The 921624-nt window shown below is 33.2% G+C and overlaps 3 protein-coding genes and 8 long non-coding RNA genes across 13 annotated transcripts in view; 7 read left to right on the forward strand and 4 right to left on the reverse strand.

Annotated features, from left to right (window-relative positions):
• The window catches only part of LOC126741212 (uncharacterized), a 985-nt gene extending 232 nt beyond the window's left edge, over positions 1-753 (forward strand). The window contains exons 1-3 of the long non-coding RNA XR_007662140.1: positions 1-273; positions 378-603; positions 661-753. The exon at positions 1-273 is cut by the window's left edge and continues 232 nt beyond it. This is a non-coding gene — a long non-coding RNA (uncharacterized LOC126741212). The remainder of the gene's footprint in view (positions 274-377; positions 604-660) is intronic.
• A 17607-nt stretch (positions 754-18360) lies between these two features.
• Positions 18361-714759, reverse strand: LOC126741335 (uncharacterized). Of its 2 annotated transcripts, none has more exons than XM_050447739.1 (4): positions 714418-714759; positions 387897-388130; positions 75095-75182; positions 18361-19571 (listed from the first exon to the last, which is right to left on the reverse strand). In XM_050447739.1, exons 1-4 carry the CDS (start codon positions 714488-714490, stop codon positions 19415-19417), a joined length of 552 nt encoding a protein of 183 aa, XP_050303696.1. In that variant the 5' UTR covers positions 714491-714759; the 3' UTR covers positions 18361-19414. The 2 variants fall into 2 exon arrangements, with proteins under 2 accessions (XP_050303696.1, XP_050303695.1); XM_050447738.1 differs by lacking the exons at positions 18361-19571; positions 75095-75182 and adding exons at positions 371873-372576; positions 373785-373942.
• Positions 371872-373230, forward strand: LOC126741337 (uncharacterized). The gene is made up of 2 exons (XM_050447740.1): positions 371872-372117; positions 372850-373230. The coding sequence occupies exons 1-2, from the start codon at positions 371872-371874 to the stop codon at positions 373228-373230; spliced, it is 627 nt and encodes a 208-aa protein (XP_050303697.1).
• LOC126741341 (uncharacterized) lies at positions 375675-376541 on the forward strand. Its single transcript, XR_007662170.1, has 3 exons — positions 375675-375775; positions 375827-376191; positions 376368-376541. It is a non-coding gene; the product is annotated as an uncharacterized LOC126741341 (long non-coding RNA).
• On the forward strand, positions 559512-560325 carry LOC126741339 (uncharacterized). The gene is made up of 3 exons (XR_007662167.1): positions 559512-559805; positions 560042-560172; positions 560235-560325. It is a non-coding gene; the product is annotated as an uncharacterized LOC126741339 (long non-coding RNA).
• On the forward strand, positions 560448-562667 carry LOC126741338 (uncharacterized). 2 transcript variants are annotated; one of them, XR_007662166.1, is made up of 7 exons: positions 560449-560730; positions 560797-560978; positions 561034-561134; positions 561210-561448; positions 561501-561655; positions 561717-562253; positions 562317-562667. It is a non-coding gene; the product is annotated as an uncharacterized LOC126741338 (long non-coding RNA). The 2 variants fall into 2 exon arrangements; XR_007662165.1 differs by having other exon boundaries at positions 560448-560730; positions 561210-561655.
• A 25751-nt stretch (positions 714760-740510) lies between the features above and the next one.
• On the forward strand, positions 740511-743007 carry LOC126741342 (uncharacterized). Its single transcript, XR_007662171.1, has 3 exons — positions 740511-741548; positions 742414-742573; positions 742629-743007. It is a non-coding gene; the product is annotated as an uncharacterized LOC126741342 (long non-coding RNA).
• LOC126741343 (uncharacterized) lies at positions 741550-767573 on the reverse strand. Its single transcript, XR_007662172.1, has 3 exons — positions 767456-767573; positions 765120-765288; positions 741550-742320 (listed from the first exon to the last, which is right to left on the reverse strand). It is a non-coding gene; the product is annotated as an uncharacterized LOC126741343 (long non-coding RNA).
• LOC126741340 (uncharacterized) lies at positions 751339-753516 on the reverse strand. The gene is made up of 3 exons (XR_007662169.1): positions 751694-753516; positions 751498-751639; positions 751339-751437 (listed from the first exon to the last, which is right to left on the reverse strand). It is a non-coding gene; the product is annotated as an uncharacterized LOC126741340 (long non-coding RNA).
• A 115173-nt stretch (positions 767574-882746) lies between the features above and the next one.
• Positions 882747-884055, forward strand: LOC126741130 (uncharacterized). Its single transcript, XM_050447466.1, has 3 exons — positions 882747-882933; positions 882993-883194; positions 883256-884055. The coding sequence occupies exons 1-3, from the start codon at positions 882907-882909 to the stop codon at positions 883792-883794; spliced, it is 768 nt and encodes a 255-aa protein (XP_050303423.1). The 5' UTR covers positions 882747-882906; the 3' UTR covers positions 883795-884055.
• Positions 884056-895987: 11932 nt separating this feature from the next.
• On the reverse strand, positions 895988-897088 carry LOC126741292 (uncharacterized). Its single transcript, XR_007662154.1, has 2 exons — positions 896605-897088; positions 895988-896355 (listed from the first exon to the last, which is right to left on the reverse strand). It is a non-coding gene; the product is annotated as an uncharacterized LOC126741292 (long non-coding RNA).
• Between the last annotated feature and the right edge of the window lie 24536 nt (positions 897089-921624).

Here is a 921624-nt window from a genome sequence, read left to right on the forward strand (position 1 = left end):
AAAATATGCTTGTGTACATGGAGGTAGAGGTTTTGTTTCTTGTAGCAAGGGCATACGTGAATCGTCGTAGTACCTATGTATATTTAGTATTTATCCCCATACTTCATAATAATTTTTGTAATTGCAATGAATAGAATCCATTATTAATAATGATCTATATTGTAGAACATATAGAAAGAAGTGTCCCTTTTTTGTCAGATTTAGGGCTTCCAAAATGGAATAAGTTTAGAAGTAATAGTCATGAACAATGAACACAATCATACAATTTCAAAGGTAAAAAAATGTAATCAAACTTTTTATTTTTTTCTACTAACGATATTAATAAAACAAATTATAATAATATTGATAAATATTTAACATAGCAACAATAATTACAGGAATATTATGCCCACTACCCAGTTCAAAGACAAATGCCTGAAGATATGAAAAATATTACAAAAGAGTTATTAGTACTAAAGGCAAATAAAAAACTTGTTAAAGGAAAAATGATAGAAAAAACTGGAAAAGTAATTTTACTGAAAGACCTGTCTAATTTGGCATCAGTTAAAAATGTGAAGAAGGATAATTTGGCCTACTGCATTAAGCTAATACAGGATAAATATGGTAAGAACGTAGGTAATATACCTGCATTTAAATTATAAAATTTACTTATTATTTTAGAGTGTGAGGTTTCTGTTCTAAAAGATGATGATTCAAATTTCCAAGCACTGTTTGCCCAAAGTCCATATATGAAAAATATTTTTGAATATTTTCCCGAATTTATAGCAATTGATGCTACATACAAACACTTAAATATAGGTATTCCATTTTATTTAATGCTAGTAGAAGATGTAAGAAGTGTCAAAGTCAGATAGTGGGCATGTGCCTAATGGTTTCGGAAAGTAAAGAAAATATTAGTTGGTTTTTGAGTACTTTTAAACAACTTAACGAGAAAGCCACAGAAACTAAATGTATTATTACAGATAAAGATATGACCGAGCGAGATGTAATTAAGGAATTGTCTCCTAAACTTTCATTAAATTTATGTATCTTTCACACAATGAGAAGCTTCCGTCATGAAATAAAGTGTGAAAAAATGGGTATAACTGAAAGTCAAAAAAAACTATGTTTAGAGTATTTTCAAAATTTAGTTTATGCCAAATCTGAAGAAGATTTTACAAAAACCCTAGATAGCTTTAAGGAAATTGCACCAAAAGCGGTTTTAAGCTATTATATGAAAAATTGGCATGATATTAAGCATTAGTGGTCAATGCATACAGAATCCTGCAAAAATAATTTTCTTTAAAATACTAAAAATAGATTGGAATCTATTAACGGTAAAATAAAAGATGTTATTTCAAGAAATAGCAGCCTTGAAGACTTTTTCATAGGATTCTTTAAAATAACATCTAGTATGAAATCCGAACGCGCCTATAAGTTCATATATAGTGAATTAAAACGGACTGTCACTAAATTGAAGCTGAAAGTGTTGAAGCTCGATATTTAAAACTATTGACAAAAGAACCTGGAAAACAATTAATCAAACAGCTAGAATTTTCAAGAAAAGTAAAAGATATACAACGGGATTTAGCACTTCATAATTTTATTTCCATGCTTTTACCGTGTCATATATTTGCTGTCAGAAAACTAATAAATCAGCCTCTATTTGATCCCCTCTTAGTTAAGTTACGTAAGTTACAACAAATCAGTGTTATTCCCAGAATTGATGCCTGATGAAAATGAAACTGAAAACATTTTTCCAAATGTTGCTATTACCATAGCAAAACCAAAACATATAGTCTCATATGGTCAGAAACGACGGAATATCTTACCAATAACTAATAGTCTTCCGGATATAGCCGCTCAGCGGTCAAATATGTTATACGAAAGACGAAAACAATTATTACTTACTATTAACAAATATTGGGAAGAAGATATTGATATAAAAATTTTACCAGTCAGTGCAATAGATAGTCCTAATAGAGACAAGGTATCTTTTTCCCTAACTATAGGTATTTCTAATTTTATGAAATATTTTTTTAGGAGAGTCAATTAGTGTCGGCTGATATGTCCCCTGATGACATTAGTAACAATAATAATTGGAATTTAGAAACGAAGCACTTAGAAAATAATGTCTGGGTTCTAGCAGAAAACGTGATTGTAGAAGAACTAGTGGTTGAAAATAATGATGAAATTGAAAATTTTGTTGCATCTTCCTCAAATAAGATTGTCATACTGGAAAATATTGTACTGCCTAGTACTAGTCAAATTTTAAATAATGAAAATACTAAAAACATCGTATCTAAGTAAAAATAATAAAAATATTTAAATTTTTTAAGATTGGATAATATTAAAATTCCAAAGAAAATTTAAAAAAGAGGTAGAGTAAAAGGTGAGACTCTGACAACCAATGGCTTGCCTAAAACAAGAAAAATTAATAAAAAACCTACGTCATTTGCCAAACTTAGCATTAATGAAAAACAACGATTTATTCTAAGGTTGCTAAATATAGAGGATAACGAATTTACATCCATTAATGACGATATTAAAAAAATTACCAAAGATGATGTTCATTTAATGGATAAAAGCATTTTATTGTACGTAATTATTATGTTTTAACACCTTAATAATACCTCCTAGATTACCTTATACCAACAATCCCAGTCACATATCACCTATTTTTAACCGGTGTATACGTAATGTTTGTATAACCTCACTTTTTTCCCGGTCGACACCTATTCAGTCGGGATATATATTCAAAAACAAAGGTAAGGACACAAAGTCACTGTCTCATCCAATCTACATAATTTATTAAAAAAGCTTAAAAGCTACACGTGTTTCGCTCCTGTCGGAGCATCATCAGGCCTAGACCTACACAGATCACATTACAACGGAATTACAACGTCAGATCACATTACAACGGAATTACAACGTCAGACTTCTTAAACGACAAGTTTTCAAAAAACAAAAAAAACATGAATCTACCTAAATTTCATTTCGATATTTTTATTTTACATTTACCACAAGCAGTAATAAATGTAGATCTTCCTGATTTATTTTGCGCCCTTAAGAGTTTTATCGGACTTATTAATTCAATCTAAAACTTTCATAAAAAAGTTTTGCTCCGGAAAATAAACCATAAATTTTGAACAGGTTAATTTTTTTCCTTAATTCTTTAACAAAAAAAAATAAAATTTTAAATATACAGGATAAATTTTCGAAATATTTTACCCTGAAAATTTTGACAAAGCTTGATCTGTAATTTTTTATTTTCAGGTAGGTCACTACCTGATATATCCCTTTACCAAGAAAACACACTTTATATTCATAAGCCGTAATTCGTTTTGCTGATGATTCAGCCAGGTTGTCTACAAGTAAAACTTGGAATAATGTAAAAAATAATTCCGAAGCAGACATTTTTCTTAAATGATTTCACGGTAAGAAGTTATCACGTTTCACTTTAAACAAATATTCTTCTAAATTTTTTATATCTTAATGTCGGAGAAAATATTTTAGGAACTGACTCAATACTTGGAATTAAATCGATCATAATTCTATTCATAAACAGCTGATGTCAGATAAGCAAATTAAGTGTACATTTCCCGAAATAAGGAGTTTGATAACGCGCTTAACTTATCTAAGGTGTATCTTAAAAATAAAACAAATGAAAGCCATATATTAAGCACTGGCTGAATCACAACTAAGACTTGGGATTATTGGCTTGGGTGGCGTAAAAATATAAAAAAGCTTGGAGAAATTGATTTAAAAGGTAGATTTCAATAAAAAATAAAAGCAACTTCAGTGATGTTATAATATATCATGTTTTAATATATCTACTTGCTTAAATGCATTTCTTGATTTAGGGCAACTCTAGTTTCCACAAATTAAAATGCTAGTAAACTATATTAAACTATATCTAGAAACAATTATTCATTAGAGAAATTCATATAGAAGTAAAAAAATTGGACATTGGACATAGGTCAAGCAACTATATCTCAACCCCAACCTTTTAAAGCCTTTTACTAAAAGAGTTGTCTTTGACGCGAACTTGACTCTATCTCGTGCATGTTTGCCTCTGTCTCTCTCGTGCTAGTCTCTGCATTTCTCTCTCGTGCGACATTACGTTGTCGTGATCTTGACTTGATGTTGACGTGACACCTCAACCTTGATTTGATCTTGACTCTCTTTATCGTGCAGGTCTGTCTTTATTTCTCGCGTGCGAGTGTCTGAGTCTCTCTCTCTTTCGTGCGACGTTACCTTGTCGTTATTTTGACTTGACGTTCACGTGACTTTTTTTGGATAAATTTCACTGATTTTTCTGAACATTGTTACGCAGTTTATACAGATTCAAAGCCATTTTCTAATTGCAATTGTTCTATTCGTTAAAGGCGTTCAAGCGGGTTCTAAATTGGCTATTTTCGAAAAGAAACGGTATACGACTGGTTATATTTTTATTAATATTTTTGAATCCTTTATTTCTTTTGTAGCATATCTGGTAGTCTTTTTTTGTTCAATGTATGGTTTCCCATAAAAAGAAGCTCCTTTCTTTCCATCGCCCTTTATATTTATCCTAATTTTTTGTTGAAATGTAAGTTGTGTAATATTCACTACAATACGATCCTTGATGTTTAGAGAAGCTACTGAAATGTCTATCATGGTATCAAATTGATCGGAAAAAGAAATTCTTTTCTTACTTCACCCCCCTAGTTTAAAATTTAAGATGTTTATTCATTCAAGGAACTTGGAATTCATCAGTCAGTCAAGGAACACGTCTTTTTTCTTATGAAGTCTTATGAAGACTTTCTATCTTGTCGCAGTAATAAAAACATCCTCTATAGCATGCACTATGTATAATCAATTTACTATTATTTGAGCGACTAAGAGTCGATCTCTGACCTCAATTTTCTCGACAATTGTTGAATTTGTTATTACATTTCAGAGTGTTACAACACTCTAAGTTGAAATGACATAAATAACTTATTTAAAATAAATAAATGAAAATATTGGTTTAATGGAACCATGATAAAGTTAACTTCCTTCTAATAAAATTTGCTCCTCATCTCAGAACATATCTTAAGATAGAACAACATAAATAAATTAGGCTGATTATTAAAATAGCGATGCAGAAATTAATATTAAAAATCATCTACAACAAATTATAATACAGTAGAGCGTCGATTATCCGAAATCCAGTCATCCGAAACGTCGGTTAACCGAAAGAAAACATAACGGCTTTTTCGGATATAAAGAGTAAAAAAAAGGACAAATGAAATAAAAACGTTTAATAGAAATGACTCAGAGAGCGACGCAAGGGACCATTATGATTTTGGCATTTTCCGTGTCTTCAATTAAAACACGAGCGGCCAGCAGAAGTACGGATCCGTCTAATCAGTTTGTTTCTCTATTGACGTTGACTGACTTCAGTGTTGTTTTAACGGTCCGTGCTGTTTTTTGTGCTGTGTGACTCCTAGCAATGCCGAAACGTAACGAGTTGTGGTTAGTCTTTCTGACAAACTTTAAATTTTGGAACGATTAAAAAAAGGCGTAAGTGGATCAAGTTTAATTCGAGAGTTTGGTGTTGGGAATTCAACGATAACTGACATTAAAAAAAAACAGTGAATTGTGAACAGCACACAATCAAGTTTGCTTGCGTGCTAGACAGTGAAGATGGAAGCTTGCATAGAAAAACAATGAAAATGGCAGAAAATCAAAACCTAGACACTGCAGTTTACTTAAGGTCAACCAATAAATGGTCCTTTGAGTTGCGAAAAGGCATTAGAAATGAACAGAAAGCTTGAGGGTAACAATGATTTTAAAGCACCTACCGGTTGACTGAAAAGATTTAAGCCTAGGCACGGAATTAAAGAGCTAGATATTCAAGGGGAAATGCTGTCAGCTAACATTAAAGCTGTTGAAAAGTTCAAAGAAAGTTTTAAGAGTTTGCTTGTAAAGCAGTGTTATAAGGAAAGTAACGTCTACAATGCAGACGAAAGTGGGTTATACTGAAAAAGAATGCCGACCAAATCCCTTGTATCTAAAAAAGAAATGGCAGCGCTTGGATTCAAAGCAAGCAAATCCCGCATAACAGCCATGGTATGTATAAACAATACGGGCACACATAGACTACCTTTGTTGATCATAGGAAAATCTAAGAATCCAAGATGTTCAGGAATAAAAAAACTGCCTCTTATTTACAAAAACCAAAAAAATTCTTGGATGGACACTCAAGTATTTATCGAGGGGTATGACGCTGTATTCATTCCAGAGGTTAAAAACATCAGATAGAAACTGGAGACCCTGGAAATGTTTTATTAGTGATTGATAATGCTCCAAGTCATTCCTCAAACCTTTCACTTAAGAGAGATGGAAAATTTAAGGTGATTTTCTTGCCACCCAATGTTACCTCAGTCTTTCATCCTATGAACCAGGGGGTGATTGAAGCCTTCAAACGTTACTACAGAAAAGCGTTGCTTCGTAGTGTCCTAATCGGCCAAGAGGAAGATAAAACAATTCTTGAAATCTACAAAGGTATTAACTTGAAGGATGCTGTTTACATGGCAGCAGAAGCGTGGGCTAATGTCAAAACGACTACTCTAAAGAAATCCTGGAATAAGCTTTGTCCAGTAGTTGAATCTGAAGCTAGCCCTACATCTAAAGAACCAACAAATGAAAACTTTGTTTCAGAAATGGTTGAGTTGATGAAAGAGGCTTCAGGATTTGAAGAATGTGACCAAGAAAACGTGCATGTCATGAATGACTAGAATTTGACGAGGATGATCCTGGCTACGAATTGTTGACAGACGACGATATAATAGCACAGGTTCAAGTTCCTGAAGATGACGTCGATGAAGACGAAATTAGTGATGGCATCGTCTCAGCTGAAAAATGTCCGTCTAATGAAGAAGTCTTTAAATGTTTAGACTGCTATTAAATGGTTGGAACACTAAGACGAATGCGATTCTGTGCAGTTGCTGTTTTTAAAACGCATAAGAGATTTGGCGGCAAAAAAACGAGTCTCCAAACTTAAGCAACCAAATATGTTCGACTTTTTTTTAGATTAGTTTTGTACTATTATCACATCTAAGTCACTTAACTAAAAAATTTTTAGACATGTGTATTTATGTACCGTATGTGCAATCCCTACTTCAATGTTTATGTGTCTATTCATAATATGTACTGTACTCTAGTGAGTCATTAAAAAGCATTACATAATTAATATGTATTCCTAATCCAATGACGTGTTTCATTACCTTACCCTCAACAAAGACCTGGAATTTCGCAAATCTTCGTTTATCCGAAAAATCGATTATCCGAACACCCTCTGCACCAATTGTTTAGGATAATCGGCGCTCTACTGTACAGTGATATTTTTTGAATCCAGACTATTCAACCTAAAACATTTGAAGAAAAAAACGCCATTTGGCTTGTTAAAGAATATAAGCAAAATGGAATTCTAGAACCAAAAAAGAGAAGCGGACGATCGATATATCAGAACCCGGTGTTTAGTGTTATAAAGTTTAGCAGTCACTTTTAGATACTTCCATGGATTACTAGCGATTTCCATTAAAACTACTGACCTGAGATTGTGTACTGCTACTTAATATTGAATAAAAGAAAAACTAACTTTCGTAAAATACAACCGTTTTAAGACATCAAGATGCAACCAGATCCTTTACACAGTACTTACTTAGATTCTGGATTTGCTATTTGAGAAAACGTCAAAAGAAAAATAAAATAACGTGATTACGCACCAACAAATTTAAAATCTTGTAAATCATCAATATTCTGATTTACCCTAAATTCATTCTAACAAAGTAGTTGTTTTAACAAAATCATAAAGTATTAATCTCTTGAAGTTAAGAGTTCTTCATTATCCTAGGTAGAAAAAGCAAACATTTCAGATAATACACATAATGCTTTAAAAGTTCTCTATACATATCAGTATACTCTGCTATCGTCAGTTGTGATTATCTTGTTAACAGAGAGTTCTGTTATTGCTGAACAGCATAGCTCATTATGACATAACACATTAAACTAAACAAACAGGGATTAAGAATCTAATTTTATTTTATAAGCAGCTAACCTTGTACATTTAAAACATTACAAAATTACAGTCAAAAGATTTAAGCAGCTTGGATTTATACTTCAGCATGGTAGACAGTTTTCATGTAATAAAAAAAAAAAAAAAAAAAAAAAAAAACTTTTATTACCATTCAAAATTATTAAACATTATTACAGAATATACGAAACTAAATTCCATGAATATACAAATAATTCAAAATTACAACAATTTGTTTGGTAATCGGAGTGCAACGCGATTTTTATTAAAAAAAAACCGATACACATGCAAGTACATAGATTACTTGTACATGTGCTGTACAACCCGTGTTCCTAAATAAACTATTTTCTAAAAAACGTAATATTATGTAATTACAATAAGGTCCATACCAAAATCAAAAGGGACAATATATGCATTTTACAATGAACTAGCGAGTGGCTATGAAGCTGGGCAAAAAGAAAAACAAAAAAAAAACAAAAGAATCCAAAGACGAGCGAGAACGGTATAGGGGCGAGCACGAAGGGTAGATAACAGGCGAGTGAGAATTTAATTTTAATGTAAATATTTGCAATTAGCAAGATCAGGTGTGCAGAACATTAATTAAAACAAAAATACCATTTTATAAAATACGGTCACATTAGGTTACCATAATTTGCGTGTTTAAGAGATATTTTTTTAAGTTTATAATAAATTTTTTAGGCGAACATTCCTTTATATAAATAGGTAGTTCATTCCACATCCGAATGCCCATATATAAAAAAGATTTTTTAAAGGTTGCTGTTCTATGTAAAGGAATTCTAAGCAAATGGGGATTTCTTGTATTATAAGGAATATCTTGATTAAAAAATAAATTTCTTAAATTTGCAGGCTGTCCGGTTTTCATTATTTTATAAATTAAATTAAACATATGGCTTCTAACATAATAGCTTCAGTATTGCCTATTGTGCATATCCATCCCTCAAATATGCATCGAGAGTGTAGTCTTCCTTCTACGAACAGTACCTAAGAGCAAATAGGGCGGTAAAAAAACAGATGTTTTTAAGACCTTTGCCAATAAAATGTTGTCTTGATATTTCTAAACTGGATTACTTAGCTAGATCTTCGCTCCCATGTTTTACTCCTTAAATGAGCAGAGGGTATTGTGATATAAAAAAATAATGGACTTGATGATTTAAATCTATTAAGGCTTATTGACTTTCAATGCTTTCCTTGTCACTATTAGACTGGAAAAGTATTGATCTGTTTACATGTCAGTGCCACTGAACATTAATCGTTATGGTTTAAATGCAAAGAAATTTTAACTCTTCTAATTGCGAATAACTTGCAAGAAAAAATACAGTAAGCAACAAAAGAAAACATGTGAAATAGACTTCCAGTGGAATTAAATTAACTTTCAATGAAATTACGGAATTTGGGTATTTATTTTGAAAACGTTTGACAATAATAAGATCTGTGAAGGTTCATTAATTAATTGGAAAACCGTTGTGTAAAAAGTTTATTTTTCTCCTTGATCTTTTAAAAATGAGCATTCGGACTTCTCTAGAACTTCTCAATGGAATAAACCATAGATTTTTTACTCCTTTATATATGGTGCAATTTGAAACTAATCACGAATCCACTATGAAGCACTTGCAGCCTCGACAATAAGCCATTGCAGCATATTTTGCATGTTTTCTAGTCAATTTCTAATAGGAAATACTGAAAATCGATCCATCCCTTCGAGAAACATCAGAGGACCTCCCTTTGGCGGTATCATCGGTCTCATTGGGCTTGATGTCGACCTGAGGGTGGTTCCTATTTTCTTCCAACAGAGAACAAAGTGCAGCAATGTCGCACCACTTTCTGTACATTATAGACATATATAAATATAGATAAACTTTGAAACCAGGGTATTTGTTTTCTTTCTGGTCTTCTCTTGCGATATACTTTACCTTGAAGAATATGTTGAAGAAGCCATATCTACTCATTTTTCATAATGTGACTACTTTCAAAGTATGTATGTATTTTTATGTATACTTTCAAAGGCTCCCCCGCTCCGTCACTCTTATTAAACTTGCTACTGGAAACTACTTTGTCAACTGTAAAGTAAAATTTTCCATGTATCCCCAGGAATAGTCAAAGAAATATTCGTTTCGCTCCAAGATGTTGGTATAAGATTTTAGGAAAATACTCAAACAAAATCTCAAAATCTGCAGCATCAAAGTTCAACTTTCTGGGGACTTTGTCCTAATGGGCCCTCATTAGACCTAAAACTATAATGAATCCTATTCCTCGCAGAAAGTGTAATTTACTGCGTCCCTTTGACACCATGTATCTACCATAAACTATAGTCATGTTTATCACCTTGTATCTAATTTTAAGAATTTTAGTCGTCTATCGTATTTTTATATAAATAATAATAAATAAATAAAAAGGCCTTTATTTTATACTCGGCGAAGGGCAGCATGCTGTTAACTTAACCGAGTACACATAAATATTACAATAATATTATTACTATCACAAAAACACATAATTATTAAGTAGTTACTAATAGAAAATGTTAAAATATACAGAAGACAAAAAAAAAATTAACTATAACTTACAAAGAAAAATACAAATTTTACAGCTTAACGACTACTTGACATCATAATACTATATATATGCATGACCGATTTAACAATACAAATACTTATTAAAAAAATTAAATAGAACAATAGAAATAAAATTAAAAAAAAAAAAAAAAAAACAATCCCAAAAAAAGTTGAAATAAAATTATCCAGTTGACTGTTTAATTCTAAGTTATTACTTTATATTATTGCTATTTTTCTCGATATTTATTGTTGGCTTTCAATCAATATCTTTTTTAGGTTGTTTTTAAAGGATTGGAAAGACTTATCAGTACAGTGACTAATAATATATTTATTTATTAGCTTTGAAGCACAGAAAGAAAATGATGAAAAATCGCAGTGCTATGTCGGGGGATATCAAATTTTAAAACCGTGCGTGTTGTTCGATTATGTCTGGTAGTTCCTGTTTTAAGTTTATTTCGTAAGTAGGAGGGACTATTGTTTTTTAAAAGTTTGAATAGGAAACTGCAGTAATGAAGTTTTTCTCTATTTTGCACATTAAGCCACTTCAATTCTTTTATCTTGCAAGTTACATGATCCCTTCCTCTCATAAACCCATAAACAAAGCAAATGCAAGAGTTCTGTATTTTTTGCAGTTTGTACCTACTAGAAGCATCAAGACATGGTCCATCAAAACAAAATTAGAGTAATTACAATGTGATAAAATTAGAGCTTCACAAAGCTGCCTTTTTAGTGTAATACTTAATAGATCCTTACTTTTATACAAATTTCTCAGGGACATATATGCTCTTTGAACTACTTTAGATACTTGTGTTTTAAACCTCAAATTTGTATCAAAAGTTACACCTAAGTTTTTGTGTTCTTTTAAATTCAGAATTTTTTCACTATCTATCACAAGATCACAGTTCATACGAGACCATGATGCCAAGGGGCCAATGTAAATAACAGCCGATTTTTTTGGGTTTAATTTTAAACCATTTTTTTTTGAATAATGGTAAATTGTATCTAAGCACTGACCCAATGATTGCATAGATTCATCAACGTTATTCTTAGTAAACTGTTTATAAATTTGTGTATCATCACAGCGAATTTTATTTTTTAGGTCATTTATATAAAGTATAAACAGCAAAGGGCCCAGAATGGATCCCTGGGGAACACCTCTTTTTAAATCGGCTGGCTCAGAGAACGAGTCTTCCACTCTTGTTATCTGGGATCTATTTGTAAGATAATTACTGCAAAAACGCACAGCTTTCGGTAAGAATCCGTAATAGGAGAGCTTCGCTAAAAGTAAGTTATGATGTAGAGTATCGAATGCCTTGCTGAAATCTAACAGAACCAAAGCTGTCGTCTCACCCTTATCCCAAGCATCAATAATATCATCCAAGACTCCAAGAAGGGCTGAAGCAGTATTAAAGCCACGGCGAAACCCCGATTGCGTTTCCGAGAGCAAATTATTTTTCACGATATATTCAATCATCTGGTTGTATATGAGTTTCTTAAAAATCTTGGACAATACAGAAAGTAGGCTTATTGGTCGTAAGTCAGAAAAGCCCTCCGGGTTAGAGACCTTAGGTAGCGGCAACACTATTGCCTTTTTCCACAAAGAGGGAAATTTACCTATCTCGATGCAAGTATTAAAAATATGAGTTAGCACCGGAATGACACGAGGACAGCAGATCTTAACCATTTCTAATGATATATTATCAATGCCACTGGCATTTGATTTTATTTGCGAAATAGCTTCATATACTCCTCCAGTATCCACCAGCTCCAGATCGAACCTTTGATCCGTGGCTCTTCTACCCAGGTATTCCCGAATGGTCTCCGCTGAAACTGGCGTGGATACTTGACGTACCGACTCAACAAAAAACTGTTTAATTGCTTCTGGATCTTTTAGGCTATCTGGTAGATTTGATGTAGAAGTGCCTTTTGTCTTACTATAGATATTAAGATTGGCCAAACCGTTCCAGAGGGCTTTTTTATTCTTGTCTCTATGCAGAAAATTTATATATCCCCTTTTTTCGTTTCTGACTGCGGTTGTAAACATGTTACGCACATTTTTATAGGATTCCCAATCGCCAGGATGTTTGTTTTTTTTATATTTTGAAAGTAGAGAATTTCTGTATTTTTTCATTTCCTTTAGAGTATCTGTAAACCAAGGTGCTTTCGGCTTTGTTACCCTAACCGTGGTGAAAAAAAAACCGTGCATGCTTATTAAAAAGTTGTGTAAGAATATGTGTAAAACACTGGACCTTATCATCTATTTCCGCAAAACTAAACACCTTACCCCAATTTGCGGCGTTAAGATCAAGATCAAAAGCTGCCCTGTCGAAGCTCTTAAAATTTCTAAACGTAACAAACTTTGGGGAAATCTTTGGAGCATTAATTGCAAGAGTGCAATAAATAAGTTGATGGTCAGAGTGCTCATGCATATCTCTATGTTCAACATTACCGATTAGTAGATTTTCATTTGACAGAATTGTATAGGAGCGAAGCGACTATACTTGTTATTGTTTCATCTACCATGGGAAGAATGTTTGAAATCGAGGTGTCTAAATGCTCTAATGCCCTAAGGACATTAAACTGAGGCGGACGATAAAAAACCCCAAATGCTAATTTAAGTTTGTTTATTTGTAAAATAAACCATTGTTGCTCAAAAATTTCTACTTGTTCCACCAATTCCACCTTATGGACCCTTAAACTTGACCTCACGTAAACGCCAACTCCCCCACCTCTAGTTTTCCTGTCCAGTCGCAAAAAGTTATATCCTACTATTTCGATCTCTTTATCTAAAATATTTTCTGAAAGCCAACTTTCCGTTACTCCTAGTATATCTAGGTTTAGAGTAGAAAGGATTAACTTTACTTCAACAACACTAGGTAGCAAGGAACGTATATTAACGTGGCCTACCTTTAAATTGTTAAAACTGTTTTTAGCCATTTAAAAATATAAAAATACACAAACCAAAACACTAAAGAAATAAGCAATTTAAAAACAAATAAAATAAAAATATAAAAGGAATCCAAAAGTACAATAAATAAAATAAATATACAATAAATATATACATGTGGAGCCAATGTTTGTTCTGGTAAGTGAAATATTGTGTATTTTTTCATTTTTCAATGTTAAGAAGTATAGCTCTGATGATGCCCTATCAGGGCAAAACACGTGTTACCAGAAAATTAAACTTTGATGCTGTAGATTTTGAGATTTCGTTTGATTATTTTCCTCAAATCCCAAGAACTGTTTAATTGTAATTGAATCGTGGAACTTACGATTTATTACTTCTAGCAGGAGAATCACGAACCCTTCACAACCAACGTTTTTGTCCAATGCTCTGCAATATAATTACAGCTATCGAGTCAGATCGTCAATACACCCATGTCATGAAATAATATTCAATGACAAAATTTTTTTGCACAATTAAACCTACCGCACATTAATATCATGATGTTACAAATCGTGATGCACCGTAGCTTCAAACAATGGTTGAACAAAGAGTAGTTTCTTTTTAACTTTAAAATATAATTTATTGAATTTAGGTAGCAGACCCAATGATTCTGAAAAACTATTTGATTCTAAGCTTAACCTTCATTCGCGCATTCTAAAAAACCACTTTCACCCCCAAATTAGTGTAATTTTATTTTTCTTTTTGAATTGCTGTAAATTATAATCATCTAAATGTTTTTAATTTGGTGGGAAAAAGTTATTAACGTTCAAATTTCTTGGGAAACAATTTAACTCCAGCTGCTCTGCCTTGGCAGCTTATTTCCTGACATCCTTTTATAAAACATTTTACGAAAAATACTTAATTTTCAATATTTTAAAAAGAAATTAGATTTTTATTTTTGTATTATTTTAAAGTCGATCGTGTCGTTTGTATTAAAATTTAATAATCGTGACCTACATTAACGTAATTTGTTTGATAACGTTACTTAATAAATTATAAACGAAATCAATCTAAAGTGTAAACGAATAGAATAGATTAGACGGAATAATGATAACTTTCGTATTTAACATGAGATTGTGCGTTAAAATATGGGATACTTTGGTACCTAATAGTTGTGTAGATGTATTGGAAAATCGAGATAAGACGACGATGTTTTGTGGTGTGTGATCACTTACGACAAATAAAAATGTTACGTAACGAATACGTATAAGAAAAATATGTCAAAGAGTGACAAGTTGGGTATCAGCGTTTTTAGACGTGTTGGGTATCATGGTTTTGGACAGGGTGAGCTTGACCTTCTTATTATTAAAGATCTTTATTATGATAGGTATTAGGAATACATAGCATCTTTGTAGCCCCTCCTATATCTAGGCGGTATAAAGGTTTTATGAGAAAGTATTAGTTTAGATACACAAACAACAGATAGAACAGAATATTGTCATAAAAATTACTTCAGCTGTGAAGTTTCATGGCTTTAATTTAAACAAAAAGCTGGGAGAAGCATATAGATAGTGAGTGGAATGAAATGAAAGGCTGTTCTTATATCAGATAGTTTAGGAATAATGTAAGTAAGTATTTATATTCTAAAGTTAATATCCAATTAAAAAAGATTTGTCCAAGTTAGAAAATTGTGTAAACAAAACTCAAATTGGTATACTGATCTTGTTATGCTTAAGTAATAAACTCAAAAACTTTGTATAATCTCAAACGTAATATTTTTCAATAAATGGGTCTTTATTCAAAATAATCTGGCTAAATGGACTACTATAATTTAACTAATTAATTATAATTTTAATTTGGTTTTTATGATGTGTTACAAGAAACGCAAACGAACGTAAAGTGAAGAGGCGATAAACTTGAGTGACGATGGACAATATAATGACAACTTTAATTTCTTCATTAGATAAATAGTTCTTTACCTTGAGTTATGTGAGAGTCATTTTCTTTAATTAGTTTAAATATGTAAAACATTATTTCTTTATATAGGCCAAATTGAATTATAAATCCATACTAGGTTGTTTGCTTGCTGGAAAAATTATTTAACTAAAATATAGAAGAGCCCTTCAAAAACAAAAAGGATATAAGAGGAGGCAGAGGTTATTTTGAATTTGTAAAGGGGAGATACATTACCTTTTAAATGTCTTTCTAAATGTGCACAGAAAAAATTAATAAGTAAATAGGCAAAAGCATAATAGTTACGTACGTGACTTGGCAATAGTAGATCCTAAAAAGCTTAATAGAATTTTAAGAGATAATTTTCATAGCTGTAAACATGCTAAAACTCATGTATAAACTTTCATTTTCCATTAGGGCAAGTAAAAGTTTGTAATTTTTAATTCTGTAAAGTTAGAAAAACTTAAAGAAAATTCTTAGAAATTGTAACTAGAAACTGGATTTAACTTAAGCTGATCTTAAATTCCCCATACTTAGAACAAATCCTATTGAGGAACTATATAAATGTATGGTTAAGTATAAGGTTAATCCAGAGAATATATTTTAATCTAGTAGTAAGTATAATTTTCCTAATAACTAAAATATTATAAGCGGTTTTCACATAACGCAGTACTCTAGGTATGAAGATGCCTTTTCAATCATTCCATTATCCACTGAGGGCAATAATAATTCGCGATTAAAAGAGATGAAAATTATACATTCAATATTATTTGACCGAATTTAAAAGTGGATAATTCACTGGCAATATCATTATTTGAGGGATTCCATTCCAAAACTCGCCTTATACATTTTTTGCGAAAAATGAGGTCATGGTGTCTATAGCATCTGTTAATGTCCCTCTATACATTAGACAAACTTAACCATGCCAAAACTCGCCCTTACCTACGGTAAAAGCATAGGAAAAATTTGGTATCATTTCAAAACTTGTCTTATCCATCGCCTGTATCATTCCAAAAGTCGTGTTATCCAAGCGACCAATCAGAGCGCAGAATTTTGTTTTCATGCTGGTGGTCGCGTGATTTATTATTATAGCCTCATTTTAATGAGTAAATCCTAAGCGTTTGGTCTACGTTTTTAAACAGCTGTTTAACAAAAATTTTAATAATTAAAACAAGAATGGATAGTAATAATGATTCATTTTGTTTACCCGTGGCACAAGGAAAAGGCAGGCGACGTCCCAGTGATCCGACAAAATGTAAAAAAAGTGTTGCAAAATTAAAAAGGTACCTACATTGTTTTCGTTTATAACCTTTAAATAATATTATTTAGATATTTTTTTTGTAGGCGTGCTCCGTTGCAACTACCAGTTTTTCCAAAATGTCACCATTTATCGGGTAAAACCTACCGCTGTTCAACTCTTACAATGCAAGATATTAAAGAGTTTAATGCCCTATTTTATTCTTTAAAAGCAAAGATTCAACAAGACAATTTTATTTTAAAATATATGTCTGTTGAGATCCCATCCAGATCAAGAGCGAGAAAACCTGATTCATCTAGGAAGTCGGTGGCGATCAAGTATTTTATTAAAATACGACGAATTTCAAAATACAGGTATGTAAAAATACATTTAAAGGTGTTCTGCAAGTTTCTAAGGATTGCATTCAAAGAATTGGACGAGTTTTTCTACAAACTGGCGTACCACCTAAAGAAAATCGTGGTGGCTTAAAACAAAAACCTATTTATGCCCAAAAAAAAAGGCTGTTAAAATATTTATTGAGAAACTACAATGTTCTGATGTACATTATTGTAGAGAACAAAGCAACAGACAGTATTTGGCTTCTGATTTAACTATAAACAAATTGTTAAATATGTATAATAACCAAGTGCCTGAAACTAAATTAAAAGTCAAAAAAACTTTTTTTAGGAATATATTCTTCCTTGAATGTAATATTGGTTTTGGATCACCAGCATCCGACATTTGCTCTCGTTGCAGTTCTTTAACAGAAAAAATTAAACAAGAAAAGGATAATGACAAACGTAGTCAGCTTCAAATTGAAAAAAGAGTTTATATCTTAAAAGGCGAAGCCTTTTTTTTCAAGTTGACGGAAACAAAGGAAAAGATGCTCGTCTTATCTTTTGACTGTCAAAAAAACTTAAACGGGTAAACCCAAAAGTCCAAGATAAGATCACCTATTATAGCCGCCAGCCCTACACTTATAACTTTACCATTGTTAAGGGCTCCTCAAAAACTAAATTACAAAATAATAACGTGTTCTTATACACCTGGATGGAACACGAGTTCCATAAGGACTCGAACGAAATTGCCTCAGCTGTTTTCCATTGCCTATCAGATCTCATAAATTTGTCGGGTTACAGCAAAATAAGATTGTGTGCAGATGGCTGCGGAGGGCAAAACAGAAACTCCACAATGGTTGCAATGTGCATTTACTTCTTGGGGAATATCGCACCGCCCCATATTGGTGAAATCGAGCTAGTTTTTCCCATTAGAGGTCATTTATTCCTACCATCGGACCGTGTATTTAAAATCATCGAAAAAAAATTAAGAAAACTTAGTGAAATCACAATCCCCAACACGTATATCGATATCTTTAAGGTTAATATACGTGTTGATAATCTTAGAAGGAAGTTGCAAAGGAGTATCTGAAAGGTGTGCAGTCTTGGCACTTTAAATTTTCTAAACCGAAAAGGATTGTTATTGAGAAAAATGGTGATAAAATAACAGTTAGAGGCGAAGAACACTACAACAGTGATGTTGGAGAATCCAAGACAATTTTTAAACGTGGGAAACGATTGAATCAAATAGAAGTGGGTAACATTGATAAAGGAGTGGCGGTTAATGAAAAAAAAGTTCAAGATGTCAAAAAGTTACTAGTTGCTTATTATGGGGAAGATTGGATGGAGAGAAATGATTTAGAATTTTATGAAAATTTCTTCGACAAACATTAGAAAAGCATTGAGAGAATGGACGAAGAAACTGAAAATAATGAATTTTGCGAAGGAGGAGTGGAAGAAGATATTTCGCTAAGAATTTAAGAAATTACGATTTTTTAAATATTGTTATCTTTTTTTAATAAAAAAAATAAGATCAGTCAATTGCTGTACTTTTTCGTGCCAAAACTTGTCTTATCCATGCAGTCATGCCAAAACTTGTCTTGTGCATATTGTTTTAATAAATTTTATGGAAATTGAATAAACAGGATTTAAATGAATGCTAAAATTAGCACACAAATGATTATAGTAAATCCATACATATTAAATTTGCATAAATTTGTATTTGAAAATCTTCTAAAACGTTTTTTGCCAATTGTGAAATTTTACTCAATATGGAGAAGGCAAGTTTTGGAATGGAACCCCTCATTTACCACAGCATATTATTCGAGTATCAAGTGATTTTCTATAAAACGAGCGTAAAAATCAACGAGGTTGCACGTAATTAGGCTTACCCGATTATCGCCGCTCAAAGCTAACTTAATCAATAAATACTGAAAAAAAAATATAAAATTTAGAAATGTAATGTTATTGGCTTTTTAATTTTGACCCAAGGCCAAAACCAATATAAGTTGGCCCCAAAGTTATTGCCAAATAAAATGTTCTTTCTATTATACCTTATTATAAGAAAAAGATACGTCCAATTTTTTTATAATATAAAGTATACAACTCGTCTAGTAGATTTACGTAACGACTTTTACATACTTAAAAAACTAATACACAAATACTGTTAAACCTATCAGTAATTTGTCAAAATGCTTGAACTACTTATTGGGCCCAGTATAAAAAGCAATGATGATATTTTGCTAAAAAATTACTTACTCCCTGCATAAAAGACAAATATTTCTCTTTTAAATTATTACTTCAAAAAAATTATTTTATTACGCAATTTAGTTATACTTTTGATCGATTATTTGTTTGCACGTAAAGTCTATAAGATGTTATTAATACTGTTATTTATAACAATCGCTCGCATTCTTCGCTTATCACTGTATCATCGTCTTCATCTGAATCATCGGTGTATATCTCATCGTCATCGGACCAATGCTCAAATTCTTCTTTATGATGCTCCAGTGCCATTAGGGAAGAAAATATTGAGTCACAAGCAGAACATCTAAAAAAAATAATAGAGTTAATTTAATTTATTTATTTATTAGGTACGCTAAGAAAGAACTACTATTATATACTAAATTACTATTATGCAGGGTGTCCCGGAAAATCTCTCGGATTCAGGAAGAAAATAAAAAAATTATATGGAACTTTCCGATAAAAAAATTTAACGTGACGAACACTACTAAGGACCTCTTAAAACGTAGTCCTTAAAATACATTTAACTTGGTTATTTTACCAGAGGCACAGACTATGATGATAAAGACTATTAAATAATAAATATGGATAGCTTGAACCCTAAACTAAAAGAAAGGCACTTTTGTTCATTATCGATAAGATTAAGCGTTTTGAAGAAAAAAAATTAAGGAATCACTGTTTTATTTTAATTAAAAAGAACCATGATATGTTATTTTTTTTAGCGATGTGACAGTTATTTTAACAATAGAGAAGTTCCATTTTAAGTTGTTTTATCTGGATAAGTAAGTGTTTTTAAGAATGCAATGTGGTACCCATATCATCTACAAAAAGTGCACTAACTAATTCCTAAAGATTTTCCTCGTAGAATACAGTTCGCGAACTGGCTATTAGATCAGCAGCGAACTAATCCAAACTTTATTAGCATTATGCTTTTTACCGATGAAGCAGTGGTTATCGAAAATGATACTGTAAATTTAAATAACTTGGATGTATGGGCTGATGAAACTCCTTATGCCGCTGTTGTTTTTGATTATCAACACCAGTTCCAATCAATTAATATCTGGGCAGGAATCATTAGCAATTTTTTGATTGGGCCATTCGTATTACCACTACGATTGCGACTTGCGATCCGCCGAAACATGTATTTTATGCATGATGGAGTCCCACCTCATTTCAGCGTTACTTTAAGAAACCTCCTGAACAACGTTTTTCCAAACCGTTGGATAGGTAAATAAAGATACATAGCCGAGGAGGCCACTCTGTTTCAACTCTTAACTCTCGATCTAACGCCTTGGATTTTTACCTATGGGGTCACCTCAAAACCTTCATGTATTTAACTCTTGTAGATACTTGGGAGGAACTTTTAGAGAGAAGTGATGTGATAAGAAAGCGTCAAGGGTTATTGTGGCAAGTACATGAGTATACTTACGTATATATATTTGTGTATACATACTTATTCAAGTATTAATGAAGTTTTTAAATAATTGTTTTGAATTATTAGCTTCTTTATTTATTACATTATTTTTTCAGGTTATTTTTTCGTTTCAAGAAAAACAAAGGATTACATTTATTTAAACAATTTCATTATGGTGCCTTTTTAAGGTTCAAGCTATCCATATTTATTATTTCAGTCTTTATTACACAGGGTGCTAAAAACTTAAGCATTATAATGTACAACCTATTCCGCCTCTGGTAAAATAAACAAAGTAAATGTGTTTTAAGGACGTACATTTTTTAATAAATTATACCAAGTACCTTAAAAGCTATTGAAGAAAAAACGATTTCCAGCGGCGTCTTTAAGAAGCCGTATCTTCGTAGGGAGGGTCTATAGGACATTTTTTAAAAGAAAGTTCTATATTATATTTTTTTCTACCTGAATCAAGAGATTTCCCACAACTTTTTCCGGGATACCCTGTATATTAAAAGTATTCATTTTGAGATGTCTTTTTTTTTGAACATTTTTAAACAACATTGGTATAACGGCCAAAGAAATTACGATAAAGAATTGCTATTGACGTTACCCGTCCGTTTTCCAAATCAGTCGTGGTCGTGATGAACTTAGATTGGGCTGAAGCATACCCTTTATCAATCCAGGAAGCCTGTACTGTCGCCGAGGCTTTAATAAAAGAATGGATCTGCTGAGTTAGTGTACCTTTGAAATTACATTCGGACCAATGACAAAATTTTGAACCTAGCTTGTTTCAGTAAGATGCTTGGAGCGAAGAATACCAGGACTATTACATTACACGCGTAGTCAGTTGGCATGGTGGAACGACTGAATGGAACCATTAATCCATAAGGATAGGTTTTTTCATATGTTCCTGCTGATTATCGATCAGCCATCTATGAAAGCACAAGAGAGTCTTTGACTCAAATAGTGATGGGAAGAGAACGGCGTCTCTTATACGATTTGAAGCGATGTCAATGCCAAAGACCAGAGGTATAACAACAGAGACAACTGGTTTGGCTTTATGACCCTAAGAGATGAAAGAATCTGTCACTCAAACTTCAAACATCCTAGTTGGAATGTTTAAAGGATGTCAATTAGAAGTCAAATTTGACCTTCGATGAATTGGCCCATCTTTAAAACGTCCGAAAGAGTCAGTACGGCGTGACCGGTGAAGTGCAGCAAGACTGTTTACTGCTCCAGCTGAGTATACTCTGGTACATTATCTGGCTAAGGTTTTACAAATATGTAGAGGAATAGCTGAGGTTTCCGCAGAAAATTCGACATTTGGGACGCTTTGTATTATCTAAAGGATGAATTGCTTGCCGAGGATCTGAAAAGCCTAGCAATTTATAATAAACTCACATGCGGACTCAATAACTTGGACGGAAGAATTATTCGCTATATGCTAGAGGTAATCTTTAGGTTTACAGGCGTCCAAGTTCTGGTTTCATGTTAAGTATAACAGGAGTACCTCAATGCCGTTCTCTGAAGAAAGGCGAGGATTGTTATTTGGAAGAGGGAAACCTTACGCCGATATCGACATCCATTATGTGAGCTTAGGGAGGGAGCAGTGTAACGAGATTAGCAATGCCGTGATTATTAGCTGTTCTTTGTTATTCCGGGATCATCAGTAATACATGACTACTGCTATGGTCTGATTTCAAACTATGGTCTGGATATATGATATAAGGAGCCCGCGCCGTCAGTTGGTTCAAGTAGGAATACTACCACGATTTGTAACTCGACATAAATAGTAATAAATACATATCATGTAAATAAATATTTCTAGTAGTCTAAAGGTTGACTTGCAACAAAACACTACGAATAAACCAAACCCGCACAACAAACAATTTGCAAAAAAAAAATTGCGTGGACCGACTGTTAGCCACGTTCCGATCAGGAATCAGTAGTTGGCACCGTGTTCACTGAACACCTGCAAATAACCAAATTCTCTTTGAGTAACTTTCATTTACCGACAAATCTTCGAACATTTTTTGCGCATTCTATTCCACAGAAAACAAAGGAAAAAAAACTTAAATGGGCGCCTCTGCATAGTTAAATGTTCGGATCTCTACCCTTTGTGCGCTAACGTCGCCTTCGCCTAGGAGGACGATATGCCTACTTTTGATAACAAATGGCAGCACCAATTTTGTTAATTTTGGATACCGGATTTTGTGAATCACTTGTTTGTTTACGTTTACACGACTAATAATCGTCGGTCGTTTCTTATTTTTGTCCTAATTGTGATTTTATATACGTTTTGTTTACATTATTGACAATATTTATTAGTGTTGTTTTGTGTATATATTTTGTGTTGCTCTGACTAGTGTATAGTGAGGACTAAAGTTTGAACTATAAAGAGTAGCAAGTTGTACCCTGGATATATTTGACTTCTATTTTACAAGACATGAAATTTTCCACTTTTTTATACTACCCTTGTTTTCTAGGTAAGATTTTCTCCCATTCACTTGAAAATATCATTATTTCTATTAGTTTTTTATATTTTTAGTAACTTCATGTTTACCTCTGGGACCCAATCACATCAAAAAAATGTTGTGTAAATAGAGACAGTAAAAGACTGGCTATACATATCTGAAATAATAATCTTACATAAACCATACTTATATTTATGTTAAATTTATATACCTTTATCAGCAGTCTAATTTAAATTTTAATAATATTTTTATCGAAGTTACAACCTACAGTGATGATCATGTATATAATTTATACCATATTATACATACTATTTAATAAGACTTGGAAAGGAAACCTTAAGATTTACGAAACTTAAATTTTAAAAAAGGCTTACTTATCTTATAAAAAAAATTTATAGTGAAAAATGCATTTATTGTTTTGTGATCTAGTTTATATTTTTGTCGATTAACTAATTATTTACTTTCATTTTCATATTTCTGATGTGTTTATTTTTAAAATGATTTGGTTAAATATGGTATTTTCAGGAATTGTATAAAAGAGACACAAAATTGTATTCAGAGGTTTATCTTCGATTCTTTAGTAAGTATTCTGTTTTTTGTTCTATTCGGCGCAATGTACTAGTAGACAGTTTGTTACAGCGCGCGCGGCGCGTTTGGTTTGTTCGTAGTGTTTTGTTGCAAGTCAATACCTACAAAGGTAGGTATTGACTTATTGAAGTGATTGTGTTTAGGGTGTATGTATAAAATAAATGAGTTGACTATTTTTTGCATTGACTGTTTTAATTCACACCTTACCGAACAATTGTAATTGTAAGTAATTATTTTTGTGAGTAAGAATAACAAAAATTAAGATACACACAAAAATAACGATCAACAAGGGGAACCACCTCCCACGACAGTTTGGAAGCTGGTAGACCAGAAAAGATCGGACAGCCTTCTAATAGCCTGCGATACCAATACACACATGTATGTGACGAATCTGATTTGTCAGATCACAGGTACATAAGATTCGAACTATAATCTACGGACACAACTCCGAGGATTTACAGGAATCTCAGGAAAACGAACTAGAGTTTCTATAAAGAGACACTAGGACGCAACCTAGACACCTGTCCAACAGTGGCTAAAAACAACCTGGAGCTCGAAGTACTGACAGAGTCAGTTACAGATGCTATGAGAGATGCATTTGAAAAATCATGTCCCCCAAGCAAACCAGGTTAGGCAGAAAACAACTCCTGGTGGAACCAAGAATTGACCGAGCTTAGCTGCACAGCAATAAAACTCTTTAACAAGGAAAAGAGAACTGGGAAGTGGAATCAATACAAACAAAGCTTAACCAGATACAACGATGCCATAAAAAGGCAAAGGATTGAGAAAACTATGCAGGAACCTAGTTGAGATACCAGCATATGCAAGACTCCACAAGGCAATAGCTAAGAGGCCGAGACCCTTGGCTCGCGCATGAATTCCAATGAAGAATACACGACAACCGAGAAGGAAACGATCGGCCTAATGCTAAACACAGGCCCAATATCCGATTCTTGTTATCCCAAATAGGGGCAAAAAGAAGAACTGGAGACTGGCAAAAAAGGTTGATCTACGAGAAAGTTAAATGGGCGATAGACATCTTCAAACCATTTAAGTCTCCTGGAATAGATGGTATTACTTATCATGCTACAGCAGGGAAAAAAACTGCTGCTATCTGCGTTATGCAAAATAATGCGGATTAGTCTAGCCACAGTGCACAAACCCGAGAGTTGGTGGGAAGCAAAGGTAGCATTCCTACCAAAAGTGCGATGCGATTCGCGAAACCCACATTCTTCCGGCCAATCTGCCTTACATCATTTCTCCTGAAAACAGAGAAAAATCTTATAGAAAGCCATATCAGACCAGCGATAAATTATAGGTAAGCCCTCTACATCGACACCAGTATGCCAATCAAACGGGTAAATCTTGCGAACTAGCGATCTATGAGATAACCCAGAGGGTCGAACAATCAAACAACAAAGAAATCGCCCGAACCTTTTTGGACATTGAGGGACCATTTAACAATACGTCATATGACTCGATCAACATTCCATGATAACTGGTTGGGTCAACCAAATGTTAAATCATAGGAAGGTGACTGCTAGTTTCAACAACACAACAGTAACCCCAAGGGATGCAGGGGAACACCGCAAGAAGGTGTGCTCTCACCGCTTCTATGGAACCCTGTATCAGACAGCCTGCTGAGACGACTCGAGAGACAGCATATCTTCGCTTAGGAATACGCAGACGATATCGTTCTATTGGCACGAGGGGACAACCAAGGTTATGTATTCGAAAAAATGCAAAGAGATCTAAACGTTGTCGAGCACCGATGCATAAAAGAACAACTATGGTAAACGCTGCAAAAACCACCCTAGTTGCCATCACAAAAAAAAGAAACTAGAGCCCATTATAGAACAAGAGCTCTTTGGCGACCACCTGTGACTTGAAGATGAGGTCAAATATCTAGGGATAACCCTGGATAAAAAACTCAGCTACAAGAAGCATGTAATAACCAACACAAACGAGGTCATGAAAACTCATATATACTGTAAGAGAATGTTCGGCAGATCATGATGACTATCACCAAAAATGATACACTGGGTATACACAACAATGGTGAGACCCAATATTACATACGCAGTACCAATATAGTGGCATGCGGTAGAAAAGAGGACTGTTATTCAGACACTCAACAAGACACAAAGAAGTTTGTCTAGGTATAGCAGGACCGATGTCAACGACACCAACTACTGCCCTCGAAAACCTGCTAGGTTTCTTAAGGTAGATGGTACACTGCGGCTACACGATCAAAAATCAGGGTAGCAGTGGCCGTGCTAGAGGATCGAGAACAGGGCAGCCAACTCACGCTCAACCTGGGCCTGGAAGCAACAGACTTACAAGCAAATATGATAGGAATCTAAATCTGTGTCCAACCTTATGAGAGAAAAGGCGCCAAGAGGCCGACCCGTCGCAACCATTATAGGAGACCAGGCGCATTAGGACAGTTTAAGACTAGGTCTAAGACTGTACAAAACTGCTGGGAGGATCTCGCGGACAGTCAAAACAGTCCAGAGATAATCCTAGCATACAACATGGGCAGCCATGCCGAGGTGAGGAGGATTGCCGATGGTGCTCTGAGGAGGATAAAACTGTTGACCATGTACAACTTGGGTAACACTTTCAGTGTACCGAGTGACTTTAAGTCCTTCAGACCAGAGAGCCTTATCGGTTTTTCTAAGGCCGTTGGGCTCTGGTAATTCCCGGTGGGGCATCACGGGTCCATCAGGAGACCTATATGCACAACTGCCTTGGCAGCCCACTGTCTCGACAATTTCAATTTCAATAGGCAGCCATGATGCTACAAGAAGGACAATCCAACTTGCAATGAAGAGAGCCAGCAATAAACCTATAGGTTCAGAATCAATATGCTGTGCTCAGCGATAACACTTAAAAAGGAATGTCAGACACTAGTTGGAACTGGAGCATAAAAATTATTGGGAACAATTATCCAAGCTGGCATTCTCCAAAAAACTCGTGAGCAGCCCGCCCTTCAGGAAGGGGGAGAACATACTGGGCCACACCAGGTAAGAACTGCGAAAGGTAACAGGATTGATGACAGACCACGCAACCTGCAGGAACCGCCTACATAGACTCGTAAAAGTAGTTACACCGCTGTGTAGAGGCTGAAGAAATCACTATTCACATTCTATGCTTCTGCGAAGCATTTAATCAGGCCAGGGTGATACCTCACCAGAGAGGATAAGAACTACACCACTGGACAAAATAGTGGACTTCCTAGAAGCAACAGATCTGAACATGTGGGAGTAATTTTATGGAGCACAATAGGACTGCAATAGAGCAGACCCAGTGTAGAGAGCAACCAAGTAGCACCACTCAGCGGGGAAGTTTTAGTGTGTAACCGGTCACGGAGTGTGGAAAATAACGCGTGATAAACCCATAAATCCCACAACTTTATTATTTAAAAGCGAATACCAAGAGAACTGTGTGTTTATCGTCGGCGTCTGGAGTTCTAAGAAATATTCTGCTCAAGGCCGGACTGGTTCGTCAAAACAAAACGTATTAAAAAGAGTTAGTTGAGTTGTCGATTAAAAGAAATAAACGTCGCGACGTCTTACGGCTCGGGCAAATAGACATTTTCCCGTGTATAGACTATTTCACAAAGTTTAATTTCGTAATATTATCAGTAGTTTTCAATTATAATAAAGAATTAGTCTGTAATAAAGTTTTTTATACGTATCCGGGAGTATTATTTGTGTTTAAACGTAAAGCGAATGTAGAATATTTACATTTTGGTGCCGAAACCCGGGAAAGCTTTTAGTGGACTTTTTCTCTTTTTTTTTAACGGATTGAAAACTATACTAACATAACGGACTAACGTAATAAAAAAATGGAAGTTGCGATGAAAACGGCGTGTCGCGCTCAGCTCACGAGGGTTGTTAACGAAGCTAACGTAATTATTGATTCGGAACTATTTAATGTGAAAGACGCTATTGTTCAAGTGGTCAAAATAAAATCGGCTCGAGAAAATTTAAAATCTGCTAACGAAAAGGCGAGTTCATTTATTAGTGAGGATCAAATGGACAATGAGTGTGTAAAAATTTTGGAGTATGACGAAAAGGCTGTGGTAGCAATTGCAAGATTGGAACAATGTATAGCGGAAGTAAATAGTCAAGGAAATATGGCTTTGGGTGCTTCTGCTGAGAACATAGAAAATGTGGGTCAACAAACGGGAGAATTACATCAACCTAAAATGTCGGTAAGACTTCCTAAATTAGAACTAATTAAATTTAGTGGAAATTATCACGAGTGGCCTGCTTTTTGGGAACAATTCGAGTCAGCTATTCACAGCAATTTACAATTGGATGATGCTTCAAAATTTAGTTATTTAAAGTCAGTTCTATATGGAAATGCCTCCATAACGATACAGGGTCTAACGACTAGTAAAAATAGTTATAACGATGCCATTCAATTATTAAAAGATGAATATGGCAATAAGGAATGTATTATTGACAGCTATATTCAAAAATTGCTAGATATAAACCCTGTAAAAAATAGAACGGATATCTCAGCTCTAAGAAAACTCTATAACGTAACGTCAAAAATAATGAAATCCTTGCAACGTCTTGGAATTGAACCCGGTAGTTATGGCATGATGGTAAAATCTATAATTTTAAAAGCTCTACCCCTTTCTATGAGAATAGAATACAACAAAAAGCAAGCCACAACTGATATAGGGAATGATAACGAAGAAACTGCCTCTAGAAACTCAAATATGACTCATGAGAGTTCAGGAAGTAGTAGTGAGGCATCTTATGAGGATAAAGTGCTAAAACTGTTACAGTTTATAAAACTAGAGGTAGATTCTGTAGAGCAAGCCAATATACTATCGGGTGAAAAGTCTAGCGGAAAATCTCAAAGTACTGACTCTTTTAAAAGAAATCGCTTCAAGCCTAAAGAGAATAATGAGTTTACGGCCGCAGGACTTTTTACATCGGTAAACGAACATTGTTTGTTTTGTAAATCAAAAGATCACATGACGACTAATTGTACGAATTCCGCGGTGACATTGGCAAAAAAGAAAGACATTTTAAAATCTAGTGGCAGGTGTTTTAGATGTACAAAGAGTAATCATTCTTCCAGGAACTGTAGAACGAATATTAGGTGTAATAAGTGTTCGCGTAAGCATGCTATAACCATGTGTGACCCGGACTTTATCAAAAATAATAGCGCAACTAATCGGTCTAGTAATAATAATGAACAATCTAACGAACGGGAAAGTGGAGCTACAGCTTTGTTTTCTAATAACGGACTAAGTAATGTATTGTTTCAGACCGCGTGTGCTCAGGTGTTGGACAGTGGACAATCTAAAACTTATATCAGACTTATTATTGATGGCGGAAGTCAGTTGACTTTTATTAAAGAGTGTGTCTCCAGACAATTGAATTTACCAATAGAAGGGACTCACAAACTGTCTATAATGTGTTTTGGTAAAAAAGAACTGGCGCCTGCGCGGTTGTGTAATCGAGTAAAGTTAACAATAAGAGGTGTAAACTCTAACGAAAACATAACGATTAACGCTCTTGAAGTACCAGAAATCTGTTTTGATACACTTGCTGTTCCATCGTGTGACAATTCAATTATAAATGAATTTAGTAAGGAGCATAGTTTGGCTGATATTTGTCCAGATAACGCAGAGCAAGTTTTGCCTGGAATATCAGTATTAGTAGGAGCTGATTACTACTGGAAAATAGTCACTGGAGAAATTAAAAAGCTGTCAGAATATCAAACTGCGGTGAATACCTATTTAGGATGGACTATCCATGGCAGAAGCTGTGAATATGGATTTTCATTGAATGTGAATGTGGCTAATATTTTCCAAGTGCAAACTGTGAATGATGATTTTGATCTAAAGAAATTTTGGGACCTGGAAGCTATTGGGATTAATGATACTAATGTAATGGACCATTCTACGAAAAGGTACATAGAAGAAAGTATACACTTTAACGAGAATCGGTATACTGTGGCACTACCTTGGAAAAGTAAAGATATAGTAGTGGAGTCAAACTTTAACGGGGCACTTTCGAGGGCTAAAAGTTTAACGTCAAAGCTTATTCGCATGGGAGGACTAGTAGAGTATGATAAGGCTGTGCGAGAATATTTTGAGAATGATTGCGCAGAAAGTGCTAATAGTGTTATTTCGCCTAAAGCCTACTATATGCCACACAGGCCGGTGTATAGATACGATAAAGATACCACAAGAATAAGGGTTGTATTTGATGCATCTGCCCATGCTCCAGGAATGCCATCTTTGAATGATCTTCTATCACCAGGTGAAAACTTGGTACCCTTGCTATTAAAAGTGCTAATTAATTTTAGAATTGGCAACGTTGCATTAATAGCTGATATTGAGAAAGCCTTTCTGCAAATTGAAATTAATGAGAATGATAAAGATGCACTAAGGTTTTTATGGTACGAAAGCTCAATTGAGGATAATGGAAGCTTACCAGAAATAGTTAGTTTTCGCATGAAAAGGGTGACTTTTGGTGTAACGAGCAGTCCCTTTATCTTGGCAGCTACTTTGACCAAACATTTGGATGAGCAGAATGAAGGTTTTAAAAGGATATGTGATATCATGTCAAGGTCATTTTACGTCGATGATTTGGTGGCTGCTGTAGACACGTCAGACGAGGCAAGTGAAGTTTATTTCAAAAGTCAAGAAATAATGAAGAAAGCTAGCATGAATCTAAGGAAATGGGCTACTAATGATGTGCATTTAAGAAGAACTCTTTTAATGGATAATGAAAAGGCCAGTAATCCTGTAAAGAAAGTTCTGGGAATACGGTGGTGTACTATTACAGATCAGCTAAACATTGATGTTAATTCTATATTATCTACCGTCGAGGATCATACGGGGCAGCAAGGAATAACGAAGCGTAAAGTTCTACAGACAATTGCAAAAGTATACGATCCATTAGGATTATTAAGTCCATTTATAATAAGAGCAAAAATTTTAATGCAGCAAATATGGATTGAAAAGTACGACTGGGACTCCATTTTATCAAACGAATTGACCGAAGTTTGGATTAAGTGGGAAAATGAGTTATTGGAACTTAAAGAATACTGGATTCCAAGATGTGTTGTTGACTACTCAAAAGACCATACGGAATTGCACATATTTTCAGATGCTAGCCACAAAGCATATGGGGCGGTGGCCTATCTTAAAGTAACAACTTCTAAAAAAAATAAAAGTTGTAATATTCTGGTAGCAAAAAATAGAGTGGCTCCACTTAACTTGAAGGGAGATAAAACGTTAACGATTCCCAAATTGGAGCTAACGGGTGCATTGTGTGCTGCTAGGTTGCAAGATTTTATACTAAAAAGTTTGTGCAAAAATATCGACGAAATTTTCCTATGGACAGACTCCAAGATTTCTATGCATTGGATTAAAGGAAAAAGTTCAAAATGGAAACCATATGTTGCCCATCGGGTAGCAGAGATCCAAAAATTAACAAAAGGTGAATGGAGACATTGCCCAGGTGTTGAAAATCCTGCAGATTTGTTATCAAGAGGGATTAACGTGAAAGCATTTGTAGAATCGAAACTTTGGCTTCACGGACCTGAATGGTTATTGAAAGACAAAGAGTTTTGGCCAAATGATGGGATAACGGAGCCTGAGCAGCATGGTATTTTTTCGGCATTTGCAGTTCAAGTTGAAGTAAACGGAATTAGCGGAGAGCCCTTATTTCCATTTGACAAGTTCAGTAATTTTGATAAAATACTTAGAATAACGGCTTATGTAAGAAGATTTATAGCAAGGTCACGAAATCTTCACGAGACATTATTTGATTCAATAAAGGTTAAAGCTGAAGAACTGATCCAAAGTGAATTTTATTGGATTAAGGTTATACAGGCTCAGTATTTTAAAGCGGAAATTAGTGCTTTATCAAAAGGTCACATTATAGAGAGGCAATCGAGCATTCTCAGTCTTAATCCATTTTTGGATGATCAAGGGGTTTTAAGATTGGGAAGTAGATTACAGGAGGCAGCCTTACCTTATGACACGAAATATCCGATTATTTTGCCTAAAAAATCTATCTTAACGACGCATGTAATATTAAGGATTCATGGTGCAGTAAGGCATGGCGGGGTTAATATTACCTTAACTAATGTTAGAAAAAAATATTGGATTATCCAAGGAAGGCAACGGATTAAGGCTATAATAAAGACTTGTATCGTATGTAAAAGGTTAAGAGGAAAACCGGCAAGTGAACCCTTTGCACCGTTGCCTAGAAGTAGATTAGATGCTGTTGCGCCTTTTAAAGTGACAGGGGTAGATTTTGCGGGACCATTGTATGTCATAAACGAAAATGGGAGATTAAAAGTCTATATTATGTTGTTAACTTGTGCTGTTATTAGGGCGATACACTTGGAATTGGTTCCGGATCTGACAACAGAGAGTTGTATCAGAGCTCTTCGAAGATTTATTTCGAGAAGGGGAGTGCCCGACATTATATATTCCGACAATGCTAAGACATTTAAACGAGCTGCTTTGGAGTTAAACGAGCTTACAAAAATTTTGTGGCAAAACGAAGTTCAAGGATTAGCTGCCCAGCAAAGAATTAAATGGCGATTTATTGTGGAACGAGCGTCATGGTGGGGTGGCTTCTGGGAGAGGCTTGTGAAGTCAGTTAAAGATGCATTAAAACTGTCGCTTGGAAAACGGACTATTGGATTTGATGAGTTGCAAACAGTTTTGACTGAAGTTGAAGCTACTATTAATTCAAGACCACTAACATACATTGGTAATGAGCCAGATGATTTGTTAATTCTAACGCCAGGCCATTTTTTGCTGGGAGAAAATTATTGTGGATTTCAAATCGATTTGACAAATCCGATAATTAAACGGGACAATATTTTGCAGGCATGGAAAGCGAGGAATGACATCCTTACAAAGTTCTGGAAAATATGGTCATGTAACTATTTACAACAATTAAGGAGTGTTCACAATAACGTAACTGTAAAGCAACAGAAATTGCAAGTAGGCGATTTGGTTCTGTTGTATGAACAGAATCTTCCTAGGCTAATGTGGAAGATGGTTCGAATTACGAAAACTTTCATAGGACGAGACGAGAAAGTTAGGGCATGTGAAATTGTGACTTCTAACGGTTCAGTGATGAGACGACCAATTCAATTACTCTATCCACTTGAGATTTCTGCCGCCCGGGAGGATGTGGAAAATAACGCGTGATAAACCCATAAATCCCACAACTTTATTATTTAAAAGCGAATACCAAGAGAACTGTGTGTTTATCGTCGGCGTCTGGAGTTCTAAGAAATATTCTGCTCAAGGCCGGACTGGTTCGTCAAAACAAAACGTATTAAAAAGAGTTAGTTGAGTTGTCGATTAAAAGAAATAAACGTCGCGACGTCTTACGGCTCGGGCAAATAGACATTTTCCCGTGTATAGACTATTTCACAAAGTTTAATTTCGTAATATTATCAGTAGTTTTCAATTATAATAAAGAATTAGTCTGTAATAAAGTTTTTTATACGTATCCGGGAGTATTATTTGTGTTTAAACGTAAAGCGAATGTAGAATATTTACACGGAGTCCCACACTACCGGGGGTTCAAGAACTACCGGTGTTCTTAAAGAATTTCTTCGCCGACAAAAAAACAGAATAACGAAATATAAAAGCCGAATTTGCAGTTACGTTTTTATAAAAATATATATTTTTTTAATTAAAAAAATTCGTTTTATAACAGGAGATTTTGACATTTTGTTTTCATCATTCATAAAGATTCTTGTTATATTTTCTTCACAGAGATTACCAATGTTTTCTTTAAGTACGTATAATAATACAATTGGTTAATAAAAATATTGGTTTTATATCATTTGATAAGGCTAAAAGCCATGTAAAATCTCCACAATATACTTAAATAACTTCCGGGGAAAAATTGTAATCCGATTATCCTTTATAAAACCTACGAACAAGTTCCCGACAAAAAGAAATTTAAAGTTTTATTTTGGGATCCGGAAAAAGAGGAAAAATCTCCGGAAAGTTTTAATTTAGATTTGATTGAATCGGAAGAGTTCGTAAGAGCGAAGATAGAATTTTATTGGGGTGCATTACCATGATATTACAGTAATGGTTAAAAATCAATTTTTAACAAGAAAGTGCTTTTGGTTTAATTTATTTCTTATAGACTTTAATGACGATTAATATTAATTAATTTAATTCGTGTTGTGATTACCCGTTTGGGATAAGAACCACTTTTTCTAAACCAAAAAAAAAGATTTACTTCTGTAAAAAGTATGGAATAATGACAGTTATATTCCTAATTCAACTTTATTTTCTTGCCCTTTTAAGGATTTTATTATGTCCTGAATATCCAATTTTTTACATCTATTAAACGCATTTGCTGACATTTCACTGATCATCCTATCGCCTTCTCTAGAACTAATTTACCTAAACAAAAAAATTACGAAAAGGAAGAAAAGAAGGGGCTTTATAGCATAAATTTTGGATTTTCAATTATCCCACCAAAGAAGCAAGTGGTGACAAATCAGGAGATCGGGAAGGCCAATTTCAGCGCATATATTTATTTTTCCGGATATTGGCTATGTATTACCCTAAATAATCTAAGGTTGAATTCCGACTAATTCATGCAATTGTGTCTGTTCACAATACCATTAAGGAAAAAGCTGCATTCATCAGAAAAACAAACTTTAAAAATGAAATCTGGATTGCCAATGATTCACTCATAGTTTCGCAAAACTGTAAATGGCGGTCATTATCGTCCTCGTTAGGTTCCTACACTAGTTTAATTTTGTAGGGATGAAACCAATGTATTTTTTTTATCTGAACCCTTTTATATTTTTTTGTACCGGCTGTGGGATCGATTAGCATATGACCCAAAACTGCAACTTCTTCAGCTTCATTTAGGACTCGATTTATTACTTTTCTAGGTTTGTTTGCAACTAATCCTGTTTCACGAAATTTTGGTACTAACCATTTATACGTTTATGACGTACGTATGTTTATATTACGTCTTTTAATGTTCTAAGTTCACATCACATAAAAATATATTAAACTATGATCGATCGAATTCACAGCTAAGAGCTTTAAGTTCTTGCCTAGCAAGCTCCAGGTCAGGAATTTTTCGAGCTCATGACTGCCTGTACTGCTGTAATTTGATCAAACACATCATAAGGCGTTGACCATAATTCTAGTGAAGGTAGGGAAAGCGACGGAACAGAAGAAAAGAGTGGTTCAAAAACGCGGACCAAACGATATAGAATAATAGAAGAAGAAAAAATTAACATGAGAACCAGCGAAGTAATAAGAAAATACGTCAACCAGAATGAATCCTTGGTAATAGAAAATAGTCGAGATGCAAAATGAAACATATCCTCACCTATATCCGCTACATGGTTTTTCCGTGTAGGTGAATGGTGAGTTACGTACTTGACCTGAATGAGTGGAAGGAGTAGATAAATAAACAAAAAATATTGTAACGAAATTCGGGATCACACTTTTATTGTCAACGTCAAAAACACTAACCTAACTCGCCTTAACTGTCGTTTAATTGTTTCTAAGGTAAAAACTGACTAAACAATTAAAACTGAATGCATTGTCACGAAGCGCGTCCTTTTTAAAACCCGATGGAATAGTTTCGAAATATTTAGAATTATCTTCATTGTTTTTGCCCAAAGAGACCAATAATTTTAGGAGAATACTGACAGTCAAAGCATGCAAGTATACAAATTCTAGAAAATTAGCTACAGGGATTTACAATAATATAACCTAAATAACCTAAGTTGGGGCCAAAATGGGGCTCTCGAACAAGATGAACTACTTAAAAACTAAACACTATATATGAAAATAATAAACCAAACGTAAGTAGAACCCTAAAGAAACCCTACAAATTAACTTTAACTACAGAATACTAATAAAATTGTACAAAAACTAGAAGAATGTTTAACGTATTTACATTTTCATAATACTGCTCTCCTCTCAAGTTTGATTGTCCCGATCAAACATGGGACCACCTGAGTCGTGATAGGGCGCTAGCCGGACGATGTTTACAATTTTCATCTTCGTTGTCGGATGTCGACACCACGTCGTTGATTCTGGTGACCACATTGAATGGACCTTCCCAATCCTTCTGGAGCTTTGGTGACTTGCCCTTCATCCTCCGTGGATTGTATAACCAGACTTTATCCCCAGGATTAAAACCGGTAGAATTTGCCTTTATGTCATAACGCGATTTCATTCTGTTACTTTCTAGATGAAGTTTATCCCGTGCTTGTTCGTGAACAATTTGTAGACGCTCTTGTAAATGGTCGACCTACTCCTCAAGGGTTTCAGACTTATGGGGTCTTCCAGTAATAATGTCCAAAGGTAAACGAAGTTCATCACCGTAGACAACTTTTGCCGGGCTTTTTCCAGTTGACTTGTGGATAGAAGAACGATATGCCTATAGGAATGGTTGTATACAGGTATCCCAGTCGGTTTGCTTAGAATTTACCACCATCCTGAAATAGGTTTCAAATGTACGGTTAAATCTTTCAACCATTCTATCAGACTGAGGGTGTTGTAGGGTTGTACGGGTCTTATTGATTCCCAGCAACTAGCATACTTGTTGGAATATTTGTGACTCAAAGTTCCTTCCTTGGTCTGGATGTATCTCTCTGGGTACACCAAATAGTTCTGGAACAGCACTTCAGCTACTGTCGTTGCTTCTTGGTTTGGAATCGGATAAACCTCGGGCCACTTACTAAAGTAATCCATAGCAACAAGGGCATATCGGTTTCCGGAGCTACTAGTAGGAAAGGGTCCTGCTACGTCTATGGCAATTCGTTTAAAGGGTGTATCAACAAGATACTGCATCATCTTTCCTCTTGTCCGGGTTCTTGGGCCCTTGCTTGACGAACACTGCTCACACTGTCGGCACCAGCGTTCAACATCTTGATGACTGTTCAGCCAGTAAAACCGTTCTCTAACTTTTGCCAAGGTCTTACTAACTCCAAAATGTCCTCCGCCGACACCGCCATGAACAGCTTCAAGAACTTCCGGAATCGAGGAAGGGCTGTCAGATATGTCTTTTCTTTTCCATCTACGCTCTCCCAGACTCTTTTTAAGAATCCATCTTTTATAACCAATGAATTCCATTGAGACCAATAAGCTTTTAGTTCTGGAGATTTGTCAGAAATATCTTTCCATTCTGGTTTTGAAATTTCTCGAGATTTCAGTTCGTAAATAAGACCAAATACTGGGTCATCACACTGATCTTGGATTAAACTAGCTACATCCCACTCTTTAGAACTGTGAAGGCCAATACGATTACAAGTAAATATCTCTGGATGCTGTTTTGATTCCTTTTTAAAACAATGTTGACATGTTTCAATACAGGGTCTTCTCGATAAAGCATTGGCATTTTGGTGATATTCGCCTTTCCTATGTTCTATTGTAAAGTCATACTCTTGTAATCTTGCCACCTTGCTATTTGTCCTTCGGGGTTTTTAAACTGAAACAGCCATTTCAACGAAGCATGGTTCTAAGGATAAATCGTTGACCATACAAATATTTATGGAAATGTTCAATAGCTTTTACTGCTGCCAATAGCTTTCGTCTGGTGACACAATAGTTTCTTTCTGGTTTTGATGACGTTTTACTGAAATAAGCTATCACTTGCTCGCCATCTTCATATTTTTGTGATAGAACGGCCCCAATTCCAACATTACTTGCATCGGTATCCAAAATAAAAGTTTGTCCAGGAATCGGATATGTTAAAATTGGAGATGTGCATAGTGCTCTTTTTAACCGTTGAAATGCTTCTTCACAGTCTGTTGACCAACTAAATACCATTTTGTCCTCCGTGAGCTTATGTAGAGGCTTTGCAAGATTAGCGAAATTTCTTACAAATCGTCTGTAATAGGTACAAAGGCCCAGAAAGCTTCTTAACTGGTGTTTGTCAGTGGGTCGTGGCCATTTTTCGATCGCCTCTACTTTATCTGGATCAGTCTTGACACCTTTTTCTGATATTACATGGCCAAGGTATCGAACTTCTTTTTGAAATAAGCAACATTTTTTAGGACTTAGCTTCAGGTTGATTGCCTTTTCTTTATTCTTCCAGCGATTTCCCCTTGCAGCGGCCTCAAATTGATTCAAATAGGTACTCCATGCTTCTTTGCCGTCGAATTTTGGTGGCTTTACTTTCATCATTATTTGCATTCCAGGATCGGGATGAAGAGGAGTCCGTTTTACTTTCAACTCTAGTTCTTGGATCTTTTTTTGTACTTGCCCCAATTCTTCTTCTACCGTTGCTTCAAAGTTAGTCATTAATTGTTTCTGACTCTTCTCGAGATCTTCTTTCAGTTGTAAAACTCGTTCTTCCTGCTCTTTTTTAAAATTATCTTTTAAATTAAGTAAGTCATCTTTCATGGTTCGAATCAGGTCTTCATTTTCTTTCTTTAGGTCATCTTTCATGGTCCTTATTAGGTCTTCATTTTCCTTCTTCAGGTCAGATTTAATTGTCTTTAGTAAATCTTCCTGTTTCTTATCTCGCTCTTCTTGTTCTTTCCTTTGTTTGCGGTCTCGTTCTTCTTGTTCTTCCTGTTGTTTACGGTCTCGTTCTTCTTGTTCTTCCTTCTGTTTGCGGTCTCGTTCTTCTTGTTCTTCCTGTTGTTTACGGTCTCGTTCTTCTTGTTCTTTCTTCTGTTTGCGGTCTCGTTCTTCTTGTTCTTCCTTCTGTTTGCGGTCTCGTTCTTCTTGTTTTTCCTTCTGTTTACGGTCTCGTTCTTCTTGTTCTACTTTTTTGCTCGTCAAACTTCCTTAATAGCAGCTTCATCAATTTCTCGGTCTCCATCTTGGCCTGACTTCTTGTTATAGGCATCCACTAAAATGAGCTTCCAAATATCCTTTACTTCTGACACCAATTGTAACGAAATTCGGGAACACACTTTTATTGTCAACGTCAAAAACACTAACCTAACTCGCCTTAACTGTCGTTTAATTGTTTCCAAGGTGAAAACTGACTAAACAATTAAAACTGAATGAATTGTCACGAAGCGCGTCCTTTTTAAAACCGATGGAATAGTTTTGAAATATTTAGAATTATCTTTATTGTTTTTGCCCAAAGAGACCAATAATTTTACGAGAATACTGACAGTTAAAGCAAGCAAGTATACAAATTCTAGAAAATTAGAACTACAGGGATTTACAATAATATAACCTAAATAACCTAAATTGGGGCCAAAATGGGGCTCTCGAATAAGATGAACTACTTAAAAACTAAACACTATAGATGAAAATAATAATCCAAACGTAAGTAGAACCCTAAAGAAACCCTACAAATTAACTTTAACTACAGAATACTAATAAAATTGTACAAAAACTAGAAGAATGTTTAACGTATTTACATTTTCATAATAATATAAACAAATTAGGGGCGCAGAAATAAGGAGCGCGGAAGGGGTAAACAGCATACACACAATATGTACATTGCGTAAAAGTTACGGCTTTACAAAAAAATTACAAAAACTTGGACAAATCACATTTGGGACTTATTATTATCGCAAAATTTATTCTACAACAAACAATTCACAAGGGTTATGAAATAGCCTATTTTAAAAGTCATAACCAAATCAAAAGTGTCTTATTGCGCGTGAATCTTACGGAAATATTAATTTGTTGTGATGTTTCTAAAGAATCCATATTCTATATTTAGGTCATATCTGAAATCGCCATTTTTGGAGAAGAAGACCGGCGTCGTTCAGAAGTTATTCGAAGCTGCCGTACATTGGATGACCTACGCGAAGAATTAAAGAAAAATAGTTTAAGGATTAGATGCTCTGGTTTGTATCTTGACTCCTTCCAAACCGTGCGACAACGATCAAAGAAAAACGGCACGTAGTGATTGTCCCTGTTAAGCTTTCACGACCTGAGGCAAATCAGCATGCGTAACATCAAGATGGAAAGTTCTGCATAGCGACCATGCGAGTTTTAGAATCTGTGACCTCAGTCCAAATCAGGTGATTTTTATATCAAAAAATGTTAAAGCCAGAGTTCGATTGGGTATTTCTGCGGCTAATAAGCAGGCTTGTATTTAAATGCATCTTGAATATCAACTTCGGCTACCAGACCACGATTTTGTCATGGCAGAGCATCACAAACTCATTCCCTCAGTGTATGCTGGTATAGAAATTGTAAAAGACGGAAGGGCATTTCACTGCTGTTTCGTACTCAGAAGCAACGTACATTGCAATCCTCAGTCGAAAACACTATTCTTCCACAGCCGAGATCCATGCTGCATACTTGGAACGATTTATCAAACTACCTATCCTTGAGCCATTGTCAATACCTCATGATAGAAACCCACGCTTCGCCAGAGTCACAGCCAGTGCTATGGAACATTAACAAAATTTGATCTTGATGCCTACTGCGACCAATGTCTCTGGGCATAATGCATATAATAGTTAGAGTTAACAGACGCATGGCCTCGCTAAGTAGAGAGCTTACTGGGCTTATTTTGGATAATTGGATATGTGGAATTAGGAAAACAAAATGTTTAACACGCAGCTTACGTTTTATATGAAGTTTGGAAATTGATAATTTCCCAGTAGAAGCTAAATACATCGATCCGAATAAACTTTCAGCTGCAGAATTGATCGTTGATAAAAACTGGTACTCACGATATGTTAGAGAGTCTTAATACACTCTACAAATTGATAAATGTGATTCAGAAGATTGTCAAGTCAAAAGTTTATTGAAAAGCAAATTTGCTATACAATTTACAAAGAATTCCTAAATTTACAATAAACATATAACAAACAATTGTGTACTTAGAGGTACAGTAGAAATAAAATAAAATTAACCTAGACATATATGCACGAAAATTACAAGTCAATAAGGTTCTGCAACATAGGTCAAGAAATTCTGTGAAAGAATAATTAGCAGATCTCAATAAGACTTTTTTAATGACAATATCAAATTTTCATCTATTCAAGTTGCTAATCCTTAAAGGCAATAAATCATACATGTGCTTTCCATAGTGGAAAATAGTATTTTTACTTAAAGTGCTCTGAGACTAAGGTACCTGAAGGTTTTGTCTAGAACGTGTTTGGTAATTATGTGTATTAGCCCTTTGTTGGAAGGTATTGGAATGACAGTGACGAAATATTTTAAGCAAAATAAGATCATAGAGAGTTATTATTTTGTAGTGTTGAAACAGAGGCTTACAGTGGTCCCTATATTCTATACATGATAAGACCTTAACAGCTCTGCAGAAGAAATAGAGAATGTTACCTTAGTAGCCGTACAGTAACCAAAGAACAGGATGTGAACCATACCTTATGTGAGATTCAAAAAGGGCATGATATACTTTGAGATGCCTGGGATACTAATCTCCATAACTACTGTTCTTATTGCATAAATGGCTGATGATAGACTTTTTAATAGCTTGTTAATGTGAACATTCCCCTTTAAGTTTTGGTCGATCATTAGTCCCAGGAACTTATACTCACCCACTCTTTGAACCAAACTATTGTGAATTTGTAAGGATATTCTAGGAGAGAGTGTGTTTGGAAAAACCATAAATTTGGTTGTTTTAGAAGTATTTAAAGCTAATCTGTTTTCATCAAACCAGCATCTTATTTTGTGCAAGTCCTCGTTAATAACGCTCTGCAGAAGAGATGGATCCTGCCCTGACCAAGATAGAGAAGTGTCGTCTGCAAAAAGGTGGTCTTAAACGATCGAGCCTATGGAGTCTTCTTCTCGACGGGTTTTTACCACGTCCAGTAGCTTTTCAACAAACCACTAATGGTTATATTGCTGTGCTGAATTTGAAGACTGACGCATAAAAATGTTCTCATTTACTTCATTATCAAGCTTCGTCCCCAAAGAGATAAATTCTTCTCGTTGCCATATGATTATCATTGCCCAAGTTTGCAAAGCGCACTCGAACAAAGGTAATTGAAAATAAATCATATTTATCTTTTCACGAATGAATTTAGAGTTATTTTGGAACAAAGGAATAATTGGAACTTTGAAACTTGAACCATGAAGAAAATGTAGAATTTAAAAGATATTTACTATCTAGTTAAAAAGTTACTACTATTCGAGCTTTTTTATAAAAAAAAAGGTTAATTTTTATGATGACTTATTACAAAGAGCCAGCAATTTCTCTATAATATATCCAAAAAACTTGACATTTCAGGCAATAAATTGATTAGTCAAAACAATAATAAAAAATTGACAGAAAATTTTCTGTTTGTTGCCAGGTTTTACTAGGTTTTTTTAGTCACATACATGTCAATGAATAAAATCTACTTTTGTACAGCTAAATCTCAGCAAGTAACACATTTTTTCAGTTTATGTTTAGAACGTATTTTATATTTCGTCAAATACTTGAAATTCACTATTCTGTTAATCGATATCAAAATTTACCATGACAAATTATTTCTGCTGCATGAAAAATTCTTCTATAAATTAATTAATAAATGCAATATTCTTTACGAATTATCTTTGTAGTCAAATCATTTATTATTATGAATATGCAGTATTAACGTTTCTTTTTCTAGTAATTACTATTGAATTGTTTAACAAGATTTGTGAAGTATGTGGCATGTACCGCGCGACGAGTAAAGCAATAAATAAACATAAACAGTTGATTCACAAAAAAGCAAAAACAATTTGTAATAGCCAAAAAATCCGCCCAGAAAGAATTGTAGCACGAAGAGCAAAAGAGCTTTTATATATTTTCAATAACAGAATTTCTGGTGTGGAAGATCCTGACTGGAGAGATGAAGAAATATGAAAGGGATGCCTGGGATAAATAATATTGAAGACTGGTGCACTCTTATGGTAAACATAAAGTCACAAACTTTGAAATATTTTTTACGAACGTACTAAACACTTAGTAAAGGATAATGATCTCAATGGTTAGATACCTAACGTATTTTAAGAAATGATAAAGAATAAAATAATTTTATTTTGCCTAATATATAAAATATATCAATTAACATTGTATTTGACTCTACGATTAATAAAAACAATTTTTCTGAAAACGTCTACAGATGCATCTCACTACTATCTGTGGCATATAAAGTACTCTTTACCATCTTGCTAAACAGACTCCTTTTGCGAAAAGGTGTATTGGGGCATATCAGTGTGGATTTCGAAGATAAAGGGGGACAATAGATCAGATATTCAACGCAAGATAACTTATGGAAAACAACACGCCCAAGCTACCTTTGCTCTATTTGTAGATTATAAACAGGCTTATGACAGCGTCTACCGCAAAAGCCTATGAACCATCATGAAAAACTTCGATTTTCAAAATAAACTCATTATTCTGAGGAAGATGTCTATCCTAGAAGCAAGCAACAAATTCAAGGTGTTAGCACATGCAGACGATTTGGGATCATGTCCAACACAAAGAACGAGCTTAAAAGACTCTATACGCCAATAGAAGAAACAAAAATGAGAATATGCATCAGGATAAAAAGAAAACTAAATACATGAAATTGGATCCAAGAGAAATGCACAGGGACATAAACCTAACAACAGTGGAAGAATCAATGATCAATGGAAGACTTCAATTACCTGCGCTCATAGATAAACGATGTTAGAAAGGAAATACAGTGTGGAATACATAACAGAATCAAAGGTGCCCTGAGCATTTTGCCTCGAGCATGAAATCTACCAAGAAAAGTGAAACTGAAGATATACAATACAATGATGATCCCTGTAGTCCTGTATGGGGGCAAGGCGTGGACCATGACTATTAAAGAGCATGAACGCGTACTCTCCTTCGAAAAATAAAGTTTTAAGGAAAATATGTGGACACGTGCAAGATCCAGTAACAACCCAATGAATGAAACGCATGTGTAATGAATGTAGAGAAATTACTTAATAGCTCCGGATCACTAACACAATAAGATCCAGAAAACTTGCATGAGCAGGTCACGTAGTTAGATATTGACCGTTTACAGAGGCTGACCAAATGCAAGAAGGCTCCCAGGACGAACTAGACATAAGGGGAAAAATAATGTAGAGTATCTTATGGAAATACGAAATTGGGAAGAATAAACAAGACATATGACTAAATGGAGGGCGGTGGTCGAAGAGGCTAAAATGCTTAAAGTGTTGTTTGGCTGCGTTAAATAATTAAGAATACGCTGGGTATCGAACCTGATAAGATATCTGCTTTTTTCTCAAAAAATGCATTTGTATGTTCAATATAACTATTTTTATTAAATCCCTGGACACCTGTTGGATCATAAATATCAGATATAAGTTTAGTGAAATCAAGTTACACGTCTGGATCTAAAAATCGAGATATTAATTACCATATAACTTGAAATTAATTAATAAAACCTAAATTGTTTGATTCACTTGTAACCAAAATACTTTAATCAACTTTTAGGAATTTTATCAATCTTAAACAGAATGGTTTTATTAAGGGTAAATCTATTGACAAAAACTGAGCTTTGCATGTTCATTTAATTTCTGATAGAACGGAAAAGATCTTTCACGTTAACAAATTAAATCTAAAGCTATAAAATTACTTGACTTTGTCTAGAGAATAAATAAATCAATTTCTTCAATTCTAATATTGATAAATTGGGAAAAAAATTAAGGATATTTTGCGATAACTAAAAAAATAGTTTATTAGTATAAAATTATTTATTATATAAAATTAGTTTTTTTTTAAATATTTTTTATCTGTCTGTTTGTTAATGCATGGATGTTTGCGTCTTTTAAGAGTTAATGCATGTGAAACTTTCCTTGCGCATATGAAAACAAAATGTTTAAGCTTTTTATCAGTACAAGTATCACTATTACTTTCTTTCTCAATTAAATATAATTTCAACTGACCGTAAAAAAGCAATAAGTGAAGAACGGCCAGAAACGTAGAAACCCATTTAACAGCAAAACTTAATGTAAACCGCTGCTCACCTGGAACTTCTCAAATCGTATTGCGCCCCTTCGAAAAACCCTTATATTCTATCCTTCAAAGATTTCCGCTAACATTAAAGTTTGATTACAATCGAGGGACTCAAAGGCCTATAAAGTTTAAATGAGATAAGGGGCTATATGGATTAAGGGTCGTATTTGTAATAAAGACCCTGTTTTAGTTTATGCTATGATGTAGGTATATAAGTTTAGAAAAGTGAATCTGAATGGATTTATGAAGTTTAGATTTATACTAAATTTTATGTGTTCTCTAGAACTAATTAAAGTTTTAAAGGTTAAAAACCAAAATAAAACCGTCCATTTACGCTTTAAGAAAAACAATTTAATATATAATATACCTTGCATATGCATATAGACATTTATATATATTTAGAATTTTTTTTCATTACAAGTTATAAAATTTAAAAATAGAGTGGGGTTAAAATTTTAATAAAAATAAAAAAAAAACATTCTATAAATGTATATATATATATATATATATGTGATAACGAAATACTAATTTACGATTAAAAAAGATTAATTAAAATCAATTCATCAGTGCCAATGGTTCCTTTGTTACACTGGTTTCTTTCAGGCTAACTGTTATTGTTCTTGCCGGTCTTCTCAGTTGCAACTGTGTGCTATGGTACTACTTAGATACTAAAAAAACTGTTTTAGTGAGTGTATTTGAATTTGGCGGCTACTATCACATTACGCCTTTCCATAGCCGGTTTTCCCTTGGTCTCAGGAGAAATTCTCCTATTACGGTGTTGTCCACACTTCTGCTTTTTCCTTGAACTTCGAATGTTTTTTAACTATGTATTCTTGAATAATATCAAGTTTGCAGTCAGAGTGCAGAACAACATTCCTGACAAAGAAGGGGCATTAGTAAACATCTTCAAACACTTATTCTGAAACACCTGAAGCTTTCTGATAATCGTCTTCGGGGTATTCCAGAAAATATTTTAGGCATAAAGCAGCTTAGGACGTAAAACCTGTTTCTAGACCATTAATTTTTTACTCAAATAGAGCTTACTGCTCCTGCAGAGAAAGCAGTAGAGCGCATGAATGGTTCCATTGCATGAATTAATTTGTTTTATGATGTCCATTTTGAAGTTATTCTTTTTGTCAAAATGTACTCCTAGGTACTTTATTTACCTCATTTTTCCAGGGGACCAGGGTGCCCGAAATTGCCAAATTTGGGATGTTGCGGTCATGCTTTTTTGTTATTAGAATGGTAGAATGGCCTCTGTTTTCTTACTATTTATTTTGATTTTGCTAGTTGTTTGCCAAATCTATAATTTTATCTAGATGACTCTGCATGTACACTGATATCTGGACTAAAATTGTACAGCTTGCAAAAACACAAGTGTCGTCCGCGAATAATGTATAAACTCGCGAATAGTGTTTGCTCCTTGGAATGTCCGCTTGGTATATGTTAAATAAAATTGACTTGGGGAGCTCCCGCTCTCATCCTGTTATAGGAGGTGATAGATCCATTTATTTTAACAGTGAATTTCCTGTCTTTCAGGAAATCTTTTTATAACTTAAAGAACTTTTTGCGGAACCTTGCGGACACCCCAAATTTCTGTAACTTATATATTAAACCGTCATGCCACACTCTATCGAAGGCCTTTTCGATGTCAGGTGTGATCATGGTGGTAGAGCCCTTCACATTAAAAGAATCCACCAGACTTTGTTGTATCCGTGCAAGCTGCAACTCAGTTGATAATCCTCTTGGAAATCCGCACTGCTCTTCCGGGATTATTTTGAGCTCATCATAATCTGCTTAGTACCGCTTTTTCAAAGTTTTTTTTCAGTGATGGCAGCAGACTAATGGATCTATTACTACCTCAGTGACTTAATGTGTTAAGTCACTGTGGTTATTGGTTAAATATTCATACAAATTCTATAAATTGCGTGTGCGACCCGACAATATTTCAGGTAGGAGGGCTCACTTGGTCTGAATTGAGCTCCGTGGTTGACACATAGGACTAGGCCAGAGGAGTCAGCAACATATTAGTCAGTTGGGAGGCTTCAAGAATTTCCAGCAGGTAGTAGGTCTAACTAACGGGAAATAATGCAAGTCCCAGAGGTGGTGTTCCAAGTAACTGGATCTGACTAGGTCGCCGCTACAATTCCTAAAGGAAAAAATCCTAAACTGAAAGTAGTGGGGATCGAGAAAGAATGGTCACAAGAAGAATTGCAACAGGTCTTAACTTTTTAAAATAAAATGTCTTTTGCAGTCAAAGTTCTATAAAGGTAATTGTCTTTAAGAAAATGGTTACATCAAATCTTGCCCTAATCAAGTGTGATCATTAAAGTTTGTAGCGTTTTATTTTTCTACTCCTATTTTCACTAACGCTCCATTGATATTTTATTAATTCCAATAATTATATTAATAATTTCAGTCAACTTCTTTTATTCATATTTCTTTAAATTCACACTGTCAATGACACATTACTACTGTAACCCATCACTCTCCTGGTTTAATTATTCATGCTTTCTGTTGACGGTCCGTCACTCTTCTGGTTGGTCTTAATTAATGTTTTCTCTGATTGGCTGATATTGACAGCTTAGGCGAGAGGTGGGGTCGGTACTGCATCCATTTTTCGAGGACTTGTTCCCGTGTCGCAGGTAGAAGCGCACGTAAAAAGCCAGTTTTTTATTTCCGAAGTTTGTGAAGCAGGAAGTGTCCAATATGGTTTGTAATTTATAGTCCTTAATCTTGTTCCTTTAGGGAACCGTTTATTTCATAATTCTGGTGCAGGATGCCCAAGATTTTAATGGATAGATAATGAAACTTAGCAAGGTGAGTGTGTCAAATTTTTAACGCCATTCAATTTTTTATCGACATTGAATACAATGGCAACCGTTGTTTTAGGGTTTTACTTTTCCGTTTTCCTCTTTATTCTTCTTCAATTGTTGATGGCTACAGGATTTTGATTTCCTCGAGAAATTGCTGAAAGCGGTAGAGCTGGAGCCAGAGTTAGAGCTAGTATTAGAGATTCCCAGTCCTGATAGCTGAGCTACAAATGGCATACATTCACAGCCTCGGTTTTGAAGGCTAGCCGTTCATTTCTTGGAGGAATATACAGGCCAGTTTATTCCATTTATTTAAATATTACTAACCATAGATTTGTCTTACTTATTTAAATTTTTATTAATATACCTTTAATTTCAATTTATTGCTACAAATATTTAATCAATATCATAATTTAAAACGTCAATGTCTTATCTATAATTTTAGTTATTTTTTGTTCAGTATTTTTCAGTACCATTTTTGGTAATTAAGTAGATATAACACAGTTAAGGCTGATATGCCTTAGGTAAAAAGGTTCATGAACTTTCCCCTGCCTACTACAAATATATGCAAAAAAAACTTTAATAATTGCAATTTATTTTTCAAGTGCTGAAATCTACCTAGTAGCGAAATCATAATTTAAATGTTACTTTTGTCAAACTTATTTTAATCATATCAACATTATTCATTTTTTAATTCATAATAAATTATTAACATTTAACAGATTAGAACATGAGGTGTATACACATCTTTGATGTAAATATAATTTTGTTGTATTGTTAAGATATTTTTTTTGCTTCTTTAAACCTACTTTATCCAGGGTCATTTAATTGTTAATTGAAACCTATATACCAAGTTTTTTTCTTAGTTTTCTTTCATTCATAAAAAAAACTGAGTGGTGCCCTCTTATTTAATAGTTATAATCAAGTTTATATTCTTTAATAGCCAGTCATAAGTGAATCTTCGAACAATCCCAAGCCTCCAATAATTTTGAGATACCGTCTGCAAACTCTTGGCAAAATAGTAACACTGTAAAGTTAACGCCACAAGTTACCAAAAAATCAAAGGAAGACCTACAAATAAGCTTTTTATTTACATATAATTATACATAATGACATGTTATGCCTGTTGTAAATTTGGATATATTTCAAGAGAATGTATGTCACCTAAAATATGTGAAAAGTGTACAAGCCAAAATCATACAATCAATCAATTTATGATAATAAAAAGTACGGATTAACGTTAAATGTTAAGCATGTTGCATTTGATGTAAATTGTCCATGTTATTTCCGCCAAGTAAAATTAGAACAAACCAAAATATAGTATGCAGTTCATAATAAATAACAATTACAAACAGGAGATATTGTTGAATCGAAAAACTGAGAAATTACAACTAGCCTAGTTCATCAAGCCATGGATCTTTACATTATGCACCAAAATATGTAGTATTTAAGAAATAAGGTAGTAGAAGTTAAATGCTTTTTGTATGTTACAGTAAATCTTTCCCAGATTCTATTAGTGAGTGAATACTGGCTATACAAAGATGAAATTCCTTACATCAAAATTGAACGATATAATATGACATCATAATATTGCAGGGAAGTAATGGGACATGAAGGTGTGTGTATATTTTATGCGGATGAACTTTTTGCGGATTTTGTGGATGTTAAAGCCGTAACAGAGAAGTTCATTAAGGGTGTTGTGTTACAAACAAAATATTTAAGATTGTAGTTGTGTGCGTATATAAAAGAGGACTAGAATCATATGAAATGTTCAAAGGTAGCTTAGAGGAAGTATTGGTTGATTTATATAACTTTCAACGGATATAATATAGTGATAGGAGGAGATTTCAATGTAGATCTCTTTAAACAAAATACCATTGTGTCAGAGTTTATTGATTTATTAAACGCTTTTAACTTGAGAAAATATATATTTGAGGCTACAAGAGTAACCAATACTACAGCGACACTTTAAAAGTGTTATTGATATGACACACAGCGTTATTTTAAGAGCTCCAGAAAGAAAATTGGGAACCAGTTTTTGAGAGTGGCAATGTTGATACAGCATAACTTTTTATTCCATTTTAAAAAAAACTTTTTAATTAAATTTCTATGAAAAAAGTTAAGCAAGTCAAAGAAAATCATAAAGCATGAGTAACTCGTGAGATAAAGAATTCTTGTAATAAGAAAAGGATTTTATTTTATAAAATGAACAAGGGCCAAGTAACTATTGAGTATTTTAAAATATAAAGCAATATCCAAAAAAAGTTATATTACAAGCAAAATCTCTTACAAATGAAGTCCAAAAAACAATTGTCAAGTTAAAAAATAAAAAAGCTGTTGGAGATAACGAAATGCTAATATTTGTTTTGAAAAGTGTTTCCAATTTAATTTAACAATCTAGGCTTCTCCACGAGGCGTTTTGGAAGCTTGCTAAAAAATACGCATGTTAAAACAATTCACAAAAAAGGTGACAAAAATGTTTTAACAATTATATGCCAATATCATTGCTTCCCAATCTAAGTAGTCTTTAAAATTTTAATTTTGGATAGGTGTTTAAATTTTTTCGAGAAAAACAAGTTATTCAGTGTTAGGCAAAATGGCTTTTTGAAAGATAGATCCACTATACGAGACATGTATCAAGTTCTAAAACAGATACTATGTTCTTTAAATGACAAAAAATAATACTAGACATGTATATAGACCTTTCAAAGGCATTCGATAGTCTGAGTCACCAGACATTATGTATGAAATTGGAATTACTTATTGGTATTAGAGGAGTAGAAGTAAATCTAAATAAGAGTTATTTAGCTAATAGGACTCAGAAAGTCATATAGAGGAATGAATGTGGTAATATTTTAAAATCAAGCAAGGTAATAACAAGGATAGGAGTATCTCAGAGTCAGTTTTGGGACCCTTTCTGTATGTAGCCTATACGAGTGAGCTCCCGGAGATGTCTCCTAAATATATGGTGCTAAACACAGATGATACCACATTAATCTTTTCTGAACAAAATCAACAGCTTCTTTTTGTAAAAGCAGTGAACACTTGATCAAGTGCAGAAACTCTTTGTGGAGAATAATCTTGTCCTGAATATTGCGAAGACTCAAATAGTTAAATTTTTAAATCGAAAAGAAAACAATTTTAACTTAATATTTCAAAATCAAAAAGTGCGATCTTCAGGGGAAATGTTCTTTGGAGTGAATGTTGATAGTAGGTTAAATTGAAGGCACATGTAGATAGTTTGCTCTGAAAGTTTTGTCTGAAAATGTAGGTTTAGATGTAGCAATAATTGCCTATCATGCTTATATTATATCACGAATAAGATATGGCCTTATTTTTTGATGAAATTCGAGTGATAAGAATTTTATTGCTTCAGAAAAGATGTTTAAGAAATGTCTTTGAATTTAGTGCAAGGAAAGCTGTAAAAATGTATTTGCACATAATAACTTATTAACCACAATTGGAATGTATATTCTAGATTCTATTCTTAGTACATTGAAAGGCTAGAATTAGTAAACAAAAACTTTGTTTGAGTTTAACATGTGCACAGGGGCAAGGGGGTCTTTTGTTTACAAACATATTTATCGATTCTCTGTTGTCAAGTTTACACGCATATTCAAAAAAGGGAATTTTCAGCTATATATATCCACAAAAATAATAATGTTAATTTAACTTATTGATGTTAGATTTTGGATTAAAAATAAAAAGCAGATGTAGATATATATTATTCTAAGTGCAAAAATAACATCTTCAAAGCAAAAAAAAATTAACATTCTTATTCCTAAGACCGCTTCTAAAAAAATTAAAATGGCAACACTGCAGGTAAACTGCCGTCCACAATAAAAAGGCGGTATCTAAAGAAAATTCGAAAATCGAGTTTTTGGTATCAAAATTTTTCTTGTTACTTAATTCATCTCCTTACAAAGTTATAATGCCGTATCTAAAATAAAATCTGAATTAATCACTAAAATTGTTTAGCCGTATCTGCCCAATGTACTACGCTTCTTAACGATAACGCAGTATCTGCAACATGCTTAATAATTAGGCGGCAAGTGCTGACGTTAAGTACGCAGTTGCCGCGTTTTTATTAGGCACGCTGTACTTTTTACCCGCGGTTTTACTAAGAATTGTCCGGTCAATATTGTCTTTAAAATCAGTTTTAAAACATAACTAAACTGGCTCGCGTAACACGCTCGAAAGGTGCTTTTTAGAAAATTGTGTAAATAAATTAGTTAATAATGGCCAATAAAAGGACAAAACTAATACTAGAGTTAGCTTTAAATACAAGTGAAAATAACCAAGTGTATTATACCAGTGATGAAGTGTATTATACTTCATCGTATATTCGCAGGTAAGTTTTATTATTTTACAAAAAAAAAATGGATATTTTTTACTGGTGATGTTATGACTTTAAATTATTAATTATGCTGTGTAAATAAAGCTATCTTTTGTTGCAGAAATAATGATATCGAAACAAATATATTTCCTGATGAAAATAGAAAAACCAGTTTAGGTTATGTATTACATGAAATGCAGTCTATGTCTTTCTTACCGACAAACACAAAACAAGATGAATCTTGTATAATTAGCAACGATAAAGTATCAATTTGGTTAAATCTTCTTCCTAATTCTGATAATGAGTTTTTCTATGATGGTAACATAGAACCTTTCACTGAGGATATCACCAAACCAAATCAACTGGGTAATAAAGAAAATTTTAGTAATTAAGGTAAAAATTTTAACTTTATATTATATTACTACACCTAATCTGTTCTTATATTATTCTTGTATCTTCTAGGGTTCAGGTTAAAGATTCAAATCAAAAAGGTACCTAGTTAAACATTTTATTTTTAAGTACATTTTAAAACTGATTATTAACATTTATTTTTAGAAACGGCTACCTTTTGTAAAAGAAGGAAATTTGATACCGATCTCAAGACTCGAAAATTGTTAGCAGCAAAAAAACGTGCTGAAAATCATGCAGTCTTACCTGGCTGCAAAAATTGCAAGAAAACATGTTCGTCGCTTATTTCAAATGAAGTAAGAAAATCAATAAATAGTTAATTTTGGCAATTGTCTACAAATAAGCAAAAGGCATTTATACTCAACACATGTTCAAGATTAGGAGTAAAACGAAGAACTGTTACAAGTGATAAATTTATCAAGCAAAATACGTTTATGTATTTCTTAAAAAATGACATAGGCAAAGCGGTACCTGTATGCAATTTTTTTTTTTTTTTTTTGACTACACTTGGTTACAAGAAAGGCAATGATCGGGTCTTAACAAATGTCGAATGACACCTTTGCCACATAGAAATTCAGGCAAGGCTTCTCAAATAAAAATTGATGATAGTGCGAACTATTAACGAACATATTGAGTCTTTTCATCCAGAGGTATCACATTATCGTAGAGAGCACGCTCCAAAGGTTCGATACTTAAGCGGCGACTTAACAGTGACACTAATGTACAATGATTTTAAAGAATAATTTCCTGGAACTAGAATTTCATATGAAACATACCGAAAAAAAATAAAAGCAAAACACATTTCTTTCACCAAACTAGGGCACGAAGAATGCGATTTATGTGGACATTTTAAGATACATGAGCAATAATGAGCATGATAAAGATAACTTGCAAGACTCGTGCGCATCTTGTCAACTTTGGAAAAAGCATATAAATCGCGCCAGTGAATCACGAAAATTATACAGAGAACACAGTAAGCAGATGTTTGATAGTAATACAACATGTGTCTCTGCAGATTTACAAAAAATTCTTATGCTACCAAAAATGGATACGTTCAAGACTGCGATTTTCTTGAAACGTCTAATAGCCTATAATGAAACATTTGTTCCCTTAGGAAAAATAACTAAAACCATTTGCTGTTGTATGGCATGAAGTCGTAAGTAAGCGATCTAAAGAAGATTTAATAAGTACGTTTTATTCATTTTTTAAGTTTCATAGAGACACTGAAAATATTATTATTTGGTTAGACAATTGTGCTAGCCAAAACAAAAATTGGTCGCTGTTTACTTTTTTAATCAGAAACTCAAACAAAATTTCATCTAAAAGCATAACTTTTAATTATTTTGAGCCGAGACATACATTTATGTCTGCAGACAGCTTCCACCACCAAGTGGAGCTGTCTATGAAACGAAGATCCAAAATTTACGATTTTAATGATTTTGTTGGTTCAGTGGCATCTGCATATAAGGGCAACGTCGAAGTGAAAGAAATGAACCATACGGAAAACAAAGAAACTTGGTGAAAATAGGCCTTATTTGTCAGACATAGTACAGGTTGTTGCTGAGCGAGGAAAATTTGTCCTGGGGTATCGAAATAGTTTTAATGAGCCCCTTATAAAAACTTTAGATTTTCTTATGCCAAGGGCAATAAAAAAAAAAGCAACTCTTAGCAAGTGGTACCAAAAACTCTAGACCTCACGGCTTCCCTGTGAAGAAAAGGGATATAATATTAAGGAATTGGGAAATTTAATACCAAAAAAAAAGAAAACTGTTCTGGACTAATTTATCAGGAGTAAGTGAAGAGTATTCGGACACTGACGAACTTTAAAATATGTGTAGACTTATTGCAATAATTTTTATTTTTTTAGAAGTTTTTTTGTTTTGTTTGATATAATAATTTTTTGTTTTGTGTGATGTTTGTTATTTAATATGTAATAAATAAATTAATTACAAAAGTTTTGTCTCCTTAAGTTTTTAGAATCTGCTTATAATAGAATAGGTATTATTATTGATAAATCATTATCATGCAGATACGGCCATAATACTGGATATTACATAATACACAATATTACCTAATCAAAAGGCGGTCAGTGAAATTTCAGCTTTAAAAGAATAAATATTGCCAAATTTGCTTTTCTAATAAATTTAGGTTTAGTTTTTAGTCATAAATCTACACTGTTTTAATTTTAAAAAAATATTCTAAAAAACTTGCACAAAAGACTTTAAAGCTCGTTTTCTCAGTTTTACTCTTAACGCAGACACCGCTTTTTAATTGTGGATGGCAGCAAAAGCTGATGTCATCTTGCGAAATGTCATCCTGACAAACGGATTTGTGTTTACATTCGGCATTTGTGAAGTTCTCTTTTTTTTTCCTTTAGTTGGTTGAAAAAGAAAAAGGGTTGAATCATTTCTGTTTTTTTGTGAATTGTTACGATACTAAAAACTTGTGTCGTTTATGCCGCACCATGGAAAAAAAGGCGATTTAAGCCCATCTTTTCACAAGTAAATACCGATATTGTCATAACGTCATATTAAGGGACAACCGTCGTCATAAACGTAGAATAATAAAAACTTATATAAATTTATAATAATTATAAAATATTTAATTTCCATAAAAATGCTTTTTATTAGACAAGTACCTTTGCTCTAGCAAGCTTGAAGTACGTTAAAAAACGCATAAAGAGTTCATAAACGGTAATATTGTTAAAAATAAATATTTATCATGTAAATATTTTTTTATGACGTCACTGGTAAAGATAACTTGTGTCGGTGGAATCAACAATGCGATCGAGGGGCGTTGCGATGTGGTTGTCTTTTTCTCTAATATACGTTATCTACATTCATTTATTTTTAAATGTTGATTTCTTTATAGAGTATCTTATCATATTTTATGAAAAAAAAATGCTTTATATTTTATTAAAGAGGAATAGTATTCTCTTACACCTATCAAAATAAGTGACAAATTTTTATGATATTATAAAATGTGTTTTTTTGTCATTTCTGCATAATCATTTGGCATCATTGCATCGGAGATGTTGCAAGCACACAAACTGCCCATAGTTCTACGGCAATGCTAATTCTAGCCTTTCAATTTTCGAAGATTCTATTTGTAAAAATAGAGATTTGCTTAAAGACTGTGATATTAAATATGACCATCCTAGCAATTTATTTAACCTAAAAACAGAAAAATGTAAAATATTCTATTATAAAGGTATATAATTCCTTTCCTGAAAGTTTTTGAAGTGTCTCCGTTTATAAAGTAAAGCTGGAACTTACTAAGTACTTGGTTAAAAAGTATTTTATTATTTAAACGAATTTTATCAAGATACAGATAAAAATCTGTTAAAATAATTTTTATTTTTGTTTCGTCTGGTAAAGTTCTAGCTCTTTTTTGGCTGTAGTCTGGTCTCCATTCTTCTGTTTGAAGAATGTGTTCCTAGTTTCTTACATAAGTTTCTTATTATAATAAAAGTGTGCCTTATGGCTTTGATAAGTTTAACATCCGTTTGGATTTTTTAAAGCATTGCTAATTGGAATTAATAAAGAATTATTATTATTAATAGAAACCGCGTGAGGTTTGGAGTAAATGTCAGTTTCATGAATTTTTTTTGTGTAAGTAAATTTAATTCAATAAAATTTGCTACTTGAAAAGTTGCATGCATTGATGTTCTTTTAAATTAAATAGAAAAATTGGAAAATGAACTTAGGAATGTGATATGTGCTAACTTATCGGTAATACAATGTGACCTTTTCTGGGTTATTTTTGACACAAAAGTAATTTAAAAAAAAATAGGATACCCTATAAACTCTCTAGCCTATTTGTCAAATCAGCAATTTGGCTAAACTAGCACTCATTAATAACAAAAGAAATTGGGCAGCTAGCGAAACTATCTGGAGTTTTTCACTACCAGATAAAAAATGACGTGTTAACCCAAATCTTCCAAAATGGTTTCGTTCAGATTTTATTATGTATAAGTCATTTGTCAACCTGGAAACCTTTCAAAAATGTAGACAATCCTTAGCATCTACCTGCTAGTTTTGTAAAACTTAAAGAAAAATGAGATCTTGAGCAGAAAAACAATATTTAGGTTTAGCAGTTAATTTGTCTAAAATTTTACTAAAATCGAAGCTCATTACATTTTACCTACAATAAAAAGACATGAACATAAAGAGCTTTCAATTTTGCTAAACCAACCATCACAAACCTCACACATAATGAAATCTCATTCTATTTTTCAGATCAAAACTGGCCAAGGAAAACCAATGACCCAGGCATCTGCAAAAACCTGCAATGGAACATCAAGGGATCAACCTAGTCCAGATTATGTTTTATTTTGAATTTTCCTCTCAATAATTTATGTTATAAAACAAAAGATGTTACGTAATATTTGTATTGTACATATAGTAATTAAATATATTTGCAATAAATATAGTTAGTTAATTCAGGTTCTTAATTATACTAAAATATTTGACATCAAATTACAGTCTTATGCTCAAGAAAATCGTAACAATATGTTATCATATAGCCTAAGTTAACCTTTCTAAAGGATTTCAAAAAACGATTAATAACACTGGTAGCAAATTAAGGCTATTTTTTCTAACGAGGTATGCACAATGTCAGTTTAACTTATGATGGAAACTAGTTTATTTAAAAGTTTAAAATATGAGGAGAATATTATTCAAATATTGACCCTCCATAAAAGCCTTTGGTTATACTCTGTCTTCCAAGATTTATTTCCCTATCGTTTTCATCTCAAAAACGGAGTAACGGGTAACTTCTCTTCTCGTTTCACGAAAAAGCGACAATTATAGTGCAACTGGACAAATTTCAGCGCCTTACATGCCTAAGTATCATAGGTTCTATGCAGACGGCTCCAACTTCAGCCCTTGAGTCATTTTTTAGTTTTCTTGAACGACTTCATGAGGTCTGTCCACAGACTACATGTCCTTAGCGAATTACGGGCTGGTAGATTAATTAATTGGTAGAAAAATTTATTGCAAGCCACAGTTATACAGGAATATATATATATTTTTGATGAATGCAGCCACTCTCAAGCAGTGATCCATATCGCTAAAAGGGATGACCGAAGGAATACTAATCTATAATAGTAAAAAGCGGAGCCAGTATACATGGTTCTAAAATGAACTGATGCAGGCTTTTTTTGAAGAGTTCACTCCCTGAAGAAACACGCCACTGTCTTTTATGCTGATGTATTTACTGTATTAAAATGTGATTAGAAAATCATAAATTATAGACACCATAATACAGTTGTTTCACTCTGTACCAATAGCAAAGCTTCCTTTAATGCTATCAGGACCGATAAGTTCCAATCTTGTACTAGAGTATATTAAAGTCTTAGATGAAGACAGTCATACAGAGTTGAAGAATACAGTTTGTCTGGGTACTAAAGCATACTGCGAGTGACTAGGCTTAGATATTATTGACAGTCCGCAGTGTGACTGAGGGTTTCCTGTACTCACACTCATGTGGTTTCATTATCAGAGTCACCTTCATAGTTTGCCTAGTGGCCTTATAGTATTTGGATGATGTTTTAGTTTATCGGATATTGTAACACAACCTTGCACTACAGACCTAGTTTGCTGGCTTCGATAATAAAAAACTACTCTATATATTGATATCTATTGTTTTGAGCCACTAACATTAGCTGAGTGTACTTCTCAAGTGTATTTACAATGCTAGTTCTAAAAATGCTCGTGAATTATCACAAGATTTGCAGACAAAGTTGTTTTTAAGTATTCTAATATTTTGTACCGATGAAAGATATTTCCCAGATGAAGCATATATTTGTGAATTTCTTCTTGAAGCTCTTTAACTCCGCACAATTCGTAATAATGTCTTCCTTAACTGTCCTTTGCCTAACTTTTTCCTGGTGTTTTTTATGAGGGTTTCTTTTTTAATAATCCAGGACTTGTTTGATAACTGCTGATTTGGATCATACATATTCGTCGAAATGTCAAAAAGTTTGCAATCTTTACATATTCACTACAAGCGGTCAGTTCATTCAAGTCTAATAATAGTGCCATATTTTTCTGATTAACACAACGACACGTTTTTCGACATCCAAAATGGCCTATAACGACAAAAACTAGTATAACTTAATTTCTTAAATTTTTGATTTTATATTTCAAATATTCTATATAGATTTACTAAGGAGTCATTAACTAATCTCCTTTGTTTTTTTATTTTAGTTAGAGTTATCTCTTTTTTTTTACCTGGTACTTTTGGCTACATTCATCTTTCTCTAGGAATTGCTTAATATCTTTTCGTATATTTACTATAGATCTTTGATTATTGACTGCATACTGTTCGAAGGTTTCACTATACCCATATCTTTTACATATCTTCCATTTATCAGATTAGCAAATTCGCTTTTTGAGGTAAAACATCTTTATGCACGTTTAAGTTGGGTTAAGTAAGCTGGCGAATGCGTTACAAAAAGTGTGATCGGATGAGGCAAACTGTAGTTGAGAAGGAGATATGAGTTAGTACAGATAGAAAGAGAGAGATAGTTCGTATATTACTGTAGGAGCAAGAGACATCAGTGTGCGCGCATATTTTTCTTTCTCTCTTGGTCTCGTAGTCAGTGTATGAAATAAAGAAGTTGTACTTCAATCGAGTGGTCTCAAGCGCACTAATTTTTTATTACGAGACTTATTGTTTATAAAGTTTTTTTTATTTCTCTTGAAACAAATTCACCAAAAAGCAACTTGTTTTTTACCTTTTGAAAAACATATTTATACCTCCTAAAAGCATATTGATCTTTATATTTGGACTTTCTGCTTGCTGTTGTTTTAGCTTTTTTTAGCTTTTGGCTCTTCTTTTATATTTTCCTACTTTAATTTCCAGATCTTTAACTTTATGTTGAAAAAGCTTATTTTCTTCTACATATGTAACATAAAGAATAAAAGTATTTAACTCAAGTTATTAGTATTCAAATCTCAAGTTTTAAAAGTGAATCTGCATGAATATTTGACATTAGTGACGATATCGGAAGTTATGTTTTAAAGGTTCAATTAAGAAAAAATAAATACGTAAAATGTAAATGGTATTATACAAGTATATTATACTTGTATAAGCTGTCAGTATTAAAAAATAAAGCAGTAGTTGTCATGATCTTATCTGAACCGCGTGTCGTTTCATTTCAATCCCCAATTATCCACTGATAATTCAATAGGTTATGGGCCCAGGGCGATAAAATAACGAAGTTACGCGAGTTTGTTCAGTTTTCGTGCAGAAAACGGCTAGTTTTGGTCGAAAAACAGTATAGTTGTGCCGGAAAAGCGTCGCGCCGGGTCTTGTTCACCGCGGTTTTGTAGTGTCGCAGTTTTCAAGGCTAAGTGCAAGGCCAAAATTGTTTTGTCCATTGATCCTTCTTTATACGTCCATGTTAAAGAGGCGACCACAGCAAAAGATGTATGGGACAAACTAAAAGATCTCTATGAAAACAAGGGCTTTACGAGAAAGATTGGACTTCTTCGAAGTTTAATTTCGTTGCGAATGGAAAACTGTAGCTCCATGGAAGAATACGTGAACCAAGTTATCGAAACGTCCCAGAAACTTGGTCGTACGGGGCTCAAGTTGGATTCCGAGCTAATAGGCAGTTTAATGGAGAAGGTGGAATTAGTCCTACTCAGATTTTGTCCTACGGTCGATCGGAACGGTTCGGCTTTTCCTCGAAAATCCTGGGTTTGTATTTCGATATAGAAGCAAGGATAGGAGGTATTTATATTTGACAACGCCGTATTTACGAATTTCGGCAGCTAAATAGCGACCGATGCGATGGATTGTCTGTGTCGCAACTGTTAATAGCTAGATGGCGCACGCGGGCGGCAACTGTATTATTATGTTATATGGAAATATGGGGTATTCTGTATAGTGTATATGTTACGGTCAATGATGAAAATTCGCACATTAACGATAATGGCCGGGCAATAACGTAACGATCCAAGTAAATTAGGCAATATATGAGGTAAATCGAAGTTTTATGACCAATATTCTCTATTTTCTTAAAATATTCAAAACCTAACCCAACCTTGGGCCAACCCAAGTCACCAGGACGTTGTGTAGCCAATTAATTTTAATAATGCTTAAATTGATGTCCAGTCGTTATCATTTGATTAGACAAAGTTAGGGCGAGTTAGGTTGGCCCAAGGTTGGATTAGGTTTCGTATATTTAAAAAAAAAATAGAGCATATTGGTCATAAAACTTCGATTTTCCTCATAATTTTATTGTCTATTTTATAATAATTTGTATAAGTATAAAACTGATTTAATTTTAAATTTAAATTTTATTAAAAGTTACCTTCTGGCTTCACTAATAAATTCTTGATCAAAAAATCTTTCATTACCAAATACTTCCATCTTTGCAACACACACAGACACACACAACAATAAGTTCTAGGTTGAACGGCCTTATTCGTTGTAGTTGTTGTAAGGTTGGTATCACATTCAATTTCACACAGTATCCCCCTCCCTGAACTAAATACTGAATTTCGGTCACATTGCTAAGAATATTTTAGAGTTCTGACAACACTGTTTTTAACCGTTCGGCCGGATTCGTAAACGTAGGACAAATTCCGAGTAGGACCAATTCCGATCCCCCGTTTAATGTTGGCTGGGTTACCTGAACATTTCGCTCCGATGGTGATGGCGCTGGAGCATAGCACGATCGATATTACCGTCGATGCCATTAAGACCAAGTCGCTCGATATGCAGCCAGATGGCAGCAGATTCGCGACTTCCTCGTCAGCTGGTGCTTTTATAGGGGACGCTGGGTTTCACAAACGTCAACAGAATGTAAATAAAAACAAAAATAAACCCAAGGAAAGTTGTGAAAGCACAAATTCTGTTAAAAAACGGGATTTAAGTGAAGTAATCTGTTACCGGTGCAAAAAAGCGGGACATTACATGTCGAAATGCCCACAAGTTGCTCAAAAAACGAACAAGGACAGTCCAAATAAGTTTAAAAGTGCGTTCAATGTTGTGTTTTTGAGTGCCCAGTGTAACAACATGGAATGGTACTTAGATTCAGGTGCCAGTGTACACCTTACGTGTAGGCAAGATTGGCTTGAGAATACAAGAGCTCCATTCCTGAAAGAAATTGTTGTGGCTAACAGTACGAAGCTGCCGGTGCACAGCTGTAGTGATGTGAATATTTACACAAATGTGTGCAGTAATACTGTTGAAATTGAGGTAAAAGATGTTCAGTATGTACCTGAATTAACAACAAACTTAATTTCAGTCAGCCAGTTAATAGCAAGGGGCATTCATGTTGATTCTGGGCAGGACTGTTGCAGGATTTTCAACGGTAGGAATGGTCTTGTGGCTAAAGCATTTTTAAGTAATGGGGTTTACTAACTAGACACTACATGTCCAGGAGATGGTTTTGCTGGACAAGTCACCAGTGGTGAAATTTGGCATAGGAGGCTCGGACATATAAATTCAACCTTTTTAAACAAGATGAAGGACGGTCTAGTTAATGGCATTGATTATCCTGGTCGGGTGGAGATTGACAGGCAGAACTGTGTGGTGTGCTGCGAGGGTAAGCAGTCCAGACAACCTTTTAGCCATAAAGGTACCAGAGCTACAGGGGCGCTAGATGTCATCCACAGTGATTTGGCGAGGCCGATGGAGACACCATCTATAGGAGGCTCGAGGTATTTCTTGACCATGCAGGATGATCATACCCGTATGTCGTTTGTGTATTTCCTTAAGACGAAGGATGAAACCTTCGAGAAGTTTAAGAAGTTTCAACGTTTAGTTGAGAAACAGCTGGACCGGAAGGTAAAGGTGTTGCATACCGACAGCCAATACATTGGTGGTGAATTCCAGAGGTATCTGAAGAGGCAAGGAATAGTACAACAAACCACAAACCCGTATACACCCCAGCAGAATGGGCTCTCCGAGCGACTAAACAGGACATTGGTTGAGAAGGCTAGGTGTATTCTTTACGAGGCTGATCTTCAAAAGAATTTTTGGGCAGAAGCTGTCAACACATGCAGCTATCTTAGAAACAGATCTATGGTAAGTAACTTACCTAAAATGCCTTATTAAATGTTTTATAGAAAGAAGCCCAACCTAAGTCATGTCAGAGTGTTTGGCAGTGACAGCCATGACACATATTCCTAAGGAAAAGAGGGTGAAGTCGGACAGAAAATCAGAGAAGCTGATATTGGTGGGATTTTCTGATACTACAAAGGGCTATAGGTTGTATAACCCTACTACAAGGCAAATATGTACAAGCCGAGATGTCCATATCATGGAAAAGAATTTGAATGGTGCTCGTATCCAGATTCAGGAGGAGATGCTGTTTGAGTGGGAGACTGAGGACGAGGTATGTGATGAGAGTGATCCGAGCTACACCCCAGATCAGGATGTTCCTGCTGCGGAGGAGGCTGTTCGGAAATCTGAAAGGCGCAGAAAGGCAAGGACATGGGATGACTTTGTCAGCTACTTTACAGGGAGGCCAGAGGGTTCAGTTCCAGTGGGAGATCCAGTGATGGTCCAGGAGGCTCTTTCCAGTCCTAACCGCAGCCAGTGGTTACGAGCTATGACCAGGGAAATGGACAGCTTTAGTGAGAACTGCGCATGGGACATTGTGGACATACCGGAGGGACATACACCAGTGAAGTGTAAGTGGGTCTTTAAAACTTAAAAAGTATAGTAATGATAATGATAATGTCACTTCGATGAAACCTTCTCCGCAGTAGTAAAATATTCAACTTTAAGGTTGTTACTAGCACTGGCTGTGCAATTTCAGTTTGAAATAATCCATTTGGATGTTGTCACAGCCTTTTTAAATGGCAAACTGGAAGAAGAGGTTTTCATGGACACAAATGAAATCAGCACAAATGAAAAGAGTTAAAATTAAATCGTGCTATTTATGGCTTGAAACAATCTGCTCGTGTGTGGTATAAAGAAGTTGAACTTGTACTTATAGGTTTAGACTATAAAATATGTGATAAAGAGTCATGTTTATTTATGAAACGTATAGGTAATTTCATTACAATCATTGCGGTATACGTTGACAATTTTTTTTTATTTTCTGTTAATAAAATAGTTTTTTTTATTAACTGTAAAGATGAAATCGATTTTGTCAGGGGTCATTTATCTAGAAAATTTAAAATCAAGGATTTAGGCCAGGTTAAACAATGTTTAGGCATGAGGGTTAGAATAAATGATGACAAAAGTGAAATCTTATTAGACCAAGAACAGTAGATAAATCAGGTTCTAGATAGGTTTAATATGGGCGATTGTAAGCCAGTAAATACACCCATGGAAAAGGGACTTTGCTTTGATAAGCCAGATCCTAGTGTTTGTCAAAAGTAACTGCCTTATCAACAGCTCTTGGGCAGTCTTATGTATACTTCAGTATTAACAAGGCCAGATATTACATTTGCTGTCAATTTTTTGAGTCAGTTCAATAATTGCTATACCGAACAACATTGGAAGTGTGCTAAGAGGTTACTTAGGTATTTGCAAGGGACCAAGGGATATTGTTTAGCTTATAAAAGACATAGCAATTATGACTTAAGGGGATATGTTGATGCAGATTTTGCAAGTAATGAAATAGATAGGCGGTCATATACAGGGTTTGTGTTTATGTTGTCTGGTGGGGCTATTTCATCGGAGTGACAAGCAAAAGACGGTGGCATTAAGTAGTACTGAAGCCGAGTATATGGCTATTACAGAAGCTTCTAAAGAAGCTGTATTTTTTAGAAATTTGTTATCTGAAATTCTCGATAAGTTTTTGTCCATAAGTGTATTTGATGATAACCAAAGTGCACAAAAATTAGCTTTGAACCCCATATGTCACAAGCGTTCTAAACATATAGACGTTCGTTACCATTTTGTCCGAGAATTCTTTGCAAATGGTTTTGTAGAGTTAAATTACTTATCTACGGATGAAATGCTGGCGGATGTCCTAACAAAAGCATTATGTTCTGTAAAGCATGTTTACGACAGAATTAGGCTTAGGTTGTTAGATGTTTACAGTGAACTTAGATTAAGTTGTGATTAATTGGTTTAGATAAGTGGGAGTGTTTTGTGAATATCAGATATCTAAGCCTATTAACACCATCTACTGGTAGTTTGAGTAAACTGCCATATTCAGTATGTCGTGTTGCCTAACCACTTGTAATATAAACTGTCAGTATTAAACAATAAAGTAGTAGTTGTCATGATCTTATCTGAACCGCGTGTCGTTTTCAATCCCCAATTATGTACTGATAATTCAATAATAAGTACAAGTGAAACATTAAATATTGTCGAGATTTTCCTCGTGCTAGTTTCGGGATTCTCCTCAATTTCGTATAAAATTCCTTCTTTAAGTTCCGGTGTTCTTAATATTTAAAGAGCTCCTTTAGCAGTATGGTTTACTTGTAAAATTCCAGTCTCGTAAAGACGTCTATGAATCCTAGAAAACGTTTTCGGATCACTCTTAGTATAGCTGTCTTGTTTCGTATGCGTTTCTGTCGAAATATATATATCAGCTACTTCACTGTTTGTAAAATGTATGAATTTTTATAAAATAGAACTATATTAATATAGGTTATATTTAATATATAACCTTAATTGTCTGTGTCAAAAAAAAACGTCAAAAAATATTGAAAGTGGTATTTTGTATGTGTATTGGTAAATTGTTAAAGAAAACTATTTTTTCGAACGTTTCGAATTATATTTAATTCATCTTCATCATTTAGTTCCTTGACATGACCTTGACTTATTAACCAATACACCTACAAAATACTACTTCTAATACAAAATCTCTGGTCACAAATTCACAAGAATAAATGTGAAATTATGACGCTTCTTCATTACCCATCCTACCAGTAATTTTTACTTCATTGGCTTTAAGAGGGTATTTTTTATTATGGTTATCGTTTTTTTTTTTAAATATTCACTATCTTCACGATCAATATCCTTCACGAGCATCACTGGTGATAGTTGAAAATTTAGTTTTTGTACTAAAAAAAGTGTTTCCACTGATAGTTGGTACCAACTGCATTTCAACAAAACATCCAAATTATTTTCATTTCATTTATCATTGTATTTATTTAAAATTAACCTTTATGCCTACTCCTTCAAATGTTTGTTACACGTTTCCACGCTTAGAATTTCTACTTTATAGCGAGCAATTTCCCTAGGTCTCCAAGAAGCCATAATTATTATTACATTAATATACTTATCACACATGTAAGAAAATAGGAAGACGGACAAAGAAAATCAAATGTGAATATAGACAGAAATAAATCGATATATTGTACGAGGATCGATCATTAAATATTTTGCTATATGAATGCTTGGTAGCAGTATATTGACCGTACTCCAATTTGAAATAATTTTAAATACTATTCCAAGTGACTTGGGATCTACTTTACGTATCTGTAAAGTATCCAAGTATATAAAGTATTTCTTTCAAGTGTCTAAAAGTATGAATGTAAGTCCTTCTGGGCGCTAAATAGTATTTGGCATAAATAATACCCAAATAAACAAAATCTACTCTGTAACGATACTGTTTTTTTTCAACAACTTTTAGTGGCCCCACGTCTCATTCCGTAAACATTTAAATGACTGCTTAATATTTACAGTTTTAGTCATAGTTTTTGATTTATCGTTATAAATATTTTTTGTCTCACTAGTACAATTGGTAAACAGAGTGACCTTTAAAAATTAAGGAAATCGACACGGCCCAATAATAAGATACATATTTTCATAATTTTTAAATAAAATATATGCATCGTAGATCATGTTAGTTTTTTTATCATCAAAAATATATTTTTAATAATCGTTTGACCAATCATTTTCGCGCTTTTTTAAAATTAAATTGTTTAGTTTTTTGTTATTAGTCTGACTTAAGATTGGGCAGAAAGTTTATATCTGTAAGGGTTATTGCAATTTGTACAACAAGTAAATTTCGACATATACCCATAACAAGGTTTTTTTTAGACTTAGATTTTTAACTATGTAAGACCAAAGCTTTTATGTAACCAAATACTTTATATTTAAAAATATTATTCATTATGAAACTTTTTTTCAGAAACAGAAACTCTGTTTTTTACTCTCGACACGTGTTCCGCTAACGATTATAGCATCTTCGGGAGAAGATTAAACCTAAACTAAAACTAATTTCAAGTAGCCTTATATACTAAGAATGTAATTAATAGAGCGGAAAATCCAATGAAGCATGGCTGAACAAAGCTTAAACACTACTTAAACTATACAAACTATAAGGGATCTTTATCCCTATTAAGAATGGTTTTTTTATTATAATATTGCTAACCTTTCCTATTCATTTAATTCTCGATTGGTACCAATAGGGTTTACTCACTTGAAATTATCTATTTCTACAAAGCGGTCAGTATTTAAAATATTTTCTGCCAAACTTGACTTTTTTCCTTCCATATTTCACATGAGGTAGATGTTCTTTAAATCTGACATCAATTGATCTTTTTGTTTGCCCTATGTATTTATTATCACATTTGTTACAGTTAATCTCATAGATTGCAGAATTTATATTTTGGGTTTCTTAAAAGATTTATTAACTTGGCCGAACTTTGATAGACCAATCTGAATAGGATCATATAGTATTGCAACGAAAGTTTGCTTATTGTTATCTTTTTCTAACGTGGTAGAGTTTTTAAAATTAACTTTGAACTAGGTCTTCTAATCAGCTTATTATTAATCTAAAAGTCACTACCATTGACTCTATCAATTCTTTAATTGCTTCTTTTTCTTTATTGAAACTGGTACTATCTAGAGGAAATGAAAGTAAACCATGTACTTAGAAATTGATGCTTCCCATTTTATGCACCGGAAGACTAGCATCTACTTCATGAGGAAGTCAGATGTTAAACAGTGAAAAGTGATGAAAGGGAGCCGTGTGTAATTCGTGTTAGAAATTGACGAGGTGTGGATGGGTGTTTGTCGTTTGTCAGCGAAAACGCAGAAGTTGTTTTATTCTGCCAGACGCAGTGGGTCCAGTATCTGGAAAATTCGCAAGTTCCATCCACATCTTATCAAATGCCTTGATAGAGATATTGATTAACTGAGATATCGAAAAAGACTGCTTCTGTAAGGTAACTACGACTTGCTTCATCTAAGATGTGATAGTGAAGTTTGATAATCTAATGCGTCATGGACTGTTCCTTCCAAATTCCAAACTGTTCGTAAGAGATAACCTGCAATGACCGGATTCTTTCTCGATCGAAGGCTATATTTATGTCTATCGATCCCCTTTCCTATTCAGCTGGTTATTCTTAATAACCAGCCGAATCAATAAAGGATTAAAATCATTTTCCAATAATTACTTGTTTACCCGACTCCTGGCATTGCAGAAGTTGCCCTGATAGCCTCATATACCTTGGCCAAAAACGTCTTTTTGAGGTGCTACATCTCTTCAGGTGCGGAGGCAAAAGTCCTGCGTGCATACTCTGTTAGGGTCTTATCACTTTTTGCTTCTATCCAGGGTGATGGTTGGAAAGTGCATGAATATATCAGTCACTTCTTTCAACTAAGATATCCAACAAATTATTAGTGTCTGTCTATAGGTACTCACACAAATAATTCCAATAGGAATGAAGAAACACTGAAGTTTAATGCTATGTAGAAGCATTTATTCAACTTCCAAGATGGATGCACCTCCTGGAAAGCTAGCTACTGTAAAGAAACTTAGGAGATAAATCTAGAATAGTGTATGATAGCAAGTGTTTTTTGTCAATGTAAGGTTGGCACTTTCAAAAAAATGTTTTCAAAGAAAAATGCTGTACGATACTTTGCTGTTATTTCTCGAGCTGCTTCTTGTTTGCTACTTCCCTGCTACTTCTTTCATATAATTATTAACTAGTTCTACAAAAAGTTCTTTATTACGTGAATGTAAGTAATATAATACGGCTACTTCTGGAGATCCTATGGGTCAAACGCGGTGGCTGTCTTGACCACCACCCGATTAATTTTTCCGGAGAATAATTAATCCTTAACCATGGCCCAAGTGGCCAAGTATAACGAATAGGATTTTAATCTAATTTGCGTCATTTATTTTGGTTTATACTAATTTAAAAGCATGTCATATGATATATTTAATGGATATTATTTTTTAAGCAGTTATGTTGGATATGAAGGCAGAAAAAATTGATAATAGAGTTGAAGATGTCGCATAATTTTATTTAAACGTTGCACGATAATTAATTCATTCGAAACACTCGGAGCAACCAAATGATATCTTCATTGATTATAAGAAGACATACCACATCTTCTGTTGTTCTGTAATTTAAAAAAATGCAAATATTCCGACTGCTTTGACTCCAATAAAGTCGATTCTATGTCTTGGCCTCTTCATCTAATGAGATAGTTTGGCAAAAAGGATCTTGTGTGAAGTAGAATCAAAAGCATTTGTCCCCAAAGTAAAATTTCCAAAATCTGACCAACCCATGTTTTCAATACAAGCAACAAAATTGATAAAAACATTACAAAGCTTGCTCCATTTTAACGAAATATATTGAAAGGGCTTAGAACATTTAAGCATTTTACTGAAATAAACTATCAATTGCTCGCTATGTGGATACTTTTATGATAGAATAGCTGTATCCTTTGTCTACGAATTGCATACGTTAAAATTGGAAATGTGCACAGTGCTCTTTTTAACACTTGACACGCTTCTCCACAATAAAATGACCTTTACACAATTAAATACCATTTTATTGTATAATGGTCAACCTCTCTCTGATGCCGAATCAAATCAGTACTTCCCCTGTCGTTATCGTGCAACGAAAATATATGATCATTTCAATTCAATAAGACGTTGACACTTCATTTTCTGATTAGCAGAAGATTCTTTAAAAAATTAACAGGTAAGTAAAGGTCTGTTTGAATGGCAAATTGTACACGTATTCTTCTTCCTTATTTGAGGTATTGATCAGATCGTTTTAAGCTTATCATTTAAACCAAAACAGTAAATTCCTTCTGGGAAGATAATCCGGACAACAAGCGTGTAAAATTGATAGTGACAGCTAAAGTGCAGGCTTTGGAAAAAAAAGCAAAATAAAACCCCAGCCTTCTACTACCAACATCAAGACTGCTCCCCCAGAACCAAAAGACATGTCCTATTTTTCAATTCACAACCCGCCCCAACAGCCTGACATTTCTAGAGATAGAGAACTAGCTGAGCAAATTTCTGCTGAATTGAATTCAACAGGAAATAGACAGTAATCAGTTTATTATTCCACTGAAAACATTTAATTTCAGAGCCTACGTTGCTCCATCAAAAAACGTTTTGGCAACCAAGAACCGTTTCACTCCCTTACAAACAGAGGAAATGGAATGTGAGGAAACCACTTTGCAAAGGGAAATACAGGAGCCAAGGTCCAATAAAGAATTTGGTAAAAAGGTGGCTGAAGCAACCTCGCAAAACCACAAGGGCAAAAACAACCTTCCACCTCCTATAGTTCTAGATGGCAAGATACAAAAATATGCAGAACTACTGAGAGACCTTCAAAAACTTGCCATAACGGGAGTGGAGCTCAGGTATGCGAAATATAGTGTAGTAATCTACCTCAAGTGTGAGGTAGACCACAAAAACATAACTAGGACATTAAAAAGCAGCAATACTCACTATCACACTTACTCCATGGAACATGAAAAGACACATGCTTTTGTATTGAGTGGTTTATAAGGAAACGTTACAGCTGAAGACATTGCCCAGGATATAAACAAAGAACACAATATCCCAGTAAGGAAAATGTTTGAGATGAAAGGGACCTCTCAACTTGATTTTCTGATCGGCAGAAGATTTTTCAAAAAATGAACAGGTAGGTAAAGGTCTGCTTGAATGACGTTGACGTTATTTTTCTCCTTTACTTGAGGTATTGATCAGATCCTTTTAAGCTTATCATTCAAACCAAAACAATAAATTCCTTCTGCGAAGATAAAGTCTATGCTGGAAAAATTCTTTCACCATATAACTAATACATTTTTATGTCTTAGGGTCCCTCTTTCCTTCCCTTACTACAGGATAGTAAAATTGACTTGATCCTATATCTGCTACTATCTACACTCACGGCGTCATAATTTACCCGGTACTACCTGACACTTTTCAGGACATGGCAGCCTATTTAATCTTATAAGTGTGACTTGGTAGCTAGCCAACTTGCGCCCCATAAAGCTGAGCAGTGAAAGCTTTTCTGGTTCCTTTGGTCTATCCAAGGCTTTGGAAATTAGCTTTTAGGCTGCTCTTCCTAATTTCGGTCGGTCCAACAGCCGAATAGTGTATTCTGTAAGGTTTTATAGACAAAAAAATCTTAAGCTTCCTAATTTTTTGAGTTCACAGTTCCTATGACGATTTTTGAGTTCACTCTTTAGAGTTCTAATTTGTCTTATCCAGGCCCGCCTTTTAGTTATTTGAGCCGTTTAAAAACTGACCCTTTCACAAACACTTTCACCTGTGTCGCTTTGGGTGTCTACCTTAATAATTTGGAAATGCTTGGAACATTTTATATATTTTTTGCTTTATGGGAACCTACTAACAGTTAAAGTAAGCAAATACCTAGAATCTAGAAAATGCAAACTATAAGAAGATAAAGTACTAAAAATTAGATCCTATAGCTGAATATATTAAACTGAATGTAAGTAGAAGCCTAAATAAACTGGACTAACGAACCTAAACTACAAAATAAGAGTAAAAGAAGTACAAAAACCATTAAAATAACTATTGTTTTTTTTTAAATATTTTAATGTCAATCTTATAATATTAATTTTTATTAATATTCTACGCCCATCAAATACGCTCCATGGAAAATTATTTGCATGGTATACTCGTATATATGATGCAACGTTTTGGTTGTGTGATATAAAAGATACTGGCTTTTGAGAAGCAGCAAAGTCAGCACTGTTATGAAGGCTACAAATACAGACATTTCTGGGTGGAGATGGAACCACGGAAAGGCCAGAAAGGAAAACTGCGACATATAAAGCAAAGGAAACCCACTGTGTTATTTTTTCCCAGGACATTCAGCATGGTTGGCAAACAAAAAGGAACGGCCTTTAGTCCCGGGCAGACCTTAAATGGTCAAAGAGTGCGAAGAATCTCCCGGTCAACCTTGTAGGCACCTGGAATGCCAGAAGCATGTTTGAAGGAGGAAAAGTACATAAATCTATAGAAGAAATTAAACGGTTCAGCATCGAAATATTGGGGATTAGTGAAATGCGACACCCAGGAATAAGAGAGAGCAGCATAGGCGAGCACACGGTATATAACAGCGGTAAAGATGATAGGCCTCTTAGGAATGGACTGAGCATTATAACCAGCAACAGATTGAAACCCTATGTTATCAATTTCATTCCGCACTCTGAGTTATCATGATAGAATTAAAAGGAGGACATTTCAACATAAATATAATACAGGTATATGCTCCTACTAGTGAAGCGGATAACAATATGATTGGAGATTTCTACAATCAGGTATATGGCCTTCTCCGATATACTAAAAATCACGAGATTACTATATCCTCGGTATCATTCTAAAATTGAGTTTTTCTAGTTCAGTTAATCCAATTATGGACGAATACACTCATTTCATAATAAGTCTTTTCTTATTTTTAAACTGCGTCCATGATATAGGTCTTAGGAGAGCCGAAATCTCGACTTTTTCGCACATATCTCTGTCTCAGTTCTTTAATTTTCTCGGTATCGGTATCGATAATTGGGGACTTTAATGCTAAGATTAGAAGATGATGCCACTACGGCGCCTGTACATGTGGAAATCTCCTGCAGATACCCCTAAAAACGTAATAAGAAATCAAATAGATTTCCTACTAATCAGCTAGAAATTCAGAAATAGCATCTTCTCGACAAAAATATATCCTGTAGCCGATATCTACTCTCATCACAACTTGCTGGTATGTCGCTTCTAAGATAAACTACAAAAACTCGATTCAAAAAACCGATTGTTAAATACAATCTAGAAAAGCTCAACCAAATAGCTGTAAGAACTTATGTTCAGGACACTCAGCACGGGAATAAGTAACATCGAGATTACAGAGGACACGAAAAAAGAAGATGCTTAGACCTCCTTAAAGAATAGACTTCTTAAGATCAAAGAACCCCTAATAAAGACCAAGCGTCAGGCTAAAAAGCCCTGGATGATATAGCATATCCTGGACTTGATGGAGCAACGCAGAGTACACGTAGAGTAAAGCACAAAATTCTGAATTGCATAGAAATCTTTACAGAACCATTAAAACCAATATCAGGCACTCTAAAGAGGGGTGGATAAACGATAAATGCCAGGAAGTAGAAGAGCTTAGTAAACGATATGACACTTTCAAGGTTCACAAAAAGATAAAAGAAGCAACTGGTAGATATCCGCAAAAAAATGGCGGCGAACATAAAACATCAAAAGGATAATCTGGTCTATGAAATAGCTGTGGCAGAACTAAATCGTCCAAATATTGAGTGATGATTCACGGCCTGAAAAAAAAGTATTTTTAAATGCAGGGTGAGATATAGCCATTTCAGAAGTCCAGAACCCTATTAAGATAGTAAAAAGTGCCAAAGCGCTGGGTCCAGACAACATACCAGTGGAAATTTTCAAAGTCATACAATAAAATTGTCTTAGAATACTAACACAGTTCTTAATAAATTATACCATACAGGAAATATTCCAGATTAATAATTAATGTCTACTTTTGTCGCTCTGCCTAAAAAGCCTAGTACACAATCAAGTGAAGATTTTAGGATAATTAGTTTATTGAGTCACGTGCTGAAAGTGTTCCTTAAAATAATTCATGCACGTATCTACAACAAATATAAGTCAATTATCACTGAGACTCAATTCAGTTTTCGTAATGACCTTGGAATATGTTAGGCACTCCTTGCAGTACAAGTGCTGTTTCAGCGATGCAGGGATGTTAATGTATAGGCATATTTTGTGGACTACACTAAAGCATTCGATAGACGTCAATACGATAAAATGATTCCATCATTGGAGAGAGTGGGAATCGACGCCAAGGATAAGCAGATCATCAGTAACCTTTATTGGGGACAGAAGGCAATCGTGAAGTTGTGTAAAGGGAACTCTGAACCTGTTGAATAAAGGTAACTTGAAATTCTACTCTGACGATATCTTTAGTAGAGCGCTGTATGGAGTTCATAGTAGAATAAAAGTTAATGGAGCAAATATAAACAACATTTCATGATAGCAGACAGCTTGGAAAAAGACTTAGTAAGTTCTCATACTATTACTAGCAGAGAATATGGTATAAAATTTAATGCCAAAAACACAAAGTACATGATAATTTGGAAAACTCCAATACCATATACTGATCTGATCCTCAATAATCAGGTCGTTAAAAGGGTTGACAAATTCAATTATTTAGGAACTATCTGAAACTTGGGATCATTTTGTGGAGATTAAATATTGCATAGAGAAAGCACGAAGTACTTTCATTACAACGAGAATTAGGCTTATCAATGGAGATCTCAGTTTGGAGTTTAAAAAACGAATAGTCAATTGCTACATCTATACGAAATGGAGAGCTGGACAGTTTCTACGGCTATAAAGAAAGAATTAAACGCCTTTCAGATGTGGGTTTACAGACGAATCCTGAAGATACCTCGGACCGACCATACGACAAATAATGAAGTACTAAACAGAAGAAAGTGCCAACCGCAACCCTTACTTACAATTAAAACATGAAAACCTGAATACTTAAGACACTTAATGAGAAATAATGTAAATAAAAATCGTCTCCTACAGAACATCATATAGTGCAAAGTAAAAGTAAAGACAGGTCCCGGTAGAAGAAGAATTTCCTGGTTGGCATATCTCCGCAAATGTTATAGTGCTACCTCCACTGAATAGTATAATCATCGTATCAATAGTATAAACATTCGTAATGGATAGGGCATGAGAAGAAGAAGAGAATGCTTTGGAAATAGAATATCATTTTGAAATGAAGTTGTAAATTAGCTATTATGACTGGACGATATGATTATGACCCAGACAGTAGAGACACGTTGCATGTATATGCCCAGAATATATAATTAGCATATTAATATCGTCAGGAATATATCACAGCTCACTTGGCATATGCTAGTGAGCATATTCAAAAGGTATCTAAGGTCCCTACAAAACGAATACCAGCAATATCTTTTATCTTCTATAATATATGCTAGGCATATCTTAAAGATACTTAATATATATGCCTGCAATATATTTTCATATTTTTAAATATGCATCCTCAATTATTTATTCGGGGTGGAAATTTAAAAAGTTTAAATGTGAAAAATCTTGCATAATAGAAGAGTTTGAAATAACTATCACAGATGTTGGAAATAATATAGAATCACCAAAATATTCTATGTCATCCCTCTCTGTCAAGGGGTAAGTCATCCCTACTCCAACATTCAAATGGCATCATCTCCATTTTCTCATAATTAACATTTAAATTAAGGGTCTCGGTGAGTAGTTTCCTCTACACAAGAAAAGTTTTCCCACTTGCTAGTCAATGACACCTTTAATTTAAAGAATGGCAAAGAGCGTAGTGCCATTTGAAATTCTGGTTATAATGCATTTCGAAGGTTACTCACCTTTAAAAACTCTAACCTAAAAATTTTGCGGTTCTAGTCCCACCAACTTCTGTGACACTTATTCCAAGCTGCATTACAAGTTTTAAATGAAACCATGAAACTTTTACATAGCATGAAACATTTACATACACCATTCCTTTATTTATTAAATGTATATATAGCGTAAGAAAAGGAGTTAAATGTCAATCTGTTTATTGATATTTGTATATAAAGTGATAGACAAAATACTATGCAATAATTATAACACTACTAAAAAATAAATATTGCTTTAGCTTTAACTTACCCAAAATGCCTTTTCTTCTGTTTATGTGCCGATAGTTGTTTTGGACAAGAAAATGTTCGATCACATACGTTACAAGTCAAGGCCTCTTCTGTAAAAATAAAATAAATTAAAGTTAAATTTAAACAACTAATAATTTTTTAAAATATGTAAAATTGGATTTATGTAAATTCATCTGCACAAAATCTGCTTTTTTTTCCTAAAGATAAAACATGGCTTCGCAAGTGTTGCAGCTGTAATAAAATGCAAATTTTAATAAATTTGCATATACAGCAGGATGTAGGAGCTGTTTGTGCCTCTCGCGAATTTTCTGTTAATACAATTTAAATTGTAATTTGCGGAATTAGAGTTTTATACACAAGGTAGGTTTAAAGTCCTACATACATTAGTGGGCCTTCGTTAAACTAAACAAGAATCTAAAAAATATAAGAAAATACTGAGGGAAAACTTTTGATAATTATTCGGTATTTACACTTGAATAAAAAAACATGACAAAAAATATTCGGACGTCAATTAAGTAATTTTACCACGTTGTCATATTGCTCAGATGTAAGGGAAAAAATAAGTTACGAAGACTCAGAAATCGTTGTCTATACGTTCAGTTTTGATCAAATTCTAATTAGAAGGAAAACGATTCTCTTTTATGTCTTGGAGTTTTTATTGAAACAATACTTTGCTTTCCACACCCAAGACCTCAATTGGCTGGAACAGTATAATCTGTATAATTATTGTATTGTAACTATACTGCAGCTACATATTGCAAAGATTGATATTATTTAAAAGGGTATATTAATTGGGATATCTCAATCCCAATTACAAAAAATACTTTACATCATCAGTAAATTCATGCAAACGCAAAACGTTAAAACGTGACCGATTTTGCAAATGCATTTTATTTAGCTACTAAATTTGCATATACACCGATGCAATTTAATATAGGACTACATACATGTATGTTTTATTTACATACTATCAACTGTAGTGACCTGTAACAATCCAATTTACACACTTTGCCGGAAAGCGACAGGAAAATGATCAACTATATGAATATTCTATTAGTATAAGATAATGGTAACAAAGTTATGAGGTCCCAAAGGCCTTCACAGATCTTGACACATCTATGACGTGTGTAGTTAAGCGATTTATGATTTTCTGTAAGTGCTTAAATACTACTGGGAAATAAAGTAAATCGTACAATTAATTTTGATGGTCGGATTATACAGGGTGGCGCATTCTTGTGAACACAGAAAACACTTTGAATGTATTAAAAACCCCAAGTGACTAAGGAATATTGTCTTCTGGGATACTCCATACGAAAGGAAGTAGAAAAAGTAATGGTGACACTTGCCGGCAGGTGTTTTGTTTATTGGATTTATCAGGGTAAATCAGAAAACCAAGGAAAAGAAAATATAACGAACATTTCGGCCAAATCCAATTCGGGCCCGCTTAATATTTTTTAAATTATTCTTTCTTCAAAACCTTTATTTTATCTTAATATGAAGTAGTTAATTTGTGCTGATCAAAATTATTTATTGTTATTTTCTTAAGGGAAATTTCTTATAAAAAGTGAGTGATAGAACCTGTAAAATGAGATAAAAGCTGGTTTGTTTTAAGAAGGTACTTACTACTTATTAATATTTTGACCTCAATATTATTAAGTACGTGATTCGCTCGCGCTGCATGTTATTCCTTGTTAAGAATAAATTGTTTTATCTAATGTTGCTTTAAAACATTACTGTTTCGAAGAATTATAGGACTTTATATTGACCTGCTGTCATCAGAATCAGAAGTGACCAACAACTATCTTACCATAATGCGAGGTAGTGACTTTGGGAGTGTAGTTAATGGAATTACCAGGAAGTCGATCAGTGGCGGATCTTGCCTTGACCATTGCTTTGTAAACTGTCAAAATTTTCTGTTTGAGAATATAAAATCTGTTGTCCTTGAGAGTGACCTTTCCCATCATTAGCGCATCTTACTCAACATTTCACTTAGGAAATTTAGGGCCCAGGATAATCAAATTAAATGAAAGAAATCATTACATTAATATTAATTCATTAATTTTGAAATCTTTCTTATTTTTCAGAAACGATAGTGATGGGGTACTGGGGTGATGTATTGAGAGAAGATAACGTTAAAATGAAAACTAATATTTTTCTAAATAAAGTAAATATCATGATATCTGAATCCACTAGTGTCAAAATAATAAACCATCAAAATAGGAGACTGAAACCTTGGATCACTGGTAGTCTTCTAGTATCAATTAGAACTAGAGAATGCTTAAAAAAAGAATGTACATGCAATTAAAACAGTATTATACTTGTAAAAAATACAATATATATCAAAGGGTTTTAAGTAAATTAATACAAAATGCAGATGATCCGAAAAAGACTTGGAAAATTATTAGAGAGGCTACCAATGATGTACGAGTAGGGCAACATTCAGGAATTAAAAGCAGTAATAGTGAAGAAAATGTAAAGTTGACATACAAAAAGGAAATGGCTATTGAGTTTAACAAGTATTTTTGTAAATTGGAAAAAAGGCTGTCTGAGGAAATAAGTCTGAATGGCCAGGGGCAGGGTGGCATGGAGAAGAGGAAAAATCGTTTATTTTTCTCGACTCCAATTTCAAACAAAGACATAATAAAGGTGATTTTAGACTTAAAAAGTGGGTGAAGGGTGGTTTGGATAATGCTTTCTCTAATATAATAAAAAAAAATATAATGACGCCTTAGTTAGTCCTTTGAAACACATAATTAATCTTATATGTTGTTCTGGAATCTTTCCTGATATTACCGACTACCGACCAATAGCTCTTACAAGTATTCTTTTAGAAAAATTATTGAAGAGTGTCTTAAAAATAAGTTGCATATTTTTTTAGAAAATAATAATTAACTTAATAAGAAACAAGTTTGCTTCTAGAGAAAGCCTAGGTAGTGAAAATGCACTTGTGAAAACTTCCGAAAGAATTATCAAATGCTTATACCAAGGAAAAAAAGGAATAGCAATTTTTTTTATTTACGAAGGGTGTCGATACTGTTGCATACCAAGTACTTTTAAGTCGGCTAGACTGTATTGGAACTAGAGGTATTACTAACGAATTAATAAAAACTCACTTAAGTCACAGGAAACAGAGTTCAAATCTTTTAGAGCAGGAAAGTGAAGGGCTGGGGGTAGATTTTGGTGTACCACAGGGGACAGTCCTTTCTCCTCTTCTGTTTGATAGTGTCTATGTTTATATAAATGGCATTATGAAGCTTCGAGGAGAGAATGACATATTTTGCTTTGCTGATGACACCGCTATTATTATAAATGGAGACAATTGGAATTGTGTAAAAAAACAGACAGAGACCGCAATTCATAAGTTAAAAGAATAGTTGGATCATAGTCTTCTCTTTTTAAACATGGATAAAATAAAATTTAAGGCTTTTTCCCTTTCCTCTCGTGCTCTGCCTGATTATCAGGAACTTAAAATGCATGAAACCCAATGCAATTGTGACATTAATTGTAACTGCTCCACATTCATTGCCAGATCATCAATATACCTAGGGGGTAATATTTGATAAACATTTGAACTGAAAGGATCATATCAACTGTTACTAAAAAAAATTAAAAAACTAATTTATAAATTTTGTGAACTACGGAATATCTTACCCTTTAAGATACTAAAAATAATTTATTATGCTCTTGTCGAATCAATTTTAAATTATGGAATTGTTGTTTGGGGTAATGCTGGTTCCTCAATACTTTCAAAGTTGTATGTATTACAGGAATGATTTTAAAAATTATTTTTTTAAAAAATAGGAGGCATCCCACAGACTTAGTGTTCAGAGAAAGTAATAATAAAGTATTAAATCTGAAACAATTTGTATATTAAATCACTTATCAGATTTATGTAAAAAAATAATTACTTCAAAGAATAATTAGAGCATGGATTGAATATATTGATATGTGAGATATTGAAATGTTGCTCTGCAGAACCCCAAACATGCGCGATGCCAGAACTCATAGTTATTGTGTATAAAGAAAATAACAAAATATGTGTGTATAAAAATAGAAACTAAAAATTCATAACATTCTATGTACTTAAACAGACGATATACATACTAGAAAGACCCTGCAGCACCTTGCAACATTGAAAGGCTATAATTAGCATTGCCATGAAATTCTGGGCAGTTTGTTTGCTTGCAACATCTCTGATGCAATGGTGCCAAATGCTTATGTATAATAACATAAAAAATAACATAAAAAAACACATTTTATAATATCATAAAAATTTGTCATTTATTTTGACAAGCGGAAAACAATATTATTCCTCTTCAATAAAATAAGAAGCATTTATTTTTCATAAAATGTGATAAGATGCTCTATAACACAGTCAACATTCAAAGTTAAATGAATGTGGATAACGTATCTTACAGAAAAAAGCAACAACATCGCAACGTTGCTCGATCGCATTGTTGATTCCACCGACACAAGTAATCTTTACTAGTGACGTCGTCAAAAAAGATTTACATGATAAATATTTATTATTAATAGATTATGCTTTAAATTATAAAAAATATTACCGTTTATGAACTCTTTATGCGTTTTTTAAAGTACTTCATTAGAGTAAAGGTACTTATCCAATAAGAAGCATTTTTATGAAAATTAAATATTATATAATTATTATAGATTTTTTAATAAGTGTTTATTATTTTACATTTATGACGACGGTTGTCCCTTGATATCCTGTTATGACAGTATCGTAATATATTTTATTTACTTGTGAAAAGATCGGCTTAAATGGTCTTTTTTCCATGATGCGGAACAAACGCCATAAGTTTCTACTATCGTAACAATTCACAAAAATACTGAAATGACTCAACCTTTTTTCTTTTTTAACCAAAAACTGAAGAAAAAACACAGAATTTCACAAATGCCGAACTTAAAAGGCATGAAATGTAAACACAAAGCAGTTTGTCAAGATGGCATCAGCTTTTGCCTCCGGTGTTGCCATTTCAAATTTTTTAAAAGCAATTTTAGGAATAAGAATGTTAATAATTTTTTTTTATGCTTTGAAGATGTTATTTTTGCGCTTATACTAACATATATCTATTTGTACTTTTTATTTTTAATCCATAATCTAACATCAATAAGTTAAATTAACGTTATGATATGTGTTGATATACAATATATTGTATAGCTGAAAATTTCCTCTTTTGAAAATCTTGTAAACTTGACAACAGAACATCGATGAATATATTTGTAAACAAAACTATCAACAAAAATATCGAATTCTAACACATTATAAACTCCTGGACAAAATTATCGCACCACTAATTATTTTGTCAAGAAAATTTAAATAAAAATAAATATCAGTTAAAACAGTTATAATATCTTTTCTCGTATAAAAAGCAGAACTGGACAAAAACTCTGTTTATGCTTTATCATGGAACATGCTGCTCGTGAGGAGTGAGAATACATCCGCAGGAAAGTTTTCATAATTTGATACGAGGAATGCTGCGAAGACTTCAAGCGGTCATTGCAGCTAGAGGTGGCAATACACGTTATTAAGAATTCATTATGGGTCTATTGTTTTATTTTTGTATCAAAACTGAAGTTAGTGAAAATCGTGCTTTTCCTTGTATTGAATTTAGTTACTTAAATCTCGTTTTGTTAAATAGAATATAATTGTTTTTGTTAATTAATAATGCATAGTTAACAATGCTTATAAGTTTGCTTATTTTTTTTATCTTTATTAAAAAAAAGCTCTAAAAATCAAGTGATGCGATAATTTTGTACAGGAGTTTATTAATAGGGAATTTAAACAAAATATTAGTCCTAACGGGATTTACATAAAATAACCTAAAATGATGATAAAGGATAAAATGGCCTTGTGAGCTTTTGAAAACTTTTTCACGATCTCGATAATCACTCTATCTAGCATCGGAAGAGCCTTTCTTGGCATACTTGGTGGTATTTTGTCTTGTGCGACTACGATGCAGTTTGATGCGCACATCTGATACGACAAGTCTGTCTTTTCCAATGCGGTCATTGAAATAGAACCATCTTTCCTAATAAATGGTATAATTTTTGACCTATAGAAACGTTCACCAACTGCTTTTGCTACAGACCAGAACGATCTTGATTCATTTAGGCTATTGAGAAGTTAATTCTCACTCTCTTATTATGTATTTCTTTGCAGGTATTAATCACCTGCTTGCACGCATTTCTTAGGGGGACAAAGTTATGTGATAAGCAGCATTTTTGTTATTGATTCCCTTATTAAAATTTTTATCCAAGCACGGTTTGCTGTCTGCAGAGCTTTGCAAGATGTTCTGAAACAGACATCATTCCAAGAAAACAAAGAGAGGAGCTGCTTTAAATGTCTCTAGTAGGCTGATCCGAAATCTTAAACAATACATGGCATGGATAGATCCTGAGTTTTCATTTCTAGTTTACATGTTGCGGTTACTAATTTGTGATCTGATGTTTCTAGTGGTACGCTAATATTGTACGAGTCAGGAGCCGTCGCGAGAAACAGACCCTTGAGGCTAGCAAAGTCTATCACGGATTCTGGTTAACCACTGTATAAGCTGTGCTAGATGGTGACTAATTGTAAAGTCCTCTTCGCTCCTTAAAGCTTTCCACAATAAAAGTGCCTGCATTTGGCTGGTTTGCTTGCATATCATCGATTTTATCAGCAAAGTTGGTGGACAAGCCTTCTGCAGTGTGTATCGCTGGGTAATCTGTAGAGGAAGTAGAAATTCTTTGTTAAGCTCTTGGTCTAATTTTAGTACTGACCTCAAAATATATGTTCTGTTCCTAAATATAAAAATATACATTCAGTTTTAATCTTCTCCCGAAGATGTTAACTTCGTTAGCGGTACATTTTTCTTAAAACTATTTTGTATTTGTTCTAATGACTTTAATTGATATTTCTATATATTGCTGGTACATAACTGGTGTGCTCCATCATGAGCTACTACTTGCTGGACAATCGAGAGCGGAGGAAATGGAAGGAATCCTCTCGAGCCCGGAGTTTTTGGAGAGACCCGAAATTCTGAGGTGGTGATTTTTTTATTTTATTTCAAATGACAGACAAAAACATTTATTTCAATGGTTTATACAGTTAAAATCTCGTTTGATTTGATTCATTAAGTGTTCATGGTTTGCAGATTAATAGTTATTTATAAGAATTATTGAAATATAATATTCAATATTCAACATTATTAAATATACATAATTAACATGCATATTTAATGGTTAGTTTCATTCACCTAAAGAAATTATGGATTTTTTTATAGGGGCCGTAAATTGTTAGACCCGTGCCCTATTTATCTCTCGGTGGCTCTAATCACTTATTTTCTCAGAAGGGATTTAAAATATTTTGTTATAATTTCTGAGTTGCATTTTAGTTATGCGTCTATTTCCTCAAAAATACAACCCCATCAAACAAGGGTGGAAATTTTATCTGTGGTTTAAAAAGCTTCTTTAGTGAAGCCTATTTTTTATATCAATTTCCAAAAAAGTTTTTCATGAGGTCTCGTTTGGGGTGGGGTCTAGACTTCTAAAACTTCCCCTCCCATGGATGCACGGGCCTGAGGCATCTTATTCGGTCATAATAGGCATCTTATGCTGACAGATACAATGGAGAAAATCGCAATTCAACAATGATTGATATGTGTAACATGCCGAAATATTAGCAACCGTAGCAATTGTGTGATTAAAGTGGCACAAAGTGCAGAATATGCCAACATTGCTGTGGAATACGTGTTGTCTGGTAGTAGGAATTCCTGGAACTATTGCAAGCTGATAAGCAAGACGAGCAGATGAAGAATGAAGGGTAGTCGGTTTTAAGATTCTCCTGAGGGGAAGCTGACGTTACGGGGCGCTTTCTGTAGAATGTAACAATTCTGTAATTGTTGCTCTGCTTTCCAATATGCTACTTATTTATTTTAGTGCCCATATTACATTTTCTTAAGGCTATAAAACATATCGATCGAGCTGACAACTATGAAGTTTTTAGGTTTAACTTGGACATCTTTCACCCAGTCAACGTGGTTCTTTTTTCCCAAACCCCTTCCCACTCCTAGCCGGTGGTTAGTTAATTCTATTTATGCCAGTTATCACGCCAGATGAGAACGCTTAATCTGGCTACAAGGTGGGGCGTAGGTGAAAAAGATTGATTTAGAATCCTTCGCTCATTATACATATATATACCAGAGACAAGGATGCTAAAAGTTGTTTGAATAGCCATAGGAGCTTAGACTATAACCGTTTTCTGAGAGAACTCTTCCTGTAGGAACTCAGGGGACACGAAGGAAGAAATTGTTATGTTACAATATAACAAGAACATGTAATTCTCAATTAATAAAGGAACCTACTCGTGTATCTAGATTTGGCATGTCTCCGTCTGACTTATTATTTACAAGTATAGATATTGATTGATTGGTATGACTAGGTTGTAAAAAATAAGTTCAGTACTGTTTTTTTTTACGATTTTTTGGGAATACGTATAAAACAGATAGGACAAGTTTTACTATGACAGAATATTACACAAAATTTAGCATATTTTCTGAAATATTTCATACAGCATAATAGCTATAATACAGACAATAACTTTTAAACTGTGCAATATTCTCTTTCTAATCTGCATAATTCAAATAAAAATATGGCTTGCACTCTATTTCTCGTGGGAGTTTTTAAATTTGCCTCAAAGCGATAAGGTCTTATATAAATATTATATCAAGAAAGTTATTATGGAGCGCACGCCTTTATGCAACGCCTTTGATAGGAACATGATAAGGTGAAAAGATTTTTCCAACCACACATATTTCTATTTTTAGTAAAATTATATGTTTATCAACTAGCACATGTATTTGTTTCCTTTAATAAATTTAAGTACTCTACATAGAGTGCATCCCAAAAGTTATGTCTTAATTCATTTAAAATTCAGGGGTGTATTCGAAAAAAAAAAACGCTCGGACCCGTCGATTTTTATTTCAAGTTGCGCATTTTTGTACGTGAAGTTTGTATATACAGGGTTGCTCAAAAATAAATTACGACCATCAACTTCTTTTTTTTTTAATGAAAGCACCTTTGTTTATTTCATCTTTGAATTGCGCGTGAAATTCTACGTATGTTTCATGCATCATGTCCTATACCTAAAGTCAACAGTTATCGAAAAAAAGTCGATTCATGTAACAAATAAAAAAAAAAACAAAAATTAAGTTAAATGTTCAAAATGGTTGCCATTCACGGCTTGACAATATCCAAGGCGATCAATAAAGTCTCGTTGCACATTTTCAATCATTTCCGGAGATATGGCGCGCACTTCTCTGCGAATTCTCTCTTTCAAGTCGTCTAGATTATTTGGCATATTAACAAATACCTTCGACTTGAGGTATCCCCACAAAAAAAGTCCATTGGTGTTAGGTCAGACGACCTAGCAGGCCATTCGATGGGTCCTCTTCTTCCTATCCACCGATTGGGAAAGGTTTCATCCAAAAATGTACGTACAGTGGCAGCATAGTGCCGAGGAGCGCCATCTTGCTGGAAAATTAGTTCTTCGTCAGGATAGTCTGGGTCCAATGGATTTGGAAATAAAGCTAGTAATGCTGGAACTAATTCAAATTGGAGAAAATCAAGATACACTTGTCTCGTTAAAGTCTGTTCAAAGAAAAAGGGACCTATTACTCTTCCGCGCACTATTCCACACCACACATTTGGTTTTTGAGGGTACTGGGTGTTTACCTCCATCATCCAATGCGGATTTTGTGTTTCCCAATATCTACAATTTTGTCTGTTCACACTACCATTCAAACAGAACCCGGCTTCATCGGAAAAAATAATATTTGTTACTAAGTTATTATTTAGATTGCGCATGTTTTGTAAGCGTTCACAAAACTCATTTTGCCTATCGAAATCGTCATCAAATAACTCTTGCACAGGAATAACTTTGTAGGGGTGATATTGCTTTTTAACTATTCGGTGAACTATAGATTTCGCCATGCGACATCTGCGATAGAGGAGTGCATAGATTTTCTTCCAAAGAAAGCAAAACGTCAAGTTGTTCATTTTCATCTCGAGCAGGACGACCAGATTTCGGCAGATCTCTAATATGACCGAATTTTCTGAATTTAGTCTCTATTCTACTCACCACCTTTTGACATATCGGAGGACGATCAGGATGGATTTCATTGAATAATGAGCAGCTTCTCTTTGAGTACGTGTTCTCACCAAACCCAACCATGCACAGAATTTCTATTTTTTCTCGTTCCGTTAACTTTATCATTGTGAAAATCGCAACTTTGCTCGTAGACTTCACACTTGACAATATCTGTTTGGCGTACAACTGTCATATAGATTTCTATGAAAATACACGGTGACCAGCCAACAATAAAAAAACACGAATGAATGGAATTTTGCTCTGTATAAAAATTCTCAGAGATTGTGTGGTGACTCGTAAGGTGAACTTCAATAATAATGTTTGGTCGTCTTTTTTTCGATAACTGTTCGATGACCTTAGGTATAGGACATGATGCATGAAACATACGTAGAATTCCACGTGAAATTCAAAAATGAATTAAAAGAAAGGTGCTTTCGTTTGAAAAAATTAAGTTGATGGCCGTAATTTATTTTTGAGCAACCCTGTATATACAAACTTCACGTACAAAAATGCGCAACTTGAAATAGAAATCGAAGGGTCCGAGCGTTTTTTTTTCGAACAAACCCCTGAATTTTAAATGAATTTAGACATAACTTTTGGGATGCACTGTATGTACTTAAACAGGGTGACCCATCGAAAACAGTCCTTGGTTTGGGGCCCTTTTTTAAAAAATTTAAAAAAATGTTTGGACTTGTCGATTTTTAATTTTAGGGAGACAATTTTTTTTAATACTTTCAACCCCTTAACATCAATCTCTTGGCGGGGGTTGTAACCACCCTCAAAATCTTAAATAGGAGTGGGGGTCAAGTAATGCTTATTTTTAAAGGTCTTTTATTCTAGTTACAACTGCCTAGTTTGAAATTGCTAACTTGAGTTTTCGCAGTATGACAGCTTGTCAAAGATTTTGAAACAATACCGTTGTTTAATACTTTTAGCGCTAGTCTGTAGAGGTTCTTGATTTACAAAGCCAAAATGCTCGCATCCGTCAATTTTTGATTATAGAAAAACGATTTTTTGTTTAAATTTTCAACCCCACAACTTCAACCCCTTACCGGAGGCGACATTCACCCTTATTTCTTAAAAGTGGTCCTCGAGACTCCCGTTACATGAGAAAGTTTTCTGGTACTTAATGTAGGGTTCATACTAACTTCACCGAGAACACCGACTTCTACTGCCTCATTTCTCACTGGATTTTTAATATCCCGTTCTTTATTTGCCACGGAACCAGTTTCCCGAAATTTTGTCACTAACTGTAGGAAGTAACCATGATGTACATGTTTATCTGCCTGTCTCTCATTAAACAAAGTTTCCGTAAGTCATGCACATTGGTTGTTTATAAAGTATAATTCAATAATTTCCACTCTCTCCGCAATAGAATAAACTATTTTTATCGAATCGAAAGAAAAGCACAGAAATAACTAATTCACATCAACTTGTTTACTGAAGATAAAGTCGGATTGTTAACTGATACTCACCCATCTAAAATATCCAGTAAAATGTTTAGAATTCGGTTGCTTGGCGATGCGTAGCTCGAATTTAAAAAACAAAGCGCTATTGTAAAGAAAATTTAATGCCCTTTCAACAGATGTATCACAACACACCCCTTCCAATTTAAAAAATAAAGGTGGCGACATTCACCCCGCTAAAAGGTTAACGTTGTGGGGTTAAAAATTTAAACAAAAATCGTTTTTTTTTAAACCAAAAATCGACGGGTGCGATTTTTGATTTATGTTTATTTCTTTTGTTTATTTGTTTTGTACCGCAGAGAACCTCTAAAAACTAGCGCTAAAAGTATTAAACAATGGTATTGTTTCAAAATCTTTCACAAGCTGTCATACTGCGAAAACTCAAATTAGCGATTTCAAACTTAGCAGTTGTAACTAGAATAAAAAGACCTTGAAAATAAGCTGTCACTTGACTTCCACTCCTATTTAAGATTTTGAGGGTGGTTGCAATCCCCGCCAAAGGGTTGATGTTAAGGGGTTAAAAGTATTAAGAAAATTGTCCCCCTAAAAACAAAAATTGACGGTTTCGATCATTTTTTTTAATTTTTTGAAAAAGGGTCCCAAATCTTGCTGGACTGTTTTCGAGGGGCCACCCTGTATATACATATATAAATGAAAGGCAAAATAAGGACCACATGCTCTGCGAAATCGGATTTGCATGTTAATCAGTAGTCAGGTTTAAAAAACAATCTAGTTACTAAAGATGCTTTCTGCTACCCAGTTTTAAAACACAATCAATATTAATTAAAAGGGGATATATTAAACATAACTATCATCAAGTTTAATACTAAGAATCCAGTTTACTTTTGAGTTATAGAATTAGGATCAAATACTTATAATTGTTTGTTATACAGCAGTACTTCGAGAAATTAGCATAAACTGCAGTATTATTAAATACAACAAAAAATGGGATTTTTCAACTACAAGAACGTTTCTATGAAAAATACGTTAATGTGAATAGTATGCAATATTACGAATCATATTGATGCACTGACATCACTAACTAAATCTCCCTATTTTAGTCATCACGCATTGTGTTACATGAAACTGCCAGTTGTTCTATTGACAAATAATGACAACAATAGAATCAGGAAGCCAACCTAAGAATACTCTTATCGTTAAAATCTTATCTTAATGCTTAAGAAAATACCATTCAGCTCGCGCAAGGTGCATGGTGTCTATTCTATTAATCGCCTCGAATCATATTAAATCTATGGTATAAACATTCTACACATGACTATATTACTTTTATGTAATTTTAACTAAGTGCTTAATAGAAACGAGACATTAAATTAAAAAATCCACAGCTATTTTTAATTCACATCTTTTACGAGCTAAATACGAATAAAGCTTATAAATGAAAATATCGAAAATTTTGCTCGTTTTCTCCGAACAGTAAGTCAAACTGTAGATTGGGATAGGATACAGATAATTTCGATAAGCCCAATGAGTGTGATTTTTGCTTGTGCAATAATTTTAGAGTAAAACCTTCATAATATAATATTTAAGAAAAATGGGGCTAAAGTAGAATTAGAGAATATCATTTAATTCTAGTGAACTTAAGAGGCAAATCTTCACTATCACGAGTTATTGAAGTACATAATAAATTTAAAATACTAGCTGTCAAAATGTGTATCTACGATAAACCATCAATGAGAATTGGAGTCTACTCGTGCCGTCTTTTCAACATCAAATGGAATCCTATTAAATCAACTAGCCTGCGTATGAAGCCACTGCACATTTAGCAACTGCTGAAACAAATGGGTGATCGTTCATTGACAAGGCACCTAAATTATCTAAATAATTAACTGAGGTGGGTTATGGTCAATTGCATTCGAAACACGTTTACCACTCTCAATTAAAAATTGATTAAGGAAGCACGTCGAGATTTTATCTAAATTTAAAGCGTTTGATTTGACTTATATATCACAAAACCTAGATGAAGTTAATAGGGCATTTGCCTGTTTAAGCATTTCTGATTGGACTAAAACAGCATCTCAAGAACTATTTTTTAACATGAAAATCCTTAGGCTTTATCGCGTTTTAATCAAAAAATGAATGGTTCAATTGCATTTCGCATTGCTGTAAATATTTATTATTAGCTTATTTTAAAATGAAACAAAACAAGTTTTTAACTTTTTAAAAACCCAATGTTTTTCTCTTAATCCTCCTCTACATCACTTATGAGATCTTCTCCACAATCTGCATATTCATTTACATCTTTTTCTTCATTTCTCTTGGTTACAGTCATTCCATGTTGGCAAGCATTTTTTACTTCTTTTTATTTTAGTTATTTTCATCTGCTCTTTAGCAGCTGCACGTTTTTTTTGCGTTGCTAATTTCAGCCTTTTTTTCTTCCTTTTTATTAAGGTCTCTCCAGGCTTGAGTACTTAAAGATTGAGTCAATAAGTACATTATCTCTTAATTGTTGTCTTCGTTCTCTTTTTCTGGAATATTTTCCAATTCTAAAACGTTATTAAGAGAAACATTAAGAGGCACATAGCGAATCTAATGATTGCTTGGCTCTACCTCATGGTTTTCTTTAGACGATTCCGATAGTTCTAAAATATTTCCATTTACTGGGCCATTGCTGCATTCATTCTGTTTTTCAGTTGAACAACTGACTCCACGCTGTCAATTAGTTCTTCTGAACTGTGATACTCAGAAATAAACTCAGAAGATGGAAAATCGGGCAAATCACTATTTGTAGATGCATCATTATTTTCCTTAATATTATGGACATCGCTTAAAAAAAATCCTGATAGAATTTGATGTTATGTGGGACTAGAATAGCTTGTTGGATTTCTGCGTTGGAAGCATCAGTATTTAGGTCTATGACTGCTTCATTATTATTATCAACTTCTAAGATGACCTCCGTGTGGTACTCGTTCTGAAAAGCATTAATTGGAATGACTGCATTCAATAAGTTTCCTTCGCCTTTATCAAGGTTTGAAATTTCCCTGAGAATTAAATACACATCCACTCCATGTTCTAGTAAATTTGGCCTAATTTTTTCTATAACTTTTTTTGTTTGCGATATTTATTTCGTATTTAGATGTCTTGAGTTTAATTAATCCCTTGTCAATTCCCACACTATTTTCCGATTAGGGCCAACAGGTTTTGATATATTTTAAGTAATCAATATTATTGGATTAGAAAGGAAATAAACCACATTTTCTAAAGCCATTTACAATATTTTACTGTATATTAGATTTTTCAAATGCCTGTTGAAGCAGAGAACAAAAAATATATTTATTTACTGTTTCATTCACATTTTTAGGCTTATTTTGCCATACTGTGTGCTTTCACTTACTTTGTAAAGACTTAAATACACTGACTGGTTGGCTGTGAGATGTGCGTTCTGTTAGCTGGTAAAGTATATAAAATAATATTATTTTGATCGCAAAATTCACTTAATTGGAGGGTTATATGCGATCGATGCCCATCAATTATATTTGTGTCACCCATTCACGATATTTGTGTCACCCATTCATTAGAATCATCGCTTACATATTCCTAAAAATTGTCACTTGTGATCCACTTGACTATCAGATCTTCCTAAGATCCAATTTGGGGGCATATTGTTGACTAGGACCTTTGGTGGCCGCATATAGAAAAATAGGACTAAAGGAGGCGCGATCTTACCACTGGCGGTAAATACAATGAGGACTATTATATTGTCTTTCTCATTATCAACCTTTACCGAATAAATATTTTTACATCCTCGTGGGGCTAATACTTTGCCGGTTTTTAGAGACAGGGAAAATTCGGTTTCATGTCTCCATCCTCCAATATATAAATGTTATTGGTTTTACTTAAGAATTGTTTAAGATCGGCAAACCGTAGCCTAATACCTTCTCCACTAATGATAGCCATGGCTTTATTAATACTCCCAGCTTCCCTAAAGACTATGACAGGATGTCCCTTTAAAAAGCGGAAATACCACTTTTGTGCTGGCCTTCCATTTTTTTAAACAGAGACTTTTTCCGTATTTTTTATTACTGCTTCAACCGTGTTTAGAAGATCTTATTTTTTAACCGGAAAACCTGATATAGCTAGATTAATAATGACAGACACAATTTTTTATTTTCTGGAATGCAATGGTTGAGGTCCAGTCTTTCGCGGAATCTTAAGCAGTTTTCCCGACTTGTGATCCTGTAAGGTTGTTTTGGGAACTCCGAAGTCTCTGCTAGCTTTTCTAACGGACATATTGCCTTCTTGTATTTCAAAAAGAGCCCTCTTTAGGGATTTTTCAAAATACTGAAATCTTTTATTATAGCATTGTGGCCTTGTACCGTTCTTTTCTTTTTTTACTGATTCTTGATTTTTGTTTGTTCTCGCCATTTTATTCTAGAAAAAAGTAAAACGCAATATAAAATAATGATTATTTGCCGTGGTCGAAGAGGGAACCATTAATCGTACTCATAAAATTACATGTAACTTCTAATGGACGTTAACTAATTAGCATAGAAAACTTGAAAAGGTTTGAAATTTCTCTGAAAATTAAATCCACATCCATTCCATGTTCTAGTAAATTTGACCGGGCTTTTTCTGTAACTATTTTATATTTAGATGTCTTGGGTTTATTAAGAAAAGCTATTTTCCTTCGAATTAATTCAAGAACAAAATAAATGATTTGTTGCACAGTTTACAGGCAACATTTTTAATATTTTTTTCGATACGACCAATACTTTTCGAGTTATTTGCATTTAAACAATTAAATTGTATATAACTTTTTGTTGTCTGTTCTAATTTAAAAAAATAATTATTCGTGTTTAGCATCGCAAAAAATATCAATGAGATGCTTTTAATCTCTCCGAAGTCTCTGCTAGCTTTTGTAACGGACATATGGCCGTCTTGTATTTCAAAAAGAGCCCTCTTTAGGCATTTTTCAAAATACTGAAATCTTTTATTATAGCATTGTGGCCTTGTACCGTTCTTTTCTTTTTTACTGATTGTTTATTTTTGTTTGTTCTCGCCATTTTATTCTAGAAAAAAGTAAAACTCAATATAAAATAATGTTTATTTGCCGTGGTCGAAGAGGGAACCATTAATCGTACTCATAAAATTACATGTAACTTCTAATGGACGTTAACTAATTAGCCTAGAAAACTTGAAAAGGTTTGAAATCCACATCCATTCCATGTTCTAGTAAATTTGACCGGACTTTTTCTGTAACTATTTTATATTTAGATGTCTTGGGTTTATTAAGATAAGCTATTTTCCTTCGAATTAATTCAAGAATAAAATAAATGATTTGTTGCACAGTTTACAGGCAACATTTTTAATATTTTTTTCGATACGACCAATACTTTTCGAGTTATTTGCATTTAAACAATTAAATTGTTTATAACTTTTTGTTGTTTGTTCTGATTAAAAAAATAATTATTCGTGTTTAGCATCGCAAAAAATATCAATGAGATGCTTTTAATACCCCTAAATTTTGTACCTTTTGCTCTCACCGAATGGACTATATATTCAAATCACCCCTCCTATTTTGTTTTTGGATGTTTGATCTGGTTATATTTAATCGATTAAACTGTAGAGTAGATTGATTACCGGCCGTAAATCTGGCACGGTTTCCAGTTGCAGTGTAAATAGCTGTTAAGGGTAGCCAATAATAATAAACCACAACAAGTAAATTGTAATGGATCGCCAAACAAAATAAGATGTGTGAGCGGAATCGAATAGAAAATAATATTTGACTTTTAAACCTATTCTGATGTGATATTTTGTTATAACATAATTTTCTACTAAGATCCAAAAAGGAATCAACCAGGAAAGCAGATTTCACGCCTCAAAATCGGTAAGTTGGCACGACTGCACCACTTTAACTATCAATAATTAAAATGTACCCACACCTGCAGTTGACCATGGCAATCATTGCTAATACTACCGAGCCGGGTTTAAATATAATTTTTAGGATAGAGCAGTAAGAAAACAGGTATTTTTCCCCATGTTGCCCACTAAAGCAATGGTGTCACGGGCTGGCTTATTTGGATTGTGACTGATCTACCTTCAATTCTGCCATATTTCCTCGTAACCCTCTCCTCGAGTAAAACGATCTTCCTATACTCCTCATGTTACATTCTCCACTGTTTTAAAGGTACGACCTATGTACCGATCAGCGTATTACTCCAGGATAAACTGTTTCTGTAAAATGTGTTTACTCTTTACACTAATTTATACATAAAAAAATTAACGCAAAAATAATAAATCACATAGTTCAAGCGATATTTTTTTTGAGAATTTGCAGTTTTTTTCAGTTCCATGACAGAGTTCCATTACGCAAGGAGCTCGGTCGTTCGAGCGCGAGTCTTAGGGTTTCACTTGGAAATAAAATTATGTTTTTTCTAGTCTGACCAAAAAAACTAGCATACGTTAAAAAACAAATATGCCCAGCCAATGAGAATTGAAGCCGGTACCGAAAATCGATTAATCCCTTCGTTTATGTCCGTAAAATTTTGCGCGCGCATGGCATTTTAATTTTGTTTTGTTTTCCCTAACCTAGATTGCAGATTTTATTTGCTTTGCTTCTTGAATGATTTAATTATCACTGACAATTATTATTTATATCGATTTTGCGACTATTTAAGTGCTCACAGCAATCATAGTGTTTAGTGTTGACTTCTTTGTCTATAATATTCGATTCTATGCTAATTTTGCGTACAAAAATAAACATTTTAGTTGAAGAAGTAGTCCATTCTTGCAGTGGAGTTAATAGGTCAATGGGTAACTAAAGATATTTCGGTCATCCTCCACTAAATTTATTTAAAAAATTTTATCGTATTGTTTTGTTTACAAAACAATTATCATATTGTCGTAATGATGTAATTTTAAAGTTTTAGTAAATCCATGTTTGGTCCCATTTTCATGTATTATAATTCGTCTTAACCTTTTAACCTTGTCTGAGGCACTAGACCTATAAGATGTATTGACGGCAACCCCTTAATTTTATTATCCCTGATGATGGACATGTTATATTATGTCCGAAACATGTCGGATTAATATTTTTTAAATAAATTTAGTGGAGGATGATCGAAGTATCTTTAGTTACCCATTAAACATTTTAGTGTTTGACTTTAAATTTTTAGTAAACTTTCCAGTGATTTCCTTACTGTATAATTTCTTACTTATCTTTCTTTCTAAGATGCTGCAGTATCTGTTTATGATAATTATGGCATCGCAAAGGTAAGATATATTTTTGTAGTTCTAATCTGAATTATTATGTTATTACAATGCAACAAAATGCAATCTGCGAAGTCTGTGAGAAGAAATTTTTAAGCACATCGACGAGAAACAGACATCTTAAGAAGTTTCACCTGGAATTTGTTGGCCAGGAATACAGGAAACACATTATATGTCCATGTCCAATGTGTACCAACGATACCCAGACATTTTCTTATCTTAGTAGTTTAAAGAAACATTTGCTTGATATTCACGATATAACGATTAAACAATGATTTTTAAATTTTAGGAGTTTCGAAGGAGAGTGCAAAGTAATAGGGAAGTCGATTATGCTTGTCAAACCCGAAATAAATTTAAGAATGGATAAGAACATATATTTTACAATTGTAACAGGAGCGACATCAGAGGTTGTATAAACTCTTAGTTAGATAGGTATTTCTTTAATTTTACATTTTATCATCATTTTTCGTTCAAAATTGCTTATGTAACCGCTATTCACCTGTATCATATCCTTTGTAAAAAATGCGTTTTTTTGATTCTGCATTAAAAAATTGTGGTTCCCATTTAAAAAACATATTAATGATATCATAGGGTGAATTCGCCAGTGGTCAGAGAGTAGTTAATGTAAAAGTAAACTTTAAATTGGCAAAAAACAAAGTTTTATTGTATAGCATAACGCTTTCTTCACATAAAGGCTAAATTATAATTTTTATCGGATAACTTATGGATTATTTTAAATGTTTTATTTTTCCCAATGAACGGACAGTGCTAGCTAGTAGTCGACCAGGCTATGCCAGTTGACGGACAGGGCTGATATCGCACACTGTTGTAATAAAAACATTATGAATTTAAGGATCTGAAAAATAAAAATCATGAAAAACAAAAATATAAACTTTTATTAAATGAAATAAATAACTCTTATAACTAACTCATTTAATAAATCAACACAGCGATATTTTTCTAGATATTATTCTAAATCATGGAGCCATAACTTTTATTCCATAATAGCCATAATTTATTCTTCGATTATTTTGGCTTTATCTTTAAATGGTGTTTTAATGCTTCCAGCTATAACAATTTTTTGAACTGCTAGTAATAATTACTCTTTTTTAAAGGAAATCCACATTTTGCTAAAGTTGTTAACCATGCTACTATTTTTTCTTCATTTTTGGCACTCAAAACTGGATCAGGTCCCATACGACATTTAACGTCCATTTTTACACGACCCTTAATCCGACCCAGGACAGTCGACTTGGGAATACCATGCTGGCGACAAAGTTCTCTTAATTTTTGGCCATTGCAGACCTACTGGCAGACGGCAATTAAATTATGTTCTGAATAAGCAGCTCTTCTTCGTTTTTTATTGAAATCCATGGCTTGTTTTTCATATTTCACCAAAAAAAAAACTAAATTAGGGAAAAAAACATCCAAAAAATTATGTGGAAGAAGACTAGAAACAATATCAAAAACAAAAAATCGCAGTGGTCGGATACAAACATATGTGCATTTTTTGCATAAAGGCCGATTTACATGATGCCAGTAACTGGCGCCAGTCTCACTGGCACGCCAGCGCTGGTATCGTATAGACACTATTCTATGCCAGTCCAGTGCTGACCGACTGCACTGGCGAGAATAGAGGGTTCGCCTATTTTTCATGCCAGTCGATTTCACCTCCATGCACCGCAACACCCGCGCCAGTGCTTAGGCAGCTAAACACGTTGCCGCCAGTCAGTATCATACTTAGGAAAGCTGTCTTGAAAGTTGAATCATTTAGTTTATTTTTTGTAATTATTTCTGGGTGTTTTTGAAAAAATGGCCCCTAAGTTTAGTGCAGATGAAATTTTAAAGCTTGTTCAACTGTATGAGCATGAATGCCTATGGAATATTCGATGCCAGGAATATAAAAACAAACAAAACCGAACATCGGCTCTTCAACAAATTCGGACCGAAATTGGTATCCAAGGTATTACGATTGAGGACATAAAAAATAAGATAAAAAGTATTAGAAATACTTACTATTTAGAAGTCGATAAAATCGAGAAATCTACTAGATCTAGCGCTGGGGGAAATGTCTGTATACCGAAAGTAACATGGTTTGAGGAATTAAATTCCTTTATCAAAAATGTGGCAGTAAGACGAAGAACAAGGGTATGAAAAATAATATGTATATTTATAAGTTTAGTTTAACATTATTTACTATTTTTATAATACTATATGTGACCAAATTGCCACAGAACACTACCGTCGTCCATAAAAAAATTCTTATATTTATCTCTTTTTTCTCAAGCAATATTTGCTAAATGATTATTACCTTGATTCGAGATACTTTTTAAGGGAGTTATTTCATGCCTCCATAAGCCTGGTATAATATTTCCATCTTGATCTTCCCTATCTATACAAGTTGCAGTAATATAGGATTTTGATTTTTTCTTAGCCAGTTATGTAGTGCACAAGTTGGAAAAATGATTGCATCTACCGTATTCAAGTTAGTCGGTATTGCCTTTTCAAAAATACGAAACCTACTGACTAAAATCCCAAAAGCGTTTTCGACTATACGTCTGGCACGTGATAGCCTGTAATTAAATATTTTTTCTTCTGCACTGAGGTTAACACCTGGATATGGCTTTAATAAATATGTCTTAAGCGGAAATGCTGCATCTCCAACAATAACTCCATCTTCAGGTAACATGTCATTTTCTAGTTGCTCGTGAATTGAACAGTTTTTGAAAACACCACCATCAGATACATTGCCACTTGCGCCAACGTTTATGTATGAAAAACAGTAGTTGTGATCAACAATAGCTAACAATATGATGCTGCTTGTTTTTTATAGTTAAAAAATTCACTTCCACTATTAGAGGGAGCTCTGATTTCTACATGTTTTCCATCTATTGAGCCATAACACGTTGGAAAATTCCATTTTGTATTAAAGCCCACCTCAATGGTTTTCCATTCTTCTTCTGTATTTGGCATCTAAAAAATGAAATAACATGATTAGATATTTTTTATTTTTGTAACCTATTGAAATTACAGTTTTGTTAATATATTTTGTTCTTTTATTTGCAGGATAACATAGAAAATGTCGAAGAAAACCTTATCAACGACATGGAACGTTCAGTTTTACCAAGCTCGGAAAATAGGTGTCAGGTTGCTCCGGCAGTAACATCACCCGCGGAGAATGAATCAAGCGCAGAAAAACGGCCACTTACTACATTCCTAAAATCTAAGCGCAGCAAACTCTCACAAATGTCTTCATTAATTGACGATTTAATAAATATAGATAAAAATATGGTAGAAACAGAACAAGACATATTTAGAAAGAGTGTATCAGCTCAATTAAAGAAATTATCCGAAGAACAAGCAATCATTGCTCAAGAAAAAATACAGAGCATATTAACTCAATGCAGACTTGCTGATATAAAAGCCAAGAAACCTAATTCCGCATATTTTAATATTCAGCAACCGGTGCAATCAAACATGCCCTCTCAAGCGTATACCAGCGTCCAATATCAGCAGTCCAGCTACCAGCCAGCATAATACTGTCCCCCACCAGAAATAAGTCGAACAGGCACTACAAGTTCTTCTTCGGCTTCTCACTACAACGATGATTTTTCCCCAATTTCATATCACAATGATAGCCTGGACGAAAGCACACAAGCCAGTGATATAATAGCGACTGCTTTGAGAAATATGTAATGTAAATTATTCCGAATATATTAAACATACTTTACCTTAATTTATTTTAATGCTCTAAAAATTGCCCGACACACTTCTGGTATTAACTGCGATATAGCAGATTTGGAAACACGATAAAAGTGACTTATGCTTCGGTAAGACATTCCTGTAGCTAAATATGTCAACGTTATTTCTAACTTTATTTTTGCGGGTAGTGCATCTCTCTCATTATGGTGTCTTGACGTTGAATAGGGTGTTCTATGAGAGAAAGTAACTCGTCAAAATTTTCGGCTGTAAGTCGTAACGCCAATCTGTACTCAGAGGGATCTTCTAATCTAAGCTGTTTTAACAGCAAAGCCGAACCTCCTGTTATTGATCTCTCACTAATCCATTTTCTCACCCATAGTCGCTTCTTTTTTTCAATTTTTCATCTAACATATTACTCAATTCATCTTTTAGTAACATAATCACGGTTCTTATTTTGAAAAGTTCATTTTTTCTCGAATTAATTTTTAAAAACAACACAGTACAAATTCACAACTGACTTGACAACACTTACTGACATCGTGTAAACAACTTTAGGTACAACACTTGGCCAGTAAAAAACTGACTTGCCAGTGAGACTGGCGCCAGTTACTGGCATCGTGTAAATCGGCCTTAACATGGTTTAAAACTTTACTTTTTTCAAAACAGATAAAGATGCAAACATTAATGATCAAATTTACCGGGAAGCGGACACCTGTCCGACGACTGGAAATTTCGCAAAAGTTATATTCTAATATCCGACTACCACGTTTTTTAAGGTAAATGAGAAAAATCTCACTGTTTGAATAATTCGTATCTTTATACTATGACTAATATATAAAAAGCTAAAATTGGCGTTTTAAGTGTTAATTAGGTATATTAACTTACCATAGAAATGAACACTTCTGCAATTTTTGTCTAATGAATACCACAGACACTTCAACAGCTAATTTTTAATAATTTTTAACGGTCGTCTGGATAATGAATATTTAAGGTCATGTTGGTGGACAGTGACGTGCATTTACATCATATATAAATTTCGCGTTTATCTTATTATTTGAAGTAAAAGGCCAATTGTCCGCTAACTGGTTATGTCCGGCTTCCTGGCGAAGTCATCCTATCTTTTTTTGAGTCGCTCTGTACATTTAATTTCCATGTAGAAAAACCCTAAACCAAATATTAAAGTCGAGGGGTTTGGGCATTTTTTTTAGAAACAAGGTCCATTTCATTTTTATTGAATTTATCCGCTACTTTATGGATAGTATGTATAGAACTGCTGTATAGAAATAAAGTTCTATATTAGCAATTATATTGGTTAGAGCTGCCAAATCTTGCTGTTCAATTGCATGCGTTACAAGATTTGTATTTTGGCGGTACGCAAGCCACGCCTCTGTAGTGCCGAAATGGTCTCATTGGCTGGGCATATTTGTCTCTTAACGTATCTTAAAAAAAACTACATACCCGCCTTTCGGTGCAACGTTTTCATATATGTATATTGACTGTTGTATAAACGGCAGGTTTTTGAACTAGTATATGTTCATTAACACTAGCAAGTAAAATCCGTAAAGCGATATTCGTTGGTTTAAGGGTGAAACTATTTATAATTTAAATTGTGAATAGACGAAACCTTAACAGCTGCAGATTTACCAACCCATTAAGCGTATAAACACAGCGCGAGGAATGCTGTTAGGGACTTAGCGTAAATACCGGAGGTAAGGTGACGTATTTATACCATTTAAAGGATTACATATCTTGGTCTACATCTTTTAAATGAATTTTAAATTTTGTTTTCGTACTTGCTAGAAAGCAAAGACGAATTCGAATGGATTAAAAGAAAAGCTGGTTTTCTTCTCTTCTCTAAAATACCATATTCTTAATATTTTTCCAATGAAAATGTACATATTGCCAACCCATTTTCCAAATTATTTTTTTTAATTATGTTTTTATGTTATTCAGAAGCAGCTTAAAATAATATTAATATAATAAGAATAATAATTACAGGTAACCGAACCATTTTAACCGTAATATATACAATAGTTCAGAATTAGTCAAAAAGTTAGATTAAGTTTAAATCGTAAACCAAATTTTATTTACTTGCTTAGTAATGCTTTGTCTGTTATATTTAATGATTAAACTGGATTTTTTATGTATAAAAAGTTTTACCTCTTTACCATTGAACTTACTATTGCAAAATATATAAGCCATATATACTCAAGATGGCAATATCATGCTCAAACCGGCGATTAGTGAATGACTAAAAGATAAGCTAAAACAACTTAAGGTAAAGTAAAGCTAAAGGAAGGTAAAGTAAAGCATAAACCAAGAGCAGTACAAATTTACTAAAAAAGAATACCGAGAGTTGAATAAAATTTGGAAAGTAGGTAAATTAAGCAATATGAGATGGTGCTATTAGAAAGATATGTATGCTGCGGCTTGTCTGAGAAATGGTGTGAGTAAATAGTAAAATATTAAATGGGTGTATGAGCGTAAATGTGAAAAACACAATAGAGAAATGTGAGAAATACGATGTAAGAAACACGTAACATGCATATTTCGTCTTTGTTTCAGTTTTAGTCAATCATTTTCCAAAAATAAAGGAATAATATGGTCCCTTCTCCTCAGACATGCTAATTAATGCATACAAAAAATTTGTATTTATCTAGTCCAAACAGGCAGGACCTATAGACAATATTGCAATAGCCCAAAGTTGACCGTTTTGACTGTTTGTTTGACAGTTTTGCTATGCCCCAAATCAACTCAATTGGATTATATTGGCAGTGGTAAGGCGGTAATCGCAGGACTTCATGCATATATTTAGGAGCCATCTCATCGATCACGTACTTCTTATTATACCTGTACGTTTTACATCTCTGCAGCAAATCAGCCTTTAAAAATATATCGTCATGAGCAATATTTTTTTGCTCCAACCACGTTTTTATTTCCTCTTTCTTTCAACTGGCAGTGGGAAATTTCTCTTCTACTCTGGAATGGTATGAGGCGTTGTCCAAGACTATAATAGAAGGATTTTTCAACCGCTTGAGGAGTTTTTCTTCGAACCAATGTTCAAAAACATTGGCATCCATATTTCCGTGGAAGTCATCTGTTTTTTTCGACGAAGGAAAAATCAAACTAGCGTCGGAGATAAAGCCCTCGTCATTTCCTGCATGTAGCACAATGTACCTTTTTCCAACTAGATTTGCTGCTGGGATAGCATTGCGTGCTACCATTTTGCCATGATGATTTTGATGAGTTACCCTTGGAAAAAATAAAATTTCCAAGTTTCGTCTAGAAACACAAATTGCTTGGGATCTTCCGAGTTTTTATTTTTTTGATATTTTCTCAGAAAATTCCATCCTTTTGTCACTGTGTCATGTGAAAGTTTATACAGTACTGTCCGATTATTCGTCTTTTTGTAACAAAATCCCAAATTCTTTAGAACTTTAGCCAAACTAATTAAACTAATGTCGCAAAGTTCTTTGTCCTTTATTATTTGTAGTACGGCAGCCATGATCAGGTGGTTTTTACTTTTATACATGTTATAAATAATGGTTCTAATTTGGCTCTTAATTTTTTGGGATAGGTCCAGACTTTTTGGATGCCGACGGATTCTTTTATTTGGTTTGTCCAGTTCTTCTTCGTCCATATTGCAAATCTTATGTGAAGTGCTTCTTGAGATGCATGCATCTATTACTGCCAAAACAGATGTCAATGGCTCCATGTTATTTTTTTCTTGTTTAAAATAATTTTGAATAAAATATTTAGCAATATGTTTGTCTTCTTGCGAATCCATAATTCAAAAATTAAAAAATCACAAAGTAAATTTAATTATTAGCCTGATGATATCACTTCAAAATACCAAAAGGAATAGAATGTACGTATAGACCACCAAAGTATTTATTTGTTCAACCAGGCAAATTATCACCTTTCAGGTACATAATTCTCTTAACCTATTTTTTTGGCACTAATTTGGGTTTTGTACATTTCCCAGAATTTATATTATTCTTTTTTAACCCAATTCTACCTCCTTTTTCCTTATTAAATCAAAATAAATATTAGGTTACACTAATAGATAATAGTATTAAAACAAATTATTTAAGTATAAAAAAGCATTTCCTTTAAAAAATATTAGTACCCTTTAAAATAATAGCCAATATTACATTAAAAACCAAAAATGTTTTTAATGTACCGCTGGTAGCAGTCGTCCAAACCGGTACTCAATATAAATAGTGAATAATACGGCGATAAGGAATTCATTATTTAACCGGTCCACTTATACCCCGAGATAATCCGTTATGTGTTAGGGTAAAACGAGCCGACTATATTAGTCGTAGCAATCTTCTTTTATTGCATTTCCGAACCCACAAGTAAAACAAACATTTTTATTTGACCTAACAGTAGTCCATTTTTCTAAGTTGAGACGTTTACTTTTTCTAAATTTTTGGTAAAGGATGGAGAGTCAAGAAGAGGGGAAAATGATGAGTAAATTTGGTAATCGTCGGCATACAGATGATAGAAAAATTATTATTATTACTGTTACTATTATTATAATTAAAGTAAACGTCCTATAATATTAACCTCTGTGGTACACCACAAGCTGTGTTATCCAGAACTGTACACCACCGACATCTATTCTCACCCGCTGCTCTCGATCAGTCAAGTACCTAACTTATCTCATTTTATTTGAAGAAAGCAAAACTTTGTGATTAAGAGAGTCAGATGTCTTCGAGTAATTAAGGAACTGCAAATTAATGGTCCACAGGCAAACTAATTGTCTATAACATATTAAGGGAATCGTCATTGGAATTAGGTTGTTTAGGTACAATTTTTTCTACGGCTTTAGAAGCAAGATTTAAAAAGCTTATAGGTCTCCTGGGGTTTATATATATATATATTATGGAATTAATTTTATCAAGATTCTTAAGCTAATTTACAATACCGATAGTTTGTCTGATTGGAATGGGTTAGGAATTGGACTGAATGCTATTTATAAAAAATCATGATTGATTGGATGAGACCCGATGAAGTCCAGTGAGTCCTTTCCAAAATCTTAGTAGCTGTTGTCGATTCTGAGTAAGTAAATAGAGCATCCCGACTGGCTTCATCCTATATCAGCCAATCTGTTTCGTACAGTCTTCCTTTATGTATCATTTGCAGGTATTTTTTTTAATGCAAAGCAGATTTTCAATAATAATCAACAACAGTGGCGTTCTAAGCTGCGGTAGTTATCCTTCTTAGTGTGTTACCTGTAAATAATAAGACACAGTATAATGTTTTAACCTAGTTAGGAATATTACTTGTTTTGTATTTGCATACCAATACCGCACGTGTTCTACTTTATATCGAGACCATCACCTACTAAAATGTTTATTGGTAGAGGAAAATAGCCTAACACTGCATAGGTTCCTAATATCGGACATTACTCTAAATCTGTAATAGCACAGCGCCATCTCGTAACTTCCGTAGTAATCAAGAGAACTATTACGCAGATCATTTCCTACAAGAAATACAGAATCCTATCATTGTTTATAAAACGTCATTTTGCTACTGTAACGGTTTTCGATGTGCATAGATTTGAACAGTTTATAATTTTTGGCGTTATTTCTGGAAAAGGTAGGTTAAATTATTTGTTTGTTACATACCATATCATTAAGTAGATTGCAGATGATACCTTTTAATGTATAAATTGCTTCTGTGAACTATTTTTTAAATGTAAAAAAAAACAGTAAATTTAGTAAGTTATATACCGTAATATCGGATACTTTTGGTTTCCTAATATCGTATAGTATCCGATATTTGGAACCACTTTTCTGGAGCTGCTTTTAAATGAATCAATTGATTTTCTGTCATAGATACTTGCGTTTTACTCTTTTTTTTTAACAATAAATAAGAATAAGTTTCATAAACCATATTATTATGCTTCTAACCTTGATTAAGGAGGTTTTTTACTTTTTTTTCTAGATGAACGGAAAACAAGAGAAAGGTCGTAAAACATGGGATGCAAGAGCCATGGAGCTTGCGGTAAATGCTGTTAGAAGCAAAGAAATTGGATATTTAAAAGCGTCAAAAATATATAAAGTTCCAAGAAGTACCCTTGTTGATTACGTAAAATCAGACAAGCCAATAGAAGAATTAACAGCTACGAAATTAGGAAGAAGACCTGCGCTAAGCAACGAAATTGAAAATCTGTTAGTTACATATTGTTTAGATATGGAGAAACGGTTTTATGGACTAAGAGCTTCCGATATTAGAAGGCTAGCGTTTCAGCTAGCTATCCAGAACGGGCTACAATACCCTTTTTCTATGACGAAATCAAGTGCAGGAAAAAAGTGGCAAAAAGGGTTTTTAAAGAGACATCCTGAACTGAGTTTTAGAAAGCCACAGGGTATATCTGCAGTTCGCAGAAAAGGGTTTACTCGAGAACATTGCGCGGCTTTTTTTGATCTGTTAGAGCCAGCCTTAGCAGAAATCAAATTGAATCCAGCCAGATTATTTAATGTAAAAGAAACAGGCATTACTACTGTTCAACACAAACTTGGCAAACACAATGGTTCTCAGCTTACGAGGTAAAAGGCAAGTTGGGGCATTGACGACATCCGAAAGGGGAGCTCTTGTTACTGTAGTGACTTGTATGAGCGCTACCGGAATATATGTGCCACCTATGCTAGTATTTCCTAGAAAAAATATGAAGCCTGAACTTCTAAATGGAGCACCGCCAGGAACGATCGCCAGATGTCATCCTTCCGGTTGGATTCAGCATGATCTGTTTACAGCTTGGTTAACACATTTTATAAAGCATGTTAAACCAGCAAAGGGCGATCCAGTGGTTTTAATATTAGACGGGCACTATTCTCATACGCGCAACATCCCTTTAATTGATTTAGCAAGGGAAAACTATGTGCATATTTTATGTCTACCTCCTCATTCGACATATAAGATACAACCCCTAGACGTAGCTTTTATGTCTCCATTTAAAACATATTATGCATTGAAGATTGAGTCATGGCTCAAAAATAACCCAGGGTGGTAACTCACTATCAGGTCGCTGAGCTGCCAGGGAGAGCATACCTACGTGCTGCAAGCGTTGAAGTGGCCGTAAATGGTTTTAGAAAATGTGGAATTTTTCCGCTCAATAGGCATGTATTCCGAGACGATAATTTTGCTATTCATTCCCAACGTGAAAGAACCCCGCCACCACCCCAACAACTTGATGAGAACAGGCCAAAATCGGAGGAAATAGAAAGCGAAGATGAAATACCTCTATCTTCTATGAGGGACAGGATTAAAACACCTGATGCTATCCCCACAAAACCCTTAATAAATAGCTTGACCACTCCTTCTACAAACAGAAAGTTGGTGAAACCGACAGATATCAGCCCTATGCCTAGTTGCTCGTACACGTCCGGATCTACGAATAAGCGAGAAAGACGCGGCACTACTGCGTTAATAACTGGATCGCCTTACAAATGAGAACTGGAAGAAGCTTTAAACAAAAGAAAATTAAAAACAGTTCCGATTAACACTGCACTTAAGGGTCAAAACAGAAGCACAAAAGCTAAACCAAAAAAAAAAATGGTAAAAGGAAGGGAAAAGCTAAAAAACCTCTCACCTCATCTAGTGATGATGACACTGATACTGAATTGCAGTAAGTAGACAGTGATGATGATATGGAAGATGCCGAAGACGCCGAGTGTCTGTATTACAATAATTTTTATTCAGAGGACAGAGCAGGGGAAAAGTGGATCAGATGCAATCAATGCCTTTGTTGGTGCCATGAAGAATGTGCAGGAACTGACAAAAATCTATGGTTTATTTGTGAGATGTGCTTAGATTAACTTTAACCCTCGAGCGGTGACGTATGGTCTGAGAGACCGATGACAAAAATAAACCAATATTACTGCGCCAAAGCAAGGCGGAGCGCTTCGTCCGTCTAAGTACATGCATCATATACATAGACATCCATCTTGTAGCCATGTGTGGATACAGCAACTTGTAGATGAAATTTTGCCAGAAGATAATGTGACACAGTATGATGACAACAGCGATGATGATGAATCGGACCAGGTTGAGCATAGAGATGAAGGTTCGGAAAGCGAACAAGAATTTGATACCATAGAAATGACTTCCGAAAATGAGATGGAAGTCACTGAAGAAGAAAACATCGAAATAGAAAGAGAGAAAACAACGTCCAAGGAAGCTAAAATTTACTAACAAGGCTCATTTTTTACCGGAAAAGACAAAACCACTCTGTGGATCAAACACTGTCCGTCAACGACGCTTCGATCTTATAGGACAAAATCAAAAAATATTATAACTCAACTACCGGGACCAAAACAGACTACTCGAAATTTGACTGATATTTTGGAAATCTGGAAGAAGGTTTTTGATGAGTCCGTTATTGAAACAATTGTCACATGTACGAATAAGCACCTTGAAAATTTTGCCCGGGGAAATTATTCTAGGGAAACATATACAAGGCCCACCAACACCTTAGAAATTGAAGCATTGATAGGCTTGTTGTACCTAGCAGGAGTTAAAAAGATGAATAGACTAAATTGTGATGAAATTTTTAGTACAAATGGGGATTCACCAGAACTTTTTCGCCTGACGATGTCACAGCAACGTTTTCTTTTTCTTTTAAAACATCTTAGATTTGATGATCATGATACAACAGATGTTAGAAAAGCTGTTGATAAACTGGCTCCAATTCGTGTAGTATTTCAGCAAGTAAACGAAAATTGTAAAAAAAATTTCAGTGTTTCTAATTATGTAACAATAGATGAAATGTTGGTAGGATTTCGTGGGAAATGTTCATTTAGGCAGTATATTCCTTCTAAACCTGCTAAGTTTGGAGTTAAGATCCTTTCATTAGCAGATGCTAAAATGTTCTATACTGTCAATATGGAAGTTTACCTCGGCAAACAACCCAAAGATTCTCCATATACCGTTAGCAACTCTGCAATTGATGTAGTAGATATGCTCATTGAACCCATTAGCGGTACTTATAGGAACCTTACAACTGATAACTGGTTCACCAGTGTTGAACTATGTGAAAAATTACTGGAAAAACACAAATTAACTTTTTTGGGGACAATCCGTAAAAACAAGAGACAACTACCAATTCAATTTCAGTTAGGTCAAAATCGTCCTATTTCATCAAGCATGTTTGCATTTAGAAAAAATTGTACTTTGGTGTCCCATGTGCCAAAACCAAAGAAAAATGTCTTATTGTTGTCTTTCATGCATGATGATGATGAAATTCATGAAACAACTCAAAAACCCATGATGATCATAGATTATAATAAAACGAAAATAGGAGTTGATATGGTCGACCAATTATCTTCCAATTATAATGTAGTACGTAATACCAGAAGATGGCCTATGGTTGTGTTCTACGCTTTGCTCAATGTAACAGAAATTAATTCATTTGTGATCTATAAATGCAACCAGAAACAGGATAAAACGTTTATTAGAAGAACATTTCTCACTCAACTTTCCTTTGAGCTAAAAAAAAAATCAAATGATAAAGAGACTATATGATCAGCATATACCGCGTCAAATCCGAGAAAGAATACAGCAAATCCATAAGCTTCCAAATGAAAACCAAATAAAAGATGCCTCACCAACACGTTCAGGACGTTGTGAAATATGCACATAAGAAAAATAGAAAAACAAAATATTATTGCAACGTGTGCAAAAAGTTCCTATGTTTAGAACATGCCAAAATTATTTGTCATCAATGCTTGGAAGATAGGGGTTAAAAGAAAATATACGTATATTATTATTATTAGGTTAATATTATGTATTATTAATATTAGATTAGAATGGAGATATATATTTACGGCCAGAAAAGATTATTTTGTTACGTCCTTTTTTTGTTTAGAGTTTTGGAATAAACACTTATTTTGGTTTTTCATTTTGTTTTATTATTAAAACATTTAAGAAATAATAATTCACTATTTAAAGGGGCGGATAAGAGCATATCCCTATATCGGTCTAGGAGACCGACGTCACCAGTAATGTATTAATTTCTTACGTCACCGCCAGAGGGTTACGGTTTTTCATAAAGTTTTTGAACACATTTTCAATTTAATATTAATAAAAATCTAAACAAATACCTATGCTTTTTATTTTAAACGTTTAAGTTCCCTATTATGCGATATTGGGAACACCTACTATCCGATATAAGGAACCCAATTTCAAAATAATAATTTATGCACTGTTATGTTTTTTTTAACTCTTGTGAAAGTTAGAGCCAGTTGAGCTATTTCGTGTCACATAATGAAAGAACATATATCATCCTAACCGTTTTTAACATGCAATTAATTTATGTGGTATGTAGGTATTTTTTGTTAATTAAAAGAAAAAAGTATCCGATAATAGGCAACTTTCCTCTACCACGCGTATTAGAGTATTAATTATACCGAAGATAAAAACCAGTCTTAATAAAGCAATGATGTAGAACATTTTGGCATTTTCATTGAATTGGATTAATATGTAAAACGAACCTTTTACATTAGACCAAAGCGGACAGAGCTTGATGCCTAGTGAAATTGCCAGTCTAAACAGATTCCAAGTATTCCGAACTGCGGACTATGTAATTTCTAAAACCAGAGCGACATAACTTTCTGCTTTTTTTTATTAACGTAAAAATTTCAAAAATGTATTAAAATTATCACGGTTTCATCTATTTTCACCTTATCAAAGCATATTGAAAAGATTAGAATAAAATTATCAAACATAGGATGTTAAAAAACATTTACGATTATAATAAGTAGTAAAAATTAATTTTTGGAAATAATAAAATAATACTGGTGAGTAGATTTATATAATTAACAATGGTAAAACAACCAAACATAAGACGGATAGTTGTAATTTTCATCCCATGATGCTGAGCAACGTTTTCTTAAGATAAACCTATTGGTTAAAAGGTCAATCCATTTTGTTTCAACGATTAATAATCATATATACAAAAAAAACTCTGAGAAGTCTTTTAAATTGATAGTATACCTACTTGTTAAGGGAAATAGTAATAATACTAGGAAATACCATAATTATTTTACTTATACAAAAACTCTTGAGTTCATTTACCCGTTAATCTAGAAATGTGGTAAAACAACATCACATTTTTATCTTCAATACGAACAAAAACGTATTTTAGGCTACAAATTTAGGATTCGAAACGATAGGCCATAATTTCATTAGGATCGAGGCTGATGTAACTTTTCCCGATATCGAGCTAACGTCGAAAGAGGTTCGGCAAACCAGACAGTACATGAATGTAGTATTGATTTTGCAATTATTTGATGCGTAAAAATATAAAGGGTTTTTCTCTTGGATTGCCTTTTATGGCGATATGGATGAGCCTTAACTTCAAGTCAATTTAAAATTCAAAAAGTCTTTTTGCTAAAAAAATAACAATAAAAGTGACAATACATTAAAAGGCGACCAAATCCAGCATAATTGCTACTCTATTTAACCAAAAGAAAACAAGCCAAAATTACATAAAAATGGGTAGAAAATAACTTTTTGGCAAAGCCCAAAAATACATCAAGTTTATTTCTGAGGGGTATAACTTTTGTTGCAGGAAACATAGCTAAACCTTTAACCTTCTAAGTGAAGGTGTCATCACTCATTTTTTTTTAAATGGGAATTGATGTTAAGTGATGCTCTATAAAAAATTTAATTCCGTATACACTATTGCGTAGTTCTTAAAAATCGATGGACGATCCCGTATACGTTTGATGAAAATTCCAAAAATCTATTTAATTTTACTTTAAAACTTACCGTATTAGAGTTCCCAATTCATGTAGTTTACCGGTTTAATATCCTCTCATTTATTCATTTATAAAAAAATGTATTTTAAATATCTCGTTCATGTCTTGCGTGTGCTTCGTTGTGGCCCCAACGGACCCTTGCGGTTGGGGCCAGGACAAGGTCCCTTGACAAGTGAGTCTTAAAAATGTTTTATGTTATAAAATTTATTATATCCTTAACCTTTTCATCAAAACTTTTAAAGGTATTTGTGTTCACTTTCACTTCACTTTTAGTTGACAGTGAAGGTCGAAAAGCGGTTTGCCTGTATAGAATGATATAGCATTTGCTGTTAATATACAATCGTTTTTCATTTCTGAGTTTTATTATTGACGGGAGCGCAGTCCAATAAAGAATATCTGCATTATACAGGATACAAAAGAATAAGGCGGTTGCAAAGTTGTTATCCAACTGGAGTTCTAATACAATCTGTGTATATATACTTACAGGGTGGCGCATCAAAAACGAAACAGAGACTGGCAGGTAATTTTTTTTTTGGAAAAACGCTAAGACCCATCGATTGTGTTTTCGAGGGGCGATACAAGTTTTGTCTAAAATCGCGTTAACATGTGCAGCCGAGTGCGCAGGGGTTACACCATCCCTAAAATCTTAAATGAAAAGGGGAATCGAGAGATAATTATTTTAAATGTCTTTCAATTCCCTTTATAATGATGTAAAATACATGTACTTTAATTTAGTAGTTTTAGAGATTTATTCATTTAAAGCTTAAAGTAGACTTTATTGGGTACATTAGAATGATTTGTACTACTTTCAGAAGAAATTTTAGAAACATTATTTACTTAATAGGTAAGTGCTTTTCTTCACTATGCTCAGGGTTTGTTTATTATTTTGTTGTTGAAAATAGCTATTGGAGCGTTTTTGTGCCCAAAATTGTTTATTGAAGAAAGATAATAAGGGAATGACTGGTACTTATTTTAAATAGAAATTTAGTACATAGTTTGCGATAGACCTGACCAAACTTTGTTGCTAAAATACCTTTTAACGTTTTATACATAAATTAACCATGGTATATTCCACGGCCCTATAACAGCACAATTATTTAATGAAAGTAACATTCAGTTTACGGCAGAACAGTAACGCGCATTGAAAACTTGTGGCTAAATTTCGAGAAAAAGGATCAGTCGCCAATAAAAAACGCAACATTGAAAATCTCATAAGGAACGAAGCAATAGAAGTGGGGATTTTAGGGCAAGTTTGTGTAAATCCTACGATAAGTACCAGCAAATTGAATACTGGGTGTGGTATTATTCGACGTAGTATTTAACGGATTCTGAAGGCCCATAGTTTTCATCCGCATAAAATTCACCTCGTTCAAGAACTTAATGAAGACGATTTTGATTGGCAATTACAATTTTGTAAAGATATGAGTGAACGAATTATAAACGACGAGTATTTTCTATTAAACAGTTGCTTTTCCGACGAATGTTTCTTTCTTAAATGGCGTAGTAAAATAACTGCCGATATTGGTTCGATACTCATTCCAGAATTTATCATAAGATACACACACAGCAGGCACAAAAATTAAATGTGTGAGCTGGTATTTTTGGTGATCATTTAGTTAGTCCCTTTTTCTTACCTGGTAAAATGTATTTGGATATACTGGAAGACGTCAAAAATCCTGCACTAACTGCCATAATTGAAAATCAGAATAATCGGCCGTACATTACGAAGATGTTGATGTTCCAACGGGATGATGCCTCACCACATACGCGTTCAATAATATTTAGATCAGATGTTTCCAGATCGATGGATTGGTAGAAGAGTAGCCATTGAATGGCCTCCAAGATCGCCAGATTCATCACCTTTAGATTTCTTTATGTGGGGTCACTTAAAAAGCAAAATCTAGGCTACTCAGCTCACATCGTTAGAAGATTTGCGGCAAAGAATTGTGAATAAGTGCCTTTAAATTACTCTTCAAATATTGCAAAATGTGCGGTAAATTTTTGAACAAAATCTTTATTACTGCATGAGCAGTCAGGGTGGTCATTTCCAACATTTACCTGCCTGACGGGTCAGTTAATTTTTAATCTTTAAACTACTTTTGTGTCAAATGTATTGATCTCCACTTAAGGAGTGGTGTCAAACGCGCTCAGGGGGCTGCACGTGTTAACGTGATTTTTCACCAAACTTGTGTCCCCTCTCGAAAACAAGATCGACGGGTCTGAGCGTTTTCCCAAAAAAAAAACTGAACAGCCAGTAAATGCCTCTGTTACGTTGTCGATGCGCCACCGTGGATATGTCTATGTGAATGACAGAAAGACGATTTTCTTTAAAAATTACTAGTATAAGCAAAATAGCAGACGCGAGTCTATGGCACAATTAAGTTAAACAGCCTCTAACAACGAACGCTTGTGTACTACTTTATGCCTATTAAAAAAGTGAACTAAAGAAGCGTTAAAACCAAAGTTATCTAACCTTTTTAGAAGCATTATATGAGATAGGGTGCCAAAAACTTTGCAAAGTTCAAAAAAAAATTTAACAACTTCAAAACAACTTCATTCCACGACCTCGAGCCTTCAGCCAATCATCCGAAACCTAGAGAAGAGCGGTTGTAGTACTATATCCTCGTCAAAAACCAGACTGACAAAATTTTACGAAAGTGCGAGGCAATCGGTCGGAATTTGGAAATTTGGTAATTGAGTGTAGCATCCAAATTGGAATTGGCTGACGTATTCAGTTGTTTTGTGTCACTTACGGTTTAACCGGAAATGATCCTAACTTTCTAATTTTAAATGGGACCCCCAACTTTTTTAATATATTTTGATAGGAAATTTCAATCTAAGAAAAATGACACCATATGTCAAAAGTTGACATCTAACCTTTAAATTATTTAATTTTTTAAACTTCAATCTAGAGTGACATGAATAATTTAAAATTGTTAATTTTACATCAAGTAGTTCTCGAAAACTATAATTATTTATCTACTATTTACTGCTGCTGAAAATCAAAGTATTATAAATATACAGGTTGGCAAATAGAACACTACACATAAGAATTAAAAATGGCAACTCCGCTTCTTGCTTAGTTTCTGGTTAATAAGCGGCGCGGCGGACTCTTGCTGGGTGATTGCATACTGCACTGTCTTAAATGCTATATGGCTGTGTTCAGTTCAGTTTGTGGTTGACGAGCACTATTTATTTGTATATTTTGTTCTTAGTGCGGGCCTGTGCTGTGCGTGACGCAAGAAACAAAATATCGGTTCCCGCCCGTCATGTTTTTGGCACTTGCTTCTTGACTTTAGAATCGCCCGTAACTCTATGTCGGGGCTTTTTGTAATTTGTCGTTTTTAAGTTGTTCATGATAATTAAATTATTAAAGTTACCAGTATTTCATTCTATACAGTCCACTCACACGGAAACATAGTCCTTTCGAACGGGATAATAAACAATTTTGAACAATAAGTCATGAAGTAAATATTCCTAATTTCTACTAGTAAAATTCGGTAACCATATTAGGCACGACGCAAATAAAGTAAAGCAGTAGTTCAGTCAATTATTGCATCAGTGAATCGAGGTTTTCGCGGCGGCTTGAGCTGGACAATTGTATCGTCGCGAGTGTTGATGGATGCAGAGACCTTTAAGCGGTGATGTATTACATTTGCATGGTTTATTTGAAGCGAATATTATTTTAATCCCGTTACCCATACTCATTGATTTTTCCGATTTTAAATGCACTGTCTTGGTTGGGTGGTGCGTTTGGGAGTCATAATTTAATAGCAAATGTTTAATTTTAATCCAGATATTTATTGATTTTTGGTACCTAGTACTTATTCAGTTACTCAGTTATTATTGGCCTAGTCCACATTCAGGAATAAAAAATAAATATCTAGTTAAAATGCAGGTTTAAGTAGGTATATAATAGCACAGTTTATACCGATAGCATTACGTTATTCATTGCAGGCATAGACGTTTGTTGTTAAGAAGTAAAGTCATATTCAGATGCGTACTTAGTAAAATTTTATATAATAAAAAATAAAAAGGAAATCATTATATAAAATGACTGATTCAGGGGATAATAGTGAAGTAAAACATTTAATTAAAAAGCGAGGTACCCTCAAAACTAAATTAACTCTTTTTGAAAAGTTTGTTGATGCATTTGAGATCTTACATTTAAATAGATCTACCACACCAGTGGAGCATTGTAAAATTCTAGAACTTGAAAATCGAATTAATGACATTGAAACGTTAATTAATAGTTTTGAGGAACTCCAAAATGACATTGATTGTCTTGTTGATGAACAGGCAGCACAATTGGTGGAGAGGGAAGAATTTTCGAATAGGTATTTTACAACTATTTCACGGGCAAAGGCGTTTCAAGCTGAATACGATTCAAATAATGCGGATCCAAGTGGATCAAGCTCTGTCAGATCGGGTTCCGTTATCGGCCGCATAAATACAGTTTCAGAAGGCGTTAAGTTGCCAGAAATTAAATTGCCAAAGTTTATGAGACATGGATGGAGTTTAGGGACATGTTCGAATCGTTAATTCATTCCAATATAAATATTAGTAATATTCAGAAATTGCATTATTTGCGGGCATCCTTAACTGGATCTGCACCTGTCGTTATACAAGCGTTGGATTTTAGCGCTAATAGTTATGACATGGCTTGGAACACATTGTGTGAAAGATTCAATAATAAAAATTTATTGATACAGAATCATTTAAAAGCAATATTTAACATGGAAAGCATTGTCATGGTTACTGCTGCTAGGGTTCGTTACATATATGAAAATGTGTACAAGCATTTAAATAGTCTTAAGCAACTAGGTGAACCTATTGAATCTTGGCACACGTTACTTATTTACATTGTTTCGAGTAAGCTCGACAAAAGTACGGCCCAAGATTGGGAAAAATACAAGTCAAATTGCGATGCGATTAATTTAAATTACTTTAAAGAATTTCTGAAAAGGCGCGCTAATCTGTTAGAAATCATTGAAACCACAGAGCAAAATAAGCGAGTCAGCGAAAAACATAGCAATATTCGAGAAAATTCCAACAATACAGGTAATTACTCAAAAGGCAAAACATACAATTATTCCCGAGGATTAACCAGTGCGAATAAACCCTCTGATTCAAACAAAACAAAATTTGCATGCTATAATTGCAAAAGGGATCATAGTCTTTTTTACTGCCCAGACTTCTTAAAACTAGGGACTTTTGATCGCGTAAACAAAATCAAGGAATTAAGTCTTTGTTTAAATTGCTTGAAGCGCAACCATCTGAAAAAGGATTGCAATTGGTCTGGTTGTAAGATCTGCGGACCAAAACACAATACAATTTTACATGATCATGGTAGGGACGATAGGGAAAAGGCTGGAATAATGTCGCATTTGTGTAAAGAAAGCGGCATAAGCGAAAATGAAACCTCAGAAATTACCAATGCAAGCTTTACTCATTGCGGTATAGCAACAACTCAGCAAGCAGTATTATCCACAGCCAAGGTGAAAGCACTTGGTAAAGACAAGAGTTTTGTAGTAGTTAGAGCGTTGTTGGATTGCGGTTCGCAGTCAAGTTTCATCACAACAAATTTATGCGAAAAACTAAAATTAGAAAAAACAAGCACGAATTTGGCGGTCTCTGGTATAGGCGAAAAAATGTCATACGTTAAATATAGGTGCGACCTAAAAATTCAATCAGTAAATAGTGATCTTACGTTCAGTATGTCATGTTTTGTTTTGGATAAAATAACTTCAGACTTACCTGAGACACCTATTGACATGCAAAAAATACAGATTCCTTTAAACATTGAGCTCGCTGACTCAGATTTTTATTCCCCTTCGCCTATCGACATTTTGTTAGGAGCAGACATTTTTTGGCAGATTTTAAGTGTGGGCCAGATTAATATTGGTTATCCTAGCCCTGTTTTACAAAATACCCACCTTGGCTGGGTGGTTGCTGGCGGATTTCAACCATCAAATAATACAAAAATTCGTTGTAACTTTTCTAAAAATGTCGACATTCAGGAACAACTTTCCAAGTTTTGGGAAGTTGAAGAGATAGAAATAAAAAAAATATTTTCGGCTGAAGAGCAAGCATGTGAGGACAATTTTGTCACCAATGTATATACGAATAATGACGGTAGATACGTTGTATCATTACCTCTTAAAAAACGATCTGAAGCGTTAGGTAATTCTCGCGACTTAGCTTTCAAACGTTTTTTGTCATTGGAGCGCAAGCTTATGACTAATGATCGATTAAGAAAATTATACATAGATTTTCTAAAAATTTATGAGCAATTAGGACATATGTCATAAGTAAAATTCGAAGACGACAAAAATATCGGTTATTTTATGCCTCATCATGGTGTATTAAAAAATTCGAGTGATACTACCAAATTACGTGTTGTTTTTAACGCGTCTAGTCCAAGCACCACAGGACTATCTTTGAATGACATTCAGATGGCTGGTCCAACTATCCAACAGGATTTATTATCCATTATTTTACGGTTTCGTACACGAAATATTGTCCTATCAAGTGATATAAAGATGATATACCGCCAGATACTAATCAATCCCGAGCAACGTCATTTACAGAAAATATTTTGGCGTTCCGATCCCAATGAGGATGTTAAAATATTTGAATTAAATACAGTTACCTATGGTACTACTGCCGCTAGTTTTTTAGCCATACGTTGCCTTTTTGAGGTTGCAAATGAATGCGAACGCGATTTCCCCTTAATTGCTAATTCGTAATGATATGTACGTTGATGATTTATTGACAACTGTAGATAATAGAGACGAGGCTGAGTATATATCTAATAATATTAATAGAATTTTACTTAAGCATAGATTTGAATTAAGAAAGTGGAATTCAAATGATCAGTATGTTATCCGTAACTAAGAATCCGAAAATAGGTTGGTAGAGTTTTATTACAATAAGGCGCAGGAAAATTCAGTTTTAGGCTTAACTTGGAACAGCTCACTTGATATTTTAAAATATAATATTAAACAACCCAGCCTTTCGAAAAAACTAATAACCAAGCGTGTTATTCTTTCCAGTATCGCTACTACCTTCGATCCCTTAGGTCTGGTCAGCCCATGTATTATTATAGCCAAGGTGCTTTTACAGAAATTATGGTGTGAAAATTTAGGCTGGGATCAACCGGTTCCTGATCATATAAATAAATCTTGGTTAGAATGGCACTCGAATCTTGAAGCCATAAATAGTTTAAATATCGAACGGAAGGTTGTTTGTGAAAATCCAGTTAAAATCAGTTTACACGGTTTTGCTGATGCTTGTCAGACTAGTTACGGTGCGTGCGTATACGTTATATCTGAAAATAATTTAGGAGAGCGTTTTTCTAATTTACTATGCGCCAAATCAAAGGTAGCTCCAGTTAAACATCTAACAATGCCACGGTTAGAGCTATGTGCGGCACTAACACTGGCTCAGTTATTAGAAAAGGTGTTAAAATCACTAAATATTAAAATTGACCAAACATTTTGTTGGTCTGACTCCACTATAGTGATGGGATGGTTGCGCGCATCCCCACATTTATTAAAACCGTTTGTAGCCAATCGCGTGGCGGAAATTCAGAAGTTAACGGCTAACATTGAGTGGAGACATGTACCATCTTTGGATAATGCAGCCGACATAGTTTCGAGAGGGTTACCTCCTCAACAGCTGTGCTCTTCTCGTATGTGGTTTTTATGGCCCCGATTGGCTAGACAAAGATATGATTCATTGGCCTAATAAACAGACCTCAGTAATCGATTTACCAGAAATTCGTACTATATTTACTTCCTCAGTAAGCAAAATAGAATCCTACTCATTTGAACGTTTTTCTGATTTTTTAAAATTAAAAAGGACTTTTGCTTGGGATCTAAGATTTTTAAAAAATTTTAAAAATAAGCCCGAAAACCGAATATTACTTCCGTACTTGACATTGGATGAACTTGAAAATAGTCTTTACTTTATAATTAGGATAGCTCAAAGGGAGTCCTTTCCGGAGGAATATCTTACTCTCACCAAAGGTAACGATTTGCCTTCTAATAGCCGTGTTTTAAGCTTGCACCCATTCATTGATAAGAACGGTTTGATAAGGGTAGGCGGCAGATTGTCCAATTCAGACTTTTCATACTCAAAAAAGCATCCTTTGTTACTTTGCACTAAACATTATATTACTAAATTAATTTTTGAAAGCACCCATAAAAGATTATTTCATGCAGGGCCTCAGTACTTACTGTCTTCAATAAGAAACAGCTTTTGGCCCATATCAGGTCGTAGTTATGCGCGAAAAATTGTAAAAGAATGCGTAACGTGTGCCAGATTTAGCGGTGCCAAAATTCAGCCGCTTATGGGTGATTTACCAGCGGTAAGAGTTCGGCCTTCGGGCCCATTTAGCGTTATAGGAGTTGACTATGCCGGACCTTTCTGGATGAAAGATAGGCGAGGTCGCGGTTGCAGACCAATTAAATGTTGGGTAGCCCTTTTTATTTGCTTCACGACTCGGGCTATACACTTAGAAATTGTCTTGTCTCTTAGTACCGATGACTTTATGCAATCCTTTTATCGTTTTATAAGCCGTCGTGGTAAGCCGGCCCAGGTATTCTCCGATAACGGAACCAACTTTGTCAGAGCTAATCGCGAAATGTTAGAACTGAGTGTTTTTTTTAAGACTCATAGCTTGGATATCATCGAAAAGGCTTCCCATTTAGATATTGATTGGCATTTCATCCCGGCCAATTCGCCACACTTTGGGGGTATTTGGGAAGCGGGGGTAAAGAGTATAAAATATCATGTTAAGCGTACAATAGGCGAGCATAAGTTGTTTTTTTATGATTTTCAAACGTTACTTATAAGCATCGAGCACTGCCTCAATTCTAGACCTCTTACTCCATTAACCACTGATCCCGACGATTTAACCTGTCTCTCTCCCTCCCACTTTTTAATTGGAAGACCAATGGAAACCATACCCGAATTACCAATCAGCGACATTAAAGAAAACAGACTCAGTCAATATCAACTTCTGCAAAAATTGTACGAGCTTTTTTGGAGCAGATGGAGTCGCGAATACATCCATGAGTTGCAGCAAAAGCGCAAATGGAAAAGGTCATCAGGAAACGTTGACATTGGACAGCTGGTCTTAATAAGGGATGAAAATTTACCGCCTACCAGATGGCGCTTGGGACGAGTTCTTAAGTTAATACCAGGCAAGGATGGTATTAACCGTGTTGCTTTTGTGAAGACGGCAGACAGTGAACTTTCTCGTGCGGTAACTAAACTTTGCCCACTTCCCATTGAAAGTTAACCCAAGACTTTCAAGGCCGGTGGGGCATGTTCAGTTTGTGGTTGACGAGCACTATTTATTTGTATACTTTGTCCTTAGTGCGGGCCTGTGCTGTGCGTGACGCAAGAAACAAAATATCGGTTCCCGCCCGCCATGTTTTTGGCACTTGCTTCTTGACTTTAGAATCCCCCGTAACTCTATGTCGGGGCTTTTTGTAATTTGTCGTTTTTAAGTTGTTCATGACAATTAAATTATTAAAGTTACCAGTATTTCATTCTATACAGTCCACTCACACGGAAACAGGCTGTCTAGACCCTTTCTGAAAAAACTCAATTAATTAAATGGTTATATGGAGACCATTTAGCAGTACAATGCAGGTATTTATTCTCAGTAAAATTTGAAAATAGACCGATTCCTTGTGCTAAAACTATTTTAAAAGTCGTGTCAAATTTTGAAATAGCTTTTTGCCTCCAAGAATGTAGAAATTGTCACACAAAAGCTCAAAAACCACCTATTGAAAGGGTCCACGAGATTGAATTGAGTTTTGAATTCAACACAATCGAGCAAAAGTGTTGGGGAGGAACTGGGTATGCACCATAAAACTGTGACGAGTATTTAGAAAAAAACCTGCATACAAATGTTTTAAACAAAACAAAGGTAAAAACACAAAGTCACGGTCTCATCAAATCCATATAATTTTTTAAATGCTACACGTGTTTCGCTTTTATCGGAGCATCATCAGGCCTAGACCTACACAGATCACATTACAACTCTTTGATGAGACCGTGACGTTGTGTTTTTACCTTTGTTTTGTTTTCGTTTGGCCTCTTAGAGAAAAAATGGATGATACGTTTCTAGATGTTTTAAATATTTCAAAATTTAGGAGGTGTTTCCTGAAACCATGATGGAGAAGGCAAATGAAAATTAACATTTCTTGGAAAATATTTTGTTTTCAGATGAGTCTTCTTTTCCATAGTATGGTAAACACAGTCCTTCCATTGTTCGTTACTGGTCTCAGGAAAGCGAGCATAGAAGTTTTCAGTTCAGTACCCTCAAAAGTTCATCATCTGGGCACTGGTTTCCTCCGGACTAGCGACGATGGCTCTTGCCGGGTTTCTGACTTTGTTGCTTGTTGAATTTAGGCGCCTATCTTTTTTTCTTTTGGTCGCATCGGAGTGCTTTGGCCGATGAGGCTCGGAGCATGGAATTGACTGCCGGGACGTGGAAAGGTGGGTTATATTTATAGGTTCGGGAATTCTTGTGATTGGTCGATTGGCGGCGCGGATGACACGCCCCCGAAAGCGAGAGTAGATCGGTGATTTTTAGACGGTTTCGGTGAACAATGCGCTTGTATTTGCTAATGGTTCGCTTTTAAGCGTTCATTATTGTTGGGATGTGTTTACGTAGAGTAAAGAGAGAGTGGCTGTTTTATTTTGCGCTATTAAGAAAAGACGCCTCGCCAGGGTCGGTTTTCCCTCCATTTTAATAAAAATCTCTTCAATTCGTCATTCTCAAGGGCCCTGACCCGTTCTTTAAATTTTGTGTGTTTCTTTTTCATAAACTCCTCTATGGTCTCAATGCGGCAATCTTCTCTGATGTCAATATTTCTTGCATATCTCGGAGAGTTTGTGATTAATCTTAGCGTTTTATTTTGAAATCTCTCGAGTTTGTTAAGATTTGTTTTAGTTATATTAGTTAGTACACATGAGCCATAGAGGAGTTTAGGTCTTATTATTTGTTTATAGAGCAGGAGTTTATTGCTTATGGACATTTTGTTTTTGGGGCTGAGGAATGAGTATAGCCCCTGTATAAGACCGTTACACTGGTTGAGCTGCCTTTTGATATGGAAATTGAAGTTATTTTTATCGTCAAAAAAAACTCCCAGGTAGCGTACCTCGCTCTTCCAGGGGATTTCAGTGCCCAACATCACCAAGTTCGGAATGTCGCGATCGACTTTTTTGGTAATTAAAATTGCCTCCGTCTTGTTTTCATTGATTTTTATCTTCCATTTTTGTGCCCATGCACATAGTTTTTCTAGATGGCTCTGGATATACGCGTTTAGCTGATCCAAGTATCTGCAGCTGGCAAAGACGCACGTATCATCGGCGAATAAAGCCAGTTGTGAGTAATGATCGTTCTTCGGTATGTCCGCCTGGTATATATTGAAAAGTGTTGGTGAAAGCGGGGAGCCCTGGGGCACTCCCGCTTTTATTTCTCTATATGGCAATGTTTTATTTTCGATTCTTGCTGTGAAGAATCTTTGGCTTATGAAACTTTTAATTAATTTAATCATACCGACGGACACACCGAATTTTGACATTTTAAAGATCAACCCGCCATGCCACACCCGGTCGAAAGCTTTCTCGATGTCGAGTGTGATCATGGCGGTTGAGTTTCTTGAGTTAAAGGAATCTATTAGACTCTGTTGTATCCTCGCCAGCTGCATTTCTGTCGAGAGACCCTTCACAAAGCCGTGCTGTTCATTGGGGATTATTTTCAGCTCTTCTGTTTCCTCTCTCAGTCTGTTTAATACCGCTTTTTCAAATATTTTACCTATAGTTGGTAACAGGCTGATGGGTCTATAGCTCTCTGGTTTGGCATAATTTTTCCCCTGTTTTGGTATCAATACCACTATTGCCCTTTTCCATGCTTCTGGAAAGTAGCACAGGTTTAAACATTGGTTATATATTATTAATAAATCCATTAATATGTTATCAGGTAGCATTTTTAACATTTTATTATTTATGTTATCATAACCTGGTGCTTTTCTGTTTAATTGTTGTGTAATGAGGTCTTTTATTTCATACAGTTTAATTTTTCTAGGGCCTCTAATGCTTTGTGGTGGTATTTCTTCTATTGTTTTATTTATGTTTTTTACTTCTTCTTCTAGTATTTGATTTTCAGGACCTGTGTTAATATTAAATTGTTTTTCTAGTGAATTGTTAAATACCTCGATTTTTTCTAAATCCGAGTACACTAGACTTCCATCTTCTTTTTGCATGGGCGGGATATCTGTTTTTGTCATTCCTCTCAGTATCTTTGAGACTCTCCAGTAATTCTTGTGATTTTCGTCATCATTATTTAATTCCTCTAAAAAATTGTTCCATTTTTCATTTCTGAAGTCATAGACTTCATTTTTGATTCTTTTAGTTAGACTGTTTGCAATTCTTTTTGTTTCTGGGTCTTTGTGTAACCTTGCCTGTTTATTTAATCTATTTCTTGTTTTTATTAAGTTTTTAATTCTCATTGGGAAAACCAGGAAGTGGGTGTTTGGGATGGGAATTTTAGTGGTGGCTTTTTCGTAAGCTGTTTTTATTGTATTGGTGATATTTTCCACTTGGGTATTTATTTCAATTGTGTTTAAAGGGGTTGGGATGGGATTGTTGTTTTGAAGGATCTCTGAGAAGAGTTGCCAATTTGTTATCTCTTTCTCAGGTAGTGGATTTTTTTTAAAGGTTTGGGAGATAGTTATTAATATTGGGGAGTGGTCTGAGGAGCTTAAGGAGTCCAGGTTTTCTACTGCAACGTTATGGCTAAGGTTTTTTATCACTGCTATGTCTAATATATCGGGTGTTATATAGTGATAATGTGTTGGATCTTTAGGCGCTGCTACCTGTATTGTATTTTCATTTATATAATTTTCTAATTTTTTCCCGGCTGGATTGTCAGTAGTGCACCCCCAGATTCTGCTTTTGGCATTCCAATCTCCTGCGGCTATTGTTGGAATGTCCTCTTTAAAAAGCTCGTCTAACTCTCTGTAATTTAATAATTTATTTGGTGGTTTATATACTGAGATAAGTAATAATTCTTTATTATTTATATATACTTTTATAGCCGTATTTTCTATTACCGGGTCTGTTTCCCTTTGCGGTACTTCTTGATGTATTATGTTTCTTTTTATTATGATTGCTGTGCCTCCGCCCACAACGTCAGGTCTATCATTCCTGTATACTTTATAATTTGGTATTTTAAGCTTTGTGTAGGGCCTCAGGAACGTTTCCTGGACCAGGGCCACGTCGATATTATTTTGGTTGATAAATTCAATGAATTCAAGTTTTTTAGGAAACAATGACTGCGCATTCCAACTGATGATGCTGAGACAACTAGAAAAGTCCCCCAGATTCACGCGCTAGCACCCAGGAGTTATTTTAACGCCGGATTGGCGTTTAAAGTATTAAGTTTGTTCATTAGGTTTTCAATTTTTTTTATCTAGTGCCCCTTCGGGCCCCTCAAAAGTTGAATGTTTGGGCTGCATATTCGTAAATACCCGACGCGTTATGGACTCGAGATATTTCGGCTGCGCCCGAACATCGTTAGGTAAATACCTGACATATCATGACGACACGTCTGTTATTTATCTTTTGTGTTGTGTTTTGTCTTTTAATTTTTAATCATTTATTTGGGTTTCAAATTCAAGGCTGTGAACAAGTAACACGTGTTTTCCGAAAGTAGATAGTAGACATAAAATAAAAAATGCGTGATTTAGATGATCTACCAAAAAACTATGAGGATAACGCAATAATTCAGAAAGGTATTCAATGTATTATGACCAAATTTAGGTCAAAAGAAGATGTCGAGGTAAGTAAAATTCTAGGTAAATATAGCTAACTCGGGAATTTTCGTAACTGGCGTAATTAAGAAGATCAATTAGATAATAATTATAAAGCTTAATAAACAAAAAGGATAATATAATTAGGACTATAAATTAGGCATGGGATGCAAGGAAAACAAGATACAATCTTGGCATCTTTGATGTTGATAGATTTTTGTTTACTTTACGGGTCTTTTAGTATTTAGGAATTTTTTGTTATTTAGGAATTAGGTCTGTTTTGTAGTGATACATAATATATCATATTATTATACTTCTCAAGGAGTGTATGGGTTTATAAAAAACTGTTTTTTTTTTTAAGCAAAAATTTCATGAAAATTGACGCGGTCGATATGTGGATGCGAGGAAAAGGACGAAAATTATGTAAAAAAATAGCTGAATAAAAGTAGGCAAATGATACATCAAAATAGGAGGCATAAAGAAAAGAAATACCAAGTCTCCACCTTGTCTGAAAACATGTGTTGCAAAAAATATAGCTTTGGGAATCAATAAATAAAAAAAATACATCTGTCTAAAATTGAGCCTAAAAAGTTTTGTTTATTCAGGGTGACCCAACTTTACCTAGGAATATTTTAAATTTTAATAAAAGTGAACAATTTTGGTTTTCAAAATTTTTTTTTAATTCTTCATTGATTCCGAAATAAATGAAATTAGTAAGAAATGTAAGTGAAAAATAAGTGTAAAGGTAATGAAATTAGAAATGAAGTATTTATAATACTTTTACTTACTACTAAAAAAATTCCTTTTTTTTAATTTATCTTCTAATTTTATTATACAGCAAATAACGCGTCAGTTACATAAGTTTGATACGTCTGGTATATAATAAAGCTAGTTCGAGTGGATCACACGTCAGGTAATAAGTCTGATGCGTCTGCTATGTAACGAAACTACTTCGGGTGGATTATACGTCGGGTATTTACGAATATGCGTTTGGGCTGGTATTTTGGACCATATTATTGGGCCATTTTTTATTGATGGTAGTTTGAACGCCGAAAAATACCTTAAGTTGCTACAAAACCAAGCTCTTCCTGCCATTCAACTCCCTCCTGATATAGACCTGTGATCAGTCTATTTGCAACAAGTTGGCTGTCCTGCTCATAATGCGGTTAGAGTAACAAAATTTTTAACAAATACTTTTCTTATCCGCCCTATTAGTGGGATTGGCAGTATTAAATGTCCTCCAAGATCTTCCAATTTATCACCAAATGACTTTTATTTGTGAGGTTATCTTAAGGAGACTATTTATAAACATCATAATAGTAGGCCAACGAATTTAGAGGAGTTGAGAAGCAAAATTGCTGAATCTGCCAATTCCATTTTACTTCAAAATCTTTTGAAAGAAACAGCTTTTATGATAGGCTAATCTTTTGTATAGGTAAAGAAGGGATCTTTTTGAGCCTTTTATTTAACGAATTATTTGTTAGGTTTAGAGTTTTATTTTCTATTTTTTTAAATGTTTACATTCTATTGTTATTAGAGTTTATATTCTATTTTAATAAGAAGAACACTTTAACTTTCAGTATGCAATGCACAGCATAAAAAAATTTAATTACGAATTACGACAAGTTTTACACATAAAATTCCTGCATTAGAAGAATATAATACCAATTCCTCGTAATATTTTTTAAAATTTTGCCGCAAGAGATACAGCCTCCGCTAAAATCAGACGCTTGCTCAAAAAAAATTTAAAATAAATCCTTTTAATGTAAAACTTTCTTCTGGAGAATTTTTTTAAATAAGGAATTAAATTTCTACAAAAAAACACATTTTTTAGGTAGTAAAGCCTTGAAATTTCAATATTCTTATTTTTTGTATGCGTGGTTGGCTTCTTTAACCATGCTACCTAGATAGTTCAGTATTACCATATGACGATTGCAGCAAAAATTAAAGCAAATGGTCCAGTCACAACAAAGATAAAGTGTACTTTATTTTCCCCATCATTAAAATATCAAATATGTTGTGACATTAAACTTAATTCTATAATTGCCAATAAAGATTGAAGAAGTTTTGGCAATAATTTGGTTACAGAGTTCTCTCCTATCGGCAAAAAAACATGACCATCAATTTCAAAGTTAACCGTTAAAATGGTATAGTTTTAATTTAATCTATTACTATATTAACAGGCTAAGATTAACTTAATGTGTAATTAAGGTTTTCCGAAGTAAAAATCACGTTTTTTATATTGATCAACTGTCTGCCAGCGATAAATGTTTTATTAGGTGTTGTGGTTAACTACAATCATTACTGATTGAAAGATAAGTCACACAACGTATAACACTGATGCACAACAGAAAATGTGATTACCAACATAAAAAATTGAGTGGGGCACACAATTGGATGGTTAAATAAACCGTCTAATTATATGACTCAATAAAAAAAATCATAGCTTTTTTGGAAAGCCTTAAAAGTTCAGAGACTGCCTTTAGAAGTTGGGATTAAATATAAAATTAAAGATTGCGCTCTGATCCGGCAGCTTTTTCTTGTTTTTTAGATCTAGAATAGTTTATTGTTTCCTGTATAAATCCTATTACACTATTACATTTTACGTTATCTATCTACACCCTAAAAAATCCTGAAAACACACTTTTTATTAGAGAAAAAAATGAGAACTCCAAGTCTCAGTCTCAAAATGTCTTTTTAATTATTCAGGTGACATGTTTCGCTAATGAAGCATCATCAGACCTACAATAACCAGAAAAACACACGTAACTACAATAAAACCTTACACTAAAACAAAATCAAATATTAAAAATTAGATAAAATTACCTTATAGCTAGATGCCCTGCTAAGTACTGACAAATATAATTTAAATATGAGAATACCCACATATTTTGTAATAAAAAACAATAACACGGCATAAAAATTCAACAAAAAATAAACTTTTTCAACCCACGCTCTAAAGCCGATCTCGGTGAAACATCAGACCGTTAACCACTCGGCCAGCCCTGCCTATGAATATTAGAGTCAAAGGTATATATGCGTATCGTGAGCAGAAACAAGAGGTTAGATAAGATTATTAAAGATAAGTCCTGGCTCAAAGGTGAAAACATCATTAACGCATGTCAAATTTGGACTCTTTTTGGCTTTGGTGATTTCCATTTTCGCCAAGAGATCCAACTTTCTACTCTTAGGGCACTCGTGAACAATGGAAACATTTTCAGGGACGGAAAAACTATGACCCGTTGATAATAAATGGTTAGCAAATGCTGACTTAGTTTCTGTGGTGTTGGTGTCCCTGAACTTATTAACGAGGCTTAGGTGTTCCTGTACCCTTGTGGATACTCTCCTTCCTGATTGTCCTACATAAACGGCAGGGCAATCCTTACAATTAAGACAATATACACCCGATTTAGATAGAGGATCACTTTTATCCACTTTTTATTAGATTTGGTTATTTTAATCAATAAGCATTTTGATGATATTTAGGAGTTATAGATATCTACAGAACGGCCAATAAATACCTAGTTTAAATATCTTATTTTAAGCATTTTTAATGTTGATTGTTACTGTTAATAGTAAATCCGTTCTTTGTATGCTTCTTTAAACAAAATATATTTTTTTAAAGAAGTTGTTTCTGTCACAAAACGTATTTTGCTACACAATCCTACAAAGTATTTTTAATATTAAAATGTTTTATATAAATAATGATTTGATTCAAATAAAAGAGTAAATTGAAATGATTGAAAAAGTGTCAACTTTTAGTTTCAATTTTCTTCTGAAGATGCTAACATCGTTAGCGAAACACGTGTTTAGAGTGAAATAAGTATGGTTGGAACGATAACGATTCGATGATCGCAGCTACTTGGAAACTACGATAATATTTCGGTCGAAATAGTCTATCCAGAATCACCGCCATTAGTGCGAAGATTAATCAAATCACGTCTTTGTTACAAGTTACAGACTTGACAAGATAAAGTTTATTACTATTCGTACTCCGGAGAATATAGAGATTCTTAAAAGTTTAGTGGAGCGCTTTGAGACTTCTACTTGACTTGCATTTGCGGCTATACAAAATCTGGTTAGTTTAAGAACTACAGGTTCGGGATCATGAAGGTTGCCGATAATAGACTTATGCAATATTTCAACCTAAAAATAAAGTAAAATAACAATTTTTATCGAAAAAAGATAATGAGCAATAAATAATCTAGCAATTAATTTTTGCATAAAGGAACAGAAAGATCTGCAAATCAAGTTATGTACCGGGTGGCCAGCTAAGAATGGACGTCGGCGATATCTCAGGCCCTAATAGTCGTGGCACCTTGAAAAAAAACTTTTGTAATAAAAGCAGCCAAAAAAAAATGCTCGAAATTATTTTGAAGTTCATTGGTCAATCGCTAGAGGGCGCCACAGCTTCTTTAAATCCTAAAATTGCATTTTTGCCAAAAAACCTCCAATAACGTACACCTCAAAATATTATATTAATATTCTAGGAAAATTTCCTCACAAAAAAGTTTTTACAAAAATTTCTGTCAGTTGTCAAATAAAGTGGTGGGGGCGTTTTTAGCTTGAATAAAGAAAACAGCTGAAAAGCAGCTATGACTGCACCGATTTTTTTTAAACATATTTTTTTTCAAGTCTATTATTGCCTTATTTTTTCAACCAAAAAAATTTTTTAAATTACTTTTCCTAAAATCCGCTAGAGGGCGTTGACTTGTGACTAACCCTTTCTGACGGATTATTTCAAAAAACTCAAATGCAACTATATATATTTTTTACGTCATTAAAAGCGGGGAAGATAACCAAAGAAACTGGTGAAAACGGCACTTCGCTATCACTTCTTAAACAAAAGTTATAAAAAAAGTGTCCATTCGAAAATAAAAATGACAAAAATGGCAATAAACTCCTATTTGCTTAGACAAACTGAATAAACTCCTTTTATATAAGTATCTTTTTAAACCAACAAACTCATAGTACTCTTTTAGAAAATCCGACATACAGGATTGATCGTTATACGTTTATTTATATAGGGTGTTAACTAAACCAAGTTGACCAAATGGGCCTATTTTGGGAAAACTGTGCATAGAAAAGTTGAGTTAGTAGGCTATGGAAACAAAAGTGGCAGGTAACCTTGGAAGCAAAATATGTAAATATTTCAGTTAAATATCATATTAGCGTCTCTTCTTGCGATTGTTAAAGCGTTTTTAAGTCTCGCTAATAACATCCAATAGTTTTCTTGTTAGTTCGCCGTATTGTGAACTTTGTTTTTCCAGTTTTCCGTGTTGTTCCAGTTTTTCGTGTTGTGCCAGTTGTTCGTATTGTTCCAGTTTTTCCTGTTTTGTTCCAGTTTTTTGTGTTTTGTTCAAGTTTTTTGTTCCTTAACTTTTTATCTCTGTTTTTCGTATTGCTTTGTTTAACAATGCTTTACACAAACGAAGAGGCGTTTGACATATTAATAGGTACTTATTTTGAATGTATGAGAAATGCTACAGTTGCTGCAAGTGTGTATACGCATCAGTATCCTGATAGACACCATCCTACTGCAAAAGTTTTTCTTCGGATCATACATCGTTTGCGAACGACTGGAAACGTTCGGCTGCCGGTGTTTCGGAGACAACGCAGGGGACGCACCGAAGACAACATAATAAATGTTTTAGCCTACGTCGAGTTTAATCCTCACTTAAGTACTAGAACAATAGCGCACGACCTGGGAGTAAATCGAATTACTGTTTAGAATATTCTTAAGGAGTACAGGTAAGCGATCTTTTGGATATTATTCTTCACTATACGCGATGAGACTTAATTTTCCTAGGGAGAGTTCATTTTTTGATGATGATGTTTTAAATGTAAAATTAATTAATTTTTACACGAAAATCACCAGATTGGTCTATTCTGTTGAATCAGCAGTCATCATCTTGTTCCAGGTTTCATCCATATCATTTAGTCCTGCATCAAGAATTAAGTGCACAAGATTTTGACCGAAGGCTAGACCATTGTCACTGGCTTTTGGGTATGATTGCAGAGGATCCTCAGGTGCCTTCAAACATATTGTGGACAGATGAGGCTACATTTCGCAGCAATGGAGTCGTAAATCTCCACAATATTTATTACTGGTCACCAACGAATCCGCACTGGATGCGAGAAGTCCAGCATCAAGACCGTTGGTCTTTAAATTGTTGGGCAGGAATATTAGGAGGTCGAATTATCGGCCCATTTTTTTTTAACAACGCACTAGATGGTGCAAATTATTTGCAGTTTTTAAGGGAGGAATTGCCAATTTTATTAGAGGATGTGCTACTTAAAATTCGCCAACGAATGATGTTCCAGCACGATGGCTGTCCAGCACATTTCGCCCGAAATGTTCGGGAGTTTTTAGATGCTACCTATCCTGGTAGATGGATAGGACGGAGCGGTACCTTTCCATGGCTAGATCACCAGACCTAACGTGCCTGGATTTTTATTTCTGGGGTCGAGTTAAAGAAATTGTTTTTGCAACAAGACCTACGACGCGACAAAATATGATTGGCCGGATAAGGTATGGCATGCAGACTCTCTCATTTGCTGAGGTAAAGGCTGCAGTTTTGTCTACCGAACAAAAGATGTTTCAGTGCATAGAAAATTATGATATGCATTTTGAACATTTGGGGAGGCACTAAATAAATTATGTGTATAACATATTATTTATTGTACCACCTAAGATTTCTTAAAATTGTATGTAGAATTTAAATATCAAATAACATATTATAAAGTGTTCTATTTAAAATAAGCAAGTTTTCACTACATCCGGTATCATCAAAATTGTTACAAGTGTCAAATTATTTTATTGTTGTATCTTTAATTAACTTTTCTATGGTATGGTATGGTGCCAAATTTTCAAAAATTTCCTATAGAACAACTATAAACTGTATGCTAAGTTTTCCCAAAATAGGCCAATTTGGTCAACTTTATTTAGTTAACACCCTGTATAAATAAACGTATAACGATCAATTCTATATCTCGGATTTTCTAAAACACTACTGAGTTTGTTTTTTTTTTTTAAAATACTTAGTTAATACGAGTTTATTCAGCTTGTCTAAGCAAATAGTAATTTATGGCCATTTTTATCACTTTTATTTTTGAATGGACACTATATTGTTAATAAGTTTAGTTTAACAAGTGATATCGAAGTGCCGTTTTCACCAGTTTCTTTGGTTTCTTCCCCGCTTTTAATGACGTAAAAAAATATCTATAGTTGCATTTGAGTTTTTTGAAATAATCCGTCAGAAAGGGTTAGTCACAAGTCAACGCCCTCTAGCGGATTTTAGGAAAAGTAATTTGAAATTTTTTTTTTGTTAAAAAAATAAGGCAACAATAGACTTAAAAAAAATATGTTTAAAAAAAATCGGTCCAGTCATAGCTGATTTTCAGGTGTTTTCTTTATTCAAGCTAAAAACGCCCCCCACCACTTTATTTGACAACTGACAGAAATTTTTGTAGAAACTTTTTTGTGAGGAAATCTTACCTAGAATATTAATATAATATTTTGAGGTGTACGTTATTGGAGGTTTTTTGGCAAAAATGCAATTTTAAGATTTAAAGAAGCTGTGGCGCCCTCTAGCGATTGACCAATGAACTTCAAAATAATTTCCAGCATTTTTTTTTGGCCACTTTTATTAAAAAAATTTTTTTTTCAAGGCGCTACGACTATTAGGGCCTGAGATATCTCCGACGTCCATTCTTAGTTGGCCACCCGGTATATACACATATTAGTGGAAATATTATGCAAAAGCAAGAATTAATTTATACAAGATATAAGTGCGACTAACCCAAACGTAGATTTTGATAACCTTTACCCACATTTCCATCTTATTGATAAAAGTAAATCTGCAGCAAAGCGATTCTAAAGAGAGGCGCCGATTGATTCTTTATCAGGTGCCCGGATCAAACATACGTCTTTTCCCTTCCCTTAAAAATAATTATCTCCCCTTTTGAAGCTCCAGAATTAACCGCATTGGCAGTTTTAGCACTACCTGTAAGCCTTGGCTTTTCCACAAAGTGGGATTTGACCCTTTCCGAATAAATTTAAATAGCCTATCTGGAGGGCGTTGCATTTCTCTTTATTGAAGTTTAAAGTCTGCTATCTAAAATGACTTCAGCAAAGCTGACTAACCAGAGATAAAATGGTGGAAAGCAAAACTATTCGATAATTATTTTATGCTATTAAAATATTTTTATAACTTTTAATTTTTATTGAAATTATTTCCTGACATGATTTATACAATTCTGTTTTTCTTTAACTAGAAAAATATTGAAGGCTGTGAGGTTATTATATAAAATTTTATAAAATTAAGGCAATAAAAGTGTATTTCATTTCTTTTAATATACATATTTGTATTAATACGAATCCAGTACATCTTTTCAACCAGTAATACAGTCCAACATTTAGAAAATTTAATTCAGAAAAATTAAATCTGGAAAAAAGGTTTTTAACCGCATGAGGGTGATGATGAAATAAAATGGTACTATATAGTAAGATTAATACAAATCAAAAAAATAATTCACTTTCGCAAAGATACTTATTTTATTTTATTGAATTTTATCTAACAATTAAAAGTACAATAAAAGAAACGCTAAAAATCTATAGTATTATAAACACATTTAATTAACATGGCGCCTGTATGTTTCGTCTGATTAGGGCATAAAAGGCGAAAAAACTATTTTTTCTTAGGACACAACACAAACATTAACAAAGTTTTTACATACGAGAGTGGTAATATCTCCTTATGAACAAAGGAGATATTACCATATCATAATAAAATAAATATCATATAATGCAATTGGATGTGGCAGAAATATTAACATTATATTAACATAATTGTCTTATTGCTAATTAGTTAAAAAAATCAGTTGGCTCCCAAATTTGAATCTTTCATTTGCACACGATAATTCAGTATTTTTCTAAACTTTTCCAATTTCCATTGTCTTTAGCAGATCAAGTTTTTCACTTTTGTTGTGTTGCTATAAGATTTTCATGCTTGTACAGGTTGGTTTGAAAGTTGAGTCATTTAATTCAACACAATGTAAAACTCATCAAAATATTAAATTACGAAACAGTTTTACCACTAACCAAAACTCTTTATTTATAATCTCGACACGTGTTTCGCTAACGATGTTAGCATCTTCGGGAGAAGATTAAAACTAAACTAAAACTACTTACAAATCTCCTTTTATATTAATGATGTATCTATTAGTTCTATGCTATAAATAAAGAATTTTGGTTAGTGGTAAAACTGTCTCGTAATTTCAGCATCACACCAAAAGTTCCAATCATAGGACTATTATCAAAATATACTAATGTACGAAAAATCACCTAATACTGTTTGTTCAATGGTTACCGTTTTTACAAACATTGTTAAAAATTGTCCTCAATTGGTCGATTTAAATACAATCGGTGACTCCACGAGTCTTTACAAGCTTCGAAAATAAAATCCTGGTGTCTACGAATTAAATCAAAAGAATTTTCAATGTCCTCTTGAAGTTCTTCCGGAGTATTTACTACTCCACCATGATACACTAACTCTTTTAAATAGCCCCACAGAAAAAGACGCAAAATCTGGGAACTGAGAAAGCCAAGAAATGGGTCCACTGCACCCTATCCATTTATTCGTATTCATTATTCAAATGTTAATGAGCTTTTCGTCTAAAATATGTTGGAGCCTCATCATGTAGGAACCACATATTCTGTCTCACATTTAGAGGAATATCTTATAATAATTGTGGCAGATTTTATCAAAGAAAATGGAAATAAACTTCAACGGTCAGTCGAGGTGGAAAAAAGTAGGGTGCAATAAGCATACCATTTACCCCTCCTGCCCAAATATTTAAGGAAAATCTATGTTAAAAATTAGATCTTTTTACCATATGCGAATTTTCTACTGCCCAAACATGATTGTTGTGGAAGTTTTCCACTCCATTTCATGTAAATGTGGCCTCATCTATACAAAAAATTATTTCGTAAAATATTCATTCTGCTAAATTATTCTAAAAGCCACTAGCAAAATACACTCCTCTAGGAATTCTTCTTCAGATTGTAACGCTTGGAACCGTTGATAATGACAAGGATAATACTGTTCTTGTCGTATTGTCTTCCACATTTTACTATATAATAAACTTCAACTTGAGCTGCTATGGTATGGTCGTCTTCGACCATTTTCAAATGTCTTTCTTAATTTCTAACATTTCAGGTTAAGCAACTCTTCCAGCGCAGCGTGGTCTCCTGGTTGTTCTTTTAAATATCCTCTATCATGAAGTCTAATAACCAAAAATGTAATTAATAATTTAAAAACATACATGAGTCGATAATTTCTTAAAGAAAACCTTTCCACATACAACCACTCTTCTTAGGTAAGTATTATTTCCAAGTAAGTATTTGGTATATCAGCATCATTTGACGAAGCCGACAAGCAGTTAGTATATTAAGAAAATGACACATGGATTAAGAATTATACGGTATGCAGATGACACAGTTCTGATATCATATAATATGAATGACCTCGAAAGGCTCCTAGTCATAATTAAAACGTACGGCCGACTTACGAGAATTAACATCAACATAAAAAATATAAAATTTCTAATAATCACCCGCAACTTGATGAGTTCCAGAATGCGAAACTTTCTTACGATTGTAAAGACATAGAGCGAGTAAAAAAGTCTTATTATCTGGGGACTTGGTTATGTGAAGACTGGTCTATTGACGTAGAAATCAAATAATAGAAGATAGAAAAAGCAAGTATCTCATTCATAAGAGTCCAATATAATAGGAATAATAGAAATAAGAAAATATAAGGGGTATAGAAAATATAAGGGGTATAGGCAAAAAGAGAATGTCGTAACTCCGAAATATTAAATATTAAACAGGAATAGAAATAACAAAAAAATTAATTCACAGCACCAGATATAGAGGAAAATAGTCAAAAGTGATCGCAAACGTCCATTAATGGATAGCAACGGAAAAAGAAAAAACCTCTTTAAGTAGATTTAGCAATTTTAATGTTGCTTTTGGTACTCTGTAAGTAGGTACATATACCTGTTGATAGTATTTCATTAAATGCCGCAGAACGGGGTTTTCATACTGTACGTTATGGTGACATTGGCTATTTTTGATAAGACTCGCTTGGCCATTGGTGATTTTGGACAAACTAGGCGATATTTCAGTAGCAATATTTAGCTAACTATGGCCGTTCTTGATACAATAATTTACCAGGATATGATAATATGTTTGTTGTTTCAAAGGTTAAAGTTCCATTTTGTAAATGACATTGGTTGTTTTTACAATAAATGTTGTTTTCAAAGGTTAAAGTTCCATTTTGTAAATGCATTGGTTGTTTTTACAAAAACTCTATGCCTAAGATGCTTCTGAAAATTCGAATCCCATTTTCAGTAAAGAATTCGGTTGATTCCTGTTCCCGTTACTGCTATTCTCAGGTCCACGGGTATTAATAACTTATTTCTCTATCTGATTGTCTTACCTTCGTGAAAAATCTTTTTAAATTAAATTAAAATAGATACTTTAAATATGAAAATCTTCTTTTGTTATTCTGTACTGTTTTAGATCAAAACTTATTTTAATTCATTTTTTTTCGATAAAAAGAGACTTTAGAAATGGAATCTTAATTGAATTACCTACCACTCAAAATTTTATGAACAACTAATAGATGAAAAACCTAGCTAAAACCTAATCAGCTTACTAGTTGTTTTACGTGCTTTGGAACAATTTTATTACAACTGTCTCGATTTTTTCCTGTTATTTTTTCTTTTTGCATTTAAAATAAGTTATATCATAAAAAGTAAACTAATTAAAACTAACGATATATTGCCTCCATAATTTTCTCTAGGTGTTTATGAAATTAGATATTACTAATGCCCTAAGTGTATATCTCTCTGTCCTGTAGGAAGATATCTACAGATCTGATTTTTAACAAATTTGACTTTTGAATCCTAATTTGGCTCGTGGTCCTTTTGTTCTAGGTAGATGTCACCACACTCGTATTTAAAAAGTTTTTTTATGTGTGTATTCTAAGAAAAAGTAGTAAATTTTTCGCTATAAATGTATGTATGTTTTCCAAGATATATTAAGAGCTATTTCTAGATATGATGATTCCCTAATCAGGCAAAAATATGTACCGCAATCTTAATAAGATATTTTATGATACTGTGTATTTTAAGTATTTGTTTTGTTCTGCTTTGAAGAAGAGTAAGAGCAAATGAAAATTTGAAATCTCTTATATCATTACAGAAAGGCGATCATATGTTCTATTAAAGAATATAACATATTATGTGCTAAATAAAAAACAGCAAAACCAAACTCTGCACGTAAGGATGATGCAACTTCCGACTTATCCACAAGAGACTCAAAAGCACAGATGTTAAAAAGGAGATCATTCAAGAGTAAAAAAACAAGGAAAGTAGACCTGTTTACCTTGAAATAAGAATAAACTTTATAGAAATTTTGAGAGGCGAAACTTTTTTTATTCATAGGAGAATTCATCATACACTAACACAAAATTTGAGTGCTTAAAGTAGTTAAAAAAATATACAGGGTGTTTTTAAAGTCATTAATTTTAACTGCTTGTAGGACTCATCAAAAGGAGTTGATATACCAAAAATCACCTATATAAAAGTTACATAATAAAAGAGATAGTAAAACATTACAAATTTGAAAAAAAAGGAATGTTATTAAACAAATTTTTTTATGCTCTTGGCGAATATCGTGTAAGTTCTTACCGATTTTTGTTTACTGCTTTTACTGTTTAACAAAATTTGTGTTGTTTTATGGTTTTTTTAAGTAAAAATCTTTGGTTTGATCAGTTATACATAATAACATATAATAATGAGACAATATATATCAGCCTTTTAATAGTGCGTATTCCATTTGTCTCATTATTTTGTGCGGAAAAATGGCTTATGTTTAGGAAAATAATGAACTAGTGGACATAATACTTACCTATGGTGAGTGCCAACAAAATGCAACCGCAGCATGCGGAAAGGTTTTTTTTAAAGAAATCATCCCGCTCCATGTAAATTTCGACTTCGTGACATAGGATATTTAAAACAACAACGAGGAGAAATGGTTTTTTTTTAGAAATGGTTGAAGACAACAAACAATTGAGTACATAGAGTCATAGCAGCTCAAGTTGAAATTTCTCATAGTCAAGTGTGGAAGACAATATGACACGAACAGTATTATCCTTAACATTATCAACAAGGACCAGCGTTACAATCTGAAGATCATCCTAGGACCTCATTTGGACCTGTTAAGGCTAAGTTTTTGAGTTTTTTTTAAGTAATTTGATATAAACCAATCCAATAGATTTCTCTGTGTCACATCCAAAGTATGCAGAACTTGAGAATCTATCTGTAGGGTAATACTTTATGTTAGTTGTACCATTAGTAAAAAGAATGAGTCTAGAATTATTCTCAAAGTTTAACACATCATTATTATAAATTAAAAATAAGTGAGGTCCCAACACTGAGCCTTGTAGTACACCGCACTTGATAATCTCTCTGCGATTTATTATTGTTGAAGTATACAAATTGAGAACTGTCTGAAAGATAGGAAGTTATTAAATTTAAACTTGTGGTAAAGTTATAGTATTTTAGTTTTTTAATTATTATTGAATGAGACACAGCCAAAAGCTTTTGTAAGATCGTAGAAAAAAGCATATATGTCAAAACCCTCCTCCAGCCCTTTAACAACATAATCTAATAAGTTATTATAGCCAGTATTGTAGACTTCTTGTTGCGGAAACCATATTGACCTGCATGAAATAAACTGTTCTGTTCAAAGTAAAGGTTTATTTGATCTTTCAAAATTGACTCAAATATCTTGAATAAAATTGGCAAAAGAGAAATGGGACGTTAATTGGTAATATCATCAATTGAGCCCTTATTCTTAAATATGGGTACAACCCCGGCCCTTGCTATTTTTCAGCATAGATATCTTATCCCTAACCTGATTAAAAGTTGTCGGGTGAAAATCAAAACTGTTACATTACAGGCACATTTAAATAGTCTCTAAAATTTTTTTGGTCACTGGTAAATCCTTTACAATCTTATCAGAAATGCTAATGAAAAAGTGATTAAAGGTTTGTGCATTAGGAATATTGCTATTTGGAGTAATGGAATGACTTGAATTTGACTTGATAATATTCCGCATAGTCATCTGTGGCCTATTTGAATTGATTATGTAGGCATCATATGCCTTTTTTGTTTCAGACATTTCATGTTTATAACTTTTCTTATGTTGTGATACTAAACTTTTAGGAATTAATGTAGGATATTGCTTTTTTCATATCAATTAAAGAACGAAGCATTTCTGTTTTCTCTCTAAGACTATTATTAAACCAGTTAACTTGCACAGAGTGCTCTGCACTACTGAGTAATTGAGATTCGTGTGGGAAACAATGCTCAATTGAGTCTGCAATGACATTCACAAATAATGCAAAACGATCCTCAACATTCTTACCAGAGTCATTTACAAACTGCCAGTCCATTCCTTGAAGCACATTATAGAGATGAATGAGTTCCTCAGAAGTTATAGGTCTGTAACTAATTCTGGCATTAGCCTTCAATTTACCATTTCCAAGCTATATAGCATACCTTTATGATCGGAAAGATAGTGAAGTCAAATTAGATCAAAAGTCCTATAACTGTCTGCTAAAGTAACAATATTAGTAAAAACATTATTAAGGCAAGCATCATTGCTTGTAGAAAAAGCAGTCATATGAAGTCCATAAGATTGCCCAGGTCGGCCGCTCTAGGATCATTAGTATTGAAATAAACATTAAAGTCCCCTGTTACAATGACACCCAAAGAGAGATCATGATAGTCAATGTCAGACTTACTTTAAATAGATGGCAACACCCCCATGAACTCTAACAGGCCTACAGAAGGCAGAGGCAACATTATACCCCTGCAATGCTAATACAGACAACATTGGGTTTCAGCCAGTGCTTATTAAAACAAGCACAGTCAAATAATTCTTCATTAAGAAGTACTTCCAACTCTAATATTATATTTTTAATGCTTTGAATGTTCGCATGCAATATTGACAAAAAGTTTTTTGACTTAACCTCACTCACCTAAAGCCTCCTTCGGGGGAAGAGACCTTCTTGGATAATGGGCGTGGCAGATTCCGAAAATGGTTAACCTTTATCCCTTCTGGCCACAGCTCAGGATCCATTATATTGTCAATCTGTTGCTTTAGGACTCTAATTTAAAAGAGCTGATTTGTGTTGATTTGGTCTTCATTTTCTCACAGATAATATCTTTTGTACCGGGTGATCAGTTAAGGGTAGCGAGCGGCCATATCTCATAAGATATTGGTCGTATAGATTTGAGAAAAAAAAATCATGATAAAAGTCGCCAAGAGAAATTGCTGGATATTATTTTCGAGTTTGTCAAACGTCCGCTAGAGGGCGTAACAGCCAACACCAAGTAGAAAAATGGGATTTTTATAGAATGTTGTCTAATGAAAGTATATCGGTAATATCATTCTCATATTTACTAACCATTGCCCTACATTTTTTGTCTAAAACGTTTTATTCTATCTATCAAAATAAAGCGGTGGGGCAAGTTCAATTGTTTTTTTAAATAAACCAAGATTTCTCCCGTTTCTTTTGACCGATTTTAGCAGACTTAGGCTCATATAAAAGAGCATAATTTGCACTACAAAATGCTTATTTGGTTTTGAATTTTTGACTTTTGCTGTCGCCGCTAGATGGCAAAAACTCAAATGGTAGCACATTTTTGAGTTTTTTTCAAAAAAAATAAATGTAATGGTATATTAATTTTTATATATTTTAAAAGAGGATACATTTCTCTATAATTTAGTGAAAATAATTTATTGTCTACCTTTTTTTAAACCGTTGATATTGATCAAAATATAATTTTATTACATTAAAAAATGGCACGCCACTGTTTTTTATCAAAATAAAAATCAGTTTTGTAATCTCTTATAGGTTACTAAAAAAAAGAACCTCTTGAGTTTTTTTCGTTAGACAAACGGTTTTGGATTAAAAAAATAAAATAGGTTTACATACTGATAATTATTATAAGGTTCAAAATTATTTTTAAATATTACATCTCACAATAATAAAATAATTATCTATTATATTTTTATCATTAATAATTATTTAATTAGCGAGAGAATGCATTAGTTCATAATTTATTAATAATAATTATTATTATTATTTCATAAATTAAATTAAAAATCAAACATCGCATTTAAGCGAAGCAGGCCATGATCTACGAAACTGAAAAAAAATCAAAGAAAACACCAAATTGTCAATCACGCTATTTTGACAGTTCCTGCCATTGACATCTAATTTAATGTTATGTTAAAAGTATTTTTACAACAAATCATGCCTTTTACGAATGAAGAAGCCTTTGATATGTTGAGAATTTATTTTCAATGTTTTGAAAATGCGGCGATTGCTTCTAGGTCTAGGCAGTATGCACTGCGTTATTCCCTCCGAAGAAGGCATTCCAGAATGGTTTTTCGGCGTTTAGCCTTACGTTTAAGGCAACATGGCCAAGTGCAACCAACTTCAACTTTGAGAAAAAATCGTAGGGTAAGAAGAGAAGATAACATTATAAATATGTTGGCTTATATTCATGCACACCCCCATATAAGCATAAGAGAGATCTCCAGAGATTTAGGAATATCCTATGGCTCAGTGCAAAAAATATTAATGGATTTTAAAATGCATCCGTATCACGTCGTGATTCATCAATCCTTAAATGAGACTGACTTTGAACGTAGGCTCGATTACTGCTACTGGCTTAGAGACTTCATTAGGGAAAACCGTCCTATTTTGTCACAAATATTGTGGACATATGAAGCATCGTTTAGCAGTAATGGCAAGGTAAATCTTCATAACATGCATTACTGGTCGGACACTAATCCACACTGGTTACGTGAAGTTACGAAGTTACGTATCAGCAGGGTCGATGGAGCGTTAACGTCTGGTGCGGTATTATTAATGGTGCTATTATCGGTCCGCACATATTTAATGGCAATCTAACCGGTGACATGTATTTGAACTTTTTATTGAACGATTTACCAGGCTCTTGGAAAATGTGCCTTTAGAAGTAAGAAGAAACATGCGGTTTCAACAAGACGGATGCCCGGCACATTATTCTCGAAATGTGCGAGATTTTATGAACAGGTATTTTCCTAACCGTTGGATTGGTAGAGGCAGTCTATTTTTCTGGCCACCACGGTCCCCCGATTTAACCTTCCTTGATTTTTATCTGTGGGGCCGAATAAAGGATTTAGTATATAAAACTCGACCAACTACTCGAGAAGACAGGATAGCCTGAATTCAAAATGCGATAAATAGTATACCAAGAGCGGAAATTGAGTCAGCTGTCAACTCCACCCAGAAGAGATTAAACCAGTGCATTCAAAATAACGGACAACATTTTGAACACTTACAATAAAACTATTTATTCATTTTTAACGTTTATTTTTAAGTTCTGTGTTCTTGTTTTTAGTTTTATTGCTCCTGCTGTTGTTGGACAGTTTTATTAAGAAAAATTTTTCTGAAATTTTTTTTTTTTTTAAGTCAGGAGGTTCTTTTTTTTTAGGAACCTATAAGAGATTACAAAACTGATTTTTATTTGGTAAAAAACAGTGGCGTGCCATTTTTTAATGTAATAAAATTATATTTTTATCAATATCAACGGTTTAAAAAAAGGTAGACAATAAATTATTTTCACTAAATTATAGAAAAATGTATCCTCTTTTAAAATATATAAAAATTAATATACCATTACATTTATTTTTTTTGAAAAAAAATCAAAAATGTGCTACCATTTGAGTTATCGCCATCTAGCGGCGACAGCAAAAGTCAAAAATTCAAAACCAAATAAGCATTTTGTAGTGCAAACTATGCTCTTTTATATGAGCCTAAGTCTGCTAAAATCGGTCAAAAGAAACGGGAGAAATCTTGGTTTATTTAAAAAAACAATTGAACTCGCCCCACCGCTTTATTTTGATAGATAGAATAAAACGTTTTAGACAAAAAATGTAGGGAAATGGTTAGTAAATATGAGAATTATATCACCGATATACTTTCATTAGACAAAATTCTATAAAAATCCCATTTTTCTACTTGGTGTTAGCTGTTACGCCCTCTAGCGGACGTTTGACAAACTCGAAAATAATTTCCAGCAATTTCTCTTGGCGACTTTTATCATGATTTTTTTTTTCTCAAATCTATACGACCAATATCTTATGAGACATGGCCGCTCGCTACCCTTAACTGATCACCCGGTACACCTGTGTTGACTTTCTAGATAATCCAGAACTGCCTTAGATTCTGTATTTTTAGACAATCCCGTAAGGAGAATCCAGTAGAATTTTTGTTCCACTTCAAGAATACCTATTACTATTCTTGTTTACATCCTGGATTGGGTCTATTCGCAGGTAAAAGTTTTGGCCTTTTCCTTTTTGAGATAGTTCTCCACTCATATTCTGGACCGCTACAGGCACCCTTTGGAGCTGGATGTTCCACAGAAACAGCCTCCTTATCCTCTTTGTTTTGGTTTTCCTTTCCCTTCTCTAATCCATCTGTCTTAGCCACTTCTGACAGATCCGACACTTTATCAGAAGTACTCATCGACGTACGCCGCGGACACGTTGGTGTTTTCTATTGAATTTATGCGTTTTCGTCGATTCCGTTGCGGAACTGGCGTGTGGGGTTCGGCATTAGCGATCATTGAATCAACCTTTGACGTACGTAATCTTTGACGTGTACCGAGTCTGGTTTCCGACGTTGCCGATTGCTTTCTGGAAATCCCTAAAGTTTGGATATTTCATGGAATGATCGCAATTTGTACCCTGACATTATGTCCTTTCAAGGCTTTTTCTATGTTTTGGACATCTTTCGGATTTCTAAACGACCTTTAACATTTTGACCTTCGAGGTTAATACTGTTAGCAGGTTCATCACATGAAATATGTTTGCAAATCGCCTTTTTAGCACTGTTGGCTTGTTGCAAACATGCTGAATGACACAACTTAAGACACTTTTTACACTTTACACCAGAAACTACTTTCTTGTCACAGTGGAAACAAATAATTTGCACTTTTTTACTCAGCAAACATTCAGCGTCATTCTCGCTCCATGTTGCCCTTATTCAACTGCTCAGATTTAACGCCTTAAGATTTTTTTTGGTCGGGCAATTTGAAGAAATAGTAAATGCTCCTGAAAACTTGAAGAGCGCATTGAAAATTCTTGTGATTTAATTCGCGGACATCAGGATTTTATTTTCGAAGCTTGTTATGAGTCGTGGACTCGACGAGCAAGATTGTGTATTAATCAAATAAATGCGGACAATTTTGAAGAATTTCTATAAAAACGGTAACCATTTAACTTAATAAAGATTAAAAAAAAATCAATAAAGTGAAGTATGCGACTTCTATATGTATAGGTAATTTTTGGTATAATAACTTCTTTTGACGAGTTCTATAAGGTATTAAAATAAATAACTTAACTTTGAAAACACCCTGTATTAAAAAAATATTATAGCAGCATTATTATACTTAATAAACAAGTAATTAAATATTTTACGAAAGCCACGTAATCGATCTGTAACCATAAAATTTACTTTTCAAATATCTGATGCAATTTTCTTTGTCACTGCCATTATTAGGAAAAGCTCAAATTTAAAGATAACAACCAAAAATATTTAATTAGGGTTGAGGGTTGTGATTTAAAATCTTATTAAAGACCAGGAAGATCCATTTTATGCCTAAGAAAAGTTCGAACTAGATATTTAACTATAATAATATATAATACATATAATTTAAGTCAACTTAGAGATGAGTTTAATACAATTCCAAAATTTAACCAGTTAATCTAAATTTAAGTTAAACCAAAGGTAAATAGAGTATCTGAAATATGAGCACTACAGAATTTGTAGTTAAAAAAGCCAGGGCGTTTTTTCAACACTTTTCTAAAGAGGATAAAAACACGGAAAAACAAAAGTTAATCTAAATTCAAGGGTACGTCTAATTAAAAGGCTATGTTAGGTTATAACTTAAGAACCACAATATAAAATCGTTATTAGTTTTTACTATCGAAAGTTTATAGGCATTCGTAAACCTGCTAATAATTTTGCAATGACGAAATCTCTTTCACGTGCGAAGTACGCGTGAAATGAAGTGCGACTATTAAAGAAGCTCCTACCTAGAACATAATAAATTCAAAATACAAAAGAAATATATACATATATAGTTTTGGCTTACATTACAGTAGCTCTCTCATAAGAAAAAAAAATACAAAAATTATGAAATTTGTATATTTTTGTTTTTTTTACCCCTTAGTTCGTTGCAGGTATCATACATGCTTTACAATAATCATTAAGTATAATTTATTTCCTCCAATATTTTTTTAACGTCAAATAAGCCACAGATAATGTAAAAAGCAAACACAGTAAAGGCATTTATAATTTAAATATTATTTTAATAAAATCTCTACAAAATGTTTTAATTTTCTCACAAGAGTTTTAAATAAATGTATAGAATCAGGCACTTATCTAGTTCTATTAAGACTTAGCCGAACTGCCCCAATTAGAACTATAGACCCATCTCTCTCCCACATATTTTTTCAAAACTGTTTGAGTCACTACTTTTCAAACAATTAGGGAATTAATTTGAGTGGACTGGTTGAAATAATGGTGGATGAGCAATTTGAGTTTAGAAGGGGAAAAACAGTCATGGCAATTACCAAGGTTTGAGACGGTATATTTGAAGGCTTTGAGAGTGGTGAGCAGGTAAGTGCTGTTTTGTTACCTCCCGAAAGCTACCTTAATGGAAGAAGGCAGTTTACTAGTTTTTAGGGAAAGGTCTCAGACAAAAGAATAATGGTGCGTAAGGCCCCTGCCTTTTCTCATATATGTAAATGATGTTACCTTTATATTTTTCCAGAGTATTATAACTTTATATGCTGATGACACCAATTTTTCACTTATTGAAAAAATAAAACAGTTTTAATTGAGCAGAAAAACGAATATATGGGTGGTTTATGGAGCTGAGAAAAATAACTTAATTCTTTTAAAGTCCTTGACGCGGTAAAATTTTTGGGTTTTGTATTAGATCTCAAGTTGCCATCTGAATATTAGGTAAATATATTATCAATAAACATTTCCTCAACCTTGCTTGCCTGGGGTCACTGCATAGCTTAGGCAGCAGAATATTCGGCTTGCAGAGGAGGATAGTTCAAGCTCTGGATCATCTTAGGTATAGGGATGAAGTGCGACCTTTTTTCCAAGGACTCAGAATTTGAATATTACCGTCTCAATTAATTTTCGAATGTCTCGTTTATGCTCAACGCAATATAGGTTCATATGGTCTTGCAGCAGAGAAACACGATCACCAAATTAGGACCCGGAAGATTTTTTGAATTATTTTTCACAAGCCAAATAAGACTTGTAATTCGACCTTATACTTTGAACCCCTTAGCTACAAGTTGCCAATCAAAGTTAAGGAGTTATCGGAAAAAACTTTTAAAGAATCTATTAAGTCATTCCTTTTAAATAGAGCTTTTTATGATATTAATAAATTTCTTTGACTAATTTAATTTCTATGCCATTCTTTTGTTTTAACATGTTTTGTTGTAACTTGTTTTATTAAGACTTTAAATCAAATAAACATGTCCTTTTCAATTTTACTTGGCTGGAACCAATAACTATGTAAAGCTTGTGTATGTTCCGGGACATAGCGGTATGTAGAAAATAAGAAATCGGATGAAGTTACTAGAAGAGGATCTGCTAGTAACTTCATCCGCTCTCTAATTAGTCTTATGTAGTCCCTTTATCAGACCAGAGCCTGGGGGTGCAGGAAAATGTGGTTAGGGCAACTTAGTTTAATAGAATACGCCAAATTCACTGGACGGAAATACGACAATTGCACAGGGCAATATAGAAGAGTACGGAGAGAAACGAAAAAATTGCCAGAGATAATCTATTCTAACAATTACAAGGAATACTTTAAAATAATTGGTGTGCACAATCTGTTGTTTTTGCAATAAGAAACCAGAAACTGTCCGACACAACCTGCGCTGGCAATAAATATTTGGAGAAGAAACATCCAGAAGAGCTAAATTCTACAGTAGCAAAAAAACTGCACTAGCGGCTAGTGCAGGACAGCGAAATGTTAGGCTGGGTAGAAGAGATAGATAACGGGGTGAGTACAATAGGCCTATTAACTCTTATATTTTTTTCTTCATTATTAAAAAATGAAAAAATGACATATTAGAAATAGCTTAGTACTACTAACAAACTAAATTCATCTGCCTAAAAAATTTCCACTAAAAGATGAAAAGCGCGCAAAATGAAAATATTATTTCCTTTATTTTACCTAGCTATAAATAGAATGTGTAATAAATATTGATATGTAATAGATACCACGTCGATATGTCCTGATATATAATACTTTTATAATTAATTGTCCCTTCCTTCTCCTATCTTTTGAATGCGTTTTTAAAAAAAATGGAAATTTGGAACACGTCATTCGCCACCTAAATACCTACTACTTTTTGGGATACTTGTTCATTTTGCAAAACTTCAAAATGGCGTCCCTCCATCAACAATAATACCACCAATATACACACCTACAAACAAATAACACCTGAACAGGCGGAGTAAAGAAAATAAAAATGTGAAAAATAGGATTTTTAAACGCCACCATTTTGCTATGAGTAGAAGTAATGACTTAACATTCTAGGACTATAAAGCATTCAATGGGAGCTTTCAAGCGATGTATCGCATGACTCCGCTTTCTATTTAATTTAATTTTTCAAATTGGCGTCCCACCGCCATTTTGAAGTTTTGCAAAATGAACTAGGGACCAAAAAGTAGTATTTAAGTTGCTTATGATGTGCGATGAATTTCAAATTTTTATATAAACGCATTCAAAAGATAAGAGGGGTCGGAGGGGGACAATTAAGAGCCGCACTATATAAACCTTATATTTGAGAACCTTTATTTTTAAAATTAAAACCTGAAATGAATGCGAACATTGTAAATATATACGGTCGAAAATATATAATATATTTGTTTGAATTAAAGGAATAAATAAAATAGGTACAAAACAGAAACAATAACGACACTAAAACTACTACAAATTATCATTGGAAAATTCTTTCAAGGTATAATAGGGTCTCTTAATCAGTAACCTCTTTAATCTTTTCCTGAACTGCATAACAGAAGCAGCCATTTTAATTTAAAGGGGCATCCTTTTAAATATTTTTCAACCTTATATAAAGCATCCAAATATCCAATGTCTAAAACTCAGCTCTTACATGTCTGATAGCAAAACAGTCAGAAGAACTTTTTTACTTAATTATTTTTTTATATGTTGACTAAGCCCTAATTTGCTATAAAAATTAAATCCCAAATATATTTTCCACTTGGCTCATTAGGGCATCATGAATAAATTTACATTTGGCAGGTCACACTTAATACCAAAGACATTTGTTTTATTAATATTAATAGAAAGCGAAATGAAGAATTTAATTTTTAACAGATTGTGAAAAGTTTTTTAGACTTTCTTGTTAAACGAAAAACTGTTCATCTTAAGAGAGTAGATAAAATTAGCGTAGCTACTAGAGCTACGTTATATAGTGTTTTTCAATACCAATTGAATACCAAAAGATACATGAACGAAGCTCTGGAAACATCGGTTTTTAAATTCTGTAAAGATAATATCAACATTCTTCCTCGATCAGCACGTTCGCTTAATTTTTCTCCAATCGAAAATCGATAATAAAGAAATAAAAAATGCTTCTGAACCCTCCAATGAACTAGAAAAACTTGCAATATGCAAAATGTTACGAAATTTGGCTAAAAAATGTGAATTTTCCAATTTCTTTAAAAATACATTTTTTATGTCGCTAATTGGTTTTTCAATTATGTTTCAAGACTTTCAATTTAATTGTAAGAATCGTGTTACCGTAAATTTAAAGTTTTTATAAATGTTTACTGAACTATGTAAAATAAAACCTATATCGGTATCAAGACGTCGCGTCGAACAAAGTCTCATAATCATAAAATATAATCCATTAGGACAGAATCCTGAAAGGGTTGCTCCAGAAAATGCGGTGTTAACATTTTAATAACGTACCCATCGCAGCGAGTCATTTATTTTTGGAAAACTACTTAGAATATTTATTAATAATTCATAATCTAAGGTTAACTAGTTAACCACGAAAAGATATTGAGAAGTATATACCAGCGCCGATGTTTGGCAGAAGCCCCAGTATTTTTTTAAGCCATGTGATTCTGTAATTGTCATCAAAGGGACAGAATAGCAGCTAAAGAGTTTAACTTCTATGGTGAATAGAAAATGGATTCTTTTTAAAATTTTGTTGACGTAAGAAGCACTAAAAAATAATGACATAATCAATAAAAAGAGAATTTCGAGTGCTATCTGCTTAAATAAGTGGTGGCTTTGAGAAGAATTAAACAAATATTTGTTTTTATCCGTGCGTAATCTAGCAAAAAATAATAAGTTATATAACGCAGTTGCATTACACTCATAAAAAATGTTGGAAATGGCCACCTTTATTTAGGAGTGATGCTTCCGTCTATGCATGAAATAATATACTTGGTCAAATATTCGGTATATGTTCAGTATAGGTTCAAATACAAATTTTATATTCTGACAATTAACGTTATTGAGTAACAGCAGACAAAAGGTCAATGTCACGCAATATTAAAACTATTAAAGCTGCTCCGGCGCGGCGGTTTTTCTTGCATATATTTTGTGTGCCTTGTCTTTCGTTTTCTTTACCTCTTTAGGTTTGATTATTGTTGTTGATTGTTGATTTTCTCATCTGGCTCTTTGAATATTTCTTAATAGATCAATTGGAAGAAGTATTGCGGATATTTGTTGATATCTCGAATCCTTGAAAACTAGCTAAAAATATGGTACTTTTAGAATAGGGAGAATTACCATGGGTAGAACAATCATTTGGCTGTGCTATTTTGTTTCCATCCAAATAAAGTGAATTCTAAATAAAGTGAAACTGTGATTTTCCACAAAAGGATTTGTTATGTATATATAAAATAAACAGCCATGGTCATTGCTTATTTTTGAATTGACGGTCGAAGTGACAGTTTTTTTTTAAGCAATTATATATTTCGGCAATAAATTACATTGTTAAACTTAAATAAACATATTCTCTAAACAGTGCTTTAAGCACTGGTCTTAAGAACCTTAACCTATATTACAGTGCCTTAAACATAAGAGTTATAATACTAAAATACCTTACCTATTTATTTCGAAACAAAGCTTAATTTCGTGTACAAATTTTTGAAACTTCTTAATATTTTTTATTTCTTCTGAAATTTCATTATATACTTTGCAAGCCTGATATAAAGGATTTCTTAGACCTGCAGTAGATTTCACTGTATCTTGGTAAATATTAAATTGGGTTCTAGTATAATAGTTATGTACAGGGTGGCCAAATAAGAATGCGAGGTACTGTATCTGGAAAACTATTCATCGTAGAAGCTTGCGATAAAAAAATGTATTACTAAAATGGCCAAGAGAATGACCTGGAAAATATTTTTAAGTTTCTAAAATGGCCGCTAGGGGGCGCAACTGCAATCTTGAATCTAGAAAACTGATGTTTCTGTAAATTTTGCTGAATTAACCTAACAAAAAATAGCTGATTATTAAAGTAGAGACTAATCCGAACCTTTTTTATTCGAATAGTTTTGCTGTATCTCTAAAAATAAAGTGGTGGGGGGTGTTCAAAAGTTGGCTTAAAACACACCCTGTATACTTAGCCGATTTTATCAAACTTGGGCTAGTTGAAAAGAGCTATTATTAAGCTACGAATCTTATTATATTTCATGTTTTTTTATTTTTACATCTCGCCGCTAGAGGGCTTTTTTCGGCTTTCTGACACAAATGACTAATTTTCTCAAAAAACTTAAATGCGTTGATATAATTTTTTTTTAAAGAAAAATAGCTAAATGATGTCTAAATAATCTTGCGAAAACCGCAACTCGATATCTTGTTTTTAACCTAAAATATAGGCCAAAGAATATTTTATGCCCTTAAATTTTAATTTTTTTATACTATTTATTTTGGAATTTTTTAAAATTCACTACTTTTAAAAACAAAATTTACCATTTTTGAAAATATTACCTAATATCACTAAAAGGTAAGTATTAATAATGCTTATATCAAAAATCAGACCTATTTTATGTTATATATTCACTATGGATATAATACGAAAAAAATAATTATTAGAAAGCAGGCCATGGAATGCAACAAAACAAATGTCTACTCAAATTATAAACATTCCTCAAATTGTCAATAGTAAGTTGTCAAAAGTTTTACGTTACTTGAGCATTTTTTTTTTTTTGCAAAATGCGTTTTACGAACGATGAAGCTGTTGATATGCTTGCGGTTTATTTTGAATGTCTTCAAAATGCTGCAGTAGCAAAAAGAGTTTATGCTGCTCGATATCCAAATCGAAGTCTTTGCGATATTAGATTTTTTCCCCGATTAGTGGCGAACTTACGAGCCAATGGTAGTTTTCGGCATAGGTTTCAACGGCCAAGAATTAGAAGAAATGTGGACAATATTAACAGCGTACTGGGATATATTGAAGGAAATCCTCATGTTAGCACAAGAGCATTATCCCTTGAATTAGGCATATCAAGAACAACGATTCAAAATATTTTGAAGGACAATAGGTAAATTCTAATAGCCATCGCCATATATGGATTTATTTAAGTTTAGCTTTTTTTTTTTAATATATTTATAGAATGCACCCATATCATGTTAATTTACATCAGGCATTGGAAGAAGCAGACTTTGACCATAGGTTGGACTATTGCCATTGGATATTAGGCATGATACGCGAGGACAGAGATTTTTTATTTCAAATTCTTTGGACCGATGAAGCCACATTTAATAGTGACGGTAGAGTCAACCTGCATAACATGCATTATTGGTCTGCAGAAAATCCGCATTGGTTGCGTGAAGTTCAGCACCAAGGGCGCTGGAGTTTAAATGTGTGGTGTGGTATACTTGGAGGCAACATTATTGGACCATATTTTTTTGAGCAATCTCTAAATGGCAATGTTTTTTTCGACTTTTTGGTAAATCAATTACCGTTGTTGCTGGAAGATGTGCCAATGGAAGTCCGGCAAAATTTGTTTTTGCAGTTGGATGGTTGTCCAGCACAGTTTGCTAGGAATGTGCGAGAGCATATTAATAACATTTTTCAACAGCGGTGGATTGGAAGAGGAAGCCTGTTTCCATGGCCTCCGCCATCCCCAGACTTAACCTGTCTTGATTTCTATTTATGGGGGCGGTTAAAGGACATTGTATTTCAGACTCAGCCTACGACTAGAGAAGATATGAAAAACCGCATTCGTAATGCAATACATACCATACCAAGAGCCGAAATTGAAGCTGCAGTTCTATCTACCCATGAGAGGCTTCAGCAATGCATAGAGCGTGATGGTCAGCATTTCGAGCATTTACGGGGGCATTAAAACCCATTCTTTTTAAAATCAGTAGTTTATAGGGCCACAACTTACATTATAAAAGAAATTCGAAATAAATTATTTTGTAGTTTTTATAAATATTAAGGGATTTCCATATAAAATTTTCTTTGGCCTAAATTTTAGGTTAGGATAAAGATATTAAGATGCGGTTTTCGCAAACATATTTAGGCGTCATTAAGCAATTTTTTTGTATAAAAAAATTTATACCATTGCATTTAAGTTTTTTGAGAAAATTAGTCATTTGTGTCAGAAAGCCGAAAAAAGCCCTCTAGCGGCGAGATGTAAAACTAAAAAAACATGAAATATAATAATATTTGTAGCTTAATAATAGCTCTTTTTAACTAGCTTAAGTTTGATAAAATCGGCTAAGGCGTTTTTAGTATACAGGGTGTGTTTTAAGCCAACTTTTGAACACCCCCCACCACCTTATTTTTAGAGATACAGCAAAACTATTCAAATAAAAAAGGTTCGGATTAGTCTCTACTTTAATAATCAGCTATTTTTTTGTTAGGTTAATTCAACAAAATTTACAGAAACATCAGTTTTCTAGATTCAAGATTGCAGTTGCTCCCCCTAGCGGCCATTTTAGAAACTTGAAAATATTTTCCAGGTCATTCTCTTGGCCATTTTAGTAATAAATTTTTTTATCGCAAGCTTCTACGATGAATAGTTTCCCAGATACAGTACCTCGCATTCTTATTTGGCCACCCTGTACATCATTTGTTTTTATAATATATACGTTAGTGCTTTGTTGACAGTTTAAAATTTCATATACTAATTTAATTTGTTCTAATTCTAGAATCACATCAAGTTTTGGTATATTTAATTCTCTATATCGAGTGTCTGGTTAGTCTGTCATAATTGAATAATATTTTAAGAACTTTATTTTGTAAAATTTGAACTGCATATAAATTTAGTTTACCGCATGTACCCCAAAATTGGTATTAAATATTTAAAATACGAGAGAAAAAAGCATTATGAATGTTAAATTTTGTTTTGTTACTTATAAAATGTCTACATTTGTATATAATTGGAATCATTGCTAAATTTTTTTTGAGAGATGTTCAATGTGTTGTCCCCAATTCAAGTTAATGTCTATTATTAAGTCTAAATATTTAATGCTGTCTACTTTTTCTAATGACATATTATTAACATTGATGTTAAAATAATTTTAAGAAATAACATTTTTCTGTTTAAATAACATATATGTTGTTTTAGTAGGATTGATTTTTAACCTATTATAGTTAAGACATTAAATGTATATACAGGGTGTTCCGTTGATCCTGTTACAAACTTCTAGGGCAGATAGAAAACGTCAAAAGAAAAACAAAAGTTCATATAAATATGGGTCCGGAAAAGCTTCCTCAGGGAGCTAGAGCTCTTTGGAAATAACCTTTAAAAACTAGTTTTTTTTTAATAGCTCCGGAACTACTTTAGCTACCGCAACCAATTTTGGGAGGTAAATTATTGTTAGTACGTTTATTCTTTTGAACCTACTAAATAAAAAAAAATATTTACCAGGGGCTTCAGAATCAGGGGGGTATTTGGTAAATTTAGGCCCATTTCTTTAAGACTTTAATTTCTGCCCGTTTGGGCATTAGATTATGATGTTCCTATGCTTTTTACATAAAAAAGATGCTCTTAGTAAAAGTCGGTAAATGGTAAATATCACCATTTTTGTGAAAATTGACGAAAAGGAAGTTATGAGATACAAAAATGAATTACCTATTATTATTAATAAACAATTTAAAAAAAATCTGGCGTAAATAAAAAATAAATGTTTAAAAAAAGTTAAGGTAGCCACTTTATTAAATTGGTACTCAAATTAATTAACTCTCACTTTAATTACCTTGAGGCATAAAATGTTTAAATGATTTTAAGTGTAATAAAAAACCAACAAATTAACAATTTTAGAAACGTAAACAAATTTTATTAAAGATTGGTATTACAAAAATAAACTTAAAATATTAATTGCTCAAAATGCCGGCCGCCACGATCGATACATTTATTGTATCTACGCACCATATTAAGGTTGACGTGGTTAAAAATATCAGGCGTGGTTTGGATTACTTCAGCAGCTGCGGAAATTCTGGCCACCAGGTCTTCTTCTGACTCGACTGGAGTTTCATATACCCCCAAAGAAAAAAATCTAAGGGTGTCAAATCTGGTGAGCGCGCTGGCCAGGTGATAGGGTCTCCGCGGCCAATCCAGCGCCTTCCAAAATTTTCATTTGTAAACTCGCGGACAATAAGTATTGTTGGCGCTCCATCGTGTTGCAGCCATAAGTTCTGTCGTATATTTAGGAGCAGATCATCTAATAGTTCTAGCAGTACATTTCTTAAAAAATTTAAATAAATATTTCCCGTTAAACGAGGAGGCAACATAATTGGACCAATTAAGCGTTCTCCAACAATGCCGGCCCACATATTGACCAAAAACTTATGTTGATAGCTCTTAAAATGAATACCATAAGGGTTTTCCTCACTCCACACATGATTATTCTTAGAATTAACAATGCCTTATTTTGTAAATAAAGCCTGGTCAGTAAAAAGGACATATTTTGGAAATTGAGATTCTTCTGTACACCGGTCAAGAAATCACTGGCAAAAATTCACGCGGGGCATAAAATCATTGGGTCCTAATGATTGAACCTTTTGCAGGTGGTAGGGCCGAAGAAGCTATTCCTTAACAACGTTCCATACCCTAACATGATTTACACGCATCGCATCAGCTACTGTTCGAGTACTTACTAATGGGTTATCTTCAAATCGCTGAAGCACTTCTTCCTCAAAATCCGGGATTCGCCTTTCGGAAAACTGCTCTTCATATAGTCGAGAAGCAGCTCTACCATTACATCGAACTTCTCCATAAATTAAAAGCATATCGGCGTATTCAGCAAAAGTATAATCTTCCATTACTTAACCGTAATAAAAAGGGAATTAATATCATGTAAAAAATACTGACAGTGGCAATGAATTAGCATTATTATTATTATTAAAATAATTAATTTAGGTGCTGTATCTTAGTTTGGTTTTAGTCAATTTCCACAAAAACGGTGATATTTACCGACTTTTACTAAGAGCACCTTTTTTATGTAAAAAGCATAGGAACATCATAATCTAATGCCCAAACGGGCATAAATTAAAGTCTTAAAGAAATGGGCCTAAATTTACCAAATACCCCCCTGATTCTGAAGCCCCTGGTAAATATTTTTTTTATTTAGTAGGTTCAAAAGAATAAACGTACTAACAATAATTTATCTCCCAAAATTGGTTGCGGTAGCTAAAGTAGTTCCGGAGCTATTAAAAAAAAACTAGTTTTTAAAGGTTATTTTCAAAGAGCTCTAGCTCCCTGAGGAAGCTTTTCCGGACCCATGTTTGTATGAACTTTTGTTTTTCTTTTGACGGAACACCCTGTATTTAAATCATTATTGACTAAATTGCATAAATCATTTTTATTTGTAACTGTGTATAATAAGACAGTATCGTCGGCAAAAAAAAATTCCGTGCCTGTAGGTTTGCAAGTTTAAGACTAAGTACATATAGGAAATACAATAAGGTACCTAAAACAGAGCCTTGAGGGACTCCATACTCATTAGTTATAAGATCACTATTAGTGTTATCGAAATAAACATATTGGGCTCTATTGTACTAATATGATTTTATTAGATTATATGCCACTCCTCTAAATCCCAATTTATATAGTTTTTCCAATATTATTCTTATATCCATTACATCAAAAGCCTTACTATGGTCAACAAACACACCAACAATTATCTTTTTATAACAACCTCTAAGGGTTTATTTAAGGTCAATCCTACTGCATCACATACCTTAGTGGCACGCTTCTGGTAACCCTCATTGGTTTGCAAGGCAAACTATAAGATTACTACTTGATCCTATTTTAATAGAGATTATTTCTTTTAGGGTTTCAGTTTTAATTTTCAGTTTGCAGTTTCTAGTTTTGGTTTTTCGTTTGGCTTGATTTCTTGGTTTTGTTAAAATTATCCTGGATTTTGGTTTACCCTTTAGGTAACGCTTTTGTCTTTTTGGATTCAGAGATATATACCTGATGTAACTCGCTTGACTGGTGGTTATACTGCTCTATAGCGACTGGAACACACTATAAGAGGAGCCGATACTGTTGGCTACCTTACAACAACCCCATATTAGCTTAACATCAGCTAAGTACATAGTTTTAAGTCAACAAAAAACGGTCAGCGAAAATAACTACAGCAGGTACGGGAACAAATCAAGACTTTCCTTGCTTAGGGCTACTTCCAAAAGTTATGGCTTTAAAGTTGCTTCTATCCCGAAAGCAGGAAAAAGGCCACTTCATAGACCCCAAATCGTAACGATCAATAAGCCTTACCAGTTTTCTGCTGAAGACAATGAAAGGATCTTGGTCAAAAGACCACTGGTGCAACAATACGCCTACCAGGTATGCAAATCGATGAACCTGGCCCTACACCACCTCGTGAGAAAGGTGGAGGGTGCTCTAGGTAATGATAGAGCATGCCTGGATGCGTTTCTAGATATTGAAGGGCGCGATTGATAACATCCCTTTCGCAGTAATCTGCCAGGCTCTCGATTGTCATGGCTCAGAACCCTGTTTGGTGGGTTGGATAGAGGCCATGCTCTCGCAGAGTTATATACCTGCCCAGCTCAACAGTGAGGTTATCAAAACGTTGGTGGCCAGAGGCTGCCCACAGGGAGGAGTATTATCCTTACTTTTGTGGTACCTAGTGGTTGACAGCTTGATCGAATATTTAAACAGGTTCGGTAATTATACACAGACCTACGATCACCACTTAGTAATCCTTTGCCCGGGGAAGAACGCCGCCACAATGCAGCGCCCGTTGATAGGGGCTCTACGTATAAAGGACAAATGGTGCCCTATCAGTGGGTCTGAAGATCCACGCCATTGATCAGAAATGCAGAGTTTCTACTATTTACGTGGAGACATAACTTCAGCATTTTATTTTCCTATTTAATTTAATTTTTATAATAATATAGCGAATGCTCAATTCATTACTGAAATAAATTATAATATAGATTATTTTTAATCATCAGTTAAATAAGGCAATAGTTTTTAATGATATATATAACTCAAATACATTTTTATTGCTCATCTCAAAAGTGGCGGCGTTAAGCATCGCTACGCCGATTTCTTATTTATTCTTGATCTATGGGAGTCTGCTCTCCTTGCTTCCATTATCCATGGGTATCTGATTTGATGTTTGCCTGCTTTGGGTGTGGAAGAGGAATCTTTCAGTTGTCGGGATCGGTATCCATTTTTATTTTCGACCTTGCTAGTGACTTGGTCCCGTGTGTTGGTTGGACCACACGTAAATTTTACGCCCACCCAAAAAATGAAATTGGCGTAAGTCGCCTAAAATATGGCTTGCATTGAACCTCTTGAACCTCTTTTAACTTACAAAGCAATGATATGATAGTTTCGTAAAAGGATGGAACATTCAGTAGAAAACCTAGCGAGGTGAGTGACGATTTCTTTATTCGCATGGTGACATTGAGTTTTTTTTAATTATAATTGGAAAATTGTTTCAAGGTTTTCTGTTTTCCGTTTTCCTTTTCTCATCATCATCTTTTCGATACTTACTTCTAAGCTTTGATACTGTCTTGCTAATGTAATGGTTCAGGTTCCATGATATAACATCTGTGGCATCAGCCTGATTTCCAAATCACACTGACTGTGGAGGACTCCCATTATCGGCAATTATGATCACCATTTGAACTACACAAATGAAGAAAAACCGTCCAGCTTATCGTGGTGAGGCTCCACGTGTCGCTGACTGGAAGCTGGGACAATTTAGGCCAGCTATTTTGTTAAAATTATTTTATAATTATTCATTTAGGTATTTTTGTTTATTTTTAAATCATTAGTACATTTGTAAATATACCATTTTCAACTTTCGTAGTTTCCGAATAGTTGCAATAATCGAGAAATAAAACGTTTCAGCAGTACGGACGTATTATGGGATCTTATAGCGCTTTATAGTGGATTGGACACATGCACCTTAAACAGCTACTACGATGGTACTAAAGAAATGAATGAATAAAAAATGGCGCGCAATTTAAGTTCAGTTAATTATATATTATGGATAGATATTATATATTATGCATGGCGTTCAGTATGTACCTTTATGTTTCTCAACATTAAGCTTACTGTTCATAGTTCCAGAACAACACTGCTCCGATCATTATACAGAAAATAAAAGATAATCGTTTTTCCCCAGTTTCTTATCGATTAGAGGCAGTGCAATTTTATTTTATATTTATGTATTATGTATTTCTCCTATTATATTATTGGAGGTACTCTGCTGGGTAGAGTAATAGTAAAATAAATAAATAAATCAATTATTATCGATTCTGTAAAAGTTTTTTATTTTTTCAATATTAATTACACATTTTGATGCCAGTCTTTTTATATCTCAATTTTATAGTCCTATTTATTTGATTTAAGGAGTTTTAATTAAGTTCCATTAATTTAAGGGTTCTTCTAAGCAGTAAATAAAGTTATCCTTAACTGCTATTGGCTTAATTTCATTAATTAAATATGTTCAGAACGTATTTGAATATTCAAACGATAAAAAGGATAATATAACCTAAAATTAAGCTTCAAACCCATTTAAGTTATGCATATTTAAGTTCTTTACAAGTTTAGTAAGAGCTGTTCCGCTGTAACGTAAAAGCAGTTTTACTACTGAACATTATTAAAATATAAAGATACCTCCAAACGTGACACAAATCCTCATAACGTATAATATACCACGCTCCGATTATACTGAATCCAGAACTCGTCGCGCTAGAAAATGAACGTGTCAAGATTTTAATGTTGCTCACAGCAAGCCGTCGATTGATGTTAAACTACTTTAGCCATTTAATAATAATGTATAATCTAAAGTTTACTAGCAAACCATCAAAGGATGTTATAAAGTAATTATATGCGCTAATAGAGCATTCCCTTAATCTTCGCAAGTCCTTTAGTGTTCTTAATTTATTGAAGAAATTTAATAATTGTTACAAACTAACTTAAATGCTTGCATGGGAAAAACAGAATGATAAAGGGTTATACGTATGCTCCCTTTTTTAAATATAATGCTTTGGAAGCAACGCAAGAAGTTTTTGGAATTCGAAAATGTAGATTTTTTTCAATTTCGTTAAGGCTATAGTGAAAAAAAAATAAATGGTTTAAATTACATTTACCCCTTACATTTGCAGTAAAAATGGTTAAAGTAATAAAATGATTCTTTTAGAAGACTGAAAATTTTTAGAGCAAAAGTAGCTTTGTCTCCAAGAGTTAGTTCTGCTTTTACTAGATAATTATATCAGCCATCATATTTTTAACGAAATCTATGACTTTGCACAAATAACGGAATAGATAATATGTTTAGTATATCACCTTTTATGCCTTTCAGATTCAAAATATATTCACCAAATATGACTTTCATGTAATTTTAAACTTGTTCTACAGCCAAGCAACGGAAAGTAACCGAAAAATATAAACTAAAAAATCACAACAGATACTCTTTGCACAGAATACAAACATCGTCATCCAATGAAGAATGTAGGCGTAAATTGCAGTTCTTAATCAGGAGATGGAACTTTATACTTCAACGTGATAATATCTGGGAACTTAGTAATTCAGTTTAAAAGTAAAGCATCGTATCGTATCTTACGCACTCCGAAAAGTATGCAAGTATGATAAATTTTTGGTTAGTTTTAGTTTTAATTTGAAGTATTCATGATGTAATTCATTATTGACAAAGTTTTGAAGATCTGGATAATTTGTGATAGAAGACTATAACATTTCTTTTACAACCACATATGTAATTAAAATAAATGTTTTTGAAGCAATAATTGAAAACGTGTAAGGCAAATATCTCAAGATAGCATTTAAAATCTCTGATCACACTTGTCGAAAGAATATTTAGGTATTGAATTGCTAATGCGATATGATATTAAAAGACTCTTCCTTGTTTGCGCATCGAAATACGATTTAAACTCTTTAAAATAAAGAAAAAAAGTTAGATTTTCTTTCTTTTTAAAATATTAAGGTTTGGAAAGGTTTTACTTGCATGAATCCTTGCTATGATACGCTATGATACACATATTTTTTTGTTAATGAACTGCTAAGTATAACACATTTGAACTTTTTTATCTTCCTTGGTAAACTGTCCCATGGATTTTTAAAGCTAAAAAATGGAACAGGTTCAATTATTTAAGACAAATGCCTATCCTTGCAAGTGTACTTTTTAAGTATACTTAGTTGTCACTAGATGATTATATTCCTTAAATATCAAATTATTTTTTATAAACACACGAATCAATCGATAACTGCCTTTCATGCTAAAATGGAAAAAATGTCCACCGCTTACTAGTGGTAGACATATACGGTTTTTTTTCTCATTTCATAATTAAAATGATCAAGTATTTGGTACAGTTTTATTTTTGAATAAATTAATTTTAACAAAAGTACTCGAATCTTGCTTTAAATCAATCTTCGGATTATATGGTTTTCAAACTCATTGCTTCAATTAAAATGAAAGTAGTTTTTCAAATTATTTTAAGTAAAGTAAGCAATAAATAAAGTAACGTAATAAATAAAGTAAGCAATCAAAACACTAATTTTGCCAAATCCACTTGGCGAATTGGTATGTGAAATTCACAAGTTTCGAGAAAAAAGTGGCTAAATGCAGCAGAAGATATCTAGATAGTCATACTAAATGTATTATTGTTTTAATAACATAATTTTTCCATCAACTTCATTTTTTCAAATGAAAGCACCTTTTTTTTATTTCATCTTTGAATTTCACGTGGAATTCTACGTATGTTTCATGCATCATGTCCTATACCTAAAGTCAACAGTTATCGAAAAAAAGACGATTCATTTAACAAATAAAAAAAGAAAAAAAATTAAGTTAAATGTTCAAAATGGTTGCCATTCACGGCTTGACAATATCCAAGGCGATCAATAAAGTCTCGTTGCATATTTTCAATCATTTCCGGAGTTATGGCGCGCACTTCTCTGCGAATTCTCTCTTTCAAGTCGTCTAGATTATTTGGCCTATTAACAAATACTGTCGACTTGAGGTATTCCCACAAAAAAAAGTCCATTGGTGTTAGGTCAGGCGACCTAGCAGGCATTCGATGGGTTCTCTCCTTCCTATCCACCGATTGGGAAAGGTTTCATCCAAAAATGTACTCATATTGCGGAGGAGCGCCATCTTGCTAGAAATATAGTTCTTCGTCAGGATAGTCTGGGTCCAATGGATTTGGGAATAAAGCTAGTAATGCTGGAACTAATTTAAATTGGAGAAAATCGAGATACACTTATCCCGTTAAAGTCTGTTCAAAGAAAAAGGGACCTATTACTCTTCTGCGCACTATTCCACACCACACATTTAGTTTTTGAGGGTACTGGGTGTTTACCTCCATCATCCAATGCGGATTTTCTGTTGCCCAATATCGACAATTTTCTCTGTTCACACTACCATTCAAACAGAACGTGGCTTCATCGGAAAAAAATAATATTTGTTACTAAATTATTATTTAGACTGCACATGTTTCGTAAGCGTTCACAAAACTCATTTCGCCTATCGAAATCGTCATCAAATAACTCTTGCACAGGAATAACTTTGTAGGGGTGATATTTGTGCTTTTTAACTATTCGGTGAACTATAGATTTTGCCATGTGTAAGTTTGCCCCAATCTGCGACAGAGGAGTGCATAGATTTTCTTTCAAAGAAAGCAAAACGTCAAGTTGTTCATTTTCATCTCGAGCAGGACCAGATTTCGGCAGATCTCTAACTTGACCGAATTCTCTAAATTTAGCCTTTTTTCTACTCACCACCTTTTGACATATCGGAGGACGATCAGGATGGATTTCATTGTATAATTGAGCAGCTTTTCTTTGAGTACGTGTTCTATCACCAAACCCAACCATGCACAGAATTTCTATTTTTTCTCGTTCCGTTAACTTTACCATTGTGAAAACAGCAACTTTGCTCGTACACTTCACACTTGACAATATCTGTTTGGCGCACAACTGTCATATAGTTTCTATATAGATACACGGTCACCAGCCAACAATAAAAAAACACGAATAAATGGAATTTTGCTCTGTATAAAAATTCTCAGAGATAAGCTGACTCGTAAGGTGAACTTCAATAATAATGTTTGGTCGTCTTTTTTTCAATAACTGTTGACTTTAGGTATAGGACATGATGCATGAAACATACGTAGAATTCCACGCGAAATTCAAAAATGAAATAAAAAAGGTGCTTTTATTTGAAAAAATTAAGTTGCTGGTCGTAATTTATTTTTGAGCAACCCTCTATATACAAACTTCACGTACAAAAATGCGCAACTTGAAATAAAAATCGACGGGTCCGAGCGTTTTTTTTTCGAACACACCCCTGAATTTTAAATAAATTTTGACATAACTTTTGGGATGCACTGTATACAGCACTTATTACAGCAATAAGTTTTTGGTTTCTTATAACTAGAAAAACTTCGATCATTTTGCATAAAGGTAAATATCCGGCATATTTAGTAAAATAAAATAACAGCTAATTTTACTTGTCATGAAAAAACTTAGTAGACGATGTGAATTATAATATTATTATGAAAATGTAAATACGTTAATTATTCTCCTAGTTTTTCTACTATTTTATTAGTATTCTGTAGTTAAAGTTGATTCGTAGGGCTTATTTAGGGTTTTACTTACGTTTGGTTTATTATTTTTATCTATAGTGTCTAGTTTTTAAGTAGTTTATCTTGTTTGAGAGCCCCATTTTGGCCCAAAATTAGGTTAATTAGGTTATATTATTGTAAATCCCTGTAGTTTTAATTTTCTAGAATTTGTATACTTGCTTGCTTTGACTGTCAGTATTCTCCTAAAATTATTGGTCTCTTTCGGTAAAAACAATGAAGATAATTCTAAATATTTCGAAACTGTTCCATCGGACTTTAAAAAGGGCGCGGTTTGTGACATTTCATTCGGTTTTAATTATTTAGTCAGTTTTTACCTTGGAAACAATTAAACGACAGTCAAGGCGAGTTAGATTAATGTTTTTGACGTTGAAGTGTGTTTCCGAATTTCGTTACAATATTTATATCTTAAATAAATTAAAATTATTAAAGTAGTTATAATAATTATTTTAAAGTTTAACATGCCTAGATTCGATTTAAATATTTTAATTAAAGCTGTTATCATCTTCGTTCTTAACGCCTCCTAAGATTTATTGTAGCTTTTCAAAACTATACTTAGCGCTGTCCTAAGGATGTTTCTCCAATTAGACTTCAGAGACATATCCCTCTATTGCACTATACATGCCTAGAGGTTGATTCCTCCTCCTGACGCAGCTTACACAATAAATTAACTTTCTTTACATGCAACCTTCATTAAATATAGGAAAATCGAACTCGAGACCTTCCGATTTAAACACAGATGCGTTACTATATCATTATAAAGAATTTCAATAACTCGGTGGAACATTGCCTTTATTGAATATTAAGTGGGGTTATCATAAAAAAGGCAAGCATTTTTTCAGCTCTACTTCTTTAGAAAATCCGATCTTCTGCCGTTTGAAGACAGCCTGAATCCATGAAGAGATTCATGGATTCAGGTAGGAGTATCCCAAAGACAAAAGGTGGTTTGCAAATGACGATTTCGCCTTTGTTACAACGGAGTATTTAAATTTCTTTTATAGGCTTAAGTGTTACTGCACTGTGATCGATATTTTACAATACGATTGACCTACCTAAATAGCATTATAAATAAACTTTACTGTTCCTGAGATATGTTACCAAAGTATTTATTTTATTAATTGGATATCCGTTATTAAAACCAATTTGTTTATCAATGTTCTTTTTAGAAAGCAATTTTATAAGTCTATAAAAGAAAAAATGTTAACTCTTTATTTAGTAAGCTTTTATAAGCTGAAAAGGGATTTTTTTCATGCATTAATAAACCTACAAGAGAAAATGAAACCTCCTCGACTATAATAGATCATTTATTTTTCAAAGCGGTAAATATTCAAAATGAAATAAGTTTTATAAAGTCTTTTGTTGTACAAACAGCAATAACTGATCACTATTCTGTTGGCTTAAGCATTGAAAAAACAAGAAAACACCATGGACATAAAGCTCAAACAAAAAAGAAAAATTAACCATGAAAAATTAACTACTTTGTTAAAGACAGAATTTTGACAAGATTTATACGAATCGGGTCACTGCGTTCAAACAATATATCAAATATTTATTAAAAAGTTTTTGTCCATAATGGATCAGTGCACTTTTACAAAATATTACAATAGTAAAACTCGAAAAAGAAAGTGGTGGGTTTCGCAGGGTATCTTAAACTCTTAAAAAACAGCTTTTTAAAAACTACTCCCCAGAGTTAGCAAACAAATATAAAAAATCTAGAAAATTTTTAAATAAACTAATTAACTCAACTAAAAATATATTTTAGAAAAACAAAATCAATGAATGCAAAAAAGATTATACAAAACTTTGGAAAACCAATAATGAGGTAACTGAACCAGACAACAAAAATCAATTTTCTAAACGCTTTTGTATTTTTCATGAAGATAGTTACATGGAAAACGAGAAAGATATAGCTAATGTTTTAATTAATTTCTGTACAAAATGGTATACAGAAATTCTATATAAATTGGTAAAAATTTGAAATTGCCAAATTATGAAAATAAACGAATGACCCTTTTGGAAGATACTATCCAGAATTGTTGCGTGATAAGAAACTGAACGCTTTGGATACCTGCAAGAAAATATTTTAAATGAAAATAAGTTACTACAAGTTTTGTAAACTCGTGAGTACCAGGTAAAAGGGCAGGATAATTGTGATTAAAACTCAATGACTGTTTTAAGCGACTACCCATGCGCAAGATATTGTCACTATCCATAAAAACGCTTAAGCGGCTTCGAAGGCAATTGATTGCTTTGAATTAGCCTTATGTCTGAAGCAAAGGCCCGTGACTGAACATGCTTAACCAAAACCATTATGGCGGCATGAAGTTGCGAAGACGTAAGAGCGCCTGTAAGTTTTTTAAGTGGGAAAGAAATGTTATTTTTATAGCGATAAGATTGGAAGATTGTAAGATATAAGCAACAATGCGCGTTAATTTATCAAATGATGAAAACTTCAAAATGAGGCTTTCAAAAAAATCTTCTGAAGTGGGAACCAATAAGCAGTTTTATTTTCTTCAGGTAAAGAAGCGACATTTGAAGAAACATTTATAAAAGGGATCCAGTTGCGGTTTGAATTAAGTAAAAAACTCCTGCCGGACCTGCCCACCAAAGCGAACTATTTTGTAACTCTACCGGAAACAAGCCTCTAGAACCTAAATCCGCAGGATTGTTTTCAGAGGAGACATGATACCAATAAGAAACGGGTAACCTTTCTTGGATAAAGGAGACCCTATTACTAACAAAAGTACTCCAACGATGTGGAGACGCTTTGATCCACGAAAGAGCAATTGTTGAGTCACTCCAGGCGAAAATCTTATGAATTGCGAAAGATGAGGTATAAATTTTGTAAACATGTGACAGCAAACGAGACAAAAGCACGGCTGCGCATAGTTCTAAGCGTGAAATCGAAAGAGTTTTTAGCGGTGCAACTTTCGACTTAGCACATACAAATTGAGTGGCTACTTCTCCATCAGGAGTTAAACAGCATAGGTAAATTACAGCGCAATAGCCCTTTGCGGAGCTATCGCAAAAGCCGTGAATTTCTATGGTCTTATAACTGAGAGGGAACAAACAACGAGGAATTTTACATTCCGATATAGAAGATATCTCCGAATAATATTTATTCCAAAGAAAAACGATCTCGTTTGGTGGAGGCGTTTCATCCCAACCTAGTTTTAAGTACCATGACCGTTGAATTAAGTGCTTAACAAGAAAAGTTAAGGGAGAAATTAATATCAAAGGATCAAAAATCTTTGCTAAATTAGACAAAAGTATTCGTTTTGTGCATCCTTTATCAATTGAACTAACTGAAAACTGGAAAACATCAAGAGAATGATTCCACTGAAGACGTAAAACTTTCAAGCGGCTATCTGAATCGAAATTAAGTGAAAGACTTTCATTATAAAGAAAAGATGGTTGAAAATCAGCTAACAAACAAGGATCATTACTACACCATTTTCGAAGTTCAGAACCACCTTTCTGAAGAAGAGACATCAAAACCATTTGAAGATTTTTCGCTCCCTCAATGGTTTCTGAGCCACCGTTGACGTCGTCAACATAAGATGACCTCAAAATAATTTGGAAAGCTTCAGGAAAATTAATCTTTTCCTCTTCTGCTAAAGCTGATAACGACCTAATGGCAAGATAAGGTGCACAAGTTAGCCCATAAGTAACTGTAAGAAGGCGATAATCAGCGTTAGGTTGATCTTTGGAGAAGCGCCACACGATTCTTTGATAATCGGCGTATGCGGGGTTTATTAAAATTTGCCTAAACAATTGACGAACATCGGCTGTGAAAACAAAACAATGAGTTCTGAAGCCAAGAAGTAACTCGAAAATATCAGTTTGTAATTTGGGTCCAGGGAGAAGACACTCATTAAGCGACATGTCCCCGGGAGATTTTGCTGAAGCGTTAAATACTACGCGAAGTTTAGTGGTGGGACTGAAATCCTTTAACACACAATGATGTGGGATATAAAATGACCGTTGTGGTATGTCCCCTGAAGGTAGTAATTCCATGTGATTTTGAGTAAGGTATTCCTGCATAAAAGCAGAATAATCACAGTAGAGCTTCGGATTCCTTTCGAGTCTGCGCTCAAACGATAAAAAGTTTCGCACAGCTAATTTTCTACTGCTAGTAAACTCAGGGTCCTGGCTTTGAAATGGCAAGGAAACTACGAATCTCCCATTTTCGTTGCGATAACGAATTAACAAAGATTTCCTCGCATTTTGGATCCTCTGGAGATAAAGTCTTGACGTGAGGTACCTCCTCAACTTCCCAAAACTTTTGCATTGTATCATTAATAAACGTATTAAAGCAAACGAGAGACTGTGAAGCATGAGGCAAAAACCCTGACGACACTTTACCCATCAAAATAAAGCCGAAGATAGTGTTAATAGCGACAGGCTCATTGAGCCGACCATTAAGACGACCCTCCTCCAAAATATAAGGCAACAAAGAAGCACCTATTAGCATGTCAATAGGACCGGGGATGTTATAAGTAGGGTCAGCCAGCACAGCATAGCGCAAGTGAGGCCATGTTCCTTTAGGCAAAGGGGATTTAGGTAAACTACCACAAATTTTTGGAAGAACTGCTGCTTCCAAATCAATAATAGGGTTAAGTTTGTTACAAGGGCGAATTTTTGTGAAAATACTTTTTGAACAATTAGGTACATGGGTTTCTCCCACACCCTGAACGGAGCAAGGCATAGTATAAGGAAAAAGCCCAAAGCATCTAACACAATCTTGCGAAATAAAATGAAGTTGAGAACCCGAATCCAATAATATTTAAACTTTTTGAAAGTTTCCAGATCCGTCTAACGTATCCACCAGAGCTGTGGATAGTAAAACATTCATCGAAGCATTATCATTAATACTACTTGCGACTAAAGGCAAAGAATTTGAAAGATTTCAAGCGGGCAAGTATGACCGCGATTGAAGATTATTGTTTTTCAATTTCCTCCATCGAAACCCAATTTTATGTATTTCTTTTCTTAGACTTTCTTTACAACCTTGGTACTCCATGTCCTCTACAAACTTTTTATGGACTGTCTTTAAAGTAGGAACCTCCTTTTCGGTATCATGGTGGTTGATAATGGTTCTCCTTAAAACTTCCAAGTCTGCTTCGTCCAGATGAGTTTTAAGTATTCGATCAGGTCGCTTTTTATTGGGGGTTAAAAATGTTGTCGTACAGCCCGTGTCGACTAGGTTTGCTTCGTTCTTGATTCTTCGTATGTTCCTTATAGAAATACCTGCTGCTGCAGCAACACGTTCCTGAACCTAAAAATAAATATTTTTTGTTGGTTAACTGAAGTGTTTTTTGCCTTTTGGGTGGGATTAAGGGCCACTGCCATTGCTAATCCATTATCCATTGCCAGCAGCCACTGATTCTGCTTGCATAAACTTCAATACGTTGCCAACTATTTCACGACTTTGTCCACTTAACACTTAATTTTTTACTTTACTTGTAAAAGGCATTTTTAAACTTTGGAAATTACTCTTCGAGACTGACTGTAGAGACCGAGAATCGATACAATAATTTATTTAAAGTCTGTATACAGCCAAGATAGACTAAAATAAAACAATACTGGAAGCGTGACACGCACGTGATCATTAACTTGCAGGTGGATAGGACGGCCCTGATTGGTTCAATCGGAACTCGGAAGCGACACCCACAGTGCGGCCCGTCCACAATAACTGAGGAGATTTAAAACCTGCAGCGGAGAACAATCTTTTGTCTTCGTCCCCTACACGTTATCAGCGCTTGTCTCTCTCTGTTTTATACAATCACGTGCGCAGCACATGATTGTGTTTATGTTCAGTCACTTATTACACTTATAAAAACTTTAACATATTTATACTGACTATGCACCCGTACTAAAATCACCGATGCGAGCGCCACGAGAGATTCCATTTAAATGAGCTCCCGAGCGTTATCCGCGTTAGGCTACTGTGCAACCAAATCTCAGAGGCCAAGCTAGAATGGTCAAGCCGTAGGTATGTAGGTGTTTATTTAGATTTATTTAGCTTTAATTATTGGGCAAAATATTGCTTATTGTACTTATTAGTGATAGTTATAGTTATAATTAAGATGTTTTGAGATATTATTGTATTATAATTTATAACTTATATGTAATGTATTTTGATTTGATTTGATTTTTGATTCATATTTATAAAAGCAATGGAAGAAAACAGTATATTCTATTATCTCTAAAAGAAGGTTTTTTACAAATGTCAAAAGTAATTCTTTATTCTATTGTCGTCTTTTGTAAGGACAAGATCTGAAAAAGGAAGCTTTCTTTCATAGACTGACTTTTTGTAATTTTTTTGTTTAAATTACGTTTTATGTTTTAAATAAAAATGATTATTTTATTTCTGTGAGTTCGCAAACATATTATATTTAAAATACATTAAAGTCAAATTACCTGAAATGGAAGAAAACTAAACGACACCGCTTGCTTTTAACTAAATCACTTGGGCGTAGCTTAATCAAAGTAATCCTTTCATGACGAAACGATCGCAATCTAATCAGAACACCGCACCAAAAATGCACCCAAACGGAAAGGTAGGGCTTAAAAAGCGACGGAAATTAAACTAATAAAAAAATTCAGGATAAAATGTGTAGCCTTTTACTCAAGTAGACATCAAAGACGACGTATAAAATATATAAAGTTAGAAGGCATAATTTGTTTATAGTCCCTAATTTTCAAGTTCCATGTTCTTGTTTCATTTATATTATTTATATTTTACAGAACTGCAAATACTAAACAGACATGGTGCCAATCTAAGAAACGACATAAATGATACACTGGCAAAGAGGACGCCGATTGGACCAGAGCTGAAAATTAAGTCAGATTATTATTTTTTAATGAAATTCTACGTGAAAATATTTTGGGTCAGTTCGATCTTAGTATTTTAAAAAACGCTAATATTTATTTTCCTCTAAGAATCTGTGTTTAATTTATGACACTAAACTTATCGAACACGTAACCGCGTATATTAAAAATATTTTACCGCGGCCTTAAATCTCGTTTCCCTCACAGGCATTACATTGTTTATGGTCCTTTTCTGGATACAGTACAGGGCCGAATGCAAAATGTTCAAAATATATTCATACATATTATATGTGGCATAAGACGCAGAGAATACGTTTAACATAAGCTTAAAGAACTGATGTAATTGTCAATGTTCAATAGACGTGAAATGCACTTGGCTTGTTTATATTATGAACTGATGTTCATAATATAAACACGTGGAAAGCATATTCTTAGTATTTCTAAGCACAATAAGTGAACTTTTTAGAAGAGGATTCTCTTATAACATCGCGTCAATCATTAATAAATTTCAAGTTACTGGGTGTTTATTTAAGGAGAAATATTAAAATCCTAATAAAAGTATGAATGGCCCACTACAGAGTCAATGATGCGCTAAACAAAATTGAGGCTCTAGAAGGTTCTACTGCAGAGAATGCTTAAAAGATGATGAGCTAGCTGAACAATGAATAGTTATGTGAGAAATCGTAAAAATTCGGAATAATTCGGAACGCAGTAGGACTGTTCCCTTTTGTACTGTACTCTTAAAATCTAACTCATAAGTTAAAATGTCAACTATTGTGTCTCTTACTTCCTTTAGGCGAAGCAAATTGAACATAGAGAAGGTCAAGAGGTGAAAGAGACATGAATTTTCTCAAAAAAAAAAGTTTATTTCTTAGTTCCGTTACGTATTGAAGAGTCAGAACTCAACACTTATCTTGATAAAGCATTTGAAAAAATATCAGTTAAGACGTATTGGCTTGGTGGAAGCATAAAAACGTTATTTTTTTTTTCAGAATATTTTCGATGTAAACATGATTGTTCTTTTAGGTACATTTGCATTATCTGCGATTTTCTAAAAATTATGACAATTAAGTTGCAATTTTTTTTTCATTCTATTAAACCATTGTAGGACACTTTATTGTTTTGGAGTTCATGAATTAATTCTACTGGTAACTATCATTTATCGACAATAATATCATAGTTTAAATTCTTAAGTTAACAGTTAACAAGACGAAAGAACTTCTTGTTATGTTGGTTGTAATAAACCCTATGCAGCACGTTAACTTATGTTTAGCAAACTTAGCAAATATCGCTATTTATACGAATAAGATCTTAGGGCTATATTTGATTTAATTTTAATGTCAGTTCAACCTCCTCTGTAAAAAGAAGGTATGGGAATGGCTCAAATTACGAGACAGTTTTACCACTAACCAAAACTCTTTATTTTTACTCTCGACACGTGTTTTCCTAGCAATGTTAAAATCTTCGGGTGAAAATTAAACATCATATTTAAATTCTTAAGTTTTAATCCTTCTTCCGAAGATGCCAACATCGTTATCGAAACATGTGTCGAGCGTAAATTAAAAAGCTTTGGTTAGCGGTAAAACTGTCTCGTAATTTGATTGGCACACCAAAGGTTCCATAGGACTATGGCAAGGGTTATTTTAATCCATATACGGTCGTTCCTACTCTTATCACTTACACACCTAATAAGAAATAGGCCTTTGGCCCAAAGCAAAGGATATGAAAGGAGATTTAGAGAAAAGAAAAGGATAATGATCTGCCCCATAAAGAATGAAAAATAGTATAAATGTATAGACTGGGTGGAGGTTACTGAGGGCGTGGAAGCGAAAAGTTATTATTATAAGCAAAGAGGATAAAAAGTAGACAAAAGTTTGTAGAAAACCATAAGAATGTATAATAAAATTAGCTTAGTTTATGGCTTTGAGTTTTTCAATGCACCTAATATAAATAATGAATAAACGATGCTTTTGTAACTCTATCGAACTAAATAAATAAAAAAAAGGGTTAATATAATAAATGGACCACCAGCATGAAATTTCATTACGCTGAGCCTCAGCGTTTCTTTTTTTTGTTTTGAAATTCTTAACACGTTTGTGGATTTCCATAGATTTAAACCTTAATACCTTGATGCGATGTTGGTAGCCTCTCTCACAAAATACCTGTTCCGTTTTTTCCCAATTTACAAACCCAATTCTTCCTTATCAACTTTTACTATTCGCAGAGACTCCTCTATATTTTTTGTCGATTCGAAGTTTGCAAAACATGCCTACTTAAGATTATTCCTATGAACCAAGACTATTGAATGAAATTTACTCTAGGTTTGATTTGATAAATTCTCGTAGTATTAATAGGGTACGTGCTAAAAATACTACTATTGTTATTGAAAACACAAAATAAAAATACGAAGTATTTCAAGAAAGGAAAAAGTCAGCGTGCGTATGCTAAGGATAATAGGAATATTTTAAAACCAACGTGGACAATTTGTCATATCACTAAAATAATAGGTAAAAATAGATAAGAGTGAACATTTGGTTTGGAAAAGACATTTAAATTAATTTGATGAATATAATTGTAACAAACCATTTATCCGCAGTAATGATGATGCTAGTCATAATTCAAAAAAATTTTAACCAACATCTCCTTTCGAAGTAAGTGATGTTAAGTGGTGTTCTCAAAATTTATCAAATCCATTTAGGGAATTGCTTAGTAAAACTCAACCAAGTACTTCGACACCACGTACTTCAATACGGATAGAAAATAAGCCGCAACGTAATCGAAAACCTTCAATTACACTTACGTATGACTAGTATTGATTTGTATACTCGTAGAAATTTTATTACATTAATCAATAGTATGAAAACCCATAATTCAAAAATTTTAAAAATGAGCCATTATATTGACTGCAGCTATTTTGCAAGGTTTAGATTGTTATTGTGTCTGAAGATTTAATAAATTTCATAATTTATACTTTCAAGAACTTATATTAGATTATTCTCCTTGCGTTTTTCACTCTCATTATTTCGAATTGCAGGAAATGTTGAATGTAAAATATCAATAAAAATGTAATTAATAATTTTAATGAAAAGCTAAATAGTCACACCAGCAATTAAGCTTACCAAATCAAGTATATTCGAGCTACTATCATATAAGATATACAGACAAATTAAACACACTTTATAATATCATAAAGAAATATCACTTATTCTGACAGGCACAAAACAATACTACTTTTCCTCTTTAATAAAATATGAGGCATCTTTTAAACAAAATATAATAAGATACTCTATCAAGCAGTCAATATTCAAGGTTAAATGAATGTAGATAACGTTTCTATATTAGAGAAAGAGCCAACAACATCGTAACGCCGTTCGATCGCATTGTTGATTCCAGCGATACAAGTAATTTTTATCAGTGGCGTCGTCAAAAAATATCCACATAATAAATATTTATTATTATTAGATTATTCTTTAAATTATAAACAATATTACCGTTTATACACTGTTTATGCGTTTTCTTAACGTAACTCATTATAGACTGCGATCCCAGGCCCCCTAGACGTTACTTATTTTCTCCCGCTCGAAATTTGCAGAATATGTACATTAATATATGTCTAAGGACACATGCATACCCGCTAGCTTCGGTACGAGGCCCTCTTACAGGTAACAGGTAAGAAAAGGGCGTAAAAATATGACTTTCCTTAAATTCTTCCTGCTGGTTTTTGGATATGTTTTACAAAATAGTGTAAAAAATCATAATCCAATATTGCCAGACACTTCCTGTCGGCGGTAACTTCCACCAGACGCTTTAAAGTTGCACTAAAATTATTTGTATCTTACTTATGCTCTTACTTTTAATTTTTATATATGACATACAGGGGACTATTTTAATAACTTTTGTATGCAGCCAGACCAACCCCATGGGCCAATTATTATCCCCCCAGACATCATTAACGTTATGCTGTGTGTGTAAGCAAGACAGCATTATCCATGCACGACATATTATGACATTCAATATATAAAAATTAAAAGTAAGAAAATAAGTAAGATGCAAATATTTTTAGTGCTTAACTTTAAAGTTACCGCCGGAAGTGTCTGGCAATATTGGATAATGATTTTTTACACTATTTTGTAAAACATATCCAAAAACCAGCAGGAAGAATTTAAGTAAGGCAACTCATATTTTTACGTACCTTTCTTACCTGTTACCTGTAAAAGGGCCTCGTACCCAGGCTAGCGGGTATGCATGTGCCCTTAAATATACAGTGTGGTGACTTAAACTGTCAAATCTCTGATTTGTATTTTTTCACCTACAGGGGAAGTCCAAATTAACCCCAACTTTTTTTTTTCAAATGGAAAGCCACTTTTTTTAAACTCTCATTGAAAAGAGCCCTTTTTCTTGATTAAATTGCCCTATTTACTTTTGTGATTATCTAAAGGAGAAATACGAAAAAAAATAAAAACCATTAAATTATTAAAAGTTGCGTTTAATGTATAAGATGCTCAAAATGAGCACCATTTACTTGTTGGCAAAGCCCAAGACGATAATAAAATTCGTTTCTGACATTTTCTAAAACTTCTGGAGATATTTGTCGGATTTCTTGCCTAATACGTTCTTTTAGTTCGTTTAGGTTTCCTGGTTTGTTCATATAAATTTGACTTTGATGTGTTTGAAAAAAATCAAATGGGGTGAGATCGGGAGAACGTGCCAATCACTCGATTGCACCCCTTCTACCAATCCATCTGCTTGGAAAATTGTCATCTAAATACTGGCGTACATTACGGGCATAATGTGGGGGAGCACCATCTTGTTGCATCCAGATTCTTTCATCATACAAATCTGGATCGAACTGACTCAGATATAAGGCACGTAAGACTGGAACTAGTTCATGATCAAGAAATTCTAGATCTTTCCCCAGTTAAAGTATCATTGAAGAATATGGGCCCTATAACTTGCCTGCCAATTATGTCAGTCCAAACATTAGTTTTCTGGGGTGTATTAGTTTCCCTTACCCAATGTGGGTTCTCGTCAGACCAGTAGCGACAGTTCTGCTTATTAACATGTCCATTTTGGGTGAATGTAGCCTCATCAGAAAAAAGGATCCACTCCGAAGATATGCGATTTTCGTCAATGGCGTTCATCATTCATTCACAGAACTGAACTCTGCGATCTGGATCGTCTTCCAATAACTCCTGAACGGATTGCATTTTATAAGATCGTTTGTTTGCACTTTTTAAAATTTTTAGCACAGATTTATGCTGAATAGAGTTTTCGCAAGCTACTCTTCTGGTTGCAGTTACCGGATTTTCTTCTATCGCTAACAATACATTTAATTGGGTGTTTTCATCGAGTTTAAAAGACCTTTGTCTTGAAACATCCCTCACGTGCCCAACTTCTCGAAATCTGCTTTCGATTTTACTAACCGTACCTTGGTTAATAGGTGGCAAATCTGGATATTTCTGCCTGAATAAGTGGACAACCTCTAGCTGAGTACGACTTCTGTCCCCATAACCAATCATCATTAAGATTTCAATCTTGTGGGATTCGGATCAATAAGGCATTTTTTCAATATAAGTTAACTTATTTAACAACTGGTTGAAATTCACTTTAACAGTGACACTACAACAATGTCAGGAAATATCTCGATACCGATAAAATAAACAAAAACGCCAAAAATTTACCAACACAAAATATTTCGAGACTTTTAATAATTTAATGTTTTTTTTTTCGTATTTCTCCTTTAGATAATCACAAAAATAAATAGGGCAATTTAATCAGGAAAAAGGGCTCTTTTCAATAAGAGTTTAAAAAAAGTGGCTTTCCATTTGAAAAAGTTTGGGTTAATTTGGACTCTCCCTGTAGGTTAAAAAATACAAAAAACTATCTTGAAATGTGAAAAAAAATAAACAAAAATCGACGAGTCTCAGGAATATTGCGAGATAAAATTTGATTAGTTTTAACTGAATTTATTCCAATAAAAGTCACCACACTGTATATATTTCTACTTGTTACTTTAAATTTTTTATAAATTTATAATTTATAAAACAGTTAGATTAATATTATTATATGGGTTAATATATAGCTGGAAATTTCCTCTTTTAAAAATGCGTGTAAACTTGACGCCAGAGAATCAATTATTATGTATTTGCCTCTGCCCTCTCGCTTCTCTTGCCCCTGTGCACATGTTGAACTCAAAGTTGTTCTTTACTAATTCTAGCCTTTCAGGTTCTTCCACGATCCCTTTTATTTCTGTCGTTACATTTTCGAATCTTATTTCCTTTTAGAATTTACCACCTCATAGAGAGTAATTCAAAAATATTCTTTTGATCTTAGATAAATATGTTCTTATTAAATATTTCTTATGATATGGAGGCTAATGGACTTGGGAAAATATAGGTATTTCTATTTCATGCCCCAACAGGTGCCCCAAAAATTAGGAAATAAGTGATTAAATTGCCATATACAACTTTTCAACGTAATTTTTGACAATACCAAATTAATCTTCTGGTGACTATGTACCAATTTTAGAATCCGTGTCTTAGATATACTTAAGGTCAACTCGTTTAAAAATAATAATCTTTACCTACTTACTTATTACAAAAAAGGTAAGTTAGGCCTTTTATTAGCCTTTTTTTTAATTTATTTATAATTTACTTTAAATTTAACCAATTTGCTATTTTGTTATCTTTTGCTATCTGTCTAGAAGCTAGGTGCAATCCTTTAAGAGGATAGCTAACTAATATCCACGACTACTAAAGATATTTTCTTTTAAACTACCAGACGGAAATAATTTGTTAGTGACTCATTGTTAGCATTAGGGCCGCCAAAACGTTTTAGGGGCGAGAGGAGTGGATTCCAGCGGCGGCGTATGCATTTTTTAAAAATGAATATACCTACTATTTGGGTCGAGTTTAGGCAATTAATAGAACTTTTTTAAAAAATTAAAAATTTTGTTTCTAGTATAAGTAATTTTGCATAAAATATCCCTGATATTTTGCTCAATTTAGCACGTGGGTTCTTATAAATTGTTCTTAAAACTAATGTGAACGGGGAAGACAAGAGGCACTTTTAAAAATAAATTTAATCTACAGAATGTTTTAAAATTGACTAAACAAGATATGACAAGATGATTTATTATTGACTGGACACAACCTATTATTGTTTAAATTTGTCATTCACTACTGAGGTTTCATAAGAATTAAGAAAATATGAATAAAGAAAAATTGTCAGTATCAGTATCACTATCACTGTTTGTGGAACCAGGAGTTATAATAAGTGGTTCAACTACAACTTCAACATTTTTTGTTCTTCCTTGATCACATGTCCGATGCACTTTTGCCAGTTAGTTGCTTATACGCCACCAATAGCTTCGTTTAATAAAACTTGTACGTCATTTAATTTAAACGTTTTATTTTTACTAGCAACTTCACCTTTTATTTATACCCATATAAGTTCTATAGGGTTTAGTTCACTGGGTACGGCGGTAAACGCAATATTGTAACACCACGTTCTCGCGCCATTTCATCAACAACATATTTAATGTACTGGTTTTTGTGGATACGAACAATATCGAGCAATTGTACCTTGAGCATATCTTCGTTGAATCGTATGTCCCCTTTTGATTTTAACCTTCTTGTCTTTTATGTCTCCTTTTCGCCAAGCAGTCATTGGTATTTTTTCCACTCGCCGACTATGATAAGGCGCATTATCTATGACGATAACTGAACCGGGGTCTACTCGCACCAATACTGACGAAAACCACTTTTCAAAAACCTCCAGAAATCCAGAATCACTACCTGTGTCCTTCATTCAGCCATGTTTCATCGGTGTAATAAATTATTTTTCCTTCGCGCCGATGTTCACGAATTTCTTTTAAATATTTCCTTCGTCACAATACGATTTAATTTTTTTCTATTAAAAAACTTTTGCGGTTCATTTTTAAATATCGAAAATTCAACTCATGCAATGTTCGCTTTAAAACACAATTAATTTTGGGTGAAGAATTATCAGCAGTAAGATCTGTCTTAATTTTCTTTATTGTTGGTATCTCGTTCCTAAAGAAAAAACTGTGCACTTTTCGGCGAATGGCATATTTTACGTAATCATCTAGCACAATCTTTTTTCTGCCTCTTGTCTTCACTTGCTTTTCTTCTTTAGCTTTAAGACATCTAAAAACTGCCCTGGAACTTAATTTAACTGGACTTGACGCGAACAGAGGATCAAGCACCCTCTGAAATACTGGACAATGGCAAGCTTAGTATTTTCTCTCTAAATATTCAGTCCTTAAGACATAAAACTAATGATTTATTTCTTTTACTAGAAGAGCTTCATTTTCCAGAAATCGTTGCCATAACTGAACATTGGTTGCATGTTGGTGAGCCTGTGGTGATAAATAATTACACTACAGTTACCAGATTTGATAGAACAAATCTAACTCATGGAGGTACTGTGATATTATCTACTAGCAACGACTTTTCATGGGTAACCAAGTTCGATAATTTAGTTTCCGAAAAAATATTTGAGTTTTCCATTGTCTACAATAATAATTTTGATCTTTACGTTGTTTGTATTTACAGAACACCTGATGCTGACGTAAATGTTTTTTTCCAAAAATTACTAAGCTTGCTTGAGTCTCTGCCATTAAAAAGGAAACTCATTTTATGTGGCGACCTAAACATTGATTTTTCCAGTGTGTGTGCTGCTCAAGAATCTCTCCAGTCCATTTTCGACTCTTTTGGCTTAATCATGCACATTAAATCACCTACCAGAATAACTAAAACCAGCTCTAGTACAATAGATTATGTGGTATCTTCCTTTGAGCCAGATTTCGTCGATTGTACTGTCTTAAGCCCAGGTTTCTTAGACCATGAAGCAATGTTAACAAAGTTTTCCATAACTAAATCTAAAAGTAAAAATGTTCACGCAAATTAGGCCGTATTTTCTCGGATAAAAATTTTTTACATTTTAGGCACCTTTGTCAATCAACTGACTGGAATATTCTCTCTGACGACATTGATTCAGAATTCTCTATATTCGTAAAAACGCTATCTAGTCTTTCTCACAAGTCCTTTCCTTTGAGACCTCTTAAAAAGAAGCAACATAACCCCTGGTCTACCCAAGGCTTGCGTACATCTGCTAAGAACATGCGCTTATTATCTCATCTTAAGAAATTTTCAGACAGCGCTTTTTTTCATGAGTACGTAAGACTTTACAAAAAGATTTATCAGAAAACTTTAAAAGCCGCCAAGGATATTTACTATAATAGGAGACTGGCTAAATCTAAAAATGTGGCTAAGGAAACATGGTCGATTGTTAATGCTTTGAGAAATAAGCCTTCTTTGTCGAATACTATCTCCACTTCATCTGAAAACCTTAATGATTATTTTGTAAATGTGGCAAATAATTTATTGAGTACCATAACTCCTTCCCATGATCCACTTTCATATCTTCCCATTGCAAATGAGAATTTCCACAGCTTCTTCTTTACGCCCGTAGTGTTACCAGAGCTTTGCAGTTCAATTAGGGAAATCAAAAACAAAGGCTCTTCTGGAATTGATGGACTTACTCTCAAAATGTTTTCAAATCTGCCCGAATGTACATTATGTCATCTTATTACTCTAATTAATCTGTCTTTTCAAAAAGGTGTTTTTCTTAACTGCCTTAAGTTGGCGATAATAATTCCACTACATAAAGGAGGAGACAAAGATCAGTCTATCGCCCTATTGCTCTTCTTCCCACACTTTCAAAAATTATTGAAAGATTGTTTAAAAAAAGACTTTCATCATTTCAATCATTTTTGCTAAAATATAAAATACTTACTTCCGATCAATTTGGATTTTTAAATAACAAATGCACAAATGATGCTATGTTTTCTCTTTTTAATAATGTATACTCTAGCTTAAACAACCAACACCCAACAGCAACAATTTTCTGTGATTTTTCTAAAGCCTTTGATTGTGTTAATCATGACATCTTATTAAAAAAGTTGCAATATTACGGGTTCAGAGGAGCGCCTTTTGAATGGTTTAAGTCGTATCTCAGTAACAGAAGTCAAGCTGTGAGAATTGATTCGACTATGTCTTCTTGCAAGCCAATACAAAGTGGAGTGCCTCAAGGTTCCGTACTTGGCCCTATTTTGTTTCTTATCTTCATCAATGACATTGCTAATCTTAATATTAACGGTAAAGTCTGTCTATTTGCTGATGATACTAGTTTTACCTGGAGTAATCCGGATATTTCTACACTTCATAGAACCGTATCAAGTGATTTAACTACTATCAAATCATGGTGCGACTCTAATCTCCTTTGTCTCAACATTTTCAAAACTAAAATGTTGTCCTATAAAAATACCTTGCAATCTTTTGTACTTGGTAATGCAACAATTGACGAAGTTGATTCTGTAAAGTTTTTAGGGCTAACTGTTGACAACTCGTTAAAATGGGACACACATATTGACTTTTTATCAAGAAAATTAAGTTCCGCTTGTTTTGCGTTAAGATCAATTTCTAAGGAGCTTAGCCTGTCTACTTCTAGAACAGTTTATTTTGCCCTTTTTGAATCGCACCTTCAATACGCCCTTCCATTCTGGGGTACATGTAGTGCAACTCAATTTGACCGTATTTTTAGACTACAAAAGAGAGCTTTACGTTATACACTGAGACTTAAGTACAGAAGTCATTGCCAGAATTTCTTCAAAAAATTTCAAATATTAACTTTTCCATCCTTATTCATATTTGAGTCCCTTTGTCTAATACGCAAACACGGTTCAGCATCTGATAGGCCTTCCCATAGTTATCTACTTAGATACACGGAACATGATTTATACCTGCCTACCCCACATTCAGAGTTGGTCAAAAGTTCCATATTATATAATGCAAAAAAAATGCACAATCATCTGATATTGGAAATTAAATCCATCACATCTTTTTTTGCATTTCGTAAAGCATTAAAAGCATTCTTACTGGAGAGAGCTTTTTACACAGTTAATGATTTTTTTTTTTGTAATCATTGATTTGAAATTTCGCACTAGCTGATTATGTATTTTTACTATCTGTACATGTTTAGGTATACTGCTTTTTGTAGATATTTTAGGATTTTTTATAATTTTTTACTTTTTTAAACATTTTTTACATTTTTTTTTAACGTAGAGAGATTTTTTAATGATCTATTTTTTTGACATTATATACATTAAATTGTATATTTTATAATAATATTTTTGACTACTTACAATTTTTAAATTGTATTAATCTGTATATATTGTAGATAATCTATTCTATTTATGCATTTATATATTTTTTTTTAATTTTGTTTTGTTTTTCTTTTTTTTTAGTTGTGTTTTGTTTGCATTTTTGTGTCTTTTTTGTTTTACAGCTTTGTCTACAAATTGTAACAATTTCTTGACAATAAAGCATTGATTGATTGATTGAATTCTGCCGCGTCCTCAACAGACAAAGCTGGATTTCTAGCACGAACAATTTCATATACAGTTTTCACTAACTGATGTTCGTCAAATATTTCCTTTTTGCTTTTTTAGCAGGCGGACCAGAACTTGACGAAGCTTCGTCTTCCATTTTATAAAAAAAATATTTTACTTAAAATACCTATTTATTACAAATTACTCAAAATATTTATTAGAATAAACCCCCAAACGCGTCTATGGAATGAAAGAGCAACAAATGCAGGTATGTTTTTTAGGCGTTGCCATTCTGCTAAAATTAAAGGCTGGTCGGATTGCTTCTCCATTTACCGCGATTATAGATTTACCGCGAGAGAAAAAGACAAGTAATAAACTTGGCACCGGCGCGCCGCGCAAAGTTTTACTAAGTACAACGTTTGACCAGATCAGCGAGGTCACACCATTAGAGTAAGTGACATTTTGCAAGCTATCAATAGATTTTGTATAGTGGGAATTAAACATTATTTTTAGCCACTCTAGTTGTGTTGCTTGTTGGTCGTTTGTGATGTCACTGACAAATATTTCCGTCTCGTAGTATAGTTGTTTTTATTTACAACTATTTAAATCTCGTGCCAATATTTCGAACCTTACTTTACTGAACAGATAACTGACTACTATCGGCGATACTGCTCCTTATATACTCGGCAGAACGTAGTTCTAGAAGATTCCCGCTTAACCTTCGAGATGTCGTGCGGTGTATCATTTGCGTCAATATCATGTTTATTTACTTAAAATTGAATGCCTCAAAATCTTTATTACTAATATTTGGCCCTAAAACGAAAATTGATTTTATTAGAGAGCATTTAGTTGTAAATATTAATGGTGTAGAGATTCCTGTTGTTAAAACTGCAAGGAATTTGGGTATGTGGGTGGACACTGATATAAGATTTAAAATGCATGTTTCTAAGATTACACAAAAGGCCTACCTTTCGTTAAAACTGTTATATTCCAGCAGACATATCTTAAGCCAACAACTTCGAAAGAATCTATGTGAATCACTAGTGTTGTCAAATTTTAATTACTGCGATTTTATCTATGGACCATGCTTGGATATCAACACAAAGTATAGAATCCAGAAAGTTCAAAATACTTGCGCTAGACTTATATTTGGCTTAAGAAAGTATGATCGTATTAGTGCTAAAATTGAGGAGTATTTCATTTCATTCTTAACCATCCCAGGTTAAGAATGGAAGATCGTAGAGCTCTTCATGTGGGTAACTTTCTTCACAAATTAATGACATGCCCCAATGCTTTTTATTCATTAAAAGATAAATTTGTTTTAAGAACTCTCGTACATTCACGAGTCCTACGTATTTCAAGTTCATTTACTATTCCTCGTCATCGGACGGCCTTATTTAAACGAAGCTTTGTATATAGCAGTATTAAATTATATAATAGGATTCCTGACAGGTTAAGATCTTTAACATATACCAAGTTTAAAAAAGCGTTTAAAGTTTTTATTATAAACCAGGAATTATGAAAGGTGAGTGCATCAGTTATTAAATTATTATTCTGTTAAATTTTTTATGTGTTACAATGATTATTATTATTGTTTAAAAATGATAATATTATCTTTTGTTTATAGTGTATTAGTAAATAAGCCATCTATGGTGCTTCAGTGGTTAAGTATGAATAGATACTGCAGCTAGACTTCGCCACTGCTTGCACCTATACCATTAAAATATTAAATTAATGTTTTATACTACTTACTTATGTATTTTGTGGTATCTAATAAAAGACGATTTATTATTATTATTATTATTATTATTATTATTGTTATTTGTCTAACATAAATGATCAGTAATCATTTATGTTACCTAAGTGTAATATACAATATAAATCCATATACGTACGTAAGTTGGTAATTGGATTGTTGCTAAAAATGTATCTTTATATTTCAAACATTTGAGAATTGTTTTATTTAAAAACTGACCAACCAAGTTACTTTAATTGGTAACACAGGCAAGTGGTTAAATACAGAATTAATTATTTGAATAAAGTTTTATATGCTCAACTTTAACTGATAATAATTCTAGGCCTTCTAATTTTTATACCTTCTTAACACTTAAAAACTTTGGAATTTAATTTTATTTAGAAAGCTTAAGAAACTTCTTTAATATAAAAATGATCATTACCCTTAACCCAAGTGCCTATAACCACCGAAGCGATTAAATAAATAGTCATTTATCCCTTAAAGGTTCTCCAGCTTAAAGGTTATTACGTGCGGTAAGGCCTTTAAAAGGAATAGGTTCAAGCCTTAATACCGAGAGCCACCATTGACTTCATAACTTCCTTGCTTTACAAGTTTTATGGCAGGGTTTAAAATAATATTGAAAGCAATCGATAACCATTATAATTTTGATTACTATTTAAAAATATTTAAATTTTTCTTTGAAATCTTGTTACATTACAGTAATGATTAGACATTGTTAAGGCATTTTAAAAGATACACTTGGACTTGACCATCTACTATTATTATTTTGTAGATCTTAGTATTCTAAGAAAAGAACTTACATAGATAATTTGAAAATATAATCATACAAAATAATTTAAAATCAAAAGTATACAACAACTTTGCAACATTAGATATGAAAACCGCCAACGTAGACCTTCGGTAGATAACATTGAATGCACTTGGGACTAATACGACTTTAACAAACGATAAACAGAAAATTAAACTTGATAAAATACAAAGAAAAATTATAAAAAATAGTAAGCAAAGGACCCGAAACTAAGACCAGTAAAAGGTTTATCCTAAGTTACGACCTTTGAGGTATCTGTTTTTGTCTAGATTATCTTTAAAGAATGAAACCATGAATATTAAGAATTATTTTAAAGGTTTTAAATTCAGCTATGTTGTGTAATAAGAAAAAATTTTAAAATTAAATGCAACTAGAGATATAGGGCTTTTAGAATTAGTACATACCAAAAAGAAGTAATTAAAAGTAAAAATAATAATGATAATCATAATATTAGACTCATAAAAAGCAGCTCCAAAAATACATTGCTAATAAACACCATGTAGATAGACTAGTATAAATAAAATGAGAATTAAATTATTACTAAATGGATTATATTAAATGAAGGATAGTCTCTTCATTTAGCAAGAATCTCTAGTAAATGGTAGCACAACTAATGTTTTTAAACATAACAAAAATTGGACTCTTCTGAAGAATTTTGAATTTAGCAAGAGCTATACAAACATAACTTGTATCTTGCCTGCAAGCGAGGAATGTCAGAAGCTAATTGTGCTAGAAGAAATGGGCTATCTATTTTGTTAATAACAAGCGCACCAAAATCTTATTGAGTGAAGCATTCTACGAATAGCCATAGAACAGCCTAATCTATGCCTTACTCTGGGTAAATTCCATCCACATGGTAAGCCAAATATTTAAAAAATCTAATCTGAACCCCCTTCAAAGCACTAGCATGACACTGTTACTGAGGTTACCAAAGTTACCAAACAATAGAACCAGATTAATCCTTGATCTAACAAAACTATAAAAGAGAAATTTAATTGCTGAACGATCATTAAATAGGCGGTAATTTCCTATTACAAAACATATTCTGGAAGTTCGAAGTAGCTGTCTCGATATGGGGATCACATGTGAATTCGCCATCAAATATAACGCCATCACCAATTTTATAGTCCTAATACACAGCTGTCTTAGTTCTATGATACGATACAACACAGCATATTGGGACATTTATGCTAACTTGGTTAGTAATACACTAGTCTCTTACAAAATTAAGACCCTGCTATAAAAAATTACAGTCCTTAACAATGGCAATTCTCCAAAAATTTTGTAAGAGATTCAAATCTTCAACGTAGACCAACCTGTGACAGGGAATATTGTTTACAAGATCATTAACAGATAGATTGAAAAGAAGTGGATGAAGATTAAAAGCCTGAGGTACATCAGGCTACTCAGGGTACATGAGGTATAAGTTGGGATGAAACTGTTTAATTTAAATTCATCAATTTCTATAAATTGTCTTCATTCAATAAGATATGAGCGACGCAATTTTCAAAGTGCACGAAAATCCGAAAAGATTAGCGAGTATTTGTAGTAATATAATAATAATAAAGACTTTTATTTCAATAAATATACATTATAAATACAAGATTTTAAAGTAATAGCGAAGTCTAGCCTGAGGGCTACTCTAACTTAACCACAAAAAGAAAAAAAGGATATTATGATTTTTTTTAATTACATAAACCATCAATAATAAAATTCAGATTCTATACCATAAAACTAAAATTTTAATACTTATAGGTTAAACATAACAATAATGAGGTTTATAGAATCTTGCCGGGAGAGATCAACAAAATAATACGTATTTTAATTTATTATTAAGAATATATAAGGTTATAGATGCAGGAGCCCATTTAAAATCAAATATGATTAAACAATAAATTGTATAAAATAATAAGAATCTTGCTGGTTCATATAAAATTTAAGGCTAAAGGACTGTATAATATGTATTATATAATTCAATAACATTAAACAGCAAAGATCTTTTGGAAAAAATAGATTTAAATGTAGGCATGGTAAACAATCATTTATTTGTTATGTTCAACTTATGTACTTTACCTCAACGGATAAACTTATTTTTTAGTTTTATTATTGAAGAAGTTGATACTAGTACTGTAACAATCTTGTGTACAAAATTTCCTAAATGAAGCTTGCACGTATTTGACATATTAAGCCATTTAGTTTCTTTTATTTTATGTGATATATGTTTATTCCTTTTAATACCATATATTAATCTGCAACAAGAATTTTGCATTTTTTGGATTCTTTCTTTTTTTACTCAGATGCATGCAGATCGCATGTATATAAAATCACAGTATGAATAATGGGCCAGAACGAGACTACAGGTCACACAGTATTTTTTTTTTAATTTAAAATTAAGCGAATGTCTTTGGCTGTATATTAATTTAAGAGAAAGTAAAGTTTTTGTATTTGAATGTTTAACGTGCTCGCTGTAACGTAAATTTTCATCGAGGATTAATCCAAGATTTTTAGCTCAAGTAACATAGAGGAGTTTTATGCCATCTAACACAATATCAACGTTTTTCTTAATAATGTTGCTGTTTTTATTATTTGCAATACATAAAATTTTGACTTGCTTAAATTAAGTTGCAGATTATGCTAATAAGATAATGTTCTAATAGTTTCCAAGTCCAAATTGACCTTCTGCGCCGCATCGACATAGTTACATCTATCAAAATTATATTCAAGCAGTATGTCAGCGAAAGCAGTGACTATGCAGTAAGTAGTAGATTGAAGAATATCAGCAGCATATAATATAAAAAGTAGCGGAGACAGAATTGATCCTTGGGGCACACCAGATCGAATATTTATAGTTTCAGAGCAACGTGTATTGTACGAAACTTTTTGGGATCGATCACTCATAAAAGAAGAAATAATGTTTACAGACTCATCCCTAAACCCGTAATAGTGAAGCCAAAGAAGTGAATAATCTAAAGTGTCGAAAGCCGTTTAATCGTCTAATAAGACCAAAAGGCAGGCCAGTCCCTTTCGACACATTGGTTGTCCGGAATAATATGATGATCGGAATAATATGATGATTTTTTTGAATATTTTGAATACATTTAAAAGTGCTGGCAAAATGCTTATATGTAATTCGAAGATCTAATAAAGATGCAGGATTCCTAATTTTCGCTAATATTTTGCCAATTGCTGTTTTCCAAGCATTGGGAAAATATTGTTATTCAATACAGCAATTGACTATAATGTAGAATATACAGTGTGTCCCAGGATGATCGAATTTATACGTTAAAATGACAAAAAATGTTGGGGTTGAAATTTGACTGTTTGGCATCCAGCCCTGCTTAATTAAAAAATAAAATTTAGCCTATTTTTAATTCTTTTAAATCAAGCATGCCTTAATATAAACATTTTTAAAATTTTATCAGTAGATAAAGTAGTATTTCTAGGCAAGATATAAAAAAAGTTTATAAAAAAAGTTGTTTAGAATGCAAAATTATGCCCCAATACCGAATTTCATAACCATAGGCCTACTTTGGTTTTTGCATTTAATTTATTTATTAATTATTTATTCTCCCTTTTTAAAAAGTTTAAACAAAAACCAAATAAATATTACTAGTTAAAATAGTGAAAATTATTCTGCCCTCCTTAGTTAAAACGTCCTAACTACAAAATTGTCTTTTTTTGGCTTATTACATTTTATTGACCTTTCAAATGGTAACTGCCTCCTTGGCTAAATTAGAAAATCCTAACTACATTTTGTATGCCTTAAATTCACCTAAATATCTTGTTCTATGTGCAGAAAAGACGATAATCCCAAATTAAAATGTCCTATCTATCTTTTTAAGTTAAAATGTCCTAAGTAGCTTTCTAATCAATCAATGGCTACTCTTACCCTAGATTTTTGACTCTTAAGTTTTTTTTATATTTAGGAGTTTCAGGTGTCTCTGAAAGACAAGAATCTAAAAGTTGTTCAAAACACGAGGCATAATGTCAAATTCTTTGGAACGCAATAACTCAAATTCGAAACCTTCAAACCGCTTGAAATTTCCAGGACTAAAAGATCAATGGAGGGTTGAGAACTGTATGGTTTTTGGAAAAAATCGGTATATAGGGAGGGATGTTTAGAGCCAACAAAAGTCAGGAGAAAAATTCTACGACTCGTAAAAAAAGAGCCTAAATGAAACTATGCTTACATTTATAGTCCAGGTTTCAAACTCTATGAAATGCTTTCGAATATGCCAGTAGGGGCATATTCGAGGTGTAAAATTAAAAAGAAAACAAAATTTGATTTCTAAGCTACATCCTATTATTCCGGCTAACCATATGATATTCTGGAGGAATTAGCCGTTTCCCAAAATAATGATACTGACAATAAAGAAAATGTAGATTTCCAGTAAGATTTCATTATTTACTTTCATACATTTTTTATTGTTCTAATGTTTTATTAGTGAGTAATTTAGTTATAATGTTAATTTGAAATATAACTCCTATGTCTTTAATAAAAAATATATACAGGGTGTCCCAGCGAAAACGAAACAGCTATTTCCGGTATGAAAAAAAAATTTTTTTCAAAAATCTCGGACACGTCGATTTTATTTTTGAGGGGGACAACTTTTCCTTACCAAGGCACCCTCATACCAGCAACCCCCTTCGAGGGGGTGGAATCACCCCTAAAATCCTAAATGGAAAGAGGAGTCGTATGATACCTTATTTTAAAGGTCTTTCAATTCTCAATATAACTGCCAAATTTGAAGTGGCTAAAATTATTTCTCTGGATAAAACAGCTTGTCAAAATTGCGGAAACAGCGAAAATAAAAAAGGTATTATGGACTCTTTTTTGGATAATATTTTTAAAAGAACAAGGAAATCCTATTTTCGAAGGGGTCACTTATTAATTAAGAGGCCACCTAATACCTGGAATCCTTTACGAGGGGTTGAAAGCACCCCTTAAATCTTAAACAGAAAGAGGGATCGTGTTATACCTTATGTTGAAAGCGTTTTCACTTTAAATTTAAATGGTGACTTCTGAGTGACTGATGGATTTCTTCTGGATATGAAAGCCAAATAAAATTCTGGAAAAAATGCTTTAAATAAACCTTTATGCATGAAACCCTTTCTTACAATTTTTTTTATTGGATCATTAAAACATGATTAAAAATTTATTAGTATTGTTAATATTATTGTTATTACACCTTATCAGCATATCATAAATAAAAACAAAATACCAAATAAAATGCAAACACAAGTATCTGAAGAATTTATTTAGCTTGCTAAATATCATTGGTACTTTTTTCATAAAGCAGTATTTATTTAAATAGTTTTAAATTATTACCCAGTCTTTTACGTGTTGAAACACTGTTAGCAATGGTTTATTCTACTGCAGAGAGGGTTGAGATGATAGAGTTTTTCTTTCGGCATAACAATTGTGCCAATAGAACGGTACAAGAATTTAATGACCTTCATCCAGAAAAACGAGTCAACAGAAAATACGTTCTAGAAATAGTTGCTAAATTTAGGGAATCTGGCAGTGTCTTAAATAAAAAGCGTGAGGTTCAAAATGCTGTTGTTGTCAATGAAGCAATGCAAATAACTGTCCTAGATCAACTTCATGCCGAGCCAGGAATAAGTGTCAGAAAATTGGCGACGAGTACAGGAGTAAGCAAAAGTAGTGTTCATAGGATACTTAAGCATAATAAATTCCATGCTTACAAAATTCATCTGGTGCAAGAACTGAATGAGGACGATTTTAACAGACGAGTGCAATTTTGTGAATCGCTTAGTGATATGATAACTGTTAATCCGCGTCTTATTTGCAACATTTGCTTTTCAGATGAATGTACTTTTTTTCTTAATGGCAACGTAAATAACTGCCGCTACTGGTCAAATGCAAATCCGGGCCAGTTTCGTGAAGTTCATACCCAGTTCCCTGAGAAGTTAAATGTTTGGGCGGGAATCTTGGGCGGCTCCATTGTTGGTCCGTTTTTTCTGCCCGGAAATTTAAATGGAGAAATGTACCGAGATCTCTTGGAAAATGCCGTATATCCAAGAATAGTAGAAATAATGGAAGGCGGAAATCATTCTGATGATGATCAAGTCGTTTTCCAACAAGACGGAGCGCCTCCACATTATGCTGCTGGTGTGAAGCAATATCTTGATGAGATATTTCCTGATCGTTGGATTGGAAGGAGAGGACCTTTTATGGAATGGCCAGCTAGGTCACCCGATTTAACCCCATTAGATTTTTTTTTATGGGGGCATTTAAAAACAAAAGTTTACGCTTCCCAACCAGACACCCTAGAAGACTTACGCCAGAGAATTATAAATGAGTGTCAGATGTTAACACCTGAAGTTCTACAAAACGTCAGGCATCGTTTTGAGCAAAACCTGTATTCCTGCATGGAAGTAGGCGGGGCACAATTTGAACATTTAATAAATTGACGTAATTTAAATAAACTTGTTTTATTTAAAAGACACAAAAGGAAAAGGGTAGGTATTTCTTATCTCTCCACTTTTACTGGCAGTAAAGATTGTATTTTTTGTTATTTTTATATCCACAAGATATCCATCAGTCACTCAGAAGTCACCATTTAAATTCAGAGTAAAAAGGCCTTCAAAATAATGAATGACACGACCCCTTTTTCTATTTAAGATTTAAGGGGTGCTTTCAACCCCTCGTTAAGGGTTCCAGGTATTAGGGTGGCCTCTTAATTAATAAGTGACCCCTTTGAAATTAGGACTTCCTTATTCTTTTAAAAATATTATCCAAAACAGAGTTCAAAATACCTTTTTCATTTTCGCTGTTTCTACAATTTTGACAAGCTGTCATATCCGGATAAAAAATTTTAGCCACTTCAAATTTGGCAGTTATATTCAGAATTAAAAGACCTTTAAAATAAGGTATCACACGACCCCTCTTTCTATTTAAGATTTTAGGGGTGATCCCACCCCCTCGAAGAGAGTTACTGGTATGAGGGTGCCTTGGTAAGGAAAAGTTGTTCCCCTCGAAAATAAAATCGACGTGTTCGAGATTTTTGTAAAAAAAAATTTTTTTCATACCAAAAATACCTCTGTTTCGTTTTCGCTGGGACACCCTGTATATACAAACTATCACCACATCTATCAATTTTTGGACTAGATAACCTTATACAAAGTAAACCTTATTTTTAATTATCTTTATGAAAAAATTATAAAAATAAGGGGTTTCCATTTAAAAAAATTAACTTTTAATGATTTTTTCATTTTAATTTTTAATGCTAGTTTTTGACCCCCCTGTATCGTTTTTTTAGTTAAATATTGAAATAGTCTTTTAAAGTGGTCCTTCCTCTCAAATAAAACCAAAACTAACCAATAAATAAAGACTACTAAAAGGGAGTAATCGGTAATTATGTTAGGGCTTATAAACATAGTTTTTCACATGAAATTAAAAATATCTCAAAAACGGTTACACTTAGGTATAGGACATTATACACAAAAAATACCTAGAATTTCACGTGGAAGCCAAATATAAAAATATACAGGGTGTTTCATTACAAATAACGAAGTTGACACACTTTTCAAAATATAAACATTCTCAGTTAAATGAGGCAGCTGAATGACCACTATAAAACATTGTCACTGTCAAGGTTATGTACAAAAAACGTACTTATATCATCTTATTGTAAAGTTATCGGGGGTGCTGAACATAAGCAAATCTGAATTACAAAGAACTTTTAGCATCATCATGCCAACAATATTAAAGCATCCAACCAAGGCACTTGCATACTTTAGAAGAGGGAGCCGTTTATTATATTCTACTTGGTTAGGCGATAAAATTTTACGGATTTTCATAAAAAAATTATATTCTCGGACGAATCTACTTTTACAACAATGGTGTAATTTCATCCCAAAATTGTCGATTTTGGTCCAATGAAACGCCAAAATTTGTATTCCATGGCAAGAGGCAATATTTTCAACGTTAGGTGCGCCATATCTTACCGTTTAGGTATTATTGGACCATACGTTATTAAAGGATCTCTTAATCAACGTATCTTCAAATTTTGGAATGATTTTTTGAAGAATACTTAGAACCTTTACCAGTTGATCAAAGAATAAATCTCTATTTTCAGTGCACTCCACTATTTGAGTAGAATAGAACTTTTCCGAATCAATGAATCGGAAGACGCAACCCAATTGAGAGGCCGCCAAGGTCACCTGATTTAACCATTTCTGATTCCTATTATGGGGCCGGTTCAAGCAAATTGTTTATTCCTAAATTATTACCAAATAACAGGGTATTAAAACAAAGAAAATTTAAAAAAATAATTAAAACAAAAAAAAAACTAAAACAAAGAATTAGAGACGCTTGTAATTCAATTTTCATTGAAGAAATTAGAAATTGTTTTAAAATGTTTAGGAAAGATATTGAAAAATGTTTCGACATTAAATAAAATTTAAAATAAGTAAATAAAATGAAATTTTCTTGTTAAATTAGACGTACTATGTACATTTTATTACAAACATATTTTTGAGGATGGTTTGTAACTCTTAGATCAGTGATTTAACTATTAGATAAATAAATTAGTTTTTCTCTAATAAATAAATATGAATAAAAAAATTAATTTGTACACAAAATGTAAAAATCAAAATAGGCCTATGGTTATGAAATTTAGTACTCACGCATAATTTTGCATTCTAAACAACTTGTTCTTATAAACTTTTTTTTATATCTTGCCTAAAAATACTACTTTACCTACTCATAAAATTTTAAAAATGCTCGTATCAAGGCATGCTTGATTTTTAAAAAAGAAAAATATGCTTAATTTTATTTTTTAATCAAGCAGGGCTGGATGCCAAACAGTCAAATTTCAACTACAAATTTTTTTGTCATTTTTACGTATAAATTCGCTCATCCTGGGACACACTGTATTTGTCTAAGAAGGGGCTACATAACTTTAACATAGATCTATCATCCGTATCTTGCGCACTTGTTTTTATTGAGTGCATAGCTTTATCGATAGCTTCCGTAGTGGAAAGAGTAAAATTAAATGATAAGTTTTCGTTCGATATATTATTTTTATGAAACATTCTGTAGAAATGATCCATAATGATTATATAGAATCAGGGTTGGATAGATGAGAAGGCAAGTTGTAGCTCTTGGAAGCCGTAACGTCCATGCTGGATAGAGAATTCCAAGTTTTAGATGGATTATTTTGAGCACAGATGTATATTATTTCGTCGATATTATGAGTTTACAAAATTTTATACCAATTCGCTCTATGTAGGTCATGTTTAAATGCGCGTATATCGAAATTTTTATAACACCTATATTTACAGAATTTTAGTGGATGCTTACATATTTTTAAGTTAATTTCTAAGAATACTAACTCATGGTCTGACAAATTATTGGTAGACAATGTACCGCAGGAAGCGACGATATCAGGTTGGCTGATAAAAATTGGATCAATAGGGGTACTACTATGTTCTGTAGTCCGCGTAGGTTCATTAAGTATTTGTGTAAGTGAATATGATTTGAAACATACAGATAAGATAACTTTAAATTAAAAAAAAAAAATACTCAAGAATTTATTCGAGCATCGATTTCCAAAACCCCCATAGAAAGTGTGTTTTTTATGTATGTGCATATTCCGCCTCCCCAAAAATTGTTCTGTCGACCCTTACAAATGTGTAGTCTGCAATTTCCAAAATATTACTGGGGATGTCACTCCTAAGCCATGTGTCTCCTTTGTGTTTAATAGTGTTGCAAATTCATTAAAACTGGGTACCAAAGACCTGATATTTAGATGGACTAACTTCATTTATGCTAAACTATTAGCAATAATAATATCTATCTAATATAATCTATTAGCAAAGATACCCTTAATACAATTTGTAGGTAATATTATTTATCTCTGGCAAGACAAAACAAAGATAATGGTTAGTATTAAGTAAGCAGACAAAAAAAACTCCTGAAAAAAAAACTAATTCTAAGTTATTAAACGGTAAATAACACACTAAAAGCACTCGAAAAAGCTTTAGTTGTACCTACGTAAAAGTAAATGATCAATTTCGTCAAGGGTTTTACAAAAGTCAACGTAAATAGTAACCTCTTTCATTTAGAAATTTGCAAATGAAAAAAAGGGCAAAGATTATTTATAGAAGACCAGAACAAAAATCATGCCGATTAACTGAGACTTAAGAACGAACTTTGAAAAAATTTTTATAAAGACGAGCTTAGAGAAGCTTATAAAAATTAACAAAAGTCGATATAAATCAATAATTTTTTTTTTAAATAGCGGGTTAGGAAGGGCGGGAAGACTTTTTTTCCACAAATGAAAATGCCAGTTTTTTAGTAAAAAGTAATACATTTCAATGAATTTACTCATCATCATCAGACTACTACATAGCTGCAATGTTTACATAAAAATCCGTTTTTTTTTTTAGAAACAGAAGTGGGCTTATTCCTTAAAGACTCGCTGGCCCTGATAATATCATCAAAAGTAATTGTAAGGAAAATGTTGACACAATTGGAGTCACAAGTTATATTAGAGTCCTGGGATGATAAAATCAGCGAGTCCAGGTAAACGCTGTGTAAAGGTACCAAATACATCCCTTATTATAGCAGGAATTCTTGATCGTATTCTCTTGTTCTGAATAAATGGCCAAAATATTGACGGATTCGAGTGGACATTTCCCTATATCCGGGTAACATGCTATCTATAAGCTGCGTCTACTTGATATTTAATTTAGGCGATGGAAGTCATTATACCTGAAATAATAGAGGTTATTAAGATAGATTTTAAAGCCTTTAAATACTTTTTCTTAATAATATTCTTGGAGAACCAATTTAAAAAACGTCGTCGCCTTGGTTGGGTATCGTTAAAGCAAAAAGGGATTGTTGTCTACTATAAAACTGATGGCAAGCATTAGATACACCGCTAAAGCTGAAAACAGATAACTAATCAGCCTCTAAAATTAATCGATACATCTCTGGACCCCGGTCGTTTCTGAAATTTAATTTTGGATCAGTCACCTTAGCCACTGGAAGAGAAATGCTGTGGGATATTTTTTTCATCCATGGTAACCAACAAAGCAGAGTGATATGGATTATCGTCATTTTGCGGTATATTATTCCTTATGATGTCAATATTGAACTTAGTAAACACTAGATCTAAAAAGCGATTAAGTGACTTGGGTATATTGTTATATTGCCTATAATTAAGTAGATGTAATTTACTAGGTCGGGCATTAGTACAATATGAGGCAATGTTTAGATCTCCCAAAAAAATATTCTTATCGAATAAACACTCAAGTGAAGAAATGGATTCAAAGTATGTAGGATATCCAAATCTCTAGTAGTAGGAAGAATATAAATTACAAGCATATAAATAAAAATTTATTAACATTAAATTTACAACCAGTTACATGTATAAGTGGGAGTTAACAAGCTATTTTTGGTGTGTCCAGAGATTGATAGTTTAAGCTGGTTGATAGTCCACCACAAGAAGCATTAATAAAGTTTTCTTTTCTAGATGCCCGGTGTAAGATATATGAGTCTGGAAATAATTCATAATTTTATATACCAGACTGGAACTTACATACTAATTCTTCTTAAACTTTGATAACAAATTATGAGTGTGCTGTGTTCCTACTTTTTGTACCAATAGATGGTACTCCATTGAAAAATATGAGAACAATATTAACCTCTTAATTCTCTTTACGTCGTTTTGGGTAACCAGCCTTATCGTTCACTTTATTGTTGATGAGTAAGGTCGGTATCCACATGCACTTTGGGATTAGTTACAAACTGTCTTATGGATTGTATTATCGTGTGGACGTCCTGAGAACTGACTAAAGTAGCCCTAAGAGTTCTATGTCCATTGCGATTGAGTTTCTTAATTTTATAATACAGGATACCTCAATTTGTTTACCTATTACTTGACTCAAGAGAGTGAAAACTTGGGCTTTTTCTGTTTTATTAGATATCAATCCCATATTAAAAAACCTCTTGGTTTGACGTTGGCCTGCTTTTCTGCCTCTTAAATCCCAATTAGCAATTTTTCGACGCGACAACGTTGCAAATTGCAACACAACGTTGCATTATTACGTTGTTTTAACCGTAGAGACAATCCCGTTTTACACCAATTTGAAAGAGATTTTTTTGGTTATCTCAACGTTACGCAGTGACTACCCGTTAACTTTCTACACGCTTTTGCAACGTTTTTAGAGTAACTGATTTTTGGTCGGATGGACGCCATAAAGACAGTAAAATTAATTACTTTTTTAACAATAAGCTGATAGATCAAGCAGCTACTCCAAAAATACAACCTTTTTAATCCATCTTCTGAATAGTCCTTATTAATATTTGTTTTGTATGTAGTTTAATATAGTGAATTATACGTGTAAAATACCCGTTTTGAAAAATATACAAGCACTTAATTTATAAACGGAACGTAGTTTACTGTGAAAAGATGTTATTTTAGCCCTAAATAACGCGCGCCCTGAATTTATAGCGATTTCGAAAAAATAATAAGTATTTTTTTTATTGGTTTTATAAGAAACACGCTGTCGTTGTCCCTGGTTGGCCTCAAGCAAGAGGAAGAACGGATGGACCTAACTTAAAATTTTAATATTTCAATTATTGTTTGCAGTTTGTTACGCGTATGCAGCACGTTTTACAAACTTTAATAAACAAAAACTTTAACTTTTACAAAAAAAATTATAAGCTCTTCGAAGAATATAAACTCTGAAAGAATGGAAGGACATTTTAAAGTAGTAAAATTTAATACAAACCTTTCCACTGCTATCTTCCGCCACTTCCATTGGTTCTACATAATCCATATCAACTTCAGGTAAGCTAGTTGTAGGCATTTTTGCTTCCATTGCAAGTCTTTTTTTTTGCGTCTGTAGTAAGTTGCAGAATATTTAAAGTCTTTATATCTCTTCATTTTTTAAAGCAAAATGAAAATAAGAAATCCCCATTATTCCAAACAAAAAATGAATTATAAAAATATAGATTAAGTAGGTTATGTTGAATTGAATATTTTTTCTTCCTCTTATTGTCTCTACCTTTGTTTTTCATCTTCTTTCTTAAACTCTTCAAAACATGTCAAAAAGCTCCCTCTACAGCGAAAAATGCTCAACACAGGCGATCAGGCAATGTAATACCCATTCGCTAACGATTAGGAAACGTTGTTCTTACTGGGTTTTTCATTCGAAAAATTGTACACATCTGCACGTCGTTGTTTTAAGTGTAAATTACTACTGCTACCATCTATAGTAAAAAAATACGTTGTAAAAACAGCAGAGTTTTACAACAGTTGCGATACAGGTGCAGTAGGTTTAAGTTTGGTCGAAAATAAACGTCGTTGCAAAACCAACTAAATTTTACACTGAAAACAATGTTGCAACTAGTGAAAATAATAGTAATCTCAACTTAGGTGACTGTAAATTGTTACTTGGGATAGCTCTTGGCGTAAAAACAACATTACTCCGACCTTGCTTACAATTAATATTAGGACCTTTGTTGGATTTTAGCCTCGATGTCAGTGTATTTTCACATTAGAAATAATATCCTTTAGTTAGTTGGTTAAGTTGTTTTCTGGTTATTATAACGTATTCGTAAGTTTAATCATATATCGCATTATCTAAGACAATCGGACCGACTTACTAAAGGAGAAAGGTGCCATTTTGTGTTTATTCTTTAAAGTTAAACTCATTTGCCAGTGTACTTAAACCGGAAACTTAAAACTCTTTCTGATTTCCATACTGCGCGTTCTGTTCGGACTCGCCATGATAATGGTATTGTATACCAAGACACAAAAATAAAGTCTATAAAAGAAATTTTAACTATTAAGCAACTCATGCATTTACTATCTTCTAGCACTAGCAGAACTTTATCCCTTTTTTAATTTTTGTAAAATGGTTAGAGATTTTTTACCATCCCTCCGTATCAGTACACAAGGAAAAAGAAACAAATTCAACCCCACAAACAGCACATCACAAAGCAAAAGATACAGTCTGTTATATGTATGTATATTATAATATAGTCTATTGCATTATCACCATCGCAATAGAAAAACGAAACACACACTAAATTATGCTTTATTATTCCTGCAGTAGTTTCTTAAAAATGTATTTTTTAAAAGAATATAAGCTAAAAATTATTTTGGTATTAAATTGGCAGCTATTTATAATTTTTGAAATTTGATAAGAAAATGATCTTTTATAAGTTTTGGTTGAGTGAAGCGAGGTGTTATACCGGGTATTAATATTGTGAACATCTGTGCGAAATTTTATTTTATTATACAGGGTTACTGGTAATTCGATACATTCCTTTGGAGATGCGATAGGGGAGGGGGTAAGAAGTAAATTGAACCCTAATATGTATTATGCAAAAGTTGATAGTTTTCAACATATTTAATTTTTTCTGTTTTTCTTCAAAATGTAGACCTTAGTGGTTTAAAAGGCAGTTTCCAGAAAATCCGCTGTATATTTTTTTAACTTTTTAGGCAAAATACATGCTCAACACAATAGTATTACGTTTGTAATGGCAAAAGTCCCGCAAATAGTTGTAACCATAGGTAAATTCTCGATGCAAAGTGTAATTTTTTTTTCTTAAATAAAATACTAAACTACTACACTTTCTAGTGGATATTTTTTGAAAAAAAATTATGCTACATTCTTTTTTTTCAAAATTTCCTTCAAACTTCCTTATTATTCCTTAACTGTCCTAAATGACCTGTGAAATGAGTTGTTGGCTCTATTGATATTAGTTTGTCTGTCATTATTATACCTGTTACTTGTATTATTGTTAAAACCGCGAATATTTCTACCACGTTCATTATTGTGCCTATTGAAATTTTGGCTGCGTCGAGTGTTATTGTAATAACTATTATTATTATTGTTGTTAGGTCGCCTACCTCTATTATTATAAAAAAATCTGTTATTATTTCTAAAATTATTTTGACCTGAATTAGCATAAAAAACGTTCAAAGTTGAAGCCTGGGCATTATTATTTATATTTATAAATTTATTGACAACCTCCTGTGCTGTGGTAAATGTACCTGCCTCTATAGCTACCCTAGCCCTTTCGGAATTAGCATTTTGAGCTAAGGCTCTTACTGTTTGATCAGTAGAATACTTTGCTGCGACATCGGCGGGGACACCCTCGCTAATATATGCCGTTTTTAATTTTTCAGCTAGAGATTTAATATCCGAAGCATAACTTACAGTATCTCTAGCATGTTGCCTAAAATTTAATAGCTTTGTGGTTTAACAAACAGCTGTGAACTCTCTCCTTTAATTTTTGAACGCAAAGTGTTTATAATTTCTGCAAGGGATGCTTCGGTAGTTAGTAAACCTCGAGCCTTACTTTTAAGTCGTATTTTAATGTAGGTTACTGCGTTTGCTCCATGATCGCCCGAATTTTCATTAAGTAATGTAAGAGCATCTAAAAATTATTGTAGCTTGTCATGTGAGCCATCAAACTCCTGAGGTACTATTTTCCCAGCTAAATTAAAGAACTTAAAATTTGACAAAGGCATATTTATTTCCTCTTCGTCGCTCGATGCTATATAATACTCGTCCAAAATTAACGGATCATTTTTTTCTATACAACTTAATGGTACTTTATATAGAACTTTTAATATCTCAAATGCCCTAACTACTTTACCTCTAATAAAAAGGAATACGTCCTTAGTTTGATTCTTTTGCTGATTATCTAATTGAACCCAAATATTCGTATACCCGCACTACCATAGCTGCATTCGATTTACGCGCACTAGTTTAAACGCTAGTAAATTCAGTCATTCATGAAAGTCATTTTAGTCACTAAGAATTGCGGCATTTTAGTCACTAAGAATTGCGAAAACTCGTGTCGTTTATCAATGGGCTGGTTAAGGGTTAATAATAGGGTTTGAAGCAGCAGCATCTCTTCTTAGTTACTACTGGGCCAAGTTAATCGTAGAAACAGCAAGCTCACGAGTTATCTGCTTCCTAATTTGCTTCTTGTACATTTGAAAGGACTTTATGATTACCATCACAATAAGCAAAATAACTATTATGTACAAAATTGGTTTGAAGTCCTTTGTAATGTTGTATTCTGGCTTCTGCACTACAAAGTTTGAATTGACTACCCTATTTTCTGTCAAATCTTGGTGAGTGGATTTACATTGCCCCATTTTGCTGATTTGCTTATCGCCAGTATATTGCAATATATTTGGAAAAATGAGTAAAAAAAGAAACACTTTACTTTTAATCGGGCCCAGAATAATCTTTTTCCTCAACAAAACCTATTATTTCTCCATGATTCGACTGGCCAAGGGTCATCATGTAATAGCCGGGTACTAAGGGCAAGTAAAACAAAGAAGATTACCCATCTAAAACTGTTTATTGAATGAATTGAAAAATATTTCCATACAAAAAGCAATTGAACAGCGTCACAGTTACTTAATTAGACACGAGCCGCGATATAGCTTATTCTGCAAATAGCTGCTATACTAGGTCGACTAATTATTGCAACTAACTATTAATGTTTATAATAAAAATAAAAATAACCTACTTTGCTTTTAAAGAATTTGCCTAATATTATTAATAATTTCTTTACATGCAGATAGGGTAGGATGTAAATGCAGTAACGTAGCATGATGCTTTAGTGCTGTATGTAAGGATACTGGCGGGAATGTGTTTTTATTGAACTAGGTTGGGCACTCTACATGCTGTTTTTATTCTGGAGAATTTGATACATATTCAGATGTGAGTAATAGTTTGCTCTTTAGTCTTTATCCAACAAGGGGTAAAAAATAAATAAGATCCATTTTTTAGCAGTTACTCGGAGTCTTAAAGATTATCCATTTGACTTGTCTGAGGGTAAGGGAGCATTTGGCTGTCAAAGAAACCTCGGACTAATATCGTCCCACTAAAATTAGCCACTTCATAAGTATTAATATATTTACTAGCTTGAAGCTTGAAAACAACTAGCAGCTCAATCCAACGGTTCATCTCAAAACGTTAAAATATCAAACGGGTAAAATATTCCACAAATTCATCAAAATGTGATTACAAAGTAGACATTTGCAATCGCTAAAGTTTTCGATCTCTAACCTAACAACATTTAATTTGTATTTTTTCAACATGATAAATGTGGAAGAATCTGAATAATTTAATTTTTTTTTAACAATTCATCTTGCAGGCGAACGGTGTGGCGTTAACTTTACAGTATTACTATTTTGCCAAGAGTTTGCAAACGGTAGCTCAGAATTATTTGATGTTTGGGATTGTTCGAAGGTTCACTTATGACTGGCTATTAAAGAATCTAAACTTGATTATAACTATTAAATAAGAGGGCGCCACTTGGTTTTTTTTTATAAATGAAAGAAAAATAAGAAAAAGACTTGGTATATAGGTTTCAATTAACAATTAAATGACCCTGGATAAAGTAGATTTAAAGAGGCAAAAAAAACATCTTAACAATACAACCAAATTATATTTACATCAAAGATATGTATACACCGCATGTTCTAATCTATTAAATGTTAATAATTTATTATGAATTAAAATATGAATAATGTTGATATGATTAAAATAAGTTTGACAAAAGTAACATTTAAATTATGATTTCGCTATTAGGTAGATTTCAGCACTTAAAAAATAAATTGCAACTATTAAAGTTTTTTGTATATATTTGTAGTACGCAGAAGAAAGTTCATGAACCTTTTTACCTAAGGCATATCAGCCTTAACCGAGTTATATCTACATAACTACCAAAAAAGGTACTGAAAAATACTAAACAAAAAATAACTAAAATTATAGATAAGAAATTGATCTATTAAATTATGATATTGATTAAATATTTGTAACGTTAAATTGAAATAAAATGTATATTAATAAAAATTTAGATAAGTGAGACAAATCTATGTTTAGTAATATTTAAATAAATGGAATAAACTGGCCTGTATATTCCTCCAAGAAATGAACGGCTAGCCTTCAAAACCGAGGCTATGAATGTATGCCATTTGTAGCTCAGCTATCCGGACTGGGAATCTCTAATACTAGCTCTAACTCTGGCTTCAGCTTCACCGCTTTCAGCAATTTCCCGGGGAAATTAAAAGCCTGCAGTCATCAACAATTGAAGAAGAATAAAGAGGAAAACGGAAAAGTAAAACCCTAAAACAACGGTTGCCATTGTATTCACTGTCCATAAAAAATGAATGGCGTTAAAAATGTGACACACTCACCTTGCTAAGTTTCATTCTCTATCCATCAAAATCTTGGGCATCCTGCACCAGAATTATGAATTAAACGGTTCCCTAAAGGAACAAGATTAAGGACAAACTTCACAAACTGCGGAAATAAAAAACTGGCCTTTTACGTGCGCTCCTACTTGCAACACGGGAATAAGTCGTCGAAAAATGGACGCAGTACAGACTAAATCAGTAACGACCCCACCTCTCGCCTGAGCTGTCAATATCAGCCAATCAGAGAAAACATTAATTAAGACCAATCAGAAAAGTAACGTCAACAGAAAGCATGGATAATTAAACCAGGAAAGTGATGCGTTATAGTAGTAATGTGTTATTGACAGTGTGAATTTAAAGAAATATGAATAAAAAGTTGACTGAAATTATTAATGTAATTATTAAAATTAATGAAATATCAATGGAGCCTTAGTGAACATAAGGAGTAGAAAAATAAAACGCTACATCGGTTTTATTGAGCATTTTTTAAAACTTTATTACTTTTTAAAAACCCGATGAAATAAATTAGAAATGATTGAAATTTTATTATATTGTAACGATACCAGCTGTTCTCCGTCATTCTAGAATGACACAAGTTTACACACTGCACGACGTCTCTGTAGACGAGTGGAACGTCAGCGAATATTCCCGAATTATGCTCAGCTGAGTATACAAGGAATCAAGTTTGATATTGGCTCGATATTTAAATCGCACATAAATCATAGTAAATATCGATCGTGTTTAGTAGTGTTAGTATGTAAATAAGTCAGTTTTATATTTTTGTACAGCGAGTATTTTAATTCACACGTTAACGAACGGTAAAAACGCTACAATATTTCTTAACATTTTAAGTTAGTCATTAACAGCTTCAATAACTTCGGAAATCCATTTCTGACGAAGGACTATTAGATAGGTGTTTTCTGTTTCATCTGCCCTCTCTCAGGCTCAATTCTTTTTAAGAATCTATCTTTTATAAACAATGAATTTAATTCAGCACAGTACCTGACTAAAATATACAAAGATTGTTGGAAGAATTTAAAAATGCTTGGAAAAATTAATTTTTACTACGTTTTATTTTTCTTATTTCTACATAATTTTTGAAATTATGCCGTTATTAGAATTATAATTGATAGAGTTTCCTTCACCAATAATGTATTTTTGGGGTTTCTTTTATCATCAAAAGTGCTGCTGGCGCACAGTGCTTCGAAATATTGCGATTGCGGACAAAATTTATTAAAAGGCAAAAACATGCGTTCTTTTTTAAATATTTAATAGACATGGATAAAAAAAGGAATATGTTAGAAATGTTAAAAGTGGACTGTATGTTGGGTTTATTCTGACACTGCTAACGTTAACTAATAAAAGAAAGGCCACCACACGTTAAAATTACTGATTTATATTAATAAGCCTTCTTAAAATTAGGTAGAATAGATTGATATTTTTTGTTTTACGAGTAATAAAAAAGGAAGAGAAAAAACAGAAGCGTAACAACACAATGATTTCTCTCGCAATACTGTCCACAGAACACAAATATATAGAAAAGTGGTGGTTGCATACAAACTGATAGAAATTCTTCTGACAAATCGGCTAGCGTCCTCTCGCTTGGCAACGGAAACAGTTTTAACTAACTTGACAGTTTGACGTGCCTAATTGGACCAATGAAAATGGTGACAGACGTGGCCAAATTAAAGCGGGGAATCAAATTTCATTTAATCTGACAATCTTTTCATTTAATCGTAATATCTAAAGCAAACGCCTATTTAAAAAAAGGTTACTCATAGAGAAAATAGCCTTTTTGATTAGGTGCTAGCATCAGATATTGATCTATACAAAATAAAACTTATTTTACATATCTAAATGAGTTAATGTACTGCAATAATCTACGACAGTGTACTAACAATAGTGTATGACATATCACCAATTGGAAAAATGAAAATAAAACAAGGTTTTTCTTTAATAAATTTATTATTTGATTTTCCTGAAAAAGAATTACTTAAAATGATATACATTATATACAATAATTTATTATAACACACAATACATAAATTAAAATTAATCTAAAAATGTTTAAAAGTATTTTGTTATAACTGAACTACCCTAATTTTAAACAGATTAGAAAAGGTTGTCAACATTTTTGCGCTATTTTCTCATCATACATCTAAAGGCATTATTATTAGGTTAATAATATCCTTATTTAATATGCACTTGAACGTTTCCTAAAGAAAAATTAAACAGATTTTAAAATTATAATTTAAATAATTTTAAAATCTATAATTATAATATATTAAAATAAATTCTATAACAGAGTATTATCGAAAGAAACAATATATTCTTCTACAAAACAAAATAAACTCTTTGAAAATGAAAACAACTTTTTAGTATAAACATATATCACTTACATAGTATATATTTGTTAGTCTCTTATAATACTAACAACAAATCTTGGAACTATAATATTAATAAAAACTTAATTCGAGGACAGATCTTTACATAAAATAAAAAGAAATTCTTAAAAAAACACAAGTTGTAAGAAAAACATTAATTCTGATCCATTCCGGGTGCTCAGGTCTCTTAGTCTCTATACCTATGTCTCGTCTCAGTGAACAAAGGAAGTGGTATGATACGAGCATGAAATAAAATAAAAAATAGACAGTGCAAACCTTATAAATCAATTGACTAAATGATTCATGTGAAAAAAATTTGCGCTTCTTAATTGGCCATCCGGTACAACTTAAGCTATAATAGTTGTTCAAAATATGTATCTCCAACTGCAATACAGGCCTAGAGGCCTGTATAATTAGCATGACGCAATGCATCGATTAGCGAACTCGTTCAAATACTCCATAGTAAGCCTAATTATTCACAAAATGCGACAGTTCGATTCCGAATTTTTTTCACAGTTACTACGGGAGTCGTATAAGCTAATTGTTTATATAGAAAATATCCTAAAAAAAATTATCCAGGGAAACCTTGAGGTCCAAGGTTTAGTTCCTCCATAATCTATGGAACTATTCGGACATACTGTGTTAATATATTTATGCGCAAATAAACTGAAATAAAGTAAAGACTATCCTGTAAAAATTTTTAATATCAACTGGTATAGAATATCATCTATTTTTCTCCAGTAAACTTCGGTAGAAAAAAGAATGGGCCTGAACAGTTCCGACTTATATGTTATATAATTATTATTATTTTATTAATTATTACTTAAATGTTAGCTTATACGTTAAGGCAAAACTGATGTTGAAGAACTAGGGAACTAGCTTCTAAAATTGCATGTGGATTTATCGTCATAGATAATTATTCTAAAATTTATAGTTTATCTGTAAAAATTTACTTTAGCAGTAAATAATAGTTGTTTTAAAAGTCAGGAACTTTTGCCAATTTTTTGTTGCATCCAATGACATGAATTTACTCTTGGAACGGAAAATCAGTTGGTACTAGTGCCTGTAATCCTGTAGAAGAGCTTACATTTACGTTTAATGCAATCTTTCTAGTACTTGTAGGATTTTCTTTAAATTATGAAGCACATTTTTTTTTCGTAGAGTTGCTGCTGTGCCATTATTAGTTTATTTTTTAAGACGTTCAGTTTCATTTCATTTTTTAAGACTTGATGGACATGGGCAAACATAGTATGGTGGCGATGCGATGGGGGTGGGAACCGGGGAGGGGGCCTATTTAAGGATTAACATGGCCTAATAAGAGTGCAAACACTAGATGCTTTGATCTGTATACAAATTTATAAGACAAAACAGGGAGGAACGTGATGTTGGAATAGGGCTTTATGTAAAAAACCTTAAACGTTAGTATACCACCTTTAACATTTGATAGCTTCGAGGTTTCAGGAATAACTTTTGAAATAAAACATCGTTTGCATTAATTACTATATAGGGTGGCCCATCGGGAACGTACCGCAAGGCATTGCAGGGTGGGAAAAAACTTTTCGGCAAAATCCAAAAATACGTCAAGTATGTTTGTCAGGGAGACAACTTTTGACATAAAAACCATTTCAAAAAACTCAACCACCTAAGCGGGGGTGATATTCCCTAATTTTTTTCAAATGGGACGGGGGGTCAAGTAAAACCTCTTTAAAAGGGCCTTGTCATTCCCTATACAACGCTTCTAAGATTTTAAAAATCGAGTCACTCGTTCAAGAAATATGGGCCCTTGAAAGTTAAACAATAATGTGTGACGAAAAATGCAAAAAAGCGATTTAATGCTTACCATGTTAAGCAAGTAAATGCTTGAAGTGCTGTCCGCCAACATTCATACAGTGATACAAATTATCATCAAACCGTCGCCGAGCGTCTAGAAGCATTTGCGGTGTCACTTCGCGGCATACGTTAATAATTCTTCTTCGCAACTCTTCTAATGTAGCAGGTGGAGTTTTATAAACTGCGGATTTTATGTGTCCCCATAAGAAAAAATCTAAAGGCCGTAAGTCGGGTGACCGAGGTGGCCACTCAATTGCGCCCGTTCGTCCTATCCAGCGTCCTGGAAATCTGTCATTTAAATAGTTGTGTACATTTAGTGAGAAATGTGGAGGAGCTCCGTCTTGTTGGAAAATCAATTTCTGTTCATTGTATACGCGGTCCTCTTCTATGATATTTGTTAGAGCTGGGTCGATGGCATTTTGTACCAAATCTCACTACATATAGCCTGTTAAATTTCCAGGGTGGAAAAAGTGGAAAAAAGAGCCCACAATGAAATTTTCAAAAATACTAGCCCATACATTTAACTTCTGGGGGTGTTGTGTGTGTGTTGCGTTGTGTTGAAAACCCTTGGATTGCTGTCAGCCCAATAACGGCAATTGTGGCGATTTACTAAACAATTTAGGAAGAAAGAACACTCGTTTGAAAAACACACATTAAATATGAAATTATAATTGTTTAACACTCGCTCAGTCATAACCGCAAAACTGCAAGCGACGTTAAAAGTCATGTTTACTCAATTCATGCACTAAGCGAATTTTATAGGGATGGAACTTGTATTTCTTCAATACCCTTTGGACACTTATTCCAGACACACCCGTTGCAATGGCCAATTATCTTGTACTTAGCGTACTATCAATTGCAACTTCCCCCAATACTGCAATCTCCATAGCTTTATGAAATCCTGCATTTTCAATATTCTTTTTTTTGTTGTGAACTGAATCCATTTCGCGAAACTTTGCAATCAATTCCCGAACAATTTTCCCAGAGAGATGTTTCTCAGGATGCCACTGATTAAATAAATCCTCGACCCGATTTCCACACTCATTGTTTAAAAAAAAAAGCTGAATAATCTCTATTCTTTCTGCAATTAATTACACCATAATTGACAATAAATTTAAAGATTCAACAATTTTTAAACACTCTAACCACAAAAAAGGTATCTAGTAAAACTACTTGATCTAATTTAAACGTGAAGAAAGAAACCGGATATTTTTATTCACTAAATGTGCCTAAAGAGTTTGCCGCAAAAACGACAAGTTCATTTAAAAGACAAACAATTGTTTCTCGCATCCTTATCATTTGTTTAATTAAAATGATTAAATTAGTGTTTCGACTTAAAGATGTGTTCTATGTTCACTCTGGATTCAGTCTCACTCTCTCAATAAATTTTAATTATATCGACACACATTATTGTTCAACTTTCAAGAGCCCATATTTCTTAAACGAGTGACTCGATTTTTAAAAACTAACCAGCGTTGTATAGGGAATGGTAAGACCTTTTTAAGGAGGTGACCACTTTAACTACTTTTAAACCACTTGACCCTCCGTCCCATTTGAAAAAAATTAGGGGATGTCACCTTCGCTTAGAGGGTTGAGTTTTTTTAAATGGTTTTTACGTCAAAAGTTGTCCCCCTGACAAACATACTTGATGTATTTTTGGATTTTGCCGAAAAGTTTTTTCTTACCCTCTAATGTTTTCGATGGGCCAGCCTGTATATCGTCCTCCATCTAGTAGTAAGTATACCAAGATTCCTAGATAACCTGGAAGACTTACTGGGTTTAATTCTAAGCTTTGATCATGTTATTATGACAGGCGATTTTAATATTGAATTTTTAAGAGAGCACCGGTATTTAAATAGGCTTAAACAAATTTTCGAATATTTGAATTTATCTCAACGTATATCAGAGCCAACAAGAATAGATATGGCAACGGGAAACGCAAGTCTTATTGACTACATAGTAAGCAGCGATAGTTTTTTTTTTAGATTTCTTTAAAGTCACTATCAGTGCCCATGTCCATAATATAATTTGCTCGATTTTTAAATTTGAGAATATAAAGATGATAGGAAAACATATTTCATTTCGAGATTATAACCCAATAAACATCGAAAATTTTATAATGATGGGGAACTTATTCCCTGGCACGAGAAGTACCGCTTGACTGATAATAATGAAAAAGTTGACCTTTTTAACAGAAACATTTTGACAATTCTAAATAGGCATACACCTATTAAAACTAAAAAAATCAAGGAAGAACCCTTTTGTCCTTGGATAACACAAAATATAAAAACATAAAGACATAAAAATTATTTAAAAACTAAATGTCCAGCGCATTTGCAGTATTATAGAGAACTAAGAAATTACACAAAACACGCAATCATAAGAAAAAAATTACTTTTTTTAATCAACTGTCAGATAAAAAAGAAAAGAATTTTTGGTGAGTAGTAGACAAACTTCATATAACAAGAAATAAAAATCAAAATTCTATAGCAACTAATTTATTAAATCCAACCGAAATTCATACATTTTTTAATAGTATTAATGCCCTCCCGGATACAGTAAGTAGAGAAGCAATAGATTACTATAAAAATAATCTAGCTTGTAATGAAGTGTAAGCATTTCAGCTTCTTGAATATTCTAATTTAACTAAAATAATCTCTTCAATAAAATCCAATGCAGTAGGAATTAATAGGATCTCAATTAAGGACATTAAACTTTGTTCTCGATTTTGCTTAAATCCGTTTTTACATATAATTAATGAGTGCCTACTTAAGTAAAAATCCAGACTTATAGAAAAAGGCAATAATCAAACCTATTGCAAAAAATTCAGTACCTAAAATACCTAAAGAATACAAGGATTTAAGACCAATCAGTATATTGTCTGCAGTGTCCAAAGTGTTTGAAAAACATATGTATTTATAACCAGGTTTCTACAATTTCTAGTAATTTTGTTGATGCTTATAATTTAATTCCCCCCGATTGCCAGTCAGGATTTAGAAATAATTTTAGCACGTCAACATGCTTAGTTAAAATATTAAATGACGTAAGAGTGAATGAAGAGCAAAATCAAGCGACAAGTGTGGCCCTGCTCGACTTTAGTAAAGCTTTCGAAACCACGAAATGTTGTTGGCAAAACTAAGGTATTTTGGAATCTCTGAATATGGTATTAACTTCTTTAAAGAAGTTAACATCGATATAATCGTGAAAGTTGTGGTATGACAGTTAGAAAAACAATGTTCAGAGTTTAAGCAATCAAATCAAGGCATACCTTAGGGTTCTATACTATCACCCTTACTTTTTTCACTCTACGTGGTAGCAATGCTGTAAAACATTCCATATTGCAGCAATATGCTGATAAGTCGCAACTGTATATTTCTATTTCTGTTGAAGATATGAATAATAATTCATTTCAACATAAGTTTCAGTGCGATTTAATGAATCTAGAAAACTACGCAAAAAATCACAACCTCAAATTAAATGCTGAAAAATCTAAAATTCGTTTGATGTGTTCGAATAATAATTTCAGACAAAATTTTGAAAATCCTATAAATATTCATGTAAATAAAAAAACTTTCTTAAAATTTATAAAAATTTTAAAAAAAAATTGCCATTTAAAGTCTACTGCATTTATTACTTTAAATCCAAATATCTCAGAGACCATGGCTCGTATCGAATTTTTCCAAAATACGTTTTTTACGTAGAATAATAAACAAAACTTTTTTTTAGCTTAAAGATTTAATTCAAACTAGCATAAAAAACCTATAAAGCATTAAAAGTGGAAAAAACTATGTAAGTAGCGCCTTACTAATATTGCATTTTTTACTGGCTTATTATTAACCCGTTAACAAAGAGGTTCCAGGACTATGGATTGGTCGCAATGGTTTTATTAGTTGGCCTCCAAGATCTCCAGACTTCACACCACTGGACTGTTATTCGTGGACCTGTTTTAAAAATGAGGTGTGCAAAGTGAAAGTGAACACTCGGGAGGCCCTAATTCGACGCATTAGAAGTGCGGCAGTGTTTGTCAAAGAAAGACATGAATCACTTAGAAAAGCAACAAGAGCCCTTCGACGAAGTAGAATATGTTTAAAGGTTATTAGCGGTATTTTTGAACATTTGGGGATCTTTGATCTTGAATAACTGGCGACACTAAATTTTGCCACATTAAGCACATCTAATAAGTATATCAAGTTTCCAAGAAATTCATACAATTCTGAAGAAGTAAGCGGTCATTAATACTGTGCTAAGGAATAGCTTTAGATCCAGAATTTACAAAACACTAATCCACAGGACTCGTTACAATCCCAATCCAGAAATACAACGTCAAGACTGTCTTAAAATCTTGGAATATAATCAAATGCACAGAATAAAAGACCGAATATAAATGTCTTAAAGGTAACAAAAACTGTATCTGTCAGATTTCCTGTGAGTGTGAAAAAAAGAAACCGCCCTTAGAAATAAGGACATTGAGCATCGGAAATGAACGAAAAAGGGAAGAGCTCTAAACGATAAATAGCTGAATATGCTTTCTGCAGGAATATTGATGAGAGCTAAAATTTTTAAAGAGAACTTAAAACCTAAGTTACCTACCTACCCTACCCTAACTAAACTCTTTCGGAATCCGATATTCCTCAGCCGCATAAGCATAGTGTTTCCGAAATATGTACATAACATATATCGGAATATGACCATATACTCGTATATCTAAAGTATACGATTTTCTAGTTGAATGTTGCTTTTAGTTTGCACTTGATAACAATTGAAAATATTTACTAACCAAATTGGCGTGTTAGTTTTTTTATAAAAAGGTCAAGAGAATGCTGAAAAGTTCGACAGTTAGTTGATAAATTCTCCACAGATAAACATATCATTTCAAAAATTGTTCAAATTAGTTATTAATTTTCCAAATAGATTTAAGTGCCAAATAATAGATTATCAAAAAACAAGTGGACTATTAAAAAAAAATTTTCTTGTTTATAACCTGAGTACAACGATATTTGATCGTCGCATTGACTATACCAGGAAATAATTAGTAATACATATTGACAATTGATAATTATACTAAAAATATTATGAATTTCAACGTAATATAATAACTCTAAATAAACCACAAATAAACAAACTGTTAACAAGATGATTATACATAATGGATTTTAATTAATTAAATGTTCGAATAATTTCAGCCGATAATGGCATCCATCTTGTGTCGTTTAAATTGTCGCGCCTGCAACCAATTCTAATTAGTATACGGTAGACAAAACCGTATATTTGGCGAGAATAGCGAAATTGGCAAGTTGCGCTGCATTGTTCATAGGAAAACAACGAAATAGCACAGTGGTTAACTAACGAGCTTCCGTCCGTGTATATCTTGTTATTTTTCTGTCTGAAGTCAGATCTAGAGATAGACATTTGTGGTTTATTGCTTGCTAGGCAACGGGAACAATGCATTTGTAAATTTAAATTCTATTTTGCCTTATCTGAGCACAACTTTAAAGCAAACCTAAATGTTTTATTATTTTTTTATCATTGAAACAAGATAAGACTAACAGGAATAAGGCTAAATGCAGTAATTATTATATAATACAAAACACAGTGAGGTTTTTTTTAATGGAAGCCTAACTTCCAAAAAATTATGTCGTATTGAACTCTAACATCAATTTTTTTAGTTATCGAGATAACCTTGCAATATTTTTTTCTGAATATTTTCCCTGTAGAACTTTGTGTTTAACAGCATTTCGCCATCCTCATAGTAAGGCAGAGTACGATATTACCTGGATCTTTTTCTAAAGTAATGATGGATACGACGAAGGAGATTAATTGAATGACCACCACGTTTAACAGATTTTAAACTCACTGTATTTTTCTGGTGCGGATATCTAAGAAGCAAAACTTACATTCTTAACTCACCGGTTGCAATTTCAAATTCTGAATTTAAAGAGTGACTTAGACATTACTGAACTATTAACGATAATTTTATTATATCTGATCAGTCCATTTCATCAGCCTCTATCTAACATCTTTACTATGAGCACTCTAGGTGGTCGAGGATCAGCATGTATTAATATAAAATTATCACCAATAAATAGGGAAAATGGGATATAATATACTGTTGCAGAACATTTAGAATATAGCTCTCAGCATTTAAATTACTTGAAAAATATAGAGGTCAATACGATCCTCAAACCATCAAAAAGTCCGTCCTTCACATAATTTATGCATCTAATTTATGAAAACTTCATTGTTAAAAGCTGATTCCAGATCTTTATTGAGAGACCAAATGTTTACTCCCCTGAGAACAGTACAGTATTCTAGCTTTAAGGTCCAGTTAAGGTATTATTTGGTTATTCCTCCTCAAACCATAAATAAGTCCTCCGCCTAATTAACGAATATAATTTATTTTATGAATACTGCATTGTTAAAATATGTTTCTAGCTCTTTATTGAGAGTGTAAATCTTTACTCACCTAAGAACAGTATAGTACTCTAGCTTTTAGGTTGTGTTAAGGTAAACGCTAATCTGACATGACTAGAGTGACCTGAGCCTTGGACGTTTATCTTTTTGGTCTTACATAATTTGTATCTGTGAGTCAGTGCTATGCAATTGCTGTTAGAATTTAAAATATTAGAATGGGAGGGAACAACAATACTAAAAATACGGTGCAAACTATACAATGCTTGCCTGCGAAATACTACAAAGCCTGAATAATGGGATAAGGTCATCATAATATTTCATAAAAAAATACAAAACTTTAGGCCAATCAGCTTATTTTCACAGATTTATAAGCTCTTCATGAAAATCATTACCAAAAAGCTAGCAACGAAATTTGATCTCGATCAATCAAACGAACAGAAAAAATTCCTAAGAGCTATAGCACCAATGATCGCCTCCACACAGTAAAAACTTTTATTGAAAAATGCATAGAGTATAATAAGCCTTTGGTGCTCGTATTCGTGGACTACGTAAAAGCTTTCGATATAGTAATCCATCGTAATATGCTCCAAGCTCATCAAGCGTATTTACAAGAAAGCGAATGCTGTCATTAGACCTCATGATAAGATATAGGTGATGTCATCTCAATCAAATTATTCACTAGCCTTTTGACGTACATGTTTAAGCATACTAAGATTAAAAACTTTGGTAATAACATAAATGGCGAGAAGCTGAGCCATCTTCGCTTCGCCGATGACCTGATATTAATTGCAAACAAATTTGATGAAGCAAAGGAGATACTAAAGGAACTGGAACGAGCCTCCAAAGAAAACCAAGTTCATGAGAAATCTAGTCAGTAGTGAAAATCTTAAAGTAACCTGCTTGAACCTTCATCAAGTATGGTCATATAATTATGTGGGCTACGAAGTGCGATTGGGAAGAAACAACCAAACTTGTGAAATCGGCAGGAAAATCGGAAGTATTAACGGGAGGCATATGGTCAGCAGTAGACAACTAGATAGCTGTTTGATAATGATTGATGATGATATGCTGTGTTGCAAAGAATATTATATCTTTGTAGTATTATACAGCAAATAATAATAATCTTTTTTCTTAGCTTTGTAAGTTTCTTTGTACTAGGATCCAGTACCCTACTCAAAACCAGAAAGTTCATTCCGGCATTTCCTTAGAAAAGATCTAAACTTCCTTAGAGAAAAACAATATTTGAACATAGAAAGTAAATTAAGTTATTAAGGAAAAGATAGCCGAAGCACTTATATTTAATTTAACCTTCTTGTTTATATGGATCATCTGAAAATCAAGACAGCAACCAAGTAGCTGAAGCTACAATAAAATTTCAAATTGCTTGCCAAAAAAACAAAAGAAAGTACTGCAAAAAAATTTACTTAAGAGCGCAAACCGCTTTAAGCCTATCAATGGCGCGAATTGACAGTCGTCATTGATACTCATTTAGAATTATAACATGGACTAAAACTGATCTTGACAAATTTCAGATAAAAATTAGAATATATGAGAGGCCATCATCCACTAGTAGTAGTAGTAGTAGTAGTAGTAAGGGCGGGGGAGCTACAGCTCGGCAAGTAGGCCTGAGCAGTCGCTTTTCGTCAACCCCAGAATCACCCACCCCTACACCTCCGATCCCAATGAGCGGTCTCCACTGAGTCGGTTCGTCCTTTTAATAAAGGCTTGCACGTTGTCCCAGTCCAGATCTCTAAGATCTTCCCGCTGGAGTGTCGTTGCTCCGAAAATTTTCCTTCTCAGGCGACTCCACCTATCACAGATACCTAGTATAAGGTATGAAGTTTTCTCCCCTGTACCGCAATTCGGACAGAGTGGGCTTTCTCTTATACCAAGAAGGTGTAGATTCTTGTTTAGACTGTTGTGCCCGGTCAGGATTCCCACCAAATCTTTGATACTTTGTCGGGTCTTTGTTAGCAGTCGCCTTGCTTTAGAGCTGTCATGGTCTGGTATCATTTCCTTGGCCTGTCTACATCCTTCTGTCCTCCTCTAATTCTTTCTTGTTTTTTCCCAGGCATAATTATTAAGTGCCTGGAAGATTTGTTTTTTGCTAAGACCGAGATAAGGTTCGGGGCCTACGAAGGGGTTAACGGAACCTTGTCTTGCCAGTTCGTCGGTCCGCTCATTGCCCTCAACACCTTGGTGTCCTGAAACCCACCTCAGTCTCACTTCATTGTGTGCTGCAAGCCTTTTCAATGCGTCATTCTTGGACTAGCGCTGAGCTGGCCCTGGGTTTCTGAATCGGCTTGATAGCAGCTTGTCTATCGGAGTAGATGCAAATCCCCCCGTTAACTTCCAATGCCTCTGGTTTTTGTTCGCTACTTCGAATATAGCAAACACCTCCGCTTGGAAAACTGTGGTGTATTTCCCTAGCGGGAAGGATTCCACTGTGTTCGTTTCCATCCTGTACACTTCGGCTCCGGCTGAATTGGTGCTTTTCATCTATGATCCATCTGTGTACCAGGCCTGGAAACCACTTGGCTCTTTAATTTGGTTCTCCGACCATTCTTCCCTTGTCGGGATTTCGACTTGAAACCCCTTCTTTAACCTTAGTTTGCCACTTTCTTTAGTGTATCTGGATGTTAGAATTGGTATGTTCTTACACATCCTGAGAGCAATCGTCATATGGCCTTGTCCTAAGTGAACATTGCGCCACCCTCCGCTATCTCTCAATCCAAACTGGGAGGTCCGGTAGCCCAAGAAGAATATTTAGTGGTGCCGCAGGTGTTATTCTCATAGCTCCAGTAATTCCCAAGCAGACCAGTCTTTGCAGTCTGGTCAGCTTTTGGGCGTTTGTGACCTTTAATACGGCTGGCCACCATACCACGGATCCGTACGAGAACCTCGGTCGTACGACTGCGGTATAAAGCCACTGGAGAACGTGGGGTTTAAGACCCCATCTTGTACCTATTGTTTGCCGTAATTGCCATGGCCGTTGCCTTATTTACTGCCTGCTCTACGTGAGTTTTAAACGTGAGCTTGCTGTTTAAAATGACTCCCAAGTATTTGACCTGGTGCCTCAATGTTAGGCGAGTCTGATACATAATGGGAGGTTTGAAGCCTGTCAAATTCCGCCTCTTAGTAAAGAGAATGAGCTAAGTCTTTTCGGGGTTGACCGACAGCCCTGTCTCCCGACACCACTGTTCCACTATCCTGCACGGCCATCATCCACTTTAAATAAGGTAAAGAATTAAAGCAATAAATTATTAATTTGGGATTTTAGTTTTTTTACAGAAGTTATAGGGAACACAAATTCACGAGATTATGTAAGAACATGTTACTAAACCGCCCTTGCTTGGCGAAAAATAAACGTATTATTTCCTTAAACTTCTATGTGAGTTTCTAGTTGAGCATTAAAGCTTTTGATATATCTAGAAAAAAATTACATTACCAGATAATTTAAACAAATCTAAAAAAAAAAATATTTTTTTAATATTTCCACGTTTAAAAATTCTAATGATGTATAACTTTTATCATTGGGAGAGAGTTCAAATTTTCATTAATAGATAAAAGGATGTTGTTAAATAAATAACCGAATCAATTGTTTCTAGTATGACTTTATGGTAAAAGAAATTATTGGATAAACCGGTCATAAAGAATCGCTGGAAAATATTCAAGTTATCATAATTTATGTTTTAAAAATGACTACCAGATGGCGTAACTGCCATCTTAAATTTTAAAATTGCATTTTCTTTAAATTTTGCATAATAAACTTTTTTCACATTTTTAAAGAGTACCAGAATATCTATCATTTTCGTAAAAAAAAACTCTTTTTGATTTTTTTAAAAATCAGGGACAACCACATTATTAGTGGGTTGTCCCTGAGACGTGATTAGCGATGTATTAAGTTCGATTTCTCAAAAGCTTTCAAATAAATCATAAACTGTTATACTCTAAATTACACTATTTTATTTTTTCTTCTATAGCATCTATAGTCTAACTTAAAAAAATTTGAAATTATAGTTGAAATCTATATACTTTGCTATAGCTATTAAATTTCGCGATAACTTAAAAAACCGAACTCAATATGTAAAAAAACAAATATTGGTGTTTGTTTTTTTACATTGGAATTGGTTGTATTTGGTTGGAAAAAATGTAAAATATATACTGCAGGGGTTTGTTCTTAGAACTTGTTCAAAACTGTACTTGACTCGTGCTATAATTTTATCCTAATTCAACTTTTGTAAAGTAGGTTATGATTCATCTTTAACTAAAATCGAAAAGAAGCATATACAAAATTAGACAAAAATCTATTCCTAGATTCTTATACGGTATAAGAAAATGTTGCCTAGTAAAATAAATTAAAGATATAGTAGTATTGCATAGTGGTTATCTAGTCCAATCAATAATCTATATATAAGTTAAGGAATTGAATATTACCTATTGTTCAAAATAATGACAACACCCCTTATGCTCGTCGACGAGCGGCTCTCTTCAGTCATCTTATAGGTATTTTCTGTTTTAATTTTTTTCAAACTAACAATATTAATATCGGCATGCTGTGCAATTGCATACTGCACTGTTAAATTTAAAAGTGCTTATTTTTTTACCAAATTAATAGTTTAAAAAAAAAATAAGTAGTTTTATGAAACGATTTGGGCAGTACAATGTAGGAATTTGTTTTCAAATGCATTTGAAATTATATTTATGCCTTGCGAAAATTCAATAGCGAATGTTAATATATCCTTTTTTCTTCACAATTATCATACAAGCCATACTAAAGTGCAGGAACCTTCTCGAGAGGGTCCAGGAGCAAGAACGACTGAAAGAAATGATTTGTACTACCCTAGAAGTGGATTCAATACGATCAAGTAGAAATGATGGACACGAACTCCGAACTGGGTATATATGAACCATAAAACTGTTACCAGTATTTGGAAAAAACATAGGGTACAAATATTTTAAATATTCCAACATTCAGGAGATATTTCTATACTTCAGTACTTTAGGGCTCAAAAATACGTTGAGTTGCTGCAAAACCAACTTCTTCCTGTCATTCAAATCCTTCATAATTATAGACCTGGCCATACAGCGGTTATGATAATAAAATTCTTAACAAATATTTTCCTAAATGTATTGTATTTTTGTGCGATATTTTTCTATTTTTATCAGAGTTTTCATTATAACGAGTTTATAATTTTCATTATACAAGACATAGCATAAGAAACATTTTCAGATTACGATTCTATGGGGTTGTAAGACTGATTTATGTATATCCAGCATTAGAAAAATAGTTTAGACAGTTATAGACAGTCGCGTAATATTTTGCGAAATTTGATTGCAGATAATATAGCTAGGTCTATCAAAGTAAGATGCTTACTAATGCTGTATTAAAAAACAACGACTTAGCAGGCTAGTAGCAGAGCACATGAAATATGGCGCATATTTTCCCAACACTGTATGTAAATGTGAATAGATAAGACCACTGTGCTTGGAATTTTTGTCTTAGTATAATACATAGAGTTCTTTCATGAGCTGCAATTTGATACTGTTGTGTTCTATGACTTGTGCAAGGCATTTGTCTGTGTGGACCATGGAACTCTCTTGCAAAAGGTTCAGAGATACAACTTTAGTCCTCATAGTGTAAGGTTAATTCAATCATATCTTGAACATAGGACACGGATTGTGAAAGTCTCGGGAAGGGCTATCGGGGGAGAGCGTTATTAATATAGAGGTACCCCGGAGTTCTGTTCTGGAGCCCATACTCTTTTCGATTTATATCAATGAAGTACAAGTACAAGTACTTACAAGTACTGAAACCAATACAAAATACTTACTCTTCGCCGATGATACCACTGTTTCTTTTGAAGCTGATACCCTGGGGGACTCTCTTGAGACTTCCGTGTGTGCACAGTCAATAAAGCAATGGTTCTGTGTAAATAGATTACTGTTCGATGAAACAAATATCAAAACGGTTGTTTTTCTCTTAGGAACACTTAGAATGAGAATGATGGGGTGACCAGTGTATGGCAAAGAATCTATATGTACTTAGGATTCTGGCAAATAATGTTTCGCATGAAGTCCTTAAAACAGCATACCATGCCATATTTCAATTCCCTCTAACATGTGCCATTCTGGTCTGGGGACATGCAGCAAAGTGCTCAAGAATCTTTGGTTGGCAACGTAAGGCTGCGAATGTTCTTGAATGAATAGTCTTGGTTCCAGGGGTGACAGTAGGCATATTTATAAGTCTCTAAGAATTCTCACTGTGCCTTCCCTGTACATATTTGAGAATCTGATGTTTGTTAAGAAAGGTGGGGGAGCTACGATACACGTGAGAATGAACACCATCATGAAACAAGACATAAGTGTGAGCTGGTGCCGGCTTATTGGAGGCTGGAAAAATGTCAGACTGGGCCAGGATACTGGGCTATTAAATTTTATAAGAAACTTCCCAATAGTTTTAACTCTCTCCTATTACAGCGATTTAAATAAAGGATTAAGGCTATTTTAATGCAAAATGATCCAATGACAACAGCAATCAGGAGTTTCTATCATTTAATTCTTAGAATATTTGTAGAATAACATCAATTAATTTTAAAAATGTAAATATATTTTATTTTAATTAACTGTAATTTAAACTAAACATAATTTTAAGTTTAGTATAAAGTTCATTATTTACCTGGTTTTAATTTTTTTAACAATGTTATTGTAATAGTAGTTTTGTATGACCGTTCTATTGTATATTACATGAAAATGTGATTTACTGCAATTTTGCAAAATGTTGTATATTAACATGAATAAATGAATCTGAATCTGACTGTCTGCGAATGAGTGTTAGTATCATGCCTAAACTGCGCCCTGGAATAATACGAAAATGAGCACACTTCTGTATTTTTGCCAAGATAAAACGTCTTTATATTTGTACAACAAAACCAATTTTAAAACGCGTCCACTCTCTGAACTTAGTATTTAGAGGGTAAATTTCTCCACCCTATCATCGTAACTCAATATTCAACCGCTTGTTCATGTATAAGGTCCTTAGCTTATACAAGATGTCTCGTAAGGTAAGGGGCAAAACTTCACTACATGTTCTTTAGATTAATTTGAGTCGAAAATGTCCTATGAACATGGGTCCGCAAATGCTTCCTTACTATCCAAGATATGATTTTTTAAAATTTAATAGTGATATTATGCTAAAAACTATAAAAATGCCAAAAAATAATTTTATTTACCAAAAAAATTATTACTTTTATGAAAATCACTGTTTTCAATAATTCTTCAAAATTTCCACCTTTATATTGTAAGCACAGTTTAGCCCTTTTAATGATGTAGCTGATAGTGTTCCAATAATACATGGTCGGTATTACTTAAATCGTTAGCGCTATTTTATAGAGCAGATCAGCCCTGCTACGTGATTTCTCTGCATACACTAAACTCTTCATATATCCCCACAAGTAATAATCCGAAGGATTTAAATCCGGAGAGCGGGAAAGCCAGGAAACTGCGCCTCTGCGTCCAGTCCAACATCTAGGAACAGTGTTCTTTAAATATTCAGTCACATTTCTACTACTGGGGGTGGAGCACCATCATGCTTTAACCACATTCATTGTATTTTTCCGTAAGAACTGAAGATACATTTCAGATCTCATATGATCGTACCACTCCACATCAAATATTAGCCGAAAGGCAAATGGCAGTTGTGGCAATGGCAAATGGCCTTGGGCAGTTGCTGATGGACGTATGAGAGAAGCATTTAGAATGGATCCTGTTGCTCTCAGTTGATTAAAAACTCTCCGAAATACTCGTCTATAAGGTATTCTTCGGTTTTGATATACTGCTGCTCTACTACTTCCGTTATAATATCCGTATACAAGTAGGATATCTGTGTATTCTTTATTTGTAAATACAAACAATGCACTAATTTGCTCAAATTTCTGTTAAACTGACGCACCTACTGTAAGAGAATAACAAAAACGAAAAAACGCCCACTTGATGTTGGTAGGTCATATTAAAGAAATTGATTATTAGAACATTGTAGTTTTCGGCACCATAATACTATTAACTTTAAAAAAAAATCATATTAAAAAAATATCATATACACAAGGAAGCATTTGCGGACCCATACTCGTAGGACATTTTCGACTTATATTTACCTGAAAAACACGTAGTGAAATTTGTCTCTTCCCTCGCGGGACACTCTGTATAATGGCATAGCCTCACAGGTAAAGGAATTTAAGCTTGTTCAAAATCCCTACAAACAGATTGTTTTAGAAGGATAGTATTTAGGTAATGTATTAGTGCCGACAATTTAACATTTTTCCATTCTTTATGGTTCTTATAGTATACTTATAGGAGCAAAGCAGGTTTTTATGCTTTGCTGCCTTTAGACCCTTTAGTTTAGTACCTGTGATTTATAATTAAAATTGTAGAAATTCTTGTTAAATATCTTTATTTTCATTTCATCTAAACAATCTACAACAAAAGCACCCAGAGAAAATAACTGCAGAGGAAATGGCTGATCTTAACAATACTAATTGTAATGAATTTATCCCAATAATACTAATTCTCGAAATAAATTCTCCAGAACATTCCGAAGTGGAACCCATTACCCAAATGTTCTAACTATCTGATAATGGTTTAATAATATCAAAATAATAATAATTTTCTCTGATCATTTGTTCTTATTATGCTTAACGTTTTACTAAACATTTATATATTGATTCTTCGATCGAGTGAAGATAAACCTATATCTAAATTAATTATTAAAAGAAATTAATTACGCTCAAGTAATATTTTATGATCGAAACTCGATAACAATCGGTGAAAATATTCATGAGTTTAGGGGACGTCGTTAAATATAGTTATATCATTAATGACTCTCGAATTCGATAATTTAAAAGCCAATTATTCCGTGGCATAGAAAATAGTAGCTTATTCCAGGAAAATATTTTAACAGGATCAAAAAGGCCAATTTACAAATACATGAGTTATTTTTACCACCAAGGCCTAAAATATATTTTACATGGTTCGAATTCAATAAAATTTTTCACTTTACGTTATGGAATTAATTAATTAAATTCCGCATAGAACTTTTGCTATAATTGAAATGTTATTGATAAATAGCATGGACATTAAGGTATAATATCGAATAAGGATTTATAAGAGAGTTAAATTATATTATTGATAAATAAATAATTGATCAACTAATTTTATTTGATCAAGGTCTTTATATATTTTGTGTTTAGAACCTCCGTCTTTGGGCTCCCTTCATACATCTGGAAAATTTTTTAACGGCAACTTATAACGTATCTCAAAAGAATGTGGTCAAAAAGAGTTATTCGACAAAATTGAAATACTTTGAAAATAAATACCTGGGGTTAAGGATGAATTAATCATACATCGATAACGGCTTGAAGATAACATACAGAGTGTCTCTGAAAGGTCTGTACAAAATCCTAGGACAACTTCCTGAGTTCAAAACAAGCCGATTTAAAGCAACTTTCCTTGGTAAGATGCGATAAAGAACTCCAAAGTGGCGTATACCAAATCATCAAACATTTGCTGCTATTAAGAGACGCCTTCGCGAAACCGGTAGTGTTACTTCTGTAACTGTCAATTATGGACGGCACCGTATGATAATACCACCATACAAAGCTTGGAAAGAATCCATGAAGATCCTACATTAAGCACCAGATGCTTAGGTTTAGAAGTAGATGAATCTAAGGATGTGGTTGAAAGTATGATGTAGTTTATACCACCTGCAAAAGGTACTACAAGGCTCTTTGCCTATGGATTTTAAACAACGTTTGGTCTTCTGTCAACTTGTCAGTGAAAACAGAGAACAAAATTAAAATCTTGCCAAGCGAATTTTGTTTACATGCTTTACAAGAAGTAATGTAAGTAACTTTCATAATGAAAATGTTTACGCTGATGAGAATCCCAACGCCACTAAAGTAACTCATTTGCAACATGAGTTTTATTTAGGGTCAATGTATAGACGGAAATCATTGGCAATTTTATAATTGGTCTTGTAATTTTACCACCAAGGCTGGTGTGAATTATTAAAAACATTTACAAAATACGCTGCCAGATTTATTAGAAGAATTGCCATTACAACTTCGGCAAGATATCTGGTTCATGCATGATGATGATGCTCTACCGCATTTCACTTTAAATGTTAATAATAATATCCAAATAGATGAATTGGAAGAGGAAATGACACTTCTGTGATCTGGCTACAACGCTCACCGGACTTGACTCAATTATACTCTATTTCAGAAGTGTATAGAGGCAATAAACTGGGGAATTCCGTTCTGTTTGGCTACATTTCGTGGTAGTTCATAGGCGCAGGTACTTATAATATTTATGAATTTAATTTTCACGGATTAAATGCCTTTATTTTGAAAGAGATTAAATACTAAATAAATACTTTTAATCCTTTTGTATAGGTACCTATCTTTTAACGCTTTGTAACATGCAAAAATGGGGTCAGGTAATATATACAGACTATAAATACTTTTAAATCATATTTTAAACGTTAGTAGTCACTGCTACGCTGTAGTGTAGTCACAATATTATTATCCCAATATTTAAAAAATGGAGGTATTCAGTCCAACGAAAAGATGTACTAAAAATTCTCCACTATCGCTGAGTGAAAAAGTTATTATTTTAAATGTACATGATTGCATAAAACACGATTACCCTAGTTTTACTGTGCAAGAAATTGTTGAAAAATGTTCTCGAATGAGTGGAATTGGAAAGTCCACCATTTTCAAATTGTTGCGGGAAAGAAAAGTAGCAGGTCAAGTGGAATCTCCCAAGCAAAAGCCAGGACGACCTACAAAAGTCCTTGATGAAAATGCTAAATGTATAATTCGAAGAAAAGTTCACTCTTTTCATTTTAAAAAGGAAATACCCACCCTAGACAAAATTTTAATGGAGCTTGGCCGAGATGACAGTATTCCGTTGATAAGTAGAAAACTTTTATGGAAAACTTTAAAAAATATGGATTTTGCCTGGGAAAAGCATAACCGCAAAGCACTTTTACTGGAGAGCGACGAAACTGTTTGTTGGAGACGACAATACTTACGAAGTATCAAGCAGTACCGCAGGGAGCAAAATAAAGTTTTTTATCTTGATGAGACGTGGATTAACGAAGGTTATATAGTCCAAAAAATGTGGCAAGACAAAAATATAACCAGTGCTCGCCAAGCTTTCATAGAATGCCTGTCTACGGGTATTAAAGTACCTTCGGGAAAAGGAAAAAGACTTATAATCACACATATTGGAAGCGAAGAGGGATTTTTAAAAGAAGGTCTGCTAACCTTTGAGTCGACTCGCACAGGAGATTACCATGAAGACATGAACTCAGACGTTTTCGAGGACTATTTTGGTGAAATGATAAAATTTCTTCCGGCTAATTCGGTAGTGGTTATGGATAACGCAAGCTATCATTCACGGCGAATAGAGAAGACGCCAACTTCAAGTTGGAGAAAGCAAGAAATTATCGATTGGCTGACTGCAAAAGGTATTGCGTTTGAAGCAAATTTGATAAAAAAAGAACTGCTGGCAATAGCAAACTTACACAAAACTCGTTTCATGAAATACGCCGTGGAAGATATAGCCGAAAAATATAATATAACTGTACTGCGCTTACCGCCATATCATTGCGAACTAAATCCTATAGAACTGATATGGGCGCAGGTAAAAGGATTTGTAGCAAGACAAAACACGACTTTTAAAATGAAAGATGTTAAGCTACTGTTTGATCAAGCCATTACGGAAGCGACACCAGAGAATTGGCGAAAAGCAGTCCAGCATGTAATTAAGCAAGAGGACAAAATGTGGGATCTTGACAACCTCATCGATCAGACAGTCGATCCTTTAATTATAATGTCAAGAGGTGATGACAGTTCGTCAGATGACGAAGAAGACTACAATCTATTATAATTTAAAATTGTTATACACTGTTCAAAAAGTGCCAGATCCAAAAGTGACATTTTCAACTGTTTTACTCTACATATTATGTTCAATAAATTTGTGAAAAAAATATATTATTCCATTTAAACAAAAGTAACTTTCTAAAATAAGATAGCATTTAAGTACATTAATTATAAGGTAAAAAACAAGTCCCAGTTGCACGCCTTTGGCGAACCGTTTTCAATGTTTATCAGTGGGTAACAATGGGCAAAACTCATAAATTGACCCAAAACCGGGTGGCACTACCTGCAATCAACGAAAAGAAAGAATTTTACATTGAAACTAATACCCAACTAAGGTAGTGGCATAAAATATTGGTGGATCACCAGGTACCACTTTTGCATACCTAATGAGGTTTTATTGCTCTACACACTTCTGAAATAGAGTATAGATTATTTTTTTATGGAAGTCTTTTAAAATGGTGTACTCTAGAGCATTTAATACAGAAGAAGCGTTATGGGCAAGGATTCAAAATGCAGCCAACATACTAAAGAACGATGCGAAGTTGATGCAAAGAGTACTTTTTAACTTTTTACGCCGTGTTAATATGTGTATTCATGTTGACGGAGGTCATTTTAAACAATTGTTAGAAGTGTATAATAATTAACATTACTTTAAATAAATTATTGTTTCTCATTAAATTAAAACAATCTTCCTCCAAACTACTTTAAAAGTAATAACACAAAAAATTTCATTCCAATTTTTTATTATTTCAGTGCGGCATCAAAGACTAAAACACGAAATATCTTGGTAACGGTTAATTTTAGCGGATTCTAACCTAAGAGTACCCTTTTTATTTAAAAGTGTTAGAGAAATTGTTTCCTTTACAAAAAAAATAAAAACCACACTTGCAAAAAAGTTATGGCCATTTTACATTATCATAACAGTGCAGTATGAAGCGTCTCCTATTGGCCGTAGTAAAACATGCCAATTTTTAATTTTCTTTTATCTAAAAACCCCTAGGTATGAATGTTCAAAGTGTTATGTCGCAAAATGTTAAAAAAAATACATGAAATCGATTTTTATTGTTTAAATTTAACATGCTATAACTAAAAAATGAAGCATCTCTGGGCTAAGGTAAGTTGCTTTAAAGTGGCTTATTTTCACCTCAGGAATTTGTCCTATGATTTTGTACAGACCTTTTAGAGACACCTTTTATATCCTGGCATGGAGGTTAGTGCGAAACTGTAAGCATTGATTTGCTTACTTACCCCATTTTTGTTAATATTAATATTTTAATGCCCCCTATTTTTTTTAAAGAGTCGATTGATTTTAAAAAACTAGGCAATAATGCTGTTACGAAAATTTAAATATGTTAATTATTCTCATAGTTTTTGTACTGCTTTCCTCTTATTTTGTAGTTTTGGTTCTTTAATTAAGTTTATTTAAGGTTCTCATTTACGTTTAGTTTACTAGTCTGACCTATAGGGTCTAATTTCTAGTAGTTTACCTCATTTGGGGTTCATATTTTAGGTTATTTTATTTTAAATACTGGTGGTTTAAACTTTCTAGATGTTCTTTCTAGATAAACTTGCTTGCAATACTGTCAGTGTTCTCTTGAAAATATTGGGCTCCATTCGTATGAGTCTCTTTAATAATTTACTTGCAACAATGCAGATTTGTCAAGCATCATATTTAATTATTTTATTTCTCAATATAATTTTTTTTAGACTCAGTAATTAAAATTGTTTCCTAAAAAGTCTGGATTGTTCTGGAACTGGGACTTCGGCGCAATTTTTTTGTATTATGAGGACCACGCTACATTTATTAAACTTCTACAGGAACACTCCAAATTATATCCTATTAAGAGTAATAGTTATAGATAGTATTCTGCCTCTGATTACTTATAATGCAGTTAAGAGATTTAAAAAGAAGAATAAATAACATATTAATTTATATGTATCCTTACACATTACAATTTTTAGATAAATTGAATATTTTTTAAAGAAACTGATTGTGTGTACCTATCTTTCAATGTTCATTAATTATGTTTATCTTTTTTTCTTTGTGACAATGGTAACACTGTAAAGTTGTAATTGAAACGAATAATTTTTTTTTGATTTGAATTGCTATTACTATTGTCTTTACTAGGGCTGTTAATTTAAGACATTGCTTCTATTTTTTTGCTGGCAATTTATGATTATTTAATTTCATTTGTAATTTGAAAACTCCTACCAACGACTTAAAATTTCAAAGAGAACTGTATACATGATGATTTCACCATTGCTAAGATTTTTTTATACATACATATCTTTTTGTGTATTTCCTGTTTAATAAGCTACGTTTACAACGTGCGGATCTATTAGGTCCATGGATCAAATAATTTACTATTTTTATTTAGTATAGCCCTGTTTACAAGGCTTGATTTTGAGGGCTAAATTAGTGCAGGATTATCTTTAGGATCAAAATGTCAGTTGAAAGGAGTTTATCAATGTAGACGAAAAATTATAGGACATAACCTCTAAATCTTTAAAAGTGTTATTGTTGTTTAAAAATAACAAAAATAATATATTATTTTTTAACAACATAAATTAATTTTTTTCTCAAGGCTTAAACTTGTCCTTCTCTTCATTTTCTTTTTTGTGTACAAAAATAAAATACTAGTCAGCTAACATCCAATAAAATGTCAAACTTGTCATTTTGGTACTTTAGTACAAAATAGGTCTTAGGTCACGAACTTAATAAATATACCTGGGCTGCCAATTCGATGAAAAGTAAATGACGTGGCCGCCATTTTGCGTGATTGTGTCCTTTCGATGTTGGTCACTTTGACAAATTTCAGTTGTGCCAATTGTAGGGAAACAAAACAATTAAAGTTTTTCAGAGGTTATGTTTACAAATACAAAATAGAAAATTACATTTAGTTATGAAATAGAAAATTACTTGGGATGCAAGCACTTGATGATCTTCATTTGAATTTTTGCTTGTATTTACTTAGTTTTACTTAGTTAAAAACACTTTTATTTTCTTTCTATTTTTACTATTACCGACTTTTACTTCCTTTCTATGCTTAGTGTTTCCACATTAATAGGTACAACGATCTATAAAAATCAAAATATACATAAGTTTATGAGGGTTTGTAATTAGCAAGGGTTTATGTAGTAAAAATAAATAACTCTATAAATATATTATTCTATCATAAACAACACAGACAGACAATTCACAATAATTCGATTTTGAGAAACAGTGAACCAACTACATTTAAGTAAGAATGGTGATTATCTACGTAGTAAATAAGGAGGAAGCTATATCGATCTATATAGCTAAGCATAAATCGCGAAGCTATATCGACCTGTTGCAGACGATATACCCATGCGTCGTTTACAAATCGCCAAAAACCAGGCAATCCGTTATACTCACACGTCAAACGTCAGCGTCGTCAACTCCATTACCGTTATTCAATATATTTTTTGTTGGAAACACTGAAAATGTTCAGAGTGACCAACATCAAAAGGACAACCACTATAAAAATGACGGTAACCAGGCAGTGGTCATTTTTGGATTGGTGGCCATATGCATTAGCATTCAGGTATATTTATTAAGTTCCTGTCCTAGGTGTTTACACCGAAAAAAAAAACTTTAATCTACTGTTTGAAAATGTTGGTGCACTGTCATTTAGGTACACAGAAAAAATAGTCCCCGTGATGTCATTTGATCCAAGTATTAAATATTTGGTACACATTTATAAAGGTAGCTAATAATCCTACTATTGGTAGGGATGACTCAAAAAAAGGGCTATTCTTGATACAATTTACATACCTTTTTGGATACTGTGGCTAGCATTATAATGAAACTATATGGAAGCATTATTATTATGTTCATTTATGGCTTAGCATAATTGTAGCATGTCTTAATTCTACTGAACTGGTTCTAATACTTCGAGAATAACAGTACCGCTTTGAGTTTATCATAATTTGTTTCAGTTAATCAAAACAGACTTAGATGCTGGTTCCTTTTTGGCTCTTAATGCCTTTAATATGCAAATGTACCTGAAGCTAGCCGATCCATATTGGTGTTGCTAGATGTCATAAAGAGAATAATCGCATAGCCTGTTTGAAATTATCGTACATTATCGTACTGAACGTCAATATTTATACCTTCGAAAGTTTAATTAATATTACTTTGAAGTCGAAAGTTTAAGAGGAAAAAAATTCTGAAAATATTCTTAAATTTATTTATTTCCTAAATATTACAAAATTTGAATTAAAATATGGTTAACATTTATCAAAAATTATGTCATCGTCTTCAGATTCTGTGTTAGTTTCTTTCTCTTTTGTCGCAGCTTTATTCTGATAAAGTGTGGCTGACGTCATACTTCTCAACATTTTTTCACTAGGATTAAATCTAAAACAGTTTTGTTCTAGATGAACTTTCTGGGAAGATAACATATGACCATTTAACGTATCCGTTATTATTCTAGTTCTTGCCATAGTTTTTAGTCTTTGCCATAGTTTTGTCTGTTTTATTGATATAGTTTTTTTTTCCATAAAAGCTGATAAAAAATCTTTGTAACACATAACCATCTTACTGTGTAAATTTAAAATTACCACTTTTTCACTCTGAAAATATTTGTTAAGGTCGACAAATTTAGGTAGAACCTATTCCAAAAAAATATGAAATATTTTTATCTCGAATTTATTAAGAGCAATATTTATTTCCTCGCTGGATATAAGACGATTTTCTAGGTAATTTAAAGCGAAAAACAATTTTAAAGGTTCCCACTGTTCTAGGATCCGCTTAACCACCTGCAGTAATAACAACCAACGAGTTTCGGCTGGTCTAAGTATCTTGTGTGGTTCAGTATTACAAAAGTCCTGAAATTCTCTGAACATTACCTGTCGCTTAGCGCTGTTTTTAAAAAAACCGTAAATATTTCTGGCCAAGTCTTCACAAATTCGGGGTAAATTTTTACATGCTTCACTTGCGCATAAATGCAAAGAATGGCATACACATTTCTAAAGCATTAATCCTGGGATACCGTTAGCTAATTCGCTTGCCTCGGAGTTTTTACTACCAAACATGGTATTACAGCCGTCCGATGTAAAACCAATCATATTTTTAAGAGAAATACCATTTTGCGATAGGAGTGTTATTATTTCCTAATATAGCCTCTGGCTAGTAGCACCTTGATCCGCTTTCTCAGGTTCATCCCCAGAGAAAATTTGCAAAAGTTTCCAGTAAAAAGTATCAACTTGACAGATTTTAGGATAGAAAAATCTTACGCATATACAAAAAGTTTTAACTGATGAAATGTCAGTAGATTCATCAATAATCAGACTGAATTTGAAGCCCTTTAAATAAGAGATTATTTCTTGTACGGCACAGGCACTAATAACATTTTTAGAAACTTGAGTCGCTTTAAATCTTCCTAGTGATATTCCCTGGGTAATTTTCGAGTCAGGGAAACAACTTTTAATTAGATTTGTTAAATGATTAGCTGAATTAAAAGAGATATTGTGCTCTGTCAAAAATCCACTTTGCTCTGAGTTTGCAAAGAACTCTCAGGTTTATTAAACAAAGAGGTTATTGTCGTCTTTGGAAAAGCTTTTACGATCTGAACATGCTTTGATGATTTAGCAAGATTTTTGATAATGGTTAGTTCTGCAGTAAGTTTTAAATTACAGGACGACACCTAGCTTTTTCATCTGAAAGTACATTTTAAATATATGAGATAAAGCGAAAAAACTTAATTATTGATAACAATTTACCATTACTTTTAATAAGCCAACCTTTAAAACATGGTTACTTCTTATTGTTTTTACACTAGTTTTAGATAAAATCAACGACAAACACAAAATCAACACCGCTCATAATTACCACAATCACGTGTGAAAGATGCAGGTAAACTAATGTAAGCTTAAGCTGTAAGTAATTTACGACGAAAAATAAGAACGTGGAATCCCCGATACGCGATTCGATATACTCTAGTTCTGTACGGCGACGCGCCGCCCATAGCCGTTCATACATCGTATTTCGTAATATGTGCCATCCATTAGATAGGCAACCACAAACACTTATTAATGCACAGAACACTTATAAATTCCTACTTAATACTATAGTATGTTAGTGACTAAATAAAATATTATTGGTAACAAAATATTATTATTGTATAAGTAGGGTTTAATTATTTTTTCGAATTAAAAAAAAATTAAATTTAGCCAAAATTATCGTACAAAGTGGCATTATCGCATAAGTACAATCGTACATCGTACAAGCAATGATTTTATCGTACGAAATCGATAATTATCGTACATCTAGCAACACTGATCCATATCCAGCGAAAAATCGAGAACGCAGCACATGTCGGTTGCCAGCAACCTATTTATAGTCCGCGCTCGCTGTCATTTAATCAATATAATGCTCGTATCTCCTGAAATTCTTAAGAGATTTTTAATAATTTTTTGTCCAGGGCCCTAATTCTAATTGATATTTCAACCAAAAACAGGTCGAACTAAATATGGCGACGTCAAAATGCGACTTTGCAAGCCTTGCAGATTTCGGCTGAACTATGGATATGACGTCATTGAATTTCGACTAATAGAAATTAATTTCAACTTGAAGAAAGTGGTTGAAATTTTCATTTCAAGTCGAAATTATGGAATAGAATTAGTAAACTGTCAGACGTCTATTATTATTGTTTGTGTTTTGTGGGTAAAATTGATTTTTTTTAAACCTTTCATCCCCTAAAGTCGAAATACTGATAACGGATATTATTTACTAAACTTAAACGTTTTTTTTTTAATAATTAGACATAAGTATATTTTATATACCTAACCCTAAATTTTAGTTTTGTATTCCTTTCTTGTGTTATTAATAAATAAGTTATTGTTTTATAAATTAATATTTCTTATTTTACCGTGTCTTTCAGGTGCTTAGTAAACTTAGTTACAAATAATGACATTACTTTATGCATATTTACTTCTTTTCGGGGAATTAGAAGTTGAAGAGAATAGACGTGCACAACGACATGTTATAAAAATACTGCGAGATACGCGAAAGCCATTCTCATTGAGCAATAGTCGATTTAGATTAAATTATTAGATTACATCTTTAACCTTTCATAAAGTTTATCAAAAAATAAATGTTAAATAATGATATTTCTAATGTTAATACTTACGATAGCTAAACTTTATTTATAAATTATTGTTGGGAGTATTTCACATCTGTATTAAGCAAAATTGAATTATATTTTTCAAAAAAAAAACATCAAAAAGTAAATATTACTCTGTGTAAATTCTGGCAAAAGATCCGAATAAAACACAACACAGTAAAACTTTACCTACACTTAAGTTACTGAGAAACTAAACAGAACCCTTAAAAGTAACTTAAAATAATCTTTTTTAAGCGTTTGATCTTGTTAAACCTTCAGGTTGCGTCTCGAAATAAAAGAGTTTTTAAGTGGACTGTATTTTTATTAAATTTACGAAAAGATTAATAAATTAGTCGTAACACCGGCCAGGATGCAACCGCATACTTAACACTACGCTGTCTTTCGTAAAACTGTTTTTACTCCTCGCCCGACTGCCGAGTGCCGACACATCCTGAGAATCTTAGTTCGGAAAAGCATCAATATCCCGAACAAGGCGCACAATACATGTATATGTATAGTTTATTAACGAATTAGTTGTGTTGGCACGGCGTTCATTATAATACCCAATAAATAATTTTAAAAGTAGGCCTAATAAGATTATACATCCCGCCCACCTTGAAAGGATACTTTCAATACATAAAGTACACAGTAGAAGTAAACCAATATAATAAGTATAAATAAAATAATATAATATATGGATTTAATATTAATTGATTATATGCAAATAACGTAAATTAACAATTAAATTCAACTCTATGTCTAATAAACACAGAAAAACATAGAGTTCATAATTCACCACCATTGTTTGTCCTATTCAGTCTCAATCGGAAGCACGCTAATTTTGGACACAGCGCGCTTAAACACCCCGGTTTTTGTTTTCACGCTCACTACGCGCACAACATTGTCCTTGCCTGGATAAAGTTCACAAACTCTGCCCAACACCCATTGTTGTGCAGGAGAAATTTCGTCACGCAGAAGCACCAGTGACCCCATTTGAACTATGGAACTTGCACTGCTTCTCCATTTGGTTCGTGGTTGAAGAGAAGTCAAGTATTCTGTTGACCATCTCTTCCAGAAGTGCTGGACTATTTTTTGAAGACGCTCGTACAAGACCAGTCGGCTTACAGGAATATCTGCCACATCTCGTTGTGGAATGGAAGTTAGCAAGTCGCCAATAAAGAAGTGACTGGGAGTTAAAACGGTAAGATCATTGGGATCATGGGAAAAGGGAGTTATTGGTCTGGAGTTAAGGATTGCCTCTATCTGGCATAATACTGTAGATAAAGACTCAAAAGTCAAATAAGCTTCCTTTAACATTCGAACTAAATAAAATTTAGCTGATTTGACTGCGGCCCTCCAAAGACCACCAAATGTGGGCGAACGAGGGGGTATAAAATGCCATTTTATGTCATTTTCTACAAAAAATGTGGAAACATCACGATTTTTTAATGTCTCCTGGACAGATTGAAACATCTTTTGTATTTCCACATTAGCCCCGACAAAGTTTTTCCCGTTGTCTGAATATATATCCTTGCATAAACCGCGTCGTGACACAAATCGTTTTAAAGCATTTAAAAAAGAATGTGTTGTCATATCCCCAACTAATTCTATATGAATTGCCCTAGTGACAAAACAAATAAAAATGCAAATATATGCCTTAACAACCTTACGAGATCTTAATTTTTTATCTTTAATCATTATAGGACCGGCGAAGTCACAGCCAACCGTTAAAAATGGTCGTGAAGATAGTAGGAAAGTCAATGTTTTCTTTGTTTAATAGATCTTCCCAATCGCGTTTAGTAGCTAAATCTAGTTTTGAGGTTAAAATATAAATGAGAAGTGTGTCCCATGTATCAGTTGGTTGTTTTAAAGCAGTTAAAGCTCTTAAATCTTTATTAAAATTATCTAAAAGGATTCTTAGTTGAGCACGGGATTCAGTTCTTAGTGTAGAACTTTCAAAAATATTTTTTAAATGCGTGTGAACAATCAATCTCTTGTTTTCGTAACGATTTTTAAGCAAATCCCAAGCTATGCTGTAATTTAATTCCGACATTTCTAATGATTGAATTAGCTGGGCAGCGTCACCCTTGAGGCATGATTTTAAATACCAAAACTTTTGAATATCATTCAGAGATGTGTTGGAGTGAACAAGAGAATTAAAAATGTCATAAAAAGTCATCCACTGTGCGTAAGATCCGTAAAAATCTGTTAGATTTATCGGTGGTAACCTAACAGACGTTTGTAAGTCAATATTTGGATTTATACCCGTGCTGCTTATATTTGCATTATTTGTAACATTGTTTACAGATGTGTTTTGTCTTTTAAGGGAGTCTGAGAGTATTTTTTTAGCCCTTCCCACAGTTTTAAAAAACCTAGTTTCAAATTCCTCGCGTTCTGATTCTTGAACCATTCCAGTTGTGTATTCTATTTCATCTTGAATATTATTGAATGTTTCAAGACAGAAGCTAATTTGGTTTAATCGCTCTTTAAGCTCTTCGAAATTATCCGAGGACGTGTCAAATCTATCCAAGAAAGTAGTAAATCGCGTTAATTGGGATTTTATTTGTCCCCTTTTTAGTTTAGATTTAGCCAAAGTTTCATCGCTAGCCTCATTTTCATTATCCCCATGCATTTTGAACTCTGTTTACTACAGTAAAATACCAGATAGCAACAGGGAAAAAAAGACAATGTAAAGAAAGGAAATGTGACGACTTACCAAGTTGCTTTTGCTTATTTGCTGCGATGCCACTGATGACTTGTACGACCACACTGTTTTAGTTGTCCAGCTGTGTTGCTGAGTTTTGTAGCTGTGTTGCTAAGTTCGCGAGGTTTGCTAGCCGTGTTGCTAGACTCGCGTAAGTTGTCTAGCTGTGTTGCTAGACTTGCGTAAGTTGATGTATCGAAGCGTTAAGGGGTTGCATCCGGAATCGATAAGACCATAATATGTTAAACCTTCAGGTTGCGTCTCGAAATAAAAGAGTTTTTAAGTGGACTGTATTTTTATTAAATTTACGAAAAGATTAATAAATTAGTCGTAACACCGGCCAGGATGCAACCGCATACTTAACACTACGCTGTCTTTCGTAAAACTGTTTTTACTCCTCGCCCGACTGCCGAGTGCCGACACATCCTGAGAATCTTAGTTCGGAGAAGCATCAATATCCCGAACAAGGCGCACAATACATGTATATGTATAGTTTATTAACGAATTAGTTGTGTTGGCACGACGTTCATTATAATACCCAATACATAATTTTAGAAGTAGGCCTAATAAGATTATACAGATCTAATTGACTTTGCTCATGTGTTATCTCAAAAAAGTTAACTAATTCTTATTACTAGGACCTCGGCATATTTAACTTAAATCGTCACAACAAAAAAATGTGGTCGATTCTCAATAGCCTTTTTATACCTTACATGAAAAAAATATCATAATAAATGAATCTTACAATTGTAAACTAGGAGGAAACTAAGAGACAATGTAGGATTCATAACAAAATGTCCTAATACTTCTACTTGTGCCGCTTCATCAAGTACTATACGGTAAACTCTTTTTTTGTTTTCCACCGCTCCCGTTTCTTTAAATTTGAGAATTAGCTGCCTCACGTAAGTACGACTTACATGTTTTCCAAGGTTTCTTTCGTTAAATAATACGGCAGTCCTTAAAGCACAACGATTTTAAGAACTATAAATATAAATTATTTCTTGTAGTATTTGGCTGAGTCGGTGAAAAGTCACGAGACAATATACAATGTAAAATATTTTTTAAAACTAGGGCCAAACATCTATTTTCTGGTACGGCCTAAAACCTGCATTCGAACTTAGTAAACAAACTTTTTTATAGGAATACAAAAATAATTGTTACTTTTGACTTTTTTGACTGTGAAGTACAATCTAACAAATTGACACTGACCATTGGAGGACAGAAGGATGTAGATAGGCCAAAGAAATGATACCAAACTATGACGGCTCTAAAGCAAGGCGGCTGTATCTGAGTATCAAAGACTTGGTGGAAATCCTGACTGAGCACAACAGTCGAAACAGGCATCTACACCTTCTTGGTATAAGAGAAAGCCCACTTTGTCTGAATTGCGGTACAGGGGAAGAAACTTCGTACCATATACTAGGTATCTGTGATAGATGGAGTCGCCTGAGAAGAAAAACTTTCGTAGCATCGACACTCCAACGGGAAGATCTTGAAGATCTGGACTGGGACAACGTGCAAGCCTTTATTAAAAGGACGAACCGACTCAGTGGAGACCGCTCATTGGGATCGGAGGCATAGGGGTGGGTGATTCTGGGGTTAGCGAAAAGGGACTGTTCAGGTTTACTTGCCGAGCTCTAGCTCCTCCACCCTTACTACTACTACAATCTGACATTCTTGACTTAAATTAGATATTGATCAGTAACAAACGAGAAAAAGCAGTTCAGAGCAGAGTATTTGAATATCTTTGGCAACGGATTTATTACAAAGTGTGCATCTATTCCCAGGGAAGACTTTCAGAATGTTAGACATAAGTTTAAAAAATATTATTATTATTGTTTAGCTCAAAATGGTAAGCAATTTCTAAGGTAAGCAAATCTAATAAAATTAAACAGCACTTTATAAAACAGAGTTTATTTTATTCAACTTATACTTTTCTTTGACCCTGTATAACATTTGGAAAAATTCTTATGCAGGTGAATACTACTCTAAAAGATCTTTAATTTAACGTATAACAAAAGGAGTGATGCCATTTAAAATTTTGGGGTTGGGTGCATCGGGCCCAAGGGGTGACTAACGCTATAACCAAAATATGGTGATTGTAGTTCCACCTGCTTGTATAATATTTGTACAAAATTGCGCTTTCCAAATTTTTTAGTTTCAGGGAAATTTGCATTAAAAGTTTTTAAAATGACACCCTGTACATAGGATTTCATTGATATCTGATATCTCTTTTTAAACAGAAGATATCTCAGATTAATATGAATCAAAATGAATTTAGAATTTCTTATTCAAAAAGTAATAAGACTTTGCTACATAGCAACATCGTTTTTGCCTAAATATGTAATAGTAGTTATAGTTTAAATTTGAAAATTACTTTTTTCCTGTGTTGTCCACTAGAAGTTATTAAATGTGAAAAAACAATTCTTCACAGTTAATTGTCTTCTCATAATAGTATGCCAAACAAGGAAGTCTTTTACATTCTGCAGTGTCGATAGTTTATTACGATGAAAATATAGCACCGCTCACGTGATAAAATTTTATAGCTACCATTTCTTTTTTAACAAAGAAAGCATTAAATTGACGTGAATAAAAAGATATTTGATATGTTTTCTTCTTTACTTAGTACTAAGGTTTTTGCTACATAGCAACCTGAATGGGCAACCTCAAATACATTGCAACAAATTACAAAATTGTTGCTACGTTATTAAATGCTAATTTTTTAAAATTTTGTTCCACCTATTCTGGTTTGTTCTTTTGTTAATAAAGAATGGAGGGGAAGCTAAGATACGGTAGCTAAAAATTGATGATGAACTGTTTAGGTCATAGTGAGCAAATGAATTTGGTGATTGAAAAATCTATTAAAATCATTTAAAAATTTTAAAAAGCCATCCTACTTTTAGTTAATCAAATATTTATCTTTTATCTATATCCGTTTTTAGCGTGGAATTGGTATTAATCGCGGTTACTCTTTTGGTTGACAACTTTGACAGGTAAGTATGACGTATTGGTCCCCCACTACTTATAAATTATGAACTAACGAAACAGTCGCTGAAATTAACTATTAAAGAGTTGATGTTTTTTTTTGTTTTTTCCCTTCTGTTTGACTAAAAAATGTTTGAAGTAAAATTTTTTGATCCTCCAGAGCTTTCTCTTTTCTCCCGAATAAACCGATGTGCTTTCATTGGATTTAAAATAAATTATTAATAATGTTATGTAAATTTGCCTGGGTGAAGCTATAAGCACTTTATTGCCGAAATTAACTTTATATTTTCTTTCCTTTAATTTCATTTTTCTTTGTAAGTAACGTAACTTATTAATGCTTTCCTATGCAATGATTAAAAAGAATATAAATTAATATAATATATGTATATGTAATAAACATAACATAATATTAAATTTATAGCATAGATATCAACAAGCTTCAACTGCTTCCATTTCCAGGTCCTCAACCTTAACTACCACGTCGTCTCCTTGATAATTTAAAGCTAATTGGTATTTAGTCTTCTCAATTTAAGAGGCGCACCATACCGCAAGCCTCAATAAATTTTTAACAATCTGAACATATAGCCTTCTCTGGACTATATAATCGAAAGAGTTATCAACTCCAAAGCCGGGTAATAATTAGTAAATACTATATATTATAAATGCCAAACAGCTGATTCATGATGTCACGTTTCTTCCTTATTTGGCTAAAACCAGAATCGCTGAAATGTAAATACCAACCAACAATCATTCCACTCTGAAAATCGGCTTATGGTTATTTTGCATTTGTATAGGAATAATGGACAAGTGATCCTGAAATATATGGTTGAATGGGAAATACTGACTCTTATATATAGATATAGATAGATATAGATATTTTCATTTGTGGTATATTTGCACAATTTAGTCAAAAAACGGAGGTTTTTAGCAGAAATTCTAAGGCCTCTTGTAACCCATGGTTTTCGTTTCTTAGTTTTAAGGAAAAATAAAATAACGGAAAGATTTTACTGAGTCTGGGATCCAGACCAGTTTACTGGGACTGTTGCAGTAAATGCGTTGTCTGTGCGGCAAGTAATGGGTCGCAGAGAAAACAGAAGGCTTCAAAATCAAATCAAAACTTTTATTATCCAAAAAAAATGGACACAAAGTGTATGGATTTCGTCACAGTTTTACATGTTATAATCTTGGCCTAAAAAAAATACTACTACTTACCTAGATAACTAAAATTTAAAAATATCCACCTATACTATATATTACAAAAAAAGTTAAAATAGTCAAAAGTAAAGTGACATTACATCGTTAAAAATTATAATACTCAACTGCCTACTCAGCTAGATAGCTATCTACATCATAAAAACATTTATTGGCTAGGAATTCATTTAAATTTCTTTTAAATATCGAAACGGTTTTGCTAATCTTTATATCATTCGGTAATTTCAAATTCAAATTCAAATTCAAAAACTTTTTATTTATCCCAAAATAAATAACACTTCATTTTTAAATATAACAATAATCTCGGTTGATGATAAATAAAGGACTACCCTGCGATTAATAAACCGATTCACAAGTCTGGAACTTATTTTCAGAAATGTGTAGAGCGCCCCAAAAACTAAAACCTAAAGAAAAAAAAATCACTATTTATACTTAACAATAAAGTTAATAATTTTCAGTTTATGACAATAATTTTGGTATCCGGTCAAGCACAAGAACCCCCCATAGGTCACTAGGAGAATAGCACTAATAATTCATTATTATTTATAAATTGGACTGACAGAGAACGCATAGATCTAGCCACAAATAGTCAGATAATTTCAACATTCATTCACACATTTTCATTAAATTATACGTTGCTCTTGCAAAAGTTTATTTTTAATGTGTTTTGAAAATATAGATATTGCTAAAGTTTTTTTTTCAATTGGAATATTGTTCCATATTTGAGGTGCAACAAAAGCAAAGGATTTTTGAAAATTTGCAGAACGGTGTTGCGGTACAAGAAAATTGCCAGTATAGCGAGTTTGGTGATAGTGATCTCTAGATATGAAAAGTTGATATAAATATGGCGGTTGCTTGGATTTTAAAACTCTATAAATAAAATTGGTTAAATGTAGCGTACGTCGATTAGCCATAGATAATATTGAGTGTTTATTTAAGTGTGGAGTAATATGATCTCTATACAAAATATTATATGAAAATCGCAAACACGCATTTTGCAACTTCTGAATAAATTTAGAAATTCTGTTAGTCAAAGAGCTGTGATAAATGATGTCACCATAATCCAACAAAGATAAAACAAGAGAGTTACATAAATAGTATTTTGTTGTTAAGGGTAAAAATCTGTTTACTTGATATATTTTCTTCAATCTTAAATAGGCAATGCAAAGTTTCTTTTTTATATGCGTTTCGAAAGTTAATCTTGTGTCAAGGTAAACACCTAAATTCTTGACTTCTGTGACAACAGGCAACCTTTCATTATCTATCATAATATTTAAATGTTGATTAATATTTGCTATTCTGGCTTTGTTCTCTCCCAACAATATTACACATGATTTTGCAGCATTTAGCTTAAGATTATGATTATTTGCAAAACTTCGAATTTTTTTTAGGTCATCATTAAGATTTTTCTGAAAATGCTGCAATAGATCTTGATTAAATGAAAAGTACAGTTGGGAATCATCAGCAAACTGTTGTATTTTGGAATTTATAACCTCTTTGTTCATATCTGCAACGTATAATGAAAACAATAATGGCCCCAATATCGACCCCTGTGGGACGCCCGTTGTCACCGGTATGTAATCAGATTTAATTTTGTTGGGCCCATTATAAAGAAGTGTACTCTGAACACGCCCGACTAGATAAGATTCAAAGAATTTTACAGCTTCCTGAGAAAAACCAAAATGGTGAAGCTTAGCCAACAACATCCGGTAACACAGTGTGTCAAAGGCCTTACTGAAGTCTAATAGGCAGAGGCACGTGATTTCTTTCCGATCCTGATCAAGCCTTACATCATTCACCAAGTTAATTAGGCAGGTACTAGTGCTAAAATTTTTTCTAAATCCAGATTGGCTAGGCGGAATTATTTTTTTAGATTCGACAAATGAAACAATCTGTTGATAAATGTGCTTTTCCAAAATTTTTGATATAGCCGGCAAAATACTTATGGGTCGAAGATCTTTAAAGTCTCCAGGATTTGAAACTTTTGGTAATGGTAAAATAATAGATTTTTTCCATAAGTCCGGATAACTATTTTCTAGAATACAAGTATTAATAATATTTATTAAAGCATATTTACAATAAGGAAAGCATAATTTAATATCTCTTATTGATATCCCGTCTTCGCCTGTAGCATTAGTGCTAATAGAATTTAAAATTTGGATTAATGCTTCTTCGTCTATCAGACCAAACCTTAACTCCTCGGTAAATGATTGATGCCTATTTTGTTTATAAAAATTAACCTTTTCATCTGAGGTAGTATATGTACTTGAATTAGAATTTACAAAATAATGATTTATTGCAAATGGATCTGGAAATAGCTGAAAAATATCATTGGTATTTTTAGTTTTGGTCAGATTTAACCTTTCAGCAGATTTCCAAAAATCCCTTCGAGACTTTGTAGAAAGAGATTGAAAGTAAGCTATTTTCTCACGGGCTATGGCATGTTTAGTCGTATTTCGAAGTTCCCTATAGTATTGCAGTTTGGCGTCGGTTCCATGCTGTAGATATTTCTTGTGAGCCGTATCTCTTAATTTCATTAGCAACTTAATGTTATTCGTAATCCATGGTGTATATGGCCTATCCTGGATTTTTTTTTGTTTTAAGGGAGCATGCTTGTTAAGTAAAAACATGATAAATGAATTAAAAATGTTTAATTTATTATTAATATTAGTTATATAATAAATAATATCCCAATTTAGTGCTCGAGCGTCCCTCTCAAAGTCACCCACTGTAATATCGTTATAATTTCTAAAAGAAACAAATTTTTGAAATGGCTTGTTTGAAATCAAATTAAAGCATGCAAGAGTTAAACAGTGATCAGATACACTTTCTGAAATAGGTACCACCTCACAACTTTCAGGGATGAATGTTTTACTTGTTATAATTAGATCTAATAAACTCGAGTTATCTCCAGTGTGACTAAACCGAGTAGGGTTTTTAACATATTGCTCCAAATCATAATTTTGAAGCAATTTGATAAAATCATTTTTTGGTATAGTTTGGTTTAGAAAATTAATGTTATAGTCTCCGACAAAAATTGGATAGTCACAAAAGGGTACGGTAAGACTTAAAATGTCCTCAAAGCTGTCTAAAAAGTTATTAATGTTTGCAGATGGTGGTTTGTATATTGTGGTGAAAATACCAGATTTTTTACCTATGTTAATTTTTATGCTTAAATATTCACAAGATTCTGAATTAACTTACAATTGAAGTATTTCATATTTTAAATGATTTTTTAGGTAAACACCTACTCCTCCACCCCTACCAACTCTATTCTTTCTAACAAATTTGTAGCCATTAAGTTTAAATGAAGTTTCGTCATGGGAAGGTGTCAGCCAAGTCTCAGTTATTCCTAATATCTCAAACTGATGTTGATGTACATAGTGTGAGAATTCATCGAATCCTGTATTAAGAGAGCGTACATTCAAATGCGAAATCTTAAATAGATTTTGACCAGACCTAGCGCGCGACCCTATGTCATCCATTATCATTTAAAATATAATTCCCCCAATAACCACCAGCCGGAGCCCCTATACTGGACCAAAATAGATGCCTTTTATTATTTATACTTAACATTAAAATACAAACTAAAAACCCACTATCAAAATTTAAAGGTGATTTTTTATCACAGTTATAAAATGATGTATATCATGCATTTAGACTAATATGCCTTTAAAGAAGTTGATCCACTAATTAAAAAAAAAAATGATATGCTGAATAAAAAGCTCATTATAGTATTATCTCAAAATATAGTTTAATATAAAAAATAATAAATAAATTTACCCACAGAAAGGGAATATGTGGCATTAGCGCAAAATCATAAGATATAGGTACAGTCTTATTAAGAAAATAATAATAAAAAAATACATGTTAGATACACAATACGTAATACCCACTTCCCAACAATTTGTTGTATAGTTTTGGACCTATTCTTAATATAAATTTTTTAGAAATAAGTAGCCTGCCATGAGACGTGGACAAGTCATTTCTAAACGAGTTGGGTAATTATGAAAACTACCATTAACAGTAAAGGAATTAAAATTCTTAAAAACATATAAGTAAACTTCAAATATATATACACACGGGACAGTCAAAATTCTATATTCCCTAAAAAGAGGTCTACAGGAAAACATCGGTGATACTCCGGCAATACACCTAAGAATCTGTTTTTGGCTAATAAACACTCGACGTGCATGCGACGTACAGCCCTAGAGCTGAATACCGTACAAAATTCGTGAATGCATAATAGCGTGGTATAGACAAATTAGTTGATTAATTTCCATTACCACCCTAAGGTTCCTAATGGCATAACACAAGCTACCGAGCTTTATCGACAACTCAGCACAATCAAATTCCCAAGAAAGTGAATCATCCAATGTTTAGCCAAGAAACTTAACTGATTTTTGGCGTTTCAAACAATCGTTATCGTCGGTTACACATAAATTAATATCACTATTTATTTGACTAAGACATGCATGAAAAACCATGTAATAAGTCTTTTTATTATTCAAGTAAAGTTGATTTAAACTAAACCAATTGCTAAGTTCCTCTAAGGCTTTTCCAGTAGATACATCAATTGTTTCCATGTTCTGTCTTCGGACATAATCGTCAGCATACATGAAGATGACACTATGTATTATTGCCAAGGCAAGGGATTAATAAATAAAAGAAACCACACCGGGCCCATTACGGAACCTTGTGGGACCTCAATGTTCACTTTAAGGTTTTCAGACCGCATACTAGATCCGGAGCTATCCCTCACTGCTACATATTGTGGGCGATCAGCCAAAAATGATGCAAACCAGCTCAACACTACTCCCCTTACACCATAGGATAGGATTCCATTCTATCCAAGAGTAAAGTGTGATCTACGCAGTTAAACGCCCTGCTGAGATCACAAAATATCCCAACAGGGCGCTCACCTGCGTCAAGAGCCTCAATTACCCCCGACAAAAATGCCAAAATAGCAGACGTCGTGCACCTACCAAACACAAAGCCATGCGGGCCTGTCGAAATAATTTGATTTTTTTTCAAATAAGCATATTCAAAAAATTTTAGAAAAACAAGAGGTTAAGGCTATGGGTCTGTAATTATCAGGCATGACTCGATCTCCTTTTTTAAAAACCGGTATAACTTTAGATATTTTTAACGAATTTGGAAAAATTCCCTTTTCAAAAGATAAATTTATAAGATCAGTTAATGGTTTAAGGCAAGCCCCAGCAGTATTCTTAAAAATATATAAAGGAATGTCATCAGGTCCACTTGACTTTTTGTTTTTAATTTAAGTTTTAATAATATGTAAAATTTCATTTTCATTAAATGAACTAATGCTCATGTTTTGCCGTAAAATAACTGACCTGTTTATTATGTCTTTAGCCATATTTTTATTTTTAGCAATATTGCTTAAAATGCTTTTTGGTTCATTTATAAAAAAATCATTAAAGTAAGTAGCCACTTCTTTGGGATTATTAATTAAAACTCCATTATCATTAATTTTAATATAAGATACCTTTTTTTTATTGCCATTTAACTCTGACACAACAGACCACATGGTTCTACTGGGATTTTCGGAATTAATAATTTTTTGCTGGTAAAATTGTTTTTTTACAATTATTAATCAAAGTTTTATGTTTGGCGCTTTCAATTCTGTACACTGCATTGAGCGCTGGAACCGCACGTTGACGCTGATGCAGCTTAAGTTCCTTTAGTAACCCATCATTTCTTGTTACTACCGGAGCCCGATGGTTTAGTGGGAAAGTTTACATTAAAATGCCACACATATGATGAATAGAATATGTGAAACTACAAATTAAAATTACTTTCTCTGTAGCCTCCTGCCAGCTATCATTCATAAGAGCATGCCTAAAATTGTCCACATTGTTCTGGGAAAATTTCTGTTGAACATAGTAAGCCGTTCAGTCCTGTTTGTAAATAGACCGGTATTAAAAAATATGATTTCATGATCTGATATTGTATTACTTTGAGCAACCGCATCAGCACAGTCAGATAAATTTGTAAAAATTAAATCCAATACAGTAGTACTTTCAAGGCCAATACGAGTTGGTATATGAACCTGATTTCTTAAATTAAAACTGGCACCAAACTAACACTAAAACTACACAAGTAAATTGCTGGTTTTCTAGAGAATTAAGTGAGTTCATGTTAAAATTACCTAAAAATATAATCTCGCGATTAGGTTTAAAATACTTTTCTATCATACAACACAAATTACGAATAAAATTATTAAAATCACCAGTTGGTGCACTATAACATAAAAAAATAAACAAACACTTAGTTGGTGCATAGGGATATGATACCCCACATAATTCAATATCCCTTTCTGAACAAAAATTATCCAATTCAATATTATTATGTGCTCAGATAGCTGCGCCACCATGAGTTAGATTATTGCGACAATACATATTTAGTATATAACATCGTTAGGGAAACGTGTCGAGAGTAAAATAAAGAATTTAGAAAAAAAAAAGAAATGAAGAAAAGAAGAAATTTTTGGATAGTGGTAAGACTGTCTCGTGATTTGAGACTCATAACCTGCCTCCCACAATGTATAAGATCTTTACCGCAGCATTATGCAAGCAGCTTTTCAAATATCTTGAAAACAACAACATACTCGCAGAGGAACAGGAACGCTGCAAGAGAAAATTTATGGGCAAGCAGTCGTATATAAAATGTATGGAGAAGCAACGTCAATAACAATCCCTTTGAAGGGATTGCTATTGCCGTTGCTGGTCCGTTTCTCGAATCAAAAGTAGAGAATAAGTAGATCGTAATCGTGATGAACTACTTCAGCAAATAGGTTGAAGCATATCCTCTACCAAACCAGGAAGCCTCTACTATTGGAGATGTCTAACTAAAAGAATGTATATGCCAATTTGGTGTACCTTTGGAGTTATATTTAGATCAAGGACAAAATTTTTTATCTAGCTTGTTTGCATGGCTTTTTCTCTTCGTAGATAATGATACAAAGAGATGATAATATATTTGGTATTTAATCATCTTCTTTCTAAGACAAAGTAAGCCTACATTCTCTGAAAAATTACTTTAATGTTCTCTTGTATATAAACCGCTGAGTTTTACGTACCTGGATACACCTTGGACATCTGAATTTTAATACTTTATTATATTATAATGAAGTATATTATATTGAATAATACTCAATTATAATTACTTTAGAAGAACAATGTTTTTTTCCTTTTTAATTTTTCTAATTAGAAACCTTTAAAAAAATACAATAATATATTAATACTTTTATTAGACTTATTTGGCAATTTTCTCACCTTATTCTATATTTAATAATACATAATCTTATATAATCCTTACTTAATATAAAAAAAGTTTAATTAAGAATCCATAAACGAGAACTCTAATCGCAAACTTTAGGAGTAGGGCCCAACGAAAATTAAATGGTTTTAGTCTAATTTAATATCGCCTGTTATAATTAAGGAATTTTCCCCTATACTCATTAATATACATTAATGCTTTATTAAAACTCTCCGCACAGACTGAATTTAATTGATTCAGGAAGTTTAGCCAAGGTCAAATATAATCTTGCTTTTTTACAGAATTAAATTGCTTTATTCAATTATTCTATTTTTTATATTATAATTTACATTATTGAACTTTGTATTTAAGGTTTTCAGTTTAATTAATATATAGATTAAGATTACAGGCTACATTTTAAGAAAGAACAGGTGCAGTTTCAAGAGCTTTTAGACCGAACAACATGTTAAAATTATCATTTATTTTATAAAGTTATAGATAGCTTAAAATAGACACAAGTGAAAATTTGAAAAGATACAATGGCTAAACTAATAAAATGACACCTGAAAGCTCTTAAAAAATGCTTTTCAATGTTAGCCTAGAAAGATATTTTAGTTTTTTTTATAATTAAATAAAAAAATATAATCTCATTAAATTAAAATTAAGATTATTTCCGTCAATTGCTCTGCTGAGACAAGCTGCTTCAGAAAAACAACAGGTTTAAGGTGGCCCCAGAGGAAGAAATCATGAGCGAATAAATAAGTCTATGGATCTAGTAGGCCATTTAGTAGAATGTCTTCTTCCAATAATAAATCCATATGCTCTAATCATTGCCTTACTAGAAGTACTGATTCTGATTCTGTATCTGATTCCCTAATTCATGAAGTTCGCTGTTTAAATTTCATTGTATTAATAATAAACCAATAATTGCATCTTTTAAAATACTAGCTAAAATATCCGGTTGCCTGATGAGTCGATAAAATATAATTTATTGTAAACTGTATGAATACTTTAATTTGCGTTGCTTCTAGTAATTATTGTTTTTTTTATTTGCGACAGTACCAGTTTCTTGATATGTTGCCACTAACTAGCGAATAAAAATTAAATTATGAATATTTGCATTATCATGACTCAGCTAAGCAACCTATCAGTTTCAGTAAAGAGCACGAAGCAACAACTTGCAACATTAACTACACTTATTACGCTTATCAAGCTACGCTTGAGGCGAATCACCAGAATACGCAAAATAAACTTGACTGTTTAAATGCGATTCAGAATGATAAGGACAAGCTGGCAACAATTTGGTAAAGACAAAGTTACGCCAACTTCTATTTCACGTTGTAGCGTTTTATTTTTCTATTCCTTATGTGCACTAACGCTCCATTGACATTTCATTAATTTCAATAATTACATTAATAATTTCAGTCAACTTCTTTTATTCATATTTCTTTAAATTCACACTGTCAATGACACATTACTACTGTAACGCATCACTCTCCCTGTTTAATTATCCATGCTTTCTGTTGACGGTCCGTCACTTTTTTGGTTGGTCTTAAATAATCTTTTCTCTGATTGGCTGATATTGACAGCTCAGGCGAGAGGTGGGGTCGTTACTAATTTAGTCGGTACTGCATCCATTTTTCGAAGACTTGTTCCCGTGTTGCAGGTAGAAGCGCACGTAAAAGGTCAGTTTGTAATTTTTGAAGTTTGTGAAGCAGGAAGTAGCCAATATGGCTTGTAATTTATAGTCCTTAATCTTGTTCCTTTAGGGAACCGTTTATTTCATAATTCTGGTGCAGGATGCCCAAGATTTTAATGGATAGATAATGAAACTTAGCAAGGTGAGTGTGTCACATTTTTAACGCCTTTCATTTTTTTTATGGACAGTGAATACAATGGCAACCGTTGTTTTAGGGTTTTATTTTTCCGTTTCCCTCATTATTCTTCTTCAATTGTTGATGGCTGCAGGCTTTTGATTTCCCCGGAAAATTGCTGTAAGCGGTGGAGCTGGAGCCAGAGTTAGAACTGGTATTAGAGATTCCCAATTCGGATAGCTGAGCTACAAATGGCATACATTCACAGCCCCGATTTTGAAAGCTAGCCGTTCATTTCTTGGAGGGATATACAGGCCAGTTTATTCCATTTATTTAAATATTACTAACCATAGATTTGTCTCATTTATTTGAATTTTTATTAATATACCTTTAATTTCAATTTATTGCTACAAATATTTAATCAATATCATAATTTCATACGTCAATTTCTTATCTATAATTTTAGTTATTTTTTATTCAGTATTTTTCAGTACCTTGGCAAAATAGTAACACTGTAAAGTTAACGCCACAACGTTTTGGTAAAGGGGGCAAAATACCCTTATTAACTAATAAAGTTGGTTTTGCCGTTATCTGATGTAGCATTAAAGGTTTTGAAAAGTAAATCGAGGGTAAATAACATACCTTCTTTGGGGAATATAAGGTCCTTACACTAAGAGAATGGCTTCACTTACAAAAGCTAAGATTTGAAGCGCAGAACGGCGAACAGGCCACCATAAAGTATATTAAAAACACTCCTACCATTGTCAACTCTAATTTAATAGAGAGAAAGCGAGCTCGTAAGGAAGATGTGTCGCCCGTTAAGGATTCTGGGTATAACATACGAACTATGTAGAGACTGCATAGCAAATAGTCTCCTGGAATATGCTTTCCACCCTCTCAAAAATCATCGAGAAATTGGTTAAAAAACCACTTATGTCATATTTAGCTGAAAAGAAAATTACAGAATCGGAGCAATTTGGGTTTCAAAGTGCTAAGGGAACATCAGATGTAATCTTTTCATTCTTTGGGTCGTTATTTTTGAGCTTGAACAGTAGTGATATTGCTGCAGTAGTGTTTTGTGACTTGACCAAAGCATTTGACTGTGTTAGTCATGAAATACTGCTGTGGAAGCTTGAGCGATATAGTCAAAATCGCTCTTATCGTGCGGGTGTATCGGATTATCAACGACAAACTTTTGTAGTTACGTTTCATTTCAAGTTGCGCAACAACGTTTTTTAACTACAACGCGTCAGATATATGCAGCGTTAATGTATCAAAAGAAGATAAAATGATAAATGTCAGTGGTTCTAAAACAATTACTTTCATAACAAACATGCCTGTCTCGTTCCGATTGACGGATGACATTACTTGTCACAAGATAATTTAAATTTCAAATTATGGAAAAGAAAAAGCATTTTTGTGGATTTCTAAATCCTCAAGCCAAAAAAATAGTACTTAATGTGATTAATTACTTCGAGAACGAAAAAGAAAATAAAGGATTGCCTAAGAATGTACAAGAAGAATTAGCTAAAGCGCTTGGAATTAGTTTAAGAATGGTGCAAAAGGTTGTATATGAAAACAAGAACAATCTTATTCCCAAGAAGGAAAAAAAGTGCAGAAGGAAGAAGCCGAAGAGTGAAGATTTAAGTGAATGTGTAAAAATGGAAGTAAGTGATAGGATTTATGAACTATATAGGCTAAAAACAAATATAACGCTGCCATTTCTGAGGGATGTTTTAAAGCAACGCGGCACTTTGGAAATTGGACTTTCTGCTTTATCAAAATTAATTAAAAGCATAGGTTTTCGCTATAAAAAGGACTGCAATAGAAGATATTTGTGTGAACTACCAAATATTGTGAGCTAACGAATAGGATTTTTAAGACAATATACACAAAATGAAAAATCAAAGTTAAGGAAAGTGGTATTCTTAGATGAAACTTGGATATTTTCAAAAGGGAGTGGAATAAAATCTTGGCAAGATGAATCTGTGAAAAGCGTGAAAAGAAAAAAAGGATGTGGTCAGGGAAAACGATTTATTATTTTACATGCCGGGTCTTCAACGGGATTCGTTCCAGGTGCAAGTTTAATTTTTTCTTCTAAGTCTAAAAGTATAGATTATCGTGACGATATGAATTGCGAAATATTTGAAAAATTATTAAAGGAACAGTTAATAGCAAACTTGCAAGAACCTTCCTTAATAGTATTAGACAATGCGTCGTATCATTTAAGAATTTTGAATAAACAACCAAATGGAAGTTAGAGAAAAAGCGAAATTTATGAATGGTTAGTAAAAGAAAATCAGAATCCCTTGCCATATATGCTAAAATCCGAACTTCTTTCAATTGCAAAATCGCTGAAAAGACCAAAAATATATGCTGTTGACGAAATAGTGCGTGAATATGGCCATGAAGTTTTAAGATTGCCACCATACCATTGTCAGTTTAATGCCATTGAGCTTATATGGGCAGGGTCAAAATCTTAATATGAGAAGCATGTGGGTGCTGGGCTTATATCTGACCAGGTTGAAGCTGTTTGGAATGAGGCATTGCATCACATCACAAAGGAGTATTGGCAAAAATCAGTGGATCACACAGAAAACATTAGAACCTGGTGGAAGAGAGAAAAAGTACTCGATATCCAAGTTGAACCATTGATCATTGCTCCATTTGAAGAAGATTCGGAAAATGACGAAGAGTTTTCCGACTCTGTTAGTGAGAATGAAAGTTATAATTAGTTTCTTTTTTTAGTCAAATTTGTTACTTCATTTTCACACATTTACTTAAATCTTCAGTCTTCGGCTTCTTCCTTTTACACTGAAAGTAGTTTTCTGGTCTTTGACTGCACTGCATCACACACAATACAAATTAATTGTTTGTCATTATACCAAAATGTATAGTTTCCCAATAGTTATTACAAAAAAACACAATCACACATAAACAAAGAAGAAGACAAGATCAAATAATCGTTAAAAATTAGACGCTGTACCCTGAAATATAAAATGCTTAGATTTAGATATTATTGCGTAAAGAAAAATTGTTATTGAGAATTCCATCTATTTCGGACAATTTTTCAAAAAAGAAAAGTAAATATTATATCTGGCAACGTAGCAGAATATCGGGGATTCTAGGCATATACCGATGAGAGGTATACCCAACGGGCTTTATTCTTATGGGCTTTTTCACGTCATGAAAGGAAATAACCAACGTATGTTTTACATGTCGAATCTCGGATACGTAGTATTCCGCAGACATTTTTACGGCGTTAAAGGCATCACGCCAGTTAATAATTATGATCTAAGGTGCATACGCGGCTTTAATAAGTCACATGACGGCGTTCAATGTATTGTCAAACTCTCAAGGAAATAACATTTTGGCAGCCACTGATTTTTCAATTTCAAATTCAAATTCAAATTCAAAAACTTTTTATTTATCCCAAAATTAATTACACTTCATTTTTAAATATAACAATAATCTCGGTTGATGATAAATAAAGGACTACCCTGCGATTAATAAACCGATTCACAAGTCTGGAACTTATTTTCAGAAATTTGTAGAGCGCCCCAAAAACTAAAACCTATAAAAAACTAAAACCTAAAGAAAAAAAAATCACTATTTATACCTAACAATAGAGTTAATAATTTTCAGTTTATGACAATAATTTTGGTATCCGGTCAAGCACAAGAACCCCCCATAGGTCACTAGGAGAATAGCACTAATAATTCCTTATTATTTATAAATTGGACTGACAGAGAACGCACAGATCTAGCCACAAATAGTCAGATAATTTCAACATTTTCTCACATTTTCATTAAATTGTATGTTGCTCTTGCAAAAGGTTATTTTTAATGTGTTTTGAAAATGTAGATATTGCTTAAGTTTTTTTTTTCAATTGAAATATTGTTCCATATTTGAGGTGCAACAAAAGCAAAGGATTTTTGGAAATTTGCAGAACGGTGTTGCGGTACAAGAAAATTGAAAATTTGATTCATATTACGTGGTGACCTTTGAACCCGCACGATAAGAGCGAAGGTGACTATATGGATTCAGAGGTCTGGCTCTTCAGTGGTTTGGGTCTTATTTGCATACTGGAATGCAGAGTGTTTCTGTGGATGGTGCCCTTTCAAGGGAGCAGCTTGTGACTCATGGTGTTCCTCAGGGTTGGGCCACTTCTATTCCTCATTTATATTAATGACATGGTCAATCTTAGGATCTCAGGTAAATTCATTCAGTTTGCGGATGATTCAACAATTTTATGGCATGACACGAGTGCGATGAATCTAAATACCACAGTTAACAGAGATATTGTTGAAATTCTGAAATGGTGTGATTCCAACAAACTGTGTTTAAATATTTCAAAAACTAGTGTTATGAATTTTAAATGCAATTTAAATAATGTGTTTTTGGAGAATCACATTCTAAACAACTTACACGAAAATAAATTTTTAGGTTTATTTATTGATAATAAACTAAAATTTGTGGGCTATATCACGCAATTGTGTGTAAAAATATCAGCAAATTGTTATGCTCTTAAAGTGGTCGCAGGAGAGGTTGATTTTGACATGGTGAGAAATGTTTATTTTTCTTTAATTGAGTCCCATTTAGGGTATGGTTTGTGTTTGTGGGGTACATGCACACATTACTTATTTAATAGTGTTTTTGTTTTGCAAAAGAGAGCGATCCGACGTCTGTGTAATATGAGTATGAGAGAGTCTTGCAAACAGCTATTTATCACTCACAATGATATATTGAATGGCATATTTGCCGCACACATTCCTCTTAAGCAGCAACGTAAAAGAAGATTTCCAAATTATTATTCTCGAGAATTGATTAGGAACATTTATAGGAAAGAAAGGGCTTTCAAGGACTTTAAAATGTACAATTCTCCATTCTTTCAAAATAAATTCCATTCTCTTAGACGCCTTATCAAACTACAAATACGCAATGAATATAAGTTGTATATATCAAACACCGAAAGGAATATTTCTTTGGACCCATCTAGCTTTTGGAATTTTATTGGTTCTAAGAAGGCTGGCACCAGGATTCCTGGTATGATCAGGCTACCCGATGACGTGGTAATTAAAGACCCACAAGACATAGTTGATGCTTTTGCACTGTTCTTTGGTGAGGCATTTATACAATCAAATTTCATTAACCATTCGTCGACGTCTGATAATGTGCCCCACTTTGACATTGCCAACGTTGATGCTTCCCAGATTATTTTGGCCAGTAAAAAACTCAAAAATAAGTTAACATCTGGTGTAGACGGTGTGCCTAGCTACTTGGTTAAAGATTGCATTGGTGTCCTGGCAGATCCGCTGACCTACATTTTCAACTTAATACTGTCAACAGAACAAATCCCTGAAATTTGGAAGACTGCCAAAATAATACCTATTTTAAAAGCTGGGGACTCTGATTTAATCGTGAACTACAGGCCAATATCATTACTCTGTAACTTCTCAAAACTTTTCGAAATTATCCTGAATCGGTCGCTATTTAGTCACGCAAAAGAACTCATCTCTGTAGACCAGCATGGATTTTTTAGCGGGCGATCTTGTGTTACTAACTTATCCTGTCTGTCTAGTCACATCTGTGAATCACTTGATGTTAATACTCAAGTCGATGTTATTTATACCGACTTCCAAAAAGCCTTTGATCGGATAGATCACTATATTTTGCTGCATAAATTAACTCAGTATGGTTTTTCAGGGAGATTATTTAATTTATTTCATTCCTACTTGATTGGTAGATCTCAATATGTCGAATATGAGGGCTTTAAATCGAAACTTTTTAACGTAACGTCGGGTGTGCCACAGGGCTCGAACCTGGGTCCGCTCCTGTTTAGTTTTTTTATAAATGACTTGATTGAGTCACTTACTTGTCATAGGCTGGCTTTTGCCGATGATTTGAAGCTATATTTAAATGTATATGGCTTGGAGGATTGTGTTTTTCTTCAGAACTGTCTAAATACATTGGAGGTATGGTGCGCTGTTAACAGGTTAGGCTTGAATGCGGCTAAGTGTAGTGTGGTCAGTTACTCTAGATCAAAAACACCCTTAAATTTTAATTACTTTATTATTGATACTATTTTGAGTAGATTAGAGCAAATTACTGATCTTGGTATAACCTTTGACTCTGAATTTACATTCGTTCCACACTTCAATAACATAGTCAAGTCAGCCCTGAGAAGGCTTGGGTTCATAATTAGAAGTTCTCAGAGTTTTACTTTAGAGTCTACATTAAAACTGCTTTTCTGTTGCTTTGTGAGATCAAAACTGGAGTTTGGCTGCGTTATATGGAACCCGCTCTATCAGAATCATGTTGGTCTCCTTGAATCTGTTCAGCGTAGATTTGCTAAGTTTTTGGCCTTCAGGCAGGATGGCATATATCCGGTAAGAGGGTTTGATCATCGGCAACTATTGGAACGCTTCAATCTACATCCATTACAACTCAGAAGAATGATCTTCTCTGTAAAATTCCTGCATGGGTTACTGAATGGATTCATTGATAGTCCTGTACTTCTTTCCGGTGTACGTTTCATGGTGCCTAGGCTTAATGCTAGACATCCCCTAACATTCTTTCTGCCAAGGCCTCATACTAACATCCTGTTGAAATCGCCACTATATACAATATGCGCTATATTTAATCGGATCTGTCACATGTGCGATATAAATTTCTCTCCGGTTCATGTGATTGTCGATATTTTGGTGGATCATTACTCTTGGGATTAAGACCCATGTGTTTAAGTTATAGTTAGTAGGTATATTGCAGTTAATTTAATTTAATTTAATTTTGTTGAATATGTGATTATCTTGTTAAACTTTTATAATTGGGTTTTTATATCATATTAATAGTTATTTGTTCTAATTCTTTGGATAACTTTTGAGAATGTGACTTTACTTTACTCTTTTTCTTTTCTTTTCATTCTTTTAGGTTTGTTTGTGTGTGTTTTTTTTTAACTATATTTTTCATTGTTTTGCAACTGTTTCCTTGTTATTGGGCAAGTTGCCTGTTGGAAATAAAGGCTTATTATTATTATTATTATTATAAAATCCTAACCATTCCTGCCTTATTTATATTGGAATCTGTTTGCCTCATTCATAAGAAATTTAGAAATGTAAACACAACTAATAGGCATGAATATAGCAGTCGACGAGCTAATGATGTGCTCTTGCCTATGCCTACAAGTTCAATGATCAAAAGAACTTTTATATTTGATGGTAAAAACTCTTTAATCATCTTCCTGTAGATTTGAAACGTATAGGTAGCTGAAAACTTTTTAGAAAACGTGTTAAAAAACTCTTAGTTGGAAAGGGCTATTATGAAATAACTGAATTTTTGTCGGACATATTTTAGTAATTTTTACCTTTTTCTTGCAGGTATATTCTTTATATTTTTTACACCATATCATTTCGTCTAATTTATTTCTGTGATTAACTTTTATTTCTTTACAGTTTTATATTTAATAAAATTGTATATTTCGGGAGTGAATAATATCTGTTTGTGTTATACATATTAATACTCTTGACATTACATTAGCTTTGTATGTTTTGGTTTAGAGTCTTGGAGGAGTATTTCTGAAGAATGGGGATGTTGTTGGTTTTACCGGTATAGGTAAACCATATTCATAGAAGCAGAATGCCTTTAGGATGATGGACCATAGCATGCTAAATAACCTTTTTACATGTTTATGTATGTTTTTTTTACAGCTTTGTCAACAAATTTACTTTTATGACAATAAAGCATATATTGATCGATTGATTGATTTATGCAGTAATTTTTTATGCTGATTTTACGTGGCTTATAGTGGATGACATTAATTGTAGAATCGTAAACTTCGGAGAAAAATCCAAGATATTTCTGTACAACATCGCGATGCAGCAAGGATGTGAAGATTAATTCTAAAGGAACTAAACTTGTTAATTTTATGTGGTGTCATGGCTTCCTTGCTCTTATTAGCAGACCTCTGAGCGATCACGTTGGTCAGTTTACTTTCTGTAATCAACTAGTGTCAACGTTTTTTCTTTTGCAAATAGTTCTAGTCTGGCATACATATCTCATTTTAGTTTGCAATGATTACCTAATAGGCGATCACTTCCCTATATATACGAAAATCAAAACTATAGATACTATTTTAATGAATTCTGAAAATTACATGCAGATTGCATTTACCAGCGTACGATATATTAAATGGACCCAAACTATTTCAATCTGTTTCAACAGGCAAAACTCAACTTGCTTATGCTGGCTTTGGCTAAAGAAATTAGCCAGGTAGTATTGCAAATCCCAAGACTTTTCTCAGATTATTTTTAGTTATTTATTGCGACGGAATCTTATTTACATGATTTTCTTATAATTCCTATTTAAGCAATAAAAAAATTGAATTGAATTAATTTCCATGTTTTTGCTCATTTGGAGTTTCATTTATTACTTTCAGGTATTAACCTTTCTCTACCTAATTCTGCTTTTGTCAATTCCATCTCAGGGTCCAATAAATTCCTCTAAAGAAATTCGAATAACAATTATCGACGTTGTGCCGAAAAAAAATGTCTTACATGATTTTTAAAATTATTTTTAACTGTTATTGTATTAATTAATTATATTTTTTTACTAATCTAAAGTTAAAATTTTTTTCAAATATCTTATTCGTACCGATTAAACTAGCAACTACACATGAAAGGCGGTTGTCTAGACTAATAGTACCTACAACTCAACCATATCCAAGTGGCCGATGAAATTTGGATGCGCAGTGGCAAAACCCTTTGACGAAGACCGTAGCTCATTTATAGAACAGAACTCCACTCAAAGGTCAATTGGTCAAAGTCAAAAATAAATAATTTAATAAATTTCATGGAAACTGAATCAGTGGCTGGAAAAACCAATATTCCTCTAAAAAGTTATTTTCTAATAAATGTTTTCTTAAATGTAAATACTAATTCATCCATAATATAGTCAACTATCATTTGCAACCATCAAAAAAAGAAACGGAAACACAAACATTAAAACTCTTTTTGAGGATGCAAATATGATAATTTTGCGGAAAACTATTATTAGTCATCATATGATGGCAAAGGCGGTTCCTACATTAAAAGCAATTCAGCGACTCTACGTAAAGAAGTCCACAAAATTGATTTCTGTTGGAGAAAATTTAACAACAATCGAAAAGTGCGAATGGAACATCAACCCATCACATCACTTAGGATTGAATTTCCTAGAAAAATGTGTTGGTGTAGGAAAGAAAAGTGCGATATAATATATATATAGGCGAAAAAATTTATCTCATACCCACATTAAGGAATCATACCCACACCAAGGATGGAATGATGAGAGTTTGGAAGGTATTATATTATAATACCTAATACAATAGATATTATTATAAAACCTATTCGCAAAGGACTACTCGTTATTACAGTGCATGGTTGTGAAAACGGGTTTTTTCCTAATGCATATGTAAGTTGGAAATCATCATGACATGAACTATGAAAATTATAAAAAGTGGGTCACGGAAACTCCGATTTCAAATTTAAAACCAAGAACTGCGGTTGTAAACGATTACGCCTCATACCGCAATAAGAAAGACAACTAGAAAAAGCACCAATAACTTTGTCAAGAAAAGCGGAAATGCAAGAATGAATTTGCATATGATGAATCTACATTAAAGCTAAAATTCTATAATATAATAAAGCTTCACAAACCAAAGTATAAACTTTATTTGATAGACTTTTTAAAGCAAAAAGGCATGACGTGTTACGATTACCACCATATCATCCAGATCTAAGCCCAAGAGTTTGTTTCAACTGAACTAAAGAATGTCGTAAACAAGAACGCAAACTTAATTTGAATCCAGTTGTGCAATACTGTGACGGCTTTTTTAAAGAATTTTCATCCTACAAATGAAAACTTTGCGAGAATGGCAAAAAAATTACAAGAAAATATTTAAAAGAGCCATTAGTAGATATTGTTGTGGATCTGCTTCTTAGTAATGTAGTTGAAACTGATAGTGAACTAGAAAGTGATACATATTTTGAACAAAATATGTATCACTTTTTTTGTTTGGAATATGGGGAGAATTATGGAATACAAAACTTAACCGTCGAAACCTATCTTAATTTCTAAATTTGTCTTTAAAATATATATTATATTTGTAAATAGTATTATTTGGCCTTTTATTGGCCATTATTTGACTGTACAAAAATATATGGATATTTTAAATATTATTTTGTCTTTTATTTATTAGATAAATAAATTACATTTGAACTTAGTATAATAACATAAATACGGCATACGACAACGTCGCCTATCTTAATAAAGATGTTTATATTTTGCTACGATTAAAATTATCAAATTTTACGTACTATTTGCTAAATTATTTTTTTATTTTGGTGATGTTATCGCAAGTTTATATCAGTTAACTGTTTGCTCCAAGAAAAACTAAAATAAGTACGGTGTAAGTACTCTTTCTATTATTTTCTCCGAAAGTAATGTGTAATTTTACGGTCGGAGAACCTAACGCAGTTGCTATTTCATCTAAATTTTTTGAGATGCCGCCGGCTGCGCATATGAAGACCGTAATCCTGTGCCCTAATTGCGAATCCAAAGTCGATGCGTCGCAGGATACTTGCGTTCAATGTGATGGGTGTAAGGCTAGCATGTATCTCCAGTACACGGCATCGTCTACTGGTCTCAGCAAAGAAGACATTTCCCAATTGTTTTATCACAATTGTTCGATTTACAAGCGCTATTAAAAACTAAAACTGGTAAACTTATCGAAAAGATATCATTACTGCAGAGCCAGATTCAGGTTATTTGGGATAGTATGGGCACAGGGCGCACGGAGTAAATAGCTCCGCTCCGTGCTCCCGTTGAACGAGCCTAATATTCGAAAAAAACATCGTTCTGTTTAATGTAAAGAACCCGCAGATTTCAATAGGGATCAAACAATTAGTAGAGAAAAGGCTGCAGTTGGGTGATACATTAAACTTTATTTCTAGTGATATATCTACAAATATTGTTTTGTCCCATAGATTAAGTGCTTATTGCTCAAACAGTGAACGCTCCAGGCCAATTAGGGTTACTTTTTTAGGGAAATCTGATGTTTATAACATAAATAGGAATGTAAAAAAATTACAAAGTAATAGCAGCCTCAAGAACATATCGATTTCTTTTGATAAGACTCCTAAACAAATAAGTTTTTATCAAGAGGTTAAGGGTGATCTTAACAGAAGGGTTAATAATGGAGTGCCTAGGACTATTTCTTTAAACTGCATGAGTCACCCTCTTAAAATAACATGATACCATTTTATTATCAAAATGTTTGTGGTTTAAATACAAAAGTAAACAAACTCTATAACTCTGTCTCTGCCAGTTTTTTGGTCTTGTTGCGTTAACGGAAACTTGGCTTCAGGGTGTCCAGTTCTGAACTTTTTCCAGACTTATTTGGTCTTTCGGTCTGATAGAAACTTGTTGGCCTGCGACGTATCTACGGGTGGCGCAGTACTCCTTGCATTTAAACAGGAATATAGGCCAGTACCTCTTGAATTTTGTAATATTTCTCAACAATTCTATTTAATTAATAAAATTGGGTGTAAAATTCACGACAAATATTTTGTTTTAGCTATCATAGTCATTTATTTATCTCCCTCTATATCTAATGATTATTATAAACAATTTTGTAGAAACTCTAGTTTTATATAAAAGTATACAAAATAGAAAAGTTGTAATCATTGGAGACTTTAATGTTCCTTCTTTCGCGAATGGTCAAGATGTACGGGACTCCAGAAGTGCTGCTCTTCCTAATTTTATTGGTATTTTAAATTTAACTCAATACAATACAATACTTAATTCAAATGGTAGGTTATTAGACCTTATTACATCCAATGTACCATGTTCTGTTGCTCGCTCAAGACGACTTTTCATTATTAAAAGTGGAAACATCATCCCCGTTGCCTTTTAATTTAAACTGTAATTTCTCACATTATAATCGATTTGAACTCCATAAAAATGAACCTAAAACATTTAATTTTTGAAAGGCAAGTTTTCCAACTTTATATAACCCAATACTTAATGATGACTTTTCACCAATATTATTACATAAGTGTTTATGCAGAATCTAGTAACTCCGTCGATATTGATCCTGTTTCTCTGGAAAAATGTTTTACCAAATTGAATGTGTTGGTGGAATCTGATATTTTTTTAGCTGTAAAAAAAATTGAAAAACAAATTAACTGCAGGTACTGACTCCATTTCAAGCTTTGTTGTTAAGGATTACTTACATGTTTTTCCACGCCACTTCTTTTTATATTCAACAAATCTATTAAAACTAGTATTTTTCCAAGTTGTTGGAAAACCGCCAGAATCATACCTGTTTTGAAAAAAGGCGATCCAATTGAGCTGCGTAATTACAGGCCTATTTTGATTTTGTGCAACTTTTCTAAGCTTTTTAAATCGTGGATTTTCCATAAAATCTTTTTAAAATTAATGCCTTAGGATTTTCGGATAAGTTGGTTGCTCTTTTACAATCTTATTTAACTAGCCGCCATCAATTCGTCGAAATTGAGGGTTTTCGTTCTCATAGTTACGAGGTTACCTCAGGTATCCCACAGGGATCTAATTTAGGCCCCCTTCTTTTCTGATATTTATTGATTACTTTAACCCAGATACCCCTGAAACTCTTAACGTTTGTTTTTTGTTATATACTTTTGTAAATCTATTTATTGGGTTAAAATAAACATATTTTTCTAGTAAAATTTTTAACTTCCGCTTTTAGGTTTTTCTGTAAAAGCCGTCGGTTTAAACATACGGTAGCAACATAAGGTACTAAAACTCAATTATTCTTATAAACTTATAAAACTTTATTTAGAAACGAGATTTTTTTTAACCAATAATAGTAGATTAGTTTTTATTATGGTAACTTAAAAAGCACTGGACTCATACTGCAGGTATTTGCGTGGTTTAGATGGCCTCCGTTTTGTTTCTTTCTTATATGTTTCTAATAATCCCGCAGCAATACAGTTTTTAATTTCTGCCATGAGTTCAAGTTTCAAGGGCCGCTTCCAATGACTGCAAATATAAGGAAAAAAATTGAATAATACCGGATTTTCCTACTGTTGACTGTGACATCGGTATTTGAGGTATAAAGATTGATGTTTTCCAAAATTACGTATTTACAAGATGGAAAAATAATATGAATAGTTTATCAGTATATTTACCTATAATTATCCATTGTTTACAAGAAACTAAGCACCTGTTATTCCAAACACTTTCTCGCATACAGATCTCTTTCTTTAAGAGGTTAGAAAACAAAATTTCGCTAAAACACGCGTTTCTAACGAATAACCCAACGCCATCTATCGTGGAGTGACAGAGTTTAAAATCTGCAGCGAACTATTAGGTGATTGTTATAACGAACGGTAGGAGTATCTGGGTTAATAAACTTATTAAATGCCCGAGATTCAAGTTTGCGGACGACCTTAAACTTTTTCTTAATATTATTACTATCCACGATTGTCTTGATTTGCGAGATCAATTAAAAAAAAAAATTAATATGTGGTGTAAAACAAGCAAGTTGTACTTAAATAAGTCTAAATGCTGCATTTTAACCTATTCTCGAAAACAGAATCCAATTATATTTGATTACGCAATTGATAATAATATTTTATTAAAATGTAGTAAGATTAGGGACTTAGAGATTACTTTTGATCATAGCTTTGACTTCAAAACTCATCTAAACAATGTCGTTTCAGCTGCCTCTGCAATTTTTTATTATTCGCAATACCAATAATTTTCAAAACGCTTAAAATTCTGTACTTTAGTTTTGTTAGATCCAAATTGGAATATCGTTGTCTCATTTTGCATCCACTTTACGGGGTTGATATTATGAAGCTTGAGTCGGTGCAGCGCAATTTTTTAAAATATTTAGCTTTTAAAGAGGATGGTGTTTATCCTGCTAGAGGACTAGATAATGATTTTTTGTTGGTTTATAGGTTTGGAATGGTATCCTTGCAAACCAGAAGGCAAAGATTAGAAATTACCTTCTTATAGACACTCTTTAATAATAAAATTGATTGTACCGAGTTACTAAATCAAATTAGATACATAATTCCCAGGCTAAACGCAAGATGGTCCTTAACTTTTTATTGTCAACGTCCTAGAACTAATATGCTAACTAGAGCGCCAATAAATTATATCTGTTATTTGTTTAATACTTATTGTACACAATGTGATATTTTCTATGATTCTTTTAAAGCAATAATTAGCAAGGTTGATTGATCTTCTTCTTCTTCTTTCTCAAATACAATGGACTCGCGTCGTATTTCGACCGCCGCCCAATATTGTTGTTTATGGACCTACAGTTTAACGTGGGTTCCGAACCACAATGTTTTGTTTTTATAGGACAAACACAAACAACCATGCTTATGCCGGGATTCTAACCCGAGACCACACGATTGCATCGTGAAGGCTTTGACCAGGGTCGGCAAGGTTGATTGATCTATTACTGTCTTCTATTGTTTAATTATTTCATAGTTTAAGTTAGGCTTATGATTTATTAAGTAATTTTGTTATTATTTTTTATTTCTTTTACTTTTTTGTTTTTTTTGGTATTTATTTTTGTATTTTATGTAATTGGGTGACTTACCTGAGTTATGTGATGCAACCAGGCCAAGAACCTCAGTTGACCCCATACATAATTATTATTATTACAAATATTCCTGAATCAACAAAATAAGCATTTTAATATTATTGGGCTCCATAAAAATTGCATTATATAAAATCACTTATCTATTAATTTTCGACGAATAAAGTTGTAGTTAATCGATGGTCAAATTTGTGTAGAATTTATTTTGAATTAAATTTTTAAAAAAGTAGATGTTCAATAATAATTCCATCACTCCTGTTAAAAATATATGATTCAATATTTATTTATTTATTTATAAAAAGTCCAGTACAAACAGAGTAAAACATTTTTCCTGGGAAATATTATATTTTAGAGTAAACTGAAATAATAAAAAGAACAAATTTTATAAATTTTTGTAAAAAGAAAATCAAAAATTATCGAAAATTATTTTTATTTAGGAGCAAAAAAAAATTTAACATCGCTGATTTTTATAACTTTAAAAAAGTTTTTCAATTAAGCATTTTATTTTTAATGTATCTTGTATCTGGATTCGATTATTATAACCGGTTTAATTTTCCTAAAAAAAAATTCAAATAATTTTTCCCTAACGTCTAGAAGAAAACCTTTATTTTATTTGAACATAACAGTACAATAATAAATAGAACATCACCTCTGCCTATTATGAATGTTTTATATTAAAAATGTATTAAACAAGCAATTCAAAAACAATCAGCTAAAATAATTGAATTTTATTTACTATAATAAATATTATATTTATTAAAAGTTACGCAAATTCTTAAATTTCATGGCTAAAATACGCCGAGTGTAAACTCAGAAAATTTAAAATGTTGTATTAGGTTTATCGTTTTCTGTCCCTGTTGCACACTGTCTCTTTCAATCTTTCGTCTGCGCATCTCATCGGCTACTTGGATATGGTTGAGTAGTAAATGGTTGCTAGGCTCCTTGCTATAGAGAAACTCAACTCGTGATCGACATATTGTATTTGGTTATCTCTAAATGTCTAATATTGAAGTATTCAATGTCGAAGGTTTTTGGTTAATGTTCTTTTAAATTTGTATGTTTAATTTTCTTTATATTTATATTAACAGTAGATAACTCGTGGAAGGCCACTCCTTTAGACTATTTACTGCGCTCATTACACCATACCCTAATCACAGTATTTGTTTCAAAGATGACCCATATGTTATCAGAAAATATTACTACATTATCATCATCACATTATAATAATATCATTTGTTTAAACAATGATGAATAGTGAAACTAATATTAATCCCTAATGCACCAACACTCCAGAGTCAACGCTGTTAAAAGCTCTAGACAGATACATGCCCAATGCAGCTAATAAATACTTTATGGCTATTTAGAGAATCTAATCTTTCTTGTTTAGATTCTCTGAATTTTTGCGTGATTTACTACATGACTGGCCAATTTCTTTTTTGGGTACCGATATAACCCTCTCATGAACAAAATCATCGCAGAAGAAATACTATCATCGCTTTTTTCACTTGTGACTTAGACTTGTTAGTGGAAGTAACATTGATTTTATTATGTATTTACTTTAACTAACGATTATAAAGAATTTTCTAAGAACATTTGACAAGTAAATAAAATTTATATACATGTAATTATCAAATTTAAGTTTATTTAAAATTAAGACTGAATTTTTATTAAATGATTTAGAGTAGCAAATAAATAGATCTCTAGATCCTCTACCGCGTGGTGCGTCGCCGAGCGGAACATGTAAATTTTAAGGGGGTCAATTATTGGGTTCCCTGTACATTTTATAGAAAAAATGTAAGATAACTTTTTGAAGAGACCAATCTGGCAAACCCTTGTGCAAAGTTTAAAAAAAAATTAATAAGCGGGTCTTGAATTATTCAATTAAATGTAATTGTAAGATTAGCAAATTTTCGGTTCAGGCAAAACCAAACGGTCATCAGTAAAATGAATGTTGTCACTGACGTGAGGAAAAGTGTCAATAAATCAGTCAGGTCGACAGTCGATATTTAAAAACAAGTATGAATTATTCAATCGACGAAAAAATAGCCATAATTAAGTGGCATTATGCGGGAAACAGTTTTAGAGCAGTATCTGAAATGTTTTCAGTTTATTTCCCCACCAAGAGCATTCCGTCCATTCCAACTATTAAACGTATTGTCAATAAGTTCGAGTCCAAAGGTACCATAATAAATAATTGTAAATGTTCAACTCAGGATATCGAAAATAGAGCCAAAGAAAGAGAGAACAGAGATCTTAATATTCTACTGCGTGTGGAGGAAAACAAGATGGTTAATACGAGGTTTCTTGGACAAGAGGTAAATAAACATCATACAATGGTATTGCGCACTTTAAAAAAACACAAATATTATTCGTATAAATTCGAAAAACATCAGGACAACCTAACAACTGAAACCTATTTGGACTTATTTCAAAATCAAATTAAACCCGCCTTGACAGAAGTTGTTCAGGAAGATCAAATGATCTGGTACCAAATGGATGGTTGCCCGGCCCATAATGCCCGTATGGTTAGAGAGTGCTTGGAAAATGCTTTTAACGGCAATATTATTGGTCCACGGTACTGGATACTTTGGCCAGCCAGGTCACCTGATCTTTCACCGAATGACTTCTTTTTGTGGGGTCATTTAAAAAAGTCATTTATAAAAGTGTAAAATTTGAGAATCTAAACCAGTTACAAAACGCTATTCCGTTAGAATGTAATAAAATCCAATATTAGAATTTAATAAAATCCCAATATCAACTTAGTAACATTAGAAATAAATTTTATTATCGGTTAGGATATTGTTTAGCTTTTAATGGGGGGGCTGTTTGAACATTTGATTAATTGATGCTTTTATGTAATTCTCTATTATTTTTAAAAAAGTTATTGCATTTTATTTTATTTTTCCACACTTAGTAAAATATTAAGAGTTCTGTTCTCTCTTTTTTCGGATCTATTTTCTACCTTCTGAGTTTATAAACATTTACAATTATTTATTGCAGTGTCTTTGGATTCGAATTCACTAACAATAGGTTTAATGGTTGAAATGGACCAGATAGGCTTGATGGGAAAATAAATTGAAAATATTTCAGATACTGCTATTGGTTTAATTAAATTCTAATTATGATAAAATTATTTTTTTAATAATCGATAATAATAATTGTTATTGTTTTAACTTCATCGTTATATTAAATAAAAGTTTAGATAAAAAAGTAATGTTAACGTATCTTACTTTGAATGTACGGTTGTGAGATTGATAAAACGAAAAAAAAACATTTCTTGTATTCGCCTGTACGTCAGATTTGACAAAGCCTTATAACAAATTGTTTGCTGGTGGCTGGTGTTTGGTTTTACCTGAACCGAAAATTTGGTAATTTTGTAATTACAATTAATTGAATAATTTAAGATCGCTTTTAAATCACTTATTAAAATTTTTTGAAACTTTGCACGAGGGTTTGCTAGGTTGGTCTCTTCAAAAAGTTATCTTACATTTTTTCTGTAAAATGTACAGGGAAGCCAATAATTGACTCCCTTAAAATTTACATGGGATTTCCTATGTTCTGCTCGGCGACGCACCACCCGATATATGCTTTCAATTCTAATAAAAAGTGACAAAGCTTATTATTCTTAGTTCTACCCACTCTCTTTTAGTAAAGAAGTAACTTTTTCCTAAATTAGATCCCTTAAACCAATCTCTTTAATCTCATCACTTCCTTTCCTTTTTTATTTCCTAATTTTCCATGCCACAACTAATAATCTTCTCTCCATTTTCTTTTATACTTGTGCTGTATTCCAAAAAAATTAAATGGTTCTTATTGTTTTGTTTGCAGTAGATAAATTAAGACCTTAATCAACATTTAGTACAATAACTATTTAATAATTTCAATTTTAATAAATCAACAGATTTTTTCCCTATTTTATTATATATGAGTTAGCTTTTTATTTACATAAGAATAGGTAAGATACAATATTACGTACTAAATAGTTTATTGTGTAGATCTAATTAACTTGCTAGTTTTCTAGAAAATCCTTAGGGCTCCCGGAGTTCGAAAAAAAAGCCCTGGAGCTATTTCGTTGGTGTTATATAGTGATAAAAGCGACGAAAATCAATTTACAGTAAGCTCGGTTCTTTTAGCCTTATTTTATTCTGTCACAATCTATTGGAAGTTTTAAATGAAGTAGATAAATTAAAACTTCAGTTTCGTAAATCGTTTTTTTTTCGACTGCATTGTAAATTTGCTTCAGTTCTTTTATTCGACTAATAAGAACATTTTTATTTCCATTGTAGTTTCAATACTAATGGACAATTAAAATACAATTTTATTCTTGTGAAAATATATTTTGAAAATATATGAAATAATTTTATTGTGTTTTAATTTTATTGTCACATACGCTTTTGTTTATATTTTAATAATAATAATATATAACAAAAAATTATTAGAAATTTAAAAAAAAAATACCGGACAGGTATAATAATATAATAATATTATATTCATACAATATTAAGCTCGACAAAAAGTTTTGGCATGAAATACGCAAAAGTTGAATATCCTGCTCTTCTTAGAATAACTTACAAAAAAAGTTACTTTGTCCAAGTCTTAATTGACATTCAGGGGACGCTCGAGAGTTTTTTGGGAGCCCTTTGATCGAGAGGTTGCATGAAAATTATTCACATACAGGGTGATAATTTAAATACTTGAAATGGCCATATATTAAAAAGAAAAAAACTGAATAAAAAAACGCTGAAAAGCGTTTCTATAAAACAAGGGAAAAAAAAAAACAAGCATGTTATCTCACCTTATCGGCAATCCTTTGGATAGGGTAAGAAATACCTTCAAAATCTTAAATGAAACGAGTGATAGATCATCTTGAGGCACTTGAAAAATGGTTTTTAATGACACCATAGAACTCTATATTCTTCTCTCTTTATCAAGAAAAACAATAAATGAAAACACATTTTAGTAATTTATTTTGCTGTAGATTTATTAGATGTTTTCTGTCTGAAGTATATAATATGCTGCCATTTTCTATTAAAAGGCTGAATATGAAAGGTAATTCCAGGACTAGAACACCAATAAGATTATTTATTCTGCAAAACAAAACAACATTTGTAATTTTTTTTGTATTTGAATCTCAACATGTTTTATACTTTTGTTCTTTTTAATACTACATTATTTAATGTCTACTTTTTCGTTTCACTGTTGACACCTCTATCGTCTGGCCAACTTTGTCCATCTTGCCATGCGCGTCATTTCGTAAACAGAGAGTGAATCTGTGCACACAAATTGATTATCAATTTAGGCTCGATCACTCTCCTCAAAACAAAAAATAAGTAGGTATATAGGTATTTATTTAGATTTATTTAGCTTTAATTATTGGGCAAAATATTTTTTATTATTATACTTATTAGTTATAGTTATAATTATGAAGTTTTAAGATATTATTTTATTGTAATCTATAACTTATATGTAATATATTTGATTTGATTGAAATAATTTGCTTTATTATTATTTAATTAAATGTTCAAAATGATCAATATACTGGCATGTCTTTTAAGAATTTTAAACATATCAAACCCGTAGGTATATTTTTATTTGCTATCTTTTTTGCCGAAAAAAAAGCATTGTTTATAAATATTCGCATTACATTATCCCAATATTTATATTAAAAGTAACTTGTACTGGTATCATTATTTTAGAAACAGTTGATTTTAGTTTCAGTTTATACGAAAAGCAGCACTTTTTATCTTTAACAATGCTGTACAGCATAGCTGAACGTATAACATAGACACGATTTTCATTTATCATTCCCCGGATTAAGGACAGCTCAACGTTTTAACAAAAGGCACCCAGGTCAAAGTGCAAGCCCGGAATATGTTCGCCAACTAGAGGCCAAATTTGAAGAAACTGGTTCTGTCAAGATTAAAAAGTGGAATCAACCTAGATTAGACAACGAAACAGCCCAAATTGAAATTTTGGGTCAGTTTGCAATTAACTCAACTTTATCAACTCATCAAGTAGCTGTAGCAACTAGATTACCTCGTCAATCAATAAGAGAGGTACTTAAATTTTATAAGTTTTGTCCGTATAAAATGAAAATACTGCAAGAACTTGGTTACCCGGACAGAAGAATCCAGTTTGGTGAAATAACGACAGATGTAAATAATGAATTACGGCAGAATCTCTAGTTAAAAAATATTTGTATCAGTAATGAGTGTATGTTTTATTTAAATGGGCTTGTTAATAAGTAAAATTGTCGTTACTGGAATGACGAGGATACATACGTATTTAGAGAAAGGCATACTTAGTACCCCCCAGAAAATTTATGTTTGGGCTGGTATATTGAGAGATGGTATTATCGGCCAAATATTTATACTAGAAAATTTAAATGACGACGTTTTGTACATTTACTACGCACCATTTTAATCCACCAGGAGAGACGCGCCTGCCACGCGCCACCAACGAATCAATTGTATTTAATTCATATACAGGTTGGGGAATCGATCATTAATCGTAGCTTAAAGGGCAAATATGGCAACGCGCATGCATACATGTCGTGCACTCTGCTTTAACAACTTTAGCAATCGATTATTGCTAAAGTTGTTTTTCAGTACGACGTTAGTAAGCGTTAGTAAGCGCTACTTGCATTTAAATATTGTATCCGTATAGATTGGAATAATGCATATATGAAGTGGGATAAATAATGGAATAGGATTGTGTTTTTAGATAAATCTTGAATTTGCCTTTGGCTTTCATGATGGTCGGTGGACAGTCAAGTGTCATAAAGGCGAAAGAAACTTTCCGAAATTGTTGTTGGTTTGTTGTTCAATGAATAATTGCCCTTATCAGGCCAGTAGTGTTTATTTAACTACAATAATTTGAATTAACTATACTGTGCGAATTTCGTAATGTTTATTTGCGTAAGCGCTCACACATCAGGCAGTTTTGCGGCCTTAGATATTTTGATACACGATAATTACCCGAATACCAAACCTTGGCTGGTACACGCAACATGCATTATGCAATCTTTTTATAAGAAAATATGAGCAATACGCCCTAGTCTCGATTAAGAACGCAAACTTAACTTGTTTTACTAGCCATTAACTGTGAGTTTAATTATTATAATTTAGTTTACCACTTGCTACGGTGTAAATCAGTATTAAATTATCCAAGATGCGATATTTTCTAAAACAGCTGATAAAAGTGTAATAAAAGACGCCGATATATATAACTACTTAAATCGAAATTATTAGAAATTAGAGTCATTGGAGTTAAAATCTTAAAGTTTGTAGCCACATGGAATTTACAACACTTATGATGTGTACTAAAAAACTGTAGAATTTATATAATATTTCCTTTCCTTACCCACGATATGAATCAATTGTATTTTGTATTTCGATACCCTCTTCAGGTAAACCATCAAAATGGAGAAATGATACACAAATAAGCTTAAATATACAAATAAGGATTAATGTATAGGCTGGAATAGTTGGAGATCATTTTTCTTCAAAAATTAAAAAAAAATTTAATTGATAATACTCAGTCCTCTTCTTAATTCTCTTTTTAATTAAACGTTTTTTAAGCACTTTTTTTATTCTTGCTTATATATTTAACATATTTGGCTTAAATAATTATTTTATTCTAGATATTTAATACTACTCCTGTAAAGCTAAAAGCTCATGATTTATTTCTCCTAGGATGAAGTAATTTTTTATACATTTTATAAGTTTTTCGTAATTTTGATATCCTATAGGTCTTCTCTTAATGGATATTACTTTTTATCATATATCCCTAGAATTTCATTTCGCCTAAATCAGGATGCATTTAACGCTGTTAGAATATCGACAGGCATAAGCCGGATTATCACAATCAGTTATGTTGGATTTCCCTGCACACCGGATTCCTGTTGTGGCAGTACGCCAAATAAACATTTAGCGCCTCTCTGCTCAAAGGGCTCGATATAAATATATCTATTATATTATGCACGATGTTATAAAAAAGAAGTTTCTGTTTCATATGTTTAAAAAAATCTACATACATTATAATATTTAAAATCGCTTTTCTTTAAAATATTAATATATTTTGCAAAAATGAGGTTTCCGTATGTCTTATATTTTTTTCCCTTAGGTAATACATTTATGGCGCATACATGGCATTTATACAAGATATGGCGCCTGTAATATTTTAATAGAATTGTTTTAAAACTAGTTTTACACTAATCTGTAACATTAATTCTGTAAGAACATTTTCCTCCAATAATTTAATGATAAAGGTTTAAATCTAAAAAGCCTTTAAAAAAATAATTTTGTTACGTTCCAGTCTATCGATGTTCCAAGTTTTGGTTATTTTTAGTTTCGTGTTTGTGACCCAATATCTTCAATATTGCGGAGGGTTATTGGGTGGGGTCAGAAATAAAACAGAAACCTGTTTACCTAAATGTCGACGTTTCGACTTATATTAAGTCATCCTCAGGACACTGAAATGGATTTAAGTAATTACAGAGATAAAACAAAGTAATTTCAAGTACATAAAAAACACTATTAAAATAAATGTTCTTTAAGTGTACAAAAATTAAAACAACAAAAAACAAGAACCACGACACAGTTAAAATTACATTCAGGTACAATCCGTTAAAAAAATTTTTCTAAAAAAAAACAATATAAAATTAATTTTTTATACATTACACCTCTTACCTAAGTCTAGGTTTCTTTAGTTATAATTAAAACACATTTATAATAGGAGCGTAGAATTATTTTTAACATGGGTTAAATTGTAGGTATTATTGTGGGCAAACTAGAATCAACAATAAGCCAAGAAACAAATGTTTTTATTCTTCACATTTTAGTGTCCTGAGGATGACTTAATATAAGTCGAAACGTCGACATTTAGGTAAACAAGTTTCTGTTTTATTTCTGACCCCACCCAACAACCCTCCGCAATATTAAAATAATTTTTTTTTAAAGAATTTTCTGAATTAATCCTCTTATAAAAACTTAATGCTTATTCTTTATGCAGACTGTCAGTTGAAATCCACCGACCTCAAATATCTGAAAAATGTGATGTATGAAATTATAAATGAGTTTTATTATATTTATGTAACTCATTCGACTCATCCATCTAAATTGGATCTCCAAGTCTTACATTTTTAATGTGAGATCAAATCAAAAAATCTAGTAACCCACTCTATAGGTCCTCTTTGGTAGTATGTTTATTTATTTATTTATTACAATTTATTATTTAATTTTTCAGTATAATAATACCAAAATTGTATTAGAATATTTGGTAGCGAGGTCGGGGGGAAAAATTAAATTACTTAAATTAATAAAGGCAAAGGTTCTATAGTAAACTGAAAACGATATCCGATTCCCCACAGGCTGGTCAACCTTCTCAGCTTGGATTTTAAAATAGGCTCTTTGAAAGTAGCACACAGCCGAACATTCTAATGAAAATCTTAGAGAGGATGATTGACAAACATTTAACTGAGGTAATTCTGAAGACAAATTAATTTCATAGGAATTCTCTCGCATAAATTAAAGGATGGTCTACTGAAACTGCTCTACACGCCCTAGTTAAAAAAGCACAGAAGGCTAACAACAATGACGAGGTTGCATTAACTCTCTTCTTTAACGTTAAAAGAGCCGATAAGGCGAAAAGCAAGTAGACCTGCGAGACCCTACGGGCCAAGAATACATCGGGTTCACTGATCGGTTGGATCAGATCAGCGCTGCGAGAGAGAGCTACTAGCTCAACTCTGGAAGATCACAGTGCAGAGATTGGGAGAGGTGGTGGGTGCCCGCAAGGGTGTTGCTTGTCGCCAAAGCTCTGATGTCTGGTCATGTACGCTCTCTTAAGGCAGCTTGAGCAGGAAGGGTTCTAGGACGGGATGGACTGAATATAGCTACGAGCAAATTCATTGAGATATTGGGTGATCGCATGCAGGATCATCCGTGGTGAAAAAAACAAAGCTCATATTTTTCATGAAAAGGAGAGACCTTGCAGGAGTAAGACCGCCATAAATGTGCCAGCAACCTGTTAAAATCAAGCAAGATATTAAGTACTTAGGCGTGTACCTGGACAGGAAGCTGACATGGAGTAAATGCGTCACCGAAGCAGTCCACAAAGGAAGTGCCATTTTGTAGCAAGTTTAAAGGACAATTGATTGTTAAAATAAGAAGCATAATATAAAGCATAATACCCTACGTAGGCTATATACTGCTGTGATTAAACCTAGAGTAATATACGGCTCGGCAGTCTGGTAGATGGCAAAGGCCTCAAATGCTCAAAAACAGGCTAGATTGCAATGGCCCGTCTCAGCAGGTAGCCAGGTACCGCATTACAGGTACGATGACAACCACCATCAGGTGCAGTGCTGATTATCCTCCTCGATTTGCTGAAACTTTCACTGTAGATTCAGAGGGAGGTAGTAGCATCCTAGGTAGCAGAATATGCATCTATCACCAAACTCATAAAGAAGAACATGCCAATTTTACTGTCTTTCAATGCAAAGCCAGAGGACAAGCTTCGTTTGCAAGATGTTCGATGATCTGTCAAGCGAGGTGTTTCTATTCTGGATGTGACTATAAGGAAATAAGTTAAAGAGGGTCCAGAAATAATAATTTATTTCAACAACCAGGCTACATCAGATGCGTCAAAAGGATGCGTCAGACAAGTATAACAACAATTCCATCTTGCGATAATTCGTGTTTTATATAGATGTTTTATATGTCAATCAATGTTTGCAATACTTTAAATTGCAGCGGTATACAGATGAATCTTTTAACTACTAAGATTTTTTTCCTTGTTTCGTATTAGGAACTTTTTGTTGCTACGTTGGTTTCCTTGTTGCGTCTGTTCGTTACCAAGTTTAAGTGACTAAATTCAGTGCAAATAATTTACTCTGGGGATCTGGACCTACTTGCGACCATCGTTTCCTTTATCTTCTGGAGTTGAGCTCTGACAGGTAGGTATGCTACTGATAAATTTTTTGTTGCCTTTAATTTTTCTTTATTTAAAGGTTATACAGTTTGAGTATTTTATTTATTGTGATACTTACGTCTGTGCAACATAATTATAATCTATAAGTCTGAATAATGACGCGAAATAAATAGTACGAAATAAATAGAGTGTAAATAAATGTTTTCAGTAGTGTGAACGGGTGTAATAAATCAATTGACTATTTTTGTGCTTCGAGTGTTATAATTCACACCTAAACGATCGGTGAAAGCGTAACAATATGCATTTTTTTAGGATGTGTATGTTATATTGGTTTTATAATCGCTGCGCAAGTCATTATTCCCAAATTGTAAAATTATTCATATCTTAAAAGCTTGTTTTTTTTTTAATTTTTAATTGGCGGATAAGTGTTTGTTGAATGTTAATTTAAACTTGAATTTACATACACTTATTTACTTTATTTATTATTTAAATGACTAGCTTTTTTTTCAGTAATTTACAAAGCGAGCTCGCTAATAACCTTTACAGAGTTTTATTTTCACAGCTTGTGAATTTTCAACTGAATTTCTATCTATGCGAGCAGCTTGTATAACGGAGGTCGTAACAGTTGATATATACGTATGCTTGGCATATTTTCAGATTTTTTATTAATGTAAATGACATTAAAAGTGATGAATAGGATAAATTCTTTTATCCTATTCTTCACTTAATAGCTACAGTTATTTCACAGAAAAGTGGCTATATTCTTATAAATAGTTAAGAAAATTAATATTAAAGGCATACATCTACTAGGCCATAACGACTATGTTAGCTTCTTTATTTTGAACTTAATTTTAAGTCCAATTAAAAACTTGACTTTCACGGTTCTATTATATTTTTTATATTTTTGTCTGTAGCACCACAATGTCAAATACGATTGCACACATTTTAGAACGAGCGAAAAAAATAAATAGCTTATCCGACGAATCCAAATTCACATTTAGTCTCCACTGTGGATGATGAAGAATTGACCTTATCCAACGTTGATTCCACAGAAAACAAACAAAATAATTTAAATTAAATAAACTAGATGTATTCAGAGCAATTTATTTATTTTAAAAGCTTAGCAGAGTGCTTTCGGCGTATGAGCCATCATCAGTGCTAACTGAAAATAAGTTGGGTGTTATAACTGTAAAAAAACATTATAGTTAAAGGTGAACGAACGGAATGTACTCACTTGTCAGTTAAGCCCAGAAGTTTTCCATAGTGGGAACACATTTGGTAGTACAAAAATTATACATTACATTTAGACACAGCTAAGACTATACAGAACACTAAACAGGACGAACAGTATTTAAAAAGGGAAGCACGTTAGTCTCATTTGTGTTTTGTTTATGTTTTATTGTGGTTCTTAGTCAAATTAACCTACAGTCAACTTCACTTTAAACTTAATACTATGCGAATCAGAGTGGTAGTAGCGACAGATCGGTCTAGTCGGTGGTACAAATTAGACTACAACAGTGAATTTTTTTCAGATAAGGAAATTGTTATCCTTTTACGATGTAAAAGTAAACTTTTAAATTAGAAAATTTGCTAATGCTTATAAAATTTTCAATTATGGAGTCTGCTATGTAATGGAACGTAAGGTCTGTTAAAATTTACTTATATATTTAAACAATCTTTGATGAGCTCGTTGGTGATATAAATGTCCTCAAGAAAATCTAGTCGGTTGTAGTTTTTAGAGGTAACCTGTTGAAGAATTTTAGAATTGGACTTTGGACTGAAATTATGGTTATTACATTTTATATGTTCACCAAATGCAGAAGAGGGTCTACTTAAGTGCTCGGCTATGCGTGTTTTTAAGGGTCTACAAGTTCGTCCCACATATAAACAATCACACGAATCACACTGCAGTCTGTAAATAACCACTCTTTGATACTGTGTCAAGTTTATTCTTGGTATTGATTAAAATCGAACCCAAGTTGTTTTTAGTTTTATAAGAAATTTGTAATTCTGATTGGTGTTTAATGAAGCTATTGTTGATTTTCTTATTTAGATGAGAATTAATGAACGGTAGAGATATGAATTTACTATCTTTTTTACCATCAGGAAAGATCTGTTTTTTAATTTTAGCTAATTTGATTTTTCTGATTAAAATATTAATTAGTTTGGGGTCATAGTTATTATTATAAGCAATTTGTTTAAAAATATTTATTTCGTTTTGAAAATAAAAGAAGATAGAGGAATGCTTAAAAGAGGGTGAATGTAACAATTAAAAGCAGCCATTTTGTGTTGGAGAGGGTGGTTGGAAACATTTGAAATTATGTGGCCTGTTTGAGTGGGTTTTCCGTATGTTGAAAATACTAAAATATTTAATTGTTTATGTATTGTTACGTATAAAAAATTCAAATTATTTTTTGTTTCTATTTCTAGTGTGAAAGAAATCTTGCGATGTATTTGGTTTGGTTTGTTTAAGAGTAACTGAGCTCCTACTGTGCCACAATTCAAGAAATAGAAACAATCATCAATATATCTGTACCAATTGAAAATTTCTTTATTGTTATCAGTCATTATAAAATTTAATTCCAAGTGATCATAAAGACCTCCGCCAAAAATGGAGATAAGCAACTGCTTATAGAAAAGGAAAACATCTTGAGAAAGGCAGTGGTTAAGTAATGTTATTAGGGAAAAAAGATTATTGTTATTTATTTTGTCATTCAAGATAGTTTTAATGATATTCACACTTTCAGATTTAGGCACTGTAGTGAAAAGATTAGTGACATCAAAAGAAACCAATAGATAATTATAAGACAATTGTGAGTCTGTTTATTTACAAGATTAGTAGAATTTTTAACACCAAATTTAGGGCAAAAAGCTGTTTAATTTTTTAACATTTTAAGGATAAAATTGTATAAAAAGAAACGTGGAGTGTTGGTGAAACTAACTACTGGTAAAAAAGTTTCAACTTGGGATATATACATTTTTTTTTCCATAATCACTAAGCAATTTCCCTTATCTGCTTTTGAGATCACCAAATTATAGTTTTTTATTTTGTTTTTAATGGATTTTAGGACATTGTCTGGAGAGTTTAAGTAAAATTTTGATTCTTTAAAATTAGATTTAAATGTATGCAATATACTAAATAGTCGTTTTTAAATTGATGTTGTTAGAAATTTGCTCAATAACTCAACTGAAAATTGAAGTAAACTTCTTCTTTATTAAAACAATGTTTTAAGCCTAGTTTGAGAAAATCCATTTCGACTCTATCAAAATTAACGTTAGAAAAATTCTTTACCCTATCATGAAAAACACATGCAGAGAATTTGTGAGAATTTTTTTCTTTCTTATGTTGAAGAAAATTCTTATGACTGACAAGATTATCCAGTTTTTATCTCAATTTATTGTATTTTATTTTCTTGTCAGTAATGACCAAGTCTTGTATATCATTGAGCAAATGTTTTAAGATTTCACTGTTGTAGCCTTTACACTTTTAATCTCTAATTCCCACTTCTAAACAAAATAATTCCAATCAAGAAATAGTCAAGGCAGCTGACTTACAAAATATTAAAGACGCATTAAAAATTCATAATACTCCTACCAATGATTCAAAATTCGCAGATAAAACTGGTTATAGTCCAAAATAATATAAATTTCATGGTCACTGAACTACCTATGGATGAGGAACATGATCTTTTTCAAATAGAGCCAGAGCATTTATCACACCCGCTAGAGTATAATTTAAATACAAATAATTTGGACACTTTGAGTGGTCAGATATTTTAAAATCTCATAAATATGTAATATACCGGGTGGCACAGGAAAAAGGAAACACTTAATAACTTTTTTACTTACTTTTCGCGAAAAATAATAATTTACATTGTGTTTTATTATTTAAATCAGTTTTTTAGAAATACAGTCAGCAAACATTAAAATTCTTTTAAAAACTACGGCAAATTTATTTGAATAACAAATAATAATTGAACTTGAAAAGATGTCATGTAATATGTCAATTGAAAAATATCTCAAGAACGCGTCAAAACGCAGCCTCCTAGTCAAGAAACCAAACCCTTCTATGCTATTTCTATTAATTAAGCGCGTCTATTATTATGACTTAAGTTTTTTCTTCTTATGGGCTTATTTATCAATCAATTTAAAGGATAATCATATCAAATTATTGAGAAAAAGAAACCGCATTTCAAAAGTGATTGTTCCCAATAATATGCTATTAAAAAAAAAAGTAAATGCCAAAATTAATGGTTTGGACAATTTAAATAGACGCGTAAAAAAATTAAATCATAAAATGTAACAAAAACTAACCAAATTTTTTATTTATTTATCTTGAATAGTAAAATAACTATTAAGTTTTCCCTTTTTCCGGTGTCACCCGGTATATTATCATCGAATACTGTTTCTTTGCATAAGTTTCTGAAGAATAAACCATCAGATACAAGTACTGGCTTTAGTTAGTTAGGTAATATTTTATTATTATTATTAATTTTATTGAACTAAGTTTATTTAACTTTTTTCTGTTTTTTTTTTAAATCAAAACATAGTTACACAGGAACTTAATGCATTAAGTCCTAAAGGTTCTTCAAGGTCGTCATCATCAAGTTCGTCTTCGTCATCAAGTTCGTCTACATCGTCTAGTTCAAGACCTTAAAGATGTCTTTTACGGAAGGCTCAGATGATAGTTTGGGTGATCCCAGCTATAATCTCGCAGATGAAGACATGACCTCTGACGAAGAAATGTCCAATCATACAGCGCTTCATTATTATAAAGGAAAAAAAATAAAAGAAAAGTTATTGATTTAAGTGTAACCAAAAAACAAGGGAAAAGCGTATAGCAAAACCGGATGAGTGGCGTAAAACAGCAGCAAAACGTGCAAGAAATTGTGGTAAAGCTTATGTGACTGCATCTTTTCAAATCAAAAATTTTTGAAAGAAAAACACTCATGCCACCTTGCACTGATAAATGCATGTTAAAATGTATCAACAAAATTACGGAGGAAGAGCGCAATTTGTTTTTTAAGAATTATTGGAAATTAAGTGATTTACAGAGACAAAGGGACTCTTTTGCTCTCAAATATATCATAGATTAAGCTAAAGTATAGGTATACATATTAGAGAAGGAGGGTAGAACTCGAAAACCGCGTAGTAATAACAATGTCTTTTATTTCGTGATTAATAATAATAAAATTCAGGTTTGCAAAACCTTCTTTAAAGCAACATTATCTATTGGTGACAAGCCTATTCAAACAATATTACAAAAACGAACAAAGTTTACCGGCCACATTATCTCTGAGGACTTGAGAGGTAAACATGGAACACATTTAAAAATCGACGAAAGCATTAAATATGGAGTTAGGACCTCACATAAGGTCGATCCCTCAAATACCAAGTCACTACTATCGTTCTGGAACAACAAAAAGCTATATTGAGGGTGGACGATCGCTGGCTGATATTCACAGAGATTATGAACAAAAATGTAAAGATAATATTGAGGCGACCGCAAATTACATGATGTATTCTAGAATTTTCAACCAAGAGTTCAACATTTCCTTATATATGCCAAAAAAGAATCAACGTGAAGTTTGCATAGAATACCTTAATACAAACGAAGAAGAGAAAGTGCATTTAGAGGAAAAGTATCAGCGTCACCTTAATTTGACAAAATTATCCCGACAAGAAAAAGAGCCTGACAAAAAATAAAAAAATACAGTTGTTGCAGTGTTTGATCTAGAGACAGTGCTTCCCTGTCCATCTGGCCAAGTATCCTCTTTTTACTATGTTTTAAAGTTAAGCGTTTACAAATAAATTTCTTTTATCAATGTACCGGCATGTGATTTCAAAATATACTCGCATCAAAAGCATTACGCACAAGTTTCTGGAAACAGGGCATACGCAGAATAAAGGAGATAATGCCTATTCCGTAATTAAACGGCAGATAAGTAGAGCTAAAAAATCTGGTCCAATTTACACACCCTCACAATATTACTCTCTAATATGTACAGCTAAAAAAACAGGTAGGTACACCCTATAAAGTTACCGAAATGAGCTATGATTATTTTTGTGTCCCTCCAATCTCTGAATTTTTTTGATATTTTTGATTTTAAATCTTGAGCATGTGTTATAGGATGGATCAGTAATCCCAAAATTGAAAATGGCATAACTTTTAAAATTTTAGAGTCCAGGATTTGGAGAATTGAGAATGAAAATACTGGCAATTTTTTTTACAAAACCAGCTATGAACAAAATGAATTTGAGGAGGTTTCTATTGGGAAAAAAAGAGAAGATAGAACTTCCTATCGCTTTTCAGAAAAAAAGCTATACCAATGTCATATTTTTCGTTCTACAATAGTTTGTAAGTTTTCTTTTGCTTAGCACTCGGTTTATTAGTGGTTAGTTAACATTAATTACTTGTAAAGTGTATTTGCATTTTTTTGTTAGATAATACATGGCAACTATCTAAAAAAATATGTTTTTTATTTCAAGAAAAGTGACACACACATCAAAAAACTAAATATTAAAGTACGAGTTTGATAAAGCAATAAAACTCCCTTATAAAATATCATTTTATAAAAAAATATTAACTATTTTCTTTTCCCAATTTTCAATCGGCTTTTCTACAAAACTATCTTTTTTGAGTTGGGCCACTTTTCTTTTGGGGTAACTCTTTTACTCTTTTACTTTTACTTATAAAATGACAAAACTTAAAAATCGATAGAACCATTCCTTTGCTCAGAGTGTGCATAGATGGCATTGGCTGCTAGCTATTTAACAATGGTTTTAAGCAACCATCTACGTATAGTGTTTAAGGTCTTTACTCACTATATTTTAATGTGGCAATTGTTACGATAACTTAACTTAAAAAATGTTCCAGAAATTAAATACACAATACCCTTATCTAGTAAAACTTCCAGATACTTTATTTAACTTAGTAGTAGTAACTAAGTAGTTGCTATAATTTATGGTAGAATGTTCTAAAATTTAAAAGGCTGCAAAAGGAAATGATCCTTTGAGTTTGGGATATATTATCTATTGATACTCTGATTTCAAAAAATTAAAAAAAAAATGGTATAATTGTGTATGATAGATACAAATCTGGATATTGGACGATCGATTCTCCCTGATGGGACTTGAATCCAACATTTAAAAAGAATAGTTATTAATTTTATTAGTATTCATATAATACACATTCTTTATGATACACAGTTTCAGTTCAAAAATCAGGATGTAATATAAAATAATATAGAAATACTATCATTTAATCAGCCATTTCCAGGTTTTCAATTAAAATTTCTTATATAAGAAAATAAGAAATTTTCTCTGCTTTAAAACTTTTTTTTCCTTATTTTAATATTAAGCAATCTTTTTTTTAATTAGTTCTTTTTGAGACCGGGGATAACAATAATTAGTTAATTAATTAAGAGTTTATAAAATACTTTGAAGTTCTTAAACTTTCTTAGAAAGAACTTACAAAAAGTTGTTGGGTTCGAAAAGCTTTTCGATTTAATTGTAAAGCTGCTAATTTACGAAGTAGGAAAAATATTAATGCTGGGGGCGAGTTCTCAGTAATTTTTTTCACTAAATCAGGAAGTAAATGCTGAGCACTAGAGCTAAAGATAGAATAGAGACAGATCTATAAAAGAAAATAAATAAATAATTTAAGAACATAAATATGAATTGGACATTTTTGTCTTGCGCTTTGTTATATATGAAGAGCTAGTCTTGTTTATAAACACTGCAATCAGAACAAAAAATAATAACAACAAAGCCAACCTCATATGAATGAAAACAAGAATTTACCATTCCCTTATCGATACCAAAAAGTACACTTGTAAGTAGGTTAAGTAGTAAATCGTTTATATGCAAGGGAAGAAAAATGTTATCTTGCTGAGATCTGCTGTCTCTTGATAGTTTTTTGATAAAAGATTTTCATTAAAATATTTGATATTTTATAAAATATTTGATAAAATATTTTAGGTTGGACGTACTCGTAAATAGAGTAACTCACATAAGATTAACCAAATTTAGTATTTATTTCGCTTTACGTGAGATCTGTTAATAGTTTTTTAGTGAATATGCCTCGCCGAAGATATTTGTCGGAAGATCTTCGTACAAAAATAGCAGATGCACACAAGAGTGGTGTACGACAAGTAAACATAAGCAAAATGCTTATTTTGCATAAATATGTTGTAAACAAGAAACTTTTTAATTTTAAGACCCGAAAAAAAATATAAATGATCATAAAAAAAATTATCCAGTCTGATCCCCACAAATCTGCAATCAAAATTTTAAGTAAATTACCTGGTGCTAATGTTAGTTCTAAGACCATACAAAGACATCTAAGGGAAGCAGGACTATTTAGTAGAAAAGCAGCTAAAAAACCGCTCAGCGGGAAGAACCGAAAGGATTGACTTGCATTGGACAACCAACGACTACAAAAAAATGCTTTTAACTGACGAAAGTAAATTTAATTTATTTAGGTGATGGTGGCGGATCCTGCATGATATGGGGTTACTTTTCTGGTTATGGTATAGGACCATTACATGTTATTTAGGATAATATGGATCGACTAGCTGAATGCCCGCGGCGTTGCTCGCGTGAAAATAAAAGAAAATTCGAGGAACGCCTCCAATAATAGTAAATGCAACCCACAATATACAAAAATAAAATCCGAAGCCACGGCTCAATGATTGTACATGCAACCCACAACACACAAAAATAAAATCCGAAGCCTCGCCTCATTAATAGTACATGCAACCCACAATTGCCACGCCGTTTTTTTGAGGTCAAGGGGCGCGATTAATATAAGATAATTATTATAAAACCAAATAATCTTAAAAATGATTCGTTAGATGCAGAGCGAGCGGTAAGACTGAGTCGAGTCACCTCTCGGGTATCAGTCTCGCATGGACCCGCCTTGTTATGTCTACCAAAATATAAATAATACAGAGGCACTTTTTCAATCGTATTTATTAATTAGTTTTATGCCGCTAATACCCCTTATCGGTGGAATTTTAAAAAGTTCGTTCGTATCTGGGGCCTACATTATAAAAAACATTGTTGCATTTATTTTTTTTTCTTAAGTTTATGCCTGCGACTCGTTGGTGCGGGCAGTCTCCGTTCAAACTCCGAAGCTACGCCCCCTTAGTTCTCGGGGTTACGGGTAACAATTTTCCCATTTTTTATCCCTTATCGGTGGAATTTCGAAAAATCCGTTCTTATCCGGTGCTTACATTATAAAAGGAACCCGTTGGCAAAATTTCATGTTTCTAGCTATTGTAGTTTGGGCTCTGCGATGATGAGTCAGTCAGTCAGGACAAACTCTTTTATATATATAGATTTATATATTAAGATATTTTAAAAAATGTAATTGCTACCATTTGAATATATCAGCAGAGCAACAACCTTAAACATAAATCAAAAGTAATTCAAGAATGGTTTTTATCAGAAAAGATTAGGGTTATGGACTTTCCTACACAAAGTCCCGATCTTAAGCCTATTTAAAACCCCTGGGAGAATCTAGACCGGCGTATAAGACATTAGACCAGCAATAAAAAAATAATCTAATAAAAGTCTTGAAAGAATCCTGGAATTCTATTGGAGAAGAAACCTTTATGAAAGTTTTGGAATCCATGCCAAACCGATGTCGCGAGGTTATTGCCAATAAGAGATAACCACTATTTTAGAAATAAGTATTCTGTTGAAATATTTAGTAAACAAATTTGGTTTCTCTCTACTTTTGTTCGACTTCCAGAGGCGACGCAGCTCCTTATATACTCGGATGAATTTAATTTTGTAAGATTCGCTGACGATTGATGCTTCCTTCATACGATTGCTGGCATCTTCATTGGAAATGTTCACTTGATTTTAAATGAGATCCATTCTCCCATGCAATTCACTGACGTAGTCTTCCCCTGCAACATAGGTTCCTAACGAGCAACCAAAATATTTTAGATCGCATGGGAGACGGAGTTTTCTTCTCATTACTATACGAGCCGGAGACTCCCTTGTGCTTTGATGAATCCAAATCGATAAGCCAGCAGGAAAAAATGAAGAAACCTATCCCAGTCTCTTTAGTGGTTAGCTACTACTTTGGCCAAATACCGATTATTGGTCTTATTCATTCGTTCTACCACCCCATCTGCACTTGAGACTGCGGTTGTAATGCAGTAGTTCTCGTTTTCTTGATTCCAAGCGTTTTACAGATGTTCTGAACAAAGCGGATTCAAAATCTTGTTCTTGGTCTGTATGTAAATCCAAAGATACACCAATCCAGTAGCCACATTTTTTTATTAAGATATGGGCGATAGTAGAGGCTTCCTGGTACAGGGCATGTCTCAACCCATTTGCTGAAGTAGTTCATCATTACCACGATGTACTTATTCCCTGCTTTTGATTCGGGAAACGAAGCTACCTAAATAGCAATCCTCTTGAAAGGACTTTCTACGTTGCATCAAAGTCTTCTGATTTTTCTGCAGCCCATTACTTACACACACGAACATACACCGCATTTCCTGCATCAATCTCTTACGTCTGCCTGGCTATTGACCAGTAAATTCTTTCCCTTACTTTTCCCAGGATCTTTGTTACTTCAAGATGTCCTCCTGATACCCGACATGGATTTCATCTAGCAACTTTGAAATCCGACATTTAAGCACAACAATTTGCCTTCTTTCCTCTTTACGATGGTGTTTAAATACTTTCCACCGCAAGAGTCCATCTGCCAATATTGGAGAGTTCCATTGTGCCCAACATGACTTGACATTGCAAAAATATTTGACAACTTTTTCCCAAGTTAGTATCTTCCCTTTCTTTTTCCAGGTTAGGGCAATCTAAATATCGAGATGTTCCTTTTGATCTCTAATAAGATCTCCATTTTGCAACAACTGGGCATCTTTCTCCTCCACCCGCTGACATTATTTGCAGTCGTTTGGCCGGGGTCTTTTTGATAGGGCATCCAAATTCCATGGACTCTTCCTGCTTGATGTTCAGTGTTAAAGTCAATTCTGTAGCCTCTCTATCTATTTTGCCACTCAACCCTCCGAATATTTAAGCTAAAGGAGCATTTTAGAACTGCATGGTCAGTTCGCAGCAGGTACTTCCTCCCATAAACGTCTTTGTAGAAGTGCTCCATCGTTTTGCAACAGCTAGCAAGTCTCGACGAGTAACGCAATACTTACGCTCTGGCTTGGACAGCGTTGTACTAAAATAGCCAATGACTTTTTCTTTTCTTCGCCATCCTGGATTTGGGCAACACAGCTTCTATGCCCATATTACTCGCGTCGGTGTCCAGTACAAATTTTCCTTTAAGTAGAGTGTAGCTCAGGATAGGTGCGCATGTTTGAGATTCTTTTTGGTAATCGAAAGCTTTTTGACAGTCCTGGGACCAATGAAATTTTCGTTCATCTTCTATCAGCCTGATCAATGGTTTTGTGATTTTGGAAAAACCTCCTATATAGCGTCGGTAGTAAGTGCATAACCATAAGATGCTGCGTAGCTCATGCTTGTCTTTGGTAAGCGATCAATCTTTGACAATCTGGACATTTGTCTTCTCAACCGCAACTCCTTGAATGGAAAAGACTTGATAAAATACTGCACTGCTCTTTAAAACAGGTGACATTTTTTTGGGCTCAACTTTAATCCAGAATCTAGTAGCCTCAAAAACAGGTTTTATAGATTTTTCATGTTGTCTTGAAACGATTTTCCTTTGATAATAATGTCATCAATGTAAACCAGGCAAGTCTTTCTTTCAGGACAGTCCTCTTAAAAATCGTTTCTATTACCCGTTCTAAAGTGGAAAGAACATTGCATAGTCCAAATTATATCAAATTAAATTGGCATAATGCAGCACCCATCGCGAAAGCCGTCTTTTTCCAATTTTGAGAAGCCAACTCAAGTTGCCAGTATCCACTTTTCAAGCCTAGCATGGAAAATATCTTCGATTCAGCCCTGGTGTCCAAAATATCGTTAATGCAAAGACAAAGAAACTGTTATTTTTAGTCACGGTATTAGGCGGTAATCTACGCAGAATCTGGTCGAGACGTCTTTTTTCTTTATCAGTACCACCGGTGAAGACCAGGACTGCTAGATAGTTAGTTATATGACGACTTTATTGGCCATACTCTTAATTTTCTTATTAGTTTCCTGTCTCTTGGCCAGTGGTAGTCTTCAAACTATTTGCTAGATGGGACGAGCAATTCCTGTATTGATTTTATGCTGGACTATGTTGGTCCTCCCTTACTTCTTGGATATCTGTGGACCAAATGTCTTAGCCTTCTTCTTTGGTTTGACCTTAGACTGGTGCTCAACAACGATACCAGCTCTTCTGTTTCTTTCTAGGAATAGTTTCTCGGTTGATGTTTATAAAGTATTGCTGAAACCGCAGTGCAGTGTCCTAACTTCGTGCCCTTCTTTAACAATACAGGATAATGATTGAAATTCATCACCCTCATAGATTCCTATGTATTTTTCCTTTCAGTGCGTACAAGGGTCTTTCCGACTTCCATCCCTCGACCAACAGCCTTGTCATGAATTGCAGGTTCGAACATGACTATTTCACCGTCCATGGTCTTGCTATGAACACGAATCGTCCGGATCGATCTCGCTTTTCTCTGGAATCAACGCTTCTTACGGAAGTAGGACTCGAAAAGTCCCTTTAATGATGTAAAACAATGTTTTCATTGTCTATCTTCAAGACTCCCTGCTTTAAACTGTACTTAAAGCTCTTAGTGTCTATTATATCCGTTTCGATTATCATCTCATCCTCAATTTCAGTCACTATCACAGGATGTTCCAATATTGCTTTTCCTATGGTGAACGTGACGTTTATTTCACCCTGAACATTCGCTTGATGTCCTGTCGCTGTTAGTACACGCCATTTTGATTGCCGAATCTTAGCTGCAGATTTGACTATGTCATGTTTTATAATTGTCAGGTCTTTGTCGCACCTATATCCAGCAGCACAGTGCGGAGGGTTCTATCCACACAGGCGTCGACGAAAACACTGTTGCTATAGTGCTGCAGCGAGGAGACCTGCACGGTATTTACTTTTACTGGGGCTTGCTGAATACAGGTCAACGATTGCACCTTCGATTCGACCTGCTATAGTTTTCCGGATTGGCGGGTGTGCGCGTATTCTTGGGAACTTCGGGCCCGTGTTAGTGCATCTACTAGCCTAACATGTGAATATGCTAGTAGTAAGGCCTCCCTCAGTTCGCCATCGAGAAATCCATCCAAGAATGCTTAAACTGCCAAACTTTCCATGATCCGTTCCTAGACATCTGGATATGCCAGTCAAACCAGCCATGCTATATCGGCTTTAAATTCTTGCAAGGAATTCCCTGACTTTTGGCACTAATTTTTCAACTGTGTGTGCTAGATATGTCCCAAGCGTGATTAATCATAATGCATCTCCAAATGCCTCACTAGTCGAACACTTCTTGTTCTTCTGGGGATATTCTTTCTAGGATGGTAGCAGCATCTTCTCTTAAAGCTAATGGAAAGAAAGTAGCCTTCTCTCTGAATGACCAAACCTTTATTTTTGCATCCGCTTCAAACTGACGCTGATAACCAGCCCAACAGATTCCATATTACTACCAAGTTCAGTTTTATGATTCACTGCTAAAGGTCAACAGCGCAACGCTCATCAATAGTGTTGATGTCTAATATTTCAATTTTGTTTTGAACTTCTTGAATTCTGTCTTCCATCAAAGAAAGGAAAAAACTTTTTCAGTGAAGAAGATTTATCCAGAATTTTTTTTCTTTTATCTCTTTCTTATTCTCAAAAATCTTTTTTCCAACCTGACAGAATTCTCTGTGCTTTGACAAATTCTCTGTCAGGTTTTCCCCAAGCTCACTTTTTAAATTAGCATTGTTTTTCAAAAATTTTTCTTCCTACCTGGCATAATCCTCTCTCTTAGTGTGGGTCAGTTTTCTTCTAGTTTTGCAGTATTTTCCAACAATTTAACCTCCATGTTGGCGGAATTTTCTTCCATCTTTGCAGAATTTTCCATCAATTTAGCCTCCAAGTTGGGGAAATTTTCTAGCAATTTAGCTTTTAGATCTTGCAATATTTGACCGATATAGTTTACACCAGCAAAAACAAAATTAGTGTTTTTTTCATATGAGAAATTTATTATACTGTAGCGTTTTTCTGCGTTCGATACGTATGAATTAATAACTCGATTGCACAAAAATAATCAACCAATTTATTTACACACTAACACTTGTAGTATAATAATAGAGTCTTTAAGTTATATAATATTATTTAGAATTTAGTTTATCATATAGTAGGTTATTTACATATAGTAGGTACATACGTAATATTTTATGTTACTTTAATTACAATTAGTCAATAGCTTAGTCAGGGTTCATATGCAGAAGTATGTCAAATGATGTAAAAATATGTTTATTAATAATGTTTTATGTGTAATAGTTTAGTTAAGCAATTTTGGATTCTTTGTACAAAATTATTAAATTAAATAATAGACTTATTTTAGACATTAGAGAAACAACTTGTTTTAATAAAATATAATTAAACCTCTCGTTATTACATGGCGACCGTGCCACTAACCGATTGTTTGAAAGTAAATACAGTATATCCAATATAAAATGGGCGGTCAACAATTAAAAGAAGAAGTAATTATTGCATAAGCCGGTAATAGTGGAGGACAGACCAACACAACAAAGAAGAGTTTTGGATCTATCAAGATATTTTAACCGTAATTTTGCTGATCTTGATGATTGCTTTTCTGGGATGGTGCATATTTATCCGTTGTAAAAAGTCAATAGAAAGATAGATCCCGAAAGAAATATCCAGGAGCCGAAAAATGGTTTAATTTTTTTTAGATTTATTGGTTAATGTTTAACCGAGGAAATAGCCGTGTAAGCCACAATAATGGCCAACGCGGATATTTTATGCAAAATTCTAATACTACAAATTCAATGGCACAATTTAGTGAAAATACAAACTCAAATTTAAATATTACAAATTAGTTGTTTTTTCAAGACTAAAGGGAGTATAAAAAATCAGAAACCAAAGTTACTACTAAATTATATAACGTTTATTAAAAGTAATAAAATTAATAAAATGTTACAGGATGATATTATTGAAGAAGCAAGATCTGAGTGATCTTCACCTCTCTTGCTAGTTCCAAAAAAAGTTGACAATAATGGCAACAAAAGTTTTAGGGTGGTAATAGATTATCGAGGTTATAATTCTATATTACAGGATGAGAAATGACCCTTGTAACTGATATTCTTGATTCCTTATCTAATGCAACTTATTTTTCACATTTAGATCTGTCACAAAGTTATCATCAAGTAGAACTAGATAAAGCTAGTAGGCCATACACAGTATTTACAGTAGGCAGTAAAGGACAATACCAAATGACTCGTCTTCCTATGGGTCTAAAAATAAGCCCTAGCGCTTTCTCAAGAGCAATGACGATAGCGATATCCGGTTTAAATTATGATCGATGTTTTATTTATTTAGATGATCTTATTGTCTTCGGAAAAACATTTTATGAGCATAATATAAATTTGGTAAAAGTACTCCAAAGGATGAGAGAGGTTAATTTAAAGTTAAACCCGAATAAATGTGATTTTCTTAAGAAGGATCTTCTGTACTTAGGTCATATAGTGTCTTCAAAAGGGGTATTACCTAACCCTTAAAAAATAAAAGCTGTATAACCTTAAAAAATATAGCAGCATTATCCAGTACCAACGGATGCAAATGAAGCCAGAAGATTTGTCGCTTTCGCTAATTATTATAGAAAATATATTACAAATTTTGCTGAAATTGCTGTACCTTTAAATTGGTTGTCGAGAAAAAATGTCCCATTCAAGTGGACGTCTGAATGTCAAAAATCTATTGAAGCACTAAAAAATGCTTTAGTTAACCCTCCTGTCGGCAGTATCCGAACTTTTCTCCAGATGATACTTTCATTTTAAAGACTGTTGCTTCCGGTTATAGTGTGGGTGCATTACTCCCAAATAACGATGATATGCCTATAGCTTACACGAGTAGAGCATTAAATAAAGCAGAAAAACAATATTCTATAATTGGAAAAGAGCTGTTAGCAATAGTCTTTGGTATAAAACATTTTTCTTGTTACTTGTACAGTAGAAAATTTTTTATTTATACCGATCATCGTCCATTGGTTTATCTGTTTGGAATGGCTAATCCTTCTAGTAGACTTACAAAGTTTAGGTTACTTATAGAGGAATATGATTTTGAAATAAGATATTTTAAAGGTAATGTAGCCGCTCATGCACTATCGTGGATACTGCTTTCTTGTGATGAATTAAAAAAAATATGTTGAAAACCGTCGAAGATACAATATTTGCCATAACAAGACAACAAAATAACAATTTAAATCGTGCGGATGAGGATGAGAACGATTTTAATAGTTCTTTGAACGACAGGCTTGATCACCCTGTGGAATTATTAAAACGTCCAAAAGACTCATATGAATTCAGTTCTATTCTACAAGAAAATTATGAAAATTAAGTAAAGCATGAAAAAGTTGATTTCGAGTTAGGAAACTTTATTCTAAATAAAAAAAAAAAGTAATTTATGTAAGGCATAACGATTTAGATTCTCGATCGGCGCCCGTACAAAGTACATCGTTGAGAGATCTAGATTAGATATGCAAAAAATATGAAATTCCGGAATTATTCATTATTAAAAATAAAGCAAATGCACAATTAGTAAGTGATATAACAAGAAATATTTTAGAAATAAAAGAAAAGGATTTTAAAATATGCATAATAAAGGACGTCCAAAAAATAACCAATTTAGAAAGTAAAAGAGTTATTCTCAATGATTTTCACATCCTGCCGACCGGAGGTCACGCGGGAATAAACAGAATGTATAATAATATAAAAAAATACCTTTTGGTCTAATTTGCATCGAGATGTTGAAGATTTTGTAAAACATTGTGATAGTTGTCAACGTTATAAATACTCTAGGCCTAATATTTAACCAATGTCTATCACAACTACGGCATCTTCAGCATTTCAGAATGTTTACTTAGGACCAATTTTTATACCATATTTTCGTTGGGAGTTTTAGACCCTTGTTTCTCAAGAGTTGACGTCAAGCATTAATATTTTCAGTTTTTGTTTTTTAGAGTATAATTTCTTAGTTTATTTAATTTAGTTATGAAGATCTCCATTAAATGAAGATCATGAGGGAAATAAATATATTTTAACTCTACAATATGAACTCTCAAAGTTAAAACTAAAAACTAAGGAATCCACAACCTTAGCAAGAAGTTTTGCTAATAATTTTATTTTACGATATGGGATTCAAAAATGTATAATTTCTGATCAAGGTACTGAATTTATTTGTTCAACTCTAAAAGAAACCTGTAAAATCTTAAAAGTCAACAACTGTCTTCTACAATTATCATCATGAGACAATGGGATCTCTAGAAAACTCTCACAAACATCTTAACGCATATTTGCGAATACAAACAGGGAAAAATTCAGAATCATGGAGTTCATGGCTACAATTTTGGTGTTTTTCTTACAATAACAGTGTATACACTCAAACGAAATATACACTTTATGAACTAGTTTTTGGAAAAACATGCAATTTACCATCTAATATTATTAACAACATTGATCCACTTTATAATTTTGATCACTATCCTTCTGAATTAAAATACCGATTACAAAACGCTTGGTCCGATGCAAAAAATAATCTAATCCATTCAAAAGAAAAAATTATTTTGATAAAAAATCCAAACCTCTTTACCTTAAAATTGGAGACAAAGTTTTACTTAAAAACAATTCTGGTAATATTGTGGTTGAAGACAAATCTCCCAATGTTTTAATTAAGATAGGTAATAAATTAGTTGAGGTTCACAAAAATAGGACAAAATTGTTTTATAATAAGTAGGTTTAACAATTTCTTTTTCCATTTTTTTTATTTTTTAAGGAGGTGTAGTATAATAATAGTCTTCAAGTTATGTAATATTATTTAGAATTAAGTTTATCATTTATTAGATTATTTAGCATATAGTACGTACCTACATACGTAATATTTTATGTAATTATTAACTATAATTACATATATTAGTCAATAGCTTAGTCAGGGTTCATGCCAGTTCAGATGCAGAAGTATGTCAAATAATGTAAAAAATATGTTTATTAATAATTGTTTTATATGTAATAGTTTAGCTAAGCAATTTTGAATTCTTTATACAAAATTATTAAATTAAAATACTTGAGAGAAACAAGTTGTTTTAATAAAATATTAAAACCTCCCGTTTTCAAACACGATTACTTACGCTTATATAAATATTTATTTTTACCGTATTTATTTACAACTAGTTATGTCTGATTTGAATCTCGTGCCAATGAATTTTACTTTACTGAACAGGCAACTGACTTTCAACGGCGACGCGTCTCCTTATATACTCGGCTGAACATAATTCCGGAAGATTCCTTGACATTCCAGAGAGGTCGTGCGGTGTGCCACTTGTGTAATTTTGCAATGACGGAGAATCAGCTGGTTTCTCGGCGTTTCCAATATCGGTACAATACATACTTATACAAGATGTACTAATAGGTCAAAATTTTAATGGAGAATTGTTGAAATTTTAATAACAATAAATTATTTGTAAAGACTACAAAGTAATACAGATTTTTATAAATTACAGAATCCTTGAGGATGGACTAAATAGAATCAAGAAATAAGTTTTATTTCCTGCTTTTTTGACCAATTTTTATACCATATTTTCTTTGTCCAAATAAATTTAATTATTTTTGTTATAAATCTGAAAACATATTTCTATTTAACAGCTCTAACTAGGTTACAAAATAATATACCAGATTAAAAAATAAAATTCATTACGTAAACATAACAAAACATTCTGTTTAATTTAGGCTAAAAAAAAATTAATATTCTACTCTGACAGCACATTCACATTCGGCGTTCTTAATTACATTTTACTTAATTAGGTATACAAGCTCATTGGCCCCTGCTCGTTTACGAAAATTTAATTTCAAATTTAACTATAGTATAGTATAAGTATTCTTTCAAATTACGTACTAAAACGAAATTTAATAATAACCTAATATACTTAATTGATCCTATAACGTAATTCATTTTATTTTTCTTTATGCTTTTGTTTTAAAATTTATGCAAAAGATTAAAATATTTTTAAAAAGAGTAAATATATTGCACAAAGTTTTTCAAAACATGTAAAAAAAAAATTTTTACTTTATAAAAAAAATATTACAATTTAACTAAAAACATACTTCTGTTTAACAGCTCTATCTAATATATAACACATATTTTCAACAAAAAATAAAATTACGTAACATAAAAAAATTGTAAACATTACCGAGTGCTTAGAAGTTTTCGTCAATAATTTAATAAAAGGTAAGTGAACCATAATTGTTTTTATATTTATTTGTTATTCTTTATGGAAAAGTATACACATTTAGGCATATTTCTGGGTAAAAATGTTTAGTAATTTTTTAATCGGCTATAATAGGGAAAAAATATACCTAACCTTAAAATCTGCATTTGGGCAAAACGGGGTAGGGCACATTTTACCCGCTTAATATAAAATAATAATATTTATTATTTTCAGATGGTGTTTAAGTACAACCGCCATTCTGACCGACACGAATGGTCCACGAACAGTATGCAGAATGCTGTAATAGCAGTATTAAATGGCAAAATGGGGTACTACAGAGCATCTACCAGTTTTAATGTGCCAATCTACATCAGAGCGCCACGTTGTTACATGTTGTTACTATATCTTTGGGACGATTTAAGGCAATATTCACTTCTGAACAGAAACAAGACCTTGCAAATTATTTAATGCACATGGAAAAAAGATTGTTTGGATTAACGATGACCGAATGCAGGCGTTTAGCATTTCAATTAGCTGAGCTCAATGAACTTGATCATCCATTTAATAAAGAACTTGCTATGGCTGGGAAGGATTGGATGCAGAGTTTTTTGCGTCGACATCCAGAACTTTCAATCAGAACACCAGAAGCAACATCTGGAGCTCGAGCAATGGGGTTTAATAAAGTGGCTGTAGGTAATTTTTTTAACTTACTTATCGAAACTGTAGATAAATATCAACTGACAGCCGATAAAATCTATAATGTGGACCAAACCGAGTGTCAGTTAATCCAAAGGGAATATCTAAAATTATTGTCACTAAAGGGAAAAGACAAGTCGGAGCCTTGACGTCAGGGGAGAGAGGTGAGATCGTCACTGTTGAAATATGCTTTTCGGCTTCAGGAGCATACATGCCTCCCATGTTTATATTTAATAGAATAAAAATGCAACAAGCTTTCATGGATGAAATTGTTCCAGGCGGTTGGGGAGAGCTAAATGATAGTGGGTGGATGGATAAAAATTTATTCTTTATTTGGTTCAAAAAATTTGTTAAATTGGCCAAGCCCTTAAAAAACCGACCGATTCTGCTTCTTTTGGATGGACATTGATTTCACACAAAAAACCTGGAAGTTATTAATTACGCCAGGGAACATGGAGTTATTTTGATCTGCTACCCTCCCCATTGCACCCATCGGCTACAAGCCCTAGATGTAGCTTTAATGAAACGAATAAGTACCTATTACGCTGAAGAAGTACGCAAATGGCTTAGAGCTAATCTTGGTCGTGTAGTTACCTTACAACAAATAACTAAATTATTTTGTGTAGCTTACCTCAGAGCAGCTACACCGCTTACTGCCATGAATGTTTTCACTGATGCAGACTTTTTGCCTTCCGAAACAACAAATATTGAACAAAATAAAAACTTACCACCTAAAAACAATAATAGTGAAAATATGAATGAAACATAACTATCGGAAATTAATTTAGTTAAAGAAAAAAGCTCCCAGAAGAAAGAACCAATTGATATTTATAAACCAGGTACATCAAAAGATTCAGAGGTAAGCTTTAAGATTGCTAGTCCTGAGGGTATAATTCCAATCCCTAAAATAAAACAAACTGAGAAAAGAGTTTCTAGTAAAAGAGGAAAGACTGCTATTTTATCGTCTTCGCCTTTCAAAAATGAGCTAGAGGAAGCTGAGCAAAAAAAGAATGAAAATTCTAAAGGGAAAAATCGATTTAGCCTGGCCTGAAAGTGTACAAATTATGAATCTTTCTAAGCTAAAACTATTTAGCCTGGCCTGAAGTAAAGAAAAACCTTGCACCATCACCAAAAAAGAAAAAAATCACTAGAGTACTAAAAGCCTCCACCATTCTGAAAAATAATGACTCAAGTGACAGTGAAGTTAGTGATGCGGAGTGCCTCTACTGTGGAGATTTTACTCTTTGTCAACGGAAGGATGGATAGCATGCTCAATGTGTCATCACTGGGCCCATAACTCATGCGCAGGATTTGAAGAGGAAGATGACGAAGCCGTTTTAGTTTGTGAGTTATGCAAGTAAGGCCCAATCCCATTTTGCCTGACCGTGCGGGCAAAACAGGGCAATTAGCATTGTTTTGCTAAAATTACTGTAACAAAAAACTTGTATAATTTTATTTTATTTTAAGCTCTTATAACTTAGGCATGATATGTAGAAATTATTTTTTCGTTAATTAAAGTTTCTGTGTCAATTAATTTAATTTATTCATACATCAATACATAATAATATAAATTACATGAATGTAGGAATGTAGGAACATACTCATAGGCACCTAGGTAACTTAAAACCTGAATGAGCCTGTTAACAAGATTTTTTATATTACAAAATATCAATAAATCCATCTGATGCTAATTTATATTCACTTAAGACCTAAACTACATATTCGGTTACTTAAACCTAACCTATATAAATTCCAATTTATAATTTTAACTGCTGTTAAATAGTTCTTTAACTTTTTTATTATTTGTATAAATATAATGTCTGCAAGATTTCTTAAATTTTTTTTATTCGCTATTTTTCTTATATCTTTTGGAACTAAATTAAATATTTTTGGTGCAAAATAATTTATAAAACGCTTATTTAAATTTGTATTACTTTTGGGAGTTTTTAAGTGTTCATTCATCTTATTGCGAGTATTAAAGGTATGTGTTACAGCAATATTCAGTTTAGGATTTTTATGAACAAAGCAACAAACTTCCAAAACATAAAGTGATCGGACATCAAATATATCACATGAGTACAATAAATTGGTTGAATATAGTTTATTTTTTCCAAACATGATTTTTAAAATATAATTTTGTACCACATTTAAGGGTTTCAAAGAAGTTTGGTACAGTCCACCCCATGCAACAATACCGTATCTAATCAATGACTCAACCAATGCCCTATAAACTGCAACCAACAATTTCCGGCTTAAGATTTGTTTTAGAATGTAAAATTTGTGTAAGAGTTTTCGAATATTTTTGGTTAGATTTAAAATGTGGTGATTCCATTTTAGATGCTTATCAATAGTAACACCCAAATATTTAGTGAAGTAAACTTCTTTAATAATATTATCCTGTTGTGTATTGTTTTCTATATCAAGAGAATTAAATGATGGGCGGTTTGCTTCAGTTAATGAAAATGCAATATAGTGAGTTTTTGATATGTTAAGTGATAATTTAAAAGTGTCTAGCCAGTTTTTTATCTTACGTATTCCGATTATTGCACTGTCTTTCACATTTTCCCATGTTGTTCCAGAGAAAATTATTGCCGTATCATCTGCGTATGATATAACAGCACCATCTTTAATTTTTAATTCTGTTAGTGAGTTAATATATGTAATAAACAGTAAAGGTCCTAACACGGTTCCCTGAGGTATTCCTATTTTTATTTCTAATGGTTCACTTAATGTATCCTCAATTTTTAAATATTGCTGCCTTCCAGTTAAATAACTTTGAAAAACCTCCAATACTGGGCCCCTAACTCCATTTGAAGATAAAACATCCAAGAGAAGATCATAGGGCACAGTATCAAAGGCCTTTGCCAAATCCAGGAATACTGTAATACATTTCTTGTTCTTTTCCAGTTTATCTGTTATTTGTTTAGTAAGTTGATATAGGGCATCTGTTGTACTTGACCCACTAAGAAAACCGTATTGTCGTTTCGATATTAAGTTTTTACTTTGCAAAAATGTCATTAACCTATCTTTCAGGCACTTCTCAAAAACTTTAGCAAAATTATTTATTACACTGATTGGTCGATAATTATTTATATTACTTTTTTCTCCGGATTTAAAAATAGGTGACACAATTGATATTTTAAATTGTTCAGGGACTTTTCCCGTAGTGAATATTAAATTAATAATATGGGCGAGGGGGCGAACCAAAAATAAATGTGTCTTTTTTATTAAAGAAGAGGTAAAGTTATCTATCCCTGGAGAGCTATTGTTCTTAAGATTGTTAATCTGTTTAATTATATCATTATTATCAACTGGACTTAAATAAAATGAATTCAACAAGGCTGTATTTACATCTATTTCATTCTGGCTAGTTTTAATTTTGTTATACATTTCCAGTCCAATGTTAGTAAAGTAATTGTTACAATAATCGGCCAAACTCTTGATATTCGTAAAGGGGATGTTAGTTTTATTATTTACAATGGGAAGTATGTTTTTTTTAATTTTTGACTGACCATTAGTCGCTTCTGTTATTAATTTGTAAACTCTTTTAAGATTACTGCCAGCATTTTCAATTTCCGTTTTATAATATGTGTGTTTAGTTTTATTTATTAGTTTATTTAGGTTATTTCTATAATTTTTGTAAATCAGATAATCATTTTCATTAAAAGTTTGCAAAAGTAGTTTTTTCATTTTGTCTCTTTTCTTTATACTGGTTATTATACCATTGGTTATCCAAGGTTTACGTTTTTCATATTCTTTTATGTGAATCGTCTTTGTGTAACTGGCCTGGTCGCGATAGGTTACTAAAATTTTATAAAAACTATCTGTTGCTCTGGCTGAATCCGTTTCAGATAGGACAGTGTTCCAGCTTTCTTCTTGTAAAAGATTATAGAAAATTTGTTCATTTAGTCTATTTATTTTTTTAATTATATGTTTATTTTTATTGCAATTAAAATTTTTTTTAGATATGTTTAACATAACGGGATAGTGATCTGTCACATCAGCATGTAGTAAATATGAGTTGACCTGCATCGTATTATTATTTTTTTTGTTAAAGAAAATGTGATCAAGACATGTACTTGTTTCTGGGGTAATTCTTGTCGGAGAGTTTACACATGATAAAAAGCCGAAGTGATTTAAAAGGGAAAGATATGAGTTTACGCAGTCATCATCCTTGTTTAAAATATTTATGTTAATATCACCCAAAAAAATATTAAATTCACTTTTTTTACATTCTTGTAAATAAATTCCAAGGTCATTCAAAAAAAGGCGTTTATCTGTATTAGGGGTTCTGTAAGTGCAAATCACGCTGATAGTAGTGGCATCTTTTTTTAGATTGATCTGACTCAGTGTAACATTTGAATTTTTAAGTAAAACGTGATTAATATCAAAAGTTATATCGGATTTTACAAAAATGACAACACCATCATTTCTATTATATTTTGCTCCATTATAAAACATCTTATAGCCGTCAATATTATATTGATTGTCATAACTTTCAAAAGATTCTCCCAAAACAATTATATCGCTAAAATTTAACTCATAAGCTTGCAAGTATGCTACTAGTTCATTAAAATTCTTATGTATAGATCTAATATTAAAATGTAAAATATTAAAAAAAATATTATTGAGATTAATTTTACTTGTAATTGATTCACTGTCGACAGTCTCCTGATGCAATACATTATCCAGAACTTCTAGGTTTTGTAATAGTACTATTTCAGGTTGTTCACATACCATTAAGATTACCCATGATAATCTATTTTCGTTCGCAGAAGATTCAACTGGTACTGATAAGATGGACATTCTGGGTTGTTTGCTTCATGAACTGTGTTGTAATTACTTTTGTATTTCATGTTTGCTGAAATGCAGTTGACGCATTTTTTTTGTAATTTCGGACATTCAGATACATCATGTTTGTTGGAGCAAAATTCACATACAGCTTCATTAGGACAATTTTCAATTTTGTGGTAAAATTGTTGACACTTAAAACATCGCTGTATACTCAAATCCTCGTATACTGGATACCTTTGCCAACCAAAGAAAATTTTCTTTTCATATATCAGTTTACTAAATAAAATGGGGTCACATTCACCAAAAACTATGGATTTACCTTTGTCATTTCTAGCTTTTTTATTATATGTTATTTTAAGTTTATTTTGCTCGGTGATAAAATTGTTTTGCTTTCTTATAGAGTTCTCTATCTCCTTTTCGCTAAGATTGGTGGTACATCCTATTATTTTGAACCTCGGTAGCCTTAATTTTGTTACTTGTACTTCATAGTTCTTTAATTTGGATTCTGCTTCTTTTTTTAGAATGTCAACATGTTCCTTATTGCAGCATTGAATAAGAATACTACTATCTTTTATTTTTTTAGTATTTTTTACGGCAATTCGAAGATCTTTTGGAACTATAGCTTCCTTTATATCCTTTTCAGTTTTTTCGGCAGTTTGTTTTTGCTTTGGTTTAATAATGATTCCGGGAAGATTTATGTTTATTTTTGGTGATTTTTTTATTTCAGTTTGTGCTAATTGACTATATGATGATGTTGTTATTGGTATACGTGATGATTCGGACTCCGTTAGTTTTTGTTTAAGTAACGTTATTATTTCATCTTTGGATTCAATAATTTTTATTTTGTCTTCTATTGAGTTTTGAAGTAGAGTGTGCGTCTCGAATTGTAGACATTTTCACAATAAAATCTCAATATTCGATGTTCTTTTAATTCTAGAATCGAAGTTTCAGCCTGTGATAGATGACTGCATTGTTTACAGTATTTTTTCTTGCATATATCACATGAAAAAAGGGGGTTCCTTCTTCCGCCCACCTCCAGGCAAACAGTGCACTCCATCTTACTGCTATTTGTAATATCTCAAATAACCAAATTCGCTAATTGTACAAATCATAGTACAATTCTGTTTCCTGCACAGCCTCGACAACGTATGTATCTGGCCACGTTAGAATCGCAGTTTTTTTTCCTGCGGAATTCAGTGACTTAGTCCAGCAACACCAGATAAATTATTGTTTATTATAAAGCTTTTTATGTTTTTAGCTACGGTATGCCTTCAATGAACAACTAATCCGTCACTTCTCTTAAAACACTTCATTCAATATCCAGTAACACCAATCAAAAATACTTAAGTTTAGTTTGACCACTAAAATTTTAGTGTTTTACGGAGCACAACATTTTACGTGTTTACTGTACCGAAGTCGCTCGTATTCGTAATACTAAAGTTATCTTTATTTGGAGACAAACTACCCCATTTTGCCCGCCTTTCCTCTATATGTGCATAAATAAGCAGGCGCATGAATAGAATAGGGCGGAATGTGACAATAGACCCCTACCATTTTGAACGAGTGAAACGTTTTAAATATCTGGGAGCTACAATAACAACCAATAAAAACGTCATAGAGGAAATAAAAGGCAAAATACAAACGACAAATCAATGTTTGATCTCTGTAAACAACTTTTTTAACTCCAAAAACATCTTAAGTACCTCAAAGGTGAAACTCTAGCATATAAAGGCATTATAAGCTAATAATCATTTACGGATGCGACACCTAGATAATGACTAAGGCTAATGAAGAAAAACTTAGTCGTCCCAGGGCCTAAAATGGTATGGACATGTCCATAAACCACGAGATGACGGACCGACGAAACTGATATAAGAGAGACCATCGGAAAAAAGAGACCACGCCAGAGTTGGAAAGATAACATCAAAACCGATTTTATAAAAATGAATATCTCTCTGGACTTACCCCGGCTTATCTGACTTAAATCTTTGCAGCATCTTTGATTTGCATAATATTAAATCTCTCTGGATCAGGGATTTTCGGAATTGTGGAATTGATAATTGATGTGAAGTTGATGAAAAAGAAATAAATCTATTGTAGTTTTAACAATTAAGAGAAAATTAATTCTTCCGTGATGGTAACAGGACTGTATGCGTAGAGTTTCAATATTCTGCAGACCGTGCAATAACGTAGGTACGCCAAGGTAATTGTCTACTAAAGTTGACATTATATTTTAAAAGAAATATATTACCAAATATATTTTCTGGCGACTTTAAGACCACCTGGAGAAAGAAAAAAGATATTGTGAAAAGTCATAAAAACAAAACCGCATAAGACGCAAAATTGGTTACCTATAATATTCCGCACGGTAACGGAACGGTAAAAGCAGCAGACAAATAAGCTGGATACAAAGTTTTTTTAAGTAGTTATATTGTTAAATGGCTCCAATTTTTACATTAAAGTTAAAATTGCGTTTCTCTGACGTCATCTCCTCACCCCTTCAGAGCCCTTATGACAATATTTTTAAATGGGAATGAGATCGAGTTTACTCTCCACATAGCCCTATTTTTATTTTGCTATTTTATAAATTCGTTCTCAAGAAATATGACTAAACGTGGCTATCATTTTTCAAATTTTGCAATTTTGTAGCCTGCATAAATTTCCGTTTTTTTTTAAATTATCCAGGTGTTATCTCTAGTCAAGAAAAAAATACAGTCCGAAAATTTAAATTATTTTGATAAAAACGTCAAAACGTTCGGAGCTTTTGTTGCAGCACGTGCCTTTAATGGTAATTATCCGGATAAAAGGGTGAATCATCCTTATGTAATGGATTTGATGAGGAAGTTTCAGAAAACAGGATCAGTGAAATATAAAGTGGTTTTTGGAAATTGCAGAGTTGAGTCATGTTGAGACGGAAATTGATATAATCGCATCTGGTGTGCTTTAAAGTACTGTTCACTCAATTTTTAAATTACACAAATATCGCGCCTACAAAATCAAACCTGAGCTAAATGAAGATTATTTTGATCATGGTGTAAAATTTTGTGAGTACTTTAATGAGGGAAATTTGCTGCATATTGTCTGTTTCTCGATGAATGCTCCTTTTATTTAAATGATGAAGTGAATAGACACAACTGTCGATACTGGAGTTGTACAAATCTTCATTTACTTCGAGAAACACGACTGACAGCGTGTTTGTGTGACACGTTGACAGCGACACGCAGTACGTGTGCAGTTGGAATCCTGCTAGATCATATTGTTGGATCTTTATATATTATTACAAAAGTTAATACTAGAAATTACTTGGAACTTCTACTGGACGCCATCAATCCCAGAACAACTAAGTTACTTGCACAAGATGATAACCTTCTAGAAAATGAACTAATGTTTTAACAAGATATAGCATCACCAAATAATGCTGCTGCCATTCGTCATTTTCGGAACGACGTATTTCTTGGATGATGGACTGGCCGAAGATGTGCCGTAGAATGGCCTAGATATTCCGATCTTACCCCTTTGGATTTTTAAAATCCGCCTCATTTAAAAACCAAAGTCTTTGTCACAAAGCCTGACTTCCATGAATATCTTCGAAATAGAATTGTTAACAAATCTCAGTTAAGAATGTCAGAATAACGGCCGAAATATTCCCTAATGTGAGCGGACGTTTTGAACAACAATTGTATTTTAATATGGAAGTCAACGGAAATTATTTTCAACAATTAATAAAATAGGTGTTAGATACTTTTTATGTAAAACAAGGCTTATTTTTTATCTACATTTATTTATATTTCTTAAGAACGAATTGATAAAATAAAAAAAGATCTCTGTAGAATATAAAATTACTTTTAATTCAAGGTTTTACTCGATCCTAAATATCAATAAAAAAATTACATAAGGGCTCTGATGAGGATGGGATAAGGGGATGACATTAGAGAAACATAATTTCTGTCAATAAATGTCTTTATTAATATAAATTTGATGTGTTCGCTTTTTTGGCTAAGCAATTTATTTTTCATGATTTTCAGGGTGGACTGTTATATCTCGGACACGCTGTATTATATTGCGAGTTTTGAATATAAAAGCTGTATCAAAATGAAACATTTCAGACAGGCAAAACTTGGCAAGTCAAGGCAGGTCTTTATTTCTGAAAATACTGTTTTTTGAAGTTTCAATATATGTTTTGTCACGTGTTTTCCTTTTTTTTTATTATTTGTAAATATACCAAATACAAGGCATTTATTTTATGTATTTAATATACGTTATATTTCAGTAGGTAGTTTAAATATTACCACGAATTGAGGTAATAAAACTAAATGTATAGTGAAATGTGTAGTTCTGAGCATCTGAGCAAATAAAACAGAGGCTGGGCAGCCAGAGCGAGCAAGTCTGCACACTCTTGGATAACACCACGGTTTACGTACATCATTGTGCTTCACATTTTTACTATATTTATAATTTATTTTTCTGTAGCATATTTATTTATTTATTAGCAGTTCTCTTTTTTCTTTTGAACAAATTATTGAAATTTCACCACAAAACAATAAACTAGAAGTGGTAGAACTGTCAACATTTAGACCAGCTTTTACTACAAATTACTAATAAGTAAATCTCCTGTGAAATAAAGGATTTCCAAAACCAAAACTAGAAAGTTTTCTATTCAGATAATATATGAAATGGCTGAACTAAATATATTTTAGGTAACCTATGAATTTATTAAACGCCAATCTCTGATATATCTCTCTCCTAACATATTTTTTAAATCATTTAAGACACTTGGCAATTGTCTATTCTTATTAATTTCGGATCAAATACTTTCATAATTAAATCTGTACATTTTTAACTAAAATTATGTTCTTACAGATATCAACTACTTAGAGAAAAAGTTGACATTCTTTTCTTCTTCTTCTTCTTCTCGATCTGCAACCCATTAATGGATGTTAGGGAGTATATTCTCTATTTCTACCCTGTCTCTAGCCGTTTGTATAAGTGTCTAAAAGTTATTTAAACCTGTCCATTGTCTTATATTCCGATGCCATTATACCTTTTTCCCTATTTTTTTCTGCATTTGATCTTTCCTCTGGTAATTAAATGTAGGAAGTTTTATTTGCATTTGCTGAAAATATGATTGAAGTAAGCTGTTTTTATCTTTTTAATAGTTCCAAGAGTTGATAGTGTTTATTTATCATTTTTAAAACTTCTTCGTTTCTTACTTTGACCATCCATGACCGATCTTGAGAATCCTGCGATATACCCATATTTCAAATGCTTCTAATTTGTTAATCATATTTGGCTTAAAAGAATTAACCCTCATTATTATTAAGAATGTCAACCTAAGTACCAGATGAAAATAGGTACAATTGAATATCTTCTTCAATTTTATAAATGCTATGGATGGCATTTTATTGCTTTTTATATATCGGTAATTCATTTTTCGAAATTACTAATAATCAAGTTTCTTGTGAAATAAAGGATTTTCAAAACCAAAACTACAAAGTTTTCTATTCAGATAATATATGAAAAGGCTGGACTAAATATATTTTAGGTAACCTATGAATCTATTAAATGATTTGCTCACAAACTCAATATGCCAATATTTCTCAATTAGGTTTCTTACGCTGAATAGATATCTATTACTGTCTAATCGACATTTTTAATTTTAAATTTATTAATTTAAAAATTCTATTTTTCACTTAAGTATATAAAACTGTTTATGTTAGTCCGTCAAGTTGCGTAGTATAGTTTATAAAAACATAGGTCTGTCACCCGAATCACGAACTGTTTAGTTTTTTAAAACAATTTGCAAGGTTTCATCATTGGGAATGTAGGAAGTCTTGTAAAGAGAAAACATCTTAGTTTTGAAAATTACCACGAATTGTTAGTTTAAGACTGATATAAATGCTGCTATAGGGTAATAGGGAATAAAAAACGTTTAAGGGAACCCTCCCTAAATCTTTTCATGGTCCTTCGAGCCTTTAATTGAACCAAAGGAGTTACGAACCGCCCACGACGCCGCCTCCATCTTCGAGTTAAACAAAAGGAGTTGCCGCCTACGACGCCGCCTCCATCTTCAAATTAAACCAAAGGAGTTGCCGCCCACGACGCCGCCTCCATCTTAAAGTCAAGCCAGGTGTAAGCTGCCAAAAGATCACTTTTACATCTGCAATCTAAAACAAGAAAAAGCCATGGAAGAAATGAATAAAATTGCCCTCCGCCAGCAGGAGCTAGCGGGAGAATTAGAACAACTTTTAACCAATGTAAAGAAAGACTCAAACTCAAGAAAAACATCATCATATATTTTTCAGAGAAACCAACAGGGAGACAGAATATGGGACGCAATTGTAGAAAATGACGAGAAGCTTGGAAAAATCGGAGAATCCAGTCATAGTTACTTCACGAAGAAATACTTGGACTAAATTAAGGGATTGTACGATAATTTAAAAAGCCATTTGAAGACGTGCAAAAAAGCAGAAGAAGAATAGGAGCCTGAAGAAGACGAAGCAATACTAAGACGAAAAGAAGTAGTAGTCCAAGAGTTTCAATTTTTGATTGAAGAAATTGAAGAAGAAATCTGCAAAGATAAACCTACAACTCGCTATAAATTTCTGAAAAAAGACACCAAGAATCAATGGGGGCCCATTCAGCAACTTCACAACGAGATCCTCTGCAAAGCATTACAAGCAACGAATATTTATCTGCCCGCCGTCTAATTAAAAGGTCATACGATGATATTATAGAGAAGCTAGACGAAAAAATAAAGGAGGGCCAAAATCTAAAAATAAACAAACGCACCCATCCCACCAATGAACATTCCAACATTCAACGGACTGTACGAAGAATGGCCCACGTTTGACGATCTTTTTACCAGGATAATTCATCGAAATGACAAATTATCAAGTGCCCAGAAGCTCCAGCACCTCAAATCCCTTCATCGAGGAGAAGCACAAAGCACTATCAAGCACCTACTTGCAACAGATGGAAACTACCCTGCAGCATGGAATTTATTGAAGCAGAGATATCAAAACAAACGTCTGATTGTATCAAAATTAGTAGACAAGATTTATGAGTTCCTGACAATTACCTACGAATCAGTGCCAAAACTTAAACAACTGTATGATGTCACAACCGAATGCCTAGAAGGCATTAAGAATCTAGGCTACGACACGTCATCATGGTACCCGATAGTAGGAAGAATATTATGCAGAAAATGGGACCAGGAAACGACAAAAATCTACGAGCAAACTTTAGAAGACCCTCTAGAAGTCGCCACACTAGAAGACATTTTAGAATTTTTAAAAAGAAGATTTCAGTCACTTGAAGCGCTCAACTCATAAAAAAAAGATAGATTCCCAAGAGATCAAGTATGCCAACTATGCTACTGAGGGCATAATATTTGGCGCTGCAATCGATTTTTGCGCCAATCACCAATGGACCGAATGAAGATGATAAAAGATCATCAAATATGTACCAGATGTTTAAGCCATAATTCGAGAGATAGTTGCACCGCAACAAGCAACTGCAAAATCTGCAGTGGACCCCACAATACTTTACTACATCAAGACCGACAAGCCACTTCAAACGCAAGAAATGGAAACTCAAGGCCACAGAACTACCAAAACAGCTTCAGGAGAAACAACGAACCGAGCTTCAGGCCCAATATTGTCAACTCTAGATACAATGAATCGAACACAAGAAATAACAATTCAAGAAATCACCCCCAAAGCACTCACCACGCAGCTGAAAAAATAAACAATACCGATAAAAAAGAAGTTCTACTGGCTACAGCGCTAATCCAAGGCACAGCATACGACGTCCCATTTATTAAGAGTGTTAATTGATCAAGGCTCCCAGTCGTCATTTATTTCTGAAGAGGCTGCACAAGCATTAGCTTTACCAAGACAAAAAATACGCGCCGAGATATCAGGAGTCGGCGACAATGAATCTAGTGTTTCCAAGTCAAAAATAAAAGTCCAATTAAGGCCAAGATTTCCCAGCGACTACATACTCACAACAGAATTGCTAGTATTACCAAGGATTACGAAGGCCCTCCCGAGTGAACCGTTAAACGAGATAGACGCAGGAGAATGGGAAAATACTATTCTGGCAGACCCCACATTCAATACAACGGGACCAATCGACGTACTACTAGGAGCAGAAGAACACGGGAAAATAATACTAGAAGGGCTCAAAAAACGGGATGGACTAATAGGACAAAAAACAGAATTTGGTTGGATTATTTATGGTACAATGATAATCAGTGAAAAGAGTAAACACCTACAAATAAAGAGCATGATATCAAGAACAGAAGAAGATAATCAACTGACCAAATTTTGGGAAATAGAAGAAGTCTCATGTCAACAGCAAATCAAGCCAGAAGACCAAGTGTGTGAAGAACTCTTTCAAAAAACAATAAAAAGAAACAAGGATGGAAGTTATACAGTGAAGTTGCCCTCCACCGCAATTAGGAGAATCAAAATCCCGAGCCATAGCAAGATTTCAACGATTAGAAAAAAAGTTTATAAAAAATAAGAGCCTCTACGACCAGTATCGACAATTTATGGAAGAATACATAAGGCTTGGGCACATGGAAAGAGTGTCCAAATACGCCTATAATCAAGGAAAATATTACATACCTCATCAAGCTGTCACAAGAGAAGACAGTACAACTACGAAACTTAGAGTAGTCTTCGACGCATCATGTAAAACAACCAACAAACAAAGTTTAAACGGAAACATGCATATCGGACCCAGATTACAAAATGACCTGGCAGATCTTCTACTACGCTGGAGAAAACACAGAGTTGGATTTATTGCAGACATAGAAAAAATTTATAAACAAATAAAAGTGGATAGTGCAGGTATATCAAAGGATTGCCTGGAGAGAGCATCCAGATGAACCACTACAAGAATTCCAATTAACTACAGTAACATACGGAACAGGCCCGGCACCATTTTTAGCCATAAGAACTCTTCACCAACTAGCTCACGACGAACAAAGAAACTTTAAAAAAGCATCGAAGATTATCCTGGAAGACTTTTATGTTGATGACGTACTTTCGGGTGCCAAAAGTGTCACAGAAGCACATGAACTTCAAAATGAACTAATAAAATTACTAAAATCCGGTAATTTTACACTCAGAAAATGGTCCAGCAATTCCAAAGACCTTCTACAAGAAATCATCAATAAGATAAAAGGGTATGAGCGCATAATAGACAGTAATAAAGTTAATAATATTCTTGAAGTTAAGTCATATTCTTATGGTCTATCAGCTGGCATCAAATTTCATAGCTAAAATAAGTGGCTACTATTTAAAACTCTTCTAGATACGATTTGAACAAGGATCGATTTTCACAAAATTCTTCAGAAAGCCAACGAAAAATTACCATCTCATTTAAAAATAAGGCAGGTACCCATAAAGACATCGCTACAAGAAGAGGGAAGCCAATGGGCAAAAATTTTTACACATTTTGCCATTGAAGATATTTCCGATTTCAACCTCCTGAAAGAATATCCTACAGCTCTACACGTTGAAAATAATTCCTACTGGGACATACCTAATGACATTTTGGCTGTAGACTACAACAATCAACAATACTTTGAGCTATCACACAATGAATTAACAGCATGTACACATCGAAGCAGCCATTATTTGTGTTCGCCGACAACAGTTAGGAACATAGACGCCAGTTCAAATTGCGTCATTGACGAAAAATATCAACGACATCAAGGGAATTCTTGCAACATAACAAAACATAACCTCCACACGACTATTTGGAAACAGCTTTATACTCCAAATACATGGATGTTTATCTCTCCAAATCCCATAAGCATCGCAATCACGTACAATGGCATACGAGAAGAAATGGTATTAAACACCACTGGTATAATTCAGTTAACCGAAGCATGCATTCTAAAAACAAAACAAAATAATATAATTGCAAACCGATTTGATACCGTTCCTGTTGTTTCTAGTTATACAAAAACATCAACATTTATTAATGTCAGCGACCTACACCATACAAAAAGAAACACAGTCAGCAGTTTTTCGAGAGAAGCCGTGTTCAAGGTATCAGATGATCTGACTAACCTTTCGATTGACGAGCAGCGACTAGGCCAGCAGCTGGAAGGCAAGATATGGAAAAAGGTCACACTCCACTCCTATACTGCAGGGGGCTGTACTATACATCATCCTAGTGTCTTGCGTATTCCTATGGGTTATTAAAATTAAACTATACAAGCAACGAGAACCCAGACATAAGAACAGAGAGACCGAGATGGTAGAACTCCGTCCCTTAAATCTTCCTACAGCAAGTAGCAGAGAGAGCGGGGAAGATGTCTAATCGACATTTTTAATTTTAAATTTATTAATTTAAAAATTCTATTTTTTACTTAAGTATATAAAACTGTTTATGTTAGTCCGTCAAGGTGCGTAGTATAGTTTATAAAAACATAGGTCTGTCACCCGAATCACGAACTGTTTAGTTTTTTAAAACAATTTGCTAGGTTTCATCATTGAGAATGAATGTTTCATTATTGTAAAGAGAAAACATCTTAGTTTTGAAAATTACCACGAATTGTTAGTTTAAGACTGATATAAATAGTGGTAGTTTTGGGTGAATAAATCAGTATTGAATTCTACAATCAAGTGGTTCTTTACTCAACCTATTACGGCCAAGCCACCCTTGCCTGTAAACCTATAGTGAGGCTGCTATAGGGTAATAGGGAATAAAAAAGGTTTAAGGGAACCCTCCCTAAATCTTTTCAATTACCAAATGATCATCCAAATGTAGAAAATATAGTGACATAACAGCCAATCTCTGATAGATATTAACCAGCGAGACAAAACCAATATTATTATGCAGTATAGAACCGATACACAAGTATCAATGTAGAAAATCATCCTACTTCTACAAAAGAGATGTAGTTAAAGAGACACCTTTATAAAAAAAATTAAAATATGCAGCTACAAGTACATACTGAACAGAAAATAACCTCAAGACTAGGACAATGCCAATTCATTGGGTATGTTTCGGACCGAGGCCATTATAATTTTTCCTTGCTGTGAGTCGTCAGATGAACCTTATACCTACCAAATATTCTTTAAAAATGTTGAAAAGGATAGTTATCTAAATTCTACGAAATTTTGTTTCGGAGCGATTTTCAATACTATACAATACTATACAAATATTGTTCTATTCCATCACGCACATTTTCTTTTATTTTCTAAAATTTCCGATTATTTATATAATTGAAAATTTTGCTAATATTTGCAGTCCATTCTTGACTCTTGTGTAAGTGTCCTACTAAAATAATGCATCTGTAAAACTTCTAATGTCAGGACAATAATTGTGACCAAAACTTAATTAAACGTTAATATTTTAGGATTTACCCTAAAATAATATTTATTTTACAGTCAAACAGCTTTTTAAGATTTCATGTTATTAGATTTATCACGTGCCAAGCCCATCAATATTGCTGTTTTTCTTTTATCATGACAAAGAAAAATATATTGAGAACTGTTTACCTGAAAATCTCATTTTCTTAAGTCTAAACAAACTTCAACTTAATATCAGAAAAAGGTTCTGCTTTAAAAAAATAATCGAGAGGTATATAATGGATTTCTAAATAAAAACATGGAAACTGTTTTAGATATCAATCAAATAAAATAAAGTTTATTGCACGTTTTGACTTTAACGCAGAAGAGACAAACCCAAAAGAAAGTATACTGTTTTGAACATTAAAAAAAATACAATTTGAATATGGCATTTAGGCTTATTTAAAGCGGTGAATTCGTAGTGTTTCGAGTATTTAAATCGTAATGTTTTAGTTTAATGTAGATAGTTTCTAAAAGAGGAAAATGTAAGGGAAGCCTCGAATAATTTAATTAAAAAAAAATAAGTAATTTTATTTGAAATTCGATTTAAAAGGTTGTATTTAAACGCCCTACGTGACCCACGATATATTCTAGTAAATATTTAAATCTTTGTTTCCCTCATACAGAAATCCTTCCCTTGCATACGCATTAAACACATTAAGTGAATTGCTAATTTATATTGTCTTAAGAAAGATTACAAAGAAAACTTTTCAAATTTTGACGAAAAACATATCCTGAGGAATTAAGCATAATTTGCCGCAAAATGCAAAGATACTATTGAGTATTCGAATTTTTTTAAAAAACATAAAGGAAAAATTATATCTTACAAGACCGTTGCCGGTCTTTTTCGCTTAGGAAAGTAAAATATATTGGATTTATGGGTTTTTGCTGAGACTTGAAGTAATTTTTTTAAAAGCCAAAATTCCATTAGGAAGAGTTGAGCATATGAGCCTAATAGCCTATGTGCCCCGAAAAGGTAAGAATGTTAATCTATATATTAATAACATTAACCGCGCATAAAAAAATTTAAAAAATGACAACTGGTTCTTTTTTGTTGTATGTCATGAAACTCAGTAACTATTATGCTAATTTTCAATATTTTGATTTTTTGCTTACCAAATATAAAATATAGCTCTTAAAAATTAATGTTTTTTTTTATTTTTGGAGATTTTCCTATGAAACCTTAAATAAACTTCGTAAATTCTTCAATTAATACTATGGTATTATTAACCTCATTAACAGAGACGAGAAAATGGGAAAACAGAATATACCCGGTGGGCAACTAAGAATGGACGTCGGCTATATCTCAGGCTGTAATAATCGTAGAGCCTTGAAAAAAAAAATTCTTATAAAAGTAGCCCTAAAAAATGCTGGAAAATATTTTGAAGTTCATTGGTAAGCTGCTAGAGGGTGCTACAGGTTCTTTAAATCTTTAAATTGCATTTTTGCCAAAAAACCTTCAATAACAAACACCTTAAAATATTATATTAATATTCTAGAATAAATTTCCCTTTCTCACAAAAAAGTTTATACAAAAATTTCTATCATGTCAAATAAAGTGATAAGGAAGTTTTTATCTTGAAATATAAAACTGCTGAAAATCGGCACAGACTGAACCAATTTGTTTTAAAGAAATTTTGCTTAAAAGTACTTTGTTTTATTTCTTCAATCAAAAAAAATTGTCAAATTACTTTTACTAAAATTCGCTAGAGGGCGTTTTGAGAAAACTATTCATAAGAAAGATTCAAAAAAATGTTCAAAATGCCGCTATCATTTTCAATGCACTGATGTATCTTTTCTTGGGTAGACAAAACTGCAGTATCTACTTTAGCGACTGAAAGAGTTTGCAATTCTAACCCGGTCAATTATGTTTTGTCGTGTCATAGGTCTTTTTGCAAAAACCATATCTTCTACTCGACAGCATAAATAAAAATCCAGGCATGTTAGGTTTTGTAATCTAGCCGGCTATGGAAAGGTACAATCCCCGCCATTCTATCCTAACTGAAACTGCAAATAATTTGCACCATTTAGTGCGTTATTAAAGAAAATGGGCCGATAATTTAACCTCCTAATATTCCTGCCTAACAATTTACAGACCAACGACCTTGATGCTGGACTTCTCACATCCAGTACGGATTCGTTGGTGACCAGTAATGAGTATTATGGAAATTCACGCCTCCATTGCTGTAAACTGTTACTTTATCTTGTAAAGAAGTTACTAAATTTTCTGTAATTCTCTTATTTATCTATAGAATTACTCGGTTCTTTTTCCAACTTAAAATAATAATTTTCAAGATTCATATTGATAACTAAGCTTTGCCCAGTAAAGTTAGGAAAGTTTCTATTTTATTAATAAACGCGCGACCGCGTTAATTATTAATTTATCATCGCGTTTAATACCTTAGCACCGTTCGTGTTCGTATCACCACTACTGTTACCGCATTTACTAAGTACCGCGCATGTCCGTGCTTTGTATAACGCGATGCACTGATCAGCAGTGGGCAGTAACAACATAAAAATCCCGTGGACCAAATCAGTGAAATACCTAGGAATCCATTTGGACTCCTTAGGCAATTTCGACCACCATATCAAAAAAACAGTAGGGACTTGCATTGGCTAAGCTCAAAAGCTCCACCACCTCATAAATAAAAAAAGTAACCTGAACGTAAAAAACAAACTCCTAATATACAAACAAATCCTGAGACCCAAACTTTTGTATAGTTCTGTAATTCTCATAAACGTTTTTGAAGGTGGTAGACAATGGTACAGTGAAAACATCTTGTCGGACTTGCATTGTCTTATTTATTTAATGTAACACGACGTTTCGGTTGGTAAGTATCTCCAACCGTTATCAAGTGTAAACTGTCTGCAAGTCCGACAAGATGTTTTCTCTCATAAACGTGGCAAAATCGTATAAAAAGAAACTTCAAACCTCCCAAAATAAAATAGTTCGCAAAATAATCAATGCTCCTTGGTTTTTTAGAAATCAAAATATCCATAGAGAGCTAGAAATCGAAACCATCGACGAATTCATTAAAAAAAAAAACATGCTAAATTTAAACTAAAATTGGAAGACTGTCCTAATAAGAAAATTAAAAAATTCCTACTCCAAAATAGAAGAGAAAAAACATATAAAAATTTATTTTAAAGTGAGTAAACAATCAAATACAATTTAAAAACATAAATCAGTGCGGCCCCTAACCTGGGCCATCAAATGCTACGGCATTCTCTCCTCATCCCTCCCCCCCCCCGAACCACTCCTACAGATAATCCTTCCCCCCTCACAGCTCCATACGGAGACTTTCAACTTAGAAAAAACAGACAGAAAGTACAAATCACACTAGCTAAAGACCTTTTGGCATTCAAAAAATAGGCAAGAGCCAGAAAGGCTAGCCAAATTAAAAGACAGTACTATAAAGAAGAAGCAGTGGGCAGTCCAGCAGTTAGCAGTTCAGCAGTTGAGCAGTTAGCAGTTAGTTGCAGTTAGAAAAGAGTTAGCAGTTGGAGTAAGCAGTCTACAGCGTAGCAGCTACAATCTGTAGACGTAAGAAAAACCATACTAAACGGCAGACAACAGTGTCAACTCGCCCTTCATAGTCAATGAGGAGCCAAACCACCGACAAAGACGACATCACAGTCGAAAAGAACCTTCCGACGGAGAAAACAAAAAAGCATGAAGAACTAGAGCGGGGTAAGTCTCTAGCTGGCAGTCCTTACCCCTTCAGAAAACCCCTTCTGGAAAGAAGATATCCCAAATCCCCGTCCCTAAATCCCGATCACACCATGGAGGTAGAAAGGGCTAATTTAGGGGAGGGTACACGAACCGACCAGCATGATAGGCTCGAAGTATATAGAACAATCTGTCAAAGCCTCTAAACGGATATTGAAATATTGAAGCGGCGTATTGAAGACAAAGACAAAAAATATGAAAAGCTTAAAAATGACAACGAAAAACTACAAAATAAACTAAAAGATACGGAGGAAGAAGTTGACCTTCTTAAAAAAACAAAACAATGTCTTCAATGAGCAGCTCCAAGAAATGAACGATAATATGGAAAAAATAATAAAAATAAATGAAAAATTACATAACGACAATAAAATTCTTGCCAGGCAGCTGAGAGCATTCAAGGACTAGTTAAACGACAATAAAAAACAAAACAAGAAAACTCAAGAAAAGATGCAAACGCCGAGGGAGAGGAGCAGAGAGATGCAGCAGTCTGATGATTCTGAAATAAACACCGATATGCAAGAGCCTGGTCCTTCAACGCTCCCAAATGCTACAATAAATAGTAATCCGGGAAAGCGGGACATGACATCTGTGAAAAATCTACTTTTTATGCCTCTTAACGATTTATCAATTGCAGGAAAAAAGAGGAGTGCTGAACCTAGAAGCTCCAAAATACCTAAAGTCGTCATTAGAGACACCACGAACTGGGTCAAAAAACAATCATGGACAATAAAATAAATATAGTAAAGGTCCAAAAGGAAAGGCTATGTTTGACACTCTTCCCAACATTCGCACAGGATCATAGAAATTTGACTGCTCTCATCAGAGAGATGGAGATGGACTTCCACTTCTTCTTCCTTGAGGAGGACAGGAAACTTAATGTTATCCTGAGAGGTTTCGATAGAAACTTCTACCTAAAAAAAATAATACGAAGATGAACTGAACCGAATGGGATTTAAGCCCGAAGAAATGGGCCGGTGTTAAACCGGCCCGCAAAAGACAGACGGATCTCATCCGGTTCCTAATCAAAAAAGAACAAGAGGATATTTACAAAGTTGATTACCTCTTGAACATAAGCGTTGGAGTGGAGCACCTAAAAACATTCAAAATTAATAACATAAGGCTGGTGGGACAGTGCCATCGCTGTCAGGAATTTGGACACGCCGCGAGCAATTGCAACGCGGGGCCGCGTTGCCATAAGTGCAAAAGTAAACATCTATACTCAGAATGTAAAAAAGAACGTGCAGCACCGGCCCAGTATTGCAATTGCGGCGGCGACCAGTCGGCCAGTTATTGGCGCTGTTCCAAAAACCCAATTTCATCAATAGCAAGAAAAACTTCGCCGAAGCGCTTAAAAGAGAGCCCACCCCAGGCCCGACGTTCAGGGTGATGGAGGCTATGAAAGAACCCAGATTAGAGATCAAACAGGTTCAATTACGGATACAAAACAACACATTATTAACTCTTCGATCCGCGCCGGAGGAAGAAATAAATCAAAAAATAGATAACCTAACTATAAAACTAAACAAGTTGACATCTAATCAGGCATTCACATTATTATTGCCCTAAAGTCTTCGGCACCTCATGCGCCGTTTCCCGAACTAAAACCAACCTTAAAATTAAAACTAAGATTTCCAAACAAACACCAATCGTGAAAAAAAAAATTGATACACAACACCGGCCAAAAGACTGTTGAGCTGGGTAGGCGTGGCCTAAACCCGTGAGCCCAACCAATCCCAGCCGCTCACCTAGCACATAAATACGACCAACACATCCATATCCTCCTCACTACTCAGTCAATTCCCTTGTTCCGTGCCGTCAACGGCTAGAGCACTTCGATGCGGCCAGAAAAAAAAAGATAGGCGCCAAAAAAAAAGTAAACAAACAGCACTAAAAAGCCAACAAGAGCCATACGTTGCTAGGCCGGAGAAACTCAGTGTATAACATCAGTGGGCAGTCCGCTAAGTTCGCAATCCGCTGAGTAGCAGTCCGCTGAGTCCGCTGAGTACACAGAAGACCTGGATTACTTTCTCCACTGTTTAAAGGCTACCTGATAGGCCGTGGTCCCTCATCCACATTAAACTTGAGGGTTGCACCCGAGATAATGGTTGAATAACCAACTACACACTTTATGAATAACACAGAAGACCGAGAGGGGATTAAAAAAATTAGTAAGCACCAGAAATATCATAACAATCTGTCCACAATATGTTTAAAAGTACATGAGGATCTTTTGAGTGACAATGGTCTAGCCATCAGTCAAAATCTTGTTGAGTTAATTCCTGGTGCAGGACTAAATGATATGGATGAAACCTGGAACTGCGAAAAACGAACTGGAAAGATGATGACTGCTGACTCCAGAGAATAGACCAACCTGATGCTTTTAGTGTAAAAACAAATAATTATTTTTACACTTAAGGCACCTTCATCAAAAAATCAACTCTCTAACTCTCTTAAGAAAAATTAAGTCTTATCTCGTTTAGTATAGTGGAGGTCAGTGGCGAAGCGTACGAGTAGACAAGGTAGACACTGTCTACCCAAAATTATTCAGTTATTTGTTATTAATTTATCACGTAATTATTTCATGTAATTGTTGAATTAAAATTGAAAAAAAAAATTAACACAGAACGTAGCCTCTCCTTACTATTATTAAATAGTATCTAAACATGATTAATCCGAAGGCGCGCACCAATTGAAATAAAAATGCAGGGTTGACACCCAATTAATGTATAAGAGCCCCAAGAAGACACATTGATATTTGTCTTCCGAAATTTGGAACACCTAATCGAACCAAATAGACATCAAACAGGGGACAGAGGTCCGGCCGCATCAGTATTCAGCCTATTAGTCTGCAAAATTTACTCGCGGGAAAGACATTCGAGCTTTTGTCTATCGAAGTCGACCAGCTATTTTATTATGCTGTTGAGGGTTATTGTTTTTGGACACGCTTGATCTGGTCGGCCGTAATACATGTTCAGTTTTGTTTTGATGAATCTGCATATGGTATTTGGTGCGGGCGTGTGCTATAGTAATTTAATAATTAGTATTTTTATTTTTGGGTGTATAGAAAAGGGTTTTTTAGTGGATATTTTAGTGGTTATTTATCAACGACTGTTCGATATTTCGATGTTGTCTTTAATTAATTTTAAAATAATGGATATTATGGATTTATAAGTTATGGTTATACCTATGTTGTGTTTTTTTGTAAGTTGTTACTTATTTTTATCTATCTATCTTTTTATGCTAGTAGTAATTTTTTTTTTTGTTTTTTATATCACTACCTAATTTTTCTCTTTGAGTTAATATTTCATGCGCCTTCATTCTCTATTTCATTAAATTGAATAATATCGAAAGAACATTTCTTTCTAATTAACGATTTTTATTATTTGTCTACCCGAAAAAAAAGTTCACGCTTCGCCACTGGTGGAGGTTTAATATCCAATAGATCGCTTACCTGTACTCTTTAGGACATTCTGAACAATAGTTCGATTTACTCCTAATAGTTCTAGTACTTAAGTGAGTATTAAACTCGATGTAAGCTAAAATATTTATTATGTTCTCTTCGGTGCGTCCCTTGCGTTGTCTCCGGTATACGGGAAGCTGAACATTTCCAGTCGTCGAACATTTCTCATGCATTCAAAATAAACTTCACACAAATTATTCGTTTGTGTAATAAAGCAATACGAAGAACATGATATAAGAACTTAATAAAAACTGGAACAATACGAATAACTGGAACAACACGAAAAAGTTAAAAATAGGGCAAATAACAAGAAAACTATTGGTTATTATAAGCGAGCCTTAAAAATTGCAACTAAGGGACGCTAAGATGACATTTAATTAAAATGTTTAGATATTTTGCCATATTGTTTCTATTTTTATATCCATAACCTCCTACTCCATTTTTGTTAATTGATAATTTAGTATTAGTATATTGTCTGTGTTAGATTTTATGATTTTTTGGTCAGTAGCCTGAAATTTGTTTTGTTAATATTTCAAAGCAAACTCGAAAAGAAGTAGTCGTGCACACTTTTTGGAAATTAAAAAAAAATTGTCATTTTTTATTTTTGGAAAATCAAAAATTTTCGCAAACTTAAATTTGTTTAGTCCAGTTGATAAAACTTGTTTGAAATCAGTATCTGTTTAAAGAAAAAAGCTCAATCTAAAAAAAAAAGTTTGCAAGGTGGTGATAATTTACATGTTTTTGATACACGATCTTTCATGCAGAAATATATTGATTTATTATGGAAAAACTATATCGGAAGGTTTCACACATCTATAATATTTGAACAGTTGTGACACTTTCGGTTATGCATTAGTCAAATAGTGCGAAAGTAAGCCTGCGAAAATATGGCATTCTTTAACTCTTTTTAATTTTGTAATTAAAAAACTATTGGACCAAAATATAACATATGTATGACACTTAAATTTGATGAAATTTTATGTAGAATTTAATATATTCGGTGTTATCTTGAAAGTTAGCAAGTTGACATCTACATCCGGTATTACCAAAAGTGTTAAACTAGTTAAATTATTTTAGTGTTGTGTCAAAATGCCGTTTTTACCAGCTTCTTTGGCTTGGTTCCCTGCTTTTAATGACGTAAAAAAATACATATAGTTACATTTGAGTTTTTTTAAATAATTCCTCAGAAAGGGTAAGTCACAAGTAAACGCTCTATAGCGGATTTTAGAAAAAGTAATTTGACAATTTTTTGGTAGAAAAAATAAAGCAACAAAGTATTTTTAAACAAAATTTGTTAGAAGAAAATTGGTATAGTCAGTGCCGATTTTATATTAATATATTTCAAAAGATAAAAACCCTCAGGACAGAAATTTTTGTAAAAAAAAATTGTATGAGGAAGTCCTTCTAGAATATTAATATAATATTTTGAGGTTGTTTGGCAAAATTGCAATTTTAAGGTTTAAAGAAGCTGTAGCGCCCTCTAGGGCCACTTTTATGATAAATTGTTTTTTCAAGGCGCTACGATTCTTACGGTTTGAGATATCGCCGCCGTCCATTCTTAGTTGGATACGAGATACATTAACAGCGAATGCCATAGATCCTGATTTATTAAAAGCAAGTCAGTAAGTGTAGTCAAGTAGTGGACAAAAAGTTCAATCTATTACCTCGCTACTTGCTATAAGATTATTATCAGAATTTTTTATTATAGAACTTTAGATTCTCTTTTTTGTCATACAGTGAGAAGAGCTGTCAGTAGCTACGGCAATTTTAACTACCAGATAAAATACCCAGGACGTAATGTACTGTAAACGTAATCTTAAAGTCGTCATGATTGACTAATATTTGTAACACTACTGATTGTAACATCGTAATTTCAACCATAACATCATAAATTCTCTTAGAAAATAATGTTCAGATGAAAAATTCTATCATGGAGTGTTCAATCGAATAAGCTAATGTTTGGCTTTTGGAGACATGCACATTTTACATTTAACCATACTCATCTTTTGCTTACAGCACAAATATATGACAGTAATTTTCTAGTATCCCAATACTGATGCCGAGCTTATTACAGCATAAACTAATACTGCATCTGCTATCATTAAGTACTTCCTCTGATACAACGATGGTCTTTAGGTACTTTACTATCTCCTTAAAAATGCACTAAAATGTTTTAACTTATTTTTGAAATACTGCTGATTTAAACAATCAGCTAAAAGTCATTTTAATAAATACAATTCCAAATAAACTTAAAGAAAGAGATCCAGAATTAATAGGCTCTGGCTCGGAACTTAACACTTGGAATCTCATTAGCGAAATACTTAAAATAAGTACTTTTGCAGATAACATAAAGTAATTACCCAAATTTGAGATTTAATTTCCATTAAATATTTTAGAATTTAGTATAATGTAAATATAGCCAAAACTAGGATTAATCCTGATATAAATGTGATAGAATCATTAAAATTAATCCTAGATCGAGTTCCACTGATATCAGGTTATACCCTTCATAGGTGTTTCTAAAATCAATTCTAATTTCTTTAAAATTAGATAAGGAATATTACATAAGCCAAATTTTTAGAAACTATACTTTTTAATATTTACATAGCACATATTAAGTGCAAGTCCATATTGCTATAGTTATTATTAAGTGATCATAAATTTTTGACAAAACAATTTACAAACTTGAAATAGCCAATATTAGGTATGAAAAACTAAATAAGAAATGCTAAAAACAGTGTCTGTAAAACAAAGGGAGAACAAAAACAAGCATATCATTTGACCGTTATCTACCCCTTGGACAAGGTGAGATATATTCCTAAAATTTTAAATAGAAAAGGGGTGGACTGATACATCATCTTCAAGCTCTTAAAAAATGCTTTCCAATAATACCATAGAAAGGCACATTTCAGAAGATTCTTTTCTGATTATAAAGGAAAACAATGAATAAAAACACTATTTTGAATTGTTTAAAAAATATAAATGTCTAGAATGTCTCAATAAATCTACACTGATCCTCTTACTTTCTCTTAATATAGATTAATTAATTTTACAAATCTCTCTTTAAAATAACTTCCTGAAATTTTTCTGCATTTAAAAATGAACTCTGTATAAAAATGGCCACGTGCCTTAAAGTTTTATTGCTATCTACGTATTTTTTTTGGAAATTATATCTTATCTAGCTAGCTTTCATGTAATAAAACATTTATGATTTTTCCTCTTTAAAAAGTCAATTCAATTTTCTGTCGAGTTTTTCCAAATTTTTGTTATGCCACATAGCAGGTGATCGACCTTAGAGAGTTTGCTGCATGTGGAATTAAAATCCTCCCTCGGAAACCTGGAAGTTGTCGACCTGATAGAGTTTGTTCTGATTTATCTTTTCTTTAACTTACCTATGTGATCAGTTTATCTATACATTGATATCTTTCTTTAACCCAAGGGGTAATTTATATAAAGGTTTCATAAATTTCGAAAGCGATATTTTCCTTTTTTTCTTTCCTCCTTTAAATCTTTTTACCTTGTCTAGATAACTTTTTTCCGAAAATTGATTTGGTCAAATGAAGTATATTTTTTCATGGAATAGACCTAGAGAGTTGAATCAGTCAGGAAGAGGATTGCTTATGCTAGAATCGATACTGTATACAGGACGTCCCAGAAAATGTGGAAAATTATAATAGACAACTTAATCCGCCCTTGGTAAAATAAACAAGGTAAATGTGTTTTAAGGACTCCGTTTTAGATGCCTTTAGTAGTGTTCATCACGTAAAATTTTTATTAAATTATACCAAGTACTTCAAAAGTTAAATTAAGCGCCCGTTTCTTCGCAGGGAGGGTTTATAGAAAAATGTCTCATTAAAAAGTTCCCACATTTTCTCACCCTGGGACACTCTGTATAATGTTGCTGCCTAGAATATTTTAATCGATTCTAATCCATTAAATTTTATTTTTATTGTTTGTTAAGAAGGATATTTTTTTATTTTGGAAAAATAAAATTTACCTGTTTATCTGTCTATTTGGATTAGTTCATCAATTACCTGATTATGTCAATTTTAATTATATCCACTAGGTTGATTTTATTGTGTGAAGAACGCTACATCCATAGCTGGAAAATAGTTACTGAATATTCTTGTAATCTATAATATCTACAAATTTTTCTGATTTGAATAATTATAAATTTTGGCTTTAGTATTTTAATTTATGGAAACAAATTTCCAATATTATTTCTAATCTTCATGTTCTATTTTTAAGGCGGATACAGAATAACTTCGTTTTTATAAGACAATTTTGACAGGATTTTCCAATTAAAACACATATAAACTACTCCACAGGAGTTGAGCATATAGGTGTTTCTCTTAAGAAAAAATATATAAGCATTCTAAATATATTTTTTCCATGGCTAAAAAAGAAAATAACAAAAAATTTTTAACAAATATTATATATTTTTTTATATTTTAAATATAGCTTTAATATGTAGTATAGCCTCCATGTGCATCAATACCAGCTTGGCAACGTCTCTGCATGCTGTCAATCTGGTTGCTAAGCATTTCTGAAAAAATTTCATCGTGTTCATCGTGTGTGATGCAATTAAGGTCTGGAGATAATGTAGGAAGTGAAAGATGCGGAATTCCATTCGTTTCTATCGCATCGATAACAGCTCTAGCCCTATGAGGTCTGGCATTAACCTCTAAAAATGAAAGTCTGGACCGATAGCAGCATTGTATAATGTTATTAATGATATACCGCTTGTATTGTTTTGCGTTCATGTTTCCTTCGCAAATGTAAAGGTCTGTACGATCGTTAAAACATAAGCCACCCCACACCATTATTGAACCTCCTCGGAAAGGGTATACACGTTGAACAGGTCGCCGATTTCTAGGTGTTCTAGGTAGGACCCATACTCTAACTCTTATCCACTATCCGAAAATTTGACCCAATTGACGTGATCTCTTGCCCACTATACCCTTTGAGGCATGAGGTCTTGGGTTTATCGAACCCGCCTTAATAGAAGTCGGGACCTTAAATTTACATCATTTAACCGCCGCCTTATTGTTGCAATTTAGGCACTTGTTCCTGTAGCATTAAAAAGGTACTCACACTTATTGAACACGACTACTTTGGAGCATGCCAATAGCTCGACTTGCTTCTTTCATTGTTGCACGTTTCTTTTGTCGTTTCTTACGTTGTTGTTTTTTCTTACGTCGCACCATTATATTGAAGAAATGTGGTGAAAATTATATGCACACTACAATATTACCAAACGTAATAAACGACATAATAAAAAATAAATTCTTCAACTTATTTAATTTTATTAAAATAGCAAAGCTATTGTAAATAAACAAAAAGTTTACTTTACTTCAAATAAATAGCTTAAAAAGGATACTATCGTAAAAACTAATTTTTACACTCTGACTGCATCGATCTGTAAACCGATTCGCATAACTTAAACCTACACCATGCATCCTCATCTTCACCTAAGGTGACGTCACTGAAGGCTAACAGACAGGATAAACAGCAATATTTAACTGGTGAGCAGCATTTTGTGTAAGAGATGTCGACAGTCAGGGCTTCATTAATCACTATCAGTTAATTGTAAACATTTTATTTAAGAGCATTTGAGTATAAAAATTGGAAAAAAACGTTTTCTCATTATGTTGCTTATTGAAAAAGCAAAGTCTTTTATTTTGCTACTCGATCCCCACTGTTAAAGGTAAAAATTCCAGCCTATACTCTTCACGCCCTGAGTAACTTTTAAAATAAAAATAGGCAATTTTAAAAACAATATTTTTAAAACAAAAACAAGCTTTACTTTGTTTTATTATCCGAATAAAGTAATTTTACTATTAAGGAAATATTCGATTCGTTTTATGTTAAACGTGTCATAGGGTGTATATTAGAAGTGATAGAATACCAAAAAATAGTCATGTTTATTTATTAGTATTTAAAAATATGTATGAAATAAATTTATGAGGAGTTAGTCAGCTTCTCTGACGAGCCGCCACTAATACGAGTACTCAGTATAAATATAGCGTAGCGAGATATGGTGCATTATATATTAGCGACTAAAAACTTTCTTTCCTTTGCATGACGTCTAAAAACAGTTTCTGTATTTCCATTTGGAAATCGATTATATCAATAAAAAGTTTTGCTCTTTCCAGGCAATTACGTTTAAAAGGTAATTGTACGTACTGCAAAAGCGATCATGTACGTAATAAAAATTTATTTCAAACCTTTAATTTTTAAAACTGCTTCAGTAAAAAAAAATCATGAAGTTTAATACTTTAACTGACTAAAGGCTTTGAAATATTTTTAAAAGTCAAATATATTTTTAATTTGTTGTTTTAAAAAATATATTTCAATAAAATACACCAAAACATTAAAGGTGAGTCTCCAGTAACCGCATCGATCGTCTGTGAGAAATCTATAATTAGGAAAACAATAAGAAATTTGATAGTATACTAAAGTTGATCTGGACAACGCAACTTAAATGAATGAAAGATTGGAAAAAGGATAACATTCCTGTGAACCTTAATTTTGGAAAATCAAAAAAAAACTGTTTTGCGGCGAAGCCGCTAGTTTTACTAAAAATATATCTATTGGACAATTGTGTACTTTGACAAGGTACATTTAATGCCAAAGTACTAACGGTCCATGCCTATTAGGTAAGTCGTTATTGATATTTGAAAGTTCAAAAATCTTATCCTTTTTCCACTCAAAATTAAAAACGCGAGTAAAAGAAAATAAAAAAAGGGCATTTATGAAAAACTAATTTTTATTTAAGAAACAAACATGACACAAATTTGAAACAAGTGACATTCATAATTATCCCTTTCAGTCTTCTGTGTCACTGTGGTCTCTATTTGTTGTGGGATTTGTGAGTATATCATCGTAGAAAGCCCTGTATTCATCTGGTATATAATGTATTATTTTAGAAACATCTTCTAGCTTCTTGGAGTTGATAGGAATTTTGCCATTGTATGCTTTCGAATTGGGAAGGTTTATATTGTCTTGTTTTTTCATATTAAAAAGACCATAGGTAAAACCATCAATGAATTCGGAAGCCTTGATATAGCCTTTCATTGTTTGGGTATATATTAAATGCCTGTATTTACATATGGTAAAGGACTGTTTTTTTTCAACATCTTTGACAGTCTTTTTAAAATATTGCGGACACCAGCCTTTAAAATGCAGTATATCGGCATTTGTTAGCCGTTTTACTTGGAACTTATTATTGTTCTTTTTCTTGGAAGACGTAATGATTTTGTTGTATTGATCAGGAGAATAAATCCTATCGCATTTTTTTAAAGAGCGTTTAATAACTGAAAAGTTTCTGTCACAATGCAGAAAACTGTGGCCCCGGATTGGAAAATACTGATGAATTTCTTGAAATCTATTATTCATGGTCAGTGCAGTAAACAACCTAGTTAAAGTATGATTGCGGTTTTGACCTGCACATGCATCACTAAAGACATGCAAGATTTTTACTTCTTCAGGAATATGATTGGCAATAAAGTCCAAAACCGACGTACTGACTTCATTGGGGCCTTTCTGAGCATCAGCCTCTGTATGTGTATAGAACATGGATATATTGTTGCCAAGGCTATGGACATTAAAAACGTAATACCAGAGTTTACGTAAATAAAACATTTCCTGAACTGGCATTAAAGAAAGGGGAAAGTTTTGCATATAATCAAAGACTATTGCTCCAATGTGACTTCTCTCCTTACAGGTCTCTTTGATTTCTTGGAGTTTCTTATAAAATTTAGATGCTCGTCTTCTATGAATCATAAGTTCTGCAACTGCGCATCTTTTTGCTGTTTCATTAAGAGCTGTTGACTTTATTTTTACATTCAAATCTTCACAGGTTGAGCAAACGTCGACCTGGGGTCTACCAAACCGATATCCGTAGTTTTCTCGGAAATGTCGCAGATAATATTCATACTTTAGGATATTTTTTAAATCCGGATTTTCATTGATGAAGAGCTCATACATCTTAGTTACACTCAAGCTCGCATCTAAGTAGATAGTTAACTTAGAAGAATAATGAGACTTTTTTTTCAGAAATGATTTTATGTGATCTTCAATTTTGGCGACAATCGTGAGATCAAGTTTATTTGCACTATTTGCATGTTTTTGCAATTCCTCTCATATTAACTGGTAAAATTTTGGTTTCAACTATTTTAGTTAAACGTTGTACGGCTTTGTTAAAAAGAGCATGTAAACTTATATAAGCATTGCGGCAAATTTCAACTCTGCACGCACCTTTCATGGCAAAATAATTGAAAGAAGAAGAAAACTGTCTAGCTCCTGCTGACACAGGACGATGTCTAACGACATCATGTCTTTCTATCAATCCGATTAGGTATGTATCTTTTTCATTTTTTGGTCTTCCACTATAAACGATTTCGATGATTGAACATTTTTCTTCAAATGTAAAATCCGCCATACATTTCTTACGATAGGTGCAATCTGGCCTGGTTACTTTAGCATTAACTAGTTTACCTTTATGTGTAACAAACTCTGCTCCTTTCTGTCTTGCCAATTTTTCCCTTTCTTTTGTGTGTATTTTTTTATTAAGGTTTTGCTTCTTTCCCAAGTTTGCGGGTTCTTCCTCCGAATAGTCCGAATCCGACATTTCTATAAACAAAGATCAAACTTTAATATTTCTATTCAACAATAACTACATACGGACTTACCCACTAAATACCAAACTATTAAATTCTAAATAACTTTAATATTCACGACATGTCAATGTTAAATAATATTCACTTTTTAAACAACTCTTAAAACACTTTTCAACAACATCTAAACAACACTGTTTACTTGATGAAATCGCAAAACAAACTGAAATCCCGCTGTTGCCGACTCCGAAGGTGGGCGTGGATAAACGATAATATTCCAGTAATATTATCCTTTTTCCGCTCAACGACAATGTTTTTATATGAAGGCGGCCAGCGATCTTATCGTTTTTGCGCTCAGCGGATAGAAAATACAAATATTCAAAAAATTGCTATCACACTTCAATTCGCCATATTTTTGGAATGTTATCCTTTTTCCAATCACCCATTCAAATATTTTCAAGATGGCGACACTGCACGGATAATGCAGAAGATGACACAGAAGTGGGTGTCAACTTAGTTATTAATAGTATAGTAAATAGAATATTCAATAAATTGTTCATCAGAATTTCAATATTTCTTATGTATAATATCCTATATTTAAGTCTAACCGTTTTCGACATATTTAAGTTTTTATATCAAAAATTACGCTGTCAGACCTTATAAAAATTTTCAAATTTTTCCTATAATGAAACCTTTATCATTGTGTTTTGGATGGGTTTTTCCTAGAGGGAAATCAATTTTAATAGACTTTATATGAAAGTTCAAAAATTATTAATACAGGGTAGTTAAAAAAGAATATAATTGAAAAAATAAACCGTCTAAAGTGATTTTTTTAAAATGAGAACCTCTTATTTTTATAATTTAATTCTTTTAAGCATTCAAAATAAGGGTCACTTTGTAAAATCTAAATTTATATGTAAATGCTTTGCATATTTATGATATACTAAGGTATATCCATAGAATGTCTATTTTTAAATCTCTGTTTATTCTATGGATATAAAATAAATATAAAATTTGTCACACACTATGTAATAGATGAAATCTACCATAAGTATGCAGAGTGTATTTCCTGAATATACTAGATATTTAAAGTATATCCAAAGCTTATATTCTATATAAGCTATGTCTAATAAACATCTATTATATTCGATGTATTTATTACTGTGTATGTAATATCTATCTTTATAGAATATACAAATACATTTTTAATATTGAAGAAGTAGTCCATTCTTGCAGTGGAGTTAATAGGTCAATGGGTATATTCGGACATATAACATGTCTATCATCAGGGATAACAAATTAAGGGGTTTCGTCAATATATCTTACAGATCTAGTGCCTCAGACACGGTTAAAAGGTTAAAATGACTAAAAAATTAATAAAAATGGCATATTAAGATACGTGAGAATGGGACCAAACATATATTTACAAAACTTTAAAATTACATCATTATAATACGATATAGCTTGTTTACAAAACAATTATCGTATTATAATGATGTAATTTTAAAGTTTTTATAAATCCATGTTTGGTCCCATTCATATATATACATATACAGTGCTTTTCTTTGAAGTCCCCCCCCATTTATTTTTTGAACGGGTCAAAAAAAATGTTTGAAACTTGGCATAAGTAAATTGGTCTATAGATACTATTTTTCACTGTAAACTAGGTAGTAAATTCCAAAATGGCGGCTGGGCGACATCTTGAGAAAAAATTTTAAATAGAAAGGGGGGTCGTATGGTACCTCATGTTAAAGGTCTCAATGAGTACTTTATAACCCTGAAATATTAGACCCATAACTTAACTCGTTTCAAAATGGCGGCCTAATAAAAAAGTATTTTTTTTAATTTTAATGTTTTACATTTTTATGATTTTAGAATAGATAAAAATCAGTGTACATAAATGCATGATGCATGTGAAAATAAATGCGTCACTATTTTATTTTGACATAAAAACGACGGTTCTAAATGTCAAAATAACACATAAGCGCCATCTTGAATAAATGCATTAAATAGAAATCTTGTGTTACCTCATTTAAAAGGTTTTATTGAGTACTTTTAATATTTATTACATGGACTCGGTGGACTCCGTTTTGACCTGTCTAAAAGTAACAGCCAAAAAAATACACTGTTGCGATTTTATTAACGTTTTTAATAATAATATACAAATAATTTATAATTTTTGAATTTTGGATTTAAAGATTAACTTTTTGGTTTCTAAAGACATTCCAAAAACCAAATAGCTATTAAAAAAACTCGAAAAAAAATTTTAAGATATTTTTCCTTAACCGGTAAATTACTCTTGTATCGGTCATTGTTAGATATTGTTTAGTGTGTTTGGCAGTTTGAATTTATTGTTTTTTTCGAAATGGTTAATTCTCGTCCATTGGAGGAAAAAGTAGAAGCAATTTTTATTTATGGAGCAATGCGTAATTTTCATGAGACTGAAAGGGTTTTCAACGAACGTTTTCCTGATCGTCCTATTTGCCGTAAATATTTAAGGGAACTTGTAAATAAATTTACAACTACTGGTACTGTCCAGGATAAAAAACGTCCAGGCCATATGTCTATTTCAGAAGAAAAGCAAGTCCAAATAATTGACGAAATAATAGAAAATCCCCAACATTCTACTCCAACTGTTGCTGATATCTGTGAAGTTTCAACTTCGACGGTATGGAGAGTTTTAAAAAAAAATAAGTTTCACCCATACAAGATCACAAGGTGAAACCTTCGAGATTTTTTAAATTCAAAAATTATAAATTATTTGTATATTATTATTAAAAACGTTAATAAAATCGCAACAGTGTATTTTTTTGGCTGTTACTTTTAGACAGGTCAAAACGGAGTCCACCGAGTCCATGTAATAAATATTAAAAGTACTCAATAAAACCTTTTAAATGAGGTAACACAAGATTTCTATTTAATGCATTTATTCAAGATGGCGCTTATGTGTTATTTTGACATTTAGAACTGTCGTTTTTATGTCAAAATAAAATAGTGACGCATTTATTTTCGTACACTGATTTTTACCTATTCAAAAATCATAAAAATGTAAAACGTTAAAATAAAAAAAAATACTTTTTTATTAGGCCGCCATTTTGAAACGAGTTAAGATATGGGTCTAATATTTCAGGGTTATAAAGTACTCATTGAGACCTTTAAAATGAGGTACCACACGACCCCCCTTTCTATTTAAAATTCTTCTCAAGATGTCGCCCAGCCGCCATCTTGGAATTTACAACTACCTAGTTTACAGTGAAAAATAGTATCTATAGACCAATTTACTTATGCCAAGTTTCAAAAATTTTTTTTGACCCGTTCAAAAAATAAATGGGGGAGGGCTTCAAAGAAAAGCACTGTATATATACATACAACATAAAATATGTTCTGAATATACCATATATGCACAATTGCTGGTGCATGCATTAAAATCTAAGATGAATATGTTTCTGCTCGAGAAGTTTTCCCCTTTTAGATCTGCCTGGGAAAGTGTTGTCCCGGAAAATCAAACCTTGAACAATTTGATTGCTCGCTTATTGATAAAAAAAGAATGACTTGAAAAACATGAAGAGGAATCCGTTGCCCATCTTTCATGTCGATATATCAGAGCTATGTCAAACCCACAGCAGTATCAAGTATTAAATGGTGACAAAAATATTAAAAATTATTTTTCCTGTGGAGAATCTGATCACTTGAAGTGAGAATACAGAAATGTGGAATGTAGCTACTGCAAAAAAACAGAGAACTAATTAAGGACTGCTTTGTCAAGAAAAAGAAGGATGACAGCAACAGGAATGGGCTCAGGAATAAATCAGGAGGAAAGGAAACTACACCCTCATTGCAGTGTCCAGTATGGTAGAATCTGAAGTAGATGTCGAGTGGTTTATAGACAAGGGTGCATCGCGGCATATGTGCAAGGACAGGGATTTGTTCTGTAGCTATGCAAAACTAAAGGCCGCCAGGTGAAAAATTCGGGATGAAGAAATTCTTAATACTAATGATTTAGTACTTCCATTTCCAGCAGCCATACGCCTTTACCATTTTCTTAAGTCTCTACTAAATGGTTTTAAAAGGTTTAAAATCTGGCAGCCACCTATTTCGATACAATTTTGCATAATGTCGACAAGCTCTTTAAGCCGCTGTAATTTTCTTGGGCATATACGCAAATCATATCTCGCATTTCCGAATAAGACATAAATTGCCTACTTAGATAAGTAACTGACAAGAACTAATAAGCCATGACAGTGACAATGACTTTTATAATAATGCATCTTATCAGGCACAGCCTACCTTGTTACCTACCTACTTAAAAAATATTATAACTTGAAGTATGAAAATCAAATATTATCTTGAGCGCATTGAAAACTTTAAATGTAAATATCGAAAGGGTAAAAAGGGTAAATCGTAGCGAGATTTTTTATGTATACCCTCTTTAAGCAAAACCGTTTTTTTTAAGATTTTTAACATAAAAAAAAGTAAAGCCAAATTTTATTAAAACGAAGAATAAATGCTTAATTTATGGCCAAAATTTAAAAAAAAAAACGTTAAGCTTATCACCCTGAATGAATTTTTTTAAGGATAAAGCTGTTAAATTGTTTATCATTATTACTATATTACACTACTGTATACGAAGATTAAGCAACAAATAATTGTTCAATTGTGCAACAAATAAAGTGCATTTTCATTTTGTCTTAACTTGACTTAACCTTCCTTTTTTAAGAATAAAATTGTGCCTATTCCTTTGTGGCCCCTAACCTCTCCATAGTTGAAAATAATGATAGTGTAGCGTTTTATTTTTCTACTCTTATTTTCACTAACGCTCCATTGATATTTCATTAATTTCAATAATTATATTAATAATTTCAGTCAACTTCTTTTATCGATATTTCTTTAAATTCACACTGTCAATGACACATTACTACTGTAATGCATCACTCTCCTGGTTTAATTATTCATGCTTTCTGTTGACGGTCCGTCACTCTTCTGGTTGGTCTTGATTGATGTTTTCTCTGATTGGATTGACATTGACAGCTCAGGCGAGAGGTGGGGTCATAACTTATTTAGTTGGTACTGCATCCATTTTTCGAGGACTTGTTCCCGTGTCGCAGGTAGAAGCGCACGTAAAAGGCCAGTTTTTTATTTCCGGAATTTGTGAAGCAGGAAGTGACCAATATGGTTTATAATTTATAGTCCTTAATCTTGTTCCTTTAGGGAACTGTTTATTTCATAATTCTGGTGCAGGATGCCCGAGATTTTGATGGATAGATAATGAAACTTAGCAAGGTGAGTGTGTCACATTTTGAACGCCATTCATTTTTATAGACAGTGAAGACAATGGCACAATGGCAATCGTTGTTTTAGGGTTTTACTTTTCCGTTTTCTTCTTTATTCTTCTTCAATTCTTGATGGCTACAGGCTGTTGATTTCCCCGGGAAATTGCTGAAAGCGGTGGAGCTGGAGCCAGAGTTAGATCTAGTATTAGAGATTCCCAGTCCGGATAGCTAAGCTACAAATGGCACACATTTACAGCCTTGATTTTGAAGGCTAACCGTTCATTTCTTGGAGGAATATACAGGCCAGTTTATTCCATTTATTTAAATATTATTAACCATAGATTTGTCTCACTTATTTAAATTTTTCTTAATATACTTTTAATTTCAATTCATTGCTACAAATATTTAATCAATATCATAATTTAATACGTCAATTTCTTATCTATAATTTTAGTTATTTTTTGTTCAGTATCTTTCAGTACCTTTTTTTGGTGGTTAAGTAGATATAACTCGGTTAAGGCTGATATGCCTTAGGTAAAAAGGTTCATGAACTTTCCTCTGCGTAATACAAATATTTATTAAAAACGTTAAGAATTGCAATTTATTTTTCAAGTGCTGAAATCTACCTAGTAGCTTAATCATAATTTAAATGTTATATTTGACAAACTTATTTTATTTAATCATATCAACATTATTCATATTTTAATTCATAATAAATTATTAACATTTAACAGATTAGAAAATGAGGTGTATACATATCTTTGATGTAAATATAATTTGGTTGTATTGTTAAGATATTTTTTTTGCCTCTTTAAATCTACTTTATCCAGGGTCATTTAATTGTTAATGGAAACCTATATACCAAGTGTTTTTCTTAGTTTTCTTTCATTCATAAAAAAAAACTAAGTGGCGCCCTCTTATTTAATAGTTATAATCAAGACTATATTCTTTAATAGCCAGTCATAAGTGAACCTTCGAACAATCCCAAGCCTCCAATAATTCTGAGCTACCGTCTGCAAACTCTTGGCAAAATAGTAACACTGAAAAGTAAACGCCACAATAGACTAATGATAGTGTCATTTGCAAACAGACTATGATGTGATGTTAGAAGGTAGGTAAATATAGGGTGTCGAAGACAAAACAGTCCATAGCCGAACACGTCAAGTTTAATATCGAGGGGAACGTATACTGACAGAAATTGCGTTTATCTGACGTCATTCCCCCACCCCACAGAGTCTCCATGTCAACTCTTTTAAATAGGAATAGAGCGGCCGAGTGATAGGATTCAGGAAGATTTTTAGAGTAAACTGTTTTGTCTCAAACACCCTGTATAAATTTAATAATTATTAAAAAGAATGAAATGGCACTTCTGTATTTCTTAAGGTCAACGCATATTTCTTCCAGAAATTTGTAGGCTCTTAGTACACACATTTTCTATTTAGTTTTCTTCTATTAACGATAGGAAAAATTATTTCAATGGTTATTAAGACATTGTGAAACTGATGCAATGCACTGACAGAAGCCAAGCCAGAATATAATTCCAGTTTGATTGATGAAAAATTTAAGAAAACTTTTAAAAAAAAATTCCACTATAAAATGTATCACACGTCTAATGCTATTTTTCTTAGTTTTATTCTCAAATATTATTATTCCGTAGTTAAAAAGGCCAGTATACTCATTTTCATTTTATGCCTAAAATTCGTGTAGAAGTAGTTTATTTTTGAAAACGGTATGACGGCGAATTCATGTATATATGACGTTTTGCTTTTATTAACCACGTGATAACAGGAAAAGGACCATTAGTGATGAGTCGTTTAGTATAGTTATGGATGGATAGATCCATCCATAATAATTTAATAGTTCTGTATAAATGCGGGATGGATACGTGTGTTAAGAGTTATTTGAGAGTTAGAATACCATTATAATATTGATGAAAAACTGCATTTATTAGTGTTGAGCAATATTTTTATTACAAGTTAACGCCCTCTATAACTTCCTGATCTAGCCCAGAAGTTTCAAAATAACTATACAATAACATAGTGACTAAAACTCGTGATCTGTTTTCCTTAAATTTTCCCAAAATAAATATATATTATTTTCTATTTTCTATTCAGAGGTTTGTTATTTATACAGGGTGTTCCGGGAGGAAAGGAAAATATTGTGGGAACATATTCAAAAGGTCAAAATAAGATAAATTAATCCATATGTTTTAATCCGATTCTTAACCGTTTCCGCATGTTTGTTAAGCGCTTGTGGAGTCCTTCTACGGTTTCTACTAGTGTTTCGTACACTAGAGCTTTTATCCACCCCTAGAGGCAATAATCCAGTGGATTTATCTGGTGACTTCGGGAACCAAACTTGAGGTCCTCCTCTGCCAATCCAATGAACAGGAAAACGATTGTTTATGAAATTACGCACTCGGCGACTAAAATGATGCGGGACTCCATCGTGTTGAAAATATTCGGTGTCGAACAATTAGCGAAACATCATCCAACATGTGGATTAAATGGTCTTCCAAAAAGCGTAAATATCCTTCTCCAGTAAGACGCTCATCTAATACAAAAGGACCAAATAACTGGTCGTTCAGCATTCCACACCACACGTTACATTGAATCGATGTAAAAAGTTTCGTTCAAACGTGGCATGAGGATTTTCATCTGACCACCGATGGTCATTGTGTCGGGTATTAATTCCAATGCGGGTAAAATGAGCTTTATCGCTAAATAAAATGTATTTATGTAGGCCTCGATTTTGTTGGATCCATTCGCAAAATTGAACCCTTAAGCCATAATCACCCTCTTGAAGATATTGAACCAATTGAATATGGAAAGGCTTAAAACCGTTTTTCCTAAGTGTCTTCCAAAGGTCCACATGTGATGCTAATCGAATTTCTTTTGTAATCTGCCTCGCACTAATACCCGCGTTCTGTTTAGCCATATCCAGAACATTTTCTTCATTTTCCACATTTAATACCGCTTCTCGTTTAGAATGAATTCTTACGCTTGGAAACATTTCTGTTTCCCGTTGCAAAAACTGTCTGAAAAACTTTTCGATTAGAAATTCTTTGATTTGGAAAACGACGTCAATGTTCATCAACAGCACATAATGCGCTACCAATACAGAAACCATACACGAATATTATGTCAGCACACTCCCTATGGGTGAATGTGTGAGGCATTACATAATGGAAACTTTGCTCTGAAACCTGAAACGTGAGTTAGAAATAGAGAGAATGTAATTACTCCAAAAATTTACAAAAAAAATTTAGAGCCGATTATTTCAGAAACAGTTAAGAATCGTATTAAAACATATGGGTTAATTTATCTTATTTTGACCTTCTGAATATGTTCCCAAAATATTTCCCTTTTCTCCCGAAACAGCCTGTAGATAGCAATAGCACTTAAAGATATTGTTAATTCATCTGTTCTCCTATGTCACCACTACGCATCTATTAACGATCGAACGCATGAAGGCCTTACTTAATTAGGAAACCTCCATACCTAACGGTTTGTATTTAATTGAAATTAATTGCTCCCAACCTTACTGGAACAGGTCAAACTTGTTACGTGAGAAAATTATTTGCGGTATTGAATGTAATCTCGAAGGGTACACAAACTCGAGCTTTGTGAGAGGGGAATAAGCAAACAGTAATTTTCACTTAACTTAGAGCTTACGTTATCGTTACCATGAAAATAAAGTTTGAAGGTTATTTTACTTTAATATACTTGAAAGGCTTTGTGCAGTAATAAAAGCTTGATGAAAGGTCTGTGTTTTATTAATCATAAAGGTTATTTAAAAACAAATTTTTCCATTAGGTTTCACATATATTTTTTTGTTTATTAAGCGACTAATTATAAATTATTTTTCAATCTTACTATGTGTTATGATATTAAAGTAAGATTCAAGTTAAGGCGAGGTCATCATTTAAAAAGTCATTATTTAAAAGATCATTAGAATAAGAATAACTGAAAACAATATTAGTTATAAAACAAATTAACAGGTTCTTTAAAACCATTTTCGAAAAGCCATTCAGAGAATTAATTAGGAGTTTTACGATAAAAATTTGCTAAAAATTGCATATTACTACATAAATATATTATTAAAGCCAATCAAGATACAAAAGAGTATGAAACAAAATAGTTCTAGGATATAACATTTATGTACCTCCTTACAAAATAATTTTTTTAAGCAGAAAAGGATTAAATTAAGATTAATTTATCAAACGAGTTTAACAGCGAAAAGTAGGAATACGTTTTGTTCATGATAAGACCATATTGTAACGAATTTCAGAAAAACACTTACTTCAGGAATACACTTTAATGACAGAAACAGACTCCTTTTATTGCTAGAGTCAAAATTTTCACCTGAGTCGCATTGACTAACGTTTAATTGTTTCAAAGGCAAACGATAAAATTGACTAAAATATCATGAAACCCGCTCCCTTTTCAAAACTTATGGAACAATTTGGAAATGCTTAGAAATTTCTATATCCGATGGAGACCAATAATTTTAGAGCAAGCAAGTATACAATTTCTAGAAAATTTAAGCTACCAGGATTTACAGTTAAATAATCTATATAACCTAAATTACGGCCCAAATAGAGCCTTTAAACAAGATTTACTACTATAAACTAGACAGTATACGTGGAAATATTAAGCCCTAAATATACTTAACAAGTTAACTTAAACTACACAATAAGAGCAAAACAGTAACAAAACTGAGAATAACTAACGTATTGACATTTTCATAATAGTCCTATATAGCCATAGTCCTGATAAAGTCCAGTTCAGAGATCTATTAGAATCTTTGATGTGTCGCAGATGCCGCACTAACTAGTCCGTGCGCCTATGTCATATTTATTGTTGCATGATATATATGTTTAAATGGCAAAATTTTATATTGTCTATCTATGAAATCATTTTAAATATACGTAAAACCCCATGTTTTATACTATTTTATATTTTTCTTTCGAAAATGTCAATTTTTAGAAAGAAAATAATATCACAAGAAAATAATATCAAAAAATTGACCGCGGACTAAAATCCAAGCATCTTACAAAATATTTTAAACACTTCCAGCACTCACAGACTTGTCACCTCTTTTTAGCCAGGCTATTAAACAAAGATAAAACACCTGCGTTCTGACGATTCCTACTTTAGGCTGTGCAAGTGATTGTGTATCTCTCTCTGTCCCACTGATTTTAAGAATTACGGGGCCGTACCCAAATAAATTTTTGGGCAGTTTTTGTATTACTTACGACGTGTTTTTAAAGAGATCTTTAAGGATGGGTCTATCGCCTTTAAAATACTTGTTGGATGGGTCTATCACCTTTAATAGTTGGGAGGGGGGCCATGTGAGGTTTGATGTGTTTTGCCGGTTATGCTTTTTACACGTTTATGAAAGTAAAGAATTTAGAATTTGGCCTGTATTCGTCTAAATTTTTTGCAGTTTTTACTGTGAGGAAGTGTGTTTTTTTATTTGTGTTTGTGGTTTTGTTTTGGTATTATACCTAAAGACCTTAAAATGTTTCGACCCTGGAAAAATAGGCAGGAAAATTTGGCAAATGAAGAGGAAAGTGTTTGTGCAGGCTTATGGAGACCGTGGGTGTACAAGAAAGACAATAACATTTGTGATAAAAACAATAAGAGTAATCTGGACAGTGATTTAGACTTACATAGTTCTGATAGTTCATTTTCTAGTATTGAGGAAGCAAAAAGAAGCAAGGGAAATAGAAGCTACAGAGGAAATCAAGCAGTTTTAAAAGAACAAATTTATCTAAATATCTATAACAATCTAAGGAATGATCCTCAGTTCACAAATGATTGTAGTGCTTTGCAAAAAATAGCGTTTTTAACAGGGGTTCCCTATAGTACAATATGCCTGTAAAAAAAAGGAATAAAGACAGAAAAAAAAGGAAAGATGCAGGAAAATCAAAGGGAATTGACATGGATATTGCCAAATTGCTAAGCAAAGGTGTGTATTCTAAATACAAAAACAATGGGTTCTGACCATAGAGACACCTTATTGGCAAGGGACAAACATTTCTCAGTCTCAACCTTGCGGAGATACCTGAGAAAACTTGGATTTAAGCTTAAGATAATTAACAAAAGAGCTGCTGTAATGGAATTGTCAGGTGGTGTATAGAATATTTGAGGAAAATTAAAAAAATTTGGGAGGAAGAAAGATCCATATATTATTTAGCCGAAACATGATATGATACATTTATGATTGATGTATGATTTCCATTCTCTGGGAAAAAAGTCCCTTTTTTGCCATAGTAAGAAAATCCTATTTTTATTAATTAAACAAGTTTAAAGTTTTGTTTTTTTCAGCTTACTGCCCCTGTTTGTCCTTCAGCGAAACAATAAAAAATATATAATGTAATTCTTTAGTATCCATATGCTGATGTGCGCGATGAAGTTGGAATCCATGGCGGCAACAGAGAAACTGTTTCCTTCCTTAATGGAAGAAACTGCTAAAGAACAATGGCAAAAAAACAGAATTTACAAAATTTGTATTAACTCTTTGGGCCAGATTCAAAAGGAGTGGTTAAATTTATAAAAGTATTTAGTATCCTCACTGTAGTTTTAGGATCCAGTATACTTAAAATGTAGTGTTTTGTATAAGTTTTTTAGTTTTTAGTATAAGCATTTATTTTTGTTAATTTTTATCTAATCTCTCCTAATATGCATAATAACTAAATACGAGGCAAATAAATTAATAAATATTACATTCAGGATGTAGTGTGTTTTTTTTTATAAGTAAAACTTGTGTCTTTTAAAGGCATAAAGTATTGACAGCTAGATGATTTTTAATGTAAAAGTTTATTTTAAAAAATATACTTCCAATTTTCTGACTACATAATTACTTTTTATTAAAAGAAGTTGGTACTAAATATAGAGATGGGGGGTTTTCATGAGTATATTATTATAATAATATATCATAATATGTATTAATTAAAAAAAAAACTATAATAAAGGACATTGAATATGGCAGCCACAATCCCCATTAATAATCACCACCATGAAAAAATTAATCTCAATTCCCAAAAAAAGGAAATATATAAAATTTGAAGACAAACCAAAACATTTTACACTTTTGTGCCAAAAAGTAACTATTTAATGGCTTAATCCACAGAATGAATGGGCCTAAGTAATTTGTCATTAAACTCTCATTAAACGCAAAAATGCTTTATTGTCAATATAAACATAGAAGTTGTAGACAAAGCTAATAGACTGTACATTAAAGGAATAAAAACGAGAAACTAATTTAAAATAAAATAAAATATAAAACTTTGAAAAATACTTAAATGCTAATCATTAAAAATTCATCATAGTTTAGGTGCTACATAGTTTAGTACGCTTTACTAGCAAGAAATATTTTCGTCCTTGTACGTAGGCTTTTTTCAGTCTTAAGTTGTCTTATTTCTAGTGGAAGTTTATGAAACAGCTTTCTACCTCCATATATGATAGAGCTACGGACAAGTTCAAAATGAGGAATGGGTAGCCTCAACAAATAGTTTTGTCGCGTATTATAGTGGCTTCCTAAGTGGAGTTCCTGTTTATATTTTCTAAAAACTAAGCAAACTGTTTCCAAAATAAAAATACAACACAGGGTTAAAATATTATGATTTACAAAAAGCGGGCGACATGAATCGCGAGGCTTGGCCCCACACAGATATCTAATGGCCCTTTTCTGGAGTACAAACACTGAACTAAAAAGTGAATTTGAACATGAACCCCAAAAGCAAATTCCATATCGAAGGTGCGACTCGATAATCGCGAAGTATGCAGATCTGGCGATGGAGAAATTAAGACTGGTGGCAATAACCCTTAGGGCGTAGCAGCCTGATGAGACTTTTCTACATACATTCACAATATGGTCTTCAAATTTAAGGAACTTGTCTATGGAAAGACCCAAAAACTTACTGAACGGTGGCATGTTGATGGCTTCATTATTTAAACATATATCATTTGTATTACATTTAAAATTAAGGATATTTGTTTTGGAAACCTTAAATGTCAAAAAATTTGCATCACACCAGTCTTTTATTTTTAACAAATCTGCACGTATATTGGCCTCCATTTGAGAAACATCAGAGTCGTGCCAGAGGATGGTGGTATCATCGGCACACCAGTTACCTGCAGTTGTGGCAGATCGTTCACATAAATGAGAAAAAGTAAAGGTGTTATGTTATAAATATTATCCCGGCAAGACTATCCGGTTTACAGGGGCTATTTCTAGGGAGTTGAGTTTGTTCGACGGTCTTGGTTTAAGAGTTCTAAACAACAAGAACAACTCCCTAGATCTGATAGGTTCCAGAAACCCTGTTAAATTTAAAAGATGGAACAAAAAAAAAGAACCTATCAGGTCGGCTTCGTGGGTTCTCTGTATGGTCAGTTGCCTCAGTCACACTCACTCACTCAGTAGTAAAACACCTTAATTTAATTTAAATAGGGTGTTTATTAAAGTCTTCATACTCAATAGCTTAATTTATCAGAAACAAGGAGTTAAATCTACATGGTAAGTAAATATAAGTAAATATACAAGATGGTCTTAAAAAGGTAAACAAAAATAAATAAAAGATATATATATATATACAAGTTTATAACCCAAAGGTAGATACCTGAATTCATCAGTGATCACTTCGGAAGCATTACATAATAAGGCGTAACATTGAATTGTTTTAATTTAGATAATTATACCATACATATAGTTACTTAAGTTTTAAATATTAAAATGAGAAAGTGATAATAAATTCATGTTAAATCATACAAAAAAAATCAAAAGAAGAATATGGTTAAGATTAAAAGAATGTGCTTACGGGTCAAGTTCCATGGTGTTCTTCTTTCGGGGGCGAGAGCCCGCGATGGGCAATTTTTCACCACATAGGGCTTACGGCATGATGTGTGTTGACGGGGCTAAGGGCGGCGAAATTATTTTTCAGGCTTCAGGGCGAAATCCTCATCACTGCTGGGTCACGGCTGGCGGTTTACACTGTCATATTTAAGGAGCCGAAGTTTCGAGAGGCATCGAACTACTAAAACCCATCCTGCTTCAAAAATATTTCGTTGAAACTGAAGAAACACTAATGCATTTTAGTTTTAGATGTTATTTTAACAAAAAAGGTGCTGGCGGAAAAAGATGATAATAGATTTATTTCAAACCTCGCTCCGTCACAGCGGGCAGCACGGTTCACTCTTGACGGACGCAGGAGCTGGAAAAGACCCCCAGATGCGTCGCGGAACTGCTTAAGTAGTAGTTCAAAACACGTCTGGGCGCAAGACCGGAGATTGAGGAACTTCACTCGTTACTTTATGGGTTTAGCCGCTATGGGCCCAACCAAAACCCATACATAGGTCACCAATAAGCAAACCATAGAGTGCCTAGTGGAAAGTACAATTACGGGCCAAATCGTAATAATTCGACACGCGGCGCCACTGGCGTCCGCTTTAGTAAACCGGTTGACCAATTCAATTGCCGTGAAATCTTCTCCATGCACAGCATATTGTAAACAATAACAAAGAATTAAAATGGTAATAATATTGATAGTGGTTTAATGAAAAATATTGGCGAATTCCATTAAGAGTCGAAGGCAATTGTAATTATGGTGGGTGTCTCAGTTTTGAAAGAAAAATTTAGAATAAAGTCATTTTTAAATATTTTAACCAAATGAATAAAAGTTAGGATTCTCCAGATCCCGTCTAAAGCGTAATTAATCCTGCAACAAAGGACCAAGTATTGATCCTTACAGAACACCCACATTTATATCACATTTATATTAAGTTCCTTAGAGATACCACCATTAAATTTGACAGCCTGGATACGATTTGATAAGTAGGAACGAAACCACTCAAGGGCAGTTCCTCTGAAACCATAGAGCTCCAGTTTCATCAGCAGCACTCTGTGACTCATGCAATCAAATGCCTTGGACAAGTCACAGAATACCGCTGCTGCAACTTCAACAACATTAAGTCGGTTGTACAGGTGCTCTAGAAAGCTAAAGATAGCATCATTTGTGCTCACAGACTCACGAAAGCCAAACTGCTGAAGACTCAATAGGCCAAATCTATTTAAAAATGAAACCATCCTCACCTTAACGAGCCGTTCCACTATCTTGGCAATAACGCTATAGGTCTAAAGTTAGAAGGACAGTCGCGATCGCCACCCTTGTAAAGAGGAACAATCATTGCTCTTTTTAAGCACTCTGGGAAAACTCCAGACAAAAATGAAAAGTTAATTGACTCGGCCAAGACTTGCAAAGCAACAAGAAGTAAAACAGAAAATATTTTAAGAGAAAGCCCATCCCAACCTGATGAACTCTTATTCTTAATATTAACCATTAACTGTTTAAGCTCTTCTACACTTGTGGGGGCAAAAAAGAAAGATTCGGCTACTACCACATTGCTGAGATAGCTCCTGGGATCTATTTTTTGCGAGAGATTAGCTGCAAGGTTACTAGCAATATCACAGTAGAAGGAATTGAGGACATTGGAATCTAAGGTATTTGGAATAACCAAGACATTATTTTTACCCCTAAGCTCATTTAAAATCTTTCAAGACTCTTTTGCTCTGTTGGAGGAATTATTTATCCTCCTTTGAAAGTAGGTCGACTTAGCCATTCTGATTGAGTTTCTGTAAATCTTGCGGTATCTGTTATAATAATTTAAAAATGTTGCATTGTTCATAGCATATTTCCTAATGTAAAAAAGGGAGCGCATATTTTTCCCAGATACTCGTAAACCCTTAGTATATAAAGGTTTTTTATTTCGTTTCTTAATATTGACAACAGGAAAAGCAGTGTTAAAATTGTTTAATACTATTTGATGAAAGCTATGCAGTGGGTTAACAGTAGTCAATACATTATTCCAACTTGACATATTGCAAAGCAAAGAGACTTGACTTGTTATAAGGGACTGATGGCGCTAAAAACTAAACTTATGAAATTAAAATTTTTGGTTAAACTCATTTAACGTACTTAAATCTTATATTTAAATTAAATATTATCTTGCTATCAACTATCCTGAATTTCTAACTTAATAAAGCTAAACCCAAAAATCCCGAATAATAAAGTTTTAAATACAAATAAATTTTAAGGCCGGACCTGTGCAACTTTTCACGCTTGAGTGGCTATGACTAAGGTCAGGCGTTTAACAAAATAGTACGTGGGCACATGCAGTCACATTTTACGAATCAAATGTATAAATTCTTAAAAAAATGCTTAAAAAAATTATTTATTTAATGAAATGATTAAATATCGCTTAGAATAATACTTTATGACTTTTTCCACATAAAATTTTGCGATTTAAACATGCATGTCATGTGACAATACAAGCAAAACCGGCACACGGACTATTTGCGGTACATCAAAGATTCTAATAGATCTCTGAACTGAACTATAACTCGTGTTGAGTTGGGGTCAAAGATAGAGTGGAGCCACCTGAGTCATAATAAGGTGCTAGTCGTACTATGTTTACAATTTTTATCTTCATTGTCAGATTATATAGCTTTCAGTTCAAAATAAGCCGCTCTTAATAACTTATGTACGTGTTGGGATACTAAACGAATATAATTTGTATTTCCTCCCCCACACTACGCTTTGACAGTTCGGCAATTGCCTAATAAACATTTCCAGGGATATGGATTGGCAGGCGTGGTGGAATTGAAGGGTCCGCACGGTCGCCAGACTTAACACCACTAGATTTTTTCCTTTGGTGGTATTTAAAAAGCAAAGTTTATATAAAACCCTACTTGAAAATATTCTTAGAACATTGAAAGACTAGAACTAGCCTTATCGTGGAACTATGGGCAGTTAAAGAAAAAATAACAAAACTTCACAAATGCCGAACGTAAACACAAAGACGTTTGTCAAGATAAAATTTCGCAAGATGACAGCTTTTGCCTGCGGTGTTGCCATTTCAAATTTTTTAGAAGCGGTTTTAGGAATAATAATGCTAATAATTTTTTTCCGCATTGAAGATGTTATTTTTGCGCTCAGAATAACATATCTATTTCTGCTTTTTATTTGTATTCCAAAATCTAACCCCAATAAGTTAAATTAACATTATTATATGTGTTGAGATACAGGGTGGCCATTTGAAAACGAAACAGAGCCTATTTTGGGTCCCTCAGAACATTTGCGAAAAAATCCTCGGACCCGTCAATTTTTTATTCAAGGGGGAAACATTTTTTTTGCTAGTTTTGCCCCCCTGAGGGCAAAGCCCTAGCGGGGGTGACAAGGGCCCCCAAAATTTTGAATAAAACGGGAGGCCAAGTGATATCCTATTTTGAAGGTATTTTTATGTGGATTATAACCCTAAAGTTTTAAATTGTTACTATTTGCCTAGTCGATACAGGGGCTAATAAAAGTTACAAAAACATGTCAACATTTTTTATGAAAAAAAATTCTTGTAAATTTAGCAGTTAAATAAATACAAAAAATGTTGTTCTCCTACATTGTGAACCGTACTTTCTGTTGTTTTTTTTTAATACCCGTAGGTATCTATGCCAATTCTACAAGGGAACTCTTGGTTATTGTTGAGGCGGTTATTATAGCAACATTTTGAAGTTTAATAGTGGTTGTCAATTACTGCTGTCAGATCATAGTGTGTCAAACAAATAGCTCTTTAAAGTTAGTTAGTTACAATATTGAGTGTGATAATGGTTTATTCACTTGCTGAAAGAGTTGAAACAATTTCTCTTTTCTTTGCGAACAATGACAATGCTAATAGAACTGCCCAGCTTTTTAACACACTACAACACCCTAATCGACAGGTCTATCGCAAGTACATTTTGAAATTGGTTCAAAAACTTAGGGAAACTGGGTCTGTGGCTTAATAAAAAGCGCGAAATGGATAATCCAGTGGTGAATGAAGCTTCAGAAGTAGCTATTTTAGGCCATATTGTGCAAGATCCTACACTGAGCATAAGGAAGTTATCAACCGTGTCTGGTATTAAGAGAAGCAGCATTCAGAAGATATTAAAAAAAAACAAGTTTCATCCGTACAAAATGCATCTCATACAAGAACTAAACGAAGACGATTTTGATAGGCGAGTACAATTTTGTGAAACTATATCTGAACAAGCCGCCAATGATCCACACTTTCTATTTAATGTATGTTTTTCTGACGAATGCTCCTTTTTCCTAAACGGTACTGTGAATCGTCACAACTGTCGCTATTGGGCTGATTCAAATCACAGAATATTTCGTGAGGTGCATACCCAACATCCTAAAAAATTAAATGTTTGGGCTGGCATTTTTGGTAAACATATCGTAGGCCCCTTATTTTTACCTGGCAATTTAACAGGAGAGATGTACCTGGAGTTATTAGAAAATACAATTCATTCAGCATTAGTGGATATACTAGAAAATAATAACGAGTCCTTCGTCTCGTTATTATTTTCTAGTATATCGTCTAGTATTTCAGCAAGATGGGGCGCCACCCCACTATGCTGCAAGAGTTCGTCAATATTTGGACCAAACGTTTCCAGGACAATGGATTGGAAGAAGAGGAGCTATTGAATGGCCTCCTCGTTCCCCGGACTTAAGCCCGTTAGATTTTTTTTTATGGGGCCATTTTAAAAACTAAAATTTATGCTAGTCAGCCAACATCGCTAGACCATTTGCGACAAAGAATAATTGATGAATGTCGTCAAATCACCCCAGAAATTTTGCAAAATGTACGGGAAAGGTTTGAAGAAAACCTGTATTATTGTATGGAAGTCGAAGTCCAACATTTTGAACATTTACTTGATTGATTTTATCTTTAATCCCTTTATTTAAAATTATACTTTTTAACATTTTTTTGTAACTTTTATTAGCCCCTGTATCGACTAGGCAAATAGTAACGATTTAAAACTTTAGGGTTATAATCCACATAAAAATACCTTCAAAATAAGGTACCACTCGACCCCCCGTTCCATTTAAAATTTTGGGGGTCCTTGCGAAACTAGCAAAAAAATGTTTCCCCATTGAATCAAAAATTGACGGGTCCGAGGATTTTTTCGCAAATGTTCTGAGGGACCCAAAATAGGCTCTGTTTCGTTTTCAAATGGCCACCCTGTATAGCTGAAAATTTCCTCATTTGAAAACACGTATAAACTTGACAACAGAGAATCGATTAATATGTTTGTAAACAAAAAACGTCCCTGCTCCTGTGTACATGTTGAACTCCAGCAAAGTTGATGTTTACTAATTCTAGCTTTTCAAAATTGTAATAAAATATTAATGATTTAATAGATGGAATTACTCGCGAATGTAGAAATATTAGCTGACACTTAACACTTGCCAATATTCGTCAGCAATTTTAAAACAGACTTTAATATTATCTCGCGAATAACGGAGCACATTTTGATTTAATAAAATAAATTCTGTGAACTGATTAAATGGTTTATTTCTTAAACACGTTTTCACGCCCTTATTGTCTATAAACTTACATTTTTTATACACCGTTGGGTCGTAGATCGTATGCCCTTATAAATCATATATCACAGTTAGGGTAGCCATTTGAAAGTAATATTTTTGTAGCCGTTGAATTCATCTGGCTATTTGTCCTTCAATATTTCCGAACTGAAACAGCTATTCCAGAGAAAATAACCAGTCCTAAGAATGGATCGTTAACTATACCAATCTTTACGAAAATGTTCAATAGCTTTTACTACTGCCAATAGCTCTCGTCTGACACACAATAGTTTCTTTCTAGTTTTGATAGCGTTTTATTGAAATAAGCTATCACTGGCTCGCCATATTTCATATTTTTGTTTAAGGACGGCTCCAATTGCAACATAGCTTTTATTAGAAATAAAAGTTTGTCTAGTGATTGGATACGTTAAATACCACGTGGATAATCTTTAAATGATCATAAAATATTTTTTTCTGAATAATGACATAATCATCTAGATAAACTAAGCATGGTTTCCATGTCATTCCACGTAACACAATTTCTACAAGCCCTTCAAAGGTGGCTGGAGCATGACAGAATCCAAAGGGGGTTACTGCAAACTTAAACAAAATCCTGGTCCTGTCGAGAATGCAGTATTTTCCTTCTTTTGGATGCATTCTTATTTGTCAGTATTCACTCTTCAGATCTAGGGTTAAAAACTATTGTGCACCTGATAGCATGTCCAGGGTCATCAATTCTTGGTCGAGGATAACTGTCTTTCTTATAATATATAGTCTCGTTTTTTTTGTTTTCTATCCTGTTCATTAAATTTCTTTTATAAATTTCTCGGTCTCCATCTTCGCTTGACTTCTTGTTAAAGGCATCCACTAAATTGGGCTTCTAGATATCTTTTATGTGTCAGCAAGACAGCTTGTCAAAGTTAGGTATTTTTCGCATCAACAATGGGTAAATTATAACTTTTTAAAAATTGCTAGTATTTTGTTGCTTCACGTTTTAACAGTGCGAAATGTCTTTCTTAACAATTTTAAATCCTTATTTTACACTAAAATACAAATCTAACATTTGTGGCTGTAATAAGTAAAGATAGCCTGTCAAAGTTAACCATTTTTGCATCTGTAATCGATAAAGCATGTCTTTGAAACATTGCTGGCAATTTTTTGTTGCTAGACGTTTTAACAACAGAAGTTTAAAAGAAAATACAAATAAGACATTTGCGTCTTTTCTTGAACACACTTACTCTAGCGATATACTTTTATGTCAGGAAGTCAGGAACACATTCCTTTTATTAACAACGTTAAAACTTTCACCTCGTGACTCTTGTTGACTGTCGTTTAATTGTTTCCAAGGTAAACAAAAGAAACTGATTAAGATGTCATAAAACGCGGTTCGCTTTAAAAACCGATGGAACAATTTAGAAATACTTAGAGGTTTCAACATTGCTTTTGCCGAGGGAGACTACCAGGATTTACAATAAAATAACCTTAATTGGGGTTAAAATGAGGCGCTCAAACAAGATGTATTAAAAACTAGACACTATACGTGAAAATGATAAACATAAGTACACTAAATAAACTTAACTAATCAACTTAAACTACAAAATAAGAGCAAAGCTATACAGTATTAAACTATGAGAATAATTAGCGTATTTACATTTTCATAATATTAAGAAATATGACTTCACTATATAATAAACGAAAATTATTGATACTTACGCAGAAAATATAGTTAAGTTAGCGAAAAACATTAAATCGATTGGCACCAATTATACATACAATAAGTCCGACTGAAAACACAGGTTGAGACACAACGGTTGGCCTTTTTTCTTGGAACGCGGAGTCGACCACTTGGTCTATTCTTCGACTTACCTTGGTTGCCTCTTTTTCATCCGGTAAACCTAGTCCATCCCTAAGAAATCGCTCCGAAAAAACCGAGATGCCAACCATAAATAAATTGATAGAAGCCTATAGCTCTCACCGATTCATAGAATAAGGGCTCACGTAGATATCCGACAAGGAAAGACCAGTCAAACTGGTAAAGCAGTTAAAACAACCAGAATTTAGCGAGTACGGTAAAAATTTACTTTCCTTCGTGGGCAAAAAACGTATTTAATATCACTTAGATTCCAAATGTGAGAAAGCTGAACCGATGAAGCTACTACCAATAGAACTAAATATGTTCTGATTGTCAAAGTCTTTTACAAATTGGTTTTTAGCTCTCTGGAAGTCAGATTTTAGTGCCGGTATAGTGACAGATTTCTATAGGATTATTAAGCACTCTATCAATCCTGTAAATCGTGGTAACATAAGGACAATTACTTCGAGATCTTCTTAGCATACTAAATAAAGATCAAAAAACATTATTCAAGGTGGGCCCCGTATTCAACCTTATACTACGGTTTTCTTATCACATCATTCGTCCTTTATGTTCTTTATTGATGAAAGTAGGATATATATAAACTATTAATAAAAATATTAAAGCTAGGGTATAAGAAATTAAATATTTATGAATCAACAAAAGACGTGAAAAAATAATTAAAAAGAATTACTAACTACTTATCTATAAAATCCAACTTCAAAGGCTGCTTCGAGGGTTGGAAAAAATTATATTAACATTTATCCGAAGTTACTTCTCTCTGAGATACAGGGCGTTTTAGTTAAAAAGAAAACTGTAATATGTCTGCCATTGTGTCTGCAGAGCGTTAGCAACTGTAACAAAAGACACTATTTTTAGTCTCTTCTGTTTTCTTTTTACCGTGCTTACTAAAAAAAATTAAGATCTACTTCTTATGACAATTTATATTAAATCGAATCAAATACCTACTTAACTGTAAAACCAGAGCGATAATATTGTCATATCAATAAACTTCAAAGATTTCAATAAGCAGTTACTCCATGTTAAATAATATTACTAACGCTAAAATGGCTAATATACATATTACTTAATTTATGGATTGGCAAATGAACTGCAGGATAAAACATTTGGAACGCTATATGAATGAATATCAAAATAAAGTTTTAATAAAAGTTTTAACATGTGGTGAAAAATCAGAAACTCTAAAAACGCCTAAACAAGAAGAAGCTTTATTTGATATAGAAGCTGGAGCAAGCTCGAATAGTAACATCAACCCTACAGCTTGAAGCTAACCCAAAAACTATTTGAAAAAATTTAAAGAGAAACCTCCTGTATCATATATTTTTTACCAGAGTTCATTTCAAAATTTGTTCACTAACTTTCATAATACCAATTTTTTAGGCAATGAAAATTAATTACGTTATTAGAGAAGTAGAAAAATTAATTTGCATCAACAATTTTCGCTGAGCATTTAGGTAGGACTTGGATAAGGAGGATCTCAAACCCAGACGTTCATCTAACAAATCGATTACAATCATATATTTTATTCGGAGGTTAATATTTTGTTCATTTACTTTAAGTTTAAAATTGTTTATCACACATACGTAGAACAGAAATGTTCGACATCGTTAACACCCTTTTCTGCTTAATCCTCGAAATAAATGGATCAATTAAAAGTCTGTCAATCCTTTTGAGGATGGAATTTCAATAACCTATATTTGTTGTTTTAAAATAAGTTATGGTTTAAGATTGGTTTGCATATTTTAGTTGAAAAGGGTATTTTTTCTCTTATCCAACATACGGTGCTATTGATGGTCCTAGATATAGGGATGTTACCTCATATATTTCGATAAATCAGCTGTGTAGTCGAATCGGTAAAGTTCAATAACTTCAGTCTGCAATGTTTTTAGAATTTCGGCCACAATTTTGCCAACAGTATTAATATTCTATTTCGATCTACAGCGTTCTCGAGTTTTGTAGAATTGGATATAGAACTAGTTTGTTTGAAGTTCTAAAGTGGTTGATTTTATATGCCATAAAAATTAATGAAGCATTAACTTTATTTTTCCTCAATCGGCCTTAAATTCCGCCTGAGATCCTGCAGGAAGGGGTGTCCTTCAAATTAACGTAAAATGCGCATCTGTCATAAACCCCTAAGGAGGAGGTGACACGCATGCATCAGAGGAGGATCATATGTCTTCATTTCATGCCTTTCGTATTAATGGAGGCCGACCCCTATGAAGGTTCGTCTAAAGGGTCTGAAGGCAATTTCTCCAAATCATTGGATAGTACAGGGGCTGCCCCGTCGATTCCTTGCGATGATATCACTTTAAACCCCTAAAAAGTTGGCAGAACTACCCAAAAAAAACGAAAAAGAAAAATCAATGAACTCGGCTATTCCTGTTCCCATATACGAGGAAACTGTTGTAGAAATAGCATCAGGGAGCAAGGTAGAGCTGGTAGATTCTAGCTCTGGCGGAGACGGTTGTCAGTCACCAACCCAGTGCAGGTTCCCAGTCACCACAGGGAGGACTATGCTGCACTGAAGGAAAAAAACGGCAAAAATAGAGTAGGAAGAGACAGCAGCAGCGGCAAGCCAAAAAGAAAGCCACCCAGGCCGGATGCCAAGCCCAGTCAAAGGAAGGCTCTTCCGGTTACTCATTTGCTCCTGGCTTTGCTGTGAACAATAAAGAGGAGTGGAAGAAGGTCGGAGGCCAGGAGGCCTACAAGAGTTGGCCCCTGATAGCGGTCAACTATTCCGCCAATCGAGCCTGCCTCAGCAGGACAGTCAGCCGAAAGTCCGAAGGATGGCTCTGGCAAGTCTCTTCATTTGAGAAGAAACGACAGATTCGCTATCCTCAGAAAAGCCCGCAACGGCAACATCCGGGGGTTACAATTTCACTGCATCGAGGGACATCGGACCTGAAGGACGTGATCAGGTCAGACAAGGAGGAAAACAGTATCAATATGAAGTAGGCAGAGGTGATAACGAGGCACCTCATCTCAGAAATGAGAACGGCCGCCTGTCGACTAGGCGGGAAGCCAGATATGTCTCTTCATTTCAGGAATTCGAAAAGAACCGAGGCGTTTCCTAGTAACAGCTGCAGACGAACAGTCAAGGGATTGGCTTGGCTGAGGTACATTTCCTATATCCTGGACAACAGGGCATAGAAAAAGCCTAGAGATTAGAAATAAGAACAGTGGAGATATAGTATAGTATAGATAAATAGTGGTTTTCGACAGGCCCAAGAGCTCGGGTTTTCCCTACCTGCCACAAGATGAACTAAAGAGCCTTAACTGAGAAGGCCTGCTCTACTTTATTAGGCGGACAGGTCGCCTGTTTTGAGAGACTAGGGAGAGTGGCCAGAGATAATGACGGGGTTGGCGGAAAGGTACTTTTAGGCCTACACTTATTCCTACTATTCATTATTCATTTTTCATATTGCTTTATAACTCATCAGTTATTCGATAACCACTTCGTGCTGATCCTCTACCCTCAGGTAGAAACCGGTTAAACCATAAATCGCTGGTCTCCGTCTAAGGGTGGAATACCCTTGTAGGAGGGTAACTCTGCCCTTTAACAAACCCAACCGACAAATTCCCTGCAGTTAACCAGTAGGTCTCCTTACCTGAGGAAAGAGTTGGCTGGAATAGCTAGGTTCCGGGGAATCCCGGGTCACAGTTATCCAAAGGGTTGGATTTAAAACTATTTCTTAATTTTGGTATTTTTATTGTTGATAACGCTCCCTCAGCTAAAAACCGATGAACAAAGTTACACCCCGTACTACCCTTAGCCTTTTGTGGTAGGGACCTTTGTGCAGCTTAAGGTGACACACTACATTTGTCAAACAAACTAAGTAGCCCGAAAGGCCTACTGCCCCTTTAATCAATGCAGCTGCGCAGGAACTACTTTATCTGAGAGGAGTTGAAGGTCCGCCGGACCAAGTCGACTGGACGGCGTGACGTTAATATCTTGCACTTAGAAGTTTCACGTTAAGTTTACAGATTCAAAGGCATTATAAAAATTTTTGCAATATATAAGCTATACAGGTTGGGGAATTAAAGATTGCGCATGATTACGATGTTCGAAATAATGGCAACACCTTCCTCTCGTCACTGAGCTGTCGCCTTCGATCGTCTGATAGGTATTTGTATTGTTCATTTTAACAAAATATTAATAACATTAATGACATGCCTCATTTTGCTGTAATACTGCATGCTGCACTGTTGAATTTTAAAGCGCTATTTTTTTACCAACTTATTAAGCTTGTCTATACTATAGGATCGGTTTTTATTGATGGCCCAAATAAAACGCCCAAAAATACCTTGAGTTGCTGCTAAATCATCTTCTTCTAGGTTAAATCTATTAACCTTCTATTTTTGTTTTGATGTTTAAGTAAGTAAAACTTTTCTTCCTTATAGAAGATACTACCAATAAGGATCTTCTACCAAATTCATCGTTTGAATCTACTAGCAGTTCAAGCAGTTGCATAAGTACTTCATTATTGGACATCGGGCTATGTTTAGACGTTAATTATAAAATTGATGACGAGTCTCGTTTCAAGTTACTTAAACATACTTGGACTCCTAATCAGACTTACAATTTTAAAAATGACGTGGATTCTAGTGCTAAATGGGCCTTTCGATGTGAGTGGTTTTCGATGTACCCATGGTTGGTCTACTCAGCTAAAGCAAAAGGACCTCTTTGTCGAATATGTGTTTTATTTCGGCCTCCAGTGCGGCGTGGTATACAAGGACAGTTTATTATTTCGCCATGCCTGAAGTATCAAAAGTTTAATGAGGTTGCTCAAGCTCACGCAGCAAGTGCGTGGCATTGTAATGTGCTAGGTTCTTCAAAAGATTTTGAAGAGATTATGAATAGAAAGAGATTGAGTGTTCATGAATCTTTAAATACAGCTTATCACAAAGAAATTGAAGAAAATCGTGTAAAACTTAAATAAATTGTCTCGTCAATATTATTTTGCGGACGGAATGATCTTCCACTTCGAGGTAAAGTAGACCAGGGGTCCGTTTTTACAGATCTTTTGAATTTTCGAGTCGAATCTGGGGACACGGTTTTGAAAAGCCCTTTAGATTCGGGAGCTAAGAATGCTTTGTACATATCGCACCAAACTCAAAATTAATTATTAATTATGACATTTGCGGTGATGTTCTAAGACGCAAAATAATTGAGGAAATAAAGCAGGCTTCGACTTTTTCTGTGTTAGCAAATGAAACTGCAGATATAAGTGGGACAGAGCAATTATCAATTGGAGTTCGCTACATTCGTTTTGATAAGGATAAAATGCCAGTCATTTGTGAAGAATTTTTGGGATATGTATCGCTACAAGAATTAAATGCGAACACCATTTCAAAAACAATCATTAAATTTTTAAAAGACTGCAACTTGGATTTAAATAAACTTGTTGGTCAAGGATATGATGGGTGTGCTGCAATGGCTGGTCATATAGGTGGTATACAGAAAATTATTAGTGATAAGTATCCTACAGCAGTATTTTTCCACTGTGCAAATCATATATTGAATCTTGTAATCAATGACATCAATGAAGTTAGTGAAGTAAGAAATGCCGCTGGGACGACAAAGGATATCATAAGCTTTTTTAGAGAAAGCACATTGCGACGAAACAAAATATCAAATATTCCTCTTTTTTGTGAAAGGCACTGGACAGCAAAATACAAAAGTATAAGGATATTTTCTGAGAACTTTATTACGATCGTACAAGCTCTAGAAGAACTTTCCATTGCTGCACCAAATTCAAAAACAAAAACTAAAGCATATTAGCTTTATAGGACTGCGACAGCTTCAACATACATTGTTACGCTCTTAGTAATTGCTTGCTACTCTGCCAAACTCGAACCAATGTGCGATCATTTACAAAATGTAAATATAAATACAAAAGAAGTTCTTGACCATATTAATAAATTGACGACTGTGCTTCAATCTCATCGAGATAATTCCTCGATAGAGTTCGCCATAATTTTTGAAAGAGCTCAAAAAATCTGCCAGGAACTGGATGTTGAGCTTAAGCGTCCTCGAATCGTAGCAAGACAAATCTATCGATCAAACCAACCATCTGAAAATATAGAGGAGTTTTTTAGAACCTCTATTTTCATTCCATATTTAGACTCGGTTATTTCGTCTATTAAAACTCGATTTTCCGCTACACATAAAAAATCATTTTCCCTAATGCAGCTACATCCCGAAAATATTAGAAAGCTCGATAAAGCCTCGTTTTTACAAGTAGCGGAAAATATACAGAATTTTTATGGGGCCTTTTTACAGAATTGTTGCCGAGGCTACTACGTGGTACGAGATGTTTAAGACAGCCGAAGAAGGAACTACGTCCAACGAATCTGTAGAATATGCAGATTTAATTTCTAAAGCCACTTTTATCCAGCAGTGCGTGAAGTAATTAAGATTGGCCTAACTCTTCCAGCGACAACCTGCAGCATTGAACGTTCATTTACCACATTACGGCGGGTTAAGATTTGGAATAGATCAACGATGGGAGATGCGAGACTAAGCGGCCTTTGCTTGATGAGCGTTCATCGAAAGAGGATAGAGGAAAATATTGAGTTTGTTGACAAGGTTTTAAACGTCTTTGGACAACAACCTAGGCGCCTTAGATTCTTATTTAAAGACTAGATTAAACTATTACAGGCTATCGTTTTTGAGTTTTAATAAAATTTTAATTTTTGCTTGTGTTACGTCTTATTGCAAACGCAAACAAATAATAATTAAAGTGCAGGGGGATGCAAGTGCACCCCCTTGCACCCCTCTCCCGGCGCCCATGATCAGAAACATATTTTAGAAATGCCAGAATTTTTGCGTAACATTTTGCGAATATTTATTGCAAGTATACAGTTACTCCTCTTAAAGTTATATGCTTCTATACTCTATTTCAGAAGTGTGTAGAGCAATAAAACCTCATTAGGTATGCAAAAGTGGTACCTGGTGATCCACCAATATTTTATGCCACTACCTTAGTTGGGTATTAGTTTCAATGTAAAATTCTTTCTTTTCGTTGATTGCAGGTAGTGCCACCCGGTTTTGGGTCAATTTATGAGTTTTGCCCATTGTTACCCACTGATAAACATTGAAAACGGTTCGCCAAAGGCGTGCAACTGGGACTTGTTTTTTACCTTATAATTAATGTACTTAAATGCTATTTTATTTTAGAAAGTTACTTTTGTTTAAATGGAATAATATATTTTTTTCACAAATTTATTGAACATAATATGTAGAGTAAAACAGTTGAAAATGTCACTTTTGGATCTGGCACTTTTTGAACAGTGTATAACAATTTTAAATTATAATAGATTGTAGTCTTCTTCGTCATCTGACGAACTGTCATCACCTCTTGACATTATAATTAAAGGATCGACTGTCTGATCGATGAGGTTGTCAAGATCCCACATTTTGTCCTCTTGCTTAATTACATGCTGGACTGCTTTTCGCCAATTCTCTGGTGTCGCTTCCGTAATGGCTTGATCAAACAGTAGCTTAACATCTTTCATTTTAAAAGTCGTGTTTTGTCTTGCTACAAATCCTTTTACCTGCGCCCATATCAGTTCTATAGGATTTAGTTCGCAATGATATGGCGGTAAGCGCAGTACAGTTATATTATATTTTTCGGCTATATCTTCCACGGCGTATTTCATGAAACGAGTTTTGTGTAAGTTTGCTATTGCCAGCAGTTCTTTTTTTATCAAATTTGCTTCAAACGCAATACCTTTTGCAGTCAGCCAATCGATAATTTCTTGCTTTCTCCAACTTGAAGTTGGCGTCTTCTCTATTCGCCGTGAATGTTAGCTTGCGTTATCCATAACCACCACCGAATTAGCCGGAAGAAATTTTATCATTTCACCAAAATAGTCCTCGAAAACGTCTGAGTTCATGTCTTCATGGTAATCTCCTGTGCGAGTCGACTCAAAGGTTAGCAGACCTTCTTTTAAAAATCCCTCTTCGCTTCCAATATGTGTGATTATAAGTCTTTTTCCTTTTCCCGAAGGTACTTTAATACCCGTAGACAGGCCTTCTATGAAAGCTTGGCGAGCACTGGTTATATTTTTGTCTTGCCACATTTTTTGGACTATATAACCTTCATTAATCCACGTCTCATCAAGATAAAAAACTTTCTTTTGCCCCCTGCGGTACTGCTTGATACTTCTCAAGTATTGTCGTCTCCAACAAACAATTTCGTCGCTCTCCAGTAAAAGTGCTTTGCGGTTATGCTTTTCCCAGGCAAAATCCATATTTTTTAAAGTTTTCCATAAAAGTTTTCTACTTATCAACGGAATACTGTCATCTCGGCCAAGCTCCATTAAAATTTTGTCTAGGGTGGGTATTTCCTTTTTAAAATAAAAAGAGTGAACTTTTCTTCGAATTATACATTTAGCATTTTCATCAAGGACTTTTGTAGGTCGTCCTGGCTTTTGCTTGGGAGATTCCACTTGACCTGCTACTTTTCTTTCCCGCAACAATTTGAAAATGGTGGACTTTCCAATTCCACTCATTCGAGAACATTTTTCAACAATTTCTTGCACAGTAAAACTAGGGTAATCGTGTTTTATGCAATTATGTACATTTAAAATAATAACTTTTTCACTCAGCGATAGTGGAGAATTTTTAGTACATCTTTTCGTTGGAGGTATTCATCCATTTTTTAAATATTGGGATAATAATATTGTGATTACACTACACTGACTACTAACGTTTAAAATATGATTTAAAAGTATTTATAGTCTGTATATATTACCTGACCCCATTTTTGTTATTTGTTGCATGTTACAAAGCGTTAAAAGATAGGTACCTATACAAAAGGATTAAAAGTATTTATTTAGTATTTAATCTTTTTCAAAATAAAGGCATTTAATCCGTGAAAATTAAATTCATAAATATTATAAGTACCTGCACCTATGAACTACCACGAAATGTAGCCAAACAGAACGGAATTCCCCAGTTTATTGCTCTATACACTTCTGAAATAGAGTATAACAAAGTATATAGATTTCAACAAGTAGAATCACTTCTTTGATCGCCTCAAAATGCCGCCTTTTTTTATAACCGGTCGTAAATCAGTTGTAAACTACGCCGGCACCCCTCGCATGACAGGATACAAGTCCGTCCACAAAGTTCACATTAGAAATGCGTTTACGGGGGGCAATAAGGAAAGTATTAAGTTTAATAATATTATTGGGTAAAATCAAGGTTTTTTTATTTTAAAATATTTTGATGAGTTTTGACGCTTATTCATTGTGACACATTAAATAAACAACAACTTGGTAATAGGTAATATATTTATGTATGCATCCAGTCGCCATTTTTTCTTTGCTTTTATTTCTTTTTATAATACTAACAAAACGCTTAAATTTGAGTCAAAACCTTAGGAATGTTGTTAAGAAAACTAGAATCCCCTAAAAACCCTTTAATCTTAATAAAGGTGTACCTAATATAAAGGGTGTAAACCTAAATGTATACCTTAATTGCCGACTAGTTAAGCTGAATTTATACAGACAAATAGAATAAAATAAGGCCTTATTTGACATTTATGCATTTAAACAGCAAAATAAAATAAAAATAGAAATAAGGAATTACTAATCACATGACAGGTATATTTCAAGAAATTGACCAATTACATACCAGGTAAATGTTAACTCTTTGTCTTTCAATGGGTTTTCTGACCAAAACGCCGTGCGTACTTTCGTTTTCAAATAAAAATAAAATATTAGTTGCATTTTGGTCAACTTCTTATTTTATTTTGCTGTATAAATGCCTTATGGGGGTTTGTGTAAATTGAACTCTTATTTTAGTCTTATTTTATTTCTTATTTTATTCAATCCAGCATTATTATTCTCAATAATAAAAACGTAGGGTTGTACCGATTATGTTTATTTTTTTGATTGACCTGGTTACTTAAGAGGAATCATTTGGTTCAGACACTTAATTTAGACTCCCTTTATTTAATCCTTTACTTGTTTGGGGATTTTCCCAAAATCCACTTTACCTACTATGTATGTAGAAACCTGGACGTTTATTTCTACCTGTATGTTTACTACCATTTATTATTAAATGGAATATTAATTTGTTGAATCACAGTTGGCTGATCAAAACACATGTAATTAGTGGGACACAGCAGTATTGTACAATCAACACAGCAGTATTGTCCATGAGAAGCCACTACCAAACAACTATTATTAATATAAATTATATTAAAGTAAAAGTCCGTAAAACTAGCACTAAATGACATATTAAATTCACAAAAACAAAAAATATTGGCACACTCGGTAAACGTCGAAAATAAACTGAACCGAGTCAACCCTATTACCACATTTCGTCGACGAACTGGTATAAGTCCCCCGCATGCGGGGGATCGATAAACTGCGATAGGCGAGAGGGGCGGCGTCGGCAGGTGCGGATGGTTAGTCGCAGTGTTGCCAGACGTACCATAATTATGGAATTGTACCATAATTTTGCAACATTTCTTGCTTGCTCCATAATTTGTACCACAATCCATGTACCATAGTTGTACCATAATTTTGTTTTTTTTTGGGTTTTATAAATTTCTATGATTATTTTTTATATTAATATGAACAATTTCGCAATAAAATGCGAAATGTACATGAAAAATCCCATTAAACACAAAACTACATTAAGACACAACCCTTCTAAACGTTAACGTCAACAGTCCGTTATTTGTTTTTATTATTTGAGGTTAAGCTGTTTTGTTATTATTTTTGATTTTTGTTTGCTTTTGGCTGTTGGGGGTTGGGGGTGAAATAGAACTAAAGAATAAAGCTTCTATAATTATTATAAGATTATGACCTCCAACTCCGGCTTAAAACGAAAACATATAAATATTTCTGATTCTGAATCCGAAGATGAAAATAGTGAACGAAACTTAAAACAAGTTAGGTTTGGAAATAAAAATGGATGAGCAAATAGACCCCAAAGCTATCGAAAGGATTGGGAAATAGATAAGTCGTTTCAGGGTTGGTTAAAACCTGTTAAAGGTAGGAGAATAATATATATGTTGTTCCTAAAACTTTATGACTCTATTACTTCTTTTCGATAAACCAACCAAAGCTCGATGTCATGCATGTGATTCAGGCTGACATATCCGTAATAAAAAACCATAGTATATAATTGATATATTTTTTTTTGTATATATCTTTATTCATTTTTTATTATACCTAACATTTCAATAATGTTTTTATGCAATATTTTTATGTTTTTCTTGTTTGGTTAAACCAATTTATCCAATATACAAATTTGTATATGTATTTGTGTTAATGTTTATCTATTTTTAATTTAGATTTTGAGTGCAATGTTTTGTTCATTTTTCAATAAATTACTATCTTTGTTAAAAAAGTATTTTATTTCTACTAGAAATCGTTCTTTTAATTAGAAGAAATGATCAGAATAGAAAATTTAATTAAATTCGTAATCCATTATCAACAAAATGTAACACATTTTATAAGTTTGGCGACGGCGCGACTGTGACGTGACGTCATACATAGGAAAAGGTTGTGTACTGACAGAATTGTATGATTGTACCATAATTGTGTACAAAATTCCATAATTTTGGTCAGAATGTACCATAATTCTCACCCAATCATCTGGCAACACTGGTTAGTCGAAAAGGGTCGAGTGACTTGACTGTGTTAGACTGTGCTTCTAACGTCGCGTCGTACTGAAAAACAACCACATAGCCAGAGTTACATAGTCACATAGTGCCTATCCAGCAGCGGCCCACCTTTATGCCAGCTTAGCTCTTTTTAGTTTATAAATATAAGTTAATTCTAGTTTTAGTCATTCTTATTGTACCTAAGCTACTGTACTCTGTATCGTACTTTAATATATTTTGTTTTTAAAAACAATCTTTCGCCACACAAATCTATAATTGGCGCAGTCGGTAGGATTGTGTCCGGTGTATGTATTTTTCGCTACGATAAAAACTTTCACCGTGGTGGTTTCAACCCTTTAGACGCAATCCGAAAGAACCAGTGTGGTGCTGAAAGTGGTGCAGATGCGCAGGCAATACAGAATCGGAAAAGGTTAGTGTCACATCCTTTTTGCCCCTATTCCACCCTCTGTTTAAGGTTTTAATAGGGATAATTTTAGGTTCTACGTATTGCACGTATTAATTTCATTAGTTTTTGTATCGTACATAAAACTAATTTTATTTAGCAAATTAATTGCATTTAATTTTAAGAAAGTTCGTAATTTTAGTTCAGTGAATCGATCACAATTAATCTTATGATTTTCGAATATTTATATTTTGAAAATAATTTTATTTTGAAAACAATTTTTATTTTTATAGTATTTATAAAAAATCATTTCATATTTGTTATTTATAATTTTTAATGTCAGATATTGATTCTGATACAGAATTAGGAGAGTTGGTAAACCTATTACATAATATTAATATAAACAATATGAATACTGCATCAAACAATACTGAGAAACCCAAAATGAATTGGGAACTATTTAAATCGCGGTTAGATAACATTAAACCTTATGATGGTGATGTTAATACTTTGAATAAATTCATTTCCAGATGCGAAGGTATTATTTGTAGTTATAGTCCATTTAATGATAATGAGTTAATGAAACACATTTTTGAATCTATTCAGGAAAAACTTATCGGTAGAGCTGAAGTTCTTGTCGGGAACAGAGCAGAAATTAATAATTGGGAAGATCTAAAAAATTCTTTAAGACAATGCTTCTCAGATAGACGAGACCTTGATTGTTTAATACAAGAGCTCACTAGAGCTAGACCATTCAGAAATGAAAACTTATTAAATTTTGGAAATCGTTTACAACTTCTAAGAAGCAGTGTCGCACAGCGTATTAGTAATGATGTAACAATTGCTACACAAGAAAAAACCTATCAAATTAAACATCATGATAAAACTGCGTTAAATACATTTATTGCTGGTTGTACGGGAACCTTAAAAAACAACATGCATCTTAAAAAACCAGAATCCTTGGAAGATGCAATGGCTTATGTAATCGAATTCGAAAACTTCGAACGATTATATGGCCATACAAATATCAATGGAAACAATAATTATCAAAATAAATATAATAATCAAAGACAATTTCAAAGTAACCAACCTTTTTATAATAATAATAATTTTGGAAATAATTTTCCAAATCAAAACCAGTTTCCACATCAAAGTAACTTTCCCACTAATTATAACCATTTTGCAAACAATAGTTCTAATAACTTCAATAATAATAAACAATTCTCAACTAATCCACAATGGCCTTGTCAACCTATTGACATAAGACCCAGAAATTTACCTCCACGAAGATTACCAACAAACGAAGAAGTTTTTGGTAAGCCAAAAAATATTTTTAAGCCTAATCAAATTCCAGAACATTTACTACCTAAACCTGAACCAATGTCAACAACTTCAAGAAACCCTACAATTCAAAGTGCAAGATTTAATTCTAAAAATCATTTTAAAAATCATTTTACACAATACAAAGGTCAACAAAAACCTCACTATATTGTAGAGGAAGTCTACAATCAAGACTATAATGAAGAATATTTACCCGAATATTCTCAACAAGAAGAATATTCTCAAAATGAATATTTTAATGACTATAATTATTATTCTGATAATAATTATGAATCTAATGACTCACAGAATACTTCTATTAAAAATACAAACTCTGAAAATTTTACTCAGGATCATCTAACAAATCAACAAAGTTGATAGAAATTAATATTTCATCAAACAATTCACTCCCCTACGTAACACTAAAAAATCTAAACATTAAGCTTTTAATTGACACTGGCAGTAGCAAATCTATCTTAAAACCCACAATAGCAGAAAAATATTTCCCCCAATGTATATATAATAATAAAAACACTATCAAAACTGCCTTAGGTAGCCAACAAACTCTTTGTCAAGCTACATTACCTCTTTTTAAAGAATATAATATAAACGATGAAATAGATTGTATTTTATTTGACTTTCATGACTTTTATGACGGAATTATTGGTCTTTCTGACTTAAGAAAGGTAAATTTAAACATTGACCTTATTAATAAAGTCTTAGTAGGTCACTGTATTAGTATTCCGTTTTGTTATCGTCAACCAGATGATGTCAACTTTTCTTTATCAGTAAACCCACACGAGAAACTTGTAAAAAGGCTTCCAGTAAGCATTTACGAAGGTGACATAATAATAAAACCTAGATTAATAAATGAACTTTTTATCCCACATATTTTATCTTATGCTGAGAACGGTTTTGCCCCTGTTGAACTTGAAAACCAGACGGACAAAACAATAGACATTGTTCTTACAAAACCGCTAACAGTAGAACCTTTTAATAGTGGTAATTATGAAATGTTTTCTTTTGATAATATTTTTAATAACAATAAATCCACTAGTAACAGTACAAAGTGTAACATCAAGGACTTCATTAGAACTGACCACATGAATTCAGAAGAAAAAAAAGAAATTTTAAAGTTATGTCAAGAATATTCAGACATTTTTCATAAACCGGGAGACAAATTAACATTTACATCACATGTTAAACACGAAATAAAAACAACGGACGAAATACCTATACATACCAAATCCTATAGATATCCTTATATTCACAAAAATGAGGTTAGAAAACAAATAGCTGAAATGCTAGATAAAGAAATAATACGTCCATCATCAAGCCCATGGAGCTCTCCAATATGGATTGTGCCAAAGAAACTTGACGCTTCAAATAAACGAAAATGGAGACTAGTAATCGACTATCGGAAAATTAATGATAAAACAATCGATTATAGATGGCCAATACCAAACATAAACGATATCTTAGATAAATTAGGACGGTCACAATACTTTACAACACTAGATCTCGCAAGTGGTTTCCATCAAATCGAAATGGATGAAAATTCAATTCAAAAAACAGCCTTCACTGTAGAAGATGGTCATTTTGAATTCGTTCGTATGCCATTCGGACTAAAAAATGCACCAGCAACATTTCAACGTGCGATGGATGAAATCTTAAAGAAGCTACGTAAAATATGCATGGTTTATATTGATGATCTAATAATTTTTAGCACAAGCCTACAAGAACATATTCAAAATTTAAAACTTGTATTTGCCAAATTGCGAGAAGCGGGATTAAAAATTCAACTAGACAAAAGTGAATTTTTAAGAAAAGAAGTCGATTTCTTAGGACACGTAGTAACACCCGAAGGCATTAAACCAAACCCGAAAAAAATCGAAGCTATTCAGAAATTTCCTATCCCTAAAACTCAAAAACAAATAAAATCTTTCTTAGGAATTTTAGGCTACTATAGGAAATTTATTAAAAATTTTGCCAAACTAACCAAACCCATGACTCATTGCTTAAAGAAAAACGAAAGGGTAATTCACACTAAAGAATTCATAGATTGCTTCCAAAACTGTAAGAACATATTAACCTCCGAACCTGTTTTAGCTTACCCCAATTTTGAAAAACCTTTTGAACTTATTACAGACGCGTCTAATTATGCTATAGGTGCTATTTTATCACAAGATGGACATCCTGTAAGCTATGCATCACGAACGCTAAACCCTGCGGAAATTAATTACTCCACAATTGAAAAAGAGTTACTCGCAGTAGTTTGGGGAAGCAAATACTTCAGACCTTATCTATTTGGCAACAAATTTACAGTCATAACAGACCACAAACCGCTACAATGGATATTTTCTTTAAAAGAACCAAATAGTCGCTTAGTACGATGGCGCCTTAAACTTGAAGAATATGATTATTTCATTAAGTATAAAAAAGGCAAATCAAATACTGCAGCAGATTTTCTCTCTAGAAACCCCGTTGACCTAAATGCTGTAGAGACAGCCTCAATTGATAATAATCCAGGTGATATTGACGAAATTATCGATGAACTTTTACAACACTCAGAAAAACTTCCAGACCTAGATCCAGAAACTTTAGACGAAATTCTAGGAATGCAGAAACCAAAAATAAACATAATATCTGATTTTACTATTTCAAAAAGACCCATTCCAAAATCATCAACTCCACTGGAAGAACAAGAGAATTCAGATGATCTCGAAACTGTGCACACATCATTAGAAAACCCTATTTTTAATTTACCAATCTCAGAAAGGACACTCAATACCTATAAAAAACAAATAGTCATCACTGTAGGAGATATATTGAGCTTAACTTGTAAAGTAGAACAAATCTTTCAAAATACTCGATATTATGTAACATTCCCAAAAACAGAACCTATAAGAGACATTATTAAATTCTTGAAAAATTACATAAATCCCAAAAACCTTTATGCCTTGTTTTTCAGAAATGAAGAATTTAGCAAACTTTTCACAACAACCTTACAAAATTACTTTGTTAACACAGCCTATAAATTTGTACAATGTTCAACAATGTTACAAGACATTGAAACGTCAGAAGAACAACAAATGAAACTCACTCTATATCACACCACAAAAACATATCATCGAGGCATAACCGAAATGAAAAAAGCATTATGCCATAGATTTTATTGGCCTAGTATGATTATGGACATAGAAAGATACGTTAACTCATGTGATATTTGCCAAAAGAATAAATATGACAGAGATCCCCCTGTAATCAAATTTAATTTAACACCGAGTACAACAAAACCGTTTGAACAAATTCACATCGACACCTTTAAAATAGATAATCATAATTTTCTTACTATCATCGACGCTTTTTCTCGCTATGCACAAGCTTACCATTTAAGTAGTGTTACAGGAACAGCTGTAATTGAAAACCTTTTAACATTTGTTACACATCATGGCTTGCCACTTCAAATTACGTGTGACAGAGGAACAGAATTTAAAAATAAAGATCTTGAAGATTTCTGTTCTCTTTATAAAATCCAACTTCATTACACTACAGCGAAAAACAGCAACTCAAATTCACCTGTGGAACGCTTTCATTCCACTTTAATAGAACATTATCGTTGCCTTAAGGATTCAAATAAATTTACCCCAGAACAACTAGTAAAAAGAGCATTACTAGGATATAATAACTCCATACACAGTGTTACAAAGTTCACTCCATTTGAAATTATTAAAGGTCATATAAATAATACTAATCCTTTTGACCTTAATGATCACATAATAATTTCTGATTACATACAGAATCATAAAGAAAACTGCAAAAAACTCTATGCAAGAATTTCTAATTCAAATCAAGAAATAAAAGAAAATATTATAAACAAACGGAATGACAAAAGAAATGACCCTCCTGAACATCATATTAATGAACCAGCGTACATTAAAACCAAATTTCGTAGTAAAGCACTACCCAAATTTGTGAAAACAAACGTAAATGATCAAACACCTATAAAATTATAACTACAAAAGGTGTTTACCATAAAGGGTCTGCAAGAAAACCAAAATCTAAACATGTTGTTCCTTTGCAGGAACATGACGACCTTAACAAAGACAATATTGACGTTGGGCCTTCTACTTCAGCTAATCAGCAGTGAAGATATCCAACTAACAACCATTAAGAATCCTATACTTCCTATTGAATTAGGACATGCACGAATTATATATAATAAACACGTATTTTTACACTATGTAGATTTAGATATTATATATGTACAATTAGAAAAACTAGTTAGCTCCTTCAATATTTTAAGTTCTAACATATTACATAAAAACGATACTAACACACATATCTTATCTTATCAAGGTCTAACAGAAAGTCTACTTTCTAGAACCGAATATTTAATAGATATAATTAAGAATAAAGTAAACAATCTTATCCCTCATAAAAGAGCTAAAAGAGGCCTTTTTAATATTGTAGGTAGCGCAGAAAAATGGTTATTCGGGACATTAGATTCTGAAGACGGAAAAAGATTTGATCAAGCTATCACAGCTTTACAACAAAATCAGAAAAACATTATTCAACATTTAAATGTTCAAATGTCATTATCAAAACATCTTATCGAACACTTCAACAAATCTCTTTCCATAATCGAACAAAACCAAATAAAACTTCAAAAAGGAATTGAATTTGTCTGGGAAATTTTAAAAGACTCTTTAAAAGGTGCGCATGAATACTTTATGATCGAAGGATTGCTTTCCCAAATCAATTTGGATTGTCAAAACCTAATTAATTTTCTTGACAACCTAGAAGATGCCATTCTTTTTGCTAAATTGAACTCTTTACATAACTCTATTATTTCTGTATCCGAGTTAAATGAAACATTAAACTACCTAAGAGCGAATTATGATCGAGACACTGTACCAAACTTTAAAAATATTCTTTCATTCTACCAATTTATTGGAACACAAGTTTTATTCTCAAAGGATAGGATAATATTTTCAATTCAAATACCCTTATTAAAGCCTGAAACATATACCTTTCACCATATCTATCTTACTCCTCAAAACCACACCATTATCATTCCTAAATACCCCTATGTGGCACAAACACAGAACAATATCCAATATGAAAAAGACTCTTGCCCCGAAATTGAAGGAATATTCTACTGTAAAGAAGTATTTCACGAAGAAGATAGTTGTATTGCCCAGCTTATGAAAAATCTACCTCCAACCTCTTGCCAGTTTAGTAATCTACACCTGAAACAACCTCTAGTTGAGCAAATAACTAGAACTGAAGTCTTGGTGATTCCCGAACAAGAGGTCCAAGCCTTTACAAAATGTGGCTCAGATAAGTACCTGTCAATTAACGCACCAACTCTCATTACAATTCCACATCCTTGTGAAGTCTCTATTGGAACCAGAAAGTTTATCAACGATATTCATATAAATCAAGGAAAACCGTTAATTCTCCCAGAACTTCATCTTGACACCAACGCCCTACCGATGAAGTACCCAGCAATCAATATCAACACCGTAGATTTCAAGGAAGTCTACCACCTAAAAGATTTCGCTAGTCAACTCACTCCAATCCAAGAAATCCATGAAGAATCTTCACCAACCTATATGATAATAAGCATTATAACTACATGCCTTGTCATCATACTTTTAATATTGCTCTACAGAAGCCAATTGTTTTCCTATGCCAGAACGCGGTGCCAGAAGAAGAAGCTACCTTCTGAAGACATCCAGTCCGAAACTGAGCTCCAAGATACCAAGCAAACTCATTCCATTATGTTTGCTTCTTAAGGAGGGAGGAGTTACATAGTCACATAGTGCCTATCCAGCAGCGGCCCACCTTTATGCCAGCTTAGCTCTTTTTAGTTTATAAATATAAGTTAATTCTAGTTTTAGTCATTCTTATTGTACCTAAGCTACTGTACTCTGTATCGTACTTTAATATATTTTGTTTTTAAAAACAATCTTTCGCCACACAAATCTATAATTCCAGCGAATCGCGAAGGGTACAAAGACGTTGCCATATTTCACCTTTAAGCACCTTTCTATGCGTAATAATCAATTTTCCAACCTGTATCACCCTTCATAATATATGTTGTAAAACAGTATTATAAAAAGGCATTATATAGGTATGTATACTTCTTTTTTGACTCATATGTCAGATATTTGGTGAATAGGGTTAAATATTATATGATTATTCCTGTGGAAGGGACAGCGTAAACGGTCGCATGAAATTTATAAGAATATTCAACTCTAAAATCCAGACATATTTTGCTCCAATGGTTTTCTTTTGTGATTCCCAAATCGGTAATTTTAGGGACCCTACGAAATGTAAGTTGAAATATTTCATTATATTCAGCTCCGGGACAGATTCGGAATACGTGAGACATGCTCTGAAATCACGCTATAACAAAATGCATATATATATAGAAAATTTATTACATTTAAAAACATTTCTGTAAGAGGGATTTTATGTAAATGGAATAAATAGTGTGTAGCAAGATAAGAGATATCATAAAGATGATAATATTTAATTTTACTAAAAATATTATTATTCTTGATATTCTATTATTGATGTTGGATGTTATGTGTTCATAAAAGTAGTGTTTAATAAATTGACTATCAGAGCTAGACTGCGCTACCTGTAGTTTATTCTGTAGTTTTTACTGTAATTCATGTTGTATATGGATGGTAATAAATGGTTACTGATATATATTGTTTTTTTTATATAGCGCACTGGTGCAACAGTTTTCTGCAGCCAAACCACTCAAGGCTACGGAAATATACACCACTTAGATATAGGATATCTCATAAAAGAGCTGGTTTTTTCCAGAATCATAGTTATGTGTATTTAATTTATAACTTTAGAGAGGACTTGCAATTCTTTTAAATGCTTGTTGTTTTTGCATGATTTGTAGTTTATTTGTTGAAATTATTACTGTTTTCTTTTTACCATTTAGAATTACCATATTTATCCCACCATATTCTTTACCCGGGTTTTTAATTATCAACTAAGGCTTATATTTGTGTATAGGTGTTTCATGGCTAACCAAAATTTAGTTTTGGCCCTACGCACCGATTTATTAGTTTGCTCATATTATTGTGCATTGTAGTATAATCCTGGGTAAATAGCTAAATGCCTGTTCTTAAAAATTTATGATAGAAAACCTAAAATGGATTTGGTTTAAGCTTTTAGAAAAGTTCATACTAATAGAGATTTTATAAAATATTTAAACCTTTTTCTAAAATATCTGCCCCTCTTGATGCTGGTAGGTTTCTGCAAAAATATGTATCAATAATTTGCTCATTAATTTCCAGTGAATAAGTAAAGATGAATAGCATATGAAGTAATGTTAAAGTAAAAGTGTTTTCTCGGTATTTTGAATGAAGTATAACATCGTTGTTCATATACATATATATGGCCCGGAAACAGTTTTTCCCTTTTACAAAACCTTTCAGTATTTTTCAATAATAAAATGTTATCAATCAATTATCAAGATTGTAAAAATAGGAAAATATACCTAATATATTTGGACGAAAATCATTGTGCCAAAAGATTGTAAAATTATAACTTTAAAACTGTGTATAATAACGAGTATTCATGTTTTATTATGTGCAAGAAATCATTAAAACATTATTTTGAAAACTAAAACAACTTCAGCATATTCTTTTCATTTCTCTAACGATTATACATTACAGTATTCAATCAATAGAAAATAAAGTTAAATGATTAAATCTCATCATCAGAAAATGCGAAGTAAAGTGTATTTCCAATTTGCTAATGAACTTAATTTCAAAGCCTGCGGAGTTATCCTATAAATAAATATTGTTAACACATAATTAGTTTGTATCTATAGATCACCTTAATCTGAAGCTGATATGATTTTCGCAAATTTTGAGCTTTTTTAACATTGACTGGTTGGTTGGGAACAATGTAACATTTTAATTTTATTAAGCAATAATTAATAAACAACTTCTTATATTGACTATTTTTGTACAGATATGGTGTGCGTTACTTATAGTATTTTACATACAATATGGGCTTTCAGATCAGCCAGCTTTTGAATGCTTTTTATACAGGGTTGTGATTGCAATAACGGGTAAATTCAATAAAAGAAGGGGGGTAATTTTTTCTTCGGCCACGTTGATTTTATTTTTTGAATCGGACATATGTTGACATTGAATGTAAATATACAGGGAGTAAAAAAAGAGTGCAGTTTTTTTCGGAAATGGAACCGTCCCGAAATTTTTGCATTTTCGGGAAAATAGTGGACATATTTTATAAATAATATCCAATAGCTATCTTCAACTGTTCTCGAAACAATTACGTTTAAATAATTATTATAATACTTTTTTGCAACATAAGTTGATAAATTATATGAAATGCTGTGAATAAATTTTATGAAATGCTGGAAATGCTCGCCATTAACAGCATTTTAAATTCAGAGGCTTGTTAGAAGATCCGTAAACAATGTTTTCCCAAACCAGTGGATTGACAGAAGATCAATAGAGTGGTCACCTAGGTCATCGGACCATAATTCCTTGACTCTTTTCTTTAGGGTTATGTCAAAAATGAAGGTCCAAAGTTAATCCACACACTCTTGATATCCTCATAGATCGCATTTGTCATGTAATTACAAATATTTCTCCAGACACTGCTGAAAATATAAAACAAGAATTTATCGATCGTCTGGGGTACTGAAGAGCTGTTAATGGCTGCCACTTTCAACATTCGATAAAATAAATTTTGAGAATGTGGACTGTAATTTAGTGTTATTATTATTATTTATATGTAGTTACTTCCTGAGTAGTTAAAGATAGGTATAAGACATTATACATAAGAAATATCCTGAATTTTTCGGACTGAAGGTCAGCAATTGTTTTTGAAATTTTGTCGTTTTAAACAGGATAAATATAAGCGACAGGTGCAACCAACCTGAATTTATAACTGGATTGATAGATATTTATAGAAATCACCCGTGTTTATGGAAAATAAAATCAAAACATTATTCCAACCGACAAATGCGGGAACAAGCATATTCTGCATTGTTGCAGTATTATAAAACTGTCGATGAAAAAATTCATATTTTCTTTGGTAGTTTCATTGCTTGATATGTTAAGTTTTCCATTTATTAATCTATTGTGAAATGTTGTGGTCTCAAAAACGCCTCCGTCGGATACTCTTCCATTACATCCAACACTGACGTAAGTAAATTCGTACTCGGCGTTAACCATTGCCATTAAAACGACACTGTCATAACCTTTATAGTTATAAAAGTATGATCCACTATTACATGGCTTGACAATTCTAATATGCTTCCCATCTATGGCACCTCCACAGTTGGGAAAATTCCATCTACTCTCAAAGTTTCTTGCTATATCTTGCCATTCCTCACGGGTTTTGGGAAACTAAAAAAAAATCTGCTATGAAAATACCTAAATTTCGTTTCTAAGTTTACCATTATTCTAGATAAAAATATACTCGTATTTTACAAATCTTGCTTTATTTTTTTAGGCCGAACATATTAACGAAGAAATTTCGAGTCTCAGAAGTATTGGTATTGACGAATCTGAAGATACGAATACCGTACCAACGCCACTAACGTCCCCTCAACCGGCTGTTTTGGCAAGTAATAGCAGATGTTCCTCAAGAACCTCTACAAGTTCAGCTAAACGTTCTGCACCAAAGAGAAAGTTAACAGAGCAACATGACATGATTGAAAAAGTTTGCAGCACAATTTTAAGAAATGACATAGCAGATGAGTTTCATGTAATAAGAGAAAATATAGCTTACAAACTGCGAAGGATTAATGAAGAACAAAGATTTTATGCCGAACAAATATTAAACAAAGTTCTGTTTTATGCAATCCAGAATAAATTGACTCTCGACTCAGACGTTGTAGTGAACAAACCTGTTTTCAGCTATCAAACAATCCAGATGCCAGTCTCAAATGAGTCTCATTATCAGCAGAATTCAAATGTTATCCAACACCAACAGTCATATCAATTTTCAAAGCCACTCCACACAGTCACAAATAACACACCTTTTTCGCACTCAAATGTTGCTTTTTCTGACCAACAACCTACAGTTTTGTCATCTGCTGGCCAAATTAAAGAAGAGTTGTCAGATTTAATTATTTTAAAATAATAAAAATGTTTTTATTAAATAAATTAATTTTAATAATAAATTTATTCACTTTGTAATCGTAAATTAGTTTCATAAGTTTCAATTACGAATAAATAAATGTTTATTTTCTTACCTTTAAATACTCTTTCTTTAAAACTTTGTAGATGCACTTGCATGTTTCAGGGATGATGACTCCTAGTGCCTGACGGGGAAATAAGTGTTGAAAATTTCAAATCCTCTAAGCTTCTTCCTGTTGCTAGGAACCGTAATGTTGCAATTAACCTTTCTTCTGCAGTAATCGCTCTCCTCATTTTGGCATTTTTCTTTATAATGTCAGATTTAACGAGTCTTAATGGTGTTTTAAAAGTCTTATCATCCATACGGAGATAATTTTTTAAATCGTCTGAACTAGATTTTCGAAGTTTTTTAATAAGACATATGAGACAATTTTTCTCTCTCTAGAAGCCAATTTTTAACCCAGAATCGTTTTCGTTGTCTAGCTGGCTTTTCGATTAACAGAAGTAATAATAAAATTGTTAATTTCTTCAGTTTTTTTGAATTAGCCATTTTGTTAAACGCAACGCTCATTCAATAAACTACGATCGACTGAGAGTGTGTGGACATGTTTGGGGTCGCCTGCAGGCAACGATCTCAAGGGCCAATTCTTTGGGTTTTGACCCGAAAGGCCGACTGAATAGTGTGTGGCCTCCCTCGGTCATTGCCTGCCGTTATGGCCGTCAGTCCATAGCCTGCAGGCGATCTCTTAGTGAATGGGTGCCTTTAGGCTAAGGTAAGATTTTTGACTTTGTAGATCATCGTCACATGCTCTTTTACAACTTAGTCCTGCTAAAGTCTAAATTGTATAAGTAGTGTCTTAAAGACCATATCTATGATTGCTCAATTAGTTAAGGAAAGCCGATGTTGATCTGATGTAATAAATATAGAGTACAGGATGCCACCGAGCTCGGTTATAAGTCCTCTATTATTTTTATTAATTGTAAATGATCTGCCGAATGTTGTGGAGCAGGAAATCCTTATCATGTTTGCCCATGGTAATATTTTTTTATGTTTTGGTAAAGACTTTTGATTATTGCAACTACTAGTATAAAATATGATTAACAAATATATATGATGGTTTTTTTAAACTTGCTATAGCTTGTAGAATAATTCTTTATTAATTTGGGTTAATTCGCAACCTTTAAAACAGATAATCTACAGTCAGAACAAACATTTTGGGAATAACCTTCGAAAATAGTTTAGTGTGGAAGTCGCACATAAATAATTTTCTTCGCAGCTGTCGCCTGTAGCATTTGCCATTTCCAACCAAGGGATATATTCACTAAACATTTTTTAATTTCTTATTATTATGCGCAGTTTTATACCCAGATTAAATTAAATGTGGTATAAAATTTTGGGACTACTTAAGTCACAGCTTTAGGCAATTTATCCAAGCTTCCAAATAACTGCGATTTTTTGTCTTAACTGGTAATTTTTTTAATTATCGAAAACTTGTTGACATTTTTTGGGTGTTTTTTGACGAAGGAAAATGGGTCCTCTAGTGCATATTGTAGTTAGTTATAGTGGAACTTTACAACGTAGTTTAAAGTTTTTTATCAATAGTTGAAAATCTCATCCCCCTCTGTCAAAGATATCCTATTACAATTCACTTAAGTCTCAAGTTACTTTGCGTTCACATCTAGGACTTACTCTTGTCCCCATAACTTTAACCAATAATTTTGTATTTTTTTCACAGTATCACAGTACCTTGATGATGACTCAAAGTTGGGAAAAGTTAAGAAGTATTTTTTTAATTACGTAAAAGAAACAGGTTACTTAACAAAAATTTATTTACAATAAAAACACTAAAGCTACAGTCAATAATAGCTTTCAAATAATACAAAATGAAACTATTTTTAATAATTTTGCCTTTTTGTTAATGTTTTTAGTTAGATCTATACAATTTACTGCCTGCTACTGTAACTTTTTTATTAAAAAAAGACATACGCTTTCTAAGTACCAACATCTACAAAGTTAATTTACTAAATGTTATATCAACTTGTCTTATATCAAAATCCATTAACCATCATGGACCCTACGTCGACATCTATCAAGCAAATAAATTACATTTCTTTTCATCTTTCCACTGACGATTTATTTATTATTTGAGCGAGGCCGAGCATCGTCGATTTCTAAAACGTTTGCGAAATCCTCATCTAATCGTATACCGTGCTTTCATTTCAACAAACCTATTTCTTTCTTTAAAATTCTATATGTATGTATACAAGAGGAAGTTTGTCTTAAATAAAGTTGTGTCAATCACCTCTTCAGTTTCAGCGAACCTCACTTTGATAAACGATGGCAACTGAGAGCCCTTATATTGTAACCAGCATAATATTGTCTATTTAACCATATCAATAATAATTAAATCGGTTGACGCACGAGGGAATAGTCGGCCATACACATACATTCTTTTGTTTCAAAAATCGTGGCGTGCTAAGATGTGACGGTTATCATGCATGAAAGAACGGCATGGTAAAAAGACCGTCAGTACCATTCACTTGAAAAAGTATCTTTATGATTTAGTATGTGATTGCGCCTGGTACATCAGTGTCAATGGAAAAATCGTATGTGTGTGGGCAAAAAGTGTCATTTATCGTGTCGTTTGAAACTGCATGTGATCATGCACAAATTTTCAACGTGAAATTTCGTTGCGTGACGAGTTACGCTATGCCTTCGAGTAGTTCGAGTTAATTTTCGATGTTTGTGGTTTGTTGACTGTGAAATGAATAAAAATAGAAAAATTTGTTTTGTTGCATGTACGGTTCTGTCCATGGAAACCACGAAAAAGAAAAAACGACGTATATGGCAGAAAAAATGGCTGGCTGAGCGAGAAAAATATAGTCACATGTCGCTTACGAGAATTGAGTGAAATGAAGCGAATGATCCAGGCGACTTTAAAAATTACTTAAGGATGGAGAGCAATACGTTTGATGAACTTCTGAGTTTAATGCGACCATATCTTAGTAAACAAGATACTGCAATGAGACAAAGTATACTTGCCGATGAACGACTTATTGCCACTCTTCGTTTTCTTGCTACTGGACGTAGTAATGAAGATCTTAAGTTCACTACAGGAATATCTGCTCAAGCTTTAGGACGCATCATACCCGAAACATGCAAGGCTCTATATGAGGTATTACATAAGGATTACTTGAAGGTAAGTATAGAATATTTTTTTAAATTCAAGCCTATATCAGTTATTTTACATTTTAAAATACGTTGAAAAATCTGACACCAACTGTCCTGCATTTTGTGGCTGCTCCTGATGTTCCAGACTTCCAGGTGATGGTGCTGGTGAAGATGTTATTGATGATAGCAAACTGGGCGAAAAAAAAGTATTTCGATTTTGAGACTGAAGGTCGAAAATACTAGTGTCTTCAGTTAATTGATTTAGAGCAGCTTTATGTAATATTTTTGTAATCAGGGTTTCAGCGTACATCTGTTGACTCTCATTCAACTTTCTATGTTTTGTGGCAACAAATTTGCCGAAAGCTGTACTTTCTAATTCTTCATCACAGTTTTTCAATGCGTCCGTGCAACTTTTCATAAATATTTGCTGTTGCATCTCATGTGGTGTCACCTTCGTCTTTGCTCTTTTGACAGGTGTTTTGAAAATCTGTAAAATAAAAAAATCATTATATGGTAAAAAACATGCCGTGTGAGAAGACTAACTAAAAGTTGAAGACGTTTTATATTCGTCAGTTTTATAAAAGTTAATACAAGTTGGAACGTTAACAATTAAAAAAAATTAATTGATTGGTTTTATTAATTCTAAATAAGCTATTTAGCCAAAAGGTTCAAAAATACTAGTAATACCTACTTAATAACATTTTAATAATTTTGCTGTAACTTAATGAAAATAAATTTCGTATTGATTCTTTGATTTCAGATGCCGTCAAGTGAAGACGATTGGAGAATCGTTGCTGAAGGCTTTAACTCACAATGGCAGATACCAAACTGTGGAGGCGCCATCGATGGAAAACACATTCGCATATTTCCGCCACCAAATACAGGCGCATTTTATTATAACTATAAGAACTTTTATAGTATTGTGTTAATGGCGATCGTGAACGCAGAATATGAGTTCTTGTATGTTGATGTTGGTAAAAATGGTCGACTATCAGATGGTGGAGTACTAGGATACACGACGTTTTTCAGACATTTAATTTCAGATCGACTTAATTTGCCTCATATTACGGAAACTACTGCAAATTTAAACTTTGTGTTTATAGGAGATGAAGCATTTGCTTTACATTTTGCCATATTTTAAAACAATTTCCACAAAGGGATCTTACTCATAAAAGGCGATTATATAATTACAGATTATCAAGGGGAAGAAATGTTGAGAATGTTTTCGGTTTGATTGCAGCCAGATTTCGAATTTTGCATACGCCTATAAATGTTGCCGTTCATAAAATTTGTTACTTTATAATGGCTATATGTGTACTTCATAACTTTCTAAAGAGAAAAGCAAAATCATATGTTAGTGGGAATGCGTTGGATTCAGTAAATGCAACCTCTCACGAAATAAATTACAATGCCGAATGGCGAGAAAGTGAAGTACAACTTGTTGGTCTAAGAACTGTACGTCAAAGTAATTATTTATCAGCAAAATCAAATCGCGATAAATATGCTACCTACTTTAGTGGGGAAGGTACAGTAACTTGGCAAGAGGACATGCTAACGAAGGGAAAAGCCTGAACAAGTCTATTACTTATAGTTTAAATTTGAATATTTACACAAAAAAAAATATATATAAAGTTTGAGTGGACACTAAATTGTCAGCAATAAATAAAACTGAAATAATATAAAATGTATACTAACCATTTCATTGCTTTTACCTTTTTCCTTCTCCTTTCTAGAAGCAGCACGTGGTTGTTGTTCTTCAACTGAAGAAATTTGGCTATTTTGTGTAGCGTTTTCCTCAAGGTTATCACCGATCTCAAAAGCAGAGGTCTCTTCGGAGGATGACGGACTGTTCGCTATAGTATCAAAACTCTCTGTAGGTAACTCATGTTCTCGGGTAAACTTTAATAAATCGAAATACCAGAGACTTGGCACATACTGACTATCACTAAAAGCGCCACTTCTCTTAAATTTTTCAGATTTTTTAAGCTCTTTTCGAAACGAACCCCTCATCGATTGAACTTTCTTAGAGACAAGGTCTCGATCAGCATTTGGATCGACCTTGCGATAAAATTGCACTAGTGCATCATATCGCAAATTTTTTAAGTTTCTATTCACATACTCCTTCGATTTCACTTTCCACAATGCTGGATGAGAACTATAGATCTCTATGAATTCTGTTAAGAATTCTTTGGTGGCGTGACGAATATCAGTCATAATAAAAATCTAAAATAGCAACTACTTGAAATACGTAGTAACTTTAAAAGACCCTGACGTGGTGTGGAGTGTGGGTACAAAACTGGACGTAAGCAGGACTCCCCACACTCCAACGGAATGCACGTTTAAAATCTCCTCCCGATCTATCATTTTGCGTGCGCATAACACTGACGCTCATGATTTTCCACGTGTTTTTAGAGATGATACGATAAACCGTGCAAAATAACGTCTGTGTATGGCTGGCTAATAGTAAGCAAAAAAATGTCGTAGTAATAAATATTTTATCGACATCAAACTTGTTTGTCAAATGGTATACTCTTTAATGTGATACATATAATGGCATATAATCTGATGGCCAACTGTGTCAACAAAATTTAAGTTAATAGACTTGAAAGCATTTTAAAGTTTAATTAAATAGGGTGTTAAATAGTGTATTAAAAATATACACTTCATTCATTTCCAAGAATCTATTTTATTAAATGCTCAAAATGTGCGCGGTTATCTTAGAACATTGAAAGGCTAGAATTAGTAAACAACAACTTTGTTTGAGTCCAACATGTACACAGGGGCAAGAGGGGTGTTTTGTTTACAAACATATTTGCCAATTCTCTGTTGTCAAGTCGACGCAAATTTCCAACGGAGGAAATTTTTAGCTATATTTTAACAACCATTATAACGTTAATTTAACTTATTTGTGTTGTATTTTATAGGAAAATTTGAAATAAAAAGTATACATACTACACTTAACCTATTTTAAGAATAAATATAATATCCTTAAGCAAAAAAAAACAAAATTATTAACATTTTTATCCCTAAAACTGCTTCTAAAAAATTTGAAGCGACAACATTGGAGCTTAAGCGCCTGAGCCATACGCGTAGCGTCATCTGTCAAACGGCTTTTTGTTTATACTCGGGATTCGTGTATTTTCTTTCTTTTTTGGTTTAAAAAGGAAAAAGGCCACATTTTAGTGTTTTTTTAAATTGTTAGGATGGCAAAAACTTGTGTCGTTTTTGCCGCATCATGATAAAAAGGTGATTCAAGCCGATCTTTTCACAAGTAAGTACCGATATTTTTATAACATTCTTCCAAAAAAATCGCCTGATGATTTCGTTATCATAAACTCCTGCACACATGCTAATTTTTTCAGGTATATGGGTGCGAATTTTCACTATCCTAAGTTAAAGCTGTTATAAAGTTCTTAAGTAAATAGTAGGTTTGTTCCAAGATATGCATCATTCATTGAATTATCCTAAAATCGATTGAATCAGTTTCATGCGCATATGCGAAGTTTGTACGGTTTCCTGTCGATACAAAAACTGAACGTGCTTAGAACGCATTTGTAAAGTTAGTATAACCTCAATCTAGTTTTGCCGGTTTGTTTATTATTTTTGATAATTTTGTTGATAGTTGGAAATTGGACAAGTGATACCCTGATTTTATCTTAACATGGAGGACAACGGAGGCATTTATGGTGAGGATGAAAATTGTAATGTAGATATAGCATATAAAATAATTTTATTAGCATTTTAGATTTGAATGAGTTCATTATTATTAAAAATAATAACGATTTAGGGAGTTTGAACCTTGATTCTCAAGCTAACCAGCTAAAATATGTTATGCCAACACAAGTTTTAACAGTACCAACACCAACTACTTCAATAGATGGACGTGGCGTTGAATATAAATGGAATGAATGTTGAACTAGAATTCTGATTGATTTTTATAAAAGTATTAGAAACAAAGTTGGCACTTTCGAAGTTGAGAGTATTAAGATTATGTGTGGGTAAAAATTGTAGAGGAAATATGTAAATGCAAGTAACTGCATGAATCGTTGGAGAGTTATTGAACGGAACTACAAGAAGTATGTTGAAGATCAAAATAAGACGGGTGGGTGCACTTGGGTTTAGATCAGTTTTCATTTGAAAATATATGCATTTGACTGTATCAAATCGCAGTTTGACTCACCTTGTATATATTTTTTTAAACATGCTAATTTTTTTTAATGCCATTTGCACAGTAGATCCCCAATGTATTAACAGCATATAGGATGTTTGTTTTCCTAGGTTTTTTATATATTCTTTACATTTTTGGGCGAAGGCGAAAATTTTTTGAATACATGTCCGAAATTGAGGACATTTATGGAAAGAAAAAATAATATCCTCCCTGAAATATTATTAGGCAGTGAAGATGTGGATACTCAAGAATTTGGTCCTGCAGAAGAAATCGTAGAAAATGAAAGTTTATAGATGCTTCTACAAACAAAGTTACACCTTCAGTGACACCTAAAGTAAAAAGAGTAACCAGAAGAAGGGCCCTTACCATGGCAAAATGAGACTTGATAGAAAGGCTTTTTATGATAAAGAATTTAAAATAGACAGAGAAAAGTTAATTGAAATTAAAAAAAGAAATAATTTAATTGAGGAAAGAAATTGCAATTTTAAATAAAAATAAGTGTTAAATATTACATGAAACCTAATAACTTCTTAAGTGTTTTTTTTCTAGTTTTTTATTAAAATATTTTTGTCTTTTGTTTTATTAAGAAATTTTTGATTTGTTTGTATTTAAAAAAAGGTTATGTGAAGAAAAAATATATTTTTGTGTATAGGAATATAATATAAATAAATATTTAGAAGGAAATTCTTAAATTACTGGCTATCCTATTTCTAATATTAGCTCCCTTATCATCTTCATGGTAATTTTAAGAGAAAAGAATATTTACCAATAACATTTTTTGAAACATTGGAACAAACCCTGATAATGTTGATGGTGAACTTACGAATAATTAATGTAATAATTAATTAATATTTTGAAAACATAGACCGTTTAACTTTCATGTTTTTTCTATTCATTTAACCCAACCCAACCCAACCATGTGTAGAAAACTAACTTCATTCCAAATTTTTCTTGATCCACGGGAGACGCCTTCCCAAAACTAAAAAAGTGAACGTCAAAACTGTCAAAAGTGTCACTAACATCACTACTGTCAAAATATTCCTAATGTTAAGTCACCCTAAGATGTTTGCCGTCCGAAATTCCGCTTTGGCGAATCAAGTTTCATGGGGCTGGTTATACCTTAGATCAATAAACCATATTATTTTACAAGAACTTTTCAAGAACTCTATTATTTTACTGATATGTATGAAATTTTATTCTTTGTTTAATTCAGTGTGCATGCAAAGCTGATAGAGGCAAACTATTATACTGACATGATGCCAATGAATGTTAACTGTGGTACAAAATATTAGTATAAATTAAAAAATATATATCAAAAGCAATTATACATAAAAAATTCTTGTGCTATATACCAAGAAAATATTTCAATAGAAAGCAATAACAATATATTAACACAAGAATATGAAAGGCATTGTCCGTTATTACCTTCAGTGGGGAAAAGCCTTTTATTTCTTTTAAATTGTGCCTTGTATTGAATCTCGAACATAAATAAGGACATCTTCAAAGTAAAGAGAAGCTGGCCGAGACAACGAAAAATCCTTTTATTAGGTTTTGGAATACGGTCAACTTTGCACTGCGGTATTTTTCCGTACTTGATATATTTCTGGAATTTTTTAAATTTAGCCAGTTGTATGTATTTATATTATACGATTCAAAAGGGTTATTTTTATTATTATTAAGCACACAAAGTTCCCAAATAAATGAACTTCTGCTAAAAAAAATTGTTTAAAAATTATTTACATATCTTTGTTTGTTTTCTCTTGTATTTTTGTTACTTGATTCATTTGTAAATCAATCATCATTAGATCATCTCTATAAAGTAAAGAAAAATACTTAAAAAATCTTGTCGGTCATTGTATATAATTTTGATAGAACAAGATACATCATAATTAAACGACTGTTTTCGGAATATGAGCTGAATATTTATATTTTCTTGAGATGAGAAATAAGAAAGATGATCATTTTTTTCCAATGCTGTACCATCACATAGGATGTGTTACTAATTTTTATTCGGCACTGGAATTCGCTAATCTATCTACATTTTCTTCAAGTCCAGTACTTCCTGGAATCCTTATACTTTTTGCATTTTGGGCTTATTACTTATAATTTACAGTACAGGGTGTCTATTTATAAACTGACACATTTTAACTGCTTGTAAGTCGAGAACGAAAAATGACAACAATGTGCGGTTTTCACAGAACTTCATCAATATTTTTAAAGTTTTTTTTGGCAGTGTTGCCAAGTTTCAAAATTTACCTGAAATAGGAGGAAAAAAAATGATGATTTTCAAAGGCCGATTTCTCAAAAATTTTAAATGTAACACCCTGTACTTTTTAATTTCACATTAAAGCCTGTTAAATCCCCTTTCCGAAAATGTATAAATTGTCTTAAATTCATTATTTTTTTTTACAGAGGTAATTTTAATAAATGACACCTTTTTGAAAATTTTCCTAGAATACATATTCGGTGATTGTCGATTGATGAACATTTTCTAGTAATTGCCTATGTATCGCTTTAGCATGATCATAATTAAATAATTTGCGCTATTGCCATGTCTATAAAAAGTATTTATTCTATGTATTAAATTACAACTATTCACAACAATTTTAACAACAAACAATTGAAGAAATTTATTTTAATTTATAACTAATAAATTAGCTGATGAATATGATCCCCATTTTGCTCGGAACACAAATGTAGACGGAGAAATAAGTTGCCGAAGGTGTTTTGTAGCATTCGCGGTGTAATTTGGTTGAAAACGTTTACTATGTTGTTGCGCAGTTCATCCAAATTTCTTGGGGTTGGATTATAGCAACGTCTTTTACATATCCCCATATACAAGAATCTGGAATGGTTAGATCGGGAGAATAAGGTGCCCACTCGATTGGACCTGCTCGCCCTATCCATCTGTTTCCAAAAGTAATATCTAAGGAAGCCCTTGCGACCCTGGAGAAGTGTGGTGGTGCACCGTCTTGCTGGAAGTAGACCGTGTCTAAAATTCCATCCTGCTGAAGTTGAGAATAAAAGAATGTTTCAAACATATCGGTGTAATTGTTTACATTCACTGTTGCTTCTTGAGAAAAAATGCCCCATAAATTTTAAATTTCGATACTGCACACCAAACGTTCAGCTTAGGAGAATCTCTTTCAAATTTGTTATACACTCGAGGATTTTCATTTCCCCAAATTCGGCAGTTATGCTTATTTACTCGACCACTGATGTGAAATGTTGCCTCATCAGACATTATTAAATTGGTATCCGGCTCATTTCTAAAAATATCTAGTAGTGTTTTGCACATTAAATATCTTTTTTCAAGGGCGCGATTTTCTATTTTTTGGAAAGTTTGAATTTTGTAGGGTTTAAACTTAATTATAAAAAAAAATAATGAATTTAAGACAATTTATACATTTTTGGAAAGGGGGTTTAACAGGCTTTAATGTGAAATTAAAAAGTACAGGGTGTTACATTTAAAATTTTTGAGAAATCGGCCTTTGAAAATCATCATTTTTTTCCTCCTATTTCAGGTAAATTTTGAAACTTGGCAACACTGTCAAAAAAAACTTTAAAAATATTGATGAAGTTCTGTGAAAACCGCACATTGTTGTCATTTTTCGTTCTCGACTTATAAGCAGTTAAAATGTGTCAGTTTATAAATGGACACCCTGTATATTCTACGATAATTATATATTTTTTTTTTCATTAGTTCGTTCTTTAGTCCCGAATACACCTCAGCCTAAAGGCTTATTGTGCTCACCCCGATTGCAACCCCAGGTTGATACGACCATGTCTTCTAGCAGACCAATAGAATGTGGGGTACCTCAAGGTTCAGCCCTGGGCCCAATTCTGTTTCTGATGTTTATTAATGATATGGCCCATCTTAAAATTAGCGGCAAAATCTGTCTCTTTGCCGATGATACTAGCTTTACATGGAGCAATCCGGATGTTGCGGCACTTCATGCAACTATTGCTAAAGACCTTATCAACATTAAATCGTGGTGCGATTCGAATCTTATTTGCTTAAAATCTCAAAATCTAAAGTCTTATCTTATAAAGGTACTATCCAACCCTTTATACAGCAACACCAGCTTGGACGTTGTTGAATCTGTGAAATTTTTGGGACTTATTGTTGACAGCTCTTTGAAGTGGGAATTACATATCGATGTTTTATCTAAAAAATTAAGTTCAGCTTAAAAAAGCATTATTGGGGCAATACACCACTGTTTCATTCCAATGAAAACTTATTTCTAAATATTTAATTACTATAATTATAAATAAGCTTTAAGCCTGAAGTGAAAATAAAAACTAATACTGTAAAATTAAAATAAACATTAACATTTTTAAAAGATAAATAAATTTAATAAAACTAAATTATTCAGTCCACTTTAAAATTTAGAATTAATTTATTTTGTTAACTGCTCGAAAGCCTTTTCTTGTTCAGCTCGGAATATCCGAGACGGTTTTAAAACTTCATCCCAACATTGGATAATATCGCTCGAGCTAAGTAAAATCGAATATTCTTGCATTTAATTCTTTTAAATTTGAAGGCCTTTTATGTGAATGGTAATAGAAATAGTATAATTTTCTGACAAACTTTAGAATTTCTAAATCAAAATATAAGTTTATTCTGTTTACTTGAAATAATAACGGATTTAAATATGATAAAAGAATTTAACTTTGGATTACGGATTCCCAAAACGGTTGTAGCCTCTTATATCAAATATTCTTGGGTGTTCAGTTAAAAATGTTATAAACAAAGTATGCTTTAATATCTAATGAATATAAAATTATTTATGCTTAACACTTAGATAGAATATTTCAATATTATTAAGCTATTTAAACGGTTTAAAGGGTTTTAAGATTTATGTCATAAATAAAAAGGTTTTTAAGGATATTTTTGTATTCTTAAATAAACCAAAATAACAAAAATTAAATATTGTTTGCAAAATATCCAGTGCACCAAATATTGGAAGAGTAAGAAGAGGGTGCCGAACCCTAGAATCTTCGCCACTTCAATTTCTTTTTAAGACTTTAATCATGACGTGCAGTTTCTCTTGTTTGTTATCTTTGTCAAAATTATTGATTTTTAAATGTAATTATTGATGTAAAATTGTAGATCGTTTCTTTTTTAAAATCATATAACATGATGTCTTCATTACCAGATAAACAAGGTATCGGATAAAAATGTGGCAAAACCGGAAACGGGCTCTTACACTCATATATCCAATACTTAGAGATTATATTAATCAGATATCTTACACAATTTTTAATAGTTAAATATTAAAGAAACATAATCAACATATAAATTAATATAATACAATATAACAATAAACATATAAATTTTTATCTTTTTCCCATAATACTTTAGTTACCATAAGATACCTGTTTTATTAAAAATACTCGCATTCAGAAGAAGATTAAAAATTGGTTTTCCTTTTCTATTAATTGTTAATGTACATGGTACTAAAAATGTTCAACGCTCACCTCTTAGAAATATTCTAATCTTACTTAACCGTAAAACGTTTATCCAAAGGCCATCCAAGTACCCAGAAGCAGCTCCAAACTGGTCCAAGAGTGCAGGGATAGGCTGGACACATTGGGTAGAAGGAAGATGGTTTGATTGTGTTGGATTCCCGTACACAGCGGAGTGGAGGGCAATCAGTGGGCGGACGAGTTTGCGAGGCTCGAATTAGCCTTGAACCCTACCTTGGACTAAGTAAAAGACACATTTCCCATATCCTAGACAACTGGGCATGGGAAAAGACCAGGAAAAACTGGAATAGGAACAGCGATTTTCGTCAGGCTAAAGAACTGCTCTCAAATCTAACTAGAGCTAGGACAGCGTGGACTGCTGTCCTGCTACAGAGGGATTATAGCAGACCTGACCGAAGTCCTAACGGGTACTACAGACTCAAACGACATCTGAATATTTTAGGCGTGGTGGCCAACCCGCTAAGCTTTAGATGTGGCCTGGCGGAGGAAACGGCATATCATTTTATAGAAGAATGCGAAGGATGAGCTAGAATCAGAAGAGGGAAACCATGGGTGCTCCGTTCATGCCACGAGAGGAACTAGAGGACCTTAACTGGGAAGGCCTGCTCTCTTTCATTAAGAGGACGGTGGCCTGCTTTGGGAGACTGAAGAGGGTGGTCAGTGGTTATGACGGGGTTTCGGGGGTTGGCAGAACCTGTAGGCCCACTCGCCGGACACTGTCCATCCACCATTACTACTACTACTACTAATCATTAGACGTTACTGACATTTTAGGCATGACTGATCTTTTTGAATTGCAATATTTGGATGACAATTTAAATTAAACTGTGATTAAAAGTTAAATTTTGCTGGTCATTAACCATTTTTTGGTTAAAAATTACTAGTTTGAGGTCGTTTGCTTTAATAGCATAGCGAGATGTAAAATGTTTGGTTATAATATTACATTAAAATAGGTTTTATATTTTGGTGATAAATTACTATTTTTGGCAGTATAAACGGTTTTTTTGATGCTATATTTTACTATATCTGGTGGTCCACCATCAGGGGATAAAAGAATATAATTAGTAAGTAAGTCATACACACCAGGGTTTGAGTCTCAAAAAACCCTTTATTTATTTATTTATTTTTATTATTTTTGCATATGCAATAGTTTGGGTGAGATATGCGCAGAGGAGGTAAAAGAACTGTCGTCTGTCGACCAAGCGCAGCGGGTAGGCCAGAGACATCTCTTCGCTCTAGGAAAACCGAAATGGTTCGTGAACTTTTAATTTGGCGGGTGGAAGTAGAATCCCTCGGAGGATAAAAACTGATGATTCTGCGCCCAAATTCTTGAACCAAAGTCATTAAAAAAAATATTTCTGGAGTATTCGTATTCTCTTAAAAATGATGGCTTTGGAGCGAGTAGAACTCATCTGTTTGAACCCTGCCATTATCAAGCCGGGTAGAACCAAATGTAGAAAAAAGAAAGTATTTAAAGAATAGTACAAAATCAGATTGTTTATTTATATTGCAAAGGCTTCAAAGGAATTTTTGAGAAAATTGTAGCGTTTTTATTTTTTTGGTTGCTTTTATAAAATAATAATTTAATATTGTATGAAAATATTACTGATCGCGATATCTAGTGTAAAGCAGGTTATTGGCATTGTAAAAATAAGAACTTGTTACAGGATTAATTACGCTTTAGACGGGATCTGGAGAATCCTTACTTTTATTCATTTGGTTAAAATATTTAAAAATAATCTTGTTATAAATCTTTCTTTCAAAACTTTAAGTACGAGACTGCTGACTGAGACACCCACCATAATTACAATTGCCTTCGATTTTTAATAGAATTCGCCAATGTTTGTCATTGAACCACTATCAACGTTATCTCCACTTTAATTTTAATTATTTGTTATTGTTTACAATTTGCTGTGCATGGAGAAGATTTCACGGCAATTGAATTGGTCAACCGGTTTACTAAAGCGGACGCCAGTGGCGCCGCGCGTCGAATTATTACGACTTGTCCCGTATTTGTACTTTCTACTAGGCACTCTATGGTTTTCTTATTAGTAATCTATGTCTGGGTTTTGGTTGGGCCCATAGCGGCTAAACCCATAAAGTAACGAACGAAGTTCCTCAATCTCCGGTCTTGCGCCCAGACGTCTTTTGGGCTGCTACTTAAGCAGTTCCGCGACGCATCTGGGGGGTCTTTCCAGCTCCTGCGTCTGTCAAAGGTGAACCGTGCTGTCCGCTGTGACGGAGAGAGAATAATCGTTTCGTGAAATAAATCTAGTATCATCTCTCTCCGCCAGCACATTTTTAGCTAAATTAATACTAAAAACTAAAATTCATTAGTGTTTCTTCATTTTCAATCAAATATTTTTTGAAGCAGGATGGTTCTTAGTAGTTCGATGCCTCTTGAAACTTCGTAAGTAGTTTTCACCGTTGGTGACATTTTATTTGGTGTACCGTGTTTTCATTGAGAAATCTCTCTTAGGGCTCCTTGAATATGAATTTATAAACCGCCAGCCATGACCCAGCAGTGATGAGGATTTTGCCCTGAAGCCAAAAGGCAGATAACTTTGCTGCCCTTAGCCCCGTTAACCATTATGTCTTAAGCCCTATGTGCCACATATGTGGTGAGAAATAACCGGTCGCGGGCTCTCGCCCCCGAAAGAAGAACACCATGGAACTTGACCCGTAAGCTTACTAGTCTTTTTCTTTTCCTCTTTAATTGATCTTAACCATATTCTTTTGATTTCTTTGTCGTATGATTTAACATGAATTTATTTTACCTTCTCATTTTAATCTTTAAAACTTAAGTTATATTTATTTTATAATTATGTAAATTAAAACAATTCAATGTTACGCTTTAATTTTATGCAATGCTTCCGAAGTGATCACTGACGAATTTATGTACCTTTAGGTCATAAACTTATATTATATATCTTTTATTTAAAGATATTTTAGATAGATTTTAGATAAAAGTTCAAAGGAGCCTTCGATAAGAAGGCGATAATTAAGAAGATCTGCGAGATCCAATAGGCCAGGAGCACACGGGCTTCATTGGTCGGTTGGATAAGATCGGCGCTACTAGAGAGAATTAAAGTCTCTGCTCTAGGAGATCATCGGGCAGAGATTGGGGTGGGTGGCCTGTGTCCGCAATGAAGTTGCCTGTCGCCAAAGGTCTGGTGTCTGGTCATCGACGCTGTCCTAAAGCAGCTTGAGCAGAAAGAGTTCTACGCGCAGGCTCATACGGACGATGGACTGGTTATAGTTGCAGGCAAACTTATTGAGGTAGTCATCATCCAAAGGTGGTGCGTGAAAATGGGCCTCTCTGATCAAGTACGCGCGTATATGGCCAGCAAGCTAACGTGGAGTAACTACGTCATCGAGTAGTCCATAAACCAATTACCATTTTATGACATTTAAAGAGTAGTTGGTGGGAAGTAATATATAAAACCCAACATTCTACACTGCCTTTATACTGCTGTAATCAGACCTAGAGCAATGTACGGCTGGGTGATCTGGTAATCGGCACAAACAATACCTCAAATGCTCAAAAACTAGCTAGACTGCAAAGGCTGGCCGGTCTTGGCATTACAGGGGTGATGAGAATCACATCAGGTGCAGCGCTGAACATCCTCCTGGATTTGCCTGAGCTTCAACTGTGTATTAAGAGAGAGGTGTTGACATCCTATGTAAGGATGAAGAGTAACGCTATATGGCAGCATCAACCTGGGGTAGCAGGACATACATTTATCACCAAACTAATAGAGAAGGAAATGCCAATTCTGCTACCTCTTAGTTCAAAGCCAGAGGACACTGTATGGCTAGGAGGTTTCTTTAAAATCAATATAGCAAGCAGGAAAGAATGGCCTAATACAAAGATTCGATCTCGAGAGGATTTGCAAATATGGTACACAGACGGTTCAAGAATAACCACACACTGTCAGGAGCTGGAGTGTATTGTAGCGAAAAACTTTTTCGCTTGGAAGATATTTGACTATCTTTCAAGTGGAGGTGTTTGCCATTCTAGAAGTGGCTACAAGAAATAAAGTTAAAAAGGGTCAAGGAACGGAAATAACCATTAACTTCGACCGTCATTCTGGTTTAAAGGTTATCTAAGTCCCCACACCCAGTTTCAAACTGGTCCAAGAGTGCAGTGCGTTGGGTAATGAGCAGGCGGATCAATTTGTCAGGCTCGGATCATCTCTCCCACCGATCAGCTCCGAGCCTTACTTTGGATTAAGTAAAAGTCACATTTTTCAAATCCTGGTGAACTGGACATGGGAAAAGACTAGAGTAAGTTGAAGTAGAAAGAGCGATAGCCAACAGACGAAAGAGCTGTCATCAAATCCAACTAAAGCTAGGAGGCTACTGTCCCGACACAGAGTGCTTATATGGCATTTTATTTAATAGGAAAATACGAAGGGTGGGCTTAGATCAGGAGAAAAAATCATGGATTCTCCCTTCCTGCTACGAGAGGAACTAAAGGACTTTAATTGGGGGACCTACTCTACTTCTAGAGCAGGACGCCTGCTGAGGGAGACCAGGGAGAGTTGCCAGCAGCAATGACGGGTTCCAAGAAATAATCCTACTTTCTCAAAGAGACCGGATTACATTAAATAGTAATGAAATAAACTCTAAGTTAGAGGTCTCAAATTTATTAAATTAAAGTCAAAGGATTACACTTGTTTCGCCTATACTAGGCATCATCAGATCCACTTGTGCATTCACTAATAAAAAGAACGAAAAAAGAAGCAGAGAACAATACTACATGATACAAGTCAAGGATAAAAATTAAGTTAAAATTGGTAATATCGGACGGAGACTAGGTGCTATATATTAAAATTATATAAACAAGTGGATCTGATGATGCCTGGTATGAGCGAAACACGTGTTCTCCTCTGACTATAATTTAATAAATTTGAGACCTGTGACTTTTTATTTCGAGTTTATTTTATTACTATTTGAAGTAATGACGGAGTTTCAAGGATTGATAAAAAGGAACTTTTAGGACTACCCGCGGAAACTCTCCCCCCACCATTTTTATTCTCTCAATTGGTCTGAATACTGGTCTTCTGTCATAAGCAAAATTATTCAAAGATATTCTTGAAATAAAATTCATAATTATTCTAATAAAAAATTTTTAAAAATTCTTTAAGAAGAGTTTATTTTATTATATTATTTAGTCGTGCTCTTCGTGTTAATAATGCGATTAGTAAAGGTAGCATATAAAAAGTTGCTAAACATGTTTGCATTATGAGTAGGACAACTGCCTTCTTGGTATTTAATTTCAATCAATTTATTCATTTTTTTATTAGGTACTTAAGACATCACATGGATAGTGATGTCCATGAAAGGAAAAGGATAATTCATCACTGAATAAAGTATTCTCTATGAATGTTCGCATATTCCATAATCTTCACAAAATATCATCCGCTCTTCCTCTTGGATTGAATATCTTGGGTTATCTAAATATCATTTAAATTTATTACGCTTTAAAATCTTCTTAAGTGTTTGGGGCTGAATATCAAGTTTTTCGGACATTTCCGTACTCTTACAGTTAAAGGTAACTTCGACCATAAACAGTAATTTCGTGAATTTTCCTTTTTTCCTCTAATTGTCGAATAAGTTGTTTCATGTTAACAAGGATACATTTAGAACAATTTTATTAATATTTATAGTTTTGAAACTTATGGATAATTTCTGAAGCCATAGATTTAATAAAAATAACCGATTTTCAAAAAAAAATCAAATCTATTCCAATTATGTTCAGTGCGAAAGTATCTAAGAAATACCATTAAATAATTTGTTTTTTTTTCAACCATATAAATATACATTTTTAACCAGTTAGACAGTTATAAATTTTACTTACGTACAGCCCGCTGTTGAAAATAAAATTCGATTGAACGTTCTATATATAACGAGTGAAATTGGTTTTCATTTCCATACCGATATAGGACGTTGCATTTTAAATAAGAATATTAGTATTAGCCTCTGTTACACACATAGTACATCCTAATTTTTTTGATGACTTACTTAAAGTATGAATTCAAGTATTTTTATAAATATGGTTCTATATTTGTATTATCAAATTTCCTTCCACACTATAGATATTTATCTATAAATATAAAAATAACCTTACAAATAGCAAAACTTACCATAATCTGAATCATCTGAGTATCCTCCTCCATCATCGCAATCCACGTCGGTAAAATTTGATTCGTTATCTGAATCTACCAAAGTCGCGTTCCCATTTGCATTTCCATTATTAGCCGTATTAGCCAATTCATTATCTAACAAATCGATATTCTTTGTAGAGTTGGTTTGTGAATCTGTTCTGGTGTCGTCTTTTGCAGATAATTTGTTGTAACCCTTATGTCCTGGACGACTTTCTAAAAAAATATTCAAATTAAAAAATTGCTTTATTATTATAAATATGAGTGTTGTTAATAAAGCTATAAAAAGGAAAATATTTAGATATTATTGACTGGAATTTTAAAAAGAATAGCAATCAGGGTATTCCGAAACTATTGTGCTAAAATGTAATGTAGAGGCCACAAAACATACGCTGTGAGCGAATTCGCTTTGAGGTACCAGCGTCAGCGAAGAGCGATTATTAAAAACACTCGTTTGGGTATACAGATCGTGTTATCGTGAGCTACCTATTACCCAAAATAATGGCAACACTACCAGTTGCGGCTTGCAGGCGGCGGAATTTTTCGTTTTTTTTTTTTTTGAAGCGGGAGTCAGCAGACCTCACTTTGCTGTGTTACTGCACGTTGCATTAATAATTTTTGAGCGTTATTTTCGTGTTTTTTTTTCACTGTGGCTGTTTATACCCCTTCCGAAAGAGTTCAACTAATTAAATGGTTTTATGGAGGCAATTCGGCAGTACAATGTAGAGATTTTTTTTCAGTGACATTTGAGAATAGACCGATTCCTTGTGCAAAAACGGTTTTACGGTTTTGTTTTAAATGTGGTTACGGTTTTAAATGTGGTTACAAATTTTGAGACATCTTTTTGTCTTTAAGATTCTAAAAAATGCCACACAAAATGTCACGAACTACCTGTTGTTGAGGTGGTCCAGGATATAGAACGGCGGGAAGAAATGGTTTGCAGTACCCTAGAACTTGATTCGACAAGGTCCACTAGAAGTGTTGGAGAGGAACTGGGAATTAGCAATAAAACTGGTGCTCGTATCTGAAAAAAAATATGGGTACAAATGTTTCAAGTATTCAAAAACTCAGGATAAGACTGAAGACCAGTGGCGAAGAATGGAATTTTGTGAAACCATGATGGAAAAGGCAAATGAAAACGAATATTTTTTTAAAAATATTTTGTTTTCTGATGAATCTTCTTTTCCATTACATGGCAAACACAATCCTTCCATTTTTCGTTATTGGTCTCAGGAAAACGAGCACAGAAGTTTGCAGTTTCGTACCCAGTATCCTCAGAAATTGAATGTTTGGGCAGGTATTTTGGGCGACAATGTTATAGGGCCATTTTTTATTGATGGCACTTTAAACGCCCAAAAGTACCTTGAGTTGCTGCAAAACTAAGTTCTTCCTGCCATTTAAATCCTACCTGATATAGACCTGGGATTGATTTATTTTCAGCAAGATGGCTGTCCTGCTCATAACGCGGCTAGGGTAAAAGAATTTTTAACAAATACTTTTCCTAACCGCCTTATTAGTGGGACTGGCGATATTAAATGGCCTCCGAGATCTCCAGATTTGTCTCCAAATGACTTTTATCTGTGGGGTTACCTTAAGCAGACCATTTACAAGCATGAATTTAGTAGGCCAACAAATTTAGAGGAGTTGCGAAATAAAATTGTCGAAGGTGTCAATTCCATTTTACCTGAAACTCTTTTGGAGGTGCGAAATAGCTTTTACGATAGGTTAAGTTTTTGTTTAGCGAAAGAATGCGGTTTATTTGAGCCTTTTATTTAAAAAATGATATGTTGTTAAGTTTGTTTATTAGAGTTTTATTTCTGATTTTTTATTATATTTTTATCAGAGTTGATATTTTATTTTTTATTAGAATAACGCTTTAATTTTCATTATGCAAAACACAGCATATTAAACATTTTAAGATTACAATTCTATGCGGGTTTTACACATTGTCATGTCTGTAAAACCCGCATTAGAATAAATATTTTGAAAATGCCTGGATTTTCGCGTAATATTTTGGGACATTTTGTCGCCAAACGACGCAGCTCCCACGAAAGTCAGATGTTTACTAATCCCGTCCTCGGGCCGGCCGGGGCGCTGCTCTGCAGGCACTCGTACACGCGCGACGTTGCAAAATTTCGCCTCTGTGCGGTTACCTATAAGTAACGAACGAAAACACGATCTGTATACCTGGCCACGAAGAGTCGCTGCAAGCCGCGACGAATTTTCACCAGCGGCGACTTTTCAGACGCGCGTATTTTGTTAGCGGCAAAAACAAATGACTGGAAAGTTATTCAGTGTGTACACGAAATAGACGCGTCGCGCACTTGTGAGGACCTGTTGCGTATTATTTCTCCGTTTAAACCAAAATATTTTGTTTTGATCGCACATAAAATGAATATAGAAGCATTTATCAATGCTGTTCAAGAAAGGCCAGCTATTTGGATGAGTTCACATCATCAGCACAAATTCAAAAATGTAGTTAAGAGATTGTGGGACGAAATAAAACTGCTATTTCCGGATTACTCAGGTAAATTTTTATTTAGTTTTTAAAATATTATAACAATTTTATTTAATTAGTTTGAAAATAGTTTTTAAACTGATCCCGTATTTGAAAGACTTGTGAAGTTGCCCGATTGTTTCGCGATAGATAACTGAGGAGTAGAAGAGTTTTTACCTTCATTTATCAAACGAAAGTCAGCATCTTTATTTCCATCTTTCTCTCTTATAATATTATGTAGTAAACAAGCCACTTTTATAAGTAATTTGGCATGTGTCACATTTGTTTCGATTGGTTTAAGAAATAATCTCCATTTATTCGTTAATATGCAAAAAGCATTTTCTACAGTAACTTTTGCTCTGGATAATCTCTTATTGAAATATCTTTTTTCGTCATCTAAATTTGTCGATGGATATGGTCGCATTAAAAAATGTTTTAATGGATAAACTTCATCTCCAATTAATACAAAAGGTAATGTAATATTTGAACCTGGAAGGCATTGGGGTTGCGGAGTATTAAATTTGTCAGACGTAAGTAATTTATTTAACTTTGAGAAAAAAAACGTTTCTCCGTCACTTTGCCGTCCTTTTCCTCCAACCTCAATAGTAACAAATTAATAATCTGCATCAGCCACAGCTTGCCAGAGAAAAAAATATTTATAATTATAGTATTCACTGCCACTTTTTGGGGGCTTTTTAATATGAAAGTGCTTGCCATCAATCGCGCCGATGCAGTTAGGAAACTGCCATTTTAATAAAAATTCTTCTATCTTTATTAACTGTTCTTTAGTAGGTTGTGGCATGTGAATTCTCCATAGTGTTGTCCAAATGGCTTTACACGTTTTATAAATGCATTTTGCTATCGTACTTTTTCCCAATCTAAAGGAATGTCTCCAAGATTTGAATGATAGTCCAGTTGAAAGAAATCTGAAAAAAAAAATTGTAATAATCTAATAATAATCATTAATAATAATAGTACGAACTAAGATTAAATTCTTTTTGTAGCTTATGCCTTGAAGAAAAAACGGAAAAGCCCAAAGGATACATATAAAAAAGAACTAAAGAAAATTCCAATTTCGCGCTCAGGAGATGCTGCCATTAATATTAAAGTTAAGTGGAAATATTTCAAATTATTGTCTTTTCTTCGAGACGAAATGATAATCACAATGGAGATAGTAACCTTGAAATTCAAGACGAACATTCAATTCAGGAATCCTTGGACGAAACTGAAAACTCTGAGCTATATACTACTGCCACTGCCGAATCTAATTCCGAACAAGAAAATTCCAGCAATTCACAGACATTCAGTGAGACTCAACCATCGCCTTCAACAATAATAACGTTTGGTGAGCCATCGACATCGAGAGACTCAATTCGGGCATCGGTTTCTTCTCAAGAACCTCGTTCTCTGCCACTGTCTCGTACTGCATCAACAACCTCTGGAACCTTATCTGGAAAACGCAAAACACCCAATGATGTACGAGCTGAATACCTAGAAATAGAGAAAAAGAAATTGAGAATTATGGAGTTGGAAATATCTAAAAATAATAACAGTTCGCAAAGTGAGCCAAAATCAGACGACTATCATCTTTTAATGAGCTTGCTGCCGCAGATGGAAAAGTTGCCTCCTATTCAAAAGCTACGCTTGCGCAGCAAATTTAATCAAGCTCTATTGGAAGAGGTTGAAACATTAACATACGGATATGGATCTGTGTCGGGTTTTGTAAATTTGTAAGAAAATTAGTTAATTTGTTGTTAAAAATTCAGTAGTTTAATAAAGTCATTATATGACACCAGGCTTAAATACTAAACCTAACAGCTAACTTTATTAAAAATATTAAAGCGTATTTACTTACCTTAATGTTAAAAAAAGTTTTTCCGTCGGTCTAATAATTCTTGGCCCTTTGATGGTAGATTTTATGGAATCTTCTATATTCTGTAGTATATAGTCGAAAGTATCTATGCTCATCCTAGTGTACTCAAAAAACTTATTACGAAACTGCCTAATTGCTTTATAAAGTGTGTGGAATTCACTCAGCTTTGGTCTCTTCTTGTTTACATCGTGGACTCCTGGTTTACAATTCATTATATCTTGTGACATTAAAGAGCTGCTTTCGAAACAATACAGAACTATTTTTGATAATGACATTATATAGAACGCACTTAAAATGTAGATATAAAACCGTTATTCCTTAAAGACAAGTACCTAATTAATAGGTAAACCTCGCATCAAATGTTTTATTTTCGCTCAATTTCGCTGTCTGCCGCGAAAAGCTCGTGGTTTCATTTTCGACGCTCTAAATTGCCGCTGAAGGTTTCTAAAAGCTTTAAGCGGGGCGAATTTTTCATGGCCCTCGCATAAGGGTGGGTATATCTCGCCAAAACAAAAGTTTTTTACTTATTAACTCATAAGCGCATGGGCCTTATTTCGATACTAATAGGTATCACAAAACAAAACGTTAACATATGTACATACACAAATAATATTAATATTGAGTGCCTAACTCTACCGATTTTGACGTTCGAGACCAATCGCCACGCGCCGGACACTCACATTGCGTAGGCTACTCATGTATTATTCCGTCGTGGCAATGTGTAAAACCCAAATTAATCCAAATTGTAGTGTGACCGCTTAAAAGTTTAAAATGGAGAATTTTACATTTGCTGAATTAGCAGACCTACACCTGGCTTATGACGCTGCTGATGGTAATGGAAGACGCACGTTGAGGATATACCAAGCACGCTTTCCGCAGCGGCGCTTACCAAGTCGGGGACTATTTGCACGTTTGCATTCAAGATTGCGAGAGACCGGATCATTACGGGTAAGATTTGTTAATAAAGTGTTATTTATCTGGATTGTTCAAAACATTTAATTTACAGAAGCCTTATAATGTGATAAACACGATGAAATGGAGAAATTTACTTGAATTTTTTCAAGAAACGCTTTCCGAATTGTTACAAAATGTTTCCCTGAATATCAGACAAAACATGTGGTACCAAGACGACGGAGCACAAGCACATTGCCCGTTAGCCGTAAGGGAACATCTAAACCAGTCATATCAGCGAATAGTGATTGGCAGGGGCACACTAAATACATGGCCTCCACGTTCACCAGACCTGACCACATGCTACTTCTTTTTATCGGAGTCATATGAAAGCGCTTGTGTACGATACTCCCATACAAACAGCGAAAGAGGTAGTAGGAAGGATTATTGCGGTTGCTGCTGAAATTAAAGAAATTCCGGAAGTTTTTCAACGTGTGCAGGAGGAAAAGGTATGAATCTGTCACGCTTGCATTAAAGCGGGTTGTCAGAATTTTGAATATCTTCTAAATTAAAACATGTTTTTTTTAATAAACTCTCCCAAATCTTCCTTGTGTTTTTATATCATTTACTAACACGGTTTCTGATACAAACACGTTTCCCCGTGCCCGACGTTGGATACCACTCCGCGGACCTTAATGCGCTATTACCACATGAGCATGCGCCTATGGGTTAATAATTAAAAAACGTTTATTTTGGCGAGATCTACCCACCCTTATATTTTGGCACGATATTTCGAAACACCCTGTATATAGCAAAAAGAAACAAAACCCCTAAATTATAAAATGACCTAATTCATAATTAAATCAAATCAGTAATTACAAAAATCACAAACTTTATTGTGCTTTTTTTTTTAATTTTCGTCTAAACCTGAGGTAAACTCAATATTTCTAAATTAAGAAATTTCATAGCTTTCTGCCTCTGCACAGAAAGTTGTTAAGAAAATCGTGCTCTCGTGTGCATATTTTGTGTCCTATACAACCTGTTTCGAGACCAAATATGAAGAGTAAGGCTAGAATATAATGTCCCTAACATAATTCTCAATAAGGTGTAGGAAATAGAACTGTATATATAATACTGTTAACTGAATTTGAAATTACTCTAATAGCAAAATAATTAGATGTTAAAAGTAGAAATATTAGTTTTAGAGATATTGAATGAAAACCTATTTACTCTAGACTATAATTTGACCAATCAATCAAATATCTATTAATGGTTTTTCTCAATCTTTCAAGCCAGAGTAAACTCGTGTCGTAGGCAAAAAGTGTGAATTTGGCAGAAACTGAGATTATAGACTCACAACGCCTCTGAATTTATAGACCTTAAGTTTTAGCATTAAAATTATATGATTTACACAATAAAAACAGACTTTATGTCACAAAAAATTGCTACTACTGATTCTCCGGAGTTTATCTAATAACTTCACTTTTGCATGAAAAGCAAACATTGACATAACTGGAGTTCTAACCAGTTTGTCTAACAATTTTCCAGAATAAGAAATATTTTTTAATTAATTAAACAAACAAAATATTTTCTATCAGTTATACTTTTAAACGAACAAACTTTTACGTAAAAATCTTTATTTCTGTTTCTAGTTTTTTCTTTTATTCCGATATATAAAATGATTAATTCTGTGGTGAGAAAACCGGAAATTATTAGCATTTAAATAAATAATCAATGTAAAATAATAATGACATTATTTATTGAAATGCATATAGTTAGACACGTTACATCCTAAAATTATTAAAAGGTTTCCTTAACAAACTGGTGGGAAATGGCTGCAAGCTACAGCTATGTACCATTTAGGATAGTGGGACTCTTGGGAGATGGACGACAACACTTGATATTAGAAAGGCTAAGGCAGAAATAGCTCGACCATCTGCACGTGCACAGTAATTTGCTAATTGATTATAAAGGATGTACTTATTCAGGGTTTTTACTTAATTTTTTTTTTTTACTTTCTTTGAATTTTGTTATAGTGAACCTATTTTACTTTTAAGATCTGTTTTGCATAACTATACTTGTCAATAACTGGCGCACATTGTAAACTTTTACTGCTCTATACTCAAAACCACTTTTCTAGCTTTTTTCTCTACTGTTATAAGAAAACTCTATTCACCTGCTTATTCAAAAGTACATTACAGAAACATTTTTATAACTATAAATTTCCATTAAAGCTTAAAAGGTTAAAAAAAATACATTAAAAAGAAAAAAGATACAAATATAAAAAGGCAATAAGATTTTTATATTTAGTTATAATTAATTTTTTAATATAAGAATTGCTAATTTTTATTCAGAACATTTTTATAGATAAATTGGCATTGAGCCATACAGAAACCGAAACTCGACAGCAATAAAATTCTAATCTCAAAACGGACATTGTGAACGTCGCAATCAGGCATTTAAAGGTCAATAAAATAAGGCTGGCTATATATAGTGTCTCTTCGACCATTTATATTGTATCGGTTTTTTAGAAGTTATATCACATATAATATTAGGTCTATATAATGTATATGATTTAAATGAATAAGTCAGTTATTTAAATTTAGAATAAAATTTATAGAGAATTGAAATAAGGCGAAACATTTTTGTAAGAAAACTCTATTTGGCGTAGTTTGACTTTCCTCATCTATTAAGCGATAATGACTAATTCTTTTCCATTTAAATAGATTTAGAAGTGTATTGTCAATGATATGTTTCTATTTTTTTCAATTGTAAAATTATAAGAACGTGGGTGACTTAATATAGGGTCAATCGCTAATTTTGGTTATTCAGAAATAATAGTTATCAATACGTGTTAAATTTGCTTCGAATAGAAATTTACTGGTGTATAAAATTAAGTTTTGTTACGAAAAATAAATAGGTGAAATATTTGAATCATTAGGCTCTTTTTTTCTACTTTTAGGTGAGAGTAGGTTTAGAAGATCTTTCCTCTGTAAATATCGCCTACGCGGTGAGCTTTATTTTTTATGTTTTATCTGAAATATCGTTCAAATCCTCTATATAGATGTTATCCTAGTAACGGCTTCATTTAATCATTTAACGGACATGTGAGAATTGGCAAACAATTCATATTCGTCTTAAATCGCTGTAGGTTTTAGCCCTCGGGAAACACGTCTGCCGGAGGTCCGTTCCAGAGTGCCGCTGTCCTTCAGATAAAAGCATTCTGATAGAGAACTGTTCTAGGAGTCTCCAGGTCGACCACAAATCCATAATTTTTCACTGTCTGTCGTATTCGTCGAGCAGAAGTCAGAGATGGTGGAATAATCTGCGATATTTTATGGGAACACTTTCCATTAAAGTATCTATAAAAAAGAGATAAATCTTCGACGGCTCTACGGTGTTCCAAACTGTCAAGTTTAGAGGAACATTCAGGGCTGTTGACAAATCGTACAGCACGTTTCTGTATGCTGTCCAGAAGTTTTAAAACGTTCTTGGGAGCAGCGCTTCAAATGTTTAAGCAATATTCCATGGTTGGCCGAATCTGAGCCTTGTAGAGAATAAGCAATTGTTCAGATGAATATAAGTGCTTCGTCCAAAAAGTGAGCGTTTTATTTTTCTACTCCTTATGTTCACTAACGCTCCATTGATATTTCATTGATTTCAATAATTATATTAATAATGTAATGTAACAGTCAACTTCTTTTATTCATATGTCTTTAAATTCACACTGTCGATGACACATTACTACTGTAACGCATCACTCTCCTGGTTTAATTATCCATGCTTTCTGTTGACGGTCCGTCACTCTTCTAGTTGGTCTTAATTAATGTTTTCTCTGATTGGCTGATATTGACAGCTCAGGTGAGAGGTGGGGTCGTTACTGATTTAGTCGGTACTGCATCCATTTTTCGAGGACTTGTTCCCGTGTTGCCGGTAGGAGCACACGTAAAAGGCCAGTTTTTTTAATTCCAAAGTTTGTGAAGCAGGAAGTGGCCAATATGGTTTTTAATTTATAGTCCTTAATCTTGTTCCTTTAGGGAACCGTTTAATTCCTAATTCTGGTGCAGGACGCCCAAGATTTTGGATGGATAGAGAATGAAACTTAGCAAGGTGAGTGTGTCACATTTTTAACGCCATTCATTTTTTATGGACAGTGAATACAATGGCAACCGTTTTTTTAGGGTTTTACTTCTCCGTTTGCCTCTTTATTCTTCTTCAATTGTTGATGGCTACAGGCTGTTGATTTCCCCGGGAGATTGCTGAAAGTGGTGGAGCTGGAGCCAGAGTTAGAGCTTGTATTAGAGATTCCCAGTCCGGATAGCTGAGCTACCAATGGCATACATTTACAGCCTCGGTTTTGAAGGCTAGCCGTTCATTTCTTGGAGGAATATACAGGCCAGTTTATTCCATTTATTTAAATATTATTAACCATAGATTTGTCTCACTTATTTAAATTTTTATTAATATACCTTTTATTTCAATTTAACCTTACAAGTATTTAATCAATATCATAATTTAATACGTCATTTTCTTATCTATAATATTAGTTATTTTTTTGTTCAGTATTTTTCAGTACCTTTTTTAGTAGTTAAGTAGATATAACTCGGTTAAGGCTGATATGCCTTAGGTAAAAAGGTTTATGAACTTTTCCCTGCGTACTACAAATATATACTTAAAACTTTAATAATTGCAATTTATTTTTCAAGTGCTGAAATCTACCTAGTAGTGAAATCATAATTTAAATGTTACTTTTAAACTTATTTTAATCATATCAATATTATTCATATTTTAATTCATAATAAATTATTAACATTTAACAGATTAGAACATGAGGTGTATACATATCGTTGATGTAAATATAATTTGGTTGTATTGTTAAGATATTTTTTTGCCTCTCTAAATCTACTTTATCCAGGGTCATTTGTTCCCTATTGAAACCTATATACCAAGTCTTTTTCTTAGTTTTCTTTCATTTATAAAAAAAAACTAAATGGTGCCCTCTTATTTAATAGTTATAATCAAGTTTAGATTCTTTAATAGCCAGTCATAAGTGAACCTTCGAATAATCCCAAGCCTCAAATAATTCTGAGCTACCGTCTGCAAACTCTTGGCAAAATAGTAACACTGTAAAGTTAACGCCACAAAAGAACGCCCAATTTCTGAGAAGCACCCTTCGCAATATCTGATACATGAATATGCCATGATAGAGTAGTCTCGGCGGTAACTCCTAGGAGACTCAGACTGGTTTTTAAAGGTATTGTTCTTCCAGCCACTATAATGTTGGGGCCACCTATGATCGTCTTTTTGGCTATAAAAGCTGCCTGCGTCTTTCCTGCATTAAACTGTACGAGGTTACGAACTCGCTAGTCTTCTACCCTCTCTAAATCTTCGTTAAGTTGAGATACGTGTATTCTTTTGCTGTGAAACTCTCTTAATGAAACGGGTCTTGGTGGTATAATAGGGGATACAATGGTGCCATCGTCTGCAAAATAATAGAAATGGTTTTTTGTATTGTTTAGCAAGTGATTAATGTATATTAAAAAGATTGTTGGTGAAAGTATTGCCTCCTGAGGAACTCCTGCAATAATTTTAAAGCTGTCAGACTTGCGTCCATCCAAAACAACATAAATAGATCTATGCTCTAAAAAACTGGAAAACCAGGAGCAAAGTGTTACGTAAAGACCCAAGGCATTCAATTTGTTTAACAAATTTTCATGCTATATTCTGTCAAAAGCCCTGGACATATCCAATGCCATTGGTTTTGTCTCTCCATGCTGCTAAATGCCTTGTGCCATAGATGTGTGACATACGTTAGAATGTCGCCTGTTGATCTGTTTTTTCTAAAACCATCTTGTCTATCGTTGATTATGTTGTGTTTATCCAGGTATTTTAGAAATTGTACGTTAATGACCTTTTCCATGACTTTTGAAATAATTGGAAGCAGAGCAATCGGGCTGTAATTGGATGGTATAGTTTTTTTGCCCTTCTTCGAAATTGTTTGCACTGCAGCGATTTTCTAGGACGATGGAAAAGTCCACTGTACATAAAATAGGTTAACTAGCTTGGAAAGTACAGGAGTAAGTTCATTTGTGCATTGTTTTAGTACCATGACAGGTATCCCGTCGGGTCCTGTTGCCTTATTTATTTTTAGATTTTACAAGATCTTTCCGACATCTCTGTGGCAAAAAGTCAACTCCGCCATTTTGTGATTGACCTACTCTATTATTGGTGGTGTTTTTCCGGCGGGAACCTGTAGGCTGGAATGTAAAGAAAACAAGCTGGCTATCATATTGGCTTTTTTTTTATGTTATCGCCAATTATCCATTTTAATCTGATAGTAAAGGTATTTAATATTTGCTAAAATTGGAGTTAACAGATTTGGCAAGAAACCAAAAGGTTCTGGAACTGCTCGGACAGCTAAGCAACTTGCTTTTAATCTTCTGATTGTGCGATTCCTTGGTCGAGTCGATAACTCTTTTGCAGTTGTTTCTTGCTTCTATAAATTGGGCTAGGTTTTTGGCGGTTTGGTTTTGCTTCCATAGGCTATATGATCGGTGTTTTCTTTCAACTGCTTTTTGATACTTTTTGTCAAACCAAGGTTTTGTATTAGTATTTATTCTTTTGTTGGAATGTGGTATATAAGCTTCCATGCCCATTAAAATCACATCTGTGATCTCGTTTCTACATATGTTGGGATCTGATGTTTGGAAGCATATAGAGTGCCAACGGAACTCAACGAAGAACTGTTTTAGATCCCTCCAGTTTGTAGATTTGTAGTGTCATATTCTACGGGGAGGTGCTGATTCGTTTGGTGGAATGGTCATTTCGCAGATAGTTGTTATTAATTTGTGGCCTGATGAACCCAAGGTAGATAGAACTTTTAGAGTTTACGGTTCTGGGTTCTTTGTAAGAATCAGATCCAGAAGCGCCGCTGCAAATTTCCCTCTTTCTGATATTTTTATAGGTTCGTCAACAAGTTGAGTCATACCACAACTTATGGCAAAGGCTTCTGCCTCAATTCCCTCGTTATCGGTTATGTTGTGGTGTTTAAGCCATGGGATATTGTGGACATTGAAATCACCTAAAAATATAATTTCAGCTTTTGGATAATGTGCTTAAAGGTGTGAATAGTATTGCAAAAAGTCAGTATAATTAATATTGCTCGGTAGAGATAGCATATAAATGTTATTTCTGTCTTTGACGTTATTTTGAGCCATATAACGTCTAAGTTTTTTGGCTCCAGCTTTTCTTCTCGGTGGCAAGAGAGATTATTCTAGACGTAAACATATTTTTTTTCATACAAATTTTTCTCTAAATCGATGGTGTAGGTCATATCCAGGGTACGAACAATTAACGGTAGGTTTTGTAGAACAGGTTTTTGTTTCTAAAAGAACAAGAACATTAGGTTTTTGATCTTGCACTGAATGTATATTCTCAGCTCTGTTGGCGGTGTTCTTTTCTTTTTAGTAAATCCGTAAAAAGAGTCCCCGGAATCATCCGGCGCTCGGGATCCGAATGATCCGGGTATTTTACCTCCAGAATATTTAGATTTCGAAAGCACCATCGTACTTTTTGCTTGCTCATTGTTGAAGAACGTAATACCAGCGCAGTAGCGAAACGTGGCAAGCCACTTCACGCTTCTCAATTTTGGTTAAATTTGCTTCAATCCATAAAGGCCCAATAATAGTATTCCCAAGTATATCAGCTCAAATAAATACTTTCTGGAGACTATGTATGGTCTTCCTTAAACAGTCGTAAATTTTCATCGCTGCAGTTGCGACTATAAATTAAGTATAGTTTAATAAAGAACTCAAAAATATTATACTTAGGCCCTTTTTTCTACCTGATACTATCTGCATGATTCTGAGTTACTTCTTTTGTTTAAACTACTGTTTTCCCTCTGGAGAATATTCGGTTTTCTTACTTACTTTTGCTCGCTTATAATAACTCACCCTGTATACCGATCTTGTAGAAAAAATATACAGTTGGTGAGCCCCCTTGTGCCTTGTAGTTTTAAAAATTTCAAGTCCCTAAAAGTTTATTAGGACTGAAAAGTTAAGCAACTGGTACATAACGGTTAGATACTTCTTTATTTAGTAGGTAATGGCGTAAAAAAAAAATTGTTTTTGAGACCTAACCTCTATATTTTTTAACAAGGTGCTCCAAATGCTAAAAGATATTGTAGCGTTTTTGTTATTGTATATCGTTAAGTGTAAATTAAAAGAATCAAAAATAATCAACCAATTTATTTACACACTTAGACAATGAAAACACAATCACTCACGACTACTAGAGATATTTATTTCCATTATATTTATTTAAAACTTTTTAAATCTCGCGCCAATATTCTGAACTTTACTTCACCAAACTGACAACTGACTCTCAGCAGCGAGGCAGCTCCTTATATACTCGGCTGCCAGTCCGCAAGTCCGGAAGATTTGCGGACCTTCGAGACATCATCCGGTGTACTAGTTGTGTCATTCTGTAATGACCGAGTATTAGTCAGTGGCGAAGCGTACGAGTAGACAAGGTAGACACTGTCTACCCAAAATTATCCAGTTATTTGTCATTAATTTATCACGTAATTATTTCATGTAATTGTTGAATTAAAATAAAAAAAAAATTAACACAGAACGTAGTCGCTATCTTTACTAATATTATATAGTATCTAAACATGATCCGAAGGCGCGCCCCGCCTGCCGCACCGATTAAGATAAAAATACAGGGCTGATACCCAATTAATGTATACGAGCCCCAGGAAGACACATTGATATTTGTCTTCCGAAATTTGGAGCATATAATCGAACCAAATACGCATCAAGCAGGCTACAGAGGTCCCGCCGCATCAGCATTAAGCCTATTACGTATGCAAAATTTACTCGCGGGAAAGACATTCGAACTTTTGTCTATCGAAGTCGACCAGCTATTTTATTATGCTGTTGAGAGTTATTTATTTTTATCTATCTATCTTTTAATGCTAGTAGTAATTATTTTTTTCGTTTTTATATCACTACATAATTTTTCTCTTTGAGTTAATATTTCATGCGCTTTCATTCTCTATTTCATTAAAGTGAATAATATTGAATATACATTTTTTTCTAATTAACGATTTTTATTGTTTGTCTACCCGAAAAAAAAGTTCACGCTTCGCCACTGGTATCAGTTAGTTTCTCGGTGTTTATAATATCGTTACATTGCCCCCTTCCTAAGCTTATTACATCCCGAAAACATTCCAAAGGTAGTATCTGTCGATATCGGCAGAAGGTTCTCCTTTTGCAACTAGACCTCTTGTAGAAATAGCAATCAACGGTTTTCTTTAAAAAACGATGTTGATATAAATACCACTTCTATCTATCCACTAGTTCAGATCCTCGGCAAGCAACTCCTTTTTTAGAGAAACCAAAGCGACCCAAACGTCCTTATAGGTTGGTTATGGTATGAAGCCTTATTTTTTCTATCAGTCTCTTTATAGGTTATACAGCTCTTCAATTTTTTTCTCCGAACTTTATTAAAAATTTCAGCTATTTCTTCAGGTATTTGTAAATCCTTAGCTACATAATGTGCCAGAACATTATCAACTGGAGCAGTTAACAAGTCTTGCTATACTTAACAGGTCACGCCGTACCGACCCTTTGGGCCAATGACGGGTCGTTAATTTATCGAATGTCAAATCCGACTCTAGTTGAATTTGCCGAAGAGATGTAGCTCCAAGAATACACTAAATCAGCAGATTTATTAAGACGTCGGCGATAGTAGAGGCTCCCTGGTTTGGTAGAGGATATGCCATAGGAATGTCATTTGCTAAAGTAGTCCATCACGACCACGACATTATTACACACCTATTATCTGCTTCTGATTCGGAAAACGGACCAGCAACGTCAATAGCAATCCCTCCAAAGGGACTTCCCACGTTATACTGACGCATCAAAGTAAATCAGTGTGACCCAGTAAAATCTTTCCCACATTTTTTTCAAAGGCTTTAATACTCCAAGGTGTCTTCCTGACACACCGGCATGGATTTCCTCTAGCAATATCGAAATCCTCATTTCCTCTTTTTTCGTCGTGGTCAACTATCTTCTGCCGCAAGAGTCCATGTTCTAAAGTAAGGGAATTCCATTATGCTTAATATGACTTGATATTGGGAGAACACTTTCACAATTTTTTGCCAAGGAAGGGACCTTCCTTTATCCAGGTTAAAACTACCTGGATATGGGGTTCCTTCTCTTGGTCTTTTATAAGATACCCATTTTGCCCAAGTATCATCGACGATGGTTTTTAATAACTTAGCATCCTCCTCCTCTACCCGCTGATAAAGCTTGAACTCCTACGGACAGCATCTTCTTGCTACGACTTGCTAAAGACAGGTCGACGATGGCTTCTTCGCATTGACGTTTCTTAGTTTGACGTGAGTGGAACCAAAGCCACTTTTGTCACGGTTCTTCAACACTTCAACAATCTGGTCCTGGCGGCTACATCCTCCAATCGTCTCCCTAATCATACGCTTGACGGATTTCTCAAAGATTCGCCGACCTTCGAAACGTCGTGCTTGTGTTATTCGGGAATGACGGATTAGCTGGTTTCTCGGTGTTAACAATATAGTTACACTATTATACGGACATTCTGCAATAATATGTAGGTCTAACTTGTTGATCATAATTTTATATAAATGCATAATACTCCTGAGCCACATATATTGTAAGGGTGTTCTTGCAAGAGATAATTATTGATTAAATACATGAACAACTGGGTTGTCAATCCAATTGAACAGACGATGCATTAGGAAGTATTTACAGAAAAATGAAATGATATTTCGGAAGAGTATATCCAATTTGACTTTAAGTATGTAAAGGGTTGTTTTAAGATAATTATTTTCTTTCAGCGCACTTTATACAAAAAAAATATTATCAAGACATACAATTATTGTTTTGAGTAGTGTATATAAAGTAAATATCTTTAAAAGAACTAATATATTGAACCTGTAAACTTGGAACACAAGATATTCCTATGAGTATCAAACAATGAAAAGCGTTTTTTTGACTTTCCCATATTTTGCTGTGAAAATCTACAATCCTTTGATTCTCTTGATAGCAAGCTCTCATCCCATAAAAGTTTCGTAAATTATTTGACAAAGTACTAAATAAAGACAGATCTTTAACTTTAAAAAAGAATTTTATTCAGAGTGGCAGAAACAACGTCTTATTTAATATAAAACTCAACCAAAATAAAACAATAAGAAGCGCTTATATAAAGAATTTCCAACGGTATCCAGAAGATAATTTCACACTTTGTTGTTTTTTATTTAAAAGGGAGAAAATAAAATAAAATATAATCCAAATTACCACTTTAGTAGCAAAAATTTTTTTTACAAATTTAAATACCCTATTTTTTACTTTTATAAATGCAAAACATCTCTACTAAGCTAAGCAACTTAATAAACTGATTTAATTTTGAGGCGATGCCTTGAGTTCCGACAAGCATATTACTTGATCTCTCATGTTTACAATGGAAAGTTGCCTTTAATAGAATTTGCGCTGACTGTATGCGGTTCCATATGTTGGTAATTAAATAATTTGCATCACTTAAGACAATAAATTCATACTTGATTGTAGTTTAATATAACTAATTAACTTACGTCTTCATGAATAAGGATTTTAATGGAAAATTAAGGAGAAGTATAAGAACGAGATCGAAAATAGAATCAAAAAATAAAGAAGAAGATAAGTATAAAAAGGAAATATTCTAACTAAAGTTTAAAGTAAAATAAGCTCTTGTTTGTCGCGGCATCAAATACCGCACAAATTATTAAATGAACACGATAAAAACCAATCCACTAATGTTTAATATTAAGATACTGGAACGGTCTTAACCACTGCCAATATACCAGCTGTTCTCCGTCATTTAGAAATTATTTTGGTGACGGGAAAAGCGCGCGATATCTCAGGAGACAAGTGGAAGATTAGCGAATGTTCCAAAATAATGATCTAGCTAGTATATAAAGATCCTCACTGCTAGGAGGCCAGTTCACGTCTGAATATTAGCGCGACTTTTAAAATCGAAATAAATAGTAGGAAGTAAATAGTGTAAATAATTTCCGGCCTTTTATATAAAGTGTGCGATTTAGTCATTTAAAATTAAATTTAAGTTTAAAATTATGATAATTATATATAAAAAGAATGTGACTAGCTGAATGACTCAAAAATGTCCATACCAAAAAAAGTGTAAATAAATGTTTCTAGTAATCTTAAGACATTGTGCTTTGTTTGTTCAAATAACTACTTCATCAATTCAATCCTACTTCAAATAAGTTCGAGGTTACTGCAAGGAAAAACTGCTGGGACAGGAAAAGTTCTAAGAATTACACCTTCCGATGTTGCTCGTCTAGTAAATTTGGCTTACCATTCTACTTTAACGGCCTTTAGAAAACAAATTTGCACATATTTAAACAAATTTATACTTTCATTGTTAGAAGTCAAGATTCCGATACTAACTGTGAAGAGGTTGACCTGCTATAAAGATATTAATCTTTGGTTTAGGATTAATGAATGATGCCGATGACCCCTTTCTAAGTAATCAAAAGAGAATTTTTAAGGCAAACTAAAGTAAAAAAAATAAATTTAAAGATTGTCTCAAAAAATGGAGTTATTTTTGGCCAAAACACTTAAAATACTTTGAAATTATAGTAAAGCAATATCCCCAATAATGAATTCATTCTTTCACAAGCTTTACTCCTCCCTTGTGCTCTTTGTCTGCTTTCTTTTGCTTGAACTTTCTCTGCTTTACTTTTCTCGTAGAGCCCAATATCGTAGCTCCCGGCAGAATACTACCAACGGCAAATTGAACTCTGAAGTCAGCGAATAAAAAGGTTACGATAATTAGACAACATAAGGCCAATCAGTGAGGATGATAAAAGGTGTTCTAGTCGGCTTAAGAGCCGTCGACTGGTGAAAATTATTTCTAACATTTCGTTAATATGCGTGACTAGCTTCCTTAGAGGTCCTTTAAAAGTTTCGCTACAGAACGGCCCACTTAAGCCTAACATTTGAAAACCTTACTCTAATGAGATTTCTGGCCGCAAAACCTAATCATTTTTATAGGTCAGATGGTATTCTCGATGCAATACCAGTACAATACCAGTGCAATACCAGTTCGCTTACAGACGTTCAGTAATATGTAGCATACATTACTGTTATCCTGGCCTAGATTCGAGGAGCTGATGTTAAACATATTTCCTAGAAATGCACTTTCTGAGAAAAGCTAGCTAAAAGGTGTTTTACATGAAAAATTGTCGGGCAGCGTTCTTTACCTTTTAATCTTTCCGAACTCACTAGGTGCCTAGAACACTTTAAATCAAACAGTCTTGATCTGGTTTGGAACAGGTTGGACAGCCTTCTAAGGAGACGTCAAACCTGCAGTGTTGAATTTTTAATTATCGATATTTTTCATGTAACCTCAAAAGTATGATCGATATTGTCCTACTGTTGCGATAAACGTGATTTTAATAGTATTCATTTATCGTCATGTTTTCCAATCAAAAATTGTAGAAAATGTCTAAATCGAGTTTCAAATTCTAATGCAGTTACTGATGAGAGAACTACCTTTTCAATAAATAAGGTATGTTCTATGTTCTTGAGTCAGTTGAAAATGGAATATGATGCAAACTTTGATAAGCTGGATGGTATATTTCGAACTCTCGTATTTTGATAATGTTCTGTCAATAAAAATATATTGAAAATTTCCAAAGCTAATCCTATTTTTGGGGATTTAATAAAAGAAGTTAAAAAAAATATGAGAATAGCAAAGTGTGATCTTTTGCCGGTAATGTATTTTGCTGATGTGATAAGGATAAAAGAAAGTTTAAATTAGATTAGTAATATATTTATACTCGTAATCAGGACCAGATTTAAATGTAGATTTATTCGATAAAAACCCCTTTCAGTCTGTGACAGGTCTCACCAGACTATAAGAAGTCAAAGTAATGCCCTTTCAGGTCTTCTTGTAAATACTGTTGCTTTACTTTTTCGACCTGCTACTACTTTAGACACATCTAAAAAATCGTCCACAGATGAGTTATCAGACCACACCTTGGTGTCATTTAAGTTCAGCTAAACCTGAATCTATTTTTAAAAATTATCTTGATTTCAAGAGCTCTTTTTTAAGTAACTACTTTTTACATGATCCAAGCAATTTTTATTAGACAAGATATTTATTCTTTTATTAGAAAAGAGCTAATAAAAATATTTGGCAATCACGCACCCTTTAAAACTTCAAAAATTACAAAACAACTGTTACTCTGAATTATAAAAAAATTGCAATTTTAATGAGGCCAAGAGATAAAGCTCGGTTAAAAATACATGACAATAAATCACGAGACAGTTCTATCACTAACCAAAACTCCCCTGTCTGGTCTTACTTAAATACTGGTCTCTACAAAGTGACCAGTATTTAAAACATGTTTATCCAAACTTAACTTTTCAACCCTTCCATATTTTACGTGTTCTTTAAATCTGATATTAATTGATGTTCTTATTTGCTCTATGTATGTACTTCTTATCACAATCGTTACAATTAATCTCATAGATCCCGAACTTTTCTTTGGTCTTTATTTTATATTTTGGGTTTTCTAAAAGATTTCGTAACTTGGCCGAACTTTGTTAGACCATTCTTAGATCTAAGTCTAAAAACTCTATCAAAACCTTTTCTCAAGATGGGATCATATGATATTGCAACGAAAGTTTGCTTATTTTCATCTTTTCTAAATGTGGTAGAGTTTTTAAGATTAGCTTTAAACTTACGTCTTCTAATCAGCTTATCCACAATCCTATCGTCATAACCATTGACCCTAGCAATTATTTTAATTGTTACTTTTTCTTTATTAAATCTGTTATTACTTAGAGGAAATGAGACTAAATGATGTACCCAGAAATGCCTGCTAGCTATTTTATGTTGAAAACAATGATTAGATTCATTAGTTATATATCTAAGAGTATTTGTTTCTTTTCTCTATACTACATGACTAGATTATCTAAGAATGGCAGTTGGTAACTTAGTTCTTGATGAAAGGTAAATTAATGGATGGAAAATAGTAATTGAGTTGTTCTACAAAATTATCAATATTGCATTTGCTTTGAACGATAACGAACACAGTAAAAACGTCATAAACATATAGTAACCAAACTTGTGGAAAGTATTGGACTGTATTTGACTGTATTATAAGTTAGAGATCCTATAGTGAAAACAATTGCTTTCAGTTTATTGCCTTGTTTATGGAATTGTTGGGTTCGAAAATTACTTAAACCGATTGACAACAATAGAAAATTAAATGCATACGAAAGTTTAGCAATTTTCAAAAATCAAAAAATCATTTTTAAAAGAAGTAAAGGTCCAATCCCTTATAGTCAATTGTATAGTTTAATTACTGTTTAAGATTTATTTGTTAGTTCCATCTTTAGTATAAAAGTCCAGTTGTAATTAGTTTTAATTTAACTTTAATCTTCTCCTGAAGATGACGTTAGCGAAACACGTGTCGAAAGTAAAATAAAGAGTCTTGGTTAGTGGTAAAACTGTCTCGTCATTTGAGTGTCACACCAAAGGTTCCAGCCATAGGACTCTGAGACAATAAAGTCAGCTATGTTAACTAAAGTCAACCTATATTCTAACTATGTTCTAACAAAAAGACAACCTGTGAGGTTGTTCATATATTCCTCACAATACTCAAAATTATTTATTCATAACAAATAATTATTATAATAATAGAAAAAACACAAAAATATTAGGTCGAACGTATTTTCTTTTCCTTCAGTTTCTAGTATGGCTGTAGAGAGTCACAGGTAATTCTCTTGGCAAAAAACTCTAATCCAGAGCACACGAAGGACTCTTCCCCTTTCGCATTCTACCTTATTTTTTTAAAATACTTTAAAGACCAGTTAACGACATATTAAAATGCTGTTTAAATTATTCCATCAATTAAATCAGGCTTTCGTGAGAACCACAGCGCAACCACACCATTGCAACATATTACTGATCATAACTTGCGATAAAATAATTATGCTTATCTTATATTCCTACATTATAGCAAAGCCTTCGACATCATAGACTACGATACGATACTTTTTAAGTTAAATTTCTATGGATTGAAAGAAAATGCGCTAAATTTCTAAGGATTTTAAAATTCTTCCATGTCATTAATTACCGATGTAAATAGACAATCGAGACGCTTCTTTTTTCACTATAAATATACTCCTAAGCTATCTGAGTACCTAAACTATTTAAAATGATATCAGTTTGCTGATAATATGCAAGTAATGACATAGATAATGCGGTTTCCTTAATAAATTAAAATCTGAAAGTTCTAAGTAAGATTTCCGAAGCTTATAAGTTATAGAGGTGTTGTATTACCTAATCCAAACTGCGAAATTTTTATTAGTGGAACCGTGTTAAATCCTCTCGATTGTTGCAAAAAACGAGGATTTTCTATTTAATATATTTATCATAATGGGACATAAGTACAGAATATATGATTTTCATTGCATCTGCTAAAGCATGACCATATAAAGAAGCAAGAATATATCAATAATTAAATATCTTTATTCGAGCGTAGCACTCTTAGAACATTGAATGCCTAGAATAAGCCTAGCTGCAAACCATAGGCGAGGTTGTTTGAGTTCACCATCTCTCAGACAATTATGTCAACTCGACTTTTTCATTTAATATATATTTTTCTTAATCCACTGCATATTTTTTTCGACCATATTCTATATATATACCATATATACCATGTTCTATTTTGTAACAGGTAAAAAATGTACTCTTTAAAATTTCTGTTTATTTTCTGACTAATAATATATATATTGAGAGTAATCAGTTTTTCAGAATAAAAAGATTCCTAACAAAAAAGTTCATGAAAAAAAAGCAACTTGCAACAACAAAATACCTCTATGTTTACAAAAAAAAAATGCGAAAACGAAAAATGCGATGTTGCCACTTCATGTTTTTTCTAGATATTTTTTCATATGGGTGAAGCTAGCGTCCGATTGATATCCAGTGACCAAAATCTAGAACGCAGCATATGTCTTTTGCCAGGAACCTATCTCCGAACTGTATCTCCTAAAATTTCAAAGGAATTTTTTGTCCAGATATTAACAATCAATAACTAAATCGATTTATAGTAGTTATAAACCTCTACAAACTAAAGTTTTTTTGTGAAAATTACTTAAAAAGTCGAATGTTAAGTAAATGAAAAAGGCTCCCAAAGGATTTGATCTAATCCTTTTTCTATAATATATAATAAATATCTAAACGCGTTTGAGATATAATTAGATATTATAATAATTATATAAAACTCTACAAACAAAAGTTTTTTGGTAAAAAATTATTGTTAGATGTTAAAAAATATAAAGGACTATTAACTACTAACTCCTAACGGCTATAAGGAAAAGGTTTTATCTATATCTTTTGGGAGCTATAGCCGTTTAGCCAATTTACCTATAGCCAACATATAACTCAATAAGTTTTAATCAAAAAATTTTCGTTTTGTAGAGGCTTGCAACAATTTCAAATCGGTTTAGATATTTATTATATATTACAGAAAAAAGTTAATAGATAAAAGTAAATAACAGTAGGCGCGGACTATAAATATGTTGCTGTTAAACGACATATGCTGCGTTCTCGATTCGGTTGCGGGATATCGACCAAACACTACCTTTATTCTTGCACACATTATTTTGCGACATTTCGGGTTCTAATAAGCAATAAATTTGCTAGATTATAATAATATACTTAATTACAAATGAATGATTTGAATTTTCTTTTTCCCAATATATGTGACCCACCTCAGACTTCTTTATCATTTTTCAGAAAAAAGGGAGTTTTTTGTTTTAATATTAAATAAAAAAATGCACTGAAACCACTCAAAACATCTTTTAATTCTAGACTTCGCACCTTTCGTACGCGCCATCCAAAAGTAAAAAACGAGCACAGTCACAAATCTACAGCGTTGCCGCTGTGTGTGGAAATTAAGTGATTTAGAAAATCCAAATAAAAAATATTAATTAATATTAGTGTTTAGTGTAAATATATTTCAAAATAGATTTGGTTATTAGTTTCACTTTTTCTTTTGCTTTATAATAAAGAATGCAACTCAGTTTCTACTTATTATAATAATTTATTAAATCACTTTATTTTCTTCTGTTAAAATTGAGTAATAACTAGCGACATGGAATACTAAGCATGTTTATCAACAAAATATCCTCGCTGCCCCCTGTGCACATATTGCGCTCAATCCAAAGTAGCCTATGTTTATTCTAGTATGTTCGGTGTTCTAAGATATCACTTCATCTAATTGGAGTCCTAAAGATTTAACACAAGAAATTCCGTTCATTCCATCAGTATTCTGAAGCGTAGGGACGATTTTATTTGTCTTGTTGCTATTGAGGAGTAACCTGTTTAAACAAAGCCATTTTGCAATAACATTTTTATCCATTACCTTTAGTCGGACAAGGGACTGTGTAATAACCCGGCTAACACAGCTATTAAAGTATCATTTGCGAACAATTTGAGGCGAATCTCTCGGTTTAATAAATGGTAGGTCATTAATATATATTAAAATCAAAATGATGCCATTTTTATTATTTTCGGTTGCTTAATATAGCACCAAACTGGAAGTTTCATTAAGCATAGTGAAATTATAAAATTTGTAATTCTTATATTTTAATGTCTTGTTTTGGCTATTTTACTTAACGCCAGTTAACTAATTCTTGAAACTCACAGATTTTGCTTCAAACCATCAACCTGAATCATGCAATTGACTTAAGAAATACCAAGATGCACTTTGATCCTTAATTATAATAAAATGTGATCTATTTTGCAACTATGACTATAGAAGTATAATATTTTCGTTTAAAACAATCTACTTTTAAATTTTTGAAGCTGGAATCCTTGTATGACATAATAAACTATCCTCTCAGTCACACCAGTAGCTGTAGTTTCATCGGGGAGTAAACACGTACGATAGACGGTTGCTCGTACTTTGGTGTCTATAAAGTAAACACTCGCGTTGCGGCGTCGTCATGGCGAACGGTACGAATGTTAACTACGATACAAATTCTTACTATTTTACGTGTAAATTACAATTTTCTCATGTAAGAGCAATAATACAATGTACAAGTTGTAACCGATATTATGGTGGAAAATGTGTAAATATTGACCTAAGAGATTTTCATATGACAAAATCAAATTGGAAGTGTACATCGTGCTGTAATTCAGTTTCGGAGGCTAGAAGTGAAATTGTAAACAAACCTGAGCTTCAAGAAAGAGAAGTAAAACTGAAGAATGTGTAATTGAACAAAATTATATTGATGTCATAAACAATACATTGGATCTACTAGTCAAAACCACATCGGAATTAAATGGGAAAATCGATTATTTAATTTAGGAAAATTTTAGTTTAAAACAAGAACTGCAAAAACTTAAGAGTAGTGATAAGTTAATGGAAGTAAACGAAATACAATCGGGAGTATCTTATGCATCTGTTATTAAAACAAAGGGTAGTGATAAAATACTGGTTATTAAGCAAAAGGGAGCTCAAAAGGACACTAATGAAATTAAAAAAACACTCCAAAGTAAAATCAATCCAACTGAAATAGGAGCTGGAGTATCAATGGGGCGATCTACGAAAAACGGTGGATTTATATTGGAGTGTGGAGATGAAAAAGAAATTTTAAATATCCAGTCAGAAATACAGAACAAACTTGGTGAAGAATATGAAGTAGAAAGGCCAAAATTGCGTGAACATAGAATAAAAGTAGTGGGAGTTCATGAAAATGATTACAACACCGAAGACATTAAAATTATTGAAAAAATAATTAAACAAATTGAAGTAAAGCCAAATGATAAAGATTAACTAAATATTGATCACACTGCATGGGACGTAAATAATCGTGACAATAAAAAAAAGAACAAATGCAGCGTAACAGATTTCTAAAATAGCAACTAGACAGTAATATAGAGTTAATGTCAACACCGTTTATTTTAATTGTCAGGGTTTTATAAATAATAAAGAAAATATTGAAATATTGGTTAATGATTGGAGGCCAAAAATATTGTTATTGTCTAAAACACATGTCTTTGCCGAGATTGATCGTGCTGAAATAAACATTGATGGTTATGAGTTGGAGCAGTGTACCACAACAAACAAGAGAACTGGTGGGGTGATGGCGATTGTATGAAACGATATCAAATATAAGATCTGTGATACAGAGTGTGTTCAAAACTATGTCTGGTAATTATCTCTAGAAGTCGTCCTAAGCGGGTTAAAATATCTCTTTACCGTTCTTTATCACCCTCCACAGACTGAAAATGCAGAATTTTTGAATTATTGTTCTGGCTATTTGGATCGGATATCTAATTTTGAAGGAGTCATTGTTATAGTTGGTGATTTTAACTATGATATTTTGAAAAACTCGTTTTACGGTGATAAGCTTTCAAAAATAATTTATTCCAGTGGATTCAATCAGATTGTTAGTAATCCAACACGTATAACAAAAGTAGTCAAACACTTATGTTGATGTTACTTTTCAAGCTTCACTATTGGAGGTTCAATGGAATGGCGACCCTATAATAAAATCGACAATGAAGCAACAGTATAATAGAGCATGGATAACATATGAAATAAGACAAATGATGAAAGAAAGAGATAAAATTTATGTTAGCGCTCTTCATCACAGAAATGCTGAGGACTGCGGCCAATGCGAAATGACATTGTTAATAAAATAAAGCATAAAAAGGACAAATATTTCAGAAAGGCAATAGATGAAAATAAGCAAAATTCAAGAGAACTATGGAAACACTTGAAGACATTACTCCCGAAAAAAAGTGTATCTAGACCGAAAGAAATTATCCTTCAACAGGGACCACTGAGCACGGATAAGGATATAGCTAATAAATTCAATAAGTATTTTGTGGGGAGCATTGAGAATATCATATCGGCAATAAATCGACCATCTGCTAATTTCACGTACTTCAATCTAAATGAAAACGTAGAGAATCACAGCTTTACAGAGTTGACTAGGTTTGAAAACGTTTCAATGGTTGACCTATGAAGAATAGTTAGTGGAATGAAAAATGTTGGTGAATCTGGTATTTAAGCACGGGTTTTTAAAGATGCTTTCGCAGTGGTTGGAAACCGAATATTAGTTGTTATAAATACATCATTTTCCAAAGGAATGGAAGTCATCTCTGTTAGTTCCGGTACCGAAGGTTCCAGGTACTAAGCAGCACTCGAGTTTTAAACCAATCAATACTGTGCTAGTATACGAGAAAGTATTAGAACTCATTGCCAAAGAGCAGCTACAGAGACATTCTAATGAGAATAATATAATTGTTTCTGGTCAATCGGGATTTTGAGCAGGTCATTCTTGCGAGACTGTGATGGTTAACATCTGTGAGGAGTTTGTTAGTGCAATTGATAACAATAATCTAGTTTTGGCTGCATTTTTAGATTTTAGAAGAGCTTTTGAGACTGTGGATAGGGATATTTTGATTGATAAATTAGGGAATATGGGTATAAAGCACTTAGCCTTGAATTGGTTAAAATTCTATTTATCTATAATTCTTGAATCGACAAAAATTTATCAACGTATATAAAATTATTACTTTATAATAGCTTAGCGGTACCCCATTTACAATACTGTTCAACTTTATTGCTCAGTATACCCAATTATAAAATAGCAAAATTTCTGATAGTACAAAACAGAGCAATGGCCGCAATCCTAAAATGTAATAGATATACATCTGTGATATCCATGTTAAATATTTTGCAATTATTCTCTGTAAAGCAAAAAATTAAGTTAGGTGCTTTTATATTTATATTTAAGATTAAAAATAGATTGTTACCTACCTACATTTGTGATAGAGTTAATTAATTTACAAGTTATTTACCTATCTACATTGTGATAAAAGTTTATGAATGTTCATGGATACATTATATGGATACATGGATTGATCAAGGATACTATAATTTTCGCATACCTATACCATATTATGTCATAATTAAATAATTTAGATCTTCATGCATGCTATTACATTGTAAGATTTATATTGTTTTTTTGTAGCATTATGCTAAATAAATGCAATGTCATTATTATTATTATTCTTATTACCTCTATACTGCAAGTTGTAAAATTAACTACAATATAGGATACAAGATCTTAAATTGCCCATATAGTATTTTTTGTACTCCTAAACTTGAATTCGCAGGATGTAAAAAGGGTGTTTGTTGGAAAACAACAATTTATGCTCCTGATTGATGGATAATGCTCCGGTCTATAGTTGTCTGTAAAGTTAGGGTTTCTTTTATTTAAAGACAGGAACATTTCTAGCAGTTTTTATTTTTAAAGGCAAGACAATATCTTGTACCTCCATAAGGGACTCGGAAAGAGATTCCATTTACTACTATTTCAAACATGACTCCTAAATATCCTGTATCACCTATCCTGTACTTTATTAAACCCTAATCCAATTTCGACACATAATATGTGTAGGATCTTGAAAATTATTATAGTATAATATACTTATCTTTTGGCCTTGTACGTTCATAGCACTTTAAGATACTTATCTCTTGAATGTGATCCAGAAAATATCACTTTCCCCCCTTGTCATTAACGTCACGTACTTTATTTCTCCTTTGATACCAACGAGATCGCTGGCTCGGCATTGTTTAAGAGGGAATTAAATAGACCCACCCGCTTCTTTAATTTCGCATTTCTATTTTTGTGGTGATATGTTTGTTTGTGCAAATAAAATGCTATTAAACATGTGTTTTGAGTTAGTTATAAAAAACGAAAATATTGCGGATAAGCTCCGTCTTGTTGGAAAATCAGTACTTCCTCATTGTATGCAGAATCGCTTACTATATTTTTTACGGCTGATTCTATAGACATTTTCAGAAAAGAAAAAATGACCTATAGATGAATGTCCAAAGATATTGTAGCGTATTTTTGCCAATAATTACTTAATAATCACATAAGCATGGCATCTTTTCGTCGAGTGGGCACTGGGCAGTAGGTATTAAAATGAAAAACCCTAAATATAAAAATTGAACGCCACTTAATTTTATTATTCATACAATTTTGTAAGGAAATTTAATTATGAACTATAATTAGTAAAATCAAGAAAACCTAATTATTGTCTTTTTTTATCGAGTCTTATTGATAATTTATCCTCTTTTTTGTTGTAAAGTAAACGCTTTTAATTAATCTTAAGATCAACATTTATTCCTCATAGGGATCTCTATATCATTTAAACCCATGCCGAATTTCCATAGCTAGAGCCATGCTACAACATACACTATCCGTAGTGTTATATAACACTAAAACTTATGTGAACAGGCTGGGTGCAAGATTTTATAGACTATGTAAGTAGAAAATAAATACAGGGTGGTCCGGTTTCGATGGCGGAAAATTGAATGGCCGACGGAGAACGAAAAAATAATAAGTTTGCTATTATAAATAATATTCGAAAAATGATTCGTTAAAAAATTACAGGGTGTCAAAATTCTAATTAAAAAAATAATTTTTTTTTTATTTTTCTTAAAACACTTTAGATATTTTAATGAAATTTGGCACGTTTAGACAGTTAATCAAGACGCATCTTTTTGTGTGCAGAAATTATTAATTTTATTCACCAGTGGCGTGTGTGCGGGCCGACCTTCATACAATTTTAATTAATTTTAATTAAAAACTGATGCGCCACTGTTTTTTTTTAATTTCTTTTTTTATGAAATCCTTGTTTAATTTAAAATAAAAAACATCTCTTTACTTTTTGTCGTACGACACACTGTTTGCGAGTAAAAAAATAAATTTTTATAAATGCTGATTTTTTTTTATTAAACAAAAAATATGAAAATACTAAATTTAATTAAAGACTAAATTATTCTGTTGGGTTCTAAAAAAGACACAAGAATCTGGATTCCGAAATTTAAATAAATAATGAATATAATAATGCCGGCAAGAAGGCAATGCATGCATAAAACAAAAGACGGTTTGTTTGTATTTTATTATGACAGTTAATTATTTAAGTAAGTCAAATTATTGCGTTCGTTAACTTACTAATTTTGCTATTGTTAACAGTGTTGTTAAAAGTATTGTGAAAAATGCGTTTTTCAAGTAATGAATACGCTGATATTCATTTTTGTTATGGATTTTGTGATGGAAATGCGAAAGCGGCAGTTCGTGAATATCGAAGACGGTATCCAAATAGAAGAATTCCAGATGCTCGCGTGTTCATTAGAACACATCAAAATTTTAGGAACTTTGGTCTACGTGGTAATAATGAACAATACCGAAACCAGAGAAATAATAATGAAAATCGTGTACTGCGCACTTTTGATAATAATCCAAGGCTGAGCTCTCGCAAGGCAGCTCAACAACTACAAATTCCTAAATCTCAAATATTGCGAACCTTACACGCTGACCACAGGCATGCATATCACCTACAGCCTGTTCAGGGTTTACACCCTGGTGATGCTGAAAAGAGAGTAAGATTTTGTCAGTGGCTTTTAAACTCAACAGAGGAAAATCCCGACTTTTTACACAAGATACTTTGGACGGATGAGTCTTGTTTTACAAGACGCGGAGTGATAAATTTTCATAACATTCATGTTTGGGCACAACAGAATCCTCATGCAATTCAGCCAAGATCGTTTTAAAATGAATTTTCCGTTAATGTTTGGTTGGGCGTTATTCGTGATAATGTTTGTGGTCCGCATTTCCTACCTCCAAGGCTAAGCTCACAACTATTTCTGGAGTTCTTAAATAATAGTCTGCCGGACTACATTGAGGATTTACCCATTAATTTGAGACGTGAAAGTTGGATACAACTGGATAGAGCCCCCCCACATTTTGGAATAGGTGTAAGAAACTGGCTTAATAATAATTACCCTCGAAGGTGGAAATGGTATTGGACCAATACCCTGGCCACCCAGGTCACCGGATCTTTATCCACTAGATTTTTACGTTTGGGGAAACATTAAGGATAAAGTTTACGCTAATCCCGTATTTAACAGAGAGGAATTAATCTTAAGAATTCAGGAAGCATGTAATGACATGCAAAATCAAAATTTTTTGGTACTGGCTGCAATAAACTCTTTAATAACTCCGTGTAGAAAATGTATTTTCTGGGCTGCATTTTGAACAACTTCTTTAATTATTAATTTGTTTTTTTTTTGTTATTGTTTTTAAACGAATTAAATGTGTTATCTTCTTATGTGTTTTTATAAATCAGCATTTTTACTCGCAAACGGTGTGTCGTACGACAAAAAGTAAAGAGATATTTTTTATTTTAAATTAAACAAGGATTTCATAAAAAAAAGAAATTTAAAAAAAAAACAGTGGCGCATCATTTTTTTAATTAAAATTGTATGAAGATTGGCCTGCACACACGCCACTGGTAAATAAAATTAATAATTTTTGCACAAAAAGATGCGTCTTGATTAACTGTCTAAACGTGCCAAATTTCATTAAAATATCTAAAGTGGTTTAATAAAAATAAAAAAAATTGATTTTTTTAATTAGAATGTTGACACCCTGTAATTTTTTAACGAATAATTTTTCGAATATTATTTATAATAGCAAATTTATTATTTTTTCGTTCTCCATTTTAATTTTCCGCCATCGAAACCGGACCACCCTGTATATTGCTGACACAAGAAACTAGGGAAAATTCATGAATTTTTAGGTTTTTTGCATAATTTCGTAATAAATACCCTTTTCCTGTTTTATCAATAAAAATTATAAATGTAACCAAGTGGTTTTCACAATCCTAATTTCAATTTTATAGAAATTCTAAATATTGAAATAAATAAATAAGATTTCAAGTAATTAAACGGGATTTTAAATAACTAATAAATTTATAGCTTTTTTACAATTTTTACCAGCTTATATTTAATAAAATTATTTGTTTGGATTCTACCAGAGACTCAGAAAAATACCGGAAGGGTTCTGCAGTTCTACATCATTCCAGAAAGTTCTAGAAGCGGAATAAAGGTGATCAAGATCCTTTGGTTAAGGTGGTTAAAAAGCAATAAAATGCAAAGGAGGGTAAAAGAGACATTAAAACCTAAGAAGGAAACACGGTATAATGGTTTGTGAGTAATATTGTTTTTTTCTTTACAAAAGTTTTTTACTAAAAAAGGATAAAAAATGGAAAGATGGAAAGTGACTTACCCCTAATATACGAACATTCAGCTTGGGAAACTAGCCAAATCCTTTAATATCGGTCGTAGGTCGATCGCGGATTATTAAATATGCTTATAAATTCATAAGTATACTACAAGGAAGAAAATAGCCGTAAGAAAAAGGAAAAGCTTTATCAAAACCATGTAGACTTTGACGTGACGTCATTATTTCAAAAATGCACAAATTTCAAACCATTATATCACTAGATTATCTTCTAGGCAAAGCTTAGATAACAAAGTTAGATTTAAATTATTAATTTAATTTAATTATTATTAATTTAATATTTTTAGGTATTCATATTATATAAAATACCAGGTTTGTAGCATTGTAAATTTTCCCTTATTTTTAATGGAAAATAAAAATGCTACAATACCAGCACATCCATTCAACGCTTTGATGTGCTTCGATACGTGTAAATAATATGTAATAAATGATTTATTTTTATTCGATACTTCGTATTCTTTGATAACTAAATTCAATGATGTTCTATCGCTTAAGTTAACCCAGTATATTCTGCGGCTCAACTCAGCATGCTTCTGATGAGATGAAATCCTAAAGTATGACATCCCAAACAACCAATATAGTCATTAATTTCGGTAAAAAAAGAAGAATTCGTAAGAGAAATAATATTGACGAAAATTTGTATATTAAAGTTAAGTCGGCACTATTACTAGCTTCGTTATTATAAACACTTTTAGTATATCTGGCAATGAGTCTGTCATCAATACTATTACTTGCATCAAATATGATTAGCTGAAGATCTTTAACAGTATCATACCGCCTCATACATTTTATATACAACATCTATTAAATAGCCTCAAAAGAAAAAATCCATAGGCATTGTGTCAGGTGCTCGATGAGGCATACGGATAGGGCCGTTAGTTGATTACGATCAGAAAATCACGAAGTATAAGAGTCAACATTAATTTGCTATAATTCTTGAACCGAATAAACCACACCAAACATTTACATTGAAGAGTCTCTGCGGATTACACGGATGGAAGTTTATCCAATATTCTTTACTTCAATAGCGAGTGTTTTTCCTAATGAATATGCCCCTGTTGAAGAAATTTGATTCATGGTTCTGAAGAATTTAGCGCCTAAAATAAACATTATTAAGACTGACTCAATAAGGTAGCTATTGACGAAACTTAATGCACCTTTCTTGGATCTTTTTGTGTAAGCCTGTACCTTTTTCAGGATGCTGTGAATGATTCCTAAACATAATCAACATTCTTGCACTAAATCATTAAGTGAATTAGTTGGATGAGATTCAAAGTAAGCTAAGACATCAATTTTAGTTGCTTCAGGTATTATGAATTGTTTCTTGGGTGTAACTTATGATTTAAAAGCAAAAGTACCTTCGGAGTGGTAAGTTACGTATGCGAAATCAAGTACTTTAACGTTCACAAGGTCGATGACTATTTTTTTGACAAATAATATAATATTTTATGATATCACATTTTTCTAAATGAGTGAATTTTCTCTTAGCACCTTAACCTGTATCACATCTAATTGGTAAGTGAGTCTGCACCTGAGCGAGCATATGCTTCTGTTTACGTATGAACCTAATTTCTGAATGGACTATGCAGGTTAAGGAATTAAATCTTACGCATCGTCCAAAATAATGGCAACACTACTTTCTTTCGTCGATGAGCGGCAGCCTCCGGTCGTCTGATAAGTTTTTGCTGTTTTTATTTTTTACAGAATAACAATAATAAGATCGGCATGCCTCATTTTGCTGTGTGACTGCACGCTGCACTATTGAATTTTAAAGAGCTATTATTTTTTGATCAATTTATAGTATGGGAGCTGGCGACAGATTAGATTTCTAAACTTGATTATACTTTATGATCTATTCCGACTCAAAAAATTGACCCTTTAATAAAATAAAAGCATCGACAAAATTCATGACGTCACAGATATAGCCAAAATTTAATTATGTCCAAAAATAACATTTCCGACAATAGAAGAGTTCGTTTGCAACATATACAGTGCGAGTCTGTAACTTGAAATAAATTCGATAATAAATAAATGAGGGCATGTTCGGAAAAAATGCTCAGACACGTCAATTGAGATTGTAAGTTGCGGATTTTTTACAATAAAAAGTTTTTATATAGGGTGTGCCATGTAGGCAAGGCCAATGCCAACTTTCTTATTTTAAATGGGACACGCTATATGTTATTATATTTTTAGATTCTCCGCAAAATTCCAAACATTTTGATATATCACATGATATACCTTTATGCGATTGTTTATAATATGAAGGGCGTTAAAGAAAACGTATTTCATAAACTTAAAATCTTTTTCTTTAATAAGTGTTCAAAATATAAACCATTTACTATTTGGCAATACCCTAAACGTACTATAAATTTATTTTGAACGTTTTTTATGCGTTCTGGAGAAATGTTTCAACACTCTTGCCTTATTCTAGTTTTCAACTCCTCGATATTTACCGGCTTAGTCCCATAAGCTTTGGATTTCAAATATCCCCATAGAAAAAAAACCAGCGGAGTCAAATCGGGCGATCTTGGTGGCCATTCAAAAGGTCCTCTCTGGCCAATCCATCTGCCTGAAAAATAGTATCTAGCTAGTTTTGAACAGGTCTTGCAAAATGGGGAGGTGCACCATCTTGCTGAAACTAGATGTTTCTGTTCGGCATATTAGCTTCTATTGGATAAGGAAATAGAACAGCTAGATTTGGAATTAGTTCTTCTTGTAAAAACTGTAAAAAGTACCTTGCTCCATTTAAATTTTCTTCAAAGAAAATTGGACCTATAACTTGCTGACCTAGAATTCCTGCTCAAACATTCCTTTTTTCTGGGTGTTGAGTGTGGCGTTGCCTCATCCAACATGGATTTTCTTGTGCCCAATAACGGCCATTTTGACGTTTTACGTCTCCGTTTAGCATAAATGTCGATTAATCGGAAAAGAGAATGTTTTTTTGTAATAAGATTATTATTTTGCACTAATTCTATAAATTGTTCATAAAATTTAATCCTCCTCATTGAGTTCCTGGAGAATTGTTAGCTTACAGGAATGATTTTTTTCTGCTTCAAGAATCCTTACTACTGAAGACTGGCTCACTTCCAATTCGCGCGCTACGTGCCTAGTCAGAATATTAGGATTTTCTTTAATGGCTATAGTCGGATTACCCAACAGATGGAGTAAATGATGTGCGCGAAATATAGGCCGTCCCATCGATGCAACCTTGGCAGACTTAGACGAGGAGAATTATGCCTACTTATTTTAAATTATTTTACCGTACAGCTTTGCTTTGTAAGCAGCAATTTGTAATTGAAAAAAGCGTCAGGCATTATTTGTTAACAAACAAATTAACAAAAATATAAACACAATCTCAACTTTTCAATATTGCGAAGATTCAAATATTCGAATAGGAGAAAATTCAACCAAAACGATCTAAAGCCGCTCGACTAATAAAATTAAATAAAACTCCAACTCATGAACCCTATCGAGGCTCTAGGCCACACCTCCGGCGCAGAACGATCACGTAACCACTCCATCTGTTCGGTAACCCAAGTATAATAACACATTAATTTTGGTTCCTTATTAAGCGCAGATCGACGAGAATTAGTCGTATTTTGGGCACGTAGTCGGCCAGTAAAACCATTTTGTATTAATCGTACTTTAAATGCTCAAAAATTCCTTGAGTTTCGGACTATCCTGCTCATAATGCCGTTATGATAAAAGAACTTTAACATATTGTTAAGCTAATGAAGGTCTGTTTAAGTCTTTTATTTAAAGAATCACTTTTTCTTAAGTTTATTTTAACGTACGACAGTTACTAACGTCGTACCGTTGATTACATATTTGTTCAACATTTTTTCAACTAAATATTCAATCAACAGAGGTACTGAAAAACAACGATGCAGAATGCGAGTAACAGAGAGTACGAAATGCTTGCATGCGCTTTTAATAGTTTGCTTTTAAGCACCTCTCGGTACGTAATGATTGATTTCTGAACCAGTATATTATAATTGAAGTAGTTACCGTATATAGGATGTTATTAGTGTCTGATATTTCATAGGGTGATTTTTTTAAGTATGTTTAAGATATTTTGATTTAATAAATCAAGATTTTTAATGTCATGCCATAACTTGTTTGGATTTTTAGAATTTAAATTTATATTAAGTTTGTTCTCTTCGAATCCTTAGGGTTGTTAAATTGCAGTTTAGTTTTTTTAAAGCCCGCCAGTATCTTATTATCACGAATCAATCAAGCATCGGATATCCAAGGCTCATTTTTTTAGTAAATTTTGATGTTTTTATAACAAATTTCCTATAACCGTTTTTTTATGTTTTTATAGGAATGTTAAGATTAACAAATATAATTAGATCGTCATTAAAAAAAATTATGTCTGAGGTCTATAAGTAAGAAATACTTATACTAGTTATTTATTGTACTTTAATAATACTGCATTGTATAACACAGAGGTCTTTTGTGTTAATATTTAAGTTTAGACTTTCTATCTTTACTTTCGTCCTCAGGATGCAACAGATTTTCTACATCTTTACTTACAACAAGCTCATAAAGAACGATATGAATATTGTTTAATTAATAAATATTTGGAATCATTTCGATCAAATTAACCCCCTTTTCAAGGCACTGGTTTAATGATGGACTGTCCTTTTCTCTGGCCGAAGCGTCGAATACCGGTCTTATCTTTGTGGATGAGTTTAATTTGATTACGGGCCTATGAGGTAGGTAATGAGCCTTTGAACTTGTTTGATCTTCGCAAACCTCCTCCATGATGTTCTCACTTTGCCAGTCCTTAAAAACCTGATCATAGAGTTCGTAATAACCATCCTTCGTGACTTTAGTGATGGTATTATCCAGTCTTTTCTTAGCAATGCCATAATTACTGGGCAATGCTGGATGTCCTTCCAGCCATGGAAGTCTAACCTCGTATCGTCCTTCGGCGTCGGTTTTAACAGTCTCTAGAAACAATGCTTTTGCTGCCAATGCCGTCTCCTCCCGAGTTTTTCTTTCCACTGGATCCCTCGAAGTTCCCAGAGGTTTGAAATAGACGCGTTATTAACAAAAAGCGAAACGGCGGACATAGACAAAGTGTCCTTTTGTTCAACTGGTATTTTTCCCATCAAAACCCAACCTAACAGAGTTTCTACAGCTACCTGTGTATAATTTACCCGCTATATCAGATCCTATTAACAGTTCAATAGGGCCAGAATTATGTGAATCTGATATCTTGATGTTCAGTGTCCGTAACTCTTCCATCCAAGGACCATTGAATACAGAATCCACTCCACTGAATCTGACGGGTTGATCCAGTGCCTCGAAATTACAGCTGTAGTTGTTGTGACTAAGAGTGACGTCATAACAGCAATGGACTTGCGGTAACTCAGTGCCTCCAAACAAACCATGAATAACGTTAATTTGCCTCTTCGATTGGTAACCCAAAAAATCAGCTGTCGATTTTAAAAGATAAGTTTTTTGGGAACCGGTATCGATCAGCGCACGCACGTACTTTGATTTATTCGCGCCCTTAACTTTTACCTGCAAAAATACATGTGTATTAGAACTATTTGCCAGAGTCTGATTTACGTTTTGTACCACACTTTCCATAACGTCCTTTTTCTCAGTCAGAACAATTGCTGCTCTCATGAGGATTTTGACAAAAAATACATTTTGTGGTTCCATCTGAATTGATTAAGCCCATCGCGGTTTGAAATTTAGGCTCAAAATCCTGGCCTGCTTTATTTGTTTGGTAACCACCCCGTTTAACATCCTTATGAATAGTGCTTCGCAAATTAAAACCTTCTGTTGCTAAAGAAACATGTTGCTCATTATCGACTTCCAATTTTAGAAAATTCATGAGGCTTTTAAGTCGATTTTCGATTGTAGTAAGACCTGTATTATCTAGTGAAACCTGCGAATTTATACCAGTGTCTCCGATATCCGGTGTCCGTTGCCAAATTCTTAACAGCTCTGGCGGTAAGCAAGACTCGACCAATGGAAATAGCATCGCCGCGTATTTATCGGACGTAATACCGAGGATTTCTAAGGCCCGTAGCTGAGTTTCCAGTTTATCATACAAACGAGTTATGTCTAATCTATTGCTAGACGAGGTATTGTTTATAACTAATTTAAGTAACTCGCGCACATAAACTTCTACCTAGAGGTCTTCCCGACCAAACCGCGCTTGAAGACACTCCACCATTTTACTATAGTTACTTCCGGTAGCGGGAAAACTTTAGCTAGTTGCCTTGCCCTACTGTCTTGAACCGTCGCGTGAATTAAATATTCGACCTTGTCGTTGTCGTCTATTTCCAAATCATTGTAAACCTTTTGAAACTGAGACCAAAAAGGCAACCAGTTTTTAATATTTCCATAAAATTTTTTCAACTCGAGAATAGGTAACTTAAATTTACGCCTACCTTGTTTGATGCTGTGGCTAACACTAGGCTCCGAATTTACCTCTTCATCTGGATCTGCCTTTAACCTAGGCTCTAAACATTCCTCACATTGAAGACTCAGATCTGTATACCTTTTAACATATCCATCTGCACCCTCCATTTCTGCTAGTAAGTCTGTCTCTGCCGTGTCATCCTTTTCTAACATAAGAGCATAAATATCCTCATCAAGTCTCTTTAGATCCTCAATTTTCTGTTTTACCAATTCTAAAGAGACCGTAATCAAACGCTCTTTTCCTTCCGGTGATGACAAAAGACCCTCTTACTCACCAGCGGTCTTGGTAAAACTGGTGCGGAGTACTCTACGACTTTTTTTTTCTGATCCATTGCTATGCACTGTATACTCACTGTTAATCACCTAAACCGCGTTCACCTAAGTCCAGGGCGACAACGCGTCGGACCGATTGCCCGGTGATCAAGTAGGGTAAAGTCCAGTGCAACGATATATTAGAATGGTCACCCGTCAAAACACCAGCATTCCACCTGCCAAACAATGTCATCCACCTTCTATTTACATTGTTTGACAAGTAAAATGCTGGTGTTTTGACGGGTGACCATTCTAATATATCGTTGCACTGGACTTTAGCCAAAATATGTCCGTATACACTACAAGATTAAATACAACCTGTAAAACTGCCAGTCCTGTCATGGTCGCCAAAATGTCGGGTGCGTATTAATGTAAAACTACCCGTCGTACACAATACGCGGATCGATCCAATAATAAAAGTCAAAAACTTTAGACAAAAAACCACTTATATTATCAAACAAAAATCAGGCAGTTTTAAGATGGTTAAAGACTATGTAATGTATGAAAATTAAATAAAAATCAGAAAAAGCAAAAAACCTATTAACCCGGCCCCGAGAATATAAAACCGACCGAAATAATAAAATAAAAACTGATAGCTCTGACAGACGTCGTTCAGGATGACGTGACACATATTATAATTGCATAAAATACTGTCTTTTTGAAATAAAATCATTTTAATTATCAAGTGATCTAAATAGTACTTATTGCTAACAACAAACTATTTTCCTCATAAAAAAATGTTTTTAGGTCACTCACTATCTCTTCTTAGTAATAACACCAAATACAAAAATATAAATTTAGAAAATTGGCATTTAAGATCTTTCAAGATTATTAGGGGGACAGATCATAAGTGATTCTTGCATAGAAGATAATGATAATTGAGGTTAATTTCACACCAAAACTCGCATAAGGCAATCTTGAAAAGTTTGACATTGATACAAATTAACAGGGCAGGATATGGCAACTGATATATATGCTTGTTAGATTCCTATATGTAAAATGTCATAGTCAAATATGTAGAGTAATTAAATGCTCGTTCTCTGGACGCTTGTACACATAGCAGGCTATGAATTTAAATCTCTCTATCTAAAATAAGAAAGCAGTATGGTTATGTTTTAAGAAATTACATTTCATTTTTTATAAGTCTTTTACACTTTGATACTTAAATTAAAACATATTTTTTTTACCTTTGTGGTATTACTTAATTTAATAAACTGCAGAATCTACTACGATAACTAATATAATTGTCCAAAAGTTCTATTGGCAATTCCCTAGAGAAGCGTCTAATAAAGTCCTTCGAAGAAACTTTTTTTATTAAACTAATTTTATTAGTTGACATATTCCAGACGAGCTACATAAACTTTGGACGGGAACTGAAATGGCAAAATTGCCACAGGAAATTGTGCACCCAATTAGGTTTAATGATCCGCTGTATTTCCAGTAGTATTGGTAGCTTTATGTAAGCATCTCCAATTATTCTGGCTGGGTATGCACTTTTTATCTCATTGCTTTCAACACTTAGATAAAACTTGTTATTTCCGAAACTTTCTTTGCTAATTTAAAAAATTCAAAGACAAGAGAGAAATGTTTTTTAAAAATCAAAAGCTTATCTAATTTTTTAACATGGGATAACTATTTTTTTGTATTACAGATCACATTTTAATTTCAAAGGCAAATAAAATAAAAAAAGAAAGGAAAAAATAAAAATAAACATTTTTTTTTTCGTTAAAATGAGATAAAGGAATAATTTAATATTAACACTAATTATTATAAACCATTATACAGAGTATCATTGAAATGGTGTAAAAAAATTCGGAGAGTGATAGTACTCCTAAAATAGTAAAAAAAGTTCCTATAAGGATAGGGCGGAAAATGCATATTAATGGAGTTAGGGGCACTGAAGAGTGAATTTTTTTTGGCGGAGTGGAGATACGTTGCGATGTGAATCGCACCGGACCTAATAGGTGTCTTTTACGGAGCCTCCAGGAAACCAGGCGAAACTATGGAGTATGAAGCCTTACGTCCGTAAGAGGGCACTGCGGACGCCGACCTCTTTTACTCCCTACTCGTGGGATCTCTTCTGAACTCGAGTAAGCAAAACCAAACACCAGATCCTGATGGATCCTCTGGACAGGGGCGGGGCAACCCGCGGACCGTCCAAAAGAAGAGAAGGCAGTAGAAAAACTTACTCAGGAGGTCAATAGGATCAAACTGGTCAACACTAAGGTCTCCGCAGCGTAGAAAAGGCGTATACAGAGAGAACAGAAAATGGCGGCGGGAACTTGGACAACTGAAAAGCCAAAGAAGTGCCCAACGAAGAAGGCGCAGGCGAGTGAGGGACGCAAGGGACCACACTCAGACTCGTCCACTCCGTCGTCCATCAAACAGGTGTCAAAGCGGTCCAGGAGCACTAACGTGCAGACTGGCAGTTAAAGGGATACTCTGGCGGGCATTAAAATGGCTGTAACAGATCATACGCACCCGGAAATACTCCTGAGCCAGAAACAAGGTAGGCTGATTTAAGAAAAACTTGAAGAGGAAATGGACTTTCTGGCGTCAACCAGCCAGAATCTAGTCCAGTTCCTAGGGGGCGTTGTTTTCCGCAGAAGTCCTATGGATGATCTGCGCGACAAGGAAAATGTGCACGCGCCCGGCTCTCTCTTGCTCCTACAATAATATACGAAACTCGCTCTCTTTCTATCTCCAGTAACTAATATTTCCTTCACGATCACACTTTTCGTAACGCATTCGCCAGCTTACTCCCCAACTCAAGCGTGCGCGGAAAAGTTTTACTTCAAAAAAACATAAATCAATGAAAATCGATCTCTACTGATAAATTACTAATACATTAGCTTAAAAGATAGTTTAGATAGTAGACGAAAGATAGTTAGATTCTCAAAATGAGCACTATTTACTTGTTGGCAAAGCCCAAGACGATAATAAAATTCGTTTCTGACATTTTAATGTGGGGGAGCACCATCTTGTTGCATCCAGATTCTTTCATCATACAAATCTGGATCGAACTGACTCGGATATAAGACACGTAAGACTGGAACTAGTTCATGTTCAAGAAATTTAAGATATCTTTCCCCAGTTAAAGTATCATTGAAGAATATGGGCCCTATAACTTGCCTGCCAATTATGCCAGCCCAAACATTAGTTTTCTGGGGATATTGTGTATTAGTTTCCCTTATCCAGTGTGGGTTCTCGTCAGACCAGTAGCGACAGTTCTGCTTATTAACACGGCCATTTAGGGTGAATGTAGCCTCATCAGAAAAAAGGATCCACTCCGAAGATATTCGATTTTCGTCAATGTCGTTCATCATTAATTCACAGAACTGAACTCTGCGATCTGGATCGTCTTCCAATAACTCTTGAACGGGTTGCATTTTATAAAGTCGTTTATTTGCACTTTTTAAAATTTTTAGCACAGATTTATGATGAATAGAGTTTTCGCCAGCTACTCTTCTGGCTGCAGTTACCGGATTTTCTTCCATCGCTAACAATACATTTAATTGGGTGTTTTCATCGATTTTAGAAGACCTTTGTCTTGCAACATCCCTCACGTGCCCAACTTCTCGAAATCTGCTTTCGATTTTACTAACCATACCTTGGTTAATAGGTGGCAAATCTGGATATTTCTGCCTGAATAAGTGGACAACTTCTAGCTGAGTACGACTTCTGTCCCCATAACCAATCATCATTAAGATTTCAATATTGTGGGATTCGGATAAATAAGGCATTTTTTCAATATAAGTTAACTTATTTAACTGGTTGAAATTCACTTTAAGAGTGACACTACAACAATGTAAGGAAATGTCTCGATACCAATAAAATAAACAAACACGCCAAAAATTTACCAACACAAAATATTTCGAGACTTTTAATAATTTAATGGTTTTTTTTTTCGTATTTCTCCTTTAGATAATCACAAAAGTTAATAGGGCAATTTAATCAGGAAAAAGTGCTCTTTTCAATGAGAGTTTAAAAAAAGTGGCTTTTCATTTGAAAAAAAAAAGTTTGGGCTAATTTGGACCCCCCCTGTAGGTGAAAAAATACACAAACTATCTTGAAATGTAAAAAAAAATAAACAAAAATCGACGGGTCTCAGGAATTTTGCGAGATAAAATTTGATTAGTTTTAACTGAATTTATTCCAGTTAAAGTCTGGAATAAATTCAGTTAAAATTTACTGTAACTTACTGTAGTCTAAAATCTATTTTTCACTCTTCTAAATTTTAAGGCTTACTTTAACATCTAATTGCTGTAAAATGGCTGCACTTGCCAGTAAACTGGCGTTACCATACTCTTTTGTCGGCTCTAAATGACAAACTGACTAACGCGCATGTCATTTGCAATAACAACGTTGCGGTGTTTCCACTTTTTCTAGTAATTTCCTTGCGTGATAAATAAGTAACGTTAGACGTCGAAGGGTTAAAGGTATCAACATTCAATTTATTCAGAGCAAAGACATATATCTTATCCAGCGGATTATGCATAGCATATGTAGTGTGATGGAATGATATGTAAAAAAGTAACTGTAATGCGTAATGCTAGATAGTTGAAAACTAGATATAGATGACTCTGTTGGTCAGATTAGTTTAAATGGCGGTTATCATAGTTTTTAGATCGTTTTGTCTATTGTGTTGTAACGATGCTTTTTAGATGTTATTGTTTTGGACCTAAGTGTATTATTTGTTATCTTATGATTAGATTTACTCGCTTAATTTTAACTGTACCGTTCTATATGTGCTTTTGTTTTGTTCTGACAAATCTCGTTTTTAGCAATGTAAGTACGCTTTAAAATTCGTTTTTATTCAGCATTTTAGTCATTTTACCAATTTTTGATAAGCGTAGTATCTATGTAAATTGTGTCTTTTACTTTTAGTCCTTGACCTGACGATACGATGATATTGTAATCGCGAAACCGGTCGTCATAATAAAAGAAATTTTTGGTAAAATAAGACCTTTATTTTCTACTGTATTTGCTGGCAAATACCTATAAAAATACATCCCAGAACATGGACACCATTCTCCAAACTGCAAATATAAATGCCGTTTAATAAATGCATATTTATGGTTATGAATGTGTTAAAGTATGTGAAAGTTATAACAAAAGCATTCTTGAGCCCTTCGAAAATAAATAATGGACTATAAACAGTTGTTACAAACAAGAACTTTTTTTTTTACAAGTCACATCCAAATTCCTGGCGTAGTGTCGATAATATTTGTGCCGTCTTTTATATTCTTTTTTTGTAACCTATTGTATAAAATATGTTTTAATTTCAAATTTCTTTATGATTATGGGAAGTAATTACAATGTGACATTAGAGTGGCCATAGTGACCTACCCAAGCAATTTATGAAATGCTAATTCTAAGACAAACATTTATTTTATCTTTTGTCCTGTAAACTCAATTTATTTAACTACAATCTATAAAAACATCATCCATCCATCCGTCCATTCTAACGCCACATCGAGATCATTAAAAAAATAAAACGTAGAACATATTATATCTTATGCTTGTACAATAAAGCAGCAAAAAAACTTCAACAGATTTTTTTTGAAAACTCAGTTAAAATGGAATCAGTTAAATATGTATTTAATACGGTACGTTTATAAAATGTCACTCAAATTTACTCGTTTGTGCAATTAATATGGATTTTTCTGCAAAAGCTCATTTTTAAACTAAGCTGCTGATACTGCTCGTAAGAATATTAAACAGATTTTTCCAGACAAGAACTGTATCCAGAGTCGATTTAATTTCAAGAAGCGTTATAGGATACTTTGTTAATTATACGGTATTTGCGAACGACTGATAAATGATGTAAGATGAAGAAGACAAAGAAGTTAATAGGATTAATAGCTTTTAACAGGGTTGACACTGATAAAAATGAATAAACGACGTAATAAATAATTACTGCTAAAAAGCAAAAATCAATATATTTTTTCTATATAGGGTGACTCATTAGATTTGAGACAGCAATAGTATATAGGAAATAGTGTGGTTTATAAGAAGCAGTTTTAAATAATGACTTAATATAATAGAGAAAAATTAATTTATTATTGCTTTTGACCATATCTTTAAGGGTATTTCAAGGTCAAATTTGTTTTTTTTTTAAATGCGTCTTTTAGAAATACCGGAATAGCAAAAAATTCTTCCAGAAAAAGTATGCAGAGCTACAGAAACTGCTGCGACCTTATTATTATTATATTATCAGGTATTGTGTTAACCAAAATGCTAAGCAGCGAGAATTTAGCGCTATTTAAAAAACCCGCACAACAGTCGGGTTTTTTATGTTCATTAGTGTTGCCGGTAATGTATAAACCGAAAACGCATTACCAGTGTAGCTGATCTAAGTGATTATTAGAACATTTGACTTAAGTTAATTTTTCTATTTCTTGATCTATGTGATTCTTTATCTTATTCTATACTCTTTTTTTAAGAATTTTCTATGTTTTTTTATTTCGGTCATTTTGCGTTAAATAAGTTTAAGATTATTCCATATTAATTATGTCTTGTACCGAAAAGCTGTAAATAAGAATCTATAATTTGTTTATGTTTGTCTGAATTTATATTTTTTGTTATCATATTACTCTAGGCTCATAGGGATATAAGGGATAACATATTAAATATTGGTATTATATGAGAATTTTATATCGCTAGTATAAGTATAGGTATAATATTACGCTCCTATTATTATATTATTGATATTATCGTTCCCTCATTAAAAAGTTGCCGAAGTATATATATTTATTTTGGGGCAAAACACTACTAATTTTAGGATAGAATATTTTTATTCTATTTTTTCTGCATGGTACCTATATAGAATTACTTTAATTCTAGCATTGATGACATACTATATACAAAGCAAAATAATAGACGAAGGCTCCTGTTTACTTCACAATGTTTATTTCAAAAATCCCGACGCGTTTCGTTTTTTTTTAACCATTGTCAAAAGAAAACTATGTAAGTAAAATATAAAAGGGTGTTATTAAACTAATAAATAATTTAAAACCATAGTAAAACTTGCATGATATCACAAAATATTCATAAAAAGGTTAAAAAACGGCACACACATAACATTATATTATATTAATCTAAAGACATCTTATCACACCGTATTTACAAACAATAACGTATTTTGGTTTTTAAAAAATTCCATATGGGTACTACATTATACGCAGATATTTAATACTAGTACGAATAGAGACATCTAGGATTAAACGCGGTTAACATAACATTTAAAAAAACAGTAAATTCACAGGAAAGTGGTAAACTACTTAAATAAATTTACAATCTTGGTAGCCGCTTCTCGGTAGTGGACGTTAATACGTTCGTTCAGACAACTAACTTGTGTATTTCTAGTTTTGCTATTTCTAGATTTTCTAATATATTTAATTTTTTACTTTTTTACTAAACTTTTTGCTTTTATTTAGGTTATGCAAAACTTTGAAATTGTTGTCTGTATTAAATAAATGACCTGTTTCTCTTAGATGCAATCAAAAGGCGGATCTTTTGTCATTAGGCGACTTCTGAGAATTCAAATGTTCTTTAATTCTTAATTTGAAATTTCTGCCGGTTTGACCAGCATATTTGGTTGGAGAAGAGTCGCATATTAAAAGATAAACGCCACTGCCTTCTAATGGGTTTACAAAGTCTTTTAATCTTGAACAAAAACTTCTTATATTTTGAAAGGACAATGTTTATATTGTTGTCTATGGACTTAAGTAAATTACATATTCTTCTTAAAGAAATCGGACCAATAAAGGAAATTTTTACACATTTCGGAGGTTGGGCTGGGTTGGGTTGGGTTGGATGGATGGTCTGATCAAGGGGCTCACTGGAGAGGGACTGAAATAATATTTTATTGAACTTTTTTCTGATCAAATTATCTATTAAAGACTTTTTGTATCCATTGTTAATTGCAATCTGATAGATAATGTTCTGTTCTTTTAAGAACTCCAAAGGTGAAAGAGGGATCGTAAAGAGTCTAGGAATTAATGCGTGAAAAGCTGCCAGTTTATGTCCAAAGAAATGGTTTGATTTTGCAGTAATGACATTATCGGTTTGTGTTGATTTTCTATATATGGAGTATTGTAAACTTTTACTCAAGCTCTTACTTATTTTATTAATAGTTTGTTATTCAATTTCCACCGTAAATTGAATTTTCAGATTTAAGGAGTTGAGAAAAACGTGAAATTCCTGCAATTCCGCTTTGGAGCCTGTCCAAATTAAAAAAATATCATGCACAAACCGTCTCTATATTAAAATCTTGTTGGTAAGATTGTCTTTTGTGTTAAATAGTTTTTCTTCAAAATCTGATATAAATCATGTGACCTTGAATTCTGGAGAGTCATCGGCGGCAGTGTTTTGTGATCTATCCAAAGCATTTGACTGTGTGGATCATGGAATACTGTTATCTAAGCTCGATAAATATGGTTTTAGGGACATAGCGTTGCGATGGCTTAAGTCCTATCTATCAAATCGTACTCAGAAGGTTACAGTGCTTGGGCGTTTGTCTGCTTCTAGATCCCTAAAATGCGGCGTTCCCCAGGGTTCAGTGTTGGGACCACTGTTATTTTTGCTGTATGTGGATGACTTGAGTTCATTGAAACCGCAGGGCAAGGTGGTTCAGTTTGCTGATGATACCACCTTACTATGGAGCCATAAAAATTCTGATTTTATTAAGACTTGTATCCTTGAAGACCTTCAGATTTTATTAGGGTGGTGTGCTTCCAACAGGCTCGTGTTTAATGTAAGAAGGACGTCTATTATGGGGTTTAAGTGCGATGTTCAGGGTCTGATGTTTGACGAAAATTGTCTCTTGCAGAATAAGAGTGCTGCAAGTTCCTAGGAATTACCATTGATGGTCGCCTTCGGTTTGAAGATCATATTTTACATTTAGCTGGGAAATTATCTTCTGGATGTTTAGCAGTAAGAATGGCAAAACAAGAGCTGGTAGGGGTGGTTGCACGTTCAGTGTACTTTTCACTTATTGAATCTCATATTCGGTATGACTTACCTTTTTGGGGTTTAACCAATAAGGGGCTACTTAACATTGTCTTTGTTATTCAAATAAAAGCAGTTAGATACCTGTGTTCTGCTAAGTTAAGAGATTCTTGCAAACCCCTCTTTATTTCTGAAAAAATCCTAACTCTTTTTTCACTCTTTATCTTAGAAACAGCTGCTCTTATTCACAAAATTCCCAAACTACCCTCTGACACTGGCCATTTGACTGATATTCCCCTACCTATTCCTACGTCTTCCCTTACCATAAACTCATTAATTTAAGTAAAAAAATTTACAGTCCTGTTCCTCTATGTGTTAGACATATATCGGATGTTAAGAAATTTAAAAGAGAATTAAAGACGCTTTTATTGGCTAAGGCATATTATAACCTGGATGACTTTTTTAATGATAGGTTTTAACCTTGGACATGTTGGAAAGTTTTTTTTTTCCTTTTTTCTTCTCTAGTTTTGTCAACAAGTTTACCTTTATTTAGTAATTGATTGTTTTATTTAGTTATCTTTAATTCAAGTATGTTCAAAAAGTTTTGTCTTCTTGTGTTTAATTTTAGTCATTGTTTTGTCAATTTTTGAAATTGTATTTTTTGTTTTGTTTTTTTAGCTTGTAGGATGCTTGTACACAAGATTATTCTTACTTAATATAGCAAATTTTCTTTCTTTCTTTCTTTCAAGATATCAGCCAGTAGGAGAGACAAACCAAACTAAACAAGACCCTTCGTCTATTATTTTGCTTTGCATAATAGTACTTCACCCTGGAGAAATTTATGGTAATCTCAAACATACTATATGTTTGGGGTTTGGTTGATGGCGATGGGTTACGCGAGGACTGGTGAAGGTTCGGCGTGGGGGGCGGGAAATATCAAAATTGTCTTTGATAGCACATGATACCGGAAGGAGCAGCCGAGGGGCAATACGAGAAAATCTGTCGGTGGCTCACCTTAACATAATATCTATCAATACTGCTTTTGGTTGGAATTTTTGTTTTACATGGATTATTATAAATTTGACATAATTGGCCTTACAGAAACGTGGCTTTCTGAAAGTGAGTTTTCTCAGAACTATGAAATACCTGGTTACACGTAAGAAAAGATAGAGATGGAAGAGGGGGTGAGGTGGCCATTTAGATAAATAAAAATATTAATGTTAAGTTGGAAAATACAGATTTTACTCAGGGTCTGTTTAAGATGATTAGTTGAACAACAAACAAAAAGCTGTGCAAATTGTATCAAGACAAATAATAGGTTTGGACTTTCTTATGATACAAAACATACCTCATATGACTCTGAATGCCCAACTATGATTTTGTATAGACAGAAGCTTAAGAATAAGATAGACTATGGAATGTAAAAATACGGATTACCTTTATTTTCTATCAGTTTTCTATCTTTCTTTATTTCTATTTATTTTCTTTATAAATTAAACTTAAAAACAATTATAAATAACTTAAACAATGGCTAACAATGAGGTACTCAAAGAATTGGAAAAAAAGGAAATCCAACTTGATCTAATAAAAGACAGGCGTTATGACGTTAATGAATTTAAAATTCAAAGAGCACGAAATTCCTCCTTAATAAACAAAAAAAATTTAAACTTGGTACATTTAAATATCAGAAGTTTAAGAAAAAATTTTGACCTTTTGTCTTGATAAACTTGACATAATTGTACTGGGTGAAACTAGGCATATTCCAGAAATAAAAAAGTTTACTATCCCAGGGTTTATAACTAATTATAACAATAGTTCAAATAATATTTGTGATGGGTTAATTATATACATAAGAGATGGTATTCAATTTGAAATAGAACATACAACTCTCCCTACTTCAAAAATAATGCTAACTAAACTCACATTCTCTTTAAGCTCTATACAGTATTCACTCATATCATGCTACAGATCTCCCAACACCTCAGAAAATTTATTTCTTAATGACTTTGATCTTTATCTAAATAATTTACCAAAAAAAGAAGGCATTAGTATTATAATTGGCGACTTCAACATTGACATCTTAAATAAAACAAACATAATAAGCACTAGATATATAAGTATGCTCCTTTACTATGGTTACAGCTCACTTAATCACTCATATACTAGAGTAACACAAGATATAATTATAGTAATATATTAATATATATATCAAATTCAAATTCAAATTCAAATATATTACGTAAAGTTATATACAAAAGTGTTATTGTTACATAGGTAAATAGGTACAAATAAAAATAGATAACAACCCTATTTCATGAGAGAAGAAAAATAACGTTAAATACCTACACACCTAATGTAAAAATCCAAGAAGAGGAATCGGCCTAAGGCCATCTAATGACGTACCTTGTGTGCAGATTTCCTCTTCCAAAAATGGCACAGATATTAAGAGGTTAAGAACGGCAACAGCCCGGCCGCTATGCAGGCGGAAAACAGGCGAGAGAACAAAAAGGTAGTAAAAATTACGACTAACATGCACTAAAATAACCCAATATCCACAAACTCAGAACAACGTTTCAAAAAATGTTTGATTTTTCAATAAAAATTGTTTGGTTTTGGCTTTGAAAATGTTTGGATAATTATAATATTTTTTCAATTCAGCAGGCAGTGTGTTAAAAAGAACTGGCCCATAATAGGTTACAAATCTTTGGGTCACATTTGTACGTTTAAATGGAATAAACATATTTATCTCTTTTGTTGCTCTTGTGAGATAGTTGATAGAATCACTATTAATTGGTGATAATGTAGTATGGACATAGTTTAAAGTGGAATGGATATAAATATTTCTGACACTTAGTAAATTTAGATTATTATATAGTTCACCAGTTGAAAATCTATATGGTCTTTTAAATATTATTTTTAGTGCAGAATTCTGAGTGATTAACAACTTCTTTATAGTATTGTTATACGCGCAACCCCATATAATAATACAGTACCTTAAATTGGATTCTATTAGTGCGTTATATAAAGTTTTTAACATTTTTACATTTAGGATTTCACGTACCTGATACAATTTATAGAAAATATTTCTAATTTTTTTATTAACGAATGCAATATGTTCCTCCCATTTAAGATACTGATCCAGTATAACCCCCAGATATTTGATTTTTTCAACTTTTTTTATTTTGATACAATTACATGCATCATTATGCGATAAGCAGTCATTATTATGAATAACAATCTCTGTGGGCGGTGGTTGATCTACTGACGTTGCGGAAAAACTCATATAATAAGTTTTATTAAAGTTTAAACTTAAAAGACTATTGTTGAGCCACTCATACATTTTACTAAGGCCAATTTCGGCTTTTTTAAAGACTCTCTTCCAAGAATTATCAGAAAACAATAATGCAGTATCATCTGCGTACGAAATAACTTCGCAGTCGTCCAATAAGCTTCCTATACTATTAATATACACAAGGAAGAGTACTGGTCCCAGCACTGTCCCTTGTGGAACTCCGGTTTTAATGTATTTAGGAGAGCTCATTGTGTTATTAATCTTAACAAATTGTTTTCTATCTGATAAATAATTTTTTAATAAGTTAAGAGGCCCGTTTCGAATACCAATTTTTTCTAAACGGTTAAAGAGAATTTCATGTGAAACGGTATCGAAGGCTTTCGAAAGATCCATAAAAACTGCTAAACTTTTTTTTCTGTTTTGTAGATTAATGTTAATATTATTAACTAAATCAAATACGGCTTTCTCCGTATTTTTTTTATCTCGAAAACCATATTGCTTTTGATATAAAAGATTATTCTTTTCCAGGAAATTCATTATTCTTGACTTTAAACATTTTTCAAATATCTTAGCAAAGTTATTTATGAGAGAAATGGGTCTATAATTAGTAGTTTCATCACGATTATCTGATTTAAATATAGGAGATACCAGAGAGACTTTCCAATCAGAGGGTAAGTTAAACGTTGAAAATGACAAATTTATTAAGTAAGCTAAAGGTTTTAAAATATGAACATGTATTCTTTTAATTAAATTAGTTGAAATTTTATCTTCCCCTGGTGCTGAGTTATTTTTTAATGTTTTAATGTGCATTATAAGTTCATTTGTATTAACTGGAAAAAGAAACATGGAGTTAGGATTAATTTTAATTTTTTCTTTAAAACTCGATGAATTTTTATTGATATCTTTTTGAATTTTTGAACCTACATTTGTAAAAAACTCATTAAAGGTATTACTAATTGTTACTTCATCTGTTATTATGTCATTATTTACTTTTATTTTAAAATTATTTTGAGGCGCTTTTTTTTGATGGTTGGTAATCTCATTAATAAATTTCCATGTTTTTTTGTGGTCATTTTTGGATTCATCTATTTTTAGCTTATAATAATTATTTTTTGCCAATTTCATTACCTTAGTTAAATTATTCCTAAATTTTTTATATTTTATTTCATCAGCAATATTATGGTTCATGTTTAAAGATTTTTTCATGCTATCTCTCTGTTTTATAGAATTAATAATACCCTGAGTTACCCAAGGCTTACGTTTTCTTGTTTTGCTATTTAGTGTTATAATATACGTGTGTTTCCTTAGAAAATATAAAATTTTATTTTTAAAACAGGTATATGACTCTTCTATATTGTTGTTTGTAAACACTTCTTCCCATATTTCTTTAGCCAGATCATTTTCTAAATTTGTGTAATTTATATTTGCTTTCCGTTGCATGCTATTAAACTGGGCAATATTTTTTGTTACATTTTTAATAGATAGCCCAATAGGATAATGGTCAGTTAGATTAGTTTTAAAGATTAATGGTATGATAGAGTTTTTTCTTAAATCAAACTGATCTATTTTTAAAAATATATGATCGAGTGCTGTTTTAGAATTGTGGGTTTCTCTTGTTGCTTGATTTATGCACGACATATAACCATTTTGCGACATAACACTTAAATACTTAGTTACATTCATATCAGTTTCCTCCAAAATATTAATGTTAATATCCCCAATAAATATATTGCACATATTTTGCTTTCCTATAAATCCTTGTGTTTCCAGATCGTTTAAAAATAAGTTTAAATTTGTAGAAGGTGGTCTGTATACACCGGTAATACCCAAAGAAATATCGTTTATTTTCATAGTACAATGCAAGAGATTAGTTTCAGTTAGTTTTATTATTTGAGATATTGCATGCAAATTATTTTTTATATACATTACAACACCGTCATTTTTATTAAAGAAAGAGTTATTATAAAAAATATCAAAACCAGCAAGCCTGAATGTGTCAACATTGCTAATTGTAAATGTTTCTGACAACACTACAATATCGATTTTTGTGATATCCAATTCATTCAAATAAATTATCAATTCATCAAAATTCTTTTGTAAGCTTCTGATATTAAAATGTATAATATTAAGCCCACCACTATCACCAAAAACTTCGCCAGCCCGTCCCATGTCGTCCGCCAACACTACATCCAACCTGCTACCCTCCTCAACCTCATCACTAAATTCCAAAAAATTTGTCATCTTTAAGAAAAAAAAATTAAATCTTAAATATTCTAACAAAAATATACCTAATATATAAGTTACAGAAAAAAGAAAGCAACAAAACACGTATTTTTTTAAGCAGCCAAACATAATAAACCTCTATTATTTATTTAACTGCCCCAAAGAATTGAAATAAACATTAATTAATCGTTAATTGTTTTTATATAAAGGCTAGTTTAAACTAAAGAATCACTATATGAATATTATGAATAAATATCTATATAAGGTGATAAAGTCTCTAGGAGAAACCAATCATTACGAGTTAATTACTGGATTCTTGAAGCAAAAGTACAAAGAAACTCGTGATTAAATAGCCATGTACACACAATAAAAACTCAATAAAAAGAAAAACAAATTTGAGCAAAAGCATATCCTACTCATTGTAAAAAAAAAAGGAAAAGAAAAACCATACTTCAACAATTAAAGGTCCAAAAATAAACTCATATTGTTAGTTAAAAATTTGGAATTATACCTACATTATACATATTACCCTAGAAAAGTACCTATATTAAAGAGATATAAATATAATCTATAAACTGTTGAATTTAAATTGTAATTGTAATTATAACTGTAAATTTAAAGTTAATAGTGAAATTATTAGCAGGTAATATAAGATGTTCGTCTTTATTATTATGTGTAAATGTCCAAAATAAAATATGTACATATTCATAAATAAAACAGAGCTCATCCCATTCCCATAGGGGAATGTTTGGATTCTGAAATGTGTGCTTTTAAATACCATATAAATATAACAAAGAATTATACATACTTCTAAGCCTTAAGAGTATTAATATCCTCTAAATTCTGAATTCGATGCACAATATTATTTATTTTCACATACACAGCACCTTTAAAACACCACACCATTTTACTCGAGAATTTTTTGATAGCCGCGGTTAGAAGGCCAACGCGATACTGCGTTAGGTCCTCTTTGATTTGTATGTTTGTTGATTTTAAGTGTTTTCGGTTTTTTAAAACTGCACTCCGCACGGCATCGTCTGAGAATTTGAGAAGTACAGCCGGTGGGTTGTTACTAGGATTTTTGGAGGCAACACGACGACATGCTATAATTTGATTGTCTTTCAAATCATTGATGTACATTTTTTTGAGGACATCCACAATTTTGCCACGAAGATTTTCATTTTCGGTTTGTGGAATACCAAAAACCCTAACATTAAGAGACCTTGATACCTGCTCCTGATTGTCTAAGGCTTCAAAGAATTTAGAATTTTTACTCTTTAAGTCGGCTACTTCCCTTTTTAAATCACGGATGGCTTCCTCTTGTCTTTTAAGTCTTTCCTCGAATTTCGCCATGATTTTCTGGGAGACTTTGTCCGCAATTTCTTGTAGGAAGTTCTCTGTAAAAATTCCTTTGATATTTTCAAGATCAGCTCTTGACAGTACCATTCTAACCTCAAATTTTCTTCAATCGGTATTAGTCGAATTACTGTGAAATTATTACAGTATTTCAAGATTCCTCACAACAGGCACGTCTTGATGTTAAAACTGTACTTTAGTAATGTTTCGGTATATAAAAAATGTTATTTGCAGTTAAAAAACTTAAATTTCTTAGCAGCTACTTAAAACGCGTTCGTTTACTTGTAAAGCGCCATCTAATTATGATGGCGCTTTATGGATATAATAAGTATATATATATAATATATTATAGTAATATATGTATTGATCATCTGTTCATACGACAAAATGATCCACAAAGAAACAAATTAAATTTTAATCTTTACATTTTAGAGACTTATATAACAGATCATTACCCTATTTACCTAGAGATTTTCTCCAAGCTAGACTACCCTAGTGATAATACTAAGAACCTAAAAACTCATTATACAATATTTGAAAAGCAAAAGTTTATAGAACTTATACAAAATCAAAACAGGCAGGACGTATATGAAATAAAAAACTCAATCCTGGCATACCAAAACTTCATAAACATTTTTAGTTCCATAAAAAATAAATGTACAATAAATAAGATATACAACAAAAAAAAACACACAAAAATTAAACCCTGGATAACTGAAGGTATTATTACATCAATTAAAAAAAGAGACCAAATGAAGAAAAAGTTATTAAAAAATAAAAATAATGACACACTGAAACTTGAATATAAAACTTATAGAAATAATTTACAGAAATTAATAACTACTACTAAAAATAACTACTATATAAACAAACTGCAAGATAGAAAACATGATATTAAAAAGATGTATGAAATTCTGTGATGCGTCTAATGAATCTAAAGTTAAATTTAACCGAGACATTTATATAAGAGATCTTAATAATAAAGACTTTGAAAATGACACAGAGATGGCCAATTTCTGTAATGAATATTTCTCTAAAATAGGAACTAGTATTGCATGTCAAATTCCTGATACAACCACAAAGCTTAATCTAAATTATCCATCTTTCTTAAACTCCATGTCGTTAAAGCCTATAACAAAAAAGTAACTAATACTTCATATTAATTCATTAAAGAAAAACAGTTCCCCAGGTCCAGATGGCATAACTTCTGAGATGGTAAAGCTGTGTCATCCATAAACTGTTGAACCACTTAAATATATATTTAGTCTTATATTCTCATCAGCAAAGATACCTGAAGAACTCAAAACTTCAATTATTATTACACCAATTTACAAGAAAGGAAGTAAGAGTAATATTTCTAACTATAGACCAATAAGCTTAATAAATACATTTAGAAAAATTTTTGAAAAATGCTTAAAAGAAAGATTATATGACTACCTAAATAAAAATTAAGTACTTAACGAAAATCAATTTGGTTTTCAAAATAAAAAAACTGGTACAAATGATGCAATGTAGAGTCTAATAGAAAACATAAAATATGGATTGGAGCAGGGAAAAAAATATGTTGCGGTTTTTATGGATCTAGCAAAGGCCTTCGACACTGTACCCCATTCTAAGTTACTTCATGTTCTTGAAAGATATGGAATTAGGGGTGTAGTGTTGGGGCTCTTTAACAACTATCTACAAGAAAGAAAGCAAATGGTAAAAATTAGAGATTCCCTGGGTGACCCTAGCACTGTGTAAATTGGAGTGCCCCAAGGCACAGTGCTGGGACCCTTACTCTTTATTTTATATATAAACTCCCTTTTATCCTTGTATATAGGTGGCATGGCACTATCTTACGCGGATGACACAGTTCTTGTATTTAAGGATGTTACTTGGACTCTTGTAAGAACGAAACTCATAAATAGCATGAGGAAGGTAATGATGTGGTTAAACAAGTATAAATTGTCCCTAAATATCTTAAAAACTGTTTATGTCGCCTTTTCTCTAACAGATGCAAATCGGCCAAATTTTAAGGAAATAGTTATTGATGAACAACAAAACTTTATTATAAAAGAAGTAGAAAACACTAAACATCTAGGTCTAATAATAGACAAAAAATTAAAAAGGACACCACACATTCAAAACTTAACATCTAAACTCAAAAGCTTAATTCATAAATTTTTCCTCATTAGAAATATATTGGATAAAAAAACTTTAATAATGTTGTACCAATCATTTGTGGAATCTCTGATATGCTATGGTATAGTGACCTGGGGTGGACTCTACAATAATGCTCTTGAATCCTTAAAAATTGTTCAAAATTATATTATCAAATTAATCTATAAAAAAGACAGATTGTACCCCACCTCGCTCTTGTATGATACCAAAATACTTAATATCAGATCCTTATATCTATACTCCAGTTGTGTATTCTAGTATAAACTTAAAGATAAAAACTACATAAGTCACCAACATGAAACCAGACAACTAACTGAAAGACATCTTAATGTACCATTTCGCAGATTCGATGGAAGCCAAAGATGTAATTCTGTAATAGGACCAAAAATTTTCAATAAGTTACCACGGACAATTCGGGAGATTACAAATAAGCAAAAATTTTCAGAACTTTGTAAAAGATTTATCTATGAAAATTATGATGCCTTACTTGACCTTCTATAAATAACTATTAACGTTTTCCTCTTCTTCTGAAATTTTTAATATTTGTGTCTTATAGTTGTTTTACCTGTATTTTAAATGCACTACCCTCAGGTTTATGTAAATAAGTGGTATGGGGCCCCTAGTAAATATAATTATGTTGTATAGTAATATAATTAATTTTAAGTTATACACATACAGGTGCTTGCACCAAGGTGTACTTTATTGTATTGGTACTACAGATTAATTTTGTTTACATCTATCCTGTATTAAGCATGTATTTCTTATGTTGAATAAATTATATTATTATAGTTTAAGTTTTATTGTTAATTCTAAGACATATCTCTTTATATGTATCTATCGTCCACTTTCACCTAATTCTCAACAATTCATGAATAAACTAGAAGATTTGTTAGTAGTAAATAATTTAGATTTTCATAATTTGATTATTGTGGGTGATTTTAATACAAATTTCTTACAAAACACACCTCAAAAAGTCAATCTTAAATATATTCAATATACAGGGTGTTCCTTAAAGACGTGCTAATATATAAAAGGGTGAATCCTCGACCCATTTTAAGAAAAAAGTTCTTATGAACATGTGTCCTAAACGTCTTAACTTTTGAGATACAGGGTGTTAAAGTTTTCAAAAAAAAATTAGTTTTTTAATAATAACTTAAACAATATTGCAGATATTTTTATGAAATTTGGTACATGTATTCTATGCATCAAGACACATTTTTTGATGTGCAAAAAAATATATTTTCGCTGCCAGTGGCGTACCTACAGGTCTCTTATTGAATATTTTTAGTGTTTAAAAAGTAAATGGGAGTAAAAAAGTGCCGTAACGCGTCTTTACTTAACGCAAATAAAGTCGCGGAGTCTCCTATGCATGTTTCTTATTGCTCGTTGCTATGGGCAACGAGCTGGCTTTTTAGGGAAGTAAAATTGTTTTTATTTTTTTAAGCCAAAACCATGCGTTGGACTGTTGAGGATCTTAAAAAAAAAATTATTTTAAGAAAAAGCAGTGGCGTAGTATTTTTTTCACTAAAAATATTCAATAGAAGACCTGTAGGGACACCACTGGCAGAGAAAATATTTTTTTTGCACATTAAAAAATGCGTTTTGATGCAAAGAATACATGTACTAAATTTCATAAAAAATGTCTATATTATTGTTTAAGTTATTATTAAAAAACTGATTTTTTTTGAAAACTTTAACACCCTGCATCTCAAAAATTAAGAAGTTTAGGTCATATGTTCATAACAACTTTTTTTCTTAAAAAAGATCAAGAAATCATCCCCTAAATATTAGCACGTCCTTAAGGAACACCCTGTATATACAGGGTGTTTCATTAATATTGCGAAAAAATTGAGGGAGTTTCCTTGCTTAAAAATAATAAAAAAGTCTCTATAAACCTTTGTCAACAAATGCTTAATTTCTAAGATACAGGGTGTTATAGTTTTATTTTTATTTTTGTTTTTTCTTAATTTTGGTAGTTATGCAGATATTTGAACGAAAATTGGCAAAAATTGGTAAAATCAAATTTAATGTTACGAGGGTTCTCACTTGTAAAGGGCGCTACATACACGGTTTTTTATACTTTAAAGGGTGATAATTTTCTTATGGTTGCTTAAATATTTTTTTTTACAAAAAAAATAAATATCTATCATTTTCACGTAAAAAAAGATATCTTGGTCAAAGTCGCTACGAGCCAGCGTTTTCGACATTTTTGGAATTAAAATAATAAATGCCTTACATTTTAACATTTGAGATTCGAGATATCATCAGCTTTAAATATGGAATCTGTTTTTATTTCTCTGTATCAGTTTTTATTTACTATTCAATGCTCTTTTGAAACTTTAAAATAAATGTCAATATTTAATTAAGTCTTATTTTATATTTTTTTTGTTACAAAATATTTTTTATTTAGTAAAAAAAAATTACCTAAATTTCTTACGACAAATATCTCTATTCGACGACGCATCGATTGGCAAACTCGTTCAAATATTTCAAGTGTGTGTTTAATTGTTTCACAGGATGCGATAATGCAATTTTGTAATTTTTCCACCGTATCTACTGGGGTTGTATAAACTAAATGTTTAAGGTGATCCCAAAAGACAAATTCCAAGGAATTAAGGTCTGGAGATCTGGGAGGCCAAGCTTCAGTTCCTCCTCGGCCTATCCAACGAATCGGTTACACTGTGTTCAAATATTCACGTGCAACTAAACTGAAATGAGGTGGGGCTCCATCGTGCATGAAGTACATTTGCAATCTTTAGTGTAATAGAACAATTCCAACACATACATTAAGAGAAAATAGTTGTTGATGACGGCCTTCTAAAATTGCATGTGGATTCACATCCGTCCATAGGTGATTATTATGAATGTTCATTATGACTTCTCTGGAAAAATTTGCTTCATCCGTGAATAATATTTGTCCTAAAAACTGGGGGTTTTCGCCAATTTTTTGTTGCATCCAACGGCAAAAATTTAGTCTTAACGGAAAATCAGTCGGTAATAGTGCTTGTTCCCGCTGGATATGATAAGGGCATAGAAAGTTATTCTTTAAAATTCTGAAAACCGTAGAAGGACTTACATTTAAGTTTACAGCAATCTTTCTAATGCTTGTTGCAGGATTTTCCTCAATTTCATGAAGCACATTTTCTTCTACTCGTGGAGTTGCTGCTGTGCGCGGTCTCATGTCGTAATTTGTTGTTGAAAACTTCCAGTGTCACAAAGGCGTTGATGGAGACGGGCAAATATCTTATGATGCGGGATAACACCATGAGGATATTTTTCCTCATAAAGACGCCTGGCTGCTAATGAATTGCCGTTGGCCAAACCATAAACAAAATGCATATCGCAAATCTTACTATTTGTCTAAACCATTGCAAAAAATTAATAATTTAAAAATTATTAAACCTTGATATAATGGCCTTGTTTCATATAATGGCCAAACTACACGAGCGGAATAATCGCGGCGTATTTCACGCGGCGGGACGTGGCGATTTGCACGTCGTAATCAAAACTGTGCTATCAAACGAGCCCAACTAGACGAACGGAAAATCCGTCGCGTTGTGTTTATCTCCGTCGCCGGTAAGCGTATAGAACGCTCTTGATTGCGTTCATATCATCGCCGCCGCAACGCAACACGTTATTCAGTAAGAAGTAAACTAGACGAGGTGACATGGAAATGTTTATTTGCGAAATTGAAAAACGGCCTGGAATTTACGATATGAAAAGCAAAGACTATAGCAATAGGGATGTTAAGGCGAAAATGTGGGAAGAAGGGGCCATGGTTATGTACGAAAACTGGAACGAGTTACCGGTTCAGGAAAGAAACAATTTAGGTAGGTACAAACTAGGTATACTTTATTCTTTTTTTTTTGCATAATTTATACATTACGGTACAAGCAGTAATTACACTTTGTCATACTGATAAAAAAATTCTCCCTCTCGACTTACAAAATAATCTTAAAATTTTTGTCTAATCGCAATCCCCACAGACGGCCACCTCCTGTGCCAATGGCTGGAATGTTTTCCATCAAGCAACTCGATTCGTTATTTGAATCAACTCCATCTCTTCTTCGTACAAAATTGTATAACACACAAGCAGCTTTTGTAACGTCAGTGGCAAAATCTTCAGAAACCTGTATGTTGGTATGAAAAACCCTCCACTTATTGGCGAGTATACCAAAAGTGCATTCAACATATCGGAGAGATTTAATCAATAGTTAAAAACTCTCTTTTCAATTGACAGATTATTTCGTGCATAAGGTCTCATCACGTTTCCACCCAAACCAAATGCTTCATCAGCTACAAAAACATGAGGGGTTGAAATATTTGGGGCGTTTGGAAGCGGTCTGGTTCCTGGTAGTTCAAGATTCTGTTGTGCCAACCTTCGACCGAAAACCGAAGATTTTAAAATATTACTATCTGCTTCTCTGCCGTAAGCTCCCACGTTAATTGCGGTAAAGCAATAACCTGCATCGCATACTGCCAATAAAACAATGGAGAAATATTTTTTGTAGTTAAAATATTGCGTCCCTGTATTCGGAGGCAAACAAGTCTGATGTGCTTGCCGTCGATGGCTCCCACACAATTAGGAAAATTACTTTTTCTGTAAAATTCTTCGGCTATTTTAGTCCAATTCAGTATTGGGCTGTGGCATTTCTAACGGCTGTAGTTTATTCCATATTGCCACACAAGTTTGCCGAACAATCAATCTGATTGCAATTTTCGAAAATTGGAATACATATTCCAAAGCTGCAAAATCTGCTCCCGTTGCAATATACCTAAAACAATAGAAATATATTTAAAACAATTCTTGTTTTTATTAAGTAATGTAAAATATTATTCGCTAATAAGTACAGGGTGGCCCAACAAAAATGTAACACCATTATTTGTAATTTTCCTGGAATATTTTGAAAAAAAATTGGGCCACACTGCATAATAGATATAGATTTTAACAATAAATAAAACGGATTCTCTATTGTTATAGGAAAAGAGCTGCAAACGCGATGGAAATCGTTACGAGATCAATTTCGAAAAGAGGTAAGAGCGATGAAACTAACCCAAAGTGGGAAATCAGCAAAGAAAAAGAAGAAATATGTTTATTTTGATAACCTCCTTTTTCTATTGCCTACATTAGATATAAAAGAAACTGCATCTAACTTCCGCGATGATACAAGTAGCAATAAAATAGTAACAACAGTGTAAAGGGATGATACTGAGCTGGTTATTCCAGATGAGACACCACCATTGCATTCATCTCCTGTTCAGACACCTACAGCCGTAACTAAGGGAATCACAAGAAAAAGACCAAGGAATGATTCTTTGAGTGTAACTGAGATTCGGGAAATGACGACCAGAAAGATACGTTTGGCAACAAAGCATTTTTAATGTCACTTGTGCCATTCTTAGATGCGATGTGAGAAGACAATATGTTCGAGTGCAGGGTGTCTTTTATGGACACTATTCGATTATACCGGTCTCCGCGTCCAGTACAACATTCGCTGTAAAATATATCTACTTCATCTGGGGTGCTTCAGTTTGCTGGGCTTAAGTCTCCATCTAGAAGTAGACCAGTAACACCAACATCAGACACATTATTCCAAGCGCTAAGATTAGTAAAAAGCTCGATGTCAAAGGTTTCTAATTCTTATATAGTGCTTCAGCCTGCTGAGCCTCAGTCTTATGCTACAGATAGACATGAGATGCATTTGAATCGCAAATGTCAGTACAAAGTCAAGTGTCAAATAATACTACTACATTTTATATGTATATGTCTCAAGACTCTACACCATTTGATTTGTATTAAAACTCACAAAACTATGAAAATTCTTTCCAATTGGACAAGTCTTTCCATTGGACCAATTGCAACCCGCATGTTGGTATTATTTTTCTGTATGTCTTCGTGTAGAAGGCCATAAAGTTCATGAAACCTTTTTATGGACATTCGATAATATGAGTAAAATTTTTCTGGATACGTTTTGTGCTGATGAAACGTTTGCTGGAAATATCCTTTTGATAATCTCTCTCTTAATATTGGATGGACCCACCAACGTCGCTTCTTTTTTCTTTTTTTTGAAATATAAACTTGCACATACAACAGCAGCGCAACCTAACACATTGGGGTCCATTTTTTAACTGTGAATGTACCTACCCGATGCCGCGACGGAGAAAACGCTTTCTGTTTGCTGCCAACTCCAACAGAAATCCCGCCGCGTGAAATACGCTGCGATTATTCCGCTCGTGTAGTTTGGCTCTAAATGGGTACTAAATGTATGTACGTTACAGGCCTTTTCATACATATTTTTTTTTAGTATTTCTGTTGCCTTTAGGAATTTGTTATACACAAAATTCCTTTTACATTTATTATTTACATTTTTTAAAGGAGTTTCACACCACTTAAAAAAACAATTATTGTGAAAATTAAAGCAACCATAAAAGAGATATGACACTTTTAAAGTATAAAAAACCGTATATGTAGCGTCCTCTACAAGTGCGAACCCTCGTAACATCAAATTTAAATTTACCATATCAAAAAACCCCCAGATGCCAATTTCCGTTTAAATATCTGCATAACTACCAAAATTATTAAGAAAAAACAAAAATAAAAATAAAACTGTAACACCCTGTATCTTAGAAATTAAGCATTTACGGACATAGATTAAGGACTTTTGTTATAATTTTTAAGCAAGGAAACTCCCCCTGAACTTTTTCGCAATATTATTGAAACACCCTGCTATATATATAGACAAATATAGTCGAGAATTTTAATTTAACACAAATTATAACAGACCCAACTCAAATAAATATCCGGGCGAATTCTCAAACTCTAATTGACGTAATATTTACAAATTTGGGTAATTTCGTGGCGTCTAAATCATCTGTAGCGATTTCAGAAGCTGACCATAACCTAATTTTTGCAAATTTCAATATCCCTAATGAAAAAACACAATTTAAAGAAATCTATATTATATAGAGATTATAAGAATATAAACCTTATAGATTTTGAAACCGATACTCTGAATATACCCTGATAAGTGAGTTACTTAAAAAGTTAATATTAAAAATTGTAAATTAACGTGAAACTCCTGACATATACCACAGTTCTTGCAAAACCTGAAAAACTAAAAACTTACTCTTAGTAAGTAGTATAAGTATAGCGGCACCTTTAAATAAAGATATTTTTTTATTAAACATAGAAATATCATACCAAATATAGAAAGATTCTCATTTAGTTTAATAGATAAATAAACAGTAACTAACCTGGTGAAACAAATTAAAACAAATGCTGTCGGTGAAGATAGTATATTAATTAGGGACCTAAATATTACGGTATAAATAGACTTCTAAACATAATAAATTCATGTATTTTAAACGGTGTATTTCCAGATATATGGAAAAAGGCTATTATTAAACGTCTAGGAAAAAGACCCTAGGCCAATCAGCATTTTGCCAGTTGTGTCTAAGATAATTAAAAACATTCTTGTACAACCAAATGGTTAATTCTATTAAAAAACATCCGTTGATTCCGGAGTGTCAATCTAGCTTTAGAAAGGGTTTTAGCGCAAGTTCATGTCTTGTTAAAATAACCAATGACATAAGATGCAAAGAAGAAAAAAAAACTTAACGTGCCTGACATTGCTGGATTTTAGTAAGGCGTTTGATACCTTGCAACAGGACCTGCTTTTATTCAAACTACATTTTTTTGGTTTTTCTCCAAGTTCTGTTAAATTATTTCAAAGCTATTTTTATAATAGGTGTTGCTGTGTAGTTTTTAAAAATGAAAATCATAGTTTAAAATCGAAATTTAGTCTATTAAGCCGGGTTGACACGATCTAAGTACACTTGGATACCAATTTGGACCAAGTGTTCTTGGACACGTAGTGACTTGGATGTCAAATTAAACATACAAAGATGGCGGAACTGTATTTATTGGAAGGTGTGCGAGTGGTTGCTAATATGCTTATAAACGAGCTTGAAATGAAGAAAAAAGAAATAAAAAAGAAAAAACGAAAGATTTGGACTCGTAATTGGATACGTAAACGTCAGGCGCTTAGAGCTTCCTCCAATTTCCTTACAGAAGTGGTGGGTGAGGATAAAGCCACATCCAAAAACCATCTGAGAATAACTGCAGAACAGTTTGAGCAACTATTAGAAAGTGTAAAACCAAAAATTCAAAAAGTTGATACAAATATGAGAGCTGCATTACCTGCAAGATTAAAACTACAAATTACCCTTCGTTACTTGGCAAGTGGATGTTGTTTTCATACGCTAGAATGTTTGTATAAGTAGAGTAAATAGAGTTCCCAAATCTTCAATATTCAAGTTTTTACCTGCAGTACTTGAAGCAATTTATGATTCATTGGAGATGTATATTCAGGTAAGTTGTATGTTTTTTCGTCTTTGCATTTTTGGTTTATGTTAAAAATATAGAAAGTACTATATATCCTAATTATAAGTATGTCATGCTGCAAAAAAAATAATGATGAAAGTTGTGCTATAGATTCCAAACGTACATACCAAATGTACTTGCAAAATGTTACTTTTTTATTGTAATTTAGCATGAAAAAATAAACGAAATATTCCTAAACCTAAAAAGACAAGACAAGAAATTTAACTTATTTTCCATATTAATCAAAACCACCGATACTGCGGATAGCTTTACTTAATATACTGTCAGTGATGTATTCTTCTGACAAACTGTCTTGGCTGTTGCTGAGCGATTCATCTTGTTGTGCAGAAGTTGATGACCTGGGACATAGTTCTGATGTATCAGATCTATTTGAATGGTGAATGTTATTCCTATTAGAGAGTATTAATTATTGATTATGTGCAGGATTGTAAAATCCATTGCATGAAGTTGACGGTTCATTAATTTGCTGGTTTCGACGCATTACCATGAGACGCTTTTCTTGGACTATGTTCATTATTTCTAATTGACACTCCATTGCATCAGCAATTGGAATTTCTCGTAATTGAGATACTATGTTATTGGCAAAATGTGAAAACTCATCGACCATCTGGGTTTTTTGCACATCCTCTTTTAATGATCTTAAAGTATTTATTGTTTTTTCAATATGTTCAGGAGTCGCGCTTTTAAATTTTTTGATTCTTTTCGAAATTGATTTTGGTGTCTTAAAACTGCTACATTCCGGTTTTGAACCTTCAGTATGAAGTGTCGCTTTATTTATGGAATCATCTGTCTCACTAAATGCTTCATTTGTACTAGGTGACTCAGAAATAAAGGTGTCAGCGTGGGCCTCAGCAGTATAGTCACTATCGTTTTCTGTTTCAAATTCTTGTTCACTTTGTTCCTAGTCCGTTGAGTCACTCACGTCTTTCTTAGGCTGCAAAAGAAATAAAAATATTAAAATATTTATTAGTGTTTTATAAAACTTAATTTATTAAAATTTTACTTTTTTTCAGGTACCAAAAACTAACGCTGAGTGGAATACCTGAATCTGAATACCTGAATACCTATGGATCATAGCGAGACGGTTTGAAGAGCGCTGGAACTTTCCAGGATGCTGTGGAGCTATTGACGGGAAACACGTCAACATTCAGCAACCACAGGGTAGTGGAAGCGATTTTTATAACTATAAGGGCTTTTTTAGCACCGTCCTTATGGCACTTGTTGATAGTGATTACAGTTTAATTTTTATAGATGTTGGGAGTCAGGGAAGAATGAATGACAGTACAATTTTTAACCAATCTACTTTAAAAGCCTCCATAGAGGATAATTCGCTTATTTTTTCAAATTGGGGTGCAATTCTGGGCGACGAGGGGTTTGCTCTTAAAGAATATCTTATGAAGCCATATTCTCGAAAAATGCCTTTAAAAGCCGAAGAAAAGATTTTCAATTACCGGCTCTCTCGGGCTAGACGAGTAGTTGAGAATGCATTTGGAATAATGGCAATGAGATTTCGGATCTATCGTAGCCCTATTTACTTGTGTCCCGAAAAGGTAGACAAAATTGTGAAAGCAACGTGCGCGCTTAATAACTGGCTCATTAAAACTTCACGATTGTCCTATGCACCTGCTGGTACTTTTGAAACCGAACATCTTGATGGACACATAAGGCCTGGATCATGGAGAACGGACATATCCACGAACCTGTCTAATTTAACACATCAACAAGGCAGCAACAATTATTCTCAAATGGCAGAACGTAGGAGACAGAAATATACCACATTTTTTTTAGGTGCTGGTGCTGTACCTTGGCAAAACGACATGATAAATTAAGTAGACTTTACGCAAAAACTCTTCTTAATATTCGACTTTTTGTTAAATAAATATTTCAGTAAATAAAAAATGCTTCTTAAAATTATTGACAATTAGTTACAGTATAAACAATTATTATTAAAACAACTTACCAGATTAGTGTATTTATTTCTGATCTTTATTACATCATGTAGAAAACTCTCTGCGATTTCAAACCACGCAATATTAGGTGCATAAATGTCTTTAGTTGACGCGCCTGTTGTACTTGATGCTTTAATTTTTTCTGCTTCCTGTTTATAGGTGGTTCGCATGGCATTGATTTTTTTCAATACCATGTTTTCACTAAGATCAGGAATATTCATATTTATTCTTATTCGTTTAAGAGCCGAATTCCTAGCATCTTTGTTTTTATATTCCGCTAAACGCACATTCCATAAACTTTCCTCAGCTTCGTATAACTCCATAAATCTAATATTCTCCCTTTCGGACCATTTTCTTCTTTTGCTTATTTCCAGTTTTCTTTTTTCAGACACCGACGCCATTTTATTTCACAAATAAACACTACTTGGATCCAAGTAAGTTGGGTACTGTCCTACTCAACTTGGATGTAACCTACTGATCCAAGCGCACTTGGATGAACTGGTGACACGATTAAAGTAACGTTCAAGTGCTGCTCGCGGACAATCCAAGAAGACTGTAATTAAGTATACTTGGATCGTGTCAACCCGGCTTTACAGCTGTATTTACCTTTAAGTTTTAAAAATTATTAACAATCGGAATTAGATTTCAACTCAGATTAAGAAAATATTTTTTCCTTATTCGATTTCTAAGTTATGTTCAGAAACATAACTTAGAAATCAATGCCTCTAAATTACAAGTAATAATAAATCATTCAATCTGTCAGCTTAAATACTTAATAAAATCCAAAATTAATATTAAAATTCAAAATGAAGTAATACCAGTTACTGACGAAGTCAAGAATTTAGAACTTTTAATGGATAGCCAATTAAAATTTGAAAACCATATAAACAAAAAGATAACCGCGGCCTATTTAATTTCAACAACCTCATTTAAACCAACCCTCATTTAAAACAACTATTCCAAAATTAAATATCTGCTCTTTGAATTTCTTATTATTTCCCTTTTTGACTATGCAGATGTCGCGTACTCTGAATATATTTCTAAAATTTATTATAAAAAAATACAAAAGCTACAAAACCCATGCATGAGGTTGGCGTTCTCAATACCGTATAGAAATCATATATCACCCTATCTTAAGGAAAATTTAAATATGGCTAATAGACGAAAGTATATTACTTATCTATTTGTATATAATACTATTAAAAGCGAAAAACCGCCTTACCTTTTTAATAAATTTACGTCAATCTCCCATAATCATCATGACACACGAAACGCTAAAATATTTCAAATCCCACACCGTCGAACAGCACATTTAAAAAAATCATTTTTTTTCGCAACAAGTTTATGGAATAGCCTTCCTAGGAATGCTAAAGATAACAAAACAAAAAAGTCAATAATTTGACGAAAATGAGTTTTTTATATCAATCGATAACCAAGTGAATTCCACGTATATCTGCAAAAACGGAAATCTAAAAAAGTACCGTTTTTTTTATTTGCATATTTTATGCGACTAGTACTTGAATTTTTGCAAAGAAAAGACCTAAGTATAAAAAAAGTTGTAAATGGTGACGTATACGTCAACCAATTCAGCCGGAGTGTATAGGATGGAAACGAACACAGGGGAATCCTTCCCGCTAGGGAAACACACCACAGTTTTCCAAGCGGAGGTGTTTGCTATACTCAAAGTAGCAAACAAACGAGAGGCATTGGAAGGTAACAGGAAAATTTGCATCTACTCTGATAGTCAAGTTGCTCTCAAGGCGATTCAGAAACTCACGGCCAGCTCAGCGCTAGTCCAGGAGACGCATTGGAAAGGCTTACAGCACACAAGGAAGTGAGATTGAGGTGGGTCCTAGGACACCAAGGTGTTGAGGGCAATGAGCGGGCCGACGAACTGGCAAGACAAGGTTCCGTTAACCCCTTTGTAGGCCCCGAACGTCTTAGCAAAAAACAAATCTTCCAGGCTTTTAATAATTGGGCCTAGGAAAAAACAAGGAAGAATTGGAGAAGGACAGAAGGATGTAGACAGGCCAAAAAAATGATACCATACCATGACGTCTCTAAAGCAAGGCGACTGCTAACAAAGACCCGACAAAGTATCAAAGACTTGGTGGGAATCCGGACCGGGCACAACAGTCTAAACAGGCATCTACACCTTCTTAGCATAAGAGAAAGTCCACTCTGTCCTAAGTGCGATACAGGGGAGGAAACTTCATACTACATACTCTGTATCTGTAATAGGTGGAGTCGTCTGAGAAGGAAAATTTTTGGAGCAAGGACGCTCCAGCGGGAAGATCTTAAAGATCTGGACTGGGTCAACGTGCAAGCCTTTATTAAAAGAACGAGCCGACTCAGTGGAGACCGCGCATTGGGAGTGGAGGCGTAGGGGTGGGTGATTCTGGAGTTGGCCAAAAGGGACTTCTCAGATTTACTTGCCGAGCTCTAGCTCCCCCACTCTTAATACTACTTATGTAATCTATTTATTTGTTTATTTGTTCATTTTTTTTCTTTTTGAAGACATACAGCATCTCACAAGAACAAGCATTTTTTTAATACTTAGTTGGGAAATATAAAAACATTTTAAGCCGTTTAAATATTAGACATTTTTATGTCATATACAAAAAAATTATGTTTAAGTTATAGAGGTATTCTTGCTTTTCTTTTCTTTGTTACTGTTATTATAATTATTATTATTATAGATTGAATGTCAAAAGGCAATTGCACTCTCCCCTGGGGGGAGGATCATTCACTTAGCCCAGATATCAGAAGAAAAGGACTGCATCAGAGCTTCATGCTCCAATGGAAGTTCTTTCCATGTTATCGAACCCTGGTTTTTACCTTTATTTACAAATAATACACTTAGACTAAAATTAAATATGTTTCTTAAGCTACTTGACGTTATCTGCGTTTACAATGAGCTTTCTGACGATTCGAGATGTGCATAATAGCGTCGACTTCTGCATAAACTTATAGATGCTTTCCTTAAGGTTGAGCAGTTTTATTTTCGATCAGGCTGTTTGAGTTAGAGGATAAATAAAAACAGGAGTAGTACTGTTTTTATTTATTGTTGTTATTTATTGATGTCTTCGCATCTGGTGCTCTAGATCGCTGTACTAAACAATGTTTTTATTGTATTTAAGTGATGTTGAGTCTGCTTCACATACGGCACGATGGATGTCTGATGTTTCAGCCTTTCTTAAGAAAAAGGATCACAAGTTAGTAATTTGCTAAGTCAGCTGCTTTTCTATGTCGGCCATTACTCTTCCTCCCATATGTCGAGGTAGCGTTCTACGGCACTGCGCGGATGATGCTTATTGGATCTCGTTAGGAGTGTTCTAGCCTTTGTTTGCAAGTTCTCGATGTCTGTTTTAGTTTATCCTACAATACCAAAAAAGTAAATTAATGAACTGACTCCATAATTATGTATTAATAGCTTTAAATAAATTTCTGCTATTAAGACTTGTTTTAAGGAGTCGTCGCATTCTTGTAGTGAACTTAGTAGTCGACTTATTCTTTGTAGTTCTACAATATATTCTTTGCACTTGCTTTATTCCTAGATATAAATATGTAGGATTCTTCTTCATCCTAGCATTAATTATCTGACCGTTTTCTATCTGATCGATGAAAGTCACCTGAAAGTTACCACCTCGAAAATGGCGGACACTTTAGCTTGAAAGAATTTTCGAATGTTTTCCAAGCGCGAAAGCTTGTCCTCGATCGGTATCGCTACGATACACTCTAGCTCCTGACAACTCTGTGTGAGCCATTCTTGAACCGTCTGTGAACCATATTTGCAAATCCTTTCGAGGTCGAACCTTTATGTTAGACCATTCTTCCCTGTTTGCTATGTCCACCTCAAACGAACTTCCTAACCACACAGTGTCCTCAGGCTTTGCATTTAGGGACGTTTACTCTTTAGTTAGTTCTCTATTATTCTTTTTTAGGACAAATCCGTACCTAATTGAAGTGAGTTGGCTAGAAAGCGGGTTTATGGCAAGGCAGAATCAAAGTGGACTTAATGAATCTCCCTATGAATAGGAATCATATTAGTTCTAATGCAGTTACCGTTAGGCACCTGGAATCTTATTAATATTCGTCAAGATGCCATAGTGAGTTCTAAAAAGGAAATTATGTGCTTATCTATTTTGTACAATTTAAATACATTGATAAGCCATTTATGTAGAACTGCATCAAAAGCTTTTCGGTAGTCGATGTATGCTACGAAAAGGTTTCTCTATTATTAAATGCCTAATTGCAAACTACAGAGTCGATAATTAGCTGTTCTATACACCTCATCGCACCTCTAGTACATACTGTCTGTTGAGCCGCTATGATGTTATTCTGGTCACAATGTCTATAAATACTTTCTGTAATACAAGATGTAATTAGTTTATAGAGGTAGGCATATTATTGGCCTATATTTAGCTGGATCTTAAGTGCTTTGGCAGTCCTTGGACGAGAGGTATGTAGTACCTTCTGTTAAAAAATTGGGCATATTCTGAGGATTCGTAAGTATGTCGTTTAGGAGGTTGATCAGTTGTTGTAGCACAATTTCATAATCCATTAATTTCGGACGTGTTCTGGGCCTGGAGCTTTGCAGTTATGAAGCTTTTTTATGACGTTAGTAACTTCGTCAACTGAAAATAGTAAAAATGCCATTTGATTATATGTTAAAACTTGCTCGTTCTTTATCCAGCCATTCAGTGTTGAGGTTGCATTCACTAATTGTTGTTAATTGAGTGCCTCAGAACTCCTCGATGTTTTCTTTAGTGGGGTAAATGCTAATGGCAGTATTTGTTGGAGCAGTGTTATTAAGCTTTCGATAAAATTGTTTCTCTAAGCGTTTAAAAAGTAAATTATCTTGTTTCCTTTTATTACTGGATTTATACCTTTTTAAGCGACCTGAAAAAATAGATAACTTCTGTTTAAGGGTATCTAGACATTGTTCAGGGGTATAATTTTCTGGGTTGGGTTGGGTTAGATTTTTTTGATTTTGGACATTATTTTTCTACTTTTTCTTGTACTTTTCTGATTTTGATACCTTCGATGTATTTCTTTAACCGGCCAATGTCTTTCCTAATATCTTCTATCTTTTTTAGTAGTCTCCTTTCCCATGGCGGTGTCGGTCTTTCATTACGTGTAATTTGCGGATCTGCTGGTTATTTTTTATTTTTATTCCCAAGGTTTTAATATCAGCGGTAGCCGCACAGTAGATTATTAGATGAAGCTATTCAAGTGTAGTAACTGAAAATATATAATTAGGTTGCATTAAGAAGAATAGCCAATTTGCGGGAAGAGTTAACTCTAGGAAGTGCTGGACGTGTTAAGGTGTTTGTACCTTCACACTCTGCCATTGTCTTTTTAAAGTCTGTTTTAAGTTTAGCATGCTCCCTATCAATATGTTTATTGTTCTAGTCTTCATTTTGAGTTTCTTGATTTATTAACACTTCTGGTAAGGGCGCTTGGTCTGGTGAGTCTAGGTTTTCTTCCGTTTCTGTTTTCTCATGTCATCTCTACCGGTCATTATCCTGCAAATTGTCCTTTGCGTTCAAGACCTGTTGATCATTTATTTCTGCGGCAATTTCTCTTTTAATAAAAGGTTTCTGGAATCAAGTTGTTTCTACAAATAACGCGGTATTGGTCAGCGACTCTCTGTTCAGTTACGTTCACATTTGAATATTGTTTGCCGAATTCAACATGTAGCTGTTGTCTATAGTCAATCATTTGTTGCACCAGATTTGTTAACTTAAAGAAAATGCGCATTATAGATTCATTCATGGCTGCAGTCGTTTTTAAGCACTCTCTCGGTAACCCTGATTGAGTAAGCATTGGCTGAGTTTTTCTCAGCACAACACGTACAGCAGATTGGGTCCTGGTTGGTGTTTGGTGATCCTGTGCAACTGAGGGTTGTGGCGGAGCTATATTCTTGTATGACAGGAGCCGGCCTCCTCAGCACCCTGCCACCGACGGTCCGCATGCTGTCAGGTCCAGCGCCGGCTTCAAACTTGTCCTGGCGATCCCCAGGCAGCGACCTTTATCCAAGGCTTCGGTTGTTCTTCATTTTCATGGGTGTGTGGCATCATTTAAGCCTAGTGGCTTAAGTTGTTCTTTTAGTTGCCTTTTACGAGCATACCGGAGGACTATTTTGTTGTAGGTATTTTTTCTATTGAATATGGCTTTATTGGAAAAACTAAATTTGTCACTCTGAAAAATATCTTTCAAGATGTAGTTTTCTCGGTGGTTGCTTAACCACTGACAGAAAATTTTTCTTGCACTGTCTATAGGCACTAACCATGAACAAATCGGTATTTGAAGGGAATGTATTTTTCCGAAAATCGATAAGAAATAATAACATTTTTGACAACAAATTTGAAAGAAAAAGTCAATATTTCCTCCAACTTGATTGTTGCCTGGCAACCGAAAATAACAGTAAGAAAATATTCATTTCTGTACTGTAAGAAAATGTTATTTCCATACAGTAAACTTTAGAACATAAATGCGAACAGGCTTTTTCCTAAACAATTTTATTTTTAAAACTTTCAGCACAAACAAGGTTAACATTATATTTTAAAATTATTACTTATTATTTGTTATATTTACTGTTATTTGACAATTAGTACTGTATTGAAAACTGGAAGAACTTGGGAACTAATAGCATTATTTTGTTGAATATTTTCCAAACTAATAATTTTATTTGTATGACAATAACTATTACTATAAATGATCTTGATGTATTGGTTTTTGAATCCGGTATGGTAACTAAAAGTTTAGATAGTAGGTCTTGTATATCTTGTACAATCATTTTAACCAGCTCGTCCATTCTGCAAGCTCCGGAAATTCCAAATATTACAGCTACCTACAACAATAAATAAGCATGTAAAGAATCCAAATATAATTTGAAGTTTTGTAAGTTACCTTAATCATTAAATATTCCTTGTCTGGAGCTTCCTGAATAAATTTGTTTATTTCTTCTTTAGTTAAAATCTTGGATTTTTTTGGCTTATAGGCATGTGCTTGTTGTTTCAGGAATGCCCGAAGTTTTAAATATTCAGATATATCCACATCATCTCTAATTGCAAGGGTTGCCTTCAGCATTGAATAATTGGCCCATAAAGTTGAAGAATTCATCTTGGAACCAAGATGAATTCTTGAACAAGAGTATGCCATTACAACATTTTCCGAGAAAGAAGTTACATTTTTATTCGTACGGTAGTCCATGAAGCGGTTGTATGCATAGTTATACTTATTTCTAGATTTTATTGGTAACAATTCCAATGATGCAGCATTCATTGCCTCCGTGAGTTCTGGGAGGGTTTCAGAAATGGAACATTCATCATCACTCATCATTTTACACGTTACTTTGGCTTTTTAAAACGTTAAAAAATCAACACTTTGGAAAGACGCCACAAATAAACTTTTCACTCGTCAAGTTTGACAATTTAAAATTATGTACTTCGTTTCCGTAGTTACAAAACAATGTTTCATGGCTTCTTTTATTTAAGGGAAAAATAATAATGTTGATTTAAAATTTTTAACATGATTAGTAATAATTTACCGTAATTTTAATGATTCCCGATTTTCGGAAAAATAGTATGTAGACCTCGTAGGAAAAGCCACATTCCCGGACTCCGTATTGCCGATCTTTACGATCGCCCGGGAATGTTAAGCTTTTCCTACTAGGTATACAATATACTATTTTTTCAATCCTTTCAATACTGTGCAGATTTAAAATAATTTTTAACTAAATTTATTTTAGAGTTCATATTTATATATCTACATAAGAAAATATATTATGTAAAAGGTGAAAAATAACGAAATTTATAAAACCAAAATCAATTTGTCATTCTCAAAACAAATAAATAAGTTCGGAATGATTGACATATTCAATCGTTTTTTGTCTCTTCCTGTTTTACCAGAAACAACAGCAACTTTTAAATAATAAATCTCGTTTGTGTGTATTAGATTTCGTGTTTTAATTTTATCAATTTAAAATAACATTTTAAATATAAATATGTTGTTAAAATAACATATTATTATAAAAGACGATAAAAAATAGAGACTTTGAGATTACAAAAGGGTAAAAAATTAAGATATGTAACTAGTTATACGGTAATACCTCATTAAAACCTTCCATTAGAAATAAAGTTAGCTATATACTAAGAATATTTAAAATGACTGCGGCTTTAGATTGCCCTCGGACGACATAAGGCTAAAAATGTTTATAATTACCTCTACAATCTACTACAGTAAAACTCCAAGAACCACTAAAGGTTACTGATTATATGGTTTAATGTACAGCACACAAAGATTACACATATCTTTGTGAGGTCTGTAGGTTTATGGCAGAAAACCAGTATCAGTTATGTCAGTTATAATCTATTAGATATTTTCTAGTTTAACAAACATTTACAATAAATAATTATTAACGGTAATAGAAAATAATAATGATAATGAATGGTTAAATGATGACTATCTTACGATAATTCTATTCTTTTAAAATTTTTAGTGACGTTGGACAAGATGCTTATGTTTAAAATTGTCGAAACAGTGGGCTGCCAAGGCAGTTGTGCATATAGGTCTCCTGATGGACCCGTCATGCTCCACCGGGGGTTACCAGAGCCCAACGGCCTTAGAGAAACCGATAAGGCTCTCTGGTCTAAAGGACTTAACGTCACTCGGTACACTGAAAGTGTTACCCAAGTATTTGAACCTGGCGCGCGTGAGTGCTGGGCACTCCCCGACTACATGGTCAACGGTTTTATCCTCCTCACAGCACCATTCCGCATTGTCCGCAATACCGATGGTATGGAGATGGCTTCTTAAGTGCCAGTGACCGGTTAAAAGACCTGTCACTAGCCGAATTTCGCGACTTTTTAGGCGTAGTAGATTTTTGATGAGATATGCAGAGGGCCCACCTATGTGCGCTTTGGCCTGTCTCATACCAGGGGACTCAGTTCATCTTCGGTGGGTCCACTTGTTGACTTGATATTTATCTACATATTTTCAACTGGCCATTATAATATATTACATACTACTTAAGAAAAATAAATATACTTAAAAAAACAATAACAAAGAAGTTAAAAAATCAAAAATAGCAATTATACATTATGCTCAAAATAATGACCATCTAAATGCAAATATCGACGCACCCTCTTTTCAAAATTTACAGATACTGTTGACAGAATTTGTGGAGTAATACTTTAAAAACCTTCTCTTATCTGCTCTTTCATATTTTATGGTGTGATCGGAGATAACTCAAAACAAATTCTTTCACATATAGCCATGAAAAAAAACCTGGCGCTTTCAAATCCGGGGATCTTGGAGGCCACTCGATAGGACTACCCCTTCCTATCCATCAGTTATGGAAGATATCATTTAAAAATTGTCTAACCCCACGGTGGAAACGTGGCGATGCTTCAACCAATTGAAGCCACGGAGTTCTTCGAAGGCGTAGATTAATATTCCTCAATATTACTAGAAAATCCTTATTTAACAACTCCAAAAATCTTGTTCCATTTAGATTTGCATCAAAAAAATGTGGACCTATTACAAAGTCACCCGTTATTTCTCCTTATTTAATAACAGACCATTTTTGTTGATTATGGTTTACTCAAGACGCATGCGGATTGGAATGGAAGTAATGATGAAAATTATGTCTGTCTAAAGAGCTATTATTGTGAAAAGTAGAGTAAATAGAACATAAGGGTAAATAAAAAAATATTATTATCTGAATCCTTATCCAAGACGATGAATTTTATAGGGATGAAAGTGATTTTGCCTTGTAAAAACTGTAATAATTTAAACCTAATTTTTGAACGTCGTGTATTAAATAGTTAAAACTTTTTTACAAATAAAATATAAAATTTAATAATTTGGTTCTCCTCGGTGCAAATATGGTAAAAAAGAGAGAATACATATTAAGGAGTTTATCATTGAAATTGTCTCAGTATTTTTACAAAACACAAAATAATTCGTAATTTATTGCTGTAGTATTATGTTTAGGCTGAGTAAACCTTAATTAAACTTACCGTTATTTACGATGTAGAATCTAAAAATCAAATAATATAAAAAAACATACAAAAAACATAACTGTGATATATTTCTGCAATTTGAAACACACTGTATGTTAATAAAACTAATTTAAAAAGACGACTCTAATATTTTATTTATTTTTTTGTAGTTTTGCCAAAATATCCCGTGTCGTATATTGTAAAGAACCCTCTATATCAAATAATATCAATAACAAAATATTTTATTTATACCTCAGTGAGGTAACTAACATAATATTAATAAATAGATATACACTTATAAAGGCTTATCTATTATTTAATTGTCGTAGAAAAATATATACTTTTCCAAAAAAATAAAATACGAGAGCAATAAATTTAAATGAGTATAATATATTGCGCCGTTTCCCCCTACCAATCAAAAACTAAACGCATTTGAACCACTTTGCACCGGTATCCCCTATACGATAATCTATGCGCTCGTAAAAAGATGATTGACATCGGCGGCTTGTGATCTCATTTTATCAAAGTGGCGACGCGGAGTGATTTAACTTATAATTTAGGTGAAGTTACTTGGACAAGCACAAAAACTAAAAACGTTTAGCACGCGGCGTTTTCTTTATGAGCCATTGGCGTGCATATAATTTTTGTTATATGCACATATAATATTACATATTCATAATTTTGCACCCAGATGTTTACGTCCAAAAATGCTTACCTATTCAGCATCACTATGCATCTCTTCAGAACTGGATTCGACATGAATTAAAATTCGCGGTAAGTAATTAATCCAATAAGTAAGTAATGCCGTATTCGACTTTTACACTTTTAACGTAAGATACACAGTTCTTCCATTAATTGGTTTTGTCGATTTCAAGGACCGTTCGTATATTGTTTAGCACAGACGCGCTTAATTGCGGTGTTTGATTAATTTTGCGCAACTGTTTTTTAATTGGTCCCCAGATCATCTAAATAGGATTGAAAATGAGATTGAGAACAATAGTATGGAGGCAATCGTAAAATGAAGTGGCCATATGATTCGAAAAAAATGTCTAGAAAATATTCGTTTTTGAACTTTTGGTCTTTTATTACTACTAATAATATTTTTTGTGTCCTTTAAAGGGACTTGCAGCATCGAGAGAATCTCGTATCTTCGTCTGTTTCACGTTTTCCGCGCCGAACTTGCCTATCTTTACTACTTGTTTACTTTACGATTAAAATTGATTATTCACGTGCAACATAGCACTATTCGTGGCGATCTTCTTCTCTCTCGCCTTCTGTCCGTTGGTCATCTCTACCTCCTCCTGTTTCCCATTTTGTGGAAGGATATTTTTCGTTTAATTTTTAATTGTTTTTAGTCTTTTCACTTAAAGACGAAACAATAACTATTGTATAGGAACTGAGAAATAAATAGGCATTGGTGGAGTTGCATTTGCATAAGTAGTTATTCAACTTAAATTTAGGTCTGGAAGACTATGATGATGACCATCCATGCAAATGCTCTTATGATAAAAGATATTCAAATCACTAAACAGTTTAACAACTAACCAAAACTCTTTATTTAATCTTTTTATTTGTGCCATTTTTAATAAAATCATCAACTCCTTTAAAATATTCCGCTTTTTCTAAAATAACATCCTTGTTTTCTTTGTTAGCTGAAAATAAAATAGCTTTTTATCGAAAAAGATCTTCCAGGATAAAATTATATCAATAATTAAGCAGCATTAAATGATTGCAAAAATCTTCATCCCTCTTTAGATAAATTGAAGTTAAAACTTTCGAACCCAACAATTCCAAAATTATAAATACTATTTATCAAAAAATCTTGGCAATAAAATGAGACCAATTGTCTCTTCTATCGGATCTCCAACTCATATCATGCCAAAATTTATGGTAAAGCAATTTGACACATTAAAATTACTATTCATAAAGTAATTTTTCAGTCAAAAACAATCAACAGTTTATTATTTCCAAGAGTAAATAATTCCTTTCTAGCAGAGCTCTTCATAAATCGTTTTATGTTAAATGTATGGAGTTTAATTGTAGCGATTGTGATAAGGAGTACATAAGGCAAATAAAAATCTCAATATCAGTTTTAAAGAACATGAAATCGACGCGAATAGACACTTAGAACATTAAAAGACTAAAATTAGTAAGCAACAACTTTGATTGACTTCAACAGGTGCTCAGGGACAAAGGGAATGTTTTGTTTACAGACATATTTACCTATTCTCCGTTGTCAAGTTTACACGCATTTTCGAAAGAAGAAATTTTCAGCTATATATTAACACATATGATAAAGTTAATTTAACTTATTGGTGTAAGATTTTAGATTAAAAATAAAAAGTAGAAATTGATATATCTTACTCTATATGCAAAAATAACATATTTAAAACAAAAAAAAAAGATTAACACTCTATTCCTAAAACCGCTTCTAAAAAAATTTGGAATGGCATCACCGCAAGAAAAAGCTGATGTCATCTTGCAAATTGCCATCTTGTCAAAAGGCTTTGTATTTACATTCGGCATATGTTAAGGTTCTGTTTTTTTTTAGTTTTTGGTTAAAAAAGAAAAAATATTCAATTTCAGTGTTTTTGGTAACGTAACTGTTGCGATGGTGAAAGCTTGTACCATTAATGCCGCACCACGGAAAGTTTTAGTGAGTTCGGCAAAAATGAAGATTTTACGAAGTTAATTTTGTGTACAGACCAGGTCGCATTTACAAGAGATGAAGTGCAAAATTTTCACAACTAACCAATTATGGTTGGGTAGTAGAAAATCCTCATGCTTTAAGGGTATTATTCACCCATATATTCCTGTTTCCTGGATAACTTTTTTATTTCACAATATTTTTTAATGCGGTTTTCACTAATGAAATATACATATTTTTTTCAAGAGTGAAATGGTGCTAGTTTTTTTAATTTCTAAAATTTTGATTTTTTATTTAAAAACGATAAAAAAAATAAGATAAATAAAAAAATTCTTCAATACGTCTCTAGCCACATCGATTTTAGAAACATTATATCGAAAAACCATTTCAAAAAAAAAATAAACCTTTGAGAATGGAAATACAAAATTCAGGTATTTTTCTTACAATTCCTTAAACCGCCATTAAAATTATTATCATTTGGCAACAACGCACGGCCGGGCTAGCGTGAATCAAATCAAGAAATCCGCGACGCTTGTTCGACCCGATTTGCGCAAACAACGGTATCGGCTACTGGTCAACAGCAACTCAATATTATGTAAAATTGAAATGTTGAATTTTGAATTTTTATATTGAGGGTAATTGATCGGGAGTTCACTTAGAAGTATTTTATTGCGAATATGTTCCAATTTTGTGCGCGTTGTTTTTTATACTATTAAGTTTTTTTTTTTTAAAGGAAAAAGAAAAGACGGAAAGGGAAAAGTTTAATATTCTAAACGAAAAAGTAGAAACCCAAAAAAAGATCAGTCTAGGCCTAGAATGGCTACAACTATGGAGTAAGAATGCCACATTGCTTTTACCGTTTATATATAACTGAAAATAAATGATTCATTTGGGAAAGAAAAATTAAAGATTTTTTATTTTAAATGTCTACTGCCTAAAATTATAGATCCTAGGCATAATAGAAGCTTGGAAATTCGAAACCCATCTAGAACTATAAATGACAATTTTTGTATTACATTTGCTTGGTTTTTTCATTTTCATTAGAATATACCACTTCGTTATATTATAATTTGTATTTTTGTATTTTTACTTACATAATTGTTTAATATTGTCTTATATTTTACAGCTTGTTCTAAAACATGTACTTACGTCATTATAACTAGGTAAATCCATGAACACAAAACAAAAATAAGCAATGTAATGTAACGAATTCAAAACTATTATTATTATCTACGTGGTGTGGTGGAGAATATGAGTGATCTTGTATCCCCTTATTCTAAAAAAACATGTGTCTCTAAAACATGTTATTTTGTTTATTATTTTCTCTCTACACATCAATTTTCAAGTTATAGCATGTTGAATTTGAAAGTGAGACACACACATTTTTTAAGAATTAATTGAACTTTGGGGTTTGTTTTATACACCTTTGATGAAGCTCACGCGTGTGTCTATAATTTATTTTTTTGTATTCTGAGTGCTAAGAACTTTCTAGGTATATTTAAAAGTGATTAACATTTTTAAAAGAAATGATATACTTCATTTTGTCCTTTTTATCAGATTTATATTATTACGTTTCTACGCTTAGCACACACACTGAATCTTAAATAATTCTAATTTTAGATAAATGTTGTGTTGTGTGTATTTTTTTCTCATATAGATGATTTTTCTTATTTATTTTTTTGTGATTTATTATCTTTGTTTTCTAATTTTCATTTAGATTTTTATTCTTATGCTGTACATTATAAATTAATTATAATATTAATGTAGTATTGTTGATAAATAAAATAAATTACTATTATAATTTAATAAATTAAATCCGTCAATTTGAGTAGAAAATAAACTGCATTACCAGAAGAACATGAGGATAGTTCCTCTCGACGAATCTCGGGTGTCATTGACCCGTCTGCTGTGAGACGAACAGCGTTCTGCTTGGCTTTAGCGATGCGTTATTGCCAAATGCTCACCTTCCCGATAAAGCGCGTTAAATCTATTTTGGGCAAAGTCACGTGCTGAGGATTGCTCTTAAAAAGATTTAATCTTCAACATGGATTTTCATTAAATGTTTGGGCTGGCGTGGTAAGTAGTATGTTTATTGGACCTTACATATTTCCACCTCGATTGAAAATTTAATTAGATTTTCTTCCACACAATCTGTCACAATTATTAGATGTTCCTCTAAATGTGAGTCAGAATATATAGTTTCTACATGATGGGGTTTCACCACTTTCAGATGAAAAGTTCATGAAATCTAAATAATGAGTTTCTGAATAGATAGATAGAGCGTAATGGACCCATTTCTTGGCCTCCTCGTTCCCCAGATTTAACGCCTTGCGATTTTTTTCTATTGGGCTGCTCGAGAGAGTTGGTGTATTATGATGGGGCTGTAAATATTCCAGAAGAAATTCGCAAAGAGCGCATTTAAAATTCTTGTAATTTAATTCGTGCACAAGATTGTGTTGATTGGTTGTGATAATTTTGAACAATTTTCGTAAAAACAATTTTCATTTCACTTAATAAAGTTTTTTAAAATAATTTCAATAATGTGAAGTAACTCTCTTATTATGCAACTTTTATATAGGTGTTTTTTGGTATATTACCTTCTTTTGAAGTTCTACAAGTTGTTGTACAATAAATGACTCAACTTTTCTACTCAAAACACCGTGTATATTTCTCTTATGAATAATTTTCAAAACCGTAGATTTTACTAGAATTGGTCGATTTTCAAAACGGTTGGCACGTTTATTTTGAGACCGGTATATATTCGTGGTGTAATTATTTATGTAGGGCGTGTATAAGTGTATGTGGGCTTATCTGTTAAATTTTACCCTAAATAATAATTGCAGTTTCATTTCGTTTAATATAAAAAAAGTTTTTCGTATTTCATTTTTAAGCCGTCATACTGGGTATTAGAAGTCAAAGTTGAGGAATTGCAAATAATAAAAGGTCACTTACGGATACATTTACGGATGTAATAAGTACTAATATCTTGAAAACCATCGATTTTTTAGTTAGGTTATTTAATGTTTTTCTAAATGCTTATAAATTGCCCGACCACCCGTTTCTATATATAATATAACTGTTGACTTTCCGGACACTTGTATATAAATAAATATGAAACTGGTGACTAAAAATTTCGGTTTTTTATATAGCCTTCAATAACATTTTTTGATCTTTGGATCTGAAATACTAAATATTTCTTTAGAATCACCTAAATCACTTTTTCTTAAGTTTGAGTGAATTTGAACCTTCTTCAAAAAAAACTAAAAAATATCAAACATTACATAGAAAAATTGCTTTACAAAATTAAACTGAATTAATAAACAACATATTTTATATTCCTTTCATATTTATGACTTGAGGATAATTTTTTCAAAAAACTCGCGATTTTAATCAAAACCTTATTAAATTCTCAGTAACGTAGCTGTGAAAGCCAGGGAAAAGTGCTTTTTATTGAGTAAAGGATAAAATTAATTGCTTTTTCGTCGTTCTGAGCGCTGGCAATATCGGTACCCGACTGTTTGACCTAATTGCAAGAGAAATATATTGAAATATATAAATTTATTTATTTATTAGAAATTGTGTAAATTTTAATTTTATTATATAGACTTAATTTTATTAAATCAATGAATTTCAATAATTGATTTGTCTCCGTCAGCGAAAACCGTTATATTCACCAATAGCTTGTAAATATTCTGTGAGCATAATAAGAAGGATAGACTGACAACAAGTGAAAAGGTCGAACGAGGAAAGTTTTAATGACAGTGGTAGTTTTTTGCATTAAGTTCTGGTTTCACAATTGTTTGCAGATTATTTGGCTTTAACTGGTTTGAAAAATAAAAAAATTGCAGTTACTTAAATGTGATTGTTTTATGATATAATTCGATATGTTCTCCAACTAATGGCCAATTTCGTAAAACCTTTATTTGTTAAAAATGTTTAGATTGCATTAGTTAGTTATTTATACAAAGACATTTAAATGACGAAATTTGCTAAAGATTTTTATCGGTCTTCTTATAATATATTAATTAGAATCTTAGAGGGACTTAAATGCAGCCGTTGTTTGTGGACGTCATTTTATTTTCTAATAGTTTATTTTCTAATAATTATACGTCTAATAACATAAAGCCATATATTTTTCCTACTGGGCATGCCCAAGTTGAAGTCATAGCTATGCGCAATTTAGTGTAAAAATGTAGATTACTGCTTACTTACTTCCGACCAGAGCAAGGCGGTCAAGCCGAATTTTACACACGATCTTATTTTACCTACCGGTATCCGGAATCATTACTTTAAATTACTATTGTGAGTGATTGGGGAGGCTTCCCAGAAGCTGTGCTGCCAATACTGGACATCAGACACAAGCCTGGCCAGGGTAAGTCCCAATTGCGGTTTACAAATTGTCTTGTTGTAATGTAGAGGTAGAACATCCTGTATATTTATTATAATTATTGTTTTTCGTGCACGAGTATACCGATTAAATAAACTATTGTATATTACATTATTATAACCAGTGATGAAATTGCAAAGCTAAGCATTGACCAATATACACTGACGCCAATTTTGTTACAAAAATAACACAGATTAAAATCAGACTATGTAGAAATGAGATGTTTCTTTTGATTACCCTTTACCACCAAGTTATCAAATCTCAAATCCTTATATGGCGACCCTGCCAGCTGTCTGCAAAGCAGAAATATTAGCATGATAGCGTAATATATAATTAATAAGCATTTATATGGCACATAACTGACAAAATGGGCAGTGCCAAGTCCAAAGAAGAAATTTTTATCAACCAGGCTTCCAATGGAGACGCTCGGAGCCAGAAAACTGAGTGGAAGAATGATGGGCTTACTTTGATTGAATCTTTTTTGGTATTTCTGGTAGTTGCAATAGTACTGCTAATAGCTTATGTGACAATTAAACGTCTGAGGAGAGGCTTGAGGACTACCATAAGAAGAGAAATTTACAGAAATTAACTGCGGAGATCCAGAGACGAACTGAGGAGAGAAGAAGCTGTCTAACATTTTAGGTTCTCTTTTAGGTATCTACAATAAGGCATGGGGAAAAAATTTATATGGAAGTTGCATGTAAATGTATCAAACGGAAAATTAAAATAATATATGTATGTAATATGGAAATATATAGCTAAAATGAATGTATTAAGAAGTATTCAAGTAAGTGATTTTTAGTTAGTATGTACAATAATGTATGGTTAGGTATATTGTCATATTAGGTAGTTAAAATAAGGACCCAATAAACATAAAGACTAAATTTTAATGGGAGATAGGATGAAGCAAATTTTAAAGTCTCTAAATGGCATTAAAAGTAATTTAATTAAGTTAAGCTACGAGAGACGAAAAACGCCCATAGTTCAAGCTAAACTAAATGAGGCGAAAGCTATTTATTTTGAATTAAATAGCGAAGTAAAAATTATTAATGGAAAAATAAATAATTCAGAAATAGATGCTAAAGATATCGACATCATAAAAGATATAGTTTCAGAAATTAAAGAAGTATATCAGGAAATTGTAGATTTTAAAAATAACTGTAGTATAGAAAAACTAACGATTTCAACATATCGGGTTTTGATCTGAAAGTAGCAGCTAGTCTGTTACCTGTTTTAAATGACTCGGAAGACACTACTCTAAAACTAATCGAATCTGCTGAATTTTACGACTCAAAACTTAATGCTGAAGGTAAATCTATGTTAATTAAATGTATTCTAAAAACACGCCTTTCCAACAGTGGAAAATTAAGGCTCAAATCCAACTACGAGTCAGTGCAGGCTCTTTTAAATGACATTAACACTCACGTTTTAACTAAAAATCAGATATTGCCCTTCAGACTAAACTTTTTTCGTTAAAACAAAATGAAAAATCCATCGCAGAATTTGAAGACCTATTCGTAGGTTTAACTATTTCGCAAGCAAATGGGAATGATAATACATTTGAGACCTTAAGGCCAATAAACATCATCTGGAGAACATCTTCTTTGTGGAACGGGCTTCCACCTCACATATTTCCCGACGCATACAACCTACAGCGATTCAAGATAAATGCCCACAAATATCTTCGCGCAAGCACCACTCCAAGAGTGACATAGGACTTTCCTCTTGTGCTTGTGTACACCATAAAAAAAAAAAAAAAAAACGATAAACTTGCAATTAAGAGATTTGCTAGTGGACTGAGAAATCAGAAACTCAGTACTATTCTTCTAACTTCCAGGGATTTTAATTAATTGAAAGATGCAATTCGCTCCGCACAGGATGAGGATACATCTTTTCAAAATAATCCTCAACAAATTTTCAATTTTTCGCAGAGAGGTAGAGGCAGTTCAAATACAAATATTTCTGAAAGGTTTAATAGAAATGCAGGCAGGAATCATGGCAATAATCATAATCATAATCGAAACCACAACAATCAAAGTCATAATTTTAACACCTATTATAATAATAGTAACTATCGTTCTTCGAATAATTTTAATGCAAATAATCATACTACAACTAATAGTCAGCAGTTTTCAAGAGGTTAGAGAGGTCGTTCATTTATGCGAGGATATCGAGGTGCTAGACGAGATCACGGAATAAACTGTGCCATTCAAGACAATGAGGTAGGTCAGGAATCAACTTCGTCTAATATTTCTGAAGAACTTTTTTTTTTCCCTAGCAAAAATATTAGCAAAAATATAACAGTTGTCAGTATATTTTTACATATGCTGAAAATTATACAAATAATGTATCATTTAATATACATAGTAAAAAATTAAAATTCCTAATTGACATGGGCGCGTCAATATGTGCTTTAAAATTAAATAGTCTTAATTCAAATATTACCATACATAAAGAAAGAATAGAAATTAACGGCATAGGCGGAAAAGTAAAGTCCACAGAATATGTTTTTTTAAATTTAAACGTAGGGGATTTATGTTTTAATGAAAAATTTTATGTTTTTGAATCCTTACCTTACCATACGGATGGTTTAATAGGAGAAAATTTCTTAAGAAGATATCAAGGTGAATTGAACTACGAAAATAATACATTAGTTCTTTTTAATAAGGGTAAATCAGTTAGTTTAGGGTTCGGTTCTCGGAATGATAATGTTTTGGTTATACCTCCAAGGCGTGAGACTATACAGTATGTTGGTACGGGTTATCAGAGTGAATGTGTTATTTTTCCATGCGAAGTAACGCAAGGAGTTTTTATAGCTGGTATAATAGCGGAACCCAATGAGGGAAAAATTCCAGTTAGGATTTTAAATACTCGTGAGAATGAAGTGCGTTTGAGAAATTGTGTGCCTAATGTTCAACCATTAAGTGAGTATAATTACTGTCAATTTGCCAGTCAAAATATATCAGTAAATCGAGTTAAAGTATTGTTTAATAAACTGAATCTTACCTACTTAAATAAAGAAGAAAATCAATAGAAGAATTGTGAGCGAAATTTGCTGATATATTTCAGATGCCGGGTGACAAATTGTCAGTCACTAACATTTTTAAACAGACAATTCAAGTAAAGCCTAATACGCAGCCGGTCTATGTAGAACCTTATAGACTTCTTCAATCTCAAAAAGAGGAGATAAATAGGCAAATTACTCAAATGTGCGAGGATGGAATTATTGAAAGTGCGCAGAGTGATTGGTCATCGCCTGTTTTACTGGTAACAAAAAAAGGTGCGTCAGGTCAAAAACGTTCACGTCTAGTATTAGATTACACATTTTTAAATAAAAATTTAGTGGATATAAAATGGGTGCCTATTGGGAACGTGGTAAACATTCTGGATTCTTTGGCAGGAGCAGTTTATTTTACACATTTAGACCTAAGTCAAGGATACTATCAGGTAGAGCTAGACGAACAAAGCAGAAAGGTAACCGCATTTACTACTGATCGAGGTCAGTGGCAAATGAAAGAGCTGCCTATGGGATTAAAAATAAGTCCGAGTGCTTTTTCCCGACTAGTGACAATTGCAATGGCGGGATTAAATTATGAGAAATGTTTCATTTATTTAGATGATCTCATAGTTTTTGGAAGAAATCTAAAAGAACACAATAAAAACCTAATGGAAGTTTTTACTAGACTTCGCAAAGTAAATCTCAAATTAAATCCGAAAAAATGCGAGTTTTTAAAGAAAGAAATCCTTTATTTAGGCCATGTTGTAAGCGAAAAAGGGACATCATCGGATACAGATAAAATAAAAGCGTTAAATGAATACCCAGTATCAAAGAATGCAGAACAGGTCAAACGTTTTGTCGCGTTTGCGAATTATTATCGCAAATTTATACAGAAATTTGCAGAGTTATCAGTTCCACTAAATAAACTATGTAGGAAGTATGCTAGATTTGAATGGACGAAAGATTGTGATAAATCTTTTCAGGTTTTAAAAAATGCCCTTATTAGTTATCCAATTTTAGAATATCCTGATTTTTCAAAAGAAAACGAATTTATTGTACAAACGGATGCATCGAAATTCGCTATCGGTGCAGTCTTGTCAAATAAAAATAATAAACCGGTAGCTTAGCTAGCAGGAGTTTAAATAAAGCGGAAATTAATTACCCAACAATACATAAAGAACTTTTAGCAATTTTTTGGGCGGTTAGATATTTTCGGCCCTACTTGAACGGTCGGAGATTTAAAATTATAACTGACCATAAAGCCTTTACTATACCTATTTACACTTAATGAACCTTCTAGTAGATTAACAAAATTTCGATTAGGGTTGGAAGAATATGACTTTTATATAGAATACGTCAAAGGCAGCGAAAATGTAACAGCTGATGCATTATCTAGGATAATTTTAACTAGTGATGAACTTAAAAGTTTGAATGAGCAAACTATGAATGTAATGACTAGGGCGCAAAGAGCGAGAATGGAAAAAGAGTGTGAAGAGTTAGGAAATAGAACCTTTACAGATGTTTGCCCTGATCAACCAAATATTGCAGAGATTCTAAAAAAAGCCTAATAAGTGTGTAGAATTACGACTCACTACGACTTGTGAAATAAAGAAAATGGAAAATATTATAACATAAAGGTTAGGGAAATTTTATTATGTACCGTCACAACTTGCTTTGTATTTGGCTGAGAATTCTGGATCAGCGTTGCCGCGAGACGAAATGCTGACAGACTTGGCGAAGCTGAGCAAGTAAATTGATATAAAAGAGTCTGAATAGAAAGAATCTGTCTATTCTTAAAAATGAGAGTAATGCAGATTTTATTAAATATATAAATAAAGAAATAAAAAATAATTCTAATAGGAGGGGCCCCCGAATAAATATTATTAAAGGAATTATTAGAGTGACGGATAAAGACGAAGTAAGAATAATTTTAAACGATTTCCATTTGCTTCCTACTAGTGGTCACGCAGGAGTAAATAGAATGATAAACAATATCAAAAAATATTATTTTTGGTCAAATATGTATAATGATGTGAAGACTTTTGTTAAGAGATGTGATTCATGTCAGAGACAGAAGCATTCAAATCATTATACTAAAGAGCCAATGACGATAACTTCTACGGCAACCTCTTCATTCCAGAAGATATTTTTGGATATTGTTGGACCACTTCCTGTAGACGTAAACGGATATTCGTACATATTAACACTTCAATGTGAGTTAACCAAATTTATCGAGGCTTATCCTCTTAAAAATAAAGACGCAGTCTCTGTTGCAAAAACATTTGTAGACAATTTTGTTTTACGTTTTGGAATTCCCAAGGAAATCGCAACCGAGAGGGGTTCGGAGTTTATTAATTGTACTATGACTGAAACTTGTAAACTTTTAAATGTTAATCAATTACAATCCACAGCTTATCCATTAAGAATAGGCAATCTCTGAACTCGAGATCTTATACAATATGTTGCACGTTTAAGAGCAAAATACAAGCTAAAAACCTCTTCTTCATCATCGACGTTAATATTTTTTGGAGCACCATTGAAGGCTTTAGAACGAAATTACCTTGTTTCGCCTAGGCGGGTATAAATACGTCTGAACAGTTTGTGATTGGGATGTCTTCGATTTGGGTATAATTCTAAATATCTTCTGGCTGCACCAAGTCCACAATAATTTGACTGAGCAAAAACGCAAATCATTATCACGCATTTCACTGTTGGAACAATCGTGATATTTTCTTATTTTAGAATTTTTACTACAAATAATACACTCTTACTAAGTGACTGTAAAATTGTCATATAATTTCTTTACACGAAAAACTGATAAGTTACATGAAATAAACAAGAGTACCTTTTTTATTCAACATTGAACTGCCTTTTAGATTTTCTAGTCGTTTTAGCTATAACTGATTAGGCAAAAAAGATATGTTGTATTTTACCTAAGTAACAGGCTGCAACTAACGCCCTGTATAAATAATGCTAAATTCACCAAAAAATTCGTAATTTTCATGTCAAAACACATAAAGACGCCAATTTTCAAGACGATACTGCTTAAAATAACAAAATTATTAAGAAATTTAAAATTAAAATTCCAACTTAAAATACCTTGTATCTCGTAAACCTACATTTGTATAAGACATGTTAAGTTCAATCGCCATATTTTGGTGTGTAGTGTCTCCAGTTCAGATAATGCCCATTCTTAGTGAATCACCCTGTATATGGTGTTAATATAAAGCTAGTCAGAACTAAGCAAATAGAGGTATTACAATAAATATCTACAGGTTGCAGTACAGTTGGCTGTTATTGAAATCCATGAATTATCCTATATCACAATAGCAAAAAGCTATATAATGGTAACGTAGTATCACTTAACCTACAGGTTTTAATCGTTTACTGATAAGCAATTATTATTCTAGTAAACACTGCTCGGTTCAAAATCTAATAAAATGTTTGCACGAGACCGGACTCTGTATAGCGGAGTTAAATCACGAGCGAAGAGAAAATGGGAAAAGTTTAAAAGCTTTAGAGCATGTAGAAATTTTAAGTAACTTAACTAGTTTTGGAATAGGTACCGCGCGTGTTTTAAATACATTTATTTAACAACAGTTTTACTAAAATAGTTTCATTTAAAATTTTATATAATTTTATAAGTTGGTTTAGTAAATTTGTTTTTTGTTTAATACCACTTTTTTAAAAGACCTCTAGTATTATCAATAATAAGAAGCAGCCGAAGAGTAATTAAAGATCTTGCAAGGGGTAGCAGGTAGATACAACCCAACTGAATTGTATCAACCATACCTAAGATATCTAATTAATTTCGGGAAGACAATAAACTTTTTTTACGTAATGTTCTATTTTCAGATTCTTTTTCACTACATGGAAGTCACAAACTTTTCATTGTTTGATATTGGTCTCGGAACAATGAGCCCAGAAATTTTTAATTCTGTACTTAGTATCCGCAAAAATAAAATATTTCGGCTGGTATTATGAGCGACCTTATTATAGGCCCAGTTTTTATTGATGGTACTTTCGCCCAAAAAATAACTTATGTTGCTGCAAAACCCAATTCTTCCTGCCATTTAAATCCTCTCTGATTTAGATCTGAGATAAGGCTATTTTCAACAAGACAGTTATGAGAAGAGAAATTTTTAACAAATACTTTTCTTAACTTATTAGTGAGACTGGCAATAATAAATGGCTTCCTAGATCTCCTGATTTGTCCTCAAAGGACTTTTATTTTTGGGGTTATCTTAACGCGACCATTTACAAACACCAATTTAAAAGGCCAACAAATTTAGAGGAGTTCGAATTTAGAGGAATTCAATTTCACCATAAAATATTTTGGAAGTACAAAATGGCTTTTATGATAAGTTAACGTATTTTTTAGTCAAAGAATGATGTCTGTTTGAACCTTTTATTTAAAGAAGTATTTTTTGTTAATTTTTTTGTAAGTTTTAATGTTATTTTCGTATAATGTTTAAACTTTTCTCCTTTTACTAGAGGCTATAATTTATTTTATGCGCAATGATCGATTCTTTAACTTCACACAACTTGTATATTTTAAGTTTAGTATATTTTAAGATGTTTTTTGAAATTATGAGATACCGCTAAATTGCAACTAATCATTATTCTCTTTAATATGGATATTTTTAATGAATCAATATTCTTTTTAATGCAGGAAAAACCCAGCTATTAAAACATTCTGAAACTGAAAATTATATTAAAGGTTTACAGAGAGCACCAGTGGGGACTCAAAGTCAACAGTAAATAAGGATTCGGCTTTCTATCTTTTTAGGTTTTTGTTATTTTTTATTCATTCTTATCTTACAATACAATACACCAACATACCAAATTTACATACCAACATTTCACCAAATAATTTTCCGTTAAACTACATAGTGTATATGTCTGCCAAAAATAAACTCAGAATAAACCCAGTTTAATTTATAGCCATAAAAGGTTTAGGAAAGCTTAGGAATTATTTATACTTTGTATACTGAAGGCAACAGGTGATTTACACACTGTAACACATGTGTATAATGAATTTTGAAATACCTGTTTGCTCTTAAGCCACAACTCTATAACACTATCATGAATTTTATAGGTTACGTTGTCTGTCATATCCCTAATAACACAGAAACATGCTCGGATAATCAAGAGACATTCGCTCGAGACAATAGAAACATGCCTGCAATGACCCTATATGCTTAAAGATATACCAAAAATGTTTTTGGCAGCGTCAATGTTACCTTTTTCAACATAGGTATGACATCTTATGTTGGATGTTTCTGCGACATTTTAGAATGTTGTGTGTATGTTAGTGTGTTTAGTTCATGATATATTTGCTGTGGAAATATACCACAAATGTTTCATTTAAAACATTTATAGCAATATTTTAAATTTAGGTCTTATTAAAATGAAAATTCATATTTAATTGAAAGCATTAAATGTATTTTACCAATACTTTATAAAATAAAACAGATTTCACAAAAATTACATCTATCTTACATAAATATATTTTTTTAATCTTAGAAGTAGGGATATAAAAAACTGTTCCTCACCTGCAGTAGCAACAGAGAATTTTAAACCCTTACAATTACTACAAATAATTTTATACACAAGACAATTAAAGCAGCAAAATCTAATTATTATAGGGATCGCTTAAATATGTCATGAAATAGGCAAAGAGAGTGTTGGTCGATTATTAATGATTTTAGACATTGCCATAGAAAAGTATCGGTACCGGAGTTAAGACCTGACATTTTAAACGACTATTATTGTGATATACCTAATATCTTGCTCAAGGGCATTCGTAGTAACATTGATCCCCTACACTATCTTCAACAAGTGTCGGTTGAGCATTCATTTTTCATTTTTCTCTTATCCTGTCGAACTTACCGAAGTAAAAAATGAAATCAAACGCCTAAAAAACCATAAATTATCTGGAGCTGATGGGATATCTTCGAGGTTGTTACTCTTTTTGCCTGATTCAGCCTTAAATGCTTTAGTTTCTGCCATAAACAATTCTTTACATAATGGCATTTTTCCTTCATGTTTAAAAGAGGCAGTGGTTATCCCTCTTCATAAGAGTGAAGATTTGGATCAGCCTTGTAATTTCCGTCCCATTTCTATTTTGTCTACCCTCTCTAAGATAATTGAAAAACTTGCAAAAAGCAGAATTTTGTCCTTTTTACATCATAATGGCATTTTGTCTGCAAATCAGTTTGGATTTCAAGCCGTTAAAGGGACTCATGATGCTGTTTTTAGCTTTTTGGAGAGCGTCTATGTGTCCTTGAATTCTGGAGAGTCATCGGCGGCAGTGTTTTGTGATCTATCCAAAGCATTTGACTGTGTGGATCATGGAATACTGTTATCTAAGCTCGATAAATATGGTTTTAGAGGCGTAGCGTTGCGATGGCTTGAGTCCTATCTATCAAATCGTACTCAGAAGGTTTCAGTGTCTGGGCGTTTGTCTGCTTCTAGATCCCTAAAATGCGGCGTTCCCCAGGGTTCAGTGTTGGGACCACTGTTATTTTTACTGTATGTGGATGACTTGAGTTCATTAAAACTGCAGGGCAAGGTGGTTCAGTTTGCTGATGATACCACCATACTATGGAGCCATAAAAATTCTGACTATATTAAGACTTGTATCCTTGGAGACCTTCAGATTTTATCAGGGTGGTGTGCTTCCAACAGGCTCGTGTTTAATGTAAGAAAGACGTCTATTATGGGGTTTAAGTGCGATGTTCAGGGTCTGATGTTTGACGAAAATTCCCTCTTGCAGAATAAAAAGTGCTGCAAGTTCCTAGGAATTACCATTGACGGTACCGAATATTGAATCTCATATTCGGTATGGCTTGCCTTTTTGGGGTTTAACCAATAAGGGGCTACTTAACATTATCTTTGTTATTCAAAAAAAAGCAGTTAGATACCTGTGTTCTGCTAAGTTAAGAGATTCTTGCAAACCCCTCTTCATTTCTGAAAAAATCCTAACTCTTTTTTCACTCTTTATCTTAGAAACAGCTGCTCTTATTCACAAAATTCCCAAACTACCCTCTGACACTGGCCATTTGACTCGTCGTGTAAATGATGTTCCCCTACCTTTTCCTATGTCTTCCCTTACCAAAAACTCATTAATTTACATAAGTAAAAAAATTTACAATCATGTTCCTCTGTGTGTTAGACATATATCGGATGTTAAAAAATTTAAAAGAGAGTTAAAGTCGCTTTTATTGGCTAAGGCATATTATAACCTGGATGACTTTTTAAATGATAGGTTTTAACCTTGGACATGTTGGAAAGTTTTCTTTTTTTTTTCCTTTTTTCTTCTCTAGTTTTGTCAACAAGTTTACCTTTATTTAGTAATTGATTGTTTTATTTAGTTATCTTTAATTTAAGTATGTTTAAAAAGTTTTGTCTTCTTGTGTTTAATTTTGTTCATTGTTTTGTCAATTTTTGAAATTGTATTTGTGTTTTGTTTTTTTAGCTTGTAGGATGCTTGTACACAAGATTATTCTTACGTAATATAGCACATTTTCTTTCTTTCTTTCTTTCTTTCAAACGCGGAAATTAAACGACAGCAAATTACACCTTTGAAATCTGAAATATATACTTCTATATTTTTTCTTCTAAATTATTCTGATATTACACCGCATCAAGAGTATTAAAACACATTTGCACCACGTTGTCGCGAACGACAAAAAACGCCACCCGCGACCGTTCATAGCACAGAACACAAATATATAAGCCATATTTTAGCGAGTAAGCGTCTTACTCGGTTGCCTTACAATGTCTTAAGCGTTACGTCATCATATGGTTGCGCTCGAATGACGTTATGTCTAACAGCTGTCAGAGTCTAAATATTAGATATACCTTTCATCGATATTGCATTCGCTTTAGAGACTGACCTAAACCATGAATTTTAGCACCCATTTGTCTTTCAAGTTTTCAAAACGTTTTGAGTCTTAATACTAAGCTAAATCCGATCTCATACATTTTAAGGATCAGATCAAGAGGAAATATAATAAACAAAAAAGTTACTGGCGTAAACATAACCTCACTCATATTTTTTTCACACAGAAATAAACACAAAGTAATCAAAAATTAATTTAAAAAAAATTGATATCAGCGCAACCTCACCTTTACGTTCTTCACTGTATTTTTTGCAAATCTATTCGCTCTTTTGATAATTTATTATTTTTTGCATTTTTATTTGGTTTGGGTGTCTTAACTGTTAATATACATGAGACATTAATATTAAATAAATTAAAACTAATACTAAAAAATATAATGCTTCTACTCTAAAAAAATATTAAAAAATTGATATAAATGATATAAGTATTTATTGTTTATTATTGTTTGTATAACTTCCCTTTGACTTTGACATATCGAGTTTATTAGCGGTCTCGGGAGACCGCTAACAAACGCTTAAAGCGCCTTATATGGTGACGTCATGACTTGATCGCTCGAATGAAAATATGATCTACTCGCTAAAATATGGCTATAGAGAAGTGGTGGTTGCATACAAACTGATCGAAACTCTTGTGACAAATCAGCTAGCGTCCTCTAGCTCGGCAACGGAAGCTATTGTAACTAACTTGACAGTTTGACGTAACTAATTGGACCAATCAAAATGGTAGAAAGACGTGGCCAATTAGGACGGAAAATTCAAATTTCATTTAATAAGAAATCTCATGTTATTATTTAGTCGCAATATCCATAGCAAACACCTAATCATAAAGGTTACTTTTTGATTAGGTGTTAGCATCAGATCAACAGGATAAAATAAAATTCTTTAGCTATATTTCACAAACGTATCTAAATGAGTTCATGTACTACAATAATCAGTTAACAATAGTGTACATCACCAATTATAAAATGGAAATAAAACAATGTTTTTCTTTAATACATTTATTATTTAATTTGCCTGAGAAATAATGTATAATACTTAAAAATGTATATTATAACATAAAATAAAGTTAAAAACCCTACAACATAATAGACAATAATTCATGATAACAGATATTATATAAATTAGAATTAATCTAAAAATGTTTAAAAGTATCTTATTAGCACTGAACTATGCCAACTCAAACAGATTAGAAAATATTGTGAAGATTTTTGTGTTATTGTCTTACCATACATGTAAAGATATTACCACTAGATTAATAATATCCCTATAATAATAAATATTTTTTATTTGCAAAAATACAATACACAAAATAGTTATAAGTGTAGTAGAAAACTATACATGCAAATAAAAGGCCGACAAATTCAAATTTCTTCAGTGCAGATTCTAGTCTTCAACATTGTGTGACTCAAAAAAAAAGGAATATTTTATAAAGTATATACACAGTATACTATAACAACATTGTTATAGTATTCTGTGGTATATAGTTCATCTAGCAGACAATTAAGATAATCTTTTCGGATAATACTTAAGACTAATGAAAAAAAAAACAAAACATGCCAGACTCAGACATAAAGGCAAAAAAATACAAATAAAATACAACTACACTATGGCTATGGTAAATAAGTCTTTGATTTAAATAGGGTAAAAGAAAAATTTGAAAATCAGTCATGACTTGCACCTGCAACGGTATTCATGAAGCAAAGGCTAAGGTGTGATGATGTCTGTGTCGCAGAGCAACTGTCAATTTTGTCTATATTTTGTTTAAGTTAATTCTAATTAATTAAGTTTTTTCTTTAAGTTTACTTAAAAACTATTTTGTTGCAAATTATTTTTTAAGTCAAAATGGATATAAAAGCCAACATTTTTTCCAGTACATTTAATTATATTATCAGGTACTATTTTGTTACTTCTTCTAGTCGATTAAATATATTTATATAATATATAAACGTTTAAATATATGTAGTTAATGTAAATATTGTTACAAATAGTTATTTTTTTGACTTGTTGTTTGTTGTTATTACATACAAAATTAAAGTAGGTATAAGTATGTGTTCTTTTGTAGATCTCAATAATTTATTTCTAGTTTGTTACTTTTTATACAATTTAACTTGTTGTTGCACAAGTGCCTAAAAAAGTTCCTAAAATCATGTCAGAATCCTTTATATTCTGTAATTCTGTAGGCTTTATATTTTGTTTCTACTCTCAGATGCAAAAAAAAATATGTTAAAATATATATTTGTATATGTAATAAAATTTAATATAAATGTATTTTTTATATTTCTAAAATTTTCTACGTTGCGTTTAATTTGCATCTGAGTCTGAGTGTAGTTTGTTACTCTTTCTAGTTAGTAAAAAGGACTTATAATACTTGATAAGACAGTATTTTTAATTTTATGCTTATAAGTATAGGTTAGAACTTTAATATTTTCTTCCTAATTTGTTACTTTTTATACATTGCACTAGTGTAAAAATGTTTAATTTTGTTAAAATTTTTCTTTTTTGTCATAGACTTATAAATATGCATTTTCCTTAGTATGTTCTGGTTTTTGTTCCTGTTCCTTTTCCTGTTGTTTTGTAAATTATATAAAAATGAAGTGATTTTTTTCTTCAGTTACAGACTGTTCTTAAAATTTAATCTAAAACTCCTTAACTGCATTAAAAAAAATTCTAGATTTTCCCCAGTTAAAAGGTCCCTACCCTTTTATCTCCATGCATTAATTGAATAAATATTACCTTTTTTTAGTAGGTACATTTTAACAAATACGTTTACGTTTTAGTAAATTAAGTACATAGTAGGTACCTTAATAATTGTTATACCCTATAATACTATAGATTCATTTTACCAGAAAAAAAAATGTACAAAGTCACTGTAATATACTATAATAATTACTATGAAGGAAACCAACAATATTTAAAAACTAGGTAGGACTTGTTTTATCTACAGCATGTATATAAAAGAGGACAATATTATCGGACCAAAAATTTCAATTTTCGAAGATTAGGTAGTCCGGTAGTCGTTTTTCATAAAATTTGTTTACTGGTAAAAAAGGATTGTCGATGCAAGAAAATTAAGGGTATTCATAAGCTTATAAATAAGGGTAATTTTTACTCTTGTAAAAATTTCTGAATTTTTAACTTTTCGAATGGCCTGTATACTACTATTTGTGTTTTTTTTTCATGGGCAATCGTATCTTTTCAGCAAGCAAAAAAATGTTTATGAAAAACGACTTCTTTGAAAATTTTGGTCCGTTTTGTCCTCTTGTATACCACATCGCCGAACATAGTGTATTTAAATTTCCCGCCAACTCTCGATCGGTAATAATCAAATTGTATTTAAATTTCCCGCCAATCCTCGGTCGGTAATAATCAATTACAGGAATCTGTTGTATGGATTTTCTCGACTGTATCGGCTGGCCTCGGGCTTTTCCGGAATATAGTTCCTCGGCGACTGTCGCGCTACGCGCGACTTAGATGCGCAGGGGTTTTGAACGATGTGGCAAATATTGCCTATCATTCGGACACTCTCCCCTTCTTACTTTCTCTATGTGAAAGACAAACTCAAATGGTATGACAATGACAAATGATGTTCTATCAGTCAATGTCAACAACTGTCTGTCAGCTCCCTGTCAATTTGCCAAGCAAGCAGACATACGATTCCGATTTTCGCCGTATAAGAAGCTTCATACATGTGGTTCATAGCATCACTGCAGTTAGTGCTGCCAACGTAAATATGGTGTCTTTCAGTTTCTAACCAATTAAAAGATAACTATGTCATTTCTATGGCGGTTAATTTTAATACAGATTTGAGGTAATTTTAGTTTTGCAAAATATGGTAGGTAGTATATTATATTTTTATTCATAATTCTTAGACGAATATTAGCAACTGGATATTTGAAATTATTTATTTGATGGATGTTCTTATATATAGGTATAATAATATGTACAATTATTGTTCTCGCTCGCAAATTATTCTTGTTTTTTTTTAATTTCCCTCAACATGATTTGATGCCAAACATTTTGATTTTTTATTTTATGACAGCTAATACTTTCAAGGGCGTGCAAAAATGATTCACTAAAATTTGTCTAGAACATCGTATGAAAATCATACCAGCAAAGTTCTATAAAAATCATCGCTAGAATGTACGATAAATGTCTGAAACATTTGGTCATAAATTGTACTTGAATGGTATATGTTTCTAGCAGATCTTATGTTATCTCGGATAATAAGTATTACATAGGTACAACTATTAAACCAATCACTGTCAAAACGTAGGAATAAAATGACGTCGTTTTAAAAAAGTTGCGACCTTAAGTCAGTTTACTAATGAACTTAATGAATTTCGCATCAAAAAGGTCCAGAACCAATAATATCTAATTGAAAAGAGTTTATTTAAGAGGTTAAAAATTAGCAATATCAAAATATTTCCAATTGCTCAAATGAATGCTACTGGAAATTCTACTGTAATGTAACTTCAAAATGTACTAGCTGTGTATTAGGAATACTTCAATTACATAATTACATACTTTTTTAACAAAAGATAAAAATAGTTGTTAATAATTATTATGTTATAGTAATCTAACTTAATTATTTTTAATTTAAAAAAAAATTATAAGGATGTCCAAAATAGCTATCGGCAGTTACCTCTTCTGCTGCTCTCAGGTATGGAAAAACCCGTAAAGGGGTGCGAGGAATTTCAGTTGAAATAAAGCCTTTACGTTTATATGTATGTAAGCTGGTTACAGAAGAGCGGACCCTTTTTGTGTACGTGCAGTTTATTAGAATAATAGGTTGATCGTGACGGCATGCCGCCGCCATGGATATCAATTTTTTTCTTGACGATTACGCGACATACAGATATCCTAGAAAATGAACCCTAATATTTGAAGCTACTCGGACCCTACTACTACTACTACACAATATAAGGCCTATGTAAGAATTGCTGAAAGTATTAAATAGGCAATAAAACCTAGAGAATTTAAACTTATCTATACATAAGTAAAGCCAGACAGCTAAAAATGATCAATATCAAACTATGTTGCATGAATATTTTGTACTCTACCTCTCCAAAAATGTTAAGGCTTAAACCTGGTTTTAGCAGGATGGTGAAATATACAGTGCGGTCCTTAATTGTCCCGCCCTCTCATCTTTAAAATGCGTTTATATAAAAATTTGAAATTTGACACACATCATTAGCACCTTAATACTACTTTTTGGTGCCTAGCTCATTTTGCAAAACTTTAAAATGGTGGCGAGATATTTTATTTGTAGGTGTGTTGTTGTTTGTAGAGTTTTTATTTTTTGTCAATGTCAATGTCACTTTCTTATCATTAAAGTTACTGTTCCACACAAAAATTTATTTGGTTTACCAATGCCTTTATTAGCGAATAATACCGAAAGAAGAGAATATTTTTGCTATTTCGTTCAGTGCAATTTTATTAGTACCTTAATTTAATCGAGAATGCCTAATATATGCCCCTTTAAAATTATTAACCATTAAAATTAAAATTGAAATTATTTTTATTGACGGTGGAAATCGTAATGTACAGGGTGGCCAAATAAGAATGCAAGGTACTGTATCTGGGAAACTATTCATCGTAGAAGCTTGCGATAAAAAAATTTATTACTAAAATGGCCAAGAGAATGACCTGGAAAATATTTTCAAGTTTCAATGGCTGCTAGGGGGCGCAACTGCAATCTTGAATCTAGAAAACTGATGTTTCTGTAAATTTTGCTGAATTAACCTAACAAAAAAATTGCTGATTATTAAAGTAGAGACTAATCCGAACCTTTTTTATTTAAATAGTTTTGCTGTATCTCTAAAAATAAAGTGGTGGGGGGTGTTCAAAAGTTGGCTTAAAACACACCCTGTATACTAAAAACGCCTTAGCCGATTTTATCAAACTTGGGCTAGTTGAAAAGAGCTATTATTAAGCTACGAATATTATTATATTTCATGTTTTTTTAGTTTTACATCTCGCCGCTAGAGGGCTTTTTTCGGCTTTCTGACACAAAAGACTAATTTTCTCAAAAAACTTAAACGCAATGGTATAAATTTTTTTATACAAAAAAATAGCTTAATGACGCCTTAATATGCTTGCGAAAACCGCATCTTAATATCTTCATCCTAACCTAAAATTTAGGTCAAAGAATATTTTATATGGAAATCCCTTAATATTTATAAAAACTACAAAATAATTTATTTCGAATTTCTTTTATAATGTAAGTTGTGGCCCTATAAAGGACCGATTTTAAAAAGAAAGGGTTTTAATGCCCCCGTAAATGCTCGAAATGCTGACCATCACGCTCTATGCATTGCTGAAGCCTCTCATGGGTAGATAGAACTGCAGCTTCAATTTCGGCTCTCGGTATGGTATGTATTGCATTACGAATGCGGTTTTTCATATCTTCTCTAGTCGTAGGCTGAGTCTGAAATACAATGTCCTTTAACCGCCCCCATAAATAGAAATCAAGACAGGTTAGGTCTGGGGATCGCGGAGGCCATGGAAACAGGCTTCCTCTTCCAATCCACCGCTGTTGAAAAATGTTATTAATATGCTCTCGCACATTTCTAGCAAAATGTGCTGGACAACCATCCAACTGCAAAAACAAATTTTGCCGGACTTCCAGTGGCACATCTTCCAGCAACAACGGTAATTGATTTACCAAAAAGTCAAAAAAAACATTGCCATTTAGAGATTGCTCAAAAAAATATGGTCCAATAATGTTGCCTACAAGTATACCAAACCATACATTTAAACTCCAGCGCCCTTGGTGCTGAACTTCACGCAACCAATGCGAATTTTCTGCAGACCAATAATGCATGTTATGCAGGTTGACTCTACCGTCACTATTAAATGTAGCTTCATCGGTCCAAAGAATTTTAAATAAAAAATCTCTGTCCTCGCGTATCATGCCTAATATCCACTGGCAAGTCCAACCTACGGTCAAAGTCTGCTTCTTCCAATGCCTGATGTAAATTAACATGATATGGGTGCATTCTATAAATATATTTAAAAAAAAAGCTGAACTTAAATAAATCCATATATGGTGATGGCGATTAGAATTTACCTATTGTCCTTCAAAATATTTTGAATCGTTGTTCTTGATATGCCTAATTCAAGGGATAATGCTCTTGTGCTAACATGAGGATTTCCTTCAACATATCCCAGTACGCTGTTAATATTGTCCACATTTCTTCTAATTCTTAGCCGTTGAAACCTAGGCCGAAAACTACCATTGGCTCGTAAGTTCGACACTAATCGGGGAAAAAATCTAACATCGCAAGGACTTCGATTTGGATATCGAGCAGCATAAACTCTTTTTGCTACTGCAGCATTTTGAAGACATTCAAAATAAACCGCAAGCATATCAACAGCTTCATCGTTCGTAAAACGCATTTTGCAAAAACAAAAAATGCTCAAGTAACGTAAAACTTTTGACAACTTACTATTGACAATTTGAGGAATGTTTATAATTTGAGTAGACATTTGTTTTGTTGCATTCCATGGCCTGCTTTCTAATAATTATTTTTTTCGTATTATATCCATAGTGAATATATAACATAAAATAGGTCTGATTTTTGATATAAGCATTATTAATACTTACCTTTTAGTGATATTAGGTAATATTTTCAAAAATGGTAAATTTTGTTTTCAAAAGTAGTGAATTTTAAAAAATTCCAAAATAATTAGTATAAAAAAATTAAAATTTAAGGGTATAAAATATTCTTTGGCCTATATTTTAGGTTAGGAACAAGATATCGAGTTGCGGTTTTTGAAAGGTTATTTAGACATCATTTAGCTATTTTTCTATGAAAAAAAAATCATATCAACGCATTTAAGTTTTTTGAGAAAATTAGTCATTTATGTCAGAAAGCCGAAAAAAGCCCTCTAGCGGCGAGATGTAAAACTAAAAAAACATGAAATATAATAATATTCGTAGCTTAATAATAGCTCTTTTCAACTAGCCCAAGTTTGATAAAATCGGCTAAGGCGTTTTTAGTATACAGGGTGTGTTTTAAGCCAACTTTTGAACACCCCTCACCACTTTATTTTTAGAGATACAGCAAAACTATTCAAATAAAAAAGGTTCGGATTAGTCTCTACTTTAATAAACAGCTATTTTTTTGTTAGGTTAATTCAGCAAAATTTACAGAAACATCAGTTTTCTAGATTCAAGATTGCAGTTGCGCCCCCTAGCGGCCATTTTAAAAACTGAAAATATTTTCCAGGTCATTCTCTTGGCCATTTTAGTAATAAATTTTTTTATCGCAAGCTTCTACGATGAATAGTTTCCCAGATACAGTACCTCGCATTCTTATTTGGCCACCCTGTACATGAGACGGAAAGAATTTTTAATATTTGCTTTCTCGACCATCTAGTATGTCGAAAGTATATTCGCGAGCTAATTCAGAAATTTACCGAGAGGGGTAGTGTTCCAGTAGGATGAATCCATAGCGTCCCAGCTATTTAGAAGAAAAACAGGTGGATATTATAGCAGCTATGGTAAGAGATCCACAACAGTCTACTTCCACAATTGGTAACACGTCTGATGTATCTTCTGCTAATGTGAAAGGGGTACTTAAAAAACATTAATTTGATCCGTATAAAATTCAAATGGCTCATCAATTGACAGAAGATGATCCTGATCGGCGTATGGATTGTGACACACACACATAATAGCCAGAAAAAATAAATGTGTGGGTTGGCATATTAGGAAATCACATTGTTGTGTCTCTCTTTTAAGACCAAAATTTGACAGAGAAACTTTACGTAAACATATTGGAAAATACAGTAGAACCACTGATCCTTAAGATTATTGAAGACAATCCTCATGATTTTAAATTGGAAACAGTTTTTCAACAAGATGGGGCACCGCCTCACTTCAGCAGAAATGTTAGAGAATATGTGACTAATACTTACCCTAATCGGTGGATTGGTCATCGAGGGCCTATCGAGTGGCCAGCCAGGTTGCCCGATCTTACACCTCTGGACTTTTTTTATGGAGCTTCTTGACACAAAAAGTCTACGTCGTCGAGCCAGAATCTATCTTCGATCTACGTCAAAGAAAAATTAATGCATGTCGTAATATTGATGTTGCCACTTTCCAATATGTTCGTGAAGGGTTCTCCAACAGATTATTATACTGTCTTGAAGTTAATGGTGCACATTTTCTTCAACATCTTTTGTAGTGAAAGAGTTCTTGTACTTACTGTACGCCATTTTCAAGTTGTGCAAAATGAGCTAGGGACCAAAAAGTAGTATTTAGGTTGCTAATGATATGTGCCAAATTTTAAATTTTTATATAAACACATTCAAAAGATAAGAGGGAGGGGACCACTAAGAGCCGCACTGCATGTGAAGTTGTTCTACACCAAAGTGATTTAAACGAAATATTATTAAGTAACTTTTCAGAAGTCCGAACTTGTCGCCTTTGGATTGTTTCTTATGGAGTTACCCCAAGAAAAAGATATAAGAGAATAATTCACCTATTACAAATTATTGTAAGGAAAATATGCCATAAGGCCAATCTTAAAAGTGATTACACATAAGACAGTAGCTCTCAGATATTTCTTTATTTTTATTTTCTAATAGCAAATCTCAGGACAATTCGTTAAGTAGCCAGCATAACACTATGAGATTACCTTGCTGTGTTGGTTTTACTGGATGTTCCAATTTACAAATATCAAATACTGAACTATCTATTATTGGCAGTGCTGACAGATTTAAATATTTGACATGTAAACCATGGCATCTCTACAATTATAAATCATAACCTTAACCATAATGAATAAGATAGTAACAATACCTTATAAAAAATAATATTTCAGCAATGCCACTTTTAAACTACGAGGTTTGGCTATTAAATAACGAGACTGGTTACGAAAAAGGGTTTTATTATAAAAATTATTATACATTCGAACGCTCCCCTTCAATATGCTCCCCTCCCCTCGCCACACATCTTTCCATACGTTTTTTCCATTGATCGAAGCGGTGCTGGAAGTCTTCTTTGGTGAGGGCCTTTAGGAGCTCTGCCGTTTTTTGCTTTAGCGCTTCCATCGAATCAAATCGAATCAAAGCAGATTTTATCTTCGGAAACAAAAAATAGTCGCATGGGGCCAAATCTGGCAAATACGGCGCGTGTTCGAGCACTGGAGTGCGCTTACCGGCCAAATACTGCGTCACAGATAGCGCGTTATGGGCAGGTGCGTTGTCTTGGTGCAAAATCCACGAGTTGTTTTTCCACAACTCGGGCCGTTTCTTACGAACTCGTTCTCGCAGTGTTGCCAAAACTGACAAATAGTAAGTCTGGTTGACAGTCTGACCCTCTGGAACCCATTCAGTCATCACAATACCGTTAATGTCGAAAAAAACGATTAACATTACCTTGAATTTTAATTAGGGTGATTTAGGCATCTTCCAATGCATCGATTTCCGCTTGATTTTAACATCGTATTGAAAAATCCACGTTTTGTCGCAAGTAATAATGTTTTTCATCAGTCCGGGATCTTCTTCTAACCTTTCAAGGGAATCTGAGCAGACCTGTTGACGCAAGAGCTTTTGGTTAGGAGTTAAGTTTTTTGGCACCAACTTCGCACAGATTTTTGTCATTTGTAATTCCCCGTGTAAAATTTTTCTAACTTTGTTTCTTTATCGGCGTTTATAGCCTCGGCAATTATCCGGGTGCTCATTCGACGATCTGCACGTACAATTTGGTTGATTTTGGTTTCCGATTCCGGAGTTGAAACAGTGACAGGGCGACCTGAGCGCTGGTCATCTTCAGTGCTCTCTCGGCCCTCACTAAAGCGCTTACACCACTCAAAAATACGCGCACGAGAGAAAGAATTTTCCCCATAGGCCTCTTGCAACAATTTATAGCATTCAGTCGAAGTTTTTTTAAATTTAACGAGAAATTTAAGATTAATGCATTGCTCTTGTTTTTCGTCACACATGGTTTTCGGCATGAGAAAAACACACGTTCGTTTCAAACCGCTACTGCACGAATACTATAATAGTGACGAAAACGTGTTTTGGTACGTGCATAGACAAGATATCTAGATAATCAACGCACTACTCGTTTTTTTCCCCACTCGTCTAGGGCGCCCTCTAAGCACGTAGTCTCGTTATTTAATAGCCAGACCTCGTATTAGACTTCCTAACAAGTCTAATACGAGGTCTGGCTTCCATAAGTTTAAAATTATTTTAAAATATACGAGCATAAATAGGGAGGGCATCGTTAAGGATACGAGAATAGAAGAGTTCAACCTACTTAATTTAAAAACCATTAGTAGGTATGAGGATTGGAAGTTTACTTAGTTGGTTTCTCAAGCACTCACACATGCTGCCAAATGTAACAAATGAAAACAGATATATCGTATTATTTTTATCGTCTAATTTCTATTCGATTCGCAAATGCCATTTAATGAATACAATTCATGAATACAAAGGCGTATTCAATGTATGTTTTGTGGACACACAGTCAGCAACAAAATCCAGTTTCATTATTATTCATGGGTGACTAACACGCTTGTAGTTGCGCTTTCGGGAATATAATAATTTATTTGCAAACAGGCCATTGTTAGCATCATTTTGGTTTATTGCGTTGATGCGGGTGCAGGCAATTATATTTTTGGTTGGATAAAGTTCTATTTTAAAACTAAAAAGCGATTTATCATGACGAATGTATTTAGTTTTATACATTAATCTCAATCGAATCAATCTCTTTTTTCCTATACAGTGCTTTCATTTCAAAACGATCCACCCTTAATACCTTTCTTAAAAAAAAAAAGAAAAAACACGTCAAATTAGATATACAGGGGGACGTTTAATTATGCATTTACTGAAGTTCTGTCAATCACCTCCTCACCTCCAAATTTGTGTACAAGGTGTCTCATGTAGCCGTGGTCAATACCAACCATCATATTTTAAATAGCCCCCTGTATGTGATGTGATTAAATTTTTGGATTGTACACAAAATTATAAACATTTTGATGTATCACATGCCATAGTTTTATTTAACTGTTTGTAAGATACGCGGTTTTGAAAATTGTAGTTTATCTGAATTTAAGAGCCTCTAACACTTATTCTATTAAAATAGAAAAAAATAGATTTCACTTTTCTATTCTCACTTTTTAATTCGTTTTTTTCTAAGGACCCATTACAAGAAATATCGTTTGGGCAGGGATTTTGAATAATAAGATTATTGGACCTTTTTTTTAATCTAATTATTACCGGAGACTGAGTTAGAATTTCTTCAAAATGGCTTATTTCCAACTCTTGCAATTTCTTTTCCAAATCCAAATCAGCTTAAGAATTGAAATCCTATTGAAACCACATAGATCTATTTGGTTTCAATAGGATGGTGCCCCACCCCATATTGCTCGTCAGGTACGCGAATATTTGAATCCAGAATTTCCCGGACAGTAGATTGGTAGGAGGGGTCCTACGGAATGGCCTGCAAGATCCCAGATCTGATACCCCTGGATTTTTTTCTTTGAGGGTATTTAAAATCAAACTTTTATTAAAAGAGTCGGCGCAATTTAGAAGATCTAAAATTTAAAATTAGATATGAAATTAGTCAAATTAATGAAAATACACTAAGCAATGTTTGAGATGAGTTTTTAAATAGAGTAGCATTTTGCCAAGAAGTAAATGGTGTGCATTTTAAACACTTAATAACCTAATTAAAATATTTAATTTGTTCAGTTTCAGTTCATTGATTTTGTTTTAATATGTATCATATTTCTTATGTTTTCAGAAAAGAGAAGTAAAAAGTAAGAATAGAATAAAGTAATTCATTTTTTTCTATTTTTAGTAGAATAAGTTTTAGAGGCTTTTAAATTCTTAAAAACAGCTATTTTTAAAACCACGTATCTTAGAAATAATTGAATAAAAGTATGGCATGTCTTTACAGCAAAATGTTTATAATTTTGTACAGAATCTGAAAATGTAATCACATCCAGGGTGCTCCATTTAAAATAAGAAAATGGGTATGATCACGGCTACATGAAACACCCTGTATACAAAATTCTTGTTGAAAAAAAATGCGCAACTAAAAATATTAATCGATGCGTGTGAGCGTTGTTTCGAACACGCCCTCATTTATTTTTTATTGAATTTGTTCCATATTTTTGGGGTTCAGTGTATTTAAAATCAATATGCCGGTATAAGACCGGATAGGAACAGAGAACAAAACAATTAAAATGAAATAAAACATATGATACAGACAAACCGGTAAACTAGAAAAATTCGCTATTAGCCCACTAGTTAATCACTGATCCATCATCAACTACCCGCTATTTTAAAATTTTCAAATAATATAATTATCCGATATCCGAAATTTCAGTAGAGTATCTTTTCTTTTCATATCTCAATTTTGTGAACAATTTTTGACAATTATTCATTATCTCCCTGCTTCTGACGCTTGGCAAGCTTGTAGAGAGATTGGTAAAAACTAGGATGATGGAATTTCTAAAACGGCATTATGTTCTTAACCATCAGCAATTTGGATTTCGGACGAAACTGGGTACATTTGATGCTATTTTCACTTTTTTGAAGAGTCTGTATATGGCGTTGAACGCTGGGGAAAGTGTGGCGACGGTGTTCTGTGACTTATCTAAGGCGTTTGATTATGTAAGTCACAGAATACTGCCGAAGAAGCTAGAAACCTATGGATTCAGAGAAGTTGCTCTCGACTGGATTCATTCTTACCTATTTGGAAGAACACAAAGGGTATTCTTTCACAATGATATGTCATCCCGTCTGGATATGGATGCGGGGTACCCCAGGGTTCTTTTCTTGGACCAATGTTGTTCCTGCTATATGTCAATGATATCTCTCAAACTCCAATTAGGGGCAAATTTACTATCTTTGCGGATGATACAACAATACTTTGGCATGACACTGACCCCAAGAGGTTAAAGAATATTATTGATGAAGATTTAGTTCTTGTAAAGTCATGGTGTGAATCTAATTAACTTTTAATATTTCTAAAACTTATATTTTAACTTTTAAATGTAACTTCGGTACTATCACTTTGCAAAATGAAACAACAAGTCCTTCTGAAACATGCAAATTTTTAGGTCTGATAATTGATAAGCAATTAAAATTTAAAAATCATATCTCCTCTTTAATAGGGAAGCCATCATCCAACTGTTATGCTATTAGAGTAATAACTCATTCTCTGGGACTTATTGTGGCTAAAATTCTCTACCATGCTCTTATTAAGTCTCATCTGAAATATGGTATTGTGTTTTGGGGTGTGTGCTCTCAGTATTTGTTCAGCACTCTATTTATTTTGCAAAAAAGATCCATACGCTACATGTGTGTAGCTCCTTTTTATAGCCCCTGTAGGCCATTATTTTTAAAACATTTTGTCCTAACATTGCAATGCCTTTTTATTTTAGAGACTGTCTTATCCACAAAAAATATCGCCATCAGCTTGGCCTCCCCTTCTCGGGTTATAATCTCCGAACAACCTTCTCTTTACCTCTGCCGATCCCAAAAAGTAAGCAGATTAAGTCCTCTATTGTGTATGGGGGCAGAAGGCTTTTTAACCATCTACCCCATTATATAAGGCTAATAAATTGTGAAAAACGTTTTAGGAAAAATATAAAGAAACTTTTGCTTGCTAAAGCATTTTATTCTCTAGACGAGTATTTAAATCCAAGTTTTTGACAGTGAGGAGTTTTGCGTAGCGTTATCTGACTTCCTACTACTTTTTCTTTTTTTTTTCTTCTTTTACTTTTTTAATTGTGTTGCGTGTGTTCTATATTTTACGTATGTAAGAATTTTTATATTATTGTAAAAGATTATGTTGCTAACTATCTCTAAGGTTTTATATAGTGCTTTGTTAACAACATATTTTGTTATGTAATAATAAAGCTATTTTTGACTTTGACTATTAAAATTCCTTAGATGACACTTCCCAAACTGGTACACATCCCAAAATCCTATAAACAAGGTAAGATTGTAAGAGAGATAGAGCCGCCTCAAGTTCTCCTGGTCTAAGAAGTCTTTAAAAAAATTTTAATGTATCTAAATTATTTGGTAGTTTATGTATAGAGAAATCTAAAAAATTTAAATTATTATTACTTCTATTTCTAGTGTAAATTATGGGCTGAATTTGGTTTAATTTGGTTAAGAATGACTGGGTGCCCAATATGTCACAATTTAAGAAGCAGAGACAATCGTTAACGTATTTTCATAATTTCTTTGTTGTCAGCTATTAAAAAATTTGATTCCAAATGATCCATTAAAACATCCACCAAGAGTGGAGATATAGTCAAATGTCAAACTATACATATTGCTGGATTAAGGATTCGAAGATCTTCATTAAAAAAGAGGATAATAGTAGGGCTTTTCATGTCTCCAATGAACAAGTTTTGTCGTCTTTGAGTACTTAATCCCTTTTCTTCTTATGTTTAAATACTTTAGTCTATCTCCTATGTATAATCTCTATTTAAATGTCCGTATGCACTGAATTTTCAATTGATTACCAAAATACCAGAGGACTTAGAACAAAAACTGTTAATTTTTACCAATCTATGTGTGCTGCTCAATTTGACTGTGTATCAATAACTGAATCCTGGCTGAAGCCTGATGTGCTGAGCTCGGAGTTATTTCCTCCTGGCTACAATGTTTTTAGATTGGACCGTAGTGCTCTAGTGAGTGGAAAAAGTGATGGTGGCGGAGTATATGAATGAATAGTAAATGAAAAGTAAATGAATATCGCGCACAGCTAGCATGTGCGCGATATTCATTGTGCCGAACTCATACCAAGATTATGTAACACCAATAATATAATTAAAAATATATGGGTCAGTGTCGTCTTAAATGGAGGTAATAAATTGTTAATTTGTACTGTCTATGTCCCCCCTCACGCATCTTCGAATAACTATAAACATTTCATGTCAAAAGTAGAGTCTGTACTAAGTAACAAAATTAATGGGAAAGTTTTATTGCTAGGTGATTTTAACTTGCCTAATTTATCCTGGTCGCGTAATAACAAACTAAATTCTGATAACGCCACTGACCCATGTAGCAAATGCTTTACTGATTTTTACTTCCTTAATGGTTTAAAACAATTTAATTATATTTTGAATTCAAGGAATAGAATTTTAGATTTAGTTGTAGGTACTAATTCTTTAATAACCGAGGTACTTAAATGTAATTACCCATTAGTGCCTGAGGACAGTCATCATATGTCGTTGGAGGTAAATATTAAGTTAAATTATGAAAAAAAAGTCGTGTGTAATTCTTATCAAAAGGTAAATTTCATTAGGGCAAATTATGCAGTTATTAATGAAAAAATTCGTTCTCTTCAGTGGAAGGATTTATTTTTATCTCGTGATACAGATAACAACATCGAACGTTTTTACGCAGAACTGAGTAATATTGTGAATTCTGAAATATCAAAAATAAAAATTAAAAAGCGCCAATATCCTTTATGGTTTTCTAAGCACACTATTAATTTAATAAAGAATAAAGTGTAGGTGCACGGAGACTGAAAAAAATACAAGCTACAGTCTGACTATGATATTTTCTCAAATTTACGTAAAACTGTAAAACTAAATATTAGTAAAGACTATAAAGTTTAGATTACTAAAACAGAGGAAAATATTAAGCATGACACAAAGTACTTTTGGTCGTTTATTAATAATAAAAGGAATACAAAAAATTTGCCGTTAAAAATGACCTTTAATGATCAATATGCTACGAATAACTCTGACATTTGTGAACTTTTCTCAAAGTTTTTTAGCAGTGTTTTTGAACCATCTACTCCATCATTCATTGATGTTGTCCAATCAATGTTTTACTATTGATCATGTTCGAGAAGACGATATTAGAGAAGCATTATGCTCTATGAATCCCAAAAAGGGTCCTGGGCCAGACGGATTTCCCTCAATATTTCTGAAATCATGTCCTAATCTTTGTGAGCCTCTATATTTATTGTATAATTAATGTATTTCAACTGGTAAATACCCTAAGCTTTGGAAAGTGGCCCAAATTGTGCCTATTTTCAAATCAGGAGATAAAAGCGCTATCAATAACTATAGACCGATTTCTCTCTTGAGCCATTTTGGGAAACTGTTTGAGTCTCTTATTTTGGATCAATTATTTTTTATTGTTAGGGGATCGATTGACTTAAACCAACACGGCTTTTTTAAAAAAAGATCGGCGCTGACTAACCTTGTGCCTTACGTTCAACTCATATCTGAGAATATGGAGCGAGGTTCTGAGACTTGTACAGTGTACACCGATTTCTCTAAAGCTTTCGATAAAGTCCACCACCCAACTCTTTTAATAAAGCTTGAGAATTTCGGGGTACATGGGGCATTGTTTGAAATTTTTAAAAGTTACTTAAGTGAAAGATCTCAGTATGTTGTTGTAAATGGCCAAAAATCGAAGAGTACAGCTGTGACTTCAGGTGTGCCTCAGGGGTCACACTTGGGTCCTCTGCTGTTTATCATTTTCCTATATGATATAGAGCAATGTTTTTCACATAGTAGCTTTATATGCAGATTATCTTAAAATCTCAAAAACTATTAATTCGGCTGCTGATTACTTTACTTTACAGTACGATTTATCTAATTTTATGAATTACTGTACTTTGAATAGACTTTTTGTCAATTTGGATAAATGTAATTGTATTTTGTTTTCTAAAAGGCCTGTTCCTCTGCAAGTTAAATGTGATCTTTACCTAAATAATGTTAAGCTTAAATATTTGGATTTTATTAAGGATCTTGGGGTGACATTGGATCCTAGGCTTTTGTTTAAAAAGCATCTTGAAAATATTGTACAAAAGGCTCTTAAAAATCTTGGATTTGTTTTTCGAGCAACAAAAGGATTTAGCAACATAAATTCCTTAACAATTTTATTCAATAGTATAGTAAGACCTGTACTGGAATACGCAACAACAGTTTGGAATCCAATGTACGCCAATTATATTGGCCGACTAGAGAGTGTGCAGCGCAAATTTGTTAACACTTTAAATTATAGGTTTAACAGACGACGGCATTTCTTTAGTTATGATGATAATTTAAAATTTTATAATATGCAATCGTTGGAGGTCCGAAGAAGAAATTTTGATTTAATATTTATATACAAGGCCGTAAACAACTTTATTGATTCTTCATCTGTTTTAGAAAAACTCAATTTTAACATTAATCCTTACATCCTTCGTAATAGACAAACTTTTGTAGTATCCAGGTATTTTTCCAATTACTTATCGAATTCTCCAATTATTAGATGTACCCGTATGTATAATAGTTTGGAGTTAAACCATCCTAATATTGACTTATTTTTTTTTGAGCTTTGATGCCTTTAAACGACACCTAAGACGGCTTCCTGATTAAACTACATAAGTAATTCTTTCTAGATTGTGATGTAATTTTAAGAATTAATTCTCTGTAGTTGTAAGTATTATTATATAGAACTTGTTTACTAATTTGTATTTGTGATATAACGTGCTTTCTTATTATTGGACAGCTGTGCCTGTCTGTTAGAAAGCCTTGACTGTAAATAAATAAATAAATAAATAAATAAATAAATAAATAAATAAATAAATAAATAAATAAATAAATAAATAAATAAATAAATAAATAAATAAATAAATAAATAAATAAATAAATAAATAGTTTGATCAACGAATCTTTGCGTTCACGTCATCATTAAAACATGGCCGACATTCATCCGTTTCAATCAGCTGTCAATTCAGTGTCGTCGGTTTGAGGGTTCCTACTTCAAATAAACTGTTAATTAAGTTTTAAAAAGTGCTTTGTTTTCTACATGATCTAGTTAAAAAAGTTAAAGAACTCGACTATATTGATTTTAAATATACCTGCCTATTCGCTTATGATATTTGTTTACCGGATATGTTGTCAATGGTCTAAGCTAACCTCAAATCCAAAAACAGGCTAGTTGGTTCATCGCATTAATCTTTTATTAAAGAGTAACTATATAGTATATATTGTTACTCTTTGGTTTTATTATGAAAATCATAAATACTCATAACTATTCATAATTATAAAATATTCAAATTATGAAATATTTTCGTATGATTATTTGAATGGTTTATAATCGTACTGAGGAGCTCTATAAGACAAAATGATTTTATCAAATTTAGCGAGGTTTTTCTTTATGATAACCAACCATTGAATCTATGTGTTACTTCTATTTTTAGTAATAAAACTGATAAATGGATACAGAATTTGATTTAATCAAGTTCTCCTTATACCATATTTATGACCAGGGTAATTAAAAGTACAAAATCAAATAAAAAAATATGCATTTCTTTGAAAATATACTGAAAATGTTATAATCATATTAATCACAAGTTTTTTTTTGATGACTCTAAAATAAAATAATGAATTGTAGTATGTAAAATATTTAATCACTTACTTTAAAAATAGATATAACATTTCACTTTGGGTAAATCACTTATTAGGCTATTAATATTTTCTAGTAATGTTTAAATTTTATTTTACATTAAATTTTAACATTTGTGCAAATGTTCGTCTGATGTATTTCTATAATTTTTCATTTAATGATTCACAGGATTTACTAGAACTTTCATTACTATCACTTTCTTCATTGGTTAGGTGGATAAGCTCTGGAACTTCTTCGATTATGACTTCACGGTCATACCAATCTTGAATTAGTTTGTTGGTGTGACACATTTTCGCTTGCCATACTTCTGGCGTACATTTTTCTAAGGCTTTTTCCCACATTTCTAAAACGTTTTCATCTGTATGCCCAACTTCACCAATATGTGTATTATAATAATATTTTGTATCTGCCCAAATCATTTCAATAGCATTGAACTGATGATGGTAGGGTGGCAATCTTAAAACTTTATGTCCATTTGCTTGTAATAATTCAACAATTCTGCTTTAAACATCTGCTTATCAAATCGAATTTCATTCTTGTCGAGCCACTCAACAATTTCACCTTTTTTCCAAGAACATGATGGTTGCTTTTCCAACTCAACTGAATGATATGGAGCATTATCCATTGCAATTAAAGATGATTCTTCTAAATTTGGAACTAATTGATTTTCTACTCACTTTGTAAAGTTTTCACTATTCATTTCTGCATGATAATCCATCAGTTTCGATTTACTAGCAAAAATCAAAATGTCATTTTTTATAAAACCACCTTTGTGTCCAGCATGTAATACAATGAAGCGTTTTCCATCAAATCCACCTGGTCTACGAACACTCTTTACATTATCATCTTGCCATGATTTCATTTTGTTGCCCTTTGAGAAAATCCATGTTTCATCGAGAAAAACTAGTTGACGTGTAAATTCTGAATGTTTATTTTCCATATATTTTCTGAAAAATGCTGCTCTCATTGAAGCTATATTAGGTGTCTCCATTAGTACTCTTCGGTTATCATTTTTCTTGTATTTAAACCCCAAATGACAAAGCAGGGTTCATAGAGATCCATAGCTTATATCAACTATTTCTTTTTGGCATAGCTCTTTTTTAAGCCGTTGCATGGTTACATGTTTCTCTGAAAGTATAATAACAATATAGAATTTTTGCCATTTTTTTAAATTCCATGCCCTCCATTTTAGAATCCTCATTCAGGTCGAGGGTTTTGGTTTTTCTTTGAGACCTATTTTTTCCAGGTGTTGAAGGCGGCGCATTTTGATCTTTGAATACTTTGATGCCGGTTACAGTTCTTAGGCTGATTTTCAGGGCAAAGTTTTTCAATTTATCATATTATCAAATATTGAATAAAAATAGTATTATTTACCTCTTGGACTGCGTTTAGAGAAATAAGCGGACCATTATTATCTCTTTCAGCCTTAAAATAATCAATGAAATTCCTAACGAGGACACGTGCTTGAGAATTCAAGCGTTTTCCCGGCATGTTGAGGTTATGTTATAATAATTATAACAGAGTAGCCTCCTGATTATTATTTAAACACTAGTAAAAGTTATGAAAACAACTGTTTAAATATAATAATAAAAAGAAATAAAATTGTAACCGCAAATAAGCAAACAAACTGCTGCAAGTCTAAATATCGAAAAATAAAACTACAAAACAACAACGCCAATGGTCTGTATCAAATATCGAATGTCGGAAACACGAATATTATTTTTCTTCGTTTAACATATGGCACTTATCCTCGTTTGACACATGGTTTTTAGAATACGTATTTCTTTTCGAATCAAGATATACGTTCATTATTCTCTAAGTTTTCGACGTATATTAAAGCTACTACAATAGTATACTGATTGTCTTGAATAGATGTAAAGAATGATGACGTGAACGCAAAGATATATTAATCGAACTATAGCAGCTGTATATAGCAAAGGCTATTGGTAAAACTTACTATTGAAAAGAAAAAAATCTTGAGAAAGGCAATGGTTAAGTAATGTTATTAAGGAAATAAGATTATTGCTTAGAACATTGAAAGGCTAGAATTAGTAAACAACAACTTTGTTTGAGTCCAACATGTGCACAGGGGCAAGAGGGGTGTTCTGTTTACATACATATTTGCCGATTCTCTATTGTCAAGTCTACAAAAATTTCCAACGGAGGAAATTTTTAGCTACATATTACCAACCATTATAACGTTAATTTAACTTATTTGTATTGTATTTTACAGGAAAATTTAAAATAAAACGTATAAATAGAATTAACTTATTTTAAAAATAAATATAATATCATTAAACAAAAATAAAAAACAAAATTATTAACATTCTTATTCCTAAAACTCCTTCTAAAAAATTTGAAGCGACAACACTGGAAGCTTAAGCGCCCGAGCGATACGCGTAGTGTCATCTGTCAAACGGCTTTTTGTTTATATTCGGGATTTGTGTATTTTCTTTCATTTTTGGTTAAAAAAGGAAAAAAGGCCACATTTTAGTGTTTTTTTTTAATTGCTAGGATGGGAAAAACTTGTGTCGTTTGTGCCGCATCATGGAAAAAAGGCGATTCAAGCCGATCTTTTCACAAGTAAGTACCGATACTCTCATAACATCACATCATGGGGTTACCATCATCATAAACGTAGAATAGGGGATCTTATAGAAAAAAACCCAATAAAAACTTGAATGTGAAAGTGTGCCTGAAATCACAAATCTTTATATTTTTAAATCTAAATATTTTTCTGAAAATATTAATCAATTAATAGGCTATAAAAAATATAATTTGTCCATGGTTTTATTAATAGGATTTTATGTTTTTTTTGTTGTTTTGGCAGAAAAAAATTAATATTACCTATGTACCTATCTATATACATAGTTATGTTTTTTTAATATAGACGTTAGGTAGACAAATGAAATTACTGATTTTTTATTGCCTTTAAAGAATTTTGAAATTAAATTAGATATTTATATCTATGTATAAAGTTAATTTTATGTTTCCCTAAAATTTGTTTGATTATTTTTTTTGTTTTACTAAAATGCAACTTTCAATAATATATATAGTAATTGGCACCACATATTAATTTATTACTGTAATTTTTTTTGCTTTTTGATTAAATGTCAAATACTTATTTTAGATTGCCCAATAACCATGCCCAAAGAGATCAATGGATTTCATTACTGAAAATCAATATGAATAAAAAGAATATATTTGTTTGTTCAGATCACTTTCTTAGAAGTGATTTCTTATATGAGAGCAATGGTATTATCACCAGGCCTTTATTAAAAAAATCAGCTCTACCCCAAAGGTAATTTTTTTTTAATATATTTTTTTTGTATATTTTTAGAGTATGACAATATTTTACCTTAGAATTATTAATAAAAGTTTGAATGCTTTTATCTACGACATAATGTAAGCTAAAAAAAAACAAGCTTTTTAAAACTTGTGCTTAGGCTGTGTTGTAAAACATACAGTTTTGTCACAAAAAGTATTAGTTTTACTCATATAAGCTTTATTTATACTTAATACTTATTAAATTAGTTATGTGTAAAAGAGTAATTTTTTACTAGGATTTCTGATGCACTGGTTAAAAATACAGCAGCCAATTCAGTTACTTTACCAAGTGATTTACCCCAGAAAGCTTCTATTAGCACTAGTACGATTCAGGAAAGTTCTTTAACCTCCAAAACAGTATATAGTACAAACAGTGAAGCTAATATGGACAGGTATGGATAACTAAAATAGATTAATATTCTTGATACACCAACTTTTGTATAATTACAGATCTGATCATTCATCATCAACAATGACTGCATCTGAGATTAATAGTTCTACAGTAACCATTAGTTCTTTATTTAAAAGTGATACAGTATTTTATTGTGTATATTAGTTTAATTAAATGTAATTAATTATTAAAATGTATGATATTATAAAAATTCTTTATATTACATTTTTTATTTTTTCATTTCATTTTTGTTTTTAGACTTAGAGATGTAGAGGTATGCTTGGAGAAAGATATTAATTTAATGACATTAATATCACCACCGCACAAAAAGTAAGTTTTTTTTTTATATAAGTTCATATATAATTATTTAAAAAATTGATACATTTTAAATTTTGGTAATACTATATTTTTATGTTTTCTAGGGTAAAATCAAAACGATATTCTGGGGACCTAAGCACCGATGATTCCACCGTTTCAAAAGCTAAAGTTAGTCGCCAAATTATGGATAAAAAATTAAAGAACAAAAGATTAAAATTCGAAGACTACAACAAACAAATTTGCGCCAAAGAAATCGGATTAAATGTCTCAAGTCTTTATTAAAATACCTAAGAAATAATAACACGATTTCTGAAAAAGCCCAACATACTTTAGAGGTAAATGCTTTATCAATTTCTACTTTAGTTAGGATTTGATTTTCGGATATTCTAATAAATAAATATAGGCATAATAAAAATTCTACAGTCTCCCTCCGGCCTCCACTTGTTTATTAAACATAATTTTTATTTATAATTCATATAAGTATTTTTTATATAACAAAAATTATTTCTTGTATATAGTATATTATATATAAGATATAGTATAATATTTAATAAATATTTTAGGAGTGGCACTGCCACACACCAGCACTGCCTGGTTTCTCAAAAACACTTTTTGAACGCTTGCTCAAAGGTCCCAGCAAACAAAAATATGTACCAGCTTTAAGAAGTTTTGCGATGACGTTAAATTTTTATTCTTCCAAAGCATATGACTTTGTAAGACAGAAATTCAACAAAACTCTTCCACATCCAGTAATAATTAGTAAATGGTACCAGAGTATAGATGGAGAACCTGGTTTTACAGCTGAATCCTTGCAAGCTTTAAAAATTAAAGTGCAAGAATTTCAGGAGAAAAATAATAATGTTATTTGTAGCCTGTTAATGGATGAGGTCTCCATCAGAAAACAGGTAGAATGGGACGGAAAAAAATATCATGGTTATATAAACTTTGGTGCAAAGCTAGAGTCAGATATGGTTCCGGAAGCTAAAGAAGCTTTGGTCTTGATGTTAGTGGCTGTAAATGGAAACTGGAAGATACCAATAGGCTACTATTTAACATGTGGACTTAATGGTCTAGAAAAAGCTAGTATCATAATAAAGGCGCTAGCATTTGTTTATGAAACAGGCGTTATTGTAAGCTCTTTAACGTTTGATGGAGCTCCGTCTAACTTTACCATGTGTAAAGAACTTGGTGCCGATTTTTGCAACCAACAGAAACTAAAAACCTATTTTTTACATCCTTTAACAAATGATAAAGTTTTCATTTTTCTAGACCCTTCTCATATGATTAAACTTATTCGAAAGTGTTTTGCAGAGTTTAAAATATTGAATTTTAAAAATCAACAAATTAAATGGGATTATTTGGAAAAATTAATGACTATTCAAAACGATGAAGGGCTTCAGGCAGTAACTAAATTAAAAAAACGACATGTGTTTTATAAAAATGAAAAAATGAAGGTAAAGCTAGCCACTCAAACAATAAGCAAAAGTGTTGCCGATGCATTCGCTTTTTTAAGACAAGACCTTGGTATGGCGTATTTTAAAAATTCTATGGCAACTGAACAATTTATATTAAATTTCAATGACTGCTTTGACATTTTTAATTCAAGTAGTAGGTTTGCCACGTATCAGTAGAAAAAAGCACTTTCTCCGTTAAATTATAAATTAGTTTATGATCGGCTCCAAGAAATTAAAAGTTTTATTTTTAATTTGCGACACGGTAAGGTTTCCATTTTAAATTCGACACGAAAACCTGGCTTTTTAGGATTTCTTGTAAATATTGAGTCGCTTATTTCTTTATATGAAACCTTTGTAAAACCCGAGAAATCTCTTCTAAAATATATTTTAACGTACAAAATTTCCCAAGATCATTTGGAAATTTTTTTTTCGGCATTGAGAAGTAGGGGCGGTTTTAATAATAACCCTTCTGCTAGGCAATTTTCCGCTTCTTATAAAAGGCTTTTGGTTCACATTGAGGTTAAGGCTACGCAGACAGGAAATGCCACATCTATTGATTCAACGTCAATATTACATTGTAGCAGTGCAAGTAAACCAATTACCATTCATCATAATGGAGAAGACCTTCTGGAATCTGCAGAATTTAAACAAATATCCACAACAATAAATGAATCGGAATATCTAAGTTCTTCTGCATGGCATTTAACAACCTATACAGAAGACGTTGTTAAATATATCTCTGGTTATGTAGTGTTATCTTTTAAGAAATGTGTGGTCTGTAGTACATGCCAAGAGATTTTAGAAACTACAACTTCATTCTCAAAATTACAACAAAGAAAGACATGAAAAAGCAAAAATGTGTAATGCCTCCAAATTTGTTATTGATGTTTGTTTGATTGGAGAAAGGTGCTTTCGACTTTTTGATAACAAATATGGTATATTAAATAAAAAAATAGATGATAAACTCTTAATACATTCCGCCCTAAGACATCTTCCAACTAACCTATATTCATATTTTGGTAATCATATTTTAGATGTTGATCCTCTCTCCAATCACTTTTTAGATTTAGTGAAATTAATCCTTAAAAAATATTTTAATATTAGAATATATCACGAAACGAAAAAAAAACTAGACAACAATATTAAACAAAGAGTAAGAAGCCGATTAACCAAAACCGTTTTATTTAAAAATCAATAGTTTTTTTTTGCTGAAAAGTGGATATTTCCATAATTAAAATCATTAAAAACTGAAACTTCAGACACAAGTTTCTTTATTTTACTGAATAGATCTTTGCTATTAAACAAAAAGCAAATTTGAACAAAATCTCTCTGAATGGAATTTTTTTTTTAGAAACCTTGTTCAGGTAACTTCTAGAGAAACCCTTTTAACAGCTTACCACATCACACCAATCTTGTACCTGATTTCTTTTGACTTGAGAGACCCAGAAGCGGCTCCAGATATCTATGTGTAAAGTTCTATAACTGTGTTACAGCCAGAGAAAAGGTTTTAAATTTGAACCAATATAAAAAGGAAAATAAATATTTTCTTTTAGAAAAAGCTTTTTTTTTTCATTTGGGGAGTACTTTGAATCAAATTTTAATTTGTCTTAGTTTTTTTAATGTGTTTTTTAATTGAAAGTGTATAATGTGTTTAATTGAATTTTACCTTTAATGATAGCCAATTTCAATTTTAAACTTTTGATATTTCTATTTTGTATTTTCTATATGTATATGTACAAACTATGTAGCAACTTTATTTTTTTAACATTTAATCCCTATTTTATAAGTTTCATTACATATTTTATTTGAGTTGTAAAAGTACTTGTTTGTATATTACTGCTAATAAACTATCTAATCTAATCTATAGCACATTGTCTTTATTTTTAGCTAAGCTTTATTTTTTAGTATAAATTAATATGATATAATTGGTATTAGGTATTATATAGGTCAGTGTTAAATGTCTCAAAACCATTGTACAGGCTAAAGACCCTTAATAAAAATGTTATAACCTGTAAAAAACCTGCAACTCCTTTACAATTTCAACATCCTTGTTAAAACTCTTTCCGCTGTAGCAATACTGTTCCTTTGAAAAGTCAGCACCATAGAAGTATATATTATGTAATATAAAATAAGTGATGTAAAACTAAGTTTTGTTCAATATAATAAAATTTTAAAAAATTGTGTCTTAAAACATGATTTATTAAGAAATCTATAATATTAATAAAATATTTAATTTCCACAAAAATGTTTTTTTTGGTAGGTACCTTCCTCTAATGAAGTTAAAAAAACACATAAATAGCTGAAAATGGTAATATTACTTATATTCAAAGTCAACTAACAAAATGTTAATATTTGTTGACGACGTCACTGGTAGAGAGTGCTTGTAATGGTGGCATAAACAATGCAATTGAGCGGCGTTGCGATGCCATTACCGTTTTCTCTAATATACTTTATTTACATTTATTTAACGTTGTATATTGACTTTTATCATATTTTATGTAAAAAAATGCTTTTTATATAATATGATGATATTTTATTAAAGGGGAGCAGTTGTATTGTTTTGTGCCTTCGGAAACAACTGAAAATTTTTATGATATTATAAAGTGATTTTTGCCATTTCTATATAAGCATTTGGCATCATTGCATCAGAGATGTTGCAAACAAACAAACTTGCCCATAGTTTCACGGCATGCTACTTCTAGCCTTCCAATGTTCTAAGGATTATTGCAATCAATTTTGTCCTTCAAGATGTTTTTAATAATATTAACACTTTCAGATTTAGGTACTATTGTAAATTGATTGGTTATATAACAAAAAACAACAAATAACTATTATTAGCCCATTGCAAGTTTGTTAGTTTACTTACAAGATCAGTAGAATTTTCAACACCAAGTTTAGGGCAAAAAGCTGTTAAATTAGTTATTAATTTAAGGTTAAGGTTGGATTAAAAGGAAATTGGAGTGTTGGTAGAACTAACCACTGGTCTTATTGGAATGTCAATTTTATGTAGCTTGGGTAGACCATAAAGACGTGAAGTTGTAGGGTTGCTGGATATTGCGGACGTGTGGTAAGTAAGAGTTACCGAGCTGAGTTGAACAGGGGCCCTTGAATATCCAGACTTGTAGTGCACTGGGTGAGTACCATTTGATATAGCCACGTTGTGGGTACGTTTAATATATTATATTTTTTGATCCAACTAGCATACATTATTATTTGTTGCCGTTAAACTTTAAATACAGTCCGCTTAAATGTATCGACCTACAGGGTGGCAAATTCCCTTAAACAGTTTCCATAGCATTTTCAAATAACATTTTTAATAGGAAACGTTGCATACACATTATGTTCAGGACAGGATTTGATTTCAGCAAGATGGAGCTCCAGCTCATTACAGTCAAGCTGTAAGGCAATATTTAGACCGGATTCCAAATAGATGGATAGGTAGGGGTGGACTAGTACAATGGCCACCCAGGTCCCCAGATTTGACTAAGATGGATTTTTTCTTTGATATGTAAAGGAGAAAGAATACCAAGTGACTCCAACCGCAAGTGAAAATATGCAGTTAAAAATTAGAGAGGTCATCCGAATAATAACACTTAATTTGTTAGAAAAAGTGAGTGATTCGTTTTTAAAAAGAATTAATGCTTGCGCACGAAACTTAGGAGGCTATATTAAGAATAGTTAGTGTAGTTATATTTTAATTATAGGACAAGTTTAAGCTTTTATTAGTTAGTTTTAATACATAATTATTGTTAGTATAAATACATACATAGTTAATACAGACGATTTTATTGGCATCGTTTTTTAAGTAATGTAAAATATATCAAAAAAGCAAGTTAGGTGTAGGAAATACTTTATAAGAAATGTAGACAGTAAATAAGCAAACTTCATGAAAAAGAAAAATACAGGGTGTTACATTTAAAAAATCGAGTTATTACATATTTTATATGAGTAAATTGGTAAATTTTTATTAGACACTAGTGTATGAAAAAAACTTCAGACTTTTACTGAGAGATAAAGCTGATACCGTAAACTAACTACATTAAAAATTTTGTTAAATCTAGATAGAACACAGCGCTTGGTATAAGAATTTTAATAAACCCCTTAAAACACTAAAAATAGGAACTACGCGGCAACGTCGCAATGAAATTTAAAAAATGAGGTTTCAGTGTAAAGCTCTTGTTGTTCCCAAAAGCATAACGCCAATAAATGCAGGATGTTACACTTGAAAAAACTACATTTTTTTCCGTAACTTATTTTTGACGCACCCTCTATATGTAAAATTATTTTTAGTTGATTTTTGTCAACCTTTTAACCTTGTGACATAAGTTTTTTTCTACTTAGTATAGTTTAGGCACTATTTTAGCCGTACGCCTTGCTGACGCACCATGTATATAAAGATAAACAATTATTAAAAGAATGTATTATGTCAAAAAAAAACTAAGTATCGCTCAATAAATATAAAATATTAAGGTTTTGTTGCTTCTACTTAATTTATTTATCTTACAAAACGGCAAAATGATGTCTTCTGAATCATTCGTTTTCTAATAAACGTCAAATGCTAACAATGGCAGCCTACCAAGATATGCAATAGTTTTTCAAAGTTTTATTTCCAAAACGGTATAATTAAAAGTAGCTAAACCATTATATATCTAAAATCAGAAAATCCGGCTTTATTGAGGTCTATATAGGGTGTTCTATAAGAAAAAATCAACCATATGTCAAAATATGAGATTTCTAAAAGAAAGAAAAATGGTGACATTTGATTCAAAAATTTAAAGTCAAACCCCAAAAGTTTTGTATAAAATTTTTTTGCTTACTTTCCACCTAACCCCTGTAGGAGGGGGTCAATATATAGGGACTCAGTGCACAAAAAATGAAAAATTCCAAACTTCGAAGGTCGATATTTCGCCCTAATTCTAAAGGTTTTTTTCTTAGTTTTGTCCTTCAGATTCTAACGCGAATATCTGCAAGTTCGTAGCTCTTTTATTTGCCGGGAACTCGCATTTTTAGAGGTCCTTTTCTGACCTGCATCTGACACCTTTATGTGAATGGTTTTCTTTTTTTTAGAGTTAGATTTCTGTATATACCGGGTGACACAGACAAAAGGGAACACTTAATAACTTTGTTACTTTTCAAGATAAACAATTGAAATTTTGGTATAGCGATAGAATAGTTATAAGAGCATCTTCTGACATATTCTATTATTTTCCGTCACTTCCGGTTTACACGCCTATTTAAAATGTCTAAACCACTAATTTTGGCATTTTCTTATTTTTTTTAAATAGCCCATTATTGGAAATAACCACTTTTTAAATGCGTTTTCTTTTTTCCAATAATTTGATATGATTATTTTTTAAATTGGTTGATAAATAAGCCCGTCAGAAGAAAAAAACTCACATAAATAAACGCATTTAATCAATAAAAATAGCATAGAAGGTTATTGCAGCCTATTGCTTGAATAGGCTGCGTTTTGACGCGTTCTTCAATTATTTTTCAATTGACATAATACATGACATCTTGTCAAGCGCAATTATTACTTGTTATTTAAATAAATTTGCTAATATTTGAAATGTTTACCAATGAAGAAAAACTTGATATGCGCACGCTATATTTCCGCGTATACATACTTTCATTAGATAAGAAGGTGGTCGTTTCGAACATGTTATGTTAAAATAATTTGTAAACCTCATATTTTTTCTATTGGTTTACCGTTTATGTATACCTATCTTATGTTAGGTAAATGTTAAATAAAATATGTCGTATTAAAATACTGAAAAAAAAATTGCATTGAAAAATTTGTTCTTTTATTCTCAAATAGTAATATGACGTTTGAGAAAATATGATGTATTATGTCAGTTGAAAAAAATAGGCAGGCGTGTCATTACAATGCTTCCTTGTCGTTCATTTTTGTAGTTTTTTTTTCTTATGGGCTTATTTATCAACCGATTTAAAAAATAATTATATCAAATTATTGGGAAAAAGAAACCGCATTTGAAAAGTGGTTGTTCCCAAAAATATGCTATTTAAAAAAAATTAAGTAAATGCCAAAATTAATGACTTGGGCATTTTAAATAGGCGTGTAAAAGATTTAAGTTAAAAAATTCAAAGAAAACTATTTTTCCTTGATTACTTGATTAAAAATTAAAACTTTTAACGCATTCATGGCAACTTATTTTAAAATTTAAAAAAACGATTTTTTCTATGAGTATAAAACAAAAGGTAGCAAATATAGTATTATTGTTTTTAGAATATTATTTTCTCTTAAGTTATTTAAAAATTATCATACTAAACTATGGAATTATTTATAATCAAAGAACACTCCTATTTACCAGTATAAATATTATAAATATTTGTAATTTATTGTATAAAAAAATAAATATTGTTACAAACATAAAATATATTTAATTTGAATTACTAAAATAACAATTATGCATTAAATAATTCATAAAAGATTAAAAAAATATTTATCATCTTTCATTACAACCACACACAATTATACGCAAAGCTCAGACTCATAATTTTTTATTAATCTAATTCTGTTTTTAAATACCTTTTAATTCACGCAAAAAATACATAAACCTACCTTCTTTTAAATTAGGACAGTTAATGATAAATGATTTTTATAACTGAACAATAATGGTCTCTCCGGAAGCTTTTATTAATTAGGCCCTGAAAGGCCATATTTAATTAACAGAATTTTTTATTAAATTAGAGAGTAATTATAGTAATATTTAGTTAATACATAAAGTAATTTTATTACTTGTATCATTTACTTGTTTTCCTTAATTTCTAAACAACGCGAAAACGACAAATTCTTATCCAATTAAATAGAAATCAGCTGGCGGAGTGAAAAGTTACTTTGGCCTAAGATAAAGCTAATAATAAATTAAGTTTAAAAGACATTATGAAAAAATGAAAAAAGTTCTCATGCCACTACAACAAAATTAAAAACATCTAACGCTGAAGAGCTAAAACAAGAAATAAATATCTTAGTTATACAAAAACTATTTTAATGACTTATTTAAAAGTGTCGACAGACACTGACAACAGACAGCTAACTAAACAAATAAACAAACAAGAAATTTTAATATTATAAAATACTCCCGAAATAAAAGAAATGCCAGGAGTGGATGGTCTAAGTTATGGGTTTTATAAATCTTTCTATCCAGAAATTGGGGATGAAATGGAAAAATTATTTAACATGTTCTTGAATAATCAAATTGCGCCGTCAGAATACTTCTGTTATAATATTATTATTCTAATTCTAAAAGAACGCAAATGTCCTAATTTTCTTTCAACCCATTACTTTGCTGTATTGAAAGTATACAAGATTTTTTCTAAAGTCTTGACAAATCGCATAAAAAACTTTTCAGATTAAATTATTTGTAAGAAAAAATCGTGCGGCACAAACTATTCGATTTTTAATAATTTGCAATCGATAACAGATACTATTATTAGAGATACAATTTGATAGTAATCAATATTTATCGGGAGGTTTGCTAAGCCAAGATTTTCACCAAACTTCTGATAAAATAAGCCACTGCTATCTATGGCAAGTTATGTAGAAACTGGATTTTGATAAAAAATTAATAGATGCAATTAATAATCTTTACTAAAAGTATTAATCAATAGTTACCTTTCTGACTCGTTTAAGATTAATAGATCGGTGCGCCAGGGGTTTTCCTATTTTTATGATTTGATTTGGCATAAATCTGGAAACCTTTTTAAACTTAAGTAAGTTTGTCTTAGAAGAAATTTATATTAATAATAAAAATTATAAAACTGCCGCAGATTTGCGGATGATGTCAGTATCTTCATAAAAATCAGAGCGATCTTGATAAATTACAAAATATAATAGAAATAATTTGCAGAGGGTTAAATGCTAAAATGAATTATAATCAGTCAGAAATGTTGCCACTACACGGAAAAATATTATAACTCTTATCTAAAAAAAAGTTTGTTATATTTGTTTGTTAATAGTTTATACTTCGCTCAAAAAATATTATTTATTCTTAAACTTCTATTCCCGTTCTACTTGCTTTAATAATTTTAAAATTTGGTTAAAGTAGAATAAATAAGTTATTTACAGAAAAAAACTAAAATTAATTCAACTTTATTTCTTGTCTTTCGAGTCTTGAACTAACAATTATATGAAAAAATTTCGTTCGAGTGGTTTTGATTTTGTTTTAAACATATGCATGGCTTAAATTAATCTTTGCATAATATTCAAACAAATTTTATTTGTTCCTTATGGCAAATAAATTATACTTAATGCCAAATTCTTATACTTATTTTAGGAATAAGTAGTTTTAAACTAACATTGTTATACTTGTACACCTAAGACGTCAATGACGACGCGATGATCGATGTACAGTATTAGACAGTTCTACGCAATCATTCTTCATTTTATTCGTGTAAGGGCTACCGGTGTCGACATTGTTTAGTCGCTATTCTGGTGCGCATTTTTTGTGACTTTGTGAATTATTATGGAGCAATTGTTAAGTAATTGGGATTTGGAATCCCTTTTAACAATATTTATGGGTAAGTAAAAGATGTTAATACCGTATTAAAATAGTAATGTATATATCCATGCACCAATGTCCTAATGCATGCATCGCCATTATTTTAAGGAATATAAGTAAGTCGTCAAAAGTAAGTGTCGGCTAAAAAAAATGTTCCTAACTTATTAATGGTAAGCCCAAATCTATAAATAATGAATTTTGATACTCGTTTGCATTGAATGTAAATAAATTATTTATTACAAATTAATCAAACCAGATGTATTCAGAGCAATTTTATTTTAAAAGCTTAGCAGAGCGCTTTCGGCGTATTAGTCATCATAAGTGCTAACTCAAATGAGTTGGGCGTTTTTATGCGTAAAAAACATTATAATTAAAGGTGAACGAATGGAATATACTCACTTGTCAGTTAAGCCCAAGTTTTTCAAGTTTTTCCCAAGTTTTTCAAGTATTTAAAAAAAAAGAGAACGTTGGTCTCCTTAATGAAGGGTTAGGAGAAAAAAGCAGGTAAGTCATTTTTTTTGATATATTGAGATATTGGGAGCATTTAGTTCAGAATTAGCGTAAGTATCTTTAGAAACACTTAAACTGGATAAAAATCAGGCTAGTCAGCCGATATATGGCTTCAAAGTTTTACTATAAGGGAAAAAAAGCAAGAAGTCAAGCGAAAAGAGGAAAAAACCAGGCAAGTCAGTAATTATTACGAAACTCCGCCGCCGCCATTGCCACCTGGCACGGTTCCTGCTACCGCAATATTAGTGTGTCAACAGCGTTTAAAGCCGTTAGATTGTTTTTCGTTTACTATTGTTTCGTTAGTTTTGTATCATCTGTTTAGCTTTGTGTTTATGACTATACCGTAATGTTAAGCTCGGACGAAATTAATAAACTTCATAGTGAGCCAAAAAAAAAGGAAGAAAACTGGGCGGATGTCTGATGTAAATAAAAAATTAAGACTTGGGACACATGAAGCTGGTCCCCCTTGCCATTGCAAACGATTTAAGTGTTATGATTCAATCTCTGAACATAACAGAAAAGAGATATTACGCTACTTTAACCAGTTACAATCCCACGATGAACGAAATATGTACCTGGCTGGGCTAGTTACTGTAGGACACGTGTCACAGAGACGACTTCGAAAGGAAGAAGAGGAGGCGAAGTTGCGTGATGCTAGTTTTTCGTATAGAGCTCGAGTCACCGACGAGGCGGGCAATAAGGTTTATATTACTGTATGTGCAAAGGCATTTTGTTCATTACATGGCATTAGCAAAAATAAGATTTACTATGTGCAGAAAAGTTTAAAATCAATGGGTTGTGCACCTAAGGATAGAAGGGGTAAGCATTCTAAGGAACACAGACAGCTAAATAGGGTCACTGCAGCTCTGGTTGAGAACCATATCAAAAGTTTTAAAAGAAGTCTGAGTCATTATAGCCTTAAAGATTCAGGTACAACTTATTTTCCAGAAAGTCTAAACATAAAGAAAATGTATAAACTATTCAAAGAATTACACCCTGCAGCAGTGGTATCTTATGATACTTACCGGATGATTTTTAACACGAAATTTAATATTTCTTTTGGGTATCCCCGCACGGACTCTTGTGCAATTTGTGATGAATATACAGCAAAAGTTAAAGCTTTATCTGCGAAAACTGATAAACAACAAATTCGACAGCAACATATAATCATATTCTTCATAAGAGGGCGGAACGTTTTTACAACCATAAGAAGAAAGCCAAAATCCAGGCAAGAAAAAATAAAAAGAAAGAAGCTATTTGCATAGATTTCACTAAAAATGTCTTCCTGCCGCAGATAGCTACCAACGATGTATATTATAAACGTCAACTTTCTATATACCCCTTCAATGTCCACGTTCTTGCAACTGGTGAGTCCATTTTTTACGTGTACGATGATAGTGTTGCCAAAAAAGGAGCGAACGAAGTGGCCTCGTTCCTTTTTCATTTTATTATGAACTATTTGGATGACGAAGTTCAGGAATTGGAAATTTTCTGTGATTCTGCAGAAGGGCAGAACAAAAACTACACGAATTTAGATTCATTCATTACTTAACGAACAATCGCATCCATGGCCTCACAGACATTAAAATTACATTTCCTATACGTGGACACTCATACTTGGAGTGCGATAAAAATGTTGGTCTATGGAACATAAAAGCACCAATGGAAATACCAAAAGATTTTGAAGAAATGGTGAAATTATCACGATTGAAACCATCCCCTTTTACTGTTCTCAGTGTTACTAAAAGAATTGTATTGGATTGGAAGACAATATTGCTATCCAAGTATGCCGCTAAATACTCTTTTAAAACGCAGCAAAAGTCAAAGTCATACAAGCTTCTTCTAGCCATAGCCGTTTGCTACAATATTGCACGACGTACTTTGGAGAAATGCTGAAAGGCATTATTAGAGCACCGCGGCATAGTCAATAATTGCCAAAGGGGTTGTTTGAGCTTTCCTCTCCAGCTTACAATGGCACAGATTTCCAGAATACTCATAGAAAATTACAGAATACTAATTTACAGAATATTCTGTAAATCTGTGACAATGGTATGTTCTATTAAATATTATATTTTTTTACAAGCATTGCGTGGAAAAATATTACTTTTCAAACTAGCTAGATAAATAAATATTACTTAGTTTTAACAAAATCTTATTTTTTTAGGCCTCCTGCCAATTTCCAGGGCCAAATTCAACAATTAGCAAAGTTTAATTAGGTTTTGTAGCCCCTCTGCTGTCAAGTTCTTTCTCAATCTACGCCATGACTAATTTAATGCAAGTTACAATATAATTTGTAACAATCACCTTACATTGATGTGGTTTTTTTTCAGGTCTGGATCAATCTGGATGCAACCGACATCATGGAAACTCGCTTTTTACTTTCTAAAAACATAATACTGTAGTTATTTTTATATAAATAGTCTTTTGATAAGCTCTCATACTGATTTTGTACCGTTTTTAACATTAAATTGTGTTTCAGTTTCGTGAACAACTTACCTGCTTTTTTCCGCTCACCCTCTCTTTGTGTTTTGTTTACATTTTTTTGTGGTTTCTTAGATGGCGGGAAATACTATGTCAAATTAGGTAAGACTACATTTAACTTTACTTTAATATTTATATTATGCGAACCTATCAGTGGTAGTAGCGATAGATCGGTCTAGATGTCATTATCGCAAATGATATGCGGTAGTGCGAGTTGGTTATAAATTGGTGGCACAAATTAGACTACAACAGCGAATTTTTGTTCGGATAAGAAAATTGTTATCCTTTAGGGATGTAAAAGCGAACTTTTAAATTAGAAAATTGCCAATGCTTATAATTTTTTTTTTATTTTTTAATTAATTGTGGAATCTCCTATGTAATGGAATGTGAGGTCTGTTAAGGTTCACTTGTATAGTTAAACAAGAGGGATTTTTTATGAGCTCGTTGGTGATATAAATGTCCTCAAGAAAATCTAGTCGGTTATAGTTTTTAGAGGTAACCTGTTGGAAAATTTTAGAATTAGACTTTCGACTGAAATTATGGTTATTAGATTTTATATGTTCACCAAATGCAGAAGAGGGTCTACTTAAGTGCTCGGCTATGCGTGTTTTTAAGGGTCTACAAGTTTTCCCACATATGAACAATCACAAGAATCACACTGCAATCTGTAAATACCACTCCTTGATAATGTGTCAATCTTTGGTATTGATCAAAATCGAACCCAAGTTGTTTTTAGTTTTATAAGAAATTTGTAATTCTGATTGGTGTTTAATGAAGCTATTGTTGATTTTCATATTTAGATGAGAATTAATGAATGGTAGAGATATGAATTTACTATCTTTTTTAACATCAGGAAAGATCTGTTTTTTAATTTAAGCTAATTTTATTTTTCTGATACTACCACTCTGATAGGTTCGCATAATATAAATATTAATTTTAAAGTAAAGTTAACTGTAGGCTAACCTAATTTGACATAGTATTTCCCGCCATCTAAGAAACCACAATAAAATGTAAACAAAACACAAAGGAGACCAACGTTCTCCCCTTTTTTAAATACTGTTCGTCCTGTTTAGCGTTCTGTATAGTCTTAAGTGTGTCTAAATGTTGTGTATAAGTTTAGTAATATCAAATGTGTTACCACTATGGTAAACTTCTGGGCTTAACTGACAAGTGAGTATATTCCATTCGTTCTCCTTTAATTATAATGTTTTTTACGCATAAAAACACCCAACTCATTTCAGTTAGCACTGATGATGGCTCATACGCCGAAAGCGCTCTGCTAAGCTTTTAAAATAAAATTGCTCTGAATACATCTGGTTTGATTAATTTGTAATTAAATTAAGGTAATTGTCCTTCGAGCAACACAGCCACTTCCCTCTTTAAATTATTTATTTATTTATTCATTTATTTATTTATTTATTTATCAACGTATATAACATTTCAAGTACTTATTAATAATTAAGAGTAGTCTTAAGTAAAAACTATAATACTAATAAACAATACTGTGCTAAACCTAATCCAAAGAGTGGGAGTAGGGCACTATCCCAAGATAGTTGCCCTAGCTGACGACTTAAATTTATTTAAAGATGTACTGAAAAAATTAAGATCTTTTGCAAATCTATTCACTGTAGAAGCTATTCTATTTATAGGACTGTTTAGTAGATAGGATGTTCTGCAAAAGGGAATATAGAGAAGCGCCTGACCTCGTGTTGTGTAAGAAGATACATGCAAAGAGAAAAGGCACAGACATTCCGGACTTCTAACAATACCATTCAGAACCTTAAACGCAAAGCAAACATCAAGGAACTGCCTTCTACTTGATAAGGAGTTTATGCTCAGGTAGGACATGGTCTCTGAACATGTCCAGTAAGATCCAGGCCTGACTTCATAAGAGTATATCTGGCAAACCTGATAAACTTGTGCTGGATATTTTCAAGCCTCTCAATGTGAATCAGAAAATGAGGTGACCAAACAATATTGGAGAATTCGAGAAGAGATCTCACCAGGCAAATATATAGTGTCTTCAATGCTGACACATTAGTAAAGTCTTTGCAAGATCTTTTGATAAAACCAAGCAGTTTATTAGCTCTATTTACAGTATTTTCGAAGTGGTGGGAGAAAGTAAGACTCGGGTCCAGAAAGACACCCAAATCCTTGACTGAGTCAAGCTCCTTCAAGGGGATACCATCAATAACATATTGACAAGGAGGGGAGACCCTTAAACGAGTAAACCTCATAAACCCACATTTCTTAACATTCAATGACATTTCATTTGACTTACACCAGGAAAACACTCTGTTTATATCTCTCTGAAGCACCAACTGATCCTGAGAGGAGGAAATCCGCCGAAAAATTTTCAAATCATCAGCGAAGAGCAAAAACTCAGACTCCAGTAGGGAGCCGAGGTGATTGATAAAGAGACTGAATAACAATGGTCCCAAATGGGAGCCCTGAGGGACCCCTGAAGTTGTCAAAAATGGGTTGGACAAAAAACCACCAATTTTAACACGCTGCTCTCTATCCATCAGATAAGACTTGATCCAAAGTAAAAGAGATCCGCTGATGCCGAGATCTGAAATATGAGAGATAAGAATATTATGGTTGACCTTATCGAAGGCTTTACTAAAGTCCGTGTATATCGCATGTGTTTCATTACCGTCGGCAAAAGATTTGAAGATATAGTTGCTAAAAACAAACAAGTTTGTATCCACAGAACGACCTCTGGTGAATCCATGCTGTTGATCTCCAATTATTTCCTGAAATGTGCCAGATAGGACCACCTCTACACAGTGCTCGAACAGCTTAGGAATTGCAGAGAGGATACTAATGGGACGATAGTTAGTTATGTCACTCTTATTTCCAGATTTATAAATAGGACATACATGAGATAGCTTCCAGTTCTCTGGAAAAGTTCCAGAAGTTAGGGACAAATTGAAAATATGAAAAAGTGGAAGGAAAAGGGAATGGCTGCACTCTTTCAAAAGCCTGTTTGGAATTCCATCGGGACCCGCTCCCTTTCTGCTGTCCAGTTTAGCTAATGCTGTTTCAATTGTAGTAGCATTAAGGAACACGTGGTTGATATGGTTAAATTTACATGAGGTATCGAGACCGTCAGAGGCATTAGAAGGGTTAGTATTCTTGTTAAATACAGATAAAAAGTGGGTGGCAAAGAGATTTGCAATAGAAATACCAGTATCGGCCCTGAGATCATGAAGGAACATCTCATCTGGAACGGTAGAATCGCTTTGATTGGACTGAAGTCTTACAAATTTCCAAAAGGTCTTGCTATCGTTCTCTATTGCATTTTCGGCTCTCTCAATGTAATGTCTGTAGCATTCACTAGATAATGAACGGCATTCTGAGCGCAGAACACTAAAACTTAAGTAATCAGTATTTGATCCTGACTGTCTGTACCTTCTATGTGCTATTTTTTTCTGAATAACTAGACTTTTTAGTTCTCTAGAAAACCATGGTGGATAATGTTTCTTGGGAGAGTGTTTTTTTATTGGCACAAACATATTCAAACAATCATAAACAACAGAATAGAAGTTTGCAACAGTGGTATTTAAGTTATCGTTAACAATTATAGACATCCAGTTGTATGTAGAAATGTAGTTATTTATAGACACAAAATCTGCTTGATTAAAGTTGTAAAAATATGTTATAGGTAGTTCTAGGTAATTGGACTTACTATTGGGTAGTTGCAGCTCAAGAGCAGGATGGTAAGGATCTGACCCGACTAAACCATTACATTTAGTTGTTAAAGTGGAATGAAAAGTTGTAAAGCAAAGGTCAAGAATTGTTCCATGATCATTAACCACTGCATTGAGCTGCATTAAACCTAGAAAAGTGAATGTGTCACATAAAAGATTTTCTTTATCAGATGTAACATTATTTGGGGTTAAGCCATAATGATCATCACTAGGTAACCATGAAATATTAGAAAGGTTAAAGTCACCAACAATAAGAACATTATTAAAGCTCTCGCAACTTTGGTAACAGAGGCACAATGCGCTGCATACACAGATAGATCCATGGATGGAGGAACATAAATGCAGCCAATGCAATAATCCTCGCCATCACCAAGACGCACAGAGATCCAGATTTCTTCAAGTGAATTGTCAGCAGTTGGCAAACGATGGGATTTCAGGGTGTTGCTCACTGCTAGGAGCACACCCCCGCCTCTACTTTTTGAACTGTTACTAGTGTTGCGGTCCGTTCTATACACACAGTAGTTGGAGCTAAGGAATTCACCTTCGTTGACTGTAGGATCCAGCTAAGTTTCAGTTAGGGCAAGAATGTGGTAGTCTTCTGCTTGGGCAGCACAGAGAAATCCCTTTAGTTTAGTTTTTAAGCCCCTCACGTTCTGATAAAAGAACGATACATCATCTACTGTGGGCGCTGAGACAGTGTTGGGTCTAACTGAAAATTCGCCCCTCGGCCCTGAGTGCGCCTGGGACGAAATTCCTTGACCGCTATACCGGCTGGCCAGAGGTTCGGGTCAAGTAGTCCCTTCAGTAGGGACTCTTTTACCCCTATCCTAAAGGATACAACATCCTCATTCTTATCCAATATGGCACATTTAACATCTGAGATGTTTAGTTGCTTCTCAAGGTATTTTAGAATCTGCTGCTCAGTAGTGTCCGGATTGCATCTGCCCAAATACAACCACTGACGTCTATCAGCTGCAGATAGTGAAGAAGCTTCAGAAGAAGTTTCAATGATGACTGTTTGTCTGCCAGGGTTAGTTCGATGGATTGATTGTGGTGTCGACCTATTCTGTGATTTTGCTTCAGAATTGGCGCCAGCCATTGAAGAGCTACTAGACCTTGATCTGATTGGATCAACCCTTTTTGCGTAGGTATGGGCTACTGTTTCTGTTTCTATCGGCAAAGACACAGTATTGTCCGGAGACAAAGATGTTAGAGAAGTTATATTAGTTGGGGGGCAGGATGACTTTGATGGAATAAGATCCTTGAGCATGTTTAAATCCTCTTCCAGTGTTGTCAACCTGGCCTGTAGCGCTTCATTTTTTGCTTGTAGTAGTTTTAACAATTCAGAATCACTGTTTGAGGCGGAAATGCCCTTTCCTCTGATTCCTTTCTCGACCAATCTCATAAGTCCCTCCTGGAATGCAATATTAGCATCATGAAAACCACAAGAAATTTGGTTGGTGATTGTGTTTTGAAAGGATTTCATTTGAGCTTCCAGAAAAATAGCCGCATTTGTTGGGGAGCTGTTATCCGTGCTGGTTATCCGCAAGCTGGGTTTGCACACAGAACACACAAAACACATGACTCTAGTCTTCATTTGAGTGACCTGAGCCTCTGATGTAGTAAATTTTGAACATGATAAGCAATGCACGACATTACAGAAGTCGCAAACAATCTTATATTTTACCTCTCTATCTGTTAGACTTGCACCACACCTTCCGCAAGCCATGATATAGATCAAAATAGCAATTTAACAGGCTCCCAAAAACTCCAAATCCGAAAACACGGTGACTTGGAAATTATTATTAAAAATCAACAAATCCAATTCTTCAAACTCGTTGGCTTAAGCAGAGCGGCAAAATAAATACGAAGAATATTCAGGTATTGATTCTTATAGACGCACAAAAAAAAAAACGTATTGTTATCTGAGAATTTCTATTGTTTCCACTGAAAATCACAATTACTCACGAACCACCAATCACTAACAGTACCAGATCAGAATATTGCAAAGACAATACCAAGAAGCAGAAAATATGTAAGAATCTGAAGTCTACCTCTTTCTAATCGTGTAAAATAAAGCAAATTCGCGGAGCGTAAGAATGCGCGTATTTACAGATGAAATTTCGACAAACAATTCTTTATTGCCTATTTTCATAAAAAAATAAAATTGATTTTTTAAACATTAAAAACTTAACTGATGATATGATAAAAGAATTAATTCCCTGTATAAGCACTAGAATTAAATTCTGTCAACATTTGGAGCAGTACAATAAAAGAAGCCAATCTACTGGGGATCAAAACATACAAGTGTTTTAGATCCAGAAAATATTTCTATGGTATAGTTAATTAAATTTAATATTAAATTAGTTTGAGATAAAACATATCATAAATTGACATTTTAGATTTTAAACACCATATCTGATGATGCTGAAAACAGTGATGTTGCATCAACATCAACATCAGAATTGACATTAGTACTAATCTATTATAGAGACATTGCATTTTGTGGGATTGAAGACTTATTGAGCCAAGACAACAGAATGCCGGAGTTTGAACTTCATACATTATTAACAACTGCTTCTTACGGCTGTCTAATTTTAAATTATTATAAAGTACATACAGTACTGAATAGTTATATGAAGACTAAATTAGTAGACATCATAGGCAGACACATCTATGACTACATAATGAAATAGTAAGTTTAATTTTAAGCACTTTAAAATACAGGATGTTCTATATATGAAAATATTTCAGAGGGAGATTCCAGACAATATTTTATGACAAAAGTTAATAAACGTGTTACAAGTTAACAAAATGTAAAAATTAACAAATGCTCTAAGATCTTTAACCATGTATTTGTTAATTTTGAGACAAAATATTTCTGTGTAAAAATATAACACTTTCTCGATGTATTTCTTCCAATTTGATGTTTTCCTTTCAATATACAAGGTATCAAATTTAAAAAATATTTCAAGGACTTAAATAAAATTCTATGAAATAAATTTTTAGATATTTAATATTATTTTTATATTTAGATATTAAAATTTTAGAATTTTAGATAGTTTTATTTACATAACATTATAAATTGAAAGGAAAACGTCAAAAATTACTTGAAATACAGTGTGTCCAAGATAAGGATGTCTATCATGGAGATCTTGGCAGCTATAGGAGATACGAGGTTGATTAAATTAGAGAAAAGTTGCGCATTTTAGAGCCTAACAATACGCCGTTTAGAAAGTTTTAAAATTTTTAGTAGATCCGGAGACATTCGAGAACAACCAAAATTTGCCGATTTCGTTTTTATTTTTTTCTGGCGTTATTTAAAGAGATATGGAAAAACAAAAAACACTTTCTCATGGCCACTTTTTAAGCTCTAAAAAATAACATTGCGAGATTTTTCGTACGACATTTCGTTTCGAAGAAATCATCGTCAACTTAATTTTTTTATATGGCGCGTAAAAAAATTACACCCTGTATAAAATAGCATATTTTTTTACGATTACAACGATGTATGACAGAATATGTTTCTACAATATTTTAATTGTAAAAAATGATTTTTATAAATACAATCCGATAGTTTTGATGTAGAAGCGTTGATTGAATATTTAGGTAAGTAGTAATATCCAAATATTCAATCAACGGTAGTAGGCTGTAAAATAATGACGTTGAGAAAATGTCAAAATTAAATAAAAATTAAAAGTTAGAGTAGTTTTTGTTATAACCATTATTTTTTATTCTTTTTATCTTAAGTGAAGTAAATAGTTATAATTATTTGATAAATTTAGTTGCCATTGTATTTTTAAACTCTATTTTTGCGTCTTGTTGCTAGTTTTTTTTGCTACAAAATGGAAGACGCTTACCAAAATCTACTGCCCATTTCATTTTGAAAAAACATAAATACCACCCGTTTAAATTCAGAATCTGTCAAGGCCTCAAACCTCGTGACGAAGAAAGGCGCAGAACATTTTGTGAATGGTACACCAGAAAGTGTCAGGAGGATGAAACATTTCCTCATAGGATTATCTGGTCCGACGAGAGCATGGTTACAAATAATGGAATTTTTAACCGGAAGAACACCCATTATTGGTCAAGAGATAATCCCCGAGTACACCGAATGGCTAGACATCAGCACCGTTTCGGTTTTAATATGTGGGTTGGCATTTTTGGAACAGATTTAATAGACCCCTTTTTTTAAGTACAACAACTCCCTTTCCTCGGAGCGGTATCGCAACTTATTGGAACGCGATTTGGAAGAATCCTTGGACAACTTACCGCTTGCCAAGGTTAGAAACTATTGGTTTCAGCAGGATGGTGCGCCCGCACACAATGCCCTAATCGTGCGAGAGTATCTATCGAACAGATTTCCGGAAAAATGGATAAGAACACATTCAACAGTTCAGTGGCCTCCTCGTTCCCCAGACACAACTCCGCTCGAATTTTTCTCTGGGGCTATTGCAAAAATTATGTTTACAGTCGTGTTTTTAAATCTGCACACAGAAAAATCCCGATGGATTTTTTCACATTTTGTTGTGTAAAAAAAAATTTTTAATTTTAATACACAATTGTTAGATAATATCTCACAGTCCTGTATAAAAATTCTCAGGCATTTTGTATATGTTTTAATGTGTATAATTCATACAATTATTGCATATTAAATTAATACACCATAAGTGGATATTAATTATTAAGATGATGTGTATAAATATTCCACATTATTTTTTAAAATCCAATGTAGTTTGGTAAAAAATCTAGTATATTTCTACTACAATTTTTAATTAATTTTTTATTCTGGCTTGTGTTGATTTTATTTACAATTATGTAGAATAAAAAAGATTCTTGCTAATAATTATAATATTAATAATACACAATTGTGTAAAAAGGGGGACGCGCCCGACGCCTTTGCCTTTGCCGCTAGAACTTCGTTGTTAGCGTCAATGTTGCCAGATTCAATATTAAACAGTTGTAAAGGTATGCATCAAAATTTGCAGTCGATTTAAAGTTGTTAATTGAAAATGATTTAATAGGATATTTAAAAATATGCCCAATTAGCATAAGTTCTAATTTTATTTATTTAAATAATATCGTGATAATAACACGCGCAAGGAAAAAGGAAACGTAACTTTTTTAATTGGCGGTGTAATCTTTAAGATACATTTAATTTGGCAGCATTGCTATAATTCCCAGTGTCACAGGTGTTCAACTGTTCATTCTTCAGTCCTTCAATCAACCGGCCGGCATTAATTTGTTTTAAAGTTTTTTCGTTTCGTTAAGTGTTAAAATTGCATAAGAAAAAAATGGATATATTCGTTGAAGATAAACTTAAGGAGTGGGGTTTATTGGACCAACTCCAGGAGCATATTATTATGTACCTGTAAATAAAACCCCTAGCTTAAAACTGTATGTTGTTAATATGTAGGTATGTACCTACATAAGAATTTTCGTTGTATTTCGTTGAAAAAAGGTCTTTAGATCTAGCAGAAAATATATAGGGCGTTTTATTTAATAAAATCAACTTATTGCTATTGTTTTATTAACTTTGCAATAAGCTTTTGTTTTTTTTTACAAATCTAAAAGATAATACGGAAGGAAGTATGCAACTTTTGTATAAAAAGTTTTTTCCAATCACTTACAGTACCCCTGTTTATGGGCACGCAAATATAAAAAATGACCCTGTACATAAATGTATGTGTTTATTAGCCTTATTTAAAATCCTGTTTTTACAACTAAGAATTTCCATTTTAAGTTCCTATTTGCGTTCCTAATGTGTATTTGTAATACTACTACTAAAGTTTTTTTGTTTTGTTGTGCAGGTTATGTGTACGTTTTTAAAAGGTATTTAAATAAAAAAATGTTTTTTTTAAAACAATTGAATTTTTTTACCCTACCTATGCAACTAAAATTTTTATATAACATAAATGTTAGAGTGCTTGGGAAAAACAGTCAATATGGAAAAAAAGTCATAATTTGCTTAAAATTAAATAAGTAAATTAAGTAACGCGATGGGAAAAAGTGGGGCCTAACGTTTGATAAAAAGAAAATAAATCAAATTAGGAAAATACATATTCAATCTGTATTTTTCTAATATGACTACTTTTCTTACCAAACGTTGGGCCTCACTTATTTTCCATTTTTTAAAAAAATTATTTTATTTTATTCAAATTTATGACCTATCCTGTTTTTCCCAGGCGCCCTAGAATTTATTATTATACAGATTTATGACGAAATTCTCTAAAACGTATTTTAAGTTTTTAAACAATTTGTTTATTTTTTTTATACAAATATATTGATTATTTTAAAATTTTTATGAATATAAATACAAAATATTGTAATAAAAAACTCCAGTTCTTATGTTAATTTGATATACAAACCTAAAATAAGTAACCTATACTATATTTAAATTTATAAAACAATATATAGTATTATAATATTATAATATTTCCTTTATTGCCAACAAAATCAAAATAAATTTGACAAAGCAACGTCAAGCAGAAATGGTGAATTCCCTAAAATAGATTCACGATGAATATTGCATATAATAAGAAACATGATACAATCAAATACATATAAAATAAAATGAGATAGACTAACAAACAGTAAAAGTTAAAACAGCAACTACAAAGTTAAAATTACAATATCAATAAAGGAAGTTCAAAATATATAGAATATGTACATATATGTAACAGGTTCACAGGTCTGGCACATCAAAATCTAAATTTAAAATCATAAAAGCACTTATCTAAAAGAAACTGACTAGTGGCTTTCCTAAATTTAACACTATTATTAATGGATTTTATTTCTGGTGGTAATAACCCATATGCTTTAACTGCCATATAATAAGGACCCCTTTCAAAAAACGCTGAACCATGGGCTGGTGCCCGAAGATCTCCCCTCCCCCTTGTGATTACTGCAATATCAGTGCCATATTGGTCACTGTTTACTGAAAAAAGGTGTGGGTGCCTTTTGACAAACATCACTAAGGACATAAAGTAGATTGAAGGCACAGTCATTATGTTCAGTGATTCAAAATGTGGTTTGCATGATGTTCCAGGGCGCAACCCCAGCATAGCTCTAATGATCCTTTTCTGAACTACAAAAATTTGAGGAGCCACAGAGGATGATCCCCAAAACATCACACTATAGGCAATCAATGACTGCACCCCTGCAATATAAAACTGTCTTATGGAATTTACTGTTAATGAATATTTTAGTCTTCGCACTAATGCACAAAAGATATTTAGTTTAGATTGGAGCACCCTCACGTGTTCCTCCCAGCCAAGAGCAGTGTCCAAGGTGACCCCTAAAAATTTAACTGTGTTTTCCACAGGTACTGATTTGCCTCGCATTTTCAAATAAACAGACTCTGTTAATTTGGGATTTTTCTGAAATAGCATTAGACCAGTCTTTTCGCAGTTCAGAATTAACCCTGCCTCATCACACCAATCCTGCATTGTCCCCGCTGCACATGAGCACTCGTTAGCCAGGCTCCCAAAATCCTGCCCCACCACGACAGCCGATGTATCATCAGCATACTGGCAGAGGAGTCCCGCAGCCACCTCATCTGAAAGTGAATTCACATACAATAGAAACAGCACAGGACCGAGAATCGAGCCCTGTATACCTGTAATAATACAATCAAATTGTATTATTATACACAATTTGTAATAAAATTTAATAGTTAAAATGAAAGAAAATAAAATATATTGTTAAAACAACCTACACTAATGTGTGTATTTAAAATGCACAAATTGTGTTTTTTTCCTGTACATACCATGTTAAAAAAACACTAAGAGTTTGCTTTTTTACTGAACAATTATATTAAATAAATATAAAATATTGTCGAATTTAAGTACACAAATAGTGTACTATATATACAATAAAATAAATCAAATTGATACACAATTTGTTGACTATAGAACGACAATTGTTTAAACACAATAGCATTGAGAAATTCTACACAAATTGATTCTGTACCATTTCCAGAATCAAATTGTATGTAAAATCTATACAATTGTTGAATTTTTATTCACCTATTTTTAAGAGTGTGAGGATCAGCTAAGGAGAATAGTTCTTGAACTATTTTTTCAAATTTGAACATTTATTACTATGATTTAAATTAGTATTTTTGGGTTTCTAGTAGTTAGTTTTTTAATTTAATAATGTGTTTAATTCTTTAAACTAATCACGTGACCTAGCTACGTGACGGTATATGAATAAAGTTTTTAAGTTGTCAATAACGTGATTTTTATTTAGTATTTCAAAATATGAGTAATAGCAGCCTACTACGCCATACTCAGCATCATCATTTCACCGCCTACTACATCAAAACCATCGGAATTTAATAAAAATCCAATTTTTAATATTTAAATATTGTAGGAACATATTGTGTCATACATCATTATAATCGTAATAAAATATGCTATTTTATACAGGGTGTACTTTTTTTACGCGCCATATAAAAAATTAAGTTGATGATGGTTTCTTCGAAACGAAGCGTCGTACGAAAAATCTCGCAATATTATTTTTTAGAGCTTAAAAAGTGGCCATGAGAAAGTGTCTATTTTTTTCCATATTTCTTCAAATAACGGCAGACAAAAATAAAAACGGTTTTTCTCGAATATCTCCGGAACTACTCAAAATTTAAAAACTTTCTAAACGGCGTATTGTTAGGTTCTAAAATGCGCAACTTTCCTATAATTTAATCAACCTCGTATCTCCTATAGCTGCCAAGATCCCCATGATAGACATCCTTATCTTGGACACACTGTATAATATATTTCGACCTAAAGAATATAATATATGGTTAAGGAGACTTTTTTGTATCTCGCTTTAAGTTCTTAATTAAGCAAAAAAAAAAAACAATAATAAAACTAAAAACTTTACTATCGGTTGAGTTTAAACTAAATTTGAAAAAAAAATCCGCGTATGATTTATATTTTCTTCTCAATGTGAGTTTAGTATTTTGTATATCCAGGCCTTTGTAAACAACAAAATCTGTCTGAATGTCAAATCTGATGCGCATTAATTGAACATATCTTGTTAGAAAACTAAATTTTTTAAAAGGTTTAATTTAATCTATGTATTAATGAACACTGGTTCTGATAATTTACATTATAAAGCATACAATCTGGATTTTGATAACTCGTATATATTATTAGATGTTAACACATTTTTTATGGATTTCCAGTTTTGCTAAAAAAACATCAAAAAATACATCTTGTGCCGTGTTAATATGTTTAATTGGGGAAACAATTATAATTTCAAAAAAGTTCCTGAGATTAAGTACGAGTAAGTAGTTGACTTCGGCTATATCCCCATATTTTGCATCTGTTTTTAAAGTTTCTTTTATTGATTTATTTACCTTTAAAAAAGTATTTTTCATGAAGCTTATTTATTTAAAGAAATTAATGTTAAGAAAAAGTTTGTTTTGTTTCATACGTTAAGTTGGCATTTGCGACCTTTATTTTATAATAAATAGGAAAAACGTGTTCGTTGCATTTTCATTTGATGATCCTAAAACGAAGAAGTGTATTTAAAAATCTATTTAAAATATAACTGATATTAACTCATCAGAGGAGCTATAATATCTAAATGAACAGAAAATTCAAAATTGATTTTCTAGATAGGTATAACAAAAGATGCTTTTCTTTAACACGTAGGCATCCTTTCTATCTCATACTTTTTTGACCTACAATGCACATTAGGAAACTCAAACGTACAATTGCGTAGTTGTTAAATAAATGCTACGTTTTAAGACAATATTGACAAATATATTTTTTTAAGTGGGTCTACTTTACATGTTTTTAAAGCTATATTTTTAGCTTTATCTTTTACGCAACGTAAAATACCAGATTTTTTAAATTTATTTCAGACTAAAACGTAGCATTTAAAAAACCCATTAAAATTTTCAATTTTCTAATTAAATTTGTTCAAAAAAAAAATAAGAGAGAAGGGAACCAATCAAAGAAAAGCACTGTAATTAAAAGAAATATAATCCATACTTTCTCTAAGAAAAACATATTACATTATTGTAATGTGTAAGAATATCAATACGTTTGTAAAGTGGAAAATCAATACTAATCATCTTGATATAAACTATATCAAAATATAATTTTTCGTCCACAAAGAATATTCATTCCTTACAATCAACAGTTGTTCTTAATTCAAGAAATTATAACTCTCATGTCAATAATAATTAATGTAGTATCAAGAATAAAGCTATACTTGATACTAAAAACTATACTTAATATAAATATATGCGAATCTTCAATAAAAGAGATTTGTTCTTTTAGGAAGTATATTCGGCTCTTAAAACCTAATAGATATTCTTGATTCAAGAGAAGAACACTTATCATGTAAATAATAATGAATCTATATTATTAAAAAGAAAGCTATACTTAATTATAAGGTTCTAAAGCTTGGAATAGGAACAAAGTTACTTAACTTTCAAGTATATGGATAGCTGCAATACAAAGTTAACTACACTTGCGGAATGGGAAGATGATGATATTCTTAAAATAATACGATTTATCTTCAATTCAGTTTAGCTTTTTTCCGTGTAGATAATAGGAAACCTGATCGCCCTTTTCTAAATAATTTTGTGGTAAAAAAAAAAAACATAAAAATATTAGGAATGCAAGTGTGTAAAAATTTTGGGGAAATGGTAAATAAAAATTGGCAGAATATTACAAATAATGTTTCAACGAACAATTAAATTATAATTTAAAATCAATTAAGAACTCTGGACATTATACGAAAAAACTGTCTAATAAACATATATGCTTTATCCAAAATATGGTATATGGCACAAGTAATTCCAATACCAAAACCAAAGTCAATCTCTTGTTTGCATTATCCGGAAATAAATTTGGTCTAGAAGGCTTTACGGAGTGAGTAGGCAAGAATTGAAATTGATGCCAAAAAATGGAGGGTTAGGCGTAATTAATATAAAGGCTAAAACATTTGCTCTTTTAAGTAAAACACAATGGCAATCCTTATCACACGAAATTAACAAAATCTGCTAAAAATCTATTCTAAATAGTATGTTAGAAAATCAACATAACGAAATAAATAAAAAATTGTAAAAAACATATTATCTAAAATAATAAAATATCAACTAACTCTTGATTCGATCATGTTGCAACAAAATAAAAAAAGCATACATTGAAAAAAAATCCCTCAATGAAATGAAAAGATATATGGCCTCTAATAGAAAATAAAAATATTTCCACGAAATGGCCAAGTTCGGTGTCCCTAGCTATAAATAATGCAATTCCGGTTCAAGAAAAATTACAGAGACGTAGCATGTCTTTTTCAAACATTTTTTTAAAGTGTTTAGCGCTAGCAAAGTTTACTAAATAAAATAGTATTATATAAAAAAGTATTTTATTCAGTAACCTTTGGCGCTAGATAAATAATGTCCAATTTAATGGTGATCTAGAATTGGGTTAATAACTTAGTATTACGAAGTGGACAAAATAATAAACAGTTACGACGGTTGGCTATATTAGGTCAAAATTAGCAACAAAAAAGACTTATCTGAAATTTTTTTATATTATATTTTTTTATTTTATTTTAAGATGAAAATATTTTAGCTGAAGTATTAAAAACCGAAGGCTAAGAAAAACAAAGGAAAACTAGTATTATTGTTCAAAAAATCTTTAGTATTTAAGCTACACTATTATTTTATAATTAGGTATATGTATATACAGGGTGGTTGATGGTACCTTAGTCGTTTACGGAGAACGGTAAATAGAATTTTTTTGAAAATTTGGCATCAAGGGTTTCAGCTTATTCCATAAAAAAAAATGCACATATATCACAATTTTTGTATCTAGCGGTAAAATCACTAATTTTGAGCAACCCTGTATAGCGTAGAATACATTTTTATAGTGAAAACTAATGTACAATACTTCCGTAAATTACTTTAGTTCCAGTGCCGTAGTAATAAAAATTTATTTGGAACTATGTCTTGATCAAAAAATAAAGAAAATAATGAATTTCCGGAAAACCACTAAAGATAGGTATAGGAACAACTTATACAAAAACAATCACAAAGTGATAGCGGATCGGAAAATAAAATAATATACACATTCTATTTAAGTGCCATTGCCAGTTAGAAGACCTATTATTAAGCGTATTCCACTTCTGTTTAGACGCATTATTTACTGATACAGGTAGAGAGCATATGTGCCTATATCTTTTCTCTGTTTTTCGTTTGTATGTAGAAATTTCCTGGTCAAACAATGCAGTTTTCACTTTTTGTTACTAACGTTAGTGTAATGGCAAGACACCCAAACAACCAGCTTATCTAGGACCTTTATTGTAAATTGAAGCTCGCTGCTCTCAGGTCAGAACAGATTAAGGTAATAGTTTCGATACGGGGCGTGTCTGTTATTTAAAATCCTACCTGTAATTTAACACAGCAATTCTACCTTTTCATCAGAAGAAATATATATTCTTAGGCGGCATACGACCAGATTTATGCATCATCGGTTTCACCAGGCCGAGGTGCCCCAAGCCTGTATACAGTCTTTGAGGTCTCAAATTGTTTTTCCAGGATCACAAGGCTCAACAAAGTTTCAAGGGGCTTACTTTTAATCGTTCACACAATTTTTTCTCATCATTTCGGCCATTAAATGGTAGCTCTGTATATGAAAAGAGGTTTAGCTCATGCAGGTCCAAAGCATACTCAGAAGATAAAATTAAGGTGTCCAATATATCTGTAACATTCTTCAACCCTGGCAAAGAAGTGCAACACTCGATTTTGGGACAGAGATAGCTATAATTTATTCCTACAAATTATATATCTTCGTTTCTTTACTTAGCTTACCGATGAGATATTTAGCTTTAAAGGAGTTATTTTATCTGATGGTATGTAAGGCCTTGACTTGACCTCCTTAATCCTCTTCTATTTTCCAGAGTCTCTTCTTTTTGCCTTTCTGTAAGACTAGGTTTATTTAAGCTTAACCTTTAACTTGATAAACTTAAAAAAATGTTAATAAAACGGGCAAATTGGTGTAAATCAAAAAACTCTGTATTTGGTTATCTCTACACAATTGACCAAACCGGGAAATAGAAAACAACCCTCCTCCACTAGTAATAACTACTTCGGCATGAGATGGCTGAAAATTTTCTAATGTTTGTCTTTCGCTCGGCTGTTACTCGAAGACATCTGGGTTGAGTTGAATTTTTGAAATTATTTTAATAATGACACACACAGATTATCTGCAATACCTAAGATATTATTATGAAAATGTAAATACGTTAATTATTTTGCTAGTTTTTGTACAATTTTATTAGTATTCTGTAGTTAAAGTTGATTCGTAGGGTTTCTTTAGGGTTCTACTTACGTTTGGTTTATTATTTTCATCTATAGTGTTTAGTTTTTAAGTAGTTCATCTTGTTTGAGAGCCCCATTTTGGCCCCAATTTAGGTTATTTAGGTTATATTATTGTAAATCCCTGTAGTTCTAATTTTCTAGAATTTGTATACTTGCTTGCTTTGACTGTCAGTATTCTCCTAAAATTATTGGTCTCTTTGAGCAAAAACAATGAAGATAATTCTAAATATTTCGAAACTGTTCCATCGGGTTTTAAAAAGGACGCGCTTCGTGACAAATCATTCAGTTTTAATTGTTTAGTCAGTTTTTTACCTTGGAAACAATTAAACGACAGTCAAGGCGAGTTAGGTTAGTGTTTTTGACGTTGACAATAAAAGTGTGTTCCCGAATTTCGTTACAATTGGTGTCAGAAGTAAAGGATATTTGGAAGCTCATTTTAGTGGATGCCTTTAACAAGAACTCAGGCCAAGATGGAGACCGAGAAATTGATGGAGCTGCTATTGAGGAAGTTTGACGAGCAAAAAGTAGAACAAGAAGAACGAGAGTGTAAGCAGAGAAAAGAACAAGAAGAACGAGACCTCAAACAAGAAGAAAGAGACCGTAAACAGAGGGAAGAACAGGAAGAGCGAGATAAGAAACAGAAAGATTTACTTAAGACAATTAAATCTGACCTGAAGAAAGAAAATGAAGACCTGATTCGAACCATGAAAGATGACTTACTAAATTTAAAAGATAATCTTAAAAAGGAGCAGGAAGAACGAGACAGAAAACAAGAGGAACGAGTTTTACAACTTAAAGAAGATCTGGAGAAGAATCAGAAACAATTAATGACTAACTTTGAAGCAACAGTAGAAGAAGAATTGGGACAAGTACAAAAAAAGATCCAAGAACTAGAGATGAAAGTAAAACAGACCCCTCTTTATCCCGATCCTAGAATGGAAACAATGATGAAAGTAAAGCCACCAAAATTCGACGGCAAGAAACAAGCAAGCATAGAGTACCTATTTGAATCAATTTGAGGCCGCTGCTAAGGGAAATCGCTGGGATAACGAAGAAAAGGCAATCAATCTTAAGCTAAGCCTTAGAGGAGAAGCTACAGAAATATTAAGAATGGTGCCATCTGAGGATCAGCTCAATTTCGACGTACTGGTGCGTACCTTAGAGATGAGATACGGTGAAGCCCATCTACAACAAGTGTACCAGGCTCAATTGAAATCTAGAAGACAACAACCCGAGGAAGGACTCCAACAGTTTGAGGCCGATGTTGCTCGATTAGTAAATCTGGCTTACCCTTCAGCCCCAACAGAGTTCCGAGAACAAATTTCTATAAATTATTTTATTGACGGAGTTCGAGATCCAGATACTAACCACGCTCTAAGGATGGCTCATCATAAAAGTATTTCAGAAGCTTTGGCCCATGGACTAGAGTATGAGGCAGCTTTTCAAGCAACTAGAAGGCAGACACGAATAAGACAAATCAGAACTCCGGAAAGTGATCTCGAAGATCGCCTAAAGAAGATTGAATCATTATTAGCGAGGAAACCTAAAAGACTATTGCAATGCTGGAATTGCAATGAGGAGGGGCACCTTAAACGTCAATGCCCCAAGCCTTTAAGAGATCCAAGGAACCAGGAAAACTTCAACTAGTCAGCTTTATGGGGCGCAAGCTGGCTGGGTGCTACCAAGCCCCACGTATAAGACTAAACCGGCTGCCACATCCTGGAGAGAGCTTGGTAGTACCGGGAAAAATATGCGGCCGTGAATGTGAGATGGTAGTGGATACAGGATCAAGTCATACTATCGTGAAGCCGAACATCGTAGCACACTGTAGGCTTTCAGCACCACCCAATTTAATTCTGGAGTCTGCAAATGGAAAAAGGATCCCGATTCTTGGATTGCATGAAGCTACAGTCACCATTGGCTTAACAACATTCCAACAGCCAGTACTAGTGGCAGAAATCATGGATGATGTCATATTAGGATTAGATGTTATGAATGCTCAGCAGTTTAAAATGGATGTATATAACCGGATATTGACGACGAGAAACGAAGAGATTTTTATGCACCACCTATATGAAGATAAAGTAAATACCAGAGTCGTTAAGTTATTCAAGGATATTACCATACCAGCAAATTCAGAGGTGGTGATTAATGCTACAACTGGAGGAAAAGAGGAAGAAACTGTTTTGATTGAGCCCATGGAAAACTGCAAACTATATGGTAAAGGAATTTTTCCAGCCAAGACTTTATCTACGCAGCAGAAATCTACTGTTTTGGTTCGAATGGTAAATTTAAAAGGATATGATCAACACTTGAAACAAGGAGAGAACATTGGCGTATGCTCTGAAGTAGTGGCAGTCATGAAAAATGCTGATAGAAGTCGTTATTCAAACAGACCTTTTCCCGTATGTTTACAAAACCTATTTGAAAAATCATCTGCCAATTTAACCATGGACCAGTGTAGTAAATTGCGACGTCTTCTTGAAGAAAATCAAGATGTGTTTTCCTTGCACGATAATGACCTGGGAAGAACTGATTTGGTGCAGCATCGAATTAACACTGGAGACAATGCTCCGATTAAACAAGCACCTCGAAGAATTCCGATAGCTAAACAAGGAGAAGTTTCCTCAATGCTTCAAGAAATGAGGACACAAGGAGTGATAGAACCTTCTCAGAGTCCTTGGACATCTCCAGTTGTGCTAGTAAAGAAAAAGGATGGATCCACTAGATTTTGTGTAGACTATCGGCGACTGAATGACATTACCAAGAAAGACAGTTATCCCCTACCAAGAATTGACGACACCCTGGACACGTTATCAGGTTCACAATGGTTCTCAACACTCGATCTAAAGAGTGGATACTGGCAGGTAAAGATGCATCCAGAAGATAAGGAAAAGACCGCATTCTCGACTGGAACGGGACTTTGGCAGTTTACAGTAATGCCCTTTGGACTCTGCAATGCTCCAGCTACCTTTGAGAGACTTATGGAAACAGTTTTACGTGGAATGACTTGGGAATCATGTTCAGTTTATCTGGATGACGTCATCATACTGGGAAAAACATTTGAAGATCATTTAAAGAATATTCAAGAGGTATTTGTTAAACTGCGAGTGGCCAACCTGAAGCTAAGTCCTAAAAAATGTTGCTTATTTCAAAAAGAAGTTCGATACCTTGGCCATGTAATATCAGAAAAAGGTGTCAAGACTGATCCAGATAAAGTAGAGGCAATCGAAAATTGGCCACGACCCACTGACAAACACCAGTTAAGAAGCTTTCTGGGCCTTTGTACCTATTACAGAAGATTTGTAAGAAATTTCGCTAATCTTGCAAAGCCTCTACATAAGCTCACGGAGGACAAAATGGTATTTAGTTGGTCAACAGACTGTGAAGAAGCATTTCAACGGTTAAAAAGAGCACTATGCACATCTCCAATTTTAACATATCCGATTCCTGGACAACCTTTTATTTTGGATACCGATGCGAGTAATGTTGGAATTGGGGCCGTTCTATCACAAAAATATGAAGATGGCGAGCACGTGATAGCTTATTTTAGTAAAACGTTATCAAAACCAGAAAGAAACTATTGTGTCACCAGACGAGAGCTATTGTCAGCAGTAAAAGCTATTGAACATTTCCATAAATATTTGTATGGTCAACGATTTATCCTTAGAACCGACCATGCTTCTTTGAAATGGCTGTTTCAGTTTAAAAATCCCGAAGGACAAATAGCAAGGTGGCTTCAACGATTACAAGAGTATGACTTTACAATAGAACATAGGAAAGGCGCATATCACCAAAATGCCGATGCTTTATCGAGAAGACCCTGTATTGAAACATGTCAACATTGTTCTAAAAAGGAATCAAAACAGCATCCAGAGATATTTACTTGTAATCGTATTGGCCTTCACAGTTCTAAAGAGTGGGATGTAGCTAGTTTAATCCAAGATCAGTGTGATGACCCAGTATTTGGTCTTATTTACGAACTGAAATCTCGAGAAATTTCAAAACCAGAATGGAAAGACATTTCTGACAAATCTCCAGAACTTAAAGCTTATTGGTCTCAATGGAATTCATTGGTTATAAAAGATGGATTATTAAAAAGAGTCTGGGAGAGCGTAGATGGAAAAGAAAAGACATATCTGACAGTCCTTCCTCGAAAACGTATTCCGGAAGTCCTTGAAGCTGTTCATGGCGGTGTCGGCGGAGGACATTTTGGAGTTAGTAAGACCTTGGCAAAAGTGAGAGAACGGTTTTACTGGCTGAACAGTCATCAAGATGTTGAACGCTGGTGCCGACAGTGTGAGCAGTGTTCGTCAAGCAAGGGCCCAAAAACCCGGACAAGAGGAAAGATGATGCAGTATCTTGTTGGTGCACCCTTTGAACGAATTGCCATAGACGTAGCAGGACCCTTTCCTACTAGTAGCTCCGGAAACCGATATGCTCTTGTTGCTATGGATTACTTTAGTAAGTGGCCCGAGGTTTATCCGATTCCAAACCAAGAAGCAACGACAGTAGCTGAAGTGCTGTTCCAGAACTGGATTTGTCGATTTGGTGTACCCAGAGAGATACATTCAGACCAAGGAAGGAACTTTGAGTCACAAATATTCCAACAAGTATGCCAGTTGCTGGGAATCAATAAGATCCGTACAACCCCACTACACCCTCAGTCTGATGGAATGGTTGAAAGATTTAACCGCACATTTGAAACCTATTTAAGGATGGTAGTAAACTCTAAGCAAACCGACTGGGATACCTGTATACAACCATTCCTATTGGCATATCGTTCTTCTATTCACAAGTCAACTGGAAAAAGCCCGGCAAAAAATGTCTACGGTGATGAACTTCGTTTACCTTTGGACATTATTACTGGAAGACCCCATAAGTCTGAAACCCTTGAGGAGTACGTCGACCATTTACAAGAGCGTTTACAAATTGTTCACGAACAAGCACGGGATAAACTTCATCTAGAAAGTAACAGAATGAAATCACGTTATGACATAAAGGCAAATTCTACCGGTTGTAATCCTGGGGATAAAGTCTGGTTATACAATCCACTGAGGACGAAGGGCAAGTCACCAAAGCTCCAGAAGGATTAGGAAGGTCCATTCAATGTGGTCACCAGAATCAACGACGTGGTGTACCGTATCCAACGACATCCGACAGCGAAGATGAAAATTGTAAACATCGTCCGGCTAGCGCCCTATCATGACTCAGGTGGTCCCATGTTTGATCGGGACGATCAAACTTGAGAGGGGAGCAGTATTATGAAAATGTAAATACGTTAATTATTCTGCTAGTTTTTGTACAATTTTATTAGTATTCTGTAGTTAAAGTTGATTCGTAGGGTTTCTTTAGGGTTCTACTTACGTTTGGTTTATTATTTTCATCTATAGTGTTTAGTTTTTAAGTAGTTCATCTTGTTTGAGAGCCCCATTTTGGCCCCAATTTAGGTTATTTAGGTTATATTATTGTAAATCCTTGTAGTTCTAATTTTCTAGAATTTGTATACTTGCTTGCTTTGACTGTCAGTATTCTCCTAAAATTATTGGTCTCTTTGGGCAAAAACAATGAAGATAATTCTAAATATTTCGAAACTGTTCCATCGGGTTTTAAAAAGGACGCGCTTCGTGACAAATCATTCAGTTTTAATTGTTTAGTCAGTTTTTTACCTTGGAAACAATTAAACGACAGTCAAGGCGAGTTAGGTTAGTGTTTTTGACGTTGACAATAAAAGTGTGTTCCCGAATTTCGTTACAATATATAGGCATCTTAGGTGAGACTGCCAGTTACCTTAATCCACGTCTGTTAGGCGCGGTTAATATCTTTTGAGACAGGTAGAGAGCTTAGGGTGTAGGTGTTTTATCCTTTCCTTATTTCTCGTTTGCGCATAAAAATTTCATCGTCTAGCAATAGAGATTCCTCTGTTTTTTACCAGCAATAATATAGTAGCAAGTTACCGAAATAAGCTGTACTTTGCAGTTATCCTTGAGCTGTTCATACACTCTACCTTGGAACTCGCTATCGGCCGAAATTGCCTCGGGTCCATGTACTTTTTTACCAGAAGAAGAATATGTTGGATGGCATGCGACCAGATTTTTGCATGGTCAGTTTCATTAGCCCTAGTGCTTTGAGCCTGCATACAGTCCCAAGTTTCAAGGACTCTAGTTGGAACTATTCACTCAAATTTTGTGATGACGGTTTTTTCATTCGATCACAAATAATGCAGCATTCTTCAACTCTGACGAAAGAAGCGTATACGCATTTCATTTCAAGACAGAAATAGACACAATTTATATTACTTTAAAATCTAATATCTTTGTCCCTTTAAGGCTCACCGATGAAATATTTTGCTTAAAATACCACTTGTTTTTAACCCCTTTACTGTCAAATTAAGATACAAAATTCTTAAAACTTATATCATCATTTTAGATACTAATACTAGGTATAAAAATTGTTTGCTTTAACTTTTTTAAATAATAATTAATGCAATTCAATATATTACTTAATTTTGTTATACAGGGTGATTGATTGTTGATGGAACCTTAGACGTTTTCGGACAACGGAAAATGGAATTTATTTGGCATCATGGATTTTAGCTGATGATCTAACGATTATATTATAATCGTTAGATCATCAGCTAATTATATTGTGGATAATCTGGAATATCCTTGGTACTGAGAGGAAAAACAATTTAAAAAACCGACTGAAGACGAACGATTTCGACATATGAGCGGAAGATTAAAATCTTTAACCATCTCATACCATAGCAGTTATTACTAGTCGAGAGTTGTTATTACTCTTTCTATTATCCGGTTAGCTCAAATGGGTAGAGCATTAGCACTGATAATCAAAGGTTCGAATCCTTTACTAGGACAAGTTTATAATTTGCACCAGTTTACCCATTTTACCTAATTTTTTTAAGGTTATCAACGTCAAAGCTTAAAAAAAGCAAGACCCTGAAATATAGACAAGAAATAAGTAGGTCAAGTCAATGCATGATATCCATCAGATAAAATGACTAGATTAGGATCCCTCAATAAAAGCAGGCCTGGTATATCGACGACCCAATAACGAATCAAGGCTTAACAAGAACAAAAATTGTCATAGGCTTTGAAGCATATAGCACAGTATTGTAAGATAATATCACGGCCGTATAATTCGGTGCCATATCGGACCGGCCATCGCAAGTCTTAGGTTTGGATACCAATGTCTAACTTTCATTATTAAGCTAGTTAACTTAATACTTAAGACAAATTAATAAGAGAACTATAGCTTTTCTCCTATAACCCCCCTATTAACTACAGTTCTATCATAATTGAACGTAGTGACGACCTAAACATGCATTTCTTCTCTCAGAGAGAAGCGCAAATGGGCAATCGGTAGAGCATGGTCGTCCAGTTAGCCTATGAATCACTTAAGGAAGAAACTTGCTGAGCGTGTATATTTCTATATAAATTCAAGAAAGAAATACCAAAAAATGTAATTTATCTAGATAGTTAAGCGACAATAAAGGCATTCATTTCCCACAAACTCAATTCCAGATGAGTCGGAGTCTGTATAAATGTCATTCAAGCTGTATCTCTATCAAACAAAATAAGTATAGCTTGAGTACCAGGCCACGAAAGCTAGCAGTGAAATGAACAAGTAAATATTTTAGCTAGAGAAAGTTTAAGTTGTCCATTAGTGAGCTTACATCCTAGAACCATTCTGTAGAATTTCGATAAGAATTTTAAAAGCACCAGGTAAAAACTAGGATTATTTCAAGACAATCCGACAGTTGGTGGCTTTAGATTTGTAAAATAAACAAACGACAAACTTCAAGGGGTGGTAGGGGACATCAAATTTTTTTAATTTTTGTCCGGTAAACATACGTCTGCAAATGAAGCCGTTTGGGCCCTGGAGGAAAAAACATATTTTTGGTACAGTTATTTTGCGCATTAACTGAATCGCTATTTACAGTGCAGAAAACATTTCTTCATCATCAACATTTCGAACATGCCCAGCTTAGGATCGTCAGAAACTTTATTTTTTGGGATTTATTGGCATTTGTGATAGTTGAGATTTTCAACAACTTGCATTAATTTCTTAGGATATTAAAAAACTAGAATTAGTTAACAACAACTTTGTTTGAGTCCAACATGTGTTCAGGGGCAAGGGGATATTTTGTTTACAAGCATATTCACCGATTCTCTGCTGTCAAGCTTACACAGATCTTCAAACGAGGACATTTTCAACTATATATTATCACATATGGTGACGTTAATTTAACTTATTGGTGTCAGATTTTGGAATAAAAATAAAAAGTAGAAATAGATATATCTTATTCTAAGCGCAAAATTAAAATCTTCAAAGCAAAAAAAAATTAATAACATTATTATTCCTAAAACCGCTTCCAAAAAATTTGGAATGGCAATACCGCAAGCAAAGGCTGACGTCATCTTGTGAAATGTCATCTTGTCAAACGACTTTGTATTTACATTCGGCATTTGTGAAGTTCAGTGTTTTTTTCTTTAGTTTTTGATTGAAAAAGGAAAAAGGTCTCATTTGAGTGTTTTTTTGAACCGGTAAAAATGGTAAAAACTTGTGCTGCAGTGTGGCACTTAAAGGCAATTAAAGCCGATCGTTTCACAAGTAAATATCGATACTTTCATAATATCACATCACGGGGAAGTCTCCTCATAAACGTAGAATAGGTCGTAGAAAAGATCATGGAAATAAACCTAAATAAAAACTTATTAAGTAATCTATAATACTTAAAACTTACCATAAAAATGCTTTTTAGTAGATAAATACCTTTATTATAAAGAAGTACGTTAAAAGAACGCACGAAGAGTTCATACACGGTAATATTGTTTATAATTTAAAGAATTACATATTATTAATAAATATTTAACATAAATTTTTTTTTTTTGACAACTTCATAGGTACAGATTTCTTGGGTCGGTGGAATCAATAATGCGATCGAGCGGCCTTGGGATGATTTTTATGATATAAGGTCTTTTGCCATTTCTAAGTTAAAGAAGAAGTATTACACCGTGTGGTATATAACCAATCTACAACTAGATATCATATACTACTAGATAGCATCATCTAGGAATTCGATACCTCGAGTCGTCCAAGTACAGCTTTTGTACCCTTTTCATTTACAATGCGTACAAGCTTTAAGTCCTGAAGATTTTCCACACCGGTTGGCTTTTTGCCAATGGTTTTTGAATCGTAACAAGCCTGATCTCCGCACGCTGTTAACCCTAGAAGACACCAACTACAATTTTCTGTAAACATCTGTGCTGCTATTTTTGGAGAGAACATAATTGTTTAGTTGTTGCCTGTCCGTTTTAATGCAGATATTTACGTTCATTTTCTACAAAATACTGTGCCTCGATTATTGCGAAACATCCCTATAAACCTTACGAATAACATGTGGTTTTAACATGACGGGGCACCTCCACATTTTGGTGCAAGCCTGTGCCGGTATTTAAATCAGCGATTTTCTCAACGATAGATTGGAAGCGCAGGTCCGTTGCCTGGCCCGCGCGTTCTCCTGATCTCAATCCCTTAGATTTTTTTCTTTGGGGTTATCTGAAAAGTTTCGTGTACGAAACACCTGTTTCTAATGAGGAGAAAATCTGCTAGTAAGGATAATGGTCGGATATACCCATGTAGAAGTTATTTCTGGAATGTTCCAAAGAATTCGCGACTCAATGACCCAATGGTGATTTTTGCGTTGAAGCAAAGGGTCGGAATTTTGAGCAACTATTATAAACAATAACTCATTTGTTAATAAATAACATAATTATAAAATGCACTACAAACAGCGAATGAGCAAAATAATAGTACCCAAAACAGTTTTTTTGCTCTAGAGCCCAAACAGCTTATTTGCAGGCCTATATTTACTTAATAAAAAATATTTGTTTTGAGGTCCCTTAATACCTCTTAAAGTTTGTCGGTATATTTTTAGGACACCGTGTAGATTAAATAAAATATTGAGTTTTAAGTGACAGTTGACGTAAGGGGTGGGAAGAAGTAAACTAGTTGGCCGGTAGCTCTTAACAAACGGTAAAAGTTCTAGTACATAAAAAATAGTCAGGATGAAAATGTGTTTTTATAAAGGGCGGCATAAATAATGGGATTTCGCATTGCAAATGTATCTAATTTTTAGCCTTTTTACTAACAAGAAAAGTGACTAGATAAGATAATTCTAGAATTTTCCTAAAAGTCTACTCCATATTTGCAAACGCAGTTTAATTAGGGCAAAATACTTTTTTTCTACCAACCTCTTCCACTCTCAGTTCTTTCTTCGCAACCTTAGGCAAAATTGCCAGTTGATGTTTTGCTTTCCTGCTAATACTAAATAATTATGTACTGTACGAATATTAGTCATTGCGACAGCAAGAAATTTACTGCGTTGACACTGTATCTGAGGATTTTCGCAGAGATGCTGAGCAAATAGAGTGGAACGGAATTTATTTCACAAACAATATTGATACAAAATTAGATGGTTTTAATAAAAATATATTAAATTTAATAAATAAACATGCTCCACAAAAATTAGTTAAAGAGAAAAATTTTATGCCTTGGATAACTGATAACATAAAACTTTTAATGCATTTAAGGGATAAGGCACACAAGAAATATTTAAAAAACAAAACCTTGAGTAACTTAGAATATTATAGACAGTTAAGAAATTTTACAAAACATGCGGAATTTTACAAAACACGGGAGAAAACCACTTATTTTAAACAATTTTCTTCAAAAAAAGGAAAATATTTATGGGACAATGCTAAAAAATTAAATATAACATCCACTAAGACAGTTGAAATTCCCAATGAATTATGTGATCCAGAACAGATTTGCAACTTTTTTTCATCTACTTTTCAAGCTCCTAACTCTGAGTCAGATGACAAAATCTGTTTTTATTGTTTAAATGTCCATCCCAATGTTAATATCAAACTAAATTTTACGCTTGTAGACGAGAATTCCCTGTTAAAGATTCTGAATAGTATATCCACTGGGGCAATTGGCGATGATGGTATATCAGTAAGGGATATTAAACTTTCAAATAAATCGTATCAGTCAGGATTCCGATCTGGTTACAACACCTCTACTTGTTTAGCAAATATTTTAAATGATGTTCGTCACAGTGAAGATAAGAAACTAATAACTTGCCTGGCATTTCTCGATTTTGGCAAAGCCTTCGATACGATTAGCCACACTATGCTATTAGCCAAGCTTCATGACTATATTAAAATTTTTCGAACAATATTTAATAGATAGATCCTTTTGTGTAGAAATTGTGAGAGATTTTCAAAGCGTTCGATCTGAATTTGTACCAATTGCCACAGGTGTGGCTCAAGGCTCAATTTTGGGCCCTCTGTTGTTTTCCATATATGTTGCAGATATAAGCAATTTTATTGAGAACTCGAAAATTCAACAATATGCTGATGATTCTCAAATATACACTTTATTTTCTTTATATTATGTAAATGAAAATATTGACAAATTTAACACGGACTTGAATAATTTAGAAAAATTCTTCGAAGATCATAATTTAAAACTAAACTCCTCCAAATCTTGTATGCTATTTTTTAATGCTAAATATCAGATTGAAAGAATTAGGCAACTATTTGTGCCACAAATAGATAATATGCCTTTGGCCTCAGTTTCAGAGGGGAAAAATTTGGGTATACTTTTTGATGATTGCTAACATTTCAAACACATACTCATAATAAATTAAAGATTGCTTATATAAAATTTAAAAAACTCAATTATTTTAAAAAATGGCTACCATCTACAGCTGTTTGCGTTTTTCTTACAATATTCCATTTAGAGAACATATTAAACCTCATTTAAATAATAAAAATATCCTTAATATGAGTTACCGTAGAAAACTTAATTTTTATACTTTTTTACATAGAATCTTAAAAACTGGACAATCTTCATACCTTGCAGCCTTATTTAATCCATTTTTACACTAGCATGATCAACATCGCACTGCAGCTTTTCAGAAAACTTTTACATTTATAGGGATTAAATTGTGGAATGATTTACCAGATGAAGTAAAGGAATTTACTTATAAAAGATTCCTAAAATATGCTAAGCAATTTCTTATTAATGAACAAAAATAACCTACATTTTTTCCAAATCATGCGTGCTGTTGTCAGATTTTCCCGCTAAAATAAGATAGGATAACCTGTAAAATTAATATATTTACTGTCAGCTTCCCTTGTTTTGTCTCGCGCACGCCTTTTGCCCTTTTTTCTGCCATTTGCTGTTTCATTAAAAATCTTATTGACTTATTTATATATAGTTTAGGTGGTACAGGGTTACCGCGTACAAATGCACATGATTTGTATATTTTTGTGTTATCGGCCACTATGGTCGCGCTGTAGTCCTTTTTGTCCTCGGGTTATATAGTATATAGTTGTGAAATTGATTGTGCATAATTTGTATATGTATATATTGGGCAAATTAAGAAATTTGATTTGATTATTATTATACACTGTATTATTATTAAATAGGGTCCCCAACTATAGTCACATCTTCACGATTATCTCTTAATCACGAAATATGTGTCTAATTATAACTTAATGTTGCATATTGAAACAGAACCAGCTTTGTCAGGACGGGAAAAAGACCTTCGAGCCTGTATGTTGTAAATGCGAAGCATAACTCAAGTTTAGGTACGAGAGTCTAGGGAATGCAACCCCAGAGCCAGTTTATAAGGAGCTACAATCTATCTATATATATAAAAGTAAAAGTCTATGGCAGAATTGTCGAAACAGTGGGCTGCTAAGGCAGTTGTGCATATAGGTCTCCTGATGGACCCGTCATGCCCCACCGGGGGTTACCAGAGCCCAACGGCTTTACAGAAACCGATAAGGCTCTCTGGTCTGAAGGACTTAAAGTCACTCGGTACACTGAAAGTGTTACCCAAGTATTTGAACCTGGCGCGCGTGAGTGCTGGGCCCTCCCCGACTACAGGGTCAACGGTTTCATCCTCCTTACAGCACATCGGCATTCCGGATTGTCCGCAATACCGATAGTATGGAGATGGCTTCTTAAGTACCAGTGACCGGTTAAAAGACCTGTCACTAGCCGAATTTCGCGTCTTTTTAGGCGTAGTAGATTTTTGGTGAGGAGGAGGCCCACCTATGTGCGCTTTGGCCTGTCTCATACCAGGGGACTCAGTCCATCTTTAATGGGTCCACTTATCCAGCAGACCCTTCATTGATGCGACCGCAACGCATTTGGCGATACCAACTATGAGTTCCGGCCCCATCGGCACATTCGCGAATCCCAGTCTGGCGGCAAGAGAGTCCGTATCCTCATTACCTGCATGGCCAAGTATCCAGACGAGCTGGACTCTGCATCAGTTTTTTCAGGATTTTATGCACTCTAGTACAAGCTTGGAGGTTATCTTTGCGGCCATGATAGCCTTAATGGCAGCTCTGCTGTCCGAGCATATTGATACGACTGTATTGCGGTGTCCGCAGCTTAGGATTTTCTGTCCACATTTTAATACAGCGAATACTTCGGCCTGGAAGACAGCGGCGTGCTCCCCCAGCGAGTATGCCCTACTGGTATGTGGGATCCCACCACAAAGCCCTGATCCAGCTCTGTTATTCATTCTGGAGTCATCTGTGTACCAGATGGTCCCCCTATTGAGCAATGCAGGTCTGTTGGAATGCTGCCACTCCTCTCTACCTGCAATGTGCGTCACGAATCCCTCGCAGTCCACAGTCACTGGAGCCATGCAGTCACTGCCCATCAGAAGGAGAGGACATTCCTGTATGACCCGTGATCAAATTTTTGTGTGACCGGTCTCGCCAGCACGTAGTTCGCCGAGGACGTCCGATTCAATTCGACAATTCAAGTCTATGGCTATGTTCGTTTATAACTTAAGCACCACAATACAGGATCGCGCGAAAATTTGCACAGTTCTTAGTTTTCATTCTCAAAAGGTTATAGGCATGGTTTGGTTTGCAAACTTGGTATCAATTGTTCAGTGACAATTTAAAATTAAATACAACAATATAGAACAGCTGATCTTACTTACAGGGCGCCCTCGCTGCCACGTGGATATTACGCTGGCATAATCGGTAAAGTGGCAAACACTTAATACTAAATGACGTCGAAATCGTCAGTTCAACTTCACATTATTATTGACAAATCCTTGTATTTGGAGTGGAAACTGTCACTTGGTTCACTCTGGACTCTCTTTAAAGCAAATAAATATTTCGCCTGTTATTAAAGATGTCAGCTTCCCACAATCTTTCTTCTCCACTACACTTAGGCTAGTAATTTATGTAGTTATACTCTATTTCAGAAGTGTATAGAGCAATAAACTGGGGAATTCCGTTCTGTTTGGCTACATTTCGTGGTAGTTCATAGGCGCAGGTACTTATAATATTTATGAATTTAATTTTCACGGATTAAATGCCTTTATTTTGAAAGAGATTAAATACTAAATAGATACTTTTAATCCTTTTGTATAGGTACCTTTTAACGCTTTGTAACATGCAAAAATGGGGTCAGGTAATATATACAGACTATAAATACTTTTAAATCATATTTTAAACGTTAGTAGTCACTGCTACGCTGTAGTGTAATCACAATATTATTATCCCAATATTTAAAAAATAGAGGTATTCAGTCCAACGAAAAGATGTACTAAAAATTCTCCACTATCGCTGAGTGAAAAAGTTATTATTTTAAATGTACATGATTGGATAAAACACGATTACCCTAGTTTTACTGTGCAAGAAATTGTTGAAAAATGTTCTCGAATGAGTGGAATTGGAAAGTCCACCATTTTCAAATTGTTGCGGGAAAGAAAAGTAGCAAGTCAAGTGGAATCTCCCAAGCAAAAGCCAGGACGACCTACAAAAGTCCTTGATGAAAATGCTAAATGTATATTTCGAAGAAAAGTTCACTCTTTTTATTTTAAAAAGGAAATACCCACCCTAGACAAAATTTTAATGGAGCTTGGCCGAGATGACAGTATTCCGTTGATAAGTAGAAAACTTTTATGGAAAACTTAAAAAAATATGGATTTTGCCTGGGAAAAGCATAACCGCAAAGCACTTTTACTGGAGAGCGACGAAATTGTTTGTTGGAGACGACAATACTTGAGAAGTATCTTGATGAGACGTGGATTAACGAAGGTTATATAGTCCAAAAAATGTGGCAAGACAAAAATATAACCAGTGCTCGCCAAGCTTTCATAGAAGGCCTGTCTACGGGTATTAAAGTACCTTCGGGAAAAGGAAAAAGACTTATAATCACACATATTGGAAGCGAAGAGGGATTTTTAAAAGAAGGTCTGCTAACCTTTGAGTCGACTCGCACAGGAGATTACCATTAAGACATGAACTCAGACGTTTTCGAGGACTATTTTGGTGAAATGATAAAATTTCTTCCGGCTAATTCGGTGGTGGTTATGGATAACGCAAGCTATCATTCACGGCGAATAGAGAAGACGCCAACTTCAAGTTGGAGAAAGCAAGAAATTATCGATTGGCTGACTGCAAAAGGTATTGCGTTTGAAGCAAATTTGATAAAAAAAGAACTGCTGGCAATAGCAAACTTACACAAAACTCGTTTCATGAAATACGCCGTGGAAGATATAGCCGAAAAATATAATATAACTGTACTGCGCTTACCGCCATATCATTGCGAACTAAATCCTATAGAACTGATATGGGCGCAGGTAAAAGGATTTGTAGCAAGACAAAACACGACTTTTAAAATGAAAGATGTTAAGCTACTGTTTGATCAAGCCATTACGGAAGCGACACCAGAGAATTGGCGAAAAGCAGTCCAGCATGTAATTAAGCAAGAGGACAAAATGTGGGATCTTGACAACCTCATCGATCAGACAGTCGATCCTTTAATTATAATGTCAAGAGGTGATGACAGTTCGTCAGATGACGAAGAAGACTACAATCTATTATAATTTAAAATTGTTATACACTGTTCAAAAAGTGCCAGATCCAAAAGTGACATTTTCAACTGTTTTACTCTACATATTATGTTCAATAAATTTGTGAAAAAAATATATTATTCCATTTAAACAAAAGTAACTTTCTAAAATAAAATAGCATTTAAGTACATTAATTATAAGGTAAAAAACAAGTCCCAGTTGCACGCCTTTGGCGAACCGTTTTCAATGTTTATCAGTGGGTAACAATGGGCAAAACTCATAAATTGACCCAAAACCGGGTGGCACTACCTGCAATCAACGAAAAGAAAGAATTTTACATTGAAACTAATACCCAACTAAGGTAGTGGCATAAAATATTGGTGGATCACCACTTTTGCATACCTTATGAGGTTTTATTGCTCTACACACTTCTAAAATAGAGCTATATATAACTAACTTATAGGCTAGTAAACTATTATTAAGTTTCGGTTGCAAAGCCAGGCTGCCAGTTCCAATAATTTAATAAATTAAGCTGATCTTAGTCTATCAGAAATTTCTGATTTTTAGTTTTTTTAATTATTGACTTTAACCCTTTTACAGATGTTAAGTTTAAGGACTAAAATATTCAGCATAAATATTAAAATCTACTTAATATTCATGATTTTCTTTATTCGTCCAATTCAAAATTAAAATAAAGAAATACATCATACATTCGCATCCTAATGTAGCAAATTCTTGCATGAAAAATAATTGCTTGCTAAATATTACTAAAATTTTCTTACAATATTCCATTTAGAGAACATATTAAACCTCATTTAAATAATAAAAATATCCTTAATATGAGTTACCGTAGAAAACTTAATTTTTATACTTTTTTACATAGAATCTTAAAAACTGGACAATCTTCATACCTTGCAGCCTTATTTAATCCATTTTTACACTAGCATGATCAACATCGCACTGCAGCTTTTCAGAAAACTTTTACATTTATAGGGATTAAATTGTGGAATGATTTACCAGATGAAGTAAAGGAATTTACTTATAAAAGATTCCTAAAATATGCTAAGCAATTTCTTATTAATGAACAAAAATAACCTACATTTTTTCCAAATCATGCGTGCTGTTGTCAGATTTTCCCGCTAAAATAAGATAGGATAACCTGTAAAATTAATATATTTACTGTCAGCTTCCCTTGTTTTGTCTCGCGCACGCCTTTTGCCCTTTTTTCTGCCATTTGCTGTTTCATTAAAAATCTTATTGACTTATTTATATATAGTTTAGGTGGTACAGGGTTACCGCGTACAAATGCACATGATTTGTATATTTTTGTGTTATCGGCCACTATGGTCGCGCTGTAGTCCTTTTTGTCCTCGGGTTATATAGTATATAGTTGTGAAATTGATTGTGCATAATTTGTATATGTATATATTGGGCAAATTAAGAAATTTGATTTGATTATTATTATACACTGTATTATTATTAAATAGGGTCCCCAACTATAGTCACATCTTCACGATTATCTCTTAATCACGAAATATGTGTCTAATTATAACTTAATGTTGCATATTGAAACAGAACCAGCTTTGTCAGGACGGGAAAAAGACCTTCGAGCCTGTATGTTGTAAATGCGAAGCATAACTCAAGTTTAGGTACGAGAGTCTAGGGAATGCAACCCCAGAGCCAGTTTATAAGGAGCTACAATCTATCTATATATATAAAAGTAAAAGTCTATGGCAGAATTGTCGAAACAGTGGGCTGCTAAGGCAGTTGTGCATATAGGTCTCCTGATGGACCCGTCATGCCCCACCGGGGGTTACCAGAGCCCAACGGCTTTACAGAAACCGATAAGGCTCTCTGGTCTGAAGGACTTAAAGTCACTCGGTACACTGAAAGTGTTACCCAAGTATTTGAACCTGGCGCGCGTGAGTGCTGGGCCCTCCCCGACTACAGGGTCAACGGTTTCATCCTCCTTACAGCACATCGGCATTCCGGATTGTCCGCAATACCGATAGTATGGAGATGGCTTCTTAAGTACCAGTGACCGGTTAAAAGACCTGTCACTAGCCGAATTTCGCGTCTTTTTAGGCGTAGTAGATTTTTGGTGAGGAGGAGGCCCACCTATGTGCGCTTTGGCCTGTCTCATACCAGGGGACTCAGTCCATCTTTAATGGGTCCACTTATCCAGCAGACCCTTCATTGATGCGACCGCAACGCATTTGGCGATACCAACTATGAGTTCCGGCCCCATCGGCACATTCGCGAATCCCAGTCTGGCGGCAAGAGAGTCCGTATCCTCATTACCTGCATGGCCAAGTATCCAGACGAGCTGGACTCTGCATCAGTTTTTTCAGGATTTTATGCACTCTAGTACAAGCTTGGAGGTTATCTTTGCGGCCATGATAGCCTTAATGGCAGCTCTGCTGTCCGAGCATATTGATACGACTGTATTGCGGTGTCCGCAGCTTAGGATTTTCTGTCCACATTTTAATACAGCGAATACTTCGGCCTGGAAGACAGCGGCGTGCTCCCCCAGCGAGTATGCCCTACTGGTATGTGGGATCCCACCACAAAGCCCTGATCCAGCTCTGTTATTCATTCTGGAGTCATCTGTGTACCAGATGGTCCCCCTATTGAGCAATGCAGGTCTGTTGGAATGCTGCCACTCCTCTCTACCTGCAATGTGCGTCACGAATCCCTCGCAGTCCACAGTCACTGGAGCCATGCAGTCACTGCCCATCAGAAGGAGAGGACATTCCTGTATGACCCGTGATCAAATTTTTGTGTGACCGGTCTCGCCAGCACGTAGTTCGCCGAGGACGTCCGATTCAATTCGACAATTCAAGTCTATGGCTATGTTCGTTTATAACTTAAGCACCACAATACAGGATCGCGCGAAAATTTGCACAGTTCTTAGTTTTCATTCTCAAAAGGTTATAGGCATGGTTTGGTTTGCAAACTTGGTATCAATTGTTCAGTGACAATTTAAAATTAAATACAACAATATAGAACAGCTGATCTTACTTACAGGGCGCCCTCGCTGCCACGTGGATATTACGCTGGCATAATCGGTAAAGTGGCAAACACTTAATACTAAATGACGTCGAAATCGTCAGTTCAACTTCACATTATTATTGACAAATCCTTGTATTTGGAGTGGAAACTGTCACTTGGTTCACTCTGGACTCTCTTTAAAGCAAATAAATATTTCGCCTGTTATTAAAGATGTCAGCTTCCCACAATCTTTCTTCTCCACTACACTTAGGCTAGTAATTTATGTAGTTATACTCTATTTCAGAAGTGTATAGAGCAATAAACTGGGGAATTCCGTTCTGTTTGGCTACATTTCGTGGTAGTTCATAGGCGCAGGTACTTATAATATTTATGAATTTAATTTTCACGGATTAAATGCCTTTATTTTGAAAGAGATTAAATACTAAATAGATACTTTTAATCCTTTTGTATAGGTACCTTTTAACGCTTTGTAACATGCAAAAATGGGGTCAGGTAATATATACAGACTATAAATACTTTTAAATCATATTTTAAACGTTAGTAGTCACTGCTACGCTGTAGTGTAATCACAATATTATTATCCCAATATTTAAAAAATAGAGGTATTCAGTCCAACGAAAAGATGTACTAAAAATTCTCCACTATCGCTGAGTGAAAAAGTTATTATTTTAAATGTACATGATTGGATAAAACACGATTACCCTAGTTTTACTGTGCAAGAAATTGTTGAAAAATGTTCTCGAATGAGTGGAATTGGAAAGTCCACCATTTTCAAATTGTTGCGGGAAAGAAAAGTAGCAAGTCAAGTGGAATCTCCCAAGCAAAAGCCAGGACGACCTACAAAAGTCCTTGATGAAAATGCTAAATGTATATTTCGAAGAAAAGTTCACTCTTTTTATTTTAAAAAGGAAATACCCACCCTAGACAAAATTTTAATGGAGCTTGGCCGAGATGACAGTATTCCGTTGATAAGTAGAAAACTTTTATGGAAAACTTAAAAAAATATGGATTTTGCCTGGGAAAAGCATAACCGCAAAGCACTTTTACTGGAGAGCGACGAAATTGTTTGTTGGAGACGACAATACTTGAGAAGTATCTTGATGAGACGTGGATTAACGAAGGTTATATAGTCCAAAAAATGTGGCAAGACAAAAATATAACCAGAGCTCGCCAAGCTTTCATAGAAGGCCTGTCTACGGGTATTAAAGTACCTTCGGGAAAAGGAAAAAGACTTATAATCACACATATTGGAAGCGAAGAGGGATTTTTAAAAGAAGGTCTGCTAACCTTTGAGTCGACTCGCACAGGAGATTACCATTAAGACATGAACTCAGACGTTTTCGAGGACTATTTTGGTGAAATGATAAAATTTCTTCCGGCTAATTCGGTGGTGGTTATGGATAACGCAAGCTATCATTCACGGCGAATAGAGAAGACGCCAACTTCAAGTTGGAGAAAGCAAGAAATTATCGATTGGCTGACTGCAAAAGGTATTGCGTTTGAAGCAAATTTGATAAAAAAAGAACTGCTGGCAATAGCAAACTTACACAAAACTCGTTTCATGAAATACGCCGTGGAAGATATAGCCGAAAAATATAATATAACTGTACTGCGCTTACCGCCATATCATTGCGAACTAAATCCTATAGAACTGATATGGGCGCAGGTAAAAGGATTTGTAGCAAGACAAAACACGACTTTTAAAATGAAAGATGTTAAGCTACTGTTTGATCAAGCCATTACGGAAGCGACACCAGAGAATTGGCGAAAAGCAGTCCAGCATGTAATTAAGCAAGAGGACAAAATGTGGGATCTTGACAACCTCATCGATCAGACAGTCGATCCTTTAATTATAATGTCAAGAGGTGATGACAGTTCGTCAGATGACGAAGAAGACTACAATCTATTATAATTTAAAATTGTTATACACTGTTCAAAAAGTGCCAGATCCAAAAGTGACATTTTCAACTGTTTTACTCTACATATTATGTTCAATAAATTTGTGAAAAAAATATATTATTCCATTTAAACAAAAGTAACTTTCTAAAATAAAATAGCATTTAAGTACATTAATTATAAGGTAAAAAACAAGTCCCAGTTGCACGCCTTTGGCGAACCGTTTTCAATGTTTATCAGTGGGTAACAATGGGCAAAACTCATAAATTGACCCAAAACCGGGTGGCACTACCTGCAATCAACGAAAAGAAAGAATTTTACATTGAAACTAATACCCAACTAAGGTAGTGGCATAAAATATTGGTGGATCACCACTTTTGCATACCTTATGAGGTTTTATTGCTCTACACACTTCTAAAATAGAGCTATATATAACTAACTTATAGGCTAGTAAACTATTATTAAGTTTCGGTTGCAAAGCCAGGCTGCCAGTTCCAATAATTTAATAAATTAAGCTGATCTTAGTCTATCAGAAATTTCTGATTTTTAGTTTTTTTAATTATTGACTTTAACCCTTTTACAGATGTTAAGTTTAAGGACTAAAATATTCAGCATAAATATTAAAATCTACTTAATATTCATGATTTTCTTTATTCGTCCAATTCAAAATTAAAATAAAGAAATACATCATACATTCGCATCCTAATGTAGCAAATTCTTGCATGAAAAATAATTGCTTGCTAAATATTACTAAAGCTATACTTTTCTTAATAAATATATCTCTTACAATAATTTATTTTAAAAAATATGTTCATACTCAAATTATGCAAACAAAACTGAAAGATAACTAAACATTTCTAATTTTTTAAGAAAAAGTTATTTGTCAAAGGAAAACACTGAAATTGCTATATAGCAAAATCAGTTTCCCAGTTGTTTATTCTTGTATACACCAAGAAAGAGTGGAGTTTTCAATGCTCATTTTGTTACAAACTGGGTTAAGTATATTTACGTTCTTGCATTGTAATATATTATTTTTCATACTTTGTACGAATAGACTGCATTGTTATAAAATGAAAATATAACAGGATTTAATTTTATATTAAAAAGTAAATGAATTTCTTTTAAATAGCACATAAATAGGGAGTGTATTTTTAAAATTATTTTTAAATTTTCAATGCTGTTAAGGAACACAGCTTGTTCAAAATAAAAGTGGATAGCACATTGCCATCATTAAAAATAAAAAATCGTTTTTATAACCTAAACACCATTTAGGTGATAAAAACTACTATACTGTTTTATAAGTAATTAAGTATGAAAAAAGACAAAATACGTATTTTTAAATAAAAATTATTTATTCACAAATGCATTTTCATTTGTTTCAAATGCAGTTCAATATAGCTGACTGAGAATATTAAATATTATTAAGTAATGGATTATTAGTAGAGTTGCATACACCGTATTTGTAATTCTTTTATTTTAATGAGATCCTCTAATATTCAGCCAATATAATAGAAACAACAAGAGCCGAATAAATCTGAGATAATTAGGAAAAGTTATTTAAATTTCGCTAATCGACATCTGATCGTGGTGGTAATTTCATGCGCTTAAAAATACACAAAGTTAACTCGGTAAGTGCAAAGTTATTTTGTGTTTATTTAACCTTTTGGTGAGTAAAATCCATTAAATATAAGGTTCGTTCCAAGCGACCAGAAAACCGGTCATCGTACTGCCACGCGTTTGCGCAAGAGTTATAATCGCGTTCCAAGAGACATGACCGTTTACTGAACGATCCTAAATGCGATCTAAGTGAATCTAGGACATAAACCAATTTCTGAATAGACATTTCAATACATGTCGGAGAGAAGAAAGCGTTTGTAACTTGTACGACTGACTTGCGCAGTAGGTGCTTGAGAGGTATCGATCGACCAACTGTTCTGCTTAAAAAAGATTATTAATAGCTTTGTTCGCAGTGACAGCCCTGAACAAGTTTAAAGTTACTTCGCATGCACATTGTTAAAAATAGCGTTCATGGTGCCGAGTTCTGAACTTCTAGTTTAAAATCCTGCCATTCGCGGGTGTCTTGTTACTTGTTCAGGATCAATCTGTAACTAGTTCAATCGATCCTTGAACTCTCATTGAAATTTTGAGTTCTAAACTTGCGCAGTAGATTTTTAATGATATATTACTTATATTATTATGATATTATTACTACTATTTAAAAAACACAACATATACTAACCCAAACAAATTAATGACGTCTTCGACTGGCTGCATTAAGTCGCACTCAATGCGATCTCGAACAGAATCAATTACAATTGTGACTGGTAGAAAGCATTAAAGAGCAGTATTCAGTGCGTGTTTGACTCGCTTTGCACTGACCCGATGTGGATTGCTTTTTTATTCGGCTTTATCAGAGCACATTCGTAAACTAGCACTCAGTGCAACTATTTTGCAACTGTCTCATAGGGTCGGTTCTGTTTAACCTAACCTCAAATCCACACAGCCGAACAGCTCTCAGATTCGTACTTGATTGGAGCGAATTGAGCGAGGTTTGGTTTTTCGAATTCCCTTCAAGCTCATTACAGCCCCGTGCAAATGCAACTTTGTATACGAGCAGTTGGTCGCCCCGAGAATATTCCAATATATACCGTGCAGCCCAGTCGAAATCGTCATTAGATGTTGATAGTCCGTCGATCGGTCGTTCGCGGTTGAAATAAATGCTGAACCGGTAATGCATCACGCATGCGCATATCCTTAAAGGATGAAGAGTTCCTGACTGATCTGAGGATACATTAATTTCCGCACCCATGCGGGCCAATAAAATCACGGATCGCTTTCGGATTTTGTCAGTCGGCATCGTCGAAATAATCGGCGGGACTGTTGATGTGGTTTGCTAACCTCACTTTCAATTTTCAGCTTTGAGCTTTGAGTTTTTGAAACGTTTTGTTGTTTATTTACAATTTGTGCGACCAAGAGTAATTATTATTAATTACATTATCTTGTTTCCTTGTAAATTCAAAACACCACTGTATATTTACATTAATTTACTACACCTTTATTCGGTGAACATGGATATAAACAGGTAAGTGCTTTTAAAATTAAGTACCTTTGTGAAATTTTATTGAACAGTATATATTTTTTGAGGGATAATAAATTAATATGTGAAGATTGTGGAAAGTAATTTTCTTCTACTTCAACATTGTATTGTATTTGCCCCCTTTGCCTAGACAAAGAGAAGTTTACATCCTATGATTCTTTAATAAGACACTTTCATAGTATTCATAATATACATATTAAAGAATCTGTTTTAAATTTTAGGAATTTGGCAGAGTTTGAAATTTGGAGGTCTGCAGAAAACAGAGAGGTAGATTATGCTGTTCATCGAAGAAAGAAATGTGCTAATGGGGAAGAATTTATTTACTATAATTGTAATAGAAGTGATTCAAAAGGTACCTAGTTAGTTTTATAATTATGTAAGTCAGTAATTTTTTAATAATTAATCAGGTTTTAGGATATGTCAGTACATGTTTGCAACGGAATTTAAAGTCTAAAGGAAGCATTCGTATGCAAGGAATTTGTCCATCAAGAATAATAGCTAAAATTCTAGTAAATGGTAGGTATTTTTTTTCTTAATAATTATTAAAATAGAAGATTTATTCACTTATATGACATTTTTTCAGGAGTGATTAGAGTAAGATTCTTTGAAACGCACATAGGATACCCTGACGAATTAAGAAGCAAAAGGCTAACAAAATCGGAACAGAAGATAATTGTGGATAAAATAGCAGCAGGAGTTTCAAATAAGAGAATTATTCAGGAGGCCAGAAGCGTAGACGGCAATAAACTACAAAGGAAAAATTGTATAACAAGAGGAGATTTAGAGTACCTAATACGAAAATTTAATATTGACAAGAAAAGGGACAGTGATGATATGATAGCCACAGTGTTTAAAATTCAGGAATGTAACAGTGATGGAAAAAAGCATGAATTTTTATTTAAACAGATAGGTTCGAATTGCAATTTTATATATTAATATTATCTTAACAAGTTAATGTTGTTTAAATGTATTTTAGGAGAAACTTATCCAGGATTAGAAGAAGATGATTTTGCAGTTGGATATATCAATGCTATTATGGAAAAAAAATTAAGAGATTTTCCAAAAATAATCTGTATAGATAGAACTCATGGAACAAATAGGAGAAACTGGGACCTGACAATTGTGTTAATAAGAGATGAACAAAATATGGGTTTTCCAGTGGCATTCTTACTAAGTAACAGATAAGATCAATTAATTCAAGAGGTTTTTTTAGGGCACTTAAAACTAGATTAGGGGAAGCAGTTCAAGCTGAATATATAATGAGTGATGACGATCCAAAATATTACAATGCATGGATAATGGCTATGAATGCAGGTATGTGTATACTGTATAATCAAACATTATCATAGATCATTAGTTACTTTATGTTATTTTTTCACTTATTTGTAGAACATAAACCAAGAAGATTACTTTGTACCTGGCATATAGTGAAAAATTGGAACATACAAGGAAGGTCTAAAATCAAGAAGTTGGAAAATAGACAGATAATGAAACATGAAATGAGGAAAATTTTAAAGGAGACTGATCCACAAAAATTTATACAGCTGAAAGAGAACTATTTTAGGCAATTAGAAGAAGAGGAGGAAACTAATTTTCAGAATTACCTGAAAAATTACTTCACTAAAAAAGTCAACACTAAAAAATTATAAAACAAATGTAATTAATTCTTTAATATTTTAGGTACTATTTCCAAAGTCAAGAGAGAATAATGATGTGGGCACATTGTTATAGAATCAATGCCGGAATTAATACAAATATGGCAATTGAAAGCTTAAATAAAGTTCTGCAAAAAAAGTACTAAAGTACAACAAAATGAATGGAAAGCAGAATATTAGGTAAGGAAATTTTAACACATTACAAAAAAAAATATATAGAAAATATATTTTCTCTTAAAAGGATTGAAAAACTGTTGGATTTACTGGATGAACTTGTTGATGAAAGAATGTGGAAAAGGATTATAAACATGGAAAGGCCAAATGCAAATAATTATCAGCACAAAATATGTCAGAGTGCACATAAAAAAGCAGAAGAAATGGTGGGTAATAACGGTAATGTATCATATTCTGAATTAGGACATTTTAAGGTAAGGTCGTTTAGTGATTATCATAAATTGTATTGTGTAAATTATAATGAGGTTTGTGATGAGGACTCTAGGGTAATGTATTGTGAGAAGTGTAAAATATGTAAACATAAATATAATTGTGATTGTCCGGAATATACTGTTAAAAGTGTCATGTGTAAGCATATACATGTGTAGCTTTATTTGAGCAGAGGAGCGAATATGTTTCAGGTTTCATGGATGAAATGCAAGAAGATCTGTATGTCAATGAACCTTCAACAAGCAAGACAGTTTATGAGGATGAAGTAAATCATTTTCTTGACGAGACTGAAAATAGAATGAATGTGACAATTGATTTTGAAAGAAAGCGTGAGGTATTTAGTTTAACAATAATTTTATTTGGTAGTTCTATAATATAGTATGGTATAAAATTGTAGATTTGTCTAGAACAGTTTTGCTCTGAAATTCGTAATTATGGTGGTGGATTGGGTGAACATGATTTAGAAAAATTTATGGGTGATTTTAGAAATTTTATGCAGACAGTAAAACAAAAAGAAATGGTGATGAGTAAAAAAAGAAAAATAGAAAAGCAGCAGTATTATCTCAACAAAAAACCTAAATAAATTTATTTATAATAAAATGTTTATAACTATTTCATTACTGAATGACATTGCTTTTGTGAGTGACCTATTCTGGTATTATATCTAAGTGGTGTTGGCTATTTGTATTCATGTAATTCGTTGGCTTATGGTGAAGGATACTTATAAAATATATTTTTTTAATTTTAATTTTGCCTTTATTATAATTAACTAATATATTAGTATTTGTTTCATATTTATTGGTATTTGTTTTCAACTTTTGTAAATAGAGCCCTTTGTACAACTATGTTATATATATATTAGGTAGTAGATTGCTTAATAAATGAAGTTGATATAATAAATTTTGAATATTCTGCATCAGTGTTATGAATAAACCTACTTTACTAAAATATAATCTGGTTGTTTTATGCATATTTAATAAGCTCAGATCCTGAAAAATATTGGTCTTTTTTCATTGTCGAAGAAGGATACAAGAAATGTTTTCCATTATTATGGTTCATTTTCATAGTATGCAATTGCATCTGATGTATGGATCACACGAGACAAGAAAGTGTATTAGGTACGTATATTACAATAAAATAATACTTCTCGAAAATTTTTCATTTTAAAATGAAAATTTTAAATAATATAATGGATTACTACATAAAATAATAACAAAATGTGTCCTTTTATTTAATAAAATTATCAATTTTTTTATACTAAATTTTAATTGAGCGGAGTTTAGAGCATGAGAATTAATTCAAAGCTATCCACTAAGTGCCTGAAATGAGATAAATTCTATTTTAGTAAAAACAAAATTAATAAGATCATGTAACAAAATTATTTACCATCATTTGCTGAAAATAAACAATTTCTTTACGTAAGTAAAACGTTCCGTATGTTTATTTTTCTCAAATACCATAATTCCTCTTATAATTAGATTTGAAATACGCGCCTTAATTATCTGAGCCAATCACAGACAAAGCACCGTGATTGGCCCGCATGGGTGCGGAAATTAATGTATCCTACTGATCTGGATTGCGTTTAAAACTGTCACCGCGAACAAAACTTATATAAACATTTGTTTTGATTTTGTAAAACATAAATCCTTTACTTTTAAGTTTTACTGTGTGTGAGTTTTAAGTTAATCAAATTTAATGTTAAGATAAAATCAAGGTATTTCCCACTGTCAACAAAACAATACAAGATAACAAACAGACCGGCAAAACTAGGTTGAGGTTATACTAGCTTTACAAATCCGTTCCATTTTTTTGTATCGATACGAAACCGTACAAACTTCGCGCATGTGTATAAAACTGATCCAGGCGATTTCAGGATGATTCAATGAATGGTGTCATTGAATGATGTGGTGAGTATTTGGTCGCTTGGAACAAACCTATAGAATCTTTATTAATGAATTTATTAATAAATGTCTAAAAATATTACCTAAATGTGTGGTAAAATGTTTATTGCATTTTTAATTTTCACTTAGACAAAGATAAGTAGATGCGAATAATATATTTGTTTGTCTTTTAAATGTTTTTCGGCATCTTGAATATATTTACTAAATGCTTTTAAATTTTATTTTTGTTTAAGATTGTTTTTATATAAAGAGCTTGGATTCTGGCAATTACAAGTTTAGCTATTCATCGAGATGAAAGCCTCTAACATACTTATTGAGCAGCACTGGTAGTTTTGTAAAGTAAATGATGCTTTTTTGTTTATTGTGGAATTCTTGAACATTAGTTAATGAGAATATTTATTTAGCACTAAAAAGTGTTTAAAGGATGAAAATGTTAGTCTACAAGTAATAAGTTTTATTTTTATTAATACATCTATTTATTACAGACTTTAACGGGGAAACGGTGTTGCCAAAAGTAGTTAAGAACTTAAATTATTTTAATATACAAAACTATTGTGGGGTATAACATCAAAATTCTTCACTTTAATATTTGTGTGATTAAGACCAACTTTGAAAAATCACTGTGTTTTTTAAAAGTTTCTTTTAAATTAAAAAGAGTTTTAAAGTTATATTTTTGTCAAAAATACATCCTATTTATGAAATACCAGTCAAAATAAAAATAAATTCCTTTAAACATGTATACAGGGTGGCCCATAAAAAATTTGCAAAGTGCTCGGACCCGTTGATTTATAATTTTAGGGGGACAATTTTTTTAATACATTCAATCCCTTAACATCAACCCCTTGGCGGAGGTTGTAACCACCCTCAGATAATTAAATAGGAGTAGCGGTCAAATTATGTTAAGCTTATTTTGAAGGTCTTTTTATTCTAGTGACAACTGCCAAGTTGTCAGAAAGAATTAAAGCCAAATATTTTAGATGTCGAGACTACAATAATATTTCTAATAATCGAGATGCTTTTGATTATGCTGCTAGCCTCTTACCATGGGACGAAATTTATTATTCTCCTAATATAGATGAAAAGTAAAACATTTTTAATTCAAATATCAAATATTTAATTGACAAATTTGCACCTACAAAATTAAAGAAAAATAATAAAAGTAAGCCTTTTACTCCATGGATAACCGATAACATTAAACTACTTATAAAACTAAGAGACAAAGCACATAAAAAATATCTGAAAACTAAAAGTGGTAATTGTCTCCAGTACTATCATAATTTAAAAAATTTTACTAAACACGCTATCATACGCGAGAAAAATGCTTATTTCCGCAACTTATCTAAAACTTCTGGAAAGCCCTTTTGGGATACAGTAAAGAAGTTAAATATTATGCAAATAAAAAATGATTACAATATACCTGCCGCATTATCTGAAGCAAATGTACTCAATGACTTCTTTGCTACTTCTAATAAATTGAATGACTCTACTTGCAAAGAAAAAATTTCCTTTTATCAAAATAACAAAGCTCTCAATTTCCCCAATTCGCTAAATTTTAATCTTATGGATGAGACCACTTTAAAAGATATTATAGCATCAATTGGTACTAATTCTCATGATGGAATAGCAATAAAGGATGTTGTTGCTTGTTTTCCATTTTGTAGCAAACCGCTACTCAATATTATGAATTCCTACATCTTAGAAAATCAATTTCCAGATTTGTGGAAAAAGGCTATCATTAAACCATTTGCAAAAATCTCAAACCCTAAAGAAGCTAAAGATCTACGCCCTATTAGTATTTTACCAGTTTTGTCTAAGGTTCTAGAGAGACACATGTATAATGAAATTACTGCATTTTCAATATTCTATATTCCTATAAAATTATACCTGAATGTCAATCCGGGTTTAGGAAACATTTTAGTACATCTACTTGTCTGGTAAATCTTATGAATGATATCAGGTACTATGAAGAACAGAAACAAGTAACTTGAAAGGCACTTGACACTCTAAATCATGATATGCTGCTAGCTAAATTAAATTTCTTTGGTCTAATACTTCTATTGCCTTGCTGAGATCCTACCTGACCAGCAGGGTTCAATGCGTGGAGATTGATTCTCATCCCTTATACTCAAAATCTGAATTTATTCCTGTTACCACTGGGGTACCTCAGGGATCTCTATTAGGACCCTTATTATTCTCATTATACGTTGCTGATATGAAAAAATTTATATCTTATTCAAAACTACAATAATACGCAGATGATTCTCAGATTTATACATCGTTCTCATTAAACTCCTTACGACACTCACAAACACAATTTAATTCCGACTTAAATAATTTACATATATATGCTAAGGATCATAATTTGAAACTCAACCCTCCAAAATCGTGTCTATTATTTCTAAGATCCAATAGAAATAACATAGAACATATTTCTCAAGACTTTGTGGTTAAAATAGACAATACAGTAGTACCGGTGGTTAATGAAGCAAAGAATTTGGGTATTATGTATTTTTGATAATACTTTGTCTTTAGTATTATCAAAATGTATTATGTACTTAGCCTTAGTCGTAGAGTGAAACCAAGTATTTTTTGTGCAACTCTTTAATATTATCATTGTTTGATTATGGTGATGTAATCTACAATGATACAATTACTTCGGCAGTCTCATCTTCTATTCAAAAAGTGCAGAATTCCTGTATGCGTTTTTCCTTTAATATTTGCTACAGAAGTCATATTACCTCATATCTTAACAATCATTTTATTCTTTCAATGTCAAATAGACACAAATATCACATGTACTATTTCATATACAGAATTTTAAAGTCGGGAAACCCACCATATCTAAGAAAACTTTTCAATGTGCATGAACACAACCATAATACTTAATATTTTTAGGGTTCCTCAGCATACAACAGCAGCTTTTCAAAAATCATTTAGTTACGTTGCAGTTCATTTGTGGAACAATTTGCCTCATTGTGTTAAAGATTATTCTCTTTATAAGTATAAGAAGTACATAAAAAATTTGCTTATGCAGTCACAGTATAATGCCTAATAATTAAATATGTATTGAAATGAATGTCAATAGGACTTTTTTCCAATCTCTTTTCATTCAGGTTGTGTCATATTCATGTAGCTGTACTGGGTCAAGTATTCACTTACATTTTCGTTTCGCATTTAACAAGATATACCTGTATCATATTATTTATATTCATATATATTGGATGTGTTTCCTCTCCTGCGCTTCCCTGATTCAGTCGCTGCCTACCCCTGCCCTGTGTACATAAATATAAATAAATTGTAGGGTTTTCTTTTTAGTTTTCTTGTTATTTTGTTTCCTTTTTTGTTGCTTTTTCTTGAGGATGTAACACTTGAAAGTGCCTCTTGCAAAGGTACATTTGAGAAACGGTTTGAATCGGAGAAGAAGAATCGGATGCATTCCTATTTGCTAACTTCACTTACATCATAAGTACAACTGTTTTGTAATTTTTGATATTGGCAAATAAACGTTTTGAATTTGAATTTGAACTGCCAAGTTTGAAATTGCTAACTTGAGTTTTCGCAGTATGACAGCTTGTCAAAGATTTTGAAACAATACCATTATTTAATACTTTTAGCGCTAGTTTTTAGAGGGTTTTGATTTACAAAACAAAAACGCTGGCACCCGTCAATTTTTGATTTTGGAAAAATGATTTTTTGTTAAAATTGTTGACCCCACAACTTCAACCCCTTAGCGGAAGCCACATTCACCCTTATTTTTTAAATGGGAAGGGGTGTGTTGTAATACATCTTTTGAAAGGGCATTCAATTTTCTTTACAATAGCGCTTTGATTTTTAAATTTGAGCTAATTCTAAACATTTTACTGGATATTTTAGGTGTGTGAGTAAAAAATTGTTTTTAAACTATCAAAAATCAGTCAACAATCCGACTCTATCTTCAGTAAACAAGTTGATGTGAATTGAATTAGTTATTTCTGTGCTTGTGGAAATTATTGAATTATACTTTATAAACAATTAATGTGCAAGACTAACGGCAACTTTGTTTAATGAGAGACATGCAGATAAACAAGAATGTACATCATGGTTACATCTTAGATTTAGTGGCAAAATTTCAGGAAACTGGTTCGGTGGAAAATAATAAACGGAATATTAAAAATCCAGTGAGAAATAAAGCAGTAGAAGTCGGTGTTCTTGGTGAAGTTAGTATAGTTTAGGTGAAGTTACTTGGTCAAACTTCAATATACGCATTAAAATAAACTGCAAAATATATTAAGATATTTAGTGATCGATCCCCGTATATATTTACAGTCGATTCGAATCTTTCCACGGCACCCCGGCCCGTTCAACAATCAATATTTGTCAGATAAAGATAGGCAAGTTTGGCGCGGTTAACGTAAAACAGAGGAAGATACAAGATTCTCTCGATGCTGCTGGGATTGAATTGTGGATGGGCCGAGAACATCAGCCAGTGAAACAGCGTCGCGCGCTCAAAAATAGGAAATGCAATTATTTTATACGTTTTATTATTGTTATTGTTGTTTTATTATTTACAGTTTTCTTCAAATAAACGAATATACATAAGTAAAGTATTAACTTGTATCGCGTTCTATTACTATACCACGTGTTACAAATTCCTAGCTCACTATTGAGATCTCGGTAAATATAAGAGATACGAAGATGGTTAATTTTAGAACAAAGTTGCGCATTTTTGAGCTTAAAATGTGTCATTTAAAAATTTGTATAAAAAATATTTAAATTTATATTTCTTGTTGGGGCGCTATTGGACCGCCCTTTTTGTACGTGGAAATAATGTTTGGAAGAATCAATCATTTCTTAAGATGCGTGCCATAATATATGGTCTGTATATTGTAACAATTTTGAATTTTGTCAGTGTGTTATAATTAGCATGGTGCAAACTTGGCTCATCCTAAACTCGGTTTCGCGTTTATATATTGTAGCGCGTAACTCAGTTCAAACCAATTCATTTCCAACCCGTGTGAGTCATACCTTTTATCCAACCACAAAAAAAATTACTTAAGTCCAGACAAGCAAATTTTGTTTTAAAAGATTCAGAGATTTGGTGGCCGCTAGCTTTTAGACAGTGGAGAAGGTAGTGGGAGAAATTTTAATAAGAGCGCCACTTGATTTAAATATTTTACACCAAACCCTGATATATTATGATGGAATATAATCCCCCCTTAATCAAGAAAATTATGACCTATATTTATGCCTGTACCTAGATCCTAAAAACTGAAAATAATTTGGGAAAAACTCAAATAACAATCCGTAGGTCCACCAGATTGATATAATCATCCAAGAATTTACATAGTCACTTCCATTTATATAAAAAAATTAAATTCCACTGAGATATTTAAATTTAGATAATTATTCAAAATGTAATACTGTAATAATTTTAAATAAATAAAAATTGATAAAAGAATTAAGAGTTACTTGAGGTATGCTTAAGGCGAGGAATTAGTAAAAAAAAAAACAAATCCGCACTGAACTACTGTTCAAGGGGAAAATCCAAAACGTGATCACGTGTTGTTTACAAGAAGTATATGTTTGGAGCCTAATTCACAATACCTCACTGGCCCTAAATACCTTTTACAAACTATAGTCAAGTCACATTAATCTAAATAAAACTTTTAAATAGTAAGGTTCGAATTTGAAAGCCTATTAATGGTATTTTGGTGCAATAAAACCTATTAACCAACAACCAACATTATGACTAAATATGTTATTTGTAGCAAATAGCCGATCCCTTACAAGGTGATCCAGGCTCAATGTCACAATCAATTATGTCGATGCTCGACTCAAATGAAAACCCTCAGGTTAATATTAATAGACTTAGCAAGAACCTCTTAACGTTCTTGTTTTACATAAAAGAAAATAAACCCATAAAATTCAAATTAATAAATCAACCCCGAATCCTAAATCAAACCGTTCAATAAGAGAAAAATAAAATAAAATGTGCAAAAACTTGCGTGTCCTCTAATCTCTTGTGTATTTTGGCTAAGGTAGCTTAACTCGACAGCTCTGGAACCAGTCAGTTACAACCAGGGTAACGACCACATGGGCAAGTCGATTTCAGGCAAGTTCCAATCCAAAATCGCAGAGCCACAGTACAATGCTCAGTCCAGGCTGTGTTGAGGCTCACTTCAGCCGGTTGCCAACAGTGTTGGGATGACCAGAAGAATCCAGAGAATAGGAAGAGACCAGAGAATAGAGGAGAGAATGAGAAAAAGGAGAGGGGCCTCTAAAATAGAGGACAAAAAAAATCAGTAAAATAAACACACAATCAATTCTATGGCAATTACCAACATGTTGCTACATACCTAAGGTGGTGAGCGAGGCCTAGAGTCTCGTTTAGTGGTTAGAAAATTTCAAAATCCCATAAATGGTGTGGAAGCAGCCGACCAAATCCAAAAATATCAGGTCAATCCGAAATCCTCTCGGCTACAACTTCCCACTAGACGTTCATCAAATTAAATCCCAAAACTTGGGAGGAATATTTTTCCATTCAACCGAATTACCGGCAAGATAAACTTAAATTTTCCTTAAAACCACAAAATGTCGACTGTTCTTTCTGATAACGGGATGGCTACCGGCTGGACAAGGAACTGACAACCCACCAGACAATGACAGGTGACACTGGCAGTGAACTTGTCACTCTCTCTCTTCGACACGATCTGACCCTGCCTCTTGGTGCAAACTACGTGGAGCCTCACTCTATCAAAATAGAAATTCCGCAATACCACAGCAAAATGATACTGCTCGGATACTAAAACATGGAAAACTAACAAAATTTTCTCAACGGGGCTACGAAATTCCAATTTTCCTCTTACGTCGCTCTGCCTGATTTATGACGCTCCGTCATCCGCCAAATGGAAACCAAACTTTAATGGGAAACAGCAACGCTGCCAAACCTCCACAACAACAAGAGTGTCAATAGTCATTACTGTCAATCACAGTCACTGTCAATCGGCTAGTAGGGTTAGAAACCAGATGTCAAGGCACGTTTATTTACTAAAACTTAACTTAAAGAATTGAAGGGAAATATAGCAAGCAAAACTGGGGAGGCCAATTTCAAATCAATTAGGATACCTTGCCCAACATGATTCCGCTATAGAAGAAAGTATTTGTAAATTTTCCTACACTAACGGATTACCATCTAAAAGGTCTTATTTACTCCACTCATAGCGCAATCTGTGGCACAACAGCACCCCCTAGAAGTCCCTCCATACCCCAGACATATACCGGCCTCATAGAAACTCTTGACAAACAAATCAAAGGTCAGAAAGTTCCCAGGTACATGAATAGGGACTAAAGAAACATAATACGACTCCACAGATGTGCTGACAGGATAGGGTAGGTAAATTCCTAAAAATAATCAAACTCAAAAGCCTTAAAAAAAATAAATTGCGTTACTATCAAACCCTAAATTCCATTTATAAAACTGTAAATCACACAACCCTTTCTAGCCGATACCAAAACCCATAAACTTTTGCGCGAATTTATATGAAATCCCATGTTACATGCTTAGGGCAAAATCTGCATGTAACAATATTATACTGTAGTTCTTGTTGTTATTCTATTTGTTATATACAATAATAATAATGATAATAATAATAATCGTATTTTATTAAAAAAAAAACAACAGATTGACAAATATTACAAATGAAAAAAAGGCGTGTCCTGTTTTGTTTTATTTACTTTCGTCTGAACTTTTCAACAATAAAAATTTCATTTTTGTCACTTTTGATACAAGTGATAATGAATCGAATAGTTGTGGTAAATCTTTTGAGGCATTTTATAATGTGTCATTTTCAACCTAAATATATTTTAAATCTGAATTATAATTTTTAAATACAATATACGTTAAAAGACATATCGTTAATATTTGCTTAATACAAAAATACAGTACCGTTTTTTAAGATAAAAATTCAAGGTTAAACTGAATTTTTGACAATAAAATTGATTAATCACTTATCTTGTTGAGTATTATGTCACTTTTTATGTTAAATATCAATTTAGAAAATATTATCTCATACGTTCAAATATTGAAAAGAAGAATTAAAAAGACTTATTCACATATTTAAAAAATATTTAAACTTAAATTTTTAATGAAACCTTTCGTTGTATTTAATTTAATGTAAGTTCAATAAGTCTTAAATACAATAATATGTATATTTAAGGTTTAATAAATAGATTTTTGTATGTACCCATGAGCTGATGTTAAATCTATTGATTCTTCAATATCCAACCCTACTTTATTATGAATATTTAACTTGAAAACCATGAGAAAAGCTTATTTATTTAATAAAAATACCTAATTTGAACGAACGTTTCGGGAGTGATATCCACTACCGTTATCAAGGTAAGTTAAATTAAATTAAAAATATGAAAAAATATACTTATCTTTTCTGATTTTTCGTCTGCACGCTGTGTAAAATTTGTTCTTAATCCGCGAATAGTCGAAATACTTTCTTTATAGTTTGACGTTTGATTTATAGTTTAATAAGCTGTAAAATATAAATTTTATATAGGTGAAACCTATAATTATTTCCAAAAAGAATTAGTTAACATAAATCTTACATAAAAAACAATGATTTTCATCCGATTGATATCCGAAATTAAAAATTTATGCCACCCAACATGAATCATTAGAAGACTTACGGAACTGCATCATTCATGAATGCCAACAAATAACACCCGCTACATAAATAACTTTGTTCATTTAACTTCTTCTGGAATACTTTTAGCTAACTTAATATCGGATCATATGGCTATCTACACCACGTTTGCCTACAGACTGCAGAAGCATCCACCCAAGGTGGTAACTTATCATGATTCTAGAAACTTTAATGGTAATCTTTTTTCTGAGAATCTGGGAAGAGTGTATTGGAATCAGATATTCTATATGCCTGATATCAAGCAAAAAATCAATTATTTAAACTATCAAATATTAAAACTATTTGATCAGCATGCTCCCCTTAGGACCTCAAAAATTACAAAAAAAGCTCTCCTTAGTTAACAGATTGAATAAAGGCAGTTCTAAAAGATACAGACAAATTTTTGAAAAATATATAAAAGATAAAAATGTAAGAGACTTTAATCCATATAAACAACTGGGTTATGCAGTTATATCACTATTAAGGTGTGAAAAAAATCATATTTGGAATATTGTGAGTCTAACAAAAATATAAAACAGCTTTGTAAAACTCTTAAAAGTATGAATATTTAAATTTAAAACAAAATTAAAATCCTATCAATTTTAAAAAACTAAATGATATAAATCAATATTTCTCCTCAATCTTTAGTAACCCTAAAACCTGCCTCGTTTTTCAGGATTAATAAATTAAATGAAAGATGTACTTTTCAGTTTCAACTTAGGTCGTTTGACGAAATTGTTACAATAGTCAGCAATTTGAAAAGTTGGTTGTAATTAAATAAACGCAAAAATGTTTAAATGCGGTCTTCCCCTTTATACATATAAGCATATAACTCATATTATTAACTGTTATTTAAATGGTTGTCATCCGAAGCACCAAGAAATAATAGAGAGTCATCATCACTAATCTAAATATACAAGGTGTTTCCTAACTACGGTACGAAACTATACAGGGTGAATCGTTAGGTCGTTTTATGAAAAAAAGTTCCTATGAATGTATATCGGGAGTTGCTTTGTTTCTGAGATACAGGGCGATGAAGGTTCAAAAAAATAACGGTATTTTAAAAATACTATAACTATCCTTAAACCGATTTGGTTGAAATTTGGTGCAGTTATTTGAAGTTACAAGACGCTTATTTAGCTGTAACTAGATTGAAATTATTAGGTCCAGTGGCGTATCAGTGTCAGTAAGCATGTGGTGCCCCACATGCTTATTGTTGAGAAAAAACAAGGCCAATAATTAATTGTTTTGCAGCTTTTTATTTATTTTTGTATTTAAGCAACTATAAATACAACTTTTTCGTAACTTATACTTATGAAGATAATAATCATATCTGGCTTTGTTTTCGAGAAAAAAAATTTAAAGTATCTTTAACTTATTCTAAAAATTATCCATGGACGACAACATGAAATAAAAACCAATTAATTCGATAAACAATTTCGACCTTAAAGTACATGAGCAAAATGTCCACCCTCCAATGCACGACTTTTTGGTCTCTTGTGTCTTGTTTACTATGATAATAAACATTCAACTTCTACGATTTTTATTATCAGATTTTTGAAATACAACAAAATAACAAATACATCGCTTCTTATGACAAATAATTGGCAAGTCCATTCAAGTACCTCCTTTATACCTACCTGCTTTGGAGACCAGCTGACAGTGATAGAATTGCTATAAGTAAAATTCAGCTGTCAATTAGCAGTGATTCATTACTCCATCATGAATAATTTTACTAACCATGAAATGATCGACATTATGGATTAGCAAATGGAAATGCGGAAAAAGCACGAAGAATTTACCAGGACAGATGTCCTAACAGAGTAATTCCATGTGCAAAAACATTTAGAAAACTACATGCAAGATTATGTGAAACTAGGAGTTTTAATAAAAATATGTGTGGTGGAAGACCAGAAACTATAACAACGCTTGAACTGGAACTTTTTGGGCCGACGAAAATCCCCACGTTATTAGAGAAACTCATTTTCAGCAACAATTTTCGCTGAACGTTTGGATAGGAATTATTGGTGACTACCTAATTGGCCCATTTTTTTTACCGGCAAGATTAACAGGTGAATCCTACACGGATTTCTTGCAACACCATTTACCCACTTTATTAGAAGAAGTACCCCTACAAGTAAGAGTCAACATGTGGTTTATGCACGACGGGGCTCCAGCTCATTCAGTGTTCTTGTTCGTCAGCATCTCGACTTCATCTATCCTAATTGCTGGATTGGACGTGCAGGACCTTAAAATTGGCCGGCTCGCAGTCCTGATATGAATCCCCTGGATTACTATTAAAGGGGCCATCTGAAGGCTCTTGTTTATAAAACTCCTGATCGAGATGTGAATGACTTGAGGAATGGGATAATTGTCAATTGCAATATCATAACGGATACTCCAGGTATTTTTGAGCGTGTCAGACACTCAATGACAAATCGTTTGCAGTCGTGTATTTTATCAGAAGGTGGGCATTTTGCTCATTTACTTTAAGGTCGAAATTGTTTATCGAATTAATTGGTTTTTATTTCATGTTGTCGTCCATGGATAATTTTTAGAATGAGTTAAAGATACTTAAAATTTTTTTTTTCGAAAACAAAGCCAGGTATGAAGATAATATAAGATACGAAAAAGTTGTATTTTTAGTTGCTTAAATACAAAAATAAATAAAAAGCTGCAAAACAATTATTGGCCTTGTTTTTTTCTCAATAATAAGCATGTGGTGCCCACTGACACGCCACTGGACCTAATAATTTCAATCTAGTTACAGCTAAATAAGCGTCTTATAACTTCAAATAACTGCACCAAATTTCAACCAAATTGGTTTAAGGATAGTTATAGTATTTTTAAAATACCTTTATTTTTTTGAACCTTCATTGCCCTGTATCTCAGAAACAAAGCAACTCCCGACATACGTTCATAGGAACTTTTTTTCATAAAACGACCTAACGATTCACCCTGTATAGTTTCGTACCGTAGTTAGGAAACACCCTGTATATTCTGAAAAGCTTCCATATGTGAACAGTTTTAGAAAACTTGGGCTTATGATTGATAATGACTTAAATTTCCAAGAACATGTTTCTTTTCTTACTAAAAGATGCTATACGATTTTAATACCATCATATAGCAACATTCACATAATTAACCATAAGTTAAGGAAAAAGCTTTGCGAAAGTCTTGTCGTTCTCATGATTGAATACTGCTATTTAATGTATCATGCCTCTTTAGATTTACTTACTAAAAATAGATTGCAGAAAATTAAAAATATTTATTGTAGATTTGTTTGCGGAATAAAAAAGTACGATCATGTTTCTGAAAAATTGATCAAACTGGAATGGCTTAAAATTGATAAAGTTCATAACTATGCCTATCCAATTTTTAAATACCGACAATTTTTTTCCACATCATCTTAATATCTCTACGATTAACTTGAATATCGGTATTATACACACAACGTTGCCTTAACATACAGTCATAGATTTAGTATACCTCGGTTTCGTCACTTATTTTTTAAGAATAGTTTCTCCTACATCGCTGTGTCTACCTATAACTCGCTAATTTTTTAAGTTCAGGAAATCGATTATATCCTTTTTTCTATCTAGTAAATAGTTACTACCTGATATGTGTGTTGTTTTTCTTTTAATTAATTGTTTTAAGTATGTGATTCGCGAATATCAATCACTTTAAACTAAAAATATCATTTATCTCTTTATTATTTTATTTTATAAGTGTTATTGCATATTAGTTTTAATTTAATTTTTATTTTTTTATTTTTTTATCATGTCTCTCTATGTTAGACTTAGTTAATGGTTAAGTAGAGTAACTATATAAAGCTAAACTTCGCCTTTTTTTGTCAAACATATATGTTTACAAGAATAAAGACATTTATTATTATTAATAATATTATTAAAATAAGGTTTAAGAAAAACTGTTTGGTACCTATTTTCCTTAACAAAAAAGGCACCCGCACAAATCCAAAAACTACTTAAAACCAAGATTCTTTAATGTTTTGCCTGATAAGCTGAAGGATTTTGTTTACGATAGATTATTTAAATATAAAGTGAAGCTGGCTATTTTAAATACGCGTATATAAATAATAAAATATACTTTGTACTTGCTTCCATCCACAGAATGACCATACGGAGATCCAGAGATAACTAGGAGCTTCCAGCTCCAAGGACTAAGCGTGCTGGCAGTTACCTATCCCCACACCATACAGCATGCCTTTAACATTTCTGCATGCGAATCTACAGCATGGAAGAGCGTCCACCGCTATTCTGTGCAAAAGGCTCACTGAGCTCCATATCGACGTCGCCTTATTACAGGAGCCCTGTACTTACCAGGGCTCTGTTAAAGGCCTGGGTTTACCCCCCGCCGTCACTGCGGTGGTCAAATACTGTGAAGACTTGGGTCTCCCGCTTCTTATGAGCTGCGATTCGAATTAACATCACGGCCTTTGGGGATGCGGAGATGAGAACCCAAGGGGCCGCTCCCTGGTTGACTTCCTGTGCTCAAATGGCCTAGAACTACTCAACCGAGGCAGTGTTCCAACTTTCTACTGCAATAGGGGTCAATCAGTTATTGATCTTACTATCTGTTCACCTAGTACTGTGAACCTTTTTAGCTCATGGAGAGTCTCCCTTGAGGTCACAATGTCGGACCACAGGCACATTCTTTTTGAATTAAAGAAGCAGGCTCGGTGCGATACCCTAACCTACAGAAACCCAAGGTGCACTGACTGGGACCACTTTCGAGAGGAACTAGTCGGTGGTCTTGCGGACATGCCGGCAAGGTATACACTTCCGGCCGACACAGAGATCGGGACTGTCAACCTGACTCGTGCGATAGTCGCGGCATTCGAAGGCAGCTGTCCCCTCAGACGGAGACCCGCCAATGCCAAGAATGCCTGGTGGAACAGGAACACGGAAAAGCACCGTGACACTACGCGTCGGCTCCTTCACAGGGCTGAGCGCACTAAGCTTGCCACTGACTGGGATGCGTTCCACGCAGCTCAAAGGCAATACAACAAGACACTCAGGGACTCCAAAAGACAGTGCTGGAGGCGGTTCTGCGGTGACGTTGAAAACACACCATCCGCAGCACGACTGTGCAAAGTACTGTCCAAGGAACCTGGAACTAAATTGGGGTCGCTGTCACTTCCAGATGGCGGCTTTACTACCAATGAGCGGGAGTCACTGGAGGTCATGCTGCGCACTCACTTCCCAGACTCCAACTCATCTCGCGATCCTCCTAGCTGTTCTCGGGCTCCGATTCGCTTAGAGTTCGAGACTGCTAGAAGAATAATTACCTACGAGAGGGTGAAATGGGCAATCAAGACATTCCCCCCCTTAAAATCTCCGGGCATGGATGGATTATATCCATACCTTTTGCAAAACGGGTTAGAAGTGTAGTATGGAAGTATCACCCAGTATAACAAATATTGTGTAAATAGGAATCTACTATATTGTAATAATACATTAAGTAATTCTATATAGCAAAACATTATAATGTCTAGTAAGCATTATCATAAACCAGGTCAACGGGAAGTTCAACGATCCTTGGATGTAGCTTTTTGATATTTTATTATAGATCCTACTTAACCCTAAGAAGGTTGTTTCATTTTAACCCTATGTCTTAAATCATAATTTACTACATGGCAATCCTGCCTCCTATATACCTAAAGAATAAAAGAAGAAAAACGATGTTGGTGGACAAAAGAAGAAAATAGTTCCAATAATCTTAAAAAATGGGAAACGTCAAGTCTAAGGAGGAAATTCTAGTAGCAACTGTGGCCCTTGTTGCCATATACGTTTTGGTTAAACGCTGTAGAAGAGGACTGAAGCAGACTATTCGCAGAGAAATCGCAAAGAAGATTTTACAGATCCCAAATCGTACCGACCTATCAGCCTTACCAGCTTTATGCTGAAGGCGGTGGAGAGGCTGATTGATCGACACCTTAAGGAAAGCATCCTGGTCAACAAACCACTGCATGTGTACCAATACGCCTATCAGGCGTCCACGGACCTGGTCCTACACCACCTCGTTAGGAAGGTGGAGGGTGCTCTGGGTAGTGGCAAGGCCTGTCTGGGTGCGTTTCTAGACATTCAAGGGGCGTTCGACAACACTTCTTTTGCATTAATCTGCCAAGCACTCGAGAGCCGCGGCTCAGAACCCTGTTTGGTTAGCTGGATAGAGGCCATGCTCTCCAAACGTCATGTATCTGCCCAGCTCAACAACGAGATTGTCGAAACGTTGGCGGCTAGGGGCTGCCCGCAGGGAGGAGTATTGTCCCCTACCTTGTGGTGCCTTGTGGTCGACAGCCTGATAAAACGTTTAAACAATGCTGGCCTATACACACAGGCCTACGCTGATGATCTGGTAATCCTTTGCCCAGGGAAAGACGCCGTCTCAATGCGGGGCCCTATGATGAGAGCCCTGCGTATGGTGAACATATGGTGCCTCTCGGGGAGTCTCAGGATTAACTTCAAAGAAGCAGAGCTAGAACAGTAGACTGTTCACGAGGAGACGTAACTTTGGCACGCCCCCTGTTATATCTCTAGGTGGCGTGCAGCTGCATTACTCCGGGACAGTTCGATTTCTGGGAATCAAGTTGGATCTCAAACTCTTCTAGCACGATCATGCAGACACCAGAATGAAGAAGGCCACCTGCGCGCTATGGGCCTGCAGGCGGGCTTTCGGCAAAACCTGGGGTCTGTCTCCTAAGATCCTCCACTGGATCTACTCGCGCATTGTGAGACCTCTTCTCACATACGGGGCTATCGTTTGGTGGCCATGTACGGAGAAAGCGAAAATTCGTGCTCAACTGGACAGAGTCCGACTTCTTGCATATCTCAGCATAACGGGTTCCATGCGGACGGCGCCAACTAGAGCGCTTGAGACTCTGCTGAGCCTTCCGCCTCTGGATCTCGTTGTGCAATTCGAGGCAATGAGGACTGCGTACAGGCTATACGTCCACGGCGAACTATGTGCTGGCGAGACCGGTCACGCAAAAATTTGGTCACGGGCCATACAGGAATGTCCTCTCCTTCTGATGGGCAGTGACTGCTTGGCTCCAGTGACTGTGGACTGCGAGGGATTTGTGACGCACATTGCAGGCAGAGAGAGGAGTGGCAGCACTCCAACAGACCTGCATTGCTAAATAGGGGGACCATCTGGTACACAGATGGCTCCAGAATGAATAACAGAGCTGGATCAGGGCTTATTGGTGGGATCCCACATACCAGTAGGGCATACTCGCTGGGGGAGCACGCCACTGTCTTCCAGGCCGAAGTATTCGCTGTATTAAAATGCGGAAAGAAAATCCTAAGCTGCGGACACCGCAATACAGTCGTATCAATATGCTCGAACAGCAGAGCTGCCATTAAGGCTATCACGACCGCAAAGGTAAGCTCCAAGCTTGTACTAGAGTGCATAAAAGTCCTGAAAAAACTGGTACAGGTTGGATGCAGGGTCCAGCTCGTCTGGATACCTGGCCATGCAGGCCATGCAGGTAATGAGGAAGCGAACTCTCTTGCCAGGCTGGGATCCGCGAATGTGTCGATGGGGCCGGAACCCATAGTTGGTATCGCCAAATGCGTTGCGGTCGCGTCAATGAAGGGTCTGCTGGACAAGTGGACCCACCGAAGATGGACTGAGTCCCCTGGTATGAGACAGGCCAAAGCGTACATAGGTGGGCCTTCTGCCTGTCTCACCAAAAATCTACTACGCATAAAAAGACGCGAAATTCGGCTAGTGACAGGTCTTTTATCCGGTCACTGGCACTTAAGAAGCCATCTCCATACTATCGGTATTGCGGACAACCCAGAATGCCAATGGTGCTATGAAGAGGATGAAACCGTTGACCATGTAGTCGGGGAGTGCCCAGCACTCACGCGCGCCAGGTTCAAATACTTGAATAACACTTTCAGTGTACCGAGCGACTTTAAGTCTTTCAGACCAGAGAGCCTTATCGGTTTTTCTAAGGCCGTTGGGCTCTGGTAACCCCCGGTGGGGCATGACGAGTCCATCAGGAGACCTATATGCACAACTGCCTTGGCAGCCCACTGTTTCGTCAATTCAATTCAATTCAACTAGGAGATTGGACAAGAAAAATATCCACAGACACCTTTGTAGCACTAGCGCTACTCGTGACACTAGAGTAGGTACCATAGAGTTTGCCCTTTTCTGCCAGTGTACTCCATAAAAAAATGTTTTTTTTTGCTTGAGATCATATTTATAAGGGTTAAAGTTGTAGAGCTTCAACTTGTAGCAAAGTTGTTTAAAGGATTTTTTTTAATGGTTATATTGTGAGACCTAAATAATTGTAATCGCTTATTAAAGCAATAAAAAGTGGGATTTTTGTTGCTTTAGTGTCTTAACCGTTTGTTTTATTGTACTTGAATAATTACTTTGTAATACGTATTTTCAAAACGTTGGAACAATTTTTTTTATTTATAATTGAATGGATGCCCGTAATAGGATTATGGAAAATTAAAATTTAATCCGATTATCTACAGGGTGATCCAATAAGCATGGGCGACCTCTGAACTGGAGTATCACTTTAGTTCACACTAAAATATGGCGATTAAGCTTATAATGTCTTATACAAATGTTGCAGGTTTACGAGGCACAGGGTGTTTAAAGTTGGAATTTTATTTAAATTTTTTTTAATAATTTTGTGATTTTATGCAGCATCGTCTTGAAAAACTAGCGACTTTGTGTATTTTGACATAAAAATTACGAATTTGGTGGTGAATTTAGCATTATTTATACAGGGCGTTTGGTACACCCTATTACATAGGTAAATTACAACATATTTTTCTTATCTAATCAGTTATGGCTAGAACGACTAGAAAATCTAAAAGGCAGTTTAATTTTGAATAAAAAAGTTTCTCTTATTTATTGCATGTAACTCTATCAGTTTTTAATTTATTTGCATTTTAAACATTCAGCGTAAAGAATTCTAAGCCACCGTTATTACAATGACTTTTTTTCAAGTAGGCTTGTGTCAGCACTTATCTGTTTTTCGTGTAAAGAAATTATATGACAATTTTACTGTCACTAAGTAAGAGTGTATTATTTGTAGTAAAAATTCGAAAATAAGAAAATGCCACGAATGTTCCAACAGTGAAATGCGTGATATGATTTGCGTTTTTGCTCAGTCAAATTATAGTGGACTTGGTGCAGCCAGAAGGTATTTAGAGTTATACCCAAATCGAAGACAACTCAATCATAAACTGTTTAGACGTATTTATACTCGCCTAGGCGAAACAGAGTGTTTTCGTCCTAAAACCTTAAATGGTGCTTTAAAAAATATCAATCTCGATGATGAACAAGAGCTTTTAGCTCGTATTTCGGAAAATCCAGATCTCAGTACTCGTTGGTTATGTACGGCAATAGGATAATAAGCCAATCGTCTATCTGAAGAATTTTAAAGAAAGAGAGTCTCCGTCCGTATCACTATACTCCTGTCAAAAATTTGCTACCTCAAGATTTACCAGTTCGTCTACAGTTTGCTCAATTTATGCTAGATAAACAATTGGAAAACCAGGAATTTCTTAATGACCTTCTTTTCACCGATGAGGCGACGTTTACTAGTCAAGGTGTTTTGGAAAAACAATCATTCATGGGACTCCGAAAATCCACATGCTCTAAAGGAACGACATTTTCAGCATAAATTTAAGGTAAATATCTGGTGTGGTGTGATATCTGGTTTTTTTATTGGACCTTTTGAACTTTCTCCTAATCTGAACGGGCCCCATTATTTAAACTTTTTTAAACAATACTTAAACCCACTACGAGAAGTCGTACCACAAGCCATAAGGCGGAACATGTAGCTTATGCAAGACCGGGCATCGCGAGTACGGCGATACCTGAATGAACATTTTCCTCACCGGTGAATTGGGCGTGGCAGTGAATTTGTTTCGCCACCTAGAAGTCCAGACTTAAATCCTCTAGACTTCTCTGGAATTAATTGTAACTTCACAAAGATACAATTAATTCCATCGAAGAATTTTGACAGAAAATTCAAGAAGCTGCTATTATTATCAAAAATAATCGACAAATGTTATTTAATATTCAAAGATCTTTAAGGAGAAGCCTTACAAAGTGTATTAAAGTGGAAGGCGGGCATTTTGAGGATTTACTTTGAAGTTTTCTTTTAATATTGTAACTGATTGTTATAATTTAAAAGAAGTGGTAGTAGTATAAAAGAGACGATAGTAGTAATTTAAAAGAATAAAATTCTATTAAGCCAATGTAATAACGGTGGTGGTAGGATTTTTTACGCTGAATGTTTAAAATGCAAATAACTTAAAAACTGATAGAGTTACATAAAATAAACAAGAGTACCTTTTTTATTCAAAGTTAAACTGCCTTTTAGATTTTTTAGTCGTTTTAGCCATAACTGATTAGGCAAAAAAGATATGTTGGAATTTACCTAAGTAAGAGGGTATAAATAACGCCCTATATAAATAATGCTAAATTCGCCACAAAATTCGTAATTTTCCTGTCAAAACATATAGAATCGCCAATTTTTAAGACGATACTACTTAAAATCACAAAACTATTAAGAAATTTTAAATTAATATTTCAACTTTAAATACCATGTATCTCGTAAACCTGCAACATTTGTATAAGACATGTTAAGCTCAATCGTCATATTTTGGTATGTAGTATCTCCAGTTCAGAGATTGCCCATTCTTAATGAATCACCCTGTATAATGCAAGTCATAAAGTATCGATAGTGAGAGAATATCAATAGTGTAAATAATGAGTTGTCATGTTCTTTTTAATTGTCAATTTTTGCTAATAGAAAAATATATATTTTTAAATTTATTCGTCACTAAACCCCTTATAGCTTTGTAATATAGGAAACCACTTTTTGTCACTCATTATCTACTAAGAGATATATTTAGGCGATTTAAAATTAATGGCGATTATAAAGTAATTTGCGTGCTCATAATAGGATCATTTTTTTAATAAATAGTAAATAAAAAAAAGAGTATCCAATATTCTTTAGAGGTTTTAACAAATGCTTTTCGATGCTATTAGTAATGGAATGCCCTTTAAAACTGCCAGCAAATTATGTAATATTCCTAGATCAACATTGCAGTACAAGATTAAAAGCAGAGTTCCGCTAAAATAAAATCCGGTCCAGAAACTGTGTTTATAAAAGATGATGAATGTTTGCTTATCCAGTGGTTACTATATCTGGATATCTGATTTTTTAGCTTTATTAATAAACGATTCGGACGAAACCTGATATTTTTAAAAAAGCATCCAGGACTAACCACAAGGATTTCGCATAATTAAGCTCTTCCAGAGTATGGCTATCAGAGATTGACTTTGGCAGTAGTTTGTGAAAGTATAGATATATTGAATTTTACATATATATAATGTTAACTCCACAATTAATTATTATTATCTTTATTGTAATAAGACTGCATTATTTATGTACTCAAAAGGTAATAAAGGATTTATACAATAAGGATTTATATAAGTACAGAAGAATGAGAAATTGGAAAATCGGAGAGCGGTTGGATAACAGGCGAGATATTTTTCAACCAAGGCTGGTCACTAATAATGTGCAATTTCCAGTAATTTTATTTTTAGACGGTCGCACGTCCAATTTGACAAATAATGTTTTATTACCTCAAATCCGTAATGCAACACACATGCTTCAACCTTTAGATGTACTCATGTTCCCTTAGTTAAAAGCAGAATGGAAAAAAGATGGGCATGATAAAAAAGAACATAATAGGTAAAAATTGATATAATTGTTGCTCCATTCCATAGTCAAAAATTGTATATAATCTGTGAAATGGTTTCATTTCCATAAAGTAAAGAAACCAAAAGACACTAAAAATATGCCTAGAAACTATATAAAACGAGATTTCTAGTAATACTCTTGTTATACTTAAAAAATCAGGCACTATTTGGACATGTCAAAATATGGACAAAAAATAAGAATTAAATAAATATAGAAGGCAATAACATAATTTCTACTGAATAAACTCCGTATTATAATTATCGAAAATGTAAGTTTTGATTCAATGAACAATGGCAAAGAAATTTATATCACGGATATTATGAATACTAAAAGCAACATGGACTTCCTTCTTGATATTCCAATGACTAAAAAAATACTGAGAGATTCTTTGCTTGATGTAGATATTAGTGTTGCGATATTGGAAAATTCGCAAATGGATAATTATGTAATATTATTGCAGTGTTTAAATAAAATTTAAACTAAAAGTGTGGATATTGGTAATAAAATAAAATTTGTTTAAAATAAAAGAGAACAACACCACACTCATAAAACCTCAGACAAGAAAATATTTACCATGACTAAAAAAATATAAATGATAACTTTAAGGGGATGTTAAGATTCTTCTTCTATTGCAACATCGTTTAAAAAAGCATTATTTTCGCCTGAACCTAAAAATTAAACCAAAATGTAATCTTAGTCTTCACGAGTACTTGAAGACTCTTGTTTTTATCCAATTTGTAATATAGATCGTAAGGTTGATATGTGTTTATCTAAAGCTAGGGGAATCGACTATATCGAGAGGTACTTAGAAGACGAAATATATCAATGCAAACGCATGCTTTTTTTATACCAACACAAAATTTGCGTTAAAACTTACAAGTAAGCTTAACAAGAATTAATTCTTTAAATAAAAGGCTCAAACAGACAGAGATTTTTTGGCTAAACAATAAGTTTTCATAAACCTTTCATCAAAGCCGTTTCCTACTTTCAAAAGAGTTTCTGGTAAAATGGAATTGGCACATTCAAATATTTTCGCGCAATTCCTCTAAACTTGTTGGCCTACTAAATTCGTGTTTGTAAATGGTTTCCTTAACTTAAAAAATAAAAATCACTTGCGAGCAAATCTGTAGATCTAGGTGGCCATTTAAAACCGTCAGCCCCACTAATAAGACAGTTAGAAAAAGTATTTCCATACCGCGCGATCTTGTTAAAAATAGACCGATCCCAGGTCTATCTAAATCAGGGAGGAATTGAATGGCAGAAAAAACTTGGTTTTGCAGCAACTCAATGTAGTTTTTTTATTTTTTAATTCCGGAAAGCTTCTGCGCTCATTTTCTTATCTCAAGAGGAGAAAATGAGTACAAAGAAAGGGTTTTTGAAAACTTCTATTTTTAGTATTTTATTTAACTTATTAAGATGTAATTCTTGATAAAGTGTATCTGTATGAGTAAGCCTATCGTAATTAAAAAGAACTTTAATACATTTATTTTGAAGAGTTTTAACAGTAGTAAAATTAGTTTGAGCACACACTCCCCAAACAGGGAGTAAATACCAATATAATAGGATGTAAAATAAAAGGTGACACAAGAAAGCATTATAGATTTTATTTTTAGTTTTTGCAGTTAAATAATCACGACATCTGTAGACAACTGCAATCATTCACATCACTCTTTCAACAACACTGCAGATATGTTCAAGTTTAATACATACAAGGAATAAAACAATAGTCCGAGTACGGAACTTTGTGGGACGCCATAAGAATTAACTAACACTGAACTACGTGTATCATTTCATTTTACATATTGTTTTCTATTTTCGAAATATGTTTTAAGTAAATCAAAAAGTACTCCCCTGAATCTCATTTTTTCGAGCTTATTTAAAAATATATCGGTACTCACAACATCAAGTGCTTTTTGTAAGTCGACAAATACGACCACAACTAATTCTTTTTAATCCAATGCTCGCGATATGTAATCTACAAAATCAACTGTTGCGCTAAGAGTATTACTGTTCCCAACAAACCCATATTGGTAATCATCAAGTAGTAAATATTTATTAGTAAAAGACGTCATCCTTTTTTTAATTATTTTCTCAATAATTTTAGAAAAAACACTTATTACCGAAATTGGTCTGTAGTTATTCATCGAAGACTTATTACCTGACTTAAAGATTGGAGAAATTCTAGTTCTTCTGGAAAGGTTCCAGTATTTAAAATATTATTTGTTAACCTTACCAGAGCGCCATATGCCATCGCAGAATTTTTCTTTAGTGTTAGTGTGATTTCATTTACTTCGAATTCAGTTGTTAATTCTACAAAAGCAGTTTCATTACAGTCAATCTCAGGAAATGAAATGTTTCTTCCTAAATACCTAACGCCATTTTCCAACTCTTTTACAATACCCACACCGACATGAGCAAAATGGACATTCAATTTATTTGCTACTTCAACGATGTTAGTTATTTTTCCATCATCTGTTTCTAACGAATCAATATAAACATTGTTAGGACCCCTACCAAGAAAATCATTAATAAATTTCCATTGTTTTTTAACATCTTTTCCTGTTCTGTCCCATTCCTTTCGAAAATGTTGATTTTTTAAAACTTTAATTTTATTGTTTGTAGCGTTTTTTATTTTTTTGAATTCTGTGTAACTCCACATTACCCATATCTAGAAGTTTTTTTTATAAATTTTATCACGTTGTCTCATCATCTGGAGAATTTCTTGATTTATCCAGGCATTATTTTCACGTGCCAATATAACGTAGGAACATTTCGGTTTCTTTTTTGCACTTGAAATTAAGTGAATTAAATCCCTAAATGACGAGACATTCGCATGCGCAATTTCCCGCTCAAACAAAGTTTGAATTTTTTTAATATATTTTTTAACTCCCTTTTTTATCATATTTAGTCTTAGGTTTATATGTCCTAAATAAATTGATAAAATTCTGTGATCTGGAAGAGAACGATATTCGACATTAACTAAACAATTTAATCTACTATGCTTATCAGTAATTACGTGATCTATAATTGTCCTAGTATTAGCTGTAACTCTTGTGGCATTTTCCTCAGTAACGACATTGATAATCTCAAAATTATTTAGTGTTAACAAATTTTTGTAATCCGCGCAGTATAAGGGTTGCAAAAGGTCTATATTGAAGTCACCAATTATTAAATGCCTCTTTGATTGCCTAATAAGTATAGCTTCCAAGTATGTTCGAAATTCAGCCATATTATAAGAGGGAGGTTCATACATAGCAGTAATTTTTAAATTTTTTCTTACCAAGACTTATACATATCCAGCTAAGTGTATTATTTTTATCTGATTTTTCTACCTCTCTAAATTTATTGTTTTCCCTAACATAAATTAAAATTATCAATGTCAAACATAAATTGCTCACCTTTTTTTATCCATGTTTCTGTTGCCACAAGAACATCAATCTTATTTCTAATACTTTGACAATTCATTCAACAAACTTTTATTTTGCGTTGGGTTGTCTCTAGTTTTTTAAATCCGCACGGTTCTCAAATAAGCATATTTTAGAGTTATCCTTCTTTCTTAAAAATATACTTCCATTTCTAATCCAGAGATATTTAAAACCATGCTCTTTTTTACACTCTCTAGCGACCTTAAACAGTTCTTCGTTTGACTTAGTCAAATCGTGATTGAGATAAATCTTATTATTTGGTCTACAGTTCAAGTCCTTGGCGTTTAGAAACATTTTTTTCTTGGATTTTAGAAGATCAGTCTTCATATTTTCATCCTCAAATGTGACTTTTATTGCTGACTTATTAGTTTTATCTTCCCAGACGTAGAGCGGTAAACATACATTTTCCCCATCCTCGCATGGTACTCCCTGAATAATAATATTATTTTTAAGCTCCGCTTGATCCCCTCTGTCTAGCTGTTTTTTTTATTTTTTCTATTTCATTGTGTAGCTCTTCATTAACTCGTACTTGCTCAGTGTATTTTTCAAAAAGGTTATTATACTTCCTATCCATATCTTCCAGTTTTGCCATAACGTCATCCAAAGTGTAGTTTGTCGCCACGGGAGTTTTCTTTTTTTTTGTTCTTCTCCATAAATTATTTTTTCCATGTAATAGAAAAGAAAATTCGTCTGAAAATATAATATTTCGTATAAAAAATCATTTTCATTTGTTTTTCTATCATAGATATTTATTTACAAAATTCCATTCTTAGCCATTAGTCTTCGGAAATATCTCGTAGGTTTTCTCAAACATTGTTACTCATGTTTGTGCCAAATACCGGTAACAGTTTTATGGTTCTTCTCCAACACTTCTACTTGATCGTGTTGAATCCATGTTTAGAGTAGTACAAATTATTTCTTTCAGTCGTTTTTCCTCCTAAACCCTTTCGATAGCAGGTTCTTGTACTTTAGTGTGGCATTTATGACAATCTTGAAAACAAAAGGTCGTCTTAAAAATCGAAACCCTAATCGCAAAGGTACACCACACTATGTATTTTTTTTTGGCGTGACTTGGGTCCTGATTTAACAAAAATTCTATTAACAGTAGAATAGAAAGTTTCAGTCATTATAACAACATATAATTTTTGTACTGTTTTGCTCTTAATTTGTAATTTAGGTTTGTTAGTTACGTTTATTTAGGATTCAGCTTACGGTTTGCTTAAATGTTTCACCTATAGTATCTTATTTATAGTAGTTCTGCACTGGGCGTTCAGGTGTCTGCTAGAACAGGTTTTACTATATTATGCTTAAGTAGGCTCCATTTTTTTGTCACACAACGTATAATAAAACAATAAAAAAAAAACAAATTTATCGTCATAGGCAGTGTTTTCAAAATGTTACATGGGAATACATTCCTTTATAAAACCTTAATATTAACTTCGATGTCCCGTACACTATTCCATACATTTTCATATAGAAAATAGGTCTATATGGCGAATTTCCCAAGAGCTTCCATACTTTCCTCGCTTGGTGTATTAAATTACTGTACAACTTCAAACTCTAGTATACAACGAATATATTAGTTTACTACAAAGGTTCGAGATAATAATTCTGCAATAATTAAATGAAGCAAATCATGCACTCTCTGCATGATTTACTTCATTTAAAGTTTGTAAGCATCAATTTATTTAGATCGGCTTATCTAAACTAAAACTCTATATAGTGATCGCTTAGTTTGCATCAGGTTTCTTATAAAAATACGAGAAAGTCAATCTAATTATTTTTCCAGTGGTTCCTCATCTAGGAACAAAAATTTTTAAATAATGTGACGCGACCAGAGGATCAAGCACCCTCTGATAAATCGGATGACAGCAAGCCTAGCGTATTTCTTCTTAACATTCAGTCCTTAAGACACAAAACTAATGAATTATTTCTTTTATTAGAAGAGCTAAATTTTCCAGAAATAGTTGCTATAACCGAACACTGGCTAAACACTGATGAACCTGTGTTTGTTCAAAATTACACTACAATAGCAAGATTTAATAGAACTAATTTATCTCATGGGGGCACTATGATTATGTCTATAAACAACGATTTTTCACCGGTAACTAAGTTTGATAACTTTTTATCAGAAAAAGTATTTGAATTTTCCATAGTTTACCATAATACATACGACCTCTATATTATTTGTGTATATAGATCACCTGACGCTGACTTACAGACTTTCCTTCAAAAACTACTAAGCTTGCTAGAATCCTTGCCCTTAAAAGGTAAATTAATTTTGAGTGGCGACCTTAATATTGATTTTTCCAGTGTGTGTGCTGCTCAAGAATCTCTTCACTCTATTTTCGTCTCAATGGGTATAGTAATGCATATTAATTTTCCTACCAGAATAACTAGAAATAGTTCTAGTACCATCGACTATGTCGTGTCATCTTTTGCTCCTGAACTCGTAGATTGTACGGTTTTTAATTCCGGATTTTCTGATCATGAAGCTGCACTAACTAAATTTTCCATAAATTCTAAAGGCAAAAACACGTTACGTAAATTAGGCCGTGTTTTTGGCAAAAATAATTTCTTACAATTCAAGAACTTATGCCAAACGGCTGATTGGGATTTTCTTTCTAACGATATAGATAGTGAATTTTCTAGTTTTATAAAGTCTTTATCAAGTATTGCAGATAAGTCGTTTCCTCTTAGACCTATCAAAATTAAACATCATAAGCCATGGACCACTAAAGGCTTACTGTTTCTGCAAAAAACATGCGCTCATTATCACACCTGAAAAAATTTACAGACAGCGTATTTTTTCGTAACTATGTCAAGCTTTATAGAAAAATGTACCATAAGACTATAAAAGCTGCAAAAGATATTTATTATAATAAAAGGATGATCGAATCAAGTAATGTTTCCAAAGAAACATGGTCTATTGTAAATGAATTAAGAAATAAAACTTTTTCATCTAGCACTATCCCTACTTCACCTGAGGACCTTAATCACTACTTTGTTAATGTAGCTAAAAATCTAAATAAAAAACAAATCATCATCTGGTACAGATGGGCTCACTCTCAAAATGTTTTCCAATCTGCCAAATTGCACCTTAATCCATCTAAAAAACTTAATTAACAAGTCATTCCAAAATGGAGTCTTTCCTACCTGCCTTAAGACTGCAATAATTATTCCTTTGCATAAGGGAGGAGATAAACAACAAGCTTCAAACTATCGCCCAATCGCACTCCTTCCCACTTTATCAAAGATCATTGAACGATTGGTTAAAAAAAGGCTCTTATCGTTTCTGTTTAAATATAAAATTCTTACTCCTCACCAATTTGGATTCTTGAGTAACAAGTGCACAAATGATGCTATGTTTTCTCTCTTTAATAGTGTTTACACCAGTATAAATAATAATCATTCAACAGCAACAATTTTTTGTGATTTCTCTAAGGCTTGTGATTGTGTAAACCATAACATCTTAATTGACAAATTGAATCATTATGGGTTCAGAGGAACGCCCCTTGAGTGGTTTAAATCGTATCTCAGTTACAGAAATCAGCTTGTAAAGGTTAATACGACGAAGTCTTCTTGCAAACCAATAGAATGTGGGGTACCTCAAGGTTCAGTCCTGGGCCCTATTTTGTTTCTGATTTTTGTAAATGACATGGCCAATCTTAACACCAGTGGCAAAATCTGTATTTTTGCTGACGATACTAGCTTTACATGGAGCAATCCGGATGCTAGGACACTACATGCTACTATTTCTAATGACTTAATTACCATTAAATCGTGGTGCGATTCTAATCTTCTGTGCCTAAATGTCTCAAAAACTAAAGTCTTATCATATAAAACTACTATTCAACCCTTTGTACTTAACAACACCAGTTTGGACGTTGTTGAATCTGTGAAGTTCTTGGGACTTAATGTTGACTACTCCCTAAAATGGGACTTGCATATTGATGCCTTATATAAAAAATTAAGTTCAGCATGTTTTGCCTTAAGATCAGTTTCCAGGGAATTAAGTTTTCAAACATCAAGAACAGTTTATTATGCCCTTTTTGAGTCACATCTACGTTACGCCCTTCCATTCTGGGGCACATGCGGTGTGACTCAATTTGAGCGCATCTTTAAACTCCAAAAGAGAGCAGTTCGGTATCTGCTTGGACTTAATAGCAGAGCTCACTGTCAAGAAATCTTTAAAAAATACAAGATACTTACTCTTCCCTCTTTATTCATATTGGAATCTATTTGCTTAGTACGCAAACATAAGTCAGAAATGCCAAGTAGGCCGTCTCACAATTATTCACTTCGCAACGCAGTGCATGATCTTTATCTGCAAACCCCTCGGTCCGAGTTAGTAAAAAGCTCTATTCTATACAGAGCCAAAAAGATGCATAATCGTTTGCCTTTGGAAATTAAATCAATTACTTCTTTTCCTCGATTTCATAATGCTTTGAAGGCATACTTTCCGGAAAAAGCCTTGAACGCAGTGAAGGATTTTTTTCTAGGATAACTTTTTGGGTATCACACACACACTGGCTCTTTTTATGTCTTAAAATAGAGAATATATTAGTTTTTTTTTCTTTAGTAAATGAATTGCACTTTCATTTTGTATTTAATTAATTTACTGTTATTGACTATTGTGTTTATTTTTATTGACATTTTATACATTATGATGTATATTGACCAGGTACATTGTTTGTGTACAGTTTTGCATGTATTTATTTTGTTTGGATATTTTATTTTTATTTTTATTTTGTGTGTTTTGTTTTGTTTTTATATGTTTTTTATGAACTCTGCCGCTCTCAGAGGCGTGTCGTTAAAATAAAACGGGTGGGTAATATACTAAAGTTATCTTCATAGTTTCAATTCAGTTCTTTATAATAGTTTTACTAACAAAATTAACTTCAATTGCTTTGATCTGACGGAATTTTTATCAATTCTAAATATGTTTTTGGTTTTGAACAGATTTAGAATTGATACTATTAAAATGTATTATTGTAAAGCTTACATGAGTTGTTTAAACGTTATACAATGTTTTAAGTTAGGGACATAAGGTTTAATTTAAAATACAATATGGTTTAAAAATTCACCTATTATACAATACCTTTTTATATTAAATTGCCTACTTTTTCGCAATGGATCAAGCAATCCGAAATTTATTGTTGGAATTGACAGATGCAATAATGAATCGATTTGATACCCAACAACGTGCGTTTTATGTCCATAGCTTTTATAAATTAAATCATTCCTACATCGCAGTTTTACGTCGGTTGGGTGCTCGTTATGCTCTTCGCAACGTCAGTGAAGCACCTAGTACCAATCTCATCAATTCTTGGATAAATAAATTTAAAGAAAGGGATTGAAATTATTCATCCTTCTGGAATCGTACGAAATGTGCGCACTAATCAAAATATTGACCGTGTTAGTGATGCAGTTGTCCAATATCTACACAGATCAGTGCAAAAATATGCTGCGGTTCTCCAGTTACATGAATCTAGTTTTTCTTGTATCTTAATGAAAGACCTAAATCCCTTTTTGAATAGGATTTTGTCGTCAACAGGAATGTCCTTAATTTTCATAAAAGTTATATGTATATTGTTTTTTGAAACTAGTATTTGGTATTTTATTTAGCATTCTTGAATGGTTAGATTCATTATCCATAATTATTGAATTTGGATAAATATTAGATAATGTTGCTGATTAGAAAACCATTTTTGAAATAATGCCGCAGTCATATCTTCAAGGGAATCAGCTGAAGATTGAAAAATATTTTAATCAGACAAAAGTAACGCATTTTAAGTTATTAATAGTATGCTGCCAGTGTACCGCCATCTTAAGATAATTCTGGAAAAAGAAGTAGCGTAAAAACTGGCCTCGGTCTATCGGTCTTTTCGTCGTCACGCTTTCATCGTTTTTATCGTCATTCAAGTGAGATTAAAAAGACTATAATAAAGGACTTTTATAGTGGTGTACCATTTACACCTGATTCTTCACGTAATAATAATAAACGATGTTTATTAAGATATTTATGTCATATCTATAAGCGATAAGAATTAAGGCACTGTAAATTCCTTATTCACGAACTGAGGACTTCTGCTTGGGAGTTTTTGCGTTGAAAAAATTTTGGCGAATATAACGATAGGCTAGTTTTAGACATAAATTGTACCGGGTTAATTAATTGGTTGTTGTAGTTGATTCATTAGATGAAAGATTGAATTTATCTATTATGGAGTGTGATGTTTGTAAATCCAAAACAATAACAGTTTTTCAATGTTATGCATGCACAAGAGGAATTTGCAATAGTTCTGGAAATTTATCGGCATCAGAAGTAAAAGTTCTAGAACTAAAGGGAGAAAGAACGTTAAAATTCAATTGTTATGAATGTCTTAAATTTAAAACGTACACATTTCTTCAACAAACTATAGAATACAAAAATCTAATTACACAAAGTATAGATGAAATAATTACATTACTCATTAAAATAATACAGAATTTGGAATTAAAAGAAACTCAACACAATGTAAGCCAACCCTTATACAGTGACGTCACAAGAAATACAAAATTGTAAAACAAAAGAATCTTTCCAGTATTATCATTATAAAGCCAAAAAGAAAACAAAATATTGAAAAGACTAAAGAAGATCTACATACATAAACGAATAAATCCAGCTGAATTGAAAATATGTGTTAATAGCATAAAAAGTACAAAAGATTGTAATATTTCAGTAAAATATTATAACAATAATGATAGTGATACACTTAAAAATAATGAAGTTAAAGACCCCAGATTTAAAATTGTTGATTACCAAATAAACAGCACTGATCACTTAAAAAATTAGTTGGTAGAAGCACCTATTAGACAACAAAATATTTTTATGGCAGAAAATGATGACCTTCATATAACATAATAATACATGTATATAGTAATTAAAATAAAAGTACACAGAAATGCACAATTTACAAGATTGTTCTGGAAAACTATAAATCTATGAACATGAGGAAACTGTATAGCGGGGTTACAATATATAGGGTGTTAGTAAATAAGTGCAACAAACTTCAGGGGGCGATTCTGCATGGAAAAATAATGACAATTTTCTATATAAACATATGTCCGCAAATGCTTCGTTTTCCGAGGAGTAACGATCTCAATTTTTTTAAAGAAAAAAATGGTACGCTACTGAGATATATTAAATTAAAAATAATTTTTGAATTCCTCGTACAATTTGTAACAAAAAATTTGTTTTTTCCTCACTATTACAATAAAATTTAATATATAGTAAATTAGAACGTTATACTCTATTTCAGAAGTGTGTAGAGCAATAAAACCTCATTAGGTATGCAAAAGTGGTACCTGGTGATCCACCAATATTTTATGCCACTACCTTAGTTGGGTATTAGTTTCAATGTAAAATTCTTTCTTTTCGTTGATTGCAGGTAGTGCCACCCGGTTTTGGGTCAATTTATGAGTTTTGCCCATTGTTACCCACTGATAAACATTGAAAACGGTTCGCCAAAGGCGTGCAACTGGGACTTGTTTTTTACCTTATAATTAATGTACTTAAATGCTATTTTATTTTAGAAAGTTACTTTGGTTTAAATGGAATAATATATTTTTTTCACAAATTTATTGAACATAATATGTAGAGTAAAACAGTTGAAAATGTCACTTTTGGATCTGGCACTTTTTGAACAGTGTATAACAATTTTAAATTATAATAGATCTCTTCTTCGTCATCTGACGAACTGTCATCACCTCTTGACATTATAATTAAAGGATCGACTGTCTGATCGATGAGGTTGTCAAGATCCCACATTTTGTCCTCTTGCTTAATTACATGCTGGACTGCTTTTCGCCAATTCTCTGGTGTCGCTTCCGTAATGGCTTGATCAAACAGTAGCTTAACATCTTTCATTTTAAAAGTCGTATTTTGTCTTGCTACAAATCCTTTTACCTGCGCCCATATCAGTTCTATAGGATTTAGTTCGCAATGATATGGCGGTAAGCGCAGTACAGTTATATTATATTTTTCGGCTATATCTTCCACGGCGTATTTCATGAAACGAGTTTTGTGTAAGTTTGCTATTGCCAGCAGTTCTTTTTTTATCAAATTTGCTTCAAACGCAATACCTTTTGCAGTCAGCCAATCGATAATTTCTTGCTTTCTCCAACTTGAAGTTGGCGTCTTCTCTATTCGCCGTGAATGATAGCTTGCGTTATCCATAACCATCAGCGAATTAGCCGGAAGAAATTTTATCATTTCACCAAAATAGTCCTCGAAAACGTCTGAGTTCATGTCTTCATGGTAATCTCCTGTGCGAGTCGACTCAAAGGTTAGCAGACCTTCTTTTAAAAATCCCTCTTCGCTTCCAATATGTGTGATTATAAGTCTTTTTCCTTTTCCCGAAGGTACTTTAATACCCGTAGACAGGCCTTCTATGAAAGCTTGGCGAGCACTGGTTATATTTTTGTCTTGCCACATTTTTTGGACTATATAACCTTCGTTAATCCACGTCTCATCAAGATAAAAAACTTTCTTTTGCTCCCTGCGGTACTGCTTGATACTTCTCAAGTATTGTCGTCTCCAACAAACAATTTCGTCGCTCTCCAGTAAAAGTGCTTTGCGGTTATGCTTTTCCCAGGCAAAATCCATATTTTTTAAAGTTTTCCATAAAAGTTTTCTACTTATCAACGGAATACTGTCATCTCGGCCAAGCTCCATTAAAATTTTGTCTAGGGTGGGTATTTCCTTTTTAAAATAAAAAAAGTGAACTTTTCTTCGAATTATACATTTAGCATTTTCATCAAGGACTTTTGTAGGTCGTCCTGGCTTTTGCTTGGGAGATTCCACTTGACCTGCTACTTTTCTTTCCCGCAACAATTTGAAAATGGTAGACTGTTCAATTCCACTCATTCGAGAACATTTTTCAACAATTTCTTGCACAGTAAAACTTGCACAGAAATAGAGTATAGGTTCATATTTCATTGCTTACATAAATTCTATACATATATTAATTTAACTTAAGTATTTCTTGCATTTAAGGTTTCTTTATTGCTACATTTTTTGATACTTTTACTTGATACTTAAATTGAACTACCTATATTTTCTTCTCGATCTGCCTTTGTATTCCATTACCTATTTTACTTCCTTCTTATCAATCCTCTCCCGTATTAATTCTTATTCGAAAATATGCAAACAATATACCACAGATGTAAACATCTGTGAATATACTTTGCCTGTGCAAGAGAAATGCAAAGGCAGATTAAGAAAAAAACACCCCAAAAATGTGTGGGTACAGTACGACTACGGACGAGAAGCGAATTAGCAGTGGAACTAAATGCATGTGTATATCATAAAGCTGCAAAACCTCTCTTAGCTTCCTTTTATGCCTTACTGGGTAAGTCGAGTATATGTACATTTGCAATTTATTAATTTGATATACAATCTATATTTACGATTTAAAATAATTTGCTATTAAAATTTTACGTAATCTTTCTATAGACGAAAGGGTAGGGTGAGCGGGCCCTACAAAATTACATTCATCACGAAACAAAACCCGTCACCTACATCTTGACGCGTATTTTTAATTTCTTTAATACATTATCAAGAACTATTTAATACAACAATATTAAACCAGAGCAATAATAGAAAATAACAATACTAAAATTTTTAATAGGGACAAAGCTACAACAAGTGTTTAAAATGACCTCCCTCAGACGATACACAAGATTCAACTCTTCGCCTCATTGATTCTCGTATTCTCGTATATTTTTTATTATCTCACAGCCGGCTATAATTCGATTCCTAAGATCATCAACATTTTCGACGGGAATGGAATAAATTAATGGCTTAAGAAAACCCCAAATGCAAAAATCTAGAGGATTTAAATCTGGCGATCAAGCAGGCCAATGTTCTGTACCTCCCCTACCTATCCAACGCTTTGAAAATACTGTATCTAAGTGATTACGTACATTGATACTAAAATGGGCTGGTACACCATCATCCATGAACGATAAGTATTGCCTGAGGTTTAGAGGAATTTCTTCAAAAAGAACAGGTAACTCTTCCTGTAGGAAATGAAGGTAAGATTCTCCTGTTAGGCCTTGTGGGATATGGGCCGATTAAATCAATCGTCAATTAATCCAAGCCATAGATTTACTGAAAACTGATGCTGAAAATGAGCCTTAAAGAGATGTGGATTCTCCTCAGCCCATATGATTGTTTTGGAAATTTCGTATGCAATGTGTTTCAAAAGTAGCCTCGTCAATAAACAAAATACCATTTAAAAAATTAGGAATTTAAGCGATTTGATGAAAAATCCATTGGCAAAAAATAGACGCGGAAAAAAGTCTCTAGGTAGTAGAGCTTGCACGCGTTGAATATGGATACAAATGATCTTCTTTAAGAATTTCAAATACAGTGAAGTTGCTTACATTTAATATGTTGGCAATTTTTCGAGTACTTGTTTCAGGTGACACCGCATTTAACTCTAGAACTGCTTCTTCCAGTTGCGTTCGTACATGTCGAAGGCGCCCGCAGTCAGCCGTTTGTTTCTTAAACGTACCATTTTCACGCAAACGCTGGTGAAGACGAGCAAATATTGTGTGATGGGATAAAATATTGTGTGATAGGATACTCTACGTCCTGGATACAACTCAGCATAAAAGCTTCGAGCTTGCCGACCATTTCCATTACTTCGGCCATAGGTAAAATCCATATCTGACAGTTCCGCATTTGTAAAATTTTCAATTTTTTTCGATAAAAGAAAATTTAATTACTTATTAATAATAAGTAAAAGCTTAATAGTAAAGGAATGCTAATTTGACATTTTGTATTCCGCAGATGAATGTTGACATTTTGTATTTAATCTTAGATATGTATTAAAGAAATGAAAAATTCGCGTCAAGATTTTTTTTTGCATAAAAACGGCTCCATATACGAAAAAAAGGAGAGGTTTTTTTGTCGCAAATTGAACGAGGAATTCAAAGATTTACGTATACGGGCGTACCATTTTTTCCTTTAAATAATTGAGATAATTACCCGTATACGCACCAATGGTGAACATAAAATTCTTAATTGAATGCCAAAAAATGTGCGATAACTACCTCTTAAAACCGTCCAAATTTTATTTGCATATCTCGACTGCTTTCGAAGCAATAAATAAATCGTCAATTTTTAAGAAAAACTAACACCCTGTATCTCGGAAAGCATTTGCGTTTGACATACGTTTATATAGCAAACTGTCATTATTTTTCCATGCCGAATCACTCCCTGAAGTTTGTCGCACTTATTTACTAACACCTTGTATATTGCATAGTAATTTTCCTTAACTTTAAAAACGGACATCTTTCTGAGTTTTCTTTCAACTACTTCAAAAACCCTATCTACGGGTAAAAAGTAATGTAGACGCACTGGAAAATGCTGTATATTTTTAGTACTTGTAGCTTCAGTATGTAACCAAAATAATAAAGTATGAACTATATGCAACTTCTTGCATTCAAACAATGCTTAATTAGCTTGACATTAACACGCTGCCTCACAGATTGCTCTATCTACCTGAAAATCGTCAAGAATTTTAATATGATCTTAAATATTGTGACTTTTGCTTTTTTTATAAAATATAGCATAATTTAAGCTTGTGTGGGACTTGTTGGTTTATGCTTTAAATCAATCAAAGTTTGCTATTGTTTAAATATTATGGGACTTATTAACCTTTGAAAAAATAAATAATTTCACAGCTTAATTTACAGGAGACTTCTCTAGTTTTGCTGAAATACTCAGCTATTAATGGATTTTAGTGTGTCTTATATAGCAGATTCCAGTCCTAAGCTTAATTTCAGAAAATTGTAGGTTTGTTAAGTTTTGCGGGAAAGCTACTAAACTATAAGCGAATTTACTAATAACAAACTCAAATTTCAGCAGTTTCAATAAAAAAATTATTTATGTCATCAGCAGAGATGTCATGGATTGACTTGAAGTGATTGCTGTACGCTTGAAGGATATCGTTTGCAATCCTGCAACTTGATACATACCTATACGAGTTGAAATATTGATGAAAAGAAGGGCAATCTGTGATCTTTTTTAATGAATGAAACGATCTCGGATTTCTGCATAAAGTCTTGACCTTAGAACAGTGAATGACTAGAATAAGCCTAGCTGCAAACCATGTGCGAGGATGTTTGAGTTCACCATCTCTCAGACAATGATGTCAAATCGGCTTAAACTAAATCGATTTATAGTAGATATAAACCTCTACAAACTAAAGTTTTTGTGTGAAAATTACTAAAAAATCGAATGTTAAGGAAATGAAAAAGACTCCCAAAGGATTTAAATTAATCTTTTTTTTAATAATATATAATAAATATGTAAACTCATTTGAGATGGTTGCAAAACTCTATAAACAAAAGTTTTTTTGATAAAAAATTCTTGAATTATTTGATGTTAAAAAATATAAAGGTCTATAACTTCTAAGGAAAAGTTTTATCCATGTTTGTGCCATTCTCTCATTGGATGATCCTCCAAAAGTCTTCTTTTGATGTGGGGCATGATTTTTGCACTTGTCTATCCAGTTCATCCCACAGTAGTTCGATTGGATTGAGGTCCGGTGATTGTGGGGGCCATACAATAACTTTCAGAAGATGTTGCCTTTGTAATTGACCTAAATATTGCTTGCACAATTTCGATGTGTGCTTGGGGTCATTGTCATGTTGAAAGATGAAGTTTTCCCTAATTATTCGAGTACCAAAAGGAAGTACATTGTCACTTAAAATTGTTTTGCAAGCCTCTTTTCGAAGAGTTGCCTCTATTCTAATTAGATCGCCCACTGCAGATCCTCCGAAACAACCCCACACCATCACCGAACCACCACCGTATTTAACTCCACCATACAGTTCTCAGCGACCCTTTCATTGACATAACGACGAACAAAAACTCGCCTCTTCGTACCAAAAATCTTGAATTTCGACTCGTTACTCCAGAAAACTTTCTTCCAGTCATCAATGGTCCATTCTTTGTGTGATTGGGCCCACTTAAGTCTTTTCTTCTTATTAACATCCTTCAGTAGCGGTTTTGATACAGCTAAACGTCCTTTAAGACCAGCATTATAAAGTCGCCGTTTTACTGTCGAAACACTGACCGCTTTTTTTACGCTCCTTGTTGATTTTTCCTGTAATTTCAGGGGCGGTAAGGCGTCTATTGCTTTTGCTTGTAATTATAATATTTAAATCTTCCTTTGAACTTGTTGCCTTTGGCCTTCTCGATCGAGGTTTGTTGTTAATAGTCCCTTCTCTGGTGAATTTCCTAACATTATAATCGACAGTCCGCCTTGGAATTCCCAAATCCGTCGAAATTTGACGGTTAGTCTTTCCAGCCTTTTGAAGTCCAATGTTAATACCTTTTGTTTCTACCGATAACTCTTTTGTTTTAGCCATTTTAAAGAATGTTGAAAAACCAGCAAAGAAACGGTGACAATCGTCAATAAGCAAGCGAAATTATTTACCAATAATACACAAAATCAATTCTTGAAGACTAAACACCTTTAAATGTTTCAAATTTCATCGGAAACGAGCTGTCAACAGATTAGTTTTTTAGAAGAAGTGCATATTTTCACTACACTGTTTGTTATTTGCAAGACTATTTTTAAATACTCAGTTGTTTTCAACGAACCATAGTTGATACGTATGCTGTTAAAGCATATATGAAATTTACAAAAGAGATACAATCTAAATATAGGTATAAAGATAAGATTTTTGTATCTAATTTAAAATATGTAAAAGAATACATGGTGGGCAAATACTTTTAAGCGGTAGTGTATATATCAGAAAAAAGTATAATACAAAGTCTTTGAAAGTTAACCTTTTAATTAATTTTCACAAAAAAAACCTTAGTTTGTCAAGGTTTATACCCGCTATAAACCAATTTTATCCATTGTTAATATCTAGACAAACAAATATTAAAACTCCTTTGGAATTCCAGGATATACAGGCATTATATTGATTAAATAACAATAAGCTCGGACTATAAATATGTTGCTGGCAAACGACATATGCTGCGTTCTCGGTTTGGTTGCTGGAATCGACCAGACACTACCTTTCAAATAATTGATCACACCATTAACACCTGTGAAAGGAACGATTTGAATTTCCCTTTTCCCAATATATTATGTGATCCACTTCAGACTTATTATATGAATTTAAATTAGAATATTAAATTAAAAAACGCACTGAAACCACTTAAAACATCCTTTTAATACTAATACTGTAGAAAAAGTGCACTAATCAAAAGTAAACAAGCGGAGTTGCCAAATACCTTTATCGCGATAATATTTCTGGGCGAAATCTACAGCGTTGCCGCTTTGTATGGAGATTTGGTGATTTAAAGAATTCAAATTAAAAATATTAATTATTAGTGTTTAGTATAAATATAGTACAAAATAGTTTTGGTTATTAAACAAATTTTATTTTTTCTTTTGCTTTATAATAAAGAATGCAATTCAGTTTCTTCTGTTAAAATTGTGTAATCACTGGCACCATTAAATACCAAGCATGTTTATCAACAAAATATACCCTCTGCCCCGTGTAGATATTGCGCTCAATCTAGAGCAGTCAATGTTTATTCTAGTGTATTCAATGTTCTAAGGTCTTGAGTCTTTAGTACATCTTTCTTACACTGTTTTTGTTTGATCTTTATCACTGAAAAACTTTGTACCTTTCAAGAGCTAACCCGCACTCGGCACAGCAAAAAATAAAATTATATTTAATTAAAAATAAAGACAAAAAATATATTTATATAAAAAGCTACTTAAAGCTTAAAAGTCCAAACCTTATATTTAAATTACATGCAAAGTCTTTTAAATATAAATGTTACATACATATCCGATATTTCAAATGTAGTAATATTTTCAATTGGAAACAAATTATTTCAGGAGTATGTTATAAAATGCATTATTAAGTGAGCGAGTTTAATTAAAATCCATTTAAACTAAAATTTAATTTCCAACGGGAAAGTACATCAGGAAATGTGTTTTCCAGTATCAAAGAGCAACCGGATCTGTTACGAAATAAGGCTATTTCCTATAATTTCAAGTGTTTTAATGGAAATATCGGAAACTTGAAAGGTTTTTCAATTATATTTTATCTTAATAGTATTTAAATCTTCACGTAATCAATAGTTAGAAATATTCTTTTAATAATAAGAAGAATATTGCCATAAATTTACTTCGTTCAATAACAAATTACAGTATTAAAGATTTTTTGAGAACAAAGTGATATATTAAGCAGTCGGTATTATACAGCTTTAATAAAAGTTCATTTGTTTTTTTTTTGCCTTAAGTACTTTTCGCCAGTTAATATATTTAACTTTTTTGCTTCGTGAGATGAAAAATAATGATAAATCTTATTTTTTATATAAAATTGGTATTCTTGGTCTTTTCTTTCCTACTTTTTGAGTAGGCTAGTCTTAATTTCACTTTTGCTCATTATTTCTATTAAACGCATTAAATTTTCCCCCTTAATGAATTTAAATAGGACTTTTGCCAAAGAAAAACTAATATAGTTGCAAATTTAGGTTAGAGCACAACTTTGAGTTGGTCAATAAGTATTCTTTCCACAGTATACAGGAAGAATCCTTTCATATACTATCCCTTTATTGGGAAATGTTTCTGTCGCAATGACTGCAATAAATATCACGATAAAAAAGAACGGTCTGTCGAAAGGGTTCAGAAAGAAAATTGCCGAGATGAAATGGTTGGTAGTGCCCTAGAATGGGACCCAACACGATCCATCAGAAGTGTTGGATAGGTATTTGGTATTTAAAATTTAACCGTTTCTAAAATTTGGAAATAACATGATTACAAATGTTTAAAATGCTCTAAAATTTACGACCTATTTCCTGATGATCAGTGACGATGAATGGAATTTTGGTAAGTGGTTTAGGAAAAAAGCTAATACCTATACACTTTTTGTTTAAAAGTGTATCAGCATTGTAACATTCTCAATTTATTGCAACCGCAACCCTTTCAGTATTCGTTGTTCATCGCAGGACAATGATCATAGGAGCTTTGAATATCGTATTCAGTATCCTTAGAAACTAAATGTTTGGGCAGATATTTTGGGATACCATGTTATAGGACCATTTTCTATTGATAGTTCTTTAAATGCCCAAAAATATCTAGACCACGACACTAGATTCTTTATACCATTTAAATTTTTCCCGAAGTAAATTTTGAATTATTATATTTAGCAAGAAGGCTATTGATATATTCAGCAAAAAGACTGTCCTGCTCATAACACAGTTAGGGTAGAAGAATTTTTTTAAAGTTCTTTAAATAACCGGCTTATTAGATGGCCATCTAGACGTCCTGATTTGTCTCCAAACGACTTTTTTCGTCTGGTTATTTAAAGCCAGCCAATTTAGAGGAATTGGAGCAAACTATTAAAATTTTTAAACGTTTCAATTCTATTAGCGTAGAAACTCTTCAGTTAACGAAGATGGTCTATTAAGGCCTTTTATTTAATACTATTTGTTCATTTTAGGGACTTTGTAGAAAAATTAATATATGAACCAAAACAAGACGAAATAAGAGTTTTAAATTTAAAAAATGACCATATCAACTTGTTGATAGAGCTTAAAATGATGTAATAAAACAAGATATACATATAAGAGGTTATATTATTGCCGAAGAACAATTGGTGATATGGTTAAGTTACGCTTAGTAAAAAAGTATGATTTTAACTATTCACATTCATATTCATCGAGATCCAAAAATTATTGTTGTGTTGAAGAGCTGGATATATTAAGTACCAGTTCTACGCATTGAAGAAGAGAAATAGTATAGGATGGAAAACTTAATACAATCATTCTCGACTTACCACTATAAGTTAAAAAAGTTAGACTATAATATATATAAGTAAGTAAGACTATAAAGTTAAACTATAGGTTAAATAGCTACTGCTTCTTCTAGTTCTCTTAATTCTATGAATGTATACATCCATAGACAAAACATTCATACACAACTGAACTAGTACAAAATCTGAAGATTCGTAATCGTTATATCGGTTTATGCTGGGATGTACTAGCCTTTATTAGGTTAAAAACATAAATGGAACCGAGATTCAGAGAACTGTAACCTTTCTGCTTTTACGTTTTGCATTAAACTTATTACACCTGCATAAAATTGTAGAATTTCATTAAATACTGATCTTCTTAGTCCAGAAATGCTCAATCCCAGGCTATTTTATCTTTTTGTTGTTTTCTCAGCGAGTTGACGTATCTGAAAAAACTTCAGAATTTAAAGTAACACTAATTGCCTTGTCACCTAAACACGTCTAGTGTTTCATGAATAGTAGCATTTGTATTTTTTTTGGAAAACCTGTTTGTATCATGAAGGTTTAGTAGAAGAATTATAGCAAAGTTATAGAGAATATTCCATATACTCAAAATATATAATTATAGTAACCTACAAGCTAACTTTATATTACCGAGCACCTCAGATTAATGGGAGAAGTAACCGATGTATTTCCGACCAAAACAAATTTTATATTGTAATTAATTGATTTACATCATATTTTGTACAAAAAATATTTTCTTTAAATATATTTCCGTCTTAGCGCCTGCTAGTGCATGTCAATATATATATTTAAAATAAGTAAATATTTTGTTTTTTTTAGAGAGTTGTGTTTGACTTTTTAACAATAATAAATTATGTTGTCATTTCTAAAGCGCGTTTTAAGATTTCTCTGTATGTTTATAGTATACAGGGTGTTGCATTATCAGGCGGGACATAAGAAATCCCATGTAATTTTTAATAGGGGCAAATATTGGCTTTCCTAATTACTTTAGAGAAAAAATATATTAGAGTACTAAAATCTGCAACAAATTAAAGGTAACTTTAAATTTTGTAAGTGTGTCCGCTTAGAAGTAATTGGCGAAAATCGTGGTAAAATTTGTTGTCTTTTTTGACGCCCCCCTACTTACAGGTATCGCTTCAGGTAAAAAAGTTAAGTAAGGGTAAACTGCCAAGTACAATTGTGGCTTTAATTAAATTATTATTAAAAATTCGTACAATCGTACATATGCACACAAATTATTATAATATAAGCCATGAAATATTTTAAAAAATATGTAAACTTTAAGACTTCTTATAACAAATGTTCAAATATTCCTCCGTAAGCCACTAAGTAATGACGTAACCGGTCGTAAAACTTATTTCTAACATTCGCTAATTGATAAACTGAAATGTTGTTACATTCCATCGAAGCCGCATATTTTAACTCTTCGAGATTTGGATAATTCTTATCCTTGTAAATTTTATTTTTTAAATGATCCCACAGAAAAAAAATCGTTGAGAGAGAAATCGGGAAATCTTGGTGCCCAATTTATTACGTGTAACATTCCCATTGAAAGCGTTATTTAGATACGTCCGAACAACAAGCGTAGTATGCGCCAGATAACCATCCATTTGATACCAAACCTGAAACCTATGCTGATTTTCTTTATCCCAATACCAATAATTTTGGACGTTAGGTTCATTGCTTGAAATAAAAGTGTATTCATCTGTGAAGCAAATATTTCTTATAAAATCCCTATGTATGTTTGCCCTTTCCATCATATCCAAACAGAACTCCTGTCTCCGTAATTCATCCCCATCTCTAAGCTCCTCATGCCTTCCATATTTGTACGAGAAATATTTCAACGTTTTTTTTTTAAGAAACGCAGTTGTATGATCAATGCCCATCTCTATCAGTTTCTTCATTTTTTTGCCTTTGATGATTTTTTCGTTCATTGTTTGCCATACATTTGCAATTATTGCTCAATTTTTGTAATAGTTCTATTAACTGTTGATTTTTCTGGTATCGGCCTATTTGGAAAAAAAGCTGCAAATAAGTCTGAAATTTCTCGTTAACTATTGCCTTGGTAAGAACATTTAACCAATAGTACTTTTGCTTCAGTAGTGTAACTCTGTAGCTGAGTTTTTTATTATAGAATTTTATTGCAGTGAGCATTTGCTCCAACATTTTTGAATCTGGTTAGTAGGAGATGCACTTTGCAATAAGCTATTCATAAAATGGCAGAATTCGTGAATTTACGTACACAGAATCAATACAAAATGCAAAGGGAAGCTGATTGGCGAGGTTTTAAATCTCCTTATAGATTTCAAAAAGAAAATGTAAATTGGATGGCAACGTACTTTTTGGGAGAAAATCTTGAAAGAAAAAGAGGCCAATCCTGGATGTTAGATGGGTGTAGTAGAAGAATTGGGTATCACTCAGCCGACTATTTCAAAAACAATTTAATTTTAAACGAAGCCCAGCAAGCGTGGCCAAAAAAAATTCGGTTTCCAAGTGCTATTGGAGTGATTGATTGAACGCACGTTTAGATTTTGAACGCATATAGATAGATACATCAAAAGAAAGGGTTGATGTTAGTTGGTCGGGTTCTCTACACGATGCAAGAATTTGAAAGAACTGCGAAATATGTGTAACTATGAAACTATGAAACAGTTTTCTGGTGCAGTACTACTGGGTGATGATGGTTATGCTTAGAACCATGATAGAATGTAGTAAAATGACTTCGTTCAGAAACCCTAATAAGATATTGGAAAGAACTTACAACAGACTGTTTAAGAAAGAAAGGGTTATAAATGAAAGCTGTTTTGGCCAACTTAAGCGCAAGGTCCATCCGTCATTATTCATTGTATCGTGCTTCACAATACTGCCAAATACTCGGAAGATACTAATTTTGAATATAATGCTGAACCAGAACCGACAATTATCATAACCGTGGTGACTAGGAAGTAGAAGATGGGCTTCTATGGCGTGCACGAGAGAGACAGCTTGAAACAGCAAATGATATTCCTAGTCAAGATCTTAGATAAAAGTGGTGGGTTCATTTAAATTAAAATAATCATGTAATTGAAAAATAACAGGCGTAATAAGAAAATCGTACCAACTTTAATATTTAGCTCTCATATTTTCGTCACATGATTGTTTTGTTGCTTTTAGTTAGTGACCAGTGGTCATAATTAACATATTTTTTAAATCCGTAATGAAATTTTTAATTTACTATTTTATTCATACTTTCTATTTTCTCATAAAGAAAATATTTATATTTTATTTTAAATTAAGTACAACTCAACAATATAAAAATACAAAGATATACAAAAATTATATGTACATATTTAGTTCAATTGTGTTATTATATAAGAATTATCATCATAGCTGGCATTTGGCTGCGCCGATGTTTTTCATATTGCCTGTTCATAAAACTGCCTCTGTATACGAGTAGTCTTTAATTGTTGGATAGGAATAAGGCGTTGCAATTTCTTTGTTGTCAATTGGAAAGTTTCTTCAAATTCAAATCACTGCAAGTTCTTGTTTGTTTGCTGCTTCAACGCTTTTTGTGGGCGTGGTATACAGTTCTTATTTTCATTAGTTGCGAAAGGGTTAATGGCTTTTCTATTTTTCGTTCTATTTTCGTGACGGAATGTTTTCAGGCCTCGTTTTTTTTTATATGTGGAATTTGTGATTTCACGGTCAAATTAATGTAGACGCAATTCGACTGTTTGCGAGTTTCGACAGGAATGACTAGGCACAAATGCTTATTTTATTGAAGCAAATGCTCTTGAGTATAAGCAAATCAATATTTATATCAACTCGAGTAGATCCTTATACACCGACTTATTCTAAGCTCTTGCTTTGACCGTTTGCTCATACTCATGAGCATTTTCTTTCTTTTTATTCATACGGGCTATCATTTGATGTTCATTACCAGACAAGGTAATAAATTTTGCCTGGCATACCTGTCAATACGAGGTAATAAAAAAAGACAAATTTTCGTAAAGATTTTTGGCTGTTACTTCTTAACCGACAAACCAAAAATAATTAAAGTTATTTTGTTAGTTGGCGAATTTGCAACCAACTGCTCTTAAAATTATTATAATAAATTGTTCCTCCAAAATAATTAGTGGAGCCGATATTTGACCCTAGTAAAAATTTCAAGGGATTTCCAATATCCCGACTGGTGTATCAAGAGCTGTGGCATTTTATTTTTTATTTAATACTATTGCGACTTTTCTTTAAACGAGCCACCTTTTTGAAAGGTAGAGCCTTGCTCGATTGTACAGTACGGATCTTAATGGCTCCCTCCCCCCCGCGTCTTATTTTTTGATTTCGTTTAAATAAGAATTTGAAATTTGGCACAAATAATTAGCAACCTAAATACTACTTTTTGATCCCTAGCTCATTGCAAAACTTTATAATGGCGGGACGCCATTTTGAAAAAAAAATAGAAAGGAAGGTCATACTTGAAGAAAGACACTAATGTACTATCATCAGCAAAGCGGTAAATTGGATTGAAAGTCTTATCGAGGAGGTCGTTGATATATAACAAAAGGAGGGTAAGGACAAAATGCAGTCCTGAGGGATACCAGCATTAATTTGTATCCTCTGCGAGATGTGCCAACGAAAATCTGGATGAATCGGTTCACGAGAAAATTTCCGAGCCATGCAACGAGAGCTCGTGATAAACAAATAATAAGAAAACCGTATGTTTTTACGTACTCAGCTATGTTGAGGCCCGTTGGCTAGCTTGTACGGGTTAGCTTGGGGAGGGGGTTTACGATTGATCTCCTATATGCCAAGGTTGTGTCGGTAGGTTGTGAGTCTCAAAAATGGTTAATTTGGCACCACACACAATTCGCGAGATAAACCCAGCAACCTACCAACATACCCTCGTGTGTAGGGGCAGTCGGAAATAAATAAAGTTGCTCAAATATAAAGATAACAGTTTATTTGGTACCTTCGTTTCCTGGTGGTCTGGAACCTACTTGGTTATTCTCGACTGCCCTCTCTGTACCTCTAGATAACTCCAAGTCAGCCTCAGTAAATTCAGTATATTAAATAAGCGGCATTAATAATGGCTGATTGAATATATATTGCAGATTAAATACTGCTTAAATAAATACTACAAGAATATATAGCAGCCGATGAGCTGAAACGAAATGCAAATTACCTCATGCTTCAGAACCAATAAATGTCCGACAGTATGCATACGAAATTTAAAGGAAAGTTAAAAAAAATTAACAAAAAAACAAAGAAAGGAATAAATTTACTGTGATATCTGTGGTACTCACCTTGCGTGTGGATGACCCCTTCTTTTGTTAAAAAAGAAGCTCAAAAATATGGCCGGCACAAATTATGGTTTAGGCCAAGTTGAACGGTCGGCTGTTCAGATCAGAAAAAAAGGTAAACGTGGTCTCTTTAATAAAGGAACCCACATGTAGATGCGCCGGAACTCAAAAAATGACAGTGTAAAAAAATTAGAACAAATTTAATATTAAAAAAATGAAGTATTGTCCGGAGGCACCCCAATTAAGCGTGACTGTCTTTTTTATAAATGACACTGTAATTATTAAAATTAAAGAGAAATATTGATAGCGAAAAATCATAAAATAATTAAATAAGTCCGACGAATCTAAATTGTTAGGAAAAAAAGCTTATTAAAAATATAGTAATTCCATCTGATCTGACTACCTGCCCGCAACCCGTCAACGTCATGCCGGCTGATAAGGTCACAGGCAATGAGTACCATTAACATGAAATATAAACGTATATTGAAATGTTCAGACAGACATTCCGAAGCATGAGCAACCCGCACTCTGCGCAGTTAAAGAGAGCAAAGCTTATTTTACTTACTTCAAAATTACAAATAATATTGTTAACGAAAATTACAAAATAACGCTCAATAGCATAGGATTCTAAGTAAGTTCCTGTAAATAGAGAAGAATAAGTGTTATAAAATTACATTATCGTAAGGTCATACAATTCAAATAAATGAAAAATCAAATCTTATCTAAATAACAAAATACATACTTATCTTAACAATAGAAGTAAAGGCTAGTGTTTAAAGCAAGGATGATATGCCTAAAACCTTGTGAAATACAGTACTCAATGCCATCTATGCACACTCAGAGCAAGGGAATGGTACTATCGATTTATAAGTTTAGGTTAAGCCATTTTATGAGTAAAATGGAATATTAAGATTGTTATATATTAAGTTATTCTAACGTAACATTGGCATCTTACAACCATTACAACCATTTTTTTAAGAGGACCCTATCGAATGCCCTTGAAATATCCAAAGAAATATCCACAAAATAAAATTAGAACTATTCAAAATAAACTTAACAAAAAATAATTCTTTAAATAGACAGACCTGCTCCTTTGTCTAAATAAGGCAAATAATTGACCTGCTAAATTCGTGTTTGTAAATGGCATTCTTAAGATAACTTCAAAAATCAAAGTCATCTGGGGATAATCTTAGAATAATCTAAATAAAGGTATTTTTAAAGCATTTAAAGCTCCATCAATAAAAAAATGGCCCTACAATATAATCGCGCAAAACACTCAATTTTTGAGGAGTACGGAATTGAAGACTCTTCTGCTCATTTTTTCGAGACCAATATCAAATAGTTTTCGATTGGGTTTGTAATGGTGTTAATTATTGTGAAAAAAGATTAATTTAAAAATAGAATATTTCGTAAAAAAAAATCATTTTTATTTCCTTTTTCTATCATGGTTTTACATAATTCCATCATTCGTCACTGCACTTGGGGAAATATCTTCTGAGCTTAACTGCAAATCATTTCTTGTACCCGTTTTTACTCTTGGATCCTTTACATAGCAGGTTTCGTGTACTTTAGTGTTGCAGTTGTGACAATTTTAAAGACCAAAGGATATCTTAAAATTCGAAACCTATTTAAAATTGTTTTTTAGCAAGGAATCGGTCTATTTAAATTTAATTGGAAACTGCTTTCCTAAAACCATTTAATAATTTCAATTCTTTCGGAAGGAGTCTAGACAGTTATACTATTGAGAAAAAAATAATAGCCCTTTAGAATTCAACACACAGCAAGCTGGAGCATGCCGATAATATTATTGTTATTCTCTAGAAAATAAAAAAGCATACACCTATTATCACAGGCGGCCGCTCATCGATCATAGCAAGCACTATTACCATTATTTTGGATAATGGGTAATCTTCAATTCCCCAACCTGTAAATGCAGGAAGATAAAAATAAAATCATCATTTTCCAGCACCGTTATAATTTCGATACACAGCACTAGTTGTCCGTCGTATATTATCGTCCGTTCTCAATCCGAACCCAACAATAGGATGACATTCTGGGTTAATGATCTTTTATTTTTATCTTTCTCTTTTCACATCATCCGCGCCTAACTCTCTATTTTCATATGACAATCGATTATTTGTGGTGTTCCCAGTGGGCCGGTACAATTGTACAAAGAGCGATCAGTATATGTTTTGCTATTTATTATAATGCGTAGTTGCAGTATGTTTATCATACCCTATATCTAACTTTGGATATAGTATATCTAATGTGTAAACCTAGACATGGTGAGCAATGATATGTTAGTCGTCATATTTCTTGGATAGTTTACAGTCTGCATTAGTGGTGCTCAAATTAACCCTTTCGCTCATGAATTTTCATTTTTTAAAAGAAAAATTTGATTTTTTGTAAATCAACTATTTAATTTTTTTGAACATTTTTGACGTAAACAGTTTTTTTTATTTTTTTGTTTGTTTTTAGTTTGTTTTCATGTACACATTTGTGTACATTGATAGTCAATGGTATAAAAGATAAATTAAAACAAAAAAATACTTTATATGATATATTGCAAAACAGTTGCTTTTTTTTGTAAGGCACAGGTGAACGTTATATTTTTGGCATAAAATTCTTGACCGTCCTTTACAGCCTGGTACTTTATACCTAGATGCAAAGTCTTTTTCATCAATGGATACCAAATGGTCTAGTCTGTCCAAACGAACTTCGGCCACTGGTCTAATTTCTGGTCTTACCTTTAACGGTTTGGGCGTTGAAGGACCCGGACTATGAGCTGCTGGTCGCCCCCTCTTCCTAGTAGATGTTTTTTTTTGCCAAGATTAAAACCTCAGCAACATAATCTCTAAAGTGAAGCAAATCTAGGACATCATTCATCATCATAGCCACACCTAAGTTAGCAGCTTTTTCTTTATATTCGAACCAGCCGTTTACGCATGCCATATCTATGGCATGAGCAAACATTCTCAGAGTCCACTTTTTAGACCTAATAAATGTCCGATACAAGGTAATAAGGAAATCCATCTTGTCAACACACCCATGTTAGAGTTGTAGTTATTTATTACTTGTGGTCTTGAAACGTAAATATAGTCCTTCCCTTTCTTATCCCATCGCCGGCACTGGTCTTTATCACCAATTGGCCGGTTGTCGTACCATTTTGTCAGTATGACTTCCCCATCCCCGCTAATAATTTCTTCGGAACAACCTCGACCTTTTATTTTCATATCCTTATCGGACGAAAATGGCGGATTTTTAAATCTTTCAGCTCTTGCTGTGCACGTTGTATATATTTGCCTATTTCTAAGGTACTAAAGTAAGTTATTATTTGAAAAATAGTTGTCAATATATAACCGTTCCCTAGGGTGTGAGATTCGTTCAGATAATTTTAGTACCACTGCAGCACCCGAACCAAATACATCAAGTTGCTGTGGGTCAAATTCAGTAGTAGATCCTTGATATATTAAAAAAACATACAAGATGCCACTGCTGCCACATAGCGCAAAAATCTTAATTCCCCATGGTTTGGGTTTGTTTTTGACGTATTGCTTAATGTTCAAACTGCCTTTGAACGGCACCATTTGCTCGTCCAGACACAATTTTGATTCCAATGGAAGGGAAAGGCATCTTCTCCTAATTGCATCATATAATGGACGCACCTTCCAAAATCTGTCACTGTTGTCCGGTTTTTCGTGAATATTCACGAAGTGAATATGTTGTCCGAATTTATGAAACCTATTAACAGTCATATTATTGGAAATCAGTGGAATTTGTAATTTATGGTCCCAGTATAACTTAATTCTTGGGTAATGTTGATTACCCATGATGATATGTATTCCTACAAACGTTTTTAGTTCTTCAACCGTCGTAGGAACAAAGCGGGTTTGTTGCTGAACAACGTAAAGATTTGTATATTCCATCATGGGTTGAAAAATATCTGCAAAATAATTACAGAAAAAAAACGCTGGGCTTTCTAGCTGAAATACTGGTTCTTCTTCTCTAACGTGCCACTCTATCGGTGGAGTGATATACTGCACATTTTTTCGCCAGAATATATCCTTTTTCTTTGAAAGACCATTGTTTTCCAAATAGTCTTTTATATTGGATTTCTTCGACTTTTGTGGAGTTTTTGCCATTATGTTGGGAACAGGTTTAGGTCCTGCTTGTTCTAGCTGCTCAGTCTCTTCACGTTGTTGAGTTACAGGTGTGCTGGGAACAGGTTCAGCCTCTTCCTCCTCATCACTCATTGCTTGTAATTCTACAAGATAAAAAGTATATATGCTACGCAAATTATATAATATACTAGTTCCAAGTAATATACCTTCAGGTTCAAAATCAAAGCCATCATCTTCATTGAATTCGCCGTCACTGAGTCCTTCAATGTCTGATAATCCGGCTTCTATTAAAACTAATAGTTCTTTATCTGTTAGCGGGCGATTTCGGCTCATTATAAACGAGGATTCTATAATATTTAACTATTTACTAATATAAAAAAGGAAAAAGTACGATTAAATTTACCTTGTAATTTTACTTCTCTGATTCCCAGTGTACACAAATGTGTACGTGTCTTCAAAGACAAAAAAAATGTACTTCCGCGAAAAAAAACTGAATGGATCATTGTTAGCACTCACAATACCACCTTTTATTAATTTGTTTTTATTTATTTTTTACTATTTTAACCACAAACAAAACACCACAATAATCTACCAGATAACCTTGCACGCGTTACTCAAATATTGCTCGCCAGCTGTTAAAATTACAGTAACAAACTTTTATTGAAAGCCCCTAGAGGGCGGCATCTATACTACATGTAAGATCCTAATGTACACAAGTGTTGATACTATGAACAAAACAATAAATTCCTTTCTGAATTTATATAAGGATGATGATATATTCATGTACACAAATGTGTCCACAGTAAGCGAAAGGGTTAAGCAGATGAATTTAAGTCGTATTCTTACATCAATAAATATTGCTAGAAGCATGTTATACTGCTCAACATAGTCAACAACATAGTAAGGTAAGAAAAAATAGTTATCAAAAAATAATAGTTAAAATTTTAAATATACCTACCTAAATTTTAAGCATGTGTGTATTTTAACAGATGCTAAGCAATATTATAAATGCCTTTATTAGGTTATCCATATTTGTGACTGTCTTTATTAATTAAAACAATTATTCGAGAATATTATTTAGTATACAATGAAATGCTATTTGCCTTATTTTTTTAGCATACATATTCCAGCGCTTAGCCAGCTGGCTATTCATTACAACCGTTCTAAATGTGCCGGGAAACTTTTCCAATTATAAGTTAAAACGTTTTAATCCCTGTTGTTTCGAAAAAAATTAAATTTTCATTTCGAGTGGATGAAGAGTGGAGGCCGTATTTCAAAATGCTCTCGATAAGCGCTACTTTAATCTGACAAGATTAATAGCTTACAATTCCACTGTCGCAAACCACATGTTTGAAACGCGACTGATATTTTTATTTCGCGCTTAATATTCATAAAATTTTCTCGGTTGAATTAAATTTTGCGAAATGCTAAATTAATTAAAGAGAGTGTCTCTGTTTTTCGGAGTGTTTTATTAGAATAATCAGCTTAAAACTTAGTTTTTTTTTAGATTTATTTTTAAATCTATAAAATAGAATGCACATGCATTTTAATTACGGGAAACTTGTTTTCGTCGTTTGGTTTTACGAGGGTGGATCAAATATTTACTGACCTTTTTTTTTAATATTTATTGCAAAAAGTTTTCAACAAAAAAGAAATTACTTTATTTTTCTACATAGTCCCCTCCCTTTGAATATATTTTTCCCATCGAATTGAAAGTTTTTTCATGCCCGTTTCGTAGAATCAACGAGATCGGCTCTCTAGCCATTTACACACGAAGCTTTCCACCTGCTCGTTGCTGCTGAATCGCTGCCCTCCAAGCTGTTCTTTAAGAGACTCGAACAAGTAGAAATCACAGGGAGAGAGGTGCGGACTGTAAAGAGGGTGTTCCAACGTAGTCCACCTCAATTTGAGTATTTTTTGTTGCGTTATTTTGGCACTCTGCGGTCTGGCGTTATCTTGAAGTAGAAGCACGTTTTTTACACTGCAACCACGTCTCTTTGATCGGAAAGACTGTCGCACTTTTTCAAGATTGACAGATTTCCTGCACTGTAGTATGGCGGTTTTTCAAAATAAACTTCTTGACAGCGGCTACGTTCAAATTTGTGATGCTTGTCCGTGGGCATCGTGGCCGGGAGCTGTTTTCAACGTTGACACGGCCGTCCCGAAATTTTTTGTGCCACACTTTCACTTGAGTTTTTGAGAAAGTCGATTCCCCAAACTGAGAGTTCAATCTTTTCCAAATTTTGATGGGCTCAATATTTTCTTTCGCAAGAAACTTGATAATAATGCGTTGCGCATTACGCGGATGAACTTTCTGTTCACTCATCGCAAAGAAGACTAAATTACTGAGAAGTAACAACAGTCGGTATTGCAGAAAAGTTCCTTAGGCTTCGATCCAATACTCCACGAAATGGCATTTCGATCAATGACATGCATAAATTACAGTGACTAAAGGTCGGTTAATATTTGATCCACCCTCGTACCTTTCGCTTAACGTTAAATATTATTACATGTATTTAGATGTTATGTACTAAAGTCAAAGTATATCTATCTTGCAACTGTACGAAAAGAAAGGGAAGCGTTTTTAATATTTTCCCCTTGTGCTAAGGAAGTTTCAGGGATGGTATTCCTAATTTTTTAAGTTCCAGCACAATCATATAAGTAAACTTATAAAATAAATAAATGATGCCCTTACTTTTACCTCTGTAAAGAGCTGCATAGCTATTTACTTGACAGGGGATGTAGGAAAATTAAATTTTTGTATTCACAAACCAATTTGAATTTTTTATTAAAATTCTCTTTACCCCAATCACACTGTCGACCAAAATACATTACTGCTGATTTCTCGGAATTAAGCTTAAGACTGTTATAGCAGGAGAGCTATAGATGAACCTATACTTCGAATCCAAACGTCTATTCATCATTTCAAGCAACTTAGGATCACTCTCCTTGAAAAAACTGGTGTAAACCTGCGTGTCGTAAGTCATCTAAAATTTCTTTAATCTCCGGGCAGACTATTATTTTGGCATTTATTATAGTTAGATTTTTATATGCATCACCTTTTCCCCATCTACTTTACAAACATAGGATTTTTTGATCATGATGCCATGAATATTTGTATCCAGAATTCTTCAGCTTTTTGGGTTCCTTAAATAGATCATACTGGGTGGGCCATTTTATTAGATGCACCCAAATTCTCCAAAAGTAAGGAAGATACAGAAAAATTTGTAAGACCAAAGTTATTCAGGACAGAGGGGGGCATGTATCTGTTGAGGTTATTTTGAATTTAAGGTCGTTTTTTTAGGTCAGAGTACTTTTTTTAAAAAGAAAACTCCTATTCACGCTCTTTGCGGATTCAAAAAGAGCGAGAAATTTTACGTTTTTATTTCAAACTTTGGTCCGTAAACCTAAGATCAAATCAAGGTCAAATTGCAACAAGCTGTTTATTAATGTTTCCTTTTCAACTAATAAACATTAAAAAAAATGAAATTCGCATATGGTCCTAGAATCACATGCAACAAAGTTTGTCTTGGAATCACATGCTTTACGAATTCGATCTTGCATGCTGTCTCTCATCATAGGTCGTTGTTGAAACATTTTTCAAATAACCCCATAAATAAAAATCTTGAAGAGGTCATATCGGGTGAAGGTAAATTGAGCATAATTATAAAATTATAAAGAGTTTAATGTAATTAAGGTGTACAACAGGAGATTTTCCCAAAGCCAAGTCGTTTTCTTGAGAGATTTCATTTCAGATTTTAGACTTTGCCTTTAATTAGAAATTACATATACTTACTTATATATACTTAATTAGAATTACACTGGATACAGATGCCAGGAATGTTGAAATTGTAGTTGTTCTCCCACAAAAAATATAAAGTATAATAATAAATATAACAATTTGTCGAAAATATAATTTCAGTAAAACACAAACGAAATTTGAAAGAAACTATTGTGTGATCAGACGAGAATTGTTGGCAGCAGTAAAAACTATTGAACACTTCGCACACAAAAGGAATTAAAACAAACTAGTCCTGAAAAGTTAGCTGCAGCTAGTATAATCCAAGACCAGGGTGTTGACCGACCCAGAATTTGGTCTTATATGTAAAGTATCAAGAATATTAAAGTCAGAATAGAAAAATATTTCTGACAAATTTCCAGAACTAAAAGTCTTACTAGGCTTAATTAAATTCATTACTTTTACAAGATGGATTGTTAAAGAGTCTGGAAAAGTGTCGAAGAAAAAGAGAAAAAGAAAAGAACAGGCGCAAAATAAACTTTACCTTAAAAGAATCAGTTTAGAATAAAAAAGTTCATAAAACATTCTTATCGTTTTCTAGTAATATTTAAATGAATTCTTAATTTGTTATAAAAAAAACTTGTAAGGAACCCACGATATTTTTAATTTTTTATTTCCAGAAGTGGCAGCAGGGTTATTTTGTATTCATCTCATTTTTCGAATTACTTTTATCGTCGTCGACAGTCTGGATTACTGTTCCCCAGACATAGCCATTGTAAATAAACAAAAATTAGCTTTTTTTGACTTATAATATTATGGGAATGTCTTTACCTAAATAAGATAATGTATTCTGACGGACACAAATACTAGAAGCCTATTTTCTGTGAGTTTTATATTTATGAAAATCATTTTTCTTCCCGAGTTCCCGCATTATTTGGTATCGACATTTATAGAAATATTGCCAGTCGTGTAAAAAATCTATTTGAAAATATTCCATATTTGTGAAAAACGATGAAACACTTTGGAAGAGTCCATTCGTTTATTTAAAACAATGAAACTAACAAACACGCATCAAATGAAATATCAACAATCCTGCAACTTTCTTATTTTCTTTAATATATTATATAAATCTATACAGATCGTGATTTTGTTCGTTACTTATAGGAAACCGCATAGAGGCGAAATTTTGCAACGTCGCGCGAGTACGAGTGCCTGCGACAGAGCACCGCCCCGACCGGCCCGATGACGGGATTATATAGTAAACATCTGACTTTCATGGGAGCTGCGTCATTTGGCGGCAAAATGTCCCAAAATATTATGCGAAAATCCAGGAATTTTAAAAATATTTATTCTAATGCGGGTTTTACAGACATGACAATGTGTAAAACCCGCATAGAACTGTAATCTTAAAATGTTTAATATGCTGCGTTTTGCATAATAAAATTTAAAGCGTTTTTCTAATAAAAAATAAAATATCAACTCTGATAAAAACTCTAATAAAAATATAATAAAAAATCAGAAAAAAAACTCTAATAAACAAACTTAACAATATATCATTTTTTAAATAAAAGGCTCAAATAAACCGCCTTCTTTCGCTAAACAAAAACTTAACCTATCGTAAAAGATATTTCGCACCTCCAAAAGACTTTCAGGTAAAATGGAATTGGCACCTTCGACAATTTTATTTCGCAACTCCTCTAAATTTGTTGGCCTACTAAATTCATGCTTTTAAATGGTCTGCTTACGGTAACCCCACCGATAAAAGTCATTTGGAGACAAATCTGGAGATCTAGGAGGCCATTTAATATCGCCAGTCCCACTAGTAAGGCGGTTAGGAAAAGTATTTGTTAAAAATTCTTTTACCCTAGCCGCGGTATGAGCATGACAGCCATCTTACTGAAAATAAACCGATCCCAGGTCCACATCAGGTAGGATTTGAATGGCAGGAAGAACTTGGTTTTGCAGCAACTCAAGGTACTTTTGGGCGTTTAAAGTGCCATCAATAAAAAATGGCCCTATAACATTGTCGCCCAAAATACCGGCCCAAATATTCAATTTCTGAGGATACTGGGTACGAAACTGAAAACTTCTGTGCTCGGTTTCCTGAGACCAATAACAAACAATGGATGGATTGTATTTGCCATGTAATGGAAAGAAAGATTCATCAGAAAACAAAATATTTTTAAAAAAATATTCGTTTTCATTTGCCTTTTCCATCATGGTTTCACAAAATTCCATTCTTCGCCACTGGTCTTCAGAAAATATTTCCTGAGTTTTTGAATACTTGAAATATTTGTACCCATATTTTTTTTTCAGATACGAGCAACAATTTTATAGCTCATTCCCAGTTCCTCTCCAACACTTCTAGTGGCCCGTGTCGAATCAAGTTCTAGGATACTGCAAACCATTTCTTCCCGCCGTTCTATATCCTGGACCACTTTAACAGGTGGTTCTTGACGTTTTGTGTTGCATTTTGTAAAATCTTGAAGACAAAAAGATGTCTCAAAATTTGTAACCACATTTAAAACCGTTTTTGCACGAGGAATCGGTCTATTCTCAAATGTCACGGAAAACAAATCTCTACATTGTATTGCCGAATTGCCTCCATAAAACCATTTAATTAGTTGAACTCTTTCGGAAGCGGTATAAACAGCCATAGTGAAAAAAACACGGAAATAGCGCTCAAAAATTATTAATGCAACGTGCAGTAACACAGCAAAGTGAGGTCTGCTGACTCCCGGTTCAAAAAATAAAAACGAAAAATTCCGCCGCCTACAAGCCGCAACCAAGCGGTGTTGCCATTATTTTGGGTAATACGTAGCTCACGATAACACGATCTGTATGTATATTTTACTGTACATTATCTTTACCTTTAATTTATAAGTTAGACTTACCTCTAGGAAGGCATCGTAAAATAAACTCAGGTTTGAATTATTTAGTTTAATAAACGCCATCTCGGGCGTTATTTCCATTTACCAGCAAAACCTGTGCTTAGTCGGCCATAATGCTAGTGAGTGTAAACGTCTGGCAAATTTCCCACTAACCCTATACGAATACATTACTATTATTTGTGAAATGGATTTTTGCAGCACAGTTTCTTTCCAGAGGCTCACAAACCAATAATCGTTTACTTTTGAAAAAAATCATGTGAAATATTCTTTGAGTAATTCGCGTTTTATATTATATATTACATAGTAAAGATGTAACAGTTGACAACGAGGATTTTGCAACGGTGAAGGTAATGAAGTCGGGACCAGACACCTTTATTTTACTAGTTACCCCCGTAAAAAGTTAAAAGTTTAGTGAAAACCATATTACGTAGCAGTTAATTTACTAAATTCCCTTCTATTCAGCATGGTGGACCAGGAGGATCAGGCAGCACCAGTTGGAGCACAGGCTCAAGTTTATCAACTAATGTGTTCGGGAGGCAACTTAAATATGCCAGGTTTTGAAAGTGTAAAATCTACTTGGAAAGTGTATACCCAAGTTTTCAAAAACAAAATGAAAGTATATGATATTGAGGTAGTAAAATAGCCCCAATACCTGCTTACTTATGTGGGATTTGAAATTGTGTCTCTATTAACTGAACTGTATTTCCCTGAGGAAGTGGAGAAAAAGCCATTTGATGATATTGTCAAATAGTGCAGGAACACCTGAAGTCTAAGCATTCTGAGATTACTTATAAATTTATGCTTAGAACTCAAAAGAAGTCAGAGTCACTGGCTAGTACTTGCAACTTTGGTAATTATTTAGATAGGACTCTCCGGGATAAGTTTGTTCATGGGTTGAAAAGCCAAAAGATTATCCGGAAGCTATTTATTAAAGTGGATTTGGTGCCATAGAAAGGGAAAAGGTTCAGAGAGGTAAGTATATGTTGAAAACTGAATATAGTAAGGAGCCTGTTAACTTATTTTGTTACTGTTGTGGTAAAAAGAGGGACATAAAACTAAGTTACCGATTTAAGGATGAGGTGTGTCCAAGTGCAAAAAGAAGGAGAACTTAGCATTGGTTTGTAACAATCGCAATTTACCAGAAAAGAAGAAGCAAAATTATAATAAGTACTAAAAAGTCAAGGAAGTGATTGCAGAAAACCAAAGCTCCGAGGACTAGGAGGGGTATTCAGTACACGAAAACAAGTTCGGTGGGTTATTTGTGATTGCTAACCAAGTATAGCTCTCGGCTTTGAAGTTGAGGTCCAAGAAAAAAATAGAGACATTATGCAGATTACAAAGTTGAAAGATTGTGGCATGAATCTGGATTTGACGGACTGATTGAATTCACGGGCCAGTTTACCGAACTTCCTCATCCAACCCACCTAGTATAATTTTCGAACAAAATTTATCAAACAGCTACTGCGAAATGTAGCGCTGCACCATCTTGCTAGAGTACCATTTTTTGCCACATTTTTAAGTCTTTGACATCTGTCAATAGTTTTGGCAGTCTCTTAGGAACTCCAAGTAGCTGTGTTGATCAACGTTAACCTCAAAGAAGTAACGACTTATCAAACAACCATTTACAATCCTGCATTATACCCTATGTCTCCAGCCATGTTGATGATCAACTTTACTCTGCCAGTAAGGATTTTCATTTGACCAATAATGGCAATTCTGTCTATCAAGTTTTCTGTCACTTTTAAATATTGATTCATCAGAAAATAAGACAAAGTTAAAGAAGTTTAGATTATCTGCAATCTCCTGCAAGCCCATTTTGCCGATTAGCAAAATTCAACCCGCTGTTGCATATGATTCACCTGTAATGCTTGAACCAAAGTAATATGGTATGTATGGTATTTAAGGACTTTTAGAATTTTTTAAAACGATCTTTTTAGTATACCATTTATCCATTCGACTTGGCAACTGCTATGGAACTAGGATCGTTTTCGTAGTAAAAAAACTAAACTAAAACTAAATAAAGTATTAAACAAAGGCACTATTTGCGTGAGGCACTTTTAAAGAATGTAGTACTTTTTTCATATGTGCCCTTGTTTGTTTATCCTCGTAACTATTCTCTCCTAGCCAATCTTATATATTTGATGCCATCATGTGGTGTTGAAAGTATACTCCTATTAGGGTTTCCAATGAATCCTTCTGCAGCACTGAAAAAGGACACATGCCACCAAAGTAACAAACACCATTATAGATTTTTTTTCCATTTAAATACTTTAATATAGGTGATCCCTGGCAATCTCTTCCGGTCTAGTAGCGGTTTTAACCTTTGTCATATTATGAGCAATGCTTATGAACCGATGAGGTCGTTCTCATTTTGACAGTGCGACGTCATATTATATATACAAATTTTGTTGCATATTGGCGTGCATCATTTTGCATTTCCGATAATGTTCACTCAAAATCCTCACACAAATCTCCATTATGTGTATTTCAGCATGAAATATTTTATTTATTGAATTTTTAAGGTTAATTGAAAGATCTATCATAGGTTTTCGGCCGTGTATGCCAGCTCGTACTCTTACCTTAGTCTTGAAGCCGTCACTATACAAGCAAATGTTTTTTTCAGCTTTTACGTCATTCTTTACCCAGTCAATATATAAAACTTTCCTTTTCTTTCTTGAAAGCTATCCAAATTTGGAAGATTTACCACACATTTTAGGACCTCCCTGTAAACTGTATACTATGATTGAATTTTTTCAGTTTATGATCAAATTTATGGGACAAAAAACTTTTTAAAAGCCTTTCCTTTAGTGTATATGTTTCGTAGGATACGTAATAAAGATGGGTAAGCGAAGATAATAAGTATACAAATAGCGTAACATTTAATAAAATTGCTCGCATTTTTGATGAATTATGACTGAGGATTTTGTCCGTACACGAATAAGGCAGTCCCATGAATATTAAAAATACTTCTTTTCGACCATTATTTAGGAGGGTTGTTAAGTGCCGCCTTTGGGAATCATTTGCCAGCCTTATTCTCGTCGCCTAATACTGTAAGTTGAGAACGCTATTTCATTGGATTATGGCTTAGAATTTTTCTTAACTTTTTTATGTTTATTTATGAAGAACTGTGGCACGTTACATTAATGGGGCAAAGATTTAATATTTTTAAGCATCTATTTAGGGAGCTAGTTGCCGTAAAGAATAATGTTTTTTTTGTAAAATTTGTAGGTATAGGGAAACAACAAAAAACAGCAGGTAGCTTTCCTTTTCAAAAAACCTCCAAACAACTGTCGACTTTATTTTTAAGTCTTAAAGAACTTTTTTATTTTCTGCAAAATACAAAGTGCTATAATGAATTTCGGCCAATTAATATAGGGCCAATTTATGAGAAAATGCTTGAAGTGTGTAAAGGAGCAGTTAGTTTAATTCTGTAACAAAAATCAGATATTGGTTTCGAAGGGCTAAACTTAAAAATTCTATATCTGAAATTGTGGATGTTAAATATGGTGCTCCTCAGGGAACTGTGCTGTCCATTGTTGTTTTTTATTATACATTAATGATATGGTTATGCTGTCCAAAAAAATGTAATTTTCTTATATTTGCTGAGTACACAATGTTATACAGGGTGTAAACATTTAAGATACAGGGTCGAGCAAACTAAGATTTTTTCTGCTGTTTAAAATCACAAAAAAAAAATTGAATATCGAGTATTTTAGAATGTGCTTTGGTCAAATAGAATTCTCTCTATATTTTTACATACATCAAAAGAAAATATTAATCTTAATAAAAAAAGGTTATTTACAATAATAGCTTAAATCTAAAAATAACAAAGTTATAGCGATAATAATAATTTTGCCAAATTTAGGCAAGTTGGCTTTGAACCTTTTGAGAGCAAAAGACCTCATAATATATGGAGCGCTGTCAGATTATTTGGATCATATTAACTTGAAGAGATGGCACAAATCTATTTCCAGCAGAATGGAGCAACCTCTCCATCAACCAAATTATGTAAGAATATCACTTGATAGACTGTTTAAAGATATATGGCTTACGACAAGTGGTCCAACTCGTTGGCCACCTAGATAACCAGCCCTAATCACTCTCGACTTTTATTTTTGGGATTCTATAAAGAATAAAGTGTATAAACAAAATACAGAACCGTTGATGAACTTCAGACACATAGTAGGCAAATAATTGGATCAACAGTAGGAAGATCAATCTTAAAAGCTACAAGACACTTTCTTAAGTATGCTCAAAAATGTATTGAATAAGATGACGATGTTTTTGTTCGTTTTTTGTAAATTAAATACTTGATATTATTTTAAAGCCAACTTGCCCAAATTTGGTAAAATTTAAGCAAGTTGACTTTGTAAAATATTTTTAGGTTTAGGCTATCAGTGTAAATAAATCTTTCTATTAGGAAAATTATCTTTTGATTCATGTTAAAATATACAGGAGATTCCATTTAACAAAAGCACATTTTTCAGATTTTGTCAAAAACGCGATGTTCAATTTTTTATCTGTTTTCACCATTTTAATCAACAGAAAAAATCTAACAAGTTTGCTCATTTAATTGACCCTGTATCTTAAATATTAACAAAAATAGTAATAGTGCCGACTCAATAGAAGGCACCCTGTATATGGTTGGAAAAATTCTTGATCAAATAGTATCGAATATTACTAATGAACTTAATGATTTATCGTGCTGGCTCTGCAGTAACAAACTTAGCCTAAGAACAACAAAATCTAAATTTCGCGTATTTACTAAAAATCCTAAAATGAGTAGATATAAAAAATATAGGTATTACTATAATTGGGGAAAAATGTATGTATGATGGAAATATTAAATACTTGGGTATAATCTTGGACTTTAATTTGAAAGTTTTCAAAAAAAGTTCGGTTTATTAACAGAATAGGGCACAATCTATCATACCAAACTTTCAATATATAGTGTTTATGCACTTCCTTATATACAATTTTTTTCGGCATGACTATATAACTTACCCGCATAAAAAATTCTTCAACTCGAGAAAATTCAAAATAGGGCTATGAAAACGATCGACTATGTTGGATGTTCTAACCGTTTTATTAACCGTTCAGCAAAGATTTGTGTTTAACTTATTTATATTTAAATTAAAAAAAAGCATTTTACCTAACTATATATGTGATAGAATAACTGTTTTTCGTAATGTTTATAATTATAAAACCAGAAATTGAGAGGATTTTATTTTGGTTAATAGATCTAGTACCAGTTAAATCTATAATTATGTTCTTTAAAGATGTTTAAGTGAGTTTAATATTTTATCAAAATGATGTAAAAACTTGTCTGAAACCTGATCTAAAAACTGCACTAATGTTACTATTAAAAGCACATACAGTGCTTTATAACTTCTGTCAATCACCCTCTCACTTCCAGCTAACCTTACTTTGATATGTAAAATCGTGTAACTCATCATTTTAACCCTTTCGCTCATAAATTTTCATTTTTTAAAAGAAAAATTTTATTTTTTGTAAATCAACTCTTTAATTTTTTTGAAAATGTTTGACGTAAACAGTTTTTTTATTTTTTTGTTTATTTTTAGTTTTTTTTTTATGTACACATTTGTGTACTGATATTCACTGATTTGTGAATGATATATTGCAAAACAGTTGCTTTTTTTTGTAAGGCACAGGTGAACGTTACATTTTTGGCATAAAATTCTTGACCGTCCTTTACAGCCTGGTACTTTACACCTAGATGCAAAGTCTTTTTCATCTATGGATGACAAATGGTCTAGTCTGTCCAAACAAACTTCGGCCATTGGTCTAATTTTTGGTCTTACTTTTAACGGTTTGGGCGTTGAAGGACACGGACTATCAGCTGCTGGTCGCCTCCTCTTCCTAGTAGATGTTTTTCCTGCCAAGATTAAAACCTTAGCAACATAGGCTCTAAAGTAAAGCAAATCTAGGACATCATTCTTAGCCACACCTAAGTTAGCAGCTTTTTCTTTATATTCCAACCAGCCGTTTACGCATGCTATATCTATGGCATGAGCAAACATTCTCAGAGTCCACTTTTTAGACCTAATAAATATCCGATACAAAGTAATAAGGAAATCCATCTTGTCAACATCCCCCATGTTAGAGTTGAAGTTATTTATTACTTGTGGTCTTGAAACGTAAATATAGTCATTCCCTTTTTTATCCCATCGCCGGCACTGGTCTTTATCACCAACTCCCATATAATTTGATGCCATTACAACTGGCCGGTTGTCGTACCATTTTGTCATTATGACTTCCCCATCCTTGCTAATAATTTCTCTTCGGAACAACCTCGACCTTTTATTTTCATATCCTTATAGGACGAAAATGGCGGATTTTTAAATCTTTCAGCTCTTGCTGTGCACGTTGTTATATATTTGCCTATTTCTAAGGTACTGAACTAAGTTATAATTTGAAAAATAGTTGTCAAAATATAACTGTACCCTAGGGTGTGAGATTCAGATAATTTTAGTACAGCACCCGAACCAAATACATCAAGTTGCTGTGGGTCAAGTTCAGTAGTAGATCCTTGATATATTATAAAATCATACAAGATGCCACTGCTGCCACATAGCGCAAAAATCTTAATTCCCCATGGTTCGGGTTTGTTTTTGACGTATTGCTTGACGTTTGTACTGCCTTTGAACGGAACCATTTGATCGTCCACACACAAATTTGATTCCAATGGAAGGGAAAGGCATCTTCTCCTAATTGCATCATATAATGGACGCATCTTCCAAAATCCGTCACTGCTGTCCGGTTTTTCGTGAATATTCACGAAGTGAATATGTTGTCGCAATTTATAAAACCTGTTAACAGTCATATTATTGGAAATCAGTGGAATTTGTAATTTATGGTCCCAGTATAACTTAATTCTTGGGTAATGTAGATTACCCATGATGATATGTATTCCTACAAACGTTTTTAGTTCTTCAACCGTCGTAGGAACAAAGCGGGTTTGTTGCTGAACAGCGTAAAGATTTGTATATTCCATCATGGGTTGGAAAATATCTGCAAAATAATTACAGAAAAAAAAACGCTGGGCTTTCTAGCTGAACTACTGGTTCAACTTCTCTAACGTGCCACTCTATCGGTGGAGTGATATACTGCACATTTTTTCGCCAGAATATATTCTTTTTCTTTGAAAGACCATTATTTTCCAAATAGTCTTCTATATTGGATTTCTTCAACTTTTGTGGAGTTTTTGCCATTATGTTGGGAACAGGTTTAGGTTCTGCTTGTTCTAGCTGCTCAGTCTCTTCACGTTGTTGAGTTACAGGTGTGCTGGGAACAGGTTCAGCCTCTTCCTCCTCATCACTCATTGCTTGTAATTCTACAAGATAAAAAGTATATATGCTATGCACATTATATAATATACTAGTTCCATGTAATATACCTTCAGGATCAAAATCAAAGCCATCATCTTCATTGAATTCGCCGTCAATGTCTGATAATCCGGCTTCTATTAAATCTAATAGTTCTTTATCTGTTAGCGGGCGATTTCGGCTCATTATAAACGAGGATTCTATAATATTTAACTATTTACTAATATAAAAAAGAAAAAAGTACGATTAAATTTACCTTGTAATTTTACTTCTCTAATTCACAGTGTACACAAATGTGTACGTGTCATCAAAGACAAAAAAAATGTACTTGAAAAAACTGAATGGATCACTGTTAGCACTCACAATACCACCTTTTATTAATTTGTTTTTATTTTTTTTTTACTATTTTCACCACAAACAAATCACCACAATAATCTACCAGATAACCTTGCACGCGTTACTCAAATATTGCTCGCCAGCTGTTAAAATTACAGTAACAAACTTTTATTGAAAGCCCATAGAGGGCTGCATCTATACTACATGTAAGATCCTAAGTACACAAATGTTGACACTATGAGCAAAACAATAAATAATAATAATAATAATAATAATAATAATAAGACGTTTATTAGCCACCAATACAAAAAAAAAGCATAATTACAGAAGGTAGTATGATTATATACATGGAATTGAATATTACAATATTAAACAAAGAGAGCATATTAAAAACAATAGGTTATATAAAGAATTTAGTTAACACAAGTAAGGCAACTAAAAAGCCATGCATTCAGACTTCCAGAAAAGAAGGAAACAACTTCCTGGATTCTGTTAAGGCTTATAATAGAAGAAGTGAGAGAAAAAAAAAATTCTTATAGACAAACTAAAAAAAAACACAAATAGGTAGGCATATACTTATGAGGGGAAAAAGCAGTAGGGGGAAAAATGGATGAAACGGAATGAAAAAATTCTTCTTTTTTCTTCTTTTTTTTTTTTAAACAGCTAATTTTTGAATAATAAATGTTAATAGAATATTTTACGTTGCACTCAGTTAGTTAGCATGTGCCTAGTATTTTAATAAAGAAAGGCATTCAAGAAAAATTAAGTTTGATTTAAAAGAAGAAGCTTGGTTTTTAATTAAAAAGTTTTTTCAGTGACAGTCAAATTAATTATTTTGAACTTATTAATCAAATTTGGTACGACATAAGAAAAGGATCGCTTAAAGAGTTCTTTGCTATGGCTAGGAATTGTTAAAAGATTTTTACGTCTTATATTAAGATTATGCACATCAGTACGATAGGTAAGCTTTTCAAGTAAATAAGGCGGAGTTTTTGATTTAAGAATTTTGTAAGAAAAACATAAAATATGTAATATTCGTCTATTGTGTATATTTAGCCAACCTGCTTCTTTTAATTTATAAGAAATATGTTGCCGTCTTCTTATACCAAATATAAGTCTTAAGCAAGTTGAAGTTTTTGAATTCTACCTGAGTCGGAGTTATCGAGACATGGTCCATAAATTGTGTCGCAAAAATTTAACGGTGATAGTACCAAAGCATCACAGAGCAGTTTTTTGATACTTGAGCTTAAAAAATGTCTTTGACGATATATTGTTTTTAAGGCAGAATATCCATTTTTTAGTTTAAGGGTAACATGTTCTTTGAATCTAAGTTTATAGTCCATTACTAGTCCAAGATTTTTTGCAGAGTTTTTAAAACTTATTATATTGTTATTAAGGTGTACATTTAAATTATTTAAAATATTAGTTCGTTGATTGTCACTACAAAAAAGAATAGCTGCTGATTTAGTGGGGTTAATCTTTAGAAGTAATTTTTGAGTTTCTATATTTAAGGTTTAAATCCTCATTTATATATTGATTAGCTTGGACAACATTAGTGTGATGAAATGAATAAAATAGCTGGGTGTCATCTGCATAGCAATGGTGCTTACAGTGTAAAATTTATTTAGTAATTTGTGAAGTATAAAGAGTATAAAACAAAGGACCAAGAATGCTACCTTGGGGTACCCCAGAGGTAACATCCAGTGCATTTGATTTATTGTTATTAAGCACTACTCTTTGTTTTCGATTAAACAAGAAAGAAGACACCAATGCCAACGCAGACTCAGCAAAACCCATATATTCTAATATAGCCAGTAATATTCTGTGATTTACCATGTCAAAGGCTTTAGAAAAATCTAAGAGAATCAACACCGTAGCTTTATTTTTATCAAGTTCCTTAAAAATATCATCAGTCACTTTAGATATAGCGGTTGCACAACTATACCCCTTACGAAACCCAGACTGGTATTTAGGAATTAAATTATTTACATTTAAATATTGAACTATTTGATACTCCATAACTTTTTCTAATATTTTTGATAGTATAGGAAGTAAAGATATTGAGCGAACATCATTAAATTCAACAGGATTTTTTATTTTGGGCAAAGGAATAACATTGGCTTCTTTCCATTGATCGGGAAAGCAGTTTTGTTCTAAACATACGTTTATAATATGAGTGAGTGGTTTAATTATGGCAGGACAACAAAGCAAAATCAGGGTAATGTTTAATTGATCAACGCCAAATGCTTTAGATTTAATAGATTTTAAGTAATTTATTATTATATCTTGTGTCACCAAATTAAATTTAAATTCAGCCAAATAATTTAACCTATGTTTTTTAAAATACCCAACAAATTCTTCGTCAGGGTTATTATTGTTTTTGTTAATATTAGAAAAAAAAATATTAAGTTTATCTACATCTTGCATGAGAGGAGGAAGTTGTATATTTGATTTATTAGAAATATTTAGTTTATTAAGTTCTTGCCATGTTTCTTTGTTATTACATACTCTAAATCTGTGAGCCAGGTATGCCTTTTTTTTTAAGCCCTAATTGAACTAGTTGCAAGATTTCTGTACTGCTTATAATTTTCCCAATCCTCGCGACTTTTGGTGTTTCTAAATTTACGTAAAGCCGAGTTGCGAAGTCTTTGTATAAATCTAATATTAGGAGTAATCCAGGGGCAATATGGTCTAGTTTTACCCTTTACGTTTTTTATAGGAGCATGTAAGTTAATTAATTCTAATAAAGATTGAGTAAAAAAAAAACTTTATTATTTAAATCGGCCATATTGTACATATTATGCCAGGGAATCAATTCAATATCAGACTGAAATAAACAAGTGTTGATATTTTGTAAATCTCTATAAGTGAAATTATAAATTTGAGGCGTAGGTATATCAAAGTTTATGTTGCAGTAAATTAGCATATGATCCGATATTTCAATATCCCTTATTCCACAATTCTCCACCGACTCTAAATTTGAGAAAAGTAAATCAATTAAAGACATAGTGGTGTTGGATATTCTGGTAGGGTCAGTTATAAGCTGTTGCAAACCATATAATTCAGTAATTTCGCTTAATGATACCTTTAAATTCAAATCTAAAAAATTTATATTAAAGTCACCCAAAAGTAAAATAGACTCATAGTTAACATAAAAGTCGGTCATAATATTTTCAAGACGGGAATAGAATAGATGTATGTCGCTCTTGGGAGGACGATATATATTACCAATTAAAACTTTTTGAATATTTACTTTTAATTCGATCCAGACATGCTCAAGATAATCGCATGTTTCTTTAAGAACTTCACGATAGTCGATACATGATTTTACATAAACAGCTATACCACCTCCCCTGCTTAATCGATATTGCCGTATGAGACTATAATTTTGCAATTCTATGACTTCGTTGGTAACCCCTGTATGTAACCATGTCTCTGAAACCCCAATCAAATCATATTGATAACTATCTACATGTACTTGAAAAATATTAAAATTATTTAAGATGGACCTTGCGTTAATGTGTGCACATGAAAACATTATTTCAAAGCATCCTTATATAAATTCCTTTCTGAATTTATATAAGGATGATGATAAATTTATGTGAGCGAAAGGGTTAAGCAGCATTAAAATGTATAAAAAATTACATCGGTTGATATACCAGCGAGTAGTGAGCAAAAATGTCTGAACTGGGATTCTAAAATTACTATTCCACACGATTATTCGATATGACTAATTCCAAATAAGAATTTCAATCGAGTGTCTTACGGATTGCCTAGTTTTTAACGATTTGTCGTCGACACGCTTGGGTAAAGTCCAGTTCAGAGATCTATTACAATCTTTGATGTGTGGCAGATACCACACTAAATAGTCCGTGCGCCTATGTAGTATTTATTGTCGCATGATATACTTGTTTAAATGGCAAAATGTTATAAAATTTATCTATGAAATCATTTTAAATATACGTAACACCCTATGTTTTACACTATTTTTTATTTTTCTTTCAAAAATGTCAATTTCAAAAAATTGACAGCGGACTAAAATCCAAGCATCTTAGAAAACATTTTAAACACTCCCAGGACACACAGACTTCCTACTTTTTTTTAGCCAGTTTATTAAACAAAGATAAAACACCTGCGATCTGGCGGTCCGTACTTTATGCTGTGCAAGTGATTGTGTATCCCACTGATTTTGAGGATTACGGGGCCGTACCCAGATAAATTTTTGTATAGTTGAGAGGGGGGGTCATGTGAGGTTATAATTATTTGATGGGTTTTGCGGGTTTTGCTTTTTACACGTTTATGAACCTGGAGAATTTAGAACTTGGCCTGTATTCGTCTAAATTTTTTGCAGTTTTTACTGTGAGGAAGTGTGTTTTTTTATTTGTGTTTGTGGATTTGTTTTGGTATTATACCTAAAGACCTTAAAATGTTTCGACCCTGGGAAAATAGGCAGGAAAATCTGACAAATGGAGAGAAAAGTGTAACAACAAATAACATTTGTGATGAAAACCATAAGAGTGATCTGGACATTGATTTAGACTCACATAGTTCTGATACTTCATTTTCTAATGTTGAGGAAGCAGAGGAAGACGCAAGGGAAGTAGAAGCTACAGAGGAAAATCAAGCAGTTTTAAAACGTAAATGTTTAAGTACAGACGCCAAACAAATTTGTTCAAATATTGACATAACAATTATTACAATCTAAGGAATGATCCTCAGTTCACAAATGATTTCATTTGTTAGGTTTTAGGTCATACCAGGTTTTCATTTGTTTATCATATATATTTTAGAGGTAAAGATAAAAAGTTACGAAATTAGTTGTTCTATTTCATTTATATAATCTTTTCTTTTTGAAGACATGAAGGCAATACCAATATTTTCCAATCGTATAAGACGTGATTACCGGAGGGAAGTAAACTTACCACTCATTCAACAGCTCAAGCTTCTTTGCTTACAAGATGATGCTTTGAATTTAAGCGAGAGAAGATTTTTAGAATTGAAACAACAACTAATAGATCTAATTCGATCCTATATTCCACAATCTCCTGTCAATAATAGAGGCAGAGAAAGTAGAGTTACCATTGAATTAGCAGTTTTAGTATGAAGATTTTATGCCACAGGTTGATAACAAAGAAGAATTGGACAAGATTTTAATTTTGGAATTAGCGAAACTACTGCAAGTCGTTGTATCCATAAAATTACTGAAATTATTGACAATTAATTACCTTGCTGACCGATTAATTTATTATCCAGATACAGCAGATGAGAAACAACGTAATAAATTAACATTTATGGAGAGATCTAATTTCCCTGGTGTTATAGGTGCTATTCATTACACCCATGTTACCATATTAAAAGTAAGTGATGAACACAAAACAAAATGGATAAACACAAGCTTTTGGGAGTTTCCATAAATTCAATTATTTCTCAATGGGTAGTGGTGGTTTTAAACGATCTTTTTTTTATTTTAATGAAATAATATAGGCCTATATTTAAATAAGAAAACACGGAGGCAAAAAAAATTAACAAAACAAATGAAAATTCTTAGAGTGTTTATCATTAGAAAAGACAATTGATGTTTCCATCTATGAAATCTTGGGGAAAATAGCAAATATTTACGAACAAACCTAAATCAAATCGAAAAAAACGAGTTTAGCCCATTGAAGTTTAGAATCAATCAAAGAATTTATTTTACTCTAAAGTGCTCTAATATTTTCAAGTAAGGTTTTATAAACTCTGCTTTTTAAATAGCCTCAAAGGAAAAAATCTAGTGGTGTTAAGTCTGACTTTCGCGCGGGCCATTCAATTGCTTAAATAACTTATTCAAATAATATATGCATATTTTAAAAAAATATTTGGATACAACGAACTGTTTATTACCATACTTTTTTACTGGTAAATCGTTTTAACTTGCATCCATTTTTTTTGCAAAGTAAAATAGACAATCGTTTGCCATTTAAAAATGATGTGTAACACTATGAGGCAACCATTTGAGGTTTGTTCTCACTGCAAATTTCTTACAAGTTTGAAACTGTTCTCAAACCATTCTTGATGAGCATGCGTAAAATATTACAACTTCTGATCGATTTGAAACCGTCTGTGCGAACATCAAATACGGGTTGAGTGGAGAAGAAAAATAACCTCACTTTTTTATGCCAGTGGGAAATGGGAAAATAAATCAAACATAAACAAAAAAAATTATACTACAACCTTGAAATAGCTGTATATTATTAATAGAGTTTAAGGTTGTGTGATTATTTGCTACTTCATGCAAGACTTACTCTAAAATAGTCGAGAAATTCTATTCTATTAAATTGGGACACAGTTTCATCAAAATATTTTTGATTTTTGGGCTTTATCCGTTCTTCAATTAAATCTTCTTTAAAAGTCTGTGTCGGAATCAACATAACTCGGAATCAACAAAATTCTGATCAGATTCTTCCGACGAATCAAAATCACTTATTTCCTTAATGTTTATTTTTAGACTAATCCAACAATTTAAAATACAATTTTCAAAACGAATATCAAGGAGTATACAAAACGACAAAATACAAACAACAATTTAGAGGTTACGTTCATATTCCGATGATCGGCGTTGACTGGCTACACGAATTCTCTGACACTTTGCTTGAAATAAATCCGAAAACAAGTCTGACTATCAGATGACGATCAGAAATTTGTGTAAGAACATCAAACTTTTGATTTGAAACCGATCAGAAGTTCCTGTGCGAACGCATTTTACTCTATTGCGCATGTTTATTTGTCGAAAACTTGTTTCTTACTGCTGTGAGAACAAACCTTTGATCTACTAAAGTTTAAGTGTACAAATTAATAGTCACAGACATGAATTTCCTAAATTTCCAATTTTTTTCTCTAATATATTTAAATAAGATATTAAGCTTAAAACCATATAAATATGCACAATGGAGTAAAATGCGTTCGCACAGAAACTTCTAATCGGTTTCAAATCAAAAGTTTGATGTTCTTACACAAATTTCTGATTGTCATCTGATAGCCAGACTTGTTTTCGGATTTATTTCAAGCAAAGTGTCAGAGAATTCGTGTAGCCAGTCAACGCCGATCTTCGGTTATAAACATAACCTCTAAATTATTGTTTGTGTTTTGTCGTTTTGTATAGTCCCTGATATTCGTTTTGAAAAATTTTATTTTAAATTGTTATATTAGTCTAAAAATACACGTTAAGGAAGTGAGTGATTTTGAATCGTTGGAAGAATCTGAGCAGAATTTTGTTGATTCCGAGTTATGTTGATTCCGACACAGACTTTTAAAGAAGATTTACTGTCTCCCAATTTAATAAAATAGAATTTCTCGACCATTTTAGAGTAAACCCTGAAGTAGCAAATAATAACACAATTTTAAACTCTATTAATAGTATACACCTATTTTAAGATTGTAGTGTAATTTTTTTTTTGTTTATGTTTTATTTATTTTCCCATTTCCCACTGGCTTAAAAAAGTGAGGTTATTTTTCTTGCTCTTCTTTTTTTAATATGGACTCCACTCAACCTGTATTTGATGTTTGCACTGACAGATCAAATCGATCAGAGATTGTAATATTTCACGCATGCGCATTAAGAATGATTTGGAAACAGTTTTAAACTTGTAAGAAATTTGCAGTGAGAACAAACCTGTAGACATTAAAATTTTAAAAACTTAAAAACTTCAGTTAAAGAGCAGACAGCTAGCGAATATAAGTTATATCACGAAACTAGAGAAAATAATGTTATAACTTTTCCTGAACAACTTTTGGAAGTTTGTGAAGTCTAAGTCCTGAAAAAACAATATTCCCACGGAGCTTTCCTAAAATAATAAAAAGATACTACTATAACTCTACAGGATATAACACATGCTTTAACTCAGCCTCTCCATTCTGCCTTTCAAATGTCAAACTCCTCTATATTACACAAAGCACATGGTATTTTACTTTTTCTATTATTACTGATGAGCAGAGTAAAGCTAGTACCAATAAACTCAAACCTATGAAATCAACTGGTAGTGATAATATTCCCTCTTGCATATACTTTATACCTCTATAATTAGTGCCTTCCACAACAATTTTGCTAAAAAACAACATGGGTTTTTAGATAATCTGTCAACAGTTACCAACAGTACCAACCAATGTGCACCTTGACAGAAGCGGCGGCCAATGTCACTCATGATAAACAGCAACTTGATGTTATTATGATAAACTATAGGATAGCTTTTGGTAAAGTGGATCATAAGATTCTTATCAAAACTAGGCAAGTTTGGATTTTCTCCTAATGCTTGTAAGTTTATGGAATCTTACTTAACAGAAATCAGTGTGTCAAAGGTGGGAATAGTATGTTAAAAAAAATTGTCTTAACATCTGGCGTTTCACAGGATATCTGGGGCCTCTGTTGTTTGCCATCTTTGTAATCGATCTGCCTACCTGCATTAAATATTCTAGAAGTCTCCTTTTCTCCAATGATCTTAAATTATTTAGGTATAGTTTAAGCTCTGTATCATCTTCTTCAAATAAATATAAATACTGTTTCTCTGTGGTCTGAGAAAAATAAAATGGTCTGAAATATAAATACGTGTCTAACGATTTCTATTTCATGAAAAATCAATTGCTTTGTATATGATTATTCTATTGGGTGGTGAATTGTGTGGAGGCTTCGGGCGGAGTAATATGACAGAGCAGATACAAAAGAGGTTCTTGAGATATTTACATTTTAAAGAACACAATACATATCCCTTTATAACCCGAGTATGTTGATAAGGTTTGCTTTAATAAGTTTTAATAAAAGACGTATGCGAAATGGCACGCTATTATATTATTAATAACAAAAAGTACAACAAATTTTCTTTCATGGGTCAAATTAAAAATTGAGTTGCCAAGATCAATTTAAAAATAAGAAATCCAAAGCTCTTCTAGTGCTCAACCTCAAGCTGGTTTCGTATAAATAGAATGCTGCAAGACTGTAATAATGTGATACAAAAATGTGATTTAGATTTAGTTGCAAATAATGTCAGAACAATAAAAAACTTTTTGATTTATGTTTAGTGTGATGGCTGTTTTGATAGGTGTATTTTAAGGTATTTTTCTGATATAGTATCTTCCTTTTTGTTTTTTGAGATTGTATTTTGGGCCCGATTACAAGGGAACGCTCTCCGCCTAATATCTACCAGCATACTTTCTACCTGTTTTCCTGCCGAAGTCACTTAAACCACGCAAAATTATTATTCAAGCTGACGGAGGTTACAGGTGCATACTTACGCTTACCTATCGCTGCTGCTTATGTTCCGTTGCGTTCGCTTTCACCGCATGCATCATTACGTAATCCAATTTCTTTGTTCTGGATGCAATAGTCCGGACGTATCAGAATTTTAAAACGCTGCATATTTGAATTGTACCAATATTTAGGAACTCCAATATTTTTCAACCTCCACTATTTCTGACAAAAAAAAAATATAATTTTGAACAAAAAATATCCTTCTTAAAAAAAATATATTTACAACAAATAATTCAAAAAATATAGCAAAACGCCCACCTTTAAGTGGTCACTGAACTAATATGCAGGTGTTTGCAAACAAATTTGCCAGATGTTCAGTAGTGCATTTCATAGTACGGATTTAAAATCTTAAAGGGATGTTATTACTATCCATGTATGAGGTTAAATGCTCAGCCAGCACTGTTTTCAGATGGAAATTAAGGGTAAAATGCTTATTGGACAAAACTCAATTGGCTAAAAGGCTCACTTCAATTTCAAATTGTCAATTATTATTAGGGAATTTTCTATTAGCATAATTATCATTAATAAATGTACTATTATGATAGTGATGAACTGGAACAAGCGTACTAAAAAGAACCCTGAACGGCTAACCTGATTCGCTCTTATATTAAGTACAATGAAATTTTTAGCTCTGTTAAAGGTAAGTTTGAAGTATTTTACGTAGGTATTAGGGACCTTAGTACCTAATCATTATTATGATGTAATAAGTGACAATATTAGGTTTAGAATGTAATAAATACTATTTTGTTAAAAATATACCCCTTGTTTTACTCCCTCTGATAAACGTTGGATTTCCTTTCCAGTATCTAAATACTACCTTACAGACTTTCAACCACATTAAAATTGAGCTTGGCGCACAACTTTTGACAATTTTTTTTCAAGCTATATATATAATGTTTTCGTAAAATTTTATATATTGTGTATATTTTAATTTAAAAATCAGAATACACAACAACTGCTTTTGACCCTTTCTTGTCTAACCATAATGCCATTGAAATCGAGCTCTTGATACCAAGACGAGGGAGGTCCACCAAATATCTTGTACACTATACAATCACAAGAACTGGCATGACCCCAAGCTCTTTCAGGCCTTAATATGTTGTGACTAGGCATCATTATTTTATTGTGAGGGAAAGAGTGTGGACCTGGTATTTAATGGGTTTGCCAAGGTAATGAAAACAACGATTGCACTGGCTTTTTCAGCTGGTAAGAAGCATGCAAATCGACATTTGGCTTTGATAAAAAGTGTCAATGTATAAAAGAGAGCTAACGCTTTCTGCACAAACTCTGTAATAAGAGCTTAACCAAAAGTCAGAATTAAAAACAATACAAATTAAAACTACAAACTTCCAAACAACAAACTTTCAATACATTTATTTTAAACCTAAATAACCCAGTTCATTCCTCCTGGAAGGTTATAAATTCTTTTTGAAATTCAAATTCGAAGTCGAGTCACAGTGAAACTGTTAATTCCAATTAATTCAATATCTTTTTTAACCAGATGGCTAGCCAGATTTTGGCAGATTTGCCTGCGGTGATGAAAAATCATAGGTAGTTTCCGAGGCAGAATATTCCAGATGGTCTAAAATTTAGCTTTTAACAAGTAAGCTAGTTACAGATAAGGAATGATAATGTAGAGGAGGATGAGATTTGAAAAATCAACTGTAAAGTTATTCTGAGGAAAATGGTCTCTTCGCCACTCGTCAATATGGCTTTCGAGTCAAAAGATTAACAACCATCACCATGGTGGACATGTTAAAGTACTTGGTTGGTGCCTTTGAGCAGGTCATTATGCTGATGCAGTGTTTTATGATCTCTCGAAGGCTTTCGAACATGGTGGACAAACTTGGATTCTATGGTGTAGATGAAGTAACCTTGTGTCTGAAGCTACCTCACGGGCCGCTGACAGCATATAGTACATAACAATGAAACATCAGATATTCTTGGGGTGTAGTATGAGTTTCGCAGAGGTGAAAATATGCCTCATTTGCACCTGTACCTGTGGCTGTTTGCTGATGGAATTAATGGTATCAATACAGAGGGAGACTGGGCGCCTGGCAAATTGGTTCATGATCAATAGGTTATACCTAAACCAAAATAAAACAGTTCATATGACTGTTGAACTAAAAGCTATTCCAGAGGGTAATCAAGATGCGACAAAGTTTTTGGAGGTGTGCCTGGATCCTGTGCCGCAGTTTGATAAACATGTTGACTACATGTCAGCCTTATGAAACATATTTTTCTTTTACGTAGCCTGATTAAGTTCTTCCTTTTTCTGCTTTGCTTCAGGCCTTTCATGCTATCTATCGGTTAGTTACCTTGTATAGCATTCTTGCATGGGCGCATTCCAGCATTCCAGGTACCGTGAGAGTTCTAGCAGAAGTTTTGATGAGTTTGGGGTGCTCAGGATGCCGTCGAGGTATATTTTTTACTGCTTTCTCTTTGCCTACAGGAATGTTGCTCGCTATACTATAAACAATCATTTCCATAACTACACCACTAGGTGATGTTAGAATTGACTTCCTGAGATTACAGAGTTGTTTGTAAACTAGTACTCTCCACTCTTTTATAACAATTTACCCAAACATATAACGACGTTGGCACTACCAGGTTATAGCAATTAAGACTTCTGTTGAAAAATGCTTTCTACAGCCTGTTGTACCATTTCTCCATTTATAATTAATAACGGTAGACACAACCCAAGTTTTACTCTTCATAAGGATTGATTGTACTTCATTTCATTTAATTTCATTTAATAGTCCGCCAGATACGTAATCTATATATAGAAAAGAGTTTGTCCTGACTGACTGACTCATCATCGCAGAGCCCAAACTACAATAGCTAGAAACGTGAAATTTGGCCAACGGGTTTCTTTCATAATGTAGGCACCGGATAAGAACGGATTTTTCGAAATTCCACCGATAAGGGATAAAAAATGGGAAAATTGTTACCCGTGACCTCGAGAACTAAGGGGGCGTGGCTTCGGAGTTTGAACGGAGACTGCCCGCACCAACGAGTCGCACGCATCAACTTAAGAAAAAAAAATTAACTGCAACAATGTTTTTTTATAATGTAGGCCCCGGATACGAACGAACTTTTTGAAATTCCACCGATAAGGGGTGTTAGCGATATGATAAATATCGCATAGCGGCATAAAACTGATTACTAAATACGATTGAAAAAGTGCCTCTGTATTATTTATATTTTGGTAGACATAACAAAAAGGCGGGTCCATGCGAGACTGATACCCGAGAGGTGACACCACTCAGTCTTACCGCTCGCTCTGCATCTAACGAATTATTTTTAAGATTATTTGTGTCTTGATTTTATAATAATTATATTATATTAATCGCGCCCCTTGACCTCAAGAAAAACGGCGTGGCAATTGTGGGTTGCATGTACTATCAACGCGGCGAGGCTTCAGATTTTATTTTTGTGTATTGTGGGTTGCATGTACAATCATTGAGCCGTGGCTTCGGATTTTATTTTTGTGCATTGTGGGTTGCATTTACTATTATTGGAGGCCTTCTTCGACTTTTCTTTTATTTTCACGCGAGTAACGCCGCAGGCATTCAACTAGTAATTAATACATTAAGAAGTGACAATATTACCTTTAAAATTCAGTAAATATATATTTTCTTTAGTCTATACCGCTGCTTTTACGGCCACTGATTAAAGTTGAATTTCTTCTCCACTGCCTAAAGTGTATCTGATCGAGCCCGTGGGCTTTTAGATTAAAAACCCATCAGACAACAAAGGATTCAGTAAAGAGCCATTTAAAGTGTTTTCTTTGATAAGTACATTAAAAACCACCACAATTAAAATATATTATTCGAATTTTCGTCGCAGTCATTTATGATCGAGGCAATTAAACACTTTCACCTCAGCAGCTACATCACCTGCATCTAAACACAAGTGAAAGTCTCGAAGACTTTGATACTTACAAGACAGTTTTTAAAAATGTTAAAAAATGTAATGTAAAAATCATAAGTAGCAATGGCTCTAATTTAGTTATTTTCAGTAAACTAAATAACTGGTGATATATTTAATTTTATCAAGCCCATATGAATATCACACCACTGTTTTATAATCAATAAAAACTAAATCTAAGGTCATTTTTGTGCATTCGCTTTCAATTTAATTCAGCACATTATAATATCGAATGTGTTTCAAAACTTCTGTATATAATGTGCCAATGCATAGTAATGGCGTTTACTTTGGTAAAAGATATCTATTTTCCCGAGAGAGATTGAAACGGAACTATTATGTATTCTGTCTTCGTTATTTCAATAGAGATAGATTGCATTTTGATTACTTAAAGGACAGGGTGTGGATTATCTGGATAACAGTTACATTAACAGCTTTCTGGGGAGATTGATAGACAGTATTAGTATGGCTTTTTCGACCATTGTTTTTTATTTTATATTAGCTTTGTTTTCGGGTCCAATTCCGAACCGGTTCAGGGACTATTCGCATGCGCAATATAAACACGAGCGTTCGCGGTGACACAATTCTGAATTTTTAGTAACAGTTCAACGTTCGCGGATAACATCGGATTGGTTCGTTACTGATTCAGAATCAGTTCTCGTAGTCCCCGGATTTTTGATGGTATTAAAAGTTCAGTTCTGCCACCATTTATCCTCTAGCGATGAGGATATGGAAGAGTTGTTAGCACTTATAGCACTAAAAGCGTTGCATATTTTAAGGAAGTTGTACCCCAGTTTAGTGATGTCCAATATATAGAGCATTTTCGTCTAACCCGTGAAATGTCAAAAGAATTAGCAAATCGATTTGCTGATTCTGAGTACTACAAATGGCAAGAAGGAGATTCAGAAAAAGTAACCCCACTTAAATATATTGTTTTTTTGTGGTTTGTTGCTAATGAGGCAACGTTTTAGACAGATTTATCATCACTAAGAGCACCCTATTCAAAATTGTTAAAAGAGTTACATATTTCTTAAGCATTTTATCTCCGCAAGTAATAAAATGGCCAACTGATTTGGAAAAAGAAGAGATTGCGGCACATTTTCAGGACAACAATTTTCCTGGTGTCATTGGTATAATCGATGGTACTCACATAAAAATTGATAAGCCTGCAGAAGATCATGACTCTTATCTAAACAGAAAACATTTTTATTTAATACAGGTAATAAGTACGACTAATTTATATACGGAGATTTTTGAAACAGATAACAAAAAATGAAAGTACATAGGAAATATACATTTTAGTTTTTTGTTATATATATTTTTGTCAACTAAGAAATTTAAATGAATCTATAAAACAGAACATACAATCCTTATGCTTCAGGCTCAAGTTGTGTGTGATCACAGAAGAAGAATTCGTGACATCTTTGTTGGGTATCCTGGGTCTGTCCACGACAGTCGAGTTTTGAGAAGTTTCCCTTTATTTGCAACCCTGCCAGAAAAATTTGGAGAGTCATACCTTCTTGGTGACAGTGGTTACCCTTGTCTAAGAAATTTGTTGACACCGTTCAGGGACAATGGACATTTAAGCAGACGCCAGAGAAATTACAATTATGTACTTTCAACCAATAGATACATAATTGAACATTGCTTCGGCATTATGAAGTAAAAGTTTCGGCAACTTTATCATATTAAGTTAAAAGACATTGAGTTGATTGGTCATTTTGTCAGGGCATGTGCTGTTTTGCATAATATATCACTGGATGTTGATTTTCATGTATGTTTGTTTATGATGACAGAAATGGTGTAGCCATTCGAAACGAGGTATTAAATAAGTTACCTTTGTAATTTAATAAAGAACTGAAAATCTGCATTTTTCACTTTACTGTGTCACCAAAATATTATTAATAGTTAAGAATTAATTAATAAATAAAATTTTTTATAAAAAAGTCTTTTTATTTTTTGTTATATTTCAATTTATTAAAAAATGATAATACTGTAAAAACAAGAAAAGAAATTTTATTTTTCAAAAATAACATAATATATCAAAATAACAAATTCTAAATGAACATAAATTCAAAATTCTCAGTGAAATAAAACAGTTAAAAAATAAACAGTTATGCTTACCTATCTAAATATTTAATACAACACACACACATATTCAGTATTCAAATATGTACAAAACAAAGTAGGTACTCTAACAGAAATAAAATAAAATTCTGAATAAAAAATACTTAAAATAAATATATAATTCTAATCGGATGGAATGTCCACAGCATCACAAAGCAGTTGAAGGAATATAACAATTGTTCTCTAAAAACTTTTCTAGTAAAACATTGTTTTTTTTCTTCAATTTCTAACCATTTTTTTATAGTATTCCTTTCGATCAGTTCTGATTTCCTTAAAATATTATATTTCAGTCTTTTGTTTTCATTAGGATTTTTTGGTGATTTCACAGCCTTTCGTTTTATCCGTAAAGAAACAGTGGAGGTAAAAGTTTTGACCATTTATATTTCACTAGACTCTATAGGAATTTCAATTTCTACTACTTGTCTGAATGTTCCTGGAGCAACGTCTGAATCTGCCACCTCTAGATTTTGCCTAGATGAATCCAGAGGATCTACCGTATCAGATGATAACAATAAGATGGGGTTAATATTTTTCTTTTGACCTAGTATAATATGCATTACATCTGCATATTTAAATACCTTTCTTCCCCTTCCAGTTAGTCTTGAATTATCTAAATATTTTTTGTAATTTCTTTCCAAAACCTTCCATCTTTTTTTGCAATTACTTGCTGATATTTTTGTTTTGGTAAGATTTGCCATTTCGTTTGCAATTTCACTGAACATTTTCTTATCATTCACATATTTTTTATCTTCAATGAACCCACCTGGTCGCGGTGCTGTTTGTAAAGGTCCAAAAAAGTCAAGGTATTTTGATAAGTCCATCTATGACCCTACTCTTCTGCATTGGTTTGATGGAATATCCAAAAATTCGCCTAATGCCTCTATAAATATTATTTCAAATTAAGAATCAATTTGAAATGAGTATATTACATAGTAGTTCTTACCACGTGCGGAATTATCCATTATTTATGATGGTGTATTTTATTTCTCCTGTGGCAACAGTAACAAAAACAAAGTAAAACTTTTATATAAAACGGTAAATATAAAAACAAATCCGGTAAAGTTAGGTTAAGTTAAACAGTCAGCTGTTGGAGAAATTCGATTGAGGTCCGCCTCGTTCGCGGTAAATAAAAATCCGGAATCGGTATATAATTACCCATGCGCCTTAAGACAATCCTGACCGGTTCAGTTCTAGTTCCAAGTTGCTCTAAACGTAACTCGCGAACAAAGCTATTGTTTTAAAGTTAAGTGATTACAGTAATAATTAAGTCAGTTTACAGGTTTTAGTCACGTTAACTCTGTATTATTAATAAAAAAATCATATTAATTTGAATAGGATCTTCAATAAATTTAAATTAGGGTGACGTTTCGTAGTATGTTTTTTACTTTACTCGGGACGTAGTCATATTTTGGATATTATCATAGATTTCATAAAACTGGGTATTAAGCTTTCTAAGTGAAAATTTCTAATCTCTGAACATTTTTTATGTCATTAGTATAATGGTTCACATGATTTTGTCACAAGGTTTTGTCACGTATTATTAAGACTAAACAGTGAAGATCATGAATCAGAGCCAGATCTGAGAAGTTGTTGAACAGTAAATCAAAAAGAGAAAGCAGTTTTCCATAATCTCGAGGCAAGCCCCTATCTTCCCTAAATAAAGGAACTTCGAATTATATCGCGACTCGCTATAATTCGATTTTGTGTTTTTTCAAAATTTTTATTCGGAGTAATATAAGCGAGCTGCTTGAGTCCTCATGTGAATTATGTATTAAGATAAAGCTCCATGGTCTATTCATTTATTGGGATAAACAGTCTCCTAATATTACCTAGGAATCATGTTAAAGTGTACTAGAGCACCACAAGTAGATTTTTAATTTTCAATAGTATCATCAGCAACTCCAAATCAAGCTATCCAATAAAAATCCCAAATGAAAATAGTAATCTTAAGTAATGTTCAACAATTTCCATCTATACAGGCTTCTTGATTGCCGATGTTTCATATATTATTATAGTATTTTAAGCCTGTAATGTGGCTGCTAATTTTCCTTATTTTCTTTTCTAAAAGATGAAATACATTTTAAATCAAGATGAATTTTATTATAGGTCTAATAAATAAACGCAATAGCTGAAACTCCTGTTAAATACAGTTGCTTTATAACGAAAATGGGTTATGAGGTATATATTTCTTAAGTTCAAATCATGAATATCATACCTAAACTTAATATTCTAATAGCTAAATATAATCGGAGTATTTTGTAAAGATAATTTTATTGAAGATGATGAGACTATGAAGTAACCTCCTTTTAGTTATATATAATTATTTCATTGCGCCCATTCCACTACTCACCCCTCTATCAAATGTCCTCATTCCATTTATAAATTTTAAATAACAGTCTTAAATATCTTGAACCCTGAGGTTTGGATCTCCTGCAAATAGTGTTTTTCTTCTTTAATTTGTCAAATTAAACCCGAAAAACATCACTTCATGCCCATACTCTTCTAATTTTCGTCGTGAATAACTTGGTAGGAGGAACGGATGATATACAACATCACAATAAGTAAAATGACACAAGACTATCACATAAAACTTCCTTTAGATCTTTACTTAATACTCAATATAAATAAATTAAATAAATAAATAATCCTCCCCATCCACCCTAACAGTTTGGGATCTGTTTTCCAAATAAGATTTTAATAGTGTAATAGTATCCTGGCTAAAGTTATAGTATGGCAGCTTACCAAGCAACAGATCATGAGACACACAGTCAAATGCCTTGTTCAAGTCGCAAAAAAGAACACCATTAAATTCGCGATTATATTAAGGAGCTGCCTCTGACTTTACAGTTGCTTCAGGTCAATAAATGCTTTGTTTATACATTGATCAATATGCTCATTAAACTTTAATTTAACATCGAAAAATATTCTAATTTTTAGCCACTATCCTACATTTAATTAGTTTACCATTCACATTAATCCGAATAAATTTCTTGACGGTGTTCCTAGACCGCATCCTACCAAAAAGCAGAAGTATACATTTGCGTGAGTTTAGTCTTAAACAGTGGTCATTTGAAGCCTTTTCAAGTGAGTTGAGGTCATAAGACATCTTATAATTAGCTTCGAAGGTATTTTCAGGAGGATGTGAGAAATAAATTTAAGTACTATCAGCATATACGGTGCGTCCAAAAAGTCTGAAAACATACCTTTTACAGGCAAAAGAATTACCTGGTTGAAAGACGGTCTGACACATCAATTTTCTCATAGATCTCATAAAGATCCTAGATGAACTGGTAAAGGCGGGCTGTAGCATTCAGCTTGTCTAGGTGTCGGGGTACTCAGACCTTGCTGGAAACGGGAAAGCGGAGTCCCTTGCTAGACCTGGATCTGCAAAACAACCGCTGCAGCCTGAACCCATAATCAGTATAGCTAAATGCGTAGCAGCAGCATCAATGAAGAGTCTGGTGGACAAGTGGACCCTCCGAAGATGGATTGAGGCACCTGGCATGAAACGGTCTAAGGCACACATAGACGAGCCCTCTATCTGGCTCACCAGAAATCTACTGTGTTTAAAAAGACGTCAAAGCGACTGATGGGTTTTTTGATCGGACACATTTTCAGGCGCCATCTGCACACTATCGGCATAACCCGGAATGCCGGTGGTATTAGGAGAAGCACGGAACTGCAGAACACGTTATCGAGGAGTGCCCAGCACTCGCACCCGCTAGTTTTAAGTTCTTAGATAACACCTACAGTGGACCAAGCGACTTTAAGTCCTTCAAACCAGAGAGCCTTATTAGTCAATCCAAGGCTATTGATCTCTGGTAATCCTCGATGGGGCACGACGGGTTCGTCAGGAGACCTATCTACATACCTACTTATAATTATACTACATATCAATCAATCAAATCAAGTGGCCCGCATTCAAAATTTTAGGCTTGTAGTGTATTTTAGCATGTAGAATTTTATAGCAACTCTCACCCTAACTCGTACTACTGACCCAGTTTTGCGTATGTTCCAACTGATGAAAATCGATACAAAGGTTCGAGGTCATTTCAAGTTTTAGCGTTGTGATATACTGATATGCTTGTTATCATCAACATTTTTCCTTAAAAATCCTTTTAAAATCCAGTTATAAAAGCAAAATTTGATTTTTCAGTCACATTTCACGTTTTCTCGAAACTTCTTTTGTACAAAACTCTCATGGTTGAGGTAAGTCTCTTTATCTATTTTTGTTTAAAACCTCTTTTTTTCGTCCATAAAACTGGTGACTATAAGAAGGCTTTTGTCCTTCCAGGATTTTTTTGTTTATTGTAAAAATTTTCAGAGTGGAATGTTGACCTGATCTCAGCTGATTTTTCAACTTGAACTTTTGCTACTCGCTAAATTACTTGTTGACTGATTTTGTCTTGGATCACTGAATGCTGAGAACTATATCCTGGTTTAACTCATGTAACTGACTAAAACTCAGCTACCCCATACGAAGCGAGCACATGGTATTCACCTGGTTCTAATCGGAGGATTTTTAAGGCGAGTTATTATTTCTTTTATATTATGATTCTGTTTAAAAGCATTATTCACCCATTTATTTAATAGTCACTCTTGGAGTGGTGCTTGCGCGAAGATATTTGTGGGCATTTATTTTGAATCGCTGTAGGTTGTATGCGTCGGGAAATATGTGAGATGGAAGCCCGTTCCACAAAGAAGATGTTCTCCAGATGAATCAGTCCCGATACAGCGACGTCCTTGGGGTAGGCAGGTGGACTCGATGTTGATGAGCCGCAACTGCTACACGCGTCCTTCTTGCCGGAACAGCCCTGGGTGGAATCAGGCCTGCCAGCTCAGAGGAGCACTTGCCGTGATAATAACGGTAGAATAAACAGAGATCAGCCACCTTTCTCCTGTGCTCCAGACTATCCAGACTCTTTGTCAGTTCTGGTTTGTCGATAAGACGAATAGCTCTCTTCTGTATAGAATCCAGCAGGTTTAAACTATGCTTGGGTGCAGAGCTTCAGACATGCGAGCAATACTCGAGGGAAGGGCGTATTTGAGTCTTATAAAGAGTCAGCAGCTGTTCTGGTGTATACAGTTTTTTCGTTGTGAAAAGCTCTCCGAGTTTTTTGGAAGCCGCCCTGGCGACCTCGGCAACGTGGTCATGCCAGGACAGACTGTCAATGACCTCGACTCCTAGAAGATGTAAAAATGATTTCATTGGCAATGTTTTCCCTGCCATAACTAGCTCAGGGCCACCAAGGTTAGTCTTCATCGTAAATACTGCAGCCTGCGTTTTTTTAGCGTTAAAATTGACCAGATTGTTACCGCCCCACTCCAAGATTGCTCTAATATCGTTGTTGGTTGAAGCTACTTGTTGCTGCCTAAGATTCTGAGAACTTGCGGCTGTCGTTGGTTTGGCGGACTTAAATGTGGAAATAAGTGTGCTATCGTCCGCAAAGCTGTAGATTGGATTGACAGTGGTTCCTAGCAAATCGTTGATATATATCAAGAAAAGGGTGGGGGATAGAATGCACCCTTGAGGGACTCCAGCGTTAATGTTAAATTTGTCGGAGAGGTATCCATCGACGGCTACTTGGATTGTTCGTTGTTCAAGAAAACTTTTGATCCAATTCAATAATGAGTTTTGTATGCCGATTTAGGCGAGAAATGTCAAGAGCGACTGAGCGGGACTCGCCGTGCTTCTCCATGGCCTCCGTCCACAAGTGTGTGACGTAAGCCAGAAGATCGCCGGTGGATCTAAGCTTTCGGAAGCCGTATTGATGATCGCTGATTAGTCCAGATGATTCCAGATATCTTAACAGTTGTTGGTTGACTGCTTTCTCCATAATCTTCGATATTACTGGAACTAGTGCAATCGGGAGGTAATTGGAGGACATCGTCTTCTTACCCTTTTTGGGTACAGCTTGCACTCGAGCAGTTTTCCAGCTTGTTGGAAATTGGCCCTGCTTATACGATGCCGTGAACAGTCTACATAAGGGAGGAGTCAATTCGTCTGCACAACGTTTTAGTATTAGGGCTGGAATTCTATCGGGTCCAGAAGCTTTGTGGGTGTCTACGCTTTTAAGAATTGTATTTATAATTCGTTGGGGAAACGAAATTTCTCCTATCGATGAATTCACCCTTGGCAAATATGGCGGTGTTTTGCCTTGCGAGTGCAGAGTAGAATTGGACGCGAAGAGTTTACCCAGTAAGTTGGCTTTTTCCCTTGCTGTTACCGCGATAGAACCATCATCTGCTGTTAGGGGTAGTAAGGCCGACTTAGCAAATCCTTGACTAACGGCTTTCGATACCGACCAGAAAGATCTTGTTCCATTTGGGCAGTTTAGCAGTTTGTTTTTGATCCTGTTGTTGTGACTCTCTTTGCATTCATCAATAATTCGCTTGCAGCTATTTCTGGAGGCTAAAAAGTTCCTCCGATTTTCGATGGAAGGATGTTGACGCCATTTGCGATATGCTGCGTTTTTAGTGTTTACTGCCTTTTTGCAATTCAGGTTGAACCATTGCTTGTTGTTTGATCCGCATTTAGTAGAAAAAGGGATATAAGCTTCCATTCCTGCCAAGATCGTCTCTGGAATTTGGTTTGCACATTCTGAGATGTTACTGATTCTAAAGCAGACTTCTTTCCAAGGGAATGAGCGATAAAATTCCCGAAGATGGTTCCACTCTGCTGATTTATAGTGCCATATCTTCCGCGGCATCGGAGGATCCTGCGTTTTAACCTCCAACTGGCAAGAGACTGTTATCAATTTGTGGTCCGATGTTCCTAGGGGGGCATGTACTTATACAGTGTACGAGTCAGGGTCTGAAGCCAAGACCAGATCTAGGAGACTCGCGAACTCGCCGTCTCGATCGGGGATTCTGGTAGGTTCCTCCATAAGCTGCGTAAGCCCGCATATGGTGGCAAATAGCTCAGCTTCTCGTCCTTCACCGTCGTTCTTGTTGCAGAAGCGCAGCCAGTTGATATTGTGAACGTTAAAATCACCCATGACGATGATTTCTGCGCTTGGGTAGTCAATTTGCAGATGGTTAATGCAATCAACCAGGTCGTCTATATTGGGTCTCGCTTGGTGGTCTGTAGATACAGCAGATAAACTTCGTGGCACCACTGGCTATTATTTTCAACCACATGACGTCGAAGTCCACAGGTTCAAGCGTTTCCTCCCGCTGGCAACTCAAATCGTTCTTGATAAATACTGCCAATCCAAAGTGACTTGCCTTATAATTAAAAAGTATCAAAACTGGATTAGGTATGTTCATTCTTACTGGGAGAGAAAAGAACAGTGGTGCTTGGTTTATCGCGATGCCACCACGCATGGACATCAGACAAACAACTTCGCAGAAATTAGTGTTCGACTTTTTAAAGATATCGTCCTTTCACGAAATAAAGCGTATAATGTTATAGCACTTATAAATTTTACTGTTACTTGCATGGAGGAGTATTATCAAAAAAGAATTAGAAATTTCGCAATGTAATGTAGTATGAAGTAATTTTAATATAAATAAAATCATCCGGTATATTATTAGAATTAATTAATATGCTAGGGTAATTGTTATCGTTATAGTTTTATGCAAATTTACACAAATTATTTATACAAATTTTATGCAATTCTGCAAAGTAAGCAAGTGCGATGTCCGGTCAATATACGACCCATATTGTGATTAGAATAGTTCAATAAACTATGTAGAAAGGTTGAATTTTGACTATTATTAATGGCCTCTAAAAACGAACCTAAGACCTGAGTTATTACATGGCGATCCTGCTTAAAAGGCCAAATTACTACAATATTTTAAATTAAAATACCTACTGAAGAATAATTAGTAAAGAAGATGGGAAAATCACAGTCGAAAGTTGATGAGACAGTTGTAATTGCCCAATCCGCATCTGGTGATGCCACTACTAAAAACTCGAGCCAGGCATTCTCTTTGACAGACACCTTATTAATCGTACTTGTTGCTGTAGCTCTAACAGTACTGTTGTATTTTATTATTAAAAAGTACAAGAAAAATATGAGAAGAACCATCAGAAGAGAAATTGCAAAAGAAGAATTGAGACGCTCAAGAAATAATATTATGGAAGAGGACCAATAATTTTTTTGTTTTAGGTTTTTTTTTTAGGTTATTGCTGGTTAAAAATTGTATAAAAAGGACAAAAAATTGTGGATAAACTGATGTGACTAGAAGTTAAAAGTATAATAATAAGGTCGTAAAAATATATACATACATATAAATATGAAGAATAAGCGCTGTAAGTAACTGTTTAAATTTATATTTTCATTGTTTGTTTTGTTAGTTGCTTTAAGTATACTTTAAGGAAGATATGGACCCTTAAACCAAGAACTAGGTATCATTTAAAAATTATTTTATATGATAAATTTACAACTTCCTATTTTTGGGGTAATACTTAATGGGGGATAATAAGTTACAGGAACACTTAAATGCCTTAGAAACAATTAGAGGGTATATTGTGAAATTAAATTATGAGCGACGAAAAACTCCAATTCTAGACCAAAAGATTAATGAGGCTGATGTAGTTTATACACAAGTGAAAAGTGAAATATCTTTAATAAATGAAAAAATAAAAAGTAAAGAATTAGACGACTCTGAAATTTTTATTGTTAAAGAACTTAATTCTAAAATAAACAAAATATATAACGAGATTCGAAGTTTTCAAAATAAAGACACAAATAAAACGAATACCAATATGGCTTCCTTTGACCTTAAAGTTGCTGTAAGTTTGCTACCTATAATGGATGAAACCGAAGGTACCACGTTAAAATTAATCGATGCCATTGAACTCTATGATTCTATGTTAAATGCAGAGGGTAAATCCTTGTTAATAACATTTGTTCTTAAAACTAGGTTGTCAAATAGCGCAAAACTAAGACTCAATACCAGTTATAACTCCATAAGGGATCTAATATCTGACATTAAATTGAATTTTTTAACAGTAAAATCTGACAGTGCTTTACAAATGAAGCTTTTTAATTCTAAACAAGGCGATAAGTCCATTGAAGATTTTGTAAAAGAATTGGAAGACCTTTTTGTTAATTTAACAATATCGCAGGCTAGAAGTGATGAAAATGCTTACGCTGTTTTAAAGCCAATTAACGAAAGATTAGCTATAAAACGCTTCACAGACGGGTTGCGTGATCCAAGATTAGGTACAATATTAGCTTCTCGAAATTTTTCTAAGTTAAAAGATGCTGTTAGAGTAGCTCAAGACGAAGAAACGACTTTTTTTAGAGGTAATCCCCAAATCTTTAACGCCTTTAGAGGAAGAGGAAGATTTTTAAGAAGTTCTTCTCACAATAGGGGTTCTCGATTAAACAATAATTATTATAGAAACAACAATTTTTCAAGTCAAAATAATAATTATCATAACAATAATTATCATCATAATAGTAATTCCAACAACAGAAATTTTCAAAACAATCAGCGGTTTCAGCGGAATTCTCGCGGACGGTTTAATAACCGAGGAAACCATGGTTCGCGTTTTTCGCCGTCAGGTAGCACCATAATATTAACACTTTTCATCAGAGTAACTTAGATCAAGAAAATGTGCAACCTTGCTCTACTAGTAAATTAGAATCAGCACCGACAAATAATTTTTTTCGTTCCTAATACGGAAAATGATGAAATATTTACTTATTCTAATTCTTATATAAACATCGTTAATTTTACAATATTTAATAAAAACGTAAACTTTTTAATCGATTCAGGCGCGACATTGTGTGCCATAAAATCGGAGGTTTTAAATTCACAATTACACTTACATAGCGATAGTATAGAAATTAAAGGAGTTGGTGGAACAATTACGTCAACAGGCTATGTTTATCTTAAATTACATGCAGGCGGTATTACATTCGAAGAAAAATTTTACGTTTTTGATTCTCTTACTTGCTCTAGTGATGCAATTATAGGAGAAAATTTTCTAAGAAAATATAAGAGTATTTTAGACTACGAAAAGAATACATTAACTTTAACAAAATATAATACTAACGTTGTCTTACCCTTCAAGCCTACGTGTTATGATAATGTTTTGACTCTGTCTCCACGATGTGAAACAATTTCTTATGTATCTGTTGGTTTTACAGAAGAATATGTGGTTTTACCTGGAGAATTGTGTCAAGGTGTTTTTATAGCGGGCATGATTGTAAAACCTAAAGATGGAAAAATACCTGTAAAAATTTTAAACACTAGGGAAACTGAGGTTTCTCTAAAAAATTGTGTTCCTAGAGTAAAAAAGTTAAGCAACTATGAATTTTGCAAATTTTCAACAAATGACATATCGGTGAATCGTGTGAAAAAACTGTTCGACTTGCTAAAATTAAGTTATTTAGATCCAAATGATCAAAATGCAATAGAAAGTATTTGTGCTAAATATGCAGATATTTTTCACATGCCAGGCGATAAGTTAACTGTCACAAATGTTTATAAAGAATCGATTCACTTAAAAAATAATGCCACACCTTCTTATGTTAAACCAAATAGATTACCTTTTTCACAAAAAGATGAAATACATAAAAAAGTAACTAAAATGTGCCAAGATGGTATAGTTGAAAGGGCACAAAGTGAATGGAATTCTCCAGTTTTATTGGTTCCAAAAAAAGGGTTAAATGAAGATTCAACTAGGCTAGTTGTAGACTATAGGTTAGTAAATCAGCAAATTCAAGACCAAAAACATCCCCTTCCAAGTATTACTGACATTTTTGATTCATTAGGAGGAGCTGTTTATTTTTCCCACTTGGATCTTAGTCAAGGTTACTACCAGGTAAAGTTAGATAAGAAAAGTAGGAAATATACAGCTTTTACTACTGATCGGGGGCAATGGCAGATGAAAAGATTACCGATGGGATTAAAAATTAGTCCAAGCGTATTTTCAAGACTCATGACAGTTGCTATGTCAGGTTTGAATTATGAAAGCTGTTTTATCTATTTAGATGACCTAATAGTTTTTGGGAGAAATCTTGTAGATCATAATAAAAATCTAATTGCTGTTTTTAATAGGCTTCGTAAAACTAATTTAAAACTTAATCCCTTAAAATGTGAATTCCTAAAAAAATAAATTCTATACCTTGGACATATTATTTCTGAAAAAGGAATTTTACCTGATAATGATAAAGTTAAAGCTCTTAATGAATATCCCAGGCCCACTAATACAAATGAAGTTAAAAGATTTGTAGCTTTCGCAAATTATTGTAGAAAATTTATTCCGCATTTTGCTGAAAAAACTATACCTTTAAATAAAATGTGTAGAAAATACGCTACTTTTGACTGGTCTAATGAATGTGAGAAATCATTTTTGTTTCTCAAGAACGCTCTTAGCTGTCCGCCAGTTTTAGACTATCCGGATTTTTCAGGAAACAGCGAGTTTATACTTCGAACCGATGCTTCTAATATAGCAATAGGAGCAACTCTTTCAAATGTAAATAATAAACCGGTTGCATATGCCAGTAGAAGTTTAAATAAGGCTGAACTGAATTATCCTACGATAGAAAAAGAACTGCTAGCTATTTACTGGGCTATAAAATATTTTAGACCGTATTTATTTGGTCGACGTTTTAAAATTTTAACAGATCATAGACCCTTAGTATATCTTTTTAATATGACTGATCGCTCGAGCCGTTTAACAAAGTTTAGATTGGTATTAGAAGAATATAATTTTTATATAGAGTATGTTAAAGGCGCAGAAAACGTTATGGCTGACGCTTTGTCAAGAATAATTTTAACTTCTGAAGATTTAAAAAATATGAATAAAAAGGTCATTTCTGTTATAACGAGAGCACAATGCGCAAGAGCAAATTCAAATTCCCATAATTTCAATAATAATGAATTAGATACGACTACAAATAATTGGCCTGATCAACCAGATATTGTAGGAGTTTTAAAAAGACCTAAAAATAGTATTGAATTAATACCGACGTCCTTACAAAATATAAATCAGCTTAGAAATCATATAACACTAAGCTCAGGGGAATTTTATTTTGTTCCTACGCACGCTGCTATTTATCTTAATCAAAATACTCGATCGACATTTGCGCGAGACGAAATGTTGAGAGATTTGATTAATATTAGTAATAAGTCAGATATTCGCGAATTAGTTATAATAAAGAATAAAAGTAATGCGCTTATAATAGAAGACATACTAAAGAAAGTAAAAGATAAAAGTTGGACCGGTCCCCGTATATATGTAATTCGAGGCGTAAGAAAAATTGTCGACAATGATGAAAAACGAATAATACTAAATGACTTTTATTTACTTCCCATGAGCGGTCATGCAGGTATTAATAGAATGGTAAATAATTTAAAAAGATACTACTACTGGTCAGGTATGTATAAAGATGTTCAAACTTTTGTAAAAAGATGCGATAGTTGAAAATGAAACATTCTAATCACTATACTAAAGAGCCTATGGTAATCACGACTACTGCTAATTTTGCATTTCAAAAGGTATTTTTAGATTTGGTAGGCCCATTGCCAACAGATATTAATGGATTCTCATATATTTTGACTCTTCAATGCGATTTGACAAAATTTGTTGAGGCATATCCATTAAAACCTAAAGACGCAATAAGTGTTGCTAAAAGTTTTGTAAATAATTTTATTCTTAGGTACGGTATACCGACAGAAATTGCTACTGACCGAGGTACCGAGTTTATCTCATCCATAATGACTGAAATTGCTAATATTTTAAAAATTAATCAAATTCAGTCGACGGCTTATCACCATGAGAGTATAGGCGCGTTGGAAAATTCACATAAAGTTTTGGGGGCATATCTTAGAACACAAACAATCGATAATACCACTGCTTGGAATGAATGGATTCCATACTGGTGTTTCTCTTATAACACGACTGTACATTCGGAAACTAAATATACCCCGTTTGAATTGGTATTTGGAAGAAAATGTCACATACCAAGTAACTTAAATAACGAAATTGACCCTATTTATAATTTTGACAACTACCCCATAGAACTAAAATACAGGCTTCAAAAAGCATACGAAGATGCAAGAAAAAACTTAAATATTTCCAAGTCAAAGCGGAAAGAAGTGTATGATAAAAATAAAAATCCCATAACGTATAAGAAAGGAGATAAAATTTTACTTAAAAACGAGACAGGGGATAAACTCTCTAACCCTTGTTTTTTGGGTCCATATTTAGTAATAGAGGATTTGTCTCCAAATGTAAAAATTATAAGAAATAATAAAGAGACGATCGTACATAAAAATAGAACAAAACTTTACTTTGTGTAGTTTAAATTTTTAGGATATATACATATATTTAATAATTATATAGTTGATAATATATTCTGTATAATAATAATAATTAATATTAAGGGGCCCCTGACTATTTAGTAAGTACTAAGTTATGGATTGTATCTTATTAGTGCTATTGGTATTTTAGTAATAATGTATATCATAATATGAGTATTAAATTTTTTTTTTCTTCTTCTTAGGTTAATAATAATAAATAAATAACTCCAATCGAATTTGAAAGAATTTGTTATTCGGTGACTAAAAATTCTTTTAAATATCGGGGGGAGGTGTAATGTAGTATGAAGTAATTTTAATATAAATAAAATCATCCGGTATATTATTAGAATTAATTAATATGCTAGGGTAATTGTTATCGTTATAGTTTTATGCAATTCTGCAAAGTAAGCAAGTGCGATGTCCGGTCAATATACGACCCATATTGTGATTAGAATAGTTCAATAAACTATGTAGAAAGGTTGAATTTTGACTATTATTAATGGCCTCTAAAAACGAACCTAAGACCTGAGTTATTACAGCAAATTCAAGAAATGCTGGGCCTAGATTATTACTAAAAAATTTACTGAATAAAACAAATAATTTAAAAAAGGAGGACATCGTGTACCTAGGCCAAAAGTTATACAAAGTTCCTAGCACGACCAAAAAAGGAGAATCTTATTTTGTTGATGGAAACTTTGGCACTTGTACATGTTTTGTCGGAAAATTAGGGAAATTCTGCAAGCATTTAGTATATTAGTATATTTTTATTTTGATGACCAAATAGTTAATGCTCCTGCCATAACAATGGAATCTCGTTACCTAATGGCAAAATTGGCCTTTGCAGAAAATGTGCCTCCAATATCCTTTTGTATGCCATTGCTAACATCTAATGAGCTTAAAACCAACACCGAAGAAGAACACAATTTAATATCTGATTGTTTAATGGAAAAGCCATTGTCAAATGAAATGGAAAGCCTGCCTTCAACTTCAAGGAGTTTAAAAAAAAATGATCATGCAGATTCCAATGAAGACATCCGGACATTTTTTCGCTAATGGCAAAACACCATAAAGATTTTGGTACCTCGTCTTCCACAAAAAAAAAGTTTTGCAGAGACTAAAATCTATTAAGACCAAGACATCATGGGAATCATTTCTTTTCACAGCTGGAAGTTCTTTGGCACTAAGTCATCGATCTAATTTAAATATTAAAATCCAACCTACATCAGTAAGTAGAAGAAAAGTGGAAATCACGAGGGGTTCCAAAAGACTTCCTAGTGGCCGTCCTGCCAAAGGTGAACTTCATCAAAAAAAAAGAAAAAGAAATTAGGCAAAAAATGTGTCACAAAATCGTCTAAATGCGAAAAGTCATGGTATCAGCCATTAATAAGGTACCATTTATGCTACTTGAAAGATTTGGTTAAACGCAGAATCTCCGTATTGGCAAGTGCCGATCATGTGATTAACCGAATCTCCCAATCTCTCTAGCACTAATGGCACCTTAGATTTTAATAAAAACTGTATGCCAAATAATAAATTATGTCTATTATTTGTCTGACTATTAATATAACTTGGATTCGTCCATTTTGTTTGTTTGTTTTATAATTAAATATTAATATATCATTTTAAACCTTATTGTAGCTTTTTGTATCTACTATCTACCATAATGCAAGCTTTTCTGCGGCCACTTTCTCTATATTTCGTCAAGTTTTTTTTAAATACCAAACATAATATATAGTATACATAAATAGATAATAATAAATGCTTTTTTAACCAATTTCTACTGGATAATTATCATAATAGTACCTACATATTTTTCTTACATAATAGGAAGAAAAAAGAAAATAGTCCTGAGAAAAAAACTAATAAAACATAGCTTAAATTTGAAATTATACTAATCGGCTATATTTTAACAACCTTTACAAGACGTTTATCAACAATCTCAACATTCCACTCTGAATTTTGGCACCGCTTTGACATTCCACTCTGTGTTTTAGCACCGCCAAAACATTCCGCTATATTATTCGGCACCGTACTTGGGTTATTGCTTGGCGGCATCAAGATTTATTCAAATCAACCAATCAGAATAAAGACGGGTGCCGAATCCTATAGTGGAATGTTAATATGCTTCCCGGTTATAGATGTTTATATTAAACCCGCCAAAACCAAGAAGATTCTTGGAAGGCAAAAGATCTGTAATTAGTACATTCAAACTCGGTGGTCTATGAAATATTCCTATCGTTTTTAGAATGCAATTGATTTTAAACCGTATCCATAGTTGTTCAATAAAATTGCATTAAAAGTCATTTAAAATAGGATGTTTTGGTATATCCCTTATATACACTAGAATGGCACCTTTTCTACGTACGGTGTCATCGCACCTTGCCAAACGGTAATTTTAATTTAATTTTAAAACCGTTTCTGCGATGGCAAAAATATTAGATTTATTTCGTAGGATATAATCTTTAATATGTTGAAATTTAGGAATAAGAGATCTGACATTTACATGATCAATTTTTATAATAGTATTATTTCGGTTTAAAGCGATCAAGAATATTTTAATACAATAATAATTGAAACACCTTTATCGTTAATTAATAAAACACCATTACCACAAATTGATTAATTATCATAAGTAATATGAAATAAAGTGCTATTTATTTTTACTTTATTTTTAAAACATCATTACTAAATTGCTTACCAAATATTATTAATTTCTTTGCACTTACAGGTAAAACACAAGTTATTCTAACCTAGCTTCGGAAGTTCTAACCCGATATATATTTTGATTTTCCGTCCCGTCCATACTACAATTAGGGACCAGAGCGTCCCATATTTAACACACGATCCATTTTTGGACGAAAATTATCATTATTCCATCTACTTCCGCGTGCTATTATTATTTCTATATGCTATTTTTAATGTCATTAGGTACATTAAATCGATTGCGTTTAAGTGTATAATTAAATTGTTTTATATTATCACGGAAATAACTTTAATATTGGTTATGCCTATTCAACTGACATAAAAACTAAACTGTACACGCATGCGATTTCTCTCAAGAAGACCTCTTTCTTAAAATCACAATACCAATGTTCATAACCTAAAATACAATAAAGCGAGGACCATAAAATCTATAAATTTAAAATTTTAATTAAGTTTTTCAAAAAGGTTTTTGCAATTGTAGATATTTGGCAAGAGATCAAGTTCTATAGGCATAGGCAATATACAGATTTCTGTGAATCGAGTATTTTGTATGACAAAGAAATTACATATTTCGGAACAATTTTCGATGCCAATCTGAATTTGCATGCTCGTGCCGATTATGTGATGAGTGATTTTCAAAAAAGTTGGATTTATCACAAAAATTGGAAAAAATTTGTCAATGCACACCAAATTGAAACTTTACGACGCCATTGCTCTTCCTCATTTACAGTTCTGTTCTTTATTGTTTAACTTGTCCCAGTCTAAAATTGACCAACTGGAAAGAATTCAAAATAGAGCTATGAGACTGATTCTAAATTGTAATGGTTACACGCCTATTGTCTCTATTTTGGGGGTCCTAGATATGTTGTCCGTACATCAAAGAGTAACGTATAACGTCTATTTGTTTATTTTTAAATTAAAACATCAGATGCTGCCTGATTATATGTGTAATAAGTTAAGAGTGTTTGGAGATACAGAACTATAATACTAGAAATCGTATAGACTTCATAGTGGTTGACGGTTGTAATACAACCCAAATGCATATTTCAGTTCTATATAAAGGTTTAATTCTATTTAAAAACTTGCCTGTTAACATCAAAAATTGTATCACTTTTAATCAATTCAGAGGGCTCTTGAGGGAATTTATCATGAATAAGGAACAGTGTGTTTGTTATGTGTATGTTATATTATTTTAAGTGCGTAGTTTATTAAGTTTTATTAAAGTGTGCATTGTTTCCGCTCCAATTATCACCTTGGATGTGGGTTTATCTATTGACTGGGTATTTCTGGGCCAACCGGGATACTGGTTACAGCTTTTTCGAAATACCAAAGCGTTTCTAAGTGTTTCACGGGGTTATAAGTGGGGCAAGGGAATAATGTTTAGGTTAAGTCTAGTTTTAATTTATGGTCAAGTTCTGACGGGATATTTCTGGAACCGGGATGCTGTTTTTGGTTAACCGAGACCATCCATGGACAAACCGGAGTGTTCTGCTAGAGTTATGGCCAACTTTTACATTGGTTTTTCTTTTATTTTGTTTTTGAATGTAGCTTTTTTTGTTAAATAAACATGTTATTTATTTATTTATTTATTTATTGCCTGACTGCTATAAATTAAAAAGCGATATTTAATTACTCAATTACTCAGGAAACAAAATTGTATAATTTATTTTAATCTTTTATTTCTCTTTAAATACTTAAATTTATATTTAAGCAGCTAGTGCAAGTTGTTTTGAAACGCTTAAAATAAAAAATCGAAACAATGGCATTTCGCAGCGAAATCTGAATTCTGCATTTTAACAAGGGCAAAATACTAAGAGCCTAAGTTTTAAAAGGAGTGCTTTATTGAGTGCTCGATTTGCGATTTTTGTTTCTCCCGGCGTAACAAGAAATTTTAACAGAATTTTGTTTTTAGATTTTCTTTTGAGGGTTGTTAGATGTAGGACTAAAAATGTGCTCCTATATGTATAGAAAAGTATACATAAATTTGAATGGATTTAACATGGCCCTACCGGCTTAAAATTTCCAGATTAAGCCTTATAAAAGATAAATAGGTCGGTAAGGAACAGAATAGACAAAACTATTTTGAAATTAAAAAATTAAGTGTTAATGAGTTACTAATTGAGTAAACTAGTTAAATCTCTACAAAGAGATGTAGTCGTAATAGCTATTCTACTGAACCTCTAGATAGTATCATAATTACATAAGATAATTAAACAATTATGAAATAAAATCTATATAGAATAATTAATATGTATATGGAATTAACATTTTCCATCTAAAATGTCAGACTTAATGGCATTACTCTTCATCTGTAATTAACTAGTTCACATTTATCTTACAAATTTATTGAATAATATTTCTATATAAGTAGTATTTAAAAGGCAAAATAATTAATTTTTAAATAACTTGGCACCTAGAGAAACGTTCTCTTAATAAATTGTAAAAGATTATAGCATTATACAAGGGGTATAACAGTAAGGACATTCTCTTTTCCCGAGGATTAGAAATAGTTCGACACGGTGGATAAATCAATACTTATTAATGGCGTGTGAATACAGAAGGCAACGGGAAACCACTACATTAAAGATATGCCCAGGAAAATCATCATGATGGTAATATTCAATTCTAAATGAATCACTTAAATATCGAGAACAGAATACAGATGTAAGAAATGGTCAAAAGGCCAAGAAATTAAAAATAGCGATACGGAACGTCAGAAGCATGGTTAAAGCAAGCAAGACCGACAACACTATCAAAGAAATGCAGATGCTCTAAATAAGAATCAGTAAAATGCGCTAGCCAAACTCAGGTAAAGGCGAGATTGGCGGGTACCTCATATACTACGCAGAAAATAATAATGCGCATCACAGAAATAGCGTTACATTGATGGTCAACAAGTACAACAAAGTACTCTTAATACGCGTGCTTAATACTCTTGAAATCTGCGACAACGTTAGTTGAAAGATCGACGAAGCTACATATACAGTTACCTCGAGAACATGCTAGCCACTGAGAAAGCATGGATTAAAATAAAAACACCTAAACCGATTCCAAGCGATCTATCGGTTTTAACCGCGGTTAAGCCCTTGGTTCACCTTGAACAGTCCCTTTATAAGATAACCAATCGTGTCCGCTTGGACGTGTTTGGTTGAAGTAACTTCGTAATTTGTCGTAATACCCCAGACGCCAGTAATATTATATTATTATGAAAATGTAAATACGTTAATTATTCTGCTAGTTTTTGTACAATTTTATTAGTATTGTGTAGTTAAAGTTGATTCGTAGGGTTTCTTTAGGGTTCTACTTACGTTTGGTTTATTATTTTCATCTATAGTGTTTAGTTTTTAGGTAGTTCATCTTGTTTGAGAGCCCCATTTTGGCCCCAATTTAGGTTATTTAGGTTATATTATTGTAAATCCCTGTAGTTCTAATTTTCTAGAATTTGTATACTTGCTTGCTTTGACTGTCAGTATTCTCCTAAAATTATTGGTCTCTTTGGGCAAAAACAATGAAGATAATTCTAAATATTTCGAAACTGTTCCATCGGGTTTTAAAAAGGACGCGCTTCGTGACAAATCATTCAGTTTTAATTGTTTAGTCAGTTTTTACCTTGGAAACAATTAAACGACAGTCAAAGCGAGTTAGGTTAGTGTTTTTGACGTTGACAATAAAAGTGTGTTCCCGAATTTCGTTACAATTGGTGTCAGAAGTAAAGGATATTTGGAAGCTCATTTTAGTGGATGCCTTTAACAAGAAGTCAGGCCAAGATGGAGACCGAGAAATTGATGGAGCTGCTATTAAGGAAGTTTGACGAGCAAAAAGTAGAACAAGAAGAACGAGACCGTAAACAGAAGGAAGAACAAGAACAACGAGACCGTAAACAGAAGGAAGAACAAGAAGAACGAGACCGCAAACAAGAAGAACGAGACCGTAAACAGAAGGAAGAACAAGAACAACGAGACCGTAAACAGAAGGAAGAACAAGAAGAACGAGACCGCAAACAAGAAGAACGAGACCGTAAACAGAAGAAAGAACAAGAAGAACGAGACCGTAAACAGAAGGTAGAACAAGAAGAACGAGACCGTAAACTGAAGGAAGAACAAGAAGAACGAGACCGCAAACAAGAAGAGCGAGACAAGAAACAGGAAGATTTACTAAAGACAATTAAATCTGACCTGAAGAAGGAAAATGAAGACCTGATAAGGACCATGAAAGATGAACTAAAGAAAGAAAATGAAGACCTGATTCGAACCATGAAAGATGACTTACTTAATTTAAAAAAATAATCTTAAAAAGGAGCAGGAGGAACGAGACAGAAAACAAGAGGAACGAGTTTTACAACTTAAAGAAGATCTGGAGAAGAATCAGAAACAATTAATGACTAACTTTGAAGCAACAGTAGAAGAAGAATTGGGGCAAGTACAAAAAAAGATCCAAGAACTAGAGATGAAAGTAAAACGGACTCCTCTTCATCCCGATCCTGGAATGCAAACAATGATGAAAGTAAAGCCACCAAAATTCGACGGCAAAGAAGCTTGGAGTACCTATTTGAATCAATTTGAGGCCGCTGCTAGGGGAAATCGCTGGGATAACGAAGAAAAGGCAATCAATCTTAAGCTAAGCCTTAGAGGAGAAGCTACAGAAATATTAAGAATGGTGCCATCTGAGGATCAGCTCAATTTCGACGTACTGGTGCGTACCTTAGAGATGAGATACGGTGAAGCCCATCTACAACAAGTGTACCAGGCTCAATTGAAATCTAGAAGACAACAACCCGAGGAAGGACTCCAACAGTTTGAGGCCGATGTTGCTCGATTAGTAAATCTGGCTTACCCTTCAGCCCCAACAGAGTTCCGAGAACAAATTTCTATAAATTGTTATAACCACGCTCTAAGGATGGCTCATCATAAAAGTATATCAGAAGCTTTGGCCCATGGACTAGAGTATGAGGCAGCTTTTCAAGCAACTAGAAGGCAGACACGAATAAGACAAATCAGAACTTCGGAAAGTGATCTCGAAGACCGCCTAAAGAAGCTTGAATCATTATTAGCGAGGAAACCTAAAAGACCATTGCAATGCTGGAATTGCAATGAGGAGGGGCACCTTAAATGTCAATGCCCCAAGCCTTTAAGAGATCCAAGGAACCAGGAAAACTTCAACTTCAAGCTGGCTGGGTGCTACCAAGCCCCACGTATAAAACTAAACCGGCTGCCACATCCTGGAGAGAGCTTGGTAGTACCGGGAAAAATATGCGGCCGTGAATGTGAGATGGTAGTGGATACAGGATCAAGTCATACTATCGTGAAGCCGAACATCGTAGCACACTGTAGGCTCTCAGCACCACCCAATTCAATTCTGGAGTCTGCAAATGGAAAAAGGATCCCGATTCTTGGATTGCACGAAGCTACAGTCACCATTGGCTTAACAACATTCCAACAGCCAGTACTAGTGGCAGAAATCATGGATGATGTCATATTAGGATTAGATGTTATGAATGCTCAGCAGTTTAAAATGGATGTATATAACCGGATATTGACGACGAGAAATGAAGAGATTTTTATGCACCACCTATATGAAGATAAAGTAAATACCAGAGTCGTTAAGTTATTCAAGGATGTTACTATACCAGGAAATTCAGAGGTGGTGGTTTATGCTACAACTGGAGGAAAAGAGGGAGAAACTGTTTTGATTGAGCCCATGGAAAAATGCAAACTATATGGTCAAGGAATTTTTCCAGCCAAGACGTTAACTACGCAGAAGAAATCTACTATTTTGGTTCGAATGGTAAATTTAAAAGGATATGATCAACACCTGAAACAAGGAGAGAACATTGGCGTATGCTCTGAAGTAGTGGCAGTCATGAAAAATGCTGATAGAAGTCGTTATTTAAATAGACCTTTTCCTGTATGTTTACAAAACCTATTTGAAGAATCTTCTGCCAATTTAACCATGGACCAGTGTAGTAAATTGCGACGTCTTCTTGAAGAAAATCAAGATGTGTTTTCCTTGCACGATAAAGACCTGGGAAGAACTGATTTGGTGCAGCATCGATTTAACACTGGAGACAATACTCCGATTAAACAAGCACCTCGAAGAATTCCGATAGCTAAACAAGGAGAAGTTTCCTCAATGCTTCAAGAAATGAGGACACAAGGAGTGATAGAGCCTTCTCAGAGTCCTTGGACATCTCCAGTTGTGCTAGTGAAGAAAAAGGATGGATCCACTAGATTTTGTGTAGACTATCGGCGACTGAATGATATTACCAAGAAAGACAGTTATCCCCTACCAAGAACTGACGACATCCTGGACACGCTATCAGGTTCACAATGGTTCTCAACACTCGATCTAAAGAGTGGATACTGGCAGGTAAAGATGCACCCAGAAGATAAGGAAAAGACCGCATTCTCGACTGGAACAGGACTTTGGCAGTTTACAGTAATACCCTTTGGACTCTGCAATGCTCCAGCTACCTTTGAGAGACTTATGGACACAGTTTTACGTGGAATGACTTGGGAATCATGTTTAGTTTATCTGGATGACGTTATCATACTGGGGAAAACATTTGAAGATCATTTGAAGAATATTCAAAAGGTATTTGTTAAACTGCGAGAGGCCAACCTGAAGCTAAGTCCTAAAAAATGTTGCTTATTTCAAAAAGAAGTTCGATACCTTGGCCATGTAATATCAGAAAAAGGTGTCAAGACTGATCCAGATAAAGTAGAGGCGATCGAAAAATGGCCACGACCCACTGACAAACACCAGTTAAGAAGCTTTCTGGGCCTTTGTACCTATTACAGAAGATTTGTAAGAAATTTCGCTAATCTTGCAAAGCCTCTACATAAGCTCACGGAGGACAAAGTGGTATTTAGTTGGTCAACAGACTGTGAAGAAGCATTTCAACAGTTAAAGAGAGCACTATGCACATCTCCAATTTTAACATATCCGATTCCTGGACAAACTTTTATTTTGGATACCGATGCGAGTAATGTTGGAATTGGGGCCGTTCTATCACAAAAATATGAAGATGGTGAGCAAGTGATAGCTTATTTCAGTAAAACATTATCAAAACCAGAAAGAAACTATTGTGTCACTAGACGAGAGCTATTGTCAGCAGTAAAAGCTATTGAACATTTCCATAAATATTTGTATGGTCAACGATTTATCCTTAGAACCGACCATGCTTCGTTGAAATGGCTGTTTCAGTTTAAAAACCCCGAAGGACAAATAGCAAGGTGGCTTCAACGATTACAAGAGTATGACTTTACAATAGAACATAGGAAAGGCGCATATCACCAAAATGCCGATGCTTTATCGAGAAGACCCTGTATTGAAACATGTCAACATTGTTTTAAAAAGGAATCAAAACAGCATCCAGAGATATTTACTTGTAATCGTATTGGCCTTCACAGTTCTAAAGAGTGGGATGTAGCTAGTTTAATCCAAGATCAGTGTGATGACCCAGTATTTGGTCTTATTTACGAACTGAAATCTCGAGAAATTTCAAAACCAGAATGGAAAGACATTTCTGACAAATCTCCAGAACTTAAAGCTTATTGGTCTCAATGGAATTCATTGGTTATAAAAGATGGATTATTAAAAAGAGTCTGGGAGAGCGTAGATGGAAAAGAAAAGACATATCTGACAGTCCTTCCTCGAAAACGTATTCCGGAAGTCCTTGAAGCGGTTCATGGCGGTGTCGGCGGAGGACATTTTGGAGTTAGTAAGACCTTGGCAAAAGTGAGAGAACGGTTTTACTGGCTGAACAGTCATCAAGATGTTGAACGCTGGTGCCGACAGTGTAAGCAGTGTTCGTCAAGCAAGGGCCCAAAAACCCGGACAAGAGGAAAGATGATGCAGTATCTTGTTGGTGCACCTTTTGAACGAATTGCCATAGACGTAGCAGGACCCTTTCCTACTAGTAGCTCCGGAAACCGATATGCTCTTGTTGCTATGGATTACTTTAGTAAGTCGCCCGAGGTTTATCCGATTCCAAACCAAGAAGCAACGACAGTAGCTGAAGTGCTGTTCCAGAACTGGATTTGTCGATTTGGTGTACCCAGAGAGATACATTCAGACCAAGGAAGGAACTTTGAGTCACAAATATTCCAACAAGTATGCCAGTTGCTGGGAATCAATACGACCCGTACAACCCCACTACACCCTCAGTCTGATGGAATGGTTGAAAGATTTAACCGCACATTTGAAACCTATTTAAGGATGGTAGTAAACTCTAAGCAAACCGACTGGGATACCTGTATACAACCATTCCTATTGGCATATCGTTCTTCTATCCACAAGTCAACTGGAAAAAGCCCGGCAAAAGTTGTCTACGGTGATGAACTTCGTTTACCTTTGGACATTATTACTGGAAGACCCCATAAGTCTGAAACCCTGGAGGAGTACGTCGACCATTTACAAGAGCGTTTGCAAATTGTTCACGAACAAGCACGGGATAAACTTCATCTAGAAAGTAACAGAATGAAATCACGTTATGACATAAAGGCAAATTCTACCGGTTTTAATCCTGGGGATAAAGTCTGGTTATACAATCCACGGAGGACGAAGGGCAAGTCACCAAAGCTCCAGAAGGATTGGGAAGGTCCATTCAATGTGGTCACCAGAATCAACGACGTGGTGTACCGTATCCAGCGACATCCGACAGCGAAGATGAAAATTGTAAACATCGTCCGGCTAGCGCCCTATCATGACTCAGGTGGTCCCATGTTTGATCGGGACGATCAAACTTGAGAGGGGAGCAGTATTATGAAAATGTAAATACGTTAATTATTCTGCTAGTTTTTGTACAATTTTATTAGTATTGTGTAGTTAAAGTTGATTCGTAGGGTTTCTTTAGGGTTCTACTTACGTTTGGTTTATTATTTTCATCTATAGTGTTTAGTTTTTAGGTAGTTCATCTTGTTTGAGAGCCCCATTTTGGCCCCAATTTAGGTTATTTAGGTTATATTATTGTAAATCCCTGTAGTTCTAATTTTCTAGAATTTGTATACTTGCTTGCTTTGACTGTCAGTATTCTCCTAAAATTATTGGTCTCTTTGGGCAAAAACAATGAAGATAATTCTAAATATTTCGAAACTGTTCCATCGGGTTTTAAAAAGGACGCGCTTCGTGACAAATCATTCAGTTTTAATTGTTTAGTCAGTTTTTACCTTGGAAACAATTAAACGACAGTCAAAGCAAGTTAGGTTAGTGTTTTTGACGTTGACAATAAAAGTGTGTTCCCGAATTTCGTTACAATATGTAATTAGTTCTTAAACATAAATATCAAAAGAGAAAACTTATTAGCCATAATAAATGTGTCATTTTTGAAAAGGAAATAATTTGTTGTTTGTTTGTTTTTTCCCGCACTTATTTCAATATCTTTGACATTTGACGTTTAGAAAACAGTTCCGGACGTGGGGAATTACTGTTCGAAATTGATGACGTCTAAAAGGCTAATTGGTGACGTCACGTATCTCAAGCGGTTATAACTATAACCGCTTATATCGGTAATTACCGTTCCTAAATACCATTTAGGAACGGTAATTACCGATAGACGGCTTGGAATCGGTTCTATTGTCAGTATCAGCCGAACAGAACTCAAGAAGTTAAGAAGTGATACGAGAAAACATTGGATGATAAATAAGATCTTGGATCAGATGGTATCACGACAGTTGAAATCTAAATAATAAATCCAAATATCTAGCCCTGAATCAATTACAAGGGAAATAAAAGAGGCAAGGAATAGCTAGTGTTTAATAATACTTATATATATTTTTGACATTTATTTATTGTGTGAGACTACTGTACACTTCGTGTATACCGCCAAGCGACGGAGCGGCAGAAAGAAGATTACTAGTAGACTATGTAGCAAGAGGAGTGTTCTTAATTTCTTTAAATTTTTCTCTTGTCTGCAAGCAACAATAAATTCAGTCTATTATAAAAAATCAGAAATTACTTTTGCTATAACATAAGTTTATACAGCTGGTTTACAAAAAAATTTTACGAAATTAAGAGTTTTGATGCGAAACACGACACTTCCACAAGAAAATCAAAGATGCTGCTGTAACAAAAAAACATAATCGGTCAGCGGCCTTCTACTGAACAGAGATGGCTACATTATCTTAGACCTTAACGAATAGCTAGAAAAGACAGTCAGCAGGTGAACATTTGCGACAATCTCTGTGAGAACCCAAAAGTAACACGCGCGGAGGTGCTCACGCAACCAAGACAGCTAAAACTGAAAAATCCGCTGTATTAGACGACGTCTATTGGGAAGTACTAAAGCTCTTCAACGACCGATCTATAGATAAGTTGGTAAGCACCATCTTCAACACCATCTATGTTTCTGGGAAAATACCAACTGATTGGTTGGAGTCCATCTTCGTCAAACTACTTAAGAAAGAAGAAGTACCGCATATTTAGCATAATGATATAGCACAGATAACAGCACATAAAGTTTAAGTCACACACATAACCGCACATAAAGTTTAGCATAATAACGTTAAACATATTTCTCACAAAAATAATACTTGTTAGATTATACCGTAAATACAAGGAACACCACATTCCATGTTCTTAAAAGCTCCCTAGGGTCTGTCCTTTCTCCACTAGTCACCAAGCACGGAACGAAAACGTTTTCAATGGAAAAGTAATTAACTTGCATTATGCGGTAAAGTTGTAATATTTCAGAAATGTTATGACGGGGGAAAAGTACCTAATCTTACAGAATTTCATGCAAGGCAAAATCCAAGGAGGCAGGTGTTTAGGCAAAAGACGTACGTCCTGGCTGAAAACCCTGAGAGAGTGGTATAGTGTTTACTTTACAACACTGTTTCGTGCAGTTGCTATTAAAATAAAAATCATACTGATGATCGCTGACGTCTTAGTAGGACATGGTACGTACAAAGGCTTTAGGAGAGTCTAGGATGATAGGCGTGAATGCTCTATTCCAAAGATTAAACTATTGAACAAAACTATTTCACCACTCTGGTTTTGGCAAGTTTTTTACAATGTTTCTGGATTTATCCTGCATAAGGTAGTAACTGGTACTAACAGTATTACACTATTTTATATATTGGATTCTGTTCGAGTTCAAAAATTTAAAATTCTTCAAATAAAAATTCAAAATAATATATATATAAATATAATATTTATTTCAAATATCAACTTTTATATTTTTAAAATCGATATTTAAAATGTATGGGCTGAAAATGTATCTAATATGAATTTATCAAACAACCTTGAAAAATTAATGCTTATCGATGCTATTCGTTTCAATTAACACATTCACTGCCCAAAAAAATCCTAGCGGTCACATGTGTGCCGCCTATTTTTTTAAAATAATTTTTTAATTTAAGGCTAGTGTTAGGTTTAGGTTAGTGCCCTTAGCTGATATTGGCCATTTTTTTGTAAAAAAAACAAGGCCGCCCTAGGGGCGGGCAAGGCACAGGGCAAGCCAACTACTTAGCTTGTGCCCGATGCCGCCTCTGCGGCGTTCAATTGACATATAATATATCCTTTTTCGAAAAAGTCGAAGTAAATAATAAGACGATACACATACATATTTTAATTTATGATAAATATTAAAGTTAAACAATAAAACACAGAAAATAAAAGAAAAATAAAACAAATATGGCAACAAAAAAACTGAAACTAAACTTTATTCAAATCCAACATAATAAAATTCTATGTTGAAAAATATGAAAACTCAAAAACAAAATACAAAATCACTCTATCAAATAAACGAACATAGTCAAATAGAGACAAACACGAACAAAATTTATTTTGTGGAATGAAATACTCGAAAACATGGAGTCAAGCAAAGCCCAGGTTGGTTAGGACACAAAGGACAATAATAAATTGAATCCTTCCTTTGTTTTTTTTGTTCCCAGCACACAGCGCACCTTCTCCGTTTGACTCTAGTATTCTCTCCATCAGGTTTAGGGCATAATTCAGGAAGATGTGTTATTCTAATTTTTGGCAACGGCTCTGTTGGAAGGGGTCCTAGTAGTTTTTCAATTATAGATAATCTAAAGTCATAGAGGTTTTTCTTATTGTTAGGATGTCCTTGCTTGTAAAGGTAAAATGAAGTGAGCAACATCATTTGAAATATATGTATGGCTAATTTTTTGTACCATATGAGGGTTTTATGCTCACAAGAATAATAAGAAAGCATTTGGTCACAATGGTCCACTCCTGCCATGAATTGATTATACTTATTTATCATTGCAGGTTTTAATTTTTCTTGACCACGCTGAGTTGTCACTTTTTCAAGTTGCCCACCATATTGGCTGGATATAGCCAGAATTTCACGACGGTCCTTCCATTTCACCACGCAAATCCCTTGCGAATTGTGCTGAACAACTAACTCGCCCTTTTTTATTTTTTTTTTAATTATTTCTTGAGGATTCCCTTTTCTGTTAGACCGGAGTGTTCCAGTTACATATGTTTTTCGGGTAAGCAACTCCTCGGCAAGTTTTACACTATTGTAGAAATTGTCCATATATAGCGAGTGACCGTTGTCCAATTTCTCCGCCATTAAAGCTAACACAACTTTTTCTGTATGCCGTTCACCAGATAACTCTGTATCTGCTGAACCAGCATATACCAGCATCTTCAGTGGGATGCCTTTAGGTTCGCATAAAACATAAAGTTTTATGCCAAATTTATGCCTTTTTCCTTTGACGTATTGGCGAAATTTTAAACGGCCTCGCCACAGCACCATAGATTCATCAATGGACAGTTCGTTAGTTGGGTAATAAATCTCTACCATTTTATTATTATAATAATTTATTAACGGCATAATTTTACCCAATTGCGTTCGAGGTTCGTTGCTGTCTGTGTTTTCAAACTGCAAGCTTCTTAAAATCAGCAAAAATCGATTGCGACTCATAAATGATGAAAAACATGTCAGGTTAAATAAATAGTTTTTCTTCCAGTAGTCATTCATTCTATTAATTTTAATTGTGCCCATATGAAAAAGTAAACCCAAAAATGTTCTCATTTCTTTTGGAGTAACATCAACCCATCTAGTAATTCGCGCTTCATCACCTCTGCCCAGTGAAATTAGGTCGATAGCATGATTATTGGCTCGACTACATAACATGTCAAAAAAAACGTCTGGGGCCATAATGTTGAAATAGTCTATTGGCTCGTTGGAATTAACATTGACTAGTAATCCTGGTGTCTTTGTAAAAGAAAACTTTTGACTAGGAACCTCAGCAAAAGTCCAAAAATCCATAGATTTTCCTTGAATATTTGGTAAAGAGGGTGGAGGAGAATTCACAGGGGCAGGAGGAGGGGGAAGGACTTTTGGAAAAGAAGGAAGATCTTCATCTTCGGACTCACTAACCTCGTTTTCGGTTGAGTAATCAGGGTCCTCGTCGGAGCTATTTTCAAATGGATCGTTTTCACTTTCCGACTCTTCTAAAAGAGCTAACAACTCTTCATCAGTTAGTCTTTCTTCCCTTTTATTATACTTCACCCTCTTTGACGGTCCAGGCTCGTCTGCCATAATAATCTGTAAGAAAATTCATTAAAACTATCATAAATTTGCCTGTGCCCTTGAACGCCTCTCGGGCGGTCATTATTTAATTTTCGTGTTTATATATTCATATATCTAACAAAAAATTACTAGAATAACATGATTTTGGTATTTTTCTATGATTTGCACTAATAAAATAATAAAAAAACTAGAAGAATATTAAAAACCTACCTTTTACAAAAAACTGATAAAAAAAACACACAGAATTAACACTTTCAGAAACCAAAGCCGTCACGTAGTAAAAATAAGGTACACAAAACATCCGATCATAATAGTGAACGAATTCAAACTGACCGTGCTTATTTATCTCCCTATGAATAAGCGTTAGACGAGAACGCCGCTCGGGCGGTCCCGGCATTTTTACGAAGTGCGCATGAACGCCTCTGAGGCGTTGCTGGCAGTGAATGTGTTAACAAAAACGATTCGATTTTATAAAAAAAAAGTTTATTAAAACTTTTTTAAAAAAAATTAACGATTTTGGTGTACGTAATCGAGAACGGGGAAATGTTCATTAAGTAGTTAATCCAGAGATGATAAAGTTACCTGATAGGCAATTTAAATGGTTACGAAACTACACTAATTTTGTCATGTAAAATTCATCGATACTAATTTTGCTATGAATCATTTTGATTTTAAGAGCCATTTATTTTGATTTTATTTCAAGGATCAAAATGTTTAAACCATGAGTAAAAATATCTGAAAGAAAAAGTAACCTAAATCTTTCTAGATACAAAAAATTAATTTCTTATCTTGTTTAAATTCGGCCTTTGATTTAACATAGAAAGTTTATATTTTGTCATCCTCAGGGTGCAACACATTTAGATTTTCTAAGTCACAAGCATACAATGGATATTTAAAATTTGGAAAAATGGGTTTGGTCTATTTTGTGATTTTTTTTTTGACACGTCAAATCAACGATAATTATTTCGAATGAGAATCTGTTGCATCCAGTGATAAGTTTGCCCCGATCCATTTATATTTTACCTCAAATAAGTAAACTGTCCTGCTTTTTAAACTACTGATACTATACTTGCTAAGTTTTTTTTAGATTATCGTACCAAAATACAGCAATCTTACTTTTTTTAATAAAAGCTGAAGAAGAGCTGGATAGCGTAGCTTATTTGCTGCTTAGGTTTTTAAGTTATAGTACACAAAATCAAAAAAAGAAAAAAACAATTTCTAAGCCTAAAATACAATTCGAGTTAATAGTTTTATTGGTAGTAATTCCACGTTATAAATTTAACAGACTTCAATTACACACCCCACAAAAATTATCGCATCACTCTTATTTTAGGATATTTTTATTATATAATTATAGTGATTTGAGGCCAGCCTAAAACGTACTTATGGTTTCTTATCATGAGCAAAAAACCATCGGATTTTCTTACTTATTTTTTGTACCATAAATTCGCGAGTAGTCCATTTTTGTGTAGGAGCATTATATTGAGATCAAGGCGTTTTTAAGCAAAGAGTGTTGTCGTTTTTTATAACAAAAAATAAATTTAAATTTATTTTGTTGTTTTTTTTTAAGGTGGATGTGCCTGAACTTAAGACATGTGACCAATGAAGAGGCCTAGCTATGGTTTGATTTTTTTATATCTGACCACAAAAACTTCAAAAAAAAATTCAAGGATACTCAGATTCAGTCTGACTAGCATTTATTAGAATTCTGTATATTGTAACTTCAGTCTTTACACGCGATGTGACTGCCAGTATCTTTTGCAATGGGCCTAAAAAATTTTCGTTATTACTTTTTAAATTCAAGACAAATCTTTCCTTGTTATAAAAAACGTAAACTTATTTTATTGATATGGCAAAACCTATTTGCGGAATATGCTTTGTTGCCGACAGACATTATTTGTCGGCTTTGTCGGTGTAGCTAGCATTCCCTTTGTTGCGGTAAAGGAATTACGGCGTTTTCTTTACTACAGTTCAAAGCATATTCCGACCAGACTGTTTTTAACAATTTTAGTTGGATTTATAAAGATTACAGACGAATTTAGTGTTAACTATTATTTGTCACATCTATATTTAGAAATTTCCTTCATATTTCTTTAAAAAAATATTTTGCTAAGTGAAAGCTATTGAAACCCTTTATTCTATCGAGAGAACATTTACAAGTTACTTAAGTTTTTTCGGATATTTTAATAAATGCTGTTTTCTTTATCGATATTTAACTAAGCTGGCCATCTCGCGGAGCTTTTCCAAATGCCATGAATGATTGTTATGGCAACTAATCTGCAAAGGGAATTGAATAAATTAGTTGGCACTAATTCAAACTCATTCTTTACTACTACTCATTCACGATGCTAAGCTATTGGATGTATATGAGCAAATAAAAAAGTAGTATTATTATTATTATTACTGAACCAACTGAACTTAAAAAAACTTAGGAAAGCACTTTATTCGATTAGAAACAAAAATTGCTCTGAAGAAGATGTTGAAGTTGTTTTTGCATAATATATTTCTGAATTTACTCGAATACATTGCTCTTTAACTCTGGGTCAGTACTTTAAAAGCCCTTCCTAACTTTAGCTTTGTATTCTCTAAACTTTATTCAAAATATCAGCAATAGTCTTTTGAAATCTTTTAAAAGTCTTTATTGTAACAGTCACGACATTCTACTAAAAAACTCTACTGCTATTTTTAAAGTACTGAATATATGAACTCACAAATTTGGAAGAACCTTAAGGAGGTATGATTTCAAAAAACTTTAAATTATAGCTCTAATTAAAGTTTTGCTCTTTTTACTAATGACACCACATCCTGTGGCTTGGTCTGGCTCCTGTTTCACTTTTTTCACAAAAAATCTGTTAAATCCAAATAAAACAATGTTGTTTTTATTTATAATAATAATAATAATAAGCTTTATTTCCAACAGGTTACATATACCCAGTTACAGGAAAATCAATTAAATATATAAATGTTCAAGTAGGAATGCATGAACTGTATTAGATTCATGCAACTAAACTATAAAAGAATTGCTATATAATAAAAAAAGTAGTGAGTTTGAGAAAATAAATAATAAAAAATCAACACTAAATTAGGATAAGAATCAAGAATTAATTTAAATCAAAACAGCAGAAAAAAAATTAGTAAATAAATGTATTCAAACTAAAAACTAAATAACTAAAAACTAAATAACCTAGCCTCCCCCACCCGACCATACGCAGGTGACTCAAAATAAGTGCCAAATTGTCATGGTGAATGTCACAAGAATCAGCAATAGTGTTAAAGTTTTGACACATAAAGTGAATAGGACTCTGGTACAGAATGTTGTACCTGGCTGTGTCCAAGTTAAAAGCTGGATACTGTCTAGATCCTGGGCGTGGTATATGAAAGCAAATCCTTTGCAAAAGGGATGGGCAGTCAATTTTATGGTTAAGTAAATTAAACAAGAATTTCACCGAATGCATTTCTCTCTTCTTCGCAAGTGACCGTTCAGTATATCTAGAGAGCAGCAGGTTATGGTCAAAACCCCTTGGAGGATAGACTCCATCATCCTTAAATGCCAAACATTTAAGGAATCGCCGTTGGACTGATTCTAATAGGTGAATGTGCTGGTTGTAAATGGGAGACCAAATGAGGGAGCTGTAGTCCAGCCTGGATCTAACAAATGCATAGTAGAGAGTTTCGGCAGTGGCAGTGTTCGAAAAAAGTTTGCAATTTCTAATAATAAAGCCCAGCATGCGAAAAGCTCTAGAAACAGTATCTTCGATGTGAGGGATAAAAGAAAATTTTTGGTCAAAGGTGACTCCAAGATCCTTAAAACAGGTAGACCTTGCCAGAGACTCTCCATTAACTGAGTAATTAAAGACAACTGGACTTTTGATTCGAAAGTAGCTGGCCACATTACACTTGGAAACATTAAGGTTAAGCCAGTTCAAAGTGCACCAATGGCGTACAGTATTGATGTTCTCTTGCAGTTGACCACAATCTGATATAGAGTCAATCCTATGGAAAAGCTTTAGGTCATCAGCATATGCTAACCGAGAGCAATTGAGGGTGGAGATCAAGTTATTAGCTAAAGAGAAGGGGGCCCAAGTTAGAGCCCTGAGGAGCTCCAGAGGTGGGTAAAAAACAAGCATATCTAAATCTAATTTATATTCATCCTACAGGATATATCAATAGTTGATTGAGCGGTAGTAAATTTCTTGCAGTAAAAGTTATGAATAGGGCAAGTATAAATTTTAACCTCATATCTTGTATCTTAAATGTGAGTTAATTGCGATTTGCTTCTCTATAAAGCTTAGTCTAAATTTGGCTTCAAGTGTTGTGAATTGCTGGCATAACATCTTATACATGGGATTGTATTTTGGGACTCTTTAGCATGGTTTAAGTAGTTTACCGTGTCAGGGCCTAAATTCTTGAGAGGGCGTATTATATTACTTCCAGTTATTCCTATTTGATTTTTAATAAATGTACAATATTTTGTCAGGATGTATTACAACAATAAACTTGAAACAATAAACTTTTAAACTGTAACAAAACGGTAAATGTACTTACATTAACTTGTAGTGTATGTTTTGAACATGTAAGAAGACAGAATGATAGATGTATTGCTGACGTCAGGATTCGAGATCATTGATATGATGATACCATACTACATACCTACAAAGTAAACGGTACCTGTGAGCAAATATTTTACCCTAGTTATGTAATTGTTAAATAAAAGTAAAATAGGTTTACACAAGGCCATTTCAGGTTTATAGCACCTGTACACAATACCATAAAACTGTCAAAGAGACTAACATCCTTCAAATTATAGACCTCAGTAAACCTTGTTAAAGAGTTGTTTTCCAATGCAGGTATAACAAAACATGATTTTCAGCATTAAATATCATATTGATGGAATAGTGCTCGCAAACACTCCACAAAACGACACTAATGTAATGGCCAATTACACAGTCTACAAAATAATCCCAGGTGCCATAATACTCCGGGTTGCACTAGTGCCACGCACCCACTTACACTAGATATCGTTGTTTTAGGTACCAAGCTATCAGGTAATTACACTAAGCACGGAAGGATGCGCATTTAGATATTACTTTCTTTATTCTGATAATAATTAAAATAATGGGAAAAACATAAAGTAAAACATTGCTCAGTAAAAACTCTCACCTTTGTAATTTTCGTTCAAACAGTTGTTTTTGAGTAAAATTACCGTCGAACTGAATTCTACAAAGGATCATCTTAGAAGTATCCCTTACAAGAACTCTGTTAAATATCTGTCACCGCTTATACGTTTCAGATTTTGTAGAGACCAACATGTCCACCCTTAACATTCCCATCGGTTATCGTTGCTTGTTTTTCAATCATTTTTTGTGAGTGAACAAAAACCAGATAAAATATAATAATTGAAATAAATTCACAATAGTCTTACAATTGTAACTCAACTTTATTACCAAAAAACACAAATATTAAAAAAATATCACAACCAGCAATATGAGCTTACACTACTGCCTAAATAAATCACTATGCCGCGCCAGCACACTTCGGCACAAACTTTATTACGAATTATGCAATGAATAGTAGAAAAATCAACGAAAAATAGAATTGTATTTTTCGTTGTATTTTCGTTTCGTATCATTTATAGCGGAGACCTAATCTGTCTTAGGCTGAGTAGAAAAGATATATGGATATAGTGGATATATATGGGATAAGCACAATAGTCTATAAGACTAAGGTCCACTTGAGAGTGAAAGCTGAACGAGCCCCAGGATTGGAAAACAGTCAAACTAATTAGCTTTTTACTAATATTTCAGAAGCATATTTTAATAGCTAAAAGTTGCAAAAAAAGTACTAGAAAAATTCATAGAGAGATTATTAAAATTTTGCTAGTTCGTTTTATAAAAAAAATATATATGAAATCAAAAAAAGTACTAGAAATAATTGATACTTATCAAATGTTTAATATTCATTGTCAATGATAAATAAATCAACACAGTTGATCCGTTACAATGCTAAAATGTACAATTCGCAAAGTTACAAATTAGTGTCGAATCCAGGTTATCATCACTAGAAGGAAACTGCTACCGAAAATCCTTCATAATTAAACTAAACAATCTAAATTGAATTACCTACTATGAACTTATCAAAAGTTGACGAAGAACGATATTAAATTACGAAAATTTATAAAAAAGATTTTCAGGTTATTAGTGATATGTGAAAATGATTTAAAATTTATATTAATTTTTTTTGTCGGCAAATAAATTCTTTAAGAACAACCATAGTTCTCGAACACCCAGTCTTGTGGGACTGAGTAACCGACTACCCACTAAAACTTCCCCGCTGGGTAATACCTGGTTGGTTCTCTGCATTACGGTCTGCTTCGGAGAAATCATAGAATGTGAAGAGTGGTTTTTTCCTGTTACTCACACCTTTAAATAACTGTGTATCAACTTTCCCAAGTCTATGTAGGTGTTTTTTGCAGGGTGCATGACCTATGAGAATCCGTGCTATCTTTCGCAGTTGTTGCCTGGAGTGGCCTAGTATGTTCTCACCCTTCCCAAAGGGCGAATTGCCCAAAAACTGGAGATTATCTCTGATTACTTCTGTCCCGTTTTGGTCTTTGGCTAAAGCCTTCCAGCAGTTTTGTACGGTCTTTGACATAATCTCAAAATATCCTAAAGCGTTTGTTGTTACTGCCTGGTCTCCTGTAACGATTACAAAAGTTAGGCCCCTTGGCGCCCCTTCTCTCATCAGTTCTCAGTACCTTATGCCGAAAATTAGGATTACGGATAGTAGGATCGTTATGCTATTCAACAGAAGTATTTTTGCTCCGGATATTACTTTAGCCTGCACTACTAAGTGTGGTAGGCTTAGCGCTGTTTTCTAAGCCAGCAGTCGGTGTCTATACCCAGATATACTCGCTGTTCTTTGGTTTTGTCGAGTATCTGAATAACAGTCATCCTTTCTGCCGCATGCCACCATATTAAAAGCATGTATGTATACGGCTAGAAAAAAAAAAGCTGTGTGAAAAAAAAAGTGCTGCGTATGTAACGATGAGTCTTCCCATTATGGTATACACCCAATATGTCATTTTTGGTGAGAGTCTCTATGATCTGCCGAACATTCTCTTACGGTGAATAAGTTTTTGTGCCTTGTTTGTATTATTTATTACATGCTTCTTGTAGCTGAGTGTTCCTCTCTTTAAGACGCATGTATCCGCCAAAATGCACTTCTGCAAGTCTTTTATAAGCTCTAGTTTTCTTTTTTTGTGTAGTAGCACAAGGCAACTAGGATTTATTTATTTATTTATTTATTTATTACAAGTTCAGGTTGCGAACAGTACACAAGTACCAAAAAAGCATCCACTGTGTATATATAACAAACTTATGATAGGTTTACCAAACATTGTCTTAAATTTACATGTTACGTGTGTAGATACAATCAAAAAGAAAAGGGAAATTTAGATGAATACACTAATGAGATTAAATAGAGCGTAAACTGTTATAAGTTCTGAATTTAATAAACAAAAATAAAATTATTCTATCTTTTTTAAAAAGTAGGTTTTTAATTGGCGTTTGTAGGATCCTATCGGCGTTCCAAAAATATCCGAATTCAGAAAATTGTTGTAAAAATTAAAAACATTTTGAATTCTAGAAAGTGGAGAGTTCTGTCCTACGTTGGTTCAATAAAAATCAGCTGCAAACAAGTCTCGGTTTCTTGCATTTTGCCTTGGTATCCGTATATTAATGTGAGATAGAAGATAATGTAAATCGACGTGACAATTTACTATTTTATAAAGCGTAAAAAGATCTGTGATATTTCTTCTGTATTCAAGAGTTAAAAATTTAAATTTGGCTCGTATAATGGTATAATTATGGTTGTATATTGGCATATTGGTCTTAAATCCTAGATATTTTAGAAACCTATTTTGTACCCGCTCTAGGCGCTTAATGTCTACATTGTACTTTGGATTCCATATTACTGAGGCAAAAGAAAGTTTACTGAGGACAAAAGCATTATATAAGGAGATAATTGAATTTGGGTTTTTAAAATCCGTTGAATTTCTTTTTATGAAACCAGCCATCTTATTGGACTCGCATATCACTCGCTCAATGTGAGATTTAAAAGTCCATTTTTCATCCAGGATTACTCCCAGATCTCTAATCTGTACAACTCGTTTCAGATTACTGCTATTTATAGAGTAAGGCGATATTATTTTGGTAATATTTTTTGTAAAAGAAATACAAAAGCACTTTGCAGAATTTAGAAAGAGACGATTTCTCTGACAGTATTGTTCAAGGCGCAAAAGGTCTTGTTGGATTTTGAGGCAGTCATCCATGATCTCGATTTTTAAGTAGATTTTCAAATCATCTGCAAAAAGTAATATTTTACAGTGTTTAAAACATTTTTTTATTGAATTTATATATATTATAAAAAACAACGGACCCAGGTGACTGCCTTGCGGTACACCTGATGTTATGTCAAACCACTCGGATTTATGGCCATCAATAGTTACTCTACTTTTTCTACCTGTATTATAGGAACAGGATAATCTAATTATTGCAGGATCAACATCGACTTCTTCAAGCCTTTGTATTAATATTTCAGGATCAATTTTGTCGAATGCTTTACTGAAGTCGGTATATATCACATCCACTTGACCTTTGTTATCTATTGTTCTAGTGACAAATTCTGAAAAGCATAGTAGATTTGTTTCAAGAGATCTTTTAGGGTAAAAACCATGCTGTTCTTGAATAATTATATGTTTTACACTCGGAAAAATTGTGTCATACATAATTTTTTCCAGGATTTTGCCAAAAATGCATAACTTGCTAATGGGCCAACAGTTTGTCACGTCTTCCCTATCACCATTTTTAAAAATTGGTGAAATTTCGCTTAATTTCCATTTTTGAGGAAAAACTCCTGATCTTAACGACTTATTGAATATAATGCCTAGTGGCTTGACCAAGCTATTTGCGCAGTTCCTTACCAAGATAGGTGGAATATTATCTGGCCCAGGACTTTTATTTACATCTAAATTTTTACATATCTCAAGGATTTTATTTTCTGAAATTTCGTATATTTTAATATTACTTTTATTATAAACAACTGGATTTGATGTATTATAAACACTCTTAAAAGATTGAGCAAACAAATTGCTTACATCCCTGCCACCTTTTGCAGAAATATTACCTAATTTTACGGCGTGTGGAATAGACACGTTGTTTTTTCTCTTATTGCCAACAAAACCCCAAAATTTCTTTGTATTTTCCAAAATGTTGGATTCTATGCTATTTATATACTCTTTATAGTCATTTTTTATCATTTGTTTAGATAGGGTTCTAAGCTCACAAAATCGATCGTATGAAGCTCGATCACTGTATATTTTATATTTTTTATGGAGTTTGATTTTTTCTTTTATTACTGCGATTGTTTCGAAACGAAAATAGATAGGAAAGTTGCCTTTAACTCTACGCACCGGAACTAATTTTTCTATAATTAGTTCTATTTTGTGATAAAACTGGTCCACCAGGACATCTACGTGAGCGCCCGTTAAACATTGACTCCAATTGATTTCTGATAAGGATTGATTTATGTTATCGAAATTAGCTTTTTTAAAGTTATATATTTTATTATTTGAGGCTCGGAGAGGTCTCATGCAAGAAACTGACCAAGCAAATTCAATTGCTTTATGGTTAGCATTTTCTTTAACTAAACAGCTAAGAGATTGTTGTAGATTACTTACTAAGCCTCTATTACAAAGAACTAAATCTAGTATTTTACTTTTATAATTTTTCAAAAAATTATATTGTTTAAATTCAAGATAAGAAAACATGTCAAGAACTTCCGAAAACTTGTTCCCAGATTGGACTGACTCAAAGAACGATTCATTAATAATTGTACGCCAACTTACCGTTGACATGTTGAAGTCTCCAACGATCAGGACAGAACTACTCTGCAACACATTTTCAAACCTAACCAAACCACTTATAAAAGTTGTCATTGAATAATCACATCCAGGTGGAATATAGATACAACACACTAATACGTTCTCTCCAGTGCTGGACTTGATTGAGACCCAAATATCTTCACACTCCAGCTCCAGATCATATCGTCGGTTGAACTCCAGTGTTGATTTAACCGCCACTAGGCATCCTCCTCCATCCTTCCTCTTTGAGCTTGTTGTCTCTCGATCCCGGCGATATACCAAGTAACTGTCGCTAAAAAGCTCGCTTGATAAGATATTATTGTTTAGCCAGGTTTCGGTTAGGCAGATGACGTCATAATCGTTAAGGAGTAGATTTTGGGAGAAATCATTAGTTTTTGTACGAAGAGCCTGTGTGTTTTGGTAGTATATTTGTAGATTTTTAGCCATTATACTGAGCTAATTTTCTCATGGCATGATTAAATTTGGTGGCAAATTACAGCTTTTCCAATACGTCACAATCACTGATATGAATAATGCGCGAAGAATCATCTTTTCGAACAAATATCCTTCCATTCCTAGACCAGCAGTATTTATAGTTCTTGTTTTTAGCAGCAGATCTGGCTTCTTTAAAAATAATTTTATTTTTCATGGTAAGATGCTCATTAATATATATGCTGTCAGATATTCCTGGTATTGACATTTTTGGAGAACCATTTTCCTTTTCTAGCCGTTTTGCTTTTGCGGCTGCAAAAAAATTTTCTTTATCTCGGCGAGAAACAAACCGGACTATTATGTTTTTAGTTTTGTTTCTTGAATTCTTATTTAGTTGGACTCTTGTAACGTATTCAGTTATCTCGTTTTTAATTTCACATTTTACATACTGACCTATACTCTGAACAATGTTATTTAAATTTTCGTTTTCCCTCTCAGGTATACCTTGTATTTCAACATTGTTTAACCTTGATGTTTGGTCTAGTTCATCTAACTTGGTTTCCAGTGCAAGTACCTGTTGCTGAAGCGTGAGGTTTTCTTTTATTAGTTTGTCGGTATTACGCATCCACTCGTTCATTCTGTTCAGTTTTTCTTCAAAATCGGACACTTTATCTGAACAAAATGTAACGGAGTTGTATAGGCCGACCTGCTGTTCTCTTATTCCACGTAACTCAGATTTTAGGTCATCGATGGCAACCAGTAAGTCCTCGTTTGTAGTTGTTGTGTGTAACAGTTGCATCCCAGTAGGATTACGGTGGGCATCGACTGAAATATTATTTAATTGATTATTCGCCTGGACTAAACCACTCGTAGACTGCAGAGTTTCACCGATGGACTGGCGAGATAGGCGTGCGCTACGCACTGTTCGGGAGAGCATTAATCCTAATGGTATTGATAAAACAGAGTCAGGTTCGCCACCTCACTTCTATGCGCCAAGCTCTTCAAGGTTCTAGATAGCTAGAACCTTGGGAGCTCTGGATCTGCTATAAGACATCTGGCCCTCCTCTAGATGGAATCAAGCAGCTTCAAAGTGTGTTTAAGTGCAGAACTGCATATGTGAGATCACACTCTTTGCATTTTTTCAAATAGATGAGCCTGGTTTCCCCCTCGTGCTTGTAGAACGATATATTCGGCCTTACGTTAAATACTTTTAAAATTGTTATAATTACTTATTTAAAAAGATTGGTTATCTACGGCTAGCAAGTGTCGAATCCACTTATTCTCTATATGTAACTTTGTCTCTTTCACTTTAATATATATAACTCTGTCTGGAATGTCCCTTAGACAAACTGTATTTTTATGGTTCGCCACCGGCTCTCGTTTCTTGTCTTGATAGTTCTCGAGAATCGATTCCAGGTTGTCGTTGATAAAGACACTTTGCAGAGGTTTCAAGGATGATCAGGGATGCATTTTGTCCTCTACCCTCTTCCTGTTGTATATCAGCGACATTATTTGAAAAAACTTCTAATCTAATTTATCGCTTCTGATGACAGTATATTGGTGTATTCCTTTAAGTCGCCCAACCAGATGGCATCAGCCGACACTGCCATAGGCGTCACCAACAAAAATTGTTAACACGTAACAACTATTATTGACGGTCTTAATATCATTTTGGAGTAGAGTGAGTGCAATCCTCTTGAATTTAACTCAGCTAAGATTTAGGCTACTTTATTTACAAAAAAAAGCTGCTCCTGCCGCCCTAAGCCTTGTTGTTATGTCTTGGCTTATTTATCGCAGTCTTCGTCAATTCGCTTGTTAGGTTGGAAGCAATATATCTTGGCATGAACATGTAGCGTAAAAAGATAAGGAACATTCTAAATAACTTTGGACTTTTTTAAAATGGAAAAGCTGTAGGTATACATTGCAACAGCTTTCAACGCTTTACAAGCCTTAGATTCATCCATCTTTTAAGTATTGATCTCACAAAGCAGTTCTGCATCCAAACACACTTTGAAGCTGCTTGATTCCATCCAGAAGGCCCTCATATGTCTTATAGGAGATCCAGAGATAGGTAGAAGCTTGGATTGTTTGGCACACAGAAGTAAGGTGACGAACCTGACTGTGCTCTATCAATACCATTACGATTAATGCTCTTTTGAACAGGTTAATATCGGAAAAGACACTCGACGTAAATATCGAGTACATCTGCAGACACCTAGAATGTCGCTATATCCGAACTCCTTTTTATGGAGAAGTGCAAGCCTGTGGAATCATTTCCCAAAGCACGTCTTTCCCGAACATTGCAACATTAGAAAAAAAAATATCTACATATAACTTTGTAGCATTGGCGCTCTACTCGCACTCGCGCGTACTCGTGATTATCATAGAGTTTACCCTTTTGTGCCAGTGTATTCCGTAAAAAAAATAATAATAAAAAGGAAACTTTTGATCATAGGTAGTGGACTGGAATAGTATTACAAGAAAACTAATAATAATGCTATGGCTATTTCTCTAGTCCTAGAAAATAAGCACAGTGAAACTCCTACGGAACCCTGATGTTACATCAAATGCTGCGGACATCACAACAGCAGATTGCATTATCACCTTAAGGAAACCCAATAGTTTGGTGTCAAAGGCCTTCTCCAAGGTCTTAAATTAGAGCCATCTCATATAAAGCGAAATGTTTAACTGTAAATGAATCCCTTATAAAACCACATTGACTGTCACTTAACAGGCTCTGATAAATCATCTCAGTTGATAATATACCAATATAATAAACAGTTTAGTCACTGCAAATTGCTAGATTGGCTCCCCTTTAATTGCTAATATCTTCATTTTTGATTGTGATTTGAACCTATGCTTCCATTATATAATTGATAAGTTCTTCCATGATAAGTTAAATAATAGCTACAGGGATTTTGGTGAAAAAGTTGTTTCTTTAAAAACAGCCAGGAAACTTATCTAGACTAGAAATGACTACTATTGGTAAGACATCAATTTTAGTAAAAATTATGTCTTTTATTTTGACAAAGAAAAAAATATTTTTTTGTAATTAATATACATATAAATTGTTTACCGTGCACCACTCTCTTGAAGGTGTTTCACATTTGGTAAATTACTTGAATTTCTTTTTCTGTTTACAACTTGTAAATAATAAAAAAATTCGTAAGTTAACAGTGAGTTAATACTTTGCTTAACCCTGCGCCGGTCGCGCAGCGGTACTCCATGCCGCAATTTAATTATAAACATTTTTCTTTAGGTATATTTGGCCTACGCCCCTGGCTGTCTAGGTATGCCACCATGTGTATTTTTAGAAGCGCCTGCCTCGCACGCATTTTATTAGTGATATTCTGTTAGGGCTAGTGAGAGCGTCAAACTAATCAGAGCTGATCAGCGGTATTCCGTGCTGCAACGCGACCGGTCATGTAAGTAAAATTTAAAATAACATCTTTTGTATTTTTTTTATATATTAATGCGCAGAATACATATTTTATATTTAGGGATAGAAGAGCCTCCACCAAACCACTTACTGAGAAAGAGTTACAGAGAATAGCCGAAAACTTATCTGATATTGAGGATGATATTGCCGACTTTGAGAGTGAAAGCGAAGGAGAGGAGGAAGTAATTGAAGAAGATTGCTATAACAGTGAATCGGAACAGTCCGCTGATGAATTTTCCGAAGAAACTGAATCCTTTGTCAGGCCCAATAAGAGTGAACGTTTTCATATTGGGAAAAATGAAGAGACGATTTGGAAAAGCACCCCTGTAATTCAAGGTAATAAAACCAAGGCTAAAAATATTATCAAAGTTTTACCTGGATCAAAAGGTGAGACCGAAAATGTGTCAAAACCATTAGATTCGTTTTTCCTGTTTTTGACTAGGGATATGGTAGATCATATCGTATTATGCACTAATATTTATATCGAAAATAAACGTGATATTTTTATATGAGACCGAGATTGTAAGTTAACTTCTTCCGAAGAAATGTTGGCATTATTTGGAGCACTTTTCATAATTTCCCCAAAAAAATGAAAACCACGTAAATGTTGAAGAACTTTGAGCCAAAGATGGGACAGGAATGATTCTGTTAAGAGCATTATTCAGTTATAAAAGATTTTTGTTTCTTCTTCGTGCCCTTTGTTTCGATGATATAACAACAAGAAAAAAAACGCGAGAAATTTGATAAATTAGCAGCGATAAGAAAGATATTTGAGGATTTTGTCAAAAATTGCATAGAAAGTTATAGTTTGGGCGAGTTTATCACAATTGATGAAATGTTACATCCATTTCGAGGACGATGTGGATTTGTTCAGTATATGCCACTAAAACCTGCCAAATATGGCATCAAATTCTATGCTCTTTGTTACAGTAAAACGTACTACACTTGGAAATTTGAAATATATTGCGGATTACAACGGGAGGGACCTTTCAAAACTTCAAACAAACCATTCGATATTGTACAAAGACTAGTAGAGCCAATAAAAAACACTAAAAGAAATTTAACAACAGATAATTATTACACTAGCTATGAATTGGCACAGTATCTTTTAAAAAATGGCATAACTTTAACTGGTATAGTAAAAAAAAATAAAAGGGAATTACCGCCTGAATTCCTACCGAGCACGTCGCGTACAGTTGGAACGTCTATGTTTGGATTCCAATTTGATGTCACTTTAGTATCCCATGTTGCTAAAAAAAAATAAAGCGGTAATTTTGCTGTCCACCATGCATGACAACGATGAAATTGACGAGGAAACACAAAAACCAGAAATAATATTACATTATAATAGAACAAAATGTGGCGTCGATACAGTCGACCAAAAATGCTCCTCGTATACAACACAAAGAATCACAAGAAGGTGGCCTTTAGCAATTTTCTTTAGAATTTTAGATATTGCAGGAATCAACTCCGAAATTATAATCAATAATAATAGACCAGCAGATACGCCGCCAAGACGAAGAAAGTATTAAGACCTCTCTAAGTTAATCCCTCATGGAAAATTATCTTAAGAAACGCGCGAAGATAGAAACACTTCCTAAGGGTATTAGGGAGTTCTTGTCTCGCTATAATACTCCTGTTGAAGTCCCTATGGCACTAAATAAAAATCGGGTTGGTCGTTGTCATATATGCAGCGCACACAAAAATAACAAAACAACAGTTACTTGTGGTCAATGCAAAAGATTTGTTTGTAAATCACACAGTAAAAAATCGGTGCAATGTAATAGTTGTCTTTTTCCACCAATGGAGGAAGATTAGTTTAAAATAAAATTTATAAGTGATAAGTACATTCCTTTTTTGTATAACGTTTAGTTGTACAAATGTATTTTTGATATTTTGTTAATGGGGAATCTCATAATTTTTGTTGTATTTATTTTGAGTTATAAAATTTATTTTATAAATAAAGCCTTTACTACGATTAGAGTTGTTTCATTTTGTATGTATTTTTCAATTAAAACTTATTTTGCCAGTGAGGCTACAACTATTTTACTTGCGGCATAGAGTACCGCAGAGCGACCGCTCATGGCATTTTCAATGGCGCGCCCGCCGCAGGCAGGGTTAAAATCTCTCTATACATTGAGGTCTAATTTTTTTTCAAATGAATGTGAAATAAGTCACATAGATTTGAGGCTTCCATATTAGGGGTTATTGCTATTTGGTCTAAATACAAGAATTAAATTAAAATGTCTCGTCGATGCGATCGTCAAAAAGATCATTCAAACGTAGGGGCAGCTCGATTTTGTGTACTATCCCAATACTTTTAGTTATTGTATTCTACGAATCTAGTTTAAAAATCTACGTTTCAAACATTCAACAGATGATTATTTCTTAAATAAAACTGCGATAAAAGTATAGAAAATCCTAGATATTTTATGAAAAAACATTTTATCAAAAAATTATTTATTCTTTAGAGTTAAATTTAATTTTCATGAATATATTAAAAAAGTAAACATACGATTAGAACATTCAAATTGCACTTGATTAATTGTCCCAAATTAAATATTATTAATTTTATTATTACGTTAAATCTATTTTTCTGAATTTCAAGTCATAATGAAAATTCAGACATTTGAAATTAATTGTCAAGTCTTGGCAACTCATTATTGCCTGTGGCTATACAATGGCTTTTCCAGAACTGTTATTTTCAACTTCAGGAATAAATCTTAGCTAAGAAACGGGATGGGACCGAAACATCTTAATGGTCTTGCTGAAATATTCTTAAGTAATCGTATTAATTTGGCTCTACGAAGATAAAAATATTTTTAAGAAGTTTGAAACAACTGAAAAATTACTTACTTTATAAATTAATTTTTAGTTAAAATAAAATCAATCATTTATGTAGTTCTCTTATTATCAAACTTTCAAGAATTTAAAGCTTCTTTATTTTATTTGCTAAAATAAACTTATAAACCGAATTTTTATATCTGCAGTAGCAGGAATAAAATGAAACATGTAAAATGACTACTAATAGAACTCGTGTGCTTTTAATCAGCCTAAAATAAATAAATGAAAATAATACAAAAATGTATATTCATGAGGTTATAATTAAACGCATAATAGCATTAATGAAAGTGTTGAAAGTTTTCTGGTTTTTCATTCGCTTAAAGTGCTCAGGAAGCATATTATACAATTTTGGCGAAAAGTATTTTAAGCTTATTTCGCCATGAGTTTTAATATTAGTGATATTTTGGCCAATTTTTTCCATTTTTTATGTTTTAGTAGTTTTGAAACAGCATAACTGGCGCAGATCTAAGTTTTTCATTTGTTTGGAAAATTCATTTGTTGAATACATTTTATCTTTTTTTTTTAATAATATTTAGAAACCAGTTTTGCATAGTCCCCCATTTTTTAAATCAGTTTCAGAGACTCCTCCCCAACCTAGTATACTATATTATAAATAACTTTGAACTATGAACAAATACAATATTTTCAGTTGTTTAAAATTTATATTAAAGATTCCTGATTTTCTGAACTAATTCCCTCGTACTCGAAGCAGCGGACCCCGCCGAAGCCCGAAACCGAAACCTTTGAGCAGAGACAACCAAAGAGACGTGCAACTAGATAGAAATTTTTATCCTATTGTTGTTGCTCTCTTTAATCTGTATATATTGTATTTCGTTGTCTTTCTCTTCCCTTATAAAAGGTGAGCTAAGGTGGCGCCACAATACTAATCTTTCGCAATGCTAAATGTGTTTAATTATCAGAGCAGTCAAAATAAAACATTCTTCCATCTCCGTCTAAATGAATGCAAAAATACAGGATAGCTTGTGTCCAATTCTCTAGTATTTCTAAAATTATAATTAAGTACGGCAACAGTGCAATCCTTGCTCAACATGAACAGGTGCATTTCAATATGGCTGAATAGTTGTTGTTGCTGATTAATTTTGTTTTGTTTTACATCATTAGTTGAGATTTTGGACGAGTGCTTGAATTTTACGTATTTTATTACCTACTGGATTTAGGTGAACTTGGTTACAGTAGTTAGTAGTTGTAGTTTTTTGTAGGATACAGATTATGTGTGTGAAGCTAGCGTCCGATCGATATCCAACAACCAAGTCGAGAACGCAGCATATGCCGATTGCCAGCGACCAATTTATAGTCCGCGCTCCCTGTTATTTAATCAATATAATACCCATAAGTCCTGAAATTTCCAAGGGATTTTAATAATTTTTTGTCCAGATATTAACAATGAATATCTAAATCGACTAACGATGGTCTCAAACCTCTACAAACTTAAAACGGTAACATGTTACTACTGTTACCGTCTTAAATTATAAATTATGAAAATAATTAAGAAAATGCATGTACATATTATAGGTATAGCATATACTGAAAATACAATTAAATGTTATCAAACTGCATTGTTTTAATTAAAGTCTGTCATCGTTCTGAGCAATTAAAAACATATCAATAACTTTTTTTTGTTTATTTGTTTTAATTACAATCAGCCGTTCTCTCTCAGAACATAATTATGATGTTCTCACTTCTGAGACATAACGGCTGATTTTAATTAAAATAAATCATTAAATGCTTAATAGCCGAGGTTTGAATTATGGCGGCAAACGCTATCTGCGCCATCTACGTTCACCTTTCACGAAGAGAGACAAAGATAGAAAATAATCGGATATTTTATTAGCGCACAGTTGCGCGTCTCTTTGGTTGTCTCTGCTTTCAGTATTCTTAAGGCGTTCAAGCGGGGAAGCACTGCTCTGGGGCAAATTAAAAAAAAATTGTTTGGTTTGAGTCTTTGCTGCTGCCTGTCTTAACAGCAAAAAATAAACTAAAAACCGACTGCAATAATGTTGTAAACATAAATTAATTAAATATTGGACAGGAAATAAAAAAATTAATTCAAAATAAAGCAAAAAATTAAGTTAATTTGATAATATTAAATAAAAATTAAACCTTCTCGTGTTCGACAACATTTCAATGGAGATACTTTTAAATGCTTGCGTAATTTTAACACAAAGCTCCTCTAAATTAGTAGCCCGTTCATTTTCGTGCCTATAAATTTGTTCTTTTAGGTATCCCCAAAGAAAAAAATCATTGGGGGCTAAATCGGGGCTTCTGGCGGGCCATTTAATAGTACCGTTTCCACTGATTGTTCGATCAGGGAAATTTCGGGGACAGGGACGTTTCGAGAAATTGACGTACCACTAATGCGTTATGAGCGGGACAACCATCTTATTATAACAAAACTTGTTCTAAATTGATATTGAGCCCTCGAATAGCAGGAAGAACTGTTGATTGTATCAGACATATGAGATATTAAATAAAATGATTAACATTAATAAAAAAAGGCCGTCTAGAATTGAAAACTATTTGCTTCTCACAAAGCAACCCGTGAATGAATCAAATGATTTGTTGATTATTGAGGTAAGAGGTACGGGAGAAATTTCTTTTGATATTTGTTTTAATCCGCTTCTTATATTATCTCACCCAGGGAATTTCTTTATTTTAAGTTGCTAAAGAGTTTTATATAACTTCTGATATTTACACTGGTACATCGTGTCTTCATTATTTTCAGTGAGAACACTACCACAAGTGCTTTTGATTTGACTAATTTGAGTTTTAGGTTTAGTTTCATTACAGATCTTATTTAGGCCCTTCCAAAGATTTAATCTTATGGCCCCCTTTCACGCGCCCACATGTTTGCGCAAACTGGTTTGTACAAACTGTTTTGCACAAACATGTTGGAGTCGATGTTTGCATTTTGACGCTCAAATATTTTAGTGCATTCGGTCCACGTCTTGTTAACCGTCGCGAAAAAGTCTTCTGTGTTTATGGAGGAAGAACTACTGCTACTAGAACTTGCTGCGGTTTGTATTATTAAAAAGAAACTTATCTTGCAGAAGAAGAAAAGAAGACCAACTAAATCGTGGCTAGAAAAAAGACCTTTACTGGCTCATACTTCTTTAATACGAGAATTAAGAAATGAACCCGAAGATTTTTGTAACTATTTGCGAATGGATAAAGAAACTTATCTTCAATTGTTAAGTTTAGTTACGCTAATCATTATAAAGAAAGATACTGTCATGAAACGTGCAATTACACCACATGAACGGCTAACTGCTAACTTGCGGTTTTTGGCTACCGGGAGATCCTAGGAAGATCTTAAATTTTTCACGTGTATTTCAGCATGTCACCTAAGTCAAATTATTCCCGAAACCTGTGAGGCTATATACATTACATTACGAGATGAATATTTAAAGGTACGTAAATATCATTTAACAAATAAAATATATTTCTCTTATAATAATACAGGAAATGTCAAAAAACTATGTTCCTTTATCAAAAAGAAAAACAAACAAATAAAATTTTCTTAAAAAACACTTTCTCCAAGAAAAAAAAACAACAAAAGTTAAACATCTTTAAAATGTTGAAAGTATGTTGACACTGAGCTCTCACCCTTTTTTTGATTGCTGGGTTCATTCTGCAGTAGGGGTTCTTTTGTCAAGTGTTGTTGTTCTTGTTGAAACTGATCTTTTATGTTTGTTTGCTCTGGTGAATGGGGTAGACAAGAAGTGAGATTGACTTCTTCCGGCATGTGTAGATATGCTTGTTTTTGCTGTATATAGTTGCGAATAAGTTGGCTGTATTGACACTGGCCATTGTTGTCCGTGAGGTGGTTGATTATACGGTTGTGTATGGTGCTGAAGTGTCTGTGGTTGTAGGTATGGCTGAGTCTGGTGCCGATAAGGCTCTATGTTTTGAAAATATGTTTGATTCTGTAACCGATTTGCAGGTTGATAAGTGGTTTAAAAAGCAGAGTTAGGAGTCAACTTTTCGTGTGTAGAAATACTTGGCGACTCCCTTGGTAAGAATAATCCTGATTCACTAGTTGCTTCATCACGCTCAGCCGTCAATTGATGAAGTTCCTGAAAATCATACGAATATACCAATGTATATAATTATACTTTTTATAAAGAATTGTGAAACAGCCGTGAGTAATGAGGTATTATTTTGGTTATAGTTTCCTAAAACTACGACCGAATGGAAGAGTATCGGTAGAGAGTTTGAGCAAAAATGGAATTTTCCACATTGCTTGGGCGCTGTTGACGGCAAGCATATACAAATTATGGCAGGTCCTTGATCTGGATCATACTACTATAATTACAAAAAAACTTACAGCATTGTGCTAATGGCCAGTATGAATACAAACTGTGAATTTATTATGTGCGATGTTGGAACTAACGGTCGAGTATCTGATGGTGGTGTGCTAGACAATACAATATTTATGTATATAATTATACTTTTTATAAAGAATTGTGAAACAGCCGTGAGTAATGAGGTATTATTTTGGTTATAGTTTCCTAAAACTACGACCGAATGGAAGAGTATCGGTAGAGAGTTTGAGCAAAAATGGAATTTTCCACATTGCTTGGGCGCTGTTGACGGCAAGCATATACAAATTATGGCAGCTCCTTGATCTGGATCATACTACTATAATTACAAAAAAACTTACAGCATTGTGCTAATAGCCAGTATGAATACAAACTGTGAATTTATTATGTGCGATGTTGGAACTAACGGTCGAGTATCTGATGGTAGTGTGCTAGACAATACAATATTTATGAACTTAATGGAAAATAAATTACATTTGCCAGCTGCAGAGACAGTTGTCGACGGAGAGCCCCCCTTGAATTTCGTCTTCGTCGGAGATGAGGCATTTGCGCTGTGACCAGACTTCCTCAAGCCTTACAATGAAAGGGAATTGGACTATAATAAAAGGATTTTCAACTACTGATTATCCCGTGCCCGCCGAATAGTCGAAAACGGATTCGGCATTTTACCTGCCAGATTTCGAATTTTTCATACAAAAATCAATTTGATAATAAATAAATATTGATAAAGTAGTGTTAGCATCCTGTATTCTTCACAACTTCCTACGAAAGCATGCAAATGAAGCGTATGCTTCTATGGACGTATTCGACGTGGAAGACGTAACAACTGGTATCATTACGTCTGCCCTTCGCACAGCTGATTATAATTTATTGGATCTTGCTCGTGGCCATCAGTGCAATGCCAGTTCAGAAGCAAAAGATGTAAGGGAGAAGTTTTCAAACTATTTTAACAATTCTGGCAAAGTTCCATGGCAGGATAAAATGGTTTCTCCAACAATTCAAGGTATTTAGAAAAGTAGCTACCTATATCTACTATTACATACCTACGTAATAAAAATTTACTTACTGATTCTTCATCTTCATCTTCGACATTGGTTTGCGTCTTTCGTGGAATTTCTTGATCCCGTATAAAGTTAAGCAAATCAAAATACCACAAATGAGGAATGTACACGTCTTCTTCACCATCACCAGACCTCTCCGAATCAATAATTTTTTTTAATTTTCTCCTGTACGCGGTTCTTAAAGAGTTAATTTTTTTACTACAGTTTCTTTGTTTGCTCCTACATCGAACTCCCGCATTTTTTCAATCATACTTATTCATACATTTCATAAGTTTGTTGTTTCGCATTACGATCACTGTACTGCTTGGATTTTATCTTCCAGAGACACGGGATGATCTGTACAACTCAATAAACTCACTTAAAAACTGTTTTTCTTTCTTTGACATTGTAAAGCAGAACAAATAAAGTTTCACACACTATTAAATGTGAGCGTTAACTGACAGGCCGCAGATAACTGAGCACTCCGTGCAAATAGTTGCTAGGTTCGGCATAGCACTCCGAAAACTCTGAACTAAAAAAGGATAGAAATATTCCATGCACACGAATTAAAAAAGAATAGATAGTCTTGACACAGCTGATTAACGTCAAAAATCAGGTTTATCTGTCCTCCATTCACTCCTGATAATGAGCAGGAGTGAAAATATGACAGATAAACCACATTTTAGACGTTAATCAGCTGTATCGAGACTATCTATTCTTCTCTAACTCGTGTGCATGGAATATTTCTATCCTTTTTTAGTTCAGAGTTTTCGGAGTGCAATCCCAAACCCACCTAGTGTCAATGCGCAGGCACTGAGCTTAAAACATGCAGAAATCGGTTTGATTTGTCTCTTCAAGCTCATACCAATGCACCAACCTCAAACAAAAATTCAAAACTCGACAGATTCGTTCAAACCCAACATTTTCGTATGTACAAACAAAATGTTTCCTCCTTAACGCATAAATTGTTTGCGCAAAACAGTTTGTACAAACCAGTTTGCGCAAACATGTTGGCGCGTGAAAGGGGGCCTTTAATGTGAAATGTTGAGTTATTTAGGCTTGAAAGCTTTGGATTCTCAGTTAATTTTTGCATTGAATATACTTATTTTTTTAAATTATATCTTCTCGTTTCTTAGCTAGGTTCAAATATAGATTTTTTATTGTTGTTGTAGATCTGAATTCATCCACTCATTTCTCAATCAATTCTTGTGTTTTATATTAATAGAATTTCTTTTGAACATAAAACTGTAGTACGTTTATAAATATGCATGCTTTCATTTACATCATGCAACGCATATACTTCATTCTAGTTTTCCATTTGTAAAGCTCGTCTTAGGTTGATGTAATTTATGGCGCTTAAATATGGCGCTAAAATAAGCGCTTAGTTTCGGATTGTTTTTGACAGTTAAAATTCAGAGATTAAAAAGGAGATGTTAAAAATGCTTTCGGATAGCATTTTTAACATCTCGTCTGTTATGTAACTCCTAAAAATAAGAGATTGCGAATCGTCCAACAATGCATTTTCACCTTTAAAAACGATATAGCGGAGGCAAGTGCCGGAATGGTGGTGTATTTTGTTCACAAAGGATTTGTGCTAATAGGAAGGGATTGATAGTCAGGAACTGCTGTTGAGACAATATATTTTTACAATTCTCTTGTTCTCTTTGTCCAAGTAAGTATAAAAAATTGTTATTAAAAATTCTTTATCAACTTGTGAAGACTTATAGTTTGCAGTTATAACAATTTTTTTTATTTTGAAAAAACACATGAATTTCCAACGCTTCGATTATATTATAAATCAGACCTAATATAAATGACTGCTCCATCATTTTTGTTATAATCGCCATGATTGTATAATATATTATAATTTTTTATTTAAAATAGCACATTTTCAAAATTTTCATCTCTAAATGTTTCCGATGAGATAATCAAATCAAATTGTAACTTTAAGATATGTAGATAGAAATAAACAGAGTTTGTCAAAATTTTTGCTTAAACTGGAAATATTCAAGTGAAAAACTTTTAAATTCTTGTTCAACTTTAAAAAATTAACGTTAAAAATATTAACACTCTCCATATCATATATTTTAGGCATTTCATCCTTGAAAATTCCGAATATACTTATCGGCTCCAAATATTTTTAACATTATTTTGATTGAAATTAGGGTATTTGTTTATATAAGTTTTTAAGTAACTGGCGACTGCGGCATCACCACAAAACGGTTAAAGCTTTCGTTATTACAAGCAGTAAGTTAATAGTAGGTATTGCTGCTAATTTAATAGTGCTGAAGTATTCGACGTTCGAACTAAAATGCAATATGATCCGATATTAAGAAATAAATATTCGAAAGACTGAAACGTAGTCGGGAATGAATAGAACATTCGTGGAAAAGGTTATTATTGATTTTAGCGACGAGGACCGACAGTTTTTAGATAGAATTAATCGAGTTCGGTTACCGGCTACGGATGAGCAGGTTGTAACTTTATGGGTCGATAGTTTGGCATTATTTTATTGTAAAATCTCACTTTGATTTTTCCTTGCGTTAACAAGTGTTAAAACGTAGTCTGTAAAATAAATAATACTTTTCTACTAAATGAAATTAAAACAGAAGCAAATGTTTCAGTTATCGAGAACTATGTTAATGCCTAGTTTATCGTGTGCAGTAAAGGAAGAAGTAGCGGATTAGCTTATTAGCTCTAGACCATTGGGCTAAACATAAAAGGATATTCGCACAGAATTATTAACAACGTTTTCTAAACCTGCTGACCTTATGTTTAATGAAGCAGTTCTTGGACGTTAGAATATTCCTGAATTGGTACGTAAGCGATTAAAGACAGACGAACCAAAAGTTTTTGCATTGCATTAAGATGCTCGACAAGTAAACGGCCTACGCTAATTTCAAGTACTCATCAAATTTATACAGACAGTCGCCTGATGCTAAAAAAAGTTTTTAATTTTGTCGTCAAGAGTCAAGATAGGTGCAGTTGTCTTGTACAAGGAAGCTGCTGCGGTGGCTAGAGTATAGTTTTAATAGTAGACACCAGTATTGGTTACTTATTGCTGAGTTAGCTACAGTGTAATTGTAACGATAGCTGCGATTATTGGTTAATTTGGAAGCTTGGAAGCTGCTGCGGTAGCTAGAGTATAGTTGTAGCAACAGATGCGGTTGTTAATTAATGTGTTACTTGCTATAGTAGTTTTATGATAGAATTTATAGTATTATAACGATACATCCGGTTAACGGTTACTTGGAAGCTGTAAAAGCCGCTAGAAAAAGTATGAAGTTTCGATTTTATGGCAATGTTCCTAATATGATATCAATTTTTATTACTTTATATCAAAGCGGAATATTGGCTATTAGGATAGTTAGTTACTTGTCAGGATGTACAAGTGGCATTAGTTACTTACGGTTATTGCTTGGTTTTCAGGTGGGACAATGCATAGCACCCCAGGTATTTTCAATATTATTTTGATTGAAATATGGGTATTTGTTTATATTAAATTCTGTGTATATTAGACTTGTCTATAATAGATAACTCACTGGCGACTGCGGCATCACCACAAAAGCGTTAAATCTTTCTTTGTTAGTCTGGCTTCAAATTTATTAGTGCTGAAGTATTCGACGTTTGAACTGATTGGACAGAGTGAAACGTAGCGGGAAATGAATAGAGCATTAGGCTATAGATCGCAGATTCTTAGGTTTACGAGTCGGTGGTTTGGCACTATTTAATTGGAAAAATTTCACTTTAATATTTTCTTGTGTTAACAAGTGTTCAAATAATATAGTCGAAAAACAAATAACACTGTTTCTCCGACATCAGAAATGGAACCTCATCCACAATCAGCTGAAAATGTCCTGACAAATGAAACTGAAAAAGGAGCAAAGGTTCCAGTTATAGGAAACTATATTGATCACTTGTTTATCGTGTGCACTCAAAGGAGAAGCAGCAGATTGGCTTATTCGCTCTAGACCTTTGGTAAAGGATGGGAGGATATTCGCATAGCATTATTATAACTGTTGACCTGATGAAGATGTTCGAGAAAGCAGTTCTTGGACGTTAGAATATTCCAGAATTGGTGCGCAAGCGATTGCAGGCAGACGTACCAAAAGATGTGAAAAATAAGAGCTTTTACTTTACATTGAATTAAGAAGCTCTATAGGTAAACGGCCGCCGCTACTTTCAACTTATCAGCAAACTAGTTCGAACCATCGAGCCTTTACTTCTAGGAGCAACCATTATTCATGAGCATGTGTCGTGTCTATGCAAAATTAAATATAAGGCTTATCAGGGGTGAGTGAATGTTGCATGTGTGAATAAACGGCACGATGGCAAAATCTAAAAGTCTGTCATGTGTTTTTCTTGTGAAAGGTATATCAATGATATACTGATTCCTTCTACTTCAATGTCTGAGGGGCTATATCGTTTGGGAATTGTTTTAGCATAAGCCGGATTTTTATCTAATTTAAGAAAATTCAAATATCTTAAAACTGCAGTTCAGTACCTAGGGTATTTGGTTCGGGTTCGTGCGCTTCGCCTAAAATATCTGCGCTGAACTATTTTGCAATTCCCAAAAGTCCTACACATGTTCATCTGTTAGTAGGAAACGAGGCATAATAAGAAAATTTAAAAGTGGTTGTGTTTCACGAAGGATAGTATGAAATTATGAAACCAGAAATATTCAAAGCTAAATTTTTATTATTAGCTTAGCAGAGCGCTATCAGCGTATGAGCTGTCATCAGTATTAACCTAAGAACATTGAATGCATAGGATAAGCCTAGCTGCAAACCAAAGGCGAGGTGTTTGAGTTCACCATCTCTCAGACAATGATTCCAAATTGATTTTCTAATTTTTGATACAATTATATTTTTCTTAATCCACTGAATATTTTTTTTAAATGCTGTATTTTATAACTGCTAAAAAATAAACTCTTTAAAATGTTATTTTATTTGCTAACTAGTAATATATGCTTTGAGACTAATCAAAAAGCTTTTCAGAATAAGAAAATATTCTTAACAAAAAAGTTAATGAAAAAAAAGCAAATTGGGAACATAGACCTACCTCTACGTTTACAATGCAAGTATTCAATATAGCCACTTTGTGTTTTTTTTTTCTAAATATTTTTGCATGTGTGTGTAAGCTAGCATCTGATCGATATCCAGCAACCAAATCGAGAACGCAGCATATATTGTTTGCCAGGAAGTTATTTATAGTCCGCGTCCGCTGTTATTTAATCGATATATCGCCCATATCTCCTGGAATTCGCAAGGAATTGTAATAATTTTTTGTCCAGATATAACTGTTAGTAGGAAACGAGGCATAATAAGAAAATTTAAAAGTGGTTGTGTTTCACGAAGGATAGTATGAAATTATGAAACCAGAAATATTCAAAGCTAAATTTTTATTATTAGCTTAGCAGAGCGCTATCAGCGTATGAGCTGTCATCAGTATTAACCTAAGAACATTGAATGCATAGGATAAGCCTAGCTGCAAACCAAAGGCGAGGTGTTTGAGTTCACCATCTCTCAGACAATGATTCCAAATTGATTTTCTAATTTTTGATACAATTATATTTTTCTTAATCCACTGAATATTTTTTTTAAATGCTGTATTTTATAACTGCTAAAAAATAAACTCTTTAAAATGTTATTTTATTTGCTAACTAGTAATATATGCTTTGAGACTAATCAAAAAGCTTTTCAGAATAAGAAAATATTCTTAACAAAAAAGTTAATGAAAAAAAAGCAAATTGGGAACATAGACCTACCTCTACGTTTACAATGCAAGTATTCAATGTTGCCACTTTGTGTTTTTTTTTTCTAAATATTTTTGCATGTGTGTGTAAGCTAGCATCTGATCGATATCCAGCAACCAAATCGAGAACGCAGCATATATTGTTTGCCAGGAAGTTATTTATAGTCCGCGTCCGCTGTTATTTAATCGATATATCGCCCATATCTCCTGGAATTCGCAAGGAATTGTAATAATTTTTTGTCCAGATATAACCAATGTATTACTAAATCGATTTATAATAATTATTAACCTATATAAACTAATGTTTTTTTTTGTGAAAATTAATTATAAAAAGTAAAACGTTGATGAAATGAAAAGGGGTCTGACTCACAAAGGATTTAAATAACTTCTTCCTCTAATACATAATGAATATCTAAACCGATTTAAGATTATTACAAATATACAAACGAAAGTTTTTTGATAAAAACTTATTGAATTGGTACATAGTTTTTTTCCATAAAAAAAAATTTATCGGCTGACTTCCAAAACTCCCAAAGAAAGTTTTATCAACCTCAAATCCGTTTAGATATTTATTATACAGTATAGAAAAAAGTTTTATTCAAATCCTTTGGAAGTCTTGCGAGCCTTTTTTATTTCTTATTATTTGACTTTTTAAGTAATTTTTACAAAAAAAGTCTTAGCTTGTAAAGGTTTGTAACCACTATAAATTGATTTAGTTATTCATTGTTAAAATGTGGATAAAAAAATATTAAAATTTCTTAGGAATTCCAGGAGATACGGGCATTATATCGATTAAATAACAGCGGACGCGGACTATAAATAGGCTGCTGACAAACGATATCTGCTCGATTTGGTCGCTAGATATCGACCAAAGACTGACTAGCTTTACACCCATTATTTTTGCGACATTTACTGCTTCGAATAAGCGAAAAATTTTCCAGATTATAACAGTATGCTTAATTAGATATTTTTATTAATATTTTCCTACAAAAAATGAAGGTAAAAAGCTTATTGGTATCGAATACTCAATACATACTTCACATATATGTTGTCTTTTATATTATAACCCATAAGGATGACACCTAACTCGTCTGTGAAAGGAACGGTTTTAATTTGCCCTTTGCCAATTATGTGACCCACTTTAGATTTCTTAACATGTGTCAGTAAAAAAGAAAGTTTTTAGTTTTATTATTAATTAAAAAAAACGCAGTGAAATCACCCCAAACATCCTTTTAACACTAACACTATACTAATGTATACAGATCGTGTTTTCGTTCGTTACTTATAGGAAGCCGCATAGAGGCGAAATTTTGCAACGTCGCGCGTGTACGAGTGCCTGCGACCGAGCACCGCCCCGGCCGGCCCGAGGACGAGACGGGATTAGTAAACATCTGACTTTCGTGGGAGATGCGTCGTTTGGCGACAAAATGTCCCAAAATATTACGCGAAAATCCAGGCATTTTTAAAATATTTATTCTAATGCGGGTTTTACAGACATGACAATGTGTAAAACCCGCTTGAATTGTAATCTTAAGATGTTTAATATGCTGGGTTTTGCATAATGAAAATTAAAGCGTTATTCTAATAAAAAATAAAATATCAACTCTGATAAAAATATAATAAAAAATCAGAAATAAAACTCTAATAAACAAACTTAACAACATATCATTTTTTAAATAAAAGGCTCAAATAAACCGCCTTCTTTTAAACAAAAACTTAAGAGGATTATTCACCCATAAATTTCTGTTTCCTGGATAACTTTTTTATTTTACAATATTTTTTAATGCGGTTTTCACTAATGAAATGTACATATTTTTGTCAAGAGTTGATAGGTGCCACTTTTTTAAATTTCTGAAATTTTGATTTTTTATTTAAAAACCAAAAAGATAAATAAAAAAACCTTTCCATACGTCTCTAGATACATCGATTTTAGAAACACTATATTAATAAACCATTTCAAAAAAACTAATAATAAACCTTTGAGAATGGAAATACAAAATTCGGGGATTTTTCTTATAATTTCTTGAACCGCCGATAAGTTTAGTATCATATGGCAACAACGCACGCCCGGGCTAGCATGATTGTATCAAATCAAGAAACGCGCGACGCTTGTTCGGCCCGATCTGTGCATACTGTGCAAGCGACGATATCGGCTACTGGCAACACCACCGAAATAAAGATCTTTATTTCACATCTTTATTTCGGTGGTGTTGCTACTAGTCAACAGCAATTCAATATTATGTAAAATTGAAATGTTGATTGGGATTTCACTTAGAAGTATTTTATTGCAAAGGTGTTCCAATTTTCTGCACGTTGTTCTTTATACTATTAAGATTTTTATGTTATAAGAAGGAAAGTCAATAGTTTATTATTCTAAACGAAAAAGTAGGAATCCAAAAAAGGATCAGTTTAGACCTAGAGTTATTGCTGCAAATATGGAATAAGAATGCCACATTGCTTTTACTATTTATATATAAATGAAAATAAATGATTCATTTTGGAAAGAAAAAATGATAGAAAAATTAAAGATTTTTTATTTTAAATGTCTACTGCCTGTAGAATAATAGATCCTAGGCATAGTAAAGGCATGGAAATTCGAAACTCATCTAGAACTTGAGCTGTATTACAATTTTTGTATTACAATTCTTTGGTTTTTCTATTTTCATTAGAATATATGACTTCGTTATATTATAATTTTCATTTTTGTATACTACCTGACATAACTGTTTAATATTGTCTTATATTTTATACAGTTTGTTCTAAAACATGTACCTACGTCATTATAAGTACACATAACATCCATAAACACAAAAAAAATAAGTAAATGTAACGAGTTCAAAACTGAGAAACACATTTTTTTTAAATTAATTGAACTTTGGGATTTATTTTATGTCCATTTGATGAAGCTCACGCGTATGTCATAATTTATTTTTTGTATTCTGATTGCTAAGAACTGTTTAAGAAGGCATATTTAAAGGTGATTAACAGTAAAAGAAATTAATATTTATTTATTTTTTTATTTCTCTTTGACGAGAGCTGTATACGGGATGATTTTTAAGTTGATATTTTTTTTTAACTGTGTATAGAAATCGGTAAAATAAAACCTTTTTTCAAATAACTTTATTCAAAAAAACGAAAAATAAAAAAATTGCATTGCCAAAATGTTATAAAATGAGTCCAATACGGTCTTTTCTAATTTAAATAAGTTGTTCAAAGTTGTCACCATTAACTTCAACACAAAGACTTGCTCGACGTAACAGGTTTTTGTCTAACTGTTGCCGCAGCCTGCTCAATATGTGCTTTTAGTTCTTCTTGTGTGTCGATAGGCGTCTTAAAAACTAAACTTTTCATATACCCCCACAAAAAAAAGTCACATGGATTTAGGTCTGGCGACCTTGGTGGCCATGCAACCCATCCATTTCGGCTTCGGCCAATCCACCGATTTGGCTAACTTATATCCAAAAATTCGCTTACTTCTCGTCTAAAATGGGCGGGTGCTCCATCCTGCAGGAGCCACATAGCTTGCCTGATATTCAGTTTCACGTCTTCTAACAGAACAGGCAGATTATTTTGCAAAAACTCCAAATATAAACATCGCCCGTCAAACGGTCTGATAAGATAAATGGTCCAACAAGTATCCCATTCACAATTCCTGCCCACACATTAGCAGAAAAGCGATGTTAAAAAATTGGTTCTGCGAATTGCATGGGGATTATCACCAGACCAAACATGCGTATTTCGAAAATTGTTAATTCCGTTTCGGGTGAATGTTTCCTCGTCCATGGCTAAAATTTTGTTCGAAAAATGTTGATCATTTTCATGTTGTTGTAGGAACCATTCACAAAACTGAAATCTGCGGGGGATGTCTTCAGGCAGTAGCGCTTGGACACGTTGAACGTGAAAGGGATTAAATTGATTTTCGCGCAATGTTGTCCATACTTTTGGTTGACTTAATCCGACCTGCCCTGCAACAACTCGAGTACTTGTGGTTGGATCTTCTTCGATAAGATTTAAAATTTGTTCTTCCCTATGAACATTTTCAGGTCTCCTTCCTCTTCCTGCATGGCCTCCACGATGTTCCCGTAAATCGCCAGTATCCCTAGCCCATTGAATAATATTTATGAAACTTCTGGGTGTAGGATGATTCCGCAAAGAAGAGCGGTCTGCGTATAATACCGAAGCAGAAGCAGAATTTGAAGACACTTTCTATAAATAAGCAACATATTCACAAGTTCATTGTTTTCACAACGATGTGCCATTTTTAGGATTTGCAAATTTAAAATTAACAACAATAAACCAAAAGTGTCTAAGACTAACTGATCGGTACAATGCGTGATCGATAATACAAAAATTCGAGCAAACACTAAACATAAACAGACGATGAAAAACAAACCCATATTCACTTTTTTTATTCTGTATGTCCCTTGTTTTTGAGTGTATCGAGAAAAGTTATTTGAAAAAAAATGTATATTATACCGAGTTCTATACACAGTTAAAAAAAAGTATCAACTTAAAAATCACCCAGTATACAGGGTGGCTAAACGAAAACGAAACGGCGGCCATGTCGGACTCGTAAAGATTTTAAAAAGAAAACGCTCGGACACGTCAATTTAGATTACTACGAGGAAACATTTTCAGAGTATAATACCATCCCCTAGCCAGGGTGGAACTAACCTCAAAAATTTTAAATGGAATAGTGGGTTGAGTTATACCTTGTTTGAGAGGTCTTTTGATTTTCTTTACGGCTACACCTAATTTAAAGGATTTTACTTCAGCGGTTCTCAAACTATTGACTATTATAACATTTAAGTTTTTTGGAAAACCTTTACTAAATGTTGGGTGTTTGGAAAAACTGTATTAAATCGCAATTCTTTATCGAAATATTAATTTATAGATTTATAAACACTAGTCCAAGAAATACTGAAAATGGCCATCGTTATAAGCCATGCAATAATACAGATTTTATAGATTTTATAATATACCGGGTGGTGCGTCGCCGAGCGGAACATAGGAAAACCCATGTAAATTTTAAGGGGGTCAATTATTGGCTTCCCTGTACATTTTATAGAAAAAATGTAAGATAACTTTTTGAAGAGACCAATCTGGCAAACCCTTGTGCAAAGTTTTAAAAAAATTTAATAAACTAATCTTGAATTATTCAATTAAATTGGACCCGCCTTGGAAGAAGTTGTTCAGGAAGATCAAATGATCTATTATTGGTCCACGCTAACGGATACTTTTGCCAGCCAGGTCACTTGATCACCTTTCACCGAATTACTTTTTTTTGTAGGGTCAGTTTAATTAATTAAAGTTTCATTTATAAAAGTGGAAAATTTGAGAATCTAAACCAGTTACAAAACGCTATTTCGTTAGAATGTAATAAAATTTCCCAATATCAACTTAGTAACGGTAGAAATTAATTTTATGATCGGTTAGGATATTGTTTAGCTCTTAGTGGGGGGTTGTTTGAACATTTGATTAATTGATGTTTTTATGTAATTCTCTATTATTTTTAAAAAAGTTATTGTATTTTATTTTATTTTATTTAATTTTGCTACACTTAGTAATATTAAGAATTCTGTTCTCTCTTTTTTCGGATCTATTTTCGATCTTCTGAGTTAAACATTTACAATTGCAACGTCTTTGGACTCGAATTTACTAACAATAGGTTTAATTGTTGAAATGGACCAGATAGGCTTGATGGGAAAATAAATTGAAAATATTTCAGATACTGCTATTGGTTTAATTAAATTCTAAGTATGATAAAATTATTTTTTTAATAATCGATAATATTAATTGTTATTGATTGAACTTCATGGTTATATTAAATAAAAGTTTAGATAAAAAAGTAATGTTAACGTGTCTTACTTTGAATGTATGGTTGTTAGATTGATAAAACGAAAAAAAAACCACCCTGTATAATACAGAATCTCGTTCTTTTTAAACGACACTGTAAACCGTCAAAATAAAAGACTTCGAAAGACCTTTTAAACAAGCTATTTCTCGATACCCCTTGCCATTTAAAATTTTTAAGGGGATGACCCTGGCGGGCAGAGGGTGAAAGGGGGTGAAGTAATTTTAGGTTAGAAAGTTGTCCCCCTTGACAAACCTTTTGACGTATTTCGGCGTTTTTTTTTTAAACAGTGGTTTTCGATAAATTCGTGGTGGGAAGTTTTCAAATGAACACCCTGTATATTTATATATATGCAGGACTATCTATATAGCGATATATATATAGCGTTAGTTATATATATATTTTATATAGTTTATTATTAGTTATATATATAGTGTTTTATATATATAATTTATATATGATATATATGGTAATAATTTCTTTTTTCGATCTATAGGGTTGCTTCTACCCTTTTTTGACGGAAGTCACTCACATGTCTCTAATTTATTATTTATATCTTAATTACTAAAAACTGTTTAAGGTACATATATTTGAAAGTGAGACAAAATTATAAACATTTTTATATTTTATTCCTTCTCTTCTAAATTTGTGATACTAATACCCTCCTATATAAAAGCATTTTTTATGAATAAATTAAATCCCTGAATTTGAATAGTGAATAAACTGTATTAGGTACCAAAGGAACATGAGGATATTTTGATTGAACTTATACAAAAATGTTATTTTCTTTACTGAGACAAACGTCTTGAAATACCAAAATACGCGTGCGACTTATTTGTTAGTAAACGCAAAAAACTCCAACCGCATGCGAACTAAAAAATGCACGAATCGGTTCCTCCCGATGAATCTCTGGTAACATTGACCCGTCTGCTGCGAGACGAACAGTGTTCTGCTCTGCTTTAACGATGCGCTGTTGCCAAATGCTCACCTTCCCGATAAAGCGCGTTAAATCCATTTCAGGCAAAGTCACGTGCTGATGATTGCTCTTAACCTATCGTAAAAGCTATTCCGCACCTCTAAAAGAGTTTCAGGTAAAATGGAATTGGCACCTTCGACAATTTTATTTCGCAATTCCTCTAAATTTGTTGGCCTACTAAATTCATGCTTGTAAATGGTCTGCTTAAGGTAACCCCACCGATAAAAGTCATTTAAAGACAAATCTGGAGATCTAGGAGGCCATTGAATATCGCCAGTCCCACTAATAAGGCGGTTAGGAAAAGTATTTGTTAAAAATTCTTTTACCCTAGCCGCGTTATGAGCAGGACAGCCATCTTGCTGAAAATAAACCGATCCCAGGTCTACATCAGGTAGGATTTGAATGGCAGGAAGAACTTGATTTTGCAGCAACTCAAGGTACCTCTGGGCGTTTAAAGTGCCAATAAAAAATGGCCCTATAACATCGTCGCCCAAAATACCTGCCCAAACATTCAATTTCTGAGGATACTGGCTACGAAACTGAAAACTTCTGTGCTCGTTTTCCTGAGACCAATAACGAACAATGGAAGGATTGTGTTTGCCATGTAATGGAAAAGAAGATTCATCAGAAAACAAAATATTTTTTTAAAAATATTCATTTTCATTTGCCTTTTCCAACATGGTTTCACAAAATTCCATTCTTCACCATTGGTCTTCAGGAAATATTTCCTGAGTTTTTGAATACTTAAAACATTTGTGCCCATATTTTTTCCAAATACGAGCAACAGTTTTATTGCTCATTCCTAGTTCCTCTCCAACACTTGTAGTGGACCCTGTCGAATCAAGTTCTAGGGTACTGCAAACCATTTCTTCCCGCCGTTCTATATCCTGGACCACTTTAACAGGTGGTTCTTGACGTTTTGTGTGGCATTTTTTACAATCTTGAAGACAAAAAGATGTCTCAAAATTTGTAACCATATTTAAAACCGTTTTTGCATAAGGAATCGGTCTATTCTCAAATGTCACTGAAAACAAATCTCTACATTGTACTGCCGAATTGCCTCCATAAAACCATTTAATTAGTTGAACTCTTTCGGAAGGGGTATAAACAGCCATAGTGAAAAAAACACGAAAATAACGCTCAAAAATTACTAATGCAACGTGCAGTAACACAGCAAAGTGAGGTCTGCTGACTCCCGATTCAAAAAATAAAAAAATTCCGCTGCGTGCAAGCCGCAACCAACCGGTGTTGCCATTATTTTGGGTAATACGTAGCTCACGATAACACGATCTGTATAGTCCAAACGCAAACAACGAGCGCAGGTGCCAAATACTTATATCGAGGGAATATTTCCGGACAAAATTTACAGCATTGCCGTTCAGTGTGGAAATTTGGGGATTTAAAGAATGCAAATTAAAAATATTAATTAATATTAGGTATTAGTGATTAGTATAAATATAGTACAAAATAGTTTTGGTTATTAAACGAATTTCATTTTTTCTTTTGCTTTATAATAAACAATGCAATTCAGATTCTGCTAATTACAATAATTTATTATATCACTTTATTTTCTTCAGTTTAAAATTGAGTAATAACTGATAACATGGAATACTAATCATGTTTATGAACAAAATATCCCCTCTGCCCCCTGTGCAGATGTTGCGCTCAATCCAAAACAACCAATAAACATTTGTTCTAGTGTATTTAATGTTCTAAGGTGATAACTAAAAGTGAGTTGTTTGTGTTTTTTTATATTTTTTATAAAAAAGGACCTTAAAATTAAAGATAAATAGATAAAATATACTCACTTGTGAGTTATGTACAGGAGTTCCACGTAGTGAGAAAAAAAATTCACAAATTAAACCAACATAAGAACATTCTAGACTATAAATAACATACCACTTAATGTAAAAGGATGTACAATATTTAAAAAGGGGAAGACGTTATTACCATTTCATGTTTGTGTTTAAATTATGTTAAAAAGCGGGAAACAGGACGTTAAAATAGGTTACAGTCATCCCACTGTCAACTTCACTTCAGAATCAGCGTCATGCAAACCTGTCTAAAAGATAGTGGCGACAGATTGGAAACATTGACCACAAAATTGTCACAAAAGTTGGACGTTAAAACAAAATGATGGAACAAATTAGACTTTAACAGTGAATTTGTGTTTGAATAAAAACTCTGGAAATAGGTTTTAATTTATTTAACGGTGAAAAGGCAAACTTACAATAGCATCAATCAGAAATGAGTCCGTTACGTAAGAAACTGCACAATCATAAAATTATTAATTGTGCAGTTTCCTATGTATCAGAACGTAGTGTCTATTGAGGTTTACTTCTAAATTTAAAAAAAAAAAAGGATTATTGTTGAGCTCATTAGAGATATAAATATCTTCAAGAAAATCCAGTCAAGTGTAATTTTGGAAAGTAATTTGGTAAAGGATTTCAGAGTAATAATTTGGACTAAAATTATGGTCACTAGATCTTATCTTCACCAGATGCAGAAGACGGTTTATTTAAGTGCTCAGCTATGCGTGTTTTCCTAGGACCGACAAATACGTCCCACATATGAACAGCCACAAAAATCACACTGTAGCCTGTAATTAATCAAAATCTAACGTAAGTTTTTTCTTGTTTTATAAGAATGTTTAATGAAGGTATTATTAATTTTCTTATTATATTAGATAAGAATTAATCAATGGTAAAGAAATGAAAGTATTGTCTTTTTTAATGTCAGAAAAAATATGTTTTTTTTTTTTTTAATTTAGGTAGTTTCATTTTATTGATTAAAGTATTAATTAGGTTGGAATCATAGTTGTCGTTAAAAGAAATTTGTTTAAAAATATTTATTTCGTTTTGAAAATTAGGAGAAGATGTCTAAAAGACGGTGAATGCAACAGTTGAAAGCAGCCATTTTGCGTTGGTGAGAGTGGTTGGAATGATTTGAAATTATGTGGTCTGATTTCGTAGGTTTTCGATATATCGAAAAATTTTTATTATTTGGTGGTTTATGTATCATTAAATCTAAAAAAATTAAGTTATTATTAGCCTTTATTTTTAATGCGAAATAAATTTTAGAATGTGTATTTGGTTTAAATTGTTTTAGAGTAATTGAGCTCCCAAAATGTCACAATTTAAGAAGCAGAGACATTCGTCAATTTTTGATATATCTATATCAATTCAAAATGCCTTTCTTGTCAGTTATTATGAAATTTGATTCCAAATGATCCATGAAAACAACCGCTAAGAATGGAGATAAGCAGCTGCCCACAGCAAAGCCAATAGCTGTTGGTAAAACTTATTATTGAAAAAAAATCTTGAGAAAAGCAATGGTTAAATAATGTTATTAAGGCTGCGGTTATTAGTTACTTGTTGAAAGCTGTTGAGGTAACTGCAGTATAGTCGTTCCGATAGCTGCGGTTATTGGTTACTTGGAAGCTGTAAAAGCTGCTAGAAAAAGTATGAAGTTTCGTTTTTATAGCAATGTTCATAATATAAGCAGTGGATTAACGCCTGAGGCGGCTCCAGATACCTTAGAATGTAAAACTACTAGAAGGCTTAATAGAGTTTAGAAATGCCTGAAACTATAGTAAATTCTCACAGGAAGCAATGAAGATTTAAAAAAAAAAATCAACGTACTTTAACTACACTAACAATATAACTTAATATCAACTTGGAAAAAATGTTGCTTTAATACACTTTTAGAACTCAGACAGAAGTGGAAAAAAACAAGAAATGAGTTAGGGGTTATTTTTGCTTTTAATAAATTTTTGGTAAATTCATAAGAGTTCCTTATTGAAAATGGATTAGAAAAATTGGCGATTTAAGGAAAAATAGAAGTTAACCAGGAAAAGAATTTTGAGGCCGGAGAATCGATATAAGAAACTATAGGTCTTACAGGACAGTTTTGTTTGTAGTTTTTTGGTAGTCAATAAAGAATCTATCTCCAAAAATGTTCGTAAACATTTTTTAAACTATTTATAATATATCTGAGTCTGATGATGACAAGAGCACTTGCTGAAATGCATCACTTCTAACATGATAATTGGCATTTTATTGATGGAGGAAACACTTCTTTCTTCATAAATTGCTCTACAAAACTTTTCAATATTATATTGACTCCACTTCAGAATGGCCTTTTTCCTTTCTTTATTAGCCTGGCTTCTAATTTGATAGTGCTGTAGTATTCGACGTTTAAACTGATATGTGACATGATCCGATATTAGAAAATAAATAATCGAAAGAGTGAAACGTAAAAAAATTATTATTAAATTTAGGGGCAAGGGCCGATAGTTTTTAGAGAGAATTGATCGATTCGGCAACCGGCTACCGATCGCAGGTTTTTATTTTTACGGGTTGATAGTTTGACATTATTTCATTAGAAATATCTCCTTGTGTTAACAAGTATAATAAGTGACTTACTTTTCTGAAAACTAATAATAGTGATTTTCCGACATTCTTATCTATTATATACAATATAAAATAATATACAAATATAAAAAAAGTATTAAAAATAACAGTGAAACTTTATTTATGTATACAGGGTGTTCGTTTGAAAACCTCCCACCACGGATTTATCGAAAACCATTGTTTAAAAAAAAACGCCGAAATACGTCAAAAGGTTTGTCAAAGGGGACAACTTTCTAACCTAAAATTACTTCACCCCCTTTCACCCTCTGCCCACAGGGTCATCCCCTTAAAAATTTTAAACGGCAAGGGGTATCGAGTAATAGCTTGTTTAAAAGGTCTTTCAAAGTCTTTTATTTTGACGTTTGACTTTTTTAAATCGGTCGATTTGTTTTCGAGAAAATTAGAAAAATCTTTGTTTATCTTAATTTGTTCAGATAGAAAACAAAAACATGAAAATATCAGTTTTTATTTCAATAAGTGTTTAAAATGTTGCCCGTTAGGGTTTGCCAAATCTACAATTTGTTTATAATTTAAAACGGAAACTACCAACATAAACAGCAATTCCAAAGATTAGACGTGGAAAAAACTAAATAACAACCTGAATTTTTTTCCGCATTCTTTTCATCAACACAGATATCCTGGGCGAACTGTATTTATTGTTATACCTGCTTAGTTATTTATAGTTGCTAAGGAAAATAAAGAACTTATTTTGCCATCAGTTACATTTGTGACAGTCTTGGAATAGTGTCTGTATGGAATAGTGTAGTGTATCTTTATTTGTTAAATTGAAGATTTTAGTTTCAAAATGGTAGACACACTAGCCCAAAGAGTGGAAATTATTCTAATTTATGGTGCCCAAAATCAATGTGCTCGGCAAACTGCCGCGCAGACATCCGGAGAAGATAACTTTGCATAGGTATGTTTTGGACCTTGTTACTAAGTTTACTGAAACTGGATCTGTTGCAAATAAAAAACGTTATCATCGGCGAATTTTGGATGAAGCCGCTCAAGTTGAAGTTTTGGGTCATTTTGGAATAAATCCTAATACTTCATTACGCAAAATTGTTGCTGCCACTGATATTTCATTAGGCTCTGTTCACACAGTTATCAAACTTCATAAATTTCATCCATTCAAAATGAAAATATTGCAAGAGTTAATCGTCGACGATTTCGATAGGCGAGTTGAGTTTTGTGAAAAAATGACTAAAGCGATTAATGATAATACTATCCATGTAAAGAATATCTGCTTCAGCGATGAATGCACATATTATCTAAATGGATTTTTTAATAAGCATAACTGTAGATATTGGAGCACTGAAAATCCTTATGCATTTGTAGAAGGACATACCCAGCACCCTCAAAAAACATAATGTGCAGGCATTTTAGAAAATAAAGTGATTGGACCATTATTGAAAAGATTGGATAGGGCGAAGGAGGCCTATAGAATGGCCTGCTAGATCTCCTGATATAACGCCGTTAGACTTTTTTCTATAGGGTCATTTGAAATCTATTGTGTTTGCTCCCCAACATGACAGTTTGGATGAATTTGAAATGAAATGAAATTGAATTTGAAACTTCGTCAACGCATCATCGACAGCTGCCATGATATCCCACAACATGTTTTTGAAAATGTCCGTCAGGAATTTGAACATCGCCTATATCATTGTTTGGCCAAAAACCGGCAACATTTTGAACACTTATAGAAATAAAAACTGATATTTTCATGTTTTTGTTTTCTATCTGAACAAATTAAGATGAACAAAGATTTTTCTAATTTTCTCGAAAACGAATCATCCGATTTAAAAAAAATCAAACGTCAAAGTAAAAGGCCTTTCGAACCTTTTTGAACAAGCAATTACTCGATACCCCTTGCCATTTAAAATTTTTAAGGGGATGACTCTGGGGGGCAGGGGGTAAAAGGGGGTGAAGTAATATTCGGTTAGAAAGTTGTCCCCCTTGACAAACCTTTTGACGTATTTCGGCGTTTTTTTAAACAGTGGTTTTCGATAAATCCGTGGTGGGAAGTTTTCAAATGAACACCCGGTATATTCATTAAAACTTTTGTATACTCTCAGTTTTGTCGTAATAAGAGAATCTCGTAAATATTTGTTTATGCTTAAAATTAATTAAATTACTGAAATAAAATAAGATCCAATACAAGTTAAGAACGGCATAAATCACAGTATGAAATAGGATATTATGACACTTGCTAAAATAGGACTTATGGTCCAGTTATTTGTTTTCATTATTTTCTTTGCTTTCAAATACAATTAACCTAATAAGTTTTATTAAAAAATGTGAAAATTTCACAGCAAAAATAACAGGCGAGATTTTTTCTATAATTTGACTTAAGTTAACTTACCATTGTTGTTTCCATTTAAGAGCGATGCCGCGGACGTAAGGCCGACGCGCGTTCTTCGCAAAATCCACAACATAACTCGCGTTACGACGTTAAGGGACGCACTGACGGCCGAATAGCGTTCCGACGCTTAACCAAGGGACGTCTCTCGGCAGGTTTAAGCACTCAGGAGTTGCGTAGACCCAATACAACAAAGGTTCAAGTTCAGGGTATTTGGCATGCGATTTGAATTTGAATACCTTAATTTGTTAATTAAAGACGCGTTTGAATTATTGCTTGACCTGCAACTAAAGTTAGAGTTCTAAAGTTAGTATTGTAGATTGTAGCAGAATGAAATTAAATGAAAATCAGCTGATATATGTAAAGAGAAATAGCTGGAAGTAATTTAAAAATTGCCAGCTCTAGAGCAAAAAGTATGTGTAGTAAAGGAGTCTATAATTCAGCAGTTAGCCACTTCGCCTCAAGCCATTTAATAAATAGTTGTTTATTTCTATACTAATATACAGGGTGTCCAAGATAAGGATCCTAAGCATGGGGATCTCAGTATCTAGTGAAGTTACAGCTTAGGTTAAATTAGAAAAAAGTTGGTACTTTGAAGCGTATTTAAATGCCGTTGAGAAAATTCAAAAAATTTCATGGCCTGTCGAGATATTGGGGAAAAACGGAAATTTGCCAAAATCGGTTTTATTTTTTCTGACCTTATTTTAAAAAATGTAAAAAAACTAACAAAACCTTTTCATTACCACTTTTTAAGAGCTACGTGATGACGGTTCTTAGATTTTATATCCGATGTTTCGTTTTCGAGAAACCATCATCAACTTTATTTTCTTATATGGCCCGGCAAAAAAAGTATACCCTGTATCTGATTCCATTTTTTATTACAAATTCAACGATCTACCACGTCACATTTTTTTTATTAAATTCAAAAATAAATGCGATTTTTCTATTTTTTAATCATATTTTTAAGTAGGCTTTTTGACGTAAATACCTCTTACCCTATCACATATGGTTTAGTTTTATGTTAGTTGATTTAGAGCAGTGTTACTCAAACTTTTTTCGTGAAGTAACCGTTTTAAAAAACTAAATTTTTAACGGAACCCTAAACTCTAAATTAAAAGCAAAAGCAGTTATATGTGAATTGTTTATTAATAATCATACGAAAAAAGATATATACAGTAAGTAGTGAGTTAGTAAGCAAATGATAACACAAGTTCATTTAATGCAAGGCATGTAATTGTTTTTTATTCCTCATCAAGTGGGTCATGTCAAGCTTGATAGAAAAAAGTTGAATTCTCATGTCTGGTTTGGCATCCATATCCGTTGCGGTATCTTGTTTTTGTAACTGTATATGCCCGTTTCACACAAATACGTTGTTGGGAACGGCAGAAGAACATTCAAAGCTTCTGTGGCAAGTTGTAGATATTCATCACGTACCCTGCACCAAAAATCATTTAGTGAAATTGTTTTGAACAATGATTCCATGCTTGTATTCGATGTCATTCGTTTCATTTCTAGAAATGATTCATAGATCTGATTTGACATATTTTCAGGCTTCTGTTTATTTCAATTTAGATGAAAAAGCGTTTTGAATCCATGAGTTTATTTTCAGTTTTGTATTCTGTTCTTCGGGAAAGTAAGATTTAAAAGTCCCTTGCAGATCATTGAGATATTGCACCAATTCAACAAACATTTCATTTTGAAATATTTTTGTATCACTAAGACTATGGTGACTAAGAAACTCACTTAGCAAAGAAAAGCTTTCGATTTCTCTCTTACCAAAAAAAGTAATCCAAAAATCTAATTTTCTTTTAAAGGCAGTTATTTTGTTGTTAGCATTGAAAACTGTTGTCTGTTTTCCTTGTAGTGACAGGTTTAATTCGTTAAGTTTTCCAAACATGTCTGCTAAAAATGCTAGTCTAAATAACCAGCTTTTATTGGACAAACGGTCTTTAAAATTAAAAGGAACATCTGTAAGAAAAGCTTTTAATTCTGTTCTTAGTTCAAAAAGCCTTGTCAAAGTTCTACCCCGAAACAACCATCTCACTTCAGTATGGAGCAATAGTGTTTTATGATCGCTACCATAATCTTCACATAATATTGAGAACAATCGGGATTGTAGTGGACGTGACTTGACAAAATTAATTATTTTTACTGACTCATCAAAAACCAGTTTTAGATTTGGTGGCATTTTCTTAACCGCGAGTGATCGTCTATGCAGGATGCAGTGGCTGGAACTACAATTTGGCGCTTTCATTTTTATTCGTGATATTGCTCCCGCTGTTCTACCTGTCATTACCTTGGCTCCATCAGTACAAATATCAATGCAATCATTTCAATCGCGTTGGTTTTCTTCAAAAATTATGTTAATCGTGTTAAAAATGTCTTCTCCGGTTGTGTTAGTAGGCAGCGATGAGCACATAAGCAAGTCTTCTTCGAGTGAATGTTTATATGGATATCGCACAATTACTAGTAAGATGACCAGTCCAGCAATATCAGTCGACTCATCCATTTGCAAGACGAATTTGTTATTTTGAAGCCGTGAAACCAGTTCTTGTTTTATGTTTGCTGCGATATTTGGGGATATTCGGCGCGTAACTGTATCGCTCGAAAGCGGCACTGTAGAAAGATGCTTTACAGATTTTTCGTCGAGCATACATTTTGTTATGTCTACCACACATAGTTTTATTAGCTTTTCAGCGATAGTGTGCGATTCTCCTGCTTGGGAAATGCGGTAACTAACCAAATACGATGCCTCCATGGCCTTTTCATTCACAGTCTGAGTTGCATACGTCATAGTTTTTTGGCTTCTTAATAATTGTTCTTTTTTACGTAGAAAAATTATTTACTTTTGTTTTTGAAGTTGGGATATACAGTTTCTAAATGTCGGCGCATCTTAGCAGGTACCATGGAACTATTAGGAAGGAGTTTGCTGCACAACATACAAAGAGGTGAGCCGTTGGAATCCACAAATCCGAGATAAATGTATGATTTGTCATACTTTCGTTTTTTCTACTTTGTTGTTTTACTACTTGAACTTGAAACTAAAAAACTAGAACTTGACGCCGTCATATCACCTTGATTTGAATTTGACCGTAGCCGATCGATAATTCTAGCCTGGACACTTATCCCCGCTTCCATCGATACCTCACAACAGAAGCCGAAATCATGCGAGGCGACGACCGCATCGCGATGGCAAAAATTCCGCGCAAAATATGTGCCCCATATTTTGCGTTCTACTGTGCTTTGGGACAAAGCGACGAAGGAGTATAGTAATAAAGACTCCAGAGAGAAGGCTTGGGTTTCTTGTGGTGCGGTGATGTATGAAAATTGGGAGGTCATGACAGCGGAGGAACGAAACAAGAAAGGTAAGATAATATTAATAACTAAGATTCACTAGATTTTATTTTATTTTATTTATTGAGTGTAACATGAATAAATTTTATTATTTTTAATGTGATATACCTATAAGCGTATACATACGGATTAATACATATATTTGTCTTGAAAACTGACTGCCCCGGGACCCATAAAATAATTTGCAAAATAATCTCTAATATCTAAACCTTGGCCCCTTATTGATTCGCCAAAATTATCAATGTCACTTAATGAATAAGTATCCATATCTTCGAAATTAATTCCATCTCTTTTACGTACATAATTGTGTAAGATACAGCAAGCCTTAACAATATCGTCAATGAATTCGGGTTGTACTAATATGGCGGAATGAAAAACGCGCCATTTATTTGATAAAACACCGAAAGCACATTCTACCGTACGTCTGCATCGTGAGAGGCGATAATTAAACACTCTTTTACATGGAGTAAGATTACGAGATGGATACGGGCGCAGCAAATTTGATGATATTTTAAAGGCTTCATCTCCAACCATTACAAATGGCTGAGGATTGTCGTCTGTATTCGGTAAACAACGAGGTGGTGGCAAATTCAAGGCTCCTGAGTATAATTTTTTCCCCAACGGACTATCTCGGAATACTGTAGAATCTCCTTCCTTTCCATAGGCTCCAACATTTATAGCAATAAAACTTAAATTTGCATCGACCACAGCCATCAATACGACCGAAAAATATTTTTTGTAGTTGAAATAATTAGAACCACTATTATGTGGATTTATACAACGTATATGTTTGCCATCTATAGCTCCAACACAATTTGGGAAATCAGTTTTCATATAAAATTTATCGGCAATATCTAGCCACATTTCTGTAGTGGGTTCTGGCATTTCTCTATCTTTTAAGCAGGTCCAAATAGCTCGGCACACTTTACGTATTATTTTTCCAATTGTACACCGGGCAATATTAAATTCAAATTGTAAGGCCGCAAAGGAGTTACCAGTTGACAAATACCTGGAAAAAAATTATTCCAATTATTTTTTATATCTATAACATAATAGATAAATTAAGATAATAATAAGAAATCTAATATAAAAAATCGATAATTAAATATATTTTTTTTTCAGTGAATGACATGAAAAATAAATGGCGCCATGTGAGAGATAATTTCCTAAAATCTCTGAACCGCGGGAAAAGTGGAGATCCAGCGATGAAAATGCGGAAATACATCTACGCTGATTCATTGCAGTTCTTATTGACTACCGTTGATAAGAGAAAAACATCAGGCAATATAGATACCCAGGACGTAGAGGACAATGAAAATTCACAGCAGGACGAAGAAACTCCTGATGACATTGCTGGCTCATCAAGAGATCCAACACTTATTCAGTCACCACCAGAAGCCAGTTTACGTCCGGGTACGAAGAAAATGACAGCATTCCAGATACAATTACTTAAATCAATAGAAAAATCTGAAAAACCTCCAGAAAAGGACGATGCTGACAAATTTTTCATGATGTCATTGCTGCCGGATTACAAGCAATTGAATGATCAAGCAAAGCTTGAATTCAAATTAATGACATTACAATTTTTTCAAAATTATCATCAACGACGTCATTCTCTTGCAACGCAGCAACCTCATTATCAATTCCAACCATGCCATCCTCACACATCCTCAACGAACGTCTATAGTTCATATGGGCCACCATCAACTGGCATATATATGCCTCCACCATCTCATTTTCCAGCCCAATCACCACCCATGAACTATGGATCAGCCAGCTACAGTCCATCGCCATCAATAACTCCTGGACCGTCTCCATCGCCACGTCATGATCCATCCCCATCACCAACCTTCGGAGCATTTCCGCTGCCTTCTGGTAGGCCACCATCACGGTCACCTCACTGTGGACCCTATCCGCCTGACCAATCCTCTTTATTGGTCAGTCATCAACAAACCTCTATACCTGGACCCTCTACCATGCAGACAAGACAACCACAGAGCTATAAAAATATGACACAATTGGAAGAATTGAATAATCCTGCTGATAATTGTTAACATCAAATCATGGTTATAATGTATTGTAGATGCCACATGTATCTGTCACTGTATATAAAATATAATTTTGTATAATTACCTCAATGTAATTGTTAATCGCTCCTCTGCTGATATGGCTGTCCTCATCGTTGTATTTCTTCTTGAAATATCTTGTTTTAACACAGATAACAATTCGTCAAATGATTTTTTCGACATTCGGTAATAATTGAAAAACTTGTCATTGTACTGCCGAATATTTGTATAAAATTTTTCGAATTTTTTTTTTCTACACGACTTTCAAAATATGGATGCCTCCAATATTTACGTTGTCTTGGCTCTCGCAAAAGACCTTCTGCTTCAAGGCCACAAATAATCCTCAGCAACGAAGACATCGTCTCTCTATGAAAATCTCGAAGCAACTAAATTTTGGAAATTTTCTTACTGCATATCCGTTTTCAACGCAGTGTGTATCACGTAAATCCCATGAAGTAGAAACGGATGCGTTTCTACGGCATCCGTTGAAACCGGACCGTGTATACCCGCACTTAGTCGTTCCACTGTACGGCGTGCGCCACCAAATCTCGGCTTCAATTTTGACGCCACGAAACCAGTCACGGCTAGAACTATCGATCGGCTACGATTTGACGCATCATCCAAGCGAATCACATTTTTTGCAACACCTTTAAGCCAGCGCTCCATTCTTCTTTAACACTAATTTGATTTGGTCAATTTTATGACAAATAGTATCTCTTGACGCACAAAATACAAGATTTTACAACCACTACGAACAACAACAAGACAAGCGAACATAAAATACTGAGCGCGGTGTGAGTAAATTTTGCGGTACGTTGCTTGATTAATAAATTCTCCGCGCCAAACAATCCTCCTTTACATTATACCAGCAACCATCGAATCATCTCGATTTCCTCAGAAACTTCGGAGAGCCAGACGATTTTCTCCAAAGTACGGGTCGACGCACGAGCACGAGAAACAGCGCGACGAGGTCATTCGATTGCTTATAGTCCGGGGGGCGAATGGCGGCGTACGAGTAACGCTGTAACATTTCGATGTAATAGGTAGGGCATTTACTTAAAAATAAATATATTAAATTTTCGTATATGTACCAGTAACACTTATAAGGCGTTTCGTTTTGGTTGTTTATTTTTATCTTAGGTAACTTTATTCTTATAGGGTCGACTTTAATACATGCATTTATTTATTATGACTACTGGCGGAGCCCTACCGGAGGTTTCGCGGAGCACCGGGGCTCCACGGAGCACACTTTGAGTGACGCTGATTTAGAGTTATTAAGTTGTTTTTAGAGTTTTGTTGTTGTTGTTGTTACAGTTTTTATTGTTTCTTGTCGAGTATTTTTTTGTTGTGTTAATATCGTTGAATATGCCGAGTGGCCATTATTGAAAGAAAGAAAGAAAGAAAATGTGCTATATTACGTAAGAATAATCTTGTGTACAAGCATCCTACAAGCCAAAAAAAATAAAACAAAAATACAATTTCAAAAATTGACAAAACAATGAACAGAATTAAACACAAGAAGACAAAACTCTTTGAACATACTTGAATTAAAGATAACTAAATAAAACAATCAATTACTAAATAAAGGTAAACTTGTTGACAAAACTAGAGAAGAAAAAGAAAAAAAAATCCAACATGTCAACAAGGTTAAAACCTATCATTAAAAAAGTCATCCAGGTTATAATATGCCTTAGCCAATAAAAGCGTCTTTAATTCTCTTTTAAATTTCTTAACATCCGATATATATCTAACTTGTAATGTTAAAAGTTTTACATGTTAACCTGCTACATTTTGTGCCAGAGGAACACTATAATTACAGCAGCAATGTATTTAAATAAATTTCCAGATAGAAACCATCCATGTAGGTCAATTTTCTTAGAGTTGGCACTAAATTTAAACGAATATGGTGCATTTAAAAAGCAAGTTTTATTTAGGAAAAAGGAATCATCTGAAGACACTCAAAATAATGTTTTACAAGCAGTTATCTAGAACAACGATGGCATTTTTGTGAGTGGTACACACGCGCATGCGAAGATGATATAAATTTCCCTGCAAAAATAATATGGTCTGACGAAAGTTTAGTGACTAATAATGGTGTCTTTAATCGCCGGAATAGTCATTACTGGACGCAACAAAATCCTCGCATTAAAAAAATATCAAAATATCAAGAGCGCTTTGGCTTTAATATGTGGTGTAGAATTTTCGGCACCAAAATACTATAGGTCCATTCACTTACCACAATTCATTAACTGGAGAACGATACCTTCAATTATTGGAAAATAATTTGGAAGACTGCCTGGATAACTTACCTCTGGCACAATTAAATAGTTGTTGGTTTTAACAAGATGCTCCTTCATATAATTCAAGGCAGGTCCACGAGTATCTTACGCAGAGATTTCCTGATGGAAAGTGGATTGGAACTTCGAGTGCAGTGCCCTGACCAGCACGATCCCCAGACTTAAACGCTTCTAGACTTTTTTCTTTGGCGGTTTCTTAAAAACTAAATATACCAGCATTTTTTTTGATACTAAGCAGCAATTACAAGAATGTGTAACTAAACGCATTCAATAACATTACGTCTGACATGTTGTGTGCTGTTTTAAATTCTACTGTAAGAAGATCTTATTTATGTCTGGAAAATAACGGAAAGCTGTTTGAAAATCTGCTTTAAATTAAATTAAAAAATGTTAATTTACTTGTTTTCTCAGTTATTTTTAAATTTTATTTATTTTTCTTTGTGTAGGTAATTAAAATAATGATTATCTTATGGTGGATTATTCTTTTTCAAAAATCAATGACTTATGACAGGTATTTAGGTATGTCAAAATGTCAAAGCATTATTTTGTTTGCAAAGCCTACTTAAAAATATGTTAAAAAAATAGAAACATCGCATTCATACTTGCATCTAATGTGTGACAAAATGTGACATGCGATACATCGTTGAATTTGTAATAAAAAATGGAATCAGATACAGGGTATACTTTCTTTCCGGGCTATATAAAAAAATAAAGTTGATGATGGTTTCTCGAAAACGCAACGTCGGATACAAACTCTAAAAACGCCAACACGTCACTCTTAAAGAGTGCCAATAAAAAAGTATTGTTATTTTTTTTTATATCATTTCAAAGTCCTTTCAGGTAAAAAAAAAATAAAATCGATTTTGGCAAATTTCCGTTTTTCCTTTCTCATTTTTTAATATCTCGCCAGGCCATGAAAATTTTTGAATTTTCTTAACGGCGTTTAAATACGCTTGAAAGTTTTAGCTTTGGTATATAGTTTTAGCAACTTTTTTTTAATTTAAGCTAAGCTGTGCCTTCAAAAGGTACTGAGGTCCCCATACTTAGGATCCTTATCTTGGACACCCTGTATGCTGTAATGCTCTCTCCGATAACTGCGATTTTAAAGCCTTGCGAAATGTGAACAAAGATGATATGGATTTGATTTCACGTGAAAGATGATGGTGCATTTTTTTGCATTATATAGAATGGAGCTTTTAACTAACTCTGACCGTGAGGTTGGAAGATAAAAATTATGCTCCCTACTCCTAAGTGGGCAATTGTGAGATGGCCTTTCGGGATTTGCTGATACATGCTTGCGAATTAATCAAATGGATTCAAGTATGAATAAAGGAAGAGTTCATATTTTATATTTTTTGAATAATTCTTGACAAGCAGTTCTACTACTTAGTCTCAGTGAATAACGAACAGCTCTCTTTTGTAGTTAAAAATGCGCTCAAATTGAGTCGCACAACACGTACCCCAAAATGGAAGAGCATATGCGACTCAAAAAGGGCGTATTTACTGATCTAGATGTTCTAAATCTAGGTGCAAAACATGCAGAGCTTAATTTTTTGGATAAGGCATCGAGGTGCAAGTCCTATTTCAAGGACTTGTCTACAATACAACCCATTTTCTCCGATATTGCTGAGAGGTACAAATTGCGACAAAGAAGACAAATGCCTAGTGAATATACAATGTGGCCCGAATTGTATGGGTATCTTGGAAACTATAAGATATAAAAAATTGGTTAAATGGGAAAAGTTGTAGGGTATTCAATTGCCAATCCAATGCCGCTTTGAGAACGATTTTATGTTTTTTTTTGTTTTTGAAATATTTTGAAAAAATAAAAAAGTTCAAAAGTATTTTCGAAAAAGTGCTGTATTTTCATTATTTCAAAATATTTTTAAAATCTATAAAACAACTTTTTAAGAGCAACATCCCTACATTCAGTTTTCATTTTTGACGTTTCGGTTGTGAGATTTCATCTACAACTTCTTTTTTTCTTCTAGCGGTCATTTATTTGTATGTAAAAAAATGACAAAACTAATTTTTCGCTGAGTTGGCCATGACTACGAAGGCCGTTCAGTGAATACTATTAACTTCTTAGCTATTGTCCTTTCGATGCTTACATAATTACTACCGTTTCTTTATTATTACATAAGTAGTTTCTAAATAACACAACAAACTACTTGTAACTGTAATATTTAATTAAACAATTAAAAAATTACGGTCATTCTGATTAATGAATTTATTATATTTTTTTAAATAAATTTTAGTTACCTTGCGAAGGTGTTTCTATTTATATTATTTAAAACGTCCCGAACTCTATCTTCTAAGTATTCTAGAGCTTTATTAAACAGGTACACTTCATTTTTAACATATCGCCAAAAATAAAAATCGAGAGGTGTAATATCTGGTGACCTAGCTGACCAATTTAGAAGTCCGCGGTTTGCGATAACTTTATTGTTAAATATTTGTCTTATTAAATTTTAAACGTCTCGAGTAATATGAGTAAGGCACCCCTCTTGTTAAAACCACACATCATTATTGTTTTTGTTAACTACGGCAACGCCGCTCAATTTCATTTTTGATAAGCGCCACCAGAGGTCGCAATGTAAAAAGTCAGTGTGCGTCTCTCTTGCGCATCACTCTCTGTAACCATGAAATTTAAAATTGTTGAAACAGTGGGCTGCCAGAGACAGTTGTGCATATACGTCTTCTGATGGACCCGTCATTCCCCACCGGGGGTTACCAGAGCCCAATGGCCTTAGAAAAATCGATAAGGCTCTCTGGTCTGAAGAAGTTAAAGTCACTCGGTGCACTGAAGGTGTTACCCAAGTATTTAAATCTGGCGCGCGTGCGTGCTGGGCACTCCCCGGCCACATGGTCAACGGTTTCATCCTCCTCCCAGCATTACCGGCATTTCGGGTTCTCTGCAATAGCGGTGATGACTGATAGATGGCTTTTTAAGTGCCAGTGTCCGGTTAAAACACCTGTCACTAGACGAATTTCGCGCTTTTTTAGGCGTAGTAGATTTTTGGTGAGATAGGCAAAAAGCCGACCTATGTACGCTTTGGCCTGCCTCATACCAAGGTACTCAGTCCATCTTCGGTGGGTCCACTTGTCCAGCAGACCCTTCATTGACGCGACCGCATTTGGCGACACCAGTTACCCCAGACCCCATCGGCACATTCGCGGATCCCAGTCTGGCAAGAGAGTCTGCTTCCTCATTACCAGTATGGCCTGCGTGGCCAGGTACCCAGACGAACTGGACCCTGCAGCCAACCTGCACCAGTTTTTCCAGGACTTATGCACTCTAGTACAAGCTTGGAGCTTACTTTTACAGCCGTGATAGCCTTAATGGCATCCCTACTGTCCGAGCATATTGATACGACTGTATTGCGGTGTCCGCAGCTTAGGATTTTCTGTCCGCATTTTAATACAGTGAATTCTTCGGCCTCAAAGACAGTGGCGTGATCCCCCAGCGAGTATGCCCTACTGGTATGTGGGATCCCACCACAAAGCCCTGATCCAGCTCTGTTATTCATTCTGGAGCTATCTGTGTACCAATGCAGGTCTGTTGGACCAGTCTGTCTCTGTAATCATATTATCGCAATAACTAAATACGTTTAATTTTATATTCAACCTATGTTAGAGCTGTTTTGAACCAGCAATATTTATTTATATTAAATAATAGCTAAGTTATGTAAGTGTTTTGGGTATATTTGAGTATTGTGGGTACTATAGCTCTCACAGTTGATAATATCTACTCTACAAAAGATTTAAAAAAGTTTGACCGAGTAGTGTATGGATATAAATAAATAGTCTTATAAGGTGATTATATAAAATCAAATTATACCAATTAACTTAAAAATAATTTTGTGAACTGGAATTACTTAACCAACCATACAAACCATATACCATTAAATCCAAATGTTACTTGTAGCTTACGTTCGGCCACTTCATGATGATTCTCAATAGCCCAAAAATGATGATTATGTCTGTGAAATACTCCGCAGTTGCCGAAAAACGTTTCGTTGGTGCAAATAAATTTTCTGCTGAAATTGGGTACTTCGCGGTTGGCGCTGCCATACAAACTGAGTTGAACATTCTAATCGTCTTGGGTAGTCTGCATTCTTAAAGCTTGAACAATGTTAGGCTTATATGAACGATATTCATATTTTTAAGGACTCTGAATGGGTATATGTATATCAGTTGCAGCTTTCCTGGTCGACCATCTCGGGTTCGCATTAAAATGTTCTATTATGTTATCACAGGCTTCGTTTTCATTGTTCCTTTGATAATTATTGTTTGGCGTTGGTTTTGCCAAACTTCCATGAATATCTGGCGGTGGCAATAGTATATTGCATGGCCGTTTTTGAAATTTAAAAGTTAATAAAAAATTAAAAACTGAGTGCACGGATGTATTGCTCTTAAAAAGTTGTCCTAATAATGTTTTTACAGATTTTAAATGTTTTGAAATATCAAAATACAGAACTTTTTCAAAAATGCAACTATTCGGTTTTTCTATTTTTTCAAAATATTTCAAAACCGAAAAAAGATAAAATCATTCTCAAAGCGGCATTGGATTGAAAATTAAATTCTCTATAACTTTTCCTATTTAATCAATTATTTATCAATTATCTCTTATAGTAGGGGAGCTAAAGTGGGGATTTTGCGCGTTACTCCAGCGCGTCAGAAAGTTATATAAAATACTTCAATATATATGGATTCTTATTATAGAGGCGTGCGTTGACAGCAGTCCATCAGATTGGAAAAGAAATCTATCATGAGAAAAACTCGAGCGCGTCAGATTAAGATATGCTAAGTTAAGTATATGAAGAATAGTATAATTGAGGCTATAAGTGCAATATCGGACTAACCCACAAAAATTCAAAATCGGCTTTATTGTAGAATATTATCCGTCAAGTTAAAATCTATTTATTGCACAGTAGACCAAACAACCAATTCCTTTTCGTTACGAGATGGCAGCACTAAACTAGTTATTGAACTTTATTATTGATGAAAGTTTAAAGAAGCAAAGTGGACTATCCTCAGTTAGTTCACTGAGCTACTAAAAGTAAGAAGTTTATGTGCTAGAGACACCCTAAAAAAAAGACACTAAACTGGCAAAAAGTGGAAACGCAACGGTCATCTGTTTTGATCTAATGAAGACTCTTCCTACACCTGTACTTACCACAGGCATTTGTTACTATAAAAGGCAGTTATGGACTTACTGCTTTAATATACATGAAATGGGAACCAATAATTCGTTCATGTTTGTATGGGATGAAAGTATTGCTTCCAAGGGGCCGCAAGAGGTGGGATCTTGTATTTTATATTACATAAAAAACTTTGTTACATCGAAAAGACTTATGTGTGTGGTCAGAATCGTAATATAAAAATGTCATTGATATGTAACTATAATACTGCATCTCCATTATTTACTATGGAAGAAATAGGTCATAAATTTCTTGTAAGTGGTCATTTCTATTTAACATGCAACAAAGATTTCGAAATCATGGAAAAAGAAGAGAAATTCCATCCACATATCTTTATACCTCAAGACTGGCATACAGTCATAAGACATCCCTTTACCATAATAGAAATGGATAAGTCAAGATTTTTTTCCACAAAGGAACTTGAAAATAACATAATAAACACAAAAGTATCTGAAACAAAAACAATGGTGGAGAGGCTCAAAATCCAATGGTTAAGGTTTAGAAAAGATTATCCCAATACTATTTTAGTTTTTCCCAATACTATTTAGTATAATTACTCGAATAATAAATAGGTTTATTTTAACACAGTAGATCTTAGTAAAAGGAAATCTGTTTCCAAGGAGATTAAAATCTTCCCCTTTTATACCCAAATGGTAATGTCATTATTGAAGGTAAAATAAAGATCTCCTTGAGTTCATGGAATTCATATTTCCTATATACCAAGATTTTTATAAAAATCTGAGGTCATTTACTCAAGCAACTGGAGGTGAAGTAGTTGGCACAATTGAGGAAAAAGAAACTTTACGTATTTAATAACTACCTACTTAATAAAAAAATAAAGTTTCTATATTTTTTTATTTATTCTCGTGACAATACGAGTAATACAGTTTTTGACGTAATACTTATAATAGCTTAAGTTATAGTAAACCCAATCTATTTTCAATGCAGAGTGGACGACATTCATAGAAAAATCGAATATTAGCCATATCCAAAAATTTAAAACAAGTTGCGCAAATTTAAGCAATAAAACACTCAAGAACATTCAATTAATTCGAACTACAGAAATCTCCTTTTAAAAGGGTTTTGCGCACTTACATTTTCGTATTTTTTTTAAACCTATTTTTTAGCACTTAATAATATTGGGGTTAGTCCGTTTTTGCACTCATAGCCTCAATTTTATTTTGTGTATATTTCAATAATCTGACTATTTGAGCATGGCATGAGGAAATGAGCGATTCGCAATGTTGTGAAAAAAAACCTAACCTTGTGTAAATACTCTTGATTTTTTATTATATTGAAGGAAATCCCTTAAGAATTACGGAAAAAATATTAACTTACAATTTTCATGGGACCATTTAGCTAAAACCATAAATATAGCGTGGAGCGTACAGCTACTGAGAATTGTGTTTCCCACTTCTCATCTCTCCTTCCTTCTCATACATTCTCTATCTCTCACTCTCTTGCGCCATCCCAACTCTATCTTCTGCCGCCATGATGCCATTTCAGCTGATCACAATAGTACGTGTTTGACGCTTCGATTTGTTTGTTGTGTCAAGACGATTATGTTAATTTAATGCAATAAGTGCTTTATTTTATAAGCATTACAAGAATGAGTGATGTAAGTTTGTAAGTGTGAAATGTGTGTTTTGCGGAGAAAAATCTTGTTTTGGTGTGGTTTCCGACTTGGTTTGTTGGTAAGCAACGAACAATAAAGAAAAATCTAGAAGCATAGGAAGATATCGTCATAGCACCTGATATTTTAGGAGATATAGATTTACATTCAGATACCGTTTTCCTTTTAATAGTACAAGATAAAATAAATAAAAAACTGTAAAGTTCATAACTATGTTTATTTAAAAACAACACAGATGACGGAGAGATTTACCAAGTGTAAACCAACTTTGTAGAGGAATCCCGTGAGGATGAAGGTTAAGATACTTATTTTTAATATTTTTCTCTCTAGTTTTTATCAATAAGTGCTAGAATTATACAAATAACTGTATATTGTTTAAATACATTCAGTAATAAAAGAACTGCTTTTTTTTCTCATTGTCAGATTAACAATGTTCCAAAAATAATTGTCAGATTATCGTTTAGGACAACCAGGTCATCAAGTTGAACCATCTATATAAAAATCTGACGCGCTCGAGTATTTTACGGTCGCATTTCCTTTTACATCTTCAAAAATCGGTCATTACTTTTAGTCCCGTTTAAATCGTCAGACATTTGATTATGACACTTTTTTGAGTTCACTTAATGTCCCCTCTGAATATCTGACACGCTGAAATAACTTTTTTTCTTTTCTTTTTCCTAGTCAAATTAATATCTCTTGGTTATCAGAAAGACATTTTAATGCCGGCCAATTTAGCATCCAAGGCTCCCTTTGTATTATAGTTTTCAATCTATACATGTATACCCAATTTGGACCACACTGTATATTAACTTGACGTTGCATTCTTGAAAAAGCTTTCTAAGGATTGCAACGTTGGAAATAACTTGGAGACCTAGCTTTGAGATTAATTGGTTTTTCGTCTCTTAAGCGTTGCAGTCCGACAACGACTAATGCAAGAAAAAAAATGACATTTAAAAAAGTGGCGGAAATACATTCCAGTCTGCAGTATGTGGCAAAGTCCAGGAAGTTAGGTCACACTAAAAGTACACACACTAAAAGCAATAAGCTATCCAAGAAGCTTATCCAACAAAAACATGGAGGAAGTAAATGTCGCCATTGTGGTAAAAAAAACACGAATAGCCATTTTTTTCTTAAAGATGTGGCCTACAATTCTTGTGGCAAATAGAACGTATTTTTATTGTCTTTAAATCTGGAAATAAATGCAGTAACCAACCTGTGAAATATAATAAGTTTGCTGGCACAGAGCACCAAGTTTCTTATAAAAATAGTGATTTTGACTCTGAATATTCTTTACTATGCAAAAAAGACATTTTGCCTTCTTAAAGCCCTTTCGTAAAGCCACTTCGGTTACAACCATCGAATAAATACACGTAGATTAAAATGTTTTGCAACACGTTTTTACCCGAAGAAATTCTTTAGAGTCCGCAATTTTTTTTGGGCCTATTTATCAATATTTGTCTTTCGTATTCGTCTCATATATAATTGTTGCCCGACAAAAATGTTATTAAGTTTTCCGTTTTTGGTTCGATTAAGATCAAGACAATTACATTTTAAGAGTTCACGTGAAAAGATGCCTCGACAAGTCATAAGTGAGATTGACCGTACAAGAATTGTGGCTTTACTTGAGGAAGACCACTCTCAACGGTTCGTAGCTAATAATGTTGGGGTTTGGCAAACTGATGTGTCTCGCACTTCAAATGATTTTTCCAGAATAATGCTCTTCATAAGGGACGATTTTGAATACTATTTATCATTATAACCTACCAAAAGGAGTTTCCATCAAATTTCCAATGTAAAGATATTCAAAATTTCCTAACCTACACTCTTTAATTAGGAATATCTCTTTTTTTCTTAACGTTAGATTGCGATGCCCTTTGAATTGTTGCCAAATTTCATGAAACTTGGTCGGAAACTGCAATTCTCAACTTTTACTATTATCAACGCCTTTACTACATTCAGACATGAAATTTTAGCTGGTTAGGTGCAAGATATAATTTATAGAGAGAATTTTAGGAAACATTTTAAAATATAAGATTTGAGATTAACTTCTTATTATTCAAGAATTAAAGCGATTGCCTACCTACTTTGACTGAAACTGTATAACATAAATATAACATCAATACCAAAACATTCAATAATATATTTTTATAATGATCTCAAAAATAAAGCTAAAGTCTTGGATAACGACCGGCATACAAGTCAGTAGAAAAGCGTAGCCTATTAAAAAATTAATTACTTACTTTAAAATTTAAATAAACTTTCTTTTCTGGCAAAATTTAAACGTCACAGCAATCTTATCGCAAATTAATAAATTAGTTACAAGTGACATTTTTCTTATAATGACTTTTAGTTTTATGGGTTAAAAACAGTGTAGATTTCTTTATGCATCATTTTTTGCTAAAGCAGGTCTTGATTGACATTTAGCATTTTCATAACCCCTGCAGCGAGTGTGACCTTTAGTTCAACGACCTTGGCAGCTTGAACAGATCTTCAGTCTAGGCAAGCAGTAGTCTATGACCCCTTCCGTGGGCCCTTGTTGAAAGTGTAGGACTAGTGAGTTGTCGAGTAGTATAAGGAGTCCAAGTACACAGGACGTACTGCTTGTTTCCATGTTCATTTATTTATTAAAAGCATTAAGATGCATGCATTTAGGTTGCGTCACACATTAAGAAAATAAAAGTGAGCAAAAACAAAAAGTTTTAACCTAGCTGACACTAAAGCTAATATTATAAAATAGTAATACAATACACCTATCATAAATTACATAAAACATAATATGTTCAACAAAACTTAACACGGGAAAACTTTAAACAAACAAACTGGGCAAGATTGAGGGCACGCGTCATCAGCTTGAACAGAAATACAAAGGCTGAGTGAAAGTATGTAGAGACCCAGCCTAATGAAAAGTCTTAAAGTAGTCACTATAGTTACATTTAGAACGCGTGGATCTATTAGGTCCATGGAGCAAATGATAGACTATTTTTAATTAGTACAGCTCTGTTTACAAGGATTGATTTTGAGGGTTTAATTAGTCCAGGATTATTTCGAGGATCAAAATGTCAGTTGAAGAAAGTTTAGATGAAGAACTATAGGATATAACCTCTAAATCTTTAAGAGTATTATTGTTTAAAGATAATTCAAATAAACTAATTTTTTTTTCCAAGGCTTAAGCTTGTGCGCTGTATTTTCTTCTTTATTTTTGTGTACAAAATTAAAAACCTCGTAAGCTAATATCCAATAAAATGTCAAACTTGTCATTTTGGTACTTCAAAATAGGTCCTAGGTGTTTGCACTGAAAAAAACTTAATTTAATCTACCCTGTTTGGGAAGCATCAAATTCGCGTATCAAAATTTAGTGCGCTGCCCCGTTTACACCGAAAAAAGTCCTCGTGACGTCATTTGATCCAAGTATTAAATTATTAAATTTAGTACTTGCGTTGTAGAAGTAGCTTATGTGAATACCGAACATTCCCAAGTAAGACTGACTTAATTTTATTTCTAGGTGTAAGTTCATTATAAGCTTTAATTGCACTATATATTGGTGAGTTTTCGAACCTATAGCACTTACATGTTGAGGAATACTAAGGGATGAAGCATATCTAGTCGGTTATAAGCCTGTTTTATGAGTTGATCTTGTAGTAGTTCCATGTTCAAGGCCCCGTACAAAATAGTGTTGCCTACTTACCAGGCTACCCGTGTTTTCAATAGCCTTGTAAGTGGCTGTTGTGTACGTCTACCCAGGAACCACAGTCATAAGTGAGGATTGACCTTACAAAAATCTTGTAAATCCTGAGCTTAGTCTTCAGAAAAAGTCAGTTAAGGTGTGGAGTAGCGTGTATAGTAATTGACGAAGTGGCACGTTTTCCTTCACTGCTTAGGTATGTGCATGTTGTACCCAGAATAAATGTTGGTCGAAGCAGACGCTCATATACTTGACATCATTACATTTCAGTTTCTCGCATGGCCTCTTGCCCCTGCTTGTAAACATGATCGCTTTAGTCTTCTATGGTTTGATTTGTAATCTACAAGCGACGTGCCAAAAACTTACAATAATCACGGAAGTAAGAAATAAAAATCTTTAAAAGTATTCAAATATTTAGATTCGTACTTCGACTAGTATCGGTGCTTTTATGTAGCACAGATATAGCAATTACTAGATAAATTATTGGCAAATGTTATAGATTTACATGCAAGAGATACAGTGTTGAAACTCGGTCCTTTAGGAGGATCCAGGTCCTTTAGGAGGATGGAGAATGTATATAAGGATTAATCTATACAGGGTGTCTTATCAGCTGTGTTACAAAGCATTCGAACTGAAAAAACTGTTATTTAAAAAAATATTGTTTTTGTGATTTCTAGAAAAAAACCGTTTCTGAAGAATATTTCGCCTAATTTTTTCAAAAGTAAACAATACGATAGTTGGTCTCTGAGCCTGTGGAAAGAAACTGTGCTGCAAACATCCATTTCACAAGTAATAGTAATGTATTCGTATAGACTTAGTGGGAAATTTGCCAGACGTTTAGACCCACTAGCATTATGGCCGACCAAGCACAGGTTTTGCTGTTAAATGGAAATAATGCCGGAGACGGCGTTTATTCAACTAAATAATTCAAACCTGAGTTTATTTTACGATGCTTTCCTAGAGGTAAGTTTAACTTGGAAATTAAAGGTAAAGATAATGTATAGTAAAATTTACAAATAGCTTTATATAATATATTAAAGATAATAAGAAAGTTGCAGGATTGCTGGTATTTCATTTGATGCGTATTTGTTAGTTTCATTGTTTTAAATACCGTAATCATTTCCCAAAGATTTGAAAGGCAAAATTTGATAGAATGGTGAGTTTGAAAAGATTTTTCAATAATATCTTGTCTCTATTCTTATAGCCTTTCTAGTGACAACAATAAATAAATCAAGGGACTTTTCCAATGTGTTTCATCGTTTTTTACAAATATGGAATATTTTCAAAAAAGATTTTTTTTACATGACTGGCAATATTTCTATAAATTTTGATACCAAACAATGCGGTAACTCGGAAAGAAAACTGATTTTTATAAACATCAAATTTACGAAAAATAGGCTTCTGGTATTTGTGTCTGGCAGAATACATTATCTTGTTTAAGTAAAGACATTCCCATAAAATTATAAAGTAAAAAAAAAAAATTTTTGTTTGTTCACAATGGCTGTATCTGGGGAACAGTAATCCAGACTGCCGACGATGATAGAAAGCATTTCTGATCAAAAATGCTTGCATAACATTACTTCCTATTTTCAAAATATGAGATGAATACAAAATAACCCTGCTACTCGCTTCTGAAAATAAAAATTAAAAAATATCGTGGGTTCTTATTACAAGTTTTTTTTTATAACAAATTCAGAATTTATTTAAATACTTAGGTTAAAAACTTTTTTATCCTAAGCTGTTTCTTTTAAGGTAAAGTTTATTTTGCGCATGTTCTTTTCTTTTTAGTCAATACTTTTCCAGACTCTTTAATAATCCATCTTGTAAAAGTGACCTTGATTATACTAGCTGCGGCTAACTTTTCAGGACTGTTACTACCAATAACAGAATCTCCAGCTTTTGTTTTAAATTCCTTTTGTGTGCAAAGTCCTCAATAGCAGTAAAAACGCTACCAATAATTCTCGTCTGATCACACAATAGTTTCTTTAAAATTTTGATTGTGTTTTACTAAAATTATATTTTGGCAAATTTGTATATTTATTAATATATTTTTGTGAGAGAACAACTACAATTTCAACATTTCTGGCATCTGTATCCGAATATGTTTTAATTTAGAAGACCATGTTATAAAAAGGGCGCCATTTTTTTAGAAATGGCATAAACAGGAAGGGAAAAAGAAGGGAGAAAAAAAATGGTGCTCAAGGGATGAACTTTAAAGGGAAGCCGACACAATCACTCAAAAGATAGAATGGCGAAAAAACAGAACTAATATAAGGGAGCGGCACCTGTTTTATCCTTGATAGAAAAGAAGATCCCGGTGTACTTACCTAAAACAGGAAATTTCTAACTAAAAACAAAGTCGAAAATCTGAAATTAAATCTCTCAAGAAAACTACTTGGCATCGGGAAAATACAGAAAATATATATTAGCAGAAACCTCTGTTTTACACCTTAATTCCAATAAACTCTATAATTTTATAATTATGCTCAATTTACCCTATATTTTACCCTCTTACCAAAATGTATCTAATTCTAAAAGCAAGTATTAATTAACCTTTAATGAATCTCTGACCTTTCTTTACGACCGGTAACCAAGAAAACAATCAAAAGGGACCTTCGGTAACTCATAAAGAAAGATGGAAATATGTTAATTGCAAAGTTATGTTATCCCTGTACCAAGTTTATTTAGTCTAGTACTTTATTTGTTTTAATGGCGAAGATGCGGTATTTCGTGATTATAAAGCCATTTCACTTACAAATTAGTAATCATAATCAACCATTAGTGCGAAATTACTTTCGGAATAGGCTTATTTTACCCAGTTTACAGACAGTCAAGTGAGGCAAATTCTTAAGTTTATATTGGTCAGTTTATATGAGTCACAACTTTTACTGCTTTTTATCTTAAATTAAGGTCTAAAGGTAGGTTCATAAATTCTGCACGGTATGCGGTAAGAAATAAGACGTAAGAAGTAAGAAGTAAGCTCCATGTAGTAAGGAACGTACGAATTAATAAATTAAAAACGTAAGAAGTAAAAAAACAAGCAAAATGCATGCTCATGTCTCCCTTTCGGAATATTTCTTTCTCTGAAATCGGTCAAATATCAAACAAAAAATTAACTGTCAGCTCAGCTGTCAATGCCAACTTTTATTATTTATTCTATTAGCCTACCCTTTTGATTGGTTGTATTGACGAACATTGCCGATCACTTATAATTGTGTAAGAAGTATGACGCAAGAAATGAAATTGAATCATTTCATGCTCTTTACTTCTTACTGCTTACCGTATGGAATTTATGAACTAGGCTTAAACGATGACTCTTAGGGATACTTAGGCATTAGCATGTAGTTGTTGCTTTTAGCAAGAGCTAATTGTCTTTTATACATTATAACTTTAAGGGAGTGCTATAACTCCACTAAAAAGTGTTCTAGAATCCACTACTAACATTACAACATGTATCAAACCTGACTTTGCATAGGTAAAGCGGCTGGTATTATTGAATTTTAAACAGGTTTCAGGAACGGGAAGAAACTTGACGGAGATTCAAACAGCTAAAGCCATAGAACTTAAAAGAGACTTCTCTCTTATGTGCTTGCTTGAATAGTCCAATGTAGCTTAAAACAAAGCTTTGGAGGCTAAATGTATGTTGAGAGTATATGAAGACATAAAGCGGGGACAAGACTTCTCTGGTACTTGCTCTTCCATGCAACACAACATCAAGATATATGATTATGTTAATCCCACATACGAGTTAGAGTATAAAAAAGCCCTGAAAAGAGACTCCAGTAAGTGGGGATTCCTCAGAAATAGCCAAAGGTATGAAGCTTTCATATCCAACTTTGATCATTATATAATTTTACTAATAATTTTGTACCATGAAACATATGCAAATTTTGTGAAAAAAATTAAATCAAACCACTATAAATAAATAATAGGAAAATCTTGGAACCAATCTTAAATGTTGGATAAACAACACCTTTTTAAAACTGCACTAAGGCAAGATGGTACTTAATGAAAACAATGGATTAAGCTATGAAGACTAAAGTGAGTTTTGACTTTTGAATTTTTAGAGTCAAACCAAGAATTGACCTTCTCTAAAGGAAGCTTCTGCTAAACTCCTAGAATGTTAAGATTTTTGCACCAGTCATGAGCATAGTGGGAAAAAATAATAAAAAATAATCGAAAATAGTGGGTTATGATTGAGAGATTATTATGAGAACTTGACTTTTGACAACCATAAAATCAAAACTTTACAAAAAGTTATATAAGAAATAATAATTTTGATTTAGAATTAGGGGTTGTCATTAAATATAAATTGATAAGATATTTTTTGATTTTATTAAAATTAGTCCCGGTTTTCTCGAGAAATTTAACATTATAGTTTTTGGCTTAATTTTAACATAAAATTTATTTAAACCGTCTTAAAGCTTAAATGTCAATTGAAAAGTGCTTAATTAGCTTAACCAAATCTCTACAATTAGCATGTTTAATATTTTAAATAAATTAGATAGTATTTTCCAGAGCTTGAAAGTTTAGAGTGCGGGGGAAATTTACACAACTAATTTAATTTCGTTAAAGCAATTTTAAATGAACCTGACAAAAAAAAGCCACGAGGTCATCAAAGTCATCGAAGTGGTATGCCAGATCCAGCGATGCCCGATAACGAAGACAAAAATTGTAAACATCGTCCGGCTTGCGCCTTATTGTATCTTAGATACATCCAATTTTGATCCTGGAGATGATTGATCGGGACAAATAGATTTGAAGTGTTATGAAAAGTAATACGTTTTACATTTTCGGTATCGGTATCGGTAAAAACCAAATAAAGATATAGCAATCACGTACAATAAAAAATAAAGCAATCAGGTTTTAGAGAACAGACAATATTAGGCTTTCATTGATTTCCGAAATGTTAATTCATCTCTCAGTTTAAGGCCTAAATCTAAATAGATGCTTGAATGCTAAATATTTTACCTGCCAACCGTAGCCTTATACGATCGATTTTTTCAAAAATAAACGTTTTTATAGATATCTTCGAAAACTCTTTCCAACATGAGTTCTACAACTAAGGTTAGTATCGAAAACCATATCTATATTTTTGTACTCGCTTACTGTAGATACCAAAATTCTTTGTGTCCATTCATTGTATGGTCCAAAAATCTTAACTGCCCATTCTTATGAATTTATGTAAGACATTGTTTGTTACTTGGTAGAGAATCTGGGTTTGCCACAATAATAAAGCTTTTTCCTTATAAGTTGGACGATGACGCAAGGGTCGAAAGTCTTAAATAATTAAATAGACTAATGCTGACGTTTTGCCATTATTCGCATCTTGTACAATATTATCTTAGACATTAAGTAAACCAGAAGACGTGCTCTAGTTTTTGCGAAATCTTGTTTGAGTATCGGGCACGAATTTATTTAATAAAAGATAATCAACTATTTACTTATCAAATACTTTAGACATAACTGGTAACATACAAATAGGGATTAAGTTAAAAATAATCATGGTTTGAGGAGATCCAAGTAAAGCCGAGACTTTTGCTGTTGCGTTGTTTGCTTAAGATGTTATTAGAATATTTAATGCTTTTATTAAATATATGCGTTAAAATGTTATATAAGCTTAACATCATTTAATGATTTGAATAATCCATAAGAGCCAATAGCGTTATATTTTAATCCTCCAGTGGCCTTTATCACAACCGTTATTTTACTTACAGTGGCGCAATGAATCAGGATTTATTTCATTATTTCACATTATAAATAAATGTTTTATTTTTTAGTCTGAATTATTTAGCATATTACTTTATTTAGCAGAAAAAAAATTATCTGTGAACGAGTTTATCACACGTAATTAGGTTGTTTATTTCTAGCAACAAATTCAATATACAGGTTGGGGAATCCATCATATGGATGGATTCCCCAACCTGTATGGATAAAGAGGTGCTTAATAGCAAAATATAGCATTGCAGATGCATGCATTTCGTGCGCTCTGCTACTCGTCTATTATGGCGTTGTTTTTAATTACAAGGTTAGTAAGCATCTGGCTTTGAACTGTTTACTTTTAATAAAATTTTACAAAATAATACGCGAAAGCTTAGGCATTTCTAAAAATATTCTTTTGATGCAAGCAAATAAACTTAACAAAAATTAATTCTTTATATAAAGCGGTCAAACAGATCTCTTTCTTTGACTAAGCAGTCAGCTAACCTATCACAAAAGCTATTTTTTACTTCCAAAAGAGTTTCTGGTGAAATGAAATTGGCACATTCAACAATTCTCTCGCACCAAATTTCAATAAAGTTTCCTCTAAAGTTGTTGGCCTACTAAATTCTTGTTTGTTAATGTTCTGCTTAAGATAACTTTGGAAATAAAAGTAATTTGGGGATAAATACGAAAATCTGGGAGGACATTTAATATTGCCATTTCCACTAATAGGACGGTTAGGAAATGTATATGTTAAAAATTATTTTATCATATCCGCATTGTGAGCAGGACAGCCATCTTGTTGGAAATAGACAGGTCGCAGATCTAAGTCAGGAAGGATTTGAATGGTAAAAGGAACTTGGTTTTGCAGCAATTCAAGGAATTTTTAGGCTTTTAAAGTAGCGTAAAATAAGTGCTTCTATAATATGGCTACCCAAAATACCCATTCAATTTTTGAGAATCTCGAGTACGAGATTGAAAACTTCTGTACACATTTCCCGAGCCCATATTGAACAACGGAAGGATTATGTTTCCCATGTGGAAAAAAAATTTTCTGAAAATAATATTTTGTAGAAAAAATTAATTTCCTTCACTTTTTTCATCATGATTTCAGAAAATTCCGTTCTTTGCCACTGGTCATCAGAAAATATCTTCTGAATTAATTTAGTAATAGTTTTATGGTCCAACAGAATCCTCTCCAACATTTCTATTCCATTTTTTCCAGTCGTTCCTGCTCCTGAACCCTTTCGATAGAAGGTTTTTGTACTTTAGTGTCGCATTTATAACAATAATTAATTATTAATTTAAAGTTGTTTTTTTACGAGGAATCAGTCTATTTTCAAATTTAATCGAAATCCATCCCTATATTGTACTGCCAAATTGCCTCTATAAAACCATTTAATAATTTGAATTATTATTATTATTATTATTATTATTATTATTACTCTGTAAAAAATAAAAACAGCATATAACTTCTTATCAGATGACCGGAGACAGCCACTTATCCGTTTCGTATATACGAACATCGTACACAAACTACACACCGTTCGTACATAAACTACAAACAAATTTAACTCTTTATTTAACACTTTATAAATACCCTTAAAAAATCAACTAAAGAACACTATCGCACAAACGTAGAGAAACTTTTATTAAGATCAACTTGCCTTATCCTAACTTTAATAGTAACTGAAATACAGGGTGTCAAAGTATTATTTAATTTATCGTTTTTTTCTCATAGGTCGTGAACCAATTGATATAATGGCATGAAATTTAAAACATATGAGTCTTCTAAAAAGAAAAATAAAATTCCGTATACAGTTTTTGCGTTTTTAATAGAGGGCGCCCGTTGCGTTAGTTTTAACTTTTTTAGAACTCCTAACTTTTTTCAGCCCCGTATAACGGTTTAAAAAATATCAAAATAAATTCCTTTTTTTAATTTTACATAAAAAATGTATATCTTATTAAAGTCCCTAGGAGCAACCATCTTCGACATAATCACCATTTTTCAAAAAAAAAATTTAAAATAATATTTATTTACTACTTTATTTAAATTGCGTCTTTGGCAGTTGGCGTTGGAGACAAGTGTTTGAATTATTTATGTCAAACTTTTTGAATGTCATATAAAACTTTTGAAATGAGTAAAAAAGTTTTTCCCTTAAGTTTAATAATTTTAAGTAATGCCTAGGCATAATTTGTTTACTAATTTGGAGATGCGTGATATGCTTTGTGTTTACGCGCAAGTAAATTTTAATGGACATCATGCAAGACGCAGGTATCAGGAAATATTTCCAGATAGACAACAACCAAACCATAGTTAGAAAGACTAGGAGAAACTGGTTTATTTCGCCCAAAAAATATTTCCCAAGAACAGGAAGGAGAAATTTTAGTTCTCGTAGCAAAAAATCCCGGGTTAAGTACTAGGCGAATAGTGGTAGCTACGGGTGTAAGCAAATCATGTGTTGGTAAAATAGGGTGACCGACGGGAACTTGACGTTTTTGGGATGGCTAGTACTCTGCTGCCGGTAAGAGGAGTAGAGAGCCGAGTTACTAACCATTAAGGCCGATTTACACGATGCCAGTAACTGGCGCCAGTCTCACTAGCACGCCAGCGCTGGTATCGTATAGACACTATTCTGTGCCAGTCCAGTGCTGGCCGACTGCACTGGCGAGAATAGAGGGTTCGCCTATTTTTCATGCCAGTCGATTTCTCCTCCATGCTCCGCAACACCCGCGCCAGTGCTTAGGCAGCGTCTAAACACATTGCCGCCAGTCAGTAGCATACTTAGGAAGGCAGTCTTGAAAGTTGAATTATTTAGTTTATTTTTTATAATTATTTCTGGGTGTTTTTAAAAAAATGGCCCGTAAGTTTAGTGCAGAAAAAACTTAAAGCTTGTTCAACTGTATAGAGAGCATGAATGCCTATGGAATATTCGATGCTAGGAATATAAAAACAAACAAAACCGAACATCGGCTCTTCAACAAATTCGGACCGAATTTGGTATAGAAGGTATTACGATTGAGGACATAAAAAATAAGATAAAAAGTATTAGAAATACTTACTATTTAGAAGTCGATAAAATCGAGAAATCTACTAGATCTGGCGCTGGAGGAAATGTCTATATACCGAGAGTAACATGGTTTGAGGAATTAAATTCCTTTATCAAAAATGTGGCAGTAAAACGAAGAACAACGGTAAGAAAAATAATATGTATATTTATAAGTTTAGTTTAACATTATTTACTATTTTTATAATACTATATGTGACCAAATTGCCACGAAACACTACCGTCGTTCATAAAAAAAATCTTATATTTATCTCTTTTTTCTCTAGCAATATTTGCTGAATGATTACTTCCTTGATTCGAGATACTTTTTAAGGGAGTTATTTCATGCCTCCATAAGCCTGGTATAATATTTCCATCTTGATCTTCCCTATCTATACAAGTTGGAGTGATATAGGATTTTGATTTTTTTCTTAGCCAGTTATGTAGTGCACAAGTTGCAAAAATGATTGCATCTACCCTATTCAAGTTAGTCGGTATTGCCTTTTCAAAAATACGAAACCTACTGACTAAAATCCCAAAAGCGTTTTCGACTATACGTCTGGCACGTGATAGCCTGTAATTAAATATTTTTTCTTCTGTACTGAGGTTAACGCCTGGATATGACTTTAATAAATATGTCTTAAGCGGAAATGCTGCATCTCCAACAATAACTCCATCTTCAGGTAACAGGCCATTTTCTAGTTGCTCGTGAATTGAACAGTTTTTAAAAACACCACCATCAGATGCATTGCCACTTGCGCCAACGTTTATGTATGAAAAACAGTAGTTGTGATCAACAATAGCTAACAATATGCTGCTTGTTTTTTTATACTTAAAAAATTCACTTTGTATTAAAGAAAATTCCATTTTGTATTAAAGCCCGCCTCAATGGTTTTCCATTCCTCTTCTGTATTTGGCATCTAAAAAATGAAATAACATGATTACATATTTTTTCTTTTTGTAACCTATTGAAATTACAGTTTTGTTAATATATTTTGTTCTTTTATTTGCAGGATAACATAGAAAATGTCGAAGAAAACCCTATCAACGACATGGAACGTTCAGTTTCACCAAGCTCGAAAAATAGGTGTCAGGTTGCTCTGGCAGTAACATCACCCGCGGAGAATGAATCAAGCGCAGAAAAACGGCCACTTACTACAGCATCCCTAAAATGTAAGCGCAGCAAACTCTCACAAATGTCTTCATTAATTGACGATTTAAAAAATAGATAGATAAAAATATGGAAGAAACAGAACATGACGTATTTGGAAAGAGTGTATCAGCTCTATCAGAAATTATCCGAAGAACAAGCAATCATTGCTCAAGAAAAAATACAGAGCATATTAACTCAATGCAGACTTGCTGATATAAAAGCCAAGAAACCTAATTCCACATATTTTAATATTCAGCAACCGATGCAATCAAACATGCCCTCTCAAGCGTATACCAGCGTCCAATATCAGCAGTCGAGCTACCAGCCAGCATTATACTGTCCGCCACCAGAAATCAGTCCAACAGGCACTACAACTTCTTCTTCGGCTTCTCACTACAACGATGATTTTTCCCCAATTTCATATCACAATGATAGCCTGGACGAAAGCACACAAGCCAGTGATATAATAGGGACTGCTTTGAGAAATATGTAATGTAAATTATTCCAAATATACTTTACCCTTATAAATTGTTTTAATGCTCTAAAAATTGCCCGACACACTTCTGGTATTAACTGTGATATAGCAGATTTGGAAACACGATAAAAGTGACTTATGCTTCGGTAAGACATTCCTGTAGCTAAATATGTCAACGTTATTTCTAACTTTATTTTTGCGGGTAGTGCATCTCTCATTATGGTGTCTGGACGCTGAATAAGTTCTATGAGATGTTTTATGAGAGAAAGTAACTCGTCAAAATTTTCGGCTGTAAGTCGTAACGCCAATCTGTACTCAGAGGGATCTTCTAATCTAAGCTGTTTTAACAACAAAGCCGAACCTCCTGTTATTGATCTCTCACTGATCCATTTTCTCACCCATAGTCGCTTCTTTTTTTTTTAATTCTTCATCTAACATATTACTCAATTCATCTTTTACTAACATAATCACGGTTCTTATTGTTCTTTTTTTGAAAAGTTCAATTTTTCTCGAATTCATTTTTAAAAACAACACAGTACAAATTCACAACTGACTTGAACTTACTGACATCGTGTAAACAACTTTAGGTACAACACTTGGCCAGTAAAAAACTGGCTTGCCAGTGAGCCTGTGAGACTGGCGCCAGTTACTGGCATCGTGTAAATCGGCCTTTAAACTCGCCATTCGATGCCGTTTCAGTAACTATGGAGCGGTGGACGGTTGAACATCGAATGTTTGCGTATAACGCATTTGTGCAGAATAGCGGATCTATTATTACCGTGCAGCGACTTTTTCGTGTGCGTTTCAATCGTGAGCGTCGTGGAACCGTTCCAAGCCGCAACACGATTCTCAGTTGAGTTCATAATCTACGGACAAAAGGATCTATTGTGAAAAAGATGCCACCAGGTCCGACTAAGACAGCAAGAACACCAGACATTGAACGTGTGAGAGCCGCTCTGAATAGTAGCCCTGGGCGCTCTGCACGTAAACACGCGCGCAAACTCAGAATAAGCCGTGAATCTCTACAATTTTACAGAAAGACTTTAAATTTCACCCTTACAAGATGTGTGTTGCTCAGAAACTTGAGAACAGATTATGCGCAGTGGCAGGAGTTTGCTTTTCGAATGCAAATGCTTTTGGAAGGCAATGAGAATGAGCGAAATGTAAGAACATTATTATGAGTGACGAGGCGCATTTTGATTTGGATGGGGATGTTAATAGGCAGAATTTACGGTACTGGGCCTCTGAGAATCCCCGTATCGTGCACGAAAAGCGTCTACATTTAGAGCGTGTAACGGTTTGGTGCGCCACTACTCCATTTGGCATCATTGGGACTTATTTTTTACTTAGGACATATTATTTACTTAGGACGAGAATGGTTCAACTGTTACAGTGAATGCCGAACATTACTCCCACATACTGAACACTTTCTTACGTCCCAAACTGCGCAGGCTACAACTGGATTTGGAAAATATTTTTTTCCAACAGGATGGTGCCACCGCACACACTGCTCGTGTTTCCATGCAAGTGCTTTGAAGCATATTCCCAGAAAGTTTAATTACCCGTTTTGGCAACATCTCGTGGCCTCCGAGGTCACCTGACTTGAGCACTTTGACTTGAGTGACTTTTTTCTGTGGGGGGTATCTCAAATTACGTGTATATTCTCATAGACCCTGCACATTGGCAGAACTGAAAAAGGCAATCAGGGAAGAAGTGGCTAAAATTGATGGTGAACTAATGACTCGTGTCATGGCCGATTTTTGGCGAAAGCTGGAAAACTGCATTCAGGAGGATGAACACCACTTACCTGACGTAATTTTTCACAAGTGATATTTATCTTCAAATGGCCTGTCATGACAAACAATTTTGTGTATTAAAATAAAATATTCCGGGCAAAATAACTGTGTACTGTTCATTTCAAAAACGTCAGGTTCCCGTCGGTCACTCTATACTTCAGAAACAAGGCCTCCAACCATTTCACTTTACACCAGTTTAGTGTTGGATCCCACCAGATTTTCCAGCCAGAATGCAGATTTGTCGTCAGTTTAAAAATATGCAAAACGCAGATTCAATGATTATTAGCAGAGTGTTATTCACAGTCGAGGCTACATTTACTAGACGCGGCGTATTTAACTTTAGAAATGGTCATATGTAGGATACTGAAAACCCCATTCAGTTGTCAGTCGTCATTTCCACCATGAATTTAAATTTATTGGTGTGGTATGATTGGAAACCATATAATAGGCTCCCATGAACTACCACGAGACTCGTACTGAAATTTTTTACGAAATGACTTGGAGGTCTTTAAGAAGATATACTATGAAATGTTAGACAGAACATGTATTTTATGCAAGATTGGGCGCCAGATTGGCATTTTTCTTGACAGGTACGCAATTACCTTGACGAACAATATCCCGAACGTTCGATTGGCAGTGCAGGACCTTTGCTTTGACCTGCGCGTAGTCCAGACTTAAACCCCATGGACTTCTGTATTTGGGGATCTTTAAATAAATTCTTTATGATAGTCATATAAATAATCTAAATAAACCAAATGTAAAAATTGTAAATTCTGTAAATATGTTAAAAAATAATGGGGATCTTCTTTTTAAAATACGGCAGCCATTTGTTAAACGTTTTTCAAAATGCATTGAGGTTAATGGAGGGTATTTTAAATAGTTTTTATAGTAGCCTTATTTGTTAGTTTCTTTATTTATTATTGTTTTTGGTATATCTGTTTGAATCATTTAATTTGGTTATGATATAAGAATTAACAAAAAAGTCGTAATATTTTTTTTATTTAGTAACTATTCTAATTTTACATAAATATCAATAATCTTAGGTATTAATTATATTTTATTTAGAATTGCATTGCTAGAAATTTAGTAAATTTAAATCACTGACATATTATAAACACCTAAAAGTGCGATTATTTCGAAAATGGTTGCTCCTAGCGACTTTAATAAGGGATATATTTTTTATGTAATATTCAAAAAGGAAATTGTTTTGTTACTTTTTTAACCAATAGAGCTGCAAAAAATTAGGGGATTTAAAAATTTTAAAAAGTAAGAATCAACGCAACGGGCGTCCTCTACCGAAAACACGAAAACTGTACACGAAATTGTATTTTTCTTTTTAAAAGACTCGTATGTTCTAAACTTCATGTCAGTCATTTGGTTCAGGACCTATGAGAAAAACGATAAATCAAATACTATTAAAGTTATTATAAGGCAAGTTGACCTCAATCACATTATTTTGAGGTAAGGAATCTCCTGTTGTTCTATGTCCCATTACTTTCGGGACACCCTGCATAACGAAAACCAAAGATTTTATTTAAATAAACAAAATATTCTAGGGACAATACTTTAATTTACTAAATATTTCAACATAATAGTTATTTCTAAACTAATAAAATTTAATAGTGGGTAGAGTACCTCTGATTGGCAATAACCTCGCGACGTCGGCTTGGCATGGATTCCAAAAGTTTCATAATGGTTCCTTTTCCAATAGAAATTTCAATTCCAGGTTTCTTGAAAAACTATTATTAGATAATTTTTATTGCTGATCTGATGTTGTCTTATATGCCGGTCTAGTTCCTCCCAGAGATTTTCGATAGAGTTAAGATCGGTAAGTTAAGTCCATATAATAACCATAATCTGTTTTGCTAAAAACCATTCTTGTATTACCTTTATGTTTAGGGTCGTTAATCCTGCAAATATATTCAGATCGATGGTAAATTATCCTCAGCAAATGGTAGCATTACGTTCTGTAGAATATCAAAATATACAAATCGATCCATAATAGCCTCAATAACATGTAATGGTTCTATACCGTACCCAGAAAAGCAACCTACGGCAACGCATGCTCTACAGTAGGCTTTGTATACTTTGGATCAAATCTTTTGCCTTCTGGGCGATGTACCCATGATATTCCGTCAGACCCAAATAAATTAAATTAAGTTTGTCGTTGGTTGTCCATGCAAATATTTTTTTTCGAAAAGTCTTCTGGTTCTTCCTGCTGCTGAGCGGTTTTTTAGCGGCTCTTCTACGAAATAATCCTGCTTTCCTTAGACGTCTCTGTATGTGGTCTTAGATCTAAAATTAACACCACGCAATTCACCTAAAATTTCATTTGCCGATTTGTGAGAATCAGACTGGTCAATTTTTTTATGATAATTTCAATTTTTTTGGTTGTTTTTCTCGGGCAGCCAACTTTTTTTAATGTTTTTTAAAGTATTTCGTGTTTTGAAATTATAAATTGTCTTGCTTACAACAGATCTTCCGACAAATATCTTCCGCGAGGCATATTAACTAAAAAACTATTAGCAGATCTCACGTAAAGCGACAAAAATACTAAATTTGATTAATTCTTATGTGAATTTCTCTATCTATGTCCAACCTAAAATATTTGGATTTATACTATAAATAAACATTTGACAAAAGGATTGTGGAAAGTGATGAAAAAAACGTTGTTGTTAAGAGGGACAATATTTTTAGGAAATGATAATTTAAATACTGAAGGTTTTTACAAAATAAGGAATTTTATCAACTTTCTCTACTTTTGTCCGATAGTGTATGTAAATTCAATACTTTATAGAACTAGCAAAATTCTAATATCTGATGGAAATGTAGGAGCCAGATTTTCACTAAAATCTAGCAATACTGTCTTAGCAGTTAAAGTGGGATTTATGTGAAATATTAAATCCGGAACGACATATTTCTGGGAATCTCATTACGAGTATTTAAGCGATGCAAACCTGAATTAGAACAATGAATAAAGATCTGATTTCAAAATGCCATTTAAGATTCTCATATTTATTATGTTTTGTTTATTATGTTTGTTAATTATGTATATTTTTGTAACTTAGATACTGTTTGTTCCGCAAGGACATCTTTCTTTGCGCTTTTTTTTTTGTACTTTAACGAATAATTTCTTAATTTTGTTTCGCTAAACGAAAGCCCTTTAGTTCAATTTAATCGTATGTTCCGACACAACTAATTTAAATTGAACTTCATAATAATTAATTTATTGAGCGCGCTAAAAGGTACTCAGATTTATTACCATTGGCCGCCTGGTATATGCCCAGCGCGAGACGCCACTAAAAAGCACCCGATTCCGAAAAAACACCCGTCACCATTCGGCTATCTCCGACTGTCCCATTCGGATATTTAAATATTATGTGAATGGCGGGCAACCAACAAAAGAGCAATGTTTGCTGCTAGAAGCAGCGGTTTCTCGTAATAAGAATTATTGATTCTTTAAATAAATTAAATATAAATAAAGGATGCAAACAAGAAAATTGAATTACTAATTTTATCCATATAAGTATCAAAAAAATGCAGTTTGGTTGAATGATCCAATGGAATGGAAATTGAATTTTTTTTTTTTGAATAAATATTTAAAAAAATTTCTTTGGGCGGACATGGATTAATTTGATTTTGGATATTATTTAAAATTACTATAGTTTATTTTTGAGAAAGTGTTATTTGAAAAATTTATTTCTCTACTACCTTATAAGAAAATTTTTAATTTTATTTCCCTGCCTAATTGAATTTTTTTGTTTGACTATATCTTGCTTATTATTTTTTACCTTAAATCGTGCTTATTAATAAGAATGAAAGTAGAAAAAATTATTAGAATACTGTAGGAGCAATGTCATTTCCTCACTGTGGATACTTTTGCTGGATCAAACTTCATCCACGTAAGGAAATTATGCACTTTGCTCCCTTTTGTTATACAAATAACTATTATTTTTTTAAGTTCTCTATATGTGGACATATCAAAAGGAAAAGCCCAACCTAAACAATAGGGTATTATATATTTAGAAAAAACTAAATAAATGGAAAACAAAATTTATAAAATATTGTAGTATTGTACTTTAATTTTAATCTTAAATATATAAATGTTATTAATATTTTTGAACTAAGTACCTATTTTTTTAAATAACTTTTATACCTAGGTAAAGAGGTAATTTTGGTAAGTGAAAACACAATGGATTTAATTAGTTATACTGTTATACAGGGTGAGTTTTTTAAAGTGTTACAATGCGATATGTCAAAAACGGCTGCAAATTTTTTTTTGACATTTTGGTGACATTTCAAGTATACCGGGAGGCACTTTTTGTGATATTTTTGACATTTGTTCCTTCACCCCCCTAAGAGGAGGGGAGGGTCACTTCCTTATTTTAAATGGAATGACATGTTTTTTATTCTTAAAGACGAATATACATAAAATATGAAGTCTGTTTACAAAAAATTTTTAAAATTGCTCTGCTGGTTACGGAATTATGATCAAAAATGTTTTGATTAAATTTAAAAATAATTCGAATATTTTACCATAATAACAGCCGGTTGCCATGGAAATCCTACTGTTTATTTTACTAGTATGGATGGAAATGAAAATCCTAGTAACAGTAGGATTTCCATGGCAACATAACAAGCAGTGTCACATAAAAATTTTAAGGTGTTATTAACAAGTAAATTGTGTTTAAAAAGAAAAAAATGGAAGCGAATTTCAGTGTAGAAGTAGATATGTTGTTAATTTTGGGGGAGTGCAGAAAAAATTATAGGGAGGCTGCAGTTGTGTGGACCGAGAGGTTTCCGGATATTCCAAAATCTCATATGGCCTTTAAGAGACTGGAGACCAGAAATCGTATGACTGGTAGTCTAAAAAGTAAACGACGAAATCGGATTAAAACGCAAACAGATGAAAATAAGGCAGTTGCTGTATTAGGAGCAGTAGCTATTGATCCTCAAATCAGTACCAGGCGGCTTGCTTTAGATGCTGGAATTAGTCAATCATCAATTATAACAATTCTGCACCGGTACAAGTTTCATCCTTACCACATTACACTTCATCAAGAGCTTTACGGACATGATTTTGAGAATCGCATTAATTTTTGCACTTGGATTTCAACAAAAATGCGTGAAAATAACAATTTTTTGAGAAACGTTATTTTTTCTGATGAGGTTTCTTTTAATAATTGCGGGCAGGTAAGATTTAACTTATTTAAATTAGAACATATTCAAGCTTTGGTTGTTTGTTTTTCTAAAAGGTAAACAGGCACAACATGCATTACTGGGCAGCAAATAATCCTCACTGGATGAGAACTGTACCAAATCAGCATTCCTGGTCTGTGAACGTATGGTGTGGTATTTTCGAGGATAGAGTTATTGGTCCGCATTTTTTCCGCAAGTTCATTTAAATGGACAGGTCTACACAGATTTTTTAAGAAATCAGTTACCTCGTCTACTAAACCAAAATTTAAATCCTAACGTATGGTTTCAGCAGGACGGAGCTCCACCCCATTATGCCATACAGGCCCGTACTTATTTAAATGAGATTTTTGAAAACAGGTGGATTGGTCGAGGTGGTCCTGTCAACTGGCCTGCTCGTTCGCCAGATTTGACCTCCCTTGACTTTTTTTTATGGGGATTTATAAAAGACAAAGTAATGGCTAGTGCACCTACAACTCCAGAGGACATGAAGAACAGGATTCGTTTTGCTTGTTCATTAGTGACACCAGCAATGTTACAGCGGTTACGAAACTCATGTCAAGAAAGGATAAGAAAGTGTTTGGAAGTCGAAGGCGGTCACTTCGAACAGCTCCTTAGGCATAATACATAGATGATAAATAGTTAAAAAGTAGGAAATAATTTGTTTTTATTGTAGTAGAATATTCGAATTATTTTTAAATTTAATCAAAACATTTTTGATCATAATTCCGTAACCAGCAAAGCAATTTTAAAAATTTTTTGTAAACAGACTTCATATTTTATGTAGATTCGTCTTTAAAAATAAAAAACACGTCATTCCATTTAAAATAAGGAAGTGACCCTCCCCCCCTCTTAGGGGGGTGAAGGGACAAATGTCAAAAATATCACAAAAAGTATACTTGATATACCCGGTATACTTGAAATGTCACCAAAATGTCAAAAAAAAAATTGCAGCCGTTTTTGACATATCGCATTGTAACACTTTAAAAATCTCACCCTGTATAAATGTACCATATATTAAAAGTTTTATTTTATAAATGCTGCAAAGATAAGTATATGACTGAGTTGAAAAGAAACTTAATTATTTTATGCTAAAATATTAATTTATAATTTGCAGTTTCGATTAATACTCATAAGAAGAAACTGCAAGAAACTTATGAGGTAATATTTTTTCAAATATTTGCCTAAAACTTACATAAAAAATTAAAATCAACATATACATATATACTTAAAACTATAAAAATATACCTACTATTATATAAAAAAATATAGTTAAAATAGAAAAAATATACAATTTATTATTTTTATTTACTGCTCCTTCTTCTTTGATGGAAAGTAAACTTGTTTGTCCATTTTTCGTTTACCTGTATTTGTCTTATTTACCTGTTCCATCATTGATGTCAGTTGTCTCATGCACCTAGACATTTACAGGTATATGTTAATACATCTTATATAATTTTATAAAAAGATAACTTACTTGTCATAAGTTTCATCATTTAAAGATCATAAAAAGTTTGATACTCTCTCAATTTCAATTTCTCTTGTTGATTGCTTGTTCAATCCTCATACTGCTACTTGTTGATTTTCAGTCATCTTCTCATTAACAAACGTTTCAATTTCTACACTATGGCTAGCTTCAATATTATTGGAAGAACATTCCCCAAGGAGTTCACCTAAAACAGAATCGCTTCCCTTCCTTTGCTCACACACCATAAAGACAATACAAAAATAAGGCTTACAGCCATGCTTCTGGTGATCATCCAGGCCCGTTATGTGGATACCCTAAAGGACTATATAATGTTACCTGCACCATAAATCTTGACATTTAAACGAGAAGGACATACACCATTCATTTTAATGGAACCACTACATTTTATTGTTCTCTTACTACATTTGCTTTGAAATCCTAGAAACAGCTACACATTAAGTACATGTTTAGCAATCTTTCACTAAATAGTACAATGAATATGTACAGTATGTAATAAATACTTTGCTTGAATTGAAATTGCTACAAATTTACCTCTAAAATTGCTTCGATTGCAACAATATACTTTTTCAATCTTGTCTTCAATTTTCCTTGTGCGAACAAGTGCATAGTTTGTGCTTATTTTATGCTCTCTTAACTATTGCTCAAATCTTTCTTCGCTGGAAAAATGGAAAGTTGAGGACTCTATTTTGATATCATGACTTACCTGTAAATGAGCTTAAAGTTTTTGATAAGTCTCACAAGAATACTTAGTCTCTTTGCATAAGGGACAAGAAATGTGTGACTTTGGGTTATCTGGGAGCTGCTGCTTATGAATAACCTTAATATGTTTGTTCTTAGCTGAAATGGGAGAAAACATTTTTCTGCATAAGTGGCACATATTTTTGTTGATAGTTTGGTCCTGATTCTGATGGTTTTGAGTAGGGCCGTCCATCTTTACAGCTAAAATCGCTGAATTGGAATTAATACAGCTTTTCAAGTATTATTTTAAAACACTATAAGCAACAATATGGTCAATATTTCACAAAGAAACACAGGAAAGTTAAATATAATCGCAATAATCAATCAAATTAGTTGGAGCTTTTTTACGAAAGTAAACATTAAACAACCAACAAACGCAAAAAAAGCGGGAACATTCGTGTCGTTATTCTTGTCATTCACGTCAAACGACCAAATTTTTCTCCGAACATACACGATCACCGGCGGGAATCGGGTGCTTTTTAGTGGCGTCTCCCAGCGCGCAAGTAAAGTACTAAGTAGCGCAACTCAGATATTTTTGGGCAACAGACAGAGAGTCGCCGGTCGTTTGTTGAGCCATATTTACAGCCATTAAAATCACACGATCGAACTACAACCTAAAATCTATAAATGTAACAAAATTGTGGAATTCAGGAGTGCTACTGTGGATGTTGGCGGCAAGTAAAGAGGTACCTCTAAAAGCGACGGGAAGGAGATCAAGCCTTATATTTTCATATCTCTGGGTATTCTCGCTTTTTTATTATTATCTTCTTTTTTGGGTGTTGCGAAATAAAATGGTCCACTATCGAAGAAATTAACTTAGAACTCAAAATTATTATTATTTTTAATCTATTTTCGTTAGTTCGTAGTTAATAGGCGACGTTTCGAATAACCAATTTGTGTTTTTTTTTCTGTTATTGAGACAGCCAGATAGTTTAAAATAAAAGACAATGTTAATTCATGCCAGAGAACCAAAAAATTCATGCCAAGAAAGATTTACTGTGAATCTTGATATTCGGTTTTGTAGGTTTTTTAAATTTATTTGATTAAGTGTAACAACTCAATATTCAAAACAATAAAATTTGTAGCACCATATATCCATTCATCACATTTAGGGATTATTCGATTGTTCCTAAAAAAGACATTATTTATATAATTTGAGTTGCTCAAATTATATAAATAATTTGGGCAACTGGTGGCCCACGGAAAATCATTTGTATATACAGAACCCAAGAACCCGGCCAATTGGTGGTTACGCAGACTAGAGCTTGACAAATATTAAATGAGCTGCGGGGCGTAGGTGAAACGGGAGGTAACTCCGCTCGTTCCGCGTGTGTTCAGTGTCGTGCGATATGATTTTAAACGAACAAAATAATAGATGTAAATTACTTTTGCTTTATAGATTTTTCATACAAATTGATGTTAATAAATTATTACATGCATAATTTAACAAAGCGTATATTTTATACAAGGTGTTTGGAAGGTCGATGCAAAGTCTTAAAGATGTGATGTGAGCAGGTCATTTGGAGTCTTTAAAACAAATAAACCTAAGTGCAAAGTCTTACTGTGTTCGAGATATTTGAGATTTTCGATTGTTATTTTTGATCATATACAGGGTGTTTGCAAGGTCGATGCATTGTCCTGGAGATATAATATGCGAGGTCATTTAGAGTTTTTTAACGCGAAAATACCTTAGTAAAAAGTCTTACGGTTTTCGAGTGTTTTTATTTAATTAATTATTTATGATCAAATACTTCATATGCAAGTCTCAAATATCTCGAAAACAATAAGACTTTGTACTAAGGTATTTTTGGTTTAAAAGACTCTAAATGAGCTGCCCTATCACCTCTCCAAGAGTTTGCATCGACCTTCCAAACACCCGAAATCTAAAAAATCTAAAAAAAGCCGAAGCTATTTACGAGTTACAAGCCTATCCTTTAAATAATTCATAAAGTAATGATTTTCTTACAGTTTCGTTATTTGTGGGATACAGTTTTTAAAAATAGAGACAAATTTAAAATAATGTTAGATCAAAAAGAAAGATATTTTACTAATTATAATATTTAAATATTTTATTTAAAAAAATGTATTAACGCAGAATTAAGTGAAATTAAACTTTAATTTGACCCTAAAAATATATATATCTAATATACAAAATATGCTGTTTTTATCATTCAGTTTCACTGTCACTACCATCAGTATCATTATCAGTTTCAAGGTCGCTATCACTTATTTCATCAGCATTGTCTTAAGCTATTACTAATGGTTCAATTTCCTCCATCATATAGTCTGTCTGCCAATATTTCTCCTCGATGTGGATAACGTGTTGGCAACATTTTTCCCAATCCGAACGGGTGACAGAATTTATCGCATCATCCAATACTTCCCTTAATTTAATGAGGCTCAGGTCTCCAGAGGTATTTCGACATCGCATATGGCGCTTAACTTGAGCCCAAGCCAGTTCAATTGGCTTAAGCTCACACATATATGGTGGTGTCCTTAACGGCGTATGCCCATGTTGCCGTATTATATTATCAATGACATATTTTTTTTTGGTCATGAGGAGGCTTATGAATTTGTACCAAATCATAAAGCTCATATTTTCTTGCCGACGGATCATGAGTTATTCCTAAAAAAAACAATTTTTGTACAAAATAAAATAAAATTATGACTGCCGAACTAGTTTTATACTACTCTGCATGAGTTAAATAATTAAGAAATAACCGAACCTCTTTCTCTTAAACAATTTTTGGTAATTTTTCAGAAAAGCGAGTAAAAATAAAGTCTGAATTAATTTCTATACGTAAAACTTCAACCGAAAATTAAAATATCTTAGAAGCAATATTTAGAAATGCGCATGCGTATGCAATACATCATTATAATATGTATTTTGTACAGTATGCAATAGGTAACTAAAGATATTTACCTTTTTTAGATAACCAATCAATCATATGCTGCTTAAGCGAAGATTTCGTAGGGGTCTTGTCTTTGTGCACCGAGTGATATGGGGCATTATCTAAAACGATTATGCTGTTTGCAGGTGTATTAGGTAGCAGCGTTTCTGTAAGCCATTTGGTAAAATTAGTTTGGTTCATTTGGCCATGATAATCACCAGAGGTTTGTCCCGCTTTAAATACTAAAGAAGCATTTTCCAAAAATCCATTGTTTGATCCCGCATGTACAGGGTGGCCAAATAAGAATGCGAGGTACTGTATCTGGGAAACTATTCATCGGAGAAGCTTGCGATAAAAAAATTTATTACTAAAATGGCTAAGAGAATGACCTGGAAAATATTTTCAAGTTTCTAAAATGGCCGCTAGGGGGCGTAACTGCAATCTTGAATCTAGAAAACTGATGTTTCTGTAAATTTTGCTGAGTTAACCTAACAAAAAAATAGCTGATTAATAAAGTAGAGACTAATCCAAACCTTTTTTATTTGAATAGTTTTGCTGTATCTCTAAAAATAAAGTGGTGGGGGGTGTTCAAAAGTTGGCTTAAAACACACTCTGTATACTAAAAACGCCTTAGCCGATTTTATCAAACTTGGGCTAGTTAAAAAGAGCTATTATTAAGCTACGAATATGATTATATTTCATGTTTTTTTTTTAGTTTTACATCTTGCCGCTAGAGGGCTTTTTTCGGCTTTCTGACACAAATGACTAATTTTCTCAAAAAACTTAAATGCAATGGTATAATTTTTTTTTAATACAAAGAAATAGCTTAATGACGCCTAAATATGCTTGCGAAAACCGCATCTTAATATCTTCATCCTAACCTAAAATTTAGGCCAAAGAAAATTTTATATGGAAATCCCTTAATATTTATAAAAACTACAGAATAATTTATTTCGAATTTCTTTTATAATGTAAGTTGTGGCGCTATAAAGGACCGATTTTAAAAAGAAAGGGTTTTAATGCCCCCGTAAATGCTCGAAATGCTGACCATCACGCTCTATGCATTGCTGAAGCCTCTCATGGGTAGATAGAACTGCAGCTTCAATTTTGGCTCTCGGTATGGTATGTATTGCATTACGAATGCGGTTTTTCATATCTTTTCTAGTCGTAGGCTGAGTCTGAAATACAATGTCCTTTAATCGCCCCCATAAATAGAAATCAAGCTTCTACGATGAATAGTTTCCCAGATACAGTACCTCGCATTCTTATTTGGCCACCCTGTACATAAGACGCCCTGTAAATAAATGTATAAAATAAACATATTTTAGCATCACAAAGTTATTTTTTCATCATTATTAAAGTTATGTTCACCAACTTACCAGTTGAACTAATGTTACTCGGAACTCCAAATATATAAGAACTTTGCCAACATTTTCCTACGGTCAGATCATTCTCCACCCACGTTTCATCCATATAAATAATATTGTGGTTCTCTTGGCGATATTTCCTAATAGCATGGATATATTTGTACCTCCAATGCAAAATGTGGGGTTTTTTCATTAATATTTTCCTTTCATTTTGACATTTTCGCCAAAAAAATCCATTAGCCTTTAAAATTTTTCGAAGTGTTTCTGTAGAGAAAGGAAAATGGGCACCATCGGCATTTAGTTGATTTTTAATTTTTTTTAAAGTTGGGACTTGTTTTAGCTCTACATAAAATTTTTGTACTATTCTGCTAATCACACCAACGTCTACTTCAAAATTCGTGAGAACAGATGAGCGGATGCGGTGGTTACCGGAAGATAGTAACATTCTATTGGGATTATTTATATTACGCTGTTCATCTTCTTTTCTAATTCTTTTTATCGAACTTTCACTAACCCCAGTGTACATGGAAGCTCGGCTTAATTTCCGTTTTAACGGTAATTTAAAACAATTTATAGAAGCCTCTTCATCGCAAACTCTATAGACATTTGCGATTACTTCTATTGCCTGACCATTCAAATGCTTTCCTTTTAAATGATTATTCATTTTAATCTTTAAATGAAAAATCTTAAAATTTTTTAGCACACAACGAGGATAACAACGAATATAACATCAACAATAAAACATTAACATCAACAAAAAACAAGAAAAATAACAAACATGATAACCATAAAAAAAAAACAAATTATTTAACACGCGCTATCTAAACCAACTTCTGCTTAAAAAGAGTGCCGCCGCTGTTCACCGTCTAACGATGTGATGACGCGCCCCAACTGTGGCCGTTGCCATTGGAAACCTCCGTCCAAAATGTCCGCTTGCTCACAAATCAACCAATCACAAAAATGCGAGAGTGGCCAGACCACGCGCGTTACATTGTTGCAGACGGATCTGAAACACTTCGGCCTGAGGTAAGGGGAATGCAATAGTGGAGACAACATGGCCGACTTCATTCATAAAATGGACAGTGGCGTGTGGTATTATGTGAAGCTATTTAAATTCGATTTAAGGAAAATAATTTTAAAATTTATCAAAATAAATTTTCCTAATTAATTATTCATTTGTATGTTTTATGGTTTTAGAAATAAGTTCTTTTTTTTTGGTATACAGGCTGTCCCATAATCAACGTCACAGGCATAACTTTTACATTTTTAACTTTTTATTAATAACTTTTTTATTTTTAACTATAAAAATTAAACAAAAAATTTAATAGCTATAGGACCACTACCCAAAATTACTTAAAAAAACTACCCCCAACAAATACATCCCCCAAAAATGAATTTGTCGGAGGTAGTTTTTTTAAGTAATTTTGAGTAGTGATCCTATAGCTATTAAAAATATATTAAAAAAAAAATATACCTAAAAATAAAAAAGTTATAGCCTGTGACCTTGATTGGGGAACACCCTGTATACAGGGTCGCATGCAAATATCTCTGTTGCTAAGCCGAATTTTGAAAACAAAGTTTAAACAAAAGTTGCTAAGGTCACAGGGGGCCGCGTCACTGCAAAAGTACGTGTATTTTGAAGGTCATTAAAAAAAACAAAACAAAAGTCAAACGTCGACTAAAATGAGCCACCTGGTATAGATTATAAAAAACGAACAGCATAAGCGTTTTGGCAATGATAAAAGTTCGGTTAAACTAAGAACGGGAATTTTTATGTTTTTTTATGCGAAATTTTCACTCTTTTTGGAATTTGGATGGAACTTACCTAATTTTTCGTTTACTGTTATTTATATTAATGTTTTTTTTAAGTCTCACACACTTCACTTAAACATGTTTTTATTTTCACTGGTGAAATAAGCGAACCTTCTTTACCTTCAGCCTCGTATTCACTATCGTCTTCACTACTACTGCCATTAGTGTCACTGTCCTCATTTCCTATTGTGATGACAAGGGGATCGATTTCTTCCACGATTTGGTCAGTTTCCCAAAATTTTTCCTCCACAGTTCTGACATGCTGGCAAAATTTCTGCCAATCATTTTTGGAAATCGAGGATATAGCATCCTCAGTAACCTCCTTTAAGGTTGTAATATAATTTTTTTGGTCACCAGGTGGTTTGTGGCGTAAAACCAAATCGAAAAGATCAAATTTTCTGGCACTTGCATCGTGTAACATATAGTATATGTAATACATAATAATATACAGGATAAACCTTATTTCACCCCATTTTTTTCAGCCATTTTCTTAAAAAAAAATCGATATTAGACTGCAAGGGACAAATTTATTTGGTATTTTTAACCCCTTAACTTTAACCCCACGCAGGGGTTACTATTAACTCCAAAATCTTAAATGGTAAGGGTATCACTCGACACCCCTTCCTATTTAAGATTTTGGGGTTGATAGTCATCCCCGCATGGAGGGTTAGAGGTTAGAGGTTAAGGGATTGAAAATACCAAATAAATTTGTTCGCCTGAAGTCAAAAAACGATCATCAAAAATTTTTTTTAAACGAAAATATCTGAAGAAACTGGGGTGGAAAGTTTTCATTAGCTCACCGTGTATGTACATATTATGTAGGTACATTTATATATTTAAAATTTAAAATTTATCAGTTCAAAAGGCTTAATTAAGTTGTTATAATTACCTTTCTTAGTTAACCAGGCGATTATATCTCTTTTTAAAGAGGATTTTGTTGGGGTTTTTTTCCTCCTGCACCGAATGATAAGGAGCATTGTCTAACACTATTACCGAATTGGCAGGTATATTTGGGAGAAGTTTTTCCTTGAGCCATCTAGTAAAATTTTCCCTATTCATTTGGCCATGGTAATCACCTTCCGGCTTTAAATTTTAAACAGGCATTGTCCACAAAACCCTTTTCGGAACCTGCATGAACAATTATTAGCCGACCTAAAATATCATTTAAAATATATATATTTCTCAAATTTAACGGGTCCTTGCCCGTGAAAAAATATATGACTGTAACTTATACACACTGTTTTGTATTGTATGCTTACCCGTTGAACTAATATTTTTTAAAACACCAGTAACCGTATCGCTCTGCCAACATTTCTTGAACGTCAAATCGTTATCCACCCAAGTTTCGTCCAAGTAAATAATGTTTCGGCCTTCTTCACGATATTTTCGTATTTCGCGAAGATATTTGTATCTCCAGGAAAGATATTAGGCCTCTCCATTAAGATTTTCCTCTTATTTTGACACTTACGCCAAAAAAAGCCATTTGACTTTAATAAAAGCCGAAGCGTTTCCCTGGAATAAGAAAAATTTGCCTCTTCTTTAAATTTTCTTAACAACTTTCTAGTTGTCGGAACCACTTTATATTCCAGGTAAAGTCTGGAGATACAATGCCTAACTATTTGAAAATGAAAACTGTCATCTTTTTCGACGACAGTTTTCCGTGGCCGTTTTTTCCCTGGACTGGCTAACATTTCATCAGAGTTATTTTGTAGCCTTTCTTCATCTTCCTTGTGAATTTTTTTCACAGATGATACGGAAACTCCGGTATAAAGGGAAACGCGATCAAGCTTACGCTTAAGAGGCAATTTCATCGAATTAATTGCAGCTTCTTCATCGCAAATCCTAATAACAACATTTTGAATGCATAGTTGGTATACAAAAAGCAATAAAATATAATATAAACTACTATTTTTTTTTAAGAGGCACAATGTATTTCACTTTTTTTTAAATAAATTATTATAACTTACCTGTAAACGTTTGCTATCACTTTCCTCGTTTGCTATGAAGGACCTTACCCTCAGTGAATTTATTCATTATAATAAATGTTATTATTCGTATATATGTAGACAATAATAAAACAAACTAAAAAATTAAATATTAGAATAATAATTAAAATAAAGGGAATCCAAAAATCAACGATAAAACCTACGCCACTGTCCACCCTTCAATAGTAATCAATGTTTTGAAACGGCAGCAATGATTGATTGTACAGGTGACAAAGACGCTGTCCAATGAACTGTCGAAATAATTCATAACAAAAACACGTGTGGCGAGGGAAACCAATCACAAGCGTTCAGGTTCATAATGGCTGACCCCTATTATACAAGAAGTAGAGGAGTAGAAGTAGGAATGTAAAGGTGGAACGTAATGTTGCCAGATTTACTAAACATGATCGATTTTTTGGACAAACAATTATCTGTACCATATTTAATGGTAAAACAATTGCGTATTAAAGCCAAAATGGAATAACTATTTAGATTATAATTCTTAACATTTTACCCTCTATATCTTGTGATTGTAAAAAATCTTATACAGGGTGTCCATTTATAAACTGGCACATTTTAACTGCTTATAAGTCGAGAACGAAAAATGACAACAATGTGCGGTTTTCACAGAACTTCATCAATATTTTTAAAATTTCTTTTGACAGTGTTGCCAATTTTCAAAATTTACCTGAAATAGGAGGAAAAAAAATGATGATTTTCAAAGGTCGATTTCTCAAAAATTTTAAGTGTAACACCCTGTACTTTTTAATTTCACGTTAAAGCCTGTTAAATCCCCTTTTCGAAAATGTATAAATTGTCTTAAATTCATTATTTTTTTTATAATTAAGTTTAAACCCTACAAAATTCAAACTTTCCAAAAAATAGAAAATCGCGCCCTCGAAAAAAGATATTTAATGTGCAAAACACTACTAGATCTTTTTAGAAATGAGCCGGATACCAATTTAATAATGTCTGATGAGGCAACATTTCACATTAGTGGTCGAGTAAATAAGCATAACTGCCGAATTTGGGGAAATGAAAATCCCTGAGTGTATAACAAATTTGAAAGAGATTCTCCTAAGCTGAACGTTTGGTGTGCAGTATCGAAATTTAAAATTTATGGGCCATTTTTTTTCAAGAAGCAACAGTGAATGGAAACAATTACACCGATATGTTGGAAACATTTTTTTATCCTCAACTTCAGCAGGATGGAATTTTAGACACGGTCTACTTCCAGCAAGACGGTGCACCACCACACTTTCCCAGGGTCGCAAGGGATTCGTTAGATATTACTTTTGGAAACAGATGGATAGGGCGAGCAGGTCCAATCGAGTGGGCACCTTAGTCTCCCAATATAACCATTCCAGATTCTTGTATATGGGGATATGTAAAAGACGTTGCTACAATCCAACCCTAAGAAATTTGGATGAACTGCGTAACAACATAGTAAACGTTTTTAACCAAATTACACCGCGAATGCTACAAAACGCCTTCGGCAACTTATTTCTCCGTCTACATTTGTGTTCCGAGCAAAATCGGGGTCATATTCAGCAGCTAATTTATTAGTTATAAATTAAAATTAATTTCTTCAATTGTTTGTTGTTAAAATTGTTATAAATAGTTTTAATTTAATACATAGAATAAATACTTTTTATAGACATGGCAATAGTGCAAATTATTTAATTATGATCATGCTAAAGCGATACATAGGCAATTATCAGAAAATGTTCATCAATCGACAATCACCGAATATGTATTCTAGGAAAATTTTCAAAAAGGTGTCATTTACTAAAATTAGCTCTGTAAAAAAAATAATGAATTTAAGACAATTTATACATTTTCGGAAAGGGGATTTAACAGGCTTTAATGTGAAATTAAAAAGTACAGGGTGTTACATTTAAAATTTTTGAGAAATCGGCCTTTGAAAATCATCAATTTTTTTCCTCCTATTTCAGGTAAATTTTGAAACTTGGCAACACTGTCAAAAAAAACTTTTAAAATATTGATGAAGTTCTGTGAAAACCGTACATTATTGTCATTTTTCGTTCTCGACTTATAAGCAGTTAAAATGTGTCAGTTTATAGATGGACACCCTGTTTTGAGGTTAAACATGTCAACGTCGAATATTTTGGCCCACATTCTTGCCGCTGTTTCAGATCGACTTGCTAGACTATAACATTCCTTGGATCTGAATTTTAACATGTTGCCAATAGTATTGATTTTTAACTATTTTTTTGAATTTATCACATTTCATAATATGAAAAATGATAAATATTATGAAGTGATTCATATTATGAAATGTGATAAATTCAAAAAAATATTATATACATTATATTATAATGGTTTTACATTATTTAAATTGCAGAATATATTTTTGTTGTCGTTTTGATTTAATATTTCAGAGTTAAAGATTTTAAGGATTGTAAGTGTAATGGAATGACATGTAATTGTATTATTCATTTTAACTTCTTGAATCTTCCAGAATCGAAGATTTCCATATTCAAAAAAAAATATGACAACGTTGCTAAAATAATAGCTGCACCTTATAAATTCCTTTTATAGGCCAGCTTAAAATTGTTCAATATTAGTCGCGGATCGAAAGTCCATACCCAATTCTCGATCCTCTAAGTCTTATCTCCTAGCATGTTTTAAGGGAATAGGAGTCAAGCTCGATGAAAAGTGCTTAAAAATTATTTTATACTATTTAACTTACTTTTTTAAAAATAAAAATATTCTTTAAAAAAATATATAAGAAAATTTAATTGGAAAATAATGGCTCTATACTGAGGCCCCATTCGAAAATATGACGAATGAAGGAAAGAGGCAACAGTAAAAGTAACAATGCTTATTTTTTCTTCAGCTCTCATGTTAACACATTTCTCTGCTATACATTTTTTTTCTGTCTCATTAAAGATCAAAGCTGTTAAAAAAAAAAAACAACAATCTTTTACATCCATCGTATTAGATTAACAACATACATTACAATGCAGGGTGAGTCATTATTATTGCACGAAAATTTAAGGGCATATTCCTTGGGTCAAAATATTGAAAAAGCTTCCTATAAAACTAGGTCCGAAAATACTGCCCTTTGGAGATACAGGGCGTAGAAATTTCAATTTCACCTTTAATTTTTCTAAATAATTTGAAAGTAAACAAGTAAAACTTTATTATGAAATTAGGTATAGGAGAGGTTTTCTAAGGTGCGAAATTTAAATATTTTTATAGTTTTGATGTCACTACTAAAGGGTGCCACGTATTACATTTTGAGTTTTTAAATACGGAAAACAGCCATTTTATTTATACTGTCACAGTCGTACAAAAATGTCTGCTGTATTTCGAATTGTTACGCAACTTGCCACTATCCTATTTCTTAACTTTTCAATTTTCAATCGGAGTAGTATAAACTAATTATTTTAGGTAACCCTAAGGGAAAAGTCTAATGAGTTTAAGTCGGGAGATCGCGGTGGTCACGGTTGTGACGTGCGTTGGAGCACCATCGTGACTTCTTCGAATAATGCAGTTCTTCTTCCAGAAAATGTCGATAAGCACCTTAAGTTTATCGTTCTGGAAAAGAAAATGGACTGGTCAAATTATCTCCAATAATTCTCATCCATACATTAACCGAAAATGTTGCTGGATTTTTAATAATTCCGTGCGGATTTTTGTATGCCCATGTGTAATTATTGTGAAAATTCATAATTGCGTTTTTTGAGAAATTTGTTTTATCCGTGAATAGTATTCTTAATATGAACTGAGGATTTTCTGCTATTTTTTATTGTAGCCAACGACAAAATGCGAGTCTTTGAGGAAAATCACTTGGTAAAAGTATGTACTTGCACTCGCTGTAAATGGTACGGATATAACAGTTCCCACTTCACTATTCTGAAGACTGTCGACTGACTAATATTTAGTATTGTAGCAATCTTTGTTGTACATCTTGTAGGGTCCTCCTTAATTTGGTTTACCTCTGCCTCTTCCTTTTCTTCAGTTGCAACTGTACGAGATCGTTCAATGTTAGCGGCCGATTTCTTGAAACTCCGATTTTCACCGAGTCATTGATGGAGGCAAATAAGCATTTGTCTTTGTGGCATAGTACGAATCGGGAATCTTTCTTTCTAAATACGCCTTGCTTCGTAGGCATTGTCGATCGCAATACCATACCATACAAAATGCATATCACACATTTCTCTGTTACTTTAATTTATTTGAAATGAAAATTTTAAAAACAATCTGAAATGAAAATTTTAAAAAATCTTAAAAAACAAAATATAAAAAAGTCACTATAAACTTCAATACAGGTATGGGTCACCTACTAGCATTTAACAATTTAATATTTTATTTACTGGAAACGATTACAAAAATACAACAATATCAATAACAAAAACTTAAAGTGCATTTAAATTTTGACCTTTCGATCGACCTCAAAACAATCGACTTTTTTTCTTTCTTGCATTCTTTATGATGTACGATCGATGCATAGATATGATTTTCTTTGACAACATAAAATAAGTGAAAGTTTTCCATATTTTTTTGAACACTTGCCGCACTTTATTATTTTCGGAATTTTATAAGCATTTGCGGACATAGGTTTATAGAAAGTTTTTTAAATGTTTTGACCCAAGAACAAAAGCTTTTAAATTTTCGTGCAATATTAATAACTCGCCCTGTATATAGACATAAATAGTGATATGAAAATGTAAATACGTTAATTATTTGCACAGTTTTTGTACTGTTACTGTGTACTCCTTATTTTATAGTTTAAGTTTGTTAGTTAAGTTTGCTTAAGGTTCTACTGACGTTTAGTTTAATAGTTTTACCTATATCTAGTTTTTAGTAGTTCATTTTGGTTCATTTTGGTTCTATCTGGATCTTAATTTACGTTATTTTATCGTAAATTCTGGTAATGTAATTTTTTCAGATTTTGTATATCTGCTTGCATTGACTGTCAATCTTCTGAAATTAATGGTCTCCATCGGCAAAAACAACCTAAAAATGGCCTTTAAAAGGGACCGCGTTTCGTGACATTTTAATCAGTTTTGTTGTTTACTTTGGAAAGAAATGCCAGTTAACGCGAGTTAGGTGGAAGTTTTAATATTGTCAATGAAAAGAGTGTGTTCCTGATATAAAAGTGTTAAAGTCAGAAAACAGAAAGAAGAATAATAGGAACGAGACAATAAACCGGAAGATTTATTTAAAAAAATTAAAGCCGACCTGACAAAGAAAATGAAGATTATTATTAAGACCATAAAAGATGACCTGAAAAATAAAAATGAAAAGGAAGGCAGAAAATAAAACAAGAATATAAAGACCATGAAAGAAGAGTTACTGACTTTAAAGAATGACCTTGAAAAAAAGCAAGATGAATAGGGCAAAAAACCAAAAGTCCGAGATTTACAACTTGGAGAAGTTGGAGACCTAGAGATAAAACAGAAACAACTGATAAAGCAATAGTTGAGGAAGAATTGGGGCAAGTATAAAAAAAGATACAAGAACTCGAAATAAATCCCTATCCTGGAATACAAACAATGATGAAAGTGAAGTTACCAAATTTCGACAGTAAAGAAGCATGAAGTACCGACTTCAATCAAATCGAGGCCATTACTAGCGAAATTCCGTTTGAAAACGAGAAAAAGCAATTAAGCTTAAGCTTTGCCTGAGGGGAGAAGCTACAAAAATACTAAAAATAGCATGTCCTAAGGATCAGCCTAATTTTGACGTACTGGTGCATGAGATTCGTCGAAGCCCAATAAGTCTACAATAAGTATACCAGGCCCAATTAAAATCAAGGATACAGCAATCTGTTGAAGATGATGAAATCTCAGCCTTTCAATAAATTAGAAGGCACACCCAGATAAAACAAATCAGAATCCCGGAGACCTCCTAGAAAAGCTTTAGGAGCTACATTTTGGGGTAGAAAACCTAGAGACCATTCCGATGTGAAAATTGTCAAGCCTTTGACAGACCCAAGGAACCAGAAAAACTCCCACTAGTCAAATTGATGGAGCGGAAGCTGGTTGGTTGCTATATAAGAATAATAGACCGGCTGCCACATCCTTGGTAGTACGGGTAAAAAATATGCAGCTGTGAATGTGAGATGGTGGTAGATGATACTATATCTAGCAGACTGTGACAAAGCGTTTCAGGGGCTAAAAAGAATACTGTGCACATCTCTAATTTTAAGGTGTGCGATTTCTAGAAGGACTTTTATTTTGAATACCGATACAAGCAATGCTAGAATTGGAACCGTTCTTTTACAAGTACATGAAGATGGCGAGCAAATGATAGCTTATTTCAGTTAAGCGCTTTCAAAGCCAAAAAGAAACTATTTTACGACAAGGCCAAAGCTATTAACAACAATAAAAGCTGTCGAACATTTCCATACATAATTCTTAGGACTGACCATGCTTCTCTAAAACGGTTGTTTCAGTTCAAAAACAACGACGAAGAAATATCAAGGTGGCTTTAACAACTACAAGAATATCACTATACATTAGAACATAGGAAAAGCGAACATCACCAAAATGCCGAGGCTTTATCCAGACGACGTTGTATCGAAACATCCAGACATGTCAAGATTGTCTTAAAAAAGAATTAAAACAACAGCCAGAGATAATTGCTTTTCAGTCCTGACGAGTAGAACGCAGCTAGTATAGTCCCGAATCACTGGGCTTAATGAAGTTTGTTGGTTACATAAGACGGATTGCTTAAAAGATTCTAAAAGAGCGTAGGTGGAAAAGAAAATACATTCTGATAGTCCTTCATTGAAATGATTCGCGAAGTTCTTGAAGCTCTCCATGCAATGATGATGGCGGGGGAAACTCTGGAATTAGTAAGATCTTCACAAAAGTGAGAGAAAGGTTTTACTGGCTGTTTACGGTAGTAAGTGGCCTAAGGTTTATCTCAATTTAAACCAAGAAGCAACCACTGAAGTGCTACTAACCAGCTGAAGTACTGTTCCAGAAATGGATATTCCGATTTGGTGTCTCTAGACAGATATATTTAGGAACACACCAAGATACAGTACAAGGAGGAACTTTAAGGAAGTCACAAGTATTCTAACAAGAATGCCAGTTGTTTGGAATCAATAAGACTCGCACAACCCTCCCACATCCTGAGTCTGATGGTCTGGTTAAAAATAATAAATTCTACTTACCTTTAGTTTAATATTTTCACCTAGAGTGTCTAGATTTTAGTAATTTATTTTATTTGAGGCCACTATTTGATACCCAATTTGGAATATTCAGATAATTTCATGGTAAATTTAAATCTATACATTTTCTAGATTTTGTATAATTGCTTGCTTTTACGGGTCCGTTAAAGTTAAAGGGACGTCTAAAAAACCATTTTTTTTTGAAAATTTTTACATAGAATGTTGAGTTTGAACACCTTTATCGGGATTGGAATGAGGGATTTTATCAACGAACATGCTTTAACATGGAATCATTCAGTCCAGTTCCACTATTGGGTCTTTTCCGTTGACGACGGTGATATCGGTAAGATTTGCCTTCTCAGCGGAATTGCTCTGGTTACTTATGGCTTCCAATGTCGTACCTAACAGATAAGAACATGATAAATTATTAAATTTATGGTTGCTGGTTAGAAAAATGATTTTTGTATAGGGTGCTTAAATAGTACCAAAGAAATATATGCTTTTTTACGGTTTAATTTATCTACTAGATTTGCTATTAATAATAATAATAATAATAATAATAATAATAACAATAATAATAATAATAATAATAATAATAATAATAATAATAATAATAATAATAATAATAATAATAATAGAGGATGTAAAAAAATGCAAAATTTTAAAAATTATAAAGGATTTTCTACTTACGTATGATTCACAATTACACCCGGCTTAACGGGTGTAATTGTGAATCATACACTCTATTTGCGACTAGGCATCACGTTGACCATTATATATGCTATTAATTTAAATTCAAAACCTTAAGTAACAACATTCTGCAACTTAGAAGGATTTACATCACTTCTTTAGGTGATAAAGACAAATTTCCATTCACACGCAAATCAGGAATATCAAATATGTAAATACGGATTTATTCATAAATAAAAAAAACTGTCAAAATGTCACATATTTATTGGGAGTGGCTACTGTACTATTACGATTATCGGAATTTTCTGTTCTGTCTCATTATATGTAAGTATTTGTTTATTAATTAGTATTATTATATAATCATAAAATATGCACACGGCACAATTAAATAGGGTGCTTAAATAGTACCAAAGAAATATATGCTTTTTTACGGTTTAATTTATCTACTAGATTTGCTATTAATAATAATAATAATAATAATAATAATAATAACAATAATAATAATAATAATAATAATAATAATAATAATAATAATAATAATAATAATAATAATAATAATAGAGGATGTAAAAAAATGCAAAATTTTAAAAATTATAAAGGATTTTCTACTTACGTATGATTCACAATTACACCCGGCTTAACGGGTGTAATTGTGAATCATACACTCTATTTGCGACTAGGCATCACGTTGACCATTATATATGCTATTAATTTAAATTCAAAACCTTAAGTAACAACATTCTGCAACTTAGAAGGATTTACATCACTTCTTTAGGTGATAAAGACAAATTTCCATTCACACGCAAATCAGGAATATCAAATATGTAAATACGGATTTATTCATAAATAAAAAAAACTGTCAAAATGTCACATATTTATTGGGAGTGGCTACTGTACTATTACGATTATCGGAATTTTCTGTTCTGTCTCATTATATGTAAGTATTTGTTTATTAATTAGTATTATTATATAATCATAAAATATGCACACGGGGCGGTAGCCCCGTGTGCGCATACAAGGTGGGCGCACACATGGGGCGGCAGCCCCGTGTGTGCAGATGGGACTGTGTGGTTGGCGCACATGTGGAGTTGGGATTGCAAAAAGGGATTGGAACCTTGGGTTGGCGCTAAATAGTGGGTAAAATGCCTATAAAATAAAATGCCTTATTCCTATTCCTAATGCCTATAATGAATTTAAAGATATTTATTGTTTTGACTATAAGTTAATGTACATTAAACCTCATCGTTATTATTTACCTATAAATAATTAAATATCTTAAATTATGTATTTTTTTTCAAAATGTATATTTATTATATATAAAATTACGTAAAATATCAAATAATTTAAATAAATAATACCTATTTTTTAACACCTGATAAATGTGTTTTGTTCATGTAATGTAAAATCTAACTATATTATGCCTTTATTATCTAAAATTGAGTCCACAACCAACCCATTTAACTAAAAAGTGTTCCAGACAAAACCAAAAAATACTACTGGGGACATAGTGAAGCCACTGCCATTTTTGTCAAGAAGGTTGTTGTTTTATTTTTCTTGTGTGTAAATTACAAAATATGTAATTAAAAGGGGTCCAAAGCGATAAAAAAATATATAAATTTACAATAACCCCCAAAAAGTTCCAAATTTGCCCCAATATGTATATTTTTTAACTATAGCAAAATCAAGAGCTAAAAAACCTTGTGCAAGTTGGCAATAATTACGTATTTAACGTATATAAAAAACCTTCATAATTTCCAAAATTTTGTATTTTTTCCAATCATCCTCACTTTTTTATCAATATTTTGACCACACTCAACATTCTATGTAAAAATTTTCAAAAAAAAATCGGTTTTGAGACGTCCCTTTAACTTTACCGGACCCGCTTTTACTGTCAGTATATTCTCTTGGCCTCCATCGGCAAAAACGATGTAGAAACTTCGAAGCATTTCCAAATTGTTAATGCATTAAGCATTCCAATGCGGTAGCCTTTAGTGACATTTTAATCAATTTTAACGACGTCATCGCAAATCAGGTGAAAGTTTTAAGGCTGTCAAGAAAAAGAGTGCGTTCCTGACCTAAAAGTGTATTCCTGAAGTATGTGTATTCCAGAAAGGAGTATGTTCCCTACGTAACAATATATGTATACATGGGTGTTCGAAAAATAGACGTAGGGATATTTGGAGATAATGGGTGACTCCTTGTGAAAAAATATAAGAAAAAGTTTATATAAACATGGGTCCGGAAATGCACAGTTTTCAAGATACAGAGTGATAAATTTTTTTTTAAATAATAATTTTTTACTAATATTAAAAAAAAATTTACTTGATTCTTTTGAAATTTGCCATGTTACTTGTTGTATCAAGAGGCTAATTTAGCCCTAATTAGATTAACATTATAAGGTCCAGTGGCGTCCCGGGGGACATCTTAGCAAATATTATTGGCAAAAAAATGTACGCCACTGCCTTTTTTTCAACTTTAATATTTGTATTTAATTAAGCATTTAAAAATACAACTTTTTTGCCTCTTGTATTTTTTTCGTATCTCACTTCGTTTTCGACAATAAAAATAAATACCGATTTTATTGCATGCCACTGGACAAAATTGGTTTATTCATTTTTGGTAAACAAATCACAGGTGCTTTGGAAACGTTCACCATCCATTTCTGTACACCTTCTCACTCGACAAATAATTAAACGACGCACTCGAGCTAAAATTCGAGATCTATTTCTCACTTCTTCACAAGCATTTACAATTTTATTTCTTAACTCTTCTATTGTTTGAATGGGACTAGCATAAACCAGACTTTTAAGGTGTCCCCATAAATAAAAATCTATTGGATTTAAGTCAGAGGAACGAGGTGGCTATTGAATTGGTCCACCTCTTCCAACCCAATTTTCCCCAAAGGTGTTATTGAGATGAGTTCTAACCGCTATACTAAAATGAGGAGGAGCTCCATCGTGCATGAAAGTTATTTGATTACGTACATTTAGAGGAACTTCTTCCAGCAGTACGGGCAATTCTTGTTGAAGAAATTCTAAGTAAGATTCGCCGTTTAATCTTAAGGGTAAAAAGAAAGGCCCAGTTAAATTGTCACCAACAACACCCATCCACACATTTAAAGAACATTGCTCTTATTGGCGACATTGTACGTAAGCATGGAGATTTTCGTCACTCCATACATCAGTATTATGAGAATTAACAATAACATCATGCCGAAATCCAGCTTCATCCGTAAAAAGTATGGTTTTATTAAAATTTCTGTTATTATTAACTTTTTCTTAATATTATTGACAAAACTGCAAACGGGGCAGAACATCTCTTGGTAGTAATGCCTGCACACGTTAAACATGATACGGATACCAAAGTTCTTCAGAGAGAACCTGCCACACAGTGCTGTTGGAAAGATTATCCCCTAATCGAGCTGCTATAGTTCTGGTACTTACATCAGGATTTTCTTCCACGGCCCGTAAAACTGCCTCCTCAAACTCAGGCGTTCTTACGGACCTCGGCCGGCCTCTATCATTGGTGGGAAAGGCAAAACTTCCTAAGTAACTTTATTGTCAAAAACATCACGAAAAATAAATAAGAAAATTTACCTCTTTTCCGCAACAGTCGGTCTACCCTTTCAAAGGTTTTACTATCTGGAAGTTGCCGTTGGGGAAACGCTTCTGCATACAGGCGTCTATTACATGCATGTCTGTCATTTCCCCAAAACTGTAATTTTCCATCACAAAAACCGAGATAAAAACTTTTTAGAAAAATTTCACCAAGAAAATTAGGTAAATAATTATTTTCTAGGAGAACTGACGCCTGTCAATGTTAAACCTCTATGCAGAAATGATTTTCTGTTTTCCAAGGCACCTGTGATTTTTTTGCCAAAAATTAATAAACCAATTTTGTCCAGTGGCATGCAATAAAACGGTATTTATTTTTTTTGTCGAAAACGAAGTGAGATACGAAAAAAATACAAGAGGCAAAAAAGTTGTAAAGTATTGTAAAGTTGGAAAAAAGGCAGTGGTGTACATTTTTTTGCCAATAATATTTGCTAAAATGTCCCCCGGGACGCCACTGGCCCTTATAACTTTAATCTAATTAAGGCTAAATGAGCCTCTTAATACAAAAAGTAATACTGCCAAATTTCAAGAAGAAGTTTTAAGAATCGAGTTAATTTTTTTTTAATATTAATAAAAAAATAATATTTAAAAAAAAATATATCACCCTGTATCTTGAAAACTGTGCATTTCCGGACCCATGTTTATAGAAACTTTTTCTCATATTTTTTTACAAGGAATCTCTCATTGAAATATCTCCGTCTATTTTTCGAACACCCTGTATACACATCAAAATGGTATAAGGGATTAATTCAAAAGGCAATTAATTGAAAATTTAGAAATATTTGGAATAAATTAATAATAATCATACCTGAGTTCATTTTGGAAACATTGATGAACATTTACAATTTACAACAATTAATAAACAAAATAAACAATAAGTTTCTAAAGGTTCTTGCAACATTCAAACGTGCATTATCGTTCATAAATACAACATTTTTACCAAATTCTGTCCAGCCCGTGGATGAACAATGGTTTCCAGAGTTTGATACTATATACTCGTTTGCTTACGGTTAAAAACCATTTAACAGGTGCCAGATTATTTCGAAAACCTATCAAAAGCTGTTTGTCCAAGAGAGAGCTGACGGAATTAGATTTGTTTTTTTTTATTAATTTGGTTTACATTTTAGGAACAGTTAAAATTAAAAATATATTAAAAATATTTCTATTGATTATTTAATTGTTTTAATATTAAATATGCTATTTGACTTCATTGATATTTTAAAGGACCAAAAGATCTTTTCCAACCAACTTCAAAAATTATCAAAGGTCCATTAAACATATCAAATCAATAAATCAAAAATAGTGGTCTAAGTCACATCTTAGCAACTCAAATAACTCACGCTGCCCGTTACCACATGATGCATATTTATATAAAATGGGATCTGTAATCTGGTAATATATCTGTAGTTATGGTATAATAGTCGCTTAAGATAACTGGGCCATTACAATTGAATTTTGGTGGCCAATGGCAAAGTAATTTTTATTAATGTAGTCTGACATAGTTTGCCATCACGTGTTGGCTTATGGATATGGTGAAATGGCGTTTAAAAGTGATTGAGTCATTTCTTTTTTAAGGTTAAATTGTGTACCCATTCTGTACACATTCTGTACAGAATGGGTACACAATTTAACCTTATACGTCATACTAGCCAATTAATGTTGTACTCATTGCTCTAATACAGCCACTTCAACAAGTTTATTTAGAACAGGATTTTTACTTTGCCTCTTTTCATTTTGAACAAGACCAGTTTCTCGAAATTTCGCCATATATTTTTCAAATAACTTTTTCTGTAGCATGTTGGTTAAAATAACGTTCATTAAAGAGCGCCGCAACTCGATTTCCGCACTTATTTATAATAATAGCTTTAATATACAAGTTCATATTTATGTATTAAAAAACTTTTAAAATAATTAGGAAGCCGAACCAAATATTTTAAAGAAATAAGGAGCAAACCCCTATTCTCACTTTAAAAGTAATATAGGACGCACCCCCTTAACGCAGATTGGATTCTATTTGTTATGAAAATATTTGGGAACGGTTTTTTATGCAAAGTTTGTCCCTCTAGTCAAGAAAATTAATGTGTAACATATTTCAGGAATGTTCAAAAAGAAATCCTGATACAGATAAAACTTGCAATATGATTTTAGTGAACCGCTTTATATTGTATCACAAGATTATTGCGCGGTTTATAGATATAAAACTAAAAGAATAATCTTATGGGACCTAGCAGTCACTACTGAAAGACTTTAGCTTCATCCCCCTGGACAGTTTAAATTCCGGAAGGGACACTCCACAATACATCAGATAACTGTACTCCACTGTAACGTCTGAAGCAAATCGTTATCTTATTTCATAAAATGTACCTAGTATCTGCGTACCTCGACCAATATCTGACCTATTCACTGTCGAAAATGTCGTATCATTACGAGAACATCTTGGTTTGCCACAAACACATTTTGCAGAGACTTCGACTCGGAATTACTGCAAGACCACATCAAAACTAAACAGATATCACCATCCAAAACTAAACAGGCAGTATCTCCTTAAGGCGGTAACACACGAGACACGATTTTCTTGAAAATGAGACTATCCCCTCATTTCCAAGAGATCTACTCGAGATGCTAAGGTAAATGTAACACATCGATCCGTGAAATTTCATTCAAATTCCTATAACAAGAAATATTTATCTGAACAATAGTCTATCAAAAAAATCCAAGAATCAAAATCAAAAAATACGAAGTAATAAAGACGTATTCCCATTTGAAAAATATTTTAGCGGATTGGGAAGGGCAGGCAGACTTACAAATAGAAATATTTCAAAAAATCTTTAAGTGTGTGATACTGAAATAATAAATTTACTAAAGGTAAAATAGTCAAAAGAATGCGACGTCGCATATTTAGTTTTTACAAAGATAACAAGCATTCAAAGTACCAGACAGTTAAGAAGACAGCAAACAGCTAACGCATTTAAAGGACCGTTTAAGATTTTTGAGCATTTACTTAATTATCAATAAAAAGTTGTTATGGTCTGGTTTATTTAGAATGTCACATTCAAAATTTATCATAAAATTAAATCAGGGTAGACTAAAAATGTTAAGTATTTTCTGAGAGTGTAATATATTAATTAAACTCTTGGTAATATTATAGTTGTTTTCATTGATCGTTGTTTATTACTAATCAGAAATAGACCAAAAATGCTATATCCTTCTCCAGTGATTTTCCTTGCATATAAATTTTTCTGTGCCTTGTCCTTCGTTTGCTTTACTTCTTTAGGTCTGATTATTGTTGTTGATGTTTAGTTGATTTTCTAATCTTACTCTTTGAACATTTCTTGTCTGAGAAGTCCATTGGAAGATCAACTTTAATACTGTAGATATTTCTTGATCTCTCGGATCCTTAAAAACTAGCTAAAAATATGGTAAATTTGAATTCCTTCTTATTTTCCGCATGGAAACCGTGGGTTTCCCACTGACATAATAAAATGGATCGGTCATCGTACGACTATATCCGTTCCGGCGCAGTCTGAGAAAAAGAGCATGTAAAGGATGAAGCTATTTTTATTCCTCATTATTATGGCTCCCAATAGACATTTAAAACTAGAACAATGGTTGGAAGTGATATTAGAGATTTAAAAAATATTTGTTGAGAAGATAGAGTGTTAGATGTAATTTATTCGTGAAAATTAATTCAACCAATGTTCTATGAAGAACTAAAAACAGATATTGTTCAATTCTTGTAAATTTTGTCTTATGCTGGGTAATTTGAAAAATGTTAACATTAATTTTTTTTTTAAATCTTACATAAGATTTATATGTGATTCAGGTATATCTTATAACTACATGTAGCTTTAACAAATAATTTTTTTTTTATTTTTAGTGTTTCTCAGTTGTCTTTTTGTCAATTGTTTGTATCGTCACCGATAAAAACTTAAATAAAAATAATCTCATATTAATAAATAAAATAAAGTTTTGATTTTTTATATGTCCTATAATTTTTTGTTTTTTTTTTGTAATAAAGTCTAATGATGGTATGCGAGATCTTTTTCCTACAAATATTATTACTGATATTTAAAGGTATACGAATAAAGTATCATAAAATAAAACACATTATTTGAGTAATGACAGATTTTTAGTATAAACTTCTTTATATAATGTGTAGGTATGGTTTTCTATTAATTGGGTGACCCAAACTTAAGTGCTAAAAGTTTCATCAGCGTATTTAGTATGTTCAAAAATATGTATTTAAAAAGCTTTATACATAAAATACTAACTGAAAATGATTAGGGGTAAAGAAAATTCTTTTAATATTATGATACAAATTAAGTGCTTTTTTTATTAGGATATGATGTTCCTTATTTTATTACGAAGGATTTTTTGCCAATGCTGTTATAGAATAATATAAAGCTTTTTAAAATTTTAATTACGGTGATGAAATTTAGTATTTAAAATTTTTGTCAAACAGATTTCAAATTGGCACCATTATTGATTTCTAAAAATAATGTTTTTTATCATATTGTACAGTATTCTTTTTTTAACTTCATTAGAACTTGTACTTATATGGTGAAGGCTTATATTAAAATGTATATTACTTTTTTAAGATAAGTTATATTAACTGTAAAATATCTCCATTTAATGGTTCTTGGTACAGTGAACAGAGAGTGTTATAAATAAATAAATGTTTATAATTTCCTTACAGAATAGTTTTATTAAAATGCCAGGGTATGAAAAGTGTGACCATGATTTAATAATACTCTCTGTCACTGTTTATACTTTTATCACATCTCTTACTGGTTTCATAAGACAGTTCTTTAAAATGTCGTTTTCTTATGAATATTTATTTATTTACACATTACAAGGCAAAAAAAGATTGAAACTAACTATTAAAAAAATGGAGAATGCGCCGGGCATATCTATCTCCCCGCGCATTCACCAGATTATTTACTTAGCTTTGTTTAAAAAAAAAAAAATTGTACTTTTTAATCATACCTAAATAATAAACGAAATGCAAAAAGAAAACTAATTATTTTAATAACGAAAAAGAAAATAAGGGATTGTTTAGAATGTACAAGAAGAAGTAGCTAAAGCGTTTGGAATTAGTTTAAGAATGGTGCACAGGGTTGTATATGAAAACAAGAATAATCTTATTTCCAAGCAGGAAACAAAGTGTAAAACGAAGAAGCCGAAGACTGAAGATTTAAGTGAATGTGTAAAAATGAAGTAACAAATTTGACTAAAATAAGAAACTAATTATAACTATCATTATCACTAACAGAGTCGGAAAACTCATCGTCATTTTCCGAATCTTCTTCAAATGGAGCAATGATCAATGGTTCAACTTGGATATCGAGTACTTTTTCTCTCTTCCACCAGGTTCTAATAATGTTTTCTGTGTGATCCACTGATTTCCGCCAATACTCCTTTGTGATGTGATTCAATGCCTCATTCCAAACAGCTTCAACCTAGTCAGATCTAAGCCCAGCACCCACATGCTTCTCATAATAAGATTTTGACCCTGCCCATATAACCTCAATGGCATTAAACTGACAATGGTATGGTGGCAATCTTAAAACTTCAACAAATCCCGTTAAAGGCCCGGCATGTAAAATAATAAATCGTTTTCCCTGACCACATCCTTTTTTTCTTTTCACGTTTTTCACAGATTCATCTTGCCAAGATTTTATTCCACTCCCGTTTGGAAATATCCAAGTTTCATCTAAGAATACCACTTTCCTTAATTTTGATTTTTCATTTTGTGTATATTGTCTTAAAAATCCTATTCGTTGGCTCACAATATTTGGTAGTTCACACAAATATCTTCTATTGCAGTCTTTTTTATAGCGAAAACCTATGCTTTTAATTAATTTTGATAAAGTAGAAAGTCCAATTTCCAAAGTGCCGCGTTGCTTTAAAACATCCCTCAGAAATGGCAGCGTTATATTTGTTTTTAGCCTATATAGTTTATAAATCCTATCCCTTACTTCCATTTTTACACATTCACTTAAATCTTCAGTCTTCGGCTTCTTCCTTTTACACTTTTTTTCCTTCTTGGGAATAAGATTGTTCTTGTTTTCATATACAACCTTTTGCACCATTCTTAAACTAATTCCAAGCGCCTTAGCTACTTTTTCTTGTACATTCTTAGGCAACCCTTTATTTTCTTTTTCGTTCTCGAAGTAATTAATAACATTAAGTACCATTTTTTTGGCTTGAGGATTTAGAAATCCACAAAAAGGCTTTTTCTTTTCCATAATTTGAAATTTAAATTATCTTGTGACAAATAATGTCATCCGTCAATCGAAACGAGACAGGCATGTTTGTTATGAAAGTAATTGTTTTAGAACCACTGACATTAACCATTTTATCTTCTGTTGATACATTAACGCTGCATATATCTATTTCGTTTATCTGACGCGTTGTAGTTAAAAAACGTTGTTGCGCAAATTAAAATGAAACTACAAAAGTTTGTCGTTGATAATCCGATACACCCGCACGATAAGAGCGATTTTGACTATAGGAAACACCATTTAAAATAACGACTCTCAACCTGTTTTTGTCCAAATAACGTCCTCTCTTTCTCGGACCTCTCTCTTATATGTCGGAGCCAAACGATCACACGGCGCGTAATGAGAGGTCCCTTCCATCCCATCCATTCTATAATGTCAGTGGGTTTTCCACACTAGGATGTGTCATGTAAAATAAACAGCCATAGTCATTGTTTATTTTTCGATTGAAGGTCGAAGTGACAGTTGACTGATAAATGTCAGTTCAGACCCATCAGTCGCCGTTACGCCGTTTTTCATTTTTCTGTCATGAGTTCATCCCATTTGATGTTTGTTCTGTCATTTGTCGTTTATTTTTACTTGAACATTCCATGTGAGGTTTTGGCGGTCAAAAAGATGCTAGAACGTTTTCAGTTCGTTAGAGGATGTATAATCCAGTTCAGAGATCTATTAGAATCTTTGATGTGCCGCGAATAGTCCGTGTGCTGGTGTTGCTTGTATTGTCACATGGCATGCATGTTTAAATCGCAAAATTTTATGTGGGAAGAGTCATAAAGTTATATTCTAAGCGATATTTAATCATTCCATTAAATAAATATTTTAAACATCCTTTTTTAAATATATAAATTTGATTCGTAAAATTTGAGTTCAGACGTCCACGTACTATTTTGTTAGACGTCTGACCTCAGTCACAGCCACTCAAGCGTGAAAAGTTGCACAGGTCCGGCCTTAAAATTTATTTGTATTTAAAATTTTATTATTCTGGATTTTTGGGTTTAGTTTTATAAAGCTAGAAATTCAGGATAGTTGATAGCAAGATAATATTTAATTTAAAGATAAGATATAAGTACGTAAAATCAGTTTAGTCAAAAATTTTAATTTAATAAGTTGAGAGAAATTTTAATTTAATTTAACGAGTATGAGAAAATAGGTGGTTCAAATTACTTAGGCCCATTTATCTTGTGGATTAAGGCATTTAAGATTTACTTTTTGACACAAAAGTGTAAAATGTTTTGGTCTGTCTTTTTTTGGGTATTGAGATTTATTTTTAGTTGGTGGTTATTATTAATGGGGATTTTGGCTGCCACATTCAATGTCCTTTATTATTGTTTTTTTTTTAATTTCTATATATTTAGTACCAACATCTTTTGATAAAAAGTCATTATGTATGCAGTCAGAAAAGTGAAAGTATATTTTTTTAAATAAACTTTTACATTAAAAATCATCTAGCTGTCTATATCTTATGCGTGTAAAAGATACAAGTTTTACTTATAAAAAAAGACACGATTTACATCCTGAATGTAATATTTATTAATTTGTTTGCCTCATATTTAGTTATTGTGCATAATAGGAGAGATTAGATAAAAATTAACAAAAATAAATGCTTATACTAAAAACTAAAAATCTTATACAGAACACTACATTTTAAGTATACTAGATCCTAAAACTACAGCGAGGATACTAAATACTTTAATAAATTTAACCACTTTTTTGTATCTGGCCCAAAGAGTACAATTTTCTAAACTCTGTTTTTTTGCGTTTGTTCTTTAGCAGTTTCTTTCATTAAGGAACGAGTTTCTCTGTTGCCGCTATGGATTCCAACTTCATCTCGCAATGAAGCATATGGATACTAAAACAGATTTAAAAAGTGTACACGAGTAGCAGAAATAATTTTTAAATTTAATAATTAATAATAAATTTACAACAATTTTTTTATAAATAATTGCAACTCAGATGTAAAATAGCCTTTTTTCTGTCAGTGAATTATAAAAGAAGTAGTCTTGCCTTTCTGCGACAAAACAAGTGTGGCAATAACTGTAAAAAAAATAATTAAACTGGTTTTATAGTGTCTCTGTAAGACAAATCATAGACAAAAAACTCTAAAAAAAACAGTTTAAACATGTTTTCTTAATAAAAACAGTGTTTTTCTTACCATAGCAAAAAAGGGTTTTTTTCCCAGAGAATGTAGGAAGAAGCAGTCTTTATAGTGTCACTGAAGGACAAACAGGGGCAGTAAGCTGAAAAAAACAAAACATTAAACTTGTTTTCTTAATAAAAATACTTAAAAAAGGGACTTTTTCCCAGAGAATGGAAATCATACATCAATCATAAATGTATTATACCATGTTTCAGCTTAATAATATATGAATCTTTCTGTCCTCCCAAAATTTTTTAATTTTCTCCAAATATTCTATACGCCACCTGACAATTCCATTACAGCAGCTCTTTTGTTAACCATCTTAGGCTTAAATCCAAAATTTATTACACAACTTCCCTTAGCAATATCCGTGTCAGGTCCCTATAATTGTCCTGCATCTTTCCTTTTATTCCTGTCTTTAATCCCTTTTTTTTACAAAATACCATATTGTACTATAGGAAATCCCTGTTAAAAACGCTGTTTTTTGCAAAGCACTACAATCATTTGTGAATTGAGGATCATTTCTTAGATTGTTATAGACAATTAGATAAACTTGTTTGGCCTCTGTATTTAAACAATAACGTTTTAAAACTGCCTGACTTTCCCCTGTAGCTTCTACTTCCCTTGCTTCTTTTTGCTTCCTCAACACTAGAAAAAGAACTATCAGAACTATGTAAGTCTAAATCACTGTCCAGATCACTCTTATTGTTTTCATCACAAATGTTATTGTCTTTCTTATGCGCCCACGGTCTCCATAAGCCCGCACAAACACTTTCCTCTTCATTTGCCAAATTTTCCTGCCTATTTTCCCAAGATCGAAACATTTTAAGGTCTTCAAAAGATCAAATAATTATAACCTCACATGGCCCCCCTCCCAACTATTAAAGGTAATAGACCCATCTAAGAACTATTTTAAAGGCGATAGACCCTTATATAATACCCCCATACTTAAAGATCTCTTTAAAAACATGACGAAAGTAATACAAAAACAGCCCAAAAATTTTTTATTAGGTATGGCCCCGTAATCCTCAAAATCAGTGGGATAGAGAAAGATACACAATCACTTGCACAGCCTAAAGTAGGAATCGCCAGAACGCAGGTGTTTTATCTTTGTTTAATAGACTGGCTAAAAAAGTAAGAAGTCTGTGAGTGCTGGAAGTGTTTAAAATATTTTGTAAGATGCTTAGATTTTAGTCCGCGGTCAATTTTTTGATATTATTGTCTTGTGATATTATTTTCTTTCTAAAAATGGACATGTTCGAAAGAAAAATAAAAAATAGTGTAAAACATGGAGTTTTACGTATATTTAAAATGATTTCATAGATAAACTATATAAAATTTTGCCATTTAAACATGTGTATCATGCAACAATAAATACGACATAGGCGCACGGACTAGTTAGTGCGGCATCTGCGACACATCAAAGATTATAATAGATCTCTGAACTGGGCTTTAGTTGTAACCGTATGTGTCTTTAGAATTTTTAGAAATTTAACCCTTTATAGGGGATGAAAGTGGTTCAATTACATTTAAAATTCCGGTATTGTTGTACTCTTGCATGGAACCATAATTTCGCCCGGAAGGGGATTTTATAACAACCGACAACGGTTTATTTGAGATCAACCCCACTATTCTTCGACAACTTTATGTGTCTCTGGAAAAGGAATTTATGGAGCGTGACTTATCTATTAAAAGTTTTAAAGCAACGTTGTCATATGAATCTCCTAAAAACACATTTTTTTTTTATTTTAATATAACACAATATTTTTTTAAATTTAATTCTTAAACTAAAAATAAATTCACTTGTTTGTATGGGTGGTTCAGTCTTATTCAATTTGAATTTAAAAAAATTTATATTGGATTGGCAATGATTTGGATTAAACCAAAGCTGCATACGACAACTAATTCCGCATATCTATTGAAATAAAACCAATATGACAACATAGCACAGTAGAGGTGCGGCACACGATCGACAGGTTATCTGATTGGCTTGGTTACTATAACAGCAAAATCATGGCAGTTTCGCGCCGAGCCAATTTTTAAACTGATTGGCCCCCCAACCCAGATGTGTTCGAGGCGTAGGTGTTTTACGTCATCGTCAGATTTTTAGGAGGCGGTCCTCTACGACAAACATAAGCGTAGGCATATTTATTATTTGTTTTGTGCTACACGTGTTTATGAGACTTTATGAAATTTAAGTTATTTAAACTTTCTGAAAAATAAAAAATAGTACGCCAATGGAGTGGCCATATTTACTTCCCGTCTCACTTACACCCTTAAGCTTCAGATAACTTTGTCGACCTATACGTCACATACCTTAGAAACACATTTTTGGTAACTCTTATTGGTTTGCGAGTGAAGATCTAAGATTACTACGGGATACTATTTAAATAGAAGCTATTTCTTTTAAAGTTTAAAATGTCAGTTCCAGGTCCAGTTTTTGGTTTTGGTTTTTCATTTTGGTTTGGCTTGATTTCTTGGTTTTGTTGAAATTACCCTGGACCCCGGTTTACCCTTTGAGTAATGTATTCTTGGATTCGGAGATTACCTGATGTAACCTGCTTGACTGGTGGTTGAGTTGAACTCTGGACTCTTTTGGATTCTCACCACTTTGTTAGCTATTATACTGATTTTGATATACTGGTCCTGTAGTTACTGGAATACACTGCAAGAGAAGCCCATACTGTTGGCTACCTAACTACAACCCCATAGCAGCTTAATATCAGCTAAGTACCTAGTTTAAAGTTAATAAATCATGTTTATTTTCATTACCCATCTTTATTATCTTTTATTTGCCTAATATTCAATAACTTAATACCCCCATCATTTATGTTAACACTCCTGTTTTATTAAGAGTAGTTTAATTTATTTGCTTAATTTGTGAAGCATCTAGGTCATACTTGCTACGAACTACAGAGTGTAACTAGACCAATCAATCTAGTTTATAATTTGTTATCTTTTTGATTTAGTTACTAAGCTGGTACTCACAACCACAGTAATATAAACCAACAGACATTTAGCCAACAACCAACAAATTTAGTAAAATATTTTTTGTTTTGGATATATCCAAAATGGATATAAATCACTTGAATTCAGAAAAAACAAAGCTTCAGTTGTGTTATTGCATAGAATTCTGCGTGGGGATATTGACTATATTGATATGATATTACTGTTCTGAATTGCTAAATAAATTAAATGTTTGTGTACCACGATTAAATTCTAGGAATACTAAAACCTTTTACTATACCAAGGCAAATACGAATATACTCTTATATTCACCCCTGTATGTAATGTGCAATAAGGCTATTAGAGTCTCACAATCTTGTGATTTATTTGTATGCTCTGGTGCTGAAATTGTAAGAGTGTTTTTGGGATTATCCAATTAACTTTGCTGTTTGTGTTGTTTATATTTTTTTTATCTCTCTTTGAGATTTAGGTATAACGGTATTTATTTTGTTTGGGGTTTATAATTTGTGGTTGCTTATTTTTATATAAGAAGCTTAAGATTATTGTTTAAAATATAGTTTATACTATGATGTCGCGGAGAATATTTTAGTTTTAATTTATGTATGTCTTTATTATATATCTTAAAAAATGATAAACATGATTGTAACCTTTGGCTCTGTAAATGGTTTATACTGTTTGGCTGTATTGCTAAAAATAAAAATAAAATAAATAATAAATAAATATCCATATTTTTTTTAAATAAAACTAAAAAACGTTTATTTTTTTTATTTGTTAACGTGTTTAATTTAAACTAATATTAGAGCAACTATTTGAAGTTGTTTCCATTGTTTTCGCTACAGACTTGAGCCAGTCGAATCCCTAAAGACGTACATGCACAGACCAAACCAGGCTGTAGGCGAATTGCGTCTCCAGCAGCGTTTAAGCGATGTCGTAGCTCCTGCTCAATATCAACTTCCTTTAAATGCTTTTCCTTTTTTTTTTGTTTTCATGACTTCATAAATAAAAGTCAAATGGATTATGGTCATGTCACAGATGTAAATAGCTCCGCACTAGCTGCGGAGTTATTTACATCTGTGGCATTCCGTTCACTATTCCAGCCCATAAATTTACAGAAAAATGTTATTGAAAGTATGTTCTCCTAATGTGTGTAATCCTATGCGGATTTTTCAAAGCCCCGTAATAAGTGTTATGAAAGTTTAAAATTCAAATTCAAATTGAAATGCTTTATTTGCCCATATATAAAATGATAAAATACACTTCAAATCTAATTAAAATTTTGACAAAAAGGAATAATTCTCGATTATTAAAACCGTTAATCTGTTAGTAAGACGAAATAACCCTTAAAAATAATTAATTAATAGAAAATAAATCAAAAGGAAACAAATAATAATAATAAAGAAAATTAATCAGAAGAGCAGCAAATGCGGCAGCGGATAAAAGAACCAAGGAGGGTCCCAATATTTAAGACCCTAAAAAAAGCAAAATGCAAAATGTCGATGTCCCCAAGGGGTAAAGACAGTTTTCAACTAATAACAATCAATAATGATTTTTTTTTTAGATTTTTTTTTTAGATTTTTACTTTAATTTGTATCTGATGTTAATTAATCTATTCTTTGTTTAACTAGCAACTAAGCAGTGATTTAATTTTTTTAGAAAATATGTTTAAAGATAGTTCTTGGATAGAATAATATTGCACATTTTAACCCCCGCAAATTTAAAAGAGCGCTGGAATGATGCGCTTCTATGACGTGGCACAACAAAAATATCATTGTTTGTCACAAGTTATGTGCTCATGCTCAAAATCCAAAAATTCATATGATGCTTTCGTCTATTTGTCATATTTAATAAATTTTTGTCATTAATATAATATGGTGTTATTTGGTTTCTATATGGGATATTATAGGCAAATCGCATACAGACATTTTAAATTTTTTGGATTGCGTTTTTGGTACTTGAAGGTAAAGAGCTACCAATCCTACCATACCACATCACCGTAATCGAACAAAGATAAAACAAGGCTTTCACAAAATATACATTTTTGTTTTGTGGACAGGTTACGTTTATATTTAAAAAGGGTTTTCAGGCGTAAATAGGCTACTTTAATTTTGTTTTTTACATGGGGTTCAAAATAGAGAGAATTTTCAAATATGATACCCAAATTTTTGCCTCTAGGACAATTGCAACTGGAGTGTTATTTATATGAATATTAATACGATTTTCAAAATTTTGCCTTAAATTATCATTCGAACACATCAAAAGAATTTTAGATTTTTCAGCATTTAAGTTGAGGTTGTGATTTTTTGCGTAGTTTTCTAGATTCATTAAATCGAACTGAAACTTATGTTAAAATGGATTATTATTCATATCTTCAATAGAGACAGGAATATACAGTTGTGAGTCGTCAGCATGCTGCTGTAATGTGGAATGTTTTATAGCTTTATACATGTCTGCCACGTAGAGTGAAAAAAGTAGGGGTGATAGTATACAACCCTGAGGTACGCCTTGATTTGATTGCCTAAAACCTGAACATTGTTTTTCTAACTGTTGGACTGTGATAACAGTGGAAGTTTCACGATTATATAAATATTCTTTAAAGAATTTAATACCATATTCAGAAATTCCAAAATACCTTAGTTTAGTCAACAACATTTCGTGGTTAAGTCTGTCGAAACCTTTACTAAACTCGAGCAGGGCCACATATTTCGCTTGATTTTGCTCTTCATTCACTCTTACGTCATTTAATATTACAACTAAGCATGTTGACATGCTAAAATTCTGTCAAAGTCCTGACTGGCAATGGGGAATTAAATTAAAAGCTTTAACACAATTAGAAATCTGGCTATAAATATATTTTTCAAACACTTTGGATACTGCAGGCAATATACTGATTGGTCTTATATCCTTGTATTCTTTAGGTACTGAATTTTTTGCAATAGGTTTGATTGTTTTATATTTTTGCTTAAGTATGCACTCATTAATTATATATGTAATAACGGATTTAAGCAAAATCGAGAACAAAGTTTAATGTCCTAAATTGAGATACCATCAATTCCCACTGCATTGGATTTTATTGAAGAGATTATTTTAAATTAGAATATTCAAGAAGCTGAAATGCTAACAATTCATTATAAGCTAAATTATTTTTATAGTAATTTGTTGCTTCCCTACTTACTGTATCTGGAAGGGCATTAATACTATTAAAAAATTTATGAGTTTCGGTTGGATTTAATATGTTAGTTGGTATAGAATTTTGATTTTTATTTCTTGTTAGATGAAGTTTGTCTGCTACTCTCCAAAAATCCTTTCCTTTTTTATCTGACGGTTGATTAAAAAAAGTATTTTTTTCTCTAATGATTGCGTGTTTAGTATAATTTCTTAGTTCTCTATAATACTGCAAATGCGCTGGACATTTAGTTTTTAAATATTTTTTATGCGCACGGTCCCTGAGTTTCATAAAAATGTTTTTAGATTTTGTGTTATCCAAGGACAAAACGGGTTTTTCTTGATTTTTTTTAGTTTTAATAGGTGTATGCCTATTTAGGATTGTTAAAATCTTTCTGTTAAAAAAGTCAACTTTTTTATTAATATCAGTCATGCGGTACTTCTCGTGCCAGGGAATAAGTTTCCCATCATTACAAAAATGTTCGATGTTTATTGTGTTTTAATTTCGAAACGAAATATGTTTTCCTATCGGCTTTATATTCTCAAATTTAAAAATAGAAAAAATGATATTATGGTTTGATATGGTATCTGAAATGGGCACTAATAGTGGCTTCAAAGAAACCAAATTATAGCTGCTTACTATGTAGTCAATAAGACTTGTGTTTCCAGTTGCCATATTTATTCTTGTTGGCTCTGATATACCTTGAGATAAATTTAAATATTCAAAAATTTGTTTAAGCTTATTTAAATACGCGTGCTCTTTTAAAAAATCAATATTAAAATCGCCTGTCATAATAACATGATCAAAGTTTAGAGTTAAACTAAGGAAGTGTTCCAGGTTATCTAGGAATAGATAACCTGTATAGTACTAGATGGTGGTTGCAAGAAATTAAAAAAGGTGAAAATTCCATTGAGTGTAAAATTTGCTTTATCCGTAACTAAAATGTTCATAGTAAAGTTTGGGTATAACAGCGGATGATATAACAAACACTCACAAAAGTGTACTCGAATCTATTGGAAGTAGGGCTTGTATCCTCTGCATGTGAGAGCAACTCGTGCCTTAAAATTTGCCAACTTGTTGTTTGCGATATTTCAAATCGCGTTGTCCTAATGCTAATTCCAGTTTGTTCTTTGATTACTTCTAAAATATCTCCTCCATATTTGGAATGTGACTAAATCTAGTAGCTCCTCCATCTTGTCCAGTCCGCGGCCGCAAATTGCCAGTTTCTCTACGTCGCTGAATAACACGTAAGAAAGCCTCACTTCTTGGGGGATATTCTCAGGGAAATCTCATGCATCAATCATTCTGATGCATAGTAAACCAAAACCATGTCGACAACTTCTTCGTTTATAAAAATGTGCGCCATATTTTTGAGGCTTTTATTTTGTTCGTGGGAAAATAACGGTCAAAAACGATCACAGCCAACAACAAACTATAAGTGTTGCTAAAGATTAAGAACAACAAATTCTAAACACTTCCACGATCTTCAACTATTTTCTAAGTTTATGCGCATAAATCTATTGACTTTAATTTTTTTCTGTATTTTTGTCCTCTTAGTAAATTTCTGAATAACGCCCTGGACCTTTTGCTTAAAACTTCGGTGGCGCTCATTATAATTGTAAACTTTCTAGTTACCTTTTGGTTAATTTAAATTCAGATTAACTAGTAAAATTTTGGACGTTACAAATGTTGTAATAATATGTTATGAGTATTGAAATATGGCAATAGTGTATACCACCTTTATGCTCATAAGTTGAATATCTAGTTTAGTTGGCACAAGAACGACCACACGAACAATAAATGATAGTAATATATTTCTTAAAGGTATAATAGGTACCTTAGAACATTAAAAGTCCTTTCTGTGTAATGTAATGTAAGTAAATGTTCTAAGTATGATACGCAAATACGTTCTTTGACAGATCCTGATAAACTGTTTAGCAACAAAGTTAAATGGACGTTGAAAAACGGCTGTACTGTTCTAAGGTTCTAAAATAACAAGTACACGTACTTTGATCAGTTGGGACCAGTAGAAATTTTCCTTAATTTTGATCAGTAGAAAGTTTTTTAAATACAATTCAAGTCGAAATAACCATTGAAAATTGTTGAGCAGTTGCTCCGACAACACTACTCACCGCGTTATATGTCTTACAAGCTTTTAGTCTTCGGTTTTTGGGGTATCATGCTTCACAGAACCATGATGTGATAAGAACTCCGCTCGAATTTAAGTATGCTTTAATATATAATATGACTGCAGTTTTACTGAAATCAGACCCATAGGAATAAAGTTTTAATTGTCACGTGACTTTAAAAGCCAATACTTAAAAAATTTGCTAAAATTCAATAATTATTTCCTAAATGAACCCCGAATACCAAACTTCAATCAAATCGGACCCATAGAAAAAAAGTTTTGATAGTCACTTGACCCTAAAACTCAATATTTTAAAAATTTGATACAGACCAATAATTATTTCATAAATAAACCCCAAATACCAAATTTCAATCCAATCGGACCTATAGGAAAAACGTTTTGATAGTCACGTGACCTTAAAACTCAATAACTTAAAAAGTTGATACAAACCAATAATTATTTCCTAAATCAACCCCAGATACCAAATATCAATCAAATTGGACCCATAGGAAAAAAGTTTTGGTTGTCACGTAACCCTAAAAGTCAATATATTAAAAATTTTAAAAAAATTAATAATTATACCCTAAACCAAACCCAAATACCAAATTTCATTCAAAACGGGCAAATACCAAAAAAGTTTTAAAAAAAAATTACCACATAAAATAATAATACCCATTAAACCCCGATTAGATTTTTTTTTATCATTAGGACCCACTGTGTTGTAATTTTTGTCTAGCAAAATGCCTTGTATAGACCACTGTGTCGCATGAATATTATAATAATACACGGAAAATGCTAAAACGTCAAAACGTTGCGAATTATCACGGCTAAAAGAACCCGATTTGGTAAAAGATATGCACATATTCGGATTCTCCAGAGTCTGTTGAATAATTCCGTATCAATTTCAGGAAGTTCTGAGCTATTTTAAGCATTTTATCAATGAAATTAGGAAGCAAGTCCGAGCCGATTCATCCACGTTGACGCCATGTTGTCAAAACCGCCGTAAAAGTCGGCATTCAAATCGCACGTAGACGTCAAAATCGACTATTTTCAGACGATGATTTCGGGTATAAAAAAAGGTTTTTACCTTATGATTTGTACATGGAAAAATAGTTTAAAGCCTTAGGAACAGTTTAACATCAATTCTAGACCGATTCCAATCGGTTTTAGTAGTTAAATTTCGATTATAAAAAGGGTCTTAGACGAAACGGGCGAAAATCGCCGGTTTCGCTGCCATGGAGACGCCGGCCATAGGTGCCTTCGATAGTAGCTCTTGTGTGGGTAAATTTTTAGCGATTTTTCGTGCTTGGAACTTTTTTGAAAATAAATTACTTTTAGGGTACTTGTAAAAATAGCGAAAAAATAAAATTTGAGTATGTTATAGTAAAATGAATGGCGCATCTGCTCGATTGGTTTTGGTTCTTCTATCACATACCGGGTGCGGGTTTCAAACCCTCACCCTCAAACCCTCATACCGAGTGAGGGTTTGAAACCCGCACCCGGTATGTGATAAGAAGTGCGGGGGGAAATTTCCAAAGTCAAAAAATGTTTCATAACTCGAAAACGGTTTTACTTAGAAGTACGGTTGAAATTGCAAAACATTCCGCTTATCACACGCTACAAACCGCCCATAAGCCATTTGGCACTAAGTGGCGTCACTTGTTAAATGAAAAAAAAAATAAAAAATAAAGAATTATATAAAAAAATTAAGAAAAATTAATAATTATAATTAATCAATAACAATTTATTACTTTAATATTGCTTTAATTATACTTGGATTAAATGAAATTTGAATGGAGGGATGGGTAATAACAGGAAGGAAAAAGGAGAGTAAAGGTATGGGAAGTGAGGGTTAGAAAATGGGTACAAGGGAACCAATGGAAGGAGGGAGACTTACTATTACTATAGAGACAGCTCAGGGGATCTTCTCAAAGGGAAGCCGACTAGCACTAACCACTTTGGTAGAGTGAAGTGGATTCAACAAGAGATCAATAAAATATAAGCGCCACCTGTTTTATCCCAGATGGATAAGAAAATCCGATGACCAAGAAAACAGGAAATTATTAAAAGTACTATACCTATAAACCTGAAAGAAAATCTCACAAGAAAGAACAGACCGTTTTAAGTGAATCTATATTAAAAGAAAAGTTAATAATCAAACTTATTATTTTAAAAACAAGTTATGTTGCCTTTCCTAAGTATAGTGTCTATATCGAGACTAAAATCTCATATTATGTTGATTGGGGCTAAAAGTTCGCGTGAGTACTTTTGAAATAGGCCTATTTATCCAGTTTACAAGATCTATACGGTCTATTTCAATAAAATAACTAATATGCACCTATAATATAGTTATTATGAATATAGTTATTATGAAACTATTCAAAACAACGGTGTGGTAGTAAAATCTAATAATGAGAGTGATAACAATGTAATTTTGAGTATTTAGTTAATTTTGAGTTTTAGTATTTAGTCTAATATACTACAGTAAAGCTAATGAATGTTGATAGGACTTTGATTTACTGGTTAGGTTGTTTTACTGAGTGCATGGTTCACTATACGTCACAAACATTGATCAAACCTGGCTCCAAAAGGGCTGCATGATTGCGATGGGGGACCTGGGTGGATCGGTTTAACAGTGAATGTCAATGTAGATGTTGTGGACGTTATTGGAGTAGATGAGTGGGGATTTCTACCTCTTATAATAGTGGATGAAGACCATACCAGGAGATAAAAAAAAGCCTGAAAGTGGAAGAATACCCAGATTGAGGAATCGCCAATAGAGTAAGTAGAGATAAGCATTGAAAGTTCGCGTGAGTCTACTTATATAAAATTACATGTGTAATATGTAGATTATCATAAGCCAAGATGCCAAATGAAAATATTAGGACTTACCAATGGAATTGGCTTTTTCTCGGGAACACAAAACTGGACACTTAAACAAAGAACCTTAAAAAAAGTTGGGATTTAACTACACCACTTATAATCCTGCACTATTGCAGTATGGCATTTAGTATCCACAAACTAAAATACCCAAAAGGTGAGTTTTCAACTTTTCATTGGAGTAAAATCGGCAAAAATACCAAGAAACAACCTTCTTCAAAGGCTTGTTCTTCAAGACTCCTAGAGGTCAAAGATTTTCGCGCCAGAAATGGTTTTAGTAGGGATATAGGAGAATGAACTGGGATCTTATTGGCTAGGATATGACTTCTGACATTAGTGAAATCAAAACAATAAAAAAAAATTAAAGTTAGGATTAATAATTTGAGTTTCATCATGAGGGTTGAAAATTATTGATATCAAAAATAGAATTAATACTGAAATGATAACTGTTTGTTTTATTAATTTTAGCGCCAAAATATTTTAGAAATTGCCTCTTAAAGTTCTATAATCGAGCTATGCTTTCGCTAACATTTTAGATTCATTTTATTTTCTTATTCTTTATGTATCTGACGAAAATAAACTGTAACACACTAAAAAGTTATTAAGGCTGGAAAAAAAAGTGTGAAAAAGGGTATTTTCAACTGAGCACTGCTCACCCTGTATAAACGATAGCGATAAACTTAATACATTGTTTTATTCGGAAAGAGTATAGGTTTAATTAATCCAAATGATTTTTTTTTTAAATTTTGCATTATAAAAATTTTACACAGAAAGAAGTAAAAAAAATCAATTTTTTTGGGTTTTTTTGATTTTTTTCCCAAAAAAAAACAATTTTTCAAAAAAAATCCTTAATAAAAATTGTAGTTCTCGATAAGGCAAACATATCTTCTGTAAGTCATTATTTCCGGAAAACAACTGTTAAACCGTCAGAGGGGCTAGAATATCGCTCATGTCTGAAACTTTGGACGTTAAAAAAAATACTTCCCGTATGCTGAGAATAATCAAAAACTATACCGCACTGTCTCACGTAAACTCTAATCGATCCGTGAAGTTTCATAACATTCAAAGAAGTGTTGCGACCTGTAGCGAATTCCCATTTAAAAAATTGGACAAAAGGAAATTTTTTGACTTTGAAGGCGTCCTAGTCCTTTTAACAAAAAAACAAATGAAAATCTGTAAACAATCAGGTTGTAGCCTGATATTTCTAGATTATAAAAAGGTAAAAATATTTTTTTTACCCTAATTAGAAAAAAAGTTATAGGCACTTTTATCCGACGAGTCCCGAGGTCGTGCGAAAACTCCTAAAGAGAAGCGGCCCTCTATAAAAGCTACGCTCTTATAATAATTCCTTGTGTTATAATTATGATGAAAAATATTCAAGAGCTTTCTTATACGATAAATAAAACCATGTGATATCTTGACAAAATTGAGAAAATTTATTTAAGAGCGAAATGATATGATTTCCATAACTTTGGTTTGAATCGATTTTGATATTGCAACAGTCATTGCATCATTATAAATAAGTTAAATCTTGCTTGCTGATGCATCTTAAATTTGCGTAATTCTTTAGTCGCAAATAAGTAGAGTTTATTAATTATTTTTTTTTGCTGTCTGCTAGCTACTAGTTTAGCTATAACAAGCTATTTGACTTACCGAAAAAGTGTAAGGAGGTATTTACTTAGACTTGTAGGTGAATTTTGTTGCTGAATCCTGCACTAAACAAAACAATTAATTTTTTCAAGAAAATTTAGAAAAAAAAGGTTAAATTTCAGTTCTTTTTTTTATCTGAATAGTCATTACGCGTATGAAAGGTTTTCTAATAGATTGGGAGGACAGGTATTAACAAAGGTCCCCTGCATCACCCGATTTATTTAACGTTGATTTCTTTTTTGGAATGAATCGAAAATGCATAGCACCTAACCTGAACCCTAAGCATTACTTATTAGATTTAAGGCATCACTAAAATATATAATACCTGATTGTCCTTACAATGCTCCAAAATACTTTAAATGGTTGCTGTGTGTGTTGTATGGAGGTAATAGGCGTATGTTCCCATTCTTCACTCAGTCAATACGTGATTGTGCTTTGTCCTTTCCTCTTTACTAAAACTCATTATTTGATTGGCAACAGGTCACCTAGACCAATTCACGCCGATATCCAGGTCAGATGATGTGGGAAGATTTGAGATCATGAGAGAACTAAACAATCGTAATACCGACATTATACCGTAGGAAAAACGTGTAAAAGACTAGGAACGTATGTTAGTTTTTGCAATATGGCTTAGAGACAGATACATATAAATGAGCTTGCATATTACCTAAATAGTCGGAAAATTTAGGTATATAAAAAAAACAAAGATTGGTAAGCTGGGGTATAGCATACCCCAATAAAAAAACAAACATGTTCCGAATATATACTAAACATTTTTGAAATATTATCAATAAATAATGTTTTTGTATTAGTCTGAAAGTAAATAAAAATAAAACAGATGACAAATAACCAACCAAAAAAAAAATTAAACGTTTATTTTCAAAAGACCTAAATTTTTACAAAAATTTCGAATAAGACGCAACCAGGTATTAAAAATATATTATTATTTTGAAAATATTTACTTAAAAATTAATTTTTGATTAAGTATAAACTACAAATAACTAAAGAAAAATATAAACTAATACATTGCTTTATGTTTTATGTAATATCTATAGAGCTACAGTTGTCGCATGTTTGCGCTGCATGACTCAGGCAAACAAATTTATTACAGGCCTTACAAGTGTAAAAAGATTTGCGATCATTATTTCTTGGACATATATAACACCTTCTGGAAAATCTTTGCCTTTTTGTATCTTCTCCAACTGTTGTTGGGACAATTTCCCCCTGTATATCGGGAATCTTACGTCGCACTGCTAGACTTATTAGCGAATTTTGCAGTCTACTCATTTGGAACGGTTTTACTAAACTCAAAGATAAATCTTTTAGAAAAAAGCGCCGTTTTAGATTTTTATTGGTATTGCAATTAAAAATTACAAAAGCGTTTATAGCAGTTGAGTTTAGTAAGGAAAAGAATAGAGTTAGTGGCCACCTGCGGCTATTCCTTGATACACTATAAGTGGCAGCCCATTGATCTACCGTATCTACTCCTCCTTTTGTCATGTCGTAAAACATTATTATTTCTGGTATATTTTGGTCCCTAGAATCGGGATCAATTGTGTTGTCATGATGGAGAGTTGATAAAAGGAGAACATTTCTATTTTTTTTGGAATATAAGAGACCAATGTTACGTCTGATTGAAATGCAAATTTGGAACTTCTTTCTTCTCGCTTTGTTGTGAGTAATTCGCCAGGAATTTCTCTTTTATTTTTTCTCAGCGTCCCTACTGAAGTAAGTTTATATTCTTTTAGTAACTTTATTACCAAGTCATAACTTGTAAACCAATTATCAAACGTTATGTTTCGCCTTGTTCCCCTAATTGGTTCTATACAAATCGCAGAACTATGTCAGCCGGTTTGTTGCTAAGGGCGTACGGACTTTCGGGCTGCTGGCCTACATATGCTTTTAAGTTTAGTACATAAAATGTTTTTGAGTCTACAAGTGCAAATACCTTGAGGCCATATTTAGCTGGCTTGTTTGGTATGTACTGCCGAAATTCGCACCTACCGCGGAAAGACTCAAGTTTTTCGTCTATTGTTAAATATTCCGAAGGTACATAAGCTGCTTGAGAGTTTTCCACAAACCGATCAAATATTGCCCGAATTGGAGCTAGTTTATCAATTTTAAGTCTTTCCTCCCGAGAATCTTTATTGTCGAACCTCAGGCAGCTTAGTAGGAACCTAAAACGCTTTAGGGGCATCGTTGCTCTAAACCAGTTGTCTATACCAGATCCATCGCTAGCCCAAAGCTCATCTAAATTTAACCTACTAGCCCTAAAACGACCACACATATATAGTAGTCCAATAAGGGCTTTCATTTCTAAAGCTGTTGTTTGTTGTACGATCGATTTGTCATTATAGTTTTCCGATTTCGTTTGAATTAACCGATTAGTACATTCAACTATAGAGTCAATAATAAGTTCGTCTATAAAAATATTCCAACAATCAAAAGGGGTTTTGGCCTCTTTAGCAACACCTTTTGGTCCCGGAAGATGGATAATAATATTTTCCTGACATGTACGCACAGCCTTATTTCCTGGATTAGCTACCCATTTAGTTTTTTTGTCAACTCCCCATAAATACCTTAACTTTACTTCAGGCGAAAACTCCTCGACAATGTCATCTTCTAATATTTCTTGCTCAGAATCAGACTCCTCAGAACGCTGGTTAACGTGGTCGTCAAACTCGCCCTTAGAGCCGGATTCAATGGGCTCCTCATCAAGTATTTCGGGTACCTCTGATGAATTATCCGAAATTTCCCAAAGCCTCAACAACTTTTCTTGCTCTTTTTCATATGACCATCGAGCAGACATAATATCTACAAATGAAATTCAAGATAAACAAAAAATATCAATAGAGTAATAATAATAATAATTATTATAGGTTTATAACATATTAATATTATACGTAATTATTATTATATTGTAACGAAATTCGGGAACACACTTTTATTGTCAACGTCAAAAACACTAACCTAACTCGCTTTGACTGTCGTTTAATTGTTTCCAAGGTAAAAACTGACTAAACAATTAAAACTGAATGATTTGTCACGAAGCGCGTCCTTTTTAAAACCCGATGGAACAGTTTCGAAATATTTAGAATTTTCTTCATTGTTTTTGCCCAAAGAGACCAATAATTTTAGGAGAATACTGACAGTCAAAGCAAGCAAGTATACAAATTCTAGAAAATTAGAACTACAGGGATTTACAATAATATAACCTAAATAACCTAAATTGGGGCCAAAATGGGGCTCTCAAACAAGATGAACTACCTAAAAACTAAACACTATAGATGAAAATAATAAACCAAACGTAAGTAGAACCCTAAAGAAACCCTACGAATCAACTTTAACTACACAATACTAATAAAATTGTACAAAAACTAGCAGAATAATTAACGTATTTACATTTTCATAATACTGCTCCCCTCTCAAGTTTGATCGTCCCGATCAAACATGGGACCACCTGAGTCATGATAGGGCGCTAGCCGGACGATGTTTACAATTTTCATCTTTTATAACCAATGAATTCCATTGAGACCAATAAGCTTTAAGTTCTGGAGATTTGTCAGAAATGTCATTCTGGTTTTGAAATTTCTCGAGATTTCAGTTCGTAAATAAGACCAAATACTGGGTCATCACACTGATCTTGGATTAAACTAGCTACATCCCACTCTTTAGAACTGTGAAGGCCAATACGATTACAAGTAAATATCTCTGGATGCTGTTTTGATTCCTTTTTAAAACAATGTTGACATGTTTCAATACAGGGTCTTCTCGATAAAGCATTGGCATTTTGGTGATATGCGCCTTTCCTATGTTCTATTGTAAAGTCATACTCTTGTAATCGTTGAAGCCACCTTGCTATTTGTCCTTCGGGGTTTTTAAACTGAAACAGCCATTTCAACGAAGCATGGTCGGTTCTAAGGATAAATCGTTGACCATACAAATATTTATGGAAATGTTCAATAGCTTTTACTGCTGACAATAGCTCTCGTCTAGTGACACAATAGTTTCTTTCTGGTTTTGATAATGTTTTACTGAAATAAGCTATTACTTGCTCGCCATCTTCATATTTTTGTGATAGAACGGCCCCAATTCCAACATTACTCGCATCGGTATCCAAAATAAAAGTTTGTCCAGGAATCGGATATGTTAAAATTGGAGATGTGCATAGTGCTCTCTTTAACTGTTGAAATGCTTCTTCACAGTCTGTTGACCAACTAAATACCACTTTGTCCTCCGTGAGCTTATGTAGAGGCTTTGCAAGATTAGCGAAATTTCTTACAAATCTTCTGTAATAAGTACAAAGGCCCAGAAAGCTTCTTAACTGGTGTTTGTCAGTGGGTCGTGGCCATTTTTCGATCGCCTCTACTTTATCTGGATCAGTCTTGACACCTTTTTCTGATATTACATGGCCAAGGTATCGAACTTCTTTTTGAAATAAGCAACATTTTTTAGGACTTAGCTTCAGGTTGGCCTCTCGCAGTTTAACAAATACCTTTTGAATATTCTTCAAATGATCTTCAAATGTTTTCCCCAGTATGATAACGTCATCCAGATAAACTAAACATGATTCCCAAGTCATTCCACGTAAAACTGTGTCCATAAGTCTCTCAAAGGTAGCTGGAGCATTGCAGAGTCCAAAGGGCATTACTGTAAACTGCCAAAGTCCTGTTCCAGTCGAGAATGCGGTCTTTTCCTTATCTTCTGGGTGCATCTTTACCTGCCAGTATCCACTCTTTAGATCGAGTGTTGAGAACCATTGTGAACCTGATAGCGTGTCCAGGGTGTCGTCAATTCTTGGTAGGGGATAACTGTCTTTCTTGGTAATATCATTCAGTCGCCGATAGTCTACACAAAATCTAGTGGATCCATCCTTTTTCTTCACTAGCACAACTGGAGATGTCCAAGGACTCTGAGAAGGCTCTATCACTCCTTGTGTCCTCATTTCTTGAAGCATTGAGGAAACTTCTCCTTGTTTAGCTATCGGAATTCTTCGAGGTGCTTGTTTAATCGGAGTATTGTCTCCAGTGTTAATTCGATGCTGCACCAAATCAGTTCTTCCCAGGTCTTTATCGTGCAAGGAAAACACATCTTGATTTTCTTCAAGAAGACGTCGCAATTTACTACACTGGTCCATGGTTAAATTGGCAGAAGATTCTTCAAATAGGTTTTGTAAACATACAGGAAAAGGTCTGTTTAAATAACGACTTCTATCAGCATTTTTCATGACTGCCACTACTTCAGAGCATACGCCAATGTTCTCTCCTTGTTTCAGGTGTTGATCATATCCTTTTAAATTTACCATTCGAACCAAAATAGTAGATTTCTTCTGCGTAGTTAACGTCTTGGCTGGAAAAATTCCTTGACCATATAGTTTGCATTTTTCCATGGGCTCAATCAAAACAGTTTCTCCCTCTTTTCCTCCAGTTGTAGCATAAACCACCACCTCTGAATTTCCTGGTATAGTAACATCCTTGAATAACTTAACGACTCTGGTATTTACTTTATCTTCATATAGGTGGTGCATAAAAATCTCTTCATTTCTCGTCGTCAATATCCGGTTATATACATCCATTTTAAACTGCTGAGCATTCATAACATCTAATCCTAATATGACATCATCCATGATTTCTGCCACTAGTACTGGCTGTTGGAATGTTGTTAAGCCAATGGTGACTGTAGCTTCGTGCAATCCAAGAATCGGGATCCTTTTTCCATTTGCAGACTCCAGAATTAAATTGGGTGGTGCTGAGAGCCTACAGTGTGCTTCGATGTTCGGCTTCACGATAGTATGACTTGATCCTGTATCCACTACCATCTCACATTCACGGCCGCATATTTTTCCCGGTACTACCAAGCTCTCTCCAGGATGTGGCAGCCGGTTTAGTCTTATACGTGGGGCTTGGTAGCACCCAGCCAGCTTGCGCCCCATAAAGCTGACTAGTTGAAGTTTTCCTGGTTCCTTGGATCTCTTAAAGGCTTGGGGCATTGACGTTTAAGGTGCCCCTCCTCATTGCAATTCCAGCATTGCAATGGTCTTTTAGGTTTCCTCGCTAATAATGATTCAAGCTTCTTTAGGCAGTCTTCGAGATCACTTTTCGAAGTTCTGATTTGTCTTATTCGTGTCTGCCTTCTAGTTGCTTGAAAAGCTGCCTCATACTCTAGTCCATGGGCCAAAGCTTCTGATATACTTTTATGATGAGCCATCCTTAGAGCGTGGTTAGTATCTGGATCTCGAACTCCGTCAATAAAACAATTTATAGAAATTTGTTCTCGGAACTCTGTTGGGGCTGAAGGGTAAGCCAGATTTACTAATCGAGCAACATCGGCCTTAAACTGTTGGAGTCCTTCCTCGGGTTGTTGTCTTCTAGATTTCAATTGAGCCTGGTACACTTGTTGTAGATGGGCTTCACCGTATCTCATCTCTAAGGTACGCACCAGTACGTCGAAATTGAGCTGATCCTCAGATGGCACCATTCTTAATATTTCTGTAGCTTCTCCTCTAAGGCTTAGCTTAAGATTGATTGCCTTTTCTTCGTTATCCCAGCGATTTCCCCTAGCAGCGGCCTCAAATTGATTCAAATAGGTACTCCAAGCTTCTTTGCCGTCGAATTTTGGTGGCTTTACTTTCATCATTGTTTGCATTCCAGGATCGGGATGAAGAGGAGTCCGTTTTACTTTCATCTCTAGTTCTTGGATCTTTTTTTGTACTTGCCCCAATTCTTCTTCTACTGTTGCTTCAAAGTTAGTCATTAATTGTTTCTGATTCTTCTCCAGATCTTCTTTAAGTTGTAAAACTCGTTCCTCTTGTTTTCTGTCTCGTTCCTCCTGCTCCTTTTTAAGATTATTTTTTAAATTAAGTAAGTCATCTTTCATGGTTCGAATCAGGTCTTCATTTTCTTTCTTTAGGTCATCTTTCATGGTCCTTATCAGGTCTTCATTTTCCTTCTTCAGGTCAGATTTAATTGTCTTTAGTAAATCTTCCTGTTTCTTGTCTCGCTCTTCTTGTTTGCGGTCTCGTTCTTCTTGTTCTTCCTTCAGTTTACGGTCTCGTTCTTCTTGTTCTACCTTCTGTTTACGGTCTCGTTCTTCTTGTTCTTTCTTCTGTTTACGGTCTCGTTCTTCTTGTTTGCGGTCTCGTTCTTCTTGTTCTTCCTTCTGTTTACGGTCTCGTTGTTCTTGTTCTTCCTTCTGTTTACGGTCTCGTTCTTCTTGTTTGCGGTCTCGTTCTTCTTGTTCTTCCTTCTGTTTACGGTCTCGTTGTTCTTGTTCTTCCTTCTGTTTACGGTCTCATTCTTCTTGTTCTACTTTTTGCTCGTCAAACTTCCTTAATAGCAGCTCCATCAATTTCTCGGTCTCCATCTTGGCCTGACTTCTTGTTAAAGGCATCCACTAAAATGAGCTTCCAAATATCCTTTACTTCTGACACCAATTGTAACGAAATTCGGGAACACACTTTTATTGTCAACGTCAAAAACACTAACCTAACTCGCTTTGACTGTCGTTTAATTGTTTCCAAGGTAAAAACTGACTAAACAATTAAAACTGAATGATTTGTCACGAAGCGCGTCCTTTTTAAAACCCGATGGAACAGTTTCGAAATATTTAGAATTATCTTCATTGTTTTTGCCCAAAGAGACCAATAATTTTAGGAGAATACTGACAGTCAAAGCAAGCAAGTATACAAATTCTAGAAAATTAGAACTACAGGGATTTACAATAATATAACCTAAATAACCTAAATTGGGGCCAAAATGGGGCTCTCAAACAAGATGAACTACCTAAAAACTAAACACTATAGATGAAAATAATAAACCAAACGTAAGTAGAACCCTAAAGAAACCCTACGAATCAACTTTAACTACACAATACTAATAAAATTGTACAAAAACTAGCAGAATAATTAACGTATTTACATTTTCATAATAATATTATATAATAATAATAATTTATATATAATATGTCGTACTTACCTCTAAAAGAATCAAAGAATTAAAGAAAAAAAAATTACGAGAATGGTAAGCTGGAGTATGATATACCCCAAATCACTTTACTTGCGTCGATCAAAGCTCACACGCGACTGACGCGCTCCAAAACACGTGCTTTCTATCACTTGACATTATATTTAAGGGTACTTACGAGATGGCGCTACGTATTTTGCAACGGACAAAATTATAAAGATATTAAGTAGGTTGGGGTATGATATACCCCACCTTACTAACGGAGGGATGTTAGCATAGTCACAGTTTTAATCTTCTTCCGAAGCTGCGAAACACGTGTCAAGAGTAAAATAAAAAGTTTTGGTTAGTGGTCAAACTGTTTTGTGATTTGAGTGTCGCAGCAAAGTTTCAATCACTCTATCTAGATGCCACAACAGAAATTTAATACGCGAACGAAGTTTAAAAGGTGGCAATACCCTTTCAAAAGATATATTTTCAACATATTCCTTCTCATTTGCAAAAATAAGGGTAAATTTCGCTTCTCTAAGCGGTTTAAGTTACAGCATATTTACATAGGAATTTCATCAAATTCCTGTGTAAATATGCTCATCTGAAAAGAAATAGTATACAAGTAAACGAGTTTTTAAAAAGTTTCGCACACAAACCATTAAACTTTACTGAACGGTTTATTATTGATTTTTGTGTAGTATTTAAGTTTTATTTATTTTCGGAAAAAAATTTATGAAAAATTATATTTCCGTTTTTTACAGCGTCTGGATCATAAAAATTCTTTCTTATTAGGTTTAGCTTTTATGTCGTAATTTATGTATAATACACATAAATTCAAAAGTTTTGAATCACCTTGCTTTTATACGAAAAATTTCGTTTTTTTTTGTAATAACGAAATTAGATTTTACGGTTTGTAATATTGTTAGGTTTAGGCATCACAAAATAAATTAAAATAAAATAAATATTATCACGTGATAATTTATATTTTAATAAGTGTCCATGTATTGGATGAGGTCCCGTACCCGAATATTTTCTGTTTACATGTTTGTTTTAAAATTGTTTTACGACTTAAGTCGAGAATTTTATATTTGCTTTAAAGATGCAAATATATTTTGCGAAATGTCAGCCAATTTAAACAAGATTGGACTTGGTCCGACAAAAATGTTTACAATTTTTTTTTCTGTTCCATTTTTCGGTTCGATTACACTGGGCAACACTGATTCTGCGGCCTAAAAGGTTAAAGTCAATTTTACAACTAGTGTGCTAAATAGTAAATCAATATCAGATTTGTAAAATTGGCTCTAATCCTTGAGATAGACACTAATAACTAGAAATAGGTATTCTGTTTACTCGAAACATAAAAAAATACAAAAAACTTTTCCTGTAGGATTTTCTAGCATGTTTTTGCTTAGGACATTCCTTTACTAAGAACCAGCAGTAGTCTGCCATCATGTGGCTGTCCCCTCGACTGTGGTATCTTTTTCCATTATCGTAATGTCCTGGTGGAACCGTTCTCCTTATTCTTCACTGTAACCGCCCAAGTTATTCGGAAATCTGTCCAAATGACTGTGTAATATATGAAATTGAATGTTCATATTAGCTCCCAATCTCTTAAAATTTTGTAGCATTTTAGCAACTAATTCTGGATGTTCTGGTGTTCAAATTCCCAAAAAATATTTGACTATTAAAACAAAGCTTAGCAATGCTTCAGATTCAATTTCTATCATATGGTTTATGAATTCAGTGTCTTTTATAAGAGATATGTCTTTTATACGAATTTGTGGTCCATCGAAAATACCTGCTTTCAATTTTTCCATACTGAGAGCTGTAAATTTTTGATACAGATTTTTAAAAGACGTCACCAGTCTTATCAAGAGCTTTAATAAATTGTTTTATTAGGCCAAGCTTGATGTGAAGTGGTGGAAGAAGGATATTGTCTCGGCTTATCCATGGCTTATGAACCACATTTTTTTCTTACTTCCGTAGTTTCTCTCAAAGGCCAAACCTTTTAATTACAATGCTCATTTTTCGCTCGAGTATCCCATAGACAAATGAAACAGGGGTATTTAGTATATCCACTCTGCTGGCCTTATAAGATATCTGCCATTTTGAAATAGACGCAAACTGACCACTGATGTGCATATAAAATCTTTTCTAAAGCAATTTTAATATTTTGGTATTCTTTTTTTAGTTTGATAAGATGACCGATTGGAACCGAAGCAAGTATATTTCCATTGTGCAGCAATTCACATTTTAGACGTCTTTTTGAGCTATTTATAAAAAAATCTTCAATATTCAGGCTTATATTCGGGCCCATAATAATTAAGAGTTCGGAAACAATGTTACAAAATACAAGAGTACAGTAACGAAGGAGGTCTTGCTCCTTGGTCCTAAAGGATGTAATAGTAACACCAGGTTGAAGACAGTGTTTTTGTTTTAGTCTGGAAGCAAGAATTTCGGCTGATTTTTTTGATAAATTCAAATCACGAACCAAATCATTGAGCTCCTCTTAAGAAAATCCTTGTAAAAGTAGTTCTACAAAAACTATACTTTTACTGTCGCTTGTTTCATTGTCTGACATCGCTAAACATTTTAACATCATCACTGTTTGTAGTAGATAATCCGGAGAACAGTGGAATTGGCAAATTGTCGCTGTGCAATACTGGGGGTTTAGCCGATTCCACATTAGGATAAACCCAAGTAAGCTTACCGTTTAGCGTTTTCGTTTTCGTATACCGGTTAATACCTTTCACATTCACTGCACAAAAATAACAATCATTAAAGTGATTAGTTGGCTCAGTCAATATCATCGGCCCTCCAAATTCAAGCCCTTTACGTCCTCCTTGACTCCAGTATCGCAAAGATTCTACACAAGACTTACACACGATATTGGGCACCCAATATTTATTCTTCTGTGTAAGGCTTATCCCAAAGTATGCTTGGCAGGTCTTTTCAAAAAACTCTGTGATATTTTTTCTTTGCCACTGAAGACAATATTTGCCACATATATAACAAAAACTGTAACGGTCGTTAACGTTAAAGTTACGTTAAATTTACATGGCAAACTCATATTTTTCACGGCAGAAAGAACTTTTATACTTAAAATAAGACATAAAGTGATCACTTCAAGGTTCAACAAAAATATGTGAACTGATTACAAAATTTATTTGTGAGTAGGTACTCGAATTTAAAAAAAAATCCAAATACTTCTCATTTTGTCTTTTTTCCCTCACGAACGAGAGCCAATCCAAAAAAAGTAAATGCATACTGTGCATGACTAATCTAAGTGTTTACAAAAATAAATAAGAAAATTAATGGCGCAATTTTTTTTTGTTCCGCAGCGTTATTAAGGTCGAGGCAGCTACATTTTACGAGTTCACGTAAAAAAAATACCTCAACAATTCATATAAGTAAGATTGACCGTGCAAGAAGAGTAGCTTTACTTGAAGAAGGCCACTCTCAAAGATTCGAGATGTGACTCGCCCTTCCAATCGCTGTTTCCAGAATTATTCTCTTCGATCGATTATGTCTATCGACGTTGTCGACTTAGTGTGTACGTTGCAATGGTCGATTTGTTTTCCATCGTTTGTCGGTAAACATGAAAGAGCAGTCGATCGACTTTAGGGTGTGGACGTGTTTTCGACGTTCGACATTCGACAAAGTGTTAAAGTAGAAGTAGGTACTCAGTGACGTCTTGCCTTGTTGACATCGTGGCCGTGTGTTTTCGTTGGAGAAATGGAATGGGAACAAGCTAAAGTCATAGCCTTTATTGAGGCATACAAACTAAAAACAAATCTATGGGATTCTAAAACCAAAAACTATAAGAACAGGAACTTGAGGCACTATGCCGTTATGAAAATTTTGAAAAGATACATTAGTGAGGGGGACGAATCTCCAGTTGATAAAAATCGTAACGTTACAGCAAGACGCTCCTTTATAGGAATGGCAGGTCTGTAATTGGTGTCTTCTTTACAAATTTTTGGCCCGATTTTTAGTAATAAATATTCAAATTCACCTTCTGACATTCGAAAAAAATTTCTAAAACCACCATTGCACCTGTATTCAAGGCTCAATATGTTTATGTAATCTTTTTTTAAATCCTCTATCAAATTACTAGCATTGTATCTAGTTCTACTTTGAAGACTTCGTCAAAATCTTTTTTTTTGCGCAATTTTTCTTTTTTTTGTCCCGATAATAATATACGCGGCACAAGCAAGAATTACGTCTTCTTCGTCGGACATGTTGATTTGACTGATCGACAAACATTTGTGTCGACTCTGGTGTGGACAGATGCGGTTTTTGTCGCTTGTTGATCAACAATGTCGATAGACATAGGCGATCGACAGTGACGACTCGGTGTGGACGCAGCTTTAGAAGGCGTGTAACTAATCAACAGCAGAACCATTATATTCACTTCTATCTAACTAACTATCCGAATTCAACTATGGTAACATCAGCACTCCAAAGAGATATGCGTGTAGTTTTGCAAGTTTAAGGATTGGTCTCTACATTGCTGAGGTGAATACTGGCAATAGGTTTGAGGTATCGCCGACCACTAAGAGTACCCCGACTACAACTTCAGCAGAAAGTTCTTCGACTACAGCGGGCACATGGCTTTATTTGTAGAATTTTGGAACTTGGTATTATTTTCTAACAAAACAAGAATTCGACACCAAAAAGTGTATTTTGTGGCTCTTCCGCTTAAAGATTTTTTTCTAATTATTGGTTTTTCGTCATTTGTCATCGTTTACATTTTCACCACAATATGCAACTTTGCCATAATTTAACTGACCTTCTATTTTACGATTTTCGAGATACGTATGGTCGCCTGGTCCTCCTATTTTATACTAAATACTAGTAGAGCTGATAGATGAGTTTAATGATATTAGGTTCCCATTTGTCATATTTCCATTTGACGCATTTACTTTTCTTGTGATATTAATTAAAGATTTAAAAGTAGTCATTGGATACAGGTATGAAGGGAGACAACAGGAGCTGCCAGCTTGCTCATGCACATCTCGTTCCACCCTTTGCAGGAGGAAGTGCTTTGTTTTGGGCTGCTATCATGTTTAACAGCACAGAATATATTTATATTTAAAGCACAATGACTGGTGAGAGATACATGAGGAAGATTATAGATCCTTAGGTCAGACTATGCCGAGGAGCTGTTGGTGAGGCTTTCGTTTTTATAGATGATAACGCCCGACCTCAAGGAACCAAAGCTGTAAACAAGTAACTGGAATCGGAAGGCATCAATTGTTTGGACTGGCTTGTGTCGTTGGAACATGCTTTCCAAAGCAGAAACCGATCTAGACTATACAAGAGCTTCTTCATGCTAGAAGAATGACACAATATTCCTTAACAGTATATCTCCAATCTCATAGACAGTATAGGTAGGCGTCTCCAAGTTTGCATAAAAGGTAGACTTAGAAATGCACGGTACTATATATTGTTCCAGTACCTTTATTAAAAAAAAAAACGATGAATTTGTTGGCTTAAATTTGTATTAAAAAATAATCCTACATTTAAAAAAAATCTTAAGTTTACTAAAGTTTTTTTACAAGCATTTCAGCTGTCGTGTTAATTAAAACTAATCAACTATACCCTATTTCAGAAGTGTGTAGAGCAATAAAACCTCATTAGGTATGCAAAAGTGGTACCTGGTGATCCACCAATATTTTATGCCACTACCTTAGTTGGGTATTAGTTTCAATGTAGAATTCTTTCTTTTCGTTGATTGCAGGTAGTGCCACCCGGTTTTGGGTCAATTTATGAGTTTTGCCCATTGTTACCCACTGATAAACATTGAAAACGGTTCGCCAAAGGCGTGCAACTGGGACTTGTTTTTTACCTTATAATTAATGTACTTAAATGCTATTTTATTTTAGAAAGTTACTTTTGTTTAAATGGAATAATATATTTTTTTCACAAATTTATTGAACATAATATGTAGAGTAAAACAGTTGAAAATGTCACTTTTGGATCTGGCACTTTTTGAACAGTGTATAACAATTTTAAATTATAATAGATTGTAGTCTTCTTCGTCATCTGACGAACTGTCATCACCTCTTGACATTATAATTAAAGGATCGACTGTCTGATCGATGAGGTTGTCAAGATCCCACATTTTGTCCTCTTGCTTAATTACATGCTGGACTGCTTTTCGCCAATTCTCTGGTGTCGCTTCAGTAATGGCTTGATCAAACAGTAGCTTAACATCTTTCATTTTAAAAGTCGTGTTTTGTCTTGCTACAAATCCTTTTACCTGCGCCCATATCAGTTCTATAGGATTTAGTTCGCAATGATATAGCGGTAAGCGCAGTACAGTTATATTATATTTTTCGGCTATATCTTCCACGGCGTATTTCATGAAACGAGTTTTGTGTAAGTTTGCTATTGCCAGCAGTTCTTTTTTTATCAAATTTGCTTCAAACGCAATACCTTTTGCAGTCAGCCAATCGATAATTTCTTGCTTTCTCCAACTTGAAGTTGGCGTCTTCTCTATTCGCCGTGAATGATAGCTTGCGTTATCCATAACCACCACCGAATTAGCCGGAAGAAATTTTATCATTTCACCAAAATAGTCCTCGAAAACGTCTGAGTTCATGTCTTCATGGTAATCTCCTGTGCGAGTCGACTCAAAGGTTAGCAGACCTTCTTTTAAAAATCCCTCTTCGCTTCCAATATGTGTGATTATAAGTCTTTTTCCTTTTCCCGAAGGTACTTTAATACCCGTAAACAGGCCTTCTATGAAAGCTTGGCGACCACTGGTTATATTTTTGTCTTGCCACATTTTTTGGACTATATAACCTTCGTTAATCCACGTCTCATCAAGATAAAAAACTTTCTTTTGCTCCCTGCGGTTCTGCTTGATACTTCTCAAGTATTGTCGTTTCCAACAAACAATTTCGTCGCTCTCCAGTAAAAGTGCTTTGCGGTTATGCTTTTCCCAGGCAAAATCCATATTTTTTAAAGTTTTCCATAAAAGTTTTCTACTTATCAACGGAATACTGTCATCTCGGCCAAGCTCCATTAAAATTTTGTCTAGGGTGGGTATTTCCTTTTTAAAATAAAAAGAGTGAACTTTTCTTCGAATTATACATTTAGCATTTTCATCAAGGACTTTTGTAGGTCGTCCTGGCTTTTGCTTGGGAGATTCCACTTGACCTGCTACTTTTCTTTCCCGCAACAATTTGAAAATGGTGGACTTTCCAATTCCACTCATTCGAGAACATTTTTCAACAATTTCTTGCACAGTAAAACTAGGGTAATCGTGTTTTATGCAATCATGTACATTTAAAATAATAACTTTTTCACTCAGCGATAGTGGAGAATTTTTAGTACATCTTTTCGTTGGACTGAATACCTCCATTTTTTAAATATTGTGATAATAATATTGTGATTACACTACAGCGTAGCAGTGACTACTAACGTTTAAAATATGATTTAAAAGTATTTATAGTCTGTATATATTACCTGACCCCATTTTTGCATGTTACAAAGCGTTAAAAGATAGGTACCTATACAAAAGGATTAAAAGTATTTATTTAGTATTTAATCTCTTTCAAAATAAAGGCATTTAATCCGTGAAAATTAAATTCATAAATATTATAAGTACCTGCGCCTATGAACTACCACGAAATGTAGCCAAACAGAACGGAATTCCCCAGTTTATTGCTCTATACACTTCTGAAATAGAGTATAATAAGTTTATAATCTATTTTTGCCGATAAAAAAACTTAGGGTTAAGATGATGCAAGACTTTTGAGTATGACAACGTATGTGTATATTGTAAAAAACAATTTTTGTTTATTTGGTTAACCTTTAAGTTTTTGAAAATAAAATATTTCACTACAACGTTATCTAAAACTTAAACGAATATTTATTTAACTCACAAAGGAACAACTTTATTTCAGCTTGTCTTCTCCGGAAACATCGGAAACTTCAAATTGGAATAGTTTATCAAATAAATGCAGGGCACACGTGTCGGATGCCCTCACGCGGTAATGCGCAAAGTTTGAGAAGCATTTGAGCATCGGTGAATACTGATAACTGAAAATTTTCCACTTCAATTTTCAGACGTTTTGAATGCAGTCAAGCTTATTTTAAACATGTTTTATTTGGAATGAATCAAAAAGTTTATTGAGTGAGTAACAAGTGTGTTATTGCCATCGTGATAATTTGAAACCCTGTTTTGACAGACTTTTAAAAAAGTTTTAGTTTCATAAGGTGAATTATAATATCGCTTCATACAATTTGGGATATAAAATACGGTTCTGTTGAAATTGCGTTGCAATCAATTGAGGATGAACATTATACAGGGTATAATATTTATCATTAAAATACATAGTCCCGAATAATCCGTTAAAATAATAATAAATATTTTAAAAGTTTTCCGATATATTACCTTCGCTGATAATACACAGAGTTTCCAGGAAGAGCTGGACATGATTTGCTATTGGCGCAATGTAAATATAATGAGTCTTAATATATCTAAATGCTTTAAAATGTGATTTACTAGATATATGCGACCATATGATTAACTGAAAAACATTCTGAATTAGGGTTTTCAGCAGCATTCACGAGTTCAATACAAGATTTGTTTAAAAATTGTGAGTAATATCTCAGACTTTTAGATTGTACACAAGAATTGCAGAAGATAGCACAGAATTATTGGAAGGTGGAGTTCGTAAGTTGGGATTTAATATAAGTCATAGTCTGTATAGTATTATAAAAATTAAAAATATCAAAACCCTGAAAGAATTTTCCAGTGATAATAACAAAGCCTATCATGCTACTACTATTAAAAAAATGGTCTATCACTCACCTCGCTAACTTTACCAGTTAAATCTTAGGCAGCAGAAGTATTTAAGACAACTTACATCATCTTATTTCTCTGGGTGGATCATAAAATTTTACGTATGCTTCTACCGACACACGGAAACCAAGTCCGCGGAAAGATCGGAAATAAAAATCTTGACAAGTGAAAGATTCCCTTTTTACACCCAAAGCAGACAATAGTGAAGTAACTTTTTTAGTGAAGTATTTCTTAGTAACTTAGAAAGAAAAATAATAAGCAGTAATTTTAAAAATAACATCATCTTTTATAAACGATATGTGGATGATAACTGTATGATTTGGAATGGAAGTGAGGTAGAGCTTACAAATTTCCATAATTATGTCAACTCTCTTCACTTCAAAATTAAGTTCACAATCGAACGGGAACAGCACAATACCTTACCTTTCTTAGATTTATTACTTAAGAGAGAAAAAAATAAGATGTCCTTTGAAATATTCCGTAAACAGGCAACAACAATATAATTCATATATTATACAATATAATCCAACATCACCGTCCTCACATAAATTTGATGCTTTCCATTCCTTGTTTTACAGACTTTTTAACATCCCACTTTCTCGTGAAGCCTTCAAAAAAGAATTCCTTACCATTAAACAATTAGCAGTCAGTAACTTTTTCCCTCTTAAACCTATATATACAATTATTTTCAGTATGTGAACAAGTATAGATTATCATTTAATTTAATCTAACCACAATCAAATTAATTAAAAAACTATATTAATATTTTTAGGTCGTTTACTTATTTTAGACTAATCTCGTCCCAACTATTTCGCTTTTTTCTCCCTTTGGCATAACTTCAGCATTTAAAACCAATAATTAATTAAAAAGCCACCTAACTAAAACTAAAGATAAACTACCTCCGCTATCTTCTCCAGGAGTTTATGAGATTAGGTGTGAAGAGTGCCTTGCAGTTTACGTCGGCCACTCTGGTAGGAAGATTTCTACTAGGATTAGTGAACACAAGGCCCAATATAATAAATTTAAAAATACCGATATCACAGTGACCAGATCGGCTTTTGCTAATCACCTCCTTGATTTCAAACCTAAATTTTTCCGACAGCCGAAATATAAAAATACTTCATCAGTGCAATAAAACTAAAAAACTAGACTTGCTGGAGACAATGAAAATTAGTACATTTTTAAAAGCCTAGATCTGTCCTGTGTTAATGAAAGGTTTGAATTTGATGGCCACCTAGTTTTTAATAACCTTAAATAATTTTAGACTCTCAAATGATTGTTAGATTTCTGGAATGTATAAGGTGCTTTGATTGTTTAGTTAAGCACTTGTACATAGACTGTGCCACTTTATTGTAAGCTTTGTCTAGTTATATGTTAAGTGTTTTGTGTATGTTATGGTAAGTTTTGTTGAATTTCCTTTCTTCGAGTTACATCGCCTTAATTATTATAGGTCTGATGATGCTCTAGTCAAGCGAAACATGTAACCTTTGTCGTTTTATTAAATGTTTCTGTGAGGCTGTAGATTTTGTGTTTTTGCCTTTTATAAAAACGTAAATAGTGAAGTAAGCTACGCATGAAAAATAAAGACTGAAGGAAAGGATTTATCTCCAATAAACCAAGAATGAAGCAAGAAATCCGCGGTTTGCGATACTAGCGCCCTCAATATAGAAAATACTTGCACCACTTATGAATTTGAGATGAGCAATAAACATTTATTTTAATTATATTGATCATTAAAAATTATTGCTTTATTTTCTTGGTAATTAAAAATAATCTATATTATTATTTTTTTGGGTAATAAATGGAACATTTGCCATATTTTAATAAAGGCTTATATGATACTACTAGAATTACCGAAAGGCCTGTATTGCGTATCAGTACAGCCAACAATCCGCCAATATTTTGTCACCAACAGCTGGAAGCAAGAATTTCACAGAAAAAGCTCAGAACCGTTTTTGATAGAAAACTTCCACAGGCAACTAAAAGTTTTGATGAAAGAGTTTGGTTGCAAATATTGAGATTTTGCGACTACACCATACAGTACAAATTCAGAACTATTTTATTAAAAAGTACAGAAAGATCTTCTAAGCTATATGTAAAGAAAATCGGTTTATCAATTCATATTAATTAATATAGGAAACATTTTACAAAAATAGAGAAAAGCGAGCAGCTATGTTTTCATAATAAATTGAAATATTTTCATATTGTCTCTAGTTTCTTCTTTCTCCTAATATCAAGGGCACTCTGGGTTGCCCACATTCTATACGGTGTGCAGATGTTGCCTTTAGTGCAAGTAAAAGACCCATCAATAGCCAAATTTCGCGTCTTTTTAAGAGCAGTAATTAACTGGATATCGGGATCTTTCTTTTGGTCTCTTATAAAATCCTAATTTTGCCAAATATCATCGACGATGGTGGTTCTTAACAAATGAGTATCTTTCTCCTCTGCTCGCTGACAATGTTTGCAGTTCTCTGGATCTTCTTGATAGTGCATCCGCATTTCCATGGATTCTTCCTGCTCAATGTCCAGGGTCAAAGTAAAATTCCTGTAGTCGATTTTTAAACTAAAGGAGCCATTTCAAAGCTGCTCGGTCAGTTAGGTTATAGAGGTATTTGTAGAAGTGCTCCATCGCTTTTACAACATTGTTTTCTTACTTCTATCTAATTTTTTTTTGCCAAAAATTGCATGTACTTTTTACTTGGTTCATTTTTTATTGTTTTTTTTTATTTATTCTCTAACGTTAGTATGTACCCATAATATTTCTATATAAAACCAGTCAGAATTTTTGACGATTTGCAATGATTGATCATCAAAAATCAATAATATGATAAATCAAAATAAAAATGTATAACTTTTCAGCCCCTAATCTTTCTAAGCCTCAATAGACATATAAAAAAATGATAATTCTACGCTGAAACCTGACAAATTGGATAATGGATAGGTATTTTTTTACCATATGAGAATTTTACACGAATCACTCAAAATCAATCACGTAACCCGTTGCGTAATGGCTGACTGTAAAAAAGGCGCTTTATAAAGTGAAGTAGGGTGTCAATTAAATGGTGAGAGATGTAATGCAATTATTATAGGTCCATATCCATGGGCGATTTAAACGAAAAGATTTTTTTTCGAAAAAAATTCACAACGAAGGTAAATTATAGATCGTAATTAGGCTAAATAAAAAAAATAACTGCAATGGAGAGAAAAAAATTGTAATCCCGTAATCTTTAATGTTCTTGTTGGTAAAGAGTAAATAAAAAACAACAAAAACTTGATATTGATTAATGAAATTTGGCCAGAAGAAGACCCTGTATGAGGAAGAGACGTTAGAAACCCTTAGAAAGGTGTTCGTTGTTTTTAATGACAATGACCAATTCACTAATTTAAGAAATTACTGTCAGAAAGACAGGTTTTACAGTAAAGTAATTGGGGTTCAAATATCGACTACTGAAACTTCTTTCTAACTTCAACGGCGTTATACTGAAGTATGTAAGTTATTACTTGCTCGCTATATTCAATAACGCCCCAATAACGATATTTCTAGCCTTCGTATCCAAAAATAAATTATTTTATATCCTTTAATGGTGCATTATCCTTTTAATGGTGGACGGGTTATAAAGTCCAAAGAGCATAACTGTAAATTTTCTTGTTCCTGTCAGATATAAAGTATTTCTTTTCTAGGTATACTTTCACCCGCTAGTATGCACTCTTCAGATCCAGCGTTAAAAACCACTGTGAACCTAATAGTATGTCCAGGATGTCAGCAATTGTTGGTAGATAATAGCTGTCATGCTTACCATTTACGTAAATTGTCTATCAAAAATATAACAGATTCGTACTATATTACTAACACAAGTTAAGATGTCCAAGGGATGATCATATTAATTTTTGTTTCTTTATTTCTTAACTCATTGCATAAACTTCACCTTGCTTAGTTTTTCGTGGATTATCTTTACCAGGTGTGTGTTTTTCAGAGTATAATCTCCAGCAATAATTTATAACCTCATAAAAGTATAAGAGTATAACTAAGTATATTAGCACTTTATCTACTTGTATATGGTGCATGATGACCTTTCTTCTTGTCAATATACTATGGAGAATATACGGAATGACATATTATGGGGCATTCATAACATCGAATTCTTATATAACATTCGGAGTTACTGCCACCAATACTCATTTCTGGAAATTGGAATGTTGAAAAGACAACTTTTGTTTCATGTTATTATGACAATTGGGGAAATTACGAAGATATAGAATAAACTACTTAAAACTAGTGATAAAAATTAAAGAGAACCTAAGTAGATCCCTAAATTAACTACAAAATAAAAATAAAGCAGTGCAAAACTAATAAAGCAGATGTTTTACATTTTCATAACAAGTGTAATATATACGGAGCCCTCGCCGATATGAGGTTCAAGTCAGATTATTGGCGCGACTTTTAAATTGAAATAAATAGTAGGACATAAAGTTAATTAAATTATTAGTGTATAAAGTTGCTAGAAAATTGTGCAAAGATAGAAGAAGGTTAAAAAATAAATTACTATACAATTCCACCAACCTGGAAGCTAATATGTTAGAAACATGTGCCAACCTGGAAGCAAAGTTTATGGAACAATCTGCGAAACTAAAAAAAATTCTGCTACACTAAAAGAGAATTATGCCAGGTTGGAAGAAAAGAATTTGGAAAATAACTCCAATTTAAAAAGAGAATTAAAAGAAGAAGTTCCGGTAAAATCTTTCTCACTAGAAAAGCGGATTCTTTCATTGGCTTAGGATAGGATCCAAGAAACACCAAGATCACCTTCAGCAGTGGACAACAAGAACGAAGTGTGTGTCAATACACATGTGTGTTATAAAAGCAATAAGTCTACGACCTGGTGAGGCACTTAGAGATTATGGCCTTAAAACATGTCTTCAACATGTAGTTGAAAAATCGATGGCAGAAGTTGGAGGAATCTTTGCAAAAATTAAAAGCTGATATTGCCTGATTTATTTGACTGTCGTATCCAGACATCCAAGAAAGGATCATGAAACGTTTGGCAGTTTACGCTTTCCTGGATGGATTTCGCGATGGTGAAATAAGCCAGGCATTTCTACTAGAACATCTAACCAAGTTAGTAGATTCATTAACACGGGCCCTTAAATTCGAACCTGCCAAGAACACAAACAAAGGCCAAGCCCGTGTCCGGCAAGTGGTTCCAGGAGAGAATGACTTTGATAAATCTTTGAGGACGAGGAAGGTTAATAGAGGACATAGCCGCCTGGGCGAAAGTTGGAGTGCTGTAAACGTGCCGAAGCAGATCACATAAAAAGACAGAAAACGCTTGTTCCACTCCTGCCAAACTAAGGAAGGTCGATGCAAAGAAGTGATCGTAAACCTGTATTTAGCAAGGCCCATCAAGAAACCCCTGTCTAAATGACTGCAAGCATTGTCTGCATTTTGAAAGGTGGACTTCCTAATCTTGGGAGATAGAGATGCGAAATAATCTTTTTTTTTGGTCACAATGTTGAAGACTAGAATATCTCCACTGTAGAAATTTGAATTTGTCGGCCTTTTATTTGCATGTATAGTTTTGTCCTACACTTATAAAGATTTTGTGTATTATATTTATAAGTGTAGGACAAAACTATATATTTTTTTATATATTTTTGAAAATAAAAAACATTTATTATTATGATAAATGTTTTTTATTTTAATATATTAATAAAGATAGATAAAAATATATTATTATCCTCTATAGAATCTGTTTGTGTTAGTAAATTAGGGATATTATTAACCTAAAGGTAAGGTCTTTACATGTATGATAAGAAAATAACACAAACATCTTCACAATATTTTCTAATCTGTTTGGGTTGGCATACTTCAGTGCTAACAAAATACTTTTAAACATTTTTAGATTAATTCTAATTTCTATAATATCGGGTATAATGAATTATTGTAAATTATGTATATATATTTTTTATTATATATTCTTAAGTAATTATTTTTCGGGAAAATTAAATAATAAATATATTAAAGAAAAACATTGTTTTATTTCCATTTTAAAATTGGTGATATGTTGTACACTATTGTTAACTGAATATTAGAGTACATTAACTCATTTAGATATGTCTGTGAAATAAAGCTGAAGAATTTTATTTTATCCTAATCAATATCTGATGCTAACATCTAATCAAAAAGTAACCTTTATGATTAGGTGTTTGCTTTGGATATTGCGATTAAATAATAACATGAGATTTCTTATTAAATAAAATTTGAATTTTCCCGCCTTAATTTGGCCACGCCTTTCTACCATTTTGATTGGTCCTATTAGTTACGTTAAACTGTCAAGTTAATTAGAATAGTTTCCGTTGCCAAACAAGAGGACGCTAGCAGATTTGTCAGAAGAATTTCGATCAGTGTGTATGCAACCACCACTTCTCTATATATTTGTGTTCTGTGGGTTATTCGGTAATTTTCTCCAACACGAAATTACGAAACTTTTTGTTTATAATTAATTTAAGCCGTAGAGTAAGGTAAAAATTGTACTAAACGATTAATAAATGTGTTATTAATCGAACTGGCTCTTTCATTCATCGAAGTATTTATTTTTCGTTCTTACCAAAATTTGAAATACGGTTTTTTGTATTTCTATAAGGCAAATCTTAAAATTAACCTTTTTTTAAATTGTGCTTTGGCGCGTCCAGCAACATTTTAATTTTTTTTAAATTCCGTAACTTTTTTAGGCTTGGCATAGTTTAATTTTTTATTTGAAATATGCATTCTGCAAACAGTTTTGCTTAAAAAAGATATACTTCAAAAATCTCGCTACGATTCGCCCTTTTGCAAATATTTACATTTAAACTTTTTAATGCACTCTAGACAAAATGTTAGTTTTCTTTTCTACGTCAGGTTAGATTATTTGTTTATAAGTAAGCTGTGCTTGACAAGGTGGATTATTATAAACGTCATTGTCACAGGATTAATGTTCTTGCGAGTTACGTGGTTATAAAAATTCAAATTCACACATTCAATAACGTTATCTATTACCTTTTTATTGCTATTTATTTTTACTTATTTCGGATGACGTGGAGTCGAAGATCTTAGCCAGCATGAGTCCAGGCTTTAACTTATTAGATTTTTGCATATGGGGATACATAAAATTAAAATTTACGAAAATAAGTACACAAGAGAACAATTAATAGTAAAATATTAACTGCTGCTGAGTCATTTCGAAATGAGCAAATATTGTTTTAGGTTCGGCGATCTTTGTCGATAATTTACTGGCAAAGAGTCATCATTTTTACTTTTTACTAATCTTTTGTATTTTATCATTCATTGGAATTGTAGTAAAGCAATTTAAATCATTTATAAATGTCATTTTTGTTAAGTGCATTGAAAACTTTAAATGTAAATATCTCGAAAGGATTAATCGTAGCGAAATTTTTGAAGTGTACCTTTTGTGAGCAAAATTATTTGCACCATGCATATTTTAAATAAAAAGTTAATTACGACTTTTTTGACAAAGATGTGCTTAAAGTCAAGCTAGTATTTAGCAAAACCTTTAGAAGCCGATATAGCAGCTAAAAAACTAATTTTATTGCGACATTTCTGATAGGTTTCTACTAAAAAAATATTTTCGACAACACGGCAGTCGACATCTATTTTAATTCTCCCTCGAGATTTCTTATAAAAAAAAAAATTATTTTTATTTTTTTGTGGAAGCTTGACGGTTTTCCTCTCGAGCGCTCTGTTAGCGTCACGTAATTTTCTGAAAGCAAATTCTCGTTTGCGAATTTTAGATTAGATACCATTTTTTTAGTATTTTTCATTTACGTTTAGAGATTTTTCTAATAAACTGAAAATGCATTGGGAGAGCTTTTAAATTACTTTGATTAAAATGGTCGTAGATAGATGGAGAAAAATATATGTATTCTAATTAAAAAGTTATACATGTACGTCTCTAAAAGGTCTAAATAAAATATTCAGGTTAAAATAAGTTAATTTAAAGCAACTTATTTTGGATTTTAATGAGATTAACATTAATTTAAATGATCTATTAAGTTGTTACAGAAGAGTGCAACTTACAAGCTTGCCGCGCAGTAATTATATTATTTCTCCACAGGTGGCATCTTCTTCTTGTTAAAAAATACAATGTTATTTACAAATGTGAAAATGTGACTTATGAGTACTAATCTTTCATTAAAATCTACTTTGTGTAAATAGGTTAGGTCTTATGTTCGATAAGTAACTTCTGCGGCTAAAAATATAATAAATTGTATAGTTTGCCGGAGCATACTTCCAATTGCGAATACTATGATATGTCATCTTAGGCAACTTCTAGAGCATCACGAGGCTGTTGTAAGTTTTTTAGTTTATGTCTTCAAAAGGCATTGTAATATTACCGCTGCGAGAATGTAACATTATCCAAGCCTTAAATATACGGTATAGCAAATAGCTCCAGGAATTGACTAAAGTATCTTTGGACATTCGATTGAATTTGAACAAATACTTAATTTGGACATTTACTACTACCTAGACTAATTTCAGCTCAAGCTGTCACTCTCCTGGTAAGAGATATTTCTTGCAGACAGAAAATATCAAAGAGTTCCTTGCACTTTTACGTTACCTAACTTTTCTTGGACCGACAAAGATATGGTAAATCGGCGTTTATTTGAAAATTTCTTTTCTTCATCTCAGTTTCGTTGTGGAGCTTATGGACATCAAACTAACTGGTTATACATGAAACGCAGTGTGATAATGGGCTGCCTCCCTCAAAATAATCTGATCTCAAGAACAGAAAATGATCAAAAAATAGCTCGATCTATTTAGATCGCTCAGAGTCCCTTTTCTGATATTGCCTATTTTCCTCTGACGGCATTTCTAGCAACGAATAATAGTAACATCGATGTAGCAAGCCTTTGACACTATTTATCAGAAACTTTTATAGTCTAAGGTGTCGACAATAAATTTGCATACCGATTTTATTGAACTTGATGTGTCATAAAAAAATATAAAAACTACTCTCAAAGAAATTAATATACGATTTCCACAGGAATTTATTTTAGAGTTGTTGTTTCTATGTTGTCATCTATACCTCGGATTGGTTTAACCAAAATGTATGCTCTAATCTCGAGGATTGTTTTTTATTGACATTCATTGTGGCTATAGGTATAGCGTATCTCAGTGTGTATTTATGCAGCTCTCTATTTAAACGCAATATTTAGTAGCTAAAATATCTTAAATAAAGTAAATTTTGTGCCATTTTGTAACTTACAAATAACGAAAAAATCTCCAGGTATAAAATGCCAAGGAATCTGTAGGAATTCTTATCATGCTAAATATGTTGGTCTATCGATAGACCAAGTAAGTATAGAGATATTAAGGCTCAAATTCGCGTATTCCGCACTAAGCAAGATGGAACTTTTACAGTCTGTGGATTTTTGTTCTCATAAGGTGTCGGAGTTTAAGAAATCTCTAAAGAAGTTAAGTAAAAAAATGAAGGTAATTCAAGTATTAAAAACGGAAAACGAGACCTTAAAAAAGACTGTTAAAGAGCTTTCCGGGAGGGTCAACGATATTGAGCAGATGTCTAGAAACACGAATATAGAAATACAGGGACTCCCTGAAGGGAGAAATGAGGATTTTATTAGCATATCAAAAAAATTTCACACCTCGATCGGAGTTGAAGTTGAAGAAGATGCTATAGAGCATGCGCAGAGGATTCAATCCTTTCGCAAAGAACAGCCTAAAAATGTGGTAATAAAATATGCATCACGCAAAGTAAGAGATAATGTTCTTTAGGTCTCAAAACTAAGAAGAGGTAATAATAAAGACGGTTTCTCTCTTGAAGGCATATCAAATAACATATTCATAAATGAACATATATGAATGAACATAATGAAATATAGCACAGAAATTTAATCATTATTTTGCTGACAGTGTTGACCTAATTGTTCAAAATATACCGCAGCCCAACATAACTCAGATAAACCCCGAGATTCCAACAGCTAATAATTTCTTTACAGATTTTAAAAGAATATCTATGGCCAAGATGAAGGAAATTCTTAAAAATTTAAAAAACGTCGGGGGTGGTGAAAGTGGAATAACTAAACAAGTTCTATCTGATGCATTTTATGTTATTGGTGACCGACTTTTGGACATTGTCAATACATCACTGAGTAGTGGTGTTTTCCCGGAGTCATGGAAAGTGTCAACTGTCATTCCAGTTCCCAAAGTGCAAAACACAAAAAAACATAGTGAATTTCGACCTATTAACACAGTTCCGATCTACGAAAAGCTACTAGAAATGTGCGTTAAAGACCAATTAGTGCAGTTTTGTGACAAAAACCAAATAATAGTGCCCAACCAATCAGGTTTTTGTGAAAATCACTCTTGCGAGTCTGCAGTTGTAAATATTTGTGATGAATTTCTTAAAGCTATAGATTCTGACAACTGGCCTTCGAGACCATAAATAGGGATATTTTGTTAAAAAAATTAAAAAGCATAGGTGTAAAACACAATGCTCTAAAATGGTTTAAATCTTATTTGTCCAACAGAGTTCAAAAAGTTAAATATAATAATTTTTTATCTGAATATCTAATAGTTAATTACGGCGTACCATGGGGAACAGTGTTGGGCCATTGGCATTACTGTTTTTGTTGTACATAAATGATATAGTAAGAATAACAAAAAAATGTTCTATAGTTTTATTTGCAGACGATACCATGTTATATATTATTGGTAAAAACTTAAAACAAATTATAGAGGACATAAATAATGAACTTAAAAATCTATTTTGCTGGCTTTGTAAAAACAAATTAAGTTTAAATACCACTAAATCTAAATTCTGCATATTTGCAAAAAAATCTAAAACAAGTTCACTAGATGTCCAAAGCATTGCTCTAACAATAAACGGTGAAAGATTGATGTACGACGAAAATATTAAGTACTTGGGAACAATTCTGGACTCAAATTTAAATTTTCATTCACACGCTGATTACATTATGAGGAAGTTTTCAAAAAAGGTCGGATTTATAAAAAGAGTAGGCCAAAATTTATCACTTTACGCTAAACTTTCTTTATACAATGCCATTGCACTTCCTCATTTACAATTTTGTTCCACATTATTATATAATTTGCCTCAGTATAAAATCAACCAAATTGAGAAAATTCAAAATCGAGCTATGAGAACGATATTAAAATGCAACCGATACACACCTATTAAAATTATGTTAAATGTTTTAAATATGTTATCTGTTCAACAAAGGATTACTTTTAATGTTAATTTTTTTATATTCAAATTAAAACAAGGTCTTTTGCCAAAATATTTAACTGATAAATTATCAATTTTTTGAGACGTCCATAATTATAACACAAGAAACTGTACTGATTTTATTTTAGTTAATAGATGTAATACCAACCAATTGCTAAATTCTATTCTTTGCAAAGGCTTTAGTGAGTTTAATAAATTACCAAATGATATAAAAGTTTGTAATAGTGTTAACCTCTTCAAAAGGCTACTAAGGGAATACGTCTTAACAAAATATTAATGTTAGTATAACCACAAAAATGTAATTTTTCCCGATTATGACAGATTTTTATTTTATTTTTTGTTTTATTTTTTATTTTCTGTAAATAGGTAATATGTAAGTGATTGTTTTGTATCCTTAATTATACTGTAAAATTGTCTTTAATTTTAAATATTTAGTTTGTATGCATCCATATACTAGGTCATGGTCTGACGCACTAGGGTGGTGTGTTTCTATGTTGCTGGGATGTCGTCATTGTCCTGGTGACCCGGACAAAACGTGCAGCCATGGAAACAGCGTGGGACCGCACTATTTTGGCTGAGTCAACAAGGCCACAACCCGACCCGAGCGCAACCAAATCAAAACATCAAACATCGATTGTGGAATTACGTGTGTGTGTGTATGGATATAAATTAAACTAAACAAGCTTTGTATTTTTATATTTAATTTTGATATGTTATGTAGCATTTTTGCTAAATAAAGATTATTATGATTATTATTATTATTATTATTATTATTATTATTATTATTATTATTATTATTATTATTATTATTATTATTATTATTATTATTATTATTATTATTATTATTATTATTATTATTATTATTATTATTATTATTATTATTATTATTATTATTATTTACAGCCAGTTGAGGCTCGCATTCCCTCTAAGGGGGGGGGGGGGGGGGGGGGGGATAATTTACTTATCCCAGATACCTGCGATATCAAAAAGATTAAGCTCTGTGGTCTGTGGGGGCCTTTTCGGTGTCCTTAAGTGACCTGAAATGTAGAGTTATCCCCTAGAAATTTCCGGGTGCTGCGAGCAGTTGCCAGTAGTACTGCCTTTTGCATGTGCTTATATAGATGTTCGCCAGTTCCTAGTTGTTTAAGGTATTCCAGTAGACTCTTCGGTATTACACCCGTTGTCGATATAACAATTGGGATGGTCTGAACATTATCCATTCTCCATTGCCTTCCGATTTGAATTTCTAGATCTCTGTATTTGGCGATTTTCTCAGTGTGTTTCTCTTGCAGATTATTGTTGTTCGGTATGGCTACGTCAATTAGAGTTGTTTTCCTGGAAATTTTATCTATTAAAATAAGATCTGGTCTATTATGCCTTACATGTTGATCGGTAAGTACACTGCGGTCCCAATATAACTTATATCGGTCATTTTCCACTACGGGTTCTGGAGTATATTTATAATACGGAACCTTCTCTGTTGTAATAAGTTCCAACTTCATTGCCAACTCTTGATGTAAAATTTTCCCAACTGAGTCGTGCCGTTCTTTGTATTCTGTCGCTGCAAAGGCCTGACATCCTCCTATTATGTGCTGGATTGTCTCTGATGTTTGGCATCCATACCGGCATTTGTCGTTTTGTACGGACGGATCTCTGACGATGTGCTTGAGATAATTTCTTGTTGGTATAACCTGATCTTGGATGGCGAGTAGAAACCCCTCGGTTTCTGGAAACATCTTGCCTGATACCAACCAATAGTTCGACGAAGCAGTGTCGACATGATTTTGGCTGATCTCATTAGGATGCCGCCCATGAAGGGGCTTCTCCATCCAGATGCGGAGTTTTTCCTGGTCCGTATGATGGTAGCTGCGCGCTTCCTCGCTCTTAAGTTGTAGAGGAGTGGAATCGTCTATTTGATTTATTGCGCGATGCAGCGTGGAATTTTCTCCTTGCCTGTAAAAATAGGATCTTAAGTTAGTGATTTGTTTTTCAAGTTGTTTACCCAGATCTATTAATCCTCTTCCTCCAAGGTGGCGGGGAAGCATTGTTCTTTCAGTGGCACTTCGAGAGTAGTGGTTGTGCGTTTTAGTAAGTAGGGTCCTCACTTTTCTTTGTAGCCTTTCTATGTCTGTCCTACTCCAATTAATGACCCCAAAAGAATAACTAAGAGCTGAACATGCGTAGGAGTTAAGTGCCTTAAACATATTTTTGCTGTTGAGATTGGTTCTCAAAACTTGTCTTACCCTTTTCACAAACTCGTTAGGCAGTTCGCATTTCATTGTTTGTTGTTTAATCGTTTGTGATTGTTTCATCCCCAAGTATTTGTAAATTTCGTGTTCGCCCATGGCCTCGATGGTCTGGACATTCTGCATCTGATATTCTCCTGGCTGAATTTTTCCTCGGATTATATTGAGAGTACGGCATTTATCTAGTCCAAATTGCATGCCGATGTCATTGGAGAACTCTTCTACTCTATGCAGCATTTGGTTTAGTTGGTTTCTAGTTGCAGCCATTATTTTTAAATCATCCATATACAGTAAGTGATTTAACTTTGCAATCTCGGTGTTATTATCTCGGATGCTAAACCCATAGTTGGTAGAGTTAAGACGGTTCGAAAGAGGATTCATAGCAAGGCAGAACCATAATGGGCTCAGTGAGTCCCCTTGGAAGATTCCTGTTCGAATTGGAATGTTGTTTGTACTTACTGTGCTTTTACCCTGTACTTCGAGCTGGATCGTTGTTCTCCAACTTGTCATAGCGCTCTCTAGAAAAGACAAAGTATTACCATCAACTTTATACACTTTTAATATGTTTATAAGCCATTCGTGTGGCTTTCTTATAGTCGACGTAGGCAGTAAAAATATTTCTCTTGTTGTGATATGCCTGGTTGTTGATGACAGAGTCGATAATAAGTTGTTCTTTACAGCCCATAGACCCTTTAGCGCATCCTTTTTGTTGTGCGGCTATGATGTTGTTTTTCTCACAGTGTTGATAAATGCGCTGTGTTAAACATGAAGTGATAATTTTATACAAAGTAGGTAGGTACGTTACCGGTCGGTACTTAGACGGATCTTGTGTGTTGTTCTGGTCTTTAGGCAGTAGATAGGTTACTCCTTGCGTTAGGAACGCTGGCATTTCCTGTGGGTTAAGAATAACGTGGTTAATTAATTCTGAGAGTTTAGGATGCACACTCCGTAGTTTCTTTAGCCAAAAGTTATGAACTCCATCTGGGTCAGGTGATTTCCAATTATGCAGTTTTTGGATAATCTGGTTGACTTCCTCGATAGTGAATGGTCGATGTTCCATCTGGTTATATTTATTACTATTTTGTTTCTCTTCAGTAACCCAGCTTGCGTTGATATTGCATGTTGTTTGAGTTGCAAGTTGTTTGGCCCAAAAATCTTGAATTTGTTCTTTCGTGGGGTATTGCTTATCTGGGTGATCTGATTTTGAATTTAGCTCTCTATAAAATTGTTTTTCGGCCTTTTCAAAACGAAGATTGTCACGTTTTCGGTTATTACTGGTCTTGTATCTTCGTAGGCGCCCTGAAAATAAGGAAAGTTTCTGTTTTAGAGTATCCAGGCATTGTTGAGCTGTATTATTTTCTGGTTCATGCCGAGTGTGGATGTTGTTTCTCTGCAAAATTTCATCAACTTTCTGTTTTAGTCTATTTGTTCGTGTACCCCTCAGATATTCTGTTAGTTGGCCGATATCTTTTCGAAACCTCTGAATTTTTCGTTGAAGTCTGGTCTCCCATGGCGGTATCGGGAGCTCGGTTCTTGCAGAGTCATTGTGGATCCTTATCTTAATCTTCATGGTTTTAGCAACGGCAGTTGCTGCGCTATAAACTAAAAGGTGAAGAGATTGCATGTTATTAATATTTAAAAGATAAGGTGGAAGAATTTTGGTGTTTAAAAGTTCCATAATTTGACCTAGTTTTTTTGAAGAGTTTACTTTTGGAAGTTTGGGTCTTAACAGTGGGTTGGTTCCCTCAAATTCTAGCATCGCACGTGCCATGATTTCCATGGGTGTACCACCATTGTGGTCCAGGTTGTTCTTTTAGTCGCCTTTTACGACAGGCAGAACGTACCAGGAGGCTATTCTACCCCGGCCCCCCACGGGGATTATTATTATTATTATTATTATTATTATTATTATTATTATTATTATTATTATTATTATTATTATTATTATTATTATTATTATTAACATATTATATCCCCACATAATAAACTCCTTTTTAAAAAAACTCGCGAACAAGCTCGAGTCAAGTCTTACAAATATGTCTGGATTAATAATGGCAATATTTTAGTGCGAAAAATGCCTGGAAGCAATGTCAAGCAAATAAGAAGTGAGGAAGATTTACTTACTATGTAGGCTTTTTTTTTTAAATTTAACTTAGAATTGCGGCAGTGATATTTTCTTAGCCTTAATATATCTTATTCACGTGTCTTTCATCTTTTTACGAAAATGTAAGGGGCCTAAGATCTAAAACTCAAGATTTCAAGTGTAATTTACTTTCCAATAACTTTAATTGTATCTTTCTAACAGAAACCTGTTTGAATGCTGATGTTTTTGATTGAAAACTCTTCGATGGTTACCATGTTTTTCGACGAGACCGACAACAGACTGGGAGCGTGAAACGTGATGGAGGTGGATGTTTAATTGCTGTGTCAGACGAATATACTGTTGTGAGACGTTCAGAGTGGGAAAGTGATGCAGAGGATGTCTGGGTAACGATTTACGATTTTAGCTGAAAATCATAACCCTAAATTTAATATTTTTTATGACATGCTTAACTTTTTTGGTCTTTTCCAAATGAATAATCTCAAAAACCAAAATAACCAAATACTTGATTTTAATTTTAACCAACTATTTAGTGTTTTGTCAAAATATTAAGCACTGTCAGCTGCCTTTGGTCCAAAAGGACCCCCATCATAAATCTATGGAATTTGGTATTTGTCTTTCACCTGTGGATAAACTTAATTTCAAGAATAACACTAATGTCCATAATTTTAAAAAAGGTGATTACGTTGGTCTAAATTTGCATCTTGATAATTTTCATTGCGAAGACATTTTTAAAGATCATATTATAAATTCATGTATAAGTAAATTCCATGAAATTGTAAACCATGCAATAAATAATTTAATTTCTATAGATTTATTTTGCCGCTCTCTTTCTATGTTTAAGAAGAGAATCAGAGATCCTTGTTCGAATTACCAAGAACACAAAATTATAAACTTAGCACTTTATTGTATTTCTGCTCTTGTATTATTTTTTCATTTTGTATTAGTTAAGTATACCTGAAACACTTTGTAATTTGTGGATGTTCCTTTGGGTTTCGGCCTGTTAACATCCTATTTCTTTTGATAAATAAATAAATAAAATATATAAATAAATTGCACATAAAACATTCACTTTTTTGTACGGTAATCTTTAAAAGAGTGAACAAATAATAAATAAATCTTTTAACATGTTTGTAGAATATTTGCATGGAAATAATCTAAAATTTAACCGAGAAAAGACAAGCGCAATTGTTTTCTGCTGGGAGTACAAGAAACAATTTAGAACTAAAGTTATAGAATGTTTATATGTTTCTGTAATTTTAAGAGAAGATGAGAATGTTATGTTTTTTAATGGACCGGTAATTGATATTTCAGGCCCCACTTGGTGAGGTTGATATATTTTAAATTAAGCACTTTCTAGCTAAAAAAATATATTTGCATAAATTAAACAAAATAAAATAAGAAAACAGTTTACTAAATATCAGATCATTTTTAATGTAACTGATTATATTTTTTACATGTCTTAATATTATCACAAAGAAAAGACTGTAAAATATGCAAAATCTTTGGCGTAATTATTTTCAACCTACGAATATTTAATAAAATTTATATCTGTCACTTTAAATTGGCGTAGACGCGTAGGCGTATTTCTCTAAATTATAAATATATAATATTAATAAGAAAAATTGACAATTTCAATATACATCCCACGTTCGTTCTTAGCGTAAATTGAATATTACCGAAAAATTATTACAAACTTTGCTAAAATAAAAATGTAAATAACAAAATATGTGAGAAAAAAAATACGAAAAGTTCATTAGCAATCAAGAAGCTTTTATTAAATGTAAGAAATCGATTACTAACTTCTCTATCCTTGAATATCTTGATTTTACTAACACTTTTAAACTAACCTCCGATGCGTCCAATTTTCACCCCTACATGTAGGGTAATTCGAGGAGAGTTGGCGCATCAGGTGAGATGACGCAGAAGCCATTTTGCCGTATCGCTTAACATGCATTTATTTTAACCGTATGGCAGGGTACCTTTAGACACGCCATTAGATTTTAAATAAGTTGTTTTTGCTGTTCGGTTAATTAAGTGGGTGATTTTTTCAAAAATTATATATTTGTGCTAGTCCAAAAATATTTTTATTGTGTGGAACAACATAGTTTTTAGGTAAGTTATGTCGTATGTATATTTGGTTTTTGATTATTTTAGGATAGTTTATTGCTGTTTAAGTATTCCTAACCTCAATTGACCACGCTATTATAAACCGGCTATTTTTAATTTATTGCGCCAACTCTCCTTATATAGTAAGGTCAGTTGGCGCAATTACTGATGAGGTGAGTCGACGCAGATTTTAAAAATGCTCCTACTTAAAAAACTATATTTTGCTCAATCACCAATAATCAATTTAACTGGTTTGTTATGCCTTTCGCCTGTAATTAATTATATTTAACTTTTTTGCAGACATGCCTACACAATATAAAAGAAAAGGAAGCGTTTCTAGGGGCAAATGGTCAAAAGAACAGTTAGCTGCTGCAGTTGCTGCCATAGAAGCGAATGAAATGGCGGTTCGTGAGGCAAGCCGGACCTTCAGTGTTCCAGAAGCCACTATACGCCGTCGGCGTAAAAAAGGGGACATGCAGTCTAAGAACTTGGGACCCTCGTCCACGCTGGGAGAAGAAAACGAAGCTAAAATAGTAGCATACATTAAAAAGCTTCCAAAACATGGATTTGCGCCTACAAGAAGATTTGTTCGTTCTATGGCATTCAACCTAGCGGAGCAATTAAATATACCTTACAAGTTCAATAAAGAAGCTCGTTTGGCTGGATATCCCTGGCTTGATTCTTTTCTTAGAAGAAACAAGGGACTTGCGATACGCAAAGCTGAAGCGGTTTCCTCAGCTCGTGCATTGGCAATGACAAAAACAAACGTTGCTTCTTACTTTAATCTTCTTGAAAATACATTAACCGAAAATGGTTTAATGAATGAGCCTGGGAGAATATTTAACATAGATGAGAGAGGCTTGCAATTAAATACGCGTCCTGGACATGTTATTGCTGCAAAGGGCTCCAAAAATATAGCATCAGTCGCATCTGCTGAGAAGGGAGAAACCATTTCCGTTATTGTATGTTGCAACGGAGAAGGCACCTACATTCCACCAACCTGTGTTTTTAAAGGCAAAAACAAAAAACCCGAATTTGAAGATGGGATGCCGCCAGGTTCTTTAGTCTACATGTCAGAAAAGTCAGCATATGTAAATAGTGAAATATTTTTTAAATGGCTTAGGGACCAATTTAAACCACGGAAACCTCAGGGAAAGTGCTATTGCTGCTTGATGGACATTCCTCCCATTGCAGTAATGTAGAAATGCTGGAGTATGCTGCTGAAAATAATATTATTTTATTTTGTCTACCTAGTTACACCACGCAGTTCTTGCAACCATTAGACAGAGGATTTTTTAAGTCTTTTAAAGCTTCCTATTATGATGCTTGCAATTTATTTTTACGAGCTAATCCCGAAAGACGCATTACCAGGCTCCAATTTGGACAACTACTTGCTTCTGCGTGGGAAAAGTCTGCAAACATAAAAAAATTCAGTTTCATCGTTTAGAGCAACAGGTATCGCACCTTTTAATCCGGATGTTATTTCTGACTATGCCTACCTGACAGAGGAAAGTCTACAAGACGCTCCACAGGAAGTTTCCGATAATAACACGGACATTAACAAAATAAGCCATAATTCTCCGGAGCCACAGCCAGGTTGTTCTCATTGGTCTAACCCAGATACCATTACTCCCGGAAAAATGCTAGACCAAATATCTCTAGTACCAGTGGCGCGTACTGTAGAGACTGTAAGAAAACGAGTCAAATAACTGGCTAGCATTTTAACGTCTGTTGAAAATATCAAAGGCAAAAAGGATAAGGCAGAAAGCAATGCAAAAAAAGGCCAAAGTTCAATGTTAAAGGGAAAAAAGAAAGGTGCTAAGAAAAAATGCGTATCTGAGTCTGAATCTGACGACGATAATAATGAAGTTACCTACGACGATTCGACGAGTGGTGACGATGAATCTGATATCTGCGTTGGTTGTAAAGAGGAATACAGCAAAACAAAAAAAAACAAGACTGGATACAGTGCATTCAGTGTATGAGATGGATGCACGAAGAATGCACAAAATATCTAAATTTCTGCGACTTGTGTAGGAAAAAAATAGCCCAAAAAAAAATTCTTTGTTACCAATAGATAGCCAATAAGACATTTTTCTATAGGAAAAAATTTATTACTAAAACAGATCAGAGCCCTCTCGTGTCTAATATGATTGAAATTAAAATTAAAGGAATTGAATTTTGAAATCAGATATGAAAGAGGCTAAGAAAACTTCGTCACGTATTGACATAAACGTGCTAGAAAAAATAAGACAATAGCCTCTAATACCGACAATACAGTTACTAATCTTGCAACGTTTAATTTCGCTGATTCTGCATTCAACGAAACGTATAATGAAATTATCGCCGAAGCTCCTGACTCTAAAATAATGCTGTAGACCATAGAGAAGATGACACCGACAAAAAATATTTAGCAGTCTCTGAACTACTTATAAATTTTTTTATAGTTTAATTATAGAATTCAGAAATAAACTCTTGCATAGATATACCAAGCCATTTGAGAAGATATACCATTTTATTAGAGTCGATAAGGATAAATTGATGTATAGCAAAATATTTTAGCAAAATCCTAAAAAGATTTTATCTTGTATATCCCAAATTCTGAATTAAAATATAAATTTCGAAAATTGAATTCAAATACTGCGCCAACCGTACTAATGTAAAGCTTTACATTTCAAATATTGTCTTAACTTACATTTAAAACCTAGAGAAACAAAAAGACTCAATTTCAGAACATTATCAAAATAATCATAATAGCATAACTAAAACAAAAATATGATTGGTCTCAAATGCCTGAAACCATAACAACCCTTATAGTTACAAAACAAATACAAAAGACATACGTATAAAATTCATTTTGAAGGTGCACTATTGGCGGAATAATCATTTAAAACCCTACATCCCGACCTATTCCAATGTTTAAATTGTAACTTTTTTAACATTTATCAATTTTTTTCTAAATATGCTAAAGCAAGTTATATTTTAGTCTCTCGTCATAATACATCAAATAAAATAGTCGTAGATCAAGGATCGGAGTTTATAAACAGATTATTTAAAAAAGTCTGTGAACTCCTTTTATATAGGCGTTGTTTTGCGGTGTTATTTAAATAAGTTGCCCAGAAGAGAAAAATATACTTATGATAGATTTTGTATTAAATAAATTAAAGTTTATAAGAAAACAATTAAAGACAGTAAAATTCGCAGTCTTAAAATGATTGAACACAATGTACTGTTATTCCGAAGATTTGCTTGCTGTGGCTGGCCAGCCTCTTCTTTGATTCTTCAAATGCTCAGAGGACGATGCACCTTTCACTATGGGTTTAGTTATAAGTATGACCTTATAATTAGTGGTAATAATTAAATCGATTTGAAATATAAGGACTTCCGTACACGGCAATTTTAGATTTCGAGAGACAATGACAATCATTTTCTTTTGTCCAAAAATATGCAAACCATTTTTTTGAAATTTTCGAAACAGAATAACGAAATTTTAAGGCCTAATACACGATAGGATTTGTATGAAGATTTATCTTATATGAGCAAATTATATCATATTAGTTTAAGCCAAATTAAATTAATCTTTATGAAACCGTATTGACATATAATGAATACCTTGTGTGGAGGTGAGAGTAATAAATTTATGAAAGAAAAGGGATAATAAAAATGAACATACCATAGGCTGTTGATTCCCTTCGATATACTTGAGCTGCCCGTCATTCCCGTTACCGGCCGATATTTTGATGACTTTGACAAGGTTTTACGGGATTAGTTACTTAGTTTGAATACTAGTGAAGTATACACCAAAAAAGCGTCGAATACACGAAAATGGTTCCCTTTTAAGTGCTTGTCCACTCCTCTCACGTCTGGTTCCTCGTTCATTTTTAGAAGGGGAATGAGGAATTTTGGTGTTAGCGAGCAGATATATTTTTAGATATAGGGGTCATTCAAAGTTTACTTTACTTCATTTAGGTCATGCTAATACCATTACTGAACACCTTGTATTTGGTAAAATTAAACATTATTCAAATAATAATAAAAATGAAAGAAAAAGTGGGTCGTCTACGTTTGTTGGTAACAACCCGACTCCTGGTAACTCCAAATTTAATCACCCCATTACACTCTACACTACTTGAAAAACTAAAAACACAAAAAATATAAAATTCTGGAGATTGTTCCCACAAAATTTATTGATTTTAGTCATATTACTGTATAACGAAAATATTGACATTCCTACAAGTTTTTCTCTTTTTTCTTTAATATATGGACCGCTAAATTGCTCCTCAATGAAGGAAGGAAGGAATTTACCAACAGTATACTGAAAAAAGAAAAACGAACTAATACCCTTTCACAAAAAAGTGTTTAAACCGACCCATAAAACCTAGTTCAAAAACAAGTTCTCTTCCTTAACTATCCAGAGGCCAAAGTATCTATGAAAAAAATCCCTATAGGCATAAAATAAACCCATCATTTATACCCACAAAACTATATCCGGTTTTATGACGTTTTACGCCTTCCGATTCTCATTTTCCCGCTTTCTATGATTTCAATCTGCTAGATGTAAGTTCCTCTCAGACATTGCTTTTTGGATGCCTACTACCCAAGGTCGTTGTAGCCTTCCTCTCCTTCTCCTCGCAGTTAGCACCCAATTGAGTATTTGTTTGGGGAGTCTTCCTTCGGCCATTCGCTCGACATGCCCATACCATGTTTACTACCTGCGTTCGATTTCTTCTATTATTGTTGTCTGTACTCCCATAGTTTGTATAATCTGGTTAATGAATATTTTTTCCAGTCTGCATTTGCCAGCTGCTCGCCAGAAGTCTACATAGTCAACTGTATGGGTGTGAAACATAAGAGTTGAATAAATCCCACAAAACTTCAAAATCAAACAATACTTTTGTTGAACTTTCTAAGAAAAAACTAAGAAGCAACTGATAATTTTAAAAAAATGATGAGATTAAAGGAGGATCCCTTTTACGGCTCTTTTTACTTACTTACCCTTTTATTCTCTTTACGGCCTCAACGTGGTCTACAGTTTCATCCTCCTTCCAATACCACTAGCATTCTAGGTTGTCGGCAATATCTATGGTGTGAAGATGACGCCGTAGATGCCAGTGACCGGTTAAAAGACCTGTCATTAGCCAGATTTCACGTCTCTTTAAGCGCAGTCTAGTGAGACATGCAGAGGGTCTACTATATGTGCCTTAGCCGGTCACCATGCCAGGTACCTTCGTCCAGCTGCAGAGGGTCCACTTATCTAGCAGACTCCTTATTGATGCAATAGCTACACATTTCATTATACCAATTATAGATTCAGAGCCTACCCCCGTTTTATCCCACTCTAGCAAACGAGTCCGCTTCCTTGCTTCCAGGCTAGCCTGAGCGGCCAGACACCTAGCTAATTCCTGCAGCCCACCTTCACCAGCTACTCTACGACCTTTGTGCACTCCAGTACGAGCTTGAAGCTCACCTTCCTAATAAAAGACTGTACATTTGCAAAAATAAACAATAATTATCAGGTTCATATATTAACCTATAATAAGGCTCTCCTATTTTGTACAAAAACCCCTAAATCTATTTTTGAAAATTGTTTTTACTTGGTCAAATACAATTTATTATAGTGTTCACACATAAAAGTAACTGCAATGTCTGTAATTTACAATGTGTGTAATTGTATATTATTGGTCAACATAAATATACATAACATATATATACAAAACAGTTAGTGAGCGTGATAGACAAGGCAAATGTCTTTTCGAAATCAGGGGTTTACTCTTTGAAATGTGGGGATTGTGACGCTGTATATATTGGCCAATCTGGAAGAAAAATTTCTACACGCGTTAAAGAACATGTAGCGTTGTTTGAGAAATTTAAAAAAAAAGACGTCCGTGATACAAAGTCAGCGTTTGCGAATCACCTGTTAGCTTCCACACATCACTTTTCTCCAGAGGTCGGAGCTGAAATACTTCATGAATGCCCTAAAGGGAAAAAGCTTGACCTTCTGGAGAGGATGGAAATTACTAAAGCCAAGAAGAGTCCTGTTCTTGTCTGTGTTAATGACGTATTTAATTTTGAACCCAACCTTATTTTTAATAATCTTATTTAATCAATTTTATATATACATAATCTCTTCCAACTGAAATAAGTTTAATATTGTGTTAGAATGCCTTGGCTTAACAACAAATGTTTTGAACTTCTCCTCAGTGTTCCGGTAGCCCATAGGTTATAGTCTCTGGCTTGTAAGCTTGTTGTCGCGGGTTCGATTCCCAATAGGTGTGATATTTTACAATTTCTTTTTTTATTTTTTGGTTCTAAATAACTGTATAGTCATCCTAACCTTAAATGTATGTTTATTTACTGTTTTGCCAACGTTAGTGGCTTTTTAAGGTTTTAGTCTTTTTAATGTCCTCTTTTTCTTTCAAGACTAATTATTATTGTTTTAGGCCTGATGATGCTCTGAATAGAGCGAAACACGTGTAGCTTTAAGTAAATGTTGTGAGACCGTGACTTTGTGTTTTTCATTGTTTTTCGTCTGTTGTATAAGTCGGTCTCTTTGTGAAAAATGGATGAGATTTTCTTATAAATATACATAATCCAAAATTTTTCTAGTTCTCCCCCAAATATAAAAAATAGGTTCCCTAGGATCTTACCAAATTTTTTGAGGGTGTATTAAATGCTTGTACAACTCAAGCGAGAGAGAGAGAAACCTGTCTTCCGTATTAGGGGTAATAGGGAAAACTCCGTCAATAACTTGTCACTGCAACCCCGACTACGACTCGCGACTCGACTCACACACTACATCATGGCCACAGTGACCCAACCTTACTGTACGGCAACTGAGCTCGACTGCAAAAACTAAACTTCGACCATGTGACTTTTTACTAGCTTGTTTTACTTAGTGGCTGTAAAAGTGGTCAACAAGTGCATCTTTCATCCAAAAGGTATGTGAAAAAGGCCTGAGATCTAAGAGCCTGACATAACCATAGGAATTTATAGGTTATATTTATGGTTTTAGCGTTTAAAAGTAACCACTTCAAATTGATTGTTTTATGACCTGTGGGTTTTTCTAGGGATCGATGATGGCCTTAAAATTGTAAACATACACCAAATAAACATAAATACATCTTGATAACAGAAAAGACTTTGTTACAGCCACGTAAGTAGTATTTCTGTGTTATCCCTTGTACTTATAATAGTTATTATAGTTGTTTTTTATTTGTGAAAAAAAAAACATAAAGTGATTCCCTTAATTAACCAACAGGACAGCATCAACGAGGTCGTTGAAACATCTTAAGCGAGGAGCAGTTATGTGCATAAACTAATCCCTAGTACAGCATATCTAAGCATCGATTTGCAACAAAAGCAATATCAGCATATTTTATGTTATATTTTTTTAGGAGATTTTTATAATATTATGTTAATCGTTGGCATAAAGTCGTATCGAAATGTACTAATTTTTAACTTTTTTTGAATACAACTTTTTTTAAGGGCATTCGGCTGAATTCGCGACTGTGAATTTGCCAATTTGCTGTATTTTTTGCATATTACTTATTGTTTACTCGTCGATTAAAGAGACAGTAAAAGATTTCTCTGAAAAAACAGCATTCATTTATAAATTAAACATAAAAATTGTAGCACTCTTCTAACTTGTAAGCAAAGAGTTTTAATTTATAAGAGTGGCAATAAAATTGCATATCGTCATTAGTACCTCGTTAAATTAATGAAATACGCAACTTTGTAATTAAAACCTCTTTCCTTTTCAATTTTGTTGGCAACCTGCTGTATTTAAATGATCATTTACTTTTTTGCTATTAGGGGGATTTTTCTCATTAATGAAGGAGAATAGCAAAGCTTTTAAATGCTAATTCTGTAGCAGCAATATTAAAATGATAATAATTGTTTTACATTTTCGCTTCAAGCGCGGTGGTTTGGAATAAAGGTGACAATAGAATTGTAAAAAAGGGCTTTTAAAAACAAAGGGATTGTACGTGTTTTTCATTTAAAATGGCATACAATTAGAGCCCATTAATATTAATTAGTGTAATGATCTTAGCCACCGGGAATATACCAGCTGTTCTCCGTCATTCGGGAATCATCCCGCTGACGCAAGTGGCGGGCACGCGTGCAACATCTCTGGAGAGCCTCCGGTACGGCTCCGCCAGCAGTCATAATAAATGAATGCATGTATTAAAGTGGACCCTATAAGAATAAAGTTACCTCAGATAAAAATAAACAACAAAACGAAACGCCTACTTATAGGTGTTTTTTGGTACATATATGTATTATTAGGTAAATGCCCGACCTATTACATCGAAATGTTACAGCGTTACTCGTACGCCACCATTCGCCCCCGGACTATAAGCAATCGAATGACCTCGGTTCGTCGCGCTGTTTCTCGTGCTCGTGCGTCGACGCGTACTTCGGAGAAAATCGTCTGGCTCTCCGAAGTTTCTGAGGAGTTCGAGATGATCGAATTCGATGGTTGCTGGTATAATATAGAGGAGGATTGTTTGGCGCGGAGAATTTATTAATTAAGCAACGTAACGCAAAATTTACTCACACCGCGCTCAGTATTTTAGGTTCGCTTGTCTTGTTGTTTTTCGTAGTGGTTGTAAAATCTTGTATTTCGTGCGTCAAGAGATACTATTTGTCATAAAATTGACCAAATCAAATTAGTGTTAAAGATGAATGGAGCGCTGGCTTAAAGGTGTTGCAAAACATGTGGTTCGCTTGGATGATGCGTCCAATTCAAATCAAAGTGATATGACGGCGTTAAATTCTAGTTTTATGGTTTCAAGTTCAAGTAGTAAAACATCTAATGATACACAGAAGGTGAAAAAACGAAAGTATGACGAATCATACGTTAATCTCGGGGTTGTTGATTCCAACGGCTCACCTCTTTGTATGTTGTGCAGCAAACTTCTTCCTAATAGTTCGCACCTGCTAAGATGCGCCGACATTTAGAAACTGTACATCCTGACTTCAAAAACAAAAGTAAAGAATTCTTTCTATGTAAAAAAGAACAATTATTAAGAAGCCAAAAAACTATGACGTATGCGACTCAGACTGTGAATGAAAAGGCCACGGAGGCATCGTATTTGGTTAGTTACCGCATTGCCCAAGCAGGAGAAGCGCACACTATCGCTGAAAAGCTAATAAAACCATGTGTGGTAGACATAACAAAATGTATGCTCGACGAAAAATCTGTAAAGCACCTTTCTACAGTGCCGCTTTCGAACGATACAGTTACGCGCCGAACTCATGGATTCAAAACCCTTTTTCATCTAAATTACAGAAGCCTGAAAATATGTCAAATCAGATCGATGAATCATTTCTAGAAATGACATCGGATTCAAGCATGAAATAGCAGTAAATAAATGTTTCTAGTCGTGTGTAATAAATTAGTTGACTATTTTTGTGCATGGAGTGTTTTAATTCAAACATAAACGAACGATAGAAACGCTACATTATTAAATTGGTGGGTCTGGATTTAAATTAAAGCGTATTCATTTTAATTAAATGCAAATTCCTGATTAGTATCGCCTGACCACAATTCAATTAACACTAATATAATTATATTTTGAAAGGGCATTTAAAATATTCACAAGCTGATATTTTCTTTATTTCTTTATTGAGATGGTAATGGCTAGTTAGTAAGTATGGTTATTTGGTAGCGGGATGAAAAGTTGATATCAGGTTAGGAATGTTCAAAGATTTGGAAAGAAATAAATTGTTGATCTTATTTTTGTCTTTCGGATAAAAAAAACAAAAATAAAAATGACTATTAAGTCAATATAATATAACAAAATATCAGCTCGTTGTCTGTCTTCATCAGGTACCTCTTTTCAACTTTGTGTTAACATCATGTTTAAAACATTTTTTAATATAATGTGTAAATATACAATCTAATCTATCTAAATATACAATGAAAAAATCTCGCAGTACAGTTATGTTGCCGTCAACGTTAATCTATTTTTTTTGACTCGGCACAACTCAAAGTATCCATAAAACCAACCTTAAACAAAAACGATATATTTCTTTAAAAAAAAGAACTTTTTATAATAATTCAATAAATACAATAAATTTTCTCTTCCAATGGTGATTGGACTAAAAAACATGTGTTGTGAAGAAATTTGCCAGACGGTCAGCAATTCAGGTCCGGATTTAAGATTTTTGATGTCGGTTTTACGGTTACATATTGCAATTTGTCAAGATTTTTACTTCATATTTAGGTTTTTTTATAAATGGGCGTGTATGGTGTGTTTTTCTTTGTGAAATGTTTCGTAGCGAATAGACGTATTTTAGCACGCTCCACGCATTTTTCATCCTGTTATTGATTTATTGTAAGAAGAAAATTTTAAAAGTCAAATATTTCTGAAAGCAACCACTTGAAAATCATCCTCCTAAAGTTGTGGAAACGCACATCAATTGACTACCAAGTAATTAGTCTATTAAACGTTGAGCCAATCACAGATTAATTTACCATATTAGAGAGGTGCAGCAGTATGGGACGTAACGACATTACCTCTGGACCTAACACGAGAAGTGCATACAAAACCGATGGAAAATCTGATGACGATTTGGAAAAGTTGATTAGGAAGGTATGTGAAACCTTTTCTAATGAAATAAAAAGTGAATTAAATGAAAAAATCAAGAAAATAGAGTCAAAAATTGATCAGTTCTGTGAATCCCTAAAAGTCATTGATGCAAAAGTAGCAAGTAATAAAAAAGAAATTACTAAATTACAGTTTGGTGTTGACCATTTAGAGCAAAAATCAAAGGCTAACTCTATACGTATCTGTGGAATTGAGGAAGCCGATAATGAAGACCTATCAGAGATCTTAACTAGCCTTTTCTCAGATAAATTAAATATAGAAATATCACAAAAAGATATTGACTATGTCTTTCGATTAAAGCCAAAAAATCGTAAGACAAATGCACCAGCCCCAATAATTATAAATTTTGTAAACAATATGATGCGGAATAAGATTTACTTAGCGAAGAAACAATTGAAGAACACTACTGTTTCTATTTTCGAAGACTTAACTCGACTTAGATATAACCTATTAATGTCAACCAAGGAAAAATATGGAAAAAATATGGCATGGACGGAAAACGGTAGAATTTTCGCTTGGAATGCTACAACGAGAAAGAAAATTGCAATCAATTTGTTAAACACGGAGGCAGCGGCGGCGGAGGCTCTCTAATATTAACACTGGTCAGGTCCCGCTCATTGGCTATTCAAGGTTGGAAGCATGTATTAGGTATTTCCAGGTAGATACGAATAATAATAATAGAAATTTTTGTAAAAAAAAAAGAAAAAAAAAAAAATTGCAATGTATTTCACGCATCTAAACCTAAAATGGTATTTTTGCCAATGGTAATTGTAAAGTATCGGTAAATATACATGGTGATATACACTAATATAAACTTAAATAATATGCTAAATTAATTTATTCTTTTTACTTTTATTTAACTAATCATGGGAGTAATGCTTGTTTTAGTTGCATTGGGTAAATCATATATAAAATAGAAAAAAAAAAAATAATAATTTTTATACTATAGATGAATGCTGTTATAGACTATCATAACGAACTGAGCAATTATGCCAATGTTATAACCTCAGATATTAGTCCGATTGAGTATTATTCTGATGAAAATGATCTACTGAACTTCATTCATATAAACATTCGCAGCGCTGGTAAAAACTTTGAAGAGTTTTTGGTATTTGTTAAAAGCCTGGGTTGCACCTTTGATATCATTTTATTAACCGAAACTTGGAATATTACCTGCTTGGATATTTTTAAAATTTTAAATTATGAGGTATTTTATTCTGAAGGAAGGTTTAATCAAAACGATGGAGTGCTTGTCTATGTCAGAAAGGGTATATTGGTGGAAAATGTTGTTAATATCAAATATAATGAAGTAACTTTTACACATCTTAATTTTAAATTTAAGGAAAACAAATATCAAATATTTGCTCTATATAAATCACCTGCATCGGATACCACTGCTTTCTTAAATGACCTAAACCATTTATTATTGCAATACAAAAATAATGAAGCCATTTGTATTTTTGGGGGAGATATAAACTTAAATTTGCTTAGCGAAAATGTAACAATAAATAACTATAAAAATATTTTAACTGAAAATGGTTTTCTTAGTTATATAAATAGACCTACTAGAGTAACATCAGATTGTGAATCCTGTATTGACCACTTTTTTATCTACTATCCCAACAAAATAAAAAATAAATTGACCTTTTTACCATTTATACTAAAGAGTGATGTAACGGATCATTTTCCTATTGCACTGAAACTACAGAAAATTGATAACAATTCAAAAAAATCATGCGATAAAACTTTTGTTATATCTATAGACTATAATAAATTAAATAAAACTCTGGAAGAGGCAAACTGGGAAGTTGTTTACGATAAAGACCAAAGCGAGGAGACATATGAACTTTTTCAAAATATAATAAAAAATGCTATACAATTGGCAAGTACAAAGGTAAATATTACATCAAAAAATAAAAAACTAAAACCCTGGATCACATCTGGTTTAATTAATTCCATCCGACACCGAGACAAATTAAAAATATCTTATCTAAAAAATAAAAATAATATAACTCTGTTGAATGAGTATAAGAGTTACCGTAATATTTTAAATATGCTAATAAAACAAACAAAAAACTCGTACTTTCAAAAAAAGTTTAATGAAACTAAACAAAATCCTAAAAAAATGTGGAAAATTATAAATGAGGAACTGAATACTAATCAAAATATGAATAAAAACAAAATATCACTTAGATGTGAAAATAACACGATTCAATCTGATAAAAAAGATGTAGCAAATATTTTTAATACATTTTTTATAAACGTAGGAAAAACAATGTCAAGTAAATTAAATTGTAATAAAAAAAATAAGTTTTCCCGCTTAAATTGTACCACTATGTTTTTAACGCCTATTACTGAGGATGAAGTTCTAAAAAATATAAATGCTCTAAAAAACTATTCTGCACCGGGGTTAGATGGATTAAAGAGTACCTTACTTAAGCAAATACGGAATAATATTGCAAAACCCTTGACCCATGTTTTTAATTGTATTATTTTAACAGGAATAATTCCGAATGAATTAAAGAAGTCAGTGGTTGTTCCGATATATAAGGGAAATGACGTGTGTTCTCCAGGCAACTATCGCCCAATATCACTTATTAGTAATATAGCAAAAATACTTGAAGCTTGTATACGCATTAGGTTTTCAAAACACTTACAGAAAAACAACATTTTATCTCCCAACCAATATGGTTTTAGAGAGGGTAAGTCAACTGAAGAGGCACTATTTGAGGTAACAAATCATATTTGTAAAACTATTGAAAAAAATCAAAAACCGTTAGCTATATTTTTAGATTTGGCTAAAGCCTTCGACTCGGTATCACACGATATTCTACTTGATAAATTAGACGACTACGGGATAAGGGGATTAAGCTGGACTCTTATAAAAAATTATCTTACTGAAAGAAAGCAATGTGTTAGGGTGGAGGATGAGTATAGTGTTTTTGAAACAATAAATTGTGGTGTTCCACAAGGTACTGTACTGGGGCCTCTTCTATTCACCCTCTACATCAATGAACTTCTTTTTCTTAGTACATCTGGAAAACTTGTATCATACGCGGACGACACTGTTTTGTTGGTAAAGGGTGATAACTGGGCGAATGCTGTGGAGAGAGCAACTTCAGATTTTGCAATGGTTCGTCGGTGGCTGGAAGAAAATCGTTTAGCAGTAAATATTGAAAAAACAAAATTTATGAGTTTTAGCATTCTCGATAACCATCAAATTAATACAGATGTACTAAAAATACACACATATCAGTGCATATTAAAGGAGAAGCCATGTGCTTGCATGGAAACCTTAAGTAGGACTCCATGTATAAAGTATTTGGGTATTTTTATCGATCAAAATATTAAATGGAAAAAACATATAGAAAGTATTAATATAAAAATTCGTAAACTAATTTTTAAATTTTATCATCTTAGAAATTGTATGCCTCTCCACATTTTAAAAATGTTATATACATCCTTGGCTGAATCAGTCATTAGATATGGAATATCAATATGGGGAGGATCATTTGCCAGTACCATAAATATTTTAAACATTACTCAAAAATACCTTTTACGAGTAATTTTAAGAAAACATCCCAGATACTCCTCAAACCGTTTATACCAAGAAGCGCGCGTTTTTACAATACAGCAAATGTATGCTAAGTCAGTGCTAATATTTGTCTATAAATATCCTGATTTGCGGCGACCGATAGAGAACTTGGGTTGCTATACTAGAAGCCAAGCAGTGCATTCTGTTAGTGTGCCTTTTCTGACAAAAGCGACTACTCAAAGGTTTTTAACATACCTTGGCCCAAAATTTTTTAACCTTCTTCCAAGTAGTATTAGAGAAGTTCGAAATATACATATGTTTAGTAGAGAAATAAATAGGTTGCTTCATGAAAACTTTGAAGTTTTTGCTACGGTGTTGCGTAGATAATTATTTATTTGCAAATTAAATATAGGGTATATGCAGCTTTATCAGTATATTTGTGGTTAAGATCTGTTATTCTGACTAGGGCGATTTAAATCATTAGTTCATTTAATCATTATTTTGGTTTATTCTTTGGTTTTAATATAGTTAGTATATAGTATAATATAGTATATAGTATATTGGTATATTTGGTATATAGTATATAACTTTAAGTGAATTGTGAATTATATATATTATCTTCTTAATTACTTTTGTTTTGTACACACACAGATTCTAATCTAGGTGTACATCTATTTATACTTTTGTGAGTTTTGTAAAATTATTGTAAATTATATTGCTGCTGGATTGCTGCTGGAATATTAAAATTGTACCCAGAGCTGATTCATTTAGTAAACAATAAACAATTATACTTACATAAGTTCAAAAACAAAACTTTCTTTTATAGTTATTCTTTTTTTAATTTTTTTTATTCGCTAATGATACCACCATCTTGTAACATAGCTCTAGTAGTGAATTCCTGCATTCCTCTTTATCCGCTGGTCTTCGAGACTTTAAAGAGTGATTCGATTCAAATATGTTACCCTTTAACTTCAACAGAATCAAAATTTTGTACTTTGAACATCACATGGAGGAGCAATTAGAGACCTTACAATTATTACCAAATTTCTTGGCCTCATAATAGATAATTATTAGAAATTTAAACAACATATTATAAGTTTGGCAAAAAGCTTCAGCTTGTTTTTCTATAAGGGTAAAAACTAAAAAACTTGGATCAACTATTGGAAAGATGGTTTGGAAAGGGCTAATTAAGTCATGTCTTAGGTATGGTATAAGCTTACTAGCTATAGAGTACTAGCAACTGTCTTACCCAACAATTTTTTATTCTACAAGAACGTATCTTCGTTATGTATGTGGGGTTTAACCCACAGAACCAGGTTGCTACATAATGGAAGTTGTTGACAAACTGTTCAAACATCGACATAAATTTGTAGTATAAATTTATCGAAAATCCGCGTTGCGTCACGCGTCATTGTAATTTACAGGTGACGGGCTGTTAGATCGACCAGACTGAATTGTTCGGATTAGGAGTTTCGATAGCGCTTTTAGCTTAAGTGTACGTGCACACAGGACGCGATTACGCGATGCGGTGCGATTAATACAAACCTCTAAAATCAAAAGCAAGCGTTTAAACAGCGCGCTTGTTGCTGCTTTAAGATGCGATGCGATGCAACGCGATCTCGCGCGTCTGATTTTCAAGCAAGTTTGATTTTAATCGCTTGGGTCCTCACGCTGCTAGTTATTGTCTAGTTATATTGGTCCGTATTTCGTGTGGTATGGATGCAGAAAAATTAATAAATGCAGTCCGAGTGGGTCTTCCACTATGGGATCAACAAAACAAAGGCTATAGAGATCGGGACAAAGTTGAGAAATTATGGCAGGAGGTAGCTGCAGAACTAAACGTTTCAAGTAAGTTAAACATAGTGTTTACATACTAGTTTATTTTATATTTAAAAAAAAAACAATTATACAATTATCTTAACAATTATTAATCTTCAACAATTATATTAGTGATATACATTTCAAAATATATACGATTATATACGATTTCAAAATATCTCTTAATTCATATGCTTATTTTGACGCTCTGTTGTTTACACGTGAGGCAGGCTGGCTGATCATTTTACTGCAAGTTTGTTCGTGATTGTTTATATCATAATCATGGATTCCTTCTCGGTATATTATAATATTGTGTAGCAAACAAGCGCATTTAATTATGATTTCTGCTACGGAAGGGTCGGTCTCTATTGCTTTCGTTAATATTCTCCACCTAGCTACTAGAATACCAAATGCACATTCCACACCTCTTCGAGCTCTGCAAAGCCTACGGTTGAAATTCTCATTTTCATCTGTGAGTTACCTTCGAGAAAATGGTCGTATTAGGAAATGTGTCAACGGATATGCTTCATCTCCAATCAAATAGAACGGGAATTCTATGTCTGAATTAGGTAATGTTGTTGTCTTGGCTAAATTAAAGTTTTCATTTTTTAACAAAGCATATGTTTGTGATGACTGAAAGATTTCTCCATCGCTTTGTTTTCCATATGCACCCACTTCTAAGGTCAGAAATTTGTAGTTGGCGTCAGCCACAGCTTGTAAAACGATGGAAAAATATGGTTTATAATTGTAAAACATTGTTCCTGAATTCGCCGGACATTTAATTCGTACATGTTTACCATCAATTGAGCCGACGCAATGAGGCAAATTCCATTTATTCCAATAGTCAGAGGCGGAACGACTAAAAATTTCTTTTGTCGGGACCGGCAAATATGTAGCAATATAAACTTTCCATATTGCTTCGCATATTTGTTAAACTATCTTTGCCACAGTTGAAACGCCAAGGCGAAAAGAGAATGCTAGGCTTCTATAAGAGGCACCTGTCGCCAGAAACCTGAAAAAAGGAGAATCAATTAGTGTGTTATTATCACTAAGGGCCAGTTCTACAATCATGGTATAAGTTTATTTTTAGAATAATTGCTAAAATTACAATTGTCTCAACAATCGTTGTCATAGTAATTATTCCAGGAAAAAAGTTATACCATGTTTGTAGAACTGGTCCTTAGTGAATTATCTGTAGTGATATGTTAAGAGATATGTCAACATTCTACTGTTAATTTTTAACTAATAATTGATTCATAAAAACAAGATTACTTTTTGAAAACATACAATTTTATTCTTTTTTTTTTAGAAAAAGCTGCTAAAAAAAGATGATAATATTTATGAGATGTCTTCAGAAATGAGCTGAAGAAGTTGCCGAAACCTAAATCTGGAGACGAAACTCCTTCAAACTTTACTTTACGTAGTTCAAAGTGGACTTACTTTAAGATTTTATGGTTCCTTAATGATCAAATGACTCCGAGACAGCTAACTGGCAACTTACCCACTGATGATAACGCAAGCCAACTAAACGAAGATGTATTCAATGATCATTTATTTCCTGATGACATCGACGATGAGACATCTGTTACTCTGGATGAAAGAATTGAATCAGAATAACTATTATCTGATCACAATAACCAAACTATTGTAACTACTAGCTCAGATAAAAATGTATGTCAAGAGCCAACTGACTGTGGGCATCCGCCAAAACGTCCTGCAAAAAGAGCAGCTAAAAGAAAAGAAGACTTTGATATTGAAGAATTTTTGAAATTAGAGCAACAAAAAATTGACGTTTTTAAAGCAAATAATTCCGTTTTATCGACACAATCTCAGATTACTCAGGATTATGACTATCACTTTCTTATGTGTTTCCATACACCGCTAAAAAAAATGCGTTTTGAAACAAAGATGTGGTTTTGTCTCAAGATGCAGGAACTGCTTTACTAAGCCACAGTGAACGAGCACCATGTTGAAAATATAAGTTTTGCCAATAATATGCCAACTCATCAGTTTCAAATGACACACACTTTTGTGGCAACACCATTGGCTTCACCCGCTTATTCCACAGAAACAAATAGTTCTTACACAATTCTCCCCTAAAGAAAAAAGACATATTTTATACGTTTACATTTCTATTTGTTTATTTTTCTAAAATAACTGTAACGAATTTGAAATAAAATATTTTAAGTACTCACATATATCTAAGCATTTTTTTCTTACCTTAACGTTACGGCAAGGCGTTCTTTAACGCTGATTGGAACCCTCCAGTTTGTTGTCATTTTTTCCACTGTAGTGTTATACCATTTTCAATAAGTATGAATGTTTCCAAAGACATTCGGAAATATTCTCGAAATTTGTCAGGATATAGGGTTAATTCGGAGAACAAATGATGAAATTCTTCGTAGGTTAATCGTTCACGATAAATTTCATGTACCCATTTCTTTTTTTTACTTTTCATTTTTTTTATATACATATATCGTAAAAATGAATTTTCTAATAATAATAATTCCATGGTAGCTGGAACTGACGCAGGCAGAGGTTTGAAAGTTACTACGCTTTTGTTTATAGCCTTCTATTAAAACACAACCAAAATATAGCAAGTAATCAAAAACATAGTATCTCATAGCAAAGCTTATCGCTTAATCGCATCCTGTGTGCACGTACACTAAGGGTCTTAATCTGCGTCAAAATTATTATCAACTTGTTTCATTTCATTTTATTTTCTCTGTTGCTTCTGTAGCCGGTAGTGAACGTTGGCAATATTTAGGTTTAACATATTCAGCCATATAGAATAGTCCCTATTATTTTGCTTTATATATTCTCTAACCACGCCAATTAAAAGTAATTTGTAAGGTGATTTTTTATACGAGAATAAGTTAAAACTTAATAAACTTTGTTTAGTTATATGATATCTTTTAAATATAAAATCAAATTTTAAAATAATGGAATCTTCTCTAGCTCAAAATGTAGCAGAAATTTTTGCTACTTTTTTATTTTACTCCAAAATTGTTTGTTTGGTTTCACACAATCGCAGGAATTTCAAACTTGCCTTAATGTCATTACTAATCACGTCAGCTTAATAAATTTTAAAACATACCTAGTAGCTTTTATTATTTTGGTATTTAATAAGATTTAAATAAGCTTATAAGTATAGGGTAGCCAACTAAGAATGCTAGGTACTGTATCTCGGAACGTACTCATTGCAGAGGCTTGCGGTAAATAATATTATGGTTAAAAATTAAATTGTGGCCCTAAAAAGGATCGATTTAAAAGAAAAAGGTTTTTAATGCCTCCGCAGATGTTCAAAATATCGACCATTATGCTGTATCCATTCTTGAAACCTCTCATGGGTAGATAGAGCTTCAGTTACGGCTCTGGGTATATTCCTAATTGCATTGCGAATCTGGTTTTTCATATCTTCTCGGGTTATAGATTGACTCTGAAACACGATGTCCTTTATTCGACCCCATAAATAAAAATCAAGACAAATCTGGTGACCGTAGAGGTCATGGAAAGAGACTTTCTCTTTCCATCCACCGTTGTTGAAAAACTGCATTAATGTGCGTTATACTGCGGCATTCTGAAGACATTCAAAATAAACCGCAAGCAAATCCACAGCTTCATCGTTCGTAAAACGCATTTGACAATTTGAGGTACATTTATTTTTTGAATAAATATTTGTTTTTTTTTTGTTTCCATGGCTTCCTTCCATGGCCTGCTAATAATTACCAAAAAAATTAAGTATAGGATTTCCGTATAAAATTTTCTTTTCTCCTAAATTTTAGGTTAGCAATAAGATATCGAGATGCGATTTTGCATGAGTTATCGCATGAATTATTTCGCATGAATTATTTTCGCGAGCCTGTTTGGGCATCATGTAGCTACTTTTTCATAACAAAAAATCCTATCAATGCATTTAATTTTTTTAATAAAATTTACTTTTTCTATCGGAATGTTCAAAAAAGCCCTCTGGCGGCGACATGTGGACCTTCGAATACTAAAACAGATAAAGCAACAGACTAAGCCATTTCTAAGATACAGGATGTTTTTCACGGAAACCTTTGTTTTTTACGGATACCTCCCTCCACCACTTTATTTTTAAAAATACAGCAAAAACTGTCAAACAAAAAAGGTTCAGATTATCCTCTACTTTAAAGATCAAGTATTTTTTGTTAGGTTAATATATCGAAATTCACAAAAACTTTACTTTTTTAGATTCAAGATCGCAGTTACGCTACCTAGCGGTATTTTAGAAACTTAAAAATATTTTCCCTTGACCATTTTGGTAACAATATTTTTTACTGCAAGCCTCTGCGATAAGTACGTCATGAGATACTTAGTTACTCCTAGCATTCTTAGTTGGCCGCCCTATACATATTTCGATTTTAACACCAATGTCTAATTTATAAAATAGTAAAACTAAGTTTTGGTCAATAAGCAAAATGTTGATCGATAAATTTAGTATTGAGCTACCATTCACTATGGCTATTCGTTCTGAAAAAGGTCTCTACCATAGGAATCTTTTGTAAAGAATAATAATCGACACAATGGTATGAATTTAAATGATTTTAGAATGGTAATAAAAAGACTTTTCAGAATTCGAGTAACTTTTAAGAAAAAGACTGACAGAAGGTAAGTTAATACATAAAAGTATAGTTTCACTTCCTAATCAAACTTGCCAGTAGAAAGCTTATTAATATGCAAACACCGTCTTCATCTATGCAATCTAAAACAACGATGCTTCTTTACTCATAAATGAATATTTGATGAATGAATAAACTGAATTCCTAGCGGATATTCGTCAAATGTTTCGGCAAATTATCGTTAACCCTGCCCACACTGATTATCAGAGAATTGTTTGGCGCTTTTCTAAAGATCAACCTATAGCTGATTACCGCCTTCTCACGGTAACGTATGGACTAACATGCGCGCCTTATTTGGCTATCAAGTCATTGTTTGTTCTGGCTGAAGAGGAAAAGGATAATTTTCCTGAGGCCTCGCAAATTATTTTAAATTCATGCTATGTTGATGATCTAACTGGAGGTTCATCAATAATTGAAGATTCTAGAAAACTTCAAAAAGACTTAGTACTGATGCTGCAGAAAGGAGGGTTCGAACTTCGAAAGTGGTGTAGCAATGATCCTCGCTTGCTAGCTGATTTACCCCCTTCTTATTTGTATAATGAGGACATTTCTCTGAATTTTGATTCAGAAAGTCCGCTAAAAGTTTTAGGTCTTTATTGGAACCATTCCTCTGACGTGTTTCAATTTTTCGTTAACTCTGTGGATAGGGGTTGTACTAAACGCCTATTGTTATTTAATTTGGCAAAAATTTTTGACCCACTGGGCTTTCTTTCACCTTTAACGTTTCTCGTCAAGTTTTTAATTCAGCGTTTGTGGAATTTAAAGTTGGATTAGGATGCAACGCCGCCAAATGATATTCTTAATCTTTGGAAACAATATGTTAGAGATATTTCAACCCTTTCTAGCCTCAAAATTCCTCGCCTACTATTTCCTTATTCTCCTTTTGAAACTTTGGAACTACATGGTTTCTGTGATAGCTTCGAAAAGGGTTACTGTGCCGTTATTTATTTTTGTAGTTTACTACCTAACGGTCAGGCAACCACTCGTTTTAGTCGTATCTCAGTAACAGAAGTCAAGCTGTGAGAATTGATTCGACTATGTCTTCTTGCAAGCCAATACAAAGTGGAGTGCCTCAAGGTTCAGTACTTGGCCCTATTTTGTTTCTTATCTTCATCAATGACATTGCTAATCTAAATATTAACGGTAAAGTCTGTCTATTTGCTGATGATACTAGTTTTACCTGGAGTGATCCGGATATTTCTAAACTTCATAGAACCGTATCAAGTGACTTAACTACTATCAAATCATGGTGCGACTCTAATCTCCTTTGTCTTAAAATTTCCAAAACTAAAATGTTGTCCTATAAAAATACCTTGCAATCTTTTGTACTTGGTAATGCAACAATTGACGAAGTTGATTCTGTAAAGTTTTTAGGGCTAACTGTTGACAACTCGTTAAAATGGAACACACATATTGACTTTTTATCAAGAAAATTAAGTTCCGCTTGTTTTGCGTTAAGATCAATTTCTAAGGAGCTTAGCCTGTCTACTTCTAGAACAGTTTATTTTGCCCTTTTTGAATCGCACCTTCGATACGCCCTTCCATTCTGGGGTACATGTAGTGCAACTCAATTTGACCGTATTTTTAGACTACAAAAGAGAGCTTTACGGTATACACTGAGACTTAAATACAGAAGTCATTGCCAGCATTTCTTCAAAAAATTTCAAATATTAACTTTTCCATCTTTATTCATATTTGAGTCCCTTTGTCTAATACGCAAACACGGTTCAGCATCTGATAGGCCTTCCCATAGTTATCTACTTAGATACACGGAACATGATCTATACCTGCCTACCCCACATTCAGAGTTGGTCAAAAGTTCCATATTATATAATGCAAAAAAAATGCACAATCATCTGCCATTGGAAATTAAATCCATCACATCTTTTTTTGCATTTCGTAAAGCATTAAAAGCATTCTTACTGGAGAGAGCTTTTTACACAGTTAACGATTTTTTTTTATAATCATTGATTTGAAATTTCGCACTAGCAGATTATGTATTTTTCCTATCTGTACACTTTAGGTATACTGCTTTTTGTAGCTATTTTAGGATTTTTTATAATTTTTTACTTTTTTAAACATTTTTTAAATTTTTTTTAACGTAGAGAGATTTTTTAATGATCTTTTTTTTTGACATTGTATACATTAAATTGTATATTTTATAATAATATTTTTGACTACTTACAATTTCTAAATTGTATTAATCTGTATATATTGTAGATAATCTATTCTATTTATTTATTTATATTTTTTTTTAAATTGTGTTTTGTTTTTCTTTTTTTTAATTGTGTTTTGTTTGCATTTTTGTGTCTTTTTTGTTTTACAGCTTTGTCTACAAATTGTAACAATTTCTTGACAATAAAGCATTGATTGATTGATTGATTGATAGTTGTGCAAAATCAAAAGTTGCACCACCAAAGACACTTTCTATACCACGTCTAGAACTTTGTGCGGCCGTGCTATTGTCTCGTTTGCTATCACATGTTTACGATATTTATAAAACATCTTTTGTTATCAATAAAATATACGCCTGGAGTGATTCTACAATAGCACTTTCTTGGATTAAAGCTTCTCCGCATCGGTGGAGTACTTTTGTTAGCAACCGCGTTTCTTTTATCCAAGAAAGATTACCTTTATCTTGTTGGCATCATGTTTCATCTGAGAATAATCCAGCCGACCTCGGTTCTAGAGGTTTGCTCCCTATGGAGTTATGTAATAGTTCGCTTTGCTGAGCGGGTCCTAGTTTTTTAATTAGCTCAACTCGCAACTGGATCCCCTTCATAAACACTCCTTCAACTTCACATGATTTACCTGAAGAAAAGAAAACATGTCTCTCAATTTTTTCTTCTAAGGGTTTTCTGGATAATCTTATTTCAAGGTTCTCGTCGCTCGACAAACTGAAACGCATTATGGCCTATATTCTTCGCTATAAGCATAATATTTCATTGCCCCGCAAAAAATATGAGGGTAACCTTACTTTGGTAGAACTCCACAATGCATTAATGCTTTTGGTTAGACATGTTCAGTCGCAAACCTTTTCCTCGGATATAATGTTAATTCAAGGAAATAAAATACCTTCAAAAGCGTTTAGAAAATTGAATGTTTTCCTAGATAGTGCTGGGATACTACGTGTCGGTAGTAGATTAAAACATTCTTTAAGTTTTAACAATAACTATCCCGCTCTCCTACCCAGTAATCACGAGTTTACAAGGCTTGTAGTTACTTTTTTTCATTTAAAGTATTTTCACGCTGGTGTGCAGAGTGTTCAGTTTCTTATTACACAGCAATTTTGGATATTGTCATCTAAAGTCGTTATTCGTCGTATTCTTGGTAAATGTGTTAGATGCTTTGGATGTAGGCCTCAGTCAATTCAACCTCCTATGGGTGATTTGCCTGCATCCCGCGTATCACAGGTAAAACCTTTTCTTCATACCGGCGTTGATTATGCTGGTCCATTCAATGTCATGATGTCTCGTTACCGCGGCTGTCGTACCAGTAAGGCCTATTTATGTTTGTTTGTTTGCTTTGCGACTAAAGCTTTGCATTTAGAATTGGTATCCAGTCTATCTACGGAAGCTTTCTTAGCTGCTTTGAGACGATTTGTAGCTCGCCGAGATCGCTGCCAACATTTGTACAGCGATTGTGGTAGCAACTTTATTGGTGCATCCAAGCAGTTAAATAATTTTATGTTAAAATCCGCCGCATCTGAAGGTATAACATGGCATTTTAACCCCCCCTCTGCGCCCCACTTTGGAGGATTGTGGGAGGCCGGAGTGAAATCTGTAAAAACTCATTTATACAGAGTCATTGGTATGCAGTGTTTGACCTATGAGGAGCTAAATACTGTATTGGTTCAGATTGAAGCCTTTCTTAACTCGCGACCTCTTACACCCTTTAGTAATGATCCCAATGATATGACTGCTCTAACCCCGGGTCATTTCCTGACCCTGGAACCTCTGAGTGTTCCTCCTGAATTGGATGTCACCTCACTTCCCGTTCGTCAATTGGATCGTTGGCAAATGCTTCAAAAAATGCACCAAGATTTTTGGCGTCGTTGGTCTGGTGAGTACTTGCATACGTTGCACCAACGTGCTAAGTGGCATAAATCCAGTGGTAATCTTTCACCAGGAACTTTAGTTTTAATTCGCAATGATTTGGCCCCTCCTCTGCATTGGTCAATGGGCCGCATAACTGAGGTACATCCAGGTTTAGATGGAATAGTGAGAGTTGTTACTGTTTGCACTAGTAATGGGACTTTAAAGCGACCTGTGGTGAAGCTCTGTCCTTTGCCACCATCGGAGGACTGAAAAATGCAATGCATTTTGGTGGGCGGTATGTTAAGTTTTCATTTAATTTTCATTTAGTTTATGTAGTTCATATTAATTCATGTTCTTTTATCACTCGGTATTTTTCTTTAGTTAAATTTAATGCCTTTGGTTGACTCACCTTGTTAAGGAAGTATTTCATTTGTTTAAATAATTTTTATTTTTCTTGAATTTCAACTCCTCGTTTTGAGGCCTTAAACAGTGCGCGATTCATTCGAGCTCTAATCGTCAAACAGTTTAGAGTCGCGACTCAACACCGAAAAATCGCTAGCGTGAAAGTGCAGATAATCATCTCGGCCACCGATAATAGAAGGTAAGGTCTCACAACAGCGTTTTCCAAGTTTTTTAGTTAATTTCATTAAGTGTTTACAGTCCACTAAATTACCTTTTTTTTTCATCGTGAGTTAACTAACTTTTTTATTTTATTTTTTTTTATTTGAACCCAGCGCAATTAAACAACAAGTTCTAAGAATAAAGTCACATCACTTTGAGATGTGAAAAAAAAGTTTCTTTTCATTTCTTTCTATCTGGCTGATCGAGACCAGTTTGTTGAGATCAAACGATATGATAATTATGAGGAGGGCTAATGTGCAGTATGATCTTGGCACTTTTTGATCGACTCTGAATATTCTGTATACATTTATGATAAGAATAATGCATTCTTTAAATACTAGACATTGTGCAATATGGAACAGATGGATTAAAAAAGCTACTTTTTGCAAAGTTGTACATTTGCCTTTAAAGATCGTTTCCTAAATTTTGATATACATTTAAACAAATCCGTTTTGCGTCTTCACTAAAAAATGTATGCGGTAACACTGATTCATTTCCTGCAATTTTTACTTCGTCATTTGCTTCTTCAATATTAAACAATTAACATTGGGAGTCTGAATGTCTGTCCACATCACTGTATATATTATCGTATTTCATTATCACACGCGGGGAGGCAGCCTCGTGTGCATGCATAATAACAAATTTCCAAATCCAACCCCAAATTTTTTCAACCCAAGTTCATTTTTTGTTTTAAATTTTAAATATGCTTAAGAGACTACCTAGCCCACTATTTGACGTCCACCCAAGGTTCCAATCTTTTTTTTTCAAATCCCAACTACACACGTGCGCCAATCCACCAATCACACAGCACATGAGTTTGCGTTTGCGTATGTACATACATAGTTTGTACCCTTAGAACATTGAAAGGCCAATGTTCTAAATTTGTACCTCGTATGTACGTACATAAGAGGCTCCCACCCATAATTTGCGTGTTAAAACCTGCAAATATGTGCAATTTTTAATACATAATAGTAGGACACCAGAAAAGATTTTTAACTTTTAACTTATTTGTTTATTAAATTGTAAAAATTCTTTTCTAATTAAATCAATAAATAATAATTATCTTACCTAATTGAAATTCATCCAATATAAGTAACAAGTGCCGGGAACAAATATCCCGAAAAAAATGGAAATATTGAATAAGACTGACTTAAAAAGACTATATAAAAATATAATCTTTAATAAATGACTTGAAAGATTATATAAAAATAATATAATCTTTATTGCACATAAAAACAAGTAAAAACTAGCACCTATTTAGATAAAACAATACAGGTTTTAGTTAACTATGTGGGTTACTTAAATAACCACCTATAAGGTAAGAAAAATTTACAGAACCGAATATTTTCTTTTGCAGTTTCTACAAAAAAAAACAGGTCCCAACGGCTTTGAGGCGTCAAGCCGCAAAACGTCACTCTCCGACAACCAAAATTGTAAATTATACGTAAGTAGAAAATACTTTATATTTTTAAATTTTTGCATTTTCTTACTTCATTATCAATAAAGTGTAATAAATATACAGGGTGACCACGGTAACTTTGGCAAAAATTGTAGGGTAGGTAGGGACGCCATAGGCAAATATTTTAAGCATAGGAATCCATGTCCGGAAAAGCCCCCATTCGGAGATAGGGCTGTTTTAAAATTGGACCCTTTGCGGCAGGTGGGTAGGCAACCCAACGTACACGAAAAGTTTTTTTTTACCTTTTCTGAATACCATGTATAGTTTGTCAAATGTCAGGTTGACTTTGAAATCGCCTATTTGGCGGTTAAGGAAGTAATCACGATCTATATCCGCACAGACCGCACTAGTCGGATCAAATGTTGTGAATTAAGCGGTTGTGTTAAAATTGAAATTTTTGCGCCAGATGGGAAAGCAATAAGGCAATCCTGGCAACTCATCGTACACGAGCCTTAGTTTAAAAACAAAAAGATGTAATTTGAGATGAGGTCTCCTGATCTTACGCCACCAGATTTCTTTCTGTGGGGCACCATGGAACAAATGGTGTATCAAACACCACTGGATTCGGAGGAGGTCTTAATTGCGCGAATCGTAATGACCGCAGAGTTCATTCGAGAGCAGCAGGGTGTTTTCGCTCGAATGCGAACTTTATGGCACCAACGAATCGATAAATGCATTCAGGAGAACGGGCAGCACTTCGAGCATCTGTTGTAGTGCCCCTGTCCATCCTGACCATATACTTTACAGTTTTTTATAGATTCAATCAAAACAGTTTATTATCCATCTTTCTTCCAATGGTGGCATAAACCACCACCTCTAAATTAACTGGTATGGCAGTTCCATTATCTTCAAAATGTAAATGGTGTATAAGAATCACCACTACCTCACATTTACAGCCGTATTGTTTTTCCCAGTACCACAAAGTTCTCTCCAGGACGTGGCAGCCGATTCTTAAACGTGGGACTTAATAGCACCCCATCAGCTTGCGCCTTACAAAGTTTTATTGTTTCTTTGGGTCTGTCAAAGGCTTGGAGAGCATTGATGATTAAGGTGACCCTCCTCATTACAATTCCAACAGCGCAATGATATCTTTTCAAGCCAAAAATGACTTAAGCTTTTTCAGGCGGTTTTCGAAATCCCTCCCCAAAGTTCTGATTTGTATTATCTGTGACTGGGTCTGCCTTCTAGTTGCTTGAAAAGCTGCCTCATACTCAAAATCAAAGCTTCAAAAATTTTTATGGTGGGCCATAGGTTAAGGTTAAGTCTAATTTACTAAGCGAACAACATCAGCCGCAAACTGTTGGAGACCTTCCTCGGGTTGTTGTCTCCTAAATTTCAATTGGGCCAGGTACACTTGTTGTATATGGGCTTCACCGTATCTCATCTCTAAGGTACGCACCAGTACGTAAAAAATAAGCTGATCTTTAGATAGTACCATTCTAAGCATTTCTGTAGCTTCTCCTCTCAACTATTGCTTAAGATTAATTGCCTTTTCTTCGTTATCCCAGCGATTTCCCCTATCAGCGGACTCGAACTGATTCAAGTAGATATTCTATGCTTCTTTGCCGTCAAATTTTGGTGGCTTCACTTTTAACATGATTTGCATTCTAGGATGAGGATAAAGAGGGACACTCTTTACTCTCATCTCTCGTTCCTGCAACTTTTTTGTACTTGCCCCAATTCTTCTTTAAATATTGGTTCGAAGTTAGTCATTCATTGTTTCTGTTTCATCTTCAGATATTCTCTAAGTTGTAAATCTCGTTCCTCTTGTTTTCTGTCTTTAAGTTCATCTTTGATATTCAGTCTTCTTTCATGGTCTTCAGAAGAGGCTCTTGTTTTCTATCTTGATCTTCATTTTCTTTTTTCAGGTCATCTTTCATAGTCTTAGTCAGGTCTTCATATTCTTCCTTCTTGCCTCGTTCTTCTTGCTCTTACCTCTGTTTACAGTCTCGTTTTTCTCGTTCTTCTCTCTGTGTGTAGTCTCGTTCCTCTAGTTATCTTCGCTCAACTTCTTAACAGCAGCTCCATAAATTTCTCAGTCTCCATCTTAACCTGAATTCTTGTTAAAGCCATCCACTAAAATGGGCTTTCAAATATCCTTATTTCTGACACCAGTTGTAACGTATTTAGAAACACACTTCACCAATACCCTTTTATGTCAGTAACACACTTTTTATTAACAACATCAAATCTTTAAGCTGACTTGTTATTAAGATTTACTTTAATTAAACTCCTCAAATCCATATTTATTATGCTAACGGTACGTGGCAACGCAGCGCAATTACCCCTGTGAATACAAAACGAATACAGTACGTTTTGACAGCGTCGACGTCAGAAGCTCATGGCGGAGAGTAAAGGTGAACGTCGCACGTTGTTGTCACCTACTAACGCCGTCAAACAAGCCCTCTACCTTCTTTACATATTAAGTGCATTTCTTAAATAAAGAAGTGGTTCACGATGGTTCATAAATTACCCTTGCTGTTCCCAGCAGCAGAGACACAACACAATTTGGTGATCCAGCAGCGGAGCAGCAAAACACTTGTCTTCACTTTCGTTTAAGTATTTCTAAGGTAAACAACTTTATAAAAATGTCACGAAACGTGGTCCCTTTTAAAGATTGTCTGAAGCCAATCATTTTAGGAGAATACTGACATTCAAAGCAAGGATGTATACAAATTCTAGAAAATTCAAGCTACTAGCATTTACAATGAAATAATCTTAATTGGTGCCTAAATGGGGCCCTCAAACAAGATGAACTACTAATAACTAGCTACTATTATAGGTGAAAATAATAAACTAAACGTAACTCTAAATAAACTTAACTATTCAACTTAAACAATAACCAGTACAAAAACTATGAAAATATTTATGGTTTTTACATTTTTAAAATAATATTATAATTATTAAAATGTCCTAAAAAGTTCGACTTTTAAGGAATTCTAAAATTTTTTGATTTTTAAATTTGCGTAGATTTTATTAAAAGACCATATGCGTCCGGATTTTGACATCGCATTACGCATTATTGTGCATTACAGATCATAGTAAATCGATCAAAAATTACCTTGACGATAACGTTGATCAACTCAGCCGTCTTCCTAGTTCTTAATAATCGCACACCACTCAAAGCCAAGAACTTATATGAAAGTCAGGCATGTTGCTTTGTAATAAAGTGGTATTATTTTCCAAGGGAGTCCAAAATGCAAACTCAAAGTGTAGATATTTATACGAATGTAATTAAGATTTCAGGTCATTCTGAATCCATCTGATAATAATGTAAAGAGATATGAGTGTTAAATGTTTGCTTTACAAGAGGAGAAGAGAATTTTGAGAATTTTGAGAGCAGATTTCGTCACTTAGTTCAACTATATCTTTTATTGCTCCTATGGTTGGAACCTTTGGTGTGACACTCAAATTACGAGACAGTTTTACCAGTAACCAAAACTCTTTATTTTTACTCTCGACACTTGTTTCGCCAATAGCATCTTCGGTAGAAGATTAAAACTGGGTTATCTAGTGTTGAGAGTAAAAATAAAGAGTTTTGATTAGTGGTAAAACCGTCTCGTAATTTGTATATCTTTTATTGACAACAAATATTTAGCAAAAAATTAGTTATAATTAAGGATGCGTAGAGTGCTGTTCTTTTTATATTAAAAAGCTTCGTCAGAGTTGCGTCATTATGGAGAACCTTGACGGTAGCAAAGTTTCTTACAAACAGAAAACAAATAATACAAATGAGAATGGAAAGACCCAGAAAGCAACTAAGTAGCATTTTTTCACTTTTGGCCAACTGTGTTTCTATGGACGCTTAGGTGGGTTTCTTCTAAATAACGGGATTTTCTCTTGTTCACTGGGACATTGTTGTCTCTCTCCCCTAATATACATATAAAAGTGATTATTTTTCAGGTAATTTTCGATGTCATTTTTTAATATTTTAGTTTGGTACGATCAATATTGTGGTATTCATAAGTCGGAAAATTGTCTAAACACATATTTGATTTTCGGATCTTAGAGTGATCAATTAAACTATTTTGGAAATTGGCTTCTCAATTATTAAAGAGTTTGGCTGGCTTCCGAAATTACGAATTGGCTTGGAAATCCGAATCATTAAAATGTCTGCGGCTTCTTTTTCCAAAAAGAAGATTAACCTAAGATTAACTGCTCTTTTTTTTATTATCCTAGCCGTGCATCATAGCGGCTGGAAACTATCTTGTTATTGTCTGAGTTACTTTGCTACTTTACTCATACATTTCGTTTTATAGCTGCTGACATCATATGATTAAGATGATGATAATTACTCTCCAATATTTCTGAGAATTGCTGTATTTTTTGTTTCCTAGATAGCAAATTTTAATCCAATAGCTTTTACTATAATTTGATAATAACATGAACTAGATATTTCACTTCTGATGCTAAAGGTTTACCGGAACCTGGCTCTCGAAAATCTCACGCCCATCAGAAAATCAGTAAAATAGTCTAAATTAAGCCTTAAATAATTATAATATAATATATAGCTTCTTTTTATACCGGCTTTTATCGACTCATAGCCATACACCACTGTCAGAAACGGACTAATAAAGTCACAAATAACAAATGATCATTGCATTCGATAAATCTTTTTTTTTTAGTAAAACTTTTTGCCTTTTAAGCACCGCTGGTCCTGAACTAACATATCATATTTTCTTAGGCTGCCTCATATTCATTATTCACTGAATAGAGAACGATTTTCTAACCAGCATTTATCAGGCTGAAAATGCAAATTACAGGCCCTTTATACATTATTTATGACCTATTATTGTAAATGAGTGATGTTTTGTCCCTGATTGTAAATTCCGGTTTAGTGGGTTCTGTTAAAATCTGTTAAGATCTGATATATACAATGTTTCTATAATAATAGAAATGCATGTAAGAAATGCGCAAATCTGAAATTATTTTTACAATTTTTATCATTATGCCTGCTGTAACAGAGTTTAGTCTATATAACGGAGAGCAAATCCGAAAATGTGGAAAGCCGAATATTATGGAGTTATATAATAATATCGTTTGGAGTTTTGCCATTTATCTTTGTTCTTTCTTTATTATTAATGAAAGGTAAACGTAGAAATAATAAATGGTCATATAGGTACTTTGTAAGGACTATTCTATTTTCGCATTTGTTCTTGAGAAGTATGAAGTTTGCTTTGTGTCGTTCATTTGTTTTTTTTATTTATTTATTTTTTTATTAATTATACAGATAAAAGTTTTGTGAATTTGAATTAATTTATACGAGATATTTAAAGTATTTTTTGTACCTGTCGCATTCAAAATTCTATACGATGCATGACTTAATATTCTAAGAAATAAAAATGATCAGCAGAAATGACGTTCTGGTAAGCCCACTAAACTGTTTACAAGCGTAAAGATTTCAAGTCTTAGTACAAGAAAAGCAGATAGTATTTGATACAGTTAAAATGTATTTTTCTGTCCTAGGAGCGAAAGTAACTCTCGGTGCAACTATCTTATTTCTATTGGAAATAAGAATTCACCATTAAAGAATCAAACTTTTAATAAAAGTGTCATAAAACAGAGATAGTCAGCCTAAAAGAAATGAAACGTTAGTTAGGTTAGATTTGGTGATTAAGTGTTGAAGTAATCTTGTATGATTACCGGATTTGCATTTTCGGTGACATTATAATACGAAACAATGGGGTATATTTCGTTTTTTTTTTAAATATTTATATAGAATTAAATTAATTTCTTGCCACGCTATCCATAATCGCTTTATTTACCATCATTACCACAATCATTTGGCTGCATGTATTCAGGTACATTTTCTTTCATATAAATGTAACGGAGGGTATTCAGAAATCATGTTCAAAAGCATTAATTGCTATACGAGAGATGATATCAGAATTTGTATGCCATCTAACTAATTTACTGTTAGGTTCTTTTAGACTAAATAACCAGATACGGAGTCTGTGGAAAGTCTGTGGAAATTTTCTACCAAAAAGATATAGGCGAAAATATTTACTTGTCCAGACGATCGCTAGGAGTTCGTTCTCAATAGTCGAGTATTTGCATTCGCTATCATTAAGGGTTCGACTTGCATAAGCAACGGGCTTGTCGTTAGGGACATTGCCTTGTGATAGAACGGCACATATGCCAAAATTACTAGCGTCGGTAGTTAGAATGAATAAACTCTTCGAAATCAGTATATTATAAAATAGGAGCATTCATTAGGAGAGGTTTGCAGTATTCGAAAGATTTTGAAACTAAAAATGTTCAAAATAGAGAGCAAATGAAAAAATTTTCAAAAAATGTACCTAAGCTGCTTATGCCAAAATTATGCGAATTTCCATTTGGTTTTTTCTCTGCCTAGTGGTCCTAAAGAAATCGATGCTAGTACTTCCAGGAACTTATTCTAAACGCTCTTGTGTGTTGCCGACTTCTTGGTGAGTGCAACTTTCCGACGATGCGTGTTCTGATGGCTGCTTCCAAGGGTACGTTATTCATGCTTGAAGTGTTAAAACAGACCGGTAATGCGATTTTTGTCTGACCATTGCACGAAACTTCCGACTGCGCCAGTTAAATATAGACAACACGAAAATAACTTTTTTTTAAATACACTTATTTTAAGAGCGAACTTTACAACTTAAAATTAACTTCACCTTAACAGTAACTTAGTAGAAAAAATTAATAAAAATGGAATTGCAATACATCTATTGATACTATTGATATTTTCTTAGCAATCAACAAATGAAAGAATGTTTTTAGGTAACTAAATAGGCAGATTAGCAGCGTGTTACTCGCGTATTATATTTACTTAATGTACAAACCTTGTACACTAGGAGTTAAGTCTATTCCGAAGGTCCAACCATAATTAATGGCAGATTTTTTTCAAAAATAGTAGTTAAATTTGCTGCATTTAAGCACAGGATGAACTTTCGTAAGCAGAATTATTTTTTCCTTCTACTCTCTAGAAAAAAATCAACAAATATTTTTGGTCTATTTATTATACTTCTTAATAAAAAAAAATAACACTCAAGCAATATTGATAAGTTGAGTAATATTTATTAAGCCTATAATATAAATTATAGAGTATTTATTTTTCCTTTGTAATTTTTTTTTGTTGCTATATAGTTTAAGACAAGTGGGCTTCATTAGATAAGCTAACCATTAGCTAGACTGTGACTTTTTTCTAGTAATAAAGTATATATAAATGATTGATGGAATTTATTGTAAATTTATAAAATATTAGACATTGATTACTGGAATCGATTTTACAACGTTGCTCGTGCAGTTTAAAATCGCATACAAGTTTAATTTGGAATGCCGTTGGAAAACCTGAATTTTAGTACGTGTACTACTTTTGGTACCGACTTCCGTCTCATTCAAAGAAATTCGAATGATTCGAAAATTTTGAAGTCAGAAGACCCGAAATTGGGGAAACCCTTCAAAACTTAAATCTTACTAAACTTCATCGAATTACACCACAACACATCTGTTGAAGCTACTTTAATTTTTTCTACTAAAACTCATCGTGTATAATACAAAATGCTATTTTCTGTCTTTATTATAAGTAAGTATTTGATTTCATTTAATCAGAAGGAGGTAATGTCTTATATTTATTTTATATTCCCTAAGGTTTAATTACGATCCAAAGCAAATGCTCGCAGAAAATTAATTAAGACCCTATTATTATCTTCTATAATATGCTTAACGGCTTAACATAATTCAGAGTCCCTACATATTGCTATAACATTGTATTATCCGCCAATTCTCTTTATAACAAAGTTACTATATAAGCCGCGGTAATGATTGGGATGCTGTAAAGCAGATGATGGAATTTGAGATTAATAATGCGTTTCATACCATGTCATTAATGAGAAGAAATTTAGTCATTAAGGTTCTTTAAAATTAAAAACTAAATTGTTTAAAATAATGTGATTACCAATTTAATAATATTTAAAATTCATCTGTTTTTTTTAGTTGCTCTGGTTTTATTTTCTTAATTAAGTAATTATGTATCATATTAATTTGCTTACTTTGATTATTAAAACTGTTCTGCTTTAATTTATTATTTAAAACAAGAAAAAAATTCAAGTTTCTAGGAGCTTAAAAAGATCTAGAGCAAAAGGTGTGCTCACGTATATAAGCACATAAACCTCACGAAAAGCTAGACGAACAGATAAAATTAGCAATAACATTATAAACGGAAGAAGTTAAAAAAATGGAAGAAAGTACAATTAAAGCGAAGTGCTACAAAGAACGCATGTTAAACTCATCCAGACTGTAGTAAGGTTTGTCACTCAGTAATTTTTCTAAGTTAGTGTTAAATATGCCCAGTAATTTTAATTCTTTTATGACACAAAGGAGATGGTTATAGATCTCTTCACAGATTATTGACTTTTTAATTAGACTGAATGTAGGAATGGATATATATAAATCAAATAGGTCCGAAGTCGTGTTTCACATCTTGGAAATTGAACAGAAAAGTTCATAGGCCTTTTATGAATAAGACAAGATATATACGCAAGTCATCCTGAGAATCTTTTGTTGTTTAAATAAAGTCTCGCAAGAATCACGCGATATAGCCTTACATATATATCTTAAGGCGCGTTTTTGTATCACAAAAAGTAACTGTAGCAATTAATCACTTGCATTATCCAAAAGGGGATGGAAAAACGGAGCCGAGATTCTATGAAAGCATAGTACTGACCACCCTGCCTCAGATCCAAGTTCTCCACGTAGCAGTCTAACTGCATAATATCCAGATGAGAGCCTTCTTACGAGCTCCGTAATGTGAGTATCGAACTTTAGGTTGCCATCAATGATGCTCCCAAGAAACTTTCCTACAATGTGTTGCGCAATTTGTGAACCTGCAAGAGTGACATCTTCCAGTGTTTCCCTAAAACATAAAACTTTACTTCTAGGCATTGAGAGAAAGAAGGTTTGAGTCGAATCATTGTTTAATCTGCAAAATGTCTGTAGTTACAGTTGTAAGAAAGAATCCACTATCAGCACAAAGAATCGTGGTGACATTGGCAAATAAGGTAAATTTTCCCCGTATGCCTAGGTTTGCCAGGTCATTCATAAAGAAGGAATAGTATAGGGACAAGGACGGACTCCTGAGGAATACCCTTTCTACATATCTTCACAATCCGAGCAGTCAAAGCCCACAAACACTGGCTGTCGACGATCGTTAAAATAAAAGCAGCACCATGATAACCAAAACAGCTGCAGAAACTACAGCAACATTTACCTGGAAATAAAGCTCTCTAAAAGAATTATAAATGGCATCCATTATGTTTGAGTCTTCCTGAAAGCCAAACTGAATCCCACTCAAGATGCCATTTGAAAATATAAAAGAAATTATGCGAGGCTCGAAAGCAAACAGATGTGTCTAAAATTTGATTATCAAGATTTTCAGCCTTATTGATAGAAATGACCTGTGCCGATTTCAGCGGAAAAGTTTCCATTGTCCAAGAAGTGTTAATTGCTTCACCTAGTACATTTAGCATAATGTCTGGAAAACCTAAGAAGATCCCACACGATGAGCCATCCTTACCTCAGACATTTTTGTTTTCAAAAGTGGATAGTGAGTGTTTTATCAATGTAATCATTGTTGGTAGGGAAACAGAAAAGTGAGTTTCTAACAGGGGCGCCAGAAAGTCAAATGGAATTCATTTGTCAGATCATTATGAATCAACAGATGGACTTAAGTGATACTTAAGGTTCTCGGCAATAATGCAAAAAAAAAGAATTTAGGTCATTAAGAGGGATTTCTGGAATTGGATTTGGGTGTTATTTTGCTGGATGTCGTTAAGAATTCTCCAACATTATATGTCCCTATTGAAAGAGTCACTCATGCATCTGGTATAATATATCCGTTTTCAGACCCTTACCACTCGACAATATATGCAAAATACGGTGTATGAAAAAATATTGATGAAAACGATGACATGCTGTATACTTTCCCATCAAGTGAAAAGATCGTAAATTTTTGCAGGAAGTTTTAAGGCCCCTCGTGAACAAGGATTTGTAACGTGGGAATTTATTTAGTTTATTGTCAATTTTTATGATGAAAAAAGAAACACTTAAAATCTCCATTAACTTTGCATGAGAGAATCTGAGAATGGATCCAGTGAGCTCAGACTACAATTCTAGGAGGATAGCATATCCCGATTGTAAAAACTCTTTTTTTTTGCAGAAAATACGATTATATTTCGACTTTCCCCTTAAGGCCATACCAGAGTTTGACACAATACAAAAGATTGCCTCCTAATCAGAAAGAGCTGTGTTTCACTAAACACTTTATTGTATTATATGATATATTAGTACAAATATAGTCAATGGTATTAGAGGAACATTTTGTAACACGAGTAGGCGAATTTACGTGCATCTTTAAATAAAATAACCAAATTATAAGAAGGTAGAGGCGGAACTTTTATCAACATAATTTATGTTTGATAGCGGTTTCCAGTCACAATAATGTGTGCTGTTTAAGGAATTTTTGTTAGAAGCTTCTCCAGACTTAGAAAAAAGGTGTTACAATTAGCCGCTGGAGAACGATAAATACACAATATATAAAATTTTCTAGATTAAAAAAAAATAATGCAGAATTCAAATTCTTTTTCTTTACTAAGATAATCTTATTCAGTAATTCGTTTAAATGATTTCTGCTCTAAAAGTAGTTCATGATCCACCATGAGAGAAATTTTATGCAAAATTTTGCCAATGTTCTCTAATTAAGACAATATTGGGTTCATTGATTTCGTGTAAATTTATTAATAGTTTCGCTGTTTTATTTCGTGTATATTAAATATTTAAAAGTAATATAGAAAGTTCTTTAAGAGTTATAAGCTTAATCAATGTTAAAAGAAATGTCGAGCTTAGATTCCTGGCAAACTACCTTCCTATTTTTCTCTATTTTTACTACTAACGCGGAGGGATCTGTTAAACTCTCCAAAAATTTATGTTAATTTTATTGAGATTACAAAAGTCAATAAAACAATTTATTTATTTTTATTTTTACCAATACAACCCAACAGTATAAACCATTTACAGAGCCAACCTATTACTTATATATACAACAGGCCACTTGCTAAAGTAATCCATAGCAACAAGCGCTTATCGATTCCCGGAACTGCTAGTAAGAAAAGGTCCTGCTACATCTACGGTAATTCGTTTAAAGGGTGCATCAACAAGATACTGCATCATGATACTGGTTCGGGTTCTTGGGCTCTTGTCTGACGAACATTGCTCACATTGTCGAATCCAGCGTTTAACATCTTCATGACTGTTCAGCCAGTGAAACCGTTCTCGCACTTTTTCCCAACTCTTACTAACTCCAAAATGTCCTCCGCCAACACCGCCATGGACAGCTTCAAGAACTTCTGGAATCCGCTTTCGAGGACGGATTGTCAGATACGTCTTATCTTTTCGATCTACGCTCTCCCAGATTCTCTCTAACAATCCATCTTGCATAACCAACGAATTCTATTGAGACAAATAAGCTTTAAGCTCTGGAGATTTGTCAGAAATATCTCTCCATTCTGGTTTCGAAATAATTTTTCGAGACTTCAGTTCGTAAATAAGACCAATCCTAGGTCATCGCACTGATTCTGGATTAAACTAGCTGCGTCCCACTCTTCAGGACTGTGAAGGCCAATATAATGACAAGTAAATATCTCTGGATGTTGTTTCGATTCCTTTTTAAGGCAATGTTGACATGTTTCAATCAGGGTCTCCTCGATAAAGCATCGGCGTTTTGATGATATTCGACTTTCCTATGTTCTTTTGTAAAGTGATACTCTTGTAATCATTAAAGCCAACTTGCTATTTGTCCTTCAGGGTTTTTAAACTAAAACAGCCATTTCAGTGAAGCATGGTCAGTCTTAAGGATAAATCGTTGATCATACAAATATTTATGAAAATGTTTAATAGCTTTTACTGCTGCCAATAGCTCTCGTCTGATCACACAATAGTTTTCTTCTGAAATAAGCTATCACTTGCTCGCCATTTTCACATTTTTGTGATAGAATGGCTCCAATTCCAACATTACTTGCATCTGTATCCAAAAAAAAATTTTTCCATGTATTGGATACGTTAAAATTGGAGATATGCACAGTGCTCTTTTTAGCCCTTGAAATGCTTCAATTCATCACAGTCTGCTATCCAACTAAAGACCATTTTGTCATTGGTGAGCTGATGTAGAGGTTTTGCAAGGTTTTCAATTTGCAAAAAGGCAAATTTCTTACAAATCTTCTGTAATAGGTACAAAGGCTTATAAAGAAAGCTTCTTAACTCATGTTTGTCAGTGGGTCGTGGCCAATTTTCGATTACTTCTTCTTTATCTGGATCAGTCTTGAAACCTTTTTCTAATATTAGATGGCCAAGCTATCGAACTTCTTTTTGAAATAAGCAACATTTTTTAGGACTTAATTTCAGGTTGGTCTTTCGGAGCTTAACAAATACTTTTTGAATATTCTTTAATTGATCTTCAAATATTTTTCCCAGTATGATGAGGAGAACCAGATAAACTAAACATGATTCCCAAGTCATTCCACAAAACACAATTTCCATAAGTCTTTCAAAGGTAGCTGGATCATTGCAAAGTACAAAGGGTACAGGTCCTGTTCCAGTGGAGAATGCGGTATTTTACTTATCTTCTGGGTGCATCTTTACCTGCCAGAGTCCACTCTTCAAATTGAGTGTTGAGAACCATTGTGAACCTGATACTATGTCCAGGGTGTCGTCAATTTTTGGTAGGAGATAATTGTCTTTCTTGGAAATGTCATTCAGTCGCCGATAATCTTCACAAAATCTGATAGATCCATCCTTCTCCCGTTGAACTGGAGACGTCCAAGCACTCTGGGAAGGTTGTATCACTCCTTGTGTTCTCATTCTTGAAGCATTAAGAAAACTTCACCTTGTTTAGCTATCGGAATCCTTCGAGGTGCTTGTTTTATTGGAGCCTTCAGTATTAATTCGATGCTGCACGAAATCGGTTTTTTAAACGTGGTTTTGTAAACGTATACGAAAAGACCTGCTTGAATGAGAACTTCTATAAGCATTTTTCATTATTGATGTCTTTGTCGGAAGAATTCCTTGACCGTATACTTTACAGTTATCCATGGGCTCAATCAAAACAGCTTAACCTTCATCTCTGAGTTAGCAAATATGTTAATATCCTGAGATAACTTAACGACTCGGCCATTTCCAATATCTTGTAGATAGTGGTGGTGAAATCCTACAGTGAGCTACGATATTCGGCTTCACGATAGCATGACTGGATCCTGTATCTACCACCATCTCACAATAACGACCGCATATTTTTCTCGGTACAACCAAGCTCTCTCCAGGACATAGCAGGACGTCTTATACGTGCAGCTTGATAGCACCCAGCTAGCTTGCACCTTATAAAGTTTGCCTGGTTCCTTGGGTCTGTCAAAGATTGTTTGAAAACTGACTTTTACTCCAGTCCATAACCCAAAGCTTTCAAAATACTTTTATGATGAGCCATCCTTAGAGCATGGTTATTACCTGGATCTCGAACCCCGGCAAATAAAACTATTTATTGAAATTTCTTCTTGAAACGCTCTTGGGGCTGAAGGGTAAGCCAGATTTAATAATCGAGCAACATCGGCCTCAAACTGTAGCGGTCCTTCCTCGGGTTATTGTCTTCTAGATTTCAACGGAGCCTGGTACACTTGTTGTGGATAGGCTTCACAGTATCTCATCTCTAAGGTATGCACCAGTACGTCGAAATTGAGCTGAACCTCAGATGGCACCATTTTTGGTATTTCTGTAGCTTCTTCTCTAAGGCATAGCTTAAGATTGATTTCAGATTATCTTTTAAATTCAGTAAGTCTTTTTTCATGGTCTTTATGAGGTTTTCTTGTATTCTGCCTTGATCTTCATTTTCTTTCTTCAGGTCATCTTTCATAGTCTTAATCAGGTCTTCATTTTCTCTCTTCAGGTCGGTTTTAATTGTCTTTAATAAATCTCGTATTAAATCTTTAATAATTCTAGAAAATTTAAAATACTGGCGTTTTTAGGTAGCTTTAGGTTATTTAAGTCCGAGCCCCGGTACTCCGCGAAACCTCCGGTATGGCACCGCCAGCAGTCGTAATAAATGAATGCATGTATTAAAGTGGACCCTATAAGAATAAAGTTACCTAAGATAAAAATCAACAACCAAAACGAAACGCCTACTTATAGGTGTTACTGGTACATATACGAAAATTTAATATATGTATCCTTCTAATTTCGCTTTCATACACTTTCGCTCTTTAAAACGGGCAATAACTTGCTGACGTAGCTCTTCTTTACTGTTTACTGAGGTTGCGTGCACCCTTTCCTTTATATTACCCCACAAAAAAAGTCAAAGGTTGTCAGATCTGGCGATCTCGCCGGTCAATCCTATGGTCCGACGCCATCTATGATCTATGATCAAATATGTCGTACAGTTCTCTCGTTGCACTAAAGCGAGGCTCCATCAAGTTGAAACCAACAACTACGAAAATCTTGCAATTGCAGATTTAAAGAATTTAAAAAAATTACTTATAACACTTTTTAAAATTTTCAAAAATTTGGCGGAATTTATCATAAATTAAATATTTTCAGTAAATTTATCTTAAATAAACTGAATTGTTCTTGAAAACATTTTAACTTAATTTAAGTTAATATGTCACTCTCATTTATTAAACCTTTTCGCCATTTTAGTAAATGAAAGATATGTGAGCTTCTTAGAAACTTAAATAGCTCAGAAATAAACAATTTGTTATTCCTTGGTCTCGAAAACTGATAGAGATAGGTATAGGAAAGTATAAGTAAAAAAGACTCAAAAATCTTGAGTTTATGTCAATAACAATTATTCACACTATAAATTTATTTTAATGTAATGTTTCTAATATCCATACTTCTAGATTTTCCAGAATTCACAAGTTTGAGTCAATAGCACTTCATGTAAAATCGGTCAATTGCTCTTTTATTTTGTCGCAAAATACTTCATTTTTTAAAATTATTTCTTTTTTACACCGAACGGCGCCCAAATCCCAAAACAGCAATATGCTCTTCCAGTTACTACCAACTGACTTATCCTTGGTAAAACCATTCGTGGTTTTGATTAATTTCTTCTTTTCCTAAGGAATAAGGTTTCTGGCACTAAATGGACATCTTATTTCCACTGTACCTTTTTCTCCAATAAGTCATCTGCTATCGAATAAGGCAAGCTTTAATTAATATTCAGACTACAAGGTGATATATTTTTATCGATAATTTTTTTTAATGTATCAGTCGCGCATTTCTTATTCTGCCTACCTCTATTAGCGCTCTCGGAATTCAGGGATTTTTCGGGATTTCAATTCGGGATTTTTGAATAGAGAAGTTCCACGATCAGCTTCTTGGTATCTCCATTACTCCTAGTGCTAAATTTTGTACAAATTGCTTTAAAATTAGATGCAGTAAGGCGCTTCCGGCGTTTAGGAACCACAAATCCGAGTTATGTTGTTCCCTGTTATATTTTTCTAATATTTAAATTTTTTGAAATCCCTCTACAATTTTTTCACTTTCTCTTCTATGCTCACCTGGTGACAAATCGGGGTTTTCACATTAATCGCCACAGCTTGAGTCAAGCGCTATAAAGTTTAACGTTATAAAGTATTTTGCACTATACAGGTTGGCGAATAGAAGACTACACATAGGCATTATAAATGGCAGTACCGCATCTTTCTTACATTCTGGTTGATAAGCGGCGCGGCGGATTCTGATCGTCTGATTTGCTATTTTCAGCACGGCACAATCAGAATACCTCATTTTGCTGTGTGGTGGTATTTTGTGAAACCATGACTGAAAAACCAAATAAAAATGAAAATTTCTTAGAAAATATTATGTTTTCAGATGAGTTCTCTTTTCCGTTGCATGGTAAACACAATTCTTCCATTTTTTGTTACTGGTCTCAGGAAAACGAACACAGAAGTTTTCAGTTCCCTGCTCAGTAGCCTCAAAAGATGAATGTTTGGGCTGGTATTTTGTGCGATCATATTTTTGGGCCAAGTTCTTCCTCCCTGATATAGACCTGGGATCAGTCTATTTTTAACAAGATGGCTGTCCTGCTCATAATGCGGTTAGAGTAAAAGAATTTTTAACAAATACTTTTCCTAGTCGCCTTATTATAGGGACTGGCAATATTAAATGGCCTCCAAGATCTCCCGGCTTGTCTTTTATTTGTGGAGTTATCTTAATGAGAGTATTTATAAACATCATCATAGTAGGTCAACGAATTTAGAGGAGTTGAGACACAAAATTGGTAAATCTGCCAATTCCATTTTACCTCAAACTCTTTTGGAAGTAAGAAACAGCTTTTACGATAGGCAAACCTTTTGTTTGTCTAAAGAATGAGGTCTTTTTGAGACTTTTATTAAAAGAATTTTCTGTTAGGTGCATTATTTAAAGTTTTATTTTCTGCATTAAACAAAAACCATAATTTTTTTTTCGAAAACGGCTACAGATACAAGGTTATGATTTGAAAAAAAAAATTAAGAAAAAAAGTGATATACAGGGCATTCCATTTAAAAAATTAAAGTTGCTAACGTTTTGACATCCGCGGAAACGTCGCAATTCTGAGAATATTTTAGATGATAACACGTGGCTTATTAAGCCACGATTAAAACCTAATTTTCAGAAAACTTAAATATCTATTTACATCTAACGTAATATCGGTCATTAATCATCCTGCATATAGACGCGTGTAATTGCGTCACTAAAAAATTAAGCTGCTATTGGACCCGTAACCGATCCGACCTGGACGTTTTCTTTTTGCAGTCATTCTAAGTCTTGCTTTTTACTCTTTTTCTGTAATAATCATCCATATTTAACATCTCTTCAAAACAGCTTTGACCAATAACTAAGCATGTGGATTTTTGCATCCCTACCGATCTCATACACTGCCGCTACGCCGTTGGAAAGCAAAAAACTGTAATTTTATTATAAACCAGCCCTGGAATATAAAGTTTGCCGTTTTAAGAACGTCTCTAAACTAACCGTAAAATATTAGACAAATAATTTCTTCCTTGCCTCTTATGGCTGTCCGGCAGCAGTTACTCGAAAGGATAGGTAACGGAGCCTTAAGTTGGTCGTGTGTCTATACTCTACTATACTCTATATTATAATTATTACAAATAGGAAAAAACTTGCTATTTTACCTTAATCAGATACGTAAACGCAAGCAATTATTCCTATGTGCAAACCTGTACAAAAATTCCAGGCATATCTGTGTCCAACAATCACAAATTTGGATTACTTTTTACTTTAGAAAATATTGTATACGACCAGTAAACTGGGAGCCATAAAAATAAACTTGTTTGTACTTCTTGGTAATGCACTGATGTGGCCAAAGCTGACTCATTTATTTTGAGCAAACCTAGTTGAAATTGAATTATTTACTAAATTTAGGATAATTTCTTATTACTAAGAAGTCAAGTAACAGATTTAATATACAATTTCCTGATACCGCTGTTTATTATGCATTTCTTCCGGAAGCATTTGTAAAGTGACATTTTCATACCGGTGGGTAATATGAGCCTTGGTAACTTTTAAAACAGATGTGATTTTTTGGAGTCAGTGACTTGCTAGAAACAGATAGATAAAGAACCTTATTAGTTTTAAAACTAATTTTTGCTGCTGCCTCTGATTTGAAAGAATAGTTTTTCCGGTACGATGCTTCAACCTAACTACCATTAAAACCACTATTTTTTCAGGAATACCGTCAGGACCGACTCCACTTTCTGATTATATGATTCTCTTCTTTTAAAAATTTTAAAGAAATCTTTTTCCAAGTCTTTATAAATAGCCTGTCGAGTCGTATTAAGTCTCCGTAACGACATACATGAGATCGCAAAGTTTTTAAACATATCTTCTAAATGAGCAAAACCGTAAACCTGTACTTATTATACCATAAACTAATAAAGTATTTAGGTGGATAGGAGATTGTGAATTTGAAATTTGAATATTCGATGTCTATTGATGTGTTTATTCAATTTAGGAATTGCTAGGTTTCTCAGATCCTTGGCAAGCAACTCCTCCTTTATAAAATCTTTTTACCATTCTCTTCATCGAATATTTTGAGTTCTTTACCGATTCTGGCGTTTAAATTTTTCTAAGCTTTTGATGAAAAACATCAACAATTCTTATAGATATTTGTATAATCTTAGCCACACAATAAGCCGAACCATACTTAGCTGAAGCAGTAGGCAGGTCTTGCTGCACTAATGTTGGACCATGAATAATCGAGGCTGACCATTAAATGTCAAATCTGACTCAGTTGGCTTTGCCACAGCTCAGCGTCTTCGTGCGTTCCATAATGAGGAATCAATCGGTTAATGTGACTCGAGCTTAACACTTCGGCGGCTGTTGTATTCTGGAAAGAATATTGCTAATGGCTTCCAGCACCTTGTATGGCCCATCCCAAGATGTTTGAAGTTTCGGTGACAGATCCTTCCGTCTCTTAAAGTTATAGAGCCAAATCAAGTCACCGTTGTTGAACCTCTCGTCTTTTGCATTGACATCATATGCGTCCTTCATTCGATTGCTGGCATCTAGAGTGGAACTGGTCACTTGATAATGAATGACATCAATTCTTCTATGCAGGTCATTAACGTAGTCCTCTACGGCAACTTCGGTTCCTGGCGGGCAATCAAATTTTAGATGAGAAATAAAACTCTATTTCCATCACTATTCGAGTGGCAGACTCTCCTGTGCTTTTATGGATGGCCGATTGATAGGCCAGCAGTAACAAATGAAGAAACCTATCCCAGTCTCTTTGGTGGCTAGAGACTATTTTGGCCAAATACCGATTAATGGTTCTATTCATTCGTTCCACCATGCCATCTGACTGCAGGTGTAATGTAGTAGTCCTCGTTTTCTTGACTCCAAGCAACTTACAGATGTTCTGGAATAAGCTGAATTAAAAATTTCGTCCTTGGTCTGAATGTAGCTCCAAAGGTACCTCCACATCGGCCGCTTAAATATATCGTTATCACTTTAAAACTCGATTTCGCTTTTTAAAAAAAGGTTTATTTAATAAAATAATTATTATTTAATTAAAATAATTATTAAAACTTCAAAATTCAAATGGACATAGATTAAATATACAACTTGAAACTATTCTTACAGAACTGACTTAAAATTATTATGTGTGCTGTATTTATACAAAATAGTACAGCGGTGTCAGCGGTTCCCATGGTAAAGGAATCAGGCCACCGGTTCGCTAATCGGCGGAAATAGTAATGTTGCTAATTCCTAAAACTGCTGACTCTGGTTCGTTGCGAAATAATACACGTGTGTGGTTTTGTATTTCAACATATAACATATATATGATATGCTTTAATCCATTTACTAAAGTAGTCCATCATGACTACGATGTACTTATTCCGTACTTCTGATTCGGGAAATGTACCGGCAACGTCAGTAGCAATCCTCTCAAATGAACTTCCCACCTTATACTTATGCATTAAAGCTTTCTGCTTCATTACTATCATTACATACTTTATTACTATCTTCATTACCATCACATATACAAGAAATTTCCTGTACCAGTCCCTTAAGTCTACCTTGCTATTGACCCAGTAAAACTTTTCCCTCACTTTTATTGGGTCTTTGTTACTCCAAGATGTCCTTCTGGCCCGCCGGCATGGATTTCCTCTAGCAACTCCAAAAATCGACATATAGGCACAACGATTTACCTTCTTTGCTCTTTGCCGTCGTGGTATTTTAAACTAGCCAAACAGAGCTGAGTAACTAGAGACAAAATTTTACGGCGCGATACTTTATCTGATTTTGAGTGGACTTTAGTAAAACCTTGAAAATTTGGCAATGAGATAGTTGAAAGATAGGCGTCTAACATTTGATGACAACTGCACTGACAATTATCCAGGAAGTAGATCAATCTGAAGAAGTTAACACTTTTATTTTAAACGAGACACGCTGTATATAATTAAATTTTTAGATTCTACGTAAAATTTTAAAAAGTTAATAACTAAAGTAATAAGTGATGTTAGCGCACCGCTAAATCATAATTGTTAAAATCTATTAATCGCGCATGTACTACACATATTTGGTATATTCTGGGCACTTTTACCAGCAAGGTAAAAGCAGAGACAATTGACTAGCAATCGGGTTAAGAACGACGTGAGTGCCGGATCTAACAATTTTACGAAAACTAAAATAAGGACCTTTTAATTTGTATTTAGTTGTGAGAGCAAGGCTTATGAAGTTGGTAGTTATATAAAGGGACGTCCCTATCTACAGTGAAGACAGAAGACCATTGGTAAGTGCCTTTTACTTCAAACATTTAAAACCATGTGTGTATGTAACGTACAATTCCTTTGAACCATATCATTTACTAAAATACAGTCCACTATTACATTTTCTTATTATATCTTCATGGTTGTGCGTTAACAAGTGATAGCACGTCTAGTCCGTTATACTTAATAAATACTTTTTGGATTAACTTATACAGGTTATTGGTCAAAATTTATTGATATTGGAGAAGAACGGTAAGTAAGTAAAAATTATTTGCCGTCACTTTTTAAAAGCTAACCACTTATAAATGCTTCATATAATATTAACTGTAGTCATTTCTGATAATATTTTAATTTAAAGATAATCAAATCAAATATAAAAAAAAAACAAAATAAGAAAAGGTCTAAATATTTTTGCATTTTTACCATTCAATAAAGTGTAAATTATAACACTCGATTGAACAAAAATAGTCAACTAATTTATTTTACAAGTACACACTAGACACGATTACCTAAGACTATTAGAAATATTTATTTATACTGTAATTATTTACTACTATTTATGTTGATTTTAAACTGGTCCCCCGGTGGTACAGATTTCTTATATACTCGGCAGATCATGGTTACGGAATATTCGCTAACGTTCCACGCGTGTCCAGATATATCTTGCAGTGTGTCCGCTATACATCAATTAAATCGGCAAGTCTATTCTTTTATTAAAGCGTCGGCGATAGTGGAAGTTTTCTGGTTCGTTCGTTCGTTTCGTACCTTCTTTAGTTTGACAGGAGTGACACTAGGGCCTTCTGGAGGGCGTCTTCTTATGTGACCTGCCTTGTCGCATTTCCAACAATCCAACTTGCATCTTTGCGGCTACGTTCTCCAATCGCCTCTCTAATCATCCGCTGGATCGGTTCCTCAAAATCGTCCTCTTCTGGAATAACTTGCCGGACATGAGCGAGCGTGTTCTTGACAGCTCCAACTTCAAGGGTTCGTGTTAGTGCATCTACTAGATTAGGTAGATGTGCTAGTAGTAAGGCCTACCTCATTTCACCATCACGAAGTGTATTCAGGAATGCTTGAACTGACAAACGTTCCATGATCCTTTTCTGGATATTTGAATATACCAGTCCAACCAAATATGCAAAATGAGCTTCAAAGCAAAGCAAGAATTCCCCTGACCTTCGATACCGATTTTTCGACTTCGTGTAGCAGATGTGTTGTCGGTATAATTGGCCATAACGCATCTCTAAATGCCTCACCAAGTAGTCGTATATTTCTTGCTCTTCGAAGGACATTTTTTGTAAAATGGTGATGACTGATAAATATTCCATGATATATTACTGTCAAATTAAGGTGGTTTGAAGCGCTTCGGTCCAACGGATTCCGTATTGCCACAAGCTCTGTTCTTATTAATCACTACTGAAGGTCGACTTGAACTTTGCTTTGAAATTCCTGGATCAATCAATGTCCTCCATCAATGAAAGAATCTGCTTTTCCAGTGAAGAAAAATTTTCCAGTTCTTTTAATTACTTCTTGTTTTCCAAAATTTTTTCCTTCGACCTCACAGAATTTTCTCTTAGTGTACCACAGTTTTCGTCCAGTTTTGCAGTATTTTCCAGTTATTTAAAAATATTTTTCAGCAATTTAGCTGTCAGGTTGGCAAACTTTTCTTGCAACTTCACTTGCAGGTTGACAGAATTTTCTAGAAATTCGTTTTTGAAACATTCCTCTTTGCAGAATTTTCCAGCAAATCATTTTTCAAACCTCGCAACAACTGTCCAATATGGCTTGCATCAGCAAAAGATGTTACGAAGCCACTCATGCAAGTCTGCTATATTTCCCGTCGTATATCCTTATATCCTATCGTATATCCTATCGTATATCCTATCGTATATCCTATCGTATATCCTATCCTTTTAGGAAGGCCACATTTCAAAAAATTGTTCTCTGTTTATCAAGAAAAATAATAAATAAAAATTTCAAAAACACATTTTTTTTTAATTTTTTATAATTTTTTGTTATGTCAAGCTCGTAGGTATTTTGTATTGGTTTATTTGCTATGTTTTTTTTTCCAAAAAAAAAGCGTTGTTTGTAAATATTCGCATTTTATTATCACAAAATTTAGTTTAAAGTTTACTTTTACTAAAAAATTTACTTTTTACTATAAGAACAGTTGACTTTCGGTTCAGTTCAAACGAAAAGCAGTACTTCTTGTCTTTAACAATGGTGTACAGCATAGCTGAATGTGTAGATATTAGTTTTTGATTTATGGTTAGGATAAATATTTCTTAAGGCCAGCTTAACGTCAGACATCCAGGTCAAAATATTGGTCCGGAGTATGTTCGCCAACTAGTAGCCAAATTTGAAAAAACTGGTTCTGTCACGAATAAATAGAGAAATGAACCGAGATTAGTCAACGAAACGGCGCAAATTGAAATTCTGGGTCAGTTTGCAATGAATTCAACTTTATCAACTCGTCAAGCAGCAGTAGCAACTGGATTATGTCGTGAATCAATAAACAAGGTACTTAAATTTCATAGATTTTATTCCTATAAACTGCAAATACTGCAAGAACTCGGTGACGACAACCCGGATATAAGAATCCAGTTTTGTGAAATGACAGATAGAATTATGGCAGGACCTCGACTAGTTAAAAATATTTTCTTGAGGGATAAGTGTGCCTAGTATTTAAATGGACATGTTAATAAGCAAAACTGTCGTTACTGGAATGACGAGAACCCACACGTATTTAGAGAAGGGCATACCCAGAACCCTTAGAAAATTAATGTTTGGGTTGGTATATTGGGCAAGGGTATTATCGGCCCAATATTTATACTAGAAAATTTAAATGGCGGCATGTATGCTGAAATGCTACAGAGGTCTATCGAATCACTAATAGTGCGGCAATTAGAAAATAGAGGCATATACACGAGAATTTATCTTTAGAAGAACGGTTACTACAATTCCAACAGGATGGAGCCTTCTCATTATGTAGTTCCCGTTAAGCAATGGTTGGATGATCATTATCTTAACCAGTGGATTGAAAGAAGAGCTCCTTGATCCCCGGACCAAACACCTCTTGACTTCTTTTGTGTGGTTACCTAAAATCTGTGGTTTTTAAAACGCAACCGGAGTTATTAGAGCAACTCCAGTTCAGGAAACCGTACTATATCCAGAGAAACATGTGAAATGTTTGCTTGAGTTTGCTTGGTAATGTTGAAAATGTACATGAAGAGTTTGAACGCAGGTGTTATTATTGTCTTGAAAATAGCAGAAATCATTTTCAACATTTAAATAAATCATTTTGCAATTTAACATCTTATGATTAAGTGTATCAAATGCTTTGCTAAAGTCTAGAAGACACAGGCAAGTTGTTAGTTTCTTATCTTTATTATGTCTTATATCATTAATAAGCTTTACAAGATAAGTAGTTGGACTGATAAAAAAATAAGCAAACTTATAAGCATTGTTAACTATGCATTATTAATTAACAAAAACAATTTTATTCTATTTAACAAAACGAGATTTAAGCTTAACTAAATTCAATACAAGGAAAAGCATCGATTTTCACTAATTTCAATTTTGATACAAAAATAAAACAATAGACCCATAATGAATTCTTAATAACGTATATTGCCACCTCTAGCTGCAATGACCGCTTGAAGTCTTCGCAGCATTCCTCGTATCAAATTATGAAAACTTTCCTGCGGATGTATTCTCACTCCTCACGAGCAGCACGTTCCATGATAAAGCATAAACATAGTTTTTGTCCAGTTCTGCTTTTTATACGAGAACTATACGAGATATTATAACTGTTGTAACTGATATTTATTTTTATTTAAATTTTCTTGACAAAATAATTAGTGGTGCGATAATTTTGTCCAGGAGTTTATTAGGATTAGAAAAGTCTTGTTCAACATTCTGAGCGAATGTGAGTTGTATATATGCATAAGGTAAATTTTCGTTTTGATTTGTGCTTGAGGTGCCCATATTAGTTACATATTGATTTGATCCCGAAGTTTGCTGCTGACCATAAACAAAGTTGTAAACAAGTTTTTGCATTTCTATTCTTAGTAACATTTTGTTTTGGGGTGTAGAAAGTAGTATATGTGGTAGAAGACTTTTTAAAAACCTTTCATCTTTATCCAGCGACTTTTTCTGCTATTCTTGCAACATTCGTAGTTTATTTTCTTCTATTTTAATAAGAGCGGCACCAACATCGGAGTTTTCTCCTTTTTTTGCTGCTTTTGTTTAATACCTCCGTTAGCTGGTGTGGAAGTAGATTTTATTTCTTGATTGCCTTCGCTCTTTCGTTCTTCTGTTAAGTTTTCCTCGCTGTTGAGTGGTTCATCAACATGGTTCGATTCATTATCAGAAGCTTCCGTAAATTGCGTTTCTGCTGACTGGGAATTGGTATCTTCATTAACAATATTAGGACGTTCAATATCGGGCAAATTTCCAAAATTTAGTCGAGCCGTAAACTGGTCCTTCAAAAAGTGGAGACTTTCAAAATACGACCAAGATGACTTCCAAGTAGAAGCCCCATCGCCAGAACGTTGAATTGGCTTCTTCTTTAGTTCTTTTCGGAACGTGTCTATCAGGCTTTTCCATTTCACTCTAACAACGTGTCGTAACAACTTTTCTTTGAAGTGGAAGGTACAAAAAATCTATATTTTTTTCAGGTATTTGGCCACTGGATCATCTTTTAAGAGTCTCAGTTTCATTTCGAGACTCATTTCGAATGGGTGCTACTACTGTGTTATTTATTGTGAGCGAAACGGTGGAAGCTATTTGGAAGGTACTACAACCTGTTCACATAAAAATTCCCACAGAGGATATGTTTGAACAGATAGCAAAAGAATTTTATGAAAAGTGGAACTTTCCTCTATGTATAGGTGCAATTGACGGTAAACACGTTCGAGTCAAATGTCCCCCACATTCTGGAACTATGTACTACAATTATAAAAGCTATTATTCCATAGTTCATCAAGCTATTGCTGATGCAAATTATAAATTTATTACAATTGATGTAGGTGGATATGGTAAACAGAGTGACGGAGGTACCTTTCGCTCTTCATCGCTGTTTTATTTAATGGAAACCAAAGGACTAAATATTTCTCGAGATACTGAAATGCCGTCAACAGAACTTGTAAAGTTTTTGAAGATGAAGCCAATCCATTACTAAAAAATTTAGTGAAACCGTTTAATAGAAGGAATTTGAATGCACAAAGGGAATATTTTAATATGCGCCTTTCACGAGCAAGGCGTGTCATTAAATGTGCGTTTAGTATAATAAATGCGAAGTTTCGCATTCTAGAATTCTTGGGCTAATGGAAACGTCACCAGATTTAGCGGATAATATAATAAAATGCATTTGTCTTTTACGCAATATAATAATTGACATGGAAGGAGTTGACACAGAAATTGATTAAATTTTAAGGGGGTCAATTATTGGCTTCCCTGTATATTTTATAGAAATAATGTAAGATAACTTTTTGAAGAGATCAATCTGGCAAACCCTTGTGCAAAGTTTCAAAAAATTTTAATAAGTGAATCTTGAATTATTCAATTCAATGTAATTTTTAAATAGCAAATTTTCGGTTGAGGTAAAACCAAACGGACACCAAACGGTAAAATGAATATTGTCACTAACGTGAGGAAAAGTGTCAATAAATCAGTGACAGTCGATATTTAAAAACAAGTATGAATTATTCAATCGACGAAAAAATAGCCATAATTAAGTGACATTATGCGGGAAACAGTTTTAGAGCAGTATCTGAAATTTTTTTAGTTTATTTCCCCACCAAGCCCATTCCGTCCATTTGTGTTCCATCCAGAGGTACCCTAATAAATTAATAATTGTAAATGTTCAACTCAGGATATCAAAGATAGAGTCGAAGAAAGAGAGAACAGAGATCTTAATATTCTACTAAGTGTGGAGGAAAACAAGATGGTTATTAGTACGAGGGTTCTTGGGCAAGAGGTAAATAAACATCATGCAACGGTATTGCGCACTTTAAAAAAACACAAATATTATTCGTATAAATTCGAAAAACATCAAGAGCTGCAGAAAGGAGATGAAGAGTGAAGAATGGCATTTTGGACCCGCCTTCGAAGATGTTGTTCAGGAAGATCAAATGATCTGGTACCAAATGGATGGTTGCCCGGCCCATAATGCCCGTATGGTTAGAGAGTGCTTAGAAAATGCTTTTAACGGCAATATTATATCATACCAGTCACAAAACGCTATTTCGTTAGAATGTAATAAAATTTCCCAATATCAACTTAGTAACGTTAGAAATGAATTTTATGATTGGTTAGGATATTGTTTAGCTGTTAATGGGCGGTTATTTGAACATTTGATTAAATGATGTTTTTCTGTAATTCTCTATTATTTTTAAAAAAGTTATTGTATTTTATTTTTCCACACTTAGTAAAATATTAAGAGTTCTGTTCTCTCTTTCTTCGGATCTATTTTCGATCTTCTAACAATTAGAGTTAAACATTTACAATTATTTATTGCAATGTCTTTGGACACGAATTTTCTAACAATAGGTTTAATGGTTGAAATGGACCAGATAGGCTTGATGGAAAAATAAATTACAAATATTTCAGATACTGCTATTGGTTTAATTAAATTTTAAATATGATAAAATAATTTTTTTAATAATCGATAATAATAATTGTTATTGGTTTAACTTCATCGTTATATTAAATAAAAGTTTAGATAAAAAAATAATGTTAACGTGTCTTACTTTGAATGTATGGTTGTGAGATTGATAAAACGAAAAAAAAAAACATTTCTTGTATTCGGCTGTACGTCAGATTTGACAAAGCATTATAACAAATTGTTTGCTGGTGGCTGGTGTCTGGTTTTACCTGAACAGAAAATTTGGTAATTTTGCAATTACATTTAATTGAATAATTCAAGATTCGCTTATTAAAATTTTTTGAAACTTTGCACGAGGGTTTGCCAGATTGATCTATATCTATAAAGGGCGACTCATAAAAGCGATACTAAACGATACTAAGTGAAAAATTCTAGACATATTTCAAATTACAATAACCTATACGTAAAATTGATAGTTTTTACGGTATTTTGACATATTTTGAATGACTATAACGTGAAAACGGTTTTAGATTTTGAAATGCTATTTGGGCAGGAAAACTACTTATTTTTTTAAGTTTTTTTAGCAACCTTAAAAAATTCAATATCATACAGGGAAATAAAAAAATATTATCTAATATTTTAAGAAATATGAAAACTTCTGAATTTTAAATGGAAACGCTCAGTTCTTTTATACCGTCTAATACCTTACTTTACCTCCTTCAAAAAATACCTAGGATACTGACTTTTTCTTTAAGTGTTTAGTTATTCAAAATGTGGCAAAACACCGTGCGACACCCTGTATTAACAAACGCATATCCAAAGTTTTCGAAGTCTGACATTTTTGTAAACCTTTTGCGATATTTGCATTGACTTGCAAGTCGTTTCATGGACTAAATTAAATTCTTAAATTTACATTGCTTCATAAAATGAAAAAATGTTGGTATACCTATGCCTTTGTTAATTGAAATTATTAATTTTGCTTTCAGATTCTATCGAGGTTATATGTTATTATGAAATATGTTTAGTTAGAGTTTCTTTTAGAGTCCAAATCAGTCCAAAAATTTAGCGAATTTCAGTGCAAAAAATTATATTCTTAGTTGCATCGCTTTAGTGAATCACCCTATATACTTGCAATTGATATTAAAAAATGCGCAACAATTAAATAAAATCCACGTGTTTGAATTAATTTACGACAACCCTGTATATTAAAATTATCCCAGAACCCTGTATAAATAAAATATGTAGATACATACTTTTTGATGATATTTCATTTGCTACTGCATCCCACTGTTTGTCCAAAATAAAACGATTTTGATGGTTGACATCCTTTTGATCCCTTTAGGGCCCCTAAGCAAAAACACTACTTATTAGAGCCTCAATATCCATATTTTACAAAAACAAAACCAGAATTATTATAAGCGATTATAGCAGCGAAATCAAAAAAGGTTGAACGCGTTGCTTTGCTCTATTATAACAGCGCTACTATCTCTCTGTTGTACTTTCCACTATGCGCATTTAAAATTGAATTAACTTGTTTGTTTTCGCCGCTTTCCTCTCCGCTCGTATCGCTCCTTTGCTCTGTGCTTCACTATGTGTTCGGCCTAAGGCAACCGAGTAAGCGCCTTACTCGCTAAAATATGCCTTAACGCTATTTATACCTCATTTCTTTGTCACTGTCAATGTCAATGTCAAAGTCAGCTGTTTGCTGTTCATGATAAAATGTACAATTTAAAAAATGTAAACAAAAAAAAAGAGTAATATTTCCAATCGAAAATAGAATTCCTGAAATTAAAATATTCAACTGACCAGGCACGCCAAGGAGCTGACGCTAGGACAGTCTCCTCTAATATGGCCGCAACATCCATCACATTACCTGTAATAAGTTAAATAAAATAAACTCATTACCAAATTCCTTACAACATAATATATTTTAGGTAGAATTTGTAGATACTTTAGATCATTATTGCAACAAATCGAACTTGACTTGTAAACTTAAGATAAATGATTCTTATACGTCACAGGGAAAGGATTATGTTGCCATTTATAAACTTGGATGGACCCATGTTACTGACTATGTTACTATAAAAAATGTAACAGATATAATTAAGGATAGGACTTGCGAAGTGGTGTTTAATAGTAAGAAAACTAAACAGGCTGAATTTTAGTAGAGGTATGAATAATTAAACATTTATTCCAGAACACATTTTGCCAAACAACACTCAAGACTTGTTTCATATGTGTTTTTTAAATGGACAAGAATTACTTGGGGCAAGTACCCCATTCCAGTTCTGTGAGGAGGAATCAGTTGTAGATTCTGCAATGAGTTTCATAAACACTTCTAATTCAAGAAGTGTACTAATCATCGAAAAAGACTTGGAAATTCAAAGGCTCAAAGAAGAAAATAACATTTTAAAAGAGTCTTTAAGGAGTTTGTTAAATAAAAGTGAAGAAAATGGTTATGACAAGGAATTAAAAGAGATTAAAGTGTTAGTAGAAGGGCTGAAATTAATGTTGTCAGATCATGACAAAGACATTGCAATGTTAAAGGATAAAATTAGGGAAGGAGGTGAGTTGTATAAGCAGTTGTACTTTGAAAAGTGTAAGGTGCAAAAGAAATATGAAAAATTAAAAAATATTTATGTAATACAAGAATCTCAATCTTCTAATGAGGCCTTAGTTGATAATTTGCAATCTTTGCCACCCTTTCCTAGCATAACAAATAATTTATTGCAATAAATGAGATTCATCTGTGTGATTAATTAATTTAGTATTATTTGTTTGGACATATAGTAATTGTTTGTTTTTATTATATTTGTGTGTAAATATATTTCTTCTAACTAGATGTACATGTAGGAAAACTAAAAATTATTATTAGGAACTAAAAAAATATTAGGATAGAAAAAAGTTTTACTTGAAATAGGACATTCTGGAAACATGATTTGAATTGAAAAACAAATTGAAGTTTGAATGAACAAATTAAATTGGATCAGTTTTTAATACATGCCTTTTATTTATTTCCAAATAAAAAATTTGTGTCGAAACACTGGATTATTTCTTTTTTTTTAATTCAATTAACCAGTTGTTGCAATATACATGGTGTTTTTTTAATATTGTAACAAAATTCAGAGGTGTGTTCATTGGACGAAAAGAAGCAAAAAGTTCCAATGAACCCATGTCCTAAATGTCTTGAATTTACAATATCCGGTAATAAAGTTAAAAGAAAAAAAATTACTTTTTTTGATAAATATGATACATGTGTTCATGTATTTAAATGTTTCACCACAAAAATTTTAAAAACTATTCTAAAAATACAGTTATAGTCAAAGTCAAAATATACTTTATTTGCTAAGTTTACAAACTTGTGCTAAAAGCTTCCTAATCCTAGAATTTATAATACTAGTATTCATTTGGTTATACAGGATACAGGACAAAAACAGAATACAGAATCGATTTTGATAGTACTTGCATATTTTATATAGCATATTTTAGCATATTTTATATAATTAAAGACTGAAAGATATAAGAAAGAATGAGAAGAAACAGTTTGGTGTTTGAAGATGAAGTGTCAGAGGCCGAAAAGAAGTTTTCCTCCTCCCTAGATAATCTACACAAACTTAATGATGAACTTAAAATTGAATTAACAAATTTAAAAACTAAAGAATGTGAGTTACTGTCACTATTAAAAGTATGTGAAGAGGAAAAAATAAATTTCAATATAGAAATCAATGAGTTAAATACCTTAAATAAAAATTTAATTGTAACAATAAAAACATTAGAAAATGAATCTGCAACCTATAAGATGCAAATAAATATGTTACAAATGGAAGTTAATGATTTAACTAAGATGAATAAGAATATGATCCAGGTTATAAAGGTGTTGGAAGTTGAAAAAGATACTTGCTATTCCGATATTTGTGCATTAAAGGAACAGCAAAACTTATCTAAATTTGTTAATATAAATTCTCCAACACAGTTACCATGTAGGCCAAATTCACCTGTTGATAATCGACCTAAGCTTCTTTTTGTGGGTGGAAATTGTAGTATAGTGTTCCTGAAGAAATTGCCTGAATTGTCTGAAGTTTGAAGCTAACTACAAAATCCAATGTTTCCTGAACCCAGGAAGTACAAACAATGAACTGATTTATACTGCATCATCTATGGTTAAGGAGTTTACAGAAAAAGATATGTTGATTTTAATGTTAAATGGTATTTGCTCATCATTCGATATTTAAAAAAATTTTATACATTTACATAGCAATAGTTTAGTTATGACAAGCCCTTACATGTACCCAAACCATAATGTAATTTATAATAGCAATAAGGCTCTCTATAGAATATTTCACACAAATAATATTAATCTAAATAGAATTTTAGAATCTAATCATGCCAGCAACTTTGGATCAGATTTGGCATTATTACTGTATACCCATATTATAAAACATTTCAAAAGTAGCATTTAATCAAAAAATGTGTCCATAATAAAACCAAGTAATCAACCTGGACTTCTATATACTGACTGTGATAGGGATTCTTTTTTATAGATAAATATACAGAAGATGAAGCTCACTGACATGCTATAAATAACATTGAAAATAACCATGTGCAAAGTTTCAGTAGTTTTATTTTAAATATACAGTCTCTAAGAAATAAAATGGACGAGCTTCATCTTTTACTTGATTCATGTGATTTTCCTGATATTGTATTACTAACTGAGCACTGGTTAAAGCCTAACGAATGTCTCTTAATATCTGATTATATTCCTATATCAATTTTTTGTCGGCAACACTCCATACATGGAGGAACAGCTATTTTAGTTAAACAAACAATTTCTTATTTCATGTGCTATGTGACAAGATCAATCAGTGTTTTCCTAAAAAGAGGCTTAAAATGAAAAATAGGAAACCATGGGTCACAGCAGGCCTTAGAACTTCAGCTAAAAACCTCCGTTTTTTGGCTAAGTTGTGCAAGTATACAACAAATGCAAACATTATTCTTTATCATCAGAAATATCGTAGTCTATACAGAATGCAACATAATTGCATTTTATCTGCAAATCAGTTTAGATTTCAAACGGGAAAAGGGACTCATGACGCTGTTTTCGGCTTTTTGGAGAGTGTCTATGTGTCCTTAAATTCTGGAGAGTCCGCGGCGGCAGTGTTTTGCGATTTATCCAAGGCATTTGATTGTGTAGATCATGGAATACTGCTGTCTAAACTCAATAATTATGGCTTTAGAGGTGTGGCATTGCAATGGCTGGAATCCTATCTGTCTAATCGTACCCAAAGAGTTACAGTATCTGGATGTTTATCCGATTCCAGATCCCTTAAAAATGAAGTACCTCAGGGTTCAGTGTTAGGACCACTATTATTTTTGCTCTATGTAAATGATTTGGGTTCATTAAAACTGCAGGGCAAAGTGGTTCAGTTTGCTGATGATACCACCATTTTATGGAATCATAGAGATTCTGATAATGTTAGAGCCCAGGTTTTTAAGGATCTTAAGATTTTATCGGAGTGGTGTGCTGCAAACAAGCTTGTATTTAATGTGGGCAAAACCTTTATTATGGGATTTAAGTGTGACGTTCAGGGCCTTATGTTTAGTGAAAACTCCCCCTTGCTGTAAGTTCCTTGTTATTACTATTGATGGTCGCCTTCGCTTCGAAGATCATATCCTAAATCTTGCATCAAAATTATCCTCTGGATGCTTTGCAGTAAGAATGGCGGGGCATGAGCTGGGAGGGGTAGTTGCACGTTCAGTGTACTTTTCTCTTATTGAGTCCCATCTTCATTATGGCTTGCCTTTTTGGGGTTAAAGCAACAAGGGATTACTAAACATAATTTTTGTGATTCAAAAAAAGGCAGTTAGATACCTATGTTCCGCTGGGTTAAGAGATTCTTGTAAACCCATCTTTATATCTCAAAAAATCCTAACTCTTTTTATCTTAAAAACAGCTACTCTTATTCATAAATGTCCTAAACCTCCTTCTAACACTGGTCATATGACTCGCCAGGTTAACGATTTTCCCTACATCCTCCCTCACCAAGAACTCACTTATATACCTTAGCAAAAAATTTACAACCATGTTCCTCTATGTATCAGACAAATTTTAGAAGTTAAGCAATTCAAAAAGAAATTAAAATCACTTTTATTATTCAGAGCATATTATAGCCTTGACGATTTTTTTAATGATACCTTTTGACCTGTGCTCTGACATCATTTTAGTGTTTTAGTTTTGTTTCCTATTAAATATTTTAATTTACTTCCTCTAAATTCTGTTTTATTGACAGCTTTACTTATTTTTTAATCAAATTTATCAAAAAGATGCTTTTTTTTATTTTTTCAATCTGTTTTGTTATAATTAATTTTGGTAATGTGTGTAAATTTTATGGTAAAATGTTTTAGATGTTATGTTTGTTTGAAATTTGAAATTTAAAGTGAAATTGGATTTTTTTAGTTTTTAGGATGCTTGTACACAAGATTTTGTTTTGTCTTACGCAATATAGCACATTTTCTTTCTTTCTTTCAAAGAAAAAATCAAAAAAGAAGAAAAGAAAAGGCAAGAAGCAACATAAAACAAGAATAATAAAAAAAAATCTGATCAACAGATATATAATTAATTTTAAATATTAAAATGAGTTGTTAAAATACTCTTCAATGTAGTAAGCTTTTGGTAAGATTAATTTCTTTAATTCTCTCCTAAACTTTTTAAGGTCTGTAACAGTCCTAATCGAAAAAGGAACATGATTAAATATTTTACGACTAATAAATATAAGAGTTTCTCGTAAGTGAGGAGTAATACTTGATTAAGGTAATCAGATGTAGGTGTTATGGCTATCCACAACATTGATTTTTATTTTTTTATGCAAAAACCATGCATTGGACAAAAATTACCTATAGGCCACATATGCCCTAAAAAAACATAAAGAATTCAAAAATATTTTTTATTACAAGAAAAACCAGTGGCATAACCTTTTCTTTTAAAAAATTGAGTTCATAGCCCGCATGAATGCCAATGGTGAATATAAAAATGTAAATTGTGTATAGGAAAAACACTAGGAATGCTTAGAAACTGGGTACCAATTTTCAGAAAAATATTTACAGGGGTATTAAATTTATTGAAAAAAGTTTTTTTCTTTCAAATTTACCATCCTGTATTGTAAAATTTAAGATGTTTAGGTCATATGCTCATAGGAAGTTTTTTGATTGATTTCGTCCAAGAAACATGTCCCTGAATTTTGGCGCAATACTAAAAAAACACCCAGTATAGAGATAGATAATGAGAAAAAAATTTGAAATTTAAGTAAAAATAGTTACAAATCAAAAATAATTTTTTTCCTAAATATAATAAAAACAATTTATATTTATTATTAATAAATGACAATTTCAAAAAAAAACCATACAATTTAAATATATTACAACAAAATAAAAAATATTGTGGAGGGTTCTTGGGTGGGGTCAGAAATAAAACAGAAACCTGTTTACTTAAATGTCGACGTTTCGACCTATATTAAGTCATCCTCAGGACACTGAAATGGATTTAAGTAAATCAAAGATGAATCAAAGTAATTTGAAGTACATAAAAAACACTATTAAAATAAATGTTTTTTTATGTGTACAGAAAATAAAACAACAACAAAAACCACGACACAATTAAAATTACATTCAGGTACAATCCATTAATTTTTTTTTTTATAAAAAAATATAAAATTTATTTTTTATACATTACACCCCACCTAAGTCTAGGTTTATTTAGTAATAATTAAAACAGATTTATAATAGGAGTGTAGAATTATTTTTAACATGGGTTAAATTGTAGGTGTTATTGTGGGCAAACTAGAATCAACAATAAGCCAAGAAACAAATGTTTTTATTCTTCCGAGCGTTTATTTATTTAATTTTTATGATTCAATGTTATGATGATAAGTTAAGAATTAGTAGTTATTTTTGTCAAAGAGTGTATGTCCCAAATTTAGATTTTACAGTGTATTAAAAAATTAAGTTTCTGGTTTTAAATGTATAGGTACATACATCTTCCTTATCTTAATTATAACTAAAGAAACTTAGACTTAGGTAAGGTGTAATGTATAAAAAATACATTTTATATTTTTTTCTAAAAAAAAAAAAATTTTAACGGATTGTACCTGAATGTAATTTTAATTGTGTCGTGGTTTTTGTTTTTCTTGTTGTTGTTTTAATTTTTGTACACGTAAAAAACATTTATTTTAATAGTGTTTTTTATGTACTTGAAATTACTTTGTTTCATCTCTGTGATTTACTTAAATCCATTTCAGTGACCTGAGGATGACTTAATATAAGTCGAAACGTCGACACTTAAGTAAACAGGTTTCTGTTTTATTTCTGACTCCATCCAACAACCCTCCCCAACGTTGAAGATATTGGGTAACACAAACACGAAACTGAAAAAAAAAATTAAAAATTTTATTCAGTGAAATCACTGATTGTGAAACAAATGGATTATTAAAGCTGGTGTTTAAATGTCTTCAATGAACAAGATTATTATTAATAATAATAATAAATTGTCGTTTATTAATCATGCATATACATTACATACTTTATGTATTGACCGTAAGTATATACATAAAGGTTAAAGAATGCAATTGGAGAAGTTTAGCATTAGTCCTATTCTAAATAAAAGGAAAACTGAAAAGTTTACATAATTCATAATGATCGAAGTATTCTACTAAGTATTTTGCAAATTAAGCAAATACGTTTTAAACTCAGACCTAAAAACTTTTGAACTGATATTTCTAAAGTAGGGATCCAAGGCATTATACAAAGATACCGTATTATAGGTAAAACGGTAAAACCTCTCTGAGATATGCTGTATGATTTCACGGCATAGTAAGATGATTTCCATAACGAACTTCACGGTTATGAATGGATGTCCGAAAAACTAACTTTCCTCTCAAATATATAGGACTATTTGAAATTTAACAACCTTATTAGAAAAGTAGCATAATTATGTCTTTACCACAGCCAACATATTTAACCACTTTCATTGTTTAAATTCTACTGAAACATAATAATATCTCCTCAGACCAAATATAAAGCGACAACAGTTATTTTGTATAACTTGCAGTCGATTTTTTGTAACTAAACCTAAGCAGGGGTAGTACACTATATTACAATAATACAAAAATGGCAAAAGTAGAGATTCACAGACTTTTCTCCTAATCTTAAAGTCTAAAATAAATCTGTTAGCATAAAGAACTTTCATTTTCACATAACTTTTTTGAACTAACTTCTTCACATGATCCCTGAACCTTAAGTCAGTATCAATAACAAGCCCTAAGGTCTTCGGATTTGTAGAAAATCCCAAATTTGTATCACCCAGTTTCAAGTGCAACCTATCTTTTAGCAGTTTTCTTCGTTGTTCTGCGCAAAATAGAAGCACCTCTGTTTTGTCAGGATTTATCTTTCAGTTATATTCACTTGAGCAATCATTTATAGATTTAAGATCCCCATTAAGAGATTCTTCAACGAGATGCTGGTTCATTGCGGTCAAAATAATGCAAAACCATTTGCATAGGACTGTGAATCTGAATTTGTGATTACCTGGAATATGTCAAAAAGGTATATAAGAAACAAAAGTGGTCCAATGATAGACCCTTGTGGTACACCAGATATTACTGTCGCAGGAGAAGAAAAATTGTTACCAATTTGTATGCGCTGTTGTCGATCTGTCAGGTAGCACTTGAAAAAGGAGACAGAAGTTCATCAAAATCCAGATATTTTAGTTTAGCACACAGTAAATAATGGTCTAACAGATCAAAAGCCCTAGGGAGACTAGAAGAACCGCAATGTCTTTATCTAATACCCTTACTATGTTGTCAGTTAAGTCCAAAAGAGCAGTAGTAGTACCTGACCTGACTGATGAACTGAAAGTAAATTATTAAGATTTAGATAATTTAATACTTGTGTGTGCATAATAAGTCTTATCATAAAAAGTGCCAAATTGTCATGGCCAGAAGTATTACATTTAATGGAATAAATATTTTTTGTACTGAACTGGAATCTATCATATTAAATTAAAAGTGCAAATTAACGTTAAGTTTATTTGTATTATAGAAAACTGTTGTTTTTTTTTGGTCACATTTATTTGATTTTTCAAATACACTCAAGAAGTAGTCATTTGCGTGATCAGGACTAATAAAGTCAAGTGGAAATTCCCTAGGTTCTTGAATTTATAAAGATTTCTCCAAAGCAACTCTTTTAAGATTTCTCCAAAGCAACTGAGTGTTTTTTTGCTGTTCCAAAAATTTTAAATAGCTCTTTTTTTCCCTTTAAAGGTCAGCTAATGACTTAGATTTTTATATTTTAAGTTAGCCTTGTCACCTTCTTTTAATATGGCTTCTAGAGCTGGTTTAAGCAGAGGTGCTGGCGGTTTATTTACGCCGACGGTTTTTATCGGTACATGTTTGTTAAATAATTTTGTTAGGTTCTGTGATAGAAGTTGTACTTTGTCATCTACATTTGGCATGTAATATATGTTATCCCAAGGTATTTGTAAAAGCTAAAAAAGGTTTTCATTAAAATTTTTGTAACTGCGGAATTATATTATTTTCTGGACACTTTTTAAATTTAGTACGCGTATATTACAAAATGCCAACTTATGGTCGCTTATACCGGTAACAGAAATTGTGCCAACATAGAACACACAACAGCATCTGCATCACTAAAAAATATAGGATCTAGCAATGTCGATACTCTGTCAGTGACCCTTGTAGCCTTATCAATAGTCTGAGTGAAACCAAAAATGTCGGATATTGGATTGCTGGTAAAATATTGTCAAGTGCATTTGCACAAGCCTCAACATTATTCATAGTACGATATATCACCCCAGCAATAATAGACACTTTGTTAATAATAATTTTTAGCCACATATTTTCAAAACCATCTATATCCGTAGTATTCTTAAGATTTAAAATCTAAGCCTTTAAGTGAGATTTAATAAGAAATCCTACCCCTCCACCTCAGCTTGAAGATCTATCTTTTCGATAAAAATTGTAACCAGTTATTGAAACCATGTTTGACGAGATGTTTGTAGTCAGCCAAGTTGCAGTTATCGCAACATCATAATCAAAGTCAAAAATAGCTGTATTGTTACGTAACATAATCTGTTGTTAACAAAGCATTATATAAAACTTTAAAAATAGTTGACAACATAATCTTTTACAAAAATATAAAAATTCTTACATACATAGAATATAGAACACACCCAAAAAAAGGTAGTAAGAACACGTCACGCTACGCAAAACTCTTCACTGTTAAAAAGTTGTATTTAAAAACTCGTCTAGAGAATAAGAGATGCTTTAGCAAGTAAAAGTTTCTTTATATTTTTCCTAAATCGTTTTTCACAGTTTATTAGCCTAAAGGGGTAGGTGGTTAAAAAGCCTTCTGCCCCCGTACACAATAGAGGACTTAATCTGCTCACTTTTTGGGATAGGCAGAGGTAAAGGGAAGGTTGTTCGGAGATTGTAACCCAAGGAGGGGAGGCCGAGCTGATGGCGATATTTTTTGGGGATAAGACAAACAGTCTCAAAATAAAAAGACATGGCAATGTCAGGACAGAGTGTTTTAAAAATAATGGCCTACAGGGGCTACGAAAGGGAGCTACACACATGCATGGCTTTTTTTTGCAAAATAAAGAGAGAGCTGAACAAATACTGAGAGCACACACCCCAAAACACAATACCATATCTCAGATGAGACTCAATAAGAGCATGGTAGGCAATTTTAGCCACATCAAGTCCCAGAGAATGTGTTATTACTCTAATAGCATAACAGTTGGATGATAACTTCCCTATTAAATAGGAGATATGATTTTGAAATTTTAATTGCTTATCAATCCTCAGACCCAAAAATTTGCATGTTTCAGAAAGACTTATTGTTTTATTTTGCAAAGTGACAGTTCCAAAGTTACATTTAAAATATTAGTTTTAGAAATATTAAAAGGTAATCTATTAGTTCATATTAAAAGTTATTAATCTATCATTTCACACCATGACTTTACAAGAATTAAATCTTCATCAACAATATTCTTTAACATCTTGGTGTCAGTGTCATGCTAAAGTAATGTTGTATCATCCGCAAAGATAGTAAATTTGGAATTTGAGGGTTATCATTGACATATAGCAGGAACAATATTGGTCCAAGAACAGAACCCTGGGGTACACCCGCATCCCTATCCAGACGGGATGACATATCATTGTCAAAGAATACCCTTTGTGTTCTTCCAGATAGGTAAGAACGAAACCAGTCGAGAGCAACTCCACTGAATCCATAGATTTCTAGCTTCTGCAGCAGTATTCTGTGACTTACACAATTAAACGCCTTAGATAAGTCACAGAACACTCTCCCCAGCGTTCAACCCCATGTACAGACTATCCAAAAAATTGAAAATAGCATCAGATGTACCCAGTTTCGTGCGGAATCCAAATTGCTTATGGTTAAGAACATTATGCCATTTCAGAAATCTCATCATCCTAGTTTTTACCAATCTCTCTACAAGCTTGCCAAGCTTGGTCTGAAATTTGATAGGTCATCACAGTTTCCACCCTTAAATAAGGGTATAATCAAGGCATCTTTAAGTAAATGTGGAAAGGACCCACTTGAAAGTGAAACATTTATCACCTCAGCCAAAGAATCAAGGGTTGGTATTATGACTTTTAGTGACAGCCCATCCCATCCAGAAGAGTTCATATTTTTCATTGAGGATAGAGTTTTTATTATTTTTACTAGAATCTGTTGGTCTAAAGAAAAATGTTTCAGGCACCTTAATGTTGTGTAAGTATGAGTGCGGATCTCTAACAGACTGAGGCAATAATATTGATAGACCCAAAGCAACACCCTGGAAAAAATGATTGAGTGTTTCGGCCGACACTGTGCTATTAGAAACAGAAGGATTCGCACGTTCACCTCGTAAGTCATTAACAATTTTCCAAGATTCTCTAGACTTATTTCTTGATTGGTTTATTTTACTTGAGTAGTATAAGTTTTTTGCCAGGATCACCGTTGTCAAGTATGATACCATTCCAGTCTATTGAATTACAATCATCCCTAATATCAAATCTAGAAATTTCTGAAATCCTGTAAATATCGAGCTTAAGTTTAAATGTACCATTTTAAGTATGGCATGTTTATTTCTATTATTATTATTCATATTGAGAGAGATCTATACACAGTCAGATAAATATTCAACCTCTTTATTATATAGGCTAATTAATCTGAGTAAGTAACGACAATCTTGACTTAAGGCTTCATGACTAACATCTAAGTTTTCATTTGACTTTTTAGATTTTATACAATTTTTAATTTTTTTTTTCACTAGACCTAATTCTTTAAAGAGTGATTTCCAGAACACGGAGCAAATTTGTTGTGATTTACAATCCTTACCATAGTAATTAAAGCTCATACAATTAACACATTGTAGAACACTTATATGATTAAAAACGCGACACCTAGACCACTCAAGTTTTATCCTTTCTTAACTTAATAATTTGTTATGAGTAATTGGATCAACTTTAAGAATAAGATTATGAGTGTATCAGTTGTACGCTGTGTTTGATTAATAAATAAAACACACTACTTTTATTCAGCGTATAATAAATTAAAAAATTGCTGCCTAGCGCTTTCGGTTGTAGGCCATCATCAGGGCTTAAGACATTGTCAAAGCAACGACACTATTCGATTAATATCTATTAATAGACACTTTTCGCAATATGTTGTGTACCATTTTTGCTATTGCTTGTCTTCCCACCAATACAGACTTTCTGAGGCCTATCCCTCAGATATGTTTGGAGCATGTTATGCATTCTACTCATATGCCAATTTTGTATAGTTTGTTTAAAAAGATACCACAATCAACCACACTGACTGCTTTTTGAAGGTCTATAATTACTGCTATTACCTGGTTTCTACTGTTCATTTAAGAATTAATATGACTAAGAAAGTCTGTTGTTGCACTAAGTGTGCTGCTATTTTTTTAAAAGCCATACTGGCCAATTTTTGTTACTCTATTTTAAATAATTACTTCAATAATTTTTGACAAGAAGCATACAACTGTAATTGGCCTGGAGTTGCCTAGATATATAGAATTGAGAGTCCTAATTTCATTAAAATTATAATTTTGTGAATAAATAGTGTCAGCAGAATTAAAAGAATTAAGAAATATTGAATCCAAGCAATATTATTCACTACAGGAATATTTTTAAGCATTTTAGGGAGTCAACTTTTGTATTATTTTAATATGTCAGGCCTTATTATACCTAATCCTTATTAGTTTTGACAATTTTTGTAAAGTTTAATTTCATAAGCCATTTAGAGCCTTAATTTATCTTTTATTGTAATAAAATATTGTAGAATTTTTCTTTGTCTAAATATATTTTTTATACTTAATTTTATTACCTATTCAAACATATAATGTAATGTCTATTTTGAAAATATATAATTGAATTTGAAAAAAAATCACTTCTACATATACAATATCTTCAGAGACATAATAAATACATCTACATTCAGTTTATTAACCATGGACAAGTTTCTATTCAGTGAACTATTACCAGCAAAGTTTTTTCTATGAAACAATACTAAATAAAGGTAAATGACCCAAACCATGGCAATAAGGCGTATTAAGACCTTTCAGGCTTTCAGGAGAGGGACAATCTATCACACCAAAAATAAACTTGTAAATTAAAATTAACCCAAATAGGTCCCTTTTTATACATAAGGCAGCTAAGCCTAAAGACTGAAGCTCATGGTTTGTTACTCTAAACACACTTTCAAAGAAACACACTAACAGGAACCTATGTTGAACTCTTTCTAAGGAATCTGAATATACTTGGACATGTCAAAATCTCTTTTATTTAGGAAATACAGGGTGTTAAAAAAATAATTAGAATGATAAAAGTTGCTTTAAATGGCTTTCTATTTTATAGTTTGAATGTCTACATAATCATTAATCATAGTCCAAGAATGGTGTGTAATGTATTGAACAAACGTACATATTTTATGTCACAATACTTCCTTACATGTTTTGATTGATTGATGTTGGCTTAACTAATAGTAACAGTCTTATCTGCTCACTCACCTTAAACCTAGATAAATGACCAAGAATAAGGCTTGTAGTGATGGTTCGTTATGATGTAATAGGAAGTCATAATATATTGTCTGCATAACACTGGTAATGCCTTTACAATATGTCAGTTGCATTTTTGTTGTGCCTTGAGACTGCCACCAAAACTTTAATAATGTTTTTTATGGATTTAGACAAGGTTTCTACAAAATGTTAAAAACATATAGAATTGTGTATAAAAAGTAAGAAATTCATGCTGTAAATTTTAAGAAACTAGGTATGTGGAGAATAAGGAGTTAATCAGTAACAATTCAAAGAAACTTTATTTAATAATAAAACTTTATTTGATTTAAATATGTATATAATAAGAAAGTTAAGCGAGCACGCAGAATGATCCAAATAATACTTCATTAGAAGTCAGTCAATATAGAGAAATTAGATACATAACCAACCTTATTGATTATAGACTTCTTTGGTTATATGCCTATGGGTCCATCCCAATATAATATTCTATAGGCTTATATTTCCACTCAGTTTCTTTTAAATAATTGTTCAAATCTTTTCTCAACTCCTTAATCCTTTCTTCATGATCTATCAATTCTTGAGTAGTTTCCTTTTTCTCTTCCAGCACCTCCCTTTTGGTTTTAACTCGGGGTGGATTTATTTGCGACATGATTTTCTACTATTAAAAAATAAAGGTATTGTTTTTGTTTGTAAACTAATATTTAAATAAAAATCTGTAAACAAGCTACTGTCAACACTGACATAATAGAATTCTATTATGTCAGTGACTGTCAATTCTAGTTGGTGTTAAATTTATGTTGGTGAAACTAGCGTCCGTTCGATATAGAGCGAAGTCGGGAACGCAGCTAGGGATGCAACGATACTAGGAAAGTATCGATACTTTGTACTCACGAGTATTTTTTGTTTAAGTATCGATACTACTCGATACTATGCTTAAAAGTATCGACATTCTTAGGTATCGATTACTTTTTCAATAATAATTCAATAATTTTTGGTTAATGTTTATTACGTATAAAATGCAAGTAGTGTTCAGATACATAATACATATAGCATATAGAGACTTTATTGACGTAAATATATCAATATATCAATCTATCTTGATTTCAAAATAAATAATATTTTGGGGAAAAAACAAATGATAAACCTAAAACCAAAACCGTAACCTAAAACCGTCTTCTTCTGGGATCGACCCGAGGAATAAGAGTTTCTCCAAACGTTTGCCTTAAAGTCTATTTCTACCTTGGGTTACTGTAGCACCGGCATGAGAAAATAGGCGTTCTGATGGAACGCTAGTTGCTACAAGACAGGAATATTTCATAGCAATCTTATATAATTTTGGGTATTGGTTCTCATGTCCATCCAAACTTTCAGTGGCTCACTTTTCAGTGAAGTAACTGGATTGGCTAGATATAATGACAACTCATCGATAGAGCTAATTGACTGTGAATCTTTTCTTTTCTGTTTATCAAGAGCCAAGCTCTGCTGAAAACTCCAGAAATCATAGTCGCCATCAGCTTCATTACCATGGATAATTTGTATTTCCTCTGTGGAAGGGTTTTCAGTGCCGTCAGCGTCCGATTCATCATTCACCATACTTTTTATCATAGTTAATGCACTGGCAAAAGCTAGTGGATCTTGAAAGTGAAGGTTTTTAAACCTAGGATCCAAGATTGTTGTTACTGCAAGTTTCTTTACCTGTTCAACAGTTGAGAATCTTTTTTCCATTTCTTTAATGATAAAAGATTTTAACTCTTGAGATTCTCTCATATCTAAGCGAACTGTTGTTGAGTAATTATGTGTTGTACAGTTAATCATTGGTATGACTCTAGATGCAGTAACATAGAATTCACCGGATAATTCACGTGTTATAAACTCTAACGGCTTGAGAACAATTGTAAGCTCTTTAACAAGTAATAATTAACTTGCATCAAGCATGGGTGGAGCTTCTTTTTTTCCAAACAAAACTTCGCTTACAATTTGTACCAGCTCTATAAATCTTTGTAACATAAAAAATGTGCTATTCCACCAAGTTTTGACATCCAAAATTAATTTTTTTTAGGTTTCCTTCATTAACATTGTTTTGTTTTTGGTGATTTCTCAGCTGATCACTAGCATTTACAGAACTTTTAAACCATTTAACAAACATTGTTTCGCACTTTACTTACTATATCTGATACTTTCTGAAATTCAGATAGTGACTTTTCAGCTATTAAATTGACCATGCAAAACATGTTAAATGGCGATTTTTACCAAACAAATTGTTTACAGCTGAAGTAATATTGGCACCACCATCTGTCACCATGGCCACCACTTTATCCAATGCTATTTCCCATTTCTCTAAGCTACTTGTTAGTTTTTGACAAATGTATTCGGATGTATGTCTTTGATCCAACTGTTGCACAGCAATTATAACTGAGTGTTGATTACAGTTTACAACAAAATGCCCTGTGATTCCGAGAAAGCTTCTGGTTGTCATCATTTCACTCCAGATATCGCATGTAAGTGATATGAATGAAACTGACCTCATTCTTTCTTTGTACACTGAAAACATTACTTCATATTTAGAATCAATTTTAGCTTTAATATACTCTCTACTTGGAACCTTATATAAAGGCGCTATATTCTTCATTAGCTTTTTAAATCCCCTTCCTTCAATGGCATAAAAAGGTCTGTTGTCTGCACATATAAAGAACATGATTGCATTTGTTATTTCACTATGGCGAGAACCTCCCTCTAAAAAAAAAATTGAATATAATCATTAAATACCCACAATCTGATTACTACTATAAGAAGAAATAGATCGAAAAGATTTTAAAATCGGGTGTTCAGTTACACTACTGCTATCAGAAAAGCTTGATGGTGGCCTTGGCCCACGGCATAGCTCTGAACTTTGTTCGCTACTTGTGGAAGGTTGTGAATTGCTATAAAAGTCATTGGTGTTATTTTCTTCCTCATTCTCGGCAGTACCGTTTTAAGGAACTTGAGATAATGTGCTTTCTTGGCAATCAACACCTCTTCCTTTTGCAGATTTTGTATCTTTAATATTGATTCCATGTACCTAAAATTAAATTTATCTTAAAATTTCTACATTAAATTCTAATCACTGTTTTCTTGATATATTGGCGAATGCAACCTCCAATGATTTTTTTATGAAGTTGGTTAAAAACAGGGTCTATTTCTGACAGTTTTTAGATTTACATTTGACCAATAAAAACTCCAAAAAGTATGACAAATCTTACCTTTAAATGTTTAAGCATATTCGATGTATTTGCAGCTGTTTTTATGACCTTCAAACATTTTTTCCAACATCCACTTTTTTGTTTAGACGCAGGCGGCATGATCCGCAAGATCAATTTCTGAAAACATAATTATCTGTTTGTAATTACTTATTTACCCTACTTATTTACTACATTACAATGATTTATTTATTTTACGAGATTGTTAGATGTACCTTTCTATTTTTATTCTTACCTTCTTCTAAATCCTGCTAAATTATGCTAAATACTAGTTTATCACAAATCACTTTTATCACAACTTACAAGTAGGAAGTAGGAAAAAAACACCAGCCACAATAATTCGGTAAATCCCAGAAACATAACCAATCTTTCTTGCTGACGTAGTGACATGATATGACAGTTATGATAGTGACGTCTCTGACGTGCAGGCATTCCGCATTCCGCTCGAAGTTGCGTTGCGTTTCTAATTATCGTCGGGTAATCGAAAGGCAACTTCCGGCGTGCGCGTGCATAATAAGATCCTTTACGGTTCTACTGCACGGACTGCACTATACAAATTTTTGAGTAAAAATACCGAAGGATTGTTCCTAATTTTATATTTTAAATATCCTATTTGCTAGAACTAAATTAGATTTTGGGCCATTATAAAAAAAGAAAAAGAAACTGCAAACTAGACAACTAGATAAGTTTATCCCGAATGACGTCACTGTCTACCACATTTTTCGAATCATATAACTGTGAACGTGTTCCGGTTCCCACCAGCATTATTTACAGACCTTTGTGCGAGAAAAAAAAGATATAAAATAAAACGGTCCATTTATCTACTTCTTTTTTAAATTCAAATTACTCTGTTTACAAAAGATGTCGCTTCTGTAGAAGTTATTTTTATTTAAGTATCGGTACCTACTCGATTCAAGAAAAAAAGTAACGAGTATAAAAAGCACTCGATATTTTAAGAATGTATTGATACTTCTAAAGTATCGATAGTATCGTTGCATCCCTAAACGCAGCATATGTCGTTTACCAGCAAGATATTTATAGTTCGCGCTCCCTGTTATTTAATCGAAAATGCCCGTATCTCCTGAAATTCGCAAGAGATTTTAATAATTTTTTTGTCAAGATATTAACAACGAATAACTAAATCGATTTATGATGGTCACAAATCTCAATTAACACGTTCGCGGACAGTGCCAACTTAAAAGTCGTAAAAAAATAATCACCTGTTTTTTTTACTTAATTTAGTTGATTTTTGTGGGAATATACGAAATATTGAAAGAAACATGATATTTTTGCGTATTTTTCTCTATAAATAAAAGACGGTTATGACAGGTCTGTCCCACCACACTACTTTTTCTGGTCTAGTGGGACAGACCTGCTACCACCGCCACGATAAAAAAAAAGGAAAAAATGAATATGAGCACAAATAATGTATACAAATACGTTTAGTCGCCTAATCAAACAGATCTAAATCAATATACAAAAACCTTATTTAACATTCTCAAAAAAGCTAAACGAAAACACAAAATTCATTGGTAAAAGATACCAGAAAATATTTGAAAAAAACCATAAGCGCTATGCCAAGGTGCAAAGCACTCCACACACAATGCAGGTCTTTCAGGGCAGCCAGGGCATCTGTAACTGGTTTCCTTCCTCTTTGAAAATTTGGAACATTGCCTGCATCGTAAGAAATATCGCTTCCTTGAATAGTTATCAGGAACTGGGATTGCCTGGGAAAAATGGTTCTGATAATTCTGATCCCCAAAAACGCTTGTACTTGGAACAGGAACATATTTATTCTGAGTTGGCCTAAACCTAGGTGGCAGTTGCAGCAATGATCTCCCATATTTAATTTCTGTATCAATTTGTAGCAGAGATTTTATGATTATCTCTCTGAATATCACGAAGCTAATATTAGACCCGTTCAGTTTCTTGAATAAATAGTATGAGTTCCATATAATGACATCCAGCATCCAGTAAATGGAAAATGACCTCTTTATACCAAAAAATGGTTTTTCTTGGCGAAGAATAATAAGAAACCATTTGATCACACCGGTCAATACCGAACATGAACTTATTATAGTCAACTATTTCAATAGGCTTGATCTTAGGATTACCTTTTCTGTTAGCGGTGTTCACTAGGGAAGGATAATGCGCAGTAGTAAGAGCAAGCACTTCGCGCTTGTCCTTCCACTTCGTCACATATACTTTTCCTTTTCGCAGCCAAACATGTTCTCCAAGTGACAATTTTTTTTTGTGACCAGAACAGTATTTCCTTTCCTGTTGCTTCGAAGGGTACCTGTGACATGAGTTTTTAACCCGACAAGTTTTTTAGCCAAAGAAATACTGTTTTAGTAATTATCCATGAAGATATGTCCGCGATTAAGATATGGCTGCAAGAGTCTTGTGACTAAGGCCTCAATTTTCGTAAGATTTCCATCCGGCGGTTCAGCTCCTTGCCCTTTGTAAATTTCTATGTTCAAAACGTAGCCTTCGAGATTGCAAAGTTCATAGAATTTAATCCCATATTTGGTCTTCTTGTTTTTCATATACGTTCATATACTCTCTTTACTCTTTCGTAGGCCTATAAGCCCTTTGAAAGTTGTGAAGGCACATATCCAGAAGTTCCTTAATTCAGTATAACCTATCCTTGCTTGGAGATGCGTTTTTATTGTGTGTGCAGAAACATCGCAAGATTTGTTCAAATCGGCGGCCGCTCATAGTCGACGAGAAAATCGGATGGTAATATAGAGGATGATAGCTAAAAAGTTTTCTTATATTGGGACATTTTATTTGAGCCTGCAGTAAACACAGTCCCAGAAACTTGCTTATTTCATCTTTCGTTATAGGCTTGATATCCATACTTCGGGAGTGGCGAGTTTTAGGATGAGCGGAACGGGACAAGTGGTCTGCATAAATATTACTCGAATCGACTAACAAGCGCATAATCTGTTCATCCCATAGTTGGAGAAACACACCTAATGGTGTATCTGATGAATCCGGATCAAGACAAATTTGTTCTGCTATTCCATTTCCATTCATGGAGAAGTCATCAATTCCAACCGTGTCATTACACCATTCAGAATGGGCCGAATCATTTTCGACTGGTAATGGATCCATTTGGTCATCTGAATCGGATTGCGAAATTTGTGGTGTCGATATTCTGTTCGTGGGAGAAACAGGCTCAGACAAAGGAGGGGATGATGACCTACTGGTCTCAAGAGAAATATTCACTTGCTGTTTAGAATCTGAGGAGTCGGCCACGTCATTTTTGGGATCATAGTTGTCACTACTTCCAGAGCCGAATGGTTCCGATTCCTCATCGGTTGATGTCTCCTCTAGTAGCTTGAGCAACCGCGCCTCTTCCTTGGAATCCATATTTATCACCAGTTGAAATGTATAACTAAACTAAATAAATAACAAAAATGAAAACAAATTTTATAATAAAACAAAATCAATACATACCTAGGGAAAGCCACACGTGGTATACAAAAACACTCAACAAAAAACGAATATGCCAGTCAGAAACAAATATAACCAAACAATAAACAAGAAGGTTAGACACCAGTAATACTATGAAAAGTACGAAACTGAGTAAAACGTGAAAACCACGATACACCAAAACACGGTATGTCAGCGCGCACACATAACGCATTTCCCGGTTGGTGTGACGTCACGTGTGTAACATCCCATACCGCTAGACGCGGGATAGAAACGGATAAAATTTATTCATTTGCTGAATTAATAGTTTAAGGGGGGCAAAATTTTATTTAGTATTATTTGCTTTATTTTATAGAATATGCAGGAAAAGTCTATTAACTGTAAAATACAACCAAAATGTTATAATTATTAATAAAATGTATTACGTATTTAGAGGATTATGGAGTTGGGTTGACTTGAAATTCGTAGGACAGTGTAAAGAATCGAAAAAATCTATTCGAGATTTATTAGTGGAACAAATTAAAAAAAAACTTTTTGCTAATAAAATTTATGAATAAGTAAACCTATGAGTAATTAAATTAAAAAATAAATAAAACACAACTTGAAGTAGTTAATACATCTTTTTTAATTTTTTCTTTATTTTAATATGTATACACTTTAATTATTATGACTAATAATTTTCAAATAAAACAGAAATACATTTTTAGTAGGTACATTTTGATTAAAAATAAAAACTGCTTTTATTGAAAACATGATAAAAGTAATAAAAGGACAAATTTATATATTTTTTTCCATAATAATTTTGTATTATTTTTTCTTAACATTAGTAAACTTTAACTTTTTGCATTCTAATCGTTTTTTAATGTTTAAAAAACTAATTTTACGATTCAAATCTCGTAATCTGATGTATGTACGAGTTCTAGATAAACACAAAAGAATTTCATATGTGATTTCAGTTGTAAGTTTGGTCATTGTTTAATTTGCCAACTTTTTAAACAATTTTTTTTCGCTCAGCAATGATGCTCCATGCATGTTTTGGAATTCAACCTCTAAAATCCTAGTAGCATTTAATAACACCTTATTTAGATATAAAAGGTTTCCTTTGGAAATAAATATAAGCCAATTCTGTGACACTCTGTCAATTGTAATTTTTTTTGTTTCAACACCTAGGTTAAATTTGTCCTTGAATCTGTAGGCCACATATCCTGCTGTGTACGTTAAGGCATCCTCGTTAACTCTATCTTTTAACTCGAAAGTTTTCAGAAGTTCGTTACTTTCAGCGTTACCTTCTGCCTCAGAAACATGTATTTCTGTGTATGCCGGCTCAGAAACGTCATAACTTTCTAACAATATCTCTTCCGGGTCAAGAGATTTGTCGGTATCGATATTTGAATTTTTTGTCAGGCTAAAAAGAACTGTTTGCATTAAACAAACTTCATTTTTGGGGTGGGGTTCTAATGTTACTTGTAAAGGCTTAAGCAAGCACGGCTTTATAGTTTCTTGAGTATTAGTATTTTCTGTAAAAATTGCAGAGGAATTTTTTCCGAGTATGTACCATCTCAGGCGATACACAAAATCTAGGGGACTGGGATGATCATTTGACCCACCCATTCCTCGAATGTATGAAAAAAAATTTTCAAGCACATCTTGGTTCAGCCTTGATGTTAAAATGTATTCAATACCAAATCTCTTTTGCACGTACTCAAATAAACCTATCATAGACCTGTTGGTTAAAACTATACCTTTCTGAAAAGGAAGCAAATATTTATGGGTGCCAACGGTCATACCCAGAACTACATTTGAGACTTGATTTAGTAAGTCTTGTTGGGCTCTCAGTTCTGTACCAAAGCATTTTTTCCATGAACCCTGAAAATTTATTTCTTGAATTCAATAAATCGAACCAATCATTAAATAATTGACAAATCTCTGCTACTTTTTTCCATGATACGGTATCTGGCATATATCCATTTTTCCCAAGGTATTTAATCATTTTTGCATTTGGATTTGACAATAGCTGCACCGCTGGCCTAACTTTTTGTCGCTCTGCTCCAGTAACATTTAAATGGTATTCAGTTATCTTGTGTGCAATTGTTAATTCAGATATTGAACAATCTAGAAGTGTTTGAAAACATACCTTGTTGATTTTTCCCCGTTTACAGTAAATCCTTGGTCAAGAAGGTGATTACGAACCAGCTTAGTTAAATGAGGGACATCTGCAAACACAAAAAATTTTAAACTTTCATCTGACGGATGAATGAAATGGCAATTTTTCGTATGTCCAATATTCAGCTGCAACCATAAACCCATATTCATAGGACCCATATCGCTGATTATTGCCACCACAGTTAACCCCACATTATACAATTCTATAATTATGCTTTTTATAATGTCAGCTGTCATTGGTTGATCAAATTGAAAAAAAAATGGGCTGTTTCCAATTTTTTAATAATTTTCGTATCATTACAGTTTGGCAACTCTTATGAGGTCCAATTTTTTGTTCATATTTTTTTTCGTCATATTTTTTTTATGTCTATTCTGTTGGACACATACACTTCATCAAAGAATAAAATACAAAGTTTATCAATGGGGTTCATATTCGATGTTAAACCCTTCAACATTTTGATAACACTATGTAATATACCAGGTGTTAAATCAAAAGTGGCTGCCCAGGTTCTAAGAGTTCAGAGCCCTGGTAGAGGATAGCCATTAGCTCGTAAATATCTATAAGCTTTGACACTGCGTAAAGATATGGCCGATGCAATGTCCTCCGGGCTCCAATGAACAGTTTTCTTTTCAGGATGTTCCAGTTTTTTAATTTGTCCTGGAGAGAAAATTTTCATTAAAGATGTTTTCATCCACTCCCTCTTTGCTTTTTTTGAAATCTCTTTAAAAGCATTTTATTTTTTTGCCTTAACACTGAAACTTTTGCTGTGAGTTTCTCTATTTTGTCTAGGTGTTCTTGACATGGATTTCTAAAAATAATTAAACATAAATAATATTTCAAATATGTAATTATTAATACTAAAAAACTTACTTTTCAGGCAGAGAATCAATGTCCATATTGATGCTAGTGTCTTCATAAGATACACTGTTTGTGCTCGTCGAGGGTTTGAGCATTGGATTAAGGTTTTCTTTTAGTTGTGATGACATTGAGGACTTCGCTAATGCCAAATTTAAAGTTGGCAAAGCATCTTCTTTTAAAATCCTAGTATTCTTTGGATTATAATTCAGTAACCGCTATCTTAAAGGCACTTCATAACAATCCTGTTCAAAATGTTCTGAACAAATGCATGCTGTTATCGAGAAGTACAAGTTATTGAGAGGTAAATTCATAAAAATAAAGGAAGGTACCTATTATTACGAGGGAGCAACCACTTAGAACAATTTTGTACACCAAATAGTAAAAACTATGCAAAAACTCATAGTCATTAAAAAAATCATCAAAATTATACAAAAATATGTATGTACACCAAAATAGTATTAATTAGTCATAACACTGCCCCCTTGGTACCTAAAATACATGTTCTGAACACCTACCATTTTTCAGATTAATTTTGTCTCCTCGGTGACACCTAATTACCCATTGTTTAGCAAGGTCTTCTTGTTTTGGAAATCGAAAATACTTAATTTCAGTTCCTTTTGTCTTTTTTGTGTGATTTTTACACCCCAGAACCACACAGTTCACCATATTGGAAAACGGCACACCACACACACAACGTATAATTAATATACTATAATCTTTTAAATAATAATACTCGATGCTCGATTTATATAATAAAAAGTCTTCTTAAACTGCCAAACAAACTTTTAAATAAAAATTAATCACATAATTATATGGCACACAAATAATAAATTTTCGCCTATTAGGTATTTACGTTTACGTGCTTAAAAATTCACATCATCTGTTACACAGATGACGCAATGCGCAGAACGAAAAAATTTTTACTCGAGCGGCTGACATACCGTGTTTTGGTGTATCGTGGTGAAAACAAAGCGAGCGTCACGTCGTTGCTGTCCCCACCATACGCTAAAAGTCGCCTCGTGCCCACCATAGCTCATGAGATAAATTTCGCATTAACTCGCTAACAAATATTACTTTTCTCTGTTTACTAGGACACAGGTGATTCACTACCATAAGCATAACACGTATTTTAGGCCGGCTAGCGCCGTCCAAGCAAATTTAAAAATGGCTGCTATGGCCGGGCTGCCACAATACCCATGACGGCTGTGACAGGGCTGTCCGCGAATGTGTTAACTAAGTCTTACAAACTAAGTTTTTTTTTGTGAAAATTAATTCAAAAGTATATACTGTAAGACCCTGTTTATTTTCTAAAAAAATGAAAAATTTTTCTTAGTCATTAAGATGAAATTTATCGGTCTGACCGAAAAGAGGTCCAGGATATTTACAAAACTAAAGGTAGCTCAGCGGTACCGTAAGTAACCAAATACGGTTTACACTTAGCGTTTCCCCTCGGGAATTTTTTTTATGGATTTCGATATAAGAGTCTGATATAAATATTTGGTTTATAAAATTCATTTGAGTTTTGGTCACTAAAGAGTGAAGTTATTTAATAAAAACAATAAAGGGTGTTGCGACTTGAAAAAAGCTGTGTTGGTTTGGTGTAGTGTTTTACTACAAGAAAGGGCGAGTGTTTTCACAGAGTATGTCTATTTCTATCTTATTGATTACACCGATATTTTACCTTTTTAATTAAAAATGTGATTAATGAAATATTTTAATGACCGGTTGTTGTTTGTCTTGCTTGTGTTGTTGTGACGATTGTTTATTGTTTCTTGTTAAGATACTGAGCTGGTCTGGGACCATTGCACAGTTCGTTGTATTTAACAAGTGTTGGACACGTGTTCGTCTTTAACATGAGTCAGCGAGGCTGCAGAGACCCTGAACTACCGCCAAAGCTGCCAGACTGCTGAGTATGGTAAACACGGGATCCAGCTGTTGGACACATATTCGTCTTTAACATGAGTCAGCGAGGCTGCAGAGAACCGGAAGTACGAATAATAAATAACTAGATAAGGATTGGAATAAGAGAGCTTGGCGGGGATTTTAGTTTTTAGTTAATCGTTCGGGTCGAAGGGATTTGGTCGATATTATAACCATTTGTAATTAAGGATTTTGTTTAAAAAATATCTATAATCTTGTTTGAAAATAAATTTAAGTTTGCATCCCGAAAGACTTTCATTAAAAGCACGGTCTAATCCTACATTTGGTGTCAGAAGTGATGGAAAATCTGTAAATATGAAAAACGATTTGCGCGCAGTGTTTTGTGAAGTTAAAGATTAAATAAAATGTTGTGATAGTGTAGCGGAATTATCATGGATAGAGACAGCAGTAGTTCTCGTTCGTACAAACCACCGATTCCAGTGGATCAGCTCGAAAGAGCCTCAGTTAGTTGGTAGTGTTGAGGTACAAGAGCAACTGAAGTATTTATGTGAAGAAGTAAAAAAATTAAAAGAAGCTTCCGAGAATAAAGTATGCAAAGATAAATTATTAAGTTGGGAAAATATTTCATGTTTTGATCCATCCCAAAGAGATATATCTGTAAATAAATGGGTCAGGTTGATTGAGCAAAGGGCATATTTCCAAAAATGGGATGATGTAACAACATCTCGTTTTGCTATAGAACGGCTTGTTGGACGGGCAAGGGACTGGTATTTAAACTCCAATATATCTTTTCGCGGATGGCAAGATCTTACAAACGGTTTTTGATGTCGATTCTAAGGCATTAGGTGAACTTTTTCGGCAAGCTGCAAATTTTCATTCTGGAAAAACAATATCGTTAACAGATTATTTTCATCAGAAACTAAGTATGTTAAATAAGTTAAACTGGGACATTCAAGAAGAAGACAAAGTGAATATTATTATTTCAAGTATTATGGGCGCTAAAATAAAACAAATCGCGGTTGCAAATAATTATTTAAAATTAGACGATTTACTGACATTTTTAAGAACCAGTGAACTGTTTGCGTCAAAATATTTAAATCAAAAACCTAATGTTCAAGCATCAACTAGTTCGCAGTTTAAAATATTGTGTTTTTTGTGTAATCAACCGGGACATAAAAAAATTAATTGTCCCAGTAAGCGATTTGAGTCGATCAATGGTATATCAAATAAAACTGATTAGGTATTAAAGTATTTATGTAAATATTATTATTATTATTTGCTTGTGGACTAAGAGTCAGAAGAAAAGTGGTTATGGGCCAAGGTATACAATTTGAAGTTATGTAAGGGAAGGTGGCTATGTGCCAGTAGGTAAAAAAACCTGCTCTAATGATTAGAAGTACATGGTTGTAAAACCAAAAGTCAGATAGTGGCTACGGGCCAATGTATAAACAGTTTAATTTTGAAAAGGGTCAATATGGCCACTTACATAATAATGTATAGTTGGAGAGAGAATAAGTATTCTTTGTTCAGTGATAAAATTTATTGTGGGCATAGATATATGTAGGTATACGTAGGTATACGTACCTAAATATAAGATAATAAGTTGGCGCAAGCGCAAGGTTGATATAAAAATTAATATTTCTTCTAATTAGAAGGAAATTTGATTAGTACGAAATACTGTTATGTGGTATTAGAAGTTTGTTTTTTTTAAATCTTAGGTTGTCTGACGTGTCTTCAGAAGAGGATCTATAGTTTTGAGGGCAAAACTAGTTCAGGTTGGCCGAATGTTGGACACGTGTTCGTCTTTAACATGAGTCAGCGAGGCTGCAGAGACCCTGAACTACCGCCAAAGCTGCCAGACTGCTGAGTATGGTAAACACGGGATCCAGCTGTTGGACACGTGTTCGTCTTTAACATGAGTCAGCGAGGCTGCAGAGACCCGGAAGTACGAATAATAAATAACTAGATAAGGATTGGAATAAGAGAGCTTGGCGGGGATTTTAGTTTTTAGTTAATCGTTCGGGTCGAAGGGATTTGGTCGATATTATAACCATTTGTAATTAAGGATTTTGTTTAAAAAATATCTATAATCTTGTTTGAAAATAGATTCAAGTTTGCATCCCGAAAGACTTTCATTAAAAGCACGGTCTAATCCTACACAAGACTTTGTATCTGGAGAGGACCCTCGCGTTTTGGTGTCCATTGCACCCTTCAGTACAAAGTGTGTTATCGTCAAGTGGTCTAGATCGGAGATTGCTGTCTCAATCTCATGTTTTATGATAATGTTTTTGGTAGCATTTTGGCTACGGTTTGGGAGTAATGTGTTGCTCACGTTTTGGCATATTGAATGATTGTATATCATTCAATATCAGTACGTAGTCGTTACTGGGACCTTTAACAATCGGATAAAAGTAATAAATTGGTGAATAATGCATTTTGGTATATAAAAGTAAAGTGATTAAATGTTGGTGAACATGAATTAAATGGTTATCGTAAAAGTAAAATCACTGAGCAAGTTTAAAAAATATTAATTCATATTTTTCATATTAATGAGTTTTGATTAATTTTTTTTATTTAATTAATTTTACGGGAATAAGTGTGCTCAGGTTACTTTTATTATTTCAGGTCTACATGTCACCATCTCTACTTTGGAGTCGCCCAAACGCCCAATTGTTTTACAAGGTGTTTATTCTATTTTTATGATTTATTTTGGACTATTTTGAATTTATTTAACATATTAAAAATTATAAAAATATTTAAATGACGCTCACAGGTTTTAATTATTATAATACAATATAACATATAACAATATAATATATAATAAATATCTAAACCGATTTTAATATAAAGAAATACTTACCGTTACATAAACATGGCAGATTTTCGTCGAGTAGGCACTGGGCAAAAGGTATTAAAATGAAAAACCCTAATTATAAAAATTGGACGCCACTTAGTTTTATTATTCATATAATTTTTTAACGAAATTTTATTATGGATTATAATTAGCAAAATCAAGAAAACCTAATTATTGCCTTTTTATCCACTCTTATTGATAATTTATCCTCTTTTTTGTTGTAAAGTAAAAGCTTCAGCAATGCGTTTTAAATAGACACTTATTATATGGTTAGGGAAAACGATGTTAAATTTGTTTGTGCAATTGTGGATAAGTACATTGAATTCTTTTTTCAGGACGAAGTCCTCGAAGATATTTCTGATGATATATATAATGGTACCCAAAACGACGAAGTTTTATTTGAGAATTCGTCTCAGTCTACTGAATTCGGAGAAAGTAGCCCTAAAAATTCGGCAAGTGATATACAAATTAATAATAACGCAACCAGTGATTTGGATATTTCGTCAAAATCTAAAGAAAAGATAAAGTTTTTGAAACCGCCAACACCAAAACGCAAGAAATATTCCTAACGCGATAGCATAAAGGATAGTCAGTTAGGGCAGCCCTTAATTTTTTGCAAGAACCGGATGATCCAACTTTAATATATACCCAACATTTGGCTAACAAACTAATACAGTTTTCAGGAAAAACAAGAGCTATGGTCGAACACACTATCAATCAGATCATATTTGAGGCAGAGATGGGACACTACGATAGTCTAGCCATTCACATATTTTTTTAAGGAGTCAAAAGTGCTCTGCAAACTTCTGTCACTTAATCTGAAATAGATTGTTTTGACATTCTAAACAGATTTTGCAAACTTGAATATAAATCCTTCGTTGCCAAAAAGTGCAGAGTTAAAGCAAGCCTTTCTTTAACCGATATTGCCTTTCTAAAATTTGTGTCCATTCTGTTTTTTTAGGTCCAACCAAATTAAGTAGAATTTCAAAAGCTTCTTCTGACAATCGGAGAAAATGTTTAAATTGTTTCGTTGTCGCCTCAATAGGTACCTTTACACTTACACTCTTTCGCGTATAGTTTGAACGTGACGTTCCAATCGTGCGCGCAAGAACGGTAATGTAGGAGTGAGTCGGACATGTGCACAAACACTTTGTACTTTAGTAAAGACTTGAACATGAAGGTTTTTTTGTGCATAATTTGAGCATGCGTATATGATTGGCACGCGGTATAACAAATAAAATAATTACATTGTAAGTAAAGTTTATTATTATAAAATTGTAAATTACATTTTAATTAATTTTTACAGATTATTTCCATATATACTTATTTTGTGTGCCATGGTAGTAGGTACTGGTCGAAAGAGTTTATAAGGCATTTTATTGAAGTTTATAAATCATATCCGTGTCTATGGAAGGTCAGGTCAAAAGACTATACGAATACAAAACCTGAAAAATAAAGCTTACAAGAAATTGGTAGAGGTTTGCAAAACCATTTATGCTGAGGCAAATAAAGACTATGTTATAAAAAAGAATCAAAGCTTCAGAGGTTCTTTTCGCAAGGAAGTAAAAAAGATGGCAGAATCAATGCAAAATGGAGCTGGGGCAGATGATGTCTACGTACCCACTTTATGGTACTACGACCTATTGCTATTTACGAGTGATCAGGAAATACCAACCGTTAGTATAAGCAATATGGATACGGACAAATTAGAGGCAGGATGTGACAATGGGGCAGGAGAACAGGAAGAGAATAATGAAAGCCAAATATTACAAGAGCATAATAATGAAAGTGAATCTCAGGATAGTGCAAGAAAACACAGATGAGTTATAATAATATAAATTAGGCTTTTCCTTTCTTTATCATGTAAAGTTGCCACGGAACTTTTCCTTCCAAATTAAAATATTGTTTGTACTTCTCGCGATTACTTTTAGCGTTTATTATTACATTTTTTTGCGTACTTGTTCGTAAACTGGTAAGTTTGGTACTGCTATTCCACTATTCACCCATTTGTAATTCGTGAGTCGCCATTTGTTCTCCGTGATCAAACGATCTGGGAGTTGCATACAAAGTCGTGCGTCTAAGAAAATTGTGAAAGCACAAATAGCCAAAACCACGTAGGTGATATTTTGTGGATTGGTAAGGTGTATGTGTCTGGAAAACTCGAAAACGTGCAGCTAGTAAACCAAAAGTATTCTCAACACCATTGCATGCACGGGATAAACGGTAGTTAAAAACTTTATTTTCCAATGATAGATCTCTTTGTGATATGGTTTTAAAAAATTATCGTGCAATGAAAATGCTTCATCGCCTAAGAAAACATAATTAAGATGTTTCTCCGTTTCATCATTATTAATAGTTTTAATTAAAAAAAACCTCTTGCATAGAAAAATTAATTTTATTTTATACCTTTTGTCAATTTATCATAAAATTCTGTGTACTCCAAAAATCCTCCATCGGAATGTCATCGATGTCACATCGATGTAAATAAATTCATAATTTTGCGTTTACAAGCGCTAGTAGAACGATGCTATAAAAGTTTTGTAGTTGTAATATTGAGCCCCCGAATGAGGAGGCGGAACAATGCGTATATCCTTCCCCCACAATTTATAAACTGCCATTTATTTTTAAAATCTGATGCTACTTGGCACCAATCGTCTTTTGTTTTAGGAAACTGCAATAAAATAATACTTTTTATTAATTGTTTTTTAGAATTCGCATGCTTCACAATCAAACTCATCCCTTTCTACACCCAAATCTACAAACGTGACCGTAAGGCAAAAAGTCAAGAGCATTTTTAATAAACAAAATGCTAAATTGATGGAATTTTGCAAAAACCGGCTGCAAATGACAAACAATGTTATTAGTGAATATGATGCAGTTGGAATTTCATGGAGCGAAAAATTGAAACGGATGAATTCTACTCAAGCCATTTTGGACGAAGCATTGGTTAATAAAGGTATTAAATAAAGTTATTAACAAATCTGAGGTACTACAAGCCTGTCGGATACAGAGGAGACACAAAATACTTCAATTTCATCCTGCAGTCGATATACGGTATTATCAAATTCTTCTGGTCAGGAATGGCAGTTTACATCACCATCAGAGCTGGACTCTAATCAAGAGTGGCAGGTTTTATCATCTTCAGAGCAAGATTCTGATTAACAGTGGCAGGTTACATCACCACCAGTGACAGAAGCAGTCGAGACCTCTTCAACAATTATAGTGGAATTTTATAACACTCTGCAGATAATATAGATGTGTAAAACCCCTACCTATCAGCAAATATTTTCTTTTTTAAAGTTGTTCTTTTCACTTTTCTTTTTTTCTACGACAACATTTATTTTTAAAGTATACCTACTTGGTGTTCGCTAAAAGATGATTAGGTTTTTATTTTTAATAAACTTACCTTTTTAAGTTTCTTCAAGAACCTGATATATGGCTTTGCATGTTTCGGGTATGATGTAGCATAAGAAAGATGGTGATAGTCCAGTCGAAAATTTAAGATCTTCATAGGAGCGACCTGCCGCTAAGTAGCGTAATGTGGTAGCTAGTCTTTCCTCCGCACTAATGCTTTATCTCATCTTCGTGTTTTAATTAGAAATAATAGGTGAGACCAATTCCAATGATATATTAAATGTATCAAAGTCCATTCAAAGATAATTTTTAAAATCACTAGGATAAGCTTGTCTTAGTTCTTTAAATAGTAGCATGTGACCATATATATTACCCCTCATGCCTGTTTCGTTTACCTCCATCCATGTTTTCACGCATATCCTTCCTTTTCTTTTATTATTTATAAAATTTATTTGTACAGTAATACAAAGAGCCACTTTTAATTTGTGCTGCTTTATTTTGTAATTTTTTTTATATCAATCTCTTCAGAATTTCTAAAACGCCTAGAGAACTGTCAAATCCTCGCGATAATCAACAGTTTTTACTTTACCCTGACATGTTTTTCCTTTTACGTTATATACGCGCGATTAATTCTGCGCGCATGGAAAGTTGATTTTTTTATTTTTCAAGTAACACTCTTGGAGCGCTACGTTCTTGAAGCGCACGATTGGAACGCCATTCAACGCGGGCCACACATCAAAGAAACATGAAACGTGAAACAATAAACATGAAATATATTTCATAAAATAATAACACACTGTCTTAAATAGGAATTTGCACATCGGCGAAATGCATTTCATGTGACATCATGAAGAAGCAAATCTCGTTGAAACTTGTTGCATGAAATAGGTTCTGTTCTATATTTTATTCTGTGTTTCCAGTTATGTCGAAGGTATTTTCATATTATTTGTTAATTTGACCAAATATATATGAAATATATATATGAAAACAAAATGAAAGACGACGAAGAATTTAATGTGATGTATCTGTTAGTGATTAAAAAACATGAGGTTCTTTATAATTATAAGTTGAAGTATTCTAATAGAAACGCCAAGGAATTAGCATGGGAGCAGGTGGCTATTGAAGTAAAATGTACAGGTGAGTGTTGTAAAAATATTGGTAGTATTGGTAGTTATTTAGTGCGAATACATTTTAATTGAACATTTTAAATTCAACACATACTATATTTTGCCATGGTAAAGCCACTTTTGATTTTACAAAATATTGGCATAATCTATCCCTAAACTGCTGGGATTGTTGGTCGATTACATAATTGTGGTGGAATATTTATAAGGTTTTGGGGTAATTGCATGGAAGTATCCGATGAAACAAATACTCCATCGTGTTTTCGGATAAAGTTGTGTAGAACACATGCAGCTTTTACAATATTTTCAGTTTTATCAACATTGCATGTTATTGGTGTATGAAACACTCTAAATTTAGAACAGAGTATTTTAAAGGTGCACTCAACACTTTTTTTCGCTCTTAAAAGGCGATAATTAAACATTCTGCTGTCATCATTTAAGGTTCATATCATCATCATATGCTTTATTATCAAAAAATTACAAAATTTTGTAGACTAAGCTAATAAAAAAAACATATAAAAACAAAACAAAATAAAAAAATAAATATACAAACAAAATAAATACATGCAAAACTGTACAAAAACAATGTACCTGGTCAATATACATCATGATGTATAAAATGTCAATAAAAATAAACACAATAGTCAATAACAGTAAATTAATTAAATACAGAATGAATTTATTTACTAAAAAAAACTAATATATTCTCTATTTTAAGATATAAAAAGAGCCAGTGTGTGTGTGTGTGATACCCAAAAAGTTATCCTAGAAAAAAATCCTCCACTGCGTACAAGGCTTTTTCCGGAAAGTATGCCTTCAAAGCATTATGAAATCGAGGAAAAGAAGTAATTGATTTAATTTCCAAAGGCAAATGATTATGCATCTTTTTGGCTCTGTATAGAATAGAGCTTTTTACTAACTCTGACCGAGGGGTTTGCAGATAAAGATCATGCACTGCGTTGCGAAGTGAATAATTGTGAGACGGCCTACTTGGCATTTCTGACTTATGTTTGCGTACTAAGCAAATAGATTCAAATATGAATAAAGAGGGAAGAGTAAGTATCTTATATTTTTTAAAGATTTCTTGACAGTGAGCTCTGCTATTAAGTCCAAGCAGATACCGAACTGCTCTCTTTTGGAGTTTAAAGATGCGCTCTAATTGAGCCACACCGCATGTGCCCCAGAATGGAAGGGCGTAACGTAGATGTGACTCAAAAAGGGCATAATAAACTGTTCTTGATGTTTGAAAACTTAATTCCCTGGAAACTGATCTCAAGGCAAAACATGCTGAACTTAATTTTTTATATAAGGAGCCAATATGCAAGCCCCATTTTAGGGAGTAGTCAACATTAAGTCCCAAGAACTTCACAGATTCAACGACGTCCAAACTGGTGTTGTTAAGTACAAAGGGTTGAATAGTAGTTTTATATGATAAGATTTTAGTTTTTGAGACATTTAGGCACAGAAGATTAGAATCGCACCACGATTTAATGGTAATTAAGTCATTAGAAATAGTAGCATGTAGTGCCCTAGCATTTGGATTGCTCCATGTAAAGCTAGTATCGTCAGCAAAAAAACAGATTTTGCCACTGATGTTAAGATTGGCCATATCATTTATATAAAGATCAGAAACAAAATAGGGCCCAGGACTGAACCTTGAGGACCACACATTCTATTCGTTTGCAAGAAGACTTCGTCGTATCAACCTTTATAAGCTGATTTCTGTAACTGAGATACGATTTAAACCACTCAAGGGGCGTTCCTCTGAACCCATAGTGATTCAATTTGTCAATTAAGATGTTATAGTTTACACAATCAAAAGCCTTGAAGAAATCACAAAAAATTGTTGCTGTTGAATGATATTTATTTATACTGATGTAAACGCTATTAAAGAGAGAAAACATAGCATCATTTGTGCACTTGTTACTCAAGAATCCAAATTGGTGAGGAGTAAGAATTTTATATTTAAACAGAAACGATAAGAGCCTTTTTTTAACCAATCGTTCAATGATCTTTGATAAAGTGGGAAGGAGTGCGATTGGGCGATAGTTTGAAGCTTGTTGTTTATCTCCTCCCTTATGCAAAGGAATAATTATTGCAGTCTTAAGGCAGGTAGGAAAGACTCCATTTTGAAATGACTTGTTAATTAAGTTTGTTAGATGGATTAAGGTGCAATTTGGCAGATTGGAAATCATTTTGAGAGTGACTCCATCTGTACCTGATGATGATTTGTTTTTTATTTCATTTATTGTAGTTTGAAGCTCTGCTGATATAATGGGGGTAAAAAAGAAGCTGTGTAAATTTTCATTTGGGAGATATGAACGAGGATCGTGAGAAGGTGTTATGGTAGCCATTAGATTTTTAGCTACATTAACAAAGTAGTGATTAAGGTCCTCAGGTGAAGTAGCGATAGTGCTAGATGAAGAAGTCTTATTTCTTAATTCATTTACTATAGACCATGTTTCTTTGGCAACATTACTTGATTCGATCATCCTTTTATTATAATAAATATCTTTTGCAGCTTTTATAGTCTTATGGTAAATTTTTCTATAAAGCTTGACATAGTTATGAAAAAATACGCTGTCTGTAAGTTTTTTTAGGTGTGATAATAAGCGCATGTTTTTTTGCAGAAACACGTAAGCTTTTAGTGGTCCATGGCTTATGATGTTTAATTTTGATAGGTCTAAGAGGAAACGACTTATCTGCAATACTTGATAAAGACTTAATAAAACTTTAAAATTCACTATCTATATCGTCAGAAAAAAATCCCAATCAGCCGTTTGGCATAAGTTCTTGAATTGTAAGAAATTATTTTTGCCAAAGACACGGTGTAATTTACGTAACGTGTTTTTGCCTTTAGAATTTATGGAAAATTTAGTTAATGCAGCTTCATGATCAGAAAATCCGGAATTAAAAACCGTACAATCTACGAATTCAGGAGCAAAAGATGACACGACATAGTCGATGGTACTAGAACTATTTCTAGTTATTCTGGTAGGAAAGTTAATAAGCATTACTATACCCATTGAGACGAAAATAGAGTGAAGTGATTATTGAGCAGCACACACACACTGAAAAAATTAATATTAAGGTCACCACACAAAATTAATTTACCTTTTAAGGGCAAGGATTCTAGCAAGCTTAGTAGTTTTTGAAGGAAAGTCTATAAGTCAGCGTCAGGTGTTCTATATACACAAATAATATAGAGGTCGTATGTATTATGGTAAACTATGGAAAATTCAAATTCTTTTTCTGATAAAAAGTTATCAAACTTAGTTACCGGTGAAAAATCGTTGTTTATAGACATAGTCATAGTGCCCCCATCAGATAAATTAGTTCTATTAAATCTTGCTATTGTAGTGTAATTTTGAACAAAAACAGGTTTATCAATGTTTAGCCAGTGTTCGGTTATAGCAACTATTTCTGGAAAATTTAGCTCTTTTAATAAAAGAAATAATTCTTGAAATTAGTTTTGTGTCTTAAGGACTGAATGTTAAGAAGAAATACGCTAAGCTTGCTATCATCCGATTTATCAGAGGGTGCTTGATCCTCTGGTCGCGTCATGTTATTTAAAAATTTTTGTTCCTAGATGAGGAACCACTGGAAAAAATAATTAGATTGACTTTCTCGTATTTTTTGAAGCCTTAAAATTTTTTCTGAAGAAAAGAAGGATCCGAAAGCGGAGAGGTCTTCGGCTTCACCAATTCCATAGACGTCGTGGAAACGGATATACAAGCGTCGTAGGGAGTCTATGTTAGCAGGTAACTCTAAAGCTAGCATTAGCTTGACACTGGTCTTGGTGTGGCCTTCGAGACAGACGTTAGAAGGCTGGCCATAGAGGTATGCCAAGTAGAGCCTAAGAGTTTTTAAGATCGTGGGGCCTCTCAGTCTAGCCAACAGGTACCGTCCATTTTCCGCATCAGATTTTTGGGATAGTCGCACTACTGGAGGAGTCATCGTGTCCAAATTATGCAGTCCATCATCATCGTTGGCCTTCTCCACAAGTTTGAAGCTGACATTTTCTTGCCCAAATGACTTAGATGCAGCTATCGCATCTTTATCTGAACCAATTTGAAGCATATTGAACTGATTTGAGACAGGTTTGGGAGTTAAGGTTTTATTAGCTGCCGGTGGAGAATTTAACGATGGTAATGGTAATAAAAAGATTCTTGTTTTGGACACCTACTTTAAAGCTATAGTTCACACTGTCTTCATTTTGCGTTAAGGGAAAACATCGAATAAAAGCATTAGTCTGGAGCTTATCTTTAACGTAGTGAGCGAGCCAGTTTACTGTATAGTCAGGAGAAATATTGGAGACGATTAAGTAATGCCATTCTTCCCTAGTTATGGTTTTCTGAGGTGAAACCGTTATTCTTTTTATAGGAGGCGAAACTTCTGATTCCTGATCGGTCTGTATAGAAATGGAAATGGATCTTTTTGCTATTGGTGGAATGTATTTAGGGATTTCTTTTTCTTTAACTGTCAACTTTTTCATTTTAAGGGCCATTTGATTAATACTCTTTCGTAAATCTTCCATTTCTTTGGCAAGTTCTTGTTTGGGGGAATCATGAATCTGGATCTTGACGGATTCGTCGTGATTTCCCAAAAGAAGTGAAGACAGGTTAAAGAGCTCTTGTTTCATATCCCTGATTGAGTGAAACATGACTCTTGACCATTTTCAGATCTACTATTGGCAAGCAAGTTGTGAATGTCATCCATTTTCTCGAACAAAATCTTCCATTTGGGATCATTTTGACTCAAGATGTCATATAGTTCTGTAATGACAGGGTAGAGATCCGTATTCTTTTTGAGACATGAACCCAAAGCATCAACAATGTCTAAAGGAATCTGCGCTTTTTGTAACTGTGAAACCTTGTCGTGAAGGTATTTTAAAGTAGGAGGGCCACAAACATTGCAGAAGAATCTAATGTTATGGTACTTTTGATTATACAGTACCATTGTTGTGGCCTTATCCAAACCAGTACAGAACATGCAAAAATTTCGGCGACATTCCCCGCTACAGCGAAGCTTATATTTTTCTTTCTCCAAGATGATCTTTTGACAGGAATCACACTTAAATTCAGCCATAATTTCTTAAGATTGATTTCAAATGATTGATTTCAAGTGTCCAAATATTTAAATAAAAAATATTGTTCCGTGAACGAAAACTATTTGTAAAGCAGGAGACCGGAACTGTTTATTATCAAATCACACGCACTGCGAAAACTTGATGTTGTAGAGTTAAAGTTCAGTAAATTGTGATTTTAAGGTCAAGTTTAGGTTAACAGGTACTAATTTAATCGGAAATCAAAACTAATGTTTATACAGGAAGCAAATCAAAATTATTTATACCGAAAGCACACGTACATCAAAACTTCGCATTGCGTCTGGTAAGGTCAAAAACAGAAAGACAAATCAAAACAAATCAAAGTCAAAACAAAACTTATCAACCATCAGAGCCGACGAGCGAAGACACAACCGTCTCGTACGACTATCAATGATCGAATGTGGATATACAATGATAGTGTTCTTTGTGGATATGGCTTCATTATTTCTTGTCTTAACGCAAATGCTTCACCTGCAACGAAAAACATTGGAAAAGGACCACTATTATCTCCAGGAAGTGATCTTGGCGGTGGAATATTCAATGTATTTTCATTAAGTAGCCTACCAATCTGGAAATTTTTAAATACTGCACCATCGCTGTTTCTTCCAAAATAACCTACTGATATTGCAGTAAAAAGAGAATCGGCATCAGCAATTGCCATTAAGACGATCGAATTGTATGATTTATAATTATAGAAAGCAAAGTCACATTTTGGTGGGGCTTGGATTCGCATATGTTTACCATATATACTACCTAGACAGTTGGGGATATTCCATAGTTCTTCATATCTCTTAGCAATTTCCAGCCACATATTTTCTGAAGGTAAAGGCATATATTCTTTTTGGAGGTATTTCCAAATTGCTTTATCTGTTTCGTTCACTACATATCCTATGGTAGTTTCTCCTCTCATAAAGTAAAAGGATAGTGCTCAAAATGAACAACCCGTAGCGAGAAACCTGCAACAAACATAAATAGCATTAATATATTTTCAATATAAATATCATGAATACATGATTTTATTGATTTCAGTTGAGGAATGTAAAAAGAGGTGGAGGATGTTACGAATTAGTCTCCTAAGACATGTAAGAGAAAACAAGAAAGCTCTGGAAAAAAGAAGAAACCATTCTATTTAAAAGCTGCAATGAAGTATTTGATACCATATACGAAAAGCCGACATCAAACTGGAAATGCGGAGTCTGATGAAGACGAGGTATGTGATAATCATTCGCAAATGGAGGACAGTCAAACCTATGGCAATAAAGAAGAAAGTGTAGATAGTTCAAATATTGAAAACAATGATATTAAAGAAGAAGTGAATGAAATAGGCACTTCACATTTATTTTAAAGAATAGTTTCTTCAGTGCCGACAGATTTGCCAAAAAAAAATCCGCAAAGGTGTGTTCCAAGAAACGCAAAATTGAAAGTACTCAAA

The sequence above is a fragment of the Anthonomus grandis genome, chromosome 10 (assembly GCF_022605725.1).
Source record: "Anthonomus grandis grandis chromosome 10, icAntGran1.3, whole genome shotgun sequence".
Lineage (NCBI taxonomy): Eukaryota > Metazoa > Arthropoda > Insecta > Coleoptera > Curculionidae > Anthonomus > Anthonomus grandis.

What these genes read in the sequence shown, in the direction of transcription:
- LOC126741130 (XM_050447466.1), top strand. Translation starts at nt 882,907, where the DNA reads ATGGCCGCAACATCCATCACATTACCT. An exon ending in CAACATCCATCACATTACCT is followed by an intron (nt 882,934 to 882,992) that starts GTAATAAGTTAA and finishes AATATATTTTAG; the next exon opens with GTAGAATTTGTAGATACTTT. An exon ending in TTGCGAAGTGGTGTTTAATA is followed by an intron (nt 883,195 to 883,255) that starts GTAAGAAAACTA and finishes CATTTATTCCAG; the next exon opens with AACACATTTTGCCAAACAAC.
- LOC126741335 (XM_050447738.1), bottom strand. Translation starts at nt 714,490, where the DNA reads ATGTTGTGGATTTTGCGAAGAACGCGCGTCGGCCTTACGTCCGCGGCA. An exon ending in CTTAAATGGAAACAACAATG is followed by an intron (nt 388,131 to 714,417) that starts GTAAGTTAACTT and finishes ATATTTTTTTAG; the next exon opens with AAAGTCGTCCAGGACATAAG. An exon ending in AAGGTAAAAGCAATGAAATG is followed by an intron (nt 372,577 to 373,784) that starts GTTAGTATACAT and finishes TTTATTTTACAG; the next exon opens with ATTTTCAAAACACCTGTCAA.
- LOC126741337 (XM_050447740.1), top strand. Translation starts at nt 371,872, where the DNA reads ATGGAGAGCAATACGTTTGATGAACTTCTGAGTTTAATGCGACCATAT. An exon ending in TACATAAGGATTACTTGAAG is followed by an intron (nt 372,118 to 372,849) that starts GTAAGTATAGAA and finishes CTTTGATTTCAG; the next exon opens with ATGCCGTCAAGTGAAGACGA.